The following is a 1,105,792-nucleotide window of genomic DNA, read 5'->3' on the forward strand; positions in this document are numbered from 1 at the left end:
GATATTTCATCTGACCACCTACCAGACATCTTCAGGTGATCTGTCGGATACTGCTCACCTGAGGAAGGGTCACCTGAGGATGTGTGGAACGTACCCAGATGACATATCACGTGTTGTGAAAAACGATGACCACCTGTATGCCCGACACTGCATCGGGTATTGAATATTCCGGGAAATTTTCAAGATTCACACTACCTCTCATTCGATTATAGTGTAATCGCATTAAAGTAGTCTTCAATCGTGTCATGCTCCGCACTTCGCTTCATTTTCAATGGAAAGAAATGGAGAAGTTTCAATTTTTAATTTGAGTTTCATCACACAGAAGCCTCCATAATCAGATTAGGTGTACAAGATAAAATTAAGAGGAAAAGGGCGACTTGTCTTGGAACATTGAACTGAATCAGTAGTTGGCCAGACCGTATGCGGCAGTAATGTTAAGATACGTCGGGAAGGGGTCAAGATCCAACTGGTCTAACCCTCCGAAGCAGCAAAAAGATTCCGCTTCAATCTAGTATATACCTTTAATAGCTGACTAGCACTATCGAAACTGTGGACAAAGATATACAGATCATACAACGGTTTCAGAAGAAGGTTGACAACACATTTCATCGTGCAAGCTCAGACCAAAAGCTAAAGAACTAAAAAGATCAGGAAGATGTCATTGACCGGCAGCAGTTATGGGAGGGGAATATCGTAATATGACAGGACCCTTTGAATGATCACGACTAAACTGTGTTCATCATAAGGATAAACCTGATTAGATTTAGATTAGATTTACTTTCATTCCAATTGATCTGTAGTGAGGAGGTCCTCCAGGATGTAGAACATGTCAGAAAAACAATGATACATGACAAATGTTTACAACTAAAACAAATAAACTGATGTACCTTCCACAAGTCCCAAGTGGAATCATCGTCATTTTTTTAAAATGAACACTATATGAAAAGATCATTTTACAGCACTCATTTACTAAGATCGCATTAATGCACTGAATTTAAAGTTAAAAAAGAAAGTTTTTTTATTTATAAGGTAATAAACATATACTAGAACTACTACAATACTTATTTACAATGAACACTTTACTGTATTGAAATGGTGCAGAAGTTACATTTACTTTATATATACACAAAATCAGTTGGTTCTACTGAGAAATTCATCAATGGAGTTGGCTAACAATAAATCCTTTAGGCTTCTCTTAAACTGAATTTCATTAGTTGTTAAGCTGGCACGTTACTGAAAATGTCTGTCTCTGAATAATGCACACCTTTTTGTACAAGAGTAGTGACTTTAAATCCTTGTGAAGATTATTCTTATTTCTAGTACTGATTCCATGAACTGAGCAGTTGGTTTGAAAAAGTGATATATTTTTAATGACAAATTTCATTAAGGAATAGATATATTAGGAAGCAGTAGTTAGTATTCCTAATTCCCTAAAAAGATCTCAGCAGGATATTCTTGACATCAAACCGCAGTAACTCTTATTGCACATTTTTGCACCTGGAAAACTTTTTTTTGGCATGATGAATTAACCCAAAAAGTAATCCCATGTAACAATACAGAGTGAAAGTAAGTGTAGTATGACAGCTTTTCGTTTTTATATCCCCTATGACCGACTGAGTTTGCATGGCAAATAGAGATTTGTTTAGATGCTTCAGCAGTTCTGTGGTGTGCTCCTCCCAATTGAATTTATTATCAAGCTTTAATTCCAAGAATTTAACACTGCCAACTTCTTCTATCTACTTGTCATCATATACGCGTGGGACACCCCTTACAGTTTCTGAACTGCATGTAGTGTGTTTTTCAAACTTCAGTGACAAAGAATTGGCTAGGAACCAGTGATTAATGTCCACAAATATTTTATTAGCAGATCTTTCTAAGACTACATTTGATTTGCTATTTATTGCCATGTTTGTATCATCAGCAAACAAAACAAACTTGGCATCTGATAATTTTACTGATGAAAGGTCATTGATATACACAAGAAAAAGTAAGGGCCCTAAAATGGAACCTTGTTGGTCCCCACACGTAATTAGTTCCCAGTTGAATGATGCCAAATAACTTCATACATGTCCCTCTCCTAAGAACATCCTTTGTTTCCTGCCAGAGATATAAGATCTGAACCATTTTGCAGCATTTTCTGTTACACCATAATATTCTAATTTACTTAAAAGGATATTGTGATTTACATAGTCAAGTGTTTTTTTCAGGTCACAAAATATACTAGTTGCCTGCAATTTTTTGTCTAATGAATTAAGTATATTTTCACTGTAAGTATAGACAGCCATCTCAATATCAGAACCCTTTATAAATCCGAACTGTGACTTTGACAGTACAGTATTGTGATAAGATGGTTATAAAGCCGATTGTACATTACCTTTTCTAAAATTTTTCAGGATCCTGGCAAAAGTGACATTGGACGGAAATTTGACGCTATTTCTTTATCTCCTTTCTTAAACAGTGGCTTAACTCAGCATATTTCAGCCATTCAGGAAATATTCCACTGATAAACGACTGGTTACGCAGATAGCTTAATATGTTACTTAACACAGTATCAGATTCATTAACTGTTGGGGTAGTGAGGGGCAAAATTACTTGAAATGTCAATTCAATTTATTAGCGTCCTTGTAGTACATCATCGAAATGACATAGGACTTGTCAATAAACATTACAATTTAAAATACATATACATGAAAATTTGTAATTGAATTTACTTGTCACTTAGACATTACAATTTTAATAGAACTTTTAGAACATTAACATAAAAATATACAAGTAGGATAACAACGTACAAAAAAAAGTTAGTGATTCTCACATCAAAGATTATTTACATTCTTTCATTAACACTGTTTCACACTTTCATAGAAACAGCAAGTATTTAAATGTGAGCAATTACACATATTAATTATGTCATGGAAATATTAACTGCGCTTTTATTGTCAACGATTCATATACTCTTCAATACTGTAAAAACTATTGCTCAATAACATGTTTTTTAATTCTCTTTTAAATATGTACAGTTTTGGTATTATTTTTAGTTCTTTGGGGAGAGCACTATAGAGGATTTTGGGTTGGTATAGTATACTTTTGTGATACATAGCTGTTTTATGAATTTCTCTGTGCAAATCATTCCTATTCCTTGTTTCATAGTTGTGAAATTCTCTGTTTAATGTAGAAAATTCCTCGTGTTCTTTTAAGAAACATATGCTTTCATATATGTATAAAGATGGTAGTGTCATGATTTTTAATTCTTTGAAAGCTTGCCTACAAGAGTCTCTATATCCTATACCTTTTATTATTCTGACTGCCTTCTTTTGTAGTCTAAATGAGTGTTTTGTTAGACTGATGTTCCCCCAAAACTGTACGCCGTATCTTAATAAACTGTGCATGAATGAGGAATAAACACATAACACTGTTTTAATATTACATGAGCTTTTAAGCATTCTAAGTATATAACATGTTTGACTTAATTTTTTGTTTAATGATATTACATGCTTTTCCCATCTTAAGTGTTCATCAAACCATACTCCCAAGAATTTAGTGTATGATGCTTGTTCAATCTTACACTTACCCAGTTCTACTGTAAGGTTAGTTTTTATTTTATTTGTAATATGTCTGAAGTTGATCCACGTTGTTTTTTTGGCATTCTCAATGAGTCTGTTTTCATTAAACCATCTGTCTGCTTCGTCTGTTGCTAATGTGACTTTTTCCTGTAAGTCAGCTTCACTATTTGCTTTAACAAACAAACTTGTATCATCAGCAAACAGTACTGCCTCTGCTTCAGATAGTTGACTTGGTAGGTCATTGATAAATATTAAAAACAGTAATGGCCCTAATACAGATCCCTGGGGTACTCCATACAAAACTCTCTCGAATCGTGATGAATATGTCCTATCTGCCTGGCTTATCTCCACCTTCTGATACCTGTCTGACAGATATGATTCAAACCATTTGTGGGCAACTCCACGTATCCCATAGGCATATAACTTCCTAAGCAGTAACTTATGGTCGATGACATCAAAGGCCTTTGATAAGTCTAAAAACAATCCACAATTTAATTCCTTTCTGTTTATGGAATTTAGAACAAGTTGCAAAAAATTGAAGATAGCTGTTTCAGTTGATTTATTTTTACGGAAACCATTTTGCGCATTAACCAATATTCTATTCTTAATAAGAAATTTGTATAGTCTCTGATACATTATCCTTTCTATTATTTTTGAGAAACCTGACAACACTGATAAAGGCTTAAAGTTACTAACATCATATTTATCACCATTCTTGTAAAGTGGCTTTATAGTAGACATTTTAAGTTTTGATGGAAACACCCCTGTCTTAAAAGATTCATTTATAATTTCAGTGAGATGTGAGGCTATGTTTCTTGCACTTTGCTTAATGACTTTGTCAGGAATCCCATCACACCAACATGACATTTTATTTTTTAACTTATTTATAGTACCTCTGAAACAGTTACTGGATAAAGGAACATTGTCATGTCATTCATGGGGATTTTTACCTTGCTATTGGAATTCAATTTAGTTTTAATTCAATTTATGGCTATATTTGTGAAATGTTCATTAAATATGTTGGCAATCTGAAGTGGGTCCTTAACAGTTTTACCCCCACTTTTAATGACAAAGCTGTTATCTTTTCTTTTGTGTCTACCTATATTTTTATTTATTACCTCCCAAGTTGACTTCATTTTGTTGTTACCTTTCTCAATATAGGTATCATTATCAAGCTTCTTAGCTGCAATTATTACTTTCTTGTACAGGCTTCTATAACATTTCACATGTGTTTTCAGTACTACATTCTTCCTGGCTGATTTATTTAACTTTCTGAGAGTGTCTGATGACTTTCTAATCCCATGTGTAACCCATGTTTTGGTTTTATGTTTAGTTTTGACTCTTTTTATAGGAAAGGCAACATCGAAGCAGTGTTTGTAGCTTTCAAGGAATGAGTCAAACTTTCTGTTGACATCACCACTTGATTCACTACCCCAGTTGTTATTTTCCAGAATGTAATTAAAAATTCTTATGCTGCCATCATTTATAAATATCCTTTCTCTGTAATTGTTATTGATAACAGGGTCCTTGTAAGATGTGACATTTAAACTCAATTTGATACCCTTGTGATCCGAGAAACCAGTGTCAATTACTTTAGTGTTATATTCACACTTGTCCTTGTTTATAAATGCTTGATCTATTATAGTTTCAGACATATATCTGCATCTGGTAACTTCATTTACAGTTGCCGTCATATTATGACACAAAATCAGATTGCACAGTTGCTGTTGTTTACTACAATCATTCTTAAAGTTAACATTAAAATCACCAAGAACAATTACATTATGTTTAAGTTCATTCAGCAGTCCCTCAAGGTTTTCCATAAAAATGGCAAAGTTGCCCAGTGCTGATCGGTACAAACACACAATAGTAATTTTTAATTTAGTTAGCTCACATATACTGTATTCAAAATCTTTTTCTATGCATTTTAGTTTACATTTAATTTCTTTTGATTCTACCCCTGTCCTAACATAAATACATGTCCCACCCCCTTTATGGTTGATTCTACAAAATTTGCTAATCATTTCAAAATTTGGAATAATTATGCTAGACGCTTGCATTTCTTCTACCCAGTGCTCACTTATGCATAGTATGTTAATGTCTTTTAGCTAGTCAGTTAATAGAACTTCTATTTCAGCTAATTTACTTTCTAGTCCTTGCACATTTTGGTATACAACTGTTAAAGTTTCATGTAGTGGATTTGCTGCACTATTTACCATTGTACTTTCTTGTTGCTGACACTGTAAAGATTCTGCCTTTTCTTCTTCTTCAAATTGCGAAGGTCCCATAAAAAATAGTCACTACGAACAGCAGCTCTTCTTATCCTGAGGCTCTTCCTTTCAGATGTCTGCAGAGCACCTGATGAGTTTCTGGCTCTGAGCACTATGGGACTCAACTGCTGTGGTTATCAGTCCCCTAGAACTTAGAACTACTTAAACCTAACTAACCTAAGGACATCACACACATCCATGCCCGAGGCAGGATTCGAACCTGCGACCGTAGCAGTCGCACGGCTCCGGACTGCGCGCCTAGAACCGCAAGACCACCGCGGCCGGCGATGAGTTTCTGGATCTAATTGAATGATTCTTGGCTGTTGGTGTGGTTGCAGTCCTAGTTACAAGTGAGCATGAAGCATTAAGTGTGTCGAATGTGGTGACAGCTTCATCCTTGGAGGTTTCAGGTGCACATGAGTTTACACTAGGTTTGTAGGCATTCTCATCTGAAGAAATTGTTTCCTCTTCAACTCTGCTGGATGTTCCTGACATTTCTGCTGGTACCCCATATTCTACCACTCCTTCAGATACTGGTACCGGAATGTTAGGTATCTCTCTCATCTTAGACGTTTCCTTGCAAATTTCCATTTTCTCAGTTACTGCTATGGTGAGGATACCAGGCAGTTTGTGTTGATCATTGAAATTATTTATTGTTTTCATAATTTGAGCACAGACATACAGTTGTCCTGCTCTATTTAGGAGATCTCCACTGTTTATGAAATGTTGTTTTCTGAAATCTAGCTGGACAAATGTTGAATTTGGGTAGCACTTTGTTATTTTGTGAAGCAGTCTGTTAGTTTCTTTTATTTCTTCGTTAACACGAGATTTCTTAAGAAATCGTATGGAATGCTGGTTACCATCACATGTACATTTTTGAGCTTTTCGAGCGTCTCTCTTAGCGCTCGTCTTGCTGATAATACATCATTGCAGCGGATGTCTACTCCGTCCCCTAGGATTAGAACACAATCATTTTTCTTTATCTTGATACTCAGATTTTCGCATATGTCTGGTCTGAGGTGTCCCAAGGCAGCATCTACGGAACTTGACAACCCCATCTTTTCAGTAACAGTTATAAAATGTTTGTTGAAAAGTCCTGCAACACTACACACATCTGTCACCAATGTATCATTTACTCTTACTACAATTTGCCCTTCTTCATGTCTGTTTCTACCAGTCTCCTCCTTCACTATATCCCATACAGTCTTTATTTTGTTATCTGATATGACTACCTTTTTCTTGTAATATGTCTGTATTACAGTCTTTAATATTTTGCAGTATTTCTTGTAATTTGCTATAGCATCACTATCAGAACTGTTTCGGATTGACAGATACAGTTTTCTTTTATTTTACAAGATACCTGATTTAAATATTACACCATGTATTCTTCCGTGTTTGCTGCAAGCTCATTGGATTTCGTTTCACGTGGTGTGGAAGCCAATCTGATTTGACTAGTCAAGTTCGATGATACGGATACGTTTTATGCTGTGCGTTACGCGCACATCGACTTAGCGACAATACAGGACAACGGCTCAACCGGCGTATTTAACTTGTACAGCACTGGCTAGCCAGCTGGCCCAACTAACCTGCAGTCATGTGAGAAATTGCAGTTACGATGTAAAAAGGGACGAGCAAAGAAATAATGTAGCTTCTAATGTCATTTAGCGGACCTCGGGGAAGATCAGTTTGGATTCCGTAGAAATGTTGGAACACGTGAGGCAATACTAACCTTACGACTTATCTTAGAAGAAAGATTAAGAAAAGGCAAACCTACGTTTCTAGCATTTGTAGACTTAGAGAAAGCTTTTGACAATGTTAACTGGAATACTCTCTTTCAAATTCTGAAGGTGGCAGGGGTAAAATACAGGGAGCGAAAGGCTATTTACAATTTGTACAGAAACCAGATGGTAGTTATAAGAGTCGAGGGGCATGAAAGGAAAGCAGTGGTTGGGAAAGGAGTGAGACAGGGTTGTAGCCTCTCCCCGATGTTATTCAATCTGTATATTGAGCAAGCAGTAAAGGAAACAAAAGAAAAATTCGGAGTAGGTATTAAAATTCATGGAGAAGAAGTAAAAACTTTGAGGTTCGCCGATGACATTGTAATTCTGTCAAAGACAGCAAAGGACTTGGAAGAGCAGTTGAATGGAATGGACTGTGTCTTGAAAGGAGGATATAAGATGAGCATCAACAAAAGCAAAACGAGGATAATGGAATGTAGTCAAATTAAATCGGGTGATGCTGAGGGGATTAGATTAGGAAATGAGACACTTAAAGCAGTAAAGGAGTTTTGCTATTTGGGGAGCAAAATAACTGATGATGGTCGAAGGAGAGAGGATATAAAATGTAGACTGGCAATGGCAAGGAAATCGTTTCTGAAGAAGAGAAATTTGTTAACATCGAGTATAGATTTAAGTGTCAGGAAGTCGTTTCTGAAAGTATTTGTATGGAGTGTAGCCATGTATGGAAGTGAAACATGGACGATAACCAGTTTGGACAAGAAGAGAATAGAAGCTTTCGAAATGTGGTGCTACAGAAGAATGCTGAAGATAAGGTGGGTAGATCACGTAACTAATGAGGAGGTATAGAATAGGATTGGGGAGAAGAGAAGTTTGTGGCTCAACTTGACTAGAAGAAGGGATCGGTTGGTAGGACATGTTTTGAGGCATCAAGGGATCACCAATTTAGCATTGGAGGGCAGCGTGGAGGGTAAAAATCGTAGAGAGAGACCAAGAGATCAATACACTAAGGAGATTCAGAAGGATGTAGGTTGCAGTAGGTACTGGGAGATGAAGAAGCTTGCACAGGATAGAGTAGCATGGAGAGCTGCATCAAACCAGTCTCAGGACTGAAGACCACCACAACAACAACAATGTAATTTAATTTTTAATTTGGGGGACCAGTCGGATTCTTACCTGACACAGTATTGTATGCAAAACAAGACTGATGAAAAGTCTTAACTTAAGCACAGGATAATTGTTCTGGGCGAGATATGTGTGACACAAAAGTGTGCTGCACAGGCTTCACTGTACAGCTGAACACTGAAGCCACTGGAGGTATTACTGACAGTCTGGTATTCTCCCAGTTCCTTCCATATCCGAATCCGAGAAATACATTTCAGCAGTGGAACTACTATCTGCTACATTGATAACGAGTAGATCAACAACGGAATCCACGCAACCAAACAAGCACCGTATTTTCTGCTTTTATGGTGTGCCGTTTTGTATCCTACCAGGGTTCGGCAGTGACGCGTGACAAAGCTTCACACTTAGTTCCAGTGCGTATGGAACTTAAAACATTTTGTTATTTATAGCGACAAATCCCTTAACTTTGTTCCAGGTCAGTTCAGTTGGGTTGATATTGCAGTGGTAAGGCGGCAACTAAAAAAAAAAAAAAGCAGTATTTGAATGGTGTGCTAAATGCTGTGAAAAATATTGTTGTCTATGTTTCCACGACGCTTATCAGTCTGACTTGTGTGAATCCACAATTGGGGAATAAAACGCTGGACATAATCAAAGTAAGAAATATTTGATTTTTCATTTTTGCCCTAAAATTTAATTTCTTGTTTTCTTAATTTAAACTACCTTTATTAACAATCTTTTATAAAATATCGATCGTTAAGAAATTATATTTGCAAAGAAAACAGAAATTTTGAGTGCAGTGTGTAATTAGAAGCAAGAAGACATATTTTCAATTAAAATGATGATTAACTGTGTGTTAATTAGCATATATTTGATGAATTTTACATTTAAAAGATGTAGGTATTCCAACCTGAATGAAAAAAAGGAATGACTAATCCGTATTGGTACTAGCTTGCCATTGAACAACGCTACCGATTCCGCTTTGCACTACATGTTAATAACGTTTTTATCTTTAGTAAATACAGTTCCTTGGATAATTTTACAGCTAATTTTTTTCTGTAAACTCGTGAAAAACATTAAGATTAACCCATTTTTGGCCACTTTCTAACGTTGTTCCATGTGCGTCTTTCACTACTGAGCAGGTAGCAGCGTTAGCCATTTTCACACTAGGTATTAACAGCGTGACAGTCAGAGCACAACAGTACATACACTGCGACTGTACACAACATCTGAAATAAAAACTATATAGCTAAAATATGATTAAGCGAAACGTTGATGGCTGTTAAAACATTAGCGGTTCTCGTAGTTTCATTTACTGTAACATAGTAATAAGATATGAAATACATACGTAGATCGTACTTCCAAGGGCATAACAACATTAGCATGTGTGTTCTACGGCTGTTGACCAATCATTGGGTTTGTTTTTCATTACCTCAGGTTTATTGTTGTGATGAACGAATTATAGGTAAATAATACTAGTCGCTGAAATGCGTCAACTAAAAAGACTTGCAATATGGCGGCCGAACCCTGAAGGGGATATCCTGGCCAATAAATGCCATATGATCACTTCATTTTTCCATTTTTCATTTTTTTCAATACTTGTGTGTCTAGCACAGGGCTCAGCTACGTCTCCAGTTACTTGGGCTCTCTGAGAAATGATTTTGGCAAAGTTGATAAAGATATGATAGCAGCTGGAAGTGTAGACAATTCTTTGCACTTGCCATCTTGACTGACGAATCTTTTCTTGGCCCTAGATGTGTACAGTTTGAGCACTAGGGTGCTGATCCTGCTGTTCCTGGAGAGCTGATGACGATGTGGACTTCTCTTAATGGATTTACTTGATGGTGAACTGAAAAATCATAAATAAACCTGGGTACCAGTGAGGTCAGCGTTAATAATGACTATAACTTCAGTAATACAACTGAATGTGGCATAAGGCACATACGAGCTGAGGATGTACCTCACACGAGTATGAAGATTTGTTTCATGTATTGACAAGCCTTGGATTATGTACTATGTTTAAATTTGGAAATTGTAGAATTGATCAAGACCAAGACACCATCACCCATGAATATGTTTGATGCCTCAGATCTCACACCACTGCATGTCACTGAACATTTATGGTTGCGGTAGTGGATACTTGTATAGCTAATAATCAACTGTACTTGAGAACAGGTCTTTCAGTTCCAGTTATTCGCATTATATTCAGAGGAGATTATTAGAGTAAAAGTTCACGAAAAACGGAATGGTACGATGACTACCGAAACTTCTGGAATAAGTACTAGGAAAGTAAAATATTGCAGCTTGCACAGGAATAAAGTAAAGCTGCTCTCAAGCTGAAAGTAGGTTTAAACACAACAATGGTTTTTTGACATTGTCCTACTGCAGTTGGACTTTTACTTCGTCAAACGATGTATCTGTATTAGAGGGACCTGCTGTTTAATATGGACACCAAGTCACAGACTCGATGTGTTTATGGTGTTTTTTTCTTCTTTTAGATTTAGGGCGTTGAGTATCAACGTTGTCAGCACCCATATAAAATTTACTTTGGACAAGAGAGTCTAGAAGCTGCAAGACCGTTGAGTCATAATAGCCACTTCAGTAACGACATAAAAACGTCTAACGGAAAATCCACTGAAACGTAAGAGCATCTGGTACTATCTCTCAAATATTAGCCAAAATTGGTACAACATTTTAAAATAGAGAACATTCTCCATACAGAAATAGAGCAAAATTAAACATGCAAATGCATGTGACTAGCTAATCACACAACTTGAGACACAGAAGTCATTCTGCAAGACGTTAAAATTTCCTACGTAATTTTTTTTTTTGGGGGGGGGGGGATTCTGAATAGGGCAAGTAGAAGGGAGAGATAGAGAGAGACTGTGTTGTGAGGGATTTACGTGTCTGTGATAAATCCCTTCCATTAATAATTTCCTGCTCTCATACATCCTCTGCGTTACCACAGATGACGTGTCACTGATTTCATTTGTGCTAAGACTGCACTACATGCGACGTGCTTAGTAGCTCCCATCGCTCTGAGTAGAAGGCGTAAGTTCTGAATGATATACACCAACATGCAGTCTTCTGTAGTAGTTGTCCCCTGCGCAGAAAGCAGCACTTAGGTCGAAAGTCCGTTATATTGATGCTCTAATAAACTGTTAGGGAGGAACTGGTATTGTAAAAAATAAATTTTGAACTGATTTGTTTAAACAGGGCGCCACTCGCTTGTTATTATTAGAAAACGAGAAACTGCACAATTACAGTCCACCTCATGAATCACAAATAATTTCCATTCTTCGCACTTTCACAGAAAATATACAAAACAATAAACTACAAGTTTGCGTAACTATTAACAAACTGGAATGAGATTTTCACTCTGCAGCTGAGTGTGAGCTGATATGAAACTTCCTGGCAGATTAAAACTGTGTGCCTGACCGAGACTCGAACTCGGGACCTTTGCCTTTCGCGCGCAAGTGCTCTACCAACTTTTTTTGTTTTATATTGGTCGTTGAATTTGTTCGTGGCGGACGTGCGAAGACACTCGTTCAGGTTGTTCCTTGATCCGTTTACTCAGGTTTTTTTTTATAAAAACATTTATTAAAAAAACAATGTTACACTCCAAATACATACTAAGTTATGCATACATGAAGTTATTTAAACAAAACGGTTTGATCATTTCAGTTACGCTGACGTTAAGGATAGACAACAGAGGATTGTGTTACTGACTAATTACCAGAAAGAATTAATTTAAACATCAAGAACAAAATTTTTAAAGACAGTCAAACTTCAACCTGAAGAAGTAAAATCTGCACTTTGAATTACATGAGGTGCAATCTTTACAGAAGCATAATTTCTTTATGATGGATATCAGCAAGTTGATGGGATAATTTTAATATAAAACAATTTGATAATCATATTAGACAATTTCTGAAATACTTGAGAATGGCGGAAAGGAGATATATAATAAAGTTGACTAGCCTTCCAACTACACTTTCTGGACATTAATTGAATCTTAAGTATCTGAAGTGATCAGATCTATATAATCAATTTTTCACTGGATCAGATCTATATAATCAGTCTTTCACTGAGAAACTGACTTAACACATCGCAGTGCAAAAATGAACAGGGCAATGTGCCAGCCATTGAATATTACATTTATCAGATAGAATCTTATGGTTTTAAACAATCGATAAGGACATTTCTATAAAAACTGTCTAATTACAAATTTCTAGTATAAGCCAATAATGCACCTTTAATGTTTTGTGTTTTGACACTATTTAGACACACAATCTCAATGTCACATAAGTTCTGTACATTAGCTTATAAGTTGCAAAAACTACTCTCTGAAGTAGAAAAAGTACACATCATAAATATACTGTAATCTTAAATAGTATCCTTAAGGTAACTACAATACATCACTGTCAACACAGTCTATTTTTTTATATTAACCAATGCCTATTCTTTCAAATACAATTTTTAACATATTACCGAACTTTTTCTTGTGATTCGAATAGCTTCTAATTTTGTGAAACTCACACAGCATGTGTACCTTGAACTCTATGATGCTATCGGATCCTAATTTGTTAAGGACGTAGTTAACAAAATTTCCCAGCAACCAGTACACAGCGCTATTTTTTGCTTCTGGGAAATACCGTGCGTCAGGCCTGTGTATCAATGACAGCGATGTATACTCAGGGGATGTTCTTGTAATCAGAGCTATTTGCTCTCGGACCCACTTCCAACTATTCATGTGACCACTGCAAGTATATCTGTGAATTACTGTGTCAACTAGATGGCATTGTTGACATAAATTTGTTTCACAGAGTCCGATTGCGTGCAGTCTTTCATTGGTGCTAACTATGTTGTTAACTGTCTTGTACCATGCCGTTTTTATGTTAGACGGGAGCACATTAGAACTAATGTTTTTCCAAATCTCAGTCCACTCAATGTTTGGAAACTGTCGTTCTATTTTGTTTCTTCCTTCGCTTTTCTTTCGTTCCCGCATTATGCCTCTCGATGTTAAGTGTCGTGACTGCCTGAGTTCGACACTGACATACCTAAACTCAAAATAGAAAATCCTCACGTGCTGTAAGCGACTGTTGATATTCTGCACGTCAATCGGGGGAAGCAGGCTTGGAGGTTTAATGATCTCGAAAAGTTGGCTGGTTATGCTTTCTCGCGAGTCTCTTATTAAATTAACTTGCCTTTTGATAAAAAGAGCAGAGGCTTTATCCGTTATATCAGTTAATCCTAGTCCACCATTTTTAGGATCTAAAGTGGCTACTTTAGCAGGTACTCTGAACACTTCACCTCTCCACAAAAAGTTGGTGATTTTGGACATGATTCTCCTCGCTATCATTCTCGGTACTGGAAACAGCTGGGCAGTATAATAAGCCTTAGCAAGGATGCATGAGTTGATATACTGTGTTCTTTGAACTTGGTTCATATATCGAGTTAAATTCTCTACAATGGCTCCTTGCACTTTATCTGCTGCAACTTTCCAATTTAAAGCCGTCATTTTCATAGGACATGCTGTCAGGGTGATCCCAAGTGTTTTATGTTGTCGGACTATTTTTGCCCACTCGACGTTGAAATTATCAAAACCTCTGAGATTTAACATCTTACTTTTTTTTCGTTTGCATTGGCTCCAGATGCTCTACAGTACGAATCAATCACCGTTGCTAGCGTGGTTACCTCGTCATTATTCCTTATAATGACCCCTATATCGTCAGCATAGGCTCTTATAACTGTTTTATTTCCTGATAATGTTAAGCCTTTTAATCTAGCATGGATATGTCGGAGGAAAGGTTCCAGCGAAATGGCGAAGAGCGACATGGACAGAGGACTTCCTTGAGGAACACCTCGTTGTATTTGCATCGGCCTGGATTGTTGACAATTCACCGCTATTTTAGCATTTATTCCAGTTGCTATGTTCTTAATCAGCTGTATGACCCTATCGTTGAAACCTACTTTCTTCAATGTCTGTAGAAGATATTCATGATTTACTACATCGAACGCTTTATAAAAATCTAAAAACAATAAAGCACACTTTATGTTTGTTGCAGAAGTTATTGCAATGATATCTCTGAATTCCGCTAGATTTTGAAAAATGGTTCTGCCTTGCGCACAGTTCTGATGTTGACTAATAATTTTATCTGTAAGGCATGAAATTCTCTTGTTTATTATTCTAGCTGTTAATTTATAATCAGAATTCAGCAGTGAAATTGGACGAAAATTATTTAAATCTTTGTTTCCATTATTTTTTGGCACCAGAACAATTTTACTCGCCTTCAACTCAGCCGGAATCATTTTACCCTGAATAACCTCATTTACAATGTCCGTGATTTTTGCACCTACTATTGGCCAGCAACGGATGTAAAACTCTGCTGGCAGACCATCCGGTCGTGGGGATTTTTTTGGTGGTGAGGCGCACAGTCTCATACACGTCTTCTTCAGTGACAACCTCGAGAAAATTTTCGTTGTCATCTTCTGTCAGCTGTGGGGCTAGGATGTCAAGGAATTCTTCCAAGGAAGCATCTCTACTTTGATGTACAGAATATAGCTCGCAATAATAGCGATAAATCTCGTCCATGATATCCTGCTGGGTTCTGAGAATTGTACCGTATTTTGTTCGAATTTCATCAATAAAAGTCCTTCTCCCGTTTTTCGTATGCTTCACTAAATGATATAGGGAAGTAGTTTCATCTTCTGACACCGAATTTGCCTTCGATTTTATTTTCAACCCTTCCATTTGACTTCTCTTGATATTAAGTAACTTGGCTTTGACTTTTTTGATGTCTGCTATCCGAAGTGAGGAACCCGCTGAGACTTGATCATATAGATCTCTCAAAACGGAATAGTAATACTCTATAGTGCATTTCATTTCCCTTGCGCTCTGGGTACTGTATTGAATAAGAACTTTCCTCAACTTTGGCATATTGCCCATGTTTCTTTAATCAGATCTTCTAAATCATGATTTACTAACAAGGAAGTGTTCAAATTCCACTGATTCTTGAATCGGCGAACCGGCTGTATTGTTAGATTTATGCAAGCTAAGACACTTGAATGGTCTGAAACGTACGTAGGAATGGTTTCTACTTTTGTCACGGAAGTTTCAAGATTTTTAGAAATGTATAGTCTATCAATCCTGCTGCGTGATATTGCCGTGACATAAGTGAACTCAACACTGGAGGGGTATTTGATTTCCCATACATCCTTTAATTCTAAACCAGTAACTAGTTGTTTTAGTTCACTTGAGAAATTAAAATTAGGTAACTGATCATTTCGATTTAAAACACAATTAAAATCACCTCCAAGTAATAACTGTCTTGGCGATTTCCTTAACACGTATATCAGGTCATCTTTGAAGAAACGTGCCCTGTCAGCTCGATGAGAACTTCCTGAAGGGGCACAAGTTGACGATAGTCACATCATAGATATTTAGTCCTATTCCTCTTCCGGATTCCAGTCGTTCCACCTCGCTTACTGTAATCCCTTCCCTCACCGAAATAGCTGTTCCAACACTTGTTTCGGAAGACACATTTATGTAACTGACAAAACCGGGAATTACCAAATCCGAAATTAGAACTTCTTGTAACAGGGCAATATCAGTCGCGGATTCGTACAAAAATTCCTTAAGGGCCGATAATTTCAGACCGGTCGTGATTTTATTTATGTTTATAGTTGTGACAGAATAAGATTGCGTCATTGTGCTGTCACTATGTAGTTGTTTTGATGAACTAATATAGTTTCATGTGGTTCAGGGTTCAGTTAAGCTGTAACAGTTTTCTCGGAAGGCTGAACATGGAATAACACTTCAATCAGTTTATTAGTTACTGTCCCGTTTTTTTCTGCTTCTGATTTTTTCTCTTGTAACGCAAGCAGACTGATTTCCTGGTAAACTTTCTGATTTTTCCTCCAGTGATTCGTGTACGACCGTTTCGGACTGAACATTCTTTGGTCTTGGGTCGCCCCTACCGGATTTTCCCTTCCCTTGGTTACGAGCTACATTCTCATTTGGTTGCGTCGGTATTTTACTTAGCGGCTTATCTGGAGCAGCAGCAGACGCTTTCGCAATTTCGGTTGCCGGCGCCTGCCCTGAGGTGTTGACCGTGATTTCAGTTTGGCCACCACTTCCTCGTTCTTTATTAATTTCACTCACTTTCTGATCGAGGGAAACAAGTGGAGACTGCAGTTTTGCAACCTCTCCCTGAATTTGTTTATTAACAGATAGATTCTGATCTTTGCAATCGGCTACTGCACCTGTTGTTTCTTGCAAATTAATGCTGCTTACTCCCCCTTTATTTTCTGGTACCGTATGTGTATTATCTTTCTGTTCATTAGTTTCCATTCATATTTTGACTTCAGGTTCCTCTGCCTCCTCATAGCACTGTTTTTGCTTGCGAAGTGAGGGAGTAGGACAAGACAGCTCTTCCTCTGAACAACTATAAGTTATCTCCAGAGGTCGTTTTTTCGGTTGCGTTTCAGTTTCACGAGTAGTGGCAACAGGGTTTCCTTTTGTTGTTAACGGGGGAAATTGACTGTTATCGTGAAGGGAGACATCAGCTTGGCCCGCTGCGTTAACATCCTCAACCAGTTGTTCCGGGCTATTCTTTGGTAGCAGATCATTTAAGGTAAGCTTCTGACGCTGTATCAAATTACTTTTAAGAACAACAGTTCGCCGCGGACATTCCTGTCTGAAGTGGCCGATTTCGTTACATATATGACATGTAGCTTCCTGACCTGTATAAACAATTTGTGCCTTATACCCACAAACAGTTATGTGAGACGGAATATTCGTCTTAACGTCCATCTCTACACAGCGGACCCCGTTAAAACACTGCAGTTTAAAGCGAGGCGACCATCTTTCATTTGCAATTGATTTAACGTTTCCGTAGTGTGAAAGAGCTTCCTTAATCTTATCATTTTCAATTTCAATGGGAAGATTCAAGACACGAACGGTTTTGTAATGAATGTCCGCTCTATAGATGGAAACCTTACTTTTATAACCATTTCTATGCACAAAATCTACTTCATAGCCCCACTTTCGTAACACTTATCAACAGTCGAAGCACTGATTAACTTGACAAAAACACAGTATTTTTCCTGATCCAGTTGCCAGGTATGAACGGTTTCAGAATTTAGACCAATTACCTGTGTAATCCAGTCATCTATTTCCAGGGATGTCGGCTGAACAGGACGGGATTCCTTGTCAAAAGCAAATACCAGAGTATTCTTCCTGAGGTTTGTAGCCACGGTTAATCCAGCGAAGCAATTTCGGTTAAACAACCGAAATTCCAAGTAGCAGCGGCAAGACCAGGAAGAGCGATCAGATCACAAGGAACAGGAACGAACACGGAGATTAACGGACGGACGGCACTCGGCGGAGCACAAGTACAGCGATGTAAACACTGAAGTGCAGCGCAACAGTTAACAGCGGCCACTCGCGAGCGCGGCTGAAACGGAACTGAACACGCTGAGCTACCGTGCCGGCAGCAACTGAGCTACCCAAGCACGACTCACGCCCCGTTCTCACAGCTGGCAGAAGTAAAGCTGTGAGGACGGGCCGGGAGCCGTGCTTGGATACCTCAGTTGGTAGAGCACTTGCCTGCGAAAGGCAAAGGTCCCGATTTCGAGTCTCGGTCCGGCACGCAGTTTTAATCTGCCAGGAAGTTTTATTAACAAACTAGTTCTCAGTTACATGTCCAAAAAACCAGAGGTTGCTAATTGAGTTCTTCATCGATACCGAGCGTGGGAGACATTTCAGACTTCCGAGAGTGTCGAACTAGCTCTCACATTTAAAACCAGAGCCTGCTAATTAAGTCTTATCTGATACCGACCGCGTAGACTTCATGCCTGTCCTCCGAGACTGCCGAGCAAGCTCTGATCTTACAGCCGAACGACTTCGTTTGCCATCCAAGTTAGGCGCGATCCAAAGATCTCCGAAGTGCTTCGTCTGCCTTTTCGTTTAACAATTGTTTATTAATCTGCTGGTAATGAGCACTTTTGAAATAACAGAATGATAGCTTGCTACTAAAAGATGCTTCTATGTGACAAACGAATGAATCCACTGTTTAGGTTTTCTGATATTAATAACAGAAGCTTAACATTTCGTAGCGCTACTTCCGAACACAGCAGCCAGTCGCGGAGAAGGACCACAATTTAGGCGGCCCTCCTCATGATACCCGCGCCAACTGGACCATCTGCCACCGGTACCTCATGCTACCTTACCTCATCTTCCCACTCTTGCCTTCTCCACTTCTCTAAGAAGAGTTCCTTGTAGCTGAATATGATGGCTGTAAAACCAGAAATATTGCACATCCCCTTCTTTCAGAGATTTTATAAAACAATGAGATGTTCTCGCAGACAATCAATTTTGGAAATAAGGAAATTTATACGCAAATTTTTATAAATTTTTCCGTTATCGTCTCTCAAGAGCCGTACCATTCGACTATACTTTTCAAAACTTTAATCTGCTTGATATTTTTTCATTCTAAAATTATTAATTAATTTATATTATCATAGACTTAATTATTTTATGATTAGAAAAACAAATGAATTCGTGTTAACCCTACATCCCAAAATCAATACTTTTTAGTTACACTTTCTTTATGAATTACATTATTCTTTTAATAGGCAAAGATTTTCTAAGTAGCATTATTCTGCACCTTTATGTTGCTGTCACTCTTTTGTTAAGTTAGAATGTATCATTTATGCTAGAATACTCTATAATAGTGCACTGTCTCCTAGCCAAGTTTCAGTCACAAAATTTTATACTGCTGTTAAGGCACTACCAGTGCGCTGCTGTCCATTAAATTAAAAAAAAAATATTTCTCATGAGAAGTTAAATTGTTATACCACTACCATTGGGCCATTGCCTTCCTATAAAAATATTTTCGTGAAGAAAATGGCTCTGAGCACTATGGGACTCAACTGCTGAGGTCATTAGTCCCCTAGAACTTAGAACTAGTTAAACCTAACTAACCTAAGGACATCACACACATCCATGCCCGAGGCAGGATTCGAACCTGCGACCGTAGCGGTCTCGCGGTTCCAGACTGCAGCGCCAGAACTGCGCGGCCACTTCGGCCGGCTTTTCGTGAAGAACTTATGTGGCTGTTTACTTGTGGCGCATTGTATTTCTTTAAATTGACAAACTATTTATCATAAAAAGTTACACTGCTATACAATTACTTACTGTGGATTGCTGTCCTTTCAATAATGAAACATTTGCATCATCAGATGCCTTCGTCATGCCATTTTTTATAGTTTTTCTCACTATTATGTTGGCACCATGCCGTCCTGCACTTACTTACATTTGAATGTGTCATAAAGACATCCACATCACATGGTTATAAGTAAAACAAAAGTAACGGGGCAACAAGGACATCAAGGCATTTTGTTAGCGCAGGTTGCCTACATCAGGGGCAAGTATGCACTCAGGGACAAGCCTACTGTTCTCTCTTGATTGACGGGTAATGACCCTGTGGGGATAATCCATCCTTTTGATTAACAGGTTATGAAACCATGGAGATAATCCTTCCACCCCCATCACCCAACCCCTCAGGAAACATACAACCATCGCCCCCACCCCCCTCGCTGATACAGGCACACTTTGAGGCCTGAGTTAATCGAATAGCCCCTCTCACTCTTATCAGTTTGATTGCCTACTTAGTTAAACTGATCAATCAATAAACCCCTCCCCCTCTGGTAAAGACACTATTATGTTGGCACCATGCCGTCCTGCACTTACTTACATTTGAATGTGTCATAAAGACATCCACATCACATGGTTATAAGTAAAACAAAAGTAACAGGGCAACAAGGACATCAAGGCATTTTGTTAGTGCAGGTTGCCTACATCTTCACCTTCCCCCTCCCCACTCTTCCTCCCCTCCACCAGGAAATTTGTGACTCTATGCTAAAGGATCTCATGACAGGAAATTCAACTGGATAGCAAATGGTATATTGTATATTTATAAAAAAAAAAGTCACTTTGCAGGGGTTGGATTTCTCTTGCTCTTCACTATCTGTGGTTTGATAGATAACTTGAAGATATGACAGGAATGAAATGTACCACTGCACAGAGAGAGAGAGAGAGAGAGAGAGAGCTTTGCAGACGACGAGAGAATATTTAAACAAGTCCAAGGAATACCTCCACAGCCACCCTTGAACACATACCCTAAAAGAAAAGATCGTGACACACTTGCGAATCTGTCACTGAGACACTTCGCGCGGTTATGCGGGAAATACACTTGTCATTGAACGCGAGTTGCTTCAGGAGCTACTAAATCCAAATGGATGTGGCTCTACACGCACTTTCAAAAAGAGCACTCCACGGTAGCTTGCGTCAATTTTGCGATGTATACCGCGACTGACTCAAAAAAAAGCACACTTGAAAAACCTCTCAATCTTTCTCCACCACTCTGAAGCATTTGCATGCATAAACAATTTATGTAAAGTATTTAACACTTCAATACATATGGAGATGTTGCTTTAAAAAATTTGCTTCAAATACGCTCACTCACAAAACAGTGCAGTCTTCCCAGCTTCACGTTGAACAGAAATACGTTATGGCAAAATATACTCAAAAAAAGTGGTCTTCAGTCCAGAGACTAGTTTGAAGCAGCTCTCTATGCTAAGCTATCCTGTACAAGCTTCGTCATCTCCGAGTACCTACCGCAGCCTACATCCTTCTGAATCTGCTTACTGTATTCATCTCTTGGTCTCACTCTACGATTTTTACCTTCCACGCTTCCCTCCAGTACTAAATTGGTTATCCCCTGATGTTCCTCATTGTTAGTTATGTGATACCTATCAAACCCTCAGCATTCTTCTGTAGCACCACATTTCGAAAGATTATATTCTCTGCCGCGCGGAGTGACCGTGCGGTTGAGACGAATTGTCACGGATTGCGCAGCCCCTCCAGCCGGAGGTACGAGTCTTCCCTCGGGCATGGGTGTGTGTGTTGTTGTTACCATAAGTTAGTTTAAGTTTTGTGTAAGTCTAGGGACCGATGACTTCAGCAGTTTGATACCTTAGGAATTCACACACATTTGAACATTTTCTATTCTCTTCTTATGTAGACTATTTATCATCCATGTTTCACTTCCATACATGGCTACACTCCATACACATACTTCCAGAAAAGACTTCCTGACACTTACTCGATGTTAACAAATTTCTCTTCTTCCGAAACGCTTTCTTTGCCATTGTCAGTCTACATTTCATATCCTCTCTACTTCTACCATCATCAGTTATTTTGCTCCCTAAATAGCATAACTCATCTACTACTTTAAGTGTCAAATTTCCTAATCTAATTTACACAGCATCACCTAATTTCAATCGACTACATTCCATTATCCTCGTTTTGCTTTTGTTGATGTTCATCTTATATCCTCCTTTCAAGGAACTGAGCATTCCGTGTAATTGCTCTTCCAGGTCCTTTGCTGTCTCTGACAGAATTACAATGTCCTCAGCAAACCTCAAAGTTTTTATTTCTTCTCCATAGATTTTAATTCCTACTCCAAATTTTTATTTTGTTTTCTTTACTGATTGCTCAGTATACAGATTAAATAACATCGGGGATAGGGTACAACCCTATCTCACTCCCTTTCCAACCACTGCTTCTCTTTCATGACTCTCGACTCTTATAACTCCCATCTGGTTTCTGTACAAATTGTAATAGCCTATCACACCCTGTATTTTACCCCTGCCACCTTCATAATTTGAAAGAGAGTATTCCAGTCAACATTGTCAAAAGCTTTCTCTAAGTCTACAAATGCTAGAAAGGTCGGTTTGCCTTTCCTTAATCTATCTTCTAAGATATGTCGTAGGGTGAGTATTGCTTGACATGCTCCACCATATCTACAGAATCCAAACTGACCTTCCCGATGTCGGCTTCTACCTGGTTTTCTATTCGTCTGTAAAGAATTGAGAGGTGGCATGAGCCCCCTCTCATATTTCTATCTTACGATTCTCCTCTCTAGTTGCATGCGGTGGAGGTTCCGTTGCTATTCCTTCACACGCGGACTTCCCATGCAGCGTCTCTCGCCACCCGGGTGGTCCAGTGACAGGCGGGCTCTTCTGACTTTGAAAGGGTAGGCCGACAGGTGTGGGGGGTCGAGTGAATACTTTCCGGACGCCGACATTGTCTGGAGACGCGCCCGCGGGAGCCGGAAGTGGCGGCTGGGCTGGAGGTTCCGTTGCTTCACAGAAGCTTAGCGAAAACACTTTCTGGCCGGCTACCAGCGAGGCGTGGGAATGACTTATGTACCCAGGCAGCTGTGGCGGGAAAATTCCCGCGCTTTCTGCAAAATAGGAACCGTGATTGGCTTGCTCAGGGCATAGCTCCGTGACGGAGCAAAATCAGCACAGAAATTGGCGCCAAGAATCTCCATTGGTGGAATGGTAGTGCTCCGGCAATGGAGTTGAATTTCCGCCGGTTTTCGAGTTGCTGATTGGAACGTAACCACGGCCACTGTCGTGGGGGCGGGAATGTTGTGTGTTCGGCCTGTACGGGTGCTCTGGGAGTCAGCAGTCGCCTTTCGGTCGAGGACGTCGAAGCAACCAGCCCTCGCCTGCGGTACGCCAGATCGTGTTCTGGGAGATAAGAAGACCGTTTGGTAATGTACGTCCGCAGCACCGGCAGATAGGGATTTTCCTAGGTGACAATCAGAGCTCAAGCAGAGCGCGCCTGTTCATCCTTTTCTAACTTTGTTCTGTTTCGAGTAGCAGCAATTACTGTTGGGTTAGCTGTGTGTCTCTCTTGAGATTTGAGTGGAAAGGAATTGGCTCCACATACCACTTCGTCTTAAACCTCACGATCTAAGTTAGGGACAACTTCACCTTTATAGTGTTTGTATGAATCTCCAATTTTAGCCAATTTGATGTTTTATAAATATTTCCTGTATTTCTTTTACTATTCTGTGTTTAATCTTAATAAATCATATTGTTATTTTGGACAGAACTTTCATTCTGTTAATCGATAGAGCAACCCTATCATTCCTCACTATGCTATGAAACCTTGGTTTATTTAACTTATTTATCAAATTAAATTATTGCAGGTGCCAAACTCTCTTCTACTCCACTAGCAGGGTTGATTAGAGTCAGTTCGCGTATTTCTTTTATCCTTGTGCAACAGCAAAAGTCGGAGTTAGAATAAGGGGGGCTTAGAGCATGATTTACATATGTGGATTCTAGTAGAACTTAGTGATAAATACACTGCTAGCCCCGGCACCTCGCGGAATTCGTGTTAGTATTTTGCAGCCGTGACTTATTAAACTGATAGTTGGGTAATTTTCACACCTTTCAACACGTGCTGTCTTTGGGATTTGAATTATTATATTCTTCTTGAAGTCTGAAGGTATCTCGCCTGTCTCATACATCTTGCTCACCAGATGGAAGAGTTTTTCATGGCTGGCTCTCCCAAGGTTATCAGTAGCTCTAATGGTATGTTGTCTACTGCCAGGGCCGTGTTTCGACTTAGGTCTTTCAGTGCTCTGTCAGACTCTTCACGCAATATCATCTTCATCTATGTCCTCTTATATTTCCATAATATTGCCCTCAAGTACATGGCCCTTGTATAAACCCTCTATATACTCCTTCTACCTTTCTGCTTTCCCTTCTTTGCTTAGAAATGGTTTTCCATTTGAGCTCTTGGTATTCATACAAGTGGTTCTCTTTTCTCCAAAGGTACCTTTAATATTCCTGTAGGCAGTATCTCTTACCCCTAGTGATACCCCTATGCCTCTACATCCTTACATTTGTCCTCTAGCCGTCCCTGATTAGCCATTTTGCAGTTCCTGTCGATCTCATTCTTGAGACGTTTTTATTTCTCTTCACCTCGGGCAAGGTCGTAATTGGGGGACTTGCAATGCAGCGGCTTGTCCGCCCACGGTCGCAGCTGACCACAGAGTGTTGTGCAGACTGGAAGCCAGGGTTTTCCCAACGGATTCATGAGCACTCGAAATCCGCAGCCGGCCAGACCGGCACCAATGTGAAATGTGTGCTCAAACCAGCATTCATCTGCAGGCAGGGTAGAACGTCGCATTTCTATTAGCTCCCTGGGTAAATGGTGGGTGGAGTGGGTGGAGGTTATATAAACCTTCATCATGGTGCAGTCGCTCTCATTCTGCTATCATCCACGGTGGGGTCAGCTCGACTGGGTCGCTCTCGCTCATGGGTGTGTGTGTGTGTGCTACCGGTTCATTTGAAAAAAAAAAAAAAAAAAAAAAAAAAAAAGGGAAGCGATCAGCGGCAACAAGCGTCAGTGACAATGCCAGTGGTTCAAATGGTTCAAATGGCTCTGAGCACTATGGGACTTAATTGCTGTGGTCATCAGTCCCCTAGAACTTAGAACTACTTAAACCTAACTAACCTAAGGACATCACACATATCCATGCCCGAAGCAGGATTCGAACCTGCGACCATAGTGGTCGCGCGGTTCCAGACTGTAGCGCCTAGAACCGCTCGGCCACTCCGGCCGGCAATGCCAGTGGTGGCAAACACACGAGGCAATGGAAATTACCAGGTAAACATCTATCTAATTTCATAGCATGAGATCTGATTTCGCTGTGTGTATTTTCGTAAAAAGTTCCGTAGTATCAAGTTCAGATTTAGGTGTTACTTTTTTTCTTTTTGTTTCAGCATACATATACCAAATCGTGGAAGAGCTAGAGGCGGAGGTCCAACACTGGCAGCAGTATCATCGTAAGGAATATATATATCTTTCATTGATTATGTAATATGTTGTTATTGCTGTAGATGATTTCGAGGATCAAAATCGATAAACGTTACTTTTTTTCACTTCACTAACAATTTCGTATTGTTTGCGTATATTATTCATAGTACTGTGTATACATAATTAAATTTTATTGTATATGTAATATGATGTATATTTTTTGTTGTAGATGATTTCTTGGCAGATGAAGAAGGGGGAGAGGGAGTTGTACGTGCTGGAGATATGCAGGAGCCGTCGCAGATCTTATGTGAGTGTATATTCTAAAAAAATATGTTTTTTCGTTTCCCGTATTTTTTGCATGTGTATGTTTTTTTATTATTAGTTTTTTATGTTTCAGGCGATATAGGGGAGATGAATCGATGGGCCCTCCCCAGTTCAGGAGAGGACGAATGCCACAGTGGGTGGAGCAGACGGGGAAAGACCTTCGTTGTCGTGAGGAGATGAGGGAGGTGTCAAGGAGCTAGACCGAAGTAGGTAATATTCTTTCGTTCCTTGCAGCAGCTACGACAGCAGGCGATGTCTAGAACGTTGTACTTAATTCTTTTTTCATTATCCTACAGCGGCTGCGTCAGGGGTGCAATTCCCACAATACGCCGTGGCTTGTGTACCGGGGGTAGTGAAGACTATAATATCGAAACGAGGTCCTGTGCGGCGTGCTTCGCTGACAAGAGCGCTAAGAGTTGCCCCGCGGGAAGCCGCCGCCGACGTCTCCAACCCCGCAACAGCTAGCACAGCACCTCTCTGGCGTCCACGGACTCGTATCGCTCAGGCTAGCGGGTCAGGGCTACAGCAACCAAATTGCTCGCAGCGGTCCGATTCCACAGCGTTTACTCCTCCTCCTCTGCCGTCATGTTCTCGCCAATCTCGTGACGTACAGCTCATACCCTGCAACCAATCACTGCAAGCAACTTCATCGACTAGTTGTAGTTATAGTATTAGTAATAGCAAAGATGCTGTGGCTAATGGCACCTCCCTCTTTCGTCTTGTTAGTGAAGGACATCAGGTCAGTGACACCATACCGCAGTTAGAATACTTGGTGATTGCAGACACCTTTGACAAGTGAATCTCGTTCACGAGGATCGAGAAGCCGGCAGGACAGTAGCGCGACCCTATTAGTTTTCAAAGGGAGTTCCTTCCTGTCGTAGAAAAGGAGCTCATCAAGGTGGTCAATGATCCGCAGTATCCCGCCATTAAATGCAGTACGGTGCTCTGCATCGAACTGTCGCACCCCCGCAAAGTTGATTCTGGCATTGAACTCTTCATTATCTGTGAGGCCAAAATGGCTTGATAACACGGAGCACGTCAATCGCCGAGTGGTTTGGTAACTCCACCTAGAGTGCTATAACGGCCCGGTTTTCCGAGATGGAAGCCAGAGTTTCAGCTAAAGCACTCAGCCGAGTACTACACCTGGACTTCCATACACATGTCAACGATCCGGTAAATGCAGGGTCTAGCTATATTGAAGTTGCAAAATACTAACGCGAATTCTTTACAGACGAATGGAAAAACTGGTAGAAGCCGACCTCGGCGAAGTTCAGTTTGGATTCCGCAGAAATGTTGGAACATGTGAGGCAATACTGACCCTACGACTTATCTTAGAAAATAGATTAAGGAAAGGCAAACCTACATTTCTAGCATTTGTAGACTTAGAAAAAGCTATTGACAATGTTGACTGGAATACTCTCTTTCAAATTCTAAAGGTAGCAGGGGTAAAATACAGGGAGCGAAAGGCTATTTACAATTTGTACAGAAACCAGATGGCAGTTATAAGAGTCGAGGGACATGAAAGGGAAGCAGTGGTTGGGAAAGGAGTGAGACAGGGTTGTAGCCTTTCCCCGATGTTATTCAATCTGTATATTGAGCAAGCAGTAAAGGAAACAAAAGAAAAATTCGGAGTAGGTATTAAAGTCCATGGAGAAGAAATAAAAACTTTGAGTTTCGCCGATGACATTGTAATACTGTCAGAGAGAGCAAAGGACTTGGAAGAGCTGTTGAACGGAATGGACAGTGTCTTGAAAGGAGGATATAAGATGAACATCAACAAAAGAAAAAAGAGGATAATGGAATGTAGTCGAGTTAACTCGGGTGATGCTGACGGAATTAGATAAGAAAATGAGACACTTAAAGTAGTAAAGGAGTTTTGCTATTTAGGGAGCAAAATAACTGATAATGGTCGAAGTAGAGAGGATATAAAATGTAGACTGGCAATGGCAAGGAAAGCGTTTCTGAAGAAGAGAAATTTGTATGGAAGTGAAACATGGACGATAAATAGTTTGGACAGGAAGAGAATAGAAGCTTTCGAAATGTGGTGCTACAGAAGAATGCTGAAGATTAGATGGGTAGATCACATAACTAATGAGGAGGTATTGAATAGAACTGGGGAGAAGAGGAGTTTGTGGCACAACTTGACTAGAAGAAGGGACCGGTTGGTAGGACATGTTCTGAGGCATCAAGGGATCAGAAATTTAGCATTGGAGGGCAGCGTGGAGGGTAAAAATCGTAGAGGGAGACCAAGAGATGAATACACTAAGCAGATTCAGAAGGATGTAGGTTGCAGTAAGTACTGGGAGATGAAGAAGCTTGCACAGGATAGAGTAGCATGGAGAGCTGCATCAAACCAGTCTGAGGACTGAAGACAACAACAACAACAACAGCTATATTGAGCTACCTAGAGATATAGCTAATAAGAGAGCATTTATTAATACCCTTTTGTAGTGTACGCTGACTTTGAATGCCTTCTCGGTTTGTGACGCGCTGTAATGGTGACCCCGAGGCCCCACTTACCACCTTTACTGAAAAACACGTACCATATACGAAACCGTACCAAATTTTATCGTCCTATGATTCGAGTCTTAACTGCTAAAAAGCTGCTCCGGGCTTTCAGATAAGATGATGAAAGGATGTGAGGTGGTGGCCCTCAACTACGTACCCTCCGATTCAGAGTTGAAATATTGAAAGTTTTGGCTGGTTTCGTTGTCTAGGGGCTTGGATACGTAGTTTCCGCATTACAATCCAAATACTGCTGAGTCTACAGTATAAAATATACACATGAATCAAATGGTAGAAGGTTCCAATCACTCGGCAACTGCGAATTTTTAATGCAACATAGTAGTTATAAATGAAAGATTGCAATTAAATAAAATCTGCAGGTACTATCTTAACGACTTGAAATGATGAGTACGATAGTAGAAGTACTTTCTAGAATGTGGTATATTTCTGCAAAACACTTATTGGTGTCGATGGTCCAGAAATTAAATAAAATATAAGTTGAATAACAGTGGAAGAATAGATTCCTACTGCACGCAATTAGTTATGAACGACATCACAGCTCGCGAGATATTCACTTCTAAACGCATACTAAGTCTTCACTGTAGAAACCTCGGAAATCTCACAAGTTCACAAGTCCGCACTCCGAAGTATTTCTATCTCTCGCGACCGCACGCAAACCGCTTCACACTCCAAGTCCTTCCTGCGACTGTACGTCCGATGCACCGTCGCGTCCAGCACTTCACTGTCATGTGCCGTCCTCCCTCTCGCCGCAGTCTCCCGAACTGCCTCTCGTGCCCTCTACCGTACTCCATGCTCCTCCCCCACTTCCATACAGACTCTCCATTAACGAATGCTGTGATTGGCTAGAGCGCTCCTGCCGTGTCTTCAAGCCAATGCACACTTACAAACATATTGAAACACATTCGAAGTACAGGATTTACATTTAACTAACTTGAAATTAAATGAATATTCCTATGGCTGGACCATAATCACGCCCTAACATACATTATTAAATACATAAACAAATTAAATAAACATATATCAAAGGAATAGCAAGCAAAAGTAGGCCAGTAGCCTAATGTCTCTGTGCTTTCTAAAACAGTACATAAATAGTATATATCGGATATAAACAAAGACATAGACGATTAAATATATTTATAAGCACGCTACTACCGTTTTTTCGTATAACTGTGGAGTACCTATGGCCTGACGCGATCGATAGTAATCGGCCACTTTGACCTTCAATAACTCATGTACTATTCAAGTTACATGCCTGCAGTTTACACCAATTTAAGTGTACACTAATAGCTTTCTAAAGACACGTCGATCGACGCAATCGGATGAAACGTTTAGATTTTGGAAATTCGTTGATGGGTGTTACTTGTATAATTTACAGTCAGATACTAAACTTTAAACTAATAAAGATAATGAAAATCTAATTACACCATCAGAATCGTCGTGCAAATAATGGTGATGTACATGTTTCTTTTTGAGGTATCATGATTCATCTGGCTACTATTAATTTCTATACGAAGTATGAAATGTCTGCCATTAAGGTTTCACAAAGTCTGCCATCTTTGGCACTCCCGCCGTGTCTCCTTCAGCGACACAACGTCACCATGGAACTTCCAGCCACGCGGCTGGACCACGAGCTGGTGCACCCCCTCATGCTTAGCTAACGTTTGACACCACGTGGTTGCTGCCCGGCCGCGGACCATCTCTAGATTGTCGCACAGATGACAAAATGGTAGATATCGAAATAGACAACAGAGGGATAGAGAAACAATTGAAAGCGCTCAAGAGAGGAATGGCCGCTGGACCTGATGGGATACCAGTTCGATTTTACACAGAGTACGCGAAGGAGCTTGCCCCCCTTCTTGCAGCGGTGTACCGTAGGTCTCTAGAAGAGCGTAGCGTTCCCAAGGATTGGAAAAGGGCACAGGTCATCCCCATTTTCAAGAAGAGACGTCGAACAGATTTGCAGAACTATAGACCTATATCTCTAACGTCGATCAGTTATAGAATTTTGGAAAACGTATTATGTTCGAGTATAATGACTTTTCTGGAGACTAGAAATCCACTCTGCAGGAATCAGCATGGGTTTCGAAGAAGACGATCGTGTGAAACCCAGCTCGCCCTATTCGTCCACGAGACTCAGAGGGCCATAGACACGGGTTCACAGGTAGATGCCGTGTTTCTTGAGTTCCGCAAGGCGTTCGACACAGTTCCCCACAGTCGTATAATGAACAAAGTAAGAGCATATGGACTATCAGACCATTGAGAGAGAAGTCTTCCGAAGTAAGAGTGATTTCAGGTGTGCCTCAGGGGAGTGTCGTAGGACCGTTGCTATTCACAATATACATAAATGACCTTGTGGATGACATCGGAAGTTCACTGAGGCTTTTTGCGGATGATGCTGTGGTATATCGAGAGGTTGTAACAATGGAAAATTGTGCTGAAATGCAGGAGGATCTGCAGCGAATTGACGCATGGTGCAGGGAATGGCAATTGAATCTCAATGTAGACGAGTGTAATGTGCTGCGAATACACAGAAAGAAAGATCTCTTATTATTTAGCTACAATATAGCAGGTCAGCAACTGGAAGCAGTTAATTCCATAAATGATCTGGGAGTACGCATTAGGAGTGATTTAAAATGGAATGATCATATAAAGTTGATCGTCGGTAAAGCAGATGCCAGACTGAGATTCATTGGAAGAATCCTAAGGAAATGCAATCCGAAAACAAAGGAAGTAGGTTACAGTACGCTTGTTCGCCCACTGCTTGAATATTGCTCACCAGTGTGGAATCCGTACCAGATAGGGTCGATAGAAGAGATAGAGCAGATCCAACGGAGAGCAGCGCGCTTTGCTACAGGATCATTCAGTAATCGCGAAAGCCTTACGGAGATGATAGATAAACTGCAGTGGAAGACTCTGCAAGAGAGACGCTCAGTAGCTCGGTGCGGGCTTTTGTTGCAGTTTCGAGAACATACCTTCACCGAGGTGTCCTACGTATATCTCGCGAAGAGACCATGAGGATAAAATCAGAGAGATTAGAGCCCACACAGAAGCATACCGACAATCCTTCTTTCCACGAACAATACGAGACTGGAATAGAAGGGAGAACCAATAGAGGTACTCTAGGTACCCTCCGCCACACACCGTCAGGTGGCTTGCAGAGTATGGATGTAGATGTAGATGTAGACCACCGAGACGCCCTCGCGCTCCCACGCCGACTCCGAACTTAGAATATTGTCAGGGCGCCACAACTTGCCCGTTATCTCACACACCTCCACTTATTAACATTCTGGCTTGCCCTTCAGTTCATACAAGTACATATAAAACAAATTTCAAAGAACAGAATTAAGTGGTTAAAAAGCAGGCCAACAGTGTTTACAAGATTTTTGTAGTGGTGTGGGAGCAGCATGAATTTCGAAATAACTTAAACTAACACAAATTATCAATGAAACGGCATGTTAATTAAATGCCTGAATTTCAATTATGCATAAAGAAACATGAATTTCGAAATAAACTTAAACTAACAAAAATTATGAACGAAACGGCATATTAAATAAATGCCTTCATTTCAGTTATGCATAAACTACGTTTTGGACGAGAAATAAATTTTTTAAGCTTGCGCCTTCTTGCACTATTTTTTTCCGTCGCACTGCACACGCCCACACTGATTTTCGCATGAAGTATTGATCAACTCACATCAGTCTTTTGACCAAGTGCCTCACAGAAATCGTTTCTGCCTCTGAATTCCAAGCTCCACCGTTTATCGTGACAGATCTGTCTACAATGAAAATCAAAAGTAGAAACCTGTCAACAAACAATTTCCCAAATGGTTCAAATGGCTCTGAGCACTATGCGACTTAACTTCTGAGGTCATCAGTCGCCTAGAACTTAGAACTAATTAAACCTAACTAACCTAAGGACATCACACACATCCATGCCCGAGGCAGGATTCGAACCTGCGACCGTAGCGGTCGCTCGGCTCTAGACTGTAGCGCCTAGATCCGCACGGCCACTCCGGCCGGCCAAACAATTTCCCAATACCAACCAGGATCCTCGCTAAAGATTACTTCCACTGGAAAACGATACTTTAGGAACAAAGTTTCAAGGCAAACGACTGAATCACAGTAAGCTCAAATTCCCACTAGCTCTATTTAATTGACTTTAATAAATCCTTCCTACCTCCAGGCACCGAAAAATGCGTGCACATACAATTACAATTTTAATACCCTTCAAATTGACCACTAAATTCTCTGCCACACTCTTATACCAAGTATAAATCAATACAAATCTTACTTAAATCCACGAGATCACTGACCTCCATACATCCTCAGTGCCTAAACTTGCCCCTTTTGCACACGTACAGTGCCACAATAAACTAACAAATTACTAATGAATCCCCAAGTAAAAGATAAAATTTTCCCTCCAAAATTACTACCACTAATTACAAATTAGAACAGCTTTTCACTTCTGCCCTTTCTGTATACACCCTTAGCAATTTTAAAGTTCTCTCGTTTCCACATATGAGGCAGCAACGACCGTAACGTTCTACCGTACCAACGCCAATCAGTCTCACTAGAATCACACCCCTCCTTCATATACCAATTTGTATGAACTTCATTACACAAAATATCTCCATCCACGCTATTTACTTCAGCCCTCTCCAAATTTTCTGTTAGTTCTTCCACACATTTCGCCGATTCACTACCCAGAGCATGCATAACTTTATTGTCTTTCCCCTCCAAAATATCGACACTTTCAGCTTAAACAAAATTACACATCAATTAACTGTTAAACTCTTGATCTTCATGAAATAATATGTCGATTCCTAAGCCATCATCACCATAAATATTCATGTCAGCAACCTTATTTGCTGATACACCATTTAAATCACTACAGAAATTCACATCAGAAACCTTACTTTCCTCTGTAGAAAATTAACTTTATGTGAATCGTACACAACTTTATCCTCCACCACTACAAAAAAATGGTTCAAATGGCTCTGAGCACTATGGGACTCAACTGCTGTGGTCGTTAGTCCCCTAGAACTTAGAACTACTTAAACCTAACTGACCTAAGGACATCACACACATCCATGCCCGAGGCAGGATTCGAACCTGCGACCGTAGCAGTCGCACGGTACCGGACTGCGCGCCTAGAACCGCGAGACCACCGCGGCCGGCTCCACCACTACATTACACAAATTGCTGCTACTTTGTTGTACAATTTTGGGACTTCAGACTTGCTACATTCCACTGCGATAGGACAAAAATCAGCACACACTGACATTTATTCGCACCTTTCATCCAGATTAACCCCCGATCCTATTTTACATACATCCGCACTTTCACATTCTGACAAACGTTTTGGATTCACACGTTCATCAACAAGTTTTGTTTCGCCTTCATTCGTGACTAGAAACGCGTAAATTCCTTCCTACGAAGTACCAATACCAGTAGCTTTTACATTATTACATGAATTATCATTACTCTTTTCCTTTAAACAGAAATCATCTACCTCTGCAGAGACATTTTTAACTTCAACTGCTGGCGAGACCAATGCTAAGCTTCACTTAGTAACATTGACGCTTTCCGCCGAAACACAGTCACCCTCACTTGCAGCTGGCGAGACCAAAACTACGCCGCCTTCACTAACAACGCTTTTTGCCGACTCACAAATACTTGTTATTGCAACACTTTCCTTACTGCAATTGCTACTATTTGCTAATACCTCTTCAGAATTCTCCACACGATTTGCTTTCACAAAATTCATCTCCTCTTTAAATTATTTTTGAACCACTGAATCTTTCCTTTCATCACCATTCACACAATCATTCATTACACATTCATAACTTACATCATTCCCCACAAATTTATTCCCATTACTTAAACCTCTCACAAATCTATGCTTCCGCCGTTCGCGCCTGCTTTTATTGAAAAAGCCAACCACTGGGTGACCAAAAAGTCAGTATAAATTTGAAAACTGAATAAATCACGGAATAATGTACATAGAGAGGTACAAATTGACACACAAGCTTGGAATGACATGGGGTTTTATTAGAACCAAAAAAATACAAACGTTCAAAAAATGTCCGACAGATGTCCCAGATGTCTGATCAGAATAGCAATAATTAGCATAACAAAGTAAGACAAAGCAAAGGTGATGTTCTTTACAGGAAATGCTCAATATGTCCACCATCATTCCTCAACAATAGCTGTAGTCGAGGAATAATGTTGTGAACAGCACTGTAAAGCATGTCCGGAGTTATGGTGAGGCATTGGCGTCGGATGTTGTCTTTCAGCATCCATAGAGAAGTCGGTCGATCAAGATACACTTGCGATTTCAGGTAACCCCAAAGGCAATAATCGCACGGACTGAGGTCTGGGGACCTGGGAGGCCAAGCATGACGAAAGTGACGGCTGAGCACACGATCATCACCAAACGACGCGCGCAAGAGATCTTTCATGCGTCTAGCAATATGGGGTGGAGCGCCATCCTGCATGAACATCGTACGTTCCAGCAGGTGTTTATCAGCCAGGCTGGGGATGATGTGATTCTGTAACATATTGGAGAACCTCTCACCCGTCACGGTAGCAGTTTTACTGTCCAGCACCATCAGTCGGACATTTTGTGAACTTTGTTTTTTTTCTTTTTTTTGTTCTAATAAAACCCCATGTCATTCCAAGCACGTGTGTCAATTTTTAACTCTCTATCTACATTATTCCGTGGTTTATTAAGTTTTCAAATTTATACTGACTTTTTGATCACCCTGTATATAGCCTTCCTCTTTAGCATACTCCATATTACATATTTGTTGCCTTTCTCCAAACCTATCAAACATTTCTACCATTACCATTATCTCCAGTCCTTTTCATCGCCTGTTTAGATCGCCATCCCCGGACCTGAGATGTGGTGAACATCAGTTCCCTGACCGGTTGCTACGCGACTGCACTTCGTGCGAATTCCTCCCGTCAAATCTGCGTTTTTTTCTGGGATGCCGTTCAAGGAAATTGTCACTCCTGTTCGTTCTCCGACCATTCTGCTCATTCCAGCTACTATCTCCCTGAGAATTCCTTTGATTGCTCTCACGATTATTATTTTGGTGGTGATTTTTTTGATTCCCATTTGGATAACTACCACCCGGTTTGCTCTGAGGTTTGAACTTCAAAGCCCTCTCTAATTTTTCTATAAGTTCTAGATATTCATCCACGGGATCACATGGACTATGGACAAGATCCCACTGCAAATCTTCGGGTAATCGCCTTTTTAACGTCGTGATTTCCGTTGAAACCCCCAACGGATGTTTCACATGCATAAGCTTGCCAAGTTCGCGCTTGCAAAGATCTCTCATCGTCCCATTACCGTACCTGTACCTCGGCCCGTTTAAAAATTCATTTTGGATCTGTGTCTGTTTTGCCTCGCTCCAAAATTTATTCAAAAAACACTTTTCGAACTCTTCGTACTGTTCGCACGAACTACATTTAACATTTGCCTAAGACGACTGTGGGTCTCCCTCCAAATGCCGTTTAACGTATTTTATTTTCGCTTCGAACAAAAGCGTCCCTACACGCAGCCAAGAAATTTACTGGGTAGTATCTTCCGTCTACTGCGTAACATTTCACAGATTTTGTATTTGCCCAAGGGATATTTATAAACGCCGTGGCCTGTTGGGAGGCTAACGAATTTAAATCACTTTTTATCTCTTTTTTAAATTCATTTTCACTAGTAATACTGGAATCTACACTCCTGGAAATGGAAAAAAGAACACATTGACACCGGTGTGTCAGACCCACCATACTTGCTCCGGACACTGCGAGAGGGCTGTACAAGCAATGATCACACGCACGGCACAGCGGACACACCAGGAACCGCGGTGTTGGCCGTCGAATGGCGCTAGCTGCGCAGCATTTGTGCACCGCCGCCGTCAGTGTCAGCCAGTTTGCCGTGGCATACGGAGCTCCATCGCAGTCTTTAACACTGGTAGCATGCCGCGACAGCGTGGACGTGAACCGTATGTGCAGTTGACGGACTTTGAGCGAGGGCGTATAGTGGGCATGCGGGAGGCCGGGTGGACGTACCGCCGAATTGCTCAACACGTGGGGCGTGAGGTCTCCATAGTACATCGATGTTGTCGCCAGTGGTCGGCGGAAGGTGCACGTGCCCGTCGACCTGGGACCGGACCGCAGCGACGCACGGATGCACGCCAAGACCGTAGGATCCTACGCAGTGCCGTAGGGGACCGCACCGCCACTTCCCAGCAAATTAGGGACACTGTTGCTCCTGGGGTATCGGCGAGGACCATTCGCAACCGTCTCCATGAAGCTGGGCTACGGTCCCGCACACCGTTAGGCCGTCTTCCGCTCACGCCCCAACATCGTGCAGCCCGCCTCCAGTGGTGTTGCGACAGGCGTGAATGGAGGGACGAATGGAGACGTGTCGTTTTCAGCGATGAGAGTCGCTTCTGCCTTGGTGCCAATGATGGTCGTATGCGTATTTGGCGCCGTGCAGGTGAGCGCCACAATCAGGACTGCATACGACCGAGGCACACAGGGCCAACACCCGGCGTCATGGTGTGGGGAGCGATCTCCTACACTGGCCGTACACCACTGGTGATCGTCGAGGGGACACTGAATAGTGCACGGTACATCCAAACCGTCATCGAACCCATCGTTCTACCATTCCTAGACCGGCAAGGGAACTTGCTGTTCCAACAGGACAATGCACGTCCGCATGTATCCCGTGCCACCCAACGTGCTCTAGAAGGTGTAAGTCAACTACCCTGGCCAGCAAGATCTCCGGATCTGTCCCCCATTGAGCATGTTTGGGACTGGATGAAGCGTGGTCTCACGCGGTCTGCACGTCCAGCACGAACGCTGGTCCAACTGAGGCGCCAGGTGGAAATGGCATGGCAAGCCGTTCCACAGGACTACATCCAGCATCTCTACGATCGTCTCCATGGGAGAATAGCAGCCTGCATTGCTGCGAAAGGTGGATATACATGTACTAGGGCCGACATTGTGCATGCTCTGTTGCCTGTGTCTATGTGCCTGTGGTTCTGTCAGTGTGATCATGTGATGTATCTGACCCCAGGAATGTGTCAATAAAGTTTCCCCTTCCTGGGACAATGAATTCACGGTGTTCTTATTTCAATTTCCAGGAGTGTATTTTATCTTTAATGTTGCCCACTTCTTTCTCCTCCTCACCTACACGATTGGCAATGTCACTGATTGCTAAATTTATATCGCTTTTATGAGCGTCTTGCGCTTTTATACAGTCGTTTACCTTGCCCCACAACGTCATCATGGAACACGACTGGACCACGAGCTGGGGCAACTCCTAATGCTCAGCTAACGTTCGACACCACGTGGTTGCTGTCCGGCCGCCACGCAAACTCTGAACTTAGAATATTTCCAGGGTGCCACAACTCGCCCGTTACCTCACACTGTTCACAGAGCTCTAAAAAATTTCATGGGAAGTTGGTAAGCATTACAGCAAGAACAATCCCATGACCAAATCGAAGGAGAATGAAGTTTTGTACAATAACGAGGTTGACTGTCATATTTGTGGGCTGCTGTTAGAAAAGCGGAGACTCCTCATAAGGACAACTGTCATCTTATGGGGAAGTTCCGTGACACATCTCATAATATGTGCAATTTAAAGTACCAACTACCAAGGTCCATACCATTTTTCTTCTATAATTTAAGCAGGTATGATGCCCACTTTCTAGTTGAGCACTTGGCTGATTTCTGTATGGAGAAAGATCATGTCAATGTCCTACCTCAGAGTGTTGAGAAATACATTTCACCCTCCAAACGAATGACGCCAAGAATTACACTCCGCTTCTTTCATACACTACGTTTTATGCACGTTCCACTCCAGAAACTCGTTGAAACTCTACTTCGAGAGGATATGCATATCACTCGAGCTGCATTTCCCGACAAGGAAACATTTGAGTATGTGGATAGTATGGCGAAACTCAAAGAAAGCAGACTATCTGACACAACTGCATTTTCCAGCAACCTTACAGGCGATGCCATAACGGATGCAGAGTATGAGCATTTCTTGAATGTCTGGTGGGAATTCAACATCTTCACTTCAGGAGAGTATGCACGGCGTTACATGGACACAGTCATGTGTTTGCTTGCGGATGTTTTCGAGAAATTCTAGAATCCATGAAATTCACATATTCTCTGGATCCCGTCTTTTATTACATGGCACCTGGGTTGTCTTGGGACGCAGTGCTCAAGAAAACGAAGCACAGTATCGAATTATTGACCAATGCTGGCATGTTTCTTATCTTTGAGCGAGGGATCAGTGTGGGACCTTTCCAATGAGTCCACAGGCATGTAAAGGCAAATAACTGATGGATGGGTGACAGGTTCAAAGCATCGCTTGATTGGTGTTACATGATGTACCTGAATTTAAATAACATATACGTGCATGTCATGCAGCAGTCACTGCCGATTGATGAATTTTGATGGGTGCCGGAAGACGAATGCAAGGGATTAGGTGAAAAATCATGTGGGGTATAGAGGCTAATTGTGATGTAGGGTATGTGGTGGAGGCGGAACTCACATACCAGAACTCACATACCCTATTAGTTTGCAGGATGTGCACCCCGATTTGCATCTGTGTCCAGAGGAACTAGTTCCACGAGGAGGTTCCACCCCAAAACTGATGACAATGCTGGGGAATAAGCGGAGATACATTCTTCATTATCGTAATCTCCAGCAGTATTTCAGCTTGGGTATGGAGCTGGCTAGAATCACCCAGGCTATCTCAATGAAGCATCCCCCTGGTTGAAGGAGTATATTGATTTGATTACAAGATAGAGAGTTTACACGACGTGTGACTTTGAGAAAGATTTTTACAAATTAATGAATAATTCAATTTTCAGTAAACCAATGGAGATTTGAGGGAACGACGTGAAATTTAGATTACATCCAAATGGGATGGGAGTTATGGCGTAAGAAAATGCACTGGCAGACCAAGTTTTTAAGCAGGTCATCTGATTTAATAAAAAATATGTTGCTGTAGAAATGGCGAAGACTGAAGAAGAGTTTATGACATCTATTTGTGTTGGGATGTGCGTACTAGACCTATCAAAACTCCACATGTACCGCTTTCATTGTGAGTTTGGGAAAACTCATTTCGCAGATCCGAAATTACTTTATATACAGATAGCTTCATCTGCCTGTTGCAGATTCGCAGAAGGGTTGCACTTCTGTCACGAACGATTCTCTTCAGTTACCGTTGGTTGCCTTCTTGTAGGATTTTTTTCTGGAAGCAGCAATGTCGGAGATTTGATGATATTCACGGTACACTCGTGAAGTTGTTGTACTGGAAAATCCCCACTTCATTACTAACTCGGAGATGCTGTATCCCATCGCTCATGCGCTGACTGTAACACCACAATCAGACTCACTTAAACCTTAACAACCTGCGTTTGCAGCAGCAGCAGCAGCCGTTCTAACAACTATGCCAGATACTTGTTGTCTTATATAGGCGTTGTCCCCCATGAAAAATTGACCTTGCCATTGGTGGGGAGGCTTGCGTGCCTCAGCAATACAGTTAGCCGTACATCAGGTGCAACCACAATCGAGGGGTATCCATTGAGGGGCCAGACAAACGTGTGGTTCCTGAAGTGGGGCAGCAGTCTTGGCAGTAGTTGCAGGGGCAACAGTCTGGATGATTGACTGATCTGGCCTTGTAACATTAACCAAAACGGCCTTGCTTTGATGGTAGTGCGAACGGCTGAGAGCAAGGGGAAACTACAGCTGTAATATTTTCCGAGGGAATGTAGCTTTACTGTATGGTTAAATGATGATGGCGTCCTCTTGGGTAAAATATTCCGGAAGTAAAATAGTCCCCCATTCGGATCTCCAGGCAGGGACTTATCAGGAGGATGTCATTATCAGGAGAAAGAATACTGGCGTTCTATCGATCAGAGTGTGGATTGTCAGATCCCTTAATTGGGCATTTTTAGACATTTCCCGGGGCAGATGCGGACACCGATCACAATTTATTGGTTATGAGCTGTAAATTAAAACTGAAGAAACTACACAAAGGTAGGAATTTTAGGAGATGGGACCTGGACAAACTGAAAGAACCAGAGAGTTACAGAGACAGCATTAGGGAACGATTGACAAGAAAGGAAGAAAGAAATACAGTAGGAGAAGAACCCATTGACAGATGAAATAGTAAAGGTAGCAGAGGATCAAGTAGGTAAAAAGTCGAGGGCTAGTAGAAATCCTTGGGTAACAGAAGAGATACTGAATTTAATTGCTGAAAGGAGAAAATATTAAAATGCAGTAAATGAGGGAGGTGGAAAGGAATACAAGCGTCTCAAGAATGAGATCGACAGGAACTGCAAAATGGCTAAGCAGGGATGCCTAGAGGACAGATGTAAGGATGTAGAGGCATAGGGGTATCGCTAGAAGTAAGAGATACTGCCTACAGGAGTATTAAAGGGACCTTTGGAGAAAAGAGAAACACTTGTATGAATACCAAGAGCTCAGATGGAAACCCAGTTCTAAGCAAAGAAGGGAAAGCATGAAGGTGGAAGGAGGATATAGAAGGTTTATACAAGGGCCATGTACTTGAGGGCAATATTATGGAAATGGAAGAGGACATACATGAAGATGATATTGCGTGCAGAGTTTGACAGAGCACTGAAAGACTTAAGTCGAAAGAAGGCCCTGGGAGTAGACAACATATCATTAGAGCTACTGATAACCTTGGGAGAGCCAGCCATGAAAAACTCTTCCATCTGGCGAGATACCTTCAGACTTCAAGAAGAATATAATAATTCAAATCCCAAAAAAAGCACGTGTTGAAAGGTGTGAAAATTATCCAACTATTAGTTTAATGAGTCACGGCTGCAAAATACTAACACGAATTCTTTACAGACGAATGGAAAACCAGATAGAAACCGACACCAAGAAGATCAGTTTGGATTCTGTAGAAATGGTGGAGCGTGTGAGGCAATACTCACCCTACGACTTATCTTAGAAGATAGATTAAGGAAAGACAAACCTACATTTCTAGCATTGGTAGACTTAGAGAAAGCTTTTGACAATGTTGTCTTCTGGAATACTCTCTTTCAAATCCTGAAGGTGGCAGGGATAAAATACAGGAAGTGAAAGGCTATTTACAATTTGTACAGAAACCAGATGGGAGTTATAAGAGTCGAGAGTCATGAAAGAGAAGCAGTGGTTGGAAAGGGAGTGAGATAGGGCTGTAGCCCATCCCTGATGTTATTTAATCTGTATATTGAGGATGTAGTAAAGAAAACAAAAGAAAAATTTGGACTAGGAATTAAAATCTTTGGAGAAGAAACAAAAACTTTGAGGTTTGTCGATGACATTGTAATTCTGTCAGAGACAGCAAAGGACCTAGAAGAGCAATTGAATGGAATTGTCGGTGCCTTGAAAGGAGGACATAAGATAAACATCAACAAAAGCAAAACGAGGATAATGGAATGTAGTTGAATTAAATCAGATGATGCTGTGGTACAGAGATTAGGAAATGAGACACTTTAAGTAGTAGATGAGTTTTGCTATTTGGGTACCTAAATAACTGATGATGGTCGAAGTAGAGAAGATACAAATTGTGGACTGGCAGTGGCAAGGAAAGCGTTTCTGAAGAAGGGAAATTTGTTATCATCTAGTGTAGATTTAAGTGTCAGGGAATCTTTTCTGAAAATATGTATATGGAGTGTAGCCCTGTATGGAAGTGAACCATAGGTGATAAATAGTTTAGACAAGAAGAGAATAGAAGTATTCGAAATGTGGTGCTACGGAAGAATGCTTAAGATTAGATGGGTAGATCACATAACTAATGACGAGGCATGGAAATGCACTGGGGAGAAGAGCAATTTGTGGCACAATTTGACCAGAAGAAGGTATCGGTTGATAGAAGATGTTCTGAGGCATCAATGTATCACCAATTTAGTATTAGAGGGCAACACGGAGGATAAAAATCGTAGAGTAAGACCAAGAGATGAGTACAGTAAGCAGATTCAGAAGGATGTAGGTTGCAGTAGGTTGTTGGAGATGAAGAACCTTGTCCACGATAGAATAGCATGGAGAGCTGCAAAAAAATGATTCAAATGGCTCTGAGCACTATGGGACTTAACTTCTGAGGTCATCAGTCCCCTAGAACTTAGAACTACTTAAACCTAACTAACCTGAGGACATCACACACATCCATGCCAGAGGCAGGATTGGAACCAGCGACCGTAGCGGTCGCGCTGTTCCAGACTGTAGCGCCTAGAACCGCTCGGCCACCCTGGCAGGCGGAGAGCTGCATCAAACCAGTCTCTAGCCTGTAGACCACGACATTAACATAGGCGTTGTCGACTGCAGCGCCATATTCTGTCTGTTTACTTACCTCTGTATTTGAATACACATGCCTATACCAGTTTCTTTGGCACTTCAGTGGAAATACTTACATAATGCAATAGGGGATAGGTTTTTTTTTCGTTAAGAGTAACATAAAGACGTATGGTAACAAATGTTTTCATTTATTCACTTCGCACAAATACAATTCAGTTCTTGAGATTACAGTTCAGTTCTTGAGATTACAATGTAGTATTCTTGACTTAGAACTTTACCCTGCTTTTCCAATGCAGAGATAAATTTAGCTAGAGATGGGCAAACTGAAAGACGTAACTGTTTCGAAACAAATGAAACAGTACAATGTAATGTTTCGATACGCTGTTCCGAATCACTGAAACAGTTTGTGTTTTGTAATCGAATAGACCTACACATTTTATCATTGTGAATGTCTACTGTATAAGTACGTCCATATAAACACAAATGAGATGCGAGGGCGCTAATCATATCGCAGAAAGTTTGAAACTTTCACTTACGTGTCTTGGCAGTTTCGTATTTCCTGCAGCAAATGCGCTGCTTTCGTGTCGTGTGACTTTCATACTTTTCAATTGGCTGAGGACAGAGATTGTATGTTTGACATAATAGATTTTGCCAAACTCGTTTCCTTGTATTCTAGCTCCTAACTTTGATAGGTTTTATGAGTGAAAATCCGTATGTGCTCTTGGAAAGGCATATCATGAGATGTAATTTATTGAGATAGCTTTCTGGGAAGCGAGGGACTAAATTAACATTTATGAGTGTGCCACTCACACTTTTTTTACAATTAAATTTTCCGTTGTTTGTCACACAGAGCAGGCCTGCAAAGTGACTGATGCACGCAGATAAAAAAAAAAGTACCACAACAGACTGGAGCATATAACGCAGTGGTCAAGTATGGCAGTTTTTCATCAAACATTCACAAGTCAGCTGAATATAGCTCTTAATATGTACACTTGATAGAACTGGAAAACGTGTTAAAATATTTCAAGGTAACTGAAACGCAGAGATCGGTATGTTTCCTTGAAGTATAAAATCTATACTAAAATTTAAAACAACTCATACAGTGCAATGCCCTTGTGACACATACTTCAAGGCAGATCTGGCTCTACACCACTTACAACCCTTGCTAAAGAAGTTTGTTTGATGTACAGTCATATGGAGATCACTCATGTACTCACAGCAAGCAGATATATTTTCATTTTATTGTACACTTCCCCAGGAAATCAGAGATGAAGTTGCTGTTGGAATGCAATTTTGTTGACAGTATCCGAATGACAAAAACAAAAGTATCACAGTACCATTGTTAAACTGTCTGAGAATTATTTATGATACACAAGTATTAAGACGCCTATATTGTGTAATAAACAAACAGCACATTTACAAAAACAAACACACAAACATATACATACACAAATCAGATAATTATTCTCAAACACATAAATAAACGTACCTAAAAATTAAAATCAGCGAATGGTGAATAAAAACGTGTCTTCTGTGTCCAACAAATTTGAGAAATATACAGCTTGGTCAAAATCTTGCCAAATGTTGCCACCTCAACTGGTTTGGCTGGTGGTGTATTGTCTGTAGTATACCTTGTAGGTTTCTGTCGTATTACACACTTGTGGGTTTCTGTCGTGTTAAACAGCACTTGTTAATTATGGTATCTTTTCTTTCCTTTAATCGATGCCCAGTTTTTGGAAATCCATGCTCCGTGAAGCGAGGATCCAGTAATGTTGCTCCACAAGCAGTTGCTTTATCTGCAAACTTTTGAACGAGGCGGGTACATATTCTATCATCAAGTTTAGCAGTTACTGTATTAATGGTTTCATTGCTGTAATCTGAGTTTTTCAGTCTCAGACGTTGACTTTGTAAACCTTTGCTTAATAAGACAACTTTTGACAAAGTTACATTTCTTTTGCTGCTAATTTCTGTTATGACTTGCTCAAAAGGAGATTGTATTTCACAAGATTTTTCAATACCTGATCAGTCTTCTTTGGACAGTTTTGTCTGTGAATCCAAACTGAGGATGGCGTGGGTGCAAAGGCTGTTTGATTTTCAAAAGCCTGTCAACCATTTCATATATGGAATTCCATCTCGTAGCGCAATCTTGTTTTGACGTTAAAATGCGGAAGCCCATTTCCTTCTGAATATTGTGTAATTTCTCAAATGCTTGAGGACTTTTTTTTGAAAAATTCCATTATTGACTTAACTTTTGGCCTTGTCTGTGTAATTGGTTCAAGGTTTACTTGCACAATTAAATTCAGTGTATGTGTAAAACAAGATATATGCCACCATTTGCAGATCATCACTGCCTTCACCTTATTAGGTGTATTATCTGTAGTGCAAGCTATAATTTTAGAGGTAATACCCCAAGTTGAAGTCACATTTTGTAGTTCACTAGAAATGTTTTCAGCTGTATGCTTGTTATGGAATTTAAAACTAGATAACAGATATGACTTCATATTGCAGTTTTCATCAATGAAGTGAGCAGTCACTGCAAGATAATTCTCATTTTTCACAGATGTCCATAAAGCAGTTGTAATGCAGATGGAGGATGGAACTTGCACTACAGATCTTACTCACATTAGTGCGTTGTCGAACACTTGAGAGAGTAAACTTTTGGAGACGGTTTTTCTACTGGGAGGTACACAGTTTTCCTTTAATAAATAAGTCATTTTTCTAAACTCTACACTCTCAACTCCATTAAACGGAAGATATTCTTTAACAACAAATCTTAAAATCTGTTCGTCTATTATGACTCCCTTGGATGAAGGCACTGGTCTTGGTGCAAATCCAGTAACCTTTGTTTGTCTACCACACCAACCCAGAATTGAACCGGCAGATTCCTGAACAGTTGCTATGGAAGTTGAAACGACTTCGTCACTGCCCAGATCCATAAAAACTGGTTTCGAACGAGTTTCATTTAAAATAACTGTTGGATGCTTATGTCGGAAATGTCTGTTTAAGGAAGGGGTTGAACTACTTTTAAACGACAACACTGTCGAGCACAAGTTACACTTAATTTCCTCAGGATTCATCTTCATAAAATAATCCCACACCGTGCTTCATAACGTCATACCTGAAGACAGAAGAACCATCATGAACGGAACTGGAGGTGGGAGCAAACTGCAGAAACAACGGATACGCTACTGGGGTTCCCACATTTCGTTAGTATGGGTAATATACCCATCCTGCTAATTTCCATGCACACAAAAGGAATCATTGTGGAAAATTTTTTTGTCTTTCAATAGAAATTGCCTTCGTTAACTTCAGTAAACACTAGAAATATAAAATAGTAAAAACGGATAAGAGAATTGACCAATGATTGGACACTCAGAAATGCAATCATATTGCCGAAGCCTTATCATAAGGCTTTACTTTCTAGAAGGACGTGCGTGACTCCCAAGACCTGCATAACGCGTACACGTTCACAGGATCAAATTATAGAATAAGACGGGGTTTAGTAGTTAGCATAATGCACCACAGCGTCGTCCGCTAGTACTGACGCCTAATACAGAATCACCTCATTAGATGGCGCTGCGACGCAGCTGTTGGTAAGAATGAAAGATCGTAAACTGGATATACATTGCCACTAAAACTTTATAAATATAATGCACATAAAACATTACTATGATTGAATTACTAGAAGCAACACCTGTGTATTAATTTACCCAAACGTTATGACGGAGTAAAATTACAAAAGAAGACGATCAATTTCAAATAGAATACCAGGTTGTACAATACAACACACAGATGCGGTGCCTAAACAGGTATTACGTATCATATATCACTAGAACGAGAACATTACTAACACAGGACCATAATTTCGAATGAAGAGGTCCCCTTTAACACCCAATACTACGTCATACGGAGCAAGAACTTCTAACTAACAATACATGAAGAATTATAATACAATTCCTTTTTATAAAAATACCATAGTAAAATTATTACGCTTGAAAGACACAAACCAGTGTAGGAGGAAGACGTAATGCGGGTGATTTATTTCCATTTCCATTTTATACTTACATTAAAATGTGTATGATACGTCGACATTTGAAACGACAATCTCGCAATATAATTTTCTAGTCAAAAAACTCTAAGGGCTTGTCTAAAGGATCATCCTAAGAAATACTAAATTAGGGTATTTGCTCTTTCCGTATTTGATCTGTTTCACATGCTTTTAGGTTATCCATGTCTGCACAACGATGTATTTGTTCTCTGTTTTCTATGTAGATCAGCCTGAAGATGCCTAAATATGGTGAAACGCGTAGTTGATAAATAAAAAAAAAACTTAAAATTGCAACCAAGACTGTTTTCAACTAATACTAATTTTGTCTTTCAAGGTGTTTCGAAGCATTACTATAAATTCTCCATGCTTCCCAGCCCTTACCGTTCATCATTACGCTATCAGTGATACGTCAAACAGATTGCTTGCAGTTATACCTACATCACATTTATGTGTATGTCTAATCCAAAATTAGGTTTATGCAAAGCGTGGGAACCACCATAATGTTCATTGAGAATGTTCTATTTTGCATTTTAAATTCTATTAAAACTTGCTTTCTAATCATTTTACTTCTAGACCCACACGCTGTATCCACTTTTACTCCATTGGCAACGCCTGTATCTTCCTTTATTTCTTTGTATAAGTTACTAAATGTTTCACTAATTTTGCTACCTGAATCTAGGATAGTAGGTGTTTTAATATTTTGTATTTCAGTTTCAGTTGCTGGTTGGTGCACTTCGTTTAATTCCTGCCTATCCTCTACCACAAGTACATTTTTTATTCCGTCCTGTTTGTCATAACACAATAACCTTACTAATGGTCCATTACATTCGGCCGTTCGTGATTGGACCAGGTCTGAACCTCCCACCAATTTTCCAGCTCTGTATGATTCCTGTCTCTTTCTGGAGCATGTTCCCTATTCTCATTATTAAGATATTCCCTGTTTCCATCGTAAAAATCTTCTCTGTTCATACCCATTTGAATGTGCCCCTTCCTCTTCTGGATGAGCTGTGACTGTGATGCAGTTGTCTGTTTCCCTCCCAGTCAGGTCATTCATCATTTTGATTCGTACCTGTATTTCAGCTTTCCTATCTGTCATTATGGCGATCTGCCTGCCCCCTGTTCTTTCTCCAGCTATCCAGTACTTTCCTGTTGCTGAACAACACGTATAACTGCTCCAGCATATACATTAGGTGACTGAGATCTCTTTTATTTACATTGAATAACTTCTCTTGCACTAACACTGGGCACTTAAGTATAATAATTCCTATTAGGTCAGATTCTCACCGATGCCTTTCCCAGTAATCTTAGAAAAATCTCTGTAGTTGCTACAACCACTACTTCTAAGCTTCTGCCCTCAAAACTTTCTCTGTTTTGTGTGCTTATATACCCAGAATTGATAAAAAAATGCTTGCACAAATTCCTTCTATGTTTTACATGTGTTACTGGCCCTTGTTTCACATGATATTACTTCTCATTCTAATCTACTGGCCACGAACTTGATGATTTGTTGTTCTCTCATGTCTTCCAGAATGATGTCCTCAAACTGTGTAATGAAGGCTGCTGGGTATATACACTATGTGATCAAAAGTATCCTCACACCTGGCTGAAAATAACTTACAAGTTCGTGGTGCCCTTCATCGGTAGTGCTGGAATTCAGTATGTCATTGGCCCACCCTCAGTCTTGATGACAGCTTCCACTCTCTCAGGCATACGTTCAATCAGGAGCAGCAAGGTTTCTTGGGGAATGGGAGCCCATTCTTCGCGGAGTGCTGCACTGCTCTTCAACAGTGGGAAGCAAGAAGGTGCTTAAAACATCAATGTAGGTCTGTGCTGTGATAGTGCCACACAAAACGACAAACACGACCACACCATAACACCACTGCCTCCGAATTTTACTGTTGGTACTACACACGCTGGCAGATGACATTCGCCGGGTATTCGTCATACCCACACCCTGCTATCGGATCGCCCCATTGTGTATCGATATTCATCACTTCACACAACGTTTTTCCACTGTTCAATCGTCCAATATTTACGCTCCTTACACCAAGTGAGGCGTCGTTTGGCATTTACCGGCGTGATGTGCGACTTATGAGCAGCCGCTCGACCATGAAATCCGAGTTTTCTCACCTCCTGCATAAGTGTCATAGTACTTGCAGTGGATCCTGATGTAGTTTGAAATTCCTTTGTGATGGTTTGGATAGATGTCTGCCTATTACACTTTACGACCTTCTTCAACTGTCGGCGGTCTCTGTCAGTCAACAGATGAGGTCGGTCTGTACGCTTTTGTGCTATACGTGTCCCTTCACGTTTCCACTTCACTATCACATTGGAAATAGTGGACCTAGGGATGTTTAGGAGTGTCGAAATCTCGTGTGCAGACGTATGACACAAGTGACACACAATCACCTGACCACGTATGAAGCCTATGAGTTCCACAGAGCACCCCATTCTGCTCTCTCACGATGTCTAATGACTACTGAGGTCGCTGATATGGAGTACCTGGCAATAGGTGATAGCACAATGCGCCTAATATGAAAATTGTATGTCTTTTGGGGTCTCCAGATACTTTTGACCACATAGTGTAGTTCCCTTACTAGAGAAATGATGGAATTTATATGCATTAGCATGATTTCCTACGTTATTTATATGTACAATACCGTTCTTTCTTTCCTGTTCACATCAAATTTCGACTTTACGTTTAATCTTATTTTCTATTTATCTTGCATTTCAGAAAATATATTTTGATCTATTTCTCTCAGTTTTCCTTAGATCCCAATTGTATTGCCCTTACTAGAGGATTATACATGTGGAATATTACATTTAAGTATTTCATGGTCATTGTTGAAACTCTGTAAATGACTCCATTGTATTTTGTGTTTCTCATTACACACCTTAATAGCTTTATTTTGCTCTTGTCTTACATGACAAATGTCGTTATTTGTTGTTCGTATTACCCTATATGGGTCCTGCAAATGCTTATTTAACTTTTGATTAATGTTCAACCTTTTTATTTATTTCTGACTTACAGACTTTTAATTTTTTACCTTATTAATCTATTTTCTCGCAACACACCGCAGCTTTAGGTTCAAGATGTGTAACCTTTTGTTCCAAAGAATGAAGCTAGCATTAGTTTGAGCTTTTCCTGTACTGACTTCTTTCAACTCCTCCTTATTTTCTTTTTGTGCTTTTCTTACTTCCGCTTTAATTTCTTTTTGTTCTTACTAAATTAATTTTAGCATTGATCTTATATGATGGTCATCATCATGAGTTGGCAAAGTGTCACCTCATGTTGTACCATGACGTAATGTATGTAATACATCTGTTGGCTCATTAGTAAAGTCGATGTCAGGGTCATTTTCTTGGTCATCGTCATTCCGATCAATCACTTCATTTTTACTAGGTAACACATATTCCGTGTTTACATTATCATTGTTTGCCACTAAAACTACGCTTTCACAGTCATCATTATTAGTTAACTCTACAATCCCCGTGTAATCATTCATGGCTACTTCAGAATTCTCAGGGAGATCATTAATTATTGATTTTACTATTCTGGATTGATCATCAGAGCTTGAATCTACGTTTCACTTCGATTACTTTTGACTAAATTTGACATATCATTAAATCCATGTCCGGCTTCTCTATTATTTATGTGTATTCAACCCACTGGATCGTCACTACAACTGTGAGACAGAAATCCTTCTGTACTTGGTTCAAATGGTTCAAATGGCTCTGAGCACTATGAGACTTAACATCTATGATCATCAGTCCCCTAGAACTTAGAACTACTTAAACCTAACTAACCTAAGGACATCACACAACACCCAGTCATCACGAGGCAGAGAAACTTCCGTCTCTCTTCCTTTTCCCCAGACATTCTACGAATACTAATGTTTCAAATACAAATCTTAGACCACCATATACAAAGGCAACGCTTAACTTTTCTTCCTCAATGTACTGCCCACAGTCTAACATAACAGTCGCGACACTCACTACTGTAAAAGTTCATCATCAGTAAACACTTCCGGGCTAAATTGCCGTGCTCGATCTGTAGAACTTCTTCTCCCTGACGTTTTGTTCTCAACTACGTGAAAGCCTGCATGGGATGACTGTAAAAGTTGTTGCCATTTGACTGCTAGAGCGACACTAGCGCTCCAACTGGCGAGAAAGGAGTATTTCAAATGCGTCGTAAGCAAAATGTTTGTTTTGCATCCCTTTTCTGTGTGATGTATGAAATATTTGAATTATTTTTTGCTCTCCAAGAGTTTGTGTAATATCAGAAGACACAGATGTTCCTAAAAATGATTCCAAAGTAAGCGGAAGTAGGGATAAAAATCATGAATCCATTGGCAAGTTACAACACATTCGTCAAGAAACACTTGTTACATTGGATAGAACTGTAGCTTACCGCTTTGATATCAACAGAATATAAACACATAGATTCACACATAAGAAGCACAGACATCTCTACATGCAAAAGGGATCGACACCCCACTTGTCTTTCTGTAGGCCTACTGTGTTTTAGTCATTGTTGCCTGTTGCCACAAGCGCAACCTTCATCTTTATATCGTTCTAAGTGGGACAAGCAACTGCCAAATAGTGGGGGAAGTATACTGTGGATGTAAAGTCCTCATAGCCAATAAAACTGTTAAAAGTGCTGTCATAGTTAAATTTGACATTAAAGACGTTTCATCCAACGAGATATGCATAGTTTATGAGTATTGGAGAACTGCTGTACCTTCTGCATTAAAAGGTGGAACATATTGTCTTTTAACCCATACTTTATTTGTACGCCTTCCACATACCTATGTAAAGACTTATTGATTCAGCCTATAAATCTTTCCAGATTTTGGGATATATATATATATATATATATATATATATATATATATATATATATATATCCCAAAATATATATATAAGAATACAGTAATTATTTCAGCAGATACATGAATTTTAGCTTTATCCACAAAGGTTATTGCAGCAGCTGCACTTTTTGTTTCAAGTCTTTTGTATCTTAAGTGATCTAGAAATTCTGTTACTGAATAGAGGCAATGATCCAATAAGAATGCCCTTAGGGTTTTAAAAAAGAGTAAGTAGGATGATATGTCTTTTACTTTATATGGAAGACTATTGTAAAACTGTGGAGTTTTTATAGGTTGATGTCCTCATTGACTGGACATGAAACTTTTCCTTTTGTCTTGCATCATGTTCATGGATATTAAATTTTTCATTTACATCTTTTAAATTCTTTCTAATACATTTGTAGATTTCTAGTATATACATACAGGGAAGAGGGAGAATTGATTACTTTTGGAAGAGGGGTTTGCAAGAATATCTTTGTTGAGCAGGTTGCATTGCTCTTACAGTTCTTTTTTGTGTTAAGAAGATAACTGAACTAGATGGTGTATTTCCCCAGAATATGATTCCGTACAGTAGGCTGCTGTGGAATTGGGCAAAGTAGACAGTACGGACAGTGCTATAACTTGCTTTGACAGAGAGTAAACGCAGAATTTAACATATTTTATTTAGTGTTCCATTAATTTTGTTTATATGTGTGTACCATTTGAAGTTATTTTAATGCCAGAAGTCTAAAAACTTTGTTTCTGGAGAAGATGAAATTTTGTTGGACTTTATTGTCACACTGGTGCAGCATGCACCACCTTTCAAAGAGAAATTTAGGAATGTTGCTTTTTGGTGTTTATTGTAAGCTGATTCCCCTCAAACCATCTATTTAGCTGTTCTGTAGTATTATTAACAGCTGTTTGAAGCTAGATTGGGGTATTTCTTGTAATTAGGATGCTTGTGTCATCTGCTAAAAAAGTGTTTGTTTGTGACTCAATATTGAGGTCTAGATCATTTATATACAGGAGAAAGAGGATTGGTCTAAGAATGGATCCTTGAGGGACTCCTTTATTTAGAACTTCTGCATCTGAGAAGCATGTACTGGTGTTTTCCTTTAGTTCATGTTTTATTTGTATTTTTTGTTTCCTGTTTGTCAGGTACAAACTGAACCATTTTAGTGCAGTGCCTCTAATGCCATATACTTGGAGATTCTTCAATAGTATATTGTGGTCCAGTATGTCAAAGGATTTACTTAAGTCTAAAAGATGCCGGTGGCTCTTTGTTTTTTGTCTATTGCTTGCAGAGCATTTTCTATAAAATCATAGATTGCACTGGTTGTTGATTTATTTTTCCTGAATCCATGCTGAGAATCAGTGAGAATTTTGTTTTTCTCTAAGATTTCATTAACTTATTATATATTACGTTTTCTGTGATTTTACTATAGCTTGATAATAATGAAACTGGTCTATAGTTTTCTGTATTTGTTTGGTCTCCTTTCGTATGGATAAGGACCACTTCAGCAATTTTTAAACTGTCTAGAAATGTGCCTGTAAGAAAAAATGAATTTACTATATATACAAGAGGAAATGAAATGTTTTTAATACATTGCTTTATGATGTAACCAGGAATGATTTAATCTGGGGTTGTTCCATCAATGAAGATTGAAGAGGAACTTGTGTGTACTTTCTTTTTCTGTTTCTTTCTAGTATCTGTTTTGTCACTGACAATTAAATTATTTGTGATTTCTGCAAAGTAACATTTAAAAAGGTTTGCGATGTGTTGGGGATCAGTTATACTCTTGTTCTCATGGTTGTGATGTTTTCCATTTTATGGGACACTTTATTTGCTTCCTTCTTTATGACTTTCCATACTGCTTAACTTTTATTTGCTGATTCTGTTATAAACTTATCATTGGCCATTTTTTCTTTTTTTTTTGCCTTTCGTATCACTCTCCTGTAGATCAGAATGTATTCCTGTATGTAACTGTTTAGAAGAGGGGGTATGTTATCGTTTTTCCTGTATTTGAGTAATTCTCTTTTCCTTGCACTTGATATTTTGATCCGAGTTGTTATCCAAAGCTTTGCTTTATTAGCTGTGCCTCTTATTTCTTGTGCTTTGACAGGGAATGCAATTTCAAAGTAACCAATGAAGATGCTAGAGAATTTCTCAAGTTTTTTGTTGGTGTCATTTATTTGCAAAGCTTCTTACCACCTTTCTCCTGATAACAGGGAGTTGAATACACACTGATTGAAACATAAAACATTCTGACAAACCTTGTTTGCATGAGTGCTGTAATATATAAATTTGGAGCAGACAGCCTATTTTCATCTTTCCATCTTGCAGACGGCATGCTAATCTGGCTTAACAACAAGTCAAGGGCATATTTTTTTTAAACAGCGGGGTCCTATAGTCTTCAAAATTTGTTTGTCCTTCCTCACTTGATCCTTCTGATACAGTTTCTGTTGCTGTCTGTACTTGACCTTGTCCCATAACAATTTTGCAATAAGTCTGCACATTCTGATACTCTGCACGCTTTTTCTAGATACGAAGAACTGCACTTAATTTACCACTTTATCGTCAAAGCAGGTCTGTGATGACGATTCTGACGAATCTGGCACCGATATATGGAGAGTTCAACTGACTGCTTGTGTGCCATAGGAGTGTTTTACAACTTTAGACGGATTGTCGAACCTTTGTGGCAGTTTTCTCTATATCGTCAGTTGAAGTGGCTTATTCGGAATGTTAAACAACGTGATTATCTGCATTCCACACGAGTTTATTATTGTCTGCATTCGTGAACTGGTTTTGTTCGACGTTTAGCGGAAAAAATTTAAATATTATAAAGGCAAACATGGTATTTTTTTCATAAGATCTTCTCGTCTACTATTCATGCCCCTAAAACGAAACATTAATCATCAAAATACATGTAGTTTGCAAGTGAATCATGACGATACAGTTTCGTAACATGATGGTATATACCACTCACGGTCCTTAGGAAACCTAAAAAAAGACAGATGTGGTGTCTTCTTCTTGTTTTTGCTGCAATTTATTGCGCTATGCTACGCTCCCATTTGTAAAAGCCATTGTACAAACCAAAATAAACAACTACTACTCGCTTTCGTTTTCACGATCGCGTCGAACTCAACAGTTTAACTTACTGGCCTCTTGGCGCGATGCTCGCGCAGTAGGCAGCAAAATCGAGGCCAAGTGTCGCGAATGTTATGTTAAGCCTAGTTTACACGACGACACTAGGTTGTAGGCAACTGCACTACTGGCCACTGCGCATGTGCGCCTCGCGCTTGCGCAACTCGTCGGTGCAACTAAACGGTTTCGGCGTGTTATGTGTATTTGTAAGGTGTAAACAAATTGAAATATGAAGTGGGGAATGGAGAATAATATTAGGTTTTTGGGTATCTATATTTTGCATAGGTGTTTGTGGGATTTCAGTGATTCTGATTACAAAAATAAACAACATATTGCTGCTCCTTAGACCGTCATGTGCCATCACAACAGAGATATTTTGACAATATCTTAGCTGCAGGGCAAAATTTATTGAATTAGGAGCACATATACAACTGAATTAAGAAAAATACAAGCAAATATAATTCTAGCTGTAGAAATGCTCTTGTCTACAAGACTGAAATCCGATCGTTCGAATTGACCGACTCTTTTTTTTAAGGCATATTGTTGAAAGGAGGAAGGCTACACAAATCAAGAAGCTACTCTATTTAGAAGAAACGTTAACAGTTCTGGTGACATTCTAAGATAATTAAAAGAACTTCTTGGGTCTTCCATTACAAATTATTTCAGCATGGATGCTGAGCAACCGAGCTGACGTCTTTTCTTCATCTAGTCACGAATCGAAACACATTTCTTATTTTTTCTTATGCAGCGATTCCACGCAATAAGCGTAACTCCATCACAACTCGTGCAACGTGCAGCTGCCAAAACTTTCATTTCAGACACGACTCAGGAAACCACAAAACGACGAAAGTGAAATATACACTGGTTTCACCGTGTGTACAGTCAAATATGGAACCATTTGCGTGCCACTCATTCCATGCAACGAGTGGCGCGACCAAATGTCATCGTGTAAACTAGGCTTAAGAATGTGGAACTGCCGCTGATTCTCACAGCTGTGGGCTACGCTGCTGGCTGCAACTCAACTGTCATGGTCTGTTCAAGCTGACACTTCAAACGCGCCGTGTACTGCTAACTGCTTAGGCCACTGCTTGCCACTGCTGAACCTGTTGTCCATAGCTGTCTCTGCACGCTGCGCCATCTCATAGCGTGAAGAATCTTGAAGTGATGATTTTTAATGTAAGCCCATGGACTGCACGCACAACGTTAACTTTTACTCTCGTAGCACTTCAGCACTTTCTATTCGTGATTTACACTGATACTACTTTCACAGTAACAAAAAATTTTATTTTGCAGCATGAATTATTATAGTTCGACAAAAGTTCAAAGACAGTTCAGACACATTTCAAAGCCTACTTCTCACAGTTCTTATGCAGTTCTCAGCCGTTTACACTTCACACTTATCACTGTCCTTACACAGTTTGCTGGTCAACTACAGTTCTCACTTCTCGCTAATAACATCTAACCTCACAATTTCAAAGCATTTCGACTTCAAAAATTCTCGCCCCAGAGATGCCATGTACGGCAAGTTGAAGAGAGAGAGGTAGTGCGAGGCGTTTACGTGTGTATGATAAATCCGTTTGCTCCAAAATATCCTCCCTTCATACCTCCTCCATCTTACTACAGATGACATGTCACTGATCTTACTGCAGTACATTCTACTGCCCTGAGTGGAATGCGTAAGTTCTGAATAATGTTCACCAATACGCAGTCTTCTATAGTTGTTGTCCACTGCACAGAAAACAGCACTTAGGTCGTGAGTCCGTTATCTTGAGGCTGTAATAAACTGTTAGTGAGGAACTGGTATTGCAAAAATATTTAAATTTTTAACTGGTTTGATTAAATAGGATGTCACTCGCATTTTATTAATAGAATACAAGAACCTGCACAATTATAGTGCACTTTATGAATCACAAATAATTTCCATTCTTCATACTTAAACAAAAAATATGCAAAATAATGAACTGCATGTTTTCGTAAGTACTGTTAAACAATTTCTCATTTACATGTCCAATAAACCAGAGATTGCTGACTAAAGTCTTAATTGAAACCGACCAAGAAGGACAACGTGTCAGTCGTCTGAGACTGCTAATCAGGTATGACCTTGCAGTCGAACCAGTTCGCCCGCCATCCAAGTTAGACCGCAATCCCAAGATCTCCGAAATGCTTTTTCTGCCTTTTTGTTTAGCAAATGCTTATTAACACTATTGAAATGATAGAATGATAGCCTGGCATTGAGAGATGCTTTACAGGCAAGTAAATGAACTGTTTAATATTCCTAATATTTATAACAGGAGTTTATCATTTTGGAGCTCTACTTCCGAACACAGCAGCCGATCACAGAGAAGGGCAACAATTCAGGCTGTCTATTTCATGGTATCCATACCAATTAAAGCATCTATCACTGGAGTAGTGGGGCTAGGGCAATGCCAGCCCACATTCCATTGTTGCCAGATGTATGTAGGATGGCGGCGATGAATTCATCCAAGATGGCTGCTGTGACATCATCCAAGGTGGTGAATTTGGTGGGAAGACAGGTCAATTGCACTACCTCCACTAACCTAACTACCACCCCCAGAAAATGGTGGGAAGACCAAATTCCATTAGGGCAATGCAACACATCTAAGAAACTGGCAGGGAAATAGATCACTTAGGCTACCTCCACTAACCTAAGTCATCGGACTGCCACCTCTTCCTAGGGATTGGCGGGAAGTTTGAATTGTGGACGGAAGATAGTTCAATTGGGGTATCTCTACTAACCTAAGAAAATGGCGGGAATGAGAGATTAACCCCACTAACCTAAGTCGCCCTACCGCCACCTCTTCCTATGGATTGGTGGGAAGCTCAAATTCCATCAGGACAATGCAACACACCACAGATACCTCTGCTAACCTAAGAAAATGGCGGGAAAATAGGTCACTTGGGATACCTCCACTGACCTAAGTCACCCGACAGCCACCTTGTCCTAGGAAATTGCAGGAAGAAGACTTGACCTGTGCTAGACACAAGTTTTCATTTTGCATGCACTATTTATTTAAACAATTTGATGCAATACAGCAATCCAGTGTGTTCACCCCGAGGTCCGGAGACCAACTGACCTAGTACACAGTACGCCACCAGATGACGGTCCCATCCATGACGTAACCCAAGATGGACAGCCACGACGTCAGCTGATGACGCAAATATCATTACTCAAGATGACGAATTTTGGCGAGAGACAGTGTGTTCACCATGGGTCTGGACCTAGTACATAGTACTGCCACCAGAGAGCGCTGTCTTCTGTTTCGTGACATAACCACAAATGGTAGGGGAAAATGGCGGGAAACAGTGTGGCCACTGTGTTACTGACATTACCGAATAGCACAGGGTGCATTGATCCCAGCGCGACATGCGAGATGTGTCTAACTGTGCTTAACTGCCCAGCATGACTCATGCAACGCCACAAAGTGCGCACGTGTAGCTACCAACCATTGCAAGTGCGTCTGACAAGGTTCTCAATCTTACACTGATGTCACATGGCTACGTAAAATAAGAACTGAGTCAACCTCTCAGAAATTGTAGTGTCCCAGAAATAGTTAACACTCGTCTACTCGATGTCTCAGCTTGTATGCACGGAAATTCTTGCCCTAACAGAACCTGTTTACGAAAATAGCGGAGAATAACATCGAATGTAGTTTCCAAGCGGTCCTAACATGGTATCCCGTCCATGACGTTTTACCCTTCCTGCTTTCAACACACACAAACGTTCCCACCGCTATGTAGGGACTCCTATATCCCAGCACAAAAGAATGTCTTGTGCATGAATCGAGCATTATGATTGCCTCTTACCGAATTTAACCGTCGAATTACTGATGCCTCTGGTAATGAAGCACTGTCCACCATTTCTTTTTTTCTGCAGCTGAGACTTTCACTGGGAAAAAAACTATTTTGCACAGATCGCCATATTCCACCAATAACTAAACCCTGAAAAGTGCACCTACATATTGTCACATACGGAAAGACTATTATTCAATTACACTGCTCTCCCACTGAGTAAAGGAGCTTGAATATTAGAGAGTGAAACTGATCTTCAACCCAGAAGTATATCACCGCGTAGCGTGTCAATGTAGTAAACATACAGTTCCTATCCTGCGTCATACAAAATAATCCCTTTTACATCATTCGTACATATACTGTGAAGACAGACAGCATTGTATATGCCCCTCGGATAACTGGATATTTCCTTGTGAGGTTGGCTGTCTTCCACACACGACAGGTGACCAGAGCACCCTCAGCAGACGAAAGTCATTCTCAGAACTGTTCTACAAATTTGGGTTCGCTTCCCCTCAGCACAAACGCATTACTGTTTCTGGTGTGGACCTGCTTGCTTGCTTTTCTACACCATCTCCAGACTCTGGGATTACAAGAGCACATGTATTTTCGCATGGTTTGCCATAATATTATACCATTTTCGCAGTACTGCTCGATATCAAGCAAACAGCAGTAGCTTACCGATTGCTCGCGCGATATAATTCCAAAGATATAGACTGGAAATTATTTCTCTACAAACCCAAAACTGTAGCCCTTATCCCGCCTGCGAAGACCTTTAGATGAGAACTTGAAAGAAATAGAGGAAACTGATATTTCCATTCATGAATACTGATGTCCGTGATGTAACAGATTCAAAATCATCCGTATAATTTACAAAGTCAACTAATGTGTTTCTCATGTCTAGAGAACCAGTAAACGTGTTTTTCACCTGCTAGATGCACACACCACAATCCATGTTCCCTCAAAGAAATAAAGGCGCGAAATGTGCAGAAGCAGTGAACTGAACAATGTACATGGGAGGGAATAACGGTCCAGCGCAAACACACCTCCATTTTCCATCTTCTAAATTTTACACGCGATCACAAAAGCTATCCAACACTAAGTATTAGTTCGCCATTCGGTCCTCTAAAGGACAACACGGTGAAGTCATCTACATTCCCACACTCCAACAGCCCTCTCAATTTTGGTAGACCCTACCGTTAGCTGTAAATGTGAATCATTCCCATCACAAACCACACATAGTCCTAACCATCCCATGAAACTGGTCACATATATATTTGATCGCTATACTTACAGTTAAATGTTACAATTGCGCTTTCAGTTGAATGACATTCCACCGTAAGTGAAGTATCGGAAATACATCGTGGTGATGGCTGTGGCTCTGGAAATAGAAACATCTCTACCATTCTTATGAATTGACATTCTCTTCCCTCTCCTATCACAGTATTGCACAGTCATCTCCTTTGCACATGTCGGAACACAAACACATACTTTATAAGCCTGATGCTCAAGGTGAACCTATCACACATCCCCTACTACTACTAAGCATAATAATTCGTCAGTAACTGATTGCCTACAATACGAAATAATACTGAGATAAAATCAGCGATGAGTGGACATGTCTAATGCGTTTTTCTTGTGAGTAATACACTTTGTCTTAGAAAGATAGACGTCTTCGTGTCATATGTTAAAATGCCGATCGGAACAAGTACTCTGTGTTACTGTCACAAGCGTTCTTGGTTCTACAGGTGCACATAAGTACCCACGTTTAAAGCTATACTTCCTTTATAAATCGAGGTACAACATTAGAACTGAATGAGGTGGCTTTTGTCCAGACAAATACTGAGACAGTGATCACTGGAGTGTATATTATCATACCAGCAGTCCAGTTACACGTAGCCCATAATGGAACATAACATACAGAAAACAGAGCAATCAATCCCCAACTGTGGAGTTGACTGTGTACAGTTGAGTACAGTGCCATATTACACCTCCCAATCAGTGCATTTTGGCTAGGTGTTGGCAGGTGTGCTACATTTACAAGGATTTTTAGAACACAGAACGTCAGATTATGTCATGTTGGCATGGATAGAACTGACATAAAAACTTTCCAATTTCTACATGGGGACAAGTATGTGGCAGAAATAGGACACCGAGGAAACGTCGACATGGAAGCGAAGGGAATCAGGGAAGCTGTCAATTTTTTCTCCATCGAGGTAGCATTATACTTTATGTCTATTCAGTTACCAGTGATATAGGAAAATTGACTACCGAATTTGACGCTTTCCTGGAAGACAGAGAACCATCCGCTTCTAAATTTACTTACATCTGCGTTAAACAGCAACGGAGAGTGGATGGGGTAATCCATTGAGATGGAGCTGTAATGAGGTCAGATTTAATGGTAGACTGATGATGCATTCTAGAGAGGGAGAAGTTGTTACAGGTAAATTTTTACACTGTTCTGTTAGGATGCATCAGTCACGTGACATAACCTGCATTCAACTCGTATACAGCCATGTCTTCTGTATGCGATTTAAAGCACTCTCTACCGGTACTTGCGATCATTAACGGTAAAACTGTCGCTCATCAGAGGACTTCCATCTCTTGTGTGATGAAACGGGACACTTTCCTCTAAAAGAACTTTGATTTATGCGATGTACTCCATCTCCCTGTAGCATCTTAGGTGAAAAATCGGAACTTCAGCTTCATAACTAATTTAGCGATAGATGCTTTGGAGGTACTGCAATCCCCGTGTATACATTTGCCTGACAGATGTGCTGTTTACAAAGTTAGTGGCTGAATGACTTGAAATTTTCACATGTCGGACGCTGCTGTTATGCGTTTATCTGTTTCATTGTAAGAGGTATCCCTCGTTACTAACGATCATTTTATATAGGGCTGATGCAGGCATCGTATAATTTGTGAACCGTGATCGGATGTAAAGAGTGGATGGTAGCCTATACGTCTCTGGAAAGCTATATTGTGCTCGTATCACGCAGAGCAAATGTGTTGCGGAAGTAGTTTTTTTGTTTTACTGTTCGATAACATAGTTTATCGTAGAGAAACTGGGAAGAAGGATGTATTTCATCCGCTTGAAATATATTACATACATTGGAATATTTACAGCACTACATTCCATACGAGTGATATGTCGGAAACGCAAGTGATCTAACATTATAGACCGTTTTAAGTGCAGAACGTTGTAGTCTTAGGACTGCATGTGTTTATGTTTTCTCTTACCAATACCTTCCAGGTCCTGATTAGAGACTCTGGAATAATACTTTAAAATTGATAGTTTGGTTGATTTCCAAAAACATGCTTCAAATTCTGTCCGTCTGGAGCTCCATCACGCATAAAAATCATCCGTTTCTCGTTCTTCTTAACTGTCTGCTACTTCATCACGACACTTTCAAATCGGTTATTATACATTGATAATGAGTGCTAACCTCCTCGGCATTGTCGTATCTCGAGAAATCTTGTGCACTTGGATGAGTGAGTACTCGGCAGGCTCCAATCATTCACGAGACGTGGAATGTAGTGGTCTTCTTCTGGTCGGTTGCAGATTAAATCGGTGACGGTGCTGCATGGCAGGTTGGTCAATGACAGTGTGAGGACGGTCTTTGTTATGCCAGAGCCAAGCTAACCCCTGAGGGCCGGCAATCCATATTAAACCACAGAGGACAGGGTTGTCTATGTCCAAGGTGTACCAAATGCACCATGGTAAACACCGGCCATTTACATACAAGATAATGGAAACAGACACTCCAAGCACTGCTTCCTGCAAGCGGACGGGGGGGGGGGGGGGGGGGGGGGTTCGAGCCACAGCCTGCAGGAAGTATCCCTACTCCAAAACCTGACTGGCTGGAGACAGCTATTTAGTGGCTAGGACTAGCCCTGAAGTTCAGTTCACTCCAGATGCCGACCTCATGAACTTCAACCACTGAAGATTACGTCTTCGTCCCCGAACTGCACTTTTACTATTGTGTGTGGGTTACCACGAACCTTTGTGGAAAATTAGACGTGAACTTTTGTTTGCCTCAATTAGGAGACTTTTACTGGCATCGTTATTGTTCTTTTGTTGTTCAGTCATCAACCTTGAAAACGTATATAGATAAAAGTTGTCTTGTGAAAAAATGCGAATTGTCAGTCACTACAATCTTTCGATCTCTAATTTTACCCTAAGAGAGCGAGAATGCTCTGTGACTCCCATACACATAGTGGCAGATCGTAAATTAAGCACTTTGCTCGAGGTGTTAGAAATATGTAGAGCGCTGTCTCACATACTTTGATGGTGTATGTGTTCAAGAATTAACAATGAATCGACGTACTGTACAGTCACCTATCCACGTTCGCAATGATACTCGAAAAAGTGGAGAAAGGGTGGTTTAGCTATGATACTCAAATTGGGAACCATGCTGTCACATCATTGGTCGATATTGAAATTACTGTAAAATTGCTAAAATAGTTCACACTATCAACCTTGATGCTTGTTATTATAGTACATCGATGGTGTCTTTTCCACCCCATCTGTGCACTGGCACGCTGTTGGTTACAACATAATGACTGAGTGATATCGTTTGTTTGAGTTGAAGAAAGAGTTTTGGTGGTTGGACAACACCTTCTGGGGTGGATAGCACCGAAACAGTGATCGTGTACCTGACTGCAATATGCTGAATCAGTGGAAATGGAACGTAGAGTCATCAGCTATTTTGTGACTATGACAGATGTGTTTAAATGTAGAGCTCGTGAATCACTTTCAAACTGTAGTTTGGTAACCATCCACAAAGCTAGAAAAACTCCCCCGATTTGCTTATGTTGTAATTCTCTTTTATTTAAAATCATCCAGTGTTTGTGTGTGTGTGGCGTGTTATGGCAACCTCAGTAATAACATGATTTCCTTGGTGCGACGTCTAGTTTTCTGCGAGAGACCGTGGTTCGGAACATCTTAACGTCAGTTTATAACCTGACACAGACCTCAAAGTCATGACAGAAAAACAAAATGTATGGCGATGTATAAAGTGTGCCACAGCAGAAACAAGTAATGTTTCAAACAATGAGACAGGGCCACAGGGAGCGTCTGTTGCGATTTACAGTATAGCCCATGGGATACGATCATCCTCCTACAGTACAGGTGATGAAACCTAAAACTGGTCTCTGCAGTGGCTCGAAAGCTGTATATTTAATAGAATCGTCCCACACCGACAGCAGCAGCAGTTTGATGGGTAAATTTAGTGATGGATGGCTGTTCCATTAGGACTGATAGGAGGAATACTATTTTGGGAAGCATCGCGACATCTCTCAAATGTTCAAATGTGTGCAAATGCCTAAGGGACCAAACTGCTCAGGTCATCGCTTCCTAGTCTTACAAACTACTTAAACTAACTTAAACTAAGAACAACACACACACCCATGCCCGAGGGAGGACTCGAACATCCGGTGGGAGGGGCAGTGCAGTCCATGACATGGTGACTCAAACCGCACGGCCACTCCATGCAGCGTGACAACTCTCTCTACACACTGGACCCCCACCGCAGCTATGTGTCATTGCGCCAGCATCGGTGCGTAGGTGAGTTCTATATCGGATGAAGTTAGTGGAGCTTTAATAGTTCGTAATTTTTCTCCGTTGGATGGTACAGAATAACGATGAGAGCATGTTGGGCTGATAGATGTGAACTGACACAGATATGCTTTGGACTGTAGTATCTGTACCTGGTTTGGAGATGCACCAAAATGCATGCATTTCCACCAAATGTTCAAAACACGGTCCTGTTGCACTAACTCAGGTCGTTCTGTTTCTACATGGGTTGCAGAAGGCGGTGGATATGGCTTGCTCCGACTTCTGCTCAGTTCCAACTTAAATTGGAACGATCACATGCGTAAAGCTGTAGAAATGGGATCAGTTGCAAGATGCGTAGGGGCTAACTAAAACCAGGTTGGAATTTTACTGTAGCAGACAAGGTCCAGAAAGGTGACTCGTTTCGAGATATGAGAGTGCCAGAAATATGATTGAGTAGTGGTTGTGATCATTAAAGGACTAGTCAATAGAATCCAACATAGGTAAGTGCTTGAATGGAAAGATCTGATTCCAAATCATAGACATCATTTCTAGCAGATATCCTAACACTACAGATCTTAAAAGCTAGTGTACATTTTCTTAACGACCTCAATCAGCACATCATCTACTACTGTTTCTGATCCTTCTCAATCAGTCATCTCCTATAACTCAGTGGATATATTGAAGAACCTCTTACATGGTATCGAGACACAATACGTTACAAATACTATGGAAATATCTAGCGGTGTGAGGGAGTTGCAGATAGCGGTTTCATACCACGTTCCTTAGCCGAATCACTTTCAAAATTCAACGATTTATTCATGAGGTTGCATCGTGGGCTACCTGTAACCGGACTGCTGGTATGATAATATACACTCCAGTGATCACCGTCTCGGTATTTGTCTGCACAAAAAACCACCTTATTCAGAGGTAATGTCATACCTCGATTTATAAAGCAAGTATAGCTTCAAACATGGATACTTGTGTGCACCTGTAAAACCAAGAGCGCTTGTGACAGTAACATAGAGTAGTTGTTGGAATCGGCTTTTTTAACATATGAGACAATTACACCTATCTTTCTAAGACACATTGGTATCAGTCACAAGAAAGACGTATTAGACATGTCCACTCATCGCTGATTTTATCTCAGTATTATTTCGTATTGTAGGCAATCAGTTATTGACAAAGTATTATACTTAGTAGTAGTAGGGGATGCGTGATATGTTCACCTTGAGCATCAGGCTTATAAAGTATGTGTTTGTGTTCCGACATGTGCAAAGGAGATGACTGTGCAATACTGTGATAGGAGAGGGAAGAGTATGTCAAGTCATAAGAATGGTAGAGATGTTTCTCTTTGCAGAGCCATGGCCATCAGCAGGATGTACACTCCTGGAAATGGAAAAAAGAACACATTGACACCGGTGTGTCAGAACCACCATACTTGCTCCGGACACTGCGAGAGGGCTGTACAAGCAATGATCACACGCACGGCACAGCGGACACACCAGGAACCGCGGTGTTGGCCGTCGAATGGCGCTAGCTGCGCAGCATTTGTGCACCGCCGCCGTCAGTGTCAGCCAGTTTGCCGTGGCATACGGAGCTCCATCGCAGTCTTTAACACTGGTAGCATGCCGCGACAGCGTGGACGTGAACCGTATGTGCAGTTGACGGACTTTGAGCGAGGGCGTATAGTGGGCATGCGGGAGGCCGGGTGGACGTACCACCGAATTGCTCAACACGTGGGGCGTGAGGTCTCCACAGTACATCGATGTTGTCGCCAGTGGTCGGCGGAAGGTGCACGTGCCCGTCGACCTGGGACCGGACCGCAGCGACGCACGGATGCACGCCAAGACCGTAGGATCCTACGCAGTGCCGTAGGGGACCGCACCACCACTTCCCAGCAAATTAAGGACACTGTTGCTCCTGGGGTATCGGCGAGGACCATTCGCAACCGTCTCCATGAAGCTGGGCTACGGTCCCGCACACCGTTAGGCCGTCTTCCGCTCACGCCCCAACATCGTGCAGCCCGCCTCCAGTGGTGTGGCGACAGGCGTGAATGGAGGGACGAATGGAGACGTGTCGTCTTCAGCGATGAGAGTCGCTTCTGCCTTGGTGCCAATGATGGTCGTATGCGTGTTTGGCGCCGTGCAGGTGAGCGCCACAATCAGGACTGCATACGACCGAGGCACACAGGGCCAACACCCGGCATCATGGTGTGGGGAGCGATCTCCTACACTGGCCGTACACCACTGGTGATCGTCGAGGGGACACTGAATAGTGCACGGTACATCCAAACCGTCATCGAACCCATCGTTCTACCATTCCTAGACCGGCAAGGGAACTTGCTGTTCCAACAGGACAATGCACGTCCGCATGTATCCCGTGCCACCCAACGTGCTCTAGAAGGTGTAAGTCAACTACCCTGGCCAGCAAGATCTCCGGATCTGTCCCCCATTGAGCATGTTTGGGACTGGATGAAGCGTCGTCTCACGCGGTCTGCACGTCCAGCACGAACGCTGGTCCAACTGAGGCGCCAGGTGGAAATGGCATGGCAAGCCGTTCCACAGGACTACATCCAGCATCTCTACGATCGTCTCCATGGGAGAATAGCAGCCTGCATTACTGCGAAAGGTGGATATACACTGTACTAGTGCCGACATTGTGCATGCTCTGTTGCCTGTGTGTATGTGCCTGTGGTTCTGTCAGTGTGATCATGTGATGTATCTGACCCCAGGAATGTGTCAATAAAGTTTCCCCTTCCTGGGACAATGAATTCACGGTGTTCTTATTTCAATTTCCAGGAGTGTATTTCCGATACTTCGCTCACGGTCAAATGTCATTCAACTGAAAGCGCAATTGTAACATTTAACTGTAAGTATAGCGATCAAATACATTTGTGACCGGTTTCATGGGATGGTTAGGTCTATGTGTGGTTTGTGGTGGGAATGAATTGAGAGGGCTGTTGGAGTGTGGGAATGTAGATGACTTCACCGTGTTGTCCTTTAGAAGACCGAATGGCGAACTAATACTTAGTGTCGGATAGCTTTTGTGATCGCGTGTAAAATTTAGAAGATGGAAAATGGAGGTGAGTTTGCGCTGGACCGTTATTCCCTCCCATGTACATTGTTCAGTTCACTGCTTCTGCACATTTCGCGCCTTTATTTCTTTGAGGGAACATGGATTGTGGTGTGTGCATCTAGCAGGTGAAAAACACGTTTACTGGTTCTCTAGACATGAGAAACACATTAGTTGACTTTGTAAATTATACAGATGATTTGGAATCTGTTACATCACGGACATCAGTATTCATGAATGGAAATATCAGTTTCCTCTATTTCTTTCAAGTTCTCATCTAAAGGTCTTCACAGGCGGGATAAGGGCTACAGTTTTGGGTTTGTAGAGAAATAATTTCCAGTCTATATCTTTGGAATTATATCACACGAGCGATCGGTAAGCTACTGCTGTTTGCTTGATATCGAGCAGTACTGCGAAAATGGTATAATATTATGGCAAACCATGCGAAAATACATGTGCTCTTGTAATCCCAGAGTCTGGAGATGGTGTAGAAAAGCAAGCAAGCAGGTCCACACCAGAAACAGTAACGTGTTTGTGCTGAGGGGAAGCGAACCCGAATTTGTAGAACAGTTCTGAGATGACTTTCGTCTGCTGAAGGTGCTCTGGTCATCCATTGTGTGTGGAAGACAGCCAACCTCACAGGGAAATATCCAGTTGTCCAAGGGGCATATAAAATGCTGTCTGTCTTCACGGTATATTTACGAATGATGTAAAAGGGATTATTTTGTATGACGCAGGATAGGAACTGTATGTTTACTACATCGACACGCTACATGGTGATATACTTCTGGATTGGAGATCAGTTTCACTCTCTAATATTCAAGCTCCTTTACTCAGTGGGAGAGCAGTGTAATTGAATAATAGTCTTTCCGTATGTGACAATATGTAGGGGCACTTTTCAGGGTTTAGTTATTGGTGGAATATGGCGATCTGTGCAAAATGGTTTTTTTCCCGGTGAAAGTCTCATCTGCAGAAAGAAAGAAATGGCGGACAGTGCTTCATTACCAGAGGCATCAGTAATTCGGCGGGTAAATTCGATAAGAGGCAATCATAATGCTCGATTCATGCACAAGACATTCTTTTGTGCTGGGATATAGAAGTCTCTACATAGCGGTGGGAACGTTTGTGTGTGTTGAAAGCAGGAAGGGTAAAACGTCATGGACGGGATACCATGTTAGGACCGCTAGGAAGACTGCATTCGATGGTATTCTCCGCTATTTTCGTAAACAGGTTCTGTTAGGGCAAGAATTTCCGTGCATACAAGCTGAGACATCGAGAAGACGAGCGTTAACTATTTCTGGGGCACTAGAATTTCCGAGAGGTTGACTCAGTTCTTATTTTACGTAGCCATGTGACATCAGTGTAAGATTGAGAACCTTGTCAGATGCACTTGCGATGGTTGGTAGCTACACGTGCGAACTTCGTGGCGTTGCATGAGTCATGCTGGGCAGTTAAGCACAGTTAGACACATCTCGCATGTCGCGCTAGGATCAATGCACCCTGTGCTATTCGGTAACGTCACTATCCGCATGTATCGCATCACCAAGGTAAAACACGTATGTTGGCCAGAAATTTTCGCATATGGGTCTGGCATGATCGCGCGTTGGAGTTCTGTGACGTCAGTATAACACTCAGAGAACTCTAACTGTATACCCGAAAATAGAAGCAACTTTCTCCTGCTCGCTTCAGGTAGCAGCGGCATGAGAGCAATGACTTGTGCTGGCTTGTGTCCAGCGTCAAAGCGCTCTGCAAATAGGTCTCTGCTCCTGTCCAGTTGCGACAGCAACAGTGCCTAGGTGATCACGTATTTTCGAGAGGAATTTCTCAGGTGTCAAGGAAAGGGATGTCACTGCCTCATGCTTGAGGGCACCTGTGCGTGGTTTGACAGCTGACATCCAATTCACTTCGTGGGGTCTGTTGGTAACCTCCTGTGCGGTCTAGTGGACATGGAGTGGTGGACAGTGCTTGTGCACATTGATTGCATGACTGTTGCATATTTTTTGCTAGCAGGTCTGTAGGCTGTACTATGCATTATTTGGACATGTTACAAGTTGATTTCGTGTCTGCACATTGGTGTACTGCATTATTTAGGAGCAATTTGCAGGTCTGTACTGAATTTATTTCGGTAATTCAGGAGTTGTTTGCGTGTCTGCAGAGCGTTATTTACAAGTAATTTACAGGTATTTGGGCTGTGTGGCGTGACCCCAAGCATATCAGAGTGTGTGTTTTGTATCTGTGTGATAAATATACTATCTTTCTAAATTCATCCCTAAATAAACTGCTCCAAAAGAAATAAAGTACACTCCTTCCTTACTCTCTCCAGCAGCCCAGTTGAGGCTGAGTCATTTCCCCCTCCAGACAATCATCTTGAGTTATGTTATAAAACACATGAGAGCGCCCTCTGGTGACAGTACTGTGTGCTAGGTACAGACCTCATGGTGGCCACACTGTTACTTGCCATTTTCCCCCACTGTCTTTGGTTATGTCATGGAACAGACGGCAGCGTTCTCTGGTGGCAGTACTATGTATTAGGTCCAGACCTCGTGATGAACACACTGTTTTCCGCCAAAATTCGCCTTCGTGGATAACAGTACTTGCGTCATGAGGTGACGTCATGGCGGCCATCTTGGATTAGGTCACGGATGGGACTGTCATCTGGTGGCAGTACTGTATACTAGGTCAGTTGGTCTCCGGATCTCAGGGTGAACACATTGGATGGCTGTATTGCATCAAACTGTTTAAATAAATAGTGCATGCAAAACAAAGATTTGTGTCCAGCACAGGTCAAGTCTTCTTCCTGCCATTTCCTAGGACGAGGTGGCGGTCGGTTGGGTGGCTTAGGTTATTGGTGGTAGTCCAAGTGACCTATTTTCCCTCCATTTTCTTAGGTTAGTAGAGGTATCTGTGATGTGTTGCATTGTCCTGATGGAATTTGAACTTCCTCCTAAACCATAGGAAGAGGTAGCAGTCGGGTGACTTAGATTAGTGGAATTGCACTTTTATTTCCGTCAATTTGTTAGGTTAGTAGAGATAACCCAATTGACCTATCTTCCCGCCAATCCCTAGGAAGAAGTGGCGGTCGGATGACTTAGGTTTGTGGAGGTAGCCCAAGTGAGCCTTCACGTCTGTCTGATTTTCAGTGTCAATGGTAATGTACTTATTTGGAAGATGAATCCTAAAGTAATAGCCAGGGAAACTTATTGGACGGGATGGGTTCTTCTCATGCTTAGACCGATCTCTATATAGGAGGATCATTCAGTAAGTAGTGCAACAAATTTTTTTCTGAAAGCAGGTTGGTTTTATTCAAGTTCCCAATACACCATATTATTTCCCACATGTTTGGATACAAAACCCTGTTTTTCAGCGTAATCTCCGTTCAGTACGACGGTGTTACCCCACCTTACTGGGAGGGCCTGTATGCCTATATGCTAACACTCTACTAGTCGACATCAGAGCCAATATCTTGCTGCATCAATAACCTCACCATCATCCATGTACTGTTTCCTGCGGAGTGCATCCTTCATTGGACAAAAGAGATGGAAGTGGGAAGGTGCGAGATCTGGGTTGCAGGCTGGATGTGAAAGAAGAGTCCAGTGAAGCTTTGTCACTTCTTCTCAGCTGCACAGACTTGTGTTAGGCATCGAATTGTCATGAAGAAGGAGAAGTTCGTTTGCATTTTTGTGGCGACGAATACATGGAAGTCATTTCTTTAGTTTCCTGAGGGTAGCACAATGGGCCGAATGCACAAAGTGAAGCAAATGCTTTTTCTTCGAATTTCGAAGCTAAAGCTTAGGAATTTATGAATAAAATGTGAAGCAAGAGCTTTTGCTTGTGAGAACAAAAAGAACAATGAAAGCTTTTGCTTTTGCCTTGAGCTCTTGTTTCGGTAACAGATGAACTGTAAGAATAAAGAGAAGCTCTGCCTTCATTCTGGATGCAATTGCTTGTAAAACTTGAAGGCTGGTCAGTAGCAGGCTAACGTTTGCAGAGTGCAGATATGGTTCAAATAGCAGCACGTTTACGCCGCGAAAAATGCTACAGACCACGTCGATGTCCACCTGGAGAGCATTATAAAACACTGTATCGCTTCAACGAAGAAAATGTTAAGTGGGCTGCAAAGCATTTTCTGACAGAGGTAGGGGAAAGAATAGGTTGAGCACTATCATCGGAACAGAAAATGAAGATTTTCCTTCGGTATGTAGCTGATCCAGGATTACAGTCTGGGATACCAGAAGAAATGGGAATTCATGAAACTACAGTGAGTAAAACAGTAAATAGTGTTTCTAAAAAGATAATGGAAAAAACTCATTTGTGGATCAAGTTTCCCTCATCAACACATGATAGTACTGTGGCTACAAATGAGTGGCTACAAAAATGTAAATTTCCCGGTGCTATTGGTGTGACTGACTGTACACATGTGCGAATTCCAAAACGTGTGAAATTTGGCGTCGAATATATCAACAGAAAGGGTTTTGCTAGTATAAATGTGCAGGCTACATGCAATGTGAAGGAACAGTTCATTAGTGTTGAGGCTAACTGGCCCGGGTCAGTACATGACAATCGAATATGAAGAAATTCAAGTGTCTGGAAAGTGCTGAGTGAATGTAAGGACACTGTTCTTTTGGATGGTGAAGGGTATGGCCTAGAGCCCTGGCTGATGACCCGCTTTCGTAATCCAACTGAGGACAGTCACAAGTCATGCAATAACCTTTTTTTAAAAAAAAAAGAAAGAGTTGTGATAGAGCGTTGCTTTGGTCAGCTTGAAGAGGCGGTTTCCTGTTTTGCATTATATGTGTAGAGTTGCCTTACCAAATGTTCCAACAATAATAGCTTGCTGCTTTATACTGCATAATGTTGCGAAACATCTACAAAATGAAGATTTTGAAGACACGGCACAGGATTTACATGAAGATGGTCATAATGAGGAGGAGGAGGAGCCTTTTAACTGAAGCGGATATTCTTCGGAGAGGACGTCAAAGAAGACAAGAAATTGCAGCTCTAATACAAAATGCAGGATTTTGAATTTTTTATTTATGAAAAGATACAAAACTACTGATCGTCTACAACAAAAGGAATAACACAGTCTACTGAACGGTATATGCATTAAAACTATTTTCATTTTCCTCCTGTTGCGAATTGTTTACGTTATTGATCTTGCCGGCCGGAGTGGCCAAGCGGTTAAAGGCGCTACAGTCTGGAGCTGCGAGACCGCTACGGTCGCAGGTTCGAATCCTGCCTCGGGCATGGATGTGTGTGATGTACTTAGGTTAGTTAGGTTTAAGTAGTTCTAAGTTCTAGGGGACTGATGACCTTAGAAGTTAAGTCCCATAGTGATCAGAGCCATTTGAACCATTTTTTATTCATCTTCATATTAAGAAAGTTCATTAACATAGCTTCTTTTTCCATTTGCAGTCGAGTGAGGTTCAGTTTCTCCAGCAGCACCAGCCTATGTAATTCTGTGGTACTGAGCATCTTCGTGTCGTTTGTTTCTGGCTATGTTCCTTTCTTCAAGGGTGGTGGCCTGGCATATGGACTTGCTCTAGACGCAGAGGATGGTGGACCAGCACGAGGTGTAACATCTGTTCCTAGAAACACATATGTATGCCAGAGATGTGTACAACGGTAGAAATTAACGCGTGATTGCATTTTTATGAAGATTTATTTCACAAAGATAACAGCGGAAACTTTCCTTCGCAAAGGGTTGCGAAATGTTGGCGGCCCAAGTTAACTGTAGCCATGGCACTTAATGAAACTGAATAGCAAACATGGCTCTTACATGTCACATTACTGCTAGCACCACTAATAATAGTAATAGTAGTAGTATTACTTACGATACAGTAATAAGAACGTTTCGCTACTCTCGCGAAAAACAAATTTCCGACAGTACCGTTATAAGTAGCAATAAATAATTTCGTTTGATTAACAAAAACTAGAATTAAATCTTACCAGATGACTTCGAGTGCTCTACTGGCTCTACTGGCGATATGGACTGTGCAACCCCTAGTGTCACTGCCACTGAAAATTAACGATTTGAAAAAAAAAAAAAAACTCATTTCAACATTTACAGACTGTGTGTAATTTTTTTAAACGAATGAAAATAAATAAATATAAACATCACACGAGCTGGTTCATTGTAGGATTCCCATCTCCTTGTAGCAAGCTGTAAAACTTTTTCTCCCAAACATTTAAAACAATCGGTTTATTTCCCGTGCTGTTCTTATCCGTTTTCCTTTTTGTCTCGTTTTCATGTTACTATCTTACTTTAGCAATTGTTTCCTGTCAATTTTAATGCCAATATTGGTTTCAAATGAATGTATAACATTTAGGATTGCTCCTTCTTTCTTTCTGTTTGCTTCTGGAAGTTGTGACTTCTCTAATAACTCAGGATGATTTTCTAAAGCTGTGACTAAAAACAACATCGTACTTTTTGCACATACCGAGCTTTCATCTGAATCGGACGAGGACATCTTCAGTCGATAAGTGACAGTACTCACTGAAAATAAATGAAGCAAAACGCAGTCGCACGGCAAAGGAAGCAGTGATGAAGGCTGCTCTTGCTGAACAATGGTTCGCTGACAAGCAGGCGGCTAGGAGCTTTTGCTACTGTGTTAGAAGTAAAAGGTAGAGAGGAAAAGCAAAAGGTTATTCTTACAATCAGAAGCTAATGCTTCTGCTTTTTCCTTTTGCTTCCAAGTGAATGCTCTTACTTCTACCTTTGCTCCAAGCTTGTGCTTCAGTTTTATTCATATGGCCCAATAACTTCAAAGTCTGCTATTGCAACATGAGGGATGACATCAAACACAATAGTCCCTTCAGAGTCCCAGAAGACCATCGCCATGACTGTACTAGCTGAGGGTGCGCCTTTGAACTTCTTCTGAGGAGCGTCGGTATGGAACCGCTCCACGGACTGCCATTTTGTTCCTGGTTCGAAGTGACGAACACAAGTTTTATCGCCTGTGACGATGTGTGAGAAAAAATTGTCATGATCATCCTCGTTATCTGCAAGCAGTACCGCATAGATAGCTTTTCGTTCCTCTTTATGGTCTTTTGTTAGGCAGTGAGGAACCCAGTTGACACACATCTTTGAGTATTACAAGTGGTGGATGAGTGTGTCAGTACTGCCAACAGAGACGTCCAGTTGAGCAGTGAGGTGTTTCATTGTAATTCATCGATCACCCTGAATGAGAGTGTCCGCAGGTTTCAACATTGTGTACAGTTGGCCGCCATGTGGGAGATCAGATAGGTTTTCGTGACCTAGTTGTGATGATGAAGCTGCCTCGCCCAATGACTCACCATGTTTTTATTCACTGCCAGGTCTCTACAGGCGTTCTACAAGTGTCTACGAATATCTGCGATGCACTACTTTCCCGAAAAAAGAAACTCAAAGACAGCTATCTGCTTGGAACGCACCTCCATTTCATGCGCCATTTTGAAAGTTATCTATAGCGCTGCCACCTATCTGAACTTCATGAAAGTAAAAGGGCAGAAGCAGGAATGTTCCACGATGTCTGACAACAAATTCGACATTATTTCAACCGAAATTCACCGATAAAAATGTGTCGCATTATTTATTGAAAGCCCCTCGTATGATTTTAAAACCATTGTTCTCACTTAAATTGACTTAAACTTCTAATGACATTATACACTGATGAGCCAAAACATTATGACCACCTGCTTAATAGCTTGTATTTCCGTCTTTGGAACGAAATACGTCACTGATTCTGAGTATCAGGGATCCAACAGTTTGTTCGTAGGTTTGTGGAGGTATGTGGCATTAGATGTCTACACACTTCTCATGTAATTCGCATAAATAACGGGCCGCTGATTTGCGTACGTTATGATAGCGCCCGATAGCGACCCAAATGAGTTCCATAGGATTTACATAAGACAAATTTGGGCGCCAAGACTTCAACGTGAGTTCACGATAATACTAGTCAGACCACTGTGGCATGGTTCGGCCTCTGAGACATGGACAGTTATACAGCTGAAAGATGACACTGCCGTCGGGGTCTATCAAGCATGAAGGGATGCAGGTGGTTCGAAGCCGTCAGCGTGCCTTCCATTACTACAACAGGTCCCATACAAGCAAAGGAGAATGCCTCCCATAACATAATGATGCTACCATCAGCCTGCGTCCGTGGAGCACTGCACGTTTCGTGCCGCCGTTCACCTCGGTGACGGCGCTTGTGGAGACGACCATCGACGTAGTGTGGCAAAAATGTGATTCACCCCAGAGTCTACGCGTTTCCGTTGATCGACGGTCGAACCCCGATGGTCCCGCGTCCATTGCAATCGTAATTGACGACGTCGTTGGGTCAACGTGAAAACGTAGAAGTGGTCTGCTGCAGAGCTCCATGTTCAAAAATGTACGATGAATGGTGTGCTCCAAAACGCTTTTGCGTGCATCAGCATTGTGCTCTTTCTGCAGCGATGCTACAGATCACCATCTATCCTACTTTACAGACCAGACAATCCTACGAATCCCACGTTCTGTGAAGAGTCGTGGATGTCCAACTATTTAGCGCTTAGTGGTATTTTCACTGTCCTTCTATATCTTCCCATAGATGCTCACGACAGTAGCACTTGAACATTCGACCAGCTACGCCGTTTTCGAGATACTCGTTTACAGGCTCTGCGTAACAATAATCTGCTCTTTATCAAAGTCGCTTATGTCAATGGATTTCCCCACTTGCAGCCCATATCTTCGCTAGGGTGTTTCCCCCGTCCCCTCTCTGCTCCACCTACACACTTTTGTTAGCACGTTAAGTGCCCGCAACGCCACCAGGTGGCATCCAACGTCGCGATGGGCAGTGGTCATAATGTTTTGGCTGATCAACGTAAATATGAATCCAAGTCCACTGCTTTAACTGAATTTTTTTACACGTCGTGGCAATAGGATGTGTATATACATTGATGCTTACGTCTAGTTATTCTTGACTTTCATTTCACATCGGTGGCTATTGTCGCTTATTTAATTGCTGTCTATGATTTTCTGAACTGTGATTGTATGTTAACAAATTTGTGACAGCTTATTCGTTCTTTTCCACAGAGTTGGACTATGTATTTAGAGTGAAGATGTCCCAAGAATTGCTTCACTCGTCATGTAAATGTAAAGATAGTGCAGAACTGCACTATGTATTTCGAGTGGCCGAACGGTTCTAGGCGCTACAGTCTGGAACTGCGCGACCGCTACGGTCGCAGGTTCGAATCCTGCCTCGGGCATGGATGTGTGTGATGTCCTTAGGTTAGTCAGGTTTAAGTAGTTCTAAGTTCTAGGGGACTGATGACCTGAGATGTTAAGTCCCATAGCGCTCAGAGCTATTTTGATATTTCGAGTGACAAGGCTCCAAGATGTTTTTCACTCGTCATGTAAAGGTAAATATTGGCTTAAATGTGCACTTTTACTATATATTGTGGATTTCAACAACGGACATGCTTCATAGGAGTACGTAGATACACCAGGGTCCACAAGATGCATTTTAGCGGTGTATATTTTTGCGTGTAACAAATCTGTTTGTCATTTTATTTTTGACAAACCTGTGTGGAATATACAATGAAATCACTGCTAAAATGTTGGTACAGCGTGAGTAATGAATGGATAATGGAACATGATATACAACGAAACAATTGTTGAAGATCTGAAGATGACAGTCTTACCAATCGAAACTGGTCAATAAAAAATAGTTTTGAGCGTGCTCTTGGCTATAAAAAACTTCTTTAAAGTCACTTATCACTGAATAATTAACTTTAAACTTTGGTACACAGTTCTGACTATTGACACTACCGCCGCTGGATCTGAATTATGTTCATGCTGCTCTCTTAATGAACAGTCACAGAGTGGGGTGAGCGACTCTACGCTATGAGGTAAGTTAGCTGTGTTTGCTGTCGTGGGACCCTTAACTGATATGCAAGTTAGGGGGGCAGAATCGCGATGTTATGCAAATCATACCCAAGTGGGTAAATATTGATTTTGTACAAGGTGTGTAATGCAGTCTTATAACAGTCCTGGTAACTCCTATGTGGGGTGGCTAGCCTCTCATATAATCTGTTCATTAAATTAATTGATCTAAGTTCCCTTACAAAAATGATGATGGGAAAGGATACCGATGAGCGCGACTGTTTCACAGATAAATGCCATCCTAAAAATTTATAATTAGATGTATTTCCTTTAAATGGAACACAAAATATATCATGAATTTGTACAAGGAACAATCATGTATATTAACGTAAACCAAACACGCAAATAGTCTTCACTTGACAGAGGTGTTAGCAAGAACCTATTTCAAACGGCACTGCATGGAATCTAGTGTTCTTATGTACTATGAGAAGGGGTAGACACAGAACAGGTGAAATATGCACTGAAGCGCCAAAGAAATTGGTATAAGCATGCGTATTCAAATATAAAGATATGTAAACAGGCAGAATACGGCGCTGCGGTCGGCAACGCCTATGTAAAACAAGTGTTTTGCGTAGTTGTTAGATCGCTTACTGCTGCTAGAATGTCACATTACCAAGATTTAAGTGAGTTTGAACGTGGTATTGTCGGCGCACGAGCGATGGGTCACATCTCCGAGGTAGCGATGAAGTGGGGATTTTCCAGTACGACCATTTCACGAGTGTACCGAGAATATCAGGAATCCGATAAAACATCAAATCTCCGACATCGCTGCGGCCGTGAAAAGATCCTGCGAGAACGGGACCAACGACGACTGAAGAGAATCGTTCAACGTGACAGAAGTGTAACCCTTCCGTAAACTGCTGCAGATTTCAATGCTGGGCCATCAACAAATGTCAGCGTGAGAACCAATCAACGAAACATAATCGTTATGGGCTTTCGGAGCCGAAGGTTCAATCGTGTACCCTTGATGACTGCACGACACAAAGTTTTACACCTCGCCTTGGCCCGTCAACACCGACATTGGACTGTTGATGACTGGAAACATGTTGCCTGGTCGGACGAGTCTCGTTTCAAATTGTATTGAGCGGATGGACGTGTGTGGGTTTGGAGACAACCTCATGAATACATGGACCCTGCATGTCAGCAGGGGACTGTTCAAGGGGACTGTTCAAGCTGGTGGGGGCTCTGTAATGGTGTGGGGTGTGTGCACTTGGAGTGATATAGGACCCCTGACACGTCTAGATACGACTCTGAGAGGTGACACATATGTAAGCATCCTGTCTGATCACCTGCATCCATTCATGTCCATTGCGAATTCAGACGGACATGGGCAATTCCAGCAGGACAATGCGACACCTCTCACGTCCATAATTGCCACAGAGTGGCTCCAGTAACATTATTACGAGTTTAAACACTTAGCTGGCCACCAAATTCCCCAGACATGACCATTATTAAGCATGTCTTGGATGCCTTACAACGTGCTATTCAGAAGAGATCTCCACCCCTGGTACTGTTACGGATTTATGGACAGCCCTGCAGGATTCATGGTATCAATGTACTCCAGCATTACTTCAGACATTAGTCTAGTCCATGCCATGTCGTGTTGCGGCACTTCTGCGTGCTCGTAGGGGCCCTACACGATATTGGGCAGGTGTACCAGTTTAATGGCTCTGAGCACTATGGGACTTAACATCTATGGCCATCAGTCCCCTAGAACTTAGAACTACTTAAACCTAACTAACCTAAGGACATCACACAACACCCAGTCATCACGAGGCAGAGAAAATCCCTGACCCCGCCGGGAATCGAACCTCGGATCCCGGGCGTGGGAAGCGAGAACTCTACCGCACTGCTGACGATGGCTGCCACTCGTGGTCGGCTCCTCTACATGGCGATGGGCTCAGCCCTGGAGGCCAATCGAAGTGCGAGTGCGAAAAAAAAACTAAGGTTTTGTCCAGGTGGCCAGACAAGTGAAACCGCCGCAAGGGCAGCAAAGTATGCGACCAAATCCTGCAGTGACCGGGAACCAACAGTCTCAAAATTCTCTGCTGCCCTGCATCCAGAGAGCGACTACTCTGCTGTGCCAGAATTCAGCCAATCGTCGCCAATAAACGAAGCTTTCGCCAATTATGGCCTTATGATAAATTCATCTAGACTCTCACTACCACTCTCCGTCAACCTAAGTGCCAATATCATTCCTTCCCACCAATTCCCGCCGGTTTCTGAGAACGTGTGCTGACGTAACAGTTGAGCAGCCTATCACAGCATCTGCCAGGACTTTGCGCAGGGAACGTTCTGGCGACAGGCACCAATGAAATATTATAACCGGGGTGCTTCGTCTGCGCCATTCTGTCGGCTGTCAGTGGAGCTCAACGACCATTTCTCTGAAACGTCTCAGACAATAGCACAGCCATGACACCAAGCTGGAGCAATCCTCTCCAAAACATGAAGCTTTTGTGAAAAACTTGCCCCAGCTATTGTAAAAATAACGATCATCTGTCACTCTGATACCTGAGACTCGACATGAAAACAGAGAACCACCAAACACAGGTGGTTCAGGACTCCATCTGCAATTTCCAATGATTGGATTTTACCCCCGCCTTCTCACCATTCACTGCCATTGTGAGCAGTTGGTCTCCTCACAGCCCAAAAGTTCACTGCTCGTCTCCAACGTGAAATGAACAGAATGATGATATGTATGCATTCTATTCCTGCCCATCGCCTGCCAGTACTTAGCATTCGATCACCTACTTTGCGTGACAGTGTAATATGGTAACAAAATAAGACTAATTTGCATGTATGCAAATTCAGATTTTAGAAATGCAAGATAGGCTGGTTAGATGATTCTTAATAAGTGTATGAAAAGGCCAGAGGGCCTGCTGTTTTCTGAAGTAGACATCCAGCAACAGCAGTGTATGGAACCTCTCGAGGGCATGTCCTTGCAGAGATCTCTCTTTTAGGCTGGCCTTGGGACCTCGCTCTTGGGCGAGAATGGTTTCCTCCCTCCCAAACCTCCACACCATCTTCGTATTGTGCTTGATCACGTGACGACAGTGGGGGGAGGTCTGAATGCAGACATAGATGAGGAGACAGGGACAGTAGTGATGGCCGATGGCAGCTCCCTGCACGCAACCCAGTATACACCTTACATCCAGGGGCACAGACACTGTGGTCGGCTGGACAGCAGGTGGGACTGCAGGGCAGTTGTAATGGCTGTATGGGGGTGGTGCCTCCATAGACATTGGCTGAGGCTGCGGGACCGGCGGTGACGTCAGTGATATCGGTGTTGGTGACGGTGGTGGCTTGACGTCGATCACCATCAGCACCATACTGAACTGTGGGGACATTGATGGGCGAGGAGGTGGTGACGACTGCTGTCGTAGACCTAGCAGTGTACTGGGTCTGTGGGCAAAACTTCTGCAGCAGAATCAAAGACATAAGGGCCCCAGAGCTTGTTTTGGTGATGACGATGCATCCCAGAGGAAACTTGTATGATGTAAGACGAACAACCCAATAGTTGTGCGATGACACTGTTCAACCAACGCTGTTTCTTGTCAAGAACTTTAAAGAAAACTTCATCCTGCAATTGAAACTTTGTCTGACCTGGAGGAAAGAACTGTTTTTGTGTGACGGCCGCAGAAGATGCAACTGGGTATGGTGACGACATCCATGTAATAATTCTGTCATATGGCAAGGAGCAATATGAGGAAAGATAAATCTTTAACGCTTGTTCCCATGTGTGGGAAGAACAGAGTTTCTTTATGTGACTTTTGAATGTTTAAACGAACCACTCAGCTTCATCGTCAGACAGAGGGTAAAAAGGAGCAGTAAAGATCTCAGGAAAACCTTCTAGGAGATAAACCGATGACAAAGCCGATACAGTTCTAGCAGTAGTAGTGGATGTCGTGGGGTCTACAATAGGAAATTTACAGTTTGCATCTATCACCAACAACCGTTTTGTGTTCAGAATGGACCTACAAAATCAATGTATATGCGTTACCTTGGTCCACATGGACGTGGCCACTGGAAGAAGCCTTGTGTGAAGCGGATTGATGCCCCACACAATCGTTACAATAAGAGGTCATTTTCTGAATCTGGGCATGCATGTCTTGCCAAATACAATGATGTCAGGTGAGTTACATTGTGTGAGCGAAGCCCCAGCGATCTTGGTGCAACAATGAATAAACGTCCCACTGGAGGAAGTGAGTGATCACAACCCTTGCCTTGTCATTCTCTGTAAGTAGCAAAAGAACACCTGACTGTCCAGATAGCGTGTTACAAAGCGAAAAGTAACGACACATCACTGGGGGGTGGGGTATGTCATTAAACTACATGACCACCCATTGCACATGTAGTGCAAAACTACCTAAAGAGGTGGGATGGAAGCAGATGCTCCAGCAGTAGACCAAAAGTCGACAGGAAAATTTTCAAGAATTTCAAAATCTTGAGTATCACTTTGATAACACGAGTGGACCTGTACAACGACTCTGGTTGTTAACTGGGTCAGTAGGGATCAGACAATGACGACTTAGCAATGCGTCCTTTAACTGCTGAAATGCGTCCTGCCATTGTTGGAACCATACAACTGGAACGCCATTCCGGTGCAGCCAGTTCAGCAGAGCAGAAACTGCTTCAGAAATTGCAACAAACTGAATGTACTATGTTAATTTTCCCACGACAAGCTGGAGCTCCTTGATGTTACAGGGTGCTAGCAAATTTGTAATTGCAGACAAGTATGAATGAGCAGGATGAATGTTCTAAATATTCAGGTTCTTCGTGGAAGAAGGAGCACTTTTCCTTGTTAGATGGGTGAGCACATTAAACAAACAGGCTAAGTTTGCCAAATGTTCAGCAGGTCTACAACCCATGACAATAATATTGCACAGATAGTTTGCACATGAAGAGACTTTGGCTGTTAATTGTTCCAGGCAACACTGAAAAATAGAGAGAGTGGAAGTACTTCCGAACGGTAGTCTTTGAAACTGGAATAATCTCAGGTGAGTGGTGATGACAAAATATTGCTTGCACTGGTCGTCCACCGCTAACTGTAAGTATGCCTCACATAAATTAGTTTTCGAAAAGAATCTGCTCTGTCCCAATCTGTTTATCAATTTATCCTGTGGTGGGAGAGGAAATGAATTCACAGCAGATTGTTGGTTTATTGTGGCTCTGAAATCAGCTTACAGACATAAACCTCGTGATAGATTTTTAAGTACGACTAAGTGTGAAACCCCTGGCTTGCAAAAACTGGTTGTATCATCCCACTATCTTTCCATTTTTGCAGCTCCTCGGCAATCTCCTCACTTATGGCGAGGGAGACAGGCCTAACACTATAAAATCGTGGTGATTGTGCATTGCCTTTAACAGTAATGCGCGCCTCAAAGTCTTCAGCTGTTCCTAATCCTGGTTCAAAAAATTCACTGTACTTAAGTGAGAAACATTGGTATTCACAGGTTGAACAAATCAAATACACTCATGTTCAGAAAAAACAGAAAACCTTGAATGACTGGAGATTGGACATTAATATTCACAGGACATGTATGTTAATACACTCCTGGAAATGGAAAAAAGAACACATTGACACCGGTGTGTCAGACCCACCATACTTGCTCCGGACACTGCGAGAGGGCTGTACAAGCAATGATCACACGCACGGCACAGCGGACACACCAGGAACCGCGGTGTTGGCCGTCGAATGGCGCTAGCTGCGCAGCATTTGTGCACCGCCGCCGTCAGTGTCAGCCAGTTTGCCGTGGCATACGGAGCTCCATCGCAGTCTTTAACACTGGTAGCATGCCGCGACAGCGTGGACGTGAACCGTATGTGCAGTTGACGGACTTTGAGCGAGGGCGTATAGTGGGCATGCGGGAGGCCGGGTGGACGTACCGCCGAATTGCTCAACACGTGGGGCGTGAGGTCTCCACAGTACATCGATGTTGTCGCCAGTGGTCGGCGGAAGGTGCACGTGCCCGTCGACCTGGGACCGGACCGCAGCGACGCACGGATGCACGCCAAGACCGTAGGATCCTACGCAGTGCCGTAGGGGACCGCACCGCCACTTCCCAGCAAATTAGGGACACTGTTGCTCCTGGGGTATCGGCGAGGACCATTCGCAACCGTCTCCATGAAGCTGGGCTACGGTCCCGCACACCGTTAGGCCGTCTTCCGCTCACGCCCCAACATAGTGCAGCCCGCCTCCAGTGGTGTCGCGACAGGCGTGAATGGAGGGACGAATGGAGACGTGTCGTCTTCAGCGATGAGAGTCGCTTCTGCCTTGGTGCCAATGATGGTCGTATGCGTGTTTGGCGCCGTGCAGGTGAGCGCCACAATCAGGACTGCATACGACCGAGGCACACAGGGCCAACACCCGGCATCATGGTGTGGGGAGCGATCTCCTACACTGGCCGTACACCACTGGTGATCGTCGAGGGGACGCTGAATAGTGCACGGTACATCCAAACCGTCATCGAACCCATCGTTCTACCATTCTTAGACCGGCAAGGGAACTTGCTGTTCCAACAGGACAATGCACGTCCGCATGTATCCCGTGTCACCCAACGTGCTCTAGAAGGTGTAAGTCAACTACCCTGGCCAGCAAGATCTCCGGATCTGTCGCCCATTGAGCATGTTTGGGACTGGATGAAGCGTCGTCTCACGCGGTCTGCACGTCCAGCACGAACGCTGGTCCAACTGAGGCGCCAGGTGGAAATGGCATGGCAAGCCGTTCCACAGGACTACATCCAGCATCTCTACGATCGTCTCCATGAGAGAATAGCAGCCTGCATTGCTGCGAAAGGTGGATATACACTGTACTAGTGCCGACATTGTGCATGCTCTGTTGCCTGTGTCTATGTGCCTGTGGTTCTGTCAGTGTGATCATGTGATGTATCTGACCCCAGGAATGTGTCAATAAAGTTTCCCCTTCCTGGGACAATGAATTCACGGTGTTCTTATTTCAATTTCCAGGAGTGTATAATCTGTACCAGTTAATTCTTGGTGGAGACTGATATGGTAAGAATGACATTTATGGCGATGCGAACTAACACAAGGATTTCGAACCATACTGACTAGAGCACCAATTTCCGTTTTCTCGTTAGTGACTTTCCTTTGCCAGATATGTTTCCAATGCATTAAAGATTCAGTTGTTCTCAATTTATCATACACATATTGAAATGTACGATGTGTAGGGTGAGCACGTTGTGGAAATCTTTCAACGCATAAGTCTCTAGCACTCAATGAACTACATTGGCATTCTCTGTAAATGGGAAGCATATTGTCTAGTTCTTTGATGAATACTTCATTCACGTTCGCATGATTTGACGGTACTGGTCTTACCATTCATGTTAGTGTTGTATTGTGAAACTGTCGAATGGTGTTCACATGTCAATGGCACGTTAGATGGATACACCATATTCGGCGAATATTTACTATTTGCACGATATACAGGAGAGAATTGTCAGAGCATGTGCTTTGATAAGTGCCAAAGCGATAAGGAATACCAGTCAATCCATGATAAGTAGATTGCAGCACTGCATTGATACCAATGGTCATCACTTCGAATGCCTTCTGTAAATATACGTTCATGCCACCTTTTTGACCTTTGTTGATCTTCAAAGACCATACTGTTTCACATTACTGGATTCGTCTCGATAGCTGCTACCAGAAAATAAGAACCGATCTATAGCACCCCATTTAAAATAAGAAAGTTGACCTTCATATCTCCGATGTTACCCCACCTAGCAACAAAAAACCAACGTCATTTTATGGCCTCCGCTGCCACATGCAACATTTGTCCCACAAACTTTTCTGCTACTAACATACTTCCAGAGTTATTCTCAGTGGCAATAGTTAGTGACTCACCCTAAATGCTTGTTACTCTTTTACGCTATACTTGTGTCTTCAATAAAAGTATTGTGTAGGTTCTGGCTCACATTTATCTAAGATAGCTCACTCTTTTACTGACTTTGGGAGGAAAAATGGGTCGCTATCTTGTATAAAAGTTATCCAGAAACTACGCAATACTTGTACTATACCCCTAATGCTAGCTCAAATCCACCTATTTTCATTTACAAAACATATCTTAGTATAAATTACGTAGAAAAGTTAAGAAAAATGAATATTTTTGGTATTATATTAACTTACTATAAAATTATTATTTTTTTCTCACAAAAGGTGAAAGGAAGAAAGTAATTTTAATATTTTTTTATGAAAGGTGAACATAAGAAAATGAAGGGAATTTTTCAACATATGTATTTTATCATCTCATCCACAAAGTTTTTTTTCCAAGTCTCTTTCAGCGACTTCCTAACAGTTGCTCTTCTTTTGCATCTTTCTCCTGTCTTCTTTAATTGAGAGGGCAGAGGTCCTTCAGCACTGTCTTGATGTTCGATGATCCCATTGCCTCGATGGCAATCCCACTTCCGGCCTGGGGCAACTGGAAGAACAGGCAGTTCTTTGCAGTCTGGTATATATAGTTGGTATTTTGACTCACATAGATGGTTCAAATTTAGTCGATTTCGTATATTTACTTTGGTATTGTAAATAAATTATTTTTTAAATGTTCGTATTTTTTTTTGAAGAGGTGGATGCAAATAATATGTAATGATCCTTACAATATTTAAATTAACATCATAAAAAGTAATTCAAATTTAACATCAAGAATATTCCCCTATTAATTTAAATGGAACAAACATAAGTGCAATTTGTTAATTGAAATTCGTATGTAATCTATAAGTTTTCTAGCCGAGTCAAGTAGATGTCTCTTCTATATATGGTGTTTGATAAATGTAAAATGCTTCTAGTGTACAGTTTGATACATGTAAAATACATGTAGTGTGCAGTTTGATGCATGTAAAATGCATTTAGTGTACTGTCTCATACATGTCAAATACATCTGGTGTACAGTCATTGACAACCCAAATTAATCATGAAATAAGTCCCAATCGTCACTACAGTAGGCTATATAACGAATTTAATTGAAATAAGTGAATAAACAAAAAAGTTGATTTTTCATGGCTCAGCACTTTTGGACTTTAATTTTTTGCACCCAAATATGGACCAATTTTAGAAATTCAAGATACATAAAAAGAGATATTCAGAAAAAATATAATGAATGAAACTGCATATCATTTTAGAATTGACATAATCAATTTTTCAGTTTCTATTTTCTCTCTCTTTCTGAAAATGAAATGTAAACATGAAGTTAACACTTCTTAGCTTTTTCTAATTTTTTTATTCATTTATATAACCAAAAATTTATATAATAAAAGTTTTCAGTAAGTATTCTGTGGTGTGCATCATAAGTAAAATTTTTCTTACCATACATAATTATATAAGCAAATGTGCCATTCAGAAGTTTATCATTGAAAGTTCCACAAGGTTTTATAATCGTTTTCTGTGAAATTACAATATTCTTTCTATTATGAAATTATACAGACTGATATCTATATCTCGTTTTAGTAGTGTAACTCGTTTAAAATCGAGAAATGCATCATATGCTTTGAGAAAATTAATTTGTGGCTTAATACTCCACATCTCCTGTGGGAAAATTTTATTTCTTCCATTTTTCAGGTATATTGTCTGAAATGTAATGGTATCAAATAATAAAGAGTCAAGTAACTGATTATCTTAACACTGTCTGAAATGTAACAGATACAAAATATGCCATATCTAATTCCACTGAATTATAGCAATACATGATATCTACCTCGAAATTTTTCTTACCACTTAATCCAGCAACTTCTACAGTTTGTAATTCATAAAAAGATATCGGAACTTTTGGACTTTTCAGAATATGTTCTCGTACCTGTAACTCATAATTTGGTTCATATTTAACAATAGGAACTCGAATTTCCATCGATTCTATGGCAATTTAAGGTTTTTTTAGGAAGTGTTGCATTTATTTCTACTCCAGCAACATTATAGTCAGGCCATCTAAGAATCACATCTCCAGAACTTCAACTTCATATAAAAATTTACAGTTAGATCTCTCTCCAACATTATTTCTTTATAATCTTTTAAAAAATCCACTTAGCATTGATAATGGATGAAATAATTAATTTTTCTGAGTCTTCGTATTTCCATTATTAAGAATATCTCCTTCTATGCTTATTTTATCAGGAAGAGATGAAGTCAAATATGGCATAGCTGTTGATGATATAAAAGAGTGTTCGATTATAGATAAAAATTATTTCGTCTCTTTGTGGTAACAAAATCAAACAGTTTTGCTATGTAATTGTAAATTAATTTTTTTAATCAGTCAAATGTTTGATAATCTGGTTCTGTTTCATCAGAATTACCTAAAACGATTCTAAAGTTCATGTATAGTTGGGCATGACTTGAATGTATCCTTGTTGGCTGCATTTATGTTATGTTTTGTTTTCTCATTCACAGTGAATGAGTAAAACTGATAATTGGTCCCGAGTTCGAGTCTTGGTCCGGCACACAGTTTTAATGTGCCAGGAAGTTTCACACTGCAGAGTGAAAATCTCATTCTAATAACTCTCGATTTTGTTCATGATTTACTGAGGTTAAAATTTACTAAGACATTTTTAAAGAAACTGTTACATAATCAAATTGTCATTTTCATCAGTTATAGTAATTTCGAAATCTTAAATAGGAAGAAAAGTAGGAATATCTACATGATAATATGGTTCATGAATTATTGGTCTTCCAAATTCAGCATTTGGTTGAAATGTAGCAATAATATTAGTTTCTCTACGAAAATGATCAGTGTGTTTAGCAAACATTCCATCAGATAGACTAAAATTTATGTTAGTTAAATCTAATGGAATAATCTTAGGAACATCATTACCAACAGTCTTTTTATTGCCTTCAAAAATTTGATTATTAAATCCTAGCATACTTGCAATATTTTCTTCTTTTGTATCCACATACAATTTTACATCACTCTCAATGGTAACACTGTCTAAAATTTCACTAGCTTTAATTTGAATATTTGGATTTTTCGACTGAATAAACTTTTCTAAGCTTTTTAAACTATATTGACCAGGTTGGAATTTCTATCATTTCTCGATCGCAGTATAGTTTTTTTTCCATATAGTATTTGGAATTAAAAAAGTTGTATAAAACCCAACTAATGTAACATTTTTATACTTTCTCTTATCGGAATAGTTAAACTTTTTTTTGAGATTAGATGACTTACCACTTAATTTAAGTAAGTTATATGTTTATACTAATAAAAATTTATTTAAATAAATGCAGATTGGGAACCAAAATAAGAATTCCAGAAATAAATAAAAAATAAACATGGTAAACTTTTACCAAATTATATTTGATGTGCAATCATATTATCAAGTGTTTGTGGAAAAACTACATTATTGATCAACAGCGGTAGTCTAGCTCCAGGTTGTTTGAATTGGAATAAAATTAAACATTGGCATGTTTATTTAAAAAGTTTAGATAAGCAAAAGTATCAACAGTTTATAAAAAAAACTGTAAAAAACTTGAACATAAGCATAATGAAAAATTTGCTACTTTAATAGAAAATAATGATGGAATTATCCCTTAGGATAAGTATCTATATAACTGAATAGTAGTATTTGTTGACTTTATTCTTGACAATCAGGATATAGTTAGAGAATATTTTACTAGAGGAAAACACAAATTTTAGATTGTTTTTATTTAGCTCAAACTTACTCAAAAGTGCCAAAATAATTATTCAGAGATAATCTTAATTTTGTAAATATTATCAGACAAGATGATACAAATTGAAATAATATTTATCATAAGTTTGTTGGAGGTGATTTACAATTTTATTATAGAGATGCCTAGAAAACCATACGAATTTAACTTTACATATAAAAAACAACATAAGCATCAAACATAAACGTTTATCACTAAAATTGTTTAATATATGATTTTTCATACCTAATAAATGTTTGCAAAATATGTCAGAGATATAATCGTTAGATTAACAGTAATTCATGGAGAAGAATTAACTGGATATAAATATTATCATAATAAAAAGGCTGGAATAACAAAAATCTTAATGAAAAACTTTATTGACTTCGCCATCAGATATCCTAAAAGAATTCTGTTTTTAATTCGAATTTTGGATGATATTCCTCACACGTTTTGGAAAAGTGAAAAACTTGGAAAAGGAGTAGAAACACATCAATTAAAAAATTATCACTTGAAATGCATCGTTCTGGAGATAGTTATTGTGGTCCTGGATCTAAATTAGATGAAAGATTATCTACAGGTGATCCAGGAATTAATCCATTAGATGAAGCATATACAAAATATGATATTGCCTATAGAGACGATAAAAATTTTGAAAAAAGACAGACAGTTGATAAAGAACTTCAAATAGATGTGAAAGAAAGAATGCGTACTTCTGACGCTTCATCTGGTGAAAAATTAGATGCAGCTTCATCTGGTGAAAAATTAGCTGCAGCAAAATTAGGAATGGGTTTGGATGTTGATGAAACTGGCTGTGGTTTATAAAAATTTCAACAGCAGTAAAACACCACTATTCAAAAATGTTATTCCCCTTTTAAATTTTTAATCAATATAAATGAATAACTTAAGTATCGATTATACAAGGTTACCAAGTGGGAAAACTAAACCAAAATCAAATAAATTAAATTAAATAATAAACAGTTACACAGTACTGATCAATTTTTAACTGATGCACAAACAAGAAAGAGAGATTAAAAAACTGGTGGAAAATTAGTTATTACACTATGGATTCCAGCTGTGAAAAAATTATTGAATATATAACAAAAAGAAAGAAGATATTGGATTAACGAAGTGTGAACGAATTGCAAGTGAAGAACGTCCAAAAATATTAATATCGATGAACAATGATGAAAAACAAGAAACTGATACATCTAGAAGGGAATGTAAAGATTGTAATGAAACAAAAATTTTCGATTGCTTTTATGTAAATGCAGCTCATAATGATAAACATAATCATGAATGTGAAAATGTGGTTTATGATATATGAAAAATAGGAAAGTACAATCATCTTGCACTTAATATTTATATATCTATTCAATATTAAATCTCAGAAGACTTAAAAACTGAGATCTTTCTTTTTACGAATCTAAGAAAGTTTATTTTATATAAATAGGAGGGCCAAAATAGAGAAATTCACAGTTGTTCAACTTCGTGATTGTTGTAAAGGAATTAATTTAAGACGATATAGAAAATCAAATAAAGCTGATCTGATTAGATTTATTAATAGACATCATATCTCAAATTTAAATCTGTGAGGAGGAATTCTTTGGAAACAATTATTTTATCACTAAATTAAAAATGATGAAGATATTTTCAAAAATAATACAGATAAGCCATTGAAAAAATATTTTCATTTTCTAACAACATCTTTGAGAAGCAAAAGACTACAACAAATGATGAAAAATTACCCCCCTTTTATATCAATTCAGTTGAGAAACCAAGAGACAGAATTAGAGAAAGAGTTTATGTTGTTGACGCTGGAATTGCAAAATGATTACAAACTACAACTTTTGAAAGTAATATAAACTCAAATGAGCTTAATCATTTCTTGGTTGCAGTAAAAGCGAAAATTATGAAAATTGTAAAATACTATCTATAATACATCACAGATTGAAGATAACTTTTAAGACTTTTTTGTGCATAACAAATGGAGACAAACAAAAGTGTTATGAAATTTCAGTTGCAGTCACACACCTGTAGGATCAGAAATAAAATACAGATAATTAGAACATTTAAGATTGGTATAAAAATATTTCATCGAGAATGGGTGATTTTCAAGCTTGTGAATCAGTATAGATATTAAATAGAATTATTGGTTTACAACTGGGAATTAATAGATATGTTCCATTGAGAGGATAATCTTACACTGAAATACAAGATAAAATAAAAACATAAGGAATGTATTAATATAAGACATATAGATGAAAAATGTTTCCTATGATTTATAAAAGCTGAGTCATATCCTGTAGTCAAAAATTCAGAAAGACTTTAAAAATATAAAAATGTCAGTCTTGATCTCGATCAGGAACTTTGAAACTTTGAATCTCCTACAGTAGTTGATCATATTCCAAAAATTGAAAGTAATATTAATGTGTATATCAATTTTTATTATTTTGATGAAAAATATCAAGTTTACACATTAAAAATTACGAAATGTAAGAAAGAAAATGGTGTAAATCTTCTTTATTTCAAGGATGGAAGTAATTCAAACTACTGTTATATAAAAAGTTTATCTATATCGGTTTCAAATCAAATTAGTAACATGAAACAGTAAAATTTATTTGTGATTTACATTTACTCAATTTCAGTAGTTCAGAAAAGTTATAATCACACATCAAACTGTTCAGTTAACAACCTATTAAAAGTAGAAATGCCAAAGAAGGTTCATATGTTCGTTTTAAAAATTATCAACATACAAAAAAAATTTCCATTTGCTATTTATGTTGATTTTTCGAAGTTTACTAATGAAGATGAACAACTACAAACCGAATCCAGAAAATGCATATACAATGAAATATTCTGTTGTTATATTAAATGAATAAATGGGAACTATAAAACTACTGTTGCTTGTAAAGGACCAAACTGTCATAAAATTTTTTTGAATAATATATTGAATAAATTGGAAGAATTTATTGTGGTATTGAAGAAATGAAACCACTAACTCGTGACGAATAATCAAGTCATACCAAGTCTACAGTTTGTACACTGTGCAAATGTCATTACTCACAAAAATGAAAAGGTTCTACATCATTATCAGTTAACTCAAAAATATATCATTCAATTATGTAATAAATGTAATTTACAGTTAAAACATCTGAGTTTTGTACCAGTTTATTTACATAATCTATCAGAATATGATTCACGTTTGCTTGTGAAAAACTTGGTTATGATAAACATGAAAGTAATTTAATACCAAACGATGAAGATGGATATCTTAGTTTTGATAAGAGAACAGAAATATCAGAAATAGAGTTGATATAAAATAGTATCAGATGGAGATAAATGTGATAAACGTATAGCTAAGCCAAATGTTAACATGAGAACTATATTTAAGGAAAATCTTGTTGCTAGTCATATGAGTGAAACAAGAATTACATTTAATTAACCGATCAATGTTGGAATGAGTATACTTGATTTATCTAAAGAATGGATGTATGATTTTCACTACAGAATAATGAAACTGAAATACGGAGAAAATATTGAGTTGTGTTATCAAGATGCAGACAGTTATATCTACAATATAAAAACTGGAGATTTCTATGAAGAGACAAAAAAATGATTAATAAATTTGATACTAGTGATTATCCTGAAAATTATATTTATTTGAATTCCACAAGTTAACATGAAAGTTTTAGGAAAAACGAAAGACGAATCCAATGAAAAAACAATGGAAGATTTTTGTGGTTTGAACAAAAATTTATGTTTATAAAGTTGGTGATAAAACAGAGAAGAAATCTAAAGGAGTTAAGAAATGTATTGTTAAAAATAGAATAAACTTAGAAGATTATAAAGATTGTTTGTTTAACAATAGGGAGCAGAACAGAAAAAATGTATATGATTCAATGTGAAAAAGATGATGTCTATAGAGCTGAAATAAACAAGAAAGTATTGAGTTCTCCTGATGTCAAAATATATGTTTTAGAAAATAGAATACATACATTACCATACTGACATTACTAATTGTAAAAAATCTAATACAAATTTTTCTACTTAAATGGAGATTCTAATCAAGAAGCTCAACAGCGCAGATGTCTTGAAAGAGATTAAAAAGCCAAGTGAGTTAGAGATCATTGTTTTATATAGTATTACTGGATGTGAATATTTAAATACTAAATATGAAGAAAAAAATTTGTATAGAGCTTAAAATGAGTTTAAGACTATTCTACCAGATATGAATGTCATGATCTGTAATTCACTCTGTGAAAATTTTTAAAAACTTTAATTTTTACATATTACATTTTATAATCATTAAATACCACACAGCTGAATCAGTGTGGTGACTGTCTAGAGAAAAAGAATATTAACGAATTTTTTGAATATAAATATAGAAAAGATGGATATTGTTGGATTTTGTAAATGATTTAAGAAATATTACCTGAAAATTAAAGTTACTTGCGAATGTGGTAGAACTTTAGAGAAGCCGTCTCTCAAAAAACATTAACAATCTGGAGTTCATAAAAATCTTATAGCTGCTAAAGAAGAATGATTTTGAAAAATTTTGGGTGAGGAATACGATATAAAATGTTTTCAGTAGTAGCAAAATGCGACTACCTAAATATTAATCAAAAAATCAATAATAACAAATGAAGCCAGACTATACAAGTTGATATTTAGATGTCTCTTTAAGGAATAGAACAGTTTTTATTTATTTACTTACGCACACTTTTTATAATAAAATACACTGAACTGGGGAGCTAGTAAAATTTTAATACGAATTATTCTTTGTGATAATGAATATAATTTTTTCTTACATGCACTTTTTATAAGAAAAAAGATTAAATTTATTTACTTGTGTTCACTTTTTGTATGAAAAAATAACTATTTTGTAATGTGTGAATGTGATATGTCCCATGTGGAGTTGCTAGTCCCCCATTGGGCGCCTCCCCAGGTGGTGGATAGGGGAGCACTCATCAGATATGATAGGTTCTGGGGAAATAAAATACCCGGGGTGGACCAAAACTAGTGTGGCTAGGACATGTCACTGAGCCAGAGAGGAGGCAATGTTCCTAGGGCTAAACCGTCAAATATAAGATAACTGGTCCTCCAGGTTGGCGGTTGTACAGAGGGCTACCTCCCCTCTCATGGAAAACAAGATCTGCTCAGGATACTCTACACGTGCCTCAGAAACAGGACTTTCTTAATAGGAACAGAACTCAGAAACGAAAACCGGACTTAAGATTTGGAACATGGAATGTTTGAAGTTTCTTCAGGCTGGGAAGCATGAAAACTGTAGTCAGCTAACTATGAAAACACACACTACAAATTGTAGCACTGTAGGAAATCAAATGACCAGGAACAGGGTCTGTAGGAACAAGTACAGGAAGTATTCTACATGGAGATTGGGGTGATCACTGGAAATTTGGAACAGGGTTTTATATTAGTAGCACAGTGCTAAACTTGGTAAAAGAATTCAAATCCATAAATAACAGAGTTTCATACATAACATTTGATGGACAAAGCATCAATGTGACCTTTCTTAGTACACATGCTCCTTGTGAAGACAAAGATAAACTCATGAACGAAGAATTCTATAGTACTGAGTCCCATATATGACTCACTGCCAAACCATAGTATCAAAATAACACTTGGGGACTTCAATGCTAAGGTAGGAAGTGAGACAACTTACAGGCCTGTCATTGGAAATACCAGTTTACATGAAAAAGGGTACAGATCACAATTTATGCATATCTAGTACCATGTTCCCCTATGAAAATATTCATAAGGGGTCATTGATATCACCTGATGGCCAAATTGTGAACCAGATAGGTCATGTATGTATCCAAAAACGTTTTGCAAATTGCAACAAGGAGACCAGGTCATACAGAGGAGCAGACTGTGACACTGATCATTTCCTAGTAATAGTTAAAATTACAGTAAAATTTAAGAAAGTCACAAACACAGTGACCAAAAGGGTAATCTATAATGTAAATATGTTAAAGGAGCCAGAAACGAAGGAGTGACAGAAATAGCTGGGAAGATAACAAATGTGGAGCAAATGGAGTCTGGTCACAATAACATACATGAAGACTGGACAAAAATCAAAACCATCCTGAATGAAGCAGCTGCAAAAGTTTTGGGAAAACGAAGAAAACCTAACCAGATATGTTTCAACCAGATATGCAATAGAAAAATTGAGGAAAGAAGGAGAGCTGGAAAGGAGTGGTTAGAAAACATGAACAATATTCAACTAAAAGAGAACTTTACTCGAATAAGGAAAGATATATCAACAGTTCTTAGACAGGAAAAAAGGAAATATTAACAAGGCAGGAAGGGTCTCACTCACTACAGGACTAGACAAATGTATCAAAACGTGAAGAAATGTACCAAAAAGTATGTAAAGAAAGAACAGTTGATTAAAGATGAAAAGGGGAGAATACTAGTGAATGGAAAAGAGATAGGGCAAAGATGGACAGAACATTTCTCCCAGCTCCTAAATTACGAAGACCCCACGGAACTTCTTCGTTTTGAGTCCCCACAAACTGTGGACACAGAAGTGACTACTCCCACTGATATGAAATAACAAAAATACTCAAAAAATTAAAAAACAACAAAGTGGTCAGGGAAGACCAAATAGTTGCAGAGCTCATAAAAAATGGAGGACCTGACCTTGTAAGAATCATGACAAGCCTCATACAGAAGGTCTGGGAGCAAGAAAATCTCCATAGAAGATTGGAAAATAGCCATCATCTGTCCATTACTGAAAAAGAATGACCCCCTGGTACGTGACAATTACAGGGGAATATCTCTGCTAAATGTCAGCTGTACAGTACTATCTCTATGCCTCCTAAATAGCATACTACCACTTGCTAAAGATGCTGTAGGAGACTACCAATGTGGGTTTAGAAACGACAGATCAACAGTGGACCACCTATTTATACTACATCAAAAAACGGAGAAATGCTGGGAATATAATACAGACATGCACATGCTCTTCATTGACTTCAAAAAGGCCTATGACAGCGTACACAGGGGTACTATAATCAGAGTACTAAAAGAATTTAAGTTTCCATCTAAAATAATTGGCTTGGTGGCAATGTGTCTAGAACAAACACTCTGTAAAGAGCAGACAAGTACTGGTCTATCAGAACAGTCCAAAGCTTAAAACGACCTCAGACAGGGAGACATCATCTCTCCTATATTATTCAACCTGGTGCTAGAAAAAATAGACCGGGAATTTAAGAACACTGACCCCATTGGAATACCCCTACTCAACATGTCAATGACTCAACTGGCATATGCAGATGATATAATCCTAATCAGCGGTAGTAGAGAAGAGCTCAGAAGAATAGCAGGCTCGTACTACAAGACTGCCAGTAGGGCAGGCCTGTAAGTCAGTGAAGATAAGAACAGAATACATGGAGCTGACCAAGTCAGCGACAGATGGGGACCCGCTCATGGCGGACAGTCTGCGATTAAAAAGGTCAAATATTTTCAATTACCTTGGTAGTCTCTACAGTGCTCAGAACCACTGTGAAATTGAAATAAATGCAAGAATTGTCGGAGGCAACATAACATACTTTAGTCTTCAGGATGTGCTGAAGGAAAGATTCCTGTCAAGAAGTCTTAAGATCAGGCCATACCAAAGTATGATTATGCCTATGGTTATGTACAGTAGGGGAAACCTCACCTTTAGGAGAACAGATGAAGAGAAACTACTTGTTTTGGAACGAAAAATCCTCTGAAAAATATATGGACCTGTGATAGATTCGCAAACAGGGGAATGGAGGATTCGAAAAAACCAAGAATTAAAAGAGCTTTACGCTCAGCCTGATATTATAAAAAGAATAGGAAGAAGAAGGTTGACATGGGGTGGACAAGTAGCAAGGATGAATTAAGGGAGGTTACCATGATGTGTTTCTGGGAGCTGTAGGTGGAAGGAGGTACTGGGGACGACCGAGGACGAGATGGAAGGACAATATTGACAAGGACACCGAGCACATGGGACTAGGAGAGGGGGAGTGGTGGCAGGAGGCTCGCAACCAGGAAAGATGGAGGAGGAGTGTGGAGCAGGTATATGGTCACTAAGGCCCAAGCTACGGATAAGTAAGTAAGTAAGAATGTGATATGAAAAATATTTATTTTTGTTAATATTGCAAGTGATTTATACTAAAATATATTTTTTAAAATGAAAATACGTGATTTTGACGTGGAATTGGGGGTATAGCAGAAGTATTGTGTAGTTTATGGGTAATTTTTTTTTACAAGATAGCGAACTTTTTTACTCACGAAGTGAATAAAAGAGTGAGCTAGCTTGGAATAAAGAAAGCCAGAACCTACACAATACTTCTACTATCTTAATGACTTTCTTTCTGATGACTATATACACAACATTAACACTTCTGCATCTGCTCATTTTTATATACACTGCTGGCCACCGTAAATGCAACACCAAGAAAGACAAGAGGTAGCACAACAAGATTTATTTTGTAGATAACATGTTGACCAAGTATCAAATGATTACGTTTACAGACGTCTGTGACATGTGGTTCCTGCCAGAATCAGTAGCCAGAGTAGCCGCCATTGTTGGAGATCACCGCTGCCACACGTCTCGGCATTGAGTCAAAGAGACGTTGGATGTGTTCCTGGGGTACAGCAGCCCAAGCAGTTTCCATACATTGCCAAAGATCATCTGGTGTGGCAGCTGGGGATGTAATCTGGGTCACTCGTTGAGCAACGATGGACCACATGTTTTCTATCGGCGAAAGATCCGGAGAGCGAGCCGGCCAGGGAAGCAATTCAATCTGACTATTGACGAAGAACCTTTGGACAATGCGTGCCACGTATGGTCGCGCATTATCCTGTTGAAATATGGCTGTGGCCGAGCCCTGAAGGTAAGGAAGGACAACTGGCTCCAGCACCTCGGATATGTAGCGCCGGCTATTTAAAGTACCGGCAATGCGTACTAGAGGCGTGCGAGAGTAATATCCAGTACCGTCCCATACCATAATACCCGGTGCAAGACCAGTGTGGCGGTGCATAATGCAGCTGTCCAGCATCCTCTCTCCACGGTGTCTCCACACTCGAATCCGACCATCGTGGTGCTGCAGGCAGAAGCGTGCCTCGTCAGTAAAGACAACGTCATTCCATTCTGCCGTCCACATCCGTCTGTCATCACACCATTGGCGACGGAGACGTCTGTGGTTCTGCGTCAATGGTAGACGATGCAATGGACGTCTTGCGGACAGACCACTCTGCTGTAAACGGCGTCGAATGGTACGCGCAGACACTGGATGATGCGTTACAGACGCAATGTGCTGTACTATGGTTCGGGATGTCACTGAGCGATCCGTCACTGCCATGCGCACAATTTGCCTATCAGCACGTGCAGTGGTGCGCCGAGGTGAATGCGATCGACCACGTCGGTCCGTCGTACCCTCCTGCATCCAACGGTCACATATCCGCATTACAGTTGTTTGGTTTCGTCCAACACGACTAGCGATTTCTCTGTATGATAATCCACAATCTCGGTAAGCCACTATCCTTCCTCTGTCGAACTCGGATACTTGATCAAAAGATGTTCGTTGTTGTCTACGAGGCATAACTGATCTTCTTGTGAAACAACCACAAGGTAAACACACGTGCCGAACGTACACTCGTCGAAATCGCCAAGCCTTAAACGGCGCTATGAGGTGGCGCCACAGGCGTGCGTGATGTGCGTCTGCGCTGCAATTCTAATCAGTTGCATATCTCATCGCTGCAAACCCATGGTGTAAATTTCACTTGATTCGGATGCTTCCTTCAGGGTGTTGCATTTACGGTGGCCAGCAGTGTACATTATATATGGGAAACAAATACTATCAGCAGCAAGTGAAGAAAAATTGCAATTAGACGCACACTATCTCTCTGTCTCTGTCTCTGTCTCTCTCTCTCTCACTCACACACACACACACACACACACACACACACACACACACACACACACACACACACACAATATGAAAAATGGATCATCCAACTATTCCACACACACATCCACTATAAATTAACCAGTCTCACTCTCAATGACTCCATGAAACCGCCAGGATAGTCGAGAGCGCGCCGGCACAGTAGCTCAGCGTGTTTGGTCAGAGGTTTAGCTGCCCTCTGTAATAAAAAAACTGAGTTAACCGATGAACAAAGAACTTAAACGGATGTCTTACGATGTCCGCCCTGAGCAGATGCAACGAACAAAAGCGAACAAAATGAGATTTAAAAAAATAAATAAATAAAAAAAAAGAGCGCTAACGCGCTGCTTCCTGGACTCGAGTAGGCGAGCCGGCCCCGGATCGAATCCGCCCGGTGGATTAACGACAACGGCCAGTGTGCTGGCCAGCCTGGATGTGGTTTTTAGGTGGTTTTCCACATCCTACTAGGTGAATACTGGGCTGCTCCCCACATCCCACCTCAGTTACACGACTCACAGACATTTGAAACACATCCACATTATTTAACGATTCACACTAGATGCAGGCAGCTGGGGTACAGTACTTTCGTCCCGGGGGGTAGGGGTGGCGGCAGGAAGGGCAACCGGCCACCTATAAAATTAACCATGCCAATTGTGTTCTTACCCTGCCGACCCTGCGCACAATGTGGGATAAAGGCAGTAGTGAAAGAAGAAGAAGAAGACCCTCAATGACTCAATGAATAGTGTGAGGGGTCCCGATCCCATCCTTACAGATCTGCATCTACATTTATACTCCGCAAGCCACCCAACGGTGTGTGGCGGAGGGCACTTAATGTGCCACTGTCATTACCTCCCTTTCCTGTTTTACTCGCGTATGGTTCGCGGGAAGAACGACTGCTGGAAAGCCTCCGTGAGCGCTCGAATCTCTCTAATTTTACATTCGTGATTTCCTCGGGAGGTATAAGTAGGGGGAAGCTATATATTCGATATCTCATCCAGAAACGCAGCCTCTTGAAACCTAGACAGCAAGCTACATCGCGATTCAGAGCGCCTCTCTTGCAGAGTCTGACACTTGAGTTTGCTATACATCTCCGTAACGCTATCACGCTTACCAAGTAACCCTGTGACGAAACGAGCTACTCTTCTTTGGATCCTCTCTATCTCCTCTGTCAACCCGACCTGGTACGGATCCCACACTGATGAGCAATACTCAAGTATACACCAAACGAGTGTTTTGTAAGCCACCTCCCTTGTTGATGGACTACATTTTCTAAGGACTCTCCCAATGAATCTCAACCTGGCACCTGCCTTACCAACAATTAATTTTATGTAATCATTCCACTTCAAATCGTTCCATACGCATACTCCCAGATATTTTACAGAAGTAACTGCTACCAGTGTTTGTTCCGCTATCATATAATCATACAATAAAGGATCCTTTTTTCTATGTATTCGCAATACATTACATTTGTCTATGTTAAGGGTCAGTTGCCACTCCCTGCACCAAGTGCCTATCCGCTGCAGATCTTCCTGCATTTCGCTACAATTTTCTAATGCTGCAACTTCTCTGTATACTACAGCATCAACCGCGAAAAGCCGCATGGAACTTCCGACACTATCTGCTAGGTCATTTATATATATTGTGAAAAGCAATGGTCCTATAACTCTCTCCTGTGGTACGCCAGAGGTTACTTTAACGTCTGTAGACGTCTCTCCATTGAGAACAACATGCTGTGTTCTGATTGCTAAAAACTCTTCAATCCAGCTGGTCTGATATTCTGTAAGCTCTTACTTTGTTTATCAGGCGACAGTGCGGAACTGTATCGAACGCCTTCCGGAAGTCAAGGAAAATGGCATCTACCTGGGAGCCTGTATCTAATATTTTCTGGGTCTCATGAACAAATAAAGCGAGTTGGATCTCACACAATCGCTGTTTCTGGAATCCATGTAGATTCCAACAGAGTAGATTCTGGGTTTCCAGAAATGACATGATACGCGAGCAAAAAACATGTTCTAAAATTCTACAACAGATTGATGTCAGAGATATAGGCCTATAGTTTTGCGCATCTGCTCGACGACCCTTCTTGAAAACTGGGACTACCTGTGTTCTTTTCCAATCATTTGGAACCTTCCGCTCCTCTAGAGACTCCCGGTACACGGCTGTTAGAAGGGGGGCAAGTTCTATCGCGTACTCTGTGTAGAATCGAATTGGTATCCCGTGAGGTCCAGTGGACTTTCCTCTGTTGAGTGATCTCAGTTGCTTTTCTATTCCTTGGACACTTATTTCGATGTCAGCAGTTTTTTCGTTTATGTGAGGATTTAGAGAAGGAACTGCAGTGCGGTCTTCCTCTGTGAAACAGCTTTGGAGAAAGGTGTTGGGTATTTCAGCTTTTATTATTGATCTTTTCAGCTATAAACCCAATGCAATACATTTTAACTGATGGTGGTCCTTCAATGTGGCACCGCGCTTTCGAGTCATAGTACTTAAAGCGGAGCTCATACTTTGAAATACGTCAGGTGGCAAATAAAATATACATCACATAGTAATGGTACAACTTGTGTAGGGAACATGTAGTAGTCAAAAGCGTTCACGTGGCGCCACAGCGATCCACCACCGGTACACTAAATAAATTTCGCGATATTGTCTAATATTTTCCATTGTTTTCCGAAAACAGAATTGTTCATTAATTTGTAGAAGTCTTTTTCAAAGTCACACATCGTGACAGCCCTCTGTTCGTTTTAAATCAATGTACTCCTTCAACCAGCATGCCACACTTTGTTCTAACAAGTTCCATCCTCAACCTGAGACATTGCTGGAGAATTCTGTATGCAGAATGTATCGTATGAACCATCCGTCGTCATATTGCGAGAGACATACATTCAGCAGCAGTGCAGTACGTGCCTCATGGAGGTGCAATCCAGTGACTACCTGGTGCACCGTTTGAAGAGTAGTGCCAATGCCCTCAAGGAAGCACCCCTTGTAATCCTCGATTGTGTGAGCCTTGCAAGCATCATCACGCACACCCTTAGCCTGCCTCTGGGTGGCACCAGCATATTTGTGGTATGCATAGATTTGCGATATGAGCCCCACAAACTCCACAATCGTCGGACTATGTGACTTGTTTTTCATCAGGCCAAAAACTTTCGTGTTTTGTGGTGTTATTCCAGAGTGCTTATCGGCCACATATCCAGATGTGTCGAATTCTTTGGGATTGTTTCTAATTACTTCATACGGATCGCAGCCTTTCACCCAGTAGATGAACGGTCTGTATCCATATGAAGTAACCTGGAATCAGCGAAATTTGGCTTCGCACACTCATAATGGAATTAGAACATGTGTAGTTTGGAGAGGTCTAAGACATGCATACCAATGCAGGTTGGGTTCAAAAACTGCACTGAAACCTTGGCCATCTCTACAGCGACTAGTCCTTCATTGAAGACGGTGGCGCAGTTGAAATTTTGCTTCGTGATGCAATCTCTTGCGCCATAGCGATCCACCACCGGTACACTAAATAAATTTCACGATATTGTCTAATATTTTCCATTGTTTTCCGAAAACAGAATTGTTCATTGATATGTAAAAATCTTTTTCAAAGTCACACATCGTGACAGCCCTCTGTTCATTTTAAATCAATGCACTCTTTCAACCAGCATCCCCAACCTGAGACATTGCTGGAAACTTCTGTATGCAGAATATATCGTATTTTATTCCCCAGCGTTGAAAACAGTTTCGAGATAGGAGCATTTCACGCGAATAGGCGCTCCAGACACAGCGGCAAGTCATGCACATGGCTCGGTCATGCCAATTCCACCTCCAGAACATGTCTCTCACCAGAATCAGCAGCCATCGGAACCCCCCAAATGGTAGAGTTTGTTGCATGGCGTACCCATAAATGTAGTTTACGTTGAAAGTGGTCTATTAATATGGGGATAGGGAATAGTATCCTGGTTATTAAAAAAAAATTAATAGCATCTTCCTTGGCTACTGAGTAGACATTATTATTATTTATCTTTTCAACTATAAACCCAATACAATACATTTTAATTGCTGGTGGTCCTTCAATGTGGCACCGCGCTTTCGAGTCATAGTGCTTAAAGCGGGGCTCATACTTTGAAATACGTCAGGTGGCAAATAAAATATATATCACATAGTAATGGTACAACTTGTGTACGGAACATGTAGTAGTCAAAAGCGTTCACGTGGCGACACCTCTTATTCAGTTTCATATAAATATCCGAGTGCACATTACACACATTTCTTGATTTCAGCCGCTCAAACACGCTGTAAGCAGTAACATTTTCTTTTCCCGGCCAATCCGTAGTCTTCAAAGTTAATTGCAACATATTGAGGAAGTAAGAGCTCTAGAATATTTTTTCTAATGTGTAGTTACAGCTCTGTTGTTGAACAAGTAGAGTTGCGAAGTCATTATCCTCCTTTAATAGCAATAAATAAACCATGAACATACTTTGCACAATACGAGTACACTCACTATCACTCCTCAGAACTACGGCAATACCTTATTTACAGACATCCTGCACATGCTTGAAGTTGAATAACTGAATGACGGTGGATTCATAGTGATTATTCAGTTACATACAGCTGGTGCGCTGAAACGGACGAACAGGAGTCCATTGTATGCTTGTAATAAAGCATTCTTTGCATTCAGGCCTATTGGTGAATTGAAGATAACATGGTATTCGTTTTTGAAAATTCAGCTTCCGGACACACATGTTATAGGATATAAACAGGTCTGTATCATTAAGTCACGGTTTCTCGCACATGTTGTTGTTGTTATTGTGGTCTTCAGTCCTGAGACTGTGTAACCTCCCCCTCACTTATCGACCTTAATGACAGTGAAAAATTAAACCGCGTGTACCTAATGGGAAATTTGGGAAAGCAATCGTCACCGAAGTTAATCTGTCGGTAAAGAGGGAGGAAAGGGTTACATCTAAATGAAAGGAAAAATGCAAATGAAACTGGTGGAAATTAATTTTGAAAAGGGGTAAAGTTAATAAAGAAAGTAAATGTGCGGCCGTTACGTCAACAATTAACTAGCGGTAATTAGATATTTGAGATTTGGGGGAAATCACGGTCGCCAGTCCTAAGGACAATTACTATAGTAACTGAAAAAGAAAGGTTATTACACATATAATTAGCACTAGAAGCGTGGCAACTGAAGGTTGACACGTGTAGTGCGAAAACTGAAAGTTTGTCAGAAGTAATAAATTTCGCTACACTCTGACTTAATTTAGCAAAAGAATTAATAAATCCGGAAAATCGAAAGTTAATTTAGTGACTGAAGTTAATAGTGAGCTTTCTTTCTGAAGCACATCGAAATCCAGCAGAATACAGTTAGCCTTGGACTACCTCAACAATCATTTCAAAAGCAACTTGACTCTACGCAATTTAGAAACAAGAGATTTAACTTTGAACTTGAATTAAATGATTCTGAATAATTAACAATAGTAAAATTTAGTACGTACCAAGCTGAGCTGCAGTCACAGGTAAGCTAAAATATGCTAACAAAACTCGCACTCTTAATTTGTGCTTGTGTAATCTAACTATTGTAGCCAGCTATGCTTTAACTGCACTTTGAAACTAAAGTAATGAAATGCAATGATAGTACTTTAATGCTGGCGTCTGAATTTCAACGACACTCGGTTTCATTTCGGAAAAGGAAGGGACCCTGCTTGGTAATGCAATTGGGACAATGAGCAACAAAGGTTCATGCTGAGTTGCTGTAATTTTGCGAGGCAAATGGAACAATTTGAAAGCTGAGGTCTGCCATACAGTTCTGAAACTTTACGTGCTTTTAGTCTTCCTTGTTAGTTGATTGAAGGTTTGAAGCCGTCGATCGAGGAGGTGGCGACGGTCACTCATTGTCGGCCGTCGCTGTTGCAGAAGCTGGATGTTGGCGCGCCTTCTTCTCGACACGGTCACCAAACGAAACGGGCTCTTGATGTGCGCCAGCTAATGCTTCCCGTCCGCGACACCATGTCAGAAACTATCATCGCAAGTCGAGCGCAATTACATGCTGCTACACCCCGAAAGCGCGGCAACTCGCGGGAGCGTCACACCACACACCTGCTCCACTCGCTACTCCAGCCAGACTCCAACTGCTCTGCCCGCGCTCCACGCGGCAGAGTTAACCCTACCAAAGATCCTACACACTTTGATTCTTCACACGACCTATCGATGTAATCGTTCGATAGCAGTTTTCCCTAGGCAAGACCCAGCGTAAAAATACAAATAATATTTACGAAACAAACCAATTATACATCGACATAAATGCATATATATATATATATATATATATATATATATATATATATATAAATAGTAAACCAATTACAACATATAAAGGCACAGAAATGTCATATATTCAGGTAACAAATTAAGGAAAAAACTTACAGTACAATAGATGGAAATAGGAGGATATGCATTTCCGGCGTTACAACTGGTTTGATGCAGCTCTCCATGCTACTCTATCCTGTGCAATCTTCTTCATCTCCCAGTACCTACTGCAGCCTACATCCTTCTGAATCTGCTTAGTGTATTCATCTCTTGGTCTACCTCTACGATTTTTACCCTCCACACTGCCCTCCAATGCTAAATTTGTGATCCCTTGATGCCTCAAAACATGTCCTACCAACCGATCCCTTCTTCTAGTCAAGTTGTGCCACAAACTTCTCTTCTCCCCAATCCTATTCAATACCTCCTCATTAGTTACATGATCTACCCACCTTATCTTCAGCATTCTTCTGTAGCACCACATTTCGAAAGCTTCTATTCTCTTCTTGTCCGCCGGCCGAAGTGGCTGCGCGGTTCTGGCGCTGCAGTCTGGAACCGCGAGACCGCTATGGTCGCAGGTTCGAATCCTGCCTCGGGCATGGATGTGTGTGATGTTCTTAGGTTAGTTAGGTTTAACTAGTTCTAAGTTCTAGGGGACTAATGACCTCAGCAGTTGAGTCCCATAGTGCTCAGAGCCATTTGCACCATCTTCTTGTCCAAACTAGTTATCGTCCATGTTTCACTTCCATACATGTCTACACTCCATACAAATACTTTCAGAAACGACTTCCTGACACTTAAATCTATACCCGATGTTAGCAAATTTCTCTTCTTCAGAAACGCTTTCCTTGCCATTGCCAGTCTACATTTTATATCCTCTCTACTTCGACCATCATCAGTTATTTTACTCCCTAAATAGCGAAACTCCTTTACTACTTTAAGTGTCTCATTTCCTAATCTAATTCCCTCAGCATCACCCGATTTAATTTGACTACATTCCATTATCCTCGTTTTGCTTTTGTTGATGTTCATCTTATATCCTTCTTTCAAGACACTGTCCATTCCGTTCAACTGCTCTTCCAAGTCCTTTGCTGTCTCTGACAGAATTACAATGTCATCGGCAAACCTCAAAGTTTTTACTTCTTCTCCATGAATTTTAATACCTCCTTTAAATTTTTCTTTTGTTTCCTTTACTGCTTGTTCAATATACAGATTGAATAACATCGGGGAGAGGCTACAACCCTGTCTCACTCCTTTCCCAACCACTGCTTCCCTTTCATGCCCCTCGACTCTTATAACTGCCATCTGGTTTCTGTACAAATTTAAATAGCCTTTCGCTCCCTGTATTTTACCCCTGCCACCTTCAGAATTTGAAAAAGAGTATTCCAGTTAACACTGTCAAAAGCTTTCTCTAAGTCTACAAATGCTAGAAACGTAGGTTTGCCTTTTCTTAATCTTTCTTCTAAGATAAGTCGTAAGGTTAGTATTGCCTCACGTGTTCCAACATTTCTACGGAATCCAAACTGATCTTCCCCGAGGTCCGCTTCTACCAATTTTTCCATTCGTCTGTAAAGAATTCGCGTTAGTATTTTGCAGCTGTGACTTATTAAACTGATAGTTCGGTAATTTTCACATCTTTCAACACCTGCTTTCTTTGGGATTGGAATTATTATATTCTTCTTGAAGTCTGAGGGTATTTCGCCTGTCTCATACATCTTGCTCACCAGATGGTAGAGTTTTGTCATGACTGGCTCTCCCAAGGCCATCAGTAGTTCTAATGGAATGTTGTCCACTCCCGGGGCCTTGTTTCGACTCAGGTCTTTCAGTGCTCTGTCAAACTCTTCACGCAGTATCTTATCTCACATTTCGTCCTCGTCTACATCCTCTTCCATTTCCATAATATTGTCCTCAAGTACATCGCCCTTGTATAAACCCTCTATATACTCCTTCCACCTTTCTGCCTTCCCTTCTTTGCTTAGAACTGGGTTGCCATCTGAGCTCTTGATATTCATACAAGTGTTTCTGTTCTCTCCAAAGGTCTCTTTAATTTTCCTGTAGGCAGTATCTATCTTACCCCTAGTGAAACAAGCCTCTATATCCTTACATTTGTCCCCTAGCCATCCCTGCTTAGCCATTTTGCACTTCCTGTCGATCTCATTTTTGAGACGTTTGTATTCCTTTTTGCCTGCTTCATTCACTGCATTTTTATATTTTCTCCTTTCATCAATTAAATTCAATATTTCTTCTGTTACCCAAGGATTTCTATTAGCCCTCGCCTTTTTACCTACTTGATCCTCTGCTGCCTTCACTACTTCATCCCTCAGAGCTACCCATTCTTCTTCTACTGTATTTCTTTCCCCCAGTCCTGTCAATTGTTCCCTTATGCTCTCCCTGAAACTCTCTACAACCTCTGGTTCTTTCAGTTTCTCCAGGTCCCATCTCCTTAAATTCCCACCTTTTTGCAGTTTCTTCAGTTTCAATCTGCAGTTCATAACCAATAGATTGTGGTCAGAATCCACATCTGCCCCTGGAAGTGTCTTACAATTTAAAACCTGGTTCCTAAATCTATGTCTTACCATTATATAATCTATCTGATACCTTTTAGTATCTCCAGGATTCTTCCAGGTATACAACCTTCTTTTATGATTCTTGAACCAAGTGTTAGCTATGATTAAGTTATGCTCTGTGCAAAATTCTACAAGGCGGCTTCCTCTTCCATTTCTTCCCCCCAATCCATATTCACCTACTATGTTTCCTTCTCTCCCATTTCCTACTGACGAATTCCAGTCACCCATGACTATTAAATTTTCGTCTCCCTTCACCACCTGAATAATTTCTTTTATCTCGTCATACATTTCTTCAATTTCTTCATCATCTGCAGAGCTAGTTGGCATATAAACTTGTACTACTGTAGTAAGCATGGGCTTTGTGTCTATCTTGGCCACAATAATGCGTTCACTATGCTGCTTGTAGTAGGTAACCCGCACTCCTATTTTTTTTATTCATTATGAAACCTACTCCTGCATTACCACTATTTGATTTTGTATTTATAACCCTGTATTCACCTGACCAAAAGTCTTGTTCCTCCTGCCACCGAACTTCACTAATTCCCACTATATCTAACTTTAACCTATCCATTTCCCTTTTTAAATTTTCTAACCTACCTGCCCGATTAAGGGATCTGACATTCCACGCTCCGATCCGTAGAACGCCAGTTTTCTTTCTCCTGATAATGACGTCCCCTTGAGTAGTCCCCGCCCGGAGATCCGAATGGGGGACTATTTTACCTCCGGAATATTTTACCCAAGAGGACGCCATCATCATTTAATCATAGAGTAAAGCTGCATGTCCTCGGGAAAAATTACGGCTGTAGTTTCCCCTTGCTTTCAGCCGTTCGCAGTACCAGCACAGCAAGGCCGTTTTGGTTAATGTTACAAGGCCAGATCAGTCAATCATCCAGACTGTTGCCCCTTCAACTACTGAAAAGGCTGCTGCCCCTCTTCAGGAACCACATGTTTGTCTGGCCTCTCAACAGATACCCCTCCGTTGTGGTTTCACCTACGGTACGGCCATCTGTATCGCTGAGGCACGTAAGCCTCCCCACCGGCGGCAAGGTCCATGGTTCATGGGGGGGTTCTCGCACATGTAACAAACAAAATATTTGTATGACGCTCTAACGGGATCTTTTGTTTTTTCGTAACAATCTCAATTTTGCCAGCTGCAACAATAGATCCGTATCTCGGTGATCCTCCTTAAACAGGTACGGTGCTCAGCAACAATAACTTAAAAATGTGTTTGGACTCGATACAGAACAATTTTGCGGTTTTTCACCCATCAGCTCTGCCCGTGAAAATTAACTCCGAATGAACGTATTCTAGTACATATTCCTTAGTTAGGGGGAATTTGTGTGATCTGGGTGGTGGTCTGACCCGGTAACTTGGGGGGTGGTAGATCATTGCTCGGTGCCGTGACATCCCACGCTATGTGTAACGGCGCCCTTATAAGCGGGGCATACCTTACCGGACCCCGCTTTGGACAGGAAGGTTAGCCACCACCACCAGTATGTGCGGCACGCTGTGTTGCGGCTGCGGATACGCAACCGCTGTAGAAGAAGAAATAAAAAAAAATAGTTAAGTTCATTTCTTACTGCTGCTGGTGCATTGAAAGAAAGAATACCGCCGATCACAAGGTTATAAGCAGAGTGAGTATGTACTTTTTTCGCTCTGGCTCCAAGGCATTAACACTTCATCGGTCAAGTCCACCACACCCTCAAACAAGTTATCATCACCATCTTCTAACAGGGCCAGATCATGACACCTTTCTGCCTCTATTTCAGTGGCCCTTTGCCTGACCCATTCGGGTACATCATTATCCTCATCAGAATCGGCATCTGGCGATTAGGCTGTCTCGCCTACAACAACAACAAACAAGATATATATTAACCGATTTGTTAGAGAAAGAAAACTTCCTATACTATACATGAAGATGGTATCTGTTCATTTGGGACATGTCCAAAAGAATAGATATCATCGGTGACCATGCAGCTCGTAAGAATGAAATTACAATGAAATGAATACCCCTAGCTTCATACAGGCGTTGATATAAGTAAGCCGGCCGGAGTGGTCGAGCGGTTCTAGGCGCTACAGTCTGGAACAGCGGGACCGCTACGGTCGTAGGTTCGAATCCTGCCTCGGGCATGGATGTGTGTGATGTCCTTAGGTTAGTTAGGTTTAAGTAGTTCTAAGTTCTAGGGGACTGATGACCTCAGAAGTTAAGTCCCATAGTGCTCAGAGCCATTTGATATAAGTCAATGGGGACAGTTGAAAATGTGTGCCCCAACCGGGACTGGAACCCATGATCTCCTGCTTACAGGGCAGACGCTCTATCCATCCGAGTCACCTTTTTTTTTTTTTTTTTTTTTTAAGTCCCTGCAGTCGCACTATCCTCTGTGTCCTCTTTCTTTTTTTTCGCGCTGACCACTCAGCTATCTTTTTTTCTTTCTTTCTCTTAGACCTTTTCCACTTCAGGCGTTGGCCCCTATCACCCATACCATCCCCAAAATCCTGTCTAACCTATCTAGTGCCACCGCCACTTTCACCCTAACCAACTTTCTTTCACACAGACACAGACGCTGATGTACAACGGTACATGATTGTGCAAATCGACCTTTAATTGTCTCACTCCGTTGAGAACTGAGAATTTGCGTGGGTGGGACCACCGTTCGGCAACATTACTGGGAACTTTCCCGTTCGGCGCTATTACTGCGTTTATCTGTTCAGCTGGTACTTCGAATGGCAGTTCGAATATCCTGATCGTTCGTATTTCAAACGCTGCCTGGGTTATGATGACTTCGCCTACGTTACCATCACAATATTTAAATTTCATAGCCGGCCGGGGTGGCCGAGCGGTTCTAGGCGCTACAGTTTGGACCCGCGCGACCGCTACGGTCGCAGGTTCGAATCCTGCCTCGGACATGGATGTGGCTCAGATGGCTCAAATGGCTCTGAGCACTATGGGACTTAACATCTGTGGTCATCAGTCCCCTAGAACTTAGAACTACTTAAACCTAACTAACCTAAGGACATCACACACATCCATGCCCTAGGCAGGATTCGAACCTGCGACCGTAGCAGTCGCGCGGTTCCTGACTGAGCGCCTAGAACCGCTAGACCGGCCGCATGGATGTGTGTGATGTCCTTAGGTTAGTTAGGTTTAAGTAGTTCTAAGTTCTAGGCGACTGATGACTTGAGCAGTTAAGTCTCATAGTGCTCAGAGCCATTTGAACCATTTTAAATTTCATAATTCCTCCGCAAGACTCAACTATTTTGTCGCATAAGTTAGCATTCTGCAATTTGATGAATACAACGCTGCTCACTACCGAAAGATGCATTGCAATGACATCCTCTGAATCAAGTTTCATTTCGCATTCTAACCAACCTTCGATTTTGTGAAGTTTAGGTCGGGCGTAATTACGATCAAACGAGAATTTCAAAGTATCTTTTTCTGTCCAAGTCACTGAGGACACAGAGGATAGTGCACCTGCAGGGACTTATCTCTGTCACGCCTCCCGTGAGACCCACATTCTCAACTTATTGTCCCGCACTATATTCATAGTGCCCCTGCCCATTACATTACTCGCGACTTTTTGCCGATTCCCGTAAGAGTTTGGGCACTGTTTGTGCAACCGCACAGAAGAAGATATATATGAAATTTGGAGACGCTGGTTCTATGGTATATTGAGACGAAGCCTAGTAAAAGCTCCAGGCGAGTGGCCTGACAACATGGTATAAGCCAAAGTATGATTATGTGTATCCCATCATCTGCAACACATAAGGAAAACATGGCACATGGTCAGAGGAACTGTCATTCGTCAGCGCCATCTACCATGTCAACGGCGCATTTATGGGCACATGTTCATAGGACCTTTCTCCCTCCAGTTACAGCCAGCATTGAAACGCTGCAGTTTGTCGGTTTTATTAATGTTCACCCTGTTTAAGTTGTATTTGTAATGTTCGCATTGTAACCTTGTCTGATGTCACACAACCTCTTGAGAGCCATAGGTACAGGAAGTGCAGACGGGAGATGGTATACATTACAAGATGGGGGTCGCACCACGAGCAGGCGAGAGCCGCTTGCACAATGAACCTGGGTGGACACCTGACTGCGGACCGTGACAACTGTTACGACATGTCACTGAAGCTGCTACGTCACTGGGGTTGCGCCCCCATGTCACGGCTTAAGCCGACCACAATGGGCCACTGGTGGGGGACCCAGGCCGCTGCCCTTGTCCAGAGCTGCCATGGGAGACCCAAACCACTACTGTGACAACAGGCAACTGCGCAGCTCGGATGCCGCAACTGAGCCAGCGACGCAGCGCCATTTCTGAAAGCATTGTTTACATCACCAAGAGACATTTCCAGTGGCCTGTTGACCTTTCTCTGAGGACTATACAGACCATTTGGGACTATATTTCATACGGAAAGTTTAATACGACTCTGACGTCCCACCCATATACCGATAAACTGTCACTGTGTGAGAACAGATGTCTGACTACTTTCCTTGAATCAGCACTGGCTGTAGCTGGCAACGTTAAGTGCAGGAGGTCACCAACCCTTCAACTTTAAAAGACACTACGTAGCTCAACACTAACGACGCTTCTTTACCCATGCCACACCTGCAACTTCAAATATAAAACCCACAGATGTGATCGAGTCATGAACTTGAACTGACATTGACAGATCTAGACAATTTAGGCGTCATTATTAAATTTTGAGGAGTATATGTGTGTGTGCAACAGACCAAGGACGAACATTGCTTCCTCCCCTTCTATGGACAAGTTATTGGACAGGTCGCCAAGGGTGGCCCAAGTGGTCACTAGCCACTGGACAAACGTTGTTGTGCAGAGACGCCGCAGGATGGCACGCCAGTTTGATCAGTCAGCACTTGGAAGATTCACAGCCGAACCAATCGTATACTGTGAGAAACAGAAAACGCGGCAATGCAATGTTTCCTTTTCCATCACATTCGATTTGGAAATCAGAATCTGAAGCTCCTGCCGTCCGACGTCGACGCTGAGAGATGACGCAGAGCCTCCTGAGATGATGCATTGTGGACTTGAAAACATTTCGAGCTAATTGGGAATTAGCCACTGGCGAGGGTCGTTGGTTCCAGCAATGATCAATTGTGCAGCCATTTGCACAATCACCTGCATTACTATGATGAGATCATACCACAGCCACAAGAAGAGGCATAGGGCAATTAGAGTCTTTTTTTTTTTTTTTTTTTGTAATCTGTTTGTTTCAAGAATCACCCTGAAGACTTGCATTTTGTCAGCAATGAACAGTTTGCTCTCAACTTCGCCCACAGATGTGACGCTTTTCCTCTCTGTAGCATGGGTTACTTCTGCGAAAATTACGACAATCAGTAGGCATTCCGCGCTTATAAGTAAATTTCTTGCGAGATTATTAACTCCCCCCTCCCTCTGACCCATATGTCAGATATGCCAAGGATATTAAAGTTGCCTCAGGTTGCCATTAAATTGATTATTTGTCTATGATTTTATCTTGTTAATGTTGCTGCAGGTTGCCACTGTTTAATATTCATTTTATTGCAATAAATCGAAGCAGTTATAATTCTTGTTTCATTTATATTCGTAAGTTCCTCCATCACAATTTTGGATGGTACATTTGCATACGTTTTATCGATGCCTACCAGAATTCAATTCATTAGGCTGGAGCGTCAGCGCTCCCCCCCCCCCCCTTTTCGAGTAAAGAGAAGAATAAAACACTGAACGACTTCCCACAGCGCCAAATAAATCGTATCCCCTTCACATCTGCGCCTGCCATTCGTGAACAAGTAATGGACCACCCGAAACATTCTGTGTCATCCTGCACCATTGATTGGAGACTAACAGGAATCAGATTAGGGAAACACCGTCAGGCTGCCTTTAACACCACAACAAAAATTACTGTCTTTGCAGTGGTGCCGTGACTGGGAAGCATGGACTGCTGATGAATAGCGTCGCATTGTGTTCAACAGTGAACCACGAACCTGCACCACGCCGGATGACCTTCATTGGAGATTATGGTGAAGAGGTCCCACTCTTCCAGCGTTTTGGAGAGGCACAGTGGTATTATTCCTGGCGTCATAGTATGCAAAGCCACCGGATATGACTTCAAGTTACGGCTGGTAGTGATTGAGGGAACTCTGGCGGCACAACTGTATATCGTGGTCATCTTGTGTCGTCATGCGTTGCCTCTCATGTGACAGTATCGTGAAGCCATACTTCAATAGACAATGGCTCGTCCACACATGGCACGAGTCTCTAAGAACTCCCTGAGTGATACTGAGGTACTCCGATGACCAGGAAGATCCCCTGCCCTGTCCTCGATAGAACACGTATGGGACCAGCTCGGACGTAGACTCCGTCCCAGTCCCGGTATCCAAGATATGAGGAGCCACTTAACCATCGTTGTGGGCCAGCTTGCCTCAGGAGAGAACACAGCGGGTGTATAACACCCTTTCCAAACAAACCGAGTGAGGTGGCGCAGTGGTTAGAACACTGAATTCGCGTTCGGGAGGATGACGGTTCGAACCTGCGTCTGGCTGTCCAGATTAGGTTTTACACGATTTCCGTAAATCGCTCCAGACAGATGCTGGGATTGTTCCTTTGAAAGGGCACAGCCAATTCCCTTTCCCGTCCTTGACATAATCGGAGCTTCTGCTACGTCTCTAATGACCTCGATGTCGATGGGACGTTAAATCCAATCTTCCTTCCTTCTTCCTATCCAAACAAGTCAGTGCATGCATCTACGCCAAAAGAGGTGCAACGTTATACTGATAAATTAATCATACTACCAAGTTCTCTGTAAACTTGACTCACTTTTGTAATTGCTGAGATAGCATCACGTACTCTGTTCACCCATCAAGCTTCATTTCGTTTCTCCTTCACCTCCTGGGTGCTTCACGTTTTTGTCAGGCAGTGTGTTACCCCGAGGAACGCCTATGTTAATGTACGAGGGTAATCCCAAAAGAGAGGTCTCCTATTTTTTTATACGTACATAGACCTATTTATTTCTGCAATGGTTTACATCAGTTTACAGCTTGAACATTTAGCTATTTTCGACATAATCACCATTTCTGTCGAAGCGTTTTTGTAGACGCTGTGGCAGTTTGTGTATGCCCATGTCATACCAGCTCGCCGCCATGCTGTTCAGAAAGTTCTAAACCTCTTCTTTCACCTCGTTGTCGGAGCTGAATCCCTTTCAGGCCAAATGTTCTTTTAACCTAGTGAACAGGTGAGAGTCACCGGGCAACAAGTCAGGACTATAGGATGGGTGGGTGATTATGTTGCACTGAAGCTGTTGCAGGAGGGCAACGGTTGGCCGAGCGATGTGTGGGCGAGCGTTGTCATGGAGAATGTGTACGCCCTTGCTCAGGATTCCTCTTCTTCGGTTCTAAATTGCTCGTTTGATTTTTTTCAGAGTCTCACAGTACCTCTCAGCGTTAATTGTAGTCCCAGTAGGCATAAAGTCGACCAACAATACTCCTTTCCGATCCCAAAAACCGGTTGTCATGACTTTACCGGCAGACTGTGTTTGTTTGAATTTCCGCGGCTTTGGCGAAGAAGGATGCCGCCACTGGCGTGATTGTTGCTTGGTATCAGGTGGAAAGTGGTATGCCCAGGTTTCGTCATCCGTAACAACTGAGTCAAGAAAGTTGTCCTGTTCGGCTGCAAGGCGGTGAAGAAATGCGCGGGAAACATCAACTCGTTGCCGCATGTGGTCCTCAGTCATCATGCGTGGCACCCATCATGCGCACACCTTCCGGTAGTTCAATGTTTCCGTTAAAATTCTTTGAGCGGTGCTTCGGGAAACCTCGGGAACCAACGTGCAGAGATCATCCAGGGTGATCCGCTGATATTCACGCATGCTTTGCTCAACCTTCAACACTGTCTCCTCAGAAATTGACGGTCTCCCGCTCCTTTGTTCGTCGTGAATTTCGGTCCGACAAGATGCAAACTCTCTACACCACTTACGAACATTTTTGACATCCATGTACGACTCACCATACACTTCCGACAATTTTTGATGGATTTCAATCGGCGCAGTGCCCTTTGCGTTCAAAAACCGAACAACTGCACGCCAATTTGCACTTGGCGGTAACATCCAACGGGAGCTCCATTCTGAGCGCCTCAGTGCGGCGTGGGCATGTTTACACACAGCGCGTGCACTCTTCATAACAGTGTGACCAACTGCCACCCATACAGAGTTCTGTACTTACAAAAAAATAGAAGACCTTACTTTTGGGACTACCCTCGTATTTTGGTTCTGATAAGTGTTTCACTAAACATTTAGTTTTTTTGAGGTCTGTGCTATATGCATTCTTTGTAACCTATCTACTAGATATAATCACAACCCTTATTTCGACTGATATTAGCTTATTTAGCATACCGTATGGTCGACAGAATCAAGAACCTAGAGCGCTCTAAGACTGTTGCCCGTAAAACTCTCACCCTCGTCAAGTGCACTAAGTACCACTTTTATAAGTTTGCTTCATCTGTATCCAGACGTCACTGATGTAATAATGGTCTCCAAGATAATCTATATGTCATACGGCGACCTTCTGCGTCTTTTACAAGAAGCAGGCTTCCATTATGAGCATTCCCTTGTTCGAATACCGTCAGCAGTTACATGTGTAAATTCCATCACGCATATGACAGTATGTTCCGTTAAGAAACTGTGAGGGTCCATTTAGAATGAGCTTCGGAAGTGTATAGATAGGAAGTGTAGACGCACACCTGAGCCTGCAACTTACAGAAAGTGATAACAGACATCTGTGCTTTACACGAAAGACGTTCTCTGAGGGTGCGTTTGTTTTAAAACAGAAGGCCCTCTTTGTAACCCGACTGGCATAGCTGCAGGTGATTACCAAAAAAATTCAAAATAATGGAATAATGGAAAGTTTGTACCCCGGAATACAAAATCGAGCGGGAAATAGGGAAATCAACGGTGTTAAGAGACTTTGACTGAAGTTAGACTGTTATGGCCCTAGGCCTGGGAACGAGCATCTCGGAAACGGCGAAGTAGCTCAGTTGTTCGAATGCTACTGTTGTATCTGTGGTAAGTACTTGATGGACTGTGAAATCACGAACAGGTGACAAGACGTTCGACGTTCACGACTCATCACAGAACATGGGAAGTCAGAGGCTTGATCACTCTGTAAGGCAGGATAGGCGGCGATCTGTGGCAGATCTGCTAGTACAGGCTCAACTGTTTCGCAGCACACGGTTTAGCACACGCTGTTGAACATGGGGTTCCGCAGCAGTCGACCCCTATGTGTTTCCATGTTGACCGAACGATATCGTCAATTTCGACTGCAGTGGGCACGGGACCGTCGAGACTGGACAGCAGATCAATGGAAACACGTCACCTGACCGGACGAACCATGTTTCTTGTTAACACCAGGTCGTTGGTCGTGTCGGTATACGCCGTCATCCTGGCAATGACTGTTCGAAACATGCAACACATCACGCACGCAGTCCCGTGGGAGTATTATTGTGCAGTGGTGGGATATTCACTAAAGCATCATGACAGCTGCATAACTACAGCAACTCACATTATTTTGCACCTGCTTACTCTGTATTCAAAGCTTGGTCTCTCTCTACAATCCCCCCCACTACTCACCACTCCTCTCAACACACTTCCCTCCGATACTAAATTAACAGTGCCTTGATGTCTCAGGATGTGTCTTATCAAACGATACCTTCTTTTATTCGGTTTGTACCTTAAATTTCTTTTTTTCTAATTAGATTAGATTCGATCTACCCATCTAACTTTCAGCATTTATAGGGAATGGAATAAGTCATGCCCTGTTCAAAGGAATTGTTGCGGCATTCAGAAATTTAGGGCCACCACAGAATCATAAAACTCTCTGGCGTTTTGAAATCCATTCTTCCCTAATGGCAGGAAGTATCTCAGCTACTACGCCTTTTCGCTCGGTCGTCTGCATACAGGTGTTTCAGATCGAACACCAGATACAATTGAGAAAGACGGAAAAAAGTAGATGTTTGCTTTCGCCCGAATTATATTAGGCAAAGCGCGAAAAAACTGGATCTCACAGGTCGGCAGGGGATTACCGCTATGTCTTCTCGACAGCAATACTGCGCCCTGTACCTTGTTTCCAATAACAGATTGCCTTTACGGATAGTGGGCTCTGAATGACGCTCATATATCAGACTGTTTACTTGCTACTGTTCATGATGGGGGTACCTCTCTGATGGTATAAGCCACATTTTCAATCTATTATTACATTTCGAAAAAGATTTGGGTCAAAAATTACTAAGCTGCTTTAGCGATTTGCCCTCATCCTTGTTCAATTGGCCAGTTCTTCAGTCTAATGACCTACATGTCGACAAGCCACTTGAGCGTTATCTAACCTACCTTAGTAAAGATGGGGGTTATCGCTGAAACAACTGATTTTGGAATATGCCGGTGTTTTTCTTCTGAACTTTAAATGTTAAAACACATCAAAATAACCTGTTTCCGAGAGAACCGATTTTCGGTATTTTATTGTTTTTTATTCCCAATAATAAACATAGAGTTCGAACAAAAGTTGAAAAATTGTAATGAAGGTGAAGGAGTGGGAGATGTCGGTCGATATGTGATTGAGGATGTGGCTGTAATCGGCCGCACTGGGCACCAGCAAAGCTGGCGGAGATGAAGGAGATGCGCGCAGCAGTTGCGAGAGCGGAAGTTCATAAGTATATGACTTTCCTGCATCGTCACTTTTGGAAAGTACCAGCTTTTCATCCTGAAGCAACCACACAATTAAGAGTGCACTTATTATCCCAAGTTTATAGTACGACAATAATAGTATAGGTATACAGGGTGGTCCATTGATCGTGACCGGACAAATATCACACGAAATAAGCGTCAAACGAAAAAACTACCAAGAACGAAACTTGTCTAGCTTGAAGGGGGAAACCAGATGGCGCTATGGTTGGCCCGCTAGATGGCGCTGCCATAGGTCAAACGGATATGAAACTGAGTTTTTTAAAAATAGGAACACCCATTTTTTATTATATTCGTGTAGTACGTAAAGAAATATGAATGTTTTAGTTGGACCACTTTTTTCGCTTTGTGATAGATGGCGCTGTAATAGTCACAAACATATGGCTCACAATTTTAGATGAACAGTTGGTAACAGGTAGGTTTTTTAAATTAAAATACAGAACGTAGGTACGTTTGAACATTTTATTTCGGTTGTTCCAATGTGATACATGTACCTTTGTGAACATATCATTTCTGAGAACGCTTGCTGTTACAGCGTGATTACCTGTAAATACCACATTAATGCATGATTGGTCAAAATGATGTCCGTCAACCTCAGTGCATTTGGCAATACGCATAACGACATTCCTCTCAACAGTGAGTAATTCGCCTTCCGTAATGTTCGCACATGCATTGCCAATGCGCTGACGCATGTTGTCAGGCGTTGTCGGTGGATCACGATAGCAAATATCCTTCAACTTTCCCTGCAGAAAGAAACCCGTGGACGTCAGATCCGGTGAACGTGCGGGCCATGGTATGGTGCTTCGGCGACCAATCCACCTGTCATGAAATATGCTATTCAATACCGCTTCAACCGCACGCGAGCTATGTGCCGGACATCCATCATGTTGGAAGTACATCGCCATTCTGTCATGCAGTGAAACATCTTGCAGTAACATCAAAATGGTTCAAATGGCTCTGAGCACTATGCGACTTAACTTCTGAGGTCATCAGTCGCCGAGAACTTAGAACTAATTAAACCTAACTAACCTAAAGAGATCACACACATCCATGCCCGAGGCAGGATTCGAACCTGCGACCGTGGCGGTCGCTCGGCTCCAGACTGTAGCGCCTAGAACCGCACGGCCACTCCGGCCGGCTCCAGTAACATTGGTAGAACATTACGTAGGAAATCAGCATACATTGCACCATTTAGATTGCCATCGATAAAATGGGGGCCAATTATTCTTCCTCCCATAATGCCGCACCATACATTAACCTGCCAAGGTCGCTGATGTTCCACTTGTCGCAGCCATCGTGGATTTTCCGTTGCCCAGTAGTGCATATTATGCCGGTTTACGTTACCCCTGTTGGTGAACGACGCTTCGTCGCTAAGTAGAACACGTGCAAAAAATCTTTCATCGTCCCGTAATTTCTCTTGTGCCCAGTGGCAGAACTGTACAAGACGTTCAAAGTCGTCTCCATGCAATTCCTGGTGCATAGAAATGTGGCACGGGTGGAATCGATATTGATGTAGCATTCTCAACACCGACGTTTTTGAAATTCCCGATTGTCGCGCAATTTGTCTGTAACTGATGTGCGGATTAGCCGCGACAGCAGCTAAAACACCAACTTGGCCATCATCATTTGTTGCAGGTCGTGGTTGACGTTTCACAAGTGGCTGAACATTTTAATTTTTTAAAGTAAATGAAGCATTTTACTTCACTGCTACCGTACTTCGTAAAATACTTCCAGACTAGGGATGGTGCCACAGTACAACACAACATATGTCCAAGGACAACAGCGAGAAACTACCGAATAGACCAGGCGAGGGAGGACTTGCACACGTACTTACATGTGTACCATGTACTGATAACAGGTGCATTATTGTCTCAGGAATGTTGTACCGATTCTTATGTCATGTGTTCATTGCTAGTTTGTAACTGTCAGCGTTGTTATTAAAAAAAAAGCAATGATCGCTTTTTCCATTTTCTATAATAACCTGATATTTCGAAGCAATGGAAATTTTACCAATAGAAGTTATTCACTTTTTTAAAAAAGTTTTATTTAAAAACTAAAAATTTTGGCACTGCTTCTGTGACAAATTTATATGCCGGCTCTTTCTCTCAGATGTTAGTAAAAAATGAAAAAAAAAACTGTTATAACTGAGACCAAAAGAATTCCGAAAAATATCGGTTATTCAGAATTACAACATCGGTATCGGTCGTAACCGGTCGGTTTTTCCCATCCCCTGGCGTAGCCGGTGACTACGCACAAAGCCACGCCCAATTTTGCTGGCGTTAAGTGAAACCAACAAACAATTTTCGACCCTCCAGTTTAAGCTGAAGTTCAGTGATCATACAAGAAGAGAAGTGTACTGAAAAACCACTGAGAAAGCACAGATGGCTCATGCGCAAATCGAAGCCGAACGGTTGCAAAAAAAGCGTGCCAAATACAGCTGCAGCTGCAGCGGCGTTTTGAGCTTGTAGAGGTGACGTATGAGAGAGGGGCTGCGCCACGTGAGGCGTCTTCGTCGGCAGACAGAAGACGATCGCCTTGCTTAAATTAGTCTGCGCGTCCTGCTAGGCCAAACCAGTGCTGGGGCGGCTGCGCAGCGGCGCCACGGAACCATCGTAAGTACTGTCTCATCTCAGCTTGTCTTATGTTGCGCCATAACCAGCAATTTCATCGTCAGCGTTCTACTTCGTGTTCTACTTCCTACAAACGCTCTATGTACCTTCCGAAATCAGGCCGTATTTCTTCTTCCTTCTGTTTTGTTCCCACCCCCGTCACTTAGGAAATAAGTTCCTTTTTGTTAAATTATCAAGTTACTTTGTGGACTTTAGTTGATACTGACTTACTGGTGATTCTTAAAATACAGCGATTCCATCGCCCACTGCAACACAGTGCAATACGTAGTGATGCATCGTCAGCGTTCAAAGCAGGATCCAAACGCTCGATTTTGTACTTAAACTGATTACTCGTCTATCAAACACGATTACATTATGAATTTAGCGTACTTTTATTCACTCGTTATTCCGCTCGTGGTGCGATCCGACCCATTTCAGAGCGATACTTTATTATTACAATAACTGATTTGCAGAACCATCATCCATCTGTCATATTCTATACGTACAGGAACTAAATATATGACACACATTCGGACCACAAATCGTTTTATATTTGATATGAAACAATGAATTGTTATCCGTCATTCAGCTTGACGCTAAGCTTGAGAATGTCTCACATTTAGTATTATATCTTATCTAATTAGAGAGACTAATTAACACATGTACATTTAACGTTAGTGTATCACTACATGCAAAGTGAAACGTCTGAGAGAAATCTCCAGATCGATTCATGGGCACATTTGTGTTTCGTTTCCAATATTAGAACCAGAATGTTTGCCAAGATTTCGTACGACCTCTACAACGTAGATATTACAAACGAGAGGAAAAAAATGGAACTTGAAGGTGACACGATTTATTCTACAATCTTAACTTTTTTCGCTGTATCATAAGTAAGGAGACCCATAGAACTGATTCTCTTCTTTCCTACGCGACAGTTTCGCGTTGACGAAGCGTATTGTAATAGCAGTGCAACGTCATAATGTACAGTGATTATGAAAAATTAAGATATTTATGTTCTGTAATTTTCCCGATTAGGATCATTATGCTAAATAGTACTCAGAGCGGAAGTGTAAGACGTAAAGTAGATATGAAACACACACACACACACACACAGAGAGAGAGAGAGAGAGAGAGAGAGAGAGAGAGAGTGATGCAATTCATTCTCCGTCAAATAAAGCAATGTCATAACTCATTATTTGTAGTGCGCGAAACGAGATTTTGTAGAGATAAACCGTTTGGTTGATGTGAACGAAAGTGTGTTCTCGTCAACGGACAACATCCAAAGCCAGACCTCTCGTTCTAGAAGATTGCGTGGGGACGAATTACGGAGCCACCTACTGTTTATCAATGATTCCGCGAGTCTGTGTCTCTCTTTGACTCACTTTTGTTGTGTATGTTTGAGGAGTATTTGAAATGAAATGTGACGGTCTTTACTGAAGGATTCCTAGATATTCCATAAAGTCTGTGATGTATTCTGAGTATCAAACTGTTCGCTTTTCCCATATTGCCTTGAAGCTTTGTGTGGGAACCGCATCATATTTTCCAGTGTATATGTGTTTCATCGTTGTGTTGTTAGAAATGCGACTCCAATTTCAAGGTGGTTATTTTGCAAGTTTGCCATCACAAATGATTACATAGTTTCAACGTCAGAGAAACAAGAAATAACTCTTCGGCTACCGTTCCGTCGACTTTGAGTTCATTGAAGATATTATTTTAAGACAAGGACGGAACAGGAAATCGGCAGCGACCGTTTTGAAGAAGCCAGCTCAGTGTTCGGCAGGAGCGATTTCGTGAAACTGCGGAAAACTTTACTCAGTATGAACAGACAGGGATTTGAAATGAGTATCTCCCGAGTAGAAGGACCAGTATCTTCACTACTGAGCCAACTCGCTCCACCTATGGAATCACCTAAGTTTCCATTGTGGATGCACTCGAGTAGTCCTTCACGTCTCTAGATTTTTCAGCTTAAATCTATGTTCATACAGTAATTATGTATTCTGTTCATGTCAGATTAGATGCTTTCCGTTTTACGTAAAGACGTATGTTTTTCTTCGTTGAGTAAAAGGTTTGTTTTATAAGGAGTCTTAGGCGTGATTTCACAACTGCATTGCGAACTAGATATAACACTTCCGAATTATCTCATGAACAATATTTTTCAGTTGAGCACCGTTAGTTGGTCAACATCGGTATGAATATTTTAGAACTGCTTTCCTTACGAATTTCTTTTCGTTCTACTTCCTTTATCGCCTTGCATTTACCGTCCTTGTAGCAGATTCGTGAACGGTCTCTTCCTTCGATTATTGCGCCCTGCGCTCGTACGTATAAATAACCTGACATATCTTTTTCGGTGCCCTCTATACGAATTGACACCATAAGCTAGCAAAGGCGAAAGAGCCGGTAATCCCCTGCATCTGGATTGGGGTGATCCTTATTTTTTCAAATTTCGCGTTTCTTCACACACTCCACCTAGTTTTTTTCCTTTTATTTTAAAAAGAACTTTAAGGCCCGTTTTGTTGAAACCGAAGAGGAGGAACCAATGCCACAGTGGCCGAGAAGTTATGTCGTGTCATTACATGTTGTTTAGTATTGCTTATGCGTGCACTTGACTGATATCATAGGGTGGTGCTTATATTTGGGTTACATAAAGATGTCAAGTGATTTGAGCATCCCAGCCAATTTATGTTTTTATAACATGCTAAGTTTCATTACACTCATACCGCAACGGACTTAAATATTTAAATAAGAGTTATATATTGAAATAATCGTGTGTATTTTCTATTGTAATAAACAATTGAAATCAACCTATTACGTATGTTTTGCAAATACGCTGAAATATATTTAAATGGGATAAATTTAAATACTACTATATAAAAGAACATACAAAATGTGTGAATGCAGCGTAAGTCAACACTAGTTTTAGCACAATTTTCTTTGCACTGTCTTTTTATTGTCAATCAGGATATTTTCTCCGGTGATTCTGCAAACATCACAAAATTAATTCTTATTGTTCTTCATCGGATGTCATAGTTACTGAAATCTTACATCAATTTCACTCCTCTTTCTGCCATATCTTACGTCATCCAAGAAAAATGAACCTCATTTAAGAAATCAAAATCTATGCTTATCTTCTTCAACATGTCCAAACTCTTGACTGAAACGAACTCTTAACTCCGCTGCAGAGCCAAAATCTCATTCTGGAAACATCCCCCAGGTTGAGGCTAAGCCATGTCTCCGCAATATCCTTTCTTCCATGAGTACAAGTCCTGCAAGTTTCAAATTCAAATGGTTCAAATGGCTCTAAGCGCTGTTGGACTTAACATCTGAGGTCATCAGTCCCCTAGACTTAGAACTACTTAAACCTAACTAACCTAAGGACAGCGCACACATCCATGCCCGAGGCAGGATTCGAACCTGCGACCGTAGCACCAGCGCTGTTCCGGACCGAAGTGCCTAGAACCGCTCGGCCACAACGGCCGGCTATGTAAGTTTCGCAGGAGAGCTTCTGTAAGTTTCGAAGGTAGAAGATGAGGTACTGGCTGAACCACAGCTGAGAGCACCGATCATGAGTCGTGATTGGGTGGATCAGTCGCTTGAGGACTTGCCCGAATGGCAAAGGTCCCGAGTTCGAGGTTCTGTCCAGCACACAATTTTACTATGCCAGAAAGCTTCATACAGCGCACATTCCGCCGCAGAGAGAAAATATCATTATGGAGTGTGATAGCAGTCAAGCACTTGTATAAGCAATAATAAACAACACACGGTGACATGACGCAAATTCTCGGCATCTGCGGAATGAGTTTCTCGTCTTCAAGTTCAACAAAATAGGTCTTAAAATTCTTCTTAAAACACAAGGAAAAAATCTAAGGGGTACGCGAGAAGAAACATGAAATTCGAAAAAAGAAGGAACAACCTAATTTCGATGCAGGGTGTCGCTTGCAAGATGTGTTCTGGGCACAGAGCTTAAGTTTTCATGCTCGATTGTCTACTAAATTGTAGTTAAACTGCCACTTGTCAGAACGTTGCCTGGAGTGGTAGTCATATACAAATGTTTGTCATAGACAAAATTAGCTATGTGTGAAGCGTTCAATGAATTCGAAGGTGAAATTCTAGCTACCGACTTGACAGAAAGACCTACGAAGTTTTGGTCTTATGTTAAATCAGCAAAAGTATCGCTGCCATCTTCCCAGACACTCTGTGACCAGAGTGGCATTCAAAAAGAGGATGATACAGGAAAAGGCGAAACACTAGACGTATTTTTCCATAACTGTTTCACAGACGAAGATCACACTGCAGCTCCTCCTTTAAACTGTCGCAGAAACTACAAAATGACATATCGAAATAAGTGACCATGGGACAGGAAAGTAACTGAAATCGCTCAACGGAGGAAAGGCCACTGGACTTGGCGGGGATACCAGTTCGATTCTACACAGAGTTTCCAAAAGAACTGCTCCTCTTCTAACAGATCTCTTGAGGAGCGAAGCGTTCCTAATGATTGCTAAAAAGAGCAGATCATTTCAGTTTTCAGAAAGGATCGTCGACGAGATGCACAAAACTATAGGCCTATATCTCTGACGTCTCTCTGTTGCAGAAATGTAGGAATTGTTTTATGCCTGCTTATTATGGCATTTCTGGACCCCTAATATCTCTTCTGCAGGTATCAACATTGGTTCCGAAAACTGTTCGTCTACGAGACCCAGTAAGCAGTAGATACAGGCGTCCAGGTAGATAGCGTGTTCCTTGACTTCCTGAAGGTGTTCGATACATTTCCACACTGCCGACTAATGAACAAAATACAGGCGTACGGAATATCAGACCATCTGTGTGACTGGTTTGAAGAGTTTCTAGTAAACAGGACACAGCACATCATTCTGAACGGATGGTTCAAATGGCTCTGAGCACTATGGGACTCAACATCTTAGGTCATAAGTCCCCTAGAACTTAGAACTACTTAAACCTAACTAACCTAAGGACATCACACACATCCATGCCCGAGGCAGGATTCGAACCTGCGACCGTAGCAGTCCCGCGGTTCCGGACTGCAGCGCCAGAACCGCTAGACCACCGCGGCCGGCATTCTGAACGGAGAGAAGTCTTCAGACGTAGATATAACTTCGGTTGTGCCCCAAGGGAGTGTTATATGACCACTCCTTTCACAATGTATATAAATGTCCTAGTAAATAACATAGCAAGTTCCATGAGGCCTTTCACTGATGATGCTGTTGTGTATAGAGAAGTCGTAACGCTAGAAAATTGCAGCGAAATGCAGGAAGACCTGCCGAGGATCGACACTTGATGCAGGGAGTGGCAACTGACCATCAACATAAACAATTAACGTATTGCGATAACAGAGGTAGGAAGACCCTTGATTGTATGATTACACGATTGCAGAACAGTGAGCGCAAGCAGTTACTTCCATAACATATGAAGTGATATGTCCACTGATGGCGGCCCGAAAAATATCTAGGTAGCAATGATTAGATATTTTTTATTTATCAAAGATTAAGAGCATGTCTGCTCTCACGTGAATTCAAACAAAATATAAAATAAGTCACTCTCTAAACAGAACAACAATACTTCTGGCAGCTCAAGGCTGGTTAGATTGTCACTGAGTCTAAGTTGACTAAATATACACTTAATAAAAGCCAAAGTTCTATCGAACGCTCAGTGTTAAGTACAAAATGAGTGAACAAAGTTTAAGTGGAATAGGGAGCAAAACTGTCTAAGTCTGGCGTGTAGCTATTTGAAAGTTAAACAGGAATAAATTTACAACCCCACAAGTCTGCTACGATGACCGAGTCCCCATCTTCTTCGGCAGTCCAGAAGTCAGACGTGAACGACAGAGACGCTGTGCGCCGACTCTCGAATGAGAATTCTGTGGAATTAGCACCTGCCGCAGGAAACTCACTCGGAGCAAACTGGTCTGGTCTGGCTCGAGAGGTGCCCTAAATACTACTCGGCCCTAGGTTACAGCCTGAACTATTTTCGATCACGTGTCTTGCAGAAGAGTGCGACTGCTACGGTCGCAGGTTCGAATCCTGCCTCGGGCATGGATGTGTGTGATGTCCTTAGGTTAGTTAGGTTTAAGTAGTTCTAAGTTCTAGGGGACTGATGACCACAGCAGTTGAGTCCCATAGTGCTCAGAGCCATTTGAACCATTTTCTTGCAGAAGAGAGTAGGTCCGTGTGGACCACGGCCTCTAGCAGTACTTGGGTTACGTCCTTGTGGACGGTCGGACCATGGCTATCTGCCTTCCAGAAAATTGTCCACTTTGTGTTAGGCATCTTCGAAGAGCTGATGTCATGTTGGTTACTGAGATCACAGGCGTTAAGCCTTGGTACAGCATCTTCCCGCTCCCCACATCCCAACCCCCCTCCCACAGAGGGGAGGGCATGCCGAATTTCATCTCAACATCCTTGGAGTAGACAGGTTCCAGGGCACAAATTGCGTCTTTTGAGTGAAAAGCGGTGGCAACTAGATTGCTGACTACAGGGGCAGTGAACTGTGTGTTTAACGACAGAAAGTTGGGACCAATGAGATCACTGTGAAGTTTCTTTGCAGGAGACGAGTCATCCTGCGAGGTTGACCAGTAGGATGCCAGAGGAAGGGTGAGAGCCTCATCCAGACGATGGTGACAGTGAAGTTTAGGCATTTAAGTTGTAAAGGGACAGACGAAACATGCTACTAGTCAGTTTCAGGCAAGGTGCAAGGGTATTGTGTGAACTAAGACAATGCCATTTTTGTCACAGAGAGAGGAAAATTCTGCAGATGGAAACTGGGGACCACTGTCTGTAACAGACGTCAGGAAGTTCTTTAGGTGGAAAAAAACATGAGATGAGATTTGAATAATGTGTCTAGTTGATGTGACATTCATGGGTGCAACGTATGGGAACCTACTGCCTATGTCTATTGAAATTTACCAAGTGTGGCCCAAGAAAGGTTCCACAAAATCCAAATGAAGCTTTGAACAACGGCTGGAAGAGACTTGCGGAGGGAACATTGTGGTGGGGCAGCCTGCTCGCTCTGGCAGCTAGTGCAAGAGGACACCATTTGAGTTATATCAATGTCAATTCCACGCCAATAGACATGTTGGTGGGCTAGACATTCAATGACCACCATGCCCCAGAGCCTTAACTGGAGAGATGCAGAGATGACCACCTGGGTGTGACTGTTTCCTCCATGGAGCAGCAGCACATTGTTCAGCTTGCAAGATGACACCATTTGAGTAATATCAGTGTCCATTCCACGCCAATAGACATGTTGATGGGCTAGACATTCAATGAGCACCACGCCCCAGAGCTTAACTGGAGAGATGCAAAGATGACCACCTGGGTATGACTGTTTCCTCCGTGGAGCAACAGCACATTGTTCAGCTTTGAGAGCTCTTTCCGATGGTGCCAGTAGTCCTGGATCTCCAGCTCCTGGATCTGGCGACCAACTGTGGCATACCAGATGGAGGATCTTGCTGATGGTTGGATCCTCCATGCTGACCGAGCGAGGTGGCGCAGTGGTTAGCACACTGGACTCGCATTCAGGAGGACGACGGTTCAATCCCGCGTCGGGCCATCCTGATTTAGGTTTTCCGCGATTTCCCTAAATTGCCTCAGGCAAATGCCAGGATGGTTCCTTTGAAAGGGCAAAGCCGACTTCCTTCCACATCCTTCCCAATGAGACCAATGACGCCGCAGTTTGGTCTCCTCCCCCCAAAATAAAACCAACCCAACCCTTCAAGTTGTGGCATGTGATGGGCTTGGTCTCCAATAGGAAGTTGGCCATGGCTTCATCCGCAGAGATATCATGGTAGAAGCAAACTTTGGAATATAAAATTGTTAAGGCTATCATGGCAACTTGTTGACAAATTGTCTTATGGCTTCTGGCTTGGGTTCTTTTTCTGATATTTTTTTGATAGCTTTTCTGACGTTTCGCTAGCACAAGTGGCTGGTATCGCCAAAGCTTCACCCTCTATTGCTCATGGTGGAGGTGAAGCTTTGGCAATGCCAGCCACTCGTACTGGCGAAATGTGAGAAAAATTATCAAACAACGTCAGCCAAAGAACACGGGACAGATGCTAACACATAAATTTGTCAGCCTTCGGGGCCCTTGTCGAACACTGGGGCTTGAGCCAGGAGTAGGTGTGAAAGGAGACAAACGTTTGCATGTTGTGAGGTAGAGCAATGTTGAATATCATAATTACAACTTGACAGGAAGTAGGCCCACCACTGAAGGCAGCATGGAGTTTTGGTGGAAATGTTGACTAAAACCTTGAAAATAGGGAGCATGCCTACCATACTCATAATCGTAGAATTTTTTAAGGCTGAAAATGGTGGGTAATGGTTCTTTCTTAATATGACTATAATTTCACTAAGCAGAAGTAGGGCTTTTCGGACACAGAAGCGATTGTACATTCCACACTGTCAATCACGTGGGACAGGCTGCTCCCACCCCACACTCTGATTCATCTGCTGCCAGTATAATATTTGGCGGGCTTGTATGCTGTGAAGCACAAGGAGTGGAAAAGGGCATTCACACGCACTGTTGTCCGTTGTCAATGAACGCTTTTCTGTAGTAGGTCATGTAGTGGTTCAGCAATGGTGGCCACATGCGGAATAAAATTTTTGTAGTAATTTAATTGCCACAACGCTGATTTCAGCTAGCTATTATTGATAGGAGCCAGAAGCTTTCCTACTGCCTTGGTATACTGAGACATGGGGCAGGTACCGGAAGCACTGACAATGTGTCCAAGATATTCAAGTTGACGCACAAAGAAACAACCCTTGTCCTTGTTACATTTTAGATTTGCCTGTTGGAGGACTGTGAACAGACTGTACAAGTTGTTGGCCAGATCCTGGGCATCTTTGCCTGTGATGAGAATGTCATCTGATTAATTTGCTGTGCCCAATACATTGTGCATGAGATCACTGAAATATTGCTGGGGTACTAGCTATAGGGAAGTCTGTTGTACCGGAACAACCCAAGGGGAGTGCTGATGACTAAGATATGTCAGGATTCTTCATCCAATGGCAGTTGGAGGTATGCGTTCCTCAGGTCAATTTTTGCAAACACTTTTCTGCCTGCTGGATGGGCCACAATGTCCCCTACCTTAGATATCAGGTATGCATCATGGCTGATTGAGCATTGATGGTCGTCTTGAAATACCCGCAGATGTGTAAGGGACCATTTGGTTTTTCAATGATGACAGTTGGTGTGGGCTGTCCAGAAGAGCTGAAAAATGCATTGCTGTGAGAAAAAAACTGGACAAACGTTCAGTCAGATCGTTATAAAATTTAAAAGTGATGTATAAAGTGTGGCATCCTGGTTTAAATGTACAGAAATGTAAAAGTGTGTACTTCATACAATGCAAAAACGCAGTATCACATGATTACACTATCAATGAATCTCAGCTGGAATTAATCAATTCACACAATTCCATAGGTGTAACACGTTGTGGCGATATGAAATTTGATGATCAAATAAGCTCAATCGTTAGACAAAACATGTGGTAGACCTAATTTCACTGGCAGGTGTCTGCAGTCTGCAAAGGAGAATACTTTAAAACAATCGTACATCCCACCTTACGATATTGCTCGAACGTGTGAGACCCATACCAAATAGAACTAAAAAGGGATAGTGAACGTACCCAAAGAAGCGTAGCAAGAATGGTAATAAGTAGAGACCGCATCGTAAAAAACCTCAAAATATGCATGAAGAATGCTTAAAAATACATGAAAAGTGTCGAAACATCCAGGTTCAAATAATAAAAAAACATGGTACTACTGCGTGCATTATATCTCAAAGTCGAACCTGTGCATATTAGTTACGAGGAGCAGCACCGGCCACGCGAAAAATCGGTACATTTAGAATGCTGATGTCATTTTCTGAATACTTTCTGGTAGAGGTTAGTAAGGGGGACTTTTTGGGATTATTTTCTAAAAATTTGCAAAATGGAGACGCATACCATGTTTCAAGAATTGTTCCTTCTTTGCTGTTGTGGTCGGTAACAAGCGGATGCGATGCGAGTGAGTCACAACGAAACAGTCGATATGTACAGGACCAACCTCGAGATATATCGCACGCAGAAGGGCACACTCAAAAACTCCGTAATATTTTATTTAAAAAACAGCGTACAATCATGAATTTTTTTGAACAGCATTCATTTTTAATTAATACTATTGGACCAAAGCATCATTTACAATTTATTTTACATTTTTCTACTATGGTAAACATAAACGACCAAGTACTGTTCCAATTGTTGGGCAGTAAGATTATGTCTTCGATCACTGAAAACATTTTTGTAAGCAGAGAAGGACCGTTCTACAGCAACTGAGGTAATTGGGCAGAATTTGAATTTTGGTGCTATGTTGGCACTTCTTGTTTCTGGTAAATGTGCACCCGTCAGATTAATAAAACTATCAATTTGGCACAAGGATTCAAAGCTTGGATTATTGTTTAAAGTGTTTTCAAACTTTTCTTTAAGTTTTCTTGGGAATACCTCAGGCAATGAGTAGTTCACTAGAATAATTTTATTCATTAACTGAATAGATTCATTCAACGCCAAACATTCAGTTTCAAGCTTTTTAATACTTGCAGGTATATGGGAAAAATGAGTGCTAATCACAGCAATGTATTTTTTAATACCTGAATCATTAAAAGCTTCCTTGCACTGGCAAACTGCGAAAGCTTCTGCACTATCGAAGTCTTTTACTACCCCTCTAATGGCCTCGAAATGTTCATTGTAAGACAACACAGCTTTGACCCACATACCCCAACGAGTTACCACTGGTTCGGGAGGTAAGGCACATTTGGTAGTTTTTCTTTGTAGGTCTTGATGCGAGCAGAAGCCTTTAGAAACTCTTTGTTTGCCGATGAAATCAGTTTATTTACATTCACAAACGCGGAACGTACTTGTTCAGCAAGGCGATGTATTCCATGAGCAAAGCACGTCACATGAATCAAATTGGGATAAAATACTCGGAGGGCTTTTCCTGCTCTGATCATATAGGGAGCAGCATCTGAAATAAACACAAACACCCTTTCATCTGCAGAAGATTCTGGAAATATTTTTCTAATACCCTCATTCACAAATCTGGCGACTGCAGAATGATTTACTTTTCCAAGTTCTTTGCAGGCCGCTAAATAGGAAGAAGAAGGCTCTTCTTTCAAAACACCAACAATTAAATTTGCAATGTAACGGCCACAAGTGTCTGTAATTTCGTCAACTGAAAACCAGATAATGCTGTCCTTGAGCTCATTGCGTATCTCTTCCAGAACATTTACGTAAACTGTCGGTATGTAATGTTTATGCCATGTTGATTCATGTGGAATTATTTTAATTTAAGCAATATTTGCGCGGGAAGCCTTTGAGGATAGGCTTTGTAAGTTTGTGAAGAGGAATATTGAAAATGGTTCAAATGGCTCTGAGCACTATGGGACTCAACTGCTGAGGTCATTAGTCCCCTAGAACTTAGAACTAGTTAAACCTAACTAACCTAAGGACATCACAAACATCCATGCCCGAGGCAGGATTCGAACCTGCGACCGTAGCGGTCTTGCGGTTCCAGACTGCAGCGCCTTTAACCGCACGGCCACTTCGGCCGGCAAGAGGAATATTGCTTGCAATGAATGCTTCACGTATATCCATGTTAAATCGACTTTTTTGGTTACCTTTGGACAAATCCCTGCTACTGCAACTTCCTATTGTCAGAAGTTGTTGTCGTGGACCTTTCTTCTGCGTTTCTGCGATATGAAGACTTGTCTTGACATGGTGGTCTATTTGAAACTTTTCTTGCACGAAACTTTTCTCACAAACTCTACAATATAAAACAATTCCGTCATATGTACAAGGTGTACAACTTTGCTTCCGCCGTTTCATCCCTAACATTTGAGGCTTTAAGGAAACAAATTGCTTAAACACCTATCATTCAAAGTATTTTCCGTCGCTGGCCACTACTTTCTCCCATCTTTCGGGCAGTGTACGAATCCCGCATCGAAAAAACTGTTCATCTTTTGAAGCGATGCACGAATCGATCCAATTTGTGACTTCTTCATGAGATCGGAAGTGTTGGTCAGCCAGGCCATGCACCATTGATCTAAACAGGTGATAGAGGGAGCAATGTGTGGAGAATACGGCGGGTGGGGTAGGATTTCCCATTTTAACGTTTCCAAGTACGTTTGGACCTCTTTAGCAAAGTGGGGTCGATCGTTGTCGGACTGCATAATCACTTTATCGTGCCTCTCGCTGTATTGCGGCCGTTTGTCTGTTAATGCTCTGCTCAAACGCATTAACTACGTTCGATAACGAGCACCTGTGATTGTTTCACTTGGTTTTAACACCTCATAGTACACGACTCCGAGCTGGTGCCACCAAATGCAGAGCATGATCTTGGAGCCGTGAATATTCGGTTTGGCAGTCGACGTGGAAGCATGGCTGTGATACCCCCACGATTTTTTTGCGTTTAGGATGTAATGAATCCATTTTTCGTCACCGGTTACAATGCGACGCAGAAATCCCTTCCGTTTTTGCTCTGAAGCAACTGTTCACAAACACACAAACGCCATTCAATGTCTTTTGGTTTCAGCTCGCTCACTCGGGACCCAAGTTCTTTCTTTCTGAACCATGCCCATAGCTTTGAGACGTTTTGAAATGGCTTGCTGGGTCAGTCCCACTAATCGTGCCAATTCTTGTTGAGTTTGACGCGAATCTTCACTCAGCAATGTCTCCAGTTCTGCATCTTCAGAAACATTCTCTCTTCCACCACTATGCCGGTCTACGACGTTAAAACCACCGTTCTTGAAGCGTTGAAACCACTCACGACATATTCTTTCACGAATAGCGTCCTTACCATACGTAGTTGACAGCATTCGATGAGACTCACCCGCTGTTTTCTTCATATTGAAACAAAACAGTAACACCTCACGCAAATGACGAGAATTAGTCTTGTAAACTGACAGTTTCAATCAAGAATAGCTTTGTGATGCAGACACAAATCGACTAATATTTGAATGAGGTTCTGTTGACCTAGGTCCAATCCAACTGCCTGACGTCTGCGATCTGTTTCTTTCGACGGAGCAAAGTTGTACACCTTGTAAATGTTTCAGAATGGTCAGCTATCCACGAAACGACATTTCTTTCTTCGAGTGACATGGCGCACAACACGTTATACACTACACGTCTATACACTACACGTCGTAAACACGTTCTGCTGTGTACAAGTAAATAGAAAGCTAAAGTGAAACAACGGGCGTGCGACTAAAAGCTTGCGTAGTTTAATTTAATTGTTGCCGACGCGTACTGTATGACAGCGGAGGGGATTAACCGGTGGCGCGGGCGCAGGAGCATTGATTCTGTCTGCCTGTTCCTGTTCCTCTGCTCTAATGACTTCGCTAGGCAGTGGCCTCTCAGTTAGCGATTGCACGCAGTTCTAGCTCGTGGTCAATCTGTGAGACATCAAAACTAGATCGAGCTAGAGACCACTAGTCTAAATTTTTAAAATGTTCTAAACATAGAGCGAAAATCCCCCCCATGAACCATGGACCTTGCCGTTGGTGGGGAGGCTTGCTTGCCTCAGCGATACAGATAGCCGTACCGTAGGTGCAACCACAACGGAGGGGTATCTGTTGAGAAGCCAGACAAACGTGTGGTTCCTGAAGAGGGGCAGCAGCCTTTTCAGTAGTTGCAAGGGCAACAGTCTGGTTGATTGACTGATATGGCCTTGTAACACAAACCAAAACGGCCTTGCTGTGCTGTTACTGCGAACGGCTGAAAGCAAGGGGAAACTACAGCTGTAATTTTTCCTGAGGGCATGCAGCTTTACTGTATGGTTAAATGATGATGGCGTCCTCTTGGGTAAAATATTCCGGAGGTAAAATAGTCCCCCATTCGGATCTCCGGGCGGGGACTACTCAAGAGGACGTCGTTATCAGGAGAAAGAAAACTGGCGTTCTACGGATCAGTGTGTGGCATGTCAGATCGCTTAATCGGGGAGGTAGGTTAGAAAATTTAAAAAGGGAAATGGATAGGTTAAAGTTAGATATAGTGGGAATTTGTGAAGTTCAGTGGCAGGACGAACAAGACTTTTGGTCAGGTGAATACAGGGTTATAAATACAAAATCAAATAGGGTTAATGCAGGAGTAGGTTTAATAATGAATAAAAAAAATAGTGCGGGTAAGCTACTACAAACAGCATAGTGAACGCATTATTGTGGCCAAGATAGACAAGAAGCCCACGCCTACTACAGTAGTACAAGTTTATATGCCAACTAGCTATGCAGATGACAAAGAAATTGATGAAATGTATGAGGAAATAAAAGAAATTATTCAGATAGTGAAGGGAGACGAAAATATAACAGTCATGGGTGACTGTAATTCGATAGTAGGAAAAGGGAGAGAAGGAAACGTAGTAGGTGAATATGGATTGGGGGTAAGAAATGAAAGAGGCAGCCGCCTGGTAGAATTTTGCACAGAGCACAACTTAATCATAGCTAACTCTTGGTTCAAGAATAATGAAAGAAGGTTGTATACCTGGAAAAAGCCTGGAGATACTAGAAGGTATCAGATAGATTATATAATGGTAAGACATAGATTTAGGAACCAGGTTTTAAATTGTAAGACATTTCCAGGGGCAGATGTGGACTCTGACTACAATCTGTTGGTTATAAGCTGTAGATTAAAACGGAAGAAACTGCAAAAAGGTGGAAATTTAAGGAGATGGGACCTGGATAAACTGAATAAACCAGAGGTTATACAGAGTTTCAGGGAGAGCATAAGGGAACAATTGACAGGAATGGGGGAAAGAAAGACAGTAGGAGAAGAATGGGTAGCTTTGAGGGATGAAACAGTGAAGGCAGCAGAGGATCAAATAGGTAAAAAGACGAGGGCTAGTAGAAACCCTTGGGTAACAGAAGAAATATTGAATTTAATTGATGAAAGGAGAAAATATAAAAATGCAGTAAATGAAGCAGACAAAAAGGAATACAAACGTCTCAAAAATGAGATCAACAGGAAGTGCAAAATGGCTAAGGAATTAAGGCTAGAAGACAAATGTAAGGATGTAGAGGCTTATTTCACTAGGGGTAAGACAGATACTGTCTACAGAAGAATTAAAGAGACCTTTGGAGAAAAGAGAACCACTTGTATGAATATCAAGAGCTCAGATGGAAACGCAGTTCTAAGCAAAGAAGGGAAAGCGGAAAGGTGGAAGGAGTATATAGAGGGTTTATACAAGGGCGATGTTCTTGAGGACAATATTGTGGAAATGGAAGAGAATGTAGATGAAGATGAAATGGGAGATATGATACTGCGTGAAGAGTTTGACAGAACACTGAAAGACATGAGACGAAACAAGGCCCCCGGAGTAGACAACATTCCATTAGAACTACTGACAGCCTTGGGAGAGCCAGTCCTGACAAAACTCTACCATCTGGTGAGCAAGATGTATGAGACAGACGAAATACCCTCAGACTTCAAGAAGAATATAATAATTCCAATCCCAAAGAAATCAGGTGCTGACAGTTGTGAAAATCACCGCACTATCAGTTTAATAAGTCACAGCTGCAAAATACTAACGCGAATTCTTTACAGACGAATGGAAAAACTGGTAGAAGCCGACCTCGGGGAAGATCAGTTTGGATTCCGTAGAAATGTTGGAACATGTGAGGCAATACTGACCCTACGACTTATCTTAGAAAATAGATTAAGGAAAGGCAAACCTACCTTCCTAACATTTGTAGACTTAGAGAAAGCTTTTGACAATGTTCAATGGAATAGTGTCTTTCAAATTCTGGAGGTGGCAGGGGTAAAATACAGGGAGCGAGAGACTATTTACAATTTGTACAGAAACTAGATGGCAGTTATAAGAGTTGAGGGGCATGAAAGGGAAGCAGTGGTTGGGAAGGGAGTGAGACAGGGTTGTAGCCTCTCCCCGATGTTATTCAATCTGTATATTGAGCTAGCAGAAAAGGAAACAAAAAGAAAAAAGTCGGAGTAGGTATTAAAATCCATGGAGAAGAAATAAAGACTTTGAGGTTCGACGATGAAATTGTAATTCTGTCAGAGACAGCAAAGGGCTTGGAAGAGCAGAACGGAATGGACGGTGTCTTGAAAGGAGGATATAAGATGAACATCAACAAAAGCAAAACGAGGAATTAAGTTCGGTGATGCTGAGAGAATTAGATTAGGAAATTAGACTCTTGAAGTAGTAAAAGAGTTTTGCTATTTGGGGAGCAAAATAACTGATGGTGGTCGAAGTAGAGAAGATGTAAAATGTAGACTGGCAATGGCAAGGAAAGCGTTTCTGAAGAAGAGAAATTTGTTAATATCGAGTATAGATTTAAGTGTCAGGAAGTCGTTTCTGAAAGTATTTGTATGGAGTGTAGCCATGTATAGAAGTGAAAATAGTTTGGACAAGAAGAGAATAGAAGCTTTCGAAATGTCGTGCTACAGAAGAATGCTGAAGATTAGATGGGAAGATCACGTAACTAATGAGGAGGTATTGAACAGAATTGAGGAGAAGAGGAGTTTGTGGCACAACTTGACTAGAAGAAGGGATCGGTTGGTAGGACACGTTCTGGGGCATCAAGGGATCACCAATTTAGTATTGGAGGGCAGCGTGGAGGGTAAAAATCGTAGAGGGAGGCCAAGAGATGAATACACTAAGCAGATTCAGAAGGATGTAGGTTGCAGTAGGTACTGGGAGATGAAGAAGCTTGCACAGGATAGAGTAGCATGGAGAGCTGCATCAAACCAGTCTCAGGACTGAAGACCACTACAACAACAACAGAGCGAAAATATGCATCGTCAGTAGTTAAAATATGCAATAACCGGTGAAAAGGAGCCAAATATGCAAATGCATATGCAACATGCATATGCAACATCCGGTCTCCAGTCATAAGATTGTTTCACTCACGATAGAGCTCGCAGAAATTTTCAAAAAGCTGAACTTGCAGATGTTTCCTTTGTCAGCCGACAGTGTCGGCTGAGAAATCACGATAGCGTTTAAAATATATGTGATTGTTATTGCATAATAAGAAGGAGTGAGGCTCGACCAAAAACACTGTGTTATTTTATTGAACACGCTGGGGGGTGTTCAACCTGAGGCGTTTGTAGTTTGTGGTCAATGGAAGCCGAGGCAACGGTGCTATGATCGCACCACGTGAAGTCTTCTGGCAGAGGAGCGAGAGGGGAGCGCCCTATGCGCATGTGCAACGCGAGCGAATTATGTGCAGCAGCTGTGGGGTATATGGACGTACTGCTATGGCAGCTCACGCAGAGTGAAAAGTATGCGGCTGCGGAATTTCGCCGCTAGCCAGCCGCATAGCCCATAGTGGAACGGAAATCGCACGACGGCAGCCACAGAAGTATGGGCAGTCCACGCCCACGCTGAGTAACAGGTGCGTGAGGAGCGGCCAGCTGACATCAGTGGAGTGGTTGCTGACTGACGGTCTTAGGTTGTAAGTTCTGAGGCTGTATGCCTTACATGGTGTGGTCTCTACATATAGAGAAAACTAACACAGAAATTTTGATAATGGGGGTAGGTGAAAGGCCTTTGATTTGGGGCAAAAGCAGACAAGAATACATGAATATAAACAAGAAAGATATTGCATGACATGACATTTGCTGTGAATTATTTCTAGATGTTCATGTACGGGAGAAAATCGGTTGGTACATATTTCATCTCTTCTTCAGTAATAACACTGTGTTATGGTTCAAATGGTTCAAATGGCTCTGAGCACTATGGGACTCAACTGCTGAGGTCATTAGTCCCCTAGAACTTAGAACTAGTTAAACCTAACTAACCTAAGGACATCACAAACATCCATGCCCGAGGCAGGATTCGAACCTGCGACCGTAGCGGTCTTGCGGTTCCAGACTGCAGCGCCTTTAACCGCACGGCCACTTCGGCCGGCTAAACACTGTGTTAGGAGGATATAAGATGAACATCAACAAAAGCAAAACGAGGATAATGGAATGTAGTCAAATTAAGTCGGGTGATGCTGAGGGAATTAGATTAGGAAATGAGACACTTAAAGTAGTAAAGGAGTTTTGCTATTTAGGGAGTAAAGTAACCGATGATGGTCGAAGTAGAGAGGATATAAAATGTAGACTGGCAATGGCAAGGAAAGCGTTTCTCAAGAAGAGAAATTTGTTAACATCGAGTATAGATTTAGGTGTCAGGAAGTGGTTTCTGAAAGTATTTGTATGGAGTGTAGCCATGTATGGAAGTGAGACATGGACGATAACTAGTTTGGACAAGAAGAGAATAGAAGCTTTCGAAATGTGGTGCTACAGAAGAATGCTGAAGATAAGGTGGGTAGATCACGTAACTAATGAGGAGGTATTGAATAGGATTGGGGAGAAGAGAAGTTTGTGGCACAACTTGACTAAAAGAAGGGATCGGTTGGTAGGACATGTTTTGAGGCATCAAGGGATCACAAATTTAGCATTGGAGGGCAGTGTGGAGGGTAAAAATCGTAGAGGGAGACCAAGAGATCAATACACTATGCAGATTCAGAAGGATGTAGGTTGCAGTAGGTACTGGGAGATGAAGAAGCTTGCACAGGATAGAGTAGCATGGAGAGCTGCATCAAACCAGTCTCAGGACTGAAGACCACAACAACAACAACATGATCAGGCAAAGTAACAGCAGAATTAGCTATTTATGTTTCCCAAACGCGTTACGCGTCTTTATTTAGAGAATCGTCGTAAGTGATAAGTTTTTAGTAACTCTTACATTTCACTTATTGTTGACATGTTATATCTTTCTTCTTCTGGCAAAATGAGGCAGAATGAACACTACTGCACTTTACAAATACAGTTTCAATTCTGGTAAAATCAGATAACGTTTTTTTAAGTTATTAAATCAACAGCTGATGAAAATACAGACCAACTATTTACAAAAATTCTCAGTGCTCTGATCTCAGAGGTATTCCCAGTGTGAGTGGTAGATGGTTTGATACTTGAAAACGTCTAAAATCCACACTGTTGCTAAAAAAATGACTTTGTAACTTCTTTAACATGTTATTGTAAACGTGCACACAAATACACTGAAGAGTCAAACAGCCTGGTACACCTGCCTAATATCCTGTAGGGCCACCGCGAGGCCGGCCGGAGTGGCCGAGTGGTTCTAGGAGCTACAGTCTGGAACCGCTCGCGAGCGCTACGGTCGCAGGTTCGAATCCTGCCTCGGGCATGGCTGTGTGTGATGTCCTTAGGTTAGTTAGGTTTAAGTAGTTCTAAGTACTAGGGGACTGATGATCTCAGCAGTTAAGTCCCATAGTGCTCAGAGCCATTTGAACCATTTTTTAGCCACCGCGAGCTCGCAGAATTGCCGCAACACAACGTGGTATGGACTCGACTAATATCTGAAGTAGTGCTGGATAGAACTGACACCATGAATCCTGCAGGGCTATCCATAAATCCGTAAGAGCATGTTGCAAGGAATCCCAGATATGCCCAATAATGTTCACGTCCTGCTGGAATTGCCCAAGTCCGTCGGAAAGCACAATGGTCATGAATGGATGCAATTGATCAGACAAGGTGCTCACGTACGTGTCAACTGTCAGAGTCGTATCTACACGTATCAGGGGTCCCATATCACTCCAACTACACACGCCCCACACCATTACAGAGCCTCTACCAGCTTGAAAAGTCCCCTGATGACATGCAGGTTCCATGGATTCCTGAGGTTGTCTCCATACCCGTACTCGCCCATCCGGTCGATACAATTTGAAACAAGACTCGTCCGACCAGGCAACATGTTTCCAGTCATCAACAGTCCAGTGTCGGTGTTGACGGGCCAAGGCGAGGCGTAAAGCATTGTGTCCTGCAGTCATCAAGGGTACACGAGTGGGCCTTCGACTCCAAAAGCCCATATCGATGACGTTCCGTTGACTAATTCGCACGCTGACACTTGTTGATAGCCCAGCATTGAAATCTGCAGCAATTTGCGGAAGGATTAAACATCTGTCACGTTGAAAAAAATGGTTCAAATGGCTCTGAGCACTATGGGACTTAACATCTGTGGTCATCAGTCCCCTAGAACTTAGAACTACTTAAACCTAACTAACCTAAGGACATCACACACATCCATGCCCGAGGCAGGATTCGAACCTGCGACTGTAGCGGTCACGCAGTTCCAGACTGAAGCGCCTAGAACCGCACGGCCACACCGCCCGGCGTGTCACGTTGAACGATTCTCTTCAGTCGTCGTTGGTCCTGTTCTTGCAGGGTCTTTTTCCGGCCGCAGCGATGTCGGAGATTTGATGTTTTACCAGATTACTGATATTGACGGTACACTCGTGAAATTGTATGGGAAAATCCCCACTTCTTCCCTACCCCGGATATGCTGTGTCCCATCGCTTTGCGCCGACTATAGCACCACTTTCAAAATCGCTTAAATCTTAATAATCTGCCATTGTAGCAGCATTAGCGGATCTAACAACTGCGCCAGACATTTGCTGTCTTATATAGGCTTTGCCGATCGCAGCGCCGTATTCTGCCTGTTCACATATCTCTGTATTTGAATACGCATGTCTATACCAGTTTCTTTGGCGCTTTAGTGTATAATGAACGACCGACAAGGATGAAGCAGCGGTGGCAGCACGCACCGCACTTTCTTAAAATGTGTGACACAGGGTATGATACCCACGCTCGTTTCATGTAGAGGTGGCAATGATGACATTGTTTCCTTTACAGCACAGGAATCAATCCACGTGATGCCTTAGAAAATTAAAGTTATTGTAAAACGGAGCATCGAACAAACCGCTTTATGAATTTATGGAATAGTGTGCGAAAAATCAACAGCAGCAGATTTATTATGTTCCAGACGAATTTACAGGTACAACTACCGATAATAACAATCAAGATAGAAAAATCAAATTAACGTAGTTGTAAACGTGAACGGAAATGCGTCTCACAGTTAATTTTATGTCTTACGCAAGACCTCAGATTCTGCTGTCTCGCCATGGCATTTCAGCAGTCTCAATTACAAAATAATTGACAATTTCCGTTTCTTGTTGCTGACGCATTTCTTCTCCTTTCATCCAAGTTTGTGGCAGACTTCACAGTAAATGTGTGAGCATGGTGCCATAATTGTATAGAATTCAGCAAACTATAATTATATCGACAGCAAAATTCAGGTCATATTCATTGCTCGCAGTAACACACGCCATTTGTTCGACAATATGTCATTGTCTTCCCACCGTTTCTAAGCGTGTGACATAATTCGTCGAAGCTTGAGAAAGACGTTAAGAAACAGCTGAAAAACTTCGATTCATCCTCTAGTAGCTTGTTAAACAAAATGTATAAAGCTCAGTGTACTAACTATTTAATCACTACTGGATGCATCCAATTCTTTCGAAGTACTTTTTTCCTTTTGAAACTTTCAGTCCTACGTACACCACTGTTACACTGTGTGTAGCACCCATCGCAAGTACCATGTGAAAAAAAGAAACAGTATATCTGCGTTGTCTCCTCGAGGCTACGTCGCGAACCATCCTCAAAAAGGTCCAAATGTGTGTGAAATCTTATGGGACTTAACTGCTAAGGTCATCAGTCCCTAAGCTTACACACTACTTAACCTAAATCATCCTAAGGACATACACACACACCCATGCCCAAGGGAGGACTCGAACCTCCGCCGGGACGAACCATCCTCATTGTAAGAAAATTTCTCGCTGTATGAAAATGAACAGTGCATTTTCTCACTTTTCTTGAATTTATATTGTCGTTTAGTCGCAAGGCAAACTTCTGTCAGGTTGCCTTTACTTATTTTTTAAAAATTAATTATATATATGGCTCTCCTTCTGAGTATATATATATATATATATACTCAGAAGGAGAGCCATGCCTCTTTCCACTCTCAACTCAATATATGCATATACCTAAAGTGCACCAAACATTAACTGGCAAGCGACTACGTATGAGGGCGTTTTTTTTTTTTTTTTTACCAAATCATTTCCTCACAATCAAATGGAAATCATTACATAGTGGCACTGCATACTGCCTGTGCGGACAGACAGTTTCAAAATCCATTGTTTTTTCGAAAAAAGTAAAAGTTTTGCTGAGAAACTAACAAAAGAGATGGATGTAGCTTTGCTTCACTGACATAAAATAATTTATTAGGCATCGCAAGTTACTCGAAGTTTGGCTCTCCGCTTTCCGTTCTGCACGCGCCCAGCATGGCTGTAGGACTCAACATTTATCACCAGCGTCTGTTTGCTCCTGAAACAGTCCACTAGTGTGTTCACAACCTTAGGCTGGAGCTAATCATAAGAGTGCGCAATCACACTTAGACAAGTGGTCAGAACCTCAATTACTGTCAGGGCCCCACAACTGTCCTGCGTCCCCAGACTCTTAGGTAGACTTTGGAGTCTTAAGAAGAACCCCTTTTACATCCCAAAAAGGGCTGGCAACAGATAAACCCGACTTGGTCTTCCTTGGTGCATGGCAAGTGGCTGCCACTGACTGCTATAGCTGCTGTTTCACTTTTGAGGGAAGTGGTGGTCTCATTTATTATCTTAAGTGACAAAATGTGTTTCTTTTTACATCGGTCCAAACATTATTATTCACAATTGGTTTTGTCCAGCGTTCAACAAATACGGCACCCATCAAGAGCAAAGTTTCCTGTTAATTAATTTACGACGTAAAATAACACTACTTTTTTCTGTTACGCATATGGAAATATCTTTATCATACATTGTTAATTGCTGATAGTCCACTATTATACGTGGCATTTCTCGGTGTTTTATTTGTGACTCCAATTTTGGACCGTTTTTACGTACATTATATTCAAGAGAAATATGACCAAATCTTAATTTAGTCACCCATTTCTTTACTGTTGAATGAAGGCACAGGCCCCTCAAGTTCTTCACCAACTTTGAATGAATATCCGTTGGCGATTAACTGTCAAATTCCACGAATTTTGTGACTGTACGGTGTTCCGTTTCATTCATTATAACTAAACACCCAACACTACTCTGCGATGATGTTGACGCTTGATATACGTTATTGGTCAAAGTATACCAACACAAGAACACCAAAATTTTACTGATCTCAGCTATATCTCTCTGCTAGGTGAGAGATTTTTACCCTGCCATCATAGATAATATAAAATGCTGCTGCAGTCGTCTAAAAACATCTGTTCCTGCATATCACAGTACACGCGATTTTGCTCGATCTTCGCGAAATAAATAATAAACGCGGTGTAATGTCACTACACTCCTGGAAATTGAAATAAGAACACCGTGAATTCATTGTCCCAGGAAGGGGAAACTTTATTGACACATTCCTGGGGTCAGATACATCACATGATCACACTGACAGAACCACAGGCACATAGACACAGGCAACAGAGCATGCACAATGTCGGCACTAGTACAGTGTATATCCACCTTTCGCAGCAATGCAGGCTGCTATTCTCCCATGGAGACGATCGTAGAGTCCTGTGGAACGGCTTGCCATGCCATTTCCACCTGGCGCCTCAGTTGGACCAGCGTTCGTGCTGGACGTGCAGACCGCGTGAGAGGACGCTTCATCCAGTCCCAAACATGCTCAATGGGGGACAGATCCGGAGATCTTGCTGGCCAGGGTAGTTGACTTACACCTTCTAGAGCACGTTGGGTGGCACGGGATACATGCGGACGTGCATTGTCCTGTTGGAACAGCAAGTTCCCTTGCCGGTCTAGGAATGGTAGAACGATGGGTTCGATGACGGTTTGGATGTACCGTGCACTATTCAGTGTCCCCTCGACGATCACCAGTGGTGTACGGCCAGTGTAGGAGATCGCTCCCCACACCATGATGCCGGGTGTTGGCCCTGTGTGCCTCGGTCGTATGCAGTCCTGATTGTGGCGCTCACCTACACGGCGCCAAACACGCATACGACCATCATTGGCACCAAGGCAGAAGCGACTCTCATCGCTGAAGACGACACGTCTCCATTCGTCCCTCCATTCACGCCTGTCGCGACACCACTGGAGGCGGGCTGCACGATGTTGGGGCGTGAGCGGAAGACGGCCTAACGGTGTGCGGGACCGTAGCCCAGCTTCATGGAGACGGTTGCGAATGGTCCTCGCCGATACCCCAGGAGCAACAGTGTCCCTAATTTGCTGGGAAGTGGCGGTGCGGTCCCCTACGGCACTGCGTAGGATCCTACGGTCTTGGCGTGCATCCGTGCGTCGCTGCGGTCCGGTCCCAGGTCGACGGGCACGTGCACCTTCCGCCGACCACTGGCGACAACATCGATGTACTATGGAGACCTCACGCCCCACGTGTTGAGCAATTCGGCGGTACGTCCACCCGGCCTCCCGCATGCCCACTATACGCCCTCGCTCAAAGTCCGTCAACTGCACATACGGTTCACGTCCACGCTGTCGCGGCATGCTACCAGTGTTAAAGACTGCGATGGAGCTCCGTATGCCACGGCAAACTGGCTGACACTGACGGCGGCGGTGCACAAATGCTGCGCAGCTAGCGCCATTCGACGGCCAACACCGCGGTTCCTGGTGTGTCCGCTGTGCCGTGCGTGTGATCATTGCTTGTACAGCCCTCTCGCAGTGTCTGGAGCAAGTATGGTGGGTCTGACACACCGGTGTCAATGTGTTCTTTTTTCCATTTCCAGGAGTGTATTATCGGATGTTCGTGTTCCCTGTCAGTGTGGTACCTTATTTTATAAAGTTCGTTTCCTGACATACCATCGACCTTCTCCGAGAATTCGGATTAAACATGGGAATAGGTCTGGCCCACAACTGTCAATTTACTAATAATCTCTCGCATATTCTGGCCAACTTAAATACTGTTTCGGAGCGACACAACGAGGAATAACTAGGTTTACCTCATGATCATCTTACCATGGGAAGTTCAATCTTGTTCAATCCGACTATGTTATTAATAGAAACCGAACCAGTTAAATGTGACGCCTGCTTCAGTATAATGGAGAAGATAAGCAATTGACGTGCTTTGAAAGCAAATCAGAAATATGCAAGCAGCAGAACATGTTGTGTGTTTTGGATGCCTACGCGCTAGGCGTGGCGTAACTATCTGTTTATGTGGTATTACTGTTTGAGCAGCGTGCGTTCGACACCAACTGCTTCGATTAAACATGTTAAGTAAGCAGACGCTGTTACCGATGAAATTTTCGACAGATTTGTGACAGCTGATGAGTATGTACTACGTTCACAGAACACCATCTAGCTAATTTATCGGTTCAAACAAAGTGTCCGTTTAAAAACAATTTACTAGTGATGCCTAGGGAAATGTAATTTGTGAGATTCACAGGTAAGTCTACATATAAGTAGCAGCGTACTCAACAAAGTAATTTCAATACTCACAGTCACATGCACTCCCTTCCTCCATCAGGTTGGTTCACAACTGGTTGCTAGCGATTGGTAGTCACAGTGACGACCTACCTTGTGTAATGGACCTTAAATGCGTCTGAGAGGGCTGAGCCACTTTAAGGAAAGGAACATCACACTGTTACTATTGTATCCAACTGTCGCTGTCGGCCCTCGTATTCGTGGACACCGCGTAGTAAACAGCAGTGCAGACCATAGTCGGTCGTCGTACTACACTATATGATCAAAAGTATCCGGACACCTGGCTGTAAATAACTTACAAGTTAGTGGCGCCCCCCATCGGTAATGCTAGAATTCAATATGGTGTTGGCCCACCCTAAGCCGTGATGACAGCTTCCTCTCTCGCAGGCATACGTTCAATCAGGTGCTGGAAGGTTTCTTGGGGAATGGCAGCCCATTCTTCACGGAGTGCTGCACTGAGGAGAGGTATCGATGTCGGTTGGTGAGGTCTGACACGAAGTTGGCGTTCCAAAACATCCCAAAGGTGTTCTATAGGATTCAAGTCAGGACTGTGCAGGCCAGTCCATTAAAGGGTTGTTATTGTCGTCTAACCACTCCGCCACAGACCGTGCATTATGAACAGGTGCTCGATCGTGTTGAAAGATGCAATCGCCATCCCCGAACAACAGTGGGAAGCAAGAAGGTGCTTAAAACATCATTGTAGGTCTGTGCTGTGATAGTTCCACGCAATACAACAAGGGTTGCAGCTCCCTCCATGAAAACCACGACCACACCATAACACCACCGCCTCCAAACTTTGCTGTTGGCACTACACACGCTAGCAGATGACGTTCACCGGGCATTCATCATACCCATACCCTGCCATTCGTCACTCCTCACAACGTTTTTCCACTGCTCAGTCGTCCAATGTTTACGCTCCTTACACCAAGCGAGGCGTCGTTTGGCCACCAAGCGAGGCGTCGTTTGGCATTTACCGGCGTGATGTGTGGCCTGTGAGCAGCCGCTCGACCATGAAATACAAGTTTTCTCACCTCCCGCTTTACTGTCATAGTACTTGTAGTGGATCCTGATGCATTTTGGAATTCCTATGTGATAATATGGATAGATGTCTGCCTACTACACATTATGACCCTCTTCAACTGTCAGTCTTTCTCAGTCAACAGACGAGGTCGGCCTATACGCTTTTGTGCTGTACGCGTCCCTTCACGTTTCCACTTCACTATCACATCGGAAACAGTGGTCCTAGGGATGTGTAAGAGTGTGGAAATCTCGCGCACAGACGTATGACACAAGTGACACCCAATCACCTGACCACGTTCGAAGTCCGTGAGTTCCGCGGAGGTCGTGCGGTAGCGTTCTCGCTTCCCACGCCCGGGTTCCCGGGTTCGATTCCCGGCGGGGTCAGGGATTTTCTCTGCCTCGTGATGGCTGGGTGTTGTGTGCTGTCCTTAGGTTAGTTAGGTTTAAGTAGTTCTAAGTTCTAGGGGACTGATGACCATATATGTTAAGTCCCATAGTGCTCAGAGCCATTTGAACCAAGTTCCGCGGAGCGCCCAGTCTGCTCTCTCACGATGTCTAATGTTAACACTAGAATTAAACACCGTGCAGTAAAATTACGTCTCGGTCTAACAGAGGCAATATAGAAGCAACCCATTTTACAGAATAACTGCGATACGGCATTGTGTAGAACCCCTACAGACTTACAAGAAGTTATGTATGTGTAATCAGCTAAACAAACTATATTCCATATGGATGTGGTTTTTATTGCAGACAGCCGTCGACATAAGTCGTTTTGTGTGGGTTTGCACTTGGAGGCGGTCGTTTCGTGTGTGATATCCGCAAGTAGAAACACGTCACAGTATCGTACCATTAAGATTCCTCAGGCTTTTCTGATTTGCACATGATTCAACTATGATTGAGGGACATCCGGTAGTTTTGTAATCAATATGTAGAGCACATTTTGATAAACCTGCAAGCCGTATGTTCAAAAGATCCACAAACACACTTGCTGTCGCCGTAGCGTTTGGCGCTGATTGCCGATCTGTGTCGATAGTCTTACATGCATAGCCTCGAGCATATTCAACTTCACTTAATATGGGATTTGCGATCCATAGGTTATGAACACTAGTCTAATAGGTGCCTTTTGCATCGACTGGTGAATAAATCTATATCTGTACTCTGCAGTCCACCGTATAGTGATATTTTCTTACAGTGCTGTTGTTTATGCGGGTATTTCTTCAAAAGGGAAATTGTGTGCAAATGCAAAACGAAAAATAAGAGTCTGTACTAACGAAAATCCTCAACAATTTTTACAAAAGATGGTGAGATAGGTTTTCTGCATTACGTTCTCACAATTGTTTCGATTGCTGCTTATTGAGGAGAGTTACACGCTTGTCGCAAGTGATAAATCTGGCAGGTCAGCACAGTGATACAGCTCGAAAGTCGGTGTATAGAAATGATGAGAAAATTCAAATTTTGACAGTGGCAGGAAAATTCAGTTACCTTATTTATTATAAGTTAAAATCGTGGACCAACCCACACATGAATAGTTGCACCGGGGAGATACTGAGTTCACCACTAGTATGAGCATTTTTCGAAAAGTTCAGTATTTTTGCTGTTTTCCATTACGTTGGCACTTTGTGGGTATTGTACAGCAGTGCCGTGCATATAGACAAAAACTGGCTAGTGCTAAAATGCGGGAGTCACCGTGCACTTCATTCATTAACTGCCGTGTAACTGGTAGCCATTTTCGAATTGTACGAGGGTTATCCAGAAAGTAAATTCCGATAGGTCGCGAAATGGAAACCACAGTGAAAACCAGAAACGTTTTATTTGCAACAGTTAGGTACACCTTCCACCTACTTCTCTACATAGTCGCCGCTCCAACTTCGAGTGCTGTCGTAGTGTTGTATCAACTTTCCAATATCCTCATCATGGAAAGCAGCCCCTTGTGCTTTCGGTCAGTTATCTGCACCGGTCTGCAGCTCGTTGTCTGTGGAAAAATTTTGTCTTCATAGCCAGCGGTTCTTGTGAGCAGAGATGAGACTCAGGGGGAGCCAATTACGGACTGTATTGTGGGTGATCAAACACTTCTCATCGGAAACGCTGCAGGAGCGTCTTCATTGTCCCTGCAGTGTGCGGCATGAGGAAGGAACTGCTCGACCGCTGTGTTATGTGGGCTGCATGATACAGGCGAAATCTCTAACCAGGCCCTCGTACTTGGCGGGAGACGCTATTTCCTACGCATCTTTATCTGCCCACTGTTGACTCAGAACTGAAAAGAGCGACGCAACACGATCGATGGGCATACTAAAGACACTGCCCAACATATCTGTGCAAAGCTTTACAGCATTTTCCCAGTGGTTTCCATTTCGCGACCAATCGGAACTTACTTTCTGGACAACCCTCCTACTTGCGTAAAATGAGGTGTTCCTGCTTATATCCAGGTTGAGCGGTGGTCACCTCCTTTGATTTACGTAATCAGTACTTGAATCTTTCTGCTTATCTGTAGGTCGCAGTTCTTCGTTTCTGATGATTTAGTTAACAGTTGTGCACATAGAAATACAGAGATCATATCAGAGATTGAAAAAGTTAAAGAAAGGAGGAAATCCATCCTGAAAAAGATACAAACTGGTGATTGTATACCGAGGTTTAATACAAGTGAGTGAGTTAAGTACGGCATATGAATGACTACGGATCTTATTTCTGATAAAGACAACGGCTTAAGTGTCGGTTTCAATTGGTGTTGTGTTTGCAAATATATTCCTTCAGTGCTTCACACAACATATGACATTTAGTAAAGCACGGGTTTCTGGTCAACAACAGTTGCACGAGTACGGAATAAGATAACATTTCGTATTGCCAGACGCTCTTCTTGCCATATGAAACAATTTTAATTAATAAATACTCATATTGCATATTAACTATTGACTTTACGATACTGGTTACTCATGTACCCTAGCATTAGTGCCGTCTACTAGCCATAGTTATTTGTATAAATACAGGACGCACCCATACATTACCAGCGCTCACTGTGTACATAGATATATCGATTAACGTTGATACTTTCATCCAAACATTTTTATGGTATGTATGTCTGGTATGCATGGCTGTTAATCATGTTAGTATTTATTATTTTTCTTGCGTTTCACTAGGCCTGTTGCAGAAATTGCTTCAGCTAATTCAACTTAGTTCTTACACCACTAAAAATAGTTCAAATGGCTCTGAGCACTATGGGACTTAACTGCTGTGGTCATTAGTCCCCTAGAACTTAGAACTAATTAAATATAACTAACCTAAGGACATCAAACACATCCATGCCCGAGGCAGGATTGGAACCTGCGACCGTAGCGGTCGCGCGGTTCCAGACTGTAGCGCCTAGAACCGCTCGGCCACTCCGGCCGGCTCTTACACCATTGTTTTTCTGTTTGCAACAGAGATAATGGCGGAAATTGATAATTGTGAATTGTACAAATTACGTAATCAAGACGAGTCTTTACAAATAAATTACATTTCATGGTGTCTTCAAGGAATACATCTATCTGTAGAGATAAAAGTCTGGTCTTATTTTTTTATCTATAGAAATTCCGTAATGTCATTCGAAGAGATAGAAAAAATTACGAGGGTTTACGTCGCATCCAGCACGCTGAAGTTGGGGTATTCGAAGCGTTAAAAGAAAGAGATCTGATTTTCCTCTTGCAAACTGCATTAAATATCGATGTTTCAAATGTTCAAATGTGTGTGAATTCCTAAGGGACCAAACTGCTAACGTCATCGGTCGCTAGACTTACTCACTACTTAAACTAATTTATGCTAAGAACAACACACACACCCATTCCCGAGGGAGGACTCGAATCTGCGGCGGTAAGGGTAGCAAATCCGTGGCATGGCGCCTTAAACCACGCGGCCACTCCGCACGGTTATTGATGTTTCTTTCGTATCTGTCAGTGCAAAGGAGCTGCTAGTCCTTTGCATAGCAGTGTCTAGGACACTGCCCAAACTGCTACTGATTCAGAATATTTGCCCGAAATACTGTCATCACCAGTGGAAAGCAATACTGCATTCGCAACGGATTGTTGGACAGTAGCCCATGTGCGACCATTCAATAACATTTGCTGTACATTAAATTTTTTGTGTTGGCAGAAGAGCCGTGTTACGAGAGGAGGCCGAAACGCACGCGTTTTAGCTCACGCAGGCTGGCGTGAGGAGGGAAGGACTATACTGACGTGAGGTCTGGAACATGACAAGGAATTAGAATTCAGAAGGCGGACGTAATTAGTTTGATACTTAACTTTAATCCATTAATGATGAACGTCGCTTTTGACGGTACATGATTCACAATATTATCAGTTCAGAATACATTCTTGAAGAATATGGCGCCTTGCTAGGTCGTAGCAAATGACGTAGCTGAAGGCTATGTTAAACTGTCTTCTCTGCAAATGAGAGCGTATGTAGTCAGTGAACCATCCCTAGCAAAGTCGGCTGTACAACTGGGGCGAGTGCTAGGGAGTCTGTCTAGACCTGCCGTGTGGCGGCGCTCGGTCTGCAATCACTGATAGTGGCGACACGCGGGTCCGACGTATACTAACGGACCGCGGCCGATTTAAAGACTACCACCTAGCACGTGTGGTGTCTGGCGGTGACACCACAAAATTTATAAATGGGAACTACAATATAGGATTATTTTCGCTATAAATTTCCAGGAAATGAGCCTCAAATCGTCTAGAGTATCCGTGGTCCCATAATAAGTACATCTTCAGGCGTCGTCGTCGGCAGTGTCATATTGAAACACTGTCATTACGTTATGGACGAGAGGGAAAAATGTGAAAAGGGGTTTAGAGGGTTTCGGCAAATGATCATGCCTCGCGCATAGCACTGTCGTTCCAAATGTTTCACTGCAGTCACTGGGAGAAGGATGCCACACAATAGATCCGATAGTGTGCCGTGTTTTGTACGCATTGTTTAACCAGCTGAAGCCAAGTGGCATCATTATGCAAAGCAGCCCAACAAGAATGTATGGCTCCGTGGTGCATTAAGATAATTATGATGAAATACAGGAACTATTAGAAAAATTTAAGGGGAATTCGTAAGAAACGAGCCAGAGGCTGTAAAATGAAAACCGCTGAAGGGATCGTAGTGCCATTGCATAAGGAGGAAGGTGTGGTCCCTATACGAGCGCTGAGGCCCAAACCCCGCCGGCAGAGGGACGAGACCACAGAGCGAGCACGTGCATTGCTTCGGCCGTCCATTGTATTCAATAGTGCTGAAAACAGAGAAATGGAGACTTCAAAAGAAGAGAAAGGTGTTGTAGTGTGTTTCCTGACAGCGGAAGGAGTACGAAGAACGGAAATTCATCAAAGAATGGTACACGTGTAGGGGGAGCACTACTTGTCCTTTGAAATAGGCAGTTTGCTATGTTAAAAACATGGTTTGGATTGTTGTTATTCTGATTGATTATAACATTAAAATAGCATTTGCGGGTAATATTCTCACAAAATACACTACTGGCCATTAAAATTGCTACATCACGAAGATGACGTGCTACAGACGTGAAATTTAACCGACAGGAAGAAGATGCTGTGATATGCTTTTCAGAGCATTCACACAAGGTTGGCGCCGGTGGTGACACCTATAACGTGCTGACATGAGGAAAGTTTCCAACCGATTTCTCGTCCACAAACAGCAGTTGACCGGCGTTGCCTGGTGAAACGTTGTTGTGATGCCGCGTGTAAGGAGGAGAAATGCGTACCATCACGTTTCCGACTTTGATAAAGGTCGGATTGTAGCCTATCGCATTGCGGTTTATCGTATCGCGACATTGCTGCTCGCGTTGGTCGAGATCCAATGACTGTTAGCAGAATATTGAATCGGTGGGTTCAGGAGGGTAATACGGAACGCCGTGCTGGATCCCAACGGCCTCGTATCACTAGCAGTCGAGATGACAGGCATCTTATCCGCATGGCTGTAACGGATCGTGCAGTCACGTCTCGATCCCTGAGACAACAAGACAGCAACCATCTGCACGAACAGTTCGATGACGTTTGCAGCAGCATGGACTATCAGCTAGGAGACCATGGCTGGGGTTACCCTTGACGCTTCATCACAGACAGGAGCGCCTGCGATGGTGTACTCGACGACGAACCTGAGTGCACGAATGGCAAAACGTCATTTCTTCGGATGAATCCAGGTTCTGTTTACAGCATCATGATGGTCGCATCCGTGTTTGGCGACATCGCGGCGAACGCACATTGGAAGCGTGTATTCATCATCGCCATACTGGCGTATCACCCGGCGTGATGGTATGAGGTGCCATTGGTTACACGTCTCGGTCACCTCTTGTTCGCACCGACGGCACTTTGAACAGTGGACGTTACATTTCAGATGTGTTACGACCCGTGGCTCTACCCTTCATTCGATCCCTGCGAAACCCTACATTTCAGCAGGATAATGCACGACCGCATGTTGCAGGTCCTGTGCGGGCCTTTCTGGATACAGAAAATGTTCGACTGCTGTCCTGGCCAGCACATTCTCCAGATCTCTCACCAATTGAAAAAGTCTGGTCTATGGTGGCCGAGCAACTGGCTCGTCACAATACGCCAGTCACTACTCTTGATGAATTGTGGTATCGTGTTGAAGCTTCATGGGCAGCTGTACCTGTACACGCCATCCAAGCTCTGTTTGACTCAATGCCCAGTCGTATCAAGGCCGTTATTACGGCCAGAGGTGGTTGTTCTGGGTACTGATTTCTCAGGATCTATGCACCCAAATTGGGTGAAAATGTAATCAAATGTCAGTTCTGGTATAATATACTTGTCCAATGAGTACCCGTTTATATCATCTGCATTTCTTCTTGGTGTAGCAATTTTAATGGCCAGTAGTGTATTTGTTATTTTCGTGTAATTACAGCTTAAAAATAATTAAATACCAAGATTTGGTTACGTGATCGAAAATGTTGTATTACTGGCTGAAGCTCTGGTGACGTCACTGACTAGGTGTAAGACGAAGCTTAACGTGTGTTATAGGGGGTGTTAGCCGAAGTTACGAGTTTTTTACGTACTTTTTCTGCAAATATTTTAGCTATTTATTTATGGAAAACAGTTAACTAACATTAGACAGTAATTTTGTAAACGCTGATAGCGGAAACCTTGCGAAAGTTGATGCGTTTATGCTCCACCCATTTAGAACAGGAATATATGCAACGACGAACGTTCTTTTCCCAGCTCCCTGCTAAATCATTAAACTAAGGAAGGGTAGAACTTTTGCAAATGGGCCCGTGTATTATAACTAGATTGTTGACTGTTAGCCACGAGCTAGGGCCCAAGGCAGAATAAGATTATTCTAGGCAAATCTTAGTGCTGATTTCCTCTGTGGAAGACACTCAGCGGAGTCACGACTGCTGTAGGCACTCGGTGACGCAACGGATAATCATATCTTCGAGTCATGGAAGAGCCACAGATTTTTAAAAATTTCACTCGGAACACGTGAATAGTGTTAGCAAGAACTGATTGTAGCAGTTGTTTTGATGGTAGGGTGGGGATAAATGCATTTACTTTGTGAACAAACAACTGACTTTTTTGGAAAGCACTGATAGTTGTGAAGATATCACCATACTCCCACAGTACAACGAGTGGTAGGACTATGAGGCTATCTACATGGAGAGATATAAAGCACGTACAACATGCAGGTAACACAAACGTTCGGGCAGTGATGTTTGTGAGCGTAAGCTAACGTCAATTTCTGAAGCAGATTTATTTCATCTTTATCTAATATGATGAAACTTCAAAAGTTTAAACAATAACAATCGTAGCTGGGCAGTACGAAGATAAAAAGTACATCGTTTCTAATAAAGTAAGAAGTGTGTGGTCACATTAACTAGAAAATATGTTTTTGAACGTGATGTTTGAGAATAGCGGCTGCAAATGTAGGCGCGTGTAAACAGCAAGGAAAACACAATAATATTCTGTTTCTGATCGGTCTGGTGAAGTTTTGTAAATGTGATTTGGTTTTCATATGAGAGGACTGTAGAGTCGTTTACATAAAGGTTAAAATATTTTTTCGGGTTGAATTCAAACCTGTGATCTGTGGACATCATCTTCTAAAATTCGACGGTTTATCTCTCTAACAACTCCACTACAGAATAATTTAAGTGAAGGCGGATAAAACGACAATTTTCAGTAAGAGTTTAATTTCGTAGAATGACGCTATCTACCTTGTAACAGTGGGAACGCATACCTCTGAGGTAAACTAATGTTTAATTCACAGTGCAACACATTTTTAATCAAGTTAGTGAACTTGTGCGTGGAAATGGTGACAATTTGCCGTTACAGTGCAACCACATTTTACGCATCTTCTCATCCTCTGGAACACTCAAAAAGAACTTTTCGTGAGTTTTTATAGATGTGTTTGAGCAGTATGGCACTACACATCATTTGTAACCCATTTTCCGAAAAGTTAATTGCAAAACAAGACAATGTTGCTAAATCACAGAATTTACCCTAAATCCAAAGAAACCACAAAAATAGGAGAATTTGACAGAAGGAGCAGCGAGCTAGCCAGTGACGTCACAGGCATCTCATGACTCGACTGGAGCGTTTTAGAAGGCTTTCAAATTATTTGAATTTCATTTCCGATTTTATAAAAGAATAATGAAATTCAAGAGGAAAGAAAGCATTTTAGGAGCTTAAAATGACATAGTCGCAAATCTAAGGCGATTTCCTTGTAATTCGATGCTTTCATGAGTTTCTGCCCCAGAGATCGAACTTTAGGGCACAGACCATGGTATTCGACTTTGGATGACAGACAGATGTTAGGAGATGTTGGATACCATGCGAAGAGCAAAAATCTGTAACCTTGGCAGTGGCAATTTGTGGGCCATTATCTGTAATTATTGTCTTAGAAAGGCCTTGTGCTGTGAAAATTCTGGATAGTACCTTGACTTTCGACTCTGCTGTCGTTGAATGTAATTTTTATACATAGAAAAACTGAAAATGAGTCCACCAAAATTAACCACATTGCACTGACAAATGGGCCTTAAAAGTCTACAGGCAAACGGTCCCAGAATTTATTCATTTGTGGCCATGGTGAAAATAATTTACACAGATCTGCTTTCTCCAATGAACATTGCTGGTACGGCTTCACAGGACGCTGTATGTTCATATCTATTGCAGGCAAATATATGTGGCGTAGTGTCACTCTTTAGATCTGGATATCCCCTTATATCCGCTATGTATTAGTGGAAGTACTTCCTTTCGGAGCGTAGGATGAAGCAGCATATGAAGTATGTCATTGTGCACTGCCAGGCGGAGAGCTGCTTGTACGACAGGCAACCGCTGCTTAAGCGAAAAATAAGCCTTGCATATTGAATCTGTATGAGAAGACAAATGATGGGGCCAGTATTATTACATCCTACGAAAGATCCTTCGTAACGTTGGATCTTTTGAAGACTCTGAAGCTATTACCGGTCAATTCTTGAAGTGCATAACATACTGCCTAATGTAACTGGAAACATACTACCTCCGGCTTGTCAAACGTAGGGTCAGGGCCTCGTGGAAGGCGAGGCAACGTATTGGCGTTAAGATAACGGTTCTTAGGCTTTTACTAAGAGGACCTCCAGATAATTACAACAGATTGGAATGTAGCTGAATAATTGTTATAGAAACTTTTGAAAAAGCGAAGATGTACTAGCTACACCAAAAGGTAGATGTGGGTATTTCTGGTGACCGAAAGGATGGTCCAACACTATAAAATTTCGAGAGTCGTCGTCTAACTATAGCTGGTGATATGCGCCCCATATTTTTATTAAATATATACTAAATTATAACTTTGAGAAAATTTACCACTTTTGAGAGGAGTAAACAAATCTGGGGGTGATATCGGGACTTAGTCTAGAACAATTCACAGCTTCATTGTCACCACGCAACCTGAAAGGATACGTTAGGTTTTTTTTACTGTGGTCGATGATCGATGACCAAGAATTTTCTGTAACGTGCTCTATTACGTTCTACACCTACAGAATGTTTAATCAGCTGTTTCTGAGTCGTGTGATACACGTGGGATCGGGCAGGCGTGCACGAAACGCGTCGTTGTCGGTTGGGGCATGACACATACACAGGTCTGCCTTTTGAACGATCAATCCCAGGAGAGAACAAATCTGCAAATGAGTCACACAGAGCTTTTGTGGTTTGCTACGGAATCTGCAAGGATAATACATTCACTGACACTTTTGAAGAGAACTCCACTGCTTTGAATGCGTCCGGCCAACCCCCGCCCCCCCCCCCCCCCCCCCCCCCAAAAAAAAAAAATCATTATTTGCTTCCTTCCCCAAAAATAACGTACTTTTTCTTCTATCCCAGCCCTTCGGTACAAATTTTAATCCTGAGCTGACCAGCTACTGGGATTTTTATTACCACCATAGTACGTATTTTTACCACGTTTTTATTAACTTGCTCTCTTGTCTCTCTCTATCTGATTGATAAAAATTTTGCAATTAATCTTAAACTAACTTTCCGACGAGCTAGAGACTTCAAAGCTTAGGCGTAGCTCAGAACTGGATGACAATGCAATATTAACTCGCTTCCTTGTCGGTCTGTTCAATAGGGGTGGGGGTAAAAGAATTTGGTAACGTCTGGTACATAGGCTGCCCTTCACTACCAGGGTGTTGTGTGGGTAGTATCGATATGCTTTTCTGGGGGTATATGTGCGGAAGGACATGACTGAGCACAAAGAGGAAGGAGGAGAAGATGAACAGGGAGAGGGAAGAGGATGAGGTAGATAATTTAGATTTGTCGTTGGGTCTTATAGGACCAAACTGCTGAGGCCATCGGTCCCTAAGCTTACACACTACTTAATCTAACGTAAACTAACTTACGCTAAGGACAACACACACACCGATGCCTGAGGTAGGACTCCAACCTCTGGCGGGGGGAGCCACGCAAACCATGACAAGACGCCTGAGACCGCACGGCTACCCCACACGACTGAGGCAGATAGAGAAAGAACTATGAAAAGATGGAAAATAGACATGGGATGAGGAAATGGACAGGCAGAGAGGGAGGAGAAGGAGATGGATGGAGTGAGAGCAGAGCAAGTGATGGACAGAGAGAGGTGTTAGAAAGAGATCGACAGAGACAAGGGGTGGAGGAGATGGACAGAGAGGGGCGAGGAAGACCTTGATAGAGAGAGGAGGAGAGATGTGTAGATGAGGTATGTATGTTCTGGCTGAGATAACATTCTAATCTCAAGGTCACTGATACGGAATCCCATTGCCACGATGCTCACTTGTGCTAGTTATATTCAAGGTCACTTCCGCTCCCCTCTCCATGGAGAATTACTGGCAACTGATTAAGGTCATCCAGCAGAACCCCTGTCCTACCCAAGCACTTTAGGCAAGTGGACTAGTTATATTCAAAGTCATGATGTAATGTGACACCAGTCAAATGTGATATAAAACTAGGTGAAAACGCCAAACCCTCCCATCCACCTCCCACGCACATACCCCACCCAATTGTTACTATTAGATTCAACAAAACCTTCCCCTTCCTACTTTTATAACTAGAGGACTTGAATGGGTGGCTTCAAGCTGTACACCATAGTGAGGGGGTCAGGGTGTTGCTATCTATTAGTGACAAATTAATTTTGTTGTAATTATGTTAAGCCACATCACTTGAGGTCTAAGGTGTGGGTATTTGTTAATAACAAATTAAATTTGACATTTCGAAATTTTCGTCATTTGAAGCGCCAACAGAGCGCACACATTGACAAATATGAAAGTACTCTCATTTTTAAACCTGTTTCATATGTTCCCTTTTTTCTATATTTTCCACAATTTTACATATATTTCCACAATTTTTCAACTTTTCGAATTTTTCTCTAGGTTCCACAATTTTGTGTATTTTTCCTATTACACTAGTTTCGTCCCATGATCTCGATGTCGCGGCGTCAGCATCATGTCGTGTTATGGCGTGTAACATCGACGTCATGACGCTCTCCAGCCAACCACAGTGAAGAATGCATGCAAAAGAATTCGAATAATTTATCACTGCAAAGCCATCCCTACATTACCTGTACGAGTGTGACACTGTAGTGTGTGTGGTAAAAAACGAATTGGTAGAAATAATCATGTCACAAACAATATATTCTGCAAAATTAATGTCATCATAGCAAAACATTCTGAAGTTTACCGATTTTCAACTAACTCTAATTGTTGAAGAAATACCACAGCACTGTAGATAAACCCTTGCTAAGCCACCACTACGTTACTAGGTTGTGTGGCGTCATAGTTTGCGTGTTAGAACGACCACATTGTTACAAATAGTGACGTCATGCTAAATTTATGATGTCATAGCAAAATTCTGAGGTTTGCCGTGTTCCAAGACTGTCAACTAAATATGTTATGTGTGTATAAGAATTAGCACACTACTATAAAATATGAACACAGTGAGCTGATCAATAACTCCAAACACTGCAGGTCATTCAAGGCAGATAGGTCTATGCAAGGGTATAACTCTGCAATGGAAGGACAATTTTTATTTGTTGGGTTGACCAGACTGTGTGGAACGTGGCTGTGTCCACAAACACTGTGCCTGCCCGCCACCCCAGCGATGTTAGGGAAACATGGATTATATATGGGCGTAATACTCACTGACATGACTGACACCGTTCATGCAAAGAAGACACTGCTACTCTACCAAGCATTCAGCAAGAGGCCTGTCTTAACACGCCAGCACCAATGTGTGCACAGGCAGAAATCTGTGGCTGGCTTTGCAAATAAGCGCCAAGTACTAGTAGGGGGGTAACAAGAACATCAGGTCGTTTTGTTAGTGCTGGTTGCCTACATCAGTGGCAAGTATGCATTCAGGAGCAAACCTACTATTCTCTTTTGACTGATGGTTCCTTAAACTATTGTTCTGCTAAGCAGATTATGACCCTCTGGAAATTATTTGTCCAGAGAAACCACCTCCACCCCTCCCCCTCCCCCTCCCCCTAACCCCTCTGGAAACCTCCAGCCCTTCCCCCTCCTCCTCACTGATACAGGTACACCTTCAGGCCTTAGTTAATCTAATAGCCCCCTCCCACTCTATCAATTTGATTGACTAACTAATTTAATTGATCGATTAATTAACCATTTCCCTCTGGTAAGTCGCCCAACACTCCCCTCCCCATCTGGAAACTGGTGGCTCTGTGCTAGAGAGGAAGGATCTCATGACAGGAAATTCAATTACTTAGCAGAAGGTATATTGCTTATTTACATTTATTTTGCAGGGATTGGATCTGTTTTGCTAATCATTCTGTGCTATTTGGGAAGATGCATGTCTTGTAAAATACATCGAAAAGAAGTAATTAAATCGATCACTTTTTTTATTCTGATCACACAAGGAATACTATGATGAAACAGTCATCACATGTAATTACATTATAAAAAATCCTTCGACTGCAAATCATGCATCATCCACCATCAGCTGTCCACTGGCCTGCACACAGCACTAGCTTGTGCTATGTGCCGGTGTCCAAGAGATTGCTCTATGCCCACTTGATGCCCTATGACCACTGTCATTGTCCGCAGCTCGTGGTCGTGCGGTAGCGTTCTCGCTTCCCACGCCCGGGTTCCCGGGTTCGATTCCCGGCGGGGTCAGGGATTTTCTCTGCCTCGTGATGACTGGGTGTTGTGTGCTGTCCTTAGGTTAGTTAGGTTTAAGTAGTTCTAAGTTCTAGGGGACTGATGACCATAGATGTTAAGTCCCATAGTGTTCAGAGCCATTTGAACCATTTGAACCACTGTCATTGCAGCGCCAGAAGCCTCCTGTTGTGCAGAGACTGGCTGTCACGCTAATCCACGAACAAAATCGTCACTGTGATATTTGATATGTCAGAAATTCCTGTCAAAACACAGGCTCTATCTCTCAAGTGGCCATACCCTGCCACAAGCTGCTATCAGGCCTGCATGCGCCATTGGTTGTTCTCCAATCGAACCACAAACAAACCCCCAGCTGTAGATGTCCTGGAAATATTCCCTTGTTCTACCAGATTGATTGGCTAATTAACTAAGTCAATACCGTTTAGTGTGGGACAGTTTTTCCTTGCTTCCTATTGGTGGATACTAGGATTGGAATATTTGGCAGGATTTGATCCTGCAACCACATGGGTTCCAAACCCTACTGTATTTCTTTCCCCTTGCTTCCTATCAGTGGACACTGACAAAGTTAGGTCATTTGGTAGGAAGTCCATTGTGATGGAGATAGCTGATAATTTCAGGTTTCAGTTCAACTGCATGCTATGTCCTTAAACAATCTGCAGAGAGGTTGGACTGTTGTATATGCTTACAGTACCACTACTGGAAACAATGAATTGATCAATTGGGAATTTGATGTTACAGTTGGGTTTTAAAGCGTTATACAGTCAGTAAGCTGGTTCTCTCACCAACATTCGGAAGAAGGAGGAGGAGGAGGAGGAGGAGGAGGAGGAGGAGGAAGGTTCTACTGCGTGATAGAAAAGAGACAACAGCAAATACCATGCAAGATGGGGTCCGCTGCAATGTACTGAGAAGCACTAAACACGACAGACTTAAACCATGATCCAGTCCGTAGCAGTAGATGCCATGGCTAGATGTCAGAGATAGCTGAAGCACTCGCACATGCTGTGCACCTATGTCCTGAGGTCCACACGCAGTGCGCCAACCCCCTAATACACCAATGGCTCCAATGCTCAGAGGTCAGTGAAAACCACCACCGCGATCACAGCTGCAGTTGTGGATCCATGCATATGCCAGAGTGCGCCATCCCCAGCCATAGAGGGCATCCGAGCACGATTGGAGTGATAGGAATTCACATGTTATCAGTATGTCCAGCACAAACACCCATCATTTTTAATCTTTTCTCACTCAACATACACATCCACTTGGGTCATACTCACCCAGCACACTGACCACTTCACTAGCCCTCGCTACCGTGGACAAGATCAGACAGGTCGATGCAGTCTCTGTACCTTAAAGCATGTCACAGGCTTAGTTAATTCATTACTTTCCGTTGCCAACTATTCGTGACCCCCACTGCAGCCAGCCAAAGTGCACTGCAAAACAAGCAACTGCAGCTTGGACGTACACAGTAATTCTAACCAGTTCCACCCCGACCTAGACCCCCCAGTTTAAAAAACCTACTTTACCCAATCCGAGATAGCGATGTTGTTGACCATATACCTCGAATTTCTCACATTAAATGTAGATTTCTCCTTTTTATACAAGTCAGTTTCGAATACATAAGAAATCGAGGCATACACGCTTTTTCGAAACCCGGGTGATTGCAGGATCGAATCCTGCCAAATATTCCAATCCTAGTGTCCACCAATAGGAAGCAAGGAGAAACTGTCCCACACTAAAGGGTATCGATATAATTAACTAGCCAATCAATATGATACAATGAAGGAATATTTCCAAAACATCCACAGCTAGGGTTTATCAGGTAAACATTGCTTTGTTTGTGATTCAGTTAGAGCATGACCAATGGCGCATGCAGGCCCAGCCATGGCATATGACAGGGCATAGCCACTTGAAAGAGAGAGCCTGTGTTCCGACAGGAATTTCTCAGGTGTCAAATATCACAGGACTGCCACCACCTGGCGTTTTGTTCGTGGATTAGCTCAACATCTGGTCTCTGCGATGCACAAGGGTGCTGGTGGTGCAATGACATCAGTCATGGGACCTTGTGCAGGCATGGCGGATTCTCTTGGACACCGGTGCATGGTGCAGGCTAGTGCTGTGTGTGGGGCAGCAGACTGCTGAAGGTGGATGGTGCATCCTTCGCAATTGAAAAATTTTTAACAGAGTAATTACATGTGATGACTGTTTCACGATGGTATTCCTTGCACAATCAGAATAAAGAAAGCAATCGATTTAGTTACTTCTTTTCGACGTATTTTACGAGACTTGCATCTTTCCAAACAGCAGAGAATGATCCAATCCCTAAAAACTGAATTTTTTTATAAATAAGCAATATACACTCTGCTGTGTAATTGAATTGCCTGTCGTGAGAGCCTTCCTCTCCAGCACAGAGCCACAAATTTCTAGGTAAGGGGGGTAGAAGGTGGGTTTGGTATTTATCAGAAAGGGAGGAATTAATTAATCGATCAACTTAATTAGTTAGTCAATAAAATTGAGAGAGTTAGCGGGGTCCATTTGATTAGCTCAGGCCTGAAAGTGCACCTGTATCAGTGAGGTGGAGGGGGGCGAGTTGGAGGTTTCCAGAGGGGTTGGTAGGAGGAGGAGGAGGAGGAGGAGGGAAGTGAGGAGGGATGGGGGTTCTCAGGAGGACAGATTGTCCCAAGGGGGCCATAATCCACAATAGGTTAAGGGTCTGTCAATCAAACGATAACAATAGGTTTGCCCCTGAATGTTGTCTTGCCCCAAAATAGGCAACCTGCAATAACAAACTGTCCTGATGTCCTCGATGTCCCACTACCAGCACTCACCTTCCCTCCTCCCACTCTCTCCAGACTAATAAGAACGAAGCCACCCCCCCCCCCAAACCATCCTGCTTTCAAAACTAGAACTTATGCATAGGCAGCATGAGTCTTGATCAGCCTGAGTTCTCAGTCAGAATATAAAGACATGTAATCTATTACAACATGATATAAACTACTGCATTATTAGTGGGTTTGGGACATTGCTAGAATACTCGTAAATAACTAGGGAAAAATCCGATTAGGAATGCTGTGACTCCTTCTGTGTCCATCATAATGGTAAGATTAGTCTGCAGTTTCCTTGAAATGTGAGTGGGAATGTTGCAGTGCAACGAAACTAATATTGTCACCTACACGTGCACCAACTGGGCATATAGAGAAGAACTAACCACTGTTGCACACTGTTGCTAGGCGAAATTTGCCAGTGTTCCCTGAGCGAATAAAAATACATGTTTTATGAAATAAACTCTTAAAATATTTGTATGTGAGGTCACTGTAAGACTCTGAAATATAAATGTGTCACAACCACCCAAATGACACTGAGTGATGACCACAATGCAAGAAAAACAAACTATTTATATATATATGGAGTCATCACCACACAGAGATCGTGGTGCCTCTGTTACTATACACTAAAATGCAACCTTAAAAAGCTGCAGGGTTCATGCGGCATCAGTCAATAAGCTGAAGTGAATAACAAATATACTTTTCTTCCAAATACGCATCATAATTACAACTAACCAACCCCGAACGGGATTCAACTTGTGAACAATACAAGCACAGTAACTACTGAGGAAAACAAGTTCCACACGTACTAGATAAATACAAGATCACCGCAATCTCTTCCGGATTCCCGCAACCGTTGCTAGTATAAGCCGCCTCCGGTGTCCTGCAGCCATGACGCCTCACTCACTTTTCCACAAGGTCTCCTCCTACCTATCTGCACTTCTGTATCTCGCGTAATGGTCTGCCACACTATAACTGCGGACATCATACACAACGGCTACTAGAGAAAACGTCCTACACATACGTGATAAACATAGGATCCCAGCCAAAGGATGAAACAAACCAAAAAACTGCGTGGAACCACAGATGTGCGCTCTATGTTTGTAGCTGGCTGGCTGACAATGGAAGGGTTCTCCGTGAAGCTGTATGCGGGATCCTACCTGCCTCTGATGGCTACAGATAACTTCTAGAACGCAGAACGTTCGTTAAACCGATACGGTAGTGTGGGGAAGTAAACCCAGTTACATTGCTATCTCCTCTCGATTTCCTCCAAACCACAAGAAAAAATACGATCACAGCCATGAAGATGCACTCTCAGTAACAGTGACTACTCTCTGAGAAGACAAGAGTCTTAATAGCCTGCGTATGTGTCAACCATTTAATTGACAATAAAAACTACAATGCCTTGACACATACATATTGGCTCTAAGCAACTGTGTGAAATCTCCCTACGCATCAGAGATTCCTTGCGCAGTGTGTTGCTTGCGGTAAAGATCCAGAACTCCTTTTTCCAACAAAATGTGAACCTGCCTCATGAAGTTAAATCTTAAAAGAGGGTCATCTGATACCGCAGCAAATTTACGGTAATAGCGGCACATGCATACACTATGAAGCATTAACCAAACGCAGCACAAAAGTGACTTTAACACGTTCTAAAATTATTTTTATTACACAGCTCGTACATGCCTTTGACGTCCTTTCTGAGATGCTAGAGTTTCCCATACAATCGTAATAATAATATCGTATCTAGAGAGAGCCCCTCTCTGACAATTATTATCAGCCGCTTTGTGCATCGCCTTCAATCATTCTGTTGCAGATGTGGCGTTGTCAGAGCTCTAACAATGCATAAGTATCAGATGAGGAGAATGAATGGCAAATCTGATGATTTTATTATAACAAGTTCATGTATAATTATTTCACAGTTAGTGTTTATTAACGCAGAATATTGGCGTATGCAGAATATTGGCGTGTTTTTGTTAATAAGTCCGTATGAGCAACTCCTGCAGTTCATATATGAGATCAGTGACATACTTAAGCTGTGTAATAAAAGTAATTTTGAAACGTTTTAAGGTAACCTACATACTGCGTTAGGTGACTGCTTCATAGTGGATGCAAGCGTCAGTAGTGGGACAAACTATGTTCTTTCTATCCCCCACTGTGAGTTGCCTACGCCAGGAAGAAGTTTACATTAGGGGGCAAACCTATTCTTCTGCTCCATGTCAGCCATTAACCTGTTGTTCTCTTTTGACTGACAGGAACTTAACATATTGTTCTGCTAAGTGGTTTATGACCACCTGTAAGTTGATTTATGACCCCCTACAGATAATATGTCCTTCTCAGAACCCCTCACCCTCCTCGTCCTCCACCCCTCTGGGAAATCCTCAAACTTACCACCTCCCACTCGACAATACAAGTACACTTTTGATATCAAACTAATTGAATAATTAATTTAATTGATCAGCTAATTATACCCTACACCTCCTGGGAAATCCTTCAGCCCTCCGCCTCCCTCCCCCATCTGGAAATTGGTTGGAGAAAGATTCAATCTGTGCTGGAGAGGGAGGATCTCACGATATGAAATTTAAATCAATGTCAGTTACATAGAAGAGGATATGTTGTTTATTTATAATATTTAATTTACACGGGTTGGATCTATCGTTTATTTGGGAGGAAAAGTTCACATCCAGCAACTACACGTAATTACATAATTACACTGCGATGGATCCACCTACGAGCTCTGTCCTGATCCTATCCCAAACTACCCTGTGCTATGTTAAATAATTTCTGGTAGACAAGGCAATGTGGAGAATATTGTTGATTTAAACAATTTATAGGATACAAGTTTATTTATTTATGTAAAGGATTTTCGGGAAATTGATTGCAGTGTATGGAATATTGCTTATTTAAACAATTTGCAGGATACAAGCCACTGTGTGGAATATTTAAACAATTGTGGCGCTTTTTCTCTTGCACACCGAAATCATTGTCCAATGTTTCATTGTATTGCTCATGTGCGGGATAATATTGCTGTTTCGTTTTGATGCCATGTCTCTAGAATGCCTCCTCTTTCGACTGTTAAGGTGTGTATATGTAACATCAGTCTACTCTCCTCCTTGAGAAAACACAGTTTTATTGATTTCGCTCAGTACTCATTTCATGGTATATTTCTCTAATTTAATGTATTCTCAGTCAATTTCCGTAATTGTACTAGGTTTTCGTGATTTTACATATTTCGAGGTATTTCCTTCAATTTTTACATCTTTCACATCAATTTTTCGTAGTTATACCAGGTTTTCCTCGAACTTTACCTATTTTATGTCACTTTCCATATTTTTCCACAGTTTTCCATATGTATGTGGTCATATTGCTGACTGCCGATGTGCTGTTTCATTTTCTATGGGAATATTTGTGTGTCTTATACACCAACCTACTAAAAAATCATAAGATTTCTACCATCCCTGATGATCCACATGCATGCATTTTGGGTAAGACGACTACAAAAACTATACTAACGGTCGCTTTGTACCTACATGAGACTAAACGAGTGGTGCAGACGATGGATGTATTGGAAACTTAAAGTCTGGAAGCACTTCCGTGTACTACTCTGATCCATCAGAGGCCCTGTCTGCAAACTCATGAAATGCTGCACTTGGTGGAAACTTAGTCTGGAAACAGTTCTACATGTTCGTATACGTAAAAACCAAGGGTTGCCTTGCTTTCCTCTACATAGTTTCAACTAGTTTTCCAGATAGCAAAACTGTCACTGCTTTGCAAGAATACCTCCTTGCCTTGCCAAAAATCTACAAATAGCTTCCTATTAACGGTAACAATATGCATCTTTCACTTAGTTATAGTTCAAACAGCACAAAAATGGGTAGTTGGGTGACCTGGAAATGTATGCATTTTCGGCTGCTGACGATCATTTACTAGGACTGTTGATAACATACCATAGTTCCCAAACTGTAATTGGGCTTGAAATTCCTAAACAGCAGACGTCATATACCTCAAGAAACCTAGGTAGTGTTTGTGTTACAAAGAATCAATGTTTTCTTTGGTGTGCAAGGTAGTTACCTTATCACCTCACAGTCTCTCACCATAATCCATCGTAGAGAAACTCCAAGGAAGAATGTATGTAATGCACTAGACATATATTTCACATATTCAAATACTGACAGCGTTACATTCCACATGATTAACAGGACGGAAACCGCACAGCTCGATACTTATAGCATATTTAAGTGCAGAGCCATGCAGCCTTTGGAATGTGTTTATGTTCCATATCACTTCTCTCATTCGGATACCTTCTTGGTATGGACACCAAACACCAGAACAATACCTCAGAATTGATTACACAGTTGATTTACGTTAAATGTTTCAAACTCCATCCATCTGGAGCCCCATCATGCAAAAATCATACGTTTCGTCTTAACTGTCTGTTATATCATCACAGCACTCTCATATCTTCTCTACACCGATAAGGGGTGCTAACCTCCTCATAAGCGTGCATCTGGAGAGATCTTGTGCACTTGGATCGGTGCCGTGAGTGATTGGCGCAGAACAGTTTTTTTCTGAACGGCAGTTATGGACACAGCTCCTCTGTCTCTTGAGAGACTTGGAATGTAGTGGGTATAGTACCCTCCTACTTCTGGTCAGCTCCAAATGAGACCGGCGACAGTGTTGTAAGAAGGGTTGGCCAGAGACAATGCGGAGAGATCATTCAATCTCCAACTTTATCCTAAGAATGCGTGAATACTCTATGACTCCCACCCACATAGGGAAAGTTGGGTAATCGTAATCGTAAATAATGCACTATGATCGAAGTGCTGGAAATATGTAGATAACCGAACTACATCGGTATAGGATGATGTCCGGTATAGCTTGGTGGTGGGACGAAGGATTTTATGTGGAAAATTATGTCCAGGCATAAGAGTGGTATAATATTGATATTTACAGAGCCACAATCGTCAGGAGGAGGTGTTTCTGATACTTCGCTCATTGTCGAATGTCATCAGATTGGGATAGTAATTGTAATATTTAATTGTAATCACACTGATAAATATGTGACTAGTTTCCTAGGACGACACCATTTGTCATGTGGGTAGCCTGTGGTCGTAAAAAATTGGCATGTAGTTGCTGGATGTGAGCTTTTGCTGCCAAATAGAAGAGAGATCCAAACCCTGCTTATTGAATATTATAAATAAACGAAATATCCTCTGCTACGTAATTGACATTGATTTAACTTTCATATTGTGAGATACTTTCTCTCCAGCACTGATTGAGTCTTTCTCTCACCAATTCCCAGATGGGTGAGAGGAGAGGAGGGGGAGAGTGTAATTAGTTAATCAATTTAATTAATTATTCAATTAATTTGATATCAAGAATGTACTTGTTTGCCGAGTTAGAGGGGAACTGCTCAGGATTTCCCAGAGGGGTGAGGGAAGAGGAAGGGGAGGAGGAAGGGTGGGGGGTTCTTAGAAGGACAGATTATCCTCAGGGCATAAATCAACCCACAGGTGATCATAAAACACTCAACAGGATAGTAGGTTAAGCTCCTGTCAATCAAAAGGGAACAGTAGGTTAACGGCTGACGTAGAGCAGAACAGTAGATTTGCAACCGAATGTATGCTTGCCCCTGATGTATGCAATTCGCAATATAGAGTTGAACTTAGTTTGTCCCACTACTAGCATCTCTACCTCTGTGCCTGGGCTTCAGTATTGGATGGCTGTCTTTCAAGAGTTAACTGCATGAGGCAGGTTCACACTTCATGATGGCAAAAGGAATTCTGTAGCTTTATCGGAAGTGACACACTGGGCAAGGAAATCTCTGATACATAAGAAGATTTCCCATAGTTATTTGGATCCAATATGTATGTGTGTCCAGGCATTGTAGTTCTTACCGCCAGTTAAACGGTTGACATATACACAGGCTATTGAGACAGTAGACAGTGGTCACTGTTACTGAGTGTCCACCGACAGCTGTGGCAGCGGACGTATTTTTTCTCGTGGGGATGGAGGAAATCGAGAGGAGATGGCGTTGAAACTGGAGTTACTTCCCCATGCTATAGTGTCCGTTTAACGACCTCTGCGTTCTAGAACTTACCTGTAGCGATCAGAATGACCCCGCACACAGCTTCACAGAGTAACCCTCCATCGTCAGCCACCCAGCTGCGAACGTAGGACGCACGTGTGTAGTTGCTCGGAGTTTTTGGTTGGTTCTATCTTATGAGTGGAAGTCTTTGTTTATCGCGTATATGTAGGACGTTTTTTCCAGCAGCCTATATGTTTGGTGTCCACAGTTATTGGTGTGGCAGAGCATATATGCGAGATATAGAAGTGCAGATAGATAGGGGGTTAACCCTGCGGAAAGGAGAGTGAGACGCCGTGGGTGCGATACGTCGGAGGTTGTGTATACTAGAGACGGTCCCGTGAATCCGGAAGAAATGGCGGCGATTTTGCATTTATCAGGTATGGGTGGAACTTATTTTCCTCAGTAGGCATTGTGTTTGTTATTCGCAAACTGAATCCCGTTCGTGGCTAGTTAATTGTAATTACGGTGCGTCTATGGGAAAACGATGTAATTGTTATTTGTTTCAGCTTATTGACAGACGACGCGTGAACTCTGCAGTGCCCTAAGGTTGCATTATATCGTATAGCGATAGAGGTGCTGTTATTTCTGTGTGGTGAGGATTTCGTATGTAGAATTCGTTTATTTTTGCTACATTGTGGCCATTGCTCAGTGTCAATTGGGTGGCTGGGACGTGTGTATATTTCGGATTTTTACCGTATCTACTTACGAGACAGATACTAATACTAAAAAAGTTGATTTCGAGTTACATGACTTTCCAATCTGCCTACGAGTACTGGCAGATCTCGACCACCATCAGTGTGTCTGCAGGAATGTATTTGTCATTAAATTTTTCCCGATATGTCCAGTAAAGTCCACGTGTTGGGAAATATTGTAGCCGGCCGTTGTGGCCGAGCGGCTCTAGGCGCTTCAGTCTGGAACCGCACGAATGATACGGTCGCAGATTCGAATCCTGCCTCGGGCATGGATGTGTGTGATGTCCTTAGGTTAGTTAGGTTTAAGTAGTTCTAAGTTCTAGGGGACTGATGACTTCAGATGTTGCTAAGTCCCATAGTGCTCAGAGCCATTTGAACCATTTGAAATATAGTAGTATCGTCGCATTGTACCACTCCCGCCAACATTTCAAAGAAAATCCAGACTAACCTTACCAAATTAACGCATACAGACGGACTGATAACGCCCCTTATTGGATTTTTTTCGTAGTTATTTATGTCTTGTAGCAACATACCACACTCACTAACAATGCAGTAGTTTATATCATGTGGCGACGGATTATGTGCCTTTTTATTTTGCCTGGGAACTCTGACTTACCAAGACTGACACCACCTAAGTATAAGCACTATTTTGAATTAGTGTTATTCAGGAAGCTTGATTTTTATTGCTCGAGAGAGAGAAGGGTGAGTGCTTGGCGCTTGTCTGCAATGCCGGCTACAGATTTCCGTCCGTGAACACGTAGAGGCCGGCATGTTATGACAGGCTTGGTGTTATTAATGTAAGCGGGAGGTCCCTCGCTGAATGCTTGATATAGTGGCTGTGTCTTCTACCACAGCAATCAGGTAGGTCGTGTCGGGGACTATTACACACATACACAAAGCACATTTCTTCAACATTTCTGGGAAGATGTGTGGGTACAGTGTTCGCTGTCACGGTCGTATTCCTCGCATCAGCGTTCGAAGTGTGATCTACACCAAAAGTCGCCAAATTGTACTTGCATTGCACAGTTACACCCTTGGTTAGACCTATCTGCATTGAATGACCCACAATGGTCGGAGATAATGGTCAGCCCTCTAAATTCGTGTTTTGTAGCGCTATACTAGGTCTTATACACGCATAATGTATCTTCGGTTGATAATCTTAGAAATTGGTAAGTCTCGGAATTTTACACATGACTTCATAAATTTACATGACATCATTATTTCTAACAATGCAGTCGTTTTAGCGCACAAACTATGACATCACATAATCTAGTAATGTATTGATGGCTCAGCAAGGGGTTATCTATCGCGTTGTGGTAATTCTTTAATATTTAGAGCGTGTTTTGAAATTGGTAGGTCTCAGAATCTTCTGCTATGATGTCATTAATTTTGTGGAATATTTTCTGATGACATTATATCTACCGACGAGGGAAGAACTTCGTTTTTTAACACGTGCACTACGACGTCACACTTACACAGGTTATAGAGGGATGGCTTCGAAGTCATAAATGATTCGAATAATTTTTTGCACATGCTGCACTGTTTGGCGGAGAGCGTTATGACGTCGACGTAACGCGACGTGTCGTTGACGTGACGTTGACATGATGTCGAGAGCAGTGAGACGAAACTCGCGTAGTTGAAAAAATACATAGAATCTGGAAAGTTTGGTAAAAATCCGAAAAGTTGTAAAAATGTGGAAAAATAGGTAAAATTGTGGACAATACGGAAAAAAAGTACGAAAAATATTGAAATATGAGAGTACCTTTATATCTGCTTGTGTGGGGTCTCTGCTGGAGCCTTGAATGAAAAAAAAATCTTGTAATGTAATTTGTCATTGTAATGTCATTAGTTATTAATAAATACAGTCGCCCTAGACCTTGAGTGATGTGAATTAACATAATCACAAACAAATGAAATTTTATTAAGACTTAGACACATCCTGATCCTCTCCCTACGGTGCACAGGTTTAGATCACACTTGACCAGTATTGAGGTATGCCATGACTTTGAATACAGCTAGTCCACTTGCCTGAGATGTGTGGGCAGGACAGAAATTCCCGTGGATGATCATGAGCAATTGCCAGTGATTCCCTGGAGGGACGGAAGTGGGAGTGACCCTTGAATATAACTAGCACAAGTGTATAACCTGACACTGGATGTCCTGTCAGTGACCCTGAATGAGTGATCTGCCCTACAAGGGACAGTGATCGTCCACTGAGACGGCTAGACACAGGCGGGGGGGGGGGGGGGGGGGGGGAGGGGGGGGAGATGGTCAGTCAGAGCGGGGGAGTCCGGGGCGGGGGTGGGGGTGGAGGGGGAGCAGTGGACAGAGAGAGGGAGGAGGAGAGTCTGTGTGTAATATACGTTACGTACAAGTGCAAAACTGCAGGTATGAAACTAGTATTGCTATAAAAATCTTATAAAAATCATATAAGATATTATGTGAGAACACACCGATTTAAACCTGAGATTTAACGCATGTCTGTCTTATGATCTCAGTAATATGTTTAAAATCCATTGAACAATATCACACATACACAAGACTAAAAATCGGGAAAGAATTATTTAAAAAAAAATAAATGTTTAATATACCACGTTTTTAGATCGGACTAAAAATCTAAAATAATTTCTCCAGCCCCATACAGATTCCTAGTCTTATACAGATAATCCTGAAAATTTGTGACTGTGAATTTTTAATAGTCATTAAAATACCTTTTAAGCATTAAAACGAAAAACATGGGGCGCTTGCAGTATATCAATGATGTATGAATAGTTCACTCCCTTACTATTACCTATTATGTGCGCTTCACTTTTTCGTTTTAAATCTTACAAGTAGTTTTATAGCTATTAAAAATTCATAATCACAAATTTTCAGGAGTATGTGCATTTAACTCTACATCTACATACACAAGCCACAAGCCACAGTATGGTGCTTGGCGGAGGGTACCCTGTACCATTACTAGTCATTTCCTTTCCTGTTCCACTCAAAAGTAGAGCTAGGGGAAAACGACTGTGTGTACGAGCCCTAATCTGTCTAGTCTTGCCTCCGTGGTCCTTACGCGAAATGTACGTTGGCGGCAGTGGAATCGTTCTGCAGTCAGAGGCAAATGCTGGTTCTCTAAATTTTCTCAATTACTGCACCTCAAAAAGAAAGTCGCCTTCCCTCCAGCGATTCCCATATAAGTTCCCGAAGCATTTCCGTAATACTTGCTTATTGCTCGAACCTACCGATAACAAATCTAGCAGCCTGCCTCTGAATTGCTTCGTTGTCTTCCTTCAATCAGACCTGGTGCGGATTGCAAACACTGGAACAATACTCAACAATGGGTCGCACTAGTGTCCTGTTTGCGGTCTCCTTTACCGACGAACCACACTTTTCTGAACTTCTCCCAAAATTCGAAGTCGACCATTCGCTTTCCCGACCACATTCCTTACGTGCTCATTCCATTTCATATTGCTTTGCAACGTTACGCCTATATATTTAATCGTCGTTAGTGAGTGAAGCAGCACACTACTAATGCTGTATTCGGGCATTATGGGTTTGTTTTTCCTACTCATCTACTTTAACTTACATTTTTCAACATTTAGAGCTAGTTACCATTCTTTACACAAACTAGAAATTTTGTCCGACAACCTACCGTACCCCACTGCCTCAGCAAACAACCGCAGATAATTGCTCACCCTGTCGGCCAGATGATTTATGTATATAGAAAATAACAGCGGTCCTATCACACTTCCCTGGGGCACTCCTGACGATCGCCGTCGAGGGCAACATACTGGATTTTGTTACTTAGCAAGTCTTCGAAAAACTTACATAACTTTGAACATATCCCGTATTCTTGTACCTTCGTTAACAGTCGGCAGTGTGACACCGTGCCAAATGCTTTACGGAAATTTAGGAATATGGAATCCGTCTGTTTCCCATCTACATCTACATTTATACTCCGCAAGCCACCCAACGGCGTGTGGCGGAGGGCACTTTACGTGCCACTGTCATTATCTCCCTTTTCTGTTCCAGTCGCGTATGGTACGCGGGAAGAACGACTGTCTGAAAGCCTCCGTGCGCGCTCGAATCAATCTCTAATTTTACATTCGTGATCTCCTCTGGAGGTATAAGTAGGGGGAAGCAATATATTCGATACCTCATCCAGAAACGCACCCTCTCGAAACCTGGCGAGCAAGCAACACCGCGATGCAGAGCGCCTCTCTTCCAGAGTCTGCCACTTGAGTTTGCTAAACATCTCCGTAACGCTATCACTGTTACTAAATAACCCTGTGACGAAACGCGCCGATCTTCTTTGGATCTTCTCTATCTCCTCCGTCAACCCGATCTGGTACGGATCCCACACTGATGAGCAATACTCAAGTGTAGGTCGAACGAGTGTTTTGTAAGCCACCTCCTTTGTTGATGGACTACATTTTCTAAGGACTCTCCCAATGAATCTCAACCTGATACCCGCCTTACCAACAGTTTATTTTATATGATCATTCCACTTCAAATCGTTCCGCACGTATACTCCCAGATATTTTACAGGAATAACTGCTACCAGTGTTTGTTCCGCAATCATATAATCATACATTAAAGGATCCTTCTTTCTATGTATTCGCAATACATTACATTTGTCTATGTTAATGGTCAGTTGCCACTCCCTGCACCAAGTGCCTATCCGCTGCAGATCTTCTCGCATTTCGCTGCAATTTTCTAATGCTGCAACTTCTCTGTATACTACAGCACCATCCGCGAAAAGCCGCATGGAACTTCCGACACTATCTACTAGGTCATTTATATATATTGTGAAAAGCAATGGTCCCATAACACTCCCCTGTGGCACGCCAGAGGTTACTTTAACGTCTGTAGACATCTCTCCATTGATAACAACATGCTGTGTTCTGTTTGCTAAAAACTCTTCAATCCAGCCACACAGCTGGTCTGATATTCCGTAGGCTCTTACTTTGTTTATCAGGCGACAGTGCGGAACTGTATCGAACGCCTTCCGGAAGTCAAGGAAAATAGCATCTACCTGGGAGCCTGTATCTAATATTTTCTGGGTCTCATGAACAAATAACGCGAGTTGGGTCTCACACGATCGCTGTTTCCGGAATCCATGTTGATTCCTACAGAGTAGATTCTGGGTTTCCAAAAACGACATGATACGCGAGCAAAAAACATGTTCTAAAATTCTACAACAGATCGACGTCAGAGATATAGGTCTATAGTTTTGCTCATCTGCTCGACGACCCTTCTTGAAGACTGGGACTACCTGTGCTCTTTTCCAATCATTTGGAACCTTACGTTCCTCTAGAGACTTGCGGTACACGGCTGTTAGAAGGGGGGCAAGTTCTTTCGCGTACTCTGTGTAGAATCGAATTGGTATCCCGTCAGGTCCAGTGGACTTTCCTCTGTTGAGTGATTCCAGTTGCTTTTCTATTCCTTGGACACTTATTTCGATGTCAGCCATTTTTTCGTTTGTGCGAGGATTTAGAGAAGGAACTGCAGTGCTGTCTTCCTCTGTGAAACAGCTTGGGAAAAAGGTGTTTAGTATTTCAGCTTTACGCGTCTCATCCTCTGTTTCAATGCCATCATCATCCCGGAGTGTCTGGATATGCTGTTTCGAGCCACTTACTGATTTAACGTAAGACCAGAACTTCCTAGGATTTTCTGTCAAGTCGGTACATAGAATTTTACTTTCGAATTCACTGAACGCTTCACGCATAGCCCTCCTTACTCTAACTTTGACATCGTTTAGGTTCTGTTTGTCTGAGAGGTTTTGGCTGCGTTTAAACTTGGAGTGAAGCTCTCTTTGCTTTCGCAGTAGTTTCCTAACTTTGTTGTTGAACCACGGTGGGGTTTTCCCGTCCCTCACAGTTTTAATCGGCACGTACCTGTCTAAAACGCATTTTACGATTGCCTTGAACTTTTTCCATAAACACTCAACATTGTCAGTGTCGGAACAGAAATTTTCGTTTTGATCTGTTAGCTAGTCTGAAATCTGCCTTCTATTACTCTTGCTAAAGAGATAAACCTTCCTCCCTTTTTTTATATTCCTATTAACTTCCATATTCAGGGATGCTGCAACGGCCTTATGATCACTGATTCCCTGTTCTGCACTTACAGAGTCGAAAAGTTCGGGTCTGTTTGTTATCAGTAGGCCCAAATTGTTATCTCCACGAGTCGGTTTTCTGTTTAATTGCTCGAGGTAATTTTCGGATAGTGCACTCATTATAATGTCACTCGATGCTCTGTCCCTACCACCCATCCTAAACATCTGAGTGTCCCAGTCTATATCTGGTAAATTGAAATCTCCACCTAAGACTATAACATGCTGAGAAAATTTATGTGAAATGTATTCCAAATTTTCTCTCAGTTGTTCTGCCACTAATGCTGCTGAGTCGGGAGGTCGGTAAAAGGAGCCTACTACACTCCTGGAAATTGAAATAAGAACACCGTGAATTCATTGTCCCAGGAAGGGGAAACTTTATTGACACATTCCTGGGGTCAGATACATCACATGATCACACTGACAGAACCACAGGCACATAGACACAGGCAACAGAGCATGCACAATGTCGGCACAAGTACAGTGTATATCCACCTTTCGCAGCAATGCAGGCTGCTATTCTCCCATGGAGACGATCGTAGAGATGCTGGATGTAGTCCTGTGGAACGGCTTGCCATGCCATTTCCACCTGGCGCCTCAGTTGGACCAGCGTTCGTGCTGGACGTGCAGACCGCGTGAGACGACGCTTCATCCAGTCCCAAACATGCTCAATGGGGGACAGATCCGGAGATCTTGCTGGCCAGGGTAGTTGACTTACACCTTCTAGAGCACGTTGGGTGGCACGGGATACATGCGGACGTGCATTGTCCTGTTGGAACAGCAAGTTCCCTTGCCGGTCTAGGAATGGTAGAACGATGGGTTCGATGACGGTTTGGATGTACCGTGCACTATTCAGTGTCCCCTCGACGATCACCAGTGGTGTACGGCCAGTGTAGGAGATCGCTCCCCACACCATGATGCCGGGTGTTGGCCCTGTGTGCCTCGGTCGTATGCAGTCCTGATTGTGGCGCTCACCTGCACGGCGCCAAACACGCATACGACCATCATTGGCACCAAGGCAGAAGCGACTCTCATCGCTGAAGACGACACGTCTCCATTCGTCCCTCCATTCACGCCTGTCGCGACACCACTGGAGGCGGGCTGCACGATGTTGGGGCGTGAGCGGAAGACGGCCTAACGGTGTGCGGGACCGTAGCCCAGCTTCATGGAGACGGTTGCGAATGGTCCTCGCCGATACCCCAGGAGCAACAGTGTCCCTAATTTGCTGGGAAGTGGCGGTGCGGTCCCCTACGGCACTGCGTAGGATCCTACGGTCTTGGCGTGCATCCGTGCGTCGCTGCGGTCCGGTCCCAGGTCGACGGGCACGTGCACCTTCCGCCGACCACTGGCGACAACATCGATGTACTGTGGAGACCTCACGCCCCACGTGTTGAGCAATTCGGCGGTACGTCCACCCGGCCTCCCGCATGCCCACTATACGCCCTAGCTCAAAGTCCGTCAACTGCACATACAGTTCACGTCCACGCTGTCGCGGCATGCTACCAGTGTTAAAGACTGCGATGGAGCTCCGTATGCCACGGCAAACTGGCTGACACTGACGGCGGCGGTGCACAAATGCTGCGCAGCTAGGGAATTCGACGGCCAACACCGCGGTTCCTGGTGTGTCCGCTGTGCCATGCGTGTGATCATTGCTTGTACAGCCCTCTCGCAGTGTCCGGAGCAAGTATGGTGGGTGTGACACACCGGTGTCAATGTGTTCTTTTTTCCATTTCCAGGAGTGTATTAACCTAGCTCGGTTGTTGAGTGTAACCTCCACCCACAATAATTCACATCCCTAGCTCGCAAGATATCATGTGGGAAAAGCGCAAGGTGAGTTTCGCACGAGTGATGCTTTCTAAGGCCGTGATGATTTGTGGACAGAAGCTTTCCCCGCTCAAGGAAATTTATTATATTCGAAGTGAGAATTTGTTCTAGGATTCTGCAGGAAACTGATGTTAATGGTATTGGTCTGTAATTTTTCGGGTCCTTTCTTGTACTCTTCTTTTATATGGGAATCACCTGCGCTTTAGCCGGCCGCGGTGGTCTAGCGGTTCTAGGCGCGCAGTCCGGAACCGCGCGACCGCTACGGTCGCAGGTTCGAATCCTGCCTCGGGCATGGATGTGTGTGATGTCCTTAGGTTAGTTAGATTTAAGTAGTTCTAAGTTCTAGGGGACTGATGACCACAGTAGTTAAGTCCCATAGTGCTCAGAGCCATTTGAACCATTTTTTTCACCTGCGCTTTTTTCCAGTCGCTTGGGACTTGTCGCTGGGCAAGGATAAATGCAGGCTAAGAAAGGGGCCAATGCTGTAGATTACTCTTTGTGAAACCGATTTTTGATTCCATCAGACCTGATGACTTACTCGTTTTCATCACTTTCAGCTGTTTCTCTACCCCATGGATGCTTGCGTATGTCCTTCATAGAGGAGTCTGTGCGGTGGTCAAACGACGGTATCTGCATGAATCATGTCTTAAATGCGAAATTTAAAACTTCGCCTTTACCCTGTCGTCTACTGCCTCAACGGACTGGTCAACGAGTGACTGGATAGAAGCCTTAGACACACTTGGCGATTCTACATACGAAAAGAATTTTCTCAGGTTCTCGACATCGCGCGTTGATCTTTTTCGCGTTGATCTTTGTACATTCGCACGAATCTCTTACTGTTACCTGTCGTCATTTGCGCGCTGTCTTTTGAATGGATAGTGCAACAGCCTTTGATTCCTCAGCATCTTTCGAATTTCGTTGTTAAACCACGGTGGGACTTTTCCATTCTTAATCCACTTACTCGCCACATGCTTCTCCACAACATGATTTACAATCATTTTAAGCGTTACCCATAATTACTGTGTGTCAATCGTACTGAATCCAAATGATGTCAATTCGTCGGCTAAGTGAGACGCTAATATCTTTCTGTCTACTATCTCTAGCAGAAATACTCTCCAAGCCTTCTTAATTAATTTATTAACTATAGTAACCAAAGTTGCTGTGATGACATCATGGTCATTAATGCCTGTCTTTGTACCGACGCCGTCGATTAGGTCAGGCCTGTTTGTAGCTGCAAGATCTAAAATATTTCCATTACATGTGGACCGTCGAACTAGCTGCTCAAGACAATTTTCGGAAAATGTGGTCAAAAGAAATTCGCAAGACTGTCTGTCTGTACCCCCTGCAGTTGATCCATAGACGTGAAAGTCTATACTCAGTAGGTAAAAGTCTCCTCCAACTAATACTGCATGATCTGGGTATTTCCGCACTACTGACGGTAGACTTTCTTTGAATCACTTCAAAGAGGTCACAGCGCAATCCAGTGGCAGATAAAAACATTCAACAATTAACATGATTTCATCTAGACCCGTTATATATGAGGAGATAACTTCACTGTCACACCCAAATTCGAATTCAACAGAGACAATATTTTGTCAGCTGTAATGGACACACACCCTCCCATGGCGTCTAATCTGTCTTTTTGACCTACATTCCTTGAATCGCTAAATATCTCAGAGCTTCCCACTTTGGATTTCAGCCAGCTCTTGGTCTCTAGAATAATATGAGCGTGAGATGTTTCCTGGAGGGCAGTAAATATGGGAACATTGTTAAAATGCTTTTGCAGTTTACTGATAAAATTTTGAGAGTCGAAATCTTTATTCTGCTCGTGGTCTGATTTCGGTACCTGCGAGTTGTCTCGCGAGTGTTTATCACAGTACATCAACCTATCGCCTAGCCTAAAATACAACTATGTGCATTCCACAACTACTCTGCTACGCGAATAGCTGCTCCCTTTGTGTAGTGTACTCCAGACCTATTAAGGGGAATCCTACAATTCCCCACCGGATAACGCAGGTCCAGAAATCTGCAGCCAAGACCGTCACAGAGTCGACAAAGCCTCTGGTGGGGACCCTACACTCGACTCCAAAGGAAAGGACCACGACTGATTTTGGAAAGAATGCTGCTAGTTGCGAGCGCTTCTTGCAGCCCACACGCAAGGCCAGCAGCCTTCAGCACCTCCGAGAGCTGCCTGCAAGAACTGAGGATGGTCTCAGAACCCAAGCGACAGGCTTCGTTGGTGCCGACGTCAGGCACAACTTGCAGACGACTGCACCCTGCATACTCGATAGCTGCAGGCAACGCCTCCTACACATCTCGAATGAGGCCCCCCAACGGATATACCGAGTGCACATTGGCTTTCTTTCCGGCCCTGAACGCTATCTCTCTAAGGAGCTCCATAACATACCAAACTTTGGAGCTCCCGGTAACTACACTCCTGGAAATTGAAATAAGAACACCGTGAATTCATTGTCCCAGGAAGGGGAAACTTTATTGACACATTCCTGGGGTCAGATACATCACATGATCACACTGACAGAACCACAGGCACATAGACACAGGCAACAGAGCATGCACAATGTCGGCACAAGTACAGTGTATATCCACCTTTCGCAGCAATGCAGGCTGCTATTCTCCCATGGAGACGATCGTAGAGATGCTGGATGTAGTCCTGTGGAACGGCTTGCCATGCCATTTCCACCTGGCGCCTCAGTTGGACCAGCGTTCGTGCTGGACGTGCAGACCGCGTGAGACGACGCTTCATCCAGTCCCAAACATGCTCAATGGGGGACAGATCCGGAGATCTTGCTGGCCAGGGTAGTTGACTTACACCTTCTAGAGCACGTTGGGTGGCACGGGATACATGCGGACGTGCATTGTCCTGTTGGAACAGCAAGTTCCCTTGCCGGTCTAGGAATGGTAGAACGATGGGTTCGATGACGGTTTGGATGTACCGTGCACTATTCAGTGTCCCCTCGACGATCACCAGTGGTGTACGGCCAGTGTAGGAGATCGCTCCCCACACCATGATGCCGGGTGTTGGCCCTGTGTGCCTCGGTCGTATGCAGTCCTGATTGTGGCGCTCACCTGCACGGCGCCAAACACGCATACGACCATCATTGGCACCAAGGCAGAAGCGACTCTCATCGCTGAAGACGACACGTCTCCATTCGTCCCTCCATTCACGCCTGTCGCGACACCACTGGAGGCGGGCTGCACGATGTTGGGGCGTGAGCGGAAGACGGCCTAACGGTGTGCGGGACCGTAGCCCAGCTTCATGGAGACGGTTGCGAATGGTCCTCGCCGATACCCCAGGAGCAACAGTGTCCCTAATTTGCTGGGAAGTGGCGGTGCGGTCCCCTACGGCACTACGTAGGAACCTACGGTCTTGGCGTGCATCCGTGCGTCGCTGCGGTCCGGTCCCAGGTCGACGGGCACGTGCACCTTCCGCCGACCACTGGCGACAACATCGATGTACTGTGGAGACCTCACGCCCCACGTGTTGAGCAATTCGGCGGTACGTCCACCCGGCCTCCCGCATGCCCACTATACGCCCTCGCTCAAAGTCCGTCAACTGCACATACGGTTCACGTCCACGCTGTCGCGGCATGCTACCAGTGTTAAAGACTGCGATGGAGCTCCGTATGCCACGGCAAACTGGCTGACACTGATGGCGGCGGTGCACAAATGCTGCGCAGCTAGGGAATTCGACGGCCAACACCGCGGTTCCTGGTGTGTCCGCTGTGCCGTGCGTGTGATCATTGCTTGTACAGCCCTCTCGCAGTGTCCGGAGCAAGTATGGTGGGTCTGACACACCGGTGTCAATGTGTTCTTTTTTCCATTTCCAGGAGTGTAGATGTCGCCGCGACGAAAAACGTCTTTGCTTTAATGACTTCCATCCCAACTCGCGTATCATATCTGCCACACTCTCTCCCCTATTACGTGATAATACAAAACGAGCTGCCATTTTTTACACCCTTTCGATGTCCTCCGTCAATCCCACCTGGTAAGGATCCCACACTGCGCAGCAATGTTCTAACAGAGGACGAACGAGTGTAGTGTAAGCTGTCTCTTTAGTGGACTTGTTGCATCTTCTAAGTGTCCTGCCAATGAAACGCAACCTTTGGCTCGCCTTCCCCACAATATTATCTATGTGATATTTCCAACTGAAGTTGTTCGTAATTTTAACACCCAGGTACTTAGTTGAATTGGCAGCCTTGAGAATTGTACTATTTATCGAGTAATCGAATTCCAACGGATTTCTTTTGGAACTCATGTGGATCACCTCCCACTTTTCGTTATTTAGCGCCAACTGCCACCTGCCACACCATACAGCAATCTTTTCTAAATCGCTTTGCAACTGATACTGGTCTTCGGATGACCTTACTAGACGGTAAATTACAGCATAATCTGCGAACAACCTAAGAGAACTGCTCAGATTGTCGCCCAGGTCATTTATATAGATCAGGAACAGCAGAGGTCCCAGGACGCTTCTCTGGGGAACACCTGATATCACTACAGTTTTACTCGATGATTTGCCGTCTATTACTACGAACTGTGACCTTCCTGACAGGAAATCAAGAATCCAGTCGCACAACTGAGACGATACCCCATAGGCCCGCAGCTTGATTAGAAGTCGCTTATGAGGAACGGTGTCAAAAGCTTTCCGGAAATCTAGAAATATGGAATCAACTTGAGATCCGCTGTCGATAGCGGCCATTACTTCGTGCGAATAAAGAGCTAACTTGCCGCTGTCGAGGTGTGTACCTGACACCAGTTAGGGTTAGGAATCTGTATTGGGATAGAATAAATTATTTTATACTTGTAGTACGATAAAAAACGTGATATATTGAAATATTATTTTTATTTGAATGATTATTTCTATTATTTGCAGCTGAGAATGGTGATCATAAAAACACACAATGTGGCATGATGTGTAGCTTATGAGTAGCTGCTCGACCATGAAATAAAAGTTTTCTCACCTTCCGCCTTACTGTCATAGTACTTGTAGTGGATCCTGATGAAGTTTGGAATTCCTGGTTGATGGTCTGCCTATGTCTGCCTATCAAAAATTAAGACCCTCTTCAACTGTCGGTGGTCTCTGTCAATCAACAGACGAGGTCGGCCTGTACGCTTTTGTGCTGTACGTGTCGCTTCACGTTTCCACTTCACAATCACATTGGAAACAGTGGACCTAGGAATTTTTAGAAATGTGGAAATATCGCATACAGGCATATGACACAAGTGACACCCAATCACCTGACCACGTTCGAAGCCCGTGAGTTCCACGGAGTGCCACATTCTGCTCTCTCACGGTGTCTTATGACTACTGAGGTCGCTGATATGGAGTACCTGGCAGTAGGTGGCAGCACAATGCACCTAATATGAAAAACGTATGTTTTTGGGGGTGTCTGGATACTTTTGATCACATAGTGTAGCTTATCGATATCCCTACTGGGTGGCGTTAGCGAACTGTTAATAGTTCTCAGTTTTTCTCTGCTGGATGGTACAAAATAACTAGGATATGTTTGGGTGATAGACATGAATGCACCCTGAGGTCACAGATCTACTTGGGCCTGCAGTACCTGTATGTGGTTTGCGTGTGCACCACAACGAAACAATAAAATCCTCATCATTCTTCCAGTTCGCATATGATGTGCAGTCATCCTAATTTTTCCAATCGGAAACACCACCATAACTGCTCATGCTGTCTTTTCTAGTACCTTGTATTACAGGAGAAAGCTCCACTTGGTGCTGGCCTTACACACTGTGCACGTTTGGTGGTGCTATGACAACCTGTTCTCATTTCTGCCAAATGATCAAAACACAGTTCTCTCACATTAACTCTGCTTGCCCTGCTTTTCCATTGGATGCAGGAGGTCTTAGATATAGCGCTCCCCAACTTCTGCTCAGTTTCGACTTAACTTGGAATGGTCACAGAGACAGCGCTGCAGGGAGGGCGGTGCAGAGGCTCAGGAACATTTACAATATGCAGAAGGGCGGTCTAAAACCACTCTGGAGTTTTGCTGTATGGGTTCCTTAGCAGAAAGGTTCGAAAAAGGTTACTCATTTCGGGATATGAGATTGCCATTAAAATGATTCACCAGTGGCTGTAATCATTAAAAGATATCTCCATACTATCCAATTCAAGTATGTGGTTGAATGGAGAAACTTGATTCCAAATCGCAGATAGAATTTCTATCAGAAAACGTAACGCTATAGATCTGAAACGTCAGTGTATTGATCAGAGTATTTTGTATGTTTCTTACGACCTCAATCTAGTGTTTTATTTTTTAAGTGATTCCTCACACAGCACACCATCTACTGCATGTGATCATTCTCAATCAATCAATCACCCTCCCTTGCCTATTACCCAGAGGATGTATCGCAGAAACTCTGTTACACTGTGTACGTGGTATCGAGATCGAAAGCGCTAAAAAAAATAAAAAAAATAAAAAAATAGTTTGTTAGCGTGAGAAATATCTAGCAACGGCAAGAAGGAGTGGCAAATATCATATTAATACCATGTTCCTTAGCCGAATCACGTCCTAAATTCGGTGATAAGGGTGATTTTGTTACGAGCTTACACTGCCAGTGATGTACACCTGCTCTTCCGGTCTGTTAATACACACCTAGAGATCATGTATAGCCAATGTCGTGGTATTTGTGTGGAAGACCACTTCATTCGGAAGCAATACTATTCCTCGATTTATGAAACATGCATAGTTTTTGACATAGATATCATCAGCGTCTCATGTGCGTGCCTGTAGAACCAATACAGTGGCAGTAACATAATGGTTGTGATCGTGTTTTTAATAGTGCAGTCCTTACGGGAAATGTATGTTGCCGGCGGAAGAATCCCTCTTTGATCAGCTAAAAATTTCGGTTCTCGATAGTGTTTTCCCTCCAGGGATTCCCATTTCAGCTACCTGGTGAGTGTACTCCGACAGCTGAAAAAAAATTACTCGACATTCAAAGTGACGCTCATGATCAATTTAATTAATTAGCCTGTCAATTTGATATCAATGACGTGCCACCTGGCAAGTAGAAACGGTGGCTCGGGTACCGCAGACGTGATTCAGGAGTGGGAGCAGTAATCAGGTGTTTTTTTCGTTGCAGTGGTATCTTTTAACGAAATTTCAATCTCCCACCGACACAGGGAAATGACCATAGTAATAACATCAGACGTATTCCATTACAACTACTAAGAGCCTTGGCGGAGCCAGCCACGACAAAACTCTACCTTCTGTTGAGCAAGATGTATGAAACAGGTGAAATACCCCCAGTTTTCAAGAAGAATATAATAATTCCAATCCCAAAGAAAGCAGGTGTCGACAGGTGTGAAAATTACCGAACTATTAGTTTAAGAAGTCATGGCTACAAAATACTAACACGAATTCTGTACAGACGAATGGAAAAACTGGTAGAAGCCGACCTCGGGGAAGATCAGTTTGGATTCCGTAGAAATATTGGAACACGCGAGGCAATACTGACCCTACGACTTATCTTAGAAGATAGATTAAGGAAAGGCAAACCTACGTTTCTAGCATTTGTAGACTTATAGAAGGCTTTTGACAATATTGGCTGGAATATTCTTTTTCAAATTCTGAAGGTGGCACGGGTAAAATACAGGGAGCGAATGGCTACTTACCAGATGGCAGTTATAAGAGTCGAGGGTCACGAACGGGAAGCAGTGATTGAAAAGGGAGTGAGACAAGGTTGTAGCCTATCCCCAATGTTATTCAATCTGATTATTGAGAAAGCAGTAAAGGAAACCAGAAAAAATTTGGAGTAGGAATTAAAATCCATGGAGAAGAAATAAAAGCTTTGAGGTTTGTCGATGACATTGTAATTCTGTCAGACAATAAAAGACCTGGAAGAGCAGTTGAACGGAATGGACAGTGTCTTGAAAGGAGGATATAAGATGAACACCAACAAAAGCAAAACGAGGATAATGGAATGTAGTCGAATTAAATCAGGTGCTGTGGGAATTAGATTAGGAAATGAGACACTTTAAGTAGTAGATGAGTTTTGCTATATGGGGAGCAAAATAACTGATAATGGTCGAAATAGAGAGGATATAAAATGTATACTAGCTCTGGGAAGAGAAGCGTTTCTGAAGAAGAGAAATTTGTTAACATCAAGTATAGATCTAAGAGTCAGGAAGTCTTTTCTGAAAATATTTGTATGGAGTGTAGCCATGTATGGAAGCGAAACATGGACGATAAATAGTTTAGACAAGAAGAGAATAGATGCTTTCAAAATGTGGTGCTACAGAAGAAAGCTGAAGATTAGATGGGTAGATCACGTAACTAATGAGGAGGTGTTAAATAGAATTGGGGAAAAGAGGAATTTATGGCACAACCTGACTAATAGAAGAGATCGGTTGGTAGGACACGTTCTGAGGCATCAAGGGTTCACCAGTTTAGTATTGGAGGGAAACATGAAGGGTAAAAGTCGTAGAGGGAGACCAAGAGATGAATACACTAAGAAGAATCAGAAGGATATAGGTTGCAGTGGATACTCGGAGATGAAGAAGCTTGCACAGGATAGACTAGCATGAAGAGCTGCATCAAACCAGTCTCTGGACTGAAGACCGTAACAAAAACAAAGTGATACATAGTATAAACCTGATATGTAGAACTTCTCTGTGGATGAGTGTGATATCCTGAGGTTAGTTAGGTTTAGGTAGTTCTAAGTTCTAGGGGACTGATGACCTCAGATGTTAAGTCCCATAGTGCTCAGAACCTCTTGAACCATTTATTTTTGCTGTTACCTTGAGATACTTCGTATGTGATGAGACATTTGTTTACTTTAATAGAGTTCGAAAGTGGGGCGGCATCCAGTGCTCTTAGCATTCCGCCATGAGGCAAAAATGAGTTTAATATTTAAGCCCTGTGCTGAAGGTGTTGTAACTGGTTACAACAGATTTTTCCTACCTGATGACGAAATACTTAGAGGAAATATAGCGTACGCCATAGTGTTGTACAGGATTTTCACAACAAGTAATGATACTTTGGCGATGTGAAAAATCGTGTGTGCTTCGATTTCTTCTGTCTTCGACAATAACTCGTATAAAAGGGAGAAATCTACATTTTATGTGAGAAATCCGAGGTATATGCTCAACAACATTGCTGTCTCGGATTGGGTAAAGTAAATTTTTTAAACTTGGGGGGGGGGGGGATTCTGTGTCGGGAAGGAACTGGTTAGAGACAATCTTTTTATGTAAGTCACAGCTGATTGTTTTATAATGCACCGCAGCTGGCGGCAAGAGTGGTCACGAAGCTTTAGCGACCAGAAGTTGTGAATTAGCTAAGCCTGTGACGGACGGTTAGGTACAAAGAATGCGACGACCTGTTTGATCTTGTCCACGGCAGCGGGAGTGCTAGTTGTGCGGCAACAGAAGTGGACATGTGTGTTGTGTGAGAAGATTTAATATGACGGTTGTTTGCGATGGACGATTAATCCTCCCATGTAAATTGATCGGTTGACTGCTTGGATAGAGTCGCTCCGACCTCTGAGCGTGCGGTTCGGTGGGCGTGTGCAGCTGCCGGCATAGCTGGCACAGGTGCGGGTCTGTCCTAGTCTGCACGGACGGGCTACCCAGGAGTCGGCGGACGGAGCGCGTTTCGCGATCGCGAGTTGGTGTGATTGGTAGAATTTTTTTCACAGTACGTCTTTAGTGGAAACGTGGTGGAGTAGGGTGTTTGTGTTCTCAAACGTCGGTGCATACAAGACCTCGTATATATTTAGCACTATGATCTATTTGTGGCAGAAATTTCATTACTTGCTTTACATAATATTTGGATGTGATACTCAAACGTTGCAAATATGTTTTATTACGAAGAAGGAACATTCTAAGGTGGAGGTGAGTGTTTTGGGCGATCGATTTGACTCCTGTCAATAGCTAAACAATTAATGTGATTGGGTAGTGCAACTGGATTATTTCACTCTATTTTTTATATCGAAGTTGCGTCTGCTCTCTCTTCGTCTCCAGCGTTAGCCGACGGAAACACAGTACTCTGAGGAGAGATGAAAAACTCCGTCTGTGTGTTTGGAGACGCTTGTTCACACAAACAGGGAGAGGTCTCTTCAGAGAGACAGAGGCAGGAAGCGAGTCTGGAATTTCTCGATCAACAAAATGCTCCTACTTGATGCATCGTTCGGGAGCCGCGAGGTCAAAGGAGGCTGATATCTGGTCCGTGGTCGGTTGCATATAGTAACGTGATTTGTAATTAGAACAATAGATGGTTTTGACCTTCACGGTGGCTCCCTGATGATAAACACACCCCCGGGAGACCCAAAGTAGTTGTTACTATACCACATTTCATTCCATTCCTCGGTGATTACAGTCATTACGTCATGGGAAGCGCTGGTGGGGGCTGCAAATGTGAGCCCTATCCAAGTGGGGGAGCCCTTTTAAGAATTCTATAGTGCTTTAAAAACCCTCTCTCGACGTCAAATTACCTATTGATCAATTTACAGGGTGTACATTGTGCCCGGGAACACTTTCAATTATTTATTGCACAAGAACCAAACATTGTGCAGGTATCATACATATGTCGTTTTGAAGAGAAACCATGAAAGTTTTCTTTTTTTTTTCGTGTATACCGCCACAGCGTAGTTTGTGAATTTGCCGATAGTCAGCGCTAGTCGCAAACGTGGCGAATTCAGATGTGGAGCGAGCTTTCTGTGTTGGAGTTCGACAAAAACAAGTGTGCTACAGCTGTTCAGCGGATGTTTAGAACCAAGTACCGTAAGAAGCCACCGACAAGGAAGGCCATTTACCACTGGCACAACAAATTCGTTAGGACGCGTTGTATTGCATGTTAACCGAGGGCCTAAAAACGACAACCCCCGCGACGATTACCGCAGTCCACTTCACCCCTCCGCTGCCACACACCGAACCACTCTTTCAGAGTTATTGTGGGTTCGGCCCCCGGTGGACCTTTCCCAGGGAACGTCTCACACCAGACGAGTGTAGCCCCTGTGTTTGCATGGTAGAGTAATGGTGGTGTACGAGTACGTGGAGAACATGTTTGCGCAGCAATCGCCGACATAGTGTAGCTGAGGCGGAATAAGGGGAACCAGCCAGCATTCGCCAAGGCAGATGGAAAACTGCCTAAAAATCATCCACGGACTGGCCGGCTCACCGGACATCGACACCAGTCCGCCGTGCGGATTCGTGCCAGGGACCAAGCGCTCCTTCCCACTCCGGAAAGTCGTGCGTTACAACTCGGCTAACTGGGCGGGCGAAGGACAAGTTGCTTGTGCCCAGCGAAGAGAAGCGGACGTCCCAGTGTGAGTGAAGTGAATGTGGGGCGCGTACGAGAGACATTCATAAGGAGTACAAAGAAATCAGTGCGTCGTGCATCCCATGAACTAGAAATGGCTCCAATGACAGTGTGGAAACGAAGCTGTCTATGAAACCATTCAAATTGGAGATAGTGCAGGAGCTCAATGACGACGACAAAGACAAGCCTTTTGAGTTTTGTTCGCAGTTGCAACAACTGGATGAGGATGGGGATGTCACTGCTGATCGCTTAATTTTTAGCGATGAAGCCACTTTTTACAGTAATGGGAAAGTGAAGAGGCACAATTGTCGAATGTGGGGTACAAAGCACCCACACAAATGCATTGAATTTGAGCGTGATTCCCCAAAGGTAAATGTTTTTTTGTGACTTGTCACGTCGAAAACTGTATGGACCATCATTCTTCACTGAGAGCACTGTCACTGGATATTCCTACTTGGATATATTGCAGCAATGGCTGATGCCTCAAATTCAATCGGACTCTCCATTCATCTTTCAGCAGGATGGGACTCCATCCCATTTTCATTGAGAAGTTCGTGGATACCTGAACATGGAGCTGCCGCATCGATGGATCGGCCGTGCTACAGAAGGGGACAGCTGTTTCATGAAATGGCTTTCCCGATCACCAGATCTCACTCCGAGAGACCTTTTTCTGTGGAGAAACATTAAAGATATCTGGTGTATGTACCGCCTCTATCACGTGATGTAGCAGAGCTCTGGGAGAGAATACGGGAAGCGACTGCCACAGTTCACGATGCCATGCTGGGACGGGTAATTCTATTACCGTATTGACATCTGCCGTGTCACCCATGGTTCGCACATAGAATGTATGTAAAAAAAAAATTGTTTCCGATAGTCGTGTTTTGAGCACACACACCAGTCGAAACCCTCCGCACATTGTTCAAGGACATAGCGATCAAGTGACCTGAAATTTGAAACTTTTGTGCTACCTCCAACGTAATGGAGTTCTTATCAAATGATCTAACTGTACCAGTATCCACCGATAGGAGGCAGAGGAAAAAAAAGTACAGTAGGGTTTGGCAACCAGCTGGTTGAAGGATCGAATCCAGACAAATATTCCAATCCTAGCATCCATCAATAGGAACAAGGAAACGTCACAGGACATGGCCAATTGGGAGAGAGAGAGAGAGAGAGAGAGAGAGAGAGAGAGAGAGAGAAAGAGAGAGGGAGGGAGAGAGGGGGGATGGGGGAAGAGAGAGAAAGAGAGAGAGAGTATGTGTTTCAACAGGAATTTCTCAGGTATCGATACCAAAGTTTGCCACCACAGTTGTATGCAAAGTGCTCGGTCTGAAGCAGTCAGGAGCGTGGGCGCGCAATACCCTGTGGTTGGTGCGAAAGATGTTTAACAGTGTAATTATGTGCGGTGAGCTATATTGGCGGTATTTGTTGCATGATCAGGATTAAAAAATGGCGCAAATTGTTTAGATATTCCACACACTGCCTTGTGTCCCACAGATTGTTTAAATACACAGTATTACATACACTGCAACTAATTTTTAGACAAATTCTTTAAATAAATAAGTAAACTGTGTTCCAGACACTGCCTTGTATCCTATAAATTGATTAAACAAACAATATTCCACACATTGCCTTGTCTACCAGAAATTGTTTAAACAATGTTCCATACTTTGCAGTCGATTCCCTGCGAAATAGGCAAGTCAAGTGACTCTTTTTCCTGCCAGTTTCTGGGTGGGGAAGGGGAGGGTTAGGAAAATTTGGAAATATGTGGTAAGTTCTATGGGACAAAACTGCTGAGGTCATCAGTCCCTAAGCTTGCGCACTACTTAATCTAACTTCAACTAACTTACGCTAAGGACCACAGATACACCCATGCCCAAGGGAGGACTCGAACCTCCGATGGGGGCAGCCGCGCGGGCCGCACAGCTACCCCACACGGCGTGAGGATTAGGGCTTGGCGGGATTCCCGGGGGGGGGGGGGGGGACGGATAATTAATTGCTCGAGTTCATTAATAAGTAAATCTGATAACAAAAGTGTGCTTCAATTGGTGAGGGGAGTTCCCAGATGATTGAGGAGGAGCATGGGGAGGAGGGAGAGGAGGGGGAGAGCGAGGGCGAGGGATGGAGGGTTTCTCGGAAGGACGGATTATCTTCAGCGGCCATAATGCACTTAGGAGCACAATAGTCCTAGGACCTGTCAATCGAAAGAGAACAATAGGTTTGCCCCAGAATGTATGCTTGCCTCTGATATAGGCAATCTGCACTAACAAAATGTCATAGGATATAGGTTATCTTACTACTGACAGTAAATGTGACATCTGCACTGATGGTTGTGGGCTTATAGCTCATCGAGACCTATCATTTATATAAATGTGTGGTGTCTGTTCATTCTGCTAGGTGGGAATGTGGGTCAGCTGAGGACTGTGACGAAACAGTTCACACATTTGGAATTAATACTGTGTCTGGGTGGCGCTGTGGTTAAGTCAACTGCCTAGTAAGTAAGAGATCTCGGATTCGAGTCCTGGTCTCCCACACATCTTCACATACCACAGCTGATTCTGCATAAAGTCCTGATGCAGCTGATATCATCATTTCCTTCCCCTTCCCTTTCCTTTCCTTTCTCCTCAGTCCACCTTCAAGTCACACGACACTTGAAATCGGACTGTGATAGGTAGGACCATACAATCACTGGAAGACAACGGGCGTAGAATACAGGGATTACACATCAGTTAATTAGTAACTGTTTTTTTATTCTTATCAGCTTTGTCAGAAATTTGAACGCAATAAATCGCGGATACGTAAAACGAGATACTTTTGTAGAAACGTTCCATACTGAAAAATTACAGAACGAAAAGGAAATGGTCATAAACAAATCTTCTAAAATTTCCTTATCGCAGGAAGTGATCAAAATCCACAGATTGTACCTGCCGAACACACATTTGCAATCGCTTGTGCAAGGACAACTGGACATAGAGAAGAGTTTCTTTCAGTGTTATTTTTTATACACCGCAACAAAACGATTTTTTATCAGCCTGCTGTCATGGAACTTTGTGCACAGGCTTTACCCTTCAGTGTACTCCACAGGAAAATGTCCATTCACGTCAAATCAGACGAACGTGCAGCCTACCTGATAACGCCCCCACACCCTATCCAACGACCGGGAAATATAGCTTGGTGAGAGACTTTCTTTCTCGTCATAAGTGACTGGGGACCTGCACACGCATCCTGCCTTACTTCGTAGGCTAAAGAAAATGGCTGTCAGCTGACAGTGCTGTTGCCACCTTTCAGCTGCAAAAGGCTGCTGACAATACCGAAGCTAGGTGGTACAAAACAATAGTCGCCAACAGAGCTGCAGTAACACGGAGGCGTTGCCATAGAGGCGTACACAAAATTGTATACAAATCAAAAAAGTTTTGCATCACCTCGGTTCCGAGAGTTCCGGAACCTGTACAGAAAATTGGAATAGAGATCAACATAAACATCATTTCCGCCCTTTTTATTGCTCATGTTTATTGCTGCATGTTGTACCACCATACAGCGAGACCTTCAGAGGTGGTGGTTCAGACTGCTGTACACACCGGTACCTCTAATACCCAGTAGCACGTCCTCTTGCATTGATGCATGCCTGTATTCGTCGTGGCATACTATCCACAAGTTCATCAAGGCGCTGTTGGTCCAGATTGTCCCCTTCCTCAACGGCGATTCGGCGTAGATCTCTCAGGATGGTTAGTGGGTCACGTCGTCCATAAACAGCCCTTTTCAGTCTATCTCAGGCATGTTGGATAGGGTTCATGTCTGGAGAACATGCTGGTCACTCTAGTCGAGCGATGTCGTTATCCCGAAGGAAGTCACTGCACGATGGGGGCGCGAGTTGTTGTCCATGAAGACGAATGCCTCGCCAATGTGCTGCCGATATGACTGTACTATCGGTCGGAGGATGCCATCACATATCGTACAACCGTTAACCGCATTCCATGACCACCAGCGGCGTACATCGACCCCACATAATGTCACCCCAAAACAGCAGGGAACCTCCATCTTGCTGCACTCACTGGACAGTGTGTCTAAGGCGTTCAGCCTGACTGGGTTGCCTCCAAACACGTCTCCGACGATTGTCTGGTTGAAGACATATACAACACTCATCGGTGAAGAGAACGTGATGCCAATCCTGAGCGGTCCATTCGGCATGTTGTTGGGCCCATCCGTACCACGCTGCATGGTGTGGTTGCAAAGATGGACCTCGCCATGGACGTCGGACGTGAAGTAGCACATCATGCACACAGTTTAAGTCGTAACCGACGTCTTGTGGCTGCACGAAAAGCATTACGGTGGCTTTGCTGTCAGGGCGTCCTCCGAGCCATAATCCGTAGGTAGCGATCATCCACTTCAGTAGTAGCCCTTGGGCGGCCTGAGCGAGGCATGTCATCGACAGCTCCTGTCTTTGTATATCTTCTCCATGTCCGAACAACATTGCTTTGGTTCACTCCGAGACGCCTGGACACTTCCCTTATTGAGAGCCCTTCTTGGCACAAAGTGACAATGCGGACGCGATCGAATCGCGCTATTGACCGTCTAGGCATGGCCGAACTACAGACAACACGAGCCATGTACCTCCTTCCTGGTGGAATGACTGGAACTGGTCGGCTGTCGGACCCCCTCCGACTAATAAGCGCTGCTCATGCATGGTTGTTTACATCTTTGTGCGGGTTTACTTACATCTCTGAACAGTCCAAAGGGCTGTGTCTGTGATACAATATCCACAGTCAAAGTCTATCTTCAGGAGTTCTGGGAATCGGGGTGATACAAAACTTATTTTGATGTGTGTATAAAGTGAATGTTCGAAGCAGCAGCAAGGATTTTCTCTCACCCTATGGACTAATTGTCCGGGAGCCTGTGATAAAAAAGTGCAGTTATTTTATACTACCTGATGTTTTAATATGTTATTGACGACTTAATAAAAAGAAACACCATTATGATAGAGTTTGGATACTGGGACACGTAATGCCCACGCGCTTTCTAACTTGCCGTAAAATGGAATGTCTTGAAACTACCTTATACTAGCTTAAACCTCTTTTATGTGTTATTCGCAATATAAATTGTTGATAAAAAATTCAGTAATCACCCAGTTGAATCTAACCCTGTCAGTACGTTCCAAAGCTGTCAAAAAATGTATATGGTTCAACCATTTTATACTCTTTGAAACCTCTGTCGTTTGCTTTGTTTCTGATCGTATTATTCTAAAAAATTATAAAACAGAAATTTTTTGGAACCCGTGAGCAACGCTGAAACTGAAAACGCTCGTGTGATTTGCGATGCGCGTCGTACCTAAGTTTTACTGTTTTCTATTCTAATTTTTTTATTTATGCAGTATTTTTTTAGAAAAATAAAAACTGAAATAGTACTTAGTACAAAAAAATAAACATTTTGCGATCATATCCGTGAAAATATTTAATAATTAATCGCTCTCATCCACCCTAGAATCGCTCTCATCGTCATTAAAACCGCAAAGGCTTTCGCTTTCTTCTTCGCGTTCTCTTTCCGAGTCTTCTGCAAAATATAATTATTAAGTAATTAATAAACTGTATCAAACAACGAAATGTATACCTAATGGTTTATCCGGTTGAATTACAACATCGTTTATTGAGGTCAGTATTTGGTCGCCATCGAACCAGTGGCATTCATGCAAATTATTAACTTCTTGCTATCCGTCGTTTAAAGATGACTGAAGTGTTGGCAGTTTCAGATTAGCATTTCTCCATACGTACGATGCAGTTCTTTCAGTTTGTTGACTTCTTTCTGGCAAGAAGGAAAATGTGTGGCGTCAACGTTCTTGACTCTAATTTTGAAACTATCGTCGGTAATTTTAAAACTGTACGTTTTTGAAAAAGTGGCTAATCTTAGATCATTAGCGGAAAAGAGATTTTTGAAGCCGCACAGATGACATCTAAGGTCTTCTAGACTTTCAGAAACTTCTCTTTCCACTGGCAATGTCTTAGGTCTTTGAATGCCACTTAATATTTTTCAGAATTTCTCAGTATAGTCAAGGGCTTTTGTTTCGCTTTTCTATAGAATGCAGGGTTAAAATAGCAGCCTGTGAATGCTTAAAAACCAGCGAGTGAGCTACAAAACAACTCTCCCAGTTTTTCCCACGGCCATTCCCATCAAAACTATGGAGTTACTTTTCATGTTGGCTACGTTACTTACCATTATTATAAAAATATTAGTACCAGAACAACGAATCAAAATGTTAGAGTCATTATTAACATTGCAGTTGTCATACACAATACTTTAGTGTCCCCTTCTTCGCGAGCTCTGCATTCAAAATTATGTAGTACTGTTTTTACAAATCGCCCATCATATAGTGATATTAACAGCGTTAAATCGTAGCTCACATATACAATCTGAATGAAGGGAAAATGAGCCCAAGGAGAGCAATGAGAGAAATCTTCAAAGACTTTGAAGGTAAAATTTTGACAGCCGATATGACTAAAAACTCTAAGAGGTTCTGGTTTTCCATAAAATCAATAAATGGTTCGAAATCCTCCATTCAGTCGCTCAGTGACCATACTGACAGCGAGACGGAAAACAACAGAGACAAGGCCGAGATACTTAATTCGGTCTTCCGTTCGACTGATAGTAATACGGTCCTTTCTTTCAACCACCGTACGAACATCAAAATAACAGATACTGAGATAATCAATCGCGGAATAGAAAAGCAACTACAATCGCTTAGTAGTGGAAAGGTATTAGGAGCAGATGAGATACCTGTAACATGCTACAAAGATTATGCTAAAGAATTTGCTCCCCTTCTAGTAGCAGTTTAACATAGCACTATATTAAGAAGAATCCCGCCAACAGCTGGTAAATTTGTCGTTTTATTGAAACACAGTCTGTTTTGGATCCTTAAGCCGCACCATCTGGTGCACCAGTTTTAAAAGGTCATAGATGTACACAACACTACTAGTCACGATATATTATTCAGTGAATGTTGTCTACATTACAGTGGCGAACAAAGGGTAACAAAGACATCATCCATTAATTTCGTCTTTAATCGTGTCTTTGTCACCCTTCATTCGCCAGTGTAATGTAGACAACATTCACTGAATAATATATCTTGACTAGCAGCGATGGGTACACCTATGACCTTTTAACACTGATGTACCTTATGGTGCGACATTAGGCCGCGAAACCGGTTGTGCTTCAATAAAACGACAATTTTACCAGCCGTTAGCGGAATTCTTCTTAGCATCATGCTTTTCCACAGATGCGGCTACCCAGAGTATAAAATACTTTGCGAACAATGGAGGGTAGCTAGCGACTGGAAGAAAGGGCAGGTCATTTCCATTTTCAAGGGATGTCGCATGACAGATGCACATAATTATAGGCGTATATCGTTGACTTCAACCAGTTATAGAATTATGAAACATGTTTTATGCTCAAGAATTATAAGATTTTTGGAGCAAAACTCTCCTCCGTAAAAATTAACATGATTCAGCGAACTTATATCTAGTGAAACTAAGCTAGCACTGTTCCTCCATGAGATTCATATGGCAGTCGACAATGGCGTTCAGTTTGATGTCGTGTTGTTTGGCATCAAGAAGGCATTTGACACCGCCCTGCACTGCCATTTATTTAAAAAAAAAATACGAGCTTACCGAGTATCGAAACAGATTTGCGACGAGATCCAAGACTTGATTGCAGATAGAACTCAAAACGTCGCTGTTAACGGGACAAAATCAGTGGACATAAAGGTAGTTTCTGGGGTACTCCAAGGAAGTGTGATGGGACCGTTACTGTTCACAGTGTATATAAATGATCTTGTGGAAAGTGTCGGAAAGTCTTTAAAACTGTTCGCAGACGCTGCGGTTGTCTAGAGGATAGTAGCAACGCTAGAAGTCCCTACCGATCTGCAGAATGATCTAAAGAGGACTGATGAGTGGTGTAGCCTCTGGCAGTTGACCCTGAACCTAAATAAATGTAACATGCTGTGCATACGTAGGAAAAGAAATTCAATACACTCAACTACATTATTGATACAAGTTGTTGGAAACAAAAATTACCGTAAGAACTTTATCGTATCTATGTGGAGCAACAGTGAACACAATCGGCTGAAAATGACGCTGCAGCCGCTCCTGGGGGGCAAGAACTTCGGACGGAACGCCTAACACGACACAGCACGGTAACAGAACGTCCTAATTCACAGAGGGACTCAAATGACGACAATCGGAAGATAAAATGTCTAGCACAGCTTGGACGCCATTCAGAACTTAATTCAGCTATATTGACAACGGATAATAACCACAAAGTACGCGCACAGCGTTCGAAACAGCCGCGGATAGAAGAAAATGCTACAGCAGTTACTATTAGTCGGCGCACACCACGGACAGCGCAAGACGCGGCGCGGACCTCAGAGGGAACGCCTAGCACAACGTAGGCATAAATACCGGACTCGTTCCACACTGGAATCAGTATCAGACAGCACCTGAAGAAGACTGCGAGTCACGCAGTTGAAATATCGTGCAGGAAAGTCGCGAATAACTGGCAGAAACCCGATTAATCAACATGACAACGCCTCGCCGGGAAAACTTGAAGAATTACACTGCTCAAGTACTTTGGCTACGTCCTTGTGAGAATTATAAGTTGTCCATTTGGTCGAGTAATGATGGAACTGGTATGATTATTCTCAGAGATTGTATGTTATACAGACGATTGATATTTCTCCCCAGGAGTGCGAGATTTGATGATAATGTGACAAGAGTACAAAGACGCGAGATACATAAATTAGCAGCAGTTAGGTCATATTTGGATAAATTAGTTGCACATTGTAAGAAAGAAAAAAAAATAGAGAAGATGTTCTTTCGTTCAATACATACCAAACAAACCAGCCAAGTATGGCTTGAAATTCTTTGGTAATTTCCATGTCAAAATATTATACACTGCATGAGTTAAGTTATGTTGTGGAACACAGCCAGATGGCCCCGTACAGAGTATCAAATAAGCCATATGAAGGTTTGCACCGACAGGCAGAAACTCTGAATGGATCCAATCAGGATATTATTTTTCATAATTGGTACATTAGTTATCCACTGGCAATCTCATGTTTGCAGAAACACATCACTCGCATTGGAACTCTGGAGAGAGAGAGAGAGAGAGAGAGAGAGAGAGAGAGAGAGAGAGAGGGAGGGAGAGAGGTGTGTGTGTGAAAAAACAGGAAATCCATCAGGAATTCCTACCGCCTGGGTCCATTAGGTCATCACTGTTTAGATACCAGAGAGATATCAAATGGTGTCATATGTGCCCAAAAAATGTGTTGTTTTGCTTAGCATCATGCGCAGTGAAGACACTATTGATGAAGGAACCAATAAACCACGCCTCATCATGGAGTACAACATGATAAAGGGAGGGGTTGCCACAGTCGACCATTTGTGCAGTAAATACTCGGTGGCTTTTGCAGCTAGGAGATGGACGATGGCTGTTGGTTTGCTTTACGATGAATCGCTGGCATCAATGCCAAAAACGAAGGTGAATATTTCTGAAACAGCTGTCTCAACAACTTATGAGATCTCATTTAATTACAAGATTCCACATTTCTACGCTTCCAAATGACCTCAAAAAATTTGGCACCTTATGAACTGAAAGAACCGCGACAACAAGAAGAGTCTCCAAACAAAAAAGAAGAGTTGCTGCATTATGTACGGCAGTAAAAAGAATAACAACATGTCTAATAAATAACGTGAATCTGATGCGATAAGTGCTGTGGAAGTAATATACACTGCGAAACAAATGTAGGCCAAATCTGATGTGAGATTTTTGTGTGTTAGTAATGTGTATTTAAATAAAAGAGGAGGATACTTTTATTAGATTTTATAATTACCTATTAAGAACAAATAAAGTTCAAACACTAAAATATATGTTTATGTATGTTAAAAGTAAAATAAAGTTAATTGTTTTCGACACCAAGTATATTAAAGCAGAATTTTTGTGCCTCTAAAGAACGAGATGGCTGGTTCACAGAGTCAGCCACGTGACCATTGATGTTATGGAAACTGACGCAACCGGTCAAGAGTTACACATTCTACTTCATCTTCCATAATTTTTGCAATACTCTCCATTAAAAACAGCAGGTTGTTAAAATTTAAGCAAATATTTGAGAGAACTCCATTAGGCAGCCAATTTTGTCGACTGTACCAGGCTTACAGGGTTATTACAAATGATTGAAGCGATTTCACAGCTCTACAATAACTTTATTATCTGAGATATTTTCACAATGCTTTGCACACACATACAAAAACTCAAAAAGTTATTTTAGGCATTCACAAATGTTCGATATGTGCCCCTTTAGTGATTCGGCAGAAATCAAGCCGATAATCAAGTTCCTCCCACACTCGGCGCAGCATGTCCCCATCAATGAGTTCGAAAGCATCGTTGATGCGAGCTCGCAGTTCTGGCACGTTTCTTGGTAGAGGAGGTTTAAACACTGAATCATTCACGTAACCCCCAGAAAGAAATCGCATGGGGTTAAGTCGGGAGAACGTGGAGGCCATGACATGAATTGCTGATCATGATCTCCACCAAGACTGATCCATCGGTTTTCCAAACTCCTGTTTAAGAAATGCCGAACATCATGATGGAAGTGCGGTGGAGCACCATCCTGTTGAAAGATGAAGTCGGCGCTGTCGGTCTCCAGTTGTGGCATGAGCCAATTTTCCAGCATGTCCAGATACACGTGTCCTGTAACGTTTTTTTCGCAGAAGAAAAAGGGGCCGTAAACTTTAAACCGTGAGATTGCACAAAACACGTTAACTTTTGGTGAATTGCGAATTTGCTGCACGAATGCGTGAGGATTCTCTACCGCCCAGATTCGCACATTGTGTCTGTTCACTTCACCATTAAGAAAAAATGTTGCTTCATCACTGAAAACAAGTTTCGCACTGAACGCATCCTCTTCCATGAGCTGTTGCAACCGCGCCGAAAATTCAAAGCGTTTGACTTTGTCATCGGGTGTCAGGGCTTGTAGCAATTGTAAACGGTAAGGCTTCTGCTTTAGCCTTTTCCGTAATATTTTCCAAACCGTCGGCTGTGGTACGTTTAGCTCCCTGCTTGCTTTATTCGTCGACTTCCGCGGGCTACGCGTGAAAGTTGCCCGCACGCGTTCAACCGTTTCTTCGCTCACTGCTGGCCGACCCGTTGATTTCCCCTTACAGAGGCATCCAGAAGCTTTAAACTGCGCATACCATCGCCGAATGGAGTTAGCAGTTGGTGGATCTTTGTTGAACTTCGTCCTGAAGTGTCGTTGCACTGTTATGACTGACTGATGCAAGTGCGTTTCAAGCACGACATACGCTTACTCAGCTCCTGTCGCCATTTTGTCTCACTGCGCTCTCGAGCGCTCTGGCGGCAGAAACCTGAAGTGCGGCTTCAGCCGAACAAAACTTTATGAGTTTTTCTACGTATTTGTAGTGTGTCGTGACCATATGTCAATGAATGGAGCTACAGTGAATTTATGAAATCGCTTCAATCATTTGTAATAGCCCTGTAGAAACACCAAAATGGCACTGAACTGCATTTTCTGGGCAATAACATCTCCTTAGTGTAACAATGAAATGGCTTCTCATACTGAAACACGAACAGATCAGTATAATAAGTACTTTCATATAGGTAAAAAATGAGGGTGGGAATGCTTTCACCTACCTATAGTCTGATTAAAATTATTTGATAGTTGACATCTGTCACTTGCCGCTACAGTGTTGCCATATCCGCTAACGGCTACCCCTCGTTTACAGGTGACACAAACATGGTGGTTGACATCACAAATGCTGAAACTTCCTGGCAGATTAAAACTGTGTGCCGGACCGAGACTCGAACTCGGGACCTTTGCCTTTCGCGGGCAAGCGCTCTACCAACTTTTTTTTTTTTTTCAGACCTTTGCCTTTCGCGGGCAAGTGCTCTACCAACTTTTTTCTTTTTTTATATTTTTTTAAATTTTTTTATGTAAGGAGAAAACAAATAAAAAGCTCTTGTGTATGAAAATAAAAGACGACATTCTTCATAAAAATAACAATATCCTTTGAAAACGTAAAACATAAAAGGTAGCTATATTTCCGCAACGGCCTTCTTTTATTTACTTATTTATTTAATTATTGTTTGTTACATGTGTAAGGAAAAAAAAACTTAGAAGAGGAGGAGAAAAGAGAAGTGAAATAAAATAAAATAGGAATACTTTCCGCGCCATGCTCCACTTTGGCGCGCCATCAGAACAAAATGCATTCTATCATTGACCGTTAAAGGGGAACGTGGGATCGTCCAGTCTTGGCTGGCACAGTTCGTTGAGATTCCAGCTTTGAGGCGGGTTGGTGAAAATACTCCGTAAATAGTTCGCGAAAGTGGCCCGATAGTGTCGATATCGGCGAAGGGTGTGGTGATGTACTTGGAGGCGTGTCCAAAAGTCCGCCGGATCGACGACGTCGTCCCGGAAGAGGTAGTTGACAGCCATGCCACTGATCCATGTGATGGCGTGCCACTTAGCCGATGGAAAGTAGGTCGAGTCGGGATATATCATCATGGTAGGAGAAACGTGATGTGGTGGTACTCGGAGGTAGAAAGCCACAATCTTCTGTGCGAGGGTCCAGACAGCTGCTGCTGGCCCACACTCAAAACGATGTAAATCTGTATCTTCGACATTGCACTTGAGGCACAGGGGTGAGTCCACCAGTGCGATGCGATGCAGTTTCTGTCATGTAGTATACTTGCCGTTGACGAGAAGGTACCACATAGAGGTGGTGTCAGTGGTGTGATATGGTTGGTGGATCGCTTTCCAAACTGTAGGCCATGAAACCTGGGGGTGACGTGTTTCGACAGGGTGGCGGGGTGGAGACTTTCGGAGAAGGCAATAGATGTCGCGGGTGGTCGTCTTCCTGGTCCTGGGGAGCTCGGTGGATATGTAGCTATACCCCAAAAAGAACCGGCCGATATGTGACATCGGAGGTGGGATATGTGCCAGAGACGTCGGTGGGCGTCTCGAAACAGGTGCGAGCGCAGTGGTCAACATTCCAGTAAAACTAGCATTTTGGCTTTTCCATAACCGGAGCATAGTATTGGTGTAAAGTGCCGTAGTCCTGGCTCTCACATTAACCAGATCGAGGCCACCGTCCCGCTTCGGTAAGGTGAGAGCTTCATACTGGACTTTGAAGATTTGTCCAGAACAAATAAAATAGCCGAAAGCCGCCTGTAATCTGGCCGCCATTGTCGCAGTGATGGGCAGAATCTGCGCTATATGGGGTATCCGGGCTGCCAGATGGGTATTGACGAGGGTGACTCTCTGGCACATATTCAGCTGGCGTAGTATGTGATTTTGTATGTTGGCCCGGATGCGTTGCAGTAGTGCCCGAAAATTGATCGCCGAGGTGCGGCGAATGTCTCGCGTGTACACCAATCCGAGACAACGAAGGGTGTCCACCAGTTGAAATGGGACTACGCTGTCTGCGGGAAGGCCGCGGCCGATCTTCATGGCGCATGATTTTGCCACGTTCATAGCGCTCCCTGCCCCTGCACTGTAACGGGTAATCCACTGCATCGCAGCTTGTACGACGGCCGCTGAACGAACGACGAGGGCAAAGTCGTCCGCGTAAGCTCGGCAGCGGAACATATGATCCCGGAGTGGAATACCTGTCAAACGTCGCCGTAATCCGCAAATGAGTGGTTCCATCGCAATGGCATAAAGCACCGTAGACAAAGGGCAACCCTGCCGTACTGAGCGTTCAATCCGTATAGGTTCTGTAAGTCTACCGTTGACGAGAAGTCTGGACGTTGCTCCACGAAGGAGCCGCATAATCACTTGTGTGAATGTCGGGGGAAGTGCCATTCGGTCCATCACTGCGTTGAGGAATGCATGATTGACGCAGTCAAACGCTTGTTTGAAGTCGATGGAGATTAAAGCGCCTGGCAGTCGCGAGTGTGTTGCCACAGCGATCACATCTCGATATTCACTGAGGGCTGTCTGTATATTACGATCGCCGCCTAAGGATGTTTGTTCGTAGGAAACAATGTCTCGTAAGACATGTTTGAGTCGCACTGCGAGAAGGCGTGTGAAAATCTTGAAGTCGGAATTGAGTAACGTGATCGGCCGATAACTGTCGAGTCGTGTTCCTACTGCGGGTTTCGGGACTGGTACAAGTAAGCCTTCCATGAACATTGATGGCGGGTTCGCCGCGCCGGACAAAAGTTCCCAGTACATGTCCCTCCATCGTGGCATCATCAAATCTTGGAAGGTTCTGTAAAATTCGAGAGGTAAACCATCCGGGCCGGGAGATAGATTCAGAGACCCTTTGGCCACAGTGCCTTGGACGTCGTCGGTGGTCACTTCAGAAGTCAGGAGGGTTGCAGCTGCTGCGTTGAGAGTACCAAGTGTCTCCTGGGCAACCTCAGCAATGGCCTCTGCACCGGCAGGTACTTCTTGATAGAAAAGTCTATAGTGCGTTGTGAATGCATCCGCAATGGTAGCTTGCGAAGTCAACCGTCGTCCATCAGGTAAGTCTAAAGTTGTCATTAAAGCCTGTCGGCGTCGACGAACATTTTGAACAATATGATGCATAGAAGGTTCTTCACCGTTAATCCTATCTTGGCTGCGTGCTCGTACAATGGCTCCCTCTAGACGGCATCTGGTCAAGGTTAAAATCTTTGCCTTGATGCGTTGAGCTTCTTTTAGACGATCCGGGGATGGAGGATGATCCATGAGTTCACGTAGAGCGCTATAGTTGTATGGTGATTCCACCTGGCTTTGGCTCTGCCATAGTGTGTCAATGTGCGTCGGATGGCCGGTTTGGCGCACAGCAACCACCACTGCAGTGTGGTCTCGTAACGCATAATGCGTTGAACACAGGTGTGCCACGTGTCGGTGACCTGTTGTCGACATTCAGGGTCATGCAGTAGCGCGACATTGAGTTTCCAAGGTCCTGCACTGCGCCATATAGATTGTCGACGTAGGTTCATGGTACAGATGTAGAGGTCATGATCCGAAAAGGCAGACGGCCAACGTTCCGCGTCGAGGAGAACTGATTTCAGAGCGTCAGAGATGTATATTCTATCAAGTCGGCTGGCGGAGTGGCTCGTGATGTGTGTATAGCCCGGGCGGTCGCCGTGTACCACTCGCCAAGTATCGAGGAGACGAAGGCGGCGGACGAGGAAGCGAAGTTCCGGACATGTGGTGAAATGGGGGTATTGGTCTGTGCGCTCGAGAACACAGAAATCTCCACCTAAGATGAGGTGATCGTATCGGCCGAGGAATAAAGGCGTGATATCTTCTGCGTAGAACTGGGAGCGATCCCTCCGTTTATCAGTGCCCGATGGGGCGTAGAGATTTATGATTTTGAGTCCTTCAACTGTTATGGACACCCCTCGCGCCGTTGGGAGGCATGCGACATCGGAAACTGCGATCCCTTCTCGTAGGAGGATGGCTGCGCCTGTGTGTTCCATAGCTGCAGGGGCGGCGTACGTCTCATATCCATAACACCCAGTCCAAGTTGCTGTCCTCAGTTCTCGTAACAGGGCGATGTCGATGTCCGCTGCTCTTAGCGTGTCACGGAGCAGTTGAAGTATTGATGGTAGCTATTCGGTACGCCTGATGGGAGATCCGTGCTGCCGATAGGTTCGTAGCTGGTGAAGATTGTCGTGGTGGATGCGTGAAGTCCATAGAAGTCGCAAGAGTCGCCGTAGAAACTTCCCCCATTTTAGTGGTGGTCTGACGGAGGAACAGATCTCATTTCCGCATCGGATGGAGGTGGGAAATCCGTGTCATCCGCCCATGAAAAATGTCCGACAGGTTTGACATCGGCGAGAGGTGGCAGCGCTGGCCGAGTCGGCTCAATTGCGTCGGTGACAACCCGCGTGCTATGTTCCATGGCTTCTGGGGGCGGGACTTGCGCACGATCTCTGTTGGACGGTTCACCGTCTTGCGGATGACGCGTCTCCGTGGCAGAGGAGAAAGTGTTATCGTGTTCTCCATCAGAGTGATGTGCCATCTCTTCGTCCTGTGGAGGGGGCTCAATGGTCGATTCTGATGTCTTCCGACGTTTTTTTCGTCGTTTGGGCGACTTCTGCTTTCGGAAATGAGTTTCGGTGTCTGAGGAAGGAAGAGATTCACGTCGTTCCGGTACAAAAGCCGCGGGTGTTATGATGCGGTCGTCATTCTCCAGAACAGTCTCGTTGGTATCCTTGTGATCTTCTAGCGTGGGCGTGTCCGGCTGTTGGACATGTTCACGGGCGGCGTCGCCGGTGTCAAGGTGCTGGGACGCCTCCGGGTGTATCGGACCAGAGAGACGCTCATGAATGGCGTCTTGTGAGGGCTGGACGTGCAGTGTCGCCGCATAGGTGACTGGAAGGGTGGTTGTGGTTCTGTTGGTGTTCGTGTCGTCGTGCCTTAGTTGTGTGATGCGGCGTTGCAGGCATTCATTACGGACGTGGCCTTCTTTGCCACAACCGGAACATGTTCGAGGTTGTCCGTCGTAAATGACCACCGCACGGCAGCCGCCGATAGAAATGTACGATGGAACGTGCCGTTTGAGATCGATTCGGACTTGTCTCACACCATTAAGCACCGGATACGTCGTAAACTGTGCCCATGTCTCGGCTACGTGGCTCTGGACTTTTCCGAACGGGCTTAGCGCCGCGATGACTTCATCTTCATTTACCTCGAAAGGCAGTTCGAATACACGGATCGTCCGAAGGCCAAGTCCTGCATGGTCGACATCCACAGGCCCGACGTTTCCGTCGGAGAGCCGAAATTTTAGTCCATGTCGTGTCCTTTGAATAATCTCATTGCAGGCAGCGTCGGAAGTCATCTTAACATAAACGACGCTGCTAATGGTCGATAGGTGTATGCCGATGAGTTCGCCAAGAGGGATCTTCACGTTTTCGCGTAGGAAGCGTTCGACGGCCAGTGCTTTGGGTCGTGCGTATTCATTTGAGAAGGTGAACTTAAGAGTGTTCTTCCTGTAAGAGTTGGCCATTAGAGCGTGTTCGACTGAGAAGCGCGGTGACGACGAAGTAAACAAAACACTCCGCGCGCGCAGCGGCGTGGACGGCCGATCGCGGTGCGCACTGCTGCCCTGCCGAACGCAGACTGCGCAGCTCAGCTACCCAAGCACGACTCACGCCCCGTACTCACAGCTTTACTTCTGCCAGTAAAGCTGTGAGGACGGCGCGTGAGTCGTGCTTGGGTAGCTCAGTTGGTAGAGCGCTTGCCTGCGAAAGGCAAAGGTCCCGAGTTCGAGTCTCGGTCCGGCACACAGTTTTAATCTGCCAGGAAGTTTCATATCAGCGCACACTCCGCTGCAGAGTGAAAATCTCATTCTGGAAACATACCCTAGGCTGTAGCTAAGCCATGTCTCCGCAATATCCTTTCTTTCAGGAGTGCTAGTTCTGCAAGGTCCGCAGGAGAGCTTCTGTAAAGTTTGGAAGGTAGGAGACGAGGTACTGGCAGAAGTAAAGCTGTGAGGACGGGGCGTGAGTCGTGCTTGGGTAGCTCAGTTGGTAGAGCGCTTGCCCGCGAAAGGCAAAGGTCCCGAGTTCGAGTCTCGGTCCGGCACACAGTTTTAATCTGCCAGGAAGTTTCATATCAGCGCACACTCCGCTGCAGAGTGAAAATCTCATTCTGATCACAAATGCTGTTAGTATGTAACGCCATGAGGTATGACAAAAATCGGATATGCTCTGTCGACAGCTGATTTTAGGTGACCAATGACTGAAATGTGGCAGACGACAGGTTTTGTAGCCATGAATTTAAACTCATGTCCTAACCTAACCACATCCTTATGATGAGCAATGTACTATACGCGAACTATTATTTGGTATCTCCCAGCGGGGGATGCGGGGAGCGGGGAGCGAGCACTAGGCCTGCTGAGGGGAGAGGCGGGGAATAAGCACAGAGTTAATCGTCAGTGAAATACTTCGTGCTGTCGGAACTGAGATCACCGTCTCTACTGACATATTAAATAAAGACATTAACGTGATTTTTGGCTTTTTTGATCATCGCATCACTTCACTACATTCATCATCCTTTTACGACATGCTCTCGTTATAACCGTATTATTTTTCCGAACTGGAGTCGACGGTAACTCCCGCGATGGGCCAGTAACCGCATAATCACACATTATCGAAACATGAAATTACAATAAAATCCAGACCTTTACCTGCTTACAGGCGTTGATTAATATCAACGAGGACAGACTAGATAAGGCTAGTTGGCCAATGATCTTCTTCAGTGCGGATGCACTCACATTGCCCGAACTCTTACGGGAATCAGTAGATTGGCTGCCGCAAGTAATGAGTGCAGTGGGCAAGGGCACTACAAATGTAGTGTGTGGACAGAAAGTTGTGAATGTGGGTCCCACGGGGAGTGTGCCAGAGATAAGTCCCTACAGTCGCACTATACTTTGTGTCCTCGGTGGCTCAGAGGGATGCCGGCACGGTAGCTCAGCGTGGCCATCTGTAATAAAAAAATTGAGTAAAGGAATCAACGATGATCTTGAATTGATATCATGTGACGTCCGCCCAGACCAAACGCAACGAGCAACACCGAATAAAATAAAGGGGGGGGGGGGTAGATGGTTAGAGCACCTGCCGTATAAGCAGGAGATCCCGGGTTCGAGTCCCGATCGCGGCACAGATTCTCAACTGTCCCCGTTGATATTTATCAACGCCTGTAAGCAGCTAAAGGTTTGGATTCCATTGTAATGTCATTCTTCGAGAGCTGTAATATCGGACATGTCTCAAAGAACAGATACCATCTTCGTATCATACATTTTCGAAACAGTGAAAACGCAACTACTACACACCGACAGCAACAGCACAGCTAAGCGACCGACATAGCAGGCAACAAAGCAGACGACATAGGCAGTCTATGCAGCACAGTTGGCGACATGTACGAATCGCTACGCCACGCCACAAAATCTCCCGAATGATGCCGATAGTTTCCGATTCGGAACTAGGGGGCCTGCATGCCAAGTTATAGTTCCCATACAGTATCCGGAAAACGGTGATCAACAATCGGGGCAAAACTAAAATCATGGTCGTTTCGTTCATAATGTTTTAGGCTAACCTCTAGAGCAAACTCAAGAAAAAAAATCGTTAATGTTTGTTTACTTAGCAATCTTCTGCAGCAGAATGTCAGTTTTAGTGGTAAAAACAAACTTTAATTTCTCGGTGTCATTGGTTACCTGAAACTATCCTCAAACTGGCTACGAGGAATGCCATGTTACCAACTGACGAACAGTCCTGGTTGGCACTTGGTTGCAGATTACAGGTGACACAAGAAGATTCCAAACGAAAAAGAATAATATGAAGAAAACGAGAGCAAATAAAAAAGTCAGTAGGATGATGAAAATGATGTAGCAAAGTATGAGAAATAAAAAATGCATTTAGACCAATTAACTGAATAAAAATTATAATCAAAGTCTTTTGATTAGATTTAGAAAAACTAAAAAATTTCGTGGCTTTTAGTGAAACTCGAACTGTCATCCTTTTGCATATGATGTGCGTACGCTGACCACTACAATATACAATTAGACTGAAGAAAGCTGTTGCATTTATGGCCGTGGTGTCCTAGTCACGACAATTAATTGACAGCTTCCAAAAAATCGGCTTCACACAATGTTTTGCGAAGTTTATTTAATGTAAACCCTTCTCTGTGATTGTAATAACTCTGTAAATAACGCTGAATCTTGTGTTGAGTGGAAGATCCAGTAGTGTTTGGTTACTGCTGTATATGAAACTTGTGTATTTTGCCGGCCGCGGTGGTCTAGCGGTTCTAGGCGCTCAGTCCGGAACCGCGCTACTGCTACGGTCGCAGGTTCGAATCCTGCCTCGGGCATGGATGTGTGTGATGTCCTTAGGTTAGTTAGGTTTAAGTAGTTCTAAGTTCTAGGGGACTGATGACCACAGGTGTTAAGTCCCATAGTGCTCAGAGCCATTTGAACTTGTGTATTTCGTTCAATCGTTGAGTGCGCGCGCGCGCGCGCGCGCGCGCGCTAGTGTGTGTGTGTGTGTGTGTGTGTGTGTGTGCTGTTTTTGGTGTGGTTATCATGTGTGTGCTGAAATACGAAATGAAAGGACCAGACCTAGGATTTGGGATCCAACCGCATCAAGAAAGAAAGCCAGACAAGGAAATGGAAGTAAAATAATTGTTGCCCGCATCTCGTGGTCGTGCGGTAGCGTTCTCGCTTCCCACGCCCGGGTTCCCGGGTTCGATTCCCGGCGGGGTCAGGGATTTTCTCTGCCTCGTGATGGCTGGGTGTTGTGTGATGTCCTTAGGTTAGTTAGGTTTAAGTAGTTCTAAGTTCTAGGGGACTGATGATGGTCATCAGTCCCCTAGAAGTTAGAACTACTTAAACCTAACTAACCTAAGGACATCACACACATCCATGCCCGAGGCAGGATTCGAACCTGCGACCGTAGCGGTCGCGCGGTTCCAGACTGAAGCGCCTAGAACCGCTCGGCCAGTGATGAGCTCACAGTGAGCAGTAAAACTAGGCTATTATGTGCTAATCTCGACAAGTTTTTTGTGGAGGAGAAACGGCGAATATCTGTATTAGCAGTCTGCAAGAATAATAGATTTACATGTTCCTCGCGTTGGTGTTTTTGTGACATATAGCAGTCAAACTTGGAATTCTTTGTCATTTCTCTCGTCTTCTACAACCATTCACTCATAATATGAATACTGAATGCTGTAAACATTTACGGGCATGTATTCATTTTGTTTTTTGAAATGTGAACATATTTCAACTCTGCAGTGAACGGTTATTATGGAAAATTTTAATTTGGTTGCATATACAATATATTTAGATACACATTGAGTATGCCTATTAACAGGATGCCATAATGCTAGAACTGACCACTTAAAACTACCATTATCCTTTGATTTAACGTTTATTCCCGCGAATGGGCATAGCTAGAGGGGGGGGGGGGTCGGATTCTGGGCGTTCAAACACCTGCAGAAACTTTCACAAAGCTAGTAAAAAAATGGGGAGAAGTGATCTTAAAATTGGACGGCTAGTATACACAATATGATAATCTCTCTGGTTTTTTATTTACGTTTATTTTTCTACATTTAAATGATACGTGCAATATCTGAGAACTGAACAGTTTGACGTAAAACAGTATAAGAGAAAAGTTGTAGAACATCAATGTGGATTTTCAAAACGTTTGCAAAAGTGACGGAAAACCTAGTTTGTAAATAAATATCACCAGTTATCAACTTACAGAAATCGCATGCATCAATATATGGGAGAGCTGCCAAAGTTGGACCGCTGCCTAAGTTGGACCCCCTTCGTATTTCACTGTGTGTCGGTAACTTAAACTTTTAAGTTGGCTCTACTGGTGAGACATGTCGAGATCACGTGGCACAGCGGGCAGTCGACAATAGCCTCTGAAGCGAGAACAGTTGCCACTATCGTGTTTTCTTTGCTCTTGCTGCAAGTGTTGTGCTACAAATCGTAAGTTTTTCTATACAGTACGAGTAAGTAAACAAATTATATGCACTGCAGTTCACAAGTTCCATTCATTAATTAATAATTAAACATGACAAAACTAAAGTTTAGTTTTGTGTGTTCCTGTAACGTTATCTTTACTTATATTGCATCCAGTTGCTGAAGTTGGACCGATACCTGTTTCCTAATTTGAACCAGTTCAATTTAGGAGGTACTCATAAAAAATAATATTTATGTGCATTTTTACAATAAGTGATAGGTACGGGTAATGTTTTTAGGAGCCGACCGCTGTGGCCGAGAGGTTCTAGGCGCTTCAGTCTGGAACCGCACTGCTGCTACGGTCGCAGGTTCGAATCCTGCCTCGGGCTTGCCTGTGTGTGATGTCCTTAGGTTAGTTAGGTTTAAGTAGTTCTAAGTCTAGGGGACTGATGACCTCAGATGTTAAGTCCAACAGCGCTTAGAGCCATTTGAACCATTTGAATTTGAATGTTTTTAGGTTTTCAGGGTGGCAGAACTTTTACGATAAATAATAGGTACGGGTAATCTTTCTAGGTTCTTAATGGCAAAAAGTGGAATTTGCGGGAAATGGACAGAAGATCAGCTGAAGGTCGACGTGGCAGCATACAGAAACGGTGACCATGGACTTAACGAGTGTGCTGGTGTATATTGAGTACGCAGAACTACAATAAAGAGACATACTGATAGTAAAAGCACGTTCTTAAATGAAGTTAAGTTATTCGACAGACATTCAGCTTTAACGACTGAGATGTAAAAAGTTCTCACATGTCACCTCCTTTTATTCGAAGAGAGATTTTTTGAATTTGCTACTAAAGATCGTAAACTTGCATTCGACATAGCAGAGATTTATGAACTACCTCATTCTTTCAGCAGAGAAAAGACAATGGGGGTTAAAAAGTGTTTTTACTCATTTGTGAGACGAAATCCACAGCTTTCTCTCCGTAAGCCAGAAGGAACATCAATGGCCAGAGCAGATGGGTTTAATAGAGAAAATATGAATCAATTCATCGACTTCCTTGAGAACACGGTCGATGAGAATACAATTACAGCTGACAGTATATTTAACGTGGACGAATCTGGATGTACATCGGTTGAAAACAGGCGACAAAGCGTCATAGCGGAGAAAGGCAAGCGCCAAGTGGGATCTATCACAATCGGAGAGCTAGGAGTAAACACCACAGTTGTTTGTGCTGTCAATGCCTTTTAGATACTTTATTCCACCTATGATTATAATCAAGCGTATGAGGAGGCAGCACGAACCCACCAGGAAATGTAATTGACGTCTCAGACACTGACTATATGAATTCTGAGTTATTTATGTCGTGGCTCTAACACTTCAAAAACCATGTGAGCTGTAGCAGGGATTCACCTATGCTCCTGCTACTTGATGGTCCCGCAACACACTCCAGAAATCTAGGGGCTGTCGTGTACACTCATGATAATGGTATTACCGTGTTGCAATTACCTGGGCAAGCTTCTCACAGGCCGCAACCACTTTATGTTTTGTTTTTTGAACCTCTTAAAACCTACTTCATTCAAGCCTACGACAAATGGTTACATGAAAACTTAGGTATAACTATAACACGGTTCCAGGTATCTGGACTGTTGAATGAAGCCTATAGCCAAACATCAGCAGTTGGAATAGCGGAGAGTGCTTTCCACTCAGCAGGAATTTGGCCTGTAAAGAGGAATGTGTTTTTAGATCATCATTTTCCACCAGATGATTGCTTGAAAGGTGATGATAATTTTCTAGTGAAAGCAGGTTCTACGGACGTTATAGAGGAATCTTCTTCACTAGACTTTCAAGTGATGACACACATAAAGAAATTAAAGAAGATTGTGAACAAGGTGTCGCCCCTTCCAAGTTCATACAAAAAACCTGCTATTCGAGGCAGAGCAAAAGCACAGACTGCCACTGTGATCTCTAGGAGTCCTTATGAGCAACAATTGGAGCAGTCGAAGGGTCAAGTAAAGAAACAAAAAGCTGCAAGACAATTTTATTTCCCAAAGATCAGAAGACAAACGGCACTGTTGGAAATTCAAGCTGTTTCTGTATTTTGTGTAAGAAGATTAAAGAAGATGACATGATATGGTGTACGGACTGTAAATTATGGATTCATACATGATGTGCCAATGTGAAGCCCAGCAGAAAGAAATATTTCTGTGCAAATTGCAATTAGACTTCAATGTAACTAGCTATTCTTCATTCCAGTTAATAGAAATTATATTTCAGTGTGTCGAGTTTTCTTATATTATTCTGTGCAACAAGTTTTCTAGTTTATTCTTAGTTTTGATTTGAGCTGATTATTGCTATTAATAAAAAAATTATTTAAGTATAAACATCTTAATGATGCTGAGTATTTAAAAACTCTGTTTTATGTTATGTAGCCTAAGAACCTAAATAAGTTTGCTTAACAAATACGTTGAACTGAAGCTTTATTTAAAATACAACAGTTCTTATTTACTTTATACTCATTGTTTTACCATCTGATCCAATTTAAGCAACTGAAGATCCAAATTAAGCAACCAGTTTCCTAATTCTGACCATTTACGCATTTCTAAATTTTAAATGATACCCGTTTATGCCATGTGTTTATTCAAAATGAAAGTGTGCAACATGTGTGTTTTTGTACAGTACATTTTGTTTCAATTAGATACTTAATAAAGGCTTGGGGTAGCAAAATAAAAAAGTGGTCCAATATAGGCAACCTCCCCCTAATACACTGGTGTGTGAAGCTTAAGGACGAAAGTAACTTTCGTATAATGAGTCACTGCCAGGTAACATAGTCACTGCCAGGTAACATAGCACGATGAAACATGGCCCATACCAAGAAAAAATTGCTACAATACAGTAAAGATGGCAACTGAAAGACGTATACAGTGAGACGAACAGAAATAACACTTTTGGTCAAAGACAATTAATTACATTGAACTCACCACGATCCATGATGGTCCCCTGGTAGGCCAGTATCTAGTGGGGGGTGGGGGGGTGGAGGGGGGGGGGAGGAAACCGGTGTATCATCCCAAGGCGGAAATTTCAGATGGCTCCAAATTCGTATTCTTGGAGAAAACAACCCTGTTTCACAAAGTGCCTAGCATCCAGCGTACATTGGTATATCGGTTATTCATATGATTTTGAAATGCAACCCTGTCGATTTTTGAATATTTTTGATCACATTCTAAGTTGATTTCTGAACGAATCATAAATTGATTTTTGAATGCGTGCATAGTGTATGTGATGTCTCTGCTAGGGGAATGCCCATCGATCTAGAAATAAAAAACTTTCCCGCAGAAGAAAGGGGATGGGGCTATATGAGATGAGCCGAATAAGACCGAATGGGTGAATGCCAATCACTCTTTGTTTATGTGGTTGGATGGGTTTGCGAATGATCACCATTGTTACAATCATTAGCGAAATCCAACGATTCAGACTACCAGAGTGGAAATAAACGACTAACAGGAATAACAGGTAAGAAAGATTACATATTATTTTCTCGGCGTATCCAGGAAAATGAAATTTTGGCAGAAAATTTTTGCCATAAGGCTACACCACTGAGGGTCAGTTCTACAGTGAAACTGCCCAACTGGGAACAGGAAAGGCACCACAAGACATTTTAATGTACACTGTCCTGGATGTAGGTTTGATGGCTTCCATTACAAAATATACACATCTGAATTTCACAGAACAAAATACAGTGACATGCGACAGAAGAATGCTGTGTGAAGAGGTGTGGCACTGCACTTTGGCACAGTGAAGAGCAAATAACATGTCTTACATTTCCTCAAACATATATGTTTTATATATCAAACTCTTCATAAAGATGCGCACTAGTAAATGAACTTATTTTTGAAAAATCTTTTATTTTTTAAATTTTTGATGTCTTATCTCAAACGCTTGGGGGACGGGGGGCCACTATCAAGTTTTTGCCCTGGTTCGGAAATATCGTAGATCCGAGGCTATCCCCTGGAAGTTACAAAAGATGGGACATGGTTCTTAATAGGGTGAGTGATCACCACGGATGGCGTGTGCAATGTGCTTATATGCTGGCCACAGCTTGGTAAAGAGTTCTTGTGGTAAGGCGTCCCATACTTCCACTAGCGTGGCTGAAAACCTCTGGATGGTCGTTGATGCACGTGAACATGTTGTAATACGTTTCCCCAATCCATGCCACGGAGTTGCCGAGCGGTTCTAGGCGCTTCAGTCTGGAACCGTGCGACCGCTACGGTCGCAGGTTCGAATCCTGCCTCGGGCATGGGTGTGTGTGATGTCCTTAGGTTAGTTAGGTTTAAGTAGTTCTATGTTCTAGGGGACTGGTGACCTCAGATGTTAAGTCTCATAGTGCTCAGAGCGATTTGAACCATTTTTAATGCATGCTACATGTGCTCGATGAGATTTAAGTTGCACGAATGGGGAAGCTAGTCCATTAGCCGAATGTTTTCTTGATATCTACCTGTGTATTACTAACGAAGGATCTCCGTCTTGTAGCTGAAATAACAGAGTGTGACAGGCAGTTGATTATCGTCTTTAGAATTGAACGGTCTCCTTTCTTTTTTGGACAATTAATCATTTTAAGGAGTAATATTAGTGATTCCGGATGTCGTTTGTAATTTTATAAACGTGTGATCTAATGTCCTCCAGGATTGCAGTAGCAGTTTCATCAATTGAGATGTGTTTCTCTCATTGGCCTTTGCTTGTGGCCTCTTATTACATGTGAGATTAGATGGAATACCTTGAGTTTCGAAGGTTTATCATGGTTTTTTTGTTCTGATTTATTTTTCCAAGGAAGAACAAATCCTTACATAAAACTTTTAGAACAGCAGTTTTTTTTTCGTCTCGGCCTTTGCGAAGTGCCCATTATAATTCTTCAGTGTGTCTTAGAGTGCGAATTATCATTCACCTTCATTTGCTTCCAAATGCTCACCAGTGAAATTCACCCATGCAGATACGTCATCACCATTTGGTCATTCAACGCTGCTGTGAATTGCTGCAACAGATTTGAAAAACCTTTTCACTCAGGTACCATTGTATCTACCTTTAACAACAAGATATTCGATTTGTCGTACTCGAAATTTTATTTGAGCACTCGTTATTCCATTTTGTCACCATTTCCATGATAGATTTTGAAAATCTCTTTGTAACGTCACGACTAACATAAAATGAAAGCAGTTTCTTCACTTCGTTTTATGCATAATCCTATGATGCGTCTGTCCCACAAAATACACAGTTTCTTTTAAGGTAAAATTTTTTACCTGACGACCGAGAAATGTGGGATTCCGTTTCCACTGTACTCGTTCTAGCATGAAGATCCTCGTAATAATATTTCCTGCACTTTTCATGAACAACATTGGTGAATTGCACCTAAATAACTCGTTTACCATCCTTTCTCGTCTTCATCTCTCAATAAACGTTTGTATGCCTTTTTCCTTCACTCTCGCAGATCTACTCCGTCCGTAACACATTCACCACAAATAAAACATTCAGACATCGCGCTGACTTTCAGTGTCGAACGTTACCAAACAATAGTCATTTCACGACTGATGCCTCCACCATGGCCAATTTTGACAGTGGTCAATAAAATACCAGGCAGAAATCACACATTTTTGACAACAGAGCAACAAGATACAGAGAATGATAGTACTGATAAATAAATAAATCAACAAGAGTGAATATAGGGAAACACTACTGAATAGAAAGTAAAACAGCGATGTTCACTACCCATGCAATTTCCATAAAACTGTTAAATGTCGATATTTACTAACCAGCCAGGTTTTTGGAAACTTTTGGTCTCGCGGTTCTAGGCGCGCAGTCCGGAACCGTGCGACTGCTACGGTCGCAGGTTCGAATCCTGCCTCGGGCATGGATGTGTGTGATGTCCTTAGGTTAGTTAGGTTTAAGTAGTTCTAAGTTCTAGGGGACTGATGACCACGGAAGTTAAGTCCCATAGTGCTCAGAGCCATTTGAACCATTTTGAGCTCGTCTCATTACGTGAACGCTGCCTGTGCTATTTTCATTCCCAGGAAAAATAAGTTGTACATTTAGTTGACTGTGCACAGTTTACACGGGTTAACAGAGTATTGTCTAGAGGGAAGAACGAGTTTGTAAAATTTACAAAGTTCAGCAACAAACGAACGGCCTTTCTAATTCATGCTGATAAGACATGCATGTCGGAACCATTTGCTACTTGCAGTCATAACATTCAGTCTGATTCGTATTCCGATCAGGTACATTTGCATAAACTTCAGTATTACCTACTACATACACTGTGGCTATGAGCAGGATTATTTCAAGTTTAAACTCTATAAAGGTAGCGACTGCACGGAATAATTTACTGAACAGCTGTAAGCAGTCGCTGGGAGTGTGAACAACATTTTAGTGCAAAATGAAAAATAAAAATAAGCCCCGAAGAAGTTCTAAGTTCTAGGGGACTGATAACCACAGCAGTTGAGTCCCATAGTGCTCAGAGCCATTTGCCATTTTGGAAACTTTGACTTTTTGAAAACACATTTTTATCTACAACATTTCTCCTTGAAATGTTTTCGTCAAATGGGCTAGTTCTCAGATATTGTAAACATTATCGCGACGAAATAGATGTGTATAGGAAGGTGATGAACTATCGTTTTCTGACGTAATGCAGCGAGGAAGGCGTGAAAGTAAAGATATTTCGTGAAGGCATATTATAGGTACGTTCACATATAAATGGGATGCTTGACTGAAGTAAGGAGGATGAAATTAAATTAATCCTGTTCTAATACAATTATTCATTGACTGCTACGTTTGACAGAAGCCTAAAGCAGAACACAAACGACACGACGATTTCCGACTTTACCAACAGGTACCGATCAGAAAAAGGGGGCGAAACAGCCAAGAAAACTTTTGCAGGCTATAGTTGAAATCGGCAGGTCCGTGTGTCGGCAGATATCGGTAAATTTCGCGCAGCAGCCGGCCTTCGTCAACGTTTGCGATCAAACATTTTTACAATATGCCTAATTTAATTACATACGCGTTACTATTAATAAATACCACGTTTGAACATTATCGCTTATATTTGCGCTATCAAGAATCCTTATGGTTTTTGTCTGTCGTTTCCACAATGGCACTGAGCGGAGTGACGTAGTGACTAATGCACTAGACTCGCACTCGGGAGTGCCCAGTTCAACCCACAGAGCCGCCATCCAGGTTTGGGTTTTCCGTGGCTTCAGAGTTCACTGTAGGCGGATACATGGAGGGTACCTTGAAATGGTGACGTCGCTTCTTTCAACTCCAATATTTGAAAATCAGAGCAGTGCCCCGTCTATAATGACATTAGCAGTCGACGAGACATAAATCACTAAACTTGCTTCCTTATTTCAACCATAGCAGATGATCATTGGGCCTACGAAGTGGAAACCGAGCATGTGTTGTCAGCAATGAGCAAGATGGAAATTCTTTTGTACGTTCTTCTCCTCACTTCGTGGAGGTCATTGTGTGCTGTTACCCCCCACTGTAACTCGTTGTTGTTTGAAACTGTACCACTTGTTGGAAAGACGTGGCCTGCCGACATATATTCGCAAATTTCCACTCCCATTCATAAACAACGTTTAGTGCCAGACAGAAACACATATCTCTGTAAATACCAACGACAAAAAATTTTGCTGACTGATTTCTGATGATCAATAAACGTTATAATTTACTAGCTAAATGTCCCACAATAACTTAATTTTTATAGAGAACAGCCCCCCCGCCCTCCCCGCAAATCTTATCCTGGCTACGCCTATCTTATCACAGTTTTAATCGGCTATCACGTTGAGCAGCTTTGTGCATACTCCTGCTCCTGCATAAAAGCCCATATTTTCATTGTCATTATAATGCAATTCAATTATTCCTTCAGTGTCCAGTCAGAATCTCTCTCTCGAAAATTCTCAACAGCTCCTTAACAGTTTATCAATAAAATTAGTTAAGTACCAATCATAAATTATTTTGGGTGGCTTTAAACTTGCATTCTTGATACTGAGCTAGATTTGTTTTTCCTTACCTGATCTGGACAAGAAAAATTTGCAGAATGGCGAAAAATTGATATTAATCGGGTGCCTAATTAGACGAACTCTCCATAATGAAATTTTTACTCTGCAGCAGAGTGTGCACAGATATGAAACTTCCTGGCAAATTAAAACTGTGTGCCAGACCGAGAATCGAATTCGGGACCTCTGCCTTTTTCGAGGAAATGCTACACTTCACTTTTTTTCCGGCGTGCAAAGGGAGGTGTGGGGGAAAAGTGCGCAGGGGTCGCAACCCGAGGCCTGTCCGCCATGTCCCGTTCCCATCCTCCAGGAACGGAGGAAAGCATAGGGAACGTGGAGTAGAAGTACAATGAACATCGTTTATTTATTTATTTTTCTTTTCGTCTTTTTTATTTTTATTTATTTATTTATTTTTGTCATTAATACCACCGACAATGTCAGAAAACCGTCGCTACGCGAGGAGGAGGGCGCAGCAAGACATCAGACTAATTGAGAATCCTGTGAAGAACATTCCGATTACCAGTGAATATATCTGTTCTAAGTGTGGAAGAGGCAGGATCAACTCATCAAGACAGCAACACCCCAGCTCTGGGGTGGGTTAAGGAAGACATTGCAGAGGAAATTGGAGAAAAATTGTCTGTATTTTTGGCTGTGGACAACTGCGCAGTGGCGTTCGTTAAGGAACTGCCAAAACTCAAGGATAATTTTCTTGCCATCAGAAAACAAGTAGTGTGCTGTGTGTCCACAAATCCAACTCACAGAGTACGTCTTTGCTTGCTGAAAGTATCCCGCGTACGGGAAGAGGAACACATTAGTAAGTATCTGATGAGGAGTCATACGGGTAATTAGGGGCAACATCTGTCGCACTGAGAACCAGTCACCTCTCGCCGATCTGGACACCAGGCGGTGCTTGTCTCTATCCATAACATCAGAGTCGACACACAACGGGGTGTCTGCGAGGTGAATCCTGTGAAGGCGTGACCGGCATACTTGCTTCCCATGGACAGTAAGATACCACGCAGACTGGACGCACGTCAGTGTCAAGATAAGGAGCGCACACCGATGGCCAAACGGCACGCCAGTCGACGTAAGGATGCTTCCCCTCAACCACATTCGGTGACCTATGTTGCTGAAAGAAACCACAGATCGCCTTCGTGGATTTCAATTGCGCCGGCAGTCTTACAGTAGGGAGGAAAAACTGGTTGAAGTAAAAAAAAAGGGCGGCGGGACTTCCGAATGTTGAATAGGTGCTGAGAGAGATTGTGGTGCAAGGGTCTCCAGCAGTAGGCTGGTAAGATACATAGAACTACGGCGCCACAGCGTCATGTGAGGGCCAATGAAAAGGGCTACCGCTAAGTCACGCTCATGATACAGACTTAAACCGCCCCTGCACCGCGGGAGGATGAGGATTTTGTACCTTATCTTGAACAGCAAGCCGTGGCAAACAAACGAACCCAATGACGCTAGCATGCGGCAGGCCATGGATGGCGGAATAGGAAGTGTCTGTACGACGTGGGGAATAAATGTCGCAAATATACATTTACGTAATGTGTGCGTTGAAGATCGAGTGCTCGTAAACGGTGATCGAAGAGCCCAGCTCGTAGTTGGAAAGTAGACGTCAGCAGTTGTGGGCAATTGCCCGCCACAGATCACTTGCGAAATCGAGTCCTAAGCAGCGGAGAGTATCAGGTACACGCAAAAGAACAGCACTGTCTGCACCAAGTCCGGCACCTATAGCCATGGCGCTCGATTGGCGTTCGTTAAGGCAGCTCCCAGAAGCTTCGCCGTAGGTGGTAACCTAGGCCAGTGACTCCCTGAGCTCAGCACTGCTACAAAGAACGATGATGACATCGTCTGCATATCAGTGTTCGATTTGTGCTTTTACCAGTGGGGGGGGGGGGGGGATGTCTTAGGGGGTTAGTATAATTATACACTCCTGGAAATGGAGAATAGAACACATTGACACCGGTGTGTCAGACCCACCATACTTGCTCCGGACACTGCGAGAGGGCTGTACAAGCAATGATCACACCCACGGCACAGCGGACACACCAGGAACCGCGGTGTTGGCCGTCGAATGGCGCTAGCTGCGCAGCATTTGTGCACCGCTGCCGTCAGTGTCAGCCAGTTTGCCGTGGCATACGGAGCTCCATCGCAGTCTTTAACACTGGTAGCATGCCGCGACAGCGTGGACGTGAACCGTATGTGCAGTTGACGGACTTTGAGCGAGGGCGTATAGTGGGCATGCGGGAGGCCGGGTGGACGTACCGCCGAATTGCTCAACACGTGGGGCGTGAGGTCTCCACAGTACATCGATGTTGTCGCCAGTGGTCGGCGGAAGGTGCACGTGCCCGTCGACCTGGGACCGGACCGCAGCGACGCACGGATGCACGCCAAGACCGTAGGATCCTACGCAGTGCCGTAGGGGACCGCACCTCCACTTCCCAGCAAATTAGGGACACTGTTGCTCCTAGGGTATCGGCGAGGACCATTCGCAACCGTCTCCATGAAGCTGGGCTACGGTCCCGCACACCGTTAGGCCGTCTTCCGCTCACGCCCCAACATCGTGCAGCCCGCCTCCAGTGGTGTCGCGACAGGCGTGAATGGAGGGACGAATGGAGACGTGTCGTCTTCAGCGATGAGAGTCGCTTCTGCCTTGGTGCCAATGATGGTCGTATGCGTGTTTGGCGCCGTGCAGGTGAGCGCCACAATCAGGACTGCATACGACCGAGGCACACAGGGCCAACACCCGGCATCATGGTGTGGGGAGCGATCTCCTACACTGGCCGTACACCACTGGTGATCGTCGAGGGGACACTGAATAGTGCACGGTACATCCGAACCGTCATCGAACCCATCGTTCTACCATTCCTAGACCGGCAAGGGAACTTGCTGTTCCAACAGGACAATGCACGTCCGCATGTATCCCGTGCCACCCAACGTGCTCTAGAAGGTGTAAGTCAACTACCCTGGCCAGCCAGATCTCCGGATCTGTCCCCCATTGAGCATGTTTGGGACTGGATGAAGCGTCGTCTCACGCGGTCTGCACGTCCAGCACGAACGCTGGTCCAACTGAGGCGCCAGGTGGAAATGGCATGGCAAGCCGTTCCACAGGACTACATCCAGCATCTCTACGATCGTCTCCATGGGAGAATAGCAGCCTGCATTGCTGCGAAAGGTGGATGTACACTGTACTAGTGCCGACATTGTGCATGCTCTGTTGCCTGTGTCTATGTGCCTGTGGTTCTGTCAGTGTGATCATGTGATGTATCTGACCCCAGGAATGTGTCAATAAAGTTTCCCCTTCCTGGGACAATGAATTCACGGTGTTCTTATTTCAATTTCCAGGAGTGTATATGTTACTAGCTTGGACCGTGGCGTTACCCATGGTTAAACAGTTATTTATAAATAGATGTTAATGCCGAAACTCAGTATTCACGCGTAAGCACTATCAGAAAAGCCATCCCTTGTTATATCTTTAAAAGTACTTTATAGGTAAAACTTATTTACAAAATCATCTACATACAGATATACGAGGGGAATTCAAAACGTAAAGGCACATTTGTGAAAAGCTGTACTTATTCTGATGATAGAAAACTGAAACATGCGTTATTTTTCTACATAACCTCCCTGGATTTCAATGCAGTTTTCCCGACGTTTTACGAGTTTTTTTACTTCATCAGAAAATACGTTTATCGGTTGGATCTGTAACCAATTTTGCACCGCAGCAATGACGTCGTCACTTTCAAATCTTCTTCCCTGTAGTGCTTCCGTTAAGGGTCCAAACATGTGAAAATCACTTGGAGCCAGGTCTGGACTGTATGGTGGATGTTCCAGCACCTCGAATCTCAACTCCTTTATTGCGTCGGCTGTCCGTTTGGCACAATGTGGGCGAGCGTTATCTTGTTGCAGGATGACACCTCTTCGCAGTTTTCCACGACGTTTGGATCTGATGGCAGGTTTTAGTTTCGTACGCAACACATCACATCCACAATACAATACAGACCTGGCTCTAAAGCCTCGTTTACGCTGGGGCGACGTCTTGCAACATTGCGGCATGCTACGGAAATGTGGCGTGCGTCGTCTTGTGGTTTAGTCGTAAATGTTTTAAAATGCTTACCTACTACATAACACTTTTTCAAAATTAATAAGCAAACATATTAATAGTAAGACTGTATTAAAAACTTTCAGTGTTCGGCTCCACAAATTTAAATTATATGTAAAGTTTTACTCCAGTGCGTGGGAAATAAACATCCCAGGTTGGGATGCATAAACTAAAACCAGAGGAGGGGATGGTCTGATGCAGAGGGGGGAAATCCCCCCCATCCCCCCCTGCAAATCGCACACTGCTGCATATACAGTTCAGCTGAATACATGCTCACCGAGAGACATCACAGAGAGGCGTTGGCGGAGGCTGCGTAGCAACAGTACCATGGCGGATGTGTACAACAGTGCAGAGAGCAGGCAGCCTTGACGCACTGATCGACGGATCGAGATGGGAGGAGTAAGACGGCCATTGTAGAGTACACGAGACGTACTCTACGAAGGAGACGTATTATGACGTTGACGGTAGTATCAGGTTAGCCAATATTGCGGAGCACACCTTCCAGGAAGTCGTGATCGACGCGATCGAACGCCTGGCTGAAGTCAAAAGCCGCCAAAAGTCCAGGCATACGACGAGCGTGAGTAAGAGTGATTATGTCCCGATAGCGGCAGAGGGCGGTGTGGGTGTTATTGGTACTTCCCAAAGAAGTTTGATCGAGGGAAACCACGTATCGAGCTGCCCATTTAAGCTGCACAGCCAACAGCCGCGTAAAGTAACGTCAAGGGGCGGTAACCGCATACCCGTGAGGTGCCCTGAGGCTTGTGGATAGGAATGAGGAAACCATCTGGAATCGGCACGAAAGGTGACATAAGGTAGTGCAAAATTTCCGTCCACACTGGCGCCAGAAGGGGGCGAAGTGTCAAATAAAACTCCTGTGGGAGGCCGTCAGGGCCAGGCTATCTGTTCTTAGAATCTTCCTGGACAGCGTCCTGGACTTCGACCTCCGTGACGTTATCAGTCAGATCCATCGTCGCATCCACGGGAACCGAGCCAAAGGAGAGTTTGGAGACTACCGTAATGTTGGCAGGGCGGTGGCGTTGTTCAGAGTACAGAATAACATAATGTGCATTGAGGGCAGACCCGATATCCGGTAGGGTATCAAAATGCTGCCCATCATCAGTAGTAAGAACATTAATCAAATTCCTCTGACGGCGTCGTCGATCTGCTATGACATGATACATAGATGGACGCTCTTGTACTAACCCATCGTGTGTGTGCGTCGTGCTCCTTCAATATGGCGGCGAGAGAGGGAAGTGAGCTGTACCTTGGCACGATTCGCCATCGCCTGGCGCTCTGGCGAATACGGCATCATACTACGTTACCAGAGAATAGTGAAATTGTGTTCCTGAGTCCGTCGCCACCACGCTACAACCGCCCTTCTGTAACTGATCAAGGTCTTGCGGAGAACAGGCTTTGCACAGGGCACCCACCATGACAGGGCAGACTCATAAGCATCATGGAGTCGACGAAAAGCTGCCCACATGGTCTCGATGAGCTGCTGGCAGTGGGGTGAAGTAAGGTGGATCGTGTTCAGTTTCCATGGTCCACGGACGCGCCACACTCTTTGACGGAAGAGGCTGATGGCGCAGATATATCTGTCATCGTCAGAGAACGCAGTGGGCCAGACTTCAGCAGCCTGCACCCCACTGACAATAGCGCAGGAGATGTAAACACGATCGAGTCGGCTGGAAGAATGGTTAGTGAAATGCGTAAACCCCAGACGATCGTCATGAACATGCTCCCAGGAACCCACTAAGCTGAGATGCTGAAGAACTGTCGCTAATGCCGCGCACGAAGAGTGACTTGGTAGTTGGTCTTTGGGCTTGGGTGCAGTTGAAATCGCCTCCCATGATCAATGCATCCTACCGACCCAGGACGAGAGTTATGACTGTCTCTGAGAAGAAGGTGGAACGTTCACAGCGGCGACCCAAGCCAGATGACACATAGACATTGACGATCCTGACGCTACTAAACTTGGAAGCCATACCTCTGGCACCAGGGAGATAGGCAACTGCATCAGCGAGGATACCATCATGTAAGAGGATCGCCACCCCACTACCAGTAGGGGAAGCATGAGAGATATGTGCTGTAAAACCATGGGGAGCACAGAAAGTTGCAACATGAACCTCCTGAAGGAGAGCTACGTCAACATCCATGGCATTCAGCATGTCATGGTGTAAAGCCAGTTTGTGGCATATGCGAATAGTGTTGACATTTGCCATGGCTATGTAATAAGTCTGGAAAGCTTCCATTGCCAGTAGGACAGGCTATTCATATACAGGGAAACCACAGAGAACTCCCTGCTAGACGCCCATGAAAGGGCACATCACTGTGATGGGAAGGGAGTCGACCCCACCAAGGGGTGTCCATCGTTCTGTACACGTCCAGAATGTCCATCCTCAGCATCTACGTCGTCCGCCCAGGAGACAGACGTGTCACCAGTCTGGTTCAGTGGAACATTATCAGAGGTGTGTCCACAGGTAGCATCAGAAACAGAAAGGGAGGCAACCGCGTCAGTCGCAGGTGGGGGAAGGTCGATGTCTGGAAGTGGACGCTGATTGGTGATGGAGGCAGGAAAGAATGTCTCGTCGTCTGGTGTCAGAGCATCAGAGGACATCACACCATCAGTAGCAGAGTGGTCATCCTGTGCACACATCCAGTGGCCGTGCAGAGTGGCCGTGTAGTTTGAGGCGTCATGTCATGGACTGCATGGCCCCTCCCTTGGGCATGGGTGTGTGTGTGTTGTTCTTAGCATAAGTTAGTTTAAGTAGTGTGTAGGTCTAGGGACCGATGACCTGAGCAGTTTGGTCCCTTAGGGACACACACACACACACACACACACACACACACACACACACACACACACACACACACACACACACACACAATGGACGCAGTCATCAGATATGGCGTTGTCTCTTCCATTTCCTCAGCGACCGTAGCTTCCTAACATGCTGGTCTGTGTCAGATGGCATGCGGCTATCGTGTGACATGTCACCAGATGGCAGAAAGGCAGAGGTAGGTATAGCTCCATGATCAACAGCCATGGGGTCAGGTTAAACAGCTTGTGTCTGCTGGCGGTCGTCGTTGATTTGTATTGGCTCTGGCAGTTGTGTAGGAGAGACAGGCGAAACGTCCATCTGTCGTCGAGAGGAGCTGACGTGGGTACCGACTAATTCAGAGGGGCGTAGCAGGCAGCACCGCCACAGATGCGTAAGACAAAGATAACACAGTGGGCACCGCAGGAGGATCGACGTCTCCGAACGGCGTCTGAATCAGTCTACGTCGGAGACATTCAGAACGAACATGGCCTTCCTGGACACAACCTGAACAGGTGCGCGGCTGGCCATCGTACATGACAAAAGCATTGCAGCCGGCAATAACCAAGTAGGAAGGCATGTGTTTTCGTAGTTCAATTTTTATCTGAGAGACGCCATTGAAGGCATGGTACGTTTTGAAAGTATTCCACGTTTCAGCCACGTGACTGACAACGTTATCGTAAGGTTTAAAAGCGGCCACGATAGCGTTCGACGGTACTTCAAACAAAAGTTCGAAAACCCGCAACGTTCGGAGGCCAAGACTAGTGTGATCAACCACTAAAATTCCTATATGTCCGTCAGAGTATCGAAACTTGAGATCGTTAGCGTGGCGCTGCATAACGTCGGCGCACAGCCCGTCATTCACCGCTTTTACGTAGACAGTAGTACTGAGGATCGAAAAATGTATTCCGAGAACGTCTTGTGGTGGGAGACACTTTTCATTCCGATAACCCAACCCTGTTATCTATCACACCAGTATACACTATTGGCCATTAAAATTGCTACACCATGAAGATGACGTGCTACAGACGCGAAATTTAACCGACAGGAAGAAGATGCTGTGATATGCAAATGATTAGCTTTTCAGAGCATTCACACAAGGTTGGCGCCGGTGGTGACACCTACAACGTGCTGACATGAGGAAAGTTTCCAACCGATTTCTCATACAGAAACAGCAGTTGACTGGCGTTTCCTGGTGAAACGTTGTTGTGATGCCTCGTGTAAGGAGGAGAAATGCGTACCGTCACGTTTCCGACGTTGATAAAGGTCGGATTGTAGCCTATCGCGATTGCGGCTTATCGTATCGCGACATAGTTTCGCGTTGGTCGAAATCCAACGACTGTCAGCAGAATATGGAATCGGTGGGTTCAGGACGGTAATACGGAACGCCGTGGTGGATCCCAACGGCCTCGTATCACTAGCAGTCGAGATGACAGGCATCTTATCCAAATGGCTGTAACGGATCGTGCAGCCACGTCTCGATCCCTGAGTCAACAGATGTGGACGTTTGCAAGACAACAACCATCTGCACGAACAGTTCGACGACGTTTGCAGCAGCATGGACTATCAGCTCGGAGACTATAGCTGCGGTTACCCTTGACGCTTCATCACAGACAGGAGCACCTGCGATGGTGTACTCAACGACGAACCTGGGTACACGAATGGCAAAACGTCATTTTTTTCGGATGAATCCAGGTTCTGTTTACAGCATCATGATGTTCACATCCGTGTTTGGCGACATCGCGGTGAACGCACATTGGAAGCGTGTATTCGTCATCACCATACTGGCGTATCACCTGGCGTGATGGTATGGGGTGCCATTGGTTACACGTCTCGGTCACCTGTTGTTTGCACTGACGGCACTTTGAACAGCGGACGTTACATTTCAGATGTGTTACGACCCGTGGCTCTACCCTTCATTTGATCTCTGCGAAACCCTACATTTCAGCAGGATAATGTACGACCGCATTTTGCAGGTCCTGTACGGGCCTTTCTGGATACAGAAAATGTTTGACTGCTGCCCTGACCAGCACATTCTCCAGATCTCTCGCCAATTGAAAACGTCTGGTCAATGGTGGTCGAGCAACTGGCTCATCACAATACGCTAGTCACTTTTGATGAACTGTGGTATCGTGTTGAAGCTGCATTGGCAGCTGTACCTGTAGACGCCATCCAAGCTCTGTTTGACTCAATACCCAGGCGTATCAAGGGCGTTATTACGCTCAGAGGTGGTTGTTCTGGGTACTGATTTCTCACGATCTATGCACCCAAATTGCGTAAAAATGTAATCACATGTCAGTTCTAGTAAAATATATTTGTCCCATGAATACCCGTTTATCATCTGCATTTCTTCTTGGTGTAGCAATTTTAATGGCCAGTAGTGTATATTCGGCTTCTAAATGCGCACTCGACAGCAAGCCATTCGAGATAACCTAATTTTATGCACTTACCTCCTGATCCACCCGTTACGTTTCCCACAATAAAGATCCAAAGTTGAGAAGTCCAGCATATTGAGCTGGTCTTCTTTAACCGATACAAATTATCTGCTGCTATTGCTGCTGCTGCTTGCAGATTATCTGCCGCTCACTCAGGAGGACGGGACTAGACTGCTGTGGTGTCACCGCTAGACACCACACTTGCTAGGTGGTAACTTAAATCGGCCGCGGTCCTGTAGTACATGTCGGACCCGCGTGTCGCCACTGTGTATTCGCAAACGTAGCGCCACCACAGGGCAGGTCACAAGACACGGACTTGACCTCGCCCCAGTTGTACGGACGACATAGCTTGCGACTAGACCTACCAAGTATTCCTCTCCTTTGCCGAGAGACAGATTAAATAGCCTTCAGCTAGTCCATCGCTACAACCTAGCAAGGCGCCATGTGTATCATTGCTAATTGCTTACTACTATGCAAGAGATGTATTTCAACAAGAACAAGACTACATTAAAGTTAAGTATATTAAAATCTCTCTTCTTTTCTTTATAGTTTTCATCCAGTCTCCTGTTTCAGAATTTACGCCCGTCTGCGTTAGTTTCGCGTGCACCTAGCCACTCATTGTGTCGAGACCTTAGGGAATCGACACAACAACTGCAGATTGTGGCGAAACATAAAAATATCGACATGTTTTTGTACTTTATATGAACTTCACGAAATTAATATGAGCGAGGGAGCCAGACATTACACAAAGAATTCCAGAAACAATGTTTCTATCAAGATAATGAGCCATGTATTGTGACACGAGTATCATGGAAGAAAGCTGTAGTACTAGCATGTTTGTAAAAATAAATAGCAATGATGTTGGCGACTATCGCAACTGACAGTTATTTGCCTTAGTGAGCACAGCCCAGCATTCTGCATTAACATAGTGTGAGCCATCTTGTCAGTTTTTATTTGGATTTTTGTTGTAAGCAGGCCATAGTACTGCTCTCAATAAATTCCTTATTTCATTGCTTCTGCTAACATGCCTGTACTACTGATTACTCAGCATCCAGATAAGCCCTACTTTGAGTCAACAGTTGTCGAATTAAACAATGTATTTGTGGTAACGGTATTAACCCTGTAAAATAACCATCATTGCCCTAATAGAATCCATGTTCTTTTATGTTTCAAAATACAAGGCTATCCAAAAAGAAGAGATAGATTTCAAACATTTATTGCTTTCAAACTACAAAAGAGAGAAACACAATTCCAATGTTCTTGGCAAGAGAAAAGCTCAAAATTTTATGCATTCAATGTGAGCAAAATGTGTTACACAATAAGTATCAAAACGGTGGCTCATTCCCTGCCACACACGAAGCAGCTGGTCTCTTGTTATCGAATTCACAGCTTCAGCAATGCAATGTTGCGGACTTTCACAAGTGTCACATGCAAGGGGAATAAAAATGCGGTCTTTTACATAACCCCCACAAGGTGTGAGGTCTGGAAACCTGGGAGGCCACTGGCAATGAAGTTCATATTTTGCTTCTACTCTGCGAATCCAATGCCCTGGAATGGTGTAATTCAGGTAACATTGGACATGCTTAGAGAAATTTTCTATGGCTAAAAATTTTAAAATCTCACCTATGAAAATATTAAAACTTTTTATCTTTCTTTTTTTTAAATCTTACAAATTTTTTCTTTCTCTTTTTTAAATTTGATAATTTTTTAATTTTTCGTTTTTTAAGTAATCCCAGTTTTCATAAAAAATTAATCTCATGTCTATATTTTCCATTGCTAATTTTCCATATTGTATCTGTTGTAATAAATCCAAATTCAGCATCGTTCCAACATTTGTGTGTGTGTGTGTGTGTGTGTGTGTGTGTGTGTGTGTGTGTGTGTGTGTGTGTGTGTGTGTGTATTAAACCAGGGACCAACCACCATAGCACTCAGTGGTTCACCTCTTCACAATAGGGCACAGCAGTCCACCCACTTCACAGCCATGCCACACCAAATCCAGGGTTATTGTGCAGTTTGGACCCCAGTGGACTCCCCTGGGAACATCTCATACCAGAAATGTTGGTGTGGTAGAGTAAAGATGCTGTACATGGAAACAGTGTTCGAGCAGCAATTGCCGACATAGTTTAACTGAGGCAGAACAAGGGGAAGTTCAAAAAGTTTAGAAAAGTTTATTCATTTTAAGAAACCTGATATACATGTTAACATTATGAAAGTATAAATATATCCATTACTGAAAGTGATGTTAAGTTATATACAGATAAAAACGATAATACTGGAAAATTTTAGGCTTTAATGATCAAATTACTGCAGCTAGTGAAAAATCTATTGCTAATAATTAGCCAAATAAATTCGTTTCAAATTAAATGATATTAATTTTAATTTAGCTGATGGAGTGTGTATAAAATATAAATATTTATTATCATCCAGAAACAGGTATTAATTCTTCTTTTAAACCAGAACTAATATTTGACCCTCAAATAATTTATGAAATATATTTCCTTCACTTCAACCTGATCATAATAAGTTTCAAAATTTAGAAATACCTGCAAATCGTGAAAATAATAATTTGATTGTTTTCAAGAGCGCTATTGTAACAGTTATTTTAGAAATAAGTTAGTAAATTGTAGTCTATATAAATATTTCATAAAACAATTTTATAATTTCATAAATAAAATAAGTTCATATTTTTGAAATAAATAATTTTACAAGTTTTTAATTAAATGATTGCGATATTGTAATTTCCCCATTTTATTATCTACAACATATCCCTTAGTATCATAGGTCTTCAGTGCCTTTTTATTAACTTCAACTGAATAAGTTTCGTGTTTCTCACCTTGTACTAAATTCATAGTTCTCCATTTTCTTCATTGTCAAATAAACAATCTCTATAGCCTTGTATTTTATTTTATTTTAATAACACATTTCCTTACTGTTTTTGGTTTCTCCCCTTTCTTATCATCAATTTTAACACTATACATTTTCTCTCTTAAACCACAAAATTCTTCCTTTATTGATCCATTACAACCATCATCCATTTTTCCAAGTACTTCTTTCTTTACTTGAGTTTTATTACAAATACTAGTTTATGGATAATCACTAGCACTGAACTGAGCAATCATTTTCTTCGTATGTTCATAAAAATCTTCTGTGTTCATATTATAGATATAGTTATGAGTATCTTAATAACAAAGTATGATATTTCATCCATGTATCGGTTTAATAACATCATATTGAAAACCATGCAATAATTCTTTTGATAAAAGAAGTATAGCCGTCCCAATATAAATAGGATTATGAAAGGAAATGTTATGTTTATACGTATGGATAGTAGCTTCACTTTAGTTAAATATTGTACTTTTCTAAATTCGGTTTAACTATTAATTTTTCACATTTATCTGGATTTGTAAATAATTTTATATCTAATCTATTTCTTATATTTTCAATTGTTTTTCGAAATACTGAATTATTCACTAATTTGCAGGAATCTTTTTCAAAAACATTTGTTGCTGTAGTCCTCATTTCTGTACTTAAATCTATATATAGCAATCAGGTTGTTTAAATATTAGAACATTATGTATTTTTGTTATTCTAATTCCTGAAGATAAATATAACTGAAGATTTCTAAAATGAACAAGATATTTATATTTATTATCTAAAGTAATTAACAATCTGTTTTTCATTAGTTCCTGGAAATTTTTTTTTCATGAGCAAGAGGCAATCTTTATGTAAATAATGTATATTTTTTCAGAATTTCTAAGTTTACTTCAAAAAATATGATGAATTCTATAAGTGTTTGAAATTTCACTTATTTTCTTAGAAGCGAAATTGTTCACTTCATCCCATTGAAATCCAGAATATTATTTGCATCTGTATATATCTAAAAATTCGATCTAATCTTTGTATCAAATTTTTCATATTTTTATTATTTACTTTGACATTTATTTCGGAACATTTGGATATACTACTTTTTCAACCATCAAACCGTATCACAATTGTATATTAATTCAATTGAATGGTCAGTTTTTAACAGTGCAGCAAAAGATAAACTTTGTGCTCCATAATACAAGGAGTGATCTAAATCACATGCTTTTATACACATTTCTCTAACATTTTCAAAAATATCAACTACTAATAAAACATCAGTTTTGAGATAATGATAGTCACCAAGACGTTTTATATTGAATTTTTCCCAAATTAACTGTGAATGTTTATAATCTCTGTTATGTATTTCACATTAAGTGGTTTTGCTGTAAAACTCCTTTATTTTTGCTGGAAGTTGCGCTTCTTCAGATTTCTTCCTGTTATCCATATAATCATAAGGATTAACTACGTTTTTAGTTAGTAAATTTATTAGCTCTTCTGGAAAAAATTTTCTAATATTTTTCGTTTGTTTCTTTCTTAAATTTGAAGAACGTTCATGAAACCATAAATTTAAATGTATCAATAAAGCTCAAGTTTAATATAATGTTTGTTTACCAATACTATTATATCTGTCATACGTATTTGGTATTAAAACTAATTCCTTTACATATTAACCAACTTCATTCACAAAAATATGAGAATCATAGCCCTTTAAATTATGTGAAAAACTGTTACAAAGTTACAGTGTTTTAAATGTAAATTATAATTATTACATATTGGTTTTCTATATTTTCTGGTCAAATGATCATGATGACAAACGTTTTAATCATTTTTTATATAAATTTTTCTACACGAACAACGGATTTTACATTTATTATGTTCTGACTGTCCATCACATCTTAAAGTTTCCATTATTTCAACTTTACAATAAATTTCCCTGATTTCTTCAACTTCTCTTTCAATACACTCTATAAATTATGTGGAAATTTAGATCTCTATTAATAACTGGTTTTTATTTCGTTCAGTTGTATCTATATTAAAAAACACCACTTGATTCGTGTTGTAGGTATTTTATAGTAAAAGAATTGAGTGGAGTCAGTTGACTGTTACCCATTCTTAAAAATAAACTTTCACGATCTCTCTAAGTAAAAAAAGGAACTTTATAGATAATTTTGTAATTTATTATTTTCATATGTTGATTTTTGTGGTAGTTCTGCTTTGACTGGCTTTTAATTAAACAATTATTTTGGTGGTCATCTAATTTTTCTTAATTATTAACATTTAATAAGCATAAATCACAAACAAAATTTTCGGTGTCCATTTTCACAAATTGGACTTAGATACATCTTTTAGCCAACAGTATTGTGAATTATTTCTGTTTTGAAAGTATAGCAGAAATGTTTTTCCTTCTTGGAATTTGTTATTTTTGATGGAGATACTTGGTACTTTCCATTGAAAGGCAATATTAATAAATACTTTACTTTTAAACTCAATTCTAAAAATATCATCAGTTTCAATAAAAAACGAATTATTAGGTAGTTTTTCTTCTGCCTGTTTATAAAATTCTTTGTAATTATTTGTGCGGATATTTTCGTTCCTATTTATATACTGGACTTAATGCTGAAGCTACAGACCACTGAAAACATATTTGTTCATTATTTTTTACATCAATCAAAGCTTGTTTCCCTTTTATTTTTTCACATAGTTCAATGAAAGTAGATCATCTTAAAAAGACATTTCTATTCATTGCTCTTTTCCAAAAAGTTTTATTTAATTTCCAGCCAGAACCATGAGCTTAAAAATTAGCCATTTTCGTTAAAATATCTATAATCCCTTTCTTAAACTTTTAGGTAAACATTTTTCTGTAGTGATTCTATAATTCTGGGTTTGATGTCTGTGTTCCATAATGTTATTTTTGTCTGAATTATCTATTCACAAAAAGATTAAATTTCATTTCCAAGGCATTAAATAATTTAAAATTTCCTGTAACTGCTATCATAATTTCTGGTTTCGCCACATTTATAACATGATAACGATCAATTTAGTTTGAAAGAATTACGGAATTTTTTTCTTTGTAATCTTTTGAAAATGGTTTTTCAACTTAATATCGATTATCGCTTTATCTGTGCCTTAGTTTTCTAAATACACTTTCATGGAAAGGGACAATTTTATTGCTTGGTCTAATTCATCTTAGAATTATATCAGTTTAAAAATAAGGTAACCATGTCGAGTTTTTCCCACAGGTTTTTTAAGTGTTTATTTATAGTTATAATTATAATGTTTATTTTATTACCATTTTACATTTTCTAATTTTCAATAAGTAGGATAATCATTCACAGTGAAATCTTTTAAGAAAAAGATGAGCATTAACTTCATAGAACATAGTTCAGATTTCTACATCATAAACCTCATTATTTCTTGTTCCTATATATTTCACTTTAGAATTTGCCTCTGTGAAAAATTGAAAATGGTATTTACCAATTAGAGTGATTTTTTCAGAATAATTACTTTGTATTTAAATATTCTAGGTCACTAATTTCTTAAACAAATTAGAACTGTTAGCATTCTTGAAATTATGAAGCAATGAATCCATATATAAAGAATAAAAATTACATAATTATTGTTCCAATCTGTCATATTCATTTGTTTCTAACAACAGTTTGCCAAATAAAATTAATTTTACATCCTCTTGAAAAGATTCAACATTATTTTTTATCCCTACACATAGAAAACTTGATGTATTTACAATATTTATTGATTGGTTAGCAGTAGCTATTTCAGTAAGGTTATCAGAAACACTAAGCGATATAACAAAATGTTTAAAATGTAAAACATTGAAAGCAATATCTTCATTTATGTTTTTACCTGCAACAGCTCTTTTAAGAATAAAACTATACCGATCGAATTTATGAATTTTTGCTTCACTACAAGAATTTTATCTTTAATATTACTTCAAGGTTTTCTGTAGGAAGTTAAATTGTTTTTGAAAAATAATCTGATAAAGCTTTTTCTATTTCTTTTTTACATTGTGTTTACTGAATTCCAGTTTCGTAATATAACTATTGAATTATATTGCAAAACTTGTATATTCAGCTTTTGTGATATGGTCTTTTAATTGTTTTTCTAAATATTGTATGCTGTCAGCATTAATCAGTAACTGGACCACTAACTTCTACTAATCTCCTACTTTCACAAGCTATGTAAGTTTTAGTATGATGAAAAATTTTACTTCTTCTGAAGTTGTTTTAGTTAATCTTCTATTTTTTGATCTATTCCTTTTTTATTTTCTCTAATTTATGTTTTTTAATTTTTGTATTATTTTTTGATTTTATATCACACTTATATTTAATTAAATTTCTAATTTTCTTATTTTTCACATTCATATTTATTAAGATTGGTATTTAAAATTTATTACCAAGATTTCAAGAACGTAACAAATATAAAATTAACTAAATTTAGGAACAAAAGCTTCTGTTTTTGATAGATGTAATTGTGGATAAAATCTAAGTTACAAAGATATTATAAATGGATTAAAAATCTGGTTGTTAAACATAATAAAACAAAATATTCAACATTAAAACTGAAATTAATAGAATAATATAATGAAATGAAAATAAAGTTATTGGAAAGTATTTATGTAACAGATTTGAAGATATTAAACCTATATATAAAATAGGTGACCAGGTAAGAATAAGTAAATTAAAAGGAATTAATGAAGAAAGTAGCAGTACCTATTGGTCAACAGAAGTTTTTGAAACAGATGAAGTTATTTATTCTAATCTAATCATATGTAAATCGTAACCATCAGACATAGAAGTGAGAGGAAATTTTTAACAATAAGAAGTCTATAAACTAAATATCCGTATTTAAAGATGTTGTTGAAAAATATAAAAAAATGATTAAGTGTTTGTTAAATGGTTTGGTTTCGATGATTTTCATAGTTGTGTAACAAAAAAATGTTATATACATATTTTTAAAAAAAGATTAATTATTCAACACTAATTACTAGACATTCTTATTTTTTATGTATTCTATAAAAATATTCTGTCTAAATGGAAGTCATCCAATCTAAGATATGTAAACATTGTGAGGTTGAAACATCAACTGATTGTTTTACTAAAGAAAAATATACAAAAGATGGTTTTAGAACAATGTGCAGCCCTTGTTTAAATATATATAAAAAGGATATAATAAAACCTATATTTTCTCTGTATGTCGAAAAATAGTTCCTAAATAATACTACAAAGAACAAAATTATGAGATCTCAAGTTTTAGAAATTGAAATAATTTTATAAATTAAAGATTAAAGCTGTGCTTGTATGATTTGGACAACTAAAGATAAATATTGAAAATTAATGTAAAATAATGCATTCTAGAACGTACAATAAATAAAAAAATTAAATTCTATATAAATGAGTTTTTTTTGAAGATTTAGAAAACTAAGAAAAGCTAAAGAAAGAAATATTTGTAAACTAAACCCCATACGTGTTAATTGATAAATCTATAAAAATGTAAAGTAAGACATACACGTTTTACATTGAGAATTACGATAAAAAACATTTCCAAATTTTATTAACGTTATGAGTTTGAAAGAAATTCATGCTGCTTCTGAATATATATTTTAATTCAGAGAACATATAACTGATTTATTTTTAATGGGAAACATTCATATATTGAATGTGAAATTTTTAAAATAAATTTTAAAATATCAAAAGTAAAAATATTATTCTATTTTTGAAAATGGAACAAAAGGAGTTGTAGGATTTGTAAAAGAACACGATTTTCAAAGTAAATGTTACACATAAAAGGTTGAAAATTAAAATTATTAATTTATTTTATCCTTAATGGAAATGTTAGGAAAATACGATCCAGAGATTGTTAGAAAAGCTAAATGAGGTAGAAAAATAAAGGAACAATTAAACAAGAATTTAAATAATGGAAAAAACTACCTAGAACCTTATATGAAAAATATAAAAAAGGAAGCTCAATACATATTGATACACTCAGAGATATATGAGATAAAGTTTTAAAAACAATTGAAGAAATGCAAAAGTTCAAAAGCCAATTGCTTCTTATCATCAACAACAGTATTTTGATAATTTAAATGTAGTACCAAGAATCAAACTGTATGGCAGTTTTAGCGAATAACAAGTACAAGAGTTATTGAAGAGATAAGATGAGGAGACTAAAGATAGAAAAAAGTTAAAAAACAAAGAAGAAGCCTCTAATATAAGAAAATAAATTTAAGTGAAAGATGCTAGAATATATCAATTGTAGTGAAGGTACACTTTTGGAATAAGTGTTGTTGGTGCATTTAAATTTGTTGCTAATTTAACAATAAAATTTGCTGGAGATAAATTAACAGTTGGTGATTAAACATATGAAGCAACACATGGATTAATGAATTTTTTAACTAATGAATCTTTTAAGTAAAAAATATTAATGTTATGAATAAAAATTGTTGCTGTAGATATATAAAAATAATTGGATATTTTATATAATTCAGGTGAACTATATTCTGATAATAATCCAAATAAATAAATAGCAAGTAGAGGTAATAAATACAAACAGTTGATAAGAGAAATCTTTGCTGTTTATTTTCAAAAACAATTACCAGTAACTTTAAATTCATATGAGTGTGAAAAAATTTCTGAAGCCTTAATAAATAATGATGAAAAACCAGTCAAATATATTTCGATGAATGATCTTAGAGATTTAATCGATAAATTTACAATTATTGATTTAGAGGAATCAGCTGGAAATAAAATAGTTATAATGACAAAGTTGGAAAAAACAAGTGTTAACAAATAAATTTAATGATTGTATTATTGATAACGCAAAATATATACCTTATTCAATTGGAATTTTGAATAATTTAATTCACATGTTTTGGTAATCGTAAAAATATGGAAGAGTATCAGTTAATACATCGATTTGTGAATTATCTTTTGAAATGTATATTTGTGACTATTATTATTGTGGGCCAGGAACAAAATTAGAAGCAAAATTAGTAATTGGCGAATACGTATAAATCCTTTAGATAAAGCTTGTAGAATACAATATATTTCTTATGGAGATAAGAAAGATTTAGAAAAAAGACATGAAGCATATAAAGAACTCGAATTAAGGGGAAAAGAAGGAATATATGATGAAGATGTTTCATTTGATGAACAATTATTACCAATGGCAGTTACAGTAATAATGCACAGAGAACGAATATTAGGAATTCACCTCAAAGGTAATGGTTATGGATTATAAAGTTTTTAATTATTTAAAAGAAGGTGTTTTTATTAAATGTTTATAAAATTTCAATCTTTATAAACTACCAAATGGAAAGCTATCAGTTTTAATGTTTTACTATCAGTAAAAAGCTTAAAGATAACTTAAATATTCCTAACAGACATATATAATTTAATATAAATACTGGAGATGGTTGGGTTAATTCTAATCATGCTCAGTTGTATATTAGTTTTAAACTTATGTGAGAGGATGGATATAATTATCCTACATATTGTGGAAAATCTAATAGAAATTAATTGATACCTGTGTTGAATCACTATTTGATTTTGTAACTATAAAATAAATGAAATAATATTATATCAAGAATAGAACATCCTTTTCTTCCTCATCAGTTTTATTATTTCTAACAATGTCTCTTTCCAATAAAATTTGTATGGAGGCACATGGACTTAACAATTGCAAAATAAAATGGAAAGAAACGAAATACTTTATACATTAGAACTGTTTGGGTTTATTTCAAAGGGTATACAGAAATTATGTGGGTAGGAGGTTTAACTGTTATTTTTTCTTTAACTTCTAGTGCTGGAAATGCTATTCTTACATAGTCAGATAGAAATGATGGTGACATTGAAATAAAAGATAAATTACCAAATGAATGGATCGATGTTATTGAAAATAGGAAATTAGAGCACATAATTTCAGCAGAGTTTGGTATTCCTAATTTTTTTTGTTTTTCAAACAAAACACAAAATAATTAATTAGTTGATTCTTCATTGTTTGATAATGTTAAATTACAATATATTTGTTTTAAAAATGTGAAAAATAAAACTTTTTTAAAAAGCTTATGATTCATTTACTTTTTTTTAACCCCTTTAAAGTGGGATATTGATATAAATCCATAAGTTGATTGCGAATTATACTATTTATAATATAAATATGACTCAAAGAAAATATATTCTTTCAAATAAAAAAAACAGTACAATTATGTGCTATTTTTGATGCTAAATTCCTAATAATACTTTAGCTTATAGAATTTTTTTATGGAAAAAGAATTTAACTTATTATATTTAACATAGATATGAATTGAGAAATTTTAAAATATTTATACTGTTTAAGGTGAAATCTTTTTTAAAAATAGTATTTTTGATATATTATTAACCTCTTTTAAGATTTCATTAGAAAATAAATCAAATTTTTGATTGTTAATTATATTTGTATGACAATTAAAAATTTTCTTATGTTAAAAAAAATTAGTTGCTTCCCACATTTCTAATAAATTTTTATTACTGCTGTTGAATTCACATTCGTATCTTCAGCATAACATTCATTAATGTGATCAATAGCATCATTATGTTACATACTTTTCAAGTGTTCTATAATTAGGGATTGCTTGAAATAATATTTGCAAATACGACATTTAACTTGTTTCTCTGTTGGCTTCTTCTTTATATCAACAAAAGTATTTTTCTTAGATCTAAATTTGTCTCATATGCTAGTCACATTTTTATTTATTATAATTCGTTAGATTTTTGTAAACAGAAAAACAAATAGATTGCTAAATTTTGGAGACTTGATTTATAAGATTTTTTTGTCATAATGTATGAAGAGAAAATGTTATTCACTTTTAAAAAATGAAGAATTAAATACCTTATTAGATTTTCAAAAAAAATGTAAAAATTTTTATTTATTTTAGAAGATGAAAAATAAAAAATTTTGAATTTAAAAATGAAAAATAAAAATATATTTAAAAAATAAAATATAAAATTTATTACTTTCTTAGAAAATAAAACTAAAATATATTAATTTTTTCATATGTGAGATTTTTAAATTCTTCGATTATTTTCATACTCATTTAAAATTTGTAAGTTTTCTGATTTTTTGTTTCATGATATGCAGTTAAATTTTAATTAATAAACTGAGTGAATGGCCCTATTTTTATAGCCAAAATGTTTTCGGCAGTAATAGAGGCAAATACCCGACTGCCCCAAAATTTGGTGCCTCGATGGTAATTTCCGTCTACTGAGACAGAACTATCTGCTCGCAGGCTCTCTAATGTCTTTCCTTTTCTGCTTCATCTTGACTATTCCTGGATCGTTATCCTACTCGTTTGTTATGTCCCTCATGCTAACTTTTAAGTCTTCTTCTGGTGCAATCTTTTTTCATATAGCAGAAAAATAAGTGGTCTCCTTCAAGTTTCTCATCATTGCTCTTAATGAAGCCAATCGGTGACCCAGACAAGGCATCAGCAATGATATTCGTACTGCCCATTTTTTGAATGATATACAAATGAAACTCCTGAACAAAGAGCACCCGTTCAGCGAGCCGCTTATTTGTTTCGCTGTGAGCAGGAATTCCAGATCTGTGTGGTCTGCATAACTGCATGTCCTCTAACCATATAAAAAAATCTACACTGAAGAGCCAAAGAAACTGGTACACCTGCCTAATATGGTGTAGGGCTCCTGCAGCATATAAAAGTGCCGCAGTACGGTGTGGCATGGATTCGACTAATGCCTGAAGTAGTGCTGGAGGATATTGACTCCATGAGTCTTGCGGGGCTGTCCATAAATCTGTAAGAGTACGAGGAGATGGACATCTCTACTGAACAGCACATTGCAAGGCATCCCAGACCTGTTTAATAATGTTCATGTCTGGGGAGTTTGGTGGCCGGCGGAAGTGTTACACCTCAGAAGAGTGTTTCTGGAGCCACCCTGTAGCAATTCCGGACATGTGGGATGTCGCATTGTCTTGCTGGAACTCCTCAAGTCCGTCGGAATGCACAATGGACATGAATGGATGTAGGTGATCAGACCGGATGCATATGTACATGTCACCTGTCAGAGTCGTATCTAGACATATCAGGAGTACCATATCACTCCAACCGCACATGCCCCACACCATTACAGAGCCTCCACTAGCTTGAACAGCCCCTTCTAGCATGCAGGGTCCATGGATTCATGAGGTTATCTCCATACCCATATATGTCCATCCGCTCGATACAATTTCAAACGAGACTTGTCAGACCAGACAACATGTTTCCAGTCATCAACAGTCCAATGTGTAAAGCTTTGTATCATGCTGTTATCAAGGGTACACAAGCGGGCCTTTGGCTCTGAAAGCCCATATCGCTGATGTTTCGTTGAATGATTCACATGCTGGCACTTGTTGATGGCCCAGCATTGAAGTCTGCAGCAGTTTGTGGAAGGGTTACACTCCTGTCACGTTGAACGATTCTCTTCAGTCGTCGTTGGTTCCGTTCTTGCAGGATCTTTTACCGGATGCAGCCATGCCGAAGATTTGATGTTTTACCGGATTCCTGATATTCACAGAACACTCGTGAAATGATCGTATGAAGAAATTCCCACTTCATCGCTACCTCGGAGATGCTGTGTCCCATCGCTTGTGCGCCGACAATAACATCAAGTTCAAACACACTTAAATCTTGATAACCTCTCATTGTAGCAGCAGTAACCGATCTAACAACTGCGCCAGACACTTGTTGTCTTATATAGACGTTGCCGACCGCAGCACCACATTCTTTCCGTCTGTTTACATATCTCTATATTTGAATATGCATGCATATAACGGTTTCTTTGGCATTTCAGTGTAAATTTCTCGAATCCCCACGCCATGGCGAACGCTTCCAGCTTGGTTACCGAATAGCTTTTCTCACTTTTTCTGAGAACGCGACTCCCAAACGCGATTTTTTTCCATCTTGAACATCCAGCATCCATAAAAGTTTCGAAAATCATCACGTCGTCCTGAGTATGCGCCGTTTGTCACCATACAGAAATCCTCTGCGAGGTTTGGGTGTGACAGAATAAGACCCCCTGTAATGCCAATTCGAGCCCCTGGAACAGCATTTCGGCCTCCTTTTCCCATCCCTAGGGTGCATTGTTTCCTGCCGATGCAGTAAGACGTGGACAACTCAATGTTTCAATGTGTATAAATAGCTGGAAGAAATTGATGTCGCCAAGAAATGCGCTCAATTATCGCTTAGTGGTCGGGCGAAGGTACTATGCGAAGGCCTCTATTCTTTCTGGATTTGGTGATATTCCCTCTCCCCTAATCGCACGTCCTAAGAAGTCAACATTTGTTGATCCAAAACACGACTTTTCAATGTTGACTGTAACACTCTGTTCCTTGATGGTGTCCAATAATTCTCATGGGACTTATCTGTGTTGCTGCCTTGATTTTTCTGCCATTAACAGATCGTCAACATATATAGTGACTCTCTCCTTTAGTAAATCACTGATGATACCATGTATTGCATTGCTGACACTTCCAGAATACAAGGATGATTGTGTACTGCCTACATTCTGGGTGAAGCACAATTTGTGAAAAGCTACCGCACAGATCGATCGACGAAGAAAGAGATACACTGTGGAAGTTCTGGAGCAGTTCCTCGAGCCTTTCTGGTCTGTTGGTGTCTGTATCGAGTATTGTGTTGATTTATCAGGAGTCCAAACCAATGCGAATCGACCCATCTTCCCTTTCCACTACCTTGATGGGGTTGTTGTAAGTAGATCTCGCCATACTATCACCTCGTCTTTCAACATCTTTGACATTCCAGACGCAACCTTTTTATCATATACATGTGGAATGGTGTAAGGTGTAACGAAGAACTTTGTGTGAACTCATACACAAAATTTTTGATCGTGCTTGCCTTTGGCATAAACATGAATACTTTCGAGTTCCCTTTGTTCCATAATCCCTATGTTGTGGACTGAAACCACTTTCTCCTTGATGATCTCCTCAGGTTTCGGTTCTATGCGGCACTTTTTTTCGTCCTGAACGTATTCAGGTTGGATGGCTGCTCTATCATATCCACTGTTGTCCACTTGTAAGCAGGTTCACGGTAGTCCCTATCCCTTCCATTGCACTTCACATTTTAGTTGTTTTCGTTGTGAGAATAAGCCAGTTCTTCTCTGCAGCACACTGGTGGTACACCTATTCTGAGATGGCGGTAGTATTGCTTCCGCTGTCAACAGTGCTGCGCAGCTCTACATTCCGTATTGTAATTACTGGGTGGAGGTCCTCCCTGCTGAACGCCTCTCTCTTTTAGTACGCACTTTGCGCATAACCTCATAACTGATATATTTACCTGGTTGCGACGGAATCTCGATGCGGTGTTATGCTGAACCACCTCCACACGTTTCTGGCGTCAACTATTATAGTCACTTCGCTGTTGTTGTCCACTGCATGGGTTCAGACCCCTTTTATCGATTCTGTCGCAGTAGTTATTATTATAGTTTCGTGTGCCCCATCGGTTGTCTCCGTGCTGGCTATGCCTCTGTTCGCACAGTTTCTGTCAAAGCTATGGGCATTCTCTGTAGCAGTGGTCCACATAATTCCTACTGTCCGGCCATACTACTCTTTCCTGTTGCACACCTTGTGGTTCATTTCGCTCATTCCTCCTTTGTTATTCTGGCAGGGATGCTGATTATTCCCCATGCTTTGCCGTTCTTCTCTCCCTTGCATTTTGTTTGTCAAACAAAAATTCCAGTTTGGACAGCAACTATTTAAACGACTCACTGTTGTCACCGCATCTATCAACTAAAGTCTACTGCTTGTGGGTTGGAAGTTTGCTAAGCAGATGAGAATTATCTCATATGTGCTAAATGGTGAGTCTAAGCAATCTAAGCAATTCTCAGCAATGTGTCGAACATTTTGAGAGGGTTTTTGTATCTGGACACTTCTAGAGTATGCTACATCATTATTTCTTACTTCATTCGGTATTTCATTTCTCATGGCCAGTATTTAGCGGGAAATGCGTCTCGAAATTCGTCGAAGGAACTGCAGCATGCTGCAAGGCCTCTCATTTTTTCCTCAATGACACTATCCACGTGAGCACAAATAAATTCAAGCTTCGTATTCAGTGATCACAAAGAAGGGAGTACTTGCTAAATTGTCACAGCCAAATCTTGGGGTGTAAAGTACTTCTTACTTCTTTGAACTTCTGAAATTTCAGGACAGACACGAAGTGTTTGCGATCGAATGCGAGTGTTCCTTCCACGTTTGAACATCTCATCGACTGCCTAACTGTTATAGTACTTACAGTGAATCCTGATGCAGTTTGGAATTCCTGTGTGGTGGTCTGGATAGATGTCTGCCTGTTACACATTAAGACCCTCTTCAACTGTCGGCAGTCTCTGTCAGTCAACAGATGAGATCGGCCTGTACACTTTTGTGCTGTACAGGTCTCTTCACGTTTCCACTTCACTATCACATCGGAAACAGTGGACCTATGGATGTTTAGGAGTGTGGAAATATCGCATACAGACGTATGACACAAATGACACCCAATCACTTGACCATGTTCGAAGACCGTGTGTTCCGTGGAGCACCCCATTCTGCTCTCTCATGATGTCTAATGACTACTGCGGTCGCTGATATAGAGTACCTGGCAGTAAGTGGCAGCACAATGCACCTTATATGAAAAAACGTATGTTTTGGGAGTGTCCAGATAAAAATAGTTCAAATGGCTCTGAGCACTATGAGGCTTAACGTCTGAGGTCATCAGTCCCCAAGGACTTAGAACTACTTAAACCTAACTAACCTAAGGACATCACACATATCCACGCCCGAGGCATGATTCGAACCTGCGATCATAGCGGTCGGGCAGTTCCAGACTGAAGCGCCTATAACCGCTCGGTCACAGCGGCTGGCGGCTGTTCACGTAGTTTTGACCTAACAGTGTAAATTTTATTAGTGTCTTCCGTAGGGTATAAATACTAAGGCAGCGTGAACCAATAGCGAGACTGAATGTTTGCTGTTCTGGGGTCCTTAACTGATATGCGAGTTAGGGGGCAGCATCACTATGTTACACAATCGAACCCACGTAGGTTTGTACTGAATCTGCACCAGGTGTGTATCACAATCTTTTTCTGGCCCTGATATAATCGTACATAGGTGGCTAGCCTCTCATATAATTTAGTCATTAAATTAATTAATCAAATTTCCCCTCCAAACATGATGATGGGAAAGGATTCTGGTGAGTGTGACTGTTTCGCAGATAAATGTCATCCTAAAAATTTAAGTTCACATTTATTTTCTTTGAATGGAACACGAAACTGACCATGAATTTACACAAGGAACAGTCACATATATTAACGTAATCAAACATGTAAATAGTCCTCACTTGATAGAGGTTTTGGCAAGAACCTCTTACAAAAGAGACCATGGAATCTACATATACATTCATACTCCGCAAGCCACCCAAAGGTGTGTGGCGGAGGGCTCTTTGCATGTCACTGTCATTATCTCCCTATCCTGTTCCAGTCGCATATGGTTTGCGGGAAGAACGACTCCCGGAAAGCCTCTGGGGGGGGGGGGGGGGAAGTAATATATTCGATACCTCATCCAGAAACGCACTCTCTCGAAATCTGGACAGCAAGCTACACCGCGATGCAGAGCGCCTCTCTTGCAGAGTCTGCCACTTGAGTTTGCTAAACATCTCCATAACGCTATCACGCTTACCAAATAACCCTCTGACGAAACGCGCCGCTCTTCTTTGGATCTTATCTATCTCCTCTGTCAACCCGACCTGTACGGATCCCACACTGATGAGCAGTACTCAAGTATAGGTCGAGCGAGTGTTTTGTAAGGCACCTTCTTTGTTGATGGACTACATTTTCTAAGGACTCTCCCAATGAATCTCAACCTGGCACCCGCCTTACCAACAATTAATTTTATATGATCATTCCACTTCAAATCGTTCCGTACGCATACTCCCAGATATTTTACAGAAGTAACTGCTACCAGTGTTTGTTTCACTATCATATAATCATACAAGAAATGATCCTTCTTTCTATGTATTCGCAATATATTGCATTTGTCTATGTTAAGGGTCAGTTGCCACTCCCTGCACCCAGTGCCTATCCGCTGCAGATCTTCCTGCATTTAGCTGCAATTTTCTAATGCTGCAACTTCTCTGTATACTACAGCATCATCAGCGAAAAGCCGCATGGAAAATGGTTCAAATGGCTCTGAGCACTATGGGACTTAACATCTTAGGTCATCAGTCCCCTAGAATTTAGAACTACTTGAACCTAACTAACCTAAGGACATCACACACATCCATGCCCGAGGCAGGATTCGAACCTGCGACCGTAGGAGCCCCGCGGTCCCGGACTGCAGCGCCTAGAACCGCACGGCCACTGCGGCCAGCGTAAGCCGCATGGAACTTCCGACACTATCTAGCGTGCTTCTCTACTATGAGAAGGGGGAGCAAAGAGAACAGGTGAAATGCTTAACAACGATAAACAAGTGCATGATCAGATACATTACCGTGATATCACCTAAGGAGACAAAGTGTTTCTACAGGTGCCACCGCTGAGAAACCGCACTTCGAATCTTGGGCAGCTGAAAAATCGACTGAAACCCTATAGGTTGAAGCTGCTTATATTATTGGCAGTATGGCAAAAAGTGGTGTGCTGATGATGGCTGCTGCTGGTGGTCAGCTGGGCTACATGAAGATGAGCTGTGCCTTGGAGACCGATGGAAGTGCGAGAGCGAAAAACTGTGTTTGTCTGGATGGCTGGTCATGTGAAACTGTGACTGAAATTACTCTGCAGCAAGGGCAGAAATGTACGCGACCAACTCCTGCATCAGAAAGGAACCAACTCTTCCTGTTCTCTTCTACCTTGCACCCAGAGTCCCCCCACTTTGCTTGTGACAGAAGTCAGCCAATCGTCGCCAATAAACGAAGCTTTCGCGAATTATGTGTCAGCCATGGCAAACACGTGCGCGGCTAGATGCATCTCGCATGTGGGACGGGTTGTCCCGTTAGGATCACCAGGCATAATGCATCCAATCATCATTTCGCCTTGGAAATCTGTAGGGAACAGTTAGCTGATACGTCACGGTCGAATTTCTTAACGATAGTTCAAAACCGTTTTTAAATGCAATGAGTGTTTTGTGCAGTATATTATTTCGGCTGTTTAAGCATTCTGAGCATATTTGCAGAGCGTAATACATTCATTATTCTTTATTATTTTACGCGAAGTGAACGTGTCTGTTGCATTATTTCGTGAACAGCTCTGTAAGCTGTGCAATGCATTATTTCGACAGTTTATAATTATTGAGCATGTTGGCAGAGCGTTTTACATGCATTATTTTGACAATTTACAAGTTGTTTGTGTGTCTGTACATCCGTGTACTGTATTATTTCGGTAATTTAAGAGTAGTTTGAAGGTCTGCAGGCTGTGTAATACATTATTTCGACAATTTACAATTAGCAAGTGTATTTGCAGAGCGTTATACATGCAGTACTTTGATAATTTAGGAGTTGTCTTCGTGTCTGTACATGAGTTTACTGCATTTTTACAGTAATTTGCAGGCAGTTTGCAGGTCTGTTCGCTATTTACTGTGACCCCAAGCATGCCAAGGTGTTTTGTATCAGCATAATAAATAAACTACATGAAAGGCATCCGTAAATAAATTGCTCCAAAATAAGTAAAGTATACTCCTTCATCTCTCCAGCAGTTGGGGACAGGCTGAGTCTCTTTCCCGCCATTTTTCTCCAAACTGCCATGTGACGACAGTGCCCTCTGATATTAATACTGTGTACTAGGTCTGTTGGACTCCGGTCCTCATGGAGAACACACTGGATAGAGCTACTGTCTATGACAACTCAAATTGTTTAAATAAACACTGCATGCAAAATAAAGACTTACACCCATCCTATCCAGCAGCCTAGGGCAGACTGAGTCCTTTTCCCGCCAATTCCAAGGAAGATATGGTGGTCGGATGACTTAGGTTAGTGGAGGTAGCCGCAGTGACCTTTTCCCTGGCAAAATATGAACTTCCCGCCATTTTCTTTGGTGGGATGGGTGGGGAGGGCGGAGGGGAGGGTGTCAGGTTATTGGAGGTAGCCCAGTTGACCTATTTTCCCGTCAAAATTAGAACTTCTCGCCATGACGTCATTGCAACACTGCCACATCTATCGCCGCCATCTTGAATAAATTTGGCAACAATGCAACGTGGGGCCGCACCCCTTTTCCCCACTACTCCCCCAGATATTGTCACAATAGCGAGTGTCTGTCCTTCTGGACCCTTATACCTAATATCGAAAGAGAAAACCACTACTCCCCCAGCCATTGTAACAAAAGTGAGCATCCATTGCTCTGGCCACTAAGACCTAATATCAAAAGAGAAAACCGCCAGCCAGGAATCGGAACTCTCTCCACAATTCCCAGTGATTGTATGTCCCCCCAAACCCCCCTCCAACCACCACCACCCAACCCCTGCTGTAGTGAGCGGTTGGCCTCCTCACAGCCCAAACGTTCCTGCTGGCCTCATACACGAAATGAACAGAATTATGATATGCACGCATCCTACTCCTGATCATGTACATGCCAGTACATAGCATCTGATTACCTACTTTTCATGACAATGTTATACAATAGTGAAGTGACAATAATTTGGATGTATACAAATTCAGATCTTAGAAATACAAATAGGCTGACGTGACGGCCCTTAATAATTGTATGAAGGGGTCATAGGGCCTGCCATATTGCATTTTTTTTGTTTCTAGTAGATAAAAGGTCAGTTTTTTTCACAAAGTTCGTGCATAGGATCTATAAGAGAGATTAATATCAGATCTCTAAAAGAAGATTGTTGTGGCTCCTTGTTTAATTCAAAGAGAGTTTAATTCTTGCTTACGAAGTCATTGATGATCTAAAAGCTTTTTCAGAGGTGAATGCAAAGACAATACACTTTCTTAAGAGAAAGTACTTTACATTTTAAAAACAGTTTGTTGCTTTTGAAGGGTATGATAGGTATGGATGTAAGGAAAATTGTTTGCAGATGAGTAAGTGCAACAACACTCGTATACTGCTGTAATGAAATGGTTAAAATGGCTCTGAGCACTATGGGACTTAACATCTGTGGTCATCAGTCCCCTAGAACCTAAGGACACCACACACATCCATGCCCGAGGCAGGATTCAAACCTGCGACCATAGCGGTCACGCGGTTCCAGACTGAAGTGCCTAGAACCGCATGGCCACAGCGGCCAGCTGCTGTAATTAAATTAAACTGTGTTAGCATAAATATCAGACACCGAAAAAGAAACATGAGCTTAAGCGACATATCATGAACGGACTGAACCAACAAAAAACAAAGATATAAAAGAACACTTTTTGTTACTTAGCCTCTGATTTCAGATGAAACATAAAGCTTTGCACGTTGTTGTCCCACAGAGACCCCCTCCAGTGTGGAACACTGTGGGAAGGTAAGGTGGAGACGGTGGTACCATTATTCCTGTAGGTACACTCAGGTAGAAGGAGTCCATTGGGCCCAGCCACAGTGAGAGCCATGAGTCGTCTTCTCCCTTTTGAGGAGAAGAGCTAAGCTGAAATCCACTGGGTAGCGTATCGATGAAACTGAAATCCACTGGGTAGCATATCGATGATAGATATGAGACCCTCTTGCAGAAGAGCTAAGACCTTCGTCTCACTCTTGATCCTGAAGCTCCTATGACAGCTGCATCTGTTGAGGGCTTGCCATTCAGTAATATTCTGAAAGTATGATCATCATGCTGCAGCACTGTATGATGTCTGGAGTACAACTATTGTAGGTCTGCTGGATAGTGACATCACACAACATGATGTGCCCAGGTCCTTTGCCATACAGAATTTCCGCCAATCATGACAGCAAATCTTCTTTGTAGACAGTACTCACACCCAGCAATACCTGTGGCAGGGCTTCTGTCCACTGTCTGGAATGACACATGAGGGCAGCCTTAAGCGTGTGCTGTACCATACTTCAAAACTGTGTCCATATACTTTTGATCATATAGTGTATACTACTTAGGATATAAATTTGGTGCTGCTGGTCATAACCCAACCACATTTGTTATGACTCGGTGATTTTCCACGAAAAGAATTGGACCAAATGTTATTGGCATTCTAATGTTTGTTGCAGGGCTGTCCTGATTGCAGTTTCGCTAGTGTCAGCTGTTATGGACAGGCTGAAGACCAAAGGTGTGCCAAAATGATAGTGTCAAATGCAAGTTGCATCCCTGAGGTCCACTGCAGAGGCAGTTTACCCTGAGTATTTTTACCTGCCAAGGCGTTAGTTAGAGGGGCTTGAACTTCTGCAGCATGAGGAATGTTGTGGCTATAAAAGTTTATCATTCCATATCATCCAACTTGCTCGCAGTTGCCAATGAAGTCCTTACTGGTTTGCAGACAACTATTCTGAATTGGTGTAAAACTTCTCTGATGTAACCACTTTGATGACTGTCTTTGAACAAGAGGATGTATGACAATTTTCCTAAACCCAGTCTCTTCATGAATGTTCACCTGTGAATAATTTCCTTTGCTGCTTCAGCGAGGCTCATGTACTCATCTTCAGTTGATGAAAGAGCAATAGCTCTCTGCTTTCGCGATCACCATGGGATTTCTGATCTGGATAAATTTGAAACCACAGTCTAATATATACAGTCGCGACACTCACTACTGTGAAAGTTGTGACCATTTGACAGTTCAAGCGACACTAGCGCCCCTAGCGGACAGAAAGCTCGTCTTACTCTGATGGCAGATGCGACGTAAAAATAATGTTTGTTTTTAATTCGTTTTGTACGTAATTTACAAAATAGTTAATATATTTTTGCGTCACAAGTGTTAGGAGAACAGCGAGAGACATAAATGATCGTGAAATATAAGTAAACAGAGCACAAACTATTGAATGAAGTGACATAAGCTGCAACATATTCTTGAAGAAATAATTAAGAAGTAGCATACAACCGCACTTATTCCACTGAAAGTAAAAGAATACACACTGTATATCCCACATATGAAGTATATAGATGCTCTTCCTTGTGTAAAAATGAGGCGACATATCACTTTTCATTACGTTCTGTTTTGCAGGAAGCCTGCTTCCAAAAATACAATTTCCATCTTATTCTTTGTAGTATCAGGTTTTCTCAATAAAAAGCATGACTGTTTTAAAACTTTATTATATCTCATTGATACATTTAACGAAAATAAACTTAAATGAATAAGTCAGTCCTAACACTTTAGCAACCCAAATGAGCCAGCTTCATCACTGTTTTATTTCTTCTCTTGCTCCTACAGACTAAGTCTTGATTCCTGAATTTAATAATGTAAAAGAGCCTCACTTTCACAAATAGTCGTATTAACAGCAGCTTGGTTTCAGCACAGCACCCAGATGTTCAAAAAAAAGTACCACAATTACTTATGTGAGCATATTCATCAAAAGTAGAAGTCATCTTAGTCTCACAATGAGTTAAAAATTCTTTGACATCTTTTGTACAAATAAATAGGTTCCAAAGTTGTCTTCATAACTTTTAAAATGACAATAAACTTTGTCATTTGCATCTAAGTCTTGGCTGCCATCTACAAGTACTGTCCTACATTTATAACAGTCATGAATTGTAAGCAGTTTCTTTAATACATAACCAGACACGTATCTAATGCTGTTTGCCTCTCCGATGTCTCTTTTGTCTTCCACATTTGATAGTCTGATCACTGAACTCGTGTCACTGATGTCCAACAGTGGTGAAACAAGTAATTTGGGCGCTGCTTTCATATCCACTATTGCCTGGCCCCAGTTGATCCACTCACAATTGGAGGTAGCTAAACTGTGTGTGTTCATTAAATTGCTTAAAGCACAATTACTGAATGCAGCACAAAACTGTCATGGTGATGGGTTGCTACAAAAACCACCTTTATGCCTTATCACTGAGAAAACTTTTTCCAGTGGCTCTTCATTAATTTTGCGTGTTAATAAATATAATTTGGTTCCACCCAAAACATCATCAACAAACATGTTCAAAGCGCTTATGTTACCCAGAAGTCCTTTAACAAACTTAATCCTATGTGAAAAATCTTTCCCATCAACATCTACAAATTTTCATGACTGTATCCATGGCTTCATTGTCTTTAATATTTCCAACTGTCTTGAGGCACTTGTAATGCAGTTTCTTAAGGATACAGGCCCTTGAACACTATATGCATTAAATATGTCAAAAATATCGTTTACTTTTTGGCAAAAATCTGCAGTAGCAGTAGCAGATGATGATATGGTGCCACAAGTAACAAGTGTCTCAATGCCTGTTGCTACTGTATGACTCAACACACGAACTGCAGTGCTTATCTTCATTTTTGAAAATGCTGGCAGGTGGACAGCTCTTTTTGTGAGCTTGGGGGGCCAACTTGTACTTCCTTTCACAATCACTTGAGTACAACTGACAAATGTCCTTCCATGAAGCAGTTCCAATTCATCCTTCATCTGTTGTGTGGATAATGTTATACCTTAACAAATTATTACGTATGCTTTTTATCAAGTGTGGGGTGTCATAAAAAAGTAGATATTACTCCCTTCGTGTACTAAGCATGGATTAACTGGTGTGACACCCAGTATGTGCCTCCACTCCACGAAATTCGAGCCTTGGTCAGTCACACATGTTTTTACAACCAAACCAATCTCTGAGTTTTTTGCCAACTTCAAGAAATATGCGCGTCAGATGGATGGCTCCTACTGGTCCTTTGGAGAAATAATATACTAATGGCTGTTTGAAATTTGAGAATATACCGTTAATGCAGTATTGGCAACCACAGATGTATGTATGAAACCCATGTCTTCAAATCCAGTAACACGATCCCTAGAGCTGTCATATATCAAATTTTCCATTAGTGACATCGCATCCATAGACAAATTAACAATTATTTCAGTTTCTGGTAACTGCTGCACTTTCTGCTTTAAGAGATGAAATGTGTTATTATTTATCCCACAATTTAATTGTATATCTTCCACATACCTTTGTAAGGTACATACTGATGGAAGGCTAAAACAGTGTGATAAAAAAACTGTATGCCTGAGTACTATAATACAACAAATTAAGTGCAAATAATTTAGTTTCATCTTTCCATCTCGCACCACGTTTTCCATTCAGTGGTATACTGATTTTTTCAATAAATCGAAAGCATCTTTTTTCAAGTACTTGGAACCAATATTTTTAAAATGAGCTTCTCCTTTTGTACTTGTGTCCTGTGACGTTGTGGTTGCAGTTTATTCTTACGATGGGCACTTTCCCTGTCACGTAGTAATTTTGTACGAAGTCTAATGATTTACACGTTTTTACATTTCACACGATTTTCCTACACGCGAATAATTTCACGTAATCTAAGCATTTCATCTTCAAAAGATGTCTGTGTTGCAGATTCCGTTGTTAGTGATTTTATATATGTCTCTCGTGTAGGAACACTTGTGGTAGCTGTTTCTTCTGTGTCAGGAGACAGTTTTATTGTTTTTGCAGTAATACTTTCACGTTTGTATGGCAACTTTCTCTTCATCGTCACTAGTTGTGGCTTATTTGGCACGTCAAATAACGTAGGAACTGCATTCCATACCCATGTCTTCTTTTCTGCGCTTGTGAACTGGTTTGACTCGAAATGTAACGCACAAAAATTCACGTTATTGTGCAAATAAAGGACATCTTTTTGCAGCAGGTCCTATCTTCTACTATTTATTAACCATTTCTTGCTCCTAAAAAAGAAAAACAAATTCAGTAATTCGGTACAGTTTAGAAAAAAATCGTAAATAAAGAGCGCTCTAAATATAGACCTTAATCAGAAGCATATAGCTAAGGTAGAATATTCCAAATTTTTAGGTGTGTCCATTGATGAGAGATTAAATTGGAAGAAATAGATATACTATGCCTGTCTGAGCATCACATTGTTACTGATATGGATAAGGTAAATGTAAGTGGATATAAGCTCCCTGCACATGTAATGAGAGAAAATATGGAGAAAGGAGGAGTTGCCATATATGTCAAAAGTTATCATTGTGCAAAAGGTATAGAAACAAAAAAGTTTTGTGTAGAGAAACATATAGAAGCATGTGCCTGTGAGCTTACATTAAAGAAAGGCACATTTATAATTGTAACTGTATATAGGTCCCCATCAGGAAATTTTCATCTGTTTCTGAAAAATTTGGACTCCTTGTTGTGCTATCTGTCAGACAGGGGGAAGCAAATTATTATTTGTGGGGACTTCAATGTAGATTCTCTGAAGGAGGGTAATAGGAAAAATGACCTTGAAGTATTACTCGGTTCTTTCAATTTGACACCCATTACTGATTTTCCTACTCGGGTGGTAAAGGATAGCAGCTCACTGATAGATAACTTCTTTATAGACCAAGATAAGTTTAACCAGATAAATGATCAGCCTGTTGAGAATGGTCTTTCTGATCATGGTGCACAGCTAGTTACAATATATGACATAGCTCTATTAAGCCATACTAAACAGTCCTCCAAAATAGTATGTTCAGTCAACAATTTAACAATTCCAAATTTCAGGGAAAGCCTACAGCAGTTAGACTGGGATGAGGTTTACCGTGAACCTGATGCCAATTTAAAATATAATTTATTTCATGACATTTTTGTGAATGCATTTGAAAACTTCTTCACCAAGAAAATAGTTAAATATACTCGTAAGAAACCTTGTAACAAACCATGGCTTACTAAGGGTATATAAATATCTTGTAACCGGAAAAGGGAAATGTATCTGACAGCAAGAAAGAGTAGTGACCCAGAAGCTATCAAACATTATAAAAACTACTGTGTTATATTAAGAATAGTTATTAAAAAAGTCCAGGAGTATGTGTATCATGTCTGAAATCAGCAACTCTGATAATAAAATTAAAACAATTTGGAATATTATTAAAAGAGAAACAGGTCAACCAAGAGCAGAGGAAGACAGTATTACCATAAAATTGAATGAAAACTTTACGAACAAAAAGTCAGAAGTAGAAAATATTTTTAATAATCATTTTCTAAATGTTGTGGATATAGTAGGTTCCAGGTGTTCATTAGAAGATGGTAGGCTGTTAATGGAAGAGGCCATACCTATACAATTTGATACAATTGAAATCTCACCCACTTCTCCCTCTGAAATTAGGAAAATAATAAACTTGCTTGAAAGCAAAAACTCACATGGAATTGATGGCATTTCCAGCAAAATACTAAAAGCTTGTTCTCAACAGATAAGTAAGATTCTTAGCCCCCTGTGTAATAGCTCTCTGGAACAGGGCATTTTCCCTGATAGACTGAAGTATGCTATTGTTATACCTTTGCATAAAAAGGGGGATGGATCTGATGTCAACAATTACCGTCCAATCTCCCTTCTAACAGCTTTATCCAAAATTTTTGAGAAAGTAATGTATTCAAGAGTAGCTTCACATATCTGTAAAAATGAAACCGATGACCGTTGCAGTCTGGTCCCTTTAATCCCCTGTAAAAATTAAGTACTAACAAAATGTCAGTTTGGTTTCCAGAAAGGTTTTTCAACAGAAAATGCCATATATGCTATCACCAATCAAATTGTGAATCATCTGAATAACCAAACACCAACCATTGGGATTTTTTGTGATCTCTCAAAGGCTTTTGATTGTGTAAATCATGAAATTCTGCTAGACAAGCTCAAGTATTGTGGCATGAGTGGGACAGTGCACAAATGGTTTAATTCGTACCTAACTGGAAGAGTGCAGAAAGTTGAAATAAGTAGTTCTCATAACATGCAAAGATCAGCACATTCCTCAAACTGGGGAACTATCAAGAATGGGGGTCCTTTGTTGTTCTTAATATATATTAATGACTTGCCATTCTATATTCATGACGAGGCAAAGTTAGTTCTCTTTGCTGATGATACAAGTATAGTAATCACACCTGACAAACAAGAATTAACTGATGAAATTGTCAATACTGTCTTTCAGAAAATTACTAAGTGGTTCCTTGTAAACGGACTCTCACTGAATTTTGATAAGACACAGTACATACAGTTCCGTACAGTGAATGGTATGACGCCATTAATAAATATAGACCTTAATCAGAAGCATATAGCTAAGGTAGAATATTGCAAATTTTTAGGTGTGTCCATTGATGAGAGATTAAATTGGAAGAAACACATTGATGATCTGCTGAAACGCTTGAGTTCAGCTACTTATGCAATAAGGGTCATTGCAAATTTTGGTGATAAACATCTTAGTAAATTAGCTTACTACGCCTATTTTCACTCATTGCTTTCATATGGCATCATATTTTGGGGTAATTCATCACTGAGGAATAAAGTATTTATTGCACAAAAGCGTGTAATCAGAATAATAGCTGGAGTCCACCCAAGATCATCCTGCAGACATTTATTTAAGGATCTAGGGATATTCACAGTAGCTTCTCAGTATATATACTCTCTTATGAAATTTGTTATTAACAACCAAACCCAATTCAAAAGTAATAGCAGTGTGCATAACTACAATACTAGGAGAAAGGATGATCTTCACTATTCAAGATTAAATCTAACTTTGGCACAGAAAGGGGTGAATTATACTGGCACTAAAGTCTTTGGTCACTTACCAAATAGTATCAAAAGTCTGACAGATAACCAACAAGTATTTAAGAAGAAATTAAAAGAATTTCTGAATGACAACTCCTTCTACTCCATAGAGGAATTTTTAGATATAAATTAAGAAAAAAAACTAAAATAAAAAATAAAAAACTACATAAATAAAAAAAACACAAAAAATAAAAAAAGTTGTTATATTAACTTAAGTATGTTGTTAAATTGTCATGTATTGGAAAATTTGACTCGTTCCACATCATTACGAAATATCGTATTCATGATCCATGGAACTAGTATTAATCTAATCTAATCTGTGATGTTTCATACCTCTCATGGTCCTTAGGAAACCTGAAGAATGACAAATGTGATGTCTTCTTCCTATTATTACTGCAACTGATTGCGCTACATACGCTGCCTCTCGTAGAAACCATGTTAAAAATTAATATAAAAGATACTGTTTACATTTACTGAATACCGTATTCAGCAGCGTAGCTTCTCCACCGCTTGGGGCGCTGTTGTCGCAGTGTATAAAAAAAATCAGCGAGAGTGTCGCGACTGTATATATTAGACTGTGGTGAAACTGTAGACTGTGTATGACTTTGTATCACCACTGGAACTTTCCCAATGAGCATCTGCAAAACCAAAGATTCTTACCTTATCCTTGATGTAGATTAATATCTTGTCTATGGTTCCTTTGAAGCATCTAAGGATTCGCTGAACCACTTGCCAGTGAACATAATTATGGCTGTTATTGTACTGCCTTAGTTATTGACTGCATAACATACACTCCTGGAAATTGAAATAAGAACACCGTGAATTCATTGTCCCAGGAAGGGGAAACTTTATTGACACATTCCTGGGGTCAGATACATCACATGATCACACTGACAGAACCACAGGCACATAGACACAGGCAACAGAGCATGCACAATGTCGGCACTAGTACAGTGTATATCCACCGTTCGCAGCAATGCAGGCTGCTATTCTCCCATGGAGACGATCGTAGAGATGCTGGATGTAGTCCTGTGGAACGGCTTGCCATGCCATTTCCACCTGGCGCCTCAGTTGGACCAGCGTTCGTGCTGGACGTGCAGACCGCGTGAGACGACGCTTCATCCAGTCCCAAACATGCTCAATGGGGGACAGATCCGGAGATCTTGCTGGCCAGGGTAGTTGACTTACACCTTCTAGAGCACGTTGGGTGGCACGGGATACATGCGGACGTGCATTGTCCTGTTGGAACAGCAAGTTCCCTTGCCGGTCTAGGAATGGTAGAACGATGGGTTCGATGACGGTTTGGATGTACCGTGCACTATTCAGTGTCCCCTCGACGATCACCAGTGGTGTACGGCCAGTGTAGGAGATCGCTCCCCACACCATGATGCCGGGTGTTGGCCCTGTGTGCCTCGGTCGTATGCAGTCCTGATTGTGGCGCTCACCTGCACGGCGCCAAACACGCATACGACCATCATTGGCACCAAGGCAGAAGCGACTCTCATCGCTGAAGACGACACGTCTCTATTCGTCCCTCCATTCACGCCTGTCGCGACACCACTGGAGGCGGGCTGCACGATGTTGGGGCGTGAGCGGAAGACGGCCTAACGGTGTGCGGGACCGTAGCCCAGCTTCATGGAGACGGTTGCGAATGGTCCTCGCCGATACCCCAGGAGCAACAGTGTCCCTAATTTGCTGGGAAGTGGCGGTGCGGTCCCCTACGGCACTGCGTAAGATCCTACGGTCTTGGCGTGCATCCGTGCGTCGCTGCGGTCCGGTCCCAGGTCGACGGGCACGTGCACCTTCCGCCGACCACTGGCGACAACATCGATGTACTGTGGAGACCTCACGCCCCACGTATTGAGCAATTCGGCGGTACGTCCACCCGGCCTCCCGCATGCCCACTATACGCCCTCGCTCAAAGTCCGTCAACTGCACATACGGTTCACGTCCACGCTGTCGCGGCATGCTAGTGTTAAAGACTGCGATGGAGCTCCGTATGCCACAGCAAACTGGCTGACACTGACGGCGGAGGTGCACAAATGCTGCGCAGCTAGCGCCATTCGACGGCCAACACCGCGGTTCCTGGTGTGTCCGCTGTGCCGTGCGTGTGATCATTGCTTGTACAGCCCTCTCGCAGTGTCCGGAGCAAGTATGGTGGGTCTGACACACCGGTGTCAATGTGTTCTTTTTTCCATTTCCAGGAGTGTATATCAGGTCGAGTACTGAGACTGATGGCGAGGTATAACAAAGTTCCAACAAGTTTTCTGAATGGATAATGAATGCCATCTTCTGTATTTGTATGCTGCACTCAACATGCTCCCAGTTCCCAATGCAAAAATGGTTCAAATGGCTCTGAGCACTATGGGACTTAACATCTGAGGTCATCAGTCCCCTAGAACTTGGAACTACTTAAACCTAACTAACGTAAGGACATCACACACATCCATGCCCAAGGCAGGATTCGAACCTGTGACCGTAGCAGTCGCGCAGTTCTGGACTGAAGCGCCTAGAACCGCTCAGCCACCGCGGCCGGCAGTTCCCAATGCAGTCCCTGAACCGCTCAGCCACCGCGGCCGGCAGTTCCCAATGCAGTCCCTACTAGCTTGCAGTCATCCACTCTGAATCGGTGTAAAACTTCTCTGACGCAACCACTTTGACATAATGCAATTTTCCAACAGATTTACCTTTATTCTCAAATATGGCATCAAGATCTTTGATAACAGATCTGTCAAATAACTCATTGTCGATTTGTTTTGTCCTTTCTGTGTCTGCTGACGTGATTACAATATTATCTACATAAATGAATAAAAACACAGGACACTTTCCTACACTGTCTACAGGGACACATAGATCTGAATTTGTGGGTTGCAATCAAGTTGATTTTATGATTACATTCAACTTGACTTACCTCTGTCGACCAGCCTGACACAGCCCACAAATGGCCTTTCTAAGTTTACATACTTTTTCACCTGATCTCAGTGTTTGGAGCATGCCAGTTGCCTTCTTGGGTACGTGATTATCGTTTTCCACATTTTTCATCTTTTTTTAAGAATTGGACCTGTGAGTCCAGCTCTTCCATGAATATTTCTGTGTCAGCTTCAGCATTGATAAACACATTGGTGATATCCAGCTGTGAGACACACAAGACAAATTTATCCTCATCTATTCCTGAAAACAGCCCTACAGTCACTCACCCTTTCAGTTTTTGTTCTGTCTATAATGCCTCAGGCATCACTTTTCACCAGTAAACTGATTTCATCATATATAATCTCAAATCGCCATTGATGATCTGTACCATGTAATATGTCATCGATATTGATCTCCACTGCATCTGAAATTGTTATCATGAATTGAAACATCTGAATCTACAACTGGCTCAAACTATTGGGCTGGTGTGATGCTTGAAGAATTGTCTCTCTCGCTACACCTGACACGAAGTGTTGAGTAGGTGTGACACTTGACGAATTGTCTTTGTCACATGATAAGACGTCGTTGGAGATGAATTCTTAGTCTAGTGAGTTGAAGCCCATCTTCTTCAAAGCGCCGGCCGCGGTGGTCTCGCGGTTCTAGGCGCGCAGTCCGGAACCGTGCGACTGCTACGGTCGCAGGTTCGAATCCTGCCTCGGACATGGATGTGTGTGATGTCCTTCGGTTAGTTAGGTTTAAGTAGTTCTAAGTTCTAGGGGACTGATAACCACAGCAGTTGAGTCCCATAGTGCTCAGAGCCATTTTCTTCAAAGCCATAGAATAGTTCATCATCTGATGATAGTTCTGATTCATTGTTTATATGCCCATTGAAATCTCATCCCTCAGAATTCATACTGATGCCTCCTCTTTGGTGATAATCTGGTTCATCTTCACAGACATCCACATAATATTGTTTGAAGTTAAAACTGTTGTGATAAAGGAACTTCACGTCACTTGACATGTGACACTTGTAATCTCTTGGTACCCATTGACGATATTTTGAACAGATAGAATATCCTACAAAAGTCCTTTCTTTTCCTTTAGAATTTAACTTTCTTTTGTTTGGCGTTTTATCCAGGATGACAACATTTTGGTCAAACATACAAAGATGAGATAGGTCAGGTTTTCCCTTCAGCCACTTCTCATATGGAGTTCCATCAGACAGTCATTTAATTAAGCAATGATTTCGAATATAGTTAGTTGTGTTGATAGCTTCAATCCAAAACAATGGTGGCAGTCGTGACTAAACCAGCAAGGAACGAGCCACTTCAACCAACGAACACTTCTTTCGTTTGGTGATACTATTCTGATTTGGTGTGTGTGGAACTCTCAGACGTCACTGTCTTCCAACCATTTTGAGGATGGAGTCTGTTCTTTCATTGCAGTACTCCTTACAGTCACTGGCTGAAAGGGTTTGGTATAATGACCACTCTGATTCTCAACAAGGCTTTTTGAATTCAACGATTTTGTTGTCAGCCCTTCCTAGACTTCATCTGCCATGGTCGTCTATGAAGGTCACAAAAATCTTTCATCACCTTGAGATATTTCTCTCATTAGCTTACAAACATCGGAATGGATTCACTCCAGAAGTTCATTTGAGTTCAGTTCTCGGTTGCTGTAGAGTGTGGACGTGATTTTTTCCTTCAATACACGAAGTGCTTTTTGTGAGATCGACATCACTAAATTTAAAACCTGTCACATACTATTTTCTGGGCATTTTATCGTTTCTAGAGAGTTCAAGTGGCATAAATGAGCATCCAAGATTTGTATATCACTTTTCATAACTTTCAGTTCACCCACGATACCCGCCTTCAGACTATTTTCTTGTCAATAAAACAAGTTACCAACTCTGTAATCACTTTGACTTTACTGTTCATAACTCGTATAGCTGCACGAATTTTCTCAAATGTAGCCATGTGGTTCTTGTCCACGACCTTTGCCAGTAAAATGAGATTGGTTCCGAGTTTTGGCACTTTCAAAGTGTTCTTCAGCGTTATGGTGTTGGCGGTACTGGCTGCTTTTGCGATACATACGTCATCTTTAGCCGTTGCTTGCATAACACTTCTGTCTGCAAGCATTAAATTCTCTTGCGTTTCTGTCACATGTATGAACACTTTTGGATCGTTGCACATGTTGATGTACAACCATCGCCTATGCGCCAAAAGATGTTGGGAGTCACAAAACTTCGGCGCAGGCACATTCATAGTGAAACACCGATGAGCTTCATCGACATTGTTTGCTACCTGCATACTTAGTTTCTTCTTGGGGAAAAAGAGAAACACTCATCTTTTCTGTATCCTTTCTTGTTACAGAAGCTGCATTTGTACTCAGATTTTTTCCTCTTTTGTTTTGATTTCTGTTCCGATAAATCAAGTCTCCTTTTGCTTTTCTGTTTACTGATAGTCATGCTTTATATGCAACTTCTGCAATAGCTAGCACTTCACCTTCACCAGTCCAAGCAGGCTGTGATATGTCTGCAGATACCTACCCTCAGTAGTCAGTAGTGCAGTAGTCTACACTACCTGACCAAAAGTACACGGACATCCCTGTCAATATGTTTACATGGGCTCTCCAAACTGGAATGCATAAACCAATACCGCTTTTGGTTGTTCATGTAAACACTCCAAAATTGATTCTGGAAATTCGCTTCTTGCAGCTGGTTTTCCACTTCCACGGTCGATTTTCGCTATCATGTAAACGCACAGCCGTTTTGAAACGTGCTTGGGCTGTCAGGTTACGACTTAAAAAAAAAATTCGACTAATATACATGGGGTGACTTTTTGCACTGTGAAGGAGAAGTAGAAATATTGCACTGAGCATGAAGCTGTCTACTTCTAATATTTAATTAAACATAAATAGTAATTGTGTGCTGACTAAATAAAAACATTTGAGTAACTGGTTTCCAGACGCCATATTTGACTACGCTCCAAACCTTAACATGTAAGTGCGACAGCGAAAAACGGTTGCTGAAATTCGTCTTTCGTCTTGAGGAAGATGTGTCGCAAGTAAACGTAGTGTATGTAATACGAAAGTGACCACCAGACGTTAAAAGAGGTGGACCTGCCAGTATAGAAGAAGGCAAGAAGTGTTGTTTTGTCAATATTCTATGCAGCAACGACAAGAGAAATAACATCAAAAGTTAGTGATAATCGAACGAGTCAGGAACAACAGAGGAAGAAACAAACTTTCCCATGCAAAAGACTGAGGAGTGTCGGTTCCTTACAGAGAAAAGAGAGAGTGTGTGCTCTGGTAATGCACTGTGTAATGCATTGTGTGTGCATAATATGTCTTATGTTGTGGGAAGCAATATTCCATAAAATTAATATTGTTTATTAAACAGTGTATTCGACTGTAATTAGTTCTGATCAACTAAGACATCGGTAAATACAGTGGTGATTCCGAGTCAACAGATCATCACAATAACAAATGCACAACACTAAATATGTGGCCACAATGGATAATTTACGTTACCAGCAAATAATGGAATTTGCCACCCAGGACACAGACTCAAATGGCAAACTGTACTTCATTCTCATTCCATCAACATTAGGATGAAGAAAATTGCACGAGACACGATTATGCACCTACAAACTACGCATATTATGGAGGTTTTAGTAGACCAACCCAACAGCAACTATTATGCAGTGTAGAAGCAAATATGTGAAACGGTGCCACAAACCATCAGACCTTCTACAAGACGTCACATGAGGAACACTTGTAACATCAAGCTGTTTCATTACAAGAATCAGCCACTCCATAACATAGCCTAATGTTTCCACTCGCATTGCAGCATACCACTCGACCACTTGAGCCATGTGATGGATGCTGCAAAATTACTACCCCCGTCAGTTATAACTGCACACCTGAGTGATATGTGCACTGGGTGTGCTACAGTGCTGCGTGTGTGCCAAAAACTTTCGCTGTCCGAACCTGGCAAAATGATACCCTTTCAACAAATGTTTGACGATAAGCCCCTGAGATCAGGGAACATTCCTAAATCACCAGTCTTGCAGCCCAATTAACCTCAGACTTGGTTTCAAACTGTCGAATTAATTCTACAAAGTTAAGGAATAACAGACAATACTCTGAAGTTTGTAGTAGTGCTGAACAATTTGACAGACCATTCTCACCTAATTAGTAACATTATTGCCTTTCCATCCAGGCCTATATCAGAGAAGTTTGATACCTTCACTAGAAACCCCTTTTCAAGAAAGCAGGAGCCTATGGAAGTCAAATTGAACTTGGTCAACAGAATCCACACAGTATTTCAGCTACATGAGGAAACTGCTTTGAGCATCAAATACTTTCCCCACATTACATAGTCAGCTATGTTTGTACCGCAAGGAGGGTGTGGAAATGAGGACACAAAAGCACTTAAGAATTCGCCCGAAGCTCCCAAGGCGAGGCGCGATGGGTCAGGGGACCCACAGAGACGACGCTTAATGGAAGTTGACTGAGCTCTTACGGAAGCAGCCGACCTCAAGACACAGGTCGTCGCCCCAAGCTCGTCGGCCTTATGGTAGAATCACAACGTATACTTGAGACTTAACTTCATGACAAATATGGTGGTTTCACGAGATGTTTGGAGCAGTGGCGTGCAAATGTATTTCACCTCGTAAATTCAGATACACACCACAGCCCACTATAGGAGCACTGGACAGCGAAAGGCATAATGTCACCAGTCTACAAGACGCAGTTGACCAGAATCACCTTCCGCTCTATCAGTCGACAGAGCACAGAATTTTCGTGCAGCATTGAGTATCAGGCTGCAGGTTCCTGGTTGACTCCTGTTTCACACTGCCATGGGAGAGAGCTCGTGTGGACTGCAATTCAAAGGGGACTTTTCTACATCCTATTAACGACACACCTGTCTGTCATTGTAGGATAAAGCATTTGACAGTGGATATCTGTCTCCAGTGCAAATACAACTGGAGCTTGGTGGTTGTAGATGTATCAGGGCCAATTATAGGGGCGGACATTCTCTGCCATCAAAAACTGTCACTAGACTTAGTTAGGAGAATGATTAGCTGTGCACTGACAGGACAGTCAGCGTGGACCTCCAAGGACATAGACACTCTAGGTACCCCAGCAGATGAAGAGAGTAAACACAAAATCTTGAACCCTGTACATACAACGCAACAGGAGATAACCTCCCACTAACGACAAAATAAAGGATGTAGTGCAGTGGAAAGAATTATTACGTCAAGTGAATACAGAAGTATTAGTACAGTTAAGGCGTCAAGAACAGTTGGATATGATACGCAAAAGGATAGCCAGCTTACTTCAGCAGGAATAGCAGCCACAACCAATGGTGGTGCCGAGTAACGACACACCAAGTCATCTGTTATGTAACTCTCAGGTTAGTGCAGTCAAGGCTGAAATTGATTCACCGAGGCAGAGTGACAGGAGGAGACATTCAGCCAAGCAAATTCGCTGTTTCTGTGCGTTAAGGGGACTCAGACATGGGAAAAGGCATTACATTCACACATTGCAAGGACCCCCAGTCTACGCCAAAGCACATAGACTGCGCCAGATAGAAGCAGAGCAGCTGAACGAATCATAGAGGCGCTATTGCAGACAGGTGTACCACGACCTTCAGCAAGCCAGTGGACATCACCAAATGAACTTAGTACCTAAGAAAGACAATTCTTTCTGATTATGTGGAGATTATGTACACTTAACTCCTGTAAATTACCGGGTAAATATCTTATTCCAAACTTGTAAGATTTTTCACGTGCTCTGGCAGGGGCGAACATATGTAGCGTGACAGACTGTAGGAAGCCCTACCACCAGATCCCAGTGGCTTCTAAAGACGTACCCAAAACAGTGGTCATGAGCCTCTTTGGGCTGTTTGAATTTTTACACATGCCTTATGGGCTGAAAAACGTTGCCCAAAATTGGCAGCATTTAACTGACTCACTGTTAAAACGATTTTAAATCTGTTCCTGCTATTTCGATGATATTTTGTTTTTCTTCAGAAACTGCTGAAGAGCAGGAAAGGCACTTAGCACTAATATTTAATACTCTTTGGAAGTATCGTTTCGTAGTTAACGAGGAGAAGCGCCACATTCCTGGGTCATTCAGTAAGCAGCACCACGATTAAAAGCACAAGTTAACGACTTGAAATAATCCATTGTATGCCTAAACCTGCAACTTTTCAGCAGCTGCGCCCATTCCTAGGGACTATTGTTGACAAATCATCAGCTGCCGTTTTAGAAACGAATCATTTATTAATCATCACACAGTACGACAATATGATACGAAACACCAACTGCACATTTCAAAACATAGCCAGAGATCATCATAACTACATTAAAAATGAACCAAGAATTTATGAGACATGAGAATATGAACGATACATACGTATACATATATATAACAACATTGAAACATTAATACTTTCACAATTATAAACTTTTGTAGGAGACATTTGCCACTAGCTGCAGAGTTACAGGCTCCTTTGATTCATGTTCTGGCGGGAAAGGATAATCATGTGAAGTGAGTACTTAAATGGACAGACATAGAACAGACGCAGCTTCAAACAGACGGTTACGGTAGCACATCCGGCAGCGGGTGTCCTATTAACCTTAACAGCGGATGCGAGTGACATGGCGGTTGACACTGTATTGCATCTGGTGACCGACGGATAGCACTGAGACTCTCTTCAAAAAGGTTTACTGCCATCCAATGCAAGTGGTCTGCGCTTGATCAGGAACTGTTGACTATTTATTAGATCATTAGATACTTCAAGGCGGATACTGAAGGACTAAAATTTAAAATAATTACTGATCACCATCCACTTGGTGGAAGCGATCAAAACCTCCCATTAAGGATTGTTCACCAGGACGTTTTAGGCATGTGGACTTGATCAGTCAGTTCTCCAGGGACGTTTTACACATAACGGGGGACGGATAACATGGTCGTCGACTACCTTCCAGAATCAATGTCAGTTTGCCTTAACTTAGACGTCCACGTGGCAGCACAAGAGAATGATAAGAAACTCCAGCAGTTATTAAAAACCAATATAATGAGTCTACAACTAGAGCATCAACAAATAATCGGTACAGCAACCAAACTATGGTAAGATTAAGGACACATCTGCCCATTCATACCATAGAATTATAGAAAAACGATCTTTAGCAGTTTGCATGGACTGGCTAATCTAGGCATATACCAGTCAGCCAGGTTTGTGACAGAAGGTTTTTAATGGCCAGGTACGAAAAAGCACTGCCGACTCTGGACACAGACATGTGTGGAGTGTTCATGAACGACACAATGACACTTGGCCCATGCTTTAGGCATGTTCAAAATTCCAGCTGGACGATTACAGCATGTGTAGCTGGAGTTGATTGGTCCCCTTCCAGTATTGGGGGGGTTAAACATATCTTGGCAGCTACTGACACAATGTCAAGATGGGTTGGGGATACTCCACTGCCAGACATCACTGTAGAATCAACAGTAAAAGCATGTACAGATAAGTGGATTGCATACTTTTGATGCCCCAAAGCGGTCACGATAGACAATGATCATCAGTTTGAGATGGCCCTGTTCTCGAACCTTTGACAAACGTGCATAGTGAAACACTTTCGAACCACTGATTGCTATCCCCAAAGCAATGGGTTTGTAGACGGTGGCATAAATGTGTCACCAGAAGCAGTAGCATGAAAGCCTTCATTGGGTGTTTTTAGGCATGAGATCAGCTTTCAAACAGTACTTACAAGCCTCCTTTGCAGAAATTCTGCATGGATAAGCACTAAACCTACAAGCAGAACTCGTCAAACCATTAGCCTTACCAGACTCCAAAGATTTGCTTGAATTAGTCCACTGAGTAAAATGCATATTGCCAAGGTTCACACTCTCCTCCTTCGCAATCTCACGGTTCTTTGCAAGTATTTGTACACAAAGAACTGAAATACTGTACACTAACAACTGAAATCCTGTGACTTTGTAAAGTTGCGTGATGATACAGTGAGGCCATCACTCCAACAGCCATATTCGAGTCCACACAAAGTGCTATGCCAAAGCGATAACATATTTGTCATCAACCTACACAGAAAGCGATCAGCAGTTTCAGTACATTGGTTAAACCCAGTGTGGATACTGCAAGATGGGGGCACAGCACAAGATCCACAAGACTCATCAACTACACACACTTCACAGGGTGAGTTAGAGGATTCACGCAATGGGCAGCAGCAGTGGACCACCGCGGACTATGCCCCTGCTGCTACACCAGGAGATGCAACACAATTGCGCTATGGATGTTGGCACAGACCTCCAGCGCACGTGAAGGACTATATTGTCGAATAGCTCGAAAACAAAGTTTTGGTTCAAAATGGTTCAAATGGCTCTGAGCACTATGGGACTCAACTGCTGTGCTCATTAGTCCCCTAGAACTTAGAACTACTTAAACCTAACTAACCTAAGGACATCACAAACATCCATGCCCGAGGCAGGATTCGAACCTGCGACCGTAGCAGTCGCACGGTTCCGGACTGCGCGCCTAGAACCGCGAGACCACCGCGGCCGGCACAAAGTTTTGGTTCACAGTGCAAATACTGTGCAGTAATTAATTACCTGTGCATACAAGGTCCGTTCAAAATATTCCGGAACTTTGTTCACAGCATTTTTCTGCACTTACCTTTTACTTACTGTACATGGGCTCAAAAAAATGGTTCAAATGCTTCTGAGCACTGTGGGACTTAACATCTGAGGTCATCAGTCCTCTAGAACTTAGAACTACTTAAACCTAACTAACCTAAGGACATAACACACATCCATGCCCGAGGCAAGATTCGAACCTGCGACCGTAGCGGTATCGCGGTTCCAGACTGAAGCGCCTAGAACCGCTAGGCCACACTGGCCGGCGTACATGGGCTCCTTCGAAATACTCTCCTCCGTAATTGACGCACAGCACCCAACGCTTTTTTCACTTCCAGAAGCAGTCTTGTTATGCCTGTTGCAGGGTCGTGCGAAGTACCATCTGCGAATTTTCTTTTATCTCGTCTGTCGTTGCAAATCTGCGTCCATTCAATGGGATTTTAGACTTTGGAAAGTCCGCAGGGGCAAGATCTTCACAGTACGGAGAATGAGGCAGCACAGTGATTTCGTTTTTTGTGCAATAGTCACGCATCAACAGGGATGAATGTGCGGGTGCGTTATTGTGATGCAAGAGCCATGAATTGTCTCGCCACATTTCAGGCCATTTTCTTCTCACATTTTATTGCAGGTGTAGCAACACGTCCCGATAGTACCATCAGTTGACAGTTTGTTACATGAATGCACGATGAAGTAATCCTTCAAAGGCAAAGAAAACCAGCAGCATGGCTTTGACATCTGACCTGACGAGCTCTTTTTGGTTTTTGAGAACCTTTCCCAACCCACTGTGAAGATTAAACCTTGGTCTCAGCATCACAACTGTAGGCCCACATCTCATCAACAGTTGTGATTCTCTTGAGGAGCATCTCTTTCTCATTTGCGCAGTCCAAAAGCTCTTTGTAGATTGCGATGTGAAGATCTTTCTGGTGTTGACTCATGAGCCGTGGTACAAACCTGGCAGCAACACGATGCATTCCAAAATGCTGTGTCAGGATTTCATGACATAATTCAACTGAAATGTTACGTTCTTCTGAAATCCCTCATATAGTCAGCTCTTGATTGGTGCACCCTATCATCTAGCAAGATCTATGAGGCAATGGTTTGCGGACAATAACTTTCCTGAAAAGGACTGCTGTCCAAGACCCAACATGAACCCAATGAAACACTGTCGGGATGAGTTAGAACCTCAACTTCGCTTTAGAACCCAGCATCCAATACAACTACCTTCTCTAGTTTCAGCTCTTGAGTGGAGAATGGGCTGCTGTTCCTCCACAGACATCTAGTCAACTCATTGAAAGTGTTCCCATCAGAATTCCAACTGTCATGAATGTGAAGGGTGGACACATCTAATGTTTATGTCCAATAGTGTATGTTTGCCTTCCTATTTACGTTCTTCTTAAGAATTAGATTTAAAAACTTAACAGGTTTTGCTTCTGTAATCTCCTAATTAATGCATTTTATCAGTTCTGATAAAATCAAATAATAGAAAAATCCAAGGTGGATTAATGACAATGTTATGAAAGGTATAGATTGCTACTCACCATGTAGTGAAGATACTGAGTCATAGACAGGCACAAGAAAAATACTGCTAAACAACTAAGCTTTCAGCATAAAGGCCTTTTTCAGAATTACACACACACATTCATGAAAACACAATTCACATACACATAATGCAGTCTCTGGCTACCAAGACCAGACTGCGAGCAACAGTGCATGATGGGAGAAGAAATCTGGGTGGTGCACTCTGCTATCCATTCCCCTCCACGCCCCAGTGCCCTCCTTACTCCCCCACCGAGATTGCTTCTCGCATCATATGCTGTTTCTCACAGTATGGCTTCAGCAGCTAGCGACAGTGGGCATGTGTGTGTGAGCTGCATTTGTATGGATGTGTGTCTGTATGTTGTCTAGTTCTGAAGAAGTTCTTTTGGCCAAAAGCTTACTGGTTTAATAACCTTTTTGTTGTGCTTGTCTGTGACTCAACAACTCCACTATATGGTATGGAGCAATCTATCCTTTTCATAGTATTGTCAGTTCTGATGATTTTGTTATAAAAATTGTATTATATGAGTTTTTGTAGCATTTAGAGTTATTCCATTCTGACAGAATGAAGATCAAAGATTTTCTAAGCTATTTTCAACATCTTCCACAATTTTTTCTCTCACTTCATTTTCATTTATAATTCATGTATCAATTGCAAATCAGACTTAATGAACATCACTGGTAACTATTTGGTCATTTAATAGAATAATAACAGATAAGGACCCAATATTGAACTCATTATGACCTTCCAGTCAGAGGAATAGTATCTTCAATCTGTTCTTACAGTTAGTCTTTGTTTCATATCCATGAAGTATGCACTGAGCCAATATAAAATATGATTTTATGAAAAAAAATTAAGTATGGCTTTATGGCTGTTGTTCCAGCTTATGAAATTTGCCTATTCCTGATAGTGTTCCATTTGTATGTTCAGTCTGTTACATTTAAGGAAAAAACTGTTGAAGCAATTTTTCATTATGCTATCATTTGGGGTTACTTTGTTCTGCTTTCTACAGATTTTTAAAGAAATTACTTTCAAAAAGGGTTTCTTTAATGATTTTGTCTTTCAAAATTATGTGATTACTTGATGTAGACTGCAAAGTAATCTGTATTTATATCTCTCAAGTTACCCTTTTATTTCTATTTGTTATTGTTTTTTAAAAATTGGAACAAAGTTTCCTTACCCTGGGGTACCTTGCACTGTATGTCTAAATAACAGTAAAATAAGGGTTTCAGAGGTTTAACCATAGGAATAAAGAGAAAACCAGCAGTTACATTAAAAGTAAGGATTACAGAGTTCTGGAGCCATGTTTGACCACAGGAATGAATAGAAAACAGCAATCATGTAAGCACAGAAAAATGTCATTACCAAAATAGTTCAGAATTTAAAGATTTAACACAGAAAGTTATCTGCAGTGTGAGCTATTAGCTCCAATATTCATGAAGCTCAGGCACAGAGAAGAAACCACTTTGGCTTATCTGTTCTGGAGGTTGAACGGTGTCAGGTATTTCATCAAAGTCATACATCATTTCATATTTCAGCACTGGTCACTCCTGTAATTAAGTTTTCTGCATTGTACTTATTGTAGCTCCAGCACTGCTTACATTAGTAATTAATCCACAAAAATATTCCCCCTAATATATGAAGGTCACATACTGGCCCAATGTGTGTACACCTTCACCAAATTCTAGACCTCTTCTTCTGCCTGGTAACTAACTGGGTGTCATCCTCTGCAAATGTTACAGGTGATGGTTATCTCAAATAATCGTTATATTCAGAAGAATCTCTGGGAGTGATAGCTACAGAATCTTCTTCTGACCTGCTGTTTTGATTATTGTGGCTTCTTCTCTGTTTCTTCAGAACTTTTTTCTGCATCACTGTCTCACTTTTACCAGGAGTCACTGTAATCTTTCTTCTACATCTGTTTCTGGCAACACCAGTAGTCCACACAGGTATCTTACATGGTAGGGCCTGATGAAAGATTCCTGTACTGCATCTATGTCATGTGTCTGTGAAGGAAGATGACAAAGAATTTTTTCAGCATTGATTGTATGTGTGCCACAGTTTTTGAAACCTACTATTAGGTTTTTGGTTGAGTTTTTGCCTAGTATTTTCATTAGTCTTCTTAACAGAAATGGGAAATGCTGTTTCTGCAAGACAGTGTGTTTGAAGAGTTGCTTGCTGCTTTTCCTTTCTGTAAGGATCTGTCTCCAGTCTGCTTTCATGAGCCCAAAGAAAGAAATGTCCAAAGGCTGTGTAATGTGGGTGCTGTTCATTGGCAGACAGGTGAATGAAATGTCATTCTCACCACAGAGCTCTAAAACATATGCTGTTAAATGTGAGGACAAATTATCACAGATTACTACTTTCTTTCCTTCCACCTTTTTCAGTCTTGGTACCATCAACTTCGTGAGACTCTCACTAAGTGTGTTATTGTCAAACCATCCTCTAGATCTGTGTGAGTTAAGGCAGCTGCTGGGCACATTTTCTCTCCCTATAAACCATAAGTGGCTTTTTTATAAACAACAAATAAAGGGAAAATTTCTCCCTCAGCTTCACCAGCAAACATCAGATATGTTGCTCTTGGAAGAATTAGAAACGTTTTCTGAATATTTTGAATCCCTTTTTGCAATAACTTATTTTTTCTTTGGCATCTGAAGTCCCATATATTGCTTGCTAGCACATCATCTTTCAGTTCAACATGCAAATGTTCAACATATTCTCTGAGAACACGCTCATCAACAGCAGCTCTAATCCTTTCAATGTTGACTGCAAAGTACACACAAAGTTCAGGGTGCCATTTGATGAAACATCAGAGCCATTTATCGCCTGGACAATTGCCCTTGAATCTAGGAACTTTACATCCCTGTCTGGCAAGGTATGACTTTACAATCATTCAGAGTTCCATTGAAGAGACAGGAAACCCACATTCACTTAGTTGTGACATAAAAATTACAAATTGTGCTTCTTCTTCAGTAGTACAATCTGCGAGAACCCTGGGTATGAATTAATTCCTATCTTTAATTTCAATTCATCAATTAAGGTTCTTCTTGGGATATCAAAAAGTGTTTCAGCTTTCCTGTGCGGTATCTCCTCCTCCTAATGGATTGTAGTTTTTGGGCTATAATCACATTATTACCTACTTCTGACAATACACTTGTCCTTCCATAGTACTTTCATCAATCACTGTCAAGAGCACACTACAGTGGCAAATGAAGTTTAAAGTGTTCATAGATATGTAAGAAATGCATCTTGAGGGTACTGGGCTCCACTTTTGTAGTGGTGCAAAATTTCACAGAACTAAAAATTCATAACCTAGAAAACTAAACTGACAGTGACACAAACAATGTTCCATTAAATGAAAAACTATGGTACTTTAAAACATCTAGACAGTCTGAGTAATTATAATTATGCTGACTGACCTTCACGGTGACCAGTGAATATCTTGAAGACCAAGAAAATGACTTTACAAACTAACCTTCAAAATTTTCTATCTTTGTTTGTTTCAGCTTTTATTATACTTTACCATCTATAGTACTAGTTATATATTGTTACAGAGAAAAAAATTACTATAAACCATTTATGTGGAAAGAAACTGTAAGTTTGCTGTCATTTATTATAGACAATTTCATTTTGTACATTCTATATTTTAATTTCTGTGCATGACAAATCCAATTGTAGACAATTTCATTTTGTGTATTCTATATTGTTAACTTCTATGTATGACAAGTGCAATATCGTTTGTACAATGACACGGATGCTAAATAAATAAATAAAATAAATGAATAAGTTAAGCCTCTGAAAAAAAAAGAAAAAAACAAATTTTCCCACCAAATTTGTTTACACACTTCAGCAGTCTTTACTTAGATGCTTATGAATGGTTGACATTTAAACAGGCAATCAAGGCTGCGAACCTCAAAGTGCTACGTTTCATAGAAAAAGTAGTTCACAAGTATACAACAAATGTTGTAGCATCTATGAACCAACAAATGCTTCTTCTCAAGTGTAGAAAGTGTGACCCAATAGAGCAAAATAACCCCAAATGATGATATATAATTTACTGTAATATCATTTTCAAATCTAATGTTCAAAATTTCTTGGCTTCTGAACTTGGCTCCCATTTCTAATTGAACAACATACAGCAATGCTGTTGTCTTAATTCTGTTTTAGAGCATGAATGTATTCTTTGCGTGTTTTTTAGCTGTGAATGCAGTATTTTTAAATACAAATTTATAGTTTTTAACACGCTCATAAGAAAATCTGGATTTATATTATAAATTTTTTTCATCTAGGAGCTGTCTCTTTCTAGCCCTAGCTAGTGATTTTTATTCATCGTGTAATTAATTTCAATATACAGGTTACTTTTTCCCAAGTTTTTGATGAATTAGATACACAGAATATATTTATGAAACAATTTAGGAACTCGATATAGAGTCCAATGCCTGATCTGTAGTGGTCTACAGATGAGCTCTCAACAATTAGTTTGTTATTAAAAACATAAAAATTACTTTTTCTGAAATTTCTTTTTACTTAAGTACAGTTGTAGAGACTTTATCTTCTTTTGGAAGCCCAATAAATAGAATTCAGAGATCACAACTACCTAAGTGTATGTAGTACTTATTTGCATCATCAAACTCGTAGTTTGTAATAATATTACCTACAAAAGTCACTGAACTTCTCCTTTCTCTGGTATGAGCAGCAAATTTTCAGAAAAGTTTAGAGTTAAACTAGAATACTGAATTAAATCACAAACTCTTGTGGATTCACTCGCCTTTAATTTAAAGTCTTCTCCTATCACAGTTTTTTCTTAATTTCTTTCTAACATTTTTCAGGAAACATTGAAATTTAGCAAACAGTAGTTTAGTTGCATGTAGTCCAGGAATACTATAGACTAATCTAATCTTTTAATGGAAACTCTCTAACACACTTGATTAATTTCAATAACTGGAATTTTCCCATACTAAATAGCTAATTGTGAAACTAACAAGAATGCAGGAGCTTCAACATAAACTGTTGTTCCTACAAAGGCTTAAAACTAATAATATTGAATAAAATGTCCATGGAGTGTTCTGTTAATGAGTGTTTATTTAAGCACATTCCAAAACCGCAATTAATAGTTAAACAGTTCTGGAACATTGCCCCAAACTGTGGTGCATGCATATAGCATAGTGCTTAGCATCACTGATTGGCATGCTGTGGGTCTCCTCTTCTTGCCTGTGGGTACAAATGTTGTGCTGCCAGTGCTTATCACGTGGCACACATTGCCACTAAATTTAAAAGGGAAAGTATGTGGGAACACATATTTTAGAAAAGTGCACAAGGTTAGAATTTCAGCTGCATGATTATTTAATTATGCAAAAACTACATGCTATTAAAAACTACTTATAAAATTGTTCAGCAGTCTGTTTACCACAGTTCAGGCCCATGTTGGTAGAGTTCTTAGTTTCTCCAGCCACAGTACAAAATTAAGTTCCATACGGGTATATAAACCATTTACAAACAATTTAACTTTGGACCTATGAAGAATGTGAGGTGCAGAGTCTTGAACTGACAGAGTACAATAACCAGGCACTGACGTATGTGGAGGGTGAAATCAAAACCCTGAGTGTCTGGAAAGCGACAAAGCAGTGCACAAGTGGTTGCTAGTTGCAGGTGAGAATCAGTTGAATATTCCGTAACCACACATGGAAATTACTGTCGCAGTATCGGAAGGGATGGCCTGCAATGACAAGGTGCTTGTGTTGAAATAGGTAACAGTACATTTGAGCCATGCCGGTGGGTACATCACTGGTCCTGACTGGTAAACATGGTACCTACAAGTTATTTGCAAAATGTGGTGCAAGGCCAACTCACCAAAATGTATCCATGCACTGCTGTTGGGAAGCCATGGGGTTGCAGCAATTATAAGTCTTTGTACAGCCCTTGGTTCTCATTAAAAAACACTTCACATTCACTGAATAAGCAATTGACACCCACACATAGCTACTGTTACTACCTTCAGCACATGTGCACGTACACGAGAATGGTGTCGTCTCCAGCTGGGAAAAAATTTGGCAGAAGCATCCATTTTCACATATGTTGGTGAGGAGAAAGATGCTCCCATTGGTAGCTGCCTATCATGAATAGGCTCTCTGCAGAAAGTCCAGGTGCGGCTGCATGGATAGAGTCATCTGTTAGGGCAGGCTTTGAGGATCTCAAAATTTGAAATTTAGAGGCGCCACACAGTTACCCCCTTGTGAGAGGCAGATGCCAGGGTGGTGATGTATGAGTGCGGCTCCAGAGTGTCAGTCAATGACGATGTGAGCATTGGCGGTAGAGGTGTGCAGAGACTCTTATCTGACAGTGGGTTGTACGGGCAATGCCCTTTGTGTCGGAAGAGGGATGAGGCATCACGACTTGTGGTGGGAAGAAGCAGTTGGATCGAAATGCTTTGTTAAACTGTGAGGCTTTTGCTGACTGGAAAAAGCTACTGAACCTCACAAAAGAAATGTACATTCCAGTGATGGTCGTAAGCATTGTAGGTGGTCAAGGAAAATCTGGGGTCACTAATGTCAAGAGCAACTGCAACTCATCCCTAAAGGTATGTGCATAGGAACAGCTGATCCAGTCCAGGAAGGACAGTTTAGTGCCACTGACAAAGAATCATGCTCCACTACCACTAAAGACAACACAGGGAAGGGACCAGGGTCTGGCATGACCAAGGAACAATGTCAGTGAGTAACAGTCATTCTGCATCAGTTTTTGGTGCTTCCAAATCCAGAGAGGAGAAAAGGCAAACCAAGCAGCTCATGTTAAAACACTGTATCAACACTGGGAGTCATTCACAAATTAGTCAGCTGAATGGCACAAGTTCTGGGAGTAAGTAGAGAAGATGTTGCAAGATGACATGATTGAACTCTCAGAGAGTCCTTGGCTCTCTCCTATGATCCTCATGTAGAAGATTAAGAATGGCACATGGTGTTTCTGCATCCATTACCAGTGACTGAACAGAGTCCTGGAAAAAGGTGTCTGTCCATTACTGTGCACTGATGACACCCTAGAATTCCTGACAGCCTCTATGAGTTTCAAGTTATGCCATTTGGGCTGTGTAATGCTCCAGTCACTTTCTTTGCTATTTGGATGACAATGTCATTTTTTCAAAGACACTTGAGGAACATCTGAGCCGCCTGACAGCTGTGTTGAGTGTGATCAGACTACAGCCCTCTACCTGAATACAAAACATTGCATCTTGCCACTCAAGAAATACAAATCTTGGGGTGCCTAGTGAATGGTGATGGAGTCCATCCTAGTCTTAAGTAAATAAGAGCAGTAAATGAGAGCAGTCAAATCTTGGGGTGCCTAGTGAATGGTGATGGAGTCCATCCTAGTCTTAAGTAAATAAGAGCAGTCAAAGAATTTCTGATTTCTCACCACATTCATGATGTGAGAATTTTTCTCAGAACGTTCTTGTAGTATTAGTGATTCATAAAGGACCTCTGTGCTGAGGCACTTACCTTGTGAGGACTACTGCAGGAAAACACCATATTTTCCTGGAATGAAGTGGAAGTCCTTAAGGAGACACTAACACCTTCTCCAGTCCTAGCATTGTATTATGAGAATGCATAGACAGAACTTCACACTGATGCTAGCAGTTAGGGTAGGATGCAGTTCTTGTGAAAATTTAGGAAAGTGCTGAAAATGTGATATCTTATGCTTTGAAAGTACTCTCCAGGTCAGAGATAAACTACTCTAGAAATGAGAATGAATGCCCTGCATTTTGTTGGTCCCTCAACAGGTTCCAGTTGTATTGATTTGGCAAACCATTCGCTGTTGTCACAGACCAACATTCTCTATGCAGGTCTGAAAGAACCTTTGGTTTGACTGGTGAGATGAGCTTGGAGGTTTCAGGAGGTCACAGTAGTATAAAAATGCACATGCAAAAACACCAATGGACTTTCATGGGATCCTTCGGCGGATCATAGCAGAGTGGATGAAATCTCAATCATTGCTGCATCAGATGACATTAGTACTGAACAGAGGGAAGATCCAGTACAGTTGTAAACTCTAGAAGCCTTGAAGGAGGAGTTACTGACTAAAGGAGAATTCAAATTAATAAATGGAACATAGTATAAAAGAAACTGTGATATAGTGCTGCAGAAATGGTTGCTTGTGATTTCATCTTATCTGCACATAGCTACCCTGAGATATTTCCCTGATGATCCAATATCTGATCATTGGGGATTGATGAAGACTCTAGAAAGAATCATATGCAGGTGTCACTGGCCAGGTTTCTAACAAGCTGATAGACACCATATGAGCCAGTGTAAGGAATCCAAAAATGGAAGCACATGCTGCAGTTACCTCTTAGGCATGCCTGATACTAATCCTACATGCAGCAGTGCCATTCCACCGAACTGAAATTGATTTTTTGGGGAAGTTCTTGAGGTTGACAAATGGAAATTGATGGATAATAAATAGTCTGCATTAAGTACATTACCTGCTATACTATTAAGCTCTGCCTATTGCCGAAGCTCCAGAAATTGCAAAGTTCCTTGCAGAAGGCATCATTATGAAGCACAGAGCACCCTTTGTGATGACTTCTGTTCATGGAAAAGTTTCCCAGTCGAGTATCAGAGCCAATCTCATGTTGTGATATCACCCACATGACACCCACAGATGAATGGCTTCACCTAACACTTTAATAAGAAAATAAGACGTTAGCAGATAGCTCTCATTGTATGTTGCTATGGAACAGAGAGACTGGGATACAATACTGTCAGTTGTGACCATCACATACAGCACAGGGAATACAGACAATACAGGTTTCACACAATTATTTCTGCTCTGCTGTCATGAGAACAAAATGACAATGGTGCCACTGTTCTCATTTCAACAGGACGATACTCAGGATTACTATATGAAACATCTCATCATCAGGACCAAAGAAACAAGGCAGCTAGTTCGCATACAGACCCCAGATGCTCAGGAGAAAGACTGAGAGCACTGTAATGCCAAGCAGCAGCCAATGAGATACAGCCTTGGAGGCTTGACATAGATTTTTATGCCTGTGCAGAAAGTGGGACTGAAGATTGACTTTGGGGTATATCATATCCTTTGTTGCTTGTCAGATGTCACATGAAGCTGGGGATTAAGACCTTTTATCAACAAGACAAAAGCCCAGAGACATTGTCCGTGTCCTCTATATGATGCCTAGAACACAAGGATCTACCAGCACTATCATACAAAGAACCATTGACAAGATTCTCCAGGATGACATAGTTGGTTCCAATGAAAAATTTTGAAACAGTGGGTCACTGTTTCTCCAGAAAGGGAGGAATGGTGTGAGCTGTGATGCATGCAGTGTGGTTTGTGTCACTAAGTGACATGCTACAGGGAGCCAGTTCAAACCTGATCACCAGCAATTATTTATTATTTAGTATTTAATAGTTCATAAAGGTTCTCAAAGTATCTTATGTTTGTATATTTTGGTATATTAAATGTTTGTATAAATAGCAGAATTCTGGAATAGTCATTGTTTGTGTAAATACAGCTCTCTCTGTCTGAGAGTTCAGTTCTGTTCTGGCTGAACACTTGTATTAAAAATAAACGTGCTTTCAGTGGTAAGTGTTGCATTTCATTGATCATCCTGCTTTTGATGTCAGGCTTAACTGTGCTTACAACAAGAAACATCTAAGGTTTCCAAACCTCCTTGGTCAGCAGTTAAACTATTGACATTTTAGTGTATCAATGCTGCAATTTTGTGCTTGAGCATGATTTGAATCACACACTTTCAGGTGCAATCCTAGATTTGTCACCCTCCCAATAACCCCTCCTCTCCCCAAATATAACAGTAGAATCTCTAATGAACAGAAGTAGTATATTTAAATAGCAATAGAAGTTTTACCTCCTTGTCAACAATTTCTGTACCATAAAAGAACTTATGAGGAGAAATATGTAGTCAATGTCACAACTGCAAGTGTCCAACATGTAACCATATTGATATATAATTGACAAAAACATGTCAAATTGATGTTTAACTGAACTGTTTGACGACATAATATTTATAGGAACATGTAACCAATTGATTAACTTGTGATGTGATATTACAACATTTTCCTTTTCTATTTTCTTTTATTGCAGATGTTGACAAGTCATGTATGCAATATGAATCACTACTGGTCTATCAAGAATGTGACCTTAAGTTTCATAGTACTATTTTGTTTTGTACAAAGCTGTGGATGTTTTTCAGAAATAAAAATAGGTAAGTACATTGTAAATTGTGATTAATAAATTATCTGATAAAAATGAAGCACCCAGAAGGGGAGGAGGAAAAGAAATGAAACTTCATGGGTTGGGATGGCATGTGATGTTATTTCAGTGGTAGCAAAATTGAGTCAAATTTACAAAGTACTTCTTAGTATGGGCCCACTTATCAGCATGAGATTGCACTATGTCTAGCTTGGGTGCTTGCACTGATTCAATTGGGAAGCTGCTGTATCCTCACCTGACGCAAGCTGGCCCACAACTGTTATAGCTGGTCCTTGGTATCCTGGATACAGGTACTGATGTTGAAATTTGAGCTGGTACCACTCATGTTCTATCATGAACAGTTCTGGTCATGTGGCTGGTCACAAGAGTACCTCATCATCACTCAGACAATTCATGGAGACAACTGCCATATATGGGTGGGCATTCTCCTGTTGAAGAATGGTACTGCAATTCTCTCACATCAGAGGTAACATATGAGAACACAGGTGTCTGTGACATACCATTGTGCCATCAGAGTTCCCTCAGTCACTACCAGCCATAACCTGAAGTCATTCCCAAAGACTCCACACACCATAATGCCAGGAATAACATTGCAGTGTCTCAAAAACATTGGAAGAATCAGGCTTCTTTCCAGGCTGCTTCTATACTCATGGTCATTTGGGGGTAGTTCAGAATTGCAACTCATCACTGAGCACAATGCAATGCTGTTCATTAGCAGTCCATTTTCCCTGGTCATGGCACCAGTCCAAACACAGTCATTTGTGTTGTGAGGTTAATGGCAGGCTATGCAGGGGACAGTGATTCCCTAGTACCGCTGCTATTAATTTCTGACCAACAGCGTAGGATGACACAGAATATTTCAGGGAGTCTATTATCTGTTCTTGAATGGCAGGCACCAATTATTAAGGGTTACAAAGAGCTTGGTGAACAATACAGCAGACCTCCCTTTTGGTGGTCTACCACAACCTTGACATCAAGTATGCCTGCCCTCACATTTTCACCCAGTCCAACATCAGGCCACTGTCATATCTGAATGCCCCAAAAATCTGGATATTGCATGAGTTGACTAGCTTTGTAAATGGAGACCCACAATGAGGTGCCTTTTAAATTCTGTCAGGTGCTGATACCATAGTCTCACACAAGAATACAGCATCTCCATATCGTTTGCAGTGATCATTCAACATCTGCTACTGCATCTTAAATACCCTACCAGGCCTGGTAACAACACTGAACTCAAGCAACGCTAACACACTGTGATGCCTGTTCTACCTGTCAGGGAGAATTGCAACTCTAATCATTTATGTGCCTGATGTGTACATGTATGAGGTTACATTGACATCAAACCATATCAGGCAGTGTATTTGCCTTAAGGTATCATATTTCAGGAAGGCTGAGACCTATTTTAGTAAATACAAATTTATACTATCTTTCTTACAAATATGAGCCTTGTGCTCTTCTTATGACAGGTTTTCATCCACATTATATCTAAAAATTTGTTTATTTGTCGAACACTGGAACCTCCAGGTAGGAATATCAACAATGTAGGAAAAGACAGATTGCTACTTACGATAAAGAAGACACATCAAGTTACAGACAGGCACAATTAAAAGACACTCAATTAAAGTTTTCGGCCATTGCCTTCATCACTAAAACACACACACACACACACACACACACACACACACACACACACACACACACACATAGGACACAAGTAAGCACACCTCACACACACACACACACACACACACACACACACACATACACAACCGCCAACTCCAGCATCTTGGTCCGAGATGCTGGAGTTGGCGGTCATGTGTGTGTCAGGTGTGCTTGCTTGAGGGAGTGGTCTGTGTGTGTGTGTGTGTGTGTGTGTGTGTTTTACTGATGAAGGCTGTGGCTGAAAGTTTTATGTGAGTGTCTTTTAATTGTGCCTGTCTGCAACTTGACATCTCTTCTTTTCAGTAAGTAGCAATCTTTCTGTTCCTACATTGTTGATATGCCTCCCCAGGGTTTCCATTGTTTTATTTGTTTTGATGAATACCAGTGGAGGTATGGATGGAATCACATTTGTTATATTTAAATTATATTAAAGAAAGAATTGCCTTATCACTGAGTTATCTTTATTTACAAGTAGCTTAGTTGCAGTAAGATACATTGACAGAATATTATAATTTACTGATTTCAGTACTATTGGAAACAGTTTGCCTATCACTGCCCCACCTGACATAGGATGTATTATCCACATAGCTTATTATCTTGCAGTTTTGATGTTCATTTAAATCATTTTCATAAACAAGGAACAGAAAAGGCCCTAATATACTACTTCCTTGAGGCTACATTGAAGTATGTTGACAGTTGATTTAGTTGTTAACAACTGTACATTACTTTTGTAAGTTAGATTAACACACTGTTTCCTGTCTTTTAAATGGGAGGTATGAAGTTTTAAGAGTGCTTCTCTCATGCCATATTCTTCTAATTTATGCAACAAAGTGGCATGATTCACAGTTTCAAAAGCCTGAAACATATCTAGGAAAGTGCCCTATTACTTTGTGACCTTTTAGCAGTTTGTTTAATATTTCACATGTAAAAGTTGATACTGATGTTTTGGTAGATCTTCCTTCTCTAAAACCATGCTACAGACTGTTGAACATATGATGTTTGATGAAATATGTCTCAGCTTGTTTTAAAATTACTTTCTCTAGCAATTACCTTTTTATATGGCAGTGGAATTTCAGTGGTTTTCAAGAAGTCAGGGAATTCACTATGGAAGAGGGAGGTTTTTATTAGGTGTGTCAGAGGCTTTATTAATTCTCTTGGCAACTAAACTGAAATAAGATCTCAGCTGCAAGACATTTTAACACACTCTGTAGAGATGATTGCTAGGAGGTTTTGAACATTGAAATTGGGTGCCTAGTCTTGTACTTCATTTGTGCCAATTTTACTGAACTTTTGCATGGATTCCTCACACACTTCTTTTAGGTCATTTTATAGTTTTCTTTTAACAGCATGCTGTTGTGTTCCTGTTATTGCTGTTTCTTACAGCCTTTACACATTATTTCCCCAGCTGTTTTACTAGCACTCCTGGAGCTTCTTATTTGACAGGCATATTTCTGAGCTTGAAGGTTAGTCATGAAGTCTCTGTATTTTTGTCTAAGTTGTTTTTATTTTGTTAAAAAAATATTGGAATTTAGTATCTCTAAAGCAAGTATCTTCTCTTTCAGCCCAGTAGTTTCAGGAGGGAATTGCTCAATTCTCTTATTTATGGCTGTGTTTTTTTAAAGTTCTATTGGATAACTTATACAACATCCCCCATTTATTATTCACTTCAATTGTTTTGTATACTGGTTCTCATATTTTCATTTGCTAATGCCTTCTAAAGTTTCGCATGATCGAATTTTATATACAGGATGTAATGGGTATATATGATAACTTAATATGTACACACATCAGTGTGTTGGTTGTTTTTTCGTTGCAACAAAAGTCTTTCCACAAACACATCGCAAACTACATGATCTGATGTTTTGGGCATGATTGTAACTGTACCACTATGTGGACTACACCTGTCAGTATAGACTAACCATTTTGCATCCATGCATCCACTCTGCAACACCTGACCTGCTGCCCAGGCGAAAATAAGCATTAATGCATGCTATTGCCTTAAGAACTTGGAGGTAAGACCCAACCTAAAAACATACAACTTGAAATAGTTATAATTATTAGTCTGCAAATAACATAAATACTGATGTAATGTTCTTCAGTATACCATCCTCAATCATCAGCAGAAATATTTCCACTTATACCCATTACACCATGTGTAAATGTATAACATCAGTGTCCACAGTAAGGGCTCTGTGATCAGATACATAATTTTTCTTAATGTGGTTATGTGTATTTTCTCCCCTGTTATGTTTGTGAGAAAATGATCAATGCATGGCTACGTATGTGTGGTAATTCTTGTAAGTGCTGAGAGTATGGGGTTACAGCTATCACATTTTAATGAGTTGACATAACAACAAGTAATTAATGGCATTCTTTAATCAGATGATCTGACTGGAACTTATTGCAAATTTTCATCCTCAGGAGGAAAAGATATTGAACGGTAATGCAAAACTAAGTCAGTATTTAAGTAAATAACTAGCTTCAGAAAGTGTGACTCAATTCTGCCTTGGTTTTCCTTCTTGCAATGTGACATAATGATCAGACAAATATATCCATTTGATGAACTGTTTATTCTTTCCGAGGGAAATTCTTTTCTCACTGACCTTGTGCTCATAGCCTATTGAACACTAGTTTGTATGGACATTAGTGGAAAAAAAAGTTGAACAGGACTGGAAAGTACCCTTGATTTTTTGGTTTCTTTATTTAAACAGCACACAATTACATAAAAATTAACATGGAACATCAACACAGTAAAATTAAGTAGCAATAACAATAGACACAGTGGAAATAATTCCTATGCACACAATATTCTCACAGAACTGAAGGTTTCACTGAGTGGCAAATAATGAATTATAAATGTCAAAAATTATATATAGCTATTCCATGTCTAGAAAACACAAAAAAAGAAAAACTTATTGGCATGCGCGTGATAAACTACAGCAATCACGCAACACGTAGCACACTATCCACTGTGATACAAATGTTATGGAAAATTCTGTGACGTGGAAGTAACCTACTGATCCCATGAAACTGCCTGTGGCAGTGTGAAAAACATTGATCTCAAATTGTTCCATATGAACAAAATCCTAATCTGTATCACTAGTGCTCAGCAAGGTTTTTGCAGATGCGCACAATCATTGTTTGCCTGAAGCATGCAATACAGACTCAACAGCATTGTCTTCTATAACTGTAAATGTTTAGCATACCAACACTGCACCTTGAGGCAAGATCCATCTTCAAGTCCTCACAGCATGAAAGACACTCACTCAGTACATGATTAACTACTTTGGTTTGCTTTGCTCATGGCTGATACACATCATCTGCTATGGTTGCCTGCTGAAGCATACAGGCGGCAAGTGCACATAGACTAGTGCATTGTCAAATTTCTGTTTGTGCCAAATGTAACAAAACTTTATATGTTAAACATTTACTTCTTTAGCAAGGAAAAGGGGGACTGACTAGTCGGGGAAATTTGGAAATGAAGTACTAGTACTAAAACTCAAGGTCAAAATGGATCCACCTGTTGTGGAGATGACAAAAGTCTTCCCTCATTCTTACACCAAGTAGATCCCCTCAAGCTGGGATCTGAGTGATCTCCCCATTTTTCCAGTCTTCCCCAATCAGTCATTTTTTCCTTCCTGAAGAAGGAAGGAACAAGTCTCAAAAGCTATGAAATATGTGAATATTTTAAATTTAATTTGAAGTGTTTGTTCTTGAAATATTGGGAAGTTGCTTTCTGAAAGTACCTACTGTCCAGTTACTCTATTTGAAAGTTCCAGCAATTGAATTTTCTCATTGATACAGTTAAGGAGAACTTGGATATATATGAGCTCAACATTTCATTACCTTCCAACAGCTCAAGGATCAGATATGCAATTAATGTACCAAATGATAGGCAGCAGATATTGACATTAGTCATGAATACCTTGTGCACATACTTCAATAGATTCCCTATAAGTCATTACTCAGCACATGCTAATAACCTGCAGACTACTAATGTGACATTAAAATAAAGTAGTGATGATTTGTGATTTTGTTGTTCCTGTAAATTACTTTTATTTAGTTATTTACATTTTTTGCATGGAGCCATCATAATGATGGCTTTTACTAACATCAGAAATATTAGTATGGCTATAGTCACACTTACAAAATAGGTTATGCACTGCAACTATTCCATCTTATGTCTGTTTTATACATTTATTACATTATAGCCGATATGCTACTTGTTCATATTGCAATCTGTGTCCTAAAATTTATTGAATGAATATAAACATTTTTCTACCAGAAAAGATTTTAATTTTGTTTTAAAATAATTTCCCATGTATGTACATAGAGAGTTTGTTAGCTTGTTAAACCAAATCAAACCATTGGTGTGTTGGCTTCAGTTTGTCATTTTTAATGTTATTCTGTTCTGAAAATAGTTAAATTTTGTCATGATGTTGTGATCATGCACATCACCACAGTTGATAACTTCCATTGCTTGACTAATAAAAATGTAACTAATTTGAATAAGTACAGCTAACACATTGTTAGGTGTTTATGCTGCACAAACACTTCATGACATGAATCTCAATGGCCCATCCCATGTATAAGTCTTATTTCTTTTTTCTGTAACAGCAGTATTCTTTATAAATGAGTAGCCCAGATGGAAAAGTTGTTTTTTTTTATTCCGAGTTGAGCACACTGCCATATAGATTTTTTCTGCCTCTACATGATAGAACAGGTTTCAGGGTGCAAAACTGGCTATAAACTGTTGAAAATGGCTGTAGAAAAATGTGTTTGGTTGCAAAAGCCACTAACTACATCTTGTCTTTGGGTGCAAAGCCTGCTAAATGTCCAACATTTGCAAAACCCGTCAAGTTCAACATACATGGTGATCGCCATGCCATGTACAGATGCAAATCACACCAACTGACATCAGACTTACCAGTATAGACATTCAAAGCTTAATTTCAGGTTTTTAGGGTTAGAAGGTTATTTTTCTTATTCAGAGTTACGTTGGCTATGCTGTAGTGAAGAAAGATCCCACTGCCGATGCACCGTCAAAATATATGCTGGTAAGCACAATTTAGCTGATCATCAGGATGTGTGTTGATTTGATGTATTTGCATGAGTTTTTTGAAGAAAATGAGTGATTTAGTAGACGGTTTCAATGCAGAAGATGGTAAAAACGGAATCACAGTAATTGAAGTAGTGGGAATTCTGCAAGAAGTCGAACCCATAGTGGTAGTTGAATATGACCAGAGCAAGACTGAGGGTGACTAACCCTGCTGGAAAAGGAAATGGCATCCTCATCTAGAAAAGAATTTTTTTCAAAACAGAAAGGTAAGAAAATAAAAAGTATTATTAAAGCAGTGTCATGCAATGAAAACTGGAGAGGGGAAGAGCAACCTGCAGAGAGGAAAAAATTTCAGCAAAGGAAATGGCCCAACACCAATCACAGCAGGTGAAGAACTTTCACAAACCAAACTTGGAAATGTCAAAGAGCTTTTGGAGCTCCACTTTGGTGAAGACTGGGTGACCAATGACAAACTCAAATTCTACACTGAGGTGTTAGATGAGCAGGAAAGCACTCCTAGAGTCACTCCTGCCACTGCCAACCCACAGAATTAGAAAGAAGCTGGAGGTGCTTTTGAGTTAATGGATAGTGTTGAGGTTGATGTCACCTAAAAGCAATTTCCAGCCAGTTTTATTTTCTAGAATTTTTTGTTGCTGTTTTAACTAAGATGTAACTTTCCACCAATTTTATAATTTTCTAAAATTTTATCGATGTTTAACTCAGATGCAATTTGGAATATATTTTATTTTCAATATCTTGTGATGTCAAAAGCATGATGTATTTTTTTTTAACTTAATGCTGAACATTTATTTCTGTTTTCATTTTGATGTTAAATAAGTCAGTTTTTTCTGTTGAAATAATATCACCTTTGTATTTTTATATGCCAATTTTGTTGAATTTTCAGACTTCTCTTTGAAATAAGAAGTATTCTGTTTATTTTCACAATAATTAAATTCTATCCATTTGTGATTCCTGACATATGACTGAAGAGTAGGTTTTGCAACTGAATGTTTATTTCATAATTGGGTCAGTACATTTGCAAAACCTGCTAACTGTATAAATTGGTGTGAAAACCTATCAGTCAATATGTCAATTAATATTTTAACATATAAAACTTATCTGCAGATTTCAGCCATTAATACCAGGTAATTAATTATTCTTTTTACTTATTTTTTTTTAAATAAATGAAGTTCTTAACTTTAATAGTTTGGATGGGATGATTTTTTTTTTTCAATTATCTCAGTTTCTCTTATCAAGCAGTTAGCAGCTTTTGCATCTGGGTTGATGTCAAGGTTAGTGCATTTTTCTGAAAGATTATTGCTGATGCATGTTGAGTACCTCAATAGTTGTTCAAACTTCTACCAAAACTTGATACTAAACAATAGCCTGATGGCTCATTCAAATATAATTGATTCTTATTTATCAAGTGTTCATTAAAACATGGAACAGAATTTTTGCTTCCTACTAGTAGAACACTAAGACCATTTACCTTAGTTTTTAAAGATCTGATGTTGACATGAAAAATATCATAGAGTTATTAAAAGATAGGGGGAGGTCTGCCCTGTCTGAATGTAATTCACTTTGTACATTGTCAACACAATCAGTCTCCACACTTAAACTGAAGAAGAACTGTGGTGAGATTATTAACCCCATCCTAATGTTATTTTCTGTGCATTTAGTATGTGAGGCTTGTTTACTATTATACAAAGCACTTTCTTGGTATTTAGATGCTTACCCAGTTCATTTAAATGTTAGCCATGGTGAGTTTGAAATCTGCATTCAGTTCCATTTACATTTATCGTAGCAACATTTTTGAAGTGTTTACATATATTTTCTAACTGTTCATTTTCTGTGGCCATTTTGTAGTTAATACAGCACTACCCTGGAAGATCATAATGGTGTGGAATGTTGAAAACTAGGACATTGGTATATGCCAGCAGACCCAACCATTTCTTCAATTCCCAGGTGGTTATGATGTTTCATTCTTATAAACATTATTCAGGTGTCCAATGAGCACAATGAAATCATTTTAAGACAGCTCACCTATTTCTGACAGTTTTGTGAGTTTGTAATGTTGGTAAATGACACACCAGGCTTGATGAACACTACTGCACCCATATTAAAAGTTTCAATAATGCAGGAAGAAATCACCTAAGATGATTACTTTCCTCTGTATGACTTGTTTTAGGTTAGAGTGAGATTGGGGAACACAAGCAGTGTCCTATTGTCTCTCCACATCTTCATTATCAAGCCATGTGGTAACATTATTGGGAGTGGCATCACTCAACTCTCCATCAGCATATTTTTGTTGACCACATTTGTGTTAGATTTTGTATCTGTCTGTTTTTCAGAACAAGCTGAACTATCACACAGATGTTCATGTGTATTAGCACTAGTGACTGACATGAGACACAGTCATCAAGTTTTAATTATCACCTCAAGAAAATCAAGCTGTGACCATGGAACTTGATGATGATATTAGTTTTCCTCTACTTTTTTACTGTACCCCAACAGTCTCAAAACATCCTCAGCACTATATTGCCCAATGTTGTCCCATGTTTCTAATGTTTGCTGTGCTCCTGTGTCCTGGGGTCACAAAAATACACCTATCACTTGTCCATGGTGATTACACAATGAAAGAAGTCATGTGAATTGTCCTGGCAAAGCTGAAACGATTGTACTTCTGCCTTGGTTCAACTAGTATTTTTAATGGAAGTGAGCAGTAATGAAACCCATTGGATGGTGATGATAACGATGTTCAAAAGTCATGGAAGATGTTAAAAATTAATACATGACTGATTTTCAGTTTTTACACTATTGCCTAAATTGTGATACATTGGTATTTGACCAGCACAGTCTTCATTTCACTTGTGATAACCAGTTCTTCCTTCTCTTTCATTTAGACTTGTTTAATCACACTGGAGCATTTGTAACACCCTATCACAATGCGATATGATGGTGTATTGTTGCTGTACACTTCCACCAGCCCAGCATGGATTGCTGAATCATGGTTCCCTGTAAAATGCAGAAAATAAATTATTATAAAATAGTTTACTCTATCAATATGTTGTGTCATTTTGTTTTGCTTGCTCTAGTAGCATGCTTCGTTAATGTGGTTCAGGGATTTCAGTCAGTACCTGGACTGCAGACATGTACCTGGAAACAAACAAAAAAATTTATATCTGACTGAATTTCTTTTTGAGATGATAAGCAAAACTTTATGATTACCCCTTTTATGATATTAAGATAAATGCAAAGGCAGGAGTATTCCAGATCAGCTGTCCTAGATATCACTTGAAAATATTGGGGGTGCTGAAAATTCAAAATGGCAGCCTTTGATATTGATGAAATCAGGTTGGAGTATTTGAAACTAACACCTGTTGAGACTCTGTATGCAGTAGGAGTTGGAAATATTTGTTAGACAAATTGACCTTCATGTATGTAGCATTGTTCCTCTTTTATTTTGGAAAATAAATCTTTGAAATGAGTGATCAGAAATATGTCTAATACAACTTGAAAGTTTGCTGCATTAAAATCCACATACAGCATATGGGACCAGTTGCATTTCAAGCAACTTCTAACAAAGCTGCATGGGAACTACATGAGATGGGCATGATAAAATTTGGTTTCTGTAAGTGGTCAAGTTCAGTGTTAACTCCATCACAGAGGATGTAGGATATGGGCCAGGCTGAAGAAAATTTAGAGCAGCATTTGACTTGTTGTGAATCTGGGCCTGTATATCTTTCGCACAGCATAATCCAAAGATAAAAATGTGTGAATTTTTTGTACATAATTCATCAATTGCTTGGAATGGAATGTTGGTTGACACTATAAGAAGATACTGAATATGAACATTGCAGTGGGGAAGTTGTTTGTCTATTTTGCTCCATGATTGAGTACCTCCATGTAGCTTCACACTTAAATCAAACTGCAACTTCAAATGTTCCTATTATTTATAACTCGTGTTCACTGCATGTTGCTAGTTACTTGGAAAATGATTTTTAAGAAGCTGACCCAGGAGCTATATATGTATTCCAATTATTGAGTACTATAGAAACTTGAAATACTACTGTTTGATCAAAGGCATGTAAATCATTACCAATTTTTGTAGATTTCCAATTTTGTACAGGTTCTTGGCCTTGCAATAAGCAAATTATAAACACTCTTAATGTGACAGTCTTTCTCACAATAGAAACAGATTTTGAACCTTATGGAGCACTAATGACTTGGATGCCATACAAAGCATAAAAGATAAGATAGTCATGAAATCTGTTAAGTATGCAATGCCGAACTGTGATTAAAGTCACCAGAGGAAGATATTGAATCTGAACATCGCAGTGGGGAAGATGTTTGTCAATTTTTCTCCATGATCATTTACTTCTGTGAACTCTGTTTTTTTTTTTACTGTTGTTGTTAATTGCTAACTATAGCCGCATTCCTTACAGGGCAAGCAATTTACTTGCCTCTTTCTGTTATCCTCAATGCAGAAATTTGATAAAGTATTTGACAAACTTTTTAGTCTCATTTTACAATTTTAATGTCTGTACAATTGTGATAACTTCATCAAAAGATAAATCCAAAACCTTTAACACCTGAGTACACACTTCGTTATCAGTTGGATAATGAATAAGTTGGACTTTGATTAGGGACTTATCACATGTTTCTGTGCATCGTTCATTTGCACACACAAAATTGCAATGATGACCCAAACCTTTAAGATCTAACACCCAGTCATGGTGTAATTCAGATGGTGATTTCTGATAAAGGTGGAATTATAGACTGGAAAACACTGTACTGATATCTAATTTGTGACTATAAAATTCTTAAAGCACTTCAAAAATCCAAGAGAATGACACCTTCTGGAGATCAGTAAGAGATTTTACTTTTCTAAGAAAACTATGACCTGAGATGACCAATGCAAAAAGAACATTTTTTGAAGATCGAAATTCTGGATGATGGTAACTGTAGAAACGCAAGACTTGCAGAGGATTTAGCTGCCAACAGTGCAAATTATTGGTGTTGAAGCTGTTGGTGATGACACTTTTCTTGAGCTGCAAACTGTTGTTGTTGTTATTGAAGCTGTTACTGAAGCAAGGCCATTTGGTGGTGTTGCTCCACTTCAGAGTTCAGAAGTTCTAGTGTCTTTGCAACCATCTCATTTTGTAAGGGATTTACACAGTCACTTCACCACTGTTGTGATGTGATGCATGTCATGTTGATTGAACACATGAAAGAACAACAGCGTACATAAAGTATAAACCAAATGCACAAAACCAGGACCAGGTGTTGTCATCAGTAAGAACAAGAAAGAATTGGGCCAATACTCTCAGCAACACCCAGTAGAACAGGGCACCACTGTTTTGTGATCATGTGATCTGATATATCTCATCATGAGCCCCTATGCTGCTTTTGGCAGATACAGCAAAAGTACCTATAGTTTACTGTTTATCCATGTACTTTGATATACTAGAGGATTCTTTTTCTACTGGCTAGTTTTCAGCATTGAAGGGAAGGGAAAGTTTCTACGATTCTTGGCAGTGTGTATTTTGTTTGAAGCTTGGATACTGAGGTCAGTTTTCCAAAAATTGCAGCAAATGTGAGACAGTGTAGTCAGCTGGAACAATGAAGCTGTACAGGTGTATGAGGGTGCATGTATTGTTATTCTTGTGTACTCTGTAGTTCTGAAGAAGGATTCATTTGAAAGCTACTAACATTTTTCTTCTTTTGAATATTTCTTGAGTGTTCAGCCAGTTGGTATTATCCAGAAGGCACGATATTTCAGCAAGCCAAAGTCTTGGCATCTTCAGGTATCGCTGATGACTGACTGTCTTCTGTTGGGCCCACCTTCATGTCCCCTCCTCCCCACCCATAGTCTGTAGCTGGCCATCTGTGCTGCAGTGGTGGGGGAAGTGAATTGCTGGGACACAATCTGATGTCCTCAGTCCTGCTGCTACCACCGGCAGATGTGGATCTCTACTGTAGCAGCAATGATACATCCTCTCCTCTTCGTTTGCCATGGCAGGAAGGGATTTCCGCACAGATTGCCACTGTGCTTTGAATGGTCAAAGCAAGAGGTGGAGCCAAGGTCTTTCTTAACTGAAAACCATTGTCTTTATTTATTAATTCATCATGTAGCTGTATCTTTACAGCCTCTTTTCGAATACAATCACAGAAGGTGACCTATTCATGGGAGATTCAGTGCTCTGCCACAGTGGACTTTCTTGGTTGTTGGTTGTCCATGTGGTTTGCTGAAACCTTGCACCTTCTGGACAGCGTCATTCGGCTAGATATTCAAAGCCTTCCTACACTGGGAAAATCTAAAATCACACATTGTTACTCTTGTTTATGTAACAATTAGTGATGCACTGCCTCAACTATTTGGCGAGCTTTTATTTTTGCTCTTTATTTCGATTGCACCAAGGACATTCCATTACCACAGAATATCTGAAAGTCATCTCATTTTTATTTCTCTTTCATTATGGAGATGAATGACTTCATTAAACTTTAGTTTTATGGGGTTTTGTGGTGCAGTCACAATAGTCTTGAATGGTAATTGTGGTGGAAAAAGTTGAGGTATGAGTATGAAACCAATTTCTAGGTGATTCTTTGTCTCTGTTACAATGTAATAAACATGGCCTTCTGTGTAATGTTAATATGCCAGATCCATGGTAGGCAGAGCAGCTTTTCATTTAGACATTGCATACTACAGTACTCATAAATATAGCCGACACAATTTATTTCAATGATTTTTTTGATCCACGTAACCATATATTGGTGATGTGATTCCAACTTAGGAAAAGAGCCTGTCAATCAGATTCTAATCGTAAATGTCTACATATATGCAAGTGTTATGTGATATCCTGTTAATCAGATTCTAATCGTAAATGTCTACATATATGCAAGCTTTATGTGATGAAAGCTGTTATATACAAAATGTTAAAATGTCAATGAAATACAGCCTATCTTATATCCAATCTTCTCTTCTCTTCAAATTCATACCTACCCCATCATAATCTAGCAGAGATAGTCTCAATCTCTGATGACAGTGATGTTAACTTCGCACACTCTAATGATCCTTCTCAATTGTTTCCCAGTCCAGGTACATATACCAGGAAAGCATTCTCTTCCGTTGATTTCTGCATGTAGAAGATAATATCTTCATTTTGTTTTCTATTTTAACTGTATTGACAACCACAGTTTATTACTTTTAATTGTAATTTGCTCATTCCAGTACCCAGCAAACGTATTACCAATTTTCATCCTTTACTGAGTCCATCCTAGATTGATAAGTATCTTTTATCTTTCTGCACCCAATGATGGAAATATCTCAGGGGTAAAGTTTTGATAGTTGATTATTGGTTCAATAGCACATTATGTACATTGTGAGCATGCACTTGTGTGTGTTTGTGTGTTTGTTTGTGTGTTTGTTTGTATGTTTGTGTTTGTTATTTAAATGTACTACTTGCAATCTCAAAGAAACATTAATTATCTTCCAGGTGCTCTGTTTCATGGGCAGGAAAGTCAGCAAGAACAAACCTTCCAGTTAGCTGTTGAACACATTAACAGCAAACAACATGTTTATGAGCTGAAGCCTTATGTACAATATGTAGAAGAACATGATGTTCTTCAAGTAGATGCAGCAGGTTAGTCACTTCAGGAAACATTTGCTATATCAATTAAAATGTGAATTAATATGTATGGCTTTAAGCTGACTAACATTACTGTATTTTCTTGTTCTGCATTACATGTTGGGAAGTTAATCCTAATTCTGGAAAATATTATAAGGAAGTTCTGGACAAGTAACTGGAATACAAGAAAAACTAAAATTAGAATAAATATAACTGTAACACTATCCATCTGGAGATATTCTATTAAAATGAATTAAGATTTCTGCAGAGTAATAAACTTAGTTAATCCCCTGTGGGATTTCACAATCTTTATGCACAAAGGCACAAATGTATCTTGTGACTACAAAGGCCACCAAGAAGTACATTTTGTTCAGCAGCTACATATGTACCTTCCAAATTATTGTAGGGTGCGTGGTAGAGAGCACTTTGTATCAATTTTAGATATTTGCTATGTTTCCCAAACTTCCTTATCATCAACTGGGGCTACTTCAGCACAATTCTTTATAGTTTTGTTTTTAATTCTTAATTATTTGAATGATTCTGTAATGTTTGGATGCAGTATTACGTTTCCTGCCTGACACAATCAAGTCATTTAAATATCTGGGTGTAATGTTGCAAAGGAATATGAGATGGAACGAAACTATGAGAACTGTGGTAAGGAAGGCGAATGGTCAATTTCGCTTTATTGAGTGAATTTTGGGAAAGAGTGGCTCATCTGTGAAGGACACCACATATAGGATGCTGGTGTGACCTATTCTTAAGTATTGCTCGAGAGTTTGGGATCCATACCAGGTCAGATTGAAGGAAGACATTGAAGCAATTCAGAGCCGGGCTGCTAGATTTTTTTACCAGTAGGTTTGAACAACTCATAAGTATTATGGAGATACTTTGGGAACTCAAAAGGGAATCCCTGGAGCGAAGGAGACTTTCTTTTTGAAAAACAATGTTGAGAAAATTTAGAGAACCGGCATTTGAAGCTGACTGCTGAACGATTATACTGCAGCCAAAATAGTAGTACGTAAGGACCATGAAGATACGATATGAGAAATTAGGGCTCATATGGGGGCATATAGACATTCATTTCTCCCTTGCTCTATTTGTAAGTAGAAGAGGAAAGGAAATGACTCCACCACACACTGTTGGGTGGCTTGCAGAGTGTCTATGTAGATGTAGAACAATTTCACACACGTTCTTTTCTGGTTAATAGGTCACTTGTCAGAACTTACACCATGGTAGGGACTGTTACAGGACTTTTGGGTACAAGATTTTACCTTTTCAAAATGTGGACCAGTGTTGTACAAAACTGGGGCTACATGTCCCAGAAACTTTTGTTTCCAAGTAATTGCTGTTTTAATTATTTTGGGCTAAAGATACCTCTGATAATAAGGAATTATGGTGACTTAACAGCAAAACATTGCCTTGATTTTAGGTATTTGTGTTTATTTATAAGAACACACTAAACTGAAGAAATTCATACAAAGATGGACACAGTTTACTGTGTATACAACAGACAAGATTCATAAAAGTTAATGAAATGAATGAAAATACTTAAACAAAAGAACAGGAACACTCTCTGTCATTTGAAAATATGCCATCTTGGAAAGTAGTTTCAGTCAAGATACTTTTCTTACAATGGATGGCCAGCGGTGTGTCATTACATCTTTCTTCTGAGGTCATTTCCAGCATTTTTTTAGATTTCTCCATACAGTCTATAGTGGGGCCTTGCACTGAGTCCATCCTTATGATTACTCCAGGGAATTCCTGTTTGTTTCATGTAACAGTTACAAAACTACCTATATTCAGACTGGTGGATAGCTCCTGATTCTGAAGTAGTCCCACAGCCATAGGCTCTTGCTGCTCACTGAGCTCATCTTCAGAGAATCCCAACTCTGATGATGAATCTTGAATACTCAAGTTGTCAACATCAGTTTCCAAGTCTGTGGACTCAAAAGTCTGTACTATTTTCCTGGGCCTTCCTTTTGGGAACAGAACTATCGTCACTTGAGACAGAAGTGGTGATACTTGAAGATACAGATGAATCTTTCAAGTCTATCAGACATATACTCTTCCCTTGAGAGACATTTAATTTTGTGTGTCTCTTTTTCTCAGTTGGCGTTTTCCACTCATTTCTTTTTTGTCAGCTGCTACTCTCACATGTTTGATTTTGCTAGAAAATTGTGTGATTAGTTTATTTTGCCTTTTAAGGAATGATTTAATAAGTTCATAGCCAGGTAGATTATCTATGAAGCACTTGAAACAGCATCTTTCTTGTCTAAATAAACTTTAATTGCAGATCTAAGTTATGTGTGAGCAACTGGGAGGCCAAATTTTGCCATTTTAACTATGTGATTTACAAACATTTTCTCTTATTCTAAATACTGTTGGATGACCATGCTTTTAGGAATTCCATAGAGATTTGAAGCAACTCTCTTTCTGTTTTGGCGTGACCTAATTTCTTCTAAACACTTTTCTAGATCTTCTCCTGTATAACTGGCATAACTTCTCATCCCAGTTTTTCTTTTACATAAGTGAACCATTTATTTAATTGGGAAAAAACCAAATAAATAGACCTGCTAAGCTAAGTTGAACCTACTGCTGATTTGCCAGGGGCTACTTTGGCTCAGCACAAAGTAGCCCAAATTTTGGCACAGACCAGCTCACAGTCTAACCAGTTCAAGATTGACAACAAATAATCTTACCTTCAGAGCATAAAAGCAAATGGTTGTGGTAGTTCATAGTCAATTTACCAGATTTTACCCATTTATGTCAGTTAGTCTACAACACAAAATAGGGAGACAGCAAAAATCATCTCTCTTCCTTTTGTATGAAAAAATTAGTACTGCACTCTGGTGGCTGCTTTTGGAAGCATTTCAAATATCCCAGGTGCTTGCTAGTGCTGCCACCTATGATTTAGGATAGGTATTGTGTGCAAATGTGGATGCATTTGTAGGCAATGAAAATCAATAACTTTTCTCCCATTGTGGGCCAAAGTAGTCTCATAAGAGCAAGCATAGCCCCATATATCGGTATCTTATTCTCACGGGCCTTATGAGAGTTATATGATGGTAGCAGCAAAACTGTCACATATTCTTGCTTAAATACCAATTCTCTATATTTTTCCAACAATATTTCACCAGAAAAACATCATCTTTCTTTCAAAGATATCCATTTCAGTTAATGAAGTCTGAATTCATTCAATGTCCATTGTAATGACTACATAATAAGAAGTCCAGCACTGTGGAACAGTAGGCCAAATCTAGAATAAGTTGCACAAATGTGCTGCACCTAATTTTCTTGCATATACATTACACTTTCCGAAATACTTCTAATGAATCTGAAATTTTTCATTAATCATATCTGTGATAGATTTTACATGTTTGCCACATTTTGTGTTGCTTCCTACTATTATCTGTAAACATGAGGGAGTGCTGAAAAGTAATTTCGCTGAATTTTTAATGTAAAACTCTTAAAGCTTTTTCAACAAAACAAATGTTATTAACATTCTACAGTTTTATTCTTCATGTCTACATATTTGCAGCCCTCTGCCACTAGATGGCTCCAAATTGCAGCATGTAACGTGGTGGTGTGTTACATAACTATGTTGGCATGTGAGAAACAGTATGCTGTAATCGAGTTTCAAATTCGAAGAGATTGTCCACACATGGGGCACTGTCTCCTTCAACATGACAATGCCAGGCCACTCACAAGTGCTATGACATCTGCAACAATCTGATACCTTGGGTTTACTGTTGTCAATCATTCTCCATACAATCTCAACTTGGCACTGTCTATTTGTCACCTGTTTCCAAAAGTTAAAGAATGCCTTCAAGGACTACACTTTGATAGTGATGAAGCAGTAGAAGCAATGGTGAGGTTGTGGCTCTGTCAATAAAGTCAAACATTGTATAGTGATGGTACCAACAAACTGGTCTCGGGTTTCGATAAACATGTTTGTCACCAAGGAGACTGTATCGAGAAATAAATGTGTATACATGACTAATAAAGACATAATGTGTGAACAACATTTGTTTATTTAAAATGCTTTAAGATTTTTCTCATAAAAATTTTGGAAACATTACTTTTCAGCAGCTCATATTTAAATACTGTTATATGCTCCAGGTTTTCACCACTTATCTTCTGATCAGATACTATCAAATCCCAGTAAACAAAGTTCAGATTTGCCACACTTTTCTGTATTGATGGCTACCAGCTTTGGCAGATTTTTGTTTCATATTTTTATCTCTGTTAAATATAGCTATATTGTTGAACAGTTCAACCAAAAGTATCTCAAATTTAAGATTATTTATTTATTTTTTATTTATTTACATTTTCTTTTCATGGATCCAGTACAGTTCTCCCTCTTGCAAACATCAGAAATAACAGTATGATGATAATTATACTTACAAAATATGTTACATGCTACAACTGTAACCTCTTGTATCTATTTTATACATTTATTATTTTGTAGCTGATAAGCTACTGATTCGCATCACAAGCAGTACCTTAAAATTCATTGAATGAATATGAACATTTATCTACCAAAAAAGATTTTAATTTTGTGTTAAAACCATTCCTGGAGAATTTGGTAGTTGCTTAAATAAAATCAGATCACTGATATACAGACTTTGATTTGTCATTTTTAATGTGGTTCCTTTCCAGAAATGTTACATTTTGTCGTTGTATTGTGAACCAGTACATCACTGCACTTAATAACTTCCACTGGTTGACTCATAAGAAATGTACTAATTTAAATGTGTGTAAAGAATTATGCTGTTAGGTATTTGTGCTGCACAAACATTTCGTGACATGATCCTCTGTGGCCTATCCCAAGGAGACATGAACCACTACTGACTTTTTCACATACAAAATTAATTTGTTTTGTCCACTGCAAATGTTCATCATTGTAGAAACCCCAGAATTGTCAGCTGCCAAATTCTCTTGTTGAGATTTTACATTACTTTATTTGCATTGGTGTGCCGAGAACTGCCAGTTTTACATACCAGTAATTGAGATTTGACACATTCAGATTGAGTCCCTGACCACTTAAGTACTGTATTTCAGTACTTCTGTTACTCCACTAGTAGCAAAAGATTCCCACTCCTCACATTCCCAACCACAGAATAGGGTTGAAATGCATCGTTGCCACAGTAGATGGCGCTGATGAATGGAAGATCCTCTGACCGCATGCTGTGTGTTCTTGTGTGATGCAGGTTGTATGATTGATACAGCATACTGTAAGCAGCAGAATGGTCTGGTATTCATGTAAGGAACAAGCTGAAATAGTATTCGTGTGCAGCCAGGCAGAGGGAAACCGGTGGTAGGCAGAAAACATCTTCCAAGATTGTCCTAAATGCTTTCTCCGAAAATTATTTCGAGCAGTTAGTCCATGAACGCACGCGAATTGTAAATGGTTGCGAAAACACACTTGACCTCTTAGCCACAAACAATCCAGAACTGATAGAGAGCATCATGACTGATACAGGGATTAGTGATCACAAGGTCGTTGTAGCTAGGCTCAATACTGTTTCTTCCAAATCCACCAGAAACAAATGCAAAATAATTTTATTTAAAAAAGCGGATAAAGTGTCACTAGAAGCCTTCCTAAGAGACAATCTCCATTCCTTCCGAACTGACTATGCAAATGTAGACGAGATGTGGCTCAAATTCAAAGATATAGTAGCAACAGCAATTGAGAGATTCATACCTCATAAATTGGTAAGAGATGGAACTGATCCCCCGTGGTACACAATACAGGTCCAAACTCTCTTGCAGAGGCAATGGAAAAAGCATGCGAAGTTCAGAAGAACGCGAAATCCTGAAGATTGGCTAAAATTTACAGACGCGTGAAATTTGACACGGACTTCAATGCGAGATGCCTTTAATAGGTTCCACAACGAAACATTGTCTCAAAATTTGGTAGAAAATCTGAAGAAATTCTGGTCGTATGTAAAGTACACAAGCGGCAAGACGCAGTCAATACCTTCGCTGCACAGTGCCGATGGTACTGTTACTGACGACTTTGCCGCTAAAGCGGAGTTATTGAACGCAGTTTTCCAAAATTCCTTCACCAGGGAAGATGAATGGAATATTCCAGAATTTGAAACATGAACAGCTGCTAGCATGAGTTTCTTAGAAGTAGATACCTTAGGGGTTGCGAAGCAACTCAAATCACTTGATACGGGCAAGTCTTCAGGTCCAGATTGTATACCGATTAGGTTCCTTTCAGATTACGCTGATACAATAGCTCCCTACTTAGCACTCATATACAACCGCTCGCTCACCGATAGATCTGTACCTACAGATTGGAAAATTGCGCAGGTCGCACCAGTGTTTAAGAAGGGTAGTAGGAGTAATCCATCTAACTCCAGACCTATATCATTGACGTCGGTTTGCAGTAAGGTTTTGGAACATATACTGTATTCAAACATGATGAATCACCTCGAAGGGAATGATCTATTGATACGTAATCAGTATGGTTTCAGAAAACATTGTTCCTGTGCAATGCAGCTAGCTCTTTATTCACACAAAGTAATGGCCGCTATAGACAGGGGATCTCAAGTTGATTCCGTATTTCTAGATTTGTGGAAAGCTTTTGACACCATTCCTCACAAGCGACTTCTAATCAAGCTGCGGGCCTATGGGGTATCGTCTCAGTTGTGCGACTGGATTCGTGATTTCCTGTCAGGAAGGTTGCAGTTCGTAGTAATAGATGGCAAATCATCAAGTAAAACTGAAGTGATATCAGGTGTTCCCCAGGGAAGCGTCCTGGGACCTCTGCTGTTCCTAATCTATATAAATGACCTGGATGACAATCTGAGCAGTTCTCTTAGGTTGTTCGCAGATGATGCTGTAATTTACCATCTAGTAAGGTCATCTGAAGACCAGTATCAGTTGCAAAGCGATTTAGAAAAGATTGCTGTATGGTGTGGCAGGTGGCAGTTGACGCTAAATAACGAAAAGTGTGAGGTGATCCACATGAGTTCCAAAAGAAATCCGTTGGAATTCGATTACTCGATAAATAGTACAATTCTCAAGGCTGTCAATTCAACTAAGTACCTGGGTGTTAAAATTACGAACTTCAGTTGGGAAGACCACATAGATAATATTGTGGGGAAGGTGAGCCAAAGGTTGCGTTTCATTGGCAGGACACTTAGAAGATGCAACAAGTCCACTAAAGAGACAGCTTACACTACACTTGTTCGTCCTCTGTTAGAATATTGCTGCATGGTGTGGGATCCTTACCAGGTGGGATTGACGGAGGACATCGAAAGGGTGCAAAAAAGGGCAGCTCATTTTGAATTATCACGTAGTAGGGGAGAGAGTGTGGCAGATATGATACATGAATTGGGATGGAAGTCATTACAGCAAAGACGTTTTTCGTCGCGGCGAGATCTATTTAGGAAATTTCAGTCACCAACTTTCTCTTCCGAATGTGAAAATATTTTGTTGAGCCCAACCTACATAGGTAGGAATGATCATGAAAATAAAATAAGAGAAATCAGAGCTCGAACAGAAAGGTTTAGGTGTTCGTTTTTCCCGCGCGCTGTTCGGGAGTGGAATGGTAGAGAGATAGTATGATTGTGGTTTGACGAACCCTCTGCCAAGCACTTAAATGTGAATTGCAGAGTAGTCATGTAGATGTAGATGTAGATGTAGAGAGGCAGAACCTGGCCTCCAAATTGGTCTGCTGCCTCCATGCATATTTGTCTGTCTGAAAGGACCCATGATCATACAAACATCCAAAAAGCACTTGAAATGTTGTGTGACGTGGTTGGTGTCTGCGAGGGTAGTTGTTTTTGTATAGCTGTGCTGCATCACAACCATTTCCATGTGCTTGGCCATATACAAACACCAACTTGGCTTCTTCCTGACATGAATGCTGGACAATTCTGCTGCTTACAGTATGGTGTGTGAATCTCACAGCCTGCAAAAGACAAGGAACACATGGCATATGGTCAGAGAAACTTCAGTTTGTTAGCAGCATTTACCATGGCAATGGTGCATTTGAGACACATGTTCATTGGATCTTTTTTCCTCCATTTCCTTACAGGAACACATCCCTGCAGTTTGTTGGTTTTATTAATGTTCACCGTTTATATACGAGAAAGAGAAAGGGACCAACAATTGAGCTCTAAGGTACATAATCTATTATTGTTTTACTGGTGGATTGGAGGCTCATAATTGCAGCATATAATATGTATGTCAGTTTAGTGGATTTCTTATGATTCAATATGTATGTGGCTAGAAGATGCAGCAATGGATTCCTGATGTGATATGACATCAGTTTGTTTTAGAACTGACCTGTGGTTTACTGTGTCGAAAGCTTTTGTAGGGTCTGAAAAAATCCTCTCATCCAACAGGCGGTAAACTTCATTCTAAACTGTGTAACTGCTGTGGTTGTGCTTAGCTCTTTTCTGAAGCCATGTTGAGAGTCTCCAAGCAGTTTGTGTTCTATAAAAGAAATTCTCTTAGCTGTGACATGGTAATACTTTTGAGTATCTTAATAAAGGTGGGAATTAATGATATTGGTCTACAGTTAAGGACATCCTTCTTACTGTTCTTCTTATACACTGGTTTCACAACAATCATTTTTAGAATTTACATTTTTTCTCTAATGCTGCTATTAATCAGGTAGGTAAGAGGTACTGGGATACCTTTTAAACACACCTTAATAGGGATGTTGACATGTTATCTGTAATATGGGTTCATTGGTCCATGAAGTGAGATAGTTATTAACAATATTATTGGGGTTCATCTTAAACTAAAGTCTCTGACTACATGGTGGAGCATATGTGGTCAAGCTGCTTTTACTCCTGCTAGTGAAACAGCAGTGTCCTCTCACGTGATAGGGCCACTGTATGCATAGGACAATATCTACACAACAAAGCACAGCTTGATAGTATACCAGGTTATCTTTATAATACCTAACCAGGCGAGATATGGGACAAGTTAAGGAACTTGTAATGGAAGTCAAGTCTGATTTTAACAAAATCTTTATTTACTCTAAATTTGAAGAAGATCAGTCAAAGGTTTATTTGCCTTTAACTGAATTTGAATTGCTACTTTTAATTGATGCAGAAGTTAATAACAAGTAATCTGCCTTTGGCAGAATATTATTTTCTTGTAAATGATCCAAATATTAGGTAAAGGTTAACATTGAAATAAAACCAATTGAACCTCAAATTAGGTTAACAAAATGGGTGAGACTAACACTGTGGGAAGAAGACTATGGAAAGAAGACTGCATGGAGGCTATAGAACCAAGACATAATTATCTGTATGGCTCACTGATGTAAGAGTAAAGAACCCAAATTCAAATTGAAGTTAAATCAGCAACTTAAGTTGCACATTGTAATGGAACTGGTCAGTTCTCCTATCTCTCCCTCATATTGTAGAATATGATACATTAAATTCATGACCCAACCCAACAAAATCAAAATTGCAGATAAAAACCCAATTTACTCATATATTTTTTTCATAAATAGAACTAAAATATGAAAATGACACTACCGGTAGATGTGTTCCCAGTTGAACTAGAAAATATTAATTATAATTTCAAATTATTGTCATTATTCCTGTTTGTATGATTTACTCTGAAAACATTCAGCAAGAAGTATTTTATAGAAGAAACTCTTTGAATGTAGAAGACTGATGTATTTTATGAGTGCTGAGCAGCAGCTTCATGTATCTTTGTACCTGTTGATATATGTAATCAGATGCTCCGTTATGGAGTAGTGAGTTTAAGTGGAAGTTTTATTTTTTCAATCTTGTGGAAATTTATATGATATGAAGAAAATGAAACAGCTGATGATGAAGGAAGAGATAGAAGCAGTTTCTAAATTGCATCGTTTAGCCTGAGCACAGCATACACTATCATTGTTGCTTACAGTGAGCCAAAATACTTTACAAGCAAGAAATTCATGAAAGACCAGCAAGAAAGAAGTACTGAGCACCTGATAATTTAAAAACATGTACTTGCATTGAACTTCATTTTTCTGATTGTTTATTCGCCATTAGAGAGAAGGGTGGCTCAACATACAAAACATACGAGAAGTAAACTGATCAGATTATGAATTGCTCTTATGACAAAATTATCTCTACTCCAAGTTAGCAGAGTGCTGCAAAACAGCCACATATGTCTCTGTTGACCTCTGACTGTATGACTCAGACCTTCATCCTTAACTTCCATAATATTCCATCTTCCTGCCCAACTTGCAGTCTCTCAAAAATTATAGGTGGATGAGCTGACTGTGTACTATTACCGGTGTGACCGCTGAGAAATGCCACAAAAATAAAAAAAAAAATTGGAAAAAAGGACACAAACTTCCCCTTTCTGCATACATGAAGCACATTTAACCTTCACAAAGTTTGTACTGGATTAAATGTGAGTTATTTTCTGTTCGTCATTTCATCTGCACCCTCTGCTATGTGAACCAATGTAAACTCATTGGCTGAATCAAATTTTTGGAGTGGGAACAGAGGCACCACTCCAATGCTTCTACAGATGCTGGGACACCCAGCAGTAAGCAGCACACTCAGAGAAGCCAGATTATTATACTCATATACCTCCATTTGGTTTCAAGTTTAGTGTGTAATTGCTGCCCACCTTGGCACTGCTTGCCGATACATAAAAGGCAATGGTGTGAGGTGTTCAGCCTGATGCGAAGTATTGACTACCCACAATGGAGCACAGTTTGCTATGCCAGCCTGATGAGAAGCTTTTCTCTCCTCACACACAACCCAATGGACCACCAACATAAAATGCAAAAATATGCTGGCTCTGAAATGAATACATATCACATAGCAATATGTGACAGTATTTTTCCTTAAAATCTACAGGGTATTAGCTTTATAAAGCAGGTTTAGATCATGTGTACTCTCCCTGCAATTAATCTTAATTGATGGGTGTTTAAGTAATACCTTAATATTGAGACATTTTTGATCAAATTATAATGAACTTGACTTTTGAAAGTAGGATCCATATGGCATAGGATTGCTTACCATTGTTCAATTATATGACCTATGGTACCCATTAAAAACAATCACTGCAGTAGTTAAACTTTTAATCTCTGTAAGTGTAGTAAATTTAGGTATGAGAATGTCCAATAACATATATTCCCTCAGACAGGAAAGAATACAATCACCATTAATTAAAGAAAGTGGTGTTTGTCATGCTAGATAAGAGAAAGAAAATGTTAATACACTAGCATTAGTTCACTGCAGGATTGTTTCTGGAAAGATACCAGAACTAGTCTTGCTTATAAACACTAACAATGCCCATATAGTATAAGGGGAATGGATGAAACCAAATTCCAGTTGGAATATATATATATCATAAAGATAGGCTGTACACTGATTGTGGAGTCATGTGTACAGTTGTAAAAAATACAGTGATATCGAGTTGGCTTAGTACAGATCAAAATGCAAAATAATCTGTATGAAGATAAGTGTTAAAGGTGTATCAAACATGGTCATTGGATCAGTGCTCCATGCAGATGTGCATCTGTTGTGCTCTGACATTTCACATAATTTTTGTGGGACACAGGCTATTGAAGCTGCAGTGCTCATCTTTGGTGTGCTAGCATAAAAGGGGATGCAAAATCAGCTAAGTGTCAAAATCCATGCAATTCACACATTTATTTACTTATACAAGTTGTGTGAGTAAAGTAATGAGACTGACAACACTGCGAGCAATCTGGCAACGCTGTGATGTTCTACTTCTGTATACTTGCCTTCCAAATGCTCACTCTGAGTTTCAGCACCATACAGTCATAACTTGATTTTTGAGAGTGAAGTTCTGTGTATTTTTTGTGTGTGTGTGTGTGTGTGTGTGTGTGTGTGTGTGTGTGTGTGTGTGTGTGTTATGAAAATGGAACAGTGGAATTTGGAACAGTGTTATGCAATCAACTTTTGTGTTAAACATGGATAATCCACAGGCACAATCTTTGAAAAGTTGAAACAGGCATATGGAGAACATTATTTATCAAGAGCACAAGTTTTCACTAGCACAAATCATATTTGTGAGGCTGAAAACACATTGAAGATGAGCCTCACTCAGGGAGATCTTCATCTTCGAAAAGCAATGAAAATGTCAAATGAGTGTGTGCTCCTGTGAGATCAGTTTGACATTTAACAACAAGTATAATAAATGACCTGTTCATTGTACATCAAATTTTGACCAAATATTTGCACAGGGGAAAGGTCTGTGCCAAAATGGTGGCGAAAAACCTCACAGCTGAGCAGGACAACTGAAGAAACATGAAAATTGCTCTTCTTGAGAGGACTGTCAATGACCATGAATGGTTCAGTCATGTGATCACAAATGATAAGTCCTGGATTTCTGAGTACACTCCTGATTAAGCAGCGAAGTGGGGAGTGGCACACTGAGACATCTCCTCAACCAGAAAAATCAAAGATCAAAACAATGCTGGTTTGCTTTTTTGACCACAGGGGTATCATGCACAAATAATTTGTTCCTCCAGGACAAATTGCCAACCTAATGTTTAACAAAGATGTCCTTGAAAGGCACAGGAAAAAGGTGAATCAAGTGAGACCATATATGGCAGGCAGGTGGATGCTGAATCATGACAGTGCCCGTGTCACACAGATGCCTTCCATTACATAGTTTTTGACCTGAAAAGGCATTTCTGTTGTTCCTCAGTCCCCCTATTCACCTGTTCTGAGTAATTGTGACTTTTTCGATTTTCTTAAATTGAAAAGGTCTTAAAAGTACATCTTTTTGGGTCTCTGGAAAACATTCAAAAGAATGTGACTGACATGTTAAAGGCCCTCCTAGTTTCAGTTCTTTCAGTGCTGCTACCAAGACTAGGAACAATAACTCCGCCACTGTATAGTTGCTGAAGGGAACTACTTTGAATGGTAAAGAAATCAGTCTCATTACTTTTCTCACACACATTGTACTTATGTGTATAACATCATTGATGGTTACATATCTGTGTTTATACAGTGTCTATATTTTCACATTACAATGTACTTCAGACTTGCATTCCGTTACGATGTACTTCAAAGATGTGTGCATGTCTGAAGAAATAGATGCTGTTCTGACAGTTACAGCTGTGGTAAATACTACAAAATGGAGTCACATTTCATGAACACAGATTGACATCAGCTGTTTGTGACAAATGAAAACCTGTGCCAGTCTGGGACATGAACAAGGATTTCCTGCTTCTTCCGATCAGTTGCCTTAACCACTTCAGCTATCTGAGCATGCCTCCAGGACCAACTCAATTGTTAGAACAATGTTTATTTCTTCAGACATGCATGCATGTATAAACATAGACATTGGAACCATAAATGGTGTTCCCATGCCTCAACAAATTAAAGTGATGATAAAATATTTCTGTCCCTGTGTGGGAATCTTGGAATGTGCTAGCATAAGGTTGTGGATGCCATGACGTATGGAAGTTTGGGTCTGTTCTGGAGGTGTGATTGGTTAATGCTACCATTCCCAATAAGCAAGAAATCTGGGTTCTTTGCCACCTTTCCACTATCCCATTGCTTGCTGTGTGATAAATGATTGTGGGATGGCGCTGGAATCCACACAGTCTAGCCAGTTCATTGAACAGATTAGACTTAAATTGTTGATCCTGATCCATTGTAACATGTAGGGGTCATCCAAAACATGATAAACAATGTCCAATAAATGCCTTTGCTATTGTCTCGGCTGCTATATCTGTCACTGGTATAGCCTCTGCCCATCTTGTGCATCTGTCTACTGCTGTGAACAAGTATATATAACCCTCTGAGTGTGGAAGTGGGCCCACTATGTCGAGGTGAATGTGACCAAACCTTGCTGGTGAATCTGCAAAATTTCCAACTTCTGCATGAAAATGTCATCCTACTTTACTTTACTTTACTTGAAGGCATTAACAACTCCAATTCCTGACATCCTTTTTAATTGACGGTCACACAAAACCACTCGGTTAGCAACTTGATAGTGGTGTTTGCACCTGGGTGTGCTAGGTTGTGGACACTGTCCAAAGCCACTTTGCAGAATCGCTGCGTAATGTAGGGCCATGGTCTCTGTTGTGATACATCACACCATATTTTGGTCTTGCTTCCTGGCACTTCTATCTGTGCCATCTCCAATCCTGTGTATCAATCTGTTAGTGAGTCTTGCAACTCTTGATCTCTCTCTTCTGCTGTGGTGAGGTCACCATAATTTAAGATGCTCACCAAGCTGCATACTCAAGAAAAATAATTGGTGACTATGTTTTTTGCACCACTAATGTGCCATATGTCCATAGTGAATTGACTGATGAACTCTATGTGTTGGAATTGCCATGGTGAACATTTATCACTGATGTTATGGAATGCTGACATGTTATGTTTACGATCTGTGAAAATTGCCACTGGTCAGGCTTCAACGTAAGGCCGAAAATGTCTCACACTCTCTGCTCTAATTGTGACCTGCTGGCGTTGACCACAATATTCAATTGTGCATCCAGGACAGGATGGGCCAGCAACACTGCATCTTCAAGTCTGGTTTGTAACCAGGTGAAAGCATTACTCATTTCTGGTGTCCATTGTAATGGGCTCTTGCCCTTGGCATTCTTACTCACAAGCGTGTTTGTTAGTGGTGCCTGGGTGGCAGCTGTTCCCAGCAAGTAATGGCAGTAAAAATTTACCATGCCTAAAAATCGTTTAAGTTGCTTATTGTGTCCCACTTATAAGGCAGACATTTGCCAAGCCTACAGCCAGCGCAAAGTGTGACAGAAAATCAGCACCTAATACAGGTTGCATAATGTTTGTCACCACGAAACACCAATTGTATGGTCTGCCTGCTTAGCTGAGCAGTTACATGCTTGTCTCTCATGCAGTGGGCCCAGGTTTGATTCCTGGCCAGGTTGGAGATTTTCCTCTGCATGTGGACTGGGTGTTGTGTTGCCCTCATCACCATTTCATCCTCATCATTGGCATGCAAGTCGCCCAATATGGTGTCGACTGAAATAACACTTGCACTCTACAGCCAAACTTCCCCAGCCAACAATGCCACATGCTCATTTCATTTTTTCCAGTTGTATGGAATAGGGAAACTAATGTGTATCATCATATCTTTGTGCACATATGTTTTTATGCTAACAACTGTGCCCAAGACTGGAAGGGTGCTGTCCTCTGAACCAGTGTCTATTAAAAATCTTAAGCCTGAAATCTCATCAATCACATGCAGTCAACGTGATGCCATACCATGACTCATCAGAAAAGTAGTAAGCATGCCATCATGGGCCTTACCTTTGCTGTGTGTCCATATGTGAGTTACTGCAATTTGACTCTTCTTATATAGGCGTCGTCGTTTGTGAGTGTCACAGCCTGTGGGGCCTAACTCAAACTGCCCTTGCCATCTGGGTATTTAAATGGTTTCATGCACTTTTTAGTACGGGCGCCGAACCATCTGTGGTACCAGCAAATACCATCAGCAGTAGTTTGACCTTGAGTGGTGTCTGATGGCTGTAGATTGGATGAACAATGTGACTGTGTCCTCTTATCGGCATCCATCTGCAACTTCAAGTTCTTTAACTGCTTGACAAATTGCCCCTTTGTGGTCCATAACCCTCAAAGTTCCCCATTGATGTTCAGTGGTTGTCGACAAGATGCAGTGCCACAACTCAGCACCAGCACCACCAAAAACTGCGATGCATGTTTGTCACCTTCTGTTGTGATGCTCATATTTGTCGCTGTTACACATGTCTCAGTGGTTGATTCCAATGTGGCATATGCTCTATCAGCTACTTGCAGGAATTTATCCAATGGTTGTCCTTCATACGCTATTAATGTCAACTGTCCTTGAGACGGAATCTGTTGTCACCAGATATGAAGCAGCAACTCATTAGATAATACACTACAGTCCGCTATAGCTTGCAAATATCTCCAAAATTCTGATGAGTCTGTCCCCACATTTCTCCTGATAAAGCACTTGTGAAAGCCTCTGCTTGGGTAGCTTCGTGCAGCAAGTGATTAGCAAAGTCTTCAGGATGTAGAATGCTTGTAGAATGCTTGTTGATGGGGTGGGTCTAGAATCATATTGGAAACTATTGTCATCGCTCTCTGGTCCAAATTCCTAATTGCCAGTGTAAATTGTTCACGGTCCTCTGTGAACTGTTTCTGTGCAAAAATGCTTTTCAAAATCACAAACCATGTGTCTGGTTCTGAGGGCATAAAGGGAGGTGCCCGCAGTTGTAGGCACAGCGCAGTTGGCATGAACAAAATTGCATGTGGAAAACTTTCGGTTCATGTTTGCGCTTATGGCACTGTAGTTATCACTTATGATCTTGCCGTGTCCATCTTACTGTCATCTCTCAGCATCGACTGTTCTGAAACTTCAATCTCTTTTTGCAGCTGCAGGATCTCATCACCAGTGGATTGTAAAAAATTACTTGCACCTTCCATGTTTAATGGATGTCATCTGAAAAAAAAAAAAAAATGTTGTTGCAACTTAAACCAGTCTTGTTTTTGGGACCACCAATTATGTAGGTCAGAAATGAAACCCACATATACTTAGAGACATTTACTTTACTTAGATTAATGTCAGAAGTACAGCTGCTTTTTTTTTCTTTTTTCTTTTTTTGCTTGTGAGAGATTTTTTGGCCAAAAACAACATGACAATCATGCCTCAGCCACCATATTCACCAAATTCAGCCCCCTATGACTTTTTCCTGTTCCCAAAACTTATGAAAGGACGAAAATTTTCAACGATTGAGGAAACAAAAACTGCATCGCTGGAAATACTCAAGGCTTATGAGAAGCACTTCAAGAATTGTAAGAAGCGTTGGTACAAGTGTATTGTAAGTGAGGTGGATTATTTTGAAGAGGACGACATGAATATTGATGCATAAATAAATATTCTTTCATAAAAATATAAAGTCACGTTACTTTCTGAACACACCTCATATATTAATTCTCTTATCACCATGAGACAGATGTGTTCTCATCTTCATTCCAGGCCCACAGTCATTGAAACATATCTACACAAAAGCCAATAGGGGTAATGCAAGAGTAGGCCAAATAAACAATAAGAAAATAGAAATGTAGGTAAGCTACTATAAAAACATAGTGAACACAGCATCATAGCCAAAATAGACATGAAGCCAATTTCCATCACAGTAGTTCATGTATATATGCCAACGAGGTCCACAGATGATGAAGAGTTTGAAACAATGTGTGATGAGTGTAAAGGATATTATTCAAATAGTTAAAGGATATGAAAATTTAATTGTGATGGGTGTTTGTAATTTGGTAGTTGGAAAAGGAAGAGAAGGAAAAATAGTAGGAAAACGTGGACTATGGGAAAGAAATGAAAGAAGCCACCTGGTCAAATTTTACAGAGATTATAATTAATCAAATAAAACTATATGGTTCCAGAGACCTTTCCATGTCTCAAACATCTATTATGTATATATGCAGACTGAACTGATGAATGAAAATTTGTGCCAAGGCTTGGATTCGAACCTGGATCTCCTGCTCACTAGGCAGATGTGCAGCCACTGTGCCCCCTGGAAAGGTGGCTTAGCACAACACCACAGTCTGCTCTAGCATGCGTCACTCTTCAATCAAAATTTCCTTTCATACCCCAGCCGACTTGGTATTTCTGCTAAACTTGAATAGCATTGCAGAGGCTCTCCAATCTGTATTGGAATAGCACCTCAGTATCCAACGAAATGGGGGTCCTGCCTGAACCCAGGCATAAGTGCTTTAATCAAATGAAACTACATGGTTCCAGAGACCTTTTCAAGTCTCAAACATCTATGATGTATATATCCAGACTGAACCCAAAGCAACTTGTAAAGGTATCTGGAGCCATATAGTTCCATCTGAATAAACCACCTATGCCTGTGTTTCAGGCAGGATCCCCTGTTTTGTATGACACTGAGGTGCTATTCTAATACATGTTGGAGAATCTCTGCAATGCTGTTCAACTTTAGGGGAATACCAAGTGGGATGAGGCAGGAATGGGAATTTGGATTGAGAAGGGTGACATGCTAGGGTAAGCATACAGTTGTGCTAAACTGCTGTGACATGGTGGCATCATGGTGGCACATCTGTCTATGAACAGTAGACTTGGGTTCAAATCTCAGCCTTGATACAAATTTTCTTTCATCACTTCAGTTTGCATATACACATTATAATTTAATCATCACTAACACTTGGTTAAAGAATCATGGCAGATGTGCATGGAAGAGACCTTGGGACACTGAAAGGTTTCAAACTAACTATATAAGACTGATATTTCAAAACCAGATCTGAAACTGTACGTCATCCTCAGGGGCAGATGTGAACATTCACCATAATTTATTGGTTATGAACTGGAGACAGCAGAACCGTAGGATATTAAAGAGATGGGACCTGGTTAAATTGAAGGAATCAGAGGTTGCTGAGAGCTTCATAGGGAACATTAGGGAATGTTGGACTTAAACAGGGGAAAGGAATACAGTAGAAGATGAATGGGTCACTTTGAGAGATTAAACAGGGAAGGCAAAAGAGGGTCAAACAGATAAAAGACAAGACCTAGTAGAAAGCCCTGGATAACTAAGGAGATACTGAATTTGTCAGATGAAAAGAGAAAATAGAAAAATTAAGCAAATGAAATGGGTGGAAGGGGATACAGAAGTCTAAAAAACAATATTGACAGTAAGTGCAAAATGGCTAAGCAGGAATGACTGGAGGACAAAAGTAAGGTTGTAGAAGTATGCACAACTAGAGCAATAATAGATGATGCCTATAGAAAAAATTAAAGAGACCTTTGGAGAAAAGAGAAGGAAATGTATAACTATCAAGAGCTCAGATGGCAAGCCAGTACCAAGCAAAAACAGCACAGTTGAAAAGTGGAAGGAATACATACATTGATGGAAAAAAATTGCAGCACCAAGAAGAAGTTGTGCAATGCAAATGAAAGTTGGTAGGAGTGTTTTGACATCTGAAACATGATGTCTATTAAAATTTTACACCAGCTGAATAAGAGTGGCATTAGTAGCACCACTATGAAGATGCAAATCAGGTATGCCTTAAATACACACTGTAACAGTAATGAACATTAATTAACTTTGAGATTAGACATTATGATTTGATGTTAGTCAAGAATGCCTGTAAGGCAACAAAAATGCCTTTATAAGTAACTCACTGAGTTTGATCTAGGATGTGTAATATAGCTGTGCAAAACTGGATTTTCCTTTTGCAGTATTCCAGAAAGACTTGGCAGGAATGTAGCCACTGTACATGATTGTTGGCAGCGGTGGTCACAGGAGTGTACAGTTGAAAGAAGACCGGGGTTTGGATGGCCACATGGCACTCCTGAGACGGAAGACCACTATGTCCAGTGTATGGCTCTGGCACATCTTACTGCATCTGCAGCAACAATTTGAGCAGTGCTTGGTACCACAGTGATACAATAAACTGTTACAAATTGGTTACTTCAATGACGGCTCCAAGCCAGACACCCTGTAGAGTCACCAGCATTAGCTACTTCAGTGATGTCAAGCGAGAGCTCATTGGAGGGCAGGGTGGGGATCTGTTGTGAGGTCTATTGTGTTTTCTGATGAAAGATGTTTCTACTTCAATGCCAGTGATGGCTTGCAACCAACCTGTCTGCATGCTAGACACACTGGACCTACACCCGGAGTTATAGCCTTGGGTACAAGTTTGTATGACAGCAGGAGCAGTCTCGCGGTTATCTCACACAACATGACATGGAAATTTGTGTGTTAGTCTGATGGTTAGGCCTGTTGTACTGCAATTCATGAACATATTCCAGGGGGTGTTTTATAATGCACGCCCACATACCTCTGTTGTAGCTCAACATGTTCTACAGAGTGTCAAGAGTGTCAACATGCCTTGGGCTTCTCGATCACCAGATCTGTTTCCAGTTGAGGACATATGGGACATCATCAGATGACAACTCCAGCATCATCTGCAAACAGCATTAATCATCCCTGTATTGACCGATCAGATGCAACAAGCATGGAACTTTATCCCAAAACCTGACATCCAGTACCTGAAAAACACATGTATGCATGTTTGCATGCTTGCATTCAACATTCTGGTCATTACTAGCATTTCACATATACAGTGAATTATGTTGCAATTACATTAACCTATGATCTTACAATATTAATTATGTACAAATGTTACATAGTCAAATGCATTTTTGAAATTTCATTATTCTAAATGAATTATTTTTTGGTGTTGCAAATTTTTCCCTCATCAGAGTATAAGGGCTCCATATAAGAGAAACAAATTTGATGACAATGTTAGAGAACAAGAAGAGGAAGCAGGTGAAGATGAGATGGGAAATATGATACTGTGAGAAGAATTTGATAGAACACTGAAAGACGTAAGAGGAAATAAGGTCCCTGGAGTAGTCGACATTCCATCAGAATTATTGAAAATTGGGGAAGGCAGTCATGACAAGACTATTCCACCCAGTGTGGAACATTATGACCACCTACCTACCTACCTAATAGCCAGTATGTCCACCTTTGGCATAGATAACAGCAGTAACACATCATGCCATGGAAGCTTTTGTGTGTTGCTGGAGGCAGTTGACACTACATTACACAAACAAGTCACCTAATTCCCATAAATTCATGGGAGAGGGCAGGGGGCATGAGCTCTGATGCCACATTCTATCACAACCCAGGTGTCTTTGATCCATTTCAGATCAGGCAAGTTGGGGGGGGGGGGGGGGGGACATCAACTGAAACTCACGACTGTGTTCCTTGAAGCACTCCATCACACTCCTGGCCTTGTGACATAGTGAATTATCATGGTGAAAAATTCTACTGTCATCAGGGAACATGATCATCGTAAATGGGTGTCATGGTCTGCAACCAATGTAAGATAATCGCCGGCCAGAGTGGCCGTGCGGTTCTAGGCGCTACAGTCTGGATCCGCGAGACCGCTACGGTCGCAGGTTCAAATCCTGCCTAGGGCATGGATGTGTGTGATGTCCTTAGGTTAGTTAGGTTTAAGTAGTTCTAAGTTCTAGGGGACTGATGACCTCAGCAGTTGAGTCCCATAGTGCTCAGAGCCATTTTTTGAATGTAAGATAATCCTTGGCCATCATGGTGCCTTGCACGAGCTCCAGTGGACCTATGAATGACCACTTCAGTTTTTCTGCTTTTGCTTTGCTACTATCTGTTTCAGTACCTGTCTTGACAGTAGCTTTTGTACCTCTAAAACCTTTATATATGAGCAGAATTTCTTTGATTCTTGTAAGAGAGTATTTCAGTATGGAAGTTGTTGAAGGTCTCATGGAATGCTCCCTTGACAGCCAAACATCTCTATACAGCTCTATACTTTGCTTCACACCTATTATGCTGCAGTCTTTGTTTCTTTAGAAGTTCCTTTGTAGCAGCTGTATACCGTGCAGGATGAACTGTTCTTCTAGGTACAAAAAGCCTACATGTACTGCATCTTTGAGGCCTATGTGCATCCACATATGTTCCTTGTGACTATGTAAACCACACAAGCAGTTTTATTATTATTAGGGAAGCTAGTGTTGGTCATCTTCAGCAACTTCTGTGAAGCTAAGCAAAACTTATTCACCTGATCTCTCATGCCTCAGAGCCAGATGAACACCCTGTGGATTGGGTACACACTTTCAGTGCTCTAATATGTAGCTAGTAGAACAGTTCATGATGGGAAGGACCCTTCATTTTATACAGTTGCTGTAAAGAAACTTCTAAAGCAAAGCAAAAGCAGAGATGCTATTTTCAAGAGGGATATCCAGGGTTATTAGCGCAATTTAATTCTCATGCCACTGTGAAGGTGCGTCAGTGGCTTTGAGCAGCCACTGAAGTTGGTAAAATTGAACAAAGTTCCAGAGCCCAATGGAATCCCTATCAGATTCTATACTGATTTTGCAGCTGAGTTACCTCCCATTTGACCATAATCTACCAAATGGATATTGACCAAAAAAGCATGTGTAGCAGTTCGAAGAAAGCACAGGTCACACCCTTCTACAAGAAGGGTAGCAGAATTGATCCGCAAAAGTACTGTCCAATATCATTGACATTCATTTGTTGTAGAGCCTTAGAACATATTCTGAGCTAAAATGCAATGAAATATTTCAAACAGAATGACCTTCTCCATGCTTACCGTCATGATTAAAATTGATTGTCTGAAACCCAACTCACACTTTCCTTGAATGCCATGGATCAAGGCAGCCAGATAGGTGGACAAGAAATAAAATAGTGGGTTTGGAGTCAGAAGGATGCTGGGGAAGGTAGTGTTCAGTCACAAGAAAGCCATGGGTATGAGGGATGTTTGTGTACAGAGAGGTGCCATTAACAGTGGCAAGTGGGGATCCAGGTGGTAATGGAGTGGGGATGGTCATGACTTGTTGAAATAAGTTATTTGTGTCTTCCCAATATCCTTTTTACTCCAAACCCAGTACCTTATTTTATTCCTTATACACCTCACCAACTGCGTCCTCACACACAACTACTTTTCAGAATGAGATTTTCACTCTGCAGCAGAGTGTGCACTGATATGAAACTTCCTGGCAGATTAAAACTGTGTGCCAGACTGAGACTCGAACTTGGGACCTTTGCCTTTTGCGGGAAAGTGCTCTACCAACTGAGCTACCCAAGCATGACTCACACCCTGTCCTCACAGCTTTACTTCTGCCTCCTTTCTTTCAGGAGTGATAGTTCTGCAAGGTTCGCAGGAGAGCTTCTGTTAAGTTTGGAAGGTAGCAGACGAGATACTGGCAGAAGTAAAGCTGTGAGGACGGGGCGTGAGTCATGATTGGGTAGCTCAGTTGGTAGAGCACTTGCCAGCGAAAGGTAAAGATCCCGAGCTCGAGTCTCAGTCTGGAACACAGTTTTAATCAGCCAGGAAGTTACTTTTCCTTTGATGGAAAATATACAGGGTGATTAGAAAGAGTCTGGAAAGCTTGTGAGGGTGTTGAAGAGTAGGTCGTGCTGAGAAATAATTGTTAAGAACAGAAGTCAATACATTTCACAGTTTCTGAGTCAATTATTACTGGAATTTGCCAATCAGGCTGTTACATTCACAATTTCAAATTGCATGCTAGAGACGGTGTCACAATATGTGTTCTTCTTTTGGTTTGCTACAACCTAACAAGGGAGTGATACAAAAGTTGCACATGGGTCAGTAGTAAGGACTGGACTTGAACCAGATGCTGAGCAGTCTTATGCACTATCATCTATGCTATGAGAACAACTAACACTAATTATGTATGGCAGGCCACTTGAATTTGCATGCACATCCATGTGATTGGCTAATTCAATGCTTTAGATTAGATTAGTACTTGTTCCATAGATCATGAATACGACACTTCGTAATGATGTGGAACGTGTCAGGCTAATAAATGGTGTCTATACAAGATATTCTAATGAGTAGAAGGAGTTGCCATTAAGAAATTCTTTTAATTTCCTTTTAAATGCTATATGGCTATCAGTCAGACTTTTGATGCTATTAGGTAAGTGATCAAAAACTTTTGTGGCGGCATAATTTACCCTCTTCTGAGCCAAAGTTGGATTTAATCTTGAGTCGTGAAGATCATGCTTTCTCCTAGTGTTGTAGCCATGTACACTGCTGTTACTTTTGAATTTGTTTGGATAGTTAATAACAAATTTCATAAGTGGATATATACACTACTGGCCATTAAAATTGCTACACCAAGAAGAAATGCAGATGATAAATGGGTATTCATTGGACAAATATATTATACTAGAACTGTCATGTGATTCCATTTTCACGCAATGTGGGTGCATAGATCCTGAGAAATCAGTACCCAGAACAACCACCTCTGGCTGTAATAACGGCCTTGATACGCTTGGGCATTGAGTCAAACAGAGATTGGATGGTGTGTACAGGTACAGCTGCCCATGCAGCTTCAACACGATACCACAGTTCATCAAGAGTAGTGACTGGCGTATTGTGATGAGCCAGTTGCTCGGACACCATTGACCAGACATTTTCAATTGGTGAGAGATCTGGAGAATGTGCTGGCCAGGGCAGCAGTCGAACATTTTCTGTATCCAGAAAGGCCCGTACAGGACCTTCAACATGCGGTTGTGCATTATCCTGCTGAAATGTAGGGTTTTGCAGGGATCGAATGAAGGGTAGAGCCACGGGTCATAACACATCTGAAATGTAACGTCCACTGTTCAAAGTGCCGTCAATGCAAACAAGAGGTGACCGAGACATGGAACCAATGGCACCCCATACCATCACGCCGGATAATACACCAGTATGGCGATGACGAATACATGCTTCCAATGTGCATTCACCGCGATGTCGCCAAACGCGGATGCAACCATCATGATGCTGTAAACAGAACCTAGATTCATCCGAAAAAATGACGTTTTGCCATTCGTGCACCCAGGTTTGTCATTGAGTACACCATCGCAGGTGCTCCTGTCTGTTATGCAGCATCAAGGGTAACCGCAGCCATGGTCTCCGAGCTGATAGTCCATGCTGCTGCAAACATCGTTGAACTGTTCGTGCAGATGGTTGTCTTGCAAACATCCCCATCTGTTGACTCAGGGATCGAGACGTGGCTGCATGATCCGTTACAGCCACGCGGATAAGATGCCTGTCATCTCAACTGCTAGTGATACGAGGGCGTTGGGATCCAGCATGGCGTTCCATATTACCCTCCTGAAACCACCAATCAATATTCTGCTAACAGTCATTGGATCTCGACCAACGTGAGCAGCAATGTCGCGATACGATAAATTGCAATCACGATAGGCTACAATCCGACCTTTATCAAAGTCAGAAATGTGATGGTACGCATTTCTCCTCCTTACACGAGGCATCACAACAACGTTTCACCAGGAAATGCTGGTCAACTGCTGTTTTTGTATGAGAAATCAGTTGGAAACTTTCCTCATGTCAGCACACTGTAGGTGTCACCACCGGTGCCAACGTCTGTGTGAATGCTCTGAAAAGCTAATCATTTGCGTTTCACAGCATCTTCTTCCTGTCAGCTAAATTCTGCATCTGTAGTACGTCATCTTCATGGTGTAGCAATTTTAATGGCCAGTAGTGTATATTGTGAGGCTACAGTGAAGATCTCTAGCTCTTTAAATAAGTGTCTGCAGGATGATCTTGGATGAGCTACAGCAATTATTCTGATTACACGCTTTTGTGCAATGACACTATTTTACTCAATGATGAGTTACCCCAGAATATGATGCCATAAGAAAGCAGAGAATGAAAACAGGCGTGGTAAACTAATTTACTCAGATGTATATTGCCAGAATTTGCAATGACCCTAATAGCATAAGTAGCTGAACTCAAACGTTTCAGCAGATCCTCAGTGTGTTTTTCCAGTTCAACCCCTCGTCAGTGCATACACCTAGAAATTTTGAATATTCTACCTTATCTACCGATTTCTGATTGAAGTCTATATTTATTAATGGTGTCATTTCATTTACTGTGTGGAACTGTATATACTGTGTTTTGTCGAAGTTTAATGAGAGCCCATTTGCAGAGAACCACTTAATGATTTTCTGAAAAACATTGTTTACAATTTCACCAGTTAATTCTTGTCTGTTGAGTGTGATAGCTATATTTGTATCATCGGCAAAAAGTACCAACTTTGCATCTTTGTGAATTTAGAATGGCAAGTCATTAATATATATTAAGAACAGCAGAGGACCCAAGACCAAACCTTGCGGCACCCCATTCTTGATTGTTCCCCAGGTTGAGAAACCACCAGTTTTTTGCATATTATGTGAACTGTTTATTTCAACTTTCTGCACTCTTCCAGTTAGGTATGATTTAAACCATTTGAGCCCTGTCCGATTCATACCACAGTACTTGAGCTTATCTAGAAGTTTTCCATGATTTACACAATCAAAAGCCTTTGATAGATCACAAAAAATCCACATGGGTGACTTCCGGTTACTCAGAACATTTAATATTTTATTAGTGAAAGTATATATAGCATTTTCCATTTAAAAACCTTTCTGGAAAGCAAACTGACATTTTGTTAAAACTTTATTTTTAGAAAGGTGTGAAGCTACTCTACAATACATTACTTTTTCAAGAATTTTGGATAAGGCAGTCAGAAGAGAGATTCGGCGGTAGTTGTTGACATCAGACGTATCCCCTTTTTTATGCAGTGGTTTAACAATGGCATACTTCAGTCTATCTGGGAAATACCCTGCTTCAGAGAGCTATTACATATGTGGCTAAGAATCCCACTTATTTCTTGGGAACAAGCTTTTATTATCCTGCTGGGAATGCCATCAATTCCATGTGAGCTTTTATTCTTGAGAGAGTTTATTATCTTCCTAATTTCAGAAGGAGAGGTGGGTGGAATTTCTATTGTATCAAATGGTGTGGGTAAGGCCTCTTCTATTAACTGCCTTGCTTCTTCTAATGAACGTTTAGATCCTATTTTCTCTACAACATATAAAAAATGATTATTCAAAATGTTTTCGACTTCTGGCTTGTTGTTTATCAAGTTTCTATTTGCTTTGATGGTGATGCCGTCATCCTATACTCTTGGTTGCCCCATCTCCCTTGTAATAATATTCCAAATTGTTTTGATTTTGTTATCAGAGATATTAATCTCAGACATGATGCACATGCTTCTGGACTTTTTAATAACCTTTCTTAATGTAGCACAGTAGTTTTTATAATATTTGGCTGTTTCTGGGTCATTACTCTTTCTTGTTGTTAGATACAGTTCCCTTTTGTGGTTACAAGTTATTTTTATTCCTTTAGTAAGCCAAGGTTTTTTTGCATGGTTTCTTATAATTAGATTTAATTACTTTCTTGGGGAAACAGTTTTCAAATTCTCTTACAAGTGTATCATGAAATAAGTTATATTTTAAATTAGCATTGGGTTCCTTGTACACCTCATCCCAGTCTAACTGCTGAAGGTTTTCTCTGAAATTTCTAATTGTTGAGTCCTTAATTGAATGCACAACTTTGGAGGGTAGTTTTGAATTACTGAATGGAGCTATGTCATATACTGTAACTAGCTGAGCATCATGATTAGAAAGCCCATTCTCAACAGGATGCTAATTAACTCAACATGGACAATGCATCAAATTTTTTACTTAACAATTATTTCTCAGCACAACCTACCCTGCAACACCCTTACAAGCTTATCAGATTCTTCCTGCCCACCCTGTACAAACAAATCTGCAGCACAATCATGGGCACTACATAACACACCTGTTGCTGAATTGGCCTATGCCTAAGAATTTATGCCAACTTGTTTATGGGCCATCTAGAACAAACCTTCCTAGCCTGTAAAGACCCCAAATCCCTTGGGTGTTTCATGTTGATTGATAATATCTTCATGATCTGGACTCCATGCCAAGAGACCCTATTGTCATTCCTCCACAACCTCAACACCTTCTCTCCTATCCACTTCACCTGCTCCTCCTCATCTCATTGTTCCACCTTCACGAACATTTATTTCCAACTCTCTGATGGCTCCAACCATACTTCTATACATGTCAAGTCCACTTACCTCCAACAGTACCTGCATTGTGACAGCTGTCACCCTTTCCACAACAAAAAAATTATAGTGAATATCTTACAAAGGCCTTTACTGACAGGCACTACCCCAAAATCTAGTCTGCAAAAAGATTTCCTGCACCATTTCCTCACCCACCACCCATAAAAATTGGCTGCATAGGAACACCTCCCCCTCCACCCCTCCCATTCTGCCCTCTCCCCTTCTGCCCCCTCCCCTCCCACCCTGTCATCACTCAGTATCATCCCAGACTGGAAGAATGTGGCAAATTTTCTGCCCCATTCTTGAAACATTCTAAGCTTGTGGTCTGTCTCTGATGATGTCAGTGCTGGTGGGACATTAAAACCTAATTTCCTTCTTTCTTCTCACAGACTAGAGCAAGTGTACCGTGTCGTTTTCCAGGACTTCAGCTATATGTCATCAAGCTGGCAAATGAGGAATGTGCTACACATGATACTTCACACCCCTCCTGAAGTGATATTTTGCTGCCCACTCAATCTGTACAAGTTTCTGGCCTATATGAGACATATTCCTGTGGAAGGCCCAGGTGCAAGACCTGCCTGATTCACCCACCTGGCACATCCTACTCTAGTTCTGTCACAGGTTTAGTTTATGCCATCATAGTCAGGGCCATCTATGAAAGCAGCCGTGTCATATACCATCTCTCCTGCAATTTCTGCAGAGTATTTTATGTGAGCATGACCAGCAACCAACTGTCCACCAGAATTAGTGGCCACCAACAAATTGTGACAAAGATGAGCTGACCATCCAGTGATGGAACACAATGCTGAGCATAACTTGCTTGAGTTCAATGGCTGCTTCACATTGCATGCCTTCTTGATCCTTTCCTCCAGTATCAGCTTCTCTGAGCTATGTAGATGAAAGTTACCTTTGCAATGCATCCTATGCTCACTTAATCCTCCTGATCTCAATTCTGCTAACCCCCTGTCTGCACACCCTCTTCCCAATAGTCCCTCCTTCTTCTGTCTTGTCATTCCCTCCCAATCCATACCTCGGTTTCATCATCATCATCATGCCCTGCATGAACTCATCGGCTCTGGTGCCCATGTATCATGCCCCTAGCCTGTGCACCTACTGCCTCATCCTTCCAAATTTCTACCCCAGCCTCCCTCTAAGCCACTACCTACCCTCCCCAACATCATCTCTCCCTTTCTGTCTTTTTGTCCCCCAATACACCATCCCCAACATAACCCCTCATCCCAGTCCATCTGCGGAACTGTAATCCTGACATTGTGTGTTCAGCCAATGCAATGAAGATGCACATGTTTGTGTGTGTGTGTGTGTGTGTGTCTGAGGGCTAATTTGAAAAATATAGTTTTCATTCTTTTTGTGTGAGTGTCGATGACTCAGCACTTCAACTATTGGTTGAGTGAGTAGTAAGTGGACCCTGCCAGTACACTAGGATTAGTTGTATGCATACTTTTTTTCTGCAACCAGAGACATTTTTCAAACAACAGGCAGTAGGTCACAGTAAATAAGATCCAAAAATATATCAATAAAAATGTAAACAAAATACTCTAGATCATGTAATTCATTACAGTTATTTTTAGTTTTCTTCATTCCCTTTTATCTCAATTTAATATTTCCTTCCTCAAAATAATTGAAATTGTAAGCACTAATTAATTTATTATATCTGTTTGGCAAAATAATCTTAAATTCACTATTGAGCTCAATACAAATTTTCTTCCCAAATCTGGTATTCAAATATTCACAGCATGTAATGTTGCAAAAAACATTTATTTGTAGCTAACAAATTAGAATTGCCTCTTAAGTAGTGTTTCAGTTTATATAGGATAAAATTTTAATAAGATTAAAAGTAAATTCATTATATAAATAAGGATCAATGTGGCTAACATGTGGGATGAATTTAAATTTACTATTTTTCTTGAGAGAAAGAAGTTAAATGTGCTATTCCTAAAAAATATTTTAAGCCATCTTTAATTATAGACCATTTGAGAAGTGAGTGTCATATTATTGTTATTGATGTATCAAGACTAATTTATGGAGAAGAACAATACAAAAGGATATTTGATAGTTATGAGGAAACTGATATAGAAATATGGAAAGAAAGAGAAAATTCTAATTCTGCCTTTCTTACTGTAAAAGATAGTGAATTGTAGTTTACCAGTAAATAGTTCACCAAAAATATTAAAAAATAATATTCATGCTTACATATTATTTTTAGAAGTTGCATCCTCAATAAGCAAACACTCTAAATACAGACATTTTTTAGAAAAAAGAGAGGACATGTTATTGTTATTGATGTATCAAGACTAATTTATGGAGAAGAACAATACAAAAGGATATTTCATAGTTATGAGGAAACTGATAAAGAAGTATGGGAAGAAAGAGAAAATTCTAATTCTAAATTGGTAAGTGGGTCAAAGGCTTCCATCCAGTCACTCACTGATCAGTCTTGTCTGGCAATGGAAGACAGCAAAATGAAAGCTGAAATTTTAAATTTAGCATTTGAGAAATCTTTCACGCAGGAGGATCGTACAAACATACCACCATTTGAGTCTCGTACAGATTCCCGTATGGAGGACATAGTGATAGACATTACTGGGGTTGTGAAGCAGCTGAATGGGTTGAAAATAAATAAATCGCCAGGTCCTGATGGGATTCCAATTCGGTTTTACAGAGAGTACTCTACTGCATTGGCTCCTTACTTAGCTTGCATTTATCGCAAATCTCTTGCCCAATGTAAAGTCCCGAGCAACTGGAAAAAAGCACAGGTGATACCTGTATATAAGAAGGGTAGAAGGACGGATCCTCAAAATTACATACCAATATCCTTAACATTGGTTTGTTGCAGCATTCTCGAACATATTCTAAGTTCAAATATAATTAATTTCCTTGAGACAGAGAAGTTGCTGTCCATGCATCAGCACGGCTTTAGAAAGCATCGCTCCTGCGAAACGCAACTCGCCCTTTTTTCACATGATATCTTGCGAACCATGGATGAAGGGTATCAGACGGATGCCGTATTCGTTGACTTCCGGAAAGCGTTTGACTCGATGCCCCACTGAAGACTCCTAAGGTACAAGCATACGGGATTGGTTCCCAAGTATGTGAGTGGCTCAAAGACTTCTCAAGTAATAGAACCCAGTATGTTGTCCTCGATGGTAAGTGTTCATCGGAGGTGAGATATCATCTGCAGTGCCCCAGGGAAGTGTGGTAGGTCCGCTGTTGTTTTCTATATATATAAATGATCTTTTGGATAGGGTGGATAGCAATGTCTGACTGTTTGCTGATGATGCTGTGGTGTATGGGAAGGTATCGTTGTTGAGTGACTGTAGGAGGATACAAGATGACTTGGACAGGATTTGTGATTGGTGTAAAGAATGGCAGTTAACTCTAAATATAGATAAATGTAAATTAATGCAGATGAATAGGAAAAAGAATCCTGTAATGTTTGAATACTCCATTAGTAGTGTAGCGCTTGATACAGTCACATTGATTAAATATTTGGGCGTAACATTGCAGAGCGATATGAAGTGGGACAAGCATGTAATGGCAGTTGTGGGGAAGGCGGATAGTCGTCTTCGGTTCATTGGTAGAATTTTGGGAAGATGTGGTTCATCTGTAAAGGAGACCGCTTATAAAACGCTAATATGACCTATTCTTGAGTACTGCTTGAGTGTTTGGGATCCCTATCAGGTCGGATTGAGGGAGGACACAGAAGCAATTCAGAGGCGGGCTGCTAGATTTGTTACTGGTAGGTTTGATCATCATGCGAGTGTTACAGAAATGCTTCAGGAACTCGGGTGGGAGTCTCTAGAGGAAAGGAGGCGTTCTTTTTGTGAATCGCTACTGAGGAAATTTAAAGAACCAGCATTTGAGGATGACTGCAGTACAATTTTACTGCCGCCAACTTACATTTTGAGGAAAGACCACAAAGATAAGAGAAGAGAGATTAGGGCTCGTACAGAGGCATATAGGCAGTCATTTTTCCCTCGTTCTGGGAGGGAAGGGAGAGAAGATGCAGTTGTGGTACGAGGTACCCTCCGCCATGCACTGTATGGTGGATTGCAGAGTATGTATGTAGATGTAGATGTAAATGTAGATGTAGACAACATAAAGCAACTAACAACATTTGGTATGAGTTTTATCTTTCATTAGAAGGTATAGAAAATTTATTTATTAAATAATAAATTAATATCTATATAACACTTTATCATAAGCTTCTAAAACTATTCTTTTAGCATTCTGAAACTTATGACTGTTTGCTTGCATTTTTTTTTCCTTTGTTTGTTGTCCTCGGTGTCGACGTACTGTGTTGCTACACTGGCTGAAAAATGGGGTGTGGAAGTACGACACTGATTATTTTAAATGATATAGCTGACAGGTGCACATTTGTGTTTCATGGTAATTTACTTTCACTGTTCACAACCCTCCAATAATACACAGTCATATGGCCAATGCACTACTGTTTAAACTTCCAATAAGCTTCATTAATAGCTTGCAGATGAACATCCACATACTGCTACAATAGTTTCCTGTTGAACATCTACGAGCAGTAAAAACCTATCCACAAAGTTCACAGTTCTTGAAGAATATAAAAGTACGTATGGAGCAGACACTGTCATTGTTTTAACACACAGCCTAATTGTGTTACACTTATTTCACAGTTAAGTTGATGCATTGTTGTTGATCTAACCAACACATGTTTCTCATCTGAAACTCAATAGTGGACTGACTGTCTCATGACCACAATTCAGGTCCTTATATATATATTCACAAAAATAGGTACTGAAACTACACATTGTTTGAAACTAAATTTACAGAAATTACAATTAAAACATAACTCATTAAATTAACTAAGTACATCAAAAAATTGGTTCTTTTAACAGTTTCTTCTACTGCACAGGTTAAGCCATATGGTTTGCTTAAATGATGTAATTAACATGTATAGCTACATAAACAATACTTTTGATGAAACTGAAAATTACTTTGGAATTAATGAAGGGCTGGGTTTGCTAACATCTTTTCGAATAGAGCCAAATAGATCCTTTAAGAATACTATTAGTTGTTCCTCCAAATGTTTATAATTAGTACGGAATTTATATTTATTTATATGCCAACAACAGAATTTAAGTTATGAAAGAATCACTGATTTCACCATATATTGAAAGTATTAACTAGGAATAGTCTAAATGAATTAGAAAATCAGTTACATCCATAAAATTGAGCACAAAATAAGATCTGGTGTTATATTCTTTAAAGCTGAGGGCAAATCTTTCTCTTTTGTGAAAATGCAGATTACACTCCCGTACATGAGTGGTGATTAGTTAAAGGTGAAAAAACGAATTTAAGCAGGCAGATGGCGAAACAAACTTGTTTATTGATTGAATTTTTAGTACTTACATCTGTAGTTATTTGTTTGTACTCAAGTGTACATTTTCTTTCACTTCATTATCAGTTAATCTTATAATAGATTCACCATTTAGCTTTTGAATATTCTTATAGTTTAAAGTGAATCACTTTATTTTCATGTCCATATTTTTATCATTTTCCTCATAGTAACAACTTTTAGGTCCATTTGAAGCCCAATCTGTAATCCACTTATTTCCTAATTCATCAGTCCATTCACCTAGCATATTCCACAGTATTTTAACCATCATTAATACATACTATATACCGCCTGCATCAAATTATGTACCAACTTTTCCTAGCTTATGTAACGTATCATATATTCTGCGTCTTGCATTTGATATAGTGAATGCTGCACTAAAAATATTTTTAGCTGTGTATTTTCCACATAATAATCTTTGAAACTGTACTTCTTCTGAAGCATATTTTCATTAATAAAATTTATATCTATATTATGTAAACAATCATTCAACAGTATCTCATAAAATTGTTGTGATCTGTCACATACTCAGTTTTACTCATATTTTGCCATTGTCCAAATATTCCCCTTAATGAATTCAGACATATGGTATTTTAGCAACAGTTCATTTTCTTGGATGTTCTTTTATCTTATCAAGATCAAAGTTGATACCTGTTGTTTCTTTTATATGTTTTATATACATTTTGTTAGTTTGAAAAATATGTTTACTGGTTTCTAATTTTACTTTCATAAAGTCTTTCATTTATATTTTAAACAAAATGTTGCTTTTATTTCTAAAATTCCACACTTAGTCTATAGCTAAAATTTTATATCCTTTTTTATAGCTTTATTTACCTCATCAATTGTCCAAGTTCCAGTAAAACTTCGTTTGTCATTTCTGTGATTACATTTATTTAATTTATTTTTTTCTTTTGCACATTTTACGCACACAGGAAAGAACAGTTTTTTCGCTTTTATTAATCTTTGTTTGTACAGGTGAAACAGGATGATACAATCCTCTACATGCTACTACTTTACATTTTATAAGCCCATACCATGCATAAGTATAATATTTTCAATGTAGATATATTTTTAATAACATACAGGATAATAATCATAATATTGGACAAATGGATAAAGACTATATCTGCTTTAGCTCTTAATTTTACTGCATTTGAACAACCTCCATAAAAAGTATGTGTTGGATTGAGTGGTTCAACAACTTCATGTAACTGTTTTAATTTCTTAACTTTTTATGCACTGCTGACTTAACCAAATTACATTCTCACATCTCTACTAAATTATATCCTGAATTTCATATTTCTGTACTTCTTGTTAGGGTATTTTGTTGTAAATCATCCACTGAGTTCTGATTTTTTAAAAAATTTTTTCAGTTTTAAAACATTTTCTTGGAACCATGAAAAAACAGCTATAGTATTGATAAACTGTATTGGTTTTCTTTATCAATGCCCTATACTTGAGCTATATTTACTTCATCACCATAAAAATTATTTTGAATATTATTCTTGAATGAAATTTTCACTCTACTGCGGAGTGTGCGCTGATATGAAACTTCCTGGCAGATTAAAACTGTGTGCCGGACCGCGACTTGAACTCGGGACCTTTGCCTTTCGCGGGCAAGTGCTCTACCAACTGAGCTACCCAAGCACGACTCCCGCCCCGTCCTCACAGCTTCACTTCTGCCAGTTCCTCATCTCCTACATTCCAAACTTTACAGAAGCTCTCCTGTGAACCATGCAGAACTAGCACTCCTGAAAGAAAGGATATTGCAGAGACATGGCTTAGCCACAGCCTAAGGGATGTTTCTAGAATGAAATTTTCTCTCTACAGAGGAGCGTGTGATGATATGAAATTTCCCTGTAGATTAAAACTGTGTGCCGGACCGAGACTCGAACTCGGGACCTTTGCCTTTCGTAGGCAAGTGCTCTACCAACTGAGCTACCCAAGCACGACTCCCGCCCCGTCCTCACAGCTTCACTTCTGCCAGTACCTCGTCTCCTACATTCCAAACTTTACAGAAGCTCTCATGCGAACCATGCAGAACTAGCACTCCTGAAAGAAAGGATATTGCGGAGACATGGCTTAGCCACAGCCTGGGGGATGTTTCTAGAATGAAATTTTCACTCTACAGCAGAGTGTGCCCTGATATGAAACTTCCTGGCAGATTAAATCTGTGTGCCGGACCGAGACTCGAACTCGGGACCTTTGCCTTTCACAGACAAGTGCTCTACCAACTGAGCTATCCAAGCATGACTCCCGCCCTGTCCTCACAGCTTCAGTTCTGCCAGTACCTCATCTCCTACATTCCAAATTTTACAGAAGCTCTCCTGCGAACCATGCAGAACTAGCACTCCTGAAAGAAAGGATATTGCGGAGACATGGCTTAGCCACAGCCTGGGGGATGTTTCTAGAATGAAATTTTCATTCTACAGCGGAGTGTGCACTGATTTGAAACTTCCTGGCAGATTAAAACTGTGTGCCGGACCGAGACTTGAACTCGGGACCTTTGCCTTTCGCAGGCAAGTGCTCTACGAACTGAGCTACCCAAGCACGACTCCCGCCCCGTCCTCACAGCTTCACTTCTGCCAGTACCTCATCTCCTACATTCCAAACTTTACAGAAGCTCCCCTGTGAACCATGCAGAACTAGCACTCCTGAAAGAAAGGATATTGCAGAGACATGGCTTAGCCACAGCCTGGGGGATGTTTCTAGAATGAAATTTTCACTCTACAGTGGAGTGTGCGCTGATATGAAACTTCCTGGCAGATTAAAACTGTGTGTCAGTTGGTAGAGCACTTGCCTGCGAAAGGCAAAGGTTCCGGGTTCGAGTCTCGGTCCGGCACACAGTTTTAATCTCCCAGGAAGTTTCATATCAGCGCACACTCCGCTGTAGAGTGAAAATTCCATTCTAGAAACATCCCCCAGGCTGTGGCTAAGCCATGTCTCCGCAATATCCTTTCTTTCAGGAGTGCTAGTTCTGCATGGTTCACAGGAGAGCTTCTGTAAAGTTTTGAATGTAGGAGACGAGGTACTGGCAGAAGTGAAGCTGTGCAGACAAGGCGGGAGTCGTGCTTGGGTAGCTCAGTTGGTAAAGCACTTGCCCGCGAAAGGCAAAGGTCCCGAGTTCGAATCTCGGTCCGGCACACAATTTTAATCTGCCAGGAAGTTTAATATTATTCTTGTTTAAGCTGTTTAGCCTAGCTATAGAGTCTTTACTATAATTCCCCTTTTGTTCTTTATCCAATACAGCAATTCTTCCTTAAGACATATATTATATCTGTATAGAGCCTACAGACTCTGGCAACTGTTAAATATCAGAATAGATCTATATTAACTATTTCTAGGAACTGTTTCCTTAGTTCCAAACAACCTCTTCTCAGTATATGTACATCAGAAATACAGTACACATTTATTTATTTCCTCATATTGAACACACAGTTTTCTTTAACTTTTCGACTATGCCATTTGTGAAATATTTCTCCACCTTTCAGTTTCATAGTATCAACGCAATAATATTTTATATCAGGAATTGGTGCTAAGTAATTTTCGTTTTTTTCTTTAGCTCTTTCAAATAAAGTGTTTTTGGGAAGCTACTAAGTGATCCTTGTACAAAATTGCTGCTATTTATAATTTTTTGGCCTATTTGTTATTATCTCCAGTAACATTCATTTAGTTCCTGTGTAGACAGTCTTATGGCACTATTGTATTTTAAACACAGTACTTAAAAATAAATAGTGAATCTCATCCTTTAGCACAATGAGATATAAATTTATAATCTTTTGTTCATTAGCTGTCATCGACTTAAGAGTTAATCATTTGTTATGAATTTGTAAACAGTATCACCATTAAATTGTGAACTATTATGAGATTTGGAATATGTATTCATAATCAAACCACATCTATTTTCCAGTATAGGTACAAGGTATTCTCTATGGACATTCTTTTTTACAACACTTAAACTGTTTCCTTTAACTATACTTTTGCATTTTGAACATTCAAAAATGTAATCCTTTTTTCATTTTAATAAATAATAATAATAATAATAATAATAATAATATAATTCACTAACGTTTCTTTTACATATACCTTTCTTTTTGTTTTATATTGCATATAACATTTATGATTTTTAATTTTGCTTCTAGGCCACAGTTTTTACATCTTTTCAAGCTGCGGTTATGTACTTTGAATCCCAAACAAATCCTTTTACATTCTTCACATTTATAAGCTGTAATTTTACTTCTAGGCCACAGTTTTTACATCTTTTCAAGCTGCAGTTATGTACTTTGAATCCCAAACAAATCCTTTCGCATTCTTCACATTTATAAGCTGTATTACAAACTTCTTGGTAATTGTTTAAGCATTCTTCATTATAACAATATCGATTAAATTTTCCACAATATATTTTATTTTCCACAGTTTTGTGCTCTGTACCCTTGCATGATAAACATGTTTTTCCTTTTATCTTACATTTATATTTATTCTTGTTGTTGGATGTTTTGTAACATTTGTGGAGTTTCTGGCTATAACAACTGTAACAACTGACTGCGCACGGAAAACTCCAATTGTGATCATACACTTTTATTACAGTTTGTGTAATTACACAAAACAGAAGAAAAACAACACAGAAAATCACAAAATGTACATGGTAACCCAAGTCCACAAGACTGAACCAAAGAACAACAAGTCCCCAAAGAGCGTTTACTCTGCACTTCATAGGTGGCAGTTACTGGCGGTTGATGGTTCCCACATTTTCTGAACCTTGGATGTAATGGATGTTTTTTGCGTATTGGCAAATTAAGTCCATCTGCCAAAACCTACATGGGGGAAGGTCAACAGCAAGGTTACGGATAGCCTCCGCAAGGGGGCGATGGTCTGTAAAAATTGTTATCTTCCTTCCTTCAATGTCTGTTCAGAAATATTTTACAGCTTCATAAACTGCAAGCAAATCTCTGTCAAATGCTGAGCATTTACATTGAGCCGTAGATAGTGTTTTGGGAAAAAAAAAAAAAAGAAACAGAGTAGTTGTGTCATGTCACTGACGTGCTGTTGGAGGACTGCACTGATTGCAAAATCACTTGCATCTGCTGTAATAGGGATGCAGGCATCTGGCAAAGGGTGGGCAAGAGTGACACCATGTGATAACACTGACGTAAGGTCTTCAAACACTCTCACTATGTTGTCAGACAACTGTACTCTGTGATTGCCTGAGGTTTGATTCCCAGCCAATGCGTCTGTCAAAGGGGCTTGAATTGCAGCCGCCATTGGCAGGTTATGACAGTATAAATTGATAGTTCCTAAAGGACAGCATAATTCACAAAACAACACTGGGAGAGGTAGATCGTGAATACAGTCAACCCGCTCCTGAGGGGGTTGTATACCTTCCGAGGAGATGGTGTACCCCAGAAAAGTGACAGTGGTACAGCAGAGTTGTGCCTTGTCGTTATTGATCTCAACTTCATTATGTGTCAATAAGTCCTGTATCCTGGCCAGGTGGAGTTTGTGTTCTCTGTCAGAGGGTGAAAAAATGAATATGTCATCGTGGTATGCATAACAGCATGTGCAGTTAAACAGAAGTGAGTCTATAAAACATTGCCAAGTTTGGGCCGCATTTTTGAGACCGTAAGGCATGTAACAAAATTCATAGGGGCTGAAAGGTGTGATCAGCACTGTCTTTGATACGTCACTCTGTTCCATGGGTATCTGTAAATATGCCTTGTGGCAGTCCAAGACACTGAAGATGCGTGCTCCGCTAAGTACTTGTGCGAAGTCTTGTATGTGAGTTATCAGATAATCGGCTAATATGGTCCGCGCATTGAGGCACCAATAGTTGCTGCAGAGGTGCACTGTGCCGTCGTTTTTGGGAACTAAATGTGTTGGAAAAAACCAGTTACTGTCCGACAGATGAAAAATTCCTGCCCGCAGAAGTTCCTACACTGCAGCCTTAGCGATGCGTACTTCATATGGCGACAGTTGGCACACTTTATGATGCACTGGTGGTCCATCTATTGTGACAATTTTTTGTGTCATGCCATTTGTGATAGCGTTCAGCTGGGCTGGTGAACTCGTTCGGGGGCTGTCGCTGACAGGAATCAGCAGTACGTGAGAGTCACTAACCTGATGTGCCAGAGAAGCTGTCGACATCGGCAGCAACACAGTTCCACAAGGTGTGTCTCCAGTGTCTTTGGGCAGCAGCGTCAAAGTCCCACATGGTGCGTCACCAGTGTCGGAGGGTGGCGACGTTGACAGACATTGTACAAGGCATCGTGCATTGGTGAGGGCTTGCATAGCCATGAATATAGCGCGGTTCAGTTCGGCATTGTGAGTACAGAGACTGTCGACTGCAGAGCGCTCAGACTGAAGCTGGGCAATGGAAGTTGTGAGGCTGTACGCCAGTGAAGAGCAGTCGATGAGGGCCATGTCAAAATTGTCGGGAAGCTGAAGGGGAGGGGGGACCAAGGAGGCAATTGAACACAGAATATGAGTGGATGAGGCGTGGTGAAATAATGTGGCTGACTGGAGGTCTGGATACAGTCCGAAATGAAAAAGGAAGTCAGTGCCTAATACTGGATATTCTACATCAACCACATAGAAGGACCAAGTGAACTGTTTGCCAGGTATGAGTTCAATAGGTAACTCGGCCAAACCAACAACATGTACTGGCAATTTATTTGCTGCTTGAAGGAACAGTTTGGCTGGTGCCATGTGCTTTATGATAAATGTGGGAGGTATGATACTAACGTCTGTGATATCAATGAGAAAATACCAGTGCAAACCTAAATCCAAGGTGTACAGACGTCCTCGTGAGGTGGAGGATATGACAGAATGCAATGTTTGTGGGCACCCTTGGATGTATCCGTGAGTCTTGGCCCCTACTGTGGCCCACGTGCAGCATTTGAGAATATGCAGGGCAGGTGGCAGTTCCAAGCAGCAAGCAGCATCCCTGTAAGTGGAGTGGAACCAGCACATGTGTGAGTCAGCTGTACTCATCCCGCCAGCTGAAGCGTCAGGCGAGGGGAGGGTTGGGCAGGCGATCACTAGCCCAGTTGGGGTGGCGAGAGGCTGGTGCTCTCCCACTCATGGTTCCCCCTCTTGGCCACTAGATGGCTGTTGTTCTATGTGCTGTCCATGATATGCACGCATCTGACCTCTCTCGCCTGACGGTGGAAGTATGTTCACAGGATTACCAACCTCGGCAGTATTAGGCACTGAGGTGCATCGAGGGAGGTGGCAGTTCTGAATAATGGCATATGTCTGGTCTGCCAGCTGTAATTTATCCTCGAGTGACACTGTGGTATGTGGGGGCAAATTTAATTGTAGTTCTTGTGGCAGCTTCACCAACCACAATGCCCAGAGTGTTAAGTTCAGCAAGATCTCAGTACTGACCTGCACATGCAAGCATCACCACAGCTGTGAGGGGGTTCTGTCACCTAAAGTCTCATCATAAATAATATTGTGATTTGTATCGGCTGGCGGACGAGAAAGGCATTCAATGAGCCGTGCTTGGGCAGAGGCGTATTTGTTGCTCTTGGGTGGGTTCAGCAACAAGTCACTGATGAGATCAGGGTGGTCATGCAGGTGGTTCACTAAACACACAAAAGGAGTGCTGTCATCTGCAATACTGTGTATGTCCAACATGTTGTCCACCAAGGTAAACCACCTCACTGGGTTATCCAGTTGTAATGGCAGCAGCTTTGGAAGATGACCAGGAACCAGTGCTTGTGAGGGTGTAGGAAAGACAAAAATCATATGGGGATTCTGCGCGGTGTTCACTGATGCAAACTGTGCTTCAGTGGTGGGCGATGTGTAGTGTTGAACATCCGTTAGCTGTGCAGGTAAGATGTGGTATCCAGTCCTTGTAGGCAGGAAATCTGTGTGGCCACACAATAAGAACAGCATGGCAGGTGCGGAAGGATCAATGGCCGATGCAGATGAAATCTCAAGCAGAGGCACGAAATCGCGATTGAACGCCGAGTGACAGGGTGGAACCACAGCAGATGTGTTGCCTGAGGTGTGTGAAGGGTGGCAGGACAGCTAGGCATATTCATGGCCCGGTGCGGTTGACATGAGTGCACGGAGGGGGACACATTAAATGGCGGACTGCTCTGAGGAGGGGATGGCCATGCGTGTGGGTCCCGAAACTGGACAGCCATGTGGTCCATGTTGTGCGGTAGAAACTCAGGTGAGGGGTTTCTGGGATCCTGTGCTGGAGGAGCATTCTGTCGAGCATAGAATGCCATAGAAACTGTCGGTGGTGATGTGTACAGTGCCTGGTGTTGTGTGCCGCTGGAGGTTAGGGTCGTTGGCCAGTCGGAGAAAACACCAGAGACACGAACATTCTTTGTGTATTAGTAGCACACAGTGTAAAGTGTTGCGCTTCACAGACGAATGTCCATTCTGCGGTCTTGGCATCCTGCACTGCTGGAAAAACTGGAGGTTTCGACATTGTCTATTGGCACAAAAGTGGTCGTACACAGCGAGCGAATGCAACGTATTTTCATGAATTGGGGTCACCAATGTGGGTTTTCTGGCTATAGCAACTGACCGCTCATAGAAAACTCCAACCAATTACGATCAGGCACTTTTATTAAGGTTCATGTAATTCCACAAAACCCAAGAAAAACACTACAGAAAATCACAACATGCACATCGTAACCCAAGTCCACAAGACCCAATCAAAGAACAAGTCCCCAAAGACCGTTTACTCTGCACTTCGTAGGTGGCAGTTACTGGCGGTCGATGGGCGCCACTCATTTATCAAAGAAATGTGATGATCCTAAGGATGCTGATATACTGTTAATTACATCAAAATGGTTGTGATTTTTATACAGATGTATTTTTGTTGCTTTCTCAGGACCACAATAGGTAACTGAAAATTTTCAGTGTATACAACATTTATATGACTGCTGATATCCAATTGTTGCTCAACATTTGTAACATCATATAGAGTAAATCCTTCTTCATTGTATTTGCCTAATTGGTTACATAATATCCTGGTTAACTCTTTTGGTAATTTGTTTTTATCTTCTTCTCCAATTTTCTTAATTTCACCTGTAGTTAGTTCTCTACCTAAGACATTATTTGGTGATAAGTTAATGCAGGTATTACTACTCTAGGACAACACAGGTTATCAGTATTATTAATTCTATTAATACATATTTTAGTCTTTTTATCATCAGTTAAATTTATGATTTCTACCTCTTGGAATTGCTAACATTCAAATGTAGTATTTGCTATAATAATAGAACCATCAGATGTTAATACATCTCTGATTTTATTCCACAAAATGTGAACAGATTCTTTAATATTATTTGATGCTTTATATCCTGTAGAAATATGATAAAACAATTTTGGAGGTGCTGTTATATTCAGCTTATCCCTTATCTAAAATTAGTTCCCTTTTTAGCAACTTCCACCATAGAACTGAGTGCTTTTGTTATATAATATGTTTCCTCACTAACGGTATCAAGTTTGCTAATAATAGCATTGTTAAAGACAATTTTATAGTCAACAGAACAAGCTTTAAATTTTTCATTAAATTGAGATCCTATGTCTTTAATCTCAGATAAATCACTTTTTGACAGTTTTTGCTTTTTTCTTGCTTTAATAGTTTACTATTGAATAGATAAATTTCATTTTGTCTCACTATCTTTTCTTGTGTTGATGGTCAAGTTTTTTAAAAAACATCATCATTAAATCTGTAAAAATAATTTATATTAGGTACATGTTTTGGTTTTGTTTTAGTCATTTGGAATAATTCTTGATGAAACTGAAAATCTTGTAAAATCATAAGATTAACTAATTGTGCTTTCTTTAATTTGCTATAGCCTTTAATACCAAGATCTGATTATAGTTTGGAATTCAACTGCTTTCATATCATTAAGGTTCCTTGTAGAGATATGTAAATTGTGTGATAAAATGAAATTAATTAAATTATCTTTATTAAATCTACTATATCTAGTGCAATTATGTCTTTTACAATGATCACAAAGTTGAGCAAGTGTCAAATGTCTCACAGTCTGAGTCAATTTAGTCTTTCTTTATAGAGTTAAAAAACATCAGATTTGTGAAAAATGAAAATTTAATTAATTTTCATTTCATTTAACCTCTGGCTTTGTTTAAATAATCCTGAACACAAATCATGTATCTTCAAGAGAGCTTATCACTAGATGAAGAATTTAAGTAAAAACACCTAAAATCTTCAGTTTCTTGACAATTAATACATTTCTTGGTTGAATTATCATGCTCATCATTTTCCATTGATAATAATATTTTAGCATGTTCATTACCTGAAATTCATTTTAAATAATTCTCATAACATTTAGGCATGACATATTTTCAACATACCCAAATAATTTTCTTATTATTATATCTATTTCTATAACAATTTTTATCATGTTCATTACACATATGTGAATGCTTATCCTTTGTAAATTTGTGTGATAGAAAGTTATCAATTGCATTCTCAGATCTTCAGATTTTACACATTTTGTATGCTTCCATTTATATGGAAACAGTTTTTAGTAGATTTAAGTAAAATTTTGCACTAGCATAATTTAACTTTGTTAGGAATTTAATACTGTCATTTTCTGCCTTCCTTTCACTGTAATGGATTTTGTTAAATATGTGAAATATAATTATAATGAATATTAATGATGATGCATATATCATCAATACAAAAATTTTATCAATAAATGAATCAACAAGCAATGTCAACCCATTTTTTACATTTTAAATTTCATCAAATTTTTAATCTGTATAAATCAACTCAATCATAGACCATGTCAACAACAAGCTTTCATATAATAATAAACAAGTGTTTGTGATAATTGATAAAGATAATAAGCCTTGGTTTAAAACAAAAGATGTAGGTAAAATTTTGTAATATAAAGATCCGAAACAAGCAATAAAAAATGTGTTCAAGAAGATGATAACATTCCTTATGGAAATATAAGGTGTTCTCACACATGCCCCTCATATATAATGAAAAAAATACTATTTTCATAAATGAATCTGGTTTATATTCTTTAATTTTATTATAAAAAAAACTATCCAAACAATTTATAAAATGGGTAACAAAAGAATTTTTACCATCTATGAGAAAATATGCTGAACACTAACTACAGGAAATTATAAAACTAAAAGATACAGAAAATCAATGATTATAACAACAACTACATCAAAAGGAAAAAGGAATGTCTATATTTAAAAGAAACAGTAGATGATGTGGTCGAGATTAAGAAAGAACAAATTATTTACATTGCCACATCTTAACAGCATGCCAAGTAAAGCAATTGTAACTTGATGGTGCATTTTCAAAACAATCATCTTTCAGGAAGATTGTCTGGTTATAGTACCGAAAGACCTAAGGAAGATAAAATGTTTTATGTCAGAAAATATGAATGTACAGATTATAAGTTAAAAGTCTCTGGTTTCAGAAAAAAAGGATGAGTATGACTAATATTTAGACCCTTAGTGCACCGATAATGTACTATTTGAGTGGTCTTATTTACTTCTGAAGTATTTACCCTCTGCCAGAACATTTCTCTTACCTATGTTAAGTTATGACACTGTTACTATACTATCTAAAATTACACACAGCATGTATACACCATGTTTCCACTGAAGAGCTACACAGCTTTTTCAGTTTTTATTGGTTATCAACTCTTTTGACTACTTAGTAGGTGTAATTATGACCTATCGTTTGCTACAAGAAGAAATCTGTGCTTTCCATACATATTCCTATTATGGCAGAGCATTATATTTGCTTCTGTAATCCATATGAATTTGCATAATATCAACAATTACAATTAAATATTTAAATTAATGTTTTCTTAATAGTTACTTAATTATAACCTACCCAATATTAGTATAAAAGAAGACTACTTGTATATAAGGTTGTCAGTATACCCATTCAGTGAACAAAGACAAAGTAAATCATATCTCATGTATGAGTCATGTGTACAGTTACCACTTACATAACCTTCAATATTCAGACAAAGAAAAGAGACATCCATTTCACAGAAAAATACTCTGTGAAGTGAAGAGGCAGGAAGGAGGAAGAGGGATATAGCATGAAATGTAACTACAAGAGCACTTTAAGAATAAATTATGAGGAAGAAATGCCAATAAATTGTTACCAAAGGCATGGAAGGTGAGTGTTGTCCAAATCTGTGCCAAAATTATAGAATTTTTGGTGAAGCACCACCAGTAAGTAAAACTAAAGAAACAGTGGGTTTGGTCACTGGTGGTGCCTGCAGAGGGAGCTTATGCAAGTTACATTATTGATAACAGCATAACAGGCTTTACATAATGGTAATGCACTTTGCAGTAGTTTGCAGAGTATGGATGTAGATATAGATATAGTTCTCTTTTTTATTTATTCATTCATTGTGTGCTTTTGGTAAGGACACTTTATTAGCATATGGTACAATCTATTTGTAATCTCTATAAGTTTTACAATATTTTGTGAAATGAAACAGAAATAATGATACCGTCTTTTGAAAAGAGATTCATAGATTTTGGAGCACTACAGGAGTGTACTTCATATTTTACTCCTAAGTTATCTGTGAAGATTTTCGAAAATGAAATTAAAATACCTATCACGATAGCAGACCAAACACATTCACTGTATATCAGACCTGAAAACTTTATTTTTCTTACAAGTGCACAGCACTAAAATGTCTCTATTTTGCAGTTACCTACATCTACATTCAAACTCCATAAGTCACTTTATGATGTATGGTGGAGGGTAGCCTGTACTATTACTAGTCACTTCCTTTTCTGTTCCACTCACAAAAAGAACAATGGTAAAATGAGATTCTGTGTGTCTCTGTATGAGCCCTAATCTTTCTGATCTTATCTTCATGATCCTTATGTGAAATGTGTATTAGCAGCAGTATAATCATTATGCAATTGTCCTCAGATGCTGGTTCTGTAAATTTTCTCAATAGGACTCCTGTAAAAGAACATTGCCTTCCTTCCAGTGATTCCCATTTGAGTTCCCGAAGCATTCCCACAATACTTGCATGTTGTCTGAACCTACTGCTAACAAATCTAGCAGCCCACCTCTTAATTGCTTGTGTCTTCCTTCAATCTGACCTGATGCAGATCCCTAGCACTCAAACAGTACTCAACAATGGGTGACACTGATGTCCTATATGCAGTCTCCTTTAGAGATGAACCACTATTTCCTAAAAGATTTCCAATAAACTGAAGTCAACCAATATGGAGGGACCTATACAGTCTTCAGATTAAGCTAACTATTACACCAATGACAGTTATCCTCACATATTCTGTTGATGGGACAGAATTCAGATACAGCCCCTCATCCAGCAGGTGCAAGATTCAAATACCTTCTTGGCTCTTTGGATTTAGGTTTCCTGAGATGTTTCTAAACTGATTAAGACATATTCCATGCGAAATGACATGTTTGGTACCTTTCCCCTTATTTGGAACTTGAGGTTCAGCTCTAAGAATCTGTTGGTGAGAGGTTGTTAAGCCCTGTTTGTGCTTTCTTCTTTTAGAACATGTACATAAACATTACATCTCATGAGAATTACTTTGAATGGCCAATATCAGAAATGCTGAACAAATATGCAATTTGTTAAAAAAATCTTACATCTCATTGCTGCTTTAATAAAAATGTGTACTTTCCATTTCATATGAAGTACAAACAGTCTGTTTATTTTCAGTTTGTGAGCTGCTGTCAAATGGTGTGTGGGCTATATTTGGACCTAATTCAAGTTCAGCATCTGAGCAAGTTCAATCAATCTGTGATACTATTGAAATACCTCATATTGAGATGAGATGGAATACCAAACAGCGAAGACAAGATGTTGCTCTTAACTTATATCCACATCCAAAGGCACTGTCAAAAGTAAGTATGTATCAAATTTCCCTGATGAAAAATGATAACTAAGTTTGTGGCAATGCACATAAATTTTCAGTATCTTGGGATTACTCAGATCTGAGTCACCATGGGCACACTACATTATTATTATGTAATTTCTGAAACCATTAGACTATCTTGGATTTCTTCTGTAAAAATCTATAGGTTAGTGAAAATCATGTATGAGAATTTGTATATCAGATCTCAGTATCCTTTCTCACAGATGCATTCTGCCAGTTCTGATGTGAATGAATAAATCACATAAATAGGAGGTCAGATAACTAAATGGTGGAGTAGATGAAATGAAAGAAATGGTGTGGGGGCCAGGTCAGAGGTTGGGGTATATTGTGGGAGAGGAGGCAACACACAGGGGAAGAGATCAGGACAGTTTGAGAATATAAGGATTGGTAGTGGGGCGGGGGGGGGGGGGGCATATGGAAAACAGGCAAAATGTAAGACCCTGTCAGAATTTTCTCAGCTCTGATCAGTCAGGCAAGTGGCATGGCATGGGAGACAACAGAGAGTGGATTTCCCAACATTCTAGATATGTCATACTCACAGATATATGGAACATGAAGATTTTTATGCCAAGAATGCTCACTGGAATAGAATATGTCTCTGCAAAAATATTGGATTTTAGTGTCACATGATCCAGTCATGCTACATAAATGTTCTAGTTACTCCAGCATCTCTTTACACCCCTAAAAAGTACAAAATTTAGTTAAAATATTACTCCAAATCTTACACAGTTACTGCCTATTATTGGAGATTATGTCTTCAGTTATTAAAAGCATGAAGTAAAGAGTGAGAGAATCAATAAAAAGAATTTTGTATCATCATTTGTTGTAAGTCTTCTTTCTGTTGGCACAGTCACTATAGGTGAATGATACCTTCATGCTAAAGCTGCAAAGATGTGTCCAGGTTCTGTTTTTCTGTATGTCAAATTAGTAACACCATGAAACAGAAATATACTTTCTCTTCAAAATTATTTTATTCCATACTTAACTGTTTTCAAAAATAAACACATTTCTTGTCAAGAACTGCTGCCAGCCAGCCATTATACCTCACAACAAGAACTGCTTTACAACTGCATAACAACTACCTATGGCTCACATCAAGTGTAGCTCACACTCCAAGTGCCCAAGAATAGTGATATACTGTTACAGTATAATGATATGTTTACATGATTGATATAATCGAAATCAGTGTACATTTACATCAAAATTATGTAAAATATACAATTTGATCTCTTTGGATTGCGTTCTAAATTACAGTGTAACAGGTTCTTTGATTCTTTAAAAAAAAAAAAAAAATCACTGATTGTGTTGATGAGGTGAGTCAATCACTATTTAGAATATTTTACAAATGGCTATGCAAGTTATAAAATTATTAATAGTTGTCATTCACACTAATTTTCTTAACAAATTTATTATGTGAGAAACTGATGTGCTATATTTTGTGTCAGCTAGTGTGGGTGTCAGCACCAACACAAACAAGAAAGGAGAGAAGTTGCGGTAGCTGGTGGCAGGAATCCAACGTGATCTGTATATTAAACTTTCAAATTAATAGAAAATTTTATTTCTAGAATGAGATTTTCACTCTGCAGCAGAGTGTGTGCTGATATGAAACTTCCTGGCAGATTAAAACTGTGTGCTGGACCGAGACTCAAACTTGGGTTCGCAGAAGAGCTTCTTTGAAGTTTTGAAGGTAGGAGATGAGGCACTGGCAGAATTGAAGCTGTGAGGATGGGTTGTGAGTCATGCTTGGGTAGCTCAGTTGGTAGAGCACTTGCCCATGAAAGGCAAAGACTCGAGTTCGAGTCTCGGTCTGGCACACACTTTTAATCTGCCAGGAAGTTTCAACTTTATTTTTATTAAGGAAAGAAACCTGACTTAACTTCTTGTTATGAAGTGGGTTCCTGTGCTTCCTGTGCCACCTACATGCAATTACTTTACACACTATTACTACTTGCAGAACACAGGCTAAGTATCATATTTCTACTACTGAGTACTGAGGCTCCCAAAGTCTGCGATTGAACTGGGCGGCTGGTTAAGTCAGTGATGACAGGGGGCACTAAACTCTGTCTTCCTGGAGATGTGCTGCTGTCTGCTCTTTCCAATGGCGTGTGGGTCAAAACCTTCTTGATGCTGTTCCATGCTGCTGTGCTGGCTGATGTGCAATCAATGCTTTAGGACTGCACATTCCTCCCCCCACCCCATCGCCCTCCCCAAAATGCTGCTCTGTCTGCATATAGGAAACCATATTATGATAACAGGGTGGGGGGAGCAGTGGAGGCAGGAATTTTGGTGGTGTGAGAAGCCAGAAACCACAACTGGGACCAACACAGAGCCCCTGTCCATGCCACAACACTTGTCTTCCACTCCAAGGGGAATACCAATCAGAAAACCCTGAAAAGTCACCCAACCTCTTCCTGAACCAGTAAGATGAAAAACTGAGAGGGTAGTGATGACAACAGCTGCAACAATGACAATGGTGATGGCACCATTGCTGCATCAATGGCTGGCACTAGGATGAGCATCAGGAAGTTGAGATGCTGCAGCAGCAAAGGCAATGGGTCCAGCTCCGTCGATTCTGCAGGCAGTGTCAAAGAGTACCCCAGGGACAGCCACACCAGCAGCAAGATCCTGGTAGGATGTGAATCTGGGGACAGAAAATTGGCAGAAGAATCTCGTGACTGACAAGGATGAATCTGGTTCTGACGGTGGCGCAGCAAACCTAGCAGAACCTCAAATTAAATACATGCAAGTCCCAAACTTTGAAGAATTGTTCCTCTCTCCCAGCACCTGGTGATACCAAAACTCTGAAAAGAATAGAATTATTAAGTGCAAAGCAATACTTGTGGAGCATAAGAGGCACCATGTGCTGCAGTGGGTGCAGCAATTGGAGAAGCATGCTGTGTGCCAGCCATGTAGGGCACTGCTGGCGATGAACCGTCATAGGGCTGGGGGCAATGCATTGTGAGAAAGAGCAGTGGTGCTTGCTCCAATGTTTGGGAGTCACATAGTTTGTTCATCTGTTGCCTGAACATATGAACAGATCATTCAGCTTCTTCATTTGACTGAGGGTGAAATGGAGGATTGGTAAGGTAAGTGATAGCATTGGCTGTACAAAACTGTTCAGCATCCTGAACCATAAACTGTGGCCCATTGTCCATAGCCAACACATCAGGCAAACTTTCCAAGCAAAAAATAGATGACAAAGCCTGAATAATAGTATGCAACCTAGTAGAGTTCCTAGATACTGTAAATTGATTTTGCTATAGAAGTCCACAGCAGTAAGTCAATAAGTGTTTCAAAAGGGCCCGACAAAGCCAGCATGCACTCATCGCCACAGCAGTTTTGAAAATGTTTGCCACAGGGCCGATAGAGTTTCAGCACAAGTGTGACACTTTGACTTCATGTGTTCAGTGTGGGCATCTATGCCCGGCCAAGTGCAGTGCTGACACACTGTTTAGTGCATAAAATTCCCCAATGTCCTTGGCTGGGCAATCACAAGATATCTTTTTGGAACACTTTAGGAATAAGCACACATGACTGTCCAGTCATTTTTCAATAAAATCACACCATGCCAGATGGAGAGGCTATGTTGATGAGCATGAATGAATTCTGAATGGTTTTCACTAAACGAGGATAAGAAGTACAGATGAAGTGCAACGAAAGGTTCAAGTTAGGGTCTGTGTCAGTGGCCTGTGTGATTTTCCTATAGTGCAGTGGAAAAATCTGTAGACGTTCAGTGTCCTGTGCATCAATCTTACAACAACATCTGACAATAGCATCAAATTCAGAATCAGGACCAATTGGAGGATGACAAAGGTCATCAGTATTTGCGTTCTTTGATGTGGGCAGGTACAACAATTTGTTCAGATACTGGGTCAATAACAAAGCCGAACAGTGCAGCTTATGAGCCATGCAAGTCATAACAGGTTTAGATGGTTGAAACAATGCCTGAAGTGGCTTACGGTCAATCACTAGGTGAAACTTACAACCACACAGGTAATGGTGGAACTTTGTGATGCTATAGATAATAGCAAGTGCTTCCTTCTCGATTTGGGAATGATTACATTGAGTTATGCTCAATAACTTGGGAGCAAAAGCAATCAACCTGTCCTCTGAACCAAATAAGTCAGAGCACAGCCCTGATACTGAATGAAGAAGCATCTGCTGCCAAAACCACAGGCTTAGTGGGATCTAAATGAACAAGGCATCTATCACTCAACAAGGCACCTTAAAGCTTCTGGAATACATCCTGACACTCTTTTGTCCAAACAAAAGGCACATTTTTCTGGTGCAAAAGATGCAATAGAGCTCTGACCTGGGCTGCATTGGGTATGAACTAAATGTAAATGTCAACTTCTTGAGAAGGGAGGTCCTGAATGGCCACTAAATGTGATTGAAGGGGTGAACACAATGACTATTAAGAACATGACCTAATTACTGATTTCAGGCTGATAAGAGGCACATTTTGTGATGCTCACTTGCTTTATTTCTTCATTGATTGTCTTCAGTGTTGACACGCTGCATGGTTATACTGGCTGAAATATGGGGTGTGGGGGTGGGGGGTGTGTGCAAGTACAACACTGAATACTGTAAATGATGTAGCTGACAGTTGCACAATTGTGTTTCACAGTTCTTTACTTTCACTGTTCACAATGCCCAAATACTACACAATTGGTTAATGTTGCTGTTGGACATCTATGAGCAGTAAAAACCTAACCACACAGTTCATAGTTGTTGCAGAATAATATGGTATGCGTGACACTATTTCTCAAAGAAATTGATCATGCATTGTCATTCATTGTCTTAACACACAACCTATTTGTGTTACACTAATTCCAGTGTTAAGTTGATGCATTGTTGTTATTTTCACCAATACATCAGTCCTGTCTGAAAACTGGCTGTGGACTGACTGTGCTAGGGACCAAAAATTGGTTGTTTATATATCCTCACAATAATAGGCACTAAAACTATACATTGCTTGATGTTTAAGTTACAGAAACTACAATTAAAACATAACTCATTCAATTAAATGAATACATCAAAAAATTATTTCTTTTTAATGTTTTCTTCCACCACAAAGGTTAGGCCGAATTATTTGTTTAAATAATGAAATTAAGAGATATAGTTAAACAAACAATTGTTTTGACAAACCTGTTAATTGAGAGCTGGCTTTGCTAATATGTTTTCGAATAGAGTGAAACAATTACTTTAAGAATCCTGGTAGTTCACCGAGCGAGGTGGCGCAGTGGTTAGACACTGGACTCGCATTCGTGAGGACGATGGTTCAATCCCGCGTCCGGCCATCCTGATTTAGGTTTTCCGTGATTTCCCTAAATCACTCCAGGCAGATGCCGGGATGGTTCCTCTGAAAGGGCACGGCCGACTTCCTTCCCCATCCTTCCCTAATCCGATGAGACCGATGACCACGCTGTCTGGTCTCCTTCCCCAAACAACCAACCAACCACCCAATCCTGGTAGTTCTTCTTCCAAATCTTTATTATTAATACAGAATCTGTATTTTTTTTATAAGTCAACAATAGAATGAATAGAATCTAAGTTATGAAACAATTACTGATTTCCCCCTATAACAAAAGTATTAACTGGGAATGGTCAAAATAAATTAGTAAATTAATTACATACACAAAACTAAGCACAAAATTATTCCTGGCGCTACATTCCTTAAGACTGAGGGCCAACCTTTCTCTTTTATGGAAATGCAGATTATACTTGCACATGTTGATGGTAATTAGGCAATATGAAAATAAAATGAATTTAAGGAGGCACATGGCAAAATAAGAGAGGAAGTAATAATATCCCAGCTTGTTTCATCACAGTTTGTCCAGACGACACTTAAAACCTGCAGCTGAAAGTACTTGAAAAAGCATACAAAGGTTACTGATATGTTCCTCTGGTGTACATACTGATACCATGATATTGTCCAAGTAATTAGAACAGAATGGAACTTTAAGATAGGTTGTTCTAAATAGCATAGGAATATGGCAGGTGCAGAAGTGCTGCCAAAGGGTAAGCAGATTCATTGGAAGAATCCTAGGGAAATGCAATCCGAAAACAAAGGAAGTAGGTTACAGTACACTTGTTTGCCCACTGCTTGAATACTGCTCAGCAGTGTGGGATCCATACCAGATAGCGTTGATAGAATAGATAGAGAAGATCCAACGGAGAGCAGCGCGCTTCATTACAGGATCATTTAGTAATCGCAAAAGCGTTACGGAGATGATAGATAAACTCCAGTGGAAGACTCTGCAGCAGAGACGCTCAGTAGCTCGGTACGGGCTTTTGATTAAGTTTTGAGAACATACCTTCACCGAAGAGTCAGGCAGTATGTTGCTCCCTCATACGTATATCTCGCAAAGAGACCATGAGGATAAAATCAGAGAGATTAGAGCCCACACAGATGCATACTAACAATCCTTCTTTCTACGAACAATACGAGACTGGAATAGAAGGGAGAAACGATAGAGGTACTCAAGGTACCCTCCGCCACACATCATCAGGTGACTTGCAAAGTATGGATATAGATGTAGGTGTAGATGTAGGTGTAGAATAATTGGAACAACCCTAAATGTGTGTTGATCAGAAACACTTCCTGAGACCCTTCATGTAATGGCATTTGCAAATAAGCATCACCTAAGTCAATTTTTGATAAATACTGGCCTGCACCAAGCCTGTCCATTATTTTCCCAGCGCAAGGCAATGGATAAGTATCGATTATTGTTTGTGGTTTCACAGTAGATTTAAAGTCAGCACAAAGATGAAGTTTTCCAGAAGGTTTTGGTAAGATTACTAAGGAAGAAGCCCACTGACTAACCTGAATTGGAGCAATAAAACCATTTTCTTGCCATTCTTTAAGTTTATTTGCTGTTTTGTTTCAAAGTGCATGAGGGACGGTACACTACCGAAAGAACTTAGGTTATGCATTGTCCTTCACTGTAACATGCACCACAAAATAATTTGCTCTGCCAAGCACTTCAGAAAATATATCATGAAACTCCTCAATCAAATGAGTAACACTGTCTTTTGGGTTGAAAGCAGAAACAGAAAATACATTGTCCTGAATACAAGGACCAAACCTATCATTCGGTCCCACGAATGCAAAACTTTAAATGTCACTTTTCTGGTGTGAGTCTGGAATGTGGCAGGCAAACTACATGTACCAAGCACTGGAATATCCTGAGCATTATAGGCAATAAGTTGCGTGCAAGATTTTTTTATCTGTGGTGGGCCCAACTGTTCACAAGTGGCACAGTTAAGCAATGTAATGGATGCACCAGAGCGTAACTGAAGTTGCACATGGTGTCTGGCAATGACTAAATTCAGAAACAGTTTGTTTGAGTGTCATTACATAGTGCTTGGACAGGGTGAAGGCACAACCTGAATTTGGCCTTTATGAGTAGTGGTTGCCAGTTTAGAAAAATTGTTTTCACTAGGTGAGAAAGCGCTCCATGCTTATGAGAACAAATGTGGGTACAGCTCTTTTTCTGTCACAAATGCACACACTGTACATGACCTGGCTTTCCACAAGCAAAGCAAGTCACATTCTGTGAAGGGCAATGTTGTCTTTTATGTGTGGAAAAGCTGCAGGGACATGATTTCACAGCAGACACATGTGTTGACACTTGTTTACTCTGTCTGTGGCACCGTGGTCTGTTTGCACCATTTTGAATGTTTCTCCAGTCAGTTGACAGTTGACGATTGGAGAGACAATATAACAGTTACAGGCACTCTTCCTAGACCACTTATATTGGCTACTGGTGCATCATATATATATAGATTGTGATAACGCCTTCAGCATCAACTAAGGCCTGAAGATGATGCACTGTAGTGCTCGAACTGGTGGCAGCACAATAAATGATGTCTTAAGAAAGGCTGTAGGTGTTTCATTTTATTACAAAATGTTCAAAGATTCTGATCAGTAGAATAGATGACAAGGAACTCTTTTCATTACAGCAACTTAATTCATGAAAGCAGGTGTTTGACAGGTTGATTTAATTTATGTGTGGAGCTAAAAGTGGAGCCTTTAGAGAAGACTAAAAATTTTATAGGTTGGAGGATTGTCTAATTTGTTTTTGGTTGCTAGTGTGTGGGATAAGAATATTCTAGAGATGTGGCACAGATGAAGTAGGTGAGTAAGACATGGGCTAGTGACTTTGAGTGGTTGATAAGAAGTACTGATAGGGGCTGTTGGAATTATGGTGTATAATCATATTTTTAGACAGCAGTATGATGTTCATAGGTTGGAAAATTTCTTAAGATAGCCTTGTGAAGTTGGGTGTAGTTACTGGTGGCTTGACATTTCTGTCAGGGTGCTTGCTCCTACTCCTCATGTCATATATCCCATTTGATATAAACAGTTACAACATAGCAGTAAGCTCCACTAGTGTGGGAAATGTATGGCTTTGAGCATAGCTTGCTATCATCATGGGGGTGGTCATAAACCATTGCTTTATAGCCAAACACAACATAATAATGTTTATACCAAAACCTTATACTAGCAGTGAGACATTAACAAATAATTTAATAAAAGATGTACTGAGATTGGATCTGTTGGTTGAAACCCCAAAGGATTATAATATTTCTCAAAACAGATTGATTTTTAACTTTGATATAAATCCCTTTTATTTTTCAGGAAAGTACAATATATGTAAAAGACAGCCACATACAAATAACTCATTGAATAATTGTTCTGTATCTATCAGCATTGTAAAATTTGAAATTACACCGTGTAAACGTAGCATTTACACCCGCAACAATGCACTAAGACATAAGGTACAAGTTGTGCAACATGAAAACAACATCCACACCGTACACACAACTGATAACTTTACTGACTCCAGAAAAAAACAGAGGCAAGAATATCTCACAAAAACTCCAGATGCAAGATGACATATGAAAGACCACAATCCCTCCTCAGTATGCTTATTTAAAAGTTTGGTCACATGACTGCTCCTCGAATCAGTGCAGAGGCTTTCATCCTGACTACCACTCATAATTTTTGCAGTAATTTCACATAAATATTTATGATAAAGCATATAGAAATCTTTACAGTCATTTAGCAACCTCTTAATAAACTCACTCATTCATTATTTCAAAAATTTTAAACAAGTGATTCTTGAGTTTCTCCCGGCGTATTTGATAATCAAAATATCCACGGGTGTACTGCCGATCTACAGTGTCCAACGGGTACAATATTTCGGCGATCATACATGTCGCCATCATCAGGTGAACTGACGGACTGAGCTCCTGTGAACGTGCCAGCACGGAGATCCGTACACTATGGCTGCTCAGGTGGAACTGGGTTCGGTCGCGGCGGCGGCGGATTTAAATACCCTCCGCCCGCGGCGCGCTCACTCCGCCGTCCGCGCCCCGCGCCACGGTCGCGCGGTGGAACAGATTGCGACGGCGTCTGAGATGACGTCGGTGTGATGGCTCCGTCCGCCGTGGTCGTCACAACTATACATTTGCTCGATTTACTCTTGATTAACCCAATCGCTGGTTCCCAAGCCTTGCTAAGATTATAGCCACAGTCACGATTTATGAGGTCGTCATTGGTGCGAATTTCGATGGCCTCTCTAACAACGCTGTCCCAGTATCTCGACGTCTGTACCAGAATCCTCGTGCGTTCATACTCCATAGCGTGATTTTCCGACAAACAATGTTCAGCGACCGCCGACTTGCTCGGATACATCAGTCGAGTGTGCCTCTGGTGTTCACGGCATCGATCCTCGACGGTACGCATCGTCTGACCAATATACGACTTGCCACATTGACACGGAATCTGGTACACGCCGGCCTTCCTCAAACCGAGGTCATCTTTGGCGCTCCCCACCAGTGCACGAGTTTTATTCGGAGGACAAAACACCGTTCCGACCCGGTGTTTCTTCAAAATGCGGGCGATCTTTCCCGAGAGTGCGCCTGTATATGGGATAAATGCAGTGCCTACCTCCTCCCTCGTGATTTCATCCATATCCACAGGTTGTGCTGTAGTGGTAGGGCGGAGAGCACGTTGAATCTGCCTCTGAGTACCCATTTTTTCGAAATACAGTTCTCAGATGTTCCAATTCCTGGGGTAGACTCTCTGCGTCAGAGATAGTGCGCGCCCTATGTACTAGAGTTTTACGTACCCCATTCCTCTGTGAAGGGTGGTGGCAGCTGTCTGCGTGCAAATACAGATCAGTGTGCGTTGTCTTCCGATACACCCCATGACCTAGGGTGCCGTCAGGCCTTCTCTTGACCAAGACGTCAAGGAAAGGTAGTTTACCCTCCGTTTCAGTCTCCATAGTGAATTTGATGTTGGGGTGTATGGAGTTTAGATGTGTAAGGAAGTCAAGGAGTTTATCCATACCATGTGGCCAGATGACGAAAGTGTCGTCCACGTAACGGAAAAAGCAAGTAGGTTTCCATTCGGATGACGACAGGGCTTCCTCCTCGAAGTTCTCCATGTACAAATTCGCTACCACATGGATTTTGTTAAACGCCTTGATAGCTTCACGTTGGGTGAGTCAGATATCATGGTGAGTTTTGACGTCGTTTCCTTGTTCACGAGGGTACCCCTGCGAGAGTCACTAGAATTGATTAGTCAGAAGTTTGACGAGAAGACCACTGAACTTTTTAGGCATGTCTTGACTTCCACGTATTTTCTTTTTAATGGAGAATACTACGAACAGACGGAGGGAGTCGCCATGGGTAGCCCACTCTCACCGGTGGTAGCGAATTTGTACATGGAGAACTTCGAGGAGGAAGCCCTGTCGTCATCCGAATGGAAACCTACTTGCTTTTTCCGTTACGTGGACGACACTTTCGTCATCTGGCCACATGGTATGGATAAACTCCTTGACTTCCTTACACATCTAAACTCCATACACCCCAACATCAAATTCACTATGGAGACTGAAACGGAGGGTAAACTACCTTTCCTTGACGTCTTGGTCAAGAGAAGGCCTGACGGCACCCTAGGTCATGGGGTGTATCGGAAGACAACGCACACTGATCTGTATTTGCACGCAGACAGCTGCCACCACCCTTCACAGAGGAATGGGGTACTTAAAACTCTAGTACATAGGGCGCGCACTATCTCTGACGCAGAGAGTCTACCCCAGGAATTGGAACATCTGAGAACTGTATTTCGAAAAAATGGGTACTCAGAGTGGCAGATTCAACGTGCTCTCCGCCCTACCACTACAGCACAACCTGTGGATATGGATGAAATCACGAGGGAGGAGGTAGGCACTGCATTTATCCCATATACAGGCGCACTCTCGGGAAAGATAGCCCGCATTTTGAAGAAACACCGGGTCGGAACGGTGTTTTGTCCTCCGAATAAAACTCGTGCACTGGTGGGGAGCGCCAAAGATGACCTCGGTCTGAGGAAGGCCGGCGTGTACCAGATTCCGTGTCAATGTGGCAAGTCGTATATTGGTCAGACGATGCGTACCGTCGAGGATCGATGCCGTGAACACCAGAGGCACACTCGACTGATGTATCCGAGCAAGTCGGCGGTCGCTGAACATTGTTTGTCGGAAAATCACGCTATGGAGTATGAACGCACGAGGATTCTGGTACAGACGTCGAGATACTGGGACAGCGTTGTTAGAGAGGCCATCGAAATTCGCACCAATGACGACCTCATAAATCGTGACTGTGGCTATAATCTTAGCAAGGCTTGGGAACCAGCGATTGGGTTAATCAAGAGTAAATCGAGCAAATGTATAGTTGTGACGACCACGGCGGACGGAGCCATCACACCGACGTCATCTCAGACGCCGTCGCAATCTGTTCCACCGCGCGACCGAGGCGCGGGGCGCGGACGGCGGAGTGAGCGCGCCGCGGGCGGAGGGTATTTAAATCCGCCGCCGCCGCGACCGAACCCAGTTCCACCTGAGCAGCCATAGTGTACGGATCTTCGTGCCGGCACGTTCACAGGAGCTCAGTCCGTCAGTTCACCTGATGATGGCGACATGTATGATCGCCGAAATATTGTGCCCGTTGGACACTGTAGACCGGCAGTACACCCGTGGATATTTTGATTAATTTTAAACAAATCTAAAACATATAAATTTCCACATTCGGAACTCGAGTCATAACACTAACTTGATCTACTTTATAAATCAAAACTATAGTTAAATACACATCAAAAGTTATTGGAATATTAAATAAGAAGTTATTGGAATATTAAATAAGAAAACTCATTTGATAAGATCATTTGTGTCTGGAAGATTCCATAACTGAGAAGTAGTGTCACTTACAAGAATAGCCATGCCATTACTGTCTCTGCTGCAACAGCCTTTAAGCCTTTTATCAATGTATGACCAATACCCAAATGTAAATTGGCACCACCAATTATTTTGTGAAGCAAATTCTGGGCTTTACACACTTTGTGCACATTATGCTTAATACAATGTGATCGATTTGAATAACTATTAAAATGCCTAAGTTTTCTCGATTCTTCCTCTAAAGAAAATAACTTAGTCCATCATGGGGAACTCCAATCATTATGGTATACATGCATCTCACTCTTAGTAGTACAGTAGTTCAGACACTGGACTTCCATTAAGAGGAATGAGGTTCACATCCCAGTGTGATGTTCCTACTTTAGTCCATCAGTTGTTCTCCAGATCACTTCATGCAGTTGTCAGGAAGCTTCCTTCAACAACAGTTGTTGATTCTACTCACCAATCTTGTGCAATCTGAGCTAGAACTATGTCTCTAATAATATTAATTGCTTATATATATTGCCTTCTGGCATTCCATGCTGCCATCTCCGTCAGTAGCTTGTATGTATCACCTGTTCTTTTCTCTCCTTTTTTCTTGTCTTCTTTTTTCCTCTCTCCTGGTGCCATTTCATGGTCTGTCTCTGTTTTCTTTCCTATACTTGGATCTTTTGAACTTCTCTCAGTGCCCTTTATTATTACAGTTTCCTATCCATTCCTATAAAGTACTTATCTTCTCCCCTCATCTCCCCACTCATCTTCCTACCTCCTCATGTGTTTCTACTCAAATGTGGAAGAAAAAAGAAAGGAAATTAAACAGCTGAAAGAATCCATGATTCTATCACTTCATTGATCTAGCTCTGTGATGTCACCTATGGGGTAAGAAGTTAGTAAAGTGTAGATCCCTCTTAGGGTTTTGTGTTATCTATCCTAGAATTTTTTTTCATTTTATTAAGTAGTTACTTTTTTGTTTTGTTTTACCAGCTCATTTTCATTTTTTCCTCAAATTCTCATTTTCATTAAACATTACAAGAAAAAAATTTAATGATCAGCCTCTAAAAAAATATGTAAAGATTTTGAATGTTAAAATGAATGTATTCATTCTTTTGTAGCAGAAATATGAAAACATACACGTTACTTGCAGTATATCCAGTGCAATAACACATATTTAAAATAATTGTTTTTATATATATTAATTTAACCTGAACATAAAATAATTCATGAGTCCCATCCATATGATATTTAGGTGTACGCAGATTTAGTTAAAGCATGGAAATGGAAGAGCTTCACTATCCTATTTGAAAGTGATGAAGGGCTTATCAGACTCAGTTATGTACTGAAGATGTATGGCCCAAAGGACTTCACAGTGACAGTTCGTCACCTAAATGATTCTTCCAATTACAGGTAAGTTTCTGGAGAAGATCTTTCACTAATACTCATTAAAAAAAGCCACTCTACTATCACATTAGCGAAATGTAAATCTTACATGCTGGACTTTTCTAAGAAAAATTTCAAATAACTTAGTTTCCTTATAAGTTTCGATTGAGAAAAGTAATTGTATTTTTCACAGTGAATAAATAAATGATTGATGTTTTTACATTCTTATTTGGTCTAACTTTTTAATTTACTTATGATATCTTGAATTAAAAACTCTTGAAACAGAGATGACTTTAACATTGTTGACATAGATACTTAATTTACACATTTTTGGAGCTGAAAAATGGTATTTGTGAAAGTTTGACCAAATTCTGGTTTTAAAGGATGTTTCATCTTGTAAAGAACATAATTTCCCTATTTTTTCTTTCTTTTTTGAAGGAAGAAGATATAATCGGACACTCAGTACGTTATTTGAAAGTACACATATAAACCTGAGTTTCTATTTTCTTATAACTAATTGTTAAGAAAAACATTTGTTCACAAAAGAAAACCGGTACCTGAATTTATGTAATATACCCAACTTTCTGTTTACATAAAATCTATTGTCAAGGGGACTGTCAATGTATGAAAGAAGAAGAAGAAGTGAAGTAGTGACTGAATTACCAAATAATTAATGGATGAATTTGCTCAAAGGCCATTTCTACATTTTGATTTTTTTTTTGCTTTCAAATAATGTAAAGAATATGGTACCCACATTTTAATATTACAATAAAAACATGATAGGTTATATCTATATGATCATTGCACATGAAATATCAGACAAGTATTGATGTTTCAGACAGATATTTTGTCATAAAATGAGATACTTTAAGCTGCATGCATCTTTTTCTGATACTTTCTATGAATTATCATCTAATGAACATTAGAAAATAGCTTTCTTGATCAACATTCTTGATCACATTGAACAGTTTTGGTGTATTGTGAACATAGGTAGTTACAGACATATATTAATTATGTGTGAACACATAATTTCAATTAATTGTTTAGAACATATTGCAAGCACCTATGTATATGAAGATAAAATAAGTCTTGACTAGTGGACAAACTTGTAGAAAGTACAGAAAACTGGTTCCTCTTGGGTGAAGCAATTCTTCAGAAATAACACACACACACACACACACACACACACACACACACACATATATATATATATATATATATAGCAATTCTTCAGAAATAACACACACACACACACACACACACACACACATATATATATATATATATATATATATATACACACAGATGATGTGACTTACCGAACGAAAGTGCTGGCAGGTCGATAGACACACAAAATTCAAGCTTTCGCAACAAACTGTTGCCTCATCAGGAAAGAGGGAAGGAGAGGGAAAGACGAAAGGATGTGGGTTTTAAGGGAGAGGGTAAGGAGTCATTCCAATCCCGGGAGCGGAAAGACTTACCTTAGGGGGAAAAAAGGACAGGTATACACTCACACACACACACACACATATCCATCCGCACATATACAGACACAAGCAGCTGGACCCCAGTAGCGCTTATCGCCACCACAACTTCCGGCCTCGGTGCGCCAAGTCGGTGCCAGCGCGCCTTATCTGCGACATTGCGCAACCGGAAAATAATTCTTCTGCAACACGGGCCTAGTAAAACTAGGGCCTGTGTTGCCCAGATTTGAATTCCCGCCACGATTCGTACTGCGTGCGCAAGCCTCCTGCAGTGGCTAAGTCCGCTTCAAGGTCACCCGCCTAGCGCGCAACCAAGACTCACACGGCCACCAAACAAAAAGTGAATAGTGTTTTATACTTAAAAAAAAAAAAAATCTCACGGGATAGATAAGGATGGTTCTCGGGTAGGACAACTTTATTGTCTGTAATATAACATACAGTCACCATTGATCTTTATTTTACAATTTCCATTACCAATCTTAGCCCATATAAACAGATACTCATCGGCATTTAATTTTTTCTTCTTTCTAGTACTCAATACAAATGGCATACTTGGAACAAGTGTACCATAAGGCTGTTTAGCCAAAAGTCCTGTTGTCTCTGCTATACTCCATGTCTTCCATGTCAAAATATTTGCATCTGGGAAAGCTTCAAGGGCACCATAATCTGCATGATTGCCCCATACAACAGCAAGCGTGAGCCATGTACTACCTCCAAAAACTGCTTGTACATCACATGTAAAGTTCAAATGGAGTCCACGAAAAACATTTGTACCTTCAATTAATTGTTGTTTATTAAACTGTCCAGCCAAATCAATATCAATAGCCTTCAAACTGCGATACACAGGAACGCTGCGCCGCCAGCGACGACGCCATGCACGTCGCCTAGGCATTGCGCAATATATATATATATATATATATATATATATATATATATATATCTGTGTGTGTGTGTGTGTGTGTTTGAATAATATACTGACAAATATATTTTGGATATTTACTATGTAGAAAACGTTATGTGTTTTAAAAGATATCCTGAGGTACATTGCTTGTCAGGGATAGATTCATGGTGTCATGATTTTGATGACAGCTTGCCTATGAAACTTGTTAGTCTTGTGTAGTTTCCTTTGAACATTTTGAGTCTTCAACAATTTTAAATGGAAGAAAAATTTACTTCTATTGAGTCTTCAACAATGTTAAATGAAAGTAAAATTTACTTCTGTTGCTTCTTTTTCAAAATAATTTGTAGGATGGCAGTACTCATAAATGATTACTTGCAAACAATAAAACAGTTCTACATCTGTCTATATATACATCTCCACTCTGCAAACCACCATGAAGTGGATGGCAAAAGGTACATCCCATTGAAATGAAATGCAATGATAGTATGGCATTAATTATGAGGATTTCTTCCCATTCAGTTCACATATGGAGTGCAGGAAGATTGAGTGTTTGAATCCCTCTGTGCATGCTGTAATTATCTAATCTTATCTTCACAGTCCCTATGTCAGTGACAGGTACTGGATTGTAGTGTATAATTAGAATCATCATTCAAAGCCAGTTTTTGAAATTTTGTTACTAGATTTTCTCGGGATAGTTTACATCTATATTCAATAATTTGCCAGTCCAGTTTCTTCAGTAGCTCTGTGACACTATGATACTCTCCCAAGGGTCAAACAAATCTGAGACCAGTTGTGCTGGCCTTTTCAGTATACGTTCAGTATCCCCTTTTAGTCCTATATGGTACAGATCCCACACACTTGAGCAATATTCTAGAACTGGTTGCATGAGTCATTTATAAGCAATCTCCTTTGTCAACTCATTGCATGTCCCCAGTATTCTACCAATAAACTAAGTCTACCACCTGCTTTACCCACAACTGAGCCTACATGATCATTCCATTTCATATCCCTACTACGAGCTATACCCAGGTATTTGTGTGACTACCCTTTTTTCATTTTGTGAAGCATACAATTTTACATTTTTGAACATTTAAAGCAAGTTGCTGATATTTGTACCACTTTGAAATCTTCTCAAAATCCGACTAAAGATTTATGCAGCTTCTTTCAGACAGTGCTTCACTGTAGATAACTGCATCATATGCAGAAAGTCTGAGGTTATTATTAATATTGTCTGAAAGATCATTGATCACACAAAGTTACTTCTGCATCTGATGATGACTCTCTATCTAAGACAACATTTTGCGTCCTACCTACCAAAAAGCAAAAGCTCTAAGCCCACTCACAAATTTCACTTGATATTCTATATGATCATACTTTTGAGAATAAGCATAGGTATGGTACTGAGTCAATTGCCTTTTTGGAAATCAAGAAATACGGCACCTAAATGACGGCTTGATCCAAACCTTTCAGAATGTCATGTGGGAAAAGTGAAAGTTGGGTTTCTTGAGATCAGTGTTTTTGGAATCCATGCTGGTTGACGTGGAGGAGCTCATCCTGTTTGATCTCTTCAGTTTATTCCTGTCATTGCATGGTATGGATCACAGTATGGTAGTTTGTACATTGATCCTCTTGTTGAATGTTTGTTTTTTATGTTTTTTTTTAATAACTGTTATATGTATATCATTTTCTGCTATTTTGTTCTTCCCCAGATAGTTCCTCTACAGTAGGAAGTATACTGTAGTTACAGGTGAAAAATCAGATTTTATGTCCTTTTCATATTACATACATTGAAAGTCTTTTTGGAACTTTGTAATTGTTGTCCTGATCACCAATATTAAAATCAGCTATGCATTTTTACTAATTCTACATAAATTTTCTAACTGTATCTCTCCTTTTGACTTTTGTGCTACTGATCACAACATACACAAGACATGAGGTTTAATGCAAGGCTAGATTGTCACATTCCTTTTTTTTAAGTAATCAATTACACATTCTAATGAAATGGAGAACAAATCATAATTTACACACACACACACACACATCTGTGTGTTGTATTCAGCCTGAAAATGCCATTCACAAGGACTAACAAACATATTAAGTTGTTAGTTTATGTACTTCATAGATATGTTGAATTAGTCATACACAGCCCACATGTCCACACATTTGTACATGAATTCCTTCCACTTCTCAGACTATTACTGCATTTTGTTTTCTGTCCAGAAATGCAGGGGCTCTGTCATTTTTCAGAGGAGCACAAGAAAATATTTTGAAAATCAATGACTGCTGTATAATTAATTTTTTAAAATTTTAATCTTGTCTTGTAAAAACGTTAGCATACTCATAGTTTCTGAAATAAGTCTTAACTAATGAGAGTACATATCTCAGAAATGTCCAGTATAAATAAACCATTTATTATGAATATAATAGAGGGAAACTTCCACATGGGAAAAAAGATATCTAAAAACAAAGATGATGTGACTTACCAAACGAAAGTGCTGGCACGTTGATAGACACACAAACATACACACAAAATTCTAGCTTTCGCAACCAACGGTTGCCTCATCAGGAAAGAGTGAAGGAGAGGGAAAGACGAAAGGATTTGGGTTTTAAGGGGGAGGGTAAGGAGTCATTCCAATCCCGGGAGCGGAAAGACTTCCCTTAGGGGGAAAAAAGGACGGGTATACACTCGCACACACACACATATCCATCCACACATATACAGACACAAGCAGACATATACAGAGGCAAAGAGGTTTGGCCTCTGTATATGTTGGGCCTCTGTATATGTCTGCTTGTGTCTGTATATGTGTGGATGGATATGTGTGTGTGTGCGAGTGTATACCCGTCCTTTTTTCCCCCTAAGGTAAGTCTTTCCGCTCCCGGGATTGGAATGACTCCTTACCCTCCCCCTTAAAACCCAAATCCTTTCATCTTTCCCTCTCCTTCCCTCTTTCCTGATGAGGCAACCGTTGGTTGCGAAAGCTAGAATTTTGTGTGTATGTTTGTGTGTCTATCGACGTGCCAGCGCTTTCGTTTGGTAAGTCACATCATCTTTGTTTTTAGATATAAACCTTTTATTAATTATAAATAAGTCAGGTTGAAACATGCTGATTCATCAACATTTTCATGTTAATTTTTATATAACATATTTCACACCAAATTAATAACAAAATGTTTTCCATTTACTTATAATAGTGTGCTTGTGCAGTGCACCTATCTTACAAGAAAATTTATTTCATTACCTACAAAACAATATGTTGTATAAATATAGCTACCTAACAGGTGCAATCATTTCTACAGGTATAAACATTTCTGATAACTTTTGACTTTTTAAAACGTTTTCTGTATTGTTGGATAAGAGAATTATTTATTTATTTAACCCACTGATCATATGCAGTACAATGTATAAGATGAGACTGTACTCAACCCTAGTCTTTACAAGCAACGTTAACCAAAATTATATGTAGGCTTACATAACAGAAATAAGAATTTTGGAGAATCATAGTTAAAGTACCTCGTTTAATTGTCCTTTTTTTCATTCAGTCGAGTGAAATATATAATAAATAGCGTATACCTTCATTGTTTTAATACAGATCTCAGAAAAACAGCGGAATTTTAAATCAGAAACTTGCTTATATACATTTGTGAATAGGCTTAATTCTTGTAACGTCTTTTTTGATTTTCGGTAATTTAATTGATTTATTCTAGCTAAAGTATTATTTTTGCCATGAGTGAGAAGTGCCTGACTTGCCGTAGAATTGTTAGTTCCGGGGTTTGGTGTGATGGATGTAGTAGTTTTTTTCACTGGGGGGATTGCAGTGGCGTGGGTGTTGGGAAAGTGGATCAGGCTCATCAGTGGTTATGTAGGATTTGCAGCAGAGATAGGAAGATAGTGGAACAGGAGGGGAAAATTGCTGCCCTTCAGGCTGAGCTAGATCAGGCTAGGGAAGATCTGGACAGGTTAAGGAGGGAGAAGGGCAAAGAGAGGTGGGAAGTGGCAACAGGTAGCAGAAGGAACAGGCCTAGAACTAAGTCTGACAGTTTTGTGGTGAATGTCAAAAATAAGTTTGACCTGTTGCTTCAGTTAGAAACTGATGAGCCTCAAGCAGAGGTAGGTGTAGACAGGACACAACAAACTTTCAATAGGAAATTGAAAAAGAATGTAGGAAAGTCATGGAAAAGGAAGAAAGTTTTGTTGTTAGGCAGTTCTCATGCCAGAGGTGTAGGCCAACTTCTGCAGGAGGAATTAGGACCAGAATACCAGGTCACAAATTTTTTCAAACAAAGTGCTAGTCTGGATCAGGTGACAGAGGATTTAGGTTCACTCTGTAAAGGATTTACCAGGGAAGACACCGTGGTTATTGTGGGAGGGCCAGGGAACAGCATCGACAGAGATCCTGGGTACAGTATAGAGTGTGACCTGGTAAAGATTGTGTCGGCATCGAGACACACCAATGTTGAATTTGTATCTGTCCTGAGACGCCATGACCGGCCTCATTTGAACTCTTCTGTTGGGAGAGTTAATTTGGAGTTGGAACGGCTGCTTGGGTCGGGTGCGGGGGCTCATATTGGTGTGGTTCCTGTTGATTATCTCAGTAGGTGGGACTATACCAGGCACGGCCTACATCTCAACAGGAAAGGGAAGGGGAAACTGGCTGGGGTAATAGCAGGAAATTTAAGGGGGGGAGGCACTGCCATGAATGGTAAAATACCAGTGGTTACAGGTGTTGGAGCAGCACCTTTTTTAGGATAGGTAAGACAGAAAGATGTCAAGTTCTATGAGAGGTCAGGATTGAAACAAATCTTCAGTTTAGGAAAGAAATTAAACAGCACAATTCTAGCACATTGGATCACCAATCACAGCTATCAATTATAAATTTTCACCAATCACCAGAAATTTTATCTCCACCAAGTTGTATCTCAGTCCTAGGTAATTGCATTGATGAATTAAAGTCACCCAACCCAGTTGACATAATCTGCCTCTCTGAACACCGTGTGACCACTGGTATAGGAACTAGGCCTAAGCACAATGAGAAACTCAGACAGGAGAGTACTGCAAATGTTAGAATAAGGAAAGATTCTCATAAAAGTATAATTAAAAATAATGTAAGTATATTTCATCAAAATATTGGGAGTTTAAAGAATAAAGTAAATGAGCTTCTGGTTTGTTTAGAAGATTTAGAAGCTGAGAATGAAATAGATATACTATGCCTGTCTGAGCATCACATTGTTACTGATATGGATAAGGTAAATGTAAGTGGATATAAGCTCTCTGCACATGTAATGAGAGAAAATATGGAGAAAGGAGGAGTTGCCATATATGTCAAAAGTTATCATTGTGCAAAAAGTATAGAAACAAAAAAGTTTTGTGTAGAGAAACATATAGAAGCATGTGCCTGTGAGCTTAAATTAAATAAAGGCACATTTATAATTGTAACTGTATATTGGTCCCCATCAGGAAATTTTCATCTATTTCTGAAAAATTTGGACTCCTTGTTGTGCTATCTGTCAGACAGGGGGAAGCAAATTATTATTTGTGGGGACTTCAATGTAGATTCTCTGAAAGAGGGTAATAGGAAAAATGACCTTGAAGTATTACTCGGTTCTTTCAATTTAACACCCGTTATTGATTTTCCTACTCGGGTGGTAAAGGATAGCAGCTGACTGATAGATAACTTCTTTATAGACCAAGATAAGTTTAACCAGATAAATGCTCAGCCTGTTGAGAATGGTCTTTCTGATCATGATGCACAGCTGGTTACAATATATGACATAGCTCCATTCAGCAATACTAAACAGTCCTCCAAAGTAGTACGTCCAGTCAACGATTTAACAATTGCAAATTTCAGGGAAAGCCTACAGCAGTTAGACTGGGATGAGGTGTACCGTGAACCTGATGCCAATTTAAAATATAATTTATTTCATGACATTTTTGTAAATGCATTTGAAAACTGCTTCCCCAAGAAAATAGTTAAATATACTCGTAAGAAACCTTGTAACAAACCATGGCTTACTAAGGGTATAAAAATATCTTGTAACCGGAAAAGGGAAATGTATCTGACAGCAAGAAAGAGTAGTGACCCAGAAACTATCAAAAATTATAAAAACTACTGTGTTATATTAAGAAAAGTTATTAAAAAATCCAGGAGTATGTGTATCATGTCTGAAATCAGCTACTCTGATAATAAAATTAAAACAATTTGGAATATTATTAAACGAGAAACAGGTCAACCAAGAGCAGAGGAAGACAGTATTACCATCAAATTGAATGAAAACTTTACGAACAAAAAGTCAGAAGTTGAAAATATTTTTAATAATCATTTTCTAAATGTTGTGGATATAGTAGGATCCAGGTGTTCATTAGAAGATGCTAGGCTGTTAATGGAAGAGGCCATACCTATGCAATTTGATACAATTGAAATCTCACCCACTTCTCCCTCTGAAATTAGGAAAATAATAAACTTGCTTAAAAGCAAAAACTCACATGGAATTGATGGCATTTCCAGCAAAATACTAAAAGCTTGTTCTCAACAGATAAGTAAGATCCTCAGCCACCTGTGTAATAGCTCTCTGGAACAGGGCATTTTCCCTGATAGACTGAAATATGCTATTGTTATACCTTTGCATAAAAAGGGGGATAGATCTGATGTCAACAATTACCGTCCAATCTCCCTTCTAACAGCTTTATCCAAAATTTTTGAGAAAGTAATGTATTCAAGAGTAGCTTCACATATCTGTAAAAATGAAGTACTAACAAAATGTCAGTTTGGTTTCCAGAAAGGTTTTTCAACAGAAAATGCCATATATGCTTTCACCAGTCAAATTTTGAATGATCTGAATAACCGAACACCACCCATTGGGATTTTTTGTGATCTCTCAAAGGCTTTTGATAGTGTAAATCATGAAATTCTGCTAGACAAGCTCAAGTATTGTGGCATGAGTGGGACAGTGCACAAATGGTTTAATTCGTACCTAACTGGAAGAGTGCAGAAAGTTGAAATAAGTAGTTCTCGTAACATGCAAAGATCAGCACGTTCCTCAAACTGGGGAACTATCAAGAATGGGGTTCCACAAGGGTCAGTCTTGGGTCCTTTGTTGTTCTTATTATATATTAATGACTTGCTATTCTATATTCATGAAGAGGCAAAGTTAGTTCTCTTTGCTGATGATACAAGTATAGTAATCACACCTGACAAACAAGAATTAACTGATGAAATTGTCAATACTGTCTTTCAGAAAATTACTAAGTGGTTCCTTGTAAACGGACTCTCACTGAATTTTGATAAGACACAGTACATACAGTTCCGTACAGTGAATGGTATGACGCCATTAATAAATATAGACCTTAATCAGAAGCATATAGCTAAGGTAGAATATTGCAAATTTTTAGGTGTGTCCATTGATGAGAGATTAAATTGGAAGAAACACATTGGTGATCTGCTGAAACGTTTGAGTTCAACTACTTATGCAATAAGGGTCATTGCAAATTTTGGTGATAAACATCTTAGTAAATTAGCTTACTACGCCTATTTTCACTCATTGCTTTCATATGGCATCATATTTTGGGGTAATTCATCACTGAGGAATAAAGTATTTATTGCACAAAAGCGTGTAATCAGAATAATAGCTGGAGTCCACCCAAGATCATCCTGCAGACATTTATTTAAGGATCTAGGGATATTCACAGTAGCTTCTCAGTATATATACTCTCTTATGAAATTTGTTATTAACAACCAAACCCAATTCAAAAGTAATAGCAGTGTGCATAACTACAATACTAGGAGAAAGGATGATCTTCACTATTCAAGATTAAATCTAACTTTGGCACAGAAAGGGGTGAATTATACTGGCACTAAAGTCTTTGGTCACTTACCAAATAGTATCAAAAGTCTGACAGATAACCAACAAGTATTTAAGAAGAAATTAAAAGAATTTCTGAATGACAACTCCTTCTACTCCATAGAGGAATTTTTAGATATAAATTAAGAAAAAAAATAAAAAAATAAAAAAAAATAAAAAGAAAATAAAAAAAATAAAGAAAAACAAAAAACACAATAAAATAAAGTTGTTATATTAACTTAAGTATGTTGTTAAATTAACCTAATTATGTCATGTATTGGAAAATTCGACTCGTTCCACATCATTACGAAATATCGTATTCATGATCCATGGAACTAGTATTAATCTAATCTAATCTAATCTAATCAGCAGGATGTCCTATTTATCTCGACCACCATGAATAACTGTTTGTCCAGATGCAAATTACAAAATGTTTCTAGCAAATGTTCTTTAGCCATCAGGGAGACATCAATCAGCATGATTGCCTTCGTTGTAGCTTTGTTTTTTACAAAGATATGGACAGTGGTATGACTTTTTTAAATGGCATCCTCTATTTTTTATTTGGTAATTCATTTCCACTCTTAAAGGCTTATTCAAAAATGTATCACTGTGTACCATTCACTGAAACACAATGTTATTAATTACATAACACAACATTGACTGTGATGCTCCCAGTGTTTAGTGCAGGTACTCGGGGTAATGGAACACATCCACGTGCAGTCATTGACAGAGGACAAATGTAAACATAATTAGAATGCACATCCATCATTCTGTCAACCATCATCAGTTGAAGAGTTGTGTGAGTAGAACGTACACCAATGAAGAGAAGGTAGAAATGCTAATCATCTATGGGAAATGTAAGTTAGCGGAACAGTAATTGCAATAGAGTTCTCTTATGTACGGGTACATTTAGTACAGTAGTTTAGTCCTTTTAAATACTGTTGTGTAGAGTAGGCATACAGTAAAGACTGTCATTCCTACAAACTGCATTGACATAACGTTTCTTTTATTGTAGTTGTTTGTTGTTGTTGTTGAAGGTAGGCGAAATACTATGCAGGCAGCGGAACTTTACAGAGAGCGATATCCTGACAAGAGCCCATCTTTCCGACGGATGTGTTCTCATCTTGGTGCAACGCTTCAGGAAAGGGGAAGTTTCAACCCGTGACAACGCAATCATTGTAGCACTTGCACAGACGAAGCTGCTGAAGTTACTGTTCTTGCTTCCGCTGCTATGAATCCACATGTGAGCACACGACAGTTTGAACAAGAGATTGGCATTCCTAAAACCAGTCTACATAATATTCTTACATGTCACCGGTTCCATCTTTACCATGTACACCTACATCAAGAATTGTATGGGAATGATTTCCAGAATCGTGTACAGTTCTGTCAGTGGGCACAGCAGCAAATCCTCGCCAACCCAAACTTCTTCTCCAATGTTCTATTTACCGATGAATGTTCCTTCTCACACAAAGGACAGATAAATACAAGTAACATGCATTATTGGTCCAGCAACAACCCACGATGGCCTAGAAAGGTGGAACATCAGCATCAATGGAGAGTTAACGTCTGGTGTGGGATGCTTGGTACTACAATTATTGGCCCTTATTTCGTCAATGGTAGTCTAAATGGAACAGTGTATGCCAACTTCCTCAGACAAATTCTTCCTCCCCTTCTGGATGAAGTGTTGCTAAGAACCAGAATGCTTATGTTGTATCAACAAGATGGATGTCCAGCACATAATGCCTTGCAGGCACGTCTTGTTCTGAACTGAGCGTATCCCGCCTGATGGGTTGGTCAAGGAGGGACAGTTACTTGCCCTACTAGGTCTCCTGATTTAAATCCTCTGGACTTTTTTTGAGGGGGATGCATTAATGATGTTGGCTATAGTGATATTCCAACAACTCCAGAGGACATGCAGGCAACACTGGAAGCAGTAAATAATTCTTTCATTCAACAAGTGCACCAGTATATCAGTGCCCAGGGTCACCACTTTGAGCGCCTTTGACTGTTATACACCGGGAAATGGTACAAGAGAGTCAAAGTCAATTTTGTGTTATGTTTCTACTTGATTTTAATTTGTTTTTGGACAACTCAAGGAAGTGGACACATTTGTGACTCTGGGCTCAAAGTCAATGTTGTGTTATGTAATTGATAATGTTGTGTTTCAGTGAATGGTGCACTGTGATACATTTTTGAATAGGTCTGTGGCGCCAATGAGGTCAACACCAGCATCGATATGCGTTCATCTTTGGACTCTGAGCAACATCTTTGGACTCTGAGCATTGTCTTTGGACTGTTGCGCCATGTTCAGTTCTTTGTGAGCCTTGCATGTGTTTAGGTGAATAAATGAACTACTGCTAAATGGGTGTTGTTTGGTGTAACCAACCCGAACTTCTCCCTCACTGATGACCCCAAGTTGTAACGTCTTCCGTTTTCGCTGTTTTACTGTGTCTGCGACCTCCGCGTCAGTTATTTTCGCGTGTATTACATCAACACAGCATTTGAACAATGACTTCGGCCCAGTGCCTAATGCCGGATTTTGTGATTGACATGCATCATTTTGCGGGCGATGTACACCCACCAGGACTGCAACACGATGCCTCTCACTTGATGATTCTGCCGATTTCGCCGGACGTTTTCGAGCCTGTGACAATAAGTGAGGTTAAGAGTGCCCATGACTCTGGCTATCAAATGCCTTTGTTCCCACCACATGTGCCCTCCCTCATCGACTGTACAGTTAACTCTTACGGATCTCCGTGTAGTGCGGGACCAATGCCAATTTCTGCAAATGCTTCATCGGACAACCTACTACCGCCAGGACAATGATTTGCCATGCCCCAATCCATGCAGTACCACGCAGATACCTGCCACATGGCTGGAATTGCTTCGTTCACAGGTCTACCTCCTCAGCATCTGACCACACCCGTGCCTGCCACGGTCCAGCATCAGCACATGCCTTCCTACTTTGATACCTCGGCCTGCAACAGGAACAATAACTTGTTATCTGTGCCTGACCTCCACCTCCTTCCCACTGCTACACCTCAGTGTTTTGTGCCATGACATTCACCTTATCCGCACACTGTTTTGAGTGGAGTGACTATGAACAGTGAACATTCACACATTCTGTCCCACATTCAACATAATTTCCCACACTGTGCTTCTGGACAGCCCGCACCTCAACAGTCTCCCTGCAACACAGGCTGGCCCCGGCTCTGATCATATGTCGAGCTTTCCGTGGACTAACACGTGTTCTCAAACTTTGAACATTTTCTCACCTCTCGCCCCTGCGCCTGCTCCAGTCGAGCTTCCACTAGTGTTCTCGGCACATCTTGGTGCCTCATCCACGTATGTCTTCCGCAATGTGTCAATCTGAACACACCTGCAATGTGTTGAGCTTCCGCAATCGACACATTACGGTGTCTCACCCCCGGCGGCCTTCCGTGTCGTGACGGATCATGCTCAACCAAACGTGTCACCTTCACGCTGCCACCCAAACAGCCGTTGTTGCCACATCCCCTTGTGGCACACTCTCCTGGAATACTACAGCAATAACAGCTCGATTCCAGCAGTGCCCCAATGAACTCAACTCAACCTGTTCTTCCAAACATTCAACAATGCTTACCGACACTGCTGCCGCTTAATCCCAACAGAGCAACAACCTGGTTCAAAATTGTGGACGAAGTGTTCGACCATTACAAACTCTACGAGTCAACCAGTTTTCTGTGCCTCATCACCCACCTGCACGACCAGGAGGACTTGATTGCTGACCTGGTCGATGCCCCGGACTCATCTACCTGGTACACTCTAGCCAAAAGACAGTTCTACGTCAGCTTGCATGCTCAACTGAGGCAGCAATACGGCACGTGCTCCACGTTGAGCAACTAGGCAACGACAAACCTTCCCAGCTCTGGAGACAGCTACGTGCCCTGGTCAGTGCCTATCTATTCTCTGACACATCTCCTCTCGCCATCTGGTCAGATAAACTATCTCCTCACATCCGCTTTGCTCTGGCTCAAAGGTCTCCTGAACCGGTTGAGCAAAGAATGACAATTGCTGACAAGCTACACGATGCATCACTGCTCAAGGGACCGATGACCTCTGCAGTTTGGTCCCTTTCATCCCTAACCCAACCAACCAACCATCACTGCTCTATTTTGCCAGCCACTGCCTACCTGACAAGTCTCAGGTTCAGGCTCATCACCCTGCGGCCGGACGCAGCCGGGGCTGTACCGTTCCGACTGTTCTGCTCGCTCCGGGAAGCAGTAAACAAGTAACTGGGACGTCACCGGCTCTGCCCACAGTCATGCCCCCTCCTGCAACCGAACCTGCTGCAGCCACCGAACCTTGGCCACTACCACTGGCAACGAACTTTCCGCAGGAAATGCAACCGCACTACCCATACTGTTACTTCCACGCACGGTTTGGTGAGGTGGCACGGAACTGCAGACCACCCTGCTACTTCCCAATCACAGGTAGGGTAGGTCTGGGTGCTGCATCCTGCGCACCACATGACAGGCACCCCCCAGTGCTCCATTCTGTCCGGGAAGGACCGGATAATTGCAGATGACTTTACATTATTGACATTTCATCAGGATACATTTTCCTAGTGGACACAGGTGCCCATGTTTCGCTGCTACCTACATCCTTAGCATTGTTGAACATTCGCCCTCATCATACTTCACTGCAAGCCATGAATTCCACTAAACTACAATGCTCGGGTTCAACTTCCCACGTCAACTCGCTCTCCGCAAACTACAAACTCGAGTGGACTTTTTTAGTGTGCGAAATTGACAAACCTATACTAGATATTGACTTCTTGCGACATCACAAACTTTCACTGGACCTGGTGCGAAACACCGTGTTTCATCATCCGTCCAAGACTCACTTCCCCTGTGCTCCGTTGAGCAACCCCCGCTCCCCCCTCCTCCCCCCCCCCCCCCCCGTGACTCATCGGTCTGGGCTCATCTCATCCGTACATGCTCATCTCTGTTGACGATGTTACAAGAAACCATGCACAAGTGCCTTGTCGAGCTTGAACACGTCGCTCACCTACACAAGAAAAACTTCGAGCTCTCCCTCCAGCTCCACAAAAGACAGCTCCAGCTCTTTGATGCAGCAAAGGAATTACAGACACTACAGCAAGGGTAAAGCAAGGTCAGTAAGTGCAATGAATCTGCTTGCAATCCCAGCAATCGAGCCTCTGTGTGTTTACCTCCCGCTACCCCTCGCAACTGTGCTATCAAGAGTGCCATAACGTGTACTGACAGTTTCGCAGGGCCACTACCCCCCTAACAGGGCAGCATTTGACACTCAGCTGGACACAAGTGTGTATGCACAACGAGCGTCACATGTTCCCGAACTGACAGCTCCTACCCCGCCCCTCATGGACAGCACCTCAAAGTATGCAACTTCGGCTCCTGTGTGCCGCTGTGCGACTGACACTGACAACACAAACACTGCACTCACGCCAAGCATTTCGCCCGCAGCCGTGCTGCCACAGGCCACCCCTCGGACAATGGACTCACTAATGGCCCCACGAGGTCTACCGAGCTCACGCGACCATGGTGCCACTGCTTCGGGCTGGAAGCCATCTTGTCACATTGACTCCTGGGACACTTCGCCACCTCAGCTCACGTTGGATCCGCCGAGTGGCCCCAAACACCACGACTACGCCTCACCTGCCCCGCCTGCCACACATTGTAAACAAACTGCTTCCCGTGCTGCCAGCAACATTTCCGTCATCACCAACTTCCCAGTTCACAAGCTTCGTCTCACGCCAGATCCCTCAATTTCCTGTAAACCACATCCAATTTGTCCCGAGGGCCTCTTCGGCCTTAAAAATCAGATTTCTGAACTACTGAGCTCTGGCGTTATTGAACCCTCTGCCAGTAGCTGGTCTACACCCATATATATGACACCCAAGAAAGACGGGTCCTGGCACATGTGCAGAGACTACCGTCAACTAAATGCATAAACAATTATGGACAAAATGGTTCAAATGGCGCTGAGCACTATGCGACTTAACTTCTGAGGTCATCAGTCGCCTAGAACTTAGAACTAATTAAACCTAACTAACCTAAGAACATCACACACATCCATGTCCGAGGCAGGGTTCGAACCTGCAACCGCAGCAGTTGCTCGGCTCCAGACGGTAGCGCATAGAACCACACGGCCACTCTGGCCGGAAATTATGGACACTTACCCCATACCCAACATTGCCGACTTTACCAGTTCCCTCGCAGGTGCGACCACGTTCTCTGTCATTGATTGCAAATGGGCCTACTACCAGATCCCCATGGCACCTGAAGACATTGAGAAGACAGCAATCACCACCCCGATCGGGTTATTTCAGTTTCAATTCATGCCCTTTGGTCTGAAAAACGCAACCCAGACCTGGCAACGCTTCATCAACGAAGTGCTATTCGATCAAAAATTCTGCTTTGCATGTCTTGATGACAGTCTTGTGTTCAGCTCCTCCATCGAGGACAACATTCGACATGTGCAAACTGTTATGAACACCCTCGCAGCAGCAGGCATCGAGACCAACCAGGACAAATTGCAGCTACATCAACCCACTGTCACCTTTCTTGGTTTTTGGGTCTCTGCCGACGACATTTCACCGCCCCCTGAGAAAGTACAAACAATACTAAACCTACCCAGACCTTTGTCATTCAAAGAGCTCCAGTGCTTTCTGGGGACAGTTAATTATTATCGCCGACATCTACCTCAGGCTGCAGAGTTTCAGGCTCCACTGACGGACGCCTTGGCAGGCACCAACACTTCTGGATCTCGGCCTGTTCCATGGACCCCTGCTATGACTGACTCTTTCATTGCCCTCAAAAATCTTCTTGCCGAGGCCTGCACCATCGGGCATCCTCGTCCCAATGCGCAGCTTTTCATCACCACAGACACGAGCGATACTGCCATTGGTGCTGTCCTTAGCCAAACAATCAACAGCCTAACTTCGCCTCTGCAGTTCTTCTCGCACATGCTCACTAATGCACAACGGAAATATTCCACATTTGACAGGGAATTGCTCATGGTCTACGAAGCAATCAAGCATTTTAAGACTGATGTTGAGGGAGGCCCTTTCTATGTTTTAAAAGACCACAAACCCCTGGCTGCGGCCATTACAAACCCGCCAGCTGACCCGCCTCCTCGCCGCTTCAGATACATGGACTTCATATCTCAGTTCACCACCGATGTCAAACACATAAATGTTGCTGACAATGTAGTTGCTGATTTCCTTTCTTGAGTTGACAATGTTCTTTCACTGTTAGACCTCTCTGAACTGCCTAACCTCCACCCCACCGACAAGGAAACACAAAACCTGATTTCAGACTCTACTTCTTCACTATACTTCATCCGCACCACATTCCCTGGCATTTCTGGTGAGATCTGGTGCGATGACAGTATGGGCACATTACGCCCCCTCATCCCAACCACGCTCCGTCGAGCTGTCTTCAATGCATTGCATAATTTAGCCCACCCTGGTGTTCATGTGTCTTCCCACCTCGTAGCGGAGCACTTTGTGTGGAGAAATGTCAACAAGGACTGCCAGCAATGGGCATGCTCCTGCGTTGCGTGCCAATGGTGCAAAGTACACAAGCACATTTCATCCCTCCTCGGCTCCTTTTTGATCCCTCCTGGGCGTTTCCAGCATATTCATATTGACATTGTCGGCCCTCTCTCCCCCTCTAACGGCTTTTGTTATATTCTCTCATCTATCGGCCGAACAACTCGCTGGGTTGAGGCTGTCCCCCTCCCAAATATTATGGCAGAGACTGTTGCTTGAGCTTTCATCGAGTCATGGGTATCGCGTTTCGGATGTCCAGCTATCGTCACGACTTAACAGGGCAGACAATTTGAGTCAGCCCTGTTCAACGAGATTTGTAACATTTGCGGCATCTGGTGCGTCCATACCAAAGCATATCACCCACAAAGTAATGGGCTAGTCGAGCGCTGGCACCGCACTTTCCAGGAGGCTCTTTGATGCCACGACTCTCTATGGACAGAGGCCCTTCCCCTTGTGCTACTCCGCATTCATGCGATCTATAAGGAAGACCTCAAAGGCACAATAGCCGAGTTCCCTGGCGAACTTGTGAACCCTTCCACTTCTCTCCCTCAGTCTGACTTACCTTCCTTCATGGACCGCATCAGACGCCACTTCATCAATCTCCATATCCCTCCACCCGCAATCCATTCCCACCCTAAGGTTCACGTCCCAATATCTGGACAATTGTGAGTACATCATGCTTCGAGATGACACTGTCCGTGCTCCCCTCCAACCTGCACATACCTCCCAATACCGAGTTCTCCGGCGCTCAGCCAACACCTATGACATCCAGATGAAAGATTCAGCTGTTACAGTCTCTCTCAACATATCCATGACATCTCAATAATACTGCGCGATTATACACTCTTTGTTGTGTTTTTCTCTTCATCCAGTGCTCATTACACAACCTCCACCATTCCCTGCCACATGGTGAAATGTGTTCCCCTCCCGCCCTACGTTGACCTGGACATGCTTCGTGTGTTCGCCAAACCCACCGGAGACATTGTCGTCGTCGCTCCGTTCCACCCGCAAACTGCCAGCCTACCTGCCTACCTGTAACTGGACGAGCAGCACGCCAAGTACGACGCCCGGCTCGCTTCAACGACTTCCAGGTTCGGTGGCCGAACCTTCCTTCATGACATCTACCCACACAGCTCCCTGACGACGCTGTTGAGCTGACTATGGTCCGGCTCCTGTGGACCACCCCTGCCGACGCCTTAGTCAGCCCCCCCCCCCCCCCTTGGTCTCTCAAAAGTACTCCGTACTGTGGCGGGGAGGGGGGGGGGCTACGTGGCGCCAATGAGTTCTACACCAGCATCGATATGCGTTCGTCTTTGAACTCTGAGCACTGTCTTTGGGCTGTTCCACCATGTTCAATTCTTTGTGATCCTTACATGTGTTTAGGTGAATAAATGAACTACTGCTAAATGGGTGTTGTTTGGTGTAACCAACCCGAACTTCTCCCTCAGATCTTTAGGAGAGGAAATGAATTACCAAATAAAAAATATGGGGTGCTATTTAAAAAAGTCATACCGCTGTTCATATCTTCATAAAAAACACAGCTACAATGAAGGCAATCATGTTGATTGATGTCCCCTGATAGGTAAAGAACATTTGCTTGAAACATTTTGTAATTTGCATTTGGGCAAACAGTTATTTAGAGTGGTCAAGATAAATGGGACACCCTGTATATTGAAGTTCATGTGCAAGTTTACTAAACAGAAATAGTGCTACTGTTGATATTCTGTAACAGATCTTTCAAAAACATTCATTTTTAGTACACATCTTATATCACTTTCAACATATTGAATTCCCATATAGCATGTACCTTTGTACTACCTGGGAGTACATTGAAGTTACCTTTTAATCTAGTGTTAAATGTTGATTGTACCATGCCCTTTGGAGAATTTCACACATATCAGTGAACAGCAGGATATGTACAGATGTGAATCACTCTCCAGCTTGATAAATAAAAGTATCAGTTTTTTATCATATAAGAAACACATCCCTGAAAGTCATTCTTGTTTTCCTGCTAAGCCCTGTGTTTGAAATACAGGGAAATGCAGTATTTAATGTCTTATATGTTAAAAGTATATTTTTACCATTTTTAGTTTTGTTTCTTACAGGCATGTCTTGCGTAGAGTGAAAAGATCGGGAGAAATAAATTTCATCTTAGACTGTTCAATTGAAACTTTACCTGAAATTATGAAACAAGCTCAGCAGGTTGGTCTTATGACAGATGAATACAACTTCATCATAACAACAATGGTAAGAACACAAAAAGACATGATAGCTGTTCTGTTATAAATTTGAGTAATGTGTTTTAAACTTCATCTTTAATATATATATATCCCCTTATTACACTGCCTCTAAAAAGTAGTTTCCACTTGAATGTTATTCTGGTTGCATTATATAACATTTGTTCCCAATACTGTTCAAATTATTACATCACTTAAAAACACTAGGCACAGCTTCTTCTCAACAAGATTGGAAGTAAAGCATCTCTGAGATGTAGTTTTTGGTTCTGCTTAAATAAAACCAACTACTAAATGAAGTTTGTTTTGGATGCAATAAAACAATACATAGTAGTTGACAGCATCAAATTTAAATAATTATTCTATTTTTACAAAATGTGCTATTAAGTGTACAGTAAACAGAAATTGGCAATAACCATAGTTATAATGGTATGAGAATTCTTTGTGATTAAAACAATTGATTTTTGATATCTTAAGGTTTGTATATATTATTTGAACCAATCCTTTTGTTCTTCAGCCATATGTGCATATTGAATTATTTTGTTGGAGATGGAGATGAGCATCCCCATATATTATCCATGCATTTTGTAATTCAAGAATTATTTTTCAATATTGTGAGAATGATAGGTGCTACTCACCATATAGCAGAGATGCTGTGTCACAGATAGGCACAACAAAAAAACTGTCAAACTGTCAAACAAAGCTTCAGACCAAACAGATCTTCACCAGAATTCAACAACACACACACACACACACACACACACACACACACACACACACACAAAAACCACAGTCTCTGGTCACAAAAACTAAGTCTATTTCAGGATCACAGTACTCGAACTATTTACTGGCTCAAAACAGTTCAGAGTTCAACGTGATGATTTACAAACAAACAAATGTGAGATAATAAACAGAAACTAATACTGTGTCTATCCTCAGTTTCATAATGCAATCAGAAAAATTTAAGACTACCATATGGGCTATTCACTTACATGACCAAATGTCACATATTATCACAGCCAGGTCAGCCTTCAACCTGATCTCAGCCTAAAGTTCTGTCTTCAAGATCTAACAAAAAGTCCTGACTCACTTCCTTGAGCTCTTCGCTTGAAAAAATGTCTCTGTATACTTGACTCCATTTGTGTTTCACTACTGTCTGCTTTTCCATTGGCTGATGGCCATCTCAATCAAAAATACATTATTCTTAAGTTCTGCAGACATGATTTGACTCAACATGACCACTTCTCACCCTAAACTAATATATTACAACAATATTTAAATAAACAAATGTCATAAATCTCATTTAAATCAAGTATAAATAATAGTTTGTTCATAAATAAATAAGACACCAGTTTTGCACAATTGCAGTCACATTAAATGACAATATATTGTTGCTATATATTTCTTAAAAAATTATATATGCCCTGTTAAGCATTTGATGCATCATCCAGATTTCCTGTACTGGGATTTTCCCCATTTCTGTCTAAGCCTTTGTACTCTCACCTGGGCTCATCAGCAACAGTCGCTGCAGCTGGACCACCACAGCAGTTTGGCAGTCCTGGGACTGTCCTCCAGTTTTCAGTCTCACAAGAAAATTCATATCTTTTGGCACCCTTTTTAATGGTGGTGTCGCCTAACATTGTGATTGACCACTTCTTAAATTATCGCGTGTCTGTATTAGCAGTTGTAATCAATAGTTAAATAAATATCTGGCAAAAATACTAATATATTCATTAAATAAATGCACAAGTATGACAAAATATCAGGAATTTCTGAGTTATAGTGCAGCATACAGTGTTCTGAAAAATACATTTGCATAGTAAAAATGTATAAAAGACATCATAAGTCAATAAATAAAATAGATACAAATGAGTGACTTTCATGCAGTGCTATCTTCTGAGACTTTTTTTGTTAAAATCACATGGGCTCAGATCATATGAATGCCCTTGAGTCAAAAGTAATCACCACACATGTTAAGACATTTATCCCAGTACAAAACAAGATTGCTGTTAACCACTGATGGATCCACAACTGCAGCCGCCCTTGCACTTCCTTGTCCTACTGAAGCCAATGTCCATGCGTGTCTTTCTTCAGGTTGCCAAAGATATGAGAACCACATGGTGAATGGTCTGTGCTGTATGGAGGATTTTGCAGTGCTATTCAACCAAGTCACTGAAGTGTAGCCTTCTTCCAACTGGCAGTGTTGTGGTAGGTGTTGTTGTACAACAGGATGATTGAGTCCAACAGCATTCTGGGCATCATTTAAAAGTTGTTATTCAGAGGTTCACTGTACAACATTAACTTCTGTAGTATTAAAGATATTGAAAATATCGTTGTGCTTCATTTATCTGAGATTGCAAATATATTCAGATTTGCTTTAATATCCAACTGTGATTTACTGTCAGATTTCAAAGGACTGTAAGAATCCATCCTTCAGCTTGTTTGATGCTTATGCCATTGCCCTGTTAAGCATTTGATGCATCATCCAGATTTCCTGTGCTGGGATTTTCCCCATTCCTGGCAAAGCCTTTCCAATCTCACCTGGGCCCATCAGCAACAGTCACTGCATCTGTACCACCACAGCCCTTTGGCAGTCCTGGGGCTATCTTCCAGTGATCAGTCTCACAAGAAAATTCATCTCACCTCATACCAATTCCAGACAACTGATTAGCTATCCTAAGAACACATAATGTCACACACCTCCACTTAATGTGGTACAGTAGCTTCCTAACTCGGGACACTAAGCCACACCAAATTTGACATACTTGCATGATAAATAAATACACTACATAAATAAATAGTAGGTCATGATGACCTTATCAGAGCTTGAACAGCTTTGGATTTTTCTGCCAGGGAGAATGTGGGATATTCTGCTGTTGGCTTTGCCATTTGCCTTCAGGCTCAAAATGGTGGCACCAAGTAATGTCATGATGACTTTTTTCTTTGACTGCAGGGGCCGTCTGTTCATTGAGTTCATGGGGGTTGGGTTGTTTCGGGGAAGAGACCGAACAGCGAAGTCTCATCGGATTAGGGAAGGATGGGGAAGGAAATCGGCCATGCCCTTTCAAAGGAAGCACCCCAGCATTTGCCTGGAGCGATTTAGGGAAACCACAGAAAACCTAAATGAGGATGGCCGGACGCGGGATTGAACTGTCGTCCACCCGAATGCGAGTCCAGTGTGCTACCACTGCGCTACCTCGCTCGGTATTGAGTTCATGAAGCAAGAAATCACAATGAATGCACAGCACTGTGAAAACACTTTGCAGAAACTGTGACATATCATAGAGTAACATAATATGTTCTGCCTGGGTAACCAGGATTAATTCATTTATGATTAACTGAAAATTTTGCTTCACAATTGAATCTGTGACACACATCCTGGATGAGCTTCTTTGGGGCCTATGTGGCTGGGTATCACAGGATGAGCATTTGGATCCTTTTTCTTCTTTTTTTCTGAATATCCATGTTACCACATTTAGTCAATAGGGAAAGTGAGAAACGAATCCTGTGTGTATTCACTGGAGCATCTTGGTAGGACAAGGTGCAGTGTAGATGCTCTCTTTGACTTCAGGCTTCAAATAGAGTTGACAGGTTCTGCTGTCTGCTTCTAGCCTTGTTCACAGTGATTGGCTGCCAGCCACATGAAATTGAACCATGTTCTCTCCCTATTCCATTTAATTTTATTGAAACCTCTTATACTGGCAGTCAAACACTACTTCCTCCCCAGGGCTGGCCCATCTGTATCCCAAAATTGAGAATATATTACAAATCAGTGAATTTCACTCTTTAAGTTCATAAACCTCTATTCTGAAGCCTCCTGTCCCATCCTGAACAGGCTCCTTTTCTTTCATGCCTGCACTTTTTAAAACTCTATGCTCAAACTCCACATTATATGGGTATGAAAATTTAGAACAAAGAGAATTGCTCAGCATAACTTTAGAAACACTGAAAAAGCCTTATATGAGAAACTAGTGCAGAAATGTTAGTATTCAGTATAAGAATTCATAAATGACAACCCAAAAATTTGAGCAGGTGAGAGAAAGCAGTTAGGACTTAATTTTTAAAAGTTTGTTACTTTTTAAGAAAAATTATTAATTACTTAATAATTAATTATTCAGTACCATATTTTCTCACATCAAAAAAAGTTTTGCATCACCCCGGTTACCAGATCTCCTGAGGACAGGCCTTGACTTCAGATATTCTCTTACAGACACAGTCCTTTTGACAGTTCTGAGATGTCACTAAACTTGCAAAGGATCTAAACAACCATGCATGGGCAGTGCCTATTATATGGAGATTATGGCTTGGAGGAATGCTGACAGCAATGCCACCATAGTGAATAGCGCTTTTCGTGCAGCCACAGGATGTCGTGTTACGATTCAAATTGTGTGCAATAGGCTGCATGATGCACAACTTCACTCTCGATGTCCATGGTGAGGTCCATCGTTGCAACCACAACACCATGAACCACAGTACAGATGGGCCCAACAACATGCTGAATGGACCATTCTGTTCAACAATGAGTGTTGCATATGCATTCAACCGGACAATCATCGGAGATGTGTTTGGAGGCAACCCGGTCAGGCTGAATGCCTTAGATACACTGTCCAGTGAGTGCAGTAAGGTGCAGGTTCCGTGTTGTGTTGGGGTGGCACTATGTGGGGCTGATGTACACCGCTGGTGGTCATTGAAGGCGCTGTAACAGTTGTACGATACGTCAATGCGAGTGCAACCATATCGGCAGCATATTGGTGAGACATTTCTCTTCATGGATGACAATTCGCGCCCCCATTGTGCACATCTTGTGAATGATTTCCTTCAGGATAATGACATCGCTTGACTAGAGTGGCCAGAATGTCCTCCAGACATGAATCCTACCCAACATGCCTGGGATAGATTGAAAAGGGCTGTTTATGGATGACATGACCCACCAACCACCCTGAGGGATCTATGCCGAATCGCTGTTGAGGAGTGGAACAATCTGGACCAACAGTGCCTTGATTAACTTGTGGATAGTATGCGACGATAAATACAGGCATGCAACAAAGCAAGAGGACGTGCTACTGGGTATTAGAGGTACTGGTGTTTACAACAATCTGGACCACCACCTCTGAACGTCTTGCTGTATGGTGGCACAACATGCAATGTGTGGTTTTCATGAGCAATAAAAAGGGCGGAAATGATGTTTATGTTGATCTCTATTCCAATTTTCTGTACAGGTTCTGGAACTCTCGGAACTGAGGTGATGCAAAACTTTTTTAATGTGTGTATAATAGAGAAATGTGAAGACAGGGATTAAAGTGAGAAGTTTCAGCCAATTTGTTGAAACCATTTGTTGTAAGGAGCAGAATGTGAAAATTTTGTGGAGGTGACTGCCTTAGTCTCAGCTAGCTGAGCCTTATAGAAGTCCATGTGAGCTGTACTCTGTAGAAAACATGCTCCCATACCTCTGCTACATGAAGCTAACTTCATTTCAAGGATAACTGTACATCTCTCAGTTTCAATGGTTCTAAGAAATCTGAATTTTATTACATAAAATGATGTGTAAATTATTTGAAATGCTTCCAAATAAATTAAATTCTGAAAAACATTACTGATAAATATATTTTAATATATATTTAATGGTGGCTCTGCTCCAGAACATTTAACTTCGTAGTGTTTAGCTTCCACAGAGAATTTTTATTGATTGATATGCTCTCTGGTTACTAAATAGTATTGCATTGTATGGAATGGGGACCTAGAAACGATGGAGAGGCTTTGTCCCCACTGTAGCCGGCAATGGTACACAACCTCACAACAGGTTACAGCAGTCCACTCACCCCACCTCTGCTCCACACCTAACCAAGGGTTATTGTGCGTTTCAGCCCCCAATGGACACCCCTTCCCCCCCTTCCCCCCCCCCCCCTTTCCCTCTGAGAACATGTCTCACACCAGAGGAATGTAACCTCAATGTTTGCGTGTTAGAGTAATTATGGTGTACACGTACGTAGAGAAAGTGTTTGTGCAGCAATCACCAACATAGTGTAACTGAGGTGGAATGAGGGGAACCAGTCCACATTCGTCAAGGCAGATGGCAAACCACCTTAAAAAGCCATCCACAGACTGGCTGGCACATCAGACCTCGACACTAATCCACCGGGTGTATTCGTGCCAGGGACCAGCACGCTTCCCAGCCCAGAAATCAGTGCATTAGACACTACACGGCTAACTGGGCAGGCTTAGTAAATAGTACTTGTCAATAGTTTACTTGGAAAATAAAACCCACAGAGGGGTCCCTGAAGCAAAAAAACTGTTATTGTTTACTAAGGTAGAACATGTGCATATATGGACTTGGAATTGCACCTCTTTGTTGGCAATAAGAAGGGCTATGAAAAGATTATGAGTCTTGTCACAGTCTCAATAGTGTCAATTCCTCTGCCAGCAGTGTAGGTTTGGAAGAACCAACATACCTGTGCAAACAATGAAAGAATCAACAGGATCACTACCAAAAACTTCAGGTGCAGCAACAGTGATCATGTAACCTACAACTACTGCCTCTTGCATTCATCAGCAGCAGCATTAGAAACTTCATCTGCTGTTGAACTCCCATCAGTGGCTCAAGAACTGTCATCAGTATTAGTCCACCCACAATCTTTAGCATTGCAAGACCCTTCACCACCTGATGTGTGTCCACCATCATCAGCAATAACAGAGGCAAGCAAAAGAAGAACAAGAATCATGAAATTCATGACTCTACAGGATTTTTGATACCTGGTCTCAATTCCAGGACTAGTTTAAGTCAGAAACCTGAAGGTACTCTTCTGACAATCTCTAATTGCAATTTGAAACCCAACAGTGACATCAGAACAAAGAGTTTAGGAAATCACAAACTTCATTTTCACCAGGATATAATGGGTATAAGAAACAAACTGGACCAGTTGACTGTTTGAATTAATGACAGAGCAGCTTATTACTCCAGGAACTGAATGGATAAAGGTGGAATAATAATCTATATTAAAAATAATATAGCGTACAGCATCATAGATGTAAGAAATTAATGTATCAGTCAACATTTTGAGGCTTGTTGCAGTTAGTCCCATTTTAATACTCTGCTTGTTTATGTGGTTACTGTTTCCAGAGCTCCCTCATGAAAGGTTAGTATATTGCTCAAGCAGGTAGAATCACTATTAACTCAGCTGTTCTCAAAAACCAAAGAAATTACCATTCTTGGTTACTTTAGTGTAAATTTTCTTATTTGTAATAACGACAGAACAGATTCTGAGAATGTAATATGCTATTTTAATCTGAGAGCACACGCTGACTTTCCCACGAGAGTGACAAAGGACTGCACAAGTCTGATTGACAATATCTTCATAAGCAGTAACAGATCTGATAACATATGTGTAACACAAATCTTAAATGGTCTTTCTGACTATGATGGGCAGCTATTAAAAATGTGTGATGTAACCCCTGCTGACAGAATAGTTTTATCACTAGATTGTTTAGACTAATCAACAATGAAAATCTAGAAAACTTCAGCAGACATTTGCAGCATTTAGAATGGGGCACAGTATATAAGACTAAAAAGTCAACACCAAATTTAACCTATTCCTGAATGAACTTGTTATCCTTTTTGAAGCTGCATTTCCTAAGAGAATTTCAAGAAGTACCAACCTTAATGATTACAGGAAACAATGGCCCAATAAGGGAATCAAAACATTCTGTAAGACAAAGAGAATGCTTTATGTTTCACCCAGAAACTCTAACAAACTGCAGGATAAGGAGCACTACAAATTATACTGTAGAATCCTAAGGAATATAATTAGAAAATCCAAATCTGAAATTAATATCTCAAATAATAAAATGAAAACTATTTGGGAGGTAGTCAAAAGGGAGACAGTAAAAATTTCAGAAGATGCAGACAGTATCAAAGTGTGTCATAATGGAAGCACTGTAAATGTAGGTGATATAGTTGCCAATATCTTTCACAACCATTTTTTGACAGCAGTGAATAAAACTGGTTGTAAAGGATCTATGATTGAAGCCATGAAGCTTCTTCAAAAAGCAGTGCAGAACGGAATTAGTCAGATATATGTGCCTTATATTACACCTAATGAGATTGAAAAGGTAATAAGCTAAATGGATAATATATCTCTGAAAGTATTGAAGCGCTGCTGCAAATTTATTCTTGAAGTTCTCTGTCACACATTTAATGAGTCTATGAAGCAAGGTACTGTCCCCAATAAACTCAAATATACAATTGTTAAGCCACTGTTTAAAAAAGGCAATAAGGCTGAGGTTTCCAACTACCAGCCAGTTTCATTGCTAACAAGTCTTACTAAAACTCTAGAGAAACTCATGATCAAGACAATAATAGATAATCTTAATAAATGTTACATCTTTAATAAAAACCAGTTTGCATTCTAAAAGGGCATTTCAACTGAACGTGCCATTTTCTCATTTGTCAAACCAACTCCTCGAATGAATAAACAATGAAATGTCACCAGTTGGAAACTTTTGTGAACTGCCTAAAGCATTTAGATCATGAAATTCTACTTATGAAGGCTAAGCACTATGGCTTATGTGGTAAAGTAGGGATGTGGGTTGAATCATATCTATATGACAGAAGGCAGGAGGTAATACTGAATAATTCTGCAATGGTACCTACCTGCTCTGACTGGGGCATAGTGAAATGTGGAGTACAACAGGGCTTGGTGCTCAGTGCTTGGTCTCTTACTTTTCTAAATCTTTATCAATCATCTGCCTTGGTGTGTGACACAAAAAGCACACTACACCATGTATGACACAATCCTTATGATAAAGTACCAAACTGCAGTCCATATAACTCTGCTACCATCATATTCAAAGAAGCTCTAGACTGGTTCACTTCTAATGGTCTGTCCCTCAGTGTTAACAAAACTCATTGGGATTACACACTAACAACACTCTAAACTGGTCAGTTCACATAACTGACCTGTGTAAAATACTGAATTTGGCTGTATGTGCCATTTGCTCAATTTCATCTGTCTGTGACCTGGAAACAATCAAAAGTGTGTACTTTGAATATTTCCAATCACTTATTATGTATGGCATGATGTTCTGGGGAAAGCAGTCCTCAGCAAATAAACTCTTTATTGCACAGAAGAGTGTCATCAAAATTATGGTTGGCATCCACCCTAGATGCTCTTGCAGAAACTTATTCAAACAACTGGGGATCTTCACCATGCCATGCCAATACATTTTTTCATTATGTGCCTTGTGAACAATAATTGTGCAATGTACAGAACAAACAGTGAGTATCATGGTCATGATACAAGAAGTAAACATGATCTTCACAAAGATATAAAAAAAAGTCAGTATGGCACAGAAAGGAGTACATTGTTCAAGCATAAAAGTATACAAAAACATCCAGTTCATGTTAAATCAGTCATTGGGAATAAGACTAAATACAAAAAACTTTACCTTTTGTATAGTTTTTTTATTCTTTACAGGAATTTCTTTTGACAATATGTAATAATTAGTAAAAGATGCCTAATTTTAAGCATTCTTGTAAGAAATTACTATGTAGCACTGTACATCAATTGTTGACATTGATTTTTATATGAATTACAATGTGAGACATAATTTGTTTGGGTAACCATCATTACTAGTATGATCTACATTGCTATTTTAACACTTGAACCTCTTGTATATATTTACATAAGATTTAAATTGTGAGTTTCATAACCATTTACATACAGTTATTATTGTAATAATCTGACATGTTCTACAGCCTAGCAACACACTCACATCAAGGATCTGTGAAACCTGAAAATAAATAAATAAATAAAATAAATAAATGCACCTGAACAAAACGTCAGAAATGCCATGTGATGATGACCTCAGAAATATATTGTAAATAAAAAACATACATTTAGTGATTGATTAGATTGTGGTTGTGGTTTCTTTCTTCTATCCAATGCTAAAAAAATGTTCAAATGTTCCTCTGCCACTTGTAACCACTTGAATTCTTGAATTTTACCTGTTGTAACAGTGCCCCCTTCCAACCCCCCCCCCCCCCCCCTCCCAAGCAAGTGTTAGGTTTTGCTAATTTTGCTAATAGTCCAGCCCACATTCACTTTCATTTTACATTGAGATATATACCATGAAATGATCATTACTATAAATCAGAGAAATTTGAACTTATACACAGGCCACTGACTATTTTTCTCACCAAGCATTAACAGCCAATGGAATAGAAGAGAAAATGTCAGAGAGGTAGTGGTACATAATGTAATATCTACCACACACTTTAAGGTTGCTTTTGGGGTATCACTGTAGGTATATATCATAGAATTACGTAAAATGTATTCTGTAAAAGTTTCAAGTTGAAAATCAGTGGCAATCAAAAACACAGTTTGTAAATTTCACATGCAAAGCTATGTATTTCCAACTAAAGTACACAGGCAGACTCCAGGTTTCTAGACTTATCAGAAGTCTTCAGCACTTGTCACCATAATAACAAAGATGTATTCACAAGATAGATACCTCCGCATAACTGACAAGAATAAGAATCTATTGGCAAATAGAGCTCAGCACTTTTTTCCCTGTAGAAAAAACATAATTAATGATAAGCTTGTAACAAGTTTTGGGGATGGTTTTGTGAAAACATAACCATGACAAAAATATTTTTGTGATGAAATAACATTCACTATTGTTTCAGGATGTGCATACCATTGATTTGGAGCCTTATCAACATGGTGGGACAAACATAACTGGCTTTCAGCTTGTCGATACCACAAGTGATCCTGTACAAAACATAATAAATTCATGGAAGAATTTTGAAATAGAAGATCTTGACAGGCCTGATATTGAACCAGAACAGATTGAAGTAAGTACCTGAAGGGAAGGGAGAGACAGCTTTTCAATACAACAGGCTTAATCCATTCAGTCTGCAGAAATCTAGAGACTTACAGAGAAGTCTATCATAAACCCAACATGCATCTGTATATGAATGGAATGAAAGAAAGACCACAATTTCAGTTTTATTTTTAAATGTACTTAGAAGAAGTAACCTTAGTCAGATTTCTAAATTATTAATTTATTATTACCTTTATAACGAATTCTATATCATTCACCAGCCACAGCTGGACAGACAGTGACAAGATACAACATTATCATAATTTATGAATACAACTCTACTGTGATAGTAATTTAATACTGCAAGACATATTTAAGTTATAAATTACATTATACTATCACAGCTATAAAATAGATACAAGTATACAATGAAATTAAATATAACAGTTGCTGTTGGAGTCATAGAACTGAGCTGCTGCTCAAGTAAACACTATGCTATTACTAGATTAGATTAGATTAGATTAGATTAATACAAGTTCCATGGATCATGAATACGATATTTCGTAATGATGTGGAACGAGTCAAATTTTCCAATACATGACATAATTAGGTTAATTTAACAACATACTTAAGTTAATATAACAACTTTATTTTTTTGTGTTTTTTTGTTTTTCTTTATTTTTTATTTTTATTTTTTTTATATTTTTTTTCTTAATTTATATCTAAAAATTCCTCTATGGAGTAGAAGAAGTTGTCATTCAGAAATTCTTTTAATTTCTTCTTAAATACTTGTTGGTTATCTGTCACTTTTGATACTATTTGGTAAGTGACCAAAGACTTTAGTGCCAGTATAATTCACCCCTTTCTGTGCCAAAGTTAGATTTAATCTTGAATAGTGAAGATCATCCTTTCTCCTAGTATTGTAGTTATGCACACTGCTATTACTTTTGAATTGGGTTTGGTTGTTAATAACAAATTTCACAAGAGAGTACATATACTGAGAAGCTACTGTGAATATCCCTAGATCCTTAAATAAATGTCTGCAGGATGATCTTGGGTGGACTCCAGCTATTATTCTGATTACACGCTTTTGTGCAATAAATACTTTATTCCTCAGTGATGAATTACCCCAAAATATGATGCCATATGAAAGCAATGAGTGAAAATAGGCGTAGTAAGCTAATTTACTAAGATGTTTATCACCAAAATTTGCAATGACCCTTATTGCATAAGTAGCTGAACTCAAACGTTTCAGCAGATCATCAATGTGTTTCTTCCAATTTAATCTCTCATCAATGGACACACCTAAAAATTTGCAATATTCTACCTTAGCTATATGCTTCTGATTAAGGTCTATATTTATTAATGGCGTCATACCATTCACTGTACGGAACTGTATGTACTGTGTCTTATCAAAATTCAGTGAGAGTCCGTTTACAAGGAACCACTTAGTAATTTTCTGAAAGACAGTATTGACAATTTCATCAGTTAATTCTTGTTTGTCAGGTGTGATTACTATACTTGTATCATCAGCAAAGAGAACTAACTTTGCCTCTTCATGAATATAGAATAGCAAGTCATTAATATATAATAAGAACAACAAAGGACCCAAGATTGACCCTTGTGGAACCCCATTCTTGATAGTTCCCCAGTTTGATGAACGTGCTGATCTTTGCATGTTACGAGAACTACTTATTTCAACTTTCTGCACTCTTCCAGTTAGGTACGAATTAAACCATTTGTGCACTGTCCCACTCATGTCACAATACTTGAGCTTGTCTAGCAGAATTTCATGATTTACACTATCAAAAGCCTTTGAGAGATCACAAAAAATCCCAATGGGTGGTGTTCGGTTATTCAGATCATTCAAAATTTGACTGGTGAAAGCATATATGGTATTTTCTGTTGAAAAACCTTTCTGGAAACCAAACTGACATTTTGTTAGTACTTCATTTTTACAGATATGTGAAGCTACTCTTGAATACATTACTTTCTCAAAAATTTTGGATAAAGCTGTTAGAAGGGAGATTGGACGGTAATTGTTGACATCAGATCTATCCCCCTTTTTATGCAAAGGTATAACAATAGCATATTTCAGTCTATCAGGGAAAATGCCCTGTTCCAGAGAGCTATTACACAGGTGGCTGAGAATCTTACTTATCTGTTGAGAACAAGCTTTTAGTATTTTCCTGGAAATGCCATCAATTCCATGTGAGTTTTTGCTTTTAAGCAAGTTTATTATTTTCCTAATTTCAGAGGGAGAAGTGGGTGAGATTTCAATTGTATCAAATTGCATAGGTATGGCCTCTTCCATTAACAGCCTAGCATCTTCTAATGAACACCTGGATCCTACTATATCCACAACATTTAGAAAATGATTATTAAAAATATTTTCAACTTCTGACTTTTTGTTCGTAAAGTTTTCATTCAATTTGATGGTAATACTGTCTTCCTCTGCTCTTGGTTGACCTGTTTCTCATTTAATAATATTCCAAATTGTTTTAATTTTATTATCAGAGTAGCTGATTTCAGACATGATACACATACTTCTGGATTTTTTAATAACTTTTCTTAATATAACACAGTAGTTTTTATAATGTTTGATAGTTTCTGGGTCACTACTCTTTCTTGCTGTCAGATACATTTCCCTTTTCCGGTTACAAGATATTTTTATACCCTTAGTAAGCCATGGTTTGTTACAAAGTTTCTTACGAGTATATTTAACTATTTTCTTTGGGAAGCAGTTTTCAAATGCATTTACAAAAATGTCATGAAATAAATTATATTTTAAATTGGCATCAGGTTCACGGTACACCTCATCCCAGTCTAACTGCTGTAGGCTTTCCCTGAAATTTGCAATTGTTAAATCGTTGACTGAACTTACTACTTTGGAGGACTGTTTAGTATTGCTGAATGGAGCTATGTCATATATTGTAACTAGCTGTGCACCATGATCAGAAAGACCATTCTCAACAGGCTGAGCATTTATCTGGTTAAACTTATCTTGGTCTATAAAGAAGTTATCTATCAGTGAGCTGCTATCCTTTACCACCCGAGTAGGAAAATCAATAACGGGTGTCAAATTGAAAGAACCCAGTAATACTTCAAGGTCATTTTTCCTATTACCCTCTTTCAGAGAATCTACATTGAAGTCCCCACAAATAATAATTTGCTTCCCTCTGTCTGACAGATAGCACAACAAGGAGTCCAAATTTTTCAGAAATGGATTAAAATTTCCTGATGGGGACCTATATACAGTTACAATTATAAATGTGCCTTTCTTTAATTTAAGCTCACAGGCACATGCTTCTATATGTTTCTCTACACAAAACTTTTTTGTTTCTATACTTTTTGCACAATGATAACTTTTGACATATATGGCAACTCCTCCTTTCTCCATATTTTCTCTCATTACATGTGCAGAGAGCTTATATCCACTTACATTTACCTTATCCATATCAGTAACAATGTGATGCTCAGACAGGCATAGTATATCTATTTCATTCTCAGCTTCTAAATCTTCTAAACAAACCAGAAGCTCATCTACTTTATTCTTTAAACTCCCAATATTTTGATGAAATATACTTACATTATTTTTAATTATACTTTTATGAGAATCTTTCCTAATTCTAACATTTGCAGTACTCTCCTGTCTGAGTTTCTCATTGTGCTTAGTTCTAGTTCCTATACCAGTGGTCACATGGTGTTCAGAGAGGCAGATTATGTCAACTGGGTTGGGTGACTTTAATTCATTAATGCAATTACCTAGGACTGAGATACAACTTGGTGGAGATAAAATTTCTGGTGATTGGTGAAAATTTGTAATTGACAGCTGTGATTGGTGATCCAATGTGCTAGAATTGTGCTGTTTAATTTCTTTCCTAAACTGAAGATTTGTTTCAATCCTAACCTCTCATAGAACTTGACATCTTTCTGTCTTACCTATCCTAAAAAAGGTGCTGCTCCAACACCTGTAACATCTGGTATTTTACCATTCATGGCAGTGCCTCCCCCCCTTAAATTTCCTGCTATTACCCCAGCCAGTTTCCCCTTCCCTTTCCTGTTGAGATGTAGGCTGTGCCTGGTATAGTCCCACCTACTGAGATAATCAACAGGAACCACACCAATATGAGCCCCCGCACCCGACCCAAGCAGCCGTTCCAACTCCAAATTAACTCTCCCAACAGAAGAGTTCAAATGAGGCCGGTCATGGCGTCTCAGGACAGATACAAATTCAACATTGGTGTGTCTTGATGCCGACGCAATCTTTACCAGGTCACACTCTATACTGTACCCAGGATCTCTGTCGATGCTGTTCCCTGGCCCTCCCACAATAACCACGGTGTCTTCCCTGGTAAATCCTTTACAGAGTGAACCTAAATCATCTGTCACCTGATCCAGACTAGCACTTGGTTTGAAAAAATTTGTGACCTGGTATTCTGGTCCTAATTCCTCCTGCAGAAGTTGGCCTACACCTCTGGCATGAGAACTGCCTAACAACAAAACTTTCTTCCTTTTCCATGACTTTCCTACATTCTTTTTCAATTTCCTATTGAAAGTTTGTTGTGTCCTGTCTACACCTACCTCTGCTTGAGGCTCATCAGTTTCTAACTGAAGCAACAGGTCAAACTTATTTTTGACATTCACCACAAAACTGTCAGACTTAGTTCTAGGCCTGTTCCTTCTGCTACCTGTTGCCACTTCCCACCTCTCTTTGCCCTTCTCCCTCCTTAACCTGTCCAGATCTTCCCTAGCCTGATCTAGCTCAGCCTGAAGGGCAGCAATTTTCCCCTCCTGTTCCACTATCTTCCTATCTCTGCTGCAAATCCTACATAACCACTGATGAGCCTGATCCACTTTCCCAACACCCACGCCACTGCAGTCCCCCCAGTGAAAAAAACTACTGCATCCATCACACCAAACCCCGGAACTAACAATTCTACGGCAAGTCAGGCACTTCTCACTCATGGCAAAAATAATACTTTAGCTAGAATAAATCAATTAAATTACCGAAAATCAAAAAGGACGTTACAAGAATTAAGCCTATTCACAAATGTATATAAGCAAGTTTCTGATTTAAAATTCCACTGTATTTCTGAGATCTGCATTAAAACAATGAAGGTATACGCTATTTATTATATATTTCACTCGATGGAATGAAAAAAAGGACAATTAAACGAGATACTTTAACTTTGATTCTCCAAAAACGTTACGAGAATTAGGCCTATAAACAAATGTATATAAGCAAGTTTCTGATATAAAGTTACGCTGTTTTTCTGAAATCTGTATTAAAACAATGAAGTTATTCGCTATTTACGGTAGTTTACTTATTTGTTACCGAGAAACTAGTTAAATTACCGTGAAACAAGGAATAAACACGTTTACAAAATTTAAGCCTAAGCGCGACTTCGCGAAGTTACGATCTTTTCGTGTTTTCTGAAAAACTACGCAAAGAAAAGTCAAACCTTTAACGGCAAGACTAAACGATACACTAATGCACGTATTTAATTTGTTGTCGGCGTTAAACTAAATTATATTCCTGTCTAAATCACTTAACTTTCTGGAAATGGTTTCTGGCGTCACTTACTCGGCGGCCATCTTGCCATAAGAAGAAGAATTCTTCAGTATTGTAGAAGGGTTGCTCTTTTAGCTTACACAAAATAGTTGTTTTAAACTGCTCCCATGGTAAAGACTGAATGTGATCAGGTCGATCATTAAACAATTTTAGGGCCACCATTGGGAAGCTGTTTTGTGTCTTTGCTAATAGACACCTTGGCATGTCGATACTGTCTTTGTTGTGAGTGCTTTGTTTGTGAACTTCATTTCTACTATTTCATTTACCAGTGCGAATGACTATAAGTGTTTGGTTACTGTAATATACTGAATTTCAGTCAATAGAGTCAAGTGTAGTATATATCTATACCTACTGCAGCTGAGATAAGAACATCCATTGGTAAAAGAAGTGAGGGTGTGCACAAATTACAAAAACATAATCAGAATTACATTATTTTATACATATACACATAAATCATTAATTGAATGTACAGATAACTTGTCAATATAACTGATATGACAGAGACACATAGAGTGTCCGGAAATCTTAATTAATACTAATTTACAACCAGCAGACCAAGCTTATCACAATACTATAAAGGCAGATCTGTCATAATCTAAAAATTCTGTAACTCAATAAAAACAATTTTGTATCAAGATTGGATGTGACTTCCTCTTCAACAATACTAGTTCCATATTGTAGAATTTTTTCCTTTTACTCTGTTAGTATTTTATAGCCATATACTGCAGAACATGTGCATAGCAATTTAATATATATTTGTTTCTAATATCATATTTTCGTTGGAAGTGATGGCGTATAAAAAATTCTGAATTGTTATCCATAAAGATAAACATAAGTGTAACTACACAGTATAATAAAAACATTTAGAAACCAAAATAGGAGTGTGGCCGAGCGGTTCTAGATGCTTCAGTCCGGAACCGCGCGACTGCTACGGTCGCATGTTCGAATCCTGCCTCGGGAATGCATGTGTGTGATGTCTTTAGGTTAGTTAGGTTAAAGTAGTTCTATGTTCTAGGGGACTGATGTCCTCAGATGTTAAGTCCCATAGTGCTCAGAGCCATTTGAACCGAAATAGGGGTGAGCATGAATCCACCGATTTCTAATAGATTTTTGTAGTAATAATATTCTGCTTATACTACTTGCATTCCCAAAAATGTAATTACATATCTTATAACAGACTCAAACAGTTGTAAAAAACATTTTTCATGTGTCCATGTCACTTACGTAGAACAGTATTGTCATTGCAAATCCATAGTCATTAAACTTGTTTTACAAGTGAAGCCCATGGTATTTTTTAAAGAAATATCCCCCTAAATTTAGTAGAATCTGCTTTTTTAACATCCCGATTTTTATGGAAAATTTGGTTGTTATTTGTCTTTTGCTGTTTAGTTTTAAATTGCGTTAGGTTGGTATTTGTCATGTTCAGCTTTAATCCACTTAGGTCAAGACAGTGTTCCAAGCTGTTAAGGACATATCTAACTTTTTGGGGATCTTGTAAGGCATCTCATTTTCAATGAGCAGAGATATGCATCTAAAAATAAAAATGAATGGAAAATGATACTTAGGGGTAAATGATTTATATAAAGCAAAAACAATATTTGGCCAAACACAGAACTGTGTGGACTCCATATAAAATACTATTCTAGTCCAAGAAATAATTCCCTGTACCTAATGTTGCAACTACATTTGCTTTCTCTCTGTTAAATACAATTTGAACTAATTCACAGCACTACATTTATTTCCATATCTCTTTCTTCATAGATCAGTGGAGGGTGGTCCATATAGTCAATTTTCTTCATAAAGTCACAGGAAACTCCTATAACCTTTTAGAACTTGGTTAACAATAAGCACATTTTCTGTGCAAATTCACTGATGACACATATTGTACTCTTGCATTTCTGCATGCATAATAGAGTTAATGTGATATTAAATTATGTATGAATGTTTGGATACAAATTGCAACAACTTTTCCAGAGTTTTTTGAAAAATTCTGAAAACACATATTTCCATATAGTGTCCTACAATTTTTTTTTTTTTCAGAACTTGTTAAATAATGGCTTCACTGCTGTCAGCTGTCAGCCTTCATTGCTGAAGCACCAGGAGACTTTCAAGTCACATGTTTAGCTTTTCTGTTTGCTTTCACAGTTTGATTCTTAAATTTTTTGCATCTTTTTGTGTGATTGCACAGTTTAATCCTTAGATTCCTTACACTTTTTTTTTTTTTAATATTTGAGAGGGATAGTATGATGTTGTAGTAACTGTAACATGTACATTCATTCAGTCTGTAGTCCAGTTGTCATTTGATTGTTTTGGAGGACCAGTGACTTTTGATCACAGCTGTCAGACATCAGTATTCCATTGATGAAACACCAAGAGACTAGCAAGTCATCTGCTTAGCTTTTTCAGTTTCTTATCGTAGTTAAATTAGTAGTATAATAGAAAGGATGTGTGCATGCTGTGTGTGGATGCAGGAGGAGCTGGCCATATTTTATGAATGTCTACAGATGCTTATGGCCACAGCCAGCCATCTGCAGGCTGTTGCTTCCATATGTGGTGGCAACAATGGCGAAACTGGCCCATCACATGGGACACCTCAGGTGTTGCTTGTTTCACCCATGGGTTCCACTGTTGAAGCACAATCCAGCCTACCCAATGCGGGGGATCAGCACTCACTGCAGAGCGAGTAGTGGGTTGTTATGTGTGCTGGTGACACTTGAGGTGGAAAAGCAGTGTGATGGCCATCTGGCCTTTCCCAGTCACTTTGTAAGTGGACAGTAGCCACTCCTTCAGCAGACTCCAAGTAGGCATACAGGTGGAGGGGTTTACTAGTTATTGGGAGCTCCAGTATTAGATGTGTTATGGAGCTCTTCAGAGAAATATCTTCCAGGGCTGGAAAGAAGTCCAATGTGCACTCTGTGTCTCTGACATGGGCGTGCGACTGCTGCGGTCGCAGGTTCGAATCCTGCCTCGGGCATGGATGTGTGTGATGTCCTTAGGTTAGTTAGGTTTAAGTAGTTCTAAGTTCTAGGGGACTGATGACCACAGCAGTTGAGTCCCATAGTGCTCAGAGCCATTTGAGCCATTTTTTTCTCTGACATGGGGTGTGATCTGAGATGTGGAGGGGGAACTGCCTGAGGCTAATGAGAGTACAGGATGCCCATAGTCTGCAAGTTGTTGCTCTTGTCAGCATCAATGATCCCAATTGCTTGGGCTCTGAGGCCATCCTCAGTTCCTACAGATGACTGGCAGAAGTGGTGATTACTGCCGTCCCTAACTCATAACATGCAAGCAAAGATCACAGTTTGCAGCATTGTGTCCAGAGTTGATTGAGATCCTTTGGTTTGGAACTAAGTGGACAGGCACAACCAAAGGCTCTGTCAATTCTGTGGTGGTCATACCTACATATTTCTGGACCCACATTATAGGCTGGATAGTTGCCAGACTCCACTTGATAGGTGAAGGATGCAATACAGAAAGGAAGCAGCTGCTTGGGTAGCAGAGTACTTGTGGTTTTCTTTTTTCCCTTTTTTAGGCTAGGCAGAATTTTGAGTCCTGCCCTCTAGGAAAGCTTTTTCACTCAAACTATTGTCAGAACTGAAAGCTGGCTGAAACTCAAAGTAAAAAGCTCTGAAATATTTAGCATGGTATGGAACTTATATGAAAAAGACAGATTAGATGTGACAGGAGGGGGAGAGTTCATTGCTTTTGACAAAAATTTAAGAAAAAATTAAGTCTGAATGGGAAGTTATCTGGACACAAGTAGCAAGCGTAGATGAAATCAAGCTAAATATCAGATGTTTTTGTCAGCCATCTAGTTTTGTCATAACATTTGTAGAATAATTTTAAAAAAAATCTGCACTCAGTGGTGTGGAAATACCTAGACCCTGCATTGTTACCTAGAGATGATTTTGAGCTACTGAGTATACACTTTGATGCTATGGATTCATTGCAGGTGGTATGGACAGACAGTCTTGCGAAGAATTTTTAAACATATTTTCTGAAAACTGCTGTGCGCAACTGGCTAGACAACCCACACACAATGGAAATATTTGACATCCTATAGCCACAAACAGCTCTGGCCTAACTGGACCGTCTCATTATAGAGACAGGGATTAGTGATCATGAAGTTATTATAGAGATAATGGTTCCTAAAGTTAATAAATCCATCACAAAGCTAGTAGAGTTTGTATGCTAGAAAATGCCGGTAAATGTTGTTAGCAGCCCACATAGATAATGAAGGGACATTATTAACTCCAATGACAGACATAGATAGATTATGGGCAGTGATTAAATTGGCTATAAATCACACTCTGGAGACATATTTGTCAAATAAGTGGATTAAGGATGGAAAAGACCCACAATGATGTAATAATTAAATTCAAAAAATGTTGGAGAAGCAGAGATCGTTATTTTTTCAGTTCAAATATATTACACAAATGTCGACAGGCAAAAGTTGATGGAAATTTGTGTGTCCATAAGCAGATAATGCGCAAAGCATACAACTTTTGCAATCATATCTTCACAAAAGATCTTGCTGAGAAATAGAGAAAATCGTAGTCATGCATAAAATCACTAATCATGTTGAAAGCTTCTCTCCAGTCACCCATTGATCAGTCTGGTGTGGCAATAGAAGACAGTAAGGAAAGCTGAAGTTTTAAATTTCATGTATAACGAATCATTCAACCAGGAGGATTGTACAAACAAACCTTGGTTTGACTGTTACAGACTCCCAAATGGAGGATATGACATCAAGAAGCAACTGAGAAAGTTGAAAATGAGTAAGTTACCAGGTATGGATGGAAACCTCAGACATAGAAATAGACATCTCTGGCATAGAGAAGCAACGACAGTGGTGAAAACAAATCAGTCACCAGATCCAGATGGAATCCCAATTCAGTTTTACACAGATTACTTTGCAGCATTGGCCCCTTACTTAGCTTGCATTTATCATAAATCTCCTCCCAGGGCAAAGTTCCAAGCAACAGGAAAAAAGTGCAGGTGACTCCTTTTATAAGAATGGTAAAAGAACTGATCTGCATAATTATAGGCCATTATCCATAACATCAGTTTGCTGTAGAATTCTTGAACACTTTCTGTGTTTGAATGTAATAAATTTCCTTAAGACAGAAAAGTTCCAGTCCACAAATCAGCCTCTATTTAAAAAGCATCACTCATGCACTACTAAGCTTGCTCTTTTCTCATGTGATATCCTGTGAACCACGGATGAAGGGCAACAGGCAGATTCCTAAATTTCCAGAAAGTGCCCCACTGCAGACTATTGATGAAGGTTCAAGAATATGAACTGGGATCCCAGATATGTGAGTGGCTCCAAGACTTCTTAAGTAATAGAACCCAGTGTATTGTCCTCAATGGCGAGTGTTCACCAGAGGCAAGAGTATCATCAGGAGCACTCTAAGGAAGTGTGATAGAGCTCCTATTACTTTTTATATACATAAATGTTATGGCAGACAGAGAGAGCAGCAATGTGTGGCTGTTTGCTAATGGTATTGTGGTATGCAGGTGTGTGTCATAGTTGAGTGACTATAGAAGGATACAAGTTAGACAAAATATCTAGTTTGTGTGATGAATGGCAGCTTGTTTTAAATGTAGAAAAATGTAAGTTAATGCAGATAAGAAGGAAAAACAATCCTGTAACATCCAAATACAGTATTGGTAGTGTGCTACTTGACACCATCACATTGATTAAATATCTTGGACCAATGTTGTAGTGCAATATGAGAGGGAATGAGCACTTCAGGTTGGTTGTAGTTAAGGCAAATGGTTGACTTTGTTTTATTGGAAGAAGTTTTTGAGAGTGTAGCTGAGGTTTATTGAGACAGCAAACAGAACACTAGTGCAACTCATTCTTGAACACTGCTTGAGTGTTTGGGATTCTCAACAGGTCAGAATAAATGAAGACATCAAAGCAGTTAAGAGGCATGCTACCAGGTTCAGTCATCATGCAAGTATTAGTTGCTTCATTAACTCAAATGGAAATCCCTAGAGGGATGATGATATTCATTTTTGAGGCACTAGCGAGATAATTTAAATTACTGGCATCTGTGACAAACTGCAGAAGAATGCTTTTATGACCAACATACATTTCGTGTAGGGATCATGAAAACAAGATGAGGGAAATTAGGGCTCATACGGAGGTGTGAACACAGATGCTTTTTCCTCACCCTAATTGTAAGTAGAACAGAAAGGAAAAGGACTAATAATGGAACATGGTACCCTCCACCATGTACTATACTCTGGCTTGTGTATTACTGTATGTATGTAGATTTAGGTGTAGGTGTAGATGTGGATGTAGATGTAGATGTACTGCATACTTCAGAGCATTTGGGGAGCATCTTTCTTCAAGTTACTAATTAATTATTATACATATGGATCCTATTATTACTCTAGACACTGTTTTAATTTCTGCAGTCAGTATGTCATCCAATTAATTTGAATGTTTGGTTTTTAAAGATAATACTGCAGGTACCTTCCCTTTATCTTTATTAAAATTATGTTAAATTTTGTTACAACTTCATTGTTACCCTGATGATCAAATTCAAAGGGGTACAAATTATCTAGGTATCCTTTTAGATCAACAACTGATCTTTACACAGTTATAAAAAAATCATTTAAATATTCTGATATTTTTGAAGAATTTACAATGGAGTAGTCACCTAACTTAATTTTGGAGATATGCTGACTTCTGTCTCTGACACCAAGTACTGATTTTATAACTGACCTTATTGTGTTCAATTTAGTTGCATAGTTTGGAATATAATTTTTGTGTTCCATTTATTTAGCTATCTTAGCCATTCTTATGAATATAGTATTATGTTACTTGGTGTAGTTCATAAGGTTTATGGTTACAAAAATTTTAAGTTCATTACATTACTTTTTTTTCACTCACTTGACCCTTTTATACTAACAGTTGTTAACTTCAGTTTGCTTGGATTATTTTCTTTACTTTTTGTGGTTCTGTAGGAGGTAGAGTTTCTTTAAGATGCACAAAAATTTAAAGAAATTTGTTATTGTTTCTGAAGATTCAATTCAACGATCCACTGGCAAGTTTACTTCTTCAAGTCTACAGTTCCTATTTTCTCTGCTGGTGTTCTTTGCTGCACATTTTTTGAATTCCTGATTTACACTCCTGGAAATTGAAATAAGAACACCATGAATTCAGTGTCCCAGGAAGGGGAAACTTTATTGACACATTCCTGGGGTGAGATACATCACATGATCACACTGACAGAACCACAGGCACATAGACACAGGCAACAGAGCATGCACAATGTCGGCACTAGTACAGTGTATATCCACCTTTCGCAGCAATGCAGGCTGCTATTCTCCCATGGAGACGATCGTAGAGATGCTGGATGTAGTCCTGTGGAACGGCTTGCCATGCCATTTCCACCTGGCGCCTCAGTTGGACCAGCGTTCGTGCTGGACGTGCAGACCGCGTGAGACGACGCTTCATCCAGTCCCAAACATGCTCAATGGGGGACAGATCCGGAGATCTTGCTGGCCAGGGTAGTTGACTTACACCTTCTAGAGCACGTTGGGTGGCACGGGATACATGCGGACGTGCATTGTCCTGTTGGAACAGCAAGTTCCCTTGCCGGTCTAGGAATGGTAGAACGATGGGTTCGATGACGGTTTGGATGTACCGTGCACTATTCAGTGTCCCCTCGACGATCACCAGTGGTGTACGGCCAGTGTAGGAGATCGCTCCCCACACCATGATGCCGGGTGTTGGCCCTGTGTGCCTCGGTCGTATGCAGTCCTGATTGTGGCGCTCACCTGCACGGCGCCAAACACGCATACGACCATCATTGGCATCAAGGCAGAAGCGACTCTCATCGCTGAAGACGACACGTCTCCATTCATCCCTCCATTCACGCCTGTCGCGACACCACTGGAGGCGGGCTGCACAATGTTGGGACGTGAGCGGAAGACGGCCTAACGGTGTGCGGGACCGTAGCCCAGCTTCATGGAGACGGTTGCGAATGGTCCTCGCCGATACCCCAGGAGCAACAGTGTCCCTAATTTGCTGGGAAGTGGCGGTGCGGTCCCCTACGGCACTGCGTAGGATCCTACGGTCTTTGCGTGCATCCGTGCGTCGCTGCGGTCCGGTCCCAGGTCGACGGGCACGTGCACCTTCCGCCGACCACTGGCGACAACATCGATGTACTGTGGAGACCTCACGCCCCACGTGTTGAGCAATTCGGTGGTACGTCCACCCGGCCTCCCGCATGCCCACTATACGCCCTCGCTCAAAGTCCGTCAACTGCACATACGGTTCATGTCCACGCTGTCGCGGCATGCTACCAGTGTTAAAGACTGCGATGGAGCTCCGTATGCCACGGCAAACTGGCTGACACTGACGGCAGCGGTGCACAAATGCTGCGCAGCTAGCGCCATTCGACGGCCAACACCGCGGTTCCTGGTGTGTCCGCTGTGCCGTGCGTGTGATCATTGCTTGTACAGCCCTCTCGCAGTGTCCGGAGCAAGTATGGTGGGTCTGACACACCGGTGTCAGTGTGTTCTTTTTTCCATTTCCAGGAGTGTATTTCTGACAGCTGAAGAAACAGACCTAGATAGTTACAAAACTGGCAAATCAAAGAAGAATTTTCTAGTATCATCAACTGCAGATTTTGTCAAAATTTTATCTATACAGATTGCAGGTAGTTCATCTTCTCATGTCAATTCTGCAAAATTTAACTTGAAAGTGTATCCTTGAATCAATTCAATAAATCTGCTGATTCACTGAATTCATTCATTACATTTACATTAAAATGAGCAGATATCATAATATTTTTGGCTCTTTTTTTAGTTTCTATAGTACAGCAGAGTTACTTCTGGCATTATATGTGTTGAAATTATAACAGCATGTTGCCCCTCTAATTCTCTATAGTAACCATCAAATATACTCACATCATTCAGAAAATTAAAATTGTATGTTTCTTCACAAATAAAGAGATTTAAAGCAGCACATAGAAGCACTCACTCCCCACCCAGGTGCTGTTCTTTTATAAAAGCTACTGCTTACAATATACCTACTGCTTTAGTTTATTAAGGATTTGTATGCAATCTTTTATACACCAATGTTTATTTAGGTAACGAGCTCTAATATTTCTCCCTTCTACACAGAAAAAATTGTAGATTATGAAATGCAGTTTGTCTGTCATTTAGACATTTTGTATGTAAGTAATTTATGTTCAATTGCATCAACAATATGCTTTATCTTCGCCTAGCGGTTTCCTTATGATTTTTGACTTACTATTTTTTTAGGCTTATCGGCTGCATCACTTACAGTTGAGTCTATTTATTATTTATATTTTTGCATAGGCCAATAAACATCTTGCTGAACTGTATATACCCTAGTCTGTTAAAATGTAGGCCATTGTCTGCTAAACAATCTGTAGGTATAAACTTATTTGGATGGATTCTGTTACACTGCTCCCTGAATAGCAGTGTATTTTCTCCACATATTTATCACTTATTGATACTCTGTGTATGTTGCCATTTACTGCTGTTGTTACTCCCAATACCAAAAATAAATTTGGATCACATTTCTAATTTTATTGTTGACATAATCATCACTGCAACTTTGAAGTAAATTTGTCCCCATATTGACAAAACTGCTTTGTTGTTAACATTATAAGGAACCCCTTGTCTTTGCTTTACATTTATTACATTTTGAAAATGCTTATTTAGATGTTAAGTCCTTATCCCTAGGTGAACATTGGTTGGACATCTTGGAGCAATGACACTTATAAACATAGAATGATCATTATTAGAAAATAATTTTTAACCCTCTATTTAAGACTGTCTGTATAATTTTTGTACTTTGTGCTATTAGTCTGTTGGTTTTCCTCATTGTTTACTAACTGAACGTTTGCCAGACACATCAGTTAACATCATTATAGTTAAACATATATTACTACAGATGCACATTTTTTGTTTAGGGATCATTACTATATCTGTATTTTGATCAGCACAAGTTTTTATCGCTTCTGAATCTGCTATTTTCCTCTTTCAAGGAAGATGTTTTATATTTAAGAGCTTCAAAGCCTCCATTCAGCAGGTTGAAATTTTGGTTTTTAAAGTTTAATGTGTTTATCAACTTTTACATTTTTGCCACACTAACACGCTTAATGTAAATAAGAAAACTCATCATTTAACCATTTTGAGTTGACTTTTGTGCACTTCTTATTAAACCAGAAGTTGCATTTGACACAAAATATGGCTTTTAACACACATCTTTCACATGTTTTTGTGCTGAGTTACTGTATGTAAGTTTATTTGTGGAGCTCTAAATATAATTGCACCAACCATCTTACCCCATTGTATATAGATGAAAATATTCAATTTTCAGTAATATATAAAATCATACCACAGTAATCTATTGATAATAAAGCACAGAATGTCGACATTACTGCACCATTAAAGCAGAATTGGGGGAACTGTTAATAACAATAACGCCTTGAAATAGGCAAGAAGCCATGAGCTAGAATGCATATGGGAATAATTGTGGTCTGTCAACTAATGTACATGTTACATAGTTTTTACACTCTTCTGCAAAAACTAAGAAAGTTAAACAAGAATAGTAACTTTCCTGACAAACAAACTGAAGCATTCAGAAGGGCAGGAGGAAATTAAATGAAACTTCACAGGTTGAAAAGTTATGTGATGTTATCCCAGTGATTATATAACTGAGTCCAATTTACAAAGAACTTGAAATTTTAGGACAGAATAACAACAGTATTATGAAAGAGATATATTGCTATGGTATTCACCTCATAGAGGAGGCAATGAGTCACAGACAGGCATAATGAAAGGACTGGCAAACATAAGCTTTCAAACAAACACACACGCATTCACATGACCTCTGTCTCCATCCAGTGTGGCCCAACATGTGCTTATATCAAAGTGCGCATTTTCTATTTCTGAAGGAGGACCTTTTTGGCCAAAATCTTATATTTAGCCATCTTTCCATTGTGCCTGTTGGTGACTCAGTGTCTCTCTATGTGGTGAGTAGCATTGTATCCTTTTCATATTACTGTTGGAAAGAACTTGGCAGTAGGAGCCCATTTATCAGTATGAAGTTGTACCATCTCTAATATGGATTCATGCACTGATTTGGTTGGGAAGGTTGTTATAAAGCTGTTGTATCCTCTCCTCAGGCAACTCGTCTCGTATAGGGTGCCTAAAGGATGCTGCGTTCTCGGATAGCTATTCAACAATTCAAGCAAATGACATTAATAGTTTTATTTCAAATAAGTAGATTGACAATACATAACTTTGAACTTACAATGGTGCTGCAAGCAACGGTTGACTTGCAAACAATCAAAGTCCTTTGCTGTATACAATATCCCATGTAAGCAATTGATATGGATCACACTTCACTGCTATTGTAGCGCTCTCCTAGTACTGTGCAGCCAAGGCTGGCAGGAGCAGCTTTTATATTCTCTTCTTGTAGAAACTGCTCCTGTTGTGTTGCAGTCCTGTTCAGTATGCTATTGGCTGACGGTGTCTCACAGCTTTCTCTGCAGTTGCGTTCTTCATCTTAGTGCCGGTGCTTGTGGTTATGCCAGAACAAATATAATGTTTTCTCAACATGACCAGCACCACCGTATCATTAATACACTAGTCACTGTCACCTGGAGCCCTTCATACAATGAGGTGACAAAAGTCATGGCATAGAAATATGCAGCAGATGGCAGCAGTATCACATACACATGGCATTGACGGAGCTGTAATTCGTACTCAGGCGATTCATGTGAAAAAGTTTCTGATATGATTATGGCCATATAACAGGAATGGTAGTTGGAGTTAGATGAATGGGACATTGCATTTCAGAAAACATTATGAAAATCATTTCCTAGAACCACAGTCTCAAGAATGTGCCAAGAATACCAAATTTCAGGCTTTATCTCTCACCATGGGCAATGCAGCAGCTGATGGCTTTCACTTAATGATTGAGGGCAATGGCATTCACACAAACTTGTAAGTGCTAACAGGCAAGCAACATTGTGTGAAATAACCAAAGAAATCAGTATGAGAAGACAAGTATCCATTAGGATAGTCCAGCAAAAATTTGGCATTAACTGGCTATGGCAGCAGATCACTAATGCAAGTGCCTTTGCTAACAGCGTGACATCAACTACAGTGCATCTTGTGGGCATTTGACTGTGTAAGCTGGACGCTAGATGACTGGAAAACCATGGCCTGGCCAGATGAATCCCATATTCAGTTGGTAAGAGCTGATGCTAGGGTTTGAGTGTGGTGCCAACCACATGAAACCATGGACCCAGTTGTCAATGAGGTACTGTGCAAGCTGTTGGTGGCCCAATAACAGTGTGGGATTCGTTTACATGGAGCAGAGTTGGTCCTCTGGTCCAACTGAACTGATCATTTACTGGAAATGGTTATGTTATGGCTGTTTGGAGTTCATCTGCAACCATTCATGGCGTTCATGTTCCCAAACAATGATGGAATTTTTATTGACAACAGTGTGCCATTTCACCAGGCAAAAATTGTTCACAATCAGTTTGAACAACATTCTGAACAGTTTGAGTTAATGATTTTGTCACCCGTTGAACACTTATGGGCCATAATCAAAAGGTCAGTTCTTGCACAAAATCCTGAACCTGCAACACTTTCCCAATTATGGATGGCAGTAGAGGCAGCATAGCCTAATATTTTTGCTGGGATCTTCCAGTGACTTATAGAGTCCATGTCATGCAAAGTTGATATGCTGATAGCTGGCATCATTTAAGTGTAAAGATTTCTGTCATGAGTTGAACAAGTTTTGATACATCAGGAAATACAGACTGTCCTCATGAAAAGAGAAAAATGTGTAAAATGCTATGGTACATGAAAATATGTATAAATTAGTGGTACTAAATATTTCAATGTACAATGCATGTATTGTTTATCAATCCATTAAAAAGGTAAAGGAAGTTGCATATATTAATTTTAGGATTTTTCTTGTAACGTAACTGCAGGAAACTCACAGCAAGGGACTGCTGTGCAGAGGCTTTTTTTTCAAATACTGTATCAAAATGTACCATACTGAAAGTTTATTTTAAGTGATGATGTCTAGTTAAAGTGCAATAAAGTTCTGTTTTTATAAATCCTGAAAATTTATTTAATTTTTGATAAATAATTTGTTTGCTAGTGCAGTGTAAATAAAATGCTGCAGTTGTGTACAAGATGGCCACATAAACTACCACCAGTTGTCTAGTTGCAAGTAGGAAACTACTGGCTTGAAGAGTTAACATATCATAAGACATTATTCATGTGGTTGTAAAATACAGAAAAAACTTTTTGACCACTGATAACACTGATGCAAACTTTACTTTTGCTTCAATTTTTACCACATAAAATACATAAAACAATCCTTACCACCAAATATTTTCCTGGTCTTCTATAGATATGTCGCATTGTCAACATAGCAAATTCATAGTGTTATATCCTGCATTAGATTCCTCCTACAAAACATGGACCATGACATGGTGTGGTGAATCAAATGCCTCAACAGTACAGATATCTTAACCATAGGTGCAACCACATATGAAGGGTATTAGTGTAGAGGCAAGACTAAAATATGGTTCCCAAAGAGGGGTAACAGCCTTTTTAATTGATACACCAAATGGCGGAAGGTGCAAGGAAACTACAGCCATTATATTTCCCAGGGGCATGCAACTGTACTCTACGACTTAATGATGACAGCCTACTCTTGAGAAAAAAATTCCAAAGGTAAAAGAGGCCTCCATTTGGATCTCTGGGCAGGGTCTATTCATAAGGATGTCATCAGAAAAAAAAAACCATATCTGGCATTGTGCAGGTAAGAGTGTGGAATGCTAGATTCCTTAATTTCATAGACAGAGAATGTGAAAAGGGCAATGGATAAGTTAATAAAGTTAGATGTAGTGGGGTTACTGACATTTGGTGGCAGGTAGGTACAGGGTTGTTAACACAAAGCATAACAGGCATAACAAAGTAGAATAAAAAATATTGGTGAAATATAATAAACAGCACCATTTCAGTGACCACATTGTCATAGCCAAGATTGATCTAAGCCAAATCCACTGTGTAGTACAAGTGTATATGACTACTAACTCTGAGATGAAGAAGAGATTGGAAGAACGAATGATGATGTAAAAAGAATTATGCATGCTTATGAAGATCAATATTTCATTGTGATCAGGAACTGGAATTCAATACTAGGAAAAGAAAGAAAGAAAGAAAGAAAAGAAAAGATAGTAGAACTTGACTTAAGGTGGAAGACAAGGTTATATATAAGTTGTAGATAATTATCATTTATTGTTCCATCTCAGTGGCATCCCGATTGTAGGGATCTTCACTTCCAGTTACTGTGCATGAAGTTCCTCTGTACAGTTGCAAGAGGTCTGACACAATATCGGGAGGCATCCCATGACTTTTGTCACAGAAGGAGGATGCAGCACAGAAAACAAAAACAGCAACAGTGCTACAACAGCTTGAGGATCTGTGCATGCCACACACATGACATACAAGGAATATATATGTTCCTCTGAGGGGAGTAAACTAAAGGTCAGAAGCTGAAACAAAAATTTGACTAAAAATTAGCAGAAGTTATGTATGTTTATTAGTTGGACACATTAGACACCTGGTTGTGTGGTTTTAACTCACATTTTTTAAACCAAAATGTTTTCATGATTTTATTTATATCCATCTCTAAAAATTTCACTGTGAGTCCTTGAGCACTTTGATCATTCCAATACAAATGTCAAAGAATTTTTTAAGTTTGTCACTGACAGATTTTGAACTTTTAGGGATCTTGACCAGAACAAAATCACCTGCTTTAAATTGAGCCACATTTCATTACTTGTCATGTCTCTCCCTTCTAATTTCCCCTTGCTTCTCCATGGTTTTCCTGACAATTTCTTCCCTCTCCTGTGGTGTTACACTTTTGTGTGCAGGCTACTGAATAAGTTCACTTATCAGATTAAGTGGTTTCCTCTCAAATAAAAGTTCATAGGTGAAAACCTGTTTTCCTTATATGCCTCACAGCATGGTAATTTGAAGGGCTCTAGGCTGAGATTAATATGTCATTTGTTTCCTTCCTCCTTTTCCAAGTTTTGAAAGGGACTTATGTCACATTATAAAAAAGGATAACTTCGAGTATTCCTCCATTTGGGAAATAATATCTTATAACCTTTGAAATTACATTTTTATTTAATGCTTACTTAAGTGGGTATAATTTTATAAATTTAAAGAACAGATCTACCATTACAGAAATATAACAGAAACCTCCTTTAGTTTTTGTCAATGATCCATAGATGTCCACAGCTACCAGATCAAATTGATTCTTTGAAATGATTTTCTGTGTGAATCCTCTGCATGTGTAATTACTGTCTTGAACCTTTTGGCATCTATCACATGTTACCTTCCTGTAAATATTAAAGAATGATACAGACTGACTCACTTAATATTTTCACCACAAGTATTGCAGAAATGGAAAGTGCTATTGATATGTGGTTTTCACAGAATGTACTGATAGTCAGGGACTCATATTGTTAGCCAATCAACAGCTTGTAACAGTGCTTAGAAAGTGTACTGTTTGTGCAAACATGCCATTTTTAAATGACACAATGCCTATTGACAATAACAAACTAAAAGTAGGGCAACTTGGAATGTCAGTGGTGTTTGTTGGAGGATTCTAGCGCAAGTCATTTATGAGATATCATATTTTAAAAAGTCATCACAGTGACCCTTGTGTAATACCAGTGGCAGCACACACTAAAGAACAACATAAGTGCATACACTATTTATGTGGATTCTGACCATTAAGGAGACAGTTGATTGGCATGGATTTTGTTCAAAATGACCACCAGCAGAGGCAATACACGCTTCCATTCTGGTAGGGAATGACTGCTGCACATATCCTAGCAGTTCAGTGTAGATATCTGAGCAGGCTGTAGTAATATGTTGTTGCATATCATCAGGTGTATTTAGTATGTCCATAGGCAGCTCTTTCAGCTTTCCCCAGAGCAAAAAGTCTACAGGCTACAAACCCGGGGAACGGACATGCCAAGGTGCAGGTCCTCTGTATCCAATCCAATGATTTGGAAATAATTTGTGAAGAAATGCTGTATTACTTCATGTACTATTTGCTGGGCAGCCATCATGTTGATACCACGGGTCCTTTGTAGTCTGCAAAGGAACATCTTGCATCTGTGGAAGATGGGTTATTAGGAAAATATGTGATACTTGTGCACTTCCAATTGTTTGCCTATGAAAAACGGTCTTATGAGCTGATGGTGCACCATACCACACCACACTTTTTCACTCTGTGGACACTGATGTTCCACCAGATGAAGCCAACAGGGGATTGTCACAAATCATTAGTGCAAGTTTCGGCAGTTTACCTGGCCATGATTGGCAAATGCGTCTACATCAGTAGACAAGATATCCTGTCTCAATGCCCATATACAGAGCTGAAAACAATTCTCATAACCATTTCCATGAATCTTGTGATGGAAAGAGAAGTGATAGGAATGGAACCTATGTGGATGGAGAATGCATAGGACACTTGCCTCAGACGTGTCACTTCCTCATGTGATTATGCAGGAGCTAAAGTACAGATCAACTCAACAGCAGCAAAAACATTAATTTCTTCCTCTTCTGCTGTCACTTGTTCCTTCTGTTGTGTTGTCTTGGTGTTACACTACCACTTTCAGCTAACTGGTTGAAGAGGTTGATAAATAATTGCTGAGATGGTTGGCATTTGTTGGGATATGTTGCCACATCCACAATACAGGAATGAACTACATTCTACCTACACTCTCCAAAGACCATGAGCACATCAGCTTCTTCTACATTGGTAAATCATATCATCCACTCATGACTTATGCTTGGACTGCTGCACACTACCTGACTAGCAAGATGCAATGCACTCAAGGAATGCATGACCACATTGTAGCGAAATATATTATCATACCTAGCAACTACATAGATTGAATGGCACAAAAAAGTGGCAGTGTGGAAACTTTTCAAAATATAATACCTTGTAAATGACTCACACTAGAATCTTTCTACAAATACCACTGCCATTCTAATTTACTCTACTTTTAGTTTTTTAATATCAATAGGCATTGTTCCATTTACAAAGTGTTTGTTGGCACAGAAAAGTGCTATTAAGATCTGTTTATTGGCTAATGATTACCATTCAATTCTGGGGAAACTGCACATCAATAGCATTCTGAATTTCTGCAATATTTGCTGTGCAAGTTTTAGGCGATTCACCCAGTATATTTTCTTGAGATTTTTAAATATATTTAAAGCTGCACAATTACCATAACTTTCATGTTCATAAAGATTTATAAATTGTTCTGAGCAAAATAAAATTTCTAGTTAACACTATCAGCACTAGTTCTCCTGAAAAGTATTCCCTTATAGACTTTTCAGTAATGTCCAATGCCATTTTCTCCATATTTTTTGTAAATAACTCATTACTAGTTTCCAATTTTGATTCTGATTTTGGCTTCTCCTTATCTCATTGTGAATACTTCCTAGTTATGTCTCCTTCTTGATGCTTTTAAGTCCATTACTTTAAATTCTTTTTCACATTCTTCACTTCTAATTCCAAAGCCACCCTCAGCTGGTAGTGTTGACAGAGCATCAGAAATTACATTTTCTTTCCCATTTATTTATTTAATGATATAAGCAGTTGGAACAAATAATGTTCACCTAATTATTCTAATGTGAAACAATTTAAACTCTTGCAGGTTCCAAATTCTTTGGAAAAAGACAGAATACTATGGTTTAGTTGGTACTGTTGGCTTGTGGCTACAATCATATCTACAGGATCGGAAACAGACTGTAATGCTAAATGGCTCTTCTAGAGAACCTGCCTCGTCTGAATGGGGCACGATAACGTGTGGTGTGCCTCAAGGCTCCGTTTTGGGCCCACTGCTTTTCCTCATCTTTATTAATGATCTTCCTCTTTGTTCTGAGACAAACAGCAAATTTACCCTGTTTGCCGATGATACCACAATTCTAATTGACGAATTGATTGATCATGATCTTGCAAAAACTACAAATACTGTTTTTAATGACATCTTAAATTGGTTCTCCTCAAATGGTCTCTCACTCAATGCAGATAAAATTCATTATATGAGGTTCCACACATCACAAAGTAATCCCGATGAAATTGACATAAAATGTAGAGATCAACCAATACAGAAAGTTGAAGACACAAAATTCCTGGGTGCTCACATAGACAGTAAATGTAATTGGTCAGTTCACATTCTTCATCTATGTAAAAAACTTAGCTCGGCAACATTTGCATTACGGGTAATTTCTTCAGTGGCTGAAGTTGACACTATTAAGGTTGCCTACTTTGGCTACTTCCACTCATTGATGTCATATGCTATCATATTCTGGGGGAACCAACCACTTGCAAAAAAAGTTTTCACCATCCAAAAAAAAGCAATCAGAATAATGTGTGGGGTCCATCAAAGACACTCTTGCAGGAACTTGTTTCGGAAGATAGGTATCCTAACAACTGCCTCACAGTATATTTTTTACTTGCTGACCTTTGTGTGCAAAAATTATTCCATCTACCAAGACAACAGTAAATTCCATGGTTATAACACCAGTAACAAAAACAATCTACATTTAGAAATGAAACGTCTCACTCTGGTACAAAAAGGAGTTTACTACTCCAGCATTAAGCTGTTCAATGCTCTACCACTACATATCAAATGTGTTCATACAGAACTGCCAAAATTTAAACAAGTTCTCAAAGATTACCTGACAGAGAAATCTTATTATACTGTGGATGAATACCTGAAAGAAAATGTATACCATCACTAAACTTATTGTGTCTAGAAGTAGTTCAATTGATTTTATTGTGCATTTGGGCATTAGCACACTTTTTGTAACAACAGATTGGCTGTACATGTATTTACTCTTGTAGGCCTAATATCTGATTTAACTTTGTGCTCTTATCTTTAACCTTTATTTGAAACTCCTTTTTCTGTCAAATGGTTGTTATGTTATCTAGCTGACATTGTATCTGTTACTGTATTTATAGTATGTCTTACTTAAACTATGTACAATTTGCCATTTAATTGCCCTTGTATTTATTGTAAGTTTAAATTGAAACCTGTACAATTTGACACGTTCCATATCCTTGTGATTGACTCACTAACTGGATCTACGGAACAAGAAATAAATAAATAAATAAATAAATAAATAAATAGCTTTCTGATCTGAATAAAATATGACTTTGTGATTCAGCAAATAATTTTCAAACTTGTTGAACACTGTGGAGATGAGCAACGTAACTCTTAAGTCACACTGATCATACTCCAATAAGCCGAATGACTTAGCACCTGTATGGGCCATTTCTTTACTTTGTAACTATCCCAGTGTTTGTCTTTCATTTTTATCTGTGTAAAGGTACTCTATTATGCTTTTTCTAACATGAAAAAACAGTAGATGGGAGTACTTTCCACTCTTATTGGTGGGAAAGGCAACATTGTGTGTTAGCGTACTTGCTTTGTGATGTTCACATTCACTTTATTTCCATACACCATGCCACACATGCTCACACATTGTGCAAATAGCCTCAATTGAAATTTTGTATATATTTTTATTTGGCATTGCATTATGAGGAGATTTTTGTTGAGAAACAGTTGATTAGTGCTTGATGAACAAATTTCTAATTCTGAAAGCAGTCATGAAAAGCTATTTGTTTTGTATCATTTATTCTGTAAATGTACATATTGCCTAGGGGTCAACAAAATGGAAAATGAATGCATCCAGTATAACTGTCAGAACAAAATTAGCAGTGATAGAGATGAGACCTGACTGTATTTTTGATTATAATAAATAAAGGCTCTTATGGGCCACAGCATCCAGCTATTAGGCTACACCCCTTTTGAGAGGAGTTAAAGTTGTGGAAGAAAGTGTATTTCCACATTTTAATGATGATGTTTATAAATTCATACATTTTATGTAAAAAAGTTGAGGCTAACTAGCAAATGTCTTGTTGAATTCATTACTGAATTGGCTGAGCCACTGGTGAACAAAGGACACCTGTTTGTATCAACTTTGACTCAAAAGAGTTTACTGTTAATGGACTCAGTGGAAGACATTTTCCTAAATTCATTATGGTTACAGAAATGTCAAAAAGGCATCACAGGAAATGTAATGTTTGTGCAGAATGAAACAAGGTAAGATCCTGGAAAGGGTTCAAGAAAAGACACCAGATAACATTGTGAAGAATGTGATGTTGGACTTTATTTTCCAAAAAGGCTTCAAAATATTTTATACTAGAAAAATTTAACAAAGTAATTTTCAGTAAAAAAACCACATTTTCAGTTAGCTTTATTTTTAGTACCAACCTCTCCTAATCCTACTCCCTTTAGGAAATGAAAGATGGAAAAAATTGTTGTTGTTGTGGAAACAACACATATTCAGTTCAATGTAAAAAGAAGGAATTGTCCCTTATGTTAGGTCATGTTTCTTTGTACTGAAAAACTGCTTAAAAGCACAGTATCAGCCAGCTGAATGACATGCTAGCTGCTCAGTCTCCAGTGTCTTGAGGACCAATGGCAAACTAATACTTTCTTTTCTATAACAGCATATATTTTTCATGTTTTCTTAAGGTTGTACTGGCAAAAGCTATTGATCTGCATTCAGTTTACTTATCCACTATTTTTTCTTGAAATAAATATGCTACAAACCTTTTGTCATTGCTATCCACCATAAGGCAAAATGGGACTGACAAGTCTAGTCTTTATAAAAATTCGCTTTCGCAAAGTTGTTTCATAGTTTCCTCAAAAAAGCCTGTTGCAACTCTCATGCCAAACCAAGACAGTATTTTTCTTTAGCAGACTATTTAGACATGAAACAGTCAAATCCTGAGTGCTAACTAATTTATGATAGAAACCACAAAGTTCAAAGAAAATTTAGCTTCATTTTTGTTTTTGGAATTGGAAATTTTGCAGTGGTCTCAGTTTTATCTTTGCCTGACAAAATTGTATCTTCTAAATTGCTGTTTCCCAGAAATTTAAGTTGCTTCACAGCTAATTTACATTTTTCTACCTTTAGACATACTCCCTCCCTTAAGTTTCTACACACTTCCCGTAATAGTTCAAAATGACCTTCAAAAGTTTTTCCAACAATTCAACATAAATGATTAATTTTGCAAGCAGTTTTTTCCTGAAAACAGAGCACAGTGCATGTATAAAATGTGCAACAGAAACATTAAGTCTAAAGATACAACACAATATTCGTAACATCCACCCCTATTCAACAAATAATTATAATTTCTAGAACTACGCTCAAGTGGAATTTGATGAAACCCAGAAGTGAGATGAAGTATAGTCATTAACTTATTATGTTCAGATTTATGAATTAGCTCATCAATATTTTCTATATAATCAGTCTCTCTCTCTCTCTCTCCCCACCCCCCTCCCCCTTCCTCCAAAATTTTATTTAATTGTCTAGTATCAAGAACAAATCTTACTCCCCAATATTAGTTAGTTTCTTACTTTGTGAATCATTTTGCATGATAAATCCTAATGGTGTGGAAAGGGTCATTTACATGCTATCACAAATTAATTTGTGAATGTGGCTACATGCTGAACATTTCTAAGTTTTTTATTTTTTTTAAGTATACAGATGTGAGTTAGTAGTTCCTACCTACCATCATTTACACATTACAATAACAGAAATTCATCTATGGAATAGAAGGAGTTGTCCAGGAGAAACTTTTTCACTTTGTTTTTACATTTTACTTTGATGTCTGACAGACATTTATATCACTGGGTAAGTGATCAAAAATTTTTGTTGCAACATTGTGCCCCCCTTTCTGTGATGAAGACAACCTTAATGTGGAGTAATGATCATCATTTTTCGTTATGGTATTGTAATTATGTGCATCATTGTTGTTTATGAACTGTTGCGGATTATTTACAACAAACAAAGTGATGGAATATATGTACTGTGAAGAAGTAATCAGAATATCCAAATACTTAAAGAGATGTCTTCAAGATGATAGTGGGTAGGCAGGCCATATTATTATTACTGCACAGTTTTGAACAATTAAGACTTCCTTTTTGAGAACGAGTTATCCCACAACATTATTTTATATGACATTATTGAACAAAAATATGCAAAATATATCAGCTTAGTGATTTGTCCCTCCCCAAGATTTGCAATGATTCTAAGTGCAAATGTGTCTCAACTAAGCTGTAGTAGAAGTTCCAAAATGTCCTTCTTTCAGTTTAAATTTTTATCAATATGGACACCTAAATATTTTGAAGTTTCCACTCTGTTTATTACTTCCTCATATGTCTTACACTTATCATTGGTATAATAGCCATAGATGAGCGTAACTAAATATGTTGTGTCTTTTTAATATTGAGAGTGAGACTATTTACAGAAAACCAGTCAATAATACTTTTAAGAACTTTGTTTACCATTTCTTCTGTTTCTGCATGTATGCCTGGATTGATTACGATACTGCTGTCATCTGCAAAAAGAACATTCTGCTTGTAGTATATTAGAGACAAGAAAGAGACCAAAAAGTTGAAGGTTATTGTACTCATGTAGTATTTATTACACCTTTCTTTCTACAGCCTCTGTTTCTGAAATTGTCACATCATATGCTTTGATAAAGAGTGGTTCATGTGGTTTCATCTATAACTTACATTAATAATTTTTAACTTTTCTTAGTTTTTAATGAAAATGGCATACTAGTTCCATAAAAATGCCTTCAGTTGTATCTTTTGATCTGAACTGAATTTCCTCTAATTTGGCCTGTAGTATAATATTATATTGTACACCAACTAGCTGCCCCTCAGCATAATCATTGCCATCAAAATATCCCCTTTCATTAGAATAATCCATCCTCCCCCCCCCCCCCCCATTTGGTAGTTACTATTTGCACATCCTTGAAGAAATTTTGCTTTTAGGATTTTAATATTAATTCTCCATTAAACCAATCAAATCTCATTTCACACTTCACAATCTAATCCAGGCCCAAAGTAACAATTTCATTCAAATCTGATACTATTAAACAATCATGTGAAAATTTTATGTCCCAAAAAGTATGTGTTTCTTCACGTTTTACTATATCTTCCATTATTTCTCCTCATTTTGACTCCCACTACAGGCATTTAAATAAAGTGCAACCTCAGTTTTAATTTTATCTCTAAGTTAAAAAAAATAAAAAATAAAAAAAAACGGTGTCTACAAAGCAGTTTTTTTTCCAGCTTTCACTTTGAACAAAAATTTAAGGACTGTATTTCAAATTGTAAACATATCAGCCATTTCGGGCACACAAGTGTCACAACAGTGTTGTATAAAATCTACTGGGTGCACCTTACCCTCTATGGGAAATCTCTTAATAAATGCATTTTCTCGCAATTCATTACAGTTGTTAATGAATTTTTTTGTCACAATACCTGTAATTCTACAAGATTTTTGATTTGTATCTGATACATTGTCTTTACATACATCTACATTAATTAAAACTGCTGTTTCTACCTTTACTGCTTTGGAATTCATTGCAGAAATTAGGTTCACAGTTTTCTATTTCGACCCTATCTTCTAAATTTTGCTTAATTTGAAAAGTTTCTGTTTTCAAATTTTGATTTTTTAGTTTCATAACATTACTGATGATTTCAAAATTATTGCATTTTTTCAGTTTTAATTCTATATTTTAAATGTAGATTCCACTACATTCACCTGAACATTTAGCCATTTTGCGTCATTTAAACAGTGAGTTTCATTTTATTTATATCATCCCTGACCATCCACAACCAGAGCACTGTTATTTAGCTGGTCAGTTTTTTATTGGTTCGTTAGTTACAAAGGCGTGTCATATGTTTCGTTTTCCTGCTCATCAATCTTGACACTGTTTGGCTGCTTAACTTATACTTTAATTAATTCTTTGAGTTAACAGTTTTATTATTAGTTTCAGCTATTTGACTGCTAAACTCAGACTTTATAATTTATTCTTTGAGTCTTCAGTTTTATTGTTAGTTTCCACTACCAAATAACCTAGTTTACTCAAATCATTACTCATTTCAATAACTGCATTACTGAACTCTCTCAGTAATAATAAGTGTTGAATTTCCCTCTCAAAATGATCTTAAGCCTTTTTCATATCCTGAATCATCCCCTCCAAACATGGCTATAATTGGATCTTGATTTACTTTAAACTAAAAACATAGTCACATGCATTCTGGCAAATCTCACAGTAATTCCTCTAGCGCATCTTGCAGTGTGTCAGATATCTGGAACCTGTTAAACAGTACAGGAGAACATACTGCCCAGTCGATGACCACTGTTCAACTAACTGGGAACACCACAAGATGCTGAAGAAGATCTCAGCAGAGTGGTCAAAATTTTGACAATATAGAAGTAGTCTGGTACACCCAAACAAACCAGAAGCTGTTATGTTTAGATATCACCATCTCCATTTCTCGTAGAGTGCATGCCACATAGCCACATAGCTTGGCAGGTGCCCAGAGACTTTGCATAGCCAGGCACTAGATGTGATGGGAGAGCCATGTGTTGCAATGTAGACAAACTGTGTATTAGCTGTGCTCCATTCGGCAGTCAGAAATGGACTGCCAACCATTAAAATTATGTATGCATACAAGAAAGGTGAGAACTGCAATGATTTATGCCTTAGTGAGGAAGGCCACATCATTGAAGTGATTGCCTTTAAAATATGAGATAGACAGGTTTGCACTGTTTGACGTTTCCACCCATTGATGCAAGAAAATACCATGTTGAGTAACTGGTAAAAACCATGGCACCCCATGTGAACTGAGAAAATATATTTATCTTGTGATGTCTTGCAAAATAAAATTTAAACAGAAGAAGAAAAGAAATGTGGTAAAAATGTATATTTACTGTCACATCCTGGACCAGCAATGGATTTTGACCATTCTCAAACAATTTTGTATAATACTCATAAAATATTTTACAACATATGTGATTAATGGGAAGGATTATATCTGATAATATTAAAAAGACTTGAAGTGCACTTTTTGTACATATCTTTTAGAATAAGTTAACCAGGAAACACAAATTTATTACTGTAGTTGTAATTTCTGTTTTTCAGGTTGAGTCTGCTCTCATGTATGATGCTGTGCATCTGTTTGATGCTACAGTAAGAGATATGAGAGACCTCCATATTGAGGATTCACCTTCTGGTTGTGATAATGTATGGGGACATGGTCATTCATTTATCAACCTGATGAGAGATGTAAGATGCTATTTTACTCTTTCAGACAGTATTGCAGACTAACTGTACAATATAGTGTTTGATTTTTGTCTTCTTAGAAGTGCACTAAGAGACAGTAACATCTTCTTTTATTTTGGAAAGAGTGAGACACAGTGTTCAGATATACATGATAAAGAAGAAATACTTACTAGAGTTTACTGAAATTCATGACTGCGATGACACAAATTTAATAATAAGTGTTGAAACATGAGTTTTTAGAAGAAATTCCTCAAATATATGGAACAGTTTCCGGACTAAAATTTTTGCTGTGCAGCAGAGTGTACACAGATATGAAACTTCCTGGCAGATTAAAACTGTGTGCCAGACTGAGACTCAAACTCAGGACCTTTGCCTTTCACAGGCAAGTGCACTACTGACTGAGCTACCCAAGCAGGACTCACAACCCATCCTCACAGCCTTTTTTCCGCCAGTACCTTGTCTCCTACCTTACAAATTTCACAGAAGTTCTCCTGTGAAATCTGCAAGACTAGCACTCCCGGAAAAAAGGATATTGCAGAGACATTGCTTAGCCACAGCCTGGTGGATGTTTCCATAATGATTTTTTCACTCTGCAGTGGAGTGTGTGCTGATATGAAACTTCCTGCCAGAGTGAAAATTTCATTCTGGAAACATCTCCTTGGCTGTGGCTAAGCCATGTTTCTGCAGTATCCTTTTTTCCAGGATTGCTAGCCTTGTAGGTTTCACAGGAGAACTTCGGTGAAGTTTGGAAGTTGGAGATGAGGTACTACCAGAAGTAAGGCTCTGAGGATGGGTTACGAGTCATGCTTGGGTAGCCCAGTCAGTAGAGCACTTGCTTGCAAAAGGCAAGGGTCCCGAGTTCAAGTCTCAGTCTGGTACATGGTTTTAATCTTCCAGGAGGTTTCTGATGGGGTAGTTATTTAGTTACATGTGCATATGTATTATTCAAGTAAATGTAGTGATGCAGAATATATCTCATGTAAACTGTCAAGCACATCAGTGGTACTGCTTCATCTGACATTTCTTCATGTACTCAATAATCGGGAGAGATATTTCTGATCTGTGCCAGGGGTCCATCTAGCTTGACATGGTCAATCACAGCTGTGGAAAGAACTAAGTGATCATGGCTTATTTTGACTATTGGAGGCCATTTTAGAATCTTAGTTGATTGGTTAGATAGTAACACATGAAATTTGTCACTGCCAATGCCCATGTTGATGTTCTGGGTACCCAGTAGTTTGATTTCAACTCACTGCAACTGTTTTTTCTTATTCTTTTTAAACAATGTCTACATCATTTATTAAAATTCTGTTTGCTTATGGTTCACCATCTATATTCAATGTTCTGAGAAGGATCTATGGAGTTCAAGAAACAGTTAGAGGTTAACACAATTTTTTTGAATACAAAATATAAAACATTTTTAGCTATTACATTCACCACAAATCTCTGCAGCATTGCTGAATAAGTAGAAATATTTGTGAGTGCTCCATAGAAACAGGTAAAATGAGTGTGCCTGTTTTAGTATAATATACTGCAACTCTGGATATGATCATTCTCACCCACAGACTATTTATTTATTATTCAGTCATTAGATGTATTTGAATTGATACTTGATGTATCAATATATATAGGCCTCAACATTAAGGATCATACAATGAAAATTACACAATGGATTCTACAATTTATTGCATTTAGAGCAGATCACAGCATAATGATTCCTTTATGCTAAAATTCACATACATATGTACTATTTGTCAAAATTAAATGACAGTTAATTCTTACTTTTTCAAGCATCATACTTTTGAATTCTCCTTCCAACAATCATAAAATTAATTTAAGGAATAACGTGGATTTTTCTGCAATATTTCTCTGGTTATGTGATTAAAGATTTAATGTTTATTTGTCTGATATTGTCTGGAAGGCAATTGCATATGTACCCCAGTGTATGTTACACTTTTCTCAAAACAATTTGTCCTGTGTTGGATTACTCTCACTTCTTATCAGTTTCTTGTTTAGCATTGATGAATCTCCTCATTTTTCTTAACATTTTGTTTTGCTGTTAAAATATTTAGCAGTTTGAATTTTTGTCTGCGGTTTGTTTGGCATTTCTTGTTGATCATTATGTGAATATCCCTTTGCTTTATGACGAGTAACTTCTTCATATTTTCTGATATTCTGCATACTTCTATTCCATATGATGTTAAAGATTTAAAGTTGTAAAGTAAAACTTTTTGAGGCCTTCAATACTAACAATCTGGGATTACTTCTGCAATGCACAGTAACCTGGATTTAATTTACTACTTAAGCTGATGATGTTCTCTGTCCATGTTAATTTATCATCAAGGAGGAGACCCAGAAATTTTACACAAGGTACTTTGTCAAGTTTTTTCTCATTGATTTTTAACACAATCTCATTATTTTTTGTTTGGCTATATTTAAAGTTCATGATGTGTGTTTTCTTGTAATTTAGTATTAGTTCCTTATTTCTAAACCAGGTATCTAGTCAATGAAATACACTTTCAGCTCCATGTGTAACTTCTTCTAGAGCCATCCTCTTGGTTGAAAATATTGGTTCATCTGCAAATAGTGCAAATTTCTTTTTGATTTCTTCAGGAAGTCTAAATATATCAAGAATAGTAATGCACATCTACTTGACAGAACATTTGTAGCAAAGATGAGGTTCAAGGAGCTAAGTGTTGTTGCAAGTGAATTCAGAGAACCCATATTAATGTATCTCACTAAACCAACAGTGATAGTTTTAGAATGAAGAAAATTATTTCATTGAATTTAAGAAAATAGACCTCAGCTAGAAATATAATCAGAATTAAAACAGAAAATATAAGAGAAATAGTCAATAAAAACAGGTTTGTACCTAGTGGAGTACATTAATATACAACACTGAAACATATGAAGACCCTAACTATGCTATAAATAACTCCGGTGTATACAGACATAGGTTATTGGCAGTAAGAGCACACCAACCAGTGACGCTAACTGCTATGCAACACTACATTCAGGCACAGCTCACAGCATTGCTCCCTCTCCTTGAGAAACAGTGACCCACTGTTTCAGAAGTTCTCACTGGAGATGACTACATCACTCTAGATATAAATGTTGTCAATGGACCTCTGTATCGCAGTGCTGGCAGGTCCTCACTTTCTGGTCATGTTGTCACATCCTGTTCACTATGACAAGCATCGAAGGTAGCCACTCCCATTGAATCTCTGCAGTTGTTGAGCTGGCATTCATTATCCTTGAATGAGACATTACCATCATTGATCTACATCTCAGAGCTGTAGAGGGATGCCACAGGGAGGACATGGACAATGCCTCTGCACTTTTGTCTTCTTGATGAAGTATTATAATCCTCTACATCATATGCTGCATCTGACAAGCAGTGAAGGATACCATACAGCCAAAGCAGTGCTTCAGTAACTTTTCCAGTAGTATCACTTTCAACTCTGGCATAAAAATCTATACAAAATATCACAGGCTGAATTTCAATGACTGGTGCTTGGCATTATAGCACTCTCAGTCTTTCTCATGTGCATCCAGGGTCTATATGCAAGCCACCTACCTTGATTCTTTCATCTTGTTTTCATCCCAAGTGTCATCCAGATGTAATAGGAACAGTGTACCCATTGTCATTTCAGCCTTATCACCATGGAGCAGAAAGAATGGTGTGAAGACTGTAGTGTCTTGTTTCACTGTGTTGTGTGGGAAGGTCACAATGGGCCATATATTCTTTAACATGTATATACATCGATATCGTATCTGCCAATGTCCTGTTAAAGAGTTCTGTGGGACCATCCACTTGTGGGTGATAAGCAATTGTCATCCTCTGGGTGATAATGCAAACTGGAATTACCTGTGATAGCCTGGCTTGCCTCATTGAGTACACCTGTTCTCGTCACATCATTGAAGTTAAGTAATGTTGGGCATACATTTTTTCACTTTTAAGTAATTACCATTAACATATGTGAATAAATCTGCATTTTCATAAAAGAGAAAGGTTGGCCCTCAGTTTTAAAGAATATAACACCATATCTAATTTTGTGCTTTGTTTTATGTATGTAATGGAGTTTCTAATTTGTTTTGACTATTACTAGTTAGTATCTTTCATTATAGGGCGAAATCAGTAATTGTTTCATAACTTAAATTCTGTTGTAGACCTATAAACAAATATGAATTCTGTATTAAGTATAAAAATTTGGAGGAACAACTAATAGTATTCTTAAATGGTTTATTTGGCTCTATTCAAAAACATGTTAGCAAAGCCAGCCTTAATTAATTCCAAAGTTCAAATGGTTCAAATGGCTCTGAGCACTATGGGACTTAACATCTATGATCAACAGTCCACTAGAACTTAGAACTACTTAAACCTAACTAACCTAAGGACATCACACAACACCCAGTCATCACAAGGCAGAGAAAACCCCTGACCTCACCGGAAATCGAACCCGGAAACCCGGGCGTGGGAAGCGAGAACGCTACCGCACGACCACGAGCTGCGGACTATTCCAAAGTAATTAACAGTTTTGTCCAAAGTATTGTTTGCGTACTTTTATTTGTTAATTTCATGATTTAAACAAATAATTCAGCTTAACTCTTGTAGTAGAAGAAACTGTTAAAAAGAACCAATTTTTTGATGTATTCAGTTAATTAATGAGTTAAGTTTTAATTCTAATTTCTGTAAATTTAACTTCAAACAATGTGTAGTTTCAGTACCTATTATTGTGAGGATATATAAGGACCCAGTTTTTGGTCATGAGACAGTCAGTCCACAGCTGAGTTTCAGATGATGAGCCTGTGTTGGTTAGAACAACAACAATGCTTCAACTTAACTGTGAAATAACTGTTACACAATTAGGCCGTGTGTTAAAACAATGACAGTGTCTGCTGCATGCATACCTTTCTATTCTTCAAGAACTGTGAACTTTGTGGTTAGGTTTTTACTGCTTGTAGATGTTCAATAGTGAACTATTGAAGCAGTGTGTTGAGGTTTGCCTGCACACTATCAATGAGGCTTATCGAAAGTTAAACAGTAGTGCACTGGCCATATAACTGTGTAGTAATAGGGTTTTGTGAACAGTGAAATTAAAGTACTGTGAAATGCAACTGTGCACCTGTCAGCTACATTATTTACAGTAGTCAGTGTCATAATCCACAACCAAGTTTTGGCCAGTGTTGCAACGCAGTACGTTGACAACAAGGACATCAAACGAAGGGATAAACAAAATGGGGCAAATCGTCACACCCTTATGACAAAGAGGAGGAGGAGGAGTGTTGGCAAAATGTTCCTGATCACCAGACTTTGTGCCAATATCTTGGATTAAATTCCAAACCTATCTGGAGTGTCCCATGAAATGAGGGCATGTGACCCTATTGATGATAAACCACTCATCAGATGGGGAAATTAAGTTTGGCTGCCCTCTTGGTGCTGTTCAAGGGGAGAAAACTATGTGCTAGCACTAGGTTTTACCCTCTATCTTCTCTCATCATCATAGAACATGAACATTACACCACACTAAACACACACCTATTACAATTACCTATACTTACCAGATACACCTAAATATACAACTTCTAATACTTCATGAAGGAAACATGCCATTGTGCATAAAGGACAGAAAAACCTTTCCAATTGTGTGGCTGAACCTGCCCTTCATCAACTTCCAGCCAACAATGTGATACGATTTTACTTTAAATTATTATCGTTGATACTAGTCTGAAATGGAAAACTTTTTCACATTCTGAAAGCATCATGTGGGGGTGTTCTGTGCTTCTAAACAATGTCTCCTGCAAGGAACCATACAATTTCCAACGATTTAGCAATAGGCACAGCTTTGGTGACAGCATAGTGGGTGAGGTGGTCACTGTGGACTATTATTAATTGATTCACATTTGCTGATTTTGGGAACCTCCCCAAGCGGTCAATTCCAATTCAGTGGCATCTCTCCAGAAAATCTAGACTAAGGAATCTTATGTCTGGAAAGCCTTTGCATATTTTTTTTTGTATCTGCTTGTTTTATTCATTAATTTTGGTGTTTACACATGAAGTCAATACGAGGTCATATTTGTGTGGTATACCAATAACAGTTACTCTTTGGTTCTCTATCAAACTCAGGGCATTTTTAAACTGAGAATAGCATTTGATAACTTGTTACAACACACGTAATCTGAATTGGTGCTCCTGGTTTCACATGACTGTATGGTTTCAGATCATAATGATTACACAGTATTTCCACAAGTCTGTGACCATGATTATCTGAGTAGATGCTAAGTTCAGTGAACTTTCCTTAAGATTTCTTACTTTTATTTGGAGATATGTACTTAAAATGAGTGGACTTCTTTGCTTTGTTGGATTCACTGACTAAGACATTTACATCTGACTGAAGGGCTTCATATCTGTTTTGCACTGAGACCTGGTACGCACTTTCTTGGCTTGGGTGACATAAGATTTTTGAGTTTAACATAGTCTATCGGGGCACTTGGTTTGTTTATCAATGAACTGACTTTATGAGTGATAATCAGTGGAGTTGACTTTTTTGAATCAGGTGCACATTTTACATGATTTTGCTTCCTTGCATTGATGACCCACTTAATTGCAAAGCACTCTTCCTCAGTTATGGAGTATTTCTTCTAAGACTTGGAGAGAAATCTGGAAGCATAAGCTATAACCTTTGCAGCACCTACCTGAATTTGTACTAGAACTGCATCTATTCCATAACCACTAGCATCTGTGGGAAGTTCTGTCTCAGCATCTCATCATACAGTGGTAGGATTGAAGAAGAGGTTAGCATCTCCTTGAGGACAAGGAAAGGTCTTTCCTGTAACTCATTCAAGGAAAACTTGACTTCAACCTGCAGTACTTCTTGCAAGAGATATGCCTTGGTACAGAATACCTTTATAATAAAAAAATTTGAAAAATACAGCCCTCAGTCGCAAACACAATTAATTTGTGACCTAGGTTTTGGTGTCACAAGGCGCCCCTTGTGACACCGAAACCTAGGTCACAAATTAATTGTGTTCACAACTGAGGGCTATGTTTTTCAAAATTTTGTATTATACAACAGTCACTGATTGACAGCCATGTTAGAAACCTTATACCTTTATAAATTTGCAGCAGTATGAGCACATTCTGAGCAAAAATTTTGCGTCATGAATGTGCAAAGGAGTCGAAAATCTGTGACTGCTGATATTTTCTTTGGATCAGGATGGACTCCATTTCCATTCACTGGGTATTCTAAGACTATTATCTCTTGGGTGGACAAGAACCAATTTTTTTGGAATTGGACAGAGGTCTGCAGTCGAAAAACACATCATTACAATTGTCAGGCAGCTTAGATGTTCTTCAAATATCTTTGGGAAAATTACAATGTCATCCAGATAGCAAAGACATGTCATCCATTTAACCGTGTTATTCATCATATGCTCAATGGTAACTAGAGCATAACGTAGTCCAAACAGCTTAACTTTGAACTCATAGAGGTCATCAGAATACATAAAGGCAGTAATTTCCAGGTCAGCTTCAACATCCTTGATTCACCAGTAGTCTATGTGCACCTTTATAGTTGTGAAATACTTTGTTGCTCTCCAGCAGTCTAGGACCCATCAATGCATAACAGTGTGTATATATATTTTTGTGTTTTATGTTTAAGTCATTGTAAGTCAATGCAAGGATGACATGTGCAACCCTTTCTCTTCACAAGGACTAAAGGAGCAGGCCAAGGACTCTCTGGAGGTTCAGTGATGTCATCTTGTAGCATCTTCTCCATTTCATCTCTGATTATCCATCATTCAGTCAGCAAAACCAAATAAAAATGCTGGCTAATTGATGATGATCCCCAGTGTTTGTACAATGTTTTACCATGGACTTGTTGGTCTGTCTTTTCACCCCTCTGGATTTAAAAGCATCCAGAAATTGGTGCAGATCAACTTACACTTGCTGACATAGTTCCTCTGTCAGGATGGATCCCATTCACAGTTCAATAGTAGCTTCATTTTCAGCACTGCCTGTAATCGAATCAGAGCAGTTTTTCTGTCAGTAATCAAATGAGATCTGGATTCTTTGGCGATAGCATTAAATTACCCTTCCTGGATGGGTTGAGCCACCCCTGAACACATAACTTTAGGAATGGGTTGGGACTGTTCATGACAGTTAGTGATCCAAAGCTCTCCTTCACCACCTACAATGCTTTCGATCATCACTGGCATATAGATTTCTATAATGAGTGTTATTAAATTTTGGATTAAGAAACAACTTCACAGCTTAACTGAGCATCTACATTGATGACTGGAACTGATCTTGTTGATGCTGGTAAGATAACAATGTGTTCAATGGCAAACAACTATCCAGTGAAATCTTTCTTATGTGCCCTTGCTGAAATTTTAGGTTGGTGCATAAATTTGTAGCATTTTCATTTTGCATATTTATATTCCAGTTGTTATGGGTTTATTTATTGACGGTCATTTCTGTTTGTAGCTCACTGTTACTATTTGAGTTCACATATTGTCATTTTGTGATTTGGAGATAGTGAGTGGAGCTGTGGATACTAGAAAATCGAGTGCCTAGTGAAGAAATCAGAATATTTCTGACATAATCTTCTATTTGAGTTCAATAGAGGGGTGACAGCAGCAGAAGCAGCCAGAAACATTTGTGCCATGTGTGGGGATAATGCCATTGAACACAGCACAGCAAGAACATGGTTTTCTCATTTTAAGGAGGATTGTTTTGACATTAGTAACCCTTTATATTCAGGAAGATCTTTGGGGTTTGAAGGAAAACATTTAAACAGTTTAATCCACAATGATCCATGTCATTGTACTCAAGAACTGCCAAATTTGATGATGTGTGATTATTCCACCTCATGTGATATTTACATGCAATGGGAAAGGTTCAAGAATCATGTGCATGCGTACCACATGCTCTAAGTGAAAACCACAAAAATCAGCAGGTGGCTATACATGCATCTCTGCTTGCTCATCATCAATGGGCTCATGAACAACACTGACCATTCCTATCCTGTATCATTACCAGTACAAGAAATGGCAAATTTATGCCAACATAAGGGAAAGAAAGGAATGACTGAGCCCAAACAAAGCAGCAACTTCCCATACAAAGATCTGTGTACATTCACAAAAGATGATGTTATGCATCTGATGGAACAGTGACAGTGTGGTGTACTAAGAATTGTTTCCCCAAGGTGTAACCATCACTGCTGACATTTACTTTCAACAAATGAGATGTCTTGTATATGCAATCAAAGGACAATGAGCAGGAAGGCTGTGTGAAGTGATGCTACCCCACAATAATGCCCACAGGCATTCTGTTAAACTGACAGAAAACATTATACAGGAGTTGGGTTGGAAAGTCATTCTGTTGCTACTGTATTCACCTTATCTGGCACCCTCAGATTTTCACCTTTCCTGCTCTCTATCAAACAACCTTCAAGAAATTTCCTTTTCAGATGAAAATTCACTCTAAACATAGCTTGATAAATTCTTCACCTCAAAACCATGTAATTTCTACAGTCACAGAGTCAAAATGTTACCCCAGCATTGGCAGACTGTTGTAAATAGTTAAGAAGAATAAATTGTTTCTGAATAAAGGATCTGTCATATGTATCTGTTTTATTTATTAACCTTATGGAAAACTTATGCACCAACCCAACAGCTTTGTCAATCTGGAGCTCTGGTCTTCCAGTCTGTGACTGTCTGTTAAACCTGTAAGAAGTCCCATATGAGAATAACCCCATGATAACATTTTGAAAAAATGACAAATTCAGTGGGCTGTTTTCTTTATTAAAATTCCTGAAAATATGTTCCTGTTGGTTGGAAATATTTCACATTTGCCATTTGCAGCACAATAACTTCCATATCATGGAACATAGTCTCCCTTAGCCAGCCATGATATGCATTTGAAGATACAGAAAAGAGGCTCCTTCAATGAGATTTGCTGACATCAGGGTGACTGTCACCTTTGCACAATTTTCATATGTTTTGGCCTCACCTCCACAGTGGTTTCCATGCTTAGCTTCCCTGAATTTACCAGCTATCTGAGTGGCTGGTACTTCTGTATGGTGATGGGGAAAGGTATGGCATGTTTAGGAGTGACCTCGTTCAGGGTATGTCAATGGGCTTCATCACACAGGTCAATTATAATTATCTGTAGTTGACTGGTGTGTGTAGAATTGTTGTGATGGTTGACTTTGGCAGTGTCATAGTCATTTAAAACTTGTCTTGTTTCTCTGCAGTAGTGTACAATGTGAGCAGGGAATCCAATCCACAGCATGTTGTCTATTCTCTTCCAACACCTTTTGTTCTCTGAAATGTTATACTGGGCAGAGGAGTTTTTTGTATCTGCATTGCTGAGTTATTTGATCGCTGTGGTATAGGTCCATGTTGGCTGAGTCCATTCTTCCTGGTGCATTTGACTGGTGCCAGAGACTGGTGCTAAAGATCAGTATACCTCTTCCTCAACATCACCTATTACCTCCTGGTTTATGAAGCTGATATTCATTGCTGTTCTTTCTTGCTTACTTGGTGCAATAGGACTGGCTGCCATAAAATGCCCTTCTCTTCTCTGAAAACCTGGCATATGAGGGAATGAGGGAACCAGGGTCATGGTGGTCTTCCAAAACAGTCACAGGGACCACATTTGAAAGTTGGCCATATTTCTTTTGTCTGACCTTCTCTCTCTCTCTCTCTCTCTCTCTCTCTCCCTCCCCTCCCTCTCCTTTTTCCCCCTCAATATGCTGGCACCACTTGATGAATTTTTCTGCTGTTGTGACATCCTTAAAAAAAAAAAAAAAAAATTCAGATTCACAATGTGGCATGGTGTCCAAATATTCTGTATTTTGGGCAGTATTTTTCCCCTAAGATGTTGTACCATTTTCTTCAACTGATCTATTAAGTGGGCCTGCTTCTAATTGTCACCGAACATTTTCTTCAGTTTAGTCTGGACTTTGTCTGAGTTACTGAGGTTCGCTTTGTTGTTCTTGAATCACTGCCAGTCTATGCCTTCGAAGTAAAAGTACACATTTGTTGAATACATCATGCCATCCCACTTATTCCCTGTGGTGACTCATTTGAATTCTTTCAGCTATTTCATCAGGTCCTGACCAGCAACTCCAGCTAACACTGGTGGATGCCTGATGTGCAGCTGACCTACAGCTGTTCTGGAATCCAGTGGTCTCCTGAATGTACAGACCATGGGAATGATGTACTGCTTGTATTCCAGTTCCTGTTCACATAGGCAACAGATTTTATGTTGCCTAGTTGGAGCTATGATGATGTAGATGGTTTGAATTACACAGCACCTCCACCAAACAAAGTCACATCGTAAAAAGAATTAAGTCTGAATCTGAAAGCAGAATAGTCAGAAAAGAACAACACTAAGCACTGGAAGCACATTTATTATGAACACCAACAGAACTGAACTCCTGCTCAGAGAGTGCTGCTATTTATACAGACATCAAATATTCCAGAATATACAAACATTACAAACAAAAGAAATTTTGAGAACCTTCTGGAAATGATAAATGCTAAATAATAAATAAGTGCTGACAGTTGGATTGAACTGGCAACATGCAGCATGCCAGCCAGCGACACTAATTGCAATACCACACTGCATGCAGCACAACTCACAGCAGTTGCAGTTTGAAGAAAGTGAGGTGGATTTGATCTATTAGTAAATGCACCTAGGATCTTTTGTCATTAAGTCTCAAAACTATTTTGTCATTCTCCCCAAAACAGACATGAATTTTTACCACATAGCTCAGGTCCTTGGTATGGTGGCAGTAAAAACGAATGGTTTGTGAAATAACATATTATAAAGGGTGCTAGGTACCAACATAACCTCATTTTTATTCAAAACATCTGTATTTTGACAACATGCATTGTGAATCAAATGTGCTCTCTCACAACTAAAGGAATTGTAAAAAGAAATTGAAATAATTTCTGCTTGACAGCTCCATTACTCTACTCCACAGATAAACACCTAAATGGATAATATATGTATGTGGCTGAGCTACATTTATTGACTTTTATTGTATGTTAGTAGTAAAGGAAAAATCCAATTAGTTAAACAGTCAGCATTGAGAATATGTACAATTTTCATAAATCTGATGACATTATTTAAATTCAACTCTATTGACTGTATACAGGAAGGTCATACTGTTATCATCTTGAATGCTCAGAGGAGTCATTTATCTGCATTGTTAGATGAAATAAAACACAGTGGTGAGAAGGAGTGAATCTCATTGATTCAGTGGCAGGAAGTAAATGTGAGTCAGGAACAGAGGTGCATTTTGGAGACTATTCCTCATGCTAATTCTTCTATGGCTAAAACATATGTTAAGGCACTCACCCTGCCTTCTGCTGATGTTAGTAGTAGTCACATTGGGTATCAAATTGCTCACACCCAACATATGGCACATTAATACTGTGTAACACTGCATCTACCCTTGAAAATGGCCACAATTTGCCAAAGGAATTTGCCCACAAGTATAAGGGAGAGTGGCCACAAGTGTATTCAGGTATGCCACACCCAGCTGAAGCCACTCTTGGTTAGAGCCCATAGACTTACCAAGGGTCGAGTGGAGACATCTCAGTGTGAAGTCAGGATAGCTGTTGGAAACCTATGAAGCTTCAGCAACACCACTAAAACATTATTAGATTTCAGTTATTTATTCAAAATGTTTACAGCTCACCATTCGTCTGCAGCAGCTGCAGATGTTGCTAATTCAGCTGCGAGTTGGATCCTAGATGATGTCCATCGAGTCAGCTCAGTGATTGCACACCCAGGAGGTGATGTCAGTGATCCTGGTGGTGCAGCAGCTGCTGTCGAGTGGGGCACCAGCTGCTCAGCATGAAGTGGTTCTCACACTGGCTGTAGAGTGTATTCATTCCCACCTGAATTCTACTGTGACCCTTGATGACCCATCCGCAATGTATCTGGTGTCAGCAGTTGTGTGGTCAGTGGACCTCCTCCCTATCCCTGGTATGTTTCAGACCCAAACACACCTGAGTGCTGAACAGGAATGTGGCCCCCAAGGGGCCCTGTTGCTAGCTTCCATGTTGAAGTCTGGTATTGGCAACTTTTGTGACATGCAGCTGTCCAGTTGTCGGAAGACAGTCAGTTTCTCCATCAGCAGGTTGTAGGCAGTGAACAGCATGGAGTTCATCCAGTGAAGGCCATCCTCTTGAGTACATATTCAGCTAGTTCACAGAATATGCTGGAGTCTCCAGGACGTAGATTCACTACAGTATCATAATCATGGAATCGAATGCTATTACTGTGAATACCATTGATCCCAATGATCAGCTCAAGAGCTGGAGAGCAGGAATGTTTAAAGGGAGCTAATGTGATTCCATGGCACAAAGCCTGGGTCATAATAACTGAATGTGTCATCCTCATTCTGCTACATTCACTTAATAGTCTGTTAACTGCTGTGTCAGCCCCTTGACATTTGCTCTTATGAAATAGATATACACACATGTTCGATAGGGTTCATGTCTGGAGATCATGCTGGCCACTCTAGTCAGGTGATGTAATTATCCTGAAGGAAGTCATTCACAAGATGTGCATGATGGGGGTGCAAATTGTCATCCATGAAGACGAATGCCTCGCAGATATGCTGCCAATATGGTTGCATTATCGGTCGGAAGATGGCATTAACATATGGTACAGTCATTATGGCACCTTCCATGACCACCAGCAGCATATGTCACCCCCAGATAATGCCATCCCAAAACAGCAGGGAACGTCCACTTTGCTGCACTCAGTGGACAGTGTGTCTAAGGTGTCCATCCTGACTGGGTTGCCTCCAAACACGTCTCTGACAATTGTCTGGTTGGAGGCGTATGCGACACTCATCAGTGAAGAGAACACAATGCCAATCCTGAGTGGTCTATTTGGCATGTTGGGCCCATCTGTACCACTGCATGGTATTGTGGTTGCAAAGATGGACCTCGCCATGGATGCTGGGAGTGAAGGTGGACATCATGCAATCTATTGCGCACAGTTTGAGTCATAAAATGAGGTCCTGTGTCTGTATGAAAAGCATCATTCAATGTAGTGGCATTGCTGTCAGGGTTCCTCTGAGCTATAATCCAGAGGTAGCGGTCATCCACTGCAATAGTAGCCCTTTGCCAGCCTGAGCGAGGCATATCAGAGACAGTTCCTGTCTCTCTGTATCTCCTCCATGTCCGAACAACATCACTTTGGTTCACTCCGAGATGCCTGGACACCTCCCTTGTTGAGAGCCCTTCCTGGTACAAAGTTACAGTGCAGATGTGATTGAACAGCAGTATTGACTGTCTAGGCATGGTTGAACTACAGACAACATGAGCTGTGTACCTCCTTCCTGGTGGAATGACTGGAACTTATCAGCTGTCAGGCCCCCTCCCTCTAATAGTCGCTGCTCATGCATGGTTGTTGACATCTTTGGGCAGGTTTAGTGATATCTCTGAACAGGCAAAGGGACTGTGTCTGTGATACAATATCCACAGTCAACGTCTGTCTTCAGGAGTTCTGGGAACCGTGGTGACGCAAAACGTTTTTGATGTGTGTAGTTTCTTGCAATATTCCTTACAAGCTAATGCATATGCTTGTCTCACTTTCTCTGGTTTTCCATTGTGTGTGTGGGTTTTTTTTCTGAATGCTTACTCAGCAGCAGTGTCATCAACCTAACCCACTTGCGACATAATGGCTCACTTCTTGCTTCCACCTCTGTGTCTGGCATGACTTGAAGTTTCTTGAGGCAATGAATTTCAGCCCCTTACTATTCTGTACTGTAACACATCCCTCCTGTTTAAAAAAAATTCATCCTGTATTTTCAGTTTCTTTCACTTATTAGTAATTAGTCTATGTCTCCCTTGCATTAAAAAAAGAGTGGTGAGAAGAGAGTCAATCTCATTGATTCAGTGGTAGGACGCAAATGTGAGTCAGGAGATAAGGTGCATTTTGGAGACTATTCCTCAGGTGATTCTTTTATGGCTGAAACATATACTAACACAGTTGTCATGCCTTCTGCTGATCTTTCTTTTAAAAAAGTTACTCTATACCTGTTTCTTGTTTTGCTTCCCAACCTAAGTCTTCAATCTTTGTTAGTTTAATTAATGTACCTTGTCATTCTGTCTTGGTTGAATGGACTATTTACACTTTCCACTTACATTACTTATTGCTAGTTCGTGTCAATGCCACAGATTTCTGATGGGTGGTGTCCTCTTTCGAATGAGATATCTTATGTTTGCTCAAAATTAAGTTGCACAAATGAGCACTAGAACCAAGTTTATGCTTGTCATTGATACACTGAAAATGACTGCATTTTGTCTATGATTCTTGTAATATTCTATCATGTCACATTATTTGGCAGACTGAAATTTGTCCTTATTCTGAAGTGAACAATTTGTCTTGGTGTTGCTGCAAAGTTGTATCTAAGGTACTGTTAATAAATGTTAGGTTTTGTTTAGGTAATATGTGTGGTCATTCCTCCAGCCAATACAACATTACTTGGGATACATTAATCATTTCTGCACCCATGATGGTAGCTGGAAGGTGAAACTGTCTTCCAGCTATTTCACATCTAGTTCCATTAATTAACAATCCACAGCCCTGTAATTCTAGTTTCATTATCCCGTTTGCTTTACTGTTTTTATAGCCAGTGATAATTACTGTTTCAGGTATATATATGGGGTTAATCCAGTGATCTCAAATTTTCTGTAACTTTTGCTGAGGAGCTAAAACATTTTTCCTGCACTCTACTGTTTCTACTTTCCCTAAGAATAACTTCATTTCACAAGACTGGTTGTTTGTTTGTATCACTTGTTGGCCAAATAATAACATTTTCTCTAATAACGTCTTTTAAATAAGCTACAGACTTAGTGACATAACCATCACTCCATCTAGAGACTAATAATATTTCTTAAGTTTTTATCTGTCTCCATTTTCCAATTGTATCCCATTTAATTTGATATGGATGCACTGTGTGACACTGGTGTTGTGCATTTATACCTATTACTGGAAACTGTATTTTAATGTGCAATCAGGCTTGATCAGTATCCAACCTTATATCAGGTATGTGATAAAATGAAGCTGCATTCTTACTGGATATAGGCATGACATGTTGGAGTTCCTCTGGAAAGTCAGAGCTTTCTATAATGCCATCAAAATTTGCAGTGTATTTAACAATGTTGCATTCAACTGTCCATCAGTAGTGTGATGGACTGCTTAATGCAGGGTTTCGACCTCAGTCCTTACATCATCTAATCTGCCTTGTAAGGTTTGTAACAATGTAGCTATTACCACTTCCTCATCTAGTATACTTATCTGGGTTTCTATTTTCTCTAGATCACTATTTAAGACATTCATAGTGTTCTGCACATATTGTACTAATTCTATCATTAAGTTCCATACTGTTTTAGGAAGGTTTACTGTTCCTTGCTCCATGTTTCCCATCTGTGTTGTGTACCAATCTACTTTTGCTTCCTCTACCTCTTGTACATTTCCAAGTAGGCTGTATAAAGCTTTTGTGTTAGCATGTTTTATCCTTTGCCAAATTTATCTCAATTTCACCACAAAATTTTTCACTTGTTCACCTTGTGGACCCAGTAGGTTGAATTACTTCAAAAGGTGACAGCAATTTTCGTCCATATACTACCTCATAGGGGGAGAAGCCAGTTCAAATATGTGCTGATGACAAAACTTAGATATACATCCCAATCTGAATGCTATGAATTAATGTAGTAACTTAACATTTTGGGTAAAGTATGATGAACTCATTCTGTCCATCCATTCATATGAGGATGGAATGGGCTGATATGTAACTTTTTAATTTCCAGTAAGTGACATAATTTTCATTAGTTTGGATACAAAACTAGTTGACTGGCCTGTAATAATGATTTCTGGCATGCCCAATTTCAATAAGCAGTTGTTTACCATGGTCTGTGTTACTGTATTCGCCTCCTGATCTAGGATGTCTACCATAATTAAATATCACAAAAAATGATGAAGGATGATCTAACATCATAAGGACATATTTATTACCAACTTGTGTTCTATTAAAAGGTCATAAAACACCTTGTTCTAACTTGCAAAATAGTTTTCCATTTTCAGGTAGTCCCCCACCTTAATTTTCAGATGGCTCCAATCTGCTCTTTGTGCACATGAGACACAGTTTCTATGTATGGTTCTACATCACTGAAATGCGTTTGTCAGCAAAACTTTTCAGCTACACCTCTATTCATTGCTCTTTTCCCTCTGCAGCCTGATAAGTCATGGTCATGTTGTTTCTGTAATACTTTCATTCCCACTGCTGCAAGAACTACAGTGCAAGGTCCGCACTTTGTTGATCTGCATAGCAAGCCTTCTTGAATTTCAAACTGAAATTGTGCTTGAAACAAGTGATGCTCACTCTCAGTTGATTGAGCATTTATCCAATCTTCCTGGCTTTCCACCTACTGCTTATAAAACTGATATCTTCCTAATTAGCCTATATGCACTTGTGTGTTTGACTCCTGGCTTATGAATTACTTCATAGTTGAACTCACTTAATTTTACTGCCTATCTTGCTAATTGACTTGATAGATCTTTCAGCCCTAATAACTATTTTAAAGATGCATGGTCAGTAATCAATTTGAATTTCCAACCATACAAATAACAACAAATGTAAGAGATTCCATAAATAACTGCTAACATTTCTTTTTCATTTGTCAAATAATTAGTATCATCCTTATTCAATTGTATGGTGCATATGTAACCAGGTGTTCAATCCCATCAACATTCTGACTTAAAATACAGCCCAAAAGCATTGTGGGCTGCATCATATGCAACTATGAATTCCTGTTCAGGGTTGAGGAATATTAACACAGAATCTGATGTTAATATCTCCTTCAGCTTCTCAAATGATTCTTGACACTGTGTTGTCAACTGAAAACTAACACCTTGTCATAGTAATTTGATTTATGGCTGTGCAATTTCAGTAAATCTCTTCACAAACTTACAATAATAACTGCATAATTCAATAAATGACTTTAATTGTTTTGTAGTTTATGACATTGGAAAATCACATACAGTGGAAGCAAGTCAAGGTTCCATCCTCACTCTATCTTGACTAATAATATGCCCAAGAAAACTTAATTGTGTTTGATCAGAATAGCATTTCTGCATGCTTAGTGTAGTGTGTGCTGTCCTCAATTTGCTAAATACTTCATATACATGTTTAACATGACCTTCTATAGTTCTCAAATAGACAATTATATTGTCAATGTATACCATACAGATTCTTGATTTTAATCCATGAAGTACCCCATCTAATAGGCGCTGGAATATAGAAAGAGCATTTTTTAATCCAAATGGCATTTTTTGATATGGGAAATGACCTGGAGGTATTGTGGAAGCTGTCTTGCGTCAATCATTGGGAAACGCTTCCAGTTGGTGATAATCACTTCTAAGATCGATTGTCGAAAAATATTTCCATCTTCCTAAGTTGTATAATGTATCCATGATGTTCAGGACTGGATATGCAGGGGTTGTGGTTCATTTTGTTCAAGTAATGATAGTCACAACAAAATAGATATTTCCAAGCTTTGTCAACTTTTTGATTCAATAACAATATTTTCTGACCATGAGCTGTCACTAAACTCAACAATACCTTCACATAATTGTGATCTATAAATTCGTCAATTAGTGGCTGTAGATGTTTTTCTATTCTGCATGGTTCCTATAGACTGGTGGATTATTGCCAGTTGGCATGCAGTGTTATAGGATTGGATTTTCTGGTAGTGGACCATCTGAACTGAATAAATCAGAACATCCTAACAAAAAAGTTTCCATGGCTTTTCATTTACTCTCTTTCAAGAGATGAATCTTGGCTTGTAGTATAGATGCAGTGATGGCTTGTCTGCCGCTTCAGTCACCTCATGATCCATCGATATCCTCATTCTCGAGTATCTATAAACTTTCTGTAGTTAATCCTTTCAGGAGACTTACTTCATCTGTCCCAAAGTTTTGAAACTTATCAAAATCATCAGTTCCCCATTAATGCCAGTTACTCATGCAAGGATTCTTCATATTAAACAATGCCTTTCATCTAATGCTTCGTTGTTCTGCTGTGGTTCAACCACACCTAATCTCTGCTGTGACATATCAGCATTTACAGATACCAAATAACTTCCCTGTTCCAGCAGGTACTTTGTGAGCATAATTATCTTTAATGTACATGTACACAGTGCAAGTGGTGACACCTTAGCACTTGGTGTACCATGTGCCATCAAAACATGTACAGCTGTTGGAATCATTGGAAACAAGCTATCGGCCCCCTGGCTCAGCAGCTGTTGTGGCACAACACCTGAAGGAAAATTTGGAAAATATTTCGAGTAGATTTCCCAACCATGTTATAGTTTTGGGTGGAGATTTTAATTTACCAGATATAGACAGAGAGACTCAAACATTTATAACGGGTAGCAGGGACAAAAAATCCAGTAAATTTTTTATGTGCATTTTCTGAATACTACCTTGAGCAGTTATACAGAGAGCTGACTCATGGGGATAACATATTACACCTTCTGGTGACAAACAGACCCGAACTATTTGAAACAGTTAACGCAGAACAGGGAATCAGCATCGATGATTTCAGCTGTAAATAGAAATATTAAAAAAGGTAGCAAGATTTTTCTGTTTAGCAAAAGTGATAAAAAGCAGATTTCAGAGTACTTGACAGCTCAACACAAAAGTGTTATCTCAAATACAGATAGTGTTGAGGATCAGTGGACAACGTTCAAAGCCATCATACAATATGCATTAGATGAGTATGTGCCAAGCAAGATTGTAAGAGATGGAAAAGAGCCACCGTGGTACAACAACTGAGTTAGAAAACTGCTGCAGAAGTGAAGGGAACTTCACAGCAAACATAAACATAGACAAAGCCATACAGACAAACAAAAATTACACGAAGAGAAATGTAGTGTGAGGAAGGCTATGTGAGAGGCATTCAGTGAATTCGAAAGTAAATTTCTATGTACTGACTTGGCAGAAAATTCTAAGAAATTTTGGTCTTATGTGAAAGTGGTAGGTGGATCAAAACAAAATGTCCAGACACTCTGTGACCAAAATGGTACTGAAACAGAGGATGACAGACTAAAGGCCAAAATACTAAATGTCTTTTTTCAAAGCTGTTTCACAGAGGAAGACTGCACTGTAGTTCCTTCTCTAGATTGTCACACAGATGACAAAATGGTAGATATTGAAATAGATGTCAGAGGGATATAAAAACTATTAAAATCACTCAAAAGAGAAAGGTCGCTGGACCTTATGGGATACCAGTTTGATTTTACACAGAGTACGTGAAAGGACTTGCCCTCCTTCTTGCAGCAGTGTACCGTAGGTCTCTATAAGAGCGTAGCATTCCAAAAGATTGGACAAGGGCACAGATCATCCCTGTTTTCAAAAAGGGATGTCGAGCAGATGTGCAGAACTGTAGACCTATATCTCTAACACGATCAGTTGTAGAATTTTGGAACACGTATTATGTTTGAGTGTAATGACTTTTCTGGAGACTAAAAATCTACTATGCAGGAATCAGCATTGGTTTCAAAAAAGACAATTATGTGAAACCCAGCTCATGCTATTCATCCACGAGACTCAGAGGGCCATAGACACAGGTTCCCAGGTAGATGCCGTGTTTCTTGACTTCTGCAAGGCATTTGATTCAGTTCCCCACAGTCATTTAATGAAGAAAATAAGAACATAAAGACTATCAGACCAATTGTATGATTGGATTGAAGAGTTCCTAGATAATAGAATTCAGCATGTCATTCTCAATGGAGAATAGTCTTCCGAAGTAAGAGTGATTTCAGGTGTGCTGCAGGGGAGTGTCGTAGGACCATTGCTATTCACAATATATATAAATGACCTTGTGGATAACATTGGAAGTTCACTGAGGCTTTTTGCAGATGGTGCTGTAGTATATCAAGAGGTTGTAACAATGGAAAATTGTACTGTAATGCAGGAGGATCTGCAACAAACTGACGCATGGTGCTGGGAATGGCAATTGAATCTCAATGTAGACAAGTGTAATGTGCTGCGAATACATAGAAAGAAAGATCCTTTACCATTTAGCTACAATATAGCATGTCAGCAACTGGAAGCAGTTAATTCCATAAATCATCTGGGAGTAGTCATTAGGGGTGATTTAAAATGAAATGATCATATAAAATTAATTGTCGGTAAAGTAGATGCCAGACTGAGATTCATTGGAAGAATCCTAAGGAAATGCAGTCCAAAAACAAAGGAAGCATGTTACAGTACACTTGTTTGCCCACTGCTTGAATACTGCTCAGCAGTGTGGGATCCATACCAGGTAGGGTTGATAGAAGAGATAGAGAAGATCCAACGGAGAGCAGCGCGCTTCATTATATGATCATTTAGTAATTGCGAAAGTGTTACGGAGATAATAAATAAACTCCAGTGGAAGACTCTGCAAGAGAGATGCTCAGTAGCTAGGTATGGGCTTTTGTTGAAGTTTCAAGAACATACCTTCATGGAGGAGTCAAGCAGTATATTGCTCCCTCCTACGTATATCTCACAAAGAGACCATGAGAATAAAATCAGAGAGGTTAGAGCCCACAGAAAGGCATACTGACAATCTTTCTTTCCACAAACAATACAAGACTGGAATGGAAGGGAGAACCAACAGGGGTACTCAAGGTACCCTCCATCACACACAGTCAGGTGGCTTGCGGAGTATGGATGTAGATGTAGATGTAGAAGCTCCACCAAGTTCAACTGTGCACTTTGAAAGAGTAATTTTTGTATGATACCTATCTAGGAAGTAAAGTCCAAGAATTGTGGAATACCCTTGTCCCACAGTTGGCAACACTTCCATATGCTCACGAATCTCTATAGTTCCAATCCTAAAAATGAGCTGTGTTGTCCCAAATGATACCAAATCATTATTTCCCATTCAACGTAATTTGTACCTTGGAGTCCCTAGTCCTACCCACATGTGCACTTGTATCAACTAAAAATTTACATTCTTTACCATTTACGATGCCCATCAAACAACAATCCATCTCTGCATTAGTGTCTGCAGTACTCAGGAATGTTTTCTGATGGATGAAACACCCCATCCCTCCATTTATGTTTAATGTTTTCTGTTCCTTGTGCCCATTACCCTGCTGCCTAGTTCCATACTTGTTTGCATTTTGGCCAAAAAACCCAAAACTGTAATGCTCACATTGATTGCATTGCACCTTCAAATGCCCTCTCTTCCCAAAATGGTAAGACTGTTTTTCAGAAGCAAAAATTTGTTTATCAGATTAGATTAGATTAGATTAATACTAGTTCCATGGATCATGAATACGATATTTCGTAATGATGTGGAACGAGTCGAATTTTCCAATACATGACATAATTAGGTTAATTTAACAACATAACAGTTAATATAACAACTTTATTTTATTGTGTTTTTTTGTTTTTCTTTATATTTTATTTTTTAAATTTTTTTTAATATTTTTTTTTTTTCTTAATTTATATCTAAAAATTCCTCTATGGAGTAGAAGGAGTTGTCATTCAGAAATTCTTTTAATTTCTTCTTAAATACTTGTTGGTTATCTGTCAGACTTTTGATACTATTTGGTAAGTGACCAAAGACTTTAGTGCCAGTATAATTCACCCCTTTCTGTGCCAAAGTTAGATTTAATCTTGAATAGTGAAGATCATCCTTTCTCCTAGTATTGTAGTTATGCACACTGCTATTACTTTTGAATTGGGTTTGGTTGTTAATAACAAATTTCACAAGAGAGTATATATACTGAGAAGCTACTGTGAATATCCCTAGATCCTTAAATAAATGTCTGCAGGATGATCTTGGGTGGACTCCAGCTATTATTCTGATTACACGCTTTTGTGCAATAAATACTTTATTCCTCAGTGATGAATTACCCCAAAATATGATGCCATATGAAAGCAATGAGTGAAAATAGGCGTAGTAAGCTAATTTACTAAGATGTTTATCACCAAAATTTGCAATGACCCTTATTGCATAAGTAGCTGAACTCAAACGTTTCAGCAGATCATCAATGTGTTTCTTCCAATTTAATCTCTCATCAATGGACACACCTAAAAATTTGCAATATTCTACCTTAGCTATATGCTTCTGATTAAGGTCTATATTTATTAATGGCGTCATACCATTCACTGTACGGAACTGTATGTACTGTGTCTTATCAAAATTCAGTGAGAGTCCGTTTACAAGGAACCACTTAGTAATTTTCTGAAAGACAGTATTGACAATTTCATCAGTTAATTCTTGTTTGTCAGGTGTGATTACTATACTTGTATCATCAGCAAAGAGAACTAACTTTGCCTCTTCATGAATATAGAATAGCAAGTCATTAATATATAATAAGAACAACAAAGGACCCAAGACTGACCCTTGTGGAACCCCATTCTTGATAGTTCCCCAGTTTGAGGAATGTGCTGATCTTTGCATGTTACGAGAACTACTTATTTCAACTTTCTGCACTCTTCCAGTTAGGTACGAATTAAACCATTTGTGCACTGTACCACTCATGCCACAATACTTGAGATTGTCTAGCAGAATTTCATGATTTACACAATCAAAAGCCTTTGAGAGATCACAAAAAATCCCAATGGGTGGTGTTCGGTTATTCAGATCATTCAAAATTTGACTGGTGAAAGCATATATGGCATTTTCTGTTGAAAAACCTTTCTGGAAACCAAACTGACATTTTGTTAGTACTTCATTTTTACAGATATGTGAAGCTACTCTTGACTACATTACTTTCTCAAAAATTTTGGATAAAGCTGTTAGAAGGGAGATTGGCCGGTAATTGTTGACATCAGATCTATCCCCCTTTTTATGCAAAGGTATAACAATAGCATATTTCAGTCTATCAGGGAAAATGCCCTGTTCCAGAGAGCTATTACACAGGTGGCTGAGAATCTTACTTATCTGTTGAGAACAAGCTTTTAGTATTTTGCTGGAAATGCCATCAATTCCATGTGAGTTTTTGCTTTTAAGCAAGTTTATTATTTTCCTAATTTCAGAGGGAGAAGTGGGTGAGATTTCAATTGTATCAAATTGCATAGGTATGGCCTCTTCCATTAACAACCTAGCATCTTCTAATGAACACCTGGATCCTACTATATCCACAACATTTAGAAAATGATTATTACAAATTTTTCAACTTCTGACTTTTTGTTCGTAAAGTTTTCATTCAATTTGATGGTAATACTGTCTTCCTCTGCTCTTGGTTGACCTGTTTTTCTTTTAATAATATTCCAAATTGTTTTAATTTTATTATCAGAGTTGCTGATTTCAGACATGATACACATACTCCTGGATTTTTTAATAAATTTTCTTAATATAACACAGTAGTTTTTATAATGTTTGATAGTTTCTGGGTCACTACTCTTTCTTGCTGTCAGATACATTTCCCTTTTCCGGTTACAAGATATTTTTATACCCTTAGTAAGCCGTGGTTTGTTACAAGGTTTCTTACGAGTATATTTAACTATTTTCTTGGGGAAGCAGTTTTCAAATGCATTTACAAAAATGTCATGAAATAAATTATATTTTAAATTGGCATCAGGCTCAAGGTACACCTCATCCCAGTCTAACTGCTGTAGGCTTTCCCTGAAATCTGCAATTGTTAAATCGTTGACTGGACGTACTACTTTGGAGGACTGTATAGTATTGCTGAATGGAGCTATGTCATATATTGTAACTAGCTGTGCACCATGATCAGAAAGACCATTCTCAACAGGCTGAGCATTTATCTGGTTAAACTTATCTTGGTCTATAAAGAAGTTATCTATCAGTGAGCTGCTATCCTTTACCACCCGAGTAGGAAAATCAATAACGGGTGTCAAATTGAAAGAACCGAGTAATACTTCAAGGTCATTTTTCCTATTACCCTCTTTCAGAGAATCTACATTGAAGTCCCCACAAATAATAATTTGCTTCCCCCTGTCTGACAGATAGCACAACAAGGAGTCCAAATTTTTCAGAAATAGATGAAAATTTCCTGATGGGGACCTATATACAGTTACAATTATAAATGTGCCTTTATTTAATCTAAGCTCACAGGCACATGCTTCTATATGTTTCTCTACACAAAACTTTTTTGTTTCTATACTTTTTGCACAATGATAACTTTTGACATATATGGCAACTCCTCCTTTCTCCATATTTTCTCTCATTACATGTGCAGAGAGCTTATATCCACCCACATTTACCTTATCCATATCAGTAACAATGTGATGCTCAGACAGGCATAGTATATCTATTTCATTCTCAGCTTCTAAATCTTCTAAACAAACCAGAAGCTCATCTACTTTATTCTTTAAACTCCCAATATTTTGATGAAATATACTTACATTATTTTTAATTATACTTTTATGAGAATCTTTCCTTATTCTAACATTTGCAGTACTCTCCTGTCTGAGTTTCTCATTGTGCTTAGTTCTAGTTCCTATACCAGTGGTCACATGGTGTTCAGAGAGGCAGATTATGTCAACTGGGTTGGGTGACTTTAATTCATTAATGCAATTACCTAGGACTGAGATACAACTTGGTGGAGATAAAATTTCTGGTGATTGGTGAAAATTTGTAATTGACAGCTGTGATTGGTGATCCAATGTGCTAGAATTGTGCTGTTTAATTTCTTTCCTAAACTGAAGATTTGTTTCAATCCTAACCTCTCGTAGAACTTGACATCTTTCTGTCTTACCTATCCTAAAAAAGGTGCTGCTCCAACACCTGTAACCACTGGTATTTTACCATTCATGGCAGTGCCTCCCCCCATTAAATTTCCTGCTATTACCCCAGCCAGTTTCCCCTTCCCTTTCCTGTTGAGATGTAGGCCGTGCCTGGTATAGTCCCACCTACTGAGATAATCAACAGGAACCACGCCAATATGAGCCCCCGCACCCGACCCAAGCAGCCGTTCCAACTCCAAATTAACTCTCCCAACAGAAGAGTTCAAATGAGGCCGGTCATGGCGTCTCAGGACAGATACAAATTCAACATTGGTGTGTCTCGATGCCGACGCAATCTTTACCAGGTCACACTCTACTGTACCCAGGATCTCTGTCGATGCTGTTCCCTGGCCCTCCCACAATAACCACGGTGTCTTCCCTGGTAAATCCTTTACAGAGTGAACCTAAATCATCTGTCACCTGATCCAGACTAGCACTTGGTTTGAAAAAATTTGTGACCTGGTATTCTGGTCCTAATTCCTCCTGCAGAAGTTGGCCTACACCTCTGGCATGAGAACTGCCTAACAACAAAACTTTCTTCCTTTTCCATGACTTTCCTACATTCTTTTTCAATTTCCTATTGAAAGTTTGTTGTGTCCTGTCTACACCTACCTCTGCTTGAGGCTCATCAGTTTCTAACTGAAGCAACAGGTCAAACTTATTTTTGACATTCACCACAAAACTGTCAGACTTAGTTCTAGGCCTGTTCCTTCTGCTACCTGTTGCCACTTCCCACCTCTCTTTGCCCTTCTCCCTCCTTAACCTGTCCAGATCTTCCCTAGCCTGATCTAGCTCAGCCTGAAGGGCAGCAATTTTCCCCTCCTGTTCCACTATCTTCCTATCTCTGCTGCAAATCCTACATAACCACTGATGAGCCTGATCCACTTTCCCAACACCCACGCCACTGCAGTCCCCCCAGTGAAAAAAACTACTGCATCCATCACACCAAACCCCGGAACTAACAATTCTATGGCAAGTCAGGCACTTCTCACTCATGGCAAAAATAATACTTTAGCTAGAATAAATCAATTAAATTACCGAAAATCAAAAAAGACGTTACAAGAATTAAGCCTGTTCACAAATGTATATAAGCAAGTTTCTGATTTAAAATTCCGCTGTTTTTCTGAGATCTGTATTAAAACAATGAAGGTATACGCTATTTATTATATATTTCACTCGATTGAATGAAAAAAAGGACAATTAAACGAGGTACTTTAACTTTGATTCTCCAAAAACGTTACGAGAATTAGGCCTATAAACAAATGTATATAGGCAAGTTTCTGATATAAAGTTACGCTGTTTTTCTGAAATCTGTATTAAAACAATGAAGTTATTCGCTATTTACGGTAGTTTACTTATTTGTTACCGAGACACTAGTTAAATTACCGTGAAACAATAAACAAACACATTTACAAAATTTAAGCCTAAGCGCGACTTCGCGAAGTTACGATCTTTTCGTGTTTTCTGAAAAACTACGCAAAGAAAAGTCAAACCTTTAATGACAAGACTAAACGATACACTAATGCACGTATTTAATTTGTTGTCGGCGTTAAACTAAATTATATTCCTGTCTAAATCACTTAACTTTCTGGAAATGGTTTCTGGCGTCACTTACTCGGCGGCCATCTTGCTGCAAATATGTGGCAACTTGTTGTGCTGTATCCAAACCCTCATGATTTCCCATGTGTACTCTTTGTGGAAACTCTACAGGAATTCCTCACAAAAACAAGTCAAGAGCTCTGTTTTCTGCCTCCCTGATTATGACATGATCTGCTTCTGGTTTCCCTGTCATCTCATATGTTTCAGAATTTACTTTACGTGTTCTGTATGAAAAAGTCTCTCCAATCTCATTTGTCTTCCATGTCCAGCTACTCAACTTTGCTCTAAAAAACTTAGCACTATTCTACTTACCATATCTCTAACAAATACCTTCCCTAGTTGTTCAAATGTGCTTGTCTTGCACAGCATTTCATAATACATCACATATGTCTTGGCTTCATCCATAGCTCATAAATTGGTCATCTGCAGAGTAGTTTCATCTGACCAGTTACTCATTCTGGTTGCAGCAAGTACATCATTAATGAATATCATTATGTCCCTATGTTGTTTCTCCAGATAAGGTTTTGATTAAGTTAGCTACTGAAAGATCTACTGAAATGTAGGGCATTGCTGTTGGTGACATGAATTTACAATTTGTGCAGTTTACCACTAACTTAATTTTATACTGAAAGAACATGCATCAGACAGAGCAATATATACCAAATAAAAATACAGCTTACAATGTATGAAACTAGATTCAGCTACTTCCCTCAGATCATCGCCCAGCGACACTCACTACATTAGGGTGCTGCATGACCATACCGTCTATAACTAGAACAAGTTACTGGTATGAACTTACTGCATGGTTTGCTATGACCAACAAAATTACAAATAGTACATGTCACTGGTAGCAAATATGTCTCTTTACAATTTCATCTAAATTCTGAGAAAACCAAAGGGTTCCGTTGGTTTCACAAAAGATACTTTGATCATAGTTCACCCATCAATATGCCTAAACTCTGCCATATCACAACCATAGTAAAAGAAAATATCTTTGCACTTACCACATTGCGGTTACTGTCATGAAGCATGATTGTCATAGGTGCAGACCACTGCCGCTAAACTCCAGACACTGGAGTCAAAGATGGGTTATGTCAGTGACTCTGATGGCACAGCAGCTGCCAGTGAGTGGGATAGTGGCTGCCCAGCACAAAGTGGTTCTTGCACCTGCCATGAAGTGTACTCAGATCCATCCTGAATTCTATGATGAGCCTCGATGACCCACCCTCAATATACCTGATCTCGGTAGTCGTGTGGTCAGTTGATCTCCTCCCTACCCCTGGTAAGTTTCAGCACCTGAAGGTGCCCGAGTGTTGAACCTGAATGTGGACCCCAAGAGGCCCTGGTGCTGGCTTCCATGCTGAAGTCCAGTACTGGCAGCACTATGCAATGTGGTGTTGTTGGAAGACAGTCAGTTTCTTGATCAGTAAACGGTACGTGGCAAACAGAATTAAGTTCTCTGTAGAAGGCCATCGTCTTGAGCATATCTTCAGCTAGTTCATAGACTGTGCCAGAGTATCTAGGACATAGACTCCATAATCATGGAATCGAGTGCTATTACTGTGATTCTCATTGATCCCAGTGATCAACTTTTGACGAGAGCTGGAGTATTAAAAGGGAGCTAGTATGAGGCCATGATGCAAATCTCATTTCCTAATGACCAAATGTGCCCTCCTTATTCTGCTACATTTGCTTAACAGACGATTAACTGCTGTGTCAGTCACTTGCTATATGCTCTTATGAAACAGATACAGTTTCTTGCAACATGCCTTACCAGCTAACGAATATGCTTGTCTCACTTCCTTTGGTTTTCTGTCCTCTTTTCTGCTGAATGCTTATTGCTTCCTCAGCAGACAGTGTCATTGTCCAGACATGCTTGCACATAATAGCTCATTTCTTGTTTCTGCCTCTGCCTCTGCCTCTGGCATGACTTCAATTTGCCTGAGGCAAGGTGAGTGAGTTTTAATAATTTTTTTTCTAATTCCTACGCCATGCTACTCTGTGCTGTAACCAAGCTATAAGATTTGGAAAGGCTTGATTGTTATATTTCATTTGCTGTTCCAGACAGACCCAGATATATTGTATTGGGATTGAGACTGGGCTTATTGGGGTAAAAATTACTAATTTTCTAAAACATTTTAAAGTTAATTATAGTTATTAGCAAACTCTGAAACAGAGATAATTTATGATAAATGTTCATAATATATGCTCCTCTTTAAGTGAAAACTGGATGTGACACAATATGTGCTGTAGTAATGGTTATTATATCACAAACACCGATTTACTACAAATTAGAGTATGAACAGGGCAAATGTTAACTCCCAGACATTCTGAAAAATGTACATTTACTTGAGTTGATACATGCTGAAATTCAGGGAGATCTATTCTTTGACAGTAACTGTAAATCACAAATGCTGATTTGCTGCAAAATATGTTATCCAAAACACTTGTACCAGTAACTTATGAAAATATAATTTTGTAAGGTTCTGAAAATTCTTAAAAATAATCTATTTCTCATGTAATTATACAATGAAATTAGAGAACATTTGTTTTGAATGAGGATAGGCCTACTCTTCTCGAAAATTAAAAAAAAATCACTAATTAGTTTAAGCCTATAATTGATGATAACAGTACAAGATTATTGCGCCATTCGTTGCAGTTTCACAGTATATCACAATAGAAATGGGTATTGATATGATCATTGAAAGATTATGCTGAAACAACATGAACAGTACAGTAAAATATGCAAATCCAGATTTTGAATTGTCACATGAAGCTTGCACAGTCATTCTCACACAAAGGAAAAATTTCAAAGTTGGCTTTTACATGCAAATCAACATGCAAATTGCATGGATTTTTTTACTTGGCCGTTTCTGGGCCAACTTCTACACTGGTGTGCTGAAAGAGGACGCTGAGTTTATCTCATGCAAAATCATGAAAATGTGGAGCACCAACAAAGTAGTGTCTAATATTTTGTATGATTAATTTCTGAGCACGGTGTAGAGAAAATTGATAGGACGCCATTGGTGTACATACTCATGCATATCTCCTTAAAAGTTGTTTGGAATGGGACATGCTTCAATGTCCTCTGCTAATCAAAGCAAAGGCCTTGGAACAAAATGTTGAATGGATCAGTTCCTTTCCTCATTTGCAGGAAAATAGGAGGACGCCTTCACTGATTTTTAGATCATAAGGAGGAAAGAAAAACTTGAGTACTTGGTGCATTATGTGATCATTATGAGGCCAGTAATATTGTTTTAAAAGTGCTCCAAAGTCTGGTACTCTGATCTTGTTGCAGAGATCCATTTTTATTGAAGCTTTTTCTTCATATGATTTCCTTACCATGTAGAGATTTCTTTGTTTCTTGTCTCTCCAAAACGTGTACCTAAAATCATCAATAGTGGAAGTACTTTGGAATATGAAATTGTAGGCATTTTATTTGGAAAACATGGACCTATGGCATTGTTATTTTGAGCAGTTTATTTACAACCTTTTTAATCTTACCGATGGCAGATTCTGTTCACAAACATGGTCTTGAAATACATACACCATAATAGCTGTTCGCTAGTATTTACATTTAATTTCACAGGTGATGTTTCAATTAAATTTTGCTTGCCCTCTGCTTTTACTACATTAACATAGTTCTCAACAATTCTTATAATATCCCTGAACATTACAGTTCATGTAGGCTTTCACTATTACTACTAACTTAGTCCATGACTTCACTGTTCTATTCCCCACTCCTAACCCTATAGTTGCAATGCATCACTTCACAGTTTTAGTCATGCACATTTTTAAACCATAATGGCCTTGTAACACTAACAAAAATGGCCTTGCTCTGCTGGTACTGTGAATGGCTCAAAGCAAGGGGAAACTACAGCCATAATTTTTCCCAAGGGCATGCAGATTTTCTGTATGGTTAAATGATGATGGCGTCCGCTTCGCTAAAATATTCCAGAGGTAAAATAGTCCCGCATTCGGATCTCCGGGCGGGGACTACTCAGGAGGACGTTGTTATCAGGAGAAAGAAAACTGGTGTTCTACGAGTCAGAGCATGGAATGTCAGATCCCTTAATCGGGCAGGTACATTAGAAAATTTAAAAAGGGAAATGGATAGGTTAAAGTAAGATATAGTGGGAATTAGTGAAGTTCGGTGGTAGGAAGAACTAGACTTCTGGTCAGGTGAATACAGGATTATAAATACAAAATCAAATAGGGGTAATGTAGGAGTAGGTTTAATAATGAATAAAAACAAATAGGAATGTGGGTAAGCTACTACAAACAGCATAGTGAACACATTATTGTGGCTAATATAGATACGAAGCTCACGACTACCACAGTAGTACATGTTTGTATGCCAACTAGCTCCACAGATGATGAAGAAATTGATGAAATGTATGATGAGGTAAAAGAAATTATTCAGACAGTGAAGGGAGATGAAAATTTAATAGTCATGGGTGACTGGAATTCGATAGTAGGAAAAGGAAGGGAAGGAAACATAGTAGGTGAATATGGAATGGGTGTAAGGAATGAAAGAGGAAGCCGCCTGGTAGAATTTTGCACAGAGCATAACTTAATCATAGATAACACTTGGTTTAAGAATCATAAAAGAAAGTTGTATACATGGGAGAAGCCTGGAGATACTGAAAGGTTTTAGACAGATTATATAATGGTAAGACAGAGATTTAGGAACCAGGTTTTAAATTGTAAGATATTTCCAGGAGTAGATGTGGACTCTGACCACAACATGTTGGTTATGAACTGTAGATTAAAGAAACTGCAAAAAGGTGGAAATTTAAGGAGATGGGACCTGGATAAACTGACAGAACCAGAGGTTGTAGAGAGTTTCAGGGAGAGCATTAGCGAACGATTGACAAGAATGGGGGAAAGAAAAACAGTAGAAGAAGAATGAGTAGCCTTGAGAGATGAAATAGTGAAGGCAGCAGAGGATCAAGTAGGTAAAAAGATGAAGGTTAATAGAAATCGTTGGGTAGCAGAAGAGGCACTGAATTTAATTGATGAGAGGAGAAAATACAAGAATGCAGTAGATGAAGCTGGCAAAAATGAATACAAACGTCTCAAAAATGAGATCGACAGCAAGTGCAAAAAGGCTAAGCAGGGATGGCTAGAGGACAAATGTAAGGATGTACAGGCGTATATCACTAGGGGTAAGATAGATACTGCCTACAGGAAAATTAAAGAGAACCTTGGAGAAAAGAGAACCACTTGCATGTATATTAAGAGCTCAGATGGAAACTGAGTACTAAGCAAAGAAGGGAAAGCGGAAAGGTGGAAGGAGTATATAGAGGGTCTATACAAGGGTGATGTTCTTGAGGGCAATATTATGGAAATGGAAGAGGATTTAGATGAAGATGAAATGGGAGATATGATACTACGTGAAGAGTCTGACAGAGTGCTGAAAGACCTGAGTCCAAACAAAGCCCCGGGAGTAGATAACATTCCATTAGAACTACTGCTAGCCTTGGGAGAGCCAGCCCTGACAAAACTCTACCATCTGGTGTGCAAGATGTATGAGACAGGTGAAATACCACACTTCAAGAAGAATATAATAATTCCAATCCCAAAGAAAGTAGGTTTTGACAGATGTGAAAATTACTGAACTAACAGTTTAATAAGCCACAGCTGCAAAATACTAACATGAATTCTTTACAGACGAATGGAAAAACTGGTAGAAGCTAACCTTGGGGAAGATCAGTTTGGATTCCGTAGAAATGTTGGAACATGCGAGGCAATACTGACCCTACGACTTATCTTAGAAGATACACTAAGGAAAGGCAAACCTATGTTTCTAGCATTTATAGACTTAAAGAAAGCATTTGACAATGTACTGTAATACTCTCTTTCGAATGCTGAAGGTGGCAGGGGTAAAATACAGGGAGCGAAAGGCTATTTACAACTTGAACAGAAACCAGTAAGCAGTTATAAGAGTCAAGGGGCATGAAAGGGAAGCAGTGGTTGGGAAAGGAGTGAGACAGGGTTGTAGCCTATCCCCAATGTTATTTAATCTGTATATTGAGCAAGCAGTAAAGGAAACAAAAGAAAAATTCAGTGTAGGAATTAAAATCCATGGAGAAGAAATAAAAACTTTGAGGTTCGCCGATGACATTGTAATTCTGTCAGAGACAGCAAAGGACCTGGAAGAACAGTTGAACGGAATGGACAGTGTCTTGAAAGGAGGGTATAAGATGAACATCAACAAAAGCAAAACAAGGATAATGGAATGTAGTCGAATTAAGTCGGGTGATGCTGAGGGTATTAGATTAGGAAATGAGACGCTTAAAGTAGTAAATGATTTTTGCTATTTGGGGAGCAAAATAACTAATGATGGTCGAAGTAGAGAGGATATAAAATGTAGACTGGGTATGGCAAGGAAAGTGTCTTTGAAGAAAAGAAATTTGTTAACATCGAGTATAGATTTAAGTGTCCGGAAGTCTTTTCTGGAAGTATTTGTATGGATTCTAGCCATGTATGGAAGTGAAATGTGGACAGTAAATAGTTTAGACAAAAAGGGAATAGAAGCTTTCGAAATGTGGTGCTACAGAAGAATGCTGATGATTAGATGGGTAGATCACATATTTAATGTGGAGGTATTGAATAGAATTGGGGAGAAGAGAAATTTGTGGCACAACTTGACTAGAAGAAGGAATCGGTTGGTAGGACATAATCTGAGGCATCAAGGGATCACCAATTTTGTATTGGAGGGCAGCGTGGAGGGTAAAAATCATAGAGGGTGACCTAGAGATGAATACACTAAACAAATTCAGAAGGATGTAGGTTGCAGTAGGTACTGGGAGATGAAGAAGCTTGCACAGGATTGAGTAGCATGGAGAGCTGCATCAAACCAGTCTTTTTTTTATTGTAGTGTGTAAAAGATGCATATTATTCGGGAAATAAGTTAACATTTTAATACTATATCTCAATATTGGGCATTAGTTTGCCTTTATTGTTTGGTCCATTATACTACCATAATGCTAGTGATACACAGAGGGAAACACTACTAGTAGCAGCACCATAACCTCCGCTTTCTCTGGCACCACCAACAACAAATACAGTAAGAACATGAAATAAAGTAAAATGAAGTTAATCAGATTCATTCTGCTGTGGTGTAGATCTATTCAAAAAGTTTCACTTTTACTGAGTCTACTGAAAAAACAATGCTTTTTTGATCCTCTAATTTTACAAGATTATATAGTTCACACATAAAATGTTAAAAATTATGCTCAGATGTTTTATGTATACTCTGTGTATAGAATCATCTAGAAGAAATATCCACAATTTGCATAATCCTACGTCATTGTTAACTAAATGTGCCTTATAGAATTAGTGGAAGAAAATGAAGACAAAATAGAGAATTATATCCTAATATTTTACATTTGTTGCTGATTAACTGATTTGTGTCATACATGAAAATAATTATTGTAAGCTCATTATTTCCCTGATGACCTGTACTATTTTTTTCCTCAGAGATATAAAACACTTCGAGGACTAACAGGACCTGTACATTTTGACTATGAAGGTTTTCGAACAGATTTTATGCTGCATATAGTGGAGTTGACAGTTGATGGACTGCAGAAGATTGGCACATGGAATTCAACCACTGGACTTACCTTAATACGAGAAGAAGTATCAACTGAAGTGAGACAAGAGGAAAGCCTACAAAACAGGACACTCATAGTGTTAACAGCAATTGTAAGTGCACATTAACTGCTACAGAGTTTATATTGTTGAACTTGAGAAAAATGTTTTCAGTAGCTGCACTTGCAAAATAAATAAGGGGATTGTTCTTTTCTAGAACACTTTATTTTCTATCAAAAACTATTTTTGTTGTTCCTTAAACATGGGCTTCATTGATAGTATCTAAATAATATTATATACCAGAAATTTATAGGATTTTTTAAAAATATAAGTATAAATGTGATAAAATATAATGTTTTTACTTGACATTTATAATATCCTAGAAGAAAAATATATTTGTGTGTTTCACGTTTGTAGCTCACAATAAGCTACTTTTTTAGAATCATTTGATATGCTACTTAAATGTGCATTATTTTGTAGCCATCCTCAGACTACTTTTAGATTTTCACCAGATACAGTGAGCAGTGCCAAATAAATTTATGCTCATACATAGATGTGTAGCTCTATGCCTTGGATATAATGTAACTGAAAAATTAATTTTAATCAAATGCAGAAATAGAGCTTTTGTGTAAGTTATGTACATTGTATTTGGTTATATGTAGATGGTCCCATGAAAAAATTGAATATAATAAGCCATGGTCTTAAAATAACATATTTATGAGTTTTTCAACAGCTAACATGTGAGAGAACTGCAGCACAAAAGACATTTCCAGTAGTAATGATGTTTAATCTAGCCTGACAGCTTTTGTTGTTAGGAAGGTAGAAGAAAGAATAGGATTTAACATTCCACCAACAACAATGCCCTTAGATGTGGCACATGAACTCAAGCTATGAAAGGATAGGAAAGAAAGTTATCATGCACTTTTGAAGATGCAACAGGAAACAAAAATTTGGAATAACTGGAAGCAGATTCTTAATGCAACTCCAGTGTCTTACGACTACAGTACCTTCCTCAGTTTTAGAATCAGACCATTATCAAATGCAGATTTTACGACCTGACTGCATACAGCATGCCATGTGGTGTTGCATACAGTTTAGTGAAGCTGTCTTGTTCTGTCTTTGTTCCCAACTTTTTAATGACTTAACATGCAAACCAGTCATTCTGCATTAAATGCTATTCCTGCTGTGTCTGTATTTTGCTTCTGTCATATTTATTACTTTCTCACCATAACCAATCATATTCTCAATTACTCCTGTGCAATAAATTCAGTCATCACCTTGTTACACACCAGAAAAAGATAATAAAAACAAACCATATGTTAGTACAAAGACAAAATTTTTCAGCACAGTACACAGGTGGTGTTGATGTCAGTTAAGTTTTGTTCCTGACATTATAGAACATAAATAGTTATACTGTGTGTGTTTCATTCAAAACAATGTATCTGAAACCCTTCCTTATTTTCTATGGTTTAACAACACCAGAAATTTATTAGAAGTACATGATGGTTTCTAAGGAGCCTACTCTTTTATTTTCAACAGCTAAAAATGAGTGGTTTTATTGAAATGTGGCCATACTTCTCTTGACAGTGATCCATGTAAAGATCAGTCAGGAACTAGAACAACAGATGAAAACAGAACTTGCACAGTATACTGTAGGGTGGATAGAAGGTAAGGACATGTGAATTACCTGGTGTGTTTGACACATCAGAAGATAGAATACAGTAAATTTTACATGAATAAGAGAGCTTAGTGTATGTAAGGTGTCATGTTTGTGAACACTCCTCAGAAGCAAAGGTGAATATAAAGACTTCATCAATGTGTGAATAACTCTAACTATTCTCACTGATTTTTATGTGGACAAGATAGGGATCACACTATTCACATCAGAAAAAGTAATAACCAAATAAGCGAGGGTAAGCCATTGATTCTACACCATTAAAGGTGAAGTGAATTTCATCTGCCAGAGAAACAATGGCTTGTGTCTTCTGGAATGAAAAGAGATTCTTCTTATTGAGTGACTTGTGAAGAGCTAAATATTAACTGGTGTGATCTTCTGTACCAACTAGGTGGAAAAAATATAATAAAAGGCATGAAATGCAAAAAGAAGAACATAATCCTTCTTCAGTAATATGTATCTGTCCATGGAGATGCTTTGGCAATGGGAAAACTAGTTTTTAGTATGAATTCTTGGAACATTGAAACTATTAACTTATTTGGCATCCTCTGACTTTCATCCATTCCTATTCACAAATTTATGCCTCACAAATCTTTTGTGTACAAACAAGAGGTTATGACAGCTAAAAATGAATGTTCTACAAAATGTGTTTGCCTAAAACATGACTGCTTTGAAACATCTGTGGCTTTTTTTATCTTAAAAAAATAGTTCATTACTGCCAGCCTGAGAAATATTCTGCTTGGCAATATGTGTCAACCATCTGGGAACCTTGTACTCCTCATAATATAAAGTTAAATCTTATAATGGTTTCTGAAATACAATGTAGGAGAAGGATATCAATCTGACAGTCACCTCAAAATGTATGAAAAGCTCATTTAAACCAATAGGTCAATATGCAGCACAGGTATCCGTTAATCCTGCAAACAGACTGGACGTGAATCTAGGTTATCTTTCCCTTGAAGATGGCAAACATTTTATAAATTAAGATGTTAGAGCAAGCCCAAATTAATGTGTTTAGTAAATCACCTGCTATTTGATAGCCACCTTATGTGAATGTGGAGTAATTCTGAAATGTCAAGACATGCAGAAACATTGGAAAACAAGTTTGCAAATAATTTTAATAACTCATATTTTTGGGTCACTTAATTCTGATGCCACTTAAATTAAACTGCTGCGTTAATAATTATACATTTCACGTAGCTCATTTGGGAATTTTGGGTAGTTCCAAAATGTAAAAATTGCCTTATATGTTCCATTATTATCTCTCATTCTTATCCATTAAAGTGGCTTTAAAGCTCTTCTCTGGAATGCTACTGTGACTATATTGCACAGATAGTCTTTAGATCTGTATCAAGTTAATAAGATGTCGTAGGACAGGAACCTGAATTAAAAAGACTACAATTAGATTAATGTATAATAGCTGTTCTTTTGGTCATACTTGCTACAATTATTTTGTTTTAGTGTCTCAGCTACTTGTAAATTATATAGTGTTGATCAGTCATGGCGAAAATTGTCCTTATAAGCCAATTCGCATAAAGAAACTCAATAGCACTGTTTGCTGTTTACATTTTCTTGGCAATAGAACTTTTGTTTTAATGTAGGTAACAGAAAAAGTAAAAAGTACACCAAATTATGTCAAATGAAGAGAAAGTAAGTGGCAGTATTAGTATTAAAAAATAAACATTTTTTGTTAATTATTTGTAGAATATTGTATTACAATAATAAATACACTGTAATTCTATTCTATACCCAAGTGACTTTCTTTGTACCACATCTTTCATAAAAAAGACTTTTTTGGCAGTTTTAATTATACATGCATATCATTTGCGGTGTGCTTCTCTTGTGATAGAGTTGAGATAGATTATGACTAATGAGAAATTAAAAACTGGGTGGTAATAAGAAAGGAAGAATATTTGTGGTAAATGTAAGACATAGGAAGTGTACTGTATGATGAATGATAGGTCACTGTTAACGAAGCCTGAGAATAATTGGTTGGAGAACACCAGTAAACATTAGAATGGTCATTGTCTGTCTCAAGGGCACTAATGTATTAGTGAGGTTTATAAAATGGGGTACTGTACTTTTTAAGATTTGTATTTGACAGTACCACATGTGAGATAATTTTCTGTGTCACCTGTAGTTGTACAGTTTTACTTTTAGCTAGTGTATGGATTATATTTATAAAAGAGTCTGCAATTATTACTGTTTGATGGAAGAAACACAAATAAAAATTTTCGCCAATTGACTTGGGACAGAGAGATGTGTAGTTAGCCAGAACCAGCAACACTCTCACGTGTAATTTTCAAATACTAATGTAGACTCATGGAATGTAGTATCAGGGAAATTATAGGTTCAACAGAGTATTACCTGGGAGTTATATGATGATGAAAAATTTTAATTTTAATTGCACTGAATGAAGACAATCTAAAGGGTTAGAATGTTGCAGAGCCATTGAATACAATATAATAAAATAGAACAGATTTAGGATGAAAATACATTCATAACTTTTGAAAGTTTTTAACGCAATTGATGTTATCAAATGTTAAATGCAATACTAATTAAAGTAATACAGTGTGTGTACACTGTTTCCTAACTATTAAATAGTGCAGTTATTATTTTTCCAGTACTTTAGTACTGTAACTAAATACATTAAGATTATGTTTTCACAAACTTTGTAACTGGGTGATTAGTGTAGTACATTGTTTCATTTATATCACCTAGTATACAGGCAATATATTTACAGATTTAAGTAGGTGCCATACCTTCATTGTCATCCCTAATTTGTATGGAGTGTCTGACCATCACGGACAATTCCTCACTCTGCACGACATTACACACTCAAGAAATTAATCTCCACTTGGAAATGTATTAGGTCAACGACTAGTGATGCACTGGAAGTCTTTGAACACAAACTGCAATAGATGGACTGGAGCCCAGTATACAGTGTAGATGAGGTTAATTCTGAATTTAATATATTTGTAAATGACTTTTCAGCCATTTTTGAAGAAGTATTCCCAAAAAAGTTTGTTAGAGGCAGTACTGGTACATCTCCAAACAAACTCTGGATCACAAAGGGAGTTAAACAATCATATAAAACAAAGAAGGAATTTTACATTGCAGTTAGAATGTCTAAGGACACAACAAAAACTGGCCATTACAAAATTTAATGTAAGATACTAAAGAAGGTAATACAAAAATCAAAAGCATTGTATTATGAGCAAGATATTGACAACTCTCAAAACAAAATGAAAATTGTTTGGAATATAGATAGAAGGGAGATGGGGAAAACCATAAGAACGTTTGAAGAAATCAAAATTAAACATGAAAGAAATCTAGTACATGAGCCTGAAAACATAGCCAATATTTTCAACAACCACTTCTTGTTAGTTTCAGAAAAAAATAGGCTGCAAGAATTCTGTTAATGAAGTTCTGAGTCATATGCAAAAGACTATACCCAAATATATGGTATTTCAGCAACTGAAATTAAAATAACAATCATTTCTCTCAAGAATACATATTCCAATGGGATAGATAATATCTCTAACAATTTACTGAAACAGAGCTGTGCTTTTATTAGTGATGTACTTAGCCACAGTTTCAATACCTCCTTACAAAAAGGAACTGTGCCCCTTTACAGGAAAGGTGACAAAACCAAAGTCACAAATTACAGACCAGTATCCATTTCTGACTCCTTTTTCAAAGAGTCTGGAAAGGCTGATGCATACGAGAATTTTTGAACATCTAGAGATATATATAATATTCTCAGCAAAAGTCAGTTTGGTTTCCGAAAGGGCCTGCCAACCAAACAAGCAATATATGCTTTCACAAATAAAGTTCTGGATTCAATTAATGACAAAATGGTAACAATAGGATTGTCTTGTGACTTGTCAAAAGTCTTTGACACTGTCAACCACCAAATCCTATTACAGAAAGTAGACCTATTAGGAATAAGTTGCATACCAAATAAGTGGTTAGAATCATACATCTAAGATAGAAAGCAGAAAGTAACAGTAGATAGTACTGATGAGATCTATAGTGGCCTGGTTTCATCTAATTGGAGAACCATTAAATGTGTAGTGCACTAAGGATACATTATTGGTCCTTTACTGTTCCTCAATTTTATAAATGATCTACCTCAATGTAAAAAGTCACAGTGCATTTTTACCATTTTTGCAGATGACACCAACATTGTGATTGATGGTCATACATGTGGAGATCGCCAAGGATCTATTAAGAATATTCTTACTGATTTAATGAAGTGGTTTAGCATCAATGGACTCTTGTTGAACTTTAATAAGACTAACTGTATTTAGTTCACTGCAACTGCTAAACCTGAGGATGAGTTAACTGTGAAGCATGGCACACTGTCAATAGAAAGAGTTGAAACAATAAAGCTTTTAGGTGTTGTAATTGACTCCAGAGTAAACTGGTCTCGTCATATAATAAATATTCAGAAGAATAAAGCTCAACAATTTTTGCCCTATGCATTCTCTCCAAAAGTGGAAATATAGACACAATGAAATTAGCATACCATGGCTATTTCCATTCTCTTATAAGTTATGGTACTATATTTTGAGGAAACCAAACACTGAAAAAGAAAATACTCTCGGCCCAAAAATATGTTGTAAGAATAACGAGTGGCATAGACTCTAGATGTAGTTCTAGAAACCTTTTATGGAAACAGAGAATTATTACTGTCATTCTCAGTAGATATTTTCTCTTATGTGTTTCATCAGAAAAAGATTGAGTTTTATAAAGGAAATAGTGAATATTATGGATATGATACTAGGAGAAAGCATGATTTCTACAATGATTGTAAAAACCTGGGTATGCTGCAAAAAAGTGTGCAGTTCTCTGGTGCAAAAGTTTTTAATGCCCTCCCTTGAGACATTAAAAGTGAATTTGATAACCATTTCTCTTTTAGAGAGTATCAGAAGCAATTTCTGCTGGAAAGCTTATTTTACAGTTTAGAAGAGTTTTTTATCCACAATGAAAAAACCCTAATAGATCTCTGGACCAGAAATTTTCAGTGTGATACACAATAGTGCAAGTTTGAGCAATGATGCAGGTACCATATTCATGTAACATTCATAGTTATTTTCACTGGTTTTGTATTTGTTTTTCACTTTCTGTGTCTAATGTTTGCTGTAATCTGTCATTATTACCACAGCTGTGTAATGTAAACTAGGACTATTACTTTTGGATGACTGACTGCTTTAATACTACCTATGTATAGATTGTTTACTGACACACATTATATCTTTTCAAACTAATCACAGTTGGATTGGTGGAGTAATAAATAAATAAATAACTTCAAAACTAGACTTATTACACTTTACATATTGATTTGATTCTTAATACACATACACATTGACCCCTTTCAAACTATATATTGTAAAATGCAAGAGTTTATTACTTTAATTAGCTCAGCTCATAAAAGTAGGGGTTGAATTTATTCATAAACACCATGTGGGCAATCTCTGGGGGTTGTTAAAAATCATGTGGCCAAGATGTTTATAACTATGGTAGACCATTGTTGGTCTGGTGTATGGTACAGCCTGTCAGCTGCATGTGTGTTTCTTGTATTATGCTGATATACTGAATTATGTAGCTTAAAGAGATGTAGATTTCCTTTAGTACTGATTAAGGAGCCATAAATATAAATACCAGGTCATTACAATATTTTTTACTTTTAAATCCCACTGCACATAATCACCTTTTTAGACATGAATATTGATTGCTGGTCCACTTTAATTTCTCCTCAGTACAATATGTAGGCCTAATGGGAAATGTAAAGGGAAAGGTATGGACATAATAAGATAATTATGCTGATATGACATCTTGATTTGTTCAGTAGATATACTACCAAAGGAGGGCTGTTGCATATTTGTCTGTGCCAATAATAGGCCTACTGTGGGCAGAGCATTCATATGGGTCACAAAAAGAAAGGATCCAAAAAGTGAGCCTCTTTGCAATCCTTTTGTGACTGACAGACAGTTTGATTTTGTATTGGTTATACACACTGACAACAGTAGAGATACTGATGCAAATACACATTGGAAAGTCACTGGAGAGAAGTTATTGATTGGATGTGAAATCATTTCAAAGGTTTTGTTACTTATACATGATAAGTTATCAACAGCAAAAACTTGTATGATAAATAGAATATGGTAATATATGCAGATTTATGCCATAATATGCAATCAATAATATATATTTGTGCAGAGATTAAAAATTAAGATTGTAGAGGCAAAGTCATGCTGAAGAAAACCCTAAAGGAACTGATGTAGACTCTACTTTTAGACTAGATTACTATGAAATAACAACTGATAATTGTAATTTGAAGACCTATTTGAATTAAAGGAGCAAACTGTTGAAATGGTGTACCTGCACCATATTAAGGTCTGTAGTCCCTTCAGGAAGAGTTATTAAATGGCTTGGTTACATTCATGAAGTTGACTTGTTTGCCTGGTGTCCAGGCATATGCTTGCAACTTATCCTACAACACAAGGGGTATATTGAAACTCAACCATCAAATGATGATTTTCAGTCCTCTTCATATGAGATTTGTGACTTTCCCTAATTACTGAGTCTCATTGTCAACTGTTGTGTGAACAGCCAAGGAACACATTTACTTTCCTCAAGTATCATAGAAATGGACTGAGAAGTAGGTCTGAGTGTGCTTATTTGTGGTAATGTTTCTTTCAGAAGAAATGCAAAGCCTCTATGTTCTTATATGTAACAGTGATTAGTTTCAGACACACAGATAACATCTTAAATCATGATATTAAGTTATTCACACATGAGCACACAGGAGATAATTGTTCAAGAAACTAAAATTCCTGTAAACACAGTATTAGTACTAAAAGGACTGCAGTTTCTGAAGAATGGCATGTGCAGTAAAAACACTCACCCAAAATTCTATCAATCAGATATCAAATGTGCCCAACTGACATATATTCACATTTTTAGTGTGTGCATGAATTTAAAAATGCTATAGAAAGGCAGTAGACAAACATCCCAAATGGACTGTTTCATATCCTTGTTGACAGCTTGATGAGTAATATGATGATTTAAGTCCTATTCTAGATGATAATATTCATCTTTTGTATTTAGTTGTAATCTTTCTGACTGATTTTTATGTTAAAATTTTTGAATTCAGTCACATAAAACATTATTTTCACTTGAGTTTGTTATATGGTTTCATTATTTTAATCATGTAATGTGAAAATTTCAATTCAGTTATATGCAAGCCCTCTCAAACTTTTACCAATAGTATTTCTATCAACACATTGTAATAAAACTTATTAATTACTTCATGATATACCAGGATTTTAGTAGTCCCTGAATATTTGAAATTAACATGTGTTAGATTCTTTTACACATAGTATATATGATTCTAAACTACTTTTTTCTGTCATTTCCATTGTGTGTTATTCAACTAACTTCCTATAGTGGCATATGGACTTCTCAGTTATGTTTCTCCAGAGTAATAAAGAAACTTCAAGAAGGGCCCCTGAAACAGTATTTATAATTTTAATTGGTTTGGCAATTTTATGACATTTCACATTTCATTAACCATTATTAGGCCTTCAGTTCTGAGTATGTTTAGTTCCAACAAACTTACTGTGTGCTAAGTGGTAGAATTTTCCTAATTTACATATCAAAACATAATTACAAAAAGATATCTGAACATCATCAGCTACGTATATTCAAGATTATATACTAACTAATGATAATCATTTTAAAAAATCTTCAAAACAATGGTGAGAGTATTGTATCTGAGTATAGAATATGCATTTCTTGTGCTTCAAGTTTATAGTCCAACACTGTAGATCACTAAAATATTATATTTTGTCTTAAAATTTCACTTTTGCTGAGTGATGAGACTGACAGTGTGTAATGTCCAAGAGAGGAGTAGGCAGGAGGAGATTAGTGTTTAATGTCCCTTCGACAACAAGGTCATTAGAGATGGCTCCAAGAGGGATGGAATCCAGGGTTTACATTATTAATCCCTCATTCATTGTGTTATAATCTTTCTACAGATTTGAACAAAATGAAGTGCATACAGTTTTTCATGTTTAAATATCAGATTGTGTTAAACAGGGAATATTAGTGATGTTGAATTAATAGTGACTGCTTAATTCTTTTCCAGAGCAAGCCATATGGCATGCGAGTGGACACCAGTCAGACATTAAAGGGAAATGATATGTATGAAGGTTTTGGCATTGATCTTATACATGAAATATCCCTTATGCTTGGGTTTAATTATACATTTGTCCTACAACTTGACAGCAAATATGGGACATTAAACAAGGAAACAAAGAAATGGGATGGCATGGTCAGAGAACTTCTGGATGGTGTGAGTACCATGATACATAGATAGTTATTGTAATTTCTTGGCTAAAGAGCTGGAATAACATGTTAATGTTGCCTTTTACAGAGGTACATATCTTCATGGTTAGTTGCTGCTCATATCTGATATTGTTTCCAAGAAATTCATTAATGGAACACATTTAAGTGTTTTTACTGTGAGCCAAAAGTATGTGATTAAATTTTTTGCAAAGCCATTATTATTTTTCTATTTATTTTCAATTTTATGGCATAGTGGATTAATTATGTACAAAAACAGAAACAAAACTAACCATATAATTTAAAATATATGTGAGTAAAAGAAAACTGAATAGTATCACATATGGAACTAACAGAACAAAACACAAATGTAATTAGAAATACAAGAGTATTTTTGCAGCAAATGGTGTTTAATTTTAACCAATGGCTAAATCTGAAATAGTCAACAGTATTTAGAAGGAGGCATATTATCCTCTAGGAGCCAACCATCTTTCAGTTTTTACTGTAAATGTAATGAACATAAAGGCAAATTATGTTGCAAAAATTATGTGATATGCGCATAAGAATTACACAAATATACAGCTATTTAACTATCAGTGGGTGGAACACAGCAGTAAATAAAATGACACACAACAAATATTTTTGACCATTTTCATATTCAGATTCTATATTAGTCATTCAGCATTGTTACATGCAATAGACTTCGTCAGTTCACTTAACCTATTAATTTTACAAAATAAATTTTTACATATTTAAGTTGATATTGGGCATTTCTAAAAATTATTCTAATGAATAGAACATTGTCTTTAAATAATTTGTCAGGCTTGATTGACCCATTTTTAGACAATTTGTTATATATTTTAATTGCCATATACTTATGACTATCGTTAGTTTTAGCTAATCTATTTTGTGGCAACAGCAGAGAAGTACACGTTCTTGTATAGTAGCCATGTCTTTCATTTGTTACACTTAAATTAGGTAGTTCAGCAAGTATGTAGTTAACACTGTCAAGAATATATAAATTAATTACTGTTAAATTCTATATTTAGTGAACAATGGTTTACAATGTGTTCTATTATCTACCTTAGCCATTACACTGATTGCTTTCTTCTGTATCACCATAATTTCATTGATTTTTCTGCTGTTTCCCCAGAGTATTAACCCATACCTTAAAACAGATTGAAAAAAAGGCAAAGTACGCTGTCCTTACGTACTCAAATGTCACACAACACATCAGTCTCTTCAACAAATATATAACTCTTGACAACCTAACCACTATGTGATCAACATGAGAGTTCCATGTTAGACTGTTGTCAAGTACAATACCTAAAAACTTTGCCTTTTGTTTTTCTATTTTTGTAGTCTTTGATAGACTGAACCACATATTCTGGGTCTTTTCCTCATTTAATAGCAGACCATTGGCATTAAACCATGATGTTGCATTTTCTTTTCCCAATTTCATATCACTTACAAGGTTATCAAGTACATGGTTTACAGATAGAAAAGTTGTGTCATCTGCATACATATATGTCTTTACATCTATATTTCCTGGTAAGTCATTTATGTGTACAAGGAAAAGAAGTGGTCCCAATTTAGATCCCTGTGGCACTCCATGTTGAACCTCGAGTATGTTTGACAGATGACTTCGTGAACTCACCACCTGGTTCCTTTTATTGAGGTATGATTTGATGAGTTTTAAACTTTTATCACATATTCCATAGTACTCAAGTTTAGAGAGCAGAAGTGAGTGGTCAACACAGTCAAAAGCTTTGCTCAGATCACATAAGGTTACCTGTGCGTGCGCATGGTACTCAAATGCTGCTAGAATGTCTCTGACTAAGAGCTCTATGGCATGTATAGCTGACCTTCCTTTTCTGTAACCAAACTGTGATGCACTTAACATACCATTTAGTTCAAGGTACTCATACATCTGCTTATATATTATGCCTTCAAAGACTTTTCCTAGTACTGGGATTAGTGAAATTGGTCTGTAGTTTGCAGGATCTGATTTGACACCCTTCTTAAAGACTGGAGTTACCTTGGATAGTTTGAGAGGATCAGGAAAAAACCCTTCTATGAGCCACTGGTTTATAGAATATGTTAATGGTGCTGCAATGTAATGTATGATTTCTTTCAATAGATTGTTTGATATATTAAAAATATCTGTACTGTATGAATTTTTCATTTCTTTGACTATTTTAAGAACTTCATGTTGGCATACCTCTTTGAAGTGTTTCAATGATGATCTGGCCCTATTATGATTTAGATTTGCTCTCTTCAGATAATCTATACATGTTACATTGGGTTTACTGATCAGCTTTTTGATATCATCAGCACAGCTTACAAAATATTTATTGAATGTATCTGCTGGTATTGGGACTGTCTTGTCGAAGTTTCTGACTTTACCTTTAACAGTATTAATTACTGACCAGGCTGTTTTGCATTGGTTTTTACTATTTTTTATGAAATTTGTGTTGTATCTTAGTTTCGCCAGTTGCAACTCTTTCTTATACAGTTTCTTAGTGATTTTTTTGAGATCCTTAATTTCATTAGAATTGTTTACTTTGGCAAGGTGCTTCAACAGAAGTAGCTTATTTTTTAGATTCTCCAGTTCTTTGGTGTACCAAAATTTACTTGTTTTGTTTTATGGTATTTCTTTTGAACAAGATGGGCTTTTAAAATACCTGTTAAGTAATTGTGGAATGTTTCATAAACTGTTTGGGCACTGGAATCACAGTTTTGAAATAATTTGTCCCAGTTTGTTATGCTCAACTGGTGTGTTAGTTTTATGAGATTGTGTTTTGTTAATATTAAGGTATTGGATTTTGTTAACTTTTGTGCAGCCTTGCTCTCATCCCCTTTTATAAAATGTCTTAACTTTACTGTTAACATGCAGTGGTCTGAGAAAACAAATTCCTTTACCTTGGTGGAGTACATATCACGAGCACAGTTGACAAAAGCATTATCCAAGCACGCTTGTAGTCTTGTTGGTTCTGAATTTACATGATGGAAGTTGTGCTGCCTAAGCATATTCAGTAACTTATTTACACTGGGTTTGTTACATGTTACATCAAAGCTTGAAATAAAGTCTCCCCCAATTACAGTTACATACTGTTTCCAGTCCGTTATGTAGCAGAGTACACTGTCTAAACTATCTAAAAAAGTTTTATCATCTGAGTCAGGGGAATGGTAGATACATACTATGATAAGTTTCATTATATCACATATGATCCCGGTAATTTCAAAGTGTTTCTCTACACATGCCCAACTAAGATCTAGTTCTCTACACTCTATTTCATTTGAAACATAGATAACAGTACCACCGTTACGGTACTGAGATCTGCAAAAACTGTTTCCATAGTTATAACCTTCTGGTACATAGTATTGTATTTGTCCTGGTTTAAGCCAATTTTCTGATAGACATAAGAAAGAATACTTATTCTGTGGCAATGACTCATCCAGAATTTCAACTTTATTTTTAAGACCCTGAATGTTTAAAAACAGGATGTTGTTGTGACTTATCTGTGAGTTAGCAGGCTGGTTTTTCACATTTTTATTTTCTTCTTGGCTTGAAACCATAAAAAATTATCACTGAATGACACAGATATATTTTTCCTTTGGCTCCTCCTTAAGATTGCTGTGTTGCTGCTCCAGTCGTTGTTGGTTCTGCTACTGCTGCTGCTGTTGCTGCCTCTGCTGATAATGATGGTGCTGCTGCTGTTTCACTTATTTCTGGTGTTTGTTGTTCCATAATTGCTGTGCCTTTCTGTGAATTATTAACATTTGGAGTGTTCACTTGCATTAATAAAATTTCACATTTGTCTTGGAGAGGTGTAGCTTCACTGACAGCAGATTTCACATTGGATTCTACAGGATACACACACTTCCTGTCCATGAGAGGTATGACTTTTCTATCATCACACTGCACATTTGAGATTTTATTTGCAAGTTCTAAAATTTTGGATATAACTACTGCACCCCTCTGCTCATGAAATCTTATAAAGTTTCTTGAACTCCTTTAAAACAATCTTAAGAACAGCAGCAATTTGCCATGTCACTAAAATAAATGTAATTTTAGCTCAGAGGAAGAGGGAACTAGCATGCATATGGAATATAAAATATTAAATTAAATATGAAATTAAAATATTTGTCAGCATTGCCTTGATGTTACTAACAGAAGTGAAATGTTGGTGTGGTTTGATAATGAACATTTAAATTTATTTCAATACAAGTCTAAGTTTTATATTTTTGCATACACAAGTGATGACAGTACTTGATATTAATGTATCTGTATTAACAGGAATAAGTTATACATTCCTCATTGCTATGGGAACTGTTAGATATTGGAATTTTTAATTACTTCTTAAATGGGGGAAAACTTGTACCTTCATATTAGGCTCAGCACTGAAGTATACATTTTATATATTGTCTGTCATTTCTTCATTGCTAACTTGAGTATTATATCTTCTTATTTGTCACATAAATGTTCTCTATGCACTACAGAAATAATAACGAGATAGTTATTCAGATTTATTGATTTTTAACCTAATTTTAAAACTCTGCCTGATCAATTAAAAATAAAGGAAAATTACTTTCATATGACAAAATTTATGAATGAAACATTTTCGAATGTCCAGAAAGCAAAACAGTACCATAAAATTTGCTGTAAATTCAATCAGCACTCATTCCTTATGTAAGAGATTTTTGAGATCCAAAAAACCAAACGAGGAGCTAAACATGTGCTGAGTGCACTGTTACATGAACCAAGAGTATTATAGACACAAGATACTGTGGAAATGTGCCATACAGTATTGTATTACAAGCTGTGCATCTGCCAATACAGGTTGCACAATTCCTGTTCGTAATGGCCATCCTGCATCGTTCGACGTGGTGACTAAACTGCCAATGATTTGACTATGCATATGATTATCCAAACCTATCTGCTGTGCAGTTCTGCTTCCCTACCATTTAAATACCCAGCCAGAACCACTATAATCTGCCAATGATTTGACTATGCATATGAGTATCCAAATATATCTGCTGTGCAGTTCTGCTTCCTACATTTTAAATACCCAGTCAGAACCACTATTCCCAAGACCTTAGTCTATGCAAAGTGTTGCAGGCACATTAAATTAGTGTGAACTGGCATTCCATATATGTCACATGTTCTTATGCTGTTCCACTAGTTTCTTCTGCACAGTGTTACCAGGATGAAATACTTTTTTGTGGCTCATAGAAGCCCCACAACTTGTTTATTTATATGAGTTTAGTATACTGTGAAGAAATTGTATTATGGGTTTATTACTATTACAGAATAAATAAGTATTTAAGTTATATAATAATTAATGAAATGATGTAATATGTACATAATATTATGAAATCTTTAACAGTAGAAATTATATGGTTTTCTTGTTTCTTTAAATGGTGTTAATGCTGCTCACTAAATGTTCCACCACTTCTTGATAGAACAATTTTATAATTTTAAACAAAATCACAAAATTGTGGATGTTGTGCACTATCAATTTTTTTTTATTAACTGGATTTTGTCTTACAAGGCTATCATCAGACAAAAGTCTGCTTTTATGCCAGTATCTTATACAGTACCAGGATGGAATCCTTACCCTATCTATCTGCATGTACAGTTAATCCTATGTGCAAGTATGAGAACTTTTTCTGAATATTTGTGTAACGTGTTTCTGAGATGAAATGTGGGTACCAGCCTGGTACCCATGATGTCGGAAATCATCTAAAACCATGTCCAGGCTGTCCAACTCACCAGCCTTCATGTAAATTATAGATGGATTTAAAATAAACTCATGCATTTTTCCATTGGGATAACTCTCTACATACATTGATTTATTGGTCATCCATTTTACCATATACAGTGATATAGGACTTGTCATATGTTGATACAAAAAATACTTAAATAATAGTGTATGTATACAACTCATGCAGGTAATTAAATGCATAAACAGAAGAAAATCATAGGGATACAGATAAAATCATACAGATAATCAGATACATAAGCAAAACAAATTCTAATTTTACATTATATACAGTGATACTTGACTATGTTTAACTTAAGTTATGGATGTCCTCAAATTCATAAAATTTATGTACTCATCAACACTGTACCAGCTTTCACTTATAAGTCTTTTCTTAAGCTCATTTTTAAAAATGTGCAGCTTTGGTATCTTTTTAACTCTTAAGGGAAGGACACTAAAAAGAATTTTTGGTTGATGCATTACACTTTTGTGATACCGTGTTTCCTTTTGTACTTCTCTGTGGAACTCGGTTCTGTTTATAGTTTCATAGACATGGTAAACACTGATCAAAGAAAAGAGCTGGGAATGGAATTTCAAAAAGCATGTTCTTTCATAGATATAATTAGATGGAAGAGTTATAAATTTCAGTTCTTTGAATATTTTCCTACAAGACTCCATAGATGCAATATCTTTTATAATTCTTGTGACTCATTTCTGAATGAGAAGTGTTTTGTTAGACTTGATAAACCCCAAAATAAGACACCATATTTCAGTAGATTATGTATGAATGCATAATAGGCACTCATCACTGTTTCTACACTGCTGAAAGTTTTGAGCATTCTCAATACATAACAGCATTTAGTTAGTTTTTTGTTGAGCAATTCTATATGTTTATCCCATTCAAAATACTCACATAATCAAATTCCTAAAAATTTAGTATTTCAAGTTTGAAGTATTTTCTGTTCACCTAACTTCACTATTATGTTAGGGATTACTTTATTTGATGTATGCTTATAATTCATCCTTAACGTTTTCTTCTCATTAAAAAATAGACTGTTTGCTCTAAATCATTTAACTACTTCTTCATTTGTTATTTCTATTGTTTGTGTAAGTCAATCATATACTGAGCTTTAACAAAGAGACTAGTGTTAAATATTACTAGGTAAGCCCTTTATGAATATTAAGAACAGCAGGGGTCCCAATACTGATCCTTGGGGTACTCCTTGAGTAACTTTCTCATATCTAGAAGTGAAGGATATACCTTCATGAACTATTTCCACTTTCTGGTATCTATCAGTTAAGTATGACTTAAATTCATATGAGCAGTGCCATGGCCTCCATAGAAGTATAGTTTGTCAAGCAAAATTTTGTGATCAATAACATCAAATGCCTTAGGTAAGTCTAAAAACAATCCACAGTTTATTTAATTACGATAAATGGAACTCAGAACAAGTTTTAGGAAATTATATATAGCATTGATAAATTTTTTGTAAAACCATTTTGTTCACTGTCAAATAATCCACATTTGTTCAAAAAAGCAGATAGTCTTTTGTACATATTCTTTCAAACATTATTGAGAAACAAGACAACTTTGATAAAAGTCTGTAGGTTTTTACATCATAAGGATCACTGTTTTTATATAATGGTTTTGTTATTGACAGCTTGAGTTCTCTAGGGTAAGTACCAATGCTGGAAGAAGCATTAATTATATCAACAACCAGAGGAACAATATATTTGCTCTCTTAATTACTTTATCAGGAATGCCATCTGTACTACAGGAAAATTTATTTTTTAGCTTGCTAATTGCATTATCTGCTTTCTGTACTGTTGCAGCACACAAAATAATAGTTTTAGGATTTACAGAGATGCTATGAATAGCCTTTATAAGACATTGATTTTGTAGTAGATTTGTTGAATGTAGTGGCAATTTGTAGAGGATCATTTATAGTTTTGCCTTTTCTTTTAAGAACAGTGTTAATGTTTTTTGGTTTGATTCAGCCTATGTTTGTATTTATCACATTCCAAACTGATTTCATTTTTTTATTACCCTTGTTTCTGTTGATGTATGAATCGTTGCTTAATTTTTTTTCTGCTGTAACAACTTTCTTGTACAGTTTTCTATAACAGTTGCTCTGAAGATTTCCTTATCCCCTGTGTTATCCAAGTGTTAGTTGTGGTTTTTACTTTAATTTTATTTAGAGAGAATGCAGTTTCATAGTTATGTTTACAACAAGCTAAAAATGACTCAAACTTCATATCTGCATCGTCATATTTATCCAGATCCCAGTTTGAATTTTGTAACAATGAATTAAAAATCCTAATTTTGTCCTTATTTACACATCTTCTGTTGCAATATTTCTCACTTTTCCTGGAATTTGTGCTGAGTACATCATTTACACAAAATTTTATTGCTTTATGATCCGAGAATCCAGTGTCAATCACTTCTACAATATGGTCAAATGTTTGCAAGTCAAAAAATATTTGATCAATTGTAGTTTTACTTGTCTTTTTAAGTCCTGTGTATTCATGGACAGTAGGTGATAAACTATGTGAATATGATAAATTATTTAGATTTGATACAGGTTGACTGGCTACTTTAAAGTTTACATTGATATCTCCAACTACAATAATAATTTCTTTAAAATTCCTTAATTCTCTAAAGAGTCTGTCTACACAGTCCAAGAATGCCATACAGCTGCTTGATGGGGATTGGTACATGCACACAGTGATAATTTTGGGTTCTTTAAGTTTGCAAACACAATAATATTCAAACACTTTTTCCTTGTTATTTATATTACTGAACTTAATTTCTTTGCATTCGATTCCTTGCTTGACATACATGCATGTTCCTCCACCTATAAAAGTCTCTCTACAGAAGATACTAATAATTTCAAATCCCATTATCCTAGAAGTACAAGCTTGCTTTTCCTTTAAGCAGTGTTCAATCACACTTAAAAGTGAAATATCCTTTATCTGATCAACCAAAAGTAATTCTAATTCAGCAATTTTACTTCTTACACCTTGAACATTGTGGTCAAAATTTACTAGTGAATTTTTGCACTTGGGAACTGTCACACTGCTCACCTCACTGGCAATGATTAGCATGTTTGTGTGGGCTGGTAACCTGGCCATTTTTCAAGACGAAACCCTTGTATGTAGGTTCATAATTTTGAATATGGTGGCATCAATATTTCTTTTGACTGTGTTTGGTATGGTAATTATTTATGGAGGCCATTAGATGCCAGTGTAAGATGGATGAATGCCCTGCCCCTGATAATTTGCCATTGGCTTCTCTGTATCTATCGATGGTCATTTGTTATCATAATTAGATAACTGTATTGTGTACCAGTAAACCTGTTGACAGAATTGAAACATGTACCAATATATAAATATCATATGCTGCTTGCATATGGCAAAGCTCATGACAACAGCAGAGATGCTACAAAATGGAATGCAGATACTTTCCCAACAGAAATACCTGACATGTTTTGACATTTGGTGCAATTCAAGAAAGATCTAAGAGGGACTGGAAAGTTATAAATACATGATGCTGTATTTCATGCCTTGAATTTTTTCAAAATGGTAGCATTTACATACATCACATTGTGTTTTCTATGCTTACTATATTTTACTGTACATACAACTGTACTGTGTGGCATTGAAAAATTTAATGTACATTTGATGGACATTCAGACTGCAGTGTCAGTTATTATGCATTTCTCTCTGGTATTAGGTATCAAAAATGAATGCTGGCTGTCCTCACTTGATGCAAACAGTTACTTTTGAAGAGGATGTTATGAGATACTTTGAAGAACTGCCCACCAGCATTCACCATGTGCCAGAAGAATTGGGTACATGTCATGCTAATTTGTGGATTGATGTCCATGAACAACTACAACATTCATACCATCTACAGAAATCCAGCCTATAGTAGAGAAGAACTGTCCACATGAGTACAGTTCGAACACTGGTATTTACAATGCTTCATATTCCAGCTACAGTTCCCAAGTTTGATCCTGTACACCAGTGAGAGCATATTTACATCATATGACATAGTGAACTTGCACAACATGCATGTTTGGACTGATGGAAATCCACAGCCACCAATTGTTAGAAGTATCCAACACAGGTTCAGTGTGAATGTATGGGCTGGGATAATTTATGGTTAGATCACTGAGCTAAATTTATTGCAAACCAGAGTAGCCTAGCCAATGAATATCACCTTTTTCACATATGTTCTTACCCTATTTTATGAGATAATACATGTTCCTCACGTAACATGGCTACAGAGCAATGGAGCTCAAGTTTACTTTGATGTAAATGTGGTGCTCCACATGCATACCATAAATCAATGTATTAGTAGAGGACAATGCTAGAGTGTTTCAGATGGGTTATTTAATTCTATTGTAGGGATTTATAAACCAGATTTTAAACTGCAAAACCTGTCTATGAGCAGATTTAGACTGTTGACTATAGTTGGTTGGGTATTAAATGCAGATTACAGGTGAAGAAATTGCTAAAGGGTAGGCAATTAAGCAAGGATAAGTTAAAATGACCAGAAGTTGTTGAGAGCCTCAAATAGAGAATTGGGAATGACTGACAAAATTAGATGAACAAAATCTGACAGAAACTGAAAGGGTAACTTTGAGATTTCAAATAGTGATGTCAGCAGAAGAACAACTAGACAAAAAGACTAGGTCCAGAAGGAATCTTAAGATTACACATCATATATTAAATATAACTTATGAGTGGAGAAAATTTAAAAATGCAGCAAATGAAGCAGGCAAAGGGAATACGGGCATCTATAAAATGTGACTAATAGAAGATGCAAAGTGTCATAACAGGAATGGCTAGAAGAGAAACATAAAGCTGTATAAGCATCATGACTTAAAGAACTGAAGACACCTTGTATATGAAAGTTAAAGAAAAATTTGGAGGAAACACAATGAGCTATATGAACATCAAGTTCTCAGATGAGAACAAAAGAAATGGCTGCGTGGTGGACTGGCTACATAAATGGACAAAAACTGAAGATAGTGTTATGGAAAGGCAAAAGGAAGCCAAGTAAGATGAGATGAGATGAGATGAGATGAGAGTCTTAGACTGTGAGAAAATTTTGACTGAGCACTGAAAGACCTAAGTCAAAAAAAGGCCCTTCAAACTGAATCCATTCTCTTAGAATTTTTAATATATTTGGAAGAGCTGACCACCAGAAAACTGTTCTACCTCATATGAAAGATGTATAATACAGGGGAAATATCATCAGACTGTAAAAGCATATAATAAAACCAATAGCAAGTAATGGAATAGCTAACAGGTGTGAGTATCAGTTTCATAAGTCATGGTTGCAAAATGCAAACACAGATTTCCTATATAAGCCTGGAATGAACAGTAGAAGCAGACTAGGGGGAGTATCAGCTTGGTTTTTGGAGAGATGTTGGTACACACGTGGCAGTAATGACCCTACAGCTTAGTGTTTGATAATGTTGACTGGAATAGGCTTTACATGGGTAGATTGGATAGTGAAAGAAGAAATACTGGATGAAATTGTGGAGGAAAGGGTTTTATGGCACAACATGGTTACTTATGTGGTTTGTTTAAAAATTTCAATACAAGCTTTAGATATGGTATTTAACATTACTGAACATGATGGAGTCACATAAACACTTATATAAAAATGAAGTCAATTACATATTCATAAACATTCTAAATAACTTTTGTACTATAATAGTGGCCAATAGTGGAACAAAACTAACTTAAACAGCAATATCAACAGAACATAATAACAAATACTGACAAAACTCACTGTGATATATCTGTAAAATTTCAAGGACTCTCCAACAATCTTCTCCAAATTATTGATCTAAAATTAAGCACAGAAAAAAATAACATGAGGCAGTGTTACTGTGAGGAAACAATTGTGCTGTGTGAGATACATAATAGTGGCAATAATAAGTAAGACATTAAGGTCTTAAGAAAAATGAAATAAAGAAATAAAAATAAAATTTAAAATACTGAATGAACTAAATATTCTAAATTTCTATCAAAAATACGGCAGAATCTTCAGTTAGTTGTGCCTCCTTGCAAAAGAAATTCATAAACAATAAAAGCATCTATGATGCAGACATTGAAAGCAAAGCTGTCTGGAAAGGCATAAGAAAGAAAACAGGGGAGGAGAAATCAAAATTTAATACATTGCAAATAAGACTTAGAGGACTGCTAATTTGTCCCCCAAGACCAATATTTAATTTCATAAATGACTTCTTCAATAACACTGCAAAAATATACACCAGAATTTACCAAAATGAAATGCACTGCATTCCAGCAGAAGGAATTCAACAATCTTTGCTGGGGTATTACTGAGAACAGAAGTGGGAAACATTTTGCACAAATTAAAAAAAAAAAATAGAACTGTTAAGAGTGTATGGAGGTCCGATGAATATACTCAAAGATTCTAAAGATAGTATGGAAACAAGTCTAACAGATACCATGAATTAAACATTGTGTTCAGATAGCTTTTCAGAGTATTTGGTGCAAGCTGGACATTTGCCATTAAACAGAAATGGATATGCTGAAGATGTCTCAAAATTATGGGACAGTCTCAATATCAGTTTTGTTTTATGAAAAAATGGAAAATTTCCTAAAGTCTAAACTAATATTGTACTTTAATCAATACAAGTTTTTAACTAATTTACAATTTTATTTCACACAAGGTAGTAGTCTGATTGATTTCTTTGTCACTCTGTGAAACAATTTATATTGAATGGATTTTGTCATTCAAAGCATTGAAAAATTAACGCTTAAAATCAATTTCTTACACAATAATTGACAGTAAATTTTCTTTTACTCTCATAACATTTGTTTTTTAGCCTTAGTTAACTACTGCTCCTGTATATAAGGCAGAACTCCTTAAATTAGGTAACATGTTTTAATTCATGTACTCAGTTATTGTATAAAAACTTTTATTTTGTAAACAATCTTTTAGTTTTATTTTGAAATGGCAGATAGTATTTATGTCTTTTATATCTTGTGATAATGTTTTATATAATTTGATGGCATTGTATAATAAACTCTGCTGAGCTTTAACTTTATTTTTTCTGTACAGGTGCAAATAATAGCTGTTTCTAGTTTCATTACATGCACTAAACATTTTTAACATATTATACAATATTGTTGTTACATAAATAATACTCTGAAAAATATATTCACAAGGGGCAGATCAGTTTGAATATTTTTCCTATTCACTCCTCAAAAATTATACCATAACTTATAACAATATGAATATAAGCAAAATATAATAATTTGCTACATGGAATATCAAATGCTGATGTCTCTGAATTCGAGACCATAGCATGCTTTAGAGATTCTGTTACTAATTATTTTTACATGTTCTGCACACCTTCACTGACACTCAATATGCATTCCAAGAAAGTCTGTGCTCTGCACACATTGTATGAATTCATTATATGTTTTCAGGTTCTTGTAATCTAGTTTTTTATTTATGTAGAAGTTCATAGTGCTTGGTTTCCTTACATAAATTGTGACTTTATTGTTTATTGCCCACTTATGTATATTGCTAAGTTTTTCTTCAGCTTTCTCTCTTAATTTCTGGTGACTTGTTAGTGATCACTACATTAGAGTCATCTACAAAAAATATTGTTTGTCCATGCTTGATAGCTTGTGGGAAATCATTAATGTAAATTAGGAACAGTACTCGACCTAGCATACTGCCCTGCATTACTCCTATTTTTACATATTTATAGTCAAAACTGTTTCTCACAATATATTTGGAGCTCCTTGATATATGTGTATTTCAGTCAACTGTACTCTATTTTATAGATATGACTGGAACCACTTTTTCACCCCCCCCCCCCCCCCAATTTTTCCCAGTTCATCTAGCTTATTTAAGAATATTTCATGGTTGACTGTGTTGAATGCTGAGGAATATACCTCTTGTATATTTCCTGTAGTCAGTGCTTCTAGGACATATTTTGTAAGATGCACTGTTGTCGGGATGTGAACTGCTTATTGGAAAGGAGATTGTATTTATTTAAGTAGTTCATAACTCTGTGTTTCATAATAGTTTCTAATATTTATGTAAAGTACAAAAGTAATAAGGATAGCCAATAATTTTCTGTATTTTCACTGCCAGCCTTTTTCAAGGGGACTAGTAAATTAGCAAATTTTAAGAAGTCAGGAAAGCAACTCTGTTCGAATGATTGATTTATAATGTCAACTATGGTGATGTTACGCTCTGTATACAGTCCTTAATCAGCCAAGTTGGTCCTTCATCCAAAGTTACTGAAATTTTATTTTACAGTTTGCCCACTGCTTTGTATTCTTCCTCTTTTGTTGGAGGCAGTACTGACATTGAATGCAGTACACATTTATTTAGCTTTTTGATGTAAGGGCCTATTTGAAATTTTCCCTGTAATTTTGTTCCTAAACTGCTAAAGTAGTTAGTCATATGATTTATCAAATCTGTCAGACTTTTTATTAGAGTCCCTTTGTCTTTGATTTTTATGTTGGTTTGATTGATTTCTCTACTCCCCATTTCCTGCTTAGAAACCTCCCATACTGCTTTGTTTTTCTTTTCAGCAGTGAGTATCAGTTTGGAATAATAAGTCCTCCTTGCTGCAAGCATCATTTTCCTGTATGTCTGCCTATACCATGTATAAAAGTGTGAGGAAGTTGAATTAGATTGATTAATTAAACTGAGGTACTTCAGTGTTTGGGATGATTTTTTAAAATCTTTTTGTTACCAATTCATTTTGTTAAACTGTTGATAACATATATAATACTTTAGGAAAATTCCCTTCAAATTTTAGTTTGTCAGTTACATGAAATTTTTGAATTTTTCATTTGCATCCACCTCTGTTTATACTGCTTCCAATATTTGACCATCCACACTAAAGTTTCCTTTGTCTAGATCTGTTAACACATGGCCAGTAGGTGTCATTCACTGGTTTCTTATTCTTGTTGAACTATTAACCACTGATACTAAATTGAAACTTGGAATGATGCTTCAGAATAAGACATGGGTAGCATCAGGATTCAGTGTACCTATTTTTAGGTCTCCACAAATGAGGATGTTACCCTTTGGAGTGGATATTATATGAAGAACTTGATTTAGTTTGAACAAAAAGGTATTGATGTATCCATTAGGAGATCTCTATAAACATAAAATAGTCCATTTTCTACACTTAAATTGGTCCCTTAATTCCACTACTGCTAACTCAAACTGTCTGTCTTCACTGATTGCACACAGATCACCTCTGACATTAAATGGATAATCTTGTTTCACATAAATACAACAGCCTCCAAACTTCATACATGTCCTATTGTATGCATATGCTAAATTGTAAGGCCTTAATACTATGTGATTAATTTCTGATTCTTTGCACCACTGTTCCATGATACAAACAACAGAGATGTCTATACCCTCTATCTCAACCTCTAACTAGGTACTTTATTTGTTAGATACTTAATATTTTAGTGAGCAACATTACTACATGTAGCATTACTACATTTAACATATCCTCTTCTCTTTGTTTTGTTGTTGTTGTGAATGAGTTTAAGTGCTTCATCATTTTCATTCTATTCACATATTCTATTTTAAAATAACATTTTTGAATTATCCCTCCCTTCTGCCCTTATAAGGTTTCCTCATTTTTAATTACTTCACGTATGTGCATGCACAATTTACTAAAACTCATCGTGCCTAATCTATTTAACTGCAAGCCATCTCTTCCCAGATATTTATCACTTAGAAATTTGTCTAGGTCAGTGAATATTGCACCAACTTTGTCACACTGCTCACTGATGCCATTGTTTATTTGTTTTTTGTTTCATTAAGTATTACTACTGAACTTCTGTGCAATATTCACACTAATTACCAGTCTGCAGTCTGCCCCAGGTAGCTGAATGGTCAGCGTGACAGAATGTCAATCCTAAGGGCCCGGGTTTGATTCCAAGCTGGGTCGGAGATTTTCTCCTCTCAGGGACTGGGTGTTGTGTTGTCCTAATCATCATCATTTCATCCCCATCAACCCACAAGTCGCCGAAGTGGCGTCAAATCAAAAGACTTGCACCCGGCAAACGGTCTACCCGATGGGAGGCCCTAGTCACACGACATTTACATTTTAACAGTCTGCAGCTTGTATACGCACTTTTGATCAACCGAATTATGTTTTGTGTTTCATTTGTAATTTCTTCATAGCTGTTGCTTTGGACAGAGTTTGTCCCAGTGTGAATTATAACACCCTTGAACTTTGCCTCAGGGTCATTTTTATTTTTGGGGTTGGACTGTATTGTGTTCACAATATTTTAAAAGTTTCCTGACTTGCTGAGATCAGATGCAGGGCACACATCAGTATCACAGTTCAGAATGAATCAGTAATGGCAAAATCTATGAGAATCATAATGAAGTCCCTCATTAGACATGATTATGTTACAGAAGTTTTTAGACTTGTACCATGTGTCTGATGTAGTGGGCTGTATAACACATCTCCATAATATATGTGATATGTATATGAAAACATATAATAAATATAGGAAAATCCTGTTTTTTATTTAAGCTAATGGCTTTGCAGAAGGATTCAGGAACGGGGACAAAATTTGGCTTGCTGATTATGGAAATGTAATGATTCTTGATAAGGTACTAGAGGTACCAGTGTACAAACCCAATGACATACTAAAAACATACATGCATATGGCCAGATAAGACTTCAGTAATTGTTAAAACAATGAGAACTTAAACAAGAATTTTCATCTAAAAAAATAATAGCAGTATTAAATTAAAGATGAAGATGATTTAGTAGCTGTAAGGTGACACACACTTAGGATTTTCTTGTTGAAAAAATTCAGCTGCTAGTTGCAAAAAAGAAATTCCTTTTGTGCAACTGGTTCCTGATTTTTTTTTTAAATTTACATATAGTTGTTGAAGCTAGAGAAAATACTAAAATTGATGTATCATATTAAAATAATATTGAAAAAATTTCATCAGTGTGCTGTGTTCTATGGTTCTGGCTTCAGTTTGTAATAATACTATTCTCACAGTGATAAACAAAAATGAATTTAGGCAGCCATTCCCCAGTAGCTGACTGATGCATGATGGATATAGAAACATGCAGTAGAATCAATGTGTTAATAGATTTAGAAATAATGCTGTTTTTTGTAATGTAAATACAAACTACCACACAAAAACAACACATGCACTGGAACAAACTCATCTATGACCACAGTGACATGGTCTGGTTGTGAGTGGTTGCTCAAGCTGACATCAGTATGATAACAGAAAATGAATGTGGCAACTTGGGAAGGGTGAGAGTTATGTGTCAAGGAAGAGTGTGGAGGTAATGGGAGACATGATAGATGGAGAGACAGTAGATCAGAGCAGAAGTAGAAAAAGCAGAAGCTTCAAAAAGAGAACTGAAAGTTGTCATTGACAAAACTGAGAGAAAGAGAGAGAGAAAGGGTTAGGAGATGTGAGGGAAAAGTATGTACAGGATATTTACAGGGGAGGAGTAGTGTGGAACATGACAGGAGAGGGAAAATGAGAGTAAGGGTAGATAAGCATGGAGGGGATCAGCAAAGATTTAGGCCTGGATGATTACAATGATGAAGGATAAATTGGAGGGCCAGTTTCCTTCTATGTTTATTTATTTATTTACATTTTTTGTGTTTAGGCCATCAAGCTGGTGACTTTTGCAGTTGTCTTGCATAGATTGTGTGGATTAGTATAGATAACACTTACTTACAGTAGTGGTACACACATTCATTTTAATATTCCAATTATGTTACATGTTACAACAGAGGGCAAGTAGATTACAATTCACTGAGTGAATATAAACATATATTTTCTAAGAAGGCTTTTAACTCCCTGTGGAACAGCTTTGGTTTGCAAGTTTTAAAATCATGTGCCAGCTTGTTGAATCATATCAGCCCATTAATATAAAGACTATGGTCAATTAGTTTTAATTTTGTCCTCTGACTGAAATTGGTATCCTTACTTTTAGTATCATAATTATGTGTATCACTGCACTTAATTACTTTGTTTTTACTGTTCAGAAAAACTATAATAAATTTATACAAATACCAAGAACATACCTTTAGATAATTATGTTGGACATAGGTTTCATGACAGGACTCTCTGGACTTCTGTCCATGCATTAACCTAATGGCTCTTTTCTGTAATAGTAATACTCTATTAAGGTGCAGGTCTGCTGCACAACCCCACAGTTCAGTACCATAATTAATAAATGTATAAACTGTTACATAGTAAACAATTTTTAGGGTTTGACATGGGACAATTTGTGTCAGCTGATTAATCAGTTACAAGCTATTGCTGATTTTCTCACATATAGAAGTAATGTGGTTTACCCAACAGAGACTTTTGTCCAGGTGGACACCAAGAAATTTAATGTTATCCATGTCACTGATATAATACCATAAATATTGTTTATTTCACTTCATGAGAACCAGTTGTTTTAAATGTTTTAGCTGGGATTTACTGATGTAGGTGTTGAGACCCTGGCATAGAAAATATGTGGTTGTTTCCATCACGCTTTTAGTTGCAGCTGAGTCCAATGTCATCAGCATAGGTAACTAGATGTAAGTTGAAGGGTTGTGTCATGTCAGTGACATAAACTAAGAAGGGAAGGGACCAAAAATCAGTCCCTGCGGTACCCCTTGGATTACTTTATCTATAGAAGACTGGAAATCTCTTACCTTATTACTTATTTTACATGAAATATTAGTACACTCTTCACTGTTTATCAAGTATGTGATCAGTAAATGCATAGATGACTCCTTGATACTGTAAGCCTTCAATTTCGTGATGAGCAACCCATGGTTGACTGAGCAAAGGCCTTGGAATGATATAAGAATATGCCTTCTGTCTTCATACCTTGGTCTAGGAGATTGTACACTTTATAGAGAAATTCAGCAACTGTAGTAGTTGAACACCAATCTTTCCTAAAGCCATGCTGTGTTTCTGTTAACAATTTGTTCTTGGTAAAATAAGCAAAGATCTGAGAAAGGATAACCATTTCAAAAACCTTACTAAAAATAGGGATCAATGATATTAGGCAGTAGTTGAAACATCTTTTGTACTCCCCTTCCTATTCACTGGTTTACCAATGCTTATTTTTAGACTACTAAGATTAGTGCTTTCTCTAATACACAGTTTATGAAGTACATTAGTGGTTAACTATTCATTTTACGCACTTTTTAAATACTACACTCGACATGTCATCCCATCCAGGTTAATATTTGTTATTTAATGTGAGGAGTATCTTTTTTATATCATTTTCTTCAACCTCATCAAATTCAACACTCACTGTTTTAGGGGTGTGATTCAGTATTTTTTCATACATTTCTAAAGTGTTTGATTTATTTCCTGTTGGTGACATGCAATGTTTATTTAAAAGGTTACATAATGCTTTTGGATCTTTTATAATATTACCATACTGTATAATGCATAAGAGTTTGCTGTCCCTAGTTGTGGAGGTTTTTCAATACTTACTGATTAGTTTCCAGGACGCCTTGCTTACATTTGTAGATTGTGAGATTTCATTACTATGGAACTAAGGTTTGAAAGTTCTCCTTTAAAGGTTTTCTTAGCTGTGTTATATTTTTGTTTGAAAATGCACAGTCTTGTTGATTGGCACAGGCCATCTAGGTCATGAATATTTTGTCTGAATTTAATAAGGCTGGCTGACGTCTGAGTTTGTTCAGCTTTACTGTTGCTGGGAGGAATGGGACAAGGGTAGGGAGGATTCAAAGGACATTATATCTATGCAGCTATAAAGTCACTGGTGTCACAGTGTGCAGTGTCTTCAACAACAGGATTATCTAGTTTGTAGTTACAGATAGTAAGTTTTCATTCATACATACAGTGCTGCATAGTTACTGTGACCAACACGATGCTGTGCTTGCTTTGTCACTTTCCCCTGCATTTTATAGGGTAGGGAATGCCTGTGAGTGAACTTGGTAACAGGCAGTAGGTGGATGTATAAGACATGTTTCACATTTGGTTCATCAACAGGAAAGTTACCTGTGTGCTGCAGGAATGTGAGCAGTATTTGCCTAGAGATGGACATGGGTACTTCATATGTTGGATGAGTAATGGATACTACATTGGATGTTGGTGGTAGGATTTTGGGAAATATTTTGTACATCTCACATCATGGGGAGGAATAGATGAAAATGTGTTGAAGGAGAGATTTGAGTTTTTCATGGTCTGAGTCATAAGAGAAAACTGGTTGCTTACCGGTTTATTGATGTCACAGAAAGAGGTTGCACAGGAGTACTGGTTCTGAACTTTACGGCCTGTAAGTTCTTTTGGCATATTTGACTAAATAGTACTCACCACTTCAGATGAGATGCCCATGGCTCCCCAGGTTATAGGGCAAGGAATATTTAATGTCAAATAAGTGACAACTGCAAAATGGAGATGTTGATGATGTTTCATGTGTTTGATAAAAATTGAAATTTGTGCAACAAATTTGTGCAGAGGCCAGCACCTAAGAAGTAAGCCTGGTGGGTTGAGAAGGACTGATTTGGAGAAGGGAAGAACAGAGACTGTCCTTTGAAGGAATGTCCTAGATGTCCCATAAAGAAATTAGTGTGGGATGGTGCCATGTGAGTATCCATGGCTTTTTCATTTATTTGTTTGTAGATTTTGCTCCTTAAAATGATATATTTATGGGTGAATGTGTAATTAGCCAAAAGGATGTGGAACAAAGAGATAGATTTGATACCAGGAGTATGATGGGTAAGGTAGTGTTACAGGATAGGAAGGCCATGGCCACAGGTGGTATTGGTATACAGGGTGCAGCATCCACAGTGACAAATACTGAGTGAGGTGACACAGTGGTTAGGGCACTGGACTTGCATTCAGAAGGTTGATGGTCCAAATTTCTGTCCAACCATTGAGATGTAGGTTTTTCAAGATTTTGTTAAATCATTCAAAGCGAATGTCAGGAAGGTTCCATTGAAAGGGCATGGTTGAATTCATTCCTCATCCTTCTCTAATCTGTAATGATCTCGTTGATATGGTAAAAGAAGTAATCTTTTCGTTGTGCCTGGCTGCAACTCAACATCTCCACTACATGGTGAATAGCAATCTATTCTTCTCATGGTATTGTCATTATTCCCACACACACACACACACACACACACACACACACACACACACACACACACACACACACACACGGGTTACATATAACTTCAAATTTATTTTAATAGTATAATAACTTCATTATATTTGGTCTTGATATAGCAGCAGTAACAGTTTTTGCATATTCTTACTTCATGTCTGTTGAACTTTACATGGTTTAAAAATTCTGCCACTGAATAGAAGCAGTGATCTAATAAGAATGCCCACAGGGATTTGTCAAACAGAGAAAATGAAGAAATAACTTCAATTTTATGTGTCAGACTATTGTACATATGTACTGCGCTATTTGTACTGGATGTTTTAAAGGCTGTTGTCCTTACTGACTGAACATGGAGTTTGTCTCTTTGCCTGGTATTATGTTCATGTACAGTACAGTTTTTATTTACCTCTTTGATATTTTTCTTCGTGTATTTACAATTTTCTAGAATAAAAAGACAGGAGAGAGAGTATAATTCCATATTGTTGACTACTGTGGATCTGGTAAAAGTGTGCAATTCTAACAATGTGAAAGCTTGCTCTGTGTGCAAGTAAGTGTAGGCTTTAGCATACTGCTTTTAGTGTCATATTTGATTTTATTATATGTGTCTGCCATTTAAAATCATTTTGAAACCATATGCCTAAGAATTTTGTTTCCAGTGAGGGTGTAATTTCATTGGCTTTTATTGTCACAGAAGTGTTGTAGGCTTCCCCTTTCAAACATAAACTAAGCTGTGTCTGTGTTTCCCCTGTAAGAAAGGATCTTGTGTCATCTGCAAACAAAATATTTAGTTGTGATTCTATGCCTATATCTAGGTCATTTATATACAGAAGGAAAAGAATAGGCCCAAGTCTGGATCCTTGAGGGACTCCAGTTATGATTATTCCCACGTCTGAAAGATGTGTTCTGGTGCTATCATTTAGTTCATATGTTATTGCTACTTTTTGTTTTCGATTTGCCAGGTATGAGGAGAACCATTTTAATGTGGTGCCTCTAATGCCATACTTTTGGAGTTTTTCCAACAGGATTTTGTGGTACAAAATGTCAAAAGCTTTGCTTAGATCTAAGAAAATATCAGCAACATTTTGTTTATTATTCAGTTCTTCTAGAACATTTTGTAAGAAATTATATATGGCACTGGTCGTTGATTGCTTTTTCCGAAAAACATGTTGGTCATCTGCAAGGATTTTGTTCTTATCCAGAAATTCCATTAATCTGTTGCACATGATTCTTTCAATGAGTTTGGTGAAAACTGATAATAATGAGACTGATCTATAGGTTTCCAGATTTGTTTTGTCATCTTTTTGATCAATAGGTATAACTTTGGAAATTTTAAGACAGGAAAAGTTCCAGTTGAGAAAGATAATTTGATTATCTGTGCAAGTGATGTTGCAGTGTTTATAATACATTCCTCTATGATGAAGTCTGGAATACTATCAATTCCTGAGGATGTTTTTCTGAACGTTTTTGCTATGCGAATTATTTGATTTGGGGATGTGTCATGGAGATAGATTGAATGGAGGCAAGAATTTACTGGTTAATTGGGCTATCTTTCTTATCATTAATTATTAGATTTTTTGTATTGTCTTCATAGTACTGCCTGAAGAGATTTGCAACATGCTGTGGGTCAGTAATTCTTTTGTTGTCACAGTTCAGTGTCATATTTTCCTTTTTACTTTTACACACTGACTATGTGATTTAGTGAGTTTGTCAACTATGAGACACCACTGTTTATAAGTGTTCCCAGTGAATTCTATGCCAGAGGTCAAATGTGTCATCCATCAACTCCATGAAACATTAGTTCAATCTCAAATCCTGTGACCTGAAGCCATTCTCTCTCACCAAATTTGCGACCCTTCATACATTCACCTTTTGTCTGCTCCATAAGTTACCCTGCACTGATCTCCTTATTGGTCACCCCATTGCAGCTGGATACAATTCTCCAATGGAAATATCTTTTTTCTTTGTTGACCATTGATGCCAAGCATGTGTCCAAAGTTTCCTTCCCTACATATGTTGCAAATTTAATTTAATTTAATTGCAATGAGATTGATAATGCATAGCCATCACCAGTTGTTTCTCTCAAGGAAACCATAAAAAGTGTTCATCTTAGTGATCTTAATTTTCTTTGAACAAAGTTTTCAAGAACAGTAAATTCTTTCCTGCCTGCCACAAAGTATCAACAGTGATTTTGGTTAAAAGAGATGTAATTCTGAGAGCACACAACTACTGGACATCATTTTGTATCATTGACATTCTCAGTTGTTCACTGGGAGTTGCTGTTGTAAGACTGGATGTAGGTGGCAGCCTTAGGGTTCTCTTTGTCTTGTTATATTACACAGACTGTGCTTCTGTTAAAGCTATCTTAAGTCTGTCAATAGAATTTGTGGTAACGTTTCTTTATATATCAATGTTAAAAGCTTTTGCATGACATGCATGCAATGACCATGAAAGGGCCATCATACTGTGACTGATATTTATTTATTTATTTATTCTTTGCCCATGGACTCCAGCTGAAAATCCAGCTGAGAGTATTGGGTGTGTCATACAATAGCCTATTAACATCAAACTTGATTTGAATATATATATATATATAAATGAAACAAATAATTAAACAGAAATAGTCCATAATCATACAAAGGTTTTACATGTTTCACATTATACGTACACACAAATCCAAACAACATACAGAAATGATAATTTTTAAAGGTACATTTCAGTAATGATATATTTAAACACCATCTTAGTATTCACTCAAACTGTATATACATTTCTCTGTGAGATATAGTTTCAAATGATTTTTAAAACATTTTAGATCTGTTTCTTTTTTAATGATTTTGGGGAGTTTATTAAAAAACCTTTTGCCTGCTTCTTTTGGGGCAGTCATAGACAGTTCTAGATTTCTGCTTATCATGTAGTAATTTTCATTTCCGCTTGTACCATGTTTGTGTACATCTTTATTTAAGAGGTGTTTATCACTTGACCTTACCGCCATTATGCTTTGGTATATGTACAGTGAATATACTGTCATAATATTATAGTGTACAAAAGCTTGCCTACAGGTCTGTCTTGGTGGTATTTTTCCAATGCATCTCACTGCCCTTTTCTGAATTGTGAATATTCTTTTTAGGTAGCCAGCTTGTGCATTTCCCCATATATGAACTGAATAAGACAAATGTGGGAAGACAAGTCCATAATACATTGATCTGAGGAATTTATCATCCCCAGTCTTAGCTGTTTTATGCATGATGAAGATCTGATTGTTTATCTTTTTACACAGTGCATCTATGTGCTCCCCCCATGCCAAATGTTTGTCTATTATTGTTCCTAGAAAATTTGTGCTGGTTGCTTCTTTAATAGTCTTTCCATTTATATTAACATTTATATTATAATTTTCACTATGATTGGTCTGAAATACTACATTCATTGTTTTAGACTGATTCATAAACAGGTTGTTTTGTGTTAAATATTTATTTGCATTTTCAATAGTCAGGAGTGCTTCCTTCTCAAGCTCCTCCTTTGTGTCAACTGTGCAAATGATTGTTGTGTCATCAGCATACATTATAAGTTTCTGATTTATATAGCTAGGGAAGTCATTTACGTAGAGTATAAATAGTATTGGCCCAAGCACAGACCCTTGCGGCACACCGTGTTTAACTGTTTGTAATTCTGATCTGTAGTTTGTTATATTTCCCCCACTAGTATGTCTGATTTCTGTGCATTGTTTCCTATTTGTAATGTATGATTTAAGTATGTCATAGTATTTTCCTCTAATTCCATACTGATATAATTTCATCATTAATTTTGAGTGGTTCACACAATCAAATGCCTTAGATAGGTCCATAAAAATCCCACAAGTCTTTGTTGCCTGTCAAGTAAATTAAGAATGTGCTCAATTATATCTGTTGATGCTGGTTTTGTTCACTTCCCTTCTCTGAAACCATGTTGTGATGAATGCAGTATATTGTACTTTGTTATAAAACTTACAATTCTATTCTTTACTATCATTTCATAGATTTTAGCAAATGTTGAGATCAATGATATTGGCCTGTAATTTCCTAATTCATCCCTGTTCCCTTTCTTAAAAATTGGCTTCACTTTACTTACTTTCAGTGAACCTGGAAATATACCTTCTTCTATCGCAGCATTCAGCATGTGTGTCAATGGTTTTAATATACATTCTCTGCATTCCTTTATGAGATGTGATGTGACACCATCCAAGCCAGATGAATGTTTAATTTTAAGTTGTTTTATTAGGTTTGACACTTCTGCATCTGTTGTAGGTATGAAAACCACAGTATGATTTGTATGTGGGGGGTTTAACAATTTACTTACTGCATTTGTTTTATTTTGACTTATTAATATGGTTTCAAACATCATCATGGCAAATGAAAATTTGTGTCCAGGTGACAGCTCAAGAATTGCTATTTTTTACTATGTTCCTCTGAGGTAGGTGGCAATAGCTTCTGCATCTGAGGTTTCAACAGGTGAACCAATTCTGGTACTTCAGTAGAATTGTTTGACGTGTAAAGGTAAAGCTTTCATCAACCCAAAGGCTGATTTGAACATCACAGTAGGTGATATGCCATTTCCTTCCTGTGACTTTCAAATGGACTTACCCAGTTGGTTATAGGGATATATATAGTTTATTGTGGATTCCAAACACATTAAAAAACATTGCCTGAGGTGACACAAGTAGTAAGTGATAGATAAAAGACTGATGACCTCAGATGTTAAGTCCCATAGTGCTCAGAACCATTTTTGGTAAATAAAATCCTATTGCTAAACTCTCTTTTTTCTCCACACAACTGTAGTGCTTATCCATAGGCAAATTCAGTAGTCGTTACATTTAGGTGTGCTTGAGAACATTTTTCAAGCCCAGTAAGACAAGAGCTAACTTTTCTGTCCAGTGGTTGATAGCATAGCATCTGAAAGTAGTATTTAGTCGATGGTGTAAGTGTTCTACTAAATCAGTGGCAATGTGCTGGACCTTTGTTCCTATCCAAGTTATACCATATACTGCCACTAGACCTACAAATAGGAATGAATCAAACTGTCAGTCTTCATCAGATGTGTTGCAAGTTGGTGCATCGAACCAAGTAACCCACCTAAGAAAGAAATGGCTGTCAGCTGTTCATTCTGTGGTGTCTTCCATCAGAAGGTAGTGAGGCCAACATGAAAATCTGTTGACTACTGTCAAAAAGTAAACATGTCCATCAGATAGAGGGAGTCAACTGAAGATGTCAATATACACATCTTCAAGATGGAGGTTCACAGAACAAGCACGTCAAGTAATAGCTGAAATTTGACATCTTGTATTGTTGCATTTGCAAGCATTATACTGACAAACAAAGCTTTGACAGACTTTCTGCATGCTAGAACAAACAAATTCTTTCTTTAGCAGACCAAACAAATTCCTTCTTTAGCAAGCATGCAAGATGTGATGGCTTTTACTCTAAGGAGTGACAAGCTGTGAAATAGAGAGATACCCATCGGCCGAAATTCATATTGAATGAACCCACATACGTTCAACTTTGAAACACTACAATACAGATGTGTATGTGTTCTTGGTCTTTACATGTGCCTTCGTTGCAGACTAGACTTAGCAATAAGGAATGATGGTATTTCATCTTTACATCTCAAACACTGACAAGGGTTCCAAAATGTAATTATTCTGTTATGGCATCAATTTGAGACAAAGTGTGTACTAGGACATATTCCTTGCTGTTAATGTGTTTGATCTGTGCATTGCAAACTGCAAGATGAAGTCAAGATGTCACACATCATGCAGAAATCCTTCCTCTATCTCTTGAAATGACCACAGTGCTAAAATCAGAGAAATTAGAGCTCATACAAAACTTATTGACAGCTGTTTTTTTCATGCACTATTCTAAAATGGAAGAGGGTAGGTGGAATTGATAACTGTGTGAGAGGTAGGGCCTACCATCTGCCAAATGCCAAAAGGTAGCAAGGGGAGTATATACAATGAAGAGCCAGAGAAACTGGTGCACCTGCCTAATATCGTGTAGAGCCCCTGTGAGCATGCAGAAGTGCCCCAACACAGTGTGGCATTGACTTGATTAATTCTGACGTAGTTCTGGATGGAACTGACACCATGAATCCTGAAGGGCTGTCCATAAATCCATAAGAGTATGAGGGGGTGGAGATCTCTTCTGAATCACATGTTGCAAGGCATCCCACATATGCTCAATAACATTCATGTCTGGGTAGTCTGGTGGCCAGCAGAAGTGCTTAAATTCAGAAGAGTCTTCCTGCAGCCATTCTGGATGTGTGGAATGTTGCATTGTCCAGCTAGAATTGCTCAAGTCTGTCGGAATGCACAATGGACATGAATGGATGAAGGTGATCAGACAGGATGCTTATGTACGTATCATCCATCAGAGTCATATCTAGACATACCAGAGGTCCCATATAATTCCAACTGCACATGCACCACACTGTTACAGAGCCCCCACCAGCTTGAACAGTCCCCTCTGACATGCTACTTCCATGAATTCATGAGGTTTTCTCCATACCTGTACATATCCGTTCACTTGATATTATTTGAAATGAGACTCATCTGACCAGGCAACAAGTTTCAAGTCATCAACAGTCCAATGTCTGTGTTAATGAGCCCAGACAAGGGGTAAAGCTTTGTGTCATGCAGTCATCAAGGGTACACGAGTGGGCCTTTGGCTCCAAAAGCCAATATCCATGAAGTTATGTTGAATGGTTTGCACACTGATACTTGTTGATGGCCTGACACTTGTCTTATATGTGTTGCCAACCACAGTGCTGTCTTTGCCTGTTTACATATCTCTGTATTTGAGTATGCATGCCTATACCAGATTCTTTGTCACTTCAGTGTATTTAGATGTACATGTAGAGTTGGGCAGCTGTTACCTGTTCCACATTAAACTGCCCTTCCCCTATAACATTGGGACAAATGAGTAAGAATTATCCAGTAATAGTCATAGCCTTTCTTAAAATTTTACAGACTATAAATGTCCTGTCCAGCTAGTCCAGAAACATGTATCTTGCATTTCTGTTCCTTCTAGATCAACAAAATCACCAGCACTAAAAACGAGTTTGTGTCAGTACTCTTCTTGCCACTCAGTATCACATAGGTCTTGAACAACTCAATCCCATCTTTTACCAGAGATTAGATTAGATTAGATGAGATGCACTATTCATTCCAATTGATCCACAGTTACGAGATCCTCTGGGATGTGGAACAAATCAAAAAATAGGAATACACAATAAATATTTACAAAATAAGAACAAATATACTAATGTACCTCTCACAGATCTCAAATGAAATTGCCCTTGTAGAAATGGAATAGATAAAAAAAATACAGTAGTCTGATTGTGCATAGTATTCACAATATATGTTTTTTGTAATAAAATAGACACATCAATCAGTTTTACGAGGAAATTTATCAATGGAGTAGAAGATGGTGGCCACCAATATATCTTTCAGACTCTTCTCAAACTGAACTTAATAATTGGTTAAGCTTTTTATGGCTGGTGGCATGTTATTAAAAATGTGTGTTGCTGAATAGTGGACACCTCTTTGAATCAAGGTAAGTGATTTTAAATCAGGACTTCAATTACCCCTTATCATGCCCTTAAATAGGAATATCCTACCAAAAATCTACCCTCATCACACAGAGTAGTTACTAAGTATCCCAGGAGAGCTGCAGTGCCGGGATAGTGTTGTCAGTCAGAACAATCTATATATGTGCATGTTTATGTGTGTTCTGTATTAATTAGTTCTGAAGGAGGACATTTTCTGAGAGCTTAGCAACTTTTCAGTCTGGTTTATATGCCAATCAGCCACACAGTGCCTTATCTATAAGGTGAGTGCTAACTCTTATTCCTTCCACATTGTACGCCATCCAGGATCTTCTCTTAACCTATTTATTACTCCCAGATATCAGTATTTATCCACATATTTGAACACAAGTCCATTGTTATTTAAAGGCATGGATGAAAGCCCATTGCAGCAGTAGTTTAGTGCAGGAATATTGCATCACTTTGCCTAAGCCTTGTTTTCATTTGAAAATCCACCTGTCTTTCATATAATACTGTAGCTCTTCATCCTTTTATCCACATTCTTGTTAGACTGACCAGCTTTCTGGTCACAATAAACTCTCTCAGAAAATTATATAATATCCTAGAGAATGCTGTCATATGCCTAATTAGAGTCCGTAAACACAGTGTATATGTCCATGTTATGCTTATTTTGCTTTTTCCATAGCTGTTTATGAATAAATAAGTTGTGCACAGGTTATGGTTCCTTGCATTTTATAATATGAAGTTACATTTTTGGCAAAGTTGTTGGTCACTGGGTTGTAAAACTTGGACCTCAGTTGCCACAGGAGATCCTTAAGAGTTAATAATAGAACTAAGTTTGTGAGCTGTTACTGAGTGTAAGGCTTCTCTCAGCTGAGGGACTGGGTCCAAGGACAGTCAAAATAAGTTCAAAGAGTTTCAAAATTTCACAGCATATAGTCTGGAACCCATCTGGTAATAAATTTCAACAAATCACACATTTATGACACATTTCTCCAGAAATATACACAACCAACAGCTATGGTCTTAAATAGAAAAAACTGAAAAATGATCCGTTGCAGACTTTGAGCAATTGTAATATGCATTCAGAGTAACATTTTTGCAATGCTCAAAATTATGTGTGTTTATAAGTTCCAAAAATAATAAACAGTCCGCTGCATGGGTGGGATTAGCCGAGCAGTCTAAGGCGCTGCAGTCATGGACTCTGTGCGGCTGGTCCCGGTGGAGGTTCGAGTCCTCCTTCGGGCACGGGTGTGTGTGTTTGTCCTTAGGATAATTTAGGTTAAGTAGTGTATAAGCTTAGGGACTGATGACCTTAGCAGTTAAGTCCCATAAGATTTCACACACATTTGAACATTTGAACACTGAACAGTCCAAGTTACTAAATGGATCTTCTAACTGCCACATCACTGTGTAGAACATTTTACAGGAGGTTCTTCCAAAGTTTATTTCCAACTTAACTGCAGTGTTATTCCTATGATATTGTCCTACTGGTTCATCCAATGTTGGCCCTGAATCACTCCTTCAAATATTATTTCACATCTGTCACATTTGGTTTTCAACAATTCTTTGAATTGATTAATTTTGTTCATACAATGTCATAAGTTAGTGTTTGAAATATATTACATAAGACATCAGTGAGAATTAAAATATATTCAAAATTGTGTAGAACAAAATTTAAACTGACATCTTACACCATATTTTCAAATCAACATGGTGTAGTATAATTTTCTTGAAAAGTCAAACCATTTGACTGTGATATACTACTGAATGATATTTCAACTCTTTATCATATTCCACTGAGCAGAAGCATGAGTTCAACACAGTTGTATTTATTTAAATTTAGCATATATAGCATCCTGACATACACTGAAGTGCCAAAGGAACTGGTACAGGTATGCGTATTGAAATACAGAGATATTTAAACAGACAGAATATGGCACTTTGGTCGTTAATGCCTATATAAGACAACTAGCGTCTGGCACAGTTGTTGGATTGGTTACTGCTGCTACAATGGCAGGTTATCAAGATTTAATTTAAGTGAGTTTGAATGTGGTGTTATAGTCGGTGCATGAGCAATTGGAGACAGCACCTCCGAGGTAGCAATAAAGTGATTATTTTCCCATTCAACCATTTCACGAGTGTATTGTGAATATAGGGAATCCAGTAGATCATCAAATCTCTGACATTGCTGCAGCCGGAAAAAGATTCTACAAGAATGGGACCAACAATGACTCAAGAGAATCATTGAACATGACAGAAGTGCAACCCTTCTGCAAATTGCTGCAGGTTTCAGTGCTGGTCGGTCAACAAGTGTCAAGGTGTGAACCGTTGAATGAAACATCATCGATATGGGTTTTGGAGCTGAAGGCCCTATTGTGTACTCTTAATGACTGCTGACACAAAACTTTACACCTCATCTGGGCCTGTCAACACTGACATTGGTCTGTTGATAACTGGAAACATGCTGCCTTGTTGAACAAGTCTCATTTCAAATTGTATTGAGTGGATGGATGTGTACGGGTATGGAGGCAACCTCATGAATCTATGGACCCTGTATGTCAGCAGGATACTGTTCAAGCTGGTGGATGCTCTGTAATGGTGTGGGGCATGTGCAGTTGAAGTGATATGGGACCCCTGATGCGTCTAGGTATGACTCTGACATATATGTACGCATCCTGCCTGATCACCTGTATCCATTCATGTCCATCATTTATTCCGACGGACAGGGCAATTCCAGCAGGACAATGTGACACCCCAGATGTCCAGAATTGCTATGGGGTGGGTCCAGGTACACTATTCTGAGTCTGAACACTTCTGTTGGTCACCAACCTCCCCAGATGTGAACATTATTAAGCATATCTGGGATGCCTTGCAACATGCTGTTCAGAAGAGATGTTCACCCCCTCGTTCTCTTATGGATTTATGGACAGCCGTTCAGGCTTCATAGTGTCAGTTCCCTCCAGCACTATTTCAGACATTAGTCAAGTCCATGTGACATAGTGTTGAGGCACTTCTGCATGCTCATGGGGTCCCTACCTGATATTAGGTAGTTGTACCAGTTTCTTTGGCTCTTCAGTACAGATTATTCAGTTGTAGATCTACCCAGCCATATTATGTTCTTTTCCTCAACAGAAACTGTGTCAGAAAAGTTGTGCAGCTGAGTCTCACATTTACACTTGCACTGCCCTGCTTCAGTTTCCTTGATTTTGCCACTCACTGGTATCATATACAAGAAGCTATGTTACTTATGTTCCTGCCAACAGCAGCACACCTATACCATGGTTATTATAACCTGTTCAGATTGTTTATGCAGTTGAGATGCCGTAACACTATATACCACATGTGCAATTAGTAATTTACCTTAACCACAAGTACCATAGCTCCATAAAAGGAATTACAGTTTAGTTGTTGTAGCCTCCCACCAAGGACCACATCAGTCACAATGTGGGACGTGGTGGCTGGAGTGGGGCAGTGGGTCTTGGATCTCCAGCCACTGCTTGTACAGCCCGTTCAGGGAATCATAACTCATAGTGAGTACAAAGTTATAAATTTTGCAGTGAATCATGAAAAACTTACAGCACTAATACAAAAACATTGTATAATATCACATTTGTTAACCCATGAGAGGAATTCTTTCCAGCTTTAATATTTATATTAGTTTTGCCATTGTTTCCAGGTTATGCCAGGTAAGCAGTACTTGCCTTGTATCCATTGAATACACACCACAGATAACATGCTAAGGAGGAATATACTTTGGTAAATGTGGTCTATCTTTTGGACTTTTTCACGGGTTCTATATATTCTAGATCCTTTCCACACTTTAGACATTTCCTCTGTGCCCCAGATCTTGTATACAGGATGATTCAAGAGCAACTTTACACACTTTGTGGATGTAATTTATGCATCAAAAGAAGACTAAAATATTAAATAAAATTTTGTCTAAAATTGCTTTATTTCTGACTTATGATGCATAATGTCAGTTGTGGTAGGGAGTACTTCATGGGCCAATACAAGCTTTTGCCATGTCACATTATGCCTGCACATCAACTGATGCGGCTTTTTACACCCCCTCTACACTACTCAGTTGATTCTAGCATGAAATGGCATTGCTTAGTTGACTTCAGTGTGATACACTGTACTGTATGGTGCTGTTGTAGTGTAGTGGCACCAGACTTTCTACATACAGTCATTCTGTTGGTATTTCATAGACTGCAGTCATTGAGTATAATACAATAGCCTCAATGGCATACTCAGACAGTGAATATATGGACAGGCATCTCCTTTATGTTGCAACAGAAGGCAATGCACAAGCAGAAAGACGATGACATATGGAAATATTTCTAAATAGAAAAGTACCAAACCATCCGATTTCCACAGCTGTGTACAGGCATTTATGGGACTATGGCATTTTTAGTGTGCCACCGTTTGTTCATCCTGATCTGGATGGGGTGGGTGTTGAGAACATGCTGGATATGCTAGATGAAGAATGGTCATAAGTACCTGCTTTATAAGTGCCACTGTAAAGGTTCCTCAATCAATGGTATGACACCAGCTTAGGAGACAGCAATTCCACCCATTTTACACACAGAAGGTACAGGCTCTGACACCTGTAGACTATCCTAGATGTCAGAATTTCTGTCATTGATTACTCAAGTGTTACGCTGCTGATCCACTGTTTGGTTGTCAGGTACTATTTGTGGATGAGAGCCTCTTTATCTGTGTGGGTATTGTAAATGTTCCTAACATGCATGTGTGACATGTGGGCATATAAGAATCTTCACATAATTACACTATGAGGATATCAACATCATTTTAAATGAACATTTAGTGTGGTATAGTAGACAACTAGTTACTCAGACTGAATTTTATCCCACAATGCATGACTAGTGGAGGGTATAAACAGTTTTTGGATGATGAATTGTGTGGTCTGCTTCATGATGTCCCACTTGCTACACAACCCAACTTATGGTGTATTCATGATGGTGTACCCACACATTTCAGTCAGGAGGAAGGAGAGTATCACACTTTTACTTGTCCCTATAGTTCATGCAGGACCAGTTGCTTGGCCCACCAGATCTCCAGATATTAAGCCCTTAGTCATGTACATTTGTGGCCATATCAGTGAGCTCCTGTATGGTGTCTCAAATGACAATATAGCACAACTACAGCAGTGAATAAAAAAAGTCTGTGCAGCTGTGTGGAAAATAGGATGAACAGAGCCTACAACACACTGAGAGTGGCAAGACGTCGAGCAAATCACTGTATTCATCTACATGGATATCATTTTGAACATGTTATGAGGTAAATGTTCAGTACATAGTAATGTAGAATTTTTTGTCCCTTCATGTCATTGCTTTCACAGAAGAATTAATTTTGCATTGTTTGTGATGCTCTACTCTACTGCATGTCTTGGAAATAAAGCAATTTCAGACAAAACTTTATTAACATTTTATTCTTATTTTCATGCATATGTTATGCCCAAAAAATGTGTACAGCAGCTACTTTTGGATCACCTTGTGTAATATATGATATAGTGCATTTCCTCCTTTCAACACTTCTGCCATACTTCTATTTTCTGTAGATGCTTTCCCATTTTTCAACTAGCTGATGCTTTTCTTCAACTCATCTATTATAAATGCAAGTAACTCGTCTCCCTTCTTTCTCACATTACCTTGCAAAATTCTACAAGTTGTAGCAGATCTCCTTTCCTTTGGAAGAATATCCATCTTTTTAATAATTTGCCTTTAATGGCCACTATGCTGCCATTCTCATCTGGATTAATGCTGAATTTCATTTGAATACCACTTCTTGAGTTTTCCATTCTCATAAGAACCTCCTTGATTTGTTGGGGAAAAGTAGAGTTTTGCAGTGCTTAGACATTTCAGTAGGTATTGTACACAGTAGCTCAGCTTTCAAATTTGACTTTTCCATCAGTTAGCAAACACGTACATGTATTTGTACACACACACACACACACACACACACACACACAAACACACACACACACACACACACACTTATTTGCTCTTTTACACCTTTTTGTATGATAAGTGGCTTTTATTATTCACATTGTCTGTTGTTGTTGTTGTTGTTGTTGTTGTGGTCTTCAGTCCTGGGACTGGTTTGATGCAGCTCTCCATGCTACCCTATCCTGTGCAAGTTTCTTCATCTCCCAGTATGTACTGCAACCTACATCCTTCTGAATCTGCTTAGTGTATTCATCTCTTGGTCTTCCTCTATGATTTTTACCCTCCACGCTGCCCTCCAATGCTAAATTTGTGATCCCTTGATGCCTCAGAACATGTCCTACCAACCGGTCCCTTCTTCTCATCAAGTTGTGCCACAAACTCCTCTTCTCCCCAATTCTATTCAATACCTCCTCATTAGTTATGTGATCTACCCATCTAATCTTTAGCATTCTTCTGTAGCACCACATTTCGAAAGCTTCTATTCTCTTCCTGTCCAAACTATTTATCATCCATGTTTCACTTCCATACATGGCTACACTCCATACAAATACTTTCAGAAACGACTTCCTGACACTTAAATCTATACTCGATGTTAACAAATTTCTCTTCTTCAGAAACGCTTTCCTTGCCATTGCCAGTCTACATTTTATATCCTCTCTACTTCGACCATCATCTGTTATTTTGCTCCCCAAAAAGCAAAACTCCTTTACTACTTTAAGTGTCTCATTTCCTAATCTAATTCCCTCAGCATCACCTGACTTAATTCGACTACATTCCATTATCCTTGTTTTGCTTTTGTTGATGTTCATCTTATATCCTCCTTTCAAGACAATGTCCATTCCGTTCAACTAAAGATATGATCACATCAACTAAATAATAAGTTTACATAGAAAAAGTTCATCTTCTTAACCTTCACTAAATACAGCTTTAACCATATATTTGTTCTTGACATGTTAAATAAGAAACTGAATGTCTCAGCTACAACTCTTGTTTTATTTTCTGTGATATCTGTCTAGTGCTTTACTTACTTCATCATTTAATTGGATAATCATCCACAGATCATTTAGTTATCACTGCACCACAATGGGATGAATCTCAGCTCTGGTTGACTTCAATCTTAAGCTTAGCTTCCCATACTGAGAACACAAACCCCTTCCTTAATTCCATATGAACCACCCCTATCTCATTACAACACTGTTGATGACACCTCCTTATATGCCAATATCTCCTTTGCCCACAGCTTGACAGTATTGAGCACTACCTCTACCAATGTCCTTCCAGCTCCAAACCCACCACTCTATTCCTTATACATTTGATCTATTATTTCCTGAGATATTGCTTCTTCTCCATTCAGGGGAAGATATACATGCAAATCTGTGACATGGCCATGGTCACCACCAAGGTATCCTATTGTGAATAACTGTTTATGGACTGTCTAGAGGAAACCATCCTAGCCATTCATGATCATAAACCCCTTATCTGGTTCAGGTTCATCAATGATAACTTTATGATCTGGACCCAAGGCAAACACATTGTATCCAAATTCCCCTATGGTTTCAATACCTTCTCTCCCACTTATTGGTATAATTTACTAGGGCAGATAATAAAGCTATGCAGCTGTATGTTTGTGTGTATGTATACCCTGTACTAGCAGGCTCTGAGGAAGGGCAGTATTGGAAAGTTTTGAAACACTTCCCGTCATGTATGTGGGCTTATTGGCTGCTCAGCACCTCACTTTTCATTTTAGAAAATAAAGTAACGCTAAATCACAGTAAGACTCTGTTTTTACAGTTTCTGTCACACAATTCAACAAAACCTGATGTTTTAATTTCACAGAATGGGTATATGATTAGTGAAACTGAACAGTTCAAATTTGTAGGTGTTCAGATAGATAGTAAACTCTCATGGAAATCCCATGTTCAGGATCTTGTTCAAAGACTTAATACTGCCATTTTTATTATTCGAATGGTATCTGAAGTGAGTGATTATTCAACACAAAAATTATTCTACTTTGCTTATTTTCATTCGCTTATGTCATATGGTATTATTTTTTGGGGTAACTCTTCCCATTCCAAAAGGATATTGTTGGCTCAGAAATGGGCGGTTCCAGCAATAAGGGGTGTAATTTCACGAACCTCTTATCGACCCCTGTTCACGAGTCTGGGTATTTTGACATTGGCCTCTCAATGTATACATATTCCCTTACTGTCATTTCTTGTTAACAATATTAGCTTATCCCCAAGAATAAGCAGCTTTCATGCAGTTAACACTCGGCAGAAATCAAACCTGCATTTGGATTGGACTTCCTTAACTCTTGTGCAAAAAGGTGCTTGAATTCAAAAATCTTAGCAGTAAACCATGTACTTTTAAATCATAACTTAAAGAGTTTCCTCATGGGCCACCACTTCTATTCTGTTGAGGAGTTCCCTGAAAAATTAGGCTGATTCTTGCTGCATTGTTGATTGCATTTACTTAAACTTATGGATTGACTTTTTTTGGTTCATAAACATTTTATTTTTATCTGTTATTACTTTTATGTTGTAGTTTTATGTACTGATATGTTCCATGACCTTGGAGATTTGCTCCTCAATTTGGTCATACAAAACTTGATGCGGGGGGGGGGGGGGGGGGGGGGACGGATATCACAACTTTACATTTATTTTATTAGTCTGTGTACTCTTATAATGATGAGTCATTTATGTCACACTATCTGTGATATAATACTTTATTTTTTCTTTGTAATATCTTTATATTTTTTTGCATTACAGAATGCAGATTTGGCTATCACAGACTTGACAATTACAGCTGAACGGGAGAGTGCTGTGGATTTTACTATGCCGTTCATGAATTTAGGTATGTGATTTATTTGTAAATAAAGTTTCACACCAGTGATGATCTTATTTAAGATACCTTTCAGGCACTTTATGAGATACTGACACAAATGATGAGAGAGGATCAACAGTTCTGAATTAGAGTATATGTTACCTGAATGGAAACATAGTGGTTGGTTAGATGTGGCTGACAATCTAGCAAATGAAATATTTCTAGATTTCTTATTACAAAAAGGAAAATGTATATCCAAGTAAGGGAAGTGACTAAAAATAAAAGTGACAAACAAAATTTTTTATTTTCATTTGTTTTGTTGGTTAATCTGTTGTTTGTGATGTTTCTGTGTTGCTGATTGCCTCAATCTGTACATCTAATTCATAGTGTTTTGTCAATGTAATTTGTTGTCATCTCTTGTCATTTCTTGTTTAATGGGTGTGTCAATTTGAGGCAGCACTTAGTAAAACATTGTCCTTCCACTACCTTTCTCATTCCGCTATACACTGATTTTCTATGCGGTTGCTGCCCATTTGGAATGTGTCTAAATTTCATCCTTAATGTAGTTGTCAGGATGGCATAAGCTGTCAATACTGAACAATACTACTCCCCAGATATACTGCCTCATTATGGCAGTCATATGAATGAGAGTGCTATGAAAAATTTTTTCTCAACACACTCTATTGGCAATAGTCACAAGAAGATTGCAGCAAGTATCTCACTGGTATATCATGAAATAAATTTATACTGTTTTTGCTAAGCACACTGTTATTTCACAAACAATGGTAAGTTACAGTATGGGGAACCACTAGGCCTACTGAAGTAAACATAAATATACATAAAGAAGAATATAACTTACGAAATTTCAAACTGAGGTAACTAAAGGTCTCAAAATAATTAAGAGAATAATAAGTTATCTACTAGAGTGGTTAAGAATTACTATACAAACAGACATTGGCTATCAGTTCAGTTATAAATACAGTTAAAGAATAAAGAATTGCTAGCAGCTTTATAACTGTAAAAGGTGAAAACAGAGATATATACTCAACAATGGAAGATAAAATCAAAATGGGAGTCTTCAATCAATGCAGCATTTTTATTTCAACAATATACATGACTTATAAAAATTATGTACATTAACACTTTTCAGCCAAAGCCAGGTTCAGATTTTTTCTGATAAGAGAATAAAAATGTGTAATGAGAAATGTACATTGAGGCTGCTAGTGCTCCACAACACCACTGAACCTTCAGGTTTGTTTTATGTTGCTAGTTTGTTCTCACCCAAGGGATGACTCATGGAAGGTGGAGGGTTCATGGATTTCTAGGCAGAGGGCAAATTTGGGTATTGGTTGGATGTCTCTTGCCATTTGCCTTAAAGAAAGTGAAATGTTGCCCCTCAATGAAATTACAATTGAATAAGCCTGAGCCACTTGGTTGATACAATGAAGATTTCTTTCCCCACATATGATATGCAAGCACAGCCTGTCATTTGTTGTGTCATCCTAAAGTCCAGTAGCAACTCTCTGGTTTTTGTCGGGTGTAAGTCTTAATCCCTAGGCTGTATCAATTGTATATATAACCATGGTTACAAATTTATTTATTCACCTATTGTATCATGTGGTGAATTTTAGTCAGGTGTACAACATTCAGAAAGCAGTTGCTTGAGTGGTAGAGTACATTGGCATACATGAGGGAGTTTTTGGAGTATAAAAAGTACTCTGTATACGACATAGCGATATAAGTGTACGAGAAAACAGAGCCATGAGCAGGTCTCTTGTAATTTTTATAGAGGAAATAAACATCATTGCAAGTCAGAAAGAGGAATTATTTTAAAAAATAAGGTATTAACAAACCACAGAATCATTTTGTATAAGATTTTTGAATTACTTTAGCTCATTAAAATTAACATCTTGTTCCTACAAACAAACTGCAGTGAAAATTATATTCTGTCAAATAGTCTTTACACCAATGGTAGTTGTTAAAAAGTATCAGACTGGCAAAAATCTTCAGAGAAAGCTTGGAAAATCATCAAAGGTATTTAAATTCTCGAATCATGCCACAGGGATGAGAAGAGATTTAAAACTGCTGTGTCTGTACTGGAAGATGCAGTTATTTAGAACGTGAGCTGGGGTCCAGTAATCTTATGCCATTGCACTAAACATATTTTCTATAAATTATCTTGAGTAGTTAATGAGACACACAACTCACAAGGGTTTTGATTAAGAGAATGCACAGATAAGAATCAGTGACCACAACGTTACTGTAGCATCATTCGAAATTGAATGAAATTTAATGTGCCAACAAAATGTTGAATAAATACTTGAGCAGTCATAAGAAAACATTTATGCAGTGGCTGGGGAATTGTGGATGGAGTGGCGGTGTGTGTGTGTGTGTGGGGGGGGGGGGGGGGGGCAGAGGTGGGGGGAGGAAAATGTGGACAAGTTCTTGTGAAAATTCAGACTACTTTTGGTCTTGTGCTTCATATGTTTGTCCAACAAGAGAGAATGAGATATCAAGTGGTCCACCATGGTTCAGTAACAATGTTAGAAAGTTACTAAAAAAACAGGGAGAGATGTTACACAATAGGTGTTGTTCATTACAGAGATCCTTAATCAAAGAATTATGAGATTCACAATACAAAATGAGCCACAAACATATTACTTTCTACAATATATGTCTTTTGCAACTTAGATTTTTATAGGTGGGGGCATAAAGCCTGTCTTGGAGTATACACCATGTAAATGGAACAGAAAATACAGAAAATCATTCTAGTACACTATGCCACTGTTTTCTAGTACACAATGTGGGTATAAGAGTCTTGGAGGAAGCTTTAATACTGGTTTTGGGGATTTGCTATGGCATTAAGTTCTGTTGATTGTTTGCAGGGAATTTCTGATGGTGGAGGAAGTGAAATTTGTCAGTGAAGTAAGGTTACAGCTTCAAATGTCTTCAACTTTAGAATGGAAATGTATTAACAGTTAATGAATTACCACTTTTCAAGAAATGATCGAATGTGTAATTGTGTTTAGAATACACCGAGACAGAAGTGAAGAAGTGAGGAAACGCAAAAATTTTTATGCAGTGTTAGGAGAAGACTTTTTTCCACAATTTCCATAGACACGCAACAAATATTATGCCCATACCTGTGCATAATTAAGCAATGTGTTCAAGTTATTATGGACAACAGCAAGTCATCTAACCATGAACAATAAATTCAGGAAAGAAAGTTCAAGACAACATATTAATTTAGCAAAAACTTCCATCATGCTTAGTTCTCTGATCTGCTTATACTTTATGTGAAATGGAGATGATTAAGATAATATTAGATTTAAGTGAAGATGCTACCCTGACAGTTTGCTCATGCATCATCAAAGTTCCTGAAATACTTTGTTAACAACTCTGAGTTTAGGTGTGAACAGGCTTCTAAGGTTGGTAGCACAGCTGGGACACTACTACACTACTACAGAGGCACAACAAATGTTTTACGATGAGTATCCCATAATTAATGGCAGAGGTTAATTAGTTAGTTAGTTAGTTAACTTCATGTTGCATGGATCATTTGCATGATAAATGATTATGAAGTAGGATGAGGCATTTTGAATTCATGTTTCAAATTAATTAGTAAATATTGATACATGTTGAAAATTTATAGTGTTCAACATGTAGCCATAACTGCAAATTAATTTGCAGTGTGAAAGTATAATGATCTAACTTCTATTATAAATTATATTACTGCAAATGTGGCATACTCATCATTGAAACAAAAAGCTGTGACTGCTGTATTGTAGAACAGCCACACTTTGTTTTCATTGATTAATATGAAATTAATGAAAAGGCCATTCCAGTTGCTTTGTATTTATTTAATCCACAACAAGTTTCAACTTCTATGTTAAGCCATTATCAAATTGTTCTGAAACTGTCATAAATATGACGATATATATGCATACATAAATGAAGATGAAAATGAAGGTGTACATATGGACTTTTGTTAAGAAATAGAAATTTATGATGACCTAAAAATACAAAAGAAAACACTCTTAATGAAAAGAGCACACTTAAAAGCTTGAGATTCTTGGACATCTGCCACCCTGTTATTCATAATTTCTGTGATGTTACTCCACTAATTCATAATTGTATCTACATGGTACTTAGATGTTTCTAAACTCACTCTGTAAGCAGTCCATAACACATCCAAGCTACGCTAGTACCCAAGCTGTGCTAACAACCCCTGCAGTTCCCTGTAGTTCAATTTTTGCACACTAAAGACATAATTCTACTCTTGACAGGGGTGCCTGGTCCACTGCAACTGTGTTACACTTTTATTAAAAAAATATTGTTAGTCTCTTCCTTATAAAACATACAAACTAGAATTCTCAGATATGTCAGAACATAAATCTTCATAAACTCAAAGAATAATTATAATTTAATGACTTAAAAAAGTATTGAGACAACTATAACCTCACGATATCATTACACAAGCAAGATTTTAAATCTACCAGATTTTTGCTTTGGTCATTGCTTCTCCACTATAAGTTTTATAATGTATCTGTACATATGCACTGCTGGAAAAAAATTAATACACATTTTTAGAGGTTTCTATTTCACTCACAATTTATGGTTGCAACAGTGCATATGGAGTACATGAAATGATTACATTTGCAGATCAATAGCAATATATTAGTATGTGGTATAGCCTCCATGAGTGTCAATGCAGGCAATGACCTGGCATCCAGTCGATTGTACAGATGGTGAATACTGTCCTGAGATGTTTTATTTCCTGCCTCCTCGATCTGTTTGTGTAGTTTGGTAAGAGTAGTTGGCTGATGAGTCGCGTGAATCACTTCTCAACCCATCATATCCCACACATGCTTGACTGGAGACAAGTCTGGAGATCGTGCTAGTCTGGGAAGTTGCTGCATGCTTTTTAGAGCATTTTGAGTTTCATGCACAGTGTTTGGCTGAGTGTTATCATATTAGAACAACACACCACCTTCCTGTTGCAATAATGACAGAAGAATGGGTCTAACAACATTCTTCATGTCCCGAACAATGATTAGTGTCCCCTCCAGAAACACCAAAGGTGTAGTTTATTGCACCCCAAAACATAAGGCCCAGGATGGGACCAGTTGTCTTGGATGAATGCACTCTGTGTGTGAGCATTCACCAGGTTTATGTCATATGTACAAATAACTATCACTTTATTGCAGGCAGAATCTGCTTTTATTACTGAAGATCATGCCATGCTATTCCATCTTCCAAATGATTCTCTGACAGCACCAGTCAAGCCATGCACATCAACACTGTTGCATGAGCAGGAGATGTGCTAGAGGTGAATGTTCCTGTTGTCCAACTTCAAATAACTGGTTTTCAACAGTCCATATTGACACATCTGGTCTCACAAGCCCTCTTATCTGTTCCATGATAGCTGTATGATCTGCCACTACTGTCCCTACAGTATGACGATCCCTTGAAACATGTCTGTGCTGCGGGGATATCCAGAACCTCATCTATGGCTGTGAGAATGTTCACACAACCACTGATAAAAGAATTGCTGTGCAACTGATACAGCACATCCAACTTGTGTAGCAGTTGTATAAAAGGATCATCCTGCCCCTTGGAAGGCTACAATTTGATCCCTTTCAAACTTGCGCAGCTGGCCATAGGAAGCATGAGTGCATCTCTGTGGCACTGTTGTCTGCTTGCTTCACATATTTGCACCACAGTGGGCCTTCTGGATGTGAGCATTCCCTATTGAAGGGTGGACACAGATACCACTACACTAGCTGTTTGCATAAAATGCTGAAATCATTATTAGTACATCTACTACCCCCAGGTGGCATATGCCATAATTTGATTAAAATCAATGTTGTTCTTCTAGGTGTACTAATTTTTTTTCCAGCAGTATACATATGTAAGCCTTGTTTTATTGTCTTCAGTTGTGTAGCTGTATAGTTATGTACATGTATAGTTAGTACATGAGCACCGGGTGATCAAAAAAAATTTGAAAACTGAATAAATCACGGAATAATGTAGATAGAGAGGTACAAATGGACACACATGCTTGGAATGACATGGGGTTTTATTAGCAGAATAGCAATAATTAGCATAACAAGGTAAGACAAAGCAAAGATGATGTTCTTTACAGGAAATGCTCAATATGTCCACCATCACTCCTCAACAATAGCTGTAGTCGAGGAATAATGTTGTGAACAGCACTGTAAATCATGTCCGGAGTTATGGTGAGGCATTGGCGTCGGATGTTGTCTTTCAGCATCCCTAGAGATGTCGGTCGATCACGATACACTATCGACTTCAGGTAACCCTAAAGCCAATAATCACACAGACTGAGGTCTGGGGACCTGGGAGTCCAAGCATGACGAAAGTGGCGGCTGAGAACACGATCTTCACCAAACGCCACGCGCAAGAGATCTTTCACACGACTAGCAATAAGGGGTGGTATTTTTTTTTTGTTTTTTTCCCTAATAAAACCCCATGTAATTCCAAGCATGTGTGTCAATTTTTACCTCTCTATCTACATTATTCTGTGGTTTATTAAGTTTTCAAATTTATACTGACTTTTTGATCACCCGGTATATCAATCATAATTATGGCAGTTTCGGAACCAGTTGACAATGGCTTAACATAAAAGACAAAGCTGGTAGTAGACTAAATAGATTTCTAAAGAGCACCTGGAGTGGCCTTTTCTCTAAACAAATAAACAGTCATGCAGCACATGGAGAAACTTCCAGTATGAAATTATTCTTCCAAATTTAACATAAGGATCCATTGTCATATAATTTATATTTTTATTAGCTTCTTGCATCATTACAGGAAAAATGATGTTGGGACTAGCATAGGTGAAGTGGTCATGAAGCTTAAAGAATTACAGAAAGAATGTAAATCTGTGGAAATCAAGTTAATTATTCAATAATACCAGGAATAGTCTGAAAAAGTTATGTGTATTTGCAATTTATTTGATCCATAAAACTTTTTTTAGAAATATGAGTTAATTTTAGCTCTTCTGAGAATGTAAGAGCATGTTTAACCATGCTCTCTATATTAATAAAATATGAGTTGCTTCTTCAGTTGAGACTAGTGTCAGGATTTTAAATGTTTTTTGTTTCAATAATCTATAACCCATAAACAACTTCTACGATATACAGAGTGAATGAAGAATTTAATGTACAGTAGGCTTATTTAATTTTTTTGTTTCTGTAAATACAAATACTTTCCCAGGTATTGCTATCCTGTACAAGAAACCAATGAAGGCTGCACCAAAGCTGTTTTCATTTATGGATCCTTTCTCCAAGGATGTTTGGATTGTAATGTTTGCAGCTTACATAGGAGTATCTCTTATGCTCTTTGTAATGGGCAGGTAAATTATTTTTTTTGTTGTAAATTACTAATGTGGTTTGCTTATTTTTGTATCATAGAGTTACATTTTTTCCATTCTTCATAACTGTTAAAGCTAAATAATTGTTATCCTAAATGCACTTAGTTAGCAATGTGCCAATAGAAATAAAACCTCTTAATAACTATTTGGTAAGTTTTTATTTGGTCCTGTTGCTTCACATTTATTTCAAAGCAGGTACTTGTATTTATAAAGTTGATACAGAATCATATAGTATTGTGTTACAGTTAAGGAGAACATTAGAGTATATTCATATTCAAACATTTTTCATATTACTGGTGTGAATATTTACATATAATGCTGAGACATGAAGCACATAAAATTTCATAGATTTACATCAGTAACACATTGTTATGTACATAATGAGTAAATTATATATAAGGAACCTTTTAACCAACAATTTGTTACAACTTGGTATGAGAGTAATTAGTCAGAACTTTATGTCACTTAAATCGGAATTCTCATACTGCTTTATGGTGTAGTATGCTTTTTCTTAAACCCCTCTGCAGGTTAATAGATGTCTATAAATTCTAAAATGATGTAACTTCATACTGTATTGTGAAGATTACACTGTAAATAGAACTAAGCTTAATTTACAATTTAAGGAGTAAAGGTAACAACTCACTGAATATACAGATGCTGAGTTATCAAAAGGCATTTAAACACTGGTACACTGATAACTGTGTTAGCTTTCTGCATACATTTATAGGGCAGACATATTTGCCTGCTCTGACATCAAGAAATTAAAACTAACCAAACCATGTTCTTCATGGTCATCCTATCCTTCTTCTACCCTTGTCTCTAAACTCATAGGTTTTCATTGGTATTTGAGTTTGATTCATAAGTAGTAGATGGTCATACCACTCCTTTCTATACTATTGGGACTTCTCTATTATACATAGAATACAGCACTATTTTCTTAATTTACTGTTCCTGTTATGATCTTCTAATATGTATCCTCCTACAGGTCTCATTTCTGCCACTGCATTTCTCTTTAGCTGTTTGTTTGTTAATATCCGTACTTTGGATCCATAGAAATATAAAAGAACATCCATAGTATTATAAATTTTAACTACTGCTTCTTTCCTGGTTTTATGCAGGAGTATTCTCTTAATCATAATTAACATTTGTAAATGTTGTAAAACGTTCTTGTAGAATGTAAATACTTATTGCCTGAAACCTGGAGGAGACCACCCACCATAAAAGCAGAAGCAATGAGTTGTTTATAAGTGACAATTCAATTCTTTTGCTTTTCGGCAAGTGGTCTCCTTTAACCAAAAAGTACCAACATGTGTAAGTATCTTTGAAGTTTAATTTTCAGGATCAGTGTCATAAACAAAAGAGGTATCACAGCTCAGGTAATTGAATATATGGATTTGTTCCACTATTCTGTTCTTCATTATGATTTTAGTTTTAAGGTGTTATTTTCTACAAAGTGTCATATCTTTGTTTTTCTTTGTGGATATGGTTAACTTATGTTGCTTTGCTACTACATGTAAGGACAGTACAGTGTGTTGTAGCTGTATTCCATATCTGCCAGCATAACATGGCCATCTGCAAAAAGGAATGAGCTAAATACTTCACATCTCAGTGGGCATGAATCTTCCACTTTCTTTTGCCTTCTATTGACAGTGGCATTTATATATATGTTGGATAATGTGGCAATAAAAGACACCCTAGTCTAATTCCTTGTATGATTATTCTCATTCCTGTAACAGTGATTGGCCCAACGCATATCACCGAGCGAGGTGGCGCAGTGGTTAGACACTGGACTCGCATTCGGGAGGACGACGGTTCAATCCCGCGTCCGGCCATCCGGATTTAGGTTTTCCGTGATTTCCCTAAATCACTCCAGGTAAATGCCGGGATGGTTCCTCTGAAAGGGCACGGCCGACTTCCTTCCCCATCCTTCCCTAATCCGATGAGACCGATGACCACGCTGTCTGGTCTCCTTCCCAAAACCAACCAACCAACCAACCCAACGCATATCTTGATCTTCTCATCTGTATAAGCACTCTGAATTGACCTTAATAAACGCTAAGAAATGCCAGACTCTCCTAAAATTTCACACAAGTTACATCTCACCATGTAGTTGAAGTTCTTTTCATAATCCACAAAATTTTGGAAGATTACTTTTTTTACACTTTTCTATTATCTGGTTTATAGAGAAAACACAATGTAAATTTGAAAAACTTCATGGTCTGTGAAGAAGAGGAGAAGAGCGTGTGAGAACAGTAGATATGAATTTACAGTCATGGAGCAGGGGTAGAGGTGGGTAAGGGACAGGTGTTAGTAGAGATTTCTCCTAGCAAGGCATCCTTCAATCTTGCATCAGCCTGCACTAAACCCTGCATCACACCCAGCTCCATCCCTTTTCCATGACTCTTAACTTCACTCACCCTGTACTCACACCCTCTTCCCTGCAGTCTCTCTATCTTCTGTTTTATCTCCTTTTCTCAGACCACAGCTCCACCTCATCATGCACCACATACAACTGCCAGAACCAACTCACTGGTACTGTATTTGTATTCTGTGCATGTGTTGCCTCTCTCTCCCAAATATCAGCCATCCTTTTCCAACACTCCCTTCCACTCCATACCTCTTTTTCTGCCTTAGCCCAATTCATCTGACAACATCCTGTTTATGTGATGTTTAACAGCTCACTGTCTCAACTATTTGGTGAGTTCATCCTGTTACTCCTTAAATTATGTACAGTCCATCAGGGTTTCTGTTGTCATATTTCTGAGCTTAATTTATAGGGGATATTGTTAATGCACAGTTTGTACCCAAGCAAATTATTACACTAACATTCCTATATGTTTCCTAGAAGACTTTTCTATCAAAATTGGTAATAATGTTGTCAATGACTAATTATAAGCAGACACTCTTATAGGTATAGATATTGTTACTTGCATTTTATTCTGTAATTAAGTTTTAAATAAATATTTTTGGCTTCAATACTTTCTTCATTCCAATACTGGCCACAGTGTTTGCTATCACAGTTTTCTATTGTGAATTTTAATTCTTTCTGAGAGAGGTGCAAACCTTCCTGATGGGTGATCTATACACATTGGACACTAAAAAATAAGTCATATTACATTATGTCATAAATTTCAAAATATTTTACTTTGGCTGTGTTAAGCTTTATTTTTTTGTAACTGGGATTTAAAATTTTTACTCTATGGGGGAATTCCAATATCATTGCATTTTAAAGTAAGAATGTAGTTGTTCCAGAGATTTAAAGTCTGTGCTCACACTTCCTACTTCATGTCAATGATGTGAACCATGTAACTAATAACATTTATGTTTTCATTTTTCTTCAAATCTTTATTTATTGGCTGTCTTATCAATGATAGCATGCTGTGCTACAAGTATTGAACAAGTTGTGTGTATTAGTTTTCTTATGCACAAATTGAATATTGTATAAAATAGACTACAAGAATTTAACATACGAGAGAAATTTATATATTGCAAATGTAGAGCAAACAAATGTGTAATATTGTGTATTGTAATTTATATACCCATGAATACACTCACAGAGTAGAAATAGTGACACTGTAAATATGACTGCTGTAAGGATTGTTTAAATGACTTTACTGCTTTTGTATTTCACAGGCATTTTATTAACAAGTTTCAGTACTAAACTTAGTGGACCATTCTGACACATTCTGTTATTTGTACAGCTTGTACGAAAATTTTTCACAGCCTGGTGTTATGGTCACGAACATCATAGTTCCTCTGAAAAAATTTGTCATTACCTATTGCATTTATCTGAAAAAATAAAATGGTTTTTCTTATATAAATGCAACAGAGTGAAAGTATGTTAAGTGCTGTAAAGATATGTGTGCATGATATTTTACTTCAATTTATTATCATAAGTGTCTTTTTAATTTTAACTACACAGAGCGCTTCTGGTGAGTTTTCTCAGAATTGGACTCCATAGTGTAGATGCAACTTATCATAAGCATAGTAAGCATTATCAACAATTTCCATGTTGGTGCATAATTTCAGGGGTCTTAGAACATAACACCCTTTACTTACCATACCATTAACAAACACTCAGTATGTTCAATCTCTTTCGCATTGTCTTGCAGCAAAACAACAAGGAATTTTGTTACAGGGCTACTTTGTACTTACCCATCCTTAAGGAAAATTCTGTGTTTGCGTGGATTCTTATTTTGCTGGGTATTAAAATTCATTGTAACATTCCTACTGTTATTTACAATTAACTGACTGTCATCTGCTAGAATTATAAATATTTGCAGAAGGCTTACTACTGAGTTGTAATACAATACAATTTATACTCAAATCAGTTGTTTCATGAAGCAGAGTGAATAGATGTTTTTGAATGTTTGGGGAAACAGATCAGTCATATGGCTGACATTCCACTTTATGGCAATGATATCGGAATTCCTCCATTGAGTAATACAATTTTAGAACCCAGTTACAAAAAAATAGTTGTTATGATATTCAGCCTAAGGCTTTGGGCTGTCCTGCGTAGTAAATCCTCCAAAGTTTTATTCAACAATGATGCAATTTCCCTTTGTCTCTTGATATAATCATTATAATGCTGATAAAGAACTGAACCAATAGCAAACTATTAAGTTGTTGAGGCTTTCATGGTCATTTCTTGATGTATTGCATGTTGGCTCTTCATTTGAGATCTTCAGCTGCCATCATCAATGGATGGTGGATCTTTGACAATGCCAGCCACTCTTGCTAGCAAAAGATCAGAAAAATTATTAAATAAATGTTGGCCAAAAACCCTGAAATGAAAGCTAATGGGAAATACATTGGTAGCAAATTATTGTCTTAGTGTGGGTGCATACTATTGCCTAAAATGTTTTCATAAGCACCTGTGTTTATATTGACATCAACAAAAACTTGTAATCACAGCTCTAACCTGGAAAAATGGCCTAGGTAAGTATCAAATTTGCAAGGCATTTACAAGGTTCACAATTGCCCATATGAGTGCCACATCATGCTGTATATTGTATATCAGTTCTCAATAGAACTTTCTTTCATTGTTCTACAGATCACAAATAGAATTACTAATTTAACAAGCAGTACATTTGTTCTTTTGATAGTAGCTTATGCTTGACTGCATGATGATGAAAACTGAGTCTTATCACCTCTTGACAGATTTTTCCCCCTTACTCAACTCTGTACTTGTGCTGCAACATTAAGCTTCTCGAATATGATACTTGGCAAGTATGTCTGACAATTAGCTCATGGAGTATATGTTACATCTCTACAATGCCTATGTTTTAATTTCTTAGGCCTTTAAGAGTGATGACCTTTCTTGATATTACCAGTACACAATAACGGCTCTTCAGGTATTGTCCTGGCAAGAAATGCATATGTAGTTATGTTTCACATTTTTATTCTTTAGAAGAGTATGCATTGTAATGGACATTTATGACAAGTAAAAACTGTGTACAATACAAGGAATTTAACGGAACCCCTTGCATTTCATGAATAGTGTGGTTCCAATGAGAGAATGTACAAAAGAAAAAAAAATTGTTTAAATGACAGCTTCACAGATGGTGCTGAGGGAACACAATTTTACTCTCTAGTGAAGTATGTGCAGTGATGAACATTTGTAGCTTGTTCAAATTGTATGCCTGACCACGATTTTAAACAAATCTCTACTTTCCTCATGCATTCCACATCCAAACATGTCTTAGTGATGGATTCATAGTTTCACTATTCCTTCCAAATTCTGTGGGATTAGCACTTGTAGATAGCACACAGCACAGAGTTTGATTCAGCCATACCTTCTGGAATGTTGTTGACATAATGCATTTTTACTCTTTAATGGGGCACCACCCACAAAAAACAGAAATCTTAGTTTGTGTAATGGTCTAGCACACAGTTCTGTTGTTGTTGTAGTCTTCAGTCTGAAGACTAATTTGATGCAGCTCTCTGTGGCAGTCTATCTCCATTCTGTTGAGGGCTGTACTGGGGTGATCCTGCATCGTTGGTAGATTGTGAAAGCTGTGCCCTCCTCTGGAACCCCCCCCCCCCCCCTCCCAACCCCTCTCACCATAAAACAAATTTTCCTTACTGTTTTTTACAGATTTATCAAATTTTATAATTTTTTTAATATATTGAATGAAAATTAAGGATTGTTGAAAAATATCCCTGGCATCAGTTACCATGCACAGGAATCTCTGATTTCAGTTGTGCCTCAAAAATGGTGGGGAGTTTGCTTGTCGAAATACCAATGGTTGCGAGGACATTACCCAGCTGTATTCCCCAAGTTATTTGAACATTTGATTCAGTACGACCTCAAATTTCAATGCAAAGTTACCAGCTGAGGAGGCTAGTAAACTAAATAAACCCTCTGCCTGTGTTTGATTCCTCCACTGTCATGTCTCACTTCAGTCATCAGTTGGCAGAAATTTGGAAATACTGGAAGCCTTTGTACAAACATCATATATGCAATAGCATCTGCTCACTGACCTTTGAAAACCTAAAATATTGTGGTGAAGTAGCTGCAATATCTGCATTGTCAGAAGCAAGTGAGCTATGTGGCAGTTGTATGAACTGAGTGCACTGTCGTCTTTTTAACCATATTAGCAATAGATGTCTGTTCAGTAATAGTCATTTTTTCATGATTCTACTGGAGTAGAAAGTTGGTTTTAGAAATTTTCTGAAAAGAACTTGCTTCAACACAAAATACCTTTGTTGTAATGATTATCAGCTCAAGTCACAAATCATATCCATGAAACTCTCCCCCCTATTTTATGATAATACAATACAAGCTGCCCTTTTTTGAACTTTTTCAAAGTTCTCACTCAAACCTATTTGGAAAGGATTACATACAGTGCAGTGTTACTGTGCAAGAGAATGGACTAGTGTATGTAGGCAGTCTCTTTAGTAGATTTGTGTAATAATACTGTTCACGTTTACATCGCACTTCACTTGGCGTAGACTGGGACTGTGCCCTAGGCATGCTCGATGATAACTGACTGGGCACAGCCCGTGCTGCCTGACTTGTTGTTGTTGTTGTTGTTACGCCGGCAGAGGTCGCGTCCGAATTCTCGCGTGCCCTCTGGTGGACAGGACTCTACTTGCGGCAACTACCGTCCGTGATGCGCCGTGCTGATGTTCACCTCCCGCGACCTTTCTGGTGGCTACTGCACTCCTCCTCCTTTGGGGGGTGAAGCCACTGTGATCCACTGCGTCGGAAGGTGGAGCGTCAGGCAGGATCAATGACCTCCACATCCATTGGAAGGCCGGAGTCGAGGGGATCTGCCAATCCTCGAGCCGGAACCTTCGAATACGGCTGGAAGTGACCCACACGAAGTGGCCCCCGTCATCCCACCACCGGAGCCCGGGACAGAACGGGCGACAAGCTGTCGAACTCCGGATCCTGTGCCACCTCGGGAGGGGCAAGACCCAGTGGCGGGGACGATGGGGAAGGGACGACCACAGGTGAACCAGCCTCCTGAGAAACCGGGCCTGCGAGGGGGGCCGGCTCTCGTTGGGGCATCTCGAACGATGGCGATGCCAGTGCTGGAGCTACTGGAGGCTGCCAAGGCTGAGAACCATCGCAGTGCGGCAGAGGCACAGCGGGGAGAGGTGGTAACGTCCCCTGAGAAACCAACATGGGTGCCGGCAATGGGGAAGCCGGTGTCCGAGAGGTCGGAGGGTGGGTGCCCAAACGTGGACGTAGCTGATTTTGGTGACAACGTACCACCCGGTCCCCCGCCTGCAAGGTATAGTGCTGGTGGCCATTTCGGCGCAGGACCACAGCCGGTATCCAACGTGGATTGTGACCAAACCCACGTGCCCAGACCGACATACCCAGTGGAAAGCCAGGTACTCCGTTTTGCGAAGACTGGCGAGGACCAGGCCGGAGGAGGTGCAGTAGAGTCCTAGGTTGGCACCCATGGAGGAGCTCTGCGGGGCTGCGTTCGCCCATTGGTGTGGTCCGGTATGCCGTCAGGAAAAACGTCAATACCTCCTCCGCAGGAAATTCGTGCACATACTTTTTCATCTGCATCTTAAATGTGCACACCATGCGCTCGGCTTCCCCATTCGATTGTGGATGGAAGGGGGCAGAGCAAACGTGCTGAATACTGAAGCGCCTACAAAAATCCTGGAAGGTCTGCGAAATAAACTGCGAACCATTGCCCGAGACCAGGGTGATTGGCAGACTTTCCACAGAAAAGATTTTTGCTAGTGCCTGGATTGCAACTTCTGAAGTGGTTGAGGAGCAGTGAACCACATATGGGAATCGGGAATAAGCATCAATGACAATGAGCCAAAAGCCATTGAGAAACGGGCCCGCAAAATCAATGTGAACACGTTCCCATGCTTGGGTTGCCGGCGGCCAGGAAGAGAACGCTGCCCTGGGAGATGCCTGTTGGCTCACACACTGGGAACAGGCGGCCACCAAGTGCTCAATTTCTCTGTCAATACCGGGCCAGTACACATGTCTGTGAGCCAAGGTTTTAGTACGGGAAACACCCCAGTGCCCCGCATGTAATAACGTGAGGACCTCCCTTCGTAAACTGGCAGGAACAACCACGCGAGGAGCTGTATCATCGGTAGCCAGAAGGAGAACTCCTTCCAAGACTGAGAGGCGGTCTCGTAGAATAAAATAATTACGAAGAGGGTCCGAGGCCCGGCCTGGAGAGCGGGATGACCACCCCTGCTGAATGAGGCGAACTACTTGCTGGAGAACCGGGTCAGCTGCCGTTTCCCTGGCGACTCTAGAACTAGTGATCGGGAAGCCATCAACCGCTTGGCGGGACGCCACATCCAAATGAAAACACATAATCTCTTCTTGATCGAACTTAGGATCCGGGCCCACCGGAAGACGGGAAAGAGCGTCGGCATTGGCATGCTGTCCGGTAGGGCGAAAATGAATGTCATAATGGTACTTAGAGAGGAACAAGGCCCAGCACTGTAGTCTGTGGGCCGCCCTATCCGGAATCTGAGAGGCGGGGCCAAATAACGATATTAACGGCTTATGGTCAGTGATTAACTGAAACTTCGTGCCGTACAAGAAAGGGTGAAACTTGGTAACAGCATAGACAATGGCCAAAGCCTTTTTTTCCACCTGGGAGTAATGGGCCTGCGTGAGACTAAGAGTCTTAGACGCAAACACCAGTGGTTGCTCGGAACCATCTGCGTTGTGATGGGCCAGGACCGCCCCCACCCCATACTGCAAAGCATCTGTAGCCAGGACCAACGGCTTATGGGGGTCAAAAGTAGCCAAACAAGGTGCTGACGTGAGGAGGCCCTTCAACGAGTTGAATGCTCGCTCGCATGCAGGCGACCAATCAAAAGGAACACCCTTGCGCAGAAGGCAGTACAGGGGGCGAGCTATGGTGGAAGCCCTGGGAATGAACGGGTGGTAATAGGCTATCTTGCCTAAAAAAGCTTGTAACTCTTTCAGCGAAGCGGGCAGAGGAAGGTCGACGATACCTTGGACCAAACTTCCTAGTGGCTGGACGCCGTGATGAGAGATGGTGTAGCCCACATACTCAATGGATGGTTGGAAGAAGTTTGACTTATGCAAGTTGCAACGCAAGCCCACAGACCTGAATTTGAGAAAGAGGGTGCAAAGGTTGTGCAAGTGTTCCTTCGTGCTGTGGCCTGTGACAATTATGTCATCCAGGTAATTAATACAATGAGGGATTGTCGACATGGCGTGCTCAAGATAACGCTGGAATATCGCTGGGGCACTGGATATTCCGAAGGCCAACCGCTGATATTGGTAATGGCCAAACGGGGTGTTGACGACCGCCAGCCGTTTGGAGTCCTCATCAAGTGGTATCTGATGATAAGCGTCCAAAAGATCGATTTTCGAAAAATATTGGCCTCCCGCCACGGCGGAGAACAATTCATCAGCACGAGGTAACGGATAGGTGTCCACCACCAATTGGGAATTAATGGTGGCCCTGAAATCGCCACACAGACTTAATTTTCCCGAGGGCTTCCTTACAATAACGAGGGGCGAAGCCCACTCACTAGAGGAAATAGGAAGAATGACCCCTAGGGCTGTCAGCCGGTGTAGCTCTTCCTTTACCTGAGGGCGGAGAGCCAAGGGGATCTACCTCGCACGTAGAAACCGAGGGCGAGCCGACGCCTTCAACGTTAAGTGAGCTTCAAAATCTGAAACACACCCCAGGCCCTCCTCAAAGATATTTGGAAAGTTTGAGATCAAAGATTCCAATTATTGATAGGGAACGTCTTCGGAGACCAACTGTATGGTGACAGCGATAGAAAAACCGAAAGCTTGAAAGGCATCCAGGCCAAAAAGGTTAGCGGAGCTCGCGTCACTGACAACAATAAAAGTAATAGGCCGAGTGACTGATTTGTAAGTCACGTCGGTAGTGAATTGACCCAGTAGGGAAATGAACTGTTTACCATAACCGCGTAGACGCCAGTAAACTGGCGCCAACGGGGGTGATCCAAGGTCGGAATAAGTTTGTGCATTGAACAACGAAACTGCCGCGCCCGTATCTACTTGCAGTTGTAACCGGCGCGACAGAACCGACACCTCAATAAAGAGTTTGCGTGCCGATGTGTCGGGAGCCTGGCCCGATGAAACTGCCTGACCTCCCTATCAGGGGCCGAACGAACAATGACGTCGCGTACCATAACGTGGGCATACGACTCTCGCGACTGCTCCGTGACAAAGTGACACTTGCGACTAAGGCCGTGCAGGGTAGCGGCCCATGCCTGGTAAGACTGATGGGGCTGTTTCTTGCATTGATAGAACTCGACCCTAGCCGCCACAACATGCGTGCGGCGGCGATAATATGAAGACAGCAACGAACACAGCGCATCAAAAGACAAGGACGAGGGTTCCTGCAACGGCGCTAGCTGCCGCAAAACTTGATACAGCAAGGGAGATATCCAAGACAAGAAGAGAGCACAACATACCTGCACATCGGCAACATGAAACGCCTGGAAATGCTGCCGAAGGCGATGTTCATATGCGTCCCAATTCTCCGCCGGAGCAGACTGCGTGAAGAGCAACGCCGGAAGCACTTGTTTCATGGTGGCCATGAGCTCCATCTGCTGCTCAACCAAAACCCGCACTAAATCCTCCATGCCGTGGAGAAGCTGCGACAACGACGCAACACGCGAAAGAACGACCCTACTCGTCGCCAATTGTGTAATAACACTGTTCACATTTACGTCGCACTTCACTTGGCGTAGACCGGGACTGTGCCCTAGGCATGCTCGATGATAACTGACTGGGCACAGCCCGTGCTGCCTGAGTTGTTGTTACGCCAGCAGAGGTTGCGTCCGAATTCTCGCGTGCCCTCTGGTGGACGGGACTCTACTTGCGGCAACTACCGTCCGTGACGCGCCGTGCTGATGTGCGCCTCCCGCGATCTTTCTGGTGGCTACTGCAATTTGTAGTGGCTTTTAAGTTATCTGCTTGTAAAACACATTCATTAGTTTGCATTCCCAACATTTTCTATGTAATAGTTCCAGTGGAAGTTGTTTGTAATTGTAATCCTTAGATACATAGTAGATTTGAAAACCTTTAGATTTGTGTGGTTTACCATTTAACCAGAATTTAAAAGATTTGTTTTAGCACTCATGTGAATCATCTCTCACTTTTATTATTTAAAGTCAATTGATTCTTTTTGCACCATAGCAGATATCGTATCTACATCATGTTGCAGTTTAAGGCTGTTTATGTCATAAAGCTCTTTTCTCCTCAATTCAGTACATACCTACTCATTAATTACTTGATCTACCCACCTACACTTCAAAATTCATCTGTTACATGAAATTTTAAAAACTTATAATCTCCTCCTTTCTGTACTGCTTATCATCCCACATTCCACTTTCATATGAGGCTACACAGTAGACAAATACATAGTTTTAAATTGTCATACATTTTCATGTCTGGTATGTTAAAACATCTTACTTATACTTGTGCAGGTTGAGGCAACTAAGACAGACCACTCCAAATACATCCAGAATAAAATAAATATATAAAGATGTGGTTTGCACTAAGTTACAGTGGACAATATGGTGAATTTCTTTATATTCAAAAATAATTTTAGTCAGCAAAATACAGCACTGACTTTGTTTTTTCTAATAGAACTATATACTTTTTTCTATGGCATTTTAAAAAAGCTTCTAAGAGAACTTCAATGACATAACATGTTCTTCAGGGGAAGAATATTCACAATACTATGTATGTGAACGTGAAACTATTTCGTAATGTTTACCACAGCTGAACCCTCAATGACAGTGGATGTTCCTCCAGACATACATTGTATTGTGAATATACAGACACTGTATAAAAAGAGACATTGTAGTCTCAATGATGAAAAATGATCTTCACTTTTTTTTTACTTTTGTGCTCACTGTGAATATCTCAGTAGCTTTATAAGCAAGTTATCTGGTTGCTGCACAGCAGAGACAGACTGATGAGTTTCAAGCACACAGATAAACACAGGAGTTATGTGTTTTCTTACATTTGGCCTAATAGGTCAGAAATTTATGGAACCTCTTCTCCTGAGGGAGGGATTGTGGTCTGCAACAATATCATCTAGATACTTTCTCTTATCTGTGTAACATGATGTTTAACTTAGCAGTGTTAGTCATTAGCATGAGACCGCTTTATAAAAAAAAATGTCAGTAGTCTTATTTATATGAAATAATATATCGACAACAATCATGCCGTGAAAATCATAATACTTGCCTTTAAACCACATAAAATTTTGTGTGACATTATATTTCACTTATTACTTTCTTAGACCAAACTTTATGGCTGCTAGGGTAAGAGCCCATAAGTTAGCTATTATGCCCATCTTCATCAGATGTCTTGTTCATTACCATTGATCCAATTTCCTTACATTTACATTTAGTTGTGAAAATAAATTCAGTTTAAGGGCTAAGAGTTTTTCGAAATTTAATATTAGAAATTTGTTTGGGCTACTGGAAGAAAGAAGAATTAGACTTTAATAACATTTTAAGGCCATTAGAGGTAGAACACTAGCTCTGATTCATCACAGACCAAAACCTGTAAGTGGCTTCTTGTACATGTGAATTGCAAATTTCTACTGTTTGTACAAAAATTGTATAAAAGTGCTATATGCAAAAAAAGATAATAAATAAATAAATAAATAAAAGGATAGGAATCAACAGTAGTCCTTTTGAAGGATCAACAGTGGCATTCACAGGGCCCGTGAGAATGTCTAGACAAGCATATGACTATATTCCTGAATATGAGCCCAGTATCTTAAACATTACACTATCTTACCTGATGGACTGCTATATGGAGTTACAATAGCAGCAGGGTCTTACTGGAAAGGTAATTGTCAGTTTATGCTAGATGCTTTATGGGATGGAAATGTAGTTGTAGAATAATTATTTCTAAAATTACTGTTTAAACATTTTCCTACATGCCTAAATAGATTCATAACATGCCTAACATTCTGAATCCATGAAATGCATTTTCAAGTAGTAAACTGACTTTACAATTGCTTGACCTTTTTTAGCTTTGTCTATTATTTCAGGATCAGTCCATATGAATGGACAAACCCATACCCCTGCATTGAAGAACCAGAAACACTGGAGAACCAATTTACACTGAGTAACAGTTTATGGTTCACAATTGGAAGCCTGATGCAACAAGGCACAGAAATAGCACCAATGTAAGTTAAATGCCAATATATTTTCCTCAAAGTCATTAGAGTGTACAAAAGGTTTTATTGTGTGTGTGTGTGTGTGTGTGTGTGTGTGTGTGTGTGTGTGTGTGTGTGTGTGTGTGTGTGTGTGTGTGTCTGGCTCTCTGTCTGTGCATTTTAAGAGGAATGATCACATAATTGTATTCTTGTATGCATAGCCCTCTATAACTGTAAACTTAGTTTGATTGTGATCTCTCCCCTCCTTCATCTAAAGTTCCTTTACACAAAATGAAGATATCAAATAGCCTGTGCAGTCAACTCATAATGGGTACACTTCAGTATTGTGCAGTGTATTTATTTGTCATTCATTCATTCGCTGCATGGCTGGGAAGAGTAGCAACCACTGCAGGGCTGCATGATGTTCAAATGAAAGATGTGTTTAGTGGGGAAAGGGGGCACCTGCAAGGGCAGGATTTACACCTATAGGTCTCCAGCTGCCATCACCTGCCACAGTGTGAAGGCATCTTAGGCATCATGGTACACAGGGTCCATGAAATTTATGACCAAGAGACCTTGTGTTATTAGAGTGTTCTTCTAATTGAGCTGATGTGTTTATAAAATAAGAGTTGTATACCATCTCACTAGCAATCTGTGCATAGACCCCTTTAGCATCAAAGCATGTTGGATTTGGCAGTTTTGTAACCATTTTTTTGAAAACCATATGCAAATGTGTTAACTATGCTGCTACTCACTTAATCTCTCACATATTGTGTTTTGTAAATCCCATCATCAAGGAAAGCCTTCAGAGATGTGGAATAAGTCAAGTTATACCATGGTTCTGGAAGGAGTAAAGGTAACAACTTACCATATAGTAGAGGCATTGATAAATCAATAGGCTCATAAACAAGAGTGAAAAACATTGCTAAGCACTTGCTCTTGTCCTTCAGCACTAAGCACAAATTAATCATACACACACATTCATACACACATAACATAAAGAATAAACATACTCACACACATTTATACATCTGCATGGCTACATTGTCTCAGAAGTCTTGCGTGATTTCCAATGCCTGCTCAGATCATCAGGATGATCCCAGAATCTCTACACTAAATGAATCTCGTGCTCCTATGGAACCTCTTCTCTTGTTGATCAATACTTCCAGTCCATTGCCAACAGCATAGCTTTCCATAGAAAAGTCACAAACCACTTCCTTCATCATCTTTCAACCATCTTGATCCCATTACCATCCAAATCCCTAGTCATAACTGTGATACCTCCTGCCTATGCATCATCATCCCCCACTACTGAACACCTCTGCCTGCATCCTACTTATTCCAAGTCAGTCACTTCATTTCTTATACACCTTGCAAACTAAATCATCATGTAAAACTTCTCTTTGAGAGGAGTATATACAGACAGATTCACAACATATTCATGAGAGCGCCCATAGCACACTCTTATGCCAACCTGTTTGTGAGCTATTGTAAATCTTCCTAACCCCCCCCCCCCCTCCAAGATTTCATATCCCTTGTGTAGTTTGACTTTTTGGTTATACTTTAATGATGTACACCCATTTCCAAGACACTGTATCCTCATTCCTCTACAGCCGCAACACCTTCTCTCCCATTTGCTTTAGCCGGTCCTCCTTGGCCTACAACACCACCTTCCTTAACATTGTCCTCCGCTTCTCCAAAGGCTTCATAAAAGCTTCTGTTCATATCAAACACACTATCCATCAACAATGACTGCACTTTGATATCTAGCACCTGCTTCACATTAAAAATTGGCCAGCTGTGGATGGTTAGTTTGCAGTGACAAGCAGTAGCTTGTCCAGTATGCTGAAGGTCCAACCATAGCTTTCACAGGTAGGCATTACCATCCAAATCTAGTCTGCAAACCATTATCCTGTGCCATATCCACACATGCCCCTAATTCTCTGACAGTCACCATGAACCAGCTGCAAAGTAACAATCCCCCTCCCCACTGAGTCTCTTATCCTCCATATAACCACAGTCTGGAACAGCTTAACTATACCCTTTGCAAGGGCTTTGGCTACTTATTATTGTGCCTGGAAATGAGAAATATACCATGTATAATCTTTTACAGCTCTACCAAAGTGGTATTTAGCCAACAATCCTATTTATAAAATATCCTGGTACATCCTTATACAACATACAAATAATTGCCTTCTTTGCCATTCGAGTCATACCCCATGGAAGATCTAGGTGCAAGACCAGCCTTACACACCTACACAGTGCATCCTATTCCAGTACCATCACAGGTGTATCCTATTCCATCAGAGGCTGTGCCACTTGTGAAAGCAGTCATAGCATTTAGCAGATTTGATGCAACTATTTTAGGGCCTCTAATGTGAGCATTACCAACAACAATTTCTCACTGGAATGAATGACCAGCTCAAAGCTGTGGCTAAGAGCAGAATTGACCACCCAGCAGTGGAACATGCTGTTGAACACATTTTCAACTTCAGTGGTTGCTTCAAAATCTCCTCCCAACACCGGTTCTCTGCACTACATGGATGATAATTGCCATTAAAATACATCCTTCCATCCAACAACCATTCTGGCCTCCTCCTCCTCTAGTCCCTGTCCCACAACCATCTCCACTTGTATTAACAACCCCCCTCCCTCCAACCCACATCACTCAATTTACACTCACTCCTTCTTCTCCACAGTCTCCCTCTTCCTCTGTTGTCTCTCTCCTTTCCTGACCACTCCTCTATGGCATTGCATATAACAACAACTCCACCTGCCTGCACCACATTCCTGTCCTGTGCATCTGCTACCTTTGCCTCCTATGGATCAGCCATGTTCCCCATTAATGCTCCCTTCCCCTCCTTACTTCCTTGTACTCCTTGCTCACTCCACCCAATAGACCACCTCTTCTTTGTTTAACTGTTTCACCAGAGCACTGCAGCTGTGCTGGTGCATCAAAATGTGTATGTACTTATTTTGTACTAGTTTGCCCTGAAGTAGGACATCATTTGATAGTGTAGCAACATTTTTCAGTCATACTGTTGTGTCTGTTGACCATTCAGTGCCTCAGTTACGTGATACGCTGATAACTTTACTCCTCCCAACATTTATATTTCACATAGGATTTTTGGTTATCATGTCAAGTCACACATCGGTGGGCAAAGGCAGCAACCTGAGGATGTTTCTGTAAAGTACGAAACAAAAATTGTGACTAATGCAAATCAACTCTCAGTCATAAATATGAGAATTACTGTAATTCTTTATATTTAGAATACAAAAAGATCTATAGGAATGTGCTGATTACTGCAAAAAAGTGATTTAATGACAAAGTAATATATAAAGCAGAGAATAAAAGCAAAGCGGTTTGGGGTGTTATAAAAAAGGAAATGGGGAGAGGCAAACAAATGCAGAATAACGTAAGTAAATGATCCACAACACTTAGCAAACTATGTAAATGAGCATTTTTTCAAGAACTGCACAGAAGTTACAAAAAAAAATCCCAAAAACAAATACAACACCTGTAAATAATGTTGCACTAAATACAATGATGTTACTTCCAACCACAGAGAATGAAGCCAGCAAAACTGTTCAAAAAATAAAATATAAAAAGTCAGTAGGCTTAGATGAAGTACCTATGTGTGTACTGAAACAATGCATTGGGATTATTCAAGGCCCCTTAACGAATATAATAAATGAACCCTTCACATCAGGGACATTTCCAGAGCAGTTAAAACAGGGAAGAGTTGTACCTTTCCTTAAGAAAGGTACTGCAGAAGACATAGAAAATTACAAGGCCCGTCACCATGCTGTCATCATTCTCAAAAATAATAGGAGCAGTTATGAAAGACAGATTAATGAATCTTTTAAGAGAATCACAGTTTGGTTTCCGAAGTGGCAAAAATATAGAGTCAGCCATAGTAGAATTCACAAAAGTTGAACTTGATGCTCTTGACAAAGATGAGTGTGTCACAGGCATATGTTATGGATCTTTCTAAGGCCTTTGATTCAGTGAACCACAAGAGTCTTATTAAATAAATTAGGAGCATTAGGAATAAGTGGGATAGCTAATGACTGGTTTCGATCATACCTAGCAGATAGGGTACAAAGAGTAGACATAACACATACTTCAAATAGATCCAAACATTTACTAAATCACTTATCAGAACCAAAATACATTAATGTAGAGGTTCCACAAGGTAGCATATTAGGACCAATACTATTCCTGATATACATCAATGACTTTCCCAGTAGTGTTACTCATGGTGAAAAAATTCTCTTTGCTGATGATAGCAATATTGTAGTCACTGAGAAAACAACAGAACTCCTTGCAGAGAAAGCAAATGAAACTCTCAAGGAAGTTTATGATTGGTCAATAAGCAATAAAGTGATATTGAACATAAAGAAAACTAATGTCACGAATTTCAGTTTGAAAAGGAAAAATGACAATGTTAAATTACATGTAGATGGCACCTCTATAGACTGTGTAACAAATGCAAAATTTTGAGGAATGAATATAGATTCTCAGTTGAAATGGTGTGAACACACAGATGTACTTTCAAACAGAATGTCATCAGCATGTTATGCCCTTTGAATCCTATCATCAGTGTGTAACATGCAGTGTCTTTTGGTAACATACTATTCATATGTACACTCAATTCTTAGCTATGGCATTCTCTTTTGGGGAACAAATGCACAAAATATGAACACAATTTTCAAACTCCAGAAAAGAGTCATAAGAATAATAACCAAAAATAGAAGTCAAGATCATTTTAAAGATCTGTTCAAAACACTGGAGATTTTAACTGCTCCATGCGAATCTATTTACCAGTTAGTTGTACACATCAAAAATAACATGGGTAATTACTGCACAAACAGCTCTGTCCATGCCCATGGAACAAGAGCTATACTCATCTTACATTTACCAAGAAAAAATAAACATAAAACTCGAAACAGCATTTTCTATCAAGGAATAAAACTGTACAATAAATTACCAAAAGAGATTAAAGAAATTACAAAAATACACTTGAGGGAATATGGTATAGTTGTAGGTAAACAACTAGAATTCTCTCATATACAGATTTATTCACACTTAGCGTCTACACAGATACAAGTCCAGAGGCTAACTGCCGTTAGCGTCCAAAATGCTCTCCAAAGCCCTCTCCTCAAAGATAGCACACTTACGCACAGAACAAATATAGATTTTTATAGCGCTCTACGCCACATAGCCCCGCCCCCCCTCCCCCCGCGCGCAGTATGGAGTACGTCCCTGTGAATGGGGGGGGGGGGGGGGTGAGAAGTTAGGAAGGTAACGCACAGTTCTTCTGCGTCAGGCGGAAGCAGTCGACTGGTAGGAGACCAGGGGGTGAAGCCCGGTACGTCGACGGTGAAGTCAGCAAGCAACGCCGGCAGCTGAAGACGACGTCCCATCCTGGAGTGAAGGTGTAGCACTTCGTCAGCCGGCAGGCGGAGAATCACCTTGCCAGAAGGCCTAACAAAGGCACGCAAATTGCCACACGCAGCACTTCTGCTCAATTTAAAGCGGCGCACCACACAAGATTCTGCACTTCCTCCCTCAATATTGTCACACGCGAGTACCACACACACTGTATCGCCATCTACGACAACAGATAATTTATGTATGTCATCAGGTTGCACATGTGAATTCTTGGATGGCACCTGTACGAGCAATGATAGGGAGGCAGGGAGGTGTCGGAAAGCCATGGCAGGGGGAAGCATCTGCTAAGAGGGGGGTGGCAGGTGCACTAGACTGTGCAGGAGACAACCTCGGGCGATCAGCTGACAGACGAGGGAGCGTGACCGAAGGTAATGAGGAGCCAGCGTGGATTGAACGGCGTGACGAAGAGCTGTCACACGAAGATGGTAACACAATGGTAGAATCCGAGTGGTTGGCAGTTCGACTGCGAGGGCTGTGAGGAGTGAAGCCCCGAAAAGATTGGCCACTCGAATTAGATGAACGCGGAGAAGGAGCAGTGCTCAGCAGAGAAACACGCTGTGTAAAATCAATACCCAAATGCATGGTATGGGAAGATGGATGGCTGCTTGAAGCAGGAGTGGGAGAAATAGGGGCAGAATCATGGAGGTTCACCTGAGGCTCAATGAAAGCTGGTTTCACTCGGTTGAGTGAGACTGTGGTTACAGAGTCTTTTATGAGGAGATCCATGTTATTCTCAGAGCGTTTAACGACCTTGTAAGGACCTGTGTAGGGCGACTGAAGCGGGGCTTTGACTGAGTCGTCTCTGAGAAACACGTACTCACAAGAATCTAGCGTGCGTGGTACGTACGCGTGCGGAGGTGTATGAGCAGCTGGAGGTGGCGGCTGAATTTTGCTGCAGTGCAAGCGCACCCGCTCGAGAAGTGAAGGGAGTTCAGAGGGCCGTGGAAGTGGGGTTGGAGTGACTAATTCTCCAGGCAAAACCAGAGGTTGGCCATACCCAAACTCGGCTACGGAACCCTTGAGGCCTTCCTTGAAAGTCGCACAAAGGCCAAGAAGCACGAAGGGCAGTGCCTCTGTCCATAGTGAGTCATGGCAACGCAGGGCAGACTTTAAGGTGTGATGCCATCGCTCGACAAGCCCATTGCTTTGGTGGTGGTATGCAGAAGTATGAATTTTGACAATACCACACATTTTACATAAGTAAGAGAAAACTGAAGACTCAAATTGTCGCCCCTGGTCAGTGGTGAGGTAAACAGATGAGCCAAATCTAGAGATCCACGAATCTAAGAATGCTCGACTTACTGTCTCGGAGGTAATTTTTGGAATAGGCACAGCCTCAGCCCACCGAGTCATCCTGTCAATATCTGTAAACAAGTAACGGAAACCCTCGGAGGGGGGCAAAGGGCCTACGAGGTCGACATGAACATGGTGAAACGGGCCTGGCGGTTGGGCAAAACAGCCAAGGGGTGGAGAAGTGTGCCTGGAAACTTTGTTCTGTTGACACACCATGCATGCCCTTGCCCAAGACTGACAATCACGGCGCATGTCTCTCCAGACAAACCGTTCAGTTACCAGACGGGTGGAAGCTTTGACACCGTGGTGTGCTAATGAATGTAGTTTGTCAAAGACCTGGCATTGAAGGGGCTTAGGAATGAATGGCCGCAACGTACCAGTCGATTCATCACACCACACTAAGTCATATATGCCAGGGAAAGTAGAGCGTACCGGTTGGAGAGAGGAGCTGTGGTCTGAAATTAACTGCATGGTATCGGGGTCCGCCGATTGCAACCGAGGTAGGTCCGTTAAGTCAATTAGGGTTGTGACAGCACCAACACGTGAGAGAAAATCAGCGACCACATTGTCCGCTCCTCGGATGTAGCGAATGTCATTAGTAAATTGCAAGATGTAATCGATGTGATGAAAGCGTTGTGGGGGCAGATCAGCCGCAGGATTTTTTATGGCAGGAACCAACGGCTTGTGGCCAGTGAGCACATAGAAATCTCGTCCCTCAACATCAGTTCTGAAGTGTCTTATGGCCTCGTAAACTGCAAGTAATTCTCTGTCGAATGCTGAGTATTTCTTCTGCGCGTTGTTTAGCTTTTTTGAGAAAAACTGCAGGGGGGTCGTAACATCATTGTATGTCTGACTCAGTACTGCGCCGATAGCATTGTCACTAGCGTCAGTAGTGATAAACATTGTGGCGTCCGCCCGTGGGTGAGCAATAGTGACAGCGGAGGCCAACAGCTGTTTGAGTTCATTAAATGCCTTGTCCATGTCTGGTGTCCATGGTACCTGGCGGGTACCAGAAGATTGTGGGCCAGCGAGAGCATCTGTGAGAGGAGCCTGCACCGCAGAAGCGGCTGGCAAATGTTTCCAGTAATAATTAACTGTTCCGATGAACCTGCGTAATTCCCTATAGGTCTGAGGCGTTGCATCTCGAGAACAGGCTTGATCTTGTCCTGTGGTGGTGTCAGACCGACCGATGACACAACATAACTTAGGAATATGACGGATGACTGGTGCAATTGAGTCTTTTTATTGTTCAGTTCAATACCAGCGGCTGCTAAAATATCTGTCACGACTTGAACACGCTCCTCACTCTGTTCTAAAGTAGAAGCAAAAACCAATATGTCGTCCATATATATGAAACAAAAGTCTAGATGGGATTAAGTTTGATTGATGAAACACTGCCATGTTTGGGGGGCATTTTTCAACCCAAACGGCATAAATTTGTATTGGAACAGCCCAAAGGGAGTGGTTATGGCAGTCTTTTCAATGTCCTCCGGAGCCATAGGAATCTGATGAAATGTGTGCTTACAGTCCAAAACAGAGAAGTACATTGCACCTGCGAGCGCATGATTGAAGTCTGCGATGTGTGGGACCGAATATTTATCAATGATGGTGCGGGCATTTAAACGCCTATAGTCTCCGACCATACGCCAAGTACCACCTTTCTTTTGGTCAAACAGGATAGGACTAGCCCAGCAACCGGAAGAAGGTTCAATTATTCCCTTTTGTAACAGATCGTCCAATTGTTCTTTTGCAATTTTTATAAATTCTGGCTTGAGGCGGCGTGGACGTTGCGATATGGGCGGCCCATCGGTTAGACGTAACCGATGAACTGTGCCATTAGTGACTACTGCAATACGTGGCGTGGCACGATAGTCAGATGTCCGTGAAGTGGAGCAGGCAGTGGTGGACGGGCCAAGCTGTGGCGCTGAGGGCACAGAAGTACAGGTGTGCCACCCGCTCGATGGCTGCGTAAAGGCCGCACATGTGTTAACATGGATGAGGTTGGTACACTGGTTCTTGGTAGCGGGCCGTGCTGCTACGAGCGCTGTAGGCACGAGTGGGTGTGGCCGGACAGCAGATGGCCGTAGTTCATTGCCACGAGCTTGGCAAGTTAATTGTCCATTCGGAACGCAAGGAGCATGAGCACTCGGGCATACCCTATCATTACAAAAGGGGGTGCTGACACAGTTTACAGAGTTCACAACATTGTCGTTAACATGCGCGGGCACGGGAACACCAGATTGGCATGGACTGACCCTGTCTGTAGCCGACGAGTCGTCTGCTTGTAGTGCCGCGAGGCGTTGTTGTGTGGAGGCCAACTCGTGGTGTATGTCGCGGAGATGCAGCAGCATTTCCATACGTTGCATCCGCAACTTAGAAGACTTGGCGCACTCCGCTAGCCACTTGTTTGTCCAAGATTGCAGCTCCAAGGATAGGTTTACACACTTCTTAGCACAGCACACATGTTTGGTGTTAGCCGAACTGTCACTCGGCGAAGCGAAAGGAATATGTTTGTTAAGGGAGGGGTGAAACACAGTATTTTGCACAAAATCTAGTGACAACTGATAGTGCTTGAGGAAATCAATTCCGAGAATAGGTTCTTCAATTGTTGACACTAGAAACGTCCACTCCAGCTTGCACTCGGGCGAAAGTTTCACTGTATACAAAGTGGAACCCGAACACTGTAGGGTAGACAAGTTCACTGCACAAAGTACTGTTTTGTGTGGTTGCACTTTATTGGTTGCTAGGCAAACCAGCAGCAAAGAGACATCTGCACCAGTGTCTACCAGAAAACATACACCTGATCGTAAATCGCGAACATAGACTCGACCACACTTACTGTTATTGTCCGAAACGGAGTGCAACGTGGGATGGTGCCCGTTGTTTACATCGCAGGAGGTGGCACCGTAGCCTACCTGCGGTTGGAGTTTGGGTAAGAACACGGTGACTGGCATTTGCGAGCTTGCTCCCCGAATCTCGCGTGGAAGAAACAGTAAGGTTGGGCGGGCCTGTGCTCCTGTGGGTAGTTGCTAGGTGATGGAGTATGTGCCCCAGAGTCTTCCACAGAGGCCGATGCACTGTCGTTGCGAGGAGTTGAAGGTGCAGGCAGGGCGGCTAGTTTAAAAAACTTGTTATCAGCAGCACCAGACAAGGGCGTGGCGTCAGAATGCGTCTTAGTGCGGTCACGTCCAGAATGCAGTGCACGGAGCTCACGTTACCTGGTGGAGTATGCTCTGTCGGCGGCGCGTAAACGTTCATTTACTGGCCTATCTTCATACGCAGAGATTGCAGTGTGGACAGGCAAAGGCAGCTTTTCAGTCCAGATTTCTGCAAGCATGTCATCAGGCATAACTTGCTCATCGACGAGAAGACGGATGCACCGCCACAGCTGGGACGGAGACCTGTCGCCGAGACGCTCTTCGTAGATGAGCTGTCGCATATTTTCTCTCCTGGTTTTAGAGACGCGCTCCAGTATCGTTTGTTTCGCCACAGCATACTTCCCTGCTAGGGGAAGTGCTTTGACCAGATCATAAATTAAATCGACGTGGTCGTGAAGATGGTTCATGAGGCAGGCGAAGCGTGCGTCGTCGTCCAAAGCACAGACATTGAATGTTTGCTCAACCAGGTTAAACCAGAACTCCGGGTGAGTGGGTTTGAAGTCTGGTAATTTCGGCAGATTCGGCACTGCAGTCACTGTGGAGGTGCGTCTATTACTTCGGACGGAAGTAGAGCATGCAGAAGATTGCGAGTCTGGATTATTGGCGTCCCGTAATGCGGGAATCGCGAAATTCACTTGACGCCGGGGGCGCAGCTGAGAAGCGACGGACGCTCGAACGGTGTGAGGATCGTAGTCAAAATGTGGATTCTCATTGACATGGTAGCTCGGAGAGAAGCCACAAGTGCTTAAGTACGCCGGTGAATGTCCGTTATGCACACAGTATTCACTCGACCGTGAGTGGTGGGGCTGGTTGTAGATGTCGGAGTAATTACTGTCCAGCACAGAATTGTTGACCTGATTAGAAGCAACACAAGGATCCCACACACGTCCACTAGGATGCACACTCGGTGTGATATTTGCTGTTTGGCGAGCATTGAACACCTGTTGACTAGCCGGCGTGGAAGGATACACACGTGGCGGGAACTGATTCGAGTTTGAATTTACTACTGGATTTTCCAAAGTAGCAAAACCTTGCTCGACGCCATGAACTGTATTGAATTGTGTGTTCGATACAGGAGTAGAAATGTTCCGACCAACACTCTGTGGAGAACACGTGGGAAGGTCCAGGCTAACAAAGCCAGAGTCCACGACCGTTGGTGGTCGGAAGAAACTGGCGGCACTCGATGAATTCCACTGCATGTTCTGGCTGAAGGATTCCGAAGATTCTTGCGGCATGTCCACTACGATGGCAGGAGTACTGGAGAGATGTTGCTGGAATCCGGACGGCGGTGAATGCTGAAAGGCCATTGTCTGGAGCTGAACAAAGGCCCTCGCGATCACGGAGAAACCCGACACGGTAGGCGCATAAATAACCTTCAGGCGGTAACTCGGATGCGTATTACACAAAAACGAGGTCACCAGTGAGGGAATATGGTGTAGTTGTAGCTAAACAACTAAAATTCTCTCATATACAGATTTATTCACACTTAGCGTCTACACAGATACAAGTCCGGTGGCTAACTGCTGTTAGCATCCAACATGCTCTCCAAAGCCCTCTCCTCGAAGATAGCACACTTACGCACAGAACAAATATCAATTTTTATGGTGCTCTACGCCACACACTTATTTACAAAAGCAGCTACAAAGTACCTGTTATGCAACACATTTTATACATTGAAGGAATACTTAGATAAATCAGAATAGGGGTTTGGTAAAAAAAGTTACACAAATAAATAATAATAATGATTATAAAACATCCAACATTCCATTTCCTTTTCTAGAAGTACTTACCCCCAAGCTAGGCATAGCACCTCTTCCTCTTTTTGAGCTCAACATCTCACTCATTATAGAGGGACGCTGACTCAGTTGTTCAGGATAGCAAATGGGAAGTTGCGGTACAGAAAATGGCCCAGAGATCACCAGTGTGTGTGTGTCTTTGTGTGTGTAGTGAGTGAATTGTTATGAAATGATGTGTGTATAGTATGTGCAGTGACTGATATTGAGATATGAGTGAACAGTGTGGTATTATCTTATTTAATAAGTTATTTTTAAAAAAATTATTGAATACTACGAGTATATCTAATGACTGTGTCCTACTAGAAGTCTGTAAATGTATGTGTATATGAATTAGCTTATTTTAAATTGGTCTAAACTTGTAAATACCTCAACATGCCCTATATCCTTGTAAAAAGAGATCTACAGATGCATAAAGCTACTACTACTACTACTACTACTTTATGTATAAGAAATGAAAGAAAGATGCTTGGATCATAAACATCATACATACAGAGAATAATCAACATTGTTAGCAGTCAAAGAACAATACAGAGAATAATCAACATTGTTAGCAGTCAAAGAACAATGTTTCTTTATACTGCTTAGCATGAATTATGAAGGCATCACGGTGTTACAACAGCCCAACACAAACAGGAATGATATCCCAATAGAATCTGTGGAACTTCATCTACACTCCTGGAAATGGAAAAAAGAACACATTGACACCGTTGTGTCAGACCCACCATACTTGCTCCGGACACTGCGAGAGGGCCGTACAAGCAATGATCACACGCACGGCACAGCGGACACACCAGGAACCGCGGTGTTGGCCGTCGAATGGCGCTAGCTGCGCAGCATTTGTGCACTGCCGCCGTCAGTGTCAGCCAGTTTGCCGTGGCATACGGAGCTCCATCGCAGTCTTTAACACTGGTAGCATGCCGCGACAGCGTGGACGTGAACCGTATGTGCAGTTGACGGACTTTGAGCGAGGGCGTATAGTGGGCATGCGGGAGGCCGGGTGGACGTACCGCCGAATTGCTCAACACGTGGGGCGTGAGGTCTCCACAGTACATCGATGTTGTCGCCAGTGGTTGGCAGAAGGTACACGTGCCCGTCGACCCGGGACCGGACCGCAGCGACGCATGGATGCACGCCAAGACCGTAGGATCCTACGCAGTGCCGTAGGGGACCGCACCGCCACTTCCCAGCAAATTAGGGACACTGTTGCTCCTGGGGTATCGGCGAGGACCATTCGCAACCGTCTCCATGAAGCTGGGCTACGGTCCCGCACGCCGTTAGGCCGTCTTCTGCTCACGCCCCAACATCGTGCAGCCCGCCTCCAGTGGTGTCACGACAGGCGTGAATGGAGGGACGAATATAGATGTGTCGTCTTCAGCGATGAGTGTCGCTTCTGCCTTGGTGCCAATGATGGTCGTATGCGTGTTTGGCGCCGTGCAGGTGAGCACCACAATCAGGACTGCATACGACCGAGGCACACAGTGCCAACACCCGGCATCATGGTGTGGGGAGCGATCTCCTACACTGGCCGTACACCACTGGTGATCATCGAGGGGACACTGAATAGTGCACGGTACATCCAAACCGTCATCGAACCCATCGTTCTACCATTCCTAGACCGGCAAGGGAACTTGCTGTTCCAACAGGACAATGCACGTCCGCATGTATCCCGTGCCACCCAACGTGCTCTAGAAGGTGTAAGTCAACTACCCTGGCCAGCAAGATCTCCGGATCTGTCCCCCATTGAGCATGTTTGGGACTGGATGAAGCGTCATCTCACGCGGTCTGCACGTCCAGCACGAACGCTGGTCCAACTGAGGCGCCAGGTGGAAATGGCATGGCAAGCCGTTCCACAGGACTACATCCAGCATCTCTACGATCGTCTCCATGGGAGAATAGCAGCCTGCATTGCTGCGAAAGGTGGATATACACTGTACTAGTGCCGACATTGTGCATGCTCTGTTGCCTGTGTCTATGTGCCTGTGGTTCTGTCAGTGTGATCATGTGATGTGTCTGACCCCAGGTATGTGTCAATAAAGTTTCCCCTTCCTGGGACAATGAATTCACGGTGTTCTTATTTCAATTTCCAGGAGTGTATATGAAGTGCTTGTAAATAGGGACAGCAGTTTTCTACTATGTAAATTGTAGGATGTCAATTTGGGATGAAGATCCATTCACACAAAACCGTCTAAAGAGGTAGGACCATATTGCAATAACTTCCTTCCTTCCTCCCAGCAGCAGTGGTGTAATGGTGCGTGAGAACTGTTGCTGACTTCCTCTCCATCTTGCCAGTGAAACCATGCCTGGCTTCAGAAAATTCAGGGAAGATAACAGGAGGGATAGTAATGAGGCCATGGCTCGTGGGAAGATATTCAGTCATCAGGATTCTCTGAGGATGTCTAAAAGTTTGCTTGTCAAAATATTGCAAAATCTGGACACTACCATCCAGCACAATTGCCAAGAGAAAATCAAGAATAAAAGATTGTTTTCCTACCTTTCCTCAGGAACCCAACATGCAAAGAATTAAATCACTGAAATTTACATTGTTCATCAACTGTTGACATACCAAAATTTTGTCCCTTGCTTTGCTAAGGGAACATTATAGTGAGAGGAAATTAAACACTAAGACAAAAAATGATACATGTTGAAGGAATTATCTGAATAGGACAGAAAATGGTAGAAGATATGTTAACATGTACAGACAGAGAAATGATTATATTTTCAGAAAAATTTGATGATTTTTTCAAGAGAAAGAGCTTCATGAATTGAGAACTTTAATGACCTCCTTTGTTACACACAATTGGATGACCATTAATTGGAATAAATGTTCATGGAGTAAAAATATTGTTGGCCGGGTCTAGTGGTAGTTTTAAAGAAAAAATACTCATCTTGTGTTTTAGGGATCCCCTTAAATCTGTTGCTTGAATTCCTTCTGTCTGGAAACCAGGTTCTCTTTTAGGTCTAGAAACCCTATATGTTGAAATTTTTTGAATTAACATGGACATCAAACTAATTCATACATAATTTTCATTTTTAATAGTCCTAGAAGCCTTGCTGCCATCAATTATAATATTCACTTAGTGAAATACATTCCACTTGTATGCAGCTCCAGAAAACTTTACATCTTTCCTTCCTTCCTGCCAGACTACGTACAACCAATGTCGTGCCCAGTTAACACCGTATAAAAAATATATCAGTAAAGATATAGTCATACTAAGACCAAAACATAGAACATTAAATTGAAAATAGTTTACAGAAAATGAAATTTACTAAACAGCACAATAGAACAATTACGATAACATGTATTCAAATGAACAAAAATTTATCATTTGTAGTACAGTAATTTTATGATTTTTTTTATTTTTATTTTTTTTTAATCACAGAGGTTAATTGTGTTAGCGCAACATATACTACTATACAGTCTGAGTTTAAAACATTTCAAATAAGATCAAAAGAAAAGAATAAATCATATATTTGAGACAATACATGAGCCAGATGGCTTATTGCATGATACAACATCAATAATGCACTGTTCCACCTCTGGCCCTTATGAAAGCAGCTATTTGGTTTGGCATTGTGTTGGATTGCTCATGAGGGATATCATGCCAAATTCTGACCAGCCAGCATATTAGATCATCAAAATCCTGAGCTAATTAGAGGATCCTGTCCATAATACTCCAAAAGTTCTCAACTGGGGAGGGATCGGGTGATCTTTCTGATTAGGTAGGGTTTGGCAAGCATGAAGACAAACAGTGGAAACTCTCGCCATGTGCAGGTGCCCATTATGTTGCTGAAATGTAAGCCCCAGGTGGCTTCCCATAAAGGGCAACAAAACAGGATGCAGAATATCCTGTAGTGGTATCAATGTGCTGTATAGGTGCAGCAGATGACAATCAAAGTGGTTCTGCTATAAAATGAAATGGCACCTCAGACTATAACTTGTGGTTGTCAGGCCTTATGGTAGCCAATGTCATTGCTCATCATTGGAGCTCAGTTCAAAGTGGGACTCATTACTGAAGACAATTGTACTCCAGTCAATGAGATTCCAGGTCAAAGACATGTCTGGAGAAGTCTCAGACAACAGTGGGATGCCAACCTGACTGTAACCTTCCATACGGTCCATCAAACAGGAATGATGGTCTGGGATGCTATTTCTTTTCACAGGAGAACCCCTGTGGTTGCCATCTGTGGTGGCCTTACAGCACAGCAGTACATCAGTGATATTGTGCATCCATTTTTGTTGTCCTTTATGGCAAGCTATTCTGGGCTTACAGTCCAGTAAGATAATGCCCACCCACACATGGTGAGTGTTTTTATTGCTCATCTTTGTGTTTACCAAATCGTATCTCGGCCAGCAAGGTCACCAGACCTCTCCCTAATTGAGAAAAATTGAAGGATTGGAGCATTATGAGCAGTGCCCTGCAACCAGCTCAGAATTTTGAGAGCCTGATGCATCAACTGGGAAAAATTTGACAATATATCCCTCTAGAGGACATCCAACAACTCTGTCAATCAATGCTAAGCTGAATAACTGCTTTCATACAGGACAGAGCTGGACCAATGCATTATTGACTTACTCAATTTGTGAAGCTCTTTCTTGTGGATAAATCATCCAATTTTTCTGAAACTGTAATCATTCGTTTGTCTGTACATTTAAATTACATCTATCCATTTCCATCCCATTCAGATAATTCCTTCATTTTGCATTAATTTCCCTCCCATCCCCCTTCTACCTTAGTGTGTATTTTAATGTTAAATTTGACATTAAGAAGTTCTCTTCATGTATGCAAACCTCCAACCCAAAAACAACTGTACCAAGAGAAAACAATAAGAACAATGCTCATACATGGTACAAAATGCCCCATGAATTTAGAAATCTTTGGTGGCATTGCAACACTGAGGAACTCCAGGACACTAAAAAAGCATTATAAATTATGGTACATAAATAAAGTTCTGTACTTCTGTCAGAGATTATGCTACATTGCCTTTAAACAGTGATTTTGTTTCAATCAGTAACTATATAAAATTATAGTAGTATGATTTATTTACAAAAGAGTATATAATTATCTGTGTGTATCCTTTGTACTTACAGTGCTGTGTCAACGAGAATGGTTGCTGGTATATGGTGGTTTTTCACTCTTATCATGGTTTCATCATACACAGCAAATCTGGCAGCCTTCCTTACAGTTGAAAGCATGTATCAACCAATAAAAAATGTGAAAGATTTAGCAGACCAGAACACAATTAAATATGGAGCAAAGGGAGGTGGCTCTACTCTAAATTTCTTCAGAGTATGTAAAGAGTTCTTCCTTAGTGTGCTATTGTAATTGCTATGAAATTCAGAAGAAAACTATTAGAGCAAACATTTTGTATTAAAAGTAGTTGTAGTGGTAGAAGGAATATCTGCTTCACTATCTTCTTCATTAAGGGGTAAGGAGTTTGGCAATACCGTATTTCAGTCTTGCTGGAAATATCCCATCTGATAATAATATATAGCCCAATCATATCCTGCATTATACTGCCACAATTGGCATCTGCAGCAGTATATTTCTGTCTATTGCCTTGTGTCTGAAGCTACAGCATTCTTCTAGAAGACCCAAATGAACTGAGAGCTTATTATTACTTAGTATGTGACATTTTCTCTTGCTGATAATTCTTTTAACTAGAAAAGGTACTGTTAGCAACAAAATAAAAATATTTATGTTCTTAGGTATATAATAAACAACAAGTATCTTATACATATCTCATGCTAAGACCATTGTGCAATATAAGTAGTACATTGTCAGAAGAGAGTGTATGTTCCATGTTTCCTGCATACAAAGTTCTGTTGCAGTACAGATAACAGGTGCATCAAAGTGTGCAAGTGAAATGTTGCAGTAACTGGAAATGTACTTCAAACCTGAAATACACGGGAAAGTATGATTCTTGTGGGCAAAACATCTAAATTACATATGGATTAACCATTAAATTCTGGCAGTATATGGACCAAATGCAATGTTATGTACAGCCATGGTGAAATGATGCCAACAGTTTGATAAAGGCTGCACAGATGTGGGTGATACTGATCAGGAAGGAAGGCCATTGACACTGACCATAGACAACAGAGATACTGATTTGCAGAAATTGCAGAGTGTCTATTGTGGACATTACTCAGCAGATGAGCATCTCAATAGGCAGCTCTCATTGGACCATCAGAATTTGTCTGTAGTATTGAAAATTGTGCTCATGCTGGATTCCACATTCACTTTCACCTGCACTTAGATGATAAAAAGTCTATAGTGTCTCTGGACTTCCTTGAGAAATACCCCATGTAAGAGAATGATATCCTAAGCCACATCATTATGGACAATGAGACATATGCCCATCATTTCATACCTGCAACACAGAGTGTGTCTATAAGAATGGAGACACACCCCCTCACCTCTATGGAAGAAATGAAAATTTATGTCATCAGCGGGGAAGGCCATAACTAGAGTTTTCTTTGGCTGTGGATGAGTTAATGGCAAAGGAAACAACCACTAATGCCAGTTCACAATGTGCAATGCTGACATCATAGCACATCATAAGGAACAAGAGATGTGGACATTTAAACAAACACTTTGTTCTCCTGAATGGCAATCCCACCAGTGCCCACAACATAAGCATTACATCAACATTTTTAATTGGAGGTATCGAAACATCCACTACACAGTCCAGATCTTGTGTGATGCGATTTCCAACTTTTCGACAAGCTGAAAGAACATTTGGGCAGCAAATAGATTTTTCAAAGCTGAGGATATTCACACAGCAGTTCTTGAGTGACACTATGACCAAGGAGTGGATTTCTGTCATCAAGCATCTGAACAATTGGTGGAATCTTCTGACCATTGCTACAGGGACTTAGTGACTATGTTGAAAAATAGTGTCACGTATCTGAGTCACTTTGAAGTGTAGCACAGCATTCAGTAAAAATTACTTGGCCTACTATAATAACATTAACTTACTTTTTGAAGTCCCCTTATATGTAAATTTTGTTAATGAAGGAGGAGGAGGAGCTGGACACTAATAAATTCTTTAAGCTCCTGTTAAATTGAACTTTATTAATATTGAAACTGCTGCAAATATGTGTTTCTAAATAATGGACACTTTTCAGGACTGAACTACTATGCATGTTAACTGATGTGTACTTGACCAGTGTCAATAGTTACATGATGGATGTAATTTAGAGGATCACAAATGTGTTTCATATAACATAGGTAACTGAAGATGAGAACTGTCTTAAAATTGATAGCACATATGTGAGATAAACAACAAAATTAAATAAAAAATACAGCTAAAAGGAAATTTTGTTTCATTGGAATAAATAAATAACAGCTATGTTATATGGATATTCGGTATGTACCAAACTCCACAGAAGAAAAACAACAAAAAAATTCATTAATGTGCACAGAAATTACATTCACCAAGTTTTCTAAAACTATACTTGTCTTACTACATATTTCAATGTTTTTATCATCTGCAAACAAAACAAACTTAGTAACTGGTAATGTTACTGACATTAATAATAATAATAAGAATAATAATAATACAATGCAGAACAAATTATAAATGAAAAATAAAGAGGCTGCTGCAAAGCACGAGGATGTAAAGAGCAACGGATAAACGATGCAGAGGTGACACATCAAGCTAAAACCAAACAAAGGTCGCTACACTACACATACACTGATTACCAAAAAGCTTTTGATAGTGTACCCCACTCATGGTTACTACAAATATTGGAAATATACAAAGTAGATCCTAAATTGATACAGTTCCTAAACATAGTAATGAAAAATTGGAAAACCACTCTTAATATCCAAACAAATTCAAATAATATCACATCACAACCAATACAGATTAAGTGCGGAATATATCAAGGAGACTCATTAAGTCCTTTCTGGTTCTGTCTTGCTGTGAACCCACTATCCAATATGTTAAATAATACAAATTATGGATATAATATTACCGGAACATACCAACACAAAATCACACATTTGCTATACATGGATGATCTAAAACTACTGGTAGCAACAAATCAACAACTCAACCAATTACTAAAGATAGCAGAAGTATTCAGCAATGATATAAATATGGCTTTTGGAACAGACAAATGTAAGAAAAATAGCATAGTCAAGGGAAAACACACTAAACAAGAAGATTACATGTTGGATAACCACAGCGACTGCATAGAAGCGATGGAAAAAACAGATGCCTATAAATATCTAGGATACAGACAAAAAATAGGAATAGATAATACAAATATTAAAGAAGAACTAAAAGAAAAATATAGGCAAAGACTAACAAAACTACTTAAAACAGAATTGACAGCAAGAAACAAGACAAAAGCTATAAATACTAACGCTATACCAATATTGACCTACTCATTTGGAGTAGTGAATTGGAGTAACACAGACCTAGAAGCACTCAATACACTTACACGATCACAATGCCACAAAGCAGAAGGATTCACATTAAGCAGAAAGGAAGGAGGAAAGGGATTTATTGACGTAAAAAACCTACATTATGGACAGGTAGACAATTTAAGAAAATTCTTTCTAGAATGAGCAGAAACTAGCAAAATACTCAAAGCAATCACTCATATAAATGGATCGGCTACACCACTACAATTTCATAACCACCTCTACAACCCTTTAGATCACATAACATCAACAGAAATGAAGAAAGTAAATTGGAAAAAGAAAACACTACATGGCAAGCACCCGTATCATCTAACACACCCACACATCGATCAAGACGCATCCAACACATGGCTAAGAAAAGGCAATATATACAATGAGATGGAAGGATTCATGATTGGAATACAGGATCAAACAATAAATACCAGATATTACAGCAAGCATATTATTAAAGATTCCAATACCACAACAGATAAATGCAGACTTTGTAAACAACAAATAGAAACAGTAGATCACATCACAAGCAGATGTACAATACTAGCAAATACAGAATACACCATAAGACATGACAATGTAGCAAAAATAATACATCAACTTGGCATACAAAATAACTACTAAAACACCACGTTCCCACATACAAGTATGCACCACAAAATGTACTGGGGAATGATGAATACAAATTATACTGGAACAGAACCATTATAACAGATAAAACAACACCACATAACAAACCTGACATCATACTCACCAATAAAAAGAAGAAATTAACACAACTAATCGAAATATCCATACCCAATACAACAAATATACAGAAGAAAACAGGAGAAAAAATTGAAAAATATGTCCAACTGGCTGAGGAAGTCAAGGACATGTGGCATCAGGATAAAGTTAACATTATACCAATTATACTATCAACTACAGGAGTCATACCACGCAATATCCACCAGTACATCAACACAATACAGCTACATCCAAATGTATATATACAACTACAGAAATCTGTAATTATTGATACATGTTAAATTACCCAAAAGTTCCTAAATGCACAGTAACATATACCGTACAGTTAAAAGGAAGTCACACTTGATCAAGGTCTGCGTCACTTTCCATTTTTAACCAGACATAACGTCTGAGAAATGAAAGAAATAATAATGCCATATGGTGCAACAGCCTGCTGAATACCACTTCATGGACTTATCTGTCCCCGAGCCAGTGGCACCCAGTGTTCCCAGACAGTCACCCATCTATGTATTAACCAGGCCTGACATTGCTTAACTTTGGTGAATGAGTAAGAAAAAGTTTATCCACTCAGGCAAAACCATTGGCATATTACTCATAAAAGGTCATAGAACATTTATATCTACACATATATCTATACTATCCAGCTACTGTGAAGTTTATGGTAGATGGTACTTCCCTTTGTACCAGTTATTAGGCCTTCTAACTGTTTCATTCATTTATGGACCATGGGAAGAAAGATTACTTAAATTGCCTAAATGAACACAGCAACTTATCGTGTCTTCATGACCCCTATGGGAATAATACATAGGAGGTTATAATATACTCCCTGATTCATCAATTATGCTGGTTCTTGATACATTTTAATTACTCTCTCAAGATTAGGTACTTAGCCGGTGTCATTTTTTATTACAAAATGGCCTCTCCACAGAGTATGCTATTCTTCTGTTCTTGAACCAGATGACAAAAAATTGTCCTCTGGTACATTTTGTGACTTGTCAAAGTTTCGACATAGGTCTTTCAGTGCTCTGCTAAATTCTTTAAGCAGTCTCATATCTTCCATTTCATCTTCATCGACGTCATCTTCCATTTCCATAATATTGCCCTTAACTACATCACCATTATATAGACCCTCTATATACCCCTTCCACCTTTTTACTTTCCCTTCTTCGCTTAGGACCTTCTCCAAAGGTCTCGTTAATTTTCATGTAGGCAGTGTCTATCTTACCCCTAGTGACACATGCTTCTATATCCTTACATTTATCCTCTAGCCATCCCTGCTTAGCCATTTTGCGCTTCCTATCAATCTCATTTTTGAGAGTTTGTATTTCTTTTCAACTGCTTCATTTACAGCATTTTTATATTTTCCCCTTTCATCAATTAAATTAAATATTTCTTCTGTTACCCAAGGATTTGTATTAGCCCTTGTCTTTTTACCTACTTGATTCTCTGCTGCCTTCACTATTTCATCTCTCAAAGCTATCCATTCTTCTTCTACTGTGTTCCTTCCCCCTCTTCTTGTCACTCATTCCTTAACACTCTCTCTGAAACTCTCTACGACCTCTGGTTCTTTCAGTTTATTCAGGTCCCATCTCCTTCAATTCCTACATTTTTGCAGTTTCTTCAGTTTCAATCTACAGTTCATAACCAATAAACCATGGTCAGAGTCCACATCTGCCCCTTGGAAACACCTTACAATTTATAATCTGGTTTCTAAATCTTTGTCTCACCATTATATAATCAATCTTAAACCTTCTAGTGTTTCTCCCCTCTTCCATGTATGCAACCTTCTTTCATGATTCTTAAACCAACTGTTAGCCATGATTAAGTTATGCTCTGTGCAAAATTCTACCAGGCAGCTTCCCTTTCATTCCTTACTCCCAATCCATATTTACCTACTGCTTTTCTTTCTCTTCCTTTTCCTACAATCACATTTGAATCCCCCATGACTACTAAATTTTTGTCTCACTTAACTATCTGAATAATTTCTTTTTCGCATCAGGCATTTTTTCAACCTCTTCATCATCTGTGGAGCTAATTGGCATATAAACTTGTACTACAGTGGTAGGTGTGGACTTTGTGTCTATCTTGGCTACAATAATGCTGTTTGTAGTAGTTTACCTGCATTCCTATTTTTTTCATCATTATGAAACACATTCCTGCATTACCATTATTTGATTTTGTATTTATAGCCTCGTATTCACTTGACCAGTAGTCTTGCTCCTCCTGCCACTGAATTTCACTAATCATCACTATATTTAACTGTAACCTATCCATTACTGTTTTTAAATTTTCCAAACTACCTGCTCAATTTAGGGATCTGACATTCCACTGTCCGATCCGTAGAATGCCAGTTTTCTTTCTCCTAATAACGACATCCTTCTGAGTAGTACCCACCTGGAGATCCAAATGGGCGACTATTTTACCGCCACAGTATTTTACCCAAGAGGATGCCATCATCATTCAACCATACAGTAAAGCTGTATGCCCTCAGGAAAAATTACAGCTGTAGTTTCCCCTTGTTTTCAGTCATTCACAATACCAGTGCAGCAAGGCTGTTTCAGATGATGTTTTGAGGCCAGATCAGTCAATCATCCAGGCTGTTTCCCTTGCAACTACTGAAAAGACTGCTGCCCCTCTTTAGGCACCACATGTTTGTCTGGCCTCTCAACAGATACCCCTCCATTGTGGATGCACCTACAGTACGGCTATCTGTATCACTTTGGCACATAAGGCGCCCCACCAATGGCAGGTTCCATGGTTCATGGGGGGTTGGCTACAATAGACTAATAATTATCATACATGTCTCAGTGTATTGTACATATATATGTTTAGTAATAAGCTTGTCATCATATTTTAAATGCAAATATGTTTTTGTTTTAGACTTATTCCACACCTGTGAGGATTATTTCATTTAGGATGTGTGAAATGGGGATTAGCATATATTTTTATATGTATTATGATTATGACATGTTGTACTCCTTGAGGAATTCAATAGTATTGGTTCATGGAACAAAGAGTGTGAAAAGTATGTGCAAGCTAATAGAACAGTAGTATTGATAAAGAATGGATAACACACAGGATTAAAGGGTCTTCTGTTAAGAAGAGACAGCTCTGCCAAATTGAGATATCAAGAGTTGAATCTCCATTACCACGTCTATTGAAAAACTCCTTCACTCTGTCATCATAAAAGTGAAACTCAGGCACTATATTCAAAAAATAAAGCACTCAAAGAAACTGACAAAGTAATTTGCAATATTCTTAAACAAGAAACATACAACCGAGGTGAAACTGAGCTGCCAGAAAATTTGAGACTTTCAAATCATTGGCCACTTCTTCATAGTGGCAGCAAACATTGTACCCACAAATAAACAACCAAATACAGATGGATCAGATTTATACTATTTGGATTTGATTTACTTGTGAAGACACTGTTAATGTCAAAGATACAGCTTCTAAGGGAATTAGAAAAGTGATTGTGTCACTAACAAGTAGTAATTCTGTTGGCTTTGATGGTGTTTCTAGCAAAATATTAAAATCTCATCCTGAATTAATAGGATTATCCATAAACTACATTTGTAATCAATCAATGATCCTGGCTGTATTTATTGATGTACTACTTAAATACACTATAGTAACACTCATCTATAAAACTGCAGCTAAGCAAACCACCTCTATTTACAGACCTCTCTCACTTCATCCAGTCTTTTCAGAAGAGTTTGAGAAACAGGCAAATGAGAGAGTATGGCTTCATTTAACTGAGCAGAATATCTTAATTATCTCAAGATTTGACTTTTGTAAAAGTGTTTCCACACAGAAGGCAATGGAAGACATTATAATAGAAGTTATGATAGATGGGAAATAAATAATTATCCTGTTGCTCTATTTTGTGAGCATGTCAAAACTTTTCAATGTATGACTCACATAATTCTAATTGACAAACTAAAATATTATAAGATTAATTTCACCAGTCTTGCAAGGGTGGGGATTTACCTCCATAACAGAAAATCAAGTTGGTTTCATTGAAAGACTCCGTCACAGGCCAGAAACTAACCTCAGAATAAAGGAAAACAGTGTGTACTTGTCCCAGTCTTGCTCTTAGCTTATGTATCTTATAATCCAATGACTTTAAAGGGTGATTCAGTAACTAATATTTGCTAATGACATTAGCGTACTAATCAAGGGTCCTTTCTTAACAACCACAGCTCAGATTGGTACTGTTTCCTACCAGCTTACATTGTCAAGTCCTTGGTGTCTCATACCTCAACATCTTGGTAAAATATTCAAAAACTGTGTTCAAGGATCATGCAAATGATGTGCACTAGTCAGCTTTTACACTTAAGCGGTTCGTTCCACATCTTTTAACACTGCAAATGCAAAACCAGGTCCAGTTTCACATTCAGATGTCTTATATAGGTCAAAATCTCCACAATTCTATCTCCATACATAACCTTTGTAATGCTGTCTCAGTGGAGTGACATAATAATCAGTGAACACTTTACACAGTGATAGCATGATGATTAGAACAGTACACACAATAATATTTTCAATTAAGTCATATAACTGAAACAGTCAATGTGCAAAATAATCATTGCACAAATCCAGATATAAGGTGGTAGTTATTTGGACACATGGATATGTAATACTGTCACATAGATGTTATGTCAGTGGTTGCCAGTCACAGACTTTCCACTACAAAGATGTTGCCCAAGTTAATTCTGACTACAGACGTTAATGTAAAATTTTACAAAGAGGTGTTAGCACTATGATGACTATATATGTTGTACACATATGCTTTGTGATTGCTAGCATGCCTAGGACTCTTCCAGAGATGTTAGTATATTCACATTTGAGCACTGACTGACCCTTTTTTTTGGGGGGTGGGGGTGGGGGGGTGGGGGGGGTGGCTTTTTAAAAAAATTCCTATTTTGGAAATTACATAATTGTTTGAAAAACTGCTAGGTTAAATTTTGCTAATCCAAATTGACTATATGCTAAGGCAGAAATATGTTTAGAAACATTTATAAATTCATATATGCATCTGTGTTGGAAATAACCTGTTTATGAGTATGGTTGCTATTTTGAAAAATATTTAATATTGTTATAAATTATGCAAATTCTTAACTAGTTATTTAATCAGTTAGTAAAGTATGTCATCTTCCTCGTAACTATTTCGACAACAACAGTATAATGTTGAAGTTTGGAACCTAACAAGCATAGACTCAAAATCTTCAATGGAAAATTACAATGATTTGGAACTTAGTCATTAATTATTTCATAAGTTAATTAGTTTTATGGGAACTGGAATATGTTTCTGAAAAGTTGGACTGCCTGTCTTTTTAATGGTGTATGTTAATTTATTTAAATACACAGATTGGCTCATTAAATATTTCTCAACACAAACTATGGCACCATTTTCAATTAGGCCCAACTTTTGATCTGTAAAGCTCTCACGAAAGCTACAGACATGAGAAGAATCGGCGCATTGACTGTAATGCCGTGAATAATAAATCTAAGTGTGGGAAGAACTTAGTTAAGGTTCTGAAATATCTGAATACCTATCACTTGTATACTGCTTTAGAAAATGTACAGTATTTGAAAAATAAGTAAAAGAAAAAAAGTTATTATCAGAAATCAAAGTCATAACAATTGGAGTAGTTCCAGCTTGTTATGTCTTAAAATGGCAACTGAAAAAGCCTAAAAGTTTTTCTTCATCTCACAAACACTCATATTATGATCTGCTCGTATTTGTAGCAGACATAATGGTCTTATCCTAAGTGAAATACCCTGTCTAACATTCCTTGGGCAACAGTTGGATAACAAGATAAAATGTAGTCAATGCGCAGAGAAACTAAGAAGCTCAGTTCACACATTTTGCCCCTAGAAGCACCTCTCATTGTGCTGATAAAAAGGCAAGAGTTTTGGCTTATTTTGGATATTTTCGTACCTTGTTGTCATATGAAACTGTCTTGTGAAGCAGTACATGTAGAGTATATACAGTGAGAAGTGTTCATTCAAGAGAAGTTAGCAGTAAGCACATTTTGTGAAGTATATAACTATGTTGTAGAAACCATTTGTAAAGGTCTGGGAATTTTTAAACTCACTGGTCAATACATTTAATCCATAATGGTTTTTTGTTGCTGGCAATAAAAACCAGTTTCAGCTGAACTGAGATGCACACAATCACACAAAAACACATTTTATGTATACTTTGCATCCTTGTCTGGTGTTCAGAGTGGAGTTATCTACTCTGGTGCAAAGGTATTCATCAAGCCCCCATTTAACATAAAGCAATAAATTGAAAAATTCTACCAGTCCTAAAAAATATTAAAATATAAGTCCTCAGTCATTCTTTCTACAAACTATTGGAATAACCAGATTCAAGAATTGAGCTCTATCAGCTACGTGGTAAGTAACAGTGAGCTGAAAAGCTGCATGACAAGTAGTAACCTACTGTATAAAGGACCAGTGTTTAGAGCGATAAGTAACTATTTTCATTGCAAAATACCAATATAATAGAATAAATAAAGAGCTATTTAGCATGACTGAAGGGTACTATTTTTTCCAAAGCAGCTTCTTTCTAATTACCTTCATTAAATTTAACTAGTTTGACATGAAAAAAATTAAACAGTGTAGTGACATATAGTGACTCATTCATCATACTTGACATTTCTCTTTTTTGATGAAATTTAAGGAACATGATGAATGATGAATACAGGTATGCAATCTTTGGTTATCTCCATTGATATCAGTGCAATTACTATTTACAGGATTCTGAAGATGAAATATATCGACGAATGTACAACACAATGATTAATACACCAGGTGTGTTGACAAAAGACAACGATGAGGGTGTGGAAAAAGTAAAAAATTCAAACTATGCATTCTTTATGGAGTCAACTTCAATTGAATATGTTATTGAACGTAACTGTGATCTGACCCAAGTTGGAGATAAACTTGATAACAAAGGCTATGGCATAGCAATGAGAAAAAGTAAGTGTGTTCACTGTTACAGTTACAGAGCTATTTTTATCATTAGGGGAGGATGAGCCATAGTGAGAGAAAAATTTTTGACAGAGTGGTTATCAGTTTTTAGTTTCTTGACTTAAAGTTTTTCATGTATTTTAACTGATTCTTAGTTAACATTCATACACTGTAAAACCAGATATATCCCTATTTTTTTCACAATTGATTGTAGTTTGGATTACAAATTTTTATCTCATTATGGACCACCACGAACACAGTGAAGGTATTACATGATCTAACTAACACAAAAACTTCAGAAGTGAATTTTAATTCAAATTTTTCTGCTTTTGATCCATATAATGAAAGAAAGTACTGCAAAACTAGAAATATACTTATAGTGAAATAGTACATCATTTGTGCTAATTATACATTTAATCTTAAGTCCCGTAGTGCTCAGAGCCATTTTTATACATTTAATGGTTGACTGATGAAACTGAAGAGAAAATTAAAGTAAAAAATTGTTTCATTTTGTATTCTTCATATAATTGGTGGATGACAAACCATTTAAATAATATGTCCATTTACTGAAGCATCATCTGGAATGCAAGGGAAAACAAAGGTGGTGACATTTAAATTCCACTCTGTTTTAGGTAACTGATTTCAAAGTTACTGTCAAAATGTTTTTAAGTCCAAATCTGACATGATTCTCATCTTTCCTTGAAATTCCACTAATATTTACTCCTGGTTTTTAAAACCAGATGCATTCAACAATGGGTATCATCGTATGGAATGGTGTGATATTTTAATTTCCTCTTGTTCTAATGAACTGTCACATTTTAAATGTTGTAATGATTTCTCTGTTTATTTTTCCCTCTAGTTTCACTTTAATTATTTTTGTTTTTTATTTTCTAGCATGACTTTCATTCTCTGCCATATCAGTGATAATGTGACTTAAATCTTTTTCTCTGTTATTCCTTGCCCTCTGATGTGTCTTTTGCGTTTAGATAGCCCCAGAACTTCTGAGGACTTATTTATTTAGACTTTGGGTTGTGGTGTATTCAGCAGTTTGGAACAAATCACTGCATCAGTGGAGACAGAAATGTCCAATTTTTTACTAAACCATTTAGACTTTGGGTTGTGGTGTACTCAGCAGTTTGGAACAAATCACTGCCTCAGTGGAGACAGAAAAGTCCAATTTTTTACTAAAACATTGGCGTCTACTGTATCCAGAGTACTTTGGTAGCTTCTCTTGAATTTTTCCAATCTTAAGCTTTCCTGAATCATTTAGTTAATTTACTGTTCGTTTATGATTTGTAACATTAATAACCTCTTTTTGTGCCTCTTAAGTCCCTTTATGTTCCTATTCACAAATCTTTTCCCTATATTATTTGATGTTATAAGCAGTTTTAAATAAATTAACACAGCACTATTGAATAAACAAATACAGGACTGTCAAATTTACTTTTTCATTCACTTCACATTTATTATTGCTAGACAGCCAGTAATCACATTTCTTGTGCTGTATTAACATGGACTCTGTAAGATCAGACCTGTAAGCTATATTCACTCTGAACAGACTCACAAAATTTCGCAAGTATCAAATACTGACAGCTTGACTACTCTAACACAAATAAATGACATAGTTTTTACTGACTGAATTTTTTCTACAGACTGACTAATAACATAATAACTTGAACAGACAAACACAGTGTTTCAAATGACTGAATACTTACCTTCAACTGACTGTGAGTTTGTGTGGTACCTGTATATAGAGATGTGCATAACACAGAAATAAGAAAGTAGGAAAAATACGGTGCTATTGCATTTTAGATTAACATAAAAACACTGGAAAGGTAAACAATACAAAAACAAATTGGGCAATGAATTTATCTTGATTAGTCCTAAGCTTTGAAATCATAAAATGGCAATACTGTAGTTACTATTTTATAATGTGGAAGTTTTAATGTGCACTGGAGATTCCAAAGGCCACCAAGAATTTTCTGGAAAGTTAAATTTTACTATTAGGGTATGTCATAAAATATAGTGATTTTATTAAAATTATACATTTTTGTAACCAGAAAAATGATGGCTATGAAAATATAACCCTGGATTTTGGAAAGAATGAGATACAAAGTTTGGAACAGTTCAGAATATGATAATTTTGAATAAAAATTATGAAATATCAACTATTTGGAAAAAGTGAAATAATTGCCTGAATGAAGAAAATAAGAAGTTTCAAATAAGCTATCTTGAAACATACAGTTATTACCTTGGTCAAATTTTGAAGTGCATGTGGTTTACACTAAATCTATAAATATAACCATAAATCAAATGTTTCAGCAGTCTGAAAGCTATACTGTGAGTAATAAAGTTAAATGAAATACTAAATGAATGACAATTTAGCAGTATTGTGTAATGTACTGCTGTATTTCAAACAACTTTATTTGTACTAATTTTGGGGACAGCCTATACTCAAGTGCATCTGTACCAACAGATGTGGTTATATTGTCCTCATTGCATCAAAAATATTGCTTGCCTTGCCATCCATATGTGTTGCTATGTCCACAGCTTGTGGTCTAGTGGTTAGCGTTGCTACCTCTGGATCACAATGTCCCAGGTTCGATTCCTGGGTGGGTCGGGGACTTTCTCCACCCAGGGACTGGGTGTTTGTGTTGTCCTCATCATTTCATCATCATTCAGGAAGTGGTGAAATTAGAACTGGAAAGATTGGGAACTTGTACAGGTGCTGATGACCATGATGTTGGGTGTCCCACAAACCAACAACATTATCATCTGTTGCTATAGATACACTCAAGAATGGGTCGTGCCTGAAATTCTTGCTAATAAGGTAATTTGAAACACAGGCTGGCAGAATAATCTCCTTAATATATGTCGAAGCTATGATGCCCACCTAGATGAAAATGGTAAAGTATTGTCATTGGGGTTCCTGTCTTTTTGTAACACTCGTATATGTACTGCACAATTGTTGTGCAACTTATGACCACAATTTGGTGGATGGTTATTTCTGTAATATCACCTCCATTACTAAGTGAATAGTTTCTAATTACAGATGATGTATGATTGTCAAGGATAAAAATTAAATCATTTTTCATGAAAGAACTGTTGTATCTAACAAATTCCTGAATAATGGAAATGACGTGTGACGAGGGCCTCCCGTCGGGTAGACCGCCCGCCTGGTGCAAGTCTTTCGATTTGACGCCACTTGGGCGACTTGCGCGTCGATGGGGATGAAATGATGATGATGAGGACAACACAACACCCAGTCCCTGAGCGGAGAAAATCTCCGACCCAGCCGGGAATCGAACCCGGGCCCTTTGGATTGACAGTCTGTCGTGCTGACCACGCAGCTACCGGGGGCGGACTAATTCCTGAATTATATGGGTTAACAGTTCAGTATTAATCCACCTAGATTCATTTAACAATAAAAAAGTATCTGGTGGGGCATTGTTTATTATTTCACATTTGAAATGAACACTGAGATACCTGTACGGGGCTGGCTGCAGTAGCCGAGCAGTTCTAGGCGCTTCAGTCTGGAACCGTGCAACCGTTCCATCGCAGGTTCGAATCCTGCCTCAGGCATGGATATGTGTGATGTCCTTAGGTTAGTTATGTTTAAGTAGTTCTAAGTTCTAAGGGACTGATGACCTCAGAAGTTAAGTCTCATAGTGCTCAAAGCCATTTGATTCTGAACCAGTACAGGAAGTAAATTATTTCCTGTAACATTCATTATGTAGAACACTGAAAGTAGATGTTTATGTTGTGCACATCTTCAGTATCTTGTATCTACATACTTACTTTAAATCTCCACGGGTGTTGTAATCTACCCCTCACTCACATCATTTGTAGATTGTCACTGTCTTTCTGGTTAACTCTTTTAATAATATTGGAAAGGAGTAAGATTTACAATAAACTTTTTACTTATCTTCATTTCTCATACGTGGCTCCAGTTCTTCACATTTAGGTGCTGATTCTTGAAGCTGAAATTTTTGACATTATAGGTTTCCGTGGTCCGATTGACGTAAATAATGCTGAAGTAAGCCTGTGCTGTATTTTTTGTGTTACTCAAAATTTTATTCTCTCACATTTCTCTATATCACACTGTCTTTACAAGTTCCATGTTAATGAATCTGAAAATTATATTGTTCTTCTGAAAAATAAAAACATGTCCGATCACATCAGAGACATGCCCACTCTGTGGTACTAACAACATTCCAAATGGTTTACTAATTTTCTTGACAAATGAATTTCTATTACTTTATGTTATCATTTTATTAATGAAGCCAGAAGTTAACATAATAAATAGTGTTAGATTGTGTAATTAATAATAGAAATTTTAAGTGTGCCAAATATTTCACAATGTCAAATGTTTCTAAAAGAAAAGTAATTTTAATTGTAAATACAGAGCTAGTAAATATTGATTGTAACAACAAAAATAAAGTAATTTCTTTTTATGGATTTTAGCCTGAAATATAATACATTGTTTACAAAATCATATGAAATTCTTTTAGAAAAAATAATATTAACCTATACAAAATTTGAAAATATTTTTGGTATTGATACCTTCTGTTGAGGAAAAGTAACGCTAGAGGAGGTTGTCCCTTTATATAATATCCCCCTCACAAAATTTGTAAACAATGTGTTTACAATCTTTTGTGACTTAAGAAAAATATCTACTATACAAGGCATAATTTATACATATATCAGGACATGGCATTCAGATTTTCAGATCTGTGGAACATTCTGTCACAAGACAAGTGATACAAGGTCAGAACTTCAACATTAGAACACTGAATTACAGAAATAAATGCAGAGACAAGGTAAATGACTAGAATTACAAATTGCAAGTTTATATCTATAAAATCATATCTTCAAAATTTTCGAAAGAGGAGAGGAAAAATTCAGAACCTAAGTATACCATGAGTGAACCAACTCAAAAACTCTCAATGATGGGTACAGACCAGAAGAATATACTCAGTCATGAGTAGGAATATAGCAAAAAATTAATTAACCTCATAAACCAGAGTATTTAAGGATAAATTGACTCATGAAAGGAAAAAAATAATGAAAAAATATTAGGGCCTAAGCTTACAATGTGGGGACCGACCCATGAATCCAAAACACACTGGGTACAGACCACCAAAAAATGTTTTGACACAACAATGTGAATAAAGTTCACAATCATATCAATAATTTCAATCATAAGTAAAGAGTAATTATAGAAAGCATCTAGCCTCAATCAATAGTTGCACGCACTCCTTCAGTGCATACACACATTTCTGAAGACCAAGCATACTCAAGACAGAGTTAAGCATGAGTCTGCACACAACTCAAGTTCCATTGAGATACAATATTAAAATACTCGGGATAAAAACAGGTAAACAGAGTCATAAATAGCTCTGAATGATGACGTAATTGAGTAACTTAAGACCAAAATCAGTGTATGATATCAGACATGTATATATCTTTTTATATTGTCTATACTAGTAAATGTCTTCCACACTATTGTTCATACAAACTACCTATGTACATAGAGAACTAGAAGATTTATTTACAATTGATTTAAAAAAATCTGATTTAAAGTTACATAACGTCATGGGAAATTAATCCTCCTACTTGAAAAAAACATACATTTATATGGAATAACATTGACTTTGGCAGTCTTGGCTAACAATTTAAGAATCTCAGTCACAACACTAATGCAGTTGACAGATGCCTGAATACATTACCCAGCACCTATGATCTCTGGTAAGTCGACTGGTCCAGCTAGGTACAGCCATACAGCAGTGTGGGAGTGGATCCACCCACAACTTTCAATTTCCTCCCTAGAGTTCTCATCATACACTCCAACGGATAGGTAACTTCCTGTCTAGCACTCACATCAAATCCTGAAACATTATTTTGTGTACTAAATATGCTGCTTAATACCTTCCTCACATCACACAGCATATGCAAAAGCAAGTATGTACGATTTACATCAGATAGCATTAGAAAGTGTTCACATGAACTGATAAGGTGATACACACAGATATACTAAGATACTATTCCTAACTTTTACAGTACAGGATATGAGGACTCACTACTAGACATTTAATGGTATTGTCCCATTTCAAAACTGTAAAAGAATCTAGTCATTTAGTCTCATGGCATATATTTATCAAATTCTAAAGCACAAACCTATTACAAAACATAATTATATAGCTGTGTGAACCTTTAAATATAGCATAGATATAAACTCAGACAATAGATAAGACAGGCCTTTAGAACTCACATGATCTTACATACTAAATTCCTGACAAACAAAATACAATTATAGAGTCATATGAATCTGCAAACGTAGTGTATATTTTCTTCCATATTAGGGATCATTATGCATTCACATTCAAAGGTCTTGTCTTCTATGCTAAATGTTGGCAGTACTTGACATTTTACATACTTGCTTTGCTTACCAGTAGCTCCTCTTACCTTTACATGTACAATGGATATTTCCACAAAATTCTTAATATACTGGATCTTGTATCTAAATTGTTCAGATATACCATAAATCAGGCTACCTGTATCAATCATACAGTTCCCTTCCTACTGATCAATCTTAATCTTAATCTAACGACACCATACTCTGAATCATCTTCTCTGTTGTTAGACACTTCATGTAAAAGATCACTTTCAGTTTCATCAAATCCTACATCCACACTGTTTTTACAGGGTTTTATCAACTTTACTGTCATAGCATTACTTTGGTTACTCATGTTGTCAGGTGAAGATTGAGCACAACGAATGGATTCCATAGCAGAAGTAACATTACTTATTACAGAAGGAATGCAAAATATATTACTGTCATAATTACACTTCCTTCTTAGATCTTATTTCACTTAATTCCACCAGTCTGGATACAAATTTTGACTAATTACAGCTAACTTATTACAGAATGCACATTTACCTATGTTATCATCAACCTGGTCCCAAACAAACTTCAAAAAGTTTTCAACTTTTTACTCTATGCTTACAGATAACTCACCTTTACTGTCTGGATCATTACTCTGCATGGCATTAATGAAAAGTTGCTTTGATTGGACTGGTATTCCATGACTCTCACATACATCACTTATCTTACCTGTACTGTCATCATCATTCACAAATAAATCTGAAACTTCATTATTGGTTCAAAATGGTTCAAATGGCTCTGAGCACAATGGGACTTAACTGCTGAGGTCATCAGTCCCCTAGAACTTAGAACTACTTAAACCTAACTAACCTAAGGACATCATACACATCCATGCCGCAGGATTCAAACCTGCGACCGGAGCGGTCGCGCGGTTCCAGACTGTAGCACCTAGAACCCCTCGGCCACCCCGGCCGGCCAAACTTCATTATTCTTAAACTTCACAAATATCTGGTACTCATCAGTATCATCTTCATCATCATGTTCTTCCAAAATTATTTCATCAACACCATTAACAACAGAAGTCTCACCTCCATCAAAGTCACTTACCTCACCCCCATATTCATTTGTGATAAGCTACCAGTCCCAGACTTACCAACCACAGTCGTTTCACAGCTTGCATTCACATCTACATCAAAAATACCACCTAGTTCATATCTAATACAGTCATCACCTGATTTACATACATCAATAACACTGTTTTCTGACTAAGAAAAGAAATCATTAGTACATTTTACATAAAAATTCTCACTACTTTCACATTCTGGTTTGTGATTAGTACCTACATCACCATAATTCAACTTAGTATCCAAAATCTTTTGACCAAAACATAAATGAGAAATCTGAAATTCCTTCTGTGTGATTTCAGCTACATGTGCCATAACATTAACATTGTTATTTTTGTCTAATTGCAAGTACAATTTGGGGGTCCTGTGCTTGTTGTGTTTCCTTGCCCCATAACTGTGGACCTTCATTGATGTGAACTGTCATTTCTTGAGTAGTTACTTCTATAATTGTTTCTCCTATTAAATTGCCCATACTTATCCCTGTTATTCCTATCCTGCTGAGGTTCAAAATGTCTGTCTCTATTAACATTTTGATCTTGAAAGGAGTTACCATTATCTCTGTGTCTGTAATTATTCCCATTGTGATTTCTATAATTCTGGTTATTATGGTACATACTTCTTTCTACCACCCTATCCAGCCTGTCAACATATCATAAAAACTGTTCAAGACAATCCCGTCAGGTCTGTGTACTAAATCCCACTGTAACATGTCCAGTAATCTCTTTTTAAGTGCATCAGTCAAGGTCATTTTGTCAAATGGTTTGTCAAAGTGTGTTAGTTTTTTAAGTTGACTCCTACAAAACTCTTTCAAAGTACCGTCTCTATTCCTATAATTAGAACCATTCAAAAATTCACTTTTAATTCTCCCCTGTTGTGACCAAAATTTATTTAAAAAACTTTTCTCAAAACTTTGATATGTTTCCCACTTACTTAAATTTAAATTTACCAATGATAGAGCTTCGCCTTCAAGACATCTTTTAACAAATTAATTTTTTTATTGACATTCATGCTCGACACAAAACTATCTCTACAGCAGTGCAGAAAATCCACTGGACATAAATCAGCTGATGGAAAACTTTTGATGGAGTGTTGGACCATGCAATACCATTATTTGAATACAAATTTTTGTGACTGTGATTTTCCTGAACTGCTGAAATTTTTTGATCTAAAACAGCTACATTAGTTTGCATATTGTGTTCAACATTAAAATTTTTTTGGTCTAAACTGGTGATGTTTTGTTCCATTTTTTCAGCTACAGCCTTCTGTTCAACTCTCATGTCACTAACATTCTTCAACTGCCTTGCCAATTTGGCTATTAATTTATTTTTCAAAACAATAAATTTATTTTCTAAAACATCAATTTTTTCATTCACACTTTTTAACCCCTCTGACAACCCATCTTTTAGCTATGAAACTTAATTTATAAGTTGGTCCATTTGGTCTTGCACCCTATCCAGTTTACTGTTGTTACCTGTCTTCATTTCCTCTACCTTTGCCAAAATTAACTACAAAATATCAGTTTTACTGTTTCTTTGCTGACTACGATTTTACTTGGCTCAGATATTTCCTGACTGGATCCCACAGCTTTCACTTCTACATCACACCTGCCTTCAGCTCTTTTCATTTTGTTAACAAGCAAATGAGTCTACAAACAAATTAATTTCACAAATAGTTTGTACTTATCTTTTCTTTTTGATGTCCCTGGTTGTTGTAAAGTCCTCTTTCATTGGACATGGTCTGTTATTGTTGGTAGTACATTGTCACTGTTGATGTAATTTACTTTGTTGGGCAGCTCTCAGTCTTCCTTCTTTGAGTGATTAGAAATCTGTTCATACATGAAATGCAAATGACATAAATCACTCTCCCTTCTTCTGCAACAGACAAAACTTCATTATCAGTCAACTGATCCCAGATGACACCACCACTTGTAATCTACCTCTTACTCACATCAGTTGTTGATTGTCACTGTCTTTATGGTTAACTCTTTTAATAAGTTTCAAGAGAAGTAAGATTTACAATAAACTTTTTACTTATCTTCTTTCCTCGTAGTTGTCTCCAGTTCTTTACGTCTAGGTGCTGATTTTTGAAGCTGAAATTTTTGACATTATAGTTCTCATGGTTCCAATTGACATACATAAATTTTACTCAAAATTTTAATCTCCCACATTTTTCTATATCACACTGTCTTCCATGTTAATGAAGCTGAAAATTACATCGTTCTTCTGAAAAATAAAAGCATATTCAATCACATCAGAGGCATGCCCACTACTACTTCACTCTACAGTCCTAACAACATTCCAACGGGTTTACAAATTTTCTTGGCAAATCAATTTCTATTAATTTGTAATAATCTTATAAGTGAATCCAGACATTAACATAATAAATAGTGTTAGATTGTGTAATTAATAACAGAAATTTTAAGTGCGCTGAATATTTTATAATTTCAAATGTTTCTAAAAAAATAATTTTAATTGTGCAAACAGAGCTGCACATATTGATTGTCACAACAAAAATTAAATAATTTCTTTTTATGGATTTTAGCCTGAAATATAATACATTGTTTACAAAATCATATGAAATTCTTTAAAAAAACAGCTGAGATAATATTAACTTATACAAAATTTGAAAATATTTTTGGTATTGATAACTTCTCTTGAGGAAAAGTAATGCTAGAGGAGGTTGTCCCTTTACAGTGTACTGCTGGCTGTTGATGTCCAAAGGACACAATATTCCAGCAATTAAAATTGTTGCCATCATCAAGTGTGCTGATTAACTGACCACCTGGTGGCTCAGGGACTGCATACATCCCCACAAGCTCCAAACACTCCAATTCACTTTTCCATCTGCTGCCTGCTCCCAGAGGCACTCCAGCATGTCAACTGCCATGGCATTCAGCATTCTGTGCATCAGCATTGTGGCGGTAGTGGCTCCATCAGTCCCAGGAGTCAGTTACCTGTGTTTGCTAGAACTTTGTACTTGGTCCTAATTAAGCCAAGGTTGGTGGTTCCAGGCTTTGTAAAGGCGTAAATTTAGACAATATTCTGACTCTTGTAGTAGTCGGAGTGTGGACGGCACATATTTTATGTTTGAGGGGCGTACTTTGAGCGGATGGAGGAATTTGTGATGGATGGTCCACTCTAAGCGGTACTGGCGTACTTATATATGGCAGATTTTGAAGATGAAGCCCTGGAATTTGTCTCCTTTAAATCAACCTGCTTCCTCGAGTATGTTCATGACACCTTAGTAATTTGGCCACATAGAAGAGATGAGCTGCACATATTAATAATACATCAGCTCCATTCATCCAAATATTACATTGATAATGGAGACTGAAGTGTATGGTGAGGTACAGCAGTCATAATGTGGTGCACTGTAAGTAAATCTCCCTGTTCAGCAACCCTTCTGGATGTTTTGGTTAAGAACAAATTAGATGGAACATTGGGCCACAGTGTACACTGAAAAAAGACTCACACAGACTTTTATCTGCACACTCAGATAAGCCATCATCCAGCACAGAGAACCAGTGCACTAAAACTTCAGTACACTCTAACTGATAGACTCTCAGCCCTGAAGTAAAACACTTGAAAGTCGTTACTGAGAAAAATGGCTACACTGAGTGGTATATCTGATGAACACTAAATAATACACCTACAGCAGCATCCTATGAGACTGTGGCTGAATGCAAATGGAGTGCTTCCACTGTATTTGTGCCATCCAATGTGGAATTTATTGGGGAAAATAGGATGAAACTTCTGGAAACACATCTTTATGATCATGAACTTTTCAAGGCTTCAGAGTATCAAATCCTCTGTCAATGTGGCAATTAATAAAATGGATGATATATGTAATGTCAAAGACCACTGATGAGAATGTCAATGATGTACTTGTTTAATGTGGGCCTAAAAGTCAGCAGTCATGAACATTTATTTTGGAAATACATGGCTTAGAATAAGTCCACACCAGAGTCCTGCATTCAGCACAACATTAATCAGATTGTATCATCAAGGAATCCATTGTGATTCAAATCCACATCCAACAAATCAGCTAGAGTGTTGGCTACCGTCTCTACAAAACCTTGAAGTCGACACTTGGTTTAATTGGGTCAAAGAACAATAATTTCAACAAACATAGAGAATGGATTCCTGGGATTTTTGAAGTGACTGCTGCCATCAGGCCAACACTTGTTGCAGAGACTGCACAGGGTACAGAAGGCTGAATGCGATGGCACTTGACATGCTGGTATGATTTAGGAGTGGACTGTGGATGCAACACTGGGTAGGAGAGACAGGAGGCAGTGAGACTATAAGTAATCCCCAATCCACTAGATGGTTAGTTCATCAGAGTACCTGTCAATGCACACAGGATCAGACTCCAAAATACTGTCTACTTTGGAAGCAACAACTGACAGTCCACTTGTGACTTATCTTGTAAGTAAAATAAACCAGTAAAAACTGAAAAACCATGCACTTCATAGTAGCTACCCCAGCTGTGTCTAGTCTGCATACTCAAGTTGTGTGTACAAAATGATCTGGCTTCATTAGAATTTCTCCTTGTTGTATTCACAAATGATGTTCCTGTAGACAAGCTGTAAACATGTGGATTATCAATATTTATATCACAATATCATTCAAAATTCTGTAAAATGTAATCTTTCAACAGAGCCTCATTTATTAATCAAAATTATGTAGCACTTATTTTATTATTAAGAATTAACATTAGACCTACTGATATAGTGAGTAGTATAAACAAAAGTGAGTTACAGATTTAAATATGTTTTCTATCGTCAGTCTCAGTCTTGTATTATTAAAGCATTTAAAATTGATTTTTTATATTCTTCTTGTGTGGAGTGATCAAACTAATGGCTTTTGTTAAAACTATAAATAATAGTATTACAAAAATTATTTATGAAGAATATATGTTATAGAAAACAGTGGGTACATCTTTCACATATTTTATATATTTGTTATATTATTATCTCATTACACTGCTGATTGTCATTTAAAATGGTTTATAATACCAATGGTCTCATATAATTTATCAGATAGTATACAGTCATCATTGATGCAGAGTCCGCAGCTGTGATATATTGTTTAAATGATGTTGTACTTCTTTCAGCTGTCATTTTTACTTATTTGTTGTACTACTGTACAATTTTGGTCCTCCGCCATTTTCAAATATCTAGAATAGGACCATCATATACACAATGTATTAGCATCAGTAAAAAAATGAATACAAAGTATGGTATATCTGAAACTAGGCTAGGAAAATTATAACTTATTTCACAGAAGATTGCTAATAGTACATTGCACCACACAGGCTTTTATTTCTGCTTGTATTTAATTATTATTAATCATTTCTGTGTTTATGAATATATGTAACTGCCATAAAATTGGAAATGTTGGCTCAGTTATTATGGGAGTACATCACTATTAAGCAGTTGTTGCAGGGATTTTATAAGCTTGAGATCTGACATATTTTGTGTTTTAATCTAAACTGATGCTAATACATTGTATATCTGATGCTTCTCACAAGTAAATGAAAATGGCAACTGAAAGTGGTACAAAACCATTTAAATATTTTGATAGTGCTAGACTTTCCACATTGAATTTTATGAATGAGTATAAACATTTTCCTCCCTAAAAAAGATTTTAACTTCATGATGAAATCAATCTCCTTTTATGCTCTGGCCAAGTTTAGCAGGTTGTTAAACCAAAGTGAGCCATTTATTTATGAGCTTTGATCTCTCATTGTTCCTATTGCTCCTGGTCAAAATGAGTCATACTTTGCCTGGTTTTTGATCATGTACGTCACTGCACTTATTTTCTTCAGTTTGCTGACCCACAAAAATGTAATTCATTAAAATAGATATAAGGAATATCTTATTTAACCCTCAACTAACATGTCTAATATTTTTCATGTATAACATGCCATGGTCTGTCAGAACTTGGGAATTTATTTTAAATAAGTGTTTTTCATCTTTGCTCAAAACTATTTTAACGCCAAAATTAGTTATTATCAAGATAAAAATAATACATATTGAGAAAAAAGGGGAATTTTAAACTTTAGATTGAAGTTTGTGACTGTATGAGGAAAAACTCTCTTATCTCTTTGTTTCAAAGCCCATTTTACCCATTTTCTGTGCATGTTCAATACATATTGCATATCCACACTGTTGACAAGGATATGTGGTCTTCTTCTTCAGTTTTGGAAGGCAAAAGTTACAGGCTTTCCTTATTTGAAATGTTTCCCAAAGAGTATGAATTCATGGATGTTCTTCATCTGATCTCTGCAGTAAGCATCTGACTGAAACAATAAGTTCCTTTGGATGACTTTTTTTCTGCAGTCAGCATGTCATAAGGAGATATGTTAGTACCTTCGCTAATGATTTCATGAAGTCAAGACATGTTACATCTGGAGTCTTCTTGAAAGATTGATGTAGGTGATAAGCATTTACTCCACAGGCAGTATCAACCAGTGTAACAATTGATGTAATTAAAATGATAAAGAAGATTGTTAAATATAATGTGTTCCATTGTTTACCTAACTTCTACTCTGCAATAATCAACACCTTTAACTCAGGGATAGCTTGTGATCCATTAGTGGTGCTTCTGGGCTGGTAAAGGTCAAGCCACACTCAACTATGAGATCCCAATAAACACTTTAATGAGGCATGTCGCAACCCCAGAGAGGGGCAAAGAAGATCTCATATCCTTGAATAATGACCACCAGTGGCGGCCATTACGCTTGTAGGGAGGGGGAGAGGGGAAAGTGCAAGGGCTGGCCAGTCTCCACACATGCTTCTCAGGCACATAGGAGGGAGAGAGGAAAAGGAAGGGTGGGTACACTTGTCACTACATGATGTCTGCAACAGACAGGCAAACAGGACTCAACTACTGATTCAGTTCACAGCATTGTGCACTGTTTCTTAGTAGTCTACTCCATCTGGAATCAATACCAGGGATCTCAGGGAAGGACAAGTGGATGGGAATCATTCTGATGCAGTTAGTCATGACAGGTTGCATCCCCATGAATGCCTTGCGATAAACAGAATTCAGGCAGTGTGAGTGGAGGGAGGGGGACAAGGGGAGGGCTTAGGTCACACTATTCATAATGATCATGTTGGCACATGCAGCAACTTGTGGCTGTCAGTAAACCCATATAAAGAGCCATAGAAGCTAGATGGCCTGCAGCTAATGACCACTGGAGATAATAAAACAACATGACAGGTAAACACCAAACTGGAGTGTCAATAAATAATAGGCCACAAGCTAGTGATACCCCATGACATGGAAAACACAACATTTTTCAGTGTTACCTGTGTTCATTCGAAGTAAACAAAGGCTTGGAGTTGGGTAGGGCAGGACAGAAAGGGGGGGGGGGGGGGCTATGCGTACCCACTTCATCATCTCCTGGTTGCTATCTTCCGTCACTGCTGTTATCATCCATGTGACCAGCTTCCTTACATTGTCCACAGTTGCTCTTGTCATTAGTCTTGGGTTGTGACTTATTATTCTGAATAGAGTCAGCAACAAATATTCCTGCTTCTTCATGCAAAAAAGGCAAATGGACTGCCTCATGGAGTAATGTAGGAGAAGCTGGTTTAACTTCTTCTCCAACTTGCAGATTAATGTCACAAATAAACATGTCTATAGCTCCCATCTTGGTCTTCTTCTCTAGGAGTACCTCATTACATGTGGCATCCCTGCCAAGAGTACAGGTTCAGCAAGAAATAGATCAGCATACTTCTCAAAAAATTTCTTTTCTTACTTCTGTCGGGGCAGAAACAACTTGGTCCTGTAATAGTGGGCTGTTGATTTGTCTGTGCACCACCCTGCTTGGCCTTTTGCTAGGATGTCAAAACTTTCAGCATTATTCATGCTGGCAACTGACTCAACATAATTATGTGCATCCTCTGATGATTTTATTTCTACCAAACATAATAAAAACATATCTGAGCACACACAAAAGTGGCCACGTCATGAATGTTTGCAAAAATATTGATATATCCATATCCAGTCTTCCTGCCCTAATTCCACTTACAGCAATGGCTGGAAGACTGCTTATAATGGGAAGGGGGAGGCAACCACATGAACTTCAGCTTCCCTGTGTTTCTCAAAATTTGTCTGGACATTAAGTCCAGTTTTCATCACAGTGGCCTGCAAGCACCACTGTCTAAAATTGCTAGTCCAAGGTTCAGCCTTGATGGTTTCCTCAGTACCTTTCTCAGGTTTGTTCCCCTAGTATGGGGTCCAGGAGGATCTACAGTACCTAGAACACACAGCTCTAAATTGTTCCAGCATGACATACCACTCTTGAAAACAAATACTCTCTGTTATACAGGGTGAGTTAGGAGGAAAGGTACATGCTTTGAGGGGTGATACTAGTGGTGATTCTGAACAAAAAACTCCTAATGAACATATGCCCTTTTCTTTACCATTTCAAGGTAAATAAATGGACACAACTAGGAATGGAGAATGTGTAGCATCGTCCTTACTAACCCTGTCAGTACACAGTTCCCTTATGATGGTGCAGTTGTTTACCTCAAGTCTCAGTCAAAAGTGCTTGTTTTAGTGCATGGTACTACAGTGTTGTTACATGAACAATGAATACAGTTTGTTGTAGTGAAAATGCCATGGATCTTCACACATGCAGAATATGCTGGCATGGTGTTTGTCTATGGTTTGTCCAATGGGAATTCCAGAGATGCTGTGCAAGAATACCAACAATGATTTCAAAATTGCAGAGTGCCAGATAGCAGGGTGTTTAGCAGGGTGTTTCACAGACTGCGTGAGTGTGGTACACTTCCAAGCATAAATGTTGTCTCTAAATGGTCTATACAACAAACTCTTAATGAAGTTGAGAACATTCTTCAAGTAATGGACTGCAACCCTACTACTAGCTTTAGAAGAATTGCTGCCCAACTTGGTATTCTACAAACATGAGTGATAGGCCCAGTACACAAGCACAGCCTGTACCCCCTTCATCGGCAGAGAGTACAACATCTGCATAAGAGAGATGCTGCCCACCTGGCAAGAATTCTGTAAATGGATCATTGCCAATGAGTGATTAATTCCATGTATTCTGTTCACTGATGAGTCAACATTTACCCGCAACAAAATCAACAATATGCACAACTCTCATGTACGTGCAAATGAAAAAGTGCATGCTACTATGGAAATGAATTTTCAACAACATTTCTCAGTCAACATGTGGTGCAGTATCATTGACGAGCAACTCATCAGTCCAGTTCGTTTTAGATAACCATGTTACTGGGACATGGTATCTTGAGTTTCTTCAAACTGTTTTACCAGAATACATGGAGGATATCCCTTTCACAACATGAGTTTGAATGTACTTTCAGCATGACAGGGCTCCTACACATTCCATATGGCCAGTGACACAGTATCTCAAAACAACATATCCTGGTCATTGGATCAGTCACCATGGAGTCATTTCTTGGCCACTGAGATCACCCGATCTTACCCCACTGGATTACTGTTTGTGGGGGTGGCTGAAGAGCAATGTCTGCAAGTGCAGATTGGACACAAGAGAAGGACGTCTCGCTCATATTTTACATGTTTGTTCCCAGGTAAAGGAATGCAAAACTGAGCTCTGATCGGTGACACAACACCTTTCTACAAGAACAGGAACATGCATTGAAGCTGACAGTGGACTGTTTGAACATCTTCTGTGGGGAAATGTACACAATTAAACAAACCATAACATAACAATATCTTAATTAACCTTCACCTGCACCTTTCCCACTCCTAGCTATTTTCGTGGTTTATCTGGAGATGGTTAAGAAAAGGGCATATGTTTATTAGCAGTTTTTGTTCAGAATCACCAGTAGTATCACCTGTAAATGCATGTACCTATCCTCCTGACTCACCTTGTAAATAAAAACTCATGCATAAATCTTGGCAAGATGCAGTGCTTGGAGAGCAGCAGAAGATGTGGATGGCAGCAGGATGGTGTGCAAAGAGAAAATGCGGGCACACATGGCCTATGGTTGTGAGTATGCTGCACCCACATGATGATTGCATGGGTGGCAGTGTCAGTGGAGCAGAAATGACAAATGCCCACCAGCATCACAGACAGGGCCCTTAAGAAGGTGGCAGCAAGGCACTGCTGAGCATTGAACATAGGATTCTCAGGCTTTGCAGAAGTAAGGGCAGGTGCAGCATGTCCTGCATCACTGAACGTTGGCCTCAGGGTGGCTCCAGCAGGTAGCGAGCAGGCTGGTAGGTCTGGTAGTTCAGTAGTGGATAGGGTGGTGGTGGCAGCTGGCAGTTAGCTGTGGGTGCCACCTCTGGGTGGCAGCAGTGGTGGGTGGGCCATACCAACCTAATGTAGTTCACTTGCACACTCTGCCCTCCTCACTGGGCGTTGATGAGCGTGCTGCATGCACAGAGTGGCGCTCTTCTCGTCCCAGGATGCCAAAAAGGCAGCAGTTGCAGGTGGGCAGCCTCGGTGGTGAAGCTGGAGTGATATGACAACATGGTGGTGGTGCCAGCCATGTGGTGCAGTGTGATGCCAACTGGCTCTGATGCACACTCTGGATCCCAGCTAGTAGCTCTCACACAACTCTCACAAAGTCCACTGCCTCACTGGATGATGCAGTACACAAATACTTTGCTCTGGTGTGGCATCAGTTTCTGCTCATGACCAGCGACAGACAGGAACTCACCACAATTACACAATTCCAACTGTGATATCAGAATAAGTATTGTGGCATCTATCTGTAAAACAGGTGAATTCTAGACCAAAATGTGGGTCAGGTCCCAATTCTGATGCTAATTTTTGCAGGAATGGCTGAAGGTAGCAACAGGGTGGGCATCCAGCAGGGCAACTTGAAATAATAACAGGAATAATAGAAATTTAGAACTCATGTAATTCAGTGTAGTTTGTACATAAGGCACACCTGGGAAAAGGGAGGCTAGGTCACCAATAGCTTGGTGGAGTCATTTGTGCTAGGACATCGAGGAGTGAGGAGAGGAAGCATGCTGTCGGGCCATTGGCTTGTGGCAGAGACAGCTCTTCAGAGAGCTGTTCTCAGTTTCATTATCTGCCTGCAACGTTTGGTCCTTCACATGACATCTTCCTGCTCTTCCTGTTCGTGGCTACTGCATGAAAATTTGCAGACTTACTTCACCAGGAGTATCCAACTGTGGGAACTGTGCCTAGCACAGCAATATCAGGATGAGCTGCAAAGCAACCTTCCACCAGCAGCTCACAACATGGAGTGAAGAAATGCATACTAAATCCCATAAATTTCGTAGAAAGATACAAAGGGGTGGCTTTGTGTACATTTCCTTTCTAGATCAAGGTGACAGACATCAATAAATCTTTTTGTAGATTATTACTGATCCTAGTACTGATACCATGAACTGAGCTGTTGTGTGAAAAAAGATGTATGTTGTTTATGATAAATTTCATTAAATGGAAATATAATGAGAATCATTGGTAACCATTTGCAATTCCTTGAATAGACAGAACATTCTTGAATCAACACAACAAATGATTTGTATTACACAATTCTGGACTCAAAAAACTTTAGGTTTTCTTGATTAGTTACCTCAAAATGTGGTCATGTATGACTTTAGGGAATGAAACTGCTGGCTATTCTATTGCTATTAATCTACAAGGGTTGAACAAAAATTATGGAAACACTGAATGAGATGCATACTTGAATGTAGATGCAGATTCTAGGCAAGGCTGCAGATTGTACTGTTGTAGTTGACTACAAATAGCAAATGTGCTGTCCTCAATGTGTCACAAGTGTCAGTCATTGTCAGAAGTGTGTTCTGTGTATTTGTGAGTGCATTTTGTCAAAGCTAAGTGCTTTTGAATGTGGGAAAATTATTGGTGTTCATAAGGTGGGTGCTTCCATAACCAATGAAGCTGAAATGTTTGGTGTTTCAAGTGGCACCCTATTGAAGATTTATACCATATTTTGGTAAAGCAGAGAAACAGCATCCACTAAGTCACAACATGAATGAAAGTGTGTGTTGAGTGATTCTGACATGACCATCAGAGGGGACTGTGACAATGAATAAAGAGTGTGACAGCTGTGAAAGTCACCGTAAAACTGAATATTGCACTTGTGAACCCTGTCAGCACCAAAAAAATATGAAGGGAGCTCCAGAAGCAGAGAATTGCAGGATGAGTTGGAATTCCAAAACCACCACTCAGTGATGCAATTGCCCACTAAAGGAGAATGTATTGCTGAAGCCACAAAACTTGGATTATGGAGCAATGGACGAAAGCTGTTTGGTTGGATGAGACTTGCTGCAGAGTGTTTTCAACTTCTGGCCAGGTTTACATCTCAAGAGTGAAACATGTAGGTGGTTTAGTGACAATTTTGGCAGCCATATCATGGTATTCCATAGGCCACATGATTACTCTACATTACTGGCAAGAATTATGTCACCATTTTATCTGATCAGGCCATCTCACAGTACAATATTTGTGCCCCAGTGCTGATGCTGTATACCAAGATGAAAGGACCCCTGCACACACAGCCTGCATGATCAAAGACTGGTTTTTTGACCATGGTCTGATGACATCATCTCTCCAGTAATATGTATAAAATGCTTGTTGAAAAATTTTGCAATGCTAGACTTGCATGTTGCCAGAGTATTATATGGTCTTAAAACTATCTGCTCCTCTTCTTCTGTATTATATCACTTTCTTCCATCATTATATTCTTTATTGTCTTGTTTTGTTACCTGATATGGGTGTCTTTTCCTTATAATATGTCTGGATTACAGTCTTTATTATTTCACAACAAATGAAGTAATGAGCTAGGGCATCAATGTCAGAGCTCTATGTGACTGATAGAGAGAGTTTCCTATTTCCACTACAAGTTACCTTTATTCAGTGAGTAATCCATGTTTTTCAAAGATTTTATGTCTAATCATAATTACTGTTGAGAGAAAAAAAAGGTGAAGACTATTATGCTTCTTAAAATTATTTACATTTGTATGGAAAATACTGGCTGTTTTAAATTAAAAGAAATGATATTCACTGGCAGTGACATTGAAGGGCTCATCATTGAACTGTTTGGTTTCACATTAGTTGCAAAAATGTCATTAATAGATGTCTCAAAAGAAGATATTCAAGACCCTCATGAGTTACATGTTTGAGCTTTTTTAATCTGAAACTTATTTCTCAATAATTATAAATGAAAAGCACAGTACTTAGTACATTCTACAGCATTCTTAATACTTTTTTACCATAAGAAATCACTATTTACAGAAACTGCATAGTGGAAGTAAAAGTAGTTCACCTTCTCTGTGTAGTAGAGCAGAGAACACTGTGTCCCCAAGTGGGACAATGTAGCTTGTATACTTGTTCAATATGTGGGAGAATATGACAGAACTGTAGACTTTCATTTTGGAAGCATTTTGGAGGGCAGTATTGTCAACATGCAACATGCAACAGCCATCCAGACAACAGTACAAACCCCAGCATTCGTGGTGCAAGACGGTGTGGAAGAGAACACCTAGTATGGAACCTGGATCAGTTTAGTTGAGTTCTGGTCACCAATGGCTGAATGATCATCATAGAAATGTGTGGATGTGGCTGGGTACCAATACATATCTCAGACATGCCATTCCATGAGTTCAGAAGGGATAAGGATTACTCCTGTTTTGGACCATTGTCATGAATGGATGTCATAAATGTCTTATCACTATCCAGGAGAGTGCAGATGGCAGCACATATAGATGTAGTAATAAATTGCTCTGTAAATATCAGTCATTCCATCAGTAAATTGCCTACTGTGTGAAAAAGAAGTGTTAGAAGGTGTCAGAACATGTAAAGTGACTATAAATGCTATCATTTATGTTATTTTGTGAAAATAAAACTGGGTAAAAATTCAAGAGACTGTGGAACTGAGTATAACAGTTGTGTAGCTGTTTTGGAAATCTGCAGTGCTGGACTTTGAAATAAGTGTGAGAGAAAAACTGCAAAATGATGTAAGTAAAATCAGACAATATGCTCAAATGCTGAAAAGTTTTGTTCAGTGTGTGAATGTTTCCACAGAAATGCAAAACTGTGAACAAGAGAATGTCTACTTTAGGCCTAAGAAATTCTTTCACACAGTTTTCTACACAAATGATTTCCAAGTCCCATTAATGAATAAATATGATGTTTTAAATTCAGGCAATTGAAAAATGTGGAAGAAAATATCAATGTTGCAGGAAACTGTTCAGAAAGACCCATTGAGTAAAAGGTGTCAGTTGAAGCTTGTTACTATCACATATCATTAGACATAAAATTCTGTCAGCACAACATTTGACAAAACAGGATATAAAACAAAATACACAGTGAAAAGAAAGAATGAATATACGTATATTATCAACCAGTCATGAAAGCGACAGACCACAGTCATGTCAGATATGCGGTCAGAGTGTAAAATAGGTCAATTCACAAAGCCTGTTGCTCCAATATGGGAACTGCTGAAAAACTGTGAAAATGAAGTAAAGCAAGGTCTGAAATGTGTTGTAATTGGAGCATTAAATGATGTGTATAAAAATGAAAGTAGCCTTACAGTAAGGGCACTGAGTGAATCACTTTGAAAAATTTCACAAGCAAATGTTTTTGCAGCAAGACGGTGACGAAATGCACAGGAAGCATCAACTCATTGCCGCATGTGGTCCTCAGTCAGCATGCGTGGCACCCATCTTGCGCACACCTTCTGGTAGTTCAATGTTTCCATTAAAATTCTGTGAGCGGTGCTTTGGGAAACCTCAGAAACCAATGTGTGGATATCATCCAGGGTGATCTGCCGAGTTTCACATATGCTTTGCTCAACCTTCAACACTGTCTCCTCAGAAATTGGTGGTCTCCTGCTCCTTTGTTCATTGTGAATTTCAGTCTGACCAGCAAACTCTCTACACCATTTACAAACATTTTTGACATCCATGCACGACTCACCATACACTTCCGTCAATTGGCGATGGATTTCAATTGGTGCAGTGCATTCAAAAACTGAATAACTGTGCACAATTCACACTTGGTGGTAACATCCAATGGGAGCTCCAATCTCAACAGCTGCCAAGCCAAGACTTGAGTGCCTCAGCACAGCATGTGCATGTTTACACACAGCGCGTGAAGCACTCTTCATAACAGTGTGACCAACTGCCACACAACCAGAGTTCTGTACTTATAAAAAAATAGGAGACCTTACTTTTGGGATTACCCTCATAGAAATAGAAATACTAACACTAGTTAGTTCGCATATTTCTTTCTCTGAACACTGGTGCAAAGAAAGTGAAACTGTATATTCAGCCTTAATCTAATATGATATTGCCTGTTTCTGTAGTAGAACATCCATCAAATGTGGGGGTTCATATATCTATGTCAAAAAAAATTATTTCATTAAAAGCTAGAAATGGCCTCATTGCATCAAGTGAAGATAAACATTTTGAATTATCAGCTGTTGAAATTACAACACATAGTATGAGTCCTGTTCAAAAAATTCCAGAACTTTGTCCACAAAATTTTTCTACACTTACGTTTTACTTTTTGTACATGGTCTCCTTCAAAATACTCTCTTCCACTATTGATACACCACTCCCAACACTGTTTCCACTTCCAAAAGCAGTCTTGGCATGCCTCTTGCTGGATCTCATGAAGCACCGTTTGCGAATATTCTTTTATCTCATCTATCATTGCAAATCTTCGTCCTTTCAGTGTTTCAACATCATAACCACAGAGCCACATCTCATCACCAGTTATGATCCTCTTAAGGAAGATCTCATCCTCATTTGTGCAATCCAAAAGCAAAGGTCTGTCTAGTTTTGACTCATGAGATGTGAGACGAACATGACGGCAACACGATGCTTTCCAAGATGCTGTGTCAGAATTTCATGACATGATCCAACTGAAATGTTAATTTCTTGTGCAGTCTCTCAGACAGTTAATCTTTGATGCTCGTGACATGTTTGCCGTCAGTAGATATCGAAGGGCATCCGCAACGAGCATCATCTGTAACTTCCATCTGGTCATTTTTAAACTGTGTGAACCATTTGTAATAGCTTAAGCGTTCACCACTGTAGGCTTCCTAAATCATTTGGTGTGTCTCTGTTAAGGTTTTCCTGAGTTTCATGCAAAATTTAATGCAAACCTGTTGTTCCTCTAACTCTCCCATCTTGAAATCCACAAACTGTGTGACACAACATTCTACTTAATACACCACTGAACAATAACTAACATACTTACAACAATGAAACACCCAGCAGTTACACATTAAACACAGATGTGTGCAGGGATGCCAACCACATCTCGCTCCAACACACCATTGGTGCAAAATTAGGAATGTGCCGGAAGTTTTTGAACAGACCTCGTATATCAAAAAATTAATTGTATTTTGTATGAACCTATCTCCTAGTGGGGCTATTGACATATTTTTCTCAAAACTGAATCAGAGTCTAGGAAAGGTATCTAGTCCAAAAACTAGAATACTTATCTGTAGTGATGAAGTGAAATATTGTCAGTAATACCTACTTCAATATGTTGTACAGCTATGGCATATCTTCACTTATTAACTGTCCAACCAGAATTTCTTCATGATAGACCATGCAGAAGTAGGTATCTATAGAAGAAAGTGTCATATACCTGTTCAAAATTTACTCCCATCAGATCACCTTTGTCAGTTATTAGAAGTAGATATTCCAATAGGAAAGCCAGAAAAGTTTAATTCATACAAAAGGGTCCTCTCAAAACCAAATCTGTATGAAAGCTCACTTACAACATGAACAGTATAACAGATTTAATGCAGAAACAAATGTCAACAAAATCTCCAATAAATTCAGGGTACTATCAAAGTTAAATTCTGAAGAAGCATTTCCCAAAAAAACTCCATTCTATTGGAAGTTCAGATAGAAATATTTGTGTTACAAAAGGTATTTTTAAGTGGTCTGTTATATGCAGAAATAATTTTTTTTTCAAAAACTGTACTTCATACTTAGATTAAATGATGTCAGTACTATAAAAACTTTATAGGTTTTTTATACAAAATGCATGTATTAAAATTATGTTTTGTGAATTTTTGACACTGGTATTTCCAAGCTCAGTTTTTAAACCTAATCCCAAGTATATTTTTTAAAATAAACTATACATTTTCTAGTGCAAAAGTAGCTATTCTTCCTAATGAAGAGCAAATAAAAAAAGAGATGATAATATTTATCAACATGAGGATGAGGAGCGGAGGGAGGAGATTAGTGTTTAATGTCCTGTCAACAGCTAGGTCATTAGAGATGAAGCACAAGCTCGGATTAGGGAAGGGTGTGAAAAGAAATTGGTCATGTCCTTTCAAAGAAACCATCTCGGCACATCCCTGAAGGAATTTTAGGAAATCATGGGAAACTTAAATCAGGACAGCTAGGCACAGATTTGAACCATTGTCCTCCTGAATGAAAGTCCAGTGTGCTAACCACTGTGCCACCTCACTCATTTTATCAGCACAACATCAGAGTATTCACAAACTTGATGTAAAATTTTTTTAGGCCTATTAACATATTGATAACTTCAAATAACCACTGCAGTTCTATAGTATTGATGACAAGTTATTTCCCTGTGAACTACTATAGGACACTCAATATACCTTGCTTGTTCAAAAGTTGCTACAGTCAAAAAATAATTGAAAAATTGTGTTGATTGATTTCCCTCAAATTTAACACCATGTAGCACAAAAATTGAGGATGGCTCAGCTTTGAAAATTTAACAGTGTGGTGAGTAAACGTTGTGATTCTGATAAAAATATTTCCTTTAATTACTATTACTTTCAGTTTAATGCTGTGTTAAATCTGACCAAAACAGTTATAGAGCTCATCTGAGATTTTGCAGCCCCATACTGGAAGCCTAATAAAACCATGAATTATTTGTATATATAGCTCAAATTTTGCCCAGTTCAATTTATTCTTTAGGAAACATCTGTAATATGTTAAAGTTAGAACAGTACTGTCAGTATTGTGATTATGATATCTGAATTTCTCCATATAAAAGGAAAAATATTGTTTCAATTTTGTCAGAATTTTCACCAATTTTGTATAGCACATTGTTCTCTAGTTATTGATTTTTCCTCTTCCTTATGTTTCTTCAGAAATTACATACAAAATTCTATTGACTAAAAGTAGGTGTATTTATGTTATCTATCATAAAAAGTCAGTGGGAAACATAAACTGAGTTACCTATTTCAGATATGACATATCGCAATTCGCTTAGCACTGCAGTGTTAAAACTGCAAGAGACAGGACGCCTTCAAGCTTTAAAAAACAAATGGTGGAAAGAAGAAAGGGGTGGTGGTCAGTGTGTGGTGAGTTAATTAAATCATAGTCAGTGTCTATATCTGTAGTTTACTTTCCATTATAGGCTTGAAAATTGTGTCATGTTGTTTGCAATGAGGAAAAACAAAGAACAGGAGCACATACAACACTTGGATGGGATGAGTGAATATTAATTCAAACCAGTAAAAGTATTAAGAAGTATTAAGAATACAACTTTGACATTAGACATTTCAAAATGATATCTGTGCACATGCATATAAAAGTCATCATAGAATAGTTGGATTTTCATACAGAAAACCAGAACATGATGAGCATGTTATTGACACTTGTAACATTTGGGAGCTCCACCTCAGATATACTTTGTAACAAAATGATTTGCACAGCTTTTCTTTTGAACTGGTGAAGAGTCAAATTTCCAATATTTTGTAGTATAGCAAAATCAACAATGTTATTACTTTTTCTAAAAGATATCTTTACATTTTTGTAGTAGCAATACAGTATGTTTTGATTCTGAACTTTTAATGATCATATATTTCATGGTTCTGGTAATTATGAATGTTTTTATTAACACTACTAAAGCTGATTAATAAGTAGTTATCAATTTTCTGTTGATTTACTGCGTTTTGTTGGCCCAAAAGTGGAAGTATTTCATTCACTCTAAATATTTTTATTGCAGTTCTTAAAATGTTTATGAATTATGTAATTTACTACCAACATACATTACAAAGAAACTCCATAAATTAATTTACTTCTCCTAAATGTTTTTATTATATGAAATATGAATTTTTCAATCTTCTTCTGATTCAAGCTGAGTGGATCAGTAGAACAAAACTGAAAACTGCTCTTGGTCTCCATTCTATCAGATATCACCTGAATTCATATAACTCTCAGTTTATAGATATTGCAATGTCGTTATCAAAAAAACAAATGTATTTAGCCTGTCCAGTTAAGCAGTTGGTAGGTCATAAATGTACCTATAAATGTCAAGATTCCATTTCATAGTGTTGTGGGACACATTTGCTTTCAATTTTTAGCCATTTAATTTACATTGGGGATTCATTTTTAACTAATTATTCTTACTTGGGACACAGTGTGTCAGTGTTACATCTTACAGAAATGGTACCAAATGGTGGGATGTATCCCATTATGCATTATGTCTGTATGCCTAAAGTCCTTATTCAGTATTTTGAAGAGTTTGTTATACCAGCCATTAAAGGAACAGGATGCAACCAACTGCAGATTGTGATGCATGCTAGAACCAACCATGCCTGCCATCTGGACTCCAAGATCATTCTTGAATTTGTCTCGTGACTAACAGAGAAGGTGGAGAAGACCAGACTTGTTCACAGAATTTAAGTGGCTTTCATAATCTGCAGCATTGTCCACAGAAGTGGACATGGCTCGCTGGTACTTAGTCAATGGGAAGCCTTAAAAGATTCTGTAACATGTTAAGCTATGATTTCCTATATTTGTGTGGCATTACATATCAAATGCTGACACCCAGGTAGTTTGCTGTGTGGGGTACCTAAAAGTTTTTAAAGGTTATATACATAAAATAAATAAATGCTGTAAAAATAAATAAATAAATAAATAAATAAAGGATTAGGCGATTCTCCATCCAGTCTAGTTAGTGATACCCGTAAGATACCCCAAAATATCAGTATAAGAGCCAAAGAAATTAATTCTCACAAAGTAATCTGTTAAAATACTAGTGATCAACTGCTGAAGAATTTGCATCAAAATGCCAGAGTCTGAGACATTCCTAATTAGTGATGCAGCTCACTAATAGGTACAAAAGCCTGGCTAGAGCCTGGTACTGACAGCAGTGAGATTTCTGTGGTAAATCTAAATGCATATCAGCAAGTTGCGCCAATGGGAATTGAAGGTGGTGTATTCATTGTAGTACACAAGAAACTGAACTCCACTGAGACTGAAACTGCATGCAAAATTGGGCAGTACTCAATATCAAGGATGGGCATAATCTTATAATTGGGCCTACTATTGATCAGAAGACTCTTCCACAGATGAAACCTGTGGTGTCACCGCCAGACACCACACTTGCTAGGTGGTAGCCTTTAAATCGGCCACGGTCCGCTAGTATACGTCGGACCCGCATGTCACCACTGTCAGTGATTGCAGACCGAGCGCCGCCACACGGCAGGTCTAGAGAGACTTCCTAGCACTCGTCCCAGTTGTACAGCAGACTTTGCCAGAGATGGATCAATGACAAAATACGCTCTCATTTGCCGAGACGATAGTTAGCATAGCCTTCAGCTACGTCATTTGCTACGACCTAGCAAGGCGCCATTACCAGTTTATATTGAGATTGTAATTATGTATCATCAAGAGCAATGTTCTCCAATTATGGATTAAAGTTAAGTATTCCAGAAGCTATGTACTATTTTTGGCTACTATAATTACTTTACCTTGTTCCAGACCTCATGCCAGTCTGCGTGAGCTTAAACGCGTGCATTTCGGCCTCCTCTAGCAACACGGTTTTGGCTCTTCTGCCAACACATCAAAACTAAACATTTCTCAGAAAAATCTGAGCTCAGTAGTATATATATTTCCCTATCATACTGTCTTCATTGGAGAAGCCTTTAATCATCAAGTAATTGTTTGCAGTGATAACAATTTTTTAATTTGGGCATGACAAGATATACTGTGAAACAATACAAAACACATTTTCTGAATATTGCCTAGGGCATGAAAAAATATACTGCAAAACAATACAAAATACCTTCTCTGAATATTTCCTAGAACAGATATTTCAGAAGCCCACTCACGAGGAAAAAATATTAGATCTAATGGATACAAGTAGGCCTGACTTGCACATTGAAACTGACATCAGTGGCCACAAGACAGTTAAAGCAACAGAAATTATCATTGTATAAATGTCAGTTAAATAAGAAGATAAATTTACATTTTCAGTAAACTGCATAAAGTGGCAGTGGTGTCATATCTCAAAGAGGAACTCAAAACCTTTTGCTCTTGGCAGGAGGATGTACAGGAACTTTGGACAAAGTTTATAAGAATAATTGACCAAGCACTCTGTAAAGAAACTTCTACAGGAATGGCTACTATGGCACAATGTCATAATGCTGAGGTGGAAGTTTGGGTTGGTTTCACCAAATGACACCATTTTAACAGTAGTTCATTTATTCACCTCTTTACACAAGCAAGGCTTACAAAGAACTGATATGACGGAACTGCACAAAGGTAATCTTAGCTCAGTTCAAAGACGATACTCAGATCGATGCTGGTGTCGACCTCATTGGCGCCATATAGCCTCCCCCCCTCCCCCCTCCCCCGCAGTACGGAGTACTCTTGAGAGGCTGGAGGGGAGGGGGGTGGGGGGGTGACTATGGCATCGACAGGGATGGTCCGCGGGAGCCGGACCATGGTCAGCTCGACAGCGTCGTCAGGGAGGTGTGTGGACAGATGTCGTGAAGGAAGGTTCGGCCACCAAACCTGAAAGTCGTTGAAGCAAGCCAGGCGTCGTACTGGGCATGCTGGTCATGCGGCGACAGGTAGGCCGGCGGTTTGCGGGTGGAGTGGAGCGACGACGATGATGTCTCCTGTGGGTGTAACAAACACATGAAGCATGTCTAGGTCGACGTTGGGCAAGAGGGGAACACATTTCACCAGGTGGCAGGGAATGGCGGAGGTTATGTCATGAGCACTGGATGAAGAGAAACACACGACGAACAGTGTATCATTGCGTAGTACTATTGAGATTTCGTGGATTATGTCTGGGGGGACAGGCACAAACACCTCGAGCGAGGGCACCTTCAAGATGGGGGGGGAGTGAGAAACCTCGACAGGGCGAGGCAGGCGATGAAGGGGATGTCAAAGGGACCAGTGAAGGACCTGGTGGCGAGGGCATTAAGATCGACATGTGGAGCATGTTGTCACTCGACGGAGTGCGTGAGACCAGAGTAGAGGGCAAGGTCAGAGGAGAGCTCGATGATTGGAGCTGGAAGTCACTCGACCGAGTGTGTGATTCTGACGTGGAAGGAGTGGTTGGAGCGTCGTGAGCCACGACGGTGAGTGCCATGGTCTTGGCCTGAAGGGGGTTAGAAGAAGGCTCGACATGAGCAGGCTTAAGTCTGTTGATAGAGACTGTAACAGCTGAATCTTTCATCTGGATGTCATAGGTGTTGGCTGAGCGCTGGAGAACTCGGTATGGGTCAGTATATGGAGGTTGGAGGGGAGCACAGACAGTGTCATCTTGGAGCATGACGTTTTCACAATTGTCCAGAGATTTCGGGACGTGAACCTTAGGGCGGGAATGGCTAGCAGGCGGATGGATATGGAGGTTGATGAAGTGGCGTCTGACACGGTCCACGAAGGAAGGTAAGTCAGACTGAGGGAGAGAAGCGGAAGGGCTCACAAGTTCACCAGGTAGAACAATGTTCTGGCCGTATATGAACTCAGCTATTGAGCCTTTGAGGTCTTCCTTATAGATCACATGAATGCCGAGTAGCACAAGGGGAAGGGCCTCCGTTCATAGAGAGTCGTGGCATTGAAGAGCTGCCTTGAAAGTACGGTGCCAGCGCTCGACTAGCCCTTTACTTTGCGGGTGATATGCTGTGGTATGGATGTGCCGGATGCCGCAAATACTACAAATCTCATTGAACAGGGCCGGCTCAATTGTCTGCCCTGGTCAGTCATGATGATAGTTGGACATCCGAAATGCGATACCCATGACTCAAGCAACAGTTTCTGACGTGATTTTGGGGAAGGGGACAGCCTCGACCCAGTGAGTTGTTTGGTCGATAGGTGAGAGAACATAACAAAAGCCATTAGAGGGGGGGGGGGGGGGGAGAGGGCCGACAATGTCAATATGAATATGCTGGAAACGCCCAGGAGGGATCGAAAAGGCGCCGAGGGGGGATGAAGTATGCTTGTGTACTTTGCAGCGTTGGCACGCGACACAGGATCGTGCCCATTGCTGGCAGTCCTTGTTGACATTTCTCCACACAAAGTGCTCCGCTACGAGGTGGGCAGATGCACAAACACCGGGGTGGGCTAAATTACGCAATGCGTTGAAGACAGCTCGACGGAGCGTGGTTGGGATGAAGGAGCATAACGTGCCCATACTGTCATCGCACCAGATCTCACCAGAAATGCCAGGGAAGGATGTGCGGATGAAGTGTAGTGAAGAGGTAGAGTCTGAAATCAGGTTTTGTGTTTCCTGGTCAGTGGGTTGTAGGTTAGGCAGTTCAGCGAATGGACGGCGTCAACTCGTGAAAGGAAATCAGCAACTATAATGTCAGCACCTTTTATGTATCTGACATTGGTGGTGAACTGAGGTATGAAGTTCATGTATCTGAAGCGGTGAGGAGGCAGGTCAGCTGGTGGGTTTGTAATGGCCGCAGCCAGGGGTTTGTGGTCTGTTAAAACATAGAAAGAGCGTCCCTCAATGTCAGTCTTAAAATGCTTGATCGCTTCGTAGACTGCGAGCAACTCCCTGTCAAACGCGGAATATTTCCGTTGTGCATTGGTGAGCTTGCGAGAGAAGAACTGCAGAGGCAAAGTCTGGCCTTCGATTGTCTGCCTAAATACAGTGCCGATGGCAGTATCGCTCGTGTCGGTGGTGATGTAAAGCTGCGCATTGGGATGAGGATGTGTGATGGTGCAGGCCTCGGCAAGAAGATTTTTGAGGGCAGTGAAAGAGTCAGTCATAGCAGGGGTCCATGGAATGCTCCGAGATCCAGAAGCGTTGGTGCCTGCCGAGACGTCCTTCAGTGGAGCCTGAATCTCCACAGACCGAGGTAGATGATGGCGATAATAATTAACCATCCCCAGAAAGCGCCAGAGCTCTTTGAATGACGAATGCCTGGGTAGGTTTAGTATTGTTTGTTCTTTCTCAGGGGGCGGTGAAAGGGCATCGGCAGAGACCCGAAAACCAAGAAAAGTACAGCGGGTTGATGTAGCTGCAATTTGTCCTGGTTGGTCTCGATGCCTGCTGCTGTGAGGGTGTTCATAACAGTTTGCACATGTCGAATGTTGTCCTCAATGAAGGAGCTGAAGACAAAAATGTCATCAAGATATGCAAAGCAGAATTTTAGGTCGAATAGCACTTCATTGATGAAGCATTGCCAGATCTGGGTTGCAGTTTTCAGACCGAAGGGCATGAATCAAAACTGAAATAAACCAATTGGGGTAGTGATTGCTGTCTTCATGATGTCTTCAGGTGCCATGGGGATCTGGTGGTAGGTCCGTTTGCAATCAATGACAGAGAATGTGGTCGCACCTGCGAGGGAACTGGTAAAGTTGGCAATGTTGGGTATGGGGTAGGTGTCCATAATTGTTCATGCGTTTAGTCGACGGTGGTCTCTGCACATGCACCAGAACCCGTCTTTCTTGGGTGTCATATGTATGGGCATAGACATGCTACTGGCAGAGGGTTCAATGACGCCGGAGCTTAGTAGTTCAGAAATCTGATTTTTAAGGTCGGAGAGGCGCTCGGGACGAAGCCTGGGAAGTGTGATTCTTGACAGCTTCTTTGGGAAGCACATTTCAAAATATCCCATGAAAATTGAAGAAAAAGTGTTATATGCATCATTTGTATTTGTTAGAAACAGCACTTCTGCCCAAGACTCACTAGTTAGGATATTTGTAAATTCTACACAGTTTTCAGTGGACAAATTTCTTTTATACATGAAGTACACTTTTTTCTCTTGCAGTGGCATTGAAGGAATTTTGAGGACAAGAATATTGTGCTCTGATAATCCCAAATCAGCATTTGTTACCTCTACTTCTGTGGACTGTACATTTGAAAATATATTATCTATAACACTGTTTGTATGATATGTTATTCTTGTGGGTTCCTGTATGTGTGGAAATAGATTGAAACTACATAATAGATTTAGGAATTGATTTTCAGCCTACATTTATTCATTAGATTTATGTTGAAATCCTTACAGACAAATACAGTGGCTCTTTCAGTCAAAAGAGTGCTAAGCAGTGTTTCTAATTTATTAATGAATATGTCTCTGTCCCCATTAGGTGGTCTGTTATTATTACTATGGCTTTTCCCTGTATTTCATACAACTGTATAGCTGCTACTTCAAAACGATTTTCCACTCTCAATAATTCAGCTTCACACGTTCTTTTGTATCTGATACTTGATTTAGTAAAGATACATACACCTCTGTTTTTGGCATTTTTTTCTACAATACGGACTTGCCAACTTATAGGGATGAATATTAATGATACTTAATTCAAAACTTCTGCACCAGTGCTCCATGATACACATACAGTCAATGTTTGCACCATTCATTGTTACCTCAAGTTCTAGTGATTTACTTCTAAGGCACTGAATATTTAGACTTAAAATTTGCAGGTGACTAGGGTGAAAACTGGTTAAAGTTTTATTTATGTTTTGTGCTGTCATATTTGTTCCCATGTCCTGGTGAGATAACAAAAATCCTTGAGGACAGGTTTCCTACACCTCTCGGGACATACCTGTACATTGGGCTGTGGTGAGTTGCTTACTGCTGCAATTGGTGCTGCTGCTAATGTGCTTAATACTGCCATTTCTGTTGTTGTTGTTGTTGTTTTTGTTGATGGTGATGCTGTTTCTGACACTTCAAATGTTGGTTCTGCCACTACTGCTGTTGTTTCTTGTGAAATTGATTCAACATCTGTGGAAGCAGTGGCCACAGCAATGCAGGAGACAAGTGGTGGTGTGCAAATGTGTAGTGGACAGAGATTTGCCTGAACATTGGAAATACCCATGAACATGGTGCATAAAATCCTACGAAACATCCTTCTTTGTTATCCATTCAAATTTACCCATGTGCACAACTTGCTTTCCTGTTAACCTGCCAGCAAGAGAGACCTTTGCTTTAGAATTTCTTGCTCACATGGAAGTGGGCAATGATTGGCCATTGAAGATTTTGTGGACAGACACAGCCCACTTCCTTTTGACAGGATATGTCAATACACAGAATTGTCGAATATGGGCAACAGAAAATCCACACAAATCAACCAGTACCACTTCATCCTGTAAAGGTCATTCCGTTGTGCAGGTTTACAGCATCATTTATCACAGGGATATACTTTCCCAAAGAAACAGGTGCTCCCAGTCCTGTTATCTGTACGGTCACTGGTAAGTGCTATGAGTGTCTTTTGCGCAACCACATCATTCCAGCTCTCCAACAGTGTGGATGTGTGGGTGGGATAAGTTTTATCCAAGATGGCACAACTCTCCACACTGCAAATCCAGTTGGGCAGCTGCTGAAGCCCCATTTCAGAAATACTAGAATTATCAGCCACCATTTTCCTACAGCCTGGCTGTTCCAATCACCTGACCTTAATCCTCGTGACTTCTGGCTGTGAGGCTATCTGAAAGATGTTGTGTTCAGTGTTCTGACTGCAAACTTAGCTGCATTGAAGGCATGTGTTGCACAACACATTCTGAACATGACCCCAGAAACACTTTTATTAGTTGTGGAACATACTGTTTCTCGATTTCAACTTGTTGCACAAAACAGTGGACACCATACTGAACATGTTTTGAACCAGTCACACGAAAATTAATAATCCAATTTGATTTTGATCGATGCTTTTTATGCAGTTTTTGTCCTCAGGACAATTAAAAACCATTGTGATTGATGCTTTTATGCGGTTTTTGGCCTCAGGACAATTGAAAAACTTGTGTAAGTGATGCTTTTTATGCGGTTTTTGGACTCAGGACTACCCAATGTGATATGACCTTGCCTTGGTGGATGGGCTTACATAACTAACAGTATCACACTGGTACACCCATGCACACTGAGTAGCACAGTTTGTTTAACATCCAACATACACATTAGGCACTGTTGTACAATTCATTTGTCATTTGCAGTCAACCACTATTAAATTATGATGCTTACAGAGCCATCTATTGCTACATTTGGTAACTATTTATTTTTCTTCTGTCATATGTTTTCCCCATTCTCTGATAATATTTTGTTGCAATTTGATGCTATTCTGACCAGTGGTGTTATTTCTACAGTGGTTTGAAAGTTTAACTTTAATTTATAATCATCCTGCACATGGATGGCTACATTTTTACACAGAAATTGGTTTTCAGTGACTGTAGTTTTATTCATCAATGATACAATATCATATACATAAAAATGGGGTACAGGAAGTACTTACAGCTTCTTACACAGTGGTTTGTTTTATATCTTGAAGAATGCATTTATTATTACCCTTATAGAGATTTACTTGCAAAGCAAAAGCTGCTTTGTAGCCCCCCTCCCTCTGAATGAATATATGGTGGCTTGATGAAGAGAAGAAGGGGCTACAAAGTAGCTTATTATTTGCAGGAGAATCTCAGCAAAAAAATCATGTCTGTGCACGGATTCACTTTGTGCTCAGTATACATTTTTATTGCCTGCTATTTCATTCATGCAGCATGAATTTTTGTACGGTTGTATATGGTACTTATTTTTTGGTAATGAAGCTTTGGATTTTTGCTGTCTCCCCAATCCCCCCCCCCCCCCACACACACACACAGGAATGAATGAATCCATGCGTGAGTGTGTAAGCACATGTCATTTGTTGTTACACTGTGTACATTCCTGAGAGTTTCTGTTTCATGTGATTAATTTTTCTTTTATTGTTACAGGATGCAGAAGAAAATACTGATGTATCTGGTCTGAAACTTGAAAATGTTGGTGGTGTTTTTGTAGTGCTTATGGTTGGTGTTGTGTTTGCCATATTTGTTACCTTCTTTGAACTTCTATGGGATGTAGGGCACAAATCTCTGAAAGAAAAAGTAAGTGATTTAGATTTTAGGTGTTTGTTCAATTACACCATCAATACAATACAATACAATACAATACAATACAATGGCATTTAAAGAAAGGTGAAAAATTCTACAGCTTTATATCAGTAGCTATCACTACAGTCCACTTTCTGCTGCCAAATTATATTAGGTTTGTAGAACTGCTATGCACATAAATAAATATTTAGATCTTGCACTGTAGCAGATAGATCCTATTATTCATCAACTAAAAAGTTTGAAAATTTTGAAAATGTCTCTGATAAACTGTTTGAATATTCTGAAGAGTTCAAAAAACCCTGGAAACCAGTTGTAAACCAAAACTAATGAAACTTTAGGAAAATCTTGTTCAGCAATGTATGCAATGCAGAAAACTGAATTATTTTCATTACAATTAGCATATGATATTATGCACAATAAAAGGAATAAGTAACCCTAGCACATACTCAGTGAAGGATCACAAGGAGGACTGAGTGAAATATGCAAAGAGATGCAAATACAAAAAAAAGTAATTTTTTTGCATCAGACATATCCATTTTGTATGGGATAATTGCAGTTTCTTTCATTTAACCATATAACTTATTGTACATTTTCATCATATTATATGCTATAAAAACATGGAACAATAACACTATGGGCACGAGTGAAGAATGCTTCTTGGGTTGCTGGCAACAGGTTACTGTGTGCAGTCTATCTGGAATGGCAGTCTGCTCTCTGACTTTGTATGTGTCAGTTGCACTGATGTGTTTCCTAAGACATGGCAATAAACCATGGCTCATATCTGTTGTATGAGTGTTATTTACATTTCTTTGCCACTACAGTACAGAGGAACCATGTTGATAACTCACAATGCGCACATGTGGCTGGGTTTCTTTCACCATACAAGCATCTCAGCTACTACACAGTAAAAGCGCAGGCGTTTTTGGAGTTACACAATTACTTGAAAATGACAGTGACTTTCCTGCTACTGCCATGCTACACCACCATGCAATTGAGTGCATCTCTACAGACTGTGCCTAAAATTGAGGATGTGATGCAACAGTGCCATGCACCAACTGTGAACAATGCTGGCCTTCTACCTGATCAGTGACATCACAAACTTTGCAGAGTGTTTTTCCAGTGATTTATGTGCCTCAGACTGTGCACTGTTCCAATCCATTTTATCCACTTGTGAACATTATGCCTACCATGTTGTGTGTGACTACACTCCTGCTTGAACAAATGTGCCAGACAGACATTTCACCAAGTATGCATGCTGTTCCTACCACTCACAAGACTTTACTTGTGATTTCTGTGCAACAGACCATTCAAAACCCAGAACCGTTTTCCTCACCTATTTATGTCATTTCTCACCATGTCACACATGCCCCAAGTCTGCCACTTAAGCCACAACAGTTGATACAGCCATATCAACAGTTAATTAACAACATTGCTTCTGTACCTGCCACACTGGATTTTGGTACATTGGTTCCACTCACACACCAGCCTACACCACGTCTACCAACTTGGGACTACCTGTCCACTTTCCATTCAGCTTTAAGGGGATACGGAATCGGATTTTGGGTTAAAAAATCGAATTTTTTTTTATTGGCGTATTATATTCTGCCATGTTTCCTCTTTAAAATGACGTATCATACATAGCTCTACTACAATTATAACTATTTTATTTTTATATATTTGTGAGATCGGGTATTGCGCTTTAGTTATACACGTCTCTCGTGGCTGACCATGAACTTTTTGGCAGTACCTTTAAAGTGACATGAATTCAAATATCCCGGTTTCCAGCGACTATTTATACACTAGTTGCCCGAAAATGTTTCTCTCTGGTTTCCTCAAGTTACTCTTTGACTTTGTGGCGGGACTGTTTTGTAAACAGTGTGATATAAGAAAGTAGTTGTTGTTGAGTTATTTCGTATTTAGTGCTTCATTTTTCGCAGTGAAAATGCCTAGAGCTAAAGCAAAAGTATTTAAAAAGCGTGTGAACTGGCAAAAGAAAAGAAATAATGATTCATTAGCAAAGCAAAGCAGTTCATCATCATCACTGTTGGAAAATGTGAATCCACTTATTACTGATTTGCCGAACGAACTTACACCAAATGAAAACAGTGCTTCTCATAAAAAACTAAGAGATTTGGAAGAGAAATATAATTTACTTGATAGAGGGAATGAAGTTTTTGAACTCATTGATACGAATATATTGTGTGAAGCTCTTGAAAACAGTTTGTGCTGCAAAAAATGTCATGGAAACGTTTCTCTGAAAGTAGAATCCCATGTTGGCCTGGCTGCCCAGTTTAATTTAATATGCAGTGTTTGTAAATACAGCTGTAAGTTTCCAAGTTCGGTTTCAGTAACTGTAAATAATGGATACAAGAAAACTGAACTTTATAGTGTAAATATTAGGTTAGTTTATGGATTGCGAGCAATTGGTAAGGGCAAAGCAGCTGGTGATATGCTATGTGGTGTTCTAAATCTTCCAAGTGCACCTTCAAAGTTTGAAGCTTACAATTATGTACTAGGATCTGCAGTTGAAGATGTAGCACAGAAGTCAATGCAGGTTGCTGTGGAAGAAGCAGTGGAAGAAAATGACGGCAGTCGTGACCTCACAGTGGCGTTTGATGGCACGTGGCAGAAAAGGGGCCACACCTCCAACAATGGTGTTGTAACAGCAACTAGTGTTGATACTGGCAAGGTTATTGATGTTGCAATAATATCTAAATACTGTAGGTGCACAGGCAGGCTGAAAAATGAACACAGTGATGACTGTATTGCTAATTATTATGGTAGTAGTGGTGGCATGGAGGTTGCTGGGGTGAAGAAAATTTTTCATCGCTCTTCACAGTGGTATAATGTTCGCTATGTCAAATATCTGGGAGATGGTGACTCTAAAGCATTCAAAGAAGTTTTGGAAAGCAAACCATATGGGAACAGTGTAAATATAAGCAAACTTGAATGTATAGGACATGTGCAGAAGAGAATGGGTGCCAGGCTGAGAAGGTTAAAATCAGTTATGAAAGGGAAAAAACTAGATGATGGGAAAACCTTGGATGGCAGAGGAAGATTGACTGATTCCATAATAGACCACATTCAGAACTGCTATGGCCTTGCAATCAGGCAAAATACAGGCAATCTTGAAGAAATGAGGAGAGCTATATGGGCTTTATATTTCCACACCGCATCCACGGATGAGCATCCACAACATGGTTTGTGCCCCAAAGGTGAAAACAGCTGGTGTAAATACAATAGGGGACTAACAACAGGAGAGAAATACATTCACCACCACAGTCTACCATCAGCCATCATGGCAGAAATAAAGCCCATTTTCAGAGATCTGGCTGACAGAAGTCTTCTGATGAAATGTCTTCACGGAAAAACGCAGAACCCCAACGAGTGCTTGAATAGTGTGATATGGCATCGTCTCCCAAAAACAGTGTTTGTCGGAATTAATACACTACATTTTGGTGTGTATGATGCTGTGGCAACCTTCAATCTTGGAAATATAACTAAATGCCAGGTCCTTCAAAAGTTGGGTATGTGTGTTGGTTCCCGTACGGTACGTGCTATGTTCTTTTTAGATCAGCACAGACTAAGGCATGCTGATAATATAATCAAGACATTAGTGAAAAAAGCAAGACAGGTGCAGAGGGGTGCCAAAAGAAGACTTGAAGATGATTATGAAGACTGTGAAGGGGGTATTAGCTACGGATCAGGAATGTTTTAATCTTCTTTCTCCGTTTCCCGTAAGTTTACTTTTTACTTCATCTAGGAACATTATCTCAGGTACTGGTCAACCTAGAAGTCTGAAATTTTTATGACGTAGTGACATAGGTCCCTATTACATACTGAAACAACGATTTTTTAATTACTTGATTTACAAAAGACTTAGGGGTGATAGTCTAGTAAAAAGCGATGGAAAAAATTTACTTAAAAATAAATGTACAATATCTCTGTAAGAAAATACTTTGACAATAAACTGTTGTTTCAGTATTGTTGTAACATATGAATGCACATACAGTAAAATTTTTACCTCTCTGTCTCCAGTAGTTTGTGAGAAAATGTTCCCTATAGTAGGCATATATTAACATTGCGGGGATAGGTGATTCCGTATCCCCTTAAAGCTTCCACTGTTCTGCATCTATCAACCACTAATGTGGTTCACTGTCTGCAAGTGTATTATGACCATCCATGGAATAATTGACAATAGTGCTAAATTTTTCATTCTCGTAAGATGTCTTGGTGAGCATGCAGATTTGATTAGTGATTTATTTTTCACCCTGCCTGCATTAAACAAGTATGATACGTCAAGTCACTGCTGCTCCAATGTTTGTCGTAGACACTGGAACAGCAGCTCAAATAGATCATCTATGATGAAGCCACTGATAACATCACCCTCTCACAGCTATGGTGTCACCAAACTCTGGTAGACATGAACCTGATGCCTAACTGGACTCTGTGGACTTAGTGGTTCATCAAACTACCATCACAGGTGCAACTCACCATGATTTTGCATGAACAGGAATCCCTTGATGTGAAAGCACAACTCATGGATAGAATACATGCCATAGGCCAGCAATGAGAAAGCATCAATTATCCAGGTAACAATGCACAAAATGCTGACTCACAGTTGCCTTGCCATGTGACCCACCATGACAGTGCCAAGGCTGACCAAGTTCACCCAACCCCACCAGAGACAACAGCACTAGTTTTCATGGGGAACAATGACCTTTGGTGTATTGACACACAGCCTCACTCTCCCAGCAGTCCAATTTCATCTGCCTCCCCCCCCCCCCCCCCCCCCCCACCCTCCTGCACTAATGCCGGTTTCACTCTCAGTTCAAGGATGCAGCACATAACTGTCAACCGCCAACTGCCATGTGCATCCCCAAACTTCAACAGCAGCTCCCATCAATCAAGCTGTGTCCATATGCAGAACATGGGTGTCAAGGAAGCATCATGACTGTGACCTCGTGGCTGTCACCTGTGTGTGTTTGCCTGCAGAAAACAAAGCTACCTGCTTGTGGATGCCGTCATTGACATCATTACCATGCCCCTTACTGGTACACCCCTCTTGCTGTTAAGTCATACCTTCAACTTCATGTGGCAAACAACAATACAATTGATTTGTGTGGCTCAGCTACCATTGACACCAGTCTAGGCTCTGACTCTTCATTGCCATGGACCTTCAGTGTCTACAATGTCACAGAAACTGTCCTCAGTACAGTCTACTTAAAACAATACCAGCTACTACTGTATCTGGCACATGGTGTTTTACTTTGTCCGAACAGTGGTCGAGCCATTATCGTCATTGTCAGTGACAAATTTGCTTCACACTGCCAAGGATCCCCATTGATCCCTTCTAGCTTGCTCACTGTTGGTACTCACAAGCATCTCTCTTAGAGCCTCACCACCATCTACAAGATTCTATCACTCCAGACACATATTTCAACATACACCTCTCCAACATTAATAATGAGGAAGACAATGATGGTCTCCACCAGCATATTGCTACAGTCATGATGCATGGTAAATGCATAGTGTGATCTTATTGATTTACGTTGATTTCACATTCCCTCACCTATGTCAAGTTCAACCTATGACACATTGTCATAGCTCTTTTCCAACAGAGCCACAGTGTAACTTGCAGATCAATTAAATCAGCCAACTGGATATCATACCCAAAATTAATGATGTGCCACTTTCAGATACTCTGCATGAAACTGGTGGTGGAGTTGATAGGCCTCCCTCATGCACCGCTATCTAACAGGACTCTACACCAGATCATCAACACCACATGTCTGCCTGTTTGACAATGAGTGTGCCACCTACCTCCACATAAATTATGCACAGCAAAGGCTACCATAGATGAATGATTAAAAGCAGCGATTGTGTACCTGTGCTTCAGTGTCACCCTTTAAACTCATCTTAAAGAAAGATGGTACTTGACATTTTTGCATGATTACAGTGCTGTAAACTCATACACCATAATCGACAGGTATCCAATTCCTAACTTTCAAGACTTTATACATTCTCTCACAGGTGCATCAATTTTCAGTATGGTGGACTGCAAGAAGGCATACTTATAAAGTCTTATCAGCTACTACTGTATCTGGCTCATGGTGTTTTACTTTGTCGACCCATTATCAGCATTGCCCAAAGACTGCTTCATTACACCATTCAGGCTTTTTCAATTTCTCTTCATACTGTATGGACTTAAAACTGTAGCTTAAACTTGGCAATGCTTTATCAATGGCATCTGCCTCTAATTACCTTCCTGCTATATATATCTTGATGATATTCATTTTCTCCAACACACCAGACAAACATGAGCACCACCTCAAACTAGTTTTTGATACACTAGCACAGAATGAAATGACCATTAATGATGCTCTAAATGTCAGTTGCAGCAATCTGAGGTAACCTTTGTTGGCCACCTCTTTGATGCTAATGGTATCCTTCTCACTCCCAAGAAAGCACATCAAAGCAAACTGTTACCATCCCTGTGGAGTACCATTTCCTAGGCATGATCAACTTTTACTGACACCATCTCCCTAATGCCGCCACCACCTCGGTCCTCTAACTGAGGTACTGGTGGGCAAAAATAAAACTGGCAAGCCCCACCTCATGCATGGAACAAACATTTAACAGCATCAAAGACAACCATGTTAAGGCCATGATCCTAGCTGACTCATCTCCTAATGCACACCTTTCAATCACCATGGATGCAAGCAACTTCTGTATCAGGGGTGTCCTTCAACTGGAACCTGGAAGCATTACCCAACCCCTGCATCTCTTCTCATGAAAACTGTCTAATTCTCAACAAAATTGGTCCACCTTCAATTTGAATGGTGAACAAAGCCCTACATTACTTTCAGGATAATGTCAAAAGCCACTCAGAACAATGTTGATAGCATGTACATGAGTTTTCAGAGCATCTTTGTTCACTATTTTAATGTAGCATTTCCAAAAGTAGTAAAAACAGTAAAACCTAACAATAATAAGCAATGGGTAACTAAAGGCATAAAAATTTCCAGTGAGAGAAACAGATTTCTGCAGTACTCTTGTAAGAAATATAGAGTAACCCAAGAATTCGCAGATTATTCAAAAGCCTACAAAAGAATCTATGGTACAGTAGTCAAAGAGGCGAAAATTATGTGGAATGACAATTTGATAAGAAACTCATCTAACAAAATGAGATCCACGTGGAGAGTTATAAAGAAAGAAACTTGTAGTTCAGTGCCAAAGAAAAAGAATGTATCATTAACACTAGAAGGCTCAAAAGTCACAGACCCAAATTCAGTTGTGGAAAAATTCAATGAATACTTCACCTCACTAGCTGAAGACCTCATTCAAGTACACTGTCAAGGACCAGTCCCAAGTTTCTCCAGCAAGTCAGTGACCTTCAATGCTTCTATGTATGTGTATGAAACAAACCCCAATGAAATTATGAGTAAAATTAAATCATTAAGCAATAAAATGTCAAGTGGTCTTGATGAAGTACCTGATTTCATATTAAAAGCATGTGCTCACCACATAGCAAACCCCTTGGCAAAAATTTTCAACCTCTCTTTAAAAACTGGTGTATTCCCAGATATTTTTAAAATAGCAGAAGTTTCACCACTGCTAAAAAAAGGTTCTTCTGAAAAAATATCAAACTACCGACCCATGTCACAGTTAAGTTCCCTCTCAAAAATTCTACAAAAACTCTTCTATGACAGGCTTTTAAGTTTCATAAATAACTATGCACCTCTTACAATACAACAACATGGTTTTAGAAAGTCTAAATCTACACAGACAGCAATTTTCGAATTCTTAGACTGCATTTTAAAATCCCTTGATCAACATAAATTAGCTGCAGGTATTTTTCTAGATCTATCAAAAGCCTTCGATGTCCTGGACCACAACATTCTGCACGAAAAATTAGAAAGACGAGGAGTAAGAGGTGTAGCACATAGCTGGTTGTGTTCATACCTAAAAAACCGCAGGCAGAAAGTATCACTTCAGTATGAATTCCACAAAATGAATAAAACAACAAACAACTCCTTTCTTTCTAGGGAATTACCAATAAAATATGGTGTACCACAGGGCTCAATCCTAGGTCCACTACTCTTCTTGATTTATGTGGACGACTTAGTTGAATATATGAGTCCCACAAAAACTATCCTGTTTGCCGATGACACCAGCATATTGCTCACTGGATCCAGTCCAGAAACTTTGTGGTCCACAGCAGAAAGTTCTATGAAAAGACTCTCTGAGTGGTTCACAAAAAACAAACTCATTATAAATACTGAAAAAACTGTGTGTGTTGATTTTCATTTAATTCCTCCAACTAATCAGATGTCTATTCAAGCCCAATTAAAAAATGATCCCCTAGAAAATGTAAGTGTCACAAAATTCTTGGGTCTTTGGGTTCAGCAAGACTCAAAGTGGGACACACATATAAATAACTTGTGTAGAAAACTATCTTCTGTGTGCTATGGCCTAAGAATTTTAAAGGCTACAACAAGCAAAACAACAGTATTGCAGGCATACTATGCACAGTTCCACTCACTAATCTGATATGGGATCATTTTCTGGGGATACTCAACTCACAGTGTAAAGGTTTTTAGAATGCAAAAAAGAGCTTTAAGAATAATTTGTGGCCTTAAAAAGATGGAGTCCTGTAAATCCCATTTTACTGAGCTTGGTGTTCTAAATGTTCCAAGTTTATTCATTTATGAAACTATCTTGTTCACTAGGGACTACCTCCTGAAAACAGGCAAACTGCTACAGAACAAAAGTGTACACAACTATAGTACCAGAAGGGAATCAAATATACATCAAAAATATCACAGAACAACCACCTATCAGAGGAGCATAATTAACATTGGTGTAATACTACACAATAAGATACCAGAGGAAATAAAAAATACTACTCATCCAATATTTAAAGCTAAACTAAAGGCATTTCTAATAAAGCACTGTTTCTATTCTGTCAGAGAATTTCTGAATAAGTAACAAAATTAATTGTAGTAGGTACCTAACTTTAATTGCTAATACTATGTATTATTGTAACTTATCTTTGACCTGTCCAATATCAATTGTACAATTTGTGCTATATGATAAAACTGGACCAATAAAAAATCAAATCAAATCAAATCAAATCAAACCACTCCCATATAATCTATACAGATTATTGCCCCTTATGGATGCCATTAAAAATCCATTAACTAATTCCACCTCCGACACTTCTGCCACCTGGACTATATTGCTCAATTTACCACTGATCTGAGACACCTTAATGGTGCAGAGAATGTCATCATCAATTACCTGTTCTGAATATCCATGACCACATTGCACATAGAATATCACCAACTTGCCGATGCACAATCCCATGACCAGCAGATCACTGTCCTACACTATGCCCAAAACACTGGACTATACTTCAAACACCACTGCTGTCTGGGATCTAGTAAACATGTTCTGTGTCTTTTCTCAGAAAAGACTCCACCCAGACACACCTGCCCTTTTCTGTATAACCATGTTCAACCACCTGAACACCCCAAAATTTGTCCAGTGATGAAACTTATAACAGAATGGTTCAGCTGGCCAAACATAAAGAAAGTGGCCCACCAAAGGAGTAAAGTCAGCCACCTTGCACGTTCCCCACAAGGCGCATTTGTAATTCTAATGGCCATTTCCAACACATCCACATAGACCTCATTGGACCCGTCCCAGAATCAAAAGGGTTCCTAAATATTGTCTCCATCATAGACAGAGTTATGCAATCTGTGGAAGCCACACTCACTAGAGACATCATGACAGAAACAGTCAGCAAAGCGTTCATACTTGGATCTCCCGTTTTGGCTGCCTGTTTTTTATTGTGAGTGACCAGGGACATGAATTCGAGTCCACCTTATTCATGGAACTGTGCAACCTGTGTAGCACCCATAGATACCACACAACAGCATACCACTCACAGAGTGACAGACTGGTCAAACAATGGCACTGGACTCTGAAGGCCGCCCTGGTGTGCCATCACAAATTGTGGACAGGAGCCTGTCCATGGGTATTGCTGCAGTTATGTCCAATGTATAAAAAAGATATTCATGCTTCCTATGTGGGACAAGCCTTTATTCCTCCTTGCCTTTTTTTGCACTCAAATACCCCTCCCCAATGATCCCGACCTCCTTCACACATATGTGCCAAAATATAGTGCTCCTGCACATTCCACCCCCCCTCCCCCCCCATACTCAACACTCCATGCCTTGCTTGTTTGTGCACAAGGCACTATCCTTGCAAATGACATTATCAGGCCCACATTAACCCCCCCCCCCTCCTCACTCTAGCTCCTATATAGTGGTCCAATGTGACATGATCACATTTGATATTATACTTAATGGTAAACATTCCATTGTCTTGGTTAACCAAGTAAGGCCCACATGGACACTACCAGACACCAGCAATGCCAAGCTTACTCCCACTACATTGCCTCCACCCCCCATGTGTAGTAAACACTTTCAAAATCAACATTTACAATCATTGCTTTCTTCCTCAAGTCATCTCCATCAAGTCAGTCAATGAGCACTTTGTCATCAACACCAACCACAACAGCCATCAGTTAGGCAACAGATATATTGAATGCCAGTTTTCCCACACCAAACCATTTCCTTCTGATTCCAATGTGGCCAGACTCATGTAATGCCTCTCAATCAATAGGATCCTGCACATCATGACTTCCACCCCCTGCTTCAGATCAGAGTACTGATGGCCTAACTGCCATTACAAACCCGCCTTAGATGGTCTAGTAGCCAACACTGGTACATCCCACAAGGGTGACCTTGCTGCTTACCCCTGCATCTGCAAGATTACCACCCAAGTGTCATCTGCCAACTACAGACAATTTCTCCACAATCTATGTCACAATCCAGATACATCACTCATGCCCTGCCCAGCTGCAAACTGCACTCAAGCATGAAAATTTCTGGTGCTCCTTATCTCCTCCCATTCATTGCACTTTGGGGGGGGGGGGGGCGGTTGGAGGGGAAAACTCTGTGGGGACTCAATCAATAACACTGCTAATATGAGAGTGAAAAATATCAGTATGGTTCCGGGTAGCAGTGTACAGTGTGGACTCTCTCTGGAATGATAGTCTGTTCTCTTACTTTGTATGTGTCAGTCGCACTTATGTGTTTCCTAATACATGGCAGTAAAGTACTATTCATACCTCTTGTGGCAGTATTATTTATGTTCCTTTGCCACTAATGTACCAAGGAACCACAGCTGTATATGACAACTTTTTTGATCTCTTTGAGACCTCATAAGTATTTTAGTGCTTCTTCATTAGTGATGCTGTTTATATCAGTTAAATACAAGTGAGTTAGATCACATGTAAGTAGAAGCTTTTAATTGTACTTATTTTCTTAAGACAGCATTGATAGTGTTGGTAAAACAAGCTTATTTGACCAAACAGAAAGTATTCACATAGTTTAAAAACTACTTTTAATCTTGTGTTCTTTAAAATTATAATAAAATAATTTCCTAAAATAGACTATGCACATCTATTTATAACTATCATCTCATGAATAAAATACTGATCTTTCTCTGTATGTATTACTGTGTACTAGGAATATTTTTGTATCTGTTTCCACACTTTAGGTCATGTGCATTCATTTTCGCATACTAGTGGATCACTAGAACCAAATAAATGTAAATAACATAACAAGAAATAAATACAACGCTAGAGATTGACCAAGAGCAAACAGAATCTGTTAGTGAAGCTGTCTGTCTGGGAACACTGGTAACATCGTAGAATGATGTCAGTGTGGAAACAAAGCGGTGCATCTATGTAACTAGTAAATGCTATTGTGAGCTGGCCCCACAACTCAAGTCAAGAGATCTGTCCAGGAGAAAAAAATGTCAGCATTATAAACCTTTAATAAGTCCAGTATTACCTTATGGCTCAGAAACCTGGACACTGACACAAAAGTGTAAAGAAGTACTGAAATGTTTTGAAGGAAAGGTGATATGCAAAATCTATGGGGCGACTAATGAAGGTGGAGCTTATAATTTTGAACTTTACAGATTATATAAAGGTCTTGAAATCATAAAGTTCATTCAAATAAACCACCTGAAATGGGTTGGCCATGTTTTTCATATGTAACATGAGAGCCCAACAAAAATGGCACTGCTGCAAAACTCTGTGAAACAAAAAGCAGATGAAGACCATGACTTCAGTACTTGGATGTCATATAAGAAGAGTTAAAAGTTACTGGAGTCATAGGATGGAGATACAAGACATGCAAACAGGGATGAATGGAATGATGTCCTAGTGCAGGCCAAGGCACGTCAGTGATTGTAGAGCCAAGAGGAAGAAGAAGTAAGATATTAATTACATATTGTACTTGAGTTAGTGCAATCTATGATTTTATACATAATACCCTTCAAAAATGGACAAAACACAAAGTGCCACTGGCATTTCATTTAGACTTAAGTAAAGCCTTTGACATATTAGACAAGCTCCATGCATATGGCATTAAGAGCACAGCATTAAAATGATTCACATTGTACTCGACAAACAGGGAATAGAAAATACAAATAAAACATGAACTAAATCAAAATACTAGGATATGTTTCTCGGATGCAGAAATTCTAAAAAAGAAATCCCTCAGGGATCCATTCTTGGGCCAATCCTCTTTCTCCTATACATAAATGGTGTAGACCTAAACATTGACTCACAAACTAATACTTTTTGTGTAGATGACACAAGCATCCATACTACAGGAAACACTTTAAGTCAGCTACAAGCAGCTGCAAATAAAACTACAGCACAGCTAAATAGATGGTTTTAGTGGAATAGACTACTGATAAACAAGAAAAAAACAATGTTTCTTTAATTTCTGTTTAAGAGGTGATGCATGCAACACCAGTGTGGCAATAAACTGCAACAAAATTTTATCTTCTCTGGAAACAAATTTTTTAGGCATTTGGCTTCAAAATAACTTTAGATGGCATACACATAAAAACAAAATAAATAGAACAGTTAATAAAATATTTTGTAGGCTACAATTACTCTCTTTTAAAGCAAGTATTAGAACTATCTAAATTGGTTACTTTGCTCAATTATATTCTGGGGTAATTCATCACCTAATTCACTGATTTTCCTAACACAGAAAAGAACTGTAAGAGCAATGCAACATGTTCAACAAACAAATTCTTGCAAACCTCTCTTTCAAAAGTTGTCAGTCCTACCCCTTTCATGTATGAGGGCTGGAACTTTAATAGTAGCAACTATTTATTTACAGCTTGTACAAAATAGAAACATGTTCCAAAGTTTTACTGACCTGCAAAGTAGTCACCAGCATTGTGTATAACCCATTGCCAGCGATGTGGAAGTCGTAGGATACTCTTAGCAGTGCCAGTTGTGTTGACAGTTCGAGTGGTGCGGTCTATTGCCTGACAAATTTGTAGCAGTTCTGAAGTGAGTTTTGTGAAGCGTTTCTTTCAGCTTAGAAATCGAGTTGAATTCATGAGGGTTTAAGTCAGGGGAGTGCAGTAGGTGGTATAGCACTTAGCAGCCCCATCAGTCAACTGTACGTGCTTGAGCATTGTCCTGCAAAATGATGGTCAGGTCCTGCAGAAAATATCACTGTCTCTAAGCTGCTCATAGGTTGTGTTCCAAAAATGAACCACATAGAGACAAAAGTGATCACACTTTTGTAGGACCTGACCATCATTTTGCAGGACAATGCTGAAGCATGTACAGTGCAAGCTGTTACCGATTTGTTTGACTGATGGGGCTCCTAAGTGCTGTACCACCTACTGAACTACCCCAACTTAAGGCCTTGTAAGTTCAACTTGATTTATAAACTGAACACATCATGGCATTCACTTCAGAACTGCTACAAATTCATCGGGCAATAGACCGCGCTGCTAGAATTGTCAACACAACTGGCACTGCTAAGAGCATCCTACAACTTCCACATCACTGGCAAAGGGTTATTCACAATACTGGTGACTACTCTGAAGGCCAGTAAAAGTTTGAAAGAAGTACCTATTTTGTATGAGCTGTAAATAAATAATTGCCACTATTAAAGTTCCAAACCTCATATATACATACAAGAAAACTGTAAGTGTGTTTGAAAGAATTTGAAAGCCACAAATGAAAATTTTAATATCCATGAATATGAAATAAGATAAAAGGAAATGCTTCATGTCCAGTCAGTAAGGATATCAGCCTACAAAACTTCCACAATAAACAGTGGTATACAAATTTATAATACTCTTCAACATTGTCATTCACACTCGTTTGTAAAACACTAAGGAACCTTTTTATAAGACCATTGCTTCTATTCAGTAGCTGAATTTTTGGAACATTTGAGATACAAGAGGCTTGAAACAATACAGTGCCGCTACTGAAAGTAGTGCAATTTATTTTGTGAATATCTAAAATTTATGTATCTACTGAAATAATATTGTATTTTTCACCTACATCTACATCTACATCTATGTGGTTACACCTACATCTACATCTACATCTATACTCCACAAGCCACCTGGCGGAGTGTGGCGGAGGGTACCCTGAGTACCTCTATCGGTTCTCCCTTCTATTCCAGTCTCGTATTGTTCGTGGAAAGAAGGATTCTCAGTATGCTTCTGTGTGGGCTCTAATCTCTCTGATTTTATCCTCATGGTCTCTTCGCGAGATATACATAGGAGGGAGCAATATACTGCTTGACTCCTCGGTGAAGGTATGTTCTCAAAACTTTAAAAAAAGCCCGTACTGAGCTACTGAGCGTCTCTCCTGCAGAGTCTTCCACTGGAGTTTATCTACCATCTCCGTAACGCTTTAGCGATTACTAAATTATCCTGTAACAAAGCACGCTGCTCTCTGTTGGATCTTCTCTATCTCTTCTATCAACCCTATCTGGTACGGATCCCACACTGGTGAGCAGTATTCAAGCAGTGGGCAAAGAAGTGTACTGTAACCTACTTCCTTTGTTTTCGGATTGCATTTCCCTAAGATTCTTCCAATGAATCTCAGTCTGGTATCTGCTTTACTGACAATCAACTTAATATGATCATCCCATTTTAAATCACTACTAATGCGTACTCCCAGATAATTTATGGAATTAACTGCTTCCAGTTGCTGACCTGCTATTTTGTAGCTAAATGATAAGGGATCTATCTTTCTATGTATTCGCAGCACATTACACTTGTCTACATTGAGACTGAATTGCCATTCCCTGCACCATGCGTCAATTCGCTGCAGATCCTCCTGCATTTCAGTACAATTTTCCATTGTTATAACCTCTCGATACACCACAGCATCATCTGCAAAAAGCCTCAGTGAACTTGCGATGTCATCCACAAGGTCATTTATGTATATTGTGAACAGCAACGGTCCTATGACACTCCCCTGCGGCACACCTGAAATCACTCTTACTTCGGAAGACTTCTCTCCATTGAGAATGACATGCTGCGTTCTGTTATCTAGGAACTCTTCAATCCAATCACACAATTGGCCTGATAGTCCATATGCTCTTACTTTGTACATTAAATGACTGTGGGGAACTGTATCGAATGCCTTGCGTAAGTCCAGAAACAAGGTATCTACCTGTGAACCCGTGTCTATGGCCCTCTGAATCTCGTGGACGAATAGCGCGAGCTGGGTTTCACACGACCGTCTTTTATGAAATCCATGCTGATTCCTACAGAGTAGATTTCTAAACTCCAGAAAAGTCATTATACTCGAACGTAATACATGTTCCAAAATTCTACAACTGATCGATGTTAGAGATATAGGTCTATAGTTCTGCACATCTGTTCGACGTCCCTTCTTGAAAACGGGAATGACCTGTGCCCTTTTCCAATCCTTTGGAATGCTATGCTCTTCTAGAGACCTACGGTACACCGCTGCAAGAAGGGGGGCAAGTTCCTTCGCGTAATCTGTGTAAAATCGAATTGGTATCCCATCAGGTCCAGTGGCCTTTCCTCTTTTGAGCGATTTTAATTGTTTCTCTATCCCTATGTCGTCTATTTCGATATCTACCATTTTGTCATCTGTGTGACAATCTAGAGAAGGAACTACAGTGCAGTCTTCCTCTGTGAAACAGCTTTGGAAAAAGACATTTGGTATTTCGGCCTTTAGTCTGTCATCCTCTGTTTCAGTACCATTTTGTTCAGAGAGAGTCTGGACATTTTGTTTTGATCCACCTACCGCTTTGACATAAGACCAAAATTTCTTAGGATTTTCTGCTAAGTCAGTACATAGAACTTTACTTTCTAAGTCATTGAACGCCCCTCGCATTGCCCTCCTCACACTACATTTCGCTTTGCGTAATTTTTGTTTGTCTGCAAGGCTTTGGCTATGTTTATGTTTGCTGTGAAGTTCCCTTTGCTTCCGCAGCAGTTTTCTAACTCGGTTGTTGTACCACGGTGGCTCTTTTCCTTCTCTTAAGATCTTGCTTGGCACATACTCATTTAATGCATATTGTACGATGGTTTTGCACTTTGTCCACTGATCCTCAACACTATCTGTACTTGAGACAAAACTTTTGTGTTGAACCGTCAGGTACTCTGTAATCTGCTTTTTGTCACTTTTGCTAAACAGAAAAATCTTCCTACCTTTTTTAATATCTCTATTTACGGCTGAAATCATTGATGCAGTAACCGCTTTATGATCGCTGATTCCCTGTTCTGCGTTAACTGTTTCAAATAGTTTTCTGTTTGTCACCAGAAGGTCTAATATGTTATCGCCACGAGTCGGTTCTCTGTTCAACTGCTCAAGGTAGTTTTCAGATAAAGCACTTTAAAATATTTCACTTGATTCTTTGTCCCTACCACCCGTTATGAATGTTTGAGTCTCCCGGTCTATATCCAGCTATTTAAAATCTCTACCCAGAACTATAACATGGTGCGGAAATCTACTTGAAATATTTTCCAAATTATCCTTCAGGTGCTCAGCCACAACAGCTGCTGAGCCAGGGGGCCTATAGAGACATCCAATTACCATGTCTGAGCCTGCTTTAACCATGACCTTCACCCAAATTATTTCACATTTTGGATCTCCGGAAATTTCCTTCGATACTATTGCACTTCTTATTGCTATAAACACACCACCCCCTTCACCGTCCAGCCTGTCTCTGTGGTATACATTCCAATCTGAGTTTAGGATTTCATTACTGTTTACATCTGGTTTCAGCCAACTTTCTGTCCCTAGTACTACCTGGGCGTTGTGACCGTTTATTAATGAGAGCAGTTCTGGGACCTTTCTATAGACTCTGCAATTCACACTTAAGTGCCTGGCAGAAGGTTCATCAAACCATTTTCATACTACTTCTCTACCATTCCACTCTTGAACGGTGCATGGGAAAAAGGAACACCTAAATCTTTCCATTCGAGCTCTGATTTCTCTTATTTTATGATGATGATCGTATCTCCCTATGTAGGTTGGTGTCAACTAAATATTTTTGCATTCAGAAGAGAAAGTTGGTGATTGAAATTTCGTAAATAGATCTCGCCACAAAGAAAACTACCTTTGTTTCAGTGACTGCCACCCTAACTCGCGTATCATATCAGTGACACTCTCACTCCTATTGCGCAATAACACGAAACAAGATGCCCTTCTTTGCACTTTTTCGATGTCCTCCATCAATCCTAACTGGTAAGGATCCCATACTGCATACTGCGCTGCAATATTCCAGCAGAGGATGGACAAGTGTAATGTAAGATGTCTCTTTAGTGGGTTTGTCACATCTTTTAAGTGTTCTGACAACAAAGCACAGTCTTTGTTTCGCCTTCCCCACAATATTATCTATCTGGTCTTTCCAATTTAACTTGCTCATAATTGTAATTCCTAGGTATTTAGTCGAATTGATAGCCCTTAGATTTGTGCGATTTATCGTATACCCAAAATTTATTGGATTTCTTTTAGTACCCATGTGGATGACCTCAAACTTTTCTTTGTTTAGTGCCAATTGCCACTTTTCACACCATACAGAAATTCTCTCTAGATCATTTTGTAATTGTAATTGATTATCTGATGATTTTACTAGACAGTAAATTACAGCGTCATCTGCAAACAACCAAAGGGGGCTGCTCAGATTAGCACCTAGATCATTTATGTAAATCAGGAACAGCAGAGGGCCTATGACACTGACACTACCTTGCGGAACGCCAGATATCACTTCTGTTCTACTCGATGATTTACCATCTATTACTATGAATTGTGACCTCTCTGAGAGGAAATCATGAATCCAATCACACAACTGAGACAGTACTCCATATGCATGTAATTTGATTAATAGTCACTTGTGAGGAACGGTATCAAAAGCTTTCTGGGAATCTGGGAATATGGAATCGATCTGAGATCCCTGTTCGAGTACAGTATATGCTCCAAAATCCTACTGCGAATTGAGGTCAGTGATATGGGTCTGTAATTCAATGGGTTACTCCTATTTCCTTTCTTGAATATTGGTGTGACTTTCCAGTCTTTAGGAACAGACCTTTCGTCAAGTGAGTGGTTGTATATGAGAGATAAGAAAGGCGCTATTGTGTCTACATACTCTGAAAGGAGCCTGATTGGTATACCCTCTGGACTGGAAGACTTGCCTTTCTTAAGTGATTTGAGTTGTTTTGCAACACCTAAGATATCTACTTTTATGTCACTCATGCTAACAGCTATTCTGGTTTTGAATTCTGGAATATTTACTTCGACTTCTTTCATGAAGGAATTATGGAAAACTGTATTTAGTAGCTCCACTTTAGTGACACCATCATTGATAACATTTCCATCACTATCACTCAGTGACGGTATTGAATGTTTTTTTGCCACTGGTGTACTTTAAATACGACCAGAATCTCTTTGGGTTTTCTACCATATTTTGAGACAATGTTTCATTGTGGAAACTATTAAAAGCATCTAGCATAGATGTCCGCACTAAATTGCAAGCTTCCATGAAACTTAGCCAGTCTTGGGGATTTTGTGTTCTCCTGAATTTGGCATGCTTTTTTTGTTGCTTCTGATGTGTTTTGTGTACCATGGTGGATCAGTCCCGTCTCTTATTGACTTATGTGGTATGAATCTATCTATTGCTGTTGATACTGTATCTTTGAATTTGAGCCATATCTGGTCTACACTTACATAATTAACTTGGAAGGAATGGAGACTCTCTCTTAGGAAGGTATCAAGCGAATTTTTATCTGCTGTTTTAAACAGATATATTTTGCATTTATTTTTAGTGGTTTTGGTAGATATGGTTTTGAGCCTCGCTACAATGACCTTGTGTTCATTAATCCCTGTATCCATCATGGTGCTCCCTATTAGATCAAGATTGTTTGTGGCTAAGAGGTCACGTGTGTTTTTGCAACCATTTACAATTTGTGAGGGCTAATAAACTAATTGTTCAAAGTAATTCTCAGAGAAAGCATTTAGTACAATTTCGGAAGATGTTTCCTGTCTACCACCGGCTTTGAACATGTATTTTCGCCATCAGATTGAGGGTGGATTGAAGTCTCCACCAATTATAAATGTATGAGTGGGGTACTTATTTGTAATGAGATTCAAGTTTTCTTTGAACCATTCAGCTATTATATCATCTGAGTCGGGGGGTTGGTAGAAGAAGCCAATTATTATTTTGGTACTGCTGTTGAGTATAACCTCTACCCATAGTAATTCGCAGGAACTATCTATTTCAACTTCACTACAAGATAAACTACTACCAACAGACAGAAACACACCACCACCTACTTTATTTAATCTATCTTTTCTGAACAGGGTTTGCGCCTCTGTAAACATTTTAGCAGATTTTATCTCCAGCTTTCTGTTCCTATAATGATTTCAGCTTCGGTGCTTGCTATCAGCACTTGAAGCTCTAGTACTTTTCCAACACAGCTATGACAATTTACAACTACAATACCAACTGTTGCTTGCTCGATTCTCATCGTTTCTTCACCCTGTACCCTTTGAGACTGGAGTCCTTTTTGATCTTTCCCGAGACTTTCTAACCTAAAAATCGCCCAGTCCATGCCACACAGCCCCTGCTACCCATGTAGTTGCCTCCTGTGTGTTTTTGACACCTGGCCTATTTAGTGGAACCCAAAACCCCACCCCCCTATGGCGCAAGAAGAGGAATCTGCAGCCTACACGGTCACAGAACCGTCTGAGCCTCTGATTCAGACCCTCCACTTGGCTCTGTACCAAAGGTCTGCAATCGGTGCTGTCAATAATGCTGCAAATGGTGAGCTCTGCCTTCATCTTGCTAGCAAGACTGGCAGTCTTCACCAACTCAGATAGCTGCCAGAAACCAGAGAGAATCTCTTCCAATCCATAGTGCCACAAGTCATTAGTGCCGACATGCAGTTGGCTGCACCCTGTACACTTCATGGCATCCGGACTGTGTTGTGTTGTGTTACAGTTTTGTTTTGTGTTTGTTCTGTGTCCTACAATCTTGAAAGATTTTTTTTCGATGAATAAATAAATATTTTACACTATATCTAATGATCCTGATGTCAGAGGAATGTACACTATTAACCCTCGAGTAGGTGCACCGATTTTCATCATGAGTGGGCACGCAGAGCAATTTGTACACATGTAGTCAAAAGCTGTCATTATGCTACCAAGAGAAACATGTATGAGCAAAATCACAGTTTAATTTTGGATTATTTAAACAACAATACAAAAAATATTCTTATATTACATTGCCAATTTACTATTTGATTAAACAAATAAGAAACTTCCATATAATTCTATTGCTGCAGCTGACATATCAATCTATTCCAACACTTTTTTGGTCACATACTGAACAAAAACACTCTTTCATTGCAATATAAAGGGATAAAGGCTGTATATATTGAAGAAGTATCAGTTATCACAAAGTTCCTTCCATCTACACAGTAAATTGTCTTGCACATTTTCAAGAAATGCTTTACACTTCTCACATGTATGCACTGCTTTTTACATGTCCTTTGCTATGGCATGAGCTACACCTTATGATAGTAGATGTGTTTCTTGCCCATCCACATGTCACACACTGACCTCTTTACTTGGTGGTAGGCTCCTCACTTCTTTCAACATGTTGGTCTTTGTATTGCATGAGGAAAGTTGCAATGTCGGCAGGAAGTGAAGGAATATTAGCTCTTTCCAATAGCTGAGGCTTCATAACAGACAGTGATAAATCTTTCAGGAAAATTCTTCTCTTCTTTTTTGTATTTGCCTCATTTGTATGAAAAATTATTTGAGCATTGATTCCTGCTATATCCATTACAGCATAGAATATAACCAATGGCCATCTTCTTGTCACCTGTGCAACGGTATACACACCTCCCAGTTTATCGACTCCATAGACTCCTACCTTTGTTATATTGTAATCCAAAACTATCTTTGGTTTACCTGTAACTTTGTCAATGGTTCCAAAATCATGTATAGTTGAAAGTAATATAATTGTTTTGTTTTGTTTCGGCACATGCAAAACTAGCGTCATATCATTCTGAAAACCAAATAAAGAGGAGTGGCTAGCCCTACGTTCCCTAAGTAAAAATTCTTGTGGGCTCTTGAGCTTGTTTTCTCTCAATGTGCTGATGAACATTAGTCACTTTTTCAAAAGGGAGTGTGCCAATTATCCAGTGTAAAATTTCTTCCTGAGCCTTTAGTGTGAGTAACTAGCCTTCTTATAATATCACAGGGAGAATTAGAAATATCGTGTTGTCCTTTAGGTTGTTTTCCACAATATACTTCAATATTACTAGTGAAGAACGTTTTAGAATCTGTTAAAGAAAATATTTATCCAGTACTTCACTGGTTTCTTTGGGATATACTGAACAAAAGAACAGCGACCCCGGAAAATTTGCAACTTTTCAATTACTGTCACAATCATCCTACACTATAAGCGTTCTTGCAGTTTACCACAAAGGCATCCAATATTTGCCTTATTGCAGCAAGTTTATCAGTTACTCATCTTTCTTTCCTTGTACTTTTGTTTTCAAAATGGATACATCGTATAAGGAACAAAAGTATTCTGTAGCTTACCACAGCTCTCGTAATCTCCATACTAGCACCAGCTACTGTCCACAGTTCAATGACATTTGTGTGGCTTGCTTTCTTAGTCCCAATGAGATATAGCAAACCTGACAATACCATTATTTCACACCTTGTAGTTTCCTTAGTGTTCCTTTCTCTGGAATATTGTACATGTCCTTTCTTAAATTGAATGGGTATGTTCATGTATTTTACAATTTCATCAACCATTTCCAGGCTAAGTATTGTCTACAAAACCTCTATTTCACTTGTGACCCCTCTGGCAACATGCATAGGTCCAGGGAATATTATCACAATGTTCTTTTTGTTTTCAAAGTCACATTAGGACATATTTTATTCCATTTACATGTTTTGTCCCTCCCAATAAAAATACTACCAGTGGAGAGTGGCTCTTTACAGTCATCATCTGAATTGTGGACTTGATCAGAATCTGAATCGTGGTCACTTCGTGTGATAAACTCCTCATCTTCTTCAGTCATCATCATTTTTGTTTTCTGGTACAGAGTTGAACATTGGATCCTCGTTGAGTAACCGATCAAGCTCATTGTCTGTCAGCTTTGATCTCACCCTGCACACTGATATACCTGCTTGACACATGTTATCTTTTGATTCGATTAAAAAGGAATGAAACAAAAGTGATGGAAAAATTACTTACATGACCAGGCACGTGGTGTACATTGTACACTAAGATGACACACTCACAGTTTATTATAAATTATTGAAACTCACATGAACCTATTACAACACAACTTATCACTGTGCTAGGTGAAACAATAATGCAGGAATAGGTAGTGGGCTTGCTATTGTGAAACAACAATGGAACTGTGCACGACAATATCATTTGCTGTTGGCACACTTTACACACAGGCGCACCTGCTCGAGGGTTAAACAATGTGAGTAACAGTAAATCAGCTGAGAACGTAATTTTGTGTTGTGTGATATGCTACAGTGGCAATGTATGGAGGGATGCCTTGTTTAATGTAAGAAACTATTTGCTTTGTCTGGTGGTGATCCTGAATTTAATGTATCAGTTGTCACTCTCATATTGCATTGTACTGACAACATAATTTCATGCATGTAGGTGGAACTTTATATTTCATAGTTGAGCCATACAGTTGCAAATGTTGCTGAAATTCTGACTTTCTGTAGTGTAAAATTCTTTTCTTCAACTAAATAAATTACCAACTACAGCTATTGAAGTGAAACTAAGTCATATCTTTCCTCCACTTGTGACGATCTCTTGAGACTCATGTAGTTGCTGATAGATAAATGTACTTTGAAATATGATTCACTCTATCTTGTGTTTCATTCTGCAGTCATTGATGACTATTGCATGTGTTAATAATTTTGTACCACTAGATGTTGCTTTATCAGCAACTGATCATTTTTTACCGTTATTGGTACATACCCTGTGAAAATTTCAGACTATATTTTGGCTCCAATGTAAAAATGTTGTACACACTACAGATGAAATGGGTACAAGCATTCTGGATTATCTGGTAAACTTATGTATGTGTATGGAATGTCAGGACATAGAGAAAGGTTATTTTATGCTCATTGAAGATCTGTGTAGTAATGTTTTTAATTAGGAACAGTAGTGTGTGTGATATTTTCACTTTAAAGTGATAACATGTTTTGAATTCACATATCATGTTGTCCAGCATTGTTCTTTGGACACAGGATATATCCAACTGAAAGAAATATTTTTATTGAATTACGACAACCAGTGGCACCAAAATTTCTCCATGACCAGTATCAGCCCTTAAGCCATTTCCAAGTGCACACAACTGACTATAAAAAACAGGCAACAAGCATCTTGGAGCAAGGAATTAGCAGTTATACATGGAATAATTATGAATAATGTATGATAAGAACTTGTCATAAGAAAAATACATATCCAACTCATCATAAATAAAATATATGCTGATAAACTTATGAAACTTACACAATAGGGACCCCTGTTTCAGTATTAGTGCATCATACATATTGGTAGAATAAGAGAAGCTGTTGCATCAAAAAGGTAAGAGAAGGAGCTAGCAGAGGGCGGAAAACTTGGACTAAAAAGCAAACACAATTACAGATGTCCATTTCTTTGACAATGTCCTTTAGGGTGCATTTTTCAATTTTATGCAAGGTGGTAAGTTTATAACTTGTGCTTTTGATCGTGTGCCTTTTTTTGATTAGGTGACATACAAAAGCAGATTTCTTGTTTTTCATTCCAATTTTGATATATGATTTGTATCTGCTGGTATGTCTGATGTAACACTCTATGCATTCTGTGCATTACATTTTACATATGCCTGCTGCATCAAAATTATTTCTGTTAGTTTCAACGTTATGGATTAATATTTTACCAAGGTTTTAATATTTTCAACAGGAAATTTGACATTAAATTTATTGAACAGAGTGCAAAGGTTACACAACATATGTTGATAAAAAGGAGCCATGATATGTTTTAAATGTAGCACAGAGCTATGCATAAGCTGATTTGCAGGATTCAGATGTGAAATTTTCATCTATATAAATTCACAGATTGAGAGGTTATGTGATGTTACTTCAATGGTCATAAAATCAAGACACATTTGCAGAGAGCATTACAGTATGAGCACATTTATGAGTATGATGTTACCCCTGTGTCCCAGATGCATGCACTGATTTGGTTGGGAAGGGTGTCATAAGGTTGTTGTTTCCTCTCGTCAGACCTGCTAGTCCACAGCTATCATAACTGCTCCTAGATATACTGCATACTAAGACTGGGATGAAGTGTACGTCTGATCTGTTTCCACACATGTTCTATCAGGGACAGACCTGGGGATCTTGCTAGTCATGGGAGTTCCCTAAAATCATGGAGATCGGTAATAGAGACACATGAAGTGTGTGGATGAGCATTGTTTTATTGAAAAATGGTACCATTAAACTGTTACATGAGAAGTAATGCATGAGGACACAGGTTATCTACAACATTCTGTTGTGCCATTAGAATTCCCTCAATAACCACCAGCCATGAGCTGAAGTCCTGCCCGACGGCTCTTCACACCATAATGCCAGGTGTAAAATTGCTGTGCCTCTCCAAAATATTGAAAGAATGCAATCTCTCTCCAGATCACTACCATATTCACCTATGATGACCATCCAGTGCAGTGTAGAACTATAAGAAGGAAGGAAGATTGGAGTTTAACACCCCACTGACATTGATGTCATTAGAGACAGACAAGCTCATATTGTTTCAAGGCTGGGGAAGAAAAATGTGCATCTTCTTTCAAAGTAACCATCCCATAAATTGCCTGGAGCAATTTAAGAAAGTCAAAGGAAACCTAAGTCATGATGGGCAGATGCAGATTTGAATTGTCATCTTCCCAAATGGTTGTCAGTTGGTCTAACCTCTGCATAAACTCACTTGGTGTGCAGAACTGTGATTCATCAATGGACACAATGGATGCCATTTATCAACAATCCATGCTTCCCAGTCACAGCACCACTCCAGATGCAGCAGACTGAGTTTTGGTGTTAACAGCAGCCTATGCATAGGGCAGTAATTTCATAATTTGTCTGCTGCTAGTTTCTAACCAATCATACGGGATGACACAGAATGTTGCAGGGAGTCCATTACTATTCATCAGGTGAAAATTGCAGATGTGGAAGGGTTACCATGGGTTTAGTGCACAATATAGCAATCCTCCCTTGTGGTGATCACATGTAGTCAACTGAAACCTTGACGACAAGCATGCCTGCCCTTGTATTCACATGCAGTCCAACTCTGGGCCTCTATCACATCCAAATGTCCCATAAATCTGTATATTGTATGATCTGACTAGCCAGCTAAATGGAAACCCACAATGACGCCCCTTTCAAACTCTGTCGAGTGCTAATAACACTGTCTAACATGAGGACATGCTATCTCTATAGCCCACACAGGGACCACTCAACTTCTGGCACTACATGCATATTATAGAACTGACCAGGTCATGTAACAACACTAACCATGAACAGAACAAAGGCATTCTGGTGACTGTTTCACCTATCACAGAGTTCAGCAGCTCTACATTTCTGCCGATGGTGTGTACATGTATGAAGTTACACTGACATCCAACCATGTCCTATAGAATTGACCAGGTCACATAACAGCACTGACCATGAACAGAACTAATGTATTCTGGTGGCTGTTTCACCTATCACAGAGTTTGGAAACTTTAATCATTTACATTCCTACCGATGGTGTGTTTGTGTATGTAGTTACACTGGCATCCAACCATGTCTTTTTGGTGTTTCACTTTTTCCTCAGACAGTGTATTTTGTCTACAATACTGTAATGAAACCTGTTTTTGGTTGTTGTTATATGTCTAATTCTTTGTTTCTTCTGCATTTCAACACAACTTAAGCAACCTGCTAACCATTACTCTGACAGAAAGTCTTTTTATGATATACAGTACTGCTTAGAAAGTTACGAGCCTCTTCTTTCACCTCGTCATTGCAGCTGAATTACTGGGACCACAATTAATGCTGTCAGGTACTGTGAGACTCTGAAAAAGTTCAAATGGGCAATTCAGACCTGGAGAAGAGGAATGTTGAGCAAGGGTATACACATTCTCCATGACAACACTTGCCCACACATCACTCATCAAACCGTTGCTCTCCTGCAACAGTTTCAGTGGAACATAATCACCCACCTGACCTGGCGCCCAGTAACTATCACCTGTTCCCTAGGTTAAAAGAACATTTGGCCGTAAAGCAATTCAACTCCGACAACGAGGTGAAAGAAGAGGTTCGTAACTTTCTGAACAGCATGGCGGCGAGCTGGTGTGACATGGGCATACAAAAATTGCCGTAGAGTCTACAAAAATGCATCGAGAGAAATGGTGATTATGTCGAAAAATAGCTAAATGTTCAAGCTGTAAACTGATGTAAACCATTGCAGAAATAAACAAGTCTATGTAGTTATAAAAATATAGGAGACCTTACTTTTGGGGTTACCCTCATATGTGTTTAAAACCTTGACTAAATCACTTGTTCAGAATTTGATGGTGTTTTGAGTACTGGGAAGAGAACTGATGTTACATAAATAAGGCAGTTTTAGTGACCATTTAAACACTGAAGCTGTGACTTGATGCTTTAGTTTGATGCACTCAGAATTGCCTGCATTCATATAATTTCAACAGACAGCTTCAAATGTAAGGGTGCATTTCCATTGTATGAAAGATATTCAGATCAGAAGTGTTTGCATGAAAGGTGAATCCACATGATATAATTAAAATTTCTCTCTTCATAAAATGTATTCTACTTCTATATGCACTTTCTCGCTTCAGATGAGTGTTCTTGCCACCTCTCCAAATGTTGAGGTTCCCTTTTAAAATAAATATTTAGTTAAGCAAAATGATAACATCTTATACTTTTGCACACAGTGCCAGAAGCTGGAACTCGAAAGCTCAGTTTACTCTAATAGTGTTTCTTGTAGGTATTGTGTTTATGTTTTTAATCAGCCATCTGATGTATTTCAATTGATACATGTTGTATCGTTACATAAAAGCCTCCAAATTTGGATTATACAATGACATTTACAGAGTGTACTCCACAGTTTAGAGAGAGAGAGAGAGAGAGAGAGAACAGATTACAGCATAATAAACAGATCACACTTTACAGTGTATTAAGTTATTATTTACAGCTTATGACTAAGTCCCTTGAGTTTAAATTTACATACATATATATTGTTCATCAGAATTGATTGACAGTTACTTCTTATTTTTTTACTTTTGCGTACGTCATACTTTTCAGTTCACCTTCTAACAATCAGAAAATTCATTGAACGAATGAAATGGGTTTTCTCCAATATTTGTCTGACCATCTGCTAAAGGCATTAATATTTTTTTTTTTGGCTGATACTATTTGGAAGGCATCTATTTAGGTATCTCACCATATGCATTACACTTTTCTCATAAAGGCTTGTTCTGTGTTGAGCTGTTCTTAGTTTTCATCAGCATCTTGTTTTGTATTGATATATATACCAGGTATCCCTCCTAAGAGTCATCAGAGACTCAATCTACACGCAGCAAAAACAAAATTACAAATATCTGACAAAATTCCAGAGAAAATGTGTCCAATGACACTTAGGAAGGACACCTTCTGTCTCTGTGTATATTGTTTAAATATTTAGGAGCTCATATATTGCTCTGTGCAATATGACATAATGGATTCAAAGTGTGCAAAGTAAAATATTTTACATACTTAAATACCAGCAATTTGGCTAAATTTTGCAGTGCTTCGATTTTATTTACTCCTTATGCTATTGATGTGCTCTGTCCATCTTAATTTACCATTGGGGTGGAAAATAAGAAATTTTTTATGGGTTACTTGCTCAGTTTTGTTTCTCATTAGTTTTGAGCACCAACTGATTGTGTTTTGGTTGATTGTTGTTAAGGCTTGTGATATTTATTTTTTGTGATTTAGTGTATTTAAACCAGTTATCTAGTCTAAGTAAAACTCATTCAGCTCCATGTCTAGCCTTTTTTAGATCCATCCCTGTATTTAAAATGTTAGTGTCATCCACAAATCCTATGGATTTCTGTTTGATTTCATCAGGAAACTCATTAATATAACTAGGAAAAGCAGTGGCTCTAGAACACTTCCATGTGGCATTGCATTTAGGATCATTCCCATATCTGAGTACTATTTCTTACTCTTCCCTCTTGTATTTCTTGCTTTTGGCACCTGTTCATTAAGTAAGATTTTATCAAATTGAATGCAGTGTCTCCCGACCTATAGAATTATAGCTTGCAATTAACTGAATCAAAAGATCTTGATAAGTAATAGAATACCCAAGGTGTTGATTTTACTCTGTCAAGTGTTTGTAGTAAATAGTCAAAAATTTCTTGTGTTGATGAAGTAGCAAATTTTTCACCTTCAATCCATGTTGGTTCCATTGCAGTCCTAAGAAGCAGACTAAATGTCACTTGTAATATGTCTGACTAGTGTTTCAGAACGTTAGCAAATATAATGTAATGCCAGAATCATTTCTATATACTTTGTTTTCATTTTCAGATACCTTTCAAAATGTTGTTAATGGAGGAGTTACGGTTTGTTGCCAAGTTACACGGAACAACAAAACCTGTCAGGAAGTACAATCAGGATGCAGAAGGGGAAGATACAAATAATTTCATACCTTTGAGTCCATACACAAATTCATATGACTTTGTTGACTCAAAGGAACCGCTGACATGATATGCAACTTAATTACATTGTCAAAGTCATTAACAGTAATAAATAAATTGCTGTGTAAGTAAGTGACACTTTTCTTGTTGCTTTGAGATATATTCCTATTATTTACAAGTACTATAAAGAGTGAGTTAGTTATACAAGGAAAGAAAGTGTGTAATACTATTAAATGAATAAATCTGTGACAATTACATTAGTTGTCACAGCTATTAGCTTTTGTATGAATATTATTTTAAAATGGTCCCTACATAGAGGAAAATAAATTGTTAACGGCAGATTTGTTGTTAAAATGTGGATGGAATGTTTACTGAGAAGATGTGTAAATAACTGTATCACACTAAATAGCAGGTTATCAGCACAAACTGAGAAACAAGTCAAAAACAAAGCTACAAGAAATATAATTCACCTAAATATGGAACGTGGGCCTAACACGATAGAGGTACTTTTGTCAGATTTGATACAGAAACAGGAAATGAATAAATGTGAAAGAAGTATGAAAGGGAAGAATAAATGACTTACACAAATTATATACAGAAAGGCTCTGAATAATAGTTTCATTATGTTTACATATTCATCTATTTCAATTTGATCTGTGTTCTTGATGAGGGACATTTCAATTACACATCCTAGACCAAGTTCAGTAATGTGCAGCTGTGTGGCTGAGATTAGCTGAGAAGTAACTGGTTTGAATTGTGGTGGTGGAAGAAGTTTATTTCTCTAGTATTTTACTTACAAGCGAAGTGGAGGTGATGGCATGAAGTTCTGATCACCAGATTTTGTGCCATTGTCCAGGATTAAATTCCAAGTCTCTCTGCATCCACAGTCTCTCATAATGTGCAGGCAAATGACAGCATTGATGGTGATCCATCTGTTGGATGGGAATGTTAAGTCCAGTGGCCCCTTGTGATATTTTTGAGGAATAGGCTATGGATCAGCACCAGGTTTCATGCTCTTCCTTCTGTCATCATCATACAACAAAAACGTGACACTACACTACGTACAAACAACCATTAAAGTAACTTATACTCAACAGATACTAATGAGACAAGACTCTTACATGCCAAGCAGAATGGGGCCATTGTGTGTGGAGGAAAAAGATGCTTTCCACTTATGTGGCTGAACAACCCTCAGGAGTTGCCATATCACTTTTTCTTCCTTCTTTCCTTCCTTCCTTTCTTTCCATTCCAAGAATCTCAAAACTGAACCTTAACAGTCTCTAACCTTTACTGTAGTATTTCTCAGTTTCTGATACTGGAAATAATCAACAGTATGACTACATGAAAATATCTTGTATCATGTATGTTCTGTATGCAGAGAAGTTGTGACGAAGCATGCTGGGATAATTTTAATTCACCTCTTGTTTTGTCATCTGCCTCCTTTAAATTCATTTTGTTACTTTTAATTATTTACCATTAGCATACATGGGTGAAGGTCACGGTTAAAGCAGGCACAAACATGGTAATTGGATGTCTTTATAGGCCCCCTGGCTCAGCAGCTGTTGTGGTAGAGCACCTGAAGGAAATTTTGGAAAGTACTTCGAGTAGATTTCCCCACCATGTTATAGTTCTGGATGGATATTTTAATTTGCTGGATATAGACTGGGAGACTCAAACGTTTATAATGGGTGAGAGGGACAAAGAATCCAGTGAAATTTTTTTAAGTGCTTTATCTAAAAACTACCTTGAGCAGTTGAACAGAGAACCGACTCATGGCGATAACATATTAGACCTTCTGGTAACAAACAAACCCGAACTATTTGAAACAGTTAACACTGAACAGGGAATCAGCGATCATAAAGTGGTTAATGCATTGATGATTTCAGCCGTAAATAGAAATATTAAAAAAGGTAGGAAGATTTTTCTGTTTAGCAAAAGTGACAAAAAGCTGGTTTCAGAGTACTTGACAGCTCAACACAAAAGTTTTGTCTCAAGTACAGATAGTGTTGAGGATCAGTGGACAAAGTTCAAAACCATCGTACAATATGCATTAGATGAGTATGTGCCAGGCAAGATTGTAAAAGATGGAAAAGAGCCACTGTGGTACAACAACCGAGTTAGAAAACTGCTGCGGAAGCAAAGGGAACTTCACAGAACTCATAATTAAAACCAAAGCCTTGCAGACAAACAAAAATTACGCGAAGTGAAATGTAGTTCAAATGGCTCTGAGCACTATGGGACTTAACATCTGTGGTCATCAGTCCAAAATGTAGTGTGAGGAGGACTATGCGAGAGGTGTTCAATGAATTCGAAAGTAAAGTTCTATGTACTGACTTGGCAGAAAATCCTAAGAAATTTTGGTCTTACGTCAAAGTGGTAGGTGGATCAAAACAAAATGTCCAGACAGTCAGTGACCAAAATAGTACTGAAACAGAGGATGACAGACTTAAGGCCGAAATACTAAATGTCTTTTATCAAAGCTGTTTCACAGAGGAAGACTGCACGGTAGTTCCTTCTCTAGACTGTCGCACAGATGACAAAATGGTAGATATCAAAACAGATGGCAGAGGGATAGAGAAACAATTAAAATCGCTCAAAAGAGGAAAGGCCGCTGGACCTGATGGGATACCAGTTCGATTTTATACAGAGTACGCAAAGGAACTTGCCCCCCTTCTTGCAGCAGTGTACCATAGGTCTCTAGAAGAGCGTAGTGCTCCAAAGGATTGGAAAAGGGCACAAGTCATCCCCGTTTTCAAGAATGGACGTTGAACAGATGTGCAGAACTATAGACCTATATCTCTTACGTCGATCAGTTGTAGAATTTTGGAACATGTATTACGTTCGAGTATAATGACTTTTCTGGAGACTAGAAATCTACTTTGTAGGAATCAGTATGGGTTTAAAAAAGATGATCATGTGAAACCCAGCTCGCGCTATTCGTCCACGAGACTCAGAGGACCATAGACACGGGTTCCCAGGTAGATGCCGTGTTTCTTGACTTCTGCAAGGCGTTCAATACAGTTCCCCACAGTCGTTTAATGAACAGAGTAAGAGCATATTGACTATCAGACCAATTGTGTGATTGGATTGAAGAGTACCTAGATAACAGAATGCAGCATGTCATTCTCAATGGCGAGAAGTCTTCTGGAGTAAGAGTAATTCCAGGCATGCCACAGGGGAGTGTCATAGGACCATTGCTATTCACAATATACATAAATGACCTTGTGGATAACGTCGAAAGTTCACTGAGGCTTTTTGCGGATGATGCTGTGGTATATCGAGAGGTTGTAACAATGGAAAATTGTACTGAAATGCAGGAGGATCTGCAGCGAATTGACGCATGGTGCAGGGAATGGCAATTGAATATCAATGTAGACAAGTGTAATGTGCTGCTAATACGTAGAAAGAAAGATCCCTTATCATTTAGCTACAATATAGCAGGTCAGCAACTGGAAGCAGTTAATTCCATAAATTATCTGGGAGTAGGCATTAGGAGTGTTTTAAATGGAATGATCATATAAAGTTGATCGACGGTAAAGCAGATGCCAGGCTGAGATTCATTGGAAGAATCCTAAGGAAATACAATATGAAAACAAAGGAAGTAGGTTACAGTACACTTGTTCGCCCACTGCTTGAATACTGCTCACCAGTGTGGGATCCGTACCAGATAGGGTTGATAGAAGTGATAGAGAAGATCCAACGGAGAGCAGCGCGCTTCATTACAGGATCATTTAGTAATCGCGAAAGCGTTATGGATATGATAGATAAACTCCAGTGGAAGACTCTACAGGAGAGGCGCGCAGTAGCTCGGTACGGGCTTTTGTTGAATTTTCAAGGACATACCTTCACCGAGGTGTCAAGCAGTATATTGCTCCCTCCTACGTATATCTCGCGAAGAGACCATGAGGATAAAATCAGAGGGATTAGAGCCCACACAGAGGCATACCAACAATCCTTCTTTCCACAAACAATACGAGACTGGAATAGAAGGGAGAACTGATAGAGGTACTCAAGATACCCCCCGCCACACACCGTCAGGTGGCTTGTGGAGTATGGATGTAGATGTAGATGTAGATGTAGATAATCTACATTTTCATAAAAGAGAAAAGTTGACCCTGAGTCTTAAAGATTATAGTGCCATATCTAATTTTGTGCTTAGTTTTATGTATGTAATTGATTTTCTAAGTTATTTTGACTGTTAATAGTTAGTATCTTTCATTATAGGGCAAAATCAGTAATTCTTTTGTAACTTAAATTCTATTTTGACATATAAACAAGTATAAATTCTGTAATAATAGTAAACATTTGGAAGACAAAGTACTAAAAATCTTAAAGTATCTATTTAGCTCTATTCAAAAAATTTTTTAGCAAGACCAGCCCTTCATTAATTCCAAAGTAAGTAACAGTTTTGTCAAAAGTACTGTTTGCATAACTATATTTGTTAATTTCATGATTTAAACAAATAAATTGCCATAACCCGCATAGTAGAAGAGACTGCTAAAAAGAAACAATTTTTTGATGTATTCAATTAATTTAATGAGTTAAGTTTTAATTGTAATTTCTGTAAATTTAACTTTAAACAATGTGTAGTTTCAGCATCTATTACTGTGATGATATATAAGGCCCGATAATATTTTCTGCCTCCACACTGTATGGCAATGGATAGAGCATATCACTTACATTTCACTGGTTCCTTCTGGTCTCTGTTAGTATAGATAGGATGACTGTAGATGTGATGCTGAAGGCTCTACAGCATCATAACAGAATTCCTCACTATATTATTCTTACTGCAGTGGCAGGTTAGAACAGTCATAACCTGTGTGCCCAAACACTGGCACCATAGCCAACAATTGCAGTTGATATATACTTGTGGTACTGTTTACTCACATCCAGGGGCAAATGAAACCTCCTTTCCCCATATTAATAATTTTCTTCATTGTAGAACTCCCGTTCCTTGCTACAATTTCTGTATGGGATTTGTATGTCCAGTGTTCATCCATGTGCAGAGCTAAGTACTGGTTGATGGTATGTTTTTGAATTATCTCTTGATTTGTTTTAATCAATAGATCCCTAATAAGTCACCCTTTAAGTAACATATATGTTGATTTTTGTGGAGCTACCTTGAGTCACACTGTGAGCATCACTCATGCAATATTCTAATAGGTTTTCCACATTTATTTTCTGGCACATCTTGAATAGTAGTGTGCACTTAACATATCAAATCATCAGCATCTGCAAGAATTACTAATAGTTCCTGACTGCATGTAATCTATCAAGTAGTGTTTCTAGGCTAACATCCTAGAATTCAGGAGCACAAGCAGAGCCCTTAGCATATACTTTTGTAACGCATGTGGTAACTTCTGACATGGGACTTCACACATCACATATCACTCTTTACAATAATCCAGTAGACAGTAGTATAACATTCTTGGGCAGCCCGTTTCCCTTGGTCTTTTAAAAATGGAGGATACTGTAAGTTAGCAAATGCCCCAGGTATGTCATCATTATACCTATTACATATTTGGTGTTTTCAGCATAAACTAATATTTTTGTCTCATTAAATGTACCCTCAGTACATTTAGCCTTCCTGAATTCATACTGAGCATCATTTAGAACTGTTAGAATCCTCTGGCATTCTAATTTAACAAATAGCACTTTTTCCAAAATCTTACCCAGTACATTCACTAAGAAAATGGGTTGGTATCATTTGTTAAATACAAGTCTTTATCTTCTCCACTTTTTTGTAATGACTGCTTCAGCCATTTTCAGACATTCTGGAAAACACCCCTGGATGATGCATTAACTGCCCATACAAGGGTCACTACAATGAAAATGGAGAGATCTGTTTCTGTTTAGAAAGACTATGGAAAATCTGCCCTCATGAACCATGGAGCTCACTGAGATGTGGTCACTTGTAAGCCTCATCAGTACCAACAACTGCACCATGGATGCATGATCGTACTGACTCCTCAGCCGGCCGGTGTGGCCGAGCGGTTCTAGGCGCTTCAGTCTGGAACCGCGCGACCGCTACGGTTGCAGGTTTGAATCCTGCCTCAGGCATGGATGTGTGTGATGTCCTTAGGTTAGTTAGGTTTAAGTAGTTCTAAGTTATAGGGGACTGATGACCTCAGATGTTAACTCGCATAGTGCTCTGAGCCATTTTTTGAACTGACTCCTCGTTTGCCTTCCTAACGTATTCGATTCAAAGGAAGTGTTTTTGACATTTAAGTACTGCACCAATGTATCTTTTTATGTGCAAAATAGCTAGTTTTTGAACAGATGACATTTTTGACACTTCATTTACAACAGCTTTTCGTGAAATATTTCAATGTTTCCTCAGCTTATTAATTAAGTTTTTGTTCATTACCCTGATTACTTTCAAACAGTTAAATATTTTAATGCCAAACTAGACCTCATTCTGGTCACTTTGATGCCCCATTTACCTGTTTCTCTCAAATGTCACCAGTTGCAGCAGGAGACACGCAGTGACACAGATGTTGTTCATGTAGGACACTTCCGTAACTGCACCTGCAGTTGTGTTTTGTCACCTGAAGCTGTCGCGCACTGCCACTCGCTTCTGTCACTCACGTAGGACATGGCCTTTTAAGATATAGTGGGAATCAGTAAAGTGCACTGACAGGAATAACAGGTCTTCTGGTCACTTGAGTGCAGGATTATCACCACAAAATCTAATAGGGTTAATGCAGTAGTAGGTCTAACAATGAATAAGAAACTAGGAATGCGGGTAAGCTACAATGAATAACACATATACTGCATTATAGTGGCCAAGATAGACAAGAAGCTAACACCCATCACAGTAGAACAAGCTTATATGGCAATTATGCCCACAGATAATGAGAGACTGAAAGAATGTATTATGAGACAATAGAAATTATTTAGATAGTGAAGGGAGAAGAACATTTAATTGTGATAAATGGCTGGAATTCAGTAGTGGGAAAAAGAAGAGAATGAAAAGTAGTAGGAGAATATAGACTGGGTGGAAGGAATAAAAAGAGGAACCTGCCTAGTAGACCTTTGCACATAGCAAAAGTTAATCACTAACACTTGGTTCAAGAATCATGTAAGGAGTTTGTTAACATGGAAGAGAGCTGGAGACACTGGAAGGTAAGACACAGTTTTTGAAACCACATAATGAAACTGTACCACATTTCTAGTGCCAGATGTGGACTCTGATCATAATTTACTTGTTATGTACTGTAAGTTAAAACTGAAGAAATTGCAAAAAAGGTAGGAAATTAAGAGATGAGACAGGGAAGGCAATAGAGAATCTTCATCTACATATCTATACTCTGCAAGCCACCATACAGTGCATGGCAGAGGATACCTTGTACCACTACTAGTCATTTCCTTTTCTGTTGCACTGGCAAATGGAGTGAGGTCTTATAAATCAAGACCTGATGGCATATTTCCTGGATGCAGAAATCTGCGATATTACCTAAATTCCAGCCAAATCTGAACTCATTTTTAATTTATAAATTATGTAATCAATGATTGTGGATCTTCACAAAATTTACTAGCCCTCAGGAAGAAATTTATCACAATTAAAACATTTTGTTTATATATTGATGTTTTTATATATTGTCATGTACACTATGACATTATTTTGCAAATAAATGACCGCAAATGCCAGTCAAGCAAAACTATATCATTAATTATTATTTTACAGTGTAATTATAATAAACATGTGTTACTATTCATATCTTTATTGCAATATTCAACCAATGTTTCATTATAACCTGAAGTTAACAGCTTTAAGAAAATTTTCAACAACTTAAAAACTTTGTCATCAAATGTTATTTTCGAAAACCTTCAAAGGAATTAATACTGATGAAAAATACTTAAGAAATTAAAACTGAATTAAGATCTAAAAGTGGAAGTTACAAAAACAGTGTTTTGACTCATAGAACATGCTGAAAGCTTTGAGAACAATGAGCATGGTTTATATTATTCTTGACTGGCACCAGTTGCATCAGACTCATTTTGCTATTGAAAGGTTTAACATCAAGTAAAGCTCTTTGGAGGTTTGGATTTTAGAAAGACCATGAAACTGTTCTCAAATATTGATATTATTCCAAATAAATGTTCTTTCTTGTGATGCTAAACTGTATTTGTGATTGTGGATTATTTTACACAGAACAGGAATAAAACAAAATATTCTGAAAGCAAGAACTACTGCTCCAAGCTTGTCTTAACAAACAATCTAGGACTTGATAGATGGAATTGAAACAATATAGATCCCTAGACACTGATCCCATTCGCAAGTTAAGTAAATCACTATTTTATAAAATGTGATGATGTCTCTCTAACTATTCAGATTCACTGTCATTATAGTGCTGCTCATTCACATGCAATGTCAGTGAAAGTAAACATTTTCTATGTCCTTCTCTGTACATGTTCAATATCCTCTGTTAGTCCTATTTGGTACAGGCACCACACACTTGAGCAATATTCTAGAACCAGTCACAAGAGTGATTTGTAAGCAATCTCCTTTGTATATTGACTGCACTTCCCCAGTATTCTACCAATAAACCGAAGTCTACCATCTGCTTTACCCATGATTGAAGCTATGTGATCAGTCCATTTCATATCCCTTCAAAGTGCTACATCCAGGTATTTGTATGAGTTGACCAATTTCAATGATATTATAGTCATAGGATACTACACTTTTTTTCATTTTGAGAAATGCAAAATTTTACATTTATGAAAATTTAGAGCAAGTCACCAATCTCTGAACCACATTTAAATCTTATCAATATCTGACTGAACATTTATACAGCTTCTTTCAGATAGTACTACATTATAGATAACTGCATCATCTGCAAAAAGGCAGATTTTACTACTAGTATTGTCTGGAAGGTCACTAATATCCATATGAACAGCAAGGGTCCTAACACATTTCCATGGGGCACATCTGAAGTTACTTCTACATCTGATAATGACTCTCCATCCAAAATAACATGCTGTGTCCTCCCTACCAAAAAGTCCTCAATCCAGTCACAAATTTCACTTGATACCCCATATGATTGTACTTTTGCCAATAAGCCATGTGTTACTGAGTGAAATGGTTTTTGGAAATCCAAAAATACTGCTTCTACCTGGTTGCCTTCATCCAAAGCTTTCAGTACATCATGTGAGAAAAGTGCAAGTTGGATTTCACATCATCGATGTTTTCAATATCCATGCTGGTTGGCACTGAGAAGGTCCTTCTGTTTGAGATACCTCATTACGTTTGAGCTCAGAATATGTTCTAAGATTCTACAACAAATCAATGTCAAGTATATTAGGTGGTAGCTTTGTGGACCACTTCTGCTACCCTTCTTGTTCATGGGTGTGACCTGTACATTTTTCCAACAACTGGGCAGGGTTTCTTGTTTGAGGGATCTGTGATAGATTAGAGTTGGAAGAGGGGCGAACTCTGCAACAAATTCAGTATAGAATCTGACAGGAACTTAATTGGGGACTGGAGCTTTGTTTATTTATAATGATTTCAGCCGTTTCTCAACGCCACTGAAACTAATACTTACTTCATTCACCTTTCCAGTGGTATGACGACTAAATTGCAGCAATTCTTTTGGGTTTTCCTTTGTTTTTCCCTGCTAGTCACAGTTGTAAGCATTGCACTCAAAACAATTTACCTGTCAATATGACCTACAAGTTGTCCAAAAAATTTATGATATGCGATATTTAAAATTCACAAGTGTGCACCCTGGATTTTTGGGCTACTCTATGCTCTCTTGTCTAGGCTGCTTCAGCTCATTTTCTGAGTCATGAGCTAGGCCAGAAGGGCTGTAAAAACCACTGTTATAAGCAGTTTTCACATGGAAAAATTTAGTAGCTTCAACATTTTTTTAAAAAAATACTTTCAGTGCATCTTAGTAGCTAAAATTTTAGCACTGCATTTCTTTCAGTGTATTCCTCCTGTGTACAAAATTCCAGAGCAGGTTATGTGTTGGACTGGACCATTTCCTCGTAAGTAGGAAGAGGCCAAATGCAAGGTTATAGAAACATGTGAAACTAAAGTCTGATTTAAACTACACTCCTGGAAATTGAAATAAGAACACCGTGAATTCATTGTCCCAGGAAGGGGAAACTTTATTGACACATTCCTGGGGTCAGATACATCATATGATCACACTGACAGAACCATAGGCACATAGACACAGGCAACAGAGCATGCACAATGTCGGCACTAGTACAGTGTATATCCACCTTTCGCAGCAATGCAGGCTGCTATTCTCCCATGGAGACGATCGTAGAGATGCTGGATGTAGTCCTGTGGAACGGCTTGCAATGCCATTTCCACCTGGCGCCTCAGTTGGACCAGCGTTCGTGCTGGACGCGCAGACCGCGTGAGACGATGCTTCATCCAGTCCCAAACATGCTCAATGGGGGACAGATCCGGAGATCTTGCTGGCCAGGGTAGTTGACTTACACCTTCTAGAGCACGTTGGGTGGCACGGGATACATGCGGACGTGCATTGTCCTGTTGGAACAGCAAGTTCCCTTGCCGGTCTAGGAATGGTAGAACGATGGGTTCGATGACGGTTTGGATGTACCGTGCACTATTCAGTGTCCCCTCGACAATCACCAGTGGTGTACGGCCAGTGTAGGAGATCGCTCCCCACACCATGATGCCGGGTGTTGGCCCTGTGTGCCTCGGTCGTATGCAGTCCTGATTGTGGCGCTCACCTGCACGGCGCCAAACACGCATACGACCATCATTGGCACCAAGGCAGAAGCGACTCTCATCGCTGAAGACGACACGTCTCCATTCGTCCCACCATTCACGCCTGTCGCGACACCACTGGATGCGGGCTGCACGATGTTGGGGCGTGAGCGGAAGACGGCCTAACGGTGTGCGGGACCGTAGCCCAGCTTCATGGAGACGGTTGCGAATGGTCCTCGCCGATACCCCAGGAGCAACAGTGTCCCTAATTTGCTGGGAAGTGGCGGTGCGGTCCCCTACGGCACTGCGTAGGATCCTACGGTCTTGGCGTGCATCCGTGCGTCGCTGCGGTCCGGTCCCAGGTCGACGGGCACGTGCCCCTTCCGCCGACCACTGGCGACAACATCGATGTCCTGTGGAGACCTCACGCCCCACGTGTTGAGCAATTCGGTGGTACGTCCACCCGGCCTCCCGCATGCCCACTATACGCCCTCGCTCAAAGTCCGTCAACTGCACATACGGTTCACGTCCACGCTGTCGCGGCATGCTACCAGTGTTAAAGACTGCGATGGAGCTCCGTATGCCACGGCAAACTGGCTGACACTGACGGCGGCGGTGCACAAATGCTGCGCAGCTAGCGCCATTCGACGGCCAACACCGCGGTTCCTGGTGTGTCCGCTGTGCCGTGCGTGTGATCATTGCTTGTACAGCCCTCTCGCAGTGTCCGGAGCAAGTATGGTGGGTCTGACACACCGGTGTCAATGTGTTCTTTTTTCCATTTCCAGGAGTGTATTTGCCACTTAACATTTAAGCTCAAAATTTGCGATGTTTTTGCATCCAGTACAGTCTGCAGGCAGCCGCCACAGCACAGCGCTGTCTGTGGTGACAGAAAACTGCTTTAAAACTTATATCTTCCACAAAAATCAAGTAAAAAATCTCAAATCCACAAACAATGTAGACCTCTATAGTGTCTGTCAGGGTGTCAAAAATCTATTCTTAATTTATTTTAGGAAAAGAGTTATCTTAATTTTTTGAAACAGAAAATATTCTCCTCTTTGGAAACACTATCAAATTTATCATTTCATATCTCATATACTAAAGCTCACGCAGTAATATTTTTTATCATTGATTACTAAAATATCTCACTTGGCAATGAATATATATAATTCAGAACACAGTGTTATTATGCAATTGTATCAGTATTTAACTCATAACGAGTATGACGATTAAAGTCTCGATCTCCTATAAAAAAAATAATATGAAAATTCTGAGATTTATATAGTATTGTTGTCAGTGTTAGCCCTAAGCACTTCAAAACTAATTCTTAATTTTAATTAAAGCCTGTGTTACTTTGCAATTGAAACAGGAGAAATTTTCGATTCTGGAAAAGTGTCCTCCTCATCATTGCACATCTCAAAAACTATCACATTCATGAAATAATGTCTTGACATCTACACAGAATGAAACATATTTAAAATGCAGTCTAACTTATCACAAGGAGATGATGGGAGGTGGCTAGAAAGTATTCTTTAGTCTCACAAAAGGAATGAGAGACTGATCAAAATAAAGTCATAAACACAAGATTTAATGGAAGTAAGACTTTCAATAAAGTGTGATATACACTATATTTTAGCCACAAACAAAGTTGACACTTGGCGCTGTGGCTGCTGGGAGTGACTGTAAAGGCATTTGCCATATACAGTCACACCCATCAGAAATAGCAGTGAGTGTCAACTTTGTTTGCACATTTAATATACTAATTAGGCAATGGGAAGATACTGCTTAATTCAGAGTCCGAGCCAGTGGAACTATCAGTGTCCTTCTCATAGCAACAGATTTTATCACATCTTCAATGCCCTGTTGTAACACATCTTCATCACTTCATGCTTCCCGTATTACTGCTTTCACATGATCCACTACCTTTTGCCAGTCTTACTACTGTCATTTTTTCAACTGCCTCCTTCAAAAGCCATTCCACTTCAGTCAACATAATTTTTTTCTTTTATTTTCTACAGCAGTTTGTGGTTTAACTTGAACCCAAATCAGTTCATAGCATTGAAGTGGCAATGGTAGGGAGTCAGTCTGAGCAAATTATGCCCGTATCTTTTACGATTTCATCCACAATGTAAACTGGCTTCTTTGGCTTGTTTTGTGGCACCAGTTCTAATAATTCCATCCTTATCAAGTTACTGTCAAATATTATATTATCTTTCTCTTGCCATAAAAGAATGTCAGTTTTCTTTGTTGCCTTTGTGGTTGCCTTCTCATATACAACAAAACAAAATGGAGCATTATACATAACAACAACCAGTGCAGTCTATGGTTTTATAGAAAATGCCCTGCAAGCAATAGACAAAAAACAAAAAGCCACTGGCATTTTTTTAGACATAAGTAAAGCCTTTGACATACTGTTGGAGAAACTCCAAGGATATGGCATTAGAGGCACTGCACTACAATGGTTCACTTCATTCTTGACGAACAGGAAACAAATAATACAAATAAAACATGAACTAAAGGAAAAACACCATGACATGCTCCTCAGATGCAGAAGTTCTAAATAAAGGAGTCCCTCAGGGATCCATTCTTGGGACAATCCTCTTTCTCCTGTATACAAATGATCTAGACCTGAACATTGAGTCACAAACAAATACTTTTTTGCAGATGACACAAGCATCCTAATTACAGCTTCAAGCAGCTGTTAATAAGACTACACAACAGCTAAATAGATGGTTTGAGTGGAATAAACCTACGATAAACACCAAAAAACAACATTCCTAAATTTCTGTTTAAAAGGTGATGCATGATGCACCAGTGTGACAATAAACCGAAACAAAATTTCATCTCCTCTGGAAACAAAGTTTTTAGGCTTATTGCTTCAAAATAACTTCAAATGGCACACACTTATAAATAAAATGAATGAAACACTAAAGAAAATATGTTACAGTCTGTTTTTACTCTCTGTCAAAGCAAGTTATAGCACTGTCCGAAATGCCTACTTTGCCCAATTCCATAGCATTGTACTATATGGAATTATTTTCTGGGGTAATACACCACCTAGTTCAGTCATCTTCTTGACTCAAAAAAGAACTGTAAGAGAAATGCAACATGCTCAACAAACAGATTCTTGCAAACCCCTTTTTCAAAAGTCATCAATTCTCCCTCTTCACCGTCTGTATATATTAGAAATCTGTAAATACATTAGAAAGAATTTTGAATCCATGGCATATGATACAATTATTTATCTTTTTCCTCTGCTGAAAGGAGCTGCCATATTACCACTGATGGTATTGTCTGTCCAGACTGTTTGTAAACCGTGTTTGCATTCAGCCACACTTCCTGTAGAGATGCCTAGCAACATGCATGATGGGACATGTTCTCCCAAGTTTTGCTAGTGATTGCAAAATTAAGTTTGTTGAAGTGTCATGTTCAGTCAATAAGGACATCAGCCTATAAAACCTCCACAGTAAACAGCACTACACAAATTTACAATAGTCTTGTGTATAAACTAAAAGACATATCATCATTCTTACTCTTTTGTAAAACCCTAAGAGCATTCTTATTGGATCATTGCTTCTATTTTGTAACAGAATTTATAGATCATTTAAGATTCAAAAGACTTCAAACAAGACAGTGCAGCTATTGCAAGAAACTTTGTGGATAAATCTTTCACAAAAGTACTGCGGTTCGTCTCATAATTGTAGTCGGAGGTCTTGTTTGAAGTGAATAACAGCAGGCAATTAGAAATGAAACCTTTTGAATCCATGGCATATGATACAATTATTTATCTTTTTCCTCTGCTGAAAGGAGCTGCCATATTACCACTGATGGTATTGTCTGTCCAGACTGTTTGTAAACCGTGTTCACATTCAGCCACATTTCACCAAGCCAAACGATATCATCATCAAAATTTGTCCTTACTAATTCTCTATGAAAGTGGCATTGCCAGGCTGCAATATCTTGGCATACCTTTAATAACTTGCAACCAGTAATGGACTTATAGCAGAATCCTAACCTTTTCACATCCCTTACCAAGGAGGTTGTACTACCCTGAAATAGTTCTACGAGGGTAGTATGTAGCTTTTTGAGTGTAGGATTTTTCTTCCTTAAATAATACTTTAACAATAAGCACATGTATATATGCATATCTTCTTCCCAGATGTCTCCAATATAGATGACTTGCCTGATTCTTCTTTCATGAATTTCTCCTTGCAGATTCTTATCACTGATCATTCACTGATTTGCAGAGCTGCTGCAGTTCCCTCCACCACTGTATCCAAAAGAAGTAGCAGCACTCCTGCATCCTTCATGGAACACAACAATTCATGCGACTAACTATGTATAATCATGCCATCTCGAACACTTTTTGAAAGTTTCCTATGAGTGTGCAGCCTCAGTCTGCCCCTCTCTCAACTGCTTTCATCACACATCTTGAGGCGTGTGAAGCTGAAAGTCACTCAAATCTCCCACTACAATAGCTCACTGAGAACTGGCTGGCACATTGCTTTAGGCAGCACAGCACAGAGGAAGTGGTGTGAGGCTGCAAAAAAACATTTTTGCACGCATCACCCATCTGCTGCGACAGATGGGCTGGCACTGAACAGATGACACGTCAAAAGGTGTGCACAGCTTTTTAGACCATGTGTAGTGTGAAGCAGTAGTATATCTCATGTTAACCTCTTTGGCAAGCATGGGTTTTTTCCAAAAAAGCCACGCAGCAGCTGGCATTCTTCTCAGCAGCACTTCCTGTAGAAATGCCTAGCAACACGCATAATGGGACATGTTCTCCCAAGTTTTGCTAGTGATTGCAAAATTAAGTTTGTTGAAGTGATATCAGACATTTAATGGCTTTCCAAGTGATTAGTTTAGATTCAAGCAAGAGGACAATCAGTGGGTATGTTGGCTTGGTAATGCACAGCAACATAGTGGTGCACAGATTTGCCAATGGAGAGACAGTGGTAGATAAACAAAGGGCTTCAAGTGATTAGATGTGTGCAAAAAAATGCTCACCACAAACTAAAGGTTATGTGCATGGATAATCTGATTATTGTAGTCTGCTGAACTGAACCGATGGTGCAAATTGCATTCTGAACCTTGTATTACTTAGCAAAGAGCCAACACGGTAACACATATGTACACCTGCTGTACTAAGTAGGCCCCTCTATGAACAGACTGGACAATGATGATATTAGAAATTTACAACTAGGAATAATTAATAACTCGGTGATTTGATGAACACTATCCACTGAATAATATTATTCTGTGAACAATTTTTAGTAATTTGTGTGTTACATTCAATTAACTACATTGATCCTGAAAACAAAGAGGCCAGTTGCTGTACACATGACAAGAAACCATTGTCTGACATGTGTAGCCTGGAGCAATATTAATGTTTTTCATTTTAGCATAACACTTAGCTGTTCCACACCGGTACTGATTTGGAAACTAATGGGATTTTCAAGTTACATGCCACTCCCTACATGGCACCAAACAGTTTCTTATTCATAATTAGATATGAATTAATATTGTAAGCATCAAAGTGATCACTGTAACTTGCCAGTGAGATTCTTTCTTTTAGTTGAATAAATGTTTTCTGAGTGGTACGTAGTAAGTTGCTACATGTGATGTATTTTCTAGGCCATTCTGTCCAGTCCATTCCTATGTAACATTTTTTGGAGCAGATTAGTTGGAGGAACATACAACTGTTCCCACAATGGTGGCCCCATCCAAGCTGCAAAACAGACACCTAATGACTGAGTGAGGTGGCAAAGTGTTTAACACACTGGACCCTCATTTGGGAGGACTATGGTTCAAATCCACATCTGACCATCCTGATTTAGGTTTCCCATGATTTCCCTAAATTGCTTTTGGCAAATGTCAGCATTGTTCCTTTGAAAGGACATGGCTGACTTCCTTCCCCATCCCTCCTTAATCTGATGGGAACAGTGACCTCACTGTTTGGTCCCCTCTCTCAAATCAACCAACCAACCAACACCTTACAGACATAGCATCATTGGTCAAATGGAGAATGAATCCAAAGCTGGCCACCCCCCCCCCCCCCTTCGAGACTCACCCCCCACCCCTTCCAAGAAAACAGAACTGATAACTGTATTGGATGCATTCTGTAGCCAGCATGTGCAGCTCTTGCAGACTGGTAACATTGCTATGCATGCCCCACCTTTCCACATATCTGCCTATTTCATTCCGTGGTCCACCTGCCACCCCCAGCTGTGATTTGCCTTTACAGAAGCAATTTTTGTAGCCTCTTCCATGACTAGCGATACTACACAGTTAACTTTCATGGTTGCACATCTAAGCCTTCAATCAGATCAATTGATATGCTGGTTGACCTCATCAGAGAAGCATCTCACATGCATGTTATTTTCAACAAAGAAATGCATAGATATGTGACCCTAACAGCTCCTGCAACATATGCACATTCTGACCAAACACGTGATAATGCCAAATAACCTGCTGCTTATAAATTTCCTCACATGACTGCCTGCTGTAACTTGTATGGCAGTGGCTATATATGACCACATGAAAGTTGATGTGGAAGCCATCATTGCCAACAGGGTGTCTAAATCAATTGACATCCACACCATGATTGCCACAACACAACACCGCAAACCCCCTCTGCAAACCTGACCCCACCTGCACCCAGTGTCATTTTCCTCACCCACTACCACTGCAACAAGCCAGGGTCCCCCAGTTGTCTGCCACCCCTGCCACCACCTGCCTCTCAAATGCCAAGCTACGCACACCAAAATCAAGACAGCCATCACTGTCGGTGTGTTATGCCCCACAAAAATGCCCCTGGGCTCCTGCCTTACATCTTGTGGCCAGAAAGGTGGGACTTGGAGCCCGTGCAGGGACTTCTGCACCCTCAACAAGAGAACAGTTCTGGACCTTAATCTGGTTCTGCTATTAAGCATCTTTTGTAACCACCTGTCGGTCACTACCATGTTTGGCAAGTTAGACCATGCAAAAGCTTTTACAAAAGTTCTGGTTACCGCAGAAGATATTGAAAGGATAGTGATAATCATGGCTCTTGGTCTATTTAAAAGTATATTTATGCCATTTTCATTTCACAACACTGTTCAGACCTGGCAGTGTTTGCTTGACAGCATCCTGTGTGTTGCCTCATGTTGCTTTGCATACTTGGCTGATGGCTTGATTTACTCTTGCAACCCAGTGGAGCACTGTTGCCAACTCCAGGAGGTTTTCTCCCACCTCTGAACAGTAGTAGTGACAATCAACCTGGAAAAGTGGGTTTTTGATGTCTCAGAGATTGACTTCTTTGGGTATAGAATATCACCTACCGGCTCCTGCATCCTACAGAAACATGTTGAAGGCGATTGGCAGTGGCTGTCTAAGCCATAACACTGGTGGGTCACATATTACAATACAGTTTCTTGCCATGTATGAGGCCATAAAGTATTTCCATTCCTCCAGTGATAAATGCCCCTTTACAGTATTCACTGACAACATGGTACGCATTGACAATACTGTCACCGACTGTCATAGTTGCTTCTGCGCCATTACAGCCCCCCTTTATTACACCACCCTAGCTGCTGCCAAGGCAACCATCCCCCAAATTACAAACATTACACAGTGACCCTAACACTGGACTCATCCTTCAACTACATATGATCCCAGGTATGATGTCATTTATTTGTCATTTATTTGGTCCTAATGAACACATATGCCACTACCTATTCCCTGACTTCTGCTGCCTGGCTTTTGAGCACCTCCACAGTTTGTCTCATTGCTGTGTTCAAGCATCTGTGACTCCTGTGCAAGAATTCTTGTATGGCCTGGCGTACAATGAGATTGCATCTTCTGGACATGCTCTTGCCTCCCTTTCTGGAGTGCCAGAGTAGGCCTCCACATTCACACTGCAGTTGCCTCTTTCCCTCTAGCTGACCACTTATTCTCTCACGTCCACACTGAGCTTGTTGGACCCCTCCCATCATCAAATGGCCACAAGTATGCACTCTATGTCATCGACAGGTTCAACTGTGCCTGGAGGCCGTACCACTGTCCAAAATCATCGCAGATATGGTGGCTACAGCTTTCATGGACATTTGGGTCACACATTTTGAGTGCCACTGCCACATAACAGTAGACTGCAGATAACAATTCACATCAGACCTACTTAAAATATTAGCTAAAACATGCAGCACACTCATTCATTTCATGCTCAGTTACGACCCCGTCACAAACAGTGTTATGGGGAGATTCCCCAAAACACTGAAAGGTGCCCTCACATGCCACAGTACAACCTGGTGTACCACTCTACCATTAGTTCTCATAGGTTTGTGTGTGGCCTACAAAGCCAACTTGCATGAATCCACCTCCAAAATCATCTATGGGCAGACTGCATAATGCATCTTCATCCAGTATCCCTATGGTGTCAAGGTGAACACAAGTTCTTTGTGCATAAAGACCTCTGTGTGTGCATGCATGTTATGCTCTGAGTGGATGTCCACTAGCTGCCCCTCTGCCCACAGTATTCTGGTCTGTAACTGGTGCTCAAGAGAGGCAATATAATTTTCTCCAACTGCCTCTATGGTAACTGCATCACAGTCCCCATCAATCATCTGAAGCTGGTGTACAGACTGGATCTTTCCAGCCTGTCCCCGCCATCTAACATTGAGATTGAGCTGCCATTGGGTACTGTAAGTGAAACCCCAGCTGCTCCTGTCAACCCATTGGCTGATGTGTGGGACACCTACCTGGGGGCCGTGCTGCCCCCCACCCCACCCCCCTTCATTACCACCTATACCAGCATAACTGCCCAAAGTACAGTAGACCTACACATTGCCATCCTACCTGGGTCATGGGACATCTGCACAACACTCCTAGATCTGAGTGATGGGTCACCAATCCCTCAACACCAGTCCGGGCCCACATGACAACGCATGAGCCGCAGTTCCAGCATGAGGCTGCAACAACATGTGGCATAGGCACACGACTGTGTGTGGTTTACCTGTTGCACGCAACACATGGTGCTTCATTCACCATGTACAACCAGCCCAGCTGCCAGCAGGCTGTCACACACTGCACAGCCTGTCTGACCCGCCAGCCAGCTGCGGCACTTTGACCCCTCACTCCCCAACCAGTGGTGCAATATGTAACTGCCCCCACACCCAGTGCCAGATGATCTGGAGGCCACCACTTAGAACACCATTTGCATCTGCCACCCCACCTCAGAGTGCCGAATGACACTGGCTACAGTCACCACATCCGTCAGCTGACTGTCAACTCTAGCAACGGGGGAATTGTGTGGTGATGTGCAAATCCATTTTCGCATCCGCTAACCATCTCCTGTGACAGACAGGCTAGCACTGAGCACATGACATGTCAACCTGCACACACATCATTGCAGACTGCATGTAGAATCAAGCAGCAGTATATCTCATGCTTACCTCTCTACCAAGTACACAATTTTTCCCAAAAAGTCACATGGCAGCAAGCAATCTTCTAGGTGACACTTCCAGTGGAGATACCTAGCAATGCACAAAACTTACATGAACTCCAAAGTTTTGTTAGTGATTGTAAAAATGAGTTTGTCTGAGAAATATTAGGCATTGCTGAATGATTTATTTAGGTTGAAGGCAGAAGACAAAAGTGGGTAAGTTGGCTTCGTAATGCATAGCCACTTAGCAGTGCACAGCATTTGCCTGTGGAGGGCTGGTAGTAGATAAACAAAGGGCTCCAGGTGATTTTGTGCGTGCAGAAAACTGCTAAAGATTGTTAAAGATTATGTGCACAGAGCATCAGATTGTATTAGTCTGCTGAAGTGAACTGATGGTGCAGATTACATTCTAATCCTTATATCAGTTGGTGAACAGGTGACACAGTAACACACGTGTGCACCCACTGTACTAGGTAGGCTCCTCAACAAATCCAATGGACAATGATGACATTAGAAATTTATGGACTGGAAATAATTAATAACTGAGTTTTGATAGACACTATTCACTGAACAATATTACTCTGTCAACAATGTTTAGTAATTTGTCAGTTAAGGTCAATTAAATACAGTGATCCAGAAAAGAAAGAGATCATTTATTACAGACATTTCTAAAAAACCATTGCCTGATGTGTGTAATTTTGTGTGCAATCTGGAACATTATTAATATTTTATGTTTTAGCATGGGACTTAGGTGTTCCATGCCAGTGTTGATGTCAGAACTAATAGGATTTTCAAGTTGTGTATTGGTTCCTGTACAGTAAAATTTGCTTATTCAAAATTAGATGTGAATTATTATTGCCAACTTGAAATTGACCACTGTAACTTGTCAATGAGATTCTTTCTTTCAATTGAATAAATGTTTTTTATGTGATATGTAGTATGTTGCTACATGTGATGTATGTCCTGGGCCATTCTGTTCTGTCCATTCCTATATAACATTTATTGAGAGCAGTTTAGTTGGTGTAACATACAACCATTCCCACAGTGGCAGGACAGGTAGCTGAGCTGCATAGCCTGCTACCTTTCATGTAACAATTAGCTTAAATAAAACTACAGGGGAAGGATAGATAAAACGTATGAGAAAACTGAAGAGAGATTTGATGAATTAAAAAGCAAGTGTATGAATGTCAAGAGCTCACCTGGAGAACTATTACTAAGCAAAGAAGAGAAAATCAAAATGTTGGAGGAATATATAGAGGTGTTATATAAAGGAAATGAAATTAAAGGAAATATCATAGAAAGGGAAGAGGAAGTAGATGAATACCAGATGGAAGATATGATATTGCAAGAAGGATCTGACAGAGAACTGAAAGATATAAGTTGAAACAAGACACCTGGAGTAGACAAAAATTCTTCACAATTACTTGTATCCTTGGGAGAGCCAGCCATAACAAATCTATTCTACCTAATCCACAAAATATATAAAGTAGACAAAATGCCCATAGACTTGAAGAAGAATGTAATAATTCCAAATATAGCAGGTGCTGGCAAGTGTCACTAGTACCAAACTTAAATTAGGAAGTGAGTCACTAAAAGTAATACATGAGCTTTGCTATTTGGGCAGCAATAAAAGAAAAATTTATTATTCTCTAATATAAAGATTTAAGTGCTAATAAATCTTTTCTGAAGATATTTGTTTGGAGTGCAGCCTTGTACAGAAGTGAAACATTGACAATAAACAGTTCAGATTAGAAGAGAATAGAAACTTTTGAAATGCAATGCTACAGAAAAATGCTGAAGATTAGATTGGTAGATCATGTTACTAATGAGGGAGTTCTGAATCAAATTGGGAAAAAAATTTATGACAGGAATTGATTGGTTGACACAATATATGCTGGGGTATCAAGGAATTGTTAACTTGGCATTACAGGGACGTGAGGGAGTATTGAAATCATGAAACAACTTGGAAAACCCAAATCAGGAACGTTGGGTGAGTATAAGAATCAGTTCCGGAACCTGTACAGAAAATTGCAGCAGAGATCAACATAAACATCATTTCCCCCCGTTTTATTACTCATGAAAACCAGACATTGCTAATCTTTTTAAGGGCCGAGTTGCCTGCAGAGCCGGGCGTTGCGCAACGCGCGCTGCCAGTGACGTCGCGCAGCGGAGCATTGCTGTGGCTTACTCTATGCGTTGCAGGGGGGGGCTGCGCCCCCCCTGACCCCCCCTGCCAAAAAAAAATTTCCTGCATAACCTCAGTCAGGGTACGCTACAGATCAATAACTGGGGGGGGGGGGGGGGGGGGGGGGGGGGGGTACCGATCAATAACTTTACAACATATAAATACAGTTTCATTCACATTAAGCTTACGTCTATTACGAGTATACAGCACAAAGGGTGAGGGTGACATATAGGTAGATTTTCCAAAGTCTTTATTAGCATTTTCGGTAACATGAAAGGTTTTGTATGCGATGATGTCCCTGTCCACGAAGCTTTCCAATCCTGTGACGTTTGGAACTCCAGTACCTCCTCGTACAATAGCGACTGTAAACCATCCATTACCATGTGTAAATGTGTCATTAGTGTCGATGCTAAAATTGAATTTACAGCCACAAAACACAGCTGGTCCATCCAGTAGAGAGTGGGCAGCAACAGATTTTACTGTATTCTTCTTCTTGTCTGCAGCTGACGTTGTCATTTCAACGTCTTCAATAGTCTTATATACAGTATGTCTTGCGCGACGTCGTAGCCTTCTGGACCATGTGTAAATGTGTCGTTAGTGTCGATGCTAAAATTGAATTTACAGCCACAAAACACAGCTGGTCCATCCAGTAGAGAGTGGGCAGCAACAGATTTTACTGTATTCTTCTTCTTGTCTGCAGCTGACATTGTCATTTCAACGTCTTCAACAGGCAACTGCATTGAACGCTGCCGTGATGAGATACAGAAGGCTACGACGTCGCGCAAGACAGACTGTATATAATACTATTGAAGACGTTGAAATGACAACGTCAGCTGCAGACAAGAAGAAGAATACAGTAAAATCTGTTGCTGCCCACTCTCTACTGGATGGACCAGCTGTGTTTTGTGGCTGTAAATTCAATTTTAGCATCGACACTAACGACACATTTACACATGGTAATGGATGGTTTACAGTCTTCAGAGTTGGTGGTCCAGATTGCTGCACACACCAGTACCTCTAATACCCAGTAGTGCTACTGGGTATTAGAAGTACCAGTGTGTGTATTGATGTATGCCTGTATTCATCATGGCATACTATCCACAAGTTCATCAAGGCACTGTTGGCCCAGATTGTCCCACTCCTCAACGGCGTTTTGGCGTAGATCCCTCAGAGTGATTGGTGGGACATGTCACCCATGAACAGCCCTTTTCAATCTATCCCAGGCATGTATGTTAGGATTCATGTCTGAAGAACGTGCTGGCCACTCTAGTCGAGTGATGTCATTATCCTGAAAGAAGTCATTCTCAAGATGTGTACGATGTGTGTGCAAATTGTCATCCATGAAGACGAATGTCTCGCCAATATGCTGCCAATACGGTTGCACTATCAGTCAGAGGATGGCATTCATGTATAGTACAGCTTTTACAGCGCCTTCCATGACCACCAGCACCGTACATCGGCCCCACATAATGCCACCCCAAAACAGCAGGAAGCCTCCACCTTGCTGCACTCACTGGACAGTGTGTCTAAGGCGTTCAGCCTGATCAGGTTGCGTCCAAACACGTCCATGATGATTGTCTGGCATATACAAAACTTATCGTGAAGAGAACATGATGCCAATCCTGAGCGATCCATTTGGCATTTTGTTGGGCCTATCTGTACCGTGCTGCATGGTGTTGTGGTTGCAAATATGGATGTCAACATGGACATTGGAAGTGAAGTTGCACATCATGCAGCCTATTGCGCACAGTTTGAGTCATAATACAATGTCCTGTGGCTGCACAAAAAGCATTATTCAAAATGATGGCATTGCTGTCAGGGTTCCTCTGAGCCATAATCAGTAGGTAGTGGTCATCAGCTGCAGTAGTAGCCCTTGGGTGGCCTGAACGAGGCATGTCATCGACAGTTCCTATCTCTGTATCTCCATGTCTGAACAACATCGCTTTGGTTCAGTCCGAGATGCCTCGCCACTTCCCTTGTTGAGAGCTCTTCCTACCACAAAGTCAAAAGGACTGTGTCTGTGAGACAATATCCACAGTCAACGTCTATCTTCAGTAGGAGTTCTGGGAACCAGGGTGATGCTGCAAAACTTATTTTGATGTGTATATTTAATGGTTTCATATTTTATACAGGTGTATCTGAAATGAATGCAGAAAATGAGAGTAAGTCATAACAAGCATGTTTCACATAGCAACCCATGTCCTCATTCCTTAGCATATGGTGCTATGCATCATTGAACAGATTTGTGCGCTGCAAGAGAGTAGGTACACAACATGCCATCCGTACCTTTATAGCAGCACGTCTGCGGGACAATATTTTCAATGTATTTGTAGCATCAAGGTAAGTGAGAAGCTGGCGTGAAGATTTATAACTTTTATTTGAAAACAGTTACAAAAAGTTCTCGAAATTAAGACCTGCTGCTTGAATGCAAACCATTAAATGAAGCTGGAGTGACTGTTGCACACTTTCAAACATTCCTGTAAAAGTGAAAATTGCATTAGAGGCTGCCATAATGTGTGCCATCACCTCTTCATCAGTCTCAATGGGTGTTTCATAGACAACAAATTTCAGGTGGCCCCAGAAGCAAAAATCAATGTTCATCAAGCCAGGGGTACATGCAGGCCATGCCACCAGCCCACCATGCTCTATCCAGTTCTCACCAAAGGTTTCATCCAAATGCATTTGCAGGTGCATTACCATGTTGGTCCCACATTCACTATCACATGTTGAGTCGAACATGTTCTAACAACACTGGCAGAGTTTCTTATAAAAAGATTAAATATCTATTTGTGTTCGGTCACTGAGTGAACATGTATGGACTGACCAGATTATCACCTACTGAGGCAGCCAAAATGCTGACAGCAAAGCAGTCCTGGTGGCCACAAACAAAGGCAGCATGTGGATTTTCCCATGCTCACATGCGTCGATTGTTGCTGTTGAACATACCCTCTTTTCTAAAGAATACCTCATCCATAAAAAGTTCAGTGTTCAGAAAGTCTGGTCGAATGGCATGCCTTTGCAAAAACCACTGGCAGAATTCAGTTTGATGAAGAAAATCATGTGGGTTAAGGGTGTGAACCTTGTGAAGATGGTAGAAGTTTAAATCTTCTTCATGCCACACACACCAAACTGTGGAATGGCTTAAACCCATTTCCCATGCAACACACTGTGAGCTTGTTGAGGGTGTGTTTTTGAGCAGCACTAATGCCTCCTCTTCAAGTACTGGTGTACACACTGTGCATTGACGACTGCATCCATCAGGCCTTCACACCTGTAACAAAAAATGAATACATAGGGTTTCAAAGTAGGCCTTAAATGCACATGTGCCATTATGAGAACATGCCAGTGGAAAATAAACCTCAAGAGAACCTGTCTCTCATAGGGACCTGTGGATGGCAGTAATGTGCATGGATCTGGTACTCTATGATTTGGAAATTGTCAAACGTACTAATGTAGAGCATCATGAGCGTTTCCATCTACCACCCCATAAGTGCAGTGCATGTCTGTCCTTTCCTCCCAAGAATAGTGCCCCATTCCCTGTCCTCTCCACACAGCAAGAAGCACAAGAGTGCTTCACCCTGTAGGTAGTGACTGTACTTCCTACCCCAACTACTAGTGAAGGGGATGCAATTGACCTTACAGATGGATGGGGATTTGAGAATCTGTTATTTGTTATGTTTACCAAGAAAATAAATATTTGTAAATTAAACAGTTTTATGCAGAATATTTTTCTGTGATGTCAGTCTGGTGCAGGAATAAGTAATTAAGGTAGTGCAGGTTGTCTTCTCTACCAAGATGTTTAGATTACAATCTTTTATGGTGGTTTATCAAGTTATGATAATTTGTAATTTGACTGCTGTAAATAATGGGACCATTGAGATGTCCACAAGTATTACTGTAGTGAATCTGTGAATCTGGACTAATTTTCAAGTAGAGGACACTGACAAGTAATGTCACAGGAGAGCACACAACAGTCTCATAAGAGGACATTTACCACATAAAATCTGCTGTAGTGAGATTGTTTAAAATAGTTTCAGGCAAGGTGGAGACAATAAAACATACTATGATATTCCTACATACAATTGAAAATTTATACAATGAATACAAGGTATGGCTACAAAATAACAGAACTGATGCTGTCACAGAGTAATTATAAATACACCAAAGGTAAACCACCAATAGATATTAGGCATGAAGCTTTCTCAGCCAAATGTGGCATCTCTGGAGTCTGTAGACAAATCAGTGTATCTGTGGCCTTTGTTTGTGTAGGATATTTAGTTTTGCCAGAAAAATGGTAAGTGTAATAATAGAGTAACAAATTGTCATGAAGTTTCACATGAAACTTGGAAAAGCTGCCACTGAAGCTATCTGTTACTAAAGGAAGTATATGGCAAAGACTGTTTATAATGTATGTGTGTTTTTGAGTGGTTCAGGTGTTTCCAAGATTCCTAAGATGATGTTGAAGATCTTTAACATCAAAAACAGATGAAAGTATTGAAACAGTAAGTAATCTGATTTGATCTGATGGCAGTTGAGTTTTCAATTGATTTTGAAAACTGTAGGAATTGACAAAGAATGCTTAATGCATATTTTACATGATCAGTTTAACATGAGAAAACTTCCTGGAAAACTGGTACCTAAAATTCTTACAATCAATCAAAAGTAGCTCATGAAAATATATGTACTGACACTTTTAATACCATTGAAAATGATCCTAATTTTGTGGAAAGAGTGATAACATGTGACAAATCGTGGTTTTTCACTTATGGTCCAGAAACTAAGCACCAATCTGTGCACTGGAAGGACTCGTCTTCACCAAGAGTGAGAAAAGCTCAAATGAGGATATCAAGATTCAAAGTGATGATGATTGTTTTTCTATATACTCATGCAATTGGCTATCTTCACTGGGTTCCTGAAGGTTGAACTATTAATGAACATTACTACCTTGAGGATATTGCTCAAGTCCATGAGAAAATAAGAGAGAAACAGCCCAAATTATGTAAGAACAAGTCATGGATACTGCATCAAGACAACACACCAGCTCATACCACATTGTCCGTTAAAAGGTTTCTGGTGATGTACAGCATCGCAGTGTTAGACCATCCACCTTATTCACCTGACCTAACATCATGTGACTTTTATCTATTTCCCAACGTCATATTGCATTAAAAGGAATAAGGTTCCAGGAATAAGATTTCAGTCCATTGAAGCAGTGAAAGAAAAAGTGTCACATGTCATCAAGGAGCTCACAGAGTAAGATTTCCATCACTGCTTCCATCAATGGAAGATTAGCATTGGAGTGTTGTAGGGATAGAGGAGAGGAATACATTGAGGGTGACAGCAACTAAATATGTACGTTTTTGGAATAAAAAGTTTTACAGCAATAGCCTTATTCTTTTACAGCCAAACCTTGTATTTATGTTATAAGACTATGATCATGTAGGACATGTCAAGGTGTAAGCATTGCTCTAAATGCAATTTAAGTGATATCATAGGCAAAGAAACTTGCTGTTATTAAGGTAACAACTGTGCACATGCACCTTGCATAGAGGAAGGCTCTTGTTAACATCTCAGTGAAACAACGTCATACGGAGGGTATCACAAGACATCTCAGTAACTTGGTGTCCTGGCACAAGAACAAGTATTCAGTGTGCTGACATTACAGGAGACACCACCCATGTTCTCTGAAAAGAAGGAGCTGTTACATATTACAGCACTGACAGGGCTTCTGGAGGGAAATCTGGGGCAAATGGTCTCATGATTACCCAACGATTGCACCTGTTATAACTTAGAGGCCAGCAGGACTGCCATTTCAGAAATACTATTTCACTATACTTGTATGTGTAGTGCCTAATTCAGAGTGCTTTATGCAGTCATCACAAGCTGCTGGCCAAGGGGAGATCAACATCAGCTGTTGAGTGGTGATGTAGCAAGCTGCCTCTGTTAGACTCTGTCTTCAGTAGCTGCAGGCCATTGCCTACATTAATTCTGGATGCTGCTGACTTTGTGCCTTTCCACCAGTGGGTCGCCCGCAGGATAACTGTAATCTGCTTCTGGTCACCTTCCTGGTGGACCTGGGTTTGAGCCTGGGTCATCTCGTTGTCCAGCCATCACTGCCTGAGTGACAAAACACTGTCATTGTTCATCACTCCATGTAGATATGTGCTTCTGCTGCCCACCATCACCCTGTGAGGCAGGCATTGACATCATCATCCATGCTGGGTATTGTTATTTGACCTCACCTGCCCTGGCAGTCTTCGTGCAGAGCAACAGGGACTGGCCAGCTGCCCCAGGACATGTGCTGCCAATTGGATGTGCACCACCCAGTTCCATTCGTGATTTAGTTCCACTGCCAACATGCTGACAGCAGCACTTTGCTGGCTACCACTGTCACCTATGCTGTCCTTCCAATGGGCCACTACTGAAACCAGCACGCTCCAGTTGTCAAAGACCACCTACGTCCAAAGGGCCACCTCTGAAGTACCATTGTCACTGCTGTACTTGTTATGAACTAAAGGCATTATTCGGCCTACACTGTTTTCATGACGGACCACGACATGGGACCACTGCAGCTACACCCAGGATGGTGAATTGTAGACAGCCTGATGGATCACAGCCAGGCACCACAATTGAGAGCACACCCCTGATCTCCACACAATTAAAGTATTGGGGAAGGTGGATGGGAGGTAATGGGAGTGGAATTCATTGGTATTAGATTTTTACTGTGTGTGTGTGTGTGTGTGTGTGTGTGTGTGTGTGTGTGTGTGTGTGTGTGTGTGTGTGTGTGTGTGGTCTTTAGCTTGTCCTCATGAGGCTGAGGAGGCTGCTGCAGGTTCATGTGAGGGTGGTGTGTTTGTGGCTGGAAAGATGTGGCTGCAGCTGTTATTGTGAGATGGATGTTGAATTGGTGCTGATGTCAGAAGTGCACATTGGAATTACAGTGGCTCCAAAGGAAGAAAGCTGCTGATTTTAGTAGTTAGACAGAGACTGGATATAAGACTGGAGATTCCAGATTAGCAGTGGAATGCATGGAAAACATGGGTAAAACAGATAGCAATATTGTGGAGAGGGTAAAGGAGTAGTAGATAATTCAGTATATTTTATTAGCTGGATTCCCTGACAGAGCTAATAAATATGTGTCAAAACTATTATTTAGGATTCTGACTCAGGATGGAGCCATTGCTACTTGCTTTCTTGAAAACACAAAATTACAAAGCTTCTTACTGATTACTGGCAAATTTTGAAGACAATCCATGGTTTTATACTAAAAGACAAATATCCTGGATGAAGAGACATAATTCTGAGAGTGTAGTCAGATTTTTTAAAGAAAAAAAAAAACTACAAAAAATGTGAGTTTTACTACTGATCACCATTCAAGTATTTCACCACTCCTTGTTATATAAGTTTACAGATAGCAACACTGTGGCTAATGAAATAGTCCACATTACTTTACTGTCTGATCAAGATCATCTATACATCATTAATCACATGCTAACAGTGACAGCAGAGGCAGAGTAATAATCAGTTCTCTTGAATTTTGTAGTTTCCAGTTCCTGTATTTCTGGTGCCTCCATTGTGTTTGTACCTTTTGTTCTGTGGTTCGCATGTGGTTAATATTCAGCTGCATTGAGTGTAATTTTGAATCCGAACCTGGTCCACAGTTACTGGTGACATCATTACATGGAATTTTCAAATCAAATTGTTGTCAAAATGGAAAGTTCACTTCTGAGAAGAATACATGGACCAGTTTCCAAGCATAGAACCTGGAACAAATGTACATGAGGCTTTTTGTGATGTGTATGGGCAAGTAAGAGCAACATTTACACTAAAAAGTACTGAGAGTTTTCTGTTATAAACAGTATAGAAAAATTTTACAATAATGAAAATTCTCTGTTGGGCCTAACCACTAAGGTAAGCTGTTTGGACCCTGTGCTGCTTGTACTTCATTGTTCTTGCACACTTTTATGATTCCTGTTCAGTCTACTGTTTGCATTACTATTAAATAATTGCACAAGCCAAAAGTAACTGATGACTAATTCAAGGATACTGATGTATTGATAGTGTATCTGCCATGTATACCTAACTAAGGTATACCCTAATAAACTAACATTGGATCAATGGGCCTAAAAATGTTAATTAGCATACTTGAGGCTAAATTCCAACTAATCTTGAATTATTTCATTACAGTTGTTGTACTTCAGTTGCCAGCGGAGGGAAATAAGCTCTGAGTGAACATTTTACAACCAAGAAACACACAAGAACTATGAATTCTGCTTCAACTTCCAAACAGTTGACCAGTTACTTTAGTGGTAGTCAAACAGAACTGAATAAAGTTGCAGCAGGAAAGCCACAGTTGCTATTCATGCTGTGAAACACCATCACTCCTACAGTTCTTCCTCATGTATATAAAAAATCATATATCAGATTTTTAGTGATTCAAAGGTAGCTGTTCAGTTTCCAAGTGCAAAAATTAAAACTGAGGCAATATCACTGTTCATAAAGTACACTGTACATAGTCTATCAAAAGTGAATTAAGTCAAAATCAGTACAGATGCCAGTAATCACAAGCATATGAAAATTTTTCCTGTTCTGGCCCAATATTTTGATATTACAAAAGGCATACAATGTAACGTATTACAGTTAAATGAATGTGACAGTGAAAGCTCCAGAACACTGTCTGAGAGAGTATATAAATTAATTTCTGAATTCAACCTTGGCAATAAAGTTTTTTGCTTTTGGTTGGGATAATACTAATACTAACTATGGAGAAGTTGGAAGAAAAGGGGGAAACAATATAGACAGAAAACTTTAAAACAAACTAAACAGGTCTATAGCAGGGGTAGGTTGCCCAGTTTATATATTACATACTGCAATCCAAAGTGAAACAGATATGCTTTCACAAGATATTTAAAGCATAAGTATTAAAGTACCTAACCACTCTTCGATTTATGCTGTTCGTGTAGCAACACTAAAGCACTTTCATGATTTCCTGCATGTGACATGTGAAGATCTACTCAGGCATGTAAAACCTAAGTGGATGAGCTTCTTTCCTGCAATTGAAAGGTTGATATACATGTTTCAGCCCCTCTTAAACCATACTTCCTATCTCTGATATGTGTACCAGTCTTTTCAAGTCTTTTTTCCACTTCTTGTGGAGAAATTTATTTACACTTCCTGCATGTTCAAATCAGTCAACTTCAAAAGGCCACAACAGCAAACAGCAGAACATACACTGACGGGCTTCAAGCACACATGTTAACAGAAGAAACATACCTGGGTTATATGTTTATTTACATTTGGTATAATAGGGCAGACATTTGTGCAGCCTCTTCTCCTGATACTACTTGATCTAGTCTCATACATGTTATGTCATTGAAGTTCTCTTACAAGCTTTTTTCAAATGCTACAGAAAAAAGCATATGGTTCCATTAGAAGAAAATGTGAGAGTCATAATTCAGTGACTTTACTTTGCAACCACGACACCATGCAGCACAGTATAGATTCACCCAACAACATGCCAAATGGACCGCTCAGGATTGGCATCACGTTCTCTTCACCGATGAGTGTCACATATGCCTTCAACCAGACAATTATCGGAGACGTGTTTGGAGGTGACACAGTCAGGCTGAATGCCTTAGACACAATGTCCAATGAGTGCAGCAAGGTGGAGGTTCCCTGCTGTTATGGGGTGACATTATGTGGGGCCGATGGATGGCACTGGTGGTCATTGAAGGTGCCGTAATGGCTGTACGATACATGAATGCCATCCTCTGACCAACAGTGCAACCATATCAGCAGCATATTGGCAAGGCATTCATCTTCGTGGTCGACAATTTGCTTCCCCATCATGCAAATCTTGTGAATGACTTCCATCAGGATAACGACATCATTTGACTAGAGTGGCCAGCATGTTCCCCAGGCAGGAACCCTATCAAACATGCCTGGAATAGATTGAAAAGGGCTGTTTATGGATGATGTGACCCACCAACCACTCTGAGGGATCTATGCCAAATCACCATTAAGGAGTGGGATAATCTGGACCAACAGTGCTTGAATGAACTTGTGGATAGTATGCCACATGTAGTACAGGCATGCATCAATGCAAGAGGACATGCTACTGGGTATTAGAGGTACCAATGTGTACAGAAATCTGGACCACCACCTCTGAAGGTCTCACTGTATGGTGGTACAACATGCAATGTGTGGTTTTCATGAGCAATAAAAAGGGTAGTAATGATTTTTGTGTTGATCTATATTCCAATTTTCTGTAGAGGTTGCAGAACTCTCGGAACTGAGGTGATGCAAAACTTTTTCTGATGTGTGTGTGTGTGTCTATACTCCACAGGCCACTATATGCTGTATAGCAGATGACACAATGTACCACTACTTGTCATTTCCGTTCCTATTCCACTCATAAATGGAGCAAGTGACATCTTTAAGATCCAGACACAAAATATACATTGACGCCAGTAGCATCATTCTGTGGTAAGCTGAAAATGCCTATTCTACAATTTTATCAATAGTGTTTTACAAAACGAGTGCCATCTTCCCTCTAAGAGTTCCCTTTGAGTTCACAAAGCATCCCTGTAGCACTTAGATGTTGATCAAATCTCTGGTAACAAATCTAGTAGCATGCTTCTGAACAGCTTCAATGTCTTCCTTTAATACAACCTGATGGGGATCCCAAACACTCAAGCAGTACTCAATAATGGGTTGCACTAGTGTTACATCATTTGGATGCTGTAATGCTCCAGCCATCTTTGAATGTACGATTGACAACCTGCTTTCACACCATAAACTGATTACATATCTTTGCTATTTAGATAACATTTTAATTTTTTCAAACATTTGAAGACTGTCTAAGCTGACTGACAGCCATGTTTATGTGTGTCCAAACTGCACCTGAATCCAAAAAAGTGCTTTTTCGTCATCCAAGAAATAAAAATCTTGGGGCATCTAATGCATGGTGATGGAGACCATCCCAATCCAGAGAAAATTACAGTAGGCAAAGATGTTCCAACTCTTTGACATGTTTGTGTGTGCTCATACTACTAGCAGTTCATAAATGACTTCAGTACCAAGGTACATTCCTTTCAAAAACTACTGTAGGGAGACGCCAAATTTTTGTGCAATGAGGTGAAAGAAGGAACTTTCCTTGTTCTTAAGGAGGCACTAACATCTTCTCCAGTTCTAGCCTTGTATGACAGGAATGGCAAGACACAACTTCACACTGACAGTAGCGATTTTGGCAGAGAGGCAGTTGTAACACAAATTCAGGAGATAGATTACACTTCCAGAGTACTCTCCATGTGTGAGAAAAACTACTCTACAACAAAAAAAAAGAGTGCCTTTAGTTATTGGTGAGACTATTCAGAAGGATCTGTTGGGTTGACTGTTGAGATTAGCACTGAAGCTTCAGGAGTATGATATCACAGTAGTATACAAAAATGGATCTGAACACAGGGGCATCAACTGCCTTTCTAGCAATCCTTTGGTAGAACACAGCAGTGTGGACAAAATCTCAGTCACTGTTGGATTAAATGACATTGTTGCTCAACAGAGGGAAAATCCAGTACTGCTGGAAACTATAAGAGACTTGAATAATGAGTACCTGACCAAAGGAGAATTCCAATTCATAAAACAGAAAGGAAGGAAGATTAGAGTTTAATGTCTGAGTGACCATGTAGTCATTAGAGATGGAGCACAAATTCAGATTATGAAAGAATGGGAAATGAAATTGGTCATGCCATTTACAGAGGAACCATCCCAGCATTTGCTTGGAGTAGCTTAGGGAATTAATGGAAAACCTAAATCTGGATGGCTGGACAGGGATTTGAATCCTCATTCTCCCAAATGCAAGTCCAGAGTGCTAACCACAGTGTCAGCCCTCTTGGTAATTAATAAATGGAATGTTGTATAAGAGGAACTATGATCCAGTGGGGCTGAAATGTTTGGTTGTCATCCCAGCTCATCTACGGCCAGTGATCATAATGTATTTCCATGATGCTCCAACATCTGCTAACCTGTGATTTGTGAAGATTCCAGACAAAATCAGATGCAGGTATCACTGGCTAGGTTTCTACTGGTCTGTTAGATGCTATGTGAGCCACTTGAAGGGGAAGCATGTATCAGAATTACATTCAGGTCATCTGGTACCAGTACTGCTTGCATCAGTTCCATTACAATGAACTGAAATCAGCCCCTTGGGAAGGTTCCCAAAGTCAACAAATGAGACTCAATAGATAGTAGTCTGCATTGAATACTTCTCCTGCTGTGCTGTCACCAAACCTGTGCTGACTGGTGAAGCTCCAGAAACTGCAAAGTTCCTTGTATAAGGCATCATTTTGAAGCACAGAGCACCCTGTGTGATGGATGATCTCTGATCTAAGAAAAGACTTCCAGTCAAGAATAGTATCAGAGGTACTTTCCTGTTGCAACATCACCTACAGGATAGCAATTGGCTACCATCCATAGAGTCATGGAGTCACAGAATGCTTTAATAAGATGTTGGCAGATATGTTCTTAATGCATGTTGATGATAAACCTGCATACAATACAGAGCAGCAAGATACTACAGGTCTCACACCATTCTTTCGCCTCCACATTTTTGCAAGGCTGAAACAGCACTGTTCCCATATCAACCAGATGATACTCAGGATGACTATGTGGAACCCCACATCACCTGGACTTAATAAGCAAGGTATAAACTCACATATGGACCCAGGATGCTCAGAGAAAAGACCAAGAGCTCTATAATGGCAAATAACAGCCAGTAAGATATGGCCATGAAGATTTGATATGGATTTTTAAACGTGTGTGGAAAGAGGTACTATTGGAAAAGTTACTAATATGCTACTTTTTGGCTGTATCTTTGTTGCTTGTCTAATGTCATGTATGAAGTTGACAATTATGACTTCATCATGAAGAGGACAAATGTGTAGAGACATTCTCTGTGCCCTCTGTATCAAGCTCTGCTTCAGTCCAGAGTCACATATCAACTATGGATGACTGAAGAAAGGAGAAGACCCACTCCAAAATAATGATGCTTCAATGGGTGGGGCTACGTTTAATGTTCATCAAAGTGAGGAGGGTGTAATAACACAACTAGAATGTGAAACTCTGCCAGTTTCACCATACAAAGACCACTGACAAGCTCTTGATCCCTACTGCTGTAATCAGCTCCAATGAGAATTTCTGAAACAGTGGGTCACTGTTTATTCAGCAGCAGCAGCAGCACTCCATCATCAGGTCACATGTGTCTACACAAATACAATTGCCTACTTATGGGGGATTTCAGTGCCTGGGTAGTGAAGGAGGGGGGAAAAAAGGAGCACGTAACAGAATTAACCAAAATGGGATCAGACTGACAGATTTATGCAAAGCACACTTCATGATTGAGAAATCCAAAATCTGGGTAGGGAAGGAAAAGAAATACAAAAACAAAAGAAAAAAATTGGAAACTACTCAGCACATAAAAGAATTAACCAAAATGGACCAGCTTGACAGATTTACGTAAAGCACACAACATGAACAAAAATTCAAAATATTTAAAAAGCTAACCTAAAAAATACGACACATGACTGTTAACAAACCCATATCTAGTTGAATTCCAACTGAATGATATATCAATCAAAAAGAAGTTCCATAAAGAAATATATATTGTCAAAGTTCTCAGAGGACTCTGTTGAGCAACAATGTCATTTAATCCAACAGTGACTGAGATTTTGTCCACACTGCTGTGTTCTACCAAAGGATTGCTAGAAAGGCAGTTGATGCCCCTGTGTTCAGATCCATTTTTGTATACTACTGTGATATCATACTCCTGAAGCTTCAGTGCTAATCTCAACAGTCAACCCAACAGATCCTTCTGAATAGTCTCACCAATAACTAAAGGCACTCTTTTTTTTTGTTGTAGAGTAGTTTTTCTCACACATGGAGAGTACTCTGGAAGTGTAATCTATCTCCTGAATTTGTGTTACAACTGCCTCTCTGCCAAAATCGCTACTGTCAGTGTGAAGTTGTGTCTTGCCATTCCTGTCATACAAGGCTAGAACTGGAGAAGATGTTAGTGCCTCCTTAAGAACAAGGAAAGTTCCTTCTTTCACCTCATTGCACAAAAATTTGGCGTCTCCCTACAGTAGTTTTTGAAAGGAATGTACCTTGGTACTGAAGTCATTTATGAACTGCTAGTAGTATGAGCACACACAAACATGTCAAAGAGTTGGAACATCTTTGCCTACTGTAATTTTCTCTGGATTGGGATGGTCTCCATCACCATGCATTAGATGCCCCAAGATTTTTATTTCTTGGATGACGAAAAAGCACTTTTTTGGATTCAGGTGCAGTTTGGACACACATAAACATGGCTGTCAGTCAGCTTAGACAGTCTTCAAATGTTTGAAAAAATTAAAATGTTATCTAAATAGCAAAGATATGTAATCAGTTTATGGTGTGAAAGCAGGTTGTCAATCGTACATTCAAAGATGGCTGGAGCATTACAGCATCCAAATGATGTAACACTAGTGCAACCCATTATTGAGTACTGCTTGAGTGTTTGGGATCCCCATCAGGTTGTATTAAAGGAAGACATTGAAGCTGTTCAGAAGCATGCTACTAGATTTGTTACCAGAGATTTGATCAACATCTAAGTGCTACAGGGATGCTTTGTGAACTCAAAGGGAACTCTTAGAGGGAAGATGGCACTCGTTTTGTAAAACACTATTGATAAAATTGTAGAATAGGCATTTTCAGCTTACCACAGAATGATGCTACTGGCGTCAATGTATATTTTGTGTCTGGATCTTAAAGATGTCACTTGCTCCATTTATGAGTGGAATAGGAACGGAAATGACAAGTAGTGGTACATTGTGTCATCTGCTATACAGCATATAGTGGCCTGTGGAGTATAGACACACACACACACATCAGAAAAAGTTTTGCATCACCTCAGTTCCGAGAGTTCTGCAACCTCTACAGAAAATTGGAATATAGATCAACACAAAAATCATTACTACCCTTTTTATTGCTCATGAAAACCACACATTGCATGTTGTACCACCATACAGTGAGACCTTCAGAGGTGGTGGTCCAGATTTCTGTACACATTGGTACCTCTAATACCCAGTAGCATGTCCTCTTGCATTGATGCATGCCTGTACTACATGTGGCATACTATCCACAAGTTCATTCAAGCACTGTTGGTCCAGATTATCCCACTCCTTAATGGTGATTTGGCATAGATCCCTCAGAGTGGTTGGTGGGTCACATCATCCATAAACAGCCCTTTTCAATCTATTCCAGGCATGTTTGATAGGGTTCCTGCCTGGGGAACATGCTGGCCACTCTAGTCAAATGATGTCGTTATCCTGATGGAAGTCATTCACAAGATTTGCATGATGGGGAAGCAAATTGTCGACCACGAAGATGAATGCCTTGCCAATATGCTGCTGATATGGTTGCACTGTTGGTCAGAGGATGGCATTCATGTATCGTACAGCCATTACGGCACCTTCAATGACCACCAGTGCCATCCATCGGCCCCACATAATGTCACCCCATAACAGCAGGGAACCTCCACCTTGCTGCACTCACTGGACATTGTGTCTAAGGCATTCAGCCTGACTGTGTCACCTCCAAACACGTCTCCGATAATTGTCTGGTTGAAGGCATATGTGACACTCATCGGTGAAGAGAACGTGATGCCAATCCTGAGCGGTCCATTTGGCATGTTGTTGGGTGAATCTATACTGTGCTGCATGGTGTCGTGGTTGCAAAGTAAAGTCACTGAATTATGACTCTCACATTTTCTTCTAATGGAACCATATGCTTTTTTCTGTAGCATTTGAAAAAAGCTTGTAAGAGAACTTCAATGACATAACATGTATGAGACTAGATCAAGTAGTATCAGGAGAAGAGGCTGCACAAATGTCTGCCCTATTATACCAAATGTAAATAAACATATAACCCAGGTATGTTTCTTCTGTTAACATGTGTGCTTGAAGCCCGTCAGTGTATGTTCTGCTGTTTGCTGTTGTGGCCTTTTGAAGTTGACTGATTTGAACATGCAGGAAGTGTAAATAAATTTCTCCACAAGAAGTGGAAAAAAGACTTGAAAAGACTGGTACACATATCAGAGATAGGAAGTATGGTTTAAGAGGGGCTGAAACATGTATATCAACCTTTCAATTGCAGGAAAGAAGCTCATCCACTTAGGTTTTACATGCCTGAGTAGATCTTCACATGTCACATGCAGGAAATCATGAAAGTGCTTTAGTGTTGCTACACGAACAGCATAAATCGAAGAGTGGTTAGGTACTTTAATACTTATGCTTTAAATATCTTGTGAAAGCATATCTGTTTCACTTTGGATTGCAGTATGTAATATATGAACTGGGCAGCCTACCCCTGCTATAGACCTGTTTAGTTTGTTTTAAAGTTTTCTGTCTATATTGTTTCCCCCTTTTCTTCCAACTTCTCCATAGTTAGTATTAGTATTATCCCAACCAAAAGCAAAAAACTTTATTGCCAAGGTTGAATTCAGAAATTAATTTATATACTCTCTCAGACAGTGTTCTGGAGCTTTCACTGTCACATTCATTTAACTGTAATACGTTACATTGTATGCCTTTTGTAATATCAAAATATTGGGCCAGAACAGGAAAAATTTTCATATGCTTGTGATTACTGGCATCTGTACTGATTTTGACATAATTCACTTTTGATAGACTATGTACAGTGTACTTTATGAACAGTGATATTGCCTCAGTTTTAATTTTTGCACTTGAAAACTGAACAGCTACCTTTGAATCACTAAAAATCTGATATATGATTTTTTATATACATGAGGAAGAACTGTAGGAGTGATGGTGTTTCACAGCATGAATAGCAACTGTGGCTTTCCTGCTGCAACTTTATTCAGTTCTGTTTGACTACCACTAAAGTAACTGGTCAACTGTTTGGAAGTTGAAGCAGAATTCATAGTTCTTGTGTGTTTCTTGGTTGTAAAATATTCACTCAGAGCTTATTTCCCTCCGCTGGCAACTGAAGTACAACAACTGTAATGAAATAATTCAAGATTAGTTGGAATTTAGCCTCAAGTATGCTAATTAACATTTTTAGGCCCATTGATCCAATGTTAGTTTATTAGGGTATACCTTAGTTAGGTATACATGGCAGATACACTATCAATACATCAGTATCCTTGAATTAGTCATCAGTTACTTTTGGCTTGTGCAATTATTTAATAGTAATGCAAACAGTAGACTGAACAGGAATCATAAAAGTGTGCAAGAACAATGAAGTACAAGCAGCACAGGGTCCAAACAGCTTACCTTAGTGGTTAGGCCCAACAGAGAATTTTCATTATTGTAAAATTTTTCTATACTGTTTATAACAGAAAACTCTCAGTACTTTTTAGTGTAAGTGTTGCTCTTACTTGCCCATACACATCACAAAAAGCCTCATGTACATTTGTTCCAGGTTCTATGCTTGGAAACTGGTCCATGTATTCTTCTCAGAAGTGAACTTTCCATTTTGACAACAATTTGATTTGAAAATTCCATGTAATGATGTCACCAGTAACTGTGGACCAGGTTCGGATTCAAAATTACACTCAATGCAGCTGAATATTAACCACATGCGAACCACAGAACAAAAGGTACAAACACAATGGAGGCACCAGAAATACAGGAACTGGAAACTACAAAATTCAAGAGAACTGATTATTACTCTGCTTCTGCTGTCACTGTTAGCATGTGATTAATGTGGACTATTTCATTAGCCACAGTGTTGCTATCTGTAAACTTATATAACAAGGAGTGGTGAAATACTTGAATGGTGATCAGTAGTAAAACTCACATTTTTTGTTGTTTTTTTTTTCTTTAAAAAATCTGACTACACTCTCAGAATTATGTCTCTTCATCCAGGATATTTGTCTTTTAGTATAAAACCATGGATTGTCTTCAAAATTTGCCAGTAATCAGTAAGAAGCTTTGTAATTTTGTGTTTTCAAGAAAGCAAGTAGCAATGGCTCCATCCTGAGTCAGAATCCTAAATAATAGTTGTGACACATATTTATTAGCTCTGTCAGGGAATCCAGCTAATAAAATATACTGAATTTTCTACTACTCCTTTACCCTCTCCACAATATTGCTATCTGTTTTACCCATGTTTTCCATGCATTCCACTGCTAATCTGGAATCTCCAGTCTTATATCCAGTCTCTGTCTAACTACTAAAATCAGCAGCTTTCTTCCTTTGGAGCCACTGTAATTCCAATGTGCACTTCTGACATCAGCACCAATTCAACATCCATCTCACAATAACAGCTGCAGCCACATCTTTCCAGCCACAAACACACCACCCTCACATGAACCTGCAGCAGCCTCCTCAGCCTCATGAGGACAAGCTAAAGACCACACACACACACACACACACACACACACACACACACACACACACACACACACACAGTTAAAATCTAATACCAATGAATTCCACTCCCATTACCTCCCATCCACCTTCCCCAATACTTTAATTGTGTGGAGATCAGGGGTGTGCTCTCAATTGTGGTGCCTGGCTGTGATCCATCAGGCTGTCTACAATTCACCATCCTGGGTGTAGCTGCAGTGGTCCCATGTCGTGGTCCGTCATGAAAACAGTGTAGGCCGAATAATGCCTTTAGTTCATAACAAGTACAGCAGTGACAATGGTACTTCAGAGGTGGCCCTTTGGACGTAGGTGGTCTTTGACAACTGGAGCGTGCTGGTTTCAGTAGTGGCCCATTGGAAGGACAGCATAGGTGACAGTGGTAGCCAGCAAAGTGCTGCTGTCAGCATGTTGGCAGTGGAACTAAATCACGAATGGAACTGGGTGGTGCACATCCAATTGGCAGCACATGTCCTGGGGCAGCTGGCCAGTCCCTGTTGCTCTGCACGAAGACTGCCAGGGCAGGTGAGGTCAAATAACAATACCCAGCATGGATGATGATGTCAATGCCTGCCTCACAGGGTGATGGTGGGCAGCAGAAGCACATATCTACATGGAGTGATGAACAATGACAGTGTTTTGTCACTCAGGCAGTGATGGCTGGACAACGAGATGACCCAGGCTCAAACCCAGGTCCACCAGGAAGGTGACCAGAAGCAGATTACAGTTATCCTGCGGGCGACCCACTGGTGGAAAGGCACAAAGTCAGCAGCATCCAGAATTAATGTAGGCAATGGCCTGCAGCTACTGAAGACAGAGTCTAACAGAGGCAGCTTGCTACATCACCACTCAACAGCTGATGTTGATCTCCCCTTGGCCAGCAGCTTGTGATGACTGCATAAAGCACTCTGAATTAGGCACTACACATACAAGTATAGTGAAATAGTATTTCTGAAATGGCAGTCCTGCTGGCCTCTAAGTTATAACAGGTGCAATCGTTGGGTAATCATGAGACCATTTGCCCCAGATTTCCCTCCAGAAGCCCTGTCAGTGCTGTAATATGTAACAGCTCCTTCTTTTCAGAGAACATGGGTGGTGTCTCCTGTAATGTCAGCACACTGAATACTTGTTCTTGTGCCAGGACACCAAGTTACTGAGATGTCTTGTGATACCCTCCGTATGACGTTGTTTCACTGAGATGTTAACAAGAGCCTTCCTCTATGCAAGGTGGAACAATGGCACAAAAATTTATCATTGTAAATGTTCCCACAATGTACACAACAACCAATTCGACTTTCCATTCTGCTATTGAGATAATTTTGGGTAGTCCCACTATCACTGAACAATGCAAAGTTAATCATATTGTATTGCACCAGATTCCATCCAAGTGCATAATAATAATAATCTTTCCCACTACTTCAGGCTTCACCAGAGTCCACTTAATGAGCTTATTTTTCCTATCTATATGCCTAACACACAGCCCTACCATCTGACAACTGAACTTTGACATGCCTCCTCACAGTTCCCATTCCATCCTCCTGTTTAGCTAAGGTCACTCACAGTAAATCCCAGATCAATGGCAACATACAACCAATACCAAGATGAAGGAAGGAATGTTATTGTTTAACGCCCTGTGGATGATGAGGTCATTAGAAATGGAACACCTGGCTCAATTGGAAACAGCTGCCATTTTTCAAAGAAACCATTTAAGTCAAGTCATTTAGAGATATCATGAACAGCCAAAATCTGGATTACTGGAAAAAGGTTTGAAGACTGCTCTTCCTGAGTGTGTAACCCCTACACCACTGTGTGGCTTCACTCAGAATTGCCAAAACATTCACTGTAGTCCTGATCAACACAGCAATGTGCCATTTTTTAAAATGTTGTAATCTCATGTCTTCATATTTGTATGTTTTAATGAACTCATTTTAGCAGTCTATATTGTCAAAGAACAGTCATTCTTGCTACTGCCAGCATATGACCAATCTGTAGAAATTAAATAAAAATATTAGTTGCGTGAAGCATTGGCATAATTTGGGACAATTTGTCAGTGATGCATGTGCACAGTTGTTACCTTAATAACAGCAAGTTTCTTTGCCTATGATATCACTTAAATTGCATTTAGAGCAATGCTTACACCTTGACATGTCCTACATGATCATAGTCTTATAACATAAATACAAGGTTTGGCTGTAAAAGAATAAGGCTATTGCTGTAAAACTTTTTATTCCAAAAACGGACATATTTAGTTGCTGTCACCCTCAATGTATTCCTCTCCTCTATCCCTACAACACTCCAATGCTAATCTTCCATTGATGGAAGCAGTGATGGAAATCTTACTCTGTGAGCTCCTTGATGACATGTGACACTTTTTCTTTCACTGCTTCAATGGACTGAAATCTTATTCCTGGAACCTTATTCCTTTTAATGCAATATGACGTTGGGAAATAGATAAAAGTCACATGATGTTAGGTCAGGTGAATAAGGTGGATGGTCTAACACTGCGATGCTGTACATCACCAGAAACCTTTTAACGGACAATGTGGTATGAGCTGGTGTGTTGTCTTGATGCAGTATCCATGACTTGTTCTTACACAATTTGGGCTGTTTCTCTCTTATTTTCTCATGGACTTGAGCAATATCCTCAAGGTAGTAATGTTCATTAATAGTTCAACCTTCAGGAACCCAGTGAAGATAGCCAATTGCATGAGTATATAGAAAAACAATCATCATCACTTTGAATCTTGATATCCTCATTTGAGCTTTTCTCACTCTTGGTGAAGACGAGTCCTTCCAGTGCACAGATTGGTGCTTAGTTTCTGGACCATAAGTGAAAAACCACGATTTGTCACATGTTATCACTCTTTCCACAAAATTAGGATCATTTTCAATGGTATTAAAAGTGTCAGTACATATATTTTCATGAGCTACTTTTGATTGATTGTAAGAATTTTAGGTACCAGTTTTCCAGGAAGTTTTCTCATGTTAAACTGATCATGTAAAATATGCATTAAGCATTCTTTGTCAATTCCTACAGTTTTCAAAATCAATTGAAAACTCAACTGCCATCAGATCAAATCAGATTACTTACTGATGGCGCCGAATGAAATTCGCGAGTGTGTTAGTTCCAGTAATAAATGTAAATTTACTGAAGAAAAGTGTGCATTTTGCAGAAATGTCGGTTGGTATTGTGACCAGTTATGTATTACGTGTTATATTGTGTTAAAAGTATCTGAAAAAAACTGTGATGCATCTATAAACTGTGAAAAAGAAACCATGTTGACGATCGGTAAACAGAACAGCATGAGTTCCGCAAATAAAAGCAAACAATCCGAAGTTTGTGTGAAGTGTAAGAAGTTCGACGTATTTAGTGATGGGAAGTGCATCTCTTGTTATTTAATTATGAAGGTGGTAGTAAAAAATGAGAAACTCAGTGTTTGCTTAGCATCAACTTCATCATACAGCCACGAAATTGCGCTTCAAGAAATAACAAACAGCAAACTATGCTCATGCAGAAAGAAAGTCGTTACAGGTATTATGTGCTTTAAGTGTAAAATTGTTTATCATTATAACTGTGCAAAGGTGGACTCAAAACAAGAGATATGGAAATGTGATAATTGCGTAAAAGTGGGCACTATAGACAGCAAGGAAGAAATAATTTCCGTGTTGTTAGAAGAACTGCAAAGACTGAAAGCTGAAAATGTCACATTGTCTGCCAGAAGTCAACAGAACAAAAGTGAATCCCAAGACGAGAGCACAAATTGTCACCAGCCCAAGAAGATACCAAAACATCTCGTTTCTCAGCAGTTATATCATCTGAATACAAGCAACCGTTTTAGTGCCTTAAGTGATAAAATTGATGAAACAGAGAAATCTACTCAGGTGGTAGGACGAGACAATGTTCCTAAAAATTCGACAAAAAGACCAATTGAGAGTCAGCCAACGAATAAGATTTTATTACTATCGGACAGTCATGGGCGAAACTGTGCATCATTGCTAAATGAATTTTTGAAACCCAAGTACTACACATCATCTGTTGTTAAACCAAATGCATGCCTCAGTGGTGTAGTTGAAGGGGCATCAGATCTTACTAGTGATTTCAATTCGGACGATGCAGTTATTATCCTTGCAGGAATAAATGACATTCGTAAGAAAAACAACTTTATTCCAGACTTAGAAAAGTTGACTGCAGCACTTGATCATACAAAGCTATTGTTATGCACCGTTCCCTACTGTTATGACAAGCCAGAAGTCAACGAAACAGTGTACAGATTTAATGAATATATAATGAATTTGTCATCTAATTTTGTTAATGTGAAAGTAATTGATGTCAATTTATTCTTGCAAAGGCCTGATTACACTAATCATGGACTACACCTGAACAAAACAGGAAAGCTCAGACTGTGCAGGAACATTGCTTCATCAGTATCAAACCCATGGAAACGGTGTGATGTAGTAAAAACACTTACAACCAGCTCTGCAAGAAAGGTCAGATTTTGTACCGGTACTGTAGAAACCAATTCATGCCAAGATAGACAGGGAACCAATGTGAATACAAGAAACAGATGTATAGCTGTGTCTCACCCTGTCACTGCCAATGACATATTAATACCATATGATGAAGTTCCACCCAAAGAACCTCAAGGACTGGAAAATAATTCCGATGCAGTATCTCCAAGGATAAAAGGTAATCCCCGATTTTCTAAGAGAGAAAGAAGAATTCCAAAAAGAAACAGTGATTTTTTATGGCCAGCACCCACCCGACCTTGCCAACGACATCTAGTGAACAAATCTCCAGCTGCGACATAGGTCTTAATGTATCCAACACAGTTTTGAGTGCAACGGGGACCAACGGTGTTAATGGACAAGCAGACCAGCAGAAGGACAGTAGAGGTAGCTATAAGAATCTTATTATTCTTCATCAAAATATCAGAAGTCTCAAAAGTAAATTAGAGTTTTTATCTGTAAATTTAGGGGACATGGACACTGTTGACCGTCCTCATGTTTTATGCCTTACTGAGCATCATGTAACAGTTGGAATTGATGGGCTGCAGCTTGATGGGTATGATCTAGCTACTCACTACTGCAGAACAAGTAAGGAGAAAGGTGGTGCTGTAATTTATATAGACAGTAAAATCATTTATAAATCTTTAGATCTAAGTAAGTATTGTGTAGATCAACATTTTGAAGTTTGCAGGACTGAAATTTCTGCAAAGGACATGTTACTTACTGTGCTTGCAATTTACAGAGCTCCAGCAGGGAAGTTTTGCATCTTTATGAATAAGTTAGAATCTCTTTTGACCAAATTGTTCTCTAAAACTAGAAATTTAATAATTGTAGGTGACTTTAATGTCAACTTCTTAACTGATAACAACCTCAAAACTGACCTGGACCACTTAATGAATTCTTACAACTTGGCTGCGATGGTTACCTGGCCCACTAGAGTTACAGAAAATTGCAAGAGCCTTCTAGATAATATTTTCATTGACAAGAATAGAGTCAACAGTGCTAGTGTGAGCAAAGTAATTTATGGCCTGTCTGACCATGATGGACAACTTCTGAAAGTAAATAACATCAGTTTGTGCAATAAAATCTCCCACACCTATAGGTCCTATAGATGTATAAACACTGAAACTGTGTCTGCCTTTAACGACTATTTGTCACAGATAGATTGGGAGCCAGTGTACAGCACATCAGATGTTAATGATAAATTTAACCTTTTTTTAAATGAATTTATATCTGTATTTGAAATGGCTTTCCCAAAAAAAACTGTCAGAAAGAACAATGAGGTTTCTTCCAGTAAACCATGGATTACTGGAGGTATAAAAATTTCTTGCAGGACTAAGAGGGAGTTACATGCCTCACTAAGAGTATCAAATGATCCCCTTGAAAGGTCTCATTTTAAGTTATATTGTAAAATTTTAAAAAGGGTGATAAACAAATCCAAGAGCCTGTATATTAAGTCTGAAATTGATAAATCTGAGAACAAAATAAAAGCAGTTTGGAATGTTATAAAGAGAGAGTGTGGCAAGAGTAACAAGAATGTTAATACCACAGAGATAAGCTATAAGGATGAGGTTATTCATAATCCTGTAACAGTTTCCAACATATTCAACAATCACTTCATAACTGCAGCAGAACAAGTAGGTTGTAACGGTTCCTTAAATGCTGCTACGCATTTATTACACAGAGCTAACCCTAACACGTATGACCCAATTTGTATTGCCCCAGTTACTATTACTGAAGTTAAAAATACCATCAAGGCCTTAAAAAATAAAAATTCCACTGGTATTGACAACATTTCACCAAAAATACTGAAGCATTGTAGTGACCACATATGTCAAGTCCTGTGTCACATTTTTAATGAGTCTATCCAGCAAGGTGTTGTCCCAGAGAGACTAAAGCTTGCCGTTGTGAAACCACTTTTCAAGAAGGGTGACAAAACTAATTTATCTAACTACCGTCCAATATCACTACTAAGTAGTTTCTCAAAAGTATTAGAGAAACTAATGTATACAAGAATTGTAGAACATCTTAACAGCCACAACATACTCAACAGAAACCAGTTTGGTTTCCAAAAAGGTAGATCAACTGAGCAGGCTATTTTTTCTCTCACAAATGAAATTTTAGAGTCAATAAATAATAAAATGTCACCTATTGGAATTTTTTGTGACTTGTCTAAGGCCTTTGACTGTGTGGACCACAACATTCTCTTACATAAGGCTAATTTTTATGGCTTGCGAGGTAGCATTGGTAGATGGATAGAATCATATCTGCAAAACAGAAAACAGAAGGTGATAATTAATGGTGCCAATGATAGTCCCATTTCTTCTGATTGGGGCACATTAAAGTGTGGTGTGCCTCAGGGGTCCATCCTAGGACCTTTGCTTTTCCTTATCTTCATCAATGATCTCCCACTTTGCACAGACACCGAGTGTAAATTTACTCTTTTTGCCGATGACACCACTATTCTGCTTGAAAGTCGAACTAACAGTGACCTAGAAAATAAATGTAATGCTGTACTCGTTGACATCCTACACTGGTTTAAGTGCAACGGACTAACTCTAAACATTCAGAAAACTCAGTATATGCAATTTCACACATCTCAACAAGAAAATGAAGTATGCCACTTAAACTGTGGTAACCAAAATATACTACACTGTGAATCATCTAAGTTCTTGGGCATTCTAATTGATGGCAAGCTGAACTGGTCTGAGCATATCTTAGACCTACATAGAAGGCTCAGTGTGGCAACTTATGCTCTGCGTGTAATCACCCCCATTGGTGATGAGGACGCTACTAAAGCTGCCTACTTTGGTTATTTTCATTCTATCATGTCGTATGGCATAATATTTTGGGGCAACAAGCCTTTAGCCAAAAAAATATTTACTGCACAGAAGAGAGCTGTTAGAATCATGAGTGGTGTTCATCCAAGATATTCTTGCAGAAGTCTGTTTCATAAGTTACAAATATTAACACTTACCTCTCAATTCATATTTTCTTTGTTGATTTTTGTTTCTAACAACCTATCTCTTTTGAAAACTAATAGTGAATGTCATGATCATAATACTAGGTCTAAAAATGATCTACACAGGGATCTGAAACATTTAAGTCTTGTTCAGAAAGGTGTTCATTATTCAGCCACAAAAATTTTCAACTCCCTTCCATCAGGTATTAAAGATCACATTAATGTCTTACCTACTTTTAAATGTAAATTGAGAGAATACCTAATGGTAAATTCCTTCTATTCTCTTGATGAGTATCTACAGATAAAGCAATGATTTTTTATACTGATAAAAATTTGTTTGCTATAGATCACATTAACTGTTTAATTTGGAAAATGTACTATATTTCCTTTTTAGGTATTGTTTTATATTACTTGAGCTATACCTTTGATTTGATTTTAACCTACAAACTTATTCATAATCTTATGGTACATTTTTGTCATTTTATATATGTGTATTATTTGTTTAATTTGGAAAATGTACTATATTTCCTTTTTAGGTATTGTTTTATATTACTTGAGCTATACCTTTGATTTGATTTTAACCTACAAACTTATTCATAATCTTATGGTACATTTTTGTCATTTTATATATGTGTATTATATCTGTTGTATGTAATCATGACTCATTCCACATCCTTGTGATTTATCACAATACGGATTAATGGAATACAAAATAAATAAATAAATAAATAATTGTTTCAATACTTTCATCTGTTTTTGATGTTGAAGATCTTCAACATCATCTTAGGAATCTTGGAAACACCTGAACCACTCAAAAACACACATACATATTAAACAGTCTTTGCCATATACTTCCTTTAGTAACAGATAGCTTCAGTGGCAGCTTTTCCAAGTTTCATGTGAAACTTCATGACAATTTGTTACTCTATTATTACACTTACCACTTTTCTGGCAAAACAAAATAACACCTCCTACACAAACAAAGGCCACAGATACACTGATTTGTCTACAGACTCCAGAGATGCCACATTTGGCTGAGAAAGCTTCATGCCTAATATCTATTGGTGGTTTACCTTTGGTGTATTTATAATTACTCTGTGACAGCATCAGTTCTGTTATTTTGTAGCCATACCTTGTATTCATTGTATAAATTTTCAATTGTATGTAGGAATATCATAGTATGTTTTATTGTCTCCACCTTGCCTGAAACTATTTTAAACAATCTCACTACAGCAGATTTTATGTGGTAAATGTCCTCTTATGAGACTGTTGTGTGCTCTCCTGTGACATTACTTGTCAGTGTCCTCTACTTGAAAATTAGTCCAGATTCACAGATTCACTACAGTAATACTTGTGGACATCTCAGTGGTCCCATTATTTACAGCAGTCAAATTACAAATTATCATAACTTGATAAACCACCATAAAAGATTGTAATCTAAACATCTTGGTAGAGAAGACAACCTGCACTACCTTAATTACTTATTCCTGCACCAGACTGACATCACAGAAAAATATTCTGCATAAAACTGTTTAATTTACAAATATTTATTTTCTTGGTAAACATAACAAATAACAGATTCTCAAATCCCCATCCATCTGTAAGGTCAATTGCATCCCCTTCACTAGTAGTTGGGGTAGGAAGTACAGTCACTACCTACAGGGTGAAGCACTCTTGTGCTTCTTGCTGTGTGGAGAGGACAGGGAATGGGGCACTATTCTTGGGAGGAAAGGACAGACATGCACTGCACTTATGGGGTGGTAGATGGAAACGCTCATGATGCTCTACATTAGTACGTTTGACAATTTCCAAATCATAGAGTACCAGATCCATGCACATTACTGCCATCCACAGGTCCCTATGAGAGACAGGTTCTCTTGAGGTTTATTTTCCACTGGCATGTTCTCATAATGGCACATGTGCATTTAAGGCCTACTTTGAAACCCTATGTATTCATTTTTTGTTACAGGTGTGAAGGCCTGATGGATGCAGTCGTCAATGCACAGTGTGTACACCAGTACTTGAAGAGGAGGCATTAGTGCTGCTCAAAAACATACCCTCAACAAGCTCACAGTGTGTTGCATGGGAAATGGGTTTAAGCCATTCCACAGTTTGGTGTGTGTGGCATGAAGAAGATTTAAACTTCTACCATCTTCACAAGGTTCACACCCTTAACCCACATGATTTTCTTCATCAAACTGAATTCTGCCAGTGGTTTTTGCAAAGGCATGCCATTCAACCAGACTTTCTGAACACTGAACTTTTTATGGATGATGTATTCTTTAGAAAAGAGGGTATGTTCAACAGCAACAATCGACGCATGTAAGCATGGGAAAATCCACATGCTGCCTTTGTTTGTGGCCACCAGGACTGCTTTGCTGTCAGCATTTTGGCTGCCTCAGTAGGTGATAATCTGGTCAGTCCATACATGTTCACTCAGTGACCGAACACAAATAGATATTTAATCTTTTTATAAGAAACTCTGCCAGTGTTGTTAGAACATGTTCGACTCAACATGTGATAGTGAATGTGGGACCAACATGGTAATGCACCTGCAAATGCATTTGGATGAAACCTTTGGTGAGAACTGGATAGAGCATGGTGGGCTGGTGGCATGGCCTGCATGTACCCCTGGCTTGATGAACATTGATTTTTGCTTCTGGGGCCACCTGAAATTTGTTGTCTATGAAACACCCATTGAGACTGATGAAGAGGTGATGGCACACATTATGGCAGCCTCTAATGCAATTTTCACTTTTACAGGAATGTTTGAAAGTGTGCAACAGTCACTCCAGCTTCATTTAATGGTTTGCATTCAAGCAGCAGGTCTTAATTTCGAGAACTTTTTGTAACTGTTTTCAAATAAAAGTTATAAATCTTCACGCCAGCTTCTCACTTACCTTGATGCTACAATTACATTGAAAACATTGTCCCGCAGACGTGCTGCTATAAAGGTACGGATGGCATGTTGTGTACCTACTCTCTTGCAGCGCACAAATCTGTTCAATGATGCATAGCACCATATGCTAAGGAATGAGGACATGGGTTGCTATGTGAAACATGCTTGTTATGACTTACTCTCATTTTCTGCATTCATTTCAGATACACCTGTATAAAATATGAAACCATTAAATATACACATCAAAATAAGTTTTGCAGCATCACCCTGGTTCCCAGAACTCCTACTGAAGATAGACGTTGACTGTGGATATTGTCTCACAGACACAGTCCTTTTGACTTTGTGGTAGGAAGAGCTCTCAACAAGGGAAGTGGCCAGGCATCTCGGACTGAACCAAAGTGATGTTGTTCAGACATGGAGATACAGAGATAGGAACTGTCGATGACATGCCTCGTTCAGGCCACCCAAGGGCTACTACTGCAGCTGATGACCACTACCTACTGATTATGGCTCAGAGGAACCCTGACAGCAATGCCATCATTTTGAATAATGCTTTTTGTGCAGCCACAGGACATTGTATTATGACTCAAACTGTGCGCAATAGGCTGCATGATGTGCAACTTCACTTCCAATGTCCATGTTGACGTCCATATTTGCAACCACAACACCATGCAGCACGGTACAGATAGGCCCAACAAAATGCCAAATGACTCGCTCAGGATTGGCATCATTTTCTCTTCACTGATAGGTGTCGTATATGCCTTCAACCAGACAATCATCATGGACGTGTTTGGACGCAACCCGATCAGGCTGAACTCCTTAGACACACTGTCCAGCGAGTGCAGCAAGGTGGAGGCTCCCTGCTGTTTTGGGGTGGCATTATGTGGGGCCGATGTACGGTGCTGGTGGTCATGGAAGGCGCTGTAACAGCTGTACTATACATGAATGCCATCCTCTGACTGATAGTGCAACCATATGGGCAGCATATTGGCGAGGCATTAGTCTTCATGGATGACAATTTGCACACGCATCGTGCACATCTTGAGAATGACTTCTTTCAGGAAAATGACATCACTCGACTAGAGTGGCCAGCACGTTCTCCAGACATGAATCCTATCATACATGCCTGGGATAGATTGAAAAGGGCTGTTCATGGGTGACATGTCCCACCAATCACTCTGAGGGATCCACGCCAAAATGCCTTTGAGGAGTGGGACAATCTGGGCCAACAGTGCCTTGATGAACTTGTGGATAGTATGCCATGATGAATACAGGCATACATCAATACACACACTGGTACTTCTAATACCCAGTAGCACTACTGGGTATTAGAGGTACTGGTGTGTGCAGCAATCTGGACCACCAACTCTGAAGGTCTCGCTATTTGGTGGTACAACAAGCAATGTCTGGTTTTCATGAGTAATAAAATGGGGGGAAATGATGTTTATGTTGATCTCTGCTGCAATTTTCTGTACAGGTTCCGGAACTGATTCTTATACTCACCCAACGTTCCTGATTTGGGTTTTTCAAGTTGTTTCATGATTTCAATACCAAAGACTACTCTGATGCAGCTCTCCATGCTTCTTCAAGCCTCTTAATCTTCAAAGATCTGCTGCAACCCACATGTATTTGAATGTGCTTACTATGTTGATCTCTTAGTCTCCTCTACTATGTTTACTCCCTCACTTCCCTGTAATGCCAAGTTAACAATTCCTTGACGCCCCAGCATATATTGTGTCAACCAATCAATTCCTGTCATAAATTTTTTTCCCAATTTGATTCAGAACTCCCTCATTAGTAACATGATCTACCAATCTAATCTTCAGCATTTTTCTGTAGCATTGCATTTCAAAAGTTTCTATTCTCTTCTAATCTGAACTGTTTATTGTCAATGTTTCACTTCTGTACAAGGCTGCACTCCAAACAAATATCTTCAGAAAAGATTTATTAGCACTTAAATCTTTATATTAGAGAATAATAAATTTTTCTTTTATTGCTGCCCAAATAGCAAAGCTCATGTATTACTTTTAGTGACTCACTTCCTAATTTAAGTTTGGTACTAGTGACACTTGCCAGCACCTGCTATATTTGGAATTATTACATTCTTCTTCAAGTCTATGGGCATTTTGTCTACTTTATATATTTTGTGGATTAGGTAGAATAGATTTGTTATGGCTGGCTCTCCCAAGGATACAAGTAATTGTGAAGAATTTTTGTCTACTCCAGGTGTCTTGTTTCAACTTATATCTTTCAGTTCTCTGTCAGATCCTTCTTGCAATATCATATCTTCCATCTGGTATTCATCTACTTCCTCTTCCCTTTCTATGATATTTCCTTTAATTTCATTTCCTTTATATAACACCTCTATATATTCCTCCAACATTTTGATTTTCTCTTCTTTGCTTAGTAATAGTTCTCCAGGTGAGCTCTTGACATTCATACACTTGCTTTTTAATTCATCAAATCTCTCTTCAGTTTTCTCATACGTTTTATCTATCCTTCCCCTGTAGTTTTATTTAAGCTAATTGTTACATGAAAGGTAGCAGGCTATGCAGCTCAGCTACCTGTCCTGCCACTGTGGGAATGGTTGTATGTTACACCAACTAAACTGCTCCAAATAAATGTTATATAGGAATGGACAGAACAGAATGGCCCAGGACATACATCACATGTAGCAACATACTACATATCACATAAAAAACATTTATTCAATTGAAAGAAAGAATCTCATTGACAAGTTACAGTGGTCAATTTCAAGTTGGCAATAATAATTCACATCTAATTTTGAATAAGCAAATTTTACTGTACAGGAACCAATACACAACTTGAAAATCCTATTAGTTCTGACATCAACACTGGCATGGAACACCTAAGTCCCATGCTAAAACATAAAATATTAATAATGTTCCAGATTGCACACAAAATTACACACATCAGGCAATGGTTTTTTAGAAATGTCTGTAATAAATGATCTCTTTCTTTTCTGGATCACTGTATTTAATTGACCTTAACTGACAAATTACTAAACATTGTTGACAGAGTAATATTGTTCAGTGAATAGTGTCTATCAAAACTCAGTTATTAATTATTTCCAGTCCATAAATTTCTAATGTCATCATTGTCCATTGGATTTGTTGAGGAGCCTACCTAGTACAGTGGGTGCACACGTGTGTTACTGTGTCACCTGTTCACCAACTGATATAAGGATTAGAATGTAATCTGCACCATCAGTTCACTTCAGCAGACTAATACAATCTGATGCTCTGTGCACATAATCTTTAACAATCTTTAGCAGTTTTCTGCACGCACAAAATCACCTGGAGCCCTTTGTTTATCTACTACCAGCCCTCCACAGGCAAATGCTGTGCACTGCTAAGTGGCTATGCATTACGAAGCCAACTTACCCACTTTTGTCTTCTGCCTTCAACCTAAATAAATCATTCAGCAATGCCTAATATTTCTCAGACAAACTCATTTTTACAATCACTAACAAAACTTTGGAGTTCATGTAAGTTTTGTGCATTGCTAGGTATCTCCACTGGAAGTGTCACCTAGAAGATTGCTTGCTGCCATGTGACTTTTTGGGAAAAATTGTGTACTTGGTAGAGAGGTAAGCATGAGATATACTGCTGCTTGATTCTACATGCAGTCTGCAATGATGTGTGTGCAGGTTGACATGTCATGTGCTCAGTGCTAGCCTGTCTGTCACAGGAGATGGTTAGCGGATGCGAAAATGGATTTGCACATCACCACACAATTCCCCCGTTGCTAGAGTTGACAGTCAGCTGACGGATGTGGTGACTGTAGCCAGTGTCATTCGGCACTCTGAGGTGGGGTGGCAGATGCAAATGGTGTTCTAAGTGGTGGCCTCCAGATCATCTGGCACTGGGTGTGGGGGCAGTTACATATTGCACCACTGGTTGGGGAGTGAGGGGTCAAAGTGCCGCAGCTGGCTGGCGGGTCAGACAGGCTGTGCAGTGTGTGACAGCCTGCTGGCAGCTGGGCTGGTTGTACATGGTGAATGAAGCACTATGTGTTGCGTGCAACAGGTAAACCACACACAGTCGTGTGCCTATGCCACATGTTGTTGCAGCCTCATGCTGGAACTGCGGCTCATGCGTTGTCATGTGGGCACGGACTGGTGTTGCGGGATTGGTGACCCATCACTCAGATCTAGGAGTGTTGTGCAGATGCCCCATGACCCAGGTAGGATGGCAATGTGTAGGTCTACCGTGCTTTGGGCAGTTATGCTGGTATAGATGGTAATGAAGGGGGGTGGGGTGGGGGGCAGCACGGCCCCCAGGTAGGTGTCCCACACATCAGCCAATGGGTTGACAGGAGCAGCTGGGGTTTCACTTACAGTACCCAATGGCAGCTCAATCTCAATGTTAGATGGTGGGGACAGGCTGGAAAGATCCAGTCTGTACACCAGCTTCAGATGATTGATGGGGACTGTGATGCAGTTACCATAGAGGCAGTTGGAGAAAATTATATTGCCTCTCTTGAGCACCAGTTACAGACCAGAATACTGTGGGCAGAGGGGCAGCTAGTGGACATCCACTCAGAGCATAACATGCATGCACACACAGAGGTCTTTATGCACAAAGAACTTGTGTTTACCTTGACACCATAGGGATACTGGATGAAGATGCATTATGCAGTCTGCCCATAGATGATTTTGGAGGTGGATTCATGCAAGTTGGCTTTGTAGGCCACACACAAACCTATGAGAACTAATGGTAGAGTGGTACACCAGGTTGTACTGTGGCATGTGAGGGCACCTTTCAGTGTTTTGGGGAATCTCCCCATAACACTGTTTGTGACGGGGTCGTAACTGAGCATGAAATGAATGAGTGTGCTGCATGTTTTAGCTAATATTTTAAGTAGGCCTGATGTGAATTGTCATCTGCAGTCTACTGTTATGTGGCAGTGGCACTCAAAATGTGTGACCCAAATGTCCATGAAAGCTGTTGCCACCATATCTGCGATGATTTTGGACAGTGGTACGGCCTCCAGGCACAGTTGAACCTGTCGATGACATAGAGTGCATACTTGTGGCCATTTGATGATGGGAGGGGTCCAACAAGCTCAGTGTGGACGAGGGAGAATCAGTGGTCAGCTAGAGGGAAAGAGGCAACTGCAGTGTGAATGTGGAGGCCTACTCTGGCACTCCAGAAAGGGAGGCAAGAGCATGTCCAGAAGATGCAATCTCATTGTACGCCAGGCCATACAAGAATTCTTGCACAGGAGTCACAGATGCTTGAACACAGCAATGAGACAAACTGTGGAGGTGCTCAAAAGCCAGGCAGCAGAAGTCAGGGAATAGGTAGTGGCATATGTGTTCATTAGGACTGTCTGGAAGGTCAGAACTCATGTGGAAACCACACCAAATAAATGACATCATACCTGGGATCATATGTAGTTGAAGGATGAGTCCAGTGTTAGGGTCACTGTGTAATGTTTGTAATTTGGGGGATGGTTGCCTTGGCAGCAGCTAGGGTGGTGTAATAAAGGGGGGCTGTAATGGCGCAGAAGCAACTATGACAGTCGGTGGCAGTATTGTCAATGCCTACCATGTTGTCAGTGAATACTGTAAAGGGGCATTTATCACTGGAGGAATGGAAATACTTTATGGCCTCATACATGGCAAGAAACTGTATTGTAATATGTGACCCACCAGTGTTATGGCTTAGACAGCCACTGCCAATCGCCTTCAACATGTTTCTGTAGGATGCAGGAGCCGGTAGGTGATATTCTATACCCAAAGAAGTCAATCTCTGAGACACCAAAAACCCACTTTTCCAGGTTGATTGTCACTACTACTGTTCAGAGGTGGGAGAAAACCTCCTGGAGTTGGCAACAGTGCTCCACTGGGTTGCAAGAGTAAATCAAGCCATCAGCCAAGTATGCAAAGCAACATGAGGCAACACACAGGATGCTGTCAAGCAAACACTGCCAGGTCTGAACAGTGTTGTGAAATGAAAATGGCATAAATATACTTTCAAATAGACCAAGAGCCATGATTATCACTATCTTTTCAATATCTTCTGCGGTGACCAGAACTTTTGTAATAGCTTTTGCACAGTCTAACTTGCCAAACAGGGGTAGTGACCGACAGGTGGTTACAAAAGATGCTTAATAGCAGAACCATATTAAGGTCCAGAACTGTTCTCTTGTTGAGGGTGCAGATGTTCCTGCACGGGCTCCAAGTCCCACCTTTCTGGCCACAAGATGTAAGGCAGGAGCCCAGGGGCATTTTTGTGGGGCATAACACACCAACAGTGATGGCTGTCTTGATTTTGGTGTGCGTAGCTTGGCATTTGAGAGGCAGGTGGTGGCAGGGGTGGCAGACAACTGGGGGACCCTGGCTTGTTGCAGTGGTAGTGGGTGAGGAAAATGACACTGGGTGCAGGTGGGGTCAGGTTTGCAGAGGGGGTTTGCGGTGTTGTGTTGTGGCAATCATGGTGTGGATGTCAATTGATTTAGACACCCTGTTGGCAATGATGGCTTCCACATCAACTTTCATGTGGTCATATATAGCCACTGCCATACAAGTTACAGCAGGCAGTCATGTGAGGAAATTTATAAGCAGCAGGTTATTTGGCATTATCACGTGTTTGGTCAGAATGTGCATATGTTGCAGGAGCTGTTAGGGTCACATATCTATGCATTTCTTTGTTGAAAATAACATGCATGTGAGATGCTTCTCTGATGAGGTCAACCAGCATATCAATTGATCTGATTGAAGGCTTAGATGTGCAACCATGAAAGTTAACTGTGTAGTATCGCTAGTCATGGAAGAGGCTACAAAAATTGCTTCTGTAAAGGCAAATCACAGCTGGGGTGGCAGGTGGACCACGGAATGAAATAGGCAGATATGTGGAAAGGTGGGGCATGCATAGCAATGTTACCAGTCTGCAAGAGCTGCACATGCTAGCTACAGAATGCATCCAATACAGTTATCAGTTCTGTTTTCTTGGAAGGGGAGGGGGGTGGGTCTCGAAGGGAGGGGCTGGCCAGCTTTGGACTCATTCTCCATTTGACCAATGATGCTATGTCTGTAAGGTGTTGGTTGGTTGGTTGATTTGAGAGAGGGGACCAAACAGTGAGGTCACTGTTCCCATCAGATTAAGGAGGGATGGGGAAGGAAGTCAGCCATGTCCTTTCAAAGGAACAATGCTGGCATTTGCAAAAAGCAATTTAGGGAAATCATGGGAAACCTAAATCAGGATGGTCAGATGTGTGTTTGAACCATAGTCCTCCCAAATGAGAGTCCAGTGTTTCTAAACACTTTGCCACCTCACTCAGTCATTACGTGTCTGTTGTGCAGCTTGGATGGGGCCACCACTGTGGGAACAGTTGTATGTTCCTCCAACTAATCTGCTCCAAAAAATGTTACATAGGAATGGACTGGACAGAACGGCCTAGAAAATACATCACATGTAGCAACTTACTACGTACCACTCAGAAAACATTTATTCACCTAAAAGAAAGAATCTCACTGGCAAGTTACAGTGATCACTTTGATGCTTACAATAATAATTCATATCTAATTATGAATAAGAAACTGTTTGGTGCCATGTAGGGAGTGGCATGTAACTTGAAAATCCCATTAGTTCCCAAATCAGTACTGGTGTGGAACAGCTAAGTGTTATGCTAAAATGAAAAACATTAATATTGCTCCAGACTACACATGTCAGACAATGGTTTCTTGTCATGTGTACAGCAACTAGCCTCTTTGTTTTCAGGATCAATGTAGTTAATTGAATGTAACACACAAATTACTAAAAATTGTTCACAGAATAATATTATTCAGTGGATAGTGTTCATCAAATCACCGAGTTATTAATTATTCCTGGTTGTAAATTTCTAATATCATCATTGTCCAGTCTGTTCATAGAGGGGCCTACTTAGTACAGCAGGTGTACATATGTGCTACCGTGTTGGCTCTTTGCTAGGTAATACAAGGTTCAGAATGCAATTTGCACCATCGGTTCAGTTCAGCAGACTACAATAATCAGATTATCCATGCACATAACCTTTAGTTTGTGGTGAGCATTTTTCTGCACACATCTAATCACTTGAAGCCCTTTGTTTATCTACCACTGTCTCTCCATTGGCAAATCTGTGCACCACTATGTTGCTGTGCATTACCAAGCCAACATGCCCACTGATTGTCCTCTTGCTTGAATCTAAACTAATCACTTGGAAAGCCATTAAATGTCTGATATCACTTCAACAAACTTAATTTTGCAATCACTAGCAAAACTTGGGAGAACATGTCCCATTATGCGTGTTGCTAGGCATTTCTACAGGAAGTGCTGCTGAGAAGAATGCCAGCTGCTGCGTGGCTTTTTTGGAAAAAACCCATGCTTGCCAAAGAGGTTAACATGAGATATACTACTGCTTCACACTACACATGGTCTAAAAAGCTGTGCACACCTTTTGACGTGTCATCTGTTCAGTGCCAGCCCATCTGTCGCAGCAGATGGGTGATGCGTGCAAAAATGTTTTTTTGCAGCCTCACACCACTTCCTCTGTGCTGTGCTGCCTAAAGCAATGTGCCAGCCAGTTCTCAGTGAGCTATTGTAGTGGGAGATTTGAGTGACTTTCAGCTTCACACGCCTCAAGATGTGTGATGAAAGCAGTTGAGAGAGGGGCAGACTGAGGCTGCACACTCATAGGAAACTTTCAAAAAGTGTTCGAGATGGCATGATTATACATAGTTAGTCGCATGAATTGTTGTGTTCCATGAAGGATGCAGGAGTGCTGCTACTTCTTTTGGATACAGTGGTGGAGGGAACTGCAGCAGCTCTGCAAATCAGTGAATGATCAGTGATAAGAATCTGCAAGGAGAAATTCATGAAAGAAGAATCAGGCAAGTCATCTATATTGGAGACATCTGGGAAGAAGATATGCATATATACATGTGCTTATTGTTAAAGTATTATTTAAGGAAGAAGTATCCTACACTCAAAAAGCTACATACTACCCTCGTAGAACTATTTCAGGGTAGTACAACCTCCTTGGTAAGGGATGTGAAAAGGTTAGGATTCTGCTATAAGTCCATTTCTGGTTGCAAGTTATTAAAGGTATGCCAAGATATTGCAGCCTGGCAATGCCACTTTCATAGAGAATTAGTAAGGACAAATTTTGATGATGATATCGTTTGGCTTGGTGAAATGTGGCTGAATGTGAACACGGTTTACAAACAGTCTGGACAGACAATACCATCAGTGGTAATATGGCAGCTCCTTTCAGCAGAGGAAAAAGATAAATAATTGTATCATATGCCATGGATTCAAAATTCTTTCTGATGTATTTACAGATTTCTAATATATACAGACAGTGAAGAGGGAGAATTGATGACTTTTGAAAAAGGGGTTTGCAAGAATCTGTTTGTTGAGCATGTTGCATTTCTCTTACAGTTCTTTTTTGAGTCAAGAAGATGACTGAACTAGGTGGTGTATTACCCCAGAAAATAATTCCATATAGTACAATGCTATGGAATTGGGCAAAGTAGGCATTTCGGACAGTGCTATAACTTGCTTTGACAGAGAGTAAAAACAGACTGTAACATATTTTCTTTAGTGTTTCATTCATTTTATTTATAAGTGTGTGCCATTTGAAGTTATTTTGAAGCAATAAGCCTAAAAACTTTGTTTCCAGAGGAGATGAAATTTTGTTTCGGTTTATTGTCACATTGGTGCATTATGCATCACCTTTTAAACAGAAATTTAGGAATGTTGTTTTTTGGTGTTTATCGTAGGTTTATTCCACTCAAACCATCTATTTAGCTGTTGTGTAGTCTTATTAACAGCTGTTTGAAGCTGTAATTAGGATGCTTGTGTCATCTCCAAAAAAGTATTTGTTTGTGACTCAATGTTCAGGTCTAGATCATTTGTATACAGGAGAAAGAGGATTGTCCCAAGAATGGATCCCTGAGGGACTCCTTTATTTAGAACTTCTGCATCTGAGGAGCATGTCATGGTGTTTTTCCTTTAGTTCATGTTTTATTTGTATTATTTGTTTCCTGTTCGTCAAGAATGAAGTGAACCATTTTAGTGCAGTGCCTCTAATGCCATATCCTTGGAGTTTCTCCAACAGTATGTCAAAGGCTTTACTTATGTCTAAAAAAATGCCAGTGGCTTTTTGTTTTTTGTCTATTGCTTGCAGGGCATTTTCTATAAATCCATAGACTGCACTGGTTGTTGTTATGTATAATGCTCCATTTTGTTTTGTTATATATGAGAAGGCAACCACAAAGGCAACAAAGAAAACTGACATTCTTTTATGGCAAGAGAAAGATAATATAATATTTGACAGTAACTTGATAAGGATGGAATTATTAGAACTGGTGCCACAAAACAAGCCAAAGAAGCCAGTTTACATTGTGGATGAAATCGTAAAAAATACGGGCATAATTTGCTCAGACTGACTCCCTACCATTGCCACTTCAATGCTATGAACTGATTTGGGTTCAAGTTAAACCACAAACTGCTGTAGAAAATAAAAGAAAAAATTATGTTGACTGAAGTGGAATGGCTTTTGAAGGAGGCAGTTGAAAAAATGACAGTAGTAAGACTGGCAAAAGGTAGTGGATCATGTGAAAGCAGTAATACGGGAAGCATGAAGTGATGAAGATGTGTTACAACAGGGCATTGAAGATGTGATAAAATCTGTTGCTATGAGAAGGACACTGATAGTTCCACTGGCTCGGACTCTGAATTAAGCAGTATCTTCCCATTGCCTAATTAGTATATTAAATGTGCAAACAAAGTTGACACTCACTGCTATTTCTGATGGGTGTGACTGTATATGGCAAATGCCTTTACAGTCACTCCCAGCAGCCACAGCGCCAAGTGTCAACTTTGTTTGTGGCTAAAATATAGTGTATATCACACTTTATTGAAAGTCTTACTTCCATTAAATCTTGTGTTTATGACTTTATTTTGATCAGTCTCTCATTCCTTTTGTGAGACTAAAGAATACTTTCTAGCCACCTCCCATCATCTCCTTGTGATAAGTTAGACTGCATTTTAAATATGTTTCATTCTGTGTAGATGTCAAGACGTTATTCCATGAATGTGATAGTTTTTGAGATGTGCAATGATGAGGAGGACACTTTTCCAGAATCGAAAATTTCTCCTGTTTCAATAGCAAAGTAACACATTCCCTCACCATTGTGCAGAAACAGGGGCATGTGGGGATATGTCAAGAGTTGGTGCTACAGTACAGTGCAGATCCAGTGGAGTTCTTTGAGCACCTGGTCACTATTGATGAATAAGAGTTCTTCCATGAGACTCTAGAAACAAAACTTCAGTCTATGCGGTAGAAGGATACTGGAAGCCCTCATCTGAACAAGTCATGACTGGGACTATCCATGCAGAGATAAATGACGACTGTATTCTGGGATCAGGAAGGTACACTGCTGCTGGAGTGGCTCTCTCACATTATGACCCTCAAGATTGTTCAGTACTGCTGTTCACTGCACCAGTTCCACCAACACACTCAACAACTCTGCACAGAAAATGTTGCCATGGCATTTTGTTCCAAAACGGCAATGCGCGGCCTCATACCAGTCACCATACCATTGCCACTGTGCATGAACTAGGGTTCACTGTGCTACCCCATCCTCCATATTCACCAGATCTGGCTCCTAGTGACTGTGCCCTATTCAGTGTGATGAAAGAGGTTGTGCAGGGTAACAAATTCACTACCAATGATAAGCTTCATGCAGCTGTCAACAAGTGGTGCCAGGATGCTCTCAAAGAATGGTTTGCTGCACAAATATGGACTCTGCCAGAATGATAGCAAAAGTGCATGCACAAAAGTGGAGAATATCTGTAATATAAACTGTATTCATTTGTTCAGTAAATGGTACCTGTGAACACAAAAAAAATCTGTAGTACTAACTATGTTTGAATGCTTCAAATAAAATAGGGAAACTCACTTGCTGGATGACCCTCATAATATTTATTATCCTATGGGAAATGTAGGTGCTGTTTATGCAAGTGTTGATTTAATTATCTACCCACAACTAAAGTCAGTACTGAAATATGCTAAAATTTCAGTGCAATTGATGTGATCATTCTGTTCTTGTCAGTCTTCTGTCAATCTATCTTGTTTTTTATGTAAATCTCATTCACTGAAACTGTGTCATCATTATTATTACTCAGCTCCAGCAAACAATGTGGGTGTCTTCACTATCCATAACACTTTCCATTCAAAATTCTTGTTCATACATTTGGCATCAATCAGCATCTATAGTTTTGAAGTCCTTGAAGATCTGCTTTTCCCACCTATAATGACGTCTTTCGAGTCTCTCTCAAAGAATGTGTGGATCAAAGTTGACACTCAGATTTTTGACACCATTCCTCACAAACAACTTCTAATTAAATTGTGTGCCTATGGAGTATTGTCTCAGTTGTGTGACTGGATTCATGATTTCCTGTCAGAAAGGACATAATTCATAATAACTGATGATTGTGTGAATGGATTTGTGATTTCCTGTCAGAAAGGACACAGTTCATAGTGACTGATGGAAAGTCATCAGGAAAAACAGAAGTAATATCTGGCGCTCCCCAAGGCCCTCTGTTGTTCCTGATCCACATAAAGGACTTAGGAGATGATCTGAGCTGCTCTCTTAGATGATTCTGTCACTTACTGTCTTGTAAAGTCATCAGATGATCAAAACAAATTGCAAAATGATTTAGATAAGATATCTGCATGTTGCAAAACGTGGCAATTGACTTTAAATAATGAAAAGTGTGAAGTCATCCACGTGAGGACTAAGAGGAATCTGCTGAATTTCAGTTACACAATAAATCACACAAATCTAAAGGGTGTAAGCTCAACTAAATACTTTGGGATTACAGTTATTAATAATTTAAATTGGAACAATCCCATTGATAATGTTGTGTGGAAAGCAAACCAAAGACTGAATTATTGGCAAAACACTTAGATAATGTAACAGGTCTACTAAAGAGACTGCTTACACCATACTTGTCTGCCCTCTTCAGGAGTATCTTTGTGTGGTATGGGATCTGCATGAGATAGGATTCATGGAGGACACTGAAAAACTTCAAAGAAGGGCAGCTTGTTTTGTATTACTGCAAGATAAAGGAGAGGGTGCCATGGATATGATACACAAATTGGAGTGCAAGTCTTTGAGGCAAAGGCATTTTTCTCTGTGGCAGGACATTCTCACGGAATTTCAGTCACCAGCTATTTCCTCAGAGTGTGAAATTATTTTGTTGTTGCCCACCTACATAGGGAGCAATGATTATCATAATAAAACAAGAGAAATCAGAGCTCACATGGAAAGACTTCTGTGTTCACTTTCCCTGCGCAATGTCTGAGAATGGAACAGTAGAGAAGTAGCTTAAAAGGGGTAGGATGAATGCTCTCCCAGTCATTTAATTGCGAATTGCAGATTAATCATTTATATATAGATGTAGAAGTGATTCTGTGGTAGGTCCTGCTTTTCATATGAGTGTATTACTGCAATCAAATTTGCTTCAAGGATTTCCAACACTCTTGTCTGCAATTCTAACTGTTGTTGTTTTGATTACATTGACTGTAATACATTCACTGAAATCTGAAGGTAGTAGGAATAAAATACATGGAGCAAAAGGTTATCTAGGAGCAGGAACTGTGCTATAGACCAACTGATGTTAGGAAGCAAAGGCTCGTGCAAAGTGTTAGGAAAAAGAAAGTGCTGCTGCTAGGAAGTAGCCACAGGTGAGGTAGAGGCCCTTAGTTATAGGAGAACTTAGGGGCAGTATACCAGACCATCAGCATATTCAAATCAAATGCAGGGCTATGTCATGTGATAGAGCACTTAAGATCATTATGAAAAGATTTTTCAAAATAGGGTCTTGTATTAATAGTGGGTGGGGTGGCAAACAGTTCGGACAGCAATGGGGCATAGGTAATGAACTGGGAGAGATAGCTTTGCTGGACAGGATAGCTTCTGTTACTCATGGTACCAATGTACACTTTGTTGAGCTGTTCCAGTGCCATGACCAGACACACTTTAATGGAGCTCTGAGGTGGATTAATCTGGGATTAGAGACAGCACTGATGGTAACTGACTTTGTACATGTTGCTCTGGTGCATGTCGAGACAATCAATAGATGGGGTTTCACGAGGCACAGCCTATTCCTAAACTGGACTGGGAAGGGCAGATTGGTACAGGAGATTCATGAAAGTATAGGGGGTGGATCTCAAGCCACACATGGTCAAATACCTGTTGTCACAGGTAGGAGAAGTATATCTTTTTTAGGATAAATGAAGACAACAGATTTCACTACCTCAAATTTAAAAAATTCTGAAACAATCACTCACAACACACCAAATGACACACATATCATAAAGAGAAAGAAACCATCGGAAAAAAGCAACAAGGGACATTTTACAGACTTAACAATCATTCATCAAAACATGGAATCAATAAAAAATAAAATACAACAATTTGAAGTTGAGCTCTATTCTTTGAATTGCACAGTAGTTTGTGTCAGTCAACATTTGTGCAGAGACACAGAAATCCAACACATAGCATTATCATTGCATGAAAGAACAGACTCTTATTGCAAGATTAATTCAGAAAAAGAATGCAGTTGAAATCAATATAGATCTTAGTACAGTAAGTGAACATAAACATTTTTAAATATCAGCCACTGAATTAACAGGTCTTGATAACACCGAGTAATTAATCATTGTGTGCATGTATCGATCTCACAGTGGTAGTGTGAACACTTTTTTCAGTAAATTAACAATAGTTCTCTATAAAGTTCAAGTACAAAAATAAACTTAACTTTGTGTGGAAACATAAACACAAATATCATAAACAAAATTAGCAGAACCCTCATAAATATCCTTAAGAGTTCTGGCACATTCCTGTTTGTCAATTGTGCAACAAAAGTTACTACAAAGACTGCATCAGTAATTTAACAGGTGCCCACAAATATGGACAGGGAAAAGTGTGATGTACCTGTAAAAGATCTGGAACCATCAACCCATTTCTGTCAAACAATAACAGTAAAATCAGGTTTGTAAAAATTCCCTAAACAGCAAGATTACAAAATACATTTATCAGAAATCAAAATACAACATTTTTCAAAAGAACTACCAAACCAAAGCAGGGAGGACATGTATATGGAAACCAATGTAAATGTGAAATTATCTAAATACTAAACATTATTTAAACTGAACTCTGAAAGGACATTTCCAAAAGTACCCACATCATTATCAATGTCTCACAAAAACAAATGGATAACAGCAGGTACTAAGAAGTCCTCCCAAACCATTAAGTACCTCAGTTCCATGAAAAAGAGTCATAATGAACCAGAGTTCTTAAACTTCTACTCAAGAGGATTTATAGGGTGTAGCTGATTGCTGCAAAAAAAGTCGTTTAATGACTAAGTAATATATAATGCAGAGGATAAAAGCAGAGCAGACAGAGTTGTAATAAATAAAAAAATAAAAAAACAGGGAGAGGCAAACAAAGACATAATAACATACTGATAAGGGAGGGAGATAAACTAATAAATGAACTACACTACTTAGCAAGCTATGCGAATGATGATTTTTCAGGTTTTGCAGAGAAGTTGCAGTAAAAATTCCCTAAACCAAATACAAGACCTGTAAATAATTATGCAGTAAATAGAATGACGATGCTGCCAAACACAGACATAGACCATAAAGTCAGCGAAACCATACATAAAATAAAAAATAAGAAGTCCGTCACCTTAGATGAAGTACCAAAGTGTGTACTGAAACAATGCATAGAGAGTGTAAAGCTCCCTTAAGAAACATAATAAGTGAGTCCTTTACCTCAGTGAAATTTTCAGAGTATTTGAAATATGCAAGAGTTGTACCAATGTAAAAGTAAGATAATGCAGAAGTCATAGAAAATTACTGACTCATTTCTCGACTGTCCCCATTCTCAAATAAAATAGAATCAATTAATCTTCTGCTGCTTGTGCAGATGGCACCAAAATGATTTTCCTGCTCTATTTTGTCTGAGTGGGCTCGATGGCATTCACACTATTTTCAATACCTTTCCATTAACCCTCCAGCCATTAGTTTCAGCCATCATCAGCTTTCAGTTATGTTTTTGAAACAGTATTATAGCCTAGAGGATACTCGTCTTCTGCACAAGCACTAGTTCTACAATCTGGAACAAAGTAGAGTTTGCTATTTTATTCCTTTCCTAGATTCAATACAACTTTCATTTAGACAATTTTAATCATATCTAACGTAATTATAGGTAATTTGCTTTTACTTACCTATGAAAAGTAAATATTCTCTATACTTTTACTTTGTGGAATAAATGTCAAAGATAAAAAAAACCAATGACAGAGTTTAGCTGACTCAGAGAATGATGATTTTGTACATAAAAGTGGTCATGATTCAGGAGCAGGGCAACAACTGTCAAAAATTATGAATTTGAACCATAAGAAGAAGTATTTGATGAGGACATATTTCTTTTCTGAAAAGATGGAATAGCTAAATGGAGGAACAGTAAATAGCCTACTAATGTTAGAATAAGAGTTTGTAACATTGTTACACATTTACTGGGACTGAAAAGTGAAGCTAACATAACAAAGAAATAGATATTAAAAAGTTATTCTTGAATGAAAATATAATTCCTATTGTTGAACATGTACTAATATTTAAATCAATGAAGTTAATGGTAACTTTTCTATGGAAAGGGATTCTACAGAAACTAATGTTATAAAGATAAGAGGTTTATTAGTTTGTAATATCTGTGTAGATCTCTGAGGCATTCTAGAAAGAGGTTATCAGTGTTGTGGGATAACTCAAATGGCAACAGACTTGAATCATGCTACCTGTGCGTGACTAAAAACTGATTCAGGATACACTTGAGATATCTCAGGTTTGATAGCATCCTTGATAGAGGTGTCCACAGAGAGAACGACATGTTGGCTGCTGTCTAGGGTACTGGAGCTATTTAAAAAAACTTGCCAAAAATATTTATCACCTAGTGTATATCTTACTGTATTTTTGTATTAATTGTATTATATTTAGATTTAAATAAAACACTTCTAAAGTCATTCATATACACCATTCAGAGTAGCCAATTACACCGTTTATGTTGTGGACGACACATGTTATCCACGCGAATAACCATATCAGGAATTATCACATAAGTAATGGGTGGTTAATAAAGAGAGATTAATGAATTACTTGATTAAATACAACCTTTTAAGTGACTCACAGTATGGGTTCTGAACTGATAGATGTATGGAATCAGCCATAGTAAAATTCACAAAAGTGGTACTTGATACCCTCAACAAAGATGAGTATGTCACAGACATATTTTTAGACCTTTCTAAGGCTTTTGATACTGTTAACCACAAGAGTCCACTAAATAAGCTAGAAGCATTAGGAATAAGCAGGATAGCTAATGACTGGTTCTGATCATACCTAGCAGATAAGAGTACAATGAGAAGAGATAACACACACCTCAAATAAGTATAAAGTTGTAGTAAAACACTTATCAGAGCTGAAAGACATTAATGTAGGAGTTCCTCAGGGTAGCATTTTATGATAAGTACTAGTCCTGATGTGCTTCTTTAAGTCTCCCAATAGCTAAGTCATGGGGGAAAAAATTCTCTCAGCTGACGCAGTAATATTGTATTCACTAAGAAAACAAGATAACTTCTTGCACAGAGACCAAATCAAATGCTCAAGGACGTTTATAATTGGTCAATAAGCACTAAACTGACACTGAACATAAGGAAAACAAATGCCATGAATTTCAGTTTGAAGAGGGAAAATAACACTGTTAAATTAGATGAGATGGCACATCTGTAGATTGTTTAACAAATGGAAAATTTCTAGGAATGAGTATTTATTCTCAGTTCAAGTGGTGTGAACACACAAAGATAAAAGTAAACAGAATGTCATCAGAATATTATGCCCTTAGAGTCCTGTCACCAGTGTGTAGCAGCCAGTGTCCTTTATTTACTTACTATTCATACATACTTCTTAGCTTTGGCATTCTTTCCTGGGGAAGAAGTGCACAAAATATGAACACAGTTTTCAAACTACAGGAAAGGGCCACAAGGATAATAACCAAAAATAATACTATAGCTCATTGTAAAGATCTGTTCAAAACATTATGGATATTAACTGCACTGTGTGAATACATTTACCAATCAATTGTACATATAAATAACAATATCGATAATTACTGCAGAAACAGGTCAGTTCATTACCATGAAACAAGATATAGACTGAACTTACACTTACCAATAGAGAATAAACATAATATTAAAAACAGCATTTTCTACCAAAGTATAAAACTACAACAAATTACCAACGGAGGTTAAGAAATTGCTAAAACAAACTTAATATAAAGGCAGTTAAAAAGTACCTGTCAAGTTACACACTCTGCATACTGAATGGTTATTTTGATAAAACAGAGTGGGGGTTTGCAGAAAAAAATGTGACACACACAAGGAATAATAATGATTTAAAAAACGTATCATTCTATGTAACACTTTCATACTATATTTTTCCTCCTTTTTTTCTTTTCCGGAAAATCTTACTACCAAAGCTATGCAATCTATAATATTAACACCTTGTCTCCTTTCTGAGCTCAACAACTCACTCATTAGAGGGGAAGGCTGACTCAGTTTTTCAAGTTAGCAAACAGAAATTTGTGGTACATGACATCAGCTGATACTGTGTGCAATGTTATTAAACAATGTGCATATAGTGTGTGTAGTGTGAGCAGTGTCTAGGAGTCAGAAATAAATGAACAGTTTCACATAAGTCTTTGTCATTATCAAACAAGTTATTTGTGAAACAGTATTAATCACACTAGGGGTAAATCAAATGAGGTGGCACCATTTTAAACACAGTGGCCTTGTATTCAACCCAGTCATCTCAATATAGGTTTGCTGTGGTTTTCCAACACTGTTTTAGGCAATTGCTGGGATGGTCGCTACTATAAAGCCGCAGTTGAGTACCTGTTCCATCTTTGTCGTACTAGACCTGTAAGTCTGTAAATGTGAAACACTATTTTTCTTGTTCTTCAATTTTAATGACAAGACATGTCCAGTTTCTTCATATAAGAGATCCATATGTGAATAGAATTACTAATAATACTACAGCTATTACTGCTACTACTATAACTACTTCTCCAAATTTTGCAGTTATAAAAAATGAAGGACATGAAAAATATGTTTAATTGTAGTGAAATGGAATGACTAATTCAACAATTTCATTAAACATTCTTTTTTAAAGATTGCATGTATTCTTGTAGCAAACAGAAGGAGTTGTCAGTGATAAACTTTTTCAGGTTCTCTTCACATCTGACTTCACTGTCTGTCAGACATTTTATGTCACCAGGTACTGGTAGGTGATAAAAAATTTTGGTTGTAGCAATGTACAACCGTCTTTGTACTAAAGACAAGCTTACTGTGGACTAATAGATGTCAGTTTTCCTTCTGGTATTCAGGTTATGTATATCATTGTTCGTTTTGAACTGTAGTGGATTATTTACAACAAATTTCATGGGGGAATAAATATACTGTGAAACAGTAGTCAAAATAAGTACCTCTTTAAATAAATGTCTGCAAGGTGACTGCGAGTGTTCACTTCATATTATTCTTGCAGCACATTTTTGAGCAATGAATACTTTTTTTCTAAAATATTAGTTACGTCAGAACATTATTCCATATGTCTTTATTGAATGAAAATACAGAAAATATATCAACATACTGATTTCTCTCTCACAAAGATCTGCAATGATTCAAGCTGCAAATGTGGCTGAACTAAGTAGTTTTAGAAGTTCCAAAATGTGTTTTTTCAAGTTTAATTCTACCGGCCCATGTGGCTGAGCGGTTATAGCCTCTTCAGTCTGGAACCACGCTGCTGCTGCGGTCACAGGTTCCAACCCTGCCTCAGGCATGGATGTGTGTAACGTCCTTAGGTTAGTTAGGTTTAAGTAGTATTAAGTCTAGGGGACTGATGACCTCAGATGTTAAGTCCCATAGTGCTTAGAGCCATTTGAACCAGTTTAATTTTTGAAGACTCCGCCCTAGTTATTATTTCCTTGCCATGCATTACATGTATCATTGATAAAGTACCTCTAGATGTGCAGAACTGAACATGCTGTGTGGCTTTTAAGCTGAGAGTGAGACCATTTACAGAAAACAACTCAATAATACATTTAAGAAAATTACTTATCATTTCTTCTGTTGCTCTACATATGATAGGATTGATTACAATATTAATGTCATCCAGAAAAATAACTAATTCTGCTTGTTATATAGTAGATGGAAGATCATTTACATATATGAGGGACACAAGTAGACCTAAGACAGAGTCATTTGGAAGCCAATAAGTGATTTCTCTCCAGTCAAGAGAATATCCCCCACTTACATTGCTTGAGTTACTAAGTTCAACTTTCTCAATTCTTTTGATGAGATAGGACATCAACCATTGGCTGTCTATAATATCAGATGCATAAAACCACAATTTATCCAGGAGAATATTGTGATTCACAAAGTCAAATACCTTTGATAGGTCACACAAAATACCAATTGGAGCTATTTTGTTATTTAATTTAAATTTGGTGAGTGATTGTGTAACTGGTATTCTCAGTTTAGCAACTTTTCTGGAATCCTAACATGATTCACTGCAGATATTATTGTTGCACACATGGGATATTATCCCAGAATTTATTTATTTGTTTATCTTTTTTCTCTGTAGACAAATATGAGGATTTTCTTTGGACTGTGGGCATACCATAAGGAAAAAAAAAAAAAAAAAAACAATGAGAAAATTATTTGAATGGGATCAAAATGGGTGGATGTGAGATTCATGTACAGTCAAACTAATGATTTCAAATTCATAAAAACTGAATGATTTATTCAAGAGGAAGGACTTCACAAACTGAGCAAGTGAATAAAGCATTGGTCCATTTCTGAGCTTCATGCGAGCAGTTATTCAACTTGGCATAGATTGATAGAGTTGTTGGATGTTCTCCTGAGGGATATTGTGCCAAATTATGTTGAATTGGTGTGTTGTATTGCCAAAACTCCAAACTGATTCGAGGTCCCTGCCCATAACGCTCCAAACTTTCTCAGTTGAGGAGAGATCTGGCTACGTTACAGGCCAAGGTAGGGTTTAGCAAGCATGAAGACAAGCAGTAGAAACTCTCACCATGTGTGGGTGGGCTTTATCTTACTGAAATAAAAGTGCAGAATGGCTTGCCAACAAGGGCAACAAAACAGAGCAAAGAATTTTGTCGATGTGCCACTATGCTATAAGAATGCCATGGATGACAACCAAAGGAGTCCTGCTATGAAAAGAAATGGCATCCCAGACCATTACTCCTGATTGTAGGGCCGTATGGTATGTGACAGTCATGTTAATATCCAACCACTGTTTGGGGCACCTCCAGACATGTCTTTGGTGGTCATCAGAGCCTAGAATCTCATGGGCTGGAGTAGAATTGTCTTTAGTGATGAGTTCTGCTTCAAACTGAGCCCAGATGAACAGCAGGATGCCCCAGACAGTGGTGGGATACCAACTTGACTGTTGCTAGCATATAGCCCGACAACCAGGAGTGGTGGTCTGGGGTGCCATTTCATTTCAAAGCAGTCTCCCATTCGATGTCATCACCAGCACCCTTACAGCGCAGCAGTATGTCTACAATATTCTTCCCCATTTTGTTGCCCTTCATGGCAAGCCATCTTGGGTTTACATTTCAGTAAGATAATGCCCATCTGCACATGGCAAGAGTTTTTACTGCTTGTCTTCATGTTTGCCAAACCCTACCTTTCCCAGCAAGGTCTCTGGATCTCTCCCCAATTGACAAGGTTTGGAGCATTATGAGCAGGGCCCTCCAGCCAGCTCAGGTCTTTGATGATCTAGTGCGACGAATTTGGCATGATATTTCTCAGGACAATATCCAGCAACTCTATGAATCAGTGCCAAGCCAAATAACTGTTGTATAAGGGCCAGAAATCGACCAACATATTATTGACTTGCTGAATTTGTGAAGCTCTTACTCTTCAATAAATCATCATATTCTCATGAAACTGCAATCATTTGTTTGTCTGTACATGTATATCACATCTACTGATTTCATCCCACTTGGATAATTTCTTCATGGCGGGCACCTTTTTTTTGAGCATGTATTATACACTGAAGAGCCAAAGAAACTTGTACACCTGCCTAATATCATGTAGGGCCCCGCAAGAACGCAGAAGTGCGGCAATACATGGCATGGACTCAACTAATGTCTGACGTAGTGCTGGAAAGAACTGACACCATGAATCCTGCAGGGCTGTCCATAAATCCATAAGAGTATGAGGGGGTGGAGATTCCTTCTGAACAGCATGTTGCACGGAATCCCAGATATGCTCAATAATGTTCTTGTCTGGAGAGTTTGGTGACCATTGGAAGTGTTTAAACTTGTAAGAGTGTTCCTGGAGCCACTCTGTAGCAATTCTGGTTGTGTGGAGTGTGGCATTGTCCTGCTGGAATTACCCAGGTCCATTGGAATGCACAATGGACATGAATGGATGCAGGTGATAGACATGATGCTTATGTACATGTCACCTGTCAGAGTCGTATCTGGACATATCAGGGGTCCCAAATCACTCCAACTGCACACTCTCCACACCATTACAGTGCCTCCACCAGCTTGAACAGTCTCCTGCTGAGATGCAGGGTCCATGGGTTCATGAAGTTGTCTCCATAGCCGTACATGTCCATCTGCTCAATACAATTTGAAATGAGACTCGTTCTACCAGGCAATATGTTTCCAGTCATTAACAATCCAATGTTATTGTTGATGGGCCCCCGCAAGGCACAAAGCTTTGTTTTGTCATCACAACTACGTGAGTGGGCCTTTGGCTCCAAAGGCCCAAATCGATAATGTTTTGTTGAATGGTTTGCATGCTGACACTTGTTGATGTCCCAGCATTGAAATCTGCAGCAATTTGTGGAAGGGTTGCACTTCTGTCACATTGAACGATTCTCTTCAGTTGTCATTGGCCTGTTCTTCTTGCAGGATCTTTTTCCAGCCACAGCAATGTCAGGGATTTGATATTAAGTGGATTCCTGATATTCACTGTACACTCGTGAAATTTTTGTACGGGAAAATCCGCAATTCATCGTTACCTCAGAGATGCCTTGTCCCATCACTTGTGTGCCGACTGTAACACCACATTCAAACTCACTTAAATCTTGATAATCTGCTGTTGTAGCAGCAGTAACTTATCTAGCAACTACACCAGACACTTGATGTCTTATATAGGCATTGCCGACTGCAGCGCCATATTCTGCCTGTTTACATATCTCCGTATTTCAGCTCTCATGCCTATACCAGCGTCTTTGGCGCTTCAGTGTATTTCCTCTCTTAACCTTGTATGAACTGTTATAAACAATATAGATTGGTTCAAATGGCTCTGAGCACTATGGGACTCAACTGCTGTGGTCATAAGTCCCCTAGAACTTAGAACTACTTAAACCTAACTAACCTAAGGACAGCACACAACACCCAGCCATCACGAGGCAGAGAAAATCCCTGACCCCGCCGGGAATCGAACCCGGGAACCCGGGCGTGGGAAGCGAGAACGCCACCGCACGAAACAATATAGATTGATTACTGATATATATAAAAACTATTTGTACAAATGAAAGTATTTGACTCCTTTGAAAGAATTCCTTGATACTACAAAAACATTTGTTGGTAAGAAACTCTTTCAAGGCCATTTCAAAGCATCTTTCACTTGAACTTTATAAAGTTTTTGGAAGTTTGTTGTAAAATTTTATCCCCATATGACAGGAGCGGTTGTCTGCATTTTTTGTGTCCTTTCTTCCTAGATGATAATCATAGTCTGTCCTAGTATTGTAAATGTGCACATCTCTATTTAGGCTATTATACTGCTTGCATTTTAAAATTAGTTGAACAGTTTTCTAAATATACCTTGATGGTAGTTTCATGAGATTTTTATTTTTGAAAATCCTGTTACCAGACTCATTACAACTAAGTTTACACACGATCCTCACTACCTGTTTTTGAACGATGAATAACCTGTTAAATGCTTGGCAGCAGTACACTCCCATACTTCAATTCCACATGTTAGGTATGGATACAATAAAGAATAGTAGATCATACTCATTTGGTCATAATTAAGAACTTTTGACGTTGTCCTCATTGCGTTCATTGATTTTCTTAATTTTTGGCACAAGAAATCAATATGGTGCTTCCAACATTATACCAAGGAAAGTTGTTTTATCATCCAGTTTTATTCCTGTACCATCAGCAGACAGTGTTCTCACAAATTTTAGAAAATTATGTTAGCAGTGAACAGGAGTTTATGGCATATTTCAATCTCTTTGGAAAATGGCCTTGAAATTAGTGACAAATTACATATTTCAGAAAACACAGCACTTAAAACCTTTTATATAGGAACAAGTTTTAAGTACTCTGTTGGAAATGCCATCAGATGAGCTTTTATTTTTGAGAGAATACATAATCTTTTTTAATTTCAGAAGAGAAGTAGATGAGACATTCATATGATTGAGTTTTATTTGAGCTGTTTATTCAACATATTGCTTTGATTTTTCTCTGAAACTGTTTACTACATTTTCTATGACTTTAAGAAAAAATTATTACATATAGCTGCTCCTGTGCCAGATCCTTTGCAAACCCTTCCATTTATATCAATAACTATATTATCCTGTTCTGTGCACTGTTTTCCTTTCTCTTGTCTTACTAAATTCCATATATACTTAAGTCTGTTGCCAAAATACTGATTTTTGATATAATCTGCATGTTACTTGACTTTTTAATAGTTTCATTAGTAATTTTTAGTAGCTTTTGTTAGTGCATAACTACTGCTGGATCTTTACTTGGTCTTACCAACAGATACATTTCCTTTTCCTCTCAGAAGAAACTTTCCCTACACTGATCCATGGTATTTCATATGGTTGTTTAATGTCATTTCTGATTAGCTTATTTGAAGAGCTACTTTCAAATGATATGATTTTATCATGGAATAGGTTAAATTTTATGTCGGCATTTGGTTCATTATGCCAACAGTCTTGCCGCATTGGTAACACCAGTTCCCACCAAATCACTGAATTACATACTGTCAGGCTTGGCTAGCTCTTGGACGGGTGACCATCCTGGTCTGCTGAGTGCTTTTGTCAGATGGGATGCACTTTGCCCTTGTGAGGTAAATTGAGGACCTACCCGATTCAGAAGTAATGGCTCTGGTCAGGAAAACTGACAATGGTTGGGATAGCAGTGTCCTGACCACATGCTCCTCCATATCATTATGGGGACGGGATCGGTAATAGGGATGTAGAAAACTTAGGTTCCATATATGTCATAGTTCGTATATATTTACACTTGACACTGCGTCGGTACAGAATGAAATATCACAAAGAACTGGCTAAAGTAAAGTTAAGATGGAGGCTTGACAGAGCACTTAGAGTTCACAGATATTAAGTTTTGTGGTCAATACAAACTATCGACGCCACACAGCCCCCCCCCCCCCCCCTCTCCCTCCCCCTCCCCCTCCCCCTTCTGCAGTACTGAGTACTAGAGATGTCCAAGGATGAGGGCGTGCGGGTGTCGACGTCAGTGGAAATCGTGTGCTTAGGCAGGCGCACCACAGGTACTTCCATCTCGAACGAGGTGGGTTGTGCAGGCAGAGCGGCAAGAGGCAGGTACACTTCGTAGTCAGTCATCCAACATGGCTGGATGAGACGGCGGGCAGCCCGGGAGTAAGCGGGTGGGGCAGTCCATAGTGTGGTGGAGGCATATGTGGCCCTTAAGTGGATTGAGCTGTCCGTAGAAATGAAAGCACGTAGAGATGCTTGGTCACACTCACGCAGGAGTGTGAAGTTATGTGCAATGTTGACGTGTAAGGGACCGTCCGATGGTGGGACCTTGGTATCTGTCAAAAGAATGAGCACTCAGTCGTCGAATGTCACAACAGAAACGTCATTCACTCAGTGTGGCAGCATGCTGCATGACAAACTGATAGCAGGTGTGTGCATCTCCAACATTGGAGGTGAGGGTGCGAAACGTGCGCAGGGTGAAACAGGGTGGGGTCGGGAAACCAGCAAATGGTGTCAAACAGTCTTCAGTGGAAGAGGTGTGCGGTGAGGTTGATGGGAGCAAGTCTTTGTTCTCGATCAAGGATGGATCATCTGCAGAGTCCGACTGCGGCGGTGTGAGACCATCAGGGTCGACGAGAGCCAGTTTCAGGTGATGCAGAGAAACTGTCTGTGTGCGGTCTTTAATCATGATATCAAAAGTCATGTCCCCTCCCCGCCGTAGGACCTTGTAGGGGCCATGATAAGGAGGTTGAAGAGGCTGCCGAACCACATCATCATGCAGCATGACGTGGGAGCAGCCAGAGCGTGCGGTGGGAACATAAGTCTCGGGCGGTGAGTGACTGATGGGTTTGTTGAAAATGCGTGTGCATCCAGCTAATGAAATCTGGTGAGGGGGGGGAAGACCCTCGCTAACCTGGAGAAGAATAAGTTCCCCCGGTAGGACCAGATTCTTGCCGAAAACAAATTTGGATATAGTCCCCTGTAGGTCAGGTTTATAGATCGAGCGTAGACGAAGTAGCACCCATGGGAGAGCTTCCGACCAGAGACAATCATGGGCTGTATTGAGGGTACGTTGCCATCTCTCCACCAACCCATTGCTTTGTGGGTGATATGCGGTAGTGTGTATTTTTTCAATGCCGCAGATATTGCAGAGGATGGTGAAAAGGGAGGATTCGAACTGTCGACCCTGATCGGTGGTGATAGTGGTCGAGCACCCGAAATGAGCGATCCACGAGCCAATGAAAGCCTTGGCTACCATCTCGGCAATAATGTTAGGGAGAGGAACAGCCTCAACCCAGCAAGACAAATGGTCGATAGTTGATAAGATATATCTATGGTCCTCCGAAGGAGGAAGAGGCCCGATCAGGTCAATATGTACGTGACAGAATTGCCCTGTGGGAATGTCGAACTTGCCCAGAGGTAGGGAGGTGTGGCGGCTGACCTTGTTGCGCTGGCAAGGGATGCAGCTGCGTGCCCAGGTTTGACAGTCCTGTTTGATATTCTTCCAAACAAAACCTTCTGACATGAGATCTGTGGTGGTTCGAACGCCCAGGTGGGCTAGGTTATGCAGGGCGTCAAAAACCTGTCGGCGCAGCCCAGGTGGGAGCAAAGGGCATAGGGTGCCGGCCGAAGAATCACACCACACATCGTCGGAAATGCCAGGAAATTTAGCTCTTGTGAAAACAAGTGATGTTTGTGGGTCTCATAGGAGAGCCTGAGAATCTTTGTCAGAAGCTTGGAGGGAGGCCAGATCGGAAAGATCAACAATGCCGGAAACAGTACTGATCGGTGAGATTAAATTCACAGCCATGTTATCTGTACCTGTAACGGACATGTCAAGGGGGTGGGTCCTCAGGTGGGTTGCAGAACGCTTCTGCCAGTGGTTTGTGATCAATGAGGACCAAAAAAAAAAAAAACGTCCCTCGACGTCGGGGCAGAAATGTTTGATTGCCTCGTAAACAGCAAGGGAGAATAGATAGTTTCTTGGAGAAGAAATGATGGGGAGAAACCGTCTCACCATTGCGTTGTTGTAACACTGCTCCCATGGCGATGTTGCCGGCATCTGTAGTGATGAGTAACTTGGCCGAGGGGTCGGGGTGGGCGAGTGTCACAACGTGAGCTAAAGAAGTCTTCAGAGCCTTGAAGGCCTCTAGCATCGGAGCAGTCCAAGAGACGTGTTTGATAGCGGAAGTTTGTTTGCCTGATAGTGCGTCCGTCAGGGGTGCCTGAACAGTGGCGGCGGAAGGCAGATGGCGATGATAGTAAATGATGGTGCCTTGGAAACAGCGTAGCTCTTTGTAAGTAGCCGGGGGGCAGCAGATACGTGACAGCCTGCACACGAGATTTGGGAGGCTGTATTCAGTCAGTGGAAACAGTGTAACCTAGGAAGGAGACTGATGCCTGGCGAAACTGAAACTTGTGTTTATTGACCTCAACACCATTGGAGTTCAAGGTCTGGAGGAGCGTAGACAGACAATTTTCATGTTCCTCCTCTGAGCCGCTGAAAACGAGAATGTCGTCCAGATAAGCAAAGCAAAACTCGAACTGTCACAAGATAGAGTAAATGAAACGTTGTCACATTTCCGTCGCATTCTTTAGGCCGAGAGGCATGAAGTGGTTTTGGAATAAACCAAGTGGCGTGATAATAGCTGTCTTAGGAATGTTTTCCAGCACCACAGGAATCTGGTGGTAGGCACGTTTACAGTCAATGACACGGAAAATTGTGGTGCCCAATAACATATAAGTGAAGTCATTGATGTTCAGCACTGGCTAATTGTCCTTGACGGTATGAGTGTTTAAGTATCTGTAATTGCCACACGTTCAAAAAGATCTGTAAAGATCTGTCGTGTTTGGGGACGAGGTGGATTGGTGAAGAGCAGTTGCTGTCTGAAGGTTGCAGAACACCTGCCGCCAAAAGTTCATTAATCTGCTGCAGGGCCACATGCAACTTGATAGGGTTAAGGCATCGGACCTTATGCCTAATAGGAGGGCCGGCAATGGTAACTATCTTATGTGTTGTTCCATCAGTGACGGAAGAAACTGAGAACAGCACATGAGATTGGTTAACGTCCTAGCACCGAGTCTTCGGGCGAGTAAGGTTCAATGAGGTGTAGCTGTTAACGTGAGTGGGGAAAGATAGCATGAAAGTCACATGTTTCTTACAGGAGTGCGGCGTGCGCTTGTGTGGAGTAACCTTGCACTGGACAACCGGCACGGGCAAGAGCAGCGCTGGCATCGCATGTGGGGCCACAATGGCAGCTGGGTCTTGTGGCGAGTGAGTGAGAGAGGCGGAATGTTTATCAACACACGCGGTAGCCGTCCGAGAGGTGGGTGTGGTCACAACGTGTGCATGAATGTCATTAGTAGCACTGTTTCAAACACCAAACACACAGCACTGGATGGGGCAAGCATGATTGGGAGGGGGGTTTGGAATGTCACACACAAGTAAAGTTTGTGGACTAACCTGCTGAGTGTTCGAGCTAGGCTCGGCCGAAATTAAGTCAGAGGCCGGCATGGTAGGCCTGGATTTAAACCTGACGAGTGAATCCGTAGTAGCGGCAGCTGGCATAGATGACTGTGTGTCACAAAAACATGGTGCGACAGGCACAGACAGTACCGTGGAAACGGGCGGATGGACAGCACACGAGGGGGGCCCGGAAACTGGACCGTGAGTGATGAGTGCTGGATGAAAACGATCCGCTTCTGGAACAGGGCAAGAGACCAGCGTGGCAGACGCTGGCGGTGCTGTGGGAGGGGCAGGTGGTTGATGGTTGAGCAACCGGAAATGGGGACCCCCACAACGCAAGTGTCAAGTGTGGGAGGCGAAACGGGGGGGGGGGGGGGGGGGGGGGGCGCTTGAGAACGCCACCCGCGTGGAAACTATCTGATGCATAACATGCCTGTAGTGCATGTGACACGCCACTGAGGTAAGGTAAGGGGTCCATGTTATGCAAAACACTGAATTGTGCATGTAAATTAGACACAATTGAAACACCATGTGTGCGGAACCAATCCGGCGCAGTTTGTAGTAATGGCAGCGTTGCACACAGCCCAACAGCAACTGATGTAGCGTGCCTGTAGGTGGCTAAACACGTGTTCAAATGAAGATCACTTTGTTCTTGAAACACTCAATTGGCAGAGACACAATTCGAAATATTGTCCAGTTCACATTTCACTGTCAGATGGGCATAATCTGGTGATGCGGAGCCCAAGTCCATCATTCCCTCTAACAGCGTAATTGTCGACCGTTGAAAACTAATAAGGTTAGCACATGGCATTGGTTGAGAACACGAATCACTGTGAATAAATGATGAATACGCCGTTGGCAAAGAAATGACGAAACTCTGTGAGCGGAGTTGTGCTTCCACATCTTGGGACAAGGCATTGTTTGGCATGGTCGTTGCATAGTGCATATAACCTGTTGCATAAACACTGGTGTGGTAGATGCGAAACACGAACGAACTGCAGGGTCACCACTATGGGAACGGGATAGGTAATCAGGATATATAAAACTTAATTGTCATATATGTTGTAGCTCGTATATATTTACACTTGACACTGTGTCTGTACAGAATGAAGTATCACAGAGAACTGGCTAAAGTAAAGTTGTGATGGGGGCTCCACAGAGCACTTAGAGTTCACAGATATTAAGTTTTGTGGTCAATGTCTATCAGCTGAGGATGACATGGCAATTAATCAGTACCACTGGGCCTATCCAGGCTTGTTCAGATGTTAATTATTTGGTTCACTATAAATTTCATGCCAGGTTATCACCTGTAAACTATTCTTAAAAATATTTGTCCCGTGTTCATTAATTATCTTGTCTAATCTAATAGATTTCCACTGAGGAGTATGTATATTATAAGGCACTATCTTTTTATCCTAACTGTGCATGATGATCAGAGAGAGCATTTGCAACTGGGTGTAAACTTTCTGCTGCCTAGAGATGATTCTTTGCTTTTCCAGTGGTTATTGCTACCTCCCACCCACACGTCAGTACATGTAATAACATATCTTGTATCAGGTGGTATTGGAAGCCCATGGTAATGTGTCACCTCTAAGTATTCAACATACTACATGGTATAATTTGGAAACTTTTTGTATTCTGTTGCTAATTTGTCAGTGTATGATGTTATATAATATCTAATGTTACCTTTTTTGTTAGATGCAGGGGCAACAGTCTGGATGATTGACCTTGCGACATTAACCTCCATGACCTTGTTGTGCAAATACTGTAAACAGCTGAAAGCCAGGGGAAACAAGAGTTGTTATTTTTCCTGAGAGCATGCAGCGGCGGCAGTTTACTATTTGAGAAAATGAAATGCCTACAGCTGTTCTTTTGATTTTATTTATTTTGTAGGTACCAGTTTCAGCACTTCAGTGCGCCATCTTCAGGCTGTAGTTGGTGCTGGAGGGGTTGACATGATCCCTCTATATATATATATATATATATATATATATATATATATATATATATTGCATCAGTGGCCAACATAGCTGGTTACACAGTATCTGAAAACTTTGGTGTCAGCACTCCAACCACCAACTGCCAACGCAGTTTATGGTTGGAGTGCTGACACCAAAGTTTCCAGATAGTCACAATAGTGGTAATTAATGGATTTCGGTAGCAGAAGACACAGGACTTCTGGTCAGATGAGCTCAAAGTTTCAAATACAAAATCAAATAGGAGTAATGCATGAATAGGTTTGATAATGAGAAAGAACATAAGAATACAGGTAAACTACTATTAATAACAGTGAACACATTATCATAGCCGAGACTGACATGGTACTAACACCCATGACAGAAATACAAGTTATATTCCAACTAGCTCTACAGATGATGAAGAGATTGAAATGGATGAGATAAAAGAAATTATTCAAGGAGTTAAGGAAGAGGAAAATTTAATTTTGAGGAAGGACTGGAATTTGATAGTGGAAGAAGGAAGAGAAGGACAAATAGGTGAATATGGCCTGAGGAATGAAAGAACAAGCCACCTGGTAGAATTTTGAACAGAGCATAATTTAATCATTGCTAATACTTGGTTTAAGAATCATGAAAGATGGTTGTATACAAGGAAGAGGACAGGAGAAACTGGAAGGTTTAAGATTGATTATATGACAGTAAGACAGAGATTTTGGAATCAGATTTTAAGCTATAAAACATTTCCATGAGCAGATATGGAATCTGACCACAATTTATTTGCTATGAACTGTAGATCAAAACTGACTAAACTGCAAAAAGGTAGGAATGAAGATTATGGGAACTGGATAAATTGAAATCTCCAGAGATTCTTAAGAATTTCAGAGGAGGAATATTTTAATGATGAAGATGACTGGGTATCTTCGAGAGATGAAATAGTGAAAGCTGCAAAGGATCAAATAGGTAAAAAATACAAGCCTAGTAGCTATCGTTGGATATCACATCAGATATAGCACTTAACTGATGAAAGGAGAAAATATAAATATGCAGCAAATGAAGAAGATGAAAGGTAATACAAACATAAAAAAAGTGAGACTGACAGGAAGTGCAAACTGTCTAAGCAGGAATGGCTAGAGGACAAAAGTAAGGATATAGAAGCATATACATACAAATGTAGAAAAGATACAGACCATCTATGGAAAAATCAAAGTGGTCTTTAGAGAAAAGAGAAGCAATTGTATGAATATCAACAACTCAGATGGAAAACTAGTACTTAAGGGAAACCTGAAATGTGGAAGGAGTATATAGACAGGCTATACAAGGGAAATGAATTGAAGGCAGTTTATAGAAAGGGAAGAGGAAGTAAATGGAGATGAGATGGAAGATATAATACTGCAAGAAGAATTTGACAGAGCACTGAAAGGCTTAGTTAAAACAAGACCCCTGGTGTAGACAACATTCTGTGAGAGCAGATGATATCCTTGCAAGAGCAGGCCATGCCAAAACTATCCTCCCTGGTATTCAAGATGTATGAGACAGGCAAAATACCCTCAGACTTCAAGAAGAAGAATAATTCCAATTCCAAAGTAAGTGGGTGCTGAAAGGTGTGAACACTACTGAACTATAAGTTTCATACTTGATTGTTGCAAAATACTAACATGAATTCTTTACAGGAGAAGAATGGGAAAACTGGTAGATGCTGACTTTGCATAAGAGAAATGTAGGAACAAGCAAGGTAGTACAGGCTCTAAGACTTATCTTAGAAGACGGGATGAGGAAAGGCAAACTTATGTTTACAGCATTTGTAGATTTAGAGAAACAATGTGGACTGGAATACTCTCTTAGAAATTTTGAAGCTAGGAGGGCTAAAATACAGGGAGCAAAAGGCTATTTACAGTTTGTACATAAGCCAGAAGGCAGTTATAAGAGTTAAGGGGCATGAAAGGGAAGCTTCAGTTGAGAAAGAAGTGACAGGGTTGGAGCTTATCCCTGAGGTTATTCAGTCAGTGCATTGAGTAAGCAGTAAAGGAAACCAAAGAAAATTTGTAGAAGGAATTAAAGTTCTGGGAGAGGAAATAAAACTTTGAGGTTTTCCAATGACACTGTAATTCTGTCAAAGACAGAACCTGACTTGGAAGAGGAACTGAAAGGAATGGACAGCATCTTGAAAGGAGGATATAAGATGAACATCAACAAAAGCAAAACAAGAATAATAGAGTATAGTGCTGCAGGAATAAGATTAGGAAATGAGATACTTAGAATAGTAGATGAGTTTTGCTCTTTGGGCAGAGAAATGACCAATGATGGCCCGAGTACAGAGGATACAAACTGTAGACTGGCAATGGCAAAAAAGTGCTTCTGAAGAAGAGAAAATATGTTAAAATTGAACATATTTTTAGGGATTAGGAAATTTTTTCTTAAGATATTTACCTGGAGTGTAGCCATATATGGAACTGAAACATGGATGATAAGCAGTTTAGCCAAGATGAGACTAGAAGTTTTTGAAATGTGGTGCCACATAAGAACACTGAAGGTTATGTGAGTTGGACATGTAACTAATGAGAAAGTACTGAATAGGATTGGGGAGAAAAGAAATTTGTGGCCTAACTTGACTAAAAGGTGGGACTGGTTGATAGGACAGGTTCTCAGACATCAAGGGATCATAAATTTGGTGTTGAAGGGAAGAGTGGGGGGTACAAACTATAGAGAAAGACCAAGAGATGAGTACAGTGGGCAGGTTGAAATGAATGTAGGTTACACGAGTTCTTCAGAGATGAAGGTGCTTGCACAGGATGAGTAGCACGAGGAGCTGCATCAAATCAGTCTTCAGATACAGCAACAATAACAGAAACAAGAACATTTTGTAAGTAGGTGTGATTATCTGAAATTTGTATCTCTTTACTTCTAATTCTTTAATGTTAAGTTGGAAAAATTCTGCTCAGCACTAACAATTGTCTGTTGTTTTGATGATTTTGAGACCTATTGACTAAAATCTCTTATGACAGAAATGTAATTTAGCTTACAGTTTCACTTCAGTCTCTCTCCATGGCACATCTCTTAGTCTCACCATATAATTCTCACACATTTGTACTAGAATGTACTGGACTATGTATAGCTGTACACATACAATGTTCTAGGAAAGTTCATGTAAGAATGTAAATACTTCTGGATTAAAGGACAACACTCACTGAAAAGCAGAAGTGTTTAGTTGTAGATAGGCACATACAAAAAAAAAGAAAGCTCGCTGGCTTTTACAGTTATCCTTTGATGAGCTAGAGTAAAACGCCAGACACACACACACACACACACACACACACACACACACCTCCCGAAGATAGACGTTGACTGTGGATATTGTATCACAGACACAGTGCATTTGACTGTTCAGAGATGTCACTAAACCCACCCAAAGATGTAAGCAACCATGCATGAGCAGCACCTATTAGACAAAGTGGGTCTGAGGGTCTGAGGGTCTGACAGTCGATCAATTCCAGTCATTCCACCAGGAAGGAGGTACACGGCTCATGTTGTCTGTAGTTCAACCATGCCTAGACAGTCAATACCACGGTTCGATTGCATCCAAATTGCTACTTTGTGCCAGGAAGGGCTATCAACAAGGGAAGTGTCCAGGTGTCTCAGAGTGAACCAAAGCAATGTTGTTCGAACATGGAGGAGATATAGAGAGACAGGAACTGTTGCTGACATGCCTCGCTCAGGCTGCCCAAGGGCTATTACTACAGTGGATGACTGCTACCTATGGATTATGGCTCAGAGGAATCCTGACAGCAACGCCACCATGTCGAATAATGCTTTTCATGCAGCCACAGGACATCATGTTATCATTCAAACTGGGCACAATAGGGTGCATGATGGGAAACTTCACTCAGGACATCCATGGTGAGGTCCATCTTTGCAATCACGACACCATGCAGTGCAGTACAGATGGGCCCAACAACATGCCGAATGGGCCATTCAGGATTGGTATCATGTTCTATTCACCAATGAGTGTTGCATATTCCTTCAACCAGACAATTGTCGAAGACGTGTTTGGAGGCAAACAAGTCAGGCTGAACACCTTAGACACACTGAGCAGTGAGTGCAGCAAGGTGGAGGTTCCCTGCTTTAGGGTGGCATTATGTGGGGCCAAATACTCCACTAGTGGTCATGCAAGGTGCTGTAATGGCTGTGCAATACATGAATCCCATCCACCGACCGATAGTGCAACCATATCAGCAGTATACTGGTGAGGGATTCGTCTTCATGGATGAAAATTCATGTACCATTGTGCCAATCTTGTGAATTACTTCCTTCAGGATAGCGACATGACTCTACTAGAGTGGACATGTTCTCCAGACATGAACCCTATCAAACATGCCTGGAACAGATTGAAAAGGGCTGTTTATGGACGATGCGACCCACCAACCACTCTGCGGGATCTACGCCGCATCGTCATTGAGGAGTGGGACAATCTGGACCAACAGTGCCTTGATGAACTTATGGATAGTATGCCACATCTAATACAGGCATGCATCAATGCAAGAGGACATGCTACTGGGTATTAGAGGTACCAATGTGTACAGAAATCTGGACCACCACCTCTCAAGGTCCAACAACATGCAATGTGTGGTTCTCATGAGCAATGAAAAGGGCGGAAATGATGTTTATATTGATCTGAAATGCAACAATGTACTGAAATCAAAACTTAGCAGCTATTTTGTAAGTATCTGAATGTTGGGAATAAATGCTAAGATACAGGTTCTGCATTATATTATGTAAATATGTGCTAGTAAATGGAGTCAGTTGAGGAGCTTTGGCGAAGGACACTTATTGTTACCGAACTCCACAATAATCTTACACAAAATACTGTGAAACAAATTAGTGTAAGATGATTCTTATCTCACAATCAGTACAGAAAATTTAAGGAGATTGTCAACCATAACAATTTTCTAATGCACCAACAAATGAAATGTAAAAGGAAAACCTTCTGACAGCAGTAATAAATCATGTGTGCCATGCTTGAACAGTCTGCAAGTCTGTTCCAAAATCGGGCATTAGTTTCCACATTTTCAGCAAGAGGAGAAACTGTACTACATTAACAGCTACTATCAAGTCAACAGTTGACATGATGAACAACACAGTGACTACACAAAGTCAAGCAAAGCATAAAATAAATAATGCATGTGTGGTGAGAAAGTTCTATGCATTGCAAATGACATCTGGGATAGTTTCCCTCTTAAGTAACACATTTAAAAAATTACTTCATTGCTAATGCTATCAGTGTTTTTCCCTCTCTCCATTTTCTGGTGGCAGATGAACTTGTAATGATTTGCAATCTTAAATGTCATAATGATAGGGCTAGTACTAATCGCATAGTCTTCAAATTATAGAACATTTTTTCCTTCCTTTTGTTAATACCAATTTCACTTTTAACTACCTAAAAGGTTTATCATCCACCTTTACTCAATTAATTACAGTATTCCTCTAGATTCTCTAGGTGCTCATGTGTGTGTGTGTGTGTGTGTGTGTGTGTGTGAGAGAGAGAGAGAGAGAGAGAGAGAGAGAGAGAGAGAGAGAGAGAGAATGTGTATTTGTAAGGGTGCTGATAATAGCAATGTCGAGTGTCCTAAACAAGCCACAGCATCAGCGATATTATCTTTTCATATCTTTTTTATTAAAATCTAAATCTCTGCTAAATGAACAACTATTCTACCCAAAAAATCTAACAACAAAAATGATAAAAACTTCATGCAGATTTTTGATAGCATTATGTTTTTATTTTTGTACTTTTCCTATTTGGTTCACACTAACAATTTTTAACTGGTTAGGTTTTTTAGTGATATGTATTCCGTTCTTCAGTTTATAATTATGGCTTTACCGTACATGGTACATTTGAATTTGAAGCACCTAACTTGTCTTCATTTCTTTGTATACTGTTATGGTATTTCTGTGTTACATCATTAACTGTTTTGGCTCTTCAATATTTTCCACTACTTTAAAATGTACATGTATATTCAGTCTGTGCTATGCTGTCAGTACAGCTTGTTTTCCATTATTTCTTTTCATTTCTTGCTAGATCCTTTCACAAGTTTCTTGTTTTTCTGCACATTTGTGTTTAACTGCCTAATACACAAAATAAATACTTATGGAATATCAGAAAAAGTATGTGATCAGTTTGAAGACTTCCTAGAAAAGAGAGTCCAGAATGAAAAAGGTCCCTTGGCAGTCCCCTTCAGAATTTTCTGATATTTCTATAATTACAAGCATACCTGTCCTGCAATGTGACTCATATTACTTTACTGACTGTCACTACAGCATTATGCAAATTGAGATAGCTATATCAGCAGAATTTTTTAAACACACATTCATACTAACACATTTAAGCACAGGTATGAGATTTTCTTTTATTATGTAGTGGTCATTTTTAATACCCAGATATATTCAGCTCATCAAGGTGGAGCCTTCTTCAAAGTACAAGGTATGTATTTTGTAGATATAGCTCTTCCCAATTCATGCTTGTATTACATATTAATTAATTGTATTAATTAATCAGTTCATAAGTTTCATATATATAATTTGCACTGTTGTTGACATCTAAATATAGTCATCATCAACTGAAACAAGTCAATTACTGTAATATGTGATCAATGACTGGAGCAGAAAACCTGTTCAACGTTTCCATCCCTCACAGTGATGAAATAACATTTTGAAAGAAGCCAATATGTTGTCATTAATGGGTAGGCCTCACTGGAAGTGAAAGTGGCATCTGGTGTGCCTCATGGAACTATGAAAGGGGCATTAGTGTTCAAAACAATATAAAAAACACAGTAGACTACATATTTACTGTCTGAGGCTGTTCATAGATGACACAACTGCATACATGTAGGTCATGCCAAAAACTGTCATGAAATGCAGGAAGATTTGAAAGTTTTCAGCATTTCATGCAAGACTGGCAGTTGATCCTTGACATAAATAATTCAGACATAATGCAATAATAAAACTTTCAGCCTGTAAGGCCTTTGTCAAAAATAGACAACACACACACACACACACACACACACACACACACACACACACACACACACACCTGCAGTCTCAAGCAACTGTAGCTACACACAATAAGGCTACAGTTGCCCCAGTCTGCAGTCATGTGTGTGTGAGTTGTGTTTGCATTTGACAAAGGCCTTATGGGCCAAAAGTTTTATTTGTGACAGTTTTTTTGTTGTGCCTGTGTGCGACTCAGCATCTCCGCTATATGGTGAAAGGCGACTTTCCTTCTCATAATTTCGTTACATTCCATCCTGGATTTTCCATTGTTTGAACATAATGCAATGCCACAATTGGATGAAGAGCCCAAGATTGTATGACTCCATAACAGATGATCAATTGCACACATCACTTAGCAACAGTCAAGTATCTTTTGGTGTCTGTACAGACTGCTTTAAAGTGGAATTAACACAAAACTCTCATCATGGGGAAGGCGGAGTTTTTTAAGGAATTCTATGAATGTGTAAGTTACACAGAAAGGAGATCAAAAACCTTCATACCACTATGAGTGCAACTTATACTTTTGTGCAATGATCTCAAGGATGAAACCTGGGAAGGGGTACAGACATTGTTTTTCCTTGTCATGCACAACTCATCAGAAGAAGAAGTAGGATGGATGGGGAGAGGGGGGAGAAAATGTGGAAGAAATGATTCTGGCACACCCTATAAACACTGCAACACAATATACATTGTTGCTTGTGGAATGCACATGTAAATGAATTTTTCAGTTGTTGATAACCATAGCAATTCCTCTGATACTTGACTCTACAATGTTCTGATGCAAAGCTCAGCATCCCACTAACACTGGAGTCAACACATACTGAGCATTAGTTCTATTAGACAAGGATGCAGACAGGAACAGACCATGATCTGGTAGAAGGTATCTCCCAACATTTGTCTGAAGCAGTTAAAAGAAACCACTGAAAATATAAAACAGGTTTTTGAAACACTTTTCTTCTCGCTAACAGTCCAGTGTATCCATCACTACTGCACTTGACTCAATGGCCATTACCGAATTTTCGTAAAAAATTTTGTATTGTCTTACTCACATGTTTGTTTATATTTTCATATTGAACGATGTGCATTATTGTAATGCTATACAAAATGTTACACAGCCCCCATCAGAGATCTGATAAAACTAAATCATTCTCAGCAAAAACCATCAAGACACTCACAATTACTTTCTCATGCTTTCCTGCTTACTGTATTACAGCAATGGAAAGAAAAATTAGTTCATTTGATTTTTTGCTGGAAGATGGGAAAGAAAATACTGAGGTACAATGTCTAATCAACATCACAATAAGAACCCTAAGACTGAAAAATATGAAAGCAAGTCATAGTATTGACTGAAGTGATGAAACCCGCACTAAAATGTTATCATAAAACTAAAAGAGAAAGGGAGAAATGCATCAGACCTAGTACAGTTGTGATGGTGTTGTTAACAAGATAATTGTGTTTGTACACTCTTCTAAAAATCAAGATGACATCACCACATTTTACTTTATCAAAAGATTTCTCAGAACTGAGAAATGTACAAAACATATGTTCCAATTCCTTACAATATTACTATTTGCAAATCCGAGTTTCTTCTTGTGTAGCTCACATGCTCAGATATGGTGCAATTATTTATTACTTTTTAAATATTCTATTTGATCTATATTCAGTTCTACTTTCAGCTGTGCTGAAATATAGTGAGACTGCATTATAATATTTATTACTTCTTTATTTGTGTTTGTGCTTCACTATGAATTGTGAAAATAATGCATCTATTTAAACACATTTTCCTCTCATCTTGCAAATTATGCAGGTCATTTTGAACAGTTCACTTCATTATGGAAGGTGATTATAACAATATACAAGCATCAATTTAATACAGGCATCTTTAACAAAAGGAAAGAAAAACTAGTGTCAACATTATTACAGCTTCTTAAATTTTTACCAAAGGATCATATCTCACTGGAGGTGTAACAGCTACATCTCATTGCTGAAACAGTTAGGACACCCAAAATTTATAATAAGTACTGAGAACATAAACAACTTACTATGTCACATCAAAATCAACAGAAATTCTGTAAAAGGACCAGTCCAAGCACCATAATTATGTTCACAACATTCACTACTGCACATGACATCATCTAGCTCTCAATGAAAAGAAATATAATGCCATTGTCACAACAACACAAAACACTTGTAACACATTTCTACCTTAGGCAGGTGTGTGTATGTGTGTACGTACGCCCCCTGCTACTCCATGACCCCCCCCTCCCCCCCCCCCCCCACACACACACACCTGCAGCATGACAAGACTTCTGCTTTCACCATATTGAGATATCAAAAAGCAGCCAAGATTCTGCTTTCAACATGCTAAGATATCAAAAAGTAGCCTGCACTGTCCAGCTGGTACTACTTTTTAGTAATTAACCAAATGTTTTGGATGATTTCGGAAGAAGGACAGTGGCATAACTTCAAAAAGTTATTACTGTTTTAAAATACACTAAATTAGTATGTAAAACTACATAATAATTACAGCAGTAATAAAAAATATCATAATAATACCTTTAACCACACATGATGAAAATTAAAGAGCAGTAAGTACCTTTCAATTACAAGATAAAATCTTTCAATAATCAATCAGAATTTATAAAAACATAAAACAAAAGCAAAATTGTAAACTGTACAATTAATTGATTTGACCAGAATTAGTGGAAATATATCACAGATCAAGCAGAAAAGGACATTTGTACCAAAATGTGCGAACAGCAAAACATTTAGGACAAACTCTGTGAAATATGTGATCATATTTTCCCATGTTGTAGGGATAATATTTTCTGTTTTCATACCAATGAGTACAGCTGCACATGGAAACTGCAGCAGAAATGAATCGCCCCAATGAACGTAATACTGGACAGGAGAAAACAAGCAGTATGAAACTGAATGAGAAATATAAATTGTGATTGAAAACTGTGACTCAAAACCACATTATTCTTATTGCTTGCACATTTTTTTTTTCCAAATAAATGATTTTACAAACTGTCAGCACGGGAATTCTACTGTAACATCATTATTTGGCAAGGGAAGATGTATGGTGGTGGTGGTGGTGGTGGTGGTGGTGGTGGTGGTGGTGGTGGTGGTGGTGGTGGTGCATGTGGGGGTTGGCTATTCAAAACTGTACTAAAATCTATATAAAAAAAGGCTGACATGTACATGATACAGTACAAATAATGTACTCATTACAATCTTAAATATACTATGTTACACACTTAATCCCTAATCATCACGATATCTGAAGTACATTATCTTCAATAATCACAGCCACAGCCATAACCACGATGGCATGGTGCCAAATATATGCAGAAGACAAAGTTATTGGCAAGACAAATACAAATACATTTTTCAAAATGTATGAACCGATAACTTAAAAACATAATTCAGTCACTGTAAAAATAACATGTTTGTTTGTATCATGAAGTTTAGTGGAGATCTGCCCAGACATCACTGATTGTAGTTACAAAGGGCAATGTAAGATAAAACTGGCAGTCAATGTTGCAAGAACAAATATGTTTTAACTTAAATAAATTCAAGCAGCTCTATTTCATGCCATGAAGTACACTTATAATTTAACTCCTGAGAAGATTGTACAATTTTCAGTGCAAAATAGAACCTAAAACTCACTGAACTTTAGTGCACAACAATCCTTCAAATGCAGTGTCCATGCAGAAAAAATAGATATCTAATGAGAAAAATCCAGATCTATATACATATATGTTCCACTGTGGATAAAATGTCTTGGAGAAATAGGATGGCTTTGCAACAGTCTACACTTTCAAAATCTCTTTCTTTTTTATCACTGATGAAACACACACACACACACACACACACACACACACACACACACAGCATCTGTATTAGTACCAGTTAAAATAAGTACAGTGTAGAATGCAATACTTATGTCACTGTAGTAATGAATAATTAAATTATTGATTTGTTAGCAATTCCAAAACTATTAACAGAATTAAGATGTTATAAATTTTATAGCCAACACATGGAAAACTCTTTCTTATAGTTATACTGCAGTTCTTCTCCATTGATTTCGCTTGAAACCAACAATGACATATGTTCCAAGTGATATGTTACATTAGGTTCGTTGTTTCAAGTTGTGTAGTTATAGCATTCAGTCTTAAGTTCCATACACAGCTGTTTGCACCATGGAATTTCTGGCAGTATTTTCACAGTTTACACAGGGTATTGTTATACACCCAAGACTGGTTGATCTGGTGGAAGAAAGAAGTAGGAAAAGACTCTCCCTGTTCACTCCGCCTCCGTTCTCCTTCTCGCTGCCGTTCCTCTAACTAAAAAAAAAAAAGTTCATAAGACAACAAGAGAAATAACACTATGAATCAGCATCAGATATATAAAATATAAATAACTATATGATACATCATTTCAATTGTTAATGATATCAGTTTGACAAGAAAGAGAATCCACAAGTTTCTCCAGATATGCCATATCCAACTGAAGCCACTCATTGATAGTTAGAAACTTTGCAAGCTAGAAATAAGCTCAGAAGACAATATATTTTCACCCCCTTAAAAGAGAACACTGATGTCTTTGGAGCACTGTAGTTGGTGTAGCACTGGTGCATGTGGTCATATTATCCTCCACTGCTGAAAGAGATCATGGCAGTGGAGTGGTGTGCATGTGCCAGTCAGTTGCACAGTAACAGCACAGATGGGTCAACATGCAGTGACAGGATGGCAGAAAGAATCCACCATGTCTGGATATGCCCACAACCATAACGTGAATGAAGTTCCCCAACTTCTTGGTGTATTATGTGGACTATTCAGTTTGGCTATGAGGAATGGTGTATTACCTGCAGTCATGCAACATGGCTTAAGAACAGTAGTCTTAAAAAGATCCTCCAACAGAAACATGGCTTAAGAACAGTAGTCTTAAAAAGATCCTCCAACAGAAATAGTAGATGAGTGTAACATTTTTTCAACAACAATCAGTTTCAAACCTAACAGCAATTGCAGATCCATCTCAACCAGATTCTGAGCTAACAGTGCAACATTCAATGGACATTTGGAGTTGAGGCACCTCATGAAAGGCCACTGCTCATAGGGATGCACAAAGCTGCACTTCTCCATCAGCCAAACAACACAGAAACAATAGCTAACTGAACGTGTTTTCAATTGATGCAAAGCACAATGAGTTATTTAACCCACAATATGTGGAGGGTGTAGGTCAGGTTCCATATATTTCTGTGATGTTTTGGAGTGTTTATTATACCATGGCTTAGGTCCACTCTCTCAAGTTACCATAAACATGAACTAGGAAGTTTATTTTAACATACTCAGTGACCAAGTGTTGCCCTTTTCTTACACCTTCATGATGCACATGCTGTGGACACTGCCATCTTCCAGAATGATGCCAGCCATTTTCAGAGGCCTGCTTATGTACATTTATGGACTGACAAATAACCAAGTACCCTACCACACTTTCAGTGGTCTGCTAAATCACAGTAAACAACAACCCTGCAGTCTGGTAGTCCTATTGGAGCTAATTATCAATGAGGGGCTTCAGTTGGATATGGCATACCTGGAGAAACTTGTGGATTCTCTTTCTTGCCAAACTGATACCATTAACAAATGTAAATGTGATGTTACACAGTATTAGTGTGATGTCTCCAGGGAAATACTAATATTTTGTTCAGTGCAGTAATTTATTATTGAAACAAAGTGTAATGAACAGGAAGGGAAAATTCTAAAGGTCACATCCACTAACGTATGCTTATGACTGAGTGATGAGTTGGTCACTTTCTCCTCAAGACAAACAGAACACTTTACTTTTTTGTCTTACATGACACAGCTATATTTAGAGATCTGTTGTTTCTTTCATTTGACTGCAATATTAGTTATATACTAAAAGATAATATTAGCATAACCATCAAAACATATCATTCTTCTGAGTAATTCAACAAGAACTTGATACAGTATTCAAGTAAACAAATAAAATAGAGTCTGGAGTGTAATGCAAGAGAGTTGTGCATTTCCATGTGGATGTCAGTTGATCCACTACACTTGCATACTGCAGAATGGGTTCCATGCAAAAATTACAAGTAAGATGCTTGCAAATCAACTTATTACAAAAAATATCTGCTGTGGTTGGAAAAGGGGTAGTGAGTATAATTTTACCTTTATTTTCAAGCATCAGGTGTAGGGTGTGGGGTACGTACAAATTAAAAGAAAGGAAGCAAGTGATGGCCACACAAAAGAAACTGCAATAAGTACGGTTTGAGCAAAGGTAGGTATGGAAATTGCCCATGGTCTCATTTAACAAATCATTCTGAATTCACCTCAAGCATTTACAGAAATACTTTCCCCTCACATACTTAGAGAAACTGTAGAGTGAGTCATTAGGAATCTCACCTGTCTCTTGTGAGCCGTTGCAGCAATGATATCCTTATTTTTTAAAGCTTCTGTTACTTTCAGCCACATTCTTCTTGACTCAAATGTTGCCTGCTTTTCTATTGGTCGTACCCTCTTCTTATATATGTCTAAGCTGTTCACTTCAATTATTTTGGTTGCTGCCTAGAAACACAAAAATGAAAATCAGTGAGTTGTTAACATACAATACAAAACACTTTTATCCTATTTACAATAAGAAGTTACTATCTTAAGTTAGTATAGATAAAGTACATTTAATGAAGGAACTGAAAGCCATCTAATATGAATGAAGGCAGTCTGAAGCAAAAACTTGTGGTGCAACAATAAAATAATGATGTGAAGAGAGAAAAATTATGGTATTGCATTTTAGTTTGTGTCTAATTTTTCAAAGCACTCACAACCAAAAGCCAAAATTTGGAACTTTCTAGGTAATAATTTAAGCCCATCAAGAACACAGCATCAATAATGTGCCTACAAGGATTTCACTTTTTACTGTAAACCCATATCAAATTTTGAGTAACAGAAGTATTTTTGGAGGAAATGCCACAAAAATATAATTTTACTTTTTGAAATCTGAGTAGGTATGTCAAACAGCACATAAATGTATTGTGAAAAAGTAAACACTCATTAACCAAAGTTTTTGTTTGAACATCACAGCATTTTACTTAGAATAGTTATATTGGATTGGTGTCCCTTTGATTTACTGGAAACAATAACCTAGACCACCAAGTCAGTTATAAAGTTCAGGTCCACACTGAATGTTAATAATCACAATGTTGTAGGAATCTTGTTGAGTAATTTACAATAACACAATGTTTGGTGGTCATGGTACAAGTAAATGAAGAAAGAATCTGCTCTGACAGGTTAAACAGAGATCTATGTGAAATCCTGCTTTTTTATCACACAGTATCATGATCTTGAGAAATTTATTTTGTATCCTTGGAGTAATGGCATGGTGCAAGACAACCAGATGTTGTGATCTGACTGGTGACACACATTTTCATCCACACATCAAAAAGGAATTTATGGATAAATTGAGATGATGTTGAATTAGTACACATATCTTTGCAGTGAACCTGGAAGTCTGAGGGGAAGAAACTTTTACAAAGGTGTCGTGTAATGATGTTAGAAATACCTTTGGAATGAGTGTGATTGGTAATTGTGTGAACCATCTGTAAATTTGTTAGTTACCCAGTATGAAGCAGCTAAGACAGCCCATTCCAGATACATCTAGAATGAATAATTATATCAAGATGAGGTTTTTGCTAAGTTTTGGCAGACAATGTGGTGAATTTTCTAACATATGCAAGTGATTTTTAATGCTTATAGCTACCAAACTATGACAGTGACTATGTTTTTTTCCATATGGAACTATATACTTTTAATGGCATTAAAATAGCCTTTGAAGAAGTCTTCAACAACTTAACATGTGAAACTTGATCGAATAGTAACAAAGTACCAGCACCACAAACTACTGTACCATTGACAGGAGAAGAAATCCCACAAATGTTTTAACTACCGCAGGAAATGTAAGCAAACACATATCCCAGGTACATTTTGTATGTTTGACGCCCATCAATCTGTGGTCTCATGTTATAGTGATCAGACAACTTGCTCATGGCACTACTCATTGTACAGGACAGTTGAAAAAGTGGGTATGGTTTTTGCCAAACTTTTAGAGCAGCAGTGCACTTGTAACCTTAAAGGTATTCTGATTGTGCTGATGCATCACAATTCGTCTTTGCAAACAATGTACAAAAATTTCAAGACTCAAAGTGTGAAGAATAAAAGAATAAAATATGCCAATGAAAAAGAACATTAACTGACAACAGAAATGAAACTATTATTTTAGCAATGGTAACACACTGCCCATGTCTTACTACAAGATTGCTTGAATGAGGGAGTAGGATCAGCAAAAGGAGTGTTCTGCAAATACTACACTTAAACACACTTCATCCTCATCACATTTTGTTCCATCAACAGCTGCACTGCAGTGACATTCAGAATTGGTTACAGATCTCCAAATGCTGTCCCTGAAAATTGGAAAGTGATGCATTATTTCTGTGCTCACAACTACCATTGTCAGTCAATCTGTAGTGCAGGCTTTTCAAGAATCACATCACTAACCCCTATTTTATTGGTGGGGCTGTAAATAGCCACAAATATCTAAAGTTCCCAACAGATATGCTGCTGCAGTTACAGGAAGAATTCCACTTGACAATGCAATCCATGTGGTACCAACAGGACAGATGTCCAACCCATTCTGCACAGATAATTACCAGCTTTCTTAATGGAATATTTGAAGATTGTTGGACTGGTCATTTGGGATAGACGCAATAGCTTGCAAGCTCACCAAACTTAAAACCTCTGGACTTCTATCTGGATGGAGGAATTTAAAACAAGAGGTCTACAAGAAAACACAAACACCGTGAGAGGACATGTATAACACAGGTCTGTGCTGCTGTAAGTCCAAATGAAATTCAATACTTGGTAGCATGTATTGGTGTCCAAGACCAACACTTTGAACACTTGATATGGCTGTATAATAACAATCTCACAAACCATACCAAAGTTACATGTTTGTTTAGATTTTAAACAGTAGGGTTGAGCTTGTGGGACCTCTTCTACTAACAGCAGGACACTGGCTTGCAGAACTGTTATCTTGTTACTATTTTCTCAAGTCCCCAACATATTATATCGTTGAAGTTCTCTCCAAAGGTTCTCCCCAAATCCACAAAAAGTATATATTTCAATTTTAAAAAGTCACAAATTATCCCTTATACCTCAGGGAAAACCACACCTTGATATATTTACTCATTTCGGTTATATTTTGGATGGCCTGCATTAGCTGCTTCACCATATATAATTGTTAGATCACTTGCACAACACACATCATGATTTGGAAAATGTCACAGGTCAAAAGTATTTTAGTACAATAAAAGCACTGGGTACAATGTTCGTTCTCGTTCTCGTTCTCGTTCTCGTTCTCGTTCTCGTTCTCGTTCTCTCTCTCTCTCTCTCTCTCTCTCTCTCTGTCTCTGTGTGTGTGTGTGTGTGTGTGTGTGTGTGTGTGTGTGTGTAAGGGAGGGAAAATAAAACAAGGGCTGAAACAAGCAGCACAATTAAGAAAATAGGAATGCAGGTGAGCTACTATGAACAACATAGTGAAGATCTTACCACAAACAAAGCCAACAAACACTACCATGGAACAAATTTATATGCCCACCAGTTCTGCATGTGATGAAGAGATTGAAAGAATATATGTCGAGATAACAGAATTTATTCAGATAGTTCAGGCATACAAAATTGTGTTATGAGACTTGAATCCAATAATAGGACATGGAACACAAGGAAAAATACTAGGAGAACTGAGACCGGGGGAAAAGAAATCACAGGGTAGGCAGCCTGCTGAATTTTGCATAGAACACTATTGCCTTAACAATGATGACAGATGACTGTACAAACAGAATACATGTGGAGACATGGGAAGGTTTCAGACAGATTATAATAGTGAACCAGAGATTTCATAACCATATTTTAGACTGCATAACATTTCCAGGGATAGATGCAGTTTCTGGCCATAATTTATTGTTTATGAGTTGCAGATTAAAACTAAAGAAATTATAGAAAGGTGGAGAATACAGAAAATTGGACATGTCTAAGCCAAAAGAAGCAGAGGTTCATGATAATTTCAGAGATAGCATTAGGCAACTAATGACTACAGTGGAGGAAAGGAACACTGCAGAAGATAAACTGGTGTCATTGAGACATGTTGTCACATGCAGTGTCAGTGACGGATCATGTTTCACAATAAATCGTAATGATGTGTAATGAGTCTTTTACATTCCATCACACTTTTGAATGTGGTTACTAGCTAAAAATTTATAAGTTTATTTATTTTAAATACACAGATGTGAGTTAGTAATTCTTACCCACCATCTTTAACACATTACAATAACAGAAATTATTCTCTTGAATTGTTTTCACATTTTACTTTGCTATCTATCAGACATTTTATATTCCTGAGTAAGTGATCAAAAATTTTCGCTGCAGCATTGTACACCCCTTCTCGTGCTAAGACAACTTCAACGTGGAGTAATGTCCACCTGATTAGCTGAGTGGTAATGTGTTTGTCTATCATGCAGTAGGCCTGGATTCGATTCCCAGCCGGGTTGGAGATTTTCTCCGCTCACAGAATGGGTGTTGTGTTATCATCACCACCACCACCACCACCACCACCTCTCATTACTGACACATGAGGCACCCAATGTGGCATCATCTGAAACATCTGAAATAAGACTTGTAACCTGGTGACCAAACTTCCCGAGATGGGGCTTCCCAGCCTACAATGCCACACAATTTTTTTCTTTTTTCTTTTTCTTTTTTTTTTTTTTGTGGAATAATGAATGTCTTTGTGGAGTAATGAATGTCATTTTCACTTCTGGTACTGTAACTATGCATATCATTGTTTCTTTTGGACTGTAGTGGATTATTTACAATAAACTTCATGAAGCAATAAATATACTGTGAAGCAGTAGTCAGAATGCCCGGCTCCATAAATAGATGTCTACAAGATGACCATGGGTGAACATCACATATTGTTCCTACAGTGCGCTTATGAGCAACAAAAGACTTTCTTTCTCAAAGATGAGTTACCCCAGATTTGTAATGATTCTAACAAGGGAAACTCCCCACTGCATCCCCCCTTCAGATGTAGTGGTAAGAGGGCCCAGTGCACAGCCTGTCAAAAACTGAACACAAATCAAGCATGAAAACAGGAAGAAGTTGTACTGAACTATGGGGGAAAAAGCATAACAGAAATGTGAACAGTCCAAGGACAGGAAGTGCAATATAAGGCAGCCAGTAGCAGCAACAGTGTCATGATTAAGAGGTCACGGTGTTAGAATGCCAAGTGGGTGAGCTGTGTTGAAATCTCCCTTTTGCCAATTATTATTATTTTTTACCACACTGTTCGCTGTATTCAAATTTGTGTCTGTGTCGTCATGTAACGTCTGTTTGCAACAGCGAAGTGTAAGGAAGGGACCTATAATGACAGTTGATTCTGCAAAAACTCTATTAGCAGCTGAAACAACGTGAATTTTGTGAATGGGAACCATAAACTTTTGATGACAAAGCAACAAGTCAACCAAATCCTCCATCGGAAAAAAATGTCGGGTGTGTCATAAATGGCATTAGTTACAGTACGTATGTCATATAATAGGAAGCTCTTACCAACGCACCGAATTTATACACCTGGTAAGAGAGTGAGATATGCCTCCTTGCCTGATTTAGGTGTTCACATGAACATGAATGTGATCACTCCCAAGGAAACTATGAAAACATAATAGTTTGTCACATAAGTTGCAACAAATGAATGAAACAGTTTCACAATCGCACAGTTTCTCTGTGCTCTGTCAAACGTATATTTTTTAACATTTTTGAAGTTGTGTTCCATTTTGGAAGTTTTGACTCTTGAATTCCTTTGTTGTAACATAGTTCACACCCGTTTATTTGTTGTTTTCATTTCTGTGAGCCATCTATGTGTTATCTTGCCTGCTCTCACTATTCATCACGTTTACTTGTGACAGTAAAGTATGCTTACCACATGACTCATATTCTATAACCAACTGACGAGCTTACAGGAAGGGAACAAACATTTCAATGACCAGATGCACAGTAAATAATGTTGTGAAAAAAATAAATAAATGGTATTAGGGAGTTTTGAACACGGCTCACCCATTTAACAGTTCAACACTGACCATGTAACCACGATGCCTCGGCTCCTCAACTTTGTTTAATATTACACTTGTGAAGCTTGGACCATTCACTGTTCCTATTTCACTTTTTTCATAGTTCAGTACACCTCCTTCCTGTTTTCACGCTTGATCTGTGTTCAGTTTTTGGCAGGTTACCCATTGGGGCATGTTACCACTAAATCTGAGGGGGTGCAATGGGGTGTTTGACTTTAAATATGTGCTTTTCGCAGTTTAAATTATCATCAATATGGACACCTAAGAATTTTAAGTTTCCACTCTGTTTACTATTTCCTCACCATGTGTTACACTTATCATTGGTGTAGTACTCCTGTATGTGCAGCACTGAATAAGTTTTTTTTTTTTTTAAATCAAGGGCAAGGCAATGTGGAGAAAACCACACACGTCTGCTTGTGTCTGTATATGTGTGGATGGATATGTGTGTGTGTGTGTGTGTGTGTGTGTGTGTGTGTGTGTGCGCGCGCGCGAGAGTGTATACCCGTCCTTTTTTCCCCCTAAGGTAAGTCTTTCCGCTCCCGGGATTGGAATGACTCCTTACCCTCTCCCTTAAAACCCACATCCTTTCGTCTTTCCCTCTCCTTCCCTCTTTCCTGATGAGGCAACAGTTTGTTGCGAAAGCTTGAATTTTGTGTGTATGTTTGTGTTTGTTTGTGTGTCTGTCGACCTGCCAGCACTATATATATATAATGGTACACCTGGAAAGAGCATGTTGATTTTGGTCTGATGATGGGATAGTAGATGTACTGATAATGGTTTCAACATCATCTGCCAACAGATAGCGTAGTGGTATAGCTAACAGGGTGCCATCTGTGTCTACTCTTTAACAAAGAATTCTCACAGCCAGAAGGCTCAGTGTTGTGCAAATGTGTGAAATAAGCAGGCAACCAAGCTACAGAGATGCACTCGTGCTTCCTACAGTGAGCTGAGCAAGTTTGAAAGGTGTCAAACTGTGGCCTTCCAAATAGCGGGATGGTCCATTTACAGAATTTTCACACAAGTTGAATGCGCTGTCACAGTTGTACAACAGAACTGGTATCAGCGGTCAAATGAACATTCTCACCGCTGTAGATGAGGTTCTGGAGATCAATCCAGCAGATGCCTGACAGGATCATCATATTTTAAGGGCAGCAGTGACACAATGTACGGCTACCACAGCACGGATAAGAGGACTTGTGAGTGCAGACATGTCAACATGAAATGTTGTGAACCGGTTATTAACAATGGGACTACTGGCTGGCATGCACACCACTGACCCATTATCCACTCACGCCACAGCACCGACGTGCACGGCTCAACTGGTGCCATCAGAGAATCACATGGAAGATGAAATGGCACGCTATGCTCTTCAGCAATGAAAGCAGATTCTGCCTGCACACAAGTGATAGTTGTTCGTGCATATTATGTAGAACTGGTGAGCACTGTTTTGCAGAGTGCATTCACTAAGACACACTGGCCCCACCCCAGGACTTATGGTCTAAGGTACAATACACTACAAGTCTCTTTCACCTTCGGTGTTTCTGGAGAGGACACTAACCAGCACTTATTACATACAGAATGTTGCTAGACCCATTCTTTTGCCGTTATCATAACAGAAAGGTAGTGTATTGTTCCTACAGGATAGTGCTCATCCACACACTGTCCACGAAACTTTACATGCTCTGCAAGATATGTAGCAACTTCCCTGGCCAGCACTATCTCCAGACTTGTCTCCAGTTGAGCACGTGGGGGATATGATGCGACAAGAAGTGACTCATCAACCACTAACTCTTACAGAGCTGTGAGAACAGGTTAAACAGGCATGGCATAACATATCCCAGGACAGTGTTTGCCGCCTGTACTTGATGCAAAAGTCAGCACCTGCCCCTGTATGCTACACCACGTACTAATATTGGTGTTCAAGCATGGGTAAATATCCCGTACCTAAGAATTGCTTGTGCTGGTGATCTGTAAATGTAATCATTTCATGTACTCCATATGCACTGTTGCAACAATAAATCTTGAGTGAATTGGAAACCTCTAAATGGGTGAAGCAATTTTTTCTGGCAATGTGTTTAATACTTGTAAAAATTGGCGAGTGAACGTGAAAATGGCATTATCAGTAGAGTAACTCTTTTGAAAAATAAACTGCGATATTCTGAGGACATTATTGTTGCTAAGGTGAGATACTATTCCAGAATAAATCATCATTTCAAAAATTTTGAAAAATGGTCAGTAGTTACTAACATCTCACTAATCATCTTTCTTAAAGAGGGGTTAAGCGACAGCATATTTCAGACTCTCTGCAAAAATGCCTTGATTTAATAATGCAGAAGAAGAACAACTCGGCAAAAAGACAAGGTCCAGTAGACAGTCTTGGGTAATATACAACATACTGAATTTAATTGGTGAAAGGAGAAAATACATGAAAAATTGATGACCTGATTACAAAACTCATTATTTACTGATAAAGAACAAACTACAAAATCTTGAAATTTTAACAATGCTCTGTGTGTCACCAGAGCAGCACAAACAATATCTAGAAGATAAGTTATGGCAGCTGTTATTCTGTTCTTCACTTCTTCTATGTCATGGGATAAAGGGGATATGAACACATTTTCCCTCAAATATCCCCCACAAAAAAAAAGCATGGGGTCACATCTGGCGAATGGGGTCACATCTGGCGATCTTGGAGGCCAAGAATGCAGGGCAGTGTCTTGCGATCCTATGCACCCTATCCAGTGGTGAAGCAGAGTATCACTGAGAAACTGATATACATTGTTGTGCCAGTGTGGTGGAGTTTCATCCTGTTACAAAATTAAGTCTTCAGAATCCTCCTGAAGTTGTGGGAAAAGCCAATTCTGGAGCTATAGAAGATAGCTCATTCCAGTCACCGTTTTTTCCTCAAACAAGAAGGAACCTTACACTTTTTCATGACAAATGACACAAAAACATCCACTTTAGGTGAGTCTCTTTTATGCTCAATAACATCATGAGGATTCTAGTGTCCCCATATGCACATGTTATGCCGGTTTACTTTATTGCTAACATGAGATGTTGCTTCATCACAGAAAATTGACCATGGTAAAAATGTATTGTCTTACATATCCTCTAGCAGAGCATTGCTGAAGGCAACCCGTTTCCTTTTATCACTAACCCGAAGAGCTTGTGCTAGCTGTAGCCTGTATGGTTTATAGGCCAAACGATGCCTTAACACTCGCCAGACAGTCGTATGAGATACTGCCAGTTCTCTGCTTGCACAGTGAGTAGACTTTTGTAGACTCTGTTCAAATATTTACTAAATTCCTTCCACCATGTCAGTCATCAGAAGTGCAATGTTGACCTGGACTCTTATCTTTGCACAAGCATACTGTCTCTTCAATGAAGAATGTATTTAATTGCAGCTACATCAATGCCAAAATGTCGATGAAAAGCATGCTGGACTGCAATCACTGACTCACTCTTTGAGAACTGCACCACACAACATGCCTTCTGTTGAGGGATCATCATCTTAATTCTGACTGACTGCCAAATGAGAAGACACACCGACTGGCATCCACGAGCAATTTTCTGAAGCTCTAGGTCATGCCCACTCAAACAACACATATTTCCTTGCTGGCATGTCCCTTGTTTCATAATTACTACTATCCAAAATCATGTCACTCTTTTTGAAACACCCTGCATAAAACACAGCACAGGATCTGCTGAACGGAAAAGCAGGACTGACTGGATGAGAAACAAAAAGGTGTAGAGCTATGCACAACTATGGCATTGATAGATGTCACTTATTGGAAAATTAAGAAATCTATGGAGAAATGAGAATTAGCTATGCGAGTATCAAGGGCTCAGATGGACAGCCAGTACTAAGAAAAGAAGAGAAGCTTGTATGATTGAAGGTATATATATGAAAGGGCTAGACAAGAGAAAGAAACCTGAAGACAACATTATGCAAAGGAACAAGGTTGGGTTGGGGTTGGGTTGTTTGCGGAAAGAGACCAAACAGCGAGGTCATCGGTCTCATCGGATTAGGGAAGGAAGTCGGCCGTGCCCTTTCAAAGGAACCATCCTGGCATTTGCCTGGAACAATTTAGGGAAATCACGGAAAACCTAAATCAGGATGGCCAGACGCGGGATTGAACCGTCGTCCTCCCGAATGCGAGTCCAGTGTGCTAACCACTGCGCCACCTCGCTCGATCAAAGGAACAAGGAAGCAGACGAATATTAGGTGGGAAATATGATACTGTAAGGAGAATTTTACAGAGTGCTAAAACATCTAAGCTGAAACATGGCACGCCGAGTAGATGACACTCTCTCAGAATTGTTGAGATCCTTTGGAAAATAAACTAAGAAAAAAATTATCCACCTGATGTGCAAGTTTAACAAAAATGTAATCATTCAAATTCCACAGGAGGCAGGTATTGATAGGTATGAATATTATATAACTATTAGTTTAATAGGTCATTTTTGCAAAATATTATCATGAATTATTTACAGAACAATAGAAAGACTATGTGGAGTCGACCTTGTCAAGATTAGTTTGGGTGCTGGAGAAACTCGGGAACATGCAATGTAGTACTGATCCCATAACTTATCTTAGAAGATCAACTGAAGAAATATAAAACTGGAATAAGGGAACACTTTTGAGAAAGTTGAATGGAAGTCGTAAGTGACTGATAGAAAGCCTGGCACTTTACCACTTTACAACCAAGCCATAATTGGTCAAAAAAAGAAACATGAGCTTACCATAATGCACCAAAATTATTGAACTCTGACTACTAATAATAGTGATTTAGATTCGTCTGTAAATAAATCCAAAACACCAGTCACAAATCAATACCAGTACTATGATCACGTAATTAGCATTTGTGAGCTTCAGACCATAACCTCTGCTGCTTTCTCCAGGAAAGACAAACCAGGTAGTGGTGTACCAATATTCACTGTAAAAAGGGTTAACTAGCACGCTGCATATATCAGCAGCTGTCGTGCTGAAGATTTTGCTGAAACTGCAGCAGTAAAATGAAAATGGAAAAATGAATGCCTAGTAATCTTTGTGTACACAGAGCAGTTGGAGCATGGGTTGATCGTAGCTTCCTAACCAAACTTACAAACCAGTTAATTCATACAGACAATAAACATCTTGCAAAAAAGAGGCTGGCTAATCATTGTAATTACTGAAGACAAACATCGTCCCTGTCCTGAAACCTAATGTAATTCCCTCATTATTGCCTGATTTAATTTGACTACATTCCTTTAGACTTCAAAGTTTCTACATGTACATCAAACTCCCAATGCCACCCCACGGAGTATGGCAGATGGTACTTCTGGTACCATTAACTGATGCCCTTCCCCTGTTCCACTTATGAATGGTGGGAAGAATATTAGTTGGTAAGCCTCTGTATTGGCTCTAATTTCTCCAATTTTCTCATCGAGGTCATTTTACTGATAGGAAGTAATGTGTTGTCCAACTCTGTCCAGAATGAGCTCGCTCGAAATTTCAATAGTAAACCTCTTCATGATGCACAATACCTCTCTTGCAATATCTGCCACTGGAGTTTGTTGAGGATCTCTGTAACACTCTTGTGCCAAATAAACAATCCTTTGATGAAATGCACTGCTCTTCATTGGATCTTCTCTATCTCTTCTATCGGTTCTACCTGGTAAGGATCCCAGATAGATGAACAATCCTCTAGAATCAGTCAAACAAGCACCTTGTAAGCCACTTCCTTCATGGATGAATAACATTTCCTTAAGACTCTTCCTATAATCTCAGTGTGGCATCCGCTTTTTCTACTATTTGTTTTATGGGCTCATTCCATTTATGGTTACTCTGGATAGTTAATCCGATATTTTATGTTAGATATTGTTTCTGGCAATTTGTCATCAATAGTTTAGTTTCACAGTAGTGGATTTCTTTTCCTATGTATGCATTCAGGGTTAAATGCCAGAGCCTGCACCACTGATCAATCCTCTTCAGGCCATTCAGCAAATTTATACTGTCCTCTGGCCTTGCTACTTTCTTCTAGACAACCACATCATCTTCAAACAGTCTTTAACAACTTCTGGCACTTTCTATAAATCATTTATATACATTGTAAATAGTAAGTAACAGCCCTATCATACTTCCTTGTCGTACTCCAGAAATTACCTTTACATCTGTCAATTTTGTTCCATTGAGACCGACATGTTGAGTTCTGCCTGCAAGGAAGTCTTGAATCCAGGAGCAAATCTGGTACAATGCTTCTTTTTTTTCAGTAAATGGCAGTTCGAGGCAGTGTCAAATGCCTTCCTGAATCAAGGAATACGGCATCTGCCTGAGTGCCGTTGTCTATAACACTACGGATCTCATGGAAAAACAGAGCAAGCCGAGTTTCACATCTCTGTTTGCAGAATCCATGTTGGTTTTTAGGAGGAGATTTTTGTTTCCCAAAAGTCTCATAACTCTTGAGCATAAAACATGTTCCATAATTCAACAACAGACTGATGTCAACAACATAGGCCTATAATTATATGCATCTGTCCCATGATCCTTCTTGAAAACTGGAATGACCTGCCCTTTTTTTTCAGTCACTATGTACCTTTCATTGCTCCACTGATCTATAATAAACTGCTGCTCCACGGGGAGCCAATTCTTTTGCATAATCTTTGTAGAATCTTATAGGTATATCATCTGGTCCTGATGCCTTTCAATTACTAAGCAATTGTTGTTGCTTTTCTGTTCTCTGAACTGTAATTTCCTTTCCAAAATCTCCTTGGTTTCTTTTAATAGTGCTCAATGAACAGACTGAATAACATGATTGATAGGCTACAACCCTGTCTCACTCTCATCTCAACTGCTACCTCCATTTCGTGTCCAAATCTTGTAACTGCAGTCTTGCTTCTGTGCCAGCTGCAGGTAATCTTCCACACACTATTTTATTCCTGCTGCCCTCAGATATTCCAAGAGTGTATTCCACTCAACATTTTTCTCTAAATCTGCAAATGCTACAAATATAGGTTTAGCTTTCATTAGGCTATCTTTAAGAGAAGTGGTAGTATCAGTATTGGGTGATGTGTTTGTCCATTTCTCAGAAATGCAAACTGATAATCCACTATCAGTTTCTCCCAGTATTTTCATTTTCCTGTAAATAATTTGTGTTGTTTGTGCCTTGATCAGCTGAGGTATTTCGGTGCCTTGTCAGACTCTTCTTGCAGTACCATATCTCCCATCTCATCTTCATCTGTTACCTCTTCCATTTTCAAAATGGTGTCTTCAATTTGTTTGGCTTTCAATTTCCTTCATTAGTATTGGTTGCTATCTGCAGCCTTGATATCTATATAGCTGCATAAATTTTGACCATAGATTTCTTTACTTTTCATACAGGTGCCCTATCATTCCTGTAACCATGCATGTTTCTACAGTCAGTCCTCCTTTGCCATTCAGCACATCTGTGAATCTCACTTTTTCACATGTCTGTGTTCTTATAGATTCCTTTCATCAATTAAATTCAGTATCTCATATGCTATCCACAGATTTCTAAGTCACCTTATCTCATTGCCTCGATATTTTTCTGCTGCCTTCATATATTATCTCTCAAAGATACCCATTCATCTTCTATGGTATTCCTCTCCCCTGTTTCAGTCAATAGTTACCAAATGCTGTCTTTGAAATCTCATCAACCTCTCATTCTTTTAATATCCCCTAAATTCCCTATCCTTCTGTAACTTCTTTTGTCTTAATCTGCAGATCACAACCAATACATTATGGTTAGAGACCATGTCTACCCCTGGAAGCATTTTATAGTTTAAATCCAGTTTTAAACACTCTGTCGTGCCATTATAATCTATCTGAAACATTCCAGTGCCCCATGTCTCTTCCACTTATACAGAAGTCTTTCGTTATGGATAAGCCAAATATTACCAATTATGAAATTGTGTTCTGTGCACAATTCTACCTGACTGCTTCTCCTATCATTCCTTCCCCACAGTCCATGTTACCCTACGGTTCTTTTTCTCTCTCTTGCTTTTCTTACCAACAAATTCCTGTCCCCCTCATCACAATTAAACTTTTGCCTGACTTAATCCGAGTTATTTCATCACACAGTTTTACAGTCTCTTCATCATTCACGGAGCTAGTGGGCATATAAACTTTTACAGCTGTGGTGAGTGTTGGCATTGTCTCTATCGTGAATATAATAAGGTCTTCACTATGCTGTTCATACTATCTCACATGCATTCCTACTTTGTTAATCATTATTTTACCTACTTCTGCATTATCTCTATTTGATTATGAAGGATGCCATCATCGAGCTATTCAGTAGTAATGGCCTTAGTTTTCCCTTGCTGTCAGCCACTGGCAGTACCAATATATGTTAATCCTGACCCTGCAGCTACTGAAAAGGCTGCTACCCCACTTGAGGAATGATATGTTGGGGTGGCCTCTCCACAGATACCATCCAGTGTAGTATGTCTTTCTGTATTTTTTAGGCACACAAATCACCTCACTAAGAGAATGTCTGTGGTTTATGGTTATGAGTGGGGTGGGGGAGGGGAGGAGGGATATAATTTGGGCTTATGAGTGGTGAAGTCACATAAACATTTTTTTTATTGCTTTAGAACTAATAACACCAGGTGGCATACTTGATGTAATTAACATGGACAATAAATAATTCAGACGAGAAGAGAATAGAATCTTTCAAAATTTGGTGATACAGAAGAATGCTCAGGATTAGATGGGTAAATCACGTAACTAATGAGGAGGTACTGAACAGAATTGAGCAGAAGAGGAATTTGTGGCACAATTGACCAGAAGAAGGGATCAGTTGGTAAGACACATTCTGAGGCATCAAGGGATCACCTATTTAGTACTGGAGGGAAATGTAGAGAGTAAAATCATAGAGGGAGACCAAGAGATGAATATGCTAAGCAGATTCAGAAGGATGTAGGTTGCAGCAGTTACTCAGGGATGATGAAGCTAGCACAGGATAGAGTAGCATGGAGAACTGCATCAAACCAGTCTCTGGACTGAAGACCACAAAAACAAATCAACATTTTCAAGCAATGTGTGAGTGATGCTACAGTAACTTAACCACAGCTCATAATATGATTCTTAAAAATAAATAATTTGAAAATGCATCCATTTTCAATCACTATTTCTCCTAAGTGGGTAAAATGATCAATGATAAAAGTAGAAGTCTTTGGCAAAGTTTCATGGGCAGTCCATCAGCATACAGGATACACCATTTTACTACAAACTGCAGAGAAATAAGTATCACAGTGTTTTCATTAAAATCTTCTACATCTTAATGATAGGATAGGTTAATATTAACACCTTAAAATGTATTTGTGAACCTGTTTACAGCAATTAAAAATATAATTCAAACAAGTACCTTTCTGGAAAAATTGAAAATAGCTAAGGTAACCTTGATTGTTAAGACAGGGGAGTAATGAAGAGAAGAAAATGTTAGATTGATCTCCATTCTATCAGTTTTCTCCCCGATGATAGCAAATATGAACTATAATAGAACCACAAAACAGTTTGGAAATAAACGAGCATGCCACATGTATTTACTCTGATCTTTAAAAAAGTTTTTGATTGTTACAATATTATACGATAAATTACAAAATACTGGATTTAAAGTTACCCCCTACTCATCGATAAAACCTCATCTAATGAAGAGAAAACAGTTAGGGACTACATACACCTGAAATCGGTAACACTAAATGTGGTGCTCTTTATGTTTCTGTACTGGGGTCACTTCTTTTTCTTATATTCTTGGCTTAGAAATGACACAGAAAATAAGTCTGTCATTTGCAAACACAAGCCTATCACAGATCATAGACATTTTACAACACAGTTGGAAATGAATTAATGCAGTATTTTAATGAAAGCCATCGGAATGTGAGCACCAACAATGAAATTCAACAAAGAGGAAAATGACACTGGTGGGGAAGTAAAAATAGGCATTGAAACTGTGAAAAAATGAATCAAATGTAAAATTTATTTGCAATAGATATTTTAAGCAAATACTGGTACACTACACACTGCCTATCATTCACATTAAGCTCACAAATTAATTATGTCATCAAAATGAGATTGATGGAAAGGGCAAAATGTAAAAGCAGGAATGACCTATGAGAAATGTATGGATTTAGAGGCATGAATAACTACAGGAAAGATAGATGTCACCTACATAAAAGAAACAAACTTAACTCTAGAAGTATACAATGCAGGATTCAGCGACCACCAAGCTGTCATTCTAAAAGTCGATGTTAGCAAAGATACCTCAAACCCAGTGCCACCTAAAACTTTATGAAGGTTTTTCACTCAAGGCAACTTGAACAAGCTAAATGCCCTCCTTAGTAAGAAAAGTGGACAGAGATGTACACAGCCAATGATGTCTACATGAAATTCAACATATTTCTTGACAAAATGATCCACCACTTTGAAGAGGCTTTTCCGCAAAAACCAGTAAGACTAAATAATAATAATAATAATAAGAGAAATAAGACTTCGATTACACCAGCTATAAAAATCTCTTGCAAACATAAAAGAATACTCCACATGTTATGTAAACAAAGTAGTGACTTCCCCCAACTAACAGAATACTACAAAAACTACACATGTATCCTAATAAGAGTGATAAAACAAGCGAAAAGGATGCAAAATGATGAGTACATTGACAAATCCAGCAATAAAGTAAAAGCAATGTGGAATATCATAAAAAGGGAAAGAGGGGAAATGAAAGCTACAAACACGTACATAGAAATCAAACTCAACAATGAATCTATATCTAATACCAAAGTTGTAGTGAACTCTTTCAACAATTTCTTTACGAGCATAGATGAAAAATTGGCCAAAAATAATCCTAACACAAACTACCAACCAGCAAACCAAAAATATCACACATGTGCAGAGTCAATTTTCATTACCAAAGTCACTGAAAATGATGTTGCAAAAGCCCTCAGAATGTTAAAAAATTCATATTCAGCTGGAATTGATGGTATCCCAGCAGCTGTAATCAAAAATTGTGTACACACAATTGCTGAACCATTAACTCACCTCTGTGACTGTTCTTTCCAGGCAGGTATTTTCCCTGAAGCTCTGAAACTTTCTAAAGTAATTCCTGTCTTCAAAAAAGTTGATAGTAAATATATGAATAACTACAGGACTATCTCAATCTCATCCTGCTTTTCTTAAGTTTTTGAAAACATAATGTACAAAAAACTGATAGACTTCATTGAAAAAAAAGATTTCCTAAGTTTAGCTCAACCTGGGCTCAGAAGCAACAAATCTACTTAAACTGCAGTATATGATTGCATAAATATGCTATTAGATCTGTTAGATAGAAAACAACCCATAACAGGCATATTCATGGATTTGTCAAAGGCTTTTGACACTGTTGACAACAAAATACTAATGGAAAAAATAGAACAGTACAGTATCAGAGGAACTGCAAACAATTGGATTGCTACATGCCTAACCAATCAGATGCAGAGTGTCAGCATGAAATACACGAATAGACAAACCAACTCAATAACCAAAATCCTATCAAGTTATAAAATTGTAAAGAAAGGTGTACCACAGGGCTCAGTATTGGGACCCCTACTTTTCCTCCTGTATATTAATGACTTGAGCCTGAATGTACATACACACAAAACAATCATATTTGCTGATGACACAACTGTACTCCTCAAAGGGGAGAATACAGAGGCTGTACAAAAAGCTGTGAACTTGGTCACTGAATAACTCAGCAACTGGGCTAAAATCAACAGATTAACTATCAACACCAAAAAGACAGCTTCCATGAACTTTCACACAACACAAAATGCAAATTCCTCTCAGCCACTTGTCACTGTAAATAACCAACCAATAGATACTGAGACACTGTTTTCAAATTCCTGGGTCTGTGGGTTCAAGATAACCTGAAATGGAATACACATACAGGAAAGGTAAATGCCAGAATTAGTACTGCGTGTTATGCATTGAGTGTATCGAAATCATGTGCTAGCCTGAAAACATTAACCAGCGCGTACTACGCTTACATACAAGCCCACCTAAAATATGGTGTGATATTCTGGGGAAATTCTCCAGCTGCCCTGAGCTCATTCAAAATCCAGAAGAGAGCAATGAGTATTATTGCTGGGAGCAAATCCAGAGACTCCTGCAAACCAATCTTCAGAAAGTTGGAAATCCTTACACTGCCTTGCCTATACATTCTCAAGACTTTAAAATACTGACACTATGATTTATCTTAGAAGATAGGCTGAAGAATGGCACACCTATGTTTATAGCCCTTGTAGATGGAGGATGTGTGTATGCTGCCACCTCACTACTAACCGGCATTGCCCAGTGACGATGAAACAAGCCCATTACATCTTACCAGCTAATTTAATCTGCACCATCACTCATCACCCCACCCAATGCTCACTACGATCCTCACTAGGTGAGGATCTCATGCTGGTTTGTGATTTGTGCCATGACCATCATCATATGTCCTGAAACTTGAGGTGAGACTGGCTGCTTCAGGGTCACTCCGGTAGTGCTGCAACTGGCTTCTCCAAGGTCACTCTAGTGGTGCTGTGTTTGACTGCCCCTCATTGTGCAGTTTCTAACACACCGTACATACAGTCACAAACTGCAAACTCCTCTGCAGGGCATGCCAGAGAGTACTTCCCATTGTACCAGTTATTAGGGCTTCTTCCTGTTCCATTCATGTATGGAGCATGGGAAAAAGTTATTAGTTAAATGCATCTGAATAATCTGTAATCACATCTCGTGGAAATCGGGTTTTCTGCCGGATATCAGCGTCTCCCAAACAGGATATTTCGACGTCATTACTTGACGTCTTCATCAGGTGTTCCCTGAGACGCTGCTTGCTGGACCGGGTCGCATATTTATGCCTGCCCGGTGCCTGGTGTTCTGTTTGCCGTTCCCTAGTCGGTCCGCGCCCGCGAGTCGCGCTATCCTGCCGCTCTAGGTGTTCCCTATTCCGTCCGCACCCACTCTGGCCGCCTCCAACTGCGGTCGTGGCCTCCTGGTGTTGCCTCCTCGGTCCGCACCCATGAGTGGCGCTCCCCTGTCACTCCGGATGCTCCCTATTCCGTCCGCGCCCACTCTGGCCGCCTCCATCTGCGGTGGTTGCCTCCTGGTGTTCCCTTTTCGGTCCGCGCCTGCAAGTGGTGCTCCCCTGCTGCCCTGGACGTTCCCTATTCCGTTCGCGCCCGCTCTGGCCGCCTCCAACTGCGGTCGTGGCTCAGACAGCCGCACACTGTGGGCACGAACCAAGAAGGGGTCACCAGGAAGCCTCAGCCGCAGTCGGAGATGGCCCGAGCGGGCGCGGATGGAATAGGGAACATCCAGGGTAGCAGGAGAGCACCACTCGCGGGCGCGGACCGAAAAGGGAACACCAGGAGGCCACCACCGCAGATGGAGGCGGCCAGAGCAGGCGCGCACAGAATAGGGAGCGTCCAGACTGGCAGTGGAACGCCACTCACGGGTGCAGACTGAGGAGGCAACACCAGGAGGCCACGACCGCAGTTGGAGGCGGCCAGAGTGGGTGCGGACGGAATAGGGAACACCTAGAGTGGCCGGATAGTGCGATTCGCGGTCACAGACCGACTAGGGAACGGCAAACAGAACACCAAGCACCGGGCAGGCATAAATATGCGACCCGGTCCAGCCAGCAGCCAGTCTCAGGGAACACCTGATGAAGACGTCAAGTAATGACGTCGAAATATCGTGTTTGGAAGACGCTGATATCCGGCAGAAAACCCGATTTCCATGAGATGTCATCAAATCGGTGGGAAAGTCTAAGAAATTACAATCTGTAATCAGTTTAACCTTGTCTTTGCACTTTTTAGGAGTGATATGCAGGAGGCTGTAGTATATTCCTAGAGTCCTCACTTGATACTGGTACATAAAACTGTAAGTAGTCTTACTAGAAGTAGTTTGCCTCTACTTCAAGCATCTGGCAGTTCAAGATTTTCTACATTTCTGTGACACTGTCTTGTGGAGCAAACAAACACGTGACTATTGGTGCTGTTATTCTTTTTCTATGTTTAATATCCCCTCATAGTCCTATTTCAATGGATACCACATATTTGAACAATATTTTAACATATTGTTCTGTATGCAATGTCCTTTGTTGAGTGATGACATCTGCACAGTGTCCTACCAATGAAATTACCAAACACAAACGGTAACATTTCTATCCAAAACCGGTGTTGAGGCAACAGGGGTGCACCACTGGCAAAGATGACGGGGTGAACGACAGCTGCAGAGTTCTGTATGGGCAAATAGAGATGCAATGTTCAGCAACTGACCAGTCAGATGAACCAAGGTGCTATCAACAGTGTCTCCTCAACAACTGTTCAGCAAACATTGCCATGGATGGGCTTCTGCAACAAGCACCTAGTGCATGCACCTATGCCTACTGCTGTTCATTGACAACAAAGGCTGAAATTTTGCAAGCCAATACAGCAACTGGATGTCCACTGAGTGCGACAGGTGGCCTTTTCAGATGAAAGGGTCCAGGCCAAAAGAATGTTTTCATGGCATTCCCTGGGTGATCTCGTTATTCTGGAAGGCACAATGGATCACCACAAGTATGCATCTATTCTTGGGAAGCATATTCAGGCTTTTGACAGGTGGTCACATTAATGTGACAGGACAGAGTAGAAAGAGACTAGGTTGCAAAGAAAGTAAAACATTATTAATAAACATATATATTGGGAATAATCAGCTGCTGGGAGCACACAGACTTACAAAAGAAGACCATTATCTGTTTCAATAAGAAATTACAGTTTTTACAAAGAGATATAAGAATAAAATCCAAATACCATCTGAATAAAAGGCTTATGGAAGACACAGTAACAGACTAATCTGATAAGGATGCATACATGGACATTAAGTAAAGTCACAAGCAGGTAGTTTCTAGTGACAAAGTACTACTTCAATCTAAGAAACCTCTTTCTCCACTTTCCACAAGTTTTGTTTTCAGGCTCTGTAGAGCTCTTGACTTTTTTCTACTCACTTTCGAATGAAATTGTCAGAGAAACCTCTTTCAAGACTGGCTTTGCCTTGGAAGAGACTGCAAACAACTCTTCACATTTTCATGTACACTTTTGACCCCAATGACCACCATCCAGAAGTGGTTGATGCGAATACGATCCCCATAAAGTTCTTTGAGGATTTCCTCTCTTGACATGATCTCCACCAGATTTTCGAACTCATGAGCAATAGCATCAGCCTCATGACAACCAAAGAAAATTAATGTAGTAAAATGTGTCAATTCTATGCGTAACTGTCTCTTCTCATGGTCGGTGTTAACTGCCACTTGCGGGACTAAATGTGGAATGCTCTTCATAAAAAAATAAACCAGGGGGAATTTGTCCAGAATTTTGGATACTGCACTCTGCATAAATGTAAGGCACTCAATTCACAATTCCAAGATATCTTTCTCTGAAATGTCACACTGACCAAGACCTTTTTATTCAACTGATTTATGTTGGCACTCAGATCTGTTTTCAAGCTAGTCTGTTTCTTCAAACTTCTAGTTTCACAAATTTTCTGTTTAATTCTCTGACTATAGACCGGTGGGAAGGATAGAGGAATGGAGTTAAGGGTGCATCTGACTGAAATTTGGTCAACAATGACTCAACCTGAGGATTGACAGTCTCAAAATAGGCAAGATGAGCTATCAGCAACTTTCCCCTTAAGGACTCTCACACTACTTGGTAGCTATGACTAAAATTCCAGTAGCAACTTTAAGTCTATGGTTTTACCTACTTCTGTTCCTTCTTTACCCTTTCTACTTCCTTTACATATTTTTAAACAGCTGTTATATTTGCTGAGCCCAGACTGATAACATTTTATTTTCCACCCACCAAACAGCACAAAACTGCTGTAGGAAAATGGCAGTGCTTGTAATATTGTTGATATCAACTTGGCAGGAGGGGCAGTTTTTAAATAGATTACATTAAGCTCTTAGAAACTGAACAAGATTCCAACCAGTGCTAGTACCACCTGTGTTAAAGTCACCATGCACTGTACGTAAGCCACATGTCCTAAAGTTCAAAAGCACAGAACCCGCTGCATTACCCTCAACTTTGAGCTTGCTTTTCAGTTCTCTTAGGAATGCCTTATTAACATTAGTGCCACCCATGATCACCTTGAACAACGTGCCTTTTCAGATTTACCTCAGATTGGAATGCTCATGCCTCGAAGTCTTCAACTAAATCTTTTGCAGTACTTTCTTTCAAAAACACTGAGGGCTCAAATCATGGCCCAACATCCTATTCCAAAAATGAACAATTACATCAAACTCAGTCACTACTTCATCACAAGCAAGAACAATCTCCTGTAGTTGTTTAATGAAAAACAGCTCCAATCCAAACACAATGCCATAATTTGCCTTTGACTTTTGAAACTGCACTTGGAAGGCAATGTTACTGTCTGGGAACACATCTGGTAAGAGGTTAACAAGATGTCGATGTCCCAAGGAGATTGGTGTCTCACAGCAGCCAACAGACACAAATGGATCTCTGTCTTCAAAATGGGCTCCTCTGCAAGTAATCTAGGATTGTCACCCTTCATCCAGAAGTTCCTGCAATAGGTACTTGATGCAACTGCATTGGGGTAACACCTGGCTGTAGCCTGAAGCTCAGCATCCTTCTTTCCAAGTTGGTTTTACGGAGCATGAACCAGTGTGATTCAACAAAATTCTGGATCCTCAATCCAGCAAGAGTAGAATGCACACTTCCAGTTCATTGAATAAGCACTGAGGTAACACATGGATTAGACAGGATCGCAACTACACAATATAGTAAGAAGTGGGCAAGAGTTCATAAAGACAGAAAGCCACTAAAAATTTTTGTGACCTGCACTTTTATCTTTCTTATGAGCAAATTCTAATCCACCCCCTTCACCTATATCTCTCCCTGAGGGCCTCCAAAGTAAGCCAATAAAATCTTGCTTGTATGTGTGTAACTGAAAGTAGTTGACTAAGATAGGATTGGATTGGATTGGATTGGATATGTTAGCCACTCAGGACAGAAATTACAGTGTCACCTCACTCCCCATGCACCAGGCACCTCCTCTCAAAAGTTCCTACTCACCCTCGAACCACCTGTGTTGCACTACAGGCTTCAGCTCAATGTTAACTAAACAAACAACAGCATACCAAAGCCCAATGACTGCTTGTTAGTGTTCTAATTACACTATTTTATGCCTACAACTAAAGATCTATAATCAATCTAATTTGTACACAACACAACGAGATTGACAGATGTTGCCACGTACAACAGTAATTTTTATGTATATAACTAACAAATGTACTGTATGTTTACCTATCATGCCCTAGTATTACTGGTACAAAATAAATGGATTTGAATAGGCCACAAACTCCCCTAAAAGCACACTTTTTGTGATAACACTGTGTTAGCAAACAAGGCAGTACGTTTGAACAGATGTAAATGTAAACCACACCAAATACTCATCACAGATCCTTGCTCATTACATTGAGTCAGAAACACACACAATCATAACACAACACAAACCAGAGTTGCATGGTCAGGCTGCAGTGACAGGTGTGCAAGCCATTCCATGTCAACAAACAACAACCTCTGCACTGCTTGCCTGGACTTGGCCAGGCCGGGTGGTCTGGCTGGCTGCTGCATTGCAGTTAGTGAGGGGAGAGGTTTAGGGCTTCCAAAACCCTGATGGAGGGCAGCTGCATAGTACCAAGGAGGAAAAGACGTTCTCGTCTAACATTTTATAAAGCTGTAGATGATGTTGAGTTGAATGCTCAACCAGTGAGTGGACAACCATTTTTGCACGGCCCTTCAGTGTTTTGTGGAGCTGTGTTTAATTTTACGTTGGATAACCTTGAAGCATATGATCACGGAAATGGTTGGGTGACCACAGATATTGTACGGTATCCAGGAGACAAAATAACTAGTGTTGGAGGACTCTAGAGCTTTAGTGAAAGAGACATTACTGCTTATCGCACCTTGGCATTGAGCCAAGGAGAAGGCAAGCAAATGCCTCTGCCCAAAATCAAATGAGACACCATGCTTTATCCAGAGATTTTAGACAAAATGCAAAAATTCCCCAAGTTTTCCAGAACAAAAACATTCCCTACGTTTTCCCTGCTTTCCATTTCCAGATTTTCCAGGACACTGGACACCCTGAATAAGCAGATTCAGATTGATGTAATTATGAAGAGACTGGCACATGATAGAAATGAGTGGAGAGCTGCAGCAAACTAGTATTCAGATTTTCTACCGAAGAGGCAATAGCAGCAAAAACAACAATTGAAATATGGGCTATTTCCAGGGTCAATGAAACAGAATACTTCTGTTATCTTTAGTAATTGGTTGAGTTGTTGATTTGTTGCTGCCAGTAGTTTTAGATCACCCATGTATAGCAAATGTGTGATTTTGTGTGGGTATGTTCCAGTAATATTGTATACATAATTTGTATTATTTAGCATGTTGGATAGCGGGTTCAGAGCAAGGCAGAACCAGAAAGGGCTTAATGAGTCTCCTTGGTATATTCCACGCTTTATTATTATTATTATTATTATTATTATTATTATTTCTTTCCTTTCTCAGACCTTACATCTGGTTCGAAATGAAAGTGACGTGGACCTTGATCAAGCGTGACTTCCTTTTCACTGTACGGTATATGTTACACTGCATTTAGGAACTTTCGGGTAATTGAACATGTATCAATAATTACGGATTTCTCTAGTTGTATATATATGTTTGGATGTAGCTGTATTGTGTTGATGTACTGGTGGATATTGTGTGGTATGACTCCTGTAGTTGATAGTATAATTGGTATAATGTCAACTTTATCCTGATGCCACATGTCCTTGACTTCCTCAGCCAGTTGGATGTATTTTTCAATTTTTTCTCCTGTTTTCTTTAGTATATTTGTTGTATTGGGTATGGATATTTCGTTTAGTTGTGTTAATTTCTTCTTTTTATTGGTGAGTATAATGTCAGGTTTGTTATGTGGTGTTGTTTTATCTGTTATAATGGTTATTACTACTACTACTACTACTACTACTATTATTAGTATAAACACAAACATTTCTGGAGACATTTTTTTCAACCAATACTAATCAAGAAAGCATATGCTGCAACTAATGGAATATAACATGTGGCTTTCCATTTTAGCTGCAATTATTGAGAAATTATTTGATTAAGTAGACTGTTGGACACACTTGCACTGGTAAATAGCATAGCAGTTTGTTACAAGTATTTGATAATTTGAGTCAATGATATTACTATCTGGAAGAACAATCACAAAATAAATACAAGGAATAGGAGAGAAAACCATGTCTTTAATAAGATTTTAAAGCTCTGTGTTACATTGAAAGGTAAAATTAATATCATGGTCTAGCTCTAGGAAATTTACAGACCTACACCCTACAGTTACACAAAGTATCAACTCAGAGTACAACCTCAAGGTTCTGCATTTTCTCTACCATTACCTCTAATCAGCAAATCATCGACTATCTTCTCAGATTGGAACAACTAAACCATATCCTTTACACAATACCCTGGTCCATCCATATGCCACACCAGCTCTCATACTTCACCCACCAACACATCATACTCTGGTCCTGTGACAAGCTTATCCAATCCTGTCAGAGGCAGGGACATCTCTGACAGCAGCCATCTCATATACCAACTCTGCTGCTAGTCCTACACAACATTTTATGTGGGCGTGACCACCAACCAATCATCCACCTGAATGAATGACAACTGCCAAACTCTGGACAAGAGCCCAGTTGACCACCCAGTGGATGAACATGCTGCCGAGCACAACATGCATGATTTCAATGGCTACTTCACAACCTGTTCCATCTGGATCTTCCCCCTCAACACCAGTTTTCCTGAACTAGGTAGATGGGAATTATACTCACAACACCTCCTTCATTTCTGTAATCCTTCTGGCCTCATCTCCACTAACTTCCACCTCTTACCCACCTCCACTCTGCCTCAGGACCCTAACTTCACTCATCTTGCACCCACATCCTCTTCCCCACAGTCTGCACTTTCATCTTCTCTGTCTCCTCCTCCCAATCCATTCATCCATATCATCACCATGAGCTCACCGGTGCCCGTGTTGCATTCCTATCTTGTGAACCAGCTGTTCCTCCCCCCCCCCCCCTTATCTCCTGCATCTGCTGCCTATCCCTCCCCCATTCTTATCCTGTAAACTTGCTACCCCTCATTCCCCATTCCTATCCCATTTTCCTGCTGCCTCCCTCACAGCCTTCAGATACCCTTCACAGTACAGTGATTTCAGTGGGATGTGTGCACACGTGTGTACTTCCACTTGAAAAAAGATTTCCTCAAAAAGCTAGCAAATTTCTCAGCCTCATTTATATATCTTTAGACAATTCAATGTCTCTACTATAAGGCAAGTTTCTTTCCCTTTATTCTTACATATTTAAAAAGTGTTTATTGAGTGTTTCTTACAGGGTAGAACTTACTGTTAAGGTGGTAAGAAAATACCAGAGAATTAAAACAATAAGGAAAGTGATCAACATGCAAATATGACTAAAGCATTCATTCACAATCCATGGGCTGGGATTGTTTTCCAGTTCATTTTCCAGTTTACCGCAAAATATAATGTTACTGAATGTAGTCTTTACTGGTAATTATTATTAATTAAAATTTATATTATTCAAATGAAGTAGCTAAATGTTCAGATGAAAGCTTAATTCTGACATGATGCTAATTCATACATTGTATCAATTACTTACATTAGGATAAGTAAATTCAAAATGGCTGTTCCATTCTCCCTGTATCTTGCATATGATAGTTCCAGTTTCATTCTTTACATCTGATGTTACAACATTTACTTTTCCACCATAAAAAGGCTGAAACAGAAAACATTTTCAAATTATAAATTTAAAATAAATTCATTCAAATACATCATCAGGTAATGACAATCTATAAACCAAAGAGACTGAATGATCTGTCCTTAGTGGAGAATTTGTCAAACAATGTATAAATAATGTCAGCATAGTCTACAGATGGTTGTATAGATTTCTGATGTCCCTGTAATAGCTTTGTGGTATTGGATATGCTAAGCTGATAAACTGTATGGAGAATACAAGAAAGATTAGTTTGAAGTAGGAAGATCACCTCATCATTTACCTTACAACTAACATCACTTGTGATAAATGGACATGTAGGTAAAGAATTTTGTATATTTTTACTAACCAAGCATTCCTCTAAATCAGGAGACTGGAAATGTTGGCTGATAAATACATTAACAGAATTTGTGATCTGCAGTGGAAGACTGGGAGGTGGGATGAATGAATAAGATGGGAAACAGAATAGAAAATTCATTTAAAACATTTGCCAGTTCATCACAGTACTAATCAAGTTCACGTGACAAATCACTGCTAGGTATAGAGAAGGTGTATTAATGTGTGCTGTAAAATACTGAAAGATTTACAGAATACAGACAAAAATACAATTTAAAGAAAGAATGGCTGGTTGATCACTTAAAAAACAATGGATGAACCAGCCACTCTTGTATCATAACGTATTTTTATTTTTCAGGGGATGAGACAGCAATAATGATTGTGAGTTGTTGTATAATTACTTTGTTATCAGTCACAACTGCATCTCATTTATTCAGCTATAACTCAATTCAACATTTTAGCTATCCTCAGATAGTCTATAACAAGAACACATAATATGTCACTCCTGACATTATAGCATTAACAATAAGAGTATGAGTATACTATTATTTAACAAATAATTTCCACCAGGATATTTAACAGTCAACCTGAGACATCAACTTGCACAGGTAACCACATCAGCTGCTCGGTGTATTCTGTATAGTGAAGTCTGGTGAGCTCTTATATGGCTGCTCTTCGACAAGTGACTGCCACTTTAGGGATACGTATTTCATTTTCTGTAGTATAAATCCTTCACTAAAAATTTATAAATGAAAATTAGATCTAATAAAATTACATTAAAAACTGTAGCTATTTTATTTGAAATACATTTACAAATACAGTAAAAACACAAATCTCATTCCTCAATATGGCCAGGCCCCTTGTATTGGGCAGTGAACAGCAATGTCTTTGTGACAAGGTCTACCTTCATGCTGGTGTGCAATCATCACTCAAAACTGATATGTGCACTCTAGAAGAAATATCAATAATGTTGAGTATGTAGTGCTGCCCATTTTATATTTCAGCCACCACATTTACATGCATGTTTCGCATGCCAGGTACAGCCCCTGCCTCACTTGGAGGTTACTGTAAACAGAAGAGGCAAGGTACTGTGCACAATCCAGCTGTGATCAGTCACCACAGCATGTGGGGGCTGCCAGTCTCACCACTACATGGTGTAAAGCCACAGTACACAACACTGCAGTCACGGGGACTAATATAACGGGTGATCAAAAAGTCACTATAAATTTGAAAACTGAATAAATCACGGAATAATGTAGATAGAGAGGTACAAATTGACACAGATGCTTGGAATGACATGGGGTTTCATTAGAACCAAAAAAATACAAAAGTTAAAAAAATGTCCGACAGATGGTGCTTCATCTGATCACAATCGCAATAATTAGCATAATAAAGCAAAGATGATGTTCTTTACAGGAAATGCTCAATATGTCCACCATCATTCCTCAACAATAGCTGTAATCGAGGAATAATGTTGTGAACAGCACTGTAAAGCATGTCCGGAGTTATGGTGAGGCATTGGCGTCGGATGTTGTCTTTCAGCATCCCTAGAGATGTCAGTCGATCACGATACACTTGTGACTTCAGATAGCCCCAAAGCCAATAATCACACAGACTGAGGTCTAGGGACCTGGGAGGCCAAGCATGATGGAAGTGGTGGCTGAGCACACGATCACCACCAAACGAGGCGTGCAAGAGATCTTTCACGCGTCTAGCAATATGGAGTGGAAAGCCATCCTGCATGAACATTGTACGTTCCAGCAGGTGTTTATCAGCCAGGCTGGGGATGATGCGATCCTGTAACATATTGGCGTACCTCTCACCTGTCACAGTAGCAGTTACAAAACCAGAATGACACATTTCCTCGAAGAAATAAGGCCCGATAACGGTAGATGTGGTAAATCCAACCCATACCGTGACTTTCTCATTGTGCAATGTAGTTTCCACGACAGTTCTAGGATTTTCGGTAACCCAAATTCTGCAGTTGTGGGTGTTGACAGACCCTCGGAGCATGAAATGAGCTCCGTCGGTCCACAACACGTTACTCAACCAATCGTCATCTTCCGCCATCTTTTGAAATGCCCACACCACAAATGCCCTCCGCTTCACTAAATCGCCAGGTAACAGTTCATGATGCCGATGGATTTTGTACAGATAGCATCAGAGGGTACGCCTCAGTGCGAACCAAACAGTAGTGTACGGAATGCCGGTGTGATGTGCGACTGCACAAACACTGACTTCCCCATGCATAGACAAACCCACTACAGTCTCCATTTGTTCCTGAACTGTCTCAGGAGCATTACGCCTTGTGTTCGGTCGGCCACTATGGGGTCTATCGTCTATAAACAACCCATGGCTTCGAACTTCGAAATCATTCTTGCCACAGCTGCATTTGTCAATGGACCTTTACCCTTTCGAATCCCCTTCCTACGGCGATAGGATCATAACGCTGAACTAGCACATTCCCCATTCTGATAATACAGCTTCACTAAAAGTGCCTTTTCAGGTAACATCAACATGCTGCGACTGCTGGCACATCTGATTCTGTCATTACAGCTCATTTTATACACGATTGTCATGCGCAGTCACTGACGTTTTGCTGTCCAGCGCCATCTGTCGGACATTTTGTGATTTTTTTTTTTAAATAAAATCCCATGTCATTCCAATCATGTGTAAAAACCTCTCTATCTACATTATTCTGTGGTTTATTAACTTTTCAAATTTATACTGACTTTTTGATCACCCTGTACATCCACATGATCACACACTCATGTGATACCACGCATGTCTCCTTCCACAGACATGCACTTAAGTTGGCACTCTGCCCACAGAGAGCCAGTTACATCAATCGACAGCTGCTTGAAGTCTCCACTATGGACACCGCTGTCACCATGCGGCCCACCAAGGTGCCGTGCTGCCCTCGCCCTGAACCACGTCCCATGCTACACTTCCAACAGCAACTTCAAGGATGTCCTTTTTAGTGTTTTAACATGTCTTAGTTTGTCTGCTGTAGCAGGGTTCCTTTTCAATTTTATTTGTGTGGCTTTTCAACCAAATGGATTTTTGCATATGTGAGAGTTCATTTGTTAGGGAAGTCCCTCATGCTTCTTGTTTTGCTGTACTCTGAAGGCAGTGGTGTCCATTCCTAGGACAGGGCAAGTTTCTCAGTCTATGCACATTTATTAACAAAGTTTCAGATTTGTAGTTGTCTCTTCAGCATAGTTCAGGCAGTCCGTGCATGTGTTTCACAAGTGTGAATTCTCTCAACTGAAGCTGTTGGTGTGAGATGTTTTCAGTACTTAAAGGTTCAAGAACAATGTCCAGACTTTGTGTGTGTGTGTGTGTGTGTGTGTGTGTGTGTGTGTGTAACTTCTGCACTGTTTCAGTGCAGTAATGTGTTCATTGTAAATAAGTATTGTAATAGTTCTATTATATGTTTGTTACCTTATAAATAAATAAAAACTTTTTTTTTCAATTTTAAATTCAGTGCATTAATGCCATCTTAGTAAATTAGTGTTGTAAAATGATACTTTCATGTAGTGTTCATTAAAAAAAAAAGAATCATTCCACTTGGGACCTGTGGAAGGTACATTAGCTTATTTGTTTTAGTTGTAAATATTTGTCACGTATTATTGTTTTTCTGTCATGTTCTACATCCTGAAGAGCCTCCTCACTGCAGATCAATTGGAATAAAAGTAAATCTATCTGTAACCTATTTACAGGTTCCATAGGATGAGGATTTGAAAAGGCTCTCTGTGATTAAAATGACCTTTGGGTTGTACCAATATTGGCACCTCCCATTTGGCTAGTGCCCACGTGATTTTCAGTGTTTTCCAAAACAACTGACAATGTCCGTTTCTGGGTGCATCAACCGTCTTGACATCGTGATGGGTGCATCCACAGAAGAGCATTTCTGCAACTTATGACACTGGCCTGTGAATGCGCTTTTACATTTTTGAAATCTAAATTACATTCTGCTCCTTGTTTGGCTACCTTCCATCCTGGCCACCATCTGGACTTGGCTATAGACACCTCTCAGTATGGGCTTGGGGCCATTCTTCCACAAGAATATGAGAATGTTTCTGAATGTCCGATAGCTTATGCATAAAAAATGCTGAACTCGACCCAGTAGTGCTCCTCCCAAGTTGAAAAGGAAGTGCTTCCTGTCATCTACACCCTCAAAATGTTTTTCATGTGTTCTTGTATGGGTCTAAGTTCCACCTCATTAGCCCTCAGTTTCATTGTTCTGTTCATCTGCTTCATTGCCTGACAAAGCAGCACACTATCTCCAGTGTTGCTTCTTCTTTCAGTCTCGTTACAACTATGAAATACATTATTGGCCCACCGTGCAGCGTGCCAATGCCAATGTACTGTCCCAGCTTCCAATGAGGCCAGGTCCTAGTTCTGATCAGGATGAGTTCCTTTGTTCTCACTTAGATGATGTACAGTCAAAGTGTTTTCTATTATTGGCTCCAAGGTCACATCTGCTGTTGCTGCTGATCTCATTTTGTAGCAAGTTTTTCAACTTGACCAGCATGGTTGACCGGACAAGCCTCTGGGCAGTGCTTCTGATCCTTTATGTCACTATTTTACCCTCCGTCACCACCTTTTGGTGCTTGATGGTGGTGGTCTCTCAGCTACAGATGGACTGTCGCCCGCATTGTGATCCTGACCACCCTACAGTGGGATGTGCTTCAGCTCCTACATCTGGAACTTTCGGTGGTGGTCTTTCACACCAAACTATTGGCCTGTCAATATCTCTTCTGGCCTGGCATTGATGGTGGCATTGTGCATCTTTTTACAGCCTGCTCTCAGTGTGCTGTACAACAGCCAGTGCTGCAGGTCACACTTTGTCCACAGCCTGAATCACAGCATCCATGGAAATATGTTCATATTGATTTCACAGGTCCCTTCCTACATTCTCACTGGTTGTTGTTCCATTCTACATTCTTACTGGTTGCTGATTGTCGATGCTTTCTCGAAATTTCTGTACCTTACCTGCTGTCCTCCCACGTCGGCTGCAGCTATGGTACGTCACAGACTCTTCCATGGACGGTACATTGAGTTCGTACAGGTTTACAGCAGTGGGGGATTGGAGTCTGGATGAGATGCTCTATAGTTGCCAGCTACACACCCTTCTGCATCTGCTCACGCTGCCCCACCGTCTGTTAGCATGACCCTCGTCACAGTTTGATCCTTGGGCTGCGGTCTGTGTTGGAGGGTTCAGCTGCCAACTGAAGTGGAGTATGGTTGTGGTCCACAGTTTCTGTGGCTGCCACCTCTGCATGGTGCACATCAGTGATGGGCTGGTGGCATACCACCGTGATCAGCTACATCCTCATGCCATAGCGACGGCTGCATGTCCACCACTGCCTTCACTTCCTCCCTCAGCACCTGTCCAGGCTTCCATTGGGAGTCCCTGCTGTGAGTGTTGGACAGCCGCCCCCCCCCCCTGCGGATGTTGCTGCCTCCTGCCTCCCCTCCAGAGTCCATTATTTTGATGCACGTTGCCAGCCCATCCCATGATGCTCTGCTACCACCTGGGCTTCCATCGCTGCCTGGAGGCGTGGGGTACTTCATGACCAGCGCCTCCTGCCCAAGTGGCCAGGGCCTTCATCATTTATACAGTTTCACCACCCAAATGTTGAGATGTTACCAGCACCCTCATTGTCATTCCTCCTTTTTGATACTTTGTGGACTGTGTGTGTATGGGGGGAAGGGGAAGGGGGCAGGGGGAAGGGAGCAGGGGGAAGGGGAAGGGAGAGGGGGTAGTCACCACACGTGCCCACAGCTGCTCCTGTTGAGCCCCTACTCAGCAGTTCCAGCCTGGAATCTCCTTCCAATGCCACTGTCATCACCTGTGGCACCCACCGCAGAGGACATTGATTTGTAATCTGTTGGGGCAACATTAACATCAGATGAGTGTCCTTTTTCCCAATAGTGATAGGGGCGTTATAACTGTGTTCATCATATCTCAATATACGCTGTGGCACCAGGAGGCCAGTGCCCTATACTCAAATGCTCTGCCAATGGCAGCTGCGTGGGCCAGCCACCACAGGGTTATCCTCTGTATAAGGACAGCACAGCAGGCTCCTGTCCTCAGATTGTGTTCTACTGCTTATTGTACTGTTTCTATGTTTGTTGTTTGCTTGAATACGAATGGACAAACTTTTGGGCTTTGTGGCCACACTATTGTTTGTGTCTAGCATTATGAAAATTTGTGACTACTGAGTTCATCAGAACCTAACTGAAGAGCAGAAGGAACACCTGTGCCAAACTGCTTGCTTGTTATGAGGCTGGTGGTGATGACTTCTTGTCAAACATTGTCATAGATGAGGAAACATGGATTCACCACTTCGAACCTGGGGAAAAATGCAATCCGCAGAGTGGCAGCACACAATATCTCCATCAAAGAAGAAATTGAAAACAGTACCATCAGCTGTAAAGTCATGGATTCAGTCTTCTGGGACAACGAAAGGCAATAATCTGTTCGATATCTTCCCTCACAGTCAAATGACTGACTTTGGAAGTCTATTGAGAAATACTTTGGGAAACGAAGAAAACCATTACAGCATGTTTGTGCGCACAAAAATGTGAACAAACTTCTCCTTCTCCACAATAACATAAGACCACACCCAATTCTGCATGTCCAAGATGAGATCACAAAACTTTGGTGGACTTTTCTTCCTAGTTAGCCCTACAGACAGTAAATCACACCTTCTTTGGCCTACTGAAGGACTGACTCTGCAGGAAGTACAACTGCAATAATGAGGAATTTAGTGAAGCAGGAAGAACTTGGGTGAGATGCACACCAGTAGAATGGCATGATCACTACATACAGGTTTTCAGATCAACAAGGTGTAAGTGCATAAAAATGAATGGAGATTATGTTGGGAAAAAAATAATTTAATAGCCAAAAGATTTGGGAGCAACAGAGCATATTTAACTTATGAATAAAATTATCTTCCTTTGAGGAAAAAAATGTGTTCCATTACTTACTGAACAACCCTCAAACAATTATTATGAGACAAGAGGCGTCTAAACATGGAAGGCACACAAACTATGAAACTTCCTCTCAAACGTCAATGCAATGCTGAACTTCAGTTATGTGTATTGCACTGTATGCTTACACAGTATTCTCTTCACCAGGAACAATCAGCTATGGAGCTCTTAAGGAACACACAAGAGAGGACATGAGGCACATCAAGGGGTATTTGCGTGTGTCTCCCTTTTTGAATTAAGAACACGTTCTAAATGTCCATTGTTTAAGGCACTCTTTGACAGCAGAAAATACGTAGGCAAAATGTCATTTATTCTCCTATGACAGTAGTCCTCAGCTGTCACATATTTCTTACAGTGCATAACCAACAGAGATTAAGCCAGAGGAACAGATACTCAAGTTTCAGTATACGTGAGAAACTGCAAGTGAAGCTGGGCAGTTTTTGACATATCAAGCAGAAATGGCATTACTTTTCCACTCAATTTCGGGGAATCTGAGTTCAATAGCATGAACATCTGTCCAGCCTGGTGTACGCACTCATTGTGTGACATCACAGTGACTACATAGATTGTTGTGTAACAGGTATGAAGAGTCCGGGTCAGTCCAGGCAGTACTCACAGCAATTTGTTCCCTGTTGTTGTTAGCCTATGCATGAAGAAGGTGGCTAACTTCAGACGGTGCTCTCATTATGTGGTCCAATTCACTACACATGGTGCATAGATAATTTTTCTTGCTGTAATCTTGGTGGAGATTTAGGTCTTGGGTAACACTCCACAATTAGTGTGTCAAGTTACACTTTTTTAACTGCAACAGAAGTATCAATGCCACAGGCTATAAACAGTAAGCCTGTTATGAGCTGAGTACCTTCTAAAAAGCTCAAAGATATTACAGAAGCTGAAGTTCAGTCTTTTCTTCCTCCATAACAAAATACCCCGAACATACACAATTTCAAGAAGGTTATAGAATTTGACATGTCGCTGACAGCTTACAGATGAATAAGGTAACAGTGTAAGCTCACTCTACTCATTATGACCACTTCTCTAAATCTTTTGTCTACTTTAGCACTTGAAAACTGTTGTTTGTGTGTCTTATATCTAAGAGAAAAGTATCACTGACTACTGGTACTTATTAGAAATAGAAATGACACCCATTGAGCATGCCAAAGGAAGAACGCTAGGTTAATCATGTCTCAATACATAAACAGTATCTCCCTCCCTCTCTCTCTCTCTCTCTCTCTCTCTCTCTCTCTCTCTCTCTCTCTCTCTCACACACACACACACACACACACACACACACACACACACACCCTTCCCCCTCCCTCCTCCTCTCTGCACATTCCAAATTATAGACTGGTATGGCAAAGACATTCAACACGCAAGCAATATCTTCATTTACTGAACATTTGAAATTAAGAAAGATGCAGAGACTTTCACATAAATTTCGACAGATATCCAACAACATTTCTTTTCTGTGTGACTCAATTATGAAATACAAATTATCTCTATAGATATCAATGAATATGACAGTATACTAACCAATTATGATAGCAAGGGGTGAGCTTACTCACTTATATTACACAATCTTTTTTTAAAATTACATACAGGGAGTGAAAGGTTATTCACAACTTGTACAGAAACCAGATGTGTCAAGGGGCACAAAATGGAGGCAGTAGTTGGGAAGGAAGTAAGACAGGGTTGTAACCTAACCCCAATGTTATTCAATCTGTACATTGAGCAAGCAAGTAAGGAAACCAAGGACTAATTTGGAGACAGAATTACTGTTCAGCGAGAAGAAACAAAGACTTGGAGATTTGTTGTTGAATTGGAAGAGCAACTAAATGGAATGGATAGTGTACTGTAAAGAGATTGTAAGATGATCATCAATAAAAGTAAATCAAGGGTAATGGAATGTAGTCAAATAAACAGACGTTGAAGGAATTATATTAATAAATGAGACATTAAAAGTAATAGACAAGTTTTGCTATTTGGGTAGCAAAATAACTGACAATGGCTGATGAGGAAAAGCATTTTTGAGAAAGAGGAATCTAATAAAATCTAAAACAAGTTTAAGTGTTTGAAAGTCTTTTCTGAAAGTATTTTGAGTGTAGCCTTGTATGAAAGTGAAATGTGGACAATAAACAGTTCAGACAGGAAAAGAATAGAAGCTTTTGCAATGTGGTGTTACAAAACAATGCTGAAAATTAGATTGTTAGATCACATACGTAATACGGAGATACTCACTAGAATTGAGGAGAAAAGAAATTTGTGATACAACTTTGTTACAAGAAGGGATCGGTTGATAGGACACATTCTGAGACATAAAGGGATCATGAGTTTAGTATTGGGAAGGGAGGGGGAGGGGGAGTGGGGGGATAAAATTATTGAGGGAAGCCAATAGATGATAACAAAAAGCAGGTTCAAATAGATCTACTTTGCAGTGGTTATTCAGAGATGAGGGGGCTTGCTTAGGATAGAATAGCGTGGAGAACTGGATCAAACCAGTCTTTGGACTGAAGTCAACAACAACAGTATACTATACTACATCATATCAAATATCACTAGCCCTGTTAGAAGTTTTACAAATTGTCACACTTTAAATAGAGGCTTCCTACCTTCTGTTTAACTACTTTAGCATTTCATGTTAGTTGATGGTTCTTCTGTATGTAATTTATTCCTACAAATTATTGAAGCTGTGCAATTGGAATTCAGTGATTCTACCACAATGTAATACACAAGTTCTACCAAGATACATAAATTACCTGTAATGAGCATGAACCCTTCCACGGCTCTGTGCAATAATCTGCAAAAGTCATTACACTATTAAAATTGTAATTGTGTGCATGATGGCAATACTAATTCAAGCTGACAGCAAAAGCTGTGAATCAATAACAGGTGCTGATTAAAACAGTGAATCAAAGACTAAATCTATGTTGTGAGCCACTCTGTGAATGCCGACCACATGTCAGACAATAGCAGTCTAGATTATACCATATATCAAAACCAGGAAGAATATACAACCCACTGCTAAACAGAATACACAATCTCTCCTTGGCACACTACTCATCACTCTACTCTAATTTTATTACCATACACTCAGTCCCTGATGATTATACCCAGATTATTAATGGAATAATAGATTCACTGAAATTTTCAAAACTTCAGGGAAGTGTGAGTGTGTTTGAAATCTCTATCCATCATATGTCTAATGACAATGTGCAATGAGTTGCTTAACTAGCCAGTAACTTTTAAGTGATAACTTGTTACTGCATGCTCAGTCAATACAAAATCACTAGGTGGCAACAACTTCTTTTTACATTGTCTATTTCTAATTAAGTACTGTGTCCTACAACTTTCCCAGTCATGTAAGTATGCATACGTGAGAGAGTCTGACCCTATGCTGCATTCAAAACTAGAAAAAGAAACTGTGTGTCCCAGGCTCTATGGTATGAATCAAATATTGTGAAGACTTGTTGGTAACTACTTCCAATCTTTTGATAGATTACGAGACAGCAAAGAATAAGAAACAGAATACTTAAAATCATTAGAAATAAATTTCCAGCAAAAGCCGTGAAAGTGTGATGTATGCACAACTACTAGGATAATGAGAATAGTTAAGTCAACTTGTATTAGAAAGAAATTAAGACACTAAGATAGCTCAACAATGGAATAAATTAAATACGTGTGTGTTCTGAAGAGCATATACAGGAAGGGAATGAGAGGAGACAAGCTCACCTGAAGCAACTCGCTGTTTTCATGAATTGCCTGGGTGTCTGTCATCTGAGAGATAAGTGATAATGGATTCTCGTCTTCCTATAAGAATTGAAAGTTACAAAATCAATTACCTAGATTCTGCTTAATTATTTTCAAATTTTAACTGTGAATAGTTCGATTTCCGCACAACAGACACCTATCTACGTCGCTCAATAGTAGGGCTAGGATTTATATGATAGGGTATATATTTTTTGGTAAGACTGACATTTTCCTTCAATAAATATAAATACTTGTTATGAAAATCGGAATGAATTACTGTAATTTGTTAAATCATATTTACGTAGATGTGGCTATTTCTGTCTGACAGTCTATTTTAGTAAGTAAATGGTCATATTAATTATATTTTCACTCTTTCAAGAAATAAAGAACTTTTCCCCTGCAATTTCTTTCTTCCAAGTTACACTTCTCGTAAGTGTTCATCTCATTTTGTTTCCTGGAAAATGGCGAACATCTTCCTTCTTGCCCTATTTCATCTGAATTCATAATGTGGAATTCACCCTCACGCAACAATGAGTTTGTGAAGCCTATTAGTATTCTATGAGCAGATAGTTGCTTAAGCCATTCTGGACCCTGGATTGCAGACAAGTGTTGAGTCATTGAAGTCAGAAGTATGTGCAGTATCGTTCACAAAAATACCATAAGTGAAGCAAAGTATTCATGTAAAATTACAACAGTTAATGCCTCAATGTGGTGAAAAGGTATTTTTGATTGATGGTAAAATACTGTATTGTAAACTGTGTGATGTAAGAGTAACTGCGAAGAAGTCATTTAACGTTCAGGAACGTGAGGAAAAAAATCCCACACACAAATGTGGAGTATAATGAACTGAGAATGAGAAAACACTATTTTATACATCATTCTGTGAAGCACTTTGTACAGCTTTCCTTTCTGCTGACAGTCCCTTAAATGAACTGAACCATCCAAAATTTTACGAATTCTTAGAAAAATACACAGGCAAATATCTCCCTGATTCTTCCACATTAAGAAAGGAGTATGTCAGCTGAAGTTCTGAAAAAAACATTGCAACAAATCAGACAACAGATTGAAAATAAAAATGTATGGTATGATTTGATGAAACAGACTCCATGGGAAGAGACATTGCAAATGTTGGTGTCGGAACTTTGGAAGATGGTGAGCCATGTTGCTCTTATCGACAGTATATGTGGTTACACTGTTCGACTGTTACACAGCAATGGCTTCATGCCCGGTGCCTGAGATGAAGTGCGCAGTCACTTCTGAGCCTTTGAGAGGCATACCTAGCTCGCATTGAGTGGTCTCAATCTCTGGGTCTACAAGGAAGAGTCCAGCTGTCAACTAGAGTGCCAAGGCCATTTTGAGCAGACAACTTCAGATCAGCGCAAGGCTGTGCAGACAGAAAGTGAAGTGGGTAACTGTACTTCAGGCGAAGAAATTGTCAGGCCAGAGCGTAACCAAAGGAAGATTTGTGTACCAGTTACCTCTTGGGACAGCCCCTGTTCAACCAAAAAACACTAAAATTGGCAAGTGTATTTCAGAACATCACCTGTTGCTGTATGCTTGTGCCATGGACCTGACTTTATATCAAAGTCTAGTTTGTTTAAGACTTGTCTGCCTTAGGTTTAAATTGGTTATTTATTAATTTCAGAACCAGGGTATGTGGGGAGAATGGATTTGAGTGCTGATCTTGCTCAGTGAGTGCGTCCAGTTTTAAGATTGATATTTTGTTAATATTATAGCTCATGCAAGTTGATGCTGCACCTTGGCTTAATTTTATTTGAGAAGGCTTCCATCATCAGCACTGTTTCTTGCATATTTCAACCTAGCTGTATTATGCCTGTACTGAGTTCACTAGGACTTGTTGGTGGTTTATTATCGAAGAGTTAATAGCTATCGGTGTCAGATAAAAGCACTATTGTTTTAACTTATTCATATTTGTGGTGTTTATGATTATTTATTAGCATAATGAAAGGTTGTATCAAATATATTTCTCAGTGCGGGCAATGCAATGTGTAATTTGGGGGACTTTGAAATTATCAATTTTTATGAACTGTTTATTGTGTTTTTGTTAAATGTACGCTATTTATATGTTGTAAAAGTACCAGTGACTGCACCATTTGACCATATCCTGCAGAGCGGTGTGTCATTACTACGAACTGGTGCTGGGTTTGAGTCCTGCCCATATTCGGTTGGTGGTAATAGGAAGCTAATTGGGCATGTGCTGGCATTTATAATTGTACTGTAGAGCTTTGGGCAGTCTTTTGTATTTTGTTAGTTATGAGTGCAAGGCTTGTTTATATTAATAAAATTGTTATTGTGCAAATTATGTTTATTTTAAGGCCTTTCCCTTCCATCCCCAAGCACTTTCATGTAGCTCACTGGTCATTTCATATGATCCAGGTGAAAATTTTGTAATAAACTGTGAACATTTAGAAAAACCGGACAAGTGCAAGTAGGACTTGTGCCCTGAGAGTTCCATACGAACTTAATTCAGCATATAGACGCTGCTGCTGCTGCTGACGATGATGAGTAATAATAATAATAATTTCTGTGGCTCAGTGGTCCAGTCCAAGTCTTTCTATTGAGCACCACTTCAGCAAATTGTATGTTCCATACCTACTCCAGTTATCCAATTGGCGAAAGGGGAACTACGGTTTAGTGTGGAATCCAAAGCATGTGTTGTTTCTGGTGACTTATTTGAGAGACTGAAAATCTGTTCTCCAACAGAGGTTCAATCCTGCAACCCCTCAGTTTTCATATATGTGTGCCGATTCACTCAAAGAATTACTGCATACAATAGCACCATGTATGTCACTTGTTTAGCTCACACCTTACATTGAGTTGCATTCATAGTAAACTGAGTGATACTGACAAATTTATAGTGTGTTTCAAGAAAGTATTTTTGAAATCCCCTCCATGTGTTGTAGCATTTAAGTTGCTAGCTCCAGACACTTCCTTGCCACCATCTCCTATTTCAATAAGATGGAGGTTCAAGATTGATACCTGCAACTATTACTGACAGAACATCACCACTGTGGAAAGCAGAACTGATTCATTTGTTAGCAGTGAAGCCACTTCCATTGGACTAGCCCAAGAATTAATGTACATTTCTGAAATTTCAGGCAAACTTTTGAACAGAAAATCAGATATTGGATTTATTCCCTGTGCTATAACTGGTATGCAGCAATCAGAAATGCCACTAATGAATCAAACAGAAGAAGTGAAAATAAAGTTGAAAAAGAAGTGTCAAAGAACATGGAAAAGGTGTCAGAAAAAAAGAAGGATATCATATATTGTGTTCCATTCCAGTGATTTTGTTTGGTGAAATGTTCTCTCTTAATCATTGAGATTTAGACTGAAATGATATTTTCCCTTTAAATATGCTCCTTCTTAGTCAGGTAAAGTAGAAAGAAGCTTTTCAATGTACAAAGCTTTGTTTACTGACAATAGGAAATCTTTTTTATTTGGAAATTCACCCAAGGTGTTCACTGTATATTGCAACTGAGAGTTCATAAACTGAAGTGAAAATGAGGATGTACAAAACATATGTCACAGAGATGAGAAGCACACTGAATGATGGAATTTGATGTAGTATGCTTTTTATTAACATAAGTTAACTATGTTCTGAAAATGTTAATAAAAAGCATACAACAATGTCAAATTCCGTAGTTTAGCTTGCTTCTCATCTGCAGTTTATTCTTAAATAAATAGTTCATTATCATAAACTGACTTACTAATTTATTTTGCAACAGAAATTTGATCTCATTTTAATAGTCAGGTCATACTTTTTATATTACTGTGCATATTTTTGTAAATTTTTGGTCATATCTTATTTTTTGTGCATATTATCGTGATTTTTAGGTCCCAAAAATCCTAGTCATACTCCATCAGTCATTGACACTAATATTTAACTTGAGTTACAATACACACGTACCATGTATAGTATTTAAGCAGAGTCTGTTCATTCAACTCAAGTAAGAAGTCTCACATCACAGTCTGTTGAGTGACAAATACATTCCTGACACAAATAATAACTAGATTTAGTAAGTGGACACATGGTTAGAAAGAAATGAAGTTGGTTACAATATGATCTGTGTAAAAAGATAAGGCAAGAGAAGTTCAAATATACCATCAGAATTTGTGAAATGATTCAGAAATTAAGCAACTACAAGGTCTTCAGAGATGGTTATCACAAACAACAAAAATTCAGAGAATTTCATGAAGTCAGTCTGTTTGCAGCTCCTGGAATGGACACAAAGAGAGTACACCATTGGCTCTTTAACTAACCATCTTCACAGGATCCAGCTTTCATTTATAAAAATATTAACATCTCTATCAATTTTTTGAGCTCACATTTAATAATATATGCTATATCAAAATGATCATCTATTACTAGAATCGGGCTCTAGAAGCATCCACAATGGCACCATGATAAAAATCAATTTTACCTGTGTCTTCTGGATGAATATAAAAAAAAAAATATTTTGATACAGCATTCTTGAGGGAAATGCTCCATTCAAAAATGTTTTAGGCAATATTTTGTTGCATCTCCACTGCAACAAGAAGCAACAATTTAAGCTACCAGTTATCTTATTGGGAAGTAATTGGGGGTGATCAGATGTGCCATATTTTATGGTATGTCCCTTATTTAACTTAAGTGCCCCATTGTCCTGACCAAATACAGTCCAATTATGCATCTACGATGTGTATGCCTGGGTACAAAATAAGTTGTGACTCCACTCCTTGCACATTTGCCACCTTGCTGATCACCTTCATACTGTTGCAGAAACATATTAACTACTCCAAGACCACCTAGGCTTAGCCACCTTTTGAACATGGTAATCACTACTCAAGCATATCACAAATATTACGAGTGAATAACAGATGATACAGAGGTAGTACAAGTAACAGAATTTACATAGTTTTATTACTGTACCCACTGATAAGCAGGTATTACATAGCAAATATTGTCAATGCAGATAAGTCAATCATCAGTGACCACCGCTGCATGATGATATTGTCAAACCAACTCCACAAGAGACAGTATTTCACTGCAGGTAAGTCAACGGGAACAATCCTGATGAGCACGTTACTGGGTTATATTGCAATATCGTTTCACTCGCATTTTCACACAGTGAGTAAATGACGTACTGTAAACAGAAAAGTAACCCATCTGCAGGAACCTTGCATCAAGTCAACACTCGATATACCAGAGAGGTTTCAGTAACTCACTCAGTTTAAAGAAGGAATAAAGAACAATTGTGTTAGATTAAGGTCAAATTATATGAAGGATTAAATGAAATGGTTACTATGATCATGAACTGGAGAGTTCACTGCTCAAGCCACTTTGCAGTCAAGCTTATGTTGTGCCTATGTTGCATTTATCTCATTGTTTTCATGTTATTTTGTGCTGCAATTCCCAAGCTTTCAATTTACTATTTTCTGATATTTTGCTAATTATGTTTCACACATGTACTAGTGGGTAAGGTCATGACAGTCCTACCCATGAAGTTAGTTGCAGTTACGTTATATAACTTGCATGATATATAGGTAAATGTGAAACATTTCTTTCATATGTTTTATTTGCAGTATTACTGGACAATTCCCAGAACTACTGAGGTACTTAAGAAAGTCAATTTTAGTTATTGAACGCACTATCAAAAATGTTTCCCCTTTTTGAGCAATGACAAACAGTCTATTTGAGTTAATCTAGTGTTGTGGATATAGCACCAACCCATACTGCTGTTCCAGGACGTCTGGACCCTGCAACTAGATACATCCCTTAACTACCAAAGATTCTCTCAGTAATTCTAGCACATGTTATTTTATCTACTCTTTATTTCTTTTCTTTTTTGGGGTTAATGTTACTATGAACTGCAAGAAAATGTTTTTATCTTACTTAGTCAGTGCCCAAATGGATTAATTAGATCCAGAGTCCTTCTTGGAAGGAACAGTGACCTCAATTACCATACACATTATTTCTCTTTTGTAGACACACGTTCCTGGTTTGTCACATAGTGAGCAACATCGCATGGTGCACAATGCGCCAGACTGCCAAGGGTGCTAAGAGCCTGGATAGCTGATCACGACTGTTACCTCAGTACAACTCTGAATGACATTATCCTAATTTTCCTGCTTTCATGAAAATTTTCAATTTTGTACTTTATGCTTACTTGCACATACGTTAATTTATCTAAAATCCCATGTTTTTTGAAGAACAATTTAACCCCTCAAGTGTGTGTGACGACATATGTCGTCCACAGCCAACCACTCGCTCAGTGTGCGCGACGTCATTTGCTGTCTGAACTTTTTGAATACATTTTTCCTCTCTGCTAATGCAGTTTGAAAGACAGCCAATAGATGGCAATGTTATACATTCCTTGGCTTCATGTTGATGGAGATTGCATTTGTTATTTGCATGGATTGCGGACGTTTTTGTCTTTGAGCACGTGAGAATTTTTCGCAGGTTGTGTACAATGGTTTGGCTGACTAAAGATAAAATTCTGTGACTTTTAATGGGGTACAGCCTCACCTGACTGGAAGGAATGTGACAGAATTTCTGCACCAAGTCCATTTACATCAAGCACTGTTGATGGTAGGCTGAAACTCCAAATTCCTGGTAATTCAGGGCCATTAGCTTACTTTGAACTGTTTGTTGACAGTGAAATAAAAGCAATGATTGTCACAGAAACAAATATGTGGAAAGTTTTCTTACACAAGGAAAGCGAAAAAATATTTTCTCTGAAAAAATGGTTATTTGCAAAGTGGTTTCCAACTGATGTTTATGGAGTCAGAGTTCTCTTAGCTCTATTTCTAGTTTTACTGAGGGAGATAGTGTCTAAAAGATTGGCTAACATGCATTTCAGCAGAAATAACAAGCTAGAAATGCTCTTCTTTCCCAATGTTATGAGTGAAGAAAGATTTAATCTCCTGCCAAGAGTCCTACATTTTGCTGCAAACACGTACATGGCAGTCAAAACATTTATAAAATTATGCCCCTGATAAAGCACTTGAAATCAAGATTTCAGACAGTTTATGAGCCAGGAAATAATATAAGTGTTAAATCATTGTTACTTTGGAAAGGGAGACTCTAGTGGAAGCAGTATATACCTTTGAAAGCAGCACACTTTGGGATGACATTTTTCGAGCTGTACGACAAGAATTGGTATCATGGAACTTTATTTTGTACACTGGAAGAGATACTGGTCTTAACTGCCAAATAACAAAAGATGATGATCTTCTGTCAACAAAGGTGATGTTAAATTTGTGTGAAAATTTGTTAGATGTAGTTAGATGAAGCTGACAAATGAGCTCATAACTAATTATCACCACAGAGCCATCAACCAGAAGCAAAGAAGGCCCTCTGACATTGTCACCAGCCATCACCGATTGTCTGGTATACACTTCCCAGAAGAAAATCCAGCAACAGGAGAGTAGGCCTTAGGAAATATGTGCTGTGTGCAACAAAACAGAAAAGAAGAGAGACATCATACAGACGCAACACTCGTCCTGTAAACGCAGCACTGCGTATTGTGCCATGCTTCGAGTGTTATCACACTCAAAATATCTTGTAAACAATTAATTTTTATAACACAATTAAAACTATTTGTGCTTAAAGTGATATACTCTGCTAAATCCTTTTGGTTTCAAGTGTTTACCCAATTTTTTCAGAATGTTATTTCCAGTAATTTATTAGATATAGCATTTGCATTATAGGAGGGATATAGCACTCACAGACATGCACAATAGATGTCACACTGCAGGTGCTGTCAGGTGGAAGGCAGCGACAAGTTTGAGGGATTAATCAATGTATTATGTATAAACTTAGTGAGCTCTAGTTCAATACAAGCTCTGTAAGCCTATGTGAACTGTTTGCTTAAGGGAGAATTTCTACATTTCTCTGTTATATCACAAATTCTGCTGATTCATTGTTAGAGCCAAGAAGTGATCAGATCCTGCGAATCCTGTTACAACTGCCATTTCTCTCGAGTGCCGACTATAACAGAATTTTAAGCATATTCCGTACAACAATGGGCGTACCCTGATGTTGACCTGTTTCCTTTCATTATATTACGGATGGTGTCCAATCTGTGATCGTTCAGTGGAGTGTTTGAGTGTGAGGTCACACATGTTTACGATCACTGAACCACGATACCCATTTGCCTTTACCTACTACAGGTAACCACCAACATCCTTAGTTGCTGCCAAATGTCTTTCATGGGACATACCATTATTCCATTTTAAATCCAACTCAGTCACAGGAATCCTTTTTTATGTTTTAGCACTTTGTGTTTGTGCATTTTTATGTTATTGTTTTGTGGTAGTGACTCTACTGACATGCCCCAAACTGGTGACAGCCTCACTGGTGCATTCAACTACTTGAGCTGCTGTATCTTTGCACATTGTTGCCAATCAATTGAAATGAGATGCTATATTCTGTTTACTTTATCAATATTGTTGGCAGTCTGCCATTCCAAAACCCTCCTTCAAGTTCTGATATAATGTTTGAACGGCTGGACAATCTACTGTATATCACTCACCAGGGGTGAGTGTTACTATCTCCACACTTTTCCAGTAGCCTGGACATTTGCACAGAAGCACATTGTTTGGAAGACAAAAGAAATCTTGATTGTTACAAAGGAAAAAGAAGTGCCAAACCCATTCTGTTATGGGGCACAGTGTGACCTTCAGTCTCGCATTCACATAAATTATTACAAGTGCTCCACTTTAAAAATACATGCTGGTATCAGCAATTGCAAAATTGCTCTTTTCCTAACAGAAATAAAGACAGCCCCTTGTCTTATATGGTCACAGCGGTGCATGGTCTGCTGTTCACATCCGCTGGTAAAAGCTAATGGTACACTGTAACGGTCACTTCAACTGGCAGTGGACTTCCATATAACAGTTTGAGCTGTAATGTAATTGTACCCTTTGTTAGATTATCCGCCCACTTGACACAAATAAAAAATACAAGCACATAGACTTTTCTATTGCATTTACCTGAATTACCTATTGTACAGCCACAATATGACAGCTGGCCTATGCTACCCGACAGTAGCAATGACTGTCTACTGCAATCAATTGTTATGCTTATAGCCCAAAAATTGAGGCAAATTACTATCAATAATGCAGTCGTGCACATTACTGAAAGGCATATGAGAGAAATTATGTTAGCATTAACTGAATAGATAATTCAGGTATGCATGCTAAAGATATGCTGGCAATGGTCCTATGACACTCCCCTGCGGCACACCTCAAATCACTCTTACTTCGGAAGACTTCTCCCCATTGGGAATGACATGCTGCGTTCTGTTATCTAGGAACGCTTCAATCCAATCACACAATTGGTCTGATAGTCCATATGCTCTTACTTTGTTCATTAAATGACTGTGGGGAATTGTATCAAACACCTTGTGGAAGTCAAGAAACATGGCATCTACCTGGGAACCCGTGTCTATGGCCCTCTGAGTCTCGTGGATGAATAGCATGAGCTGGGTTTCACATGATCATCTTTTTCGAAACCCATGCTGAATCCTACAGAGTAGATTTCTAGTCTCCAGAAAAGTCATTATACTCGAACATAATACGTGTTCCAAAATTCTACAACTGATTTATGTTAGAGATATAGGTCTATAGTTCTGCACATCTGTTCGACGTTCTTTCTTGAAAATGGAGATGACCTGTGTCCTTTTCCAATCTTTTGGAATGCTACGCTCTTCTAGAGACCTATGGTACACCGCTGCAAGAAGGGGAGCAAGTTCTTTCACGTACTCTGTGTAAAATCGAATTGGTATCCCATCAGGTCCAGAGGCCTTTCCTCTTTTGAGCAATTTTAATTGTTTTTCTATCCCTCTGTCATCTATTTCGATAGCTACCATTTTGTCATTTGTGCGACAATCTAGAGAAGCAACTACAGTGCAATCTTCCTCTGTGAAACAGCTTTGGAAAAAGACATTTAGTATTTTGGCCTTTGGTCTGTCATCCTCTGTTTCAGTACCATTTTGGTCACAGTGTGTCTGGACCTTTTCTTTTGATCCACCTACCACTTTGACATAAGACCAAAATTTCTTAGGATTTTCTGCCAAGTCAGTACATAGAACTTTACTTTCGAATTTGTTGAACACCTCTTGCATAGCACTCCTCACACTACATTTCACTTCGTGTAATTTTTGTTTGTCTGTAAGGCTTTGGCTATGTTTATATTTGCTGTGAAGTTCCCTTTGCTTCTGCAGCGGTTTTCTAACTCGGTTGTTGTACCATGGTGGCTCTTTTCCATCTCTTATGATTGCTATACTCATCTAATGCATATTGTACGATGGTTCTTAACTTTGTCCACTGATCCTCGACACTATTTATACTCGAGATAAACCTTTTGTGTTGAGCCGTCAAGTACTCTGAAATCTGCTTTTTGTCACTTGTGAAAAACAGAAAAATCTTCCTACTGTTAACTGTTTCAAATAGTTCGGGTCTGTTTGTCACCAGAAGGTCTAATATGTTATCGCCATGAGTCGGTTCTCTGTTTAACTGCTCAAGGTAGTTTTCAGATAATGCACTTAAAAATCACCGGATTCTTTGTCCCTGCCACCCGTTATAAATGTTTAGTCTCCCAGTCTATATCTGGTAAATTAAAATCTCCACCCAAAACTATAACATGGTCGGGAAATCTACTTGAAATATTTTCCAAATTTTCCTTCAGGTGTTCTGCCACAACAGCTGCTGAGCCAGGGGGCCTATAGAGACTCCAGTTACCACGTTTGAGTCTGCTTTAATCATGGCCTTCACCCAAATTATTTCACATTTCGGATCTCCATCAATTTCCTTTGATACTATTGCACTTTTTATAGCTATAAACACGACTCCCCCTTCACTGTCCTGCCTGTCTCTTCGGTATACGTCTGATTTCAGCCAACGTTCCGTCCCTAGTACTATGTGGGTATTGTGACCATTTATTAATGAGAGCAGTTCTGGGATATTTCTATAGATGCTCCTGCAGTTTACTATTACCACATTAATATTGTCATTCCCTGTTGTGCTTTGCCTACTGCTACCTTGTCGCATCTCAGGTGGTGTCTTGTCGGGCCTAGGGAGGGAATTCTCTAACCTGAAAAACCCACATGTGCACTCCACACGTACTCTGCTACCCTTGTAGCCACTTCCTGCATGTAGTGCACGCATGACCTATTCAGGGGGATCCTACATTTCTCCACCTGATAGCGGAGGTCAAGAAATTTGCACCCCAGATCTCCACAGAATCTTCTGAGCTTCTGGTTTAAGCCTTCCACTCGATATTGTCTGAGCCTCTGGTTTAAGCATTCCACTCGGCTCCAAAACAGAGGATCACGATCAGTTCTGGTAATGACACTACAAATAGTTAGCTCAGATTCCACCCCATGAGCAAGGCTTTGAGCAAGGCTTTCCACCTTCACCAACTTCGCCAACCGCCTGTCTGAACTGAGGATGGCTTCTGAACCCAGACGGCAGGAGTCATTGGTGCCGACATGAGCAACAATTTGCAGTCGGGTACACCAGTGCTCTCTATCGCCACCACCAGGGCTTCCTCCACATCACGGATGAGACCCCCAGCAAGCAGACAGAGAACACTGGCCTTCTTCCCCGACCTTTCCACTATTTTCCTAAGGGGCTCCATCACCCGCCTAACATTGGAGCTACCAATCACTAATAAACCCCTCCCCTCGTGTGCCTGCTCGGACCTTGCTGAAGGAGCGGCCACATGTCCACTCACAGGCAGAGCGGGCGATGCCACATGACCAGCCTCCACATTGACCCTCCGCCTTTTGGGATGTGAATGCCTTTGAACCCACCACTCCCCTTGGGGAGAGGGTGGTCCAGCATCGCCCAGTACCCGCAAAGATGTCTCGACAGCAGGGACCGTGGGTGAAGCATGTAACACCTGGGGTGTACCATGTGACTCCCCACTGCCGCTACACTCAGAGGTAGCAGCCTGAAGACGGCTGACCGTGGCCATCAGCACATTCAGCTGTTCGTGAACAGTGGCCAGCTCCTCCTATGTCCGTACACAGCAGTCACACATCCTATCCATCCTAAAAAATCAACAATTTACTGTAGAGAGTTAAGTAATCAACTTTTAACTAGACTGCTAATTCACTAAAGGTGGCTGATAGCTGACTAAACTGTGGTTACCAGACACTTCTTGCCGGAAACAATGAAAATAAGAACTAACTGTCACTGTACCGTATTCAAAACAAACTCTAAATCTATGGAACACTATTACTAGTAATCGAAAATTAAAGCTTCCTAAAAGCAAAAACACATGGAAAAAGAAGTAACAAGTAAGGAAAACACAGTTAATACTTAAATTTATGTAGCTTGCTGCACAGGAGATGTGAAGCATATGGCAGTTACAACCTCATTTTTTATTGAATATATTAATCTTTACTGTTAGATACAAGGTTACCCTTCAGACAAATGCCTTCAGAAAAAGACTTCCAAACACTTGACTCTATATTCGATGTTAACAAATTCCTCTTCTTAAGAAACTGTGTTCTTGTGACTGTCAGTCTACATTTTGTTTCCTCTTTACTTCCGTCGTCATCATTATTTTATCACCCAGATTACAAAAGTCATCATCTATTTTAGTGTCTCATTTCCTAATCTACTTCCCTCAGCACTGCCTGATTTAATTTGACAATATTCCATTACCCTTGTTTTGCTTTTGTTAATGTCCATCTTATATCTTACTTTCACGACAGCGTCCATCCTGTTCATTTTCAAATCCTTTGCTGTCTCTAACTGAATTACAATGGCTGATTCCACAGGGAAACTGTTGTGCCCAATGACTGTATTCATTTGAAGTAGTAAAGGGTACAGCAAACAGTATGTTATGCTGCTCAGGTGTTTAGTACAAGGGTGAAAAATATCTCAAATATCATTTACCACTTACCTTTGTATGGAAAATGATGTTGGCTGAGAAGCCAGAGCTGGAAGTTAGAGTTACTTTGCCACCCAGTTCAACCCAAGGTACAGAGAGTATAGACCGTGCATATACAGCTGGCAGTGAAAATGTATATTTTTCTTTATGCACGCCTAGGTAAAGATTTATCTCTCCAATCATATTTGCTCCTATTGACATGCCTGAGAAGTTGGATTTGGTCCATATAGATGCATTTAGGCATATGTTTTTAGATGGGCATTCAACATAGAATGCAGTGACTGAAAAAAAGAATGAAAATTATATAGTACAGGAATTAATAGAGATTATTCATTCAAAACAACAAAATTAAAAGTATGTCCCTTCTTTGCATCAGCAAACTACAATGATTCTGAAACATTCTTGCATTTACCTAGGTGACATATATGAAACTGGCATTCAAAATACTTAATCTACGATAGAAATTAATTGTTCATATAAAATACTTCAGACAACCTACACCAACTCTGCACAGCTTTTAGAGTTGCGAATTTCTTTTGTTGTTCTCTAAAATAATATTAAATTTCTAACAAAAAAGAAAAATAATGCTCATTCACTGAAGATCAGGGAATTATTTAATATCAAAGGGAGGAAAGAACATAGAATGTGTAGAAAAACAGAAAATCATTAAGAGTAAAGTAAGAATAATTTTGACAAATAATCTCTACTAATAATAAAATTGCAAGACTGTTGTGTCTGTCTCTGACTGAACACGCTAACCTCCAAAACTACTATAGGAATTTTCATGGAGTTTTCATAGGTAACTTGAGCATAGCTTGGGGCAACATATGGACTTTATTTCATCAAAATCAAAACACACAAAAAAAAAGATATTTTAATTTAAAATTTTGTATATAGGTGTCTGCAAAGCTAGGGTACACAGATATACTGATTTTGCTTTGTGCACTAAAAATTTCACAAATTTGCTTTGCTTCTTTCAATATGTTTTATTTATATTTGACTTCATGGCTAGGAAAAATGAATTTATTTAGTTTGCTCTGTGATTTGGGTGCCTGCTTGTTAAATTTTGATTTTTTTGTTTATGAATAAAACTATCTAGAAAACAGTCAAGTCTTTCTGAATACACCAGAATAGATAAAAGACTGAGGATTATGCAGTCTCAAGATCCAATGAAGATTGCGAGGTGCGACATGCTGTGGCTCTAAAGCATTAGGCTCAACTCGCTCTATGGGAACTCCTCCTGAAAGTGAGGTGCGACAAAGTAACCTCTGGTGTGCCACAGGGGAGTGTTATGGGACAATTGCTTTTCACAATATATATAAATGACCTTGTTGATAGTGTTGGAAGTTCCATGCGGATTTTCGCAAATGATGCTGTGGTATACAGAGAAGTTGCAGCATTAGAAAATTTCAGCGAATATATTACAGGTATCGAATATATTGCTTCCCCCTACTTATACCTCCCGAGGAGATCACGAATGTAAAATCAGAGAGATTTGAGCGCTCACGGAAGTTTTCTGGCAGTCGTTCTTCCCGTGAACCGTACGCGACTGGAACGGGACAGGGAGGTAATGACAGTGGCATGTAAAGTGCCCTCCGCCACACTCCGTTGGGTGGCTTGTGGAGTATAAATGTAGATGTAGATGTGCATTATCTCACTCCTCATAAGCCTTCACTCAAAGATGCTGTAAGTTACTTCTCTTCAACTTATCATCATAGAAGTACATTTTAAGCACCCTACAGTAGTGTTTGTAATGGGCTACTGTAGCCTGACTGTGACTACTCCTAACGTAAGTTTCACGGAAGCTCAAAATTTAGTGCGGATGTCTATGCGAGATGCTTTTAATAGTTTCCCCCAATGAAACATTGTCTCAAAATATGGTAGAAAAATCAAAGAGATTCTGGTCATATGTAAAGTACACCAGTGGCAAAAAACAGTTTATACCATTACTGAGCGATAGCGATGGAAATGTTACGGATGATGGAGTCACTAAAGCAGAGTTACTAAATACAGTTTCCCATAATTCCTTCACGAAAGAAGATGAAGTAAATGTTCCAGAATTCAAAACCAGAACAGCCGTTAGCATGAGTGACATTAAAGTAGGTATCTTAGGTGTTATGAAACAACTCAAATACCTTAAGAAAGGCAAGTCTTCCAGTCCAGATGGTATACCAATCAGGTTCCCTTCAGAGTATGCAGACACAATAGCGCCTTTCTTAGCTATCATATACAACCACTAACTTGACGAAAAGTCTGTTCCTAAAAACTGGAAAGTAGCACAGGTCACACCAATACTCAAGAAAGGAAATAGGAGTATCCCATTGAATTACAGACCCATATCACTGACCTCAATTTGCAGTAGGATTTTGGAGCATCTACTGTACTTGAACATTACGAATCACCCTGAAGAAAATGACTTATTGATACATAACCAACACGGATTCTGAAAATATTGTTCTTGTATAACACAGCTAGCTCTTTACTCCCATGAAGTAATGAGTGCTGTCAACAAGGAATCTCAAATCGATTCCATATTCCTAGATGTCCAGAAGGCTTTTGATACCACTCCTCACAAGCGACTATTAATCAAATTGTGTGGATATGGAGTATCGTCTCAGTTGTGAGACTGGATTCGTGGTTTCCTCTCAGAGAGGATAGACAGTAAATCGTTGAGTAGAACAGAAGTGATGTCTGGCATTCCTCAAGGTAGTGTAACAGGCCTTCAGCTGTTCCTGATTTACATAAATGATCTAGGTGATAATCTGAGCAGCCCCCTTAGACTGTTTGCAGATGACGCTGTAATTTAGCATCTAGTAAAATAATCAGATGATCAATTCCAATTACAAAATGATCTAGAGAGAATTTCTGTATGGTGTGAAAAGTGGCAATTGGCACTAAACAAAGAAAAGTTTGAGGTCATCCACATGGGTACTAAAAGAAATCTGATAAATTTTGCGTATATGATAAATCGCACAAATCTAAGGACTGTCAATTCGACTAAATTCCTAGGAATTACAATTACGAGCAACTTAAATTGGAAAGACCACATAGATAACACTGTGGGGAAGGCGAAACAAAGACTGCGCTTTGTTGTCAGAACACTTAGAAGATGTGACAAACCCACTAAAGAGACAGCCTACATTACACCTGTCCATCCTCTGCTGGAATACTGCGGCGCAGTATGCAGTATGGGATCCTTATCAGTTAGGATTGACGGAGGACATCGAAAAAGTGCAAAGAAGGGCAGCTCGTTTCATGTTATCGCACAATAGGGGTGAGAGTGTCACTGATATGATACACGAGTTGGGGTGGCAGTCACTGAAACAAACGTAGTTTTCTTTGCGGCGAGATCTATTTACAAAATTTCTATCACCAACTAACTTCCTCTTTTGAATGCGAAAATATTTTGTTGACACCCACCTATGTAGGGAGAAATGATCATCATAATAAAATAAGAGAATGGAAAGATTTAGGTGTTCCTTTTTCCCACACACCATTCAAGATTGGAATGGTTGAGAAGTAGTATGAAAACTGTTTGATGAACCCTCTGGCAGGCACTTATGTGTGAATTGCAGAGTAACCATGTAGCTCTAGATGTAGATATAATTCCTGCTTTGTTCTACATGATATCCTTATCCCACTTGTCAGCCACCTGGACTGCCTTGTACTGCTAGTACCCCATTTAGAATGTTCTAATGGAAAGCAACTCTCAAAGAGCATGAGAAATGTGTTAAGGAAAGCATTATATTTGTCATCTATGTTATGGGCACTATAAACATCTTGCCACTCTTGTTCCTTGATGAGATTTAAAGAACTCTCCATTGCTGCTGGATTAACTTTCCTACATAGCTTGTAATTATATGTGACATTTGACTGAGTACAAAAGTGTTTTAGTGTTAAAATTTGTGCATCATGGTCTGAAACACCATTCACCCTAACTAACAGAATGCCCATCTAGTAATGACGAATTAATATAAATATTGTCTGTGGCTGTGCTACTGTTCCCCTGCACACTAGTTGGAAAACATACAGTCTGCATCTGATCATATGAATTTAGATCCACCAACATCCTTTTTCTTGCACTATCATATATAAAATTTAAATTGAAGTCACTACATATAACTAATTTCTGGTACTTCCTACAAAGTGAATTAAGAACCCACTCTAGCTTGAGCAGAAATGCTCTGAAGTCGGAGATGTTGTTGTTGTTGTTGTTGTTGTTGTTGTTGTTGTTGTGGCCTTCAGTCCTGAGACTGGTTTGATGCAGCTCTCCATGCTACTCTACCCTGTGCAAGCTTCTTCATCTCCCAGTACCTACTGCAACCTACATCCTTCTGAATCTGCTTAGTGTATTCATCTCTTGGTCTCCCTCTACGACTTTTACCCTCCACGCTGCCCTGCAATACTAAATTGGTGATCCCTTGATGCCTCAGAACATGTCCTACCAACCGATCCCTCTTCTTCTGGTCACGTTGTGCCACAAACTTCTCTTCTCCCCAATCCTATTCAATACTTCCTCATTAGTTATGTGATCTACCCATCTAATCTTCAGCATTCTTCTGTAGCACCACATTTCGAAAGCTTCTATTCTCTCCTTGTCCAAACTATTTATCATCCATGTTTCACTTCCATACATGGCTACACTCCATACAAATACTTTCAGAAATGACTTCCTGACACTTAAATCTATACTCGATGTTAACAAATTTCTCTTCTTCAGAAACGCTTTCCTTGCCATTGCCAGTCTACATTTTATATCCTCTCTACTTCGACCACCATCAGTTATTTTGCTCCCCAAATAGCAAAACTCCTTTACTACTTTAAGTGTCTCATTTCCTAATCTAATTCCCTCAACAACACCCGACTTAATTCGACTGCATTCCATTATCCTCGTTTTGCTTTTGTTGATGTTCATCTTATATCCTCCTTTCAAGACCCTACCCATTCCATTAAACTGCTCTTCCAAGTCCTTTGCTGTCTTTGACAGAATTACAATGTCATCGGCGAACCTCAAAGTTTTTATTTCTTCTCCATGGATTTTAAAGCCAACTCCGAATTTTTCTTTTGTTTCCTTTACTGCTTGCTCAATATACAGATTGAATAACATTGGGGAGAGGCTAAAACCCTGTCTTACTCCCTTCCCAACAACTGCTTCCCTTTCATGCCCCTCGACTCTTATAACTGCCATCTGGTTTCTGTACAAATTGTAAATAGCCCTTCGCTCCCTGTATTTTACCCCTGCCACCTATAGAATTTGAAAGACAGTATTCCAGTCAACATTGTCAAAAGTTTTCTCTAAGTCTACAAATGCTAGAAACGTAGGTTTGCCTTTCCTTAATCTTTCTTCTAAGATAAGTCGTAAGGTCAGTATTGTCTCACGTGTTCCAGTATTTCTACGGAATCCAAACTGATCTTCCCCGAGATCGGCTTCTACTAGTTTTTCCATTCGTCTGTAAAGAATTCGTGTTGGTATTTTGCAGCTGTGGCTTATTAAACTGATAGTTCGGTAATTTTCACATCTGTCAACACCTGCTTTCTTTGGGATTGGAATTATTATATTCTTCTTGAAGTCTGAGGGTATTTCGCCTGTCTCATACATCTTGCTCACCAGATGGTAGAGTTTTGTCAGGACTGGCTCTCCCAAGGCCATCAGTAGTTCCAATGGAATGTTGTCTACTCCGGGGGCCTTGTTTCGACTCAGGTCTTTCAGTGCTCTGTCAAACTCTTCACGCAGTATCGTATCTCCCATTTCATCTTCATCTACATCCTCTTCCATTTCCACAATATTGTCCTCAAGTACATCGCCCTTGTATAGACCCTCTATATACTCCTTCCACCTTTCTGCTTTCCCTTCTTTGCTAAGAACTTGGTTTCCATCTGAGCTCTTGATGTTTATACAAGTGGTTCTTGTATCTCCAAAGGTCTCTTTAATTTTCCTGTAGGCAGTATCTATCTTACCCCTAGTGAGATAAGGCTCTACCACCTTACATTTGTCCTCTGGCCATCCCTGCTTAGCCATTTTGCACTTCCTGTCGATCTCATTTTTGAGACGTTTGTATTCCTTTTTGCCTGCTTCATTTACTGCATTTTTATATTTTCTTCTTTCATCAATTAAATTCAGTATTTCTTCTGTTACCCAAGGATTTCTACTAGTCCTCATCTTTTTACCTACTTGATCCTCTGCTGCCTTCACTACTTGATCCCTCAAAGCTACCCATTCTTCTTCTACTGTATTTCTTTCCCCCATTCCTGGCAATTGTTCCCTTATGCTCTCACTGAAACTCTGTACAACCTCTGGTTCTTTCAGTTTATCCAGGTCCCATCTCCTTAAGTTCCCACCTTTTTGCAGTTTCTTCAGTTTTAATCTACAGGTCATAACCAATAGATTGTGGTCAGAGTCCACATCTGCCCCTGGAAACATCTTACAATTTAAAACCTGGTTCCTAAATCTCTGTCTTACCATTATATACTCTATCTGATACCTTTTAGTATCTCCAGGGTTCTTCCATGTATACAACCTTCTTTCATGATTCTTAAACCAAGTGTTAGCTATGATTAAGTTGTGCTCTGTGCAAAATTCTACCAGGCGGCTTCCTCTTTCATTTCTTAGCCCCAATCCATATTCACCTACTACGTTTCCTTCTCTCCCTTTTCCTACTACCGAATTCCAGTCACCCATGAATATTAAATTTTTTTTACCCTTCACTATCTGAATAATTTCTTTTATTTCATCATACATTTCTTCAATTTCTTCGTCATCTGCAGAGCTAGTTGGCATATAAACTTTTACTACTGTAGTAGGTGTGGGCTTCGTATCCATCTTGGCAACAATAATGCGTTCACTATGCTGTTTGTAGTAGCTTACCCGCATTCCTATTTTCCTATTCATTATTAAACCTACTCCTGCATTACCCCATTTGATTTTGTGTTTATAACCCTGTAGTCACCTGACCAGAAGTCTTGTTCCTCCTGCCACCGAACTTCACTAATTCCCGCTATATCTAACTTTAACCTATCCATTTCCCTTTTTAAATTTTCTAACCTACCTGCCCGATTAAGTGATCTGACATTCCACGCTCCGATCCATGGAATGCCAGTTTTCTTTCTCCTGATAACAACATCCTCTTGAGTAGTCCCCGCCCGGAGATCCGAATGGGGGACTATTTTACCTCCAGAATATTTTACCCAAGAGGACGCCATCATCATTTAATCATACAGTAAAGCTGCATGCCCTCGGGAAAAATTACAGCCGTAGTTTCCCCCTGCTTTCAGCCGTTCGCAGTACCAGCACAGCAAGGCTGTTTTGGTTATTGTTACAAGGCCAGATCAGTCAATCATCCAGACTGTTGCCCTTGCAAGTACTGAAAAGGCTGCTGCCCCTCATCAGGAACCACATGTTTGTCTGGCCTCTCAACAGATACCCCTCCGTTGTGGGTGCACCTACGGTACGGCTATCTGTATCGCTGAGGCACGCAAGCCTCCCCACCAACGGCAAGGCCCATGGTTCATGGGGGGAGGAACTCGGAGATATGTGACCTATAAACAACAACAATTAGAAGTTTAGTTTCACTAAATTCAACTGCCCCTGCACAACATTCAAATACCTGTTCAGTGCAGTGCCATGATACATCTATGGACTTAAATGGAATACTGCCCCGCCCCCCCCCTTTTTTTTAAAAAAAAAAAAAAAAAACGTACATGGCCACTCCCCCACCCCGCAAGGGACTCCTTGAAAAACAGCCAGCTAATCTGTATCCTGGTAAAGGAAGCCTCCAAATTGTCAAATTATTTAAGTGGTGTTCTGATACACCAATAATTTCAGAGTCAACATCTATAAGCGGGGCATTACGAACGTAGTGCGGGACAATACGTTGAGAATTTGGGTTTCGCGGGAGGCATGCCAGAGATAAATCCCTGCAGTCGCGCTATCCTCTGTGTCCTCGGTGGCTCAGATGGATAGAGCTTCTGCCATGTAAGCAGGAAATCCCGGGTTCGAGTACCGGTCGGGGCACACATTTTCACCTGTCCCCGTTGACGTATATCAACCAGTAAGCAGCTAAGGGTGTTCATTTCATTGTAATTTCAGTTCATTAACTATATCTCTAATACCTCTTATATTTAGATGAAATATGCTAATTCCTTCTATACTTAGAAACATGACATCCTCTGAAGGTGAGCCCTTTGTTAGAGGTACTTCCTTTAAGCAGGTATACCTATCAGCTGACTTCAATCTAAAAAAGGTGCAGCTCTAACACCGACCACTACAGGAATTTTTCCATGAATGATCCCACCACCACCACCACCACCACCACCACCCATTAAACTGTGACCTATAAGCTTTGCCAGCCTCCCCTTCCCAAACCTATTGAGATGCACGGAATTCCCAGTGAAACCAGATCTACTGATAGACTCAACTGGCACCACTGAAATGTGCCCATGCCCTCTGCCATCAGTGACCTGAACTCTCCTAATATATAAAGGCTTTTCCAATCAATCACATCTACAACTGATGATTTGGGTGCATTCCTCATGACATCATTCTATAATAATATGTCTAGACAATTAATCTAGTAAATGAATGCAGCAGCACACAGCTAACACTGTACCCTAAAATCAAGAGATTTTCCTTTAATGTTTGATGAGCATCCTTGAAATACTCTTATGATTATTAAATTAACCTGTAACAAAGCACACTGCTGTTCTTTGGATATTCTACATCTCCTCTGTAAATTCCACCAGGTAAATGTACCATACTGCAGAGCAACAATCAAGAACTGGTTGAATTTGGGCTTTGTAGGTTGCCTCCTTCGTGATTGAACTTCACTTCTGTTCTTCCAATGAATCTCAGTCTCGCATCTGCCTTTTCTAAAACTTTATTTGTATGGTTGTTCCAATTTAAATTGCTCTCCATGCACATTCCCAGATGTTTGATGGTTATGTCTGTTTCAAGTGACACAGCACCAAATATATGCATCATCACAAATGAACATGATGGAGTATCTGACGCTATCGAACAGTAATTTATATATATCATGAATAGCAACTGTGAATGACACTCCTCATATTAAGGCACACCATTTATAGATTTTGATAAATTCATATATTTATGATGAATTCTTGCCATCCAAGATCGTGTATTGGGTTCTATTCAGGAAAAAATGTCCAAGCCAATTACCTCTGTGCTTGTATATATGTGATCAGTTGACCCTGTGATATGGTGCTTAGTTCCTTTCAGATATACTGGATGGATGGAACCTGTATATTCATCAATACCATTTGCAAGATATCATATTTGGGGAAAAAATTAGGAATGGCATTTACATAAGTGTGATTTCTTTAATCTGCTCCAAGTTTTGGAGAGATACCATCCCCTGCCCCCTTTCCTCCTCCTCCTGAATCATGTCTTACAAAAGACGTTTGAGCTAAATGTGAGGTATGAAGGGGACTTATTTTGCCACAAATGCAATGTGAAACTCTGCAGGAAATTTGTTAGAACACTTGACGTACCTATTTCTTTGCCAATTATCTGAGAGTTTGTGAAACAGTCAAATGATTATAGGTCATAATACCCTATCTGCCCAAATGCTTAGTTTTTAAATTTAGATTTTATTTTACATCAACTCAATTTCGACTCCTGAACATTCAGTGTGTGTTTAATTATAGATTTTGAACCTTTAAGCAATGTTAAAATGCAATTAATTTTCCTAAAATTATTTGAAAAACTGATTAATAATATCTGACTGTGGAAGCTATTTATGCCATTACATACAGTCCATCTAATTAATGAGCTATTATTAGATTTTGTCTGTTAATTGGTTTGTGCAGAATTTTCTGACCATTACAATTAAGCTGTGATGAAACTTCTTCATCCTTTATAGCCCTGCATGCAATGAACCTGTTCAGTGTACATCAAGTGGTAAGTTGAAATTTACATAAAAACTTTTTCACATGTCAAATCCACAATACATGTTGTTATTTTATTTTGACTGTAGTTTGTTGGTAAAACTTGTCTCTTTTCTGGCAAAGCTTCAAAAGCCAGCATGCTACAACGCCAAGTAAGGTAGCTGGCAGAAAATGCACTCCTTTATATTCTGAATTTATTGACGGTCTCCACCGCCAATAATGTGGCTCTCCCCGGCAACATTTTTCAAATTAAATTCACATCCAGCTACAGCCACATGAGCACAGTACTTTCATGCTACTCAGTTCAAGCAGTCTCTTCAATGATTCTAAAAATGAATGGGGTAGATAATAAAAACACTCTGTTACTAATCTTTGTCCATCTCATCTATTTTAGTCAATATAAGTTCATGGTTTGACTGAAATTTGATAAGCACAAATACCAAGGGCACATTAAGGAGTCACCTTTTCAACGAAGTTGTGAAAGGAGGAAGACACTATGCACTGCGGATCACAAATTTAAACCAACTGCCAGCAATATCCATGGACTTTTCCATAAAATTTGTCTGTTCATTCAAAATTATCTAGCAACAACTAATTCTATACACTGTGAGAAAGGGACACTACCACAAAAGAAACCACGCATGACCTCACAGTTAAGATACGCTTGTAAGAAATGATTTGTAAGCCAATACAAGAAACAGACTAAACAACACTGGAAACAGGCCGTTCTCTCTTCCAAACAACCATAGAATAGTAGGAGATCATGGTATGACATGAGGATGAAAAAGAAGGAGTGAAGAGCACTTACTTTATTGCTACAGTGACCTGCTCCACGACTTGTAAAAATGTCTTCCTTTTCTGTCTTACTTTAGAAGAAAATGATAGTGTAGAGTTCTATAAATCAATAGCCATTAATAAATGGGTAACAAACATGGTCATTAAGAGTCTCTGACAGTGTCCAAACACACCTGATTTCAATATAATTTTTTTTAAAAATAATAAAGGGGCTATTATGAGCCAGTGTTCACAACAGAAGATGTTTCCCAGTACATGAATCTCACACAATAATTTGTTTCATTACAAAAAAAAATCAGAGCTAAACTTTGAAAAAATATTATCTTCAACACATCACAATCATAATGCACATTGATCAATTCGTTAGCTGGTTGCTTAATTTCATATTCCATCTATTATTTAAGCAGTTTGTACTGCAGTGATGTTGAATGAGTAAGATTAAATGCCATCTGTCATTACTATATTTATATTTAACAATAAAAGAAAACTTTTTGGCTACTATACAATACATATCAGTAGCCTTACTTACGAATCTGTCTACAAGAAAGGAAGACTTAGTCAGAAGAAACAATTTTAACTTTGATTAAAAATTTGCTTCACTACTTGCTGGAAATTTGATACTCATATTACACAGTTATCATTATACTTATATTAGAAAATGATTAAGGAACTTTGTGACTACATATTACAGACCTGACCTATTGACAGGTTTAGTGCAAAATAATGGCTGGCTCTGAGCGCTATGCGACTTAACTTCTGAGGTCATCAGTCGCCTAGAACTTAGAACTAATTAAACCTAACTAACCTAAGGACATCACATACATCCATGCCCGAGGCAGGATTCGAACCTGTGACCGTAGCGGCCGCGCAGTTCCAGACTGTAGTGCCTAGAACTGCACGGCCACTCTGGCCAGCGCAAAATAATGAAGAATGGAGTTTTATATCTAACAGTGTTATAGCTGCAAACTTTACTATTCTTTTTAAACTGCACTAGATTATTTTATGATGAATTTGATTAGTGAACACAACTTTCTGAAGAGGCCGCCCACATGAAGACTATAGGTGAACATCTATTATTCCCAAATGAAAAAGTTTCTGACAAACTTTAAGCATACAAAATCTATCCACAACCTAGGCACTGAATTGCAGAAACAGTTTATTAATCTAATTGTGCCCTAACAGTGGGCACCTACAACTATTATTAGATGCATAGATGGTAACTGGAGATACATCAAATATATGGATGTCACTTCGGGAATGTCTACCACACAGGCATGAAAAAGCTTGGTCCATGTGGAGGTCAATGAAAATACCAGACACCAGTGTTGGCAGTCACAAGGACAACCAAAGAAATGAGTCTTTCTTATGTGATTGGGCCACCTTCCTGCTTCTTGGTCTACTGGTTAGTGTTACTAATGCAGAGAGAATGGGGTTTATTTGTGATGACCACCTCAGAGTTTTTTGTTGGGAAAATGTCTGACTTGGCATTTATTCATACTCAGCCTCTCAGAGGCCAAATAAGTTTAATAAAAATATTAGTGAAACTGACATGAAAAATGCAAAAGTGCCAACAAATTTAAAGGCTTGCACCAACTTGAAAGCCATACAACATTTTTTAATGCTGTACTTGTGTCTCATTCCATAGAACATGTCCTTTCCTTGAGAAAATGGTGGTAAGTGAAAGTAATACTACAACAGTAGTAATTTTTTTATTTTGCATAGAAATAATTGAAGATCAGTAATGCTATTGCTGATTCTATGGTCTTCAGTCTGAAAACTGGTAAGATACAGTTCTTAATTCTAGTTTATCCTGTGCAAGCCTTTTCATCTCTGCAAACTGCAACCTACATCCATGTGAAACTACTTGTTGTAACCAAGCCTTTGTCTCCCTCTACTACTCTACTATTTTTGCTCCCGTAAACTTCAGTCCATTGCCAGATTAAGTATTCTTTGATGCCTTGAGATGTGTCATATCAACTGATCTCTTCTTCTAGTCAAGCTTTAGCATACATTCCTTTTATCACCAATTCAGTATCTTCTCATTAGTTATGCGATCTATCCATCTAGCCTTCAGCATTCTTCTGTAGAACAACATTTCAAAAACTTTTATTCTCTTCCTGTCTGAATCATTTATCATCCATGTGTCACTTCTGTGCAAGGTTACACTCCAGACAAATACCTTCGGAAAAGACTTCCTCACACACGAATTTATGTTCAACGTTAACAAACTATTCTTTTTCAGAAACGTTTCTCTTGGTATTGTGTCTGCATTTTATATCATCAGTTCTTTGGCTGCCCGAACATCAAAATTCGTCTACCACCTTCAGCGTCATCATCCTAATTTAATTCCTTCGGCATTATCTGATTTGATTCAACTACTTTCCATTAGTGGTGCTTTATCTTTTTTGATCCTCATCTTATGACCTCTTTTCAAGGCACCATCCAGTCTTTTCATCTGATCTTCCAACTCCTTTGCCGTCTCTGCCAGTATAACAATATCACCGGTAACATCAAAGTCTTTATTTCCTCTATTCCAAATTTCTCTTTGGTTTCTTTTACTGCTTGCTCAGTGTACAGACAATAATATTGGGGATAAGCTACAACATTATCTCATTCCTTTCTCAACTACTGCTTCCCTTTCATGACATTTGACTTACTACTGTAGTACAGTTTCTATACAAGTTGCAGATAACCCTTTGCTCCCTGTATTTTAACCCTGCTAGTCTGAAACTTCCAAAGAGTCTATTCCTGTCAACATCGCGAAAAGCCCGTCTTCAGCCTATCTTGTAAGACAAGTTGTAGTGCCAGTACGGCCTCGCATGTTCCTACATTTATTCAGAACTCAGACTTACATTCCCTGAGATTGGCTAGTACCATTTTTTCCATTCTTTTGTATATAATTTGGGTCAGTATTTTGCAACTTATTAAACTGGTGGTTCTGTGATATTTATACCTGTCAAGACCTGTGCTATTTGGAATTGGAATACATTCTTCTGTGGGTAATCTTCATGTCTCAAATATCTTTCATACCAGATGGAATCTTTTCCTTTATGGTATATTCTCCCAAAGCTCTCATTAATTTTGAGGGAATGTTGTCTACTCTAGGTACCTTGTTTCAATTTATGTCTTTCAGCGATCTATCAAATATTTTTCACAGTATATTTCCTACTACTTCCTCTTCTCTTTACATTAGATTGTACCCAAGTTTGTTTTCTTTGAAAGGCAGAAGGAATATATAAACAGGCTATATAGTCTTCCCTTTTTTGCTTACTACTGGCATTTTTATATTTTCTCCCCTCGCCAGTTAAATTCTGTATTTCCATGCGTTGTTGCCATTTTTTGGGGTGCACTCAGCCTCGTGATGCCAATTAAATAGCTACTCGACTGAATAGTAGTGGCTTCAGTCAAGAATACCATCATAACCAGGAGAGCGGTGTGCTGACCCCACACCCCTCCTATCCACATTCTCCACTGAGGATGACACGGCGGTCGGATGGTGCTGATAGGCCACTCGTGGCCTGAAGACAGAGTGCTTTTATCTCAGATATTATACAATGGCTTCTGCTGGCCTTTTTCTTTTTGATGATATCATCATCTGCAAACATCACTATTTCATCTTCCCTTCCACCTTCTATTGTGTTCCTTTTCCTCATTTCAGTCACTCACAGATTAATGCTCCCTTTGGAATATTTTAACTTATTGATAAGTCCATTGCTTGATTTTCTACCTTTCTGCAATTCATTTAGTTGGTTGGTTGGTTGGTTTATAAGAGAGGGGGGGGGAGCAGGGGAGGGGGGGGGGGAGGAACCTAACTGCTAGGTCACTGTCCCTCGTTCCAATTAAAATAATTCCACAGGGGTGGGAGCAAAATAAGCAAGACATACAAAACACAGCTGGAAGAAAAGAGAAATCCACAAGAATGACAGAAGGTCAACAAACACTAAAATGGACAAAATCGGACAAGAAAACCACAGAGAGATGGAAGAAACATGTAGAAGACATCAAAACGAGAGAGCAGATTACCGTGGCTCATTCATCATGAGTATAAAAAGGAGAAGCCAGCCACTCTGCAACACATTAAAACCTCCACCCTAAAAGTACTAGGCTGGAGGACATGTTGGGACAAAGCACATGCGCTAAAACTTAGATCAAAGGATAAAATCCACCCTCATGAATACAACGTAAAACTAAAGCTGCTGTTGTGGCATTGTCACTCAACACTGAAGGTAGGTTGCTGGGAAAGTTAAAAGTCCGTCAAAGAGTGGCTAAAAGTGGGCAGTCCAGCAAGAGATGGACGACCGTCACTTGTGAGCCACAGTGACACCAAGGTGGGTCCTCGTCACAGAGGAGGTAACCATGCATTAGCCACGTATGGCCAATGCAGAGCCAGCAGAGGACAACTGATTCCCTGCAAGAGGACCACATGGAAGACTTCCATACATTCATAGTCTCCTTAATGACACGCAGTTTGTTGTGAGTACTGTTATACCATTCCGTCTCCCAAAGCCGAAAAACCCAACGGCGTAACACAAAACACAGGTCAATTTTGGAGATACCCATCTCAGAAGCAGATTCTACATAGCCTGTTTGGCCAGCCTGTCTGCAAGTTCATTGCCTGTGATTCCGACGTGTCCTGGGGTCCACACAAACACCACTGAACAACGAGATTGTTCCAGGTCATAGATGGACTCCTGAATGGATTCTACCAAAGGATGGCAAGGGTAGCAATGATCGTGATAGCTTGTAGGCTGCTCAAGGAGTCAGTACACTGGAGAAATGACTCACCAGTGCATGAGTGGATGTGCTCAAGAACATGAGATATGGCCACCAGCTCTGCAGTGAAACCACTGCAGCCATCTGGCAAGGAGTGCTGTTCAATATGTCCTCCATGGACATACGCAAAGTCTATCAGGCACTGAAAACCAGTCGTAAGAATCGATATGTCTCCATTACAGTGAGTGGATTGTCATTAACGTAAAGTTCTGGTTCTGGATGAACGGTGTGACGCCGACACAAATGCATGACACATGACTTCATAGCTGAAAACTGGAAGCCGTTGGCTAGAGCCCATGACTGCACCTTGTGAATGACTCCCTGTAGGTGCCGCTCAGCAACACCAGTACTGGAGGAGCAGTACGAAAAGCAGAAGTCATCCCCAAACACAGAAGGTGAGACCGACGGCCCTACAGCTGCTGCTACACCGTTAATAGCCACTAAAAATAAAGAGACACTCAATACGGAGCCCTGCAGAATGCCATCCTCCTGATTACGGGATACCGGGTGGATTGGGGGGACTATGGGAGGCAGGGACTTTGACATGGAAAGTACGGAGCGACAGGAAGTTTAGAATAAAAAAATCGGGAGCGGGCCCCGGAGACCCCACTCATACAATGTGGCAAGGCTATGATATCGGCAGGTCAAAAAAGATGTCAACCAGATGTTGGCATCTGGAAAAGGCTGTTCGGATGGCAGACTCAAGGGACACAAGAGTATCAGTGGTAGAGCGACCCTGGCGGAAGCCGCCCTGACATGGAGCCAGTAGGCCATGTGACTCCAGGACCCAACCCAACTGCCGACACACCATATGTTCCAGCAGTTTACAAAGGTAGTTGGTGAGGCTGATGGGCCGGTAGCTATCCACATGAAGCAGGTTTTGATCAGGTTTGAGCACCAGAATGATGGTGCTCTCCTGCCATTGCAATGAAAAGACACCATCACACCAGATCCGGTTAAAGATGACGAGGAGTTGTCACTTGTAGTCATATGAGAGATGTATAATCATCTGACTGAGGATCCGATCTGGCCCAGGAGCTGTGTCCGGGCAATGTGCAAGGGCGGTGAGGAGCTCCCACTCTGTAAATGGGCATTATAAGGTTCACTGTGACATGTAGTCAATGAGAGGACTTCCCTTTCCATTCGCCGTTTGGGGTTGCGAAAGGCTGGGGGTAGTTCTCCGACACAGAGGCTCAAGCAAAGTGCTCAGCAATCACATTTGTGTCAGTAGATACCACGCCATTGACGTTTAATGCCAGGTTCACCTGTTGGGGTGTGGAACCCAAAAAGCTGTCTGATCTTCGTTCAGAGTTGGAAGTCGGGAAGGTGACGTATGGCACCCAATTGTCACCATATACCTCTCCCAACACCCTGTTTCCGTCATTTTATAAGCTGGCGAACGCGGGAATGGAGTCCCTTAAAGGCTATTAGGTGCTCTAGGGAAGTGTGCCGCTTATGTAGTAACTGTAGAGCTCGCCAATGCTCTGTAATTGCCTGACTGACTTCTGGCGACCACTGAGGGACTCTTTTACCGGGAGCACCCTAAAGAACGACGAATTGTGTTTTCCACTGCAGAAACGATCATTGTAATGACCTGCTCAACAACAACATCGATGGCACCATATGGCGGAGATTCAGCGGTGACAGCAGAGATGAAGGCCTTCCAGTATGCCTTGTTTAAAGCCCACCTGGGTAGGTGTCCATGGGCATTATGCCAGGGGAGTGACGGGAAGATGGGGAAGTGGTCACCAGCGTTGTCATGCGCTCTCCAGTGGATAGATGGGAGAAGGCCAGGACGGCAAACCGAGAGGTCAATGGTCAAATATGTGCCATGTGCCACACTGAAATGTGTGGGGGCACCTGTATTTAAGAGGCAGAGGTCGAGTTGTGACAATAAATTTTCGAGTTTCCTACCTCGGCCAGTAAGCATGGGGCCACCCCGCAATGGATTATGCGCATTAAAGTGTCCCAGAAATAGGAAAGGTTAAAGGAGTTGATCAATCAGTGCAGCCAATACGTTCAGGGGTATTGCACCATGTGGAGGAAGACATACATTGCAGACAGTTATTTCCTGCGTCGTCCTTATCCTGACAGCCACAGCTTCAAGAGGGGTTTGAAGGGGGCACAGGTTCACTGCATACAGAGTTCAGGACCTAAGCATAAGCTCCACCTGATACTATTATAGTCACTATGGTTCCTGTAATATCCCTTATAACCACGGAGGGCAGAGGTCTGCATTGCCGGGAACCAGGTTTCCTGTAGGGCAATGCAGAAAGCAGGTGTAAAGCCTAACAGTTGCCATAGCTCAGCCAGGTGGTGGAAAAACCGCCGCAATTCCACTGGAGGGTTATGTGATCATGAAACTGGGAAGGCCTGAAACACTCAATGAGGCAATCTACGCCTCAGGGTCACCTGCTGCCACCAGATGAGTACCTGTGTGATCGGCATCCATTGTGCCTGAGGGCCCAGCGAGATCTATGTCCTCAGCGGACACCAGAATCTCCACCTCATCCTCACACACAGAGCTCGTAGGTAATGGTGGCGTGGGTGCCACTGCAGTGCCTTAGTTCTAAGGGGTACTTTTCTTTCTAGGTTTTTCTCGCTGCTCCTTAGGTTTGTCCAGCTGGGAGGGCTTCATGGATTCAGTCTCAGGGAGGCCCTATGACCACCTACCTGTGGTTGCTTCAGCCACTGGTGGGTGTCAACTTTGCCACTGGTAGGAATGGAGTCAACCAAACGATCCCTTCCTGATGAGAGAAGCCAAAGAAATCTTATGCTTCTCCAGCTGAGAAGTTGGGATTTGGACTGACATCCCTGATGGTTGGGGGGAGAGGGGGGGGGGTGACTGGGTAGCTCCTGAAGTAGGTTGTGCAGGAGCAACAGGGAGGGAAGTGCCTCCCACCATCAAGTGGGCAGGTGGAGTCTGATGGAACTGAGAGCCACGGTGGAACGGAAGATGGTAGAACTGTTGTCATAGTGGCAGCTAAGGTTGACGTCATATGCACAGGATGTAGCTTCTCATTATTTTCTCTTGGCCTCAGTGTACGTCAGTCGGTCCAGGGTCTTGTATTCAATTATTTTTCTTTCTTTCTGGAGAATCCTGCAGTCTGGCTAGCAAGTCAAATGGTGCTCTCCACAGTTGACACAGATGGGAGGTGGGGCACAGGGAGTATTGGGATTTGAAGGACTTCCAAAATCCTGACAGGTGACACTAGAAGTACAGCAAGAAGACATATCGCCGAACTTCCAGCACTTAAAGCACCGCATTGGGGAAGTGATATACGGCTTTACATCACAGGGGCAGACCATCACCTTGACGTTCTAGGGTAAAGTGTCACCCTCAAACTCCAAGATGAAGGCATCTGTGACAAACTGATTATCCCTCGGACTCCGGTGGACACGCAGGACAAAATGGACACCTCCCCACTCTAAATTGGTGTGCAGCTCATCGTCAGACTGCAAAAGAAGGTCCCTCTGAAATACGATACCCTGGACCATATTTATGCTCTTATGGGGCGTGATGGAAACAAAAACAACCTCCAGCTTGTCACAGACAAGTAGTGCCCATGACTGAGCAGAGGATACTATTTTGATCAAGACCGACCCTAACTGTATTTTGGATAAGCCCTCTCCATACTTATCCTCTAAATGCTCCACAAAAAACTGAGGTTTCATTGACAAGAAAGTTTCCCCATCAGCACTCGTACATACGAGGTACCAGGGTGAATAAGCTTCACTGCCATCCTTAGCCTGGCATTCCTCCCATGGTGTGTCGGGGAGGGGGCGCGCGGGGGGGGGGGGGGGGGGGGGGCGCAATTTCGTATTTCTTAACACTGAAGTTAGACCTTGACTGCTTTGAGACTGCTGGTGTTTGACCACCAGCAAGAGATGACGAATTACACTTCATGGCAAGTCATCCGCCCTTATGCCACCCACTCCGACCAGGGGCCCTCCCCATGGGCACCACCCACCCGCAGCAAAGGCCATCTGGCAGGATGCCCATTGCTGGGAGTCTCGATGCCCCAGGGTGACTGGCATCTACTACTCTTTGGCATACATGGAGAGTTAACGGCACAGACATCAGCAGAGCGATCCTTGTGTGGTCAGGGGGCTACAACCAACAGGTTACATGGCGGCCTCACCACAATGGACTGGCTACCGCACTGGATATCAGCCGCAAACGAGTTAAGAAGTCCATTATCATCAACAGTGTAGAAAGCATGATACTGCACAGAGCACGGAGGAAAATGCACCAAGGAGGGTGACCTCGCCCGACAGCTGGAGAATGAGCGGAAGAGCAAATCCACGTCGATGAAGGATGTGAGAGGTATCGGTGCATGATGGGCATTGTGCACCTTCCCCAATTGGCTCGCTCCTTGGAAAAATTTTGAAAAAAATGGAGCTCAAACCCTACAGGGGACCATCACATAAAGGCCGAAATTTGTGAGACTCCATTTAGTTGCCTCTTACGACAGGCAGGAATACGTTGGGCCTATTCTAATCCATGGACCCACAGGGGAGAATTTCTTTAGTTTTGATCAGGAGTTCATAGTACGTAAATTACGGCCTGGTCTAACTCCACGCATGTCACTGGAAACATTCTGATGTTTAAAATCTGCTTTCAACATCTCTATATTACCATTACATAATCTGTGTGAAACTATCCAATGTCTCCAGGACTCTTCCATATAAACAATCTTCTTTCACAATTCTTAAACCAATTCTTAGGAACGATTAAATTCTTCCAGGTGCCTTCCCCTATCCTTTTCCTCTAGTCCATGTTCTCCTGTTATTTTTCCTTCTCGTCCTTTATGTACTAGTCACCCATCACAATAAATTTTCATCTCCCTTAAACATCTGAATAATTTCTTTTATCTCCTCATACATTTTTTAATCTCTTTACTCTTCATCATCTGCAGAGCTGTAGGCACACTCACTTGCACTAATATAGTGGGTGTTGCCTTCGTTTCTAACTTGGATCGAATAATGCATTCAATATGTTGTTCATAGTAAACTCATCCATATTCCTATTTTTTATTCTTTATTATATTTACTACTGAATCATCCATATTTTATGTTATGTTGATAACCCTGTGCTCACTTAACCAGAAGTTCTGTTCTTCCTGCCACCACACTTCTTTAGCTGCCACTATATCTAACTTCAAACTATCCTCTCATCTACTTACCCCCCCCCCCCCCTTTACCCAAATTAAAACATTGTCTTGGGTAGGCCCTACCCAGGGATTTGGGGGACTATTTTACCTCTGGAAGATTTTATCCAAGACATTTCTGTAATCATTAAACCACATAGTAGAATATCATGTACTTGGGAAATGTAATTGCTGTAGTTTCTCTCAGCTTTCAGCCATTCATAGTAACCACACATGAATGCAATGCTACCTAAAGTTACAGAAGGCCAATTCAGTCCATCATTCAGACTGTAGCTCATGCAACTACAGAAAAGGCTGCCATTCCTCATCAGGAACTACAGGTTTGTCTGACCTCTTCACAGATACTCCTCCATTGTGGTTGCACTTACAGTACTGCTTTCTGTATCACATGCAAAGCCACCCAACATGAGCAATGGGATTAAGATAGTCAAATAAGACATTTTATGTTACAAAAAATTTGTTCAAATGTTTGTGAATTCCTAAGGGACCAAACTGCTGAGGTCAATTGTCCCTAGACTTACACACTAAAACAAATAAAAATAAAAAATAAAAAAATAATAAAAAAACCACACACACACACACACACACACACACACACACACACACAGCCAACGGAGGACTTGAACCTCCGGTGGTAGAGGACACACAGCCTGTATGTTACAGTCAAAGTTATGAAAAAAAAAGGCTAATGCTGTCCTATGAAGCAGATTAACTATCAGTGACAAACAATGAATACATCTACATATATACTCTTCAAGCCACTCTACAGTGTGTGGTGAGGGTTACTTTTCAATATTAGCATTTTCTGCCCTGATAACAGTGAATTGAATTACAGATGGCTATCTGAAGTCCTTACCAGCAACCACATCAGGAACAACTGAAGCAGGGATGATACACTTGCTCAAATTTGAAAACACTCATACATACCAATATTTGACTTAGATTGTATTAGAACTGTGGGATGGTTGGTTGGTCAACTGAGTAAGGGACTAACAAGTGAGGTCACCCATCCCTCAATCAACGGCTCATTCATTCGGAATAAGTGACATCCAAAAGGGATGTGCTCGGATGAGGAAAGTACGTAGATGTTGTAAAAGTGAGGCTGTGACTGCAATACTTATGCCAGAAAAGAAAAGCGATTCACAGAAAACTGTAAGTATATGAATTGAACCGGTCTACTAGTTGGTGCAGAAAAGTGGGCTCCTAGGACTGAGCTGTGCTGAGAGAAACCAGTTTTACATCTCACCCCTGCCAACTCAATTAAGGACAAAGACAGCTACAGAGTAAAGAATGCCTTCTCGGCAAGAGATCCAGAACAGTACGGCCAAAAGCCTAAAAAGGTAATGGATATCAGTTGGACCATCAAGAATAAAACAAAATGAGAGAAATAGTTAAGGCTGTGCATGGGTGTCCCCTAGGGCTCTGAAAGTGAAGGGGGCAGGCCCTCCCACAGCTGTCCAACTCCCAATCCATCACAGGCAAAGTGTTAAAGAAGACAGCATCAACTAAGCAACAGTGTGTTACACCTAGAATGGGAAAAATGGTGTGGCAGGAGAAGAAGCAAGTCTCCTAAAAGGAATTAAAACAGAGGAAAGGAGGGATGATACAGGCAGCAGGCAAGGAGACAGGGTCGAGCGTTCCCTTATCCGTCATGTGACAGGAGACGACCCCAACCCCAATCACTCCATCTCAAAGGTAGTTTAAAACATTATATCTGAAAATAAAAACCAAAACATTATATCTGAGAACCAAAATCACTGTCATGAAGAAAATGGAGAGCCAGTTTTGGTGCCCGTGAGTTGTCCACCAACATGAGAGAGGCAAAGAATCTGGAACATTATGTTCAGCACAGTGCGCCTGGAGGAGGAGTCATTCCACCAGGATATAAGCAACTGTCACAACCATATGGTGGGGGTGGTTTCTCACATAAAATAAAACTACGAGCTAGTCTGATATGACTGATGCAGAGGTGACGTACAATAGTGGATTCTTTCCAGGAGGAGGAGTGCCATGCAGCAGTAGTCTCCTTGGTAGCACAGAGGTTATAAAAGGGTCCAGTAGCCCACCAGATGATGATCCATTCCCAATCAAGCAGAAGCCTTAGTGGCACCTGCAAATCTGTATTTGGGCTCATCAAAGTAAATGTGCGGCAAGTTATCATCTCTTCTCTAGCCAAATGGTCAGCCAGTTCATTCCCTGGGATACCCGCATGACTTGGGACCCAGAGAAAGGCAACCAAGCAGACAGTATCACTGAGTTTAGAGAGAAGGTTATGTACAGCAGATCAGTAACATCCGTCACTAACCTGCAGACTGCTGATTGGGTCATTACATACTAAAGCACAGTCAAGGGTGGCTCATTTAATAGAGCAGCAGTATCTGCTAATGGCCATCACCTCCACCGTAAAAGCACTGCACGTTGACTGGTGTTCCTGACCAACAGGAGGTATAAAAAGATAACCTGTCCTATCCGTGGTTTTACAGCCAACAGCATTACTCCTGGAGAACTGAAAGCGACAGACACCGAAAGGTCACGGAGAAAACAGACTCTAGTCCTAATTCGTGGCCTCAGTGCCAACTGAGGGGACGGGGCGGGGGATTGGTTGCAAGATAACACAGGGAGTACATTCTAAGGAGAAAAGTCAGAGGGCCTGGCAAGGGCTGCGAGATGTATACCAACTGGTAATCCCACATGAGAGCAGCTATCAGGGGGTCAACACCCCTCATATATAAAAAGAATAGGTAAATGTTGGAGGATTAGGAAATTGTTGAATGGTGATTGCATAGGTGAGCAAGATATGGTACTATTGGAAATGAAGAGAGAAAATCTCTGCTTCAGTAAGGAGACTGTCTACGAGAGTAGTCTGGAAGACGCCAGTGGCCAGTCGAACTCCACAATGGTGGACCAGATCTAACAATTTCAAAGTTGAAGATGCAGCCGAGCTATAAACCTGACAAACATAGTCCAAGTGGAACTAGACTAGCACCTGATAGATATGAAGGCGAGTAGCAAAATCCACGTCCCAAGAGGCCTAGTCAAGGAAGCAGAGAGCATTAAGCTTTTGCATGTAGCTAAGTCAGCTTCTTGGCAAACAGGAGTCCAAAAATTCAAGACTAGGCAAGGACATCCAAGCACTGAGTTCCCAAGTGGCATTCTGGGTCAGAGTGGACTATGGTACAATGACAAACACACACAACCTGCATTTTTGCATGAGAGAACTGGAAACCATGCAAAAGTGTCCATGCAGAGACCCACCGAATGGTGCCTTGAAGTTGGTATTCAGCAAAGGCTACACAGTGGGAGCTGTACCAAACCTACATCTCATCTACATCTACGTGATTACTCTGCTGTTCACAATAAAGTGCCTGGCAAAGGGTTCAATGAACCACCTTCAAAGCTGTCTCTCTACCATTCGACTCTCTAAAGGTGCGCGGGAAAAACATGCACTTAAATTTTTCTGTGCGAGCCCCAATTGTGATGATGATTTTTCCCTATGAAGGTGGGTGGCAACAGAATGTTTTTGCAATTGGAGGAGAAAACTGGTGATTGAAATTTCATGAGAAGATCATGTCGCAATGAAAAACGCCTTTGTTTTAATGATTGCCACTCCAATTCACTTATTATGTCTTTGGCACTATCTCACCTATTTCTTGATAATACAAAACGAGCTGCCCTTCTTTGTACTTTTTCAATGTCATCCGTCAGTCCCACCTGCAGAAGTCATTGTCACACAGTGCGGTGGTGACCAGTGGCTCATAAAGGTCCCTAGTCCTTTGATGGCGATGAGGAATAATGTGAAACTCAGCACGGAGCCTCATGGGATGCTGTGATCTTGGACCCATAGACAACTGAGTTAAGTACCAACTCGAATTCACAGTCTGTGGGATAAAAACTGACAAAAATTGGTAGGGAGCCTCAAGAGCTCCAGTCATAAAGGGTAAGTGAAATGCGATCGTGCCAGTTGGTGTCACATGCCTTATGGTCAAAAACAAGATTGCACTGAGGAGTTCGTGCTTAGAAAAAGCCTATCGGGTAGCCGTTTCCCTCCTGGAAACATCATTGATAGGGAGACAAAGGGCCCCAAGATTCGAGAACCCAGCATAATCCTTGGCCAACCATCATTTCAAGCAGTCTGCAGAGCATGTTGTGAGGCTAATCAGCAAGTAACAGTCGATGGATGCTGGGTTTTTGCCTGGCTTAAGAATTGGTGCAATGATACACCCTCACAATTGCGAAGCAAAAACACTGTTGAGCCAAATACCATTTAAGACCCCTCTGGAAATGGAGCCGTTGAGTAACAGTCAGATGTTGTATCTTCTGATTCTGAATGGACTCAGACCCAGGTGGATATAATCAGGCGAATGGTCAAGAGCATGAAACTGTTCCCAGGCTGTGAAAGGTTTTTTATATAATTTAGCACGTTGAGGGACAAAGAAAACGGGAATGTCTTCTATTCATCACTTGCATGTCCAACATAAGATTAAGGACACCAATGTTATTGCAAAGTGGGTTGCAAAATGTTCAGCCAAGGTGTCAGTACAGGGACCTTCAAGAAGAAGAGACCTAGTACAGTTGTGGATCTCTGGTGGCCCAGAAGACTATGGAATTTGGCCCACATCTCGTACAAAGAGGCATACATTCCCAAGGAGGACACACAGCACTCACAGCATTGGTTCTCACTGCGTTTAATTATCAAGAAGTCACTGAAAAGTGACAAGGCTGTTGTGTGAAGTTGTTACATGAAACACTGCAGAGCTCCGCAGTGATCCTGAACAGCTATTGTAATGTCTTTGGTCCATCATAGCACCGTCCAGTAATGTCAGGGACTTGTAGAAATGGAACAGCAGATCAGTGGCTTAGACACCTGCATCAAGACACCTTGCACAGCCTTGTCGGAGCAATCTGACAGAGATGGGATGAAGGTACTAGCAGCAGCATACAACTGCCAGTTGGCTCTTTGAAGCACCCAATGTGGAAGTTAGTCTGTCTGGTATTGGCAAGGAAATGACAAGACAACCACAAAGTGGTCACTGTAACAAAGGTCATCATGTAGTGACCAGTATAGCAAAGACATGAGATGGGGGGGGGGGGGGGGGGGGTCATTTAATCCAACAGCTGAAGTAAGCAGGAGTACCATCCTTGAGGAGACACACAAGCTGGACAAATAGAAGGTCCTACCAGACAAAGTGGTACTCCCCTACACAGGGTGGTGCACATTGAAATCCCCAAGTGGGAAAAGGAGGAGAAGTTGTTGGATTAATGTCATCAATTAAATGCAAGTAAGTGGCCTGCCTGGAGGCAAGTAAACATTGCAAATGGTGATCGGTGAGATTGTTTGCACGCACACCCCCACAGCTTCCAACATAGTATGAGGGTAATCCAGTTACTAACGACATCTGTGCAAACTCCTGTATGGACACCTCCAGATACCCTCTCAGGGCCAGCATGGGTCCAACAGAGTGTACGATGCGCGCAGATCATTGGGTACTGGTCATCGGCATGACGTGTTTTTTGTAGAACAATACAAATTGCACAAGAGGAGAAAATAATGTGTTGCAGTTCTGGCTGGTGACAGTAATATCCATTTAAGTTCCCCTGAATGATCATGTCACGGATGATCAAGTTAGACAAGAAGGTCACAAGAGGACCAGTCATGCCCCAGGATCACTGCCTAGCAGGCATTGATGTGGATAGAGTCGCATCAATGAGCATCGGTTCCAAATTTGATGGCACACATCTACACTGATACTCCGCAATCCATTTACAGCACTTCGCAGAAGGTATCCTGTACCACTACTAGTTATTTTCTGTCCTGCTCCACTCACAAATAGAATGAGGGGAAAAACGACTGTATATAAGCCTCCATATGAGCCCTAATTTCTTGTATCTTATCTTCATGGTCCTTACACACAGTGTATCTTGGAGGCAACAGAATCATTCTGCAGTCAGCTTCAAATACCAGTTCTCTAAAGTAAGGGCATAGAGGGAGGTGCGGGGGAGGGTATCTGGCACCTCCAGGGTTACCAGAGTACCTTGTCCTCCTCCTCATTTTTAGCCTTTGGTGGCAGGGGTTCTACTGAGGGCCTATCACATTAAGTGTGGGAGTGGCAGAAGGCTGGGCAGCCCTGGCACCCAAAGGTCAGTTCTTTCAGCCACTGGTTGGTGTCAGGCCACTATCTGAGGGTGTTCAAGTAGAGGGATCCTGAGAGGAGCCCTGTCACCAATAGACAACAGAGAAGGAAGTTGTTCCTCCAGCTAAGTCTGGGAAGTAGTTCCTGAAGATGGTGCCGAAGAACTGGTTTGGACAAATTTGAGGTAATGAGAGTGCTAGCTGTGACTTTCGCTTAATTGGTCATCACATCAACAAGAAGTAGCCATTCATACTTTTTTCATTACACAGTGAACAAAATGTGGTCAATAAATTTATATTCCTGAATTTTATTTTATTTGTTCAAGACTGGCAAACCAGTGAATATGGAGGATGGTGTTCCACCCAACTGCAACACAAAGTGGTTGCTTGTGGGGACTACCTTTGTAAAGTGATCATCTACAGTTACGGTATTTTGGGTCCATTGTACAACATGATGACATATGACCAAAGCATAAGAATCTGAAGCACCTCTTTGGTGATGGGACTTAAGTTTTCACCTCAACCTAGTCACCATGACTAACCTTTTCTAGCAGGTAATTTCCTTCAAAGGCTAAAATGAAAGAGCCTCTATCTGTTTGATTATCCTCAGGATCTTCTTGGATGCATCGGATTGATTGATTGATTGAGAGGGGTTATGGGACCAAACAGTGAAGTCATCAGTCCCACAATTCCAAAGTGAGTCACAGAAGAAAGAGGGTCTGCTACAAGTGGATGCATCCAATCATGGGATTCAAAAGTAAAGGCATAAAAGGTGACACCAAATCTAAAAACTGGAAAAAGGGGGGGGGGGGGGGGGGCATGGGGTCACAGTCCGAGAAGACTGTTTGGCTGCATCAGACAAAATGTATGCTTCACCAATCAAGATAAGCCCATAGCTTCTCATCCGTTTGCAGAGTAAGGTCTCTGTGGAAGATGATTCCTTGGAGCATATTCAAAGTTTTATGTGGCGCAATGGTCACTGGTATGTCACTCACACATTCACATGCCTGAAGAGCTGTAGATTGTGCAGCAGAGGACAATTTAATCAACAGCGATCCATTATGCTTTCTTCCCAAAGACTCAACTTCTCCAAATTTCCAATAAGTCCCACAAAAAATAATGGTTTTGTCACAGTAAAAGTATTTCCATCAGTTCAAGTACATTAAGAATTAAATAAATTGTTTTGCTCCCAAGTGTCTGGGTTGTCCCTATTCCCAGAGGGTCACCAGGGTAAGGAATGCAGGAGGGCTGTAACTGTCTGCATTGATATTTCTACACCTGTCTGATGATGTGGCCAGATATGAATGGCCGTTGTTTAAGTGTAGTTCAATATGTTTCATTGGCGAAAAAATATGCTGATGCCACCTTACTCCTATCACAAGTTCTCCCAATGCAGCAAAGGCCATTTAGTGCAACAATCATTGGTGGGAGTCCTTATGCCCCAGGAAGATGGACATCTACTCCTTGGCATGCATGGGGAGCAGTTCAGGCACCAGCAGTGTGATTCCTATGTTATCAGGGGGCTCAACCAAAAAGGCAGGATTGGCTTTCTTGGTGACTTTGAAATGCGTATAAAAGCTTACACAGGTATTGTGCGCAGATGATCTTAAATGCTGCACACAGTAGCAGTATTTAAGGTGGTGTTTCGAAGTCAGTCCACACTACAGAAAAATTTGTAAAATGTGGGTCAAACACAGAAGGGAACCAAAAATTACTTGGAATAGCCAGGTCAACATCAAAGTTTGTCATTATGGGAAAGAGAGTAAGAGAAAGGAGGAGAGTCCGAAATGACAGATTGTAGCACAAGAAACTAAGTGGGTGCTGCAATAACTTGGGCCCCCATGCTCACTACACACACAGAATGTGTTTGAACTATATATTCTCTGAAGAAAACTTGACTTTCGCCATGCTTTTAAATGTAAATATAATTTACGTTTGTTTCAGTTGTTCATACTGTATTGGCTTGAAAGTAAATACTATTAATATGTCACGAACATTTTTACAAAATTTAAGCTTTGCCAGCTTTTCTTAAATCTATAAAACAGTTCTCTTTTTTTGTCAAAATTTCAGAAATTTCACTGTTTCTAAATGTGTATTCTGTGTTTTATCATTATTAATTTATGATGCCTAACGTCAAATGCAACATGGACAGAAACTATTAATGAATAATCAAAACAGTCATAAATAAACAATACATTTTTACTTTGGAAATTACAGATTTTTTCCTATTTTGACTGTAGTGGTTGGTGATCACATATTCATGGTTGGGTTTCCATACAAAATACGTGTCTCACATTGCCCCAAAGTGAAAACTAGATTATAAAGGGTAATGCACAAGTGCACTTACATTCAAGGCTGGACTGAATGTCGTAATGACTTACCTGTACAGTAACTTCTGACTGCATGCAAAATTCTTGGAAATTTGTTCCAGTCACCCATTATTACACAGTCCTTTTCCTTCATTTTTATAAGAGACAGTGTAGAAAACAGTAGATTACTGTTTAGCAGTTTTGATCTTACATCAGTTTAGTGAAACTTAATTGTCTGTCATTTTATACATTATTAACTAATGTATACCTCAACATTTACTATTATGACTGCTGCAGCATTTCAGTTTCTCTTTTTGTGCTCATAATCTTTGCTTCATTACACAAAAATCCTCATTTTATCAACCTGCATCAAAAATAAGTTTAATACTTTATATGTCAACCTATAATCACTGGCCCATTTTGATTAACACAAGACAATATACAGTATGTTAATCCCAAGTATCTGAAAACTGTTCTTAGCCTGCATTCAGCCTGTTTTATTTGGCAATGTTTTATGACAGACAATCTACTACTTTCCAGAATGAGATTTTCACTCTGCAGCGGAGTGTGCGCTGATATGAAACTTCCTGGCAGATTAAAACTGTGTGCCCGACCGAGACTCGAACTCGGGACCTTTGCCTTTCGCGGGCAAGTGCTCTACCAACTGAGCTACCGAAGCACGACTCACGCCCGGTACTCACAGCTTTACTTCTGCCAGTACCTCGTCTCCTACCTTCCAAACTTTACAGAAGCTCTCCTGCGAAACTTGCAGAACTAGCACTCCTGAAAGAAAGGATATTGCGGAGACATGGCTTAGCCACAGCCTGGGGGATGTTTCCAGATTGAGATTTTCACTCTGCAGCGGAGTGTGCGCTGATATGAAACTTCCTGGCAGATTAAAACTGTGTGCCCGACCGAGACTCGAACTCGGGACCTTTGCCTTTCGCGGGCAAGTGCTCTACCAACTGAGCTACCAAAGCACGACTCACGCCCGGTACTCACAGCTTTACTTCTGCCAGTACCTCGTCTCCTACCTGTTCTGCAAGTTTCGCAGGAGAGCTTCTGTAAAGTTTGGAAGGTAGGAGACGAGGTACTGGCAGAAGTAAAGCTGTGAGTACCGGGCGTGAGTCGTGCTTCGGTAGCTCAGTTGGTAGAGCACTTGCCCGCGAAAGGCAAAGGTCCCGAGTTCGAGTCTCGGTCGGGCACACAGTTTTAATCTGCCAGGAAGTTTCAATCTACTACTTTCTGAATAATTTCTAAAGCAGTTGTTTCCCTGTTGCCTTGCTTATCTTTAACACAGTCAAATCATAGCTTTTCCAAAACAAGAAAGAATTCCCACTCCCATATCAACCACCAGACAAATGTTCAAGATGAATATTCCATGAACAATTTAATTTAGAATATAATATCTAATTGTTTTATAAGTTCCATTAAACTGCTCAAATAGAATTGTCTTTAGAATAACATACGACACTTTTTCAGAACTTTATACTCTTCAAGTACTTAAGTACCATTGATAACCACATGGCCTTACTGTTACTGCTAACCATCTTAACTTGTTCATACCATCATTATATAATGAAAGCTGTTCTCTGAAGATGACCTTCACTTACCAGGAGGATGATGTGACACTTGCTCTGCTATATATGTAACTGTTATTTCATTGCATGAGTTGTCTGTTGTTTGTTTTTCATCTACTGGGAGCACAAGTCGCCATGAGCATCTGAATATTTCACCAATAATTGGATTATACGGCTTCTTTGCGACAGGGCTTCTACGGCCCATATGAAATGAAGTTAAGTACCACTCTAAAACAGCAAGCATTCTTGCTTCTGGAGTATCTGCATCAGGAATCCTACAAAATGGCAAGCAAGTATTATCAGATATGTTAATTGGAATAAATTTTGTGACAAAATCGCTGTCATGGAAGTATTTAAATATAATGAAACATATCCATAATTTGGTATCCGAGCACTGATGCAGAGTAAGCTTTGTGTTTGTGTCTTTAAACTTATATTTCATATGGTTTTGCATGTAATCAATAGAATTACAAGAACACAACTGATTATTTCTTTAGATTTTGAACTGCTCCTGAGGTACGAGACTGTGGTATCATGGGAATGTGTTCTTCTTCACAACAACAGATGGTTAACAAAAGAGCTCATAACTCAAGGCAAAGGAAATGAGGAGGGGGTGAGAAGAGTTTCTGTCTCCATTCTCACCAATGGCCTGTTTTGTTTGAATGAATTAATGGATGAATAAATAAATAAGGTGTTCAACATTTTGTTAACAATGAGGTCATTAGAGTGAGTGTAGGCCTGGACATGGCAAAGATGAGAAAGAAAATCTTTCCCTTTTCATAGGAACCAGCTCACTATTTACCTTACTTTTCTGATAAATATGAGTTTATTTTCCTGAAATGATATTTATACTCAAGTTGTAACTTTTTTATCTGTGGTGTTAGAAAATTTCTTGCATGAATGTGAAGATTTCGTAAAGACCCTTCCCTCCTCCCCCTGAGCAATCAATATGTATGAAAACAGAAGGATCCTTCACAGCACCTTTACTTCTGCAGTCATTAGATACATAAACAACCTAATTCAAGTCACATAATTTGAAGTCAATTACATACCTTCATGTCAATCATTTAAAACTAATCAATTAAAGGTATTGTCATATATTACTTATCTGCATCACAATTCAGTGTAAGAAGTTAATATTAAACATAACAGATTATAGAACGAAATAAATAAATAAATAAAAACTTTGGTTGTACAAGAAAAAAATAGATACAACATTTTCATAACAACAATAAACTAGACTATATCAAATATTTTCTTTTCAATGTTATGTAAATGACAAAATGATAGTATTTACAAGTCACAGAATATTGGACTACAGTCTGTATCAATCTAATTAGAAATTAGACATCTAACAATTTCAAAGTAGCAACTGCATTTCTAAAAATGTTATTTCACTTCCTCATTTCTATATACACTGAAGTGACAAAGTCATGGGATACCTCTTAATATCATGTCAGACATCCTTTTCCCCAGTGTAGTGCAGCAGTTCAAGGTTGCATGGGGTCAAGAAGTTGTTGGAAGTCCCCTGCAGAAATATTGAGCCATGCTGCCTCTATAGCCATTCATAACTGCAAAAGTGTTGCCAGCGCAGGATATTGTGTATGAACTGACCTCTTGATTACGCCCCATAAATATTTGATTGGATTCATGACAGGTGATCTTGGTGGCCAAATCATCCACTCAAACTGGCCAGAATATTCTTCAAGCCAATCACGAACAATTGTGACCCAGTGACATGATGCATTGTCATCCATAAAAAATCCATCATAGTTTGGATACATGAAGTCCACAAATGGCTGCAAATGATCCCCAAGTAGCCAAACATAACCATTACCATTTAATGATTTGTTCAGTTGGACCAGAGGACCGAGTCCATTCCATGTAAACACAGTTCACACCTTTATGGAGACACCACCTGCTTGGATAGTGCCTTGTTGACAACCTGGGTCCAGGGCTTAGGTTTGCACCCCACTTGAACCCTACTATCAGCTTTTACCAACTGAAATCAGGACTCGTATAACCAAGCCACTATTTGCCAGTTTCCAGGGTCCCACTGATATGTCCACGAGCCCAGGACAGGCACTGCACATAATATCATGTTGTTAGCAAATCCCTTAGTGTCGGTCATCTCCACCATAGCCTATTAATATCAAATTTTATCCCACACTTATTTTTGGAGTTATTTCACCCAGTGTTGCTTGTCTGTTAGTACTACAACTCTATGCAAATGCTGCTGCTCTTGGTTGTCACGTGAAAGCCACTGGCCACTGTGATATTTGTGGTGAGAGGTAATGGCTGAAATTTGGTATTCTCAGCACACTCTTGATACTGTGGATCTGAGAATACTGAATTTCCTAATGATTTCCAAAATGAAATATGCCATGCATGTAGCTCCAAGTATCATTCAATGTTCAAAGTCTGCTACTTCCTCTCGTGGGGCCATAATCATGTTGGAAACCTTTTTACGTGAATCGCCTGGGTACAAATAACACCTCTGACAATGCACTGCACTTTTATACCTTGTCTACGCGATACTACCACCATCTGTATGTGTACATATCGCTATCCCATGACTTTCATCAATTCAGTGTATTGCTTTTGCTTGAGTATATGATGGGACTTTGTCTTATTCGATTTCACATTGACTGCATCAAGAAGATTCAACAAAAGGCTTTTTCTCTCAGATCATGTGCTAGATATCAAATTAATATAAATTAATGGAAAGTGAAACATTTCCACAAGATTCATGCTTAAAAAACCACACAATAATACAAAGTCTTAACATTCAGCTTTGTAAGAAAATGATGCTGATGTTCAGTAAAACACACACACACACACACACACACACACACACACACACACACACACACACACACACACACACACACAGGAATGTTATAGATGTATAAGAGATTTTATGATTGAGGACATACATATGAAATACTTTCGAGAAATATCATGTTACAAGAATTTAAAAAGTTGCAAAAATTATACATTGAATTCCATTGAACTGTCATCAGAAGCCACACATTTACCTCTATTTATTTATTTACTTATTTATCTCAGAAAAAGCTGATAAATATTTTTTCTTCAAGAAACTCTGTTGTATCTCCTCACCACATACTTTCTCCATCAGGTGGCTGTTGCTCTATGATGAACAAAAGTCATGTGGGGCTCGACATAATAAACAGTACGAGTGTAAGAAATATAGAGACTGGTAACTGACAGGAAATGTTGAGACATATTTAAAATGGCAGATGTTCTCTTATGATGAATTCACATTCATCATTGTCTTCTCTACATAATATTCATCACAAACACTAAATGCTTCTGTGGTAGCCCACTGGGCTACTTCCTGGAAGTCTGGCACAAGCCCCTGTCTCCAATGTCAGCCATCATTGCATGACTGGCACATGCAACACAACAGTCACTCCACATCCCATATTGTGAAGCATGACTGCCAGGGGGAGACAACGCAGCCCAGCGACCAAGCATGACAGCTGTGCAGGTGCCTCCAGCATCACCTGCGACACGCTGTATACATGTGCGGTTGCCGCTTGGCCATCACCCTCAGTCTGCTCTAGCTCATCGTGCTATTTACTACACTAACTAGAACTGTGCAAATGGTTCAAATGGCTTTAAGCACTATGGGACTTAACATCTGAGGTCATCAGTCCCCTAGAACTTAGAACTACTTAAACCTACCTAACCTAAAGACATCACACACATCCATGCCCAAGGCAGGATTCGAACCTGCAACTGTAGCAGTCGCGCGGTTCCGGACTAACGCGCCTAGAACTGCTCGGCCACCACGGCCAGCAACTATAACTGTATTGTACCTGTTTTGCCATGTGGCAATGCCACACATTGTATCCGTTGTGAGCTATTGTCCTGTGAAATTGTTAAATATACTTGTTTTGGAGGTGTGATATCTCTCTCTCTCTCTCTCTCTCTCTCTCTCTCTTTTAACGCTGGGAGTTACAACATAATTGGCAATAAGGATGGGATTTTTCCTGTTCGTTACACAACCCGGACCCTGTGAAATAGGCTACCTTACCAGGTGCGTTGATGAAGTTGTCATACAGCACTTTCTGCAACAGCTGTTAGGAGGATGGTAACATCAGGAAGCCTTCTTGTCATTGTTGCTCTCCCGAAAGTCTGCTACAGATCTGCCACCATTCCTACTTTGTGGTGAGACTGCAGAAGAGTTGGAAATGTACTAGAAGTGGCTCCAGTAGCACTTTGCCGCATTCCAGGTAATGGATTCAGATGCTGTAAAATCACTTTTTCTGTCATGGATCAGACCCAGTGCGTACCAGCTTTCGTTCAGACTGGCCCCTCTCACAGAACTGACACACCTGGCCTTTGACAAAATGTGCACTCTGTTAACTACCGACAATGCCATGACATTGCATCCAGTGTCATAAAATGCCTAATCAGTCATACCACATGTAGGCAGCTGAGCTGCAGGTACTCAGTCCACAGCTGGCCGGGCACCCATGTGTGGGTGTGGAGCTTAGGACACTAGGATAAGCGGATCCTGGCAGTCGTCCAGCAGTACTGGGGAAGCTCTGGGTTCACTCTGTCCCTGGAGGACTGGACATGCCATCAAAATCAAATCTGCCCATGGCAGGGAGACCCAACCAACATCGCCTGTGGGCCCTCTGGTGGACACACAGCACGGTGACACCGCCTTTCACTTCTCTTCTGCTAGACCCTCAGCTATCTTCCCTCTTGTTCCCAAGCTGTTTCTGTCCTCTGATTCTGCCTCAGGCATGGATGTGTGTGATGTCCTTAGGTTAGTTAGGTTTAAGTAGTTCTAAGTTCTAGGGGACTGATGACCTCAGCAGTTAAGTCCCCTAGTGCTCAGAGCCATTTGAACCTGTCCTCTGGTTCTCGGACCTGTTTGCTAATCCCAGCCATGCCCTTATCTCCCTCTGTTTACGGGTGACCCGAGATGGAGCAGATATCGGAAAATCAGGCTGCAGCATAGAGCCCTCTGGCACTGGTCCCACCACTGTAGCTCCCTTCCAAGTAGGTATACATGGAAAAATAATCTGAACAGTAACGTCTAAACTGCAGTTACATTCCATGCTTAAAAAAAGAGTTATTGAATTAAGCATTTGCAATCATCAATCAATGAGCCTGAAAATGATTTAATGTACTTTCTTCTTTCTTTCTTCAGCTGCTAAATGTTTTATCATCCACAATATGTGTTATATTCAAAACTTGCCTATCTTTGTCAATTAGCAGCTCATTCTGTACTAGCACATCTGCAAGGGCACATCACACACACATCACAAAATAGGAATATTTTACAAGGTATCATTTCATTGACTCTGATAATGGCATAAAATATAATTTAATTCATCAGACAAATGTTTCACTTTGCTGTGTCAGAAATCTGTTGCTTTTAACTATCATAGCCATATTAATTCTCCAATAAATAAATACCTGCTATAAAAATGAATGTATGTATGTATGTACGTTCCACATCTCCTCCTAAACTACTAAACTGATATGAACCAAACTTAGCACAGATATCACTTACTGTCTGGAAAGAAACGCTGTGGGGGTAAGAACCACCTACTTACCAAAGTAGTGGGGGTAGGAGTGAAAGAGACATGTAGGCCATGATGCCCAAATACCCAGACATTATTTATCCAGGATTTGAGAATGGTAACACTTATTGACTTCAAAATTTTACACATAATTTCACAGCTTTAAGAAATGTTTTCTTGCTGACATCCCCACAAAATGTTGAAAGGAAAAAAGTTATTGCTAACTAAACTTTCACTGCTCACAAGTAACAGTGCTGCATCAGGCATTATGTTTTATTTTATTACTAACTTCATTTGTTACACATTTTGCGGACAGTATTCATATATGCTACTGTGTGTACCATTAAAGCAGTAATTATCAACCTGTTTCATTGATGAAATCTTTCTCCAAAATTTTTGAGAAGGTGATGTATTCCAGAATAGTATCTCACCTTAGCACCAATAGTATCCTTAGCAAATCACAGTTAGGTGTACATCAACCACATTTTACAAGCATTAAATAATAAAATGCACCAGTTGGTATTTTCTGCGACCTCTCTACGGCAGTTGACTGTGCAAAACACAGTATTCTCCTAGATAAATTAACATTCTATGGCTAATGTCATATCTAACCAAAAGAAAGCAAAAAGTTGTGCTTAGTAATTCAAGCAATACAGTCCGGAGACATAATTCTGACTGGGGAAAAATCATGTATGGAGTTCCCCAAGGTTCACTCTTAAGTCCACTACTGTTCCTCATATATGTAAATGATATTCCATCTAGTATACAACAAGCAGAATTAATTCTTCTTGCAGATGACACTAGTATTGTAATGAATCCAAGCATACATACAGAAACAGAAGAAATGGTAAACAAGGTTCTTAAAAGTATCACTGACTGGTTTTTTGTGAATGGTCTCACCCTCAATCTTAAAAAGACCCAACGTATCCAGTTCTGCACATCTAGAGGTACTACACCAATGATATGTTTAACAAATGGTGAGGAAATAATAAACACAGTGCAAACTTCAAAATTCTTAGTAGTCCATATTGATGAGAATTTAAATTGAAAAAAACACATTTTGGAACTCCAAAAACAACTCATTTCAGCCACATTTACACCTAGAATCATTGCAAATCTTAGTGACAGACAAATCAGTAAGTTGTGATATTTTCCATGTTTTTGTTCAATAATGTCATAAGGAATAATGTTCCAGGGTAACTCATCTCTAAGACAAAGTCTTCATTGTGCAAAAAAGTTCTGTGAGAATAATGTGTGGTGCTCACCCACAGTCACCTTGTAGACATCTGTTTAAGGAGTTGGCCATTGTCACTACTGCTTCACAGTATATTTTCTCCCTCATGTAGTTTGTTGTAAATAAAACCACTACAGTTAAAGAGGAACAATGAGGTATGTAATTACAATACCAGAAGGAAAAATAGCATTCATTACTCCACATTACGGTTGTCCTTAGCTCAAAAAGCAGGAGCACAATGTCACAACAAAAATTTTTGATTATTTAGCCACTGATATAAAATATCTGACAGACAGCAAAGAATTATTTGATAACAAACTGGGAAAACTTCTCCTTGACAACTCCTTCTATTCTGTAGGAGAATTTCTGTTATTGTAATGTGTAAAAAGTGCTGGGTAAGAATTATTAACTCACATCTGTACATCTTTCTTATTCTTTTATGAAAAAGAAAAAAAAAATAGAAATGTACACAATGTAACAGTCTGTACAAATTAATTTGTGATGTGATGTATGATGACTCATTCCACATCATTACAATGTATCACACAAAATGGCCCATGGAACCTGTTACTAACTAACTGGCCAACAAAATTAGATCATTGTACAACAAATAGTTCAGGTGATACAAAGTCAAAAACACCAAGGCGTGTGAAAAATGCTTCATAATGCACGACAGTTTAATTTATTACTTCTTTTACCAATAACTTTACTCCCAACACATTTCGCAGACAGTATCCACATATGCTACTGTATGCACCTGCAAAATTATATCATCATACAACACAGTTGTACAATGATATAAGATAAGATGCCATAAACATTGAGCTATGTGAAAACAAAACTGTAGGGCGAAATGTGCAAGAGATACAGGTGAAATATGTGTACAAATATGCATGAAGTATGACAAATATATGTGATGTGCATTCATGGGTAAAGCTGTGTGTAAAAGCTCCTCCAAAACCCCTGGACAAATTCAACCAAACTTGATACACATGTTACTTACTACTGTTAAGAAATACTGTTGGAGTAAGAACTACAAACCACCTATTAGGGTGGTGGTGAAGGTCAGAGAAAGGTGAGAGACAACGAGACGAAGAAACAGAGAAGGAAGGAGGAGGTATACTAATAGAAGATTAGAATAAATGCATACCCTGGGTTGGGTTGTGTGGGGGAGGAAACCAGACAGTGAGGTCATCGGTATCATCAGATTAGGGAAGGAAGCTGGCCATGCCCTTTTCAAAGGAACCATCGCGGCATTTGCCTGGAGCAATTTAGGGAAATCACGGAATACCTAAATCAGGATGGCCAGACACGGGATTGAACCGTCGTCCTCCCGAATGCGAGTCCAGTGTGCTAGCCACTGCGCCACCTCGCTCAACATACCCAGGCAATGCCAGGTACTCACCTAGTAATTTATAATCATAAGGTTGGTAGCCTTCACCTATAATCACTAAATAATAAATTAACAGATCATTTGGTATCTATAAATTGCCAGTCTTCGATCAACAATTACATATGAAGTTTTAAATTAACTTTACCTGTGTGCAGGATGAAAGGGATTCAGTGAAATTCTGATATGAAATACCCAGAATGTGAAATGTTTAACTTAAAAATTTCAATGATGTAATGCAAGTTTACAGTTCTTCATATTTCTGAATGTAATTAACAGACCACAATTAAATTGCACCTAAATTCATACAAAACTCTACAAACAAAGAACACAATATTTTTATAGTGCCAACAGCCTAACCGTAAATGAAAATCCAGAGAGTTATATGCTAAAGGGTTTGTTAGTGATATATATGAAACAAAAAGTAATACATGAATCTCTTACATACAGTAATAAGTAACACAATTCCCTGTAAAGAGGTGGGAAAAATGTTCCAAAATATGATAGTCAACAACCATTACTCTCAACAAACATTTAATGTTAAATATTTTACCTTACAAATTCAGCTGTGTGCCCCATGCAGTCAGCAAACATTTCAAGAAGGGAACGCCGTTCTAAGATGAAAGTGGGGAGAACTACTCGTGTTAGGTCCATTCCGAGTTTCAGCTGCGACAACAAATGCAAAATAACAGATTTGTGTTCTTCAGTGTCATCTTGATCACCATCACTTAGATCTTCATTATCGGTAACTTCATCATCTGGATTATAATCATCTGAAATAGTTAAAGAAATAACCACTAAAACAGAAAATTTAGTGTGACGTGAAATCACTACGAGATATAATAAATACCATGTTATGAAATTACGATTATCTTAGACATATGCATTTAATTTCTGCTGAGATTCAAAATTTACAGTGAAAATATCATGAAATATTGTGGCGTTGAACACAGGAATCTCATTTTTCATGTGATGTTACCAATAAAAATAATTCTTGATCTCATTCACATACACATTCAAGGCTCAGTAAAACAAATGTCTTTTACAGATAATTAATTTTATATGCTAGTATTAGACAAGGAATCCAATATGGCAACATAAGGTTCAACTCATTAAACAAAATGCAGACTACAAGTTTCTTGTAATGTTCAGAAACCTATCTCAAAGAAATGAAAGTGGTTCAGCAGCCTTGCTGAGGAGTCATGCTTTAACACATATAAGCAAGTTGTCTTTGTAGCCAGTTGCATCTCAGCAATGAGAGTTCTGAAAATTGTTGGAAGTAACTGCTTGTTGTTCTCATTTCATTGGAGTTTGTGTTTTGTGTTAATTCAGAAGAAGAAATACCCCATGCCTGTGTAAATAGCACAAATTCTTTTGTTATATCTGTAGAGAGGAGCTAACCCTGAAACAGCAAAACAGAAACTTAATTATCTTGTAATAGAGTGATACAAACTTTATTTTGGGTGTAAAGTTGGTGACCACGACAAGAACTGACAAGTGGTACAAGTCCATTACCTTCACTTTTCTGTCTATAATGCTTCTGAAAGTAATGATCCAAACAAACAAAAAGAAAGGTTCATCTCTAGCAAGAAGCCATATGCTTGAATATGTCTGGTATCTCAACTGCAGATTTTTCAGCTCTCATTTAACTTTAGGACTTTGTATCTCAATATAAACAAAAATGGACTTGTACCACTATTGAAATAAGCCCTTCATATGTTGTTCATCATGTACTACATTCCTGACAGGTTGGTTACAAGGATCACACCACATAGCCTTTGCTGTTACCATGGTCTGGAGGGATCAACAGATCACACAACAGACAAATATTTTTTGGTAGACAAACATAGGTGGGATCACCTTAAAAACAAAGAAAACTGTTATATCCTAATTTACCATATGTTATACGGTCTTTATACAACAGTGAACAATTGCCAATACCAGTGCCTTCTAATGGTGTGTTTACACCTGTGCGCATTACGCCCAGAGGCTGTGCTACTGTGCTTGCAACACACGGAAGTAGAGGCAGGCATGTAGGTTGCATGATTCTCTTTCATCATGTGTGTGCAAGTCATTCCATACACACCTGTGTTCACAGAGGGCACCTCTACTTCCATGTGCGAGCACGCTACAACTGCACGGCGGTTAGTTGCAAAGTGCACAGGTGTAAACACACCTTAAGAATGTGACAGTGAGTGAAGGTGAATACAGTTATATTTAAAAGGCAAAAGACAGCAGAGGAGATATCCATGCCAATTCAACATTTCAAGGGCACTGAAAATCAAATGTGCCACACTTTGTCTCAAGGATACTGCAATATACAGGGTGATCCATTGATAGTGACCGGGCTAAATATCTCACGAAATAAGTATAAAACGAAAAAACTACAAAGAACGGAACTCGTCTAGCTTGAAGGGGGAAACTAGATGGCGCTATGGTGGGCCCACTAGATGGTGCTGCCATAGGTGAAACGGATATCAACTGCGTTTTTTTAAGTAGGAACCCCCATTTTTTATTACATCTTCGTGTAGTACGTAAAGAAATATGAATGTTTTAGTTGGGCCTCTTTTTTCACTTTGTGATAGATGGCGCTGTAATAGTCACAAACGTGTAAGTACGTGGTATCATGTAACATTCCACAAGTGTGGACGGTATTTGCTTCGTGATACATTACCCGTCTTAAAATGGACCGTTTATTAATTGTGGAAAAGGTCGACATCGTGTTGATGTATGTATTAACCCTGTAATTGTGGGCGACTTTCCAGTTCCTCCGTGCAAATTGCAGGGAATTTTTATTTGATAATGAGAGTAGTTGTAAGGATAGAATTATAGAAACGTAACAAGAAAACCAAAAATGTGCTTTAGGGTTCATTTTTAATTGACACGTGACAAATAATGTGAGAAATTCAAAAATTGCATTTAACCTTACAAGAGTAGATGATAAACTTTCTGAGTGTTGTATCTTACAGGGAGACGGAAGGCAATTTTTATCCCTATTCTGCCAATGCTATTTTACCCTTTGAATAGGTACACTTTTCAAAAGGACTGATAGTGATAGAACAATGAAATTTTTACTGTGTATATATATAACATATATGCCTCAATTTACAAATAAAATGAAAATTACTTACCACTAATACTTTTCTGCACTATACTGACCAGCATCTGAATCATACTGATCTTTTCTTCTCTTGCTCCCTCTTCTTTTCTGTCTGGCTTCTTTTGTGCATTTTAAATTAGCAATATCTGCTTTGCAGCTTCTCTCTTTATCTATTTGCACCAAGGAGTTTGCAGTATTTCCAGTAGATTTTATGCCCAATAATTCCAAAACATCCAGTTTTCTAATTACACCATCATTGAAGCATAAAATAGCACTATAAATGTCAAATTTGAGGGTTGTAAGCTGAACAAATAAAGTTTTCGGTAACCAGTTCCAAATGACAGAAATCACACATTCATTTAAATTTTGGATTTTCCCATGAAGACGTTTCTTCAACATGGTATCTTTACAAAGGTCTCTAAATATGGGTTTAATTTCATTCATTACTGATGCAGGTAAAGAATGTTTGTGGTCATATCTGGCACTTCTCCTGTACTTGCACCAAGTGTCAGGATTATTCGTGCAAAGACTGTGCACTGGATATTCATTTGTGGAATGCTTATGGAAAAAGATAGCCCATACAGCTTTTTTCCATATTTTCTAAACTCCCTACATTTCTTCTTATGGCCAAGCCATAATAATTCTGTAATCTATCTATTTCAACATTTGTCAGGCGACGTTTACCACCTATCTTCTTACTATCTTCCAATACTATTTTTGACTTTTCTTTCAATAATCTTCTCAACCTGGACCCCATTCTCTTCTGGACATGCCCAATGCACTCTAATTTAGAAATTGTGACACTAGGACCATAGGGTTGTTCTACATGTACCTGGTCATAAGCCTTGCTATCACAGTGGAAGGCGTGGCATTTAAATGCCAGACTGTACAGAGCCTCAAGAAAACCATCATGTCTCATGAAAAAAATTGTTGTATTTATATAAAACAAAAACTGTTTCACGCAGGAAAGACCAGACATTTCAAATATGCTAAAATCAAAAATATCAAATTTTTGAAGTCCACTTGCCTTCGGTCTCCCCTTAAAGCAAGGTTCCATAAGCTAGCTGATCGGGAATATGAATACAAAATTTCTAGCATGAGAAGGTATATGTGTAAGTACATGTGTGAGACTGGAAAACATTGAAAACATGACTCCCAGTATTTCAGGCAGGAAAATAATGATTGCCAGTGTTCCAGAGCAACAGAAAAAGATTTGGCTGAAAAGTAGCACCTTACAATGTTCCAGAGCAAGATAAAATTATTCAACAGGAAAATGGTGAATTGTGACATGCAAAGAGAGCAGAAATTATGTTTGTCATTATAATTGTGGGCTCTGTGAAATTGTATGGAAAGAGTTGAATGGACACACCTGTGTTGCCCATGGCTATAGGGTTAATAAGCATTGGTGTGGTACTAACTCAAGTGATTTTCAAAATTCAAGAAATACTGCATCTACCAGAGTGCTTTGATCCATGACTTTCAGCATATCATGCAAGAAAAGTGTAAACTGGGTTTGTTATGACTGTTAGTTGCAGAATCTATGCTGGTTGGCATGGAGGAGATAATTCTATTACAGATACTTCATTAGGTTTGAACTCTGAATTTGTTGTAAGAGTCTGTAACATGTGGACATCAAAGATATTTTACAGTAGTTTTGTAGATTATTTCTGCTACCCTTGTTGTATAATGATGTGCCTGTGCTTTCTTGCAAATTCTGGACTCTACAGTATGTTATAGTTAAAAGTGGGACTAACTCAGATTTAAATTCTGTTTAGGATTCCACCAAGTCCTGGACTATGGTAAGTTTTAGTGGTTTTAGCTGTTTCTCAATGTCACTGTCACTGATATCTATGTGGTGTCACCGCTAGACACCACACTTGCTAGGTGGTAACTTAAATCGGCCGCGGTCCTGTAGTACATGTCGGACCCGCGTGTCGCCACTATGTAATCGCAAACCTAGCGCCACCACATGGCAGGTCACAAGACACGGACTTGACCTCGCCCCAGTTGTACGGACGACATAGCTTGCGACTAGACCTACCAAGTATTCCTCTCATTTGCCGAGAGACAGATTAAATAGCCTTCAGCTAGTCCATCGCTACTACCTAGCAAGGCGCCATGTGTATCATTGCTAATTGCTTACTACTATGCAAGAGATGTATTTCAACAAGAACAAGACTACATTAAAGTTAAGTATATTAAAATCTCTCTTCTTTTCTTTATAGTTTTCATCCAGTCTCCTGTTTCAGAATTTACGCCCGTCTGCGTTAGTTTCGCGTGCACCTAGCCACTCATTGTGTCGAGACCTTAGGGAATCGACACAACAATATTTTGGCGACGAGGTGTGGTGCCGCGCCCACGTTGCAGTCTTTGTGTTATACTTGCTCTAATTTGCTTGTGTCATGGCTTCGCCGCATTCTCCAGATGTACTGTCCGAATTTTTTCGCTTGCAGAATCAGCAGACGCAGGCGTTATTGGAAGCCCTTGGACAGCTCGTCCAGGGTCAACGTGCGCTGCAAACCGATGCGGCGGCAGCCGCTTCTTCGCTACCGCAGCCACACAACGCTGTCGCACCGCCATTTAGGCCCTTTGAGGCCACAACCGAAAGCTGGACTGAGTGGGCCGATCAGTTCCGGTTCCACCTCACTGCTTATGGAATTCAAGGTAAAGAGCGGCAGCCGTTTTTGCTTTCTTGTGTCGGTGTGTCTACCTACCGGGTGATAGTGAAATTGTTTCCCCGACGCGACGTAGCAACTCTGACCTACGAGGAAATTTTGTCGGCTTTAGATGCCTATTTCAAAGAAACAGTTAATGTTGTTGCAAAACGGTATACGTTTTTTCGTACAAAACGTACCGCCGGTCAGACTAACAGGGAGTGGGTAGCAACTTTGCAAGGACTTACTAGAGACTGCGCGTTTGCCTGTGAATGTGGCCTCCCATATTCAGATACTATGGTGCGTGATGCAATTGCACAGAACGTTTCTGATGTTCGCATAAGGGAACAGATTTTGAAACTAGTTAATCCCTCCCTGCAACAAGTGATAGACATATTGGACAGGCAAGACACACTTGACTCTGCTCAGGAATCATTTGAAACTTCGCCAGCAGTGTGTCACATTAATCGGCCCGCCGGGCCCGCTGCACGGGACGCTAAGCGGCCCTCGCGCCCGACTTCGCTGCGGCCGCCTAGCTTGCAACCACGTGCGCCGCGTCAGCAAGCAAATGCAGTGAAATCTTGCCCGCGGTGTGCAACTAGACATTCGCGTGAAAATTGCCCGTCACGCCAAGCTATTTGCTTTTACTGTCAAAAGAAAGGACATGTACAAAGTGTTTGCCAGAAAAAGTTAAGATCAGACAATCACACAAATTCCAGGCCCTTTGCTTCGCGCCGGAATCGCACCCAGGACAATCAAGCTCGTGGACCTTCGCCCATGGACATTCATGTGGTTCGTTCCCACCCGTCCAGTGACACTTTAGCTAACAGTGACTGTGTTCGTCCCACCCAACGTGTGCGTCGGCGTCGCCGGAAATCCCGTAAAGTTGCAGGTGCTTCTGGACCTGTATCAGTTCAAATTGCACGAGACAGTCGCTCTTGTCGTCAACAAGACAATAAACTTTTTGTGGACTTAGACTTTGCAGGAAAAGTGATACCATTCCAGCTCGATACCGGAGCTGCAGTTTCATTGCTCAATCACGACACGTACAAACAACTGGGCGCCCCGCCGTTGCGTGCCGCAAATGTTACGTTAACTAGTTACTCAGGACAGCATATACCTGTGTTAGGACAGTGCAGCCTTCTTGCAACATACAAGGGACAGACAAAACTTGTGTCATTTTATGTTCTTCGTTCCTCTAGTGCCGTGAACTTGTTTGGTTTAGATTTGTTTCAATTGTTTAATTTGTCTATAGTGAATCAGGTCCTATCAGTGAATCAGACTGTGCCTTCCGCCAGTGTTTCTAGTCTTTGTGAAGAATTTGCAGACATTTTTGCACCGGGCCTTGGTTGCGCTAAGAACTATGAAGCGCATTTGGAACTGAAAGACAACGCGCAACCGAAATTTTTCAGACCGCGCAATGTTCCCCACGCATTGCGTGATGAGGTCGCACGAACATTGGCCGAGTTAGAATCTCAAGGTGTAATTGAACGTGTGCAGGCTTCTCTCTGGGCCTCACCCTTAGTAATTTTGCCAAAACCTTCCGGAAAATTGAGACTTTGTGTGGACTTCAAGGCAACTGTGAATCCACAACTTGTGACTGCTACTTTTCCTTTGCCCCGCCCGGAAGATCTTTTTGACAAACTGTGCCCGGGCAAATATTTTTCAAAATTGGACCTAGCAGATGCGTACTTGCAAATACCTGTGGACGAAGAATCCCAGCGCGTCTTAGTGGTCAACACGCATCTTGGCTTGTATCGCTTCAAAAGACTGCCATTCGGGTGTGCATCCGCCCCTGCTTTGTTTCAGCAATATTTACAAACTATTTGTGCGTCGGTCCCTACAGCTGCGAACTATCTGGACGATATTGTAATCTCAGGTAAGACAGAAGCAGAACATTTGCAAAATCTCCGAACATTATTTCCGGTATTGCGTCAGAATGGTCTTCGCTTGAGGAAGGACAAATGTGTGTTTTTTGCTCGTGACTTACCGTACCTGGGGCATGTCATAAATGCCCAAGGTATACATCCGAGTCCAGAGCACCTTCGTGCCATTCAGGACTTGCCGTCACCGCAGAACTTACAACAGCTACAGAGTGTGCTGGGTAAGGTAAATTATTATCATCGATTTGTGCGCAATGCTTCTTCCATTTCAGCTCCGCTTCATCGCTTACGCCGTAAAGGTGTTCCGTTCGTCTGGACGACGGAATGCGAACGCGCCTTTCGCCAGTTGCAATCGGCGTTACTTTCCAATACTTGCCTTACGCCATTCGATCCCCGAAAACCCCTTTTGTTGATGGTCGATGCATCGGATTTCGGGATCGGTGCTGTGCTTGCGCACAAGGATGGCTCGCATGATCGCCCTATTGCCTTTGCGTCCAAATTGCTCTCATCTGCGCAAAGAAATTATTCACGATTTCTTGTATGGTCGTCACTTTACCATCATCACGGACCACAAACCGTTGACATCACTTTTTCATCCGAACAAGCCTGTACCTCCACGTACAGCGCAGAAATTCATTCGATGGTCACTTTTTCTCTCGCAGTACCGCTACGATATCTTGTATCGGTCCACTGCTAAGCACGGAAACGCTGATGCGTTGTCCCGTTTGCCTGTTGCTGAGGATAAAGCATTCGATTCTTCCGAACTTGCTTGCATGTTCATTGATTCGGAAACCGATGACGTGGTCGCATCGTTTCCGATTGATTTTCGTCGTGTAGCTACAGCCACAGCTGCTGACCCTGTCCTTGCTACTGTTTTGCGTTTTGTTGCTACGCACTGGCCCTTGTCAAAGTCACGGATCGAGGATCCTTTGGTTCGCCGTTTTTTTGCTCACAAGGAGAGACTTTTTGTACGACGTGGTGTTTTGTTGTTGCGTTCCGATGATGATCAGTCCCGAGTCGTGGTCCCACGTTCGTTACAGTCCTCTGTCTTACGGCTTCTTCACCAAGGACATTGGGGTATAGTGCGAACGAAACAACTTGCTCGACAGCACTGTACTTGGTTCGGAATCGATGCTGCGATTACGAATATGTGCTCCTCTTGCGTGGCGTGTGCCGAACAACGATCCGCACCGCCGCGGAAATTCTTTGCATGGCCGAAAGCCACTTCCCCTTGGCAACGCTTGCACATCGATTTTGCTGGTCCATTCTGGAATGCTCGATGGTTGGTTGTGGTCGATGCTTTCAGTAATTTTCCTTTTGTTGTCCGGATGTCTTCCACGACGTCTTCTGCCACAATCCAAGCCTTGTCTGCTATCTTTTGCATTGAAGGTCTTCCGCAGACTATTGTTTCCGACAATGGCCCACAATTCATGTCCGCAGAATTTCAGTCGTTCTGCAAGGCCAATGGTATTCAACATCTGACATCCGCGCCGTTTTCGCCTCAGTCAAACGGTGCCGCTGAACGCTTGGTCCGGACTTTCAAGTCACAGATGTTGAAGTTGAAAGAGTCGCATTCTCGGGAGGACGCTTTGTTGCTCTTTTTGTCCTCATATCGCTCTCAGCCCCGCGATGGTCGCTCGCCGGCTGAGTTGCTCCATGGTCGTCCTCATCGGACTCTGATGTCTTTGCTGCATCCGACACATCAGGTTCCTGTGCAGCGGCAGTCTCCTGCTTTTGCTCCTGGCGACGTTGTCTATTATCGCAACTATCGCGGTTCACGGCGTTGGCTCGCAGGGCGCATACTTCGCTGCCTCGGCCGCGCGATGTATTTGGTTTTGGGGGCCTCTGGTGAGGTGCGTCGGCATCTCAATCAGCTGCGCCTCTGTCGTCGCCTGGGTTCTGCCGCTCCCCGTCTGCTTTCAGCGACGGAGCCGTCCGGTCAGCGCCCTGGGGACCCATCTACTGGCTCGCCTCATCCCCAGGTGTTACCGACGATGCCTTCCATTTTGCCTCATGGCGTCGCGCCGCCGCAGCCGCCGCCGGCGCCGCCAGCAGCGGACGCTTCGCTGCAGCCGCCTCGCGCCTCCCTGGGTCACGCGCCGCCGCTTGCTTCCCGTGACCAGTCGTCCTCCGCCATGGACCTCTTGCCCGCTCCGGACCAGATGTCGTCTTCGCCCGTCGGGTGCTCCGACCACATGGAGGTCGACCCCGCGGCTCCTCTTATATCATTACGTGCGCAAACACCTCATGTTGACGTGCACCCTGGACTAGGTTTGCAGGCGTTTCCTAGCTCCCCTCGGACCGAATGGCCGGGTGCGGGTGGCACGGCCTCGCCTGTTGTTAGGCTCCCCACCTCATCGCATACGTCAACATGGGGTCCTCCCCACGGCGGGCGGAAGCCTTATCTCACGACCGTTCGCCGATTTGCGGGGGAGGAATGTGGTGTCACCGCTAGACACCACACTTGCTAGGTGGTAACTTAAATCGGCCGCGGTCCTGTAGTACATGTCGGACCCGCGTGTCGCCACTATGTAATCGCAAACCTAGCGCCACCACATGGCAGGTCACAAGACACGGACTTGACCTCGCCCCAGTTGTACGGACGACATAGCTTGCGACTAGACCTACCAAGTATTCCTCTCATTTGCCGAGAGACAGATTAAATAGCCTTCAGCTAGTCCATCGCTACTACCTAGCAAGGCGCCATGTGTATCATTGCTAATTGCTTACTACTATGCAAGAGATGTATTTCAACAAGAACAAGACTACATTAAAGTTAAGTATATTAAAATCTCTCTTCTTTTCTTTATAGTTTTCATCCAGTCTCCTGTTTCAGAATTTACGCCCGTCTGCGTTAGTTTCGCGTGCACCTAGCCACTCATTGTGTCGAGACCTTAGGGAATCGACACAACAATCTATATCACTCTTATTTATGGTGTTGCAAGGATTAAACTGATGAAGTGCTCCTGGATTTTCCTTTGTAAAGGAACATTTGAAAATGGAGTTCAGCATTTTTGCTTTTGCTACCTTCAATTTTAGTTCTTGTCTCATCCACAAGTACGTGGTACAACTGACAGCTTTTGAATATGATCACAATTTCTTTGTTTTTTTGAGATGTATTAAGATAAGATTATGTGCAGTAGCAATTGAAGGCTTCACATATTTATCCTCAACAGCTGAATGTGTTTCCTTCAGTCTCTATCTATTGATCATCTACCTGCAGTCGTATGCTTTGTTTTACACTTGTTGTACAGCAGTTGCTATTTCTTTGTAAGTTTCATTAAAGAGACTGTATGTCATGAAAAGGTTCTACTAAGTACATATCTATCCAGTTCTTGGTCAGTTATTTTTCTGAATATGAGCCACCTTTCTCCTAAATGCTCCTGTCCAGGAGCGTGACGTTCCCCCTTCAGATACGATGCTATTGCATCTTTATATAGTTTATTGACAACGTAAATAATTCTACTCGTTATAGTTTTCCTTCGTATTTTGGTAATCATTGTTGCTACAACCATGTCATGGTCTCCTGATACCAGTTTGAGCATGGGAATACTCACAAGTAGTCCATTTGTTGCCACTAGATTTAATATACATGGGTTGGACAAAAATATGGAAACACTGTGAAAAATGCATGCTTTAACATAAATGCAGATGCTAGCCAAGCCTGCAGGTTGTGGTGTTGTATTTGACCATGAACGGTACCTGTGCAATGTCCTCCGTGTGTTACAGTGTCAGCCGTGGTCAGGACAACATTCTGTGTAGCTAGGAGTGAGTGCATAAATGCAAACTGCATATAGGAAAAAAAAGAAAAACGTTGTCCATTAAGTAACAGCATGCATGAAAGTGTGTGCTGAGTGATCACGAGAGATTGTCATTGAAGAGGATTGTGAGAAAAAATAAGGGGATGATATCTTAAAAAGTCACTATAGAACTGAATGCTGCACTCACGAACAAACTCAGGACCAAAACATGAAGAGAGCTTCACGAAGCAGGAAATTCCAAAACCATTCATCAGTGATGCAAATGCCCATAACAGGAAAACATGGTATCAATGCCATAAAGCTAGATTATGGAGCAATGGAAACAGTATGAAACAAGACTTAACTGATCAAATTACATTCTTCCGACTTACGGTTGAATTTATATCCCAAGAGTGCAACATGGGGCAGAGGTTCAGTTATGATTTTGGTAGCAGTGTTGTGGTATTCCATAAGCCCCATCGTTAATCTGCAAGGTGGCATTACTGCCAAAGATTATGTGACCAATTTGATGTAAATCCTATCAAACCCATCTGGGTTGCTATTGGAGTGTCATCACCATGTACACAAATCAGCGGCCTATTATTTACATGAATTACATGACCTGTGCATACACATCTAATGCCACAAACCTCCGCAAACCTACCAACAAACGGTTGGAACCTTGATATGCAGAATCAATTATGTATTTTGTTTGAAAGATAGACACACGAGCTATTATGCAGATATTCATAATGTTTTGGCTCATCACTGTATACATGGCATCAGATAAAATTTGTGTAATTGGACTAAGGGTTTCATGGTAAAGAGGACACAGCAAGCTACCTCAGATGGAGAGTCATCAAAAAAAAAAAAAAAAAAAAAAAGTACAAACAACTTTACGCATGCCCCAGGAAAGTGTCTTGAGATTCTTGCTGTTCACCTTGTACATTACTGACCTGGTAGATAAGGAGCCTCCAGTTAACATATTCCTAGATGGAAAAAAGGATAGAACCAGTAAAATACGTTCTCTACCTGGGAAGTTTAATAACATGGAATGGAAACAGTACAGAAGAAATAAGGAGAAAGATATCTATGGGAAAGACAGCATTTGAAAAGGTGAAGCAGTTATTAAGATCTACAAGAATTCCAAGAGAGCTCACGAAAAGATCTGCTAAATGTTATGTCTGGAGTGTAGTCTTATGCAGCAGTGAATCATGGACAGTTAAAAAGATATTTAAAATGTTCTGAAACGCGGCTACGGAGAAAAATGCTTAAAGCAGACAGACAGACTTAAGAATGAAGAAGCAATGAAAAATGATAGGGGAAGGAAAGAAGGTTATTGAAAGTAATCAGAAAGAAGAAGAAATCTTCACAGGACATGTACTAGAACTGAAAGGAAGAGGTAGGAAGACAATTGGAATGATGACTGACATTAGGAGAGGATGAACTTACAAATAGATGAACGAAGAAGTTCAGAACAGGACACTATGGAGAGCCACCAGTTGAAACCTGTCATACGACAGATGCAATAAAGGAGAAAGAAGAAGATAATATTAATAGTGACCTCAGACTGCACACGATACATTGTTCTATAATGAAGTACTGTCTGAAAATACTGCACAAATATTCACTCAGATGGCATCTTGGGTTGTCGGGTGTTCTGCCGGATATCAGCGTCGTACTTGCACGATATTTCGGTCACGTAGCTCGTAACCTTCATCAGGTGCGACCTGAGACTGCTCCTCGCGTGGACCTGGTCCAGTATTTATGCCTATGGCCTTCCCCCTCCACCAACGGCTGCACGCGCTTCCTCTGTGGTCCGCGCCCATTCCCTGCGACCTGCTGGAGCGTTGCTGCTCCGTTTTCCGTCCGCTGAGGTTCTAGGTGTTCCCTCTGCGGTCCGCGCCCACCAATCCCGCTCCTGGGGGTTTCATCTACAGTCTGGGGTACTCAGAAGATTTCCTGCAACGCCTCAAGCAACTGCACATCACAGATTCGGACATCATGGTTAGTTTTGATGTGGTATCGCTGTTCACCAGGGTCCCACTGAAGGACTCACTAGAACTGATTGCAGAGAAATTTGACGGTGCTCTGTTGGACCTGTTCAGTCATACACTGACATCCATGTATTTCCTGTACAGAAACCAATATTACGAGCAAACTGAAGGTGTAGCTATGGGCAGCCCACTGTCCCCTGTGGTTGCCAACATGTTTATGGAGAGTTTTGAGGAGAGGACATTGGAGACAGCCACATTTAAACCCACATGCTTCTTTAGGTATGTGGATGACACCTTCGTGATCTGGCCACATGGGATGGACAGGCTCAATGAGTTTCTTGAACATCTTAACTCATGCCACCCTAATATCAAGTTCACCATGGAACTGGAGAAGAATGGCCAGCTGCCATTTCTGGATGTACTAGTCCAGAGGAAAGCAGATGGATCAATTGGCCACAGTGTGTACCGAAAACCAACACACACTGATTTATATCTGCAGGCCAGCAGCTGTCACCACCCTGCATAGAAGAATGGGGTTCTGAAGACTTTGGTCCACAGAGCACGTGCCCTGTCAGACCAAGAGAATCTACCTATAGAGATAGAACGTCTCAAAACAGTTTTCTCCAAGAATGGATACACGGACAGACAAATTGAGAGGGCACTCCAACCAGCCACTATACCACAGGTTCCTGAAGAAGACCAAGATAAAACAAAGAAGGTGGCATATCTGCCCTATGCTGGCTCTATTTCTGCCAGAATCAGTAGGATCCTCTGTAAACACAATATCAAGTGTGTTTTCTGTCCATCCAACAAGATTGGGGGACTGCTGGGGAGTGTCAAAGACGACCTGGGGTTACGAAAACCAGGGATTTACAATATAACTTGTCAATGTGGCAGGTCCTACATTGGCCAGATGACAAGAACTGTGGAGATCAGGTGCAAAGAACATCAGAGGCACACTAGATTAAGACAGGTGACTAAGTCAGCCATTGCTGAACACTGTCTAGAACTAGACCATGCCATGAAGTATGAGGATACCAGGATTCTAGCACAAACACCCAGATTTTGGGACAGTGTTATAAGAGAATCAATAGAAATTAAAATGGCTGACGATCTTATGAACCGTGACACAGGGTACCAGCTAAGCAGAGCCTGGGATCCGGCTCTGGAATTGTTAAAGGAGCAACGGGGCCAGCTGCAACACTACACAAACAGAAGAACCAGAGACATGGAGGTGGAAACCGAGCACCTGACGGACTACCAGGCGCACCAGACCGAAGATGGAACACCCAGAAGTGGGACTGGTGGGCGCGGACCGCAGAGGGAACACCCAGAGCCGCAGCGGACGAAAAACGGAGCGGCAACGCTCCAACAGGTCGTGGTGAGCGGGCGCAGACCGCAGGGGGAACGCTTGGTACCCCAGACCGTAGATGAAACCCCCAGGAGCGGGGTTGGTGGGCGCGGACCGCAGAGGGAACACCTAGAACTGCAGCGGACGGAAAATGGAGCAGCAACGCTCCAGCAGGTCGCAGGGAACGGGCGCGGACCACAGAGGAAGCGCCTGCAGCCGTTGGTGGAGGGGGAAGGCCATAGGCATAAATACTGGACCAGGTCCACTCGAGGAGCAGTCTCAGGTCGCACCTGATGAAGGTTACGAGCTACGTGACCGAAATATCGTGCAAGTACGACGCTGATATCCGGCAGAACACCCGACAACCCAAGATGTCATTAGATCGCCGGGAAAGCCTGAAGAGTTACATTCACTCAGATGTTGATACAATTTCAATGAGACGCAGACATTGGCAACTTGCTTTAAATGTTCAGTGACAAATTTTGCACATCAAAAAAATACAAAAATGTACAATCCTACGACTACAGTATCAATGAGTGACAACTGGAATTAGTCAACTTGTACAAATATGTGAGTAACAAATTGCTGGGATATGGAATTGGACCCTTACCAAATAGGACTACCAGAGGATATCAAATGTATGCTAAGAAGTGCAGTGTGAATGATCACTGGTTTGTTTGACCTGCAGCATCACTTGGATGCTGAAAAATCTGAACTGCCAGATGTTGGAAGAAAGATGCCATGAATCCTATGTAAACCTCCTTACATAGTTCCAAGAACTAGCTTTAACTGAGGAATCTAGGAACGTAGAGCTGCCTAGATGCACATATGGGCCACAAAAGCCAAGATTAGATTGATCCTAAGGTGCACTACAAACATAAATGAAATAGTAAGAAATGTTAACACATTGTACAATGAGATGTACTCTCTGGCAAGCACTTTACAGTAGACTAGAGAGTGTAGAAGTAGATGGTACAATAACTAACAACAGAGACAAAACTATACACGTAAATCTCAATTTTTAAAATGTTAGAACAGTGCAAGACATGAAATAAAAACACAGGTAGATGACATATCAGAAGTAGTGGTGGATGAGAAGAAATGACTCCATTAATGATTTACCTCCATTCAGAAAGATATCCCGATCTACAGTTGTTAATTGTGTAACCAAAACTTTCTTCATTATTTTGTTAAGTATGTCATGAATCACTTTTTAGCTACACCACTAAATTGGTAAAATGTCAGTTTTTCAAACAAATTTTTGATATTAAGTGTGTCAGATACCTTGGACTGGTGAAGGAAAATTCCAACAAATGCTATTTCGTTATTTTATGCTTGTAAAATTTGGTGAGTGAATGTGTAAACAGAAATTTTTCTGAAATCCAAATTGTGATTTACTACGTACTAATATAATAATATTATTATTAATGAAACAAGTCACCATTTTAGTTTATATTATTTTTGAAATAGTTCACAAAACAGGTCAGCAATGAACCATTTCAGTGATTGTTTACATCACACTCATCACCATTCATTTGAAGAGGTTTATTTTGCTGAAATCCTATCAATCCTGTTTGGTCTTTTATTTTTGAGTAAGTTATTAGTTTCTTAATGTCGAACGGAGATATGTTTGATAATACAAGGTCACTTAATACCGTACTGACTTGTCTGCTAACTCCTTGATGTTATTGTCTCTACTGCTTTTAAGGAACTATGCTCAAAGAATCTGCAACCTGTGAATTATAATTTATAAACATGACATTCAAATCAATAGACATATTATATTGTTATGTGATTTGCAGTCCTCTTGCTTGTTTTACTATGTTCCCCATACATTTAACAATGTTATTTGCATTATTAATTTCAGACATAATGCAAACACTTTTTTAGACTTATTCCTAACATTTCTTAACAATTCTAAGTAATTTTTGTACTATGAAACTGAAACAGGATCTTTGTCTTTATTGTTAAAAAAATATAGGTTTCACTTTTCTGTTTATAAGACACTAATTTAACTGGTTGTAATTTTCACATGGCTTTTTACTGTCTTTACTAACTAGGTTACTGGGAAATCCATTTTCAAATAATGCCACAAACTTATCACAAAAAATGTTAAATCTGACACTGGCATTTTGTTTCATATATATTTCATCCCAGTCTACCTCTCGTGAAACTTTTTAAAGTTGTTTTGCTCTAGAGTCTGGTTGCCATAGTGTACATGATGACAGGATAGTCCATTACTATCCAGTACTCATTTATTTGCTTGCTTTGAACTTCATCTACAAAGATATTATGAACTGGGATACAACTATCTTCATACACACTTGTTGGAAAATAAATTACTGAAATCAATCTGTACTTGAGTGTTTCTGAATTTGTGTTCTGCTTCTTTGGCAAGTGTTCCTATTTTCCACATGACTTCTACACAGTTCTAGTGTTTCACAATAAGTTAATGTAAAACTTTGAAAAAGGTTCCCTTCTGACTCTAATTATCACAGGCATCTTGCCCATGTGATAGTGTCTTCATTTTTGCCAATACTTCTAGCCAATGGCTCAGCTAACCTGCCTTGACTTCTCTAAGGAGATATCACAATTCCTCCATTACTGAAACTTCATGGCAGATTAAAATTGTGTGCCAGACATGGATTCAAACCTGGGGCCTTTGCCTTTCGCAGGTAAGTGCCCTACTAACTGAGCTATCCAAACACGACACACAACCTGCCATCACAGCCTTATGGGAACAGCACCTCAGACCGTGATGGTGGGTTGCGAGTCTTGCTCGGACAGCCCTGTCAGTTGGGAGAGCACTCACCCATGAAAAGACACAGGTTAGAATGCCAGACCAACAAACAGTTTTAATCTACCAGATAGTGTCATATCAGCACACACTCCATTGCAGAGTGAAAATTTATTCTACTCCATTGCTGACTTCCCACATCACTAACATGCACAATATCAGTGTGAGATTTCACTTCATACAACAGCAGTCTGTTCAACTCTGCATTTACAAAGCATATTTTATTTATTTAATTACTCTGGTCACAACTGGAAATTTTTTGTGATGACAAAGCAAAGTGGCTCAATATAGTATATTCTGCAGAGAAGAGCCTTAATGACTTGTAAATAATAATAAACCTGGTCACATTACAGACTTACCTCTTACCACAGCTCCACACTTTACATGTTCAAAACATTTTGAATTACAGATTATTTAAACAACGATAATGAATATAACATGATAGCAATAACAATAGTATTATTATTATTATTATTATTATTATTTAGTAGTAGTAGTAGTAGTAGTAGTAGTAGTAGTAAGTTTAAGTAGAAGCAGCAGCAATGTAATTGCTATAGTATAGCTCAAATAAAATAAATCTGTGATTGACAGACTACAGTGATTTTTTGATGCAGGAGGGGGATACAGTGTTGTCGACGTGGGAGGGGGATACAGTGTTGTCAGCCTACAACCAACCACACATGACAAGTCTCTGCATGCACCTAGAAAATATGAAAAACAGTGAGCACATGCCACTCAAGATAGCACTATCACTCAACTAACTGAAATGTCAATCACAAAATTATTTTACTGGATGTATGGTAATAGTAGGAAGATGACTGCAGTATATCTAAATCTTAAACAACTCCAATAACTTCACAACACCACCAAAAACTACTACTACTACTACTACTACTACTACTATAAAGAGAATGTTGACATAAACAGAAAGAAGGATCCAAAAGTAAGAATGTTACTGTGCAATGGGATCTAGGATAGAAAAATGCAGGTAGGTTGTTACACCTAGGGGTTTTGAGCCATGGAAAAAATCTGGTGGCAGAAGAAGTTACTCAGCTGTACTAGTTTAAAGGGTAGATTAAAATCAAGAGAAGACATTCTAAAGTTAGAGACAGAGAGAAATCGATGACATTGTGAAAAACATCACGCCAGAGCTGTGTTCTTGCTATAGAAAAGGATTTAGAGAAGGCAACAATATGATGGAGTGGGGCAGAAAGCATTTTTCCTTTATGGAAATTAGTGTTTCTGCTGTTCTGCTCTGATAAGTATGTTAAGGTTGAGGGGGGAGAGGGAAAAACCACACACACTGCTCAGTAGACAGTGTGTGTGGATATTATGCAACTGTCTACATACAAACAGGAAGACTGTGCATAAAAAGGTGAAACACTATCAAAATAATGAGACGAATGGATATATTGTATACATGTGCTCACCACTAGCTCCACATACCATGAGAGTTCACGAGAGTGTCCTTACAGGATAATATCACTGTAGTCTACGATTAAATTTCAAATGTTTGTTCAAGTTTCAAAGGGAAGGGTTTTTTTTATATTTTTGTATTGAATGAAGAGATAATGCCTTCTTAAATACCATAGCTGTGTGTTCAGTCCAGTTTAGGTTTCCCATCTAATATTATTCCTGATCAAGATAAAATTGTGTTTGTCCCACTTCAAACTAAATATGGGATTCCCCAAATTTTGAGTTAATAAGAACTGAATGATGAACCACAACTTCTTGGGTTTTGGATGGACTGTACTTGAATACTATAGTCAGACTCCACTGTAATAAAACATACAAGGCAGCACTTACATTCTTGATGGCTATATTTGAGTTAATGGCTTTTGCAGTTATGTAGAATTGGAGATCACATCCGCACACAAATGTTAATCGTAGTGTGGCAAAACTATGACGTGTCACTAAGTACAATGAAAAGTGTATTGAAGCTTACATCAAACCCTGTATAATGCTTGATACAACCTTCCTCCAGTGTGATTTTATAGTTCAAGACATTATGCACTGTTGGTGGGATGTGAGGTGTGGGAAGAACCATTTTGCTGCAATCAGAGAAAAATTTAGGCTACTAAGTTTGGAAAGTGTAATGTTGAAGTCACCAGTATCAATGGCTTTGCTGAATTCTAATATCACAAAACAGTCACTTATTGTCTCATCCTGGCTAACTTCAGATGGTCTGTTGCTTTTATTTAAGCAGGTATCATGTTATGGAGTTTGTGGAAACCTCATTGGAATTCACATAGTAGATTGTCAATAAATATTTGGTATGCTTGCCATGGGCTAAGATACACTATGTGATCAAAAGTATCCGGACACCCCCAAAAGCATACGTTTTTCATATTAGGTGCACTATGCTGCCACCTACAACCAGGTACTCCATATCAGCAACCTCAGTAGTCATTAGACATCATGAGAGGGCAGAATGGGGCACTCCGCAGAACTCACGGACTTCAAATGTGGTCAGGTGATTGGGTGTCACTTGTGTCATACATCTGCATGGGAGATTTCCACACTCCGAAACATCACTAGGTCCACTGTTCCTGATGTGATAATGAAGTGGAAACGTGACGGTACACGTACAGCACAAAAGTGTACAGGCCAGGTTCATCTGTTGACTGACAGACTGCCGACAGTTGAAGAGGGTCGTAATGTGTAATAGGCAGACATCTATCCAGACCATCACACAGGAATTCCAAACCGCATCAGAATCCGCTGCAAGTACTATGACACTTACGCAAGAGGTGAGAAAACTCAGATTTCATGGTTGAGTGCCTGCACATAAGCCGCACATCACACCGATAAATGCCAAATGATGCCTCGCTTGGTGTAGGAGTGCAAACATTGGACGATTGAACAGTGGAGAAACATAGTGTGGAGTGACGTGTGTGTAGTGCCAACAGTAAAATTCGGAGGCGGTGGTGGTATGGTGTGGTTGTGTTTTTCATGGAGGAGGCTTGCACCCCTCGTTCTTTTGCATGGCACTATCACAGCACAGGCCTAAATTGATTTTTTACGCACCTTCTTGCTTCCCACTGTTGAAAAGCAATTGGGGGATGGCAATAGCATCTTTCAACACGATCGAGCAGCTGTTCATAATGCACAGCCTGTGGCGGAGAAGTTACATGACGATTACATCCCTATAATGAACTGGCCTGCACAAAGTCCTGACCTGAATCCTACAGAACACCCTTGGGACGTTTTGGAATGCCGACTTCATACCAGGCCTCACCGACTGTCATCGATACCTCTCCTCAGTGCAGCAGAAACCTGCTAGCACCTGACTGAACATATGCCAGCGAGAGTGGAAACTGTCATCAAGGCTAAAGGTGGGCCAATACTACATTGAATTCCGTCATTACCGATCGAGGGTGCCACGAACTTTTAAGTCATTTTCAGCCACGTGTCCAAATACTGTTGATCACATAGTTTTTTTTTTTTTTTTTTTTTTTTTTTTTTGTGGTTTTCGGGCGCACAACTTCAATGGTCATTAGCGCCCTGACTACTCTAAGAATGCAGCGCGAGGCACAAGTTGACAACAACAACTAAAAGGGAAAACACAATAAAAGACAGACTGACAGGCATAGGATTAAAAAACATCATCAAATGTCCTTAGCGAGGTTTGTCAAATTGATAAAACAAAGAACACGAGCAGCTGCTCGTGGGTCATCCGCTAAAATGGCATCTAAAGTAGTAGGCAGGTTAAGATCGAGGCGCAGTGTTTTAAGATCGGGACAGGACATTAAAATGTGACGAACCGTCAGCAAGTGCCCACATGGGCAGAACGGCGCCGGCGCAGCCGTCAGCAGATGGCGATGGCTGAACCGGCAGTGTCCAATTCTTAACCTTGCTAAAACGACCTCCTCCCGCCGAGAAGGGCGTGAGGAGGACGTCCAAGCCACGGGAAGAGGTTTTAAGGCCCGAAGCTTGTTGTCGGTAAGTGCAGCCCAATCGGCATGCCACAGCGACACAACGCGCCGACAAATGACCCTGCTAAAATCGGACGAAGGGACACAACAAGAAGCTGTCCGAGGCTGGAGGACCGCAGCCTTGGCCGCGGCATCTGCAGCTTCGTTCCCAGGGATACCGACATGGCCAGGAACCCACATAAAGCTAACCGGCGTACCGACGTCCACCAGCTGCTGAAGAGAGCGTTGGATCCGGTGTACGAAAGGGTGAACCGGGTACGGATCACTGAGGCTCTGGATGGCGCTCAGGGAATCTGAGCAGATGACATAAGCAGAATGTCGGTGGCGGCAGATGTACAGAACAGCCTGGTAGAGGGCAAAGAGCTCAGCTGTGAAGACCGAACAATGGCCATGGAGCCGGTATTGGAAACTTTGTGCCCCGACAATAAAGGAACACCCGACCCCGTCATTGGTCTTAGAGCCATCTGTATAAATGAAAGTCATGTTGTTGAACTTCGAACGAAGTTCCAAAAAACGGGAGTGGTAGACCGAACCGGGGGTGACCTCTTTTGGGAGCGAGCTGAGGTCGAGGTGAACGCGGACCTGAGCCTGGAGCCAAGGTGGCGTGCGGCTCTCGCCCACTCGAAAGGTTGCAGGGAGTGAAAAATGAAGGTGTTGAAGGAGGCGACGAAAGCGAACTCCAGGGGGTAGCAAGGCAGAGACATACAACCCGTATTGAAGGTCAAGAGAGGTGTCAAAAAAGGAACGATAAGAAGGATGGTCGGGCATTGACAGTAGCCGACAGGCATACCGACAAAGCAGTATATCGCGCCGGTAGGTGAGTGGCAATTCGCCAGCGTCAGCATGAAGACTCTCTACGGGACTGGTATAAAATGCTCCGATCGCAAGTCGTAAACCCCGATGGTGTATGGAGTTGAGGCGGCGTAAGATGGATGGCCGTGCAGAGGAGTATACGAAGCTCCCATAATCCAGCTTGGAGCGGATGATCGACCGATATAGACGAAGTAGGACGGTTCGATCCGCTCCCCACGACATACCACTGAGAACACGGAGGACATTTAAAGAACGGGTACAACGGGCGGCCAAATATGACACATGTGGAGACCAGCTAAGTTTCCTGTCAAAGGTAAGGCCTAAAAATTTGATTGTCTCCACGAGTGGGAGAGCAACGGGACCGAGTCGTAAGGACGGTGGGAGAAACTCTTTGTAGCGCCAGAAGTTAATACAGACCGTCTTCTCGGCAGAAAAACGGAAGCCATTGGCGACACTCCAGGAGTAAAGACGGTCAAGAGAACGCTGAAGACAGCACTCCAAGACACGTGGACACTGCGCGCTGCAATAGATGGTAAAATCGTCCACGAAAAGGGAGCCTGATACATCAGCTGGGAGGCAATCCATTATTGGATTGATCGCGATGGCGAAGAGAGCGACACTCAAAACTGAGCCCTGTGGCACCCCATTCTCCTGGCGAAAGGTGTCGGACAGGACAGAACCCACACGTACCCGAAACTGTCGATCCATTAAAAAGGAACGAATAAAAAGAGGGAGGCGACCGCGAAAGCCCCACGTATGCATGGTGCGGAGAATGCCCGCCCTCCAACAGGTGTCGTAAGCCTTCTCCAAATCAAAGAACACAGCCGCGGTCGGGCGCTTCCGCAAGAAGTTATTCATGATGAAGGTCGACAAGGTAACCAGATGGTCGACAGCAGAGCGGCGCCTTCGAAATCCACATTGTACATTGGTAAGTAGGCGTCGAGACTCGAGCAGCCAAACCAATCGAGAGTTAACCATTCGCTCCATCACTTTACAGACACAGCTGGTAAGCGAGATAGGTCGATAACTGGAAGGCAAGTGCTTGTCCTTCCCCGGCTTAGGAATCGGGACAACAATAGACTCGCGCCAGCATGCGGGAACATGTCCCTCAATCCAGATGCGATTGTATGTACGAAGAAGAAAACCTTTACCCGCAGGAGAAAGGTTCTTCAGCATCTGAATATGAATAGAATCAGGCCCTGGAGCGGAGGACCGTGATCGGCCAAGTGCGGTTTCGAGTTCCCGCATGGTGAATGGGGCATTATAACTTTCACAATTCGAGGAGCGGAAGTCACGTGGCCTAGCCTCCTCGGCCTGTTTGCGGGGGAGGAAGGCAGGGTGGTAATGAGCGGAGCTCGAGACCTCGGCGAAAAAGCGGCCGAAGGCATTGGAGACAGCCTCAGGGGCCACAAGGACTTCATTCGCGACCTTCAAGCCAGAAATTGGGGAGTGGACCTTAGTGCCAGATAGCCGGCGCAGGCTACCCCAGACAACAGAAGAAGGAGTAGAACTGTTGAAGGTGCTGGTGAAAGCAGCCCTGCTGGCTTTCTTGCTTTCTTTAATAATACGACGACACTGAGCACGTAATCGTTTATAATTAATACAATTCGCCACTGTAGGGTGGCGTTGAAAGGTGCGTAAAGCACGTCGACGAGCACGTATAGCGTCCCTACATGCTGCGGTCCACCAGGGGACCGGTACGCGACGTGGAGAAGAGGTAGGGTGAGGGATGGAATATTCAGCAGCAGCGAGAATGACTTCCGTGAGGTGTGCGACCTGACGATCGCAGCTTGTGAAGGTTTGATCCTGAAAGGTCGCCCTGGAAGAGAAGAGCCCCCAGTCTGCCTTGGAGATGGTCCAACGAGAGGAGCACGGAGAGGGAGTATGCTGCAGGAGATGGATAATACACGGGAAGTGGTCGCTCGAATATGTATCAGCAAGGGCATACCACTCAAACCGGCGTGCAAGTTGGGGAGTACATATAGAGAGGTCTAAATGGGAATAGGTATGAGATGTGTCCGAAAGAAAAGTAGGGGCGCCAGTATTGAGGCAGACAAGATTGAGCTGGTTGAAAAGGTCTGCTAACAAGGAGCCCCTCGGGCAGGATGCTGGAGAGCCCCAAAGAGGATGGTGGGCATTGAAGTCTCCAGTTAACAAAAATGGTGCAGGTAGCTGAGCAACAAGTTGCGTCATGTCTGCCCTGGTAACGGCAGATGACGATGGAGCGTAAACGGTACAAAAGGAAAACGTAAAAGTGGGGAGAGTAATGCGGATGGCAACTGCCTGCAGGCCGGTGTGCAACGTGATGGGATCGTAGTAAATATCATCCCGGACCAGCAACATAACCCCTCCATGAGCTGGGATACCTACCACAGGGGGTAGGTCAAAACGCACAGAGGTGTAGTGTGCCAAGGCAATTTGATCGCATGGGCGTAGCTTCGTTTCCTGGAGGGCTACGACGAGCGGACGATGCGAGCGGAGCAGCAACTTCAAGTCCTCTCGGTTGGAGCGAACGCTGCGAATATTCCAGTTAATAAGTGCCATCGGAAGAAAAGGAAGATGAGAGAAGGGGTCACCTCGAAGGCCGCTGAGGGCCTGGCTTCGAGCGAGCACTGCCGCCGCTATCAGTAGGCGGACAGTCATCGTCCATTGGTTCTATAGGTTCATCGGCCATCTTGGGAAGATGGCCGGGAGGGGGAGCTTCCTCCGCCGGTGAACGGCCAGATGTTCGGCTACCAGCGGTGCGGCCAGGCGAAAGGGATGACGGCCTGGGGCGGCAACCGCTGGGTGGCGCTGGAGAAGAAATGCGCCGTGGCGGAGAAGGAGAACTGTGCTTCCTATTAGCCTTCTTGGATGGTCGTTTGGTGGAAGTACCGGACGAAGGCTGGGAGGTCGAGGTACGTAGGAAGTCTGCACGGGACGGTTCCTTCTTGAAGGCCCGTGCATCTGACTTCTGGGTCTTCGTCTTAGCAGAAGCTGATGAAGGGGCTGGTGTCTGTGGGGTGATGGGACGAAGAGGAGACGTCGACCGCGCGATCTTAGCACTGGCCGAACGGACGACCGTGGTGCTGAAGGTCAGATCGCATGTCTGGGTTGCTACCTCCCGGGTAGTCCGAGGAGAGGCGAGGACAGTGCTGTATTTCCCCGCTGGGAGCAGCGTGGGCTTCCTACTAGCCAATAGCTTGCGAGCAGCCGAGGTGGACACTTTCTCTTTGACTCGAATTTCCTGGATACAGCGTTCTTCCTTATAGACAGGACAGTCGCGGGAGGATGCGGCATGGTCACCCTGACAGTTCACACAACGAGGAGACGGAGGTGGACAGTCACCCTCATGGGCATCCCTGCCACAAGTGACACATTTAGCCGCATTGGAACAAGACTGTCGAGTGTGATTGAAGCGCTGACACTGGTAGCAGCGCGTAGGTGGCGGGACATAGGGGCGAACAGAAATAACCTCGTAGCCCGCCTTGATGCGCGATGGCAGCTTGACACTATCGAAGGTTAAGAAAAGTGTCCGGGTCGGTACAAGGTCATTGTTGACCTTTTTCATGACCCGATGGACAGCCGTCACGCCCTGCTCAGCGAGGAAAGATTGAAGCTCCTCGTCAGTCAATCCGTCGAGAGAGCTACTATAGACTACACCACGAGACGAATTCAAAGTGCGGTGGGCCTCCACCCGGACAGGGAACGTGTACAAGAGTGTGGCCCGAAGCAGTTTTTGTGCCTGAAAGGCACTCTCAGTTTCTAGTAATAAGGTACCGTTACGCAACCTGGTACAAGATTTGACAGATCCGGCTATGGCACCTACGCCCTTCTGGATAACGAAAGGGTTGACAGAGGAAAAATCCTTTCCGTCCTCAGATCGAGAAACTACGAGGAACTGTGGGGCAGGCGGTAGTATTTTTGTCACTGTTGGCTGGTCACGTTTCCGTTTGTGGGTCGAAGTCGAAAGCGATGGAGTAGAATCCATTGCGGAGGAATCCCCTATGATTGCCAGCGTCTCCGATGGCGCGCTCCTTCCTTGTGGGGACCCTCTCAGAGGGCACTCCCGCCTTAGGTGAATGTTTACACCTCAGGTCACACCTCCCGAGAAACAGACGGAGGGACCAATCGGCATGGTCAGAAGGTATCAGCTCAGGCAATCACCCCTCCCCGGGCCTGGCCTTTACCAGGGGGTACGCGCGTGCCTTACATGTCTACCCAGGGCGGGGACTTACGCGTTACCCCGTCACCGGCTACGCGTGCGAACGCGTGGGTCGGCCTTCAGACACGCACAGGGAGGAAGGAAGAAGAGGAAAAAGAAGAGAGAGGGAGAAAGAGGACAGACTGTCTCAAACGCCGAGGCGGAGACCAGAGAAGGCAAGGAGAAGAAGGCAATGAGAAAGCAAGGAGAAGGAGGCAAGGAGAAGGCAAGGAGAAGAAGGCAATGAGAAGAAGGCAATGAGAAGGCAAGGAGGAGTCAAGGGAAAGAGTAAGGAAGACAGTGAAGTGGAGAAGAGCAAAGAAAGGAACCAACAAAAGGAAGGAAGAAACGAGAAGTGAAAAACCAAAAAGACCACGATTATAGGTCGTGAAACCGTCCGTCTCCGGACGCAGGCGCTAACTACCCCCGTGAGGGGGATGGACTCCTTTTAGTCGCCTCTTACGACAGGCAGGAATACCTCGGGCCTATTCTAATCCCCGGACCCGCAGGGGGGTGATCACATAGTGTATGCTATAAGATTACAAATGGTGCAATAGTCAAAGGCAGTGTCCTTCCAGGGTAGTGGTTTTTTAGGATCTTATTTTCTGGTTGCTGAGAAAATATTTGCCAAGGCTTATGTTAACATCTACTGCCACTGGACCTGATAGATGTTGATCTAATACATACTAGGGATTTATTGGTGGTCTTGTCAGTAATATGCAATTTAAGTAATTAAATTTTCACAGGTACCATAACTTCTGCCATTAAATAATTAATGAGTCTCCTAACAGCACACTTAAAGTTCTTGATGGGACTACATAATCCCCATCAAACTTATAATTCTAGATGCAGCTGCTGCTTCCACTCCCTAGTACTACCTTCTCTGTCTTTATATAGAGAGTTACATCTGTAAGCTACATGTCTTCATGTCACTCTTTGTCAAAAGCTTTGTGCAAAGTCTCTGTTAGCCTGTCAGATATCAAAATCAATCACTTGTCACCAGGATACCTATCGTCTCATAATTTACATATATACTTTATGCATCAACATTACTAACTACAACTTCGCAAAAAAACCCTTCCCAAATAATAATGTATTCTGTAATTTTATTTTCTTCTTCATACACAATTGCTATTTCTGCTTTGTAGCCACTGGCAATCTACCATACATTGTACTTTCAGTTTGTACTGTGGAATACCACATTTGTGTCATTAAAATAAACATTCTTCTATTGTCAAACAATATGATGGTTTTGACATGTCCTATGACATGAAATGTAACTGATTTCAAATGGATAATAAGGAATCACCTGAGAATACAAAATTGCAGAACAGTATCTAGATGGCAACAGCATTATTATTTAGACATTTCTATACAGCTGTATCCCTTAATAGGAATACTTTCTTCCTATTTATTTTCTATTTGAAAAATCTTTTGTTACGTTCCTACTTCCTGTTACAGCTGTTGCAATTATATGATCCCCCCAACCTCCCCCCTTACACACACACACACACACACACACACACACACACACACACACACACACAGTCATGATTTTTATGTTTTCTTCTGAGTTGTTGTGCTGCCCATCTGTTAGCACTTCACTGTAGTTAGAAAACAGTTTATCACTGTCTACGTTGAAACATGGAACCCAAGTAGCCTTGAGTGCCACAACTGCGAATTTCTGATTATCAACCCCTGTTGCCTGCAGACGTTTGGCTATGTCAACATTTCTTGACTGCATGGACTTCTGCTTTTCAGCAAAATTCATTTTTACCCATTGAGAGTATCTGCACTACTGAGATCAGCCATTCCAGGTGAAGACTGCAACTTTCTTCTCATGTCTACATTAATGGGATTCAAGCTCATCGTCCTTGGGCTAAAACATGAATCTAAGGCTTTGAAGGCAGACTTATTTGAATCTGAAGCCCAAAAGAGTTGACAACTTCATCCGAGGGTGCAACCCAGTGCACTTCAATCCCTCCTTATTCCTGCATGAATCACTTGTCTCTTTATCTTTTTAAAAATCTTATTTGTGTGACAAGAAGAGAGGAGAGCAGACTTCAAGCTAATGAAACAAAATTCCTAAGGAGTATTTTAGGAAAAACAAGGACAGACAGAGTGAAAAAATTAAGATGTGAGGAGTGAAACGGAAGTAGAAAAGTTGAATGGGATAATTGAGAAGAACAGGTTAAAATCATATGGACATGTAAAGAGAATGGAAGATGGAAAATACCAGAAGGAATGATAGAGGCAAAGTTAAAGGGCAAGAGGGAGACCTAGGACAAGACATACTGACTCAATAAAGACTGGCTTAACAAGAAGGAATCTGGACTGGAAGAAGACTGGTAGAAAGATGGGAAAGTGGAGAAGGACCATAAATGTCCAGCTGATGCTGGATACAGTGGAAACAAAGAAGACAAGAACAATCTGTATCAGCATCAAAAATTCCTTTGCCCACAGTACTGAAACATTCTTCAAGCTGTTTTAACACTGAGTAAAGTTTGCACAAAGTGGGATATTTTGAAGTCTCTATGAAAGCAGTCACATTAACGAAGTCCCTGGCCTGTTCTTTAATGAATGTGGCTTCTAGAACAATCCAATGCACTTCATCATCCGACAGTGAACTGATGTACTCAGTGTCTGCATTAGACAGCTCCCACATGTCATCACTGCAGAATAATTCAATTATTGTGCTTCTTCAACTACTCCCTGTGTAATTCATGACAGAATAGTTCATGGGTGAACAACCAGATGTCAGTGTCCAATGGGCACAATGTTTTGGCAAATGATCACGTCGCCTTCATCAGGTGTGCTGATGAACTGACTACCACAGAGCTGGTGTAGGTCTTATTTCATCTCCTCCTCCTCCCCCCCCCCCCTTTTCAAATCCCACCCACCTGGCATTCTGTACGAGGTCCAGCACCTTCTCCCTTGATCCTCTCACCACTAAGTCATTCTGTCCAAGGTTCACACCCAGGGATGAGTGCTGGCAATGTCTCTGCTGTTGTTCTTTCTGCCTTTAAAGTCATCATTTCATAGTACGATGTCTACCTCTTCTTAATCAGGCTCAATGTGGGTTCCCAGGCCTTACTAAGGATGTAGCCACTATCACAATTTATCAGCAGCTCCCTTAATTGAATCTCAATAAGTTCTTCAGTTACACAGTTGCAGAAGTTAGATGTCTGTGTCAAAACCTTAGTATCAATCCCATGTGATTCTGATAGCCAGTGTTCCACAACTGCCAATTTGCTAGGCTGCTGCAGTCTAGTGTGGCATTAGTGTTCTCAGTAACAATCTTAGACAGGACCCACAGTTTGGCCTATGTAAGTCATGCCACATTGGCAGGGGAACTGACAGATCCCAGATTTCCATACTCCAAGGTCATCCTTGACACTACCAAGCAGTGCCTGTGTTTTAGCTGGTGGGTGGAAGACAGCATACACTTGATGTTTCTGAAGAATTCATCTGATCTTCCTGGATAATGTGCAACAAAATGGAATAAATGCAATAGCTCATCCTTTTGAGGTTCCTCATTTGTTTCTGCCAGTTGTAATGTTGTTGTAGGACATAGAGCTCTCAAAATCTGGCACCCAGTGTTGCCATTTTTCTGGAACTCCATCCTCAGATGTTCTCATTGTCGGAGAAGGTGCAACCACTATGTACCAATGTTCTGAGCTCACCATCTCTCTGCACCAAGTGGTGCAGCTGTCCAAATGAGCTGAATCATTTTTTCTCTCCATTTCAATGCAAGTGTGTGTGAATTCCTATGGGACCAAACTGCTGAGGTCATCGGTCCCTAGACTTACACACTACTTAAACTAACTTACGTTAAGAACACCACACACACACACACACACACACACACACACACACACGAGGGAGGACTCGAACCTCTGGCAGGAGTGGCCGCCCGATTCGTGACATGGCACCCCTAACCGCACCTCTCACTCAAAACATGAATTATCGTAGCATTGAAAACTCATGGTGATAGCTGAAAGTCTTGCTCACAGTTTACACTTTGCATGTGGGAATCGTTCCACTGTTACGGTCATGCATGCATTCTGTGCAGAAGTTTAGAAATGGCCCTTGTATTTTCATAAGTTAGTACTAATTACAAGCTGAGTTTACACTGTGACAGATACAGAATTTGCCATGCTTTTACCCAAACAACAAAGGCTGAATTGTTTCATCTGATTCAAATTTAAACCACATGGCATATTTACATGTTCAATAATGGTATTTTTGTTACAAAAATATGCATTAGCAATAATGAAAAACAGCATTCAACCATGACTACTACAATGATATCATGCACAATATTGTTTTACTATTAAGGTTGGTAGTGAGGGGGGACAAAACATTTCTTGTTTCACAGGAAATGAACTATTAATTTCAACTGGAATACAAGTCACAATCAGCCCCAACGGGAAAGTTAATATCTAATTTCAACATTAAATAGCTAACGAATGTCAATGACATGCTCATTTTATTATGCAATTTTTTTTTACCCAAAACAGGTATAAAAGCTATTTTTTGAGAGATTTAATTTTAAAAAATTCTATTTTATGTTGTTCAGTGCATTATCATTCAAATGAAATTTTTCTGTCCCTACCTATATGCCCCTGTACACATTTTATTTTATTCTCACAGTCCCTACACAAGATATACTATAGTGGCAGCATAATGGTCACATAGTCTTCTTAAATCACAGATTCTCTAAAGTTACCCAAAAGAGTCCACGAGAACCACTTAGTCTTTCTTCCAAGAATTCCCATTTAAGTCCCACAAGCATCTTTTTCACACTTTTACTTGAGCTGCACTGTCTTAATACAATCTTAGCAGCTCATATTCGAGTTCATTACATGCTTATTGTCATGTCAATCTGATAAGGACTCCAAACAATGGAACAGTACTAGATAATTACTTAACTAATTCACTGCTCTTTTCCAGAACCTCTCCAATAATTCTGTGTCTTCCATTTGCCTTCCTTGAAAACTAATTTCGCATCATCTTGCCATTACACAATGCTTCTTGCTATTACCCCTACATATATAAATTATGTGACATGCTCAAGATGTTCACCATTAATCTTGTTATAAGATACTATCAGGTTCTTTCCCTCTGTTAGTAGTATTAGATTGCATTTTCACATACTTAAAGTGGAAATTTTGTTAAAGTCCTGCTGCATTTCTTATCATGTCCAACAACTATGCTTTCCTGTAGCCAACAGGATGATCAGTGAACAATCTTTTAGTGCTGCTGATCCTATCTGTTGTATTATTTATGTGTACCAAGAGTACTGGAGGTCCTTCCTCTCTTTCTACCATTCTTACTTTGAAAACGTAAAAACGGGGATTTTATTTTCATCACACTTGCATTTTAAAGCCCATAAGAGCACGCGCACACACACACACACACACACACACACACACACACACACACACACACACACACACACACACACACACAGAGAGAGAGAGAGAGAGAGAGAGAGAGAGAGAGAGAGAGAAACAAATGTTGTTGTGTACATAGTTCCGCGTAGTCAGCACGTACACAACTTTCCCACTAGAGCGCGCCCCGCTAAGCACAACAGCGCACGCGCTGCACTCGTCCGTCTCCGCACTACGAGATGGTGCTGTCTTAGAGACGGACCAAATTCTGCTTCCGCTGATCCGCGTATTAATAGGTAACGCAGCCAATGAGATTGCTGCTAACATAGAACCTTTTCTCCTCGCAGATCACACTCGTGCAGTGATACCTGAACGCTCGAGGTATTATAACGAGTGTACAGACCTCCGATTAGTGAGTATGTACCAGTTTGCATTAGTCTGCATTCGTCTGTACCAGTCTATAGTCAAGTTTCAGTCTGCGCCTAATACGATTATCATATTCCTGTACATAGCCATGAAGATAAATGAATAGACACTTTGTCAAGTATCAGAGATACGTGAGAATAAGATTAACGTACCAAGACCAAAGGAACTTCAGATTGTCAATTGTAAATAGCATCCAGAATCAAGTTAAGTAAGGTTTATGATTGTTATTATTTTAATAAATGTGTGTGAAAATTCATCAAGTTCTGTTTAAAGTTGGTCACCAATCTGTTACTCTAAGCGTGCAAGTGGCATTTCTATCGTCTGACCTAACGGCAGAAGATAAACACGCCACGATAAGACCACGAGACATATTGCTGACACTCGTCTACTTCGCTAGAGCGACGAGTCAAATAATCTGATGGTGCGTGTACTGAAAGTCTTACAGTACGCACACCACAAATGTTTATGGAACACTTTGAACACAAACATTTATTTAAAGAAATTCAAGGTGAATGCTTTATGCTTTGTATTCTTATAGCACAGACTCATGTAACAATCTCCTCAGAATGCCATTGATCTTTCTTTGAAACATATTCAACTAGTAGGCTTTCAAAAACAGAAAAAGCTAATTAAGGACAACACTGAACCTAATGGGGAACACTTGATGATACAGGAAAGCAGAACAAAGCAGCATACCTCACACGTAAAATAATACAGAAGTGTACATTTTGTAACTGCATTATTTTAATTAAGGGCAGCTACAGTACTTGCAGCAGATGTTGCTAAGAAAGAATCTAGGAAAGCAGCAAACTGATGCACGTATGCTTAGCCACTAATGTTTAGGTCAGGTTTATTTCCATTTCTATATTAAACTAAAAGTGATTTCAAACAACTCACCTAATGAAGCATCGACAGATGTTGGTGATGGTGGTGGTGATGGTGGTGGTGATGATAAATTTGTGGGCCATGGTTGTGTTTCAGGTACACTAAATGAAAATTTGACAACAATGAGAAGTATTCCAATTAATAAAATAGTAACAAAAATTGAAGGATGCAGTAACAGATACAAAACACAATAATCACTAAGATGCAGGAAGTAAAATTTAAATCATACTCCCACCCCTGTCCACCACCATACTAGAGTCTTGATATTTTTCATAAAAATAATCCCACCAATGACAATAAAATAATACTGGAACCACTGTGTTGCTTCATTTTATATATCTATATCATAAACTGCAGTATATTTTAAGTATGGAACAGCAGTTTCATTCTTTAGTTCCACTTTCTGAGTGAGAGCTGCAGCACACGAATACTGAAGAGGCCCTGTCTCAAGTTTCATAAGAGTAAACCTACTGGTGCCAAGTTTCTTCTGTTAAAGGTTATATAAAGTTTTGGTGTGAAGTACAGAGTCAGTAGGTTGGGAAGGGAGTCTGTCGTGACAGGTTGCTTGATGCTCAATAATGGAGCCTTCAGCATACACAAAAAACTATAAAAAGTTGAATGTTGGTTACAATGTAAAAACTAGGAAGTAGTCCAAATCTAAATGAAATGTGTAAGAGCAGTGGCATGTGTAAGTGCTAATATATAAAAACACACAAATTAAAATCTTCATGCTCTATGCTTAAGAGATAGTTTGCATAAAACACACATCTCAAAACCATACCAAACTCCTCTAATTCTTAACTAATAGAGAGACGTAATTCTTCATATAATATTCAAAGCAGCCATTGTAATGTATTGTATTGTATGTTAACTGGGGACCTAGAAACGACGGAGTGGCTCTGTCCCCGCTGCAGCCGCAGTGGTCCACAACCCCACGACGACTACCGCAGTCCACTTCACACCTACGCCGCCCCACACCGAACCCAGGGTTATTGTGCGGTTCGGCCCCCGGTGGACCCCCCAGGGAACATCTCACACCAGACGAGTGTAACCCCTATGTTTGCGTGGTAGACTATGGTGGTGTACGCGTACGTGGAGAACTTGTTTGCGCAGCAATCGCTGACATAGTGTAACTGAGGCGGAATAAGCGGAACCAGCCCGCATTCGCCGAGGCAGATGGAAAACCGCCTAAAAACCATCCAGACTTGCCGGTTCACTGGACCTTGACACAAATCCGCCGGGCAGATTCGTGCCGGGGACCAGGCGCTCCTTCCTGCCCAGAAAGCCGTGCGTTAGACCGCACGGACAACCGGGTGGGCTAAAGCAGCCATACTGTCAAAAACTATAATTCACTCCATTAAAACACAGAATACAGAATACAGACTCGTATAACAAGCAACACAGTCACAGGTTAACCCACAGGAGTAACAAAAACTCATGTTAGACAACACAGCATAATAAGGAGATGGTAAAAGTCACATTATCAAAATTCAGTGATTGGAAGGTGGTATACCATTGCCAGATAGTTTCATCCATAAAAGTTTTTGTGAGGAACAAAATAATTCCTCTGCCTGGCAGTGAAATACATCAAAGTGCAAAAGTACCCTGTTTTTTGACACATCCCACATTTAGGCCAATGCACTTCATCCAAAGCTATTACAGTGAGTGTATTTGCTTTCTGGAAGATATGCAAAAACAACTCATCTACAGGTGCTATAGCCTCTCCATCAGAACCAAAAGGTTCTTTAGTCACAATTTTGTCTAAACGTGAAAATGGGTGGAAGTCGGAGAGTACCAAACTGGCGCATACAGAAATAAGTTTTCCTATGGTTCTAGTGCCTTTGCAGGGTCGTGTTCAGTCCAGATGTAACATGATTTACTTTATAGTTTTACAATACAGTCTGTTTCTCAGATATTTTCTTCTGTAAAATTTTACATGGCCCTGATCAGTTATCATTTTACACTTAGCAAAGTAATAAACACGAATCCCAGGTAAAGAGAAGAGGGGAATGAAATAGAGAAACAATCCATGAATAAGGAATACTCAATAGAACTCCTTTATCACAAAAATTCTTTGTCTGATTGTGACAGCACAGATGTTCTGTAAACATATTAAGGGGCACCATTACCCTAGTCAAGATGGTTGAGCAGAAAGTCATCTATTCAATATCTAAAATGTCCAAGAAAGAGACAGAAGCATGTTAACATAAAAACATCCAGAAAACTTACATTACTGGAGCTGTTCAAAGTAATATTTTAGGTTTTCTCAAAATCAAGAAAACTTTACCAGGTGCTGTTTGTTCAGGAAAGTCTGCTGTGAAGAGAGCCACCAGCAACATTTGTTCTGAACATACATAAAAAGAAATGAGTCATGTGGTTCTGGACCCCAGACAAGACCAGAACTAAATATCTCCTCCAAAATATTTTCTCTGTAACCAGTGAATTTAATACTCATAACCGACAAGGGAATAATAGTCTTTTGAGGCATATCAAGGGAGGAAATGAAACACCTTTTTTCTATGTCCAGTTACCTATATGATGTTAAAATAGTTTTGAAAGTTTCCCTTAACGTTTTTTGTGAAGTGCTTCCAGATGTGACAGACTTGACAATTAGGTGTTGTCAAGATCGATAGACAATGCAGAGAGAAACCACGGTTGCAAGTTCCATGTGTGGTGGAACTGACATTCCACTGACCCTACCAGTGATCACTGTGTGGCAATGGAAAAGCTGGATCCTGAAAGGTGGTGGACAAACTTTGGTAAATTGTGTTGTACAGGTCTGGGCCAGTGATGTGTAAATGGTAACACAGTTTAATGCAAGGGCACTTGAAAAAAAAAAAAAAAAAAGTTTCTGGTAGCATTACCTGGCTGGGTCTATGTAAAAAAGTCAGTCCTCCCAACTATCATTATCACAACTAGATAAAATGAAGTTGTGAGTAACAAATGCTATAGTGCTGTGTAGGCCTTTTTTACACGAGTTGCCATAGTGAGTTTCTCCATTTATTTTTCCACAAATTATACAGGCTGCAAATTATTTCATACAATACGAGTCTCATGACTACAAAAGTAAACTTTCAAGGACAAACAGGTAACTCTTCCACGACTGACTTTGCTCCATTTTCTACAAGCTGCCTCTCCTTGATATGCTAGAGTAATGCTGTTGAACTGCTGGAGTTTGAAACAGTGCATTCATTTTATTTCAATAGATTTTCTCTCTCACTCAGCCCCATTAAACTCACTTTGATGTGCTCTGGAAGCACAATTATTTTAAGCATTACAATCAAAATTTTTTTATCAAATCACTACTCACATTTTAAGTTACACTTTTCTCCTGCCAGAGTTCCTTTTCACATTCCTCTTCCAGCACATTGGCAATACTTTCTGTTAATTGCATTTTTCAGACATCTGTATACAATTTTGCTTGTTTTGTTTGCTTCATTTTTATACCTTCTCTTGTCAGTAATTGATTCATTGTCTTGTGGATTATCCAAGTATTTTTAATGACTTTTTTTTTTTGCTAATTGATCCTCTGCTACCTTCACTTTTTCACATCTCAAAGCTACTCAGTCTTGTTCTCTTTTTGCTCTGCCTCCCTGTTTCTGGCTATTGTTGCCTACTTCTACCTTTGAAACTCTCAAATCCATCTCCTCAATTTTCTATCTTTCTGTAATTTCTTCATTTTTAACCTGCAGTTCATAACCAATAGATTATGATCAGAGTTTACGTCTGCCCTGGAAATGTTTTGTAGTTTTCAATCTAACGTTGAAATGTATGTCTTAGTACTATGTAGTCTATCTGAAATGCCTGGTGTCTTCAGGTCTCTTCCATGTTTACATCCTTCTTTCATGATTCTTAAACCAAGCATTAACAATGATTACAGTATGCTCTGTGCAAAATTCTACCAGGCAGTTCCCACTTTCATTACTTTCCCCTAGCCCATATTCGCCCACTATTTTTTCCTCTCTTTCTCTTCCTACTACTGAATTCCAGTCTCCCATCATAGTTAAATTTTCTTCTCCCTTAACTATCTGAATTAGATTTTTATATCATCATACATTCTTTCAATCTCATCAGCATCTGCAGTGCTAGTTGGCATACAAAGTTGTATTACTGTGGTGTGTGTTGGCTTCCCCTCTATCTTGGCTACAATAATGCACTCACTACACTGTTCACAGTAGCTTACACCATTCCTATTTTCCAATTCACTATTAGATCTACTTCCACATTACCAGTGTTTCATTTTGTGTTGATAATCCTGTACTGACCTGACCCAATGTCCTATTCTTCCAGTCGCTGCACATCACTAATTCCCACTATATGAAACTTCGACAATCTATCTTTTATTTTCTTTTTTTATTTATTTATTTTTTTTTTAAATCTCTAACCTATCTACCTGTTAAGGCACTTAGCATTCCATGCTTTGGCCCACAGAACACAAGTTCTTTTTTTCCCCTCCAGATGACAACAACCTTCCTAAGTAAACCCTGTCCACAGATCTGAATGCGGGAATATGAGGTGCGTTCAAAAAGCATCAAACTTTCTACTTTCCCATGTAAGCCAACGAAGTGCAGAGGACTTTCTTCAGCAGAGATTTGGTGAGAGGCATTCACATGCCACATGCACTCGTGAATTTTTTCCTCATCAACAGAAAGCATCAGTCACTGGTAGTTGGACGACAAGAGAGGACATGAATTGAATGCTCATCACATATCAATAAATTGTAAAATGAGAAAACTACTGGGCAGAAATACTGCATTAACTTTTGCCACCTGGAAACCATTTGCCAGATTCAACATGTTTTCCATGGACAATGTCACAAGCAATTCACAGATAAAGGAGTGATACAATTGAATCAAATCTGCTAAATATCAATAGACAGTGAACCATGTTGAGGCAGACACTCTACAAGCCAAATTGGCAATGTCATTGAGCAAGTGCGGACTTTGGTCATGGACAGTAACTGTACCAGTGTATGGTAACTTACAAATGAGACAGGGGTAATAATTGGATTGGCACATTCAAATTTGACTGACAGTTTGTATATGAGAAGACCATCTGCAAAATTCATACCAAAACTGCAGAAACACCACCATCTGGAAATAGCATGGGACACGCTGGACAATACAAACAGTAACCCTAACTTTCTGGACACTCTGATCATGGATGATGAAACCTGGATTTATGGGTACGATGCAGAAACCAAGATACAGTTACCACAGTGGAAACATCCGACATTCTCAAGGAAAAAGAAAGTACAACAGGTCTGCAGCAATGTCAAGGTCATGTCAGTCAGTTTCTTCAACTCTCAAGGAGTGGTGTAATATGAGTACACAACACAAGGCCCAACCATCACAAACAAACACACCTCTGTTGCCTTTATGATGCTGTGTGATGCAAATGACCAGATCTGTAGGCAGCAAAAGCTTGGCAGCTTCATCATAATAATGCACTTGCCCATTCTGCATATTTGATTTAGACTTTCTTCAGCAAACACAATATTCCTGTGGTTAATCAGACTACCTATTCCCCAGACATGGTTTCATGTGACTTTTTGCTACTTCCTAAGGTTAAAACACCCCAAAAATGATTTGAGTCAAGAGACGACATCACGCTGAATTCCACGGTCCAGCCAATCACCATTCCAAAAGTGTGTTCCAGAAGTGTTTCCAACAATAGCAGATGTGCTGGTAAAAGTGTGTGCATTAACAAGGACACTACTTTGAAGGGGATTAGAGTTCTGTGCCTCCAAAGCATAAATGTATTTCTGACCACTAAAGGTTCAATACTTTATGAAGACACCTCATATTTTCCAAGAGGATGCCATCATCATTAAACCACACAGGAAAGCTTTATAGCTCCATGAAATATGATGGCTGTAGATTCCCTTTGCTTTTCAGCTTTTTGCAGTATTAACACAACAAGGGCATGATGGTTAAAGTTAAAAGTTATGATTAGTCAGCCATTCAGGAACATCAGGAACTATATGTTGTAATGGCTCCTCAAAAGGTACTCCTCTGATGCAACTGAACCTACAAAATGGCTACCCATATGGTAGAGACACACAACCCTCACACCACCGAGAGAGAGAGAGAGAGAGAGAGAGAGAGAGAGAGAGAGAGAGAGAGAGAGAGAGAGAGAGAGACCGGGGGGGGGGGGGGGGGGGGTGCACACGTACATGGGGGTGTCAATCTTTATGTATTACTCAAATAAAACACATCTCACAAACACTACATGTCACTGCAATACCTTAAACATAAATCCAAGAGAGAACTTGATAAGCCCAACAACAAATGTGGTGGTGATAAAGTAATAAACAGCAAAAAGCTGCCAGATCAAATTTTGAAGAACCACAAATACAAAGTTCAGTAGAGCACCAATTATCCAAACTAATTGGAGGACACTGATGTTCGAAAAACCGGTTTATTCCGATAATGGAACTGTATACTTTTATTTACCATTTTACCCATAAAAACTACATATATTTATAACAATATTAATCTCTCATTATCCCAAAGGCAAGTACAATAGGAATATGTATAGTACAGCTTAGTAAAGAAAAAAATATATAATACATATGCATTTTATATGTACAGGACATATGTATAGAATTAATACTTAGAAAATCCTTAATTTTTCCTGACTAAGCAAGGCTGCCTGCTTACAAGCAGCCTAAGCCATGTGCTTATTAGTTACTTTCATATTGAGTTGCAAACCATTGCAAGGCAGTAAATAAACATGTAAATGCTCGTATATTTTCATCCACATTTTTTGGGCCACCAGTTGTTGAGATGCTGGTGACATCAGTTTTATCAGTGATAAAGTTTACAATTTCACTATCTTGCACGATTTGGCACTCTGGATCTAAATTGTCAACATTCATCCATTCTTCAACGTCTTCATACCATTCATGGTAACTGAATTTTTCAGCATATTGAGCATTTCAGACATATTCTGTTCATTATTTCCAATTAGACTCTTAAAAACTTTCCACCATACCCAAAATTTTATTCCAGGCTTCTTTTAAACTCTGTTCCTTTACACTATCCCATGCTGCTCCAATTGTGTAGGACACATCTTTCAAAGCAACACTTTTTCGATTTCTTAACAGGCTGTCTTCTCCTTCCTCTTCTATTCTATTTCTAACAATAACTTATGTAACAATTCTTTCCTGCAATACCATTTGAAAGTCTCAACAGTGCCTCGATCCAAGAGCTGAAGTAAGGAGGTTATGTTAGGTGGAAGAAATATTATTTTCATGAACTCGTCCTTTTTGTTTATGGTATCGGATGATGGACGAGTTGGTGCTGTGTTCGAGGCAGTAATGTTTTCTTCCTTTTGCCGTTCTTTAACTGCTGTGCTTTTATGGAAGGTATGAAACTTTTTATAACCCATTCTGTGAAAATTGTACTATCCATCCACGCGTGCTTCTGTGGGGTGCAAACAACAGGCATTGCGGATATATTAACATTTTTGAAACAATGCCATTTCTTACTTTTATCAATGACGAGCAAAGGCAATCAATGGATAACAGCAGCATTAGCACAAGTTAAAGCCATTATACGATCCTTGCTTATTTTAGGACCATCACCTGCTAATTCACAACACGAAGAACAAGTTTTTCTTGTCAAAGTTTTCCAACTGGGCTCAGTTTTGTTAGCATTGCAAATGTCTTCATGAGCACCATCTTTTTCCCTCAATACATCCCTTAGTTAGATTTCGAAAGAATCAGCTGCTGAAAAACCAGCAGATACATTTCTCCTTGTATTTGATGCTCACAAATGCTGTGTCTTTACTTAAAGTGTTTTAATCAGCCCATGCTTGCTTTGAAATATGACAGCCCTCCAAGATTTGCATTAAACTGAACTGCCTTTTTGGTAGAATGGGACAAGATAGAGGTTCTCCTTGTGATCTTTCCTTGTAAACAGTAACTTCTATATCCGTGTTTGTAGCAGGGTGGAGGGTGACATGTGCGAGCAAGTAACAGTTCAGTTATGCAGTCATCAGGTTGACTGACATTTGGATAATCAACGCTCTACTGTATGGAAGAACAAAATCAGTTTCCAGGAAATTTTAAAAAACTATTGTGGCCATAAACTTCTATACTTAATGAAGTCTTACTAACAACACTCACTTCATAATATTAATTACTTTACTGTTAAGCTCAGCAGTGAAAAAATCATTGCAAGACAATTTAGTACAACATATTTGCCACAATACTTTCCAAGATAAGATCACATCTGTTTCAAATGAATAAAGCCCCTAGCATACATCATTCAATGGAAACATGGTTAGTTGTTCTGCTCATCTGAAACTGCATAAAACAGTTACCTAAATATTAAATATGGTATACATCTGCCCTCCTTCCCAGTCTCATTTAAAAACAGCTTGGGCAATACTGGTAACCACTGTAAACATTTACTTCAACTTGAAGAACTAGAGCACCAAGACTAGGGTTTTGCTCGGGCCCTAAAAACTATCACTAGTCATCTGTGATTGAGATACATGTGTTCAGCAGGATGGTCATACAGAGTCATATACAGTAAAAGACATCATACATAATAAAAAAAAAGACAGTCAAATCAGGACATACAAAGGTTACAGTATGGAAAATAACAACAGATAGGGTTTTCCTAACTCATTTCAGGAAAATGTCGGACTGGCTCCAAATAATAGGCCATGCCAACACTTTCCTCTTTTCTTACGCACTTCATTTGTAGAATGAAGTAATCTATATGCATTCTTGCTCTATCGTCATCATCATCATCATCATCATCATCATCATCATCATTTGTATTAGTATTTTTTGTTGTTATTATCTTTACTAGCCAACAAAACAAATTGAAGGCTTGGCCAGGGTGTCAGCACCATCATCTTTACATATGAGAAACAAGGAGAGGCGAGAGTAATAGTGTACACTCCAATATTTTTACAAGTGGAGTACAGTCACACACTAAACATCTATACATCAACACCCTGCATGGCACAACAATTAAACAATGACTGGCACTTTTGTTTGAATATACTCCAAGTATACTGTCAATTAGTTAACATTTATTGACAGGGTAATGTCCATGAATCCACGTTTCACCTGAATAATTCTGAAGCTTCATTTTTGTGTAAACTTTAATGTGATATGCCTTTAAATAATAATAAAAAAAAAAAACAATTAAATTACGCATCTTATTGCACACGAAACCTGTGAAGTTTTCACACATTTGGCATTTCTTTTCATTGTTCATAGACTTGACAACTTTGAAATTTGCCTATGACAATGTAATTCTATCAAACACACCAAATGGATTTGGAAACTTAGATGAAGGAAATAGATTGTGTTTTGGAAACAGGTTACAAAATGAACATCACCAAAAGTGAAACAAAGTTAATGGAATGTTGTCACATTAAATGTGGTGATGCAGAGGGAACTATATTCTGAAACGAGACATTAAAAGTAGGTGAGTTTGTTATTTAGACAGCAAAATAACTGACAATGGCCAAAGTAAAGAAGATATAAAATGCAACATACAAAATAGCAAGAAAAACTTTTGTGAAAAAGAGTTATTTGTTAATATTAAAAATAAATTGAAATGTTAGGAAGTCTTTTCAGAAGGTATTTGTCTGAAGTGAGGAATTGCATGGAAGTAAAATTTGATCAATAAACAAGTCAGGCATGAAGAGAATAGAAGCTTATGAAATGTGGCACTACAAGAGAATGCTGAAGACTAAATGGGTATACTGGATAACTAATGAAGAGGTAGAGAACTGACTTAAGGAGAAGAGAAATTTATGGCACAACTTGACTAATGGAAAGTATTGGTTGATAGGACATATTCTGGGGCATTAGTAATCATCAGTTCACAGGCGTGCGCGCGCACACACACACACACACACACTCATGCACGCCTGTCAGACACAAAACAACTAAACATGAATGGGAGAGAATTTTAATGTGAATTTGACATAACTTAATTCTCACTTTCAATATGTCAGTTGTATCTCACAACATAAAAACAGGATTCAACAGCCTGAAGTTTTGGCTATAGTGGTCTAATCTTATGTACTGTTTCCAATGTCATAATCATTAACTGTACACCCTTAGAACTCAGTCATACTGCGAGATACGTATGAGAACCTCTGAGGAGTTTGTAAGGTAGGAGGTGATGTACTGGTGGCACAGTTTTAATCTGCCAAGAAGCTTTGTATTTCATTTGCCAGTGCACTTTCCTGCACTACACATACGAACATTGCATACATTGTTTGGTAACACAGATGGAACTAGTATGGCTTAACAAACAATGTTATATGGCTGTTAAAAAGTCTATTTAACAGGCACTTTAAGGCAATGGTAGTAACACATTCCTTACAATAAGATCTGCAGCAAGAGTTTACTTTATGGATCACGAACAATGAAGCTTTTTGTTGTTCTTCAATCAATTATATACAATGTCAACACTAAAATTATCTTGCTTGACTGAATGCAGGTTAATGTATACAAGTGATAGGCCTAGTGAAGCATGAACATACTTGGATAGCACCTATTACAAGACTCATATGCCCTTACTGAGACAGAGAGAACATTTACAAATCCTTCACGAGTTGTATTTGCTGTTCTGCACACAATTTCCAGGCCTCACACAAAAATTACGAAATGGAATGACATTATGCTACATTTCTTACAACTGTTTGATTGAGTCAATTATTGGCACAAAACTACCAACATTTCCCATAATTACCAACCATTTCTTACATAAAAAAACATTCAAATACTAAAAAAGTACAATGAACTGGAAAACATATTTTTGTCAAACAATTAATTTTTAAATACAGTATGTAAATGTCCAGCTGAGGAGAAATTTTACATTTGTAAACATTATCATCTGTCAATATTCCTAAATGAAGAAAATTTTGAAATTAATGTTTGAGAGCTCAGCACTGCAGAAAAGAAATCAATGTACATTAAGAGCTAAAAATGTGTCTGATTTAAGACCATAAAAATTTTAATGATAATATACCCTTCCTTCTCATGTGGTGCTTCCAGGTATGATATGAAGCCCGTCTGTCTATATGGTACACAGTCTGGCAGAGATGAAGCACTTGTACCAGACCTGCTGGTATTGCTTTCCAATGAAGTTGTAGAGACTGATGTTAAGGCACCACTATTTGCACCTGGCACTGTTATTTTGTTTGTGCTGATTTCTGCATACGACACAAAATGAGAATTGTTTGGTCGATTTGGAGGTGGATGCCTCTTCGAGTTATTGGCTGCAATGGAAGCAGCAGCCTGCTGCTGCTCCAGAATTGAAAGGCACTGACGTAAGCAGTTCACTGTTGCTACACTTGTTGCTTTCAGGAGTAATAACATTTCATCATTGTGTCTCAGGGCCCCTGTCAAAACCAACAAAGTTTTCATATAAGATATGTATTTTGTCAAAGTATTACTCACAAGGGGAGGCCACGACATTGGGATCACACATTTACTTCAAACTTTGTACACCATTAGTGAGCCATTAAAAAAACAATGTGAAAATAGTAAGCTGCACTACTCTGGCAATTCTGAGAAAATCACAAGAGAAGTCTTACACGTCTACTATGTAACTGATGTATCTGTGCGAAGGTGCCAGTCATGAGAAGTCATTGTGTGCTGAGGAGGCTGTGGTTTATATGACATTTTGAAAAAAAAAATTATTTTCAAGAACTATTTGCATGAAGTTTCAATTTACGTTTTCCATCTCTGTAAGACAAATACCATCCTGCAATGTGTGATGTGTAGAGCACACCCAACGAGTGATTCTACATTACTATTGTGGTCTGGCAAATTGTGACCTACTATATTACTGAATGTGAATAACATCATTCGCATAATTATTTATCGAGGTTTGACTTGGGCTTTCCAAGCCTGTCACTTGTCCTTGAAAATTTAATTACAAATAGTAAATAGTCAAGTAACATATGAAATTCACTACAACTTCATGAAAATGCATGTTTATTTTTTTCCTCTTCATTATATTACCTTTCAAATTTCTCGTAAATTAAATATTGTGACCAGTGATAAAAAAAAATTGATTAAAAAATTGATTAAAAAATTAAGTGCCACAGGGATTCAAACTGTCACCTCCCCCATGATCCATTTGCAAAGCATGAATGCTAACCACTTGACCACAACAACTTCTTATGACTGGCACCTTTGCACAGAGATGTCAGTTACGTAACAGATATGTAAAACTTCTCTTGCATTTTCTCGGAATTGCCAGAGTAGTGCACCTTACTACTTGCACATTATGTTGTTTTAATGGCCTACTAAAGGCATACAAAGTTTGAAACATCATGCATGGCCTCCTCTTACCAGAAGAAAAAATATATTACGAGAGGCAGATATACAAGGCAAAACAAAATTCACATTACTTGACAGGAATATCAAAAACATAAGAAAATTTTGAAACAATAGGAAATAGTTTGGCAAATGATAGGACCATTCAGAGTGTGTAGCTCACAATTAAGTATTAAACATATCAAGCAGATATAGCTTATCAAGAAGTGGACAATTTGCTTGTTCTGTAAGTGTCTTGTTTTGTCTTTCCTTCAATATTTTCCACAATGATTGCCCACTTTCAAAACCATCACAGAAGTGTAGAATATAAGAACTTGCCTTGATGCTTATTTTAAATGTAATGCATTCCCCAGTAAATAAGCAAATATACATTTATACACTAAAACATTTTCCTCACAAAGAAGTTAACTGTGACAATAACATCCAAAAACTATGGAACACTAAAAAAGGATTAAAATATCTTTTACAAATATCAAAAAAATAGTTTAATCAATAAAAATAGAGAACCCAGTTGCTTAGATTGTGATTCATCTGTAATCCCCTCCTCCATCTTTCTTCTAAGAAAGATAGGTGTGCATTATTAACAATAATGGGAGGAATTACGACAGGCTGACAATTTCAGTTTGCATATACAGGGTGAAGCAAAAGTCGTACACTCGGGCTTCACAACGCGACTCTTCACATGCCAGCAATAAAAAAAGTCTGTCATAAAAATTTCGTCTGGCGAGTTCATCCCGCAGAAAAATGACGTTAAAGAGTGGCAATCTGGCAACACTGTAACCATATTTATAGTAACTAACCCTGTCACCTCACACTAGTTCTGCTGTACAATTGGTGCAGTGGATCGAGTTTTGGGTTAGCATGCAGGAGGTCGAGGGTTCGATCCTGGGTTGGGGTAAACTTTTTTTATTTGCTAATTTCATTCTGACGTATCAAACTTAACATACACCGTTTCTTAGTTCATATGTATCCTAAATTTACAACATTTTGTAATGCTGAACATTATAAATACATGGTTATACAGGTAAGAAACAGACAGTTGAAACAAATGACATGTCATAGGACAGAATAATTACAAAAACATTATCAGTTTCGAGATACTAAAGATGATAGCACCGTGCAATAACACAACATCTACTTGTCATTTCTACTACATGTACTATGAGCACTCAGATGTCGCACATTAGCAACCAGTGACAATAATAAAGCTCATATTAATGACTGTATGACCTTCACAAAGAATACGTTGTCCTCAGAACAACAGATGCTCAAAGTGACCTCCCTGCACATCCAAACATTGCAAAACTCGTCAAGATCTCACAGCTCTTGACCCTTCGCAGCAAAGCTGCATCCACAGTAACAAGAGCAGCATGAACACGTGCTACCAATTCTTGTTGTTGGAACCATTCACAGAATTGCATCTGCTGATGGCGATCTGCAGAACGCAGGTGTTGCATCAAAGCATAATGATAGAGGTGAAGCCCATGGTAGTGCAGCGTGCTAACGACCTTGCGTTGCAAGACATGCAGCTGTCTTGCTACACTATGTGTACTTCGTTGAGGTTCTTGGTGTATGACCTCCAGAACAGCTTCCTTAGTAGCTGGAGTATGGTGTGTCTGTGGAAGACCTCTGACACATGATTGTGGAAGAACAGAGCCTAACTCCCGAAGGTGCAGCTCCAGATGACGAAACACATCTTTATCTGGATGGCATCGACGAGGATATCTAACAGCATATTTGTGAGTTGGAACACCAGTCCAGTTATCGAATGCACCAAGGAACAGGAACATACCCATATATTCATCATTTGTGCATGCCATATGTCTGTCGCGCTGGTTTAGAGGTCTATACTGAGAAAATTCGATACATGTATGCATGTACATTACAGTCTGTCACAGGCACTTTACTCCACTCGCAACTACTCCCTGTCTGGTGGATAGCACATGCAGTACAAACACGTCGTCAGTCCTGCACGCTGTTGCACCTAACATGCATTATCCCTTTGACAGATATTGTTCTGCACGATTCATCCCGACACCGCTAATTGTGAAATGTTCATTTTTGAATTACACTGTTTTCCTAATGGTAACAGATGTGATGTTTCCACAATCCTGTCGATTATGATAATAATGATAATGATAATGATAATAATAATAATAATAATAATAATAATAATAATATATTGACATACACATTGAACAGCAAACGGTTACCAGGCTCAATGTTGAAAGGCACAATTGTTCTTGTTTATGGGGGAGGAGACCAGACAGCGAGGTCATTGGTCTCATCGGATTAGGGAAGGACGGAGAAGGAAGTCGGCTGTGCCCTTTCAAAGGAACCATCCCAGCATTTGCCTTGAGCGATTTAGGGAAATCACGGAAAACCTAAATCAGGATGGCTGGACGCAGGATTGAACCGTCGTCCTCCCGAATGTGAGTCCAGTGTGCTAACCACTGTACCACCTGGCTCAGTGAAAGGCACAATTAATGGGACCATGGTGATAACACAAACAAATAGTAACCAACTTTGGACATTATTTTCAAAGTATGTTACTAGTCCTACTGTCCCTAACAAAATGTAATGGACCTCAAGGAGGCAAGAATAATATTTGGTACTAATCTATGGGACCATTGGAGAAGGGTACAAGGAAAACAGATTTCGCTTCTAGTAGATGAAGTAGTGTGAATAAATTCACGCCACGACATTGAAAGGGCTTCTTTCAAAGCTAACCAATCTTCCATTTCTACAATTGTAGTATGTAAGTGCAAATGTTTTCTAGAGGACCTGCTGCAATCGCTGTTGACAATCAAGATGCCAGATACCGTACCACCTGAACTACATTTACCAAATAAAAAACATGTACCTTAACCTAGGATCAAACCCTCGACCTCCTGCATGCTAACCCAAAACTATCCACTGCACCAACTGTACAGCACAACCAATATGAGCTGGCAGAGGTAGTTACCATACAAGTGGCTACAGTGTTGCCAGATTGCCACTCTTTAAAGTCATTTTTCTGCCGGATGTACTCACCAGATGAAATTTTGTGAGAGACATGTTTTTGTCACTGGCATGTGAGGAACCGCACTGTGAAGCCCAAGTGCGCAAATTTCGCTTCACCCTGTATGCAAATTTGAATGGCTAATGGTAGAGCAGTGCCATGAAAGGCCAGGAACCTCAGCATGATACATAGTTTAATGTGATCAAAAACACCAACATCAACAGTGAGTAGCCTGCCTCTGCCCAATTTTGATCTCAATCATGGAATTGCATCTTGGTATCATTTTATTGTCTGGATATCCGAATACTCAAAGAGGGTTTCAAAACCAAATATAAAAAAAGGTGATGTACAATTTGATAACAACTTATATTTGACAGTCATTGTGTGTAAGTTCATGAAAATGTCAGATTTGTAACAGAATGGTGGCCGTTGATTGGTGGACCCAAAAACCAACTATACTGTCTGGTAAAAAACGGATTGAAGCTCATACATTTTTCCTTCAAGGTACCTACCTGAAGCTGGTAACTCCTCAATTTCCTGGCTCATAAGCTGACAAGACTGTTCTGCACGATGTATGTGATCACGCACCGTAGCAAATGCATCAAGCAGCTCTAGAGAGTACTGCACTTGTGAAACAGGTGCTGGAGCATGTACAAGGGAAATGTGCTCCCGTGGTGGTAATGGTGGATTACTCTGTGCCACAAAAACAAAATGTTTCTACAAATAACAACACAGCTATAATTTGCCAAGATGTCATAATAAGGCTTTAAAAACTCATGAAAATGTATAATCAACTGTTTAGTTTTATACATATGCCAAATACCTCTCATCACAGAGCTGCACAAATGGTATGAATAATAGCAATGGGAAACATTTGCAGTTTTCAGTAAGAGCAATTGCTCATAATCGCACAACTGCTTCTTCCAGGTGACAAAATTAAAGGCTGTGTTCTAAATTACATTAATTTATACTAAATTAGCACTTCATTTACAAGAAAATTAATGTTGGGCAGGTTGATTGCAAGTGCTCGTTTACAGCAAAACTGGTCTCTTTGCTGACCAAAAATTTATGTCCACAAAGAACTTCTTTTTTAGAAGGAAACAGAAAATAGTCACATAGAAACAAATCTGGTGTACTGTGTGAGGGCGAACTATTTAAAAGCCAAGCTACTACACTTTTACTGTCATAGTGGTTGCAGTGAAAGCTGACACATGGTCATGGTGCTAATCTTTGTCATTTCTGCTTCAACCAATCACTTAGGCAGTCCATAACACTCTGAAATAAGAGCCTCTGTTTTACCATTATTCACAGTCAATTAAAAGGACATTACACAAATAGGTTGCCTTCACTTTTCTCACCAATCAAATATTTATTTATTTATTTATTTATTGTGCACTTTCACAATTGCTAACTCCTTGTTTTGAAGGCAATTGAATCTCAGGGTGTAGTGGAGATCTACATTTTGTCTTCAATCACAGAAGATACCAAATGCTTTAGAATTATGCTGTAACATGATTTTAAAATGGCCTTCTCTTGAGCATCTGTGCACACAAGTCAACAAATGCAGCATCCATTACACTCAACTACTCCAAATGTAGTATTTCATACAAGTTATTACATGATACATGTAATATGTCAACAATATCATTACTCTTAATTTAATGGTACTCTATCTTAGTAACATAATTTTTATCAAATATTTATTTAAAAGAAATCTTAACTTGGCATTTATAATGTTTCAAATCTACATGTTTTTGTGCTATGTACCACATTTAAATTCATTTAATCAGTAATGAGTGGTCTTGAGCCACTGATGCAATTCCCATGAACTCTCTTCAACTCAACTTTCAACTTATTTACAAGTTACTTTTTTTTTATTTATCATTGCCCACATATTACTACTGTAGTGGTGTGCAGAAATTAAGGATGAATGCAACTTTCGCATGATTTGTCACAACCAAGTAATATAGCTTGATGAAACTTGGACCATAGATAGAAAGAACTCCTAAAATTTAGCACAGAAGAGAACTAAAAGAAATATACAATAAGGTGAAACAGAGATGAAACTTTCAGTCAAAGACAATAAAACACTGTAGTCGCTGTGATTCATGATGTCCCCTGGACATTACAAAAGGCAGGACGTGGTTCTTAACAGGTTGTGTGATCACTATGAATAGCAATGCATGCTCTGCAACATGCTCCCATGCGGGAAACAAGGTTGGTAACTTTCCATTCCTCCACCAGTGCAATTGACAACTGCTAGATGGTCACTGGTGCGCGTGGACATGCTGCAATATGTCCCCAAACACATCCCACACACCCTTGATATGCTTTAAGCCAGGGGAACGCGCAGGACAATCCATTCACCAAATATTCTCTCATTCCAAGAGCTCCTCCTCTTGCACTGTTCAAAGTAGTCATGCACTGTCATCCATAAAAATGGAGTCAGGATCAAAAGCACCCCTCAAAAGTTGCACATGTGGAAGGAGTACAGTGTCACAATGTACTCCAATGAGTGTACTATTTTCAAAGATTTGGAGGTCAGTAAGCCCATGCAACATTATGCCTCCCCATATCATAAAAGCTGGAGCACCAGAATGATGTTCGACTATGCTGGATATAGCATCATACGGTAAGAGGTGGGAACATGTAATGCATCCAGGAATATTGTCTAACATGATCATTTTGGCGGTTCCCATGTTTTAATGTGTGGAGGCATAATGTTGCAGAGGTTGTGTCTTTTCAAGGGTGGATACAGCCCCGACTTCATTTTTATGGGTGACAATATGCGACTTCATCAAACTGCACAGGTGGAGCAGCTTTTGCAATGAGAGGATACTCAACAAATCGACTGACCTGCCTATTCTCCCCAACTGAAATCCCATTGAGCATATGTGTGATGTGTTGAAATGTATTGGAGCACATCTACATGCACTAATAACTAACCAGCAGTTGTCAACTGCACTGTCACATGAATGGAATGCTCTACCATGAAAACTCCTTACCAATTATTTCCATTTGTCTTACTGCATATTCCTTTCAGTTACCTTCTGTACTACACTGTAGCAGTTCTTTCTATTTATGGTCCAAGTTCCACTGAGCTATATTACTTGGCAATGGCACATCATTGTTACTTTTGTCCTTACTTTCATCCTTAAGTTTTGTGCACCAGCGTGGAGCAACTCAATCACTTAATGTTAACAAACAACAAACAGCTATGCAGTGGAAAAAAAATCCCTGTTACCAATATTAATGCCAACATAGTTAACGGATAGGAATTCTAAAGAAAAAGCTATTCAATAAAAGCACCACACAAACAAGAACAACAACAAATTTAAAGCTGATGTACCTGAGCTATAGCCATTGTATGCATTTCAGCTACAGCACGTATCCTATTAACCCATTCTTGCCGTGATCTTGCATCTGCTGCCCTCAGCTTGAACATTTCACCACTAGCTGAGTTGACAGTGAAAGTGTTACTGTCTTCATCACTTGGTGATATAACAGCTGCAGCGAGGTGAACTGAGCCCCTTGGTCTCTGTCTTTTTTCAGTTTCATTCTAGGTAAGGAATTTAATGCAACACTTAATATTTCCACTAAAAGGTCATATTCTATGAATTACAAATACATCAAATAACATGAAAGGTACATAATTTCTTCTCAAACCAGCAACCTGGAATTTCAAGTTTCAGATGTACAACACAGAAAGGAAATTGAATCATATGTTTTCAATAATGATAAGGAAAGATAAACACAACATATTCAACACATTCATCATTAATACAGTTTTTCTTCATTTACTATATCTACATCTATGTTATTCCTCTTCCATTCACAATTAATTATCTGGCAGAGGGTTCATCAAACCACCTTTGAGCTATTTCTCTACTGTTCCACTCTTGAACAGCTTGCGGGAAAAGCAAGCACTTAAATTGTTCTGTGTGAGCTTTTATTTCCCTTGATTGACCCTGGTGGTCATTTCCCCCTAAATAGGTGGGTGCTAACAGAATATTTTCGCAATAGGAGGAGAAAGTTAGTGATTGTAATTTCACGAGAAGATCATGTTGCAATGAAAAATGCCTTTATTTTAATGACTGCCACCCCAATTCATGTATCATGATCATGGCACTCTCTCCCCTATTTCACGATAATACAAAATGAGCTGTCCTTCTTTGAACCCTTTTGATGTCCTCTGCCAGTCCCAACAGATGCAATTCCCACATTGCACAGCATTACTCCAAAAGAGGGCAGACAAGTGTGGTGTAAACAATCTCATTAGTAGACCTGCTGCATTTTCTAAATGTTCTGCCAGTAAATTTTAGTCTTTGGTCTGCTTCCCCACAAAATTATTTGGTGATCATTCCAGTTCAAGTTATTTGTATTTTTAATCCCTAAGTATCATTGCTTCTGTCACTACTGTCACTTCTGAATAATGACTTGCTCAGCAATAATTAATTAGTAAAATACAATTAAAAATAAATCCAAAGGCTATTCCCCTACCTAAGTGAAAAATAAATTCAGTGTGGGTCTGCTGTTGGATGTGGCTGATGATTATGAAACAAAAAGATGTATGAGCTAACCACTCAACAGCAACTTATAATCCACGCAAAGACTTTGATATTAAACAGGAATTTTATGTCAGTGTAAATCATGTTATCCTCTACATAGAAGGCAGAACCCCATTTGAAGTGTAGATGTCATCTCATCAAAAATAAAAATCATTCCGTTAAAGTTTTACATACTGAATTTTGAAAGTAACAAGCATGAAGAAGAGGTGAGTCTCTACAGGAGAATAAAACACATGCAATCAATGACTTATACAGTATACACAACAAGCTTATTTCCGCACATGGGAGGAACCAGAAGAAGGCATGTGTACCAGATAAAATAGTCTCAAAAACTTACAAGGGAACTGTTGAATCCAACAGGTCAAAACGTGTCATGAACTTTTTTATACAGGAAGAATACACCTAACAAATCATAATGTCGAAATTTTAGCTGCCAAGACACACTGTGAGTAGAGCAGTGCCATGAAAGACCAGGAACCTCAGCACAATTCAATCATAATTTGTAAAGAGAATTTCAGTTTCCGTTGATAGTTTCTTGGACACAATTGTGCACAGTTACTATTCACTCAAATTTGAACTCGTTTAATATTCATAATACACTGAAGAGCCAAAGAAACTGGTACACCTGCCTAACATCATGTAGGGATCCTGCAAATACACACAAGTGTCACAACATGACGTGGCATGGACTTGACTAATGTCTGAAATAGTGCTGAAGAGAATTGATACCATGAACCCTGCAGGGCTATCCATAAATCCGTATGAGTAAAAGGGAGAGCAGATCTCTTCTGAATGGCATGTTGCAAGATATCCCAGATACACTCAATAATGTTCATGTCTGGGGAGTTTAGTGGCCAGCACAAGTGTTGTGTATCATAAGTGCTCATGTATATTCATATTGTCAGTCAAACGGGAATTAACATTCACCATTAACAGGAATCTCCTTAAAACCGCCTTTCTATATCTGTTATTTTCATCCTCGTCACTACCACTACTACTACTATTATCTTTTTCGTAAGCACCACTGCCACTTTCCATCTTTCTTTTCGCTCCCTTCTCCGATACCTCCAGCTTGTCTTTCACCTTTAGCCCACAGACGCTTGAGTCAGTCACGACCTTGGACACACCTGTAAATATGTCTTCCCCCGCGAAATCCAGCTTTTGTCCCTCTTCCGGCCAGCAGGTAAACGGAGCGCGGTCGGTCCTACAGGCGGCCACAATGGGACGGACCGGTTCCGGTGGAGGGCTCTTTGTGGCCCACGCGAACGCTCAGTCGCTAACGGCTCACTTCGACGAGTTCTGTAACCTGTTCTGCCAATCGCTGTTCCATATTATCCTCGTCTCTGAAACTTGGTTGAAACCAAACATCTCTTCCGACGCTATCCGAATCACTGGTTACACTCTCCTAAGGGCAGATCGTGAAACACGACGCGGGGGTGGTGTGGGTGCCTATGTTCGCTCTGATCTGAGACCTACTATACTATGCACATCGGATGCAAAGTGCGAAGGAGAAGCAGAGTTCTTGTTTTTCGAAATAAATACATCAAATCAGAAACTGCTAATTGGAGTAATCTATAAACCTCCAAACGTCGGTGCTATGTCCTCCTTTCAGTCTGCCCTGTCCTCGCTCGTGACACTGTATGAACACATAATCATTACGGGCGACACAAACATCGACTTACAGTTAAAATCTCCCTCTGCAGAAAAACTAAGGAGACTGTTCCACTCCAATGATATGAGTTTAACACCGCTGGACCCAACTCATCACACGCCACACAGCCATACACTCATAGATATAATGGCAACAAAGCGACCAGATAAAATAATTCGCGCCAATCAGACATCCGCTCCAGGACTCTCTGCTCATGACGTGATATTCTTAAATTACTCAGTGCATACTACCAAAGAAAAATCTTACCTGGTAACCTACAGAAACCTAAAAAATGTTAACCATGACGCTCTTCAAAAGGATTGCTCAGACATCCCTTGGTATGATATAAGCAATGAACCGACTTTAGACGGAAAAATTCGGGAATTATGTCGCAAAATCATTGCACTGTATGATAAACATGCTCCTCAACGCACTGTCAAGGTAAAGAGAGCTCCGGCTCCGTGGCTCACCACTGCATTACGCCAGTTAATGAATAAACGTGATGCTGCACATAGGGCCTTCAAGCGTAACCCAACTCCCGAGGCGTACGAAGCTTATAGGAAACTCCGAAATAGAACCAAGCAGAGCGTGAGAAATGCCAAAATCAGACATGCCCGCTCTGTCGTATGCGGCATATCAAAACCTGCTGCACTGTGGAAAAAGCTGCGCAGTTTCGGTATAGGGAAGCGAAGATCTGACGCTGTTTATCAAGCGTCTGCAGAAGAATTAAACGATTTCTTCTCAACAGCTGTAAACTGCCACGCAGCGACAAATTACCAGCCCCAAGATATCAATCTCTCGAGAGACAAGTTTTTCCTAAAACATGTCACTACCGGCACAGTACACAAGGCAATTACGAGAATCTCTTCCGAGGCAGTAGGAAATGATGGAGTGAGCATTGGCATGATCAAGAACGTCGTAGACACTATTACTCCAGTTATCTCAGACATCTTCAACCTGTCTCTTGTCAGTAGTACATATCCTACTGAGTGGAAGCAAAGTTTAATTCAACCTATACCCAAGACTGACAACCCTAAGTCGCCAGGTGACTACAGGCCGATCAGCATACTACCTGCAATATCTAAAGCCCTAGAATACATCGTCCATGAACAGCTGACGGATTACCTCAAAACTCATAACATCCATGACAAATATCAGTCAGGCTTTCGAAAGCACCATAGTACAGCAACTGCATTAATCAAAGTAACTGATGACATTAAACATGCTATGGACAGACGTGAAGCTACCATCCTAACACTGCTTGACTTTAGCAAGGCTTTTGATACAGTTGACTTTGATATATTACTAATTAAAATGAAGCAGCTGAATTTCTCAAACAGCGCAATACACTGGTTCGACAGCTACCTCAAAAACAGAAGTCAACAAGTCATTTGTGGGTCGGAAAAGTCATCATGGAAAAACGTGCGCTCTGGAGTTCCCCAAGGCTCCGTCCTTGGTCCATTACTCTTCTCACTGTACATTAATGATATTTCTTCAGTGATTCACTCCTGCAACTACCATCTATATGCCGACGACATCCAACTGTACATAAGCGCAAGCCCCAAGAACATTGCTGACGCAGTAGCGAGTATGAACGCAGATCTTTGCTCTGTTTCTCGATGGGCACAGAACCTAGGTCTGAAACTAAACCCCAAGAAATCCCAGGTCATACTTATATCTCATCCAAAGTTAATCAGTCAGTACTTTCACGAAACAGTCCCTCAAATACACCTCAATGGTACCCAACTACCATACCAAAAAACAGTAAAAGACCTTGGAATAATCTTGGATGAACACCTAAACTGGGAAGAACAAACAGTTACAGCTTGTCGGAAATCGCTCTCCTCCCTACATGCAATTCAGAAATTTAGAAAAATATTTCCAACCCATGTTAAACAAAAATTAGTCCAAACACTAGTCTTGCCTAATCTTTACTACTGTGATGTAGTTCAACACGGCACAAATAGTGAAAATTCGAGACGCCTCGAGCTAGTGATGAACGCTTGCGTTAGATACGTATGCAATATACGGTTGTATGATCATATCAGTCCTTCATACTCCCAGCTAGGTTGGATACGCCCACATAAGGCACGCGATCTCCACACGATGTGCTTACTTCATCGATTTCTTAGCCACTGGTGCCCCCAATACTTATCTTCTCACATTAAACACCTATCATCATTCCACAACCGCAATACCAGATCGGATACGTCTAGCATCTTGGCTGTACCTTTACATAACACAAAATCATTCTCCATGTCATTCTCCATCTCAGCCATACGACTATGGAACGCGCTCCCCTGTGATCTGCGTCTTATCCGGAACCACTCAACATTCAAGAGTGAACTCAAGACTTACATATTAGGGACGGTATAGCCACCATTGTTGGGCCCCTCTCATCTCTTTCTTTCTCCTCTCCATCATAGCTTCGAATTTTACCATTCTATTTCTCTTCATCTAACCTATCTACCTCTTCTATATCTCTTTCACCCCATTCTATCGTCTTATGTCTCTGCTTGATGAGAATAACTCACAAGCTGCAAGAATATAACGAGAAAATTCCCAACTAGCAATAGGACTGACATTCATAAAAGAAAAATATGTTTACTTTCATATACATAGTCATTATTATTATTATTATTATTATTATTATTATTCTTGATTGTTATAATTAATTTTTGATTGTTATAATTATCATTGTACTACGTTTATAATCTCTATTTTTTTTCTTAACATTAATACTGTATAACATGTAATATGTCCTTAATGTTCTGTAGAAACTGAAATTTGTTGAATCTGAGTATGCCTGGTTAGGTGTAAGAGAGGGCCTGAAGGCCCTAATCTTGCCAGGTAAAATAAATGCATAAATAAATAAATAAATAAATAAATTCAGAAGAGTGTTCCTGGAGCCGCTCTGTAGCAACTCTGGATGTGTGGGATGTCATATTTTCCTGCTGTAATTGCTCAAGTCTGTCAGAATGCACAATGGGCATGAATGGATGCAGGTCACTCCAACTGCACACACCCCATATCATTACAGAGCCTCCACCAACTTCAACAGTCCCTTGCTGATATGCAGGGTCCATGGATTCATGAGCTTGTCTCTATACCCGTACATGTCCATCCACTCAACACAATTTGAAACGAGACTCGTCCAACCAGACAACACGTCTCCAGTAATCAACTGTCCAATGGCAATGTTGACGGGCCCAGGCAAGGCATAAGGCTTTGTGTCGTGCAGTCATCAAGGGTACACAGTGGGCCTTTGGCTCCAAAAGCCCATATCAATGATGTTTCGTTGAATGGTTCACACGCTGACACTTGTTGATGGCCCAACATTGAAATCTGCAGCAATTCTCTTCAGTCATCATTGGTCCCATTCATGCAGGATTTTTTTCCAGCCACAGCAATGTTGGAGATTTGATGTTTTACCAGATTCCTGATATTCACGGTACACTTGTGCAATGGTCACATGGCAAAATCCCCATTTCATCACTACCTCGGAGGTGCTGTGTCCCATTGCTCATGCACCATTCAGTCTCACTTAAATATTGATAACCTGCCATTGTAACAGCAGTAACCGATCTAAGACCTGCGCCAGAGACTTGTTGTCTTATACAGTCGCTGCTGACCGCAGCGCTGTATTCTGCCTGTTTACATATCACTGTATCTGAATGGTGCTTCAGTGTAATTGGCAGTTGTCTTCGCAGTATCGCTAAGTGTTAACAGTAGAGATAAAACTGAAATAATTTTCTTTGTGACTTCTTGGTATATGTAGCTAATAGCATCTGCCTTTTGGCACATTCCAGAGGTTCACAGTAATGTGGAACCCAATTAATGTTTTCCACCTTGTTAAGATTAAATATGAAGAATGTGGTACCGATATGTGATCAAAATCACCTAAGTCTCCTGAAAACTGATGAAATTGTTATTTATTAGTTAATTTCTTGGACATTCATTCCAACAATGTGAACATTTCGTTAGAAATTGTGGAAACATTGGAAGAAACAGGAAATAACACTATGATTCCATGAATTATTGTTTGAACGATGACTTGTCAAAATTATAGTTCAGAACAAAAATAGAGTACCTTATAAGCCCAAAGAAAACATGTACAGTAACAGCTCCCAGTGAGAAAGAAAACGAAGAAGGAAGAAAACACATAAACTTAAGCAGTGTGCAAATCTGGTTCCATTTTATAAAATCTCAACATGAACTGCATTAATGGGAAAAAGATTTACACAAAGTACAAAACATGCACCAAAATGAAACTCACAAAAGTGTGAAAGAAAAACTATTTGAAAGATTTAGAACAGCCTGTGAGAGTCAATGCACCGTTACCAAGGGAAGTCTACAAGACTGGGTGCTCTGGACTGCAAATGAGATGAATATTATTGATTTCCACGCTTCTTTGAACTGGTTAAAAAGATTTAGGAAGTTATACAGAAATGGAAGTCACAAAATTATGAAGTCTGCTTCAAGTAAAAGTGTAGAGGAGATGTCATTAATAGATAATACTATAGAGAAATTCATAGCTAACGTGAAGACGCAGCTTCTTGTTATCCACTAAAAGCTGTGTATTAAGCCAATCATTCAAGTTTTGTGCAAACTACACTTTATCATTTCAAGTTAAAAAAAAGACAAAACATTAGGATAGTGCACTTGTTTTGCCTTAGTAAGGGAGCAAATTCGTTTTACTCCCAGAAAACTGGATTGCATAGCTAAGGATTTATTTTACTTGCACTCTGAGATATCTCCCCCCCACCCCCCACCCCCCATGTATTTGCAGGACAGAGTTGCTTGTAGAGTCGATGAATGCTATGACACATTTGTATGATATGTATCATTCGTTTGATATATATCAGTGCATTACTGCTTCCGCAACTCTCTCTCGTCTTCAGGAACATCACGCAAATTGGGACAAAAAGTTAAAAAAAAAAAGGACTAATACTTGTGACAGTCTTGTAATCACTGTAGCAAAATCTGGAAAAATAGGAGAGAATAATTTTCAATGTTTCATCCAAAATGTCTTCCTACCATTTATAGAGAATAATTTGTTGCTTTTGTTGGGCTCTTGGCCTGGACATAATGGCACCTTGGTCTTTAGGAGGACTACAAAACGACTGTTAATGTAATTCAGATTCCACTCAAAATTAATAAAATATGTTTTCAAGCAGTGTAAATCATTTTTCAGATAACTGTAGAATAACATAATTTCTGAAAGCCCTTTTTCATTTCAGGTTTATCAGCGGAATAGTATTGCTAAACTTCAGTCATTTCTGCATTGACAGTTTGCATAACCACATTTTACAAATTTCATCAAGTATGGCTCAAATGGCTCTGAGCACTATGGGACTTAACATCTATGGTCATCAGTCCCCTACAACTTAGAACTACTTAAACCTAACTAACCTAAGGGCAGCACACAACACCCAGTCATCATGAGGCAGAGAAAATCCCTGACCCCGCCGGGAATCGAACCCGGGAACCTGGTTGATCAAGTATGCCTGGTACGCAGCACAATATGCAGAACAACAGCCACCACCTTTTCTTACTACATTCCAGTTTAGGCTAAATAAAACTGGTAATTTCTGTAAAGCACCTGAATGCATTAATCTTTCTTTTATCAGGTGTGGCTGATGTAAGAAAAATGATTGTTTCGTCATCCAATAGGCACTATCTATTTTTGTGACAAGTACAGGGAATAAACAACGATAACGCTTCATTGTTAGTGAAATATATATTATTCAAAATTTATCATCAGAACTGTGCTAGAGGAATTGTTATAAAATATTTAATGTCAACAAATTAAAGTCCTGACTGATGGAAGTCATCCGTAAGGTAACATCATAGACTGCCTTTCTTTTTTCTGCTCTTGTAGTCACCTTTGTAACAATTACATCTGCAACAGTTTATCTGTCGAAATGAACTGCAAGTTATTCAAAAAATTAATGAAGTAAGGAATTCTTGGCATGGAATAAGTACTAAAAATCGCATGCATGCACCTTGGACTCAACACTATGTGGCGCTACATCATCTTGGCAGCTTCATCTGCTTATTCACTGATTTGAGTGCTACACAGGAAGGGTTGTAGAAAGTGCTGTTATAAGCAGTTCTTCATGTGGAAAAAATGAGAAATTTTAATTTCTTTGAAATACTTGCCGTGTGCCTTAGCAGCAAACATATTGACAGTGCACTTCTTTCGATGTATTCTACCTGCATGAAAAATTTCAGGGTAGGTTTTGACACGCTGGATTGGACCATTCCCTTGTTGGTTCCAGAAACATGATGTAAAATTTAAATGTGTTTTTTGTGTTGACTGTGTCAAGACTCGTGCATGTGTCATGATACATTGTGTATTTTCCCTAAATTGTGTGCCACAAAAAATATACTTTGGGCCACAACATCTGTTGCAATTTTGTCACTAGTATTCTCATTTAAGTAATCATGTAGCCCAAGATTCAGTGTGTATCAATATGGAGAAATGTACATTTTTTGACAATTATCAGAAATCTTCTGTCTGGTGAGCCTTCTGGATTATCAGAAATCATGTGAATAGTTTTCAGATGTTTGCAAATGGAGAATCTTCTTAAGTTATGAGTGTTGTTAAAGTCTATTTTGTGATGAATCATCATTTGTGATTTGCAGTTACTGTAAATAACTACTGTATCACATACGTTTCTTCTTTTGGCATAAGCATATACTGTCTGCATCTGTCATAAACAAATTTCTACTGAAAAACTGGTAGCCAGGAAAAAAGGGGGCTTGTTTTTAATTGTAGCTGTATAAGTAGGAATAAAATGACAATGTGTTCATAAATCTTAACAGTAATCATGTATACATATCCTATAAACTGACCTGACTTGTTCACCATTTTGATAAAAGAATCGAATTGTTCAAATGATCTGTGGGGGACATAACTAAAATGTCTGCTTGTGTCTGTATATGTGTGTGCGAGTGTATACCCGTCCTTTTTTCCCCCTAAAGTAAGTCTTTCCGCTCCCGGGATTGGAATGACTCCTTTCACTCTCCCTTAAAACCTACATCCTTTCGTCTTTCCCTCTCCTTCCCTCTTTCCTGATGAGGCAACAGTTTATTGCGAAAGCTTGAATTTTGTGTGTATGTTTGTGTTTGTTGGTGTGTGTATCGACCTGCCAGCGCTTTCATTTGGTAAGTCACATCATCTTTGTTTTTAGATATAATTAAATTAACAGTATTATCAAATTTGTTAGTGACTATAACCCGAAAAATGTTTCAGAGAAATGGGTAATTTTGCAATAAGTTTCTCTGTTATCATAATAGATAACTTGTCTTGGCTACAAATCACTTCAGCAGTAAAAAGCTTCTGGGAATAGTTTTAGCATATCAGACCCATAACTTAAAAAGAGAATGGGCACACTTAGTTTTAAGTTATCTGTTTACAGTTCTGTATAATTTTGTACCAGGTACAATGCAGCCCCACTGTGTATGCTGTTCTTGGGCATAGGATGAATACTGGTCATTCGTAAGAAGCTGGATACTGCCCTGAGTACTGTCATGTGATTGGAATATGCGTCGAACGGGTGTTTTGGGAGGGCTACCAAGAATCATGTATCAAAAATACCAAAGGTACCTCCAGTAATATCCTGTCCCTTGGAAACTGCCTCTTCTACAGGACATACAGGACCCGTAACTGAGTGGCATGTCAATGGGAGGTCTAAGAATCCTGTACAGGGGATATAGGGACCAGGGAATCTCACGACGCCGCACTCACTGCTCTAACCAAGAAGTTCAAAGTGTTGTCTTCCACCGAAACCAAAACTGAGCCAGTGAGATTCAATCAGCTGTTGGGAAAAATGATGTGTTCCGTGTCCAGGGAGGCAAACACAAAAGGGAGGCATACATTAATCATTGGCAGTTCAAGCGTATGATGAATGATGGTACCCCTTGGGAAACGGCAGCATGGGATGGTAAGGAACACCATGTGCACTGAGTGTGTGTGCCTTGTGGCCACATTCAACACATTGAAGAGGACATTCTGGCAGCCACTGAAGAAACAGGGTGTAACCAGTTGCAGATTGTGGCACACATGGAGACAAACCATTCCTGTCTTCTGGACTCAAGAGGTCATACTTGGATTATTCCAGTGACTGGCTGAGAAGGTTAAGAATACCAACCTTGCTCACTAAGTTTCAACAAAGTTCACTATCTGCAGCATTGTCCTCAGAAAAGATTGTGGCCCCCTGCTTCTGAGGCATGTAGAAGGCTTGACCCAGAAACTGCATAGGCTCTATGACCAGCTAGCCTGTGCCTTCCTAGACTTCCACCATATGTTTCAGAACTGTAAGGTCCCCCAAAATGGGTCTGGTGTGCATTACGAATCAAAGTGCTGCTCAAGCAACTGACAGTGTGTGGAGTGCACACAAGATATTTTTAGAGTAGGCAACTCTCCATTCAGTCCAGATAACGACAGCTGTAGGAGATGCTGAAGTATCAGTGTAAGATTCAAGGAAATGCCCGCCAAAGGCAAGAGTATTAAATACCTAGTGGGTAATTGTCAAAGCATCCACAACGAAGTGCCACAGTTCGATGTGCTCCTAAAAAACACTGAAGCTCACACAATACTAGCTATAGAAAGCTGGTTAAAACCTCAAGTTGATAGTAGTGAGATATTTAGGGAAATTTAAGTGTGTATCGAGAGGATAGGCTGATGGGGAACAGAGGTGGTGTGTCTCACAATAGACAAGAAACTCAAATCTGCCAACATAGAAACTGAAGTAGCTGGTTGGTTGTTTTGGGGAAGGAGACCAGACAGCGAGGTCATTGGTCTCATCGGATTAGGGAAGGAAGTCGGCCGTGCCCTTTGAAAGGAACCATCTCGGCATTTGCCTGGAGCGATTTAGGGAAATCACGGAAAACCTAAATCAGGATGGCCGGACGCGGGATTGAACCGTCGTCCTCCCGAATGCGAGTCCAGTGTCTAACCACTGCGCCACCTCGCTCAGTAAACTGAAGTAGCAAGTGAGACTGTTTGCAAAAGACTCAGTATCGAGGGTGGGCATAAAATTGTAATAACTGGTGCTTTTTACATATCACCGAACTTGCCTCCTGATGTAACTGAAAAAAATAGAAAAACCTCAGTTCACTTGTATTTTAAGTTCCCTAAATCATACTGTAATCATTAAAGAAGGCTTTAATCATTCAAAAATCAACTGGAGCACTTATAGTTCTGTTAGTGGTGGGCATGACAAGACAACAGAGGAAATATAACTGAATGCCTTCTCTGAAAGCTACCTACAACAGATAGTTCCGAATCCCACTGATGATGAAGATACATTAGATCTAATGGCCACAAATAGACCTGACCTCTTTCAGGGTGTCCACATATCAGTGAGCATGAGGCAGCTGTAACAGTAATGGCTACCAAAGTACAAAGGGCAGAAACTACTAGAAATACTTATATGTTCAGTAAACCAGATAAAGAAGCAGTAGTTTAATATCTTAATATGTAACTTGAAACTTTTATCTCATGACACGAGCATATAAAGTAACTATGGCTCAAGTTTAAAAGAATAGTTGACGACACACTGGATAGGCACATACTCAGTACAACAGTTCATGGTGGGAAGAACCCTCTGTGATATACAGTCACCACAAAGAAACTTCTAAAGAAACAGACTACTGCATGTAATAGGTGTAAAACACAGCACAGGGCTATAGATAGAGAGATGCTGAATGTAATCCATTTGGCTGTCAAGACAGCAATGCATTAAGCCTTCAATGACTACTGTAGCAGTATAATGTCAAAAACTTCTTTCTCAAATGTTCCTTTACAAAGGAAAATTCTGGAGCGTTACCACAACTTTAATCCCTGCACCACTGAAAACATGATTGAAATGAGTATTACTGTCAGTGGCATTGAGAAGCAGTTGAAATTGTTAAAATTTAACAATGCTCCAGCAATCAATGGACTCCCTAACAGATTTTATACTGAATTTCTGGCTGAGCTAGCCTGTCTTTTAACTAAAAGGTCTCGTAGATCCTTCAAACAAAGAAAATCATTCACAGAAGTTGGAAGAAATCACAGGACACATCCATCTACACGGGCAGCAGAAGTGAGCCACAAAATTACCATACAATATCCTGGACATCCATCTGTTGTACAATCTTAGAATATTCTGAGCTCAAATATAATGAGATATCTTTAACAGAATGACATCTTCCATGGCAAACAGAATGGATTTTGAAAACATCGAGCATGTGAAACCATACTTGCACTTTTCTCATATTAGATACTGAAAGAGTGGCAGCTCATATTAAATGTACAGAAATTGAAAATTGCGCACTTCACTTCATAAAATGAGAAAATGTAGTATCCTACAAGTATAATATCAATGAGTCACAGTTGGAATTGGCTAACTCATACAAATACCTGGGTGTAACTCTTTGTGGGGATGTGAAAGGTAATGATCACATAGGTTCACTCAGCTCAGTCATGGGTAAAGCAGATGGCAGACTTTGGTTTATCAGTACAATGCTGGGGAAATGCAATCACTTTGCAAAGGAGACTGCTTACGAGTCACTCATGTGACCCACCACAGAATACTACTCAAATGTGTGGGACGCATACCAAATAAGACTAACAGGGGATATTGAACGTATACAGAGACAGGTAGCACAAATGATCATAGGTTTGTCTGACCTGTGGTAGAGTGTCACAGAGGCACTGAAGAAACTTAACTGGAAGACTACTGAAGATAGACATTAACTTTTTCAAGAAAGCCTACTTACAAAATTTCAAGAACCAGCTTTAAACGATGATGCTACTAATATACTACAGCCTCCTAAGTATCACTAAAATAGGTATCATGAGGACAGGATTAGATTAATTACAGTGCACAAAGAGGCATTTCAACAGTCGTTCTTTCCACAGTTCCACATTCCATATGTGAATGAAACAGGAAATTCCCCAATAACTAATAAAATGAAACATACCCTCTGCCATGCACTTCACAGTGGTTTGTAGAGAACAGATTTTTCAGGCACAACATTCTGCTACAACATATACTAAATGCACTACTGCGAATTCCTTTAATGTGTAATGCACCATATTTGTGAACATAACATGAACTGTAAACTGTAGTAAACTTCACTGTTGACACATCACAGATGAATCATTATTATTTCTCAAAGTAATAACACTAATACTGATGCAGCAAGCAGTTGTTTGTTACGAAAAATAAGCATTTTACAAACACATGCCTCACATGTCATGCCCATTTAAGACGTTGTAACAATTGAAATATTCTCTGTGACTATTGCTTCCATACTTCAAAGTGCCCAGTTTTCAATAATTAATTGTCTGTATAAAGCAGACCCTGTAGGTTTTGGGCACCCTGCATCCATACTGTAAACAGTAGTGGTGCGATATTTCCCAATGGACACACCTTATGTTACATACATTTATGATAATTCTCCAGCTACAGAGATACTGGTATACTGGCATACACCTTATGAGAAACAGTTCCATACATCACCAGTTATATTGTAAGTGCGTATCTTATTGACATGGAACAGAACAAAAATCCATCTTAAAGTAAAGGAATATAAAATCCACATGAGAGTAACATCTCACATCCTTCTCTGACTCATGGATGAACAGAGGGAGCCGAGCTTTACACAATATTTTATGTATGACCTCTTAATAGGCAGATTTTGGTTAAAATTTTTAGTCCTCCATCGCTCTCGAAACACACAGTTGAGTTTGAAAGTGAAAAACATATTGGTTTCCTTCATCCCTGTCTTCCAAAAGTCTTTCTGGTACAGCAGTTTATTTGCTGTTACTGTATCAGTATCTTTTCTTCAAAATGTGACTCACTATTGAACTAAAAATTTGATAATCATGGAATGGATTGTATCTGCATAGTTAACTAGATTCAAATCCAACAATGAGCTTCAGTAAAGACATCATAACTTACTTCTGGACTACTATTCTCATAATCAATGATGGGCCCTTTTTAGAAAAAAGCAATAGGACATTTATGTCTCATTATTCATTTTTACACTTCTGCATATATATTCGACACCATTCAAGTTCCAAGTGTGCATTGCTACTCTTCAAACATCCAGCATGAAAGAGCCTTTTCATACAAATGAAATGGCAGATTAGTAAAAATCAAAAGATATCATGGAGAGTGTTTAGGTTCGGCTACAGTCTAACAAGGACATGAGGAAGGCGCAGATCACTATAGTTTTATATAATACTAATTCGTACCAAATAATAATTCAGTGTGCCACTTTCTGGATTCAAAACAAACCATCGATACTGCCATCCTTTAACAACATTTGTATACTTATTCAACTGGCCCTCATACTGATGTCTTAATTTCTCAGATGTCAGTTCTAACCTGAAACAAAACAGAAGCTGGAATAAGAAGTATGGTAACAACAATATGATCAATAGGAGTAGCAGTAATAGTAATAGTAATAGTAGTAGTAGTAGTAGTAGTAGTAGTAGTAGTAGTAGTAAGTAGGAGGAGGAGGACTCGAGCCCCTTCTATTCTAATTCATTATTAGTCACACTCAAAATAATGTGCGACTAATTTGCATGGTTGCTTGTAAATTTTGTTAGTATCGACACCCAAGAACTGCAAAGGTATTAGTCACAGTACTAGTACAGACAGAGATTTTGCAATCGCATTTGCATGTGAAAGTATTAGTTTGGCCATGAAGTGCCCCTGTCTTCATAGTTAGCCACATCTGAAAATAGTTTCTTTAGCTAAAGCAAATGATGTGACAAATCTGAGAAGTCCTGCCACAAGATAACTGTTTGGCCGAAACTAGTTGTGTACTTAAGATAGAATTTTTAACCATTTTAAGAAGTGTGGTATAAAACTTTCTTTTTGCTCAGAAAACATATTATAAAAGGTAAGTGGACACAATAAAGAAAAAAGTTGCTGGCAATTTATCAAAACTCTGGTATTTATACACTAAGATATTGAGATTGTGATAATGCATCGGGCAAACTGAAAAAAATTTTGTCATCAGGTGTAAACAGCACACAGAAAAGATGAAGTCTGTTAAGCTAATATCTGGGTCGCACTTAAGAACATCAAATCACATTGCAATACGTAATGACGGTAACTTAGACTTTCTCCCCAGACTTCAGAAGGGAAACCTAATGAATTTGCTAGATGAAATAGAAATATTCAGTCTACTTTACAACACAAAAGATTTTAATCACACTTTCATTTAGAACTTCCTTCAAGGTGTAATTAAAAATAAATTCTTCATATGTGCCGTTTTAAGTCATATCATACCTAACTGGCTTTCTGTTATGTTTCCTGGCTTTGAACAGTATTTACCACATATTATCAATCATTTGTAATAAGAAATAAGATATTATTGTTCTGTAGAGTTACAATGCCCTACGATTAATATTAATCTTGTGTTTTTTAATACTTTCTCTAGAGCACTTCACAGATGAAGTTTAACAATTTCTGTTGATCTAAAATCAATCACTATGATGACCTGTTTCATATATTAAACTTCTCTTGTACTTAAGCGTCACTAAATGGTAGTTTAAGCATTCTGTGAAAGGCAATTGTTGACATGGATATAAGAGACAAGATTCCCCATAATTTATCAATACAGAGCGACAGCCACCAAGTGAGACAACACTAGAAACTGATGCAGCAACACTGCTTGCTGTGAGTTGTTACAGATCATGTGTCCACCTTAAATAATGTGATTGGTGTCTTTACTGTATCTTTTCGATGGCTTCTAAAGAAAATAGCTGCAGTTTAAGTAGGCCTAATTTTATTACCTCAGATTTTTATTTAACTGTTTTCACTAATGGAGACCAACATGTAATTAATTATACCTGTATAAATAAAATGTAGACTTTCAATTATGCTAGTAAGAGAGAGAAATGGTACATATGCACTCAACTGGCTACAGTCCATCATAATTCAGAACACAACTAGCAGCTGCATATCAGCCTATGGATATCTTTACTAGACACCATCTGTGGATGGATTATGATAAGCTGGAGATACACAATAATGTGAAATATTTATTTCACAACTGGTAGCTATATTTCATCTGTTATTATTGTATTTATAAATTTTGTTCCTTTAGTATTGCAACATATTGTACTATATCCGAGAAGTTATGTAATAACTTTTCTTACTACAGGCTATCTGAAGACGAACATAGGGTCAAAATGTGTACTGACATGATAAATTAAACACAATTGTAATTGTGGATAAACTTTCTACATGTGCTAAGATCATTTTTATTTCCATTTTTAATTCAGTCCTAGAACAGGTTTCCTACAGTTCATCCTTAATGAATATCTCACTCCCTTCCAAATACCATTTTCCAGAGGTGAATAGTGCAGAAACCCACTAGATTGTGCGTGTGAGGCATCTAGACTTCTCAATAAAATTAGTTCAAATATTAGAATAGAGAAAAATCTAAAGAAACACCAAAATTTCCAAGTTACTTAGAATTATCATTTTGAAAATGTTTACCTTTGATTGTGAGCCATAGTATACACGCACAGTCACGCAGAAGTCTTTGGCATTTCCTGTAAGGAACAGAACAGCACATAAGGTAAGAAGAAACTGGCTCACTACATGACAGCACAAAGTTGTTTGAATGTATTCTCTCTCTCTCTCTCTCTCTCTCTCTCTCTCTCTCTCTCTCTCTCTCTCTCTGACAGACAGACAGGAGATATATATATATCATGCAGGGATCTCACCTGTCTTTTCTGATCTGTTGCAGAAATGATATCCTTATGTTTTTAAAGCTTCCACTAGTTTCAGTCAGGATCTTCTTGACTAAAATGTTGCTGCTTTTCTATTGGCTTCTCCTTGTAAATATTTAGACTGTTCACCTGAATTATTTTGGTTCCTGTGCACCAAGAGATCAATGGCATTAGTAACTTTTAACCTATAATACATAACATTATTATTCCGTTTAGTATATGAAACCGCTATATGCATTTATTAAACATTATATCCACTTTATGAAGCTATTGAGAATCCCCATAACACGAATGAAAGCAGTCTACAGTCAAAACATATGTAGCATAACTGAGTATTGTTGTGAAGAGAGCAGGAAACATGATTCTCCATTTTGATTACGATAATTATCATGTTTGCCATTAGTCATGTTCTACTGGTCATCACAACCAAAAGCCAAGTAACATTTTTCAAAATTTAAATGTCATCATGAAATCCCCAGCAAGATAACAGCACCAGTACTCTGCCTGTGTTTTATATATGGTATTATTCCAAACCTGATACTGAAGCAATGTCACACCATAAAGTATCCACTGAATCTTGTATACGATTGCTCTATAAACCCCTAATACATTTGTGACTACTGTCTCAACTGTGCAAACCACATTGGCAGCAATCCATTTCCCTCAATAGAATCTAGTAAGATCTGTCACTGTAGCAATCCACAACCATCACAGAACATTTCAGAAATACCACAAGAGGAAAATGAAAATCAGAAAACAAGTACCATCAGTCATTGCCATTTCCATGCACAGCTTGTAGCAGGAGTGATAACAAAACATTTACTTTGTAATGGAGTATACACAATCTCACCAAAACATTGAAACTGTGTGCTGCACCTGAAATCAAAATTGGATCTTTGTATTTCACGTTCAATGGACTATTATTTGAACTATATAATTACATGATTTGGTATGTAGGACATCCACAACTGAGAAGCATGATTAATTTAAAGAGATCCACTTCAGTTGTACTAATGATTATTCAAACTACGACTGATGTCGGAATATTAAAATCCCTTCTCAGGTGTATAAAATTATTGTATTTGGGGATGCATAATATGGGGTCAGGTCAGTCAGTGCAAGGGTTCCAAATCACTGCATCTAGGCGGAAACTGTCTGCTGTCGGACAGCTGCATGGTATGAGTGCCAACCATGACTGGCCAACGTGGTCAACATGGTTGACATTCATGTGTGTGGCTGCCCAATGGCAGACTGATTTTGCCAAGGTGAAGTGATCTGGTGCCCCTGCACTGACTAGCCCAACTGCACATTGTGTGTTATCACATACAATAATTTTATACACCTGCAGATGGGATTTCACTACCCCGAAACCAGATGTGGTTTGAATAATTGTTAGGACAACTGAAGTGGACCTCTTTAAATTAATTATATGAGTACAGTTCATGACCTAACAGAGAACTACAATAAGTCCACACCTCTACCATTCTTTTTCTAAATTCCAGTGAAGCTATCCCATGCACCTCACTAGAAAAACAATACTGGAAGCCATGATAAGGCAAACTATACCTTCCACAGCCTTGTAGTGCAGTTCCAGAATGAAACTTTCATAGTACAGCAGAAACTGGATTAAACTGGAAAGACCAAAAATCCTGTTTGAAGGACTGTCCAGTATAGTTTTCATCCGTCATGGAGGTCTCACTGACCCATACACCATGCAACCATGCTCTGCTAGTGAAAGTTTCTTTGCAGGAACCATTCCTTCATAGACTATAGGCAAGTCTCTCTCTCTCTCTCTCTCTCTCTCTCTCTCTCTCTCTCTGAAGAAGCCAGCCATCGGTCATCCGCCTGTGTCCAATCGCAAAATAAGTGAGGAAAAATTCACTCCTTTTATATGGACAGAAGGATATCTGCCACACCTAAGTAGCCGCCTTTATCAGCCACACCATTTCTACTCATAGTTCTTCCCCATGGCTCTCTATTTCAGTAGTAAAGTGATAACATGTAAGGGAGTGGCCAATTAAGCAACAGCATGCTTCTTTGGCTGCCATACTTGCTAGTTAGCTAATTTCCTTAAATTTCCATGTGCCCAAATATGTTGCAGAATAACACCTATTTCTGAAACCTTTTGCAGGTATGGCGAGGAGTCCAGAACGTTCTGCATTATTTCAGCAGCTATTCCGCCTGGTAGATGAATCTAGACAGAGAAGTGTTACTGGAATGATGGTCATCAGTAACTTCGCACTGAGAAAAATATGCTAGAGGTGGAGATCAGAATGAAATGTTTATGACTGAGGATAATTCAGCAGCAGTACTGAAGTAGGTGGTGTTGAGAGTGCTATGGATACAGAACTCCTGTGGCTTCTCAACAACTCTGTCCCTAGGGCAAGTAGATTATGAGACCCATAGCACATTTTGCATATTGAAATCACCCACTAAGATAAATATTAGGGGAAGTTTTATTATAACGTCTGTGAATGCCTCTTAGTCCAGTATTTCTTGTGGAGTTAAATACAGAAAGCATATGATTTAATCTTTGTGGCACATAAATTACAGACAGTGTGTGTGTGTGTGTGTGTGTGTGTGTGTGTGTGTGGATCTGATGGGCGCCCAATGGCGAGGTCATCAGTGCCCTTACAATTATAAAAACAAACTAATGTTAAGATGAACTAAAAGTCTTGTCCACGCAAGCACTCGAAATGACGACATAGTAATTCTGTATCACATGGACTCTCACATGCACTAAAACCAATTAGGACAAAAGAGAGCTAATCAAGAAATTAAAACAGAGGAGAAACATAACACAGAAGAACTAAAAGAAAATCGCAGGGAAATGTGACTGGCTGACCACTTACAAAAATCTAAGGCGAGCCAGCTACCATTTGACACATTAAGAACATCTCCCTAAAATCTTGTTAAAAACATTGGACAATTCACAAAACTTTAAAACCCTAACCACATTCATTTGATCTTTACATAAAATAGACGGCAAATCCACCGCAATTGGCTGGCTGGAAAACAAAATACAGTCCACCATGATCTCAATGCCACAAGCACCACACATTGGAGGGTTGTCTTGCCGGATTAAGAATGTGTCATAGGGCTGTGGCCTATTCAGAGATGAGTAAGAAGGACCTCGTCCCACGAACATGGCTGGAAGGAAGTACTCCACGGCCGAGTTGTAGGTTTGATGACACGGAGCTTGTTATCAGTCACTGCCAGCCACTCGTCTTCCCATCGACACGTGACTTTGTATCCGTAAAAACAGCTACAGGGTTGTGGTATTCAGATAAAATATCAGAGAATATTACATTAAAAATGGAAGCAGGAGTGCTGTCTCTCCTGTACTGCACCAAATCTAAAATCACTCTGGGCCTCTCCAGCAACCATGGCGTGAGGCGGTTAAAACCCGGGATTTGGGGTCGTACTGGCCCCACACAGAGAGACTCCAGCACACGCTGCACATGGATCCCAAATGGCATTTTGGTTTGTGGATGGTTGGAAAAAAGGCCTTCCAGAGATGGACTAGCAACAGTATGGTGTGCAGATGAAGTTCGAGCTGCAAGGAACATACATGCCTGACACACCATGAGGAGCTGGTGCTGGATGGTAAGTGGCGGTTCCCCTGCCTCAGCACAGATGCTAGGTATGGGACTGGTCCGATAAGCACCTGTAGCCAGCCGAATCCCCTCATGATGGACAGTGTCAATGTTCCACAAGTAAGATGGTCTCACTGACCCATACACCATGCAACCATATTCCAGCTGCCAACGCACAAAAGCCCAATAAAACTGCAGGAGACATGGCCTCTCTGCCCCCCAAGGCCTGTGGCTAAGGCACTTGATGATGATCAGTGCCTTCAGGGTTCTGGCTTTCAGGTCTCGCAGGTGTGGTAACCACGACAATCTGTTGATGGGTATGGCAGAGAGGGTAACACTTAAAACACTGCCCTGAGGAACACCATAGTCCTGCTCAAATCGATCAGACAACGTGTCACCAACTCGGGTCCTAAAATACCGCTGAGACAGGAAAGACCGTACGAAGATAGGGAGGTGGTCACATAAGCCCCATTGATGCAGTTGTGTGAGAATACAGTGTCTCCAAGAAGTATTGTATGCCTTACTTATATTGAAGAATATGTCAATACAGTGTTGCTTACGGAGGAAAGCCTGCTGAATAGCCACCTCCAGGAGGGTCAGATTGTCAACAGTGGACTGAAATCTTTGGAATCCACACAGAGAGTGAATAAGGAGTTGCCTGGTCTCTAACAAACAGACCAGAGGACAGTTAACCATTCACTCCAGGATGTTTCCTACAGAGTATTAATCCTTACGGATGTAAAAGGAGGACACTTTTTCAAATGTCCCTTCCTTCCTGTGTATCACCAGAAACACATTGTTATTCATGACCCCATGAGCCCTATTACTGCAGTCCGAAGTATTCTTATTATCAGATGGGCTATCCTCTCTCATTCTTTTGGATGAATAGGTCTCCCAGGCAATATACCCTTCCTGCTGGGAGGAGAAGAAGATGATTTCAACGGTTCCATCTCGGTATGCTTCCTCTGCTGCTGAAGGAACAGAATTTGTCTTTTATTAACTGGGTAGTTTTTTTGCTGGGTACATTTGTTGCAAATGCTTGCAGTGCACTTTTTCTTTGCTTTGAAGCTGCCTCATCTGATTGTCTTCGGGTTCAGATGGAGCTCTGCAGTAAACACAGTGTATTCAATGCGAAGGCAAATTCTGAAGACACAGTTGGGAAACATGACCAACAGCCAAAGGAGTCCTCTTGCTTTGTGTTATTAGTGTTCACTCTCTTAAAACTGTGATGCCTACCTAAAATTTTATATAACAAAGATTGGAATGTAAAATCTGGAGTGTAATCTTCCTTAAATTTTTTTCAAATCTAAAATAATTCTAGGCCTTTTTAGGAGCCAAGGTGAAGATCTGCTCCAGCATTGCTGTAAAACTTTAAAATCAGCCACACATATTTCTAAGAGGCAGTCCTTCACTCCGCTCCCATATGGCTTAATGGCTTGCTGTCATTTCCTTTGGTCTGTGAGCAGCAGTATGATATGCAAGTATGTGTGGTGTGGATATTATCTTATAGGGCTGTGGCACCCTAAGGAGTCACCATCTGATGTTAAGTGGTGGCTCACCAACCGCAGTGCAGAGACACACTGTGCATCCACAGTCCGGCCAAGATCGCACAAAGGCTCCATAAAAGTGAAGCACACAGGATCAGCCTGCTCCTCTGCTCCACACAAATTATGGCTAAGAAACTTTAAAATACGAATAGCTTTTAGGAACCAGAATTTTCAGTGCCTAATGTGTGGTAACCAGGTATGTAATCTCACTGTTTCTTTGAAACTGAAAACACTGTCCCTCATCCTCAACTCAGAAAAGTTAAAAACAGAATGTAAAAGGTTAAGAAGGATGGACACACACACACACACACACACACACACACACACACACACACACACACACACAGAGAGAGAGAGAGAGAGAGAGAGAGAGAGAGAGAGAGAGAGAGAGAGAGACCATATAAAAACAGGAAGACATTCTCTCTAATCCCATTTATGGAGCTGTCTGAGGATATTGTGCCTTCAAGTAGGCCGCCATGATGTCAAAAAACACACTTATTAAGTGATGCCTGGGCTGGAAAGCCTGTTGTATAGCCACTTCAAAGAGAGTCCCACGATACCCCCTGAAGCCAAAATGCAAGTGACTAAGACAGGCATATCTGCTGAGGAGACAGTCACGGTGGTAGCACAGTGGTAGTTCAGCAGCTTCAGCATACAGACACTCAACCAGGCTAGTGTCAAAAGCGCCAGTGGCCAAACGGATGACATGATGGTGGGTAGTGTTGATACGGTGTAAGATGGATGGACGTGCAGACACACAAACAAAGCACCCATAGTAGAGTTTCGAACAGACAAGGGACCGGTAAAAACAGAGGAGGTGGCTCAATCGGCACCCCAGGAAGTACCATTTAGAACATGTAGGACATTGAGGAACCATGTACAGTGGGCTGCCAGGTAAGACACTTGGGAGGACCAAGAGAGTTTCCTATTGAGCATGAGCATCATGAATTTTGTCGTTTCAACAAATGGAAGGGCAACAGGCCAAAGATGTAATGATAGTGGGAGAAACCAATTGGGCCACCAGAAATTCATACATATGGTTTTGTCAGTGGAAAAACGAAAACCATTGTCGATACTCCAGGAGTAAAGACGATCAAGACATCACTGAAGATGCCGCTCAGTGAGACAGGTCCGTGGAGAATTGCAATATATGGCAAAATTGTCAACAAAAAGGAAGCCGGAGATCCCCAGTGGGAGACAGGCCATTACAGGATTAATGGTTATAGCAAAGAGAATGACGCCCAGGACGGAACCCTGAAGCACACCATTTTCCTGGATAAAGGTGTCCGACAGGACAGAACCCACAAGCACCTTGAAAACTCGGTCTTTTAAAAATTCCTGAAGCAAACAGGGCAGGCAGCCACAGAAGCCACATGTGTAAAGAGAAATGAGGATACCAGTTCTCCAGCATGTGTCGTAGGCCTTCTCCAACTCGAAAAACATGGCCACAGTCTGGGATATCAGCAGAAAACGAATCATGACATGGGTGGACAAAGTAACAAGATCATCAATTGCATAATATTGTGCTCGAAATCCACACTGTGCAGTCGTTAGCAAATTGCAAGACTCAAGCCACCATATCAGCCGGGCATGAATCATACATTCCATCACATTGCAAATGCAGCTGGTGAGAGAGATGGGGCGGTAGCTAGAAAGAAGGTTTTTGTCCTTACCGGGCTTAGTTATGGGTATGATGGTGGCTTCACACCAAAGTCCGCAAAATGTGCCCTTTGCCCAGATGCGGTTGTACATGTTAAGCAGGAAGTGCTTGCCCGCAAAAAAAAGGCGTTGCAACATATGAATGTGGATAGCGTCTGGTACTGGGGCGGAGGATCGAGATGAACTGAGAGCATGATTTAGCTCCCTCAAAATAAAGGCGGCAATGTAGCACTTCCGATTCTGAGAAGAGAAGGGTATCACCCATGCCTCCTCCATTCTTTTCCAATGGAAGAACACACTGATGGTGCGAAGAGTTCGAAACTTCCGCAAAATGGTGGCCCAAGGTGTTAGAGATAGCAATAGGGTCAACAATAACATCATCTGCTACTGTCAGGCTGGAAATTAGGGAATGGATCTTGGTCCCAGAGAGCTGCCAGAAGTTGACTCACACAACAGAGGAAGGGTGGAACTGTTAAAAGAAGTAGTGAATGAAATACAGTTAGTTTTTTTACTATCCCGAAGAAAGCAACAACACTTTGCATGCATCTGTTTATAATGAATGCAGTTGGCCATTGTAGGGTGACAGTTAAAAACGCGCAGAGCACGTCTCCATGGGAAAACTGCATCATGGCATGCCTCAGTCCACCAAGGGACTGGGACACGGAGTGGTAATGAGGAAGTACAAGGAATGAAGAGTCTGCTGCAGTAAGGATAATGTTTGTGAGATATTCCACCTGGTCATTACAACTGGGGAAATCTTGTTCTTCGAAGGTCACCAAAGAGGAGTGAACCCACCAGTCAGCCTTACTAAGCTGCTATTTGGGTGTGCACGCAGGTGGGGTAGGAGTCAGCAAACGGATAGCACATGGGAAATGGTTGCTAGAGTAGGGGTCAGAAAGAACAGACCACTCAAGATCATGGGCAAGTTAGGCAGCACAGGAGGATAGGTCCAAATTGGACTAGGTGTGCAAGGAGTCAGAAAGGAAAGTAGCTGCTCCAGAGTTAAGGCACAAGAGGTTGAGTTGATTAAGAAGATCAGCCAAGAGGGCACCTCTCTGACAGGTTCTGGGAGAACTCCAAAAGGGATGATGAGCATTAAAGTCACCGAGTAGCAGAATGGGGCAGGGAGCTGACCAATAATCTGAAGGAAGTCTGCCCTGGTGACATCGAATGACGGAGGAACATAAATAGTACAGAGGGAAACAGTCATGTAGGGAAGAAAAAGTGAACTGTAACAGCTTGAAGATGAGTAGTCAGGGAGATGGGTTGACTATGAATGTCATCCCATATGAGCAGCATGACGCCCCCATGAGATGGAATGGTGACCTCAGGGGGAAGGTCAAAACCAACCAGGAAGAAATGTGAAAGCTCAAAACGGCCACGAGGGAGCAATTTCGTTTCCTGAAGGCACAGTACAGGGGGATGCTAAAAGCAGCCATAAATCCTCTTTGAGGGGCCAAAGGCCGCGAACGTGCCATTGGAGGGGAGTCACGATGAGGAACAGGTGTAGGGGTTTCACCTCAGCAGCTACAGAGTGACAGCCTGTGAAGAGTCACTGCTACAGGGCACAGAAGCAGGAGGATCCTGCTCCATGGGGTCTACAGAAGCATCAGCTTGCTTGTGCTGTCGGTCTGTGGAGTCCAACGCTGAAAACCGATTGGTGGTGCGCACTGGCGGCACAGAGACTGGCTGGGCCAAGGTATCACGAGTCAGCGAAGGAGAAGACTGTTTGCCTTTGTTGGACTTCTTTCAGCCTTTCTGGTTAGAGGAAGACTCGGGTGATGTTTGGCTGGAGAGACATAGGAACTCTTCATGGGAGTACTCATCCTGTCCTTTCCGGCCTACCGGTTGTGTACCTGGTGGCCTCACCCCTTGGGGTGAGAGTATGATAGCTTGTTGCACAGCTGGACAGGGAAATGGTGATGCTACCTTGACACAGGGCAATTTCACAATCTCAGAACTGAATTTGAGGTTGCATGTCTGCACGGCAATATCCTTCATGGAACGAGGGGTAACAAGAACAGAACTATAGGTGCCAGACGGGAGAACGCCGGGTTTGCGACTAGCCAATAACTTGCAAGTGACCGGGTAAGGCACTTTTTCCTTTACCCGGATCTCTTACACAGCCCACTCATCAAGATACATGGGACAATCCCGAGAGGAGGCGGCTTGGCCGCCACTGCAGTTGATACAGCGGGGAGAAGGAGGTGGACAGTCACCCACAAGTGCATCCCTAACACAGGTGACACATTTGGCTGGGTGTTGACAACACATTCTAGTGTGGTTGAAACAATGACACTGGTAGCAGCACATCGGGTTCAGAATGTATGGTCGGACTGTGATAATTTCATAGCCTGCTTTGATCTTGGATGGAAGCACCACTCTGTCAAACTTGAGAAAAAGAATGTGGGTGGGCACTAAGGAGGAATCTGCCTTTTTCATCACCCGATAGATGGCAATGACACCCTTATCAGAGAGGTAAGATTGGATTTCGGCCTCAGTCAGACCATCGAGTAGCCTAGTGTAAATAACACCACGGGAAGAATTCATAGTTCTATGGGCCTCTACACAAACAGAGTAGCTGTGGAGAAGCGAGGTGGCACGCAGTTGTTGTGCTTGAGAATACGAAGTAGTCTCCAAAAGCAAAGTGCCATTCTGAAAACAAGAGCAGGATTTCACAGGGCCAACAACTGCATCAACACCTTCCCGAATAATAAATGAGTTTATCGTGGCAAAGGACTGATCGTCTTCAGTATGTGAGACCATGAGGAACCGTAGTGCAGCAGGAATGGTCTTTCAATCATTAGCCTCATTATGCTTACGTTTCATAGACGTTGATTGTGAAGGTGATTGGCTGATTGTGAGAAAAGCCCCCATGACTGCCAGCATCTCCGATTGCACACTCTTTCCAACTGAATTGTTCACACTTCAGGTCACACCTCCCCAACACCTGACAGAGGGACAAATCGACAATTTGGGAAGGTAGCAGCTCAGGCAATCACCCCTTCCTGGGCCTGGCCTATACCAGGGGGTATAAGCGAAACCTACCTGTCGACCTGGGACTGGGAATTGTGTGTTACCCAATCACCTGTTACATGTCACACATGTGGGCCAGCCTTCAGGAGCACACAGGGAGGAAGAAGAAAAGGAGGAACCTCAAATGCTGAAGCAGAGGAACGAGAGCAGAAGGGAAACAAAGAAAGGAAAAGGATGTGAAAAACAGTAGTGAGAATGTTCTTACGTCAGTGGCAGACAATGCAAAACATTCCCAACAACACCCCAGACATGTTTCCCAAGGGAGAGGAAAAAGAATAGCAAGAGGATAGACATGCATCATGGAAGGGAAAAGATGCTGCAAAGGCTGGGGCCCCCTGGTAGCCAAACACAAACCCGCCAAAGTGTGGTAAGACCCCTGGGGAGATTGCTACTATTTCATTGCCTGATCCATTGTCTCATGGTCACAGGGCCTGATAGAATTTGGACTTGATTGTTTGGCCTTTTTTTGTCCCCAATTCAGATTTTCGATATGGATGTAAGGCTGTTACAAAAGAAACATTTTTTTATTCTCTTTTTCTGCCTGCCATGAGGTTTTTTATTCTTCCTGGCAGTAGATTCTGCTGCCATCATTATTTTGGTTGTAGGAAAGCTTGGTTGTTTCACCAGTAATGCAGGTTTGCAACTACATTTACAATTGCAGGTTGTTGTGCTCTGTTTACTGCAGTGTCAGCTGCCATCCGATCGGCTGCACTTTCAAATATGTGTGTTGCCAGTTGCGCCACTGCGTTTCCTATAGCCACCACCGTGGCATGAGCGCACTGCCATGAATGTTAGATCGCCGCCAATGAGATGCAAGCATCCCCTCTCCACAGCTTAAGTTTGAACTTTCATGCATTAATGCACTAACCCCGTTGTGTGTGTTAATCAGTTGAACAACATTTACAGACTTTCACAGTGACCAGGGCTCATGACCTACTGAATAGTTAATGTATTGAAGACAGACTGATTTGTAAATTTGCGGTATCTGTATATGTTTCAACATTCAAAGCTATTTTTAGCAACTGATGTTACAACTACAGCAACAAAGTTATGTATTATTTTTACTGTTTCATATTAGATGTAGAATAAGTTAATATCTGAATTCTATGTTCACAAACAGCACCTGTTCCACACTCCTGTATCCAAATACTTCAAAAAGGCTCTCCCAATCTCAAAATTCATGAAAGTGCTCTACTGCACAGGTGGAAACAGAGAAAAGTTTTTCGCAACACGGAAAGGACAACTGTATTCAGAGAACACACTGCAAACTATGGATTACATTGCAAATTTGTAACCAGTCACTGTCTTTTCACTAGATACCAGAGCTTTTGTCACATTGCTTAACATAGGTACGTAGGAAAAACTTGGCCAACAAACGTAGCAAACATAAAATCTACATCTCACTGCCTACAGTGGCAGCATTTCAGTGCTTGGAACATGCCGCTTAGTAACAAAATACAAAAACATAATTAAGGAAGCCCCTTTTACTGTAGCCCAACCACACAAGAGCCCAAATATTTTCGGCATGAACGTGTTGGATTCTTTCAGATTGAACATAAAGGACAATGTGCACATCACTGACACAGAAGTTTTCCATGCCGCAGTTCAACAACTCTCTGGTAAGTATCAACATTTGTCCAGCGGTACTGTAGGATGTGCAATAGGTTTTATGCTCACATTACAGTGAATGCTAATGTGCAACACAGATTTTGCCGTGCACGCCCTGTGCCACATGCATTGTGAGACAATGGGGCTACAGAGGCTGGAATCCATTGGTGTCTTAAAACCTATTTTAGCAAGTCAGTGGGCATCACCTTTAGCTGTCATTCGTAAGCCAAATGGGAAGATTCATCTTTGTGTGCATGGTAAATTCACAGGCAGTCCCTGATTCCTACCCAAAAATTAGTCTTTCAGAAGCCGATCTTCAATTACTATTGGACAGAGAGACAAAGAAAACGCACATTGTGAATGTCAGCTTGTTTGAATATCAACACCTGTGTCTGCATTATTTCAAAAATATCTTGAACAAGTGATGTCCAAGATGCCTTCTTGTTTTCGTTGTCTTGGTGACATAATCATCCCTGGACAATCAGTGGAACAACACCTTAAAAATTTGGACTGTCTTTTTCAAGTTTTAACTAAGGAGAGCCTCAAATGTAACTTGCAGAAATGTTATTTTTTTCAACACAATGACTGAATACTTGGGACATATCATCAACACCAATGTTGCTCATTCTTTGACAAAACACTTACAAGCAATTCAGCAAATGCCATCTCTTAAGAATTTACACGAACTGCACGCTGTTCTTGGAAAATTGATTTACTATGTAAAGTTCATCCCTAATGTGACGCAAATTGCTGTGCCTCTGAACCGCCTCAGATGTAAAAATGTTCTATTCCATAGGACAAAAGACTGTAGCTTTGTTTTTCAAAGACTGAGAAATGCATTGCTTCATCAATCTTGCCTTATACACTACCATCTACTCAAACCCCTTGCGCTTGCAGTCGATGCCTCATCCCAGGGCACTGCAACAGTTTTATCCCACAAAATTGACAAAACAAAATGTCCCAATGGTATTTGCTTCCAAATCTTTGAACAGTGCTCAGATTAACTATAGTCATCTCGAGAAGGAAGCCCTGGCTGTAATAAAGGCTGTCACAAAATTTCATCATTACATGTACGACAGAAGATTTTTCTTATTTACGGACCATACGCCTCTGTCAAAACAAGCTCCTGACCACATGGCACAAGAGCTTCAATGCTGGTTGCTATTACTGTCAAATCACCAGTATGAAATTCAGTATTATCCGATAGCACAACACACAAAGTCTGACACATTGTCTCATTTATCTGGCAGCACAGATGCAGCATTTGACGTATTGGAAGCTTCTTGTTTACATATTGATTCTTCTGATTCGCAAGCACTAGATTCTTTTCTTATTGATTCATGGTGGATCGCAGAAGCCATGAACCATGACCAGTCACGATGATTGCTAAAGAGTTGCAAAGGTTGGACACGCTCTCAGAAATGTGTTCCAGATCCATTAGAGCAAAGATACTTTGTGCATCACACCAGTTTATCTGTTCTGAATGATGTGATTCTGCTTCACATGCCTAACCAACAGACATAAGCATTAATCCCCACCTCGTTGCAATAGCAGGTGTTAAGTCTTCTACATAGAAGTCGTTGGGGAACAGTTCGCACTAAGCAGCTGGCATGCCAACATTGTATATGGCTTGGTTTAGATAAGCAAATAGAACATGTGACAGCACAATGTTATGCTTGTGCGGACAATTAGGCCACTCCTGGCCCATTCTGCTACTCTATGGCAATGCCTCTATACAGCTTTTGCTAGCACTTTCTGGCAAACATGTTGGTTAATTACCATTGATGCCTACAGCAAATACCATTTTGTTATCTCAATGCATCTGACAAGTGCTGTCAGCACAATCAAGGTGCTCGCTTCTGTATTATCTCTATAAGACTTGCCATAAACAATTTTTTCTGACAATGGACCCCATTTTACTTCCAAGGAATTTGCACAAATATGCAAACACAACAGAATACAGCATGTCAGGACAGTAACATTCTCACCACAGTCTAACAGCGAGACTGAATGTTTCATTTGAACATTCAATACGCAAATATCAAAACTACGAGTTTCACATTCACATAAAAATGCCTCAATGATGTTTATGATTCATATTGTACTCAGCCTGATCCTCACATTTCGCCAGCAGAATGTTTGCATGGGAGACGCTATCAGACCCTGCTGCATTTGTTTCGTCCATACTTCTCTGGTCCAGTTTCAGACTTCACCATGAAATTTCACTCGCATGTCGTAGTTCAATATCAGGTATACAACAAGTCACATTGATGGGAATCTGGCATTGTTTTCACATCATCTGGCTGAGCATAGTATACTATTTGCAGCAGCACAGGCACACATCAACGTCACCAAAATCAGCTACAGTTCCATGAACTCAGTGATCCTGTCATAGATAAAACTGTTTCAGATTTCTTCATTTCATGGCGTCTGGTCACCATGACACAGCCACATCCATCCAACACACTGCAGCCTCCTACACAGCTTACAGGTTGGGTGCCTCCACCCACGGCCATCTCACCCATGAAAATCTCCACCTGCCCACCTGTGATGCCACTGATACCAATGTTGCAGATCACCTCTCCCATGGCCATTGCTGCCATCACCCTCTGCAGCACCCTCTGTGCTCCTAAAAGTGCTGTTTGATGCAGCCTGCGTACCTGGTGCTCACAAGACACAATGCTGGAACGTGGGTCAGTCTGCTCTGCTCCCAGCCAAGCAACCAGTGTCATCACTATCTATGGCACAGGATTCTCCCTGTACCATCCCAGTTGGGCAGGGAAGGGTGCAGTATCAGCCGCTATCCAGTCATCTGCACTTCCAAAAACGTGTGCCGCCAGTTATGCGGCTGAATTTCCTACAGCCACCACCATGGCACAAGGCCACTGTCACAAACGATTACGCCGCTGCCAATGAGATGCAAGAATCCACTTTCCAGAGCTAAAGTGGCGGGAGTGCTTAAGTTCGAACATTCATATGCTGACCCCATTTTGTGTGTTACCCAGTTGAATAACATTTACGGACTTTCATAGCAGTCAGGTGTCATGATCCACTGAATAGTTCTTGTATTGAAGACTGACTCATTTGTAAATCTGTGGTATATCTGTACATTTCAACACTCAAAGCTACTGTTAGCCACTGATGTTGCAACTACAGTAACAAAATTATGTATTATTTTTACTATTTGATATTAGATGTAGAATAAATCAATATCTGAATTCTCTGTTCATTAAAAGCATCTGTTCCTCCACTAAGGAACCACACAGCAAGCAAGGAAGTTATAACATTTAGCTACCAATGTCTGGGTGCCAACATTAAATTGGTTGGTTGACTGGTTGGTGTTTAATGGACTAAACAGTGAGATCATCTGTCCTTTTGTCAAGAGAGAGTTCATCTAGAGTTAATCATATCAGCCAGAAATTTGATTGAATTATGAAAGTATGTAGGAGTGATAAAATTGGGGCCTTGAAAGAAACACTGATGCCTGTACTGCTAAAAAATTTATAGGGAATTAGAAGTCTATGGATCAGGCAAGTATATAGATAAGAATACATGAAGGGTCTTGCAGGTCTCATCTGTAGTAAGAGAAACATCACATACATTGACCCCGTGCCAACACTATTCAGGGCGAAGACAAAATAAAGAATGCCTTCTAGCCAGGAGATTTGCAACAGTAAGTGTGTGAAGGCTAAAAAAGTAAAGGATATCACTTGGGCTGATGATAATGAAATAAGGTGAGAAAAATAATCAGGTCAGTCAGTGGGCCAGGCGTGTGTCCTCCGAAGCTCTGCATGTGACAGGGGCCTCCATCCCACGAGCCGTCCGACCCTTAATCAATTGCAGTCAAAGTGTTAAAGAGGGGAACACTATCCACTATTTCACAGAGTGCTAGCAATAAAACTGAAAATAGGACGTGGCAGGAAAAAAGGGCTGCATGTGGCTAAAAGCAACTAACACAAAGTAAAAGAAAGATGACCACGGCAGCTGGCAAAGGAGGCAGGTTGGTTGGTTGGTGGTTAAAGGATTAAATAACAAAATCATCAGTCCCCAAAACCAGAGGTAGTTCATCCAGGATTAGTGATGTCCACAAAGTACACGTTCTGATGAAAGTACATAAGAACAGTATGACTGAGGCACTGAAGGCAAAACTGATGCCAGAGCTAAGAAAGAATGGATTTGGCCAGTGTGTTGGTCGGAGTAGAAAAGGAGTCTCCCAGGGTTCATGCAGTGGTGAGAAAGGCCCCACCCTGCATCCGATCCCCACTAGCCCAATTAACGCTGAAGACAAGTTACACAGCATCACAACATCTTTTGATAAGCACATTCATGATAGTAAAAGTAAGCAGGCTAAAAATATAATGTACATCAGTTGGACCATCAATAATAAAAACAATAGGAAATACACAGGTAAGGCATCAAGTGGGCTCACTGGGGCTCTGCATATGATGGGAGTCATCCACCCACAGTCCTCCCACCCCTGCCCCTGTGTAGTCTACAAGGAGGTAAAAGATCACCCGCTACTCAGCAGACTGCTACCTCTAAAACAGAAAATAAAGTGCAGCAGAAAAGGAGACAAATTGCATCTAAAAGCAATTAAAAAGAGCATATGAAAGGGATGAAAGATAAGCTGGTCAAGGAGGTAGGGTCAAGGGTATCCTATGAGGTGTTATGGTGACAGTTATTTTACCAAGTTTCTTGTAACAGAGTAATGCTCAGGACTCTGTAGGTGTCACTGTTTTAATTAAGACAGAACCACGCCATAGTTTACTGAAGGAAGAGATTTCTCCAAATACATTTCTGATATTATGTACTAAGAACAAATAAGATTAGTAGTTACAAAGGACCCTCTATCAGTCCAGGTGCAAACCAGGAACTGAGGGCAGTAAGTTTCTGCATTTTGCTTGATTTTACTTTCCTCTCATGGCATAGCCAAGGTGGGAAAGTTCCTGGTGTAATAAAAATCTGCATTGAAATCATTAAGTCTGCCTGTGTGATATACCCACCCTATGCAGTCTACTCCAGTCAAGGGCTCTCCTCACAGGTGCCACCCAGCCAGAGCAATCGTTACTTGGGCTAATGGCCATTGCAAAGTGGGATCTTGCACAGGTACCTGTGTAATATACACTCCTGGAAATTGAAATAAGAACACCGTGAATTCATTGTCCCAGGAAGGGGAAACTTTATTGACACATTCCTGGGGTCAGATACATCACATGATCACACTGACAGAACCACAGGCACATAGACACAGGCAACAGAGCATGCACAATGTCGGCACTAGTACAGTGTATATCCACCTTTCGCAGCAATGCAGGCTGCTATTCTCCCATGGAGACGATCGTAGAGATGCTGGATGTAGTCCTGTGGAACGGCTTGCCGTGCCATTTCCACCTGGCGCCTCAGTTGGACCAGCGTTCGTGCTGGACGTACAGACCGCGTGAGACGACGCTTCATCCAGTCCCAAACATGCTCAATGGGGGACAGATCCGGAGATCTTGCTGGCCAGGGTAGTTGACTTACACCTTCTAGAGCACATTGGGTGGCACGGGATACATGCGGACGTGCATTGTCCTGTTGGAACAGCAAGTTCCCTTGCCGGTCTAGGAATGGTAGAACGATGGGTTCGATGACGGTTTGGATGTACCGTGCACTATTCAGTGTCCCCTCGACGATCACCAGTGGTGTACGGCCAGTGTAGGAGATCGCTCCCCACACCATGATGCCGGGTGTTGGCCCTGTGTGCCTCGGTCGTATGCAGTCCTGATTGTGGCGCTCACCTGCACGGCGCCAAACACGCATACGACCATCATTGGCACCAAGGCGGAAGCGACTCTCATCGCTGAAGACGACATGTCTCCATTTGTCCCTCCATTCACGCCTGTCGCGACACCACTGGAGGCGGGCTGCACGATGTTGGGGCGTGAGCGGAAGACGGCCTAACGGTGTGCGGGACCGTAGCCCAGCTTCATGGAGACGGTTGCGAATGGTCCTCGCCGATACCCCAGGAGCAACAGTGTCCCTAATTTGCTGGGAAGTGGCGGTGCGGTCCCCTACGGCACTGCGTAGGATCCTACGGTCTTGGCGTGCATCCGTGCGTCGCTGCGGTCCGGTCCCAGGTCGACGGGCACGTGCACCTTCCGCCGACCACTGGCGACAACATCGATGTACTGTGGAGACCTCACGCCCCACGTGTTGAGCAATTCGGCGGTACGTCCACCCGGCCTCCCGCATGCCCACTATACGCCCTCGCTCAAAGTCCGTCAACTGCACATACGGTTCACGTCCATGCTGTCGCGGCATGCTACCAGTGTTAAAGACTGCGATGGAGCTCCGTATGCCACGGCAAACTGGCTGACACTGACGGCGGCGGTGCACAAATGCTGCGCAGCTAGCGCCATTCGACGGCCAACACCGCGGTTCCTGGTGTGTCCGCTGTGCCGTGCATGTGATCATTGCTTGTACAGCCCTCTCGCAGTGTCCGGAGCAAGTATGGTGGGTTTGGCACACCGGTGTCAATGTGTTCATTTTTCCATTTCCAGGAGTGTAGATTGCAAAACTTTCAGTACAGTTGACCATGGGATGGACAATTCTCGTGACACTGCACAAGCACTAGCACTACTCACGCATGTTTTGCATAGTCATTTACAGCAACAGCAACTTTGTCATTAACTTGCAGGATAGGATGCCTTCCTCTTCCAGGGCCACACCACCAAGCTCACCCGTGTTTGCAAATTTCATTATCATCTTTAAATCATTTAACGACATCGGGCATCTACTCAGACGTTTCAGTCGGTGATACTCTCTTCATGCAGCACTATAATTGCTGCCGTTCACATAAAACAGTTTCACTAGCGTTGCACAGTTTCTCTTCTAGATAGCCATGCTGTTTACTCACATTATGGCATGTCAAAATGACAGTGTGGATGTCGTACCATCACACAAACAGTGTACAGTCCAGATTTGCACCTGGTGGCCAAAATTGGAACTAATTTTCTTCCAGTGCAAATGGGTTCTGCATTAAGTCATCAGCATATCAAGCAAGTTTGACTGCCAAATGAAAATTACAGCCACAGCAATGGACCTCCATGGTTAATTATAACTAGGAAGCACACTCTCGAAATTTCAATAGTCAACCTCTCTATGATGCACAATGCCTCTCTCTGAACATCTGCCACTGGAATTTGTTGAGAACCTCTGTTATGTTCCCGTGCAGACTAAACGATCCCATGACTAAATGTGTGGCTCTTTCTTGGATCTTCCCTCTCTCTTCTATCAGTCCTACCTAGTAAGGATCCCATATTAATGAACAATACTCAAGAACTGGTCAAACAAGAACAGTAAGCCTCTTCTTTAGTGGATGAATTGTGTTCCCTTAGATCTCAGTCTGACACCTGCTTTTCCTTCTATTTGTTTTATGTGATCATTCCACTTACGATCTCTCCAGATCTAGATACTTCCAGATATTTTATAGTAGTTACCACTTCCAGCAATTTGTCATGAGAAGTGTAGTTGTACAGTACTGTATTTCTTTTCCTATGTATGCACAGTATGTTACATTCCTTCATGTTCAGGGTCAACTGCCAATCCCTGCACCACTCATTAATCCTCTGCAGGTCCTGCTGCAAAGTGTTACTGTTTTCTGACACTGCCACTTTCTTACAGGCAACCGTATCATCTGTGAACAGTCTTAAAGATTTCCAATGCCTTCTACTACATCATTTATATAGATTGTAAACAGTAACAACCCTATATCTAATCTAACCAGACTTCCTTGGGGCACTCCCGAAATTGCCTATACATCTGTCGATTTTATTCTGTTGAGTTCTATCTGCAAGAATCCAGTTGCAGATCTGGTCTGATACTCAGTAAGCTTCTATTTTATTTATTTATTTTTTTTATTTTTTTTCACTAAACAGCAGTGCAAGACAGTGTCAAATGCCTTCCTGAATTCACGGAACATGGCATCAACCTGAGTTCCAACATCTATAGCTCTGTGGATGAATGTAAATGCTGGATAATGCTGAATGTTGTCACAATTCTGCCATAGTACTGTTCCTTTTATTTTACAGCTAATGACAGTGTTCTTTTTAAAAATTCTTGACTTTTCACAACTCGTGATTAGTCAGATCTGAAGATGATCAACTGATTTAAACTAGTAATCATACATGACAAACTGCAACTGAGACTGTTACAACAAACAGTTAAAAATTTGAAAGAGTTCTGTTACACATACGAGCTGTTTACATTGCCGGTGACAGGATGACTCTGGAGTTGCAACTACTTATGAAAACTGAAGTATCGTTACCAATGTGTCATTCACTCATTAACATGTATGAGCAACTGCAAAATTGCCTTTTTTCTTTCTGATATTTTGGCTTTTAGCTATGCATTGTGTTACAATTATGTATTGACAAACAAACGTCAGGAAAACCACTATCACCAAGGCGAAAAAGGTAAATCAAGTCAGATTACAAATGAAGATGATGGCCATATATTTTTTGAAATTACAATGAAATCCAGACCTTTAGCTGCTTACAGGCATTGATAAATATCAATGGGGACAGTCGAAAATGTGTGCCCTGACTGGGACTTGAACCTGGGATCTCCTGCTTACATGGCAGACACACTATTCTTCTGAGCCCCTGAGGACACAGAGGATAGTGTGACTGCAGGGACTTATCTCCGGCACACTGTCCACACACTACATTTGTAGTGCTCCCACCTGCTATACTCATTGCTCGTGGCAGTCACTCTACCAATTCCCGTAAGGGCTCGGGCAATGTGAGTGCATCCGCACCCCATCACATATTATTTGATGTGAAAGACTGTGAATTTGTTCCACCGTGATGAAACATTAATCAAAACTTTTATCTGGATATACTGAAGTGCTTGCATGAAAACACATGAATATTTTCAATTAAAAACAGACAGCATGTGAATTACAGTAGAATAAAGAGTCTGTTTTAGCAGGGAGTTTGAAGGTGGAAAAGGGGGTCTCTCTTTAGCATGGGTTGGGGGTGGGGGTGGGGGCTGCTATGCTCATCAGTTGAAGGAAACAGGGAACCTTCATTTGCAGTGGGGGAAGATGGAAAGAGGTCCCTCTTTTGCAGTGGCTGAGGAAGTGTAACATGACAGAATAGATTAAATTTATTAAATATTCTAGTTTATAGTGTTTTATTAATTACAGATCAATTTATTAGTTTTAAAGGAGCCTTTGAAGATCAACTTTAGTTGAATAGAAGGTATTAAACATCAGAAAGCTCTTTAATGCACTCTTAACTATCAATACATTACCCAAAACACATTTAATATGCTATGTCTGGATGCTTAACACATGTACACTGTTCATCCAAAACATTCCAACATGGATTTTATTTCTTTCAGTTTAGTAACTACAGTGGCAGCTAGAATGCAGCTAAAAATGGTAAACAATGGTTGTGCATTCAACCAGTCAGTTGTCAGCAAGCAGTTTTCTGTAGTGGACAAGCTTGCCACAGTGTGTCGACATGGTTGAGTCACAAAACGTAATGGAGCAACAAAATCTAAACGAAATCTGATGTCCAACAAATCCTCCAAAATGTTGTTAAGAAGAGAAAAGTGTACGCAAAGTTTGTATCACACACTTTGACTGCCAAACAAGAACAATGATGCGTGAAAGCCTACCATGACTTAATTGTCATGATAAACATTTTATGGAAAAAAACACAAATGATGTTGTTGGTTGTTTTTGGGGAAGGAGACCAGACAGCGAGGTCATCGGTCTCATCGGATTACGGAAGGACGGGGAAGGAAGTTGGCCGTGCCCTTTGAAAGGAACCATCCCGGCATTTGCCTGGAGCGATTTAGGGAAATCAGGATGGCCGGACGCGGGATTGAAGCGTCGTCCTCCCGAATGCGAGTCCAGTGTCTAACCATTGCGCCACCTCGCTCGGTCCACAAGTGATGAGAGTTGATGTTATTGGTATTATAAATATGAACCTACCACAAAACAACAAAGTGGAGATTGAGTCTCTGATGGTTTCCCAAGACAAAAGAAGGTGTGAATGTGATGTTCACACTGAACAACATCCAAAGGTGGACTATCCTGGCCTTATAAATATTGTGCAGGGATTGATTGACAGAGAGGTTATGGAACTAAACTGCGAGGTCAACAGTCCTGCAATTCAAACGTTACATGTGTAAGATAGAGGCATCCGCTAAAAGTTGGCGGATCCAGGCAGAGGGGTGAAACTATAAAGCGAGGAAGCTAAAAGTACACACAGAAGAAGGCATAAAAGGGTAAGCCAAATCTAAAAACTGAAAAAACAGGGGGATAAAAGAGTGGTCTTTGGAAGGGGGAGTGGTCATGGGTCCCAGACACAGAAAACACAGAGAGGCCTCAACCACAATCACCCTGCCCCTCCTCCAGGAGGAAAGCAAAACCTTGTAACTGAAAATAAAATCTGCTTTCACAAAGGAAACCGAGGGCCAGTTCAACCATCCATGAATCGTCTGCTAATATTAAAAACAAGGAATCTGAAAGGCTATATTTAGTGCCAAAGGCCAAAAGAAAGGGACATTCCATCAATATATGGGATATCATCAGTCTGGCTCCATAACCACATTGTGGGGATGGTTTGTTACACAAGAGGAAACAAAGGGCGAGTCTAGTATGACCAATGCGTAGACAGCATAAGACAGTGGACTCCTTCCAAGAGGAGCAGAAGGAAGAGCGCCAAACTGTAGTAGTCTCCTTGATTGTGTGGAGTTTATTACTGAGAGCAGTAGTGCACCAGATGTCGTCCCACTTTTGGGCAAAGAGAGATTTGAAGTGAACCGCATATATGTATCTGGAAACATGAAAGAGAATGGGGAGTAAGTATCCACCTCTCTAGCCAAACGGTCAGCCGATTCATTCCCTGGGATGCCCACATGACTTAGGACCCAGAGAAAGACAACTGAGCAGTTGGCACTGCCAAGGGCAGAGTTCATGGATAGCAGAAACCAAAGGGGGACAACAGTAGCATCAGTCTATAGCTCACTGAGTCGGTACATATTAAAACACTGAGGAGGGTGGCCCGAGTAACAAAATGGAGGGCCCTGTTAATGGCTAGCTGCTCTGCTGAGAACACACTACATTATCCCAGCAGTAAATGGCATTTCATGCAAGTAGGGACATAAAAGCATATCCTGCCTTACTTTTCATTTGAGAACCATCAGTGCAGAAGATGGTAGCACCCTCGAACTCTTCATAATGATGACAGAGACCTTAGGACCCTGAAATAGGTCAGTCTTCATCCGTAGTCGAGGCACCATCCAAGGAGGGGGTGCGGGAGGGAATACATGGGGCACAATCCAGTGAGTGGAGATGGAGATCCCAACAGAGGAAAGTGGGACTCATTCCAACTAGCAATCCCACCCAACGGCGGCTATCAGGAGGGAGACATCCCTCGATTGCAAAGAGGATGAGGTACAAGAGATGGTCAGGGAATCATCGAATTGCAATTGTGTAAGACACCCGGAGTTGGCTCCATCATATTTGTAGAGGAGGAATCCCCACTTCTGGGAGGAGATTGTGGACAGGACTATTGCGAAAGGTACTGATAGCCAGATGCACCTCACAATGATGAACAGTTTCAGAGTGGAAGGAACCACTGAGCCATAAACCTGACAGCCATAATATAGTCTGGACAAAACCAGAGTACGGTAAATATGGAGAAGTGTAGCACGCTCTGCTGTCCAAGATGTGTGGGCAAAGAGCCGGAGAGTATTAAGCTTCCACATGCATGTAGTCTTCAGGTGGCGAATATAGGGCAGCCAGGTCAGCTTTTTATCAAAAAGAAGCCCAAGAAACAGGACTGCTCTACCACATCGAGGTGCTGGTTACCTAGGTTACCTAAATAAAGTTCTGGATCGGGCTGTACTGTGGGTCAATGACAAAAATGCTTAACCCACATTTTGCAGGGATAAAACTGGAAGCCATGGGGAAAGGCCCACAAAGGTGCCCATTGGAGGGCACCTTGGAGCTGGCGTTCAGGAGATGCTACCGAGTGGGACATACAACACTGGGGTAACCAGAGGCCCAAAGGGGTTAGAAGCCATCTGGTGACAATGAGGAAGTGTGTGACACACAACACAGAACCCTGTGGGATACCGTTCTCCTGGATCCAAGGGGTGTTGAGTGAAGTACCAACTTGAACCCAGAAGAGCCCGTGGGATAAAAACTCCCAAAGAGAAATTGGAAGGAGCTGCCCCAGTCATGGGGGGCGGGGGCACAACTGAAATATGATGGCACTAAGCCATGTCATATGCCCTATGTAGCTCAAAGATGACCGCAACATGGTGGCAGCAATTAGTAAAAGCCTGTCGGATTGCTGTTTCCAAACTGAGTAAATGGTCAGTTGTAGATCATCCTTCCCAGAAGCCACATTGATACAGGGACAAAAAGGCCCCAAGATTCAAGCACCCAACATAATCAGAAATTAACCATCCTCTTAAGCAGTTTACAAAGCATGTTTGTCAGGATAATCAGTTGACAACTGTCGAGAGATGTTGAGTTCTTCCTACACTTAAGAACAGGGGTAACTACACTGTCTCAACATTGCAAAGGGAAGGCACCCTTGAGCCAAATAAGGTTGAGGACCCTGAGTAAATCTTGCTTCTGCATAACGTCTAAGTGTTGAATTATCTGGTTGTGGATGGAATCCAGGCCTGGGGCTGTTCATGTCAAGAGGTAAGAGCCTTCATGAATTCCCATTCAGTGAAGGGTTTGCTGTAGGATTCAGCTTGGTGAGGGTTGAAACAGGGGGGGGGGGGGGGGGGGGGGGCTCTTCGACCCATCATTTTTGCCTGAGAAAGGTAGCAGCATAGGAAGAGGATGCTAATGCTGTCACAAAACGTGTCACAGGGTATTCTGCAAGGACCGATGGATCAGTACACACAGCATCCTGTAGGATAAGACCCTGGACAGCTGATTGTCGCTGGTGGCCCTGATGGCTCCAGTGCTTGAGCCAGACCTGCAATGAAGAGGCATACATCCCCAGGGAGGAAACATAGCGCTTCAAGCAGTCATTTTACTCTGCTTAATAAGTCAGCAAGTCTTAGTTGGCATGGACATGCTTAAAAGTGATAAGGTTGGTCTGTGAAGGGTGTTGTTTATATCGCTGCAGCACCCATCGCCAGTCCTAGATAGCGACTGACATAACCTTGATCCACCACGGTACTTAATGACAATGAGGGGAACCTGTGGATAGGGGCATAGCAGTGCCAGAAGCATGAAGAATAGTGACAGAGACATCTTGCACGACCACATCAATGCACTCCAAGAGAGAGGTGTCTGAGTGCACAGCAGACATATATAGGCTCTGCAGAATCCCCAACGTAGGGGCCTGTCTGCCTGGTGGTGGCAGGGGAATGATAGACTCACCAGAAAGTGGTCACTGTCGCAAAGATCATCATCATGGTGTGACCCATGTAGGGAAGGCACAAGACCAGGAGAGGATATCATGAGATCAAAAGCAGAAAAGGTGCCCGGATGCAAACCGCGATCATACACTCTGACCAGGGCCCCCGTTATGGAAGATGGACGATCAAGTTGGGGAACAGTAGGCGGTAATTTGGATGCCTGGGCAAGCTACAAACGTGCAGCATAAGCGGCCAGTAGTCGTTGGCGACAGATCCGCAATGGAGGGACACCAGCCTCCACAAGTAGGCTGTTTACAGGGCTTGTGCGGAAAGCTCCAGTTGCGAGTCAGATACCGCAGTAAAGTATGGGGTCAACCAACTGCAATGCGGAAGGCAATGCCAAACCGTAAGCCAGGCTCCCATACTTGAGATGGGACTGGATCAACGCGTGATACAATCGTAGAAGGGTAAACAGATCGGCACCCCAGCTGGTGTGACTCAAGCAATGAAGAGTGTTAAGATGGTGCCACAACGTTTGTTAAAGCTACCAAATATGAGGGAGCCAAGTCAACCGCACCTCAAAAAGCAAGCCCAAAAACTGAAGCATCTCCACCACGGCAAGAGGTTCGCCCTCAAGATAAAGCTGTGGCTCAGACTGAGCAGTGTGGCGCCGGCAGAAATGCGTGACACAGCTTTTGGCAGCCGAGAACTGGAAGCCAAGCGTGACGGTCCAAGACTGCGCCCTGTTCAGCAACTGCAATGCCAGTGGAGCTATAGTACAGGCAAAGGTCATCAGCATACAAAGAAACCGATACGGATCTACATCTACATCTATTTGGATACTCTGCAAATCACATTTAAGTGCCTGGCAGAGGGTTCATTGAACCACCTTCACAATTCTCTATTATTCAAATCTCGTATAGTGCGCAGAAAGAATGAACACCTATATCTTTCCATACGAGCTCTGATTTCCCTTATTTTATCGTGGTGATCGTTCTGCCCTATGTAGGTCGGTGTCAACAAAATATTTTCGCATTCAGAGGAGAAAGTTGGTGACTGGAATTTCGTGAGAAGATTCCGTCGCAATGAAAAACACCTTTCTTTTAATGATTTCCAGCCCAAATCCTGTATCATTTCTGTGACACTCTCTCCCATATTTAGTGATAATACAAAACGTGCTACCTTTCTTTGAACTTTTTCGATGTACTCCATCAGTCCTATCTGGTAAGGGTCCCACACCGCACAGCAGTATTCTAAAAGAGGACGAACAAGCCTAGTGTACGCAGTCTCCTTAGTAGGTTTGTTACATTTTCTAAGTGTCCTGCCAATAAAACTCAGCCTTTCGTTAGCCTTCCCCACAACATTTTCTGTGAGTTCTTTCCAATTTAAGCTGTTCATAATTGTAATACCTAGGTATTTAGTTGAATTTACAACTTTTAGATTAGACTGAGTTATCGTGTAATCAAAGTGTAACGAGTTCCTTTTAGCACTCATGTGGATGACCTCACACTTTTCGTCATTTAGGGTCAACTGCCAATTTTCGCACCATTCAGATATTTTTTCTAAATCTGTTTTGCAGTTTCTTTTGATATTCTGATGACTTTATTAGTCGATTAACGACAGCGTCATCTGCAAACAACCGAAGACGGCTGCTCAGATTGTTTCCAAAATCGTTTATATACACTCCTGGAAATTGAAATAAGAACACCGTGAATTCATTGTCCCAGGAAGGGGAAACTTTATTGACACATTCCTGGGGTCAGATACATCACATGATCACACTGACAGAACCACAGGCACATAGACACAGGCAACAGAGCATGCACAATGTCGGCACTAGTACAGTGTATATCCACCTTTCGCAGCAATGCAGGCTGCTATTCTCCCATGGAGACGATCGTAGAGATGCTGGATGTAGTCCTGTGGAACGGCTTGCCGTGCCATTTCCACCTGGCGCCTCAGTTGGACCAGCGTTCATGCTGGACGTGCAGACCGCGTGAGACGACGCTTCATCCAGTCCCAAACATGCTCAATGGGGGACAGATCCGGAGATCTTGCTGGCCAGGGTAGTTGACTTACACCTTCTAGAGCACATTGGGTGGCACGGGGTACATGCGGACGTGCATTGTCCTGTTGGAACAGCAAGTTCCCTTGCCGGTCTAGGAATGGTAGAACGATGGGTTCGATGACGGTTTGGATGTACCGTGCACTATTCAGTGTCCCCTCGACGATCACCAGTGGTGTACGGCCAGTGTAGGAGATCGCTCCCCACACCATGATGCCGGGTGTTGGCCCTGTGTGCCTCAGTCGTATGCAGTCCTGATTGTGGCACTCACCTGCACGGCGCCAAACACGCATACGACCATCATTGGCACCAAGGCGGAAGCGACTCTCATCGCTGAAGACGACACGTCTCCATTCGTCCCTCCATTCACGCCTGTTGCGACACCACTGGAGGCGGGCTGCACGATGTTGGGGTGTGAGCGGAAGACGGCCTAACGGTGTGCGGGACCGTAGCCCAGCTTCATGGAGACGGTTGCGAATGGTCCTCGCCGATACCCCAGGAGCAACAGTGTCCCTAATTTGCTGGGAAGTGGCGGTGCGGTCCCCTACGGCACTGCGTAGGATCCTACGGTCTTGGCGTGCATCCGTGCGTCGCTGCGGTCCGGTCCCAGGTCGACGGGCACGTGCACCTTCCGCCGACCACTGGCGACAACATCGATGTACTGTGGAGACCTCACGCCCCACGTGTTGAGCAATTCGGCGGTACGTCCACCCGGCCTCCCGCATGCCCACTATACGCCCTCGCTCAAAGTCCGTCAACTGCACATACGGTTCACGTCCATGCTGTCGCGGCATGCTACCAGTGTTAAAGACTGCGATGGAGCTCCGTATGCCACGGCAAACTGGCTGACACTGACGGCGGCGGTGCACAAATGCTGCGCAGCTAGCGCCATTCGACGGCCAACACCGCGGTTCCTGGTGTGTCCGCTGTGCCGTGCGTGTGATCATTGCTTGTACAGCCCTCTCGCAGTGTCCGGAGCAAGTATGGTGGGTCTGACACACCGGTGTCAATGTGTTCTTTTTTCCATTTCCAGGAGTGTAGATAAGGAACAGCAAAGGGCCTATAACACTACCTTGGGGAACACTTGAAATCACTTCTGATTTACTCGAAGACTTTCCATCAGTTACTACGAACTGTGACCTCTCTGACAGGAAATCGCAAATCCAGTCACATAACTGAGAAGATATTCCATAAGCACGCAATTTCACTATGAGCCGCTTATGTGGTACAGTGTCAAAAGCCTTCTGGAAATCCAGGAATACAGAATCAATCTGAAATCCCTTGTCAATAGCACTCAGCACTTCATGTGAATAAAGAGCTAGTTGTGTTTCACAGGAATGATGTTTTCTAAACCCATGTTGACTGTGTGTCAATAGACGGTTTCCTTTGAGGTAATTCATAATGTTCGAACACAATATATGTTCTAAAATCCTGCTGCATATCACTGTTAATTATATGGGCCTGTAATTTAGTGGATTACTCTTACTACCTTTCTTGAATATTGGTGTGACCTGTGCAACTTTCCCACAGCTGCAGCTAGCCCATTGATAGCAACTAAAAAGAGACAGATGCTCAAGCCAGAGCCTTGCGGGACCCCATTCTCCTGGACTTGGGAGGAACTATGGGAGGAACCAACTTGCATGCAGAAGGAACAAAGCAACAGAAAATTTTGAATAAAAACTGGAAGTGGGCCCCTAAGACCCCAACTATTTAATGTGGTGAGGATGTGATGTCGCCACATTGTATTGTACACCTTCCACATGTCAAAAAAGACAGCAACCAGATGCTGACAGCGGGCAAATATCATGCAGATGGCAGAATCCAGGCAGACCAGATTATTGGTGGTAGAGCGGCCCTTACGGAACCCACCCTGGGACGGAGCCAGAAGGCCCTGAAACTCAAGTAGCCAACTCAGCCTCTGGTTCACCGTATGTTTGAGCAACTTACACATAACATTGGTGAGGCTAATGGGTCAGTAGCTGTCCACCTCCAGGGGGTTCTTACCAGGCTTCAACTCTGGGATGATAATACTTTCCTGCTATTGAGAGGGGAACTCACCCTCAACCCAGATACAGTTGAAAAGGTTGAGGAGGTCTCGCTGGCAGTCCACCGAGAGGTGTTTGAGCATCTGATAGTGGATGCGATCCGGCCCGGGAGCCGTATCAGGGCAAGCGGCTACGGCACTGTGGAATTCCCACTCACTGAATGGAGCATTGTACAATTCGGGGTGGCACAAATGGAATGAAAGTCTCCGACTTTCCAACCGCTCTTTCAAGGAGCGGAAGGCCAGTGGGTAATTTGTAGAAGTGGAACTCTGAGCATAATGCTTCGCTAAGAATTCAGCAATCATGTCTGATTCAGTACAGACTGCTCCATTCAGGGAAAGCCCAGGTACACTGACGGGTGTCTGATATCCAGAGTCGCCTAATCTTGCACCAAACCTGCAATGGAGAGGTACAGGTGCCAATGGTAGAGACATACCGTTCCCAGCACTCTTCGTTCCATCAGTGAATATGGCGTCGAGCTCAGGCACAGAGCTATTTAAAGGTAATGAGGTGTTCCAATGATGGGTGCCACTTATGACGCTGGAGGGCCCGCCTGCGATCTCTAATCACCTCAGCGATCTCCGGTGACCACCAAGGCACAATCCTCCGCCGAGGGGACCCGGAAGAACAGGGAATTGCATATTCCCCAGCAGAAATGATGCCGGTGGTGATCGTGTGAACCGCCACATCATTGGCGCCAAGAGAAAGAGGCTCAAGAGTGGCAATGGAGGCGAGTGAGTCCCAGTCAGCCTTATTTAAAGCCCATCTGGGGAGGCAGCCAGGAGAGTGACGTTGGGGTAGTGACAGAAAGATTGGACAGTGGTCACTACAGCACAAGTCATCATGCACACTCCAATGGACAAATGGTAGAAGGCCAGGGCTGCACACCGAAAGGTCGATGGCTGAGTATGTGCCATGCACCACACTAAAATGTGTGGAGGCACCATTATTTAAAAGAGAAAGGTTGAGTTGTGCCAACACTTGCTCAACGACAGTGCCTCAGCCTGTTGTCACCAATCCACTCCACAAAGGGTTATGGGCATTAAAGTTGCCCAATAACACAAAAGGTGGCAGCAACTGGGCTATCAGCGCAGCCAATACATGCTGCCCCCTCCCAGGGTGTCCCCTGGGAGGGGGCAGCATGTATTGGCTGCCTTATAGTAGGCACCTTCAGTGCCGGGCGGGAGGGTTTGCGTGCTTCGGTGAAGCTGAGAGCTATGCCGGCGGTAGCATAGCTACTGGCAGGGTCTTCCAAGCCGGACTGGTCTCGACAGAGGAGCCAGACAAAGTGTGTCCCACAACATAGGGCAGGGAGGGCTCTAGAGGCGTAGTGAAGCCAGCTTCCCTAGAGGAGTAAACCTCATACAAATCCTGGTCCTCCAGGTTGGGGGTTGGGCATGGGGCTAATAACCCCATACTGTAAAAAAAAGAATATTACATAAATTCAACAGAAGCCTCGGAAACTGGATGGAAAGCATGTATCATGACCCCAGCAAAGGAAATGGATAAAGGATCTAACAGTAGCATCGTGGAATGTGAGGACAATGCTTCAGCCTGGAAAAATGAAAGAAATAGCCAATGAAATTTTAAAATTCAAATATGATATTGTAGGGCTACAGGAAATACGATGGCAGGGGAATGGGCAGATAGATAAACCTGAGTACTCATTGGTATATAGTGGACCAGAAGAAAGAACAGGCCAACTTGGAACAGGGTTTATAATAACTAGGGAAGTTAGGAAAAGCCTTCTAGAATTTGAACCTATAAATGAAAGGATGTGCAGACTCAGACTAAAAGGTAAATTTAGGAATATATCAATAGTTAATGCACATGCACCAACAGAGGAAAAAGAGGATATAATTAAAGAACAGTTCTACCAAGACTTGGAAAAAGTATGCTGTGCAGTACCTAAATATGACCTGATGCTAGTAATAGGAGATTTTAATGCAAAAATAGGGAGGAATGAACATCCGTATGGAGTTTCTGGAAAATATTCACTACATGAAGAAAACAATGAGAATGGAGACTTACTATGCCAATTCACAGCAAGGAATAATATGATTATTAAAAGTACCTGCTTTCCACATAAAAGGATCCATCTGGGTACTTGGAAGCCTGCAGCCAATGGAGTAGTCAATCAGATTGACCATATTTTAGTGATTGCACGCCACTCCACGTCAGTTATGGATGTACGGAGCTGCAGAGGACCAAACTGTAATCCAGACCACTTTTTGATAAAATCAGTCTTGAGAGAGAAACTGTCACTAACAACGGGCAACAGAATGGGAGAAATGATGAAATGGAATACAGACAAACTGAACATCCCTGATGAAGTAAAAAAATACCAAGTAACACTAAGCAGAAAGTTGAGGAATGAAGAGACCACAGTAGGAGTAGATGAAAGGTGGAACAGGTTTGAAAAATCCATTAAGGATGCTGCAGAGGAAATAATAGGCATAAGAAGGAACAGAAGAACCCAGGAGTGGTTTGATGAAGATTGCAGGTCAGCAATAGAGGAAAAGAACAGGGCAAGAACAAAAGTGCTGCAGAGAGAAACCAGAAATAATGTGGAACAATATAGAGAATTAAGGAGAAGAGCTAAAAGACTGTGCAAGAGAAAGAAAAGAGAGTGTAATAAGAAGAAATTTCAAGAACTAGAAGAACTAAAGGAACAGAGTGAAATAAGAAAGTTCTATCATGCCATAGGCAAAATGAAGAATAGATTCCAACCAAAAACAACGGCCTGTTCCAGTAAAGATGGGAAAATGATAAGGGAGGAAGAACAGATAGTGGGAATATGGGCAGAGTATTTCAAAGATACACTAAGCACCAGCCTAGAAGATGAAGAAACAGCTGCACAGGAGGGAAGAGTGGAGCTGGAAGTAGACAATGAAACCAATGAGGCAAGAAAGCCAACACTACAAGAGGTCTCCCAGGCTGTGCACAAGTCAAAAAACAATCGAGCCCCTGGGGAAGACAGCATAATTGCTGAATTAATAAAAACTGGTGGTGAGGCTGTAATAAAGGAACTGCACACATTAATATCAAATATATGGGAAACAGAAACTATGCCAGATAATTGGAAAATTGGAATAATAGTCCCCATTTATAAGAAAGGGGACAGAACAGCATGTGAAAACTATAGAGGTGTAACACTCCTAAGTACAGCTTATAAGATCGTCTCAAGTATATTAAACGAAAGAATACAGAAGTGTGCAGAAGGCATACTAGGGGAATATCAGTGTGGCTTTCGACCAGGCAGAGGAACAACTGATCAAATATTTGTGATAAAGCAAATGATGGAAAAGTTCTATGAATATGATATAGATCTGCATTTCTTATTCATCGATTTCAAACAAGCCTTTGACAGCATAAATCGGCAAGAACTATACAGAGTACTGAAAGAAGTTGGTATATTTGCTAAATTAATAAGACTAATCAGAATGACAATGACAGAGACAAGAGCAAAAGTAAAAGTAAAGGTCCTTAGCAGAACAAGTGATAGCTTTGACTTTAATAAAGGTGTGAAGCAAGGGGATAGTCTCTCCACTGTCCTATTCAACATAGCCCTGCATAGTGCAGTAAATAAAATCAACAAAAGAGGCACCATATTTATGAAAACTAGCCAGATATGTGCATACGCTGATGACATTGCTATAGTAGGAAGAAATACCAATACACTCCTAGAAACATACCGGGCAATGGAAACAGAAGCCTTAAAAATTGGCCTCATAGTAAATGAAAACAAAACAAAATATATGGTAATGTCACAATCTGAGGCCAGAAGAACCCCTAAAAACCTAAACATCAGTGGGAAATGCTTCAATGGAGTGTCCTCTTTTAACTACTTGGGAGCCCTAATAACAAATGATAACAGTATTGGAAAGGCTATAAGGGAAAGAATACAAGCAGGAAACAGAGCTTCCTTTGCAAATATGCAGCTTTTCAAAAATAGCCTTGTTACAAGAAAAACTAAACTGCTAATATATAATTCCCTAGCCCGCCCAGTTATCACATATGGCTCAGAGGTATGGACGTTGACAGAACACGATAAAAATGCTCTAAGAAGCATTGAGCCGAAAATAGTACGCAAAATCTATGGGCCAATATGGGAGGAAGAAGGCTGGAGAATACGCTACAATGCCGAATTACAAGAGTTAATACAAGGCAGGGACATAGTAAAATTTGTGAAATCACAGTGAATACGATGGCTAGGACACTTGGAGAGAATGGCAGAGGATAGAATTCCAAAGAAAATGATGAAAGGTATGATCCATTCAGTTAGGCGAAAAGGGAGACCTAGAAGAAGATGGATCGATGAGGTAATAATGGATATCAGCAATATGGGAGTCTGGGGGTGGAAAAGAGCAGCAAATAACCGAGAAGTGTGGAGGAAGATTGTTGAAGAAGCCAAGGCTCACCAAGGGCTGTAGAGCTACTGAAGAAGAAGAAGAAGAAGAAGAAGAAGAATACATGCTGCGGGACATCACCATCTGGTGGAAGACAGAGATTGCAGACAGTAACAGCCTGAGGTGTCCACACCCGAACAGCAACAGCCTCTAAAGTTGTTTGAAGAGGGACACACTCGCTGTAAAGAGAGTTAAGGACGTAGACACAGACTCCACCAGATACCCCCTCATAATCTGCCTGATTCTTATAATAGCCCCGATAGCCACAGAGAGTGGGGGTTCACATCGCCGGAAACCAAGTTTCCTGGAGAGCAATGCATAAGAAATGGTGAAGGCTGAGAAGTTGTCAGAGCTCAGCAAGGTGGTGGAAAAAACCGCTGCAATTCCACTGGAGGATGACACTTTCTGCGGCCGAAAAAGGTGTGAAGGGAACGAGGAGGCATTTTACACCGCTGGATCACCTGCTGCCACCAATTGAGTACCCATGCGATCGACTTCCATGGTGTCTGAGGGTCCGGCGAGATCTTGGTCCTCAGCAGACGCCAGAATCTCCACCCCATCCTCGGACACAGAGCTTATAGGTTGCCATGGGGTGGGCGCCACCGCAAGTTCCTTGGTCTTAGAGGTCTTCTTCTTGGACTTTTCTCACTGCTCCTAGGGTTTCACTGGCTGAGAGGGCTTCATTGATTCAGTCTCCGGGACTGAGGAGGATCGTGAAGCCCTACGACCAGCTACTTGTCATCCTTCCCACTGGTGGAAACCTGGGAATGGAGGGACCCAAGTGACCCCTACCGAGCAAGAGGAGCCAAAGAAGTTGGATGCTTTTCTGGCTTAGAAGTGGGGACGGATGTCCCTGGTCCCCGATGAGTTGGGCTGAGGGAGGGGGGGGGGGTGTTGCTCCCGAAGTGGGTGGCACAGGAGCAACAGGGAGAGTAGCGCCCCCCCCCACAGTCAAGGGGGCAGGTGTAGTCTTATGCCTCGGGGAGCCGACTGGAATTCGCTGAACTGATGGGGCTATCACTGTTGTCGTGGCAGCAGCATAAGAGGAAGTCATTCGCACAGGATGCAGTAGTTCATATTTCCTCTTAGCCTCAGTGTAGGTCAGTCGGTCCAGGGTCCTATATTCCATGATTTTCCGCTCTTTCTGTAATAACCTGCAGTCTGGCGAGCAAGGTGAATGATGCTCTCTGCAGTTGACACAGATGGAAGGCAGGGCACATGGAGTACTGCAATGTGATGGGCGTCTACAATCTCGACATGTGACGCTGGAAGTACAGCAGGAAGACATACGGCTGAACTTCCAGTACTTAAAGCACCACATCGGGGGATGGATATAGGGCTTGACGTCACAGCAGTAGACCATCATCTTGACCTTCTCAGGCAATGTATCACCCTTGAACGCCAAGATGAAGGCACCGGTGGCAACCTGATTATCCCTCGGACCCCAATGAAAGTGCCGGGCAAAATGAACACGTCAACACACTAAATTGGCGCGCAGCTCGTCATCAGACTGCAAAAGAAGGTCCCTGTGGAATATAATACCCTGGACCATATTTAAACTCTTATGGGGAGTGATGGTAACTGAAACATCCCAAAACTTGTCACAAGTGAGTAATGTCCGTGACTGGGCAGAGGATGCTGTTTTTATCAAAACTGACCCTCCACCTCCCCAAACTTGTCCTCTAAATGCACTACGAAGAACTGAGGCTTTATGGACACAAACGCTCCCCCATCAGCTCTCATACATACTAGGTAGTGGGGCGAATAAGCTTCGCTGCAATTCTTAGCCTCTCGTTCCTCCCATGGTATGGCCAGAGAGGAAAACGATTTGGGGTCATATGTGTCTGCATTAAATTGAGCACTGGAACGCTTAGAGAAGATGTGCCACGCTTCATTGCGTGTCATCCGCCCTGATGCCACCCACTCTGACCAAGGGTGCTCCGTGCGGACGCCACCCAGCCGCAGCAAGGCCACCTGGCAGGATGGCCATTGCCAAGAGTCCTCCAGGGAGATAGGCATCTACTCCTTGGCATACGTGGGGAGTTAATGCCACAGACATGATCAGAGCGATCCCTGTGTTGTCAGGGGGCTACAACCAACAGGGTACATGGCGACCCCACCACAATGGACTGACTACCGTGCTGGATATCATGTGCAAATAAGTCCATGGTCGTCATCAGCGCAAAAAGCAACACAGCATAGTGGATGGCAGAAACTGCACCCAGGAATGTATCCTCGCCCAAGAGACGGAGAGTGAGCGGGACTGCAATGTGATGCTGAGAAAGCGGGCAAAAGATCTCTATGCACGATGGACATGATGCACCACGTCAGGCGCCCTTCCCCAATTGGCTCGCTCTTCAGAAAAATTTGGAAGTATGGAGGTCAAACCCTACAGGAGACCATCACATAAAGGCCAAAATGTGTGAGACTTCTTTTAGTTGCCTCTTACGACAGGCAGGAATACCGTGGGCCTACTCTAACCCCCGGACCCGCAGGCATGGGGGGGGGGGGGGGGGGGGGGGAGGGGGAGCCACCACTGGCGGGTGCCAAAGAAGGGGCATTTCTTCAGCTCAGGAGGGGGAGCACCACCTGGAGGGGAGGGAGTCGGAACTGTAGGGGAGGAGAAGGGGGAGGGTAGAGGGGAATGGTGCTCGGGTAAGGAAGAGGTAGGAGGGGGAAAGGATGTAATAGGGCAAAAGTAGAAGAATTCAACACTGTCAGGTGTTGGTTATATATTGGTGAGCTTCAGCAAAAGATAGACAATCCAGGGACTTCTACTCTTGGATTTTCTTTTCTGTCTTGTCAGATGGGCAATCTGGCCAGTGTGGAGAGTGGCAGTCACATCCATTTACACACAAAGGTGGCAGAATACAGGGGCTTACCTCATGGAGTTGGTGTCCAGTCACCATACAGAGGGTCCACTGTAGAGTGGGAAGACATACGCCCAAAACCGAAGCACCGAAAGCACCTCATGAGTGGCGGGACATAAGGCTTCACGACATCAGTAACACACCACCTCGACCTTCTCTGGGATCATTTCTCCCTCAAACGCCAGAATAAAGGCGCCAGTATCAGTGTGGTTGTCTTTACAATCCTTCTGCACACATCGAACTAAATGAATGCTGCATCGCTCCAGATTAGCCTACAGTTCCTCCTCAGTTAGCGGGACGAGAGCGCTATGAAAAATCTGTCCCTGGACCATATTCAGAGACGTGAGGGGGAAAGGCACTGCGACGTTGCCAAGCTGATCACAAGCATGAAGAACTGCAGAGTGGGCAGCAGAAGAAACTATGATCAACAGGGAGCCCAACCGCATCTTACTGAGAGATTCCACTTCGCCAAACTTGTCCTTGATATTATCCACAAAAAACAATGGTTTTGTGTTTTTTTTTTTTTTTTTTTTTTTTTTTTTTTTTTTTTTTGGGGGGGGGGGGGGGGTTTAAGGGCGCTCAACTACTGAGGTCATTAGTGCACAGTCACTGTTGTTAGAGCACATGGAATCTAGTAAAACTCAAGGGGATGGGGGGACACCAGAAAGACCTGACAAAGATGCAGATAAAATAAGTAAAAAGGTTAGATGTCTTTGGACAAGCCAGTCAAAGTTATAAAACGCAGAACACGAGCAGCTGCTCGAGCGTCATCAGCTAAAATATCTGGTAAAGTAGATGGCAGGGACAGGACAACACAAGATTGACTAAAGCGGGGACACGACAATAAAACATGGCGCACTGTTAATGCCTGACCACAAGGGCACTGCGGGGCTGGGTCACCGGAGAGCAGGTAGCGGTGGCTAAACCGGCAATGCCCAATCCGCAACCTGGTCAGAAGGATCTCCTCTCGCCGAGATGGTCGGGAGGAGGTTGTCGAAGCAGTTGGGAGCGGTTTTACTGCCCGGAGTTTGTTTCCTTGGAGGGATGACCAAGCATCCCACCACAATGACACAAGCCTCTTACAAACATCCCCACGAACGTCAGATGACGGGACACAATGGGAGGCTGGCCGAGGCAGGAGGACTGCAGCCTTGGCTGCAGCATCCGCAGCCTCATTCCCAGGCACTCCTACATGTCCGGGAACCCACAGAAAGCTGACAGGAGAACCATTATCAGCGAAAGAATGGAGGGACTGCTGTATCCGTTGAATCAAGGGATGGACTGGATAGGGAGCTCCAAGGCTCTGAAGAGCACTGAGTGAGTCAGAGCAGAGTACATACGATGAATGGCGGTGGCGGCGGGCATACTGAACTGCCTGATGGAGAGCAAAAAGCTCGGCCGTAAAGCTGGAACATTGGTCAAGGAGCCGGTATTTAAAGGTGGCGGCCCCGACGACAAAGGCACAGCCGACACCATTGTCAGTTTTGGAGCCATCGGTGTAAATAAAGGTGTGACCGGCAAGTCGAGCACGAAGTTCGACAAACCGTGAGCAATACACTGCAGCCGGAGTACCCTCCTTCGGGAGTGAGCTGAGGTCGAGATAAACATGAACCGGAGCCTGGAGCCAAGATGGTGTCGGGCTCTCACCCTCTCTGAAGGTGGTAGGGAGGGCAAAATCCAATTGTCGAAGGAGGCGACGGAAGCGGACTCCGGGGGGCAGCAGGGCAGACACATACAAACCGTACCGACGGTCGAGAGAATCAGCGAAGGAGGACTGGTAAGAGGGGTGGTCGGGCATAGACAACAGCCGGCAGGCATACCGACACAGCAGTACGTCGCGCCAGTAGGTCAATGGTAATTCGGCAGCTTCAGCATAAAGACTCTGGACTGGACTAGTGTAGAAGGCTCCGGTCGCAAGACGTAACCCCCGATGGTGGATGGAGTTGAGACGGCATAAGAGGGATGGCCGAGCAGACGAGTAGATGAAGCTCCCATAATCCAGCTTCGATCGGACTATGGACCGATACAAGCGAAGCAGGACAGTGCGATCCGCTCCCCAAGATGAACCACTAAGAACTCTGAGGACATTAAGGGAACGTGTACAACGGGCCGCCAAATAAGAGACATGCGGAGACCAACAGAGTTTCCTGTCCAACGTGAGCCCTAGAAACTTAGTTGTTTCCACGAATGGGAGAACAACGGGACCGAGATGTAAGGATGGCGGAAGGAACGCTTTATATCGCCAAAAGTTGATACAAACCGTCTTCTCTTCAGAGAACCGGAAGCCATTTGCCACGCTCCATGAATAGAGGCTGTCTAGACAACACTGAAGGCAGCGCTCCAGGAGGCATGTTCTCTGGGCACTGCAGTAGATCGCGAAGTCATCGACAAAGAGAGAGCCTGAGACATTAGGTGGAATGCAATCCATAATTGGATTGATCGCGATGGCAAAAAGGGCTACACTCAAGACGGAGCCCTGAGGCACTCCGTTCTCCTGGAGGAAGACGTCGGACAATACGGAACCCACACGTACCCTAAACTTTCGATCCGTTAAAAAGGAATCAATAAAAAGGGGCAGGCGACCACGTAGGCCCCAGCTGTGCATAGTGCGGAGGGTACCTCCACTCCAACAGGTATCATAAGCCTTCTCCAAATCGAAGAACACGGCTACCGTTTGGCGCCTTCGCAAAAAGTTGTTCATGATGAATGTCGACAAGGTCACAAGGTGGTCAACAGCGGAGCGGCGGCGACGAAAGCCGCATTGGACATTAGTAAGTAGCCGTTGAGATTCAAGAATCCAAACTAACCGTGCATGAACCATTCACTCCATCACCTTACAGACACAGCTTGTAAGAGAAATGGGGCGGTAACTAGAAGGAAGGTGTCTATCCTTCCCGGGTTTGGGTATAGGAACAACGACGGCGTCACGCCAACGCATGGGGACTTGACCTTCGGTCCAGACGCGATTGTAGGTACGAAGAAGGAAGCTTTTGCCCGCCAGAGAAAGGTGTGCCAGCATCTGAACGTGAATGGCATCTGGCCCCGTAGCAGAGGACCAGGACAGTGCAAGCGCAGGTTCGAGTTCCCACATAGTAAAGGGGGCATTATAAGTTTCCAGATTCAGCAAGTGGAAGGAAGGTCGCCGAGCCTCTTCTGCCTCTTTCCTGGGAAGGAAGGCAGGGTGGTAATGGGCGGAGCTTGAAACCTCCGCGAAAAACCGGCCGAAGGCGTTGGAGACAGCCACAGGATCAACGAGGACCGCATTACCTGAGGTCAGGCCAGGTACCGAGGAGTGGGCCTTAATGCCCGACAGCCGGCGCAGGCCACCCCATACGACAGAAGAGGGAGTAAAACTGTTAAAGGAGCTGGTGAAAGAGGCCCAACAAGCTTTTTTGCTGTCTTTCATGACTCTACAGCATTGCGCTCGGAGTCGTTTGTATCCAATACAATTCACCAACGTAGGATGGCGGCGAAAGGTGTGTAAAGCACGTCGTCGAGCACGGATAGCGTCCCTACAAGCCTCGTTCCACCAGGGGACGGAAACGCGACGTGAAGAAGAGGTAGTACGAGGAATGGAACGTTCGGCAGCATTGATGATAACAGCCATGAGGTATTCGACCTGATTGTCACAACTGAGAAAATCGTGGTCCGGAAAGGTCGCCAGGGAGGAGTCAAGTCCCCAGTCAGCTTTCGGTACGTTCCAGCTCGAAGGACGTAGGGATGGGGTGTGGTGCAGGAGACGAACGACACAGGGGAAGTGGTCGCTCGAATAGGTGTCAGAAATGACATACCACTCGAACCGATGGGCAAGAGTGGTAGAACAGATCGAGAGGTCCAAGTGGGAGTAGGTATGACTAGAGTCCGAGAGGAAAGTCGGGGCGCCAGTATTGAGGCAGACAAGATTGAGATGGTTGAAGACATCCGCCAAGAGTGAGCCTCTTTGACAGGATGCAGGAGAGCCCCAAAGGGGATGATGGGCATTGAAGTCGCCAAACAATAAAAACGGCGGGGGAAGCTGAGCGATCAGGTGCATCATGTCAGCCCGACTAACAGCAGATGACGATGGAGTGTAGATAGTACAAACTGAAAAAGTAAAAGCAGAAAGAGTAATACAGACAGCTATTGCTTGGAGTGGGGTGGTCAATGGGATGGGATGGTAATAGACATCGTCCCGAACGAGAAACATGACCCCATCATGAGCTGGGATACCGTCCACAGGGGTGAGGTCATACCGCTCCGAGGTATAGTGGGTAAAGGCAATACGGTCAGTCGGGCGCAACTTGGTTTCCTGGAGACCAAGGATGAGTGGACAGTGCAGGCGGAGGAGCAGTTGTAATTCCTCCCGATTAGATCGAATACCTCTTATGTTCCAATGTAACAAGGCCATCGCTAGTCAAAAAGGGGGGGGAACGAGACGGGGGAAGAGCTGGTCACCTCGACGGCCGTGGAGGGCCAGGTTGCGAGGGAACAGCGCTACAACCGGCGGGAGGCGGATCCAGTTCCATCGAGTCGTCGCCAGCTGCGGCCGCTGTCCCTGGTTGTGTAGGAGGGGCAGCATCATTTGCCAATGAGAGGCCAGCTGAGCGCCTGGCAGCAGAGCGTCCCGGCGAAACTGAGGACGGCCGGGAGCAGCGACTCACGGATGGAGCGTCAGACGAAACGCGCCGGGATGGAGAGGGAGATAAGATAGAGACTTCTTCTTGGAGGCCTTCTTGGAAGGCCGAGGAGGCACAGGGATGGTGGGCTGGACCCGAAGAAGGTCCTCACGCGCAGGGTCCGTTTTGGAACGCCAGACTCGGAAGCTGGGGTCCGGAGGAGGAAGGGTGGCCCCTGGGGCAGAGGGGGCGGGGGCCACGGGGCAGGAGGATTTGGAAGGGAGGGATTTGGGAGGCGGAGGCAGAGACCCCGGATGGGGTGAGGAGGCGGAGGGGGGACAGGATAGGGGTGAGGATACCGCGGAAGGAGTGGACACAACTGAGGCAAACGAAGTGGTCAACGGCACGGGATGGAGGCGGTCATACTTCTTCCTGGCCTCAGAATAAGAGAGCCGATCCAAAGTTTTGAGTTCTTGTATCTTCTTCTCCTTCTGATATGCGGGGCAGTCTGAGGATCTAGGCGAGTGGATGCCAGGACAATTAATGCACCGAGGTGGTGGGGTGCATGTATGTTCCTCACGAAGAGGACGTCCACAATCGCCACAAAGGGGCTCAGCCTCACACCGTGACAACATGTGCCCAAAGCGCAAACACCGAAAACAGCGCATAGGAGGCGGGACGTAAGGTCGCACGTCGCACTGGTAGCACATCACCTTTACCTTCTCCGGGAGAACGTCCCCCTCGAAGGCGAGGATAAAGGCCCCGGTGTCGATGCGGCGGTCTTTGGGGCCGCGCTGGACGCGCCGGACGAAATGCACGCCTCGGCGCTCCAGGTTGGCCCTGAGCTCCTCATCAGATTGCAGCAGGAGGTCCCGATGAAAAATAACCCCCTGCGTCCTATTTAGTGCCAGATGCGGGACAATGGACACTGGGATGTCCCCTAGGCGGTCGCACGCCTGGAGCGCCGCCGACTGTGTGGCGGAGGTGGTCTTTATAAGAACGGACCCCGAACGCATCTTACTGAGAGCCTCGATTTCCCTGAAGATGTCCTCAATGTGCTGAACAAAGAACATGGGCTTGGAGGTGGCGAACGTCCCCCCATCGGTTCGAGAACAGACCAAATAGCGGGTGAAGTACTTCGCCCCAAGCCGGCGGGCCTGTCCCTCCTCCCAGGGAGTGGCCAAGGGGGAAAGGGCAGGAGAACCAGAACTAGAAACAGTACCTTTCCTTTTGAAAGACTCGGCCGCAGATCGACCTGATACGTGTTGACGTTTCATCTGCGAAACGTCCGCCCCGATACCACCCACTCCGACCAGGGGCTCTCCCCACGGGCGCCACCCAGCCTCAGCAAGGGCCACCTGGCAGGATGACCGTTGCCGGGAGTCCTGATGCCCCAAGGAGACGGGCATCTACTCCTTGGCCGACGTGGGGAGGGTGCAGCTCAGGTATCGGCAGTACGATCCCTGTGTTGTCAGGGGGCTACAACCTAGAGGGTACATGACAACCCCACCACAACGGGCTGGCTACCGTGCTGGATTTCTGGTGCCATGGAAAGTCCATCATGATCGTAGGTGCAGATGGGGACGCACTATGGGCGTAACTTGTACAACCCATCAGGCGTTTAGGCCCAATTTGAGGAATAGTGGGTATGGTTAAAACGCCGGTACAATGCTGAGTGCCAAGGTCTTAGTGCACCGAGGACCAGTGGTACACCACGTAAGGCATCCTTCCCCAAAAGGCTCGTACTTCTGTAGAATTTTGAAAAATGGAGGTCAAACCCCAAGGGGGACCATCACATGGAAGGCCGAAACAGTTGAAACTCCTTTTAGTCGCCTCTTACGACAGGCAGGAATACCTCGGGCCTATTCTTACCCCGGACCCGCAGGGGGAGTTTTTGTGGTGGTGAATGTGTCCCCATCTGTCCTAGTACAGACCAGATGGCGTGGAAAGTGTTTCATCCAAAGACAGAGCACCTGGCCTTTCTCCCAGAGTGTAGAGAGGGAAGAGAAGGTTGCAGGGTCATACAAAGCAACATTGATTGAACCTTTACAACTCCAAGACACAGCCATTTGAGAATGGCTGGATTTTTGCAGCTTGATATGCTTCACGCACCAAGTGTCCGCCCTGATACCACCCACTCCAATCAGGGGCTCTCCCCATGGGTGCCACTTGGCAGCACTGATACAGCTGCTGTTGCCAGGAGTTCCAATGCTCCAGCATGACAAGCAACCACTCCTTGGCATACATGGGGAGGCAACAGCTCAGGTACCAGTAATGTACTCCCCGTGTCGTCAGGGGGCTCAGCCAGATGCGTACATAACAGCCCCACCACATGGACTGGCTACATGTGCTGGTGACCAAGCAGGGTGGAAGGGGGCTACAGTGGGGAAGGGAGAGGGGGAGAGGAATCCATGCCATAGATGATAGGGAGGAAGTTCTTCCCCAAATAGCTCGCACTAAAGACACAAAATTAGAAGTGAAGATCAAACACCAAGGAGGGATCAAAATGCCAAAAAGAAGAAAGAGAACAGGCAAGAGGAACAAAACTGCAAGGAATACAGGGAACAAGGCAGACAGCCAGGTCGACATAAATCAGAACACCGAGAGAGGGGAAGGAGGGGACAGTGGGGAAGGAGTGAGGATGGGGCACGGTGAAGGAAATGCAGCCCAGGATGGAAGGATGGGCAGCACTAGCTCGGGGCCCCGTGTGCTCTACACACAAACTCTCAAAAGAACCGTGTGCCCCTGGGGAAAGGGGGGAGGGAGGGGGTCAAGTGCAAGGAGACTACGTAAACACCTGAAGCATTAAAACCACCATCTTAACTTTTGTCTATTTTTCATTAATCCAGTCTTGAAAATGTTTGGACAGATGGGTTATACTACTTTCTACACTAAATTTAATATTTTAAGTCTTCAAAGAAGTTTATAGTCATAGTGTTATACACTGCCCAGTCACAATAATGTAACCACCTGTCAAAAGCCTGAAAAACCACCTTTTGCAACACAGACCACTGCAGGAGATGCAGGAAGGGATGTGGAGGTGTGATGCTGTGGTCGGCTGCGCTAGCTTTCTTGGATGAGGAGCCACAGATTCTCAATTGGGATTAAATTCAGGGAGTTTGGTGATCAGGATAGTATGGGGAAACTTATCCTGGTGCTCTTTGAACCACACATGTACACTGCAAGCTGTGTTACATGTTGCACTGTCCTGCTGGTAGATGCCATCGTGCCAAGGAGAACATGGTCCCCAAGGATATATGCGTATTTGTGCTGATCCATTGTGCATTTCAGAATGACACCATCACACAGGAGATGCCACAAAAGCTTTCCCAAGCCATAACGCTCCATCCTCCAGTCTAGACCCATCTGATGACTGCTTTCAGTATAATGGAGCATAAAAAGTGATTCATATTCAAAGACCACCTGTCACCACTCAGTGGGCACCCAAGTTGTGGTACTGGCATGTGAATTCCAGCTTTCGTTGCCAATGAACAGCAGTCAGCATAGGTAAATGAACTAGGTGTCTGCTGCAGAGGCCCACACGAAGTAAGATTCACTTGGCGGTCATTGAGGAGAAACTGTTGGTAGCCCCCTGCTTCATCGGGCGGTCAGTTGCTCAACAGTTTCATGTATATTTGCCCATAAACATCTCCACAGCTGTCTTCTCCCCTATCATCTCTAACCTGCACTGCACCACAGTTGCCTTGGTGCCAGTTTCAGATAGTGTAATTTTGCCATGCACTGTGTACTTTAACCATGATGAGACATGAACAGTTTACAAACTTAGCCATTTCAGAAATGATTCGAACCTTGGCACAAAAGCCAATGTTCATGCCCTTTTGGATGTCAGGTAAATCGCTCCATTTCCACATTAAGGCAATGACTGCACTGTTTTCAGTGTCCCCCCGATGCGCTTTATAAATCTTCCACTTCACCTGCCATCTATGAGGGGTTACTGCATGTTGACATCAAACACAGGTGGTGGTCACATTAATGTGACTGGAGCATGTACACTCAAGGGAAGAATTATACATGATATACAACAATTTCTATGAAACTGTAGTGCAGTATCAAATAATATTTAAAAATTGTATTGCATCACTACGGCCAGTTGAGGTCACAAAGGGCCCATTGAATTGTGAGGGGGGGAGGGAGGGGGGGGCATTATGCACTCTTTTTTTTAAAAATCGTGTAATTTTGCTCCCTTATCACATGTGGACAATACCCAGTAAGCTAATTTAAGCACAACAAGATACTATACATTTCAATTTTTAAACTGATGATCTGGCCAACATAGCAAACATTAGTCAAGGCACTAAAACTACCTATTACAATAGATTTTTAATAGCTCAGTTCATAGGGAAAAACCAATTACAAAAAGAAAACGAAAGTTATAGGGAAAATTCACAAATACCTGCGAAAACCTATGCAAGTGCAGGGCTAACAACACCACCTAGTAGAGACGCAACCAAACAGCTCCTGCAGCTAAAATAGCGGCAGCGCAAACAATGCAACAAAATATATTGTTCATAGAGTCAAGAACAAATGAAGAGGCAAAAGTAGCGCAACAAAAACTAACGACCTTAATAAACCCTACCTATGAAAAAATTTCTATATGGAAAATCAAGCAAGACAATAATGTAGTCATTGAATGTAGTCATTGAAACAGAGGATGACGCGCGTAAAGCTGAAATACTAAACACCTTTTTCCAAAGCTGTTTCACAGAGGAAGACCGCATTGCAGTTCCTTCTCTAAATCCTCGCACAAACGAAAAAATGGCTGACATCGAAATAAGTGTCCAAGGAATAGAAAAGCAACCGGAATCACTCAACAGAGGAAAGTCCACTGGACCTGACGGGATACCATTTCGATTCTACACAGAGTACGCGAAAGAACTTGCCCCTCTTCTAACAGCCGTGTACCGCAAGTCTCTAGTGGAACGGAAGGTTCCAAATGATTGGAAAAGAGCACAGGTAGTCCAAGTCTTCAAGAAGGGTCGTCGAGCAGATGCGCAAAACTATAGACCTATATCTCTGACGTCGATCTGTTGTAGAATTTTAGAACATGTTTTTTGCTGGAGTATCATGTCGTTTCTGGAAACTAAGAATCTACTCTGTAGGAATCAACATGGATTCCGGAAACAGCGATCGTGTGAGACCCAACTCGCTTTATTTGTTCATGAGACCAAGAAAATATTAGATACAGGCTCTCAGGTAAATGCTATTTTCCTTGACTTCCGGAAAGCGTTCGATACAGTTCCGCACTGTAGCCTGATAAAGTAAGAGCCTACGGAATATCAGACCAGCTGTGTGGCTGGATTGAAGAGTTTTTAGCAAACAGAACACAGCATGTTGTTATCAATGGAGAGACGTCTACAGACGTTAAAGTAACCTCTGGTGTGCCACAGGGGAGTGTTATAGGACCACTGCTTTTCACAATATATATAAATGACCTAGTAGATAGTGTCGGAAGTTCCATGCGGCTTTTCGCGGATGATGCTGTAGTATACAGAGAAGTTGCAGCATTAGAAAATTGTAGCGAAATGCAGGAAGATCTGCAGCGGATAGGCACTTGGTGCAGGGAGTGGCAACTGACCCTTAACATAGACAAATGTAATGTATTGCGAATACATAGAAAGAAGGATCCTTTATTGTATGATTATATGATAGCGGAACAAACACTGGTAGCAGTTACTTCTGTAAAATATCTGGGAGTATGCGTGCGGAACGATTTGAAGTGGAATGATCATATAAAATTAACTGTTGGTAAGGCGGGTGCCAGGTTGAGATTCATTGGGAGAGTCCTTAGAAAATGTAGTCCATCAACAAAGGAGGTGGCTTACGAAACACTCGTTCGACCTATACTTGAGTATTGCTCATCAGTGTGGGATCCGTACCAGATCGGCTTGACGGAGGAGATAGAGAAGATCCAAAGAAGAGCGGTGCGTTTCGTCACAGGGTTATTCAGTAACCGTGATAGCGTTACGGAGATGTTTAGGAAACTCAAGTGGCAGACTCTGCAAGAGAGGCGCTCTGCATCGCGTTGTAGCTTGCTCGCCAGGTTTCGAGAGGGTGCGTTTCTGGATGAAATATCGAATATATTGCTTCCCCCTACTTATACCTCCCGAGGAGATCACGAATGTAAAATTAGAGAGATTCGAGCGCGCACGGAGGCTTTCAGACAGTCGTTCTTCCCGCGAACCATACGCAACTGGAACAGAAAAGGGAGGTAATGACAGTGGCACGTAAAGTGCCCTCCGCCACACACCGTTGGGTGGCTTGCGGAGTATAAATGTAGATGTAGATCGTGGAAACTGCTACACAAAGTGACATGGAAAAGATAATGAACAACAGAGGTGCAAGAGACACTGATTTGTGAATAACCTAAGAAAATGAGCCCTTTAATGATACTGTACAACATCCCAGAGGACGCAGATGGCACGGCACTAACAGCAGGGTGTATACATGGACAAGGACAAAAAAAAATTCCCGGATTTTTCCCGGGTTTCCCGGTTAAAAATACACTCTCTCCCGGATGAAAATACACTTTTTCCGTGTTAAGTAACAGTATACTTTTCCTCAGAACTGCAAAACTTATCGATCCTTTCAATGATTGTGGTTTTATACACCGGCGTAGAATTTCCCGGCACTTTAGAAAACTAAATTCAGGGGAAAAACACGTTTTGGAAAGATGTTTGAAGTGCAGCAACATGTACACTGCATGTTTCGTATTACGAAGGTATAAATTCGAATTCCAGCAAACACCGCATGTTGCTTTCCGAAGGATTGAAATCGAGATTGCGATGCATTTCTGTAAGCCAGTCGCAGCTCATGTCAAGCGATCTCGCCAGCCAATGACAGTGGGTATTCAGGGTATAGGACATGTGATGTAGTCAGCCAATAACATCACACACGAACAGGAAAAGGTAATGGTTTAAATTAATATACATAATGCTGTTACAAGAAAAGAAACGCTTTTACGTATAATAATGGACTCTCAGATTAATAAGCTGCAAAAGAAGCTAAGCTTTCACACACAATGTTCATATTTTTGCACGTGTTACACTTTAAGATACATCTCACAAATGTGCCAGTAAAATTTTTAACATCGACATAAATGTCTGATCTTCTGGGCTCGAAAATATTCTAAATGGTCGTTCTCAAAGATTTGATTTTTAAATGAGAGTCAAACGCTCTGTGTTTTAAGAAATTCATCGGACATTTGCGCACAGAGTTCATCTAGGGTAAAAGGAAATTTACTTTCAAAGTAACGCTTTCCAAACAACCATTCTGAATATTTTCCCGCGACCTGTTGGAAATAGATTCGTTTCAGCAGTTGCCAGAGAGCGCCAGATAGCAGGCGTAGCCGCGCTTGCGCAGCTACGACGACGCAGTAAACCTGTACGTTCGTATGCGTAAAACATTAAAAGATGTTACATTATATCATACTCCAAGAGCATGGGAATTTTGTGAACTATACTAAAATGTATCATTCGGCTTAAAGTGCACATTCATGTGTCCAGATTAATATGTAAATTTTCTTTGAGTACCAGTACTGTATTACCTCATGTTTGGTTCTTTATCAAGGCATAACGCCATACGTGCTAGAAGATGTAAACGTGAACTTGAAATGCAGCGCACAGTTGAAACTAGCCAATAGTGTGGAACTAAACACTTCATTTCAAATAAATTGACTGCCTCAGCAGAAAAGATTAATAAAAGTCAAATTTCTTTAACAGACCGACAAAAATAACTTCACTGTTCTGCAAGGCGATTAACGCTTGACTGTCAGAAAGGTGGAAATAAAATAAAGTCTGAACCTAATTACATATTTTGGCCTTCCGTAATTATGTGAATGTATTTTAATTCACTTGATAGCTCCTGGCCACAGAAATCCGTTTTGTTTTCATTTGACGTGAGAGCAATACACGAAGAGGAAACAGCAAAATCACTTAACGTAAACACGGGTCACGTGGAGACTACCACCTCCCCACTACAACTCAGACTGCTCTGTGCATCAGGTCCGGATCTACAATTTTTTCGGAACTGGGGCAATATTAGATAGTGGCGCTCCCCCTCCCTCGAGAGTTTGTGGTAGGACGCCAAAAATTCAAAAAACCGACGTTTCAAAAATATCTTCATTTTGTAGCGCATATCTTTCTGAAGAGTCTTATACGTAAAACATAGATGTTCGAGGAAACGTAACACATATCATTTGGTCTTAAGTGTGCCAAAGTGCAGTGCCACGCCTCTTCATACAACATTCTTCCATCGCACGTCTCTGATTTCGCTCTGGAATTCAGAGACGTAATATTTTGTAATGGGTGTCATCAAACCATATTCACGACAACGGAAATTGCAATGTCCTGTGGTGCCTCTCCTGCTCCCAGTCGGCCAGTTTGACATCCTGCCCCTATTTTAAAAAATCTCGCAATTAATACTGGATGGGGTTATTTTTAACTGACAGAAAAGAACTCTTCAGAAAATTTGCTGTCTTTACTGCCTATTAGCTAATACAGTGCTGTTTTGTGTGATATAAAATTAAATAGAGGATACATAAAACGAGTAAAGACAAGAAACAAGCAAGACAGTACACATTTCTTCAATCCGTAGGCCCTACCTTTTTTCCTCTCTAATATTGCTACAGCTTTATATAGCGTACTTTCCTTTCTGGGAACGAATCTATTACCTCATCAAAGTTCGTCAACGTTTTGATACATGAAGAAACCAAATGTCGTTGTGTATTATTAGAAAAGCTGTTAATACAAATTGTACCCAAGACTGGTGTGGTTTCTCGATCTGATTACGTGTATTTTGTCACTGCTAGATAAAACGAAATAGGCCTGTCTAATATTGCAGCAATTGTTACACACACCAAATAAACGAGACTGTTTTAGCACAAATTCTCATTTTTATAACACGACAGAATATAATTCACGAAGTACCAATATCAAATGCCTATTACGCCTACTACAAGAAAAAGTTTAATGTTAGGAAATAGTTTCACATTTCATTCAAACTCTCTCGCTTCTGAAGCATGAGATCGAGAAGTAGTAGTATGAAATTTTTATATAAATTTGGAATCTTCATATTCTTCTGTAATTTGTGAGAGTCCCCGTTTCTTCTCCTTCCTCGTTCTGACAGACAATCTTGTCATCACTGTAACTATTCCTGCCAGTGTCAAAAATTATTCTTTGCCACAATCACTGATTTAGCTATCCCGCATTTATTCTCCGGTAAGTGATCGTACATCGCGGTTTCCGCGCTACTCCCAGAATAGAACTTTAGCGGCTGTTAGCTGGGGACTGTATAACTGGCCCTTGGTGGTGTAGCGGTCTGGTCAAAAATTTTCCGTCAAAATTTCATTTTCTCGGATACACGGAGGAAACAATACGCAATATTTGTTGCCTGTTATTCCTGTTAGTCGTTCATTTCCACTCTGGTAGTCTGAATCTATGGAATTCGCTAGTAGTTATAACAACGCTGACTATTTGCAAACTTAGTCAACCACATAAACAGCGATTGGCATTCACCCGATCGGCTTTATTCCGCTCAGCTCGTATAGACCCGTCCCCTTTTGTCTGCAGGCTTATTTCTAGATGTGACGGGGATTCCGCTGGCAGAGACATCACATACACTACGCACGCATTCAAAAATCAACTTGATATTCTTTCAGAAATCAACTTAGAATTTGTTCTAAAATGTTCAAAAACCAGCCGGGATGCGTTCAAAATCATATGAATAATCGATAGACCAACGTGCGCTGGACGCTAGGCTCTTTGTGAAACAAGGTCTTTTTCCACAATAATATGAATTTGGCGCCCTTCCCCCCCGAAACTGCCGCCAGGGACAGTACCCAGGTTTGCTCCCGGGCCTGTTGCGTACACGTGAATCTGGCAGCTTATGCGCACCAGTAAAATTTTTCCGGATAGCATCTGGCTGCTTGCTGCTATTGCTTATTTACACTACTGGCCATTAAAATTGCTACACCAAGAAGAAATGCAGATGATAAACGGGTATTCATTGGACAAACATATTATACTAGTACTGACATGTGATTACATTTTCACGCAATTTGGGTGCATAGATCCTGAGAAATCAATACCCAGAACAACCACCTCTGGCCGCAATAACGGCCTTGATACGCCTGGGCATTGAGTCAAACAGAGCTTGGATGGCGTGTACAGGTACACCTGCCCATGCAGCTTCAACACGATACCAAAGTTCATCAAGAATAGTGACTGGCGTATTGTGACGAGCCAGTTGCTCGACCACCATTGACCAGACGTTTTCAATTGGTGAGAGATCTGGAGAATGTGCTGGCCAGGGCAGCAGTCGAACATTATCTGTATCCAGAAAGGCCCGTACAGGACCTGCAACATGCGGTCGTGCATTATCCTGCTGAAATGTAGGGATTCTCAGGGATCAAATGAAAGGTAGAGCCACGCGTCGTAACACATCTGAAATGTAACGTCCACTGTTCAAAGTGCAGTCACTGCGAACAAGAGGTGACTGAGACGTGCAACCAATGACGCCCCATACCATCACGCCGGGTGATACACCAGTATGGCGATGACGAATACTCGCTTCCAATGTGCGTTCACCGCGATGTCGCCAAACACGGGTGTGACCATCATGACGCTGTAAACAGAACCTGGATTCATCCGAAAAAATGACGTTTTGCCATTCGTGCACCCAGGTTCGCCGTTGAGTACACCATTGCAGACGCTCCTGTCTGTGATGCAGAGTCAAGAGTAACCGCAGCTATGGTCTCCGAGCTGATAGTCCATGCTGCTGCAAACCTCGCTGAACTGTTCGTGCATATGGTGGCTGTCTTGCAAACGTCCCCATCTGTTGATTCTGGGATCGAGACGTGGCTGCACGATCCGTTACAGCCATGCGGATAAGATGCCTGTCACCTCGACTGCTAGTGATACGAGGCCGTTGGGATCCACCAGGGCATTCCATATTACCCTCCTGAACCCACGGATTCCATATTCTGCTAACAGTCATTGGATCTCGACCAACACGAGCACCAATGTCGCGATACGAAAAACCGCAATCGCGATAGTTTACAATCCGACCTTTATCAAAATCGGAAACGTGATGGTACGCATTTTTCCTCCTTACACGAGGCATCACAACAACGTTTCACCAGGCAACACCGGTCAACTGCTGTTTGTGTATGAGAAATCGGTTGGAAACTTTCCTCATGTGAGCACGTTGTAGGTGTCGCCACCGGCGCCAACCTTGTGTGAATGCTCTGAAAAACTAATCATTTGCATATCACATCTTCTTCCTGTCGGTTAAATTTCGCGTCTGTAGCACGCCATCTTCGTGGTGTAGCAATTTTAATGGCCAGTAGTGTAGCTAGAGAGTATTCCAGTCAACATTGTCAAAAGCTTTCTCTAAGTCTACAAATGTTAGAAACGTAGTTTTGCCTTTCCTTAATCTTTCTTCTAACATAAGTCGTAAGGTCAGTATTGCCTCACGTGTTCCAACATTTCTACGGAATCCAAACTGATCTTCCCCGACGTCGGCTTCTACCAGTTTTTCCATTCGTCTGTAAAGAATTCGCGTTAGTATTTTGCAGCTGTGACTTATTAAACTGATAGTTCGGTAATTTTCACATCCGTCAACACATGCTTTCTTTGGTATTGGAATTATTATATTCTTCTTGAAATCTGAGGGTATTTCGTCTGTCTCATACATCTTGCTCACCAGATGGTAGAGTTTTGTCATGACTGGCTCTCCCAAGACCGTCAGTAGTTCTAATGGAATGTTGTCTACTCCCGGGGCCTTGTTTCGACACAGGTCTTTCAGTGCTCTGTCAAACTCTTAGGGAGCGAAAGGCTATTTACAGTTTGTACAGAAACCAGCTGGCAGTTATAAGAGTCGAGGGACATGAAAGGGAAGCAGTTGTTGGGAAGGGAGTAAGACAGGGTTGTAGCCTCTCCCCGATGTTATCCAATCTGTATATTGAGCAAGCAGTAAAGGAAACAAAAGAAAAATTCGGAGTAGGTATTAAAATCCATGGAGAAGAAATAAAAACTTTGAGGTTCGCCGATGACATTGTAATTCTGTCAGAGACAGCAAAGGACTTGGAAGAGCAGTTGAACGGAATGAACAGTGTCTTGAAAGGAGGATATAAGATGAACATCAACAAAAGCAAAACGACGATAATGGAACGTAGTCGAATTAAGTCGGGTGATGCTCAGGGAATTAGATTAGGAAATGAGACAAAGTAGTAAAGGAGTTTTGCTATTTGGGGAGCAAAATAAATGATTATGGTCGAAGTAGAGAGGATATAAAATGTAGACTGGCAATGGCAAGGAAAGCGTTTCTGAAGAAGAGAAATTTGTTAACATCGAGTACAGATTTAAGTGTCAGGAAGTCGTTTCTGAAAGTATTTGTGTGGAGTGTAGCCATGTATGGAAGTGAAATGTGGACGATAAATAGCTTAGACAAGAAGAGAATAGAAGCTTTCGAAATGTGGTGCTACAGAAGAGTGCTGAAGATTAGATGGGTAGATCACATCACTAATGAGGAGGTATTGGATAGAACTGGGGAGAAGAGTTTGTGGCACATCTTGACAAGAAGAAGGGACTGGTTGGTAGAACATGTTCTGAGGCATCAAGGGATCACAAATTTAGCATTGGAGGGCAGCGTGGAGGGTAAAAATCGTAGAGGGAGACCAAGAGATGAATACACTAAGCAGATTCAGAAGGATGTAGGTTGCAGCAGGTACTGGGAGATGAAGCTTGCACAGGATAGAGTAGAATGGAGAGCTGCATCAAACCAGTCTCAGGACTTAAGACCATAATAACAACAGTGTAGCTAGCTGCCACACTTCTGTAGCCAGAAGTGGGAGAAGATACTAGTCATACATGACTCAACTGCACATGCGCAGAAGCTCGCTCGCAACCACTCAAACGAATCTATTGTAAAAAGTTGTGAAGTCACACTCATCGGAGGCAATTTGTTGTTGTGAAACATTGCATAGTCTTCCTAAAGCCTTTGGCACATTTTGCTGTTGGCAGACGCTTATATGAGCACTGTGTTTTGTTGTTGTATATGGTGCATTTCCTTTGCAACTTAAGTTTTATTTTCGTTTTTTTTCCCCTCTTGTTCGTTTTTTATTGCTGCAGTATTATTCTGCAGTTGTGAGATACAGTAATAGTCTTTGTTAGAGTATTGGTTCTTACCAGTCAAAGTTACAAAAATTTAACTGAAAACTAAAACAATGAAAAATTCACGGAATTCTAAAAAATTCCCAGTTTTCTCCCGGATGAGAAAATTCCCGGGTTTTTCCCGGATCTCCTGGTTGTCCCGGGTCGTATAGACACTGTATATGCAGAACCTTGAAGATGAACTGACTAAGGAAAGCTTCAGAGGCGGCTTTACTGTACAATTGACGACAGCACCAAAGAGAAGAAAAGTGGTCCATCAAGTTACTGAAGTGAGCCTCGAGGTTAGAACAGCTCTCATGAAGTGACAAAAAGTGTATCTTGGGTTTCATTCGGTTTCAGTGAGAGACTATCTGGTACTGAGGCACTGCATTCCATGCCAATACCTAGACCTAGGTCATTTGGCAAGACATTGCGATAAACAAGTAGTAAGTTGTGGACACTGTGGGGAAAGAGGTCATATTACAAAAGACTGTAATAAAATCAAACACGCAGCAGTGTGTGTGCCATGTAAATATTGGTGTGAAAAATGCACAGGGAACAAAAACAAATGTCACATATATCAAACCCTCCTAACAAGGCAGATTTTAAAAATGGATTATGGGTAGGTTTTTCATAACAGGACTCTAATGACACCAAGTGCCAGCTATGTAAGAAACATGTCACCATCGAGGAGGAGGTGTCAGAAGAGCAAGGAATTTATGGCAAAAAGTGAGAAGTAAGTACCATAGAACAGAGCATGCAACACAGACTGAAGTAGAGCATCCTGCACCTACGAAAAAGCAGGAGAGAAGTTTTTGGTGAAAATTCAGAACTATGCGGTATAACAGAAGCACGATCAGAGACGGATTTTGGAGTGACATATAAGCGAACAGGATTTGGTGACACAAACTGGGCAGTTGTATGTAGAATGTGACAACACACAGCCTGAGGAATAAACTGTGCTACATACAGAAGCAAAAGAAGGTTTGCCAATGTAAGAAGTGAATCTACAACAAAAACAATGCGAAACTCAGAGCCAGCTCAGGCTGGAAACAAACACCTTCTACAAAGAAGTAAACAGTAACATACAGAACAGAACAGAACAGAACAGAACAGAACAGAACAGATCCGTGACAGATTTATGAATGCATAGAGAGCATTATGCAACTCACTAGAGTGGAAGAGCCAACGACACTTACTACAGTGTTAAGACATCTAGTAAGATATCGGCATCCAGAAGGGAAGTATATTACTTTTCCTGTACCTGATTTTGTGGATAGAATCTACCTCAGAGTAAACAACCTGCCAACAGAAGTGGAAAAACTGGAGAAGCTACTGAATCAGGTTTCTGTCAGAGGAAATGAATCATTCTCTTTAGATACTTTGTACAAGCACTTTGTGATGACATATGGTAATACAGCATTTTATTAAAGGCGAGTAGACCAAGTGTGTCGAATATAAACCTATCACCCCTAATGGAGATAAAAATAGGACAAGTTTAATGCCATGAGAAGTTTCAGCGTATTGTACGAGGCTAGAAGAGTGCCTCCAAGAACCATATACGAAGGCAGTACGGATCACCAGTATGCCAATAACTGCCCAGATAGTCACACAAGGGCAGCATCCTATGGCAGCAATAATAGTACTTAACAAGGCCATTACAGTGACAAAAATATCACAATACTGTTCAGAACACATAATCTGTGAGGAACTGTTAACTGTATTTTCAGTGTAGTCATGAGATAGATGAAACTAAGACTTAAGGATATTAGTCACATAGGACGTAGGTTGCAAGTGCTACTCTGAAATGAAGAGGCTAGCACAGGAGAGGAATTCATGGCATGCCGCATCAAACCAGCCAGATGACTGATGACAAAAAAAAATGACGAACTAAACCTCTTGGGTGTTCCATTGGTACAAATGCAAAGTCAATATTGTGGCATACTCGCCTGACTGATGACCTTGGAAGACAACTAGAAGAAACCATTGTGGAACTCAACCAATCAGTATTGAATGCGCCTCACAATCTGCCAACCTACAAAGGAAGGGTCAGAGAAACATCAAGTACTGATGTCACTTTAGCAAATACGGCAGCAATGCACAGTGTGAGAGACTGGAAGGTTGTGAGTGACCACAATAACATACATTATACTATCACTGGAAGGGAAATCCAAGATGACACAAAAAACATGCGCATAAGGCTCGAATATAAGATCAAGGATGCTAACAGGGAAAAATTAAGAAGAGTGTTTCAGAGTCCAGGAACTCTATCACTGGGTGATAATGTAGATGTTGAAGTGCAAGAACTGACAGTGGCTATACATAGGGAAATGGAGGCATCAATACCTATCAGCAGAGGTCATTCTAAAGGAGTACCTTGCATCTGGACCGAGGAACTATAAAAATCAAGATGTAACACAAGAAGAGCCAGGAAGCTATACCAGAGCAGCATGACTCAAGAAAAAGGAATTCGAAGGTTGCATAGATACAGATATTTTAAAGAGCATTTTAAGGAAGATTTGTGGAAAACATAATGGAACGATGGAAGCAATTCGTGGAGGCTGACTTAGGAACCGATCCCTGGGGGTGTACCATACAAAATAGTCTGCAAGAAAATGTGGTCACCAACAGTCTTATCCACTCTCAGAAGGAATGATGGGATGGTAAGAGAATGCTGGGAACAGTCAGTTGCCCTGCTAATGGGAAACCTACTTCTTGAGTATGGAGAAGAAGGCAAGACAGATGATCTTCGTAGGTTACAGGACATGTTATGGGAAGAATATAGGAACAGTAAACCTGTGTACCTCTTCGCACAAGAAGAAATTAGGCATATAATTTTAAGACTGCAAAAGAAAAAAATCTCCAGGACCGGACGGACTAACTGCCGAAGTAATGCAAGCCTTATGCGACCAATTAGATAGTTACTTGTGTGATCTTGGTCATTGGGTGTCTCTTGCGAGGAAGGGTCCCTGCGCTGTGGAAGAACGCTGAAGTGGTAATAATTAGTAAAGGGCAAGATAAAGATCCACTGATACCCAAATCCTACAGACCAATTTGCCTTTTGAACGTTCTTGGCAAGATATTTGAAAAACTATTATGCAAAAGATTACAATATCACAGACTGCTACACAGGATGAACCCTCACCAGTACGGGTTTAGAAGAGGCAAGTCAACTGAAGACGCAATTAATAAGGTGATTCGCTAGTGACAGATACTCATTCTATGTACGATCTAGAGATGATTATTGATATTGCTGGCACTTTCGATAACCTATGGTGACCATAGGGATTTGGAATGTCCAGAAGCACTGCATAATTGCCCAAGAGATTACTGGCACAGGCGACATGCTTCTTTAACATGCCCAGGAAAGAAAATAATAAAGACAATAACAAAACTCTGTCCGCAGGGATCAGTGTGTGGTCCAGAGTTTCGGGATGCAGCACTGGAGCCCATACTACAGAAGTTACATGACAGCGGTAACACAAGCGGTCTGGTGGCATTTGCAGATGACTTGCTGTTCATTGCAAGTGGTGACTTCAGAAGAATTATAGAAGACAAATGTAATCCGGCCCTCCACAAACTCGAGGGCTGGTGTCTAAGTGTTAAGTTGTCACTAGCACCTCACAAAACAATGTACCTCCGGCTGAAAGGGAAGCTAATAAGAAAAGCTAAAACAGAATTAAATGATATAACGATTAGAAGTAGTGCAGCAATGGGATATGTAGGGGTATTTCTCGACAAATGTCGTAACTTTGCACATCATGTAGAAGATACAGGCAGGGAAGGTACCAATGAAATGAATAAAATTATAACCATTGCAAATAGACGATTTTGGCTTCCTTTGAGAACAATTACAGTTTACCACCAATCTATATTAGTATCAGCTGTAGGATATGGTGCGAGTGTCTGGACTCACACTGCACTAATGAAGCCAGCCACAATAGTAAGAAGAGTTCAATGAGGTATGCTACTAAAATTAATGGGGGCCTACTGCACTTCCCAGAATGATGCATTGTTAGTAATTCTAGGAACATGCCCACTGGACTTGGAAATTAGGAAAAGGGAAGCATTTTACTGGTTAAAGAAAGGCAATCAAATGGAAGTACGAAGGTTGCTTGGAACTGAGACCAGTTTGAAAAACTCAACAACTGTGGCAAAGTCTCTGGCAGGAGAACATGTGAATTTCTCCCTAACTTCATGGAGAGATTAAAAATGAGGGTTCATCAAGTGGATTGATACATCATCTGACTGGCCATGGCCCTTATCCCACGTATCTATACAAAATCAGTAGACATTCCTGAGATTAATGAACTTTAAAATTTTAAGGCCATGACTTTGATGACGGAGTGTCAAGAGTTTCTTTAACAAATAATGCAAGAACAGTGATGCTTCCAGAAGGGGAGGCGGAAACAAAAGGAAACAACATGGATTGAGAGCACACGTAAGGTTATTTCAGTGGTTACAATAGTGAGTTAAATTTACAAATAACTTGATGGTAAGATTCCTCTTATCAGAATGACCACCAGCCATTTAGAGGTATGTATCATGAACACAGCAAGAGTAGATTGTTATAGCAGCACTACATAAAATCTTTGTTGTAGTCACAGATTGATATTCAGTGCACACCGATGTCTATGTTCAGACAATATTTACTGCACTTTTTGTCATAAAAACATATTACAAGTTAAATCACAAAATTTGTATTACACAACTGAGAAATCTTGGCAGGGTATTTTGCCAAATATTACATACATACATAACACAAATTATGGAAAATCCAAAGGAGAAGATGGTATGGGAGACATTACGTAACTCTTCCCAAACACAAGTCTTTAAAACAATCTCAATTTGAATTAAATATCTATTATTCTATGGAAAATTATTTTAGTGAAAAGTACAATAAATCTAAATGGTAAACCATACCCCAGTATATGTTTACATTTCCTGTTTGGTAGTGCAGATTTAGAACTTCAATAGTGTAAAAAAATTGATATTCAACAACCAACTGAGTCTCATGCATTGAAAGTTCCATTTCTTCTATTACCTGAGTGCTTTAGAAAATGTACCCCAATAATGTAGCTGTCTGCTACCACTAGTGTAGTATCTGGTGGGATCAAATAATAGCATGCACTTCTGAGGCTAATATTTATATGTTCTAACATAAAAGTTGGACATTACGGTGAGGATGGGAGGATGAAGTTTATGTTCTCTTGTGAAATAATTATAATTACTCACACCAACAGTCTCTTTTGAATTAAGAAAACAAAAAATGAAAAAGTAGATACCAGTAGATGCCCAAAACACAGTGAAAATTTCATGGCTATCATTTGATAGTTCAATATATTTTCTCTCTCTCTCTCTCTCTCTGTGTGTGTGTGTGGGGGGGGGGCTACAACTACCTCCGTTTACAAATTTAGTGGCTGTCAAGATCACTAAACATACGACAAAATAAAGCAATTAATGAGGAAAAACTTCGATGGCTAGCAGGTAATTTTTTTCTGTGACACACTGTGGTTGATGGTGTACAATCATAGTTTACAAACTAAAAGTTGCATGTAACATTGGTGCCTTAAAAAGTATCATCTGCAGTCTCCCCCCCCCCCCCCCCCACTCGAAATAGCTCACACTTTGGTATGGCCTTAAATGTTGGGAATTTTTGACTTATGCGTTCAGATATGGGGACTAACATGTACAGCATATTCGTTCTTTGACTTTATACCAACAGCTGTTCTCCCTAATAACAAATACTAGGATCCATCACTAGAAGAATTTCGAAACACAACGTATGTATGTTCACTATCTTCAAAAACACAGAGCTGGTGTATTCGCTTGGTAATACTGTTACGCAAATTAAAGAGGGGCAATGCCTTGACAGTAAGTCGTCGTTGACATGAAGATGCAGGACCGAGTCCCTTCTGTCAGCTCTCCGAATCTAATCTTACAGTATCAAAAGCAGCAGCCACATAAACTGTACAGTCGGTATAAGTGGCGCGACATCACAACCTCGGTAGGCCTAAATTTAGATATTAGTCTAACAAATATTATTACAGCGAGATGACATTTACCTTGAAATATAAAACAAGCTTCCAAACGCCGAGATTACTGTAATTAATAAACAGAGACAGCCAATAACAACTTAAAGCCCTTTACACTACTATATCCTGCACTCATGAGTCACTGTAAGCATGTGCTACCTGTCAGTAATCAGCTGCGAAACATCAACCAGTTGGAAGCCCACCACAACATTGCCGCATGTTTTTCCGATAGTATCATAGCGTAAGATACCGGTTCACACTCGAAATCCTTATCATCTTGCGCTGCCATAGAGAACATCCCATACTAGTATCAAATTAAGATCGTCTTTCCTGGTTGTACTGTTGGCTAACATGATTTCCTTCTGCTGCATCGAGATTCATTTCTTTTGTCAGAAGTTGTGTTGCTGAATTTGAATGTTGGCTAACAAAACATATGAATGTCCACACTGTTGTAATTTTGTGCTGTGTTTTTGTTTACGCACATTGTGCATCATAGGCAAGGGTTTGGAGTTGTTGCCGCAAGCACTGCCCAATAGTTAGAAACACTGGAGTTATTTTGTACTTGGTTTCTGTATATGTAACAATTGGAGCGCTTAACGTAAGTAATCGTACAAGTTCTATACACGTTCGTAAGAAAACTGTTGTGTAAGTTACGAAAAGGATGATAGCTTTTATTTGATCAAAATAATTTTAAATTCATTGTACCGAACAGAGACGAATGATTTACTAGATGGTCTTATTTGCGGTAGTCACTCGGTCGTATGAGAACAAATCAGCCGTGTATATCACTGTGTTGTTTGATTTGTGCGTCGTATATTATCTGTAAATAACAGCGTTATTTTCCATGACTAGCAGTCTGTATTGTTACTGGGTGTGCAGTTGTTTTGTCTGGAAGGGGGTAGGAGGGAGAGAGAGAGGACTAATTAAAAAAGTGTTAATACAGGCTTCTATTTCTGCCTTCTTGAACTCTTAAACAGTGGCAGAAGGTTAGAACCAAATGTGGGACCTACATGTTGTCAGCCAGAGACTATACTCCACTGGACAACAGACAGATTGTCTTCCTAGGAAAACCCAGTGATGTTGAATATTTTTCAGTACAAACTGGCCATAGACACTGTTAAAGATTTGTGGTGTGGTAGGACTGAAGAGCTCTTGCTGTCTGATCATGTTATCATTACTACTACTGTAATGTTCAAGTTTTTCCAATCGCCAGGCAGGTATTTCACATGGAAAATCACATCACCAGTTAATGTCCCAGGCCTGGTGTATTGTAGATTGCAGTCCTACCATTCTGCTTTGATCAGTAATGCGAAATGGAGGTTTTTGTGGTCGACTCTGTAGTGATTAACTTCTCACGGTTAGGGTTCAGTCGTGTAGAATTTTTTAAAGGACATCATATTCACTGTTGACTGTAGAAATTTATTTATATAACTGTTCCAATTTTGGACTTCAGGCCATTTTTGAGTAATACTGCAGTACCACTTAAAAGTGGCCCTAAGGTTAGTATGATGTCCTTAAAAAAGCTCTGTTGTATTGTCTGAGGTCTAAGATGGATATGAATGTCATAGTTTGGTAGAGATTTTTTGAAGCCAATGGACATGTTATGACAGCAAGCACTTTTTTGAAACTGGAGATTGTGGTGGCAGACAGATTGGTAGTGTAGTCCTACACCTAGGTTTTGAGTTGGTTACGACAACAAATGTCAAATCACAATTTTTATTATGTTGCAAACATTGTGCATTAAATACTGAACATTGAAACAAATAGTTTCCCACTGTGGTCTGATATTTTCAAGTTTTTAAAATGTTTGACGCTATTAGGCCTAATAGAAAGAACATGGCCACCCAAAACCTACAGATTCCCATGTGGTCCCAATACTTCATAAAATGTGTCATATCCACCATACTGTTGTCCGTCCCCGGTAGCTGAGTGGTCAGAGCGATGGACTGTCAATCCTAAGGGCCCAGGTTCGATTCCCAGCTGGGTCGGAGATGTTCTCCGCTCAGGGACTGGGTGTTGTGTTGTCCTAATCATCATCATTTCATCCCCATCGACACGCAAGTTGCCAAAGTGGCATCAAATCAAAAGACTTGCACCAGATGCTACCCGATGGGAGGCCCTCATCACATGACATTATTGTTATTATACCATACTGTTTATCACTAGTCGAAGCAAATGGGTTGCAGCAAATTTTTCAGTACATCCTCTTAGAAGTGAAACACTGCTTCATGCATGGGGTGCCTATGTTCTCTTCCTTCCTCTTTTTGATGTAGCATTGTCATAATTCTCAACTGCATGTGTTGTCTGACAGAGACCCAACTAATGCTTTAGTAAGCTTCCTAATAGCTCCACAACACATAGGCTACATCTGCAAGCCATTATACTAAGTCACAGAGTTTAATTTACTGCATACAATTTGGGGCTATAGTTCTTTTAGTCTTTATCACGAATGTCCAAAGTTCATACATGGAGGCAGGAGTGCTATTTAGCCATCAGGGACAGGCAGGTGACAATGTGAAACTTTGACTGTACACCATTTGCTGACAAGCTTGCTGCCTTTCGCATTCCCAGAGTAAAAGCTCAGCACATTATTGGAGAGAGTAAAAAGCAGTCATCGTTAGAATATTTACAATCTGTTAGCCATTTCACACAGTCACCCACTTTATATGAGCCAATAAGAAGGATCCAAGGGAAACATAGTGCGGACACTGCAGTGGCCATACAGTACAGTGGTGGTCTAATCACTATACAGGAAGCTGTAGCCCAGATAATTTCAAAAGCTTCAAACAAATTACATCAAATGCCAGTCAAGGTAACACACTCAGTGCAGATAGGAATTATTTGAGTACACATTTGGGCTTTAGCTCCAGTAACACAAGAGTACAACTGCCTCTTTTGTATGAAGAAGTTGGAGCATCCACTATACATGGCTCTCAATACAACGCCAGAGCCAGATGAAGCACACTGCTACATGTTGCAATATTTGAAAGTTGAGACAAAACACTACACCCCTCACACTTGTTAATAGAATCTGTATTGAAGAACAATACTCTGATTCTCAGAGGGAAGTAATTATGATTTGACTCCTGAAACTTGGGAGGAATTGCACCAGCCCTTGTAGTCTGTGTGGCAAGAGAAAAACGCTGACAGTTGAGGTGGGCTTGGCATGGCTGCGTCATGCTGCACCTACCACAACAAATCATGCGATGCATTTTTCCCATTTTTGTTGGAAACTATGGCTTTCAGGTACTACTAACGGCTGCATCTCGCACATGAAAGTTAGTAACAGCATTTCCAGCTGCCCAGGTTCTTATGCCAGTGTGTGGTGTATAGTAATTAACACTATAGCAATTAACTGCTGTGTATGGAAGAAATTTGAACTAATAACCAACAACAACTTAGTATGACTCTAGAAACCATAAATTTTCTCAGTTGCTATCAGTGCAATTTCCATAGGTACCACTCTACACTTGACAGTCTAATACTCCCAGAGTCAGCAATACAAGAGTGTTTTTTTTTTTCCAGTGCTTGATAGGACTATTTTGGATGCTAAAAAGGCCTATTACGCTAGATGGAGATACAGCGTCATCTGAAAACTGTATGAATGAGGGTTCCAAAGTTGTCTTTTCATTATAGTGTGCTCAGTCCTCTTGGGGCAGTATTTTAGGTTCAGAGTTGGTCATATACTCTCAGACCTGCATATCCAGGAGAGTGGTGTCCATCAGGGGAGTGTGTTAAGATACCCAGCCTCTGTGCTGAGGCTGGGAATTTGCCTTTATGAATCTGCTGATAGCTCCTCATGGTGTGAGGTGCACATAAGTTCCAGTTAAATCTCCAATGTTAGGTCTTTAATCTTCTTATCAGTACATGAGCAGAATGAATGTATGTAATCACAGAAGGGCAGCAAGTGCTCAGGTTTAGAGCAAAGGAACAATTTCCAGAGCTTAATGTGGCAGACCTGAATGTTTTAACACAGTGTTGAAGCAAATATCCTTCCTGGCTATTCGTGAAACCAAGTTTGTTTTTAAATTTGGCAAAATAAAAGGAAATGTAATACACATGTCTGCTTGTGTCTGTATATGTGTGGATGGATATGTGTGTGTGTGCGCGAGTGTATACCTGTCCCTTTTTCCCCCCAAGGTAAGTCTTTCCACTCCCAGGATTGGAATGACTCCTTACCCTTTCCCTTAAAACCCATATCCTTTTGTCTTTCCCTCTCCTTTCCTTTTTCCTGATGAAGTGACCTTGGGTTGCGAAAGCTTGAAATTTGTGAGTGTGTTTGTGTTATTGTTTCTATCAACGTACCAACGCTTTCGTTTGGTAAGTTACAGAATCTTTGTTTTTATATATATATATATATGTCTATCTGGGGCTGGAATGGGTCATGATTTTTAAAATAAAAAAGAAAAGTGCAACAGCTGCTGGTATGTTTTAAAAAAGGTTTTATGTGGTGTTTGGAGTCCTGCCCAAATCACTGAGTAGGTTATTTTAACATGTCTAAGTGCATGTTTCGTCCTTTTTTAGTCAGTGAAGAACCCAACTACAGTTATCCGCATCATAGTTATATGGTTTTGTCTGCAAGCCCAGTTCTGCTTTAATATATTTATGTTAGGAAAGTTCTGGTAGAATGTAAATACTTTTGAGTTAAAGAAGACCACTCACCAAAAATCAGAAGCATTGAGTTGTCGATAGGTACACTCAAAAAGAAAGAAAACATACTAGCTTTCAGAGTAATCCTTCGAGCTAGAAGATAAAAACGTGCACTATGGCCCTACATGATGCCAGCTGAATGAACGGTGCCAGTGCTGCTTTTTGCAGGTGGACTATGTTGTTGTGAGGGTTGTGTTGAGTAGGGTGGGCAGAGGCAGGGGGGGGGGGTGGATTGGGGGAGGTGGCTAGTGGCTCAGAGGAAGGCAGCTGGTTTGCTGGCTAGGAATGTGGAAGGGAGGGATGGCAGGCAGAAGTGCTAGGTATATGATGCACGGTTGTTGGACCCAATGGGGAGTGGTATGCGCTGAAGTTGATGTGGGGCTGTGAAGTAGGAGGGGGTGACGGGATCAAGGAAGGGGAAACTGTTGGGTAGAGGGTGTGGGGACATTGATTTACCGGAGATTGAGACCAGGATGATTATGGGAGCAAAGGATGTATTGCAAGGATAACTCCCATCTGCACAGTTCAATGTAGCTGGTGGTGGAGGGACCAATCCAGATGGCCTGGGTTGTGAAGCAACTATTGAAATTGAGCATGTTATGCCACAAAGTGATCAAATTTGTTCTTGGAAATAGCTGGTCGGTAGCCATACTGACATAAAAAGCTGTGCATTGTGTGCAACAGAGTTGGTATAGGACATGGCTGCTTTCACATGCTACGCAGCCTCTAATGGGTAGGACAGTTGCAGATCATTCAAAATTTTACCAGTGTGCTTCAATGTGGTGGGCTTATAGCCTTTCGACTTGCAAAGGTACTCATCATAACTAAATCAAATAAATTTATTTTATGTATATAAATTGAACTGTGTAAATATATTTTAAATCTTTAATTAATAGTTAAACACTGTGGGGAATAAAATAAATTTAAAAAGAGGCAAAGGATGTTAACTATGGGATTCAAATCTGCATCGACAAATTGTCAGTCGCTGCATTAAACCACTCGACCATGACACCATTGTAAGAATGGCTCCTTAGAAATCCCTCATACTCTACGCGTAAATTTTTACAGAGCATTTCACCTTTTGCTATGGACCACTCAGGCGAAATATTCTATGAACTTGCAAGGGGTTTAATTTTATCTGTAGTTTGTCCACAGAATTGATAGCCTTTTGGAAATCCACAAACATCTTTTAAAATCAGTAATCTTTGGCAAATAATTGACTTCAGATTAAAAATTTTTCAGAACATGATCTGCCCTTCCTAAAACCTCCTTGATATTCACCTAAATTACTCTATAGTGTTGTTTCTACAGTGTTTAGTATAATCTTGGAAAATATGTTAAATCCAACTGGTTGCAAAGAAATTCCTTTGTAGTTGTTAACATCTTGTTTATTGCTGTTCTTATGTAGTGGGTGTATGAGGGCCGCCTTCCACTCTCGTGGGACTGTTTCTGTTTTCAGGTTTTTTCAAAGATTAATTTTAGCTCTTTTTTTTTATTTTTTGTAGAGATGAAAAGTTGCACTGTAATAGATTCTTTTCCAGCTTTATAAGGTTTCAATAATGTCTTCAGTTTCGTTGATAGTTGGGGGTAAACCACCTTCTACATTTTCATGAGGGTTTGAGTATTAGAGCTCATTGATTGTTTCTGGACAATCTAGATGCTGTTGAAAATATTTTGCAAGTGTTTCAAAATCTTCAGCATTACATATGCCAAATTGGTGAGCCTTGTCCCATGTCCCTCAGTTGTTAGATTTACATGTAAAGTAAATCTGCCTAATTCTTTAAATCTAGTTTTCTCCTCCAAAGACCTACTGGAAAAGGAGCTCTTTTGAAGATCATCTACAGAAAACATTTTCATACTAAATTTCCTCATATATGCCTATTTTATCACCATCTAGCCTATAGCCTTTTGACTTACAAGGATAGTGATCATAGCTAAATGGAATATACTAATTTCAAAGATATAAATTGAACTGCTTAAATATATTTAAATTTTGTAATTAATTATTTTAACATTCTGAAGAAAAACTAAAGTGGATAAAAAAAGTTGGTAACACCAGAAATAGAACCTGAGTTGACAGTTTGCCAGTCTACACGTTAGGCCCCTCGGTCACAGTGCTGTTAAGAAAATGGCTTCTCATAAATACCACATACTTTATGCTTGCACAATATGCTCTGTGCAGTTTCAAAGAAAACTACTGACTTGCTGCTGTGAGCAACATAGTACTCGTAGTTCCAGAAGGGATGATGTCACATCAGAGCCTGCGCAGTTGAAAACAGACAGCTGCATCCAATCTCTTAAGTGAATTGTAGAATGGCAAACCATCACTTCAGCACTTGATATGGCACAGGAAACCAGCTTGTGGACTAGGTTTTGGGAACTGGGCCAGGGAGTTCAAACTGGGGAAGCTAGAAAATAGTTATCATCCCATAACATATGCATTCTAGGTAGTTCGGTTAGCGATTCCACCAATAAATCAGCAGTTGCTGACTGCCTTTTGCTAGTGTGTCTTTGGAGGAAATCCAAGCTTTGGTGAAATAGATTGAATTCTTGTTAGTGTTCAACTTCTTAGTTAATGATGGGGCTGAAAGACGTTGCCATGGTCCAAGAGACGTGGGAATCCATTGAAATGAAATGAAATGTCATGTGGCTAGGGCCTCCCGTCAGGTAGACCGTTCGCCTGGTGCAGGTCTTTCGAGTTGACCACTTCGGCGACCTGCGCGTCGATGGGGATGAAATGATGATGATTAGGACAACACAACACCCAGTCCCTGAGCGGAGAAAATCTCCGCCCCAGCCGGGAATTGAACCCGGGCCCTTAGGATTGACATTCTGTTACGCTGACCACTCAGCTACTGGGGGCGGACGTGGGAATCCAATAATACACCAGCAATTTAATGTGGTAATTAGAAGATGACTCTACAAGTCACTAAGTATACCATTGAATCCCTGCTTAGCAGTTAAACTCTGGTGTTATTTCAAAGGCAGATTTTTCTTTGTTGATGTAAAGGAGAAGTTACCACATGCAGTCAGAACATTGTGTTTATTGGTAGTGTGTGCATTGTCAAGTACCACTCCATACCTTGAATCATAGTTTCATGTAATTAGAAGATGACTCTACAAGTCACTAAGTATACCATTGAATCCCTGCTTAGCAGTTAAACTCTGGTGTTATTTCAAAGGCAGATTTTTCTTTGTTGATGTAAAGGAGAAGTTACCACATGCAGTCAGAACATTGTGTTTATTGGTAGTGTGTGCATTGTCAAGTACCACTCCATACCTTGAATCATAGTTTCATGTAATGCTGGTAATTGCCTTGGATCACTATGAGAAAATAACCCTAAAGGTTTGACAATAACATAGGTACATACATGGAAACAGGCAAGTCTTCCAATATCTTGGTAATTTTGCCAAGTGACTGAATCGAACAGTTGTATTGCCAAAGTCCAAGTTGCAGTGTCTAATGTGCGTAGTGACATGACAGGACAGAAAGAGAGAAGCTTATGTGTTGCATAGTGTTGGGTTAACTTGGAACAGACATTGGTGTGGATCGTTATTCCACATAACATCGGTGTGGTAGCATTAACACAGGAGCAAGACTAAACTCATGCATTAAACAATATGTCTGTAAAATGCTGGTGGTTCCAATAGATTCACATACCGGTCATTCCCATTGATGGGGAGCCAATAATCTTTTAAGAAGTGTAGTTTTCAGCTCTAGTCAGAAGAGTTCAGTGCAACAGGAGGAAGGCCACACTGTGGCTATTCTGTTTGTCACCAGGTGTGAGTATTACAGCTGACTTCACCCAGTGTAGTTTTCAGCTCTAGTCAGAAGAGTTCAGTGCACAACTGACTTCACACAGTGTAGTTTTCAGCTCTAGTCAGAAGAGTTCAGTGCAACAGGAGGAAGGCCGCACTGTGGCTAATCCATTTGTCACCAGGTGTGAATATTACAGCTGACTTCACACATTCCAGTGCAGCATTGGTTCAGAGTCCATGCTGTGCAGCAGCGTTCTGGAAAACAGCGCTTTTCGCTGGTTGCTTGGCTTGACTGCCAAAGTATATCAAGAATTGTAAAACTGGAGCTAAACTTTCCAGTTTCAACTAAAGACAATTATGATGCCTCCCTCAAATCTTCTTAATGGGTCTTTACAAACAGTACCTCTCAGTAAAGACAACAGTGAAGAGATAATAATGAAATAGATTGAATGCCTGTAATGGGACTCTTGCAGTGAAGCATAGAGCAGAGGGAATGGACCATATTATGACATTAACACCGAAATTCTTGGCTTACGTGAAGATAATTAAAGGATGTTTGAAGTTGAAAATGAAAGATAAGAATAATGTAATTTTCTAGAAGTGCGTTCTAATTTCTTTATAGTAGGAGGGCTGGCCAATTTCAGCATTCATCTCTTGCTGGATGGGATTTAGGATGAAAACAGCTGCGAATGAGTAGGAACTCAAAGTCACCCATCAAATGGGTATGATACAATGGATTAAACGTGCAGCACATAATAACCCAGAATTTATTGAGATACTGCATTAACCTTGGTGCAGTGTCTGAATGATACTCCTCCTGCAATTTGAAAAAAGAAGCAAAGAGAGACAGAGGCAGATGCAACAGGGAGTACAATAGTGGCAAGGGAAAATGTGCAAATTTATCCACCAGGCTCCAGGTGAAACTGCCTCTTTTGCATACACCGGCCCACTTACGCACAGGGGACTGATGACCATAGATGTTAAGTCCCATAGTGCTCAGAACCATTTGAACCATTTTGAACCCACTTACGCACAACCTGTGCTAACAGCCAACTTGTTAGGCCATGTTTCATGTTAGGTGTTCCTATTGCAGGGGCTTCAAGGACTGCTGTCACAAGCCACGCTGGTGCGAAGTAGGCTACAGTTGCTGAACAGAATGGGAAAATCAATTGTTGAACAGTTTTTCCATTAATGTTACTCCATACACACTACTTTGCAAGTTGGTTATGTGAGGTCAAGGCACTACCAGTTGCACATTATGATAAACAAGTCATCACAGCAAGAAAGGGCAAAGACCTTTTGATGTCACAGTTGGCTATCCAGTTGAGAGTGGCAAGTGGGGGTGGAAGAAGGGAGGAGGTGGAGGAAGAGATGGTGGTACAGCAATGCAGGGACCGCACGTTGGGGGCCAAGAGACTGCCATCTGTGGAGGGGTTGAAAGGAGCCTCTTTCATGAAAGCTACTATGACAGATATTTGAGCAGACAGCGAGATTCACACTATAGACACACTGTCATTCTCTGGAAACAATCATTGAGTAAACTGTTAACTGCACCTGTGGCAATAGTTATTCAAACTGTTATCTCAATACATACAAGAATAAAATGTGTAAACCGTCTTGAGAATGACACCTTAAATAATAAAACCCCTTTTTGAAGAGAAGTATGCAAACTTAAATTCATGAATAATAATTCCCAATCGATAAGTGACAGGAAACAGTAAAGTTGGTGTGATGTCTTTTATGAGTTGGAGAATGCTGCATGTCATTTGCTGTTTACTGGGTGCTGCATAAATGAATTACCTCAATAACAATTTCATTGTGAATGGCTCAATGCTGACAAAAAAAAGAACTAGGTGCTGTATAAAATGCTGTGGTAAACATACTCTTCACTTGGTGCCATACTGGCACTTACAGTGAACTACTCACATAAAATTTAATAAAAATCCACCATGTGACATAGTACGCAGACAGAAGATGTGTTGTGGGCACCATGCAAGGGAAACTGGTAAGAACCTGCATTTTCACTATGTCTCCAATAGTTTGCCATTCAGGAACTCCGGTGGACAGTGTGGGACGAAAGTGTTAAAAATGTGTCACAGATGTGTTGCCTCCTCCACCCATGTTCTTATAGTAACTAATGAACAGGTTAATCAAATGTGACTTGGTGAGTAACTCAAATTGAAATAAAGCATTCTCTGGTGTCCATTCTAGTGAGACTACAGCACACCATGACAATAAATAATCAACAGCTTGTAAAAAGTGCTATCTTCACCACCTCCGTAAATATATACTACAATTACACAGCAGCAAACAGAAACAGAAGCAAGAATACAGACAGTTAATTTTCTGCAAGTGAGCAGCACGACATGACAGGGCAAAACAAGACACATGATGATGTGACATTTACTGTTCCTGAGGAAAGAAAGGTGAGAGGCCAAAATCAACAGCATAGTGCAAACAGGCTACTTACCATATTCACAGAGAGAGGGATCACAGGCAAATGAAATGATAGAAAGCACATAATCTCACAACTGAACCACATAGTAGTGTTTGGAATACAAAGCATAGTTTAGGTAAGAAGGGGTGGCCACAATAAAGCCAAATGACCCTGTTGATATGAGGGTAACACTGCCCCTACATTATTTCTTTGATCTTCCCTTGAAGTGGTTTTGAGATTATTATGCTTGCACTTTTTGCCAAACCATTTTACGGCAATTACTAAGTTCCTTACTTCCTCCGATCAACACTGGGAAGCAGTTTATTTGTTTCAAAGGGGAACTTGCAGGACAACCGTATACTACCTTATAAGGAGTATACCCTGTTGACTTGTGAATTCTGCTGTTATAAGTGGGCAAAATGTACAGTAGATAACAATCTCAGTCATTGTGTGTCTTATTCACATAATAGGATTACTTTCAAAGAATTGTCTGTGGATGTGTTCACCACAGCTTTGGGGTGGAAGACTGAGTGAGTGGCCACCTGTACAAGATTAAAGTTTTATCAGAGCACGAGGAAAGGGCATGGCAATGCCTGTAGACATGCTTTCTCCCATGTTTGGTTTTTACTACCCATTTTAAAATATTGATAAGCACCATGTGAATCCAGCTTTGTGATTGGTTTAGCTATTTCTGATTTTTATATGGATGTGCTGTAATCAACATTCATATATTATTTCTTGAGAAATAACTGAAATTGCAAGTTAAATTCAGAAATACTTTATTACATGTTAGACAAATTTCTAGTGAGTAGTTTGATTCATATTATATACATATATCGTACATCAACTACTAAAAATGTATAGGGGTTTTAGGCACTACATAACTCTTGCTGTTAGCTGGTATAAGAAAGTCATTAAGGGCTGAGCCCAAACTCAGATTTGAGAGGGAAATTGGCTGTGTCCTTTTAAAAGGAACCATCTCAGTGTTTACCCTAAGTGATTTGGGGAAAACATTAGAAACCTAAATTGGGATGGTTGATTGACAAATCCATGTTCTATACTGCTGAATGCAAGTCCGGTGTATTAACCACTTCACAACTTCGTTCAATGATTTGCAATAAAAATGATCTGTTAATAGTATATAGCAAAATAAAAAATTAGGAACAGGTGGCCATCCATATGTTCTTTTTTGTAAAGTAATTCTTCATGTGCATAGTGTGTAAAGTGAAGGTGTAAACAATTGCTGGTAAAATAAAATAATAGGACAATGACAGGCAACACACTTTTCCTCTGCTGTGTGTAGATGGTACCCCACTTTATGTACCCAGTGCAAGGATAGTTTTAGGTAACTCTTGAGAGGTGAGAAAACAATCTGTGTGTTTTAGTGCTGAACTATATGAAATTTTTCTGTATTATTTGTGGTTTGTTCTTAATCTCTTCCATTCAGCTTTACAAAGCATGTCATCTACAAGCTATTCTCTCTTTTGGTAGTTATAGCAATTTTTTGACCAGGTCTGTAGTGTCTTTTTCATGGCAAGCATTGCCAACATTGTTGAGCAAAATGCCCAATAGCACTTGACTTATTTTTGACTTTCACTGCATCTGCCTGGATTTTCACTAGACCTACACTGAAAATATAACTGCTAGCTCATCTATGAGTATTATTGTCCAAGCATTGTTGTCATATATTCCCAGAACTGTTGAGTATGACAGGACATCCTTCAGGACAAATCAAAGCATTGTTTTTCACCTCATTTGAAGATAATTTATTTTCTTTCTGTAGCAGTTCTTATACTGGCTGTTACTGTGAGGTGAAATAATTTATGAAGACTACAAGCACATCCTAAGGAAATTTCTTAGATAACAAATGTGCTGAAGAGTTGTAAAATTTGTTTGTTAAGTGACAAATAGGCACTTTCCCAGATGGAAATATGCAGACATGCATATGACCTTTGATACAACAGATAATTTGCATACAGCTAGATGAATATACGAAAAATAGCTTCTGAATAAGATTAGCTCTATTTATTCAATATTTATTGACATATTATGTTGAAGATATGTTCATTACAAGCTGAGAAAATTTCATCTCTCGAATATTGAATGCAGTCCAGTTTCCGATTAATAAGTGTTGTGATGTGTACGAAGAGCACTCTACAAGGAGAGGCATGGTTGCACAGGTGTTATAGGCCAGTAAAAGTACAGTTCTGCCTGAGAAAAATTTGTGGTGTTCTGGAAAATATTTTAATTGCTCATGTGTACCTCCTCTATAGTTAATCTGAGATTTCCACAATTACAGAGTTGAGCTTCCACTTCCGTATTGAAATAATCTCAAAATTATTGCACTTTTTTCAGTTTTCTTGCAGTTTCTCAGAAGCTAAATTTTTAATTAAATAGTTTATGCTTCTGTATGTCCAATTGTCTCATGGTCATTAGTGTAGTTCAGTTTATTTATTAGTCCTTTTTTGTTTAAGAGATCTCTATATGATATAGACAAGTTGATACTTAGAAATGACAAAAGAGTCATGTTAGTAATTTTTAATAACTAAACATGTTAAATAACTATTATATTCTCATTCCAAATATTAAACTTTGTTTGTACATTGAAATATGTCATGTAAGGATAAATTTAACCTGAGGGCAGTACTTTACATACCAGGGTGTTCGTGGACTGAGTTGAATCGGTGTCACTGGAAACATGACAAGGAATTTTCAATGAGTATAAAAACTTCAGTTCTTTTATGTTCTCATGAAGTTTGCTGGTGCAGGTGACATGGATGTTTTTGTTTAATCTGATTTATTTATCAACATAATACTTCTTAACAAACTTTTGTAGTATTAACTACATTTGTTTTAAGCTCCCACCAAGGAGTTTACATTTATTTAGTGAGCATGTGCATGGTGAACACGAGGTCACAAGCCAGTGCAGTATGTTTTCCTCCCTTGTTCTGAGATTTTGTTATCTGTATCTTTTATCAGTTTTGATCTCTAGGAGAAATTCCCTTCTGACAACCTTGCTTGCTTGTAGGACATTGAGTATGGTTTTTCCCACATTGTTTCTTTATTTTACGCTATCTATTTAGGGTAAGTCATGTTCAGTCCACACGTGTGTGTTTGACTTCTACCTTTTAAAATTTTTTTACCCAAGTGCAGTATGTGTGGGGAAGGTCACTCAGCATCACAGTATGGTAGCCAGTCCTGGCTACATAGGGAACACACTGTTGAAGACCAAGCTGTTACTTCTCCACACATACTGAGGAGTAGGTGCTGTCCATTTTGGGGCATGTGGACCCCAGGCAATAGCCACCAACCCAGATGGCCATTGCTTTGGCTGTGTGGCAGCCCTCATTTTGAGTCAACAGCATCGTAGCAGATATTTGGCACTGTGAAAAGACTTAAGTTAACAGCTGTTGACCATGAGGTTGCAGCAGTTTCCTCAGACCAGAATTCCTCAGTGCAGATTATGACCCTAAGAACTTCCCTTTCGTGACCATGCAATGGGAGGAAGCAAAATGAAGCAAATTGCAGAAACTTAAGATCCTGGTTTGCACTGGGATAGATGAAGGTCCTTTTTCTTTACAGTGGAGAATATTGAAATTGTATACGAGACCCACCCACATGTTGCCAAGGTTGTTTCAACTATGCTGCAGAAGTTGTGCTGAGAAGCCATTACACATCCTGCATACAGTCCCAATCTCTCCTCATACTGTTTCTGTATTTTTGGCACTCTGAAGAAAGAAATTCATGGCTGCCGATTTGCTTCTGATGATCAAGTGCACACCCTGGGTACAATTGTAGCTTCTTAGGAAACTGCGAACATTTTTCCATGAAGACACAGACTGTCTTGTCTCACAGTGGGGTAAATGTATTAACAGCTGTGGTGATTACTATTAAATTAATAAACAGTTTACTTTTTTACATCTGTCTCATTTGACTGCCCCCTATACATAAAAAAATTGTGTTGTTATTAGGATCAGTTGTTGTGTGTCCTGTACTTGAATTGAGTGATTTAAATTATGTACTTTATGAGACTAGAACCCACAATTCAGCAAATAGACCAATACCTCACAGGGCCCAAATCTTAAGCTGGGTTTACACACGCAACAAAAGTGTCAGCACAGCTAGTGACATACCATAATGCCGTGGCATGTGTGAACTCCCAGTTTTCGGTGGTGCGGCTTAAGACAAGCAACTTTTCTCATCCCACAAAAGTTCAACTTGGCTGTACTTGGTTGCACCACTTACCTTCCACCACTGCTCCCTGGTGTCTGTACTTTGTAACACAAGCATTCTGTTGCAGTTATTGTAGAGTAATTGCTGCTGTCTTCCATTTGATTTCAGTGTGTTTTGATTTTATTACTGAAAAAAGTCAAAACAGCAGTCGGCAGGTACACTTTTACAGCTTCTGCTGGAATTAGAAAAACCACCACCTATGTTTAATTTTTTGTAGCAGTGTGTTTGTGTGTGTGGGGGGAGGGGGGGGGGGGTAATTACACAGCCCTTTAAGGAATAAGTCAAAGAAGTCATAAGGCTATGTAGATTTAGGAGAGGGTTACAAAGGAAGTGCTGATAGTGAGGTAGCAAAAGAGATCCTTGTACTTAGGACCACAGCAATAAACAGAAATTTTAAATGTTGTAAAAATGAAATGTTAATCAATTATTTTATTTTCTCTTCATTTATTACTATCATTATTATCAAGTTAGTTACATAAATTGTCAGAGGTGAGTTTTTAAAAATATTCTTTCAGCCGAGTATAGGGCCACATCCAAGGCTTCTTTCCAAATGCTTTCAGGAAATCTAGATAAAGGACTCTGCCTGTTGCCCCTCATCCATGGTTTTCAGTATATCATGTGAGAAAAGGGCAAGTTGAGTTTCGCATGAGCAATGCTTTCTAAAACCATGCTGATTCATGGACATAAGCTTCTCAGTCTCATTAAAGTTTATTACATTCAAACTGAGAATATGTTCAAGGATTCTGCAGCACACAGAAGTTAGTGATATTGGTTTGTAATTTTGCGAGTCCGTTCTTATACCTTTCTTATATTCTGAAGTCACCTGAGCTTTTCTCCAGTTGCTTGGGACTTTGTACTGGGTGAGAGATTCACAATAAATGCAAGCTAGGTAAGGGGCCAATGCTGTAGATTACTCTTTGCAAAATCGAACTGGGGCTCATCAAGATGTGGTGATTTATTTGTTTTCAAATCTTTCAGTTGTTTCTCTGTGTTAGGTATGCTTGCTTCTATGTCATCCATACAGGAGTCTGTCCCTGGTCAAATGATGGTATGTTTGTACAGTTCTGCATGATTGATTTCTTGAACATGAAATTTGAAACTTCAGCTATCGTTTTGCTATCTTCAACTGCCACACCAGACGGGTCAACAAGGGACTGAGTGGGAGCCTTACACCTGCTCAGGGATTTTACTTCTGACTAGAATTTTCTTGGGTTCTCTGCCAGATCTTTCGCTAAGGTGTGACGGTGATAGTTGTATGCGTTGCTCATACTTTGTTTCACCAACACACGAATCTCTACTAACCTTTGCTTGTTGTCACTTGTGCATCCCCTTTTGAACCTAGAATGCAACAGCCTCTGTTTTCTCAGCATATGCCAAATTTCCTTATTAAATCATGGTGAATCTTTTTCATCATTTATCCACTTACTAGGCACATGACTCTCCAGACCACAATTTACGATCTGCTTAAACTTTGCCCATAATTCCTCTACATCCATCTTACTGGAACTAAGTGATGCCAATTCACTTTCTAAATGAGTTATAACCACTTACTTGTTCTGTCTAGCAGAAACACTTGCCTGACCTTCTTGACTGATTTATTAACTTTCATAATCATAGTTGGTATTATGACATCATGATCGCTAATCCCTGTTTCTATACTGACATTGTCAATAAGGTGCAGCCTATTTGTAGCTACAAGGTCTAAGATATTTCCATTGCATGTGGGCTTGGGCTAGCTGCTCAAGACAATTTTCAGAAAACGTGTTGAAAAGTATTTCACATGACTGTCTGTCTGTAACCCCTGCAATCAGTCCATAGACATCCCTGGCTATACTCGGCAAGGTGAAGTTGCTTCCAACTAGTATTGCATGATCTTCTTTAACAGCAAGCTTGTATTTATCTGGGACCTCTCAATATTTTGCTTGTTGTTTTTCCCATCTTTCATAGTTGAACAGTCTTCTTACCTGCTTCCTTTGCTATTTTAGACCGTTGTTCCACCAAGTTACAGTTGACAAAACAGAACTTTTCACACAGAAAATGGCTAAGTCTCACATCACAAATTGTGGCAACATTTTCGCCCTGTTAATGTCCATTTGGGTAATAGTGGCAGTTTATAAGGGGCAGTCAAAAAGTTTCTGTTGAGGACCTTGCTGTAGTGTATATATAACATAGTGTGACTCTGATGCAGGTAAGTAAGTACCAACATGTAGGCAAGAGATTCGAGTTGCATTCATGTCTTTCTGATGCGCTTATAGTAAATGCAGAAACATGATCTGTAGTGACATTATTACCAGATGTATCCAGACAAGACCAATGTGCTATTATTCTGTTCTAGGCCGCTGAAGGACAAACATCGGCATCCATCGGAGAGTGAAGAATGTGTATGGGGCAGCACACCTGTTGAAAACCACCATTGTGAAATGGTGCACCAAGCTCCATGCTGGTCACAGTTCAATACAAGATACTGGTCAACTGGGGAGGCAGAAGTTACACCAACTACCGTGGAAGACACTCAAGCACCAGCCCTATAGTCCTGATTTCTCCCCAAATGATTATCATGCCTTCTGTCCCTTAAAAAAGGGCTTGAAGGGTTGACAATTCCCTTCGGACAGGGGTATGTGGCAGGCAGATATGGACGTCTTCATGCAGCAGGACATGGTGTTTTAGCAAATGGGTATCTTCAACCTGGTGTGACGGTAGGATGATAGTGTCAACATTGACTGTGATTATGCTTGATTGGCATATCAGTTCTGGACTTTACAACCATAGAACCAACTTTTTGATCCCCTTTAAATTATTGTACCAAGATGTATTATAAATAACATTGGAAATTAATACCAATTAAATATCATACATGTAATTATAGGATGTTTTTATCGAATGTGAAATACTTAGTGATTTGACTGGCAGTGCTAGATCCTGTCCTAAGAAGGAGTTAGTATTGATGTGCAAGTAGCTCATGGTCATCACTCATTGAATCAAGAGTTCACTTCTGCCATCTGGCCAATATTTGTCTCCTTCGTAGTAAATACCAACAACCTTTGTGTAGTAGCTTGTTCTCTTGTCTTGATGAGTACAACACTGTTGCATGTTATTTGTAGTTCTTAAGAGAACTATTGTAATACCAGCTAACAAAAACTGTACCAGTATCATAGAACTCACAAAATTTTAAACTAATTTAAACCAATGTATTTTAAGAACATTCATTCTGTAGGAGCAAGAGAATGTAATTAGTTTGAGGAGTAAGCCAGTTTAGATCAGTTAGACTTGTAGCAAGATTTTATGTTTTATGAAGCTTGTATTTAAAATGTAGGAGGGAGAAACTAGTCAAACAACTATTAAGTTTTTCAGCTTGAATGAAAATTTATTCAGGAATACTAGAATTAATTATCACTCTCAATTTCGAAGATAATCAGGTCCAAATTAAGTTGCTGAAGAGAAAGTTTTGTCTGTGTGCATAAAACTGTTCACAAAAGTAACAGACAGAATGAGAAAGCACAAGTATTAGAACAAACCACGAGTTTGAGTAAGGGAGAATAAATGTTTAAGGATGAGCTCATAAATTTTGATCTCAAAGTAAAATTACAAATATGCTGGGGAAAAAATTTAACTATTTCATGTAATGGGTCTGAACAAGACATTAAAATTCTGTTTGACAATATTTATTAAAATTTGGCTGCATATGTATAATGATCCGAAAGAGACAAGCAGCTACAAATTTTCACGACCTTCCAATTGAAAGGGCAAGTGTAGAATATGATTTGCCAATTGAAATTGTAATTTCTCCCTAATTTTCAAGGAAAACAGCACGTGATACTTTCTGTGGGTAACTAGATATTTTCATGTCCCATGGATCATTTGCACAATAAATCATAATTATGTCACACGCAGATGTGGGTTAGTAATTCCTACCCACCACCTTTTACCCATTAAAGTAATTGCAATTCTTTTATGAAATAGGAGGCATTGTACAGGCTTAGCCAAGTTAGGATGGAGGTGGGATGTGAGCACCCAAATTTGTCAGGGAAGTTATTAGAAAGAAGTCCATAACCAGACAAATTTTAGTCACTACTGATATGTTTGGGTTCCAAAGCTTACCACTTGATGTGATCTGTGGAAAAAGGAGGGTGTCGCAGCCAGACTGTAGGGCATGTTGTCCAAAAAGAGAAACTAGGAAACATGTCTGGTCAGGAGGAGAGCTGGTAGACAAGAAAGGGGATCCAATGATACTGGTGCACTCTGGCCAGTCCACTCTCCATCCTCCACGTGATTGTTTCTAGCTCTCAGTTAGTTGGCTGAGGGGTAACTCAACATGTCCATTGGTCAGCAATGCTTTTGCAATAGCATCCGCTGGTCAGCATTACCCGACCAGGGTATACTGTCCACGTGTACTAAGCATGGTATGTGCATATGCAGTGCTACTTTGGCCCGGGCCCGGCAACTGTTCCGTCGTAAGATGCAGTACCAGAATTCATAAGAATAAAATTAAATGCAAGAAAGTTTTGAAACATCCTTCAATCCTCTCCATTTGTTGGGTCCTTTGTTCACTGGACATTTACAGTTGATAGTAAGAATTTAGAGGTTCTCTTAGATAGATTATACAGACATTCAGTAGGTGGCTTAATGTACTGGAGGGTACTTATAAAATGGAAAATCTTAAGTGCAGAAAGGGCAATTGTTACAATGTCGTTAGCTTTCAATTAATAGTTAACAATTAATTTTAATACAGTAAGTCAATTCTGCCACACTAGTGTCACAAAAAATAGGGAATAAAGTGGCTCCTTTGAGTTGTTTCGCTGGTCTAATGCCGTTTGAGTAAAGGTGGCGTCAGGTTGGTGACTGTGGACAGAGCCAAGGGGGGGGGGGGGTGGCTGAATGGTGTCAGCTGAGCAGTGGCTCAGCTAGCATACTGGCAATGCCTGATTGCAGTGATGGAGGCCTGTGGTCGAAACTTAACAGTGCTGGCACTGCTGAAGGAAGATTGACAGGCACGGTGATGCCTTGCAAGTTGCAGGAGACTGCAACACTCAATTACAGGATGCATCAGAGAAGGCTCATGGAGAGATGTCAGTATAAAGGGGGGGGGGGGGGGTGTTACAGGTAATAGTGGCACAAACTTTTCACAGCAGTAATGCTAGCAAGTAATTATCAGATAACAGATAAAGACAGTCACTGACATTTGTTTACAAACTTCCTTTGTTTATTAACCAATGATCTATATATTTTCCTCTGTATTTAAATTATATACATCATGGAGTTATTATTAACTGATTTTCTACTCCTGGTGTGAAGAACTGCCAAGTTGGAAATTAGGTTCATAATAGCACTATACATTCAACATGTTGTTCCAGTTTTATCATTTTTTGGTTAATAGAGTCCCATAACATAAAAAATTCAAATATTTCATCAAAAAACTTTTGGAAGTACCGTATTCTTAAATCAGTCTAGGAAGGAGGGCCATGCCTGAATAACGTCATTTAGAGATTTTCTTAGTTAGGACAGTTATGCAATGGCTGCTGCTCGGATAGAGTTGGGTTTGCAGAAGGTGAACCTTCGAGTTATTTGGTAGCATGGTAAAACTATCAGATTGCACTAGCCCAGGAAGCATTCCATGCAAAACAGTCAATCTGAACAGATACTATATGTGATATTACGTGTGAGCTGATATTATGTGTGTTTTGCTTTTTGAGAGTGCTCTAGCTTGCCAATTACTCATGTATCTAATTGGTCCATGCCAGTGCTAATTAAGTTAGATGAACAGATATCTGACAGTGGATACTACTATGTTACAATAAGAACTATTAAATAAAAAGTCACTAGCAGTAAGAGTAATGTGATAAGTCTGAGGCACAAACGTGTGATTACATGTGGAAGTGCTACTTAAATTGGCTGTGTTACTGCTTTCAATGAGCTGTTCCCAACAGGTACAAACTGGAAATCGTGCATCACAACAACAGTGCAAGAGTAAGAGGGTGCCTCAGATTCTGTAAAATATTATAATTTTGCAATCCACAACACAAGTGTGGTGGCATAGAGTGGAATGTATGTAATATAAGTAAAAAACTGAAACTTAAACAAATTTTGTGGAATACTAGCAGGGCTAGTGATCCTGAGCTTTCGCACAAGTTTGCAAGTTTGTCGCTCAGTTCTCATAAAGGGTGGTGGAGGTTAGTAATGAATGCACTGTTTAAGTGGGGGGGGGGGGGGAGTTTTGCCAAAATTTAAATTTGAATATGCAGAAGGGGGCAATAAGGGTAAAAGGTGGGTAGGAGGTATTTGTGATCAAGTGTCCAAGGCTGTAGCAATTCATTACATTGCTCATCTCCACAAGGTAGCACACTTTGCTATGAAATGGATACAAGTGTTCACAAACAAATGAACTAGGTATAACTGTGTGTGGTGGGTTAGTCATATTTGTTCTGCTTTTTGAGAGTACTCTAGCCCGGCAACTACTCAGGGATCTAATTGGTCCATGCCAGTACTAATTAAGTTAGATGAACAGAACAGCTGGCAGGATATGATGATATTAGACAGAGGGAGAGGGGTAGACACAGCCATAGGAGTGGGGTAATCTGGAAACATTAACAACAAACTGAAACACAAACGCAACATCATGGTGCTTCACATCCAGGAGTGGTGAGAGGGGAGTATCAACATAGGACAAATAAAGAACACGAACAATTTCGTATGTCTTAAATGTGAGAGGTCCACCATGATACAAATCAAAGTGACTGTTGGCCACTTAAGTATATGTAGGCAACGATCAAATCTGAATCAAAAGATAAAGCTAATAGAAACCCCCCCCCCCCCCGCTCCCCCCGGGGCTCATGGCTCTTTCGTGAGTTAGTGTGTGGCGCACATGGAGCCCCGAGCTATTGCAGCCAATGCTTCCTTCCCTGGCTGCATTTCCTTCACTCTTCCCTCCCTCTGTCTCCCCGCTCCTTTCTCATTGCCCCCTCCTTTCCCTCTCTCAGTGTTCTGATTCAAGTTGACGTGACTGTCCACCTGGTTTCCTGTATTGGTTGCAATTTCGTTGCTTTTGCCTGTTCCTTCATCCTTTTTTGGCGTTTGGTTCCCCACTTGAGGTTTGACCTCCACTTCAAAATTTCCTGTTTTTAGTGTGAGCCTTTTGGGGAAGAACTCTCTCCCTATCATCTGCTGTGTTGATTCCTCAACGCCCTTCCTTCTTCTCTCCCTTCCCCGCTGTGGCCCTCTTCCATCCTGCTAGGTCACCAGCATGTGCAGCCAGCTCGTGTGCTGGAGCTGTTATGTATCCATATGGCTGAGGTCCCTGACAACACAGGGATCACACTATTGATACCTGAGCTATTCCCTTCCCATGTATGACAAGGAGTAGTTACTTATCTTCTTGGAGCATCGGAATTCCCGGCAACGGCTTCCGAGCCAGACGGCCCTTGGTGTGGTTGTGTGGCACCCATGGGGAGAGCCCTTCATTGGAGTGGGTGGTATCAGGGCAGATGCTTGGCACATGAAGCATATCAGGCTGCAAAAATCTGGCCATTCTCAAATGGACATCTCTTCAAATGGTGCAGGATCACTGAATGCTGCTTCATATGACCTGGAAACCTTCCCATTCCTGGCTACACCATGGGAGAAGGGCCAGGCTTGCCGTGTTGGGATGAAACACTCTCCCCATTACATTGTCTGCACTAGGACGGATGCGGACACATTCACTGCCACAAAGCCGTTGTTTTGTGTGGAGAATATCCAGGACACGTTTGGTGAACTGGAGTCTCTTAGTAAGATGCATCTACATGGATTCTCTGCAAATCACATTTAAGTGCCTGGCAGAGGGTTCATCGAACCACCTTCACAATTCCATATAATGCCAGTCTCGTATTGTGTGCAGAAAGAACGAACACATATATATTTCCATATGAGCCCTGATTTCCCATATTTAACGTGGTGATCGTTTCTCCCAGTGTAGGTCGGTGTCAACAAAATATTTTCGCATTCAGAGGATAAAGTTGGTGTTTGGAGATTCTGTCACAACGAAAAACGCCTTTCTTTCAATGAAGTCCACCCCAAATCCTGTATCACTTCTGTGACACACTGTCCCATATTTTGCGATAATACAAAACGTGTTGCCCTTTGAACTTTTTTGATGTACTCCGTCAGTACTATCTGGTAAGGATCCCACACTGCGCAGCAGTATTCTAAAAGAGGACGGACAAGCGTAGTGTAGGCAGTCTCCTTAGTAGATCTGTTACATTTTCTAAGTGTCCTGCCAATAAAACGCAGTCTTTGGTTATCCTTCTCCACAACATTTTCTATGTGTTCCTTCCAATTTAAGTTGTTTGTAATTGTAATACCTAGGTATTTAGTTGAATTTACGGCCTTTATATTTGACTGATTTATCGTGTAACCGAAGTTTAACGGATTCCTTTTAGCTCTCATGTGGATGACCTCACACTTTTCGTTATTTAGAGCCAACTGCCAATTTTCGCACCATTCAGATATCATTTCTAAATCGTTTTGCAGTTTGTTTTGATCTTCTGATGACTTTATTAGTCGATAAACGACAGCGTCATCTGCAAACAACCTAAGACGGCTGCTCAGATTGTCTCCCAAATCGTTTACATAGATAAGAAACAGCAAAGGGCCTATAACACTACCTTGGGGAACGCCAGAAATCACTTCTGTTTTACTCTATGACTTTCCGTCAATTACTACGAACAGTGACCTCTCTGACAGGAAGTCACCAATCCAGTCACATAACTGAGATGATATTCCATAAGCACGCAATTTCAGTATAAGCCGCTTGTGTGGTATCGTGTCAAAAGCCTTCTGGAAACCCAGGTATACGGAATCGATCTGAAATCCCTTGCCAATAGCACTCAACACTTAATGCGAATAAAGAGCTAGTTGTGTTTCACAGGAACGATGTTTTCTAAACCCATGTTTACTGTGTGTCAATGAACTGTTTTCTTCGAGGTAATTCATAATGTTCGAACACAATATATGTTCCAGAATCCTGCTGCATATCGCTGTTAATGATTTGGACCTGTAATTTAAGTGGATTACTCCTACTACCGTTCTTGAATATTGGTGTGACCTGTGCAACTTTCGAGTCTCTGGGTACGGATCTTTCGTCGAGCGAACGGTTGTATATGATTGTCAAGTATGGAGCTAACGCATTAGCATACTGTGAAAGGAACCTGGTTGGTATACAGTCTGGACCAGGAGACTTGCTTTTATTAAGTGATTTAAGTTGCTTCACTACTCCGAGGACGTTTACTGCTACGTTACTCATGTTGGCAGCTGTTCTTGATTCGAATTCTGGAATATTTACTTTGTCTCCTTTTGTGAAGGCATTTTGGAAGGCTGTGTTTAGTAACTCTGCTTTGGCAGCACTGTCTTCGGTAGTAACTCCATTACTATCGCGCAAGAGAAGGCATTGATTCCAGAATGAGATTTTCACTCTGCAGCGGAGTGTGCACTGATATGAAACTTCCTGGCAGATTAAAACTGTGTGCCCGACCGAGACTCGAACTCGGGACCTTTGCCTTTCGCGGGCAAGTGCTCTACCATCTGAGCTACCGAAGCACGACTCACGCCCGGTACTCACAGCTTTACTTCTGCCAGTACCTCGTCTCCTACCTTCCAAACTTTACAGAAGCTCTCCTGCGAACCTTGCAGAACTAGCACTCCTGAAAGAAAGGATATAGCGGAGACATGGCTTAGCCACAGCCTGGGGGATGTTTCCAGAATGAGATTTTCACTCTGCAGCGGAGTGTGCGCTGATATGAAACTTCCTGGCAGATTGAAACTGTGCGCCCGACCGAGACTCGAACTCGGGACCTTTGCCTATCGCGGGCAAGTGCTCTACGATCTGAGCTACCGAAGCACGACTCACGCCCGGTACTCACAGCTTTACTTCTGCCAGTACCTCGTCTCCTACCTTCCAAACTTTACAGAAGCTCTCCTGCGAACCTTGCAGAACTAGCACTCCTGAAAGAAAGGATATAGCGGAGACATGGCTTAGCCACAGCCTGGGGGATGTTTCCAGAATGAGATTTTCACTCTGCAGCGGAGTGTGCGCTGATATGAAACTTCCTGACAGATTAAAACTGTGTGCCCGACCGAGACTCGAACTCGGGACCTTTGCCTTTCGCGGGCAAGTGCTCTACCATCTGAGCTACCGAAGCACGACTCACACCCGGTACTCACAGCTTTACTTCTGCCAGTACCTCGTCTCCTACCTTCCAAACTTTACAGAAGCTCTCCTGCGAACCTTGCAGAACTAGCACTCTGTAAAGTTTGGAAGGTAGGAGACGAGGTACTGGCAGAAGTAAAGCTGTGAGTACCGGGCGTGAGTCGTGCTTCGGTAGCTCAGATGGTAGAGCACTTGCCCGCGAAAGGCAAAGGTCCCGAGTTCGAGTCTCGGTCGGGCACACAGTTTTAATCTGCCAGGAAGTTTCATATCAGCGCACACTCCGCTGCAGAGTGAAAATCTCATTCTGGAAACATCCCCCAGGCTGTGGCTAAGCCATGTCTCCGCTATATCCTTTCTTTCAGGAGTGCTAGTTCTGCAAGGTTCGCAGGAGAGCTTCTGTAAAGTTTGGAAGGTAGGAGACGAGGTACTGGCAGAAGTAAAGCTGTGAGTACCGGGCGTGAGTCGTGCTTCGGTAGCTCAGATGGTAGAGCACTTGCCCGCAAAAGGCAAAGGTCCCGAGTTCGAGTCTCGGTCGGGCACACAGTTTTAATCTGCCAGGAAGTTTCATATCAGCGCACACTCCGCTGCAGAGTGAAAATCTCATTCTGGAAACATCCCCCAGGCTGTGGCTAAGCCATGTCTCCGCTATATCCTTTCTTTCAGGAGTGCTAGTTCTGCAAGGTTCGCAGGAGAGCTTCTGTAAAGTTTGGAAGGTAGGAGACGAGGTACTGGCAGAAGTAAAGCTGTGAGTACCGGGCGTGAGTCGTGCTTCGGTAGCTCAGATGGTAGAGCACTTGCCCGCGAAAGGCAAAGGTCCCGAGTTCGAGTCTCGGTCGGGCACACAGTTTTAATCTGCCAGGAAGTTTCATATCAGCGCACACTCCGCTGCAGAGTGAAAATCTCATTCTGGAAACATCCCCGAGGCTGTGGCTAAGCCATGTCTCCGCTATATCCTTTCTTTCAGGAGTGCTAGTTCTGCAAGGTTCGCAGGAGAGCTTCTGTAAAGTTTGGAAGGTAGGAGACGAGGTACTGGCAGAAGTAAAGCTGTGAGTACCGGGCGTGAGTCGTGCTTCGGTAGCTCAGATGGTAGAGCACTTGCCCGCGAAAGGCAAAGGTCCCGAGTTCGAGTCTCGGTCGGGCACACAGTTTTAATCTGCCAGGAAGTTTCAAGGCATTGATTGTTTCTTGCCGCTAACATACTTCACATAGGACCAGAATCTCTTTGGATTTTCTGCCAGGCTTCGGAACAAAGTTTCGTTGTGGAAACTGTTATAAGCATCTCGCATGGAAGTCCGCGCTAAATTTCGAGCTTCCGTAAAAGATCGCCAATCTTGGGGATTTTGCGTCTGTTTAAATGTGGCATGTTTGTTTCGTTGTTTCTGCAACTGTGTTCTGACCCGTTTTGTGTACCAAGGAGGATCAGCTCCGTCGTTTGTTAATTTGTTTGGCATAAATCTGTCAACTGCTGCCGATACTATTTCTCTGAATTCAAGCTACATCTGGTCTACACTTATATCATTAATTTGGAAGGAGTGGAGATTGTCTCTCAGGAAGGTGTCAAATGACTTTATATCTGCTTTTTTTCGTTTATTTTTGGAGGATTTGGGGGTTACAATATTTACTCTCGCTACGACAACCCTGTGTTCACTAATCCCTGTATCCGTTTTGATGTTCGTTATTAACTCAGGATTATTTGTTGCTAAGAGGCCAAGTGTGTTTTCACAACCATTTACTATTTGCGTGGACTCATAAACTAACTGCTCGAAATAATTTTCAGAGAATGTGTTTAGCACAATTTCGGACGATGTTTTGTGTGTACCTTCGGAATTAAACATGTATTTTCGCCACCATATCGAGGGTAAATTAACGTCACCATCAACTATTATCGTATGAGTCAGGTACGTATTTGAAATCACTCAAGTTTCCTTTGAACCTTTAAGCAACTGTATCATCTGAATTGGGAGGTCGGTAAAAGGATCCAATTAGTATTTTATTCCGGTTACCAACAGTGACCTCTGCCCATACTAACTCACAAGTACTATCTACTTCAATTTCGCGACGACATAAACTACTTCTAACAACAACAAACACGACACCGCAAACTGTGTTTAGTCTATCCACAGGGAACACTGTTAGGTTCTTCGCAAAAATTTCGGCTGAGCTTATCTCCGGCTTTAGCCAGCTTTCAGTGCCTATAACGATTTGAGCATCAGTGCTTTCTATTAGCGCTTGGAGCTCTGGTACCTTCCCAACACAGCTATGACAATTTGCAACTGTTATAACCGATGATTCCTGTATTTGCGTTCTTCCTGTGTTCGGCCTGCACCCTTTGTAACTGAAGCCCTTCTTGTGTTTTCCCAAGACCGTCTAACCCACAAAAGCGCCCAGTCCACGCCATACAGCCCCTGCTACCCGTGTAGCCACGTCCTGGGTATAGTGAACACCTGATCTATTCAGCGGAAACCGAAACCCAACCACCCTTTAGCGCAAGTCGAGGAATCTGCAGCCTACACGGTCGCAGAACCGTCTGAGCCTTTGCTTCAGACCCCCCACTCGGCTCTGTACCAGAGGTCTGCAATCAGTCCTGTTGAATATGCTGCAAATGGTCAGCTCTGCTTTCATCTTGCAAGCAAGACTGGCAGCCCTTACCACTTCTGTTAGCCACTCGAAACCAGAGAGAATCTCTTCTGATCCAAAGTTACACACATCATTGGTACTGACGTGAGCAACCACCTGCAGTTGGCTGCACCCTGTGCTCCTCATGGCATCCGGAAGGACCCGTTCCACATCTGGAATTACTCCACCTGGTATGCACACGAAGTGCACATTGGTTTTCTTTCCCTTCTTGGCAGCCATGTCTCTAAGGGGCCCCATAATGCGTCTAACGTTGATGCTCCCAACTATCAATAATCCCACCCCGTGATTGTCTGGATCTTGCAGGCTGAGAGGTTTCCTCTGAAACAGGAATACAATTGGGCACCATGTTCATCAAAGATTCTTCTGCCATCCAATCCACAGCTCTTCGTGCTTGTGATCGTCTTGGCAATGTCCCAGTGTGTATTACATCTCACTAGTCTGTGAATATGGTCCATGGAGTGATTTTTCATAGGGACCTCATCCCCCCCCCACACCCCCCCCCCCCCACACCCCTCTCCCCCGGGGGCTTGCCATTCTTTGGCGGGTTCATGCTTGGCTACCATGGGGCCGCAGCCTTTACAGCATCTTTTGCCTTCCATGCTGCATGTCTATCCTCTTGCTATTCTTTTTCCCTTGGGAAACACGTCTGGTATGTTGTTGGGAATTTGGGAAACATGTCTGTGGTGTTATTGGGAATGTTCTGCATTGTCTGCCACTGACGTAAGAACAGTCTCACTACTGTTTTTCGCTTCCTTTTCCTTTTTTTTTTTTTTTGTTTCCTTTCCCTTCCCATTCCTCCGCTTCAGCGTTTGAGGTTCTTCCTTTTCTCCTTCCTTCCTGTGCGCTCCTGATGGCCAACCCACGCGTGTGACGTGTTCCAGGTGACTGGATAACGTGTAATTCCCAGCCCCAGGTCGACATGTATGGTTTGCATGTACCCCTGGTACAGGCCAGGCCCAGGAAGGGGTCATTGCCTGAGCTGCTACCTTCCCAAATTACCAATTAGTCCCTCTGTCAGGTGTTTGGGAGGTGTGACCTGAGGTGCAAACAATCACCAAAGGCAGGTGCGCCCCCTTGTGAAGGAGGCCCCCAGTTGGAAGGAGCGCATCATTGGAGATGCTGGCAATCATGGGGGATTTTCTCACAATGACGCAATCAACGTACAAAACGTAAATGGAATCAGGACATTGATTCAAAGACCCTTCCAGCTGCACGACAGTTCCTTGTGGTTTCACATACTGAAGACAGTTAGTTCTTGGCAATGGTAAATCCGTTTGTTATTCAGAAAGATGAATTGCCGACCCTGTGAAATCCTGCTCTCTTTTTCGGAATGGCACTTTGCTTTTGGAGACTACTTCTTATTCTCAAGCACAACGACTGCTTGCCGCCTTGCTTCTTCAAGGCTACCCTGTTCGTGTCGAGGCCCATACAACTTTGAATACTTCCCATGGTGTTATTTACACTAGGCTACTAAAAGGCCTGACCTAGGCCGAAATCCAATCTTACCTCGCTGATCAGGGTGTCATTGCCATCCATTTGGTGATGAAAAAGGTAGATTCCTCCTTAGTGCCCAACCACACTCTTTTTCTCATGTTTGACAGAGTGGTGCCTCCATCCAACATCATAGCAGACTATGAAATTATCACAGTCCGACTGTCTTGTCGACACCCAGCCAAATGTGTCACCTGTGGTAGGGATCCACATGAGGGTGATTGTCTGCCTCCTCCTCCCTGATGTATCAACTGCAATGGTGGCCATGCCGCCTCCTCTCGGTATTGTCCCGTGTATCTTGATGTGCAGGCTGTCCAGGAGATCTGGGTAAAGGAAAAAGTGCCTTACCCAGTCACTCGCAAGTTATTGGCTAGTCACAAACCCTGCATTCTCCCATCTGTCACTTATAGTTCTATTCTTGTTACCTCTCGTTCCATGGAGGACATGGCCACATAGACATGTAACCTCAAATTCAGCTCTGAGACTGAAATCACACTGTGTCAAGGTAGCATCAGCATCCCCCTGTCCAGCTGAGCAACAAGCATCAGACTCTCGTCTCAAGAGGCGAAGCCCACCAACTACACAACTGGTAGACCGGAAAGGACAGAAGGAGTCCTCCCATGAAGATTTCCTATGTCTCTCCAGCTAAACATCTTCTGAGTCTTCCTCTGCTACCAGGAAAGACTTGAAGAAGTCCAACAAAGGCAAACAGTCTTCTCCTTCACTGACTTGAAGATCCTTTTCAATGGTGTTGCCACGTGATATCTTTGCCTGTCCAAACTCCCTGTCGCCGGTGCCCACCACTATCCGTTTTTCTGCATTGGAGTCCGCAGAGCGACAGCACAAGCATGACGATGCTCCTGTGGACCCCATGGAGCAGGATCCTCCTGCTTCTGTGCCCTGTAGCAGCGACTCTTCACAGGCTGTCACTCAGTAACCGCTGAGGTGAAACCCCTACATCTGTTCCTCGTCTTGACTCTCCTCCAATGGAACGTTCGCAGCCTTTGCTCCCACAAAGAGGATTTACAGCTGCTTTTAGCATCATAGCGTCCCCTTTGAAACGTGCCTTCAGGAAACGAAGTTGCGCCCTCATGACAGTTTGAGCTTTCACATTTCTTCACGATTCGTTTTGACCTTTCCCCTGAGGTTGGCATTCCATCTCATGGGGGCATCATGCTGCTCATACCCCCCCCCCTCAGGGGGTCCACAACTCTTTTGTGGATACGTGCGTAGTGAGCACGGGACCCAAAGCTAATGTGGCCTTCCTTCCTTTCTGGGCTGCATCCCTTCCCTTTCCGCATCCTTCCCCATCCCCCATCTTCGCCCCCCCCCCTCACCTCTGGCTCTTTCCTTCCCTTTCTCCCCCTCTGGGAGTATGGTTTGTGCCTACGTCCAGAGACGGACGCTCTAAACTGTCACAAATTCTTTGCTTTCACCGTTTGCAAGTCTTCGTCCTTCCTCTGTCCTTCTCTTTTCCTTACCTCTTCTCTTTGCCCTTTTCTCCGCTGCGGCGTTTGAGACCTCTCTTCTTCCCTTTCCCTTTCTCTTTTTTCCTCCCTGTGCGTGTCTGAAGGCCGACCCACACATTTCCATGCGTAGCCGGTGACGGGGTAACGCGTAATTCCCCGCCCCGAGTAGACAGGTAGGACACGTACGTACCCCCTGGTAACGGCCAGGCCCAGGGAGGGATGATTACCCAAGCTGATACCTTCCGAAAGTGCCGATTGGTCCCTCCGTCCGTTTGTCAGGAGGTGTGACCTGAGGTGTGAACAATCACCTAAGGCGGGAGTGCCCTCAGAGAGGGCCCCCACAAGGAAGGAGCGCGTCATCGGAGACGCCGGTAATCATGGGGGATACTTTCGCAACGGTTTCATCATCTTCTACTATGTCAGCTCACAAGCGTAAGTTCAATGAGTCTCAGCCACAGACAGTCCTTCCATCGTTGCCACAGTTCCTTGTTGTTTCTCGGTCTGACGAAGGTCATGACTTCTCCACGGTCAACCCTTTCATTATTCAGAAAGGTGCCGACGCAATTGCAGGTCCTGTAAAGTCTTGTTCCAGATTACGAAATGGCACCTTGTTGTTAGAAACAGTCAGTGCCCTCCAGGCACAAAAATTGCTGCGTACTTCACTGCTACACACCTTCCCTGTCCTGGTGGAACTGCACCGTACTTTAAATTCATCACGTGGGGTCGTTTATACTCGCTCCCTCGACGGATTGTCCAACGAGGAAATTCAACACTACCTGTCTGACCAGGGCGTAACGGCAGTTCATAGAGTCATGAAAAGGGTTGACACAAACATCATTCCAACCCGTACTGTCTTCTTCACATTTGACAAAGTTCAACTCCCATCGAAAATCAAAGCAGGCTATGAGATAATTTCCGTTCGCCCTTACATCCCAAACCATACACGTTGCTATCGGTGTCAGCGGTTCAATCACACCAGCCAGTCCTGTTCCAATCCGGCCAAATGTGTTACGTGTGGCATGGATGCCCATGAGGGTGCTTGTCCACCTCCATCCCCTCGCATCAACTGTATGGGTGACCACGCTGCTTCCTCTCGAGATTGCCCCATTTTTAAAGACGAAAAGCTCATTCAGGAAATCAGAGTGAAGGAAAAGGTGTCGACCTTTGCTGCTCGAAAATTATTCGCCAGTCGACAGCCCACCGTGCCTGAGACAGGAAAATACAACACTGTCCTTGCCTCTCCTCGGCCAACAAAGGAGGTGGCCACGCAGACTTGTGACCTTACCTTTAGTGCCACAGTCGTCAGATCGGCCAGCGCAAAGATCGCCCATTCAACCTCCCCACTTTCGCCTGCCCACTCTATGGCTCACCCTTCATCGGGTTCTGCTAAATCTCGAGCCCATAAGTCAGACACCAAGACTTCGAAAAAAGAGCATACTCATGAAGATTTTTTACGTACCCCAACTTCACAACCATCGGTTCCTCCTCCATCTAAACATCATGTTTGCAAGAAGGCTAGTAAGAAACCCAGTTCATCTCCTCCGCCACGGCGTGTCTCATCTACAGCACCACCTGGTGGTAATCGCCCTCGGCCGTCTTCTGTGTCGCCGAGGCGCACTGCTGGTGGCCGATCAACCGGCCGATCGCTGGTGGCAGGAGCTGCTCCTGAACAACCTATGGATCAGGATCTTCTGCCTTCAGCTGACTGCCATTCCATGTTGTCGGTCGCAAGCTCTGAGCAGTCGCTGAGTTGACGGCAACCTTGGACACATTCCTCCATTTTCTGTTCACCCTATGTCCATTATCCACTGGAATATCCGCGGCCTTCGAGCCAATCGGGATGAATTGTCGATCCTCTTACGATCCTACTCGCTGGTCATCTTCTGTCTTCAGGAAACAAAGCTGCGTCCCCATGACCGCTTTGTTCTCCCCCATTTTCAGTCCGTCCAATTTGATCTCCCCTCTGTTGAAGGCACTCCAGCCCATGGAGGACTCATGATTCTTCTCCATGATACTCTCCATTATCACCCAATCCCCTTAAACACTTCCTTCCAAGCTGTCGCTGTCCGTCTTTCCCTTTCTGGATATACCTTTTCTCTTTGTACTGTATACATTCCATCGTCCACACCAATGGCACGAGCTGATCTACTTCATCTTCTTGGTCAGCTTCCACCCCCCTATTTGCGGTTGGGGACTTCAATGCCCACCACCCGCTTTGGGGATCTCCACATCCTTGTCCACGTGGCTCACTATTGCTAGACATCTTCCACCAAGCGGATCTAGTTTGCCTCAACACTGGGGTCCCTACATTTTTTTCTGCCTCCACGACAAATTTCGACCTTTCGGTCGGTACTGTTCCGCTATCTCGGCGCTTCGAATGGATCGCCCTTGATGATACACACTCGAGTGACCACTTTCCATGTGTCCTTAGACTGCAGCCTCAACTGCCATATATGCGCCCGCGACGCTGGAAGTTTACCCAAGCCGATTGGACACTTTTTTCGTCTCTAGCGACATTCGATGACCATCACTTTCCTAGCGTCGACGATGAGGTCACACATATTACAGACGTTATTCTTACAACTGCGGAACGTTCAATACCACGCACGTCCGCATTGCCCCAGCGCCCCCCAGTTCCTTGGTGGAACGAGGCATGCCGTGACGCAATACGTGAGCGTCGACGTGCTCTTCGCGTTTTCCGCCACCATCCTACTTTGGCCAACTGTATCCGCTATAAGCAGTTCCGTGCGCGATGCCCTCGTGTCATCCGCGATAGCAAGAAGGCAAGCTGGAAATTCTTTACTAGCTCATTTAACAACTTCACTCCCTCCTCGGAAGTTTGGAGTCGAATTCGACGGTTATCTGGCGCCCCTAGTTTCTCCCCGGTCTCTGGGCTCACTGTAGCGCATGATACGTTAGTGGACCCCGTCGCAATTTCTAACTCATTGGGTCAACACTTTGCTGAGATTTCGAGCTCTTCAAATTACCCACCAGCGTTTCTCCCGAAGAAACGTGCAGCAGAAGTGCAACCTCTTGCTTTCTCCTCTCAAAATCGCGAAAGCTATAATACTGTTTTCTCCATGCGGGAACTCCAACGTGCACTCTCTTCTTCTCGCTCCTCCGCCCCAGGAGTGGATGGTATCCATATCCAAATGTTGCTGCATTTATCAACCCATAGTCTGCGTTACCTCCTTCGCCTTTATAATCGAATTTGGACTGACAGTACTTTTCCCAGACGATGGCGGGAAGCTATCGTCGTTCCTGTTCCGAAACCTGGAAAGGACAAACATCTCCCCTCTAGCTATCGCCCCATTTCTCTCATGAGTAGTGTATGTAAGGTTTTGGAGCGTATGGTGAATTGCCGTTTAGCTTGGTGGCTGGAGTCCCGCAGTCTTTTAACACCTGCCCAATGCGGTTTCCGAAAGCATCGTTCTGCAGTTGACCATCTTGTTGCTCTCTCCACTTATATCATGAACAATTTTCTCCGGAAACGCCAAACAGTAGCAATATTTTTTGATCTGGAGAGAGCATACAATACCTGTTGGAGGACAGGCATCCTCCGCACACTGTTCTCTTGGGGCTTTCGAGGTCGGCTGCCCCCTTTTCTTCGCGAATTTATGGCAGAGCGCACATTTAGAGTGCGGGTGAACACTACTCTCTCCCGTACTTTCTCCCAAGAAAACAGGGTACCCCAGGGCTCCGTGCTAATTGTTGTACTGTTTGCCATTGCCATAAATTCTATTATGGATTGTCTCCTTCCTGATGTCTCGAGCTCCCTCTTTGTGGACGATTTTGCGATCTACTACAGCTCTCAACGGACCAGCCTTCTTGAACGACGTCTTCAAGGATGTCTCGATCGCCTCCACTCTTGGAGCATCGAAACCGGCTTCCGTTTTTCTCCCAGTAAGACCGTTTGTGTTAATTTTTGGCGACGTAAGGAGTTTCTTCCACCCTCCTTACGTCTAGGACCTGTCAACCTTCCGTTTTCGGACGTCGCTAAATTCTTGGGTCTTATGTTTGACAGAAAACTGTGCTGGCCCTCCCATGTTTCCTATCTTTCGGCTCGCTGTCTGCGATCCCTCAACACCCTCCGTGTCCTGAATGGTACCTCCTGGGGAGCAGATCGAGTGGTCCTTCTCCGCCTCTATCGCGCCTTAGTGCTCTCGAAATTGGACTATGGAAGCATAGTTTACTCCTCTGCTCGGCCGTCTATTCTTCGTCGTCTCGACTCTATCCACCACCGTGGATTACATTTAGTGTCTGGCGCTTTTTACGCCAGCCCTGTGGAAAGCCTTTATGCTGAGACTGCTGAACCTCCGCTGTCCAATCGGCGAACAGTCCTTCTGAGTCGTTATGCTAGCCATCTGTGTTCCATGCCTGCTAATCCAGCCCATGACATTTTTTTCGACGCCTCCTTGGATGTAGGGTATGCAGGCCGCCCTTCCTCCCTACCACCACCGGGAGTCCGCTTCCGTCAACTGCTCCATTCTCTTTCCTTCCGCTTTCCTAAATCCTTCTTGACAACTTGGGGTACAGCACCACCTTGGCTCCGTCCCCGGATCTGCCTGCTCCGTGATCTTTGTCAATTTCCCAAGGATGGTACCCCTTCACTTGTTTATCGTCGGGCATTTGCTGCTCTATGTGCACAAATGAAGGAAGTTATTTACACTGATGGCTCGAAAATGTCGTTAGGTGTAGGGAGTGCCTATATTGTTGGCGACACCCCGAATCGATTTCGGCTTCCCGACCAGTATATACTGCGGAGATTTACGCTGTTCTCCAGGCTGTCCAATACATCCGCCGCCATCAGCGGATGCAATATGTTATCTGTTCAGATTCTCTCAGCTCTCTACTCAGTCTCCAAGCTCTCTACCCTGTCCACCCTCTGGTCCACCGGATTCAGGACTGTCTGCGCTTGCTCCACCTGGGGGGCGTCTCGGTGGCGTTCCTCTAGCTCCCAGGACACGTTGGTATCTGTGGAAATGGGGCGGCCAATATAGCGGCCAAGGCTGCAGTCTCTCTTCTTCGGCCAGCTATTCGATCGATTCCCTTCGCCGATCTACGGAGCGTTTTATGTCGTCGTGTTGTTCTTTTATGGTACGCACATTGGTCGACACTTCCCCATAATAAATTTGCGGGACGTGAAAGCTCTTCCCTGTGCTTGGACCTCTTCCTCCCGAACGCGTCGTCGGGAGGAGGTAATTTTAACTAGACTTCGGATAGGGCACTGTCTTTTTAGCCATCGACATCTTTGAAGCGGCGATCCTCCCCCACTCTGTCCCCACTGCTCTCAGCTGTGGACGGTAAGACACCTTTTACTCCGTTACACGCCCGTCTACAGCTGTCGCCTGATATATCGTCCATTTTAGCAGACGACACGCGCTCGGCCTATCGCGTTTTCGAGTTTATTAGTGCCAGTGATATGACGTCAGTCATTTGAAGCTTTTTTTGGGGACAACCAACCCCTTTCTGTAGTGGATTTTTAAGCTTTCCTTCTGCTTTTAGTTTCTCCAATTTTTTGAGTTTCGTTCCCATTGCTGCTGGTTTCCATTTTCGTTTTTTACTGTTTCCTAAGTCACGGACCGGGCGCTAATGACCTTAGCAGTTTTGCGCCCTAAAACCAAAACAAAACAAAAAAAAATGCTGCTCATACAGGATGATGTTCGTAGTCAACCCATCTCTCTGACTACCCATCTTCAAACTTTTGTAGTTCACCTTTTCCTTCCTCACCTGACTTTTTCGCTCTGTACCATTTATGTCCCTCCGTCATTAGATGTCACCATGGCAGACTTCTTTCAGCCTCCTCCATTTCTTCTACTCGGTGACTTTAATGCGCATCATCCCATTTGGGGTTCTCTCAGAACCTGTCAGAGAAGTGCCCTCGTGGCAGTCTTAATCAACTCAACCTCTTCTGCCTTAACTCTGGAGCACCCACTTTCCTTTCCGACTGCTCGCACTCTTAGTCCCATTTGGACCTGTCCTTCTGCACTGCCCAGCTTGCCCATCATCTTGAGTGGTCCGTCCTTTCTGACCCCTACTCGAGCGATCATTTCCCATGTGCTATCCGTTTGCTGATTCCACCCCGCCTGCGTGCACACCAAATTGGCAGCTTACTAAGACTGACTGGCGGCTTTACTCCTCCCTGGCGACCTTCGAAAAACAAGATTTCCCCAGTTGTGATGAGCAGGTGGAATATCTAACAAATTTTCTCCTTACTGCAGCAGAACGTTCCATTCCTCACACTTCCTCTTTACCATGCCATGTCCGTGTCCCTTGGTGGCTTGGTGGACTGAGGCATGCCGCAAAGCAGTTCGCGCATGGAGATGTGCTCTGTGTGTTTTGAACTGCCATCCTACGGTGGCAAACTGCATTCATTACAAACAGATGCATGCAAAGTGTCATCATGTTTTTCGGGATAGCAAAAACGCTAGCTCGATTTCATTCACTAATTCTTTTAACAGTTCCACCCTTCCTCTGTCGTGTGGGCCAACTTCTGATGGCTCTCTGGGATCAAGATACATTCCCAAATTTCCGGCCTGACAGTAGCAGACGATGTTATTCTGGACCCTATTGCTTTCTCCAACACCTTGGGCCACCATTTTGCGGAAATTTCGAGCTCTTCCCATTATCACCCTGCCTTCCTCCATCGGAAACGAACAGAGGAGGCTCAGTTGATAACCTTCTCGTCTCAGAATCAGGAGTGCTGCAATGTCGCCTTTATTATGAGGGAGCTAGGTAATGCCCTCAGCTCATCTCCATCCTCCACCCCAGGGCCAGATGCTATCCACATTCGTATGTTGCAGCACCTTTCTCTTGCAGGCAAGCACTTTCTGCTTAATACGTACAACCACATCTTAGCAGAGGGCACATTTCCTGGATGTTGGTGTGAGGCCACCATCATACCCATACCTAAAGCCAGTAAGAACAAAAACCTTCCTTCTCGCTACTGGCTCATCTCACCAGCTGCGTTTGCAAGGTGATGGAAGTATGAGTCATGCCCAGCTGGTATGGTGGCTCGAGTCTTGCAATTTACTAACAACTGCACAATGTGGATTTCGAGTGCGCCGTTCTCTAGTTGACCATCTCGTTACTTTGTCCATCCACGTCATGAATGGCTTTCTGCGGAAATCCCAGACTGTGGCCGTGTTTTTCGATTTGGAGAAGGCCTACGACATGTGCTGGAGAATTGGTATCCTCCGGACTCTTTACAAATGGGACTTCTGTGGCTGCCTGCCCCATCTCCTTCAGGAATTTTTAAAAGACCGCGTTTTCACGGTGCTTGTGGGTTGTGTCTTGTCAGACACCTTTATCCAGGAAAGTGGTGTGCCTCAGGGTTCCGTCCTGAGCGTCATCTTCCTCGCTATCGCCACTAACCCGATAATGGCCTGTCTCCTGCTGGGCATCTCCAGCTCCCTTTTTGTTGACGATTTTTCCATCTATTGCAGTTCTCCATGGACCTGTCTCACTGAGCGGCGTCTTCAGTGATGACTTGATTGTCTTTGCTCCTGGAACATCGACAATGGCTTTCATTTTTCCACTGACAAAACCGTCTATGAATTTCTGGCGGCGCAATTGGTTTCTCCCACCATCTTTACATCTTGGGCATGTTGCTCTTCCATTCGTTGAAGCTACGAAATTCTTGGGGCTCATGCTTGATAGGAAACTCTCTTGGTCCTCCCATGTGTCTTACCTGGCAGCCCGCTATTCGCAGTCCTCAATGTACTATGTGTCCTCAATGGTACTTCCTGGGGTGCAGATCGAACCACCCTCCTCCGTTTGTACCATTCCCTTGTCCGTTCCAAACTAGACTGTGGATGCTTTGTTTACGCGAGACCACGACTGTCCCTCTTACACCATCTCAACACTATCCACCATCGTGGCATCTGTTTTGCCAATGGCACCTTTTACACTAGCCCGGTTGAGAGTCTATATGCTGAAGCTGCTGAACTGCCACTGTCCTACCGTCGTGACTTTCTCCTCAGCAGGTATGCATGCCGTTTGTCTGCCATGCAAGGCCACCCATTCTATGCCGCCTCCTTTGATGATTCCTTTGATCGCCAGTATGGAGCATATCCTTCTTCTCTGTTACCTCCTGGAGTCCGCTTTCCGCACTTGCTATGGCAGATTAACTTTACGCTATTACAGCCGTCTTTATTCACAAACATACATGTGAATAACACAAGTAAATAAACACTCTTAGGAGGTAGTGCGCCATACTCCCCGAGAGGAGCTCACAGGGGCGCCGGTCACTGCTGTTGGTGTAACCGCTAAAACACTGTTACTCACAAGTACAAAAATTAATTACAAAAATATAAAGACGGAATTGCTCCCGATATTGAAGCCCCGGGAGTCGGGGCAAACTAACCTAAGCTTAACCAACTAACTATCCTACGCCCTCCCTGTACTTCGGCCTGTGCAGCGTCATATTTTCGAACAGGCCGAAGATCCATGTTGATCCACAGAGCACCCGCGTGCTGATGGTGCATAACTCCCACCTGCGGAAGCCAAGTTGTAGGAGCTGGCGGGCTGATGTAGGTGCCCAAGTCCCTCTCCAATTTAGGGTCACTGTTGCAAACTGGATGCTGCTGGCCGCGGGTCGGAGAGCGCCGACGGCACGCCGCACAGACGGGACGTCGTATTTCGCCGCCTTCTGCCGATGACACCAGTCAGTGTCGAGGTGGTCGCCGACAATTTGCGCATCGATGATATGCGCCACGCCATCCTTCGACGCTACGACGTCGGGCTTGCGGACTCCCTCTGGCGTTCGGAGGTGTGGCTCGACAGACACGTCGAACCCTCGTTGAGCCAGCCCGCGCGCGACGTATTTCACTACCGCGTCGTGACGCCGCACCCGGGCTCGGCTGGTAAGTCCGCAGCCCTGGACGACGTGGTTCGCGGTCTCGACGGCGTTGCACCTTGCGCGACACATCTTCTCCCTGTCTCGGCCGCGACTCCTGCGCGCTTTAGATGGTAATGCGTTAATGCGCGTGCGGATGCACGCCACGTAGTCACGGCCGGACAGGAAGCGACCGGTGTCCTCGACCCAGCTGTGTTGGCCTGATGTCCTGGCTGACGACGAAAGGGCTGCCCCATCGAAGCTGATATGCAGGCGCGCCGCCCACATCTCGCCAACTTTTGCAGCTGATTGCAGCAAATGGCCCTCCCACGTGAGGTGTCTCTCTAGCGCCGCCACTTCGTGTCGTGCCTCCCCCAGGTCTGCGTCGGTGGTGGAGGTCTCGAGCTGCAACAGGGTGAGGAGTCTGCCCCGCCTCAGGGTTGGCCCCGTCCAGCGGGCCGATGGAATCCCTAGGCCACCATGGGCTACCGGAGCGTGAAAGTAGCCCAAGGGGGTATCAGCTGGGAGGCGGAACCACCTCCTCACCGCGGCCCGAACGCAGTTGTCCATGGCCTTGAGCGCGCCGATGCGGGTGCGACTCAGGGCTAGGCCATGGTACAGGCCCGGGAGAAGAACCTCACGAAGTGCAAAAAGCCGCTGCTGCGGCTTCAGCGGCGCCCACGTGATGATCGACAGCTGCTCCTCTATGTGTTGCCTCGGATGGAAGAGACACCGGCCTGAGGAGGAGAACTGCAGTCCCAGGTAGCGGAAGGTCTCACCCACTCCCAACGCCGGCACGGTGGTGTCGCCGGCAGTGAAGGTGACGTTGGCATCCACCTTCACTTTCTTCTCGCAGCCGGACGCCACGAGTGCGAGGGTGAGACACTTTCGCGGGTTAACCCGCAGCCCAAGTTGGTCGAGGGCTGCCACTGCTGCGTTGATGAGGGACTGCAGGCCCCCCCTCGTGGAGGCGAAGAGCAGGATGTCGTCCGCGAAGGCCGCCGCGTTGATCTGGCGGCCCAACACCTTGACACCAATGTGAGAGGGCAGCTGTTCTAGAACATAGTCAACAGCGAAATTAAAGAGGAGAGGGGACAGAGGATCTCCTTGCCGAACACCCCTTGCTGGCCGCACGGCCGGAGACTCGTCGCCACCCCCCGCAATTACCGTCGTGCTGTCCGCATAGCAGCCCTCGACGTAGTCAATGAATTCGTCCGGCAGACCATGGGCTTTAAGCACAGGGCGGAGGGCCGCATGGTCCAACGAATCGAACGCCTTAGACACGTCGAGAGACGCCATGAACACAGAACGACAGCGGCGGACGGCGCCGACGAGCACCCGGTCGAGGAGGAAGGTATTCTCCAGCATCCCATCCCTTGGGATGAAAGCCCGCTGACGTTCGTCCACAGCACACATCCGCATTAGGCGAGTCGCCAGAACCTTATGGAAGGTTCTGGCTAACACCGAGCAGACGGTGATGGGCCGAAAGTCAGCGGGGGATGCTGGGGCGGCTGTCTTAGGGAGCAGGGAGGTCCTGGCTCGGAGGAGGGAAGGAGGGAGCTTACGGGTCAGCAGGAAAAGGTTCAAGAGTTTAGTGGTGACCTCCGCCGGAAGGCGGCGCAGCTGCACCGGCGAGAGGCCGTCAGGGCCGGCAACGGAGCCTCTGGGCGGCAGGGTAGCCGCAACCTCTTCAGTGGTGATCGGCCTCCACAGGCGCTCAAAGTCAACAGACTCCGAGCGCGGGAGAAGCCGGTCGGGGATGGAGCCAGCGGTGGAGGGTGGCTCCGTCGTAAAGAGGCTGCGCCAGAAGTCCACCAGCCCAGGGATGTTCGACGGCAGCTGTAGCAGGGTGCCATCCAGGAGGCCTCGCACACAGCGTGCGCGGTTCTTCCTGAAGGCGTCCTGAACTCTAGCATACTCCCACCGGCGGCGCTTCCGCTTGGAGAGCGGAGGGCCACCATCAGGCCGCTGCTTGGATGGCGGGCGCGGCTTCTTCTTCGTCCGTACTCCTGCTTCTTCCGAGCCGACAGCTCGGAGGGCCTCGGGCAGCCCAGCCGCAACCACTGCCGACGGCGTACCTGGTCCCAGACACGCAAGGTCGTCCAGGGCCGAGAAACGCGCGGCTGACCGCGGCAGGCCGGCGAGGTGCCTCCATATTGCTTCGTCGACAGCAGATGTTGGTGGCGGGCGCTCAAGCTCCGGCGGAGAGGGTGGCCTCTCTGGCAGCGACTCCGTGACGGGTGGATGGCGCAGAACCTGCTGCACCTGATGTTCCCGCTTCAGCTCCTCCACGTACTCACGCACCATCGCCCTGTGCGCCGCCGTCCTCCTCCTACACTTGACGGCATCCAGGGTGCGGTGCGGAAACAGCGGTAGAAGCTCCTGGTTTGCGAAAAGGAATTTGGAGTCACTGGCACAGAGAAGTCTAGCCTCCGCCAGGGCGAGCTCCCGCATCTCTTCTTCCGCCCACCGAGCTCTCTTCCTATCGGTTGTAATTTCCGCATTCGCCGCTTCCGGATGGGCGCGGCGGCGGTGTTGTCCGAGCCCGATCTTGCTGCGGAAAGCACGGCTGCAGATGCTGCAGTGGAACCATGGCTCCACGGTCTCCTCTACTTCAGGGACGGTTGGTAGGGTAGCAGTCGGGACTGCTTTCCCAGTGGGTGTGAACGCTTCACCAACTTGGCTTTTTGAAGTGGCCCATGTTAACCTTGGCATTCATTTGCTTCCTGAGGACACCAATCCATCCTCGCCCTATCGCCTTCAGTTTCACGACCTTCGCATGGAACGTCGCAATAGTACCTTTGTGTACACTGATGGCTATCTGACTGACTGTGGTGTCGGGTGTGCCTTCCTCATTGATGCCCATGTCTTTCAATATCGACTTTGGCACACTGCTCAGTATTGACAGCAAAGCTCTTCGCCCTGTATCAGGCCATAGAGTACATCCAGCAACACAGACTTTTTAATTGTGGCCTCTGTTCAGACTCACTCAGTGCCCTTCAAAGTCTGTGTGTGCTGTACGCTGCCCATCCCTTAATGCAACGGGTCCAGGGAAACCGCCGGCCGTGCGGTTCTAGGCGCTTCAGTCCGGAACCGCGCGACCGCTACGGTCGCAGGTTCGAATCCTGCCTCGGGCATGGATGTGTGTGATGTTCTTAGGTTAGTTAGGTTTAAGTAGTTCTAAGCCTACGGGACTGATGACCTCAAATATTAAGTCCCATAGTGCTCAGAGCCATTTGAACCATTTAGAGCTGCTTTCAAGGCTGCAGACCTTGTACCTCAGCCTGCTAGTTCCTATATTCCCTCCAGTGATCTCTGTGTTGCTGTCTTTCAGGAGGTGGTGTCCCTTTGGCATCACCATTGGCCCTCCCTTCTTGGGAAAAAACTCCATATTATTAAGTCTCTCTCAGCGGTTTGGACGACCTCCTCTCAGCCCTTCTGCTGGAGGAGGTCGTTTTAACTAGGTTGGGTATTGGGCACTGTCTTTTCCGGCATCGTCATTTGCTAAGTGGTGCTCCCCCACCACTTTGCACCCAAGTTTTAGCTGTCCATCACTTACTGACGGAGTGCCGATTTTTCAACTGTTTATGTTCCCACTTGGGTTTGACATCTGAGTTATTGACCATTTTAGCAAATGACACACAGGCTGTCGACCGTGTTTTACTTTTTATCTGTCAAAGCAATATGGCGAAGGCCATTTAATTTGTGGTTTTGGACCTCCATTTCTGTATGGTGTCTTTTGTAGCCCTTTCCCCATGTCTCCGTTTTTAGCTGTCATTTCTTATGTCAATTTTAATTGATGTATAGCAGTTTTTCAGCTCCTCTAAGGTTTGGCTTGGATGTGTATGACGCCATTTATTTTTGCGCCCTAAAACGAAACAAACAAACAATAAGGACCCCATCCTGCAAACAGATGAGGAACTCCAGGCTAATATGGTGCGGCGTGGTGTTCGTTTTCTTCGACGTGTGCCGAAGGGTCGCAAAGACAACCGCACCGATACTGCCACCTTCACTCTGGCTTTCAAGGGGGATATCCTCCTGGATAAGGTCAAGCTTATGTGCTACAGATGTGACATGAAGCTGTATGTCCCTCCACCTATGCCGTGATTTTGGTGTTTGCATTTTGGGCATATGTCTCCCCGCTGTATGGCGGACTCTCTGTGTAGTGACTGTTGCCACCCACTCCACGAGGGAAGCCCTTGTGTTCCGCCACCTGTGTGTGTCAATTGTGCTGACGGTCACTTCCCTCACTCGCTGGATTGCCTGGCTTACAAGAGAGAAAAGAAGATCCAAGAATACAAGTCCCTGGATCACCTGCCTTGTACTGAGGCTCGCCAAAAATATGAGAGACTCTGTCCAGTGTCACTACACTCACCATTTGCCTCTGTTACTTCATTTCCCCCTCCCCTTTCCCCTGCTGTTCCCACGACATCCCATCCGCTAGCCGCTCCCCCTCCCTGGCTGAGGAAGTGCCCCTCTTCTTCGACACCTGTGGGCTCTCTCCGGGGACCCCACCCCGTGCGTCTCTCAGGCCGGAAGACTCTTACCACCACTCGGCCACGAGACGCACCATCTGTGTGCCCCAAGGTCGCCTGCTCTCTTTCGGTTCCAGATCTTGCAGACACATGTACTCCCCTTGTGCTCTGCCCTCCTCCACCTCTGAAAGAGAAGAAGAAACATAAATCCCAAGACAACCCCCCCCCCACAGGTGCCTCTGGAGGTGCCATCTCCCTCCTCACAACCTGAGTCTGACACCATATGTATGGATGTCACCTCACCCTTGTCAGTGACGACTACTAACTGAGTGATGTCCTCCTCTCATCTTCTTTATGTCACACGTGGACTCTCGCCACACGGTTATCCAGTGGAATTGCAATGGATACTATTGTCACCTACTGAAAATGCAACGCCTTGTCTCTTCCCATTATGCATTCTGTCTTGTTCTTCAAGAAACACATTTCCGTAATGACCATTCTCCAACATTTCATGGTTATCGCCATTCTGTCGGAACTGTGCTGGCCCTGGGGCAGCATCTGGTGGGGTCTGCACTTTGGTTCGCTCTGATTTCATTAGTGACTTGATCCCCCTACATACCAACTTGGAAGTAATAGTGGTTAAAATGCAAACGACTCTGGCAATCACCATTTGCAATGTTTACCTTCCTCCACGTAGGCCACTTCCTTACGTTACACTGTCTACCTTAATCCAGCAACTCCTGCCTCTATTTCTCTTCCTTCAGGACTTCAATGCCCACTACCCACTGTGGGGAGTGTCACTTCAACAGGTAGGGGTATACTAACTGAACAACTTATCATAGGCCTCGATTTGTGTAACCTCAATGATCGTTCCCCTACCCACTTCAGTGCTGCTCATAGCACCTTCTCTGCTATCGAACTCATGATCTCCTCGCCTACCCTCGTGGTTTCCCTACACTGGCCATCCCATGATGACCTTTATGACAGTGACTACTCTTCGGTGATTCTATCATTCCCCTGCTGCTGCTGCCAGGCAGACAGGCCGCCACATTGTGCATTGTGCAGGGCCAATTGGCCTTTATATACATCTGCTGTGCACTTTGACACCTCCCTCTCGAATTCCATTGATGTACTCATGCAAGGCGTCACTGCCACTATTCTTCAAGCTGCTGGCACTGCTGTCCCCCTATCCAAAGGTCCCCTCGTCGTCAACCGGTACCATGGTGGACCAAGGATGTCAGTCACTGTCCAGGACCACTGACAGGCATTGCAGAGATTTAAGCAACACCCTTTACAAACCAACCTTCTCGCTTTTAAGTGTCTCTGTGCTAAGCTCGTTAGCTTATTAAGCAGAGTAAAAAGGCATGCTGGGAGCGATGTGTCTCCTCCCTGGGGACGTATGCATCTTCATCACAGGTTTGGTCCAAGCTCCGTAGCCTTCTGGGCCGCTAGCGACAGTCAACTATCCAGAGTCTTAACCTCCAAAGTGCTTCGTGCACTCACCCATTGGTCCTCGCGACACACTTTGTGACGACATCGGCATCCTCTTCATACCCTACTACCTTTCTCCGGCAGAAACACAGAGTTGAACAGACCCCCCTATGTTTCATCCCGCACCACGCTGAGCCCTATAATGAACCCTTTGCTGTATGGGAATTGTTGCAGGCTCTGAGCTCTTAACAAGACATGGCCCCAGGCCCAGATTCCATTTACAGCCAGATGCTCCAACACTTGGACGTTTCCCAGAGGCAACATCTCCACTGGGTCTTCAAACACATTTGGCTCACAGGTGCTCAAAAGGATGGTCAGCTTCAGATTATGTAGGGTACCCGAATGTCGGGGCCTTTTGTCCCCATATCAGTGTGGCTTCCATGCAGGACGATCTCCAAGTAACCATTTACTCCAATTGGAATCAGCTATCCGAGAGGCTTTTACTAACTGCTGGCACCTTGTCGTGCTCTTCTTTGCCTATATAAGGCATACAACATGGCTTGGCACCATCACATTGTAATTACCCTCTATGACTGGGGCTTCTGTGGTCCCCTTCAGTTTTTATCTCACCAGCTCTTCCAGCTTCGAGTTGACACTTCACTCAGCGCCCCTCAGATTCAAGAGAACGGTATCCCACAGGGTTCTATGCTAAGTGTCTCACTCTTCCTCATTGCCATCAATAGGCTTGTGACCTCTTTTGCACCTCTGGTCACCCCAGCATTGTATGTCGACGATTTTTGCATTTGGTGCAGCTCCTACTCGCTAGCATCTGCTGAACGCCAGCTTCAAGGCACCATCCGACAGGCCTCTGCGTGGGCCAGCTCCCATGGCTTCCAGTTTTCTCCCTCCAAAATGAGGGTTGTGCATTTTTGTTGTCGACCTGCAGTACTACCAGATCCAGAACATTATTTAGGTGACCATGCCTTCGATATTGTAGCATAGTCCCGTTTCTTGGGCCTTATTTTTGATAACAAACTGACATGGCTGCCCCACATTTGCCACCTAAAGACTCCATGTATGCGGAAGCTTACTGCTCTCTGCCTCTTGGCCCACACATCGTGGAGTGCAGACTGTTCCACGCTTCTCCATCTTTACCGTACTGTAGTCTTGTCCAGACTAGATTCTGGCAGTCATGTTTATGGCTCAGCAGCTCCTTCCACTTTGAAACAGCTTGACCCTGTTCACGATTGTGAGGTGCGTTTGGCTATTAGTGCGTTTCACACTAGTCCCGTTGATAGTCTCCCCACAGAAGTGGGGATTCCCCCTCTACAAATAGGACAGAGCCATCGCAATCACCATTCACCAATTTCCTGAACACCCCGTGTACCCTGTGCTCTTTGCCAACGAGGGATGTCTCCCTCCTGACACCCGCCCATGGGTGGGATTGCCACTTGGGATGCATGTCACTTCCCTCTGTCGGGATATCCATGTCCACTCACTGGAATGCATCACGTGTCGTTCCTCCCTTACCCCTCCCCCCTTGGATATTGCCTAGACCATAGATTAGGATTGATCTATTCCAGGGTCCTAAGATCTCTGTTCCTCTTACAGTTTTCCGCCGTCTTGTATGTGCCATCCTTGCAGAGTTCCAGGGTGCCAACATCTTTTACACTGATGGTTCTAAGTTAATCGATAGGGTGGGATACACTTTCACGTCCCCTACTGGCTTAGGACACCATTTACTACCGGGATAATGTAGTGTGGAGCTTCTAGCCATTCACAGAGCCCTCCTATTTGTTTCTCAGGCCTCCCTCCACAGTGTTTAATTTGTTCAGACTCGATGAGCAGCCTGCAGGCTATCAACCAATGCTACACTCGTCACCCTTTTGTCTCTGCTATCCATGACCTTATCTCTGTCCTTGGCTGTGCCACCTGCTCCGTTGTCTCTCTCTGGGTCCCAAGTCGTGGGCATCCCAGGGAATGAACTGGCTGACAATTTGGCTAGAGAAGCACAAATACTTGCCCCCATTTCCTTTCATGATTCCAGATTTATGTCAAATATCTCTTTGCCCAAAAATGGAATGACAGCTGGTGCGCTACTCCTCATAGTAATAAACTCCGCACAATCAAGGAGTCTACTACAATTAGGTGCGCTTCTTTCCGCTCCTCAGGGAAGGAGTCTCCTATTTTGTGCCATTTACACATTGGTCATGCCAGGCTCACCCATTGTTTCCTCTTGCGTAATGACCCACCCCCGCAATGTGGTTGTGGAACCAGACTGCCAGTATCCCACATATTGGTGGAATGTCCCCTTCTTTCGGCTCTTAGTGCAAAGTATCATCTTCCCAATTCCTTAAATTTAATGTTAGCAGACGATTCACAGACGGTTGAACTGGTCCTCAGTTTCATCCATGAAAGTGGTTTTTATTTCCAGGTATAAGGTTCTACTATAGTCTTGAAGCAGGGGCAGGTTGGTTGTGGTTGTGACCCCTTTTCCAGTCTTCTTGGTCTGTGACCCCAGTGACTGCCCATTTCTTCCAGTTTTTAGATGTGGTCTCACTTTTTACGCCTTTTACTGTGTGTGTTTAATGTTTATTATTTTATAATTTGACTCCCGTGACTGGATCTGTCCACTTTTAGCGGAACCTGTTTCTTCTGTGACTAACTTTGGAATCGTGGGACTGATGATCTCACCATTTGGTCCAATAACCCCTCTCAATCAGTCAGTCGATTCACAGTGGGTTGGAGATTTTCTCTGCTCATGGACTGGGTGTTGTGATGTCCTCATAAATGCAAGTCACCCAATGTGTCATCACCTGAAATAAGACTTGCACCCAGCAGCTGAACTTCCCCAGATGGGGCCTCCTGGCTTTCAATGCCACACAATTATTTCATTTTTTATTGGCTGGGAAAACAGGATAGAATTGGTACTGTCAGCTAACCATTCCTGAACAGAAGGAGAAAAAGCAAAATAGAACCAACGACATGGTCATAGAGTAAGGAGTAACAGGGGAGGGCTCAAAAATTAAGCACAATTACATGTGGCTGTGGACACCAACAAGGGTCTCACCAGCAGTATGAGTATCCATACGTTGTGCATTATCAGTAGCGTAAGAAACCATGCCATTGAGAGTTTATCCACGTTGTCTACTATGGATGAAATGGTATATTCATTTGTAAGTTAATCAGCAAATAACCCTGTTACTAAGGGTTGTCACGATCCTCATCCTCCTGTGGGTTTGGGGGCTAGAATAGACCTGTGGTATTCCTGCTTGTTGTACATGGTGACTAAAAGGGGTCTGCTACTTTTCGACCAAATCAGTTATGGTCCCCTTTTAGGGTTTGGCTTCCACCTTTAAAATCTCTACAGAAGTGCGAGCCCTTTGGGGAATAATGCATTTTGTGCTGTGTCATGTATCAATTGCGGACTGAACCTTCTTAATCCATTATTGTAATGGAAATATAGTAGCACTTGTCATTCAGCATGTTGGACAAGAACATATTACGGGGTGCATACTTTACATCCATTGTGCACTGTCATCTCCTGTAGCCACGATATTAATGGATCTTTTTGCTTACAATATCCAGTGCTGTAGCCAGTCTGTCATGGGGGCCTCTTCATGTACCCTCTTGGTTGAAGACTCCTGACAACACGTGCACTGCTCGCCTGTGACAAGCCAGGTTATTTCCTGGTTTCCATTGCCCCCCTTAAGAGCTTAAACATGGTCCAAGGAATTGTATTCCGTAGAGATCTCCTCTTGCAGTCCGATGACGGATTGTGCACCAACCTACAGTGACAACGTGTATGCTTGGTCAAGCATGTGTATAGGGGACCTAAGGACAACAGGGTTGCTACCAGTTCCTTCATCTTGGCGTTTGAAGGCGATTCATTGCCTGAAAAAGTGAGGGGATGATATTTCGGTGTGACATTGAACTCCACGTTCCTCCCCCTATTTGGTGCTTCAAATGTTGGGAATTTGGGCATATGTCCTCTTGTTGTAATGGCCGTCCTCCCATTTGCATCAGCTGCAGAGAGCACCATTTTTTAGAAAGAGCTGAAAATAATGGACTACAAGACCTGGTCAGACTGATCTACAGGCCGGCCGGAGTGGCCATGTGGTTCTAGGCGCTGCAGTCTGGAACCGAGCGACCGCTCCGGTCGCAGGTTCGAATCCTGCCTTGGGCGTGGATGTGTTTGATGTCCTTAGGTTAGTTAGGTTTAATTAGTTCTAAGTTCTAGGCGACTGATGACCTCAGAAGTTAAGCCGCATAGTGCTCAGAGCCACCACTGATCTACACAGAGGAAAAAAACAAATGAGGCCGCCTAAACCCTGTGCACATTATCTCATCATATACTGTTGCTATGACGATGTCGCCCTCTCATATGATGGTCACCCAACTATCTGTTCCGTGTAGAGAGGGCCCTCAGGGAGGTACAGTTTATTTAATTTCATATCATTCAATTTTTTTTGTTTTCTTGGTTTTGTTTTTAATTATTATGCTTTATTGTTCATTTGCTAAATTAAGTCTTCTTTCTTCCAGGCTGTACCTGCCCCTTTGATGGTTGGGAGCACTCCTCCTCCCATTGCTCCCCTAACATCTACTTCGGGGGCAACGCCTCCCCCGTGTCCTCCCAGACATTGGGGACATTGGTCCCCACCCCTCAGCCGCAGAAGCAAAAGCCTCCTCTGGCTCCCCTCACAAGGAAGGTGTCCCTCAGACCACTGCCTTCCATGACTTCTGTTGCTGTGAAGCCGGACACCAGCCAGTGGCTGAAGGAGCCATAAGCTGCTGGTTGTAGGGCTTCACAGTCATCGTCAGTTCATGAGACAAACTCAGAGAAACCGAAAGAGAAGCGTGAGGACAAGAAACAGAAAGCAATAAAGAAGAAAGGGGCCCCAACGGCCCGCCACACCACTGCTTACTGCAAGTTCCCATTCTGAGAATGAGGTGGAGAGCCTAGTATCATCAAGGACCTAGCTATCACTGGAGCCTCAGAACAAATGGACATACAAACAACAAACCCTCAACAGGTGGTGGCAGATGACTGTGAGGCATAAACTGCCTCCTTGGTCCCTCCATGCCTTCCCAGACTACAGAAAGTGTCATCCTCCAGTGGAATTTTGGCAGTTTTTTCTGGAACCTGGCTGAGCTATGACAACTCTTAAGCATTACACCCGTTTTCTGCATTGCTCTTCAGGAAACCTGGTTTTCAGCAATGAGGGCAAAATGGCTCTGAGCACTATGGGACTTAAGCAATGAAGACACCTGCCCTTCATGGCTATTGGGGGTATTTTAAAAATTGTAAGACTACAACAGGATGTCAGGTGGAGTATGTATATGTGTTCTTACCTCTGTATACAGTGAACCTGTGCCCCTTCAAACAACTTTAGAAGCTGTGGCTGTCAGGATGAGGACAACACAGGAAATTCCTTCAGCTGGTGAAGTCTGCAACATATATTGGCTGCACTAATTTCTCAACTCCCCCCCCCCCATCTTTCCTACTTTAGGGTGCTTTCAGTGCCCATAATCCTTTGTGGGATGGAACAAAGATTACTGGCTGCTGTAAAGATGCCGAGAATCAACTAACTCAACTCGACCTTAGGCTCCTAAATACAGGTGCCTGCCTTCATTTTAGTGTGACACATGGCACATACTCGGCCATTGACCTCTCAGTTTGTAATCCTGGCCTTTTATCATTTATCCACTGGAGAGCTCATGAGCACTTGAATGGTAGTGACCACTTTCCGCTCTTCCTGTCCATCCCCAAGCGTCACTTACCTGGATGCTTGCCCAGATGGGCTCTTACCAAGGCTGACAGGGATGCTTTCACTTCTGCTACCACCATTGGAACTCCATTGCTTGGTAACATCGATTTGGTGACCCAGAATGAAATTACAACCATTGTTTGTGCAACTGAATCAGCAAGCCCTTGCTCCTCAGGTTGCCTCCAGTGGAAGACAGTGCCTTGATGGTACCTTTATTGCTGTCTTTTTTTGACCTGACAAAAGTCTATGACACCACGTCCCCACTTCATTACACGAGTGGAACCTCCTGGGCCTGCTCCCAATTTTTGTGCAGAAGTTTTTGTCACTCCACACCTTCAGAGAGTGAGCTGGTGCATCACACAGTTCACCCCATATCAAGAGAATGGAGTCCCACAGGGCTCTGTACTGAGCCTCCCTCTCTTTTTAGTGGCCATTAATGGTCTTGCAGCAGCTGTGAGGTCCTCAGTGTCACCTGCCAGCGACTTTTGCATTTCCTCAGCTCATCTGCTATTGATGTGGCTGCATGTCGGCAGCAGTCATGGGTTCTTACCCATGGCTTTCAGTTTTTCGCTTTTTAGGACAGGTTTTCAACGTGTGCTTAATTTGGCTTCTCCATCTTCGTCAGCTTAAGCAAAAGTGGTGGCAACACCTTAACATTCTTCGATGCATGATTCACAGGGCCTGAGCTGCAGATCGCCCTACACTACTGCAGCTGTACAAAGCTCTTGTACTGTCCCGTCTTGACTATGGGAGCCTGGCATATGGTTCAGCATCACCCAAAGCATTGCGGATGCTGGACCCTATACACCAATGTGGAATTCGACTTGCAACAGGAGCTTTCGGAACGAGCCCTGTGAACTGCCTCCTTGTGGAAGCTGGGGTTCCTCCATTGTGGATCAAGTGACAACAACTGCTTGCCAATTATACCATGCACATTCACAGACCATCTCCCGCAACTGTGCCCCAGATCAGGGACTGCAAGTGCAGTCTGTGCCCGGTCCCTTCTCATTGAACTCGATTCTTTCCCTCTACCACCTCTCCTCCAGCTCCACTCACGCACATCTCCATGGTGTATACCTCAACCACAGCTTCATCTGGAACTATCACATGTCCCAAAAGACTCAGTTCATCCTCCAGCCACCTGTTTCTTTCTATTCTTGACGCATCCCGGGGTTCGGAGGTAGTTTACATGGATGTCTCAATGGTTGATGGTCACGTTAGGTTCACTTATGCTCATGCAGGACATACTAGCAATGCTTCTTGCCAGATCGCTGCAGTGTTTTTACTGCAGAGCTGGTAGCCATCTCATGCGCTCTTGAGCATATACATTCCTGTGCCGGTGAGTTCTTCCTCATTTGTAGCAACTCCTTGAGCGCCTTACAAGCTCTCAACCTGTACTGTCCTTGCCATCCTGTGGTAATGGTCTAATTATGTCCTCGAACAATGTGGACAGTCAGTGGCCTTCCATGGGCTCTGGGACATGTTAGAATCCCAGGAAATTAACTTGCCAACAGGCTAGCCAAAGAAGCAACTCATAAACTAAGTCTGGAGATTGGCATACTGGAATCTAATTTTCAACTGGTATTACACTGCAAAGTTTTTGGGCTCTGGAATACAGAATGGCGCTCCCTGAATTTGCCAGATAAGTTACATAAAGGAGATATGTAGAGGTCCTCCATGTGAGCCTCTCACAAGGACTCCAATTTTCTTTGCTGGCTCCGCATCAGCCATACTTGGCTGACTCTGTCACCTCCAACATTGCGAGGACCCATGTTAGTGTCACTGTGATTCGTGCCTGACAGTGGTCCACATCTTGTTGGACTGTCCAAATCTAGCCACCCTGAGGTGGCACACTGCTATGATGTTAGGTGGCGATGCCTAAGGGTGGGCATGTGGCTTTCTCTCCCAGGCCTTCACCCTACATGCATTTTAACTCTTCCTCACTCTCTCTGGTGCTGTCTGTACAACTTGGTGTCCGTCTTTTCACCATCTTTGTTTCTCTTGCTTTGTAGTTTTAGGCTGCAGATTTTAGTGTGTTGCAGAGTGGCTGGCCCAGGCCATCTGCTATATTGTTTTAACACCTTCTACTGCTTTTTTCCCCTTTTAGTTAATGTTTTCAATTTTGTCTTGCTACTTTCGTTTTTTCCTTCAGTGAGGTTCCATACTTAGACTTTTTGTTCCTTCCCAGGATTTCAGGTGATAGGATTCTTTTGGGGTGTGGTTTTAATCCGAGACTTGTATGAAGAAGCAAAAAGCTACTGATAGCCACACAGTTTAGTCCCTTTACTCTACAAACCAATTAACCGATCACGATCCTCAACATTTAGTGACATTGTCTTCAGATGGTGTAATAGTAAATAAGTGTGTTCCAATACTCTCTAAGTCTGTGTTTCTAACTCTGGTTTAGTATTTCAACAAAACTACTACGAGCTTTTGTTTGGCACTGTGTCCTAATCACCATATGCAGCTGAAGGGTAGTAAATACAGCAGGAGCATAACCATAACAAGTAGACAGCATGAAAATGTTGCAGTCAAGAGTACACATAGCCTCGCTCAAGATGGAGACAGTGTGCACCACTTTAGTACAAGAGTTAAGCAAAGTTCTCAAGTGGATATAGATTACAATTTTTAGGCTAACCACAAGAGAAAAGAGTAAATCCCATTACTGAGGGAGATAAAACACTTATCAAAAGTATTGTCCAGCACAAATTACGAGTATTTTCGATAGCTACACAAAAAATGGTGTGCGTTATCTGCACTTCACTATCCTCTGTCTCCATTTCCCATATAACTGCCATCATGGACATCAGAGAATGTCATTTCTTAAAATTCGTAGTGGCCTTCCTCATCTCTCATATCTATCATTAACTCTCTTCTCCTACACACAAATAGCTTCTACAAGACCCGAAACTCCCACCTATTCCTCATTTAAAAGCTTCTCATTTCATTGTCATATCAATTGTACTATTACTCCTAACAGTTTGGCTTGGCTCTGGCGAAAGAGCTGTCAGGACTTATCTCTCAGTGCACAAAATTCATTATATGAAGTGCATCATATTAACTTATACAATAGCAAAGTCTAGCAATCAGTAATACAAGAAAAATAGTAATGCAGGGGCTCAACAGTTTTTAAGGTAATACAGTAATACACATAAATATAATAGAATATGAGCTGTCAGTAGCCAGAGCAACAATGGGAGGGAGGGGGGCATATTTCACATTACTAGCTTCAGATCAATCTTTTCACTACTTCCTGTTTTCCTATCACAGTACTGTGAATGTTTACTAATGTAAATGAGATGGTTGATGCTTATCTGTTACATGTTGCTGCTAAGAGACTGCTTTTACCTACCTTTACATTCCACTCACGCTTGTTTCGTGAGTTCGTGCATGATGCATATGGGGGCCCGAGCTATTGTGGCCCATTCTTCCTTACCAGGCTGCATTTCCTTCCCTTTGCTCCTCCCTCCCTGTCCTTGCCCCTTCCCTTCTGCCCCGCCCGTCACCCATCTCAGTGATCTTACTTAACTCAACATGGTTATCCACCCGGCTTCTTGTATTCCTTCTGGTTTTTGTTCCTCTTAGATTTTCCTTTTCATCCTAGCTTTTTGACGTTTTTGTCTCCCTTTGGGGTTTGACCTCCACTTCTAACTTTTCTCTCTGTAGTGTGAGCCATTTGGGGGAGTCCCTCCCTAGCATCTAAGGTGTGGATTCCTCTCCCCTCTTCCTTCCCTTCTTCTTTCCCTGCTGTAGCCCCTCCACCCTGCTAGGTCACTAGTGCATGTAGCCAGTCTGTGTGGTGGGGTTGTTATATACCCACCTCGCTGAGCTCTCTGACAACACAGGGACCACACCTCTCATATCTGAGCTTTTGCCTCCCCTTGTATGCCTAGGAGTCGTTGCTTGTCATCCTTGAGCATTGCAACTCCCGGCAATGGCTGCCATGCCAGACGGCCCTTGCTGCGAATGGGTGGCTATCATGAGGAGATCCCCTGATTGGAGTTGGTTATATCAGGGTGGATGCTTTGCATATGAAACGTATTAAACTCCAAAACACTTGCCATTCTTCTACAGCCATCTCTTAGATGGGTAATGGATCATTTAATGCTGCTTCTTATGACCCTGTGGCCCACCCTTCCCTGGCTACACCTTTGGAGGAGGGCCAGGCTCACTGACTTGGGGTGAAACAATTTCCCTGCTACCTGGTCTGCACTAGGACTGATGGGGACATTTCACTGCCACCAAGTCGCTATTTTTTGTGGAAAATATCGAATACAAGTTTGGCGATGTAGAGTCCATCAGTAAGATGCGGTCTGGTTCGCTGTTAATCAGAACTGTTACTGCCGCCCAATCTGCACCCCTTCATGCTTGTGACCATCTTGACGACATCCTGGTGTCTATTACTCCTCACCGGTCTTTGAATATGGTTCAGTGAGTCATTTTTCATAGGGACCTCATCCTTAAAGCTGATGAGGAACTCTGAAGCAATCTGGAATTATGAGGTGTTTATTTTGTTCGACTTCTCTAGAAAGGTCACCAGTACTGGCGGCTTTATTCTGGCATTTGAGAGAGATACGCTACCGGAGAACATTGTGTGTTATTGGTGTGATGTGAAGCCTTCATACATCCCACCACCCAAGGTGTTTATGGTGCCTGAATTTTGGGCACATCTGGACACCCACTCCATGATGGGGGAGGGGGGGGGCTGTGTTCTGCTTCCTGTGTACATTAATTGCCATGACTTTCACTCTCCATGCTCGCCAGATTTGCCTGGTTTATAAGAAGGAAAAGAAGTTGCAAGAGTATAAATCCCTTGATTGTTTGTCCTACACTGAGGCTCATTAGAAATATCACCAACTTCACTCCATACTGATGACATCTAACTCTGCCTTTGTTATGTCCTTTCCCCATCCTTTGTCCTCCATACCCCAGTCATGACCCTCTCCTTTCCACCTCATATCCCAATTCCCACACCCTCCTCGCTGGGTGCTGCTTCTCCTCCACAGCTGGAGAAGTGCCCCATTGTTTGGCGCCCACCAGAGATAGGGCTCCCTCTTTGGACCTTCCCCCCCCGCCCACCCCCACCCCCACCTTATTCCAGGCCAGAGGCCTTCTGCCACAAGCCGACCAGTAGACACACAGTCCATGTGCCCCAAGGTCACCCACTCTTTCTCAGTCATGGATCTTGCAGAAGCCTGTTCCCCCTCTGTGCCCTGCACTCCTCATCCTGTGAAAGAGGAGGAGGAAGACGAGGAGGAGAAGAAACTTGAGTGCCATTTCCCCCTTCGCAACCTGAGTGTCAGACCTTTTATTTGAGGACGTCACCCTGTCCTCATTGGTAATGGATGGTGACCTGGTGGCATGATTGGCTCCAGCCCATTTGCCTTCCATTTGGATCCCTGTTCTGTGCTTATTCAGTGGAACTGTAATGGATAATATTGTCGCCTCCTGGAGTTGCAGTCCCTCCTTTCCTGTTGCTCAGCAGCTTGTGTCATTCTCTAGGAATCTCATTTTACTGATGCTCACTCACTGACACTTCATGGATTCTGAGCTTTCTGTTGGAACTGGGTCAGCCCTTTGAGGACTTCTGGTGGCGTTTGCACATTGGTCCATATGGGCGTTGTTAGTACATGGATCTCCCTTCGTACCAGTTGCTGGCAGAGTCCACTTGGTCTCCGCTATCACAGTTTCCAATCTCTGTCTCCCTCCTGATAGACCACATACACATACTGCCCTAGCTGCCCTCTTTCAGCAACTCCTCCCTCCCTTCCTCCTCCTGGGGGATTTTAATGCCCATCACACTTTGCAGGATAGTGGTTTTTTGTGTAGTCAGGGCTCCTCATTGACCAGTTTCGTGCAGACCAAGACTTGTGGAATCTTAATTATGATTCCCGTACTCCTTTTAGTACCACATATGGCACTTTCTCTGCCATTGATCTTTCACTCACTTCCTCTCCCCTTCTTCCTTCCATACACTGGTCGCCACATGATGACCTCTGTGATAGCGACCGCTTCTCGTTGATTCTCTCGTTCCCTTCCCGACTCCTGATGGCCATGTTACTCCACTGGACTTAACATTGTGCTGATTGGTCTCTATATACCTTCCGGATTGTGTTTACACGTTCTTTGTCAGAGTGTATTCATCAAATTATTTGTGATCTGTCTGATAGGATAATTGGCAATACCGACATTGCCATTCCCTGTTCGCCTCTAGCCAGTTCCATGGTGGAGCATGGCCATTCCCATTGCCATCAGTGATCTTTGTTGTGCCTTGCAACATCTTAAGCGGCACCCATCTTTGTTGTGGCTTGCAACATCTTAAGCAGCACCCATCCTCTGCCGATCTTATTACCCTTAAACATCTTCTTGCCAAAGTCTGTTACTTAATCAAACAGAGCAAAACGCTTTGTCTCCTCCCTAAGTTTTTCTGTCCCTTTGTCATGCATGTGGCTACCCTCTGCACCCTCCAAGGTAGTCAGTGGCAGTCTTCTATTCGGGGCCTTGCTCTTCCAGGTTGCTTTTGAACTGATCCATCATTGATCGTGTACATCGTGGAACTCATATTGTGGTAGCATTGGCATCAGCCTCCTATTCAGCTGCCTTACTCGTCTGTAAATAGCAGGATGAAGCTTCCCACTTATGTTTCATCCCTTATCAGGCAGAATCCTACAATAAACCTTTTATTGAATAGGAACTTCTTCGGGCACTGTCTTCTTCTCACGACTGATCCCATGGCCCTTATTCCATCCATACCCAATTGCTTCAACACCTCAATCCTCCACGACAGTATCTCCTCTAGGTGTTTAACCATATTTAGCTCTAAGGCGTTTTCCCCTCTTATGAAAGAGACAGTATTGTGGTTCCTGTCCATAAGCACAGCAAGGATCCGCTGTCTATTGATAGTTACTGACCCAAGAGTGTCCCCAGAAAGTTACTTGAATGGACAGTGGCTCATCGACTTGATTGGGTCCTCAAATCTCAGGACCTTTTATCACCTTACCAGTGTGGCTTTCAGAAGGGATGGTCTCCGATCGATCATCTGCTTCGATTGGAAACTGTAGTTCTGCAGGCATTTTCAAAAGTGCTGCCACCATGTTGCAGTTTTCTTCGATCTTCATAAGGTCTACAACATAGCTTGGTGCTATCATATCCTACATACAGTCCATAAGTGTCATCTTCAGGGCCACCTCGCTATTTTTATTCGCCAGTTCCTGTCCTACCGATCGTTCAGAGTTTGGGTAGGGCGCCATTCTCAGCTCTCTGTAGACGCAGGAGAATGCATTCTTTTTCTCATTGGTATTAATGGACTTCTGGCCTGTAGTGGACCGTTGGTCACCCCTGCTCTTTATGTGGATGATTTCTGTATTTGAGTTAGCTCCCACTCGCTAGCCTCTGTGGAGCGGCAGCAACAGGTTGCCATACAGCGTGCTTCTGCATGGATACTTTCGCAAGATTTCCAATTCTCCCTCCCTTAAATCGGGGGTGGTGGATTTCTGACGCCATACTATGGTCAGCTTACTTGGTCGCCCCATATCCATCTCCTGTAGGTTGGCAGTTTTCGTAAACTCAATGACCTTCACCTCCTTGCTGACATATCTTGGGGTGTGGACCGTTCAGCTGTCGTCCACCTGTATTGGGCATTAGTTCTGTCTCATTTGGACTATGGTTGCCAATTTCAAGGATCTGCTGCCCCTTCCATTCTGCTCTTCTTGGACTCGGTTCACCATCATGATATCTATTTAGCCACCAGTGCCTTTTGCACTAGCCCTGTCGATAAATCTTCCAGTTGATGCTGGGATCCCTCCCCTTTCAGTTTGGTGGTCCTAGCCCCTGGTTTCCTATGCCACCACTATCCACTTTTCCCCTGCTTCCCCCCCCCCCCCCCATCTATTCTATTTTCATGGTTTTGGGACGTCACCTGCCCACTGCCCAAGCTTCTCTCCACCATGATTTCCACCTCCCCTCCTTGTCCTCTTCCCCGTATTCTCTTATGATCCCTCCCCCCCCCCCCACACACACACACTTGGTTAGTTCCTTGGCTCCAGATTCAGATGGATCTCTTCCTGGGTCATGGACCCTCCATCGCTCCAATGGTGTTTCGTTGTCTGTTCTGCCCACTCTCATGGGAGTTTTAGGATGCCATTGTTTTTTACACCGATGGCTCTAAATCTGCCGACCATGTGGGATATGCTTTCTTATCTTCTGTTGACACAAAACACCATCTCCTGCGTCCCACTTGTGGGGCATTTACTGCGGAATTGGTGGCCACCTATTGACCCCTCTCCTTTATTAAACAGTCCTCCCTCACCTGACTTCTGTTCTGTATAGACTCAATGAGTGGCCTTCCGATTATTGCCTCTTGGTCTCTGCCATCCTCGACCTTCTCCTCGATCTTGACAATGCTGCTTGTTCGGTTTATTTCCTTTGAGTTCTCTGCCACATGCATATCCCAGGCGATTAACTTACTGATTGTCAGGCTGGAGGCGATGGGGGAGGGGTACAGCCACCTATTTCCCATTCTGGATGACCCCTACAGGAGTGGATATGCAACTTCACATGAAATCCCCGTTTGCTCAGTCATGGGCCAACTTTTGGGTGGCTATCCCCCATCTCTAATAAACTTTTTGCAGTCAAGGAGATTCGCTCTGCCTCTCCCGTCGAGAATCTACCATCCCCTGCCGTCTTCATATCGTCCATATTAGGTTGACCCACGGTTTTTTGACCCTGTAATGAGCTGCCCCTCTCATGTGATTCATATTTTGCTGGACTGTCCCTGCATTTGGGCCTTCACACTAAATACGCCCCCCCCCCCCTCCTTGTCCTGGGTGGTATCAGATGCCCTCGCATTGTTACACTATGCGATCAAAAGTATCCGGACAGCCTGGCTGAAAATGACTTAAAAGTTTGTGGCGCCCTCCATCAGTAATGCTGGAATTCAGTATGTTGTTGGACCACTGTTAGCCTTGATGATAGCTTCCACTCTCGCAGGCATATGTTCAATCAGCTGTTGGAAGGTTTCTTGGGGTATGGCAGCCCATTCTTCATGGAGTGCTGCACTGAGGAGAGGTATCAATGTCAATCAGTGAGGTCTGGCATGAAGTCATTGTTCTAAAACATCCCAAAGGTGTTCTGTAGGATTCATGTCAGGACTCTGTGCAGGCCAGTCCATTACAGGGGTATTATTGTAGTGTAAACACTCCGCCACATGCCGTGTATTATGACCAGGTACTCGATAGTGTTGAAAGATGCATTCACCATCCTCGAATTCCTCTTCAACAGTGGGAAGCAAGAAGGTGCTTAAAGCATCAATTGAGGCCTGTGCTGTGCAAAACATTTTGGGGCAGCAAGCCCTCTTCATGAAAAACACGACCACACCATAACACCACCACCTCCAAATTTTACTGTTGGCACTACACACGCTGGCAGATGACATTCACCATACCTACACCCTGTCATTGATCGCCACATTGTGTAACGTGATTCGCCACTCCACACAACGTTTTTCCACTGTTCATTCGTCCAATGTTTACGCTACTTACACCAAGCGAGACGTCGTTTGGCATTTACCAGCGTGATGTGTGGCTTAAGCCGCGTATGCACTGAACTTGAAACATGTTTTCAAAACATGTGTCCGGCTACTTGATGTGTGTCCAGCTACTTGATGTGGACACCATTTGGAAACATGTTTCGAAACACAGAAACATCTATCCATAGCAGTGTCTGTATAGATAAAAGGAAACAATGTTTCAGGCTAGCTACCACTTGTCACCGCTGCACGGCGCTAGCGTGTGTGTGTATGTGTTGTCTACCGTTTAATGGTGTTGTGTTTACTATCTTGTCTTTTTTACTTTATTTTTGTAAAATAATGAAATGGTCAAGGCAGCAAATTGTTGATGTAATTGCCATGTACCAGGTGGAGGATTGCTCATGGAACTTCCGGAGCAAGGAATATAAAAACAGTGTTAAAAACATGATGCCCTTGCAAAAATTGTAGCAGCTTTTGGCACGGACAGGGAAAGTGTTGCGAAAAATATACACTACTGGCTATTAAAATTACTACACCAGGAAGATGACGTGCTACAGACGCGAAATTTAACTGACAGGAAGAAGATGCTGTGATATGCAAATGATTAGCTTTTCAGAGCATTCACACAAGGTTGGCGCTGATGGTGACATCTACAACGTGCTGACATGAGAAAAGTTTCCAACCGATTCCTCATACACAAACAGCAGTTGACTGGCGTTGCCTGGTGAAACGTTGTTGTGATGCCTCGCGTAAGGAGGAGAAATGCGGACCATCACGTTTCCGACGTTGATAAAGGTCCGATTGTAGCCTATCGCGATTGCGGTTTTTCGTATCGCGACATTGCTGCTCGCGTTGGTCGAGATCCAATGACTGTTAGCAGAATATGGAATCAGTGGGTTCAGGAGGGTAATACGGAACGCCGTGCTGGATCCCAGTGGCCTCGTATCATTAGCAGTCGAGATGACAGGCATCTTATCCACATGGCTGTAACGGATCGTGCAGCCACGTCTCTTTCCTTGAGTCAACAGATGGGGACGTTTGTAAAACAACCATATGCACGAACAGTTCGACGACGTTTGTAGCAGCACGGACTATCAGCTTGGAGACCATGGCTGCGGTAAGTAACCCTTGACGCTGCGTCACAGACAGGAGCGCCTGCGATGGTGTACTCAACGACGAACCTGGGTGCACGAATGGCAAAACGTCATTTTTTCGAATGAATCCAGGTTCTGTTTACAGCATCATGATTGTCGCATCCGTGTTTAGCGACATCGCGGTGAACGCACATTGGAAGCGTGTATTCGTCAGCGCCATACTGGCGTATCACCTGGCGCGATGGTATGGGGTGCCATTGGTTACACGTCTCGGTCACCTCTTGTTCCCATTGACGGCACTTTGAACAGTGGACGCTACATTTCAGATGTGTTACGACCCGTGGCTCTTCCTTTCATTCGATCCCTGCCAAACCCTACATTTCAGCAGGATAATGCACGACCGCATGTTGCAGGTCCTGTACGGGCCTTTCTGGATACAGAAAATGTTCAACTGCTGCCCTGGCCAGCACATTCTCAAGATCTCCCACTAACTGAAAACGTCTGGTCAATGGTGGCCGAGCAGCTGGCTCGTCACAATACGCCAGTCACTACTCTTGAAGAACTGTGGTATTGTGTTGAAGCTGCATGGGCAGCTGTACCTGTACACGCCATCCAAGCTGTGTTGAACTCAATGCCTGGGTTATCAAGGCCGTTATTACGGCCAGAGGTGGTTGTTCTGGGTACTGATTTCTCAGGATCTATGCACCCAAATTGCGTGAAAACGTAATCACATGTGAGTTCTAGTATAATATATTTGTCCAATGAATACCCGTTTATCATCTGCATTTCTTCTTGGTGTAGCAATTGTAATGGCCAGTAGTGAACGATCGCTCGTGGTTGCTTAAATACGTAAGGGAAAAAATGATTTCGAGCAGACCATCTGGTAGTGGTGCAGAGACTGCAACTGATTCGGATATCGGATGCTGCAGTTCTTGGACGATGTTCATGAACCAAAGGAGACAACAGATACTGCGGAAAATGAGATACGAAAATTATGCTTGTTTATTTTTTTTATTTTATATTACACAGTCACATTCACCCATACTTATTTTGCCTTGGTACACTTCCGTGTGGGCTTAAAAAATTAACTCGTCTCGAATTTGTTTATTCGTGGAACCAGCTTTCCTTGGTATATTCTGTGCTGCAATGAAAACTGATCCAGTGTCATCTCGTCTCCATGTGCCTGGAATCATCTCGTCTGTTTGTGAAACGTAGGAATCGAAGCTTCCATGTTGGGTGTACTGGTTCCTTGCCTTAGTATTTCGCCTTAAAAAATTGTGGAGACACACAGCTGTAAGTGTGACACTTTTTGCCTCCTCCAGTTGCAGCAACATAGGTTTTCTAAACACACGAAAAACGGAAGCCATAATGCTGAAAGTGTTATCAACAACCATTCTAATGCCGGCCGAAGTGGCTGGGCGGTTCTAGGCGCTGCAGTCTGGAACCGCGAGACCGCTACGGTCGCAGGTTCGAATCCTGCCTCGGGCATGGATGTGTGTGATGTCCTTAGGTTAGTTAAGTTTAACTAGTTCTAGGTTCTAGGGGACTAATGACCTCAGAAGTTGAGCCCCATAGTGCTCAGAGCCATTTGAACCAGCCATTCTAGCCCTAGACAATCTGTAATTAAAAACACTCTTTTGAACCTTTAACAGCCGGCCAGGGTGGCCGAGCGGTTCTAGGCGCTACAGTCTGGAACCGCTACGGTCGCAGGTTCGAATCCTGCCTCGGGCATGGCTGTGTGTGATGTCCTTAGGTTAGTTAGGTTTAAGTAGTTCTAAGTTCTAGGGGACTGATGACCTCAGAAGTTAAGTCCCATAGTGCTCAGAGCCATTTGAACCGTTAACATGTTTTCCTGGGTAGGGTTTCATAATTTTTTCCTGTAAAGGAAAAGCATCGTCTGCTACAAAAACATATGATAAGACCTTTTTGTCACCTGGTAAGCTTTCAGCTTAGGGCAAGCTTAGTTTCTTTTTGTTAATTAACTCTTCTATGCTCGCGTTGTTGAACACACCACCATATGGTATTCTGCCTTGGCAGCCTAGATCTGCTTACAAAAAGTTGTATCTGGCACCACGACAGCAAACATGACGAAAAATCATAAGGAAATTAAAATTATATATTAATACCTTCAGCTGCTGACGGGCGTTGATATATATCAACCGGAACTCGAACGCGGGACCTCCTGCTTACATGGCAGACGCTCTATCCTTTTGTGTGTGTGTGTGTGTGTGTGTGTGTGTGTGTGTCGTTGCGGACGTCACAAGACATCCGTTCAAATTCGTTGTTGATCCTTTCACTCAGTTTTTGATTACAGAGGCCAATCAGCTCTCTGATCGAACACGCTGAGCTACCGTGCCGGCGATCCATCTGAACCACTGAAGGCACAGAGGATAGTGCGACTGCAGGGACTATCTCGCGCACGCCTCCCGTGAGACCCACGTTCTCACCTTAAATGTCCACACACTACATTCATAGTGTCCCTACCCAACACACTCATTACTCATGGAAGACATTCTTACCAAGTCCAGTAAGAGTTCGGGTAAATATCTGTGCATCCGCACAGAAGAAAAAGGTCAAAAACGGTTCTAATAGCTCTAACAAGGGAACCTCCCCATCGCACCCTCCTGAGATTTAGTTATAAGTTGGCACAGTGGATAGGCCTTGAAAAACTGAACACAGATCTATCGAGAAAACAGGAAGAAGTTGTGTGGAACTATGAAAAAAATAAGCAAAATATACAAACTGAGTAGTCCATGTGCAAGATAGTCAACATCAAGGAAAGTATGAGTTGAGGAACGCCGTGGTCCCGTGGTTAGCGTGAGCAGCTGTGGAACGAGAGGTCCTGGGTTCTAGTTTTCCCTTGAGTGAAGAATTTAATTTTTTATTTTCAGACAATTATTATCTGTCACCAGTGTCTTATAGAATATATCAGACGTGTTTTCCTGTGGAGGAATCGGTTGACCTATGACCTTGCGATCAAATGTTTTCGGTTCCCATTGGAGAGGCACGTCCTTTCGTCTACTAATCGCACCGTTTTGCGGTGCGGTCGCAAAACAGCGACACTAAACTTACTACAGTGAACAGAGTCGTCAATGAACGAACGGACAGACTATAACTGTGTGAAAATATAGAAATTAAAATTTTCACTCGAGGGAAGACTTGAACCAAGGACCTCACGTTCCGCAGTTGCTCACGTGACCATGGAGCTCCTAGTCTCACGCTCTCCTTGATGTTGCCTATCTTGCACATGGATACTCAGTTTGTATATTTTGCTTATTTTTTTCATAGTTCCACACAACTTCTTCCCTTTTTCTCGATAGATCTGTGTTCAGTTTTTCAAGGCCTATCCACTGTGCCAACTTATAACTAAATCTGAGGGGGGTGCGATGGGGAGGTTCCCTTGTAAGCACTATGGGACTTAACATCTGAGGTCATCAGTCCCCTAGACGTAGAACTACTTAAACTTAAGGCCATCACGCACATCCATGCCCGAGGCAGGATTCTAAGCTGCGACCGCAGCAGCAGCGCGGTTCCGGACTGAAGCGCCTAGAACAGCTCGGCCACAGCGAAGGAGGTCATAGCCGGTATTGCCAGAACTATATACTTATATGGACATAGTGTCTGTTGTTTCGGACATGTCCGAAAGAACAGACACCATATCCATATGAGTATAAAAATCAGAAGAGTGGCCTAGAAAAAGATATGCAGCAGCCCTACAAGATTGTGTCTCAATTATTAATTAAAGTGCTGCAAAAACAAGAAGATAACAAGAACGATGAATGTAGCACATGCGCACTGTATGTGGCATCTGTGTTACGGGAATTGCCAGACTTACAAAGAGCAAAAAACAAAGGCTTTCCTTAATGAAGTGTTCACGACAACATGCAGTACATTTGGTAAGTCAGCAGTCGACAGTGGGTATGAATGTAGCAGGGCCATCATCATCAAGTAGTAATTCCCCTGTCACATTTACGAGTTAGTCATAACTATTGAAGAACTTTCATTTGATGAGATCTGTAATGTAACTGACATATAATATTTCGATAAGATGCTTATTTAACGATGTTTTTCATTTACTTACCTTTACATAATCCTTCAGTACTTCCACCAGAGCTCCACATACTTCAGGTACTATTTGAGATATTGCTTGCTTCGAAACGAGAAATGAAAACGCAAGGATCTGAAATCAATTTCCTGTTGCCAGAAAACGAAGAGTAACTGCTAGCCTTTGGTTGACTGAAATCGCTTTCCTGAAATTCGTGTCTTTTCTTGAAACAAATGGTGCTATCATATTTGCCAGGTATTCAAAATCGGTAGAAGACATCAGAGTGAAGTTACGAAAGCCAGAGCCGTCTTCCATACTCAGCTCACGTAGTTTACTCTTGCCAGTTCTTCTATAGAATGTTTTTCTCCACCACCGACGAGAACGCCTTTCATTTTGTTTGTGTAAGCCTTCTAGTATTAATAATGCAGCACCACATATCATCATAGTTTCCTCGACAACAGACAACGGAGCAGCAGACGACGATATGAACGCAATAAGACAAGGAGCACTGCAGACGGCGTGAACACACAACGAGAAATGTTTGCCGCCAGAGTGGATGGAAACAGAGACAAGAAACAAAGTCGGAAACATTTGTGAAACATTGCAGAAAACAATGTTTCCGACAGAAACATGTTTACAGCGGCAGTGTGTACGCGGCTTTATGAGCAGCCGCTCGACCATGAAATCCAAGTTTTTCCACCTCCTGCCTAACTGTCATAGTACTTGCAGTGGATCCTGATGCAGTTTGGAATTCCTGTGTGGTGGTCTGAAAAGATGTCTACCTATTACACATTACGACCCTCTTCAACTGTCGGCAGTCTCTGTGAGTCGACAGACAACATCGGCCTGTACGATTTTGTGTTGTGTGTGCCCCTTCATGTTTCCACTTCACTATCACATCGGAAACAGTGGACCTAGGGATGTTTAGGACGTATGACACAAGTGACACCCAATCACCTGACCATGTTCGAAGTCCATGAGTTCTGTGGAGCGCCCCCTTCTACTCTCTCACGATGTCTAATGACTACTGAGGGCGCTGATATGGGCTAGCTGGCAGTAGGTGGCAGCACAATGCACCTAATATGAAAAACGTATGTTTTTGGGGGTGTCCAGATACTTTTGCTCTCATAGTGTATGTCTGTCCTTGATTTTCTTCGCGGAAGTGGTTCGTCCAGCCAGGTTTTAAGTACCAGAATTTCCCTCTGAAATTTAAGTCCCTTGGTTAACGTTGGTATTGGTTCTGGAGGCCCTCGCCTTGTCTCCATACTGGCTGGGTTCTCCCCCCTTTGGTCTTTTGTGCCGTTTTGTTTCCCCTTTCCTTGTGTCTTCTTCCCCTGGTGTTGTCCCCATTGTGTTGTGATCATGGTGTGGTGTGGTGATTGCGAAGGGTTGGGGTGGTGGCCGTGCTGGTGCCCCAATGTATGTAGCATTTCTGGGGCATCCGTGGTCGTGCTATTTCCGCCCACCCCCTACCCAACTCCTTTTCTTTCCTCTTCCTGCTGCCCTGATGTTTCTTTTCCCTCTTTGTTTGCGTGCTTTACCTTCCCCTTGACTGCCTTGACTGGACTGTGCTGTTTGTGTAGTTCCTCCCTTGGTTTCTGTCACATTAGATTATGGGAGTGATGATCTCGATGTTTGGTCCCTTCACCCATCAACCAACCAACCAGCCAACCACCTACACGTTTTTAGTGACTCTCAGATCTTTGCGACACTCAATTACCCCATCTTCATCACTAATACAGTCATTGATCCTACCAAAGTAATGTATAGCTTATCTCTTCTGCAAGTGGTTCACATACTGTATCTAGATCCTAAGCAGTGGAATTACATGAATTTTCTACCTCTGTTGTTGTGACCTTCCTGTAAATGTTCTAATTTTCCATGGTGCTGGATTTGTGATCTTCATGTGCACAGCAACAGTATTCTGATGACAAACAGGTTTTTATGCACAGAACAGTATTTCAAGTAAATTCAGATGAATACTTAGAAAAGAATGTTTTTCTTTTAGGTGTAAACTATGTCCTAGTTAGTATTTGGTAAATAGGGTTATAGTTGCATTTTGGTGTAGGATTTGTAGTTGCTTTCAGTAAATATATATATGAGTTGAAAAGCTTTCACACATGACTATATGTGTTCAGGTTGGAATTAGATGTGCCCATTAGTGTGTCATGTAGGTGAGAGGTGATGTTGTTTCAGTGGATTCTGCTAAGTCAGCTGAGCGAAGTACACTTCCAACAACGTCTGCTCAAGATGTACTGGATGCAGCGAATACATGTCTGCAGCTAGAGTTGAATAGAGTGTCTTTGTAGCAGCACACAGTACCAGCTGGGAACACTGTGAGTCCTAACAGGACAGAGGAATGTGAGCAGGACACCAGCTTGGCTCAGCTGTCGAGTCACAACCTGATTATGTAAGGCGGGCTCTAGCTGTGGCACACTGGTGCTGCACTGGTTAACTACGAGGAAACTCCACTGATGGAAAAAAAATCACGTCACCAAAAACTAATTAATGTAGAGTAATGTAATTTATCAGGAGAAAGAAAACTGGCGTTCTACAGATCGGAGTGAAGAATGTCAGATCCCTTAATTGGGCAGGTAGGTTAGAAAATTTAAAAAGGGAAATGGATAGGTTAAAGTTAGATATAGTAGGAATTAGTGAGGTTTGGTGGCAGGAGGAACAAGACTTTTGGTCAGGTGAATACAGGGTTATAGATACAAAATCAAATAGGGGTAATGCAGGAGTAGGTTTAATAATGAGTAAAAAAATAGGAGTGCAGGTAAGCTACTACAAACAGCATAGTGAACGCATTACTGTGGCCAAGTTAGACACGAAGCCCACATCTACTACAGTAGTACAAGTTTATATGCCAACTAGCTCTGCAGATGATGAAGAAATTGATTAAATGTATGATGAGATAAAAGAAATTATTCAGGTAATGAAGGGAGACGAAAATGTAATAGTCATGGGTGACTGGAATTCGAGAGTAGGAAAAGGGAGAGAAGGAAACATAGTAGGTGAATATGGATTGGGGGTAAGAAATGAAAGAGGAAGCAGTCTGGTAGAATTTTGCACAGGGCATAACTTAATCATAGCTAACACTTGGTTAACGAATCATAAAAGAAGGCTGTACATATGGAAGAATCCTGGAGGAACTAGAAGGTATCAGATAGATAATATAATGGTAAGACAGAGATTTAGGAACCAGGTTTTAAATTGTAAGACATTTCCAGGGGCAGATGTGGACTCCGACCACAATCTATTGGTTATGAACTGTAGATTAAAACTGAAGACACTGCAAAAAGGTGGGAATTTAAGGAGATGGGACCTAGATAAACTGACTAAACCAGAGGTTGTACAGAGTTTCAGGGAGATCATAAGGCAACAATTGACAGGAATGGGGGAAAGGAATACAGTAGAAGAAGAATGGGTAGCTCTGAAGGATGAAGTAGTGAAGGCAGCAGAGGATCAAGTAGGTAAAAAGACGAGGGCTAGTAGAAATCCTTGGGTAACAGAAGAAATATTCAATTTAATTGATGAATGGAGAAAATATAAAAATGCAGTAAATGAAGCAGGCAAAAAGGAATACAAACGTCTCAAAAATGAGATCGACAGGAAGTGCAAAATGGCTAAGCAGGGATGGCTAGAGGACAAATGTAAGGACATAGAGGCTTATCTCAATAGGGGTAAGATAGATACTGCCTACAGGAAAATTAAAGAGACCTTTGGAGAAAAGAGAACCACTTGTATGAATATCAAGAGCTCAGATGGAAACCCAGTTCTAAGCAAAGAAGGGTAAGCAGAAAGGTGGAAGGAGTATATAGAGGGTCTATACAAGGGCGATGTACTTGAGGACAATATTACGCAAATGGAAGAGAATTTAGATGAAGATGAAATGGGAGATACGATAGTGCGTGAAGAGTTTGACAGAGCACTGAAAGACCTGAGTCGAAACAAGGCCCCGGGAGTAGACAACATTCCATTAGAACTATTGACAGCCTTGGGAGAGCCAGTCCTGACAAAACTCAACCAAACTCAACTGGTGAGCAAGATGTATGAAACAGGCGAAATACCCTCAGACTTCAAGAAGAATATAATAATTCCAATCCCAAAGAAAGCAGGTGATGACAGATGTAAAAATTACCGAACTATCAGTTTAATAAGTCACGGCTGCAAAATACTAACACGAATTCTTTACATACAAATGGAAGAACTGGTAGAAGCTGACCTCGGGGAAGAACGGTTTGGATTCCGTAGAAATATTGGAACACGTGAGGCAATACTGACCTTACGACTTATCTTAGAAGAAAGATTAAGGAAAGGCAAAACTACGTTTCTAGCATTTGTAGACTTATAGAAAGCTTTTGACAATGTTGACTGGAATACTCTCTTTCAAATTATAAAGGTGGCAGGGGTAAAATACAGGGAGCGAAAGGCTATTTACAATTTGTACAGAAACCAGATGGCAGTTATACGAGTCGAGGGACATGAAAGGGAAGCAGTGGTTGGGAAGGGAGTGAGACAAGGTTGTAGCCTATCCCCGATGTTATTCAATCTATATATTGAGCAAGCAGTAAAGGAAACAAAAGAAAAATTCGGAGTAGGTATTAAAATCCATGGAGAAGAAATAAAAACTTTGAGGTTTGCCGATGACATTGTAATTCTGTCAGAGACAGCAAAAGACCTGCAAGAGCAGTTGAATGGAATGGACAGTGTCTTGAAAGGGGGATAAATAAACATCAACAAAAGCAAAACGAGGATAATGGAATGTAGTCGAATTAAGTCGGATGATGCTGAGGGAATTAGATCAGGAAATGAGACACTTAAAGTAGTAAAGGAGTTTTGCTATTTGGGGAGCAAAATAACTGATGATGGTCGAAGTAGAGAAGATATAAAATGTAGACTGGCAATGGCAAGGAAAGCGTTTCTGAAGAAGAGAAATTTGTTAACATCGAGTACAGATTTAAGTGTCAGGAAGTCGTTTCTGAAAGTATTTGTATGGAGTGTAGCCATGTATGGAAGTGAAACATGGACGATAAATAGTTTAGACAAGAAGAGAATAGAAGCTTTCGAAATGTGGTGCTACTGAAGAATGCTGACAATTAGATGGGTAGATCACATAACTAATGAGGAGGTATTGAATAGAATTGGGGAAAAGAGGAGTTTGTGGCACAACTTGACAAGAAGAAGGGACCGGTTGATAGGACGTGTTCTGAGCATCAAGGATTCACAAATTTAGCATTGGAGGGCAGCGTGGAGGGTAAAAATCGTAGAGGGAGACCAAGAGATGAATACACTAAGCAGTAAGTACTGGGAGATGAAGAAGCTTGCACAGGATAGGGTAGCATGGAGAGCTGCATCAAACCAGTCTCAGGACTGAAGACCACAACAACAACAACAACAACAACAACAATCTAATTTTGGGAATAAATTTGTCTAGGTAACATATTTAACTGATTAACGCTGTAAGATCATGAGTTAATAATGTAAGTGTGAGATAAGCCATCGCAAATGTGAAATGCTGGTACATTAATAATCGGTGTAGTCTCCAGAATGTTGAATGTAAACCTGCAAACATGCAGTAATTGCACTTGGTCAATAAAGACATGGTTAATGCTGGTTGTGGATAAAGCTGGAGTTATCGTCCAGAGATGTCCCATATGTATTCGACGAGACAGATCTGGTGATTGAGCAAGCCTAGGCACTATGTCGACACTCTGTAGAGCATATTGAGTTAGAACAGCGATATGTAGGCGAGCTTTATCCTGCTGGAAATCCCCCTGGAATGCTGTTCATGAAGGCAGAACAACAGGTCGAGATGACCAGAAGAGTGCCTCTGCCTCATACAAAATACCACCCCAGACTATAACTCCAGTGTTTCTAGCATGCAGACAAGTTAGTTGCAAGCCTTGGTCTCTTTCTAACCAACACACAGCCATCAAAAAATGGTTCAAATGGCTCTCAGCACTCCTTGACTTCTGAGGTCATCAATCCCCTAGAACTTAGAACTACTTAAACCTAACTAACCTAAGGGCATCACACACATCCATGCCCGAGGCAGGATTCGAACCTGCGACCTTAGCAGTCGCGCGGTTCCAGACTGTAGCGCCTAGAACCGCTCAGCCACTCCGGCCGGCACAAAGCCATCACAAGCACAGAGGCAGAACCAGCTTTCATCAGAAAACACAACAGACTCCCACTCTCGCTTGACACCAGTGAAGCAAGTAGCAGTGGTTTGGAGTCAGTGGAATGCATGCTACTGGGGAACTGGCTCGGAATGTCCTTGAAGTAAGCCCCCTGCCGGTCTGGGGGTAAGAATTGGCCCAAGGTATTCCTGCCTATTGTAAGAGGGGACTAAAAGGACTCTCACACGTTTTGGCCTTTATGTGATGGTCCCCTGTAGAGTTTGACCAAAATTCTTCAAAATTTTTCCGAAGAGTCAGCCAACTAGGGAAGGGCGCCTTACATGGTGCATCATGTCCATCATGGCTTGAGATCTGTAGCCCACTTTCTCATTGTCGCATTGCAGTCCCACTCATTGGGCGAGGACACCTTCCTGGATGCGTTTTCCACCATTCACTATGCAGTGTCGCTTTCTGTGTCAAGGATGACCATGGACTTGTTTTCTCCTGATATCCGCACAGTAGCCAGTCCGTTGTGGTGGGGCCGCCATGTACCCTGTTGGTTGTAGGCCCCTGACAACACGAGGATCGCTCTGCTAATGCCTGCGCCATATATTCTAAGTAGTAGATGCCTGTCACCCTGGGGCATCAGGACTCCCAGATGACATGCGATGAAGCATACCACGTCATCACTTGCTGGTGATCAAACACCAGCAGTCTCTCAGTGTTCTAAGTCTTAGTACAATGCAAGGAAGTATGACCCTAAATCACTCCCCTCCCTGGCCGCACCATAGGAGGAATGCCAGGCTAAGGATGGCAGCAAACCTTATTCACCCTGGTACCTTGTATGTTCGAGAACTGATGGTGACTCCTTTGTTTCGAGGAAGCCACAGTTCTTTGTAGACCTTTTAGAGGACAAGTTTGGCGAGGTGGAGGGCTTGTCCAAAATGCAGTCAGGGTTAGTCTTGATAAAAAGAGCATCCTCTGCCCAGTAACGGACATTACTTGCTTGTGACAAGCTGGGGGATGTTTTCGTTACCGTCACATCCCATAAGAGCTTAAATATGGTCCAGGGTATTACATTCCACAGGGACCTTCTTTTGCAGTCTGATGACGAGCTGTGCACCAACTTAGAGCGACGAGGCGTTCATTTTGTCTGACGCATCCATCAGGTTCTGAGGGATAATCAAGTTGCCACCAGCGCCTTCATCTTGGCCTTCGAGGGTGACACATTGCCTGAGAAGGTCAAAGTCTTGGTCTGCTGCTGTGATGTAAAGCCATATAGCACTCACCCAATGCAGTGCTTTAAGTGCTGGAAGTTCGGCCATATGTCTTCTCACTGTACTTCCAGCGTCACTGTCGAGATTGTGGACGTCCATTACATCCCAACACTCCATGTGCCCCGCGCTACCATCTGTGTCAAATGTGGAGAGCATCATTCCCCTTGCTCGCCACACTGCAGGATTTTACAGCACGAAAGGAAAATCATGGAATACAAGACCCTGGACTGACTGGACTACACTGAGACTAAGAGGAAATTCGAGCATCTACATTCTGTGGCTATGACCTCCTCTTACGCCGTCACCTCGAGAAAAGTTGTAGCCCCATCCGTTCTGCAAATTCTGGTCAGCACTCCATCCTGGAAGACTACACCTGCCGCCTTGATGGCGGGGGCACTTCCCTCCCTGTCGCTCCCACACGATCTACCTCGAGAGCACTGCCCCGCCCCCCCAACCATCAGGGACACCAGCAGTCCCCACTATTCAGCTGCAGAGCATAAGTCTTCTTTGGCACCTCCCACTAGGAAGGGGTCCCTTGGGTCACTCCTTTCCCAGGTTTCTGCTAGTGGGAAAGATGACTCCCGCCAGTGGTTAAAGAGTCCAAAAATAGCTGGTCATAGGGCTTCATGATCATCCTCAGTTCTGGAGACGAAATCAGTCAAGCCCTCCAAGCCAGAGAAACCCAAGGAGCAGGGAGAGAAATCCAAAAAGAAGACCCTCAAGACCAACGGACTTGCGGTGGCACCCACACCACCGCAAGCTTTCCTTCTGAGGATGAGGTGGAGATTCTGGCGTCTGCTGAGGACCTAGACCCTCAGACACCATGGATACAGACTGCTCAGTAAAGCTGGCCAGAGTGGCCAAGCGGTTCTAGACGCTACAGTCTGGAACCACGTGACCGCTACGGTCGCAGGTTCGAATCCTCCCTCTGGCATGGATATGTGTGATGTCCTTAGGTTAGTTCTAGGGGACTGATGACCTTAGCAGTTAAGTCCCATAGTGCTCAGAGCCATTTGAGCCATTTTTTTGCTCAGTAAATAAATCAGTGGCAGCAGGTGACCCTGAGGCGTAAACTGCCTCATTGAATGTTCCATGCCTTCCCAGCCTCACATTCCAGTCATCCTGCAGTGGAATTGGGGTGGTTTTTACCACCACTTGGTTGAGCTACGGCAACTGTTAAGCTTTACACATGCTTTCTGCATTGCCCTCCAGGAAACCTGGTTCCCAGCAATGCGGACCCCTGACCTCCGCAGCTATAAGGGATATTACAGGAACTGTAGCGACTATAATAGAGTGTCAGGTGGAGTTTGTGTCTATGTCCTGAACTCAGTATGCTGTGAACCTGTGCCGCTTCAAACCTCTCTTGAAGCTGTGGCTGTCAGGATAAGGATGACACAGGAAATAACTGTCTGCAACGTATATCTTCCTCCAGATGGTGCAGTACCCTTGAATGGATTGGCTGCACTGATTGATCAACTCCCTAAACCCTTCCTACTTTTGGGAGATTTTAATGCTCATAACCCCTTGTGGGGTAGCAATGTGCTTACTGGCTGAGGCACAGATGTCGAAAGTTTACTGTCACAACTCGACCTCTGCCTCTTAAATACAGGTGCCCCCACACATTTCAGTGTGGCACATGGCACATATTCGGCCATTGACCTCTCGGTTTGCAGTCCTAGCCTTCTCCCATCTATCCACTGGAGAGCACATGACGACCTGTGTAGTAGTGACTTCTTCCCCATCTTCCTGTCACTGCCCCGGCGTCAGGCCAACAGACGCCTGCCCAGATGGGCTTTAAACAAGGCAGACTGGAAAACTTTCACCACTATAGTCACCATTGACTCTCCTCCACACAGTAACATCGATGCGATGGTTGAGCAGGTGACTACAACTGTCGTTTCCGCGGCAGAAAACGCGATCCCTCGCTCTTTAGGGTGCCCACAGCGAAAGGCAGTCCCTTGGTTGTCGCCAGAAGTTGCTGAAGCAATTAAGGAGCGTCGGTGGGCTCTTCAGCAGCATAAGCGGCACCCTTCCCTGGAGCACCTCATAGCCTTTAAATGGCTGTGTGCCTGTGTTCGCCATCTTAACAAAGGACGCAAGCAGGAGTGTTGGGAGAGATATGTCTCGACCATTGGGTGCCATACATCACCTTCCCAAGTCTGGGAAAAGATCAAATGTGTTTTAGGGTACCAGACCCCAACAGGTGTTCCCGGTATTAACATTAATGGCGTGTTATCTACAGACGAAACGGCGATTGCCGAACACTTTGCTGAGCACTATGCTTGAGCCTCTGCGTCGGAGAAGGGAAAGTGATTTTTTTCACTACACACCACAGTGAATCCTATGACTCCCCATTTACAGAGTGGGAACTCCTCAGTGCCCTGTCACATTGCCCCAACACAGCCCCTGGGCCAGATCGCATCCACAGTCAGATGATTAAACATCTCTCATCTGACTTCAAGCCACATCTCCTCATCATATTCAACTGGATCTGTTGCGATGACGTCTTTCCATCGCAATGGCGCTGAAAACACCATCATTCCAGTGCTCAAACCCGGTCAAAACCTGCTGGATGTGGATAGCTATCGGCCCATCAGCCTCACCAACGTTCTTTGTAAGCTGCTGGAATGTATGGTGTGTTGGTGGTTCGGTTGGGTGCTGGAGTCACATGGCCTAATGGCTCCATGTCATGGCGGCTTCCGCCAGGGTCGCTCTACCACTGATAATCATCGTACCATTCATCCAGAACCAGAACTTTATCATACTGACGATCCACTCACTGTAGTGGAGGCATATCGATTCTTAGGACTGGTTTTCGATGTCCGATTGACCTGGGTACCTCACCTTCGTCAGATTAAGTGGAAATGCTGGCAGCACCTCAGTGCCCTCCGCTGCCTGAGCAACACCAACTGGGATCCAGATCGTTCTATGCTGCTGCAGCTCTAAGAGCCCTTGTTCAATCTCGCCTTGACTATGGGAGTGAGTTTTATGGTTTTGTGGCGCTCTCAGCATTGCGTTTACTTGACCCAGTGCACCACTGTGGCGTTCGCCTAGTGACAGGTTCTTTTAGAACGAGTCCGGTGACCAGGGTCCTGGTGGAGACCAGAGTCCCTCCATTGAATATTAGGCATGCATAGCTGCTCGCCAGTTACGTTGCACACTTTCATAGTTCTCTTGTGCGTCTGAATTACTGTCTCCTTTTCCCTCCTATGGCAGCCCATCTCCCACATCTGTGGCTCAGGTCAGGGCTAATGACTGTAGTTCCCATGTGATCACTTCTGTTTGAACTTAAGTCCTTCCATTTACCACCTATACTTGAGGTCCATTCATGTACACCTTCATGGTGTACACCTAGGGTGCAGCTTCACCTGGACCTTTCACATGGCCCTAAGGACTCAGTTAACCCTGCGACTCTCCACTGTCACTTCCTCTCAATTCTCGACACGTACTACTGGAGCCATGCAATGGTTTATACTAATGGCTCGATGGCCGATTGTCACGTTGGCTTTGCCTATGTTCATGGGGGACATATAGAACAGCACTCCTTGCCCGATACTTGCAGTCTTTTCACTGCAGAGCTGGCGGCCATATTTCATGCTCGTGAGGACATCTGGTCATGTCCAGGTGAGTCATTTCTCCTGTGTACTGACTCCTTGAGCAGCCTAAAAGATGTCAACCAGTGCCACCCTCGTCATCCTTTGGTAGCGACCGTCCAGGAGTCCATCTATGCCCTGGAATGGTCAAGTAGTTCAGTGGTGTTTGTCTGGACCCCAGGTCACGTCGGAATCCCAGGCAAGGAACTTGTCAACAGGCTGGCCGAACAGGCTACACGGAAACCACTTCTGGAGATGGACATCACTGAACCTGACCTGTGTTCTGACTTACGCAGCAGGGTTTTTCGGCTTTGGGAGATGGAGTAGCATGACAGTACACACAACAAACTGCGTGTCATTAAGGAGACTACGAATGTGTGGAAGTCTTCCATGCAGGCCTCTTGCAGGAAATAGGTTTTCCTCTGCCGGCTCCATATTGGCCATGCTTTGGCGACCCACGGTTACCTCCTGCGCCATGAAGACCCACCGCAGTGTTGGTGCGGCGCCCGGTTGACAGTTCCCCATCTTCTGGTGCACTGTCCCACTTTGACTGCCCAGCGATGGAATCTTGGGTTACCGGACTCGTTGCCGCTAATTTTATCTGACAACGCTTGATTGGCTGATTTAGTTTTACTTTTCATTAGTGAGGGTTGGTTTTATCATTGGATCTAAGTTTTAGCGCATGTCCTTTGCCCCTCTGTGTCCTCCGCCCTAGTGCTTTTAGGATGGAGGTTTTAATGTGTTGCAGAGTGGTTGGCTTTTGCTTTTTATTCTCACGGTTAGCCAGCCATTGTCATCTGCGTTGTTGTTTTACTCTCTTCATCCCGTTTCTTGCGTTTCTGTGGTTTTCTTGTCCCCCTTTTGTCCATTTACACGTTTGTTGCCCTTCATCGTTCTTGTGATTTTTTCCTTTCATTCCGTTTTGTTCTGTCAGGCTCATTTGTTTTATTCTCACACTTGTGTCATTATTTTATTCGGAACAAGGGACTGGTTACCTCATAGTTTGGTCCCTTCCCCCTCTTTTAATCCAACCAACCAACCAATACTTGAAGTAACCAATTTGTAACAGTATTTTGTGTCACTGTGGTGCCTACTGCTGCTCAAATTGCTGCTGCAGATGGAGTACAATGTGCCAGAGCCATACACTGCACATGATGGTCTTCCATTTTGGTAGTGCCACGTGGCCATCTGGAGCCCGGTCTTCTTGCAACCATACATTCTCGTGACCACTGCTGCCAGCAATCATGTATAGAGACTGCATTCCTGCCAAGTCTTTCTGCAGTATCGCAGAAGGATCATCCAGTTCCTTGTAGTCCTATTACACGATCTTGTTCACTCAGTGACGTGTGGCTAATGACGTCTTTTTCACCTTCAAGGTATTCTTCAGTAACATCAACGTACCATGTCCAATCTCAAAGGTAACACCCTCATAATCGTTACAGTGAGTGTTTAAAGCAAACCTGTTTTGCATCCTCATAGTGGCGTTATTAGCGCCACTCTTATGCATCTGTCACGAAATTTGAATGAACATCATCTACCAGATTTAGAAACACGCCAACCAACTTTCATTTATGTCGCACAACTCCTCCATGGTGTTCGATTTTTTTTCCATCATTGTACTGACGATCTCGTAAATGTCTGAGAAAACTACACTCGACCTTGGGGTGAAATTATATTGGCCCAAGGTAACACCCGAAAATCGGTTACCGAATTCTCAAGCACAATTGTGGATAAAAGCATGAGATCAGTAAACTCGAGGAAGCAATAATCAGTGGTGACTGTGGCATTACAGTAGGGCCTATGGAGATTCCTTCTAAATGTTCAGCTCTAACTAAGCACAGATCCCATGCAAGCATAGGAGAATGTCTCCCACAGCATAATACTGGTCCCACCAGCCTGCATTCGTGGTGCGATGCACGTTTCGAGCCGTCGTTCACCTCGATGACAGCGTTTGTGGAGACGTCCATCGACCTAGTGTAGCAAAAATCTGATTCCCCGAAGAGCTGACACATTTCCATTGATTGACAGTCGAGTCCCTGTAATCCCATGGCAACTGCAATCGTAACTGACGATGTCGTTGGGTCAGTATGTGAACACTGGGGGTGTTCTCCTGTGGAGCTCCATGTTCAATAATGTACGATGAACAGTGTGTGCTGAACACTTGTGCATGCACCAGCATTGTGCCCTTTCAGCAAAGATACCTCAGATCACCATCTATCCTACTTTACACAGCAGACAAGCCTCTGAACCCCATGTTCTGTGAAGAGTCTTTGATGTCCAAACATTTAGCGCCTATTGGTAGTTTCACCGTCCTTCTACATCTTTCTGTACATGCTCATCACAGTAGCACGTTTCAGAGATACTCGTTCACAGGCTCTGTGTACTATTAATCTGCCCTTTGTCAAAGTCGCTTAGCTGAATGGATGCAGCACATATCTTGGCTGGGATGATCCCCGTTCGCTTACATACTTTTGTTACCGCGTCACATGTCTGCAACGCCACAAGTCAGCATCCAACGTCTTGGTGGACAGTGGTCACGTTGTTTTGGCGTATCAGTGTATGCTACCTAGACAAATGTTTCCCGAAATTCCATTACAATAATTATTTTTTGGTGTTGCGATTTTTTCTGTCAGTGTATTCTCCTTCACTAGTGCAGAAGTACGACAGGATGGAGCTTGTATCCGATCTGTAAAAACCACCAAATCTTCACCATTTTCGTGGTTCAAAGTGGACAAAACACCTCGATAATAACTAATACCTCTCTTGTTGGAGTAGCGCTGTCCTAATCCCTTAGCCAAGATATCAAATGTGATTGCATCATGGAGAACAACTGATTATACGTAAGTGTACACATAATCTGAGAGCTACATTTAACAGAAAACTATCCATCCAGCAGAAAGTGTGTTCTTTGTCTTGGACATTTTGCAAGAAGGTGGTTACATTATCGCCAGGCTTATCTGAAAAAGAAGATATTAAATTCACAGCTGGGAGGCTGGTTGAGGCTGTGGTGCTTGATGTGCTGTTACACAGCTGCAACAGCTCCAGTTCCTTTTAGCAATGCGCCTAGGCTAGTTTCACTGCACAGGTGGCGTCAACAGTGAGAATGCTAGTCAATCCTACTTCCTTGGACCCATTAATGGCTACCTGTATTTTTTGTGTACACTTTGGGGGGTGGGGGGAAAGGGGTGCAGGGATTTGCTGTTGTAGTTGCTCAAGCTGTTTCTCCGTTTCTAATCCATGAATGTGATTTAATGGTGACTGTCTGTGCACGGAGTCTCTCGTTTTGAAAGACACCCATTGTTCATTTCTGACACTCGTTAAATGTTCCTCTGGCCTTTGATACTTTGCTGTAAGTTTCTTGTCCCCGATTGGGAATGTTTCTGCCAGATTCAGGTGCAGGCTTCCCATAATGTTCTTTGATCTCATTTTAATTCTTGGAGGCATGGTCACAAATTTAGGTCCACAATTTCTAGAGACTGGAAGATTTAAACAAAAGAAAAAATGGTCTCAACATGTAAAAGAACCTTAAAACCCAACTGCAACTGCTTCCAACAGCGGCAGCTCACAGAAAAACGGCAGCAAGGAGTAAGTATGCATAGCAGTGAGACTTTCTTCAACTTTTCCACCATGGGGTTGAGCAGTGCGAAGATGTTGACATTGGAAGGACAGCAGCATGGCGTGGAGCGTCAGCGATGATGAAGATGGCGACGTCAGCTCAACATAGACTCGCGCCGGATGGCGTGGCGATGGTGGGATGTAACATAGACCCCTGTTGACAGTGAAGTTAGTGTGCACTGTGCTGGCCCAGACTTTGCAGCAGCACAGTGTGTGGGGTGGTTGGCGTGCAGGCAGCAACTGATGGATCACAATTCTGCCAGTGCGCCAAGGGAGGGTCGGGCATAGCTGAATGCTTGGCAGCACTGGCATCACGTACTACTGATGAACATGTATACATCGCTTTTGCATGTGGGAGATGTCGAATGCTAACAGGTGAAAATGGTCTAATGTACCATCTCTCTCCTGTGGAATCAATAGGCGGCAACTGATCACAAAGGGTGTGCCAACCCAGGCCAGTGAGTTCAGGCCCACAGCTGACATCAGCTTTTACAGGTATGGGCGAGTTATCATGGAAGTGGGATGTGGGCACCCAGGTTTGTCAGGAAAGTTTTGAGAAAGAAGCCCATAACCAGAAGAATTTATGTCACTACTGGGGTTTATTGGCTCCAAACCTTGCTGCTAGTGGATGCAGAGGTATGATCTGCAGAAAAAGGAGGCTGCTGCAGCCTTGGTACCAGTGCATATTGGTCAGTCCACTCTAACCCCAACATGACCGTCTCTATCCTTCCCATTGGCTGGCAGATGGGTACCTTAGTATGTCCCTTAGGTAACAGTGCTTTGGCAGTAGCGTCCTGTGGTCAGTAGTACCAGGTGTGGGAAGACTGTCCATGTGAACTAAGTGTGGGTACCTGTGTATCCAGTAACATCCGGTGCTGCACTCAGCCCGGCCTGGCAGCAGTTTCATCATGAGTTGCAGTACCAGAAGTCATAAGAATAAAACGAAATGCAATAGAATTTTTAAAAATCCCTCAGTCCTCTCAATATTTCTCTTAGTCTGACTGCTCACCATGCACAGTGTTGTCAAGGAGAAACATTTTCAGTTTGTTTTTAAATTTTATTTTGTTGCCTGTCGACATTTTATAACACTGGGTAAGTGATTAAAAATGTAGTTGCAGCATTGTGACCCCTTTTTATGATAAAGACAATCATAATGTGAAGTAATGATTGTCATTTTTCCTTCTGGTATTGTAATTATGTACATTATCGTCCCTTTTGGACTGCAGTGGATTATTTACAACAAACGCCTTGAGCTGATAAATATACTATGAAACAGTAAATAGAATACCCAACTCCTTAAACACATGTCTACAAGATGATATGGGTGAGCAACATGTATTATTCTTAAAGCACGTGTCTGAGCGATGAAGACTTTCTTTTTTGAAGGTAAGCTCCCCCAGAATATTATTCCATGAATGGAAATGTGCAAAATATGTCAACTTACTGATTTGTCTATCCCCAAGATATGCAATGATTACAGGTACAAATGTGGTCTGCATGTATGATACTGCAGACGTTAGAGGATGGAATGCACTATGCTTTGCCTTTCGAAAATTAGAATTTTACTTTGAGAAAATGGCTCTTTATATTATGATCTGACATAGTTCTTAATTTAGCCAAAAGATAGTATCACAACTGAAAATAATTTTGAATATGGAGGAAAGGTGCCTATTATGAGAGAATTCACTAATGTGAGACAGCTAGATTCTGACAAAAGTAAGTGCTCAGCTCTGGAAGTATCAGAACTTAGTTCTCACAGCGCCTGAGGCATAGAGCAGTGATAGTAAGAGCATTAAGAAGTGGACATTGGCGAGGATCCTTGTTTAAAAGTGTTGAGTTTCAATTTTTGTGGATGGCTTTGTAGAGCTTTAATATCTGACATCGAGTAACTGTTGCAGCAATATTAATATGATTATATTCATCACAAAGTACTCTTTCATTTGCTATGATGAATTGTCCTTCAAACCAACCAACTAACTATTAGATTAGTTTACTATTGCAAGACGACTTATTCCTAATTTTTTATACCATCGGTATCACATATTAGGAAGGATATTCTATCTCACATTAGGATAAACAGCTTTCCAGCTGGATCCAGACAATTTTGTGAATTGTGTGAAGCCATCTGGTGGTAATCTTGTTGTGCTAATACTAGATGGGCATCATATCACATTTTTGTGATAGATAAAGCGAGATAAAATCGTATCCACATCATCTGTTTAGCATACTGTTCCCTGGATAAAGTGCAGCCTCTTGTGTGGAAATCATGGGACAGTTTAAAACGCATTAACTTGGGAAAGAAATATAAACCTGTTGGACAAATAACCCTCATCAGGTAGCGATGTCCCTTTTGATTACAAGGTTATTTGACTCGGCCTACTTGAGACAGCAACATTGGAAAACGCTATAAACAGCATCTGGAATATGTGACTCTTCCCATGTAACAGGCATCTACTTAGAGACAATAACTGCAATACACAATGAGTCTGACATACAAGACGCAAACAACGGAATAAGTGAGAACCCAGACGGTATCCAGTCAGCTTCCAAAATCAGAAAGCCACATCAAGAGCTGCCAGCTCTAGTAAAATCGGCACGTTCTGAATCTGCTAAGTAAATAACATTATTCCATATGGGGAACGTGTGAAACAATTCCAAGAGAAGAAAGCTGTAGCAGAATCATAGAAGACAGAAGTGAAATTTTTGTTCTTGAAGGAAAAAAAAAAAGAAAGCGAGAAGAACATAGGAAACATTATCTTTAATTCATTCAAAGCCTGATACAAATGTAACTAAGAACAGTGCTTCAGATGTGCAATCTGAAGAAGAAGAAGAAGAAGAAGAAGAAGAAGACATGGAATGTAGCCTATATTCTGCAGGGGTCGTTTCTCTCAATACTAACTTAGAGAAACGGGCACAACGCATGGAATACTATTTACGACCTGACTGCACTTACACTAAACAGCTTAGAAAAACAGTCAGGCTACAGACAACGTTTAGGGAAGAATATTATAATTCTAGTTTCGTCTTTTGATGCTGATCTGGGAAAAATGTACAAAATTTATTTTAGTATGAGAAATAAATTTAAAATTTAACTCAGATAATCATCATATTTTAGCAATTTATAGATATAGTAAGCAAGGGAAGTAGAGAAGGTCATTGTAATTATATGTCCCAATTTTGGTGAATTTAACTCCACTTATTTAGGAGAAAAAGTGTACCTGAATGAAAAAAAAAAACAAGTTTCCAATAAATCACAAAAGAAAATTAACCTACAACTGTGCAGTTTTAGAACATTCAACTTGCATGTTTCTGCAGGTCACCTGATCCTTTATTCTCTGTAATCTTTCACTTCATTGTTTTGTTTATCAAAGCCTCCTTGGTAGCAGCTTCTTCATCTCTGCTTTGGTTACTTGCAGCCTATTAACAAAAGTTAGAGTTGAAACCATATTCCTTCCAATCTGTAAATTTAATTTTTTCAGAATTTGTGTCCTAGCAATTGCGCCATCATAGAAAGTGAGTACTACATCCATGACACTTATCTTCAGCACTGTCAGCCCAACAAATACAGTTTTTCGTATTTGCTCCCCAACATAGCTGTTAAAGATGTTGTTGAGATTCTGTGAGAGACTATAGAGATTTCTCAGAAGATGATTCGTTTTTGCCAGATGACTTTCTGTAGTCTGATTGCCTTCATAACAGCAAGCTACGCTTCTGAATGTACCATATTCCTGTACACCTAATTTCTGTAGCAACGTCAAATAATACGCATTGTTTGGATCAGCAATCAGCTGCAGAAATTAGGTGTACAGGCATACAGTACATTCAGTACAAAACATTATAGCAACGTCAAATAATACGCATTGTTTGGATCAGCAATCAGCTGCAGAAATTAGGTGTACAGGCATACAGTACATTCAGAAGCATGGCTTGCTGTTATAGAGGCAGTCAGCCTACAGAAAGTCATCTGGAAAAAACAAAGCTTCTTAGGAAAAATCACCATGGCCTCAAAACCTTCACTAGTGTTAATTTGTTTTATTCACAACATTTGTAACACAGAAAACACATACACTGAAGTAGAACAACACAGCAGTAACAATGAAGCACGTTTGATTCAACTTCCAAAAGCAACAAGTAACGAAATATTTCATAAAATCTATGATTGCAGCTAAGCCACAGCCTTCTAGATACGCCTGTACTTAGGTTCCAGGTGTCAGAGGCTTTTAGAATACTTGTGTGTTTATGATACATATCTAAAAGCTGAAAAAAGTAAGGAAAAGAAGACACCAGCATGTATTCTGATGTGCTTTAAAATGGCTAGGGGCTTCACAACTGTGCAACATTACATTAAAACTAACTCTATGAACAAATGGAAAATGAAAATGTCCATAAATTATAAATTTTTCTTATTGGTATGGAATCAGATTTTCTATAGAGCAGAAATATTTTTATCAAATTTTTGGTTATTATTCACTAGTAAGTGCTCTAAAGCACTGTGTGTGTGTGTGTGTGTGTGTGTGTGTGTGTGTGTCACCAATGGGATTTCCCCACCCCCACCACCCTCGCCCCACTGATAAAGGCTCAAGTAGCTCAAATGTGCTAGTTTGTTCCCTAAGGAAGGAGGGTTGTTGTCCTAAGTATAAATTAGCAGGAAATTCTAAATGATGAATTTTCAAGTTGGCAGACTTGTAATACTGGACAGGCTCTATGACATTACAATCTGAGACCAGGAATATGAACAGAAGCCTAACTGTGGCGCTCCGTGCAAATGCTGGGATGGTTCCTTTCAAAGGGCATGGCCGACTTCCTTCCCCATCCTTCCCTAATTCGATGAGACTGATGACCTCGCTGTCTGGTCTACTGCCCCTAAACAGCCCAACCCCTAACTGTGATGTCAGGATCCAAGATAGCTGACCTGGAATACAAGATGGTAATCGAACATGGCGACAAGGGCATACTGGGGCATGCTCTTAGTCATCAGAATCTGAGTTCTGGAAGACTGGAACTATGACATTAGAGACAAAGGATTTTTGGGCATGTCAAGGCCTGTTTGGTGACCTACTTGACATGTTTTCCCCGGCAACCATTCACTCACAGGTGTATGGTCATTGCTTCTCCTAATTATAAGTTTGGATGGGTCTTTATTTAAATAAACAATGGGAGGGACAGACCTTCCAGACCCATCCCACACCCCCCCCCCACACCCCTCGAATTATTCCCCTATGTTAAAATCCAAACAGTAAACCGTTTAGTAGAAACGCTTGACACTTTTTATGTAAACAAGTACCTTTTCAGGGAGCGCTCCTTTTCCTCAGTCAAGAAGTCCGCCACCAAACACCACTGCCGTCCCCCAGAAGGTTGTGCAGAGCTGTCAACCGACAGGGTCGCTGTGTCACCCAGGACATAAGAGTCTAGCAGCTGGAAACCAGTCCACCGTCCATCAGTGACAGCTCAGGGCAGAAAGGGACACCACACACACATTACCAATTTGATAACCCAATGCTACGGTGAACACTTGTGCGATGGCTGTGAAGCAAAAAAAAAGTGTTAATGTGCTATTCATGTAAAATTCACCACATAAATAAATTTTATATTGAATGGACGGTTGCTGTTTACCACCAATATCAAAGAGCCGTCAACCAGATGAACTTATATGTACCAGGCATGTAGCAGCAACATTTGAGAATGAAACATGCTTATACTTACCGACAACTCAAATCGTACCCACCAAAATGCGACAGTTACATATGACAGAAAAGTATGATCTTGCCCATGAGAATATTGGTCAGTATCTTATTTGCACATGGCATATGAAGATGAAGGACTGAATCACCTTCACAACAGAGTGCAGCACCAACTCACATTAGATGACTGTAGCGTCTGGTGGAAGGAGCATGAATACAATGCTTCGAGAACGTGGCCAGAGGGTAATGGGAATGATGTGTGAAAGCTCCAGCCACTGCATATGATTCATGCATGAAAGCTCTGTGGGGTGCAGGTGCCCACTTCTGTCACAGGATGCTGCTGCATCAAGGTTTTCAGAGTATACAAAGTTGCTTTTCTAAGGCTTTCGTCCGACGTTTCCCATTGCGTTTCCAAATTGGACGAATTACTGGGAGCAAAGTGGTATCGTTTCTATAGAAGTCATAACACATTTACTATCAGTTCCTGGAAAATGGAAATGGCTGTTTAACAGCACATCGGTATATGTTACAGCCTCGTTTCTGTGTTACACAAGAAGCGAATGTTGCTAATGGCACTGACTCATTTCAAATTTGTCACGCAAAGTGTAGAATCCATCCTTTATTGCATTTTATTTTAGAATATGAACTGTACTTTATGAATTCAAAGAACTACCCACTATAACTGTGATAGGTTTCAGTGATCATAATCATTTGACAAGAAGTGGGACTTCTGTTTCATGGCAGGTGTGTTTTTGCACTGGAGACTCATAAGAAAATTTTTAGGTTTGCTTGACGATCAGGTAAGTTGTTAATTTCATCTTTCTGTTAGGACATGGCTATGCAAGAATTCCACTGATTACAAAGCAGATCAGGAGTGTGTGGACAGTTATTTCATGAAACATGAATGTTAAGCTTTACAGAACCCACCGTTGAAACAGGTAGCAGAATTACTCACATCTCACGTATGGACCTCACTAAAGTACTCTTACACCAAGGTTTGATATAATGAAATCAGAAATCTCCACAGGCTTTTCAAGTCAAATGTCGAAATATCGTGAGTGAAGACTCAGTTCAGAGGTACATGGACGTTTATTACACAATATATTAAAGCTAAACTTACAGAACCTATTGAGAAAAAGATGGCAAGTTCAATATACTGTATAGTCCTCAGCAGTGAAATTTTGAAAATCAGAGTCTAGGATTCATCTTACTAGCGGCTTCTATGCTATTCCCTTTGTAGTACACAACAGTGCCCCACCTAACATTAGCTACACATGGCACTGTCTACACGATGGAGCTGTTTAACTGAGAAAGAAATAAAAGGAAACATGAAAATCACTTACACATACACACATAACGAATAATAAACATTGAGAGAGGTGAATGGTTTAATACTTAGAATTGAGCGTGCGAGTGAGTTTCTTTTGTCTCGAGGTGGTAGATCTTCGATGACACTTAATGATAGTGATGATTATGATCATGATCATCATCACCCTCACCACCACTACCACCATGTGATGATCATCAACCTTTTACTCCCAGGAGATGCCAACGCAGAACTTGGACGAATTCTTGGGCGCAAGATTTCCCCATTCCTTCAGAAAATTCGTCTCGAATTTTTCAGTTTGGAGTACCCATAATAACCTCATCCTACATATTTTGCACCAGTAGTTACACAGTATTCAACTTTAGTTATTCTTCCACGACAACACAGCTAATTTACATGGTATTTAACGGTTGATACATCGAAGCTATAACGTAGGTCTTTGCATAAGTCATGTCTTAAACACCAACACAATTATTCATATACTTATTGGTTCATCTGTTAATATATGTGTAATTCCCTTATTATGGCTTAGCTTTATTTACAAACTGATCAACGGGTATTTGCTGTACAGTAAATCTTAGCGGTGCACTGACTTTCATTAGTAGATTACACAAATCACAGTCAGAATCATTACAGTGCTGGTAGATGTCATGATTATGTCTAAAGCAGCAGCTCTGTATGTACTGGAACATTTGTTCAGCTGTTAGTCTCATTTTTTTTTGGGGGGGGGGGAGGTGGAAGGTTAAGTTTTGAGTTAGCAGTAGGCTACCTCTGGTTACTTCCCAGACTAAAATAATATTCGTTGTTTCTACTTAAGTGTGCCTGTAGCAGTGATCATAGCCAGTAGACGAAATATCGTGACTGCTACATCAAAAGTCGCACAGTTTGTTATTATTGCACTATACTACAAATGCATTCTATTCATACCTGTTGGTTTCCCTTGATCTTAACTATTTGCTATGACTACTTCTGGTGAAAAAAGTGAGTAGACCCAGGGGGCTAACGCAACACTTCTCGTTGACATTCACTTACTTTGGCTTTTCCCAGGAATAACTGGATCTTGCATGCCTGTATACCAGTATGTATCATCATACTTGGGCAGATGATGATGCTTTCCGTCTGGAATCACTGTAGGTCTTCCAATGACATTAGAGTATTATTGTCTCTTTGCTCTGAAATTACACTACTGGCCATTAAAATTGCTACACCAAGAAGAAATGCAGATGATAAACGGGTATTCATTGGACAAATAAATTATACTAGAACTGACATGTGATTACATTTTCACGCAATTTGGGTGCATAGATCTTGAGAAATCAGTACCCAGAACAACCACCTCTGGCCGTAATAACGGCCTTGATACGCCTGGGCATTGAGTCAAACAGAGCTTGGATGGCGTGTACAGGTACAGCTGCCCATGCAGCTTCAACACGATACCACAGTTCATCAAGAGTAGTGACTGGCGTATTGTGACGAGCCAGTTGCTCGGCCACCATTGACCAGACGTTTTCAATTGGTGAGAGATCTGGAGAATGTGCTGGCCAGGGCAGCAGTCGAACATTTTCTGTATCCAGAAAGGCCCATACAGGACCTGCAACATGCGGTCGTGCATTATCCTGCTGAAATGTAGGGTTTGGCAGGGATCGATTGAAGTGTAGAGCCACTGGTCGTAACACATCTGAAATGTAACGTCCACTGTTCAAAGTGCCGTCAATGCGAACAAGAGGTGACCGAGACGTGTAACCAATGGCATCCCATACCATCACGCCAGTTGATACGCCAGTATGGCACTGACGAATGCATGCTTCCAATGTGCGTTCACCACGATGTCGCCAAAAACGGATGCGACCATCATGATGCTGTAAACAGAACCTGGATTCATCCGAAAAAATGACGTTTTGTCATTAGTGCACCCAGGTTCGTCATTGAGAACACCATCGCAGGCGCTCCTGTCTGTGATGCAGCATCAAGGGTAACCGCAGTCATGGTCTCCGAGCTGATAGTCCATGCTGCTGCAAACGTCGTCGATCTGTTCGTGCATATGGTTGTTGTCTTGCAAACAAACGTCCCAATCTGTTGACTCAGGGATCGAGACGTGGCTGCACGTTCCGTTACAGCCATGCGGATAAGATGCCTGTCATCTCGACTGCTAGTGATACGAGGCCATTCGGATCCAGCACGGTGTTCCGTATTTACCCTCCAGAATCCTCCGATTCCATATTCTGCTAACAGTCATTGGATCTCGACCAACGCGAGCAGCAATGTCGCGATACGAAAAACCGCAATCGCGATAGTTTACAATCCGACCTTTATTAAAATCGGAAACGTGATGGTACGCATTTCTCCTCCTGAGAGAGTAGAACCTTTATCACTATCTCCCCCTCCCTCCAGAAGGCGAGATTACCAAGACAAAACTATAAAACCCCCATATACAACAACAACATTATTTTAATCCTTCGAGAATGAAAAATAAACTCACACACTTTAAAACATAGTGTAAATAGAACAAAATAAAACTCGATGACTTCCTAATAATCTACACAAGAACAAACAAAGTGCAGTATAGTCAAACAACAATCTCAAATCTTATGCACTGATATGGCCTAAGGGTGTAAGGCTTTTTAGATGTACTCTGGTCGGCAGTCGTCTGTTTCTTGTTCGTTCCATAGGACTTCGCATTCTATGCTGCTCGTATCTGTGGCAATGCATCTATAGCTCCATTAAAAGGCTTAATACATCCCAAATGAGTAACCAAAGTCTTCGTTGGCATCTGTATTTTTAGATGACAGGTGATTCCATTTCCACTACTTGGTATGGTTCATGGTATCAGGTCAGGAATTCCTGTTTTGCCTTTTGGTGTATGTGATTCGTCACTAACACTCAATGGCCAACCCTGTATTGTAGAAACGTTCCTACACATTGTTCTATCTGCTCTAGTTATTCTAAGGCTTTTGCTTTTTTTTTTGCCAAATTTCTCTAATTTCTTAACAAACTTTTTTATTGATTCGATGTAGGATCCAAGCTTCAGCTTAATCACTTCGAAGGATGAAGGCATTTTTCTGCCATGTGTCATCTTCTATGGCGAAAGACCGGTAGCCATATGGACTTTAGAATTGTATGCGGCACTTACAAAACTTAAATATATATTCCTATTTTCATGACTACTCCTAATGTAATAACTGAACATCTTTGATATGATGCAATGAACTCCCTCTGTTCTCCCAATGTGTGGAGGGTGGAAGGGCCTTATTCATAGTTTGCGAATTCAGAGCAACCAACACAATTGCTTCATTAGATCGGCCATGAAATTGGTACCCTGGTTTGTAATTAAAGTATCCAGAACACCATATGTGAGCAACCAATTATTTACTAATGCTTGGGCAACTGTACTCGCTTTTTGGTCAGAAGTATAAGATGAGAAATAGTCAATTATAGTCAATACGTACTTATTTCCTGATATTTTATTAAATGCGCCTAAAATGACCATCCCAAGCATTTAAAATGGTTAGGTGTTTCCGGTAGATGCTGTGATAGAATCAGTTGGTGGCTAAGATCAGCTTCTTGCGCAGGAGTTACACAGTTCATTATGTATTGCTCGACATCTGGTTTTCTAGTTATTCTATAAAGTTTGTCAGCAATTCTTCTATTAGTTGCTCTCCACCATAGACTGACAACATATGGTCATGAGCTTGTGCTAAGACTTCGTTCCAGAAAGCTGCAGGTACTACCACTCTTATTTTGCACATTGTTGTTCTGCACCACAAGCCATCATGTGCCATGAACTAAGATTGCAACTTGAATTCTTGACAGTCATCATCAGCAGCTTTAGCCTTTTACCATTTAGAAATGCTCCATCCCATTGTTTGTAGGACTGCAATCTTTCTACTCAAACTTGTCAGTGTTAATACTTGTTTTGTAAATAAAACTGCCTTTTCCTGCTGCTAGTTAATTTATTTATCCCATACGCGTTTTGCCTTTTCCTGTTCTGAAGCATCGTCAGTGGGACGATTTACTGATCTGCGTTTCCTCACATCTGGTCTGGAGGTCGCGCTACCACTTTTATTACTGCCATATAATCACAACTTTGTGTTGTGGCCTTCCTCACACTGTTCACCGTGTTTCTCACTCTTTCTTGTGGTGTACTATTGTTCTCTTGTCACACGATACAACTGTTTCGCCAGACACTGCTTTTCACAACGTAAATATTGCGACTCCATTACAAAAAAGTTTCTTTGTGTGGCCATCCTCTGCAGCAAGCATATAAATACTTGTTTTGTAAATAAAACTACCTTTCCTGCTGCTACTTAATTTATTTATCCCATACATGTTTCGCCTTTTCCTGTTCTAAGGCATCATCACTGTGACTATGTGCTGATCTGTGTTTCCTCACATCTGGTTTGGAGGTCGCACTACCACTTTTATTACTGCCATATAATCACAACTTTGTGTTCTGGCCTTCCTCACACTGTTCATCATGTTTCTCACTCTTTTTTGTGGTGTGCTACTGTTCTTTTGTCTTTTGTATCGAGTGACAAAAGAACAATAGTACACCACAAAAAAGAGCGAGAAACATGATGAACAGTGTGAGGAAGGCCAGTGGTAGTGCGACCTCCAAACCAGATGTGAGGAAACACAGATCAGCACATAGTCACAGTGATGATGCCTTAGAACAGGAAAAGGCGAAACATGTATGGGATAAATAAATTAAGTAACAGCAGGAAAGGTAGTTTTATTTACAAAACAAGTATTTATATGCTTGCTGCAGAGGATGGCCACACAAAGAAACTTTTTTGTCAGTGTTAGTATGCCTTTTCCCTGGCCTGTGTATTATCTCATAATCAAATTCAGCAGCATGATCCATAACTATTTCAAACTTTTGGCCTTATAAATAACAGCAGAAGTACATAATACCATAGAATACTACTAGCATCTCCTTCTCAGTTGTGGAATAATTTTGCTTGGCTTTGTTCAACTGTCAGGATACATACAGTACAGGATGCTCTTCACCATCTATATTCTGTCCTAGGACAACCCCCAGAGCTGTATTACTTGCACTCCGCAGCTCGTGGTCGTGCGGTAGCGTTCTCGCTTCCCACGCCCGGGTTCCCGGGTTCGATTCCCGGTGGGGTCAGGGATTTTCTCTGCCTCGTAATGACTGGGTGTTGTGTGATGTCCTTAGGTTAGTTAGGTTTAAGTAGTTCTAAGTTCTAGGGGACTGATGACCATAGATGTTAAGTCCCATAGTGCTCAGAGCCATTTATTACTTGCATCACAAAGCAGAATAAAATCTTTTTCAAAATCAGGGAATATGAAAACTGGACCTGATGTCAGTTCACGCTTTAAAGTATTGAATGCCATCTGACATTCAGCAGACCATTCAAAATTTGCTCTTTCCCATAGCAAATTTTTTCCCATAAGTGTTCAAAATTTCTGCAGTTTCAGTGAAGTCCTTTATGAATCGATGATAATAGTTAGAGAGATCGATGAAACTCTGCAACTGTTTAACTATCTTCAGCTGCCGGAAGCTGCCAAGGTAGAACTTGAATTTTTTGTGTCTTTAAGGAATACTATCCTGGGGCATAACAAATAACAATGCTACCAGCAACATTCTTGCGATATCTCAATGTCTGTCTTATAAATCCGATAGAAACGTCTGATGGAAGCCTTACAAAAGCGACTATGTATATTCTGCAAACCTTTATGCAGTGGCAACTCGTGACAGGAGTGCGAAGTCTCCGTACAGAGAGGTGGAGTGCAGCTGACGGTGCTTGTACGTGTGTGTGTGTGTGTGTGAATGATATGTGATGTTACATGGGGCTAGAGCTTTCATACGTCATTCCCATTAGCTTCTGCCCACATTCTTGATCCATAAAATTCATATTCCTTCCACCAAATGGATGTTGCAAGCTCTGATGTGTCACTGGGCGGTGCAACAATCACCTGCCATCAGTAGCAGGACAAAGAGAGCATGAGCACAATTTGTTAGTATGGGTTGCCTACAACACGGGGAAGTATGCACTCAGGGGCAAACATATTGTTCTGTTTTGAACAGGAGGTTATGACCCATGGGGATAATCCTTCGTTTTGATTGACAGGTCTTTACCCTATTGTTCCCTCACTCCTTCCCCTCCTCCCCCCTAGCCCCTCAGGAAACCTCCAACCCTCCTCCCTCAAATGGCTAAATGGCTCTGAGCACTATGGGACTCAACTGCTGAGGTCATTAGTCCCCTAGAACTTAGAACTAGTTAAACCTAACTAACCTAAGGACATCACACACATCCATGCCCGAGGCAGGACTCGAACCTGCGACCGTAGCGGTCTCGCGGCTCCAGACTGCAGCGCCAGAACCGCGCGGCCACTTCGGTCGGCCCTCCTCCCTCTCTCCCTTGTTAATACAGGTACACTTTCAGGCCTGAGTTATTCGAATAGCCCTCTCTCAGTGTATCAATTTGATTGGCTACTTAATTAAATTGATCAATTAATTAACGCCTTCCCCTCTGGAAAACCCCCAACCCTCCCCTCCCCTCTCTCCTACCTGGAAACTGGCCAATCTGTGGTGAAGAGGAAGGATCTCATGACAGTAAAATTCAATTACATAGCAGAGGGTATATTGTTTATTTATAAAAAAATCCAGTTTGCTGAGGTTGGATTTCTCTTGCTCATCATTCTCTGCTGTTTGGGAAGATGCAGGTTTTGTAAAGAAGTAACTAAATCGATCCCTTTTTTTATTCCAATCACGCAAGGCATACCATCATGAAACACCCATCACATGTGCTTATGCTTATGCTGTTAGAGATCATTTAATTGCGAATCATGCACCGTCCACTGGACCACACAGAACGCCACCCATGCAAGCTGCCCAGAGTTGGGGTGCACTGGCGAGAGCCTGAGAAGCGGCCGCGCCATGCACTGTTATCTGCTTGGGCTCCACAACTGACAGAGCAGATGTCACGCTAATCCCCGAACAAAAGCACCTGAGAAATTCCTGTCGAAATCCATGCTCGGGCCTTCACATGCCGTTGGTTGCAGTCGAATCCGAACTGTAAACTAAAGCAGTAAACTCTATGTGGAACGCCAACACACACAAGAACTATATCCTTCCAAGGCAAATGCCTGTTTGAGAATCGATTCTGCCATGGACTCTAAATTGCCCTAGCCCTCCTGGTGCACTTTCTTGTGTTGCAATTTGCGAACTGCTTTGGGAGTTATTACATCTGCCGTTGTGGAGTATCGTCACATACATAACTTGAAGATATCACAGAGAGAGAAAGAGAGAGAGAGAGCTTTGCAGATGATGTTCTCTACAAGAAAAGATCGCGACACACTTGTGAAACTGTCCCTGAGAAGCTTCGCATGCTTTTGCAGGAAATGCCCTTGTCTTTGTGCACGAGCTGCTTCAGAAGCTACTAAATCCAACTGAATATGGCTCTAGATGCACTTTCAAAAAGATCACTGCACAGTAGCTTGTGGGCTTTCAAAATAATGAATGAAATGAAATGATGTAGATGGTGGCCCTCGACTAAGTACCCTCAGACTCAGAGTTGAAATATTAAATGTTTTGGCTGTTTTCGTTGTCTAGGGGCTGGGATACGTAGTTGCCACATTACAAGCCAAATACTGCTGAGTCTACAGTATACAGTATGAATACAACCATGAATCGAGTGGTCGAAGGTTCTTGTCACTCGGCAATTGCGAATTTTGAACGTAATATAGAGATTTATAAATCAAAGATTGCAATTAAATAAAATCTGCAGCTTCTATCTTAACGACTTTAAATGATGAGTACGAGAGTAGAAGTACCTTTGAGAATGCGGTATATTTCTGCAAAACCCTTATTGGTGTCGATGGTCCAGTAATTAGATAAAACATAAGTTAAATAACAGGGAAACAATAGATTCCTACTTCACGTAATTAGTTGTCAACAACAACATAGCTCGCGAATTATTCACTTCTGAACGCATACTATGACTTCAGTGCAGAAGCCACAGAAATCACACAAGAGCACAGGTCGGCACTCCAAAATATTTCTATCCTACACAACCACGTGCAAACTGCTCCACTGTCCAAGTCTTTTCGCCGACTCCACCAGTCACGCCGTCGCGTGCAGCACTTTTCGTGTCCCGTGCCGTACTCGAAACGATCCTCCTCCCCCACTTCCATGCAATCTCACCATTAAGGAGCGCTGTGATTTGCTAGAGCGTTCCCTCCATATCTCCAAGCCAACATACACTCACAAAGATATTTAAACACATACGAAATACTGGAGTTACATTTAAATAACTTGAAATTAAATAAATATTCCTATGGCTGGACCTTAACACGCTCTAACACACATTATTAAATACATAAACAAATTAAATAGACATATATCAAAGGAAAAGCAAGCAAAAGTAGGGCAGTAGCCTAACATCTCTGTGCTTTCTAAAACACAGTGAATAACTGACCAATTTCTTAATGAATAGTATATATCAGATATAAACAAAGACATAGATGAAGACATATATTTATAAGCATACTGCTACCGTTTTCTCGTGTAACTGTGGAGTACTTACGGCCTGACGCGATCGATAGTAATCGGCCACTTTGACCTCCAATAACTCATGTACTACTCAAGTTACATGCCTGTAATTCATACCAATTTAGGTTTACACTAATAGCTTTGTAAAGACAGCGATCGACAAAATCGGATGAAGCGTTTATATTTTGGAAATTCGTTGCTGGATGTTACATGTATGATTTACTGTCAGATACAAAACTTTAAACTAATAAAGATATTGAAAATCTGATTACACCATCTGAATTGTGCAAATAATAGTAATGCATATGTTTCTTTTTGAGGTATCATGATTTATTACTATTAATTTCTATACGAACTGTGAAATGTCTGCCATTAAGGTTTCACAAAGTCCGCCATCTTTGGCACTCCCGGCATGTCTCTTTCATCAACTCAGCGTCACAGCCAGCGTCACAGCCAGCGCCACAACTCGCCGGTTACCTCACAAGCTTGCGTCAATTTTGCGATGTATACAGCCACTGACTCTAAAAAATTGATCATGGCGCTCTTCTGAAACCTCTCAGTCATCCTCCACCACTCCGAAACATTTGTGTGCATAAACAAATTGGGTAATGTGTTTAATGCCTCAATACATTTGCAAATGTTGTTTTAAACAATTTGTTTCAATTACACTCGCACACAAAACGCTGCACTGTCTTCCCAGGTGCGCGAAGAACGGAAATACATGGTGGCAAAATACACAAAAAAAACCTTTCTAAAATAAATGAGCACAAATACACTGCGTCGAAACTCTGAAGAAGATCCCACAAAATATTGTTAAATACACAACACAGTAGTTTGATGAGGCACAGTCGTAACGGGGGGAATCGAAAAGCGGCGCATGTCTGTCCGCAGCCACAGCTGACCACAGAGTGTTGTGCAGAAAGGAAGCAGGGTTTTTCTGGATGGATCCACGAGTGCGCGAAAACCGTAGGTGGCCAGACCAGCACCAATTCGTCATGTGCGCACAGACCATCTCACGACACGAAATTCAAATCAAGGTCGCTAATATTTTCATGTACATACTTTATTTAATCTATTTGTGGAAGATGGGGTTTCCCACTTGGTTAGACATCATGACTGCACCCCTCACCATTGCTCCCCATGACATGATAACTGTATTCACAAGGGAATGGTATGAAGTGCTATATAGTAGCCACTGTTTGGGGTCTCCCGTGTACGTGTCTATCGTCAGGGCGCTGCCACGAGGGTCAAAATAGCCCGATGTCCTAATTACATATCACGTTACTATATACCACCAACGATGGACTGGTTATCGACCTCCTTTGATCTCATGGCCCCCAAACAAAGCATCAAGTGGCAGCATTCTGTTGATCGGTAAATTCCAGGCTCGCTTCCTGTCTCTGTTGCGCTTCAAACACTCACCTCCACCGTATAATGATGCCTCTTCGTAATAAAGCATATTTTGAACGTTTGAGTATCAAACGCAAACATTATGCAAATCAAGTAATGAAATTTCCATCACAAATAGATCGTAGCGTTAGATATATCCGGCGTCTTGTATATACACTCCTCCAACACAATGTTTCCGCTAAACATATACAGCAAAAAAAAAAAAAAAAAAATCCTGAAGATCATACAAACTCGCGATGACGAAGCGCGCACTGCCGACTGTAGGGTAGCCCCATCTACGCTGGCTGGGAGAGAGAGACCCACACCTGAATGCATGTGTGCACGCAATACAAGTATCGAAATAATCCATTGATTAATATGAAATTTGGCGTTGCGTTTGGGTTTTTAAAAGTTCTATAAACTTTCTAAATTGATTCTCTCCAGTACAATCGGAAGGAGGGAGGAAGGTTCTAGTGCATTATAGAATAGAAACAGCAAATAACACTGCAAGACGGAGTCCACTGCAATGCATTGAGAAGAACTGAACACAACACACTTAAACCACAATCAAGTCCGTCAGGGCTAGATGTTAGCGACAGCTGTAAACTCTCGCACATACCGCGTGCTTCTGTCCTGAGGTCCACACACAGTGCCCCTGTCTCCATTTACACAGCCAACGCCGATGTAAAGAGGTCAGTGAAAATTTCCGCACAGGCTGCAGTCGCAGTCGTGGACGCACGTGCATGCCAGAGTGCGCCACCCCCCGGCATGGAGGGTATCTGGGGCTGATTGGAGTGGTAGGAATTCGGATGTTATCAATACGTAAAGTGCAAACGTCCATCATTTTGAATCTTCTCTCATGCAACACACTAACGTCCGCTTCTGTTGTGCTCACTCAGCACATTGGTCACTCCGCCAGCCTTCGCTGCCACAGGCAAGATCAGGTAGATAGGCCCATTCTTTGTACACATCGAAGGCTGAGCTAATCCATTACTTCCGGTTTGCCGACTCCTCGTGACCGACCTTGCAGGCAACCGCGATGCACACTGAAACAAGCAGCTGCAACGTGGATGTATACAGTGGTTCTAAACAATTCCGCCCCGACATAGACCCACCAGTTTTCAACTTCACTCAATCCGAGGCAATGATGTTGTCGACATCACATCTCGAATTTCTCACACGAAATGTAGATTCCTCCCGTCTATACGAGTTATTTTCGAAGATAGAAGAAATCGAACAATACACGCGTTTTCACGTCGCTATATTATCGTTACTCGTGAAAATCCTGTACATGATTGTATAATAGGCTATATTTCCTCGAAGTATTCTTTCGTCAGATAGAAAAATATCTTTTCTTATCTGTCACATCGTGCATTACAGGACTAGAATCTTAAACTCATTTTTGGCTCCTGACGGAGTGTTAAGATCTACCACTCTCACAGGATACCTCCTCACTTTCAAACTCTCTCTTAAGGTAACCAAATATTTCGCCACAAACGAAGTCTCTTAAGGTAACAGCACAGAGAAATTGTATATATGAGTTTTATACTACGTATCACTTTATAAATTCGGTAACACATCTGATTTTTTTACGATGGTTGTCTGTCCCTGTATAGGTGGACGATTGAAATATCGTTAAAAGATTTTGGCGCAACGAAAACAACGCCAAGTGCAGAATCATATCCGTGGTGCCTTAGTCATCGCCTACACCAGCCAGTTGGCATGTCACTGATATCAAGATGATAGACTCATTAATTAAATGGATTATAGCCGGCCGGAGTGGCCAAGCGGTTAAAGGCGCTACAGCCTGGAACCGCGCGACTCCTACAGTCGCAGGTTCGAATCCTGCCTCGGGCATGGATGTGTGTGATGTCCTTAGGTTAGTTAGGTTTAAGTAGTTATAAGTTCTAGGGGACTGATGATCTTAGAAGTTAAGTCCCATAGTGCTCAGAGCCATTTGAACCATTTTAAATGGATTATAAGGGACACTGCATAGTGAGTAATTTTTGTTTTTCAGTAGTCGGATTACACTCGCCAGATAGTTCAAATTTGACTCTCTCGAGGGAAGACGTTCTTTTCGAGGAACACAATTGAGCACTAATATTTGAAGCTGGGCACAGAAGGATTCCACTGCTGGCAACATATATTACGCATAAGCACTGCGCTATTAAAAACACGATCACAACGACTATGTTACTGTCATGCTTCATAAAAAGCAGTCATGGTTCTACAGGCACACTCGAAAGTCACTGATAGTGTACGCTTTCTGGTAGAAATGCTGTCTGCAATTTGGAATCAAGTCTCTTTATTCAACCATATACTTGCGTTGATCCTATAGAGACACCTTTTAATGATTACAGCCACCAGTAAATTACATTCGTGCCACTCTTATACCTTGAAACGAGTCACCTTTTTCGAATCTATCTGCTACAGCAAAACTCCAACATCGTTTTAGACAGTACCTTTGCATCTTGTAACTGTTCCTGAGTCTCCGCTCCAGCCTCTATGCAGCCTCATCCATGTGATCATCCCAGTCTAAGTCGGAACTGAACGGAAGTCGGAGAGCGTCGTATCCACCACCTTCTGCAACCCTTGTAGGAACAGGTCGAGCAGAGTTAATGCAACCAGACTGTCTTTCGACCACTCAGTGGAAATGGGTACATGTTTTTGTAGCTCCGCCAACAGTGTACGATGTGTAACGTCAGAGCCAAATGAAGCTTTCTCCTGCAACGCGAGGTAGTATAAAAGACAGTACGAACAATTATGGTGCTGTTTCTTATTGGGAAAATTAGGAAGACTCCACATCATAGAGGAACTGGAAGAAGAGCGAGGATTTTGCTACTGCATCATGAAGCGCTTCCTGACTACATGCAGATACTACAGTCCGAAGGAGATCTGCGTCCATCAGGTTGCATTCACATCCGTCAGCCAAACATTCTATCATCATTATTCAGTACCATCGAACAGAGTAAAACTACGAACTATAAAAGCTCAGCAAACTTCATCCGACAGAGAACTCAATAAGATTTTTACCACATCTCTCTCTTCCGATATATCGAAAACAAATGTTATCTGCATGCCGGCATCGAGCGTATGTGGCGATCCTACTAAATATACAGGTATTGATCTATCGGAGCGGCCAGTGATCGAAGTCGCTTGCACAAACCAGTGTTAAGTTTCATTGTCTATACTGTAAGAGGACCATGTTCCACAGACTATCAGTTACAAGAAAGGATCCCTGTTTTGTTGCCTGATACAATATTTTTTTTCTGCTGTAACACACTTTGTACACTGCCATACAGTTTGTTTTTTTCATCACGACTTCGAGATCTATGTCAGGTTCTAAACTGACATTAACACATTTCAATCCATTGGTTCTCACAGAAAACTGGACATCACATGGTGTAAATCATGCTTGTACTGCTCCCACAACACACACTGAATGATTGAAATAAAAGACAGTCACAACATAAGGAAACTGAAAGAGTGTTGCGGCATTGTGGAGCGTTTCCAAACTGCTGTCCGAAGGTGATTAATAATCTCCACATTTGAATTCATCTTTCACAGTGACGGGATAGCTGATGGCTCAGTGTTCCATTTCGATCGATTCCTCATATAGCAATCATATACGCGATCATTATTTCGATGCTAGTCATACCCGGAGGGGGTGCCCCTCCATCAAGACTCTTCCTCCACCTCAAACAAACGATGTCAGCCAGTCATTATGCAGTACTCAAAAGCGTACCAGCGGACAGATGGGATGGAAAAGACACCACCGATGTACTGCAATAAGCATCACAATTGATAGTGCAATGAATTTTAGCAATTTTACCAGTTTTTTACAACGACGACCACTGACACAGCAGCATGTTTCTCAATTTCTGTATCATCCCTAAACCGCCCCTCCTCTACTTTGCGAGTACCATTCCGAATGTAGAGAGACGACTGCACAGTATCTCCATTCATGGTTAATTTTCAAACATATACACCGAAGTATACCAGACAGCGATCTACATATTTCTAGCACTTCGATCATAGTGCATAATTTACGATTACGATTGCCCATCTTTCCCTATTCAGATGGGAGTCACAGAGCATTACCGCATTCTTAGGACAAAGTTAGAGACTGAAAGATCTCCTCTCATTGTCTTTGACCAAAGCTCCCCGCAACACTGTCATCGATTTAATCTGCAGCTGACCAGGAGTAGACCACTACATTCCGCGTCTTCTGAACGAATGGAGCTTGCTGAGTCCACACCCATCCAAGTGCACAAGATTTCTCCAGATGCGCCCATGTCGAGGAGTCTAGTATCCCTTATCGGTGTATAGTAGTAGGTCTGAAAGTGTTGTGATGTAATAGTAGACAGTTAAGAAGAACAAGAAATGGATGGTTTTTATGCATAATGGAGCTCCAGACGGATGGAGTTTGAAGCATTTTACGTAAATCAACTGCGCTATCAATTCTAAAGTATTGTTCTGGTGTCTGGGCTCAGTACCAAGAAGGTATTGGTAAGAGAGAACATAAGCACATGCACTCCTAAGACTCTGCATTTAGAATACGCTATAATGTCAGAGTGGTACAGTTTCCGACCTACACTCCTGGAAATGGAAAAAAGAACACATTGACACCGGTGTGTCAGACCCACCATACTTGCTCCGGACACTGCGAGAGGGCTGTACAAGCAATGATCACACGCACGGCACAGCGGACACACCAGGAACCGCGGTGTTGGCCGTCGAATGGCGCTAGCTGCGCAGCATTTGTGCACTGCCGCCGTCAGTGTCAGCCAGTTTGCCGTGGCATACGGAGCTCCATCGCAGTCTTTAACACTGGTAGCATGCCGCGACAGCGTGGACGTGAACCGTATGTGCAGTTGACGGACTTTGAGCGAGGGCGTATAGTGGGCATGCGGGAGGCCGGGTGGACGTACCGCCGAATTGCTCAACACGTGGGGCGTGAGGTCTCCACAGTACATCGATGTTGTCGCCAGTGATCGGCGGAAGGTGCACGTGCCCGTCGACCTGGGACCGGACCGCAGCGACGCACGGATGCACGCCAAGGCCGTAGGATCCTACGCAGTGCCGTAGGGGACCGCACCGCCACTTCCCAGCAAATTAGGGACACTGTTGCTCCTGGGGTATCGGCGAGGACCATTCGCAACCGTCTCCATGAAGCTGGGCTACGGTCCCGCACACCGTTAGGCCGTCTTCCGCTCACGCCCCAACATCGTGCAGCCCGCCTCCAGTGGTGTCGCGACAGGCGTGAATGGAGGGACGAATGGAGACGTGTCGTCTTCAGCGATGAGAGTCGCTTCTGCCTTGGTGCCAATGATGGTCGTATGCGTGTTTGGCGCCGTGCAGGTGAGCGCCACAATCAGGACTGCATACGACCGAGGCACACAGGGCCAACACCCGGCATCATGGTGTGGGGAGCGATCTTCTACACTGGCCGTACACCACTGGTGATCGTCGAGGGGACACTGAATAGTGCACGGTACATCCAAACCGTCATCGAACCCATCGTTCTACCATTCCTAGACCGGCAAGGGAACTTGCTGTTCCAACAGGACAATGCACGTCCGCATGTATCCCGTGCCACCCAACGTGCTCTAGAAGGTGTAAGTCAACTACCCTGGCCAGCAAGATCTCCAGATCTGTCCCCCATTGAGCATGTTTGGGACTGGATGAAGCGTCGTCTCACGCGGTCTGCACGTCCAGCACGAACGCTGGTCCAACTGAGGCGCCAGGTGGAAATGGCATGGCAAGCCGTTCCACAGGACTACATCCAGCATCTCTACGATCGTCTCCATGGGAGAATAGCAGCCTGCATTGCTGCGAAAGGTGGATATACACTGTACTAGTGCCGACATTGTGCATGCTCTGTTGCCTGTGTCTATGTGCCTGTGGTTCTGTCAGTGTGATCATGTAATTTATCTGACCCCAGGAATGTGTCAATAAAGTTTCCCCTTCCTGGGACAATGAATTCACGGTGTTCTTATTTCAATTTCCAGGAGTGTATTAGTCGTGTGGAGTGCTACGCTGTTATTATCTCAATGTAGGAAACATATTTACAGCTAATGATATACATTCTCTTTGCAAGTTTCTCTACGATGAACTATGGTGACAAACTGTAAAATGAAAAACTGCTTCCTCAAATCATCGATTCTTTGTGATACATGAACAGTATAGCTTTCCAGAAGTGTGTAGCTCCCACTGTTCACATTTGATCACAGTTCAGAAATTATACTATGCTCGCATCAGTCCTATATAGAGTGATCGTTAGTAACGAAGAATGTCTCGTACAAAGAAACAGACAAACGCATAACAGCGGTGTTTGACATGTGAAATTGCAGGTCATGCTGCCACGAAGTCCGTAAACAGGACATCAGTGAAGCATAATTATACACAGGGATTGCAGGATGGTCGTGTTTCATCATACATGGGATGCAAGTCCACTGATGACTGAGATGTTTGCCGTTAACGATCGCAAGTTACAGTGCTCTAAGTCACACAGAGAACACGCCGTTTTATACGAGTTGAACATAGGTTGTGTCACACAACTGATGCATCTCGACAGTACAACAGAAAAAAATGGTCACATGACCTGCTGCAACATCTCCTTCTCTCTCTAGAATGCATCATCATTCTACCATTATATCGTGCTTCGTTACAACTCCATCTCAACAGATCGCTGCTTCCATTCATGGTCATCTTTTGACGCAGCTGCATGTAAGATTAGAGGCAGATGGCTCTCTTTCTTCCAGGAAAGCATCAAAGACAGCAGTAAACTCCCGTGTTTCACTATTACCTCTATAGACATTCAGTAGAATGTTGCCTCGATGAAAAAACTGACTGTTTCCCTGGTTCCCAGTACTTCCATGCCAATGTTTTGTCATATTCCTCTTGCTGTCGCTTACCCATTTCATGTACAGAATTGTTCTGTACTAACCAGAAAACATGCAAGTACTCCCTTTATTTGCCCGCTTTTCGGCGTATTTCCCTCAATTTCCCGCGTTTCGACGTATTTCCCTCAATTTATACCTATTTTACCTAAATTTTCGTAATTATATCGATTTTATGCCACTTCTACCCATGCGATCATGACATCACTTCTCGTTCCGTTTTCTAAAATTTCTTGCAAATGCAGTATAGCTGCCATACCTAGCGGAAATGCAGTATTTTTCTGGCCGGGTGGCATAGTAAAGCGCTGCACTCGAACGCATCCAGTCGCCTCCAGCCACCTATTCTGCAGTTGCAGTGCATTTTCTCTGTTTTCTGTATGTCTGCAACTGTGCATGTGTTGCAGATGGCTCCCATGACCCAGAATGCATTGTATCCAGAGCAATGTTGGGATGCAGATCCACAATATGCCGCATCGGGGGTAGGGTTTGATGGTGGACCCGCCACGCATGCTATCCAGAGCAATGTTGGGATGCAGATCCACAATATATCACATCCGAGATAGGGTTTGAAGATGGATCTGCCGCGCATTGTATCCAGAGCGATGTTCAGAGGCGGATCCACAACATGTCACATCTGGGAAAGGGCTCGAAGGTGGACCAACCACGCAATTCATCCGAAAATGTATTCTATGTTCGAAGTTGGATCCACTAGTAGGAGGAGCGGCACCATAGTATGTCTTATGATGTGCACATATTGATTATTGATTTGCAGTGAGCTGATCATAAATTCGGTAAGTATCCCTTCCCCATCTGATGGCATCTATCCCCAGCATAAGACTGTGATGTGGCAAACGAGCGAATATTGTGTCAGATACTGTGGGTCATAACATGCTCCCTGTAACTTGTAGCAGAGTTCTGCAAAGCAGCCCACCTCATGGGTAGGTGCCTCACTGCTTTGAACTGGGATTCAGCATTCGGGGACGAAATGAGCCAATGACGTAACAGCACAGGCCAGGCTGAATCACCTATTTGTAAGCAGGTGCAGGAGGCCTGGACTTCCCTCTTCGCCCAGGCCAGGCTGACACCGCACTACTCCATCCCAGGCAATACAATGTCAGATGATATGAGACGGTGACGCTACTCTGCACAGTACAGAAGACGGTGTGCACTGCGCACATCTACAAACATTTTAAAGCTGTTTACAATAACATTACTTTTTATCCCCACAATTAGAAACATACTTTATTTTCTCCCTAATTTATGTACTTCTATTCCATAAATAAAGTTTTATTTTTACAATTTAATGAAAACTACATGCCATGTGTGTGGCTTCTTGTAGTATGCTTATAGCTATGTTGGGAAGTATGTTTTAGTCAACATATGCAGCTCATGGTTGTAACTACAACTTCTACACGCTGCTGCCACATCACAAGCCTCAATTTAATTTTTATTCTAGTTGTCTGCCAGATTTTTTATTAATTTTAGCACACCAAAGTTTCTAAACTTATGTATAGCTTTTGTAGTATCTGAAGCTGGAATATGATGAAGTTGATTTAACAAATCCCTTACAAGTATCTGGACTGGAAAAATTACAGTAGATTACTTCCTCATTGCCCGTGTTGTGTCGCTGTGCACTCGTATATATTTTTCCTGTTCACAGATGTTGGAGGTTTGACGCCATGTGTTCATAAGACTTTAAATAACGATCATTTCTCGGATGTTGTATGCATTATGTCGAAACAAAAGATGGTAGAACTCATTATGTAAGAAGTAGTAATGAAATATGTAACATATGAGGTCTCTCATGGACTATGAAACAAAGATACTCTCCCCACATTTCGGTAGTTTTAGTTGCCAAGATTATTATTAAAAGAAGTCTAGTCAATACACATTGAAAAATTATTTGTTTAAGAGAACAGAGCAGCAGGTATGTTAAGCCTGGGAAATACATTGAGGAATTCACTACCAGAGACAGAGAGTCAAACATATTATTATGCCTTCATTTGTTAACTGAGAGTGTCTCCGTGAGACAGGGCACATTATTTTTTATTAACGACTGTGCGTTAGAACATCAACAAATATATCCAGGTGCGTGTCCACTTATCTTCCTCCTACAACATATATTTGTTATTTATTTCGTTAGATGCATCTGCAGCTGTCATTCAGTTATAAATAAACGCTTTTATTGCTTCCATGTACTCATTCATATAACAATACGATCCCTCTCTTTTCTCGATTTTCGTTATCTTTTTTCAAGACTATATTCCTACCATATACATTCACATTATTTCATGTACAGTCTTGATCGCTATCAAACGCTATCTTCCTTTCTCAACATATTGCGATCTCTGTATTCCTACCTACAAAAAAAGTATTGCATCTGAAACCTTCAGGTGTTACTTTAAAGTTTAATCCAAAGGAGCATACCACCTTTTTGTTAATCTTTGCAGAAGTTGCGAGCTGAGTTGGTGACCCTTCACTCACAGCTCCAGGCTGCGTTGGCTTCCATCACACAGCTTGAGGCTGCTGCCAAGGGGCACCACTGTGGGGGTCAGACGCAGGGATGCGAGAGACATCGAGCATGTCCCACGTGTTCCCCGTTCGGTCTACTGCTGTGGCTGCCCCGGGTACTGCCTGCATTTAGGTTGACCCCTCACCTGTGGCTGAGTTGGAGATCATTCCAAAGTCTGGCAGGAAACAAAAAGCTTTCCAAGTGGCCAACCGAAGGGCCTTCCCGGTTCGTTTGACGAACGGATTTCGGGTGTTATCTGTGGCTGACGATGTCCCTGAGCCAGATGCAGTCGTTCACCCTGTTCTAGAGGAATGTTCTTAGCCCGGAAGGTCTGGGTGTACGCAGAGGGTGGGTTTGCTGGTAGTTGGGAGCTCCAACGTTAGGCATGTAATGGGGACCCTTAGGAACATGGCTGCCAAGAAGGGGAAGGAAGCCAGTGTGCACTCCATGTGCATACCGGGGGTAGTCATTCCATATGGAGAAAGGCTGCTTCCGGATGCCATGAAGAGTACAGGGTGCAGCCAACTGCAGGTGGTGGCTCATGTCAGTACCAATGATGTATGTCGCTTTGGATCAGAGGGGATTCTCTCTGGTTTTGGGTGGCTAGCGAAATGGTAAAGACTGCCAGTCTTGCTTCTGAGATTAAGGCAGAGCTCACCATATGCAGCATCGTCGATAGAACTGACTCTAGTCCTTTGGTGCAGAGCCGAGTGTAGGGTCTGAATCAGAAGCTCAGACGTGACAGTGTGACAGTGTAGGCTGCACATTCCTTGACTTGCGTCATCGGGTGGTGGGTTTCTGGGTTCCGCTTAATACGTCAGGAGTCCACTACACACAGGAGGTGGCTACACGGGTAGTGGGGGCTGTGTGGAAGAGACTGGGCGGATTTTTAGGTTTGAGGGCTACAGGGAACCACAGAAAGGACGTCCGTCTAAAAGGTGGCAGGTGAAACACAGTAAGGTAGTTGTAGAAACGATCGGTATTGTAGTTATAAATTGTCGTAGCTGTGTTGGGAAAGAACCAGAGCTCCAAACCCTAATAGAAAGCACTGAAGCTCAAATAGTTATAGGTACAGAAAGATGGCTAAAGGCGGAAATAAGCTCAGCCGAAATTTTTTCTAACGATCTAACAGTGTTCAGAAAGGATACATTAAATACAATTGGTGGTGGAGTATTTATTGCTGTCAGAAGTAGTTTGCCTTGTAATGAAATTGAAGTAGATAGTTCCTGCGAAATAGTATGGGTAGAGGCTATATTTGACAATCAGACGGAATTATTAATTGGGTCCTTTTACAGACCCCGCGACTCAGAAGATATAGTTGCTGAACAGTTCAAAGAAAACTTGAGTCTCATTTCAAATAGGTACCCCACACATACAATTATAGTCGGTGGTGACTTAAATCTACCCTCGATATGCTGGAAAAATTATACGTTTAAAGTCGGTGGCAGGCATAATACGTCATCCAAAATTGTACTGAATGCTTTCTCAGAAAATATTTTTGAATAATTATTTCATGAGCCCACTCAAAGTGTAAACGGTTGCGAAAGTATACTTGACCTCTTAGCAACAAATAATCCTGTACAAATAGTGAATATCGTGAATACAGGGATTAGCGACGATATGGCAGTAGCTGCTAGGCTGAATACCGTAACTCCTACAACCATCAAAAAGAAACGCTTAGTAAATCTATTTAAAAAAGCTGATAAAAATGCTCTTAACGCTTTTTTAAGAGACAGTCTTCTCTCCTCCCGATCGGATCATGTAAGTGCAGAAAATTTGTGGAATGTTTTCAAGGAGATAGTATCGACAGCAATTGAGAGGTATATACCACATAAATTAATAAGTGATGGTACTGATCCCCCATGGTACACAAAACGGGTCAGATCGCTGTTGCAGAAGCAACGAAAAAACATGCCAAATTTAAAAGACCGCTAAATCCCCAAGACTGGCAAAGTTTTGCAGAAGTTCGAAGTATAGTGCGTACTTCAATGCGAGTTGCTTTCAATAATTTCCGCAACGATACTCTGTCTTGAAATCTGGCAAAAAACCCAAAGAGATTCTGGTCATACATAAAGCACACCAGTGGCTAGACGAAATTTATGCCTTCACTGCGTGATAACAATGGTGAAGTCACTGATGACAATGCCACTAAAGCAGAGTTATTAAACACGATATTCCGAAGTTCCTTCACCAAAGAAGACGAAGTAAATATTCCTGAATTCCAATCAAGAACAAGTGCCAAGAGGAGAAACATAGAAATAGATGTCCTCAGTGTCGCAAAGCAGCTTAAATCACTTAATACAAACAAGGCTTCCGGCCCAGATTGTATACCAGTCAGGTTCCTCTCAGAGTATGCTGATACAATAGCTCCATATTTAGCAGTTATATACAATCGCTCGCTCACAGAAAGATCCGTACCTAAAGACTGGAAAGGTGCTCAAGTCACACCAGTACCTAAAAAGGGAAGTAGGGGTAATCCGTTGAATTATAGGCCCATATCCCTGACGTCGATTTACAGTAGGGTTTTGGAACAAACACTGTATTCGAACATTATGAAGCATCTAGAAGAAAACGATTTATTGACACGTAGTCAGCACGGATTCAGAAAATATCGTTCTTGCGAAACAATACTAACTCTTTATACTCATGAAGTAATGAGTGTTATCGACAGGGGATGTCAAATTGATTCCATATTTTTAGATTTACAGAAGGCTTTCGACACCGTTCCTCACAAGCGTCTTCTAACCAAACTGCGTGCGTACGGAGTAGACTTAGAACTACTTAAACCTAACTAACCTAAGGACATCACACACATCCATGCCCAAGGCAGGATTCCAACCTGGGACCGTAGCAGCGCCGCGGTTCCGGACTGAAGAGCCAAGAACCACTCGGCAACAGCGACAGGCACCTTGAATAAAGAAAAGTGTGAAGTTATTCACATGAGTACCAAAGGAAATCCGCTAAATTTCGATTACGCGATAAGTCACACAAATCTGAAGGCTGTAAATTCAACTAAATACTTAGGGATACAATTAGAAATACCCTAAATTGGAACGATCACATAGATAACGATGTGGGTAGAGCCAACCAAAGACTGTGATCCATTGGCGGACCACTAAGAAGGTGCAACAGGTCTACTAAAGAGACTGTTTATACCACGCTTGTCTGCCCTATTCTGGAGTATTGCTGTGCAGTATGGGATCCGCATCAGATGAGACTGACGAATGACATCGAAAAAGTACAAAGAAGGGAAGCTCGTTTTGTATTATCGCGAAGTAGGGGAGATAGTGCCACAGACATGATACGTGAATTGGAGTGGCAGTCATTAAAACAAAGGCGTTTTTCCTTGCGACGGGATCTTCTCATGAAATTTCAATCACCAGTTTTCTCCCCCAATTGCGAAAACATTCTGTTGGCACCCACCTACATAGGGAGAAATTATCATCACGATAAAATAAGAGAAATCACAGCTCGCACAGAAAAATTAAAGTGCTCGTTTTTCCCGCGAGCCGTTCGAGTGTGGAACAGTAGAGAGACAGCTTAAGGTGGTTCATTGAACCCTCTGCCAGGCACTTTATTGTGAATAGCAGAGTAATCACATAAATGTAGACGTAGATGTAGATGAGAATTTCTCATCAAAAAACTGCCATTCTGTGTTTTTCCTCAGACCGTCTGCTTGATCCCTTCCCTAACAACCTTACAAAAACGAAAAAAGCGTAAACAGAGATCATGAATATGGCTGAGGTGATTGGTGTCATTAGGGAAGGGATTAAGCAGACGGTGTGAGGAAAAACTGCAATGAACTGAGAAGCAATATGTTGCAAAACACAGAATGGCAGTTTTTTGATGAGAAATTCTCATCTACATCTACGTCTACATTTATGTGATTACTCTGCTATTCACAATAAAGTGCCTGGCAAAGGGTTCAATGAACCACCTTCAAGCTGTCTCTCTACTGTTCCACTCTCGAACGGCGCGCGGGAAAAACGAGCACTTTAATTTTTCTGTGCGAGCCCTGATTTCTCTTATTTTATCGTGATGATCATTTCTCCCTATGTAGGTGGGTGCCAACAGAATGTTTTCGCAATCAGAGGGGAAAACTGGTGATTAAAACTTCTTGAGAAGGTCCCGTCACAAGGAAAAACGCCTTTGTTTTAATGACTGACACAACCTATGTTCAACTCGTATAAAACGGCGTGTTCTGTGTGTGACTTAGAGCACTGTCTACTTGCGATCGTTAATGGCAAACCTCCCAGTCATCAGAGGAATTCCATCTAATGTGTGATGAAACACGACCATCCTGTTTCGACACATTCCTCTAGACGAACGAAGATTTATGCAACGTACTTCATTTCCCTACCGCATCTTGGGTATTAAATCGAACCTTCAGTTTCATATCCATGGTGATTCTAAGTTAGCGACAGGTGTTTGTGAGGTACTGCAATTCCTGTGTATAATTATGCTTCACTTATGTCCTGTTTACGAAGTTAGTGGCAGCATGACCTGCAATTTCACATATCAAACACCGCTGTTATGCGTTTGTCTGTTTCTTTGTAAGAGGTATTCTTCGGTACTAACGATCATTCTATATAGGACTGATGCGAGCATAATATAATTTCTGAACTCTGATCAGATGTGCACAGCTGGCGCTACACACCTCTGGAAAGCTATACTGTTCATGTATAACAAAGAATCGATGTTTTAAGGAAGCAGTTTTTCATTTTACAGTTTGTCACCATAGTTCGTCGTAGAGAAACTTGCAAAGAGAATGTATATCATGAGCTGAAAATATGTTTCTTACATTGGGATAGTAACAGTGTACCATTCCACACGACTAATGGGTCAGAAACTGCACCACTCTAACATTGTAGCGTGTTCCAAGTGCAGAGTCTTAGGAGTGCATATGCTTATGTTCTCTCTTACCAATACCTTCTTGGTACTGACCCCATACACTAGAACAATACTTTAGAATTGACAGCGCAGTTGATTTACGTAAAATGCTTCAAACTCCATCCGTCTGGAGCTCCATTATGCATAAAAACCATCCGTTCCTTGTTCTTCTTAACTGTCTGCTATTACATCACAACACTTTCAGATCTACTACTATATACCGATAAGGGATACTAGACTCCTCGACATGGGCGCATCTGGAGAAATCTTGTGCACTTGGATGGGTGTGGACTCAGCAAGCTCCATTCGTTCAGAAGACGCGGAATGTAGTGGTCTACTCCTGGTCAGCTGCAGATTAAATCGATGACAGTGTTGCGGGGAGCTTTGGTCAAAGACAATGAGAGGAGATCTTTCAGTCTCTAACTTTGTCCTAAGAATGCGGTAATGCTCTGTGACTCCCATCTGAATAGGGAAAGATGGACAATCGTAATCGTAAATTATGCACTGTGATCGAAGTGCTAGAAATATGTAGATCGCTGTCTGGTATACTTCGGTGTATATGTTTGAAAATTAACAATGAATGGGCATACTGTGCAGTCGTCTCTCTACATTCGGAGTGGTGCTCGCAAAGTAGAGGAGGGGCGGTTTAGGGATGATACAGATATTGAGAAGCATACTGCTGTGTCAGTGGTCGTTGTTGTAAAAAACTGGTAAAATCGCTAAAATTGATTGCACTATCAATTGTGATGCTTATTACAGTACATCGGTGGTGTCTTTTCCATCCCGTCTGTCCACTAGTTCGCTTTTGAGTACTACATAATGATTGACTGACATCGTTTGTTTGAGGTGGAGGAAGAGTCTTGATGGAGGGGCACACCTTCCGGGGATGGCTAGCACCGAAATAATGATCGCGTATATGATTACAATATGAGGATTCAATCGAAATGGAACACTGAGCCATCAGCTATCCAATCACTTCGGACAGCAGTTTGGAAACGCTCCACAATGCCGCAAATCTCTTCCAGTTTCCTTATGTTGTGACTCTTTTATTTCAATCATTCATTGTGTGTGTTGTGGGAACAGTTGCAGTATGATTTACACCATGTGATGTCCAGTTTTCTATGAGAGCCAATGGATCAAAATGTGTTAATGTCAGTTTAGAACCTGACATAGATCTCGAAGTCGTGATGGAAAAAACAAACTGTATGACAGCGTACAAAGCGTGTTACAGCAGAAAAAAACAGTGTATCAGGCAACAAAATAGGGATCCTTTCTTGTAACTGATAGTCTGTGGAACATGGTCCTCTTACAGTACAGGCATGAAACTTTACACTGGTTTGTGCAAGCGACTTCGATCACTAACCACCTGCTCCGATAGATCAATACCTGTATATTTAGTAGGATCGCCACATACGCTCGATGCCGGCATGCAGACAGCATTTGTTTTCGATACATCGCAAGAGAGAGATGTGGTAAAATTCTTATTGAGTTCTTTGTCGGATGAAGTTTGCGGAGCTTTTATACTTCATAGTTTTACTCTGTTCGATGGTACAGAATAATAATGATAGAATGTTTGGCTGGCAGATGTGAATGCACCCTGATGGTCGCAGATCTCGAGAAAGGTAACTCGTTTCGAGATATAAGAGTGGCACGAATGTTATTCACTGGTGGCTGTAATCATTAAAAAGTGTCTCTATAGGATCAACGCAAGTATATGGTTGAATAAAGAGACTTGATTCCAAATTGCAGACAGCATTTATACTAGAAAGCGTACACTATCAGTGACTTTCGAGTGTGTCTGTAGAACGAAGACTGTTTTTTATTCAGCATGACAGTAACATAGTCGTTGTGATCGTGTTTTTAATAGTGCAATGCTTACGCGTAATGTTAGTTGCCAGCCGTAGAATCCTTCTGTGGCCAGCTTCAAATGTTGGTGCTCAATTGTGTTCCTCGAAAAGAACGTCTTTCCTCCAGAGAGTCCCGTCTGAATTACCTGGCGAGTGTAATCCGACTACTGAAAAACAGAAATTACTCACAATGCAAAGTGTCTCTTATAGTCCATTTAATTAATTGGTCTATCAACTTGATATCAGTGACATGCCAACTGGCTGGTGTAGGCGATGACTAAGGCACCACGGATATGATTCTGCACTTGGCGTTGTTTTCGTTGCGACGATATCTTTTAAGGATATTTCAATCGTCCACCTATACAGGGACAGACAACCATCGTAAAAAAGTCAGATGTGTTACCGAATTTATAAAGTGATATGTAGTATATAACATATTTACAACTTCTCTGTGCTGTTACCTTAACAGACATTGTTTGTGGCGAGGTATCTGGTTACCTTAAGAGAGAGTTAGAAAGTGAGGATTCAAATGGCTCTGAGCACTATGGGACTTAACATCTATGGTCATCAGTCCCCTAGAACTTAGAACTACTTAAACCTAACTAACCTAAGGACATCACACAACACCCAGTCATCACGAGGCAGAGAAAATCCCTGACACCGCCGGGAATCGAACCCGGGAACCCGGGCGGAAAGTGAGGAGGTATCCTGTGAGAGTGGTAGATCTTAACACTCTTTCACGAGCCAAAAATGAGTTTAATATTCTAGTCCTGTGATGCATGATGTGACAGATAAGAAAAGATATTTTTCTGTCTGACGAAAGAATACTTCGAAGGAATATAGCCTATTACACAGTCCTGTAGAGGATTTTCGCAAGTAACGATACTTTAGCGACATGAAAACGCGTGTATTGTTCGATTTCTTCTATCTTCGAAAATAACTCGTATAAACGGGAGGAATCTACATTTCGTGTGAGAAATTCGAGATGTGATGTCGACAACATCATTGCCTCGGATTGAGTGAAGTTGTGGAAAGACTTGGACAGTGGAGCAGTTTGCACGTGGTTGTGGAGGATAGAAATATTTTGGAGTGTAGACCTGTGCTCTTGTGTGATTTCTGTGGCTTCTGTAGTGAAGACATAGAATGCATTCAGAAGTGAATATCTCGCGAGCTATGTTGTTGTTGATAACTAATTACATGAAGTAGGAATCTATTGTTTCCCTGTTATTCAACTTACGTTTTATTTAATTGCTGGACCATCGACACCAATAAGTGTTTTAAGAAATATATCACATTCTCAAAAGTATTTCTACTCTCGTTCTCATCAATTGAACATCACATAATTAAAATAAGACCTGTTGACATATGTTTAATGGACTTTTAAATACAGTATACAATCGTATTAAGATGGTGGATCCATGCAACCAGAAATTCAGTGCAGGTGATTTAGGGTATATTTTGAAATAAAAACTGTTTTGGAAGTCTTACCTGCTGTATTGGTCAGTGGAGTTATTTACAGTTTCCAAAGTGCAGCAAAAAATATACTCTTAAAGGACTTAAATCTTAAAGAAAAGCAAAGTTGATGAAAATGTGGGGGGGTTTTACACTGAGAAATTACAGAATAATCTGAAATGGACATATTTCTTGTTGTGCATGTCATAAGAAATCTGGGTGAACACCCACAATTTGGTATATATTGTAACACGATGTTCAAGCTTCAGACCTTCAGTTCTAGGAGGCACATCAGCGGAGGAGCGGCTGCATTCTCAATAAGCTACCATCTGAGCAACATATTCCTGGCAACAACTTCCATGGACCTGGAACGAAACTGAAAAAGCATCTGGTTCACGGTGATAAGGGATTAATATACTTGATGGAGCCTGTAAAGAAGTTTGATTTACTGTATGCAGCAAATCAAGTTTTGGCAAAATGTCACACAGCAGATAGAATTTTAGCCAATAAAGCGAAACAAATACACCAGTCAAAGGACATAGGCATAAGACAATGTGTTGCGGCTTTCACAGTTGTTGAAGCAATGCGTACCAAATTTAAACTGTGTGCTGCAATAAACTTGAAACAAAGTATGAACACAGCTCATCTCACACTAAAGAAACAGAAGAAGAGGAAACCTATAGGATATTTAAGAAATAGCCTGCAATCTGTGGTGGCTGCAACAAAAAGAGCCTTGAAGAACCAGAAAGGAGTAAAAAGGAGATGCCATGTTAAAATACTAGGTTCTGCTCACATGTATAATACCTGGTGGAATAATCCCATTTCTGATTCCAGTGTTAGTAGGGCTGTGAGAAAGTGGGTTGATAGCAGGAGGAGCTGCTGCCATACAACAAATAGAGTGGCCAGCACGAAAGTACAGTCCTCAAGGTCACGACAGCTGCCTGCCGCAAGCAGGGGCTGTGGGATGTGATTCGCCCGCCTCTTGGCTTTGTTGCCATTATAGTTCAATTCTTTTATCTTGGTGGCTCGCGCATGCCCGCCTAGACGCGGGAGATTGCTGCGTTGCCAGTTGCACACGACGCACGCGCCAAGAGAAGCAGCGCCATAGTATAGCATAGTTCGCAAGCTTACGTTTAGCGGGGAGCGCGCAGTTCATGAAGTAAAGCCACCATGGCCGCATTAACCCTTTCGCTGCTACAAAGACGTGCTCCCTGCATTCCGCGCTGTGGGCGATTTTGTCACATTGTGTTCCGACTGCTTTGACACTCTTTATCATTCGATTCCACAAAAACTATTTGGCTCAAAAATTAGATTTTTACCTATCTTCTTGACTGATACCTTCCCCCCATAAATGACTTAATTTTGTTCCGATGTTCAATGCAGTTATTATGCAGCATTAAATATAGTAAACCATTGCACGAAATTTTGAAGAGTTTGCAGAGGTGAAGTCCATAGAGTATACTTTCCGGATGGTCGATATTAGTTGCCACAGTGTTGAGAATGAAATGTGGACAAGATACCTATATATTTCATTTAATTTAAGTACCACATAAGTGTCGTATGTAATATTCAGAAATATTCCACCTTTCGCGACTGTAACAAAAGTTTTACTTACACTGGGCACGTTTGGCTTTACTTTAAAGCACTTCAATCAATCAAAAGGAAGTAGACAAAATACATTAAACAAAACTGTGGACTTACAAAAACATTAGGACTTGAATATACCGTCTGTCAGTGAAGTGCTCAGAGCTATGTCAAATATAATTTTGTGTGTGGCACACACAAACAGCATTTAGTTGCTAAAACACTGATGAGCCAACACAAACGTTGAATAGTGTGCTACCGCAGCACAAAACTACGAAAGATGACTTGGCAATGGAGGACACAAAATACAGTCCTCTTATGATGCTTCAAAAGAGAGAAACGCATCTGGTCTAAATAAGTCGCTTATTACAGTTGCAGAAGAGGGATATATTTCAATACCATTGGTAAAACTGCGACTGTGGAACAAAAACAAGAAATAGAACATGAATACCATTGTGTATGTGCCATACCTTTTCACCTTTCACTTTAAAATAAAGCCAAACGCGCCCTGTGTAAATAAAACTTTTATTACAGTCGCGAAAGACGGAATATTTCTCAATATTACATACGACACCTATGTGGTACTTAAATTAAATGAGATAATGTTATACAGTAAATATTATATGAAATTTAGGTATCTTGTCCACATTTCATTTTTAACATTGTGGCAATTAAAATCGACCATACGGAAAGTATACGCTATGGACTTTTACCTCTGCAAACTCTTCAAAATTTCGTGCAATGGTTTACTACATTTAATGCTACACATCAAAACAAAATTAAGTCATTTATGGGGGGAAGGTATCAGTCAAGAAGACGTGTAAAAATCAAATTTTTTGGCCAAATAGTTTTTGTGAAATCGAATGATAAGTGTGTCAAAGCAGTGGGAACACCATGTGTCTGCACAGGCGAGAAGTGCAGTGATGACAAAATCGCGCACAGCGCGGAATGCGGGGAGCACGTGTCTGCAGCAGCGAAAAAGTTAAGGAAGAGGCAAAGCACTAGAAATTTCATTCAAACGAATAAAAATCGTGAAGTAAGGCACTCCAATATTGTTTTTAAATAAAGAAAATTTTAAGCACCACACAAGGTTTGAACTCATACCCTTTCACTAGGCAGCCCAACACCTTAACCGTTCCGCTACATCGGCTCATCGAACATAGTAACTCCATAAGGACTCTAACACCTCACGCAACTACTTATAAACACTGTTGGTATGACTATGAATTACTCACGCTTCGTCGAAGTACAATAGGAAATAAACAATTACCGCTGTTCTTTATTGCAAAAAAGCAGTTCATGAGATTCAAACAAACACCTTTCCTTGCTATCGCCTGAATTAGGAGTCTTATTGCTTGTTTGGTTCAATTAATTAATAGAATATGAAGCAATTGGTATAAAGAATGCTTTTTCCAAACTTTCTATAAAAGAAAGTCTGCTATCAAGACATTGCTTTTGTTCTATTACTGTATTTATGACTGAACGTTTCTAAAACTGAAGAGACTCGTCCGTGCTCTGCACTGCAGTCGAGATCTGGCAACGTCGTTCTCTGTTCATTGGCTGACTGTGTTTTCTGACGTCAGATGCGCAGAACGAACCTAAACTCGGCCGCCAAGATATATGACGCGCACTTTAGCAGTGCGGTAGGTCAGAGCAGCTGAAAGCTAAGTGTTACTGTGGTATATCGAGTGTTCACGTCTGATCTCAGTGTCTTACTGTCTTTAGAAAGGTGCTGGGACGTGTGTTCGGTGGTGAACAACAATGCAGGAGCAACAGCCTACTTGTAGTACTCCTCTGGTCGGTGTGCGTAAAGGGTGGAAATACATTCATAAACAATCGAAAATTATCATTTCGAATGTACTCAAGTTTTTTACTGATGTGGCAGACAATGAAGAAATGTGGAATAACTTAAATTTTGCGCAAATTCATAAAATTACTGCTAAAGCGTGTGGTGTCTCCAAGTCAACTGTAGGCTGTATTAGCAAATCTGTGTCATTGGCAGAATCTTCAGGCATGAATGAGTGTTTCGATTCTCCAAGAAAGGAATACGAACGTGAACAGAAATCAACCGACTTTGACAATTTTAACGAAGAGCTCGTATGTAGAAATGTACCTGGATATTACAACAGAGAAGAGTATTCAATGGCTACAAAAATACAGGCTGACCTCCGTGAAAAAATTAATTACTTGGGCTCAGAGACCTCCGCTCTTCGTCTACTTCGCTCCGTTGGTTTCCGATTCAAGAAGTATAATGACAGACGGAAATTCTTAATAGAATGCAGAGACATTGCAGCAGCAAGAGCGAAGTATTTGTGTACAATGCACTTCTTGCATGCTGAAGACACCAGGCCTGTAGTGTACTTGGATGAAACTTGGGTTTCACAGAACCACACCAATAAGTATATATGGCACGACTCCAAAGGAAACGGCCGTTAGAAGTGCCTGCTGTTAGAGGTGGCCGATTAATCATCGCCCACATTGGTTCATTAACCACAGGCTTCATACCAGAGGCCAAACTTGTTTTTCGTGGTAGCAAAAGTTCTTGCCAATCTGATTACCATTCAGAAATGGATGGCGAAGTTTCTAAAAATTGGTTTATTCGACTGTTGTCTGCGCTGGAAGAAAAGTTAATTATCGTGATGGATAACGCCATTCAGACAGAAAAGCTGCCACGTTCAAATTGGTGCAAGGCAGATATTATGGAGTGGTTAAAGAGATAGAATGTTTCATTTTCAGTCTATGAAACGAAGGCTGAACTCTTGTCTAAGGAAGAAATCGTAGGTGCCAAAAAGACTTACAAGTTAGATCAACTGGCAAACGAAATGGGACACCAAGTGGTACGTCTACCACCGTATGTATCACTGCCAGTCTAAACCCATTGATTGATATAGGCCCGCCGGCTGTAGTGGCGGTGCGGTTCTAGGCGCTACAGTCTGGAACCGCAAGACCACTACGGTCGCAGGTTCGAATCCTGCCTCGGGCATGGATGTGTGTGATGTCCTTAGGTTAGTTAGGTTTAAGTAGTTCTAAGTTCTAGGGGACTGATGATCTCAGCAGTTAAGTCCCATAGTGCTCAGAGCCATTTGAACCATTTGATATGGGCCCAAGTAAAGCGAGAAGTAGGGATAAGAAATACTATTTTCAAACTTGCTGATGTCGAGAAGCTAACACACGAAGCTCTTGACAATGTTACTCAGCATTACTGGGAGAGGTGCGTAAAACACGCACAAGCATTGCAAGAAACTGATTTCTTGAACCAGGGTTAAGAGACACCATAGCGGAATGTGTGATGGTACACCCTGCTGAAACAAGCGACATTGAATCTGAAGACACAGAGCCAGAAGATCCTTCAGTCTAGGTAAGAGCTGTCTATGTAAAAAGCTCACTTGACTTAAATGTTTGTCTATTCATTTCAGCTATAGAGGACATACGAAATAACTTCAATTACTTTTGCGTAGCGTATATTGGCGTTTTGAGTAATGGATGCAATGACGAAGGACATGTATTACCAGCCAGTAAGATATTTTCGGGAAGTAGGGAATATTCTCGGTCATTTTAAAGCGAGTCATCCCAACAAAAGTCTTGGCGACGGCCTGCAACGACTCGCGCGCTGCTGCGCACGAAATATCACGGAATAATTTGTCTCTGTACATGATACGATACAATAATAATGTCTGAAACATTTAACAAAAATAATTTTGTATTTTTCTTAACAAATTTCTCGCGGGAAATTCCTTTGCAGTCCTACAGAACGAAAATTCATCAGCGACTACATTTTTCGCTACGCAGTCGGCACCGTTTCACACCTCTTATAATATTTTATTTTTTATCTCAAAATATTTTTATGTTTCCGAAATAAAAGACGCAACATATGCATCTCTAAACTTTGAAGATGTTCATATACACTCCTGGAAATGGAAAAAAGAACACATTGACACCGGTGTGTCAGACCCACCATACTTGCTCCGGACACTGCGAGAGGGCTGTACAAGCAATGATCACACGCACGGCACAGCGGACACACCAGGAACCGCGGTGTTGGCCGTCGAATGGCGCTAGCTGCGCAGCATTTGTGCACTGCCGCCGTCAGTGTCAGCCAGTTTGCCGTGGCATACGGAGCTCCATCGCAGTCTTTAACACTGGTAGCATGCCGCGACAGCGTGGACGTGAACCGTATGTGCAGTTGACGGACTTTGAGCGAGGGCGTATAGTGGGCATGCGGGAGGCCGGGTGGACGTACCGCCGAATTGCTCAACACGTGGGGCGTGAGGTCTCCACAGTACATCGATGTTGTCGCCAGTGGTTGGCGGCAGGTGCACGTGCCCGTCGACCTGGGACCGGACCGCAGCGACGCACGGATGCACGCCAAGACCGTAGGATCCTACGCAGTGCCGTAGGGGACCGCACCGCCACTTCCCAGCAAATTAGGGACACTGTTGCTCCTAGGGTATCGGCGAGGACCATTCGCAAACGTCTCCATGAAGCTAGGCTACGGTCCCGCACACCGTTAGGCCGTCTTCCGCTCACGCCCCAACATCGTGCAGCCCGCCTCCAGTGGTGTCGCGACAGGCGTGAATGGAGGGACGAATGGAGACGTGTCGTCTTCAGCGATCAGAGTCGCTTCTGCCTTGGTGCCAATGATGGTCGTATGCGTGTTTGGCGCCGTGCAGGTGAGCGCCACAATCAGGACTGCATACGACCGAGGCACACAGGGCCAACACTCGGCATCATCGTGTGGGGAGCGATCTCCTACTCTGGCCGTACACCACTGGTGATCGTCGAGGGGACACTGAATAGTGCACGGTACATCCAAACCATCATCGAACCCATCGTTCTACCATTCCTAGACCGGCAAAGGAACTTGCTGTTCCAACAGGACAATGCACGTCCCCATGTATCCTGTGCCACCCAACGTGCTCTAGAAGGTGTAAGTCAACTATCCTGGCCAGCAAGATCTCCGGATCTGTCCCCCATTGAGCATGTTTGGGACTGGATGAAGCATCGTCTCACGCGGTCTGCACGTCCAGCACGAACGCTGGTCCAACTGAGGCGCCAGGTGGAAATGGCATGGCAAGCCGTTCCACAGGACTACATCCAGCATCTCTACGATCGTCTCCATGGGAGAATAGCAGCCTGCATTGCTGCGAAAGGTGGATATACACTGTACTAGTGCCGACATTGTGCATGCTCTGTTGCCTGTGTCTATGTTCCTGTGGTTCTGTCAGTGTGATCATGTGATGTATCTGACCCCAGGAATGTGTCAATAAAGTTTCCCCTTCCTGGGACAATGAATTCACGGTGTTCTTATTTCAATTTCCAGGAGTGTATCTTTAATTCCGTCCAGTTACACTAGTGATTCTGTTACTACCACAGGTTGAAGTAAAAAATTGTTTTCCTCCAAAATTTCTTGTAACATTAGTTTTAATTTTTTCTTAGGAGCTAGTGAGAATTTTCTTTTGGAAAGTACTCCATCTGATTCTAGACTAAAAACAGAGTTGCCCAATACTTTTTTTTGAATTTTCACAAACATTGAAATTATCACTGTAAAAAATACTCTCAATGCTGTAAGACGGCGAGATGACCTTGAAGCCAGGAGAGCAACTACAGGAATTTAAGAGTCATAACAGGATGCTGGAGTCCATCACTATAGGTACAGAACTATATTTAAAAGCGTACATGAAAGGACTTGGCCTGTTTATTTTATAAAATAAGTCACCTAACTATACCACTGGACAGACCACATACTAGTACTGATTTGATTAAGACCGTTTATGTGGATTACATAACTGATGACAATGTGGAAATCCAAGAAATGTGGGACCGTAAAGTTAGATGTTGCTGGATGATTTGGAATGCACTGTGCCAATGTTTCAGCAAGAATTGTGTGTTTTACGATTTTCGATGCTACCAAGACCTTGACTCATACCGATATGGTCATTTCTATCTTATGCCCCTTCTGACAAATGCATAAAAATAATGAGCTTGCATATCACTGTGTCATTTGAGGTATAGATGTGATGTCGTACACTCTGACTTTGAAAGAGCATTCGTCTGTGTTAAGTTCAAATTACTTCTTCCAACAGATCAGAGGAAGGGGGGATGGAGACTTGCATTGATATGGCTGGAAACAAACAACACCATACCCAGTACCACTTAGGCGAACACTAAAGTTCATCTATTAAATAGCAAACTTGGGGAGATTCATCTTGGCTCTTATGACATTACCATACATACATAAAGCTTTTTAAACAGAGATGAAAACGACAAAACAGACAATAGATTTTCGGCAAAAAGGCTCAATAGAGTCAATACTGAGTTCAGTGTTGATTAATACAGAGGAAATTCATTAGTTCAATCAACTTGCGAATATTTTACCTGTTAACATGGTCTCTGTGAGGTGTAATATCACAAGGAATTCATAACTCATAGACCAATTAATACAAACAACAAAACGGTTTTCTCCTATGGTTGGACCAGGGGACACTCTCGCTGAGGTGCTGTGCAGCTTGATATACCTCTCAGTGACATTAGGCCATTTCAAGCTAAACACTGCTGACCAGGACAGACATCTAGTCAATTGTCAAAGAGGGGAAAACCCACAAACAGTCGGTACCCCATTTTGCAATGGTAGGACAACATGGTAACACAGCAGAATTGAGAGTTTCTTGAACTGCTAGGGTTGCAACCTTGCAATGACATCACTTGGTACAGCAACTCCAGTTTAATATAATCAATTAATCACTCATCAGGAGTATTTCTCCGACAAACGTTTGGCTTTGGTGACATTCGACAATAAAAGTAGCAAGATGAGAGCTCTCATACAATATCTAGATGATTTTACAGTACCAGGAAGCGGTTTCCTATACTCTGAAGGCACATTTATGAAGAGCGATGGAAACACTCCTGCAGAAACATCACGACTTATGAGTATATATAGAATGGGTCTACAGCACATATTTTCTGTGTGGCCTCATTTTACATCTACAAACAATCGAATTCCAAATCAATTTTAAGCACACCATATTTATTCCTATAACAATACAATAAAAACAGAATTTCATAAACAAAAATAAGTAATAATGGAAACAAAACTGTATTTTAACCAAATACAAAAATAAATAAAAAATTAGAAAAACCATAAAATTAAACTAAATATGAAAAGAATTGGAAATCAGTTAATTAAAATTTTGTAGCAGAAACAAAAACCCCCACTTAAAAAAATTAAATTTTTCAGAATAAAATGTAAGATGTTTTCATTTTTAATTTGTTTTAAAAAATTTTATTATTATTTTTTATTTCACATTTTTTTATTTCTTGTAATAAACTTTTTTCCTTAATAAATGGAAGCTGTTTTATATCAGATTTGTATAAACTGAACGATTGATAAGTCAATTGATAATTTTATAACATATACATATACAAAAAATGGTTATAACCAATATGTAGACCTTCTTTAAAAGAATATCACAGAAATGCATAATGAAAATGAAATTCTTTGTGATTGTGGAAAAAATCGTTCTAAATATTATTACAAAGAATATTTTAAACAAATTACTAGTAAAGAACATTAAAAATGTTGTTATCACTGGAAAACATAAAAAATAATGAGTAATCTTCAGCTGACATAAAGTTAAAAATGTATAAATTGTCCAATAACTGGAATAATTTTATTCCAGAATATATTAAAAATAAAAAAATTATTTTTTTTGTAAATGGGTCTTTTTATCATTTGAAGACTTAGGAAATTATAATATAAAATGTATTTTAAAAGCTATATCAAAAGTGTTATCTGATAAATCTATGAAAAACTATTTGGCACATACACGTTTTCCAAAGTTATGATATAAAATTTTTTCAGATTATATTGATGTTATTAGTTTAAGTGAAGATTATGATAGTAAGGAACATAGCTTCAGAATCAAAGCTTGTACAAGTGATTAATTTTTAATAGAATACATAAATATATTAGATGTAGAAATTAAAGACTAGAAAATGAAAAACCTGTTTAACTATATAATGTCCAAGTGGTAATGTATCTATTTTATTTCCTAAAATATATCTCTGTCCACGTGGTAATGTGCCTATTTTATCATCTAAAACAGATATTTTTTTATCAAGAGGTCTTAATGATTTTTTATTAATTTCTATAGAATGAGAATCGTATTTAACATTTTGTATATAAGTCATATTTCTGTAGTGTTCTTTATTGTTAAATAAACAATATTTATAACCTTGTAAAAATATTTTTTATTAACAACATATTATTTTACATCTTTTGATTTGTTCTCTTTCTTATCACCACCTTTATAAGCTTACATTTTCGCTCATAAACCACAAATTTCTTCCAGTATTTCTCCATTACAATCATCTTTCATTTTTCCTAGTACCTTATCATTTACTGGAGCTAATTATAAATATTATTTTCTCTATAATCATTTGTATGAGAATAGCCCAATCATTGATTTAATATCTTGAAGTAAATCTTGTTTTATATTATATTATTTTATATTATTTTCTCCAAGTATTGGTTTCATAGCATTATAGTGAAATTCATACATTACATACTTCAATAAATCAAGTATATCCATTACAATAGAAAAAGGTTAATTAAACGGTATGTTAGTTTTATTCATATGGAGAGTGACTAAACTTTTACTAGATACTGTTGTATTTTTTACATTTGGTTTAGGTATTAATTTATTAAATTTTTCATCATCTGAGAGTAATTTTATGTCTACCATGTTTCTTATATTTCCTTTCATATTGGCAAATACATCATTATTCATTAATTTATGGACATATTTTTCAAAATCATTTTTCACATTAATTCTAATTTCGGTATTTAAATCTATATACTTTTTTAACCAAACAGAATTTTTAATTTTAAAACTTTATAAATTTTTTTTATTTTCATTACCTGACACAGATACAATTTAATATTTCTATGATTAACAACATATTTGCATTTATTGTCTAAAGTGGTTAATAATTCTTTCATTAGTTTCTGATAATATTTTATTTTCTGAAGATAATGGTAAATCTTTATGTAAATCAAATAAATTATAAGGATACTCTCAATCTAATTATAAAATATAACAACTTTTAGAATTTTCAACATTTCACTTATTTTTTTAGAATCCAGTTTTTTTTTCATTCAAGTGAAAGCCATCATAGGGTAAATATTGACTCGTAGCATACCCATGTAAATTATTTTCATCTAAATAATGATAAATAATTCGATATCATATTTTTATCAAAATTTTTCAAATATTTATTATTTGCTTGGACATAACTTTTAACCATTGGGATATACCTCCTATTATTCCTTTTTTCAGCGACTGAGATCCTATCACATACTTTTGATAATTGAATCAGTGGTTTAGTTTTTTTTAACATGGCATCAAAAGAGGAACCAAATACCATAAAATACTAAAGTGGATCTAAATGAGAAGTTCTTATACAAATTTTTATAAATTTTCAGAAACATAGGCTAATGAAAAAGATCTGTTTTGAAATATAAATCATTATCTCTCCTAAATTTATTATATAAAATATTCCGCCTACTCAGTCTAGAAACAGCCATCAAATTATTCAACACAAAAATCTTGCCAATCCTGGCCTATGGGATGGAGGTCATATGGGACCACCTGAAAGAAAAAAATCTAGAAACAATAGAAAAGGTAAAATCGACTTATCTAAAAAGAGCACTAGGTCCCTCAAAGACATCAAGATCTAGACTAGTGTACCTGCTAGTGACAGAGACATTCCTAATTGAATACGTCAGACTTCGATATGTGATGCCTCACACCAGGGATTCCAGAAAGCAACTGAAGATCATGGAGGACAAACGAGAAAAAATATGGCCAGAGTTCTATGTCACCAAAGCAATGACGAACTGCACATGGACAGCACCAAACTTCGAACAGCGACATGTCGTAACTAGACTTAATATTCATGGCTTTCATTATCCAATCTGCAGAAACAAAACTTATCATGACCCAACCACAACATGTGTATGTGAACTGTGTAACGAAGCCTGTGAACGATACCACATACAACTGTGCAGCAAAAGAGTGAAATCGATAAATGAAAATGAAAAAATGTAAAATGAAACTGTAAAATGTTATGCAAGGAACTGTATATGGCTATTTGGCTACAATTTTATTAAATAAAAATTATATAAAATATTTCCCAAATTACTTAAACTTGTTATAATCTTCTTCACTATATGATATTCATTTAGTTTATTACAATACTTTTTGTGGGAGTTTTGTTCCTTCAAGCTTTTCCCAATCATCCATATAATCATAAGGATAAACTCCTTTCTTAGTCACTAAAAATTTGCGCTCTTCTGGAAAAAAATTTCTAATATTTTTCATTGGATTCTTTGAAGAACATATATATAAAAGAATTTCTTCCATAACTTCTTCTCCATTAAAATCTCTTAATTTTCATGTGATGAGATTAGAATAAATAACGTTTAAAAGTTCGAAAGTTTCTGTTGACGAATTACCTGTATAACCTTTTTCAAAAATTCCTTTTCATTTTCTTGTTGTTAATTTATCGTCAATTTTGATTTTATGTAAATTAATTGTATAAGCAGTTTGCTGTAATTCTTTTTATTTTCTTTGCTTACAACTCTTAGCTTCATTTTTCTTGTCGAATGTTTTCTATTATTACATTCATCAATTAATTTAGAAACTAAATCAGTCCATTTATAATTTCCTTGTAAGTTAAATTTTTCCAACATTATTTACATACAGCAAAAGTTGAACATTAATAATTTTTTATTTTTGTTCAGTTCTTGAACAACTTTATTTTTAACTTATTTACCATTATCTGCTTGTGAATTTCTAGGTTATCTTTGCTTTAAACTTTTTCCAAAAGTTCCTGAAATATTTTAGTACTTTCATCTTTGACTGGAAGAGCCTAACCATGTTTTGAAAGAACATCAATTATACTTAATTAATATTTACATCATTTATTTTTTTGAAATTCATTTAAATTAAACTGATATTCCTTTCTACTAAGTCTGCTTGCCATAAATCATTTATATCGAAGGAAATAACATATCATCTTTCAAAATCTTTGTAATTTGTTTATGTAATTCATTAATAATTTCTTCTTGAATATTATGCTGTAAGCCATTACATGCAAATTTTTTATCAAATTTGAAATTTTTCTTTTACAAATTGAACAAATTATTTCAAGTCTATCTCTGACATTTGTTGTTGTTCTTTTATTTCGATGATATGCTACAGTAATTTTTTACATTTTAGATGCCAAATATGTTTGTCTGAAATGCGATTTAAGTTATTCATTTATGCAACATTAAATTTCACCAAATAAAATAATTTTGTCATCTACAGGACAGTTTTAACATTATCTTCTAATTTTACAGTAAGAAAGTTTGATTTATACAATATTTTCATCGACTTTAGGCCGGCCGGTGTGGCCGTGCAGTTCTAGGCGCTTCAGTCTGGAACCGCGTGACTGCTACGGTCGCAGGTTCGAATCCTGCCTTGGGCATGGATGTGTGTGATGTCCTTAGGTTAGTTAGGTTTAAGTAGTTCAAAGTTCTAGGGGACTGATGACCACAGATGTTAAGTCCCATAGTGCTCAGAGCCATTTGTAAAGATTATGAAACACAAATAATGAAGTGTTAAAATCGTTAAATGATAAAACTTTTTCATATGATCACCAATAGCAATAACTGTTTGAGGGTAAATTCATATCTGAAATGATTTGTTCTTTGTTTCTTTCCAGTTATAAATTAAAATTCAAATATTAGCTTATTATGGACTTTATATTTTAATTGTATACACCCAAAGCATAATTAAGTGTTGAACTGATATTATTTATCTTTCTATAACAATCTTCTGTAGTACTATCATAAATTGCATTCCTTACATTAAAATATTTTAATCCTTTTTTTAAATATTGTAACTACATCATAACCACTAACTGGATCACTCTATTCTAATAATCTGTCATTCTTTAAACGCGACATAAGTATTACCCTAGTGAAAAGCTTTACTTAACTCATACTTTAATTAATTTTTGTATTTTTGGATCTATTTAATTTTTTATTTATCTAATTCATGTTTATTAATTTTTATATTACATTTTGGTTCTATTTTCAATTCATGTTTATTAATTGTTGTACAATTTATGTTCTATTTTTCCTAAATATTGTTCGATAATTTTTTTATTAATTTTGTTTCTAATTCTCTAAAATTAAATTTTTATAATTTTTATTCTACGTTTTTTCTTTTTGTTCATATATTACTTTTATTTTATTTCCAAAAGTGTCCATTTACTAAATTTAAAATCTCTTTATATTTATAGTTATATGGTAATGATTTTAAGTGAAATAAAAGTAAGTGATGAGTTCATTAGAATATTTTATTCTTGGAATATTAAAAACAAAACATTTTTCTCAGATAATTAATCAAAAGGAATGCTTGTATTATTTGTTATATAATAATAAATTGAATGATTACCAATATTAACACAAATACCTAAGTCAACTACACCTCATTCAAAATTTTGGATTCTTAAGTAATTCACCAATCACAAAAATGCAAAGATTTTTATATCAAAATTTCTAAAAGGTTCATTATTTATTACTATTTTTTGATTTTCTTTTACTCCAGTTCCTTTTCTTTTCAATTGCTGAATTACTTCTTTTTTGTTCTTCATGTTCTTTATCCTTCTGTTTCTAATTTATTATTGAGATTTTGTACTGTACCAGCTACTGTACTGACAGTAGCTAAATATGGCAGTGCAGCCAATAATAGTGGTAAAAATCAACCTTCATGTTTTGTTAATCCAAAACCACTTGTTTCTTTTTTATGTTAAGTAATTTTTTCAGAATTGGAATATGTAATGTTAAACATAAATTCCACCAGCTTTTTATTTACTTTTTGTTTTGTGCATCATTTAAGCAACTAATGTAATATTTAATTGTTCATGATTGTTTAATTCCAATTCCTTTAAGCTATTTTTAACACTTGTAAGAAGAGGAAAATCAATACTAAAATTCTAAAATCAATTTCGAAACTTATCGAAATATTTAAGAGTATCCATAAGTATCCAATATTAATAGAGAATGATTTTCGCAATTAGTTACATTAAGAAATTCTAAAAGACAGATACAAACTTGCCAACGAAGAAATAAATACAATAGAACTAAAATTAAATGATATATCACTTACTCCAAATATTAAAAATATGAACTGAGTGGTTTTTTATTATATTAAATAAATAAATGGACTCTACAAAGAACCAGTTATATATAGAGGACCAATTCAGTTAAAATATTTGAGGAACCCATAAGAAAAGAAGTTGGAAAAATTAGTGAAATTTATTGGAAGATTGAAGAAATGAAACCACTAATAATTGAAAAACAATCTAGACATAATAAACGTAAAATTTGTTCTTTATGTGAAAATCGAGAAAGTAAAAACGTTTTTTCATAATTATCCTTTAACAGGAAAATATATACATCCATTACTTCACAGTTGTAATTTAAAACCAAACAGTCCTAGTTTTTTATCGATGTATGTACATAATTTAGCAGGATATGATTTTCATTTGACTGTAAAAGAACTAGGTTACAATGAAAAAGAAATCGATATAATACATGTCAGGAGGAGTTCTGAAGTCGAATTCTGGAACATTTACTACATCTTCTTTGATGAAGGAATTCAGGAAACTGCCTTAAGTAGCTCCGCTTTAGACTAGACTGCAGATGTCTTCATGGAGATCCCCGTCTTTCCACGGAATTGGTGGAATGTAACTTCTCAAGGTGTCCCCAGGCCCCGAACGCAAGTAATTATTATTATTTAAATTTTACAAACGATCTGCCCATTCCATGTGTCCTCTTTCAGCTGATGCGACAACAGTCGACCAGTTGAAACGAGAATAGACCGAATCGTCGACAGCAAAGCCGCCTTGCCAATCAAATCACGTCGCAAGAACAGCTCACTCATGCGGCTGGAGGCTCTCAAAATTGCGACCAAAATACATCTCTCTCTTCCGTTCCAAGCCTCCATCTAGAGCAGACGCTAAATGGCTAGTTCCTTCACAGTGAAATTTTCCCTTCTCCTTCGAAATGGGTCTGGGGCTACAGGAGTTATCTTCTCTCGTCCCCTTGGCAATCTTCTCCACGTAATGCCCATTAGCAAATAAACCATTACAGTTTCTTTTTCTAAACCTGAGTGCTGTATATTAATTACAAGCACACAACAGTTTCCAATCCTGACTAAACCTCCTAGAGCGTATACAAACTGTCATCATTATTGGGATGCTGAATCCACCCTCTTTTAGGCTTTGAGGTGCTGCATACATATTACCAAGCCATGAGTGGACACGTGTAACCGTTGTATGGCGCTGTTTGGCTGCGTGCTGTGACGCAACACACCAGTGCTTAGCGCATTCAGTAAGGGTTGCCTGCCTCCGTCCATCCAGAAACCCTGCCGCCACCACTCCTGCAGCCAGGCCCGGATATGGAGGGGGGAGGGCGCCAAATTCATATTCTTGAAGAAAAAAACCTTGTTTCACGAATCGCCTATCCCCCAGCGTATGTTGGTCTATATATTATTCATATGATTTTGAAACGCATCCCTGTTGATTTTTGAACATTTTTGAACACATTCTAAGTTGATTCCTGAACGAATCATAAGTTGATTTTTGAATGCGTGCATAGTGTACATGATGTCTCTGCCAGGGGAATCCCCGTCGCATCTAGAAATAGAAAACTTTCCCTGCAGACAAAAGTGGACGGAGCTCTGAGAGCTGAGCCAAATAAACTCGAACGGATAAATGCCAGTCGCTGTTTGTCTATGTGGCTGATTGGATGTGCAAATGATCAGCGTTGTTATAATTACTAGCGAAATCCATAATTCAGATTACCAGAGTAGAAATAAACGCCTAACAGGAATAACAGGTAAGAAAGATTATATATTAATGTACTCGGTTATCCAAGAAAATCAAATATAGACAAAAAAATTTACCAGATCGATACACTACTAATGGCTAGCTCTACAATCTACAGTTAGCAGCCGCTTTGAGTTCTGTTTGCAGAACAGCGCTGAAAACTGGTTGTATGAACGTATAATAACACCTAACTGGGGAATAAACGCTGGTAAATAAACTGGTGATTCTGGCAGGGTTAGTGAAGTTAACCAAAGAATATGTTCTGACAATGGCAGGAATGGTTGCAGAATTAGTGATGACAATATTATTTGGTAGAACATGGAAGAAGAGGAAATGGAGACATCACACAAATTACATGGAAGAAAATGACAATTGCAACTTTATATTACTGCTTATCGATCTCTTGCTTGAGAAACTAGAGTGTGTGAAGGAAATGTGAAACTGTTTCCTAACATAAAGCTTTTTGCTTGTAGTAGGCTTAAAATCAGGCATTGAATCATTCCCTAAACTACAAGCCTATGAAAGACATCTATCAGAAATCAAAATAAAAGATTTTTTCAAAAGAACTAGAAAAACAAAGCTGGGATGAAGTGCATAAGGAAACCAATGTGAATATGAAATTCTCTAAATTCTCCACATTGTTTAAATTGAACTTTGAAAAGGCATTACCAAAAGTATACATGTCTTTATCAACATCTCCCAAAACCAGATGGATAAGAGCAGGTATTAAGAAGTCCTCCCAAACAGTTAAACACCTCAGTTCCATGAAAAAGATTCGCAATGACCCAGACTTCTTAAATTTGTTTCACTGATACAAAAAGATCTATATGAAGGTGCTGATTGCTGCAAAAAAGTCATTTAATGACAAAATAATATATAATGCAGAGAATAAAAGAAAAGCAGTCTGGGATGTTATAAAAAAGGAAATAGGGAGAGGCAAACAAATGCAGAATCACTTACTGCTAAGGGAGGAAGATAAGGTAATAAATGATCCACAACACTTAGCAACCTATGTAAACGAGCATTTATCAAGTATTGCAGAGAAATTACAGCAAAAATTACCCCAAACAAATATAACATCTGTAAATAATGTTGCACTAAATACAATGACGTTACTTCCAACCACAGAGAATGAAGTCAATAAAATTGTTCAAAAACTAAAAAATAAAAAGTCAGTAGGCTTAGATGAAGTACCAATGTCTGTACTGAAACAATGCATAGGGATTATACAAGGCCCCTTGACAAATATAATAAATGAATCCTTCACATCAGGGACATTTCCAAAGCAGTTAAATTAGGCAAGAGTTGTACATTTGCTTAAGAGTGGTAATGCAGAAGACATAGAAAATTACCGGCCCATTTCCCTGTTGTCACCATTCTCAAAAATAATAGAAGCAATTATGAAAGACAGATTAATGTATAACCTGAATAAATACAATCTTTTAAGCAAATCACAGTTTGGTTTCCGAAGTGGCAAAAATACGGAGTCAGCAATAGTAGAATTCACAAACGTTGTACTTGATGCTCTTGATAAAGATGAGTGTGTCACAGGCATATTTTAGGATCTTTCTAAGGCCTTTGATATAGTTGACCACAGGAGTCTATTAAATAAGTTAGAAGCATTAGGAATAAGAGGGGTAGCTAATGACTAGTTTCGATCATACCTAACACATAGGGTATAAAGAGTAGAGATAACACATACTTCAAATAGATCTAAACATTCAGTAACACACTTGTCAGAACCAAAATACATTAATATAGGGGATCCGCAAGGAAGGATATTAGGACAAACACTGTTCCTGATATACATCAGTGACTTTCCCAGTAGTGTTACGCATGGTGAAAAAATTCTCTTCACTGATGACAGCAATACTATAGTCACTGAGAAAACAAGAGAACTCCTTGCCAAGAAAGCAAATGAAACTCTCAAGGAAATTTATGATTGGTCAATAAGCAATAAAGTGACATTGAACATAAAGGAAACTAATATCATAAATTTGGGTTTGAAGAGGAAAAATCACAATGCTAAATTAAATGTAGATGGCACCTCTATAGACTGTGTAACAAATGCAAAATTTCTAGGAATGAATATTGATTCTCAGTTGAAGTGGTGTGAACACACAAAGGTACAGGGTGTTTCAAAAATGACCGGTATATTTGAAACGGCAATAAAAACTAAACGAGCAGCGATAGAAATACACCGTTTGTTGCAATATGCTTGGGACAACAGTACATTTTCAGGCAGACAAACTTTCGAAATTACAGTAGTTACAATTTCCAACAACAGATGGCGCTGCGGTCTGGGAAACTCTATAGTACGATATTTTCCACATATCCACCATGCGTAGCAATAATATGGCGTAGTCTCTGAATGAAATTACCCGAAACCTTTGACAACGTGTCTGGCGGAATGGCTTCACATGCAGATGAGATGTACTGCTTCAGCTGTTCAACTGTTTCTGGATTCTGGCGGTACACCTGGTCTTTCAAGTGTCCCCACAGAAAGAAGTCACAGGGGTTCATGTCTGGCGAATAGGGAGGCCAATCCACGCCGCCTCCTGTATGTTTCGGATAGCCCAAAGCAATCACACGATCATCGAAATATTCATTCAGGAAATTAAAGACGTCGGCCGTGCGATGTGGCCGGGCATCATCTTGCATAAACCACGAGGTGTTCGCAGTGTCGTCTAAGGCAGTTTGTACCGCCACAAATTCACGAAGAATGTCCAGATAGCGTGATGCAGTAATCGTTTCGGATCTGAAAAATGGGCCAATGATTCCTTTGGAAGAAATGGCGGCCCAGACCAGTACTTTTTGAGGATGCAGGGACGATGGGACTGCAACATGGGGCTTTTCGGTTCCCCATATGCGCCAGTTCTGTTTATTGACGAAGCCGTCCAGGTAAAAATAAGCTTCGTCAGTAAACCAAATGCTGCCCACATGCATATCGCCGTCATCAATCCTGTGCACTATATCGTTCGCGAATGTCTCTCGTGCAGCAATGGTAGCGGCGCTGAGGGGTTGCCGCGTTTGAATTTTGTATGGATAGAGGTGTAAACTCTGGCGCATGAGACGATACGTGGACATTGGCGTCATTTGGACCGCAGCTGCAACATGGCGAATGGAAACCCGAGGCCGCTGTTGGATCACCTGCTGCACTAGCTGCGCGTTGCCCTCTGTGGTTGCCGTACGCGGTCGCCCTACCTTTCCAGCACGTTCATCCGTCACGTTCCCAGTCCGTTGAAATTTTTCAAACAGATCCTTTATTGTATCGCTTTTCGGTCCTTAGGTTACATTAAACCTCCGTTGAAAACTTCGTCTTGTTGCAACAACACTGTGTTCTAGGCGGTGGAATTCCAACACCAGAAAAATCCTCTGTTATAAGGAATAAACCATGTCGTCTACAGCACACTTGCACGTTGTGAACAGCACACGCTTACAGCAGAAAGACGACGTACAGAATGGCGCACCCACAGACGGCGTTGTCTTCTATATCTTTCACATCACTTGCAGCGCCATCTGTTGTTGAAAATTGTAACTACTGTAATTTCGAAAGTTTGTCCGCCTGAAAATGTACTGTTGTCCCAAGCATATTGCAACAAACGGTGTATTTCTATCGCTGCTCGTTTAGTTTTTATTGCCGTTTCAAATATACCGGTCATTTTTGAAACACCCTGTAGTTGCAAACAGAATGTCATCAGCATGTTATGCCCTAAGAATCCTATCATTAGTGTGTAACATGTAGTGTCTTTTAGTTACATATTATTCATATGTGCACTCAATTCTTAGCTATGGCATTCTTTTTTGGGGAACAAATGCACAAAATATGAACATAGCTTTCAAACACCAGAAAAGAGCCATAATAACAATAATCAAAAATACTAGTCGAGCTCATTGTAAAGATCTGATCAAAAGACGGGATTTTAACTGCTCCATGTGAATACATTTACCAGTCAGTTGTACACATCAAAAATATCATTGGTATTTACTGCACAAACAGCTCTGTCCATGACCATGCAACAAGAGATAGACTCAACTTACATTTACCAAAGAAAAATAAACATAAAACTCAAAACAGCATTTTCTACCAAGGAATAAAACTGTATAATAAATTACCAAAAGAGATTAAAGAAATTGCAAAAATACACTTATTTAAAAATGTAGCTAAAAAGTACTTGTTATGCAATACACTTTATACATTGAAGGATTACTTAGATAGAGTAGGGGTTTGATAAAAAAATGTTATACAAATAAATAATAATAGTAATAATAATGATTATAAAATATCCAACATTCCACATAACACCTTCACTTTGTGTTTTTATTTCCTTCTGTTTTTTCCTTTCTAGAAATACTTACCCCCAAGCTATGCATGGCACAATACTAACACCTCTTCCTCTTTCTGAGATCAATGTCTCACTCCTTATGGAGGAACGCTGACTCAGTTTTTCAGGATACAAATAGGAAGTTACGGTACAGAAAATGGCCCAGAGATCACCAGTGTGTGTGTGTGTGTGTGTGTGTGTGTGTGTGTGTGTGTGTGTTAGGTAACAATATGTGTATAGTGTGTGCAGTGACTGATAGTGAGATATGAGTGGACAGTGTGGCATTACATTATTTAATAAGTTATTTGTAAAAAAAGTATTGTATACCAGGAGTAAATCTAATCTTTGTCTCTAACTAGCAGTCGCTAAATATATGTATATACGAATTAGCTTATTTTAAATTGATCTAAATTTGTAAGTACTTTGACATGTCCTATATCCTTGTAAAAAGAGATCTACAGATGGATAAAGCTATTACAACTAATATACGTTTGATGTTGGTCTTTGGTGAATTATTTCCTGTCATGTTATCTATGTACATGAATTAGATAAAAATTACTATTTGTCCCCAAACAGTCTCGCTTATTTGGCGTGTGTTAAAATTACTGAAAAAATAGAAAGGCCTATTTCGCTTAATCTAGCGGAGAGTGAAAAAATAGACGAAATCAAATCGAGAAACCACACCAGTCTTGGGTAATATTTATATTAACAGCTTTTTCAGTATTAGACAGCGATATTTGGATATTTGATGTTGCAAATGTTTGACGATCTTCGATGTATACTTTCATAGAAACGAAAGCACGCCGTGTAAAACTGTAGCAAGATTAGAGAGGAAAGATGCTGGGACCTAAGGATTGAAGAAATGTGTACTGTCTTCGTGTCTCTTGCCTTTACTGGTTTCATATTTCCAATATTTAATTTTATGTCACACAAAAGAGAAAGTTATTAGCTAACAGGCAATAAAGAGTGCAAATTTTCTGAAGATTTCTTATTCTCCCAGTTACAAATAATCCTATCCAGAATTTAATGGCGAATTTTTATTTATTTATTTATTTTTTAACGCGGTTTATGATGTCAAACCGACCGACTGGGAGCAGGAGGGGCACCACCGGACATTTAAATTTCCACTGCCCTGAAAAAAGGTTTGATGGCTTCCATTACAAAATATACACGTTTGAATTCCACTGAGCGAAATACAGTGACGTGTTCTGGAAGAATGCTGTGTGAAGCGTCGTGGCACTGCACTTTGGCACACTTAAGATCAAATAACATGTTTTACATTTCCTCGAATATTTATGTTTTATATGTCAGACTCTTGAGAAGGATGTACGCTACAAAATTTACGTATTTTTTAAAAATTATTTTTTTTCTAATTTTTGACATCCTATCTCAAACCCTCGAGGGACAGGAAGGGAGGGGGGGCACTATCATGTTTTTGCCCCGGCTCGAAAATATTGTAGATCCGGCCGGGGCTGCCTGCAGCTGCGTTAATGCGAGTTGTCCAAGGCGCGACCGCGACTTGGGGCAGGGACAGAAGCCCCACAGCGAATTGGGCTGCATGCTCGCTCAGGTATACGGAGACCGAATTTTGCCCGCAGTCGCTGCTGTTTCCCTAAGGCCGGTATTACACTATCAAATTTCTTTGTCAAAGATTTGATCAAAGATGTGATCAAATATTCCGTCAAATATATTTGACAAAGATCTTTGATGTAGCGCTAGAAGGGGTATTACACTGTCATCAAATTTTTCTTCAAAGTTCAAGATGGCTGACAACAACTTGTTATTAACCGCAGCAGTTCCACATACCGCAATTGCATTGTGTGCACATGCGGAAAATAAGTGGGGGAAAAAAAGAACCATACATACGAAGTTGACACTCTTAAATTCCTGGGATTACAACTTGATAATAAATTCAGTTGGGACGAGTACACCACAGAACTGCAGAAACGCCTTAACAAATCTGTATTTGCAATTCGAGTGTTAGCAGACATAGGCAACATAAAAATGAAAAAGCTTGCACACTTTGCCTGCTTTCATTCCATAATGTCATATAGTATAATATTTTGGGGCAAATCTTCAAGTCAAACAAAAATTTTCAGACTCCACAAGCGTTTAATATGTATTATTTGTGGAGTAAATTCACGGATGTCATGTAGAAACCTCTTCAAAGAACTGCCTCTCAGTTTATTTACTCCTTAATGAAATTTGTCCTAAGTAATATATCTCTTTTTCCAACAAACAACTCAGTTCATACGTACAATACCAGGAACAAAAATGATCTGCACAAGAACTTAAAAGCACTTACTTTACTTCAAAAAGGGGTCCACTACTTAGGAACACTCAGCTTCAATAATTTGCCAGCAAACATAAAAAGTTCATTTACAAATAAAGATCAGTTTAAAAGAAGCCTGAAAGACTTACTAGTGGCCAACTCCTCCTACTCCATTGATGAAGTTTTTAATAGAAACATATGATGTATTTATTCATACTATTAGTATTGTTATTTCAGATTTTTAAAAAATTGACATGTTTCACATCCACAAGGATCTCCTCAGCACAGATCTATCGAACGAAAAACTAATCTAATCTGGGTGAAGCCGTGGGTTTTACGACGACACGATAAAAGCATTCAACAAAACTTGTTACGTGAGCTTACAGTGGAAGACGTCAAGTCATACATCAGTTACTTAAGAATGGATGAGCATACATTTCTGTATGTACTCAGCGAAGTGTATCCTCATATCAAAAAGCACAATATTCACTTAAGACCTGTTACATCTTCAGAAGACAAGCTCACTGTAACACTACGATTCCTTGCTACAGGAGAAGGTTATGTTAGGTTAGGTTAGGTCAGGTCAGGTCAGGTCACCAATCTTCTTAATCTGTTTTTGTATTCAGGGTGCCTCACGTTGTAAAGCGCCTCATCAGCTTCATACATCCCTATTAATTTTGTAGTTGTTGGCAGACACCAACTGTATTTACCGGCAATGTTTATAAAAACACTACAGACGACAGAACGCTGCAGCGATGCTAGCGCTCCATGCAGTAACATGTTACATTGCAGTGAACAGAATACAAGCGACTTCTTTGATCAAATCTACAGCGAGGCCCTAGATTTGATCAAATATTGGACGACATTTGACAAAGTTCCTATTACACCATCAAATATCTTTGACAAAGATTTTTGACAAAGATATGTGACAAAGAAATTTGATAGTGTAATACCAGCCTAAGCGCAGCCCAGGTGCAGCCGCGGCACCAACTGGCAGACGGCAACGGGATGGAGAGAAGTGCGCCCGAATTGAATCTGATTTTGAACTACTTAGATATTTTGCTACAACATGAAGAGAATGACAAGATAATATAATCGTGGCTCCTCGACTTGATGAGGAAGAAGAACATTAATAGTATTTATCGGGATATGACGGTGAGAGTTGTTATAAGATTTTGATTAACAGGCGTCTTTTAAATGACGACACCACATTCAGACTTTATTGTAGATTACTTTGCGCATATTTTGCTCCTAACAAAAAACGAGCAACCTTTTCAATAAATCCATCGGTGCAACTGAAAAACTCTCGATGACGCTAATTTTCTTATCTAATACACAAATTTTTGGCTAAAATTATTAAAATAAGTTTTTCCTTTGTCATAGTTGTAATAGTTTAACAATTCGTAACGTTTTAACACTTCATGGAACGTCAAGCGCCGGCCCGGGTGACCGAGCGATTCTAGGCGCTACAGTTTGGAACCACGCGAGTGCTACGGTCGCAGGTTCGAAACCTGCCTCGGGCATGGATGTGTGTGAATTCCTTAGGTTAGTTAGGTTTAAGTAGTTTTAAGTTCTAGGGGACTGATGACCTTAGAAGTTAAGTCCCATAGTGCTCAGAGCCATTTGAACCATTTGAACATCAAGTAATTCCACATTTATTAATAAGATCTCATGTTTTCAGTTGGTAATTGAAAGCTTTCCTGCTACATGCCCGCACATTTCTCCTTTAAGAAGAAGACAGTGAAGGGTTTGGAAAATAGAGATTTATTAACACTCTTGCATATTATGTAGGTAATAACTTATGCATTTGTATTGTATTGTATGTTAACCGGGGGCCTAGAAACGACGGAGAGGCTTCGTCCCCACCGCAGCCACAGTGGTCCACAACCCCACGACTACTACCGCAGTCCACTTCACCCCTCCGCCACCCCACACCGAACCACTCTTTCAGGGTTATTGTGTGGTTTGGTCCCCAGTGGACCCCCATAGGGAACGTCTCACACCAGATGAGTGTAACCCCTATGTTTGCGTGGTAGAGTAATGGTGGTGTACGCATATGTGGAGAACTTGTTTGCACAGCAATTAACGACATAGTGTAGCTGAGGCGGAATAAGGGGAACCAGACCGCGTTCGCAGAGGCAGATGGAAAACCGCCTAAAAACCATCCACAGACTGGCTCACTGGACCTCGACACAACTCCACCAGGCGGATTTGTGCTGGGCACGAGGCGCTCCTTCCCAATCGGGAAAATCGTGCGTTAGACTGCACAGCTAACCAGGTGGGCTATAACTTATGCATAGAACTGAATCACTGTGATGAATCTTTATTTACTCTCCTAGCATCGACAGATTTGCAGCAACCAAAGGAGAGAGGACTTAATAGAAACTGTATTCATTAAAATGACAAACTGTTTTTAAAAACTAACAAAATGTAGTAAAAAATTAAACACTTCAATTTTATATTAAAAGGAAATACATTGAGCTCCTAAGATCATCAATATCAAATGACACCAGTCTGTTCTACCACTCTTAAGGTTCTCATTTTTAGTTTTATCTCCATCATTTAATTCATTAATTCCAAATGCTTTTTTGACTCAACTGAAATAGTGGGCGGGGTGTCCTTATACAACACCCATGCCCAGTAGAAACAAATTTATGAATACCTTCGTAGGTGCCTCTAGGTATTTTATTTTGAGTTCAGTGGATGCTTTCTAACTTTCAACCTTCCCTTCTCCCCCCCTCCCCCCCTCTCTCTCACACATTTTTTTTTCTTCTCGAGCAGATGTCACATCTTGCCCTGAACACTCATCTTCTTCCTCTTACGTAAATTTGTGCCACAGAGGTCAGGATCTTCGATTATTTGCATGAAACTTGTATGTTCTTCTGAAACATTTAATGCAGCTTGTATCTCTGTCACATCTCAGGCTCTCCCAGGTTAAGTGTGATATGGATACAATTTCTTTACTGTTTCTGGAATCAGTCACAATGTTTGAAGCAATACTGTAGGTCTTTCTTCCGACTGAAAGACCGACTGGAGACAGATCTGCAGCAAAATATTTCCTGCTTTAGTTCCTCAAAAGTATCAATACAGTGCTTGTAGAAGATTTAGGCACACATCTAAATTTCGTTGAATGCACACGTGTCCATTAAGTAACAACATTTCGGTGAATGTTTTACATGATTTTATTACAGGTCTGAATTACGAGTTTATAATTAAAATATCACTGCTCTGGCTCTAATACTGTTGGAGATTATCGTTTTTCTTTTTTGTAAACAGAACTAAAAAACAGTGTTTTTGTGACTAAGATGCCAACCGACCTCGCCTGTCGCCTCTGCCGCCTTCGCACAAGGCCACGTTGCGGCCACAATGGCCAATGGACACCCTGACGCGGGGCGCGGTCGTCGTGTCGCCCCCTGACGCTGCCACGCCGTTCGCCGATCAACAAACGTAAGATGCGAGCTTCCCTTTTAGGGAGAAGACGCCACCAGTGTTCGATGCTGTCAGAGACGTCATGGAAAGCTGCTGCCAAAGACTGTTTGTTTGTTTTGACGTGTGTAGTTTAAAGTAATGCCCGCCAATGGGTCACAGGGAGAGCTGGAGATGGATCCTGACATGCAAGCTAGGTCTGTTCAACTTGTGGTGGAGAATGAAGATCTGCAAAGGTGCCTTAATGAAGCATTAGTAAATGTAACACGACAAAACAACACTGTGCTAGCAGCTACCCTCACTTTTACGTTGCTACCAGTCCCATCCCAGCCTGTAATTGATATTGCAGTGGGTTCGCTGGCCCCACCTGCACGTGCAAACCAGGTGAAAAGTCCACACATTCGTACAAAATATAACACAGATAGGAAAACTGTCCACATGGAGTGACAAAGTGTTGGTAGCAGACGCCAACCTTAAGTTACAAGGAGAGGCATGTACATATGTAAACTCTGTGGAAGCGCTCAGAAATACCAAGATATTTGACATCCTTGTAAAAGGGCTAGTGGATAGATATGGTGAAAACCATTGCTTTAGCTACTATAGGGACGAACTATCCACCCTATCTCAAAATTCTGGAGAGCATTTAGAGCACTGCCAGTGAAGTAGAAGCTCATTATGTGGATGTCTTTGTTAGTTGGATTGACCTGCAAGTAGGTGCTGAGGTAAAGTTTGCTTCGCTGAAGTAATAGGGCAACAGGGACAAGAGTGCGTTTTGTTAGTGTGGGTTGCCCACATCAAGGGCAAGTGTACATTCAGGGGCAAACCTGTTTTTCTCTTTTGACTGACAGGTCCTTAATCTATTGTTCTGCTAAGAGGATTACGACCCCCTGGGGATAATCTGTCCTTTTGATTGACAGGTCCTTAACCTATTGTTCAGTTACATGGTTTTCCCATAAATCCCTACCTATCTCCCTACCCCTCCTCCTCCCCATCCCCCTCCTCCTCACCCATCCATCTGGGAACTCTCCTCACCGATACAAGTACACTTTTGATATCAATTTGATTCACTGATTAATTAAATCGATCAATTAATTAACCTCTCCCCATCAGCTAAATCCTTCATCCCTCCCTTCCCCTCTACCCCTCCTATCCCATCCCCTACCTGGAAATAGGTGGGTCTGCGCTGGAGACGAAGAATCTCACAACAAGAAATTCAATTACATAGTGAAGCATATAGTATTTATTTATAAAAAGTTCATTTTGCAGGAGTTGAATCTCTCTTGCACATCATTCTCTGCCGTTTGGGAAAATGCAGGTATTGTGAAATACATCGAAAAGAAGTAATTAAATCGATCGTGTTTTTTATTCTGATCATGAAACAGTCATAACCCGTAATTACACTGTTAAAAATCTTTCAGTTGCGAAGCATGCACTATCCACCCTCAGCTGTCCAATGGCTTACACTTAGCACCAGCTCGCGCCACTGCACACGCAGGTTACTCGAACAAAAGCGTTAGGTGGTGGCAACACTTTGATATTTGATGCCCGAGAAATTCCTGTCAAAACGCCAGCTCTCTGTCTCTCTCTCTCTCGTCCTGTAGCGTGCCACTGCAGGTTGGATCAAACCGCAAACAAACCAGCGTTTACCTGGTAAATCCGAAGTTGTGGGTGTCTTGGAAACATTCCGTCACTCTATAACTTTTGGGTGCGACAAGTTTTCCTCGCTTCATACTGGTGGATACTAGGATTTTGTTGGGATTCGTCCCTGCAATGACCTGGTTTCCAAACCCTACTGCATTTTTTCCCCTTGCCTCCTATCGGAGGATACCGGCACAGTTAGGTCAGTCAGTAAAAAGCCCATCGTGTTGGAGGTAGCCGAAAATTTCAAATGTCAACTCAGTTGTATGCTATGTCCTTAAACAATTTGCGGGAGGGCTGAACAGATGCATGCTCACAATACAACTACTGGAAACAATAACGTGGTCAATCGGGAATTTGAAGTTGCAATTGGGTTTTTAAAGCACTAATTTCTAAATTGGTCCTCACTGCACAGTTTGGAAGGAGGAGGAAGGGTCTACCACATTACAGGATAGAGACAACAGCAAATGCCACTGCAAGACAGAGTCCACTGCGATGTATTGAGAAGCACAAAAATGACACACTTAAACCATGATCAAGTCCATAGAAGTTGATGCTATGGCTAGATGTCAGACACCGCTGAAACACTCACATGTCCCACACACTCATGTCCTGAGGTCCACACGCAGTGCACCAACCCCCTCATACACCAACGCTCACAGGTTGGTGAAAACTACCACCGCAATTGCAGCCGCAGCCATGGACATGTGTGTTTGCCGGATTCCATCACGCCCACCATAAAGGGCACCTGGGGATGACTGGAGTGGTAGGCATTCGGATCTTATCAATACATCCAGCGCAAACACCTATCATTTTGAACCTCATCTCACACAACACACACATCCACTTCTTTCACGCTCACCTAGGACACAGGTCACTTCACCAGCCCTTGCTACCGTGGGTAAGATCAGACAGTTCAGTGCATCCTTTGTACTAACTGTATGTCACAGGCTGAGCTAATCCATTACTTTCTGTTGCTGACTCCTCATGACTGACGCTGCAGCCAACCACAGTGCACTGTGAAACAAGCACCTGCAGCTTGGATGTATACAGTAGTTCTAACCAATACCATCCTGACATAGACCCCTCAGTTTAAAAAGCCCACTTTACCCAGTCCGAGATAGCGATGTTGTTGACCTTACACCTTGAATTTCTCACACAAAATGTAGATCCCTCCTTTTTATACAACTCATTTTCGAAGGCAGAAGAAGTGGAGACATACACGTTTTTTCACATCACTGATGTAGCGTTGCTTGTTGTGAAAATTATGTAACAGTATGGTATAAGCTGGCCGGTGTGGCCGAGCGATTCTAAGTGCTTCAGTCTGGAACCGTGCTACGGCTACAGTCGCAGGTTCGATTCCTGCCTCGGGCATAGATGTGTGTAATGTCCTTAGGTTAGTTAGGTTTAAGTAGTTCTAAGTTCTAGGGGACTGATGACCTCTGATGTTAGGTCCCATAGTGCTGAGAGCCATTTTTGAGTATGGTATAAGCTACCTTTCCTCTAAGTATTTTCTCATAAGGTAGGGAAAAATATTTTCGCGTCTGTTGCGTCATACATCACATGACTAGAATACTAAACCCATTTTTGGCTCATGATGGAGTGCTAAGATCTATCACTGTGATAGGACACTTTCTTACTTTCGAACTCTCTCTTAAGATAACCAAATACCTCGTTACATATGAAGTCCCTTAAGGTAACAGCACAGATAAATTGTAAAAATCACGTTCATCCATGTATCACTTTATAAATTCGGTAATACATGTGATTTTATTACGAAGGTTGTCTCTCCCTGTGTAGCTGGGAGATTAAAATGTCGTTAAAAGATATCGCAGCAACGAAAAAAACATCTGTTTACCGCTCCAAGCCAACAATCACACCCCTGGTTCCCTAGCCATCACTTCCACACATCAGGTGCCATGTCGCTGATATCAAATTGAGAGGCTAATTATTTAAATTGATCATGGGAGTCATTAGCAAGGCGAGTAATTTTCCTTTTTCAGTAGTCAGATTATACTTACCAGGTAGTTCAAATGGGAATTCCTGGAAGGAAGACGATGTTTTCTTCGAGGAATACTATTGAGAACCGACATTTGAAGCTGACCACAGATGGATTTCACCGCCGGCAACATACAGGGTTATTACAAATGATTGAAGCGATTTCACAGCTCTACAATAACTTTATTATTTGAGATATTTTCACAATGCTTTGCACACACATACAAAAACTCAAAAAGTTTTTTTAGGCATTCACAAATGTTCGATATGTGCCCCTTTAGTGATTCGGCAGACATCAAGCCGATAATCAAGTTCCTCCCACACTCGGCGCAGCATGTCCCCATCAATGAGTTCGAAAGCATCGTTGATGCGAGCTCGCAGTTCTGGCACGTTTCTTGGTAGAGGAGGTTTAAACACTGAATCTTTCACATAACCCCACAGAAAGAAATCGCATGGGGTTAAGTCGGGAGAGCGTGGAGGCCATGACATGAATTGCTGATCATGATCTCCACCACGACCGATCCATCGGTTTTCCAATCTCCTGTTTAAGAAATGCCGAACATCATGATGGAAGTGCGGTGGAGCACCATCCTGTTGAAAGATGAAGTCGGCGCTGTCGGTCTCTAGTTGTGGCATGAGCCAATTTTCCAGCATGTCCAGATACACGTGTCCTGTAACGTTTTTTTCGCAGAAGAAAAAGGGGCAGTAAACTTTAAACCGTGAGACTGCACAAAACACGTTAACTTTTGGTTAGTTGCGAATTTGCTGCACGAATGCGTGAGGATTCTCTACCGCCCAGATTCGCACATTGTGTCTGTTCACTTCACCATTAAGAAAAAATGTTGCTTCATCGCCGGCCGGTGTGGCCGTGGGGTTAAAGGCGCTTCAGTCTGGAACCGCGTGACCGCTACAGTCGCAGGTTCGAATCCTGCATCGGGCATGGATGTGTGTGATGTCCTTAGGTTAGTTAGGTTTAATTAGTTCTACGTTCTAGGCGACTGATGACCTCAGAAGTTAAGTCGCATAGTGCTCAGAGCCATTTGAACCATTTTTGTTGCTTCATCTCTGAAAACAAGTTTCGCCCTGAACGCATCCTCTTCCATGAGCTGTTGCAACCGCGCCGAAAATTCTAAGCGTTTGTCATCGGGTGTCAGGGCTTGTAGCAATTGTAAACGGTAAGGCTTCTGCTTTAGCCTTTTCCGTAGGATTTTCCAAACTGTCGGCTGTGGTACGTTTAGCTCCCTGCTTGCTTTATTCGTCGACTTCCGCGGGCTACGCGTGAAACTTGCCCGCACGCGTTCAACCGTTTCTTCGCTCACTGCAGGCCGACCCGCTGATTTCCCCTTACAGAGGCATCCAGAAGCTTTAAACTGCGCATACCATCGCCGAATGGAGTTAGCAGTTGGTGGATCTTTGTTGAACTTCGCCCTGAAGTGTCGTTGCACTGTTATGACTGACTGATGTGAGTGCATTTCAAGCACGACATACGCTTTCTCGGCTCCTGTTGCCATTTTGTCTCACTGAGCTCTCGAGCGCTCTGGCGGCAGAAACCTGAAGTGCGGCTTCAGCCGAACAAAACTTTATGAGTTTTTCTACGTATCTGTAGTGTGTCGTGACCATATGTCAATGAATGGAGCTACAGTGAATTTATGAAATCGCTTCAATCATTTGTAATAGCCCTGTACATTTCGCGTAAGGACTGCGCTATTAAAAACAAGATCATAACAAAAATGTTACCGTCAACCTGCATATAAACCAATCTTGGTTCTACAGTCACACACAAGAGTCGCTGATAGAGTTACGCTATCTGGTAGAAATTCTGTCTGCGATTTGGAATCAAGTCTTTCCTTTCAACCACATAACTGGTTTGCATCCTACGGAAGGAGATCTTTTCTAATAATTATGGCCTCTAGTGAATCATATTCGTGGCATCTCATATCTCGAAACGTGTCACCTTTGTCGAGCCTATCCGCTACATAAAAACTCGAGCGTGGTTTTAAACAGTAACTCTTCGTCTTGTAACTGTTCCTCAGTCTTTGTCCCGCCCTCCCTGCATTTTTGTCGTTCGCAATACATTCACACAGACATACAGAAAACAGAGCAAACGCACTGCAGCTGTAGAATATGTGGTTGGAGGTGACTGGATGCTTTGGAGCACAGCACTACACTATGCCGTCTGACCAGAAAAATTGTGTATTTGCGCTAGGTGTTGGCAACTGTACTACATTTACAAGGAATTGTAGAATATGGAGGGAGAAGTGATGTCATGATCGCATGGGCAGAAGTGACATAAAACCGATAAAATTACGAAAAATGGCGGAAAATACGTATAAATTGAGGGAAAATACGCCAAAATGCAGGGAAATTAAGGGAGTACTTGCGTCTCTTCTGCTTGATGCAGGAAAATTCTTCTAAATGGGAGCGAGTATGCGACAGCAAGAGGAATTCGAGAAAAAGTTTATATAGAAGCGCCTGGAACCAGGGAAACAGTTCAAAAATGGTTCAAATGGCTCTCAGCACTATGGGACTTAACATCTGAGGTCAGCAGTCCCCTAGAACTTAGAACTACTTGTACCTAACTAACCTAAGGACAGCACATACATCCATGTCCTAGGCAGGATTCGAACCTGCCACCGAAGCAGTCACGCGGTTCCAGACTGAAGCGCCTAGAACTGCTTGGCCACACTGGCCGGCAGGGAAACAGTCATATATTGTTTAATGTGGATGAACACCAAACGTAGAGTAATAAATTTATGTACAGTATGTCGGATGATAAGCCCAGGTGTGATACCAATGTTATCAGCAATCAGCAATCGACTTATAAATTTGTATAAAGTGTCCTTAGCTAAAGAGTTGAAAACTTTGTGGTAAGTTCCTATAGGACCAAACTACTGCAGTCATCAGTCCCTAGGCTTACACACTACACAATCCAACTTAAAACAACTTGCGCTAAGGACAACACATACATCCATGCCCGAGGGAGGACTACAACCTCTGACATGGGGAGCCACACGGACTATGGCGAGGTGCCTCAGACCACGTGGCTACCCTGTGCAGCTAGCTCAAGAATGTTGTATTCCCAGCCGTGGTGACTCCAGTATGCAAGTAGAGAATGGATAGCTTGTTTGACCCTGTCTAACACCGTTTAGGAGCTGGCCGGGGTGGCCGAGCGGTTCTAGGCGCTAGTCTGGAACCACGCGACCGCTATGGCCGCAGGTTCGAATCCTGCTTCGGTCATGGATGTGTGTGATGTCCTTAGGTTAGTTAGGTTTAAGTAGTTCTAAGTTCTAGGGGACTGATGACCTCAGCAGTTAAGTCCCAAAGTGCTCAGAGCCATTTGAACCATTTTTTGAACACTGTTTAGGTGTTTTAAACTCTTACAAAAAGTATTTAAAACATGCTCCTCTGTGCTCTCCACCAATCACAACCCTGTGGTGTCATTTAACAAACAGTTGCTGTCTTTTGTTTTCACACATTCTACTGTATGTCTATGGAGGTAACAGTGATACATGCCAGTTGACTATTGTTGAAAGATATCTTTACAATTATGGGGTATCTTTACAATTAATCTGAATATAGGGGTAAAGTATGGATTCAATACAACTGTCACGCAAATGGAATGCAGTAGGATGTGCCGTACATCAAAGCTGGATAAAGCATGGAGTGGAATTTTAGCAATGAGAGCGTAAACAAAAATTCTGGCAAAATAACATTTATTAGATTGGTAAATTTAATTGCACACATGAATATGTATAGTGATTAAAATGATGGTTGCTGTTGCCTGCAATCTATTACGTCGGATATTAATTAAACCTAGAACTTTATTTTGGAGTGCCCTGCAAGGTCTATGATCTATGGAAGGCCGCGCAGAATTAGCCGAGCGGTCTCAGGCACTGCAGTCATGGATTCTGCGGCTGGTCCCAGCGGAGGTTCGAGTCCTCCCTCGGGCATGCGTGTGTGTGTTTGTCCTTAGGATAATTTAGGTTAAGTAGTGTGTAAGCTTAGGGACTGATGACCTTAGCAGTTAAGTCCCATTAGATTTCACACACATTTGAACATTTTTTTGATCTATGGAAGAGGAATGATCAAAGGATGGTTTAATCACGAACAATTACATTCACATGCACTTAAGAGACTAACAGGAAGGAAAACCACTAAAAACCTTCACCACAGCACACGTGGGTAGCAAGGGGGCCTGTTCTCTTGATTTTAACATGCGGGATAAATTAATAAAATTTCTATTAAAGTGAATTGCTCTAAAAATGAAGCATAAATAAGAATCACATTTAATTCAGATATTCTACGGCATAAGATCACTGTGGTCTTGGCACTGTAGACTTTCCATTAGATCATGACTATGTGGTCCTCACAAACAAAAGCGTGCACAAAGAACGTTATCAAGTGAGACGAATTGCAAAAAATGCAGTCATAAAACCACAGAAATCATACGCAATATGCGTGCTCTCGCGAAAGGGATAATAAACAAACTGAACTGAATCACAATAACCTCAACATGGCTCCACGTGTTTGATTAACAGTTCAACTGAACAATAGCCGACACCGTCCCTGGATTTTACCGCCGTTGGATAAGCAGCTGCAGCAGCAAGTCGTATACTCCTAGCTCACTCATTTCTTACATAGTTTAATTCTTAATTTCTTTGCGTGTTTTTGGTACTTGCATTGTTTGATACATAAATTTCGGGCGTATTATAGTATTTGAGAGTTGTAGCATCGCGTTTTAGTACCTGAATAGTGTAAATTCGCGTAGTCGTTTGTCTTTTGTTTTTGTTTTGAACAGCCAGTGTCGGTTGGTCAGTCAGTGTGCTCCCTGCCGCCGCCAAAGCAGCTGCAGCAGCAAGTCGTATACTCCTAGCTCACTCATTTCTTACATAGTTTAATTCTTAATTTCTTTGAGTGTTTTTGGTACTTGCATTGTTTGATACACAAATTTCGGGCGTATTATAGTATTTGCGAGTTGTAGCATCGCGTTTTAGTACCTGAATAGTGTAAAATCGCGTAGTCTCCTTCCGCTGCCGAGCAGTGTGTCAGCAGTGCGTTAGTAGCAGCATTACTGCATTTACTAGGCAATCTTGTATTTTAATAACCGTTTAAATTTTGTCGATTTGTTTGCGCTCTCTGTAGATTAGCTCAGACGTTCTTTGCAAAACAGTTTTTAGCATGGATAGGGACTGCAACTGCTGTGTTCGGATGCAGGCTGAGTTGGCATCCCTTCGCTCCCAGCTTCAGGCAGTGTTGGCTTCGGTCACACAGCTTGAGGCTGTTGCCAATGGGCATCACTGTGGGGGTCCGGATGGGGGTTTGTCGGGGACGGCCAGCTCGTCCCACGCATCCCCTGATCGGACTAAGACTGTGGTTGCCCGGGATACTGCCCGCATTGAGGCTGATCCCTCACCTGTGGTAGAGTGGGAGGTAGTCTCAAGGTGTGGCAGGGGGCGAAAGACATTCCGGAGGGCTGAACGGAAGGCCTCTCCAGTTTGTCTGACGAACCGGTTTCAGGTTCCGTCTCAGGCTGATACTGATCTTCGGCCTGACATGGCTGCTTGTCCTGTTCCAGAGGTTGCCCCTCAGTCTGCAAGATCCGGGCGGTCGCAGAGGGTGGGCTTACTGGTAGTTGGGAGCTCCAACGTCAGGCGCGTAATGGGGCCCCTTAGAGAAATGGCAGCAAGAGAGGGGAAGAAAACCAATGTGCACTCCGTGTGCATACCGGGGGGAGTCATTCCAGATGTGGAAAGGGTCCTTCCGGATGCCATGAAGGGTACAGGGTGCACCCATCTGCAGGTGGTCGCTCATGTCGGCACCAATGATGTGTGTCGCTATGGATCGGAGAAAATCCTCTCTGGCTTCCGACGGCTATCTGATTTGGTGAAGACTGCCAGTCTCGCTAGCGGGATGAAAGCAGAGCTCACCATCTGCAGCATCGTCGACAGGACTGACTGCGGACCTTTGGTACAGAGCCGAGTGGAGGGTCTGAATCAGAGGCTGAGACGGTTCTGCGACCATGTGGGCTGCAGATTCCTCGACTTGCGCCATAGGGTGGTGGGGTTTCGGGTTCCGCTGGATAGGTCAGGAGTCCACTACACGCAGGAAGCGGCTACACGGGTAGCGGGGGTTGTGTGGCGTGGACTGGGCGGTTTTTTAGGTTAGATGGCCTCGGGCAAGTACAGAAAGGGCAACAGCCTCAAAGGGTGCGGAGCAAAGTCAGGACATGCGGGGACCAAGCAGCAATCGGTATTGTAATTGTAAACTGTCGAAGCTGCGTTGGTAAAGTACCGGAACTTCAAGCGCTGATAGAAAGCACCGAAGCTGAAATCGTTATAGGTACAGAGAGCTGGCTTAAGCCAGAGATAAATTCTGCCGAAATTTTTACAGAGGTACAGACGGTGTTTAGGAAGGATAGATTGCATGCAACCGGTGGTGGAGTGTTTGTCGCTGTTAGTAGTACTTTATCCTGTAGTGAAGTAGAAGTGGATAGTTCCTGTGAATTATTATGGGTGGAGGTTACACTCAACAACCGAGCTGGGTTAATAATTGGCTCCTTTTACCGACCTCCCGACTCAGCAGCGTTAGTGGCAGAACAACTGAGAGAAAATTTGGAATACATTTCGCATAAATTTCCTCAGCATGTTATAGTCTTAGGTGGAGATTTCAATTTACCAGATATAGACTGGGACACTCAGATGTTTAGGACGGGTGGTAGGGACAGAGCATCAAGTGTCATTATACTGAGTGCACTATCCGAAAATTACCTCGAGCAATTAAACAGAGAACCGACTCGTGGAGATAAAATCTTGGACCTACTGATAACAAACAGACCCGAACTTTTCGACTCTGTAAGTGCAGAACAGGGAATCAGTGATCATAAGGCCGTTGTAGCATCCCTGAATATGGAAGTTAATAGGAATATAAAAAAGGGAGGAAGGTTTATCTGTTTAGCAAGAGTAATGGAAGGCAGATTTTAGACCACCTAACAGATCAAAACGAAAATTTCTGTTCCGACACTGACAATGTTGAGTGTTTATGGAAAAAGTTCAAGGCAATCGTAAAATGCGTTTTAGACAGGTACGTGCCGAGTAAAACTGTGAGGGACGGGAAAAACCCACCGTGGTACAACAACAAAGTTAGGAAACTACTGCGAAAGCAAAGAGAGCTTCACTCCAAGTTTAAATGCAGCCAAAACCTCTCAGACAAACAGAAGCTAAGCGATGTCAAAGTTAGCGTAAGGAGGGCTATGCGTGAAGCGTTCAGTGAATTCGAAAGTAAAATTCTATGTACAGACTTGACAGAAAATCCTAGGAAGTTCTGGTCTTACGTTAAATCAGTAAGTGGCTCGAAACAGCATATCCAGACACTCCGGGATGATGATGGCATTGAAACAGAGTATGACACGCGTAAAGCTGAAATACTAAACACCTTTTTCCAAAGCTGTTTCACAGAGGAAGACCGCACTGCAGTTCCTTCTCTAAATCCTCGCACAAACGAAAAAATGGCTGACATCGAAATAAGTGTCCAAGGAATAGAAAAGCAACTGGAATCACTCAACAGAGGAAAGTCCACTGGACCTGACGGGATACCAATTCGATTCTACACAGAGTACGCGAAAGAACTTGCCCCCCCCCCCCCCTTCTAACAGCCGTGTACCGCAAGTCTCTAGAGGAACGGAGGGTTCCAAATGATTGGAAAAGAGCACAGGTAGTCCCAGTCTTCAAGAAGGGTCGTCGAGCAGATGCGCAAAACTATAGACCTATATCTCTGACGTCGATCTGTTGTAGAATTTTAGAACATGTTTTTTGCTCGAGTATCATGTCGTTTTTGGAAACCCAAAATCTACTATGTAGGAATCAACATGGATTCCGGAAACAGCGATCGTGTGAGACCCAACTCGCTTTATTTGTTCATGAGACCAAGAAAATATTAGATACAGGCTCCCAGGTAGATGCTATATTTCTTGACTTCCGGAAGGCATTCGATACAGTTCCGCACTGTCGCCTGATAAACAAAGTAAGAGCCTACGGAATATCAGACCAGCTGTGTGGCTGGATTGAAGATTTTTTAGCAAACAGAACACAGCATGTTGTTATCAATGGAGAGACGTCTACAGACGTTAAGGTAACCTCTGGCGTGCCACAGGGGAGTGTTATGGGACCATTGCTTTTCACAATATATATAAATGACCTAGTAGATAGTGTCGGAAGTTCCATGCGGCTTTTCGCGGATGATGCTGTAGTATACAGAGAAGTTGCAGCATTAGAAAATTGTAGCGAAATGCAGGAAGATCTGCAGCGGATAGGCACTTGGTGCAGGGAGTGGCAACTGTCCCTTAACATAGACAAATGTAATGTATTGCGAATACATAGAAAGAAGGATCCTTTATTGTATGATTGTATGATAGTGGAAGGAAGGAACACTGGTAGCAGTTACTTCTGTAAAATATCTGGGAGTATGCGTGCGGAACGATTTGAAGTGGAATGATCATATAAAATTAATTGTTGGTAAGGCGGGTACCAGGTTGAGATTCATTGGGAGAGTGCTTAGAAAATGTAGTCCAGCAACAAAGGAGGTGGCTTACGAAACACTCGTTCGACCTATACTTGAGTATTGCTCATCAGTGTGGGATCCGTACCAGATCGGGTTGACGGAGGAGATAGAGAAGATCCAAAGAAGAGCGGCGCGTTTCGTCACAGGGTTATTTGGTAACCGTGATAGCGTTACGGAGATGTTTAATAAACTCAAGTGGCAGTCTCTGCAAGAGAGTCGCTCTGCATTGCGGTGTAGCTTGCTCGCCAGGTTTCGAGAGGGTGCGTTTCTGGATGAGGTATCGAGTATATTGCTTCCCCCTACTTATACCTCCCGAGGAGATCACGAATGTAAAATTAGAGAGATTAGAGCGCGCACGGAGGCTTTCAGACAGTCGTTCTTCCCGCGAACCATACGCGACTGGAACAGGAAAGGGAGGTAATGACAGTGGCACGTAAAGTGCCCTCCGCCACACACCGTTGGGTGGCTTGCGGAGTATGAATATAGATGTAGATGTAACACTCGCGAATTAGAAAGTAAAATTTGTCACACACGATAATAAACTGTGAACGATGAAAGGAATCATTTGCTTTGACTAGCTTTGAAAAAATTACATAAAACACAACATTAACTTCTCATCGAAAAGGCACACTTACCGCCATGAAATGTTAAAACTAAATATGGATAGTATACTGTGGCCATCACAAACACATTCAGCTGCTCAAGAGAAAACTCTTTGCTACCTAGTTCATGTTTCCTTACAGTTGGCTGCTCTGACACGGTGGCAGACTGCTACACTCCCACGGATCTACACACTGAAATCCTTGCACACTCTCATTCACACTTTCAACTGTGGACAAGATGAGGAAAGAATAGATACATTGAAATATGGCACTTAAATGTATCAAACATGTGTGTGGGGCTACGACAAGTACCAATAACCTTATGAAATGTTAAAACTAAATATGGATAGTATACTGTGGCCATCACAAACACATTCAGCTGCTCAGTCTTTTCGCTTTTCTTCTTTACATCTAGGGTAATAGACCTTTTGCACCAACAATTGAGGTGCTAGAGGCAAACAAATGAAGCTTGCCATATGGCAAAATCCATTCACTATCTTTGATGCTTTCCTGGAACAGAGAGACATCTACCTCTAAATTTAGATGGATCTGCGTTAACGGACGATAGAAAATAGATGGAGTGATCGGTTGAGAGGGAAATGTTGCTGCAGGTCGTTTATCACGCATTTAACCTTTTTTTCCGTTGTTCTCTCGGGGTATATCAGTTGTGTGGTGTAACATGCGATACTCATATACAAATGCGTGTTCTCCATGCGACTTAGAGCATTATCTACCTGTGATCATTAACTGCAAACCTCTCCACACCACAGTCATCAGAGGACTTCCAACTCATGTGTGATGAAACATGTCCATCGATGGTCAACCTGTTTCGGTACCCTCCTCTAGACCAACGGTGATGCATGTAAAGTAGCCCATTTCCCTGCCACATCTTGGATATAAATCGAGTCTTCAGTTTCATATAGGTACGAAGCGACTGTTCTTGTGCTTTCAATGTCTGTACTATCCTAATACAGGAAAGTGGATCATCAGAGAGAGGGCAAGTCTTAAGATGTTTTTAGTAGGTTGGCGTATAAGATGCGCAGATATTGTCATAGAAAATCAAACAGCACATGGGTACATCAGCAATATGACCATATACATATAGAGAAGTGTGGAAAACGCTATGGCCAAGTGATTCTAGGAACTTCAGTCCGGAACCACGCTGCTGCTACGATCGCAGGTTCGAATCCTGCCTCGGGCATGGATGAGTGTGATGTCCTTAGGTTAGTTAGGTTTAAGTAGTTCTAAGTCTAGGGGACTGATGTCCTCAGATGTTAAATCCCATAGTGCTTAGAGCCATTTGAGCTATTTTGAAATGTGGAAAAAAATGTGGAAGATGGTATAAAATCGGGAAAATTCGAGGAAAGCCGGATATAATCACGAGAAATTGATGTGAGATACGTAAAAATTGAGGAAAATACCATGGAATGTGAAATCGGGAAAACGTAGTAATATTACCGAAATTGATTGAGACTACATAAAATTGGAGACTAATACCATGTAAAGAGTACTGTGCAAAATCAATAAAATTGCGTGTTCTGGAGGAGGGGAGTAGACTGATGCTACATAGACACACCTTAATAGTGGAGAGAGGAGGCATTCTAGAGATGTAACATCACGGTGAAACGGCAATATTATGCCGCACATGAGCAATACAGCCTAACATTGGACCATGACTTTTGAGTGCAAGAGGAAGGTTATCAGAGGCAAGATTGTTACATCTCCTCTGACTACTGATCGTGATGTTTTAAAGACGTCACTGTTTCTTCGTATGAATTTTCGGCCTTCGACAATCATTTTATAGGGCTATTGTGAACAGATCATAATTTCTTAACCATATTCAGGCATGAACTTCGTAAACAGCAGACGTCATAAACCTCCGTAAACCTATGTAGTGTTTGTATTACAAAGAATCGATGTTTTATTTGGTGTGCAAGGTCGTAGTTTTATCACTTTACAGTGTGTCGCCATAGCTTATCGTAGAGAAACTTGCATGAAGAATGTATGTCACGCACTGGGAATATATTTCTTAGATTGTTATATTAACAGCATTGCATTCCGCATGACTAATAGGTCAGAAGCCACATCGCTACAGCATTATAGCGTGTTTTAAGTGCAGAACTGAGTAGCCTTAGGAGTGCATGTGTTTATGTTTATGATCATTTCTCTTTTACCAATACCTTCTTGGTACTGATCCCAGACACTAGAACAATACTTGTGAATTGATAGCGCAGTTGATTTACGTAAAATGCTTCAAACTACATCCATCTGAAACTCCATCACGCATAAATCACACGCTCTTCTTAGGTCATCACAACACTCTCATATCTACTATACACCGATAAGGGGTGCTAACCTACTCGACACGCGCGCATGTGGAGAGATCTCGTGCACTTGAATGGGCGCCATGAGTAAGATTGGTGCGGAACAGTTTTTGTTGAACAACAGCTACAGGCTCGGCTCACTCTGTTCCATCATGAGACATGGAATGTAGCACGTATAGTAGCCTCCTACTTCTGGTCAGCTGCAAATTATATCGGTGACAATGTTGCAGGAAGGGTTGGTCAAAAACAATGTGCAGCGATTTTTCAATTTCCAGCTTTATCCAAAGAATGTGAGAATGCTCTGTGACTCCCATCCACACACAGAAAGATGGACAATCATAATCGTAAATTGCACACTATGGTCGCAGTGTCCGCAGCCCGTGGTCGCGCGGTAGCGTTCTCGCTTCCCGCGCCCAGGTTCGATTCCCGGCGGGGTCAGGGATTTTCTCTGCCTCGTGATGTCTGTGTGTTGTGTGCTGTCCTTAGGTTAGTTAGGTTTAAGTAGTTCTAAGTTCTAGGGGACTGATGACCATAGATGTTAAGTCCCATAGTGCTCAGAGCCATTTGAACCATTTGGTCGCAGTGGTAGAAATATTTAGATTGGTATAGGATGCCGTCTGATATATTTTGGTATATATATATATATATATATATATATATATATATATATATATATATATATATATATTCATATTCGAGAATTAACAATGAATGGACGTACTGGCCTTGATAGCTTCCACTCTCACAGGCATTCGTTCAGTCAGGTGCTGGAAGGTTTCTTGGGGAATGGAAGCCCATTCCTCACTGAGTCTGCACTGCGGAGAGGTATCGATGTCAGTCGGCGAGGCCTGTAATGAAGACCATGTTCCAAAACATTCCAAAGGTGTTCAATAGGATTCATAGGATTCAGGTCACGACTCTGTGTAGGACAGTCCATTACAGGGATGTTATTGTCGTGTAACCACTCCGCCACAGGCCATACATTATGAACAGGTGCTTGATCGTGTTGAAAGATTCAGTCGCCATCCCCCAATAGCTCTTGAACACTGGGAAGCAAGAAGGTGCTTAAAACATCAATGTAGGACTGTGCTGTGATATTGCCACGCAAAACAACAAGGGGTGCAAGCCCTTTCCATGAGAAACACGACCACACCATAACACCACCGCCTCAGAATTTTACTGTTGGCACTACACACGCTGGCAGATGACGTTTTCGCCATACCCACATCCTGCCATTGGATGGCCATATTGTGTACCGTGAATTGTCACTCCACACAACGTTTTTCCACCGTTCCCAGATAGCACAGTAAGCTGGTTTCAGACTTGTTTCCAGATGTAAAGTTCAAGTTTATAAGCTTGATCAAAGCTGGAATATTCCGGCCTGTTAGTTGGATTCAAGCTTGAAACAAACATCAAAGTTGGCAGAGTTCAAGCTATATTTCAAGCTTGACTTATCAAGTTTGGCTCCAGCTGTATCTACACACGTGGAATACAGCCTGGTATTTACAGCTTGTTTTAAGCTACATAATTATTAATCTGAATTTATTGAACTTAATTAATTAAATAAATATCAGAATGGAAATGGTGTGAAAAAAATTATCGAGACATGTATGTTTAAAAAATTTTATTTTCAAAGTGTTTAAAATAGTTTTAATTTAAAATTTAATTATTCTGAAGCCCCTCCGGCCCCAGCACACAGACCAGAGCAGGATCAAATATCTCTGACTTCTGCTGGTATAATGCTCCTGTAACAGGTAAAAGAAAATGTTAGCCATACCTAAACATAAAAAATCTAAAACGTTGAAACTGATCAACCTAAATATAATTTATGCCCCAGATTAGCAAAATAACTTCAAACTCACTGATGTAGTAAGAATAATTAACTAGTATAAACGTCACTGAGTAAGCAGCTGCTTTTGGTGACTTCATTCCAAACAGTTTTTAAAGTAATTTGAAATAACTTTTTGTTTGAAATTTTGAAAGTAAAGATGACATTTGGGTAATTTTGCGATGACTTCATGAAGAAGCCACACATCACTATTTCTAACAGTTTCAGGACCATTTAATCTGAATTATAAAGAAGCAATTACTTGGAATCATATAGACCTCATACTGTAAGCTTATAAGGAAACTACCGTTTAGAAAAATGTAGACGTTTTATTCTATCCACAATTATATTTTGGTGAGTACAACTGAATCAAAATGAAATAAAAGATGAAATCGAAATGAATCTAAGAAATTACCAGTTCAGTGGAACTGAAATGTAAAAGAACAAAAAATGTTCTCCTTGTCATATTTTAATATTGCCTTTTATTAGATTTCAGCCACATTACAAATAGCCTAACAATAAAAGTAAGAAATACCAGTAGGCCTTGCAGTATTATTTCACCTAGGGAACAACAAAATTAAGAGCAATTGAAGACCAGTCAAAGCTACGTAAATAAAAAAGACTGACATCTATGTGGTGACTGGTTCTTGATGCACTTTTCCCGTTCACCATGTCGTTACTATTTGTATTAGCAAAGAAACTTTTCACACTTCATGATTATTCATTCATGGTGTGACACACGCAAGTATTTACAAGTAAACAAATGTAATAGGGCGATATATATAAAAAGGCGAGATTTTAAAAAGGTAAAATAACATTAACTTTTAATTTATTGGTGCCACGTACTAGAGAGCTAGTTTAAAACGACCTCATTTTGCTGAACAACTTGTAATATGTTTTCTTAGCTGGTAATCCATTTCACTTTCATCCAAGTTCAATTTTTCTACGTAAAAGAATATGATATTTCTTTACGTTACGTAATAATATTTAACATTTGTAATATTAACGTACCACTAGAGAAAAAATGCACCTGCGTACCTGTAATACAGTATATATCTTCTTCAGACCCGGTGTAGCAGTAAGGCAGGGGACGCCACACACTTTCCGAAATATTTTCCAGTATAAAACAAACTTCACAACAGTCAACAATCATTAACGCACGTCACAAAAATAAAATGGCCGTAAACCTAGCAGAGTCAGTGCAACTACAAGGCTTATAAACGCTTGTGGCGCTTCCCGTGGACGTCTATGGAAGCTATGCTGCGCGCGCAACTGCTGTACAGCCTTCCAGGGAAATTACAGTTTATTTCAAGCTTGGGAAAATTATTTTAATTCAAGCTAAATTTTTACAGCTTGATGTAAACTGTGTAACAGGTTGATTTTTCAATCTTGAATTTTCAACTGAACCTAAACTCAATATCCACCTTGAAATAAGCTTGAGTGCTAGCTGGGTTCAATCGTCCAAGGTTTAAGCTCCTTACACCAAGTGAGGCGTCGTTTGGCATTTACCGGCGTGATGTGTGGCTTATGAGCAGCTGCTGGACCATGAAATCCAAGTTTTCTCACCTCGCACCTATCTGTCATAGTACTTGCAGTGGATCCTGATGTAGTTTGGAATCCCCGTGTGATGGTCTGGATAGATGTCAGCCTATTACACATTACGACCCTCTTCAACTGTCAGCGGTCTCTGTCAATCAACAGACGAGGTCGGCCTGTACGCTTTTATTCTGTACATGTCACTTCACGTTTCCACTTCACTATCACATCGGAAACAGTGGACCTAGAGATGTTTAGGAGTGTGGAAATCTCGCGTACGGATGTATGACATAAGTGACACCCAATCACCTGACCATGTCCAAAGTCCGTGAGTTCCGCAGAGTGTCCCATTCTGCTCTCACGATGTCTAATGACTATTGAGGTCGCTGATGTGGAGTAGCTGGCAGTAGGTGGCAGCAAAATGCACCTAATATGAAATACGTATGTTTTTGGGGGTCTCCGGATACGTGTGTGTTTGTGTGTGTTCAAGAATTGACAATGAATGGACGTACTGCACAGTCATCTATCTAAATTTGCAATCTAGTATATGGTACTTGCAAAGTGGTGGAGGGGTGGTTTAGCAATGATACAGAAATTGGGAAGCATGCTGCAGAGACATTGTTCGGCATTGAAATTATGGAAAAACGTTAAAATTGCTAAAATTGAGCGCATTCTCAATTGTGATACTTATTACAGCACATCAACAGTGTCTTTTCTGTCCAATCCACCCACTGGTATGCTGTTGATTACCACATCACGATTAACTGACTCACTTATTTGAGATGGAGAATGAGTCTTGGTGGAGGGACAACATCTTCCTGGGATGACTAGCACCGAAACAGTGATCATGTACATCATGACTGCAATATGAGGTATCAATCGAAACAGAACACTGAGCCGTTGGGTACCATGTGACTGTGAAAGATGAGTTTAAATGTAAAGGTCGTCAATCACTTTTGGATAGTTGTTTGGAAACGCTCCACAATGCTGCAAAACTCTTCCAGTTTCCATATATTGTGACTGTCTTCTATTTCAATCATCATCCTGTGTTGTGGGAGCAGCAACATAATTTACACCATACAATGTCCAGTGGATCAAAATACGTTAATGTCAGTTTAGAACCTGACACATTCCTCGATGTCATGGTGGAGAAAATATCTTGTGGTGTACAAATCTGTAGTCATACACTGCTTGGATGCGTTACAGCAGAAAAAAGTGTCTCAAACAACAAAACAGGGACCCTCTCTTGCAACTGACTGTCTGCGGGATCTGGTCCTCCTACAATACAGGTGCCGAAACTTTACACTGCTCTGTGGAAGTGACTTTGGTCACGAGCCAGTACCTGAATATTTAATACAATCACCACATATGATCAATGCTAGTGTACAGACGGTATTTGTTTTCGATATATCAGAAGACAGGGACGCGATAATATGTTATCGAGTTCTCTACTGCATGGCGTCAGTGGAGCTTTATAGTTCATAGTTTTTCTCTGTTGGATGGTACATACTAACGAGGAGGGTGAGAATGTTTGGGTGACAGACACGAATGCTTCCTTGGAGACGCAGATCTCCTTCGGACTGCAGTACCTGTATGTAGTTTGGAGCCATACCGCAGTGGAGTAGCGAATACTTGCCTTTCTTCCAGTTCCTGTAGTATGTGGAGTCCTTCTAATTTTCCGAATAAGAAACACCACCGTAACTGCTTATTCTGCTATTTTCTACTACCTTGTGTTGCTGGAGAAAGCTTGGTTTCGTGCTGGCCATATATTATACACAGTTTGTGGAGCTAAAAAAACATGTTCTCGTTTCCACCAAGTGGTCGAAAAAGATGGTCCTGTCACATTAACACTGTATCTCCATGGGTCTTAGATATAGCACTCTCCGACTTCTGCTCAGATCTGACTGGAACGATCACATGACAAAGCTGCGGGGCAGGGACTCAGGAACAGTTACAAGCTGCAGAGAGACTGTCTAAAATCATCTTCGAGTTTTGCTGTAGCAGATAGGTTCGAGAAAGGTCACTCTTTCGAGATATGAGATGCCATGAATATGAATCACTAGAGGCTGCAATTATTAGCAGAGATCTCTCTCCATAGGATGCAACGCACGTATGTGGGTGAAAGGAAAGACTGATTCCAAATCGCAGACAGCATTTCTACCAGGTAGCATAACGCTATCAGCGACTCTTGAGTGAGTGTAGACCCAAGACTGCGTTTTATGCAGGGTGACAGTAACACTGTTGTTGTGATCGTGTTTTTAATAACGCGGTTCTTACATGAAATGTATGTTGATGGCAGTAGAATCCATCTGTGGTCAGCTTCAAATATCGGTGCTGAATAGTATTCCTCGAAGAGAACATCGTCTTCCCTCCAGGAACACCCATTTGAACTACCTGGTGAGTATAATCTGACCACTGAAAATGAAAATTACTCGCCTTGCTAATGACTCCCATGATCAATTTAATTAATTAGCCTCTCAATTTGATATCAGTGACATGGCACCTGATGTGTGGAAGTGATGGCTAGGGCACCATGGATGTGAGTCTTGTCTTCGAGCGGTAAACAGACGTTTTTTTCGTTGCGGCATCTTTTAACGACATTTGAATCTCCAACCTACACAGGGAGAGACAACCATCGTAATAAAATCACATGTATTACCGAATTTATAACGTGATACATGGATAAACCCGATGTTTGCAACTTATCTGTACTGTTACCTTAAGAGACTTCGTATGTAACGAGGCATTTGGTTACCTTAAGAAAGAGTTAGAAAGTAAGAAAGCGTCCTGTGACAATGGTAGATCATGAGCCAAAAATGAGTTTAGTATTCTAGTCCTTTGATATATGACGCAACAGATAAGAAAATATTTTTCCCTACCTTATGAGAAAATACTTAGAGGAAAAGTAGCCTATGCCATACTGTTAAATAATTTTCACAACAAGCAACTCTACATCGGTGACTGGTTAAAGTGGGCTTTTTAAACTGAGGGGTCTATGTCGGGATGGTACTGGTTAGAACTACTGTATACATCCAAGCTGCAGGTGCTTGTTTCACAGTGCACTGTGGCTGGCTGCAGCGTCGGCCATGGGGAGTCGGCAACAGGAAGTAATGGATTAGCTCAACCTGTGACATGCAGTTAGTACAAAGGATGCACTGAACTGTCTGATCTTACCCATGGCAGCAAGGGCTGGTGAAGTGACCAGTGTGCTAGGTGAGTGTGAAAGATTTGGATGTGTGTGTTGTGTGAGATGAGGTGCAAAATGATAGGTGTTTGCGCTGGATGTATTGATAAGATCCAAATGCCTACCACTCCAATTATCCCCAGGTGCCCTTTATGGTGGGGGTGATGTAATCTGGCATACACACATGTCCGTGGCTGAGGCTGCGATCGCGGTGGTAGTTTTCACCAACCAGTGAGCGTTGGCGCCGATGGTGTAAGTAGTAGGACAAGGCTGGTATCACCCCACATTCCATTGTAGTCTCATTAATTCAAGATGGCGGCGATGACGTCATAAATTTCGGGCGTATTATAGTATTTGAGAGTTGTAGCATCGCGTTTTAGTACCTGAATAGTGTAAAATCGCATAGTCTCCTTCCGCCGCCGAGCAGTGTGTCAGCAGTGCGCAAGTAGCAGCATTACTGCATTTACTAGGCAATCTTGTATTTTAATAACCGTTTAAATTTTGTGTCGATTTGTTTGTGCTCTCTGTTGATTAGTTCAGACGTTCTTTGCAAAACAGTTTTTAGCATGGATAGGGACTGCAACTGCTGTGTTCGGATGCAGGCTGAGTTGGCATCCCTTCGCTCCCAGCTTCAGGCAGTGTTGGCTTCGGTCACACAGCTTGAGGCTGTTGCCAATGGGCATCACTGTGGGGGTCCGGATGGGGGTTTGTCGGGGACGGCCAGCTCGTCTCACGCATCCCCCGATCAGACTACGACTGTGGTTGCCCGGGATACTGCCCGCATTGAGGCTGATCCCTCACCTGTGGTAGAGTGGGAGGTCGTTTCAAGGTGTGGCTGGGGGCGAAAGACATTCCGGAGGGATGAACGGAAGGCCTCTCCAGTTTGTCTGACGAACCGGTTTCAGGCTCTGTCTCAGGCTGATACTGATCTTCGGCCTGACATGGCTGCTTGTCCTGTTCCAGAGGTTGCCCCTCAGTCTGCAAGATCTGGGCGGTCGCAGAGGGTGGGCTTACTGGTAGTTGGGAGCTCCAACGTCAGGCACGTAATGGGGCCCCTTAGGGAAATGGCAGCAAGAGAGGGGAAGAAAACCAATGTGCACTCCGTGTGCATACCGGGGGGAGTCATTCCAGATGTGGAAATGGTCTTTCCGGATGCCATGAAGGGTACAGGGTGCACCCATCTGCAGGTGGTCGCTCATGTCGGCACCAATGATGTGTGTCGCTATGGATCGGAGGAAATCCTCTCTGGCTTCCGGCGGCTATCTGATTTGGTGAAGACTGCCAGTCTCGCTAGCGGGATGAAAGCAGAGCTCACCATCAGCAGCATCGTCGACAGGACTGACTGCGGACCTTTGGTACAGAGCCGAGTGGAGGGTCTGAATCAGAGGCTGAGACGGTTCTGCGACCATGTGGGCTGCAGATTCCTCGACTTGCGCCATAGGGTGGTGGGGTTTCGGGTTCCGCTGGATAGGTCAGGAGTCCACTACATGCAACAAGCGGTTACACGAGTAGCAGGGGTTGTGTGGTGTGGGCTGGGCGGTTTTTTATGTTAGATGGCCTCGGGCAAGTACAGAAAGGGCAACAGCCTCAAAGGCTGCGGGGCAAAGTCATGACATGCGGGGACCAAGCAGCAATCGGTATTGTAATTGTCAACTGTCGAAGCTGCGTTGGTAAACTACCGGAACTTCAAGCGCTGATAGAAAGCACCGAAGCTGAAATCGTTATAGGTACAGAAAGGTGGCTGAAGCCAGAGATAAATTCTGCCGAAATTTTTACAAAGGTACAGACAGTATTTAGAAAGGATAGATTGCATGCAACCGGTGGTGGAGTGTTCGTCGCTGTTGGTAGTAGTTTATCCTGTAGTGAAGTAGAAGTGGATAGTTCCTGTGAATTATTATGGGTGGAGGTTACACTCAACAACCGAGATAGGTTAATAATTGGCTCCTTTTACCGACCTCCCGACTCAGCAGCATTAGTGGCAGAACAACTGAGAGAAAATTTGGAATACATTTCACATAAATTTTCTCAGCATGTTATAGTCTTAGGTGGAGATTTCAATTTACCAGATATAGACTGGGACACTCAGATGTTTAGGATGGGTGGTAGGGACAGAGCATCAAGTGTCATTATACTGAGTGCACTATCCGAAAATTACCTCGAGCAATTAAACAGAGAACCGACTCGTGGAGATAACATCTTGGACCTACTGATAACAAACAGACCCGAACTTTTCGACTCTGTATGTGCAGAACAGGGAATCAGTGATCATAAGGCCGTTGCAGCATCCCTGAATATGGAAGTTAATAGGAATATAAAAAAGGGAGGAAGGTTTATCTGTTTAGCAAGAGTAATAGAAGGCAGATTTCAGACTACCTAACAGATCAAAACGAAAATTTTTGTTCCGACACTGACAATGTTGAGTGTTTATGGAAAAAGTTCAAGGCAATCGTAAAATGCGTTTTAGACAGGTACGTGCCGAGTAAAACTGTGAGGGACGGGAAAAACCCACCGTGGTACAACAACAAAGTTAGGAAACTACTGCGAAAGCAAAGAGAGCTTCACTCCAAGATTAAACGCAGCCAAAACCTCTCAGACAAACAGAAGCTAAACGATGTCAAAGTTAGCGTAAGGAGGGCTATGCGTGAAGCGTTCAGTGAATTCGAAAGTAAAATTCTATGTACCGACTTGACAGAAAATCCTAGGAAGTTCTAGTCTTACGTTAAATCAGTAAGTGGCTCGAAACAGCATATCCAGACACTCCGGGATGATGATGGCATTGAAACAGAGTATGACACGCGTAAAGCTGAAATACTGAACACCTTTTTCCAAAGCTGTTTCACAGAGGAAGACCGCACTGCAGTTCCTTCTCTAAATCCTCGCACAAACGAAAAAATGGCTGACATCGAAATAAGTGTCCAAGGAATAGAAAAGCAACTGGAATCACTCAACAGAGGAAAGTCCACTGGACCTGACGGGATACCAATTCGATTCTACACAGAGTACGCGAAAGAACTTGCCCCCCCCCCCCTTCTAACAGCCGTGTACCGCAAGTCTCTAGAGGAACGGAGGGTTCCAAATGATTGGAAAAGAGCACAGGTAGTCCCAGTCTTCAAGAAGGGTCGTCGAGCAGATGCGCAAAACTATAGACCTATATCTCTGACGTCGATCTGTTGTAGAATTTTAGAACATGTTTTTTGCTCGAGTATCATGTCGTTTTTGGAAACCCAGAATCTACTATGTAGGAATCAACATGAATTCCGGAAACAGCGATCGTGTGAGACCCAACTCGCTTTATTTGTTCATGAGACCCAGAAAATATTAGATGCAGGCTCCCAGGTAGATGCTATTTTTCTTGACTTCCGGAAGGCGTTCGATACAGTTCCGCACTGTCGCCTGATAAACAAAGTTAGAGCCTACGGAATATCAGACCAGCTGTGTGGCTGGATTGAAGAGTTCTTAGCAAACAGAACACAGCATGTTGTTATCAATGGAGAGACGTCTACAGACGTTAAGGTAACCTCTGGCGTGCCACAGGGGAGTGTTATGGGACCATTGCTTTTCACAATATATATAAATGACCTAGTAGATAGTGTCGGAAGTTCCATGCGGCTTTTCGTGGATGATGCTGTAGTATACAGAGAAGTTGCAGCATTAGAAAATTGTAGCGAAATGCAGGAAGATCTGCAGCGGATAGGCACTTGGTGCAGGGAGTGGCAACTGTCCCTTAACATAGACAGATGTAATGTATTTCGAATACATAGAAAGAAGGATCCTTTATTGTATGATTGTATGATAGTGGAAGGAAGGAACACTGGTAGCAGTTACTTCTGCAAAATATCTGGAAGTATGCGTGCGGAACGATTTGAAGTGGAATGATAATATAAAATTAATTGTTGGTAAGGCGGGTACCAGGTTGAGATTCATTGGGAGAGTGCTTAGAAAATGTAGTCCATCAACAAAAGGGGTGGCTTACAAAACACTCGTTCGACCTATACTTGAGTATTGCTCATCAGTGTGGGATCCGTACCAGATCGGGTTGACGGAGGAGATAGAGAAGATCCAAAGAAGAGCGGCGTGTTTCGTCACAGGGTTATTTGGTAACCGTGATAGCGTTACGGAGATGTTTAATAAACTCAAGTGGCAGACTCTGCAAGAGAGGCGCTCTGCATTGCGGTGTAGCTTGCTCGCCAGGTTTCGAGAGGGTGCGTTTCTGGATGAGCTATCGAATATATTGCTTCCCCCTACTTATACCTCCCAAGGAGATCACGAATGTAAAATTAGAGAGATTAGAGCGCGCACGTAGGCTTTCAGACAGTCGTTCTTCCCGCGAACCATACGCGACTGGAACAGGAAAGGGAGGTAATGACTGTGGCACGTAAAGTGCCCTCCGCCACACACCGTTGGGTGGCTTGCGGAGTATAAATGTAGATGTAGATGTAGATGTAGATCCAAGATGGCGGCGTGTAGACTTGGCAACAGCACATGATGTCATCCAAGATGACGGATTTTTGTGGGAAAATAGGCCAATTGGGCTATGTCCACTAACCTAACCCTCCAGAAAAAGGTGGGAAATCTGAATTTTGGTGAGAAAATAGGTCAATTGGGCTAAGCGCACTAACCTAACCCTCCAGAAAAAATTGGCGCCAAATTCAAATTCCAGCAGGATAATGCCTGCAAAACTGTATGTGTCTTTATTATTATTCATTTATTGTCGTTCATTATCGTTTATTATTATTTATTTATATTTATACGATGCACGTGTGTTCGCTATGAGGTCGGGAGTCCAACTAACAAGTTCATACCCCTGGCAGCAGAGAGTGCCGCCATGACGTCATTTAAGATGGCGTATTTTGGCGGGAAGAAAGGCAATTGGGCTACCTCCACCAACCTAACCCCCAGAAAATTGGCGCGAAATTTGAATTTTGGCGTAAAATAGGTCAATTGTGCTATGTCCACTACCCTAACCCTCCATAAAAATGTCGAGAAATTTGAATTTTTGCGGGAAACACGATAATCCGTCACACCTGCGAAAAAAAAGCCCAATTGGGCCATATGCACTAACCTAAGTCCACCTCATCCTACGAAGTTTACATTTTTCGCGGTCACTTATTGTTTCACTCCTAAGCTATGAAAATCGTGTAAGCTAAGTAATAAAATGCACTTTTACTAATATAAGTCACCTCCTGTGAATTCATTGGAAAAGGACTGAAGTCTTTATTTCAAACGGTACAGTCATCACTTATTCTCCAACAGAGTTAGTACACATCTTAGAGATCGCAGTCCTGTTGCCATGAGGCCCCCAGTCCGACTGAATTAGTTCATATGGTCGCTGCCGACCCGCATTGGTCCGCGCGCCAACGGCAAGCGAGCGCTCGCCTCACGTGACGGCCGACGGCTGCGAACCGCGCACGATGCCGGTCCGGCAGCCGCTCACGTCACAGCGTACTGGCACAGACTCGCTTCGCAGGCCCCCGCTGGTCCAGTGATGTAAACATGTTTTCGTGGACAGTGGAGTCTGCCCCCACCGACCAGTTGTCGCCAAAGCTATTCGCTGAACAGGTCGGAACTTGCCGACTTCACAATGGTCGGTTGGTTGATCCAGTAAGTGCTTGACAAAGAACGGCCTGCCACATGTTCGGTGCCAAAGTTTGCTCGAGAATGGAATCCGCCATGACGTCACAACAGGTGGACCAGCACATGTGCTCACCACGACGTCTCTCGCTAAGTTAATTGATCACCCGACTCTCATTATTAAATCCACATAAGCCCACTGCCTAATCCAAGATTGTTGCGAAAACACTCGCCCGTGCACGTGAGCCATCGAGCGTGCCTAGCTTAGTACCTCCACAAGTGAATGTAACAAAGTTTGCATGACTACTTAATTAAATTGATCAACTAATTAACCTCTCTGATGCGGAAAAGTGCCATGTCCACCTAGACTTGGAATCAATTTTCGCTAGTGCCACACCCACCTGGACTTGGTATGAAATAGTTAAAGTCCCAACCAACCGCCACGTCCCCTTACCGACCCATGTTCATTGAGCAATATGTGCGAATGTGTAGTGCATCAGTCCTTTTCCAATGAATTAACAGGTGACTTACATTAGTAAAAGTGCACTTTCTTATCTATTTTCTGCGATTTTCATAGCTTAGAAGTGAAACAATACGTGAACGCGAAAAATTCAAACTTCGTAGGATGAGGTGGACTTAGGTTCGTGCACATGGCCCAATTGGTCTTTTTTTTGTAGGTGTGACGGATTATCGTGTTTGAACTTTCGTGTCGCAAAAATCGGCCATCTTGAATAAATAATAATAAATGATAACAAATAATAGTAAATGATAATAATAATAAATAGAAGTACTGTTTTACAGACATTATGGCGTGTGAATTTGAACATGGCGCGATTTTGTATGTTAGTGGAGGTAGGCCAATAATAATAAATAATAATAAATGATAGTAAATAATAATAAATGATAATGAATAATAATAAATGATAATGAATAATAATAAATAATAATAAACACAAGCATGGTTTTGCAGGCATTATCCTTTTGGAATTTGAATTTGGCGCCAATTTTTTCTGGAGAGTTAGTTTAATGGACATAGCCCAACTGACCTATTTTCCCGCCAAAATTCAAATTTTCCGCCATTTTTCTGGAGGGTTATGTTAGTAGACATAGCCCAATTGGCCTATTTTTCCGCAAAAATCCGCCATCTTGGATGACTTCATGTGCTGTTGCCAAGTCTACACGCCGCCATCTTGGATGACGTCATCGCTGCCATCTTGAATACATTTGGCTACAATGGAATGTGGGGTGACACCGGCCTTGCCCTACTACTGGTGTATGAGGAGGTTGGTACACTGCATGTGGACCTCAGGACATGAGTTGACATTTGAAATTTTCAGCTACCTCCAACACAATGGACTTCCTACTGACTGACCTAACTGTGCTTGTATTCTCCGATAGGAGGCAAGGGCAAGATGCAGTACTATTTGGAAACCAGGTCATTGCAGGAATGAATGCCAATCCTAGTATCCATCAATACGAAGCAAGGAAAACTTGTCACACACAAAGATTATCGATTTAATTAATTAGTCAAGCAATCTGATAGAGTGAGGGAATATTTCCAAGACACCCACAACTGCAGATTTACCAGGTAAACGCTGGTTTGTTTGCAGTTTGATCCGACCTGCAGTGGTGTGCTACAGGACGAGAGAGAGAGAGAGAGAGAGAGAGAGGGAGAGAGAGAGAGAGCTGGCGTTTTGACAGGAATTTCTTGGGCATCAAATATCAAAGTGTTGCCACCACCTAACGCTTTTGTTCAAGTGACCTGCATGTGCAGTGGTCTGAGCTGGTGCTGAGTGTGAGGCATCGAACGGCCGAGGGTGGATAGTGCGTGCTTCGCAACTGAAAGATTTTTAATAGTGTAGTTATGTGCGATGACTGTTTCATGATGGTATTACTTGTGCAATTGGAATAAAAAAGCGATCTATTTAATTACTCATTTTTGATGTATTTTGCAATACCTGCATATTCCTATACAGCAGAGAATGATGAGGAAGAGAGATCCAACGCCTTCATAATTAATTTTTTTATAAATAAACAATATAACCTCTGCTATGTAATTAAATTTTCTGTTTATGAGTTCCTTCGTCTCCAGGACAGAGCCGCCAATTTCCGGGTATGGGGTGGCATGGGAGAGGGAAGGGGAGGGATGAGGGAGTTACCAGAGGGGTAGACTTAATTAAATGATCAATTTAATAATTAGTTAATCAAATTGATAGAGTGGGAGGGAGCTATTCGAATAACTCAGGCCTGAAAGTGTATCTGTATCAGTGAGGTGGGGGGCAGGGGGGGGGGAGGATGGTGGAGGTTTCACCAATTTCATGGTGGGGGGGGGGGGTAAGGGAGAGGGCGGGCGGTTTCCTAGAGGGGGAAGGGTTAATTAATTGATCGATTTAATTAGTTAGTCGATGAAACCGATGTCAAAAGTGTTGTTGTATTGGTGAGGGAAGTTCCCAGAGGCCTGGAGGGGAAGGGGAGTACAAAACAGTGTCCTGACCACGACTTACACTTGCAAGGTATTGAGGACCTTGCACAGGTCCCGTTCGTGGTCAAATACACACCTACAAAAAGGTATGGAAATTGATTTAAGGGAGTAAAACCTGGTCAGTACTTATTTATATCTCTTAATTCATCTTTCTTGTTGAGAGGTCCAACAATGACATACGAGGGTTGGAACTTAAATTGTGGCAACTATTTATTCACAACCGATACAAAAGAGTTACATGTTTGCACCTGTTACTGTCCTTAAAAGTAGTCACCAGCGTTGTGTAGAATCCGTTGCCAGTGATGTGGAAGCCATAGTATACCATCAGCAGAGCCTGTTCTGTTGATGGTGCGAATGGAGCGGTCTACTGCCTTTCGAATCTCCGGAACAGTTCTGAAGTGAATGCCACAAAGTGGTTCATTCATCTTTGGAATCAAATCAAAGTCACAAGGACTTACACCCTGGGAGTGTGGTGGATGGTACAGTACTTCCAATTCCCATTGACCACCCACAGCATCCACAGCTTGCGCTGTATGCGCCCGTGTATTGTCGTGCAAAATGGTGGGTGGGTTGGGAAGGAAGTGTCGCCGCTTCTTTCGCAAAGCTGGTTGCAGGTGATGCACCGAAAACGAACAGTAATACTGTGCACTGATGGTCTGCCATGTAGGAACATAATGCGTTTGGATAACGTCATCAGAGTCGTACACGAGAATCACCGTATTGGGGCTCTGACGCACTTTCGACTTTCGCGGCGACCCATAATGACGCCATTCGTTAGATTGGCGTTTCAGTTTTGGCTCATACGATGTGGCCCTGTCTCATCTAGTGTTATGATATAGTGTACGAAAGCCTCTCCTTTGTGCTCATAGCCCTCCAAGTGCATCTGAGCAGCTACATAATACATCCATTTCTGCATTTCCAAGTCATGTGGAACTCATCATGATGCAATTTTTCGCATTCCCAGGCGTTCCTTCAGGATGCGAAACACAGTCGTATGCGCTAATCCGGTACATGGGAAAGCTCATGAATCGTATGCTCCATTGTTCCTGTTTCTAAAACATAGTGACACTGTTACGTTAAGACTGCTCACTCAAGAGTGACTGTGTTTCCCTCGATTGTGCACACGCCGGTGACGTGGGACGGACGAGTCAGTTTGCTTGGAGGTGAGGCAGGTACGTCAACAACGTGTGCTATCAGCGACAATAGTAGATTCCTTTTCATAGTGTCTCCACACCAGTGTTGCCACTATTTAAGTTCCAACCTTCGTATTTTAAACAGAGTCAGAAAATGTTTTTAATTAATAGTGGATTATACATCAGACTATGAGCATAGTACCGTGGTGTAGTGATTATGATACTGAACTGTTAAATGGAGGGTTGCGAGTTCAAAACTCAGATGGACTGTACTATTTTAATTTCTATATTCGGTTCAAGTACATTCTAGAAGTATCCACAAATGTCAAGAATCATTGTACTGGAATGTTCTACAGCTGTACATACACTGAATGTGTTCTGGCCGGAGGCAGTTCGCTCCACGCTCTTATTTGTGCACGTGCTGAATAAACCTTATAAACCTTCGTTAAGTGACGTTCATCATTCATCTAATCACACCTTCTTCTACGTGACATTATTCTGGTGGAGGCGCCGAGTATTGGAACCTGTGATAACACACATTATCGCCGACACAGTGGCTCCCATCAGGCCGCGACAGAGCCGCCGTTTACGTGGCGAGAAACCCGAGTTCGAGCCATATTCAACAGATTTACAATCTACCGGAGACAGAAGAAGACGAGGACGTTATGATGACAGCAACTGTGTGCCACCACATGAGACATCCTTCCGGGTTCTCTGGTGGCGAAGGCCAACATCCAAACAAGTGGCTGAAGGTATATGAGCGTATAGCCAAATTTAACAAATGGGATGACACCGTGTGTTTGGCTAACGTATTTTTGTACTTGGAGGGCACTGACAAGCAATGGTATGAGAACAAAGAGGAGGAGTTCACAAGCTGGGAAGTATTCCAGGTGGAACTGCGCAAGTATTTCGGCAACACACAACGACAGAAGTGCAAGACTGAAGATAAATTAAAGTGCAGGGCACAGCGTCCAGGAGAAACTACAGCATCCTACATTCAAGACGTCTTGGAGCTGTGTAAAATAGTGGATCCTAGAATGAAGGAGGAAGATAAGGTTGCACATCTCGTGATGGGTGTTGTTAAGGACATGTATCAAGCCCTACTCCTGAAGAAGTTTTCGGCAGCAGATGACTTCATAAAATGGTGCCAGTATATTGAGACAATGCATCAAAAAAGAATTACACGCAAGAAGTTTGGACGGCTTCCAAACATCGATGTATGTGATGGTGGAAGCTACTGATTTCACAAGTGTTCTTCGTCAGATAGTGAGAGGGAAAAGGCACTTGGATTGCATAGCGAACAAAAAACCGAGACGCCTCAAGACGTCATAAGGGAGTAAGTGGAACAGACATTGAACCCAATCTCTCGCCCTTCATTTCCCTTTAAAACGGTGAAAAAGTCGAGACCCAGGCAGAGTTACGTTCCTACAGTGCCGCACGAGGAACCTGTTTCGTCACCAAGGAAGACTGACGTCTGGAGGATCCAGCATAACCAACCAGTATGTTTCCACTGCGGACGACCGGGACATGTGATGCGCTATTGTCGGGAAAGGCGGCGGATATTTGATGACGTCTGCGCCAGAAGACCGATCTTAGCTGACTCCAACTCTGGGACGACGAAGATGAACAAGATGATGTGGGTGCAGGACGATGTAGGTCACCATCGCCGCAAGCTAGCCGCTGGAGAGGACGCTTCCCAACATGCCGATGATCGCCGTTTAGAAGCTCCAGCCGATCACCTAGCCGCCGCAACCTGGAGAACTAAAGGGTGCGACCTTCCTTGGAGGTGAGGCCTCCGAAGAGAAAAATCCTCCGCCGTTGATCACTACAAAAATGATAGAAATCTACATCGATATCCTCATGGATGCCCGACCAGCCCAAGCTCTTGTGGACTCTGGAGCATCATATTCAGTCATTTCGGAGAAGTACCGTCGCCAGTTGCAGAAAAACGTATTCATCGACAGCAAAACATCTCTGCTGAAGGTGGCTAATGGGAAATGTGTAAAACCTACAGGAAGATGTATCATTCGTGTTGGTACAAGTGGCCATACATAGCCCTTAGAATTCATCGTCTTACAAGAGTGTAGTCATGGCGTCGTTCTCGGATGGGACTTTTTGAAACCTTCTCAGGCAATTATAGGTTGTGGTCGCTCGAAGATTATGCTAGACGAGATGAGATACTGTGAACAGGAAGATGTGCATCAGAGTGTGTGGAGACTATGTGTGCTGGATGAAGTGATCATTCCTGCAGTCAGCGCTAGAAAGGTAACTGTCATGTGTCATGCCATGCATCAACCCATGGATCTTGAAGTGGAATGTAAGAGAAGCATACCACTGAAGAATAATTTAGTCATCCCAGCCTCTGTTGTCTCATTTAAGAACGGACTCAGTGAATTGTGGGTAGTTAACTGTCGCTGAGAACCACACGTCCTTCCAAGACGCATGTGCGTAACAAACGCTGAGCCGTTAATTGAAGAACAGCTGAGCGTCGTAGAAACCTCCCATGCCGAGTCTGTGGGCGAAATTAGTGCTACCACTCGACTGTCGCCAGATCTCACTAAGGAACAACAAAGAAGCTACTTGCCATTCTTCAAGAATTCTCTGAGTGCTTCAATCCACAGGTGAAGAACAAATTAGACAAATCGACGGTGAATCACTGTATTAGCACTGGAGACCATCAAACAATAAGCCAGAGAGCATACTGTATGTCAGCAACGGATCATCGAATAATTCGCGACGAGTTAGAGAAAATGATGAAGAATGGCATCATTCAGGCTTCGCAGAGCCCATGGTCGTCACCTACAGAAAGCTTAATAGGATAACTAAAAAGGACGTTTACCCTCTTCCACAAATTAACGATACACTAGATTGTCTAAAGGGGGCTAAGTTTTTCTCAACCATGGAAATGTACTCGGGATACTGGCAAATCGAAGTAGATGAGGCTGATTGTGCCCCGAAGGCCTGTATGAGTTTAAGGTAATGCCGTTCGGTTTGTGTAATGCACCAGCAACTTTTGAACGGACGATGGATAATCTTCTACGTCACCTGAAGTGGACGATGTGTCTTTGTTATTTAGATGACATTATAGTGTTCTCAGAGACATTTGATGAACATATAAAAAGACTGAGGGCCGTTCTTAAGTGTCTCCAACAAGGCAGACTGAAACATAATTCAAGAAAGTGTCTCTTCGATGCAAATGAAATCAAAATACTTGGACACCCTGTGTCAACTGAAAGTGTGCGGCCAGACCCAGAAAACGTGAGATCCATAACGGAATTTGCTGTTCCTAAAAGTATTAGAGATGTGAGAAGCTTCCTTGGGTTATGTTCTTATTACCGTCATTTTATAAAAGACTTTTGTATCACAGCCAGGCCACTCCAAGAGTTGTTAAAAGCTGATGCTAAATTTATCTGCGGTGGTGCTCAACAACATTCTTTCGATGTGCTGCAAAAAGCTCTGACAACTGACCCAGTACCTGGTCTGTATGATGAGAGAGCACTTACAGAACTACACACAGAAGCCATTGAGTATGTGCTCGGTGCTGTTCTGGTGCAAATTTCGGATAGAAAAGAGAAGGTTATAGCCTATGCTTCTAGGACACTTACAAAAGCCAAAAGAAACTACTCAACTACAAAAAGAGAATGTCTTGCTGTGATCTGGGCCATGTGCAAATTTCGACAGTATCTGTATGGAAGGCCATTCACAGTTGTTACAGACCATCATTCACTTTGTTGGTTGACAGGTCTTAAGGATCCAACAGGACGACTCGTCAGATTGGCACTATGTATTCAAGAGTATGACATTGCCATAGAGTACAAAAGTGGAAGAAAACACCAAGATGCCGACTGTCTCTCAAGAAACCCTGTGCAAGACCATCAAGACTTTGCTGAAGATAGTGACTGTCTCACTGCACTCCAGGATCTCTCTGCTGAGCAGAAGGACGCCAAGATATCTCAAATTGTAACTGCCTTAAATCGGTCAGAGGATGTGAAAGGACAATTTAAGGTAGTTAATGGATTACTTTGCAAGAAAAACTTTGATCCGTTTGGAAAGAGGTGGCTACCAGTGATTCCTAAACACATGTGCTTGGATGTTCTACAGAAATTTCATGACACACCTGAAGCCGGACATTTAGGATTTATTAAGACATACAATAGGATCCGCAAGAGATTTTTCTGGCCAGATTTATTTAGGAGTGTCCGTCACTGTGTGTCCCACTGTAGAGACTGCCAGAGGAGAAGGGCAGTTCATCAGAAACCACCTCTACCAGTTCCACCAGCTGAAACGCCTTTCCAGCGTGTTAGGATTGTCCTCCTCAAACGATTTCCAACGTCTGCTAGTGGCAATACATGGATTATTGTTTGCACAGATTATCTGACACGCTATGGCATTACAAAAGCCGTGAAAACAGCCGAAGCATCCGAGGTAGCCAAATTAATCGTGTAAGACATTGTATTGAAACACGGTGCCCCAAGGTTGTTTATTATGGATCGAGGGAAAGTTTTTCAATAGAATCTTGTGACAGAGATAAACTGTCGGTGCAACATTACTCATCACATGACGACTGCCTACCATCTGCAAACTAACGGGCTTACTGAACGCCTTAACAAGACCTTGGCCGACATGCTATCAATGTTCGTCAATGTTGAGCAGAGCAACTGGGATGAGGTGTTACCTTTCATGACGTTTGCCTACAACACTGCCAAACAAGACGCCAGAGGATTTACGCCATTTTTCCTGGTGCATGGGCACGAGGCAACTACGATGATGGACACTGTGTTTCCATTAAATCTGATGACATGGACGACGACTACATTGGCCATGTGTTAACCAGAGCTGATGAAGCTCGGCAGTTAGCTCGACTCCGTATGCTGCGGGCTCAAGAAAACCATCGCCGAAGGTATGACGCGGGCCACCGCCCTGTTGTCTACCAGCCTGGTGAGCTCGTCTGGATCTTCACTCCTGTTTGGAAGGTTGGTCTCTCTGAGAAGCTCCTCAGGCGCTACATTGGACCTTATAAGGTTGTAAGAGAGTTGTCTGATGTTACTTATGAAGTTGAAGATTTCAACGCTCACGCAAGATGACGACAGATCAGAATACGGTCCACGTCCTTCGAATGAAGCCCTACAAGGATCCTGCAACCTAGGGTAAATTCGAAGCTCCGGTGACAGGCAACAAGTGGAAAGGTGATGAACAGCGAGGCGGCAAAAGAAGTTCTAAGAAGATCACCACCAGGGCAAGCATCAGTCATCGGTAGTCGGAGTATACAGGACTGATGGCCCTTTCCTGGACTAGGAGGATGTAACACTGAGACGCTGTTCTCTTAAGGAGGGAGCAATGTGGCAGAAGAAGCTGAGTAGTACCATGGTGTAGTGGTTATGATACTACACTGTTGAGGGTTGTGAGTTCAAAACTCACCTGGACTGTACCATTTTAATTTCTATATTCAGTTTGAGTATGTTCTAGAAGTACCCACAAATGTCAAGAATCATTGTAGTGGAATGTTCTGTGGCTGTATATTTACTGTGTGTGTTCTGGCTGGAGGCAGTTCACTCTGCACTCCTGTATGTGCAAGTGCTGAATAAACCTCCATTAAATGAAGTTAGTGTTCATCATTCATCTGATTACACCTTCTTCTACGTGGCAATATTAGTGTCTTATTGCAGATATCATGTTCATGTGAACTTTTGTTTTTGAAGGTTATGATGACTTTCCTTTCTTTGGATGGGATGAGACAGAATATTTGTCGCTAAATTCCCTCAGTATTGCTTCAGCGTACTATTTTCCTTTCACTTCTGAAATACCTGCTTCTTTTAAAATGTGAAAGTGTTACTTGATTCTTACTTGTTCTGCGTGACTGGTCCGAATGCCAGCTGTGTGTGTTTTGTTCATAGCAGAGGAGAGATGGGTCTTTTCATTTTATAGTCAGCAACATTGACACTGAAGTAATAATAAAGGAAGGAATGTGATGATTAGAGACAATTCCTGCTCAAGTCCGCAGAGTGACTCTCACTGCACATTCATCTGGAGCGAATTGGTAACAGGCACAATCACAGGATCATTGGGGACATCGACCAGTTAGCTGGTGGTGAGACCCTAGTGTGTGGAATGTGTACAGGACATTACCTCTTAATTAACAGTCCAAGGAATATGTGAATCTTTTCACATGAGCAGTTGCTTTGAGGTTCCTCTTCACATATGATAATGCCTGATCAAATTAAACTGCTT

The 1,105,792-nt window shown here is 40.8% G+C and overlaps 2 protein-coding genes, 1 long non-coding RNA gene and 1 other non-coding gene across 7 annotated transcripts; 2 read left to right on the top strand and 2 right to left on the bottom strand.

Moving 5' to 3' along the window:
• The first annotated feature begins 120,666 nt into the window (after positions 1-120,666).
• On the top strand, positions 120,667-662,751 carry LOC126248664 (glutamate receptor ionotropic, kainate 2-like). 2 transcript variants are annotated; one of them, XR_007545524.1, is made up of 19 exons: positions 120,667-120,708; positions 279,988-280,108; positions 294,334-294,480; positions 341,014-341,198; positions 354,701-354,858; positions 374,740-374,881; positions 385,550-385,717; positions 416,400-416,543; positions 451,411-451,635; positions 461,352-461,558; positions 498,790-498,874; positions 506,081-506,219; positions 519,764-519,901; positions 536,663-536,861; positions 547,514-547,736; positions 573,443-573,558; positions 583,155-583,304; positions 612,352-612,585; positions 662,614-662,751. XR_007545524.1 is itself a non-coding variant. In XM_049949880.1 (18 exons), the coding sequence occupies exons 2-18, from the start codon at positions 279,988-279,990 to the stop codon at positions 612,529-612,531; spliced, it is 2,727 nt and encodes a 908-aa protein (XP_049805837.1). In that variant the 5' UTR covers positions 120,667-120,708; the 3' UTR covers positions 612,532-612,593. The 2 variants fall into 2 exon arrangements, 1 of the variants encoding a protein (XP_049805837.1); XM_049949880.1 differs by lacking the exon at positions 662,614-662,751 and having other exon boundaries at positions 612,352-612,593.
• On the bottom strand, positions 329,498-329,572 carry Trnas-uga (transfer RNA serine (anticodon UGA)). The gene has a single exon. It is a non-coding gene; the product is annotated as a tRNA-Ser (tRNA).
• Positions 662,752-704,738: 41,987 nt separating the features above from the next.
• Positions 704,739-927,346, bottom strand: LOC126248665 (oxysterol-binding protein-related protein 11-like). 3 transcript variants are annotated; one of them, XM_049949882.1, is made up of 16 exons: positions 927,172-927,346; positions 927,043-927,079; positions 866,990-867,141; positions 866,760-866,815; positions 864,500-864,632; positions 849,377-849,586; positions 846,540-846,720; positions 841,711-842,083; positions 830,714-830,802; positions 798,098-798,317; positions 789,390-789,631; positions 758,708-758,976; positions 745,771-745,848; positions 734,590-734,706; positions 708,063-708,224; positions 704,739-705,983 (listed from the first exon to the last, which is right to left on the bottom strand). In XM_049949882.1, exons 4-16 carry the CDS (start codon positions 866,774-866,776, stop codon positions 705,861-705,863), a joined length of 2,214 nt encoding a protein of 737 aa, XP_049805839.1. In that variant the 5' UTR covers positions 866,777-866,815; positions 866,990-867,141; positions 927,043-927,079; positions 927,172-927,346; the 3' UTR covers positions 704,739-705,860. The 3 variants fall into 3 exon arrangements, with proteins under 3 accessions (XP_049805839.1, XP_049805838.1, XP_049805840.1); XM_049949881.1 differs by lacking the exon at positions 927,043-927,079; XM_049949883.1 differs by lacking the exons at positions 745,771-745,848; positions 927,043-927,079.
• Positions 927,347-927,410: 64 nt separating this feature from the next.
• Positions 927,411-944,951, top strand: LOC126249724 (uncharacterized). Its single transcript, XR_007545647.1, has 2 exons — positions 927,411-927,610; positions 944,427-944,951. It is a non-coding gene; the product is annotated as an uncharacterized LOC126249724 (long non-coding RNA).
• Positions 944,952-1,105,792: the final 160,841 nt, after the last annotated feature.

Source organism: Schistocerca nitens, chromosome 3 (genome assembly GCF_023898315.1).
Source record: "Schistocerca nitens isolate TAMUIC-IGC-003100 chromosome 3, iqSchNite1.1, whole genome shotgun sequence".
NCBI lineage: Eukaryota > Metazoa > Arthropoda > Insecta > Orthoptera > Acrididae > Schistocerca > Schistocerca nitens.

What these genes read in the sequence shown, in the direction of transcription:
- LOC126248664 (XM_049949880.1), top strand. Translation starts at nt 279,988, where the DNA reads ATGTTGACAAGTCATGTATGCAATATGAATCACTACTGGTCTATCAAG. An exon ending in AATGATTCTTCCAATTACAG is followed by an intron (nt 354,859 to 374,739) that starts GTAAGTTTCTGG and finishes TGTTTCTTACAG; the next exon opens with GCATGTCTTGCGTAGAGTGA. An exon ending in TCATAGTGTTAACAGCAATT is followed by an intron (nt 451,636 to 461,351) that starts GTAAGTGCACAT and finishes ATTCTTTTCCAG; the next exon opens with AGCAAGCCATATGGCATGCG.
- LOC126248665 (XM_049949881.1), bottom strand. An exon ending in ATACAATGGCTATAGCTCAG is followed by an intron (nt 846,721 to 849,376) that starts GTACATCAGCTT and finishes TTTGTGGCACAG; the next exon opens with AGTAATCCACCATTACCACC. An exon ending in CACACAGCTGAATTTGTAAG is followed by an intron (nt 789,632 to 798,097) that starts GTAAAATATTTA and finishes GCCATTTTGTAG; the next exon opens with GATTCCTGATGCAGATACTC.